This window comes from Cydia amplana, chromosome 4 (genome assembly GCF_948474715.1).
Source record: "Cydia amplana chromosome 4, ilCydAmpl1.1, whole genome shotgun sequence".
Classification (NCBI taxonomy): Eukaryota; Metazoa; Arthropoda; class Insecta; order Lepidoptera; family Tortricidae; genus Cydia; species Cydia amplana.
In genome coordinates this window covers 19,476,125-20,375,407 of record NC_086072.1, presented here as the reverse complement: position 1 = coordinate 20,375,407, position 899,283 = coordinate 19,476,125, and the positions used below count along the sequence as shown (strand labels likewise).

Here is an 899,283-nt window from a genome sequence, read left to right as displayed (position 1 = left end):
GGTTGTGTCTGATTAATTCGGTGATTTGCCACTAGTTACCACCAAATTGTCACCAGTGGTAACAACTGGGATTTTTTCCCCACCCCACTGAATATAATTGAAAAAAAAAATCCTAGTACTAAAATACTAGTGGCAATTTTCTCAGGGGTCATTCATTAATAAAATTACGTCACACGTTTAGGGGGAGGGAGAGGTCAAGAAATGTGACATGTTGTGACTTTGTGACGTCACATAAACTTCACCTGTAACCGAACATTGTTTTCATTTTTGAGTATTCGCTGTATAGTTAGATAATATAGGTTTTTGCAATGAAACATAGTTTTTCTGCATTATATTTTTGTTCCTAATCCGTTTCGTGTCATAAAATATCTAATACTAAAATAATAATACCTACTACTACTATACTATACCTATACTACTAAAATAAAAATAACGAAATCGAAATATGAGGTAATAAAGGCAATTTAAGGGTTAATTAAATGTAGTAGTTAGTTTGGTTCACTATACTTCCTCTAACCGAGTCGTGGCATTTAAAGAAGTGTAAATCTCGCCTTAAGTCAAATCTTCTAAGACCCATAATTTATGAAATAGGCTTCCAATTGTAAAAATATTTTGTGGTTGTGTCGAGAACTCATACATGTGTAACATACTCGAATATAACCGAAATCGGAAACCTCAACCATTTTACCCTGTCCGCTTCACGTGAAATGCCCCTAGTATAAAATTTAGCTTCTTATTTTTGCGCTATTCTGTACAAAAATCATGCGTCACGGTAAACGGAGTACAGATGTAGTGCATAATTATTTTTCATCGTATTTTCACGGAAACGTACGAACGTATCTTGCTATTTCAGTCAGTTGACTGAAGTAGCATGTCAAATACGAACGTTTCCGAAAAAATACGATGGAAAACAATTATGCACTACATCTGTATGTATTTGGAAAGTAATAAAAAGAAAATTTACAGATAGGTACATATCTTTGCCATTTTACAGTTCTTTCTAATTTCTGATTATCTTTTTGGTTTGAAATTAATAATGAGATAACGGGCTCAATGAATTTACGATTATTATAAGGTTCGCCTTTATAAATAAAAAATATGTCTCTTTTGAATGATAAGGACGATATGATTTTTTTACTCGTGTCACAATCTTATGCTTATTTATGTTTGACGCCGCTAAAATATGAAATGAGAGACTGTTTCTGTTTCACTTTCTCACGAGTTTGCGTGAGGAGCACCGCAATAGTATAGTGTGATTTCATATTTGACAATATTTGTAGATAGCTTTTTTTTCGGTCTAACTTCTAGTATTTTTTTTTATTATTTATAATATAAACATTACGAAGTACTCGCATTTTTGCATTTGTCATTTTGTTATAATTAAAAGTACTAATTTAATTATTTTAAGCACTCTAGTATAAATATTTGTGTATATTATTTAAAATATAGAATAATTTTAGTTTTCTTTTTATTTAAGTTCCTTTATAAATTTAGATCTCAAACGATTATTGTCTCGCAATTATATATTAAATATTAGATTATATTCACGTGTACAGTTTTCAGTAGTTGGTTGTGAGTTTCATGAATTTACAAAAAGATTCGAGAATTTTGTGAATATTGTTAGTTAAAAAAACTGCATTTTCACATAGACAACATTACTTTATGAGGCATTGCTTTATTTGTGACGTTCTCAATCAAAAGTTACCACATTGTCGCTTGCCATAAGGACGCTCTGGCAGGTTATTTGAATAAAGATACAAGCAAATTTCGTCTTTATGGTAAGCCAAAAAGTGGTACCTTTTTATTGAGAACTTCACATTTGTGGGTTTTTTAAGTGACAATATTCTTTTAAGTAAAAATCGGAAGATGATATTCGTTTCCTTGCAAAAACCGGTATTTTCAACTGGCTTAGCTAAAATATTATACGAGTTTATTCAACGACTATGTTATAGTTAAGAATGGCAACGCTTATGTACTCGACAGTTACGCTGTATGGCGCCTACTAGTCATCATGTGACAGTAGATATCGCCAGTGCCCGTACCATGAGTCACTGACAGTGTCAAAACTGACATTTACGCTATCGAGATGTATAGAAAGTAAATTATGTTCTCGACGGCGTTTATGTCAGTGCCAAACTGATGGTAGCCGTACTGAAAGTCGCAATTAAGCAAATTTACGACACAGCGAATTTGCTGTAATCCTTAAGGCCCACCATACAACAAATTGGCATTTAAATTTGAAGTCAACAGAAATTGCAACTCTACTGTAATTGTACATATATTGTTTAAATTACAGTGAAGTAATTAGTACTACGGAAAGGACCGTGGGTGCCTTGTTGAGGTGACTTCGTCTCGAAGTCCCAATAGGGTATTTGACTGTATTTAAAATAAATTATTTTACACCATGCATGAAATAAGTATAGCACCAGAAGATTAATAGAGAAACGTAAACAGATGTTATTTTTAGTCACAATTTATTTTTTAAAACCCGTATCAAACTATAAAGAGTAGCTAATTTGATTGTGACGTCACATGCTAGTGTTTCATATATATGCCATAGTAGGTAGCAAAATCGTCTTGACAGTTCGAAAAAAGAAACTGATTTGACCAGTAGTCAAATACCCTATTAATGTCATTATGTGCGCTTTCATCGACCAATGAAGTCATTCTATTTTGCAAGTGAAATAAATTTCATGTTTCAAAAATTTTCGAATCTGCTGCACTCATAATGTTCAAAACCTTCGTTTGTGAATTACAAAAGTTTAGAAGTGCCATTATAAATATTATATTCATAGTATTTTCGTACTTTGGCAATAGTTGTAAGATATTAGGTATACTATTTGGTTATTTATATAAGAGAAGGCACGGTTGGAGAAAGGAGAGAAAATGGCGGAATAATACATTTTATATTCTTCTTGTTTCTTATCCATTTCATTAATGCTTATTCTGAACTTAAATCTTTTTTAATTTCAGAATATTTTACCTTTTGCTTGGGACCATTCCTGAAATATTTCCTTTAACCATATTTCTAAGCTAAAATCTTGATATTGGTAGAGATTGACAGAAAGTTTCATTTTGTACCTTAAGTACATTGCACTAACGTCTATATTTATTTAAATATACGCCATTTGTTCTCCTTTTTCACCGTTGGATGCGAACCCAAAGATAGTTTATTTTGTGCCATTAAAAAAAAACTCCACAAAAATACAGTAATATATTTTCGTAAGGTTTAAACGAAATTATGGTCTAAAAATAAAAAGTCATGTTTTAATCTTTACTTCAGTATGTATTGAGAAATATTTGGCCTATTTCTTTTTGTAATTATACAGGGTAAGCATAGTATAATATGTATGTTTTTGTTTTGACGTTTGCTTGAGCGATGGAGCCGCTTTTGATGCGTTGGTTTGTTGGTTAATATAGAAACACGTGTGATATACCATTTATTCAGCAAAAACCACTTTGTAATAAGGCCATGCTAGAGTGACGCACATTCAACTATAGTAGACCTACTAGAGTCATGCACACAATGTACGTTACGCTAGCATAGCCTCATGATACTATTAACTTATTATAAGTGGTTCTGCTGAAGTGACGGTTGCAATGTCATGTAAGTTAGTAGTTTTCAAATATGATAAGATGTTGCTGATTTTTGTTTAAGAGACCTTTTCAGAATGTTGAGACTATTAGTTATAGTGCATTTGTAAATCTATCTTAAGACTTGAAACTGCTACTTATACTACAAATTGTAAAGGCAGGTTTACGCTAATCTGTTATCAGTTGTCTAGCGGCGGTCGCATGGTTGCGTTTATATCGTATGTCACGCTATAACAAGTAAGTGCGAAATTGACGCATGACATGACAGGCGATAAAACGCGACCATGCTATCGCCGCTGATCAGTTTTTTTTATTATTATTTTAATAAAACTGATTCGGATCATTGTAAATTTGCCAAAATGTATAAAATAGTAACATCAGTTTCAAATCTTACATTACCAACAACCGAACTAGAACTTAAGGTCCATGCCAAAATGCATCTTATCATTGTCGCGATAAGGTCTAATGTCGAACAAGTAGCGTAGGCGTTTCGTTCGTGAGATGTTTATTGTTGAGACGGAATGCTTATGAAAGCTCAGTTGTGCAAATATTTATTAAAGAAACGACCACCACAAGGATTTTCACAAAATTGTCATTAACTAAAACCTAATGCGGGCTGTAGGTGAGCGTTTTCCAAAAAAAGTGTACATTTCATTCATGTCTTCAAAATATTGACTTCTTGGGCTCGTTTTACTCAGCATCATTTGTACATTCACGCCTCATACATAAAAAAATGTGTCCAAAAAATTCCTTTCCAGATCGTCACATTCTTGTATGAATCTTTTTTTATTTGTATGAACGTGACGCAATGGAAAAAAAAGTTTTCATACAAAATTTTGGGACACATTTTTTCATGTATGAGGCGTGAATGTACAAATGATTCTGAGTAAAATGAGCCCAAGAAGTCAATATTTTGAAGACATGAATGAAATGTACACTTTTTTTGGAAAACGCTCAGGTACACACTCGTCGAGAGCTTCTCGCCAAAAGTTTCGCCACCGCTCCGATCCAATCAAAGAGGCGCGAGACGAGACGAGAAGGGAACATGTACACACTCGTTCTTGGCCTGTCTCGGGGTGTCTCGACGAGTGTGTTCAGCCGGCAGGCCATATGTAAATGAGTGTTTGTGCAACTGAAAAGAGAGGTACCTATATGTCAATGTGTTGTTTTGTACGAAAACCACACATCGATGGGTGCTGTAACTGTAACTAATATAGTAGGGATAATGGTTCGCGTTTGCAACTATCAAAATGTTAAAAATATATATTTGAAAGCCAAAAAACGGCTAAAAAGTAAATGTGGCCATGGGGCCTAGCCAAGGTGACAATCGCTAGCGCTTCGCCATCGAGTCGCTTTGTGTCTCTCTATCACTCATCCATATTAGTGTGACAGTGACAGTTGCGTTTCGTTCGCTACGGAACGTTAGCGATTCGCATGTTGTCTACGGGGCCATATCCGCTACCTACCTACGCTTACCCGAAATACTGGAATATTGAACCGATTATGACGATATTTCAATACCGCGGCGGAATTGAGGCCATTGAGGGGGATCAATATCGGTGTATCGGAATTCCGATATACCGATTACCGACAACTAGGTATGTAACCATATAGCAATGTCACTAGTTTTCCACAGTGACTGCTATAAACATAACACAGTGATTTTATATAAATTACATTTCATATTTGTATATAAATTACACTTCATAATTTTATAAATTTCACTTCATAATTTTATATTAATTTCACTTCATAAAAACTTGACATATCGGCCTCGGGCCACGCTTTAAATGACATTATAGGTTTATACAGAAACAAGTACTAGAGGGCCTAGCCAAGGGTGTCAATCGTCTGCGCCGTAGCGAATGACAGGGTAATCTCTCTCCATACTCTTCCATAATAGTGGGACGCTACGGAGGGATTGGCATCTTGGCTAGGCACTCTTCGTGTGACAGGGAGGCAAATAACGAAATTCTCACAGATGGTTGCAAACGCGAAGCCCCGGTGCTGTACAGTTGTTAGGAAGTGCACTTGTCTAGGCGTCGCTAGCTACGCGTTATATTTTTGGACAGATTCACTGATTACAAATATATGATGATACCCGTTGTTTTATTGTGACGTCATTTTACCTATCGCATTGTAAGAAGATTCCACGCACGAAACTCCGGAGAGACTCAGACATATTAAATAAAGGCTCATTTAGACGGCGCGCGAACTCGAATACGATTTTAGTTACATTGCGGACCATTGAGGTTACATGAATTCAGCCGACCGATCAAATGACGCAATGTAATGAAACCCTAAATATATTGAGTAATTACCCTGTAATAAATTATGTATAAATAAAAAACTATAAAAAAATTAAACCCGCATGCGAGCTGTCGCTCCCTCTAAATGAGCCCTAAATCCTAATGAACGGGCACTCACGTTAGAAAAGTGATATTTAAAATAAAGTGTCAGCAGTATGCTGAAAAACTGTTTTATTCGTCGTGAGTGACTCGATATGTTAAGAATGACGAGTCACTCACTGTTCAAGCTCGAGTAATACTTAATACAAATTGATATATTATGTCAATTCATTCCTTCATTATGGCTAGAGCATTTGGAATACGCTCCCCTCATCTGTATTCCCGGAGAAATATGACCTCGGTCTTTAATGCAAGAGTGAATAGGCTAAACTGAACCGGTGAGCTCCATCTTAGGCTCTGTCTTCACTTTTCATCAGGTGTGACTAGAACCAATCACCGATCAGTTTATCATAAAAAAAAATTCAGACAAAATTTTGTGGTGCATTCATAAGGAGTCGGACCATGTAAATAAAAGTAAGAAACAGATTTTTATGTATTAGATATATTTACAACAGGCTAGATGATTGTTACCAATAATTCGGTACCTATTAGTTATGATCATTCGTAATCATCACTAATAAACTCTCTATAGTTATCATAGTCAGCCCTGCTGTCCCTGAACTGCTTCTGTTGGGGCTGTTGTTGGGGTTGTTGTTGGGGCTGCGCGCCACCGAAGCAATGAGAGAATCGGCGGTTACAGTCGGCGACCGTGTGCGTCTGGTGGTCCCATAGCCGGGCGTTCTCTTTGCTGAAAAGAAACGGTAAAATTCCGTGAAACTCGTCCCTGCTAATATTATAAATGTGTAAGTAACTCTATAGGTACGTCGTATCTGTCTGTATGTCCGTTACCTCGTCACGTTTAAACCGTTCAACCGATTCCTAAATCTTAACTAAAATTATCTCCACATATTGTAGAAAAGTTGTTAAGTTTATGAAAAAATCGTGTTTCGTATTCCAAGATTTCGAAGTAGCTTATGTAGACTACTTCGGGAGTTAAATCTTTTATTTTTAGATTTTATCAAGAACTAACCTACCGAATACTTAAGTAGTTAACATGTATTTAAACTTACTTGACGAAGTAAAGCTCGAACGCCGATATGAAGTTCCTAGATGATCTCGCGTGCAGCCTGCACAGTTCCAACTTCTCGCATTCCTCCGCTACGCTGTAAATAAAGTAAATTTTAGTGTCGAAATAAATAATAAGTAGGTACTTATTATTATTAATAATTAATAATAATTAGGTGATTATACAGACAGCCACGGCCTTACCGAGGTTTTGGCGAGGATTTGTACCTGTTCAAGTGTTCATACTTATGTACCATTTCTTTTTGTGTACCTGAACTGACATATAGTTGCCCCGAGTTTTAAGGCCTCGGTCGCCACTGGTTGAAGCCAAGTATTGTCAGCATCATTCAGTCATTCTTAACAACCTCTTAACAACTGACTAACTATCGGTGAAGCTTATATCGTTTCCTTACCTATTTTGATTCATACTCGTAGGTTTAGGCACCTATTACTAACGTGGACGATGGTAGGTACTTCTAGAAAATTTATGTGAGACTCAGAAAATTAAATTTAAGGGTCACTCACGCAGTCTAGGCGGGATTTCGCTTGAAATGCTTTCTGAAGTGGTTCTTATGTCGCGTATTCTTGAAGTGACTACCTAACGAAACATGTCGAGCAAAACTCGACCTAAATTACGTGAGTGACCCGTTGTACATTATATTTTGATAGGTGCCTAAATACCATGAAGATTTTCATTTCAAGTACACTACCTGGAGAAGACACTAAATGATGCTTTACACAGTATACCTTTACGCGAATCGAAACTTAAAGCGAAACCACAGAATAAATAATAGTACTAAGTACAGAAGACCGCAGAAGACCACTGGACCGCGAAGATATGGCCGCTAGGTGGCGACAGCGCCACGCGCGGCTTATGGCTTTCCCCAAAATTGGGACCGAACGGATGTACTTTTAGCTACATGTAGCAAAGCGACGAAATCGCGGAGTGAGACACGCCTGGCGAAACCTAGCTCAAAGAATATAATAGACTAACTTTCTCCGGGTTCGAATCCTGGATAGGCCGTTGCTGTTGAAGCTCGATTGAAGCTGGTTGGTGTATCTCTTCCACAGCCGGTGTACTTTTTGTTCTGCAACAAATATTCTTACATTCGCCATCATTCCTATATATCGAGACGAACAATGTGCTCAAAAATATCTCGACAGGTTCTTGAAACTTAGTAAAAACACACAGCATTAGGAGTAAAACACTTTTGAGCGAAACATAAAACATGAAAAAACACACATCATTTGTACAAAGGCGAACTTATCCCTTTCAGGAATCTCTTCCAGTTAACCTTTGAACTTTGGCTTTATTCAGATATTAGTAAACACCTCTGCCGCTATTTTATATTTGAATGCTACTTTACTTACATTCTCGAATCTTTTGTAAATTGTACAACTATTCGTGGTTATAGGTACATTGCGCTGCCATAGGTACTATAAAAATTATAAAATGTTCCGACTAGAGTCTGTTCGAAAAGAAAAGAGTCGCGGAATGTATGGGGCCCAATACATTCCACGACTCTTCTCTTTCCGCACAGATGCTACAATGCCCAAAGATTAAAGTTCGCTACAGTATATTAAAAACGGGTCACTAACAGGGATATTTAATTTGTCTGTGTCTCAGGGAAGTTTTGTTATTAAAATCCGATACAGTATCTAAATAAACAATTAAGTTCTAGTATACTTTGTGCACTCGTATTTGCGTCATTTGACACATGACACTGACAACAGCAATAGAACGTAAAATATCTTGCACATCGAAATTACAAAGGAAGACAATTGCACTGCGAACGTTTACGTTCTACGTCTTTTTTTTTTAATTTAGGGTTGGCCGGACACCACCGTTATAAATCGGTAGGTAGTCGTCTAAGTAAATCGATATAAATTTTCCATTTTAGGTCGCAACAATTCAATTCAATTCAATGTTTTATTCATAAAATATACATTTTACACGTCAATTTTTTAAACATTATTAAATTTAGGTAAATTTTGTTATAAATCATTCATATTACAATAGTTATTAGATATTTATAACATTATATCTTCTTATTATTATTTATTAACCATATATTTCTAGCTTTATTTAAATCTCAAATAAAAATTCATTAAACGTCACAATTGGATACCTCAGTCTAGGTGCCATCCAATCGTAATCGCTTGCTGTGACAATCGATTTGGGCTAACCCAAACATTACATCTCTATATACGTCATTACATCTCTATATACGTCAGTCATAATGTGTCAAATGACGCAAATAAGAATAATTCCAGTATAGTAAACGTCCCGATGACAAGTGGCCAAGTTTCAACCGCATTGTCAAAAGCATGCTAATCATTCCATCTTGAACAAATGAATACCATACGGCTGATTCGATCCACTACGACCGTATTTGGCACTTGTACATTAGCGTATGTTCCAATCTGGAATATACCAGTTTACATACTAAAAATAGAAATTTATTTTGAGTCGGCAACAATAACAATACACACAAGAGGAATGAAAATGGTATGCGTTGTATGGATGTGACCGGATGATACGGCTAGAAGGACCATTATACAAAAATTAGAGCAAAGTAGTAGTTTCAAGATATAATTTCGAGTGAAACTTAATTTGAATTATAGCGGCTCGGGTCTTATTAGCCCGCAGTACCTACACATCGCACTCTCGATCAAAGGCGGTGGTGCATGCAGTCGGCGCTCCTAGACGAAGATTCTCAAAAATTGGTTCGAAACACGTCGAGCATTTATGAGACTTAGTAACCCGTTTAAAATAATTTTATTAGGGACAAATAAATTATTGTACCTAAGTATTGAGTTTATTACTCACCCAAATCCTTTGTCTCTTCCAAAGGTTTGCTTAAAACAACACCAAACACGGTTACCGCCAATATAACAGCTAATAATTTAACCATTTTCTATATTTTTATAAAACTTGGGCAAGTAGGTACGGTTGCCCTGACTAGGATATCCACAATGCCAGACAGAAACGTTTTCTGTATAATATATACAACCGTTATGACGTGAATATTCGTAAAGTGAAAAGATAAATATTGTATTATTATTAGCTTGGTTAACGCCCATATATTATTAGGTTAAACAATTGTGTTTGACCAGTGATTGATTTCAGGGTTCGTTTGCTGAATGTGAAGTTTGCTGAAGTGTATTTTTTAGTGATGTACCGACTATGGTTTTGGCCGACTAGCCGACTAGCCGACTAATCGGCGCTCGGATGGCCGATTAGTCGGCCGACTAGTCGGCTAGTCGGCCAAGTTCATAATCGTTACTTCCCGATAAAGATTACATTCGTATGACAACTGTAGTAGCTTTGTTCTAGTTCGGATGCATTAGAAAAACATTTTTGAAGTGAAAACTTCTTTAGCGGCGCTGGGCACTTTTTGAGGTGGGGAAAAAATGATAAACTCGAGACAGCGTAAGGCGATCACGTGACCGTAAGATTTAGATGGCCACTCATTTAGATGGCATTTAAATCAATAAAGAAAAACTCAATGACATTACATGAAAAAGGTTCTAATCTTGTACGGGCTGAAATACGAGGATCTCACAGTTACATTGTAACTTTATATCACTCAAATATAATTCAATAAAGCTACATCTTGATGAAATCGCTAATAAAAGTGAACTAGTACTGGTGAATAAAACTCAAAATATCATGACCAAATATATGTAGATGCGAGATAAAATATATTTAGATGCGAGGTCTGCAAGGTAACTTTACAATTTCTATTCGAATTTTAAACAATTAACGCTACAAATTTGGATTTCGAATTTTAAACAAGCTCACTGACCAGCAATTTCGGAACTAAAGTTTTTCAATAGAAAGGAGGATGGGTCAATTATACATAGTGCTGCAGACATTTTGGACTAGTCATTGAGTTTCACTTCTGTTGGCACTCCCGGAGTGCAACCCGTTGTTTTTTTTTTTTTTGCTCCCTGCGTCGTCGCGCTTTCAATATCAACTGAAAGATGTTCCGTGTTACTGCGACGATACACCTACATAATTACTTAGGTATACTAATTTTTATATGGACACAAGCACATTTTGTACCCTAAATACGTATTAGAGTAGAATGGGCATGTACCATTTGATTGATTATTGGCTTTTTATTTTATTTATGTCCTGCTTTCTGTAATTAATAATAGGCCGACTAATCGGCCTTTTTTGCCGACTAGTCGCCGACTAATCGCCGACTACAAATGTGGCCGAATAGTCGGCTTTCCCGACTAGTCGGCGACTAGTCGGTACATCCCTAGTATTTTTGTAAAAATGCGCAGTTGTATATTTGCAAAATGTTTTTCACCTTGAAAATGTAAACAAACAAAAACTGGTTTGATGCACGTGTTTCATGATACCACCAGGGTACGTTGTCTAAGTATTTTTATATAAAAATTAGTTTTATTTAGATATACCTATAATAGTTCCACTCCACATTTTATGATTTAGAGGTATAATTTTACTGTTAAACCGCCTGTCGGCAAGTTAATCTAATTCTAAATACTTACCTATCTTACGTAATAATGCGTTCAAAATTTGACCTAAATAGGTAACTAATAGGTACGTATTGAATATATTAAACGGGTCACTCACGGTCCACGCTGTCTAACGAACTACTTTTAAAATGTGAGTGACCCGACCCGAGTAGTGTGTTTGTGCCGGTTCCATACACACATTGTCCGTAACACGTTGTCGATCTTGTACGGTGTAAGTATCTAACATCATGCGGCCAGCAAATTGATGACAGAACCTATTATTTTCCGACCCTTTCCAAGAAGCACGAGATTCTGTATCCGGTTCTAATGAAAGGTTCTAACTTACCTCGATCCGTTTCTTACAAACACGCGCCGGCGCATACCGGCTTCGTGAGCTGCTTATGATCGAGCAAACAATACTAGTACTAGTACGTAGTAAAACGCACTAATATTTTCAGTACGTCAATGGGTATTAATAGAAAATGCTGGACACCTTGGCATGAATCAGCCTAAGTACTTATGCACTTAGATTTGACCAGTAGGTACCTACTCCAAAACCTTATAAAGAGTGCTCAGAGGAAACCTGCACTTTTATGTATCAAACTCAAATTCCTTAGATTGTGGTGGCCCCCTACCACAGAATTAGACCAAGCTAAGATGGTAGCGAATTTGATAGCCCAAACTTACAGTAATAACATATATGTAGTACTATCACTATCACTACATAGTATAAAACAAAGTCGCTTCCCGTTGTCTGTCTGTCTGTCTGTATGCTTAGATCTTTAAAACTACGCAACCGATTTTGATACGATTTTTTTTAAGAGATAGAGTGATTCAAGAGGAAGGTTTATGTATAATTTGTTAACCCGTGCGAAGCCGGGGCGGGTCGCTAGTATACTATAATCTATGGGGGTTACCTATACGTCATAATTTCATAGAAGTCTGACGTTTAAAATAACACTTGCACAGTCTGGCCTATCAAAATCGCTGCCAACTTAGCTTGGTCTAACTCTAGTGCTCTAACTAAGCAACTGTTAACAATAAATTTTTAAGCTATCTATTTATATCAAATATATATTAAAAACGGGTCACTCACGTATTTTAAGTCTAAAACGGTCGACATGACATGACATGTTTCAACATTGTTTCCTCGGTACGGACGGAGTGAAACATGTCGAGCGTTTTCGACTTACAATACGTGAGTGACCCGTTTTTAGGGTTCCGTACCCAAAGGATAAAAAACGGGACCCTATTATTAAGACTTCGCTGTCCGTCCGTCCGTCCGTCTGTCACTAGGCTGTATCTCATGAACCGCGATAGCTAGACAGTTGAAATTTTCACAAATGATGTATCTCTGTTGCCGCTATAACAACAAATACTAAAAATAAAATAAAATAATTATTTAAGGGGGGCTCCCATACAACAAACACGATTTTTTTGCTCTATTTTTTGTTGATGGTGCGGAACTCTCCGTGCGCGAGTCCGACTCGCACTTGGCCGGTTTTTTGATATTGTAATATGTCTGTGTCTCATGGAAGTTTTGTAATTAAAATCACCTATTTATATCCAATGATCTTTTATACAAGATGAGCCATACCCTAATATAACAAGCGTAAAAAATGCTTCCAATGTGACGTTGCAGCATTACTTATAATTTGTTTACAACTTCATACGCAAAACGCGTAAAAGAGACGGCACAATTAAAAGACTACCTAAGTAAAAAGGAGACGGCTAGTGTTTGTCACTTGCGCGTTGAATTCGAAAAGAAAGAGGTTGATTACGCTTCTTCGATAATCGGCGCGAAACGTTTAAAACTTATTAAGAAAAATAAATCATAGAATAAGATTTTTGACAGAAGGTGCAAATCATTTTAGTGCAGTTCTATGTAGTTCTTAATGTACCTACTCGCTACCGAAGTTAAGTGTTATTTAGTTATGTAAATTAAAGTTTAGTTTGTTTTTCTGAATATAATACCTATAGAATAATTATTGTACACATTGAGACTATTTTCTTATTTGACGCGACCCGGGCAATAATATGGCCAATAATAATCTCTAATTTGCCAATTGTTGTACTAATTACAAAATAAAATTTGTTCAAGTAATAAACCTTAATATTTAAGTTGAAATGTATTATGTATTTATCTTACATATTTGTACGACAAGCACCAAACTCTGAATGCAACTTACCGTGACATGTCTGATATGGTAATCTATGTACGCGCAGTTGGTGCGTCCTTGTCGCTCTTGATGACAAGAACATAATCTTGTCTCTTTCTTTCAGACGGCAGAAAATGGCGTACGGTTTATTTCATAAACCGAAGAAAAACGGATTATTTTAACTTTTAATTACGAGTGATATGTGTCGTCGTCAATGTTTTTGCGCTTTTGCGGATAATTTGATAATTTTAACATAATGCAGGTCGGCATTTTGGTGCATAGTTCAAGTTATTTGTGGAAACATATTAGCCAGTGTACAGTTGTACACCTCTCGCTTGCGTCAGGCAGACTGAGACAAAGTGTCCAATTTGTCACAAGGTGAGTGCTTCAATTTTGGGACGTGTATGACGTATCTTGGTATAAAAGATCATTGTTTATATCAGTAACTTTCTGTAAAAGATAGAAAATATTGCATCAGTAAGTATTTCATACTACAGGTACCTATTTCACAATAAGTTCAAAATATTACAAACATCCATTTAATAGTGCATATTCTCCACAAATAGACAACAAACAATGCATTGTAAGGATCAGAATTAAAATTATTACAAAAATGAGGCCAAAAGCTTAAACTTTCAAGTTATTTTAAAAGGATTTTTTTAAGGCACTTCTACTATTTCTAGGGACGTCTAGTAATTTCTGTAGCATATTTGCCACCAGATGACTCTAGACGTCGCTGCTTGCTGCAATTTTAAATTGCATTAGTGTCGCCATTCATCAATAGATGGCGCATCATGCGTATAGATACAAGACGGATAGTAAAATTTATAATAATGTATAATGTACATTCATATCTGAATTTTATAATGTTTGCAAAGAGTTATAAGTACATAATAACTTTAATGTAATGTTGGAATAATGGCTAGCTCCAATTAAAAAAGACAGAAAAGTTCGATTATCTCGAAAACCACGAAACTTTTACTAGACCTATAAGTGCATTTTCTGGACCAGCCTAAGGTGCTCTGTCGGTGGTTAGAAGGTTATCCACTAATTACCGGGCACCCTGTATATTACCTGTTTGAATTTTTTTTTAATGTACACTTTCCTACAGTAGTCACCTTGATTATACCGTAGTTTGGCTACCTGTCACTAGGCGGCGTTATTATCAATTCCGCACTGCCTCGCTAGAACATTCGTGAACTTTCTCCAAGCTCCTCGCCGACAGATAGCGTTGCTCCGTCGACTATATAAACAGCCGGCGCGCGCGGGATACTCATCAGTTGAAAATCAGAATACGAACGAGTAACCAAGCGACGAGATAAACAATTCAATCTTAAAATGTCGCTTATGCCGTATTGGACGCGTCATTTGAGGAATCTGGCCCTTCGTGATCCTGTCGCGAGGGCATTTGAGGACCCTTTCGCTGTCTTCGCTCGCGATCCTTTCTTCCGCGACCCGATAAAGTTCATCAAAGAAGCAACAGCGCAGCATGGGATTGAAGGTGTGTACTCCGACGCCGAAGTCAAAGTCGACGGGAAGAAAGTCGAAGTGCAACTGGACGTGCAGAATTTCACCCCAGATCAGATCCAAGTGAAGACAGTCGGGAATGAAATCATGGTGGAAGGGAAAAAGGAGGTGAAACGCGAGGATGGTTGGACGAGGAGCCATTTTGAGAGGAGATTCCTGCTTCCTGAAGGTTTTCCTCCTGAGAGAGTCGAGTGCCATCTGGATAAGGGGAAGCTGTTGTTAGTCGCGTTCAGGTCTGAGCCACTGGAAGAGAGGACTATCAAGATCAACGCCAAAGAAGAGAAGGAACCGGAAAAGATTGAGAAGTAGACTGAATAGGCATTTAGATTTTTAAGTTAATAGTTCTAAATTAATTTTGTGATATTACTTTTAATTAAATTGACTTCCTTTGACTTGTTTTATTATTTTTGCATCCAATTTTTTACAGCATCCGTTCCTATTTAGTGCATAATGTGTACGTACCTATCTGTTTATTTACCTAATCTATCTATCTATCTAATACCTTTAAAAATATAGAGTTATGATTTTTTTTTTCAATGAAACTACCGAGTTTTTTTACAATTTAATCAATAAATTTTTTGTAGGTAACGCTTCAAAATTTACGGAAAAAAAATCATTGCTCGTTAAATTTGGTACCAAGAGCTGCAATATTGCAGCTCTTACAATTTTTGTAGAATTGGAAACATTATCGAGTCACAATACAACATCTTTTGTTTTATTGCTTTTAACCAATTAATTTTTTTATTGATTAAATTGGAAAAAAACTCGGTAGTTTCATTGAAAAAAAAAATTCATAACTTTTCGTGCAATGAAGTTATGGCCATGCTGTAGAAAGATTTTTTGTTGGAAATTACCTCCTTTCAAGGCTCGGAACCGGTTTTAAAAATAGCGGTTAATACCGGTTTATTTCGGTTTTACTCCGAACTTTCATAAGAACGCGAACGTTTAAAGAACTTTATTTTAACCTAAATAAACCGGTTTATTCGACGAGCGAGCGACGACGCGCCCAAGGTCACGGCACAAGCAACTACTTGTTTTGTTTTGAGACTGGAGTTTAGTTTAGTTCCCAATATTAAATTTAACTAATAGTGCCGTTTTCAGTGTAGGAATAAACAGGTACATAGATGTAAGAAAATATTTACACGTTAGGCCATCGTTGAATACAGGGTGGTCCAAACATAGATGTCCAAAAAATTTTTTTAGTTTCCTCACGTCGTGGGCTATCAGAATATACCCCATGTATGTATGTTAGCCGATTTTTCGTAGTTTTCGAGTTATGCATTTTTGAACTTTTAACTTTTGTTAAGAAATTCCGGGGCGAGGCGAACCAATTAATTTATTTCAAAATAACTATTGATTTTTTTGAATGGTTTTTTTGTAACATAACCCTTTACAAACGGCGCAGTTGTTAAAAAAAATCAAGAAACTCACTTGGCTGCGACTTGGAAAAAAAAAAGAATAAATCAAAGTTTTACGTTCAAGCATGACAAATTATGACTATTGTCACTTTTTTTACCTTTAAAAAAAACTTAGGGTCTAGCAGGTTCCAAAATAACCAAAAGTCCTTTAAATAGCTTGTTATTTTTAGGGTTCCGTACCTCAAAAGAAAAAAAATGGAACCCTTATAGGATCACTCGTGCGTCTGTCGGTCCGTCTGTCACAGCCTATTTTCTCCAAAACTACTGGATCAATTAAGTTGAAATTTAGCACAAATATTATGTAAGTTTGTGACCCAAAAACGGACATGTAACATAAACAAATGGATTTTAAATATGGAGGCCACTTTTGGGGGGTAACTGAGCAAATTAAAAAATAAAGTTTTTTCAAACTACTAAACTACTGTTACATATCAAATGAAAGAGCTCATTGTAAGAATCTCAAATATATATATATATATTTTTATAACTTTAAAATAAATAGTTTAGCAGTTATTTAAGAAAATAGGCAAAAAATGACCATACCCCCCCCATTATCTCCGAAACTACTGCGTCTAAAATTTTGAAAAAAATACACTAAATAGTTATTTACCTATAGATGACAGGAAAACCTATTAGAAATGTGCAGTCAAGCCTCACCTTAATTACTTAGTTTTTGATCCGACCCACCCGTAGGGTTAATAGACATTTCCCTCACGTTTCACATAAAAAATACATTATTAAAAATTGTGTAATGTACGGAACCCTTGGAACGCAAGTCCGACTCGCACTTGGCCGGTTTTTTATTTTATTTAGGTAAGCGCAAAATCTAAACTTGACATGCACATAAAATTTTGAACATAAAAATTAAACTTTTGTCTTTTTTTACCAACTCGCAGTCAAGTGAGGATGCTGATATTTTTTAAACAACTGCGCCGTTTGTAAAGGAATATATTATACATCCCGAAATTTCTTAACAAATTTCAAAAATTCTTAACTCGAAACCTACGAAAAATCGGCGAACATACATGGATTTAATTTAAGTCCAGTCAACTAGGGGTCAAAACTCATTGGTTTTCAAGTTATTTGAGTTTTTAGGTTTTTGTTTAAAAAACCCGCCTTTCGACATAAAAGTGGTAATTGTGAAAAAAACTACTTAAATTTGAAATAAAAAAAGCATTGGTCTAATAGCAAATAAGCTACTGATTACGTGAAATAAAAAAAAATGCCAAAACTTTCCAAAATTTTCAAAAAAAAAGGATTTGAAGTCATAAGTTTTTGTAATTTTCCCCACATTTTGTAACATTTTAAGGCATGACTTTAAAAAAAAGTATGACACTTCGCGTAAAAAATACAAAAATAAGTTCCTCCGTTCCTCAGCTTTCTAAAAAAGTACGAATGTCGACATTTTCTTATAGACTTTTTAAAATAAAAATAATAATAGCAGGCGGAAGACTTGACCTAGCGTACGTGACCCTTAATCGGTTTGTTTATGTCACTTTAGTATATCCGTGGGCTTTATTTGTCCCTTAATCGGTTTGTTTGTGTCAGTTTAGTATATCCGTGGGCTTTATTTGTTCCTTAACCGGTTTGTTTGTGTCAGTTTAGTATTTCCGTGGGATTTATTTGTCTTCGTAACCTTATCTTATCTTATTTTCTTGGGGTAGGGGTCACGTCAGGTTGCCTTCGGCGGGTCGGCGACACAAACAAACCAGATCCAGTCCAGTCCCGATCTAACTCCATGTGACTGATGATGATGTGTGATGTGTGATGTGTGTGATGTGTGTGATGGGGTCACATGAAAGATTTGGTCTAATGACAGACTAATACGTAACGTTGAAGGGTTACGGCAAAAAAAATAGCAGCGGCACAGAAAATGCAAGAAGGCCTTTTGAGGCGAGTGACAATAACTGAAGTACGAAGAAGACTCCGTGTTTGCATACGAAACCAGGGCAAGCAATTCGAGCAAGATTTGTGATTTTTTACCGCTTACTGTTTAAGATTAAATTGTTTATTTATTCATAAAACTGCTTATTCTTTTCTCATCTTAAGAATTTGGTATCTTCTTAGATTTCACGGGCCTATAATCCCGGTCTTTTGATAGGCTTGCGTGGGGATATAGATCCAACACGTAGAGGCCCCTTGGAGAGCTTTTATGTCATGTAGAACGCCTGCTGGAACCCGTTCACAGGCGCAACAATAGACACCCATGAACCGGTCGCAGCAGGCATTGGGACTATTGTAGAAAAAGTGAAAAGTATATCGGTCTATGGATTGAAGTGTGGGTGGACAATGAGACTGGGCTATTGTAAAAGAAGTCCGGACACCTGCCATAACAATGCTAACACACGTTATCGAGGCAGGTGGTGACTTGCCGCGCACTAGATGAGCCCCTGAAACTGCCGTCGTAAAGACGACCAGGAGCAACATCGGTGTGAGCGGCTCAGGGGTGTCGAGAGGTGTGCGCCGCTTTCTACCCAGTGGCTGTTAACAGCCACTGTGCCAACTCGCGTCTTATGCATTTGCTCTAAAGACTCCTCTCTGGACGGCCAATGAAGGCAAGCCAGAGCCGGAAGTCCTGCGGATCCCCTTGGGGTCTACTCCGACCGACGAAGACACGCCGGAGACGGAGACCCTGACCGACTCTCTGGAGCACTCGGGTCCGTGGGGTTGTTACTCCCCAACAGCTCGCCACAAGCTGCCCTGGTATCTTTATTATTAAAGAAAGAAAGGCAAGAAACCATCTGACTGACAAACTACTAATCGAAATTATCACCGAAGGCAACTTTTAGTGACCCCTGCTCTCAGAAGATAAGATAAGATAAGTTAACGAAGACAAATAAAGCTCACTGAGATACTAAAGTGACACAAACAAACCGATTAAGGGTCCGCCTGCTCTGGTATTATTATTATTATTTTAAAAAGTTTATGAGAAAATGTCGGCATTCGTACTTTTTTAGAAAGCTGAGGAACTGAGGAACTAATTTCTGTATTTTTTACGCGAAGTGTCATACTTTTTTTTAAAGTAATGCCTTAAAATGTTACAAAATTTGGGGAAAATTACAAAAAATGGTGACTTCAAATCCTTTTTTTTTTTTTTGGAAAGTTTTGGCAACTTTTTTCCATTTCACTTAATCATTAGTTTATTGGCTATTAGACAAATTCTTTTTTTTATTCCAAATTTGAGTAGTTTTTTCACAATTACCACTTTTATGTCGAAAGGCGGGTTTTTTAAACAAATAAATAAAAACTCAAATAACTTGGAAACTATTGAGTTTTGACCCCTGGTTGACTGGACTTAAATCATTGCAAATGACGCATAGATCAGTCAAATCTTACAAAAAAATCTCCTAAAAAAACATTGCGTGATGTAGTTCTATATTTTTGTGTATGTTGTTTGGAGTCCTTGGAGGAATGTGACACTATGTTTTGCAAGCAAAAAAAAGTTGTGCTACCTTCGTAATTTGCAAAAATCTGCAAAAAATTCGGACTTTTTTTCAGTTTTCGCACTTTTATTATAAAACTATGGGTTTTTGGTCAAAGCTTGCTATGTAATGTTGAAAGAACATTAAATTTGGAACAATTTAAGCCCATTTACAGCGCCGTATGTCAAATAGTTCATGGGATACGGAACTTTAAATAAAGGGTATTTTTTTCCTTAGAATGAAATTTTTAGTTTTTCCTATATTTCAGGACAAATATCGGCACAACCGGTCATGCTATGAGATATATTGCGCGAATAAAGTTGTAGCAAATTTAATTACCTTTCATTTAAGTGCAAGAAAGGGTCAGTAAGTTCTACAGTTCTCTAGTTATCGTAAAAAAATGAAATTGCTATAATGAGGAAGGAAACTAATGTATTGTTTAAGACATTGTCAAAATCCCTACAAAAGGCAGTACCATCGACGAGAGTGCCATCTACGCTTTAACCCCTTTCAAGAAGTACGGCGAATTTCCAATCACCGTGTATGTTTGGATCACCCTGTATACATATAAGTAGTCAACTTTAGTAACAACAATAGACGCAGTTAAATTGTTGACGAATTATAGCCTTTATTATGTAGATGTTAAACTTAAATATAGTCTGTGCTTGGAACTAATTTTATTAATGCACTGAATGAAATGAACGTCTTTCCCGAAGCAAAAGTTGGTTACAAATCCAGAATTAAAGAAAACAGAGTTTGTTTATCATGCGTTGGAATAAACCGGTTTTAATAGTTCTTAACCGTTTAATGTGACAAAAACTTTATGAAAGCGTTCCCCTAAAAACCGGTTTAAAAATAACGGTATTACGAACAAAACCGAAAAGAAAAGGTTTTGCGCCAAGTACATCATAACGGTTTGGAAATTAAACCGGTATCCGGGCCCTGCCTCCTTTATCTCCCTGTTTCGTTTGATCCATGACTTTTTGGCCACCCTGTATACTTATACATATATACATTTTACGGCCTTTCTGGCCTAGTGGGCAGATTACCCTGCCTATGAAGCCGATGGTTCTGGGTTCAAAACTCGGTCAGGGCATTTATTGTGTGATGAGACTGATGAGCATGGATGATTCCCGAGTCTTGCTATGTAAAGAATTTGTATACAGTGTAATTATCGTTATCTGAGTAGGTACCCACAACTACTTGTGGTTACTATGGGGCTTAGTTTGTGTAGCGTAATAGGTAATGGTTATTTATTTCATTTCGCACGTACCTACTTGTCTGTATTGTTGTCAAAGATATGTTTACATTTTTCGCATTATTACAAATGAGTAAGATGCAAAAGTATAAACATTATCTTTGACGTCGACTGTAAGTATACAGGGTGGTCCAAACCTTGACATCCAAAAATTATTTTTAGATTCCTCACGTCGTGGGCTATCAGAATATACCCCATGTATGTTAGCCGATTTTTCGTAGTTTTCGAGTTATGATTTTTTAAACTTTTAACTTTTGTTATGAAATTCCGGGGTTCCCATACAGAGTGGCTAAAAAACAACTGCATCCCCGTTGCCAGGGAGGTGTTCGGATTATACTGAGCAACTTTTACTATGGGACCAACCCCGAAATCGCGAAAAAAAAATTTGGCTGTTTCATACATTTTGGCTGGTCCATTTTCTATGGAAGGGTAAATTTTTTTTTCGCGATTTTGGGGTTGGTCCCATAGTAAAAGTTGCTCAGTATAATCCCAACACCGCCCTGGCAACGGGAATGCAGTTATTTTTTAGCCACTCTGTATGGGAACCCCGGAATTTCATAACAAAAGTTAAAAGTTTAAAAAATCATAACTCGAAAACTACGAAAAATCGGCTAACATACATAGGGTATATTCTGATAGCCCACGACATGAGGAATCTAAAAAAAATTTTTGGACGTCAAGGTTTGGACCACCCTGTATAAGTAGGTACAATTGGCGCGGACGAGACGCACGATAAAGGATGATTCATGCTAGACCGGGCCGTGGCCGGGCCGTTACCGGACCGGGGCGGGCCGGATCTATATCTAAATCCCTAAAGTCTTTTCTCCTATCGATGCATTCCCTAATATTCTTTGTCATAATGATCAGTTGTCCTAACACTAAAAACCCTAATTTTGTTTATCCTAATATTGATTACTTATCCTAATGTTATTATGCATATTTTCTTTTTTGCGAGGGTCGCAGTTGAACCCTAACCTAACCCACTTTTGTGGCAGCAAGTTCTAAAACATAACCATTTTTCAGAACCTTACATTATGGAAAATAATCGTTATGACAATTGATCGTTATGGCATGTGCCCATTAGGACAAACCAGTTAGGGCAAGTGACATTAGGACAAACGTTGTTAGGGATTCAGAATGACACCCGGGCGGGCCGGAGGCGAATTTACAAAGCCTATACTGATAAGGTTCAGATGCGAACTGAACTGGATTAGCTTTTATTTGGACAAAACTTGACAAAACCCTAATCCATTATAGTACAGAAATTTACTGAAATCGTATAGACTTTGTAGGCTAAATTAATATGGATATTGTTGTTACAAATTCTAGTTTGTTGCGATCTAAAACTTGAGTAATATTTAAGTATAATGACTGCGATTGTATTGTATTAATTGCGATTGTATTGTATAAATTGTATTAGTTATTAATAAGTTCGTGTTAATTACTTAAAAATGCCTATTTTTTTTTCCTTTAAGAACTAAATCTATCAGTTGAGACTTCTTATTAGGACATATTTAGTGTGAAATCGTATTACAATTTTAAGTCGACTGTATTTTATAATAACGAAGTAGATGATTTATTTAAGGACCAAGATTTACTACGGTGTTCTGCCTTTTCTTCGAAGTTTTATTGTCCGAATTCCACTTGCCAACCAACTTTTCGCAGATGATTTACTTTGGCAACCAACAATCGCCAAATCTTCATCATGACAACGTTTTATTTGATAGAATTATTGTTAAGTAGATTATTATTGTGTACAATGTTTGGAATTTATTTGGTCAGATCATTCAATTGGCTAAATATTTATTAAGTAATAATACGATATCGTCTAGTCATTTGACAAAGTTCACAGAGTCAAGATAGGTGCGACGACGAGCGAAGCGAGGAGGAGCGTGTTAGGTGAACTGCGACCAAACAGCGAACCGACTTTTTTTTTACATCGAACGACTGACTTTTCTGGCAACAGATCATTTTCTTGGGGGTCGCAGTTCTAACCTAACCTAACCCACATTTCTGGTAAAAGTTCATTTTTTGGGGGTCGCAGTTCTAAACTAACCTAACCCATTTTTCCAGCAACATTTCGTTTTCTTGGAGGTTGCAGATCAAACTAACCTAAACTCCTTTTTTGACAATGTAAGGTCAGGTGGGGTAACTGGGTCTACGGGATAAGTGAACCTATACGTCAGAAATCAAAAACTAAACATTGTAGCGTGATGTTACCCAGTCGGTAAGATAGTACTTATAGGCTGGATACATTTTTTCTGAAAAATATGAGGGTAGATCACATATGTGAGAAAGGAGGGTATGCCAAAAAAATCAGTCAGCTGCCCGTCTAACATCGAGTTGTCGAACAAATATTCCTGCTGCTGTAAATATAATAAATAAAAGTGCTTAGGAGCTGATTTTAAAAGTAAGTGCAAGGTTATAGTTAGTGTTCCGTTTCCTTGGCGTTATTTTATTGAAATACCGTTGATTTGTAGTTTTATTGATAGTGGAAAAAATATAACCTATGATATATCAAGTAGGGGAAGTGGGTCTAGTAATACCGGGTCAAGAGAAACATATGTCCCACTTTCCCTGTATCAGATGTAACAAACATTTTCATTGCCTGTAAAAAATTATAATAAATTTTAAATCTGTTATAATCAAATCGTAATAATTTAGAAATTATAATGGTAGCAACATTAATTTAAAGAGATTCAATATTTTTGAGCTTATGGATATTTTTAGATGTCATTCAGTGAAAAAGCTACAGCCAGTTGAATACACTCGAAAAAGAGCTTGCCGACCGGATGTTATATATCCGTATTTTGATTTGCTTGAAGAAACGGTGGATAATCTACGACTCCGTGACAAACCATCACATATTTGGAATTTAGATGAAACGAGCTTCAGTAAAGATTCTTCTAAATCAAAGGTTGTAGGACTTGTAGGTTATACAGCTACACGAACAATATCATCACCCGGGAAAGATAATACTACTGTATTATTGGGTTGCAATGCAATTGGAGAAAAAACTCCACCTATGATTGTCTATAAAGGGAAAAATGTATGGGATGAATGGACTACTGACAAAGGCTATCCCGGAACAGCATACGCAGCTACTTCTAATGGTTGGATGGAGACAGAGGTTTTCGAAGCTTTTTTTGAAAAAGTGTTTCAATAAATTATTTAAGGACAAATGGGATGCTGCATTGGTTAAATGGCAACGTGCAAATATCGGAAAAGTTCTACCAAAACAAGATTTTGCCAGGCTTCTTGGACAAATATGGGCTGATTTGAATCCTGATATTTGTGCAGCGGGTTTTCGGAAAGCAGGTATTTACCCTCTCAACGAAAAAGCTGTACCAGAAGAAAAATTTAACCAAAATTTACTCCTGGAATGGAAACGTCAAAATGTTGATGCCATTGCACGACCTAACTCAAACGCTGGACTTAGTATTAGTAGCCAGATAGGAGCAAACAGTAGGATCTGTGAATCACAATCTCAGACTGACTACCATGATGATGCCTGATGCCATGATGTTGAGCCAGACATGTTGCATCAATTCAGCGATTCGACACATAACTATTCACCACACCGTCCATTAAATTGTTCATCTGGCGAAAAGCAAATAAACCCATTCAAAACAAAAATGTTGATCCCAGAATCTCTTAAACAATTAACATTATCAGCTGTTAACGCAAGTTTATGTCAGAAGAAAATGCTTTTTGAAAACACTTTGCAGATACCGCCAGCGCCGAAAGATTGTAGTTGCAATCAAAAACAGAAAACAAAAATTATGATTCTCGAAGACCGTAAAGTGACATTTGAAGAGTTACTTCTTATGTCAGTAAAAGCAGGGATAAATACTAAAACAAAAAAAAAACGAATAGCAAGTGGGGCTGAAGTAATAACACATGATGACGTATACGAACGAACTAAATTAATCGAGCTGCAGAAAGGTGAAAAATTAAAGCAACAAGAAAAAAAGAAAGATAAAGTAAATGCAAAAAAGGATGCTCAAGAAAACAAAAAATGTGTTGCGAAAAATGAAAATAATAAACCTAAAAGTAAAACAAAATTGATTAAAAGGGACAGCAAATATAAGAACCTTGATATAATAGAAGAAAACGAAACAAATATTAATAATTCGATGAAAAATATAATTGAAGACGAAGAGGTCAGTAGTACATCGAAGCAAAAAGTGACTAAGAATCTTAAAATGAAAACAGAGAAATGTGTAACGAAAAAAAATAAAAGCAAGTCGCGTAAAAGAAAAATTTCAACTTCAACAAGTGAAAGCGAAACATTGATTGAACTACAGGATGAAAGTGACGATGATTACAATGAGTATCTGAAAAGCGTTTTAAGTGAGACAAGCCATATTGAAAATAGCGACCAAATGTCTGTTGATGAACAAGTTCACGAATTTGATGACATCATCATGAATACTAAGATTGCTCAAGGGGACTGGCTTCTAGTTCAATTCTGTTCGAAGAAAACTGTCAAACACTAAGTCGGCGTGATACTTGAAGTAAATACTAATGGCTGCCCTGTAGTGAAATATGTCAGAAAAACAATGACAAAAAATATATACGACAATGTGTTTACTTTTCCTAATGTAGATGACATATCTGAAGTTCGTCATGCAGAAGACATAATTATCAAACTGCCAAAACCAGTTATTGGTCGTCGGGGACAAATAATTTTCAAAATGTCTTTTGATACATATAACATTCAATAATGTACCGTTATTTTGATATTAGTATTTGTTATCGACATAAAACCTATAAAGTATTTAAAATAAAACTTATTTCCCATTAAGTATGCAAGTATGAATTCAGAATGTTTAAATAAAATTACATGTTGCATACCAATTACTCTCCGTAAGATGACGATTAAAGTAACTACGTAAGTACTTACTATAATAACCTAATGATAAAAACGTAATACAGGTGTATTTTCACAAAAATAATTGCGTTAATTATTTATCTTTACCCTGATTTGCAAAATCAATCGTTATTTCTCGTAATATATTTCTAAATAATGACTTCAACTATTTATTTATAAAAAACACTACCAACTGTTGTAAACGACTGATTGTGACCTATATGTTTCACTTGCCCCATTTTGGTAATGTCACCTCTGGTAGGGAAACTAGATCCTATATCAATGCAGTAAGTAATATTTTGGACTAAGATAATTATCCTTAAAATGTTGTTCCACGAGATATTCTGCTATCGCTAAAGATTGGTAAGTAATAAAAACAGTTTCTCTTACCCCAAAACAAGGGAAAGAGAAACTAATTGGGTCTATGTGGTTTACTTGGTAATTTCAGCTTTATACAGTGCATGTGGAAATTTAGATGAAAGGGTACGTTAAGCTTAATATTATACCATTATGAAACACTTAATTAAAAAACGAAAATATGCTTTAGAACTGAGTAAAATCGTTTTATAAGTAACAACAAGTAAAGTATGTTTCTCTTACCCCACCTGACCTTACATGAATACTAGGTGATAGGTAATTTAGTAAAATAATAATTGCTGAAATCAATATTCAGTGAACTGTAGTGTCGTACAAATCATACTCGATGAATAATATTGAATAATGACGGCGAGACTCCGCTCGACTAGGTATTGTGAGAGCATTAATGTTTAAATATATCGCGACAAAAGCCAATCCATTTGAGTAAATGGGTACTATTAAAATTTAGATATCACATTTAAACGTGACTGACCTTACTAAACTCGACTAGGTTTTGTCGTGAATAATATTTGAAAATATGTATGCAAAAAGCTAATCCATTTCAGTGACTACTTTTTACCGAAACGGTATAGATATTGTTAAGTAATATGCATAAACAAAAGCTCACCTATTAGAATCTGAGTCGTGACTGAAATAGTATAGCTTTTGTAAATTCGCGGGCCGGAGCGTGCCGACACCGGGGCTCTCAGGAGCGCCACCGTCACCGGGCCGTTTCGGGGCCAGGGCGTCAGGGCTTTGCACATAACGTGACCGGCCCGGGCCCGCACCGTGCCACTCCCGGGCCCCGGTGATCACGTGATGCTTTCCATAGAAAACGAAGCTCCGGCCCGGCCACGGCCCGGTCTAGCGTGAGTCATCCTTAACTGAATACATAATATGATTAATATATCATTTTGATGTCAGTGTACGTTCAAATTGGCCTGTGAGTGTTCTTTTAGGGCCACCCCACATCTAGAGCGTCTTTCGAGCGTCGGCGTCTCGTCGGCGTCTACAACTCTATGGCCCTGCTCGACGAAACGTCGACGCAACGTCGACGCAACTGCGCAGCGACGTCATTTTCCATAGCGCTGACCGACGCCGACGCCCGAAAGACGCCAGATGTGGGGTGGCCCGTATTACTTTTTACCTTTTGAAAATATATCTAGAGTTAGACCAAGATAAGTCTCCAACGATTTTGACAGCACATGCAGTGCAAGTGTTAATTTAAACGTCAAACTTCTATGAAATAATGACGTGTGTACCTATAAATGTGTGCTATCAAAATGCAGACTTCTCTTGGTCTAACTCTACCTAGGTATTCATACATAAATATTATGTACAAATTCAATAATATTCTGATACAAACACAGGTTAATACATTGGCATATTTCTGTCCCAAATACTGTTTATAAATAATTCAGAAGCTGCCAGCTCCTAAGCCATATTTTGTCCAAATTGGGACTGGATGTGCCCAAGGACCGGAAAACCCCTCTTTACGCTTAATCCTATCCATTCGGTAACCCAATCAATTCGGTAACCGTATCATTCGGTAACCCTATCATACTGTTACCTGATTGTAATGGTAAGCTTATTGAAACGGTAACCTTAACCTTTAACCGAGTTAATCTCAAAACCCCATCGCGTTAGGGTTTTTGTTAGGGGTTTTTAACCGGTTTTTATTCAGTTATGGTAACCTTTATTATCGGTTGCTTATTGGTTTGCTACATTCGTATTTAGTGATGTGCCGTCAGTCAAATACCTACTAAAAAAAACAGTTAATTTATGAATAGAACTAATAGTTTATTTTGTTATTTTTGTCAATTTTTTTTAATTTTGCTTATTTTACTGTTTTTGTTTATTTTACTTATTTCATTTATTTTATTTGTTATTAATTTTGTTAATTTTATTTATATAATTTATTTTATTTATTTTGTTTATTTTATTATATTTTATTTATTTTGATTATTTTGATTACTTTATTTACTTTATTTACTTTATTTACTTTATTTACTTTATTTACTTTATTTACTTTATTTACTTTATTTACTTTATTTACTTTATTTACTTTATTTACTTTATTTACTTTATTTACTTTATTTACTTTATTTACTTTATTTACTTTATTTACTTTATTTACTTTATTTACTTTATTTACTTTATTTACTTTATTTACTTTATTTACTTTATTTACTTTATTTACTTTATTTACTTTATTTACTTTATTTACTTTATTTACTTTATTTACTTTATTTACTTTATTTACTTTATTTACTTTATTTACTTTATTTACTTTATTTACTTTATTTACTTTATTTACTTTATTTACTTTATTTACTTTATTTACTTTATTTACTTTATTTACTTTATTTACTTTATTTACTTTATTTACTTTATTTACTTTATTTACTTTATTTACTTTATTTACTTTATTTACTTTATTTACTTTATTTACTTTATTTACTTTATTTACTTTATTTACTTTATTTACTTTATTTACTTTATTTACTTTATTTACTTTATTTACTTTATTTACTTTATTTACTTTATTTACTTTATTTACTTTATTTACTTTATTTACTTTATTTACTTTATTTACTTTATTTACTTTATTTACTTTATTTACTTTATTTACTTTATTTACTTTATTTACTTTATTTACTTTATTTACTTTATTTACTTTATTTACTTTATTTACTTTATTTACTTTATTTACTTTAATTACTTTTTTTACTTTATTTACTTTATTTACTTTATTTACTTTATTTATATTATTTATTTTGATTATTTTTTTCGTTTTATTCGTTTTATTCGTTTTATTCGTTTTATTCGTTTTATTCGTTTTATTCATTTTATTCGTTTTATTCGTTTTATTCGTTTTATTCGTTTTATTCGTTTTATTCGTTTTATTCGTTTTATTCGTTTTATTCATTTTATTCATTTTATTTATTTTATTTATTTTATTTATTTCATTTATTGTATTTATTGTATTTATTCTATTTATTATTATATATCTATCTATTTATTATTAACTTAAAAGGTAATAATAAAAAACATTAAAACTAACTATGAATTAAATATTTAAAACCTAAACTAAAATTAAAATAAACCTACTTAAAAATTAAACTAATACTTATAATATTATATAAAAACTAAAATGCAATACTAATAAAATAGATGAAAATAATAAAATTTATTTTATTTGTTTTATCTATTTTATTTGTTTTATTTATTTTAGAAACTTACAAAATTAAAAGTACGTAGGTCACTCGATAAATTTTGAGATAAAAAAAACTATTGAAGATATTAGTATTATTTACTTTACATTTTTTCAAAATACTCTCCATTACTCTCTATACAAAGTTCCATTCGTCTGAACCAACTTTGGAAGCACTTTTGCCAGTCTTTATCAGATAGGTCCGAAATTGCTTCTTCATATGCAGCCACGGCTTCTTCAGCACTCGAAAAAAACTTCCCTTTTATTTTTTCTTTCACCACCGGGAACAAAAAGAAATCGCAGGGAGCTAAGTCAGGACTGTAGGGTGGATGTGGTAAGGTTTCTATCCCAGTTTTCTCAATAAACGCCTTTGTTCTGAGGGACGTATGTGAAGAGGCGTTATCGTGATGCAGCAAGATTCCCCGAAGTCCAGTCTTTGGTCTCCTCTCTCGCACTGCTTTGAAAACTTGCGGCAATGCTACTGTAGTATACCAATCAGGAAAGAAGAATCAGGAAGGAATAAAGGAGGGAAAGTTACCAACAAACCTATAATTGACTACAAAGTTGACTAACCTATAATTTTCCAGCATTGATGTTGATAAATGTCCACCCCGTGAAAAGAAACTAGCTACCATTTTTTTGCCGACGTTACGAGGTCTTTGTAGTTTTGTTGGTAACTTTCCCTCTGACATCCTCTGAGAAGACCCATACTGAAGATTGCCGCTTGTTTTCCGGGTCATATTGGTAAATCCATGTTTCGTCACCTGTAATTATTTCCGATACACGCCGCGATGTCCCGTTGTCGAGTCGTAGACGCATCTCACGACACCAATCTACACGAGCCTGTTTCTCAGTATCGGAGAGCAAACGTGGTATCCAACGACAACAGAGCTTCCTTACTCCAAGATGTTGATGTAGAATGATGCTAACGCTCCCCGAACTGACGCCTAAGATATTCTCTATGTCCTTGTATGTTATTCGTGGATCTTCTCGCACCAACATTTCAGTAGTCCACACGTTTTCTGCAGTTACTGCTGTTTGCGGGCGACCACATCGGTGGTCATCTTCGAGGCTGGTTTTACCCCTTTTAAATTCGTTGAACCATCTAAAAACGGTTGCCCGTGAAGGAGCAGAATCTCCTAACGCTGACTGCAATCGTTGCAAACACAATTGTTCAGATAAACCAAATTTAAAATCATAAAATATCATAGCACGCAAATGTTCGCGGTTAAGCTCCATCGTTTCAAAGAAAAAACGCGGGAACCGTTTTAGAAAAATGACTGTAACATATTCATTTTTTAAATTGGAGCGAATCGGCAACTTGTGTTCTATTTATAAATAAATTTGCTTTTTAAAAACATATAATTCAGGTGCGTTCCATTTTCGAATTTCGAGCATCTCAAAACTTATCGAGTGACCTACGTAGTAGTAACTACAAAAGTTAAATTAATTCAGAATAACATTCTAATTGAATAAAACGTTATTTAGTATAATCCTACATCTGGAATAAATATTCCGTATTGTCTTTTTCATTTAAAATAAAAGTGACATGATTTATTCACTTTCATTTTATTCTAAAATAACGAGTGCAAGAATTATTCTTATTCAAATCGATTGGAATAAGAATGAAATTTCTGTTTTTATTCTTATTCTTATTCAAGTTATTTTTTGCCCAACTCTGCTCTAGATTACTCTCGTGTTGTTGAAGGTGACTATTGAACAAAATCTGCAAAATATCTTTCATGTATGAAGTCAATTATTTGCACTTCCTAGTACCTAATAACATGAAGATAATAAATATACCTAACACAGGCGAAGCAACATGCGTATTTAAATCGAAACGCTGCGCTCCGCTGTCACGCGCTACAACGCAAGTGCACCGAATGTTTAAAGGTCGTGGTATTTTCTATTGTATTAGGATATTTAGGATTAAGCAGAATGCGGTGAGAGTCATAGTGACAACAAAAAAGCCTTATTATTGTACTACACTACAGTATTGTTATCAGTGCTCTGCCGTGTCATGACTAATTGATGTAATTGTAGATACATGAGTTAGTGGTAACAAGGTTAAATGGCATTTATTTGGTAATATTATACGTCATATTATATGTAGTACAATGTATATGTATAGATAGTAAAATGAATTTCACCCCTCTTTTCAATGGTCGGATTGATTTGAATTTTTTTTAGCGTAAAAGATTCTATTGTGACAGATAGATACATTTTTTGAAGCCTTCGAAACGGTGATGATAATTTTATAATGAAGCTACATAGAAAGTAAACTGCGAAATTATAATTACGATGGTTCAATGTATATTTCTTTGCGTATTAAGTATGTATTTTGTTTATTATTCCTATCAGCCTTGAGGTCTTACGTATGCTATCTCTTTCACACCTACGGAAAGTGAATGAGATAGTAAATTACTGCAGGTAAGAAAAGAGTCCTACGCTTATCACTATAATAGATTTGCAGAAAGTTGCAGGCGTGTTTCCACTTGAGACCGTCATTTATTACTCATTGGCAATAACAATAGGATTAAGTCGTGGCGTGGTGAATTCTTTGTCAGCATTTGCTAAACACAACACATTTGTCAAACGATATTAATACCTGTTAATTTCCGTATAAATAATAAATGCAAATTTTAAATATCAGAAGAGCTTTTAAAAACACCATAAGTCTTGGTAGTAACTCGAATACTGAAACCACATACTATAGTTCGTTTTTTTAGCATTAGAAATAAGGTAAACAATCTTGATGTGTCTTTTAATTGAAAACACATTTTAAAAATAAGTTACGGTAAATATGTAACAATTATGAATCTAATACGATCTTTTATAGTCTTCTGCTTTCATAAGTAATAGTTATGGTTTTTAAAAAGTGTTTTTCAATTAAAAGACATGTCAAAATCGCTTACCTTCTTTCAAGTTCTTTCTAATGCTAAAAAAAACGAACTATAAACATAATTCGAAAACAGAAAAAAATCATGAGTATTTTCCCCATTTGTTCCTGCCCAACGTGACCGCCGCGATACATGAGGCGGGGACATATGGGAATGATTTAAATGAAGCGCCTATTCCAACCTGTGCCCGGCGGGGAGAAATAGGAATACACCATATCGAGCCATTCCTTATCCTACCTTTAAAAACATCTTTTTTAGGGTTCCGTACCCAAAGGGTATAAACGGGACCCTATTACTAAGACTCCGCTGTCCGTCTGTCTGTCACCAGGCTGTATCTCATGAACCGTGATAGCTAGGCAGTTGAAATTTTCACAAATAATGAATTTCTGTTGCTGCTTTTACAACAAATACTAAAAACAGCATATAATAAATATCTAAGTGGGGCTCCCATATAACAAACGTGATTTATTTGCTGGTTTTTGCGTAATGGTGCGGAACCCTTCCTGCGCGAGTCAGACTCGCACTTGGCCGGTTTTTTATTTTTTACATTAATTTAGGCACAGTGAGCCATTGAAGAGTTTCGCTATCCACCATCTGTTCAGAGCAGCTGAATTGTACCTGATGATTTAGTTATCACATTAAAAGAAATACGGGTATCGTCCAATACGAAGACTATGCGGCAGTAAATTAAATTTGTAAGATTTTATTGCATAAAATCAGGTATAAATTAGTCAAGAAACATAGTAGTTTCTTGTCTAATTTACTTCTATCTATACGTAACGCCTATACGGCACCCAGACTACATGTTTAATCCAGGAATATTATTTAGAATATAAAATCATGATTATATTTATTTGATTAAGAATGAGATTATTCTTATTAAATTTTTTCACATACGAATTATTTCCGATCAAAATTATTTGAATAATATTGACGGGAATAAAATCAACATGATTTTATTCTTAGGAATTCTTATTTAAATAATGATTTTATTCTTGAATGCCCAACACTGCTTACTAAGTATGTATGTATCTATTTAATTTAATCAAAACTATTTCACCTACCAATGTTATAGATACCCAATAAATATGTATAATGAATTCTGGTATTAATGAAAGATTTGTAGTATTAAAATAAGTTTATAACTGCTATAGATATATATTTTCTGATCGCTGCATTAAGCGGTACAAGGTAAATTACGACTTTTAGCTCATACAACTCACCGCATCTGAAAACATTTTAAACTAAAGTCTATTTTTTTATTCGGTAGACTAAAATGACATTTCATAGTATGAACATCATGTGTCATTTCATTTCATACTATGAAATGTCATTTTAGTGTACCGAATAAAAAAATAGACTTTAATAGCTTATTATAATATAAGCTCATAATAACTAGTACATATGTCATTTGTTAACAATGGTAAAATATCTACCACAATCCGCTAGCGCATGTATCTTTATCACAAAGTGATTTTTTTTAATCACTCTATCTCTAATCTCTGGAATCTAAAGTTAAATTATACCTAACTAGGTACCAGTAAAATTACTAGTTAGGTGAATTTTTTTCTTTAAATCAGTCTTTAATCTGTAGGTACATACCAAGTGTGAACCCGAAAATAAAAATAATAATCTAAGTAGCATAAAATATAACTAAATAATAGCAGATATTACTAGGATAGGATGTTGTTTACTTGCAACCCCTTTTCTAAAAATTTCTAAACTAGAATTGCTCCGAAATTAACAAAAACAATAGGAACACACAGGTATAAAGATAAAGAAAGGACCGGCCGCGCTGCGGCTGTCGCTCCAAAATAATACTGTAATCGCTCACTTATGTTTTCGATTTTAGCATAAGGACTCAAAGTACAATATTGTTTGAATTTACAATAAGCGAAGTTACCGGCAAAAAAACTTGTTTGTGCTGGAGGCTTCATAGACCGCCCATGCCAACCACGGTTATTCAATAATAAGTTGAATTTAAGTCTGCGTAAAGATTACAATCGTTTGAACTGGTTCAAAACCTTATTATGAGGTAACAGAATAGACTGGGTTTTTATTTCGGTTACCGGTAACAGGGGTTAACTCGATCTGATACGGTTACCGAATCAAAGTGTTACCTTATCAGACGGTTACCGTTATGGTAGGGGTTTTTATAACCACTTCTAAAATAACCCTATGAAAAACCCCGGTTAAGGTAACCGGTTCCGGTCCCTGGATGTGCCCTTTTACTTATCGCTCGTGCAATTTGGTGACAGACGTGACTACGTGCCCTGTCATACATTAATTCTGAGTTACAAATTGGTGCTACAAATATTGCCATAGGATTATACATATGTAGGCACTAACCATGTGAAGTCTTTTTAGGGTTCCGTAGCCAAATGGCAAAAAACGGAACCCTTATGGATTCGTCATGTCTGCCTGTCTGTCTGTCTGTCCGTCAGTCCGTATGTCACAGCCACTTTTTTCCGAAACTATAAGAACTATACAGTTGAAACTTGGTAAGTAGATGTATTCTGTGAACCGCATTAAGATTTTCACACAAAAAAAAAACAATAAATTTTGGGGGTAAAATACTTAAAAATGAAACTCAAAAAAAATATATGATGTACATTACCATGCAAACTTCCACCGAAAATTGGTTTGAACGAGATCTAGTAAGTAGTTTTTTTTTTATACGTCATAAATCGCCTAAATACGGAACCCTTCATGGGCGAGTCCGACTCGCACTTGGCCGCTTTTTTGTTTGTATGACTTTTCGCAATGCAGTTACCTATCTAATAATTCAAATATAGGTACAATATAAACTTTATACACTAGACTTATATCGGGATATATGAATCGTAATTAGTTGATTACCTTTTGTATTGTTTTCGAGCTCCCCATATTTCGACGCAGTTACATGATATAAGAATAAGATAAGATATAAGTCTAGTGAAACTAACCATGAATCATTCAAACTTTTACATTTATTTATTTAAACTCTATTGCACAAACATAAAAATAATGTACAAATGGTGGACTTAATGCCTTATGGCATTCTCTTCCAAGCATCCACCGGGCCAAACAGAGACATGCAAGATGCAAGAGAACAAAGGAATTTACTTATTAGAACTATGGTAAACAACTGAACAGCTAATAATTTAAGTAGGTATGTATTAAAGGTGTTTTCACCACACCAGCGCGGAAAGGCGTACTTTGCACTTCAAAAACTGATAGCAAAGTTGCATATTATTCACATGTGAGGCAAAGTAATCAAATGCAAATTTTGAGTTGTTTTCTTACGTTTGCTGGTAGAATTGACTTTTAAATAATGATTTTGGATGATAAATATTTAATAACATTCATTTGGATTTGATTTGGTTTGATTTTGTTTGATATTTTACATTTAATATTTGCTTCGGGTTGGTGTAGTGAAAAATTTTGTGTTTCACTCGGGGGCAAATTCTGTTTAACCCTCGTGCTTTGAAAGCCTCGCAACGCTCAAGATTCCATTTTTCGAACCACTCGCTACGCTCGTGGTTCAATTTTGGAATCTCTCGCTTGCTCGGGTTGATATTAGCACGAGCGGTTAAACAACAACTTTGCCCCCTTGTAAAACAAATAACTATTGTTTGATAACACAAAGATAAGTTTTACAAATACTTACATACTTGTTTAACTGTAAGTAAGTAATCAGTAATCTGTTCTTTATCACTCATCTTGAACAAGGTGAAACCTGGAAACTTCAAGTGCAATCTTTCATTCTCTGCTTTTAACAGTGAGGTAAGTATAAGAACACCATAGAGTGAGATAATAATAGAATTACCACTGGTAATATAGATGTTGACTGTACGTATTTTTTAACACATTCATTGCCACCCAGCCAAACAAGACATCCGCGCCAGGTAGTGTTGTGAATAATAGCTCCTCTACACGATGGCCCATCATACTGGCCCACTAAGATGGGCCAGCGTGTAGAGAGGGTAGTGGTGTCAGATGGGTCAGTGGCGGCGGGATGGCGATGGGATGGCCGCGGTGTCGGTTTTTTGGCCGCACATCAAAGGCAGTGCATGGGCCAGCGATTGCGCGTACGCATCTACACGTGGCCCATTCCATAATGCGTTGCCCTCAACCATCGCATGGCCATCTCGCTGGTCCACCGCTGGGCCATCGTGTAGAGGAGCCATAACCATCGCATGGCCATCTCGCTGGTCCAGCGCTGGGCCATCGTGTAGAGGAGCCATAACGCTCATTTCGAGGCTTAAAGACTCGAACCCTTAAGACTCTCGAGGCTTAACGCCTCAAAGGCGGCAAAGACGATTTCTTACATCCATACGCGTAGGTAATATAAATAAATAAAATTCTCAAATATAGTCGAGTCTTCAAGACTTACGAGCAGGGCCGGATTAAGCATGTCGGGGCCCCTAGGCAGTGCAATGCTCGGGGCCCCCTTAGGCCCTTACAGTCAATTCTGCATATATTCTGTTCATTTTTCAGTTCAGGGAAGTAAGTTTGTGGTTTTAATTTCAACCTTCAGGTGTCGGTTGAGCCGATCCGAACATGCCGAGCGATGTCTTTTTCGCTCTTATTGCGTGGACATAAAGCTTTTTTCTATCAGTTTTTGCCGATTCCTTTTTGCGTCAAGTGTGGGGAGAGCCCTTCTTTTCTCAATAGGTACGTAGTTAAATATTGTGCGAGGCTGAACAGCGATTGTCCGACCATAATACCATACGCCGAGCCACATGATTAAAATTAACGTAATAATAAAGATATTCCATAGGTTTAAATTACTATTCATTCACCAGTCAAGTTAGCATGTAGATACAGGGTCAACCAGAAAAGCAGCAAAAAAACGCGAGCATAGCGAGCGCGAAATTTTTTGTTAAAAAATAGTAAAAACGTGTTAAAAAGGCCGGGCCGGGCCTAAAAATCCGAAGTTCCCCAGTGAGCCGAGCCTTCATGGGAGGTCAAAGCCGTGCTTCAGGATAAGCTCAGCTAGAGCACAGACGCCAACCAATGTCCATTGTATTAAAAAGCGAGACCGCAGGCCGAGCTTGGCGCAGCGAGGCCAAAGGCTAAGCTGAAGAAGAGGAGATTTGGAAAACAAACCAAAAATGGAGGTAAAAAGTGAGGCTGAAGGTCGAGCTCAGCAATCTCCACATTACTTAACAAGCCCGAAGCGTACTTATAACCTGCGAGGTGAGCTTTCATGCGAGGCAAAAGGCCAAGCTTCTGAAATCAATGTTTATATTTGTTAAAAAGCGACGCCGAAGGTCGACCTGTAAGAAAGCAGCGCTCTGACTCGAACTAATCGTCAAATGTTACTCGACAATAATATGTCTTAAGCAAGAGTTACTCGGAGATGAGGTATAAGGCCCTCGGGAGCCTGAAAATCGAGCTCGATATTACAGACTTTAAATCTATAAAATAACATACTTTACATAATCATCTAATGATTGTGTATCTGAGAAACTGATATTGGACATTAAGTAGGTATAAATATTTAGGTACAATAAAAACAATATTTATGAATTTTGGCCATATGAAACAAATATTGTTTTTGCGCGCGCGGGGCCGCCGGGGCCCCCTAGCCGAGGCGGGGCCCATAGGCAGTTGCCTACTCTGACTTAGGGTTAATCCGGCCCTGCTTACGAGTCTTGAGGGCTCGAGTCTTTAAGCCTAAAAATAAGCGTTATTCACGACACTGGCGCCAGGCCACAAAAATGTCTTCATATAAAGGGTGTAGTACCACGATCCCGACTATCGGGTCGTCCAGCCCGGGAACGAAATCATAAAATACCCGATAGTCGGGTTTTCGGCACTGAATGTGTTAATTGATCATTGCACACAACGCACGAGATAGCACTAGAAAATTATTGGAAAAGGCTAGTAAGTAAGGGCGCAGCATGGTTCCATTTTTATCGCCTGTCACTATGCCCGTCACTTTCGCACTTACATACTTGTTAGAACGTGACAGGCATGGTGACAAGCGATAAAAATGCGAACGTGCTTTCGCCGCAGTGTTGCTACCACCAGTGGCACTGACATAAACGCTATCGAGAACGTAACTTAATTTCTATGCATCTCGCTCGTACTGGCATATTAGTGCGACCGAGATTATGTATAGAAAGTAAATTACGTAGACGTTAGCTAACGTCATACGTTAGCGTAAGTGTCAGTGTTGACACTGTCAGTGACTCGTGGTACGGGTACTGAAGCTTCGATCTAGAAGCAGAGGTCCTCAACCGTTTTATTTATTTAAACTATATTGCACGATAAAAAAGTACAAATGACGGACTTAATGCCTTAAGGCATTCTATACCAGTCAACCAATGGGTCAAGCAGAAAACTGACCGATGACACTGCTTGGGAAAACTCCCGCTCTAATCGTATGAAAGTCTTCTTAAGTAGTTATCACGGCGAAGACGGACAACAAGCGATCTAAATATAAGGCGTTATTGTAATGTTTATTACGTGAAACTATTTAGCCGCGAGGCCGGGTGTGGGTGGCCATCGCCCATTGTTATTAGGGATCCCTGAAAACAAACGAACCACCGCACTGCAGTTTAGGTTCATTGCACAGTTCATGTCTCTCCTGTGGACATACAAAGCTAGGGGTCAAGGATGACTCACGCTAGAACGGTCCGGGGCCGGGCCTAGGCGTCCAACAATTCGTTCTCTATAGAAATCGTCACGTGATTACCAATCATAGAAAACGAAATGTCCCGGACCCGGTTCTGTATCTTCTAATTGGTGCTTTCAATATATGAACCTATGGGAATTGGGATAACTTATTTACTTAAAACTTTATTTAGTAGGTAAATTCTCTACCAACCAAGTTGCAATTTCAGCTTTATTTTTACCTTCCCGACTGACCTTCAAACCTACAAGAAAAGAGTATACACCCATCTCAAAGGCCGGCAACGCACTAACAACCCGTCTATCCATGGGCGACTGTAATCGCTTACCATCACGCGATTCGTCTGCTCGTTTGCCTAAAAAAACTTCAGAACTGCTCTACGAAGTCTACAACCGCTTCACGCTTGACCATTATTTCAGAAGCAATCAACCGCCCAATATATTTGCTACATTAAGACCACCAACTCGGCTACACAAATACTTGCATTAAATTAGATCGGGAAACAGTAAAAACATGGCGGGGAATTATTGGCTATCTAGCGCAGAAAAAACAATGGTTGCAATGAGATATCAAAGATAAACAAGTAATAAGGGCTGTTAATCTCCTTGGCAAATCATAGTAATTAAATCATCATCAGCATATCATGGTCGCATTTTTATCACTTGTCATGTCATGCGTCTCTTTCACACTTACATACTTGTTATGGCTCCTCTACACGATGCTCTATGCGATGGTTGGAACGCAACTACACGATGGCGACATTCAGTTGTGATCTATCCGGTTTCCAAGATGGACGTGGAAGCATTAGCCGTTGCAGCAATTTATCTACACGCCACGTACCAATAATTTCTACAAGTAATTAAAAAAAATGGCGTAGAAGCTGCAGGAGTTTTTTGATGATAGAGTAAAACCAAAGAAAGTCTGCAGCGCAATAATTTGACAGCGAATTAAAAAACTATATATGGCAATGTTTTTTAGCAGTCAGTAATTGTCATTCACTATGGTATGTGTTTGTCAAAATCGTTTAAATATTCGTTGTGTTTTGTGATGGACGGAAAAAACATGATGAAACCTTACAAAACCGGCGTGCGGGAGTTAGTTTTCCGCATGACGAATAATTTTACACTAGTAAAAAATCAGCACAAGGCGATTCAAGCTCAAAAACGACAATGTTTACAAAATTTGGAGTTGATGACGGGTAAGTGGAATGAAACATATTAATACTTGCACCATATGTAGATAATATAATATTGGTTTAGACTAAGGTTTCACACAAATTGAACACACCTAATAGGTATAGGCATACTTACCTACCTTATGAACTTCCTCTAACATTTCGAGAAACTCATTGGTAGGTACTAGCCGGGTTTCGAGCTCGAACCTACAAGTCCCACAACCTCCATGCTTATGCTTACGGCATGGGTATACCTACTATTTAAAGCTTTTTTGAAGTGAAAACTTCTTTAGCGGCGCTGTGCACTTTTTGAGATGGGGAAAAAATGTTAAACTCGAGACAGCGTAAGACGATCACGTGAACGTAAGACGGACACGTGACCTGATCGAAAAACTTACATGTAATGTCATTGAGTTTTTCGTTATTGATTTAAATGCCATCTAGTGAGTTTCGCTCTAACTGGTATTAATATAACTAGAGTACTAACAGTGATGTGCTTAGGGGTTTCAAGTAATTAACGCTAACGTTAGATGGCGTTAACCTCAATTATACATAGTGCATTTTGCAATACTCATTGAGTTTTCACTTCTGCCGGCACTCCCTGAGTGCAACCCGTTGTTTTTTTTAAATATATTATGTTTATTGTCTTCTGTTACCGCGATATTTACTCATGAAATAAAACTATTAAACAATTTTGTTGAAGCCAAATGTCACATTCTCCCAATATTATTAATCAATATTAGTATACGTATACATATTAATAGTGAAATCTATTGTTGGAATTAAATTTATTAAACCATAATGCACAGCTTAATTTTTTCATAGACGGTAAATATGGTAGAAATTTCACAAGTATCAAGACTGTTTAATCCATTTTCTGTGGTGTTGTCACATACTGATTTTTAAAAACTACCTTTAATCTAGCGCTGCAGACTTTCTTTGGTCTTACTCTACCTACTTCCCGAAAAAAAATAATATTAGATTTTTTTAAGAATTAAATTAATTAAATATCTTTTCTTTATTTCATGTTACATTATAATTTGCTTAAATTATTTTAGAGCATATATTATAATTTTTATTTAATTTTGTTACTATAGCTGGTGAAGCAGATCTTGTCAGTAAGAAAAAGCGGCAAATTTGAAAAATGTAGGCGCGAAGGGATATCGTCCCATAGAAAACTCGAAATTCGCGCCTTTTTTTACTGACAAGGTCTGCTTGACCAGCTATAGCTAACCAACATAGCTGTGCAAATTGTGCAATATAGGTACTTACTATGTATAGTTAGATATGTATCTAATATTCATTTATTTAACTATAAGTATGTATTGTTATATTTATTTATTTAAATTGTAAATCTACTGTCTGCGTAAATTTCCTATTTCTTAATAAAAAAAACTGTAAATTGATACTGAGCACAAACGTCCACACTCGACCGCGTTCGAGCACGCACTGTGGATTGGGCCACGTGTAGATGCGTACCGCCATCGCTGGCCCACTTGATGTGTGCCGAAAAACCGACACCGCGACCATCCCATCGCCATTCGCCGCGCCATAAGCCAACCGACACCACTACCCTCTCTACACGTTGGCCCGTCCTATTGGGCCAATATGTTGGGCCATCGTGTAGAGGAACCATTAGACGTGACAGGCATGGTGACAGATGATAAAAAACCGACCATCTTAGCCCTACATGTCTTCATAGTTCACAGTTATAAAATAATATTTAAGTATTTAAACTCTATTGCACAGTAAAAAACATACAGTGACAAAAGGCGGACTGAATGCCACATGGCATTCTCTACCAGTCAACCTAAATACAACACAACATAATACAATTGCCCCAAAAAAAATTGTATTTATAGATTTATTTATTGTACACTTTATTGCACGTCAAAAAGTTATAAAAGACGGATTTAATGCCTCTTAAGAGCGCTCCCACAAGGAAAGTCGAAATAATGCAAAATTGATGATATTCCTCAATGACATTCAGTACTTTACGCTCATTATTAGAAATAATGAGTACTTGTTCCAGTAAAAGCGTCTTCTTATCTTTAGGAATTACTTTGTAAATATTAGAAAAAGGACTTATTAAATTAGTAATGATTTTTTTTCTGATGGTCGTTTCCGAAAAACCACGTCTAGTACTGAATTGTGAGCTCGTATTTGTAAATGTTGAGAAGTTTACTCTGGTAAAGCTGGCTATTTTGTATTACTAATACCCTGTACTTTAGGAATTACTTTTGACATTTTTCCTAAATACCTTTGAGAAAGAGAAAATCGAAGAAAAACAAACTCAATTTTCTCTCCGAAACAAATGTCAATTCCTACGAAATTCTACTTAATATCGAAGTCATTTTCATACTCAAGCAATCTGCAGCGTTTGCTTATACTGTTGGTATACATTAGTGTTTATGAAATTCTACTATAATTTTTTGGCAATTTTTTGAAAACGTCTCTAATATTACCGATGACGCGCGGTCGTGAGCTCAGTGCCGCGGCAGAGCTTGTAGAGGTAGGACGTGTGTCGGTCGGCTCCGCACGTTTACAACGGCGTCGACGAGGTTTTTTATCGTTGTGTGCGGCAGGCGCCGTGTAAAATGCTATACTGTGTGCGTGACGCTGCGTGTTAACGGCGACTGAGAAACTTTGATCCTACTACTGTGTATTTGGTTTTATATAGTATAGTAATGCAACCGGACCGCATTAAAAATATTTGAAATTACCTGATATTTTATAGGTACTAAATGAAAAAAATGGCTGAATACAAATGTTTTTGATGACATCTCAGAATATACATATATAGATCCACATCCACAGTATAGGAGTATAGGTCTGATGATGGAGCTGGAAGGTGGTCACCGGTACTAATCAAACATGTAACTAAACCACTTTGTGTTTGGGCTCGTTTGATTCCTCTCAACGAGATCTTTGACACAAGATAGTACTGAGGGTCTGATGATGGAGCTGGAAGGTGGTCACCGGTACCAGTCAACCACGCAACTAAACCACTTCGTGTTTGGGCTCGTTTGATTCCTCTCAACGAGATCTTTGACACAAGATAAAACTCAGGGTCTGATGATGGAGCTGGAAGGTGGTCAACGGTACCAGTCAACCACGCAACTAAACCACTTCGTGTTTGGGCTCGTTTGATTACTCTCAACGAGATCTTTGACACAAGATAGAACTCAGGGTCTGATGATGGAGCTGGAAGGTGGTCAACGGTACCAGTCAACCACGCAACTAAACCACTTCGTGTTTGGGCTCATTTGATTACTCTCAACGAGATCTTTGACACAAGATAGAACTCCAGGTCTGATGATGGAGCTGGAAGGTGGTCAACGGTACCAGTCAACCATGCAACTAAACCACTTCGTGTTTGGGCTCGTTTGATTCGTCTCAAAGATCTTTGACACAAGATAGTACTGAGGGTCTGATGATGGAGCTGGAAGGTGGTCACCGGTACCAGTCAACCACGCAACTAAACCACTTCGTGTTTGGGCTCGTTTGATTCCTCTCAACGAGATCTTTGACACAAGATAGAACTCAGGGTCTGATGATGGAGCTGGAAGGTGGTCAACGGTACCAGTCAACCACGCAACTAAACCACTTCGTGTTTGGGCTCGTTTGATTCCTCTCAACGAGATCTTTGACACAAGATAGTACTGAGGGTCTGATGATGGAGCTGGAAGGTGGTCACCGGTACCAGTCAACCACGCAACTAAACCACTTCGTGTTTGGGCTCGTTTGATTCCTCTCAACGAGATCTTTGACACAAGATAGAACTCAGGGTCTGATGATGGAGCTGGAAGGTGGTCAACGGTACCAGTCAACCACGCAACTAAACCACTTCGTGTTTGGGCTCGTTTGATTACTCTCAACGAGATCTTTGACACAAGATAGAACTCAGGGTCTGATGATGGAGCTGGAAGGTGGTCAACGGTACCAGTCAACCACGCAACTAAACCACTTCGTGTTTGGGCTCGTTTGATTACTCTCAACGAGATCTTTGACACAAGATAGAACTCAAGGTCTGATGATGGAACTGGAAGGTGGTCAACGGTACCAGTCAACCATGCAACTAAACCACATCGTGTTTGGGCTCGTTTGATTCGTCTCAACAAGATCTTTGACACAAGATAGTACTGAGGGTCTGATGATGGAGCTGGAAGGTGGTCAACGGTACCAGTCAACCACGCAACTAAACCACTTCGTGTTTGGGCTCGTTTGATTACTCTCAACGAGATCTTTGACACAAGATAGAACTCAGGGTCTGATGATGGAGCTGGAAGGTGGTCAACGGTACCAGTCAACCATGCAACTAAACCACTTCGTGTTTGGGCTCGTTTGATTCGTCTCAACAAGATCTTTGACACAAGATAGTACTGAGGGTCTGATGATGGAGCTGGAAGGTGGTCAACGGTACCAGTCAACCATATAACTAAACCACTTCGTGTTTGAGCCCGTTTGATTCGTCTCAACAAGATCTTTGACACAAGATAGTACTCAAGGTCTGATGATGGAGCTTGAAGTTAGTGACCGGTACCAGTCAACCATGTAACTAAACCACTTCGTGTTTGGGCTCGTTCGATTCGTCTCAACAAGATCTTTGACACAAGATAGTACTGAGGGTCTGATGATGGAGCTGGAAGGTGGTCACTGGTACCAGTCAACCATGCAACTTCCAGTGACCACCTTCCAGCTTCATCATCAGACCCTGAGTCCTATCTTGTGTCAAAGATCTTGTTGAAATGAATAAATCGAGCCCAAACACGAAGTAGTTTAGTTGCATGGTGACCACCTTCCAGCTCCATCATCAGACCCTGAGTATCACCTAGTGTCCAAGATCTTGTTGAGATTAATCAAACGAGCTCAAACACGAAGTGGTTTAGGGGTCATCCATTAATTACGTCACACGTTTAGGGGGAGGGAGGGGGGTCAAGAAAATGTGACATGTTGTAACATGGGGGAGGGGGGAGTCACAAACATTGTGATGTCACTTTAACTTCATCAGTAACCGAAAATTAATTTATATTTTTTTATTCGCTGTACAGTTAAATAATGAGATTTTGGATGTAACTTTCGTTGTGTTATAAAATTACTAATATTTATATATCAAAAATATTTTTTTATTAAAAAAAATATGCCGAGTTAATATTGTCGATTTCGTTGAAAACAAATTGCCTAAAATGTGACGTCACACCAGGGGGGTGGGGTTTGCAAAATGTGACCAAGTGTAACAAGGAGGGGGGAGGGGTAAAAAAACCTAGAAATTCGTGTGACGTAATTAATGGATGATCCCTTAGTTGCATGTATTGTATTGTATTGTATTTATTTATTTGCGTTAAGTACATGTACATGCAAATACAGTTTTATAGGTACAAGGTAGGTATATACAATTATTTACAATATTTACATTAATTATTATCCATTACAATTTCAATTATGTTTATAATTTAATTGGCACAAAATTGGAAAAACATTGAAAATACATTAAAATTAAAATCGATATAAAATAAATTTAAAACTACACATACACACATGAAACTTACAAATTACAGTCCAAACTATATAATAATTACAACTACAATTACTTAATAATTTATTTAACAATAAAACCCCCACTCATAAAAAGAACCCCCATTACAGTCATAATATCTTAAATCTAGCTAAAAATATAAATGAAGGTATAAAATAATGTCGGATGTTGTATAAATGTCAAGTTATGATGTAAAAATAAATAAAAAAAGTACGAAGTTACAAATACAGTTCCTAAAATAATTTTAATCAAGTGCGTTGGCAAAATATTCGTCAATTGTGTAGAATGGTCTATTTATGAAATAATCTCTTACCTTTATGTCAAATGTTCTTAGGTCACTACATTGTTTTATGTCGGTATTTAATTTATTAAAAATTTTAATTCCGATATTGTTAAGGCTGTTATTAAAATGGATAAAGTTAGATTTAATTTGAACAATTTTTGATTTGTTTCTGAGATTAAAATGATGGGTTTCTTCAGCCTTTCTATAATTATTTTGATTGACATACATATAAACGCATATTCGATATAAATACAATGCCGTAATTGTAAATATTTTGTGGTCTATAAACATATTGCGATGAGTGACTGGTATGTGTTTAGATCCCACAATAATTCGTAGTGCCTTTTTTTGCAAGAGTAGTATAGAGTTTATGTTCGTTCCGTTACCCCATACTTCTATACAATATCTGATAATACTCTCGAAGTAGGAAAAGTATACAGTTTTAAGTATAGTTACATCGGCTACTTTCGAAAGTGATTTTAAGGAGTAACATGCACTAGCCAGCCTTTTGCATATGGAATCTATCTGGTTGTTCCATCTCAGATAAGGATCGAGTTCTACCCCTAAAAATTTAATACATTCGGCCTTCTGTATTGGTACATCACAGTCGAAGTCGGTACTTTTAGGGCTACGTCGAAATATAGTGTAATAACTTTTCTCATGATTAATTCTAAGGCCATTGACAGTAAACCAATTTTCGATTTCTTCCCAGCATTTTTTGATCATTACTTTGAACTCATGGGTAGTGGTCGCATTCAAAATGACACTGGTATCATCAGCGTATAGATAAGGTGTTCCATAGGTAAGAGATTGGGGTAAATCGTTTATGAAAATTAGAAATAATAATGGACCTAGTACAGAGCCCTGAGGGACCCCGTATTTTACTACAGCTTCTTCAGAACGAGCTACGCTATCAGAATCTACATACGATATTTCTACATATTGAGTGCGGTTAGTTAAATATGACTCAAAGAGATTCAGAGCAGAGTCACGAACTCCGTAATATTCTAGTTTGTCGAGAAGTATCCTGTGATCGACACAGTCGAATGCTTTTGTCAGATCACAGAATACTCCGCCACACTTATAACCTTTATTTAGATTAAACATTACTTCCGTTACTAAATTGATTACAGCATTTGAAGTATTTTTTCCTTTCCTAAAGCCATATTGCTGTGTAGTTAACATGTTGTGTTTTGTCAAGTGTTTTTCTAATCTCTCAGCTAAGCATTTCTCTAGTATTTTTGAGACGACACATAACAGGGATATTGGTCTATAATTATTTAGTTCAGAGCGACTTCCTTTTTTGTGTATGGTTATTACTTTAGCTTTTTTTAACAGGTCAGGAAAAATACCTTTTTCTATACAACTATTAAATATTATGGACAATGGGGAACACAATAAGTGAATATTATCTTTTAATAATCTAGTATTTAAATTATCTGGTCCAGTAGAGTTACTATTTTTAAGATTTTTTACTGTTCGGATGATTTCCGACTCTGTTATCGGGCTCAAAAATATTGAACTACTGTTAGTTACTTTTAGCTTATGCATAGCTTTTATATGTTCCTTATTTTTTGTTTTGCACGATGACATCCCTACATTTAAAAAGTAATTGTTAAACGCATTTGCTATTGCTTTTTTATCGCTAGTAAAGCCGTTATCTAGTCTTAGAGTTATTTTAGGTTGAGTCTTTACACATTTGCCTGTAGTTTCCTTAACTAGATTCCATACAGTTTTGGCCTTATTTTTTGCGTTACTGATTGTACGATACATGTTCATTTTCTTGGCATGGGTAAGGACGGTTTTGAATGTATTTTTATATTGTTTATAGTACTTCAGGGAGGATTCATCAGCAGTGTGGCGCGCTATACTATGCAGCTTACGTTTTGTTTGACTAGATTTTCTTATGCCTTTGGTTATCCACTTATTAGGTTTTTTTCGCGATTGTACCTTTTTTAAAGGAAAATATTTTTCGATCAGTGGCAATAGTATGTCATAAAATTGGTTTATTTTATTATTACAATCTTTATTAGCAAAAGCTGTGTGCCAGTCGATAAGTTCGAGATCATGCTGAAATTTACTTGTGGCATTTTTAGAAAATATGCGTTTTTGTGTAAATTTACATGGTTCAGCTTTTCGATTGAGTGACGCAGGCAACTCTAGCATTTGGGCATCATGATCAGAGAAGCTACATGGTATAACATAAGCTGTTGCGTACTCACTAAAGTCTGTCATTATATTGTCTATTACAGTTGATGTACTTGCAGTTACTCGGGTATAATCAGATATTGTAGGTTTAATATTATGTTCTAAGAGGGTCTGTAGAAACATTTTAGTATTATTATCGGTTTTAGATGCAAGATTGATATTAAAGTCTCCGCCTATTATGATGTTAGGAAACTTAAGTTTGCTTAACATGTTATTTAACTGGTTGAGAAAAAGATTGAAATTAGAATTTGGGGATCGATAGATTACAACACAATAAAAACCTGTGCCGTTCAGCTCTAAACAAATTGCACATACTTCAAATACTTTTTCTATGTAGTATTCAGAAACATCAATCTCTTTATAATTATTTGAACAGTCATTTCTTATAAATACTATTGTTCCTCCACCTTTAGTTATAGTTCTAGAAGTATGACTTGAAACTGAATAACCTGGCATGTTGATGTTTGCGTGTTCAGATGGTTCAAGCCATGTTTCCGTAAGCATAATCACTTTTGGTTTCAATTTTATTTCGCATTCTATAAAAGCTTCCATGCTAAGCAATTTATTTCTGAGTCTATTTATGTTTAAATGCATAATGCCAAGATTTTCAGCCTCAGATTTACTATCCATAATATCTTTGTTTATAAAAAATTGTCACTATTGTAAAATTTTGCGTTAATTTCTTTTAAACATACATTTATGGCAGATGCAATTTTAAATTTACCCTTAATTCGTAAGTTATAGCCGTTCTTTGCATAATCCTCCACATTAAGGTTCTCATCTATATTTTTAATTGTAACGTTGTTGTACTTCGTCAAAATTTGGGTAAACCCAGCATTAACCTTATTTGCAAATAAATTAAACCCTTTGCTGTTATAATTGATGCTCACTGGTTTATGTTATGGAAAAGACGGAACACTTCAGTAACAAAGATTGCGTAGTACTGAAGTGTTCCGTCTTTTCCATAACATTCAGGAGGACGCGGTCAGTTGTACCGTTGTTGATAATTTCCGCAGTGAAATCGTAGTCCCCCCGGCGTATACGAGACAGCATTGAGGTCACTTCAGTTCCATGGAGGTCTGATAGAAGGAGAAGATTTGGTTTTGGCCTTGGCTGTTCTTTAGTCTTATGTTCCACGTTACTTGCAGACTTGTCGCGTAGATCTTCATGGGTTGACGTGTTCGGATGCTGTGTAGCAACTCTAGGGGTCGTATAGATTGTACTGGGGGCCTGTTCTATAAGCTCTTTTAACGCGTCTGTATTCTTTTTAAGGCATTCTACGGATTGCCTGATAGTGCTTAACGATATATCCTTACTTTTTAGTTCCTTATATTGTTTATTTAAGGCCGTATATTTTTTTATAACGTTCCGTAGTTTTTTAGTCAGTACTTTGATTTTTTGTCTAAATTCGTTAGTTTTTCCTTCAAGATCTTTAATTTTATCTAAATTGTATGGTGTCATCGAGGAAGGCTCGTTAATTTTAATCATATTACATAAGATCGTATTTTCATTTTCTAGTTCTTCTATTCTCATGGCCAGAGAGAGATTCTCTTTTTCTTTCTTTGCAAGTTTTTGCTTTAGTGGGGTTAATATTTGCATTTCATCAGTCTCGAGTGACCCCACACCTGGGCAAGAGCTATTTATTGGGTCGTTTGGTATTAATTTTGATTCAAGGCTGTTGTATTGTCGGTCTTTATCTGCTAGTAGCTGTTTTAATAACTTATTTTCATTATGCACATCAGAGTACTGTTGTAATTCTTGTTTTAACGTACGTATTACTTTATCACTTTCGCTTATTTTATTTAAGCATAATTGGTGGTCATGTGAACCCTCTTCGTCACTGCTCATAACCTGTGCTAATTCAGCGTTTTTCCTGGGCCTCAGCAGCGTTTTTCTGAGAGATTCCTTCTTTTTGTCCATATTCTTTGTTGCCATTTTTATCGATGGTTGACTTTTTAGCATGGTTGACTGGTACCGGTGACCACCTTCCAGCTCCATCATCAGACCCTGAGTCATATCTTGTGCCAAAGATCTTGTTGAGACGAATAAAACGAGCTCAAACACGAAGTGGTTTAGTTGCATGGTTGACTGGTACCGGTGCCCACCTTCCAGCTCCATCATCAGACCCTGAGTCATATCTTGTGTCAAAGATCTTGTTAAAATGAATCAAACGAGCCCAAACACGAAGTGGTTTAGTTGCATGGTTGACTGGTACCGGTGACCACCTTCCAGCTCTATCATCAGACCCTGAGTATCACGTAGTATCAAAGATCTTATTGAGACGAATCAAACGAGCTCAAACACGATGTGGTTTAGTTGCATGGTTGACTGGTACCGGTGACTACCTTCCAGCTCCATCATCAGACCCTGAGTATCACCTAGTGCCAAAGATCTTGTTGTGACGAATCAAACGAGCCTAATCATGTTACTACATGGTTGATTGGTATCCGTGACCACCTTCATCATCATCATCAGGCTTCATCATCAGATGCTTAGTACCAGCTCGTTTCTAAACCCTCGTTGATACAAATTAAAGGTTTTATTATATAGTTAAAATAGTTTCACTATACAACCTATACCATATGCAATGACGAAAAATGAAAATAAGCGAGTACCTAAGTAAGTACTTACGTATAATTTCTTTTTAGTAATAATGACCTACATAAGTATGTATATTTGCACTGGATTTAGTATTTTCGTACCAAATAACATTTTTAGGACTTTGATATTAAAGTACAGTTAGTGTTGTTATGGTTGATTTCAATATGCTTCACGATCGGATCAAGAATGTTTAATCCATCATTGTAGTGCGACCTAGGGAAAATGCGGTGGAACGGATCGGCGTACTGAGCTCGCGGGGCCTGCCGCAGCGCGTAAAATACCTAAACTCGCTCATCCCCGAAATGTAATAGCACTCTTAAGCTCATGACGTTTTTTACATGTACGAGTACATTTTAGGGCCAAACAGAAAAAAACTAAACTTACATGCCCGGTTAAATAGGTGCCTTAAATTTCTATGAACATATGACGTTTATTATGGCACCTCCACACTTTACCACGTCAGTAGGTACAGACTTAGACGGACTCGACCTTTCCCTTGAACACGAAGGGTGTGGTATAATGGAAAAAAGGTCAAGCATTATTTTTATTGTTATCAAGATGAATGTCTTTGCCATTGCCAAGTTGACTTACCTGAAAATTATAGTCATATTTGTAGAAAACTAAGAACTTATCCATTTAATTTTTCTAGTTTTTACGTGAATGTGCTGTTTTAAAATATTAAATACCGTAATACGGGGTGAGTAGGTTTCGCGGGGAGAGGTGGGTTATGAATGGGGAGAGAAGGTTTGAGAGGGGGGTGAGAAGGGATTTTAAGGCTACTGCTACAAAAATAATGTATTCCAATTTAAAATGGAGCTATAGTAAAACGCATAATAAAAAAAAATCGATCCAACCATCTTCCAAAATCACCTTTGTATGAAAACCCCTCTCACCCCAAATACGAGGCACTACTAGGTGAGATGGGTTTTCCTCTTTATCGTCAAAGTTATGAAATGGAACTACCCAAAATAAAATAAAAACTAAAATACAAACGTTCGGAACACTTATTATATACACCATTCAGTTTTCATATGTAAAAATAAAATGTTATCGAGGTTTGAATTTCAGTTTTGACCCTACTCACCCCATTTTACGGTATTTTGCGTGATTATTTAAATGTGTTAAACCAGTGTTTTTCAAACTGTGGGTCGCGACCCCCTGGGGGTACGCGAAGCCTCTACCAGCTGTGAGGCAATACATAAGCGAAACATTTTGTACGTACTAAGGGGGTCGCGTCATGAAAAAGATTGAAAAACACTGTGTTAAACATTAACCCGTTACCGTTACATTTGTTATTATTACACCGCAAGTCGCTCACCAAAGCGGCAAACCTGTTATAACAATCTGTTGTTAAACAATCACTTGGCTAGGTAGTGACATCATGCTAGACAATAATACAGACATGACCGTAGTTGACCCAATGATATTATATAACTATAGATAGGCTATTATGTACTCATACATAAGGAGCACAAACATACTTCCTTATTCCAAGAAATCTGTTATTTTTTATTAATTTTCGTATTCCATTCATCTTCAACATACTCGTTGAAACATGAGCTTGTCTCATTTCTTTCGGTGAGTGGGAGCTCGTTAGCACGTGTACATTTCTCGCTTGCCCAGGTGCGACTAAAGGTAACTTCATAACTTGTACAATTTCCGGCAGTAAAACAACAGAAACAAGTAAACATTCAATTCAAAGTGACCACGCAAACCCTCGGAGGAATAATCATATGGAGTGGTGACACGCACTAATTTCTATGTAAAAAATTCTGCCGTTTTCGGCGCGGGGGGCGAGGAACGCACACAAATAATGTAAACACTAATGCATTTTTTGCATGCGTCGCTACACACGCACACAACAAAATTATCAAACACTAGCATAAACTATATTCACACAAATACAAGAACAAACACAGACAACCCTGTCCGTGAACGAGATGATGTCAGTTCTAAGTAAACGTAGAAGTGCGAGGGACTTGTCGATAATATTGTCGATATTTTATTGACTGAATTTTAACTGTCTGTTTTAGTCAATTATAACCATCAAAAACATTACATGTAAAAAGGTGCAAGTCTCGCAACGCTTCTACTACAAAAAAGTTTTGAGATGTAATGCTAATGTGAAAACAAGTCGGTTATTTTAATCAGTGCCAGGGGGTGTTAAAACCGTATCAATAAGATATCTTTAATTTGTAATACGTATAATGACTTGGCCATCGCACGGCTGCATAATGACATAAGGATCATCGTCACATATTAAAAATAATTCTAATTGAACATAACGCTAGCACTAATTGCAGTTTGAGCATTACACATATTTACGAGTACGGTACGAGTAAAGCATTATGTGCGATTGCCAAGTCATTATATGTATTACAAATTAAAGATATCTTATTGATACGGTTTTAACACCCCCTGGCACTGATTAAAATAACCGACTTGGTTTCACGTTACATCTCAGAACTTTTTGTAATAAAAGCGTTGCGAGACTTGCACCTTTTTACACATGTAATGTTTTTGATGGGATCTCATCTCTTTTTGTAGACAGTCCTTCTTTTCGGGTACTCATACCCATACTATGTATACACATATCATAACTAAACACATCTTTATTCATACTCACATCGTACATACATTGTAGTGTACTTACCTTTACTTTACCTACTATTTGTAGGAACTGCAACAGTAACTTTGTAATAGCATATATTTATATGGAATTACAAACTTACTTATGCAGTTCTTAGATTTTTAAAACGTGACTGATATTGCAATATTTTTAGGTTTTCGATGGCTTGATAAGCTGAAAACTACTTATGTTTAAAATGTATTGCATCTTTTGGAAATCTAAAAAAATAAATCAAAATAACAATATATTTATAATGTTCATATAGATTTTATCGATATTGGATTTTATGGTGTCCCATCGCTAACTATGGTAGAGTGATACCAGAGTAATAAATTAAAAGTGCCTATTTATGGAAAATGACGGCAGTAAATACCTTAAAATAAATAAAATACAATACAAATATTGGACATGTCAAATAAAAAATATACGATAGAAACTAAGAGTTAGTATTTCTATGCAAAATTTGAAGCGCAGAATGCTCAAACAAACTTAATGCTTATAGTATGAAGGTAGTTATAGTTTTTATTGCATGTTTTATTTACTTAATCTATTAATGTATAGTTATATCTAGTTAGAAGTAGTAAAGTAGTGTAAAAGCCTCAAACTGCTTGAATGTTGTTGCACACCTGTTATTGGTGCATAAATATTATACGTATCTACTGTATGTCTACTTATGTAACTTTACTTGCTCTGTTTATGTACTGTTGGTGTGTCTAATGAAATAAATAAATAAATAAGAGAAAAATGAATTTTCAAACAGTAGTAGGGTAGGTGCATTAGTTTTCGTCCAGCTCTAGTTTTCGTCCACTTGACGAAATTGAATATAAATCTACATTGCTGCACAAATTTGGACTTAATGCAATCCTTAATGTCGAGACAATATATCTATCTACATAAAAAATGTATTTGGCAAGTAGCAAATTAAATATCAAATATGTTATTTGCTAATCTGTCATGTGGACGAAAACTAGAGACTAGAGCATGGACGGAAACTAGCACAATGACCCTATATCGGTAATATCACGTTATTTATGATTTATACTATTTATTTCATTGAATGGATTATGCTGATATAAAAATAAGGTGTTATATAAAAATAATGTGTTATATAAATTATATAATAATAAGCAACGCAAATTAGAAGTTAGGTATACCTAATGAATATTTAGAAAGTCTTCTTTAAATATTACCCTAAATTAGATCTAGTACCATGAAGTGGTATCACTTTCAGATTGACAATGTTTTTTAGTTTTTTGCTAAATTGTGCACTATTTGATAATATTTACATGTAATAGTACTTACTTAAGAAAAGAAACGTGTTCTTTAAGTACGCTAGATGTTTCCGATCGGTTTTTACAGGAGAAAACGCTACAATTCGGCATTTTTGCTCCTAACATTCCGCTTAGACTGACGTTTGCTGAATGGCGTATGATGTATGGCAACTAGTTTTATATAACCTCCTTGACCGGCGGCCGCCGACTTTTGGCAGAGGGGAACGCCTGTTAATGGCGGTTCCTATTGGTTTATTATTCCGAGACGCAAACCACACGAAAGTGAAATCTACATTCCACACTGTGTATAGTATACAACTTCTGTGTACTTACATTGTCTGTCAGTCAAACCGCGACACCGGCGTCGGCGAGTCGTGTTCGGCCCGATACCGTTGTTCTAAATTTGAATAACGTTTCTTAATTCGAATAACGTTGAAACAAATGAACTTCGGTTTTTGTTAGTGTTGTTAATGCAGGCTTCTGGAATGTGTGTCTGTGGTGAATTTTAATAATAATAATTTATTAAGCTAGTTTTTGAGTTGTCAAGGCCATGTGTTAGCATTGTTCAATTCGTTGATAATGATTGTTTACAACTCGAGTGTCTCGAGTTTAATAAAATTGTGATTGTGACTGATGAGTTTATAGGTTGTATTTGCGTTGTAAATTATCATTAGAGAGAGTCATTAGGAATATTAGGATGTCTAATAGGTACCAAATTAAAAAAAATCTCCGACCTAATCAGTAAAAATTTACTAAAAAAGACATCATTTCGTTGATGTAAATTAATTTTTCCAATAATTTGGTTGTTTGCTAATTAATTAGTTACGTATAAATAAGTAGAAAAGGCGACCTTAATGCCTGATGCGGTTCTGTACCAGACAATCACAGTTTGTTCCATTTATCTACATACTTATTTCGCTTTCAAAAAATGCTGGTAAATGACAATCGACAAAGCAGGTTTCTGAGTTGCCGTCAGGGTCACCAGATGAGATTATGAAATGGATGAACCGATTTTGATAAAATGTCTAAGAACTAGCGCTAGAAAACCCGGTTTACCTACCCGTTAAAGAGCTACGGTGCCTTAAGGCAGACACGCCGACAGACACATACACATAGCGATCCAACTTATCATTATCATAGCTCTTTTTGTAAGGGGTTATAAGTTCGGGATCGGCAAATTTATGAGTGATGGATAACGCAAGCGGCTTTTTAACCTAATAGAAAAACGTTCAAAAAGAAAGAAAAACGATAGAAAAAAGTAAATCAACGTATGCATCTAAGTCTTCAATCAGCTCATAATTGACGAATCTTATGTCGGACAGTCCATAGATGCAGTATCATGGTCGCATTTTTATCACTTGTCATGTCATGTCATGTGTCACTTCACTGTCAAGCGATAAAAATGCGACCGTGCTACCGCCGCAGATGTTCAAGATAAAAGGCATGATGACAGATGATAAAAACCCACCATCTTAGTCCTGATCACCCTGATCATCATAACTTCATAAGCGTCTCAGTATGCGGTAGACTTTCTTTTTAAGTAGACGACGTAAGATTTACAGAAAACCTAAATCTGCCGCAAGCCAAGGTCAAGGTGACCCTTGCTCACTAAATATTTACGCGTCTCCGCTAAACTTATCGCACAACTTTCGTGTTGCTTTTTTAGGGTTCCGTACCCAAAGGTAAAAACGGGACCCTATTACGTACTAAGACTCCACTGTCCGTCTGTCTGCCTGTCACCAGGCTATATCTCATGAACCGTGATAGCTTGTCGATAGCGAGTCGGACTCGCCCACCGAGTTCCGTACAATTTTTTTAGTATTTGTTGTTATAGAGCAGCGGTCGGCAACACGCGGCCCGCGGGCCGCATGCGGCCCGTGAACCTGTCACTTGCGGCCCACGAGCCTCCCTGGCTATTTTGTATGTAATATTGACAAACGACAAGTGGAGTCTTAGTAGAAGGGTCCCGTTTTTACCCTTTCATTACGGAACCCTAAAAGTACCTAATAAAGATATTCCCGCATATTGTTTTCGTAATGTTTCACAATACAAAGAGCGTGCCAAATGAAAAATGGCTTCCATTTCCGGTCGAAGACAAAGGGAAGGACGGTAAATAAGATATACTTGGTCAACCAGATCTTGACAGTAGAAAAAGGCGGCAAATTTTAAAAATGTAGGCGCGAAGGGATATCGTCCCATAGAAAATTTGAATTTCGCTCCTTTTTTTACTGACAAGATTTGGTTGACCAGCTATAAATAAGAGCTGGGCTATAACGCCTATAACCGTGAAAATCGAAGTTCGTAAATTGCGGGCACCTTTCTCTGTCACTCTAATTACGCCTTCATTGGAGTGAAAGAGAACGATCCCCGCAATTTGCGAATTGCGGTTTTCGCGGTAGCCCCTCAGGTAACCATAACGATAGCATTTTTAGGGTTCCGTACCCAAAGGGTAAAAACGGGACCCTATTACTAAGACGCCACTGTCCGTCCGTCCGTCCGTCCGTCCGTCCGTCCGTCCGTCCGTCCGTCCGTCTGTCACCAGGCTGTATCTCACGAACCGTGTTGAAATTTTCACAGATGATGTATTTCTGTTGCCGCTATAACAACAAATACTAAAAACAGAATAAAATAAAGATTTAAGTGGGGCTCCCATACAACAAACGTGATTTTTGACCGAAGTTAAGCAACGTCGGGCGGGGTCAGTACTTGGATGGGTGACCGTTTTTTTGCTTGTTTTGCTCTATTTTTTGTTGATGGTGCGGAACCCTCCGTGCGCGAGTCCGACTCGCACTTGGCCGGTTTTTGATAAGGAATAAGCAAGGACTGACTCTCTTGCCATTTTTAGTACGTATTTTTGAAAACAGGGCACACATATTTTCGTACCTATAGGTACCTTACTTATTCTTGTATTGTATTGTATATACCTACAGTATTACTTTTTTGTCACATAGCATTAATAGTTAGGTACCTTAAAACTAAGCTAAACAAGTTTTTCTGCTTTTTCTCAGGACTATTGATATTGATAACCCAATAAAAAAAAAACAAAACAAAAAAAATACTTAGTCATTAGTAATTGAAACAAAACAGATGTTTGAGATATGATGTCATTATTCGTTTTTACTCTTTTTAATTGTCAGTTGCCTGGAATTTTATGATTCATAAGTTCTCCTATTTTGTCCTAGAATTGTTATCTAGTCCCCACACTTGAGATAATTATCGTAAATATCATAGTTTTACGAAATTTTGGTCACAGGGCTCATAATATTTTATGTAGGTATCTAAAGTCTATTTTTTATTCGGTAGACTAAAATGACATTTCATAGTATGAAATGACATTTCATAGATACTGCCCCATATAGATATGACGTAATGTTGGATAACATACCTTAAAGGGGTGAATGTTTACCAGCCATGTTTATAATTAATTAGATTACACACAATACCTACAGTATACTCAAAGTGAATAAAAAGTCATATAATAACCTTCGCTTCAAAAGTGCCTGCCGCACTTCATTTCTGGCGGTACATTCAATAGAATGTTTCAAGTTACGTTGTTTTATCTACCTTGTAAATCTATACTACCTACCTACCTAGTATGATTAATCGAGTTTAGGGCCACCCCACATCTAGCGTCTTTCGAGCGTCGGCGTCTCATCGGCGTCTACAACTCTATGGCCCTGCTCGACGCAACGTCGACGCAACGTCGACGCAACTGCGCAGCTATATAGCGACGTCATTTTCCATAGCGCTGACCGACGCCGACGCCCGAAAGACGCCAGATGTGGGGTGGCCCTTACATACGCCCACTTTATTAGCTACAATCTCAGCGGTTCAGTTGCCGATCTAATATGAAATAAGTAAGTATTAGGTCGTACTATTATAGATTTTCGACGCAGGTAAATACTATGTAACTTTGAACATTGTCAACTATTATATAATCTGTGACATTGTGCCTATTTTATGCACAGTCAGAAAATAAGTGCAGCATGCTTTTGAAGCCTAAGTATTAAGTAAGGCTGCGTTTCCACCAGACATGTGCAAGGATGCGTTGCGCGGCGGAACATATGCCTAGTCACAGAATGTCAAAGAAAGTAATAGTATGTCTACTATTATATAATCTGTGGTCTAGTGAAATAATGTACTTATTCCGCCTAATATTTAAGTACTTACCTAAGTATTTTGTATTATTTGTGTTTTTAATTTAAATTCGTTCGTTGTCCTGAAAACCAGCGCCATCGGCATATGCTGAGTGGCATCCATTTTGGTGTCTTGTATTAAGAATAAGATATTTGTATTACTTATATTAGGTTAAGCTTGTAGTCAACACCAAAAACTATTAAACCATTTCTATTTCTAATTTCTAATACGATGCAAAGTAGCTTTTGATTCTCGAGACCTACCTACCTACCTATAGGTAAATTAAAATGTATATGACCAAGGTAGGTATGATATGATGCTCGAAAAGTAATTTCTAAAACAGTTTTAACTGTTTTTAGAAGATAGACGAATAGTTGAAAGAATGATGTTTGCGTGACGATACAAACATCAACCCGATTCTGATTTAATCATTTGTTATGGTTTATAACTGGATTTGATACGATCTTGAAGATCGCTCACACTGATTGGTGCATACGAAATGAATAGAAGCAAGATGCCAATCACCAAGGCGATCGTCAAGATCATGTCTAAACCAGTTGAAACCATAACAAATTGAGAAATCTGAATCTGTCTCCAGATAGGTATTTTAATTTTAACGTCTCGATACAGTGAGCTGCCATGTTTAAGAAATTAACTTTTAAGTGTACTTAATTAAGATAAAAGTGATATAGTGGTAGTCAAAAACGATATTAAAGTGAAATAGTCAACTGTAACCTGAAAGACTGTGAAATAATCTCAAAATGGCGACCGCGTCACATTTAGGTAAGTGGATTCATCAATAATACTTATCTATAGGTAATAGTACCTTGTGTTACAAGGGATCAAAATTATATATTTCCGTCAAGGCCGTACATTGAATCCTGAATGAAGCGATGGATTCTAAAGTAGAATCCTGAGCGTAATGAGAGATTCAAGTGTTAACGCCCAAGACGAAATAATTTTGATACCGTGTGACACATACTGCTTTTCACATCAACTATGAGGAAAATAAAAAAATCTTAGTGTTGACACAATCTGATGCTTAAACAGATTATTTAAGCTAAAAAATAATGTGCAAAAAAATGTAAAAATAGTGTGCTAGAACAGAAAATGAGAAAAGTGTTACTTTGATCCCTCCTAGCAGGGGGAAAAGTGCCACTTTGATCCCTCCTAGCAGGGAAGAAAAATCTCTTTTCCGAATAGGTGGTGTGAAAATATTTAAGTTCACTTGAGAAATATACGGGGTATTTTATTTAACCTTTAGCAAAATTTTGTGAGGTGTTATAATTGTATATTACTTTGGGATTAGTCCCAAAACGCGAATAAAATGAAGCAGGAGGTCCCGGGTTCGAATCCTGGTAAGGGCATTTATTTGTGTGTCCATCTCGAACATTCCAGTGTGTATTTATCTAAACTGAAGGCAGCAGCAAGGCCGCACTGGCAGGGTCGCCATGTGGTGTGTAAAGACAAACACTATCTCTGGGGTAGGTATAGGTTTTTTCTGATAGAGGGTATGTGTATGTATAGGGTACATGTGAGAGAGTGTGCGTGTCATACCGTAAAACGGGGTGAGTAGGTTTCGCGGGGAGAGGTGGGTTATGAATGGGGAGAGAAGGTTTGAGAGGGGGGTGAGAAGGGATTTTAAGGCTACTGCTACAAAAATAATGTATTCCAATTTAAAATGGAGCTATAGTAATACGCATAATAAAAAAAAATCGATCCAACAATCTTCCAAAATCACCTTTGTATGAAAACCCCTCTCACCCCAAATACGAGGCACTACGGGGTGAGGTGGGTTTTCCTCTTTATGGTCAAAGTTATGAAATGGAACTACCCAAAATAAAATAAAAACTAAAATACAAACGTCCGGAACACTTATTATATACACCATTCAGTTTTCATATGTAAAAATAAAATGTTATCGAGGTTTGAATTTCAGTTTTGACCCTACTTACCCCATTTTACGGTATATGGTGCACACTACAAAATATGTAGTCCTTTAGTACCCATAGAACAAGCTTTTCTTAGTTTACGGTTGGGTTGGTTCGATCTCTGTAAGATTGTACTTAAAATATTGATTTATTTATATTCTTAATTTTGATTTACATGTCCATTTCAGGCATAAAAAGCCTCGAAGGACTCCACAGCGTGACGATCAGGCAGAAAGTGACTGGTTTTTCGAACAACAAGTACGTGGTGCTGGCGCCAGATGGCGCTGTCATTCTGTACGCCAAGGAGAACTCCCGCGCACTCAACCGGCTGTTCGGCGGGAAGGACCGCGCTTTTGAAATTAACATTTATGACACACAGGATAAAGAAGTTAGTATTTAGTTTAGACTATTTTTCTATGCATGTGTTGACATTGCTCATTTTGCTCAACTTACCCACGGAGCTGCAGCTGACGTTTACGAGGCTCCATGCGTTTGATTTCTGGGACTACATCGATGAAGGTAATAGGTAGGTTCCTACTGTTTTAGAAAAACGCCCTCATGTAAAGTGGAGTTCAATAAAAATGGAAAATAATGTAAACAAATATTTATGACATAGGTACATGTTTTATTAACATTTGACCTATAACCTGAAAGTGAAACGACGGTTGTTTTAATTACATTTAACGAGTAATCGATATAATTAAAAGATTTAAGTAAGTATATAAACTGATGATAAAGTCACGGTTGCCCACAAAAAGTGCGAGATTACGAAGAAATGAAGGTAAATAATTGGTTTGTTTACATTATTTGCCAATTCTGTTGAATTCTACATTAGGTAAATTAATATTTTTTGACTATTTCAATATGGCGGTTTGTTTACCTACATACATACCTAGGTAGTATGTAGGTAGCAAGTTCCATAGAATGATACTTTAGTGTTATTTATACGTCATAATTGCATGTGGGTAAGTTTGACGTTTAAAATAACACTTGCAGGCTTATCTTGGTCTAACTTTACGGAATTTTCACAGACAGATTTGGCCGCATACCTGAACCTTAGCTCCATAAGACCATTTCCATAATACTGAAACATTTCCCTTTCAAAATGGTACGATTTCACAACCTTTTTGCGTCGAATTCTATGGCTTTTCCCATTTTCTCGTAAGGTCAAGGCACTAACAATTCTTTCGAGATAGCGTTGTCTTTATTATAGCTTGACCACAGATCACTTCAGTAGAGGGAGCAATGGGAGCATTACAGACGACTCGCAGTCACCGTCCAATGGGGCGCGCTCCCATACAAACACTGTATTTGAGCATGACCGGTCATTTCAGGTCTGTCCACGTTTACAATATTCAATTAGGTATTTGTAGATTACAACTATCTAAAAAGAAAATAAATTATAGGATAAAAATGGCGTGCAACGCAACTACGTGGTCAATATACGAGTAGGTAGTATTTTACATACAAGTAAAAGAGCGCCAAGCGCCTTAGTGTTTGTAGTGTGTGTGTTTGTAAATGCTTCATAAAACACAAAATTAAAATATTCAACATAGAAAGACTTCGGAAATACTTATCTGAAATATTTCACACTTTTGTCTTTACTACTTGTAATTTTTATTTGAATATTCCATTAAATTTATTTTTATGAAACTGCCCCCAATGTGCACTGTATCTGCAAGTGGTCTGTGATGTGGCTTAGGGTGGTATTCCACATATCCAATTTCTTTGTCCAATATGTATTGCGTCGCACATTTTGCTTAGTGAGAAAGTTGGACATTGGACCAAAAAATTTGACAGGTGGAATACCACCCTTAAAACAAGGCACTAACCCCTTTAGTCAATCATGATTGACCTTGGGTTGACCCCATCGATCCACCACACCCCGTTTAATGGGTTTGTTTAGTGTCGGGTGCAAACTGCACTTCAGCTGACGAGTTAACAAGCTGACTACTTATGTTTACATTATTACGGTGATGAAGTAACATATTTCTGACATTTATTTTTAAGAGTTCTGCGAGCTCACGGGAAAGAGTGTTAAAAAGCTGAAATAGTTACTTGGAGAAGGAAAAAGGTTGTGCTAATATTGCGACAACAAGAAAAATAAGTGTAAGGCCTGAGTGGACGCTCGAGTTGGGCGTGCAGCGGGGCGGGGCGTGCGGCGTGCATGTTAAACAAATGCAAACGTATAGGAGCGGCCTTAGTGCACGCTGCTCAAATGCCTTGGGAGCTCGACGCCACGCTGCACGCCCCGCCGAACGCTCCGCTCCGAGCGTCCACTCAGGCCTTACACTAAGTGTTCCGCGAACAAAGTTTTGTGCGGAGCACTAAAAAGTGGTTGTACACCAGGCAAGAAAAAGATTCTAGAGAAGACTTAGTCAAAAAGTGGAATCTTGATCTGCCTCTACTCTATTAACTTTGATAACCGATAAATAGATACCTATGGCCATATCCGACACAAGACCAGAGGGGCTACCGCAAAAACCGACTTTCTCAAATTGCGGACATTATTTCTCTGTCACTCTAATTACGCCTTCATTGGAGTAAAAGAGAAAGATCCCCGCAATTTGCGAAATTCGGTTTTCGCGGTAGCCCCTCGGTCAATTCAACGGAGCCACGCCGTTTTGTCGCCTAAATAGTGATTAGTTTTTTTAAATTACAAAATGCATTATATATCTCAAGTCACGATCTGCTTGACCAGCTATATATATGTTATTTTGTATTGTCTGTAAGGTATTTGTAATATGGGCGTAGTTGCCGGATTTTAATTTTTTTAATTAACTAAATAAAATAAAATAAATGAATAAGAATGGCGTTCCAAGTCGGACTTGAATGATATGCTCTGTTAAGTTGGAACTTCACTAATTCCAGGTGGTCCGCCTCCGCCGTCCGTACACGTTCGGCCCCGACAAGATGGACGTGACGTTGTGTGGCAGCCTCATCAGCGTGGTACGACAGGAGGTCACCTTCTTCAAACCAGTCCTCAACATCAATGATGCCAATGACCGCCCTATGCTGAGGGTCAAGGGTCCTATGACTACTTCTGGAGATGCTGACTTCAAAGTAAGCGATCAGGGGGTTTATAGATTTTGATCCTGACTTTAAAGTGTGTCGTGCCTGAGGAGCCTTGCCAGCGTGGTCCGACAGGAGATCACATTCTTCAAACCAGTCCTCAACATCAATGATGCTAATGACCGCCCTATGCTGAGGGTCAAGGGTCCTATGGCTACTTCTGGAGATGCTGACTTCAAAGTAAGTGATCAGGGATTTTATAGATTTTGATCCTGACTTTAAAGTGTGTCGTGCCTGAGGAGCCTTGCCAGCGTGGTCTGACAGGAGGTCACATTCTTCAAGCCAGTCTTCAATCAACATCAACCATTCATCATTGTGTCTCAACATAGGACCCTCAGGTCAAGGGTCCTATGGCTACTACAGGACATGCTGACTTCAAAGTGAGTCTGTGACAAGCAACAATAATTTTACTTTGAAGATTAAAATTCCGTGGACAGGAGTCCATAAATCGTATTCCCACAGGCTTACTCTTTTGAGATATATTCTTCATATCCTACATGCTCCGTAAAACAAGCAAACCATCAAGCTTGCTCAGATAAAAAAATAAAGATTTACGGACTTAAAGTTGAACTCAAAACGATCAAAGGAAATCATAACCTAATCTAACCTTTGCCACAGAATAAATAATACATAAGTAGTACTATGTACAGAAGATTCACCTCTCTAACAAAACGCGTCTAATATGACCGCTATGTGGCGAAAGCGCGAGCAGGCGTCAATGACCTTTTATTTATGTAGACGTTCATAGTTGACAAAACTAAAATTTGATCCAACGATTTTGCCAACTGACAGGTTGGCGTTACCCATACGACTAACTAAATATAGGTTCCGTAACCTATATTTAATGGCTCACGATCGTGCGCCTGGTACCATATCTACCTCATTTTACTTACTTACATCTATGGCAGGCGTCCGTTCCTTAGCGGTACGAGGCAACTACTATGCCTAGATACCAAAATTAGTGTGAGCCGCATGTTGGTACTTATAGGTACTTGTAGCGACGCGACGAAATCGCGGAGTGAGCCACGCCTGCCTTTGCCACGATAAGAGCCTAGTTTGTGTTTGTTTTCCAGTTATACAACACAAAGAAGCAGCAAGTGGGCGTCATCGCCAAGCGCTGGGGCGGACTGGCGCGAGAACTCTTCTCTGATGCTGACCACTTCGAGATCAGCTTCCCTGCTGACGCTACCGTCGGCGTCAAGGCGGCTATCATTGGGACTTGCTTCCTTATAGTGAGTCATGTCAACCTTAACGTCTGGTAGCTGGGGTGGGGTGTGAGAACTCTTCTCTGATGCTGACCACTTCGACATCACCTTCCCTGCTGACGCTACCGTCGGTGTCAAGGAGGCCATCATTGGGACTTGCTTCCTTATAGTGAGTCATGTCAACCTTAACGTCTGGTAGCTGGGGTGGGGTGTGAGAACTCTTCTCTGATGCTGACCACTTCGAGATCAGCTTCCCTGCTGACGCTACCGTCGGCGTCAAGGCGGCTATCATTGGGACTTGCTTCCTTATAGTGAGTCATGTCAACCTTAACGTCTGGTAGCTGGGGTGGGGTGTGAGAACTCTTCTCTGATGCTGACCACTTCGACATCACCTTCCCTGCTGACGCTACCGTCGGCGTCAAGGCGGCTATCATTGGGACTTGCTTCCTTATAGTGAGTCATGTCAACCTTAACGTCTGGTAGCTGGGGTGGGGTGTGAGAACTCTTCTCTGATGCTGACCACTTCGACATCACCTTCCCTGCTGACGCTACCGTCGGTGTCAAGGCGGCCATCATTGGGACTTGCTTCCTTATAGTGAGTCATATCAACCTTAACGTCTGGTAGCTGGGGTGGGATGTGAGAACTCTTCTCTGATGCTGACCACTTCGAGATCATCTTCCCTGCTGACGCTACCAACGGTGTCAAGACGGCTACCATTGGGACTTGCTTCCTTATAGTGAGTCATATCAACCTTAACGTCTGGTAGCTGGGGTGGGGTGTGAGAACTCTTCTCTGATGCTGACCACTTCGAGATCATCTTCCCTGCTGACGCTACCATCGGTGTCAAGACGGCTATCATTGGGACTTGCTTCCTTATAGTGAGTCATATCAATCTTAACGTCTGATAGCTGGGGCGTACTGACGCGGGAACTTACTGTGTCTATTTTTCTACCTATAGGTATACATATTACATATAGGTATTATTAAGGAATATTTCTTTCTTGTTAAGTTAATTAGACAATTGTACATACTTTTGATACTTAGGGGCTATTCATAAATTACGTCATATCAAATTGGGGGGGGGGGGGGGGGGGCTGGACATCGAATGATGGTAGCATGACGTAGGAGGAAACGGGGTCATTCGAAGCATAGACAAAAATAGATGACGTAATTTATGGACAGCCCCTTAGTCGTCTTTCACGCATTAAATGATTAATGATATGGCGACAAAAGCATCATAGCCCTGCTGATCAGCTATTTTTGACGCTGACTGGACAAAGGGTGTAGCAGGATAGCCTTTGAAAAATTGCCCTCAGCGCTTTTGGTTCGAAACTATAACCAAACGATGCCTTTTAAGAAGATAATACTCTGCCCAAAGTTTCAACCCCCTCCGACCCCCTGGGGGTCCACAATACCCGATAAACCCCAAAATTATTATTTTTTTTCCTCCAAATCTATGAGACGGACGGATTCCCCAATTTTGCTCAAATATTACTGGAACTAAAGGCCATTGTTGGAAAAAATTTCAGCTCTATCTTATACCGTTATAAAAAAAAATCAAAAAAAAATTTGTAACACCCTGTATAATGACTTCCAGTCTTGGCACAATAACCATATTTTTTTTAAATATGTACTAACGTGTTATCTACGTCATATCCAAAATTCATCCGCTTAGCAAGGGTAGAACACTGTGAAATAAATGTAATTGTACCATTTAGTACCTACTTTTACTATGTAACGCAGGCGGCATTATTACAATAAGTACTTACTCGTAGGAATCTGTAGAAAACAAGATGCAGCCTGCCGGCCGACGGCCGAGATGCTACTCGTGTCACAGAATAAATAATAGTACTAAGTACAGAAGACTCACTCTCTAACAAAACGCGTCTGTTACGATCAGCACAGATATGGCCGCTAGGTGGCGACAGCGCCACGCGCGGCTTATGGCTTTCCCCAAAATTGGGGCCGAACGGATGTACTTTTAGCTACCTGTAGCAAAGCGACGAAATCGCGGAGTGAGACACGCCTGCTCGTGTGCGATTTCAATTCGCAAAGGTGGTGATAAATAATATGAATGAAATTCATTACTTATAGTTAATTTTTTTTTAGCATTCGAAATAAGGTAAACAATCTTGACGTGTCTTTTTATTGAAAAACACGTTTTAAAAATAAATAATGGCAAATATGTAACAATTATGAATCTAATACGATCATTTATATTCTTCTGCTTTCATAAGTAATAGTTACAGATTAAAAAAAATCGTTTTTCAATTAAAATACATGTCAAGATCGCCTTTACCTTACCTTCTTTCTAATGCTAAAAAAAACGAACTATAGGATTATTATTTATTTGGGGCATTATGTATGAAAAGGGACCTTATTGTCGATGGCGCTTACGCCGCACAGCATCGCGCGGCATTGTATTTATATCGGAGCATCGTTAATAATGGCGTAAGCGCCATCGACAATAAGGTCCGTTTTCATAGATAATGTCACATTTATGTATATGTGTATTTATTCGAGAAAGTGTTTCTGGTATTTTTTCCAATGAACAAATACTTCCAGCGTGTAATCATATACAAGGCGGAACCAAAATTGTGGGGATCCGTTTAACTTTTTCCTCCGAATATGCCCGGAGGAAAAAGTTGAAGAAATACTTTTTTGACAGGATTTTTTTTTCTAAGGGGCAGGTCGTCTAAGACCCAAGTCAGCCAACTCTCCATACAAAGGCCAAAAACTGTTCGCGTAAAATATTATATTTTTTCGACTTTTTACTAATCAGTACACGATACTGATTATGTCCTTAAATGGATCCCCACAATTTTTATTACACCTTGTATATGACTACGAACTGGAGGGTATGTTATGTCAAATGAAAAAATAAACTGTAACACTTACTCGTATAAATACCAAAGTTTCATTCATATTTATTTATATACTTAACACCACCATTGCGTTCTGAAATCCAACACGAGGGGCATCTCGGCTGGCCGGTAGTTGTTTTTTACACATAGGTACATTAGGTACCTAATACTTGCTAATACTTAACTCATAATGCCGCCTACGTTACATAGTAAAAGTAGGTACTAAATGGTACATTTACATTTATTTCACAGTGTTCCCCCCTTGCTAAGCAGATTCATTTTGGATATGACGTAGATAACACGTTAGTACATATTTAAAAAAAAATGGTTATTGTGCCAAGACTGGAAGCCATTATGACGTAGATAACACGTTAGTACATATTTAAAAAAATATGGTTATTGTGCCAAGACTGGAAGTCATTAAATACAGGATGTTACAATTTTTTTTTATTTTTTTTATAACGGAATGAGATAGAGAGCTGTAATTTTTTCCAACAATGGCCTTTAGTTCCAATAATATTTGAGCAAAATTGAGGATCCGTCCGTCTTATAGATTTGGAGGAAAGAAATAAAATAGTTTTGGGGTTTATCGGGTATCGTGGACCCCTAGGGGGTTGGAGGGGGTTGAAATGTTGTGCAGAGTATTATCTTCTTAAAAGGCATCTTTTAGTTATAGTTTCGAACTAACAGCTCTGGGGGCAATTTTTCGAAGGCTATCCTGCTACACACTTTATTGGAATGTGCAATCAAAACGAGTGGCGCTTATAATAAATGTACGCAGTAAAAATCTTAATCAAATTCAGTGCATTTGAGTGCTCGCTGTACAAATCTATTTTACAGTACATATGGGGCTACTTTTCCGCACTAGTGCGCAAAATAGCACATTTCGTGCGTATGTCGAAACTTTAAAGTGCCATATGTACTGTAAAACGTTGTTCGATACACGTGCGAATAGGTAATTCGCAACTCGTGTCGATTTAAAACACTCCCTTCGGTCGTGTTTTAATTTATCGCCACTCGTTTCGAATTTCCTCTTTTTCGCACTTGTATCGAAATGTACTATTTCTTTTGCTTTCCAGGACTTCCTGCACTACGAAAACTGATCGGCGAGGCTGAAGATGTTATCTTTGATGTCATATAAAACGCATTTAAAATTAAGATAAGCCGCACTTGTGCATAAAATATTACATATTATTATTATTATATACGTATTGTTTTCAAAATAAATAATTTTAACGATCATTTCGGTGCTGTTTTGTTTTCATAGTTTTTCAACATAACACACAAACAAGACTAAAAAGCGGCCAAGTGCGAGTCGGACTCGCCCATGAAGGGTTCCGTATTTAGGGGATTTTGACGTATTAAAAAAAAACTACTTACTAGATTTCGTTCAAACCAATTTTTGGTGGAAGTTTGCATGGTAATGTACATCATATATTTTTTTTAGTTTTATCATTCTCTTATTTTAGAAGTTACAGGGGGGGGGGGACACACATTTTACCACTTTGGAAGCGTCTCTCGCGCAAACTATTCAGTTTAGAAAAAAATGATATTAGAAACCTCAATATCATTTTTGAAGACCTATCCATAGATACCCCACACGTATGGGTTTGATGAAAAAAAATTTTTTGAGTTTCAGTTGTAAGTATGGGGTACCCCCAAAATTTATTGTTTTTTTTCTATTTTTGTATGAGAATCTTAATGCGGTTCACAGAATACATCTACTTACCAAGTTTCAACAGTATAGTTCTTATAGTTTCGGAAAAAAGTGGCTGTGACATACGGACGGACAGACAGACGGACAGACGGACAGACAGACAGACAGACAGACATGACGAATCCATAAGGGTTCCGTTTTTTGCCATTTGGCTACGGAACCCTAAAAATCAAGCCACGTGAAAGCGTCGGCTGTAAAACGCCATCTATGTAAAGTTTATTGAAACTTATTTGTTTAATATTTCTTCACTAGATGTCGCTTTTCAAAGTTGATTACAGTGCCATCTATCAGCTAGCACGAAAATCGCTTGCTCTTACTCTTAGACTTGACATAACGAAATAAGTACCATTATGCTCGTGGGTTCATTTCGAAGTTCTGCTATTGGATAATAGATGGCGTGGACACCAGTTATAATAGACGTAATAACACCAAAAATAATAGAGTCAACGATATTAAGTAGGGATAAGTGCGTTCATACAAATCCGATTGAACATTCTCGTTAAGCAAACACAGGCGCCATCTGTTGTATAGTATGCGTACTACCGGCCAAGTCGGAGACATATGTTAAAGTAGACTGCACTCTCGCGTGGCGCCGAACAAAATACCTAGAGGGAGAGCGCCGAGAGCGGTGTCCCTTTCTTTTCTTTAGGGCAACGACGAAGTGACAATTGAATGAATGTTGCAATTGTTGCGACAGCTAAACAAGGCATGCGCCTTTTTATTAAGAGGCCTTATTCCTTAGAGCGTTCACCGATTTCGCGAAATAACACTCGATAGATGGCGTTGGCGCTCGGTACGCGAACGCCGGCAAAGTTAAGCGCGTTCCAACGCAGGCAAGAATAATATTGATACTTTTCAATTTAATTGCAAAGTAACATTATTTTTAGCGTTATATTGGCACTCTTTATTTTATTTTATAAGCATGGTAGTAGTCAATAGAGTGTATGTGTTGGGATAATATATAACCAGAGGCGAGTAAATAATAACAATATTTACCTCTGGCATGGAATTATTGTGACAATCACTCTTCTTATGAATAAGGTGTATTCGGGTATTTCCGAATGAACGAATAGTGGCGGATAATTCCGAAAGCTGACTCTTACTACAACGGAATATGAGTGATTTTACAATGATTTTCGGAATTACCCGAATAAACCTTACTACTAATATTTGTCATTGTAGTAGTGTTGTATTTTCAAACTTCTTTAGCGGCGCTGTGCACTTTTTGAGGTGGGGAAAAAATGTTAAACTCGCGATAGATCACGTGACCGTAAGACGGACACGTGACCTGATCAAAAAACTGTTACAATGTTATCGAGTTTTTCTTTATTGATTTAAATGCCATCTAGTGAGTTTCCCTCTAACCGGTATTAATATAACTCGAGTACTAACAGTGATGTGCTTAGGGGTTTCAAGTAATGCGACGAAATAACGCTAGATGGCATTAACATCAATTATACATAGTGCTGCAGACATTTTGCACTAGTCATTGAGTTTTCACTTCTGCCGGCACTCCCGGAGTGCAACCCGTTGTTTTTTTTACAAACCATGACAAACCATGAGTTTTGTTTACATTTTTGCTGCCCACAAATTGTCGTCTTTTTGTACTATTTCTGTTTTTAGGGGAAAGTCGGGGCCCGTCCATACTGCAAATAAACATGTTTCTTTATTTGTGATATGCAACTGGCCCTGTATCTGTTAAAACCAGTCATTGTTTTTATTTAAAACCATTGACTACCTTCCACATATTTTTTTTTGTTTGATGGCCTCGTCGGGGTCAATACCGAAGTCCGATTATTTATATTATGCCATCTTCGCTCCACTCCATCAAGATACCCTGGAAAAGCCTATGGAACTCTCCGCGCGAGCACGGATTTATACCTACGAATCTCTTCCCGTTCACGGTAGAAAATCAAGCTAGTTGGTCGCCGGCGCTCGAATATGCCAAAATGTATGCGAAAGAAATGTCTTCTTCACTAACAAATAACACATGTTGTAGTGTGGATGGATGCAGAAACAAAAAAAAACTAATAAAAAAATCCGTGTTTGCTCTACCGATTGATAGGAAAAGTAACTATTAGACATTCTCAATATAAGTACTTATACCAATTTTTTTTTACGATAGTTGCAAGCTACGTAGTACGCCGTTTTATAAACCGCGTAGTGTTTACGCGGTTTATAAAACGGCGTAAACACTACGGTTACTGTAGGGAGATATGACCTTTTAAAATATTTCGCAGTCACTCATCATAATAAATAATAAAATAAGAAAAAAAAAACCCTAACTTAAGACAAAAGATAAATAAAGAGAATAATAAAATAAATTTATAAGTAATTAATAATGATAAAAGGAATATTATAATTATTAATTACTTATTGCAACTTATCTTGCTCATAGTTATTTTACAATTAATAAAACTTATATTTGTACCTACCTAAGCAGGTAGGTATCTTTCATACAATCTACATATAGTTTAGGTAAGTAGGTAGGTACTTATTTGTAAAATCATTTCTAAGCGTCGGCAACCCTAGCTTTGTGCCGGTGCGCGCGGTGCGGGGAGCGGTGCGTTGAAGGTCATTCCATTGTATTTTTGTGTAGGTATTAAAACGGTAGGCATTTGAGTTTTATTTGAGAGATAAGTATCTGTTCGTAAGAACTATAATATAATCTGTGCCTTGGACCTCATCTAGATCGATGGTGCTCGTCAGGGCAAAGCTATTGAGCCCAAACACGATATAGTTATGATGAGTAGATAAGGAGTTCTGGTGACCAACTCCTGACTCCATCATGAGAACCTGGACCTCATCTAGATAGATGGTGCTCTTCAAGGCAAATCTAATGCGCCCAAACACGATGGAGTTATGATAAGTAGATTAGGAGTTCTGGTGACCAACTCCTGACTCCATCATTAGACCCTGGACCTCATCTAGATAGATGGTGCTCGTCAGGGCAAATCTAATAATCCTAAATACGATGGAGTTATGATGAGTAGATTAGGAGTTCTGGTGACCGACTCCTGACTCCATCATGAGACCCTGGACCTCCTCAAGATATATAGTGCTCGTCAGGGCAAATCTAATGAGCCCAAACACGATGGAGTGATAATATGTCGATTAGGAGTTCTGGTGACCAACTCCTGACTCCATCATGAGAACCTGGACCTCATCTAGATCGACGGTGCTCGTCAAGGCAAATCTATTGAGCCCAAACACGATGGAGTTATGATGAGTAGATTAGGAGTTCGGTGACCAACTCCTGACTCCATCATGAGAACCTGGACATTATCCAGGTCGTCCGGGTATAATAATAATGCAAAACCTAACCAGTATTCAAGTAACACTGAAAACCTATCACCTAGCGAGAGTCTGTTGTTGAAATTAAATATGGTGTAAAAAATGTACTTATTTGTATCAAGATTTTCTAGTCGCAGTATACAGCACTTCTCGGAACTCTCTGGCTGTTTACGAACGCACCATAGTCACCGAACGCCTGACGATCGAGCACAGGTCCGTCCCCTAAGCCGCCTCGGCGGAGACTGAGCGCGCGGCGTCGGTGCAGCGTGATTTATACGTGTTTTAAAATAATATAAATTTACGGCAAGGTAGGTCCTATAGTTATGATTTTTTTTATGGGTTAACGTATAGTTATAGTTTGCTATAATATTATTTTTAGGGCAAAATAAAAGTACAATTTGCGATAAAAAAATATAATGTAACCCTGTTTTCACCCAAAAAATGAAGAAAGTTCGGAAGGTATTTTATCAATTTTTTTAAATGAATCTTTGATTTTCAATACCGTTAGCTCCACGTACATGATATGGTGAATTGAATTGTAATCATTCATGTACCAAATGATTCTTGTTTACTACAAAATCTAGAACCGAAACGACAGTCCTCACTGCAAATGTTGAAAAAGACTCCCAAGAAAACTCATTTATTTTAGGTTTCAAAAGAGAAAATGTCAACTTGAACGGTCTTACTTGCTAGTTTAAGAAATGATTATTTAAGTACGTTATCAGTTTTTGAATGAATACCAATAGTTACGTCGTAATCTTGAATGAAAAAGGTAACAGATTGCGAAAAACGCTCGCTTGTAGGAATAAGGATTCTTAATATAAATGTCATAATTACAAATTCCGCCGTGCCAGTTTATTAACTCACTTGATATAATATTAAGTAGCAATAAGTGGGAGTTAAAATATATAAAATTATGTTAAAATAAATACATTATATTTTTAATTAATCACGTACAAAATATTCAACAACCAAAGAAGCTTTATATTTTCTGAATGACAACATTTAGAAAAATATTATTATTAAAGGGAAAATTCTTAAGTTAGTTAACCAGCACGTCATAACCCACAAAATAGACACTCTTCACAATGAATGTGGTAGCAAAAGTCTCCCTTTCGGGCCGTCTCGTTCGGCACGCTCGCCGGAGACGAGAGCGCAGTCTATTTTATAATGTGTCTTTGGACGGCGCGCGTACAAGGCCATCATGGCCGCATGCGCAATCCCGAAATAATGATCACTTAAAATTGGTTTTAAGCAAGAAATCAATGTAATCTGTATGTAATTACTTACCGATAAAATAAAATCTCATCAATTTATTAGATTTTTCTGTAACAGTATTTACACCCTTTCACAACACACCTAGACAGTTTTTTGAATTGTAAAATGCATTACGCGACAACTTCACATTGCGCTGCACGGCTCGCGACAGCGCGCTGGTGTTATAAATGCGATTTTCACACCCATAAACTGGCCCCTTTCGTAGTGCCCGTATGTCGCGTCCTTACGAAGTAATATATATGTCCATGAATAGAGTTCAAATTCTCTTTGATACCACCGAAGAAGTTTAGTCGGTATGGTCAAAGATGGGTCAAAGAGTATGGCTGATTTTTTTGAGATAAATGTACACAATTATGTAGTATAAACATTATACAGGGCTGGATTTTCTTTTTGGGTCAGTGAGGGCAGCTACCAGATCCCGTGCTGCTACGAGAAAACGATCTTAGAAGACCTTCCTTCGATTTCAAATTAATGAAGATTGGCTTTTATAGATTTTGGAAAAAACATACATGTTGCGAGAATAAGGTCATTTTTGACAAACTTTTTTTTTGATGCCAATCGATCCCATTCCTATTGAGGATCAAAAGCTTGTATGGAACCAAAAAAAATTTCTGGTTAGAAAAGCCACAAATCAAGGAAAACTTTTCCCATACAATTTGTATGAAAATGAAAACTTTTATTTTTCACATGCTATTTTTGTATGCCAATCGGTTCCATTCCTATCCAGTATCAATAGTTTCCTAGGGGTCAACTTACGGTAATGTACTAAAAAGCCACAAATTAAAGAAAACTTTTTCCATACATTTACTATGAATAATGAATAATAATAATGAATAATGATTTATTGGTAAATAGTTATTTACACGTCATAGTAGGTACATTATGATATTATACAAAGTTGTAAACACTTTAAACTTAATTTAACTTAAGTAACATGTTATTAAATAACGTCTGTTTTTATTTCCTAATTTATGATTGGGCCAATGACTTGTAGTCCGAGAAAAAATCATCAATTTTATAACAAGCTAATTGTATTAATATAGCCTTTAGTTTCCTAACAAACATCTTATCAGTTGGTGTTTGCTTTATATCATCATTCAATGTGTTATATAGTTTAATCCCGAGTACGTCCAGGGTTTTTTTTGACTTGGCGAGCCGGCGCGGGGGCACCCGCAGTTGGTCACGCCTGCGCGTCACAGTGCCCGTCATCTGCCCGTTGGTAGGCAGCGAGGCAAGGTTCCGTCTTATGTATTTACATGCTTCAAGTATATATACACTAGGCAACGTTAATATTTCGAATTTAATGAACAGTTCCTTCGCCGGGTGGTCTTGAGGTTTTTGTGCCATTATGCGGAGTGCACGTTTTTGTAACTTAAATATTTTATCGCGGTCTGCAGCAGTACCCCATAGGTCCACTCCATATATTAGTATGGAGTGGAAATACCCAAAGTACGCTTTTTTTAGGTTCTCCTCAGAGAGGCTATGGGTCAATCTGGATAACGCATAACACGCCGAGGAGAGCCTATTACAAGTATTTTCTATATGGGCTGACCATGATAGTCCTGAGTCTATAATAAATCCTAAGTACTTGACCTCGTTAACCTGCGGCACAGGAATGTCATTCATGAATATATCAAGTTTATCTTTTGTGTTTTTTCTAAGTTGGAAGTGTACTACATTTGTTTTCTCAATATTGAGTAGCATGCCATTCACAGAAAACCAGTTAGAAATATCTTGTAAGGTTCGAGCTAGTTTCGTTTTTAAGGCAGGGAAATTATCAGCTGATGTTATAATGCACGTATCGTCTGCGAACATGACATATTCCGAGTGATCAGAGGCGGAGGTGATATCATTCACAAGAATCAAAAACAAGGTATTCCCCATCGATGAGCCCTGTGGGACCGCACTTGAGCCTATTTCTTCTAGGTTAGATTTACACGAATTAACAAAAGTACTTTGTTTACGATCTGCCAAAAAAGATTTAATTGATTTTAAAAAAACTACCATTTACACCGTACCGTGACAGCTTTGCGGTCAGTAGTGCGTGGTCCACGGTCTCGAAGGCGCGCGACAGGTCGCAGAACGTGGCTGCGACCTGTCGCCCGCCCTCCAGGTGGGCCAGCACTCGCCGCGTCAGGTCACGCGCCGCGTCCACCGTGCCCCGCGCCGGCTGGTATGCATACTGTTGGGGGTTAATAAGTTTGTTTTCATTAAAATATTTCATTAACTGCATGCTCATTAGCCGCTCTAATACTTTAGAAATAATAGGTATCATGGAAATAGGCCTATAGCATTTAAGTGCGTCCATGTCACCTTTTCCTTTATATATTGGTTGCACCTTTACTATTTTCAGTGGGTTTGGGTATACTCCACTGTTAACACACTGATTAAATAAATTAAGTAGGATAGACACAGCAATTGGGGGATAGTAATCTAAAACGTGTGTTGACATGTCATTAACGTCCATAGAAGGCTTCCTTTTTATGTTTTTAATAGCGCTTAAGATATCACTAATAGTAAATAGGTCGAACGTAAACACGGGCACCACTGGAGCGAGAAGGTACTTATTAAGGAAATCAAGCGCATCGTGAGTACACGGGTTGTTATTGAGCTTACTCGCATGAATATAGTATGGAGCAAACGTAAAATTTAATTCACATTTTTCTACTGGCCAATCAGTCCTGTTACATTTAAGGACCATAATACTGTATGAAGACATTGCGCACTGATGGGCGAGATAGAAAATTGTGAATAACATTTCACGTTTTCTCCATAGTAAATATATGGAAAAAGTTTTTAATAATTTGTGGCTTTTAAGTACATTACCGTAAGTTGACCCCTAGGAAACTATTGATACTGGATAGGAATGCAACCGATAGGCATACAAAAATAGCATGTGAAAAATAAAAGTTTTCATTTTCATACAAATTATATAGGAAAAGTTTTCCTCGATTTGTGGCTTTTCTAGCTGGAATTTTTTTTTTGGTTCCATACAAGCTTTTGATCCTCAATAGAAATGGGATTGATTGGCATCAAAAAAAAAGTTTGTCAAAAATGACCTTTTTCTCGCACCCTGTATGTTTTTTCCAAAATCTGTAAAAGCCAATCTTCATTAATTTGAAATCGAAGGAAGGTCTTCTAAGACCGTATTCTGGTAGCAGCACAGGATCTGGTAGCTGCCCTCACTGACCCAAAAAGAAAATCCACCCTGTATACTTATAAGAAATATTAACACATAAATTCGAATTTTGCATTTCATTTATCTCAAATAACAAGTTTTTACCTACAAACCTATCAGACCCAAATTGCCTTAAATTGTTACTCACGCCACTCGCCTTTTTTGACCTAGCTCTTAAACAACGGTTGCATAAAATACTATTGTTTGATAACACAAAGATAAGTTTTACACAAAGATAATTTAACACGATTATAACTATTTAAAGTAATAGGGGACTGTATATTGAGGATATTTATGGTATTTATACAATCATTTGTGGCTTAAATTTGAAGTTACCGCTTTCGGAAAATAAGAACGTCAGACGGTGATGACAACAATGGTATCGTAATGACTCTTTTATGTACGGTAATGATACTGCATGTACGGTAATGACTATTTGTGAACATATTTATATATACATACATTAAAAACGTATTAAACAAACAAAAACTTTTTTTTATTGTAAGGATTTAGAACTTCAATAAACATTACAAATAACATGTTTTTTAACATAAAACTAGCTAAGTAAATTATTTTAAGAAAATTATAATAATTATATTATATTCGTATAAATAAATATATAACAAGTATTTGTATTGTATAATTTTAAATAATTTATATTCCGAAATAGGCATTTTATGTATTTTTTTTTTTGGGTTTTTTCAAATTTAAATCATATCATCAATATTTTACTCTTATTATCAGTTTAAACCCGCATGTTATTTATATCTTATTTTGTATATATATCTTGGTATTTATATCATATATGAAAATGGCTGGCTTACCAATGAGCTTAATTTTTACGATATATTAAGTTTTTTTGATAATTTGATACATTACATAAGTTTGTAATTTTGTTGTTTTATAAATTAATTTTAAAAATAGCTATAATGTAAGAAAACTATATATATTTTGTTTAATAGCTAAATATTTATATATAATCACGATAATCAGTGTTTTATAAGTTGTAAGATCCCTACTTTTAATGTATGTCATAAGTCACAAAATATTAGGTATTGGGTCCGGTGACTATCCAATGGTATAATTATTAATTGCTGTAATTATATGCATCAATTAATGTAATAATATTAAAAAAATAACATAAGGCCATCACGATAGTAAGCCAACACCGTAGCCTATGGTCGCCTACAACTTAATAGATGTAGCTTGTTTAAATACAATGTTTTATATGCTCTAAACCTGGATCGAATGATATTAACACGACTAACATCCAATTGCAGACTCTAAGTTTCACGATTTACATAATTAATAAAACGTACTGTATGTTCTAAGTGGACTAAATTTTGCCTACTTAGTCATAATGTTATTTAAAACCTAACCATCCTCTAGTGTGAAAGAAATAATTATATCTTTTTCTACATCTATTCTACATTTATAAGGTAGACATTATATCGTGTTAGAAGACATAGAGAACGTTTTTCAAACATACAGCTTAATTTCATAATCAATTATAGCAAAATAACTAGAAAAGTTTCTGAGAACCGTCATCACCATACACATGAAATCATCACCGGTCGTCATTTTTTCCCGGTAATGATGGGTATGGTGTTGACGATTTGAGAGTTTCTTGTTTTTATATCTAGAATACGAATACTAGAAGTTAATGTTTATGCAACACAATAAACTTCATGTAGTTTTCCATTCATTTCAGTACCTAATTATTTCTAATATATCATTAATAAGTTATTTAAACCAAAGCATAACGGTGATGATGCTCTGTTGTGACAAACTACGTTTTACAATTTTGTTCGTAATATTTCTCGCGTTTCAATCATGTGAATTTGAAATGAAATATTTTTTTTAATTTTATACTAAAGTGAAAAATAGGGAAATGTCATTTAGCGGTATTTTGTTGTTCATACACGGAGATAAACTCACATTGACATTATCATGACGGTGTTGACGAATATTCGTGACAAAATTTTAAATATTTTTAAGTGTACTTTCTCGATGAAGGAATTAATTCATAATATATTTTTTATGTGTTAAACAACAACATGGAAAAGATATAACTAAAAGAAAAATCGCAATCGTACGATGGGTATGCGGTAATTATCACTGCAAACAAAAAGGTTCAGCTTCTTCCGGTAGACGGTAATGATTTTAGACACATGAAACATGTTATATAATAGATAATAATTGAAGGAACATTAAGATAATAGTTCTTAAAACATATAAAAAAGTTGCAACACGCACAACCTACTAGTTTTTTTTATAAAGACCGAACCATTACTTTTCACCGGAATTTGAAATCCACCCACCTACGAAGATATCTGTTATTTTTGATTAATTTTCTCATTCCATCCATCTTTGTCACACTCGTTGTTAAATATAAGGTCGTCTCTTTCTCTTTCGGTGTGCGGGAGCTCGTTAGCACGTGCACATTTCTCGCTTGTCCAGCCGCGACTAAAGGCAAATTGTCCAATTTGTCACAAGGTAAGCGCTTCAATTTTGGAACGCCTATAAATAACCTATCTTGAGTTATAAATCATTGATTTTAACACATTCATTGCCACCCAGCCAAACAAGACATCCGCGCCAGGCATACATACAAGGTAGTAAAAGTCTTCAATCACGATCCCGATTTTCGGGTCGTCCGGCCCGGGAACGAAATCATAAAATATGTACCCGATAGTCGGGTTTTCGGCACTGAATGTGTTAAATTAATCATTGCACACAACCCACGAGATAAAGCACTAGAAAATTATTGGAAAAGCCTAGTAAGTGAGGGCGCAGCATGGTTCCATTTTTATCGCCTGTCACTATGCCCGTCACTTTCGCACTTACATACTTGTTAGAACATGACAGACATGGTGACAAGCGATAAACCTATCTATAAATGCTATCGCCGTACTGGCGAGTACGACCGAGATGCATAGAAAGTAAGTTACGTTCTCGATAGGGTTTATGTTAGTGCCAAACTGGTGGTAGCCACACTGATCTAATCGTATGAAAGTCTTCTTAAGTAGTTATCATGGCGAAGACGAACAACAAGCGATCTAAATATAAGGCGTTATTGTAATGTTTATTACGCAGAACTATTTAGCCGCGAGGCCGGGTGTGGGTGGCCATCGCCCATTGTTATTAGGGATCCCTGGAAATAAATGAACCACCGCACTTGCAGTTTAGGTTCGTTGCACAGTTCATGACTCTCCTGCGGATATACAAAGCTAGGGGTCAAGGATGACTCACGCTAGAACGGTCCGGGACCGGGCCTAGGGAAGAAATCATCCGTGATCACCAATCATAGAAATCGAAGTTCTGTTTTCTAATTCGTGCTTTCAATTTGTGAATTAATTAATTAAGGCGACCATACGTATTACGTTTCTAATTTATTCATTTTAAACTTTACTACATATAAAAAAGGAGAACTTAATGTCTAGTAAATTCTCTACCAACCAAGTAGCAATTTCAGCTTTATTTTTACTGCTTTTTTCCTAGACCTTCAAACCTGAGCCTACTTCCATCCCATCTCACGGGCCGGCAACGCACTTACAACCCCTCTGGTGTTGCGGGTATCCTTGGGCTATTGTAATCGCTTACCATCACGTGATTCGTTTGCTGAAAAGAAACTACAGAACTGCTCTACAAAGTCTACAACCGCTTCACGCTTGACCATTATTTCAGAAGCAAACAACCGTCGAATATATTTGCTACATTAAGACCACCAACTCGGCTACACAATACTTGCATTAGATCAGGAAACAGTAAAAACATGGTGGGGAATTATCTATCTAGCGCTATCTAGCGCAGAAAAAACAATGGTTGCAACGACACATATTAAATATATTAAAAACGGGTCACTCACGTATTTTCAGTCGAAAAACGCTCGACATGTTTCACTCCGTACCGAGTGATACCCGGGATAGCCGGGGCTCTGCGGTGACGGAACACGTATTGGATTCGGATTCGACTCACTATAATTATACGTTTCGATAAGGTAACCGTGCTGGCGAAAGAAAAGTTTGTGATTCAGCGAAAAGTACGGGAGGCTATCGAAATTAGTCGTCATCCGAATTTTAACCGTGATTGTGGTTGGTCAGTGCCTACAAGCTGGAAAACTGTTTTGGGTACTACATCGGTGGACAGTGTGGACGATCCATTAGCGAGTGACGTAGTGAGTGTTGTGTGCAACCCATCGTTTGACAATAATGCCATAAATGAGGGTAGTTTCTCGCCCCCCCCCTGCCGCCACCGGCGCCTGCGCCGAGTCATCGGGCGCGGAGAGCTGCGGCCCGCAGTCTGCGCCGGTCCGTCACCGTAAACAAAAGCTCCTGATGACACTCCTCGGTACGGAGTGAAACATGTCGAGCGTTTTTCGACTTAAAATACGTGAGTGACCCGTTTTTAATATCTATACATATAATAAAGCTGAAGAGGGTCGAAAGTCTGTACATGGAAGATATTCGAAAAAAAGTTGGTTGGGGATACTTAGAATCGATAACAGAACACGTTCCAACAGTTTTTAGAATTTTTGTCTGTTTATCTGTTTATTTGACCGCGCATCACGTGAAAACGGCTGAACGGATTTTGATGCAAACTTTACTAATCTGTCAAGAAAATCCCTGGCCCTATTTTAGGCTAGAAAAATTCAACCCCTAAAAGGGAGTGTGGCCACTACACTCAATTAAGTTATGTTTGCACCTGAATCTTATGGCGCTAACTTAAGAAAGTGGTGCAAACTTTTTTTTTGTGTAAGTATGTACTTTGTAAAAAAACAAAATTTTTCTTAGTCAATGTCAAAGGTCTTTGCAAATACATATTAAATCACATTTATAGACAGGTCTATCGCGGGTCTATTGACAATAATTAACATTATGTGAAGTGGGTGGTTTGAAAATATGAAGTCTACCCCAAACTTTTTCATACACTTTTCGTCGGGTAGTTGCACAAATCTCTGTTTTGACATTTTGTCGGGACATCAGTTAGCCGCGACCACGACCAGTGAAACCTGTGTCGAAACGTCGGTAAATAAAGGTAATAAAATAAATTTCGAGATAGGCCCGTCTATAAATGTGAGTTAATATGTGTTCAAAACGCGAAATTTTTTAATTATTATATGTCTTTGTAAATGTCAAACAATTTGGGACTTGCATTTCATATGCATTACCATACCTTTCCGAAAAAAACGAATCTTTCGCGAAATTCTCACAACGTATTGAGGTTACAACTGTTACAAGGTAGCACAGTCTCAGGAATCTGAGGAAGAATCCCGTGCCTCGGAGACGTTCACGCAGTGCGAAGAACGGTTGACCGCTCAGCGGATTCGCACGACAGACCTGCTCGACGGTAAGTACTTACTGTTGTACCTACATATGCGCGGATATTGGCGGAAATCGAAGGTGAACAGGCAGTATATACCTAAATCCATTAACACTGTCTTGGATGAAGGCAACGTCACAACATACCCTCTGGAGTTCCTAAACTCATTGAGTGCTTTAGGACTCCCAGCACACACATTAACCTACATTAATACTATTGTTCTGTGTTTAAGCACTGACAGCCTGGACGGTTCGGTCATTCGGGCCTACGCGGAGCTCGGCCTTCGGCCTTCGCACTTAGACACTTATACTATTGTTCTGTGATTAAGCACTGACATCCTGGACGCTTCGGGCCTTCGGCCCTACGCGGAGCTCGGCCTTCGGCCTTCGCATTTAGACACTGATACCATTGTTCTGTGATTAAGCACAGACATCCTGGACGGTTCGGTCCTTCGACCCTACGCGAAGCTCGGCCTTCAGCCTTCGCATTTAGACACTTATACTATTGTTCTGTGTTTAAGCACTGACAGCCTGGACGCTTCGGGCCTTCGGCCGTACATGGAGCTCGGCCTTCGGCTTTCGCATTAGATATCCACGCCAAAATTTCACGTAAACCATTGCGGCTGTATCCCTGACATAGCCTCTCTCAATTTTTTTTCTATCAAAAAAATTTCGCGCTCGCTACGCTCGCGTTTTTAATACCATTTAAAGGTTAAGCCTACTTTAATAAAGGTGGCACTCTGGGCACCCTACCGAGCGACTACTACTACGACTTAAGCACTGACATCCTGGACGCTTCGGCCCTACGCGGAGCTCGGCCTTCGGCCTTCGCATTTAGACACTAATACCATTGTTCTGTGATTAAGCTCAGACATCCTGGACGCTTCGGTCCTTCGACTCTACGCGAAGCTCGGCCTTCGGCCTTCGCATTTAGACACTTATACTATTGTTCTGTGTTTAAGCACTGACATCCTGGACGCTTCGGCCCTACGCGGAGCTCGGCCTTCGGCCTTCGCATTTAGACACTAATACCATTGTTCTGTGATTAAGCTCAGACATCCTGGACGCTTCGGTCCTTCGACTCTACGCGAAGCTCGGCCTTCGGCCTTCGCATTTAGACACTTATACTATTGTTCTGTGTTTAAGCATTGACAGCCTGGACGCTTCGGGCCTTCGGCTGTACATGGAGCTCGGCCTTCGGCTTTCGCATTAGATATCCACGCCAAAATTTCACGTAAACCATGCGGCTGTGTCCCTGACACAGCCTCTCTCAATTTTTTTTTCTATTAAAAATTTCGCGCTCGCTGCGCTCGCGATTTTAATACGATTTTAAAGGTTACGCCTACTTTGATAAAGATGCCATTCTGGGCACCCTAACGAACGGCTACTACTACGACTTAAGCACTGACAGCCTGGACGCTTCGGGCCTTCGACCCTACGCGGAGCTCGGCCTTCGGCCTTCGCATTTAGACACTTATACTATTGTTCTGTGTTTAAGCACTGACAGCCTGGACGCTTCGGGCCTTCGGCCCTACATGGATCTCGGCCTTCGGCTTTCGCATTAGATATCTACACCAAAATTTCACGTAAAACATTGCGGCTGTGTTCCTGACATAGCCATTCTCAATTTTTTTTCTATCAAAAAAATTTCGCGCTCGCTACGCTCGCGTTTTTAATACGATTTTAAAGGTTTAGTCTACTTCGATAAAGATGGCATTCTCGGCACCCTACCGAGTGGCTACTACTACGACTTAAGCACTGACATCCTGGACGCTTCGGGCCTTCGGCCCTACGCGGAGCTCGGCCTTCGGCCTTCGCATTTAGACACTTATACTATTGTTCTGTGTTTAAGCACTGACAACCTGGACGCTTCGGGCCTTCGGCCGTACATGGAGCTCGGCCTTCGGCTTTCGCATTAGATATCCACGCCAAAATTTCACGTAAACCATGCGGCTGTGTCCCTGACATAGCCTCTCTCAAATTTTTTTCTATCAAAAATTTCGCGCTCTATCTATCAATGATTTGGATAGGTACAGTCAAGGATGTGTACTAATGTATTTACACCTATGATGACGAAATAAAATTATTGATTGATTGATTGATTGATTGATAAAAAAACAAAAGTAGTACTGTATTGTTCGTTATACACCTACTACTCTGTGTCGTTTAAATCACGTCAAAAATTGGAATAAGGGCGAAAATAATTATTGATTTTGCAGTGTAGTTTTGTAAAACCTAGGTACCTAATTGTAAAATATTTTATCTGGACTTCAGTCCTCTAATCGTATCCATCTGTCAACATTACTTCAAGTTCCGCCTCCAGGGGAGAGAAAGAGAAATTAGGGATAAATTAGCTTACTGACACACCGAATTCCACGCGGGCGGAGCCGCGGGCACAGCTAGTATTTAATATGTCTGTGTCTCACGGAAGTTTAGTTATTAAAGTTGCAACGAGAAATCACAGATAAACGAATAATGAGGACTGTTAGTCGCCTTGGCAAATCATAGTAATTAAATCATCACCAGCATATCATGGTCGCATTTTTATTACTTGTTATGTCATGGGTCACTTTCGCACTTACGTACTTGTTATAACGTGACAGGCGCATGATGACAGATGATAAAATACCGACCATCTTAGCCCTACAGAGGTCTTCATAGTTCAAAATTACAGAATATTATTTATTTATTTATTTAAACTTTATTGCACAGTAAAAACACATAGTGACACAAGGCGGACTTAATGCCACATGACATTCTCTATCAGTCAACCTAAATACAACACAACCTAATACAATGTGTCCCGAAAATATATTGTATTTATAGATTTATTTAATTTTCACTTTATTGCTCGTCGAAAAGGTATAAAAGGCTCGTGACGCATTTTTTACATGTAAGTACGAGTACATTTTAGGGCAACAGAAAAAACGAAACTTATATGCCCGGTTAATTACGTGCCTTAAATTTATATGAAAATATGACGTTTATTATGGCACCTCCACACTTTACCACGTCAGTAGGTACAGACTTAGACGGACTCGACCTTTCCCTTAAACACGAGGGTGTAATGGGTGTGTTTTTTTCCTTGTTTGTTTTATTTTGTTACTGTGTTTTGCGACAATAAATGACTTTTTATTTATTTTTATTTATTTAATGGAAAAAAGGTCAATCATTATTTTTGTTGTTATTAAGATGAATGTCTTTGCTTTGAAATGAAAGTTGATTTACTAAAAAAATATAGTCATATTTGTAGAAATTGTAGAAAACTAAGAACTTACCTACCTATTTAATTTTTGTAGTTTTTATGTGAATGTGCTGTTTTAAAATCTTAAATATGTTGCGTGATTATTTAAATGTGCTGAAACATTAACCCGTTAACGTTACATTTGTTATTATTACAACGCAAGTCGCTCACCAAAATGGCAAACCTGTTTTATAAATTTGTTGTTAAACAATCACTTGGCTGAGTAGTGACATCATGCTAGACAATAATACAGACATGACCGTAGTTGACCCAATGATATTATGTAAGTACCTAACTATAGATAGGCTATATCTACTCATACATAAGGAGCACAAAAATACTTCCATATTCCAAGAAATTTGTTATTTTTTATTAATTTTCGCATTCCATTCATCTTCAATATAGTCGTTGTTAAACATGAGCTTGTCTCTTTCTCTTTCGGTGAGTGGGAGCTCGATAGCACGTGCACATTTCTCGTTTGCCCAAGTGCGACTAAAGGTAACTTGTACAATTTCCTTGCACAACAAAAACAAGTAAACATTAAATTCAAAGCATGGACATATATATTACTTCGTAAGGACGCGACATACGGGCACTACGAAAGGGGCCAGTTTATGGGTGTGAAAATCGCGTTTATAACACCAGCGCGCTCAGTCGCGAGCCGTGCGGCGCAATGTGAAGTTGTCGCGTAATGCATTTTTAGGGTTCCGTACCCAAAGGGTAAAAACGGGACCCTATTACTAAGACTCCGCTGTCCGTCCGTCCGTCCGTCCGTCCGTCCGTCCGTCTGTCACCAGGCTGTATCTCACGAACCGTGATAGCTAGACAGTTGAAATTTTCACAAATGATGTATTTCTGTTGCCGCTATAACAACAAATACTAAAAACAGAATAAAATAAAGATTTAAGTGGGGCTCCCATACAACAAACGTGATTTTTGACCGAAGTTAAGCAACGTCGGGCGGGGTCAGTACTTGGATGGGTGACCGTTTTTTTGCTTGTTTTTTTTGCTTGTTTTGTTCTATTTTTTGTTGATGGTGCGGAACCCTCCGTGCGCGAGTCCGACTCGCACTTGGCCGGTTTTTTTACAATTCAAAAAAATGTCTAGGTGTGTTGTGAAAGGGTGTAAAATACTGTTACAGAAAAATCTAATAAATTGATGAGATTCTATTTTATCGGTAAGTAATTACAGATTACATTGATTTCTTGCTTAAACCAATTTTAAGCGATAATTATTTCGGGATTGCATGCGGCCATGATGGCCTTGTACGCGCGCCATCCAAAGACACATTATAAAATAGACTGCGCTCTCGTCTCCGGCGAGCGTGCCGAACGAGACGGCCCGAAAGGGAGACTTTTGCTACCACATTCATTATGAAGAGTGTCTATTTTGTGGGTTTAACGTGCTGGTTAACTAACTTAAGAATTTTCCCTTTAATAATAATATTTTTCTAAATGTTGTCATTCAGAAAATGTAATGCTTCTTTGGTTGTTGAATATTTTGTACGTGATTAATTAAAAATATAATGTATTTATTTTAACATATTTTATATATTTTAACTCCCATTTATTGCTACTTAATATTATATCAACTGAGTTAATAAACTGGCACGGCGGAATTTGTAATTATGACATTTATATTAATAAAAAGGCGCATGCCTTGTTTAGCTGTCGCAACAATTGCAACATTCATTCAATTGTCACTTCGTCGTTGCCCTAAAGAAAAGAAAGGGACACCGCTCTCGGCGCTCTCCCTCTAGGTATTTTGTTCGGCGCGACGCGAGAGTGCAGTCTACTTTAACATACGGTAGTACGCATGCTATACAGATGGCGCCTGTGTTTGCTTAACGAGAATGTTCGGTCGGATTTGTATGAACGCACTTATCCCACTTAATATCGTTGATTCAAAGTGACCACGCAAACCACACGAAAGTGAAATCGCGGCGTCTAAATTCCCACTGTGTATAGTACCTATACAACTTCTGTGTACATTGTCTGTCAGTCAAACCGCGACGCCGGCGTCGGCGAGTCGCGCCCGATAACTTCTTGTAAATTTGAATTCGAATTATTCTTAATTCGAATTACGTTGAAACAAATGAACATCGGTTTTGTTAGTGTTGTCTATGCATGCTTCTGGAATGTGTGTCTGTGATGAATTTTAATAATTATTACTTAATGCTAGTTTTTGAGTTGTCAAGGCCATGTGTTAGCATTGTTCAATTCGTTGATAATGATTGTTTACAACTCGAGTGTCTCGAGTTTAATAAAATTGTGATTGTTGTACTGAGGTTGAAATTGATGTTGTAGGTATTAGCGTTGTAAATTATCATTAAAGTCATTAGGATTTAGGATGTCTAATACCTACTAAATTAAAAAAATCTGTGACCTTTTCAGTAAAAAAATACTAAAAAATACCTAATTCATTTCGTTGATGTAAATTATTTTTTTCAATAATTTGGTTGTTTGCTAATTAAAGTAATTAATTAGTTACTTACGTATAAATAAGTAGAAAAGGCGACTTTAATGCCTGATTTCGGATTGGTGTGGTGAAAAATGTTGTGTTTCACTCGGGGGCAAATTTAGTTTAACCCTCGTGCTTTGAAACCCTCGCAACGCTCAAGATTCTTTTTTCGAACCACTCGCTACACTCGTGGTTCAATTTTGGAATCTTTCGCTTGCTCGGGTATCAATATTAGCACGAGCGGTTAAACAACAGCTTTGCCCCCATCATAGAGAAATATAGTAAGACAAGAGTGCTCACTCCATACATCAGTTCAGACTATTAATTTCAGTGTCTACATCTAGCATCGAGTAGCGGAACTATCAGTACTGCTACTTGACAATAGATGTAGCACCGACCGGAAAGTCATATCTCAACAGGTCTTCCGGTCGGTGCTACATCTATTGTCAAGTAGCAGTACTGATAGTTACGCTACTCGATGCTAGATGCTAATAGTCTTTTTGGTACTAAAACTGATGTATGGAGTGAGCACTCTATGTATTTTTTTCTCTATGCCCCCAAAATAATATTATTTAGACGACGTAGGATTTAGAGGAAAGCTAAATCTGTCGCAAGCCAAGGTCAAGGTGACCCTATGCTCACTATTTACGCATCTCCGCTAAATTTATCGCACAACTTTCGTGTTGCATTCTTAGGGTTCCGTACCCAAAGGGTAAAAACGGGACCCTATTACCTACTAAAGGCTTCGTCACACAGGACAGGCGCGTTTTCCGGGCGGCGCGTGAGCGGGGCGCGCCGTTTTTAACCGACTTCCAAATCTAAAAGGAGGAGGTTATCAATTCGGTTGTATGTTTTTTTTTTATTTATTTTTTTATGTTTGTAACTCCATATCTCCGTCATTACTGGACCGATTTTGAAAAAAAATTTGATTGTATGTATATGCATACAGATTGGTCCCGTTTTTGTCAAAACCCAGTTCTGATGATGGGATCCATGAGGAATCGAGGGAACTCCTCAAATCTTAAAGGCATACATATATTGAATAATTTTACGGTCTAAACCTACCTACCTAACCTACCTACCACCTAAGTCTAAACTCACTTGTTTTATTCACTCGCGCGACATGTTTCGGAGAGCCTAGGTCTCTTTTATCAAGCACTAACAGTGACATACATATACATACATATAGTGATTTTTGTGTTTTTATCAACAAATCTAGCATATACATTCAAAAAAGTGACATTTGATGAAGTGGACCCAGCAAACATTTTTGGTCAATATTCCGAGAAAGGCACCTATTTTAGGTCGCACAATTTTGGTGACCAAAATGAGGCACCTCAAATCGACGTCGAGTCGACATAAATGGGGAAAAAAAGCACGTGCCGGCGACGTATTTATTGACGGCAATTTAGTGATTACAACCATTAGGTCAACATCAACGGTCATGTTTCCGACGTGGATTCGAAGTCGCCACGACGTGCCGCGTAGTTGAAATGTACTAATTTGGTAATCTTTACCACCTTTAGACGTGGTGGTGACATATTTTTTACCATATAATTACCATAGAATTAATATAGAATAGAACAACTGTCAATCTTCAAAAGTGCGACCAAAAATGAAATGCAAGTGTGTGCGTAAATTGTCTATGTGAGATCAAAAATAGTGATGTCATGTTACAACATATTAATAATCTATCGGTGTTTGATTGCTTTATCGACTACTTTTCAAATGTGTTTTCACTATCACTAGGTACATAGTATAAAACAAAGTCGCTTTCCTGTCTGTCTGTCTGTCTGTATGCTTAGATCTTTAAAACTACGCAACGGATTTTGATGCGGCTTTTTTAAATAGATAGAGTGATTCAAGAGGAAGGTTTATGTATAATTTGTTAACCCGTGCGAAGCCGAGGCGGGTCGCTAGTTTGTGTCGCTAATTATTTTATGGACCTCATACGAGATAAAATATTTTTTTATTATGAGTGATGGTAGGTATACGAGTAAGCATTGGTACTTACAGGTACAAACAAAGTTGGGATGGAGCCGATCTTGAGATTTTTTTTTACTATTCCCCTGAAACATTTTGGATCAAAATGTTTGCCACAAACAACAGAATATTTATGTGGAGTCCAAGTTTCCCTGTTAATGGCACGCAACCATTTTCGACGTAAGTCAGGGTCATTGGGATATCTGCAAAGGAAGGAGCAGGGATATCAGTCATATTATTACTGGAATATTAACAGGATTCGTTGCCAAACTTACACAAACCTAGATACTGCGTTATGATGGTATGGTAGGTAAAGAATAGGTAGAGTAGTGTAGAAGAGGTTAACTAGCGTTTGGTTGCTTGAGGACGAGTAAAGGACTGAAATAATGGTTCGGACTATAGTAATTTAGTGGGATTATGAGTATTTTAGTTACTTGATGTGTCTAAACACCAATAATTTAGTCGATTATATTAATAAGATTGGTAGGAGGGGGGGAGGGACATATTCACCAGATTAAAATAGATCCACTCGATTGTTTGACTGACTACTTTACTAGACAAAATATTTCGTGTTGGGTTCAGACAAGTTTAGTAGGTACTTAACTAAAATACTCTCACTACTCGATTAAATTACTAACGTAGTCCGGACAAGCCTTAAGGAACGCGGCGTTATCGGTAAAGCAGGTGACTCGCGTCGATAAAGCAGGTTTCTTGTCGTAAGCGTGTGTGAGAGATGTAACGTCGTTAACACAAACACATGCTAAGCGTTAACACGAGGGCGCAAAGAGTCGACTTACCATAGAAAATTTGAATTTTGCGCATTTTTCTACTGATAAGTTGGGTGTGTATACCTTGTGCTTCCTTGTGTTGACGGCAAAGCCGTGGAAAAGTGGCTAAAATTTAAGTAGAGTTAGATCAAGAAAGGTCTGCAACGACTTTGATAGCACTCGCAGTGCAATTGTTATTTTATTTTTAACGTCAAATTTATACGAGTTTATGACGTATAAATATCACTTGCACTGCGTGTGCTATCGAAATATTCAGTCACTGCAGACTTATTTTGGTCTAGTCTAACTCTTATATCTTAATGATGTCTTGTGAACAAATAATTACATAGCTATTATTATACCGACGAGTTATCGATATTGTCATATGAACATTTTGTCAAGCCCTAGCGTAAAGTAACAGTTTATGTTTTTACACAAAATATTCTAAATTATAGACTAATATGATAAAATAATAGCACACAACGGAAGGAAAACTAATATTGAATTGTATAAACCGGCTTCTCACACTTTTTATGCTGTTAATTAGACAAAATATCCTTAAGAAAATTTCGCTCGGAATATCATAATCACCTGTGAAATGAGTATTTGTTTGGATTATTTGGGCCCGTGATAGTGCAATCCGGCACACTGCAAGACACCATCTTCCCTGTTGTATTTTATTTTATAGTAGCTTCCTAAATTGTGTCTCTTTTTCCAATTGAAAATTCCGACGATACGCCTTTGGCCGTCCGCGGCCGTCGTCAAATTCAAAAATGGTCACGTTTTCTCATTTGTAGTCTGACTCTTTCGCACTCATGGGATGTTCATATATTTGATGGCTTCCCTTTCGCACACTTCAGCTGTCTGTCAAGCGCGAGCGCGAAAATGACAAGTCTGTGATAATTACTCTGCGAGACAATGTTTAGATGAGACGCGATGATGAGAAAAAGAGACACAAACATTACGCTCAGAAACAAAATGTCTGACAAGAAAACAACTTGAAGTTTTGCAATGATAATGGCGGCCACTAAGTCATGTAAAATAATTTACTTAGGCCGATTACGCAGATGAAGAACGATGAAATCTAGTGCGCAGAAAATTTTTTCGTGCAGTATTTTAGGTTTACATACAAAACTATCGATGGGCTCTTGAAATATTTAAGTTTTCAACATTTTATAAAATCAAAATGCATATATTTGCTTGTAATTGAGTGTCGTAATTGAATATTTGTGTGTGTGAGTGTATTGACTCGATCAAAAATATTGTTTTATTTTGAATATGGCTTATTATTAACCGGGCAACTAAAATATTAAACAGGAACTTTCATTGGGCATATAATAATATAATTTGGCTGTGCATTAATATTTTAGCATCAAATATAAGCATCATATTATTAAAAAAACTGGCAGCGAAATCAAGCCACCCAAAAAAAATATAGGGAACTTAAAAGTGATAAGTTGGCGTCTAAAATAATAAATTGGCAACTAATATTGTAAAGCGATCATAAAATTTAGTTGTCATCTAGTTGTTCACACCTAAGTAATCAACTAATCAATCATAACTGAGCATATCGTTTCAGCTAGGTAGTATTTTAACACGAAAGCAGTTAAATTTAATGAATATTGGTCACTTTTTACACAAAACACCTCAAATTAATTTACCAATACGCAATGGTCAGTATACGAATTCGAAGTCGAAATTTCTAATCATGAAACGCCTAATGGCCATTATACCATTAGATCTTTAAATTTTTAATTACTAATTTCAATTATTACCACTGTGTTCTGCTAGAGTCAACAGATAGGTGCGACGACGAGCGAAGCGAGGAGGAGCGTGTTAGGTTGACCGTATAATTATTTTAAACGAACTTCATTTTTTAATTAATAGATAGCCGTTTTCTTTTTAAAATGTGCTTCATAAATGGTCTCCAACATATTAATTCAGTTGCCAAATAAATACTTGGTACCTGCCTAAAAATAATCAAAAGCTGTAACGGCATTAAAATACAACTCATCTATATATATAAATGCAAGTGTCCTGACTGACTGACTGACTGATTCATCAACGCAGAGCCGAAACTACAAAAGCTAGAAAGTTGAAATTTGCACACTAGGTTGCATTTATAAAGTGTACAAGAGATAAGAAGCCATTTTGAAAAATTCAACCCCTAAGGGGGTTAAAAAGGGGATGAAAGGTTGTATGGGGTTCAAGTTTTATTTTAAGCTAGGAATTTAAAACTTTGTAAAAATGTATTATATTAAAAAACAAGAAAACTAATTTCAGCGTTTTCGAAAATTCATCCCCAAAGGTAGTGAAAAAGGGGTTGAAAGTTTGTATGGAGATCAAATATTTTTGTGAGTGTGGGACTTGAAACTTTGTATATGGGTATATTATTATAAGACAGGAAAAGTAATTTCAGCGTTTTTGAAAATTCATCCCCTAACAGGGTTAAAAAGGGGTTGAAAGTTTGAATCCATTACAAATGCTTTGAAACTTTTTAGAAAGGCATAATAGCCGATTACAAGAAAAAGTAATTGCACCGTTTTTGGAAATTCAACCCCTAAGGGGGTAAAAACGGGGATGAAACTTTGTCTTGGGGTGCAAATTTTATTTCAAGCTAGGACCTTGAAACTTCGCAAAATGGTATTAAATTAAAAAATAACAAAATTAATTTCAGCGTTTTTAAAAATTCATCCCCCGAGGTGGTGAAAAAGGGGTTGAAAGTTTGTACGGAGATCAAATATTTATGAGAGTGCGGGACTTGAATATTTGTATAAAGCCATATTATTAGAACACAAGAAAAGTAATTTCAGCGTTTTTAAAAATTCATCCCTCAAAAGGGTTAAAAAAGGGATGAAAGGTTGTATGTAAGTTAGGAATTTAAAACTTTGTAAAAATGTATTATATAAAAAAAAAGAAAACTGATTTCAGCGTTTTCGAAAATTCATCCCCCAAGGTGGTGAAAAAGGGGTTGAAAGTTTGTATGGAGATCAAATATTTTTGTGAGTGTGGAACTTCAAACTTTGTATATGGGTATATTATTATAAGACAGGAAAAGTAATTTCAGTGTTTTTGAAAATTCATCCCCTAACAGGGTTAAAAGGGGGTTGAAAGTTTGAATCCATTACAAATGCTTTGAAACTTTTTAGAAAGGCATAATAGCTGATTACAAAAAAAGTAATTGCGGCGTTTTAGGAAATTCAACCCCTAAGGGGGTAAAAACGGGGATGAAACTTTGTCTTGGGGTGCAAATTTTATTTAAAGCTAGGACCTTGAAACTCGCTAAATGGTATTTAATTAAAAAACAAAAAAATAATTACAGCGTTTTTAAAAAAATCATACCCCGAGGTGGTGAAAAAGGGGTTGAAAGTTTGTACGGAGATCAAATATTTTTGAGAGTGCGGGACTTGAATCTTTGTGTAAAGCCATATTATTAGAACTCAAGAAAAGTTATTTCAGCGTTTTTAAAAATTCATCCCTTAAAAGGGTTAAAAAGGGGTTGAAAGATTGTATAGGGTTTAAATTTTATTTTAAGCTACGAATTTGTAACTTCGTAAAAAGTTACTTCATTAAAAGAGAAGAAAACTAATGTCAGCGTTTTGTCAAAATACAACATTTAAGGTGGTGAAAAAGGGGTTGAAAATTTGTATGGAGGTCAATTTTTTTTTAAATGCGGGACTTGAATCTTTGTATAATGACATATTATTAGAATACGAGAAAAGTGATTTCAGCGTTTTTAAAAATTCATCCCATAACAGGGTTAAAAAGGGGTTGAAGCTTCGTAAAGGTATTTTATTAAGAGAAAAGAAAACTAATTTCTGTCTTTGATAATTCATCGCCCAAGGTGGTGAAAAGGGGGTTGAAAATTTGTATGGAACCCAAATATTTATTTGAGTGTGGGACTTGAATCGTTGTATAAATGCATATTATTAGAATACAAGAAAAGTAATTTCAGCATTTTTAAAAATTCATCCCCTAAAGGTTAAGAGTTGGACTTAAACAGGGGTTGAGAGTTGGTAGAGGGTTCAAATTTTATTTAAAGCTAGGAACTTCAAACTTCGTAAATAGGTAGTTAGGTAGTAGGTTTTATTAAATAGTGGACTTGAAAATCTTCTAGGGGTTGAGAGAGATTATATCGAGAACAATTTTATTCAGTTAGGGGCTTGAAACTTCGTAGCCAGGTTGTGAAAGACAAATCTCATGCGTTGTATAATAATTAACTAATGATTATTAACTGTCCCTACTGCTATCTTTTGCTGCATAATGTTCTAAGCTAATGTAGAATTTATAACCACCAATATACAAATCCACGCGTACGAAGTCGCGGGCAACAGCTAGTTTTGATATATTTTAAGGCTCCGTTTTTGTTGCCAAAATATTAATTTTAGTAGCCATTTCTATTTTTTTTAACTACCCAAATTCGATTAATTCGTTGACCGGTTAAATAGGTACGTGCCTTTGACTATTAGCAATATGAAGTACCGTGCGATGGCACCATTCAAGATATAACAACTTAAATTATGCAATTTCATATTTCGCATCCCGTTATAATGAAAGAAAATGGCGGCACAACCTTATGGTATTGATAGTACTTTACAAGTGTTTTTAACTATATGTTCACAATTTGGTATCTATTTTAAGTAACATTTACCTAAAATTAGTAGCTAAATCGACATAAAATCGACGACCTAAAGGTCTGCGTATAAGAAATAATTACGTCGCAAATACACCTAAAATGTCTTATTAGTACATTTGACCTATTGGTCAGGATTCGAAGTGAATTTTACCTAGTAATTCGACTTATTTTCAACCATTAAGTCCGTGACTTCATGGTCCCCGTATAAGAAATAATTACGTCGCAAATACACCTAAAATGCCTTATTAGTAGATTTGACCTATTGGTCAGGTTTCAAGGTAAATTTTACCTAATATTTCGACTGATTTTCAACCATTAAGTCCCTGACTTCATGGTGTATTTATGAAGTGAAATTTACGTTTTATTGTCCCTATATTTTGACTTTGAAGTAAAAGTGTACAATACGTAAAATAATTGGTGACTTAGGACGTAATTTTTACTTAAATTGGTAAAATCTTCTTCGAGCCTAGGAAAAAATACTTAAAATGTTTGCTGGGGAACTGCTGATGATGATCAGAACGGATCTCTTCAACGACGCATAGTACACGTTTGACGATTTGTCCTCTTCGTTATGTTTTTTAAGCAAGTTAAGTTTTTAAGCCACATTTTTGTCAAGCTCGAGTTCTGATGATGGGATCCATGAGGAATCAAGGGAACTCCTCAAATCTTAAAGGCATTATGCGTATAGAGATTTTTGTATTTTCATCAAAAAATTAAGCATTTTCATTAAGAACTGTCGCATTTGATGCAGTGGAACTGCTGATGATGATCAGAACAGAACTCTTCAACGACGCATAGTTCACGTTTGGCGATTTGTCCTCTTGGTTATGTTTGTTAAGCAAGTTAAGTTTTTAAGCCAAATTTTTGGCAAGCTCGAGTTCTGATGATGGGATCCACGAGGAATCGAGGGAACTCCTCCAATCTTAAAGGCATGCATATAGAGATTTTTGTATTTTCATCAGAAAATCGAGCATTTTCATTAAAAACTGTCGCATTTGATGAAGCGGAACTGCTGATGATGATCATAACGGAACTCTTCAACGACGCATAGCTCGCATTTGCCGATTTGTCCTTTTCGTTATGTTTGTTAAGCAAGTTAGGTTTTTAGGCACATTTATGTCAATCTCAAGTCCTAACATGGGATCCATGAGGAATCGAGGGAACTCCTCAAATCTTAAAGGCATACGTATAGAATCTTATATATTTTCATCAGAAAATCATGCATTTAGGTACATTAAAAACTGTGGCATTTGATGAAGTAGAACTGCTGATGATGATCAGAACAGAACTCTTCAACGACGCATAGTATCTTCACGTTTTGTGATTTTGAATTTCGATTTTGACTTGGACTGGGCCCCGGACTCCGGACTCGGACCCGTACTCGGACTCGGACCCGGACTCGGATCCGGACCCGGACCCGGACCTTGACCCGGAAAACCACTATGATACCTAAACTAAATAAACCACTATGATTACCATAAAATGTATACATATTACCAAATAAAGTATAAGCGTATCTCATGAACCGTGATAGCTAGTCGATAGCGAGTCGGAGTCGCCCACCGAGGGTTCCGTATAAATTTAATTTTTAGTATTTGTCGACAGAAATACATCATCTGTGAAAATTTTAACTGTCTGGCTATCACGTTTTATGAGATACAGATACAGCCTGGTGACAGACAGACGGACAGTGGAGTCTTAGTAAAAGGGTCCGTTTTTACCCTTTAGTTACGGAACCCTAAAAAGTACCTAATAAGACATTATCGCATATTGTTTTTGTAATGTTTCACAATACAAAGAGCGTGACAAATGAAAAATGGCTTCCATTTCCGGTTGAAGACAAGAAAGGGAAGGACGGTAAAAAAAGATAAATAAGAGCTGGCTATAACCGTGAAAATCGAAGTTCATAAATTGCGGGCGTCTTTCTCTGTCACTCTAATTACGCCTTCATTGGGGTGAAAGAGAAAGATCCCCGCAATTTGCGAATTGCGGTTTTGGCAGTAGCCCCACAGGTAACCATAACGATAGCATTTTTGGCAAGGAATAGGCAAGGACTGACTCTCTTGACATTTTTAGTAAGTAGGTTAGTCACGGGACTTTTGATTAATTAATTAATTGAAAATAAACGGCGGCTAAGTTAATCAGCCGATGATCGTTGTTTCTCCCTGTCTATGGCATAACGACAGATAGGGACAAACAACGATCATCAACTTATTAAGTTAACAGCCGTTTATAATAACGCCAAAAGTCTCCAGTTTGAAAACGGGGCACATATATTTTCGTAATTATAGGTATTTACCTTACTTATTTTTGTATTGTATTGTACTTATACAGCAGGGATGTTGCGAACATCCGCATCCGCAACCGCGGAACTTCCGCATTATTTTCAACATCCGCATCTGCATCCGCATCCGCATAAAATCGATGCGGAGCTTATGCGGATGCGGATGCGGATGTCGAACAAGTCGGTACAGGAACGTCTTAGCGGCGGCGTAAGTGCTAGGTAATTTCGTCATTACCTATAACGAAATCGTCTAGATCCAGAAAAGTCGGCCAAGTTACTGTTTATCTGGGGGCACGGTAGTGCCCCCGCCAAGTCGAGCAAAACAAAGAGGCACGGCCGTACTATCCTTTTCTGGAAGCGATTCAGGCCATTTTCGACGTCCTGTAATTTTGTGCTGGCTGAAGCTAGAACCCTGAATTTTCAGTGACATATAGGGCTTAACATGCTTAAGATACATTCTCAAAAACATTAAATCTGAACTTGTAGTTTAAGAATTATTGTACGTCAAAGTTCCTTAGTTTCGACACTGACACACTTATACACTCACCGATCATCATTCTCGATCTCATACTTCTAGCATACCCACAAGTTTCAAATTTTAAACATAAGTAGTTTTTAGCTTATCAAGCCATAGAAAACCTAAAAATATTGCAATATCAGTCACGTTTTAAAGATCTAAGAACTGCATAAGTAAGTTTGTAATCCTATATAAATATATGATATTACAAAGTTACTGTTGCAGTTCCTACAAATAGTAGGTAAAGTAAAGGTACACAACTATGTACGATGTGAGTATGAATGAAGATGTGTTTAAATATGATATGTGTATACATAGTATGGGTATGAGTACCCGAAAAGAAGGACTGTCTACAAAAAGAGATGAGATCCCATCAAAAACATTACATGTAAAAAGGTGCCAGTCTCGCACCGCTTTTACTACAAAAAAGTTTTGAGATATAATGTGAAACCAAGTCGGTTATTTTAATCAGTGCCAGGGGGTGTTAAAACCGTATCAATAAGATATCTTTAATTTGTAATACATATAATGACTTAGCAATCGCACATAATGCTTTACTCGTACCGTACTCGTAAATATGTGTAATGCTCAAACTGCAATTAGCGCTAGCGTTATGTTCAATTAGAATTATTTTTAATAGGTGTCGATGATCCTTATGTCATTATGCAGCCGTGCGATGGCCAAGTCATTATACGTATTACAAATTAAAGATATCTTATTGATACGGTTTTAACACCCCCTGGCACTGATTAAAATAACCGACTTGGTTTCACATTATATCTCAAAACTTTTTTGTAGTAAAAGCGGTGCGAGACTGGCACCTTTTTACATGTAATGTTTTTGATGGGATTAAATATAACGCACCTATATTCTTGCTCAAATACTAAACGTTTCGTTTTTTTTTAATAAAAAATACTAAAAATGTAATATTTGACGTTTTCTAAGTACCTAATCTTGACATCCGCATCCGCATCCGCGGATGTGAGCCTTTAAATATCCGCATCCGCATCCGCGGATGTCAAAAAATCTGCATCCGCAACATCCCTGTTATACAGTATTACTTTTTTTGTCACATAGCATTAATAGTTACCTTAAAACGAAGCTAAACAAGTTTTTCTGCTTTTTCTCAGGACTATTGATATTGATAACATAATAAAAAAAAGCGGCCAAGTGCGAGTCGGACTCGCCCATGAAGGGTTCCGTATTTAGGGGATTTATGACGTATTAAAAAAAAACTACTTACTAGATCTCGTTCAAACCAATTTTCGGTGGATGTTTGCATGGTAATGTACATCATATATTTTTTTTAGTTTTATCATTCTCTTATTTTAGAAGTTACAGGGGGGGGGGGAGGGACACACATTTTACCACTTTGAAAGTGTCTCTCGCGCAAACTATTCAGTTTAGAAAAAAAATATATTAGAAACCTCAATATCATTTTATCCCAGATCCATAGATACCCCACACGTATGGATTTGAAGAAAAAAAAATTCGTGTTTCCGTTCTAAGTATGGGGAACCCCCAAAATTTATTGTTTTTTTCTATTTTTGTGTGAAAATCTTAATGCGGTTCACAGATTACATCTACTTACCAAGTTTCAAGAGTTCTTATAGTTTCGGAAAAAAGTGACTGTGACATACGGACGGACAGACGGACGGACAGACAGACAGACAGACAGACATGACGAATCCATAAGGGTTCCGTTTTTTGCCATTTAGCTAACCCTAAAAAAGTCATTATATGTATTACAAATTAAAGATATCTTATTGATACGGTTTTAACACCTCCTGGCACTGATTAAAATAACCGACTTGGTTTCACATTACATCTCAAAACTTTTTTGTAGTAGAAGCTTTGCGAGACTTGCACCTTTTTACATGTAATGTTTTTGATGGGATCTCATCTCTTTTTGTAGGCAGTCCTTCTTTTCGGGTTCGGGTATAGGTATTTAAATTTTAACGTCTCGATACAGTGAGCTGCCATTTTTAAGAAATTAACTTTTAAGTGTACTTAATTAAGATAAAAGTGATATAGTGGTAGTCAAAAACGATATTAAAGTGAAATAGTCAACTGTAACCTGAAAGACTGTGAAATAATCTAAAAATGGCGACCGCGTCACATTTAGGTAAGTGGATGAATAATATAGGTAGGTAAATATTTAATTTCACTTGAGAAATATACGGAGCAAAATTTTGTGAGGTGTATATTGCTATGGAACCAACCCAAAACGCGAATAAAATGAAGCAGTAGGAGGTCCCGCGGGTTCGAATCCTGGTAAGGGCATTTATTTGTGTTCATCTCGAACATTCAAGTGTGTATTTATCTAAACTGAAAGCAGCCGCAAGGCCGCACTGGCCGGGTCGCCATGTGGTGTGGGACGTAAAGACAAACACTATCTCTGGATTATAGGTTTGTTCTGATATATGATACTTATGCTAGGGTATATATGGGGCATTATCTATGAAAAGGGACCTTATTGTCGATGGCGCTTACGCCGCCCAGCGTCGCGCGGCATTGTATTTATATCGGAGCATCGTTAATAATGGCGTAAGCGCCATCGACAATAAGGTCCCTTTTCATAGATAATGTCACATATAGGGTACATGTAGGGTTGCCAGATCGAAAGGCGCTATATGGTGCACACTACAATAATTATGTATTATATGTAGTCATTTAGTACCCGTAGAACAAGCTTTTCTTAGTTTACGGTTGGGTTGGTTCGATCTCTGTAAGATTGTACCTAAAATATTGATTTCTTTATATTCTTAATTTTGATTTACATTTCCATTCCAGGCATCGAAAGCCTCGAAGGCCTCCACAGCGTGACGATCAGGCAGAAACTGACTGCTGTTTTCTCGAACAACGAGTACGTGGTGCTGGCGCCAGATGGCGCTGTCATTCTGTACGCCAAGGAGAACTCCCGCGCACTCAACCGGCTGTTCGTCGGGAAGGACCGCTCTTTTGAAATTAACATTTATGACACACAGGATAAAGAAGTTAGTATTTAGTTTTGACTTTTTTTCAACGTATGTATGAAGGTTGGCGCTGCTAAATTTACCTAAAGAGGCTCTATGGCTTTTCCCATTTTCTCGTAAGGTCAAGGCACTAACAATTCTTTCGAGATAGCGTTGTCTTCATACCTTGACCACAGATCACTTCAGTAGAGGGATTAGGACGACTCGCAGTCACCGTCCAATGGCGCTCCCATATAAAAACTGTATTGGAGCGTGACCGGTCATGTCAGGTCTTTCCACGTTTACTTACAATCTTCAATTACGTATAATAATATTTAGATTACAATTATCTACAAAATAATATAGGATAAACTTGGGCTACGTTGTATACAGGTTGTCCCTAAAACCAACGCCAAGAGTTAAAGGGCTTAACAGCTGATAGACTACAAGTTGTTGTTGTTGTTGTTAAAAAAATGTAGCTGTTCTAGCCCTGGCGTTGGTTTTAGGGACACCAGATATAAAGTGGCGTAAATGCAACTGCGTAGTCAATATAGGTTTTATTGTATGTACTACTAAAAGAGCGCCAAGAGGGTATGTCGCGTTTGTAAATGCTACATAAACCTCAAAAATTAAAATTTTCAACATAAAAAGGTTTCGGGAATATCTGAAATATCTCACACTTTTGTCTCTACTTGTAATTTTTTCTAAAATATTCTAATAACTTATTTTTTTTTGGAAATTGTCCCCAATGTGCACTGTATCACAATCACCATATCAATTCCTGAAAATCTACCATGTGTAATTTTAAGTGAAATTGTATATTGTGAGATAAATAAATCATATCATATCTGCAAGTGGTCTGTGGCTTAGGGTGGTATTCCACCTGTCCAATTTTTTGGTCCAATATGTATTGCGTCGCACATTTTGCTTAGTGAGAGAGTGGGACGCAATATCATTGGACCAAAAAATTGGACAGGTGGAATACCACCCTTAAAACAAGGCACTAACCCCTTTAGTCAATCATGATTGACCTTGGGTTGACCCCATCGATCCACCACACCCCGTTTAATGGGTTTGTTTAGTGTCGGGTGCAAACTGCACTTCAGCTGATTATTTATGTTTACATTATGGTGATGAAACTGATGAAGAAACATGTTTCTGACATTTATTTTTAAGTGTTTTCTGCGAGCTCACGGGAAAGAGTGTTAAAAAACTGAAATAGTAACTTTGAGAAGGGAAAAAATTGTGCTAATATTGCGACAACAAGAAAAATAAGTGTTCCGCGAACAAAGTTTTGTGCGGAGGCCTCCCTCCTCCCTTTTCATGTATCCCGGTCTTGACCCGTCTAGTGATTTAATTCTCTTTGCCGTCTCCCACCAGTTCCTGTAAAAGGCGTCGAGGTCATCCCGCCTATAATAATCGAAATTAACTAGATTAAATAAAATAAACTAGGTCCATGAAAATAAATGAATAAAAATTGACGGTTCAAGTCGGACTTGAATAATACGCTCTGTTAAATTGGACCTTCATTAATTCCAGGTGGTCCGTCTCCGCCGTCCGTACACGTTCGGCCCCGACAAAATGGACGTAACCTCGTGTGGCAGCCTCATCAGCGTTGTACGACAGGAGGTCACCGTCTTCAAACCAGTCCTCAACATCAATGATGCCAATGATCGACCTATGCTGAGGGTCAAGGGTCCTATGGCTACTTTTGGAGATGCTGACTTCAAAGTAAGCGATCAGGGTTTTTATAGATTTTGATCCTGACTTTAAAGTGTGTGCCAGAGGAGCCTTGCCAGCGTGGTACGACAGGCACCTTCAAGCCAGTCTTCAACACCAATGATGCCGATGACCTCCCTATGTCGAGGGTCAAGGGTCTTATGGCTACTACAGGACATGCTGACTTCAAAGTGAGTCTGTAACAACAATAATCAACAATATTACTTTTACTTTGAAGATTAAAATTCCGTGGACAGTCCATAAATCGAGGCTTGTTTTTAATTTCAGAAATTTCTATTCTTCATAAAACAAGCAAGTCCGTAAAACACTTCACGGTTAGTTTCACCATGTTTCACTAGACTTATATCGACCGGGATATGAACCGTGATTACCTTTTGTATTGTTTTTGAGATCCCGATATTTCGACGCAGTTAGGTACATGCATCTTGTTCACGGGTAATCGGGAGCTCGAAAACAATACAAAAGGTAATCACGGTTCATATCCCGGTCGATATAAGTCTAGTCAAACCAATCTTGCTCAAATAAAAAATATTTTTTTTACGGACTAAGTTGAACTCAAAACAATTATTGCCACAGAATAAACAATAATACTAGGTACAGAAGATTCACTCTCTAACAAAACGCGTCTAATATGACCGCTATCTGGCGAAAGCGCGAGCAGGCGTCCATTCCTTAGCGGTACGCGGCAACTACTATGGCTAGACACCAAAATTGGTGTGGGCCGCATGTTGGTACTTATAGGTACTTGTAGCGACGCGAAAAATCGCAGAGTGAGTCACGCCTGCCTTTGCCACGATTAGAAACCTAGTTTGTCTTTGTTTTCCAGTTATACGACACAAAGAAGCAGCAAGTGGGCGTCATCGCCAAGCGCTGCGACGGCCTGATGCGGAAAGACTACTCTGATACTAACTACTTCGGGATCACCTTCCCTGCTGACGCTACCATCGGTGTCAAGACGGCTATCATTGGGACTTGCTTCCTTATAGTGAGTCATATCAACCTTAACGTCTGGTAGCTGGGGTGGGGTGTGAGAACTCTTCTCTGATGCTGACCACTTCGAGATCACCTTCCCTGCTGACGCTACCATCGGTGTCAAGGCGGCTATCATTGGGACTTGCTTCCTTATAGTGAGTCATAAAAACCTTAACGTCTGGTAGCTGGGGTGGGATGTGAGAACTCTTCTCTGATGCTGACCACTTCGAGATCAGCTTCCCTGCTGACGCTACCGTCGGCGTCAAGGCGGCTATCATTGGGACTTGCTTTCTTATAGTGAGTCCTATCAACCTTAACGTCTGATAGCTGGGGTGGGATGTGAGATCTCTTCTCAGATGCTGACCACTTCGAGATCAGCTTCCCTGCTGACGCTACCGACGGTGTCAAGGCGGCTATCATTGGGACTTGCTTCCTTATAGTGAGTCATATCAACCTTAACGTCTGATAGATGGGGTGGAGTGTGAGAACTCTCCTCTGATGCTAACCACTTCGAGATCATGGGGCTGGCTGACGCGGGAACTTAATACTGTGTCTATTTTTCTACATATATTATTAAAGAATATTTATTTCTTGTTAAGTTAATTAGACAATTGTAGGTACATACTTTTGATACTTAGTCGTCTTATTCACGCATTAAATGATTAATTATATGGCGACAAAAGCATCTGGACAAATTTATTGGAATTCCGTAAGTAACTGTTTTTTTACTCACTGTGCAATCAAAACGAGTGGCACTTATACCTAATAAATTTACACATTAAAAACCAAACTCAAATTCATTGCAATTGAATGTACGTTAAATCTGTTTTTCTTATTCTTTCCAGGATTTCCTGCACTACAAAAAGTGATCGGCGAAGCTGAAAATGAAGATGTTAAAATTAAGATAAACCGCACTTGTGCATACAATATTATATACGTAGTGTTTTCAAAATAAACAATTTTAACGATAAATTCCGTGCTGTTTTCATAGTTTCTCAACATAACAAACACGACAGAATTAATCTCTAGCCGCCCAGAGACCTATAAAAAGGTCTCCTGTTCCATTCTAATTTGAACTTTGTGTTGACAAAATAAAATTTCATTTTGCTTGGCAAGGTTTGACGTATGGGCGGCTAGAGGTTAAGGGCGCCATCTATTGCAAGTTTATTGAAACTTGGTAGTTTCATATTTCGCTACTAGATGGCTCTTTTCTGGGCTTATTACAGTGCCATCTATCAGCAAGCACTATGGCATAACGAAATAAGTAGGTACATTGCACTCATGTGTTCATTTCGAAGTTTTGCTATTGGATAATAGATGGCGTGGACACCAGTTAATTTAGACTTATAATAACACTGATTGACAATGAAGAAGTCGAGTCGGTAAGGTATGTTGGGATACTTGGGATGGATGCGGGTTAAGGTGGTTCGACTAGGTTACTCAAAGCTTAACCCTCGCTAGATGGCGCCACTTTCGCAAAATTTCATGTTTTATTTTTTTGTGGAATGGTCTTGGTATTTGTATACTTAAAAGTATGTTTAGCGAACTCTTTAAGTAAATATTGAACTATTAAAATAAACATTGAATACTTCATTGTGCAAAAACCACCCTTTAAAGTCGACGGAGTGTTGCTGTCATGCTTTTTCCTACTATAACTCACACATTTCAATTTCAATTTCAATTTCACACAACGTAAGTATGCTGCAATAGCGTTACGGTATGTTCGTGGAAATACGTGCAAGAGGATTGGGGTTCAAGACTGGTGCGAGTAGGTAATTTCATTTTGTTTATTTTTGTCCTTTTTGTGTTATCTTAATGAGCAATTATTATATATAAAAAATCGCGCTATACAGCGCGGGAATGCTGCCTGCGTGATGGGCACCTTGCCGAGGGGCCTAGGCTTAGAAGGTAGGTTTTAGGGATTTTTATTTTTTTATTAGGTTTAGTTTTAGTTATTTTATTTTATAAGGAGGGCTTTAATATCCGCCAATATCCACTGTTTCCTCGAGCCTCCGGGCCTCTGCCGCACCGATGGTAGAAGGCCGGACGGCTTGATTTTGGTGCCGTGGCAGAGGGGTAAGTGCCGCTGCTATGGGACGCCACGTGCGTTAGCACTTTCGCAGCCTCACACCTCGGCCGAACTGTGCGGACGGCTGGTGCCGCTGCAGATTTTGCCGCGGTCAAGAAGCGGGATAAGTACGCGAACCTTACGTTTACGCGCTTACGCGTACGGAAGTTTTTGATACCAAAACCTGACGTAATGACCGACATTTTAGGACATATTTTTATGCTAGGATGGAGAATACCTACTGACGATTCTTAGTAGAATGAACCCAAGGAAGTCCAGGTTTGTAAGTGTCAGGTATCAGTTTTTTTTAAAGCGCTAATAGTTTGTTCTACAAGTAAAGCAATCCCTTACTGCCCAGCCTCTAATAAAGTAGTAGGTAATTGTAAAATAAAAGGAAAACATTAATTTAATTTATTTTTATTTTGAATTCAAGTACCTACAGTACATTTTTAGGGTTCCGTACCCAAAGGGTAAAAAACGGGACCCTATTACTAAGACTTCGCTGTCCGTCCGTCCGTCCGTCCGTCCGTCCGTCCGTCCGTCTGTCACCAGGCTGTATCTCACGAACCGTGATAGCTAGACAGTTGAAATTTTCGCAGATGATGTATTTCTGTTGCCGCTATAACAACAAATACTAAAAACAGAATAAAATAAAGATTTAAGTGGGGCTCCCATACAACAAACGTGATTTTTGACCGAAGTTAAGCAACGTCGGGCGGGGTCAGTACTTGGATGGGTGACCGTTTTTTTTGCTTGTTTTGCTCTATTTTTTGTTGATGGTGCGGAACCCTCCGTGCGCGAGTCCGACTCGCACTTGGCCGGTTTTTTTTCATATTTGTTATCCGTAGTAGTCCCTGTACCTGAAAGAAATATAATATCATGAAAAATCTCTAATGTAATAGGAAGAAAGATGATGCAACAATATGGATTCTAATAAAGTTATAATCAAGTTATAATTTACTTACCTGGTAGTAACTAGTAATAATTGTGTTTTTCATTCATAGACAAAATTCCATTATTTTCAACCACAGGAAATTTTATACATTTCATTTTTATTGCTGTGAGGATGTCCTGATTGTAAAGATCAAAGAGATTAGGTAGAGTATAATTTCTAATTATCTTTGTAAAAATTAAACGAATACGCTTAGCCCATACTTAATCAATCGATTTTTGAAAATAAGAAAAATTAAATTAAATTAAAAAAAAAAAACAACACGAAATTTAGGTGCAAAAAAAAATACAAAAAGTTACGTCCCAGCATACAATGACTGGGGATTGAACCGGGAACCTTCCGTTTGTAAGCAAAAAAGCGACTGTTTACAAAACGCACCATGATAGTTCTTAGCAGGGATGTTGCGGATGCAGATTTTTTGACATCCGCGGATGCGGATGCGGATGCGGATATTTAAAGGCTCACATCCCTGGATGCGGATGCGGATGCGGATGTCAAGATTAGGTACTTAGAAAACGTCAAATATTACATTTTTAGTATTTTTTTTATTAAAAAAAACGTAACGTTTAGTATTTGAGCAAGAATATAGGTGCGTCATATTTAATAAACAGTAACTTGGCCGACTTTTCTGGATCTAGACGATTTCGTTATAGGTAATGACGAAATTACCTAGCACTTACGCCGCCGCTAAGACGTTCCTGGGCCGACTTGTTCGACATCCGCATCCGCATAAGCTCCGCATCGATTTCATGCGGATGCGGATGCGGATGCGGATGTTGAAAATAATGCGGAAGTTCCGCGGTTGCGGATGCGGATGCGGATGTTCGCAACATCCCTGGTTCTTAGCTAAGCTGACGAAATTCGGGTACTTATTCAACAAAATCGGGTAGGTCAACAAAATTGCACTAAACATGACGGCACTTCAAATTCACGCCGTGGTCAGCCCGGCAACGTTGGAAATGGTATGGCAAGGTCGCAAATGTATCCGTACACGACATTTATGACGCACACATACGTAAAATTGATGAAAAGTTAACTATGATTTTTGCATGATTTCTGTATGAAGCATTGTTTTCCTATTCATTTAGCCTAAATGAATATTCGAAAGAAGATAAATGCGGAAATATTTATGTAGTAATAGTGTGTAGTTACTTAATGAAAGTCGATTGAATTTTGTATGAAAATCGAACCACCTTAAGACCGTAGGAAATTCATTTCCGCCAAAGTAGGCTTTATTTCTTAATTTCGACAACAAGGTGTAAGACGATATTTCATTGCGCCTCGGCTGCTAGTGTCCCTCCCCCGCTCAGTGATGTCACTGATGTCGGACATGTGCTACGCGCCATTAAAGAGACGGAGATAATTTTGGTCATTTTTCTGGCCATCCGGTCTTCGCCCTGTAATTTTTGTCGCGTATTGTGATAAAACTGTGGTTGTTTTTGTGATTCAGTTAGAGATGGGTAGTGAGTAAATACTCACGGGTAAATACCGAGTAAATACTCAGTATTTACTCAATATACCCGTATTTACTCGTTTATACCCAAATTGGTGGGTATTCGCTCCGTGCAAAGCGGGTGGTAGGGGAAGCCGAAACGATCGCAGCGCTTGATGTGGCCAATAATGACAAGATTGGTAACAGTATTTCTGTCAATTCCCATACTTCTCAGTTATTTTAGCTTTATAATCATACTTACGATAAAAATGGGTCACGATAGCTATTGTGTGGTAAACTGCAATAATACTGGACGAAACAGTAATAGTAAATTTTATATATGTATTTTCAACGCCGAGCGAGATATTAGCCTTTTATACCATATAGTACTATTCCAGGCTTAACAACGTAATGGCTAAACATTTTATCTAGTCTATGTCAACACAGAGTTTTTCTTGTATGTTAATAAAATAGTATGGCTAATACAGTGTACCAACATTAAGTGATTGTAATATTAGTTATTGAAAGCCCATCAAAAGCACACTTTTGGCATGTAGGGTTATCTGTCGTCTGTCACAAGTGTCACAACAGACATTGTGCCTATTAAACCGGAGAACATACATTTTTAACATAAAATGTGTTGATTAAAACCTGTGAAAAAGGTCAAAGTTTTTATAATTGCAAGCATCGTACGTATCCCCAGGAAGAGGATCACTATGTGAGTCATCAAAACATAGTGAAACATGCGTTTTTTCCTTGAAACAACAACGAAGGAAATTGACCGAATAATATAAAATACACAGATAATTCTTACTGTTTTCACTAAAGCATAAACCAAGTGTATTAAACATTAAATACGAATAGATTCCGCACATTGTTAAGTACATTATAGTAAATATTTTTAAGGAATAATCTTTATTTTGTTGCGCTCGCTATTTGACAGCGCCGACCACGTTGCGAACGCTAGGCGGCGCTGCCATCGTGCACGGTCCCAATAGAGTGCTGAAAGGGGCATATAAATTTGAAATATAGGTGTATTTTGTAAGCCGCTACTGGATTAAGAACTCAAAATTGTAAGAAATGCATTTTTAAGAGGGGCACTCCATACATGTAACTAATTGTCACAATTTTTTTTCAGAAACCACCAACGTGTTGCACATCATTTGAGCCAGAACACTTATGGGTGACGTCACACCTGGGAGTTGACGGGTTAAATGGGTCTTTAAAAATAACTGGAAAGTTACTAAGAACATTTTTGGATAAATTGAATATTTTTGGAAAAAACCGTTTCGAAAGGCCAAAATAATGTTTATCTCTCTATAACTTTAGAAGCAAAGTTCAGAAAAAATATAATATATCGGGAGATTAGCCGTGTAATAGAGTACAATAAACTATATTTTGAACATCATCGGTTGAGCCATTTTTGAGTTTTCTTTAAAAAACCCTTAATAAAAGGTCGTAAGTGCCGCGTAAACATGCACTTTCGCGCGTCATGCAGTTATCTAGAACATCGATAGAATTTAAGTACCATATTTTTAAATTAAATACCTTCTTATTTAAAACAAAATTGTTAACTATGCATTATCACAATTTGCCTCTCACTAATAATTACCTTCTTTTCCTAAATTAAGCGTCCTATATGCTTTTTATTTTATAGATATTGTTAATATACATTAGCACTCTTCAATATAAGACAATTTTGTTCTTAAATCTCACTTTTCAGGGTTCCGTACCCAAAGGGTAAAAACGGGACCCTATTACTAAGACTCCGCTGTCCGTCCGTCCGTCCGTCCGTCCGTCTGTCACCAGGCTGTATCTCACGAACCGTGATAGCTAGACAGTTGAAATTTTCACAGATGATGTATTTCTGTTGCCGCTATAACAACAAATACTAAAAACAGAATAAAACAAAGATTTAAGTGGGGCTCCCATACAACAAACGTGATTTTAGACCGAAGTTAAGCAACGTCGGGCGAGGTCAGTACTTGGATGGGTGACCGTTTTTTTGCTTGTTTTGCTCTATTTTTTGTTGATGGTGCGGAACCCTCCTTGCGCGAGTCCGACTCGCACTTGGCCGGTTTTTTATTTAATATTTTATAAGCAATCGTTTTTACCCACCTAAATGAGTAATTACGGGTATTTATCGGGTGCTTTGAGTAAATACCGAGTAAATACTCAGTATTTACTCACCCCTACCCATCTCTAGATTCAGTTGATGTAAAATTTCGTTTTAAAGGTTTATCTTTAAATCAATCCAATCAAAACAGCCCTAGGACTGCTGTAGACCGATTTCCGATCTTCGCCCTTTCAGGTAAAGATCGGAAAGCAACAATCCGAACTTTACCCATTTAAAATCCAGCAGTGATTGTCAAACTTTCAATTTTTATGACTGCAATAAATCTGTTTTTATTGTAATTATTTCGTTCCATTTTACCAAATTTACCACAGATTTACCAAATTTTCGCGTGTAGGTCAAGATCGGATGCAAAAATACAAAAAAATAAACATCTCATGAGAACTTTTAAGTTTCTAGTTATTCATGGCTGCAATTTATATACGTTGGAGGAGGTTAAACATCGGATATATCCTTTTGAATACCTTATTATCTGAGCATTAGAAGTGTTTTTTTTTCGCCATCCGATCTTAACCCGTGATGACAAATTCATCGTTACCTTCGAAAAAAAATTTGTCTCATCTTTACACTGGTACGAAGCTGAAACCGTGGAATATTGAAAGTTGCCAATATTCAGGCCTAAACTATGGTTATTATTTAACGAATTGCACCACATTTCTAGAATCTATCACTTACTGAGATCGGGAAAAAAATTTTTTCGCGAGGTCTCTCAATCAGGGATGTTGCGGATGCAGATTTTTTGACATCCGCGGATGCGGATGCGGATGCGGATATTTAAAGGCTCACATCCGCGGATGCGGATGCGGATGCGGATGTCAAGATTAGGTACTTAGAAAACGTCAAATATTACATTTTTAGTATTTTTTTATTAAAAAAAACGAAACGTTTAGTATTTGAGCAAGAATATAGGTGCGTTATATTTAATAAACAGTAACTTGGCCGACTTTTCTGGATCTAGACGATTTCGTTATAGGTAATGACGAAATTACCTAGCACTTACGCCGCCGCTAAGACGTTCCTGTACCGACTTGTTCGACATCCGCATCCGCATAAGCTCCGCATCGATTTTATGCGGATGCGGATGTTGAAAATAATGCGGAAGTTCCGCGGTTGCGGATGCGGATGCGGATGTTAGCAACATCCATGCTCTCAATTAGTCCCAAAATCGTCCGGCATTACCCCAACATACCTTATGGATGATTTTTTTTGAGATAAATGTACACAATTATGTTGTATATAGTGTATAATCATTATATATATAAGAAATGAACACATAAATTCGAATTTTGCATTTCATTTATCTCAAATAACAAGTTTTTACCCATTTTGCTAATAAAGTAGTCAGTAGGTAAGGTTCATTTTAATTTTATCAGTGGGTTATTAATAGAATCTAGGTTTTTTATTATTTTTATTTCAGCAGGTAATGTATCTAATATAAATCTAATGTTATATTGAGACGTCCGTTTTGCAGCAGCCAAATGAAGTAGCCCAACCATATCATGTCACCTTTCCATTCCATGAGCATTTCTCAAGAAAGAAACAGTCCTTTTTTGTTACCAGATTTCCTTACACATTTGGTAACAAAAAAGGAATGTTTCTTAGAAACTTTCTGGGACATTTTGGGAAATGTGGTGGAAGTTATTCAGCTTCATGTAAGTACTTTATCAGCATACCAATTTTTATAGAAATCTAAGATGTGATCGAAACGTACAAACTTTTTGAGAATTGCTCCCACAACCCCAATGTTATTGATTGACCACAGATTCCGTAACAATATATATGTCGTAGTCAGATCGTATAATCCGCCGTATTACATTACGGCTAGCCGTTTTACAAAACAGGGGCGTTTTGAAATGCGGCGGTTCGACGATTAGCCGGATTGTCATTGCGATACGTTCTTCAATAAGGCGGCCTACGTTTAGCCGCATCGTATCTACTATTTAGATTGTAGAGTGACCAGTTCTTTCGGTCGCCTACGTAACCGGAGTTTGACAATATTTGCAATTTAATTTATTTTTACCATGGTCCCACCGCACTACATATGTTTCTTTTCCAAAACATTTCCTTCACAACTTAAATAGACGGAGCCCCGCAAGCGGGGCTCCTATTTCTGGGCGGTTTGCCCTTCGGGCATCTGAAGCTACCTAACGAACCTAACCTACTTACCTACCTACGCTTTTTTCCCCAAAGTGTAATGTTTTCACGGACGTCTCACTAAATCAATAGGTAGGTAGGTTAGGTTCGTTAGGTAGCTTCAGATGCCCGAAGGGCAAACCGCTCAGAAATAGGAGCCCCGCAAAGCGGGGCTCCGTCTAGTTAAGTTGCGAAGGAAATGTTTTTTGAAAAGAAACAGTCCGACGAACTCCAGATTTGATGGACACCCCAGCGTTTTTCATAGTTTGTTGTTGTTATGTCAAACAGCGCCACGAGTGTTAAAAATGGGAACTAAAAACTGTCAAAGCGGCGGCTAATGACTCGCTGTATTACATTACGGCTAGCCGTGTTGAAGAACGTATGGCGCCGAATACATTCCGGCGGATTTTCATTCAGCCGCATTCAATCCGGCTAATCGTCGAACCGCCGCATTTCAAAACGCCCCTGTTTTTTTTTTTTTATTAAAAATGGGCTTACTCATGGCCACAGACTAGCCGAGGCGAAGACGTGGCCTACGATGGAGCGAGTCTGCCCAGAAGGTGCCTGTTCACCCTAGATTTGAAGGTTGCCGGGTTATATGAGCTCGGAAATATAGACGCCGGCAAGGAATTCCATTCCTTGGCAGTGCGCATAAGGAAAGAGGAAGCAAAGCGCTTCGTGCGGATTCGTGGAATATCTACCAAGTAAGGATGGAAACCGGCCGTGCGTCTAAAAGTCCGATGGTAGAATGGGGACGGTGGAATAAGCTCGTGTAGCTCTTGAGCACACTCCCCGAAGTGCAATCTGTAGAACACCGATAGACTGGCGACTTTCCGCCGATGGGCCAAAGACTGAAGCTTACCCGTTAGCTTCTTGTCACCAATCATCCTCCTGGCTCTGCGCTCCACTGAGTCTAAAGCGGCGAGTTGGTATTTAGCTGAGCCGTCCCACAGGTGGCTGCAATACTCCATACACGAAAACGCCCCTGTTTTGTAAAACGGCTAGCCGTAATGTAATACGGCGGATTATACAATCCGACTGCGACATATACATAAAAACTTACAATAACAAGATACTAAACAGTTAAAACAGCCCAGGGTCCCGATAAGCCACGACTTTTACGATCAAAGTTCACTCGTAAAGTTTTCTATAGCAAGTACATATAGCAGCGCCAACTTATTCATACGACGGCTAAATTTGGAACTAATACTCCTTGAAATAAAAAGGTCTTAAGTCTGTTTAAAAATTCAATACGCGTACGTCGTTTTGATACCTAACTGATGTTGCGTGTTCTTCTTTCTAATAACTCGTATCTGATATTTTGTAAATTGAAAGATTGAACTTTATCTTAATCAATTTAAAGTTAAATTTCGCGTGAAATAAAAGAGAAAAAGATGGGTGGTCTTTGAAGATCATTGTGGATGTATGAAGTCTGAATAAGCGCTGCTTTAAAAGGTTTTCAGGAAAAGATAAGAATCAACAGAACACAACACAAGGACGATTTTACAAAAAAAACCGGCCAAGTGCAAGTCAGACTCACGCACGAAGGGTTCCGTACCATTCCGTAATATCGAGCAAAAAACGGCAAAAAAATCACGTTTGTTGTATGGGAGCCCCGATTAAATATTTATTTTATTCTGTTTTTAGTATTTGTTGTTATAGCGGCAACAGAAATACATCATCTGTGAAAATTTCAACTGTCTATAGCTATCACGGTTCATGAGATACAGCCTGGTGACAGACAGACAGACGGAGAGTGGTTGAGTCTTAATAATAGGGTCCGTTTTTACCCTTTGCGTACGGAATCCTAAAAAAGGTACAATTTGCTAGCTTTTCGGTGAAGGAAAACATCGTGAGGAAGCCTGCATACATCTCCGAAGAAATTCAGAGGTGTATGTGAAGTCCCCAATCTGCATTGGGCTAGTGTCGGGACTATTAGCCCAAGCCCACGAGGAGAGGCCTGTGCCCAGCAGTGGGACGTATATACACGGTGTCTCTGACCATGGCGCTTTAAATCCAGGGCTTGATTTTACTCGCTAAACTGAGCTACTTTTACTATGGGACCAACCCTAAAATCGGGGAAAAAAATTTGGCTTTTCCATAGAAAACGTCGACATCTGAATCTGATCAGCCAAAATGTATGAAAAAGTAAATTTTTTTCTCGGGATTTCGGGGTTGGTGCCATAATAAAAGTAGCTCAGTTTAGCGAGTAGAATCGAGCCCTGGATTTAAAGCCCCATGGTCAGAGATACCCTGTATAGGCTGAAATTATAGGGTTCCGTTGTTTCCCATAAAGTTTTAAGTCATAATGTACCTATTGTTTGTCATATTATCATTAGTCATAAAACTGAAACCGTTAACTTTTCAGGATTTTCATCTGGTTATCCTATAGATGGGTTAGGTTAGGTTTGTTTTATGGCAATCCTGAAAAGAGACGCGTTTCTGAACCGAATAAATTATGACTAACGAAAATGCGGGCAAACAATACATTATGACTTAAAACTATTTGTGAAACAATAGAGACCTTGAAATTATTATTGGTGACTTTACAAATCAAGTTTTATTTTAAGAAAATCAAGAAAATGCCAAAAGCGAACCTGTTAGCGATGCGCTCACTATAGCTACATACTGTACTTATACCTATATAATTAGTTAAGTTTTATTCCTAAGGAAAAGTTGCCATGTTAATTCGATACTTAAGAACTAACGTTTAAGGTTCAAAATTGTTTGTCAATATCTTATTGTTAATATCTTATGCAAGTAATGCAATATGTTACTATGCGCCGGCGGCAGTCCGCTGCTAGACGCGATCCATTTCACTCGACTCTGTATCCGAAAATCGAATTAAAGTTCATTGTTAAGTTCAACTTTGCCTTTTCATTCCTCGTGCCAGTGCCATAATCTACAAAGTGGTCCTTCGAGCCGGATTATGCATCGAACGCCTATAAAAATGGAAACTCGCAGTGCGAGGGCACGTCGGGAGCACGAGGAGCACATGGCGCGCGAGCGAGAACAAAGAAAAAGTGAGGTTATACCGCCGTGCAATGTAACTACGCCCGAAAAAGTCGAGAAACCTTTGGATCCGATGGTCAAGAAGTTTCTACAACACAAATTAAACGCGACAGGCAGCATAAAGTCGGAGCCGATGCAGCAATTTAAGCAAATTCCCGACACGAAGCCTGCCGCGTCACATGTGGGTGCCGTCCCGAGTAGCAAGTGCTCACGAAGATCATCAGCCTCTAAAGAATCCAGGCGAAAACAATTAATTTTGGACGCCGCAAAGGAAAAGGCTGCGATTCAAATGGACCTTATTAATAAAACCTTAGACGCGCAACTTGCAGCGCTTAGTGACGAAGAGGAGCTAGAGGAATACAGTTCACAATTCGATGGTAATTTACCTCTTCGCAACGATATAAATGCGTGGGTTGAGCAGCAAAGCAACCACACGGAACTACCTGAGGAGCAGCACGCCCCCGACAATGGAGTCACAACGGACACGCTGCACATTCCAGTTCCAGCACGGATGCCTACACCTGTCATACCCTCCGCATTCACCGAGCAAGCTCAGCCGAGGCCAGCGTCTAGCTTAGCACCGCGCGCCGCCGCCGATGGCTTCATGCCGGCAGCGCCGCCTGCGCCCGAAGGTACCGTCAGCGCGCTCAACCAAACAGTGCAATTATTAGCCGGCGCACTTAAAGACCTATCGACCGCTAGCAACCAAGTGCCTAACGCCAGTCTGCTCAGCCGCATTAGCACGCCTAAGGACCTACCTGAATTTTCAGGTGACCAGTTAGAATGGCTTCAGTTCAAACAGGCCTACCAAGAGTCTACTGAGGTCTGTAAATTTACAGATAAAGAAAATTTATGGAGACTTCGTAAATGTCTTAAAGGAGCCGCACGAGATGCAGTCGCCGCATTGTTCATCAGCGCCACGTCGCCCGACCGGGTAATGTCGACATTGGAGCTACGTTTTGGAAACCCTGACAGCATCATTTCTCGTATTCTGCAAGACATGAAGAAACTTCAGCCTTTACAACTCGAATATCATAAGGATATAGTTATGTTCGCAGTAAAGGTTCAAAACTTCGTAGTAGCTGTGCGAGCAGTAGGACGCGAGGAGTACCTACACGGCATGAATATCGTCTCCATCATACTGTCCAAGCTGCCCACTGTGCTCATCTCCAAATGGTCAGATTACAGTTTTAAACTTCTTCAAGATGCGCAGAAATCGAGGTTAGTCATTCTATCGGATTTTCTTAATGACGAAGCATTGAAGATTTCTAAAACTGCAAGTTTCTTAACAACTACGCGCAGCGATACCTTTAAAAACAAGTCAAGCGATCATTCGTCATCCCGTACACAAACTGTTTTACTACAAACTGAAGAAGGCGATTTAAAATGTTTATTTTGCCGAACAGCTGTGCATAAGTTAACGGAATGCAAACCATTCAAAAAAGCGTTGCGCAAAGTACGATGGCAACACGTAAAGAAAAACGGCTTATGCTACAAATGCATTATCTCCAAGCATGAACGCGATACCTGCAAGTCCCCTGCGTGCGACAAGGACGGCTGCGGAGCTCCACATCATCGCCTACTACATTATCCGGTAAACAACAGTGCGCGTGACGTCACGGCGGCGCCCGCGCCGCTACCGAGTGCAAGTGTACCGAATAATAGTATCGCGATAAACGGACCCGTGCCGCGCGAACCCGCGTTCAAGCCAGTGACGGAAACTTTAACTCATATAAATGCGACCGACAGCAGAGTGTTGTTAAAAGTAGTACCAGTGCGTGTTCAGGGACCTAACGGTATGGTAAATAGCACCGCGCTATTGGACGATGGATCTACCATCTCGTTAATAAGTGCCAATCTCGCGCAACGCGTCGGCCTACGTGGTAACTCGCAGACATTACACGTTCACGGTGCGTTTAAAAATGATGGGATTGAGTACAAATCGACCAAAGTGAATGTCGACATTAAAGGTATGGACGATAAGGTTTATAATGTTAAATTGCGTTGTGTTGAAGAATTGAGTTTGCCAATACAAACACTGTCTGTTTTAAAATTAGTTAACTATTCTCACCTAGCAGATTTAAAACATAAATTTTGTACCACTGATTCAGAACCTGAATTATTGTTAGGTCAGGATAACTTACATGTTGTGATACCTATTCAAGTAAGGGAGGGTAAAGATAATAATGAGCCATCAGCTACACTCACCCGCCTCGGCTGGAGCGTCCATGGGAAAGTGTGCGTGCCGCGGACTGTCCGTCGGTCCAGGGGCTCACCATCTGTCGCTGTCCATAGTAACCTTTTTATTGCAGATAGCGGAGCAGATCACGATACCACATCAGACGAGTGCCTCCTAAGGGAAATCCACGAAGATGTTAGGCGCTCGTTTCTGCTAGATTCCATGGGCGTGACAGCGCACGCGCGTCAAAAGGCCGACGACGCCCGCGCCGTCGCGCTGCTGGAGCGCTCCGCCGAGCTCATCGATGGGCGCTGGTATGTCGGCCTTCCATGGAAGGACGAACACCGTCCCATGCCTGACTCCCGCCCAAACGCGCTTACCAGGATGAAGGGTATTGAGCGCAAAATGGGTAAGGATCCAGGATTCGCTGACAGGTACCGTGAAAGGGTCAATCATTTATTAGAAAATGATTACGCTATGGAACTGACTAATACTGAGGCCACGCCGAAGACTTATTACTTACCTCATTTCGGCGTGGACAACCCGAACAAGCGAAAACTCCGTCTGGTCTTCGATGCTGCCAGTCAGGTAAGTGGTAGCTCGCTAAATGATTATTTGCTCACAGGGCCTGACCTATTGTCATCGCTTTTAGGTATAATGCTGCGCTTTCGGGAGCATCCAATTGCAGTAACAGGTGACATTAGGGACATGTTCTTAAGGGTTAAGATCCAGCAAGACGACCAGGACGCACTGAGGTTTCTGTGGCGAAACGACCCCACAGAAAACATGAAGACGTACGCGATGACGTCACTTATTTTTGGTGCAAATTGTGCTCCGTTTGTCGCGCAATTTGTTAAAAATAAAAACGCCCAGCGATTTGAATCGTCATTTCCCGCCGCCGTCGATGCCATCGTCAACTCGCACTATATGGACGACTACATCGACAGCCTGCCCGACGAGGCGACAGCGATCGAAATGGTAAGAAACGTCAGTGATATCCACAGGGCGGGCGGCTTTGAAATAAGAAACTGGACGAGCAACAGCGTCGCAGTTTTAAACAGCGTGCCAAAGGAGACCTTAGGTACTGCTGCTGTAAGGTTCAAAGTCGGCCAGCAACATGAAAGCGAGCGTACCTTGGGTCTCATTTGGTACCCGGCTGATGACATATTGGGCTTCGATTTGTCATTAAAACGTATACCGAGCGACGTACTTAAAGGTGAGAATAGGCCTACAAAACGTTTAATGCTAAGAGTAATTATGTCAATTTTTGATGTACTAGGTTTCTTAGCACCCTTCACGATTCAAGGCCGAATCATGCTTCAAGAGGCTTGGCGCTTACAGGTGGATTGGGAGGATTACATTCCAGATCAGATTTATCACAAGTGGCGAAAATGGGTCGACCTCCTAAAGGTAATTAAAGATATTCGTATACCTAGGTGGTACTGCACAGCCGCGCGCAATGCGGTAAGGGACAGCCAATCGGCGACAGCGTGTGCGAGCGAAATGCAAGACTGTGTGGATATCGATGCAGTGGCACCGGCACCTACCTTTCCCCCCGCGGCCCCCGCGACCCACGCGCCTACGCAAGGTGCTACGAAAGGCTACGAGGGCGTAGCGGCATCTACGTGTGCTACGACCGCATCGAGCAGTAGGTACTCGTATTATAATAATTTACAAATGCATTTTTTTAGCGATGCATCTACTCAGGCGATGTCAGCTGTGGGCTATTGGCGCTGGGAGGATAACGGTACTACTTATGTTGCATTTATTGCAAGCAAAAGCAGAGTTATGCCAGTAAAACAGCTGACTATACCGAAGGCTGAGCTGCAAGCTGCATTGTTGTCGGCAAGACTAGCCAATGCAATTGGAAAGGAGCACAAACTGACGCCTACGAGGCGTTACTTCTGGTGTGACTCCTCAACTGTGATACACTGGATTCGCAACAAAAATCGTACGTATAAGGCCTTTGAAGCAAATCGTTTGGGGGAGATTGACGACCTTACCCGCGTGGACGAGTGGCGGTACATTTCTACGAAACTAAATGTTGCCGATTTAGCTACGCGGGACTCGTTTGATCTAGCCCTACAAAATGAGTGGTTCAAAGGTCCTTCTTTTTTATACGCTGACGAAAGTCAATGGCCAAAAGATATTATACCGACTGGTAACGAGGAGGAGACAGAGGAATGCGTAGCAGTCGTCCAAGTGCGCGACGAACCTGCATGCATACCAGTGCCGGACCCGCAGCGCTTCTCTTCGTGGCTTCGTCTCACCCGCGCCACGGCCACAGTGCTAAAGTTCATCGCTAGGTGCAAAGGTCAAGCGGCCGAGATCGACTGCGCAATGATGGAGCGTGCCGAGATATTGCTACTAAAATACGCGCAAAACGAGTCTTTCGGGGAAGACTTAGCCAGAGTTAAGGCGCACGGGGCTTTACATCGCGCAAGTAAGTTATTAAAATTATCACCCATTTTAGACGAAAATGAATTACTTCGCGTTGGCGGGCGCATTGACGCCGCATCAGATGTACCTCTGGACGTCAAGAGACCCGTAATCCTGGACGGCCGTCATCAGGTAGCACGATTAATCGTTCAACATTACCATGTGAAAGCGGCCCATGGAAGTCAGGAGATGGTGGTAAACGAAATAAAACAAAGGTATTGGGTAATTAAACTTAGACCTACTGTTAAACTCGTGACGTCAAGGTGCATGTTGTGCAGGATAATGAAGAGCAAACCTCAGGTACCTCGCATGGGAGATTTGCCAGAGGCCAGAATAGAACACCATCAGCGACCCTTTTTTCACTGTGGGTTAGACCTTTTTGGGCCAATGGAGGTCGCGGTGGGCCGCCGCAGAGAAAAGAGATATAGTGTTCTATTCACATGCCTCACAGTGCGGGCAATTCATATCGAGCTTGTTGCCTCCCTTACAACTGACTCGCTCATTATGGCGTTGCGGCGAATGGCGGCACGGCGCGGCTGGCCGCGCCATCTGTACTCGGACAACGGTACTAACCTGAGGGGCGCCGACACAGAGTTGCGCCGGTCCATGGAGGCGCTAGATATGGACGTGCTAAAAGCTGAGGGGGTTAATAACAACATGGACTGGACTTTTATTCCCCCCGCCAGCCCTCATTGGGGTGGGGCGTGGGAACGTTTAATACGTTCAGTAAAGACGGCTCTCAAGGTCGTTTTAAAAGAACGAGCACCAAGGGACGAAGTTTTGACCACATTAATGGCAGAAGTTGAGAACATGGTCAACAGTCGTCCATTGGTGCACGTGTCTGTCGATCCTGCTGACGGTGAGTCTCTTACTCCTAACCATTTCCTTTTAGGGTCATCATCGCGACTCCCTATTGTAGGAGAGTTCGATGATTCTGATCTCAACTTGAGGAAACTATGGCGGAAGGCGCAGAGGCTCGCTGACATGTTCTGGCAGAGGTGGCTAAGAGAAATCTTACCCACCCTCGTGCCTAGGACAAAATGGCTGGAGGAGCGGAAGCCGTTAAAGGTAGGAGATCTCGTTCTGGTCGTGGATCCCAACTCTCCCCGTAATATGTGGCCGAAGGGGTTGATTACCCAGGTGATGCCTGGCGGAGACGGCCGCATCCGTGTAGTGGAGGTGAGGACGGCTACCGGGACTTACCGGCGATCCGCGGCACGCATCGCCCCAATTCCCGTAAGTTTAGAGTGCTGAGTCAGCACTGGGGTGGGGAGTGTTAGCGATGCGCTCACTATAGCTACATACTGTACTTATACCTATATAATTAGTTAAGTTTTATTCCTAAGGAAAAGTTGCCATGTTAATTCGATACTTAAGAACTAACGTTTAAGGTTCAAAATTGTTTGTCAATATCTTATTGTTAATATCTTATGCAAGTAATGCAATATGTTACTATGCGCCGGCGGCAGTCCGCTGCTAGACGCGATCCATTTCACTCGACTCTGTATCCGAAAATCGAATTAAAGTTCATTGTTAAGTTCAACTTTGCCTTTTCATTCCTCGTGCCAGTGCCATAATCTACAGAACCCATTTCATAATATTAAAAAATACTTTCCTCATTCCAAACATTTCCGCAACATTACACCACGTTTTAAATATCGAAAATCCATATCGTAACCTGCGCTAAAGGCAAAATGCAAATTCTTTTATAAATAATCCGCACGTGTTCCGCGATTTTTTATTATATTCCATAAAAATACGGAATAAAAAACCGGCCAAGTGCGAGTCGGACTCGCGCACGGGGGGCTCCGCACCATCAACAAAAAATAGAGCAAAACAAGCAAAAAAACGGTCACCCATCCAAGTACTGACCCCGCCCGACGTTGCTTAACTTCGGTCAAAAATCACGTTTGTTGTATGCGAGCCCCACTCAAATCTTTATTTTATTCTGTTTTTAGGGTTCCGTAGCCAAATGGCAAAAAACGGAACCCTTATTAGTATTTGTTGTTATAGCGGCAACAGAAATACATCATCTGTGAAAATTTCAACTGTCTAGCTATCACGGTTCGTGAGATACAGCCTGGTGACAGACGGACGAACGGACGGACGGACGGACGGACGGACAGCGCAGTCTTAGTAATAGGGTCCCGTTTTTACCCTTTGGGTACGGAACCCTAAAATAATTTTACACGATGTAAAAAGCGGACGTTTTATTTATATGTTGTTATTATTTACGAGGGCGGGTTGAGGGTCAGCAAGGACGTCTAATGTATGGACTAGCGTCGAACACAGACTTCAAAATGAAAATGACTCTTTAACGGCCCCTTAGCCAGTTGGTAGTATAGGTGGGGGTTGGTGGTTGGTTGGTGGTTGGTTGGTGGTTGGTTGGTTGGTGGTTGGTTGGTTGGTGGTTGGTTGGTTGGTTGGTCGGTCGGTCGGTCGGTTGGTTGGTTGGTTGGTTGGTGGGTCGGTCGGTCGGTCGGTCGGTCGGTCGGTCGGTCGGTTGGTTGGTTGGTTGGTTGGTCGGTTGGTTGGTTGGTTGGTTGGTTGGTTGGTTGGTTGGTGGTAGTGGTTACGAAGCAGGAGGATTAATATGTGTGTTCATCACGGATATATTATGTTCGTAAAATTCGCCGGCATCGAACCAAGTGACGTGGTTTATTTGGTGATTGGCTTTTCAAGGACGTTGTGATTTGGAATTTAACTCGAAGTGTTTTTGAAGTGAAAACTTCTTTAGCGGCGCTGTGCACTTTTTGAGGTGGGGAAAAAATGTTAAACTCGCGACAGGTCACGTGACCGACAGATTCGACAGATTGAAAATTCGTAAGACGGACACGTGACCTGATCGAAAAACTGTTACAATGTCATTGAGTTTTCACTTCTGCCGGCAATACCAGAGTGCAACCCGTTGTTTTTTCCTTTTTTATTTTCAGTCATCTTTTTCTAGACCAGTTTGTTCGACGTTCTGCAGTTGTATTAAGTATTTATTCTGTGGTTATGCTCTATATATATAATATATATACCTATAGATACAGCACAACCGAGCCGACGAGGTTAGAATATACCTACGATTTTTGACTACCACACTCATATTAAAGAGTAATTTAAATTTGCAATTAAGTAATTTAATTTTTAATTGTTTATAAGCTTTGCAAAACACTAATTAAAACTGATTAAATAGAATACCAGTATAATTCAAGATGAATACGAGTAAGTATATATAATTAAAGTGTTATTCTATGGAACTTGCTAACTATAAGTCTGTAAACAAAAGTCACTAGTAAATTCATATTTTTTGACAATTTCAATATGGCGGTTTGTTTACATATCTACCATAGTTAGCATGTTCCATAGAATGACACTTTATATATATATATTGTATATTATTATAGTATTTCTTGTATTATTTTTATTTGAATCGCGTATTCCATAAGTTTCAAAGGTCTCTATGTGTATGCTGTTTTAATATCGAATGGCAAAGGGCCTGTACGAGAGGGAAAGCTGTGTCCTTGGCGGGTAATCAAGGTCAACGATTTGGCACAAATACAGTACGCGCTTTGTATCGTGTTTCAATCTATTGAAATGGGATGAAGCATTCCCTAAAATATATACCTTACACAAAACAGGTAAATATTTACAATGAAATCAAAGAATCAGTAGGTATAGTCTTTCGATTTGTAGCTGGCCCCGACCGACTAACTAATCCTTTAGGTATAGTCTTTGGATTGGTAGCTGGCCCCGACCGACTAATCCTTTGTCTATTGTTAAGAAAAATCGCGCACGTGCTATAGCACGTAATTATAATTACCTACCTAGCTACCTAGTGTATGCGTGTACAACTATTTATATAATAAAAGCACTTTTCATGCTTAAACCGCAGAACCGATTTGAAACCCGGAGATGGACTTTGGGTAGTTTTTAGGGTTCCGTACCCAAAAGGTAAAAACGGGACCCTATTACTAAGACTCCGCTGTCCGTCCGTCCGTCCGTCCGTCCGTCCGTCCGTCCGTCCGTCCGTCCGTCCGTCCGTCCGTCTGTCACCAGTCTGTATCTCACGAACCGTGATAGCTAGACAGTTGAAATATTCACAGATGATGTATTTCTGTTGCCGCTATAACAACAAATACTAAAAACAGAATAAAATAAAGATTTAAGTGGGGCTCCCATACAACAAACGTGATTTTTGACCGAAGTTAAGCAACGTCGGGCGGGGTCAGTACTTGGATGGGTGACCGTTTTATTGCTTGTTTTGCTCTATTTTTTGTTGATGGTGCGGAACCCTCCGTGCGCGAGTCCGACTCGCACTTGGCCGGTTTTTTAATGTTTTTATCAATCATCATCCTCATCTCATGCAAACGAATTCGCGGGCAGAAGCTAGTAATATTATAAACAACATTCTATTCAGAAGTAACAAATTAAATTATATTTCTTAGACATTTAAGATTGGATGTCAGCGAGACAAATAACAAATAAATCATTAACGAAACTTCGTAAACAATCCTATAAATTAGTCTACATCAGCCAAGCGTCCTTATTCTACACGATTTTAACAATTTGATGGCGATAGAGTATAAATTATAGCTCCTCTACACGATGGGCTATACTGGCCCACTAAGATGGGCCAGCGTGTAGAGAGGGTAGTGGTGTCGGATGGCTTATGGCGCGGCGGGATGACGATGGGATGACCGCGGTGTCGGTTTTTCGTCCGCACATCAAAGCTAGTGGGCCAGCGATGGTGCGTACGCATCTACACGTGGCCCATTCCATAGTGCGTGCTCTCAACCATCGCATGGCCATCTCGCTGGTCCAGCGCTGGCATTCGTTCCGTAGCGGTGCGCGGCAACTACTATGGCTAGACACCAAAATTGGTGTGGACTTCTAGGCACTTTTAGCGACGCGACGAAATCGCGGAGTGAGCCACGTCTGACATTCGTTTATTAGGGAGACCGTGGTTGTTTATGTTAGACAGTGAGTATTATTTAGGTACTTAGTACTTATGTACTCTGTATTAGGTACAGTCAGCATGAGTTACGGCAGTAAATGATCGTCCGGGAATGCGAACGATCCGACAGAACAATTATTCCGTGGAATGTGCCGTGGAACGGGAATGCTGGCTATTCTGATAAAATACTTATTTTCATTCTCTTGTAATGGCATCTTGGATAAGAAAATATCTAAATATATGATATAATTAGTCGAAGATCGAGTTTTTTTTAACTGATTTAACAAGCAGAAACGTCTGTGAACGATGCTATCAGGCCTGGAATAAATTTAAGAAGCGTATTTTTTTTGTATAACGCTCTTACGGTAGATGTTGCTAGGGTCCCTTTGACACATATGGTGGAAAGATTAGCTGGCTATGGACGAGGTCTTGGTGGCTCAGATGGCAGAGCGCTGGAGTATCAATCCAAAGGCCGTGAGATAATCAAGTATCACACAAAAGAGTAATTTTTCTACTTTTAAATTTATTCTATCAGGCCTTTTTAACTTTTCAGATAAATCTCACATAACTACACAACTTGGGGAACAAATCAAATTATTTTATTAAATATTTCGATAAATTGCGAGAAATTGTCAAGAAATTGGGACGGGTTCCATTCCACCGTGGCGGGGTGGCCGAGGGGTTCAAGGCGTTAGCCCGGATTGCTAAAGACGCCGGTTCGAATCCGGCCTTCACCACTGGAGGGCGTCGTCGACTTTTTCTTTAATATGTGACATACATTTCAGTATATAATCTCACACAACTAATTTATTTACAAAACATTCAAAACACAATTGTCTTCATGTAAAAATTATTACGCCTAGAGTATTTTCTTTCCTCTTGTTGGCGACTGGCTGGTGTGCGCCCTCTTTTATACCCTTTTAATTTGTATTTCTAATTCGAATCCTTGTCGATGTCAGTCTGCCTGTCACCGTGATACTGATATCATCTTTGTGTTTGATTTTATTTATTATGAACGTAACAAATATAAGAGCCTCGGTAGAGAGTACCATTTTGTACCATTTGGAGTTGAAACTCTAGGTCCATGGGGTCCCAGCGCGCATAAGTTGTTCGCAGAAATCGCGAAGCGTCTGGTTGACGTAACTGGTGACCGAAGAGCTGGCGGCTACCTCGCACAACGTATCAGCATTGCGATACAGCGAGGAAATGTCGCCAGCATCCTTGGTACAATGCCTCAAGGGCCTATTTTAGATTTAAGCTAGTTTTTAATTTCTTTTAGTAATACACTGTATATATCTTGTTTGTAAATAAATGATTTAAAAAAAAAATTATTTATTAAAATACTTAATCATATAACATCTACGAGTTTCCATCATCTCCATCAATACTTACAGCCCCATTAGCTATCACCTCTTATTTAGATAAAAGCTATAAAATGGCCGATGGAGTTTTTATTCGGAGTCTTTAGACTTTTTGAGTTGCGCTTCAAAAAGAAACAATAAATTTGCATTGCAATCGGCAGTAACGTCGCGCTGCAATACTGCTGCAGTCTGCATCCGAACTGTACTTAAATTATCTTTTCATAACGACCAATGATGATGTAGTGACATTTTAATATAGTTATATGTTCATTTTTAGGGTTCCGTACCCAAAGGGTAAAAACGGGACCCCTATTACTAAGACTCCGCTGTCCGTCCGTCCGTCTGTCACCAGGCTGTATCTCACGAACCGTGATAGCTAGACAGTTGAAATTTTCACAGATGATGTATTTCTGTTGCCGCTATAACAACAAATACTAAAAACAGAATAAAATAAAGATTTAAGTGGGGCTCCCATACAACAAACGTGATTTTTGACCGAAGTTAAGCAACGTCGGGCGGGGTCAGTACTTGGATGGGTGACCGTTTTTTTGCTTGTTTTTTTAGGGTTCCGTACCCAAAGGGTAAAAACGGGACCCTATTACTAAGACTCCGCTGTCCGTCCGTCCGTCTGTCACCAGGCTGTATCTCACGAACCGTGATAGCTAGACAGTTGAAATTTTCACAGATGATATATTTCTGTTGCCGCTATAACAACAAATACTAAAAACAGAATAAAATAAAGATTTGAGTGGGGCTCCCATACAACAAACGTGATTTTTGACCGAAGTTAAGCAACGTCGTCGGGCGGGGTCAGTACTTGGATGAGTGACCGTTTTTTTGCTTGTTTTGCTCTATTTTTTGTTGATGGTGCGGAACCCTCCGTGCGCGAGTCCGACTCGCACTTGGCCGGTTTTTTTTGCTTGTTTTGCTCTATTTTTTGTTGATGATGCGGAACCCTCCGTGCGCGAGTCCGACTCGCACTTGGCCGGTTTTTTAGTTGTCTTTCACCTTTTAATGTTTGTTCCACTCTCATTTTCTCAAAGGTTAGCTGTAAGAGATCTCTATTAGGGATAAGTTCGCCTTTATACATACACTTACATCTTTTACTCTGTTGTTTCTGTTTTTGTAAGCTTGTTTATGAGCAATAAAGTGACATACATACATACATGTGACTATATTTATGAGAGGTCACGGTTAAACCTTTGATCTACTTTGATATACGTGAGCTTATCCTGTTTTATTGATGACATGTCCTTTACGAGTTGCCTATATAACATTATTCGCCACGTCCATACTAAAGTGCCAAGTTGCCTTGTCTATTCATAAAGCCTATTTTATCCGCTCATACGTAGCCCGATTCAATTAAGTAAAACCAAAATATTACTTTTTCTTATACCACATCGGTGGCAAACAAGCATACGGGCCGCCTGATGGTAAGCAGTCACCGTAGCCTATGGACGCCTGCAACTCCAGAGGCGTTACATGTGCGTTGCCGACCTTACTTGCTAAGATAACGTGTTAGTCAATCAGTGCCATCCCGTTAATACTTCTTCTTCCTCGCGTTGTCCCGGCATTTTGCCACGGCTCATGGGAGCCTGGGGTCCGCTTGGCAACTAATCCCAGTAATTGGCGTGGGCACTAGTTTTTACGAAAGCGACTGCCATCTGACCTTCCAACCCAGAGGGTAAACTAGGCCCGTATTGGGATTAGTCCGGTTTCCTCACGATGTTTTCCTTCACCGAAAAGCGACTGGTAAATATCAAATGATATTTCGTACATAAGTTCCGAAAAACTCATTGGTACGAGCCGGGGTTCGAACCCGCGACCTCCGGATTGCAAGTCGCACGCTCTTACCGCTAGGCCACCAGCGCTTTTTTACCCAACCCGTTATACTTACTTGCGTATTTTTTACATGCAATTAATGCTCCTACACTCCCACCGCAAAAATAAATACGCAAATAAATATTTCCGCAAAGTAACACCTGATTCTATTCATTAGACCTTAGACCGATTCAAATTTAAAAACTTGTTATGGTTATGAACTGTTTTTGAATTAAACACAACCTCTATTGTGTTGAGTGGCGGTAATTGCTTACCATCAGGCTCGTTTGCCTCTTATATCATAATTCATAAGAATAAATAAATAAATAAATATCATAAATAGATCTAGCCCCACAGTAAACTCAATACTAGGCTTGTGTTGTGGGTACTAGATGACAATATATATTATATAATAGATAGATACTCGTATAGATATATTCTTAAATATATAGAAAACATCCATAATTCAGGAAAAATATGTGATGAACTGATGAATACACAAATATATGCACTTGCCAGGATTCGAACCCGGGACCTCCGCGTCGTAGGCAGGGTCACTACCGACTAGGCTAGAAGGGTTAAAAAAACTTTGAAAAATAATAAACTTTGGAGCGATTTCGTAGCCGGTGTCTTAGTTTTAGGGTTCCGTACCCAAAGGGTTAAAACGGGACCCTATTACTAAGACTCCGCTGTCCGTCCGTCCGTCCGTCCGTCCGTCCATCCGTCCGTCCGTCCGTCCGTCTGTCACCAGGCTGTATCTCACGAACCGTGATAGCTAGACAGTTGAAATTTTCACAGATGATGTATTTCTGTTGCCGCTATAACAACAAATACTAAAAACAGAATAAAATAAAGATTTAAGTGGGGCTCCCATACAACAAACGTGATTTTTGACCGAAGTTAAGCAACGTCGGGCGGGGTCAGTACTTGGATGGGTGACCGTTTTTTTGCTTGTTTTTTGTTGCGAGTCCGACTCGCACTTGGCCGGTTTTTTATACTGGTTTGCCTTTAGTATAGAAAATGTTGTTATTTATAAATAGCCAGTACACCGTCGTCACCGTGTAATAGGTAGACTAATTTATTACTGTTTACGAAGAAAAATCGCCGTAATGAATATTTCTTACCTGCCTAACTTTTTCTGGCCGTTTCGGTTTTTTGTTCTATGACTGAAAGCACTTATAAACATGTTTATAGTAAATGTACTTTACCGCACTAGTGCGATAATTAGCACATTACGCAACTATGTCGAAAATTTAAAAGGCCATAACGTACTGTAAAACGTTGTAACATTTAATTTGTTAATTTAAAAGCCTCCCTTCGGTCGTGTTTTAATTTATCGCCACTCGTTTTGAATTTCCTTTTTTTCGCACTTGTATCGTAATGTACTATTGTCTGGTAGTTTATATCTTTAAACTTATGATAGATAGATAGATAAAACGTTTTTTTAGAAGCTAATTACTTAGCGTGCGAAGCAGTGGTGGTCGAGTGGATCTGACGTCTGATTTTCAATCCGAAGGTTGCGGGTTCAATTCCTGGCTCGTCTTTCGAAACGTGGTGATTTCCATAGAAAACGAGGCGCCGGAAGCTCCGGCCCGGCCCCGGCCCGGTCTAGCTTGAGACATCCTTAATTCACAAAGACGTCATATTACGATATTTAATGTACCTATTAAATAATAACAGAATTCAGAACATCATTTTTAATACTCGTAAAAATTTATCACCACAATTCTGTAAACTTTCAATATAATATTCATAACTTGATCGCCGCTTAAAATAAACGCAATTTTAAACTATTTCTCAATTTAAAACGAAAATATTTTCATATTTTCGTTCGAAAATATAGTTTGCAGTAACTTGGATGTAATAACGCGATGCGTTTAAGTTCATAAAACCCACGGCACAGACTACCCTCAATAGACTCATTTTCTCTCTCAGAAAAGTCCAAAAAAAGGCGCCGTCACGTTGTAAGAATGGGTAAGGAGGACACTAAAATAGTTACGTGACTTTTTGTAGCAATTTTCATCCCAATACATTTTCCCGTTTCGTTTAGCGTTTATCGATGTACGATTTGTCATCTTGACTAGGGCCCTAAGGCGCGCAGACGGGCTACCGCAAAAACCGTTTATCGCAAATTGCGGGGATCTTTCTCTCTTACTCCAATGAAGGCGTAATTAGAGTGACAGAGAAAAATGCCCGCAGTTTGTGAATATTGGTTTTCGTATCAGTATGGCGATCACCAATTGGACGTTTGAGAATGCTGTTGCATCGGATTGGACTTTTATGATTTCCAAGCCGATTAACTGACGGGAGATAATACTGAATGTATGTATGATTGGTTGTATAGTATGTTTGTTTGTTTAAAGTGAAGATTAATTTTCTGTTACTTCGCCATTAAATATATTTCTCTCTCACTTTTCTTCTGACAATGAATATATTTGATGTTATCATAGACAAACAAAAAAGGACAGTCGTACATTACACAGGACGATTGTAGAATGAAATCTACCTAGTTCGATTTTACGCATTCCTATAATTATAACTATTATAAGCCTCTGCCTTTATGTCATTTGGTCATTGAACTCAAAGAGTAAAGTAAGTATAATAACTGAACTCGTCAAGGCACTTAGAATAGTCCAATGGGGTTGGCAACTCTCAAAGGTTTGCATAGATGGCGCCATCATAGCTTACCCCTTTTTCTATGAGATTTGGTTTAAAGGCATTAAAAAAACAACTATTTGACACACTTCTAGGGATTGACAGGGCAAGCTATGATGGCGCCATCTGCTAAATACTTCGACCGCTAACCCCATTGTTAGGTAACTGTTCTAAATATGATCTATCTAGTGAATAAGAGATCTGTGTTGCCAGCGAATCGCGGTCATAATTAAAAAGTTGCCAGCCCCAACTTCCAGGGGCGTTTTTCTATTTTTATTACCGAGTTGTTTACGCGTTTTTTCGTCCGAAAAGCTATCATTGCCGCAAAAGTTGCGCTTTGGGCGTAATTCGAGTTTTAAATCGAATGTTAATTACTTGTCGAGTTTCGTATGATCAAGTTTAAAGTTGGTACTAATAGTTCTGACGTATGGAAACTGTATTTTCATCTTTTTTGCCCGGCTACGTGATAGGTTGTTATTTTAGTAGTGTAGATATGTTGTAGAAAGGTGAAAATAGGACAAAAGAGAGGCGGGTGTTATGCATGGGGACCGAAGTCTAATGTGACTGTGAGTGATAATTAGGAGTTGTATAGTTTGTCAAAGGACTCGTTTCAAACATAGACGGAGAGAATGATACTATTTTTTCTTACACTAGTACTAGCACCCAAAAGAAAAGGATAGTTAGAGTATAGTTTTTTGTATCGCGATGTAAGAAATTCTAACGCCATCTGTTAGAATCTTGTGGCACGACGTCCACAGTGACAGAGGAGACGCCATCTTTAATCTCCATGCTAATAATTACATTCAAGTATTAAATATTATTGGATTCCACATTTTAAAATGATGCGTTTGGGTTTTTACACTCCAGAAAATACAGAATAAAACTCCTATATCGGCAAATGAAGCAAATCTTCAAGAAATTCGCGTTTGTGCGGGACAACGGTAGACAATTTCGTGGAATGGTTTATTAAATTATTCTAAATGTTCTCTGTAACGGTATTTTCTCTACTATATGACTCATTTATTAAATGCATACCTAGGTATATTGTTACCTATGTAATGATTTTATTTCATACGCCCTACAATTTTGCCTGTTTACACAAAATTACATCAATACAATTTTATGCATTCGAAATGACGTGAACAAACGCTGATGTTTAAAATAAATACATTTCACTTGCAAGCTTAATGTCTCGTTTTGTCTACAAATATATGTGTGACCGAGTTTTGCTCGGAAAACATATAATAACTCGGAAATGCGCGTTTTCCTAGAGATAAGACCTAGCTAGATCGATTTTTCGCCCCCGAAAACCCCCATATAGCAAATTTCATCGAAATCGTTAGAGCCGTTTCCGAGATCCCCGAAATATATATATAAATAAATAAATAAACAAGAATTGCTCGTTTAAAGGTATTAGATTCGATCAGTAATCACCGGCGATTGACGCGTGTAATAAAATCCTTGGATTTGCGTAATAAGATTAAATTGATCGAATTTACAAATTTTATGGTGGCTACAGACGCTGTATTAAGGAATTCGAAAAAATCTATATATGTACATAAATCATATAAAGAAAAAGCGCACTTATACTATCAATCGCTCAGTTCACATGACATCTAAATATCTAATAATTTCTGCTTAGCAAAAAAATAAGTACGATCTAATAATTTAATTTCAGTACCAATTCTTATCTTGTCACAGTGACAATCAATATGGAAGTTGCTAGGGACCTCATACCGTTGTCACTGCGACAAATTACGAAATATTCGAACCTATGCTGGTAGAGAATGCCTTCTGGCATTAAGTTCGCCTTTTGTACAATTTTTACTGGTAGAGACTGGAACGAACTGGTAGAGAATGCCTTCTGGCATTAAGTTCGGCTTTTGTACAATTTTTACTGGTAGAGACTGGAACGAACTAGTAGAGAATGCCTTCTGTCATTAAGTTCGCCTTTTGTACAATTTATACTGTGCAATAAAGTGTAGATAAATAAAAATTAAAAATATGCTGAAAGAGTCAGGAATTCCTGATAGTTTCTCGGGTTATTACGGCACACGGTGGATATGGGCGTACGCACGGTGGGGCAAGGTGGGGCAGTTGCCCCACCCTGCTGTCTGACCTGAAGTTAAGAATTTTTAAAAATTGGAGCGAGATTTATAAGTTTATTTACTTCTGCACCGCCCCTTAACAAATTCTGGGTAATTCTGGGTACGCCCATGTGTATGACCCAAGCTTGGCGTACTAATATAGTTTCACAACTCCATAAACTCCGTTACAATAATACATTATTATACTACAAGACAATCGCTAATATTTGTTGTTAAAGCAATGTTGCTCTAAAGTCTAAACTATCGGCGCTCAGGGCGTTTTCCATCAAACAAATTAACCACCGTATGTGCAATTGAAAACACAATCAATTTTACACCTTGTATTCAAGCCTTAAAGTATATATTTGAAGAACTTTTAGAGTGCATATATGGGTTAGATTATGATAGTAATGTTGTGCGGTGAAGCATCTATTAGCTACTAAATACAATAAACAGATGGCGGGGCATTGTGAAAGGAAAGGAGGTATAATTAGAGTGTTTGTGTACGGAAATATACTTTATCTACACACATGTCATTAGTGCTCTATAATGCGTTCAGAAACTGTAGGAAATGACAAGCTTTATTACAACCAATTTTACTATGACAACTTTCTTATCTGTGGTAGTAGGTAAAATCTGTACTTTAATGTTATAAGTAGTTATAACGTTATAGATTTTTTGTAACGTTATGAGTTTATATTTGGAACAGCAGTCAAAACTCAAGTGGGTCTCTATTCTAGTATCCATAGATATTTAAACAGTTATCGATACGAAACGTCAATTTAGTATATTTTTTTAATATAAACCGCACGGTATTTGATCGCGAGTGACATGAGAATAGGGACTTCATTGTCTTCATTCTTTTGTCTAGGAATTTAAAAAAAACTACGGATGCGTGACATGTGTGAAAAAAGTTTTCATTCACCGCCATTTGACGTACAGTTTATCTTTTAATTAGTTTTAAGTATGTGTTTAGATAAAGTAGTGTATGTAACTGTGCATAATTAGGCATTAAAACACTCGTGTGATCCTATTAAGAAACTCACTGACGTTCGTTTCTTAAACCCACACTCGTATTTTAATGCCTCTCATTATGTAGCAGTCACATAAACTACTATTTCACCACACCAGCTCGGTAAGGCTTACTTTGCACTTCAAAAACTGATAGCAAAGTTGCATTTTATTCACATGTGAGGCAAAGTAATCAAATGCTTGAGTTGTTTTCCTATGTTTGCTGGTAGAATTTACTTTTAAGTGATGATTTTGGATGATAAATATTTAATAACATTCATTTGGATTTGATTTGGTTTGATTTTGTTTGATATTTTACATTTAATATTTGTTAGGGGTTGGTGTGGTGAAAAATTTTGTGTTTCACTCGGGGGCAAATTTTGTTTAACCCTCGTGCTTTGAAACCCTCGCAACGCTCAAGATTCCATATTGTAACTAGTGTGTTCAAAAAGCATAAAAATATATATACTATATACCACTTTTATTAAAAAATAATATTTTTATGCAGCAAACTTACTATAGTGTACCTATGAAATGTTATTAACTGGGATTTATTCAGGCAACAAGGCCCATATTACAACCTTACCCTTACAGACTGACATATATATGCATTTTATAAACTTACGGCGTTAATTCATAAACGTCTGCTAAGTTAATCAGCTGATGATCATCATCGTTTGTCCCTCTCTATGGCATAACGACAGATAGGGACATCCGACGATCATCAACTGATTAAGTTAGCAGTCGTTTATGAATATCGACATTAAAAACTATATACAATACAATACAATACAAATATTCTTTATTGCTCATCAATATGACAAAGAGCATGATATACAAATTAAGCATAACTTAAACTATGGTAGACAACAGGCGGTCTTATCGCTAAAGAGCGATCTTTTCCAGACAACCTTAGGGTAGTGTGTGTGTGGGGTACACAGACAATCCAACCTCTAGACATAGCATAGTCGCGCTACCCCCTCTGCCACACATACGGTAGCGTTACTCCATCTTCGAGTCAATCCCGTGCCGTGATTGGTCCGTGTCTTTGAACGGACCAATCACGGCACGGGATTCGCTCACCTCGTCCCCCCGCACCCCCGTATTTTTGGCAGCATCGGTTTCATGAAAGAATTGGCCTAAGCTCAGTCTAGAGGTTGGATTGTCAGTGGTGGGGTATATAAACACTATTTAGGCGACAAAACGGCGTGGCTCCGTCGTCTGGTCTTGTGTCGGATTCGGCAATTAGCACCCTCAAATTGAAGGGATGTTTACAAAAACAACATAACTGACTACACTGGTTGACACCTGAAACGATTAACAATGTTCTTAAAAAAGTGTCAACCGCTCTAAGCAGTTATGTTGTTTTTGTAAACATCCCTTCAATTGTAAGTATCCCTTTTCATACTTACATAACATTACCTAATTAACCTCATACATTACATAAGTTATGTACTTATGTAATCACGTAGATAAATTACCTTATATTACGTTTAGTCCGCTACTTTTTTTCGCACCAAGTTATTTTTTCTAAAGTTAAAAACCCATTATTAACCTATTTCCAACATCCAAAGCAAACTTTAAACTGCAATTAATCTACTGTTGTTTGTTCCCCCCATCTACAGTGCTTTTAACCCCCGATAGCGATACCGAGGTGTTTATTGTGCCGACTCGCCCCGCGGATTTATGGTGGACTTCCAAAGGCGGTTATTTACGATTTTCCACTCAAGGAAAACGTTATCATGTTTTAGATTGAAAATGTTAATTTAATTTACCGGTCATGGGATTCCGGTGTTGTAATGCTAATTGAACAACTTTTCGGTGAGAGCTTTGGAAGATAATGACGGTTTAGATTAAGGATGACTCACGCTCTAGAGCGGGCCGGGACCGGGCCGGAGCTTGTTTTATATTGAAAGCACCACGTGATCACCGATCAGCCGTCATAGAAAATGACATGTCGGACGCCTCGGCCCGGGCCCGGCCCGGTCTAGTATGAGTGATCCTTTACTCTTTGGTTTACAAAGCTGCCGTTAATTTCAAAATTGGTTTATATTTTTGCCATTTCATTGAATATGATTGTATTCTGTATTTATTCGTGATTATCTCTTTATTTACTATATAAGAATTTTATTTCGTTATAGAGCAAAGTAAATTAACATGTTTTTACCAATCACGAAACAATGGCGGTCCGAACATTTGGGAGGCGCGCATAGAGCCGCAGCCATCACGTAAATGCCCTTTTTAGGGTTCCGTAGCCAAATGGCAAAAAACGGAACCCTTATGGATTCATCATGTCTGTCTGTCTGTCTGTCTGTCTGTCTGTCTGTCCGTCTGTCCGTCTGTCTGTCCGTCCGTATGTCACAGCCACTTTTTTCCGAAACTATAAGAACTATACTGTTGAAACTTGGTAAGTAGATGTATTTTGTGAACCGGATTAAGATTTTCACACAAAAATAGAAAAAAAACAATAAATTTTGAGGGTTCCCCATACTTAGAACTGAAACTCAAAATTTTTATTTTCATCAAACCCATACGTGTGGGCTATCTATGGATAGGTCTTCAAAAATGATATTGAGGTTTCTAATATCATTTTTTTCTAAACTGAATAGTTTGCGCGAGAGACACTTCCAAAGTGGTAAAATGTGTCCCCCCCCCCTGTAACTTCTAAAATAAGAGAATGATAAAACTAAAAAAAATATATGATGTACATTACCATGCAAACTTCCACTGAAAATTGGTTTGAACGAGATCTAGTAAGTAGTTTTTTTTTAATACGTCATAAATCCCCTAAATACGGAACCCTTCATGGGCGAGTCCGACTCGCACTTGGCCGCTTTTTTATAGGTACGCTAGTTGTAAATAACATATAATATTCCGTAGGTACTTACATAATTTTCGAAAAACTCATCGGTACGAGCCAGCCGGCCTAGCCAAGGTGATAATCGCTATCGCTCGCCTCGAATCGCTCAATGTCTCTCTATCACTCTTCCATATTAGTGTGACAATAATGGCAGTTGCGTTTCGTTCGCTACGTAGCGTTAGCGACTGGCATGTTGTCTACCGGGCCAGGATTTGAACCCGCGACCCATGGATTGAAAGTCGGACGGTGCTCCACTCGGCCACCACCACTTCAGCTTATACTATGTCCCAAAAACACTTAAATTACTTAACATTGCACAAAACAAACTGGCACATCGACTCCGCTCCGCTACACTCACGATATGGACTAAGAGCTAGTCCCGAAAAATGGTACGACAAGTTGTTTCTGAACGCAACCATATCACAGATTATATAATAGTTCTACCATATATATGACCGAATGGTTTTATGCCTGTATCCATTCATCGACTCACTCACTCTCTTCTTTCTCAACTACTCCCAACGGTTAACATCGCTCTGTAATTTTTTTTTAATTTTTGTGAAAATACACAGTTTTCAATTAGTAAAATTGACTTTTCATCATCCACCAACACAAGTTCACAAATATCTTTTCACACTACCTATTCGGAAAAGAGCTTTTTCTTCCCTGCTAGGAGGGATCAAAATGGCACTTTTCCTCCCTGTTAGAGGAGGGATCAAAGTAACACTTTTCTGTTCTAGCACACTATTATTAAATTTTGTTGCACATTATTTTTTTAGCTTAAATAATCTGTTTAAGCATCAGATTGTGTCAACACTAAGATTTTTTTTATTTTCCTCATAGTTGATGTGAAAAGCAGTATGTGTCACACGGTATCAAAATTATTTCGTCTTGGGCGTTAACACTTGAATCCCTCATTACGCTCAGGATTCTACTTTAGAATTCCTCAATACGTTCGGGATTCTATTGTAGAATCCATCGCTTCATTCAGGATTCAATGTACGCCCTTGACGGAAATATATCATTTTGATCCCAATTGTAACACAAACTACTATTACACGGCCACTTTGTGCTATTCACTCGTATTTATTTGTCTATTGGCGCGAGTGAGACGCACGTACCATGCGTTTCGCTCGTACTTGTCCGTACATGTATTGGCGCGGGTGAGACGCACAATTGCAATAATTTCAAAATTCGTAAGGGACAGCACATCTTCCCCCCCCCCCCTTCAACAACTAACGTACCCCTTAACAGTACACCAGTCCCAGAACTCTAAAACTAGAATTTATCATTCTTGTATTCCCTGACCTCCACCAATGAACATCTGCCAGACGCCCGAATCTAGTAATAAGGATAATATAGCAAATTAACAGTCAATATCCGTTGCTCTCATTAGGTACCATGTAGGTACCAATTTTCGAGGCTAGCTCTCCGTCTAAGTAATACGTGATCGCGATCGTGGGCGTGTAAATCGAACGTAGCGTTTACGCCACACGCCGCACGCCACACGCCGCGCGCCACACGCCACGCGGCGCCATCTTGATAGCATTGACACTTGTAGGTGGCTGTGGAATTTAATTAGATCTGACGTTAATAAATGGTCAGATTTGATCTGTTGGACAGATAATTAATTTTGGTGCGTAATGTGTACGTACAGTTAGGAATAATCTAAGTAAGTACAGTCAGCATCAATACTGGCGTATGAAACAATGTGCCAAAAGTATGTGGCTCCCTCGAATACTTTTCCAAATAGAGAAGAAAAATAGGTACATAGGTATGACATCTTCATATAATATTTCTAGCGTATTTCTGTTTTTTTTATTCTGACTTCTAGGCAAAGATCTACAACGAATTTTATTTATAACTAGCGACCCGCCCCGGCTTCGCACGGGCTAAGAAATTATACATAAATCTTCCTCTTGAATCACTCTACGACTTCGCGCACGGAGGGTTCCGCACCATCAACAAAAAATAGAGCAAAACAAGCAAAAAAACGGTCACCCATCCAAGTACTGACCCCGCCCGACGTTGCTTAACTTCGGTCAAAAATCACGTTTGTTGTATGGGAGCCCCACTTAAATCTTTATTTTATTCTATTTTTAGTATTTGTTGTTATAGCGGCAACAGAAATACATCATCTGTGAAAATTTCAACTGTCTAGCTATCACGGTTCGTGAGATACAGCCTGGTGACAGACGGACGGACGGACGGACGGACGGACGGACGGACGGACAGCGGAGTCTTAGTAATAGGGTCCCGTTTTTACCCTTTGGGTACGGAACCCTAAAAAACCGCATCAAAATCTGTTGCGTAGTTTTAAAGATCTAAGCATACATAGGGACAGACAGACAGCGGGAAGCGGCTTTGTTTTATACTATATAGTGATTTTAGGTGTTGCTGCCGTCTTAAAAAAAATATTGTGTGCGTGTGTAAAATACATAATTATTATTCGTACTCATTAAGCAAAGCCTTAATATGTGCTTAATATAATCCGATGCTGATTACGTAGTTTACATCAATTTAAACCCTATACTTACTTACTTGGCTGGCGCGATGACCCAAAATGAGTCTTGGCCTCCAACATAAGAGCACGCCACTTTGCTCGGTCCAGAACGGTATCATGCCAGCTTTCGCCGACGCTGAGCTCACGGAGATCTGCCTCCACTCTGTCCGCCCAACGATATTTAGGATGACCAACAGGACGGCGTCCCGTTGGTCGACCCAAGTAGGCCTATTTGGCTGCCCGATCTTCACCCATCCTTTCGAGATGGCCAAGCCACCGGAGACGATGCGCTTTGGTTTTACCTATTATGTTCGGCTCGGCTATTAGCTGTTCTATTTCGACATTCCATTCGACATTTCATTTAAACCCTATAATTAATATTAAAATCTAGGCACTTATACTTTGAAGCCATAACATATAATCGATTTCACAAATATGTACCTATAAATTTTCCACCTTGTTTTTAAAACAGGACGAGAAATGTATAGGTACTCGGACATATATATTTGTCCTACGTGATTATGTAAGGGATAATTTAATAAATCATCTTTATTATTATTTTAATTAATGGTTGTATGTATTATTAGCGGGCTTCCTCAGTGAGAGAGAGTGAGAAAGAAGAGCCTCACACCTCAAAACAGAAGCCTCAATGTGTTATCAAAATACAATCTGCCCAAGGAAAATAATATACTTACAAGAGTATGTATGTCAGTATGTCATTCCATACAATTCTATAATCCTCAAACGTAATAGGATTAATTGGAGAAAAAAAAAATGTTTTTTTCTATATTAAATATAAAGAAAGCTTTTGATCCTGGCTTAAAAGTCTTGGAACAATGTTTGAAATTGAAAAGTTTGGCGCAAACTGACTGTTCTGTCTCTATTTGTCAATTTTATCCAAAATTTGTGACTGCCGATAGTCATCAATTAAAAAGTTAAATAAGTACGTTATCTAGGATTCTTTTAGGATCTAAACACATTGAGTGCCGGAAACCCGCTCGGCGTAGTAGCTTTCCTCTACAAAGCGGGAAAATTTTGGGAAAAAGTTAGCCGTGTTAAGCATGGCCAGTCGGCCATAGACCATGTAGGGTGAGAGGGAGAGAAGAATAGAAAAGAGAGAGAGAGAGAGAGGTAATTCAGGTTCTATTAGGCGCGTCAGCAGGAGTTGTTTGCGTTTGTGCTAATTCACCGATCGCTGACGGTGGTTCCCGCAGCTTATTCAGATGAAGATCGTTGAAAAAGAAAAGGTAAGTAATTAATTAATACCTAACTTAACCCTTTATTCGGCAACGTCCAATGTTATCATACATTTGCTATCCCTACTGTATGTTTCGGGGAGTTCGGTGTATTTATATCTGAAAATATATCGACGGTGGAAATTACAAATGTCGTAAGGGACATGTTGTCGTATGTCCCTTACGAAATTTGAAATTTCCATTTGAAAATAAATTACCTAAATTAGACATTAACAGTTTAGACGAAAACGGTTTCACTCACTTGAATTTTTAGTCGCTATTGGCGACCTGTTTTGGGCCCGTCGGGGGTCCTTCCTCAGGCTCGAGTGCTCGCGGCGGCTGCACTTCGTGCAAATCGTTTTGTGCGGACAAATGGGACACTTGCAACGAACTGCGACTTTCTGTTCATTTTTTTCATGGCATACACCCTCGATAACAACGTATAAAATTTTAATATATCTACAATTTCGCGGTACGACGCCCAAATTACCAAGTGTCGCAAATATGCATTCTTGAAAACGAATTATGTATTTGCGGCACTTGCAATTGAAACTCTCGGTCCTTGGTCGTCAGACACCAAAAAACTAGTAAAGGAAATTTCTACCAAACTAGTTTGGGTGTCTGGCGACCTACGAGCTGGCGCATTTTTGGACAAAAACTTATTTATTTTGATATTTATCTCTGTTTTATTAATAAATATATTTCGCGTTATCCCCCTTAAAATGCTGTCGAAAAGTAAACTAGCTTCACCAATACTCTATAGCCCACCCAGCGCGCTGAGGCGCGAGACGATAGCGAAAAACCCGCGAACTGCTGCATCAGGCCCTGATAAACGAAAACAATTCAACAGGATTTATTCCCTGCCCTAATTACGCTGTAAAATTGGGGCAGGTTTGCGAAACTTTGTGTTTTTTACGGACACATTAATTAATATCAGAGCTTGTTGAGGGTATTGGTAGATTATGCTAAAAAGCGGACAAACTCTTTTACGTCAATTATCAATTTTACGTCTAGATGCGATATGGATAAGATATGTCAGTATCAAAAATGACGTTTATCTACACACATGTCATTAGTACTCTATAATGCGTTCAGAAACTGTAGGAAATGACAAGCTTTATTACAACCAATTTTAATATGACAACTTTCTTATCTGTGGTAGTAGGTAAAATCTGTACTTTAATGTTATAAGTAGTTATAACGTTACAGATTTTTTGTAACGTTATGAGTTTATATTTGGAACAGCAGTAAAAACTCAAGTGGGTCTCTATTCTAGTATCCATAGATATTAAAACAGTTATCGATACGAAACGTCAATTTAGTATATTTTTTTAATATAAACCGCACGATATTTGATCGCGAGTGACATGAGAAAAGAGGGACTTCATTGTCTTCATTCTTTTGTCTAGGAATTAAAAAAAACTACGGATGCGTGACATGTGTGAAAAAAGTTTTCATTCACCGCCATTTGAAGTACAGTTTATCTTTTAATTAGTTTTAAGTATGTGTTTAGATAAAGTAGTGTATGTAACTGTACATAATTAGGCATTAAGGGCCTACTGCAGCCGCGTCTGGCGCTTCGTAAACCACGCCCGCTAGTTCTTCCCTCCCCGCTAACACGCACACATGGAAACGCTTCGCGCCGCACGTGAAGTTTGTGTGACCTTTTAGCACCATCTAACGTTACAGAAGTTAACTACCATTATACGCGGTCGCTGCGGTCGGCCAGAAACTTAAATTCGGAAAAAATTTAAACAGATGGCGTTGTTACTTGTTCATAATAGCAAACAATAAAATAATTAATTAATAAACCTGAATATTTATTGTTGTTTTGGAAGATGTTAACAGCATAGAAGCAGCAGCGTATATAGCATATAAGTTAAGAGTATTGATAATAAGAAAATAGCACAAGAACAGAAAAGAGATTATTTTTGATAAAATATGATGAAAACAGATTTACTTGATTACGCTCACCTGACTTTGCGGTCACTAAATGCAAATTTCAACCTTATTGTTATGGGGTTACAATACCCCTGGGGTTGCAGGCGTCCATAGTCGTTATTATTATAAATGCTTTGGTTGAAATGCTTTTTAACCCTCGAATTTTTCATAGGTACAGTCACGTGCAATAATATGTTACTCTTCGACGGCCGCAAAAATATGTGACACGCTCTTATGGCTCTACAAATAAGATCTAACATGATCTACCGCAAAACGGCCTTCGGTGTGTAACATATTATTGCAGCTGACTGTACTCGTATTCATTGTTGTATAGGTAGGTATTAATATTTTTTATCCGATCGATTTGCATTTATTTGAAATAAATCACAGTGTTTAGTAATTATATGTTTTATTGAATAAGAGATTATTTAGGTATGTAATGAATACAGGGTGCCTTTTTGAAACACTCATTTTTAGGGTTCCGTAGCCAAATTGCAAAAAACGGAACCCTTATAGATTCGTCATGTCTGTCTGTCTGTCTGTCCGTCTGTCCGTCCGTATGTCACAGCCACTTTTTTCCGAAACTATAAGAACTATACTGTTGAAACTTGGTAAGTAGATGTATTCTGTGAACCGCATTAAGATTTTCACACAAAAATAGAAAAAAAAATTTTTTTTGGGGGTTCCCCATACTTAGAACTGAAACTCATTTTTTTCATCAAACCCATACGTGTGGGGTATCTATAGATAGGTCTTCAAAAATGATATTGAGGTTTCTAACATAATTTTTTTCTAAACTGAATAGTTTGCGCGAGAGACACTTCCAAAGTGGTAAAATGTGTGTCCCCCCCCCCCCTGTAACTTCTAAAATAAGAGAATGATAAAACTAAAAAAAAATATATGATGTACATGCAAACTTCCACCGAAAATTGGTTTGAACAAGATCTAGTAAGTAGTTTTTTTTTAATATGTCATAAATCCCCTAAATACGGAACCCTTCATGGGCGAGTCCGACTCGCACTTGGCCGCTTTTTCTGGATAATTTTGAATTTCAATTGTCAGGGGTGCCTACATTATTTTTTAATACATTTTACAACGACAACAAACAAAAGTTCAAATTCGCCGTATTTTTATTACCCGGGTCGATCGCAACAAAATAGAAAATCATGTTTTTCAAATCTAAGCGTTATTGTAATTTATCTCAAATAACCAAAAAGTCAATCTGACTAGAACTTAAAAACGAACTGAATTATTTTAATATGTCGATTTTTCTTGGTGACCCAGGAGATTTATTTTTGTATCCCATACAAAAAGAGCGTATCCCAATCGCGTATCGGTTTTGGTTTTTACTTATAAGTGTGAAAAATATATTCTACCATATACGAAGGATGTGTGTTTTTTCATGTTTTATGTGTCTTTTTGTACAATAAAGTGTTTTACTGCTACTAATATATCATATTAACGATTAACTAAAAAGGTATTTACATCTAATTTAACTGGTAAATTATTAAAGTCCGCTAAAATTAATATATACCTATTCAAAAAAATATTTGTTAATATGTCACAAAATCATGGCTCATTTTTTAAGTCTCCTGACTTACCAAACATATCGCAATGAAGGCAAGGGTACAACGCGGCATCGTGAACCTAATAACGTAACATTTCAGTTACTTTTTTAGTCGCCGACCATTTTATCCGGGGTACGAAAAGAGGTACTAGATCTATCCTGGGTCTAATATGTTATAAAAACATAGTTTTTTGAAAAATGTTCGTAGGTAGTACACAATATTTACATTTTCTTTTAAATGTGATTTGGGTCATCGTTCTCCCTGGTGACTTTTCTGGTGACCCAAGAGACATCAATTCTATTATGACTCAGGAGACTTTTTTTCTATGCACTTTGATTTTTTTGATGCGCTAATTTTGTAATCTAAAATAACTTTAAACTGCTGATATACTTATATCACTTTGCTGATGAGTGGAAGTGGAATTGAAACTTAATTTATTGTTCTCTCCCTTGACATTTTGGCATACATTTGACATGCTGCAGTGCACTCCTAACGTTAAGACTAGAATAAAGACATAATTTTTAGAAAAAGCTTTAGGAAAACTCACTCTTGAGCTTAAAACGATTAAGGCCTTATCATATTATGTTAGATTTTTAGTACAGACCCCGAATCAGTGAAAATGTCTCTTAGCCAACTAAATTTGTCTCTGGGAAAAGTACGATATCCCTAAAAATTGTACGTACATTTCGCATTTTTCTGAATGAACGGAATTCATAAATTGGGTTATTATTATTTTTTCAGATTATTTGATTGCATTGACATATCACCAAGATAGATACGAGGGGTGTTCAAAATATTCTCGGTATGAGAATGAAAACAAACAAGTACGAAAAGTTTGATATTTTTATTTTTCAATATACTCCCCCCCTATGTTCACACACTTAAAAGATCGATCAATTATTTTTTTTAATCCCTCGTAAAAATATTTTTTATCTTTCGTGTAAAAATGCTCCTCCACTGCCGCCTTCAATGCTTCATCGTCAGAAAATTTATTTCCACGCAGATCCTTTTTAAGATTGGGGAGCAAAAAGAAGTCGCTGGGGGCTAAGTCCGGACTATACGGTGGGTGAGTAACAGTTTTAAACCCACATTCAACAATAGCTGCCTTGGCAATATGAGCAGTATGGACGGGGGCGTTGTCATGCAGAAGCAGAATACCTTTGGTTAACTTTCCTCGCCTCTTTTCTTTAATTACATCCTTTAATTGACGTAGAATGTTAGCGTACTACTGTCCTGTGATATTTACACCTTTTTCTTTATAATCGATTAGTAATACTCCTTCACAATCCCAAAATATCGTGGCCATGACCTTGCCAGCTGAAGGGATGACCTTGAACTTCTTGGGATGAGCTGAACCCTTAATGTGCCACTGCATGGACTCTTGTTTACTCTCTGGGTCATAATGATGAACCCAGGTTTCATCTCCAGTAACTATTCTTTGCAGCACCTCATCAGGATTTTCACCGCACAGGTCAATAAAATCGGAACAACAAGCTACACGCATGTCTTTTTGAAGCCGAGTCAGCATTCGCGGAACCCATCTTGCACTTACTTTTGACATATTAAGATGGTCATGTATAATATCATGTACGGTACCAATAGAGAGATTGGTTACTTGTGCTATAGATTTTACCTTCACTCGACCATCTTCCAATATAAGTTTTTCCACTTTATCAATATTTTCTTGTGAAGTAGCTACTACAGGCCGGCCAGGTCTAGGGTCATCTTCAATACTCTCCCTTCCGCGTTTAAACTCGCTTGACCACTTTTGAATGGTAGATAAAGAAGGAGCAGACTCACGGTAAACACAATCCATTTCCTCTTTTATGGTTTTTTGATTTTTACCCTGTTTTGTCAAGAATTTTATCACGCATCGATGTTCTAATTTAGTTAACATTGTCAATTCGCACATGATGTTCATGTTTGTTCAGCAATTGCAGAAAAACAAAAGACTATCTCGGTTCGAATTATACTTTTTTTTAATGTCAATGAATAAACCTCAGCGGCCAGTAACGAAAGAAATTTTAGAAGAGGTCGTAAGATATCAATACCGAGAATATTTTGAACGCCCCTCGTAGAACATTTAAGTTACCAGAAGAAAAGCATTTGTGTTCTTTTATACAGTGTGGAAAAAGTAGGTTCGATTCCCGGGCGCGACTAAGCGAATTTAAAAAAAAGCGGCCAAGTGCGAGTCGGACTCGCCCATGAAGGGTTCCGTATTTAGGCGATTTATGACGTATAAAAAAAAAACTACTTACTAGATCTCGTTCAAACCAATTTTCGGTGGAAGTTTACATGGTAATGTACATCATATATTTTTTTAGTTTTATCATTCTCTTATTTTAGAAGTTACAGGGGGGGGGACACACATTTTACCACTTTGGAAGTGTCTCTCGCGCAAACTATTCAGTTTAGAAAAAAATGATATTAGAAACATCAATATCATTTTTGAAGACCTATCCATAGATACCCCACACGTATGGGTTTGATGAAAAAAAAAATTTTGAGTTTCAGTTCGAAGTATGGGGAACCCCAATAATTTATTGTTTTTTTTCTATTTTTGTGTGAAAATCTTAATGCGGTTCACAGAATACATCTACTTACCAAGTTTCAACAGTATAGTTCTTATAGTTTCGGAGAAAAGTGGCTGTGACATACGGACGGACAGACAGACGGACAGACAGACAGACAGACATGACGAATCTATAAGGGTTCCGTTTTTTGCCATTTGGCTACGGAACCCTAAAAAACAACGTGTTGCATTCCGGGAGTGCCGACAGAAGTGAAAACTCAATGACTAGTCCAAAATGTCTGCAGCACTATGTATAATTGACCCATCCTCCTTTCTATTGAAAACTTTTGGTTCCGAAATTGCTGGTCAGTGAGCTTGTTTAAAATTCGAAATTCAAATTTATAGCGTTAATTGTTTAAAATTCGAATAGAAATTGTAAAGTTACCTTGCAGACCTCGCATCTAAATATATTTGGTCATGATATTTTGAGTTTTATTCACCAGTACTAGAGTTCACTTTTATTAGCGATTTCATCAAGATGTAGCTTTATTGAATTATATTTGAGTGATATAAAGTTATAAGTTATAATACTGTGAGATCCTCGTATTTCAGCCCGTACAAGATTATAACCTTTTTCATGTAATGTCATTGAGTTTTTCTTTATTGATTTAATAGCCATCTAAATGATTGGCCATCTAAACCTTACGGTCACATGATCGCCTTACGGTGTCTCGAGTTTATCATTTTTTCCCCACCTCAAAAAGTGCCTAGCGCCGCTAAAGAAGTTTTCACTTCAAAAATATTTGAATGCAGTTGTTTCTTTAAAAAACAATAATGTTTCATTTAAGTTATCAAACTTAAGGTTTTAAGGCATTTTCCCTCCAGGGCCCATAATTTTTTTCCACCCGGTAGTAAACAACTATTTTTTTCGACTAAATGAAGTTTTATTAGATAAATCGTTTCACACATCACATCAAATCGTTTGTCATCACAATCAAAATTTGTCAAAAGTAATGAAATTTATGCCAAAAAAACTTAAATAAAACATATAAATTCAACACATTTTTTTAATAAAAATCTTTCTCGATGATATAAAAAAGAACATCGACAAATTATGTTCAAAGAATTAATATCAAAACAGATGTCATAATTAGGATTGGCTACTTTAAGAAAGGGACAGAGAGATTTAATCCTCTCGCTCTGCACGTTTTTCTCATTCCTCCTTGTCAAGCCAAAATAAACTATAAAATGATAGTAACACAGTACATTGTAATATTCACTTTTTCCACGGTATCATGTCATTGTAAATTACTTATGTGAAATTGTAGTGGCATGCGACTTTCAAACCGGAGGTCACGGGTTCGAACCCCGGCCCGTGCAAGTGAGTTTTTGTAAGTAGGGACCTTTTTTAGTGGTACTTAAATATAATAACTTTTCGTATTATTGAAATAAAATATTTTATTCAAACTTAATAATATAATAATTAAAACGAATAATATCTATTAGTTTTTAATATTTATTCAATTATTTTAAATTATTTGAGCATGAAAAATACTAGATTTATTTTTATCATTACAATAGAAAAAAGCAAAAAATATATTCTTATAGATATTTTATTTTCAAACAAAAATAAAGCAAAAAGTTACGGTTAGATTCTGATGGCTAAATACCAAACAGCTACCGATACATTTCCATATCTGTCGAAATTTCCTAACCCGTTGTAACTGACAAAGAGTATAGATTTCGACGTAGCATGACGTAGCTAAGCAAACACGCACACATGCGTAACGTATAGGCCTGTAAGAAGGCACCATCATAGGTTTACCTCCGATTCCGTTACTACTCAATGGAGTTACGACTCAACGTTTATTGGATATTAAAATTTTACGTAATTCGGAGCGCTGCGCGAAGTGACATAGGTCTTACCTCTTTGAGGCACGACGGCCATCTAACATTACTGGCATAAAGGATGCATTCATGACTTTGACGCATGACAGAAAGAGAAACCGAACTGCGTAAAATGGGCGTTTGCTGTTGAATTCATAAAATCAAAAATCGATAATAAATCCATCGGTAAAGGATAATAAGTTAATATTTAGTTCTTTGAAAGTTAAGACGAGATGAAAACCTTTGCTGTAAGGTGGATTGTGCTGGATATGGATGTGTTTTCTAGTTGCACGAAGCTAAAACCGAAAAATGAACACGTAAGTTTGGATTTATTTTCTATCGAGAAAATTTTAAGCATTCGTGTTTCGACTACTACGAAATCACTTATCATATAGTCAAGAAACATATATCCGAAAATCACTACTGTTTGTTTCCGGGGCTAGCCACTGCCACGTTTCTAAGATCCTGTTATTTTTCGATGCACGGCCTTAAAACACTCGTGTGATCCTATTAAGAAACTCACTGACGTTCGTTTCTTAAACCCACACTCGTATTTTAATGCCTCTCATTATGTAGCAGTCACATAAACTACTATTTTGTTAGCAGAAACGTACATATCTTTAACACATTCAGTGCCGAAAACCCAACTATCGGGTATTTAATGATTTCGTTCCCAGGCCGGACGACCCGATAGTCGGGATCGTGGTGCTACAGCTTTATATGACGAAATTTTTGTGGCCTGGCGCGGATGTCTTGTTTGGCTGTTAGGCAATGAATGTGTTAAAGTTCGAATCATATGACTGGTTATGGCCTAGTCGTACGACACGTCTGTATGTGCACAAAAGTGTTAGTTCTTTATCAAAATCGATATGGCATAAAGTTACTATTTAGACTTTGCGATTCTACTTACCTGCTTATCTATGTGTTAATGCAATTATGTCTGTATTATTACTACGTACTAGTTAATTATATTACTTACTATTAATGTGCTAAATATTTGCGTCTTAATTTAAATCAACAGTCATCTCTTCGTCAACTACAAAAACGATATAATTTTGGATTTATCGTGAAGCTACTTATCTCTCCGATACTTTTCAGGCTGCGTTATTGCCATCGTTCACACGATTATTGACCGATCGTAGACCTTATTGCAAAGGTATAAGGTTCACTTATACATATTTACTTTAGAGTGTGGCTGTTACAGTACAGGGTGAGCCAAAAATACGTTGACAAAACTTTTTAGGAATCATACGTTTTTAACAAAATTTTATTAAAAATTGTAACTGTATTCTTCTTCTGTTTTATTCTTCTAGGAGGATATTTATACAGTTATTTCAATAAATTTGAACACTTTGATGCTACAACTCAGTTTTAATTACATACTTCTATAAAAATTCCATTACGTAACTAAATATATCAAATAATTTAACTTATCGCCACTCGTTGCGAATATCCTATTTTTCGCCCTTGCATCGTAATGTACCTACTAATGTCTATTTATTTTTGGGCCACCCTGTATAATGTTTTAAGGACAATTTTATTTTTATTTTACGCGCGTCTTTATAGAGGGCGCGCGATATAAAACGTGACCTCGCAATAAATATCGATAAAATACTGAAAAATATGAATAGTATTCTAGATTTTATCGCCCTTACTATGTCCGCTTTATTCGCTGTTTGTCACTTGGCGAGGAGAGTTGCTTGTAAAAATGGTGATACAATAAAAGTTGGGTTTGGGAGTGTAGGTAATAATGTTGTTTTACCGGTGTAAGGTGTAAAATGTAACTACAATTATTTTGGTACGGGCGGAGTAAACTTTTGTCTTTCTAATAATTTTACTGAAGGCCATTAGAACTTACTTAGATGTCAAAAGGGGCTATTAAGTCACTATAGGGGCTGGGGGCATAGCCAAGATGACAATACTACGCAATGCTACGCACTACAGGATGACAATGCTACACACTACAGGATGACAATGCTACGCACTACAGGATGACAATGCTTCACACTATGGGATGACAATGCTACGCACTACAGGATGACAATGCTACGCAAAGCTACGCACTACAGGATGACAATGCTACACACTACAGGATGACAATGCTACACACTACAGGATGACAATGCTACGCACTACAGGATGACAATGCTTCACACTATGGGATGACAATGCTACGCACTACAGGATGACAATGCTACGCAAAGCTACGCACTACAGGATGACAGATGCTACGCACTACAGGATGACAATGCTACGCACTACAAGATGACAATGCTACGCACTACAGCATGACAATGCTACGCAATGCTACGCACTACAGGATGATAGATGCTACGCAAAGCTAAATACTCGTAGTACAGAAAAATTATTTCCACGAATCCGAAACTTAAGTAGGTTTGAGCGCGAAAAATGAAGCTGATGCTACAAATTCCAAATTTAATTTACTTTCCCCAAATCAGTGACGTAATCCAGGCGAAGTCGCGGGCAGTTTTTGTTGTCCCATATTTTCCGTTGGACAGATTTCCCCCGGGCGCAGGTTTACGAGACTGGGTAGGACGTGCTGGCTTATTTGTGGAAATGGAAATTTAAAAGACATAATATGGGAAGAATAATAGAGCGTAGCTACAGTCGAGAATTGTTACGCCAACGAAAAAGTTTCACGAAAACGTAGTGTTTAAAACATTCAGTGCCAGCGCTTGCTAAGCGCTACGAGCTTAGCCGATATATAACATGAAAAACCGTATGTAGCGAAAAGCGACTACGGATAGTGCACCCGCCTGGCGGGTTGCTGGCAGTGAATGTGTTAATGGGGATGACAATCGTCAATAGAAACATAAATAAGGTATGGAAATGATGACGTGAATTTTCGTCGCATCTGTCTTCATGATAGTTTTACTTTGCACCTTAAGCACCTTGGCATGATACTATACGGTGTTTATATAAATAAATAAATAATAAATAAATATTGGGGGACATCTTACACAGATCAACCTAGCCCCAAACTAAGCAAAGCTTGTACTATGGTTGCTAGGCGACGATATACATACTTATATAGATAATTACATACTTATATACATAGAAAACACCCATGACTCCGGAACAAATATTAGTGTTCACCACACAAATAAATGCCCTTACTGGGATTCGAACCCAGGACCATCGGCTTAGCAGGCAGGGTCACTACCCACTAGGCCAGACTGGTCGTCAAAGTATGAAAGTAAATTCTGTTTAAGTCTTCCATACTATCTTATACCTACCTTTAAACGAGCAATTCTTGTTTCTTATATTTATTTATTTATATATAAATATTGAGAATCTCGGACACGGGCTCTAACGATTTTGATGAAATTTGCTATATGGGGGTTTTCGGGGGCGAAAAATCGATCTAGCTAGGTCTTATCTCTTGGGAAACGCGCATTTCTGAGTTTTTATATGCTTTCCGAGCAAAGCTCGGTCTCCCAGATAATAAAAATGTTAAAAGACTTAATTCCACCGTGTATATATATGTACATGTAATGACAAACGTTCAGTTTGTTTGTTCGCGGCACTTAAATTTATCGCGCGAATTAATTCTTAATGAGTTCCTCTCGCGTTGCGACGACTAAGCCTACGACGAGTCTCCATTGACATACGTCCGTTCCCGTCCCCGTGGGGCATATGAATCTAGTATTTTAACTGGATCAGGTATGAGGGGTGGGGGTAAATGACCGAACGGGATAGTCTTATGTATCTTTCAGTAGGAGCAGCGAAAGCGCTATTATTGTTTGTCCTTGTCACAGTCTCATTTTTTAGGGTTCCGTACCCAAAGGGTAAAAACGGGGCCCTATTACTAAGACTCCGCTGTCCGTCCGTCCGTCTGTCACCAGGCTGTATCTCACGAACCGTGATAGCTAGACAGTTGAAATTTTCACAGATGATGTATTTCTGTTGCCGCTATAACAACAAATACTAAAAACAGAATAAAATAAAGATTTAAGTGGGGCTCCCATACAACAAACGTGATTTTTGACCGAAGTTAAGCAACGTCGGGCGGGGTCAGTACTTGGATGGGTGACCGTTTTTTTGCTTGTTTTGCTCTATTTTTTGTTGATGGTGCGGAACCCTCCGTGCGCGAGTCCGACTCGCACTTGGCCGGTTTTTTTTAATTCCCCACCATAAGTTAGTATGGATTATGGTGGGCAACAAATAAATTCGACCATAGTGTCGCATGGCGTATGTTTTTGTTCCTCACGGACGCACGCGTATAGAACATCTATTAGGATCCTATCATCGATGCCGTGGGGCCTTGCCAAGATGATAATCTTTGATAGAAAACGCCAATAGAAACTATAGTCACGTGACTTCTCTGTTAGCTCCGGGTATGAAATGAACCTGCCGAGGTTTTCTCAAAGGAAAGAATGATCATTTATGGCAACTAGTACCATAGAGAAATATAGTAAGAATAGAGTGCTCACTTCATACATCAGTTTTGGTACCAAAAAAACTATTTATATTTTCGTAGTCGACATTTCTCAGACAGAACTCCCTACTGCCTGTTTAAAAATCGCATGGCATACCGTTCTTAATTCCTTATCCTATTAAATAAATAATAAATAAATATTATAGGACATTTTTACACAGATTGGGTAAGTCCCAGAGTCCTACAGTAAGCTCAAGAAGGCTTGTGTTGTGGGTACTCGATCAAATATCTGTGCTCATCACACAAATAAATGCCCTTACCGGGATTCGAACCCAGGACCGCGGCTTCACAGGCAGAGTCATTACCCACTAGGCCAGACCAGTCGTCTATTACCTCACAATCTGTAGATTCTAATCGCCGAGGCGAAACAAAATGGCAGCCGGATTAAGAACATAATAGTCATAGGTGGAGAATTGGCATTATTTTCTGGTGGCGCCTGGCTACATCTAGTTCAAAAGGTGTAAAACAGGAGGAACTTCTCTCTGATCTTGACTCACAATGTGTCAATGTGTCGTGTGACAATGGACAACTGTCACTCGTCTTATCGCTCCAGTTTCTCGAGATACTAACGGCACGATCACAACAACGCAACTTACAACATTACGTCTCAACATTACCATAATGTTGTAATTATTACAATTGCTGTGTAGTTTGAAGTTTGACGTCAATGGTGGCGGTTTGCATCGCTTTTTAATTGACAAACATTTTGATATTAACCAATTGTAGATCTGTTACTGTTGTTTTTGTGATTGTTGTTATTGTGTGACGCTTTCAAGATCCATACCGGCCAAGTTGGAATGTGGATAGGCTCCGCATCATTGCAGTGGGTGCGAGAGCACCCAGCGGTTGCGAATTAGTGTAAGGCCTGAGTGGACGCTCGAAGCGGAGCGTTCGGCGGGGCGTGCAGCGTGGCGTCGGGCTCACAAGTGATTTGAGCAGCGTGCACTAAGGCCGCTCCTATACGCTGCATTTGTTTAACATGCACGCCGCACGCCCCGCCCCGCTGCACGCCCAACTCGAGCGTCCACTCAGGCCTTACACTTAGGTGACAACAATTGTGTTTTTGCAGACTTGAACGGTCTGTCATCGTCGTTCCTTGATTGTCTGTCGTGAATTGGTCTCATTCTTGGTCTTGTATTGTCATGTCGAATTTGAGATTAAAATGTCAGTTGTTCCAAATATGTATGTCAGTCAGCCAGTCAGTCGGTCTATGTCAGGTCACCACGGAGGTTAGAAGCCCCGACAAGGCAGTTATATCTGAACAACAACTGAAATCTGAAAAATATCAGCCTCATAGAAATCATTTAAGAAACATCTCGTCACAAAAATCTATGAAATAGCTATTTTTTATGCTTCTTTTTTAACTCGCTCCTTTTTAGAACTCGCTTAATGTTAACACAAGCAGAAAACGTTCCCAAAAACAAATCCTTGATATCGTAGCTCAGAAAAAAATGATGTCTTCATATCATAAGTGGTAAAAATGTTTAAATAACTCGCATTTGCTCATGCTTTACAAAATCGACACTCGTAATTGCAACTCGTAATAATATAGGTAAATATCACAACTATGTATTTTCACATGTCAAACCAGTAAATACTCAACACAATCTCCCCAAACTTGTGAAAGCGCATTAGAACTACGTTAACTCGAGTTTATAATTCCCTCCGCGAATCTAACGGCACACGAATGTCTGAATGATGCATGCTGTCGTGGCGGGGACGATAATTAGCCGCACTGTGAATAGCAAACAAGTTGGAGGTGCGCTGCAAGTTACAAGCGAAATAGTCTTTTTCTACTCCCGTACTTTTATTTGTCATTTAAAGGGTGGTGCACACACCTTTAAAGCCCTATCTTATAGTTGTCAAGACTAGTCTTTAGTCTATTCCCCAAAAAAGAATTCGTGTATACACGTAGTATCTTTTTGGCACTTTTACAATACTTTGTGTAATGGCCACTTAAAAAATACATTGTTGCCAACCTTATAGTCGTAACACACTGTCGCACCGCAACGCGACCTTGGTTCGTCGCACCCATAAGTGAGAGCGAGAAAGAAATATATCTTTCTCGCTCTCGCTTATGGGTGTGAATGTCATATCTGACAAATAAGTGAACCATAGACATGTTTTTTTTTAAATTTCATTCATTCTTTTCCCGCTCGTACCCTCCATTTTTTGCTACTTCTTGAATATTGTGAATCTTGAATATGAATACTATTGTGCCTGTCGAATGAAAACTTAACTTTTGTGTTAATAAACAGTGTGTCTTTCAAGTTAAAATGGATGAAGATAAAAACTTAGTGTCTACGCCTGAAGAAATATCAGTAATAGCACAAGAATCACTAAAAACAGGTAGATACCGTAGGTAGAAGTCCACTAGATGACATAAAAAATATTTGTTAAATTTACAATTTTATTTCAAAGTAAGTGTTTGGTCGTAGAAAAAGTATTGTATGCAACGTTGTTTAACTGAGTCAAAAAATACTCGTGGCGTCTTTATTAACAATTTTCGGCTTCGCCTCAAATTGTTACTCACGCCACTCGCCTTTTTTGACCCCTCTTAAACAACGGTTGCATAAAATACTATTTCACCACACTAACGTACGTAAAGGCTCTCTTGATTGTTCAAAAACTGATAGCAAAGATTGCATTTTATTCACATGTGAGGCAAACTAATCAAATGCAAATTTTGAGTTATTTTCTTATGTTTGCTGATAGATTTGACTTATAAATGATGATTTTGGATGATAAGTATTTAAATAACATTAATTTGGATTTGATTTGGTTTGATTTTGTTTGATATCTTACGGTTAATCTTTTTTTCGGGTTGGTGTGGTGAAAAATTTTGTGTTTCACTCGGGGGCAACGCTCAAGATTACATTTGTCAAACCACTCGCTACGCTCGTGGGTCAATTTTGGAATCTTTCGCTTGCTCGGTTATCAATATTTAGCACGAGCGGTTAAACAACAACTATTGTGTCATTTTGTGTAGCAAATTATGGTTACATTTCACTGCCATTTAATAATCTTCTTTATCACCCACATTAAAGTGACGAATCCATTGACACCTCACATCCAATAGGTTATTGTTACACTCCTCCATTCTGGGGGCCTACCGCGATTGCAGGGATATTTCTCTTTTACTCCAATGAAGGCGTAATTAGAGTGACAGAGAAAGTTGCCCGCAATTTGCGAACTTCGATTTTCACGGTGATAATGTCCTGACTCTCTCTTGTTCCTTGAACCGCGCTTCATTAAAAATGATGATGTTTACCGCGGCCCCTCGCGAGATGTCGCCACCGTTAATATGGAAATTGAACCATCTCTTTTAGATTGAATCAAAATTTCTGCTTCACAATATGTGTAGGGTAAGTAGCTGATTGGTTTATACATATACATATTAATCGATTTCTTTTCAGTAAAAACTTGTATTAGATTCATGTACTTATAGATAATCTGAACTTTAAAATAGTTCCATCGGCAATTAATTAATACTGTCGGCGCCGAGGGGGGGGGGGGGTGTATCTGGTTGGTGCTGTTAGGGCTGGAGCCTGGCTCCCGCGGGCCGGGGTTTGGAGAGCCCTGAACTAGAATAATAGTTTAAAATTGGTTTTCAATGTCTAGCGGCCCAGCAGAGCCTTGTATAAAAGCCTATAAAATGCCAACATTACTAAATTTAATTAAAATTGCATTCGTCTTGTCTGGTTTCGAGTTATGGGTTTATGGGAAGCTAGAACATAGAAATATTCAAAACAAAAATAATTCTTTCGAGTGCTAATAATTTATTATGAATGATTTCACAGGCTCCAAAAATTGCCTACTGAAACCAAAATTTAACGCAATTTTGCTCTTTGCAAAATTACTAAAATTACTTACACACAGTATTAAGTTGCTCAGGGGTTAACCGTGAATGACACAAGCATTAAAAATTAACAGCACGTTATAAACTTACGTGGTCTCAAGTGTCTCAATTAACAAAATTGCAATATGTTAGTATATAGGATGACACACGCTAGACCGGGCCGTGCCCGGGCCGAGGCGTCCGACATGTAACTTTCTGTGACGGCTGATCGGTGATCACGTGGTGCTTTCCACAGAAAACGAAGCGCCGGAAGCTCAGGCCCGGGCCCGGCCCGGTCTAGCGTGAGTCATCCTTAAATCCTAAGGGTGGCGAGGGTAAAATTGCAATAACTTGAGAGATTCAACCCCGGTGCTGTGTCTATATATTAAACTAAGTCCTATACAAGGTGTCCCAAGAAGTAGTGATATACTGAAGCTGGGAGGTAGAGGACCTAGAGGGCTATCTGAATCACTCCCATGTATGTTCCGCGATTTTTCGTATTTTCGGAGTTATGATTTTTTTTTTAATTTTTCACTTATCGCCGAGTACGATGAGATTTTTATTTATGGTGACGTGAATTATTGCGGTAGATGCTTGTTTTTTTTTGTGTGCTAAGCTGATAGATAGGCCAATTCAGTATGGTAACATTTACTATCGTTAGATCTTTGAATGGAATTAAAAAAAAAATTAATGCCAAGAAAGATGAAATTACCCAGTATGTTCACAACTTCAAAGGAGCTTAAAAAAATAAAATCACATAAAAAAAAATATCGTTTGGCTTTTAAAAACTTGCTCTATCTATCAGGTAGCTACCCTGAAAATTTCATTTTATTATTCATAAGGCTTCAATCAAAAAATTGAAATCTAAATGTGGTAAGTGCAAAATTTTAATTTACATGATGATTAATGCAAGCAAAGCAAAACCTTTCTAAATAAATTTCGTTCTAAATCACGCACTGGCCATCAATAGAAAAAGAACAAAAAACAAAAGACGGTTGACGCATGAGAAAATTTTCACGTTGTTTGGTCATCGTTGTTATTTTTCAATAATTTAAAAATTGTGTTTTAATACTGCTAATTGTTCGTTTCCCTAATCATTTTGGCTATTCATATGGACTTTGACTTGCATTACGATTTGGATTAGTGTTATTACCTGGAATCGACGACTTGGCATTATTTAACTGGACTTGAGTTTGCGTGTAAGTGATCATGTTTACTTCACGTGACTACGCAGAAATGCATTACTATTACGGTTATGCTAGGGGGAATGCGGCGGAAGCTTCAAGGCTGTACCGGGAACATGTGGATCGAAAAGGCGGGCCTCAACCTGAAACGTTTCCTGACTATCGCATGATCTTAAGAGTACATAATGCGTATTTGGAAGGTCACATATACTGGGTACCAGATCAGGCCGTATGGCCACTATGCCGGATCCTGATGTAGTAGATGTAGTTGTTGAAGAAGTAGAAAGAGACCCGTCGACCATTGTGAGAGTTATGGAACGTCTTACCGGACTTTCTAAATCTCAGGTACACCGTACACTACAGAGCGTAGGATATCATCCGTTTCACATTAGAAAAGTGCAACAGTTGAAACCGGAAGATTACAATCGGCGAATTGAATTCTGTCAGGAAATGCTGAGGAGACAAGCTGAAAACGAAATTTTTTTTAACCAAATCTTGTGGACGGATGAATCCCACTTTAGTCGAAATGGGACGAATGGGATTTTAATATGCACAATTCTCACTCATGGGCAATTGAAAATCCGAATTTAAAAAGGGAATCGACATTCCAAGAACACTTTAGTGTTAACCTTTGGTCTGGCATACTTAACGGTCAGTTAATCGGGCCCTTTCAGCTGCCAGACCGCTTGGGCGGCAATCACTTTTTAAATTTTCTACGCGTCGATCTGCCTCCGCTGTTAGAAGATGTGGACTTGGAGACACGCAGAAGCATAGTACTGCAGTGTGATGGTGCACCATGCCATTTTGCCTTGGACGTGAGAAACTATTTAAATCAAAGATACCCTGAAAGATGGATTGGTCGTTGCGGCCGGGGTGACGCCTGCCTTATAGCCTGGCCTCCACGCTCCCCCGACCTAAACCCCATTGATTTTTTTGTATGGGGATACTACAAAGACCTCGTCTACTCGAGAGAATGCCGCAATTTGGACAGTTAACCCGGAAATTGAGAGTAGCAGAAGAAACCATTAAAAATAATAGAATTGCATTCCGACGTTTAAAAGACAATTTTTTCCGGCGATGTCGCAGTTGCATTGAGCAACAGGGGGGCCATTTTGAAAATTTCTTGTAATTAAACACCTTGTAATTGGTTTTAATTTGTTTGCATTAATCATCATGTAAATTAAAATTTTGCACTTACCACATTTAGATTTAAATTTTTTGATTGAAGCCTTATGAATAATAAAATGAAATTTTCAGGGTAGCTACCTGATAGATAGAGCAAGTTTTTAAAAGCCAAACGGTAATTTTTTTTTATGTGATTTTATTTTTTTAAGCGCCCTTGAAGTTGTGAACATACTGGGTAATTTTATCTTTCTTGGCATTTTTTTTTTTTTAAATTCCATTCAAAGATCTAACGATAGTAAATGTTACCATACTGAATTGGCCTATCTATCAGCTTAGCACACAAAAAAAAAATCAAGCATCTACCGCAATAATTCACGTCACCATAAATAAAAATCTCATCGTACTCGGCGATAGGTGAAAAAAAAAAAAAATCATAACTCCGAAAATACGAAAAATCGCGGAACATACATGGGGGTGATTCAGATAGCCCTCTAGGTCCTCTACCTCCGAGCTTCAGTATATCACTACTTCTTGGGACACCTTGTATATTAAATCTTAAGCTAGAAAACCTATTAAAAATATAACAAACAAGCATAAGCAAGGGCGAAAAAAGAACATAAAGCTTGCTTGATGGAATGCGGACACCGTAGCCTATAGAATAGACGATATAGACTTTTACAAGTCCATCGGTGTTACAAGCGCGTTGCCTTTTTTTTAACCGACTTCCAAATCTAAAAGGAGGAGGTTATCAATTCGGTTGTATGTTTGTTACTCCATATCTCCGTCATTACTGGACCGATTTTGAAAATTATTTTTCTGATTGTACGTATATGCATACAGATTGGTCCCGTTTTTGTCAAAACTCAGTTCTGATGATGGAATATGGAATACATGAGGAATCGAGGGAACTCCTCAAATCTTAAAGGCATACATGTAGTGATTTTTGTGTTTTTATCAACAAATCAAGCATTTTCATTAAAAACTGTCGCATTTGATGCAGTGGAACTGCTGATGATGATCAGAACAGAACTCTTCAACGACGCATAGTACACGTTTGGCGATTTGTCCTCTTCGTTATGTTTGTTAAGTAAGTTAAGTTTTTAAGCCACATTTTTGTCAAGCTCGAATTCTGATGATGGGATCTATGATGAATCGAGGGAACTCCTCAAATCTTAAAGGCATGCGTATAGAGATTTTTTTATTTTCATCAAAAAATCAAGCATTTTCATTAAAAACTGTCGCATTTGATGCAGTGGAACTGCTGATGATGATCAGAACAGAACTCTTCAACTACGCATAGTACACGTTTGGCGATTTTGATTTCGACTTGGACTGGGAGACCCGGACCCGGACCCGGACCCGGATCCGGACTCGGATCCGGCCCGGTTCGGACCCGGACCTAGACTCAAACCCGGAGCCGGACTTGGACCAAGACCTGGACCTGGATCCGGGCTTTTATCTGGACCTGAACCTAATATTGATACCCGAGCAAGCGAAAGATTCCAAAATTGAACCACAAGCGTAGCGAGTGGTTCGAAAAATGGAATCTTGAGCATTAAGAGGGTTTCAAAGCACGAGGGTTAAACAACAAATTTTCCCCCAAAATTTAAAACAAATAACTATTCTTTCACCGGGGTGTCCCTCATGGAAGTCGGTTTTTTTTTCTTAAAAATTATTCTTAAAATTCACTTTGTTGACAGGTGGTTTTTACTTTTTAGGGTTCCGTAGCCAAATGGCAAAAAACGGAACCCTTATGGATTCGTCATGTCTGTCTGTCTGTCTGTATGTCTGTCCGTCCGTATGTCACAGCCACTTTTTTCCGAAACTATAAGAACTATACTGTTGAAACTTGGTAAGTAGATGTATTCTGTGAACCGCATTAAGATTTTCACACAAAAATACTTAGAACTGAAACTCAAATTTTTTTTTTCATCAAACCCATACGTGTGGGATGTCTATGGATAGGTCTTCAAAAATGATATTGAGGTTTGTAATATCATTTTTTTCTAAACTGAATAGTTTGCGCGAGAGACACCTCCAAAGTGGTAAAATGTGAGTCCCCCCCCCCTGGAACTTCTAAAATAAGAGAATGATAAAACAAAAAAAATATATGATGTACATTACCATGCAAACTTCTACCAAAAATTTGTTTGAACGAGATCTAGTAAGTAGTTTTTTTTTAATACGGTATAAACCCCCTAAATACGGAACCCTTCATGGGCGAGTCCGACTCGCACTTGGCCGCTTTTAGTCTTGTTCTTGTAGGTATCTAAGGGCCACCCTACACTAGCGTCTTTTGAGCGTCAATGTCTAGTCAGCGCTAGGGAAAATGACGTCGCTGCGCAATTGCGCCAACGTTGCGTCGAGCAGCCGCCATAGAGTTGACTAGACGCCGACGCTCGGGAGACGCTAGTGTGGGGTGGCTCTTATACCGACTAAGTTCTCGGGAGCTTTGGTAGCCGTCGGGAACATAAAATAACGCATGTCTATCAGACAACGTATGTGGCGATGTTATTATGTTCTTCTGCTGTAAGAGGCTGCTCCAGATTCCGTCGAGAAGACATTTCGTCGTTAATTAAATATGTCACTCACATGTCCACGAGTGCATGCTTGACAAACCTAATGCCTTGCACATAACATTATATAAACTTGTCTGGGTTAGTCATATAGAAGCAAAGTGAGCAGTATCCACTTTCTTACCACAGGATATATAAAACACTCTTTATTTTTATTCATAAATTTAGGAGCTTAGTCGACAATGAGCACAATTAGGGTTATCAGCTTTGTGTCCGGATGAAAGTGTCCAGAGCGGAGCCTCGGGTCTTATTCGACAAGCGACGTTTGACGTATCGTGTTGAACTCTCGTTGAATCTGAACAATCCTTTGTCAAAATTTGACATTAGCAATCCAGTTAGGTGACAACCAAACCAAACCATTATAAACCTTAAAGTAGTAATAAAACAAAGTTGATATTTGTTGAATTATTGGTTGTACCAAATCATATTATCCGCATTTGATGAACATGCGATTCATTCAACTGTTGAATTGAAGTGGACGCGAAATCTGACAGTTGTACATGTCGAATAGGGGCGCTCATCGCTATCACATAAGGTCTTGTCGTGTAAGCGAGCACTGGGTTAGCCACGGAGACTGTAACGGTTCAGGGTATATAGTTCGGTACCATATATGGTAGTATGGTATACCCTCTATTGCACACCTTAGTAGAAAATACAGCTTTAGGGAAACAATTGGATATATGATGCTGACTTTTCTTCTACAGTCGCTTTAAATCCCATTACTTGTCTTAATAAATAACACACATACCTCGTAACTCATTTTACCCAAAATGTTTATTTTATACTTACAATGTTATGCCTTTTGGCGGCAGCTCATCTAGCTACTTTATGACTGAGTAAAATATGTTTTGCTATGATGAATTTGTTTGAAGTCTCCATCTAAAATCTAACCCCAACCAGACCAGCTATCATGGTCGCATTTTGATCACTTGTCATGCCATGCGTCACTTTCGCACTTACATATTTGTTAGAACGTGACAGCCATGGTGACAAATGATAAAGAGCCGGCCATCTTAGCCCTACAGGTTGGGTTTAGATTTTAGATAGACTTCTGATGAAAGTAACTCAATTTCAATATTTATAGTGCTTCAATTTAATCTTATTAATCTGTGAGATTTATTTCAGAGCCTTTGACAGCAGTATTTTTGTACCAATATTTTAAATTTTAGTGATTTAAAATATAGGTATAAAAGAGCCTATTTTAGATTTAAGCTATGTATTAGTTTTTAATTTATTTTAGTAATACCACTGTATATATCTTGTTTGTGAATAAATGATTATTTCAAATAAAATTAATGATGTATTTGATGAAATCGACGGAATGATGGACAGGGCTTTTATAATATTGAAGACTGGATATTAAATTATTGGATATTGGACATCGGAAATTAAAAATTAAATAGAAAAGCGTACTCTCATCTTAAATGCCACTATATGACGTCGCTGTATATGTTGTATTGACTTGTAAAATAGCCCTTAAAGATTTTTTTTGTGTAATTTTAAGTAAACTGGCCAATCTAACGGTCATTTTACAAGTGGATACACAACATTAATTACACAAGTGTAAACAACATGTGGCACATGAAACATCTCGTCTTTACCTAAGCCAGATTTCGTGTAAGAAATTCTGACAATCATTAATAATGCGGTTCGTTTTACGCAACTTTGTTTGCGTATGAATATTAAATGGCGGAGGGACAGGTCTCATCTTCCGCGTTACTAAATAACCAACTAGTTTGACGACAAGCAACATCTCTAGTTGAATCCTCTTTATATTATGTGTAAAATAAGCAATAATATATGAAATAATTTCGAATAGATCTAGCATTATAAGATGACAAGATGTTTGAGAAAAATTAACTTTTCTCACTGAGCGCAGTGAGCAAAATAAAAGTTTTTATGTGGTTCGTTTTACGCAATTTTTTTTGCGTATGAATATTAAATGGTGAAGGAAGGGACAGGTCTCATCTCATGGCGTCACTAAAATAACCAACTAATTTGGTAACATGTGTATCATTTTCGTTTACATTTTCTATTTATAAAATGACAAGATGCTCTTTCTCAATGAGCGTAGTGAGCAAAATGAGCTTTTGCTTTCTCACAGCTAACAACACTGGTTAGCTAACCCCAAGTATTATGATGATTACCTACTATTTATTAAAAATAAATCTGATTTATTTAGGGTTTTCTTCATGCTTAAGTTACTTCGGCCTTCGGAGGAGTTTTACTAATCCCGAAAAAAAAAGTATCTATAGATACTATAACGTAGGTACGTAACGTAAAATAAAATGAACAAAATCATATTAAAATAAGTATGAAAACCTCGTTCGCATCAAAACGGATGACGACAACTTTCAGAAGCAAAATACTTTAACTCAATATCGTAACCCAAAGTAGTATAGAAATAGAACTTTGAAGCGTTCATTCAAAAATTGAGACACAACAAAACCGTACCTACCAAAACTATTCTCCAGTATACTTTGATCCCTCTATCTATAATAAATATGCGTCTTCTGAGTCCAAACTTATACTAGCTATGCTCGTAGTATAGCCTCGTCCTGCCCAATGTGATTTTTAAAGGACATATTCCATTTTTGGCAAGTTATGGAAAAAAAGCCTGGATACGTTGAGGTTACACTGAAAACTCCTTTTTTTACTTAAAACGTGAACCAATGGAAAATCAGCTTTATTTTCCAAATAATTTGGTTTAAATTTCAATGGTTAAAACTGAGTATTGTGGACAGGATGAGGATAGAACACCAATCTCTTGAGAAACCGCCTCATTTCTGTTTAATTACTTTTCTATTGGTTCGATGATTGATCGCTAAGAGTTTGATACCTCCAATACCTCCATTGTTTATTTTAGACAAGTGCTTGACGGTTTAAATACGCGTTAGGTAAAATTTCATCAGGAAGCGCTGGTGGCCTAGCGGTAAGAGCGTGCGACTTGCAATCCGAAGGTTGCGGGTTCGAACCCCGGCTCGTACCAATGAGTTTTTCGGAACTTATGTACGAAATATCATTTTTGATAATTTACCAGTCGCTTTTCGGTGAAGGAAAACATCGTGAGGAAACCGGACTAATCCCAATACGGCCTAGTTTACCCTCTGGGTTAGAAGGTCAGATGGCAGTCGCTTTGTAAAAACTAGTGCCCACGCCAATTACCGGGATTAGTTGTCAAGCGGACCCCAAGGCTCCCATGAGCCGTGGCAAAATGCCGGGACAACGCGAGGAAGATGATGATGAGGTAAAATTTCATCAGGGTATTTTACTTATAGTCAAATCAATCTACCGCGGATATCGAAAATCGAAACTTCGTAGGTATAAAATTCTATGTAATAAGTACCTTAAGGTACAATGTGATATGCAATAAAGATTACCTATAGGTAACCTGTAGGGCTAAGATGGTTGGTTTTTAGGGTTCCGTACCCAAAGGGTAAAAACGGGACCCTATTACTATGACTTCGCTGTCCGTCTGTCTGTCTGTCTGTCCGTCTGTCTGTCACCAGGCTGTATCTCATGAACCGTGATAGCTAGGCATTTTACATTTCCACAGATGATGTATTTCTGTTGCCGCTATAACAACAAATACTAAAAACAGAATAAAATACATCCTTACTTGGTAGATATTCCACCAATTCGCACGAAGCGCTTTGCTTCCTCTTTTAGCCGGAGAGCTAGCTACGTAAATAGGTGTACAATTTATAGAGCAACGAAATCCCTCTAGTTAGTGTGCCATACTATCATTATTAATTAATCCGGGCGCCTGGCAGCTGTTCAGCGGTGGGTGCGGGAGTGGATGGGTAACAAAGGGGTTGTAAAATCAATTGAAGGTGTGTAATTTATAGAGCTCTGAGTTTGATGTGGTATAATAGCTAATTATGTATTTAATTCGAATATAACACTGCCAGGCGTTTTAATTGGGGGAAAAGTAGTGCCAGGTGACGTACAAAGTGCCAAAGTTGTCTCATTTATAGAGGTCTGGGGGTTTACTTTCTCATTAGAGTGGACCTTCAAAATCGTGTGTGCAAAAATACAGGCGCAAATATTCACTCGATCACCCCGTCAGGCGACGACAAAGAGCAACTGTCTAACTCGCGCCGCCCGGGCCGCCCGCGTCGACCACGCTGCCGTGTCACGCCCAACTCCACAACTTGAGTTAGATGTGTTACGGATAACCAGTCTAAATCATCTTTAAAATTGTTGACAAATTTGAATTTGACGAAGGTACAATTCAGGTACAATTGTTTTTCAAATGCAGAGAAAATATCTCAGGAAACTTATTTGTAAAATAATACGTGCCACGTCTGATCACACGTATGTCATGTAACTTGACTTATATGACTTCGTGTGACCAATATAGTATAGAAGAGTTGGTAATGCGGAACTCTTCAACTCGAATTAAATGAAAACTTTTGAATGAAGGTTAATCTGAAGAAGCTTTGGCTTTCCAATCAGCGTGATCTGGTTAAGTACTCAAAACGTCACTTCAATCAAACTGACAGAAATGCGTTCCGTTCCAATATCTTTTAGTAAAGCTTCTTTTTAAAAATAACATTTTTAAGTTTATTTTGATGTTATTGATTAAAAAACCTGTAATAATTTACTTTATATATCAACTTTAAAGTTACCTAAAAAGACGGAAATGTTTTTTTTTTACTTTATAAATGATTTACAACACAAGATTGACAAATTGATATCAAGAAACGAAACGCGTTATTTTTTAAGTCGCATACTTAGAAAGACTATGAAACTGTTCAAATTTCAAATTCATATCCATAAGTAAGTACTGGCTGTTATAAATTATAATGTTTTAGTATGGCATTTGCCCTTAGCATTCACTATGATAGTGGACAGATTTAGTCTGAGTAAAGTATAGGATAACTAACTAGCACATAAATTAACTGCCACCAAAAACTTCAAGTTAAAATGGTTTGCAACCGTTAATAGTGTCGATTTTCAACCCCAAATAGACGTCAGTGAAACGTCCATTTTGTGATTAAAATGGTACGTCCTAATAGACACCACGAGGCGCCACGAGCAGGCCTCCAACCCCCGCCCATATGGGGGAGCATACACCTGCCGCGTGTGTGGACGTGGGATCCTCTCTCGCATAGGACTATACAACCACGAACGCAAGTGCCGTCACCAGGATGCTGCTTAAAACATCTGACACAGATGAAAAGGCCTATTATTAATAGACACCACCAATAGACGTCAATAAAACCGTAATTTGTGACTAAACAGGTAAATCCTGATAGTGACCCCAAAAAGACGTTAGTGAAACGTCTACTCTCGACGAATAAATGTTACGTCCTAATAGTGACCCCCAAATAGACGTCAGTAAAACGTCAATTTTGTGGCAAAAATACTTATAATGACCCCAAATAAAAGGCAGTGAAACGTCAATATTTTGACTAAAAAGGTACGTCCTGATAGTGACCCCAAATAGACATCCGTGAAACGTCAATTTCTTTACTATAAAGCAGGGCTCTCCAAACTCCGGCCCATGAAGCGTTCCAATTCGGCCCGCCGACAGCGTTCCAATCCGGCCCGCGGGAGCCAGGCTCCAGATTTTCAGCCCTGGTAGGTAGTGACTCCAAACAGACGTAAGTAATACGTCAATTTTGTGACTAAAAAGCTACGTCCTGATACTTCCCCAAATAGACGTCAGTGAAACGTAAATTTTGTGACTAAAAAGCTACGTCCTGATAGTGTCCCCGAATCTCGGAGGAATAATCATATGGAGTGGTGACACGCACTAATTTCTATGTGAAAAATTCTGCCGTTTTCGGCGCGGGGGGCGAGGAACGCACACAAATAATGTAAACACTAATGCATTTTTCGCATGCGTCGCTACACACGCACACGACAAAATTATCAAACACTAGCATAAACTATATTCACACAAATACAAGAACAAACACAGACAACCCCGTCCGTGAACGAGATGATGTCAGTTCTAAGTAAACGTAGAAGTGCGAGGGACTTGTCGATAATATTGTCGATATTTTATTGACTGAATTTTAACTGTCTGCTTTAGTCAATTATAACCACCAAAAACACAATTATATATAACCATCAAAAACATTACATGTAAAAAGGTGCAAGTCTTGCAACGCTTCTACTACAAAAAAGTTTTGAGATGTAATGCTAATGTGAAACCAAGTCGGTTATTTTAATCAGTGCTAGGGGGTGTTAAAACCGTATCAATAAGATATCTTTAATTTGTAATAAGTATAATGACTTGGCCATCGCACGGCTGCATAATGACATAAGGATCATCGTCACCTACTAAAAATAATTCTAATTGAACATAACGCTAGCGCAGCTAGCGCTAATTGCAGTTTGAGCATTACACATATTTACGAGTACGGTACGAGTAAATCATTATGTGCGATTGCCAAGTCATTATATCTTATTGATACGGTTTTAATACCCCCTGGCACTGATCAAAATAACCGACTTGGTTTCACGTTACATCTCAGAACTTTTTGTAATAAAAGCGTTGCGAGACTTGCACCTTTTTACATGTAATGTTTTTGATGGGATCTCATCTCTTTTTGTAGACAGTCCCTCTTTTCGGGTACTCATACCCATACTATGTATACATATATCATAACTAAACACATACATACACACACATACATCGTACATACATCGTAGTGTACCTTTACTTTACCTACTATTTGTAGGAACTGCAACAGTAACTTTGTAATAGCATATATTTATATGGAATTACAAACTTACTTATGCAGTTCTTAGATCTTTAAAACGTGACTGATATTGCAATATTTTTAGGTTTTCGATGGCTTGATAAGCTGAAAACTACTTATGTTTAAAATTTATTGCATCTTTTGGAAATCTAAAAAAATAAATCATAATAACAATATATTTATAATGTTCATATAGATTTTATCGATATTGGTTATACCAGAGTAATAAATTAAAAGTGCCTATTTATGGAAAATGACGGCAGTAAATACCTTAAAATAAATAAAATACAATACACGTATTGGACATGTCAAATAAAAAAATATACGATAGAAACTAAGAGAAAAATGAATTTTCAAACAGTAGTAGGGTAGGTGCGTTAGTTTTCGTCCAGCTCTAGTTTTCATCCACTTGACGAAATTGAATATAAATCTACATTGCTGCACAAATTTGGACTTAATGTAATCCTTAAGCCCTTGCTACACGGTCGCCGACAAGCCCCTCAGACCGCGTGGCCTTGGTCTGGACGGACCGTGTAGACAGTTGTTTCCAACAAAATTTGACCAAAACTGACCAAGGTCAGACCAAGGACAGACGGTTAGAAGGCTTGTCGGCGACCGTGTAGCAAGGGCTTTAATGTCGAGACAATATACGAGTATCTATCTACATAAAAAATGTATTTGGCAAGTAGCAAATTAAATATCAAATATGTTATTTCCTAATCTGTCATGTGGACGAAAACTAGAGACTCCATGGAGTCTCACCATCGAAGACTCGTCCGTCCATGGACGGAAACTAGCACAATGACCCTATATCGGTAATATCACGTTATTTATGATTTATACTATTTATTTCATTGAATGGATTATGTTGATATAAAAATAAGATGTTATAGAAAAATAATGTGTTAAGTATATACATTATATAATAATAAGCAACGCAAATTAGAAGTTAGGTATACCTATTACCTAATGAATATTTAGAAAGTCTTCTTTAAATATTACCCTAAATTAGATCTAGTGCCATGAAGTGGTATCACTTTCAGATTGACAATGTTTTTTAGTTTTTTGCTAAATTAGTTCACTATTTGATAATATTTACATGTAATAGTACTTACATATGAAAAGAAACGTGTTCTTTAAGTACGCTAGATGTGTCCGATCGGTTTTTACAGGAGAAAACGCTACAATTCGGCATTTTCTGCTCCTAACATTCCACTTAGACTGACGTTTGCTGAATGGCGTATGACGTATGGCAACTAGTTTTATATAACCTCCTTGACCGGCGGCCGCCGACTTTTGGCAGAGGGGAACGCCTGTTAATGGCGGTTCCTGTTGGCTTATTATTCCGAGCCCCGAATAGACGTCAGCAAAACGTCAATTTTGTGACTAAAAAGATACGTCCTGACAGTGACGCCAAAAAGACGTCAGTAAAACGTAAATTATGTGACTAAAAAGGTACATATTGATGGTGACCCCAAAATGACGTCAGTTAAACGTCAAGTCTCGACGAATAAATGACTGACCCTAATATGACCTATAAATGACGTCGCTTGTGCGTCGGTGACGTCAGTTTGCTACCTGGGAACCACTGTCACACCCACCGCTGAACAGCTGCCAGGCGCCCGGATTAATTAATAATGATAGTATGGCACACTAACTAGAAAGATTTCGTTGCTCTATAAATTGCAAACCTATTTTGGTACTTTTTCGCAAATCTTGTACGTCACCTGGCACTACTTTTCCCCCAATTAAAACGCCTGGCATTGTTATATTTGAATAAAATATATAATTAGCTATTTTATCACACCAAACTCAGAGCTCTATAAATTGCATACCTTCAATTGATTTTACAACCCCTTTGTTGCCCATCCACTCCCACACCCACCGCTAAACAGCTGCCAGGCGCCCCGATTAATTAATAATGATAGTATGGCACACTAACTAGAAAGATTTCGTTGCTCTATATATGCAAACCTATTTTGGTACTTTTTCGCGAAATCTTGTAAGTCACCTGGCACTACTTTTCCCCCAATTAAAACGCCTGGCATTTTTATATTTGAATTAAATATATAATTAGCTATTATTGCACACCAAAATCAGAGCTCTATAAATTGCACACCTTCAATTGATTTTACAACCCCTTTGTTGCCCATTCACTCCCGCACCCACCGCTAAAAAGCTGCCAGGCGCCCGGATTAATTAATAATGATAGTATGGCACACTAACTAGAAAGATTTAGTTGCTCTACATATTTCAAACCTATTTTGGTACTTTTTCGCGAAATCTTGTAAGTCACCTGGCACTACTTTTCCCCCAATTAAAACGCCTGGCATTTTTATATTTGAATTAAATACATAATAAGCTATTATATCACACCAAATTCAGAGCTCTATAAATTGCACACCTTCAATTGATTTTACCACCCCTTTGTTGCCCATCCACTCCCGCACCCACGCTAAACAGCTGCCAGGCGCCCGGATTAATTAATAATGATAGTATGGCATAATAACTAGAGGGATTTCGTTGCTCTATAAATTGCATACCTATTTACGTGGCTAGCTCTTAGACCATTTTCTTATGCGCACTGCCAAAGAATGGAATTCCTTGCCGGCGTCTATATTTCCGAGCTCATATAACCCGGCAACCTTCAAATCAAGGGTGAACAGGCACCTCCTGGGCAGGCTCGCTCCATCGTAGGCCACGTCTGTGGCCATGAGTAAGCCCATTTATAATAAAAAAATATATATATATACAGGGTGGATTTTCTTTTTGGGTCAGTGAGGGCAGCTACCAGATCCCGTGCTGCTACGAGAAAATGGTCTTCGAAGACCTTCCCTCGATTCCAAATCAATGAAGATTGGCTTTTACAGATTTTGGAAAAAACATACAGGGTGCGAGAAAAAGGTCCTTTTTGACAAACTTTTTTTTTGATGCCAATCGATCCCATTCCTAAAATAATGGAGCTTTTATTGAGGAATAGGTAATATTCCTCAATAAAAGCTTGTACGGAAGCAAAAAAAAAATTCCGGCTAGAAAAGCCACAAATCGAGGAAAACTTTTCCCATACAATTTGTATGAAAATGAAAACTTTTATTTTTCACATGCTATTTTTGTATGCCAATCGATCCTATTCCTATCCAGTATCAATAGTTTCCTAGGGGTCAACTTAAGGTAATTTACTAAAAAGCCACAAATTAATAAAAACTTTCTCCATACATTTACTATGGAGAAAATCTGAAATTTTATTCACAATTTTCTACCTCGCCCATCAGTCCTACAGCAATGTCTTCATACAGTATTATGGTTCTTAAATGTAACAGGACTGATTGGCCAGATAGAAAACTGTGAATTAAATTTCACGTTTTCTCCATAGTAAATGTGTGGAAAAAGTTTTCTTTAATTTGTGGCTTTTTAGTACATTACCGTAAGTTGACCCCAAAGAAACTATTGATACTGGATAGGAATGGAAGCGATTGGCATACAAAGATAGCATGTGAAAAATAAAAATTGTATGGGAAAAGTTTTCCTCAATTTGTGGCTTTTATAGCCGGAATTTTTTTTTTGCTTCCATACAAGCTTTTGATCCTCAATAGGAATGGGATCGATGGGCATCAAAAAAAAAGTTTGTCAAAAATGACCTTTTTCTCGCATCCTGTATGTTTTTTCCAAAATCTGTAAAAGGCAATCTTCATTAATTTGAAATCTAGGGAAGGTCTTCTAAGACCGTTTTCTCGTAGCAGCACGGGATCTGGTAGCTGCCCTCACTGACCCAAAAAGAAAATCCACCCTGTATAGTGGGGCTCCTATACAACAAACTTGATTTTTATAACGTTTTTTGCGTAATGGAACGGAACCCTTCGTGCGCGAGTCCGACTCGCACTTGGCCGGTTTTTTTTATTTATTTTTTCTTTATTCAAACATATTACACAGTATTACAGTGAGACACTAAGGCACTGTGGAATGCATACAATATGATTATTACTTATCCTAAAACGTTAACATAAAGTTGTGTTATACAATAACAATAAGCTTTTTTAAATACTAACTGAAGACGGACGGTCATCCATCGCCTCACATAACCTCTTACATTCGTTACATAACATCTTTCAACAGTTCCAATTACTGGCAAAAACATCGCAGTCAGGTGTTGATTTGAGAAGTGTGTTATATCATTTGTTATCATGCCTATCAAGTTCTAACAAGTAAGTATACAAGTGCGAAAGTGACGCATGACATGACAAGTGATAAAATTAGTCTCATTATTAACAAAATTTTTGAGACTAGCTCTTCGTCTATCTCTATAGTAACATATCTAATCTCTCAAAGACAATACACTTCGACTTTCACTTTGACTTTGATATTCATGCCACGAAAATTGAGGCAATTTGAGATAGGTTTCAGATAAACACGAGTGTTAAGCGCTCAAGTTTGTCTGGAATAATATTTTTGATGATAGACAGGGTGCCTTTAGTTATGTAATCTAAAATAAGATAATCAGTGCATATATGTTCCCTGACCCTCTGAAACCTTGTTTTTATACTTTAAATATAAGTACTTATAAGCCTTTTCCTTAATAAGCCATCTACTAAGCATGTTGCAAACAAACTGTGCCACTATTGTTCCCTTGCTGCCGTGTCACGCGCATCTCATGTAACTTTAAAAGTTGAGTTTCGAGATAATTACGTTTAAAGTTTTAAGTATTCAAATGCTGTTATCGTTGACGGTTCATCGTATTTTTTTTTATTTTTTCTAATCTACATGTAGGAAATATGGTCACAGAATAGGCCCTTTAATTTTTTTACGCATAAGTAATTGAATAGTTTTCATTTTATTCGAATTAAATGGTTCCGCATGATCAACTCTTCCATACTATAGTGGTCACACGAAGTCATGTAAGTCAAGTTACATGACATACGCGTGATCAAACGTGACACGACGTATTACTTGACCAATATTGTTGTCGTATAAACCAAGCGCTCGGCCAGTCATGCCTAAGTGTAAGGCCTGAGTGGACGCTCGAGTTGGGCGTGCAGCGGGGCGGGGCGTGCGGCGTGCATGTTAAACAAATGCAAACGTATAGGAGCGGCCTTAGTGCACGCTGCTTAAATCACTTGTGAGCCCGACGCCCCGCCGGACGCTCCGCTTCGAGCGTCCACTCAGGCCTTACACTAACTCCGGCAACTTAAGAAACGATGGTGATATTTTGGTTGTGTCAGTCATGCAACTCAAGTTAACTGAGTTGTGCCTGACGCCATCGGCAAAAGTTACATGAGTTAGTCATATGCTTTTCTCAGTGGATAATGAAGATTTTCAAAATTTTCTTTTAGAATATAATATATCATTAATAGTTTTTAAGACGATTTAGACTGGTTATCCGTAACTCATGTAACTCGAGTTAACGGAGTTAGGCGTGACACGGCAGCTTGATAACGGGACAGGATAACAACAAAAGATAGATGATTCACCCAATTACTCAACTTTATTGAGAACTGACTAAAAGCGACAGTCATGTATCTACACGCGTAGGTAATATTCTTATATTAATTCTCACAATGACATACAAGCAAGCGTCTTCAAGGCCACGGCTATAAAGGTCAAATGTGCAACTACCCACACTATCCATTCGGGTGACATATTAGTTTAGAGGGTCGCTTGAGTGATGTACGGCCTTGCAGTGACGTTTAAATAGAATATACCATTTTTAGAAGGAACTCTATTTCTACAATAGGGAGCGTCAAAACACTCAGGGCATCTAGGGAGTATAGGGAGTGTAATGAGAGGCACGCATGGGCTCATTTAGGGCTCATTTAAACGGCGCGCGAACTCGCGTGCGATTTTAGTTACATTGCGGACCATTGGGGTTACAACAATTCAGCCGACCTATCAAATGACGCAATGAACCCTAATAGAGAGGCATATGCAAAGGGCTAATTTAGACGGGGCGAAAACTCGCATGCGAGTTTGATTATTACATTGCGTCGTTTGATCGGTCGGCTGAATTGTTGTAACCTCAATGGTCCGCAATGTAACTAAAATCGTATACGAGTTCGCGCGCCGTCTAAATGAGTCATACACGATAAATAGAATACACTTTCGTGTGTGTAGGTACTCCGCTAGGTAGTCTAAAAGCGGTGTTTTAGGCTTTCTGTCGTAAAGGGAAGATATACACTTTTTAGGGTTCCGTAGCCAAATGGCAAAAAACGGAACCCTTATGGATTCGTCATGTCTGTTTGTCTGTCTGTCTGTCTGTCTGTCCGTCTGTCCGTCTGTCCGTCTGTCTCTCCGTCCGTATGTCACAGCCACTTTTTTCCGAAACTATAAGAACTATACTGTTGAAACTTGGTAAGTAGATGTATTTTGTGAACCGCATTAAGATTTTCACACAAAAATAGAAAAAAACAATAAATTTTGAGGGTTCCCCATACTTAGAACTGAAATTCAAAATTTTTTTTTTCATCTAACCCATGCGTGTGGGGTATCTATGGATAGGTCTTCAAAAATGATATTGAGGTTTCTAATATCATTTTCTTCTAAACTGAATAGTTTGCGCGAGAGACACTTCCAAAGTGGTAAAATGTGTCCCCCCCCCCTGTAACTTCTAAAATAAGAGGATGATAAAACTAAAAAAAATATATAATGTACATTACCATGCAAACTTCCACCGAAAATTGGTTTGAACGAGTTCTAGTAAGTAGTTTTTTTTTAATACGTCATAAATCCCCTAAATACGGAACCCTTCATGGGCGAGTCCGACTCGCACTTGGCCGCTTTTTTTTAAAGCGTAGAAATTAAATAAAGAGGCGCTGAAACAGTTTATACCCGGCAATCACCGGATTTTTTGTCAAAACAAAACAATCTCATTACAAAGGTAAATGTAAGAAAGCTACGAGTCGTGCAGCCAAAAAGAATGTGGCATCTAATTTAGGTACTCGTATAACCTGCTGCCTGGTATACTTAAATGCAGGTAGAATGACTCCTGTAGATGATTGTTTGTGTAAGTATGTATAATAATCAGGGCCGTCTTAAACTATGCTGGGGCCCTTGGGCACATGGGAATTTGAGGCCTTTTGGAAAGTAAAAAAGCGAATTCAACTAACATTTTTATACTATGATCTTCTATTTATTATGGGTAATCAAATATACAGTTACTGTCTGTCCTTCGGGGCCCCCCTGAGGATGGGGGCCCTGGGCACGGGCCCCGTGTGCCCTTATGGTAAAGACGGTACTGATAATAATATCTATTATGTCACTTGTAAAATTTTCGGCACTGCTTGTCTTCCCTGTAGTTCATCCACTGTACCTTTTTTTGTAATGACTGTCTGTTTCCATAATAAAATAAAACAAAAACAACATTTTTTTATTTATTTACTAAAGTAGTTAATTTCTCAACATATACAAGTACTCATTGCCCCAGAGATCCCAAACTTTAAACAATACAACATTAAACCAGCGATAGGACATACCGTTCCCAACTCCAAAACTGTAATAAAGCTATCTCAATTACATAATCCCATACAAAATACTTCAAATTCGCTATTCAAACAATCCGCGCTTCAGTGGACCGTTGGAAAATGAGACAATCTCCGTAAGGCGACAATGTGGCATAGGTACTTAGGTGTCAATGTGACATTGGGCGCGCGACTTTTAGGGATGTGCTTATTTATAACCGGGAATTTACAATACAATACAATACAAATACTCTTTATTGCACACCTCATTACAGAAAACAATACAAAGAATACAGAAAAGAAGAGGGTAAACAACAGGCAGGAATTTACTTATCTAACTAGATATTCCTTGATAATAAAACCTAGTTTTACCGTAGGAAAATTGGACCAAGCGGTACGTAGCGGTACCTACGGTAGCGTAGGATAATCCAACGAATCAAATTATATTATGAAATAAGTATATTTTTTTGATTTGTGTTTTTAAGTAGTATACTTCGTTTTTTTTAGCATTAGAAATAAGGTAAACAATCTTGATGTGTCTTTTAATTGAAAAACACATTTTAAAAATAATTTATGGTAAATATGTAACAATTATGAATCTAATACGATCTTTTATAGTCTTCTGCTTTCATAAGTAATAGTTATTGATTTTTAAAAAGTGTTTTTCAATTAAAAGACATGTAAAAATCGCTTACCTTCTTTCAAGTTCTTTCTAATGCTAAAAAAAACGAACTATAGTGTAGTCACACTACCTAAATATACCTAAATTATAAACTGAAATAGATATCGTACACTAAAGAAAAAGTGAACAAGTCCAAAAAGTGAATTTCTTCATCTATTCCTTGATAATAAAACCTACTTTGTACCATGTACCTTCGGAAATTTGTTGATTGTTTATTTATAGACTAATTAATACTATCAGATACTACAAACACGTACCTAAGTTATAGGTTGATTAGACATTAAACTTAGTTTAACAAGACTAGAATAAACGACTAAACAGTATGAATAATAAGTAATTATTGTATTAAGTACTAATCATGTTTAATAAATAAATTAATACCGATGATTTTATTTATACCTATTGAATTAATTTATATAAAAACGATTCATAAATAAAAGCACAGGTTGCATTCTGAAATTATTAAACAACTATTAGTTAAACTATAGTTCGTTACGATATAAATGCGGAAAAGAGGAAATTCGAAACGAGTGGCGATAAATTATTTTAATCGACACGAGTTGCGAATTACCTATTCGCACGTGTATTGTACAACGTTTTACAGTACATATGGCCCTTTAAACTTTTGACATACACACGAAAAGTGCTATTTTACGCACTAGTGCGGGAAAATAGGGCCATATGTACTGTAAAGTATCTTTACAGTACATATGGGGCTACTTTTCCGCACTAGTGCGCAAAATAGCACATTTCGTGCGTATGTCGAAACTTTAAAGTGCCATATGTACTGTAAAACGTTGTTCGATACACGTGCGAATAGGTAATTCGCAACTCGTGTCGATTTAAAACACTCCCTTCGGTCGTGTTTTAATTTATCGCCACTCGTTTCGAATTTCCTCTTTTTCGCACTTGTATCGAAATGTACTATAACATATTGATTGTAAAAACAATCATTTAAACGATTTAAAGCATTCAAACACAACATGTAAGTACGTTCGTTGTAAGTAATCAACTTTCTTTTACCCCTTAACTACTTTTGTTATATTACTCAAATATACTTAATTAATATTCAGCGCGACGGAGAAATAATTGTAAACAGATATAACACCCCGGAAATACCGGGGAAATTCCCAAGGCACATCACTGGCCGAGAGTTGACCCGCGGTGACGTAATTCAACCCCGCAACCCTAATTACGAACATGATTTCCAAAAGGTTGATTCTCCATTCAAACTCACTATTCTTTCTGCGTTTGACATATTTTTTAAGTCTCAGAAATTACATCCGGTTAATATAAAATTTATAATTTACCTAGTACTCGAAAGGGATTTTCAGGCGCGGGGCGGGCGGGGGACCTGCGCGGTGGCTCCGGCAGTAAGCGCCTGCCGCCCGTACTGAGCGCACGCCGCGAGTGTGTCCCGCAGCCTACTCTGCCGTACAATACAACCGTGCAAAGTGCAGTGAGAGTGCTATTTGGATGCCATGTGATAAAAACAAACAGTTTATCTTAACTGTGTAACGAGATTGCGTGATTGGGAACCAATTAGGTTGGTACATGTTTGGGCCCTGTTTGTAGGGTGACTGGTACCGGTCCCGGGGCGCCGGAAGTGGCTCGAGATGTCACGTGAGATTAACACTTAAGTGTGCCTGTTTTATAGGTTTCTGCGAGTTGCATATCTTTATGCGTTAAGGGTCTTTGGAAACTTATGTGTGACGTTTAAAAGGAAAAGGGTCGCGAAATGTGCCTATTTTGCTCCTGAATATAATTTAAATTTTAAAATTATTATATTGTGATAGACATGTTGATATATACCTATGCCGATTTAAAGTAGACTATGACTAGGTAACATTTAAATGAAGTTGTGCTACATTTTTCATTAAAAAAAAAACTGCTGGAGCAAAACAGGCACATTTTAAGGTACTTAGTTAAAAAAATGACTACCTAAGTCAATAAAATGCTTATGTCAAAGAATCATTAAGAACTCAATCTTATAATGCGGTAATTTTCGAAAACGAGATGAAAAAGCTTTGCCTGAAAACGTTACGTTTGTGATTTTCAGGATTTTTGTTGATTTTTAGGGTTCCGTACCCAAAGAGTAAAAACGGGACCCTATTACTAAGACTCCGCTGTCCGTCCGTCCGTCCGTCCGTCCGTCCGTCCGTCCGTCCGTCCGTCCGTCCGTCTGTCACCAGGCTGTATCTCACGAACCGTGATAGCTAGACAGTTGAAATTTTCACAGATGATGTATTTCTGTTGCCGCTATAACAACAAATACTAAGAACAGAATAAAATAAAGATTTAAGTGGGGCTCCCATACAACAAACGTGATTTTTGACCGAAGTTAAGCAACGTCGGGCGGGGTCAGTACTTGGATGGGTGACCGTTTTTTTGCTTGTTTTGCTCTATTTTTTGTTGATGGTGCGGAACACTCCGTGCGCGAGTCCGACTCGCACTTGGCCGGTTTTTTTCAGAACGTATGTGGTTTTTACGTGATGTAATGAGTACGAAGTCCGAGAAAAACAATTATTGAATTGAAAAATTCGCAAATAATATATTTGATTTTTAATTTTTACTTCCGAAATATCATTTTTATGTAGACATATTGTTTTGACATTAATGATTGCAATACGTACAAATTTGTGCAGCAATGTAGGTTTATATTCAAATTTCCTCAAGTGGACGAAAACTAGAGCTGGACGCAAACTAACGCACCTTTCCTATAGGTACCTAGGATTTACAGAATCAGTCGCAGTGGGTCCGAAAAAACCCAACACAACAACAAATGTATGTGTAAAAGTAAACCTTAGTAAATAATTTATTAAACAAGTAAGTAATATATGCAAAAAATTATAAACTAAAATTAAAAACTACAACTACAATAACAATAACTAAAATTATAAATCACTACATAGGGTAGGTGCGTCAGTTTTGCGTCCAGCTCTAGTTTTCGTCCACTTGACGAAATTGAATATAAATCTACATTGCTGCACAAATTTGGACTTAATGCAATCCTTAATGTCGAGACAATATATCTATCTACATAAAAAATGTATTTGGCAAGTAGCAAATTAAATATCAAATATGTTATTTGCTAATCTGTCATGTGGACGAAAACTAGAGCATGGACGGAAACTAGCACCATGACCCTAGTATAAAACAAACTCGCTTCCCTGTCTGTCTGTCTGTATGCTTAGATCTTAAAAACTACGCAACGGATTTTGATTCGGTTTTTTTAATAGATAGAGTGATTCAAGAGGAAGGTTTATGTATAATTTGTTAACCCGTGCGAAGCCGGGGTGGGTCGCTAGTAAATTATAAATGTTTTAGTATATTTGCTTTTTAACTGGGTTATCTATGTATAATTTATTATTCATATTATTACCCATATCATCGTTTTATGAAAGAAAAATCAATATTCCGAAGGCTGTCTTTACGGTGCACGTTTTGCAATAAGACATATTCTTTCCTTTGTATAGTTTTTGATTATCGATTTTCAATAGCGCCCGCCCTCAGCTTTTATTTAACTTGTAATATGCGTATGTAAATATTTAACGTGAGTAGGGTGACTGCTATTGTTATAAAATTGTATAATAACAATCATAATACATAGGCAAAGGCACAGAACATTATTAAAGAGGTTAGAACGGCTATCGCGCGCAGTTAGGGTAACATTCCATTTCTGACCGCAGCTGCACTACTGGTACTGAACGGTACTGAACTGGTAAAAAAATAATAAATGAGATCCACTCAACTTATGAATAACTTCATAATTATTAATTAACAAATCTTTAATCAAGCATACATATACATGACGCGCGCGGCTCGGCTGAATCGGATGGCCATCGCTAACGGCTAGAGACCCCCCCCCGTCGTCGTGAAAAATATGAATGTCAGGAAAAATATTCGGAAATCAGGAATTTTATCAGGAAATTCTAAATTTGTATCTGGTAACCCTATATAGGCAACTACATAGTATTTGGCCTTATCTAACAAATCAAAAAGAAACAATCCAATTAAAACCTTATTGTTAAGAGCCCATACCATGAGTCACTGACAGTGTCAAAACTGACATTTACGCTATCGAGAACGTAATTTACTTTCTGTACATCCCATTTGCACAAATATGCGAGTACGAGCGAGATGTATAGACAGTAAATTACGTTCTAGACGGCGTTTATGTCAGTGCCAAACTGATGGTAGCCGTATAGAGTGGCCATTACTATGTTGCACAGACAAGACATCCTCTAGACTGAGCATAGTAACGCTACCCCCTCTGCCACTTATACGGTAGTTTTACTCCATCTTCGAGTCAATCCCGTGCCGTGATTGGTCCGTGTCTTTGAACGGACAAATCACGGCACGGGATTCGCTCACCTCGTCCCCCCGCACCCCCGTATTTTTGGCAGCATCGGTTTCATGAAATAATTGCTCTAAACTCCGTCTAGAGGATTCCTAGTCTATTCTATGTTGTGGCTAATATCTATAGCAATCACCCTAAATAAGTTCTTAAAAAAAACTGAAACTGAATTTTCGTATGTATATGACAGGCCGATGAAAATGCAATATTTTGATAGCATCCAACTGGAGGCCAATTCTACGGTACAGTTTGACGTCAAAATGATCCCATTTTGTTATCATTCGCATGTAGGTATAAACATGTACAGTCGCCATCAGATATATCGGAGCGGCAAAGGTGTTCACAATATCTGAACACGCACTCCAACGCCTTGACAATAGAGGCGTGTTCAGATATTTGTGAGCGCCTTGACCGCTCCGATATATCTGATGGCGACTGTACGAGCAAAATGCACGCGCGAATGATAACAAAAAATCATAATTAGATATCAAATTTTTCGTTCGCATTGACCTCCTGTACCCGTACTATGAGTTACACACAGTGTCAAAACTGACATTTACGCTAACGTCTACGTGCTCTATTATGCTTATGCTCACTATTATGCCAGTACGAGCGAGATGCATATACAGTAAGTTACGGTTATGCCAGTGCCAAACTGGTGGTAGCCACACTGATCTGATGATCTAGATCGGAGGTGGCCATACGAGTACGAACTCTTTTGTCAAAAGAACGCAAACGCAAAATTAAAAAAAATTATCGAATACGGTTTTTAGGGTTCCGTACCCAAAGGGTAAAAACGGGACCCTATTACTAAGACTTCACTGTCCGTCCGTCCGTCCGCCCGTCCGTCTGTCACCAGGCTGTATCTCACGAACCGTGATAGCTAGACAGTTGTAATTTTCACAGATGATGTATTTCTGTTGCCGCTATAACAAAAAATACTAAAAACAGAATAAAATAAAGATTTAAGTGGGGCTCCCATACAACAAACGTGATTTTTGACCGAAGTTAAGCAACGTTGGGCGGGGTCAGTACTTGGATGGGTGACCGTTTTTAGGGTTCCGTACCCAAAGGGTAAAAACGGGACCCTATTACTAAGACTCCGCTGTCCGTCCGTCCGTCCGTCCGTCCGTCTGTCACCAGGCTGTATCTCACGAACCGTGATAGCTAGACAGTTGAAATTGTCACAGATGATGTATTTCTGTTGCCGCTATAACAACAAATACTAAAAACAGAATAAAATAAAGATTTATCACGGTTCGTGAGATACAGCCTGGTGACAGACGGACGGACGGACGGACGGACGGACGGACGGACGGACGGACGGACAGCGGAGTCTTAGTAATAGGGTCCCGTTTTTACCCTTTGGGTACGGAACCCTAAAAACAGAATAAAATAAAGATTTCAGTGGGGCTCCCATACAACAAACGTGATTTTTGACCGAAGTTAAGCAACGTCGGGCGGGGTCAGTACTAGGGTTTGCTCCCGGTACTGAGTTTGTATGGCGAGAACCGGGAATTCCCGGGAATTCCCGATTCTCGCCATACAAACTCAGTACCGGGAGCAAACCCTAGTCAGTACTTGGATGGGTGACCGTTTTTTTGCTTGTTTTGCTCTATTTTTTGTTGATGGTGCGGAACCCTCCGTGCGCGAGTCCGACTCGCACTTGGCCGGTTTTTGTTATTAAATGTCTCATAGTATACCCTCAATTTTTTTCGTAAAAGTCCGTAACCATGCGGCAACACAAAATAATTCATTTCGGACGTTTTCATATGGAATGACTCTCATGGTCAAATACAACTACACACCAAAATTAAACAAGATTTCTTGATTGACCATGAGACCATGACCGATGAAAGATAATTACGGTGAGCCATAAAAACTTATATTAGTGAAAATGTTGACAAAAAACTTTTTGATTTATATTCTAGTGCTTGATTTTATAATGATTATTTAATATTCATTGCTTTTCAAGAATATTTTTCTAATGACACAACCATATTAAATTTCAAAGCTGTAGGTATCTTTTATCAGAAACACTACTATACATATAGGTTCAATACATATCTAAATATGATATAATGTAATATTATTTTACTAACATTCTATCACGACTGCCTTAGGTATATGTAATAGAAGCTGAACTAAATTAATTACGCAACGAAGATGAGTATTAGATATTCTGATTATAAACATAATTTACACAAACGATCACTACAATATAAATTCTATTGTCAAGAGAGTAAGGTCGAGATTCAAAGTGGTCGTACTATTCAAGCTAAATAATTTTAAACAGGCATAATACTATTCGTTTAGCTTTCGTTAGGTACTAAGTTTAAAATTATTTCTAGAGGCAATCAAGATTCAATAATATGGTGAAGAGATTACTTATACAGGGTGGAACATTCCTAGAGACTGACAGCCATATTCGAACTTCAAGATACGTCAAATACTAGAGATTGAAACGATATGGAATGGATATGTCAGTGTCAAACAAGTGTCAATAAGCGACGTTTCTTCAAACAAACGCGTCACTTTTGACACTTGTTTGACACTGACATATCCAATCCATATCGTTTCAATCTCTAGTATTTGACGTATCTTAAAGTTCGAATATGGCCGTGAGCTGAAAGGATAGTGATATATATCTAAGTGATCCACTATCGAGTTATTATAATATTAAAGCTGGATTAAAAAGCAAAAGTGAAATCATTAAAATGATTTCTTTTATATCAGCGACAACCCTACCACTACAAAGTTATTTACATTTTAAATTGGCACATGTCATTAACTTAAGGGTAACATTCCATTTCTGACCGCAGCTGCACTACTGGTACTGAACGCGCCGCTGTTACTGTCAATTTCCATAGTAAAATGGACAGTAGTGCAGCTGTCGTTGGAAATGGACTGTCACCTTAACTTTACATTCGATGCTCGGATCGACTTGCTTGGGTTGAAACATGCAGACTTTTGCTCTAATGTTTAACAAACGGTATCTCACAAACGGTTAGAAATATTAACGTGATTAATAATTGAACAATACAGTACGTAGGCTAAACAATTCCCTGTTTGCATAAAAGTCCTTCGTTCAGTTCCACCCGATTTTATAAATCTGAAAGTAAGTTATCCCTTCCCGATCGATCCATCGTTGGAGTTAGGCCCGGGGAAGGGCATGGGATAGTTTGTATGGGACGTTTTGGAAACTCAAAATCCCATACAAAATTAGATTTAACGTAAACACGTACGTCACGTCACGCTATCGAGTGAAATGTACACTAAAGAGTCCGTACCATGAGTCACTGACAGTGTCAAAACGGATATATACGCTATCGAGAACGTATTTTACTTTCTATACATCTCGTTTGCACTAATATGCGAGTACTAGCGAGATGTATAGAAAGTAAATTAGGTTCTCGATGGCGTTTATGTCAGTGCCAAACTGATGGTAGCCGTACAGGTTCAGTTTATAGCTATATTTAAAACGTTTCATTGATTTGCCTGAATTTACAAATTCCTACACAGTTTTCGGATTCCTCTGAAAATGTCAAGAGACTCTTTAGAATAAAGTTCTACATCCGGAAATATTGACAGCGGCAACTTAACGAACCGAATCGAGAATTTCCAAAGATTTTCATAAAGTTAAGAAAGACAAGTTCCTGCCGCCTACAGAATAATTCAATTAAGGAGTCGGAGTGACAATGAGTCGAAGTTTCGAGTTCACCTTGACGATCGACAGATAAAACGTTTTCGAGCAAATTAATAACAAGCTATTGCTTTTAAGAATGCGCTGAGGGGTATTTTTTTGATCCTTAAAGTATCGTAAAAAAGTTTGGAACATTTTCTGATATCCAATATTAAATTCTTCTCAAAATGTTAGCTTACGTAAGCAAACAACTCGCGAACGCGAAGCGAAGCGGCGCGGCGCGGCGGGGCGGGGCGGGGCCCACGGCGTTGGCGTTCGCAACGAGATCGCCCACGTAGGACACTTCTATATGTATCAAAGGATGATTCACCCCGCGCCGCATCGCTTCGCTTCGCGTTCGCGTGTTGTTCGCCTACGTAGTACGCTGCGTTAAAGCCAAATCAAGCAAGTATTATATTTTTATTAGCTCGGTTTACTCACTTACTCTTACTAGTACCACAGAATAAATAATAGTACTAAGTACAGAAGACTCACTCTCTAACAAAGCGCGTCTGTTACGATCAGCATAGATATGGCCGCTAGGTGGCGACAGCGCCACGCGCGGCTTATGGCTTTCCCCAAAATTGGGGCGGAACGGATGTACTTTTCGAACGAAATCGCGGAGTGAGCCACGCCTGCTAGTACTATATTACGCTCTCACGCTAGACCGGGCCGGGGCCGGGCAGGAGCTTTCGGCGCTTCGTTTTCTATGGAAAGTACGACGTGATCCACGACCACCGATCAGCCGTCATAGAAAATGACATGTCGGACGCCTCGGCCCGGGTACGGCCCGGTCTATCGTGAGTCATCCTTTAGTATTGAAACATTTCACTTGACAACTTATAATATTATTACTAATTTATTAGAAAACTGCCGTTTTTTGCACTTGTATCGTAAATTACTATTCCACAATTCTTCAACGTTCCATTTCCAACCTATTAGAAAAACTACTAGAGCGGAAAATCGCATCGAAAGAACAAAGTTAACTAAAAACTCGCGTAGTTAATTAATTCGTTCTGAAATCTCTACAACTGTTCTGACAGGTGTCTAAATATATACCGGCGCGGCGCGGTGGCTGACAGCTGTCAGTGTCAAGTCAGTGACAAGTTGGAGTTAGTCGGTCAACGTGTTTGTGATGAGTTATGAGGGGATTTCTGGTTCAACTTCAAAATGGCGTTTGGTTTTTTGCTCATGTTGTTTAAAGTGCAATTGATAGAGTTAGACCAAGAAAAGTCTGCAACGATTTTGATATCATACGCAGTGAAATTGTTATTTATACGTCATATTTTCATAGAAGTTAGACGTTTAAAATAACACTTGCACTGCGTCTGCTATGAAAAACGTTGCAGACTTATCTTGGTCTAACTCTAGCTTATTATGCAGTGAATTAACGAGGAAGTATAATACATGCTATTTACATCTTTATAAACAAAGATATGGCCTAAATGGTAATTAAAGTGAAGTAAGGTGCTATTAAAAAATTTAGAAAAGTACGATTAGCTCGAAAACCACGAAACTTTTACTAGACCTACATACAAGTTCATTTTCTGGACCAGCCTTAGGTGTCGGTAGTTAGAAAGTTATCCATTAATTATTGGGCACCCTGTATACAATATATTCCGTCGCTGGTTTCCATCAATACAGTTCAACCGTTTTCAAGAGCTATATTAAAATATAATATACAAAATTATGCTCGTTTAATAGTAGGATTAAGTCGAGTGGCCGGTAGTTAAGTAACTAAACGAGTCCAGACATGTTTAGTAGCGTAATTAATCTCTCCACTTAAATCCTAATTAGTTTTGAACAGACACTCGCGAGTGAAAATTGGTTTTGCTGAAACGTACCTATTTATGATGTCACAGAAACTAGCAACATTTTGTATTTCAATTTGGCGCACAGATCACCATTACTAGATAAAGCATTAAGAAAACATCACACATTTGAGCTCTCGTATGGGAACGCAATCGCTTTTGTCATAAAACTTTGTGTTTATATTTTGGTTGGCCCAAAAATACGTAAAAAAACCGGTCAAGTGCGAGTCGGACTCGCGCACGAAGGGTTCCGCACCATCAGCAAAAAATAGAGCAAAACAAGCAAAAAAACGGTCACCCATCCAAGTACTGGTACTGACCCCGCCCGACGTTGCTTAACTTCGGTCAAAAATCACGTTTGTTGTATGGGAGCCCCACTTAAATCTTTATTTTATTCTGTTTTTAGTATTTGTTGTTATAGCGGCAACAGAAATACATCATCTGTGAAAATTTCAACTGTCTAGCTATCACGGTTCGTGAGATACAGCCTGGTGACAGACGGACGGACGGACGGACGGACGGACGGACGGACGGACGGACGGACGGACGGACGGACGGACGGACGGACAGCGGAGTCTTAGTAATAGGGTCCCGTTTTTACCCTTTGGGTACGGAACCCTGAAAAGAGAACATTATCTTAATACTTACACATCTTTTACAATGCTATGAAAACTACAGTCTATTATAAATCTTCGGTTACCGCGATAGTTACTCATGAAAGAAAACTACAGTCATTTAACTGAAAAATGCGTATTATCTTATAAAATAGTCTGCTTTAATTTTTATACACATATACAAACGTTTTATAAAATTAGTAGCAATAAAATTAGTAAGAGCAGGTTATCACTTCAAATGTTTTATTTATACTCGTAAGTATATAAACACGATGTATTTATTTAATACAAAAACCTGAAATACACGAGTTTAACACAGTTTTAAAAATGTTAAATTATAAAATTTTAAAACCCCCAACCTGCGCAGTATGTCAAAAAAGTTACATCATTTTGGAAAAGAGCTGATACTCTTCAACTGCTGCTGGGTCGATTTTTCTCAAACATAGATAAGAGACACCGCAAGGAAACTAGTTTTCACGTAAAAAAAACCGCATTGAAATCGGTCAATCCGTTGGAGAACTACGATGCCACCGACAGACATTGACGTCAAACATAAGGGGTGTTATATTATAACACCCCTCTTTTTACGTCGGGGGTTAAATTAAGAAATACTTCAATAACTTAATGGGGTTATATCATTACTTGGGAGCATCAGGAAACTTTCGATTTAGTGTTTAATCGAAAGTTAATCACATTTTAATGTCTGCCTACGCAATATTTCCGTGGCCATTATTTTTCGATAAGTGCTGGTTTGTGTTACGTTACAAAACATAATTCAGAGTGATATATTATTTATTCGATGTATTAAGAAGGGCGCGTGTTTATATTTTCATTTCTCATGCTCTGAAAGTGGGTAATTGTTGTTCTAAAAAGAGTGCAGAAAATGAGACGGTTCTGCTCTAGAGCATTGTACTTTCTAAGTACGTTTTTTTCTTTTTATTTACGATTAGTAATTACAATTTTAGTTATAAAGGAATTTTTTGAAAAAAAAAATGTAATGCACACGTATTTTACTTTTACTGACTCACTGTATTAATTTTAGATGAACGGGTGATCTATCTCGCGGGCTCGCATTGATGAATTTGTCGAGGCGTGTAGTGACTCTGTTTTACTTGGAAAATAATGCCATGCATGCAGAATTAAATTAGCACTTAAAATACCTCTTAAATACTTACCTACCTTAATATTTAGTTAACAAATTGTTTATGTACCTTATTTGACATGTAAAATATTAATATGTTTTATAAATAAATGTATGAGTATGAGTACTGTCGCGCCACCTGTGCTAGACGTACTTGGATGACTATTATTTGGATGACACAGCTGAACAGAGTTATTGGGGTTAGTTTTGGACCATAAATGAGAGCTTTTTGGACTATTTTGTTCCCATTATTAAATTGTACAACGGGACTTAATCGCGTATCTAAGTTTAAAGATTTACCTCCGACGTTTCGAGGACGGCGTTGTTGTTGTCGGCGGTGTCTTCTCCGAGACCACGGGGACAACGCCGTCCTCGAAACGTCGGAGGTAAATCTTAAAACTTAGATACGCGATTAAGTCCCGTTGTACAATTTAATAATGTGTATGAATCGTGAAAGTTTAAATCAGTATTTTGTTCCCCGTGTGTTCCCCCTCCCATCTCAAACCTTGTTGCAAAGATGTAAGCTCCACGGTAATTTTAAACTGTATTCCTGTTATTATAGTTATATAATAAAGTCAATCGATGAAAGCCTTGTAAACTTGTAAACATCCATTTAAATTACACCCTCACAAACTAAACTTATTACAAACTCCAGCCCTTGCACAGTTTATCTTCAAGCCGGGATCAATCAAACTATCCAAATATACCAAGTAGTTTCTCGCGTGATTACACCCTTACAGGCTAATCCGAGTTTTCGTTATTCGATCTGTTTCCGATATTTATTTATTTAAACTTTATTGCACAAAATATATACAACAATGTACAAATGGCGGACTCAATGCCAAATGGCATTCTCTACCAGTCAACCGTAGGGCCAAACAGAGATACCTTCAATTGGTGCAGATAGAGAAAATATATTGATTGAGTTAAAAAAAAGCAAACTATACTTATAAATTACATAAATAAATAATATATATATATAAACTACCACATATTTATAAAATACATACTATAAATATAATAATGATGGATATTATTCGAACTATTGCTTTAGCAAATGTTACGTAACATTCGCTTGAAAGAAAACTTACTACTAGCTTGATACTGATCTGATACTGATCGATATGATACTGATCTGTCAGTGTCAAAAGTCACTCTTGACACTGACAGTTCAGCCCTGCTAGCATGAGTTGAGTTCTCGCGCGCGACTCCATACATCTAGCGCGACTTCAAATATGGATTCGCGAGAACGCAACTCAGGCTAGCTAGACGGTCAGTATCATATTGGAAACAGACCGAGTAACTAAAACTCGAATTGGGCTATTAATAGGACCATGTAAACGTGAACCTTAAGTTATGAGACTTGAGAGGGTAGAAGCCGTTTTCCAATGGGGGTTTTGTCTAAGAGTTAGTTTGAATAGGTGAGTGTAAGTCAGATGGTTTGACAGTACGAGATTTACACGATACATATTTATGTATCTGGGTGTATAATAGCCACATAAGACCCAGGGCGATTTTGGCACTATTGAATTTGGAACTTTCTTTTATTTGAAAGGTCAATGTGGCTATTTCCGTCATAAGGACTATTCCGTCCACGAGATTGCTTTTGATTGCTGAAACTAAAAGCAGCTTTGTCGATGAATTTATCAATTTTTTTCGTTGTTCGAGGAAAACGCTAATGGACGGAATAGTCCCTATGACGGAATTAGCCACCTTGACCTTATATGAGTTCAAAACTCATTATTCTTAGCGTAAACGTCAGTTTTGACACTGTCAGTGACTCGTGGTACATTCACCTGCACTGCAATAATATTATTATGTTACTCTTCGAAGGCAGGCAAAAATATACGTGACACGCTCTTACGGCTCAACAAATAACATCGTGTCAGATATTTTTGCGGCTTCGTTATGTAACATATTATTGCAGGTGACTGTACGAGTACTAATCGGTGACAATGAAGGTTATTTTTATTTCCATACTCTGGTTATATTTACGTCATTACGGTATTAGTTTGTATTGTTGTGGTTATTGGCTTGTTCTGTAGAGGCCATTATGTATTCGTCGATAAGGGAATGATTAATGTTTCTGGTGATCGTTATGCTTTTGTGATTCGGTTAAATTGTGTTTTTTGAAAAACAAATTATAGCCAGCCTTTTATGAATGCAGTATGATACCTTTGGGTATGGTGCTTTACGCACACTAGCGTCCCAAACCCTACCCCTGCCGCAACACCCCCTTTTAGTATGAAATATGTCCCGGTTGACGGTTTTTTTTATTTTTGAGAAAAGTATTAGAGTTAAGAAAAAAGTGTGAAGGCAAGAAATAATCCTTAATAAATTTTAAACAAAAAAGGTTATATGCCACTTTTTGGTAAGACTCACCATATTCATGTATTAACTTGTTGAAGTTCAATGTAACATAGTACGTGATAGTACTGACAGAAATCGCATGGGGAGAACCAGCTTCTTCAACAGTTAAATTTTGTTGAAGTTCATCTAGCTATAACATGAATATGGTACATCATATCAAAAAAATGAATATAACCTTTTTTGTCAAGAATTTAATAAGAATTATTTCTTTCATTGACACTTTTTGCCTATATTATACACTTTCCTCAAAAATTAAAATAAACTGTCAACAGGGGAAGGGGTTGGGACACTTGGGACGCTAGTGTGTGTAAAGCACCATACCTAAAGGTATCATACTACATTCATAAAAGGCTGGCTATAATTTGTTTGTCTTCCCCATACATTAGAACACAACTTAACCGAATTATTGTCCTTGTATTCAAACATATCAAATTAATATCTAAATTAAGGTGACGCATCATTAAACAATAAAATCTTATAAGTTTTTGACAAAAATAACATTTACAGTACATATGGTATTTTCCCGCACTAGTACGTAAAATAGCACTTTTCGTGCGATTTCAAAAGTTTAAAGGGCCATATGTACTGTAAAACGTTGTACGATACACGTGCGAATAGGATAATTCGCAACTCGTGTCGATTCCCTTCGGTCGTGTTTTAATTTAACTTATCGCCACTCGTTTCGAATTTCCTCGACAAAAATAACATTTACAGTACATATGGGGCTACTTTTCCGCACTAGTGCGCAAAATAGCACATTTCGTGCGTATGTCGAAACTTTAAAGTGCCATATGTACTGTAAAACGTTGTTCGATACACGTGCGAATAGGAAATTCTCAACTCGTGTCGATTTAAAACACTCCCTTCGGTCGTGTTTTAATTTATCGCCACTCGTTTCGAATTTCCTCTTTTTCGCACTTGTATCGAAATGTACTATTACAGTACATATGGTATTTTCCCGCACTAGTACGTAAAATAGCACTTTTCGTGCGATTTCAAAAGTTTAAAGGGCCATATGTACTGTAAAACGTTGTACGATACACATGCGAATAGGATAATTCGCAACTCGTGTCCATTCCCTTCGGTAGTGTTTTAACTTATCGCCACTCGTTTCGAATTTCCTCTTTTCCGCACTTGTATCGTAAATAACTATTTTGGTACAAGCTTTTATTGCTGTACTTTTGACCGCTCCGGTATAACTGATGGCGACTGTACATTGGCAATAGGCGTGCATAAATTAGTTAGCCGAGTAGAATTGCGAGCTTTACGACCTACTGCGCTTTCTCCACTGCGCCACTGAATTGAAATTGTTAAATTTTCATTTTTACGACTACACAAAGCATTGATGATACGAGTTTTTGGTTTTAAAAATTACTTTTGTTTTAGGGTTCCGTACCCATAGGGTAAAAACGGGACCCTATTACTAAGACTCCACTGTCCGTCTGTTTGTCCGTCTGTATGTCTGTCCGTCTGTCTGTCACCAGGCTGTATCTCATGAACCGTGGTAGCTAGACAGTTGAAATTTGAAGATGTATTTCTGTTGCCGCTATAACAACAAATACTAAAAAGTACGGAACCCTCGGTGGGCGAGTCCGGTTTTATATTTTGTTTAAATGTGGGCGTCTTTAATTTGGACTTTGTTTGTTGCTTCAATATAAACATATTATAGGAAAAATTGTCTTTACAGACAGATGAAGAAATGTTTCTGTTAGGTGTTTTTCGATGTACTTCCTGAATTTTAAAAATAAAATTATTTAATATTAGGAAAAACCATCATATAAGAAACCCTTCTTTGACACGACAATTTGTCAAATTAATAAGAATAAGAAATACGTCAAGTCAAAGTTCGTTGACCTTCATATAATTACAAATGAACGTTTCACACCTGAACACAACACTTTCGCTAGTTCAAAATAAATAAATCCAACTATTCTTATAACAATGTAAATTAAACCCTATTTCTTATGCATTACGATTCATTTCACTTCGCATTAAATCAGCAAAGGAATTCACATAGCGTGCGTTAGAACTCCGTCGTATGATGGAGTCATGCTATATTAAGCTCTATGTGTATAGTTATAAGGTGCTATTTATTTGATGTTAAGGCTTCGTAGCGTGCGCGTATTAGAGGCTCGTAGCACGGTCGTTGCTACGGCGTAGCAAAGCTACGGAGGTTATTGACGTGTCACAAGTCACATTCAACCCGATTCGAACTATAGATACGTCAAATATTACGTCTAGATACGATATGCATTATATACTTATGTCAAAAGTGACGTTTCTTCAAAAAAATATTACGTATTTAGACGTAATATTTGACGTATCTTAAGGGGCCCACTGATTAACAGTCCGCCGGACGGTATCGGCCTGTCAGTTAGAACAAAATTTTGACAGTTCTGAACAACCTGACAGGCCGTTACCGTCCGGCGGACTGTTAATCAGTGGGCCCCTTTAAAGTTCGAATCGCGCAGATGGTCACGTTCACGCTTGATTGGCATCTGATGACATTTTGATGCCGCAATGTAACTTTGAATTGGCCTTAGGCCGCCTTTACACCTGTAAGTTTTACTTACGTAAGTAGGGACAAAGCTATTTGTTAGAATGAGATAACGATATTCATCTCTCATTCTGTGGTATAGCTGTGTCCCTACTTACGTAAGTAAAACTTACAGGTGTAAAGGCGGCCTTACACTAAGGCCTTCAGCACACGAGGCGTAGGCGTGAGCGTTGCGTAAGTGTGGCGTGAGCGTCGCGTAAGTGTGGCGTGAGCGTCGCATAACGTGGCGAGTTACGATAGGCGTAGAGTTCTGGACACCAAGCGTCGCTTAAGCGTGATCGTTTTGTTTGCATACAAGTTCTTCACGCATACGCCTGTCGTAATGACGACAGATTCTCACGCTACGGTACGACTACGCTTCGTGAGCGGACTTGTTTGAACTTGTACATGCTCGTAGGGCTTTCGTTCTACGCCACGCTTACGCGACGCTCACGCCTACGCCTCGTGTTGTGAGGCCTAACGGTTCCAAAAGTCGTGATTATAAAGCAGACAGCGCCTCGCATGAGCTCAAATAAAATACGGCACCGTATCCGAATCCGGCCATTGAATATTCAGACTTTGCGGACTTGGCCCATTTTTCACGGGCAGGAAATTAAATCTCTTCATTGTTTTAAGCGGAGGTTTATGCGAAGGTTTCTGGTCATTCTAATGATATTAAAATGCTGGGATTCATGCTAGATTTCATTTTCAGATGTTAAAATAACAGAACCCCTAGTGAACATTTCATCATTCTATAAAATTCATCTTTAAAATTTGCAGACTTATGAAGGTTTCCTGAAAGTATTTTATCTTCAACCAGCCAGTAGGTAGTAAATATTGAACCATTGAGTCAGAACCCTTATTCAAACACTCGCGTACTCTAGATTGAAAATAGGCACACTGTATTTTTTCTGAGAAACACTGATGTGCTATTCAGAATCAAAACGAGTTCATTTATAAATTCTGGAAACAGTCGGAATAAGTATCTATGTAAACTTCGCAACTTGTAAATGTGAACATTCCCTGAAATTACACTTTTTCAGATGCACCTGCTCCCGAAACCTACATGTTCATTAAACGCGCGATATTGCCCGGAAAAGTGTACATTTCTGGCTTGTTTGGTAAAGGTTTCATTTCCCGTTTAGTCTTGAAATGAAACTTTTGAAAGTAATTTTCTACTTAACACAATAAAAGATCATATTTAAATAATTGCTATTCCAACGCAAAAGATATAAACACATTTTTTAAATCACTGAATCATTTTTTGTCTAAAAAATATTTAGTATTTTTCTGTAAAAAGATATTTTTGACACAAAATCTATTGTAAACTTATTTATATACCTAAGAGATTTAATTATTATTTAAAATTATCGAAATATAATTTTTACCAAGGTATTCTCTCATGGTGTCAGTATTTATTAATTTTTTGTATATTTTCATTTATGTCCCTAAATGGCCTAAATGATGCCACTGTAAATGTTTTAAAATGAAAGAACCCTTAGTAGTCACAGAAAAAATGTATGTTTATTGCCTGTTTTTTTTTTTAAATATAAGCAATAAGAACATTATGTAAAAATTACAATCCATTTATGTTATTATGACAAACCACTCATAATTCAAGCGCTCCCAAATCCTGCCCCATAAAAGCGGTTAAAACCATAACAATTATCTGTTCAACCGCCAGTAAATTACACAATACAATAAATCATACAATACGTCCACGGGAACGTTAATTGCCGCGGCCGTAAAATTTCCTTGCCGGCCGCTGTTCAGTAATACGCAAGAGATCTTAATAAATTGCACGAAATGAGGGCAATAGATTGAAACAGAAAATATTATGTCCTAAATTTAGAGGCTTTCGGAAGAAACAGAGTGGGAGGTTCCTAAAAATGCCGGTTTTCCGCGGTTTCAAGCGGGAAACTGCTAGATGAGTCCAATGATATAAAATATTTTTATAATATTACAATAACTATAGGATTAACTTTGGTACTAGCACTAGGTACACCTGTATTACAGGGAAATGGTCATCAGATCATAATACTCGTACTGAAGAACTTTGTTTAGAAAATAAAGAGTTTATTTTATTATTTCATAAAGCGGGGCTCCTATAATCCGATCAGCAAACTTTTCTGAGATCACACCAGTACAGCTACCACCAGTTTGGCAAGGACATAAACGCTTAGGTGAACGTATTTAACAGCCGGGTTCACATTTGTCTGTCGTGTTGTGTTGTGATGCATCAGAACGGTATCGGTTTCATACACAGTCACAACACACGGCATCAGAGAAATGTGAACGCAACTATATTAAATGTATGAAACCGATACCGTTCTGATGCATCACAACACAACACGACAGACAAATGTGAACCCGGCTATACTTCCTAAGCATCTCGCGTAGGTACTGGTATATTAGTGCGAGCGAGATGTATAGAAAGTAAAGTACGTAGACATTAGCGTATATGACAATGTTGACATTGTCTATGACTCTTTTAATTTAACCTTACAAATAATTTAACCTGGCTATAAAATATGGTTGTCTGTAATTTAACCTGGCTATAAAATATGGTTGTCTGTAATTTAACCTGGCTATAAAATATGGTTGTCTGTAATTTAACCTGGCTATAAAATATGGTTGTCTGTAAAGTCGGTTTAAGGACGATAATTTTGCGTGATAACGTCATAAGAAAACATCGATGAAAAATTGCATACTTTTATACATTACCATGGAGATCACAACGTTACCGTGGAGATCCGTCCACAACGTGACACTTTTTCGTGCATGCTACCGGTGTTCATCGATTTATAAGACGTTATCAAGTCAAAACTCTCTTGTATAATAATCGATAGCCTTAAAAACACAAACCCAACATTTAATAAGGGCAAGCACATTCAGCAAGCCGTAAAATATTTCGTGACTTTTATTTCAATTGTGACTGTAAATTCGGGCCAGGATTTTACGGCAATAGTAAATCATATTAGGGCGGTAAAGGTTGGTTGACTGGTAGAGAATGCCTCAAGGCGTTAAGTCCGCCATTTGTACTCTTTTTGTGTAAATTTGTGCAATAAAGTTTAAATAGGTAAATAAATAAAGGACTTTAACTGGCGGTTTTGGGTTCAAAATTCAAAAACAACGGAACCTAGCAACGGAATAACAAGCAAAATTGATTTCTCTTCCACAAAATTTCATAAAACTAATCATAATATATCGTTTGCCGATATCCCTGAGATCCGCTCGCGAGCTATAGACAAGCCGCACAGCAGCACTGTCTCTGCGGAGACCGCAGTGCGGGCTGGCGCCGCCTGCGTGTGGTGCACCTCGATGCCCCTTCGTTTGACACCATAAATGTCAACATTGAAAATGTTTACTAACTAATATTTTTGTGAAAATATTCCACCAATTATCAAAACTTCACTTTGAAAAGTGCTTCTTGCTGTATCAGTGCAAATATCAGTGTTCAAGTTTTGTTAGCTCGACTCTTCTCCGCCTCTGAAAAAACTTATCCTGTGCAGAAGATTCATTTAGTGCAGTGGTGTTTTTATATAATTTTATTTCTTATTACTTATATTTAAGACATAGTATTTAGCCTATTATATAGTTAATGCTCCCCAGCCTTATGTCACAAATCCCATCAACATCCGTTCACCAAAATGGACCTAGCACTGCCAGCAACAACGTCACTGAAGATCTTTTACCCTGCCCTCACTGCCCACAGTCCCGCCGTCTTTACAAAGGTAGCAGAGGTCTCAACGTCCATATTACTCGCATTCACATTACTCAGTCGCAAACTTCCCAACAGCCGCAACATATAAATACGGCGCCCACTCATATCAGGAGTAACAATACTACTTAGATGTCCGAGTGGTCACTGTCTCGGTACATGTCGTACCGTTAGTTTTATAGGTGGCAGCAGGATTTGTATTACATATTAGCGTCGAGCACTGAGACGTGAGACTAAGACGTTTAACTTACCAGTAAATAAGTAGGTATATTCAAAAAAAAAAAAAAAAGTCCAAAGAAAAAAGTCTAAGGAACGCACACAGAGGCAGGTATCAAGCACGCGCGATGCGGCAGATGTTGCCATCTTTGATTGGTTCTGCTCTTTGCCTTTGAAACTTCCGTACAATCAGCACTTTTATGTTAACGGCGAAAACCTTTCTTATGCCCCAGAAAATACAGTTATTTATTTTATACAATACTTGTCGTTGACTGTACATTTTATAAGGAATATGAGTTACTGGTTGGACACTCGATACAAATGATTTATTCTTCAGTAGCCATTTGTTCACTCGAGAAACGCCAATGTATTCAATCGACTTCGCCTAGAAAGCACCAGGTGTAACATCTTTAATGATATCTACTTTCTCATTATTAATCATCAGAATTGTGGTTTTGTTTTGGTGTGCGTTATCATCTTAATGCTTTAATCGTGTTTAACTTGATGTTTAAAAAATAGTGAAAAAGTGTGTATTAAACTTGCGCACGCTTTTCGAGTTGTTGCTTATTGCGAAGGTATAAATCGTCGGGTGACAAGTAAAAGTCACTAAGTACTATCAAAAAATTAAAGTAACAATGCACTTTATTACACTTGTAACACGGTTTATTGTCCAATAATTTCAATGATGTTAGTTAGTGACTTATACTTGTCACCCGACGAAATATCAAATTAACAATCCCGATTTGTATATTTTTAATAGTATTAAGAGACAAAGCCATTACAAAAAAAATCTGCGTGTCAGCGGTTTATTGGTTTTAATGTTAACTATATGAGGCATTCTGCTCTTATCCTCCCTACTATACCTAAGTACCCTAGATTTATAAAAAAAAAAATCATGCAAGTTAGTGTTAGCAATGAGAGTTATAAAAGTCAAAATAAAATAACTCAGAGGTACGTATGTACAGCTGTAGTTAGCACATTAAACATTGCACATCTAAAAACAATAACATTAAGTTGGGTCTTTAACGTTAAGTGATACAAGTACGAGAACACAATTAGGTAAAATAGGTAAAAGAAAAAAAAGGTAAGTATTAACAATTTACCGGATTGGCTTGGTTCGCAACGGAATGCAACTCCTATCGTTAAAAGAATTCCTAAGGGAGCTCGCATTTCCGTTGCGAATGCCTTATGCCCAATTATATTAAAAACTGTTAGCGAAAATTCATTTCAAAGTTGGACCCAGCTATTATCCTTTACCTACAGAACATTACACGTTAGCGACACAAACAACAACATATCCCTTACTCAGAAAATTAAATCGAACTGTATCCTTCCAACTGACCCAGTTCCCCGCCCTCAGTCGAATCGTACCCCAAATAATAATAAAATATTTAAAATAGTGGAACAAAAAGTCACAGACGGTGATATAAAGGGAGCCGCCCAAATGCTTTTCTCCAGTGACGTTGTTGCACCAGATACCCCTGACACCGTTTCAGCATTAATTTCTAAACATCCACTTCCAGCAGCATCTCTTCGCTTGCCTGATCCCCCGGACTCTGGAGCACCACACCTCATTGCCACTAAAAAGGATGTGCTAGCCGCTGTGATGTCTTTCAAGAATGGCTCCGCCGGCGGCCTCGATGGCCTCTCTCCGCAACATCTGAAAGATTTGCTGTGCGGTGCCACCGGTGACGCCGGAGAGCATTTGCTGGACGCCATCACACAGCTAGTAAACATCATGCTTTCTGGCAAAGTATGCGACGAGGTATTAGACATCCTATATGGTGCTAATCTCTGTGCCCTTAAAAAAAAAGATGGGGGCATTAGACCCATCGCCATAGGCCTAACTTATAGACGTATCTGTTCTAAAATCTGCTGTAAATCCATTTTTCCCACTCTCACAAATAAATTTCAGCCTCTTCAACTCGGTTTTGGCAGCAAAGGTGGGTGTGAAGCTGCTGTACATGCAACACGCGCCTTCGTTGGAGACGACACTTGCGAGGTGCTGCTGAAAGTGGACGTGAAAAACGCCTTCAATTCTGTTGACAGAGGCGCTCTTCTTACACAAATTCAGGACGCCACCCCCCTGATCTACAAATACCTATGGCAGTGCTATCACCAGCCCTCGCACCTACTCTTTAAAACAAATCGCCTGTCGTCTGCGGTGGGCTGCCAGCAGGGTGACCCTTTGGGACCCGCCATTTTCAGCCTCGCCATCCATCCAGTCATTTCCAACCTAAAGTCAAAATTCAATTCCTGGTATCTCGACGATGGGACTCTAGGTGGAAACTGGAAAACCGTTTTGGATGACTTGAAAAACCTAACTGATTCCTTTAGCGCAATAGGTCTGGAGCTAAACTTTTCCAAATGCGAGCTCTTCATCAACAAGCCCCTTCCTGCTGTCGACATGAAAAACATAATCTCATGCTTCAATATTCTAGCTCCCAATATCAAAATAATCGACAAACAATCCCTCCGACTCTTAGGCGCTCCCATCTTCCCGGAATCATTTCAACCGCTCATCAACGAACATCTCAGTATTCATCAAGCCTATTCGGACCGCCTTTTAAAAATCAGCGCACACATGGCATTAGTCATCATAAAGTTTTGCTTGTTCGTTCCCAAATTCACTTACATACTCAGATGCAGTCCCATCTGGAAATATCCCCATCTTATCGAGCCTTTAGATTCCGTACTCAAAACTACTATCTCATCAATCCTTAACATCCACCTCGATAATCGCGCCTGGACTCAGGCCTCCCTGCCAATCCGCCATGGCGGCCTGGGTATACGCCAAGTTGTCAGTGTGGCCCTCCCTGCGTTTTTGGCCTCTTTCCATAGTACACAGAACCTTGCGGTTAAGATTTTTTGCCCAGCTGCTGGAAACGAGTGCACCACCACTCTGAATGAGGCCCAAGACGTCTGGTTGCAGTCCTGCCCAGGCAGCCCGCTTCCAGTTTCCCTTAAATCACAAAAACAATGGGACGAGCCGCTCTGCAGATCAACCTTAAAAGAACTCACTGACTCTGCTCAGAGTTCAGCAGAGCGCGCTCGTCTGCTGGCAGTGGCGGAACCGGAAGCGGGTTACTGGCTTCACGCATTACCGTCAACCAATATTGGCACCCTGCTCGACAAGACGACCCTCACTCTTGCCACCTGCCTACGACTGGGCACCAAAACTAACGAGCCCCACCGCTGCCGCTGTGGCACCATGGTAGACGAACTGGGTCACCACGGCTTGTCTTGCCAAAGGAGCGCCGGCCGTATCTCCCGCCACGCATCCTTGAATGATGTCATCCGTAGGGCGCTTGCTTCCGTCAACGTGCCGGCCATACTTGAGCCGAACGGTATCGCACGCGACGACGGCAAGCGGCCCGACGGGATGTCACTCATCCCATGGAGGCTGGGGAGGACGCTTGTGTGGGACGCCACCTGCGTTGACACGCTCGCGCCGTCCCACCTACAGGCGACCTCCATCAAGGCGGGGGCTGCGGCCACAACAGCGGAACTAAACAAGCGGCGCAAATATGCTGTCCTCGGCGAGGGTTACATATTTGCGCCGTTCGGAGTCGAAACTCTGGGACCGTGGGGGCCCAGTGCGAAATCTTTATACAAAGAGATTTCCGAGCGTCTCGTAAATGCGTCTGGTGACCAGAGGGCTGGCAGCTACTTCGACCAGAGACTAAGTCTGGCCATTCAAAGAGGTAACGCTGCCAGTCTTCTGGGCACCATAACTCAAGATAGCGACCTTGGGAGCATTTTTTATTTATAAGTTTATTTCTAAGATTATTTTTAGTTTTATAATGCATGTACTTAGTTTAGTTTGTATTTTTATGTCACAATAAAAATAAAAATTGTGCTAAAGATACAAAAAAAAAAAAATTAGTGTTCAAATGTTGTTGTAGTTGAGTAATTCAAGTACAAACATCCTTTTATTTTTTATCTCTGTAAATAACCGGTTGTTTTTTCAAAAATCAACTTTCGGTTAAATTTCTGAGATTTAAGTATCCTCGTCCACACTGTTAACTGACAATTTGTAAACCTTATTGCAACAACATAATGTCACAAAACAGATACAGTACAGATACAGTTGGGACCAGTGCGAGCGCGAGTGTCAACCGCTTGAGACACGCGCCTGTGAACTTTTTTGTGCAATAATAGAGAAACAAAAATGAAGTTATTATAACTGTTCAGTGGACGGTTGTTTAAATTCAACATTAAACGGTGAATTGTCGTGTACACAATAGTTTTTTGTGCATAAATCATAGTTGACAACCCTAGAGCGACCGCCGGGCGTAGGTATGAAAAGTGAAGTACATACATGTGATTGACTTCTGTACTGTATCTATTTTGTGATAATGTTCTCGAATAATGGCTAGGGTGTTGCTGTCTGACCTGTCTATAAATGTGAGTTATTATACATATGTACCTGATTGCAAATCCGGTTTCTATACTATCTAACCATAGACTACTTGGCACTTAACCGCCGGGCTCCTTTTGGGTGCAACCAAAAGTATTAAGAATATAAATCAAATTTAACAAATATCAAAGCGGCTTAAGATCTGAACCGGGAAAGGGTTTACACGGTTCAATGGACCTGGGAAGTGGATTTGGGTTTCTTTCACTATTGTACGTGTTACATTTATGTATTATCTGTACTTGTATCTGATGTGAATATTATATTATGTACTAGTTTAATGTCTGTGGGTGATAATTTTCTTACGACTTCAATAAAGAAAGTTTTACACAAACAAATAACTTAAACGTATTTCACTGAGTTCAGAATAATATTTGTATGATGTTATCTATAGTTTGTCAAAGGACTGTCTCATTTCAAACATAGACAGAGAGAATCATACTATCTTTGTCTTACACTAGTGCTAGTACCCAAAAGAAAAGGATGAGTATAGTTTTTTGTTCTTATTTACTGACTTATCTTGCATTTCACTCATACTAGTCTGGACGTGTATTGTAGCGGGCGAGTGGCACGATCTAAATTACATGATTCAAATATAATTCTGATGTCAATGTATGTTCAAATTGGCCTGAAAGTCCGTAAATATTCAACTTATTTGTATGTAATTCATTCACGTTTCGTCAGTTAATACATCAGACAGAAAATATTATCTTTCATATATTTCAATAATAATTTGAAATTTTATTTTTACATTTTCATACCTAAAAAAGGAACCCACATAGGATCACTAAGTATTTAGTCTGTCAAGGTCCTTTTTCAAATGCAGACTTTTCTTTACAGGTTCGCTCTGATTTTATTTTAACACACCGTCTGGCCTCAATCTCACTTGACTGAAACCTTAAAAAGAGGCCTCATAATAGTCTAGCTAGGATACCTATTATTCTGTTTTCACAGGCCTCCCTATTCAGGCACTGTTTTATAAATTCAGGCGCTGTCCAACCTAGCAAACCTCACAAAGTATACATTTAGGGCACTACTTACCATCGCGACAGAATAAGTAATAGTATTATTGTCGCAGTCGGATTGTATAATCCGCCGTATTACATTACGGCTAGCCGTTTTACAAAACAGGGGCGTTTTGAAATGCGGCGGTTCGACGATTAGCCGGATTGAATGCGGCTGAATGAAAATCCGCCGGAATGTATTCGGCGCCATACGTTCTTCAACACGGCTAGCCGTAATGTAATACAGCGAGTCATTAGCCGCCGCTTTGACAGTTTTTAGTTCCCATTTTTAACACTCGTGGCGCTGCCTGACATAACAACAACAAACTATAAAAAACGCTGGGGTGTTCATCAAATCTGGAGTTCGTCGGACTGTTTCTTTTCAAAAAACATTTCCTTCGCAACTTAACTAGACGGAGCCCCGCTTCGCGGGGCTCCTATTTCTGAGCGGTTTGCCCTTCGGGCATCTGAAGCTACCTAACGAACCTAACCTACCTACCTATTGATTTAGTGAGACGTCCGTGAAAACATTACACTTTGGGGAAAAAAGCGTAGGTAGAGGTAAGTAGGTTAGGTTCGTTAGGTAGCTTCAGATGCCCGAAGGGCAAACCGCCCAGAAATAGGAGCCCCGCTTGCGGGGCTCCGTCTATTTAAGTTGGAAGGAAATGTTTTGGAAAAGAAACACATATAGTGCGGTGGGACCATGGTAAAAATAAATTAAATTGCAAACATTGTCAAACTCCGGTTACGTAGGCCACCGAAAGAACTGGTCACTCTACAATCTAAATAGTAGATACGATGCGGCTAAATGTAGGCCGCCTTATTGAAGAACGTATCGCAATGACAATCCGGCTAATCGTCGAACCGCCGCAATTCAAAACGCACCTGTTTTGTAAAACGGCTAGTCGTAATGTAATACGGCGGATTATACGATCTGACTACGACATTATCATACAGAACGGCCACGCACCGCCCCGCCCCGACTCGGATTACCTCGCCCCGCGACTGGCCGCGACATGAATCTGACGGATATCTGGCATGCTCTCAGTAGAGCGACTTACGCACACGTATACACAGTGATGCGTGTACAGACGTACCGCGCACACATATAAACGCAAATCATTTTTGATGTATGGCGTGTCCGCCCTGTGCCATCGCCCACACTGTGAACTGTCCATCTGTGGACCTTATTACAAAAGGCATAAGGTCCACAGATGGACAGTTAAGAGTGTTGCTGTTTGTACATATCTACTCGTACAGACAACCAATTTGATTCCTAGGCTACTGTAGAACCATGTCTTATTGAATCAATTTGTGCTATTCAACGACAGTGCTTATTGAGTGATGTATGCCATGTATCTAGTAGTTAAAGCGATAAGGTTCTAGTGTGGCCTAGGAATCAAATTTGTTGACTGTACTTGTACATCACGAGCCATTTTATTGAAATTAATTTTGTATCAAGTAGAAACGTCTGCAAACGATGCTATTAACCATAGAAACCAATAAAAAGTAGGAAAAATTCACTATTTCGGGTGGGACTGGAACCAACGACCGCTGGATTGCTAGCCCAGTGCTCTGCCATCTGAGCTACCAAGACCTTACCCAATATAGTGAATTTTTTCACTTTTATCTAATTAATTTTATTGAAAGTTGTACACTTTTCTACTTAGAGACATGCAGGTACTTAGAAACACAAGCTCTTTCGGTCTTAATACGATTCCTATACCATTTTTCATATACTTTGAATGTCGGTAACGTAACGAACATATATCATGTTAAAAAGTAGGTTTTTAAGTTTTTTTTCTTAAAATTTCATCGATTTTGAAAATTGATTTCAATGCTCGATTTTTTTTTTTATACCACATCGGTGGCAAACAAGCATACGGGCCACCTGATGGTAAGCAGTCACCGTAGCCTATGGACGCCTGCAACTCCAGAGGTGTTACATGCGCGTTGCCGACCTTTTTAAAAACCTGTACACTCCTTTTTTGAAGAACCCCATACTGTAGACCCTCGGGAAAACCTCGGAAGGGAGCTCATTCCACAGCCGGAGCGTCCGCGGGAGGAAATTCCTCTTAAACCGCACAGTATGCGACCATTTAGGTTTTTCCACAAATAGCCTAAAAACACAGACAATCTTGATAGATCTCTCTATTTTCCCATGAAATTGAAACCTCTATTTTATAAACTGCAAATTCACTATGTTTGAAAAAGCAATAATCCTTTTAACACTTCACAGCCCAAATTTAATTTAGCCTTTTTATACTTTTTAGTTCAGTTTTCAGGCAGTGTTTCAGCGCTCGTCTGCTTTATTTTGCTTTCAGAATATAGAATAACAAGTTCTCTCTTGCCAACTTAAAAGTAGGCTGGGAGACGTATTCAAAAATATGATATTATACATTTGATTAAATTAAATTACTTATTACAAATTTTTAAGGTGCGTTTTAGAGCTCTGTTCGTAATTTTTAGGTTCCGTACCTCAAAAGGAAAAACGGAACCTTTATAGGATCACTCGTGCGTCTGTCTGTCCGTCTGCCACAGCCTATTTTCTCCGAAACTACTGGACCAATTAAGTTGAAATTTGGCACACATATGTAAGTTTGTGACCCAAAGACGGACGTGTAACGTAAATAAATGAATTTTAAATATGGAGGCCATTTTTGGGGGGTAAATGAGAAAATTAAAAAATAAAGTTTTTCAAACTATATCCTGTTACATATCATATGAAAGAGCTCAGTGTAAGAAACTCAAATATATATTTTTAATAATTTTAGGATAAATAGTTTAGCAGTTATTCAAGAAAATAGGTAAAAATGACCACCCCCCCCCCTTATCTCCGAAACAACATCTACAATTTTGGGTCTACAATTTTGAAAAAAATACACAAAATAGTTCTTTACCTAATATCTATAGATGACAGGAAAACATATTAGAAATGTGCAGTCAAGCGCGCTTAATGTACGAACCCCTGGAACGCGAGTCCGGCTCGCACTTGGCCGGTTTTTTTTCTATCAAGCAAAAGTCAAGAAATCTAGTTTCGAAATGAGTGAAGTTACCAGAGGAAGGCCTCAAGATTACCTACTAAATACATTTTTGGCAACCGTATTGTGACCTAAAAAAGCACTACGATTTTTCAAAATCTCTGCTGGCTGACCTACTGCACCTTAAGGGCCACCCCACATCTAGCGTCTTTCGAGCGTCGGCGTCTCGTCGGCGTCTACAACTCTATGGCCCTGCTCGACGCAACGTCGACGCAACGTCGACGCAACTGCGCAGCGACGTCATTTTCCATAGCGCTGACCGACGCCGACGCCCGAAAGACGCCAGATGTGGGGTGGCCCTAACAAGGAACCTGTATAGTTTCGCCATGTCTGTCGGTCTTTCTATCCCTGTCTTTTTAGTATATGGTTGATGAACACAGAAAACACTATGGCAAATTGTTAATGGACACACTGGTAGGAAGTCATCTAAACACGAACAAAACTTAAGTACGTTGCGAGATGACGCCGGTGCATTATATAACTCGAGCGACCAACTGGCTAATGATATTAACAAGTTTTTTCTAAGTGCAGCCGATACGGTGCGCGCCCCCACCGCTGATCCGAATGCTGCATACCTACTTTTATGTCAGTCAACCAGCCCTAGCTATGTGTCTTTGAGGTTTAATTGTTCTCAGAGGCTGAATTGTATAACATAGTCACCAAAGGAGTAGCGTGTAAGAATACGTGTGACATATATGACATTTCTATAAAATTACTAAAGATAAGCATACCGATAATATTATCACAATTAGTTTCTATATTTAATTATTTAATAAAAACTGGAACATATCCAAGTATTTTGAAAAATGTAAAAGTAGTGCCTATCTATAAAGGTAAAGGGAATAAAGACGACCTCCAAAGTTATAGGCCAATAAGCATTATCCCGGCAATCGCTAAACTTTTTGAATACGGCTTAGCAAACCGATTAAGAACGTTTCTAGAAAATTTCAGCTTGTTAAGTGACAGACAATATGCGTATAGGAAAAATAAGTCATGTTTAGACGTTATTCGTCAAGCCCTAAAAAATATACTGATGGCTAAGGAAAACCAATGTCATGTCGCAATAATATTATGTGATATGACACGGGCATTCGACCTCTGTAATCACAACGTACTCGAAAAAAAACTTGAGCATATTGGTATCCGCGGCCCTAGCCTTAAGTTAATGCTGGACTTCCTGCGCCAGCGACACCAATGCGTCGCTATAAATAATGGACGCACTAAATCTGATAGCGGGAATATCGATATCGGCGTTCCCCAGGGTTCGTCTTTAGCGAATTTGTGCTTTCTTATCCAGGTAAACGATTTACCTAAAATCGTAAATGGTGAAATGTATATCTTTGCTGACGACGCCTGTGACATTATAAACGCTAACACAATTCCGTCTCTTGAGAATATTATAGCCTCAGAGATATGTAGATTACAGGGTTGGTTCACCGCTAATGGTTTAGTCTTAAACCTACACAAAACACAAGTGATGCACATATGCCTAGGAGGTAGGCCCCCGCGCCCACTAAGTGTCAACGTGGACGGCGCCGTCCTTCCTCAGGTAAATAGTACCAAGTTCCTAGGCGTGACCTTGGACGCGGCCTTGAAGTGGAACGTGCATATAGATGTCGTGTGTGGCAAGTTGTCTGGTGCATGTTTCGCATTAAGCAGGTTGGCGCGAATCTTGCCTCACCAGCAGCTAAGGACTAGCTACTTCTCGCTGTTCCATTCGGTGATGTGCTACGGCCTAGAATTCTGGGGCACAGCCGCGGAATGGCAGCGTGTATTCATTTTACAAAAACGTGCAGTACGGATCATATCATATGCCCCACACGGAACCCCCGCTAGGCAACTATTCATAAATACCAACATAATGACACTCACATCACAATATCTATTTTACATAATTAAATATATTAGAAAAAACATACACCTATTTCCAATAAAGACATTTAAAAGTTCACGTATTACACAAAAACACAAAAATATGTTGGACTCGACATGTTGTCGACTTGCAAAATCCAATAAAACGGTATCTATTGCGGGGCCAGGTATCTATAATAAACTACCCGACAACATTAAAAATATTGAAAATGACCTGACATTCCACTCTCAGTTAAAAAAATGGCTCACTAGAAATGCCTTTTATGACATGTCAGAATATAATAATATTAATAATAATGATTTAATTGTAATTTAATTTTTTAATTTATTTTATTTATTTGAATTATGTTGATTATTATAATAGTGTGTTATTTTACTGTAACTCATGAATATTATATTAATGAATTGAAATTGACTAATTATAAGTATAAATTTTTGACATATAAAGTTTGTAATTTTATGAATAAAGAAATATGAATATGAATATGAATATAATAACAATTTAGCCTACATATTCGTAAAATAATACCTCGTTGTACCAGAGCAGTAACAGAATCAAAGATAATTTTAATATAAAATCTATATCGTGCTGCACGAACGTCGCTCCATCTGTTACTTCAGCATCCAAAAGGCCAATTCGAATTGAAATTCCGATATCAAAATAATGTTATTTTGTTATCATTAGCCCGTGCGCCTCGCTCACGCCTATACATACCTATACGAACAAGTATGAGTGAAATGCACGCACGAATGATATCAAAATGACATCATTTTGCTATCGGAATGTGAGTTCGAATTGCCCTGCCGGAAATCCCAATAAAGTATTAGTTCAGTAAGATCTGAAATTCAGATCCGTTCGGGGTGCGTAAAATTGACGGGGAGTCAGAAAGGGTAAAGTTAACAATTTTATTGCCACGTATAAGTACAGTAAGTATACAGTATTCAAAACGACTATATTTTAATAAAAAAGTTACCAGTAAAGTTAGTTAGTTAGTTAAAGATATCGATGTTTGTACTTTAAAAATTATGTATATTACGTGACGTACGCGTTTACTTGTATTAAGTCTCATTTTGTATGAGATTTTGAACAGCGCGCCAAGCTCACGTTTTGGAAACTGAAAACGTCACGTCACCATATCGATGAAATTTACACTAGAGGCTTCGTCACACAGGCGCGTTTTCCGGGCGCGGCGTGAGCGGGGCGGGGGGCGGGGCGGGGCGGGGCGCCCCTTTACCTACAAAACGCTCACGCCGCGCTCACGCTCCGCCCGGAAGACGCGCCTGTGTGCCGAAGCCTTAAGGGGTACAGGTTTCAGTATGAACCGTAACCGTATTGTTTTCTTTTTGTATTGTTGTCTTTTGCACGTGTATCGTACAACGTTTTACAGTACATATGACACTTTAAACTTTCGACATACGCACGGAATATGCTATTTCCCGCACTAGTGCGGAAATAAGAAATTTTAAGGGGCATAGTACTGTAAAACTTTGTATGATACACGTGCGAATAGGTAATATGAATCTCGTGTCGATTTAAAACACTCCCTTCGGTCTTGTTTTAATTTATCGCCTCTCGTTTCAAATTTCCTCTTTTCCGCACTTGTATCGTGAATAACTATTGTATTGTATTGTATCAAAGCTAGTAAAGTTACGTTTACCCCGCAGCCACACTTAACCGTATTGACCTTACTTGTTGTTCGCAATAAAGTAACAACAGGTGAATAAAAGTAATGTTTATTCCTTATAGCCAATTTAGACTCTCGCGCGAGCCACGAGACGAGCCGCGAGCCGCGCCACGAGACGCGAGTCCACCGCTTACACTCGCGTTCGGCTTGTCATTCGGTTATAAACCTTATGCCGTGCCGTTAGTGTTTAAATTATATTAGCTCGACGAGCTTGCGAGCCACGAGACGAGCCGCGAGCCCACCGCTTACACTCTCGTCTCGTGGCTCGGCTCGCGGCTCGTCTCGTGGCTCGCGCGAGAGTCTAAACCGCTTTTTACCTACGCACACCCTACGCATTTGTAAAAGCGAACACTCGCAGAAACAGGATACGTAAGTAGGTATATTTATAGTGAAGGAAAGTGTCTTGTCATTCTATATTTCGTAATGTGATATGTATTGACGGATTGGTATCGAATAGCAATATCGGTTCAGTGTGAAGGCATACGTTTGTTTATTGAACCTTTGTTCAAAAAGTATATTATATAATATTGTACCTAAAATAGCCAAATACCATCAAGTATTATTTACCAATCAATCTGAGAAAAGTTAAAGCATAAATTTAATTTTCAGTCGCCATGAGATATATCGGAGCGGCCGAGGAGCTCAAAAAATCGAAACATGCACTCTAACGCCTTGACCATAGGAGCGTGTTCAGATATTTGTGAGCACCTTGACCGCTCCGATATATCTGATGGCGACTGTACGAGTAAATGGACTAAATATGGCGTTGGATATGTACGTAACTCAAAAAAACCGGCCAAGTGCGAGTCGGACTCGCGCACGGAGGGTTCCGCACCATCAACAAAAAATAGAGCAAAACAAGCAAAAAAACGGTCACCCATCCAAGTACTGACCCCGCCCGACGTTGCTTAACTTCGGTCAAAATCACGTTTGTTGTATGGGAGCCCCACTTAAATCTTTATTTTATTCTGTTTTTAGTATTTGTTGTTATAGCGGCAACAGAAATACATCATCTGTGAAAATTTCAACTGTCTAGCTATCACGGTTCGTGAGATACAGCCTGGTGACAGACGGACGGACGGACGGACGGATGGACGGACGGACAGCGGAGTCTTAGTAATAGGGTCCCGTTTTTACCCTTTGGGTACGGAACCCTAAAAACACATCAGATCAGATTACATCTAAACCTATTTGCTTTTATAATGGACCCGCCCCGGCTTTGCACTGGTTAACAAATTATACATATACCTTTCTCTTGAATCACTCTATCTATTAAAAAAAAACCGCATCAAAATCCGTTGAGAAGTTTTAAAGATCTAAGCATACTATGTAGTGATTTAATATGTATCCATAAAAAACATTTTTTTACAATTCGTTAGGAGTGTAAACTTTATCAACTGAATAGATTAAATCGTCGGGCCTTTATTTGCACAAAGTAATATTATAAAACCTTGTAAAAATGGGCCCAAAAACTGGTCCCTGTGGGACTCCATTGCAAAAGCAGCTCCCGTCACTGGTATTCCAATATTCTACTGATAGTGCCTCCCCATTTAATAAATATCATACACAATGCCAATGTGACTGTATACCTACCGGAAAAGCAGGCCTTTTCCCCGCCAGCTATTTCATGCGGAAATATATTATACATAAAAGTCACTAAGGTTCATTCTTAAATGTACGTGGCGTTTGTAAAAGCCTGTTATTATCCGTGGGGAGCCAAGCTATTTTCGTACCTAGGGCATTCGGATTATTTCCCGTTTCGTAGTGCCTATTCATCATTATGGCAAAAACACAATCTTAAGGGATATATTCCATTTTTAGAGTTCCGTACCTCAAAAGGAAAAAACGTAACCCTTATAGGATCACTTGTGCGTCTGTCTGTCCGTCTGTCACAGCCTATTTTCTCGGAAACTACTGGACCAATTAAGTTGAAATTTGGTACATATATGTAATTTTGTGACCCAAAGACGGATATGTTACGTAAACAATGAAACTTTTGGGGGGTAAATGAGAAAATAAATAAATAATCTTTAATAGAAAAAAACCGACTTCTCTAACTACTAGCCTAACCCACTTAACTTCGCTTATACTTTATTTGGTAATATGTATACATTTCATGGTAATCATAGTGGTTTATTTAGTTTAGGTATCATAGTGGTTTTCCGGGTCAAGCTCCGGGTCCGCGTCCGGATCTGAATCCGGGTCCGAGTCCAAGTACGGGTCCGAGTCCGGAGTCCGGGGCCTAGTCCAAGTCAAAATCGAAATTCAAAATCACAAAACGTGTACTATGCGTCGTTTAAGTAGTTCTGTTCTGATTATCATCAGCAGTTCCACTTCATCAAATGCGACAGTTTTTAATGTAAATGCTTGATTTTCTGATGAAAATATATAAAATTCTATACGTATGCCTTAAAGATTTGAGGAGTTCCCTCGATTCCTCATGGATCCCATGTTCAGGACTTGAGATTGACATTGATGTCCTAACTTGCTTAACAAACATAACGAAAAGGACAAATCGCCAAATGCGAGCTATGCGTCGTTGAAGAGTCCCGTTATGATCATCATCAGCAGTTCCACTTCATCAAATGCGACAGTTTTTAATGAAAATGCTCGATTTTCTGATGAAAATACAAAAATCTCTATACGCATGCCTTTAAGATTGGAGGAGTTCCCTCGATTCCTCGTGGATCCCATCATCAGAACTCGAGCTTGACAAAAATGTGGCTTAAAAACTTAACTTGCTTAATAAACATAACGAAGAGGACAAATCGCCAAACGTGAACTATGCGTCGTTGAAGAGTTCTGTTCTGATCATCATCAGCAGTTCCACTGCATCAAATGCGACAGTTTTAATGAAAATGCTTAATTTTTTGATGAAAATACAAAAATCTCTATACGCATGCCTTTAAGATTTGAGGAGTTCCCTCGATTCCTCGTGGATCCCATCATCAGAACTCGAGCTTGACAAAAATGTGGCTTATAAACTTAACTTGCTTAACAAACATAACGAAGAGGCCAAATCGTCAAACGTGTACTATGCGTCGTAAAAAAAACATACAACCGAATTGATAACCTCCTCCTTTTAGATTTGGAAGTCGGTTAAAAAGTATTTCAAACTATATCGTGTTACATATCAAATGAAAGAGCTTATTGTTAGAATCTCAAATATATATTTTTTATAATTTTAGAATAAGCAATTTAGAAGTATGTAATTCACGAAAATAGGCTAATAATAACCATTCCCCCCCTTTATCTCCGAAACTACTGGGTCTAAAATTATGAAAAAAATACTCAAAATAGTTCATTACCTATAGATGACAGGAAAATCTATTAGAACTGTGCAGTCAAGCGTGAGTCGGGCTTAATAAGTTGATATTGTTAAAAATTGTGTAATGTACGAAACCCTTGGAACGCCAGTCCGACTTGCAATTGGCCGGTTTTCGTCTATAGATTGATATTCCAATTATGTACGTTATTTATTGTTGTAAGAATATTGAATATCTATCGGGCACGTTGCTCCAGAGGCCTTTAACCTTTCTTAATAAATCATCCATTGAGTTTGTTGAATAAATTGGGCCTACATTTTTAATTGTATACAAAGCTTGGAGGGTCTTTATCTACACACAATTTAAGTATATGATTTTCCATTCTATTATACAGGGTGCTTCCTGTAACAGGAGCAATAAATTAAACTAAAGGCTGTACTCCTCAAACTGACCAACATTTGTTCAGCAACTTTTAAAAATTATGAATCCTTTAGACTTCCTCTTTTTCATACAAAATAAATATTGCCTTCAATGTACGCTGACATCAGTGTGTTTGACGTTGCTTGTCACGCTTTAAACATAACAAAATTTGCAATACATTGCGTCTTAGAATAAACTTTAAAGTGTAATAAAAATCAAAACATGAGTTATTTTCAAAAGTTGCTGAACAAATGTTGGTCAGTTTGAGGAGTACAGCCTGCAGTTTAATTTATTGCTCCTGTTACAGGAAGCACCCTGTATTGGTATTGCCTTAACAGTATATCTACGTACCATTTTATATGAAATGTTTATAATGAATTGCGTATTCCATCTTTTTTCAATTTCGTATCTCAATAATACTCTTAGATTAATATTTTACTCTCTCTCTCTCTCTCTCGTTCTCTCTTTTTCGCTCTTTAGTAATTTTCTGATGTCGGTACCGAGCGTTTTATATTTTATAAAATAAAACAAAGTTGGTACCACTTATATTTAATAGGGTCATTTGCAAATTTATTGTAGCTTTGTCTAATTGTTTCTTAACATTCTCAGTTTCGTAACGACAATTAACCATACAAAAATGCAAATTTGTATAGCTAAGTGCTAACATTCGTAACGAAACTGAGAAAATTAATCTCATCTTTTCTTAATTTCCTCAGTTTCGTTACACTAATAACAAATTTCATAATAAACGTAGCGATGGAAGAGTATAACACACTTCTCCTTCCAGGGCGCGTAGCCAACGTGCCAATCGCTAACTCCGTAGCGTATTGTAGTCATCTCTCTCTATCACTCTTTCATTCACTACGGAGCGTTAACGATGGCACGTTGGCTACGCACCCTGGTGACCTTGATAGGAGATATCCATCCATTGTTCAGATGAATTCCGTGAAAAGGCTTAATCAAAGTCTACTCGACTCGATGACATAACGACAAGGGTATCTTAGTTACAAATTACTGCTTACGCCCTATTTACTTTGCTAATACCTTTGAATATATTGGCAAATAGAGTACCATTTGTTTGACATTATTATTGAAAGTCGTAATGTAATGATCTAGACACGCGGTAGCGTGTCCAGCCAAGTTTAAAGAAAAAGGAACTGGCGACGCCGCAACCGTGTGTTACAATATTACACGAACCATTTCGAGCTCATTTTGACCCCTTCACAACTTGAAACCTACTTAACCTACACACATGAAATTTGGCACATGTATTCAAGTCCCTTAGCTTGTACAAAATACAAAATTTCATAAACAAAGCTCAACCAGTTATTGATTAATTAACGTTTAAAAACCGGCATTTTTGTGACTGACTGACATATAGATCAAAAACCTAACCCACTTCCAGATGACCTAGAAACGTGAAATTTGGCATCAAGGTAGACTATTAGGTGTATATAGAGGGAAAAATCTGAAAACTGGAAATTATTGATATTTCGATGGAAAAAAATTAATTAATACTTATAGACCAAAAACCTAACCCACTTCTAGATGACTTAGAAACTTGATATTTGGCATCAAGGTAGACTATTAGGTGCATATAGAGGGAAAAATCTGAAAACTGGAAATTATTGATATTTCGATGGAAAAAAAATAATGAATACTTATAGACTAAAAACCTAACCCACTTCTAGATGACTTAGAAACTTGATATTTGGCATCAAGGTAGACTATTAGGTGCATATAGAGGGGAAAATCTGAAAACTGGAAATTATATATTTTTGTCATAAACTGTAACAATTTTTTAAGCATGAACATTTAATGACATATAATTTGATAAATTGTTTTGACGATAGTAATAATGATATAATATTTGTTATAATTTAAAATGAAACCTGCATGTACTGTACTCAAACTCAATAGATTTAAGAATACTGCCGTGCCCTACCAGGGCCCATGTAAAACAACTATTACCTATGTAACACCTGTGTACCTACTTACCATGGATGCAATAAATATATGAATTGCTTGCCCAGGCAAACAATTTCCAGACAACCCAAATTCACAAAGGAGTTGGGATAATGTTTACTGTGATTTAGCTTACAATACTCTGCTAAACAACTGTACAGGTCCAGATCGCGCGAGGCTTTTGGTGGTCGGAACCCGGGAAGCCGGTTACCGGCTACATGCCCATCCTTCGCCCAATACTGGTACTTTCTTGGATCCGGCCTCCCTTAGACTGGCGACTGGTTTGCGACTTGGGGTTTCGGTGTGTACGCCATACATATGCTCTTGTGGCACGGACGTGGACCGACTGGGACACCATGGATTATCTTGTCAAAAAAGTGCAGGCTGTTTTTCGAGACATGCGTCGCTTAATGACATAATCCGTCGGTCTCTTGCCACCATCAATGTGCCTGCTCTTCTTGAGCCGACTGGCATTTTCAGAGACGATGGCAAGAGGCCCGATGGGGTGTCCTTAGTTCCTTGGAGCTTGGGACGGATGTTAGTGTGGGATGCTACCTGCGTAGACACACTGGCACCGTCCCACCTCCAACGGACTAATGTAAAAGCGGGCGGGGCGGCGGAAAGCGCCGAAATTTTAAAACGTAACAAATATAAGAGCCTCGGTAGAGAGTACCATTTTGTACCATTTGGAGTTGAAACTCTAGGTCCATGGGGTCCCAGCGCGCATAAGTTGTTCGCAGAAATCGCGAAGCGTCTGGTTGACGTAACTGGTGACCGAAGAGCTGGCGGCTACCTCGCACAACGTATCAGCATTGCGATACAGCGAGGAAATGTCGCCAGCATCCTTGGTACAATGCCTCAAGGGCCTATTTTAGATTTAAGCTAGTTTTTAATTTTTTTTAGTAATACACTGTATATATCTTGTTTGTAAATAAATGATTTTTAAACTTAAAAAAAAAAAAAAAATTATAAATATATGAATATGAATATGTATATGAATATTGATATTTCGATGGAAAAAAAATAATGAATACTTATAGACCAAAAACCTAACCCACTTCTAGATGACTTAGAAACTTGATATTTGGCATGAAGGTAGACTATTAGGTGCATATAGAGGGATAAATCTGAAAACTGGAAATTATTGATATTTCGATGGAAAAAAAATAATTAATACTTATAGACCAAAAACCTAACCCACTTCTAAATCACTTACAAACCTGATATTTGGCATGAAGCTAGACTATTAGTCGTATACAAAAGAAAAAACCTGAAAACTGAAACTTTTTGACAATTAACCGCGCGTTAGCGAAGGTCTCCTTTTCAGCTTAGGCAAACTGCTTTCATGATGAATACTACAGTAATTTCTGTACAAAAAGTAATGATATCCCAACAAAAACATAAATGTGAAATGAGAGCCAAGTTCAATATTAAGAATATGTGTAGTTACTGACTCGCCGATAAAAGAATTGAGATCTATATGGGTGCCAAGTTCTGTGCTGTGTAGAAAATCCTGAAATTATAAAGGATATGTCTTGGCTAGTTTTTAGAAACAAACCAAATTTTTGAACAAGGAACATAGATAAATATATATTACCTATATGCGTATACGTAAAAACTAACCAAGACAAATCCTTTATAATTTCAGGATTTTGTACACAGCACAGAACTTGGCACCCATATAGATCTCAATTCTTTTATCGGCGAGTCAACAACGACACATATTCTTATATTGTATGGAAACGACAAAAAAGTTTTAACTCAATCTTTTGTATGGGTTTTCGCGCGCGATATATTTATGTTCTCAGAATCTTACAATGGAGTAAATAACATCATTTTGTTCTAACATTTTCCTTCCTTTGATAACAATAACCATTCCTTCTAACAAGGAAACAGATATTTCCGAAACAAGAACACTACAAAAAACAATCAACCAACCCAACTCCCATACTGTTAGCAACGTAAAGTTCCCAATTCCCTTACAAAACTGTTTACCCTCATTAGGGGTAAAAGGAACACCCGCTGTAAGCGGGAGGGGGGGGGGCACCTTGGTAATAAAAAGCGGGGAAAAAACTCGCTTTGTGTGGCCTCTATGAATACTATATGAGCCCCCATGTGCGAGATGGATGTACACTTTACTTTGTACGGTGAACAGATAGGGCTGGTAAAAGTTGGGATTTTTCTGGATATCAGAAAGTTAAATTGTTTGTAAGGTGGCTGGGAAAAAATTCAAAATGTCGAGCTTTTTGATGAAAAGATGGAAAATATCCAATTTTTGTTTACAAGTTTATTGTATTTTAAGTGATTCTTGTAATTATTTTCCTTAACCACTGTGATGAATTGGATGCTGATAAGCAATAATGTGTTTGTTACCCACATAAGCACCATTTTGAGAAAATGGCGTCTAATTATTTTTTTCGCAGTTTTTGAGTGTTTGTTCTAAAATTAAAGATTTTGATTAAACTGTTGTATTTCTCAGTTTAAATACAATTAATACTAGTGATTCATACTAATAATTTTCGTAATAAATTTAAATTTGTCGCAATAATCCCCTTTTTAGGGTTCCGTAGCCAAATGGCAAAAACGGAACCCTTATGGATTCGTCATGTCTGTCTGTCTGTCTGTCTGTCCGTCTGTCCGTCTGTCTGTCCGTCCGTATGTCACAGCCACTTTTTTCCGAAACTATAAGAACTATACTGTTGAAACTTGGTAAGTAGATGTATTCTGTGAATCGCATTAAGATTTTCACACAAAAATAGAAAAAAAACAATAAATTTTGGGGGTTCCCCATACTTAGAACTGAAACTCAAAAAAATTTTTTTTTTCATACCCATACGTGTGGGGTATCTATGGATAGGTCTTCAAAAATGATATTGAGGTTTCTAATATCATTTTTTTCTAAACTGAATAGTTTGCGCGAGAGACACTTCCAAAGTGGTAAAATGTGTGTCCCCCCCCCCTGTAACTTCTAAAATAAGAGAATGATAAAACTAAAAAAAATATATGATGTACATTACCATGCAAACTTCCACCGAAAATTGGTTTGAACGAAATCTAGTAAGTAGTTTTTTTTTAATACGTCATAAATCCCCTAAATACGGAACCCTTCATGGGCGAGTCCGACTCGCACTTGGCCGCTTTTGTTTATTGCGAATTGCATCATGACGACAAACTTTATCAAGAACGTGTCATTATACTTAACACAGTTTTGCTAATTGTGTAACTGTAATTGTGTCTGCCTTTGAACTTATAATCAACATGTTATAGCACATAACTTGTTGTGGTTAAATAGTAACATACTATAAATTTTGTTTTACAATAGATAGATAGATAGATAGATCATTTATTGATAAAAATATAAAAAGATTTACATGTCGTTTTCTTATCCTATAAGTACTATACATTATTATTAATTAGGTACACTGGTAATATCACATATTACAATAACATGCAATGCGGGTGTTTCCTCTACTTAAAATAGGTAATTTTATTTAATAATTGTGTAGATGGGTCAGTGACTTGTAGCAGTTAACGAATTCGTCAATACTGTAGCACGCCATGTCCAACAATATCTGCTTTAGTTTTTTCTCGAATATCGAGTCAGAAGTAGCTTTTAACTGTTCGTCTAGGGTATTGTAAAGTTTTATGCCTACTATGTGTAAGGATTTTTTAGACTTTGCTAGACGTCTCGGGGGCACGTATAGGAGGTTGCGTCTACGCGTTACAGTCTGGAGTTTTTGGTGATTAGAGGGGATCCACCCGAGATTGCGTCGTATGTACTTGCATGCTTCGAGTACGTATACAGAAGGTAACGTGAGAATTTTCAGCTGCTTAAACAACTCCTTAGCATGGTAGTCTGAGGGTTTTTTAGCCATTATACGGATTGCACGTTTTTGTAGTTTAAAAACTTTTTCACGTTCCGCACATGTTGCCCATAGGTCCACACCGTAGACTAATATCGAATGAAAGTACCCAAAGTATGCTGTTTTTAGATTGTCTTCAGATACGCTGTGGGTAAGTCTAGACAAGGCAAAACATGCTGAAGAGAGTTTTTTGCAGATTGCTTCTATGTGGGGAGACCATGTTAGACCAGCATCAATTTTGAACCCCAGGTATTTAACCTCACTTACTTGAGGTACAGGCGTGTCATTTATTGTAATATTGAATCGCTCTTTCAAGTTATTTTTGAGTTGGAAGTACATTATGTTTGTTTTTTCGATATTAAGGAGCATGCCATTTGCTGTAAACCAGTCTGTGATATTCTGCATGGTTCGCGAGAGTTTAGATTCTAAATTACTAGGATTTTCTGCAGTGACTATGATGCACGTGTCGTCAGCAAACATAACGTACTCCGCATCGTCGGAGGCGGAGGTGATGTCATTGACAAGAATTAGAAACAGGTTGTTTCCTGTCACCGATCCCTGGGGCACAGCACTGTCACCTATTTCTTCAAAATCGGATTTATGCGCTTGAACATACGTGCTTTGTTTCCGCCCGTTTAGAAAGGACTTGATTGTACGAGCGAACGAACCGTTTATACCGTACTGTGACAGCTTCAAGAGAAGGAGTGTGTGGTCTACCATTTCGAAGGCACGCGACAAGTCACAGAAAATTGCTGCGACATGTCGCCTGTCCTCGAGGTGTGACATGACGCGCGACACTAGATCCCGAGTCGCGTCAACGGTCGATCGCCCCGGTTGATACGCGTATTGTTGCGCGTTTAGTAAATTATTATTAGTTAAGTATTTCATTAAATTGACACTCATTAAATGTTCAAACACTTTAGATATGACGGGTATCAAAGATATAGGTCTATAACATTTAAGTTCGTCCATATCCCCCTTTCCCTTGTAGACGGGTTGGACTTTAATAACCTTTAGAGAATCGGGATATACACCGTTTATTACACATTTATTAAATAATGCAAGTAGCAATGACACTACTACAGGTGGCAGATAATCCAAAATATAGGTCGACATATCATTGACATCTTTCGAATATTTCCTTTTTATGTGTTTTAAGGCTGTTAAAATATCAACAAGGGTAAATGGAATAAATTCAAACGCAGGGATTCGCGATGGCAAATACTTGTTTAGATAACTGAGTGCGTCGGATGTTCGCGGCCTGTTGTTGTGTGAGTTGGCATGCGTGTAGTAGTGGTTAAGCCGGGCGGCGGTGGTGGCGGCTCGCTCAGCTGTGCTCGCGCCAGCTGATCGACTCACCAAAACATCTAGTGCCCTTGTTTTGTTTTTATTTTTGCATGTTTCGGACGCAATTATTCGCCATATACTACGAGAGATATTATCTTTGCTATTTGAGATTTCGTTGTTTAAATAATCACTACGAGCTAATCTTAAGACTTTGACGTACCGTTGTTCGACCGATAATAAATTGTTGGACAATGAGTCGTCGTGTGGATTTAATACACATTTTGTTTTCAAGTGACGGACTTCGTTTCGCACTTTACGTACGTTGTCACTGGCCCATCTACTTATATGCGATTTGACAGGGTACTTTTTTAATGGGAAATTTATTTCAAAACAGTGTTTGATAACATTTAAAACTCGGTCAAGTTGTTTACTTGGGCACCAATTGCTGTTTATAATTCTATCCCAGTTATATAAATCTAGGTATTTACAGAAGTTATTTTTATTTGTTTCTGAGAACAGACGTTTCAAAACAGTGTGATTTATGTGTACAATTTTATTTATTAATATCGTAATATTTACATAGTGATGGTCCGAAATAGGTAATTTAATACATTCAATTTTTTTAATGTCAGATTTTAATATGTTAGTATAGGCATGGTCAAGACAGGTTTTTGAGTGTTCAGTTATTCTAGTAGGAGTTTTTACAATCTGCTGAAATCCACATTGGTATAATATATTATTGAGCTCTTTTATATTATTACATTTACTAAGATAGTCTAAGTTCATATCACCCATAACCAAAACTTTGTGATTTTGCAACACGGGTAAGTTTAGTAGGTCACTCAATTTAGTAAAAAATAGAGGTACATCACCCTTTGGTGGTCTGTAGATACAAACGATCACGACGTCCAGCTCGACACATTCAATAGCGCACACCTCGAACTGCATTTCAGTGGATAATGCAGTAACCTCTTTACGTTCGATGGTTATCAGATCAGGTCGCACGTAGATACAGGCTCCGCCGCCCATCCTCAGGGTTCTGCAGTAGTGGGCACGTAAACTGTAATTCATTAGGTTGACGGAGCTCAGCTCATCAGATCTCAGCCATATTTCTGTCATACAGATAATGTCGACTTGTTCTCGTAGCTGAAGTTCGGCTTCGAGTTCATGTGTTTTGTTGTTCAGTCTATTGATATTTTGGTGCAGTACTGAGAGAGTGGTTGCCTTTTCAGATCTGTTTGTAGGTTTAACGCCTGTCAGGGGGTCCGTTGGGCTTGGGGCGGAGAAAGGGCATCCACTCTGACACAGCAATGTTTAGTGGCCAGGCTGACGCATCTAGAAAGTGGGTATATACTGACGATGGTACACCAATTTTGTATGACTTGTAAGTGTCATGTTTGGACTTTATTTCTTCAACATTATATTGAGAGTCGTTGTGTACACTCTTTAAGTGTTTTATTATGCCAGCCGTTGATGAATCGTTGCTGAAGAAACATGCATGCAGATACTTTAGCACGTCAACTCCTTCCAGTGAAGTATTTGTTGCGGTACCTTTGATTACTTTTGGTTTAAATGGTCGTCGGCGTTTGTTTTGAACAAGTTTCCATTCATTTTTTTCATTGTCATCTGCGATGGGTGTGTTGGGTGTTGTTAACGATCCATCCGTGTCAGTGTTTAAAATTTGGCTAGGCGAGGGTTCGCTGGTGTTTGCGTCGGTTGCAATTTTTTGTTGGTTGTTAGCGGTATTGGAGGTTATTTGCACTGGGTCATCTCTATTTGGTTGCGCTGCATTTGTCTCAACGCGCTTTGATAACCCGGCCGGTTTGAGAGGTTTCTGGGGTCGCCCGATCCTCTCTTTCGCGCGCATAGCTGACTCGCGCTGCATCCTCGGCCGGTCGTTAGTCGGAGCGGGACAGCTCGTTGGCGTCGATGTGTTTAGAGGCGCCTTTGTCAGGGTGGTATTCTTGGATATCCTGCTAGATTGAGTTGACCCGTGGCCATCTTGAGCGGTCAAGTCGCGTTTTAGTTCACGAATTTCACTGTTTAGTGATTCAACTTTAAGTAATATGTCACTAATTTTTTGTTCCATGGGGAGTAAAACACTTTGTAAAGCACTTTTTATGCACTCCACATCGATCCGCGACATTTTTACGGATATTATTAATTAATTAGTTGAGGCCGCTTAGCTCAAGATCTTACCCCGCTACCGCTGCGGGGGGGACTGATATATAATCAATCAAGCCTCATAATGTATTGATATGATATTTTTTTCTATTTGCAAGAATGATTCAAGTGTAACAAGTTAATTAAAATCATTATAATTATAAAAATAACATTAATTTACGAATGCACATACATTCAAATTGGCATTTAAAATTAATTGCTTAGAAAAACTACAGCACTTTGCCGTTTTGTTTAGTTTAATTCGGCGAACTTTCCTCAAAAACCTCCTTACTTATTATAAACACCATTTTTAGCAACATTTACCTTCATAGCGCTTCTGGTAAAACAGAACTAATGGAATGTGATTTCCGCAAATACGAGTTAACCTCTCTTAAGACATTATTGACATTTTAGTACGCGTTCTGGCCATTACTGCAATAAGTTAAGGCACTAAACGCATTAATGCAAAACAGACAACACATGTTAACGGATTTGTGTTAACCTTTTTTCCTTCTTTTGGAATATTTATAAATTTCAAATCACTAAGGTCATTTTTGCAAAATGAAGTCGAGCGGACCAGCTACAATATGGCATTAAAATCTCATTTTTTAGGTTTTTGTGGGATGACACATTATTGCTTATCAGCATCCAATTGATGATGAAACAGGGACCTGGAGGTATAGCATGAGTTGCGTTCTCGGGTTCTCGCGCGCGACTCCATACATCTAGTGCGACTTCAAGTATGAACTCGCGCTATTAAACACACCAGACGGTCTAGCATGCTAGACCTTCTGGTGTGTTTAAATAAGATTTGGATACGTCTGGCTCTTGCGTAGATTTTCCACCGCGTCACAGCTGGATGACGTTAAGTTAGTCACAATAGCATCTAAACTATCGGCTGACAAAGTTTCAATCGGGATGCGATGACAAAAAAATTTATTCTGACTTTCCGTGGCTGTCGTTCTCAACCCACCAACGTACTGGACTACTGGTAACTGACGTCCGCGAGGGTTCATTACACGTCTCCCTTAACCTTTTGGACGCCAATGACCGATATATCCGCACCGTAGGTTTAACGCCAAAGACCGATTAATCGGTCACAGACCACAGAGCGACATCGACCTACGTGCATCCTATACATAAAGTTCAACTTCAGTTTTGACACTTCAATGATGTGGCGTCTGACAGCTTTTGTGTTTGACACGGCGTGGAAAAGGTTAACCACTTTATGAGTTATCGCCCGGGATTGGTCACGGAGTTTCTGAATTCGGTCTTATGTCCACATTACGCTTTCACGAATACAACTACTATCATCATATGCGTACTTACTTGTAATTCTGTGTAAAATTATGTGCAGTAATTTGTCCACCTGAATCATTTGATAAAACGGTCACTGGAGTTTTTGGAAAATAAACTCAATATTCGATCTTCAAAAATGGATCGCATATGAATCACTGTTCCTTATTGCATATTTTTTATTTCAACTTTATTTCCATATCATGTCATCTCATCTCCGCCCCTGCTATTTTTGCCGCACTCTTCCTTACAATCACAATTAACTAGCACCATTAATAACGTGCTTTTGTTTTGCACAATCACGCAATTACAAACTTTATTAACAGCCCAATAAGGTCGCCATCACATTGTAGACATTAATTTTCATTGCGTTAAAATAGTGTTTCATTTTGAGCTTTATAGCTTTGGTATAAGGTCGGAAATAGTTGAGTGCTTTCGAGTGTATTCCGGAGCTCTGTTTGCGGTTGCTTTAATGAGAACAATCAAAACTTGTGCTGCATCTCTCTGCAGCAACGCGCCGATTGGCTACATTGTGTGCATAAAACTGCTTTATCATTTGCCGTTTAACATTCGCATTATTTTGCTAAAGAGACATTAAAACTTATGGTGGATGCAATGATCGTAATGCTCGGCGGGGTGCTCAGGCAGAGTGCTTTATTGTGCGAAATGTTGGATCATTACTTTTATATGCATGCAATTTAGAAAACATTGCTGTGACGTGGTTAAAAATCTTAAAGGAAAGAATTTTCGTTGGTATAGCGGGAGTCTTGAGACTGGAAAATGTTTTTGAACTTTTTTGTCTCGGCGGCCATCTGTTTTATGTGCTTTTGGGGACAATGACTGCTGAGCTATGTCTGTGACCTTGAAATTCGCTACTTTGTTTATCTTTATTATCTTAGATGAGAGCCCGACACACACCTAATACAAGTTTTGCAAATACAGGCCCGAGAATTTTAAGACCTATATCTATCGTAGTACCGTTGTACATAAAAAAATCTAAGACGGCAGCAAACACATAAAATTATAGTTCTTTGCAAAAATTAAAATATTTCAATATAGCTGAAAGCTCCACTTAAATATTAAACTTTTTACATAAGGATCAATTAACATGCTCCTAAAACCAATTTTTTGATCAACCACTGGTTCTAAATACAAAGTAAGTACCTTACTTTTTACACAAAAATACAACAGTTGTACTAAGTATATAGTATGAATATTCATAACTTTCATAAGATGACTGCTAAGCAGTTGTATTATGATCCTATAGACTTAGTGCCTCCGCGCCCCCGATTCGCGCTTCAAATGAAATATCATTTAGATATCACTGTCAGTCATATAATTGACAGATGGAAGTACATATTGGAGTACAAAAAATACCTATAATAGGAACACCTCCTTATTATAATAAATAAAGAAATCTTCTTAAAATATGTCATGTAAACCTAAAATCGGCTTTGTCTTTCTAGTGCCTGAAAGCCTGAAGGCCTTTCAGCATAGTACTTAATTAGCCGACGACGTGACAACAGTACTTTATTTTTTACAGTACGACCGAGTAGATTAATTAAGAGTAATCTATCTTCAAACGAATATGTTTATGAGAAACACGCTATAAGGGCACCGCTATTAGCCTGGATCAATCAGGATTAGTAAGGAAAGCTGTAGCATCAGAAATTTGACCGTTCAACGTGAATTCTTAAAATGTTCGAATGCCAAAAGGCATTCTCTATCAGTAGCTAAAACTAATACATATTACTACGTACAAGATGGAGAATATTATGTAAATTCTTCTGACAGAAGATGCTTGCGGAGTATTCGCTTAAAAGCAGGTTTGGTTGGGGATGGTCGAATCGATAGAGGGAGGGAATTCCAGGCGGTTTGTCTCTACGGCGAAGGAGTTGGACATGAAACAAGTTTTTTTTTTAATTAAAAATGTTTATTTACTTTCACAATAATCATCTTAAACTTAGTGACTGGAACCTCCTTTTAAGCTTTAAAGCCTGTGCCAGGAGGTACCGCTCTTCCTTATCTGGAGAATGTTAATAAAAATTGTGCTACATTTATGAGTAGGTATGTTATAAGGTAAGTATTTCATTTGCTTAATTTAAGTTACAATTAAAATGCTGAAACAGTAACGTGAGAAGGAATGGAGAGTATGAGTGAGCGGGAGGAACGCAGTTCACATGCAGCCTGTCTCACAGATTACTGTCTTCAGTGCTTATAACTTTGTTTCAAGTGTCTCAGGCATTATAAAAAGCCTCTCATCACGATAGTCCTTATGTAAGCTATTTAGTTTGGCATGTTTCATGTTTATTTTTAGCAAATTCGAGCAAATTTTCAAGGTTTTGAGTGGGATGGTCGGAATTTATTCTCATTGATCTTTTGCGGTATTTGCGGTCGGTAAATTCGTTTTATGCCAGTTCCTGCTGGTTTACGAAGTTAAATTCCCGTTTTCCTGTTTATAACCTATTTAAATAAACGGCTCAATTTTGAAAATTATGAAGAAGATAGTGTCGGACCAAGCTCTGCATGGAATTAGCATCAATGACACAGTATGTCAATGTCATAAAATATATTTTCACAATGTGTTCTTTTCAAATCGGACCATGTTATTTTAGACCAATTCTAATTTTCTATGTATTTCTTTCCAAACTGCAAATGCAAATTTTTGGATTAGGTTGTGTAAGTACTTACAATGAAATTGAATTTTCACTTGTAGTCGGCAGAATTATTCTTTTGTCTGTTGTTTTTACAGTAAAACACTGGTATTTTAACTATGCAAAACCTTTTATCATGATTGCGGAAAAACATCTAATCCTAAAATATTCAAACAAAACTCGGAGAAACTGACTAAATGGGGTGTATAGTCTTGTATTTCTTACACTCATTAACGAGTCAGGCCCCATAACCACCAACCACCCTATAGCAAGGAGCGACTTCAAAGGTATGCCGCCTATTACGAGTGCGTACCAGAGCGCGGGCGCAGTTGGATCGACGCCATACTGGAAGTTGGACTTGGGAATTTTCTATTTTCTTTTAGTACCTCTGTGAAAAATAAGCATAGAGCTAGTCTTTGGTAAGTGGTTACGTTGGGGACTAGCCAAGATGACAATCGATCATCGACAAACTGATTGAAAATATCCATTAAATTAAAAATTAAAATAAACCCCTAGGCAACATCCCAAAAGTAGTCACAGTAACTTTACTGACATTTATCGACACATGATTAAAACTAAAAATGAAAATGTACCTATAGGTACAAATATTTAAAAAAAAATATTTTTTTTTTGAATAAACGAGTATAGGCCAATGGTGTGGTGCCATCTATTCGAGTTTCGAGTATAACTTTTTCTTTATTTCCGAGGCACGTTTTTTCCTAAGACTTTACTTATCTTATACGGAGTTACATAAATCTTTGGGTTTACTAATGGAAGACCTTCAGATCTTAACAACTATTCTAGAGTACCTTATAGTAACTTGAGCTTATTAGATATCTAAATTACTTGAATTAATTTCGCGTAATTCAGGGTAAAGCCTTTCATATCCTAGGTTCTGTTCGTATTTATTCAATGGCTTATATCTAAATAAGAACAATAAACTTATTGCTTTTGGAATATTTTAATTAAAACCTGAATTATGAAATGTATTTGAAGACAACGTCTTACCTTGGATCGCAAACTCATTGAATCTTTCACTTTTGAGTCTTCATAGATTCTTAGAAATAGAGAAATTACTCTAATTGTTAAAATTTTGACAAAATGTCGTCTAAAATGAGATGAGCCTTAAAGATGAAGACTCCAAAGACTTCATGAGGCCTAATACAATACAATACTCTTTATCCTAATCAACACAATAAGGGTTTTGGGTGCAGAAATAAATTCGTGTATTTATAACTTTGTAAAGTATTTTTTTTTAAATGTAAATGTAATTACCAAACAATTTATGAATTAAAATAGCTCCAAATGTGCTAGATTTTTTTACCTATTTATCGACTAGTTTCAAACCCAAAACCACTAGGTATTTTAATCAAATAGTAACTTATTTTTATCAAACGGCCATGGGCAATGGGCATTGGTAGAAAAATTGTTACTGTGGACAGCTGACATAAGGGGCTACCGCGAAAGCAGAAATTCGCAAATTCCGGGAATCTTTCTCTTTTACTCAAATGAAGGCGTAATTAGAGTGACAGAGAAAAATGCCCGCAATTTGCGAAGTCGATTTTCCCGGTTATAGCCATATCCAGAACCAATTTTGGATCAAGCAGACTAAACGTCTGGGAACGATGTTATTAGTCCCACCCAAGACAGTGATTTTTTTCACTTTTAATTTATACTTGGTCAACCAGATCTTGACAGTAGAAAAAGGCGGCAAATTTGAAAAATGTAGGCGCGAAGGGATATCGTCCCATAGAAAATTTGAATTTCGCGCCTTTTTTTACTGACAAGATTTGGTTGACCAGCTATACATCCAGAATTATTTGATAACAAAAAAACAACGGGTTACACTCAGGGAGTGCCGGCAGAAGTGAAAACTCAATCACTATTGCAAAATGTCTGCAGCACTATGTATAATTGAGGTTAACGCCATCTAGCGTTATTTCGTCGCATTACTTGAAACCCCTAAGTTCATCACTGTTAGTACTCGAGTTATATTAATACCAGTTAGATCGAAACTCACTAGACGGCATTTAAATCAATAAAGAAAAACTCAATGACATTGAAGTAACAGTTTCTCGATCAGGTCACGTGACCGTCTTACGTCTTACGGTCACGTGACACCTGTTACGAGTTTAACATTTTTTCCCCGTCACAAAAAGTGGACAGTGTAGCGTATGCTCTCCAATTGGGACACAGGGTGGCTTAATAAAACAAGTTACTTAGTACTTATGTGCCGTGCGACCCACCGTCCACCGCGGCATCTGTCAATGAAGTGCCGGAGAGGGTAGATCGCATAAACACCTTTATTGCGCATATACTACAGACAGCACCGCTAAAGAAGTTTTCACTTCAAAAATCTGTCTGAATAGGCCTCAAGAAACAACCACTGCTTGTTGATCCCTCGTTCTCGGTAAGGGATCAGAATCATCTAGCCAGTGTTCGGAGTATAAATAGAAACGAGGCGAGAAGCAAATGGCGAGAGATGCCGCGGCAACAGACAAGTTTATGCCGGCTATTTGGGGAATAATAACTATATTCGTTTGTCGTAAATAGACATGTTTTGTGAGATGTTTTCATGGAAGTCGCAAGGAAGACACGACAGCAGATTCTGACTTTAATTTGCGAATAAGATCAACCTTGGCATGCAAACCAACTTGGTAATTCTTCATATGCTTGGTATTTACTAGTATCTACATACAAGTATTACAATTTTTTTACAGATGTAGTGCATAATTGTTTTCCATCGTAGTCTCTCGGAAACGTTCGTATTTGTCATGCTGATTCAGTCAACCTCAGTACTTTTAGTACCGAGACTGACTGAAATAGCAAGACACGTTCGTACGTTTCCGTGAAAATACGATGGAAAATAATTATGTACTACATCTGTAGTAAGATATTGACGCACCATTACATCCAAAAACCGGCGAAGTGCGAGTCGGACCCGCGCACGGAGGGTTCCGCACCATCAACAAAAAATAGCAAAACAAGCAAAAAAACGGTCACCCATCCAAGTACTGACCCCGCCCGACGTTGCTTAACTTCGGTCAAAAATCACGTTTGTTGTATGGGAGCCCCACTTAAATCTTTTTTTTATTCTGTTTTTAGTATTTGTTGTTATAGCGGCAACAGAAATACATCATCTGTGAAAATTTCAACTGTCTAGCTATCACGGTTCGTGAGATACAGCCTGGTGACAGACGGACGGACGGACGGACGGACGGACGGACGGACGGACGGACGGACGGACGGACAGCGGAGTCTTAGTAATAGGGTCCCGTTTTTACCCTTTGGGTACGGAACCCTAAAAATGAACGATACACATTTACCCGAGGGCAGCGAAAGATAAAAAGATAAAAGATAAGATAAGATAAGATGAAAATGCTCAGGTTTTTTCACACACGGTACGCACGTGTCAATTTCCGGTGCTGTGTTTTTGTTTTACGATGATAGCTAACAAGCAAATGGCCAGCTAGTAAGGGATCTCCAGCGATGTATTAAACGCGTTGCCGACCCTTAGAAATACAATAGTACATTATTGTCGAGGTTGGGAAGTAGCTACTTGCAGGCTGAGGATTCGTTTTAAACGGACGACCTTGGGAGTCCGTTTAATTGAATCCGAAGCCAGCAAGTAGCCTTCCAGCCGAGTCATATTTAGTGCTTTTCTCAAAAATGGTGCAAGAAATAGAAATATTTTACAGAAGCAATGTTCTAATTTTCACGGAAAAAAGTAAAACCATTAAAAAGATTTGCTTCCCGCCTTTAAAAAAAAAAGAAGTGTATTTTTCTGCTGAAAATACGCCAACGTATTTGAGACACCTAAATAGTCGCGGTACCAACATTATAACAATTAAGTGCTGATATCTGTTTGGCTGTTTAATGGACCTATGCCTTCATTTGATATGGCCATTTAAAGTTTTAAAAAGTTTGGAACTCGTTAAATAATGGAATTTGTATGCAACATTGCAGTCCCGAAATCGAGACTGCAATGTTTTTAACTTTTTAATTTTTTGAATGACCATAAACTACGCACTTCGCGACCTATTTTTTAAACGGCAACGTCGACTTTGCCGTCCATTTTTGAGAAAATATTTATTAACTGTGTTGACAGGTTAAGAGATAAAATAAGCGTCTGGCAACATGAGTGTATAATGGAGGTTAAAGAACCTTGCCATTAGATACAACACCCTATGGATTTTTTTTCGTGATAATTATTTAGTAAAAATTTGAAAAACTTCTCATATTGGGCGGGATAAATGCTAAATTTAATTTTCCGTTGAAATACGAAAATACAGCAAAATTGCGCAAATATTGTACAGAATAGGGAACTTATATATCTCGTACACTTATAGACAGAATTCTACTTAATGTAGCATTTATCTACAGAGTAAGTAGCATTGTTAATATGTCTGTGGCCTTTTGTAATATCGAATGCTGCTCCGGTTCAGGCGTGGCTCACTCCGCGATTTCGTCGCGTCGTCGCTACAAGTACATGCGGCCCACACCAATTTCGGTGTCTAGACTGTCTAGCCGTAGTAGTTGCCGCGCACCGCTACGGAACGGCTGCTCGCGCTTGCGCCACCTAGCGGTCATATCTGTCGTAATAGACGCGTTTTGTTGGAGAGTGAACCTTCTGTACCTAATACTATTATTTATTCTGTATCCAGTTAGGCTGTTCCATATTCGAGTATGATCCTTAAATCGCGAATGCTGCTCCGGTTCAGGCGTGGCTCACTCCGCGATTTCGTCGCGTCGTCGCTACAAGTACATGCGGCCCACACCAATTTCGGTGTCTAGACTGTCTAGCCGTAGTAGTTGCCGCGCACCGCTACGGAACGGCTGCTCGCGCTTGCGCCACCTAGCGGTCATATCTGTCGTAATAGACGCGTTTTGTTGGAGAGTGAACCTTCTGTACCTAATACTATTATTTATTCTGTTTCCAGTTAGGCTGTTCCATATTCGAGTATGATCCTTAAATCGCGAGCGTGTACTGACAGTTGTACGCTGCGCGCGGCGCCGGCGCAAGTGCTTATATTTATAGATCATTAGGCCGGTTCACACGATCCGTTAGATTTACATTGATCGTTGGCACCCGCCTCAGCGCCATGTTTTATCCTTTGTTTACATACCGACGGTTTTACTGGCGTATCAATGAACTGGTTAAATGTTTTGTTCTTGTGCACTGTAAATCTAAATAAGTGGGTTTATTTTTGGTTAAACGGCTCAATCCCATTAATGTCGGCGTTGACGACGTGCGCATTATGTGTGTACATAAATACGTTTTGATGACAATAGGATGAGAAGAAAGCACACGATTTTGATACATCTACTTCACTACATTGTATAGAACAAAGTCGCTTCCCGCTGTATGTCTATCCCTATGTATGCTTAGATCGAATAATTAAAAAAATATTCCATTTTTTTTATTTTTTATTTTTTATGATATAGGTGGCAAACGAGCAGACGGATCACCTGATGGTAAGCGATTACCGCCGCCCATGGACACCCGCAACACCAGAAGGGTTGCAAGAGCGTTGCCGGCCTTTAAGATGGGAGTACGCTCTTTTCTTGAAGGTTTGAAGGTCGTATCGGTCCGGGAATACCGCAGGCGACAGTTCATTCCACAGTTTGGCTGTGCGAGGCAGGAAGTTTCTGGAGAAACGCACAGTTGAGGACTGCCAACCATCTAAGTGGTGAAGATGGTAATGTTGTCGCGTAGGGCGATGGCGAAAAGAAGCGGCAGGGATTAATCCGAACAATTCCTCGGAGCACTCCCCGTTATACGTGCGATAGAAAATGCAGAGCGAGGCCACATCTCTACGCAGCGCCAAGGAGTCAGCGAGTCAGAGGAGCGTCAATGTTAGTATGTCTCACAACAGTTTAAATTCAATTATGCTTAGATCTTTAAAACTACGCAACAAATTTTGATGCGGTCTTGTATAATAGGTAGAGTGATTCAAGAGGAAGGCTTATGTATAATTTGTTAACCCGTGCGAAGCCGGGGCGGGTCGCTAGTGGTATTATAAATAGGAAAGTAACTCTGTTTGTCACCTCTTCACGCTTAAACCGTTGAACCGATTTAGATGACATTTATTGTGGAGATAGATTGAGGCCCGACGAAGGACTTAGGATACTTAGTTTTCATCATCGCACCGAAGTAGACGTAGACGAAGTCGCGAACAGAAACTAGTAAGGTATAATTTTATTAAGGAGTCAAACTTCTACAAAATAATCTAAAATGGTATTTTCATTATCTGATTAGCAAACTTGTGAGGATGGCTCTCAAGGTTTTCCAATAAACAGTAGATTTTTACACAATTTGAAGGGTACACAAAAAAATTAAGGTTACAAAGCATATCAAATTAAGCCACATAATCTTGTCTTCAATTACCGCTAAAGTATAATTATTTATGAAAAATTATTTAGACCAATTAGAGTAGTTATTTTTACGGAATATGTCGCGTATAATGATCAAGCTGTGTTCAAATCTTCCACCTGGCAAGTCTCCCGGATGCCCCCTATGACTAAGCGACGTAAAAAACCGCCCTAAATACAAATGTGTGAGACGTCTCCGTGTAATTATGTCTGCTGAATCACTTGGCATTCGAGAAATTTCTTAATTGGTTTGGAAGGGAGACTTTTTACTAACTTGAGGAACTTTCACACATGAACTGTTATATATCATTAGCAACGTAATGAAAAATAAAATCAGTGTACATTTTAAAATGTTAAACGTTAAGTCGGAATAACATAGGATACGGTCATGGTCGTATCCGTACTGGACCCCGATTCAGATTTAGCAACTCGTTATGGTTTTGTACTGGTTTTGATAAAGTTGTACCTGAGATGCGCACCGTCACCAACCAGATTGTTATCGACTTTACTTACCTCGGCTCGCTAAATCTAAAGAGTTAACTCTTTAGATTGCTCGTTGTTAAAAATTGATGTTTGCTTTATTAGGTCGAAAATGCCATCTATTGTACGCCTGCGTAATATTTTAATGTTTTAATACTACGCAAATTATACATTGTAGGTTTTCCTTTGTACTTTAACCATGCTACGTTCCGTTTGCTCGTAACAAAAACGCAAGAAAAGAAGGAAAAAATGCAAATTATGTTACAAAACCACGCTATTTGATTACATATTTTATCGCGATTCTTAAGAAAAAGCCGCCTTTTATGTATGTAGGGTAAAGAAATGAAGAAACCCTTACAAAATAAACGATGACATGTGTAACTGATGTGCTAAAGGTATAACAATGGAAACGTCCTCCATGTTTGAAATGTCTTGCATAATTTTGTTTTCACCTCAGCAGCTCGAACAAGGGTACTTTGCTACTTAAAAACAGTGAGCAAAATGCGATTTTGCTCACTGAGCGATACAAAATGAGCAAAATTCGATTTTGCTCACTCAGTGAGCAAAATGCGATTTTGCTCACTGTTTTTAAGTAGCAAAGTACCCTTGTTCGAGCTGCTGAGGTGAAAATTTAATTGTTGGTATATCTTAAGAAAACATGAGTGAATAGAGGTAAGTGATGAAGAAGGAATACATTTTTCGGGTTCTCTAATATGTTCTCACTGCTGAGGTGAAAAGTTTTGTGAACTACACGAGATCAAAGTTATTTACATCTCGTGCGCTTTTGAGTCCCTTACTACGCTCAAGATTCTAAATTAGATTCACTCGCTACGCTCGTGAATCTAGTATAGAATCTTTCGCTTGCACGGGACTCAAAATAAGCACTCGAAGAAATATCAAACTTTGATCTCTTGTTGTACAAATAACTATTATTGGCTGAAATGCGTAGGTGTTTCTGACAATAAAAGCAATGTGTTGTTTACTATGTTCTCGACAATTTTACTCAGTGACATTTACTCAAAATACTGGTAGGCTTTGTAAAGGAATTTGAATGAATTTTAATATGGTACCAACTGCACAATTGTAAAACAAAGACATCTGATTAACCTGAGTTCGCAGTTTTAATAACAAAACTTCCGTGAGACACAGACATATTAAATATATTAAAAACGGGTCACTCACGTATTTTAAGTCGAAAACGCTCGACATGTTTCACTCTGCCATCTGACATGTTGGGTCTGCGCCGGTCCGCCACCGCTAACGCAAGCTCCTAATGACGCTACTCGGTACGGGGTGAAACATGTCGAGCGTTTTCGACTTAAAAGACGTGAGTGACCCGTTTTTAATATATTTCGCATAAAAAAGCAATAGGACATTTTTTTGACATCAAAATGTAAATGTGAATTCACCTCCTGTACTGAATGCCCCTTTCTGAAAACATCTCTTAGTTACCTACTTACTTAGATCTAGTTAGACTCGTTACTTAGGGCCCGATTCGGATTTTGAAATAGACATCTATTAGATATCTTTTAGACATCGCCAAGATACGATAACGATATGTTTAAGATCTAACCTGTCAAATTTGACATATCCGCGATTCTGGAGATACTCTTGAACGATTTCCACAAGATATCACTTAGAGATCTAATTCACATCTAATAGATATCTAACACGATCTATCGTAAAAGTGACATTGGTTGCCCGAATTGCGCTGCAAAAGAGAACTAGTTGAAATCTAAACTATAAGGTATCTAGAATGGATCTAGTACGTGTCGTCTCTTGTGAATATCTTGAAATTCAAATACGGCAGAATATTTTCTTATTTAGGTACACATCTTTTAGTTACACTTCTTTCATAAAATGTAATAATAAATTAAAACTACAGTCATTTAACTGAAACAAAACGCCGCATCTTTCAAAATATTCTCCTTTGGTTTTAATACACGAACGCAAAGTTTTTTTAAAACCATGAACAATACCTATACTTACTTACTTGGCTGGCGCGATGACCCAAAATGAGTCTTGGCCTCCAACACAAGAGCACGCCACTTTGCTCGGTCCAGAACGGTATCACGCCAGCTTTCGCCGACGCCGAGCTCACGGAGATCTGCCTCCACTCTGTCCGTCTTAAATAAAAAAATCTAATGATTTTTGGACTACCCCAATTTATTTGCCGTTTCTGAATCGTTTAATAGTAGTTGTTCAGTACGACCTACATTACTTACTGAACTAGAAAAGTGTGACTGAATGAAAAACCACAATCATTTTTGCCTTTTCTGTAATAACACATACTAATCTATGTTTTCTGCATCGTTTTATATTAAAAGTTGTTTAGTACGACGCGACGTACATTAAATACTTAGTTAACTAGAGAAGTGTGACTATATGAAAAACCACCCTAAATATAAATATATTTAACTCAAGAAGTTTCTCGAATGATTCAGCAGCTACAATTAGTCGGGGGTGTCTCACATTTGTTAAGATCATGTGGCATTACCATTATACGTTATGTTTAGACTCGAGCTGCTGGTACAGTTCTACTCTTGTTTGTCATTGTCTGTCACATGTGATAAAATAAATCAGGCGTTCTAAACTTCTGTAAGTACCTATAATGCCTTTGAACGTAAGTGCTTGTTCATAAGTGCTTGTTGCTAGGCCTACATGAATAATGTATATTTTGAACTTTGAACTAAAATAATAAATTAAAGGCAGAATAATACTTGTTTATTTTACAAGGGTTGGGTTATATTGATAAGTACCAGTGGCGGCGCGTCAAACATATCCATAGGCATATATTACAACTCTGCTCAAACGTCCAAAAACAGGCATGCCGATGGGAATCGGCTTTTATGAACGCGCCGCCACTGAATTAGGTACCGAAAGTACCCAAAATTGACCACTCGCAACGCTCGTGATTCGAAAAGTGGAATCTTGAGCGTTGCGTTGAAATACGACCTGTAGAAGAGCTGAAACGGGGAATTAAAGTATGGGAGTGCCACGTTTGCACTACATGCTTTAATGTTACAAATGTAAGTAGTGCATTGTTATTTTCCATCGTATTTTCTCGGAAACGTTCGTGTTTGTCATGCTACTCAGTCAACCTCTACCGAGACTGACTGAAATAGCAAGATACGTTCGTGCGTTTTAGTGAAAATACGATGGAAAGTAATGGTGCACTACATCTGTAAATAAAATGGTAACTAAAAGATGCTATTTTGTTATCATTCCCATGTGATCACATGTGCAAATAGGGATGATGACACATGTTGAAATTTATAACTAAATCTAGTAAAATAGATAGCAAATGAGCAATGTATCACAATATTGAGGATATTAAAAAAAGATATTGATATAATACAAAAATACAGCACCTGAAAGTTTCCAAATTTAAGTTTTTTTTTAACTTTCAAAAACTAAATAAGTAAAGATACCATTCGATTCCTCACATTTTATCCAAAAAAATATTGTATAGCAACTATATACATAAACGCAATATTTCACCGACAAAAATGCAATTTTCTTGTTTCGTTCATACTTCAAGATGCGATCTCAGTGACCTTGACGTCACGTTCATATAGCGTTTTGTTTGGGGCGTGAAGTACGACTGTTGGACTTTGACTATCATTTCTGACTTTTGTATTGCTTTAATGCAATGGGTCCCATATAGACATTTGATCCTAAAAACAAACCTGATTGGTTGATACCATAAATGAAAATTTGTCATCTAGCCTATTACACTACAGAATAAATGCGAGCGATATGCACCCGCAAATGATAGAAATTCCATCATTTAGATATCATTTTGACATCAAAATGTAAATTTGAATTCACCTCCTGTACTGAATGCCCCTTTCTGAAAACATTTCTTAGTTACCTACTTACTTAGATCTAGTTAGACTCGTTATACTTAGGGCCCGATTCGGATTTTGAAATATACATCTATTAGATATCTTTTGGACATCACCAAGATACGATAACGATATGTTTAAGATCTAACCTGTCAAATTTGACATTTGCGCGATTCTGGAGATACTCAACGATTTCCACAGGATATGACTTAGAGATCCAATTCACATCTAATATATATCTAACTCTATCTAACGTAAAAGTGACATCATTGGTTGCCCGAATTGCGCTGCAAAAGAGAACTAGTTGATATCTAAACTATAACGTATCTAGAATGGATCTAGTACGTGTCGTTTCTTGTGAATATCTTGAAGTTCGAATACGGCAGTGCGATCATGAATCATGATTATAACTTTTCAACTATCCCTAATTTACACGCAGACCACTAATTATGCCTGGAACTAGTTTATCTCATCTAATTTAATATGGACCTTTCTCGCCAGGCTGGCATTTAAAATTTAAATTTAAATTCAGCTAGATAAGGAGATAATTAAGCTTAACTGGCTTAATCTACATGAAGTGAGAGAATTCAGAGCATTTTGCTTTCGTCAAAAATAGAGTTTGTAGTATCGTTTTCAACCGTATCTGCTTGGTAAAGAATAATTTAGTATGGGTTAGCTAGTGAATTCAAAATAATTATAGCCTCGTAAGTCCCCGTGTACTTGTACTAGTACAAATTATATTCGAGGTTTGAACTCATATAGAAATCGTAGAGAAATATAGTAAGAATAAAGTGCTCACTCCATACATCAGTTTTGGTACCAAAAAGACTTATTTTCGTATAGTCGACATCTAGCATCGAATAGCGGAATTATCGTACCGCTACTTGATGCCTGAACGCGAGTTCGACTCGCACTTGGCCGGTTTTTTATTATTTTCAAATGGAAAACAATTATGCACTACATCTGTACTCGTATCTGCCTGTAAATATAACAATACTTTGGTACCATTCCGTAGCGAAGTTTACTTAGTATTTAAACTGTGAAATGTAACTACAATGTCAGTTTGTTTTTTGCATGCAGAATATGTTAGTTTAAGCGAAGGCTGTAATTGGAGCTGGCTCCAGTATTTGGGTATCTTTTCCAGCTCTTTTATGAGAGCTACATATTTGAATAAATAAAAAAATATTGTTTATAGGGAATATTACGCGAAACTCTGCGTAACAGCCACTCCCACAATCAATCACTATCTTAAGGGTCTACCGCAAACCGGGAGTCGAAATTTTTTTATCTGCCTCTTTATCACTCTTGCATATTCGAGCGATAAAGAGGCAGTTAGCAGAGTTTCGATTTCGCGTTTCCCGGCAGGCCCTTTGTAAACAAACCACCTTGATGTATCAATGTTATATTTTATTGTCTGTGAAAACTTGTCAAAAAAACAGTTTAAGGCACAGTATGTATAAGTTACTCTATGGTTTACGAAAGGCGCTAGTGCTGCACTCTGGCGGCAAAACATTGCAGTAATACTATATTGTTAAAATGTAGCTAGGGAAGTTAGTGTAGTAAGTATGCACTTTTGTCTCAGGCGATGCCGCTTGGCACGGTTATTCCTTGGATCGTACAAACAACAATACTCCTAACTGTACATCGGTAGACCTTATTATAATAGGCATAAGGTCCACCGATGTCACAGTAAACAGTGTGGGTGATGGTACTAAGCTAATCTATTGCCCTAGCCACGGGATTTCGAGAGGTCCAGATAGTAAAATGTCACAGTTGACTGATAAAATTAATAACAGTTTTAAAATAAGATATTAATAGTACATTATTGTCGAGGTTCGGAAGTAGCTACTTGCAGGCTGAGGACTCCCAAGGTCGTCCGTTTAATTGAATCTGAAGCCAGCCGAGTCATATATAGTGCTTTTCTCAAAAATGGTGCAAGAAATATAAATATTTTACAGAAGCAACGTTCTAATTTTCACAGAAAAAAGTAAAACCATTAAAAAGATTTGCTTGCCGCCTTTAAAAAAAAAAAGTGTATTTTTCTGCTGAAAATACGCCAACGTATTTGAGACACTTACTGCCGTATTCGAACTTCAAGATATTCACAAGAGACGACATGTACTAGATCTATTCTAGATACGTTATAGTTTAGATTTCAACTAGTTCTCTTTTGCAGCGCAATTCGGGCAACCAATGTCACTTTTATAGATCGTGTTAAATATTTATTAGATGTGAATTAGATCTCTAAGTAATATCTTTTGGAAATCGTTCAAGAGTATCTCCAGAATCGCGGAGAGTCAAATTTGACAGGTTAGATCTTAAACATATCGTTATCGTATCTTGGCGATGTCTAAAAGATATCTAATAGATGTCTATTACAAAATACGAATCGGGCCCCTAAATAGTCGCGGTACCAACATTATAATAATAATAAGTGCTGATCATCTGTTTGGCTGTTTAATTTAAAATTTTAAAAAGTTTGGAACTCGTTAAATAATGGAATCTGTATGCAACATTGCAGTTCCGAAATCGAGACTGCAATGTTTTTAACTTTTTAATTTTTTGAATGACCATAAACTACGCACTTCGCGACCTATTTTTTAACCAGCAACGTCGACTTTGCCGTCCATTTTTGAGAAAAATTAATTCCAGGCTCATGACCCCTTAATAATTCCGCATAACCCAAAAACGAAGCGGTTTTCCGAAATCATTAATGACCAGCCTTGCGGTAAGAAGAATACATTCCAACTCCCTTATTCATGAACATGCTACAAATCTCAATAAGCTAATAATCGTTTGTCCTTATCTGTCATCTTGACTTATGTATTTGTAAGAAAGGGATATAACATAATTTAACTAAATCAGGTCCGTAAAGTTTTATGAATAAGAGGGTAACAATATTAAAACCTTATTCTCATTATCAGCGATCCAATCCCAGTTTAACCTAAGCTCCTCCAGGGTTCGAAATTATCCAGATAATTATAGTCTTTGATAATTATCGCGATAATTATCTCAGACCAGCTATCATGGTCGCATTTTTATCACCTGTCATGCTATGCGTCACTTTCGCACTTACGTATTTGTTAGAACGTGACAGCAATGGCGACAAATGATAAAGAGCCGGCCATATTAGCCCTACAGGTATGGATAGTGCTATATTTCTTTTTTCTACTCCAGCACTTAAATGTGTCAATTAAATGACTGACAGTGATATCTAAAGCAATGTCATTTGAATGATTTGTCTATAGGCTCATAAGATGACTGCTAGCAGTCATCTTATGAGTATAATACAACTGCTTTATTTTTTTTAAAGATACAAGTTCCGATCATCTTGATTGAAAGAGGTATGTTTTCATTTACAATAATAACTCTTTTTTTTTTTAAATAATAACTCAATTTTTTTTAAATAATAACTCTTTTTTTTAAATAATAACTCTTTTTTTTTAATAATAACTTTTTTTTTTAATAATAATTTTTTTTTTTTTTTGCTGCAGCTGTCATAGAAAAAGTAATGTATGCAACAGCTCATAATTGGTTCTTAAAATTCTCGGGTCTTTTTTTACAAAACTCGACTACGTCTCGTTTTGTAACTTCGACCCTTGGATTTTAAGAACCCTTATTATATCACTGTTGCATAAACTACTATTCTTTGAATCTTTAATAGTAAAATATAATGATTGGGGCGTCATTTTATATTTTATGTTTTAAATTTTAGGATATTATCAAATCGATAATTATCAATGATAATTATCCTTTCAAACCCTGCCTCCTTCTATACAAAAAGTATTATCTTCCTTGCAAATTAAAGTCACATACGACCTTTTTTATAAGCCGATTCTAACTGGGCGCAGTTAAAAATAACCGTCTTTATTACTCCCTCGCGTTTAGCGTTTAATCACGCTATTTCTGTCTCTGTCACGCGGTGATTTATCGGCCTCGTTACACGCGCACGCGTCACTTTGAGACGCATGTCAAAAACAAAAGAGTAGCGGAATGTTTGTGCGGTTTTGGAGGGTATGGCGTGGTGTTAAGGTTGAAAATTGAGTGGTTTAGTGTTTGGTGTGAATATTAGGAACGGGACTAGATTAGTTCTGCAATTATGAAGCTGTTTTATCTACAAGAATCGGCAACTGTACCGTAAAACGGGGTGAGTAGGGTTCGCGGGGAGAGTTGGGTTATAAATGGGGAGAGAAGGGATGAAAGGGGGGTGAGATGGAATTTTAAGGCTACTGCTACAAAAATAATGTATTCCAATTTAAAATAGAGCTATAGTAATAATCATAATAAAAAAAAAATCGATCCAATAATCTTCCAAAATCACCTCTGTATGAAATCCCATCTCACCCCAATTACGAGGGACTACAGGGTGAGCTGGGATTTCCTGTTTATCGTCAAAGTTATGAAATGGATGAAACTACCCAAAATAAAATAAAAACTAAAATACAAACGTCCGGAACACTTATTATATATTTCAGTTCAGTTTGCATATGTAAAAAAATAAAATGTTATCGAGGTTTGAATGTCAGTTTTGCCCCTACTCACCCCATTTTACGGTATGGTTCCGATTTCATGTTAGTTTAGTGGAAGAGAATCTAACGACAGTCCATGGTCATATTGTTTTAATCGTGTGATGTTTCCGTGAACCTTGCTTTCAGCTCGTTTCATAAGCCAACGCCCACACTCGAATTTTGATGCCTCTTATTATACAACGTGTTACATCACCCACTGAAAGTGGGGTGGGTACTCGTTGTGGTCATACTGAGCAACTTTTACTATGGGACCAACCCCGAAATCGCGAAAAAAAATTGACACTCCCATACAAGATATCAACATCAGCCAGCCAAAATGAATGGGAGAGTCGTTATTTTTTTCGCGATTTCGGGGTTGGTCCCATAGTAAAAGTTGCTCAATATGACCTATACAACGTGTGCCCAACCCACTTTCAGTGGCTGGTGTAACACCTTGTATATCCGTAACAAAAAAGGGTTAAAATAAATTGATGAATACATGTACCATATAATATATACGAGGCATAAGCAGGCGTGTCTCACTTCGCGATTTCGTCGCTTTGCTACATGTAGCTAAAAGTACATCCGTTCGACCCCAATTTAGGGGAAAGCCATAAGCCGCGCGTGGCGCTGTCGCCACCTAGCGGCCATATCTATGCAGATCGTAACAGACGCGTTTTGTTAGAGAGTGAGTCTTCTGTACTTAGTACTATTATTTATTCTGTGGCTGCCTTATGCCACAGGCTTTTTATTTTTTGTTACCGACGTTGCATAATATACTCATTAAAACAAATGACATCCATGTCACCGCGCCCTGAAAAAAGAGGAAAGAATATTCAGAGCGACCTTGATTGTGTTCGGCAAACTTAATATTGGAGACCGATTCAGATGTAAAAATTTGTTACGGTTTTGATGCGACCGTGGTTCGCTCACGGTGATTGGTGCGATATGCACTGAAAGTCGTGCGTGAGTTGCGCACCAATCACCAAGACGATCAGTTATCAGATCTTTATTTCAAAATAGCATAGACATAAAAGCTATGCAAATACAATAATAACATGTCACATTAACACTAATCATTCCACATAATCAATAATAAAAATAAAAATTTATTAACAATCAAAAAGGAGTCCTAGAAATAACACATTATAAATAAAATAAAAAGCCTTTTATTTCCCGCAAAATTTTTGACAGGTAACGATTTCTTATTTTATGATATTTAAGTAAATCAATTCAAACACCCATGCAACAATTAACAAATAAATGAATAAATCATTGTCAAAATACTTGTGATTTAGTCCAGAATGTTACAATGTTCAATGTCAATTAAAGGATTTAAATTTAGAAATACTTGATAAACTTGTTCGCCACGGTCGTATCAAAACTACTTCAGACCCGTATCAAAATGTTAAATCTGAATCTGACTCCAGATCTCGATTGTGTTTGGTAGACTTAAAATCCCGGCCATTTCGGCGGACGGCCGCGTTTGATTGACTTTTAATTAATCGCGGGACTATGTCCGCGGTGATAACCTTGAGTGTAGGGTTTGCAAGATCCGTCAATTTTTCGGATCCGGATATTTCGGATATTAAAATTTGACGGATCCGGATATCCGGATAATTCGGATAATACGGATCTGTATAAAGAAAGGTGACGAAATTTACAACTTAGGTACATACAACGAACAGCTAGTAAAATGTTCATATTTTAGTTAATTATAATTATTAATAATAATTATTATTCTCTCAAAACGATATAAATAAGTATAATAAGATATTCAGTGTAGTCTTAATTAGGTAGGAATACCGGAATAGGAATACCGGAATTAATAATATTATGCATTTTTCTTTTAGAAGGCTGTAGTCGATTTGTAACCGAAAACGCCAAAAATGAAGTAATTAAAGCAAATTTATATCTATATATCTGCTCAGAAGAATTAATTCTAAAGGTGCCTAAAAACACCGCTTTAACTTCGGCGTTTTTTCTTAAATTTGCCATTATAAAGCTCACAAAATAGAAAATGGAGAAAAGTTACATTTATGTACTTTTATTATTTTATACCGTTGTGGTGTGATATAATTATACTATTAAAAAACGTACTTACTTTACCTTGGTAAAATAGCTATACCTTCAGTCGTTAGATTGAGAAAAATGGCTCAGAAAAAGTATCTAACTCATTTATTCAGTCCCCATTACAACAATTTTCCATTATAGGTATATATATATATATATATATATATAAAACTTATATAAATCCAGTTAATTACTGCAAAATAATGTAAAATTACTACAAAAGTTTCGCGAAATTAAGAAATTTGGGCTACAGCTTCTTAATCGTTATTAAGAAGAAAAAAATATCAATATTACTTACTCAGTTAGCAGTACATCAAGAACATGTTATTTATGTTAACAGAAGACTGGGAACCGACACGATAACACAAAAAAGTCACTGATAACAACACGCACAAGCACTAATGATGTTTCAGGTAGACGACCCAAAGGCGACTAAGCGAAAACCTGATAACAATTACTTTAAAACATACAAATAATTACCCTTATTCCAGTCAGGAGGCATGCAGGTAGCTCGTTTTAAGACTGTTACTGTTACTACTGTTTAGTTTAAGCAATATTTGTATTTATTTTATGACGTTATCGCGTACCAATAACGCGACCAATGCAATATTTAACGGATCCGTGAGATCCGAAATATCCGGATCCTATGAGACGTTGGATCCGGATCTTAGATTTGACGGATATCCGGATATTTCGGATATCCGGATCTCAAACCCTACTTGAGTGTTAATGTCATTGGTTTTTTTTATTTATTTATTTGAGAACTCGCAATGTTGACGTTGGCAAAAAAACCGCCAGGCTCAAATGGGACTGGGCCGGCCACGTCTATCGCATGCATCCGGATAGGTGGGCTAGCATAGCCACCAAGTGGATGCCGACGAAGAAGCGTGGGCGGGGCAGGCCAAGGCAGAGATGGCGGGACGACTTTGACGCCTTCCTTAACAACTGGCCGGAAGAAGCGCTGAATCGGGAGTCGTAGAGAACCAGGGGAGGGGCCTCTTTGCCCAGCAGTGGGACACACAAATAGGCTAAGAAAAAAAAACGGGTTGCACTCCGGGAGTGCCGGCAGAAGTGAAAACTCAATGACTATTACTTGAAACCCCTAAGCACATCACTGTTAGTACTCGAGTTATATAAATACCAGTTAGATCGAAACTCACTAGATGGTATTTAAATCGATAAAGAAAAACTCAATGACATTGAAGTAACAGTTTTTCGATCAGGTCACACTAAAGAAGTTTTCACTTCAAAAACTAAGGGCCTGTACACTAACAGACAGACACGGTTACTTTCGCATTTATATAATATTAAGTAAGGCTAAGAAAATTGTTATTTTTTTTTATAGAACGTTATCTTATCATGATGGTTTTCACCACCAATATATCAGTATAACGGAAATGCAGAGCGACTAATATCAAAACGAGATCAATTCGTAAAGTCCCAAGCCGCTTTAGAGCTCCGCTGCATAAAACAGTAAACAGATTTATGAAATGAACGCAGTTTCAGTGTAGCAATATGGCGAGTTATGGCATGCAAAACGTTTCAAACTAGCTGCTGGCTTGTTATTGCCTTTTTATTAGCGAATTGTTGTTTTAGCACACACTAGGAGTACTGTTTTTAACAGGAGGTTAGATTGAAGTTTGAAGACTGCCACTACGTAGCCGATATCACGTATTTTCCGTCTTGTAGCAAAAAGCGCCTCGAAACAGACCGCGGTAATCGGAAAACAAGATCCGTTCTAGACTAGAGAACGATACGATATGTACTAGATACGTTGTAGTTTAGATTTCAACTAGTTCTCTTTTGCAGCTCAATTCGGGCAACAAATGTCACTTTTACGAGTTTTACGCTAAAATATCGTAATAATATCTTGTGGAAATCGTTCAAGAGTATCTCCAGAATCGCACAAATGTCAAATTTGAAAGACAAGATCTTAAACATATCGTTGTCGTATCTTGGTGATGTCTAATAGACATCTAATAGATGTCTAGTTCAAAATCCGAGTCGGGCCCAGAGAACCCTTTCTAAGATTTACTTCAAAATCTAATCTATGGGTTTGCCGAAGATAACATGCAGACAAAGATATTCTCGTTTATAATATTGCAAGTATTATTAGTGTACCTACACTAGTATAATATGAACGTATGTAACCGAAAGTAATATGATGCATTTAATAAATTGCAGTAACTCTGCGCTTGCAGTGCATGCCGCTATAACTCTGCTTAAAGCCGCAGCACCGTTTCAATGAAATACTCACTTTATTATACGAGATTATAACTCAGTGGGTGAAAATGTAGATTACACCGCTTATAACTGTAACTTACTATACAAGAATGGCATAAAATGTTAAGATAATAGCTGATTACATCTGTAATATTCGAAGTTCTATGAGACAGCATAGTCCTAGTACCGTAAAATGGGGTGAGTAGGGACAAAACTGACATTCAAACCTCGATAACATTTTATTTTTACATATGCAAACTGAATGGTGTATATAATAAGTGTACCGGACGTTTGTATTTTTGTTTTTATTTTATTTTGGGTAGTTCCATTTCATAACTTTGACGATAAACAGGAAATCCCACTTCACCCCGTAGTACCTCGTAATTGGGGTGAGATAGGATTTCATACAAAGGTGATTTTGGAAGATTGTTGGACCCTTTTTTTTATTATGAGTATTACTATAGTTCCATTTTAAATTGGAATACATTATTTTTGTAGCAGTAATCCCATCTCACCCCCGTTTATTCTTTCTCTCCCCATTCATAACCCAACTCACCCCCCGAACCCTACTCACCCCATTTTACGGTAAGTACTTACTCAAAATAGGTCGTGTAACATTCATAAAAGGAAGAAGGATTGCGTAGGATTTCAATAAACAATGTTTTGTAATTATTCGTTGTTGACATGACTGGAACTGACATTTTATTTGCATAAATAATAAACACATTATCTATCTAATACCTTTAAACGAGCAATTCTTGTTTATTTATTTATTTATTTATATACCTATATAATATCTGGGTGACTCGAAAATGCGCGTTTTCCCAGAGATAAGACCTAGCTAGAACGATTTTTCGCCCCCGAAAACCCCCATATACCAAATTTCATCGAAATCGTTAGAGCCGTTTCCGAGATCCCCGAAATATATATATATATAAATAAATAAATAAACAAGAATTGCTCGTTTAAAGTATTAGATAGATAGATATATTTCGGGGATCTCGGAAACGGCTCTAACGATTTCGATGAAATTTGGTATATAGGGGTTTTCGGGGGCGAAAAATCGATCTAGCTAGATCTTATCTCTGGGAAAACGCGCATTTCCGAGTTATTATTTGTCACCCAGATATTTGCTATTAAGAGAGCTGGTTTTAGTGACACTATCACAAGGCCAAATATAATCTTGTCAAGCTTTACATTTTATTTCATTTTCTTTTCTTTATTGGAAAATAAAAAACAGACACAGGCAGATAATACAAAAACAAGCAACAACGGTTGCACTCCGGGAGTGCCGATAGAAGTGAAAACTCACCTCACTATGTTACCGACGCCCGGTAACACGATACATACGTTTAGCGGAGGTATTCTGTTTATTTATTATATATTATTATCATTCTCAGATAAGATCACACTTTTTCATTGACATGTTTATTTACATACTGCCATGACAACGTCAAATTATTTGAACATAGGTTAAGAGTCTTGAAAAGGAGTCCGCAACATAAATGTCAAATAACATTGAGTTTTTCTTTATTGAATTAAATGCCATTTAAATTATGAGTGGCCACTTTACGGGGCTTACGGTCACGTGATTGCCTTACGCCCCTTACGGTCACGTGATCGCCTAACACTGTCTCGAGTTTATAATTTTTTCCCCACCTCAAAGAGTGCCCAGCGCCGCTAAAGAAGTTTTCACTTCAAAAATATGTACCTAAGTATTTCCAAATGTTATCGTCTCACAATCAGCTAAATCTTGTCACATATCGCTACTATGATTGCAGATTGGACTTGGAGCAGTTTTTTTGAGGTTTATTGCCAGGTTTTTGGACCTTTTTTTGACCTATGCCTACATTGATATAGAATAAAGAACTGGATACCCAATCAGCCGCAAAAAATGGCCCCACAAAAGTGATGTTAAAACAGATCACGCATTACTTTTTCGTTTAGTCTTGTTTGAAACGCTCAAATGTGAAGTTGTCAACAATTACGAAATGTGCCGTCGAAATATGTAAAAATAACAATGATAAAACAAGGAAAAAGGATGGAATGTATTTCTTTCGGTTAGTTCTTGGGATAGCATTACATAATTTATGTAATCTGGTGGTAATTTTATGGTTTTGAATAAATTAATTTGTTAGTACCAAAGAAGGGATGTCAAGGAACAAAAATCTAATGAGTCGATGTGAGGTCAATATTTTTTTATATTTTTATATGGCATTCGTAACGAATAACATTATGTTCAAATTCAAGATTTCCGAGAAAACCTATGACACGTGCAAAGTGGACTTCTATTTAATTATAGCAAGAGATAGGGGTGATGCAGTTTTAAACAAGGCAAAACGGCACTTGTGTGTTCGGCCCATTTCCCTGTTTCATACACTACCAATAAGGGCTTATATCAACTAACTGTAAATGCTAAACCTGTCTGAACACAGTGACAACCACAGGATATTTTTATAAAGTATGGACTTTATAAAAACAAGCAACAACGGTTGCACTCCAGAAGTGCCGATAGAAGTGAAAACTCACCTCACTATGTTACCCGGTAACACGATACATACGTTTAGCGGAGGTATTCTATTTATTTATTATATATTATTATCATTCTCAAATAAGATCACACTTTTTCATAGACATGTTTATTTACATACTGCCATGACAACGTCAAATTATTTGAACATAGGTAAAGAGTCTTGAAAAGGAGTCCGCAACATAAATGTCAAATAACATTGCGTTTTTATTTATTGATTTAAATGCCATCTAAATTATGAGTGGCCACCTTACGGGGCTTACGGTCACGTGATCGCCTTACGCCCCTTACGGTCATGTGATCGCCTTATGCTGTCTCGAGTTTATCATTTTTTCCCCACCTCAAAAAGTGCCCAGCGCCGCTAAAGAAGTTTTCACTTCAAAAATTACCCACCTCTCAAAAATCCAATCAGTAGGTACTAGGTACCAATAAATGTCCCCGTGCACCCGTTCGATGAGTAAATGTAGATCTAAAATACACAGTTATTTTATTTAATAAGTTGTTTTTATATTTAATAAGTTATCTGATTAGGTTTTTACAGCACATTTATAACTCCCGGAACTATGCCAACCTTACTCTGCGTGGTACAATTACTGTCGGTGGCGACACGAGCACGCTCGATCAAAAATTGCTAGCGGTTAAAAGGTTAAAGACGTATACTTACTTATTAAAAATTAAATTTGTTTGAATTTGAACCACGATTTAATTTTATTTGAGCTCCCGATTAAATTAAATTTGTTTTATTTATTACTTCAATTGGTTTTTCTGTACAGTAATACCTAATAAAGTGTACCAAAGTGACTCCATTCGTTCATTATTCTCGTTTGACGTAAATACGTTACGTTTAGTGCCATCGGACTAAATTTTTTAACAGTGTTGGTACCTCTGTTTGCAAATTTGACACTTAATGCTTACGACATTAAGCTCTTTTATGTACGAAACATTTATCTTGACTCAAAATTTACGTAAGCGTTTTTATCATCAATGCAAATGGTGTGAAACGTCATTGGGATCCACATTTGTTGACGTTTTTGTTCTGCTTTGTGTGTCTATTTCTTTTATATTAAGTCAGTGTATGCCTATGTCTGACATGTTTTATTTTGCCAGATGCTCTCTACTCTTGTCTTCTCATACAATGCCTACAGCCATATTCGAACTTTAAGATACGTCACGTGACGTTTCTTCACTTTTGGCACTCGTTTGACACTGACATATCCAATCCATATCGCTTCGATATCTAATGTCTGACGTATATTAAAGTTCGAATATGGTTGTACGTCGTTGTGTGCCGCGTACTTATAGCGTTAACTGGAGACGAAATTCTAACTTCACTCCGCATAAGACCCGCAGTCATAACTCCGCCGCATGTCGCAACGGTGTATATTACTGTAATAGATTAGCTTTTTTGCGCAGAATTTACTGAACTGAAATAATGTTTACATAAAACCGATTGGATTGTATGCTATTTTTAGCATAACAACACAAGACTGAACGCTAACTCTTTTGATTTACATTTAGTATGTTTGGATTTACAAATTTACATGGATTTTTTGCAACTTAATGTTGAGGTTGACCATCGTATCACCAAGTTATAGGTCTTAAATGATGTACATTACTTTAAATATAGGTACCTAAAAGAAAAAAATACTTTAAGGTACTGTTTCCAATTACTTAGGTTTTCTACAATTTTTTTTTGTACGAATATTGTAGCTTTTCCACGCGTATTGCAAATGAAATATGTACGTAAATAATGTTACTTTATGTTGACAAGATAATAGCAGTATGTGGAAATTGTTACGCCGCAATATACGACGACAGAATATTTAGTAAAAATACAATTTGCCATTATTCTGCAAGAAATATGGACGAGGAATAGGTTATGTAGCAATAAAATTTAGATAATAGGTACTTATGTAACCTTAAGGTCACAGTCCATTTCCAACCGCAGCTGCACTACTGTTAATTTTACTATGGAAATTGACAGTAAGAGCGACGCGTTCAGTACCAGTAGTGCAGCTGCGGCCAGAAATGGAATGTTACCCTTAGTCGAATTTAAGCTGTCGCAAGTGACACTAAGGGTCAGTTGCACCAACCACAATTGACGGACTGATTAACGGCAAGCAACAGTAAAGTATGAAAATTATTAACATACAATTATCAAATTATTTTTAGTGAAAATTTTAACGCTTACTGACGGTTTGGTGCAACCCACCCTAAATCAAACAAATTTAACGGGTGTTTTAGCGTAGGAATCAATTTTTTTAATGGAAATTTAAGCCTATCGGAAATTTGTCGTGCAATCTGAAAATACGCGAGCTTTTAAAATAATTATTTATTAATCATACATACAAAACTCTGTTAACTAGTTTTCAAGGTCATAACAACTAACAATAGGGTATTTGACTACTATTAAAATCAGTTTCTTATTTCTAAGTGTCAAAACGATTTTGCTACTACGGAATTTATATGAAACACTAGCATGTGACGTAACAATCAAATTACCTACTCTTTATAGTTTTATACGAGTTTTAAAATAGAAATTGTGTCTAAAAATAACTGCTGTCTATGTTTCTCTCTTAATCTTCTGGTGCTTTATTTCATGCATGGTGTACAATAATTGATTTTAAATACAGTCAAATACCCTATTTTTTACGGTTTCGCTACCTTGACGATCGTATTGGCAATTAGCGCGTGTCTCACGCACGATTTTTACTTCATTTAGCATGCACCAATCAGCGTGAGCGTTCTTCAAGGTCGTATCAAAACAAGATCAAAATCTTATCAAATCGGTAAATCGGTCTCAATGTCCGCGAACGGCCACTTCAAAACTTAGGAAACCTTTTTAGGTTTACACAAACACCGAAAATAAAATGAAAATAAAAAGACATACATATTCGTAAAACTTTAGATGACACTTACCTATTTCGTATTCCTTGATGATCCGAACAACAATGAAAAATTCCATCTTATTTGTAGATAACCCACGTATCTCGTAATCAGGGTGCCCATAAACCTATATTTTTATGGATACGCTTTATGATGGCTCTAGTGCCCGACTCAACAGTTGGCCTGGCTCGGGCTGGCTCGAGCTCGAGCTTTATTGGCGGTTAACGCTGGATTGAACCGGTTTACTCGGTTTATGGCCCGATACGGATGTTTATTAAAATCGGAGGCGTTGTGATCGGATTTGTGATGAAATGTATTGTTTTGACTTTGTGGGATAAATGCTTCTCTGAAGTTGAATTCTGGACCTATCCGCAGCCGCTTTAATTGAAGGGTACCCGTCCGTATTTTAAACGACTTTTATAAAAATTGTATAGAAAATCTCATTTTTGGGGACATGTTTTTAAGCGATTGGACCGATTTGGTAAATTATATTTTAGTGTCAAAGAGATTTTATCGCAATTGGTGCCATTGTCATCATTACTTATTAGGGTAAGGATCTGATAATGGGATCCTGAAGATATCGAGAAATATCTTCAAGACGTCACACACCAAGTCTAGTTACTTTTGGTATGGTAGCACTACTTAATACTTATAAAGACCATAAAAGAATGGCACTTAGATTAGATTTCACGATAAAAATTACACTATAAATTTGCATCAATGTCAAAATTATGTTTATCTTCTTATCATGATCGTCAGACATTACACACTAAAAAAATATAAAATAAATTAAATTAATTCTCTCTCCCAATAAGGTCATCACTTGTGAAACATTATTAATTTTATGCCACTTGTGATATACAATACAACACAACAATAATAAGTGCAAAAACGGCTTCCGTAAATAAGGCATATTACCTAGGCAAGAATTATTTTTTTTAATGTGTGAATTTATTGTATTGTTGTAAGTAAATCTTTCACAACGAATGCCGTGACTCACAAAACAAATTCAAGTCAAATTTACTTTTTATTCTTCATCCTCGCCCAAAACGAAATTCTGAACGTAACCTTATTGCCAGAAAATGCCGTTAGATCCAAAACAAAGCAACGAAATAAACATTTCATACCCTTATAACCTTTTAGCTTCAAAAGACAATGGATTCCTTCTCCCCAAGTGTTATGTGTACACACTTCACGAGTGATACATATCACTTCCTTGCTATGCCAAAAAGCCTTACCTCTATATAAGTTTCACAGTAACATACGACCTTTTGGTATGTGATATGATATTGGGTTACGTAATACCCTAAACGCGAATGTTTGCCTGAAGGCATTGATACATGAGGCAAAGGGGTGAGCACATTCACGTAGTATGTACCTATCTATATAGTTGACAGACTCAAGTGGCAGTGAGTGACTTCTTAAGGCCGATTATGATTTAACAACTTATTACGAATTTGATCTTGTTTTGACACGACCTTGAAGAACAGTAACGGTGATTGGTGCATAGGAAATGAAGTAAAAGTCATGCGTCAGACGTGCGCCAATCACCACATCAGCGACAGCAACGGAGTTAACAGCAATCGCCGTGGCCGAAGTCGGCCGTGAAGTTATTATTAGTCATATCAAAACCAGTTCAAAACCGTAACTATAGTTATGTTGCAGTGGGGTCAGTCAGCAGAATATTTGTAAAATCATAGCGCTTTTCTCTAATAACTTCATCGATTCAAAACCTGATTAAACAACTTTCGCTAGATAAAAAAAAAACACGAGCATAGTTGTAAAACGCACCATTAATTTGTAACCATAAACAAATTTGTTACTGTTTTTGCACAAAAACCATGACAATTGCTTCAAAAAATGCGTACCATTCTACCACCTTATGCCTTTTGTAATAAGGTCCACCGATGTACAATTAGGAATGTTGCTGCCTGTACCTAATGTTTTTTTTGATCCGACCCATGGATTACCTTTTCTGTTAAAAATAGTAATTCAATAACAATGACAACAGCCGGGCTAGCACATGATTGGCGCGACAGTATCTCGCGACGAGATAGACTACCCGTCCCTCTTTTACTAAAATAGAAAAAGACGGGTAGTCTATCTCGCCGCGAGATACTGTCGCGCCAATCATGTGCTAGGGGTGCAGGGATGCCGGGCACAGCCGTTTCGGTCGCGAGTGAGAGAAAAACCCGCTGGCCTACCGAAAACCGAAGTTCGCAAATTGCGGGGATCTTCCTCTTTTACTCCAATTGATGAAGGTGTAATAAGAGTGACAGAAAAAAATGCCCGCAATTTGCGAACTTCCATTTTCGCGGTTATAACCCTGAATTCACGGCGATTTGAATATGAAAGGCAAGGGCATCCTGGTAAGGGCATTTATTTGTGTGTCTAACACAGATATTTGTTCCTGAGTCTTGGGTGTTTTCTATGTATTTAAGGAAAATAATCATTTATTTACAAACATATAAATACAAAAAATCATTTATTTTATGTATTTATGTATTATATATATCGTTGTCTGAGTACCCACAACACAAGCCTTCTTGAGCTTACTGTGGGACTTAGTCAATCTGTGTAAGAATGTCCTATAATATTTATTTATTTATTTATGAATCGGGCACCTTGTTTGTTTGTATAACCGATAACCGCTGGGTTTAAGTGGTATTTGAGTGGTGACCACGCGCGTGAAAAATACCAAGGAATATGAAAAATATAAGAATAAAGGTCCATCGTTCAAGTCAAGAGAGACATCCTTAAGGATTTTCCCCAAAAGTTTAGGTAAATACATTTTGTTGTCCTAACAAATAATTAAAGATCCAATGATTTGGTTTGAAAAGATATTGCCTGCTGAAGTTCTTGTAAAGTAGGTATTCATGTTTAGTAAGGCGATTGCTCGCGAAATTATATTTTATTGAATAAGGGAAAGAGCTTAAATTTCATCGTCTCGAATGAGATTCTAAGTCGCGACCTTCTGCAGACTCAATAAGCTTTTCCAATGTTGCCCAAAGCTGTTCAGCATTTATGGATAATGAAAAAAAAAAACTTTTTTTTTAATTATATAGGAGAAAAAAAGCAAAAACAAGAAAGCAATTAACACCCAAGGATACCTGCAATACTCAGGTTGCCCTGAAAACTAGCGCCATGGCTGAGGACGATAGTCATCGGCATATGCTGATGAGTGGCATCCATTTTGGTGTCTTGTATTAAGTAGAATAAGATATTTGTATTACTTACTTATAGGTTAAGCTTGTACACCAAAGAAACCATTTCTATTGTATTTCTATTTCAAAAGCGTTGCTGGCCATATGATGGGAGTACCCTCTTTTCTTGAAGGTTGGAAGCTCATATCGGTCCAGAAATAGGTACTATTTTATATAATAGATTTCAGGTATATTGTGTTACCTATTTACCAACAGGTAATTATATATATCACAAAAAATGCGTCAACTTTTCAATAACAAATTGCTTTTCAAATCCTAACAAACTCCACAAACAAACCCCAAACAAAATACAAAATTGACAACATTGTGTGACCATTTTGCTAAACCGAACCCATTAATAAGGGACGCCGCTATACACACCACATAGGCACGTCCCTGTCACCCTTGTAGGGCTTGGTAACGTAAAAAACACGATTTATTTTCGTTAAAAAAAGTTTATTGGGAAAGTTTGGGATTCATTGCGCGTTCGAGAGATCTTGACGAGTTTCGATCGGACCGTCAATATGGCGGAGGATATTGGTTTTTCAAAAATGGAGGCTTTGTTTTTTTATTCATAAAGTTATAAGAAAAAGTTTTATTGTTTAGAAACGAATCGATAATTGAGTTCATAAATATAGGAACTCTACCTGTCAATAAATTTTGTCCCCTAAAGTCCGATGTCTGGTTGTTATTGTTTGCTTATATATTTATTAAAACTTTATTGCGTAATACATGAAAAGAAAAAATTCTGTACCTGAGAGGCATAACACTGTAAGTGCCATTTTAGTAATTTTACAGGAGAAGCGATTTTGTGTCAAAATTTGTGTTACAAGGATTTTCGAAAAACATAAAATGACACACAAGAGGTTTGTGTCACAGTTTTTAAAATTAATCAACAGTAAATAAATATACGACATTATTATGTGTTACTTTCGAGTTATCATTTTGTACTTATAAGTTATATTTTTTAATAAAACTAAAAAAAAGCGGCCAAGTGCGAGTCGGACTCGCCCATGAAGGGTTCCGTATTTAGGCGATTTATGACGTATTAAAAAAAAAAACTACTTGCTAGATCTCGTTCAAACCAATTTTCGGTGGAAGTTTACATGGTAATGTACATCATATATTTTTTTTAGTTTTATCATTCTCTTATTTTAGAAGTTACAGGGGGGGGGGACACACATTTTACCACTTTGGAAGTGTCTCTCGCGCAAACTATTCAGTTTAGAAAAAAATGATATTAGAAACCTCAATATCATTTTTGAAGACCTATCCATAGATACCCCACACGTATGGGTTTGATGAAAAAAAAAATTTTGAGTTTCAGTTCGAAGTATGGGGAACCCCAAAAATTTATTGTTTTTTTTCTATTTTTGTGTGAAAATCTTAATGCGGTTCACAGAATACATCTACTTACCAAGTTTCAACAGTATAGTTCTTATAGTTTCGGAGAAAAGTGGCTGTGACATACGGACGGACAGACAGACGGACAGACAGACAGACATGACGAATCTATAAGGGTTCCGTTTTTTGCCATTTGGCTACGGAACCCTAAAAACTACCCCACATACAGTATTCTGCTTCAAAGCTTATTTCAAATTCGAGGAGTTACAGTAATATTAAAGATGCTTAACGTGATTGAAAATACTGTAATATAATTTTTATAACAATAACAAGTCCGTTTAAATGCATATGACCATTGTAATCAACTTAAACTGATTATAATATGGAATTTTTAATTTTAGTCAGGACATACAGTAAAATGCCTTACAATATGCCTAGCATTATAGTGTATGTGCACTCAGAACCGTAAACTCTCTGGACATACCTTAAAATGAACCTAGTAGCATTTTACTTTATTTCACTTGCCTACATCAAAATGTTTCCCAGAGGGTTATACACTTACAGTAAAATGCATTTGAAAAACTTCGAATTGGTAGTATTATCGATAAATATAGTTTTATGGATCGATGGAGCATCAGAAATTATGTACAATACTGTAAAAACCGAAAATCACAAAAAATGTACTTACAGTGTTATGCCTCTCAGGTACGGAATTGCGGACTTAAATGTTATTCTTATATCAAAATGAAATCAAAATATCAATCAAAATTATTAAAGTTTAAATCGGCCTCCAAGTAAACACATGAATATTTTCATTATTCAAGCTGAAATCACAAGGCACAAAGATAAAATATTGTCATTTCATCATTTGTATTGTTCTGAAATGAAATCGTAATATTAGCTATATTTCCTGTAGCATATTACCGATGATATAAATATTTTGATAGCTACGAAATTCCAGCGTGGAATTCTTTACCTTATTTAAACACAAATACCGTTATTACCCGTACATAATTAAATATTTAAAAACATTGCGTAATTTCACCATCACTACAGCAACTATTTGCTAGAGCGTTTCAACTAGAAATAATTTAGTAATAGAAAAACTAATTTACAGTACACATGGCGCTAATTTACCGCCCTAGTGCGGTAACTAGCACAACACGTGCGTATGTCGAAAATTTTAACAGCTATATGTACTGTAAAACGTTGTACTTACTACACACGTGCGAAAAGGTAATTCGCAACTCGTGGCGAACTCGTGTGAATTTAATTCAAAATTAATTGCCACGTATAAGTTTAAATTGGCAGGGCTATTTCCGTCACTAAGAAACCCAAACAAGACCATTTAGGACCACGCATAATGAAGGGTTTACCTTTACATCACTTTTAGTTATACTAGCGACCCGCCCCGGCTTCGCACGGGTTAACTAAACATACATAAACCTTCCTCTTGAATCAATCTATCTATTATAAAAAACCGTATCAAAATACGTTGCGTAGTTTTAAAGATCTAAGCATACCTAGGGACAGACGGACAGCGGGAAGCGATTTGGAAAGGGATTTTAACTTCTAAACTGTTTAACCTATTCGATGATATACTTGAAATCCAATTAGAACCTATAAAGAACCATGGTATAATAATATACTCCGCCTGGTACTCTCTTTCGACCGCGTGACTGACACAAGCCTACGTCATCATGCGACAGCGCATTATGATAATATGCAATAGCGCTATATAAAGTGGCAATGTTATTGTGACGTAGGCTTGTGTCACTCTGGGAAGAGAAGACCATGTTTTATTAGAGGAGTGTGGGTAACAACAAGGTTGTCGTTGTGGAAATTTCACCGGCCAAGATATTTACAACTTGAGATATGTATAACTTCCGTCCAAGTTTGTTTCCTCAAAGTCGCTATGGCAAATTGAACAAAATTGAATTGTCCTACACCGCAAACTGGCAAATTGAATGCACGTGCCAAATTTCAAGGAAACTGAAACTGAAAGCGGTTATTAAATTTATTAACTTCAGCTTTTATTTAACTTAATCAAACTGGAGTAATGTAGCATTTTCAAGCTAAATTTTTAATTTGCAAATAGATTTTGTAATTATGACTTAAATTGTCTAAATTGTGTACAGCCTTTATTTCTGAACGGCCTCGCAGTTTGTATGTCACACTAGCTGGCAATTCCCTGATTCCTGGACTTAATACTATTATTTTACACTATTACTTTTTAAATACTTATTTTATTACTTATAAATACGATAAGAGTAGTATAATATTGGGCATTTTAAACCAGTTTTACTCGCTTCGCTCGTTCACTGGTTTAAAACGCCCAATAGGGGTTTGGTAAACCAATCCTATGACCTAAAATGTCTAATTCTCACTTTGGTCTAGACTTCCCAATCGGGTTTGTTTAACCATCACTCGCTCACTGGTTTAAACTTCCCAATAGGGGTTTGGTAAACCAATCCTATGACCTAGAATGTCTCATAACATGTATGGATTGGAGCGGTTAATTCACATTTTGGTCTAGACTTCCCAATCGGGTTTGTTGAACCATCATGATTAACAGACCATCGAGCGGGGAGCGTTTTATTACTTAATTCGAGACTCCATTCCAAGTTCCTTTGGTGGATTGGGACTGCGTTTAGGCTGTTCCAGTCTTCCATTTAGATGTTATTGTAGTTCAAAATGTAATACCTCATTATAAAAAAAACATTCATAAACAAAGGACGCGTTTGTCTTTAATCCAAATATGAAATTCATTAAGCAACCCCAAACCTTACAGCTCGATATAGTAGCTTCGAACAGTCAGAAACAAAATTCCTACCATGGAAAACTTTTACCAAACACAATCAGAGCCATAATTTGTGGACCTTCTAATTGTGGTAAAACTAATTTAATGATTGGTCTTCTTTTACATGAAGAAGGTTTGCGTTTTCAAAACGTTTATGTATATTCGAAAACTCTGTTTCAGTCCATGTACGTTTATTTAGACCAAGTGTTGTCATTAGTTCCTACAGTAAACTATTTCAAGTATCGTGAAAGTGATGAAGTGCTTAACCCTCAGGAGGCTGCTAATAACTCTATTATCATATTTGACGATGTTGCTTGTGAAAAACAAAACAATATTAGGGATTACTTTTCAATGGGGCGACACAAAAATATTAATAGTTTTTATCTGAATCAAACTTATAGCAAAATACCTAAGCAGTTAATAAGAGATAATGCAAATCTTATTATTTTGTTTAAACAAGACGAAATTAATTTAAAACATGTTTATGATGAACACGTTGGAACCGATATGCAATGGAATCAGTTTCGAGAGATGTGCGCCACTGTATGGGACAAACCTTACAATTACTTAGTAATAAATAAGGACTGTACGAAAGATTCAGGTTGTTATAGGATGGGATTTGATACGTTTATTACTCTAGATTAGTGTATTTAGTGTGTATGATTTTTCATTAACAGTCATTGTTTAATACAATTCCAACGAGGTTGCATTGAAATGAATCAAGAGAAAAAATTAAAGGAAAAGTTACTTCAGTCAGCTGAAGTTGTGAAGAAAAAGGTAAAGTTAATTCGTGATATGAAGACTACTAACGATATGGCATTGGAATCAGTTCTAAAGCCAATAACAGAACCTCTCAATGAAATGGCTAAAAATAATAAAAAATCTACCAAGAATCATTTTGATAAAGATTATAATGGTTATTTTAAGAATGATTACAAAATGGATGACCGTGGATGGAAAAACTCTGCAAAGCGGTTAAAATTTAGTCCTGATAGCAAAATAAGTGACAGTGATAGTAACAACCAAACTGTTATGGATAATTCTGTGGACTTAAAACGTGAAGATATATATGACGAAAGTGATAGCACTTCGAATTGTAGTATTAATAGTGATGAGTCAGATAAATCAAATGAGACCTCTTTTAAGACTTCTGATTCTTTTTCTTCTCCTGCAGACAATGTCGAGGGACAGAACATTTCCGATAATTTTGAAAACATTCCTTTTGGCGTGCGAAAAGAACGTGGTAAAATTATGCTTGGATCTCATGTGGTAACTATTAATAACAAAAGACTTGAAATTAACGGACGTAGTTATAATTTAACCCCTGGCTTGAGTGAATTGTTATTTAAAAAATTACCTGATTTAGAAAATATAACTGATGAAGATAAACGTAATTACAAGTTTCTTCTCTTAGAAACAAACGCTCATAGACGTGATTTTAAGCCTAATAAACCCATAAAGAGTAACAAAGGTAGAAAATATCTGCAAATCATAAGGCCCATGTTTAAATTTTCAAAAGAGCGCTTAACTAGTAATGAGAGCTATACTCAGGGGCAAGGACTCCCGATTATGAAAAAAGTATGCAATGATGTTTCGTATGTTTATTGGGATGATCCAAATGAACTAGTTGATAGGTTAAAATTACTGATCGCATCCCGTGATGCTGGTAATACCGGCTTGGATAACGAAATAATTTCGATAATTGAAGAATTACATGAATCAGGTATACTGAATAATATATAACACGAATTTTATTACATTGTTCAACAGTAGATTTGTAGCTCTCCATAAGAAATTAACAAAATGAATATTGATAAATTCGGCCACCATGTTCACAAACGCTTACGTGTGTCTGAATTTAATGATAAGGCTTTACTTCGCACTGAGAATGGTGATTTTGATTTACAATCCTCACGACTTAAAGGTGTGGCGTCTCCTATATCATCGAGTGATGCAGTAAATAAACAATATGTTGATTTGCTCCTTGATAACCTTTATGACAAGAAAAAACTAGATTCTTTATTAGAAATTATAAATTCACAAATCATACAACTTTCGCGTCAGTTGAAACTAAACTTTTATACAAAAAAGAGATAGATGATATTGTAACCAGGGTCAGTAATGTCGAAAAAACAAATAGTAAATGAAATTCATAGGTCAGCACGCAAAAATTTCCCCCGTCGTTCTGTCGTTTTGAAGGGTATTGATGATTTATGGCAAGCCGATTTACTTGATTTACAGAACTTTCAAAATGTCAACAAGGGGTATAAATACATTTTGGTTGTTATCGATGCATTTTCAAAGTATGCTTGGTGTGTTCCAGTAAAGTCAAAGACGAAATTAGAAATAATAAGAAGTGCCTTCGAGCAAATAATTAAAACCACCAAACGAAAGCCTCATCATTTACAGACAGATATGGGGAAAGAGTTTTATAACAACGAATTTAAGCATTATGTAAATTCATTACATATAAACCACTATTCTTCCTTTTCGATTAAAAAAGCGTCCATTGTTGAAAGGCTTATAAAAACGCTGAAGAATAAACTTTATAAATATTTCAGCTTTGTAGGAAGTTATAAATGGGTTGGAAAACCTCTAAATGATATAGTAAATACTTATAACCATACATTGCATAGTACAACTAGGTTTAGACCCTTTGATGTTAATTTTGACAATGAATTAGAAGTAAAAGAAATATTTAAAAAATCGCGACCTAGGCTTCAATTTAAACCGAAAAAATTCAATGTAGGAGATACTGTTCGTATAAGTAAGTACAAAGGAAATTTTCATAAGGGTTATACACCTAATTGGTCAACGGAATTATTCACTATAAAACAAGTTAATAATACTCTACCAGTTACGTATCACCTCGAAGACCAACGGAAAAATGCTATTTTAGGTACATTTTATGAACAGGAACTTCAAAAAACTAAATATCCTGATGTTTATCTTATAGAGAAAATCATTAAAAAAAAGGGCAACAAATTATATGTCAAGTGGTTAGGTCTCAGTCATAATGAAAATAGTTGGATTGGGAGGAATGATATTGTCTAGTTGTATTTAAATTATTTTTGGGTTATCGTCTTATCACTATTATATTGGCTATGAAAGGAAGAGGTCTTCTAAATAGCCTCATCAACAACCTACCGTTTGAACTACACTTGCCTGGATACAATTATTGTGGTCCTGGCACTAAATTGCAAGAACGCTTGAGAAGAGGTGACAAAGGAATCAACGGTTTGGATTCTGCATGTATGCAGCACGATATCGCATACGACCAATATTCTAATTTAGCAGATCGATAGCTGACTTGGAACTTTATAAAATGGCCAAACAAAGAATGAAGGACAAAAGTGCAGGGAAAGGAGAAAAACTAGCATCGTGGTTAGTTAGCAAGGTTATGAAATCAAAAATTAAGTCTGGAGCAGGAATAAAATCATTTAAACAATTAGTGTCAAAAATAAGGACCGAAATGAAAAAGTCTAAAAAAGGGAATATTATCAACCGCGCGTATGTCGCTGCCAAAAAAATATTTCCTAATACCGGCCGCATGCGAGTCCCTCGTTTGATACCAATTCCGAAAACTGGTGGCATATTACCGCTGATACCCATATTTGCAGGGTTATCAGCATTGGGTTCATTAGCAGGAGGGGCAGCCGGAATAGCTAAAGCGGTTGGAGACTACAAGGCAGCAAGAAAAGGATTGGCAGAATCAGAACGTCATAACAAAATGATGGAATCCATAGCGCTCGGCAAAGGATTACATATAAAGCCATATAAAAACGGCAAAGGATTATGTTTGAAATCTTCAAAAAACTAAATAATAGGTTACCCAGACGAGCTCTTACTAATATAGATATTATGAACCATTCGTCGCACATACCATTCTTTAGAGGTGTTTTTATGAGAGATTCTTTACCAAAATATCCTAAAGTTAAAGAATGTGCTATAGTTAATTTAGACGAGTCTAAAAATCAAGGAACTCACTGGGTAGCCTACGCAAAAGATGGAAATTATTGTGAATATTTTAATAGCTTTGGCGATATCAAACCACCGTTAGAATTGATAACATATTTGAAAAGGTTTGATATTTCATATAATTATAGGCAGTTCCAACAATTTAATACTGAAAACTGTGGTCATTTATGCATAAAATATTTAAGAAATTTTTGGCAGAGACGTTTAAATTGATGATCTTAATAAAAAAAATATCATTTACACGATGTCTTTCACTTTATCCATAACGGGAACCTCTTCTAGCCTAACAACAAATCACTCACCTGCTCTTCAATTGGAAGGTGAATACGAGTGTGGCCTATTATATTTATCTACATTTAATTCGATACCTAACATAGACAGTAGAAATTGCAAATTTTACTATGGTGACGATGACGTAATTGAGATACCCGAAGGCTCCTATGAACTGCAGGATTTAAATGACTATATAAAAAATCATGTTCAAGGATGTACTTTTAAACTGATGTGTAACAATAACACACTGAAAACATCTATATTATGTTCTAAGGAGATACAATTTGGTGGCGTTAACTCTGTAGGTAAAGTATTAGGTTTCGGCAATGAAACTGTTCCAGCGAATATATTAAAAGAGTCTCCATTTCCTGTATCCATTCTATCTACGACTATAGTTCGAGTCGAATGTGACATCATAAGTGGGTCATTTATCAATGGAAAACCTAGCCATATAATTCATGAGTTTGTACCTAATGTGCCTCCTGGGTATAGAATAATAGAAACACCTAAAAACGTTATTTATTTTCCTGTCACACAAAATAGTTTAAGCTCCCTTAAAATCAGATTACTCGATACAAACAATCATTTGGTTAATTTACGCGGAGAGGAGATCCAAATATATTTACATCTTAAGAAAAAATGATTGTCTTCAATAAAACAGCAGTGAACTGTGATAAGCCTATCAGTACTCTTGGTGCTATCAAGAAAAGAAGACCTAAAAGCAGACTCACTAGTGAAAATATATTGTTTCTCAAATCAATCGGCTTACTAAAATGAACATTTTGGATTTAGAAAACTCATTTAGTTATGATAACTCAATCGAAAGTTATGAATACCACTCATACAAACCTTATGTCACGAGTTTTAATTTGAACGATGAAATTCGCATACCAATCAACCAGCAAGACATGTACGTGTTGCCCTCAGCTAGCACACTATACATAGAGGGTACCATTAGCGTGATGAACCGAGAAACTAAAACTGCTGTGTCGAGCGTTTTGTTTACAAATAACCCTATTCTTCATTTCTTTCAAGACATTCGATACGAACTGAATGGAATTGAAATAGATAAAATAAAAAATGCAGGAATCACTACAACAATTAAATCTCTTTTATCTATGAATGAACATGAAGCGAGAATGGCTAAGTCATGGGGGTGGGACATAAAAGGTACTAAAGTTACGCAAGGATCATTTTCTGCCTCTATACCATTAAACAAAATTATGGGCTTTGCTGAGGACTACAACAAAATTATTATTAATTGCAAACACGAACTTATACTTTTACGCTCTAATACTAACCTAAATAGTGTTCAATTGAACCCAAATGAATATATAGATAATGTTACTTTAACGAAAATAGTATGGCGTATGCCTCATATTAAGGTTTCCGATCGGGAAAGATTAAATCTGCTGAAATATGTGGAAAAGGATCGCGCAATACAGATTGCGTTCAGAAACTGGGACCTCTATGAGTACCCGCTACTGCCCAAAACTTCCAAACATTCTTGGGCTATCAAAACATCCTCTCAAATCGAAAAACCGCGCTACGTAATTGTCGGTTTGAAAACTAACAGAAAAAATTCATCAGAGAATGATATAACACGTTTCGATCATTGTAACTTGAGAGAGGTTAAAGTTTTCTTGAACTCAACATACTTTCCTTATGAAAATTTAAATGTTAGTTTTTCTGATGAGAAGTATGCCATATTATACGAGCAATATTCTAAATTCCAACAGTCATATTATAACCGTAGTCAAGCGCCTTTGTTAAGTCCACACGATTTTAAAGAAATAGCCCCTTTGTTTTTCTTGGATTGTTCAAGGCAAAGTGACACTTTAAAATCGGGTGTTGTTGACGTTAGAGTTGAATTAGAGTCTAGTGTGGATATACCTGATCTCACCTCCGCATATTGCCTTATTTTGAATGATTCGGTCATAGAGTATAAACCGCTCAGTAATATAACGAAAAAAATATCATGAGCACCGAATGTCTTATCGTAGATATACAAGGCTTCAAAACACTAAATAATGAATTTATAATTAAGGAATTTGCTCTCAGCACAAATGAATATACGCAGGTATTTTTAATAAAACCTCCTTATTCGTTTTCTTACTTAACAAGTAGTGAAAAAAGAGAAGTAATTTGGCTAGAGAAAAACTATGGTATTTTATGGAGCCAAGGCTATATCGACTACAGAGAGTTCCGAAGAATTATTGTAAATTATCTAAATGACAAGAAAATTTTCGTTAAAGGCTTAGAAAAAATTAAGTGGGTAAATGAGTTGTGTTCCAATTGTACGGTTGTTGATCTAAACGAGCAAGGAAGTCCAAATTTAAATGTTTTATCAGCAAAATATTGTAATGATATTCAAACTTATAATTGTGTTTACCATAATAAACATTGTGCATTAAGAAATGTTATATGTTTAAAAAAGTTTTGTTTAGAAAATGATATATTAAAATGATAACTACCTATGTTGTAATTAACTCAAATAAATGTATAAATAATAATACAGGCATTTTTATCAATAAACCTTTATTTATAAATCCCTAGTAGAAAATACAATTAAAAATTATCCTTTAACAACGACTTTGATATTTGATTTATTAAACTTAATGCAGAATCCATAATGTTGTCCACTTGGTCACGCACTATGTACTGAGCACTATATATCATATTCTGATCTTCTCCGTCGCTGTCGGGTGAGATTTCATATTCGCTGTTTAAATCCACAACTCTAATTTGAATTAGACGATTAGAATTTGAATTAGATGGTCTACTCTTAACAAACGAAGACGAAGGTTTTAATTTCCGTTTAGATATTGTACGCTGTTTCCGTTTGATTTTCTTTGGATCAGCAGATGATGTTGATGCTAATGGTGGAGGACTATGCTGTGGTTTGTTAGCCAATTCAGGATACGCTTGCTCGAACGTTTGAGTTGTCTCCCAGGGGTTCTGAGCATGGTCGAATGGGTCCTCGGGATCACAATGCTCACACATGATGTTATCTAATTTAAATACAAAAATTATCAATTAGAAATTTTATGCCCTTTTTACTAACAAAACTTCTAATAAATGAAAAATAAAATATTTACTTAAATATTGTAGCTATACTTACCAGTAAATATGTGTTTTCGGTCGAGTTAAAATTTTTTGAATGAATAAACGTAAAGCAAACTACAATAACATTTTGCCAGCTTCGCATTTTGCAATTAGGTTAGCATTGCTCACGTTTTATAAAACATGTCTTATGTTGTTTACCTAACATCAAGCTAAGTATTACGTTGCAAATTGCGCTTAGAACGTTGACCTATTTGTCTTACTGAACACAAGAATGTAAAATCAACCTTAATATACTTACATATAAGCTGTATCTAGTCTGGTAAAATGATTACTTGATGTATATCTTTACATGTTTATTTTAATCGTTTATGCTCTATTGTAATTAATTACTAAAATAAAATAAAGGATTAGTCGCTCTAGGAAGTAAGGTAAAAGTAGACAAACTCAGATTTTTTGTTGTTTAAAGTTTATTGGATTAAAATCGCAAAGAATATTTCATATTGGAAACGTCTTAACTAAAATATACAAAGTCGTCATAATCGTAACATTACAATATATAAAGTTCAAATAAGGTAATGATTTCATTAGCTCTAGATAAATCTGTAATACTCGTCACAAAAAACAACTGTTTCCCCAAGCCATGGTTGAAACTTTGTCCGGTAATATGATCCTTTTGTCATCTGAATTGGATAAAGCAACTTTGTTAACCACCTGAGTAAAAACCTCATGTTTAATAGACTTAAACAGGACATTTTTTTTTCCTAATTATCTTATTGTGTAAGAGCAGTACATTTTGGTAGTCGTCAAGGGTCAACTCTTTAATAGCAGCCGATTTTGTACCTTTTGCTTTTTTAATGAAATATTTTTTTTCGTGTGTACTGGTAAGGCAGTACAGCTTAGAACGTAATCCTACATACTCAGTTATAAGTTCTCCTTCTAATTCATCTTTAAATAGACCAGGAATCTTTTTGTTAAGCAACGGAATCTGGAAACCATTCGAAGGGCTATAATTACTAGTGTCAAAAAAATCTAAGAAATGATTTTTTAAATCGCTGTAAAAGTCTTGAACTTTAATTTCATAAAGAAAACTGTCAGTGTCAGTGTAGCAAAGACGAACACGTTCGCCATAGTAAGGTTTTATTACAGAGTAGTGGAAATCATACATATGTTTTTTGGAAAGTTCTAATACTGTAAATCCTACGTAAATAGGTTTATCTAAAACGACTCTTTCTGGTTTCATTTGCACGGCAACTAAGTTCTCGCTAAATACTGTGGCGCTGTGAAAATTCGGTCTAGCTATCAATTTATCTGCTGTAACAAACTTTTTCGTGGTGTTTCGCTCATCACACCACTGATTTACTAATTTAACGTCTATCCGTCGTTCACTGTCCTCGAGAGTTTTCCCGAACACCGAGTTGTTCATTAATTTAAAAAGGTCCTGTTGAAATTGTGTATGTGCATTTTTTCTTAACTCAGTATTTAAGTCGATATATTCTTTTAAAAAGGGGCTTTGCCTGAAGGTGAGCATACGGTGTATTTTTGAAATAACTAAACCATGCTGCACGCACGTTTTTAAGTGTACGTAATGAATAACGTACTCATATTTATCATACAAATTAGGAATTAATTTAGTAGTTTTTCCTCCTGGGGGAACAAACTTTTCTGCGCAAAAAGGATAATCGTTGTGGGCATGATGCAAATATTGAGGATATAATAAATCAACCTCAAGTATATAGCCAAATTCTGAATTGTCTGAAACTGACATAATATCTAATTGTGAAATTTCAGAGTTATCTAGAAAGCGAAAATTTGACACGGGCAGTGGTTGAGACATTGCATATCCATACAAATTATTACAATCAATGTATATGATAAACGAATCCGGCGTTTTTGGATCATAATTTTTTAGGTATCTATTATTTGCAACAGCATGCCTATGTGAGCACATACAAATTCCTCCACGAATGCCTTTTTGAATGAAACGAATAATTTCTAATTCCGATATTAACTCTAATTTGATACCTGTCTTTAACAACATTGCGTCAAACGAAAGACTGGGAGAGGTTAAATAGAATGCAGGATCTAAGCGATAATTAATCTTGCAAGTTTTGCGAAAATTTTCAAAGATGTCTGATAGGAGCAATACGTCCGTTTTAAGATAGAGGTCGGTGTATTCACCAAGATTTTGAATATCAAATGTATTCCACACTGTTTGTGCATGATTATAATCTTCATCGCTAATTTTCTCCGCGGTTACCGAGTTAAAAAATAAATCTTGTGAAGGTAGCTTAGTCTCCGTAAACGTATCCCAGCATGTCATATAATCATAAGGATAGACCCCTTTCCGAGTTAGTAAGTTAAATTTGACTATATCATCCGGAAAAAAAGTGTTTAAGTGAAGGAAATCTGGTTTAGTTAGTCCCTTGGCTAATTTTTCTAAACCAGTGTCCAGAAATTTAAATGAATCTACAAAACGTATTCGCACATACTGGTCATCAGACATCTTTAAAAACTTAGTAAAGGATATATAGTTTTCTTTATTTTTTGGTATTATTTTCACAGGGCCTGAACATTTGCCTAACTCTTTTATAAATAAATGAGAATCATAACCTGATAAGTTATGAAAGAATACAGGAATAAATTTTGGGACGCTGTAACGTAAGTTACAATATTGATGGGCGGCCCCGCGATATAAACCCGTCAAATGACAGTGATCTCTTACTTTGTCAGCAAATAAAAGTTTGTGGCAAATGTGACAAAACTTAGCGTTCCTGTGTGCCAAAGCATTGGCTTCGGTAAAAATCAATGGTATTTCGTTATTTAAGATTTCATATATTTCCTGAACATGTCTGAACAAATACTTTAAGAATTTAGAAGTACAGTCAGATCCTCTATACTGGACAAAACGGTTTAGGCTTTTGTCATAAGAACAAACTATATGGTAAGCAAACGCTGCTGGTATATGCTTTTGCTTATTTAAAGTAAAACTCTCCGCTGATTTCTGTTCAAGCTCACATGGTGGGAAAGGTTTTAAAATTGATTCAAAATCGCTGTAAATTACGAAAGGCACGTCTTGATGGCGTTCAAAATTTTTAAATTGAAGATATGTACCATTTTCGGGTAGCACTGTTGCAATTCCACTACAGGTATGACTCTCAATCGTGCCTTTAGATGGAAAAAACAAGAGACACTCTTCACAAAAATAAAGCTTACCATGATGCTTAGTTACTTGTGCACGAACAAGTCGTGACAAATTGCTTATTAAAACGTAGTGTGATTTATCACCCTTTTCAATTAAGAGTAAGTTAATTCTCTTATTTCTATTATACTCAGATCTATAAAGAGGTCCAACAACTGTGCGATTATTTTTTAAGGAATATACATTGATGCTTAGATCAACATTATTACGCTCAAAAGTACGAATACCTGAGAAAGTAATTGGAAAATTTATTTTATCAATATTCAACACATCCTTGAAGTGAGGGTATGAGGTTGTACGCTCTTTATGATTTTTAGAAGGATAGAGAGCAGCCACAACACACCACAGAAAGCAAAAATCATCCTTATTCTGTATGTTAATGCAAGATCTTTTGTTCTTAATACACTTGGGTAAATCTATGTACGAAGATCCTTTTAATGGCTGATATTTATTAATATTTATTTCCAAATATTCATTGGTTAGGAAAGTCCATCCGCTGTCACGTTGTTGGAACTCTTCAATTTTTTTATTTAAGTCACATATTACTATTTGGTACATATCATCAAAATCATAATTTTGATGTATTGCGAAATTTTTCGTAGTAAAAGATTTAACTTCCTCTTTATTATCTTTGAATAATAAAAAGTTGCAGAAGTACTCAAAGTTAATTTTCAGGCAAATGTGTCTTAGCAGACGTGATTTTATAATACTCTCTAATTTTGATTTTAGTGATTCTAAAAATACTTCAGGTTTAGCAAATCTCAATTCCTCGGACCCATGTACTCTATAAGACGATATACGCCCTCTAAAAGCCGACGTAATTTCAACCACGCCATCAGTTAGTGATGTTTGAGAATTATTCTTATGATTAGTACTTCTCAAGTGCCCTACCCATTTATTTTTTGCGACTTTAAGCGAACAATTGTAGCAGAAAGGCATACCTAATTTAATTTATCTAGAGCTGATTAGTTAATTAATAGATCAAAACCATATGAATTAAATGTAAGATAAATATCCCGTCAAGTGACATACTTCATATTATTGAGTTTGTAAATTTTCAAATTTAATTGACGTAATTGCCCGGAGCCGGTTCCTGCCACTTGAAGGGATATTTAAATACAAAACAAAATACTACATTTAAAGTAAACCCAACCCAACTCAGAAAGAAACCACGATTTAATCTTTATTGAGATAAAATTTTGCTTCGGTGTCTTTAAAAAGTGATTTTATATGTTTAGTGAACTTAATCAAACTTTCCCATGGAGGAGTATCTGAGTCAAGTTGAGTTTTAATTGACAAAAGAGCTTTTTTCCATCTATTCTCGGGTAACTCACGGCGCACGTCGTCAGTTTTGTATACGCGTAACTCCACGAAAAACGCACCGTCAAGCTCGAGGGTCCGTTTCGTCAGTCCGTTGGCCACCCGCTGAACGATAGAGGAGTCTAGCAGCGATGCCGAGGACGCTTCTAAACCTTCATCTTCCGGAAATAGCTCGAACGGGTTATCGATCTTCGAAGCCTTTTTCTTTGGTACGGCGGTGGAGGGCGTTCTGCAACCAATAGTTAGTTGTTAGGAATATGATCATACTAAATAACGAATAATTATTATCACATATTGGACATCACAATAGTTTAAGTTTCATTATTATATTCTTATTATTATTATTGAGTTGAAAAAAGTCAAGAATAAAGTTGTGACATCAGTACCTGGTTGATTTTGGTTTTGAGGTCTTTTACCTAATTAGCAAATGAACAATTTCAATATTTACCATGAAGCATCAGGTTTCCTTTTTTGGCTTTTTTCTTTATTCGATTTTGAGCCCGTTGCTGTGTTGCTAATGGAGGCAATGCTTTCGAATTCTGAATCGGAGGACCTAGAACAAATTAAAATGTTAATATTTTAATAGAAACAATAACAAAACTCAGTTACGCCGTATGAGTTGCAATTTAGAAATCACTTACTAACAAACCTATGTATATTTTAGTAACACAATTTAAATACACCGAAAAAATTATATGAAATATTAGATAATACTTACGTACATTGTATAAAAATGTTACAACACTGTAAAAACAACTTCGGATTGGCCCAGTGCACTGCTGTGTTCGAATCGCAAAGAAAGAAACAATTAAGCAAGCGAGTAAATTAATAGACATTTTTTGATGATTTAGCTAAAACAACTAGGGCTGTCAAGTTCCATATTTCTGCCTACTTGCAGTAAATGCTTGTAAAGTATTATTTTGTCCACAATTATAATTTGCAAGGTATAAAGCAGGGATCGGAACCGGTTTTTTTTTTTTTTTTGCAAATACCATATTTTTCGAATTATTTTATACTCGAAATGTTGGACTCGGTTGTGTTTTTAGGTTACGACTTCGTATTATTAGATTGCCCAATTAGAAATGAAGTAATTAGCAAAGAACGAAACAATACCGTTTCCGTTCCCATACAAAAAATACCGGTATCCGATACCTGGTATAAAGTTCTTCCTGTCTTAAGTTATAAATTGCCAACCCTACATTTATGTTGATGTTAGGTTAGTGCACGTATCATATAACTAATTATATCCGTTTTAACATTGCGAAATCAGTAAACATATTTTTAACGATTTGCGCAACCGGTAGCAAATAAGTATTACAAAGCATATTTAAATTATAGCACTAACCCTTGCCCGTGACTTCGGTTGAGTATTCTGAGGATAAAACTTTATTGGTAAAATCTTACATTACATTAGTGACTGTCTACTTGCTTACCAGTAATTTTACAGCTGATAGTACTCAATTGCGGAAGTATATTTAAGTATGATAGATTATAGGTTTAACATTATAATGTTCACTTCTAACTGAAAGATGCGATTTTCTTAAAACTAAAAACACAAATTACTTATATTTGTTTATTCATTTGCGAGTCACAGATCTGAACAAATATACAGGCTTAGTTCGTGATAGACTTAAAATAAAATAATGACTACCCTATGTATGTATATATATATATATATATTTATCATACAAATACTAGACACTATGTATGAAATGCAATCTAATTTGAAACCTAAAATCTGCGGGCTAGGTCTGATATGGCACTATTACATAAGTAATTCATTAAGACATTTAGAACTAATCATTCACTAAAGGTGCCTTGTTGAATAAATTTTAATTACCGTCTCAGATTACAAACAAAGTGCGCCTCGACATGTGTCGCTTTATTTCATTACGTATTAATATGCAACATGATCCGTTATAGCGTGAGTAACGATACAGAGGCGTCATGTGTACCAATTGTTATTGTTACGTTGAAAATATTTTTAATTCTTATTCCGATATGGAAACACAATGAACTAATATTTAGTACGATTTTTATTCACATAACTTGTTTTCGGAGATAGTTTTCCCAGTTAGGTAAATTAGTGTTAGGTATATTTTCCTCAAGGTTTCCATACATTCGGATTATCACATATTTTATTAATAATAAATAACAACCAAATGGTAGAGATCATACTTTGAAATTGCAGTAAAAATTGTGAGGTTTACCTTACAAAGGTAGAAACAGTTACTGTTATGTATGCTACGTATGCATGTACTTATAATAAGGTGTCATGGCGAATAAACGTCAGTGCGTATATGAGCAGCATTTGTTTCACTCGTCCCGTTCCGATATACAACAGTGGCGACGATCTACCCGCGTGTTCAAAAAAAGTGACTAGTGGCGGACATGAATTCGTCTCAAATCGGGATTTTGACGAATTTTGACCACAACACACAAACGTGGAAAGTGTACAAAGCGCGTATACAACAGTGGTTCATCGCGAATGGCATCGATGCTCAAAGTGACGCGACAGGAACGAAGCGACGGGCGGTGTTGCTGAGCGCACTCAGCGATGCCACTTACAAGTTGGCATCAGATTTGGCATTGCCGAAAGATCTCCAAGTTGTTCCATTTGCCGACATATGTTCGCTTTTGGACAGTCATTTTACGCCAACAACTTGTGGGTTTCACGAGAGATTTAAATTTTATTCGGCGGTGCAAAATGAAGGGGAGACCTACCCCCAATATGCGGCAAGACTTCGCGGCCTAACGGCAGAATGCGGGTTTCTAAACGTGGAGGAGGCATTGAAAGACCGATTTGTAATGGGAATGCTTCCAGGATCGGAGCGAGAAAAATTATTCGCTCAGAACCCAGCTGATTTGACTCTTTCTAAGGCGGTGGAACTGGCAGAAAGCAGACGATGTGCGCGCGTAGGGGCAACCACGGTCACCGGCCAGGAGCCGTCGAGCGCTAATCAAATGTTAAAGATTGCATCGAAAGATCAGAAAAGTGCTAAAGTGTTGTGTTCCGTTTGTGGTTTTAACAATCACACGGCCGAAAAGTGTCGTTTTGCTAACCATAAGTGTCGAAAATGTAATGTTAAAGGTCATTTACGCCGTATGTGCAAAAAAATTAATTACGTAAGTGAGGACTGCGGGGACGATGACGGCGATGACGGTGAGTGCCATTGCTATAATATTCGTTCGTCATCAGGCGAGCCTATGACGACGCAGGTTCTTGTCCATGGAGTGCCAATGAAGTTTGAGGTCGACACTGGCTCAGCGGTGACCGCAGTATCAGAGCAAACGTATTTAAATAGTTTTAAAGATGTGGCATTGTCTAAAACCCATAAGCGCTTAGTATCTTATTCGGGTGATAAAATGCATTGTTTAGGTATCGTGCGGTTACCATTTACGTATGCAGGCAAAACCAACGTATTAAATGTGCATGTGATTCGTGGCGGTGCAGGGCCCTTATTAGGTAGGGATTTTATATCGCTAAATAATTTGGAATTAGTACGGGTTAATTTCTGTGAACAATCAACTAACTTTATGGATCAGTTGCATTCAAAATTTCCCTCTGTTTTCTCAGACAAGCTGGGAACGTTTAATAAATATAAAGTAAAACTCAATTTAATGAAGGAGGCTCAACCGATTTTTTTTAAAGCACGACCAGTGGCTTTTGCTTTACGCGATAAGATTGATAAGGAGTTGGACCGGCTGGTTAGCGTAGGCATATTAAAACCGGTTGAACATTCGTTATACGCATCCCCCATCGTGCCCGTGTTGAAGCGGGACGGGTCGCTGCGCCTGTGTGCGGACTACTCGGTGTCTATCAACAAACAGCTGATAGTGGAACAATACCCGTTGCCCACCGCCCATGAATTGTTCGCTAGGTTGCACGGAGGCCAACAGTTCTCTAAGTTAGACCTTTCTCAGGCGTACGCGCAATGTGTTTTAGATGACGAATCACAAAAAGTTACGTGTATTAATACACACAGAGGTTTGTTTTTATATACACGTCTCGTGTTTGGTCTGGCTAGCGCTCCAGCGATATTTCAAAGGGTTATGGAAGGGGTTTTAGCCGGTATGGAGGGCGTCTTATGTATGTTGGACGATGTTTTAATAACCGGTAGTGATAAGTCTGAACATTTAGCTAGATTGAATGCGGTTTTAAAACGGTTGCAGGACGCCGGGTTAACACTACAAAAAACTAAATGCGAGTTTTTTAAGGATGAAGTGGAATATTTAGGCTATGTAATTAGCAAAGAGGGGTTAAAAAAGTCGCCCGCTAAAGTAAGTGCCATTCTAAATGCACCAGTACCAAATAATGTGAATAAGCTACAATCTTTCCTGGGCCTCGTTAATTACTATAGGAATTTCGTTCCGGGGGCATCTACGGTACTTAGTCCGCTGTACAACTTATTGCAAAAAGGTAGTAAGTGGCATTGGAATGCGGAACACGATAACGCGTTTAAGTTAATCAAGCAACACTTGGCTTCAGATCAAGTGTTGGCGCATTTTAACCCAAATGCAAAAATCGTGGTCACTTCAGATGCGTCCCCTACTGGCCTTGGGGCTATTTTGAGTTTAATTGGGGATGACGGTTTGGAACGGCCGGTTTCTTACGCTTCGCGCACGTTAAATTCGGCTGAAAAAAATTACTCGCAATTACAAAAAGAAGCAACAGCGATTATATTTGCCGTACGTCGTTTTCATCAATACCTCTATGGTAGGACTGTGCCGTTCGTTCTTCGCACGGACCATAAGCCGCTAACCAGCATTTTCGGCCCTCACCGTGGTATTCCGGAGGTATCAGCTAATAGGCTCCAGCGATATGCGATGTTTTTAAGTGCTTATAACTACACTATTGAGTACATTCGCAGCGCTGATAACAGTGCTGATTACCTGTCGCGGGCGAGCGTAAACAATGATGACTCATCTACCGGCGCGGGCCACACTAAGGGCGGGGCACCAGTGTCTATCGATGATAGGGCATCTTATATAAATTTTGTTGCTGACAACAGCTTACCTGTTACTTTTAAGGTGTTGCGTGAGGAAACCGAGAAAGACCGTTTATTAAACCAAGTCATTAAATTCATTTTAAACGGATGGCCAAAAAAAGTAACAGTTCAGGGTATTCAACCATATCTACTCTGTAAAAACGAATTAGCATTGGAGGATGGAGTAGTTATGCGAGGACATAAAATAGTAATACCAGAAACGTTAAAATCTAAAATTTTGTCGGAGTTACATAAGTCGCACTTGGGTATTGTTAAGTGCAAAGCAGAAGCTAGGAGTAGGATATGGTTTCCCGGTATTGATAATGCTATTGAAGCTATGATAGCTGGTTGTGATATTTGTAACCAGTTGAGACCATCTCCGCCGCGCGTCCCACTTGCAGTGTGGCCATACCCTAAGCAGGCATTTTATAGGGTGCACATAGATTTCCTGGGCCCAATAAATAATAGGTCATATTTAGTTTTAGTGGACGCGTACTCGAAATGGGTTGAGGTGTATGGTGTTACTTCGACTTCAACGTCTGTCGTTATATCAAAACTATATGAATTTATGTCACGATTCGGATTAATTCACACGTTAGTTAGTGACAATGCCACATGTTTTTTGTCGGACGAATTCCGTGCTTTTTGCACTGCGAATGGAATATCGCACGTAACTTCTCCCGCCTACCATCCGGCCAGTAATGGGCAGGCGGAGTCTTACGTTAAGGTAGCAAAAAAAGGCATACGTTCTTGTCTAATGGTTAGTACTAACCAGAGGAAAATAGATGAAAACCTGTCCAAATACCTATTCGATTATAGGAATTCTGTACATGTCACCACGGGGACTTCACCTGCTCAGATCGTATTCGGCCGCAAACTTCGTTCGCGCTGGGACTTATTATATTCCCCGACACTATCGCCGTCCTCGTCCCACGCACATGTTAAAACAGTGGAGCGTAAACAGTGTTCACAGAGTAAATCCTTTGGTGGAAAAAAACGGCCATTGTTTAAACCTGGTGATTATGTAATGTATAAAAAGAATTATGGTAACAAAAAATTTATTTGGAACAAAGGCATAATAGTAAAACAGATAGGTACAACAATATATTTAATTAAGGACCATGTTACGTTAGTGGATGTAAAAAAACATGTAAATCAAATTGTGCCGATTAAAGGAGTGGACGCCAACAAATTACGTTACCCGAGTAATCAAAGTTTAGATGAAATAGAAGAACCCTCTGTCAACGACAGTTGTGCTACCAACGAGATCGAGTCTTCCTCATCGGTAGCCAGCGGCAATCAGGAGCCTGTCTCGTCTTCGCCAGCTGAAAGGGGAGAGGAAGATGGTACCTCGGACGGGTCCACCCAGGTTGCTACTTCAGGCGGAGAAGCTGAGGAATTCTTTGAGGCCTCTGATGACAATGTTCAGTCGCAGCAGGTAGCTACCCCCGCCGACCAGAGTTCAAGGGGCGGGTTGACAGGCATGTTGTTGCGTCCACTTCCCCGAACAGATTATAAACCTTTTTATTGCATGAATTATACGAAAATGTAACTTAGATTAAGAAGCTTACTCTCCATTAAAACGGGGAGAAATGTTATGTATGCTACGTATGCATGTACTTGTAATAAGGTGTCATGGCGAATAAACGTCAGTGCGTATATGAGCAGCATTTGTTTCACTCGTCCCGTTCCGATATACAACAGTTACCAGTCCGTTTATTTTATTCTATGATGTGTAATTAGATTAGACACTTGTTTATTTATGTAATATGCTTGAAGTATGACTGGGACGAAAGCATAGACTCGATTATTGAATGCAGTTCCGTGTTTTGTCTTGTGTTTACATCTACCTATGAAACTTTATACTAAAATAAATTTGATCTTTATTTTTCAATGAGTAAGACTGATTTTGCAATAACATGACTTACAGATGCAACTGTTTTACACCATACTACTGATTTTGCATTAGTCTCATCGTAATATATTTTAAACTTTAATACGATTAAACTAAGATTCAAACAGATTCGCACATAAACAAAATTCAATTCAATCGTCATACCCACGTCACAAGTATCAACCAATGACAAGCTCAGGTCTACATCGCGCTTATGAAGTTTTTTGTTATGTTTCATATAAATAAAAATGGTGATGGCTAGGTTGCTGGATGTTGACGACCGGACATCTCAACACGTAAATCATGCTTTGGCCTGGCCAACCGAAGAATGTAGTGTTGACCACGTATCTAGAGGGGACTCTGTACCTACGCGGTCGATAGGTATGGATAACCACACCCGGAGGGGTTTCACTCATGCACGTAAAATGCGACCTTACGCCGGGGTTCAGCACCTTGGAGGTTCGTTCATGTTCTGTGACGCTGACGAGCTGATCAGTCATGTTGTGTCAAACGCCATAGTCAACCGAGCAGCAGCTTGGGGCGCTATGAGGGCTTACGCCTGGGTTGAGCACCTGGGAGTCCTTGCATACATCTAAGACTGGCCACCTTGGGATGTGTGTTGCGTTAAGCTTTTGCTATTTTTGAACAACTAAATAAAATTAGTTTGTTTCTAATCCTAAGGAAACAATCCTGTCGTAAAATGCATTTCAAACTACCTGAATATTTATAACAGAATCAAAACAGGATGAGTGTTTAAAATCACACCAAGCACGATACAAAAACATATCGCTGAGAAAACGCTAATTCTGAACAATCGGAACGCAATCCCAATTGAGCATTCGTTAAACGCGATTGAGAACGGAACGGAGTCTCGTTCGAAAATTAAGTAATAAAACGCTCCCCGTTCGATGGTCTGTTAATCATGATGGTTCAACAAACCCGATTGGGAAGTCTAGACCAAAATGTGAATTAACCGCTCCAATCCATACATGTTATGAGACATTCTAGGTCATAGGATTGGTTTACCAAACCCCTATTGGGAAGTTTAAACCAGTGAGCGAGTGATGGTTAAACAAACCCGATTGGGAAGTCTAGACCAAAGTGAGAATTAGACATTTTAGGTCATAGGATTGGTTTACCAAACCCCTATTGGGCGTTTTAAACCAGTGAACGAGCGAAGCGAGTAAAACTGGTTTAAAATGCCCAATATTATACTACTGATAAGCACGATAATTTTATACTTAAATTAGGCCATAGTCTGATTTCCTCACAATGTTTTCCTTTATCGAAAAACGAACGGTAAATATTATAGTTAGTTTTTTTTAGCATTAGAAAGAACTTGAAAGAAGGTACCGTAAAATGGGGTGAGTATAGGTGCAAAACTGACATTCAAACCTCGATAACATTTTATTTTTACATATGCAAACTGAATGGTGTATATATTAAGTGTTCCGGAAGTTTGTATTTTCGTTTTTATTTTATTTTGGGTAGTTCCATTTCATAACTTTGACGATAAACAGGAAAACTTTTCGTTTTTATTTTATTTTGGGTAGTTCCATTTCATAACTTTGACGATAAACAGGAAAACCCACCTCACCCCGTAGTCCCTCGTATTTGGGGTGAGTTGGGTTTTCATACAAAGGTGATTTTGGAAGATTGTTGTATCGATTTTTTTTATTATGAGTATTACTATAGCTCCAATTTAAATTGGAATGCATTGTTTTTGTGGCATTAGCCTTAAAAAACCATCTCACCCCCCTTTCAAACCTTCTCTCCCCATTCATAACCCAACTGTCCCCGCGAAGCCTACTCACCCCATTTTACGGTAAGCGATCTTGAGATGTCGTTTAATTGAAAAACGCTTTTTAAAAATCAGTAACTATTACTCATAAGTAGAAGAATATAAATGATCGTATTAGATTCATAATTGTTACATATTTGCCGTAACTTATTTTTAAAATGTGTTTTTCAATTAAAAGACACATCAAGATTGTTTACCTTATTTCTAATGCTAAAAAAAACGAACTATAAATGATAATATTGTATATTTTTAAGTTCCATAAAAATTCATTGGTACGAGCCGTACGAGCCAGGATTTGAACCTGAGGCCTTCGGATTGAAAGTCCCACGCTTACCCCTAAGCTACCGAAGCTTATATTACCCGTACCCAATGATTGCCTACTCAATACATTGCAATCCGCACTCAAACTCCAACGCGCTCGAGCGATCCATTAGCACAGGAACCAACATGTGTGTCCAAACAGTGTTGCCATGGTGGATAAACAACCTGTGTTGCCAGATGCAAGGGCATATTGAGTAGCGATTCCGGTTTCTGACAATGTGGACTACTGGAGTAGAATTCACTTCCTATAAATCTATTCCCAAGCCACATTAACTTGAAAGAAAATATGACTTGGATAAGTTCGCCTATCCTGTGCCATATTTGTGTTTTTATGTACAATAAAGAGTTTATAATCACAGGTCTTTGCGTGTATTGAAGACGATTTATGCATTGCTGTTTAGATAAAGGGTTTGGTGACTGAAGGCCGATGCGTGAGAGTTTAATATATACATACTTGTTTATAACCTGGGTCTTTTCAAATCGAAAGTAAATAGACTTAGGTAAGCATGATTCATCCTAAATCGCATCGGCACTTAGAGTCTGTGCGGAAAATGAAGAGTCGTGGAATGTATGGGGTCCAATACATTCCACGACTCTTCTCTTTCCGAACAGACTACCATCAGGTGAGATTGTGGTCAAACGCTTGACTTTTTTCCAATAAAAAAGACTGTACTGGTGTAGTGTAGTTTGAATCTCAAAAAAACATGTACCTATTACAATTCACATTTTTCTTTAAAATAAAAAATTATAATAAATTGCTTGGTTAAAATATTGGTTAATCATAACCTAGTAATTATAAAGAATATTCCCTTGATTATAGTTTAAGTCTCTGTCCACTCCCTACAGCTGGTTAAAGCGCCGAAACGTTCGCAAGACTGCTCCAAAACCCTTTGTACTCTGTGATTCCGGCTCTCGGTATCGCACCGAAATAAACTTTTAATTTTCTCTCTCAAAGCGAATCTGGCTGCGCATTGCCATTGCTTAGCTAGACAAATGCTCAGGGCAACCAGTGTTACTGGGTGTGACCTTGACTTTTTTGAAGAAATTTTAATTTTCTCTCTGAAAGCAAATCTGGCTGCGCATTGCCATTGCTTAATAGACAAATGCTCAGGGCAACCAGTGTTACTGGGTGTGACCTAGAGTTTTTTGAAGAACTTTTAATTTTCTCTCGCAAAGCGAATCTGGCTGCGCATTCCCATTACCTAACGGAAAATGCTCAGGGCAACCAGTGTTACTGGGTGTGACCTTGAGTTTTATGAAGAAATTCTCTCTAAATTCCCTTTATTATGCCTCGTGACAAACCTGAATGTTCAGGGGAGAGGACTTTGACATTCATATAAGGAGCTCTACGCACTAATATCGTTATAGACTTGTTATTCGTCCTTTATTAGAGTTCCGTATTTATCTTCATTTGAAGAAGTTTGATATTGAAAAATTAGGTATTAATTAGGTATTAGGTATTAATAACTTACTTACTATGTAGATATGATTTTATAAAATGTAAGTAGGTACACTATAAAAAAGCTGTTTATAAAGACTGTATCATCCAAGCTTTCGATGGTTCAAGGACAATTTGGTGGCAAACCAACTACTGCACGGTCGAAAACTAGCTAGGTCACATTGGTCGGAAGCCTCGTATCCGACCGTGTGATAGGGCGGTATTTCACCTGTCCAATTTCTCCAAGTGTATTTGCGTTTCACATTATACTCAGTGAGAGAATGAGACGCAATGCACATTGGATCAAGAAATTTGACAGGTGAAATATCAACCATACGCGCAGGGCGCAGTTGAACGTCGACTCGCCAGCACTCGTTCGCCAATGGAATGTAGGCGGTCGGATCGCGGTCACAAAGGCGGCTAAAAGGCGGTTGTTTAACGGACTTTGTTTGAATTCGGCTATTTCAAGAGTTCTGTTTTCAAAATTGTAAATACTTACATCCTGTGAAAAACGGTTATGCCATCTGAAACGAGTTCACTGGGTGTTCATTTTAAGGTTGGTGTCTGATATTTCCGTTTGTTAGAAGAACTAATGTATATGTATAACACGTTATAATATAGCACTTGGTAAATGGCTTATTGTTGAAAAAGGCACCAGAAACCTTAAAAAAGGTGTCACCCTATTTCACAGACAGAAATTTCATAGAATATCGTTTCTCAGAAATTATTTCATATATTATTTGGTTCATATACTTTCAGTTTCAATATTATTGTTTCATAGACTATTTACTTGGTTGAAACATATTTCACAGAAATTCAGTTGAATGAATATTACTATCAAACTTTTTAAATTTAGAAACTTATCAAACAGTAGAATTATGTTTCGTGTATTCTTGTTTCGTAGACACAGATTTCATAGATTGTTATTTCATAGGAACTGTTTAATATAACATTTAGTTCGAGTATTTTCTTTTCAAATATTATTATTTCAGAACTTATTCACTTCATTCAAATTTATTGAAAAGAAACTCAATGCAAAGAATTGTAATATTAGAACTGCGACCCCTGCGGAAACAAACTGTTGCCAGAAAAGTAGGTTAGGTTAGGTTAGAACTGCGACCCCCGCAAAAACAAACTGTTGCTAGAAAAGTAGGTTAGGTTAGAACTGCGCGCCCTGCGGAAACAAATTGCTGCCAGAAAAGTAGGTTAGGTTAGGTTAGAACTGCGACCCCTGCGGAAACAAACTGTTGCCAGAAAAGTAGGTTAGGTTAGGTTAGAACTGCGACCCCCACAGAAACAAACTTTTGCTAGAAAAGTAGGTTAGGTTAGGTTAGAACTGCGACCCCTGAGGAAACAAACTGTTGCCAGAAAAGTAGGTAAGGTTAGGTTAGAACTGCGACCCCCGCAGAAACAAACTGTTGCTAGAAAAGTAGGTTAGGTTAGGTTAGAATTGCGACCCCTGCGGAAACAAACTGTTGCCAGAAAAGTAGGTTAGGTTAGGTTAGAACTGCGAGCCCCGCAGAAACAAACTGTTGCTAGAAAAGTAGGTTAGGTTAGGTTAGAACTGCGACCCCTGCGGAAACAAACTGTTGCCAGGAAAGTAGGTTAGGTTAGGTTAGAACTGCGACCCCCGCAGAAACAAACTGTTGCTAGAAAAGTAGGTTAGGTTAGGTTAGAACTGCGACCCCTGCGGAAACAAACTGTTGCCAGAAAAGTAGGTTAGGTTAGGTTAGAACTGCGATCACCGCAGAAACAAACTGTTGCCAGAAAAGTAGGTTAGGTTAGGTTAGGTTAGAAAATTAAAATATTAAGTTTAATAAAATGAGAAACACAATTCTATGAATATGCAGGCTTGGAAACAAGTTTTATATAAACTTAATATTATAAGGAATAATAATATATGACCTGAAATTTCATAAAATGAATTTCGAAACATTAATTTTCTAAACTATAAAAAATATACAAATAGATCTTCTACAATGTATGTGCACTGGAAGTTGATCATTCTATGAAATGATAATATGAGAAACATTTTCTATGAAGCGCAATTCTACGAAAATGTAGTATATGAAACAACGTACAACCCTTAAAAAAATTAGGTACCTACTTCATTAAGTACAAGCGGTTTCAATACTCGATGATCAGTGTAACCCTGCAAATCAAAATAATCCAAATCTACAGTTTCTACATTTAAATTGCTTGTTTCTGAATGAATGCCCATTCAGTTTTCATTCTTTCGAATTAGTTTTTCTTTCGCTCGATTTATTTTATATCCTAAACATTTATCAGAGTTAACGGATCAAATCAAACTAAAATTTATTGCAAAATTCTATATTGGATCAATAGTCAAGAAATGTTAGTCTTACGCACGAGTTAACTAAAATATCAGACTCAATATTATTTAATTATAAATCACATCTATAACTGGGTAGGTAACGTCTATCGCGAATTTATTTTATTACCTTTATTTATTGACGTTTAGACACAGGTTTCACTGGTTGCGGTCGCGGCTAACTGATGTCCCAACAAAATGTCAAAACAGAGATTTGTGTAAGTAACTACTTACCCGACGAAAAGTCTATGAAAAAGTTTGGGATTTGGTAAATAAAGGTAACGAAATTAATACGCGATAGATCCGGTTATAAATGTGATTTAATATTTTTTGGCTGCGAAAAAGCTGATATCGGTTTTTTCGTCAAATTATCCGTTAGCGGTCGAAAAGCCGAAGTGTCGAAAATTACTGAGAATGATGGAAATTGATGATTCGAATCGGTGACATGGGTATTTCTTGACAATTAAGCAAAAGAAATTGTAATACGGTTGAAAATTAGGATGATAGCACAAGATCGTTAATTTCATTATGATGCCGTCTACTATTATAGGACCGATGCGCCTCATAGTGCCAACAGGCGAAAATTTGCGTCTTCATTTTAAGACTCAAAGGTATGATGCTTATTTTTTAAACGTTACATTATTGTTCGTTGTTTCCATTAAATACCCTTGATACAGTCAGCAGCAGAAGTTGCTAAGCGGGCTAGGTGTTCAAAATGATCTTGACGTGATTTTATTGTTAAGATAATCCCATCAAAAACATTACATGTAAAAAGGTGCAAGTCTCGCCACGCTTTTACTACAAAAAAGTTTTGAGATGTAATGTGAAACCAAGTCGGTTATTTTAATCAGTGCCAGGGGGTGTTAAAACCGTATCAATAAGATATCTTTAATTTGTAATACGTATAATGACTTGGCCATCGCACGGCTGCATAATGACATAAGGATCATCGTCACCTATTAAAAATAATTCTAATTGAACATAACGATAGCGCTGATTGCAGGTTGAGCATTACACATATTTACGAGTAAGGTACGAGTAAATCATTATTGATATTGATATTGATATTGATATTTATTGAAAACAAATTTTACAGCATTACAGCTAACACCAATGCACTGTAAAATTAAGTATTAAAATTAAGTAAGTAATAATAAAGCGATTAATAAGCTACCTATTGCATGTTTAATTCGCAAAAACGTAAAATATCTTTAAAAAGTTTACGACTTTGGTCGGCAAACAAGTCGCAGTCAGGTGCAAAAGATAAAAGATTATTAAGGAGTGTCCGGGAACGGACAATTGGAGAGTACTGGTGTGCAGTCGTGTGAAAGGTTCCATTATCTAGGAGGCGATGGCCACGACAACGTAGGTAGTTGTCGGGAACAAACAAGGTAGTCGTTTTCGCCACCAAGTCTAAGCAGTCTGACTCTCCCCTTAATATTTTAGATATAGCAGACATTAGATTAACATTACGCCTTATCTCGAGGGAGTTAAAGCGTAGCATACCGAGTAAAAATTTGGTTGGGTATAAAAAGGGGTAATACCCGTAAGTTTTTTTATACAAGAAGCGGAGAAAAGCTTTCTGTACCTTTTCTAAAAGCAAGGTGTAGGATTTTTCATGCGGGTTCCAGATTAAAGAGCCCGATTCAATTTTAGTTCTAACTAATGTAATGTATAATAGCTGAACTACTTTGGGATCATTAAAGTTTTTTGAATTACGGATGATGAAGCCCAGTTTTTTATAACAATCTTTAGCGAGAGATGTTATATGCTCGTTAAAAGTAAGTTTAGAGTCAAACATTATGCCAAGATCTTTAACTGTGTTAACCCGAGTGAGTGGAATATGGTCTAGCAAATAATCATTATGAAATGGAGAGTGAGCACGGCTAAAAGTCATTACGCTGCACTTAGATAGATTAAAGAGTAATTTGTTTTTCTTACTCCAGTGGAGCAGTGCATCAATATCTTGCTGTAGTAGGTCACAGTCGGTGGAGTTATTTATGCAACGAATTAGCTTCAGATCGTCAGCGTAGAGTAATGTGCGAGAGTGTTGAACTACATTTTCGAGGTCGTTTATCATTAAAATAAAAAACAAAGGACCAAGAATCGAGCCTTGGCTTACTCCAGAACGGGTATGATATGGAGGTGAATCATAACATCCGTGACGAATAAACTGTTTTCGATCTTTAAAATAGTCAGCAATAAGCTTAAGTAGTTGCGGAGTGAAGCCAAACGCGGTGAGTTTCTCCAAAAGGATGTCATTGTCGACACGATCAAATGCTTTTTGAAAATCAAAATATATTATATCTACTTGTAAACCTAGATCAAGGTGATGGGAAATAAAATCTGTTAGTGATAATAAATTTGTGTTAATCGAACGTTTAGGGCGAAATCCATGTTGACTGTCGCTGAGGTATGGGCTGATTTGGAGATCATTTGAGCAGAGATTTTTTGATGTAGAATAGATTCGAAAACTTTGGCTAAAGAAGAGAGAATAGCAATAGGACGGTAGTTTTCAACTTTGGAAGAGTCTTTAGTTTTCGGAATGGGTTTTACACGTGAGATTTTCCATGCAGTAGGATATGTACCGGTAGTTATGCTAAGTTTAAAAATGTAGTAGATAGGATGAAGCAAGAATTTCTTGCCAGCTTTAATGATATACGGAGGCACATTATCTGGACCAATCGCGGATTTGGGTTTTAATTTATTAATTGCTTTATTTATATCATCCAAAGATATTTCCTTAATGTCAATTCGAGTAGCTGAACAGGACGAATCATTTTTTATGGTAAGAGCGGAGTCTAAAAGTGGGATATCTGGTAAAAAGACACTAGAGAAAAAGTGGGAGAAAGCTAACGCAGTGTCAACACCCTTACACTCTTCGCCTTTGTATGAAACGGAGGTTTCAAATCCGCCCGTTGTTTTCAAACTGCGGATATGATTCCAGAATTGTTGAGGATTAACTCTGATGTTTTTTTGAAGAAGTTGAATGTGATCTTTGTAAGCTTTATCTGAGAGCACCTTTACGCGAGTTCTTAGCTGGCTAAATGAATTATAAAACTTCAAATCATTTGTAGACTTCCACATTTTGTGTTGGTAACTTTTTTTGGAAATGAGTTTAATAATTTCAGATGTATACCAAACAGGATAACATCTAGTATTTTTTTGCGATCGTACCTTCTTAGGGATACATTCATCAAATATACTGTAAATTAAACGATAAAAAGCAGTAACAGCACTATCGACATCTGAGGATTGATAGACAAGAGACCAATTGTTATTTTGGAGCCTTTGGTAGAGTAAATCGTAATCCGCTTTAGCAAAATTCCAGTCTCTCGAAGTGTCGAAATTACTGGGGTAAAGACAGGACTCTTGCCTAGAGCGAGATAGAGCATGTTGAATTAAGATTTCGAGAGGTGGATGGTAAGCATCAGAGTGGGGGACCAGACCGTCACCAGTTGCTTTATGAACATTTGCTGTGAAAGAATTTTGCACCAAAACTACGTCAAGTTTGCTCCCGAAGAGATTTAGAACATTATTTCGATCAGATATGTCACAATAATTTAAAAAGTAATGATAATAGGTACAGATGTTTACAGATGCGCTATTTAAATTTAAATCTCCCAGTATCACAAAAGGTTTGGCGAGGCTTTCAACCTTAGTTTCAATTGTATGAAATAAATCCATATAAGCACAGTCCGTAGAGTGTGGAGGCATGTAAACAACAGCTATATAAAATTTTAAGTTGTTTAGAGAGAAAGAGCACCACAGATCTTCGCCGCCTTTTGTCTCAAGATCAATATGTCTCTGTAGTGTGACGCCGGGTCGGGCAGAGAGCAATACTCCTCCTCCACGTCGATTGGGGCGGTCACGACGAAATACAGTCCATCCATTAGGAGCTAATTCAGCATCTCCTATGGAATTGTCAAGAAAGGTCTCGGTAACTGCGACGATGTCTGCATCCTGACAAATGAGGGCGTGTTTGAAGTGCTGAAGTTTGGTCTTGAGTCCTCTTACATTTTGGTAAATAATGTTAAGGTGTTGAGTGCAGTGATCTGGGTAACTTGCGCTAGGAAAGCTGGGTGTTTTAGTTTTCGGGTACGTGAGAGCCTCGAAAAAAAGTCCACGGTTTAATTCTTGCGTTGAGAGGCCACACATCAGCAGAGAGACAAGTATCGGTATATTCTTCCGGAATGGTGAGTTTATAGGATTTGTAGTTACCTTTGGATTTTAATTCGTCAACTGAACAGTTTCCAGACGGACAAAGTTGTCGAAGGTATGTTAGTACTTCATTACGGTCTGATGCCATGTTCCAGAGATGAATAAGCTTGAAAGAGTCGGCAGCTTTTAAGGCAGTGACATCTGGACCGGCTGTGCAGTGTATGGATTTCATGTGGTGTACTTTTAAAACAGGGTCTTTGCTTGTAGAGGTTTTCTTATCGCTCTCCCTTATTAATGCCGATCGCATTGCGATGGATTGAAGGGCGATTCCAGAGCTTGCAGGTGGCGAACCATTCTCAACATTTTCGCAAATAACAGGATGTTTAGAAGGATGATTAATCTGGTTTGGAATGGTAAGAGGAGTAGAATTGACCTGCACTAATGCGTTGTTATTTGGTTTAATGAGGTTACGCTTAGCAGTACTGTGTGCTTGCTTTGTTTCGGCAGATTGAGACGGAGCTTGGTTGGTGCTTGTGGTCTTAACAGATTTCATATTTTTCTCAGAGGGATCCAGTTTAGCATTGCAGTTTTCACAGAGGTGGAGGGTGTCTGCTATTTTAGTGAATCGGCTGTTCAGAAGTCTTATCTCATCTCTTAAGGCCTTCATCTCACGAGCGAGCTCATTGAAAGCGTAATTTTCTACGCTAGAATCGTCTAGACTAAGGTCGGGTTGCCGTCGGGTTGAACTAGAATTAGAGCAGTCGAGAGGGGTCACGATTGCGTTTGATGTACTCGGTTTGCTCAAAGGCGTAATCGATTTCTTCAATTTCTTTGAAATAGAAGGTTTATCATGGCAATAGCGGCACTTCCAGTTGATTCTCTGTTCGATGGTCATTAACGAATAGCGATTATAACTTACGCCAATGAATTCTAAGCAATCAAGGCAGAATCGCCCGTGGCAGACAGAGCAATCCAAAAATCTTCTGGCAGTAACTTTGCTATCACATTTACCACATTTCAGAGGAACTACCATTTTTGTGTACGTGTTTTGGTAATTAAATCGTCAAAAATCTTGTTTTATAAGCAGAAATAAAATAAGTAATTATAGAGAGAAAAATAATTTAGTTCACGTTGACAATGTACGTCAATTATGTGCGATTGCTAAGTCATTACATGTATTACAAATTAAATATATCTTATTGATACGGTTTTAACACTTTTGACAGGTCAGCCGTATGGGGACTATCTGTCTATGCGTTCTTCGTTTAAGCTTGTTTCCATTACCGCAAACTGGAACAACGATCCCATTTTTTAAACATTTTTAACGTCACTTTAGACACTGATAGATCAGTATCATACCTATCGGAAGCCGATCGAAAAACTAAAATTCGGACTCGCCGTTATTTAAATCCCATATTTCCTACTTTTTATGTTAAAGAAGTCCCTGAGGCGTTTTATTAGCCCCTTGGAATTCCAATATGGCCGACACAACTCGCCCGGCACTAATTATTTCTGCTCCGCTTCCTATTTATTTTGGAACTCTAATTATGTGATGTTCGAAATTTGGCGGAATAAACTTGGAATTAAATGCTAAAATAAATAAAATAATATTGATGTACCTAATTGGGAATATTACGCGAAACTCGAAAGTCAAAGGGTCTACCGCAAACGAGAGAGTCGAAATTTTGTTATCTAACCTCTCTATCACTCTTGCGTATTCGAGCGATAAAGAGGCAGATAGCTGAGTTTCGATTTCGCGTTTCCCGGTAGGCCCTTTGTAAACAAACCGCCATGATGTATGAATGTCATATTTGATTGTCTGTGAAAACTTGTCAAAAAACAGTTTAAGTCATAGAAGGTAGGATCCTATAGAAGTGGTATACGCGTGCCTCCGTGAGGGACAAAACATAAGCAATGCGACACTATGATTGGTCGAATTTATTTGCTGCCCACCATAATCCATACTAATTTATGGTGGGGAATAAAAAAAAGTGAGACTGTGACAAGGACAAACAATAGTAGCGCTTTCGCTGATACTCCTACTGAAAGATACATAAGACTATGCCGTTCGGTCATTTCGTCCCGCCCCACATGCCAGATCCAGTTTTAAGTACTTACAGTAGTTACAGTATGTATAAGTTACTCTATGGTATACTAAAGTCGCTAGTGCTGCACTCTGGCAGCAAAACATTGCAGTAATACTCCCTATTGTTAATTAAATAAATATAAATATGATAAGGGCAATCTTACACATATTAACCTAGTTCCACAGTAAGCTCAATAAGGCTTATAATCTTGGAGGATATAATCAAACGGAGACGCCATGTCTGTAATTTTCTGTACAAAACAGTCTGCCGATTTTTGCGGGGGAGGGGAACGTCAAATGTATGCGTAACGTAAAAATAGCCATGACAGATAAACGTCAGTCCATACATTGTGTATGACCGTTGGCCGCCTATTTTCGACAGAGGGGAAAGCCTGTTAATGGCTACTCCGTTTAGTTGTATCCTCCAAGCTTATAATAAAATAAGAAATGCACATTGTTTTTTGTACGGCATTGAAAAGTACGATGAGTAAAAAAAAATCATTTACTGATATAAAGTGTATTCATCCTTACGTGGCTTATCATGTAAACAAACCAACGTCAAATCCATAGAAAATGTAGACATCGTAATGTCAGATGTTTTTGAGGTGATCCGTTCGTTACTGCGATAAAATCTTATTAAGAATTATATTTTTCAGTGGTTAATTGGTTTATTTCAATACTTTGTTAGTTTCTTTAAGTATACAACAACATTTTAAGTGATGAATATTGAGAAAAATGTGATAATGTCTTCGAGCAGTGTTTGTTTACATGATAGGACAAGTAAGGATGAATACACTTTATTTTAAGTTTGATTTGTTTACTGTATGTATGCGAAGTAAATTAAAAAGCTCGCTTTAATCTCGTTTGGAACGATCATTAAAAATAATTGGGTATGTTGCAACTTGCATCATAATTCATGATATTCAATTATTAATTGTTTTACTCAAAAGGCAACCCATTTTATATAATTTGGAGCTAACATGTTTATTTACATTAATCATGCTAATTAACTGAATATGGGTTATTCTTTACATAATATTTTCTATAGTACTTAACGTCAATAAGGGCACCTCGGACGCTGGCAAATGTATGAAATAAACGCGTTCCTACGCACACAGCTCAAGCTCGTGTAGGTGAACGCGTAGCATGCTTGTGTGAGTGAGATAAGACATGCTAGAGTAACTGTGAAGTAACCGAGAGCGGGTGGGCGGCACTTTCAACGGGAGGCAGGGAGTGTTCATACTGTACGCTAGTACTCTTTATTATACTGTGATAAGGGTACGAGTAAGTGCTACAACATGGCATGGGTACTTGCATGGTAGGTCGCAAATGTATTAACTCGCAATAAACACCAATCAATGTGTAAACAGCCTCAATGTCAAGGCCAGCTACTAGGATACATTGTCTGTGCCAGCCATACACATCCCGCAGCCGTGTTATGTTACTTATCCGTATTTACCATATTAATAATTATATTATGCTTGTATTAATGATAATATAATGTTAACCACGTTGTTGCAGGTGCCGTGTAGAGCTGCGAGCCAAGTGCGCGAGTGAGTTAGTGTAGTGACCGGGCATGTGGCGGTGAAGCGATGCGCGACCGGGGCCGCGCCGCGGCGCTCGCGCTGCTGCTGCTGACGCACTTCTCTCCAGGTTAGTGTGGTTTAGTTATCCACCACCACCACCAACTACATTTGTGCTTATATATTATATACTTAAGTAAATCCTTAAAATATAATTAAACTTATAAAAAATAGTTTTTAATAACATACCTACTCTTAAGTGAATCTTTTAAAGGTATTACTAAAATAAACTTTAACAACTTGTTTTCCACATATCCCTTTGAAAGGCCGAAAGCGGTAATCCTCTTACACAAATCACATAGTATCACTAATGTCGCTATAAACGTAATGAAATAGAACCCGCCTGAAGGGGCTCGCGTGCATGTAATTTACTAAGTGCCATTTCAATCAGACGAAATTACACCATCACAGCCGACGGACACGTAATATGATAATTCTTAAATTGTTTTATCCGAAAACTTTCTTGGCACTCCGTCGAACGATCTTTATTGAAATTGAAAAACGCGGGTTCGGGCCGGGTTGCATGAATAAATTCGATAAAATTTACTTAATCGTAAAAACTTGGGAACATTGCTGTTCTGGCGACCAGCCGTGTGTTGTTATCAGCGCAGGGGCGAGGAGACATTTTTTTTCATAATCTAGCATAAGGTGGCCTCAAGGTCTGTGAACACATGGACACGTTGCCAGGCACGTTGATGGTACGTAGACTAAAAAAATTAAGGATTAGTCACGGCTTTCGGATGAAATGAAAGAAGCGCTTGGTGTCCATAAGCGCGTTGTGTGGTCGATGTTCGGAAGATCGCGGTGCACTTTTGTACGAGACTAGCCCGGACTAGGATAAGTAGCGTACACGGAGAGAGATCAATATTCAGCAGTGGGCGACAGGAGGTTAAAATGATGATGATGAATTGATGATACTTGTAATCCAATACACGTTCCACTGCTTGGCATAGGCCAACGTCATTATATACATGTCCCCGAAACCTATAACGGCACGTCGCTCACGCTTTGCCTAAGAACACCACTCTTATTAGTTATTGTATGTGCCAAAGTAAACCTTATCGGAATGCAGGAAGGTTAATATTACACTGTACACTGTAACCATACGCGTCTGTGGACGTTTTTGGCGGGTCCTCTTCCTCCTTCGTTCTCCTCAGTACTGAGGGTCGTGACTTTCTATGTAGATAACATGATTCGGAATGGCAGATTTCCAGGCCTTTCAATCTTTTTGGTGAAAAAAGGATTAATTAAGGAAAACACGTCACGAATAGGCAGCCAACTCGAAGTGAAAGGCTACTAATTTTTAGCAAGTTGAAGTTAATTTTAACTGGTTCCCCTGAGGCAAATGTTCGCTGTTTTTGCCAGCAATGGGAACTTAGTTTCAGGACTTCACTGACCCAATATCCTTTGAAATTTGATGATATCGCGCTCAGATATTGAATATTAGCCTCCCCCATACAGTATTGCGAGGTGATTTGATTTAGTGACCTTTCGGACCTTTGCGGGTCGCATTTCTCACGTGTTATAAGCTTGTTACGAATGTCCTTGAGCTCTGTTCCTTCAGGGGGGAGTTTATATATTATGAAGGTAAAAATTGTACTAGGTCAACCTGAAGAGAATCGTTGGTTACTTGGTTTTAATGAGGTAAAAATCTGGCTATCCATTACACAAGAGTCTTTATCTGAAGTTCCAACAGAAATGTTGAAGTTTATGATGAAATCATGGAACTTTTTAATGGTTTGATTATTAAAATAGTTCATTATACCTACTATGTTCATAAACCTGCATTCCGCATGTTTTAAATACTTAAATACGCGAGCGGAACCGAAAATAATTAGTAAAATATAAAGAAATTATTCGCCATAATGCCAGCCGAGTTCGAATAAATTTACGAAATATTTTTCAGAAAAAAAAATACTTTCGCACCACAAAAACACGATCGATATCTCTCATCCTAAAAATAGCAAAGCTTATTAGCATCTCACACAAAGGAGCTATGTAATTATGACTTGCGATTTCCATCACAAAGGCATCGTAATAAGGTCCATTGTGCGGCAGCCGACCATGTCAGCCGTCTTTTGTGGTATAATGGTATTATAAAAATATTATTCAACTACCCGTGTAACGTTCTGAAGGCCGTGTATTCTCATTACTAAGACACGTCTAACTTTTAGGTGAACCGGTGAAATTTGACCTTGAGATCTATGACAACTATGCGTAACCCGAGCCTACTTTTATACTGGACCGAAGTACCTAATCTTGCTTCCTTAAGCTATTATTACATCCAAGGTCTCCGTAATAAAAAGGCGGTACGTCACTCTTATGAGAGTAAATAAAGATCCTTTCCTCCTAAAATCTGAATTTTATCATCCTTAAATGGCTACGGTTGATTTTTTCGCTTAAGACTTTTCCTTGATTAGCAAATAGCTTAGGATCAATGTTTTTAAACATCTAAAAATACAGGTTAAGTCCAGTTTAGATAATTTTACACGAGCCGAATATCTAAGTCTTTACATAAGATGCGAATCTTTTTCTAGATCATGTTTTACATCATTATTTCACAACAGACAATATTATATACCAAAGAAAAACTTGAATACTAATTGTTTCCTCAAAACCCAATAAAAAAAGCTTGAAAACCGAACGTTAAAAATATACCGCTCAATTACTTGAAACCGTCTACGAAAGTTATTAATTTGAGAACGTTTATTTTTGCTCATTACTCTCGTTGTTTGAGTTTAGACAAAAAGATAATTTCAACTGCTTGCCGAGCGCTAACTAGTGGCAGCGAACTAGTATACCAGGAGTAATATTCATGTTTTAAATACTGTTTTAGGAAACCAACTTTTTTTTTAATTTATCTAAAAAAACAAGAGTGAGACATAATACCTATCACTTTATTTCCGGTTCTCCAACAATTACCTATAGGCACGCTCAATCTTATGATTGGCGACCGTTCACAAAAATAGTGCTAATAGCTGGTACCTTTAAGTACCTACCTAGCAATTTTTCGTTACCTAATTTACCCGATGCTCTTTTAATCACAAATAACCAAAGTTTTTATCAGAACATAGTTACATTAGGTTTTAAATTATAATAAACAATCCTTGTAGTCAGCTTGCAAGAAAACGTACAAAATGCTTAATAATAAACTAAAATATCTCACTTATTGTGTACAAATATACATGTCAAAATAAAATAACCGAATAACATCACAATGTCATCAGGCCTTTTTTAAATAATCATTTTTAATCGTCTTGAGGCCTCAGTACCCTGGTTTGCTTCAGCCCGAGCACCAGTCGTGAACGGAAATAACCCGCAAGTTCACCTACAAGGGCTGCAAGTAATTATCGCAAGCGAAGTTCGAATTGGCGGGACTTGGCTGGGAGCACTCCGTGCACACTTTTCGGGAAACTAAACAAAATTTTTAATTGAAGCTCTGGAAGTTGCACGGTTGCGGTGATAAAATATTAGATAACGCAAATACCAATAAGAAAAATAAAAACTTAGTTCAAAAAGATAAAATAAAAAATATTGTATGCTCTAGCAAATTAGTCTATATGTAGTTGCACATCGCTTATGACTTGTCAATTTAATATTTTGTGTCGAAAGCGTCACTTTTAGACAAATCACGTTGTGAAATGACAGGTCTTAAAAACTATTTCCGGTGGTCAATAATAAGTAAATATCGTAATTATATACATAGATATAAAGCGAAGCATTTCACAGAATTCATTGACTTGACACCCACAAGTTTTTGCCAAAGCACGATTTCATTGAATAGTCCGTCCGCTAAAGCTTGTCACTGCAATTTGAACTTTAAATTTAAGACGCTAAGGTTGCAATTAGAACGGCTCGTTGTTTACAAATCTGCCTCCCTAATCATTCTTAGTCCGCGAACGACAGTCAACTGTCAGAGAGACACGTGTAGTTATTAATTACTACCACCGTTTAAAACCGAAATCTCCCGCTAAACATCGTGAACACTGATAACTAGCCAATCGTAGAACTTAACACATAGACATAAGATCTACGATTGGTCAGTTGAGTGCTGTGGTTTGTACAGTCGAGTTCACAAGCCAACGTTCCAAAGATAATATTACACGCCTCTAAGACTATGACAACAAGGTCGTGTTTCCAAAAACACGTTAGCCTGTGAAGATGTTTTTAACCGCCTTCAAAAAAAAGGAGGTTCTCAGTTTGACCCGTATGTATGTATGTATGTATATTTGTTCGCGATTATCTCGCGTTTGGCTGAACCGATTTTGATGCGGTTTTCAGAAAAGTGTTTCTTACATTCTGGAGAAGGTTTTAGTATACATAGATCTGAGCTGATGCTGAACCCTGGCTGTACCTAGTGGAACTCAGGTTTGGTGCAACATAGGATCACGCTGTTTTGGTCATCCGACACGCCTTGATGAGCACTTGAGAGAGCAGTACCCAAGATAGAGCTGATGCTGAACCCTGGATGTACCTAGTGGAACTCTGGATGTACCTAGTGGAACTCAGGTTTGGTGCAACATAGGCCCACGCTGTTTTGGTCATCCGTCTCATCTTGATGAGCACTTGGGAGAGCAGTACCCAAGATAGAGCTGATGCTGAACCCTGGCTGTACCTAGTGGAACTCAGGTTTGGTGCAACATAGGCCAACGCTATTTTGGCCATCCGTCACATCTTGATGAGCACTTGGGAGAGCAGTACCCAAGATAGAGCTGATGCACCAAACCACCCTGGCTGGCAGGGTTCACCCTGGCTGTACCTAGTGGAACTCAAGTTTGGTGCAACATAGGCCCACGCTATTTTGGTCATCCGTCACATCTTGATGAGCACTTGGGAGAGCAGTACCCAAGATAGAGCTGATGCTGAACCCCGGCTGTACTTAGTGGAACTCAGGTTTGGTGCAACATAGGTCCACGCTATTTTGGTCATCCATCACATCATGATCAGCACTTGGGAGAGCAGTACCCAAGATTGAGCTGATGCTGAACCCTGGCTGTACCTAGTGGAACTCAGGTTTGGTGCAACATAGGCCAACGCTATTTTGGCCATCCGTCACATCTTGATGAGCACTTGGGAGAGCAGTACCCAAGATAGAGCTGATGCTGAACCCTGGCTGTACCTAGTGGAACTCAGGTTTGGTGCAACATAGGCCCACGCTATTTTGGTCATCCGTCACATCTTGATGAGCACTTGGGAGAGCAGTACCCAAGATAGAGCTGATGCTGAACCCTTGCTGTACCTAGTGGAACTCAGGTTTGGTGCAACATAGGCCCACGCTATTTTGGTCATCCATCACATCATGATCAGCACTTGGGAGAGCAGTACCCAAGATTGAGCTGATGCTGAACCCTGGCTGTACCTAGTGAAACTTAGGTTTGGTGCAACATAGGCACACTTTGTTTTGGTTAACCGACTTGTCGTCGTGTGCCTATGTTGCGGAGTTCCACTAGGTGGGTCGATGAACTTTTTTCTAACTGCCTTTAAAAAAAGGACGTTCTCAGTTTGACCCGTATGTATGTACGTAATTATGTGTGTATGTTTGTTCGTGATTATCTCGCGTTTGGCTGAACAGATTTTGATGCGGTTTTCAGAAAAGTGTTTGTTACATTCTGGAGAAGGTTTTAGTGTACAGTACATGGATGGTTTGAAAAACCAATTGGACCCGGTAGGTGGCCATGCTATCGGTATACCTACCAACAAATTTATGTTGCTAAAACCGATTTAGATAAAATAGTGGGAGTGGGAGTCGGACTCGGACTGGAAATGGGAATGGGAGTGGAAGTTGGAGCACTATACATACAAATCGTTTAGCACCAAAACGTCATATTATGTTGTGTCGCGACGCGATTATCATCGAGTTAGGCCATCACCAACATTAGTAGACTAAATGGAGAGCCTAACAAACTAGTATTTTAGCCCAAAACCTAACATAAATGAAGTATCTACCTATCACTAAAAAGTAAAAAATAAAATAAAATAAATAAAAAATAATTAAAAAATTAAAAATAAACAAAAATAAAACCAAAATAAAATAACTTAATATAATATCTTTTTTAAAAAAAAAGGGAACCGCCTTCAAAAAACCAACCCACTGAAAAGTACAAAATAATTTTTATATGGCACCCCTTTACGTGTCCAGTCCCTATCCCACGGCGTAAAGCAATTTTTTGCCAAAAAGTAATTAATACCTAATAATAAGAAAATTAATAATCATCCGGGTAATTACTTAGTTTTTGAAGGCGGTGCCAAACCAACAAAAACAGTCTTTACTACCAATCAGAAAAACAATACGAGTACGTAGTACCTACAAGAACTAAATTAATGAGTAAACTAAGTATGTCTTTATAATGCAAGTAAGTATGTACAGCGTTCTTCGTTGTCTAAAATATCGGTTCTCAAAAATTTTGGTTTGGCACCGACTTCAAAAACTAAGTAATTACCCGGATGATTATTAATTTTCTTATTATTAGGTATTAATTACATTTTGGCAAAAAATTGCTTTACGCCGTGGGATAGGGACTGGACACGTAAAGGGGTGCCATATAAAAATTATTTTGTACTTTTCAGTGGGTTGGTTTTTTGAAGGCGGTTCCCTTTTTTTTTAAAAAAGATATTATTTACATCTGTTGTTTGTTCTGTTGGGTAACTCAGCATTGAAAGACGTTACAATCTTCAAATACCTGGGTAGCCAAATCCGAAGCGATAATCGCCTTGCCTCGGAGATTCCATCTTGCATAGCCAAAGCTGCAGCCACATTTGGAAAACTAAACCGACGTGTTTGGAAGTCGCACGATCTTAAACTCCAGACCAAGCTTTCTGTGTACAAGGCCATGGTGCTTCCAATACTTACGTACGCTTCAGAGTCTTGGTGCCTGTACAAGGGTGACATCAGAAAGCTTGACACTTTCCACATGCGTTGTTTACGCAGCATTCTCAGAATTAAGTGGCAAGATCGTGTAACTAACACGGCGGTATTACGTAGAGCCAATATGTCCGGTATGGAGGCCTTTCTAATGAAAAGCCAACTAAGATGGAGTGGCCGCGTCTGTCGCATGGATGACTGTCGACTCCCTAAATCCGTTTTCTATTCGGAACTCAAGGATGGGAAACGTCGCCATGGGGGACAGTTTCTGCGATATAAGGACGTTCTGAAGCGCCATCTCAAAGCTTGCGACATCCCATCTGAGCGTTGGGAGGAGCTTGCGGTTAATAGGTCAGAATGGCGCAAAAAGGTAAAAGAAGGTGTAGCTACTTTCGAAGAGGCTCGACTTGAACACCTGGACCAAAAACGCATTCAACGGAAGTCTCGACCTAAGCCCTCTTACGCATACACATATAATGACCAAGGGCAGCTTTATTGTGCACAGTGCGATCGGATATTTAAAACGAAGTTCGGTTTTGCGAGCCATATACGTGCTCATCAGAGAAAAGTGTAAGGGTCGCCGTTGTCGGATACGACATGGAGGACTATATATATATATATACATCTGTTTTGACAGGTTTTTAGGTGTTTTGTAGATATTTTTGGATACATGAAACAGATCTCGAAAATTAGACGTGTCAGAGGCGTAGGCCAGATTTAAAACAGGTGAGGTGTTAAAAGTAGATATTTTATTTAAGTAGATAAACACGTGTTCTAGGTTGTTAGATAAAAGTTTGGTTATTCTTAGGGTTCCGTACCAAAACGGTAAAAAGAAACCCTTGTACGACTCAGTCCGTCTGTCTGTCACATCGCTAAATATCTTGGAAACTTCCTATTCTTACTACACTCTCAAATAATTATGTAACTTCTCTTTTAATAATAAATAAATACATTAAAATAGTGGATGTGACTGGCATATTTTGGTATTCATTTTTAAGACTCTATTTATGTTTGAATTGACCTTTGTGTATCGATACCGCTTAATAATAACGCATGTAATCATTGACATTGACAAGTATAGTTTGTCAAAGGACTATCTCATTTCAAACATAGAGAGATCTCTGATAATCATACTTTCTTTTTCTTACACTAGTACTAGCACCCAAAAAAATGAAATAAATGATTATCATTATAATTAAGGATGAATCTGATTTTCCTGGTTGGTCAGTTAGTAAACTGACAAATTGGTTTGACCAACTATAACAATTAAACTACCTATAAGTGGAAAGGATTAATTAGCCTTCTTTGCTAAGTAAATTCAGAGACTTCTAGATTGCAAATGTTTTTGTTCACATTTTTTTGTGTATTTCTTAAACATAAGATAATTATTGGGTATTAAATACTTACTGAAAAATAAAGTATCATAGTTTTAATACAGTAATATCACAACAGGAAAAACAATAAAAAACCACTGTCTATCGCCCTGTCAATAACCGAGAGCTTTCTCACTTATCTACCACCAATAAAAGATACCCAAACTTAGTTTGACAGTTTGAGAAGTTTGAATATATAGCTCCACTGTCCCCTGTCAGCAGCACCTGGACGCTTGACAGCTAACACACCCTTAGGGCTTATATTGGTGTTGGAGATAGGCGTGAATGATTATATATATGTATGTATGTATGTATTGGTGTCGATCAGTCTTTTCGACAGGTCTTTAAAAAGTTGTAGGGCATTAGGACCTCAGAGGCCAAGGGTCTCAACCCCAAATGGCATTGGCACTTGGTGACCGAAGAGCTGGCAGCTTTCTCGCGCAGCGTAGTAGCCTCGCAATGCAGCGAGGAAATGATGCCAGCGTCCTCGGCACCCCGCCAAAGGGGCCCAATTTCTTAGATTTATTTTAATTTTATTTAGTATTAGTTTTCAGTTTTAATTTAGTTTTATTTTATACATAGATACGTTTTTAGGGTTCCGTAGCCAAATGGCAAAAAACGGAACCCTTATAGATTCGTCATGTCTGTCTGTCTGTCCGTCTGTCCGTCTGTCCGTCTGTCCGTCTGTCTGTCCGTCCGTATGTCACAGCCACTTTTCTCCGAAACTATAAGAACTATACTGTTGAAACTTGGTAAGTAGATGTATTCTGTGAACCGCATTAAGATTTTCACACAAAAATAGAAAAAAAACAATAAATTTTTGGGGTTCCCCATACTTCGAACTGAAACTCAAAAATTTTTTTTTCATCAAACCCATACGTGTGGGGTATCTATGGATAGCTCTTCAAAAATGATATTGAGGTTTCTAATATCATTTTTTTCTAAACTGAATAGTTTGCGCGAGAGACACTTCCAAAGTGGTAAAATGTGTGTCCCCCCCCCTGTAACTTCTAAAATAAGAGACTGATAAAACTAAAAAAAATATATGATGTACATTACCATGTAAACTTCCACCGAAAATTGGTTTGAACGAGATCTAGTAAGTAGTTTTTTTTTTATGCGTCATAAATCGCCTACATACGGAACCCTTCATGGGCGAGTCCGACTCGCACTTGGCCGCTTTTTTTTATGTATGTATTTTTTTAATATATAATTACCTACATATATAATGGAATCAAATTGTACCTATTGGTGTTGGAGGGGAAATCACGGTCCATATCTCGGTCGATATAAGTCTAGTGAAACTAATTGTGAATCATTCAAAACTGTTATCTATACCCGTACCATGAGTTATTGACAGTGTCAAAACTGACGTATACGCTAACGTCTACGTAATTTACGTAACGTAGTTGACCGTTCTAGTGGTGACCCTGCCTGTGAAGGCAAGGTGTATTTGAAACCTTGTCTCCTGCTCACATATTTCTGTTTGCTTTCCAAATAAAATAATGTAATGGGCGGTCCCTCTTAACAATGTTGTCTTTCAAGACGTTTAACGCCACAAATCGTAGCCCCACCGCGTAAAAATCACACCCATGCATTGTACGGTCTCTAACGCTCAACAACGCAAAATCGAGTAAAGCGTCCCCAGAGCGCAGGTGGGCGATCCAGGCAACTCCCGGGCAGCTAACTTTGCCCACTTCGGTAAAGTTCGGGATAGTTCGCCAACTGGGACCGCCGCTGTATGGAGCTGAAGTTTAATTTCGCAGATCACTGCTTGCCACTAGATGGAGCATTTGCACAGGGCACTCATTTAATTAAAAATAATTTTACAGGTTTAAAGGGGCATATGCAGAAATACAAACTTTATTGGTAAAATAAACATAGTAAATTTTACACGTCATAAACTTAAAACTATTTAGTTCTTAATTATATATGTTCTTATCATTAGATACAAGTTTACATTTATAGGTAGGTAGGTACTAGGACCTGTTTCTCAAACGAAACGGTGCTGAGTCATTTATGGACTGTAAAACGTTGTACGATACACGATGTTTTAATTTCCTGCGGATTTCCTAATTTCCGCACTTGTATCGTAAATATCCTATTTAAAAACAAGCGTTTATTTATAAGAAAATTATGTACATACAAGTACGAGCGAAATGAGCAATATTTGAATGACATCAGTTAGACATCATTCTGATATCAGTTTACCTGTATTGGCCTGCAAGTCTTTATCAAGGTCGAAGAATAATTATATCTCCGTTAAAAAAGTAGAAACTTCGTTCATAATTCACGAAGCTGCATCTAGTGGGAGGCTATCTACGTCCTGCAGCCATAGCGGTGCGAAGTGGTTTTTGGTTGAAATGAGTTGAGGATGTCGGATGTTTAATTTGTCAGAATGTTTGCGGATGCACTGCCTCGCCCACACTGTTGACTGACAGTTTTTGAACCTTATTACAAAAGGCATAAGGTCCACTGATGGGCAGTTAAAAGTGTTGCTGTTTGTAAAGTGACAGAACTTAAGTGTAAGTGTAAGGCCTGAGTGGACGCTCGAAGCGGAGCGTTCGGCGGGGCGTGCAGCGTGGCGTCGAGCTCCCAAGGGATTTGAGCAGCGTGCACTAAGGCCGCTCCTATACGCTTGCATTAGTTTAACATGCACGCCGCACGCCCCGCCCCGCTGCACGCCCAACTCGAGCGTCCACTCAGGCCTTATACTAATACGAATTCATAGCAAAGACAATAAGTTAAAATCAAGCTTTCGCACGTTCTTTTACCAAATTTTAATGAAACAAATAAAAATTGATAGATCATATTTCATGCAGGTGTACTGAAGGACAAAGGCCTATATTGATCCCGCGGGAGTTATGGATTGTGAAAAAAAAGCTATAACTCCCTAGGGAGTTCTCATTAGGCAGTCACATAAACTACAATTGACATTTAATAAGGGCGAGGATAAACAACACATAATTGTAAGTAAATGTTGATAAAATTATCATGCTAGTCACTATCGTTATGTACCTAATTTTTGATATTAGGTATAATAGTTTTTACTATAATATGAACTTATTTACTTAGGTATTATTCGATAAAATTTATTATTTTCAGAATGTCAAGAGCCAATATGGCAGATGTTATTAACAGTTGCTAGAATAAATTATGGACATGATCAAATAGATAATAAATTAACTAACTGTTAATTAATAATGCTACTTCAAGGATGAATCACATTTAGAATTATTATTTAGAAACCACGACTATCGCATGCATCCGGATAGGTGGGCTAACATAGCCACCAAGTGGATGCCGACGAAGAAGCGTGGGCGGGGCAGGCCAAGGCAGAGATGGCGGGACGACTTTGACGCCTTCCTTAACAACTGGCCGGAAGAAGCGCTGAATCGGGAGTCGTGGAGAACCAGGGGAGAGGCCGTTGCCCAGCAGTGGGACACACAAATAGGCTGAGAAAAAAAAATTAGAAATAACAATTGGTAACTCGTGAGTGGATATTTATCTTAATATTCTTAATTAATCATTAGCACTGTAGACCTAGCACATGATTGGCGCGACAGTATCTCGCGGTGAGATAGATGTGAGATAGACTACCCGTGTGTTTCTATGTTAATTAAAGAGGGACAGGTAGTATATCGCGCCGCGACATACTCGTACTGTCGCCAATCATATGCTAGGCCGGGTAGGGTACGTTTTTGTCGCCGAAAAACCGATCTTTATTCATAATAGCGACCCGCCCCGGCTTCGCACTGGTTAACAAATTATACATAAACCTTTCTCTTGAATCACTCTATCTATTAAAAAAACCGCATCAAAATCCGTTGCGTAGTTTTAAAGATCTAAGCACACAGACAGACAGACAGCGGGAAGCGACTTTGTTTTATACTATGTAGTGATGATACCGGGTGTAAAGTGTCATTCTATGGAACTTGCTAACTATGTAAACAAAAGTTACTGTTAAATTGACATTCAGAGACAATTTTAGTATGGCGGTTTGTTTGCATAGTCAGCAAGTTCCATAGAATGACACTTTAGCCTGTAATAGGAGCAACAAATTTAACCGTAGGCTATACTCCTCATACTGATCAACATTTGTTCAGCGAGACACTTTAAAGTTTTTGATAAGACACAATGTATTGCGAATTTGTTTTGTTTAAGGCGTGACAAGCAACGGCAATCACAATGATAATGGCGTACATTGAAGATGATAATTATTTATTTTTATTAAAAATAGAAAGTCTAAACTAAAGTAGTAAAAATAGAAAGACATCATCATTTTTAAAAGTTGATGACAAGTGTCACCATTTGAGGAGAACAATCCATGTTTTAATTATTTGCTCGTGTTTCGGCCACACACCCGGTATACCTTTTAATCGTATTTAATACAAATGTACAGTTACACGTGTCATATAATTAATACGGGATCCTGTAATTATTACTGCTAATAGACGAGAAATGTTCCTTTCCTGCCCGGGGCATATATGTGCCTTTTTCGCTCGAATAATAAATCTCTTGTTCTGTAACTCGCGATGTGATGCCAATTTGATAGTCAAATAATGTTATGGAGCTAGTTTGACTTGTTGGGAAGAATATATAATAGTTTTTATCCCCGATATCACCCCTTAGGATGTAGAAAGGGAATAGAAACTTCTAATACAAACCAAAGTGATATAATCATTTATTTACAAACAAGATATATACAGTGTATTACTAAAAAAAAAAATAAAAAAAAAAATATCATTTATTTCAGGCTTTTCACCCATACAACACAGAGACAAATCACACAATACATAACACAAGTAATTAAACGACACAATAACAAACCATACATATACTAACAGAACAATACAAAATAATGAAAATAAAAATGAAAATGAAAATGTCAACAAATAAATTATATAATCTAACTTAACTAGGTAGGTACATCATTTGGTCCAGTTATGGGACACTGGTGCATGCAATGACAACCAGTGTCCCATAAATGGTCCGTCAAGCCTGTCGGCGACGACTGCCAGCAGGGCGCTGCCGCTGGCGCGCACACGCCGCGCTGCTGAGGTTGCTCTCTTGCGCATGGTGGCGTAAAAGCAATCCACACGCGCCTCCGCGAACATTCCCGAGGCACTGCAAAACCTCGGTAAATGCAGCAGCGCCCTTAACGCGTTATTATATTGAACACGGAGAGCGTTGTATGCCTTCTGTGTGTATTTAACCCACAGGCTGCTCGTGTAAAAAGTGGTACAGTATGCACGAAACAGTGTAGTTTTGACGTTAAAAGAACAACGAGCAAACCTGCGGGCTATCATATTGGCTCGGACTGACAACGCTCTCCGCTCCCGTTCAATATCTTCGTCATCCTTAAGGTCGTCCGTTAACACATGGCCTAGATATTTGAACCGGTGAACACGCTTCAAGGGGACCCCGCTGAGACGTACAGGAGGTACCTCGGACGGACATTTAGTCCCCGCTCTGAAAATCATTAGCTCGCTCTTCTTAGCGTTATATTTAAGGCCGTGACTACTGGCAAACTGCTCGCAGAGACTAATGAGTTCGCGGAGACCTCCAACAGATGCACTCAGCAACGCCATGTCGTCTGCGTAGCTAATATTGTTGAAGCATACCCCGTCAATGTGACAACCGACATGGCGGCTGCTGAGCACCTCAATCAGATCGTTAACGTACAGGTTGAAGAGTGTGGGCGAGCTCAGCCCCCCTTGTCTCACGCCACACTCCAACCTGTACCCCTCCGAAATACTGTCCCCCCATCTGACATGATTGATCTGGTTCCCATACCAAAACTGAAATATCCGGATAAGCTCTGGAGGTAACTTAATCCTGTCGAGCTTTTCCCATAGCTTATGATAGGAAACCAGATCAAATGCCTTCGACAAGTCGAGAAAGCAGGCGTAAACGGGCGTATTCCTGTCGGTATAGTATTTGACGGCATGCTTCAAACATACAATGGCGCTTTCTGTTGAGAGTTTGGGTCTAAACCCGAACTGGTTGCCATGTAGCGTAGCATGAATATCTAGGTGTTTATTAAGCATGCCGTCAAACACTTTGGCGATAACGGTAGCCAATGAGATAGGCCGGTAGTTGGATTTATCTCCAATATCACCCGTCTTGTCCTTAATAATCGGCACTACTACCGTTCTCATTAGCTCCGTTGGTAGGTATGAGTGTTTAATGCACAGATTAAACAGCATGGCCAAAAGTCTAGGCAGATGTGAGCCCGCATACTGCAAATGCTCAATGCTGAGCCCGTCGTGACCTGGAGACTTACCTCTAGACATTGTCTTAATAGCTTTAGCAAGGTCTTCAGGAGTGAACTGTACTATCTGGTCTTCATTGACGAGCTCAGCACTGGGCACCCGACTATCCCTAACAAGTCCCGTGAGGGGTGATTTCATGGCAAAGTTAGACTTAAACATGTTGGCTATAGACTTGTGATCACTTATACCGTCAATGCTCACAGGGAGGCCGGGTTTACCATTCAACCTGGCGGTATTCTTCCAGAAACCTCGAAAGTCACGTTTGGAGTGCAGTTCAGCAAGACGGTCCATTTTAATTTGGTCACTATTATTTTGACACCATTTTAATTTTGACTTGAATACGCGCCTTGAGCCGCACATCTCATCGTATATACGACCAGAAGTGGGCTTTCCATACCACAGCCAAATCTTGAACTTGTCCCGAGCCTCCCTATGTGCTAAGCCAACATGCTTGTTCCATCCCATCACGTGAACAGGTTTTTTTACACGACCCTTTCGCCCACCCTCACGACCTGCCACTGCTGCTGCCCTCAAAGCCGATACCACCTGCTCAAATAAATTATCAATTATATTCCTATGATATACATTATTACACAATTTATTATCACAGCATACATTCGGTATGTGAATGTGTTTTAACCTGTTTTCACACTCTACAGAATAACAATCTATTTCATAAGGATTACGCTCACCCCACACAACATTATTATTTGTAACGCGTAATCTATGGACCTTAGGTCTAATCACACTTAGGTTACATTTTACCAGGAGTGGGAAATGGTCTGATCCTAATATGTCATGGTTCACATACACACTGCTAACAGAGTCTAGTGCCGAGTTAGTTACTACACAATGGTCTAACCATCTGGTGGTCCCATGCGCTTCGCTCAAGAATGTAAATGTATCGGACCCCACACCCAGCCGCATTATGTCAACACAGTTACTAAAATAAATTAAAAACTGGCTTAAATCTAAAAGGCCCTTGAGGCATTTGTACCAAGGATGCTGGCGACATTTCCGCGCTGTATCGCAATGCTGATACGTTGTGCGAGGTAGCCGCCAGCTCTTCGGTCACCGGTTACCTCAACCAGACGCTTCGCGATTTCTGCGAACAAATAAATCAATAATTTCTCAATCAATAATAAAAAGATACTGTAAGTATACCTACTGATTTTATCAATAAACTTTTCATTGGAAATAATATAGAATGTTTAAGTATGCGTTTTTGATAAAATGATTTTGTGCCAAATTAATTAGTAATTATTACTACTAATAGGCGAGGAATGCTCCTCTACTGCCCGGGGTAATGTAATCTTGATTCTTCGTTAATTTTTTTATGGTACCTATTTGTCCTTGATTGAAACATGCAACCCTCACTTCACTGTTAATGCCCAAATTCGCCAAAATAAAATATTAAAATAAGTTTAGGTACCATAAAATAGATATCCATTGCATTCACATTAAATAGAACTGGATTAAAATAGTTTTAAAATTTAAAATTTTAATCCTAAAATAGCCTAACTTCGCCACCCGTCCCATACTTCGCCTAGTATTTTTTTATAATAAAAATTATTATAAAACTTATTCCTAAATGTGGAATAACGACAACGATACAATTTATGATATCATATTTCACATGATTTCACGAGTGTGAATACAGCCTCTAAATATATTATATTTGCTATTTACTAACTATATTGGAATAATAACAGAGCCTTTTGTTTAATTAGTTATTCTTAGAATAGTAATATATTATTGTAACATATTTTCGCTATAAAAGAGAAGGTTACCTTCCAAAAATTTGTCGTAAATACCTATATTTTATTATGAGGCCTAAAGATCTTTATAGGCTAGACGAGACATAAATTTACATATTAATTTGCAATTTATTCATGAGCAATGAAAATTTGTATACTTACTCGTATACTAATTTATTTAGGTATATTATAAATGCTAAATACCACCACATCCTTCTTATTTTTATACTCGAGTTTTTTATTCAAACTAGTAAAAAATATGATAATCATCTAAATGGCAAAAATAATGACAATTAACATATTTGTATGTAGGTACAATGTTAGTATGTCTCACAACAGTTTAAATTCGATTAATTAACATATTATTTTAAATCATACCTATTTGTAACTAACTTCTACCCGCGACTTCTACTGCGTGGGATAATGATGACGATAATTGATAAAAACTATCTTAAGCCCTTCCTCCGGCCTCAAACTATCTATAGGTAGGTAAATATATAGAATTTCATCTAAATCGGTTCAGCAGTTTAAGCGTGAGAGGTAACAGACAAAAAAACAAACTTTAACTTGCGCATTTATAATATTAGTATGGATTGTGATAATGAGATCGATATCATATTATTATTACAGTAAAGATCTTATCGAGTAGCTCTAAAACAAATTCAAATCGACATGATTTCATAGTTAATCCTCATTGTAATCATAAAATCTGTTATAACAATGGTTTAAACGGAAAGATAGTAATCAAAATACCGAACAGGTACAAACGACAAATAGTCATGCCACTGTTATAATAATACGGTAATTATTTCCTTACAGGCTTTTACCACGCGACCGTGGCCCATCAATTATACCTTATTTTGTCCTTACGGGTGATATTTTATGTTGGTGTGTCTACTTGTACGTCGATTGTAGGTTTATTAATTACGTAATCAAAGTGAACACACTGAGGTATCTCACGTAAGTAGTAATTAATTAAAATAAAACTATGTAAACGGATTAAAATCATCAACCTATGGCCTATTTTAAATTTAAACTAGTTATTAATTTAGTTTAGTATTTGTATAGTTACTGTAATACATCTTATAGTATGATCGAGTATGATTAATTAAAATTATATGGGTTAAAAATATATAGAGGCTAACATACATGTCGAGTGTCTAAAACCAACAAGAATAGGCAATTTGAGTGAGATATTAAGTACCTGTAAAATGGGGTTACTTTAAATGGCGGGAAAATTGATCGTTGAATTTTAAAGTACCTTTACGGAATTGGTTTTTCATCGCTTTTATCGTGTATTTGTGTAAGGTTGCCAACCACGTCATACAATTCTTAAAGTTCAAAAATCATTTCCCCATTTCTCAAATATCTCGAAGTTTCCCCGCGATTCAAAGTAGCCCCAATTTATCGATTATGTCGTACATAATAGAAGCAAAGCACCGTATATCAAAATATATGTGTACATTTCATGCGGAATAATACAAATAATCAGTACAAAAGCGATCCTTTTACGTTCCCATAAACCTCCATGTTCAGTGATTTCAGTATAATACCTACCATGTTCATATAAAACAAGATTAAGCAAAGATAAGCTTATTAACTTTTGAGGGATATTTGATTTATTTTGAGGGATTTTGGGGGGAACTTTGTCTCAAAAGATGTGGTTATTTCGTAACCCGACATAATGTTACATCATAATTACGGTGCTTATTATGGTTTCTAATTAAGGTGCCATTTAAAATTAAGGAAACCGGTTTTTGCTAATTACCTCTTTTCAGTGCGAATTGAAAAGGTTCACGACGGCTGAAAGTAAAAGGGGAACAGGTTACGACTAAATACGGGTCGGTCTTCGTTCATATGTTCCTTGAGTTTACAGTTTAAATATTACGTTGCTAATTTGAAAACATTTTAAAATAGCTATTTACGAAAGTGCGAAAAATAGGATATTCGCAATGTGTGGCGATATGTAAATTAAAACACGACCGAAGGGAGTAGGTATATTTAAATAGACACGATACGTACAGATATACTTATAAAAGGTAATTGAAATGTTACTCTTATTTATAATCTATCTACGTCAGGCGTGTCTCACTCCGCGATTTCGTCGCTTTGATACAGGTAGCTAAACTATAAGTACATCCATGCGGCCCCAATTTTGGGGAAAGCCATAAGCCGCGCGTGGCGCTGTCGCCACCTAGCGGCCATATCTATGCTGATCGTAACAGACGCGTTTTGTTAGAGAGTGAGTCTTCTGTACTTAGTACTATTATTTATTCTGTGCCTACGTGCGCATTTTTAATTTTTTTTAAGCCGTATTAGCGAGGAATACCTCCACATTGGTGCAATAAAGAATATTTACTAACTTAATTATATACTTACTTACACATAGCATATTAATTATTATATTTTAAGCATAGGGGCACATTTCTGAAAAGTTTGTAACTTGTAATACAAGCGGATGTCACGTTTTGACGGCTTTTGTTACAAAGGGACTTCCATTTGTATTGCAAGTTACAAGCTTTTGAGAAACGGGCCCCTGCTCGCAACATATTTTCCCTTCACATCGACCACTCATCCCCGTGTCCTATTTTCGGACCTTTTATGAATGCTCAGTGAGCTCAGTCAAAGAGAATTAAGAATAGAGTGCTCACTTCATACATCAGTTAGACTATTAATTTCAGTGTCTACATCTAGCATCGAGTAGCGGAACTATCAGTACTGCTACTTGACAATAGATGTAGCACCGACCGGAAAGTCTTATCTCAACAGCATAAGACTTTCCGGTCGGTGCTACATCTATTGTCAAGTAGCAGTACTGATAGTTCCGCTACTCGATGCTAATAGTCTTTTTGGTACTAAAACTGATGTATGGAGTGAGCAATCTATGTATTTTTTTCTCTATGGCTCGGTAGAGGGCACAGACAAGACATCCTCTAGACTGAGCATAGTAACGCTACCCCCTCTGCCACTATATACGGTAGTTTTACTCCATCTTCGAGTCAAAGTGTCAGAATCCCGTGCCGTGATTGGTCCGTGTCTTTGAACTTGAACGGACCAATCACGGCACGGGATTCGCTCACCTCGTCCCCCCGCACACCCGTATTTTTGGCAGCATCGGTTTCATGAATATAGGAATCCTCTAGACGGAATTCCTAGTCTATGGTAGAGGGAGACAATATAATAGATATCGATGCAGACAAATTCAAATATAACCCTTCGTGTTACGGAAGTTTTTGAGTTTAATTACGGGGTTGTAAGTAAACTTTTCGGTTTTAATTAGGTTAGTAAGTAATTTATTTGTTTGTGTTATGTTTCATAACTTCAACAATTAAAATCAGTTAAGGTATTAAGGTAAGTTTGTAGGTTATTGCGTACAGATATTATTTTCCATCGTATTTTCACGGAAACGTACGAACATGTCTTGCTATTTCAGTCAGTCTGGCTACAAAAGGTACAGAGGTTGGCTGAAGTAGCTGACAAATACTAACGTTTCCGAGAAAATACGATGGAAAACAGTTACAACAAGAGGCTCATGTATTGTAGTTTTTATATTTAATTTATATAGAAAAAAAAAACACGAAAAAGAGTCTTATGTTCATTTATTCTCAGTTTTTTATCGTTACCCTGCATACCATAGTAGTATAATTTTAGTACCTATAGCGATATAGCCGTCATATCTGACAAGCAAAATTTTAAACAGAAGTGCATATTTTCAGTGTTATTGAGTGCTCGTGCGCTGCGTCTGTCGTGTGAGAGAGACCACACTAGTGCATTTCCCTAGTAAGCATTCGTAGGTTGCGGGGCGTTTTTTTTTTATGTCCCCTACACTTTTTTTTTTCAAATTTGGGATTTTTTATGTTATTTCTACTCAGAATCACGAGCTCTTTCTATCCTAATAGGAGAAAAAAGTGTCCTAATGTTTTTATTTCCATTACGTCACCATTTTTCATAGACTTTGTATGGCGGTCGCGGAATGGAAAGATCGAAGAATGTATGGAAATTTTGGGATACTTTTTTTCTCCTATTAGGATAGAAAGAGCTCGTGATTCTGAGTAGAAATAACATAAAAAATCCCAAATTTGAAAAAAAAGTGTACGGGACAACAAAAAAAAAACGCCCGCGTACGGCGTCACGCCGGCCTACGGCGTTTGTTGCAGACCGGCTGAAACATCCGCGGAATGGTCAATGGCCGTCTCAAATTGCGCGCGGCAAAATTTTTTTTTCCCTTCTAATTTGCTGGATTTACTCAACTTAACTATTGTCACCTTGACTACGCCCCCCGAATGAAATTTTAATCAAAACGTGTATTTTCCTATACAATACCTAGTGTGGGGCGAGCTGGGTAATAACCGAGACGTAATACTGAAGCCATAATGTCCCTTGGAAGGTTTCAGTTAGACGACACATGAAAACTTGTGTTTCTATGCCAGATTTCCTACATCATCACTAGGTACATAGTATAAAACAAAGTCGCTTCCCTGTCTGTCTGTCTGTCTGTATGCTTAGATCTTTAAAAGTGCGCAACGGATTTTGGTGCGGTTTTTTTTAAATAGATTGAGTGATTCAAGAGGAATGTTTATGTATAATTTGTTAACCCGTGCGAAGCCGGGGCGGATCGCTAGTTAATTATAAAACGATGAGAGTGCTGACTCCATACGGAGGTGAAATGCGACTTTCATACACACAATTACATTAAATAAACTAGTGCCCACGCCAATTACTGGGGTTAGTTGCCAAAATGAGCCGTGGCAAAATGCCGGGACAACGCGAGGAAGATGATGATGAATTACCTACATTAAATAAACATAAACAAGAAAAAATACGTACATATATACATGAACATGTAGGTAGATATATACATAGGTACATATATGTATTTTATCAAATCGCAAGAAGAAAAACAATACTTACTACCAAACTACTAAATTGCACGTTTTTTTGTAGTATACATAGACATCAATTTATTATTATAAACAGAATGATCATTGAAATTGAAAAACTTTGTTTTCAGACACATTATCCACATCCACAATGAATTAACATGCATTTTTACCGATATATTTTTTGAATTACATTTTTGAGTTATAAATAAAAACCGGCCAAGTGCCAGTCCGACTCGCGCACGGAGGGTTCCGCACCATCAACAAAAAATAGAGCAAAACAAGCAAAAAAACGGTCACCCATCCAAGTACTGATCCCACCCGACGTTGCTTAACTTCGGTCAAAAATCACGTTTGTTGTATGGGAGCCCCACTTAAATCTTTATTTTATTCTGTTTTTAGTATTTGTTGTTATAGCGGCAACAGAAATACATCATCTGTGAAAATTTCAACTATCTAGCTATCACGGTTCGTGAGATACTACAGCCCGGTGACAGACGGACGGACGGACGGACAGCGGAGTCTTAGTAATAGGGTTCCGTTTTTACCCTTTGGGTACGGAACCCTTAAAAACTGATAATGGACACATCTCCTTTTTCACCCTGTTCTTGTTTGACTTTATGTATGCCACAAATACACGTATAACATGAACCCAATTTCCCCGGCCTCATTTACACGACCGTCGTTGGTTAAAAATTCCTAATTAACGAAGAAACTTGAGCAAACCCCCGTAAAAAGGGATGGATTAGGCTTTTTGGTGAAAGGGACGCAACGCAAGCCGATTCTGTTTCAACAATTTGATATGGGTTCCGTTTTGTTTTGATATGACCTCGAGTCAACGTACGCCGTACTCGCTCAATGCAAACAAGAGTACCTATTGATGTACCGTCGGAATTGATATTTATTCAAGTGGCTTAATTTTACAGCATTACAGCTAGGGACGCCACTGTGTTGATTCAAAAAAGCTTAAAAATCTTGTTTCCAATCCATGAATCCAAGAAGTTTCAGGAATATCGCATATTCCTGAAATTTCTCCTATTTTTGAATCGGCATCGATTTTTTTATTTCCGAAATGAAGGTCTCCTTTATTTTCTGTGAAATCTTGCTTAAAATTTCGGAGTAGTTTTCCAAGTTTTTGGCTTTTCGCAAATTCCACATCTGTAAATTAATCAGGAGTGGTCGTATAAAACATTTCGCTCGCATTTAAAATGCGCGTGAGATGATGAAAACTACGACTCAAAGTCGTATTGAAACCGTATCAAATTTTTGAAGCATAATCGACCTCCGGGACGTAATAACTGCCTTTAGAATTCATTTTTGAAGCGGTAGCCACGAGGACTCATTTCAGAGCGGCTTACACGCCGCAGGAAAAATTGGAAAAGTAATCACAGGTTTGAAAACCGACGCTAGACTCTCTAGCCAATGTATTTTTTTTATTACCTTGTTTTTAGGGATCCGTAAGCTAAAAACGGGACTCCGCGGTTCGTCTGTCAGACGGACATCTGGCTGTATCTTATGAATCGTGATAGCGTTGAAATTTTCACAGACGATGTATTTTTGTTGCCACTATAACAACAAATAGAAAATAGTACGAAACCCTCGATGGGCGAGTCCGACTCAGACTTTTCCGATTTACTTTAAAAATTTGTGTTTCATCTGTAAGTATGTTTATGATGCAGGGCAGCAACATTTTTCTGATTCTGATGCACATCACTTTCCTCTTTCTTTAATCAGATTCGGTCTTACATTATTGTTTGCGTGTAAATAGTTATTTACGATACAAGTGCGGAAAAGAGGAAATCCGAAACGAGTGGTTTTAAATCGACATGAGTTGCGAAATACCTATTGGCACGTCTATCGTACAACGTTTTACAGTACATATGGCACTTTAAACTTTCGACATACGCACGGAAAGTGCTATTTCCCGCACTAGTTCGGGAAAGTAGCACCATATGTACTGTAAAGTCACTTTCTACACTAACACCTTCTTGAATAGTAACTTTTCATCGCAATTTATCCTCTGCGGGTAGTTAAATAATAAAATAGGCTATAAAACCCGTTTATTTCCCACCGCTAAAAACTAATTAAAATGCTTCAAATCCAAAATATTCCCTCAGTAACCCTTTTAACTATGCCTAAGGGCATTGGGGCATAAGTCGAGGCCTTTATATAATAACCTTAGGGTCCAGACGTATATAAATGATTTATAGATATATAAAATATTAGTGATTTTAAAATATTGGCCGATAATTTAAATAAAGTGACTTGAATTTTACTTAGGTACATATTCCGTAAATCCGTAAATACTTTCATTATTTTGTAGGTAATAAAACATGCATTAAATTTGATTCACAGTTCTTTTTTATAAAAATACATCTTTAAAAAATATAGATCCGGCTCGAACCACCAAAAACTGTCTTAAATTTTGGGCACATTCACTCCATAATGCGATAGTTTTAGGAGAGTGGAGTTCAGTGCTTTACAGATAGACAGGCATTTATATTTAAAACAATATTATCAACAAAAAACGTCATTTTTGACACTGACAGATCATCACAGAAACAAATCGATCAACTAAAATTCGGATTAGTCCCTGGCGCCACATACTTACCTCAATGTCAAATCATGAGACTCAAGAACACCAGACGAACGTCGTTGAAGTCCTATAGTGCTACATCCAACTCTAATCTAAGCTAGACTTCTAAACTTTAATCTAAATAAAGCTTCGGTCTCACCAATCCGCGTATTCCAGGGTTTCTCAAACTTGCTAACCTCGTTATTAATATTACAGTTCATTCAAAAATATCTAGGTGTCCTAAATTCCATTTTAGTACATAATTTTGCCTTAACTAGCATTAAATCATAACACTTGGGTAATGGGCGGTGAGTAGTTTTAGTATATTTCATATAAAAAAAGAAACGATGTTTGGGACGATTTGTATTTTAAAACTATGTTTACGCAGTTCTAATTACTTATTGTGAGTATCTATTTCTTGGTAAAATTATAGTTTTACTAGGGTGAATTTGGGCACCATCGGTAAAGTTATGGTTCCCTATGGTAAGACAAATAGTTTAGTCAACCCTTTTTTTTTTCTCAACGAATTGCAACATTGATAAAGGGGTTTACTTGTAACCTAACGTATCAGCAACACCTTCTTCATCTTAATGTAAGTATTATCTTACCATCGTTGTACTTTATGTCTTTGCAGTAAGGTTTACTTATTGTCAGCTAATTGTGTGAACAATGTGTGATATTTTTTTGTCAAACCAATTTAGAAGAACTCATTTTATTCAGGTGCAAGTTGGCATGAGCCAGTAATTCTTTATAAAAAAAAACTTCAATCGAATGATGAATGACTTTTTTCACATACATACCTATTTCTACTTTTTGGTCATACTGTGTTTTGTTGCGTTCCAATCTCTGGTAAATCCAAGTTGGAATAGTTTGAGAAACTGTGGCGTCTTTCAATCCCTGATAAGGACAGCAACAAAACTCATCTTATTTTCCACTGGCAAAGGGTTTGCCTGATTGTATCTAATCTTTTGAAGCCGGGTGCTACTCGTATATCACTCAGTAACAAAATTGGACTGATGCTTACGTATCTATGACTTTTCTTTCTGATTAGAGATATAAACAGTTGAATAATTTTACGGTATGGACTCACTTGTTTTTAGTCACTCGCGCGACATGTTTCGGAGAGCCTAGGGGCCCTATTCTGATTTTTAAATAGACATCTATTAGATATTTTTTAGACATCACCAAGATACGATGACGGTATGTTTAAGATTTAACCTGTCAAATTTGACATTTGCGCGATTCTGGAGATACTCTTGAACGATTTCCACAAGATATGACTTAGATATCTAACTCTATCTAACGTAAAAGTGACATTGGTTGCCCGAATTGCGCTGCAAAAGTGAACTAGTTGAAATCTAAACTATAACGTATCTAGAATGGATCTAGTACGTGTCGTCTCTTGTGAATATCTTGAAGTTCGAATACGGCAGTAGGTCTCCTTTCACAAGCACTAACGCGAGGCGAATAAGTGCGAGCAGCGTTCACGACGGTCGTGTAAGGTAAAGCTCGACATGCTAATGCCCAATAGATGACACTCTGCTGTCACCTCTATTGACAATGACTTAAGTTTCCAAACCGTAAAATTATTCAATGTTAGTATGTCTCACAACGGTTTAAATTCGAATATAAACAGTTTTTTCAAGACGAGCTAATTTGCATAACTTATTAATCATAATGGCCGTAGTGATCGTTATCAACGTGCAGTTTCCGTAGCAAAGGGTATGGTTGGCAGAAAAAACAAATACATTTGAATATTCACTTTTGTTCTTAACTATAAAATAAATACTTATGATTACACCTCTAGATATACCTAACTCTTTACGGTACAAAACCTTTTCCGCCCATATATTTTTTTAAAACAATGTACGTCAAATGACATTAAATGTCATAAAAATACAACTATAGTTGCGTGCAATATTTTAGAGACTTAAATTCACCTTCCTGTGACTTCCGTTAACGTAGAAAGGTCATTTAGCTATATAAAATGGATTTTTTCTAATCGACATGAACAACTGACAGCTAAATATGTTGAGCAAATTTTAGTCGTTTATTCAGTATAATTCGGATAAGTGATTATAAATATGTATATAAATATCATAATTTCTGAAATATATAATGTTTAAAATACTTGCGTATTTGTTTTTTTGTCAACCATACTTTGCTACTAATACAGCACGTTGATAACGATCACTAGTAATGGGCAATGAGCATATAAAAACCATCTTTTTTATAGAATTAATGATAATTAAAAAACAACAAGAAATTACTTTTCTTTTAACGCTATTTACCCAAATCAGTGATCAAAAGTAAAAAATGCGTCGGCAAGCGTATTATGAATGGCTTTATCCACGTGATAAAATAACTGTCACTTTTTAACACCGTGGGATAGAAAAATTATGCTGTCACGTAGACAAGAACGACCATCATATCCGTGCAGAAGATGGCCGGCTCTTTATCATTTGTCACCATGGCTGTCACGTTCTAACAAATATGTAAGTGCGAAAGTGACGCATAGCATGACAGGTGATAAAAATGCGACCACGATAGCTGGTCAGGCCTGTTAAGGGTTAAGAGCTACTGTGCCACAGATAGACACATAGCGGTCAAACATCCACTCTGCGTCAGACTCCAAAAACTAATGACATCTGCAGAAACAGTTAAACAAATTTGTGAAATTTGCACTAACATAACTCATTTACCACTCAAATTGCAGCCACTTACAAAGTTCAACTTTAACCTTTGACAAAAAGCCTTAACACCCCTCGCCTCGCTCGAAAGTAATTTGGCTACAATTTTAATCGCCTGACAATAAAACAGCATTAATTGCCTCTACGTTCAGGGCCTAGGGGCGGGAGAGGAGGCCTCTTGATACAGCCACAGTTTTTGAGGCTTATTTTATCTACGAATTTGAAAATTGTATTTATACAGTGTGTAAGTCCAATACGGGCAATAAATTTAACCAAATATAATATTTATCCGTTTAAACATTAATTAAGTTTTTTTTAAGTTACACTTAATTATGACCCCGTAATTTTTTTTTTATGTTTACCAAGCAACAATGTACTGCAAACATAAGATGACATATGGCAATCATGACATTACGAGATGCGAGCTTTTTATAGTAACTGCCAAAAAGCGTTGACAGTTACTTTTAAAAGCTCGTATCCGTAACATTGCGAGCCTAATTATTTTGTATGGTGAAAATTTTCATTGTATTTCTAAGCAAAATCTATCTCAATATACTTTAACCACCGTTTAAATATTCGCCCGTATTGGATACTCACGATATCAACCAACCATGAGACCTACAAAAATTTTATTCTACCCTAAGACGCTTCGCTCGGTCGAAGTAGGTTTGTTCAACATCAAATAGGCATTTCATTGACAATTAGAATAATAAAAATAGACAAGAACTTAACAGAGATTAAGAGGCCGGTATCGATTTTAGTCGCAAAAATGTAAAATTGATAGATTGAGTCGATGAAATTGTCCACCTTTTGTAACGTAATAGAAACAACAAGTACTGGTATCTATTAGCACGTCTTCTTATCTTGCATTTGTACAGATCATTTTTTTTTAAACTGACTCACTAAATTAGTAATGATTTTTTTTCTGATGGACGTTTAGGTAAACGCGCGTAAAGCACTGATTTAGTCGATCTTATTTGTAAATTTCGTAAAGTTTGGACTGCTAAAAATGGTAATTTTGTATTACACATATCCTGTACTCCAACTTTCATAGACTACATTTTTGTTATGTGATATTGAACAAGAGTAAATGAAAGTTAGACGAAATCAATTTTCACCAGAAATTACTTCAAAACAAGTGAACATTTTTCGTGAAAATCGACTTAATTTCAACGTAATTTTGATACTTAAACAATCTACAACATTTCCTGAAACTGTTCTTATACATCATTTTTTATAATTTATAACTATAATTTTTTGATGAATTTTTAAAAACTGCCCCTTCTCGTCATATATTTCCGGTGACGCACGCATGGGACCTGATTATTAAAAGGCAAGATGAGAAGACGTGTTAATAGAAACCAATACTTGTTATTTAGATATTACGTAACAAAAGGAGTACAATTTCAACGACTAAATCTATCAATTTTACATTTTGGCCCTAAAATCGTTAACGGAGCCTTAAGCAAGCTTACGAGAAAGGTAAATTCTTTACATTGGTACTTAATCTATATATATAAATGCAAGTGTCCTGACTGACTGACTGACTGACTGACTGACTGACTGACTGACTGATTCATCAACGCAGAGCCGAAACTACAAAAGCTAGAAAGTTGAAATTTGCACACTAGGTTGCATTTGTAAAGTGTACAAGAGATAAGAAGCGATTTTGAAAAATTCAACCCCTAAGGGGGTTAAAAAGGGGATGAAAGGTTGTATGGGGTTCAAGTTTTAGTTTAAGCTAGAAATTTAAAACTTTGTGAAAATGTATTACATTAAAAAACAAGAAAACTAATTTCAGCGTTTTCGAAAATTCATCCCCCAAGGTGGTGAAAAAGGGGTTGAAAGTTTGTATGGATTTCAAATATTTTTGTGAGTGTGTGACTTTAAACTTTGTATATGGGTATATTATTATAAGACAGGAAAAGTAATTTCAGCGTTTTTGAAAATTCATCCCCTAACAGGGTTAAAAAGGGGTTGAAAGTTTGAATCCATTACAAATGCTTTGAAACTTCTTAGAAAGGCATAATAGCCGATTACAAAAAAAAGTAATTGCGACGTTTTAGGAAATTCAAACCCTAAGGGGGTAAAAAAGGGGATGAAACTTTGTCTTGGGGTGCAAATTTTATTTTAAGCTAGGACCTTGAAACTTTGCAAAAAGGTATTAAATTAAAAAACAAGAAAACTAATTTCAGCGTTTTTAAACATTCATCCCCCGAGGTGGTGAAAAAGGGGTTGAAAGTTTGTACGGAGATCAAATATTATTGAGAGTGCGGGACTTGAGTCTTTGTATAAAGCCATATTATTAAAACACAAGAAAAGTAATTTCAGCGTTTTTAAAAATTCATCCCTTAAAAGGGTTAAAAAGGGGATGAAAGGTTGTATGGGGTTCAAGATTTATTTTAAGCTAGGAAATTGAAACTTTGTAAAAGTGTATTATATTAAAAAATAAGAAAACTAATTTCAGCGTTTTCGAAAATTCATCCCCCAAGGTGGTGAAAAAGGGGTTGAAAGTTTGTATGGAGATCAAATATTTTTGTGAGTGTGTGACTTTAAACTTTGTATATGGGTATATTATTATAAGACAGGAAAAGTAATTTCAGCGTTTTTGAAAATTCATCCCCTAACAGGGTTAAAAAGGGGTTGAAAGTTTGAATCCATTACAAATGCTTTGAAACTTCTTAGAAAGGCATAATAGCCGATTACAAAAAAAAGTAATTGCGACGTTTTAGGAAATTCAACCCCTAAGGGGGTAAAAAAGGGGATGAAACTTTGTCTTGGGGTGCAAATTTTATTTTAAGCTAGGACCTTGAAACTTTGCAAAAAGGTATTAAATTAAAAAACAAGAAAACTAATTTCAGCGTTTTTAAAAATTCATCCCCCGAGTTGGTGAAAAAGGGGTTAAAAGTTTGTACGGAGATCAAATATTTTTTTAGATTGCGGGACTTGAGTCTTTGTATAAAGCCATATTATTAAAACTCAAGAAAAGCTATTTCAGCGTTTTTGAAAATTCATCCCCTAACAGGGTTAAAAAGGGGTTGAAAGTTTGAATCCATTACAAATGCTTTGAAACTTCTTAGAAAGGCATAATAGCCGATTACAAAAAAAAGTAATTGCGACGTTTTAGGAAATTCAACCCCTAAGGGGGTAAAAAAGGGGATGAAACTTTGTCTTGGGGTGCAAATTTTATTTTAAGCTAGGACCTTGAAACTTTGCAAAAAGGTATTAAATTAAAAAACAAGAAAACTAATTTCAGCGTTTTTAAAAATTCATCCCCCGAGTTGGTGAAAAAGGGGTTAAAAGTTTGTACGGAGATCAAATATTTTTTAGATTGCGGGACTTGAGTCTTTGTATAAAGCCATATTATTAAAACTCAAGAAAAGCTATTTCAGCGTTTTTAAAAATTCATCCCTTAAAAGGGTTAAAAAGGGGATGAAAGGTTGTATGGGGTTCAAGATTTATTTTAAGCTAGGAATTTGAAACTCTGTAAAAATGTATTATATTAAAAAAATAAAACTAATTTCAGCGTTTTCGAAAATTCATCCCCCAAGGTGGTGAAAAAGGGGTTGAAAGTTTGTATGGAGATCAAATATTTTTGTGAGTATGTGACTTTAAACTTTGTATATGGGTAAATTATTATAAGACAGGAAAAGTAATTTCAGCGTTTTTAAAAATTCATCCCCTAACAGGGTTAAAAAGGGGTTGAAAGTTTGAATCCATTACAAATGCTTTGAAACTTTTTAGAAAGGCATAATAGCCGATTGCAGAAAAAAGGAATTGCGACGTTTTAGGAAATTCTACCCCTAAGGGGGTAAAAAAGGGGATGAAACTTTGTCTTGGGGTGCAAATTTTATTTTAAGCTAAGACCTTGAAACTTCGCAAAAAGGTATTAAATTAAAAAACAACAAAACAAATTTCAGTGTTTTTAAAAATTCATCCCCCGAGTTGGTGAAAAAGGGGTTAAAAGTTTGTACGGAGATCAAATATTTTTTAGATTGCAGGACTTGAGTCTTTGTATAAAGCCATATTATTAATTCCCAAGAAAAGTAATTTCAGCGTTTTCAAAAGTTCATCCCTTAAAAGGGTTAAAAAGGGGTTGAAAGATTGTATAGGGTTTATATTTTATTTTAACCTACGAATTTGTAACTTCGTAAAAAGTTATTTCATTAAAAGAGAAGAAAACTATTGTTAGCGTTTTTCAAAATTCAACATTTAAGGTGGTGAAAAAGGGGTTGAAAATTTGTATGGAGGTCAATATTTTTTGTAAGTACGGGACTTGAATCTTTGTATAATGACATATTATTAGAATTCGAGAAAAGTAATTTCAGCGTTTTTAAAAATTCATACCCTATAAGGGTCCAAAAGGGGTTGAAAGTTTGTATAGGGATCAAATTTTATTTAAAGCTAGGAACTTGAAACTTCGTAAAAAGTTATTTTATTAAAAAACAAAAAAACCTATTCAGCGTTTTTAAAAATTCATCCCCCGAGGAGGTGAAAAAGAGGTTGAAAGTTTGTATGGAGATCAAATATTTTTGAGAGTGCGAGACTTAAATCTTTGTATAAAGCCATAGTATTAGAACACAAGAAAACTTATTTCAGCGTTTTTAAAAATTCATCCCATAACAGGGTTAAAAAGGGGTTGAAAGATTGTATAGGTTATAATTTTATTTAAAGCTAGGAACTTGAAGCTTCGTAAAAAGGTATTTTATTAAGAGAAAAGAAAACTAATTTCAGAGTTTTTGATAATTCATCCCCCAAGGTGGTGAAGGGGGTCGAAAATTTGTATGGAACCCAAATATTTATCGGAGTGCGGGACTTGAATCGTTGTATAAAGGCATATTATTACAATACAAGAAAAGTAATTTCAGCGTTTTTAAAAATTCATCCCCTAAAAGTTTAAACAGGGGTTGAGATGAGAGTTGGTAGACGGTTCAAATTTTATTTAAAGCTAGGAACTTCAAACTTCGTAAATAGGTAGTTAGGTAGTAGGTTTTATTAAATAGGGGACTTGAAAATCTTCTGGGGGTTGAGAGAGATTATATCGAGATTATCGAGAACAATTTTATTCAGTTAGGGGCTTGAAACTTCGTAGCCAGGTAGTGAAAGACAAATCTCATGCGTTGTATAATAATTAACAAATGATTAACCGTCCCTACTGCTATCTTTTGCTGCGTAATGTTCTAAGCTAATGTAGAATTTATAACCACCAATATACAAATCCACGCGTACGAAGTCGCGGGCAACAGCTAGTCTATCTATATATATAAATGCAAGTGTCCTGACTGACTGACTGACTGACTGATTCATCAACGCAGAGCCGAAACTACAAAAGCTAGAAAGTTGAAATTTGCACACTAGGTTGAATTTATAAAGTGTACAAGAGATAAGAAGCGATTTTGAAAAATTCGACCCCTAAGGGGGTTAAAAAGGGGATGAAAGGTTGTATGGGGTGCAAGTTTTATTTTAAGCTAGGAATTTGAAACTTTGTAAAAATGTACTATATTAAAAAACAAGAAAACTAATTTCTACGTTTTCGAAAATTCATCCCCCAAGGTGGTGAAAAAGGGGTTGAAAGTTTGTATGGATATCAAATATTTTTGGGAGTGTTGGACTTGAAACTTTGTATATGGAGATATTATTATAAGACGGGAAAAGTAATTTCAGCGTTTTTGAAAATTCATCCCCTAACAGGGTTAAAAAGGGGTTGAAAGTTTGAACCCATTACAAGTGCTTTGAAACTTCTTAGAAAGACATAATAGCCGATGACAAAAAAAGGAATTGCGACGTTATAGGTAATTCAACCCCTACGGGGGTAAAAAAGGGGATGAAACTTTGTCCTGGGGTGCAAATTTTATTTTAAGCTAGGACTTTGAAACTTCGTAAAAAGGTACTAAATTAAAAAACAAGAAAACTAATTTCTGCGTTTTCGAAAATTCATCCGCCGAGGTGGTAAAAACGGGGTTGAAAGTTTGTACGGAGATCAAATATTTTTGAGAGTGCGGGACTTGAATCTTTGTATTTTGGGATATTATTAGAAGACAGGAAAAGTTATTTCAGCGTTTTGTAAAATTCATCCCCTAACAGGGTTAAAAGGGGGTTGAAAGTTTGTATGGAGTTCAAATTTTATTTTAAGTTAGGAACTGGAAACTTCGTAAAAATATATGTTATTAAAATACAAGAAAACTAATTTCAGCGTTTTTGAATTATCATCCCCTAAAGTGGTAAAAAGGGGGTTGAAAGTTTGTATGGATATCAAACATTTTTTCGAACGCGGGACTTGAATCTTTGTATTTCGGGATATTATTAAAATACAGGAAAAATAATTTCAGCGTTTTGTAAAATTCATCCCTCAACAGGGTTAAAAAGGGGTTGAAAGTTTTAATCCATTACAAATGCTTTGAAACTTCTTAGAAAGGCATAATAGCCGATTACAAAAAAAAGTAATTGCTACGTTTTTGGAAATTCAACCCCTAAGGGGGATAAAACAGGATGAAAGTTCGTCTTAGGGTGCAAATTTTATTTTAAGCTAGGAACTTGAAACTTTGCAAAAGGGTATTAAATTAAGATACAAGAAAACCAATTTCAGCGTTTTTGAAAATTCATCCCCTAAGGTGGTGAAAAAGGGGTTGGAAGTTTGTATGGATATCAAACATTTTTTCGAACGCGTGACTTGAATCTTTCTATTTGAGGATATTATTAGAAGACAGGAAAAGTTATTTTAGCGTTTTGTAAAATTCATCCTCTAACAGGGTTAAAACAGGGGGTTGAAAGTTTGTATAGGGTTCAAATTTTATTTAAAGCTACAAACTTGAAACTTCGTAAAAATGTATTTTATCAAAAGAGAAGAAAACTAATTTCAGAGATTTTGATAATTCATCCCCCGAGGTGGTGAAAAAGGGGTTGAAAATTTGTTTGGAGGCCAAACATTTTTTTGAGTGCGGGACTTGAATCGTTGTATAAAGGCATATTATTAGAATACAAGAAAAATAATTTCAGCTTTTAAAAAATCATCCCCTAAAATGATTAAAAAGGGGTTGAAAGTTTGTATAGGGTTCAAATTTTATTTAAAGCTAGGAACTTCAAACTTCGTAAATAGGTAGTTAGGTAGTAGGTTTTATTAAATAGAGGACATGAAAATCTTCTAAGGGGGTTTATATCGAGGACAATTTTATTCAGTTAGGGGCTTGAAACTTCGTAGGTTGTGAAAGATAGTAACATGTTCTCTCGGTCTGGAAATATAAACCGACAAGGATTTACTGCAATATTTAACGATTTAATAAACCTTTTAACATACATACCGAAAACAAACACGCTTGGCACCAATGAGCCCGCACTGCAATCCACATGTATTGTACCGTGCACTAATCAATCCATCACTCTGGATACCTCACAGCCACTAGACCTCACAAAAAATCACCAGCACACAGTCAGCAGTGCCGACTCAGAAGTTGACTTGATAACGGCACACAACACCACGTTTTTTCGAGAATAACTCTAACCTAGAAACCACTGAATTTGATGTTAAACCTGATTTAAATGATTTTAGAATTATGTACCAAAATATGCAAAGCCTTTTTAACAAACAGGATATATTAGATGCATTTTTTGATAATAGAACTAACAACTTTGAAGTCCTTTGTTTTACGGAAACATGGTTATCTAAGGAAAAACAGCAATTAATACAAATTAACAATTACGACATCGCGTCATCGTTCTCTCGTGTAAACTACACGGGCGGCGGGTGTTGCATATTTCTACGTAAACAACTAGAGTACACCGAGCGTAAGGACATCGTGGATATGTCCATTGAATATATTATAGAAATGGCCTCCATAGAATTACCTTCACTTAATACATTGATTGTTGTTATTTATTGGAATGGCCGTGAATATGACACTTTTTTAAAGCAAATGTCATTACTTCTAGACATGTTAAGTAAAAAAGAATCGGGGAAAAAAATTATAGTGGGCGGCGACTTTAACTTAGATTTGATTCAAAATAATAAACAATCAAGACAATTCCTAGACTTCATGATGGAATACAATTTTATCCAACATATAAAGGATCCCACCCGCGTTACTAACACTACATCAACATGTTTAGATCTTATCTTTACAAATTTCACACATGATCTTATAAAAACGGAAGTATGCGACTTCGGTTTCTCAGATCATAAAAGTACCATTATCCAGTTAGCAATACCACAAAAATGTAAAAGCGGTTACTATATATACAAAAAAAGATTCTTTAGTGTAATAAATATTCAAAACTTTAAAATGATGCTACGAAACATTGATTGGTATCAATTAATTAAACCAGAAAATGATATCAATAATAATTACGAAATATTCAATGACACTTTACAAAAAATTCTAAATAAATGTATACCCATAAAAACAATTAAAGTAAAAACAAATTTAAAAAAAAATTGGCTCACAAAGGGAATCAAAATTTCTTGCAAAACAAAAAGATTATTAAAAATTATGGTTACCCAGTCCAACGACATAACACTTACTAAACATTATAAACAATACCAAAAACTACTAAAAAAAACCATACTTAAGGCTAAGAAACTCCAATACATACGAAAAATTCAGAAATCTGATAATGTTATTAAAGCTATGTGGCAAATAATAAAAGAGCGTACTAACAAAAATGCAACGCAAACGCGGCATAATATTGGGCTATCATTCCATAATAAGTTAACGTCTGATCCTAAGCAAGTGTCGAACATATTCAATTCATTTTTTGCATCGGTGGGTGCCGTTGAACCTGGAAGTACAGCGCCGCGCGGCCGGCCTGTACTACTACCCACCACAAACTCAATTTACTTAAGCCCGGTAGATATGCTAGAGGTAAGAAGAATCATTATGAACCTAAAAAATAAACGAAGTTTCGGAGTAGACGAGTTGCCCCCCATGCTATTCCGATACTGTGCCGACGAATTAACTTTGCCTTTTTACATATTAATTAATCAGTCTTTTACAGAAGGAATTTTTCCCGATATGTTAAAAAAATCAATTATAAAACCGATATATAAAAAAGGCAAAAAAACCGACCCCGGTAACTATCGCCCCGTGGCCCTTCTACCTACATCCTCTAAAATATTCGAGACTGCTATGTACAACCGCGTATATTCTTTTTGTGAAAGGTACAATATTTTTGATGACGCTCAAAACGGTTTCAGGAAAAACCGTTCTACTACTTTGGCTGCATACAAATATATATTAGAAATTTTAAATATACTTAATGATAAAAAATACGCAATTGGCATATTACTAGATATGTCTAAGGCATATGATATGGTTCAATACGACACGCTATTAAACAAACTATATGAAATAGGAATAAGGGGAATTGCACACGATTGGTTTACGTCTTACCTCAAAAACAGAGAACAATGTGTTGCAATTGAGTTTTTGGATCACACAACGGGCGAAATAACATGTGTCAAATCTGATCAGCAGCCCATCACGCATTCCATCCCTCAGGGTAGTGTAATTGGATGTCTGCTCTTTTTAATTTACATTAATGATATCCCGAAAACATTAGCCCAATATTGCGTACTTTTCGCTGACGATATCTCAATTCTAACTTCATGTAACGACGGCACAAATACAAATCAAGATATAAATTCCATATTAAACTCTGTAATAGAATGGATGGGAGACCACAACTTAAAACTAAATATCTCAAAGACGAAAATTATTCAATTTAGACCTCATCAAAAAAAACCGCTATCATTAAATTTCGACATAAATGGCATAAAATTGGATTTCGTGGACTCAGCAACATTATTAGGTTTCGTTATAGATTCAAATATTAATTGGAAGGAACATATAGCCAAAATTAAATCAAAGTTATCATCTTTTGTGTACGCATTAAGGGAAGTTAAGAGATCTACTGATTTTAACTCCGCGATTACATCTTACTATTCTTACGCATACTCATGGCTTACATACGGCATCATACTATGGGGAAACAGTACAGATGTCGAAGATCTTTTTATCCTTCAAAAAAAGTGTGTACGCATACTAGCCAATATAAAAATCCCAGAGAGCTGTATTCCTTACTTTAGAAAATATGATATGTTAACATTAGTTTCCATATACATTTATGAGGTATGTAAATTTGTCAGAAAGAACCCGCAACTATACACTTCTATTCTAGATCAGACCCGCCGTTACGAATCTAGGTTCAAAAATAATCTAGTTACAGTCTCAGGATCTACAATGAAATTGCACAGTACAAGTCCACACGCCATGACAATTAAAATTTATAATAAATTAAGTGACACCTTAAAGGGAGAAAAGAACAATATACTATTTTTTAAACAATTAAAAAAGAATTTAGTTGACAAATGTTACTACCATATAGGAGAGTATTTTGGTGACAAAAATGTTTAGTGTGCATAAGTTTAGTATATATTGTTATATATTATTTATTGTAATTAGGATAATTTAGCATTTAAGTTCTAGAAAATAAGTTATCTGCTATGCCCCATCCGGGTTTCATAATATGACATGTACTTATATTTGTGTATATTTGTGTATGTTGTTTAGCATGAATAAATGAAATGAAATGAAATGAAGACAAGTCTCATGCGTTGTATAATATTAATAATTAACAAATGATTAACCGTCCTACCGCAATCACTTGCTGCACAATGTTCTAAGCTAATGTAGAATATATAACCACCAATATACAAATCCACGCGTACGAAGTCGCGGGAAACAGCTAGTGTACTTATAATGCTCTCATTCTACTTAAAATAAAGTTACTTTTATGTACGCACCTTGAAAATCTTGTCTTTGAAAATTAAATACTCCCACGTTGAACGCCCACGACCTTTGCCTTTAATTATAATGACTTTAATTTACACTGTGGTTACACACGTGGAATGAATATAAAAAACTTCAATTCATGTACCCTGTTAGGCGCAGCCAATAAGGAAAACGTCACTTTACATACTAAATTTATTTATTTACACATGTCAATTTAATATTACACATTCCGTTTCCGTAAAAATACACTACGTCGATATCCTATTATTTTTATCCTTAATAATAACAAAAATCATTCCAAAAACAAACTTATACAAATAACTATTTACCTACTATAAAAAAACTACTTAATTACTACAAATGGACGTCTCAGACCCTTTAAAAACCTATAATAATCTTTTAAAGTAGGTACAGGTGCTACTTTACCGCCCTAGTGCGGTAATTGGCACAATACGTGCATAAAAAGAAAATTTAAAGGGCAATATGTACTGTAAAACGTTACACACGTGTGAAAAGGTATTCGCAACTTGTGTCGATTTAAAACACTCCCTTCGGTAGTGTTTCTATTTATCGCCACTCGTTGCGAATTTCCTACTTTTCGCACTTGTATCGTAATGTACTATTTCAGCTATGTTTTTACTCTGCCTTCAAGATAATGACAGACAAAAGAGGACAGGCCAAGAACGCAGTTTTTCTGTTTCGCAATTGTCTCTCTGTGAAACAATGTTCACTTTTTAATTGCGGTCGTAAGGTAGCGGGTTAATCCGGTCCGCGGTCAACAATTTTCTTGCAGAATTCTGGATAACAACGAAATTTCTGGACATCGTCAGTTATGTTTTTTTAATTAAATTTACTTTTTAATTATCTTTAAATGCGATTTCTGTGCTCGTTTAAGGAAAATAGGAGGTTTAAACCATTTTAAATGGGTTTTGATGTTTCAGTTTAAGTAGACGTTAATTGTTTGAGGAGCTCGTAAAAAATGCACTAGATGAGTAAATAATTGACAGGCGAAAATTTAAGGTATTTTTGACCGAAGCGTAGCGAAGGCCTACGTTTCGTTTCGACTCGGGCATTTTCCTTTCGTATGCCCGGATATTCTCGCAATTCACAACCGATACCGATTCTCGTGAAATTTTGTAACCAGATACTATGATTAAATAAATAAAAAATTTGATCCAGTCTTTGGAACTTTTTCAAAGCGCTTGCTTTATATTATTTCTATTTTTGTATGGGATTTTGAATATCGCGCCAAGCGGGACCTTTTGGAAACTCAAAATCCCATATAAAATGAGTAATAAAACTTAACGCAAACGCGTACGTCACGTCACGCTATCTAATTAAATTGACACTAGGGAGTACCCCCTAGGCTTTGAATTACACGTAAACTAAGTTTTACAGTAACCTACCACGAGTTTGACACTGACATATTCGCTTTTGTCTGCGTACAACTTACTTTCTCACCTTGCTCGCACTAGTGTACGAGCGAGCGAGCGAGATACATAGAAAGCAATTCAAACTCCTGATAAGGCTATAGATATAAACTCCGAGAATTGGAGATTCTAAAGCGTCTAAAATGTAAATAATTAAAAATAATCACGGCTCTTAGCATCCATGTTTCGTTGAACGGAATTTAAAGCATTTGGACGGTGTCAGTGAAAAAGCTAATTCGTTTTTTTGTTTGTTTATTTTTACGGAAACGGAAAAGCCTTATTTTCGTTTCGAATTCATTTATTTGCTATTATCTTATTGACTTTTGCCCCAAGGCAATGCTCATTTTAGATAACTTTTAGAATAATTCCATCAGGTTTGAGGCCTGACCATTTAGTTATACAGGGTGCTTCCTGTAACAGGAGCATAATGTAAATTAAACTAAAGGCTGAACTTCTCAAACTGACCAACATTTGTTCAGCAACTTTTAAAAATTATGAATCCTTTAGACTTCCTCTTTTTCATACAAAATAAATATTGCCTTCAATGTACGCTGACATCAGTGTGTTTGACGTTGCTTGTCACGCTTTAAACATAACAAAATTTGCAATACATTGCGTCTTAGAATAAACTTTAAAGTGTAATAAAAATCAAAACATGAGTTATTTTCAAAAGTTGTTGAACAAAATGTTGGTTAGTTTGAGGAGTACAAAGACGAGTATAAAGCCTACAGTTTAATTTATTGCTCCTGTTACAGGAAACACCCTGTATGAGGTGGAAACAGTCCGCCTTAAGTAACTTTGGACCGACTTGATTAGAACAAAGTGAGGGAGCATCATTATAAACGTCATATTTTCATAGAATAAATATTTTCATAATAAATCATAAAAATAAACCCGATTACGGGGTTGGTCCCATATTAAAGTTACTCAGTAAGTATTTAACCTATTTATTCACGTAACAAAATTTGGTTAAGGGCAAAAAAAAAACCGTAGCGTAGGTAGAATTTCAGGTCAATTCCAATGTGCATATTTCAAGATTTTTTCGAATTTATTGGTTTACACTTAAAATACATGAGTGACCTGTTTTAATATTAAACATGTCAGTGCCTCACGGAAGTTTGATAACACTTTGAAGTTGAAGCGACGCCTACATATTAAATGGTAATCCTTATTGGAATTCATGAAGGTCTATATTACACTGTGACCGTACGCATTAGTACCTCTTTGGCGGTCAAAAGGTTAAAATTGTTTTGTTTTGTTTTATCACAATGAATTATTATTTCGCATTGTATTAGTGACCCAGACTGACCCACGCGGGGGCGATTAATGTAATTAACGAGGTTTTTCCGTTTGTCTGTGTCCACGGAAATGGGTGACAAGCTCGTCGTCCGGTCATCCGGAGTCGCGCGGGTTTATTAATCAAACCTTTGCTTATCCGGTTTTGTTTAGGTGTTGCTTTGTTGCGGGATTGCTCACTCGTATACAGTGTGTAAGTCTAATACGGGCAATAAATTAAAACAGATATAGAATTTACCCGTCTTATCATTAATTAAAATGTTTTTCTAAGTTACACTTAATTATGACCCCGTGATTAATTTTTTCCACATGTACCGAGCAGCAATGTACTGCAAACATTAAGAAACAGAAGATGACATGACATTACGAGATACGAGCTTTTTATAGTAACTGCCAACAAGCGTTGACAGTTACTTTAAAAAGCTCGTATCCCGTAACTTGTGTGGTGTATTACATTGCGGGCCGAATTATTTTGTATGGTTAAAATTTTCAATGCATTTCTAAGTAAAATCTATCTCGATATACTTTTTAGGTCCTATGCTAACCACCGTTTAAATATTCGCCCGTATTGGATTTACACACTGTATACTTCCTAACTTAGTACTCTTAGGCCCACTTGCCCTTACACTAACCCGGGGTTAACCGGTTAAACCTGAGTTAGCATGGTTACCAGTACAATTTGACACTTGGTTAACGGTTTAATCCGTTAACCCCGAGTTAGTGGAATGGTGCAAGTGGGCCTTAGTAGGTAGTGACCCTGTCTAATATGAAGTAGGAGGTCCCGGGTTTGAATCCTGGTAAGGGCATTGAATGATGACTCACGCTTGACCGCGCCGTGCCCGGGCCGAGGCATCCGACACGTCACTCTTAAAACCGGCCAAGTGCGAGTCGGACTCGCGCACGGAGGGTTCCGCACCATCAACAAAAAATTGAGCAAAACAAGCAAAAAAACGGTCACCCATCCAAAAGTACTGACCCCGCCCGACGTTGCTTAACTTCGGTCAAAAATCACGTTTGTCCCCGTTTTTACCCTTTGGGTACGGAACCCTAAAAAAAGGTCTCATTTTGATATCAGCACACATATGTATTAGAAGTATTAGAACAAATTAAATTCAAGCATATGTAGTATATGTGTGTGTGTAGTATTGAAGTATAAGTACTTCAGTAAGAAGTGCATATACTTTGAAAAATTCGACCTATGCCGCTGTGGCCCGGTGGCCGAATGGCAACAGGCACCCGCCGCGATAGCAAAGGACGCTGGTTCGATTTCAGCCTGGGGAACTGGAGGCCTGGGTCACTTTTTCTTAGTATATGACATTTTTATTTCAGTTTAGCACATACAGGGTGGATTTTCTTTTTGGGTCAGTGAGGGCAGCTACCAGATAGAAAAATGTGAATTAAATTTCACGTTTTCTCCATAGTAAATGTATGGAAAAGTTTTCTTTAATTTGTGGCTTTTTAGTACATTACCCTAAGTTGACCCCAAATAAACTATTGATACTGGATAGGAATGTAATCGATTGGCATACAAAAATAGCATGTGAAAAATAAAAGTTTTCATTTTCATACAAATTGTATGGGAAAAGTTTTCCTCGATTTGTGGCTTTTCTAGCTGGATTTTTTTTTTGGTTCCATACAAGCTTTTGATCCTCAATAGGAATGGGATCGATCAAAAAAAAGTTTGTCAAAAATGACCTTTTTCTCGCAACCTGTATGTTTTTTTTTTCAAAATCTGTAAAAGCCAAACTTCATTAATTTGAAATCGAGGGAAGGTCTTCTTAGACCGTAGCAGTACGGGATCTGGTAGCTGCCCTCACTGACCCAAAAAGAAAATCCACCCTGTATATATGTAGCTTGCATGTTATACCTATACCTACATACTGGAGCGAGCAAAATTCGTCAGTAATATCAAAAGGATATATATTGATATTAATTGGTGTAACTCAAGTGTTGTATACAGAAGTTAGTTACACAAAACACTATACAGATCTCATTGTAAAGTGTAACTAATAACTACCAAACAGTGATGAAACTATTCCTTTACACATTCACTCATTACAGGTGGCAAAATTGGCAAAGTTGCGCCATTGGAAAGCCTGCCCGTTTTACAACTGTGTCGCAGTTAACTCAAAGTTGCAACATGTTTGAACATAGGGGTTTTCAGAATGAAACTGGTATTGTATGTTGAACTCTATTATCTAGGTAATAATTTTAGCGCGATTGAATGCGGACCGTATCCCTCGCGTAATATTTAATTAGAAATGTGACGTTATCCATGAAAAGGAACCTTATTGTCGATGGCGCTTACGCCATTATTAACGATGCTCCGATATAAATTCAATGCCGCGCGACGCTGCGCCGCGTGAGCGCCATCGACAATAAGGTCCCTTTTCATAGATAATGCCCCAAATAATCTAACGCCGAGGGTTATTTACTTTTCAAATGGTGCCTTGTCGGCTTCTCACAAAAGTGCCGCGACAGTAGTACCTCGCCCGAAATAGATTACTTGTCTTTTTCTAATCGTATTTAATGGGAGAGGGACGGGTAGTTTATCTCGCGCTTACTGTCGCGCCGTTCCTGCACGTTCCTGTGTTACACCTGGACATTGACGTATACTTAATCTCAGGTCAGGCCTTACGGTCACTTAAAATGGTACTAGTTCAGTATCGTGCAGTCACGCGTCTACTTGCGACCAATCGCGCGCGTGATACGATTTCATCAATCAATCGCGTTGTAGCGGTGTCCGCTGTACGGCGCCATTCATGCCCCATTCTTATTTCCCGTAAGGCCAATCCTGAGATGTACGTCAATGCACCTGGAACGGCTAGCAGTAAACCCATTATTGATTGACGGTCGCAACTAGATGCGTAACTGCACGATTGGCTCGAATTCGTGAGTGACACCGCTGAACTAGTATCATTTTTAGTGCCCGTAAGGCCCATCCTGAGATATACGTCAATGGTTACCCAGATATTGGTCCAAAACAAACAAAAACCTTTCTCATTGGGCACGTGCCATCGCGATCATGAACACGAACACTTGTGTCCGAGCGTCTCTTAAAAACCGGTGAAAGCCTCAATCGAGGGTAGTTTGTTTCTTTTTTATCCGGTAGTTTTGCTTAGCTTTGTCCCCTCCAAGCCAGTCGGGAAGGGAGCCAGATTTTTAGGTTCGTGACTCTTAATTAGAGCTCAAAGCTGCAAGATAAGTAATACGATTCGCAAAATATCCTTAAAATTCCTTAGCCAAAATATTTCCATGAAGAAGGGCATATTTTGACGACCACTTTAGACCTTCGCCTATGTCGAATTACGTAACAGATTATGCGATCCTCATAACGTTCTTTATAGATCACATCTAATAGGCCTCGCACCATGAAGCTGTTACGTGATTTACGCCACGAAATAGCGTACCAATTACACATAAAACTGGTTATTCCTTAGTTGCAACTCGCATGTAAAGCCCTGTAGTCACCTGTAGTTTAAAACGTTAGGTAAGTGTACCAATACGGCTACCATCAGTTTGGCACTGACATAAACGCCATCGAGAACGTAATTTACTTTCTATACATCTCGCTCGTACTCGCATATTAGTGCGAACGAGATGTATAGAAGGTAAATTACGTTCTCGATAGGGTATATGCCAGTTTTGACACTGTCAGTGACTCATGTCATGATACCGGCTCTTAGCATTTAATATAGTAAAACTGTAATGGAAATTGGATAATAATTATAGGCATTGATTAAACTGTTTATTACGACAACGGTTTCACTCACTTGAATTTTAGTCGCTATTGGCTCGAGCACTCGAGCCTGAGGATGGACCCCCGAAGGGCCCGAAACATGTCGCCAATAGCGACTAAAAATTCAAGTGAGTGAAACCGTTGTCGTATAAACAGTCGTTTAAAATATGTCTCACGAAAGTTTAACATCGATGATAGGCATTGATTATTCATCATAAAGCTGGACACCACAAACGTACCTACCTACTTATAAAATAATTATAAAATGCTTGCGTACCTTATTCTTAAATATTAAAACGTAAGTATTTATTTAACTTTTACTTTAAAGAGCGACGGAAGGTTGTGTTTAAGTCACGTTTAACTTTAAACTGACAAAATATGTGAGACTTAATATAGGCCGTCAGTTTTCTAACGTTTGCTAACCGTTTAATGGTACAATGTTAAGTGAAAAGTCCTACATTATCTATCTATTGGGTACACTCGCCCGTTTTCCCCTTTTGGGCGTTACGCCGGATGTCTCCTATAGCGCGACGTTATCAGCGGAAAGTGATAACTCAATTACACATAGATACATTCCAAGCATCAATAGCCTATCCTCCTTGTTGTGTATTACCTGGCAGCTGTTTATTGGTGGACTGTGAGTGGAAGGTTATGAACAGCGAGCTGCAAAAGTGCATGGACACAATATCTGTTTAAATATTGGTCCTAGCAAAAAATTATACAGAATCTTTCTTGTAGGCAATTTTATGTAGATTACTTACGTATAAGATTTTTTTTTGCTACAGGCCACCGTTTATGAGTTATTTACGAAAAACTAAAAAAAGGGACCTTTAAACCACCCCTACCCGTTAGCTCACCACCTATCCATCAGTACTTTTAGTATGTTATGTAAGGCACCTTTACCTACAACTATGCCAAAATTCGCTCTTACACGAATTATTTCCCCTGTTTTTCCTTCGTTTGGTGGCCTACGTAAAGTGTCATTCAATAGAACTTGCTAACTATGTAAACAAAAGTTAGTAAATTGAAATTCAGTGTCAATTTTAGTATGGCGGTTTGTTTACATAGTTAGCAAGTTCTATTGAATGACACTTTAGATACGCCATCTAGTGTGTCTGTGAGCCCGTTCTCCCCTTTAGGGTGTTACGCTGGATGTCCCCTAATGGCACGACGTTATCAGCGGAGGAAAGTGATAACTCAATTACACGTACATCAATCATGGCGTCCCTAAATGCCGCGGTCAAAGGATATTGGGGATTTTGGGGTTGCCTTAGATGTCTAAATACTTACTCATACAAGATAATTTTAAGCTAAAAAACCCGTTAAGTGCGAGTCGGACTCGCGCACGAAGGGTTCCGTACCATTACGCAAAAAACGGCAAAAAATCACGTTTGTTGAATGGGAGTCCCACTTAAATATTTATTTTATTCTATTTTTAGTATTTGTTGTTATAGCGCCAACAAAAATATGTACATGATCTGTGAAAATTTCAAATCTATCAGGGTTCATGAGATACAGCCTGGTGACAGACAGACGGACAGTGGAGTCTTAGTAATAGGGTCCCGTTTTTACCCTTTGGGTATGGAACCCTAAAAAGAAAGAAACGAAAGTAAAATAAAGTAAAAGTTGTGCGTGAGATACGCGGGGCCCACTGATTAACAGTCCGCCGGACGGTATCGGCCTGTCAGTTAGAACAAAAATTTGACAGTTCCGAACAACTGACAGGCCGATACCGTCCAGCGGACTGTTAATCAGTGGGCCCCTTAAGATCACTCTTCTCTTCTGTTTCTTCAATGTCATTGAGTTTTTCTTTATCGATTTAAATGCCACCTAGTGAGTTTCGCTCTAACTGCTGGTATTAATATAACTCGAGTACTAACAGTGATGTGCTTAGGGGTTTCAAGTAATGCGACGAAATAACGCTAGACGGCGTTAACCTCAATTATACATAGTGCTGCAGACATTTTTGCACTAGTCATTGAGTTTTCATTTCTGGCGGCACTCCCGGAGTGCAACCCGTTGTTAGGGTTCCGTAGCCAAATGGCAAAAAACGGAACCCTTATAGATTCGTCATGTCTGTCTGTCTGTCCGTCTGTCCGTCTGTCCGTCCGTATGTCACAGCCACTTTTCTCCGAAACTATAAGAACTATACTGTTGAAACTTGGTAAGTAGATGTATTCTGTGAACCGCATTAAGATTTTCACACAAAAATAGAAAAAAAACAATAAATTTTTGGGGTTCCCCATACTTCGAACTGAAACTCGAATTTTTTTTTTTCATCAAACCCATACGTGTGGGGTATCTATGGATAGGTCTTCAAAAATGATATTGAGGTTTCTAATATCATTTTTTTCTAAACTGAATAGTTTGCGCGAGAGACACTTCCAAAGTGGTAAAATGTGTGTCCCCCCCCCTGTAACTTCTAAAATAAGAGAATGATAAAACTAAAAAATATATATGATGTACATTACCATGTAAACTTCCACCGAAAATTGGTTTGAACGAGATCTAGTAAGTAGTTTTTCTTTTATACGTCATAAATCGCCTAAATACGGAACCCTTCATGGGCGAGTCCGACTCGCACTTGGCCGCTTTTTTTTTTATTTGGCCGTGATAAGTAATTCTAGGTTTTCCTTCTTCTCTTGTCTTTTCAATCCTGCCTTCCAGAAATATACATTAACAAAATTACTTTTTTGTTTCAGGTACTTTTACATAGATATGGCGACAGATAAGATAATCAGATAAGATAATCATTTATTGCATAATTATAGGTGTTATAGAAAGGTGGATTACATAATATGTATTTTAGTGGACTCACTATAATTTGCCTGTCAGGCGTACAATATTTGTTTACTTAAAATCTATATTAGCTAATAACTAAGTATAATATATATATATTAACTATTTACAATGTTTGTAATTGCCATATTTTTCCTTTTTAGCCTAGGGGGTATTTTTAGCCAGAGTGCAGCACTATCGCCTATCTTAATTTTGACAATAAAATATTATCTCATCTTATCTTAACATCGCAAAAACTAAATGTATGTGCATACGGTCTCCTTACTCTAAAGATAGTTACAGGACGCCGTGCATTGTGGGGCACAGTTTCGACTGCCTCCACAGTGCGCGGCCGGCCGGGAGCGTGTGCGGCTGTGTCGAGCTCCAGGTGGTGGAACAATACAAGTACTTGGGCTTGCTTATAGATTATAAGTTCTCATGGCAGCCACATGTAAATGGCTTATGCAATAAATTAAGAGCAGTACTTGCAAAATTCCACCACCTGAAGTTCGTGTTAAATAGGGCTACTATGTATGCAGTGTACTATGCTCTAGTGGATTCGCTGTTGTATTATGGGCTGTCAAGTTACGGTCGTACATTTAAAACGTATCTAGATAAGATAAAGGCACTGCAGATTAGATTCATGAAATTAATGGTTGACAAGAAAACTAAAATAAAATGTAAAAGTACTACCTATGAAAAGCTCTTCTTAGAATGTAATATTTTAACAGTCCATGAAAAAGTCAAGTTAGTATTAGCTCTAGAACAAATGTGTAATGATGAGTTTAAAATACCTATTGTCAATCAAAGGTTAATAAGAAACAGAGATAGTAATAAATTGCTGGTACCTAGTTTTACGAATTATTATGGCCAGAGAAGTAGAAAATATTTAGTCCCTAAGATCTATAATGAGTTACCGTCGGATTTAAAGACCACAAGGATGACAAAACAAACATTTAAAAAGAAACTAAGCAATTTTTTATTAAACAAAATACAAAGTCAATAATACGTTACATTTTAATTTTATTTTGATTTTCTTTTACTGTACGCTAAGAATATAGAGTTAACCCCTTACTTCATGTCATAAATAAAAAGTATTTGTTTAAAAATGAACTTTAATAGTTGCTATATAGGGCTGCGCATGAGGTAAAGGGTTAAGTAGATACCTAAGTTTAAGTTACCTATCAACTACCTAGCTTGCAAATACATAAAGGAGCCTCGTCTGCCAACAAACCACTCTGTGGTTTGGCAGAAGAATATATGTAATTAGTTATAAGAAAGATCTCTGAATAAACGTTTTATTTATTATTATTATTATTTATTATAGAGTAACTTATACAGACCGTGCCTTAAACTATTTTTTTTACACAGATGATAAAAGACAACATTGATGCATCAAGGCGGTGTGTTTATTTTACAAAGGGCCTACCAGGAAACGTGAAAATCTAAATTTAGTTATCTGCCTCTTTATCGCTCGAATATCGAAGAGTGACAAAGAGGTTAAATAACGAAATTCTGATTTCCTTGTTTCGCGGTAGACCCTCAGATTGTGATGGATTGTGGTAGTAGCCCCTACAGTTTCGCGTCATATTCCGTGGCTCACTCCGTGATTTCGTTGCGTCGCTACCTACATTACATGCGGCCCACACCAATTTTGTGTCTAGCCATAGTACATAGTTGCCGCGCACCGCTTGTAGAACGGACGCCTGCTCGCGCTTGCGCCACCTAGCGGTCATATCGGTCGTAATAGACGTGTTTTGTTAGCGAGTGAATCTTCTGTACCTAGTACTATTATTTATTCTGTGGTATAAATCAATGCACACAGAAATAGATTGAACCCTACTTAAAAGAAACCTTTCTACTTATCTCACTCTACCAAAAGGTATTCGTGAGGCTTCCACGCTGTGCGGGATAAATCACAGATTCCATCATTAGATGGATTAGAGCGTTTTCCAAAAAAAGTGTACATGTCATTCATGTCTTCAAAATATTGACTTCTTGGGCTCATTTTACTCATAATCATTTGTACATTCACGGCTCATACATGAAAAAATGTGTCCCAAAATTTTGTATGAAAAAAAATTTTTCCAGTGCGTCACGTTCATAGAAATAAAAAAAAAATCATACAAGAATGTGACGATCAGGAAAGGAAATTTTTGGACACATTTTTTTATGTATGAGGCGTGAATGTACAAATGATTCTGAGTAAAATGAGCCCAAGAAGTCAGTATTTTGAAGACATGAATGAAATGTACACTTTTTTTGGAAAACGCTCATTATACAGTGATTTTGTTGTCTCAATATAACTTGCGGGGTCAATATGTGGGTAATAATGAACAGCATTGGGGGCCCAACCCCGAACACGCAACAAAATGCTGTCTGTCGTACATTTTGGCGACTCATAATATTATGTGAGTGTTTTTATGGAACAACATGATTATTTTGCGATTTCGGGGTTTGCTTCAACCTATTTATTCACCCCTCACAGTATGATCGGACATAATAAAATCACCCTGCATAATACGAATACATTACCTACTAGACGACAGCTTTGCATAGTCGGTAGTCCTGTGTTCGAATATCATTAAAGATTGGTCGATGAATTCTTAAAGTAAATAAATAAGTATTCAACATTGCACCACAAATCAATTATACAGCCTGTATTTCACCAACTTAGCACAAAATGCTTAGGCTGCGTTTTTACCGTAATGGGGGATATGTTTGGAACCAAAAGTATCGCTTCATTTACTTCGCTCAGCGCTATAGTGGGAAATTTTCTATTGGTTGTTACTCGTAATAAATACATTCCTCATTAGGTACGCATCCTCGGCACATCTCTGGTGGAAAAGCATAAAACATCTATCTTGCATATATTTCAATAAACGCTCATTTCAATTCAATAACAATTAGAGCACGTTGTATGGTGACAGTGAGTCTCCTGTCAAAACTTTAAAATGCGAGATCTACAGAAGGAAGTCTATGTAAATACGCAAATGTCAAAGCAATGCCTCGCGTCAAAGGATCCAATACCAAGGTACAATTGTACATAATGTAAAGGACAATACAATATACATTAAGAAATTGAAATCGTAGCGTTTGATATGAGATATCGGTTGCTTTGATGTGTTTGGCGTAGTTTTCATTTGATCATAGAAAATATCTGAGGATTTTGAAATTTATTTACCTAGGTACCCAATCTGTTTTATGTACAGTCAGCTGCAGAGAGAAGTCCCCCCTGCAAACAAACTTTTATGCAGGGGGGGGGGTCACCTCTTTCTGCAGCTGACTGTACATAAAACAGATTGGGATAAGTACCCAAATCAATACCCCAATATAAATCCCAGTAATAAACCTAGATAAACACAATGCCAGCAATTAGCAATTTTGCGACCTTAGCCAAAATGTCCAGGTCACTTAGGTTGAATGTCTGTTCTGTAATAATGGCTATAGTTGGCTATAGATAGTCTGTAGTTAGATTACACCAGAGATATATAAAATATAGATTGGTAGTTGCCATACAATGTTCGGTTCGTCATGGTTGTTTAGAGTAGTAAGTAGAGGACTCCAAATAAGCGAGATTGCTGTTCCACTACTAATTTTCTAATACCTTTAAACGAGCAATTCTTGTGTATTTATTTATATATATATATATATATATATATATATATATATATATATATATATATATATATATATATATATATATATATATATATATTGGGGATCTCAGGAACGGCTCTAACGATTTCGATGAAATTTGCTAATTATGGGGGTTTTTGGGGACAAAAACTAGATCTAGCTAGGTGTTATCCCTGAGAAAACGCGCATTTTTGAATTTTTATATATTTTCCGAGCAAAGCTCGGTTTCCCAGATATTATAATTAATAAACTGATATCTGAGATATCTGTCTGTTTCTTTTTCATGCTTTAACTGCTGAAGCGATTTATATGAAATGTATGCAGATAGTTTCAGGCCCGGGGAAGGACAAAGAATAGATTTTATCAATCATCATTAATTTTCCACGCAGACGAAGTCGCTAAGTAGAGCTTAGTACCTATATTAATTGAATTTGGCTTGGACGTAGTTACGAAAAAAAGTGCTAATGAGGTCAAAATTTTAATAACAGATTTTTGTAGGTTGGAAAATTGGCCATTGTAGAATTAGACGCTAGAATTAGACCATGGCTGCGTCTAATTCTCTCATATATTATTAATTATTAATAAATATCAGCTGGATAACAACCGATGCTATTGGTTGATTCTCGCACGTTTCCTCAACTCGGCTTATCTCCGCCTCAGTGGAAAGGCAGCCTTAAGAATGTATCTTTGCACGGAGACAGTCTTTATAATTAACCGGTCTCTAACATCCATTTCTAGATTACATTGAATGTATATCTGCGATACTATTGTCCAACAAAGCTAATTGTCTGGACCGTGTCGGAGCTAGACTAACCTAATTTCATTTTATCTCACGCTATTATATTCCTAATTGCTGAAAGTTTATAACCTACAATGGCGTACAGATTTCAGTTTGGTTGTAAAGAGTTTTACGGCTGGCAATTGTATTGTTAACTTAGTTAAAACCGTCGGATGGGATTAAGTGTATACTAAAGTATAAAGTGTTATTGAAAATTCGTCTGCATTTAAGAGCAATGGGTTATTTTGTATGGAAATGTTTTAGTTTTCCTTTATTGTTGGAGATTTTGAGCGTGATAGAAAAATGGTTAAAGATAAAATAATGATTTCGTAATTTTATAAATTGTACCTTATTGATTTAAACTAGCACGATTCTCACTCATACTTTTATAACTAACACGGGACTTAATCGCGTAAGACTTACGTTTATTTATGGCCTGACGTTTCGAACGTGACGTTACGTTCGTGGTCACAGGCAGACAGACAGACAGGCAGAGTCTGCCTGTGACCACGAACGTAACGTCAAGTTCGAAACGTCAGGCCATAAATAAACGTAAGTTTTACGCGATTAAGTCCCGTGTTAGTTATAAAGGTACCTTATTGTGTAGACAAAACTAAAATATGGTAACAGTATGACATTACCAATAAAATTAATCCTAGTTGAGTCAAATGGGATGTGAATTCGACTCAAATTCGAATAACAAAAGCACAGCTCGAGCCCGACTCAATTGATTGCTCTTCGCTATATCACTACGGCCATAAATAACTTGCGACAAAAAGGCGCCTAGCGTGCGATTGTAAGCATCCACTGTGAGTGTAAGTATGCACATATGGATTCGACAGTTATAAACGGCCGAGGAAGTAAACAGTTTTTTTCACAAGATTTGTTTTGTCTACCAAAATTATAATATTTTTTATTTGTTGTAAAAAAAATGTTTCGTTACAATAACATATTATGTTATTTAATCAGGTTACAACAAACGTTTCCAAAAGCGGAAAAAATATCTTATCGTGGGCTATATAGATGCTGATAAGCAATAATGTGTTTACCCACATAAGCACCATTTTGAGAAAATGGCGTCTAAAGATTTTTTCGCGGTTTTTGAGTGTTTGTTCTAAAATTTAAAGATTTTGATTAAACTGTTGTATTTGTCAGTTTAAATACAATGAATACTAGTGATTTATACTTATAATTTTCGTAATAAATTTAAATTTGTCGCAATAATCCTGTTTTTGTTTATTGCGAATTGCATCATGACGTCAAACTTTCTCAAGAACGTGTCATTATACTTAACACAGTTTTGCTAATTGTGTAAATCTGCATTTGAACTTATAATCAACATGTTATAGCACATAACTTGTTGTAACATGCTATAAATTTTGTTTTACAATAATCAATCAAGCCTCATAATGCATTGATATGATATTTTTTTCGATTTACAAGAATGATTCAAGTGTAACAAGTTATTTAAAATCATTATAATTATAAAAATAACATTATTTTACGAATGCACATACACTCAAATTGTTGAATTTGGTATTTAAAATGAATTGCTTAGGAAAACTACAGCACTTTGCCGTTTTGTTAAGTTTAATTCGGCAAACTTTCCTCAAAAATAAAACCCTTAAAAACTAATGTGATTACGCTTTCTAAATACCTTATTTCGATCGGCATTAATATTTATCTCTTTAAACCCGCAACAATTAACATATTTGTGAAATAAATTCGTAAAATTACTTATTATGAACACCATTTTTAGCAACATTTACCTTCATAGCGCTTCTGGTACAACAGAACTAATTGAATGTGATTTCCGCAATAATGAGTTAACCTATCTTAAGACATTATTGACATTTTAGTACGCGTTCTGGCCATTACTGCAATAAGTTAAGGCACTAAACTCATTAATGCAAAACAGACAACACATGTTAACGGATTTGTGTTAACCTTTTTTCCTTCTTTTGGAATATTTATAAATTTCAAATCACTAAGGTAATTTTTGCAAAATGAAGTCGAGCGGATCAGCTAAAATATGGCATTAAAATCTAATTTTTTAAGTTTTTGTGGGTTGACACATTATTGCTTATCAGCATCCATATGTATAGTATAGACTAATAGTAGTTTATGTGACTGCTACAATCATAATGAGAGGCATTAAAATACGAGTGTGGGTTTAAGAAACGAACGTTAGTGAGTTTCTTAATAGGATCACACGAGTAATAAAGCTGGTCATTTCCTACGGTTTCTGAACGCATTGTAGAGAACTAATGACATGTGTGTATATAAACAATATTTCCTTTTCATATGAATAGGCATAATAAGTAAATCGGGAGACGGGATGGTTCTTTAGTCCTCTTCTATCAATAGATTTAGTAAATAAAATATTATCGTTTCGGAAAAATAAAGCTAATAATATATCTATATGACAATGTGACGGTAATACGTAATTAGGAAGTATTATTGGGTATAAATTATTCATACGAATTCGATTTGTGGATGTTTGTACATTTTGCCTTATATTGTGTATTTACCTTTGTAGTAATTTTTGTTGGAACTGGTATAAAGGGCTCAAGGGCATTTTTGTTTACCTATTTAGGTTTGCCATAAGGTGCAATACACAAATACTTGTAATTAACTAGTTATAAAATACTTAAGATATCCAGTTTCACCCAATTACAGACAAACATGCATGTAACGTACAATGCTTACAGATTTTTTTTTATCCTAAGTATTATTTTAGGGTTGAGATGAGACTTTTTTTTCCTTGCTTAACTAAGTGTCCCACTGCTGGGCAAAGGCCTCTCCCCTTGAGTTCCATGACTGCCAATTAGGTGTTTCCTCTGGCCAGGTGTTCAGAAATCTGTAGGTCATCCCGTCATCACCGAGTTGAGACTTACCTAATATAAAAAAGTTTTAACTAGGTCACACTGACGTAACCTTGAACAAAAAAAGAACTAACTTTACAGACCATTTATAGGCTGTATCAGTAGTTTCCCTTCACAAAATAACGATTATTATTATTTTTTTCTCGGGAATTAGGTAGGTACTTGTTTTAAAAATAACATTAATTACTGTGTGCCTATAAAACTGGAAAAAAAATCATCAAATCCTTTAGGATCCCACATCAGATCATAAATTAAGTATAATCCTGGAGATAGTTTTTTAATAAGCTTAGTTGTTGACAAATCGGCGAACATTGTTTAAGAATCCCGAGAAATTGAAAATTGGTTCAAAAATAAAACAATGCTTATCTACATTTTGATCTGTGACGTCAAACTGTATCAAAATAGTCACAACTGTGACCCCTAATAAAAGCTATTTGCCTAATATCTCCATAGCAATTAATTTTATTAATCTTTGATAAATATTGGAAACAATTCTAATTAAGTAACTTGCGTTTTTCGCAATTTTCTCTTTGATCATTCTTTGTAACAATCTTGGAAAATAGTTTTGCAATCCAAGGCTTCGTCTAAGTAATTAACGTTTTTCTAACATTTTTAATAAGTTTACTGTATTAATATTTGCCTTTAGTATTTTTACTTGTGATACTCTAAATAGTTATAGGTACTAAAAAAAGTTATTTTCATTATTTAGACAACATTTATTTGGATGTTACGACTGAAATTTAATGAATTATAAAAAAAAATATTTGCATAAATATTTCATATCATTTTTATTTACAAATACTTATGTTTGAGATTTCTATTGAACCCGATTTACTCGTACATATGTAAGGTTTATTCGGGTAATTCCGGAAATCGGGTAATTCCGAAAATCATTGTACAATCACTTATATTCCGTTGGAGTAAGAGTCAGCTTTCGGAATTATCCGCCAGATTCGTTCATTCGGAAATACCCGAATACACCTTAAGGTTAAGTTATGTAAGAAGGGACGATGAGTATCAATATCTTATTTTACCAAATATCTTTGTCCGTGCTTGCGTAATTCAAACTTACAAGAAAAACTAACTATTCAGCTTATGTCTAAATGAGATTAAAGAACACAGATCACTGTTATTACCTACTTATTTTCAATTATTTACACTTTAACAGTTTTGAATGATTCACGTTAGTTTCACTAGACTTATAACAGTTTTAAATGATTCACGGTTAAGTAGTTTCACTAGACTTATATCGACACCGTGATTACCTTTTGTATTGTTTTCGAGCTCCCGATATTACAATACAAAAGGTAATCACGGTTCATATTCCGGTCGATATAAGTCTAATATTTACATTTTGTGAGTTATTTTAGCAGTTTGGCCTTTATGAATATTTCTTTCTAAATAACGGTAACTAAGCGAATTCTTCCAATCCACCGAAATTAGTTTAAAAACTAAACCAATTTCCGTGGCAAACTGCTCAAACGTACATTCCTCGAAGGTAGCCCCAACTATCCGGAGCTCGAACTAGCGGCATAACTCGGGCAATTAATGCCTCCAATGAAATTCAACGCCGAGTTAGCCGAAGGCATGTTCGAACTTGAAAAGACTAATCCTAATAATCTGTCATTGATATAAATATTGACAATATCAGGGGCCCGTTTCTCAAAAGCTTGTAATGCAAGTGGAAGTCCCTTTCTAACAAAAGCTGTCATAGGTGACATCCGCTTGTATTATAAGTTACAAGCTTTTGAGAAACGGGCCCCAAATCGATGTAGCCCTAAACTATTCAAAGCTTGTAGAGTGTTCGGAAAGAGAAGAGTCGTGGAATGTGTACATTTCACGACTCTTCTCTTTCCGCACAGACTCTACCATGGGCGACGATGTATTTACTTAGCGCTAGTTGCACCAACAATTTTATTGACGGATTAATAAATAAAACACTTACCCACATTTACGTAAAAGTTTGTCAAGTTCTTATTTAAATTTATTATTAAGTGTAAAACGGTTTAGTGTTGAAAAATACGGTATAAATAAGTAGGTACGATATCAATCTCAGATCTTCAAAGTTCAAATACGCCTCCCGGCCTCGTATTGTTGCCATTGATTTACTGACCTTAGATATCGGTAACTTGTTCAAACACTTTGGAATTCTACTGATACATTTGGAGGGATTCGAAATGTATTGGAGTATTCCTAGCTCCAAGTTTATTTACAGTTCTGTTGAACGGATGTTAAATATAGTAATGTTTAATTTTATAGTTACACAGAATTACTAGATGTCGCTGTTGTACATGTGTTTCATGTTTTTTTATACTGTGGTTAACAAGCTGCATCCTTTAATTATATTATTTAAAGTGACAGTTTTGTTAAATGGATGTTAAATATAGTAATGTTAGTAGTAGTGTTTAGTTTTATAGTTACCCAATATTATACTTGATGTCGCTGTTATACATGTGTTTATTGTTTTTTATACTGTGGTTAACAAGCTGCTTCCCATTTAAAGTCTGTCGGCTAAAAACAGGAAACTCCGCCACATTTGGTGTCTTACAAAGGGAAATAGGTCATGTCAACAAAGTATTTGTTCTTACAAATAAATAGAAATTCGGCGCAAGAATGAGGTCATATGTAATTAACGGCTTTGCAAAGAGACGCCGGAGGACAATTAATTATAATATACAGTAATATATCTTCAAGTAAAAATACTTACACACGTTAGTCACGCAATGAGCTAACAGCGATATGAGCTGAAAAGGCTAACGTACGGTGCCGCTGAGGATCTACTACGAAATAATTTTTACACGACTGCCCAAACAAAAAGAGTGTATTGTTTTCAGCGTTCATGTTTGTATGTATATATTTTGTTATATGCCTCTCTATCGCTCGAATATTCAAGAGTGAAAGAGAGGAAAAAAAATGAATGTCAACTTTCTGTAGCATGATATGGGTTCTATAGAGATTTCAGTTTACCTTTCTATTGGTATTCTTACTCGCGTAACTATCTTGCGCGAAACTCACAGGCTGCTGCATTAGACAGACGCTGTGTGTCGTTTAAGAGGAGGAGATTGTATTTTAATGGAATACAGACGACGAAAGCGCATGTTATTCCTTAGCAGTTCACATTAGAAATGATGAGACAGATCTGTTGACGCACTTGACGAGTTTTGAAAATGTTATAAAAAGATGAATTACTGCCATTATCGGGTTTGTGTACAGACACGGTTGAGGACGACGTGAAATTACAGATCCGTATATTTTAGTAATTAAACAATTTAGGGCTTTATGTTCCAGAATATATGAATCTAGATATTCTAGAACATGTTTCGTTATTCTAAACTTTTGGGTCAGCCCGGGATAGGTAGTAACTATTTACATTTGGACGTTTCTGAGAACGCCTTATAGTTGATGATTTCGGTGGCCTAGTTAAATACTGAATTAAAGAAAGGACTGCCTTTATCTCATTCAGTCCCTTGTCCACCCGGTAAAGGATGACTCACGTTAGACCGGGCCGTGTCCGGGAGTTTCCGGCGCTTGGTTTTCTATGGAAAGCATCACGTGATCGCCTGTCATCTGTAATAGAAAAGTAAGCGCCGGAAGCTTTGGCCCGGACACGGCCCGGTCGGCCCAGTCAAAGGTGAACCATCCTTAAAGCCGCGTAGAATCACTCCGACAGTCGTCGGCTAGCTGAGTTTCTTGCTGGAGTCTTCTCGGGTAGGTTAGGTTTTGCGAACCAGCGACAAAATTCCTCACCACAATCTTCACGATTGCTTACGCTAATTTGTGCATGCAAAATAAAATGAAAGCTGTGATTGTCATCCAAGATGAATAATATAGACGATCATCATGGTCATATCAAAACCAACACAATTGACATGTAGCTTAAAAAGTTGTATAAAAATATATAAACACTACAATGTTTAAAAGTGTTAGCACCTCACTCGTGACCTCCGCTGCCGGTTCCGGCTGAACAAAACTACAATCATGGCGGCATTTTATAAAGTTTTTATTGTTCGAAACTGGTGCTCAACGGATGCGAACTTTATAGCTCATTGTCCGGGGACCTTACACTGATGCCTTCATTTTATTACGACGAACAGGACATGGAAATCAAGACTAATGCTAGCAGTCGTAATTTCGGTGGTCTCTTACTAATATAATAATATTGTATTTCCTTAAAAACCCCCCTTAAATGGAGTTCAAGGTACTTTTATTTAAAGGTACTGATAGTACGGAAGCTTGTTTGGATAGCTACCTTAAATTTGATAACAGTACCGAAATGCTACTTTAACGGGTACCTTTAAAAAGACCGGTCAAAACCGTTTTTAAATGTACCTTTTCAGTCCCTGGTTCAAACATTTTATTATAGGTAGTACCAATTGTTACTTACGTTTCCAGCCAAGAAATATATTATACAGGGTGATTCCTGTAACAGGATTAATAAATTAAACTGTTGGCTGTACTCCTCAAACTGACCAACATTTGTTCAGCAACTTTTGAAAATAATTCATGTTTTGATTTTTATTACACTTGAAAGTTTATTCTAAGACGCAATGTATTGCAAATTTTGTTATGTTTAAAGCGTGACAAGCAACGTCAAACACACTGATGTCAGCGTACATTGAAGGCAATATTTATTTTGTATGAAAAAGAGGAAGTTTAAAGGATTCATAATTTTTAAAAGTTGCTGAACAAATATTGGCCAGTTTGAGGAGTACAGCCTTCAGTTTAATTTATTCAGGAGCAATTTATACAGGAAGCACCCTGTATATGTAGATAAAGACACGTCTGCATACAGATGTTCATTTCCTTCATACTACCACTATCTACCCCATATTGTTCACAATTTGCATGTCCCATCTCCGGCAGTGTAACCGTACCTGTATAGTTGTTATTGATGAGTGCGCAGGTGGCGTTATATGTTCTACAACATTGTATTGCCAACAATATCCATTGCCTGCGCCGTTTGTACTGAACGTGATATATGTTTAGTTTGAAGGTATTTTGATGCTATCAATTTAAGTTAATGCCTTTGAATACGTTTTATTAATGCTGTAAAAAGTTATGCTCAATTCGAAACAGCGAACGCAATGCACAACTTTTGTATAATTTGAAAATGTAATGTATTTCGTCCATGTACACCCTCTTGACTTGTAGGCGTCCATCATCATCATCATTGGCCACAGCATCTTTGCAGATGATAGTTGCAGCTACTAAAGAGGTATTTTGAGGAGGTAGTCTAGAGCCTACATCGACTGCGATGACTATATAGATATGATATGATATGATATTTATTGGTAAATATTTACATTTACAAGTCATTTTATTTACAATTATCCTTCTTAACATTTCAAAATATATTACAATTATTAATAACATTTAATTTATATTCCTAATATAACCACCAATGGCCAATGGCGGTAGACCATCAATGGCCGATCGGCATGTCTTGCCGCATCGATCACAGCTGTGTCTTGACTACGGAATCTGCTTACCATCAGGCTGATCGTATGATTGTTTGCCACTGACGTAATAATAAAAAAGCGGCCAAGTGCGAGTCGGACTCGCTCATGAAGGGTTCCGTATTTAGGCGATTTATGACGTATTAAAAAAAAACTACTTGCTAGATCTCGTTCAAACCAATTTTTGGTGGAAGTTTACATGGTAATGTACATCATATATTTTTTTTAGTTTTATCATTCTCTTATTTTAGAAGTTAGGGGGGGGGGGACACACATTTTACCACTTTGGAAGTGTCTCTCGCGCAAACTATTCAGTTTAGAAAAAAATGATATTAGAAACCTCAATATCATTTTTGAAGACCTATCCATAGATACCCCACACGTATGGGTTTGATGAAAAAAAAAAATTTTGAGTTTCAGTTCGAAGTATGGGGAACCCCAAAAATGTATTGTTTTTTTCTATTTTTGTGTGAAAATCTTAATGCGGTTCACAGAATACATCTACTTACCAAGTTTCAACAGTATAGTTCTTATAGTTTCGGAGAAAAGTGGCTGTGACATACGGACGGACAGACAGACGGACAGACGGACAGACGGACAGACAGACAGACAGACAGACATGACGAATCTATAAGGGTTCCGTTTTTTGCCATTTGGCTACGGAACCCTAAAAAGGATTGCGTCGACGAAGTATACTTCGTTAAATACTTTTTATTCAAAAATATCTTGGGGTTGAACTACAAGAATTCTTTACTAGTGGAGTTTTATATTACTTGACCCTACCTACTACCTAAATTTATTTTCAAAACATAATACACACATGTAACACTTAAAATAAAAACTTGTAAATAAAAAATGTGGTCTAGGTCGTGGTCGCTCGGTAGGGTACCTATACCTAGAAGGCTGGCTGAATGGTTTAGGTTAGGTTTTGTCTGTTAGTATTTACTATGTATATAATATTAAGGAACTTCTTTATACACGCTGTTCCGAAGATATTTCAAAATATTCTTCATTACCTTTAATATACAAACGCAAGCGTTTGTTAAAATTATCAACAATATACCGCAGTAAAAATCTTTGTCCACGTATTTTTGGGTCTATACCTACATTTATATGGCAATTAGCATTCATGAATACACGAAGGTCCATATTGTATCTCAAATATCTCAATGTTGTTTAACTATTCCAACTATTACCAGCAATATTGCCCAAGTCAGATTGCGGCTAAAACGTTTAGTTATGAATTGTTCAACTATTTCTGAACGGTAGTGTCGTTCACGGTACGATTAGTTGGCACAATTAGATCGGCCAATTGGCTGGCTCTGAATAAATTGAAGCAGTTGCTTGTCAAATCCAGCTTTAATTAGTTCAGTAAACATATCACAGACAGGACTTAATTATTATAAGCGCTCCTCTATACAGTGTGTAAATCCGTAAATCCAATACGGGCGAATATTTAAACGGTGGTTAGCATAGGACCTAAGAAGTGTATTGAGATAAATTTTTAACCATACAAAATAATTCGGCCCGCAATGTAATACACCACACACGTTACGGAATACGAGCTTTTTAAAGTAACTGTCAGCGCTTGTTGGCAGTTACAATAAAAAGCTCATGTCTCGTAATGTCATGTCATCTTATGTTTCTTAATAATTGCAGTACATTGCTGCTCGGTACATGTAAAAAATAATAATTACGGAGTCATAATTAAGTGTAACTTAAAAAATCTGCTTAATTAATAATTAGACGGGTCAATTCTATATCTGGTTTAATTTATTGCCCGTATTGGACTTACACCCTGTATACCTACTTAGAGTTAGGACTAACTCTACAGCGGTGATCGATAAAAAGTAGTTTTTGACCCAGCCCTGTAAAGATCGTCTGCCCGGTATGTTCAATGCATGGCATGTGTGCAGAAATCCAAGCAATTTAGACTATTTAGTTTAAATGCCCGTAAGTGCATGCTCGCAACGTAATGCTTAGGGCGTATCTACGCAGGGAACCGAAACAGCGCTGCATTCCTAGCATACTAAATAATATACCTGAAGAAATATATAAAAATAGCCTCGAAAATAAAAATAAATGTAAAAACGCGTTCAAGAAACATTACATAACGGATGGGAATGTGTGATGACAGGTGTTACCTGATAACTGTTTACTTACTACCTTATTTGTTCCTTTTGTGTCTAGTATACTTATAAGTACCATACAAACATTCAACATGCAGTTTGAGCGTAGTGATGCATTTGCACCACGCATAAACTTTCATAAGTTTCTGTGGCGCATCATAGTTCTAAGTTCTTTGTATTATGTTTTTGTGATGTGTAAATAAATAAATAAATAAAAAATCGCATCTGGTATGCATTGGCCTTTATAACATTATAACATTAATGAACCGAACACACCATAGATGGGTCTACGAGTATCGCGAAATTAATTTTATTACCTTTATTTACCGACGTTTCGACACAGCCAGCCTATTATGGATAGCTTTATCCATCTTTATCCACGTGATAAAATAACTGTCACTGTTTAACACCGTGGGAAAGAAAGTGACGGACACCGTTTTATCACGCTGTCACGTAGACAAGAACGACCATCATATCCGTACAGGTTTCACTGGTCGCTGGTGGTGGTTAGCCGCGACCACGAAACGAATGAGACCTGTGTCGAAACGTCGGTAAATAAAGGTAATAAAATAAATTTCACCATAGACCCATCTATAAATGTGAGTTATGTATTCAAAACGCGAAAGTTTTAAATATTATAAATAGGAGCGTTTATAAAAAGGCCTGGCAAATAGTTCATAATGTGGTCGCTCTACCCATTGGCTACGGCAATCAGACATTCACTTGACCACAAATGCCTAATTTTGATGTGCTTGAATCTAGAACAAGCCTAATTCTAACCCCTAAGTGCAGATTTGGCCGCTCGAGGGCTCCTAATTCGGAATCTAAGACATTCCGAGGCGTTACTTAGTCGCAAGTGCAGGCAACTATGCCGGCAGAGACGTGGTAAAATAGAACAGCTTGTTTACTTTGGTATAATCTGCACGTTTTCGTTATTAGAATTCCAATATCAATATTTACTTACCATTGATATAACTATCTTAAATGTGACATTTCATTATTTTAATTAAATTCTAATTGGTCCATTTCTTTAAGTATGTGCATTTCTTTTTGCAGGATAGACTGAAAATCATGTTAATTGCCAATTTATATCAGTGCTTTACTAAACATACATATTTCGAGATTATTGTGCCTGTTTACCGTAACGTGCATACCATCCAATAAGTTGCCGAGATGAAGATGCTGAGGTGGATGTGCGGCGTTACCAGGCTCGACAAAATCCGTAACGAGTACTTACGTGCGAGGAAGCCTGGGTATGCTCGACATCGCCGACAAAATGCAGAAGAGTAGGCTTGAATGCCATATAGGCAAAATAATGTTAGGGATGAATGTTGATGGACGGAGAGCGGATGGTAGACCCAAAAAACGATGGATGGATTGTGTTAAAGAGGATATGAGAAAGAAAGGAGTGAGTGTTGAGGTGACGCAAGATAGAGGAGAATGGAAGAGAAAAACATGTTGTGCCGACCCCACTTAACGTGGGATTAGGGCAGGAGGAAAAAGGAAGAAGCGCTGGTGGCCTAGCGGTAAGAGCGTGCGACTTGCAATCCGGAGGTCGCGGGTTCGAACCCCGGCTCGTACCAATGAGTTTTTCGGAACTTATGTAAGAAATATCATATGATATTTACTAGTCGCTTTTCGGTGAAGGAAAACATCGTGAGGAAACCGGACTAATCCCAATACGGCCCTAGTTTACCCTCTGGGTTGGAAGGTCAGATGGCAGTCGCTTTCGTAAAAACTAGTGACCACGCCAATTACTGGGATTAGTTGCCAAGCGGACCCCAGGCGGGAGCCCGCTTGGCTCATGGGAATGAGCCGTGGCAAAATGCCGGGACAACGCGAGGAAGATGATGAGGGCAGGAGGAAAAAGACTCTGCTGCCGTTGATAATTTCCTGTTTATATGGTGATTTAAGACGCTTGGGTTTAATCGCAGACGCGTAGTCTGCCATCTCCGACAATGTTTAGAGAAGTCGGAATGTGAAGCCGCAGGCAGGATATTAAACCCTCGGATTTATGATCTAGTAATTAACGCTCAACCTGGAGCGGATATTGCGCGGTTTCGCCTAATCTCGAGGCCAACTTTGATTTCACTATTGCTTGTAACTTGAATATTGAGCCGCGGAATTAGAAGACAGAATAATGAGGTGACCTCGATTGAGGTGATCTCACGTGTTCCGTCTAGCTTCGTAAGGCCCAATGTGCATTAGGCCTTATTTAGCATTTATTTTGTTTCATTGTTTTCTAAACCCTAAAAAAGTCACCCTAATCTACTATTATAGGTGTCAACAAGGTTCAAATTAAACATAGGGATACTTTGTATGGTGGGCCTTACGAGGATTGGTTGAGGTGGTCTGTGTTAGTATATACCTAATTAGGTACATATTATTATTATGGTAATAATTATCATTTGATGTTTTATCTGTCGCTTTTCGGTGAAGGAAGACATTGCGAGGAAACCGGACTAATCTTAATAAGGCCTAGTTTTTCCTCTGGGTTGTAAGGTCAGATGGTAGTCGCTTTCGTAAAAACTAGTGCCTACGCCAATTCTGGGATTAGTTGCAAATCGGACCCCAGGCTCCCATGAGCCGTGGCAAAAACCCGGGACAACGCGAGAAAGAAAAAGAAAGAAATATAATTATTGAAACTGCTCACAAAAATTTATTTTAAACTTTATTCCACAATAAAACATAAGTAAGTACAAATGGCAAACTTAATGCTTTAAGGCTTAAATGTCACGAGGATCAGTCGAGATGTGCGACTTGTAGATGAGAATATCCATTCAGTTATATCCATCAACAGTAACCTAACAATACATCAATTTATAACATTTGATGATACCCGTCAATACCAGTCTGGTTCATTATTGGCTGATGCGTAATTAAGGATCGAAGCTTGCGTGTGGCGTATGGCGTGCTGATCGATCATATACGCTTTATGATCGTTATTAACCGCTGCGTATCAGAGGGGTAAAGGGTGTATGAGAATATTCACGTCATTGCTATCATGAGTTTATTTTTCGTCGATAAAACATTTTTTGAAAGTTTACTTAAGAAATGTACGGTTATAGTCATAGTACCTATCAATAGTAGTAGATGAGGTAACGCGTTACAAGTATTTACAGTTCGTTATTAGCTTTACAAAAGGAGATATAAGTACATATCTCAAATATAATGTAAAACAATGTAATGTGATATTATTCATATTTAATTACCCAGGGGGGGGGGGGGGGGGCTACCGCGATATAATTTTATTCAATATCGCGGTAGACCTGTTTGTTCAATTAAATATGTGTACAAAACGCGAGAGTTTAAAGTGTGATATTATTCATGCCATTTCAAGTTAATCTTTTTCTTATATATTCAAAACAAAAATAAACCAAAATAATTCATCTTAAGCTTGAAAAATCAGCCCATCGCCGTTTTCATTACGAAACAAAAAACACCATGGTCAAAATGTAATAAACTGAAGCGTTTTAAGCCCCCTTTGTTTACGTTAAGTAAAAATAATCTGTCCGCCATCTTGAAACGGAAGTTCACCGAAGTAAACAGTGGCCATCGGCTGTTTGTCTTGCCAACTTCTGTCGTGTTGTTAATGCTTAGCTTACAGGCGAGTCCAATATTCAGTGCACTAACGTATAATATGTGTTTGCCACTCCCGTATTGGTTAAACCAATTTGGTTTACATAGCCACGAAAAACATTGTCGCCCTACCGGACACTATTTCAATAGTCTGTAATAGGCTTTAAGGCCAATGATGATGAAGGTATAGTCACACAAGAAATTGTAGAAAATAAATGAGGGCGCCTCTTCCTACGTAACTGTCACATTTTTGACGTAAAACGCTTAAACATGGCAACAATTTAGTATGGTTTTTTTTAGTTCCATTTTATTTAATTTCTGCTATTTTATGTCGCAGTACTAATACTAATAGACCTACACTATGTAAATAAGGCCCGGTTCTTAAGCTTGTCTACTTTCAAAATTTCGTACTTTTATAAGGCCCACTTGCACCACCCCACTAACCCGGGGTTAAGTGGTTAAACCGTTAATACAGTGTCAAATTGTATTGGTAACCATGGTAACTCTAGGTTTAAAATTTTGGGCCATGTTCCCTAGTACCATAGACAAAACCGCAAGCCGATTTTTATTTTGATGTCGCTTTTTAATTTTTGTCAGATTTTAATAAAATTGGGAGGATAGATAGAATTCCCTATTCTGTACAACATAAGTGCAAGTTCACCGTAGGTCCTACAAAATCTTCCACAGAATTTCGAAAACGTATGTTATTCAATTTAGCGATGGAATAATCATTTATTTACAAACAAGATATAATATATACAGTGGTATTACTAAAAGAAATTAAAAACTAGCTTAATATCTAAAATAGGCCCCCTATTTAGTGATAAGACCGCCTGTTGTCTGCCTCTACATTTAATCAATTGTTCTTTTCTTTTGTATCTTTTTACTGAGGTGTGCCAATAAAGAGTATTCTATCTATCTACTTATCTAATTCTCGTAGCTCAACGGAAATTTTCAATCATTTTTGTTCCAAATTTTAATTTCGTGTTTTTTCCAACCAGAAGGAGGAGCCCTTCAAATCTACCAAATTTTATCAAAACCTGACAAAAAAAAATCGCCAAAAAAAAAAACAAAAAAATAACCCATGGGCCTTCTTCGGTGCAATAGCGGCATGCCAGATGAATTGTTCCGAACTAGAGGTTTGACTCACGTACGCTCTGACGCGTGTGGAACAACAATTCTGAACTTGGCACAGTAAATACAGAACAGTGGTATAGTTTTTGTTGACTAAAGACGTTTGTTTAGAGCTGGAAGAACAGCGTGGTGCATTGTCTACTGTACGATTTATTGTAATTTTACTTTATTATTGGAATTTGATGTTTTTTTGTCGTTTTAAAATGTCATTAAAACGTAATAAAGTAAGTTACTTTATTTATTTCTGTTTTTTATCAATTGATAATGTCAATCATAAAATTTTCATGTAGGTATTTATTTAAAAAAATATATTAAAAATTCCTTTCTAATCGTGTTTAGACATTCAAAAAATTCAAAAATTCGTTATTGCGTAAGACACACATTGTTTGTAATGTAAGGTAATGAACATTTATTTAATTTAATTATAATTATAATAAGTTATGTACCTATAGGAAAAGCGGCGCCACCCAACAGAGGTATTAAATTATTACATAGTTACGTAATGTGCTAATTTTCGCACTAGTGCAGTTACCATTATATACTACTGTAAAAATAGTTCTTTACTTACTCTACTAACTTTTATTTCACGTAATAAACTAACCGCTTCGTCAAAATCTCTGGACGTTCGTAAATGTTGTTCTTAGTTAGTTTCACCACTAAAACTATCCTTAACAATAGTTAGCTTAGTTTGTTGTTTTAGGCCTTCATTTATTACGAAAATTAGTTTGCGTTGCTAATCGTGTAAAAACTTAAAGTAAATGAATTAGGAAGTTTGGTGATTAAGGGACGTTTTGGTGAAAAATTACGGAAAAACTACTATTTGTAAGTGTTTTATGTTGGTCTATCTGTATTTCTGTTATTTATTTACTTATGTCTTCACGCGCCCACGCCCTACTTACCATTCAGATTACAAAAATAAGTATATAACCACAGATTATATAATGTATAACCTTCGAGTGCTACTTCATATACATACCATTGCCAACGTTTCTTCTTACATAGGTATTGTATTAATAACCTTATACAGGGTGATTCATGAGACGTGAGCAGGAATAAGCCTACCTACACAATCAGTAAATTTAAAAGAATCGTTCACCACAATATTTAAGTAAAACAATCACGCTTTTTTCTGTTGTTATACTTTTTGAAAATGACAAATTTAGTTATCTACAATCATGGATACCCTACAACATTTAATTAACAAAAATAAAACCTTTTTAACCGTTATGACAGCCCTTTGAGTATGAAGAAAATAAAATGTCACACTTGAGTGAGATACAATTTTTCAAAAGTAACCAGACTCCGATGACATTCAATTTGGCACTTGTTATGGATAAAACAAAGAGGGTGACCATAAATGTCGTAAATAAATTAAACTTTTTTTTTAACAGTATAAAATAAATTAAAGTTAATCTCACAAATACTGGTACAAAACAGTTGTTTATAACTTACTGTATGCGTAGGCTTGATCCTGCTCACGTCTCCTGAATCACCCTGTATAATAAAAGCATCCGAAAAATATTAGAAAAACCTAGACCACAGTTGTTGTCAGACACGATTTCTATTTAGTAAATCCAAAAAAACTATAAAGAGTAGGTAGTAGTTTTTAATTTCTTTTAGTAATACACTGTATATATCTTGTTTGTAAATAAATGATTATTTACAATTAAAAAAAAAAAGAGTAGGTTAATAGTTGACCGTGACGTCATTGTTCTGTTTTCCATACAGATTCCATAGTGGGTAATCGTTTTGACGGTTCGAAAAAATAAACTGATTTGACTAGTCAGTCAACTACCCTATTGCTCATACAAATCAATGAGATTGATAGTCACAATATAGATTGCTTTAAAAGATAAATAACATATACCAGCCGGCCTAGCCAAGCGGACAATCGCTATCGCTTCGACGACGAAACGCTTTGTGTCTCTCTATCACTCTTCCATATTAGTGCGACAGTGACAGTTGCGTTTCGATCGCTACGGAGCGTAAGCGATTTGCACTTTGGCTACGCGGCCAGTTTCATAAGCCGCATTGAAATTAGATCCGTCGAAAAGCCGACTTCTATTGAAATAACTAGACGCACTTTACTGTACAAATATATCATTGGTTCTGTCACGGGGGGTATGTGGAGTGGGACAGGCTAGTGTTGTACCACGGGAATATTTCTGTTTTCGGGAATGAATCAATATAATTAATAAAGCTTTAATTTGGTATTAATCTGTCAGCTCCCACGGCTCATGTATGAGCCAGAACGCTTATGGTGACGTCATATCGTGGGATTCGACAGGTTAATACAAAATGAAGTTAATTTTGCTGACAATGATATGACACATAGTAACAAAAATAATGTACCTAATAATATGTACCTATTAACAAGAATTTATGAGTGAGTTTGAATTCATCACACTTGTGAGGAAAAAAGAAGTATAAATACAATTTCTGCCTTATTTCCTAAGTTAATCACAGCCCTAGGTAAACTATAACACCTAGGCGACACCTTTTACGAGCAAGTGTGATGAAAAATAATGTATAGGTACTTAAGTATTATTTTATTTGTAGAAATAATAAACATCATGAGTTTAGGAAAAGGAAAAAAAAATGATTAAACGAATGTTGTTCCTGACGTTGTTTTTAAGGGATTAAATACTGCAATGAGAATACAGTTACACAACTGTATAGCAATAACATTTATAGGTATATAAATTTATGCTTTAGGTACACACCTAAAGCATAAATTTATATACCTATAAATGTTATTAATCAGATTTAAGCCTATTTTAGATTTAAGCTAGTTTTTCATTTATTTTAGTAATACCACTGTATATATATATATTGTTTGTAAATATAATAAGTAACAATAAATCATTGTCATATTAATCAGTAATATACAAAACACGAGAAGTCATATTGATTATGATTAATTTTATCATTTATGTTAAACACAACAAAAAACGAAACCGAGAGACACAAGACATTATAATTAATTAAAACGAAATTAATTGCGTTTAAAATAAATAATAAATTGTCTCGCTAAGTCTCCTTTCATTAATGAATAATGGTCACATCCCTATTCTATCAAAAACGGCATGTGGAGTATGGCACCGCATTAGTATTGTTGACAGCTTTACCGTTCACTGTGAAAGCAGAAATGGCGACGGAAATAGAATAGTGGAGCACTCTAATTTAGTAGCGGTGTCGATAAAAAATGTAGGCGTATGTTCAGGTAACTTTACTATTTTTAGATTACTGAGTAGGATGGTATCGTTTTTAGGGTTCCGTACCCAAAGGGTAAAAACGGGACCCTATTACTAAGACTCCGCTGTCCGTCCGTCTGTCACCTGGCTGTCTCTCATGAACCGTGATAGCTAGACAATTGACATTTTCAGGGGTGATGTATTTCTGTTGCCGCTATAACAACAAGTAGGTACTAAAAACAGAATAAAATTAATAATTATTTAAGGGAGCTCCCATAATATAATAGGTACTACTTTCTATAAACATGTTCAGAAATGTTTACTAAACTCTAGCTAGAGTATAATTATAATGGATTTGAAACTGGTAGTTAAAAGGCTTCTAATCAAACCAGTTTCAAGTCAGAGCTCGTACCAATAAGTTTCTTTGATGTTAATATATAAGAAATATCATTTGCTATTTCCAGTTGCTTCTTTATGAAGGAAAACCAAAGTAATCTGCATCTGCATATCTAGAGATTTAGGATGCATGCTTTATATATGTAAAGAAATATAAATATATGGATAGGGGAAATCTTGAAGAAAGGTCAAGTCAAGAGCACCCTAAACCGGCGAGCGTGTGGAATGTATTGAAAGTGAAGGAAGCGAAAGAGGTACCGTAAAACGGGGTGAGTAGGTTTCGCGGGGAGAGGTGGGTTATGAATGGGGAGAGAAGGTTTGAGAAGGGGGTGAGAAGGGATTTTAAGGCTATTGCTACAAAAGTAATGTATTCCAATTTAAAATGGAGCTATAGTAATCCGCATGATAAAAAAAATCGATCCAACAATCTTCCAAAATCACCTTTGTATGAAAACCCCTCTCACCCCAAATACGAGGCACTACGGGTTGAGGTGGGTTTTCCTCTTTATCGTCAAAGTTATGAAATGGAACTACCCAAAATAAAATAAAAACTAAAATACAAACATCCGGAACCTTGGAGGATACAACTAAACGGAGTAGCCATTAACAGGCTTTCCCCTCTGTCGAAAATAGGCGGCCAACGGTCATACACAATGTATGGACTGACGTTTATCTGACATGGCTATTTTTACGTTACGCATACATTTGACGTTCCCCTCCCCCGCAAAAATCGGCAGACTGTTTTGTAAAGAAAATTACAGACATGGCGTCTCCGTTTGATTATATCCTCCAAGTCCGGAACACTTATTATATACATACACCATTCAGTTTTCATATGTAAAAATAAAATGTTATCGAGGTTTGAATTTCAGTTTTGACCGTACTCATCCTAGGGATCGTAGCAAGTGGAAATCCGTGGGGTCTGCCTACCCCTCCGTGAAAAAGGCGTGATTATATTTTATTTATTTTATTTTAAAATTTAATTCAGACAACAAGGCCATATTACATATACTTTATAGACTAACATACATATAATTTTATAAACTTAAGTTACTATATAATATAATAATATGTATGTATGTAAATAAAGATACCTATATCAAGAAGCCTATCTGTATTGTGCTTTCTTTACTCATCATAATTTTGCCTGTATTGTAATCTACACTTTGTTCCTCAGGTTTTCGGTATATTTTCCTTTACCGGACAATATGTTCAGTTAATTAGGGTCATCCATCAGCCCGAGGGTCTCTGATGGTCGATTGATTAAGTTGGTGTTGTCATTTTTTGCAGTGATTGATCCTATTCAAGATTTGGGGTTATCGAGGAAGGCTTTGTTTTTGGATAGCCAGAAAAATATACCTAATTAAGTTATTTTACACTGAGTGTGTTTTGTACATTCGCCATAAAAAAAAACCAGCCAAGCACGAGTCGGACTCGCGTTCCAAGGGTTCCGTATATTACACAATTTTTAATAGGTAATGTTTTTGTTTTACGGATAAAATACTAAGTAATTAAGTTCGACTCACGCTTGACTGCCTGTTATGTAACCATACGCATACGCATAGCCCATAGTAAAACTAACAGGTTTACAATCTTACTGTGTCATATATATATACCTTAAATCTGACAAAGTATAGCTTTATTGAACAACAACATAAGTATAAAATAACAATAAAATAACCTAAATAAAATTAAAACTACCTACAAAACTAAAAGTACTACTTAAAAATGGAAAACTAAAAATCTATATCTAAAGAGGGCCCCTGGGGCATAGTACCAAAGATACTGGCAGCAATTCCTCGCTGAATTGCAACGCTTATTCGTTGAGCGAGGAAGCTGCCAGCTCTTTTGTCCCCAGTGACCTCAACCAGCCGTTTGGCCAAATATTTACCTCAAATCTTAAGTTCACATAACACGGGTTCACAAAGTGATGCGAATATTCCCGCCCTCTGATTGGTCGGACCGCAGGCGGCCAGATCCATCATCGGATTATTGACTGGCGGTTTACCGCGACAATTGTCTAGCAGCCGTTCGCGAAAATTGTTTTTGCCAAATATAAAATTTATTTCCTAAAAACATTCTGTATGTGGCCTTTTATTTAAAAAAAAATAGTTGGTTTGTTTTGTCAGCCAAATAATAGTGTCATATGTTCAGGTAGGCGATTTGCACACACAGCTGCAAAAGTGCAAGCAAGTGCGTATCGTATAGGAATGCACTTAACTAGCTCACTCTGTATATAAAACAATAAACAAGAAAACAGGACAACAGAATAAATAAAGGAAAACAAAAGGTGATATCTTAGTAATATATCGGAGACAGTTACGACCTTTTTACGTAAAATCTTTTAAATATGTATTGATGTGTATTTCAGTTCCCGGAAATATTTTGTATTTTATTCTCTTCTTTGGTGTCACGCTTATTGTCATTACTCGTTCGTCCGATTCCGCTTTCGCCAGGATTTAGAACACGTCCGTCGGATTCCTCTTCCTTCAGATCTCTTATTTTTTCCGTATATAATAGAAATGTAGTATACGCGATATTGTCCGTTAAACGTTGTTTTAATTCATGAAAACTTAAAATTAAAAAAATATGTTAAATTTGTAGGGAACCCTAGGTTTTGTCCTCTGCGCAAACCACATATACTGAAATTAGAAAAGAAACTGCTTCTGACGAAAGAGGAAACTGACGGACATGATCTAAATCAGAATTATGTGCCTATTTGTAGCTCTACTACATCTATGTTTATAGTTTGGCAAGCCATTTTCGTCAGTATACAAAGGCGATTTGAACAATGTAAGCGCGAAAGGTTTTTCTCCCATAGAAAAAAGCCTTTTTCTAGTGACAAAGTGGGTTTGCCACAGTATAGTTTATGGGTAATAAGCTAATGCTCGGGAGAGTATTAAAAATATTCTTTTAGAATACACCTAAACATTGAAAATTCAATTCCTTCGAGGTTCTTGAAAAAAAAATCATAAATTTCTGATCTCGTTTTCTAAGATGGAAATATTCTTAACACGTCTTTCGGAATATTCTTAGCCTTAGTAACATCACTATAATATAACTATTCCCAAGATTACATTCGCGCGTATACACTAAAGTGCAGGCGCTTCGCAATTTCCGCAATCGTTCAACGCCCGGAAGCAAAAAGACATATGTACACACAGTGCACTATAAAATCTGTATGTAGATACGACCTTACCTTACTTATACACCATCCCTAACATTGTAAACGCAAAAGGGCGTATGTGACAAAGAAATTTGTATGGAGATTGGACGTAATATTTACACGATAGTTTTGCAGTTTAGCAAAGGTGTCCTTAATAGGAAGATATTGGCTGTTAAGCTCTTTTAGATTGGTGTTTGTGGGAAAACACGTGTTAGACCAGTGGTTCCTAACCTGGGGGTAATTACCCCCGAGGGGGTAAAACTGGTATTTTACGGGGGTAATAAGCTAACCTAATATAACAATACCTTAACAAACGTACACGTTCTATTTTTTATTACCATTGGGAGGAGGGGTAAAATCAGGTTGCCTAGTTAGTCATAGGGGTGACCGGACTGAAAAGGTTAGGAACCACTGTTAGACTGATGTGTTTACGGTTGCAATCACAGGCTGGGTGGAAATGACAATTTATGATGTTAGTTACACGTTTATTTGAGGCAGTAGCTAGATTTTCAGTATTCGCTAGGTGCACCTTGAGCGTGTTGAGGATTGGAGCGCATCTCATGCACTTGCACTTCATTTTACAAGCACCAATCAGCGTGAGCTTCAAGGTCGAATCAAAATAAGATCAAACTTGTTAAATCTAATTTAGGCACATTGGCCACTGCGTAGTAATTTAATTTGCCACACTCAATAATAAGACATCTTTTCGCTTGTTTCTTTCTGAATTGTTAGGAAAGGCCACTATTGTAGTGGCCAATAACTATAATAGCAGTCACCTTACTTAACAATTTTTGCAATCATTAATTGTATTTCCTTTTCTATATTGTTGTTTTTGTTAAAACAAACATTCCATTCTTAACTACGAGACACCTAATTCCAAACACGTAAATAAACGGTACTTACAAACAAAATACTAATAAGGTCACATAACAACCGCTTTTGCCGCCACGCCCCCAAATTATGCCCTCAAACGAAATAAGTTACTGTTAGCCTTTAATTTACCCCCGTCTATTTATTTGAGGGTCTCGTTTAAACAGGCTTACGTATTAAATGGGTTTTATCTACGCATGTAAAAGTTGGTTTAAGGATGATTCTTGTTACACCGACGCGTCGCCGCTCTGTGCTAGGTATATAGTTATTGGCAAGGTGCGCAGTCGGTGGAGGGGGAAGTGGCGCTGATCGTCACAAACACAGGTAATCTTATGGAATGTCTGACATTAGTACTAGCGGCAGTCGCTTGAACTAATTTTACTCCATAAGATTTAACGTAGAAAGTCTGCCAAAATGAGGGCAGCACCAGTCGTGCACCTAGCGAATATACTGGCTATTATATAATCTGTGATACTGGCCACATAGTTTCTTGGCCACCATTTATATTAGTATGGCTGCGTGATAAGTGTGAGAGGCCATCACATTAGTTTGCATTGACATTGACTAGTGTTTACTGTAAGTTCAACATTTGCCACTAAACGCTATAGTTGCAAATAGCAACTCGCAATAAACCGGCCTCAATGTACACACTTATCCGTGTGCCACTCTTACCCCGTATTGACCTTAAATACATACCAGAATTACTGTAGTCAAGGTTGAAACGGTGTAAAAGTGATCCTTTACCCTGCATACATTTACCTTGCATATTTTACTACCATATATTTTCCTTCCCATTTATTTAACAGTGTAGAAGCTCTTAGAATCCTTTGTTTTAAAAGGGATTTTAGAGTGGCACTTTAAGTTTATGTCTGATAGAAAACGGATAGGTACCTTTCAACTTTTATCACGAATAACAAAGTTTGGGTACTTACTTACGCTAAAAGGCACAAACAACAAAAGACTACCTATCTATAAGTATTGCATTCAGTTAAGTTCCAGATGTTATTTAAAATGTATACCTACCTTATTACGGTATAATACTCTACTGAAGAGATGTCTTCATACCTACCATCGCTTTAAAAAATATAATAACTTTAGGTTGGATGTATAAGTTATACTAGCGACCCGCCCCGGCTTTGCACGGGTTAACAAATTAGACATAAACCTTCCTCTTAAATCACTTTATCTATTAAAAAAACCGCATCAGTTAATGTCTTTTAAATGCCAAAGACATCAACTGCCCAATATTAACCTTCGAACATTCCGAAAAGGTTCACGAAGACGCGCCGCACACGTTAGGCGTGGCATTCAAAGGGGTAAAGCGCTTTTACATACTTAACTCTACGAGTATCGTCTCTATCCTTATACTAAAGACTCGATCGGTCCCCTGTCACCGCCCTATTACTACGCTAGTTTACTCGCTATCGGCAGATTATGCTAATCGCCGTGTATGTAAAACCGATTAAAGCCAACGTAAATACCCTGCACATAGAAGACATGCTATAGATGCGCTATGAAGCGCTTACGTAACTAAATGTCACCATATAACACCTAATATGCTGGCGCTTTTATACTTTCAGGCTAATTCGAACGTGTACTTGTATTAGAATATATATGTAACATTCATGCTTGCCAAATCCCTGTTTATTTACCACTACCCTGATAAAAACAACTGACCTCGCCATTACGCCAGTGAATTCAAGACTTTTTGTTCACAACGCCGACTTTTTGTCCACAACGCCGAGTGCACGAGTGCTCCGCGCCGTCTAACGATGATTGATTGACGCGGTGTCGCTACCGAGTGGAATTTTAAAAAATATCGTGGTACTCCATTGTGTTAGCATTGATGCCTTAGTCCTGAGTTTTATTGTATATAGTGCCACATTTTTCAAACTGCAATTGTAATTATCAAGCTTCATTTATACTCATGTTGGGTAGACATATTACGGCGTAACAAACTTGTAGAGCCATAGAGCTAAGACTACAAAACAACTATTTTTATTATGTATTTTGGGCTCATAGAAACCCTATGTTGTTGATAACTGAGAATATCCTATCAATTATGACTCATATCTTTGATATCAATATTGAACACTTAATTGTTAAAATAATAGTAGGTATTTAAAGCAGATTTTGCTAATTTAGTTTAAAGGGGTTATCATGTCATTCTGCATATATTAAAACTAAAATAAGTTATTTTCAGTGTTCCTATAATATGTATTTATTACAAACTTTCTGTTACAGTGACAAGTGATGTCGCCGGCGGCGCGCCGATAAACTCTCTCCCGGGCGGCGGCGCCGCTCGCCTCGCGCCGTCTTTTGACGCCGCCACGCCGAGAAACGTCACAGCACTAGTGGGCAAGTCAGCGTACCTGAGCTGCCGCGTGCGCAACCTTGGGAATAGAACGGTAAGTTTAAATGAAATGAAAGTTTATCCAGAGGAACCGTACAGTAGATGTTTTAAATTATAATTGTTGATCCGTAATAGTTAAGGTGACTGCTATAGTTATTGGCCACTACATTAGTAATTGGCTAATTGGCCACTCCTAAAGTATCAGATAGAAGTCTTATTATTAAGCGCTTGTCTTACGCCATCTTTCGGCAGCGTCGGCGCTGTCGTGCTTGATGTATGTTACAACACTAGTAGTAAATATATAGACACGTCTGCATATTTTTTGGGATTCTTAATGGAAGTAAACCTCCACTGTTCCTGTATAACTATATCTTTCAGCACACATGTATACATTATTCATTCAGTGACCAGAATATAATAAGGTGAGTTCGACTAAGATCGGACACCGGGTAAGATCGTATGATTCAAATTTCTGCCTGTTGCGGGGCTTTTTTTTAATGCTGCCAAGGTGATGCAATGCGCTGTTTTGTCCCGGGACAACAGGCAGAAATTTGAATCATACGATCTTACCCGGTGTCCGATCTTAGTCGAACTCAGCTTATTTACCCTGCCGCGCAAAAACAACGATTAATTCCCTTTTCCGTCCAAAAAATACCCTTTATCATAAGTCGGATAAAAATCATTTATATCCCAAGCAATAGACAAGGCGTAGTTCCCCGCTTTCTTACCTAACAAGCTGCAGAGGGAAGATCGCAATTATCTCGAACAATTAGACGGCGCCGGCCGCAACGGAAACGCAACGGAGACGCAGCGTGGGGCGGCCATTATAGGTCGGGCTTGGGAGGATTCGCTTAGATGGGTTTTCTGTCATTGTTATAGAGGTACCTTAGATGTGCGTAACAAATATTTCTGTTTGTTGATATTGCACGGAAGTCTTTAATTATTTATTCATTATTATTTTTTAATGAATATAGCCTTTTTTATTCCTTAAAAATTTACATTTAGTTACACATAATATACCTACATTATTTTACAGTTTAAAATAGCTCATTTCATCATAAGTAGAATCGTTATTTCTAAAATAGTTTAGTTACAAATATGCTTAATGTGAATACTAATTTTTATACAACAATAGTTAATCAATTTTACAAAAAAAAATACCTTTGATTAATAATTGTCAAAAATGATATTTAAATAGTTTTTACAATTACAATTAGGAAGTCATGAATGAATAAAATTATTGTTCATGACTTCATTAACAAGAGAAAATAAACAAACAATAAAACTTAGTTAACCTTAAATAGGTACTACTTAACTGACATAGGTATAATAAACGTATAGATAAAAAAAGCGTCCAAGTGCGAGTCGGACTTGCCCATGAAGGGTTCCGTATTTAGGGGATTTATGACGTATTAAAAAAACTACTTACTAGATCTCGTTCAAACCAATTTTCGGTGGAAGTTTGCATGGTAATGTACATCATATATTTATTTTAGTTTTATCATTCTCTTATTTTAGAAGTTACAGGGGGGGGGGAAGTGTCTCTCGCGCAAACTATTCAGTTTAGAAAAAAAATGATATTAGAAACCTTAATATCATTTTTGAAGACCTGTCCCCACACGTATGGGTTTGATGAAAAAAATTTTTAGAGTTTCAGTTGTAACCCCCAAAATTTATTGTTTTTTTTCTATTTTTGTGTGAAAATCTTAATGCGGTTTACAGAATACATCTACTTACCAAGTTTCAACAGTATAGTTCTTATAGTTTCGGAAAAAAGTGGCTGTGACATACGGACGGACAGACGGATAGACGGACAGACAGACAGACACACAGACATGACGAATCCATAAGGGTTCCGTTTTTTGCCATTTGGCTACGGAACCCTAAAAATTGGCCCAAAATTGCCGTCAACGGGCAAGTTGTCTAGAAGGTTGGCTGTATTTCGTCGCTGTATGGCGATGTGATGTACAAAATAGCAGGGTGCCCTCTGGTGTATTTCATGAACGATGTCGTTGAATTTTGGAATATTTGTTAAGTCGTTCTTTAACTATTACCTATAAGTACTCTTGACGTTATGGTTAAAGAATGAGATTACATATCTGCCCGAACCCTTGGTAAACATTGTCGTACCATATCTGCATCAGTCTCAAATTTAATGTGCAAATAGGCCACAAGGGCTCTTTGCTACTTTCATAAGTTTAAACTTGGTTATTTTATGAATAGGTTACTTATAATGACAATTCGGCAACGTTAGTTACGAAAAAAACCTTAAAAGTGAAGTTTTAAAATACCCCATAACTTATTTTTGAAGAATAACAATTGACACTGATTAAATTTAATTTGAAATTCAAAAATAATTTTAAATGAAGCACTAAAGTCCGTTGCGAAAGAACGAAATAATTTCGTATTGATGATTAATGACGAAATGGAATCCAATATTCAAAACGATTTAAGAAGAACATACGGAGCGAAGTCTTGTAGTTGATCGCAGCGCGTTTGGAGATATGACGATGACAAGTCTTTCAGAATTTGTTATAAAGTTCAACATTTGTTCAACCATATTGAAAACATACTTCTAATGTTCGTGCAGGCATATTTTATTAAGGTGCAGGTAAAATTACATTAGCTTCCAAGGAAAATGCGACCAGGGGTCTATTACATACTACAATTATTAGTTTAACACATTCAGTGCCGAAAACCCGACTATCGGGTATTTTATGATTTCGTTCCCAGGCCGGAAGAAAGTCGGGATCGTGGTATTACAGCTTTATATGACGAAATTTTTGTGGCCTGCGGCGGTAGCATGGTCGCATTTTTATCGCTTGTCACCATGTCTGTCACGTTTTAACAAGTATTTATGTGCAAAAGTTACGGGCATAGTGACAGGCAATAAAACGAAACCATGCTGCATCCGCTAACGCGGATGTCTTGTTTGACTGGGTGGCAATAAATGTGTTAAAGCTAATATTAGTAGTGATTTTATATGAAAAGTCACTAATAGTATTAGCTTGTAATTTATGATGCAATAGGCCCCTGGTCGTCTTTTCCTTGGAAGCTAATGTAATCTTAAGTAATCTTACTGATTACCAGTCCGCCGGACGATATCGGCCTGTCAGTTGTTCGGAACTGTCAACTTTTTGTTCTAAAAAAAAAATTTTTTTTTTTTAGAAATACGCTTGCACGAACATTAGGTATGTTTTCAATAGAGCTGATAACAAATGTCGAACTTTATAACAAAATCTAAATACATAGACAGAAAATGAGAACTTGTACACAATACACAAAAATACAAGACCGCAAAAATTCAAATATTCATGTTTTTTTGCTTCTAAAAAGGAGAAAAATAATGGTAACATCGCAATATTTTACTATCACAATCGTTGCAAATGCGGCAACTGACGGCGAATGAGAGGGCTTCCCGCGAATCAAGTTCGACGAGTTGCCTCCCTATCACACTTACGTACGAATTTACAAGTGCGACAGAGAGGCAACACGTCGAAGGGGCGAAGGCCCGCGTTGTGTTTTCATAAAACGCGCTACGTAATCGACGCAAAAAGTCGCCGTGTGCTACTTCCCTAAAGGTAAACAGATTTTAAAACTCGTTTCGACGACGTAAACAAATAGTGCAATAATATTTCATATTAATTAAATACTCAGAACACGATTGTTCGTAGATCGGAAAAGCTTTGTTTACGGCGCAATCTGAAATGATCTGTTTTTGTTTTTATATTTTTCTACTGAAAATTATCTTCACGATAATCTCCATAACATTAAAGAAACGATCTGTTCTTAGGGTTCCGTACCCAAAGGGTAAAAACGGGACCTTATTACTAAGACTCCGCTGTCCGTCCGTCCGTCCGTCCGTCCGTCCGTCTGTCAACAGGCTGTATCTCACGAACCGTGATAGCTAGACAGTTGAAATTTTCACAGATGATGTATTTCTGTTGCCGCTATAACAACAAATACTAAAAACAGAATAAAATAAAGCTTTAAGTGGGGCTCCCATACAACAAACGTGATTTTTGACTGAAGTTAAGCAACGTCGGGCGGGGTCAGTACTTGGATGGGTGACCGTTTTTTTGCTTGTTTTGCTCTATTTTTTGTTGATGCCCGGTTCTTTTATTATATTATTGGACTGAAAGTTACCTTCACGATTAATCTCCATAACATTAAAATTAAAGTGGAATATTATATTGTTTAAAGTGTATTTTACACGTCACGTTCACGTTAGACCGGGCCGTGTCCGGGCCGTAACTTCCGGCGCTTGGTTTTCTATGTAAAGCATCACGTGATCACCTGTCATCTGTCATAGAAAAGTTAGCGCCGTAAGCTCCGGCCCGGACACGGCTCGGTCTAACGTGAGTCATCCTTAACTCGGCCCGGGTTGGAACTTTTACCTAGTTTCATTTAGTGGTTAAGATTGAAAGATCCTGTTGCGGATTGTATCATTTGTTGGTAGGTGACTAATGGTGACAGTCCATTTTCAACGACAGCTGCACTACTGTCAATTTTACTATGGAAATTGACAGTAACAGTGACGCGTTCAGTACCAGTAGTGCAGCTGCGGTCAGAAATGGAATGTTACCCTAAGGCGTTATTCATAAACGTCTGCTAAGTTAATCAGCCGATGATCGTCGTTTGTCCCTCTCTATGGCATAACGACAGATAGGGACAAACGATGATCATCAACTGATTAAGTTAGCAGCCGTTTATGAATAACGCCATACGCCTGTAGCTGATGATTTGTATTTATGTCCACTTGACAAAGCCTGTATTTCTGATCACAATCTATTGATTTTGTGAATTTCCGAAAAAGAAAAAGCAGATATAGGTTTTTTTTGTGTTAATGGATGTGAAAAATACTCAGTAAAATAATTAACGACTTAAATATATTTGTTTATTTATATTTATTTAAAAAAAATGATTTATTTATTTAAAACCTTGAAAACATTTAGGTTTTTAATATGAAAATGAATGTTTTAGCGATATTTATAAGACTGCCTGTTGTTTCTGTTTTCTTTTTGTATTGTTTTCCTTTATTAAGGTGTAATAAAAATAAAGAGTATTTGTATTGTATTGTATTGTAATGCCCCTTCAACTCTCAGTCAATACTGAAGCGACGTCAAAGTTTTTTTATTCTACAGGACCCAAAGCGCAGGCCCGACGCATTCATCCAGATTTTTTACAATTTTAAACGCTAAATTACGTGACAATTAACCGCCGGCTGTGACTGACGGCCGCTCGTAAAAAACGCACTGATTCGACAAAATCCGAAACACTGGCCCCGGCAGATTACAAATGGCGTCATTTTGATAAGGCCGTGTATATATTTCCACTTTAATTATGATAAAAATATACCGGTTGATTTTGTTGTGTCTGGGAGATAAATTCGTGTGTTATATTGAATGACTGATGTAATTAAATTGCATGTCAGTCAGCCGCATAGGTTAAATTCGTGAAACTATAGCTGTGTCCAGACGGGCTGGGCAAATCGACCGATTTGATTAGGAAAATAATCGACATCATTCTCCAATTTAATCACCTATTTAAGATTCATGGTGATATTTGAGCCCTCTAAGTAAAAAAAAATCTCCAAATCAAAAATACTAGGTCACTAATTGGTATTCTTGCGCCCGCACCCCATTTTATCGGTAATATCGGTCATAATCGGCGGTCGAATTCGGCGAGCCAAATTGGCGTTTGCTTTCGCGCGTCCTGATATGATCGGACAATTTCATCAGATTGGCGAAAAATTGTCTCGTCTGGACACAGCTTATCTTCTAAGAAGCAAAATTTAGGTGTCGGCCTTAGCGCTTAGTATTAGGTATAAATGTGTCCTATCTATACATTTTCGGCGACATTTATTATAATTAAAACTGGTTGCCTACAAAGGACATTATTTGCTGAGAATTAAGTTTAAAGTACAAGTACCTACAAGTTGTACATGTACAGGAAATATATAAGAAATATAAAATCATCTGCCGGGCACAATGGAAAATTTCTTCCTCCACGATATTTTACTGATAAATAAAAGGTTGCGGCTGCGCCCTGGAACCCATTTGTCCAAAAGGATGCTCTTGATTCAGAAACGTGACATTCGTACTCGCAACCTAATATTTTAATGGTGCCTGCGACTTGCCGAAATCGCATTAAGACTGCAAATTTGCGCGCGCACTAATGCTCCCTCCCTTCGAATCGGAGCAAAGCACTTTATTTTATTCGCACTTATTTATGTTAATGTTTATGAATATTCACAGTTGGTTGTTTACTGTATAATCTCTAGGGTTTATTGGCAGTGTAAGTGTATTGTCTTTCAGGAAGATACATACTTCTTGTTTATTGTTTAAGTACCTAATACCCTCGTACCGCCTTATGTACAATAGGATGTACACTTGAAATTGGGTACTTTCCTCTATTTAAAATAAATTATTTCACACCGTGCACGAAATAAAGCACCAGGTAATTCTTAGAAAAACATAGATAGCAGTTATTTTTAAACACAATTTCAATTATTAAATCAGATAGAAATATAAAAAGTAGGTGAGTTGACCGTAACGTCGCTACACACGTTTTCATATAAATTCCATATTGGCAAATCATTTTGACAGTTCTAAAAAAGAAGCTGGTTTGACTAGTAGGAAAGTACCCAATTGAAATGTCAACCTTCATTTGAAACAAAAAAGTAGCATTTCATTTGTTTAGAAAGGTTTAAATGAAATTCACCCTAATTCAAAATTGCAATAGCCGTTCAAGAAGTATATCACTCTCACGGTAGATGTCGCGAGGGCCTCCCTAAGGCTCATATATGGTTGAAATATTCGCTGTATTGGGTGAGGTCTTGGTAGCTCAGATGGCAGAGCACTGTGCTAGAGATCCAGTGTTCGTGGGTTCAAGTCCCACGCAAGACAGTGAATTTTTCCACTTTTAATTTGTTTCTAAGCAGTAAAGAATATTTGTATTGTATTGTATAAAAATATTAAATTTATAAAACAGAATCGCCTTCCAAGGGCTTGTTATATTGATTAAATTAAATTATACCAGGAATAATTTCGGGCCATTCACCTAACAAATATCCGCAATGACAGAAATCCAATATCTCACTAACAATAGCACCTTAATCTGCTTATCTCGAGCTTAAATCAATCAAGTTCCTTTAATAATCGTTAATTACGAGCGGCGGGAATTTCACTCGCAACGAGTTTTGTTTTACGACTTTGTTTGTGAACATTTCCCATCCGGAAATATTTTGGGGGAAGAAAAAAACGCCCGTTTTTATGATAAAGTTTTCTGTTTTTTTTTTAATGTTCTACGTCGGTGGCAAACAAGCATACGGTCAGCCTCATGGTAAGCAGTCATCGTAACCTATGGACGCCTGCAACTCCACAGGAGTCACATGCGCGTTGACGATCCTTGACAAACCTGATCTGTTTGTGATAATAATGTTTTAAAACATTCACTTAACTTTTCTCTCACCATCAATTGTATGTATCTCAGAATGGTAGAGAATGCCATTTGGCAATAAATACCCACGCCATTTGTACCTCTACATTGTTGTATATATTTTGTGCAATAAAGTTCAAATAAAGTAAATTTTGCCATGTAAGTAAGAAGCTAATAGGTACCTTAAAAATGTACATGTCATGCGAATGTCTGTGAGTACTAACCTCATTTAAAAGATACGACTATTACAAACTTTTTCGTATATACTTAAATTATACGAAAAAACTGATTTTTTGGTAAATTTCAACACAGACTGCTCAAACTGTATTGCTGTATTTATACAACGAAAACGATCGTTATAAGTTGAGAGCATGGGCTGTCATTTCTGGGCTCCCACGGTATGACGTCAAAGGAAATGTGAATTGTTTGATGTTTTCGCTATAATCACTTAAGTTTTAATGCATTTTCTAAAGCAATAGGTGTTTGGATGAAATTGGGAAAGATTCGTCTTCGACAGCCTTCAATTTAGTTAAAGAAATAATTGATTAAGTGTGTACTTAATACTTACTTACTTACTACTTACTTGGCTGGCGCGATGACCCAAAATGAGTCTTGGCCTCCAACACAAGAGCACGCCAATTTGCTCGGTCCAGAGCGGGATCACGCCAGCTTTCGCCGACGCCGAGCTCACGGAGATCTGCCTCCACTCTGTCCGTCCAACGATATTTAGAATGACCAACAGGACGGCGTCCCGTTGGTCGACCCAAGTAGGCCCTTTTGGCTGCCCGATCTTCACCCATCCTTTCGAGGAGGCCAAGCCAACGGAGACGGGCGCTTTGGTTTCACCTATTATGTTCGGCTCGGCTATTAGCTGTTCTACGTACGTATACAGAAACAAAATAATTAAATTGCGAGTGACAGCTACATCAAACTACATCAAACGTTTGGTCTTCTCCTAATTTAAATCCCCCGTGGCGTTCGTTTCAAAAGTTTTCTGAATCAAGTTTGACAAGGCGAAGATATTTCTGTTTCCGTCTTGAATCATCTCGGAGGTCAGGAGGGCTTTCTCTGATTACTTGAGCCCTATTAAACAATTTTTGTGGGTTTTGTCCTGACTTTGATACCACCTTGACGATCGTCTCGATGGGTTTTTGCCTACTAGTCAAATCAGTTTCTTTTTTTGTGAACTGTGTAAATCTTTTGGTGCTTTATTACATGCACGGTGTAAAATAATTTATTTTAAATACAGTCAAATACCCTATTCATATCGTACGTTGAATTGGCCTCCAGTTTAAAACCTTACCTGGGCTCCTTGGCTTTGAGCACTCATTAATATATACGCGTTCTCTCTGATCTAAAATGTATGGTCAATCTTCAGCGGTAACCACGAATTGAGCGCACATAAATATGTAAGTGAAACTTTGGACGTTTCGCTTTGACCTTGACAATATTTGTATATTATTTATATCAATTTCCAAGTCTAATTTTCAGTTTATACTATGGATTATAAAAGAGCTTAAGCGGCTCCCGTTTCACGAATAGATATTTTATTTTAGATTTGAAATTTGAAACGGCGGTATTTTGAAATATTTACGAGATATTTATTGGTCCGATCCTTTTGAGCTGGATTAATAGGTATTTGCCTCCTGAACTGTGAAGAGAGATTATTCCTGTTTGTGTTTGAATACGTGGAATTATTATTGAAACGGGAAAAAAACTTATTGCTTTTTGCGATAAAAGTTTAATGCAAAGTTTTAAATGACTTGATTGCGCCCTGTGAGGCAGCATTGTCGCGTTTTTATCGCCTATCACCATGCCTGTCACATTTTTTTGACATCAACATTTTCCACCCGAACTTGGTCTTGTTTATCAACTTGAACGTTTTGCACACTATAATAGAGTTGGTCGGTCGACCTCTGATGATAGCGATTAAGTCCTATTTTCGTAATGAACAATACGTATTTGTTGTTATAGTGGCAACAATACATCATCTGTGAAAATTTCAACTTGCTAGCTATCACGGTTCATGAGATATAGCCTGGTGACAGACAGACAGACGGACAGACGGACAGTGGAGTCTTAGTTACCCTTTAGGTACGGAACCCTAAAAATTAACAAGGCCTTCTATGCACTTTTGTTATAGGTAAGTCCAAACCCACGTATCTGGTATTAAAAGATATACAACCCGTGCGCAATGTTAAATATTCTGTAGGCATTAGAAGTTTTAAAATAAAAAAGCCGGTCATCCCCTAATGAGTTGGATGGACGTGGGTAATTAGGTCTAACTGCCAAACTCAATCAATTAACGTGAAATGGTTCCCCTGTCAATAGGTTTTAGATTTTTACAGACCGATTTTTCGAGATTTTTTAGTTGAGTAAGTAATTCATGATTGATGAGAATATGTTAGGGTTTGAATAAAAAATGGGTATATTTTATTACTCGGATTAAAAATGAGTAAATAAAGTGACCAGGCATATTTTGATACCTGTCAGGTTACTAAATATGATCTATCAGTGTAAAATGTGATGAATCCAGTTAAAGAATCCAGATCAAATTCATAACTCGTTATAACAATCAGAATGTACCTTCTCTATAAATAATTATTAAAGAATATCGTGTATTTTTTTGTGTTAGGTAGTAGTGTATTTGCCTAGTTAGTCAAATAGTTTATTTTTATAAGAGTCAAACGGAAATGCATTGTTGTGTATAGAATGGTTTACGTCATCTACGAAAACACGGCACAAAGACAGTAAATCAAAGCAATACGTTCGTTACTCCCAGACAAACTGCACAAAGTTTTAATAGAAAAGTCAACAAACATAAATTATACTACTTATTGGAATACATTTCTTTAATGCATAATGTGGCTCTTAACTTCCATTTTGTTTGTTTGTCATCAGTCTGTTAAAGACTTTCCAAAGGCCGTTAGAAGTTTTTAAAAGGATTCCTTGAAGGAGAAACTAAGATCGTAAATCTGGAAACCCATTTTCTTTGATAGGTGAGCTACAGAGGTTGTATTTTACCGCTTTAGTTCATAATATTTGTGCTTTAAATCGAAAGCATGAAATAAATTAAGTTTGCCACGTGTTTATAGTATAATAAACAAACTACTAACACAACAGATTTGAATGATTCACGGTTATTTCACTAGACTTATATCGACCGGGATACAAAAGGTAATCACGGTTCATATCCCGGTCGATATAAGTCCTAACACAATTTTTTTTGCTAACTTAAAGTAGAGTACTTACCTACATAAGCATTTCTGCTGTAGTATTGCAGCGCGATATTACTGCCGACTTCATTGCTGCCTCAAGTGTCATAATACCGGGCAGTAACATCGATTTTATATTGCGCTGCATACTCCTGTAGTATACTGCCGAGCGTATTAGATAAAGATAGTTTATTATTTAAGCAGTAGGCATATTACAATGCGCTTATGAACGTGAAATAAAACTACACCGGCTCTAACCCTACACCACTGTATCGAAAAGTTTTAAATTCAAGGAGAATTGGAAATTGAATTCTTACTGATTTAACACATTTGTATTAGTAAGTAGATAAATTAATTCTCAAAATCCAGCATTCAATTAGTTAGTTAGCAAAACAATTTCCAGGTTATAGTTTTACAAAGCAAACTTGGGAGTCAGTATTTTGTCGAGTAAAGTCAACGAGTTCAGAAAATCGAACTACTATAAACTAAACTAGATTATTGAGTACCTACAACTTAACTCTAGCCAACAGTACATTAAAAGGAACAAGTTTTAATCACTGTGCTTTTACTAATAGTTCAAACTTGATAACTCTTGTTTGTACCGTTTTAGTAACGGCAAACTTTTTAAGTGAGTTTTCATACTGAATATGTCTCTGTTCATAATGTTATTTCTGATAAATGCATTTAATTGTCGCCTGTACTATTGTCTGCTTTCCTGCATAATTAATTATTATTTTGTCGAACTAAATACAAGTATTTATTTAATCATATTTTGGCATCCGCTTGCTCCTCTACGGGTCGCAAACTTAACCAAATCTCGTGAGCAGGTTCGATGATTAAATAAAATGTTTTTGTAGATTCGGTTTTAGAACATTTTTCAAAATGGCAGACTTAGGCAGACTTTGGCATTATTTAGTTTAAAACTATGCTCGTTAAAAACTTATGAACGGATTTTCATGCGGTTTTCATCTATCGATAGAGTGATTCTTGAGAAAGCTGTTTGTGTATAATTTGTTCGTGCAAAGTCGGGGCGGGTAGCTAGTAAGCTTATAAAATAAGTACTGTTACCAACGCACATAAAACTACAACGATTATGTAGTAGCTTCCTGGGTGCGGCTTTCAAAGGCGAGATGAGAGTTTCGCAGATCCCGACAAAGACGCGGCCGAAGTACCCAGCCACAAAGGACTGAGCCAAGGTCGACGAACTAAAGATAAAATGGTAAAGGCTTCTTGTTGCTTATTTATTTATTTATTGGTCAAGTAAGTAACACAGCAATACAGTATAAAACAAGGCACTGTGAAACTACAAAATATAAAAGAAAAGATACAAAGAAAAACATTATACATAAAAATGAAATTATTTAACTAAATATTAGATTTGGGCGACTATGTAACAGCGTGGCGCCGTAGCGTAGCTTATGACGTCTACTTGTGACGTTATCTATGAAAAGGGCCCTTATTGTCGATGGCGCTTACGCCATTATTAACGATGCTCCGATATAAATACAATGCCGTGCAACGCTGTGCGGCGTAAGCGCCATCGACAATAAGGTAAGGGAAAATCCCTTGCGCAGTTTTAAAGATCTAAGCATACATAGGGACAGACAGCGGGAAGCGACTTTGTTTTATACTTTGTAGTGAAGCGTACAGTTCCCAATTTAATGATAGAGTATTACCTATCTGACTTTGTATGAAAAAGCGCTGGTAGCCTAGCGGTAAAAGCGTGCGACTTTCAATCCGGAGGTCGCGGGTTCAAACCCCGGCTCGTACCAATGAGTTTTTCGGAACTTGGGTCCGAATTTTGGACCCTGTAAGGCTCTTAGGGCAGAAACAATTCTAAACTTAGAATTTTCTCCGTTGCCCCACAAAACGATAATCTTAGCCTTAAGGGTACAAAGGCTTTATAACTTTACTGTAGATACAATTTAAGTTATTGAATAATTTCACTATCTCAAAACATTAAATATAATTCGCCGACACATAAAGCGAATTGCGTTCAAGAGTCCGAAGGGCAGGCTTTTGAACTGGAAAGGACCGTTATGTTTTATGAATGCAGTTTAACCTCGAGAAATGGAGGATTTCACCCGAAAATAGGTGTTTCTTATGCAAATGGATTAGAGGCATGAGCTGTAAAGAGGAGGGCTGTGGCACGGCGGCTGTCTGATGATTCCCAAAATTGTTTCATCTCAACTTAGGGTTGCCCTACGTCAGGATTTTCCTCGACTTGTCAGGATTTCTGGTCCTTTGTCAGGATTTTTTGTCCTTTCTCAGGATTTCTGGTCTTTTGTTAGGATTTTTGGCCCTTCGTCAGGATTGCGTGGGGACTTGGTCATGGTCTTTTAGAAACCTCAAATAACCACTAAAAGCTAGCTAAAAGTTAACAGTTGGGTAGAGGAAAGGGAAGGTTATCGATAGCATACCTATATGTTTTGACATTGTCAGCGACTCATGGTGCGGGCTTAGATAATCTAAATATTTACCTACGTTTTATGAACCTTGAAATTATAATATATTACATGAACTAATACAAGCATTATATTATTATCTATATTAATAAGACCAGAGGTTTTTAACCCGGAGAAAATCTCATAATTATATTGGAAAATAAATTATTCAATCCCTATTTCCAATACCAAATTATCTTATCAATATGTTCTTACATCAAATAAATAAGTAATCATGTACATAATAAAATAGGTATCTATTCCACAGGATTTAACCTTTAACAAGACTTACTTCGATAATACTTTTATTTACACAGGCGGTGTATTTTGTTTGTTATATCGGCTTATGTTCAAATTACTAGTAAATAAAGCATATCCATACAACATACTCCATGAAACAATATCTAGAATAATTTAGATGACTATGACATATGACATAAACATTCATTATAACCATGACTAATGATATATTTTAATTTTATTTGAATTATATTTTATTGGATTTTAAATTTAAATGTAATGTCCTTAATACTAATTTTAACTGTGATTAATTTATTTTGTAAGTTATAACAATTGCAATATTAAATTAGATTTTCGTTCTCTTTGAAATTTGTATGCCAACCGGCAAAACATAGGCCTCAAATGTATATATAGCTAAAACCCATGTATTTGTATACCTATGTTTTACAAATAAAGCATCCTGATTCTGATTCTGATGTTATAAATCATTTAGATTTTTCAATCAAAAATTTCACTTTTTATACTGACAGATCATATCAGATCTGTTGTAATCACTCACCTCACCTAAATGATTTTCAAAAGAGTTTAAATGAAAACAATATAGTCATTGAAACATGTCGCGCGAGTGACTTAAAACAAGTGGGTCTAATCTAAACCGTAAAATTATTCAATGTTAGTATGTCTCACAACAGTTTAAATTCGATTATTATAAAAGTCATGTATTTTATGATGTATTTATTGTCTTAATCTTGTGATGACTTAACCTTCTTTAAATGAGTTTTTGTTGATTTGAAACCATTGTTAGCACAAAAAGATGTTTCTAATAATTAGTTTCCATATGTTTTCTTATGTACTAATGCAACGTAATAATAATAACCTACAAATATAAATTTGCCTTACAATACATTTTTGTACTAATAGGAAATGTAAAAAAGTACGAAAATGCTAAACCTATGTATATAAGTGGTGGTTCATATACTTATTGATGACTAAACAGTATTTGTATTGTATTATATTTTAAATACGTCTTCAGGATAATAGACTCAAATTATCAAGTTATTCGTAATAGGTTTCCAAATCCATACACCCAAGTAACACAAATGCCCACATTAATAACAAATAAAAATACCGTTTCCAATGTTCTTTTCCAAACAGCTATATATCTTTACGACCTTATGTTACGATGAATTATATGCCCGGTCGCCTTATATCTCCGTTACTATCAGAAGTATCAATAGAGAATCGAATACTACCGGTCGAGGCGGCACGGCTGGCCTGAGACAGGACGTGGTATATGGAGTTTATTAAAGAAATGGAACTCCTCAAACTGACCAACATTTGTTCAGCAACTTTTGAAAATAACTCATGTTTTGATTTTTATTACACTTTAAAGTTTATCCTAAGACGCAATGTATTGCAAATTTTGTTATGTTTAAAGCGTGACAAGCAACGTCAAACACACTGATGTCAGCGTACATTGAAGGCAATATTTATTTTGTATGAAAAAGAGGAAGTCTAAGGAATTCATAATTTTTAAAAGTCGCTGAGCAAATGTTGGTCAGTTTGAGGAATACAGCCTTTAGTTTAATTTATTGCTCCTGTTACAGGAAGCACCCTGTATATATAGGTATTTCGTGATCTCGGAAACGGCTCCGATTTCGATGAAATTTGCTATATGGGGGTTTTCGGGGGCGAAAAATAGATCTAGCTAGGTCTTATCTCTGGGAAAACGCGCATTTTTAAGATATAAATAGGTTTTAAGATATTTAGGTGTGAATCAAGTACAAAGCAAATAACTAAATAAGATAAAAGTGCTCAGGCAATGAATTTTCTTAAAAATTTGCTAGCCTAGGCCGGCAAAATGGTCTCGAGCGCACGTAACGCGGCGCACTGTACATTGAATTGTTAGTGTACCTATTATTGGTTTCTTAAATTATACTTTCACGTTTTTTTAGGGCCATAGTATTTGCGAGCCTTGGGGTCATGAAATAGCTTTTAACCTTGCAATCGGCCCTTTAAGAATGACTCACGTTAGACCGGGCCGTGTCCGGGCCGGAGCTTTCGGAGCTTCGTTTTCTATGGAAAGCATCACGTGATCACCTGTCATCTGTCATAGAAAAGTAAGCACCGGAAGCTCCGGCCCGGACACGGCCCGGTCACGGCCCGCTGGTCTAATGTGAGTCATCCTTATATCGCACTCGACCTGCAAGATCCTATGTCCTGGTTTAGTAGGTAAGTGCAATATATTTTTCTAAGTTATTCAACAAACAACGTGCAACAACAGTTTTTCCTTTAGTAGATAAGTACGGTAAATACCTCCGTTAGGTTATCAGTAAACTCTTTATACAGCATAAAACTTTAAATCCTTTGTAATAAACTAAATAGAAAATAAAGTTTGATATCTGAAGCACCACCCGAGCGTTATCTATGAAATCGGATATTGGATGTTAAAAACACTACCTACCGTAAAAGTTGAAGGAAGTGTACTAATTAAAACTCCCGACTGTAATAGGTATAATTAGCTGCTGTATAGAGAAATAAAGTAAGATAAGAGTGCTCACTCCATACATCAGTTTTGGTACCAAAAAGACTATTATTTTCTGTGTCGATAGATGCGACACTGCTACTTGACAATAGATGTAGCACGGACTGGAAAGTCTTATGTTGTTGAGCATAACAAAACTGATGTATGGAGTGAGCAATCTATGTATTTTTAGGGTTCCGTAGCCAAATGGCAAAAAACGGAACCCTTATAGATTCGTCATGTCTGTCTGTCTGTCTGTCCGTCTGTCTGTCCGTCCGTATGTCACAGCCACTTTTCTCCGAAACTATAAGAACTATACTGTTGAAACTTGGTAAGTAGATGTATTCTGTGAACCGCATTAAGATTTTCACACAAAAATAGAAAAAAAACAATAAATTTTTGGGGTTCCCCATACTTCGAACTGAAACTCAAAAATTTTTTTTTCATCAAAGCCATTCGTGTGGGGTATCTATGGATAGGTCTTCAAAAATGATATTGAGGTTTCTAATATCATTTTTTTCTAAACTGAATAGTTTGCGCGAGAGACACTTCCAAAGTGGTAAAATGTGTGTCCCCCCCCCTGTAACTTCTAAAATAAGAGAATGATAAAACTAAAAAAAATATATGATGTACATTACTATGTAAACTTCCACCGAAAATTGGTTTGAACGAGATCTAGTAAGTAGTTTTTTTTTAATACGTCATAAATCGTCTAAATACGGAACCCTTCATGGGCGAGTCCGACTCGCACTTGGCCGCTTTTTTTCTCTATGGCTGCTGTAAACAGAATTACGCTCGTTATACCGCTAAATTAGTTGTTACGTTACGTGTATGTTGAAGGCTCGATCAACAGGTGATGCATTTTTGTAGGAAATAAAATAGCGGTTTTTGACTGTGTTTTCCCGGGTTGCCCTGAAAACCAGCGCCATGGCTAAATATCTTAGCCATATGCTGAGTGGCATGCATTTTGGTGATATAAATATTAAAATAAGATGTATTTTAGGTTAGGTTTTATGTTTTACACCAAATAAAGTATTTCTATTTCTATATTTACTATTATTGTAGAGTGCAAAAGGGAAGCCATCACGAGTGCGACAGAGAAAAAAACGTGACCACTTTTGAACCTCACGGCGGCCGCTAGCGGCCGCTCGAATACTGTGCCAAAGCGTAAGCTTAACGGACTGGAAAATAAGAAAACGCGTACATTTCTACGCGTCAAAAAAGTATTAAAATTTACTGTCACTGAGGAATGAGGATAGTAATACCTAAATACGAACAGTATAATGTTGATTAATTTTTTCATATAAAAATACGAGTATCTGTGTGAAATGAATTAATAAGGCTGAATAGCGTAGGTATAAATTTCTTTTAATCCAGTTTTGTTATTTAATTTATATTCGGTAAATAATTTGAAGATTAACTTGATTGAGCTGTATAGTTCATTAGTAAATAACGAGATCATTTATTTACTCAGACCCTTTACAAAGTTAATAAACCGTAATAGTCAAAGCATGAATCTGAAACGAAATTATTTCTCAAACTCCGAACGGTATCTTAAGGGGGAGAGGGAGGGGAGGGCCTCCCTGGCGCCAATGATCTTCGATCTGAATCCATTTGTTTTCTAATATTTTCTTGTAGTTTATCATAGCAACGGCTTTGAGCAATATAGTATCCCATATTTACTTCAAAGTTCATTGTCTTCGAGATATTTGGCATCAAAGTTGAACAAGTTTAGGCCAACAAACTAGTTTTCTCACCTTTTGTGTTAATTAGTTTAAAATTAAAATCTCTGACCAGTTTTTAGATACGTCAAAGACGAACCCAAATATGAAGATTTCGTATATGTAAGAAACTTCACAGCAATCGAGTATCGAAAAGTGTTTTTTTAGATAATATTTAAAAAATCATTAAAAAAATAAGTATTCATTTCAAAATCCGGCGAACCAGAATGGAGATAAAAGATTGAATAACCGACAGCCGTGTTTTTATAATTCTATCTTTAGTATAAATATATAGAAATAACGGCTCAAAACTTGTCCTAAATCGATGAAAACCGCGGGGAGCCCCTTAATATATAATTTAAGATCCTAGAGATAGTTCGAAAATTATATACCTACATATGTTTATGATATGTATTAATGGCGTTATTCATAAACGGCTGCTAACATAATCAGTTGATGATCGTCGTTTATCCCTATCTATCGTTATGCCACAGAGAGAGACAAACGACGATCATCAACTAATTAATTTAGCACACGTTTATGAATAAGGGGGTAACAGTATAAGTGTCTTGGCTTAGGTTGTTGTAAACTTATACTTGTGTTTGTTTGAATAAAGAATAAAAGTTCATTGACGCGAACGCAGTTGTAAATGACAGAGCAAACTGCGAGATACAATTTGCTCGGTGTTGATATTGGACAGTCGAGAGATGGTCAATGTAAGGCACGTTGGACCGTGTCCAGCCTCCCGGGGGGAGGGACTGTCCCCCTGACAGGACACACGGGGCAGCGATGCTAACCGATGGTTGGGGGATTTCCTAATCGAAGATCTAAAATTGAGTTGTTCAAGTTTCTTGTTCTTGGCATTGGCATACTCATTGTACAGAAAGAAACGAAATTTTGAAACTAGAACTAGATAATGTTTCCAGTGATATATCTTGTTCAATGTTACCTTCACTTCACTTGTTGCTATCTTAGAGTAAGATAATCTCCTCAACGGACCGATCTAACGATGTTAAATTCTCAAAATTTAACATTGAAAGTCTTGTGACACGAATTTTGTCACATGGGTCAAGATTTATATATTGAATCAAATCTTGCGTTTTTTTTAAATTGATGAATTGTTATACAAGAAAGTAGTTCTTGGCGAAAAATTAAGACATTTTATTTCTTGAACGCAGACATTTCCGAATTTATTTATATCGAAATTCGAAAAGACCTTGAAACATAAAATATTCCCCGGTTCAAGACCTTTTTTATTATCTGTGATTTTTTGGTGAAGCAAAATACAATCTGCATAATCTACCAAGGAAACGATGTACGTGTGAAGTTACTAATCCAATTTGGGTCTGTGAATACCAGTGGTATGAATATTAAGCTGAAATTGACTTCTTAAAAAGATTTTATCACACTCCGCCGCGGTATTTGTCGACATATCGCCCCGTATGTCCTCAAAATCGATTGGTCTCAACACTATCTTTGAATTATCGCCCAAGACTGCTAGATACAGCCTCTTGTCGTTTATGTGCGTGATAAACCTGTAACTGGTCGTTTCTAGCGGTCCAGGTATGCTTTATGGGTGTTCGTATGAAGGTTTAGTGACCAATCACTTTCTGTTATACGACATTTACAATTGGGATGTCACCAAATTTAGTGGATAGAGAAGTTAGAGTTTTTTGCCTTAAAGTATGAAGATTGTAAGTGACAAATAGCGATTTATTGAAATTCAGAGTATTAGGCGAGCTCTTATGTTAATACTCTAAGGTTCACTTGCACCATCCAGGGTTAGCCATTAGCTCGGCGTTAACCGTTAATAAAGGGTTAAATTGTACTGGTATACAGGGTATACTGGGTTTAACCGGCCAACCCCGAATTACTGGCTAACCCTGAATGGCGCAAGTGGCTCTTATATTATTAACACAAGAGCTCTTCTAATACTTCAAAATTCAATAAATCGCTATTTGTCACTTACTACAGTAAATATTAACACGGGCAGGTCGTTTCCATCCAAATCCAGATCTTATTCAGAACCTATTATAATAATATCAATAATCTCACTAGGTACCATATTATACAGATATTAGGTACGTAGGAAAGCAACCTGAAACAAAATATCTGTAATACCATAAAACACTCTACAGACTCACGCCACATAATCCGCTTTTTTTCCACAACATGTTTCATAAAAGACTTCACAGACTCAAGATAAACACGTGCATGATTTATCTCGCGCAACCAGGAGGCCGATTCTCTCTGAATAATTTGATTAGGTCTTGACACTACCTTGCGTCGTGTAATGAGTAATAAGTTCGAGCGAGATGCATATGTAACGTCACCAATCAGGAGCTATTTAAGAAAAAAAATGGAGTATATTTACAGACGTACCCATCAAATTTCTACCGATTTGCGCATTAAAATTTGACTTCCCTTCTCGCATTTTATAATTTCGAATGTTTCACGAAATATACTGTACTTAGTTTCAACATGATTAACAAATTAAAACTGTTTTTTTTCTCCTATCATAGACAATATGGAAGCGTAGCCGTAGTAGAAGGCGCACATCATGGACTGAAAATATAAGAGACTGGTTAAAAATGAAGAGCATAGAAAGACTAATTCGCATGACTGAACATAGAGAGACATAATAGCCATGGTCACCGACCTCCTGGACGGAGAGGGCACGTGAAAAAGAAGAGAAGAAGACAATATGGTGACATTTATTACAAAACTAGAAATTAATGAAGCCTCAAACTTAAGCAGCGCTATGACTCTTATTGATGGAAAATTGTTGCCATTGCTTAAAACTTATGTTAAATACTTATTTTATAATATGTGTGGTACTTACACGTCTCATTATTGGCGCCACATCCATATAGGGATTTCTGCAATGACACAAATCATGATTGCATTTCGTTTGCACAAAAGAGCATTAGCCGCTAACGCTGATTGGTGCTCACAATCAAGGTCATATCAAAATAAGATCAAAATCATATCAAATTGTAGGAACAGAATTCGCCTCCAGTTATCTCGGTGTTGTTTCAGATTAAAAATATAGGGGCTTCGCTTCCCTTGTTTTCGCGGTTATAATTCAATTTCCGAACTTGGCAAGAGTTTTTAACGGGTGCGAACACATTGGGATTTTTGCTAAGAATGTGGTTGAGATAAGTTTTTGAGACAGTTTTTATAGGTTTGTGGTAATGGTGCACCCACATTGGCTGTTATAAAATGTTATATGTTATTTAATTAAAGTGTGCGAACACATTGGGATTTTTTGATAAGAATGTGGTTGAGATAAGTTTTTGAGACTGTATTTACAGGTTTGTGGTAATAGTGCTCCCACATTGGCTGTTATAAAATGTTATATGACGTCGTGTGACAGGAACAACACGATAGTATTGATAGTGTTTTAATATGTTATGTCACACATTGTTGTATAACATTTTATAACAGCCAATGTGAAGATAATGTTAACGGAATGGCGGCCGCTTTCAAACGAAAGGAGTGCCTGGCATCCGTTGGCACCTTGGGTGGACGACATTCGGAACATTGCAGGTCACTTCTGGATGAGATTGGCTCAGGACCGGGATAAGTGGCGAACTTGAAGAGAGGCCTATGCTCAGCAGCGGATGATAAAGGGCTGATATGTTCATTTAAGGAAGTATATATTATATACTTCCTTAAAATCTTTCTCGTGCCTACCTCTTTCCAAACTAGTATACAAAGCGAAAGTATCCAATAAGTGACTCCCTCTATTGTGGGCACGAACGAAGCTGCCGATAAATCTGTCATCTTTATCCGCGTTGATTTATCTGGGCGCTCGAGGATTAGTTATTTCTTTTCTTATACTGAATGGAGACGGACTGAACATTTTTTGGATTAGCCGTAGAATAGGTACCTACCTACATTTTGATGTAAAAATTATGTTATTCGCGCGAGCATTTCACTTGCTCTTAGATGTATTTGACGCAAATGAGGCGAATTATAACGATCTGACATTCAGAATGTAAGTTTACGAGGGGAGTATTACTGCAATATTTTTCTGCCAGAGTGCAGCATTAGCGCCTTTAGTAAACCATAGACTAACTTATACATACCGCACCTTAAACTGTTGTTTGGCAAGTTTTCACAGACAATCAAATATGACATTGATACATTATCAAGGCGGTTTGTTTACAAAGGGCCTACCGGGAAACGCGAAATCAAAACAAACTGAGTTTCGAATACTCGAATATGCAAGTCATCACTCGAATATGCAAGAGTGATAGAGAGGTTAGGTGGTAGACCCTTAGATTGTGAGTTACTTGTTGTGGGAGTGGCGCCCCCTACGCAGAGTTTCGCGTAATATTTCCTATTGGCCTCTAAGGCATGCAAAATTGGTTTCTAATTTCCCGGGGCCCGGGAATTCCCGAACAATCGGGAAATTTCGAGACTGAATTTAAAAAGTTTCGTTTTCATTGAAATATTATCGTGCAATCCTGTAGAAGCATAGCAAAACAAAACATACGCTTAAGAGGCCGGTATTGATTTTAGCCGAAAAAATGTAAAATTGATAGATTTAGGCAATGAAGTTGTACACCTTTTGTTACGTAATAGAAATAACAAGTACTCGTATCTATTAGCACGTCTTCTTATCTTCCACTTGTACAGATCAATTTTTTGAAAACAGACTCACTAAGTTAGTAATGATTGTTTTTCTGATGGACGTTTAGGTAAACGCGCGTTAAGCACTGATTTAGTCGATCTTATTTGTGAATTTCGTAAAGTTTGGATTGCTAAAAATGGTAATTTTGTATTACACATATCCTGTACTTCAACTGTCGTAGACTACATTTTTGTTTTTATGACTTTGAAATAGTGTAAATGAAGGTTAGACGAAATCAATTTTCTCCAGAAATTACCTCAAAACAAGTGGCAATTTCTCCGAAAATCTACTTATTTTCGACGTAGTTTTCATACTCAAATAATCTGCAACGTTTACTTAAACTGTTGTGATACATAATTTTATATAAATTGCAACTTTTATTTTTTGACGAATTTTTAAAAACTGCTCTCTTTATTCGTATATAACCAGTGACGCGCGCTCGCGGACTCATTCGCTCGCCAGAGCTTATAGAGGCAGGACGTGTGCTGATCGGCTCCGCACGTTGCATCGACGATCGCGAAGTTATTTATCGTTGTGTGCGTGCGCGCCGTGTAAAATATTATATCTGTTTGCGTCTTTGGCTGTTATGGTATGCGTGTATACTACGACCAGGAACTTTAATCCTTGGTTGTAAGTACTTCTTTATTTTCTTGTATAGTTTATAGTATTATCATCGAACGAGCGAGCGAAGCGAAGCGAAGTTCTTACATTCGACTTTGAACACACGGCTGGCTAGGGGCACGTCCCGGCATTTCAATGTTTTTAAGCTGAACTTTCAGAGGATAGTTTGATAGTCAATAACTTAAGTAAATTTATTCTAATTTAAATGAAATTGGGTGAACGTATAGTCGAGGGCATTATATTTTAGTCATTAAATTTTGAGCTGGCTTGAACAAGAGGTTATTGAGCTAGAAGAGCTTAAAATGCTAAAAAGCCATTTGTGAGGGGTCTTGCTATTCTGGTCATGTTAATTGCAAGAAAGTATGGTCGAGTTTGGTATCAAATGAAAGTGCTCGGTTTACACATTTATAATATTGTTTTTTTAAAGATTTTCTTTTTTAATTATGACAATTTTGGAATCCAAGATGGCGGCCATGCACTGTCATTAAATCATAATGGATATCATTTTATAGGTTTTAGGGGGCGCAGATTTCGAAAATGATAATCATTTTGGATTCCAAAATGGCGGCCATGCACTCCATGCAGTATGTCATAAAAGTCGTCATGGATATCGTTTTATAGGTTTTAGGAGGCGCAGATTTCGAAAATGATGACCATTTTGGATTCCAAGATGGCGGCCATCCAGTATGTCATAAAAGTCGTCATGGATGTCGTTTTATAGGTATTAGGGGGCGCAGATTCCGAAAATGATGACCATTTTGGATTCCAAAATGGCGATCATGCAGTATGTCATTAAAGTCGTCATGGATGTCGTTTTATAGGTTTTGAGGGGCGCAGATTTCGAAAATGATGACTATTTTGGATTCCAAAATGGCGGCCATGCACTATGTCATAAAAGTCGTCATGGATGTCGTTTTATATGTTTTAGGGGGCACAGATTTCGAAAATGATGACCATTTTAGATTCCAAGATGGCGGCCATGCACTATGTCATAAAAGTCGTCATGGATGTCGTTTTATAGGTTTTAGGGGGCGCAGATTTCGAAAATGATGACCGTTTTGGATTCCAAAATGGCGGACTTGCACTATGAAATAAAAGTCGTCATGGATGTCGTTTTATAGGTTTTAGGGGGCCCCGATTTCGAAAATGATGACCATTTTGCAATCCAAAATGACGGCCATGCAGTATGTCATAAAAGTCGTCATGGATGTCGTTTTATAGGTTTTAGGGGGCGCAGATTTCGAAAATGATGACCATTTTGGATTCCAAGATGGCGGCCATGCAGTATTTTATAAAAGTCGTCATGGATGTCGTTTTATAGATTATAGGGGGCGCAGATTTCGAAAATGATGACTATTTTGGAATCCAAGATGGCGGCCATGCACTGCGTCATAAAAGTCGTCATGGATGTCGTTTTATAGATTTTGGGGGGCGCAGATTTCGAAAATTATGACCATTTTGGATTCCAAAATATCGGCCATGCACTATGTCATAAAAGTCGTCATGGATGTCGTTTTATAGGTTTTAGGGGGCGCAGATTTCGAAAATGATGACCATTTTGGATTCCAAGATGGCGGCCAGGCAGTATTTCATAAAAGTCGTCATGGATGTCGTTTTATAGATTATAGGGGCGCAGATTTCGAAAATGATGACCATTTTGGATTCCAAAATGGCGGACTTGCACTATGACATAAAAGTCGTCATGGATGTCGTTTTATAGGTTTTAGGGGGCCCCGATTTCGAAAATGATGACCATTTTGGAATCCAAAATGACGGCCATGCACTATGTCATAAAAGTCGTCATAGATGTCGTTTTATAGGTTTTAGGGGGCGCAGATTTCGAAAATGATGACCATTTTGAATTCCAAGATGGCTGCCATGCAGTATGTCATAACAGTCGTCATGGATGTCGTTTTATATGTTATAGGGGGCTCAGATTTCGAAAATGATGACTATTTTGGAATCCAAGATGGCGGCCATGCACTATGTCATAAAAGTCGTGATGGATGTCGTTTTATAGATTATAGGGGGCGCAGTTTTCGAAAATGATGACTATTTTGGAATCCAAGATGGCGGCCATGCACTATGTCATAAAAGTCGTCATGGATGTCGTTTTATAGGTTTAGGCCCGGTGCAAATTTCGAAAATGATGACTATTTTGGAATCCAAGATGGCGGCCATGCACTATGTCATAAAAGTCGTCATGGATGTCGTTTTATAGGTCATGGTCATCATATTCGAAATCTGCGCACCTGTTTCAAATAAGATATAGATGCATCCTAGTAAGTCAACAACATCTATATCTACTATCGAAATGTACTTTTGATAGTAGTAGTACGAAATGTAATCTGAAAGGAATCAAGTAATGCATTCCTGTAATGAGGAATCGACATTGATTCCAATTACTAGTAATTGTAATATTCGAGAAATTGATTCCTGATTCCTCAAATGGAATTGTACTTAGTAATTCGGTATTGTTACATTACAAAGTACCTAATCTGGGAATCGGTAATCAGATTAAAAAGTAATTTCAAGTAATCGTGGAATCAGGATTCAATTACGAAATGCCCATCTTGGACTAAGTAGCACTTCTTTCAATTGATCTTTTTGACGAACCGCGAGTTCTCAGTTCGGGGCGAACTACTAGTCTATTATTGGTTAGATCGTGTTTAGGCTTGATTGATTCGTCTCAAAAAGATATTCGACACAATGTGGTATTCAGGGTCTGATGATGAAGCCGACAGGTACTCAAGCGTACTCATCAAGCAGGTCGTGAAACCACGTCGTGTTTGGGCTTGTTTAATTCTTCTCAACAAGATCTTTGACACGAGATGGTATTCAGGGTCTGGTGATGAAGCCGACAGGTGCTCAAGAGTCCTCATCAACCAGGACGTGAAACCACTTCGCGTTTGGGCTCGTTTAATTCGCCTCAACAAGATCTTTGACAAGAGATGGTACTCAGAGTCTGACGATGAAGCCGACAGGGGCTCAAGAGTACTCATCAACCAGGTCGTGAAACCACGTCGTGTTTGGGCTCGTTTGATTCGTCTCAACAAGATCTGAATGCCATCTAGTGAGTTTCGCTCTAAGTCATCTGGTAGGTATTAATATAACTCGAGTACTAACAGTGATGTGCTTAGGGGTTTCAAGTAATGCGACGAAATAACGCTAGATGGCGTTAACCTCAATTATACATAGTGCATTTTGCACTACTCTTTGAGTTTTCACTTCTGCCGGCACTCCCTGAGTGCAACCCGTTGTTTTTTTTTTAATAAAAGCGTGTTACACCTTTTTTATTCCTCTTGCTGCCAAAATGTAACACGATGTTATTTAAAAACGGTTAGTAGTAGCTTTATATATATATATATACAGGGTGGATTTTCTTTTTGGGTCAGTGAGGGCAGCTACCAGATCCCGTGCTGCTACGAGAAAATGGTCTTAGAAGACCTTCCCTCGATTTCAAATCAATGAATATTGGCTTTTACAGATTTTGGAAAAAACATACAGGGTGCGAGAAAAAGGTAATTTTTGACAAACTTTTTATTTGATGCCAATCGATCCCATTTCTATTGAGGATCAAAACCTTGTATGGAAGCAAAAAAAAATTTCCGGCTAGAAAAGCCACAAATCGAGGAAAACTTTTCCCATACAATTTGTATGAAAATGAAAACTTTTATTTTTCACATGATATTTTTATATGCCAATCGATCCCATTCCTATCCAGTATCAATAGTTTCCTAGGGGTCAACTTACGGTAATGTACTAAAAAACTTTCTCCATAAGTAATCATTTATTGTCAGATTGTGAATGTCAGTTTACAGATGTTACAAAATTATGTATCATACAACGTTTTACAGTAGGTACATATGGCCATTTTAATATTCGACATAGTTACGTAATGTGCTAATTATCGCAGTAGTGCCGTAAAGTAGCACCATCTGTATTGTAAAATGTATTAATAAAATGGTAGGTATATTTTTTATCAAAATTTAATTATTTTAGCATTATTTTAAGCTTTTTAGTTTTTGTTAGGTAGTAACAAATAAAAAATCTTATATTCATATATATTTTTTTGAACTTTTTAGCTTCATCAAATCATCATCAAACTCTTTAGGACCAAAGTACTCGCCAAGACAAATCAAACGAGCCCAAACTCGATGGGATTGAGTTGTTTTATTACGGAGTTCCTATGGCCACCTCCCAGCTCCATTATCAAACCCTGGAAACTATCGAGAGACCAAGTACTCGTCAAGACGAATCGTACTAGCCCAAACTCGATGGGGTTATAGCGTTTCATTACGGAGTTCCTTTGGCAACTATTCAGCGCCATCATCAGACCCCGGATACCATCTAAAGACAAAGTACTCGTCAAGACGAATCAAACGAGCCCAAACTCGATAGGGTTGCGACGTTTCATTCCAGAGTTCCTATGGCTACCTTCCAACTTCATCATCAGATTAGCTCCATATCATCATAATATTGCATTGTCACCTAAAATTTTCATTTACTAAAAGGGTAACATATAATATATGTTACCGTAAAATTGCACTAAGGTTATATATAATATTATAACCTTATGCAATCATCATCACCATGCAATATAATTTTCACCTCAGCAGCTCGAACAAGGGTACTTTGCTACTTAAAAACAGTGAGCAATATCGCATTTTGCTCACTGAGTGAGACAAAATGAGCAAAATGCGATTTTGCTCACTGTTTTTAAGTAGCAAAGTACCCTTGTTCGAGCTGCTGAGGTGAAAACTTAATTGTTGGTATTTCTTAAGAAAACATGAGTGAATAGGTAAGTGATGAAGAAGGAATACATTTTTCGGGTTCTCTAATATGTTCTCACTGCTGAGGTGAAAAGTTTTGTGAACTACACGAGATCAAAGTTCTAAACGCTCGCTACGCTCGTGAATCTATTATAGAATCTTTCGCTTGCACGGGACTCAAAATAAGCACTCGAAGAAATATCAAACTTTGATCTCTTGTTGTACAAATAACTATTATATGAATACATGGTTGGTAAGTATAATAAACGAATATATCAAATTTACCGAAAGTTTTATTTTAACCCAACTAAAGTTCTAAAGTTACGCATATTTTGTTGCGAAAGTATCAATACTGTTTAAGACGGTCGCGTTGTTTCAAGCAGGGGCCGGCGTTCGGTTACTGTGTAAATGTCGTATCTTCGCGCGTTTTCAAATCGACTACGGCCTCTTAAAGTATTTTAGGGGTACCTAAGTATCTATAACATCTTTCTCTGTCACTCTAATTACGCCTTTATTGGAGTAAAAGAGAAAGATCCCCGCAATTTGCGAATTTCGGTTATCGCGGTAGACCCCCAGCTTCGACAGGGGACATAGGAGAGACATATGACGACACCATAGAATCTATGCCGTTTCTAGACTAAGGTTGTAGATTTGAAATCTATGAAAATTACATTGACACTGGTAAGGACTAAAATCCACTACAGTAATATGTGATCATTGTCAAGAGTTGTTATTCTCATTTATTTTATAAGGTGCAAATTTCGTTGCAGTGAAATTCTGCAACATGGCGCGTGACCATATATTCCTGATGGTCAGGATTTACTTTCGGAGAACATCAGAGTGGATCACAGTTTATCTTAAAGTTATCGTTGGTTTCTAACGTAAGAGATCAAATATTCGATTCCAGAAAATTGGCGTATTCAAAGAATTGCAATATTATGCAAAATATAAATTCATTTCATAGAAACGATACGTTTGTCGAATGAAACGTGATAGGTTTCACGGTCAGAATGTAGAAATGGTTACCTAGTAAGTAATATTTGCTGATTCCAAATTCAAACATAGAAGTTTCTTATTAGTAACTTTCAAGAGCGTACTTACTCCCACCATAAAGCTTGGCAACGCACTTACAACTCTGGTGTTTCGGGCGTCCATGGGCGACGGGCATCGCTTACCGTCAGGTGATTCACTGCTTGTTTGCCTATATGATAAAAAGGTGATGGGCCGAAGGTGAAAAGTCTCATTACCAGTATTCTTCCATGTAGAACTACTATAATAGTATTTTATAATGCAACCGTTGTTTAAGAGAAGTGTAAAAAGGCGAGTGGCGTGAGTAACAATTTGAGGCGAAGCCGAAAAATGTTAATAAATACGCCACGAGTATTTTTTGACTCAGTCAATACTTTTTCTACGACCAAGCACTTACTTTGAACTAAAATTGTAAATTTATCAAATACATTTTCATTCAAGAAGTAGCAAAAATGGAGGGTACGAATGAATGAACGAAATGCGGAAAAATAATGAATGAAATTAAATAAACTGTCTATGATTCACTAATTTGTCAGAGATGACATTTAAAATAAGGTTGGAAACAATGTATGTATTTCATTCAATATTTTTTAAGTGGTCATTACACGAAGTATCGTAAAAGTGCCAAAAATATACTGCGTGTATGTATGCACAAATGCTTTGAATAGACTAAAGACTTGTCTTGACAACTATAAGATAGGGTTGTAAAGGTGTGCACGACCCTTTAAATGACAAATAAAAGTACGGGAGTAGAAAAAAATAATAAGAGTGCTCTCTATTACTTTTCTCTACTACAATCTGTAGTAACTCGAGATGTGTTCGTAAGTGAGTTAGGTAGCAGGGCCGCGATTGGTCGTCCATATCAACACGCAGACAGATTTACGACTAAGGGGAGGGCGACCTTGAACGTTTCTTGAGGTGCTCTCTAAACAACATTTTAACGTTGATTCATCTTCTTTTTGAGAACAAATTTGGAAAAAACAACCTGATTGGCACATTAAATTTTGATGTATCTCGATCATTATCTATTAAAGATACCAAGCTATTAAAGATCGAGCATAATAAGGGCTCATTTAGACGATGCGAGAACTCGCATCTGTGTTTCATTACATTGCGGGTTTTGATCGGTCGGTTGAATTGGACGTGATCAACAGTCCACAATGTAACTAAAATCGCATGCGAGTTCGCGTGGATAAGGAAAGATTATGTTAAGTATAATTTTGAGTCTTTGGAGTTTTAGAGTTCGGATCAGAATCATGTGAACTATGTAAAATGCATATAACGGTCATAGTAGCGCTTTTCTCATTAAAGGAGATCGAGATCCGCTTAGCATTTAGTCCCAAAAATTGGGACAAATTTTTACAAAATCAACTTTCACGTACCTAATTAATCCACACATAAATGAAACTAGGCCTTATTAGTTTTATAAGGGTTTGTAAAATATATTTCTACGCCAATGTGGTGGTAAAAATAAAATGATATTCCTTATACTAATCCCGAGAAACTAAAAGCCGATTTTAGAACCTACCACCTCCGGGTTTGAATCCCGACGCTTTAGGTACCTACTTCTCGTCGATCAATGTTCAAAATAGTTCATATATTGTTCAAACAAACAAAGCTACCAAACTCTACTTCACAACATTCACACACTACAAAACTTATCTCCCATTTGTCAAACTTCACTATTTACAGTTACACTAACCACAAACATGAGATTGTGCCGAATTTCCCGGCTTTAACAATCTCCGTCACGAACGCCAATTACTACTAACTAGTCGCCAACTAAGCAATCACTTCGAATGACCGAAGACTTGTCAAATCATTCATAGTTAGTTCAGTTACGAATGGAAACACAATCGATATTATGTCGTATCTTAAAGCTGTAAGGTTGAAGGTTGCTCAAAGCAATGCTGGTATTCATTCGAGTGATTTATTAGCTCGTGAAAGACGATCGGCTGTGTCTACATCTAATTGCCATTGATAGACAATAGAAGGCTTTGTACAGGAAAAAAGATGAACATCCTTTATATTTGCTTGTATTGGTAGTCAGAATAATTTTAGATCAATTAGTTTGATCTTAAATATTCTAGTAAAAGTTGGATGTTTATTGAAGTTAGAATAAAGGAAGAGCAAGTATAATACCTGCGTATTTCACTGACAAAATAGCAATTCTCTTGCTTTCCATACTTGAAGAAGTCACGAACACGTGCCGTTTAGTAAGGGGAGTTTTGTGTGTTGTGTACGACTGTCACACTTTGACTATGATGAAGATGATAATGCATTCCTGTTATCCCCCATTAGGGACATAGGGCTCGCAGAAGAAACTTCCATTTGTCGCGATCTTGAGCGGCAACTTCCAGCTCTTTCCAGTCGAGTCCAGTTGAGCCAGCCTCCTTCTCAACTGATCGCCTCCATGTAGTAGGTACAAGGCCTCCCCGACCGTCTACTGCCAGCCGACTGCCAGCCGACTGCCAGCGAAGACCCTGCTGCTGGAGACACTTTGACTATGGTGTTTTTAAATTTTGTATTTCTATAATGCAATGGGTCCAAAAAGACATTAGTTTCTCAAAACAAACCAGGCGGTCTAGCATAAGTTGCGTTCTCGCGCGCGAGTCCATACTTGAAGTCGCGCTTGATGTATGGAGTCGCGCGCGAGAATGCAACTCATGCTAGACCGTCAGGTCGACTTATATCATTAAAAAAAACTATTAATCTAGTATTGTCACAGATTGAATGTGCGAAGGCTAAAAATATAATACACAATACAAGCCATTTTTCCTATATCCTTATCCTCCATAACAAAACGGTTATGTTGAAATTGTATATCATGTCCAAGAAACAACAGATTTAATGTGCGAGTTCTTAACAGTTTTGAATGATTCACTGAAGATAGCGGGTGGGTGTCAAAGTATATCGGGAGTTTGAAATCAATACAAAAGGTAATCACGGTTCATATCCCGGTCGTTATAAGTCGAGTTCTTTCCTTCCGCTCATAATGCATGTTTTTCACAAGCATTTTTTCTTGTAACGTCCCCAACAAAACGAACGTATTGGCCAAATACTTGTGTATCATGTCTAAGAAACAGGTCTGCAAATTGTCGCAGATTGAAGGTGCGGGGGCGGAGGCTTTTACTTGTGCTCGTTATATGCGGACGCGTGTGGAATCGCATATGGTGCGGGTTACGCCCAATACTACTCACATTTTTTTTGCTTCTGCAGATGGTTAATAAATATGTTTATGAATAACCTTCTTAATTTTGTTTGACAATAAAAATTAACTGTGACAAATTTTCAGACAGGAATTTTACTGGTTTAGAATACCTTAGTGAAATTTTGGTTGACTTTAAAAGGTTCACTTATGTAAGTAATTCGGGTTTTTGGCACTCTTTTCTTAAACAACGGTCGCCAGACTCTTAGAGTATTATTAGTCATTAGAAGTATTTTTTTTGTCGAGTGACTAGAAAATGGTAACTGTTATAAGATCTAAACCTGCCCAATGTCTTTTTTCTATCTAACTTAATAACTACTTAACACATCCTACCTGTAGTACTTATGAAGTTCAATAAAATTTTAATCATTTTCAATCTGAATAGAGTTGCATTTGTTTTGCTACGTTCAATTTTCACCCAAATCAAAATTAGCTTTATTACCAAAACTTGAGACAAAGACATAGTAAATATATTAAAATACGTGAGTGACCCGTTTTTTAATATATTTACTATAGCTTTATTACCTCCACTATAGTTTTAATTTTCACTGGAAAATTGTGGATTTGTTTCTTGTATGGCTGGACCGGACCTTAGGGGCATAAAATAGTCGATAATTAACAATGCACCATGTCTTTGAAAATACAGAACGCTTAGAAACAATTCCTATAAAAGCTTTTGTCAATTTTCATATCTATATTTTGCTCCACCGAACCTTCTTTTCCCGATAAATACCCGCCAGTGAATAATATTTCTACATTTCTACTAAAAGATCACCTTTTGACCATTCTCATATAGCATCCATATTTTTTCTTCACTGAACCTTTTCCACATAAATACCCACCAGTAAATAAGACTCCAACACGGAAGTTCCCGAATCGGAACACACGCTTCCAATGACCGTTACAAATGAAGCAAAGGCCCAGTGTTACGTTACTTCCAGTTGTGACGGCCCTGGCATGCCTCCGGAAATACCGGCCATTTCTGCTGCTTGCGAAAAATTCAGTCTTTTGTTTTATTTTGCCATACCGGGTACCTATCTATTATCTACTACATGAACGAACGTTTGACTCATCCTTATATTATTTTATCCACACACATATCATAAATCGTTTATGATGGGTTAAAAAAACTACAAATTATTACTGCTCTGTTTATCAAAAGCTTGTAACTTGTAATACAAGTGGAAGTCCCTTTCTAACGAAAGCTGTAAAAAAGGGACTTCCACTTGTATTACAAGTTACAAGCTTTTGATAAACAGGGCACAGGGGCCCATTTCTCAAAAGCTTGTAACTTGTAATACAAGTGGAAGTCCCTTTCTAACAAAAGCTGTCAAAAAGTGACATCCGCTTGTATTACAAGTTACAAGCTTTCGAGAAACTGGTCCATGGCCTTTCTTTAGTATTAATAACGTCGTTAATATATGACAATATTTATATTTCGAACATCACTAAAAACAAAGGTATTTTATTTTACCCCATTTCTTTTAATACTTTCTTTTCTGACACAAAATTCTAATTTAAAAATGAATTCAAATAATAACGAAACCAGACTAAATAACAAGCTTAGAGATTTAAGATTTTCTTTTGTTACTGTGTTGTTAGCACTCTCAGGGATTCAAGGTCGTAAAGCAATAATAAAATTATATCAATTTAATATGATATGTGTGTATTAAATGTTACGGTACAGATATGATAAGTGTATTAAATGTTACGGTACATATATGAGAGATAAGTAGTAAATCAAGTTTTCGTTTTAATTAAATACGAAACCGTAAGAAATAACAAAAAGCATTTTTTGAGTAATAGAGCGTATTTTTATGTTCAACGCGTAGATTCCAGGAAAATATGTGACAAAAATGTTTTTCAATAAGTAGGAAGAAAGCTTATTGAAAAGTAAAATAATTATGTCGGAATTTCGAAACTCGCATACATTAGCAATGTTATTTGAAAAATGTTTCAAGTAACAAACGTACTTCCTAACCTAATCCAAAATTAACTTCCTGACTCGTATTCATGGAGAAAGCGTGGACACAGTAATACACGTTGAAACAGTATCTTGACTATTAGTCCACATCATAGACCTATGGTCCAAATTCAAGCTCGTGCCTAAAATATGCAAGGCAATCAACTGTCAGTACAAGTACTGTAGATAGTAGTTTTCGGTGGTCAAAGTTGTACTTTATAACTTACTTGTAATTGCCCCGCTGCACCTTATCAATATTTTTGAAATAATATTGAGTACTACACTAGCGGTAGTGGCCGAGTGGATTTGACATCCGACTTTCATCACGAAGCTCGCGGAACGGAACTTACATACGGTATATTATTTGACATTTTTTATCATTAGCTTTTCGGTGAAGGAAAACATCGATAGCCATAGCTAATATTTCGACAATAAATTATGTCATTACATGTTTGAGAGAAGTCATTTAATTTTAGGGTGTCCACAGGAAAGACGTATTTTATCCTCCTAAGGCCGAGTCATGCAAATGAAAAACTCAAAATTTTCCACTGAAATTGGAACCTATAGTACAGGGAATAGAGTTGATGTTTATTTGGTTGAATGTTTAACAAAACAAAACAAATGCAACTCTGTTTCAGTTGAATATGGTTTAAATTTCACCGAACTGAAGAAGTAGGTCCTTAGGCCTCCGGAGGTTAAACTTAGCTCTTGCCAAAAAGTTTTGGACTCAGTAACTTAACTGCGTCGAACTACTTTAACTGTGACGCAAGAACCGTCGAGTATAAATCAAATCCGCGCAGCGGCGCCGCACAAATTATGCTACATCGCGAACATATATTATTAGAAGTTGGTTCGGCTAATTTATATCACAGAGTTTTATTGGATACTAATATTTTGTACGTGGGGGGAGATAAGGATAAAGCCTTTTGGGGTGGGCGAGTGATTACCCGACTCTCCCCTAAGTATGGATGCGTGAGTAGAATTTGCTTTTTAATTTTAGCGGTTCCTGGTTGTTCTTGCAAAGAATGTGACTTGGTAACCCAGTTCCAGAAGATAAGGACATGTAAGTACCTATATAGACTTTCAATTGGAGAATCTACTTCATATCTGTATGTCGTGAAATAACGTTGGTGGATTTTGTTATTTATATTGATAGTATATTATTATTGTGTACTTAATGTGATTTGACATGACCTGGAAACATATTTTAAATTAAAATGTGGGTTACTTTAACATATTTCATAGTTGTTCATTAATTATTTTCGATTCAAATTCAAAATTCGCTTTACAAATCGTTAATTAATTTCGTGATATACATTTTAAGTCATATAAAGTTTTAATGGTTGTAAATTACACAATTTTCCTCATTTAGGGCTGAAAATACAAATAGAAATACCTATTTCACCGACGCAGCTACATGCACATACGATGTAATGAAATTAAAATTAATTAATATTGGCAACAACTAATTAACTCATTAAAACATCAAATATTCAGTGTATACTGGGTAGGTACTTATCGTTTCAAATATGAAATGTTTACATACCTATTGAATTCCACAAACGGGTCTACCGCGATTTAATTTCATTGTTTTTACCTTAAATCCGACGTTTCAGCGATGAAATGTTTAATTATTTTCAATGCGTCCTCGTCCTGGCCTGATTCTGACAATGCGTATAAGATGTTACAGCAATATGATATTAATCTGTCGGTGTCAAAAGTGTAGGTACATACGAACAAGTACAAACGAAATGCATGCACCATTGCACCAATGATAACAAAATTACATTTTGATATCAAAATCGAATTAGCCCCACGTACCATCACGCTACGCGATTGTTACGCCATTCAGGGTCCTAGCTAAATTAGTTGTTCCATACTAACGCTATGGCATGTCCAATTTATCTAGAACCCTGAATGTCGTAACAATCACGGAGCGTGACTTTAAGGGACCCACTGATTAACAGTCCGCCGGACGGTATCGGCCTGTCAGTTGTTCGGAACTGTCAACTTTTTGTTCTAACTGACAGGCCGATACCGGCCGGCGGATTGTTAATCAGTGGGCCCCTTAACTGATAGGCCGATACCATCCGGCGGACTGTTAATCAGTGGGACCCTTTACGTCTCGTTCGCACTCTAATTAAATACGTGGACGTACATGTCGAGCGAAATGAACACGCGAATCATAACTAACTGAACATCATTTAGATATCATTTTCATGTCAAGCATACGTTCGAATTGCCCTATCAGTTTGAATTGGCCTAGCCTATCAAGCACGTATACATTACGTCTGCAGCAGAGTAAAAGACGTACAGCTCGTTGCCTCTCGTATAATGGCCGCTACCGTTCGGAATTTCCCGGACACCCTTTGACCTGAATACTGCCTCTAATTGTGCCTCGTACCACGCTGTTAACTGTTCGTAAACCTTATTACAAGAGGCATAAGGTCCACCGTTGCGTTGGACAGTTAACAGTGTGGGCGATGATACTAGGGTAACATTCCTATAGCTGGAGCATGGACTTGTACAGAGTCAATTCGAAGAAAAAACCGGCCAAGTGCGAGTCGAACTCGCTTTCCAAGGGTTCCGAACATTAAGTCCGTCACGATTGACTGCACATTACATAGGTAAAGAACTATTTTGTGTATATTTTTCAAAATTTTAGACAGGTTGGACAGACAGACAGACGCACGAATGATCCTATAAGGGTTCCGTTTTTTCCTGTTGAGGTACGGAACCCTAAAAAATGTCATCTTAATCTGCTACTATACTAACGATATCGCATTTACATATGTCACTATGTACAATATCAATTACATATTAAAAAAAAAAAGATTTAGATGTTTTAATAGTGACACGAACCCAGCAGCCGCCATTCAATCGAATTACGCTGTCATTTTGAAACGATGTCATTTTAAAAGTGGGACAGTTTCATTTAGCCTTTCTGGGAACGTGCGTGATTCGTAAACTGTAGGGGGCAGCACAGGTGCACCCTGTTTATTGGTGCGAAGTGTAAATGTCAAGTTTATGCTTCCAATGTCACCCACAACATGACAGAATCTACAATGCAAAATAAAACATACATGAACGGTAGAGGGCAACACTTGCTTTGGCATGAAGTGTCAAATGTATGGTTTATGTTTCCGATTCAGGCCACAAGATGGCAGACCTTCCAAGTCGCACGGCCCTATTTAATTCTACACTGGATCACCCGATACTTTGGCTCGCTCTCTCCAACCAAAGAGAATAGAGTGTATAGAGAATCTCTCGAAAATATTGCACCCATACCTTTGGCCTACCGTCGAGTATAGATGGCGTTAATTTCAATATTTAACAAATTAACACATATCAGTGAATAAGGGTAAAAGTCAAATGGCGTTCTAACAGTTTTAATCTGTAGTCGAAAGATGGCAGTAAATTTACTTTGACAATCCGCCTCTATTTCAAATTCTCTTTGCTCTAACGAAATGAATACACAGCCTGTACTCTTATTGTCTTTTTTAACGAAACCTTTAAAGCTCTCTCAACGGCTTTTTGAGACCCCTCCCTCTCTGCCCGAGAGCCCGAACACCGAGATAATGTGTTTCCTTTTGCCTATTGTGCTCCGTGATACCTATAAATTGCTTCTTTAAAAAGAGGTCTTTGTTATTTTCTCGCGATTTTTGCACGAAATTTTGCTTTTCGATAATTTTAAAAGGTTTCGTCGTTTAGAGTAATTAACGGAGTTGATGGAGCGTGTTTTTAAGAATGTTCTATTTTTATTTGCAAGAAATTTGCTTTTTCTTCTTCTGTTTACTTTTTAAGCACAATTACTTTTAAACGCTTCTAAATGTCAATGTACTTAAGTGTTTTCCTTATCTTCATTTTTAAAATAATCTTTTTTTAAGCTTATATTTTTGAAATGTAATGAAATCTTTTAAAGAAACTCGTAAGAAATGTTATTAGATGCGATGAACTTTTTCTAATATGAAAAAGAAATCGAATTATTCCTCCAAGCTTTTCCAATCACATTAAAATTCCATTAAGTATTTAAATACATAACTTCTTTGATCTTTTAAAAAAATATACCAAATTGTAAGTTCAGTTAGATTTTAAAAGATAGGTATTTATATCGAACATTACTTAAAAAACTTTTATTAAATAGTGAATCGGTTTGAGCAATAGGTAAAATATGTGCAGCGGGGCAGGGCGTGCGGCGTGCATGTTAAACAAATGCAAACGTGTAGGTGCGGCCTTAGTGCACGCTGCTCAAATTACTTGTGAGCCCGACGCCACGCTGCACGCCCCGCCGAACGCTCCGCTTCGAGCGTCCACTCAGGCCTTACACTAAGGTCGCTCCTATACGCTGCACGCTCAACTCGAGCGTCCACTCAGGCCTTACACTTACACTTAATGATACTCCTCAAAAACAAAAGCATAACGGAGATGTTCGAAATGTGTCGCTTCAGAACTCTCTCGATAATGATATGGAACTCGATGTGTAATTGGAAAATATTGTACGAGCGATAACGGGGGTCGTTAACGACGTACATACGAGGGGTGTTCAAAATATTCTCGGTATGAGAATGAAAACAAACAAGTACGAAAAGTTTGATATTTTTATTTTTCAATATACTCCTATGTTCATACACTTAAAAGATCGATCAATTATTTTTTTTAATCCCTCGTAAAAATATTTTTTATCTTTCGTGTAAAAATGCTCCTCCACTGCCGCCTTCAATGCTTCATCGTCAGAAAATTTATTTCCACGCAGATCCTTTTTAAGATTGGGGAGCAAAAAGAAGTCGCTGAGGGCTAAGTCCGGACTATACGGTGGGTGAGTTTTAAACCCACATTCAACAATAGCTGCCTTGGCAATATGAGCAGTATGGACGGGGGCGTTGTCATGCAGAAGCAGAATACCTTTGGTTAACTTTCCTCGCCTCTTTTCTTTAATTACATCCTTTAATTGACGTAGAATGTTAGCGTAGTACTGTCCTGTGATATTTACACCTTTTTCTTTATAATCGATTAGTAATACTCCTTCACAATCCCAAAATATCGTGGCCATGACCTTGCCAGCTGAAGGGATGACCTTGAACTTCTTGGGATGAGCTGAACCCTTAATGTGCCACTGCATGGACTCTTGTTTACTCTCTGGGTCATAATGATGAACCCAGGTTTCATCTCCAGTAACTATTCTTTGCAGCACCTCATCAGGATTTTCACCGCACAGGTCAATAAAATCGGAACAACAAGCTACACGCATGTCTTTTTGAAGCCGAGTCAGCATTCGCGGAACCCATCTTGCACTTACTTTTGACATATTAAGATGGTCATGTATAATATCATGTACGGTACCAATAGAGAGATTGGTTACTTGTGCTATAGATTTTACCTTCACTCGACCATCTTCCAATATAAGTTTTTCCACTTTATCAATATTTTCTTGTGAAGTAGCTACTACAGGCCGGCCAGGTCTAGGGTCATCTTCAATACTCTCCCTTCCGCGTTTAAACTCGCTTGACCACTTTTGAATGGTAGATAAAGAAGGAGCAGACTCACGGTAAACACAATCCATTTCCTCTTTTATGGTTTTTTGATTTTTACCCTGTTTTGTCAAGAATTTTATCACGCATCGATGTTCTAATTTAGTTAACATTGTCAATTCGCACATGATGTTCATGTTTGTTCAGCAATTGCAGAAAAACAGAAGACCATCTCGGTTCGAATTATACTTTTTTTTAATGTCAATGAATAAACCTTAGCGGCCAGTAACGAAAGAAATTTTAGAAGAGGTCGTAAGATATCAATACCGAGAATATTTTGAACGCCCCTCGTATGCTACGAATGCTATGAATGTTGTCATATAAACAGATGGGTTTGAGTAACAGAAATACATTATCTGTGAAAATTTCAACTATCACGGTTTATGAGATACAGCCTGGTGACAGACAGACAGACAGATGGACTGAGGAGTCTTAGTAATAGGGTCCCGTTTTTATCCTTTGGGTACGGAAGCCTTAAAAGGACATTATGATGTCAGTGTAGGTACGTTCGAATTGGCCTGTAAATGTAGTCCGATTCAGGGATTGGAACCGGTTTTTTGCAAAAACTTCGAAGTAACCATATTCTTCGAATTATTTTAACCTCGAAATATAGGACTCAGTTGTGTGTAACGACTTCATATTATTGGATTGCCCAATTAGAAATGAAATAATTAGCACGAAAAAATACCGTTATCCGATCCCTGGTCCGATTAGTTTGGTAAGATTTCACAGAAACAGATGCCCCACTAGATCGTGTACTACAAAACCCGCTCGTTAGAGCTCGACGATTGATCCAGCTTCTAATTGCAAGCGCTCTTGACCTGGGTTCTGTCTAATAAACCCCGAGATCGCTTTTCGAGTGTATTGGTGAGGTTTGCTGTGAATTTGTATCAGTGTTCCGACACGCCTTACTACGGAAATAGTTCGTTTAACGAAGGAAACGTTTAGATAATTCAAAAAGTGTTTTATTTACCACTTGCTTAGCCTCAGTTATTCTGCAATAGTTGCACTACCTTTACATTTTGAAAATATCTTGAAAAAATCCATTGTTTTTCACCAACTTTCACTTAGGTACCTCAAATTTTTAAACACTCGTTAATTTAAGATAAATCTCACCAATAAACCTTCCAAATACCTAAACAGCCCCAAAATGCAAATGAGGGATGAAAATACCTGGGGGACTCAACAAGTCATCATATAATGGTTTCAGCGCAAGGCACGTAGGATACTGAGATACCACCTATAATTAAAGTAAGGATGGAGCAAGGGGGAAGAGGAGCGAGTAGCGAGGAGCGAGTAGTTGAAAAGAGGTGGCCCGCCGAGTTTGTTGCCGATCCCATATTGGGATACCCTCCTCCAATTGAGGGGGGATTTAAATCTTCTCGAGGCAGAGGTTTAGGGTTGGAGCCGGTATAGCTTTGACGTTCATAAGCGCATTGTAATATGCCTACTTGAACTTATCTTTATCTTATCTTATCTTTATCTTTAGCGGAGATATGGAGCAAGCGAGTCCTGCGGCGGTGGCACGGTCGCATTTTTATCGCTTGTCACCATGCCTGTCACGTTCTAACAAGTAAGTGCGAAAGTGACGGACATAGTAACAAGCGATTAAAATGGAGCCATGTCGCGCCCGCTGACCTGTGTTTGTGTGTCTGTATTATTTAGACAATTTTAAGTTTTTGGTTGACAATTACAAAAAATCATATAAATCACAACTGTAACTGTCCTTATAGTACTTATTTAACCAAAATTTCAAATTATATTTAGAATTTTTCTATCCTTCCGCTTTTACCACTGAAACAATGGCGCCTAGAGTGAAGAGTCTCCTAAAGGATACTTTTTTTCGTTGGTTTTTCATTTTGGACTCACGAAAGACTAAGGAAATAAGACCTTTGGAAGTAAAGTAATTAAATTACCTAGAGCACTGCTTACATTTTCTTCGCAAAATATGAAATTTCAGGAAAATTACATAAGAAATAATGAAAGATAATTGTGAAAAAAAAACGATACAAATAATATGAGCAGAATTTTTTCCATGTGGGAATTTCGCACTTTTGGGAACTTTCCGAAGACATATCAGTTAACTGCAGTAATAGTAGTACCTACTTGACGTTAGTTCGTACGATTTGTCTTCCAAATCCGCCCGCCCAACAAAGGCGTGTCCTTACCCAAAGCAGGCCACGTTATAAATGAGCCGCCTATCACGCCATCTAACGGGTCCATTTGAAAAACTCCTGGACGGCCCAACAAAAGAATTGTTCTTATCTCTCGGCTAATGCGGGATTGTTTGTGAAATTAAACCCATTTGAACTCCGGGGTCAAAGTGAGTAAGGGTGAAATAAAGGGTTTTTAGGAATGCGTAGGTAACTGAACAAGGAACCCGTATAAACAGACTTGGGCCCGATTCGGATTTTGTAATAGACATCTATTAGATATCTTTTAGACATCGCCAATATACGATAACGATATGTTTAAGATCTAACCTGTCAAATTTGACATTTCCGCGATTCTGGAGATACTCTTGAACGATTTCCACAAAATATTACTTAGAGATCTAATTCACATCTAATAGATATCTAACACGATCTATCGTAAAAGTGACATTGGTTGCCCGAATTGCGCTGCAAAAGAGAACTAGTTGAAATCTAAACTATAACGTATCTAGAATGGATCTCGTACGTGTCGTCTCTTGTGAATATCTTGAAGTTCGAATACGGCAGCTTATATCGACCGGAATATACAGGGTGTTTCCTGTAACAGGAGCAATAAATTAAACAGTAGACTATACTCCTCAAACTGACCAACATTTTGTTCGGCAACTTTTAAAAACAACTTTTGTTTTGATTTCTATTACACTTTTAAGTTTATTCTAAGACGCAATGTACTGCAAATTTTGCTATGTTTAAAAGCAACGTCAAACACACAGATGCCAGCGTACATTGAAGGCAATATTTATTTTGTATGAAAAAGAGGAAGTCTAAAAAATTCATATTTTTTAAAAGTTGTTTAACAAAAATTTTATAGTTTGAGGAGTATAATATATGTTTTAGTTATTTGCTCATGTTACAGGCAACACCCTGTAGACCGTGATTACCTTTTATATTGTTTTCGAGCTCCCGATATTTCCACGCAGTTACATGTGGGGTCGATATCAGTCTATTGAAACTAAAACCGTGAATCATTCAAAACTGTTACCCGCATAAACAGCTTCGTCATGTGTACTTAGACTAGACTACGCTAATATAACTATAAGTACTCGTAAAGAAGCTCGTCTTAAAGTTACAAACTGTAATGTATTAATTGGATGAATCAACTTTTTCTTGTCACTCGTTGCCATAGTTACGTTCTCCTGGGTCACTCTTTAAAACCTGATCTTAAGACATTTAAATTCACCAAGCACGCTTTTTTGTGATACTTATAAACCTTTCCATCGAGGGTCGTCTACCAAGCGTGTCAGAAGAAGGTGGTGTACAATGTCTGCTAACAAACTATGCTACTGTTGTCTCTTGGCTGACCGGACAGAATAACAACAAGAAATAGTTGATCCACCCAATTGCCTAACCGTAGCATATACGTATATTCCATTGTTGTAGTAGGTACAAGAATTTTTAGCTTGCATCCTATATAACCCACTTAAGGCTGAGTCAGGCCGGGGGCCAAGGCAACATGCACTTCATTTTATGACAGGAGGTGACCGGTAAGCACGTGATGCTTTCTATAGAAAACGAATCGGATGCCCCGGCCCAGACCCGGACCGTGCTAAAGTGAGTCATCCTTTATTAAACGCTGTAAGTTCCAATAATATATAGACCAGGTACTTATATTTTTTTTCTTTTCAGGTAAGCAAAGATATTCTCTTCGAATGCAAAACTGTGCAAACATGCAGGCGCTTTTAATGTGTGAGTATGCGTTTATTTTTGGGATTAGATAGCCAAGCGGACCCGTGGCGGAACAAGCGGAACAGCAGGGGGGATGATTATTTTAAGGTTAGTTCATCAAAACAGATGGTCCTTCGAACAGAACTTTAACGATAGGATAACGGTGTCATTATTTGTCAGTGGAACCGTCTTTTTCCAAAGGCTTTGGCCGGAAACATCACGTCCCTAGTAATTGGGGACCCTGTAAAGAGCCCTTTAAAGGGCCACCCTACAGACATAATATCTAAATAGGAAACACAAATGCTTCTATTTTGCCGTTAATTTTCTCCAATGATCTTCGTCTATAGAATATAATATTAAATGTTATACTTATATGTATAATATAATATTTGCAAATATTGAATGCGTGGTAAATATCATGGAGTGATTGTATATATTTTTTAATTGAGTTATTTTAGAACTTATGTCCAATATTTTAATAATTATACTTATTAATTTTAATAAGTATTTGTCATTTATTTGGACTTACTTGACTATGACGTGGTATAAAAAACTTGCAAATCATTAAAAAAATTGTAGGTAAATATTAACATGGGTAATAGTCGTAGAATAATATTAATACTATATTTTAGCAGTAGTTTACATCATTTACGTCAGCAAAGTTATAGTTCCCACATAAATCACGGTAAAAGATCTTTAAGGTCTCTCTGGATATAAGGTATGTTCTTCTTTACCATTCAATGTATTTTGCTAAGGAGTAAGGACATATAACATATTATAAATAGTGTTGTTGACCTAACGCTACAAATGCACATGTGACATGAACATTATGTAGGTATGTACTAACTTTCGCTCCCACATAAATCACGGTAAAAGATCTTTAAGGTCTCTCTGGATATAAGGTATGTTCTTCTTTACCATTCAATGTATTTTGCTAAGGAGTAAGGACATATAACATATTATAAATAGTGTTGTTGACCTAACGCTACAAATGCACATGAACATTATGTAGGTATGTACTAACTTTCGCTCTATCTCTTTTTGAACTACATCCGATAGTAATTCGCAGTCCATGAGGCGTCTATTTAAATATATGTCTGTTAACCACCCCTACCGCGCCGGCGCGTTAATTCATCCCCATTAGCGCTGAAAGGGTGGATCACTATACTAAACAAGTATGAGTATAGAACGGGAAAAAATAGGGACTCATATTATGCTATCGACACAACGCCGCAGCAGTAATGCCGCAACAGTAATGCAGCTGCCATCGGAAGGTCATATTTATGCGGATCCATAGTGCATGCGAGTGAGACATCGCTGTACAAACGTGCATAACGCCGTCTCACCTTCACACAATAACACAATCAAGTAAAACTCCAAGAACCAAAAAGCCATAAAAGTCAAATAAACTGTAGGTGCATATTCAATAGAGGCGTCCCAGTCACACAAACAAATAGCAAATTTATTTACAACAAAACAGAGTCGTATTTCACTTGCAGTTGAACACAATGCAGTGGATAGTGATGTGTCTGTGGGGGTCGGGAATGTACCGCTAGAGATAGAAACATTCCGAGAATGTAACCTATGCTTTCTGGAATATTCTTGTTTACATGGAGGCCAATTAGAACGTACACATTGATATCAAAATTATGTCTTTCAGTTATCATTCGCGTGTGCATTTTGCTCGTACGCGTCCGTAATGTACCTACCAATGTATTAACACGAGCGGGAGGCACGGATGAATCGGAACAAAAATGCACCATGTTCATGTCAAAATGTAGGTTTGAATTGGTTTCATGGGCTGAAATTGAATAGATTTGAAATTTTCAGTGATATATTTTTTAATTTAAAATTATTAATGTACCTGTTATCAACAAAAAAAAAAACAAAAGGAAAAATAATCTTTGTATTTCTTTAAAATTGCAATGCCATTTCGATATTTATTCTCAAAAATAACAAAAGGGGAAGTCCGCGCTGGTCAGCCAACGCGAGCTCCCGATGGTGCTACTCAAAACGGGGTGAAACATGTCGACCGATTTTCGACTTAAAATACGGGTGTGACCCGTTTAAATATATTTATTATAACAAAGGAAAAGAAAAACATTAAGGCAATAAGAAAAGCAATATGAACATTTTGACTAAATAGAAAAAAAAACTGATTGTTTTTCATGTCATTACTGCCCGAAATGATCGGTTGCTTGGGAAACATTCCCGGAAATATTCCCGGGCTGGGAATATTCGCAGCACATCACTAGGCGCAATGCAGCGTGATATTTCGCTGCACGCGGTCCGCGCCCGTTACGTTACAAATGTGTTTCGTTACGGATAAAATATTTACAACGATTCCGTTGAAAGATTTTGTGTATTTGCGAAACTCCCTGTTTATACTTACGTCTACTTGTTTTACGTTGTGTGATTTATTGTTTTTCCTGCTAAGTTCAAACGGATTTTAAATAAAAATGTACGGATGAGTGAATCTGTGTGGATATTTGGATATGATAAAATAGCTTTCAACAGGCTGAAGTCGGTTTATTTATGTAAATTTTGTTGAGTTTTATGAAGCAGCGGCGCAGAAATGATAACAGCGTGCTGTTTTTGGCCTCTGACGGTCAGTAAAAATAAGATAAAACAGAAAAGTGAATGTGTAATGTGGCAATTAGCCACTTTCAGTGTTTATCAGTTAGTCTTTGGTTTACTGCGACATAAACGCATATTGCTTGTGTCAGCGCAACCTAACATACATACTCCCACCACCTGCTCGAAACTACATAACAAGTCACCATTTTGTTATTTGAAATGCTTAAACATATATTACAAGACATTCTTACACAAACTGACCTGCAGCGGTATCATGGTCGCGTTTTTATCACCTGTCATGTCACGCGTCACTTTCCCAATTACATGGTTAGAACGTGAGAGGCATGAAGTCAAATGATAAAGAGTCGGTCATCTTAGCCCTCTGCGGTTCCATCATGGTTGCATTTTTGTCACCTGTCACGTTCTAACAAGTATGTAAGTGCGAAAGTGACAGTCATAATGACAGGTGATAAAAATCATACCATGCTATCGCCGCTGGTTCTGCAATAAGCTCAATAAAGCTAACTAAAATATCATTTTTTTTGTCAGTAAGTAAGATATTTTTTATTTATGTAACTATTTGTGTAAGTGTCAAATGTATTGTAAGTGTTTATTATGTTTTACGCAAAATTAGGTAATAAGAATACATGAGGGGTAATATAAATCGGAGGGGCGCAGTTGCTAGGTAATTTAAATTATTTTGTCGCTTCCGGGAAAAGGCTATAAACATCCTATTTTGTCATAATTTATTCCTCTTACTGAGATATTATTTGCAACGGGAGTAATACAAAGCTACAAAAATTCGGTGAATTATTGTAAGGAATCCATTTCCTCAAAGTTCCAGTGCTGGAATAAAAGCCACGGGAAAGCAGAAATTAGTTAAAAAGTCTTATGTAAGCTTATGTGGTAGGATTAAGGATGACTCACGTTAGACCGGGCCGTGTTCGGGCCGGAGCTTCGTTTTCTATGGAAAGCAACACGTAATCACCTGTCATCTGTCATAGAAAAGTAAGCGCCTGAAGCCCCGGCCCAGACACACCTCGGTCGGCCAGGTCTAAACGTGAGTCATCCTTTGCCCCATTCAGCTCAATTTTTTACAAAATACATATACCTACCTATCCTCAAAACGTCCTCGTACAGCTAAACTATGAAAATGACTACTTATTACCTGCGGTATTTCCGGACCGTTACGATCTTTCAACCTTTAAGCAGGGATCGAAACCGGTTTTTTGAAAAAACTTCAAAATAACCATATATTTCGAATTATTTTATACTCCAAATGTAGGACTCATGTGATTTTAGGTAACGACTTCGTATTATTAGATTGCCCAATTAGAAACCAAATAATTAACAAAGAACGAAAAAATACCAGTTTTTTGTTCCCATGCAAATAATAGCAGTATCCGAAAATGCATAATTTCCCTGCCTTCAAGAGAAGCGCGTAATCCCATCTTAAAGCCGGCAACGAACTCGCAAGCCCACTGGTATTGCGGGTGTCCATCGTTGGCTATTCGTCTGCTCATTTGCGTTCTATATTAAAAAATATATTTTACTATAACAATTTACAATGTAGACTAAAACTTCTCAACAAAATCCCTGGAAGCAATTTCTACGGACCCCAATTTGGACTCTTAATTTCATTAAAAATCCAAGCTCACTGACCTACTTCTGACTCCGATAAATATTACCTAAACCCAATTAACGAACTCCGTTGAGCTGTAAAATTAAAATAACCCTCTTCACCTTTTGCTTTAAAAACAATTACAATTATCATAATGAAGAGTTTTCTGTTTGTTTTCGGTTATCTGGATCAGGCGCGGAACAGAATGTGATTATGCATATTTTGGAGTCCAACCATGGATGTATTTTACAACCAACACAAAATGTTGCAGATGTATACCACTACCTACCAATAGACCAGCCTTTAGGGGCAACTAGGGTTTGCACGACGGATCCGAAATGTATGGGAATATCCGCGAATCCGGATCCAGATCCGGATAATATCATACACTTCGGATCCGGATTGAAAACTCTAGGGGCAACCCTAGGCAATGTGGGAGAAACTAGGCACGGTAGGGTTCAGCACCACGTTCGCACCACTGTCGTTCAGTTCACGATCCTTTTGCGCAGGTAGCGGCACGTGCGGTTTTACTTAACACAATAGACAAAGGATTCGGGGCCAGCTTCAAATCTACGGACTATAACTAGGGAAAGAGCCCCTCGGTCTGGTTTCCCACTAAATTAACGGTAGAGCGGGCAACGCCGCAGGGGATGGTAGTGGGTATTCTCTTCCTCTGCCTCTGCCTTGCAGAGGGAGTTACGGGAGGAGCGAGCCCCCAATATGGGTTTCCCCAGTCCGCGTATTTCCCACTAAATAACAAAAAAGGTATCGCGTATCTTTACTTGAAAATAGTTGAAATGCAGAACTAGCCTTATGCACCAATTTTGCATGTATAACTGGGCTTAAAATGTGTTTATGATGGTTCATTATTTTGAAATGTGGGTAGTTTTGCACAGTGTAGTTTTTCCTCGTCGCCCGTTTGATCACCACGGACGCTGTAAAGGGTTCGAAACGTCGGGGTGGAGTATAAATTCAATATTCGCGATATAATCCGTTTTAATAGTTTTATTTCAACAAAAAAGTAATTTTTTATCTTTATTAACTATCGTAAATCGCGCCAACGGCGCACGGTATCGTCACCTTTTTGTTATTTAGTGGGAAACTTGACCGAGACGCTCTTTCCCTAGTTAACCTCGGCTGGTGCTCAAATGTACCGTGCCTAGTTTCCCCGCATTGACTAGGGTTGGCTCTTAGGCAGGTGTTTTTATTGCTATAGACTGTACACTTGGGAATTAGTTTATTTCATTGTTGATTGAGTATGCGTTCGGCCAAGTTCGTAAAAAAGTCGTGTGGCACTGAAATGTCTATATTAATATGAGCTCCTTAGAGCCACTTTTTCGACCACTGTATTTTTTCATCTAATTACCAAATAAATTAAATACAAAATATGGAAGGAATGGTTACCTCCAAAAGACTCTTTTTTTGTTTATTATGAAGGAACTGATGATTATGAGAAAACAGCGGTAAGAAAAATGCTGTAGTTTAAAAATGAAAAAGAATATTAAGTACATCACATTTTTCAAGTAAAAAAAAAACAAAATAAAAACGTTTCAAAGACTTTTTCAATCAACAAATTTCACAAGAACTCATAAGAAGACGTTAGCAACCCTAACCTTGGTGGGTCATTCTAGACTTTATCGTAGTACCTACTGTCAGGTCTCTCCGCGCTCTAGGCGCCATCGTGTTTTTCAACTTGGATACTAATAAAACAAGTCCAATAAACAATTGCTCACTGAACGGGTTATCAACGCGTGAAACATTTATACAGAGACAGTTTTTATTGGGTTTCTATTTATTGAGCCTAGTATTGATTGCTAGTCAACCATTGGGCATAAAAAGTCATGATTTTGGTCCTTCTTCGGTACTCCATATGTATTAAAATGTCCACTAGATGGTTGGAATCTCAGCTGTGCATTTCTCTAGAAACTTTTCCTGCCTTGCACAGCTAAACTGTGAAATGAACTTTCGCTCGCGATATTTCCGGACTTTGTTCAAAAAAAGTAGTGTAGCGCTGGTGGCCTAGAGGTAAGAGCGTGCGACTTGCAGTCCGGAGGTCGCGGGTCGTACCAATGAGTTTTTCGGGACTTATGTACGAAATATCATTTGATATTTACCAGTCGCTTTTCGGTGAAGGAAAACATCGGGAGGAAACCGGACTAATTCCAATAAGGGCATAGTTTACCCTCTGGGTTGGAAGGTCAGATGGCAGTCGCTCTCGTAAAAACTAGTGCCCACGTCAATACCTGGGATTAGTTGCCAAGCGGACCCCAGGCTCCCATGAGCCGTGGCAAAATGCCAGGACAACGCGAGGAAGATGATGATGATACTCGTACTTTCTTCAAGTCTCCAAGAAAAGAGCAACTTCTGTCAGGCCGGCAATGCACTTGCAACCCATCTGTAGCATGAGTCACTGACAGTGTCAAAACTGACATATAAGTACGCTGACGTCTACGTAATTCACTTTCTATATCGCTCGCACTAATATGCGAGTACGAACGAGATGCATAGAAAGTAAAAGTTACGTTCTCGATAGCGTTTATGTCAGTGCCAAACTGGTGGTAGCCACACTGGTGTTTCAGGTGTCCATGGGCGACGGTAATTGCTTACTATCAGGTGTTTCGTCTGCTGGTTTGCCTCCTATATCATAAAAGAAAAATTCACTGCCATCTGACCTTCCATCCTGAAACAAACTAGGCTTTATAAACTGAAATAGATATCATACGGCTAACGTCCTGACCCTCGGAATAATAAACCAAAAGGAACCGCCATTAACAGGCGTTCCCCTCTGCCAAAAGTCGGCGGCCGCCGGTCAAGGAGGTTATATAAAACTAGTTGCCATACGTCATACGCCATTCAGCAAACGTCAGTCTAAGCGGAATATTAGGAGCAGAAAATGCCGAATTGTAGCGTTTTCTCCTGTAAAAACCGATCGGACACATCTAGCGTACTTAAAGAACACGTTTCTTTTCATATGTAAGTACTATTACATGTAAATATTATCAAATAGTGCACTAATTTAGCAAAAAACTAAAAAACGTTGTCAATCTGAAAGTGATACCACTTCATGGTACTAGATCTAATTTAGGGTAATATTAAAGAAGACTTTCTAAATATTCATAGGTATACCTAACTTCTAATTTGCATTGCTTATTATTATATAATTTATATAACACATTATTTTTATATAACACCTTATTTTTATATCAACATAGTCCATTCAATGAAATAAATAATATAAATCATACATAACGTGATATTACCGATATAGGGTCATTGTGCTAGTTTCCGTCCATGCTCTAGTCTCTAGTTTTCGTCCACATGACAGATTAGCAAATAACATATTTGATATTTAGTTTGCTACTTGCCAAATACATTTTTATGTAGATAGATATATTGTCTCGACATTAAGGATTGCATTAAGTAGATTGCAGTGCAGCAATGTAGATTTATATTCCATTTCGTCAAGTGGACGAACTAAAGCTGGACGAAAACTAACGCACCTACCCTACTACTGTTTGAAAATTCATTTTTCTCTTAGTTTCTATCATATATTTTTTATTTGACATGTCCAATATTTGTATTGTATTTTATTTATTTTAAGGTATTTACTGCCGTCATTTTCCATAAATAGGCACTTTTAATTTAATACTCTGGTATCACTCTACCATAGTTAGCGATGGGACACCATAAAAACCAATATCGATAAAATCTATATGAACATTATAAATATGTATATTGTTATTTTGATATCTTTTTTTAGATTTCCAAAAGATGCAATAAATTTTAAACATAAGTAGTTTTCAGCTTATCAAACCATCGAAAACCTAAAAATATTGCAATATCAGTCACGTTTTAAAGATCTAAGAACTGCATAAGTAAGTTTGTAATTCCATATAAATATATGCTATTACAAGGTTACTGTTGCAGTTCCTACAAATAGTAGGTAAAGGTACACTACGATATATGTACGATGTGAGTATGAATAAAGATGTGCTTAGTTATGATATGTGTATACATAGTATCCTGGGTATGACGTATGAGTACCCGAAAAGAAGGATTGTCTACAAAAAGAGATGAGATCCCATCAAAAGCATTGCATGTGGGGGGTGCGGGTCTCGCAGCGCTTGTATTGCAGGAAGTTCTGAGATGTAACGTGAAACCAAGTCGGTTGTTTTGGTCAGTGCCAGGGGGTGTTAAAGCCGTATCGGTGGGATATCTTTGGTTTGTGATACGTGTGATGACTTGGCAATCGCACATAATGCTTTACTCGTACCGTAGGTACTCGTAAATATGTGTAATGCTCAAACTGCAATTAGCGCTAGCGTTATGTTCAATTAGAATTATTTTTAATAGGTGACGATGATCCTTATGTCATTATGCAGCCGTGCGATGGCCAAGTCATTGTACGTATTGCAAATTAGGGATATCTTGTTGATACGGTTTTGGCACCCCTGGCACTGATTAGAGTGGCCGACTTGGTTTCACATTAGCATTACATCTCAAAACGTTTTTGTGGTGGGAGCGTTGCGAGACTTGCACCTTTTTACATGTAGTGTTTTTGATGGTTATAATTGACTAAAGCTGACAGTTAAAATTCAGTCAATAAAATATCGACAATATTATCGACAAGTCCCTCGCACTTCTACGTTTACTTAGAACTGACATCATCTCGTTCACGGACAGGGTTGTCTGTGTTTGTTCTTGTATTTGTGTGAATATAGTTTACGCTAGTGTTTGATAATTTTGTCGTGTGCGTGTGTAGCGACGCATGCAAAAAATGCATTAGTGTTTACATTATTTGTGTGCGTTCCTCGCCCCCCGCGCCGAAAACGGCAGAATTTTTCACATAGAAATTAGTGCGTGTCACCACTCCATTGATTATTCCTCCGAGTCCTGACCACAAGACCACACGGCCACTGCGGTACCCGTCCCAAATTCTCTGGTGTATGCTATCTTTGAATGGCTAAACAGTGTGACTACCACCAGTTTGGCACACATCGAGAACGTAACTTTCTATGCATCTCGCTCGTACTCGCATATTAGTGCGAGCAAGATGTGAAGAAAGTAAATTACCTACGTAGACGTTCGTGTACGCGTATACCTATGTCAGTTTTGACACTGTCAGTCACTCATGGACCATGAGTCATGGTACGTGTTCTAGGCTTTATTATGATTACCCCGACTCACGATTTTTTTCTTTTTCTTTACCAAGTATCTTTAGTAAGGTAAAAACTTATCTTATCCCTCCGTAACTTCCCGAATTAATGGCTTCACCAAGACGTGGGCTCACTTTTAATTAAAACAGATAGTTTTTTACCGATCGATCCCGAACTTCCACGCTTGCCCAGCGTCCATTTTAATTATGATATCATCCAACTTTTGAATTTTACGGAGTCTTGAAGTTTGTTAGTTAATATTTACACTACAGTGAGAATCGTGAATAATATTATAACCTCCTAAGGCCCAAGGCCCTACCTATAGTATTTATTCAGTTCGGTGAAATTGAAATCATATTCAATTGGAACAGAGTTGCTTTTGGTTTGTTTCGTTCAGTTTTCAAACAACGCAAAATCAACTCTATTTCCTACACTATGGGTTCAAATGTCAGTGGCAAATTTTGGATTTGTCGTTTCTATGGCTGGGCCTTACACCTACGAGAAACAGACGCATGTTAGACTTTTAGTATCGTGCTTTCTATAAATTCTGAAATAATTAAATATTGTCTTTTTATATTTTGGCTTCATTGCTTTACAGATGTATTGCATTATTTTCCATCGTATTTTCACGGAAACGTGTGTTGCTATTTCAGTCAGTCTCGGTACAAAAAGTACTGAGGTTGACTGAAGTAGCATGACAAATACGAACGTTCCCGAGAAAATACGATGGAAAACAATTATGCACTACATATATACATTACAGTTAACTTTCCAGAACATTTCACACTCAATCTGTCCTACCACAGATTACGTAAATTTAGAAAAACCACAGACTAAAATAGACCGAAACAGATGGGCCACATCAGACGGGCAGGAAACCGCAGGCTACGTTGCTCTTACCAGTGTAAACATTAAGCAATGGGCGGGCCATTCTAGAAGCTTTTGGACGTATACAAAAATGAAATGTTTTTTATTTCATGAAATTAGAAAATATGTTGCGTTGTATAGGGTAATACGTCAATTACTGGCCACTGTTTAGTAACTGGCCTCCTTATACTAAAAAGCGGCCAAGTGCGAGTCGGACTCGCCCATGAAGGGTTCCGTATTTAGGCGATTTAAGACGTATAAAAAAAAACTACTTACTAGATCTCGTTCAAACCAATTTTCGGTGGAAGTTTACATGGTAATGTACATCATATATTTTTTTTAGTTTTATCATTCTCTTATTTTAGAAGTTACAGGGGGGGGGACACACATTTTACCACTTTGGAAGTGTCTCTCGCGCAAACTATTCAGTTTAGAAAAAAATTATATTAGAAACCTCAATATCATTTTTGAAGACCTATCCATAGATACACGTATGGGTTTGATGAAAAAAAAAATTTTTGAGTTTCAGTTCGAAGTATGGGGAACCCCAAAAATTTATTGTTTTTTTTCTATTTTTGTGTGAAAATCTTAATGCGGTTCACAGAATACATCTACTTACAAAGTTTCAACAGTATAGTTCTTATAGTTTCGGAGAAAAGTGGCTGTGACATACGGACGGACAGACAGACGGACAGACAGACAGACAGACAGACAGACAGACATGACGAATCCATAAGGGTTCCGTTTTTTGCCATTTGGCTACGGAACCCTAAAAACAGTGCAAAACGCTTTTGCACTTTTCATATTTTCTACTACAAGATCCTTGTCAGTTAATAAAAAACAGTAAGAGATTATTTGCCTGCACACAGGATTTCCAAGACTCGTGCAAAGTGAATTTTCCATTTTATCCTTCATTGTTCACAGCTTAATAAATATCCCAAGTCGGGCGTTTCCTTTTTTATAATAAAAACTATGACGTCACAAATTTGCAGCTTGTTTCCGTTGCCAGACGAGATTTTCTCATTTCCCTCTAAGTTTTCTAGAAGGCCGATTCTGATTTGACGATTTGCTTTAGTTTTTATCTTATTTAGATACGATTGATTGAGCGCCAATCTGCGTATGCTGAGTTGGGTCCATTTTGTGAAGCGCACTCAATGTTCGTTTTCTATGCTTTTATTCTTTGTACATGTACATACGTTTTGTGATTGTCACGAATAAATGGCTAATATTATATCTTATATTTTTTTAATGAAGTTAGTGAATTAATGGTGGTTACCAAATTGTTAAAATAAAATCGGCCTCCAAGTAAATAAATCTATTTCATTTCAGGCTGGAGTAGAGATGTTCGTTTTTTAAGCCATTTTGTCTAGAGTAGTGAACTAAGCATTATGGAAATGTGGGACCGGTGGATGAAAAATGAGGGTGCTTTGGGGTGATTCTGGTGTTACAGTACTTTCAAAATACGACTCTTCAAGTAAATCTATCTAGAACGATAATATGATTTTGCCATTATTCGAATAGATGAATTAATTTTTCTAGAAATTTGTAATTTTAAATACTGCAGAGTAAATCCGAAAGATTAAAACATTAGAGAACAACTTATGAACTTTAAATAAGATATTGAGCTAAATTTGTAGCAGATTGATTTTTTCAATTATCAATACTGGCCGAGACAAATGTGATTTTGATTTCTTAAAATAAATATTTTAAAAAGGGAAGGAAGGCCTATTTATAAAAATCTTTATGTAGGTAATTGGGCTAGATCTTGTACTAGAAACACCTTTTTTAATTAAAATGGTGACTTAATTTGGATGTATTGAAAAATTTGGTGCAAATATAATTCCAATTTAAAAAAAATCTCGTATTTTGGAATCAGCCCAAATTCCCGAACTTACGTTGAGTGCGAGGTACAGTAACTTTAGCGGTGCATTTTAAGGTAGCTATCAAATCACCCGTGTCAGTTGAGTAGACATGAATTTATGTAACTGAATATAATCTTTTATGTGTGTAATAGGTAAAGAAAATAAGTTTCTTTTGGTTTTTGGCTATATGCTTTGGTTAAAAAATACAATATTCGCTCTTCTTCAATCAATCAATCAAATTTTATTTGCTGTAAGTAAGCATAGTTGCATGCATGCAAATACAGTTCAATTCACTTATCACAATAATAGATTTACAACGAATAAAACTAGATAAAATAACAAAAATAAAACAAACAGAAGAAAAAGAAAAAACAACGGGTTGCACTCAGGGAGTGCCGGCAGAAGTGAAAACTCAATGACTAGTGCAAAATGCACTATGTATAATTGAGGTTAACGCCATCTAGCGTTAGCGTTAATTACTTGAAACCCCTAAGCACGTCACTGTTAGTACTCGAGTTATATTAATACCAGTTAGACCGAAACTCACTAGATGGCATTTAAATAAATAACGAAAAACTCATTGACATTAGGTACATGTAACAGTTTTTCATGTAATGTCATTGAGTTTTTCTTTATTGATTTAAATGCAATCTAAATGAATGGCCATCTAAATCTTACGGTCACGTGATCGTCTTACGCTGTCTCGAGTTTAACATTTTTTCCCCACCTCAAAAAGTGCACAGCGCCGCTAAAGAAGTTTTCACTTCAAAAATGTCACAGTAGGTATAAAATTTAAATATGAATGGAGAAATGTCAGGTTAATTGAATAGGTACATTAGCAAAATATTCGTCGATAGAATAATATTGGCCTAATCATAAAATTTTCTTTCACTTTCATGTCAAATAGTTTCATATCGTCACAGTCCCTTAGGTCTTCTTCCTCCTGCCCTTATCCGACGTTATGTGGGGTCGGCACAACATGTTTTTCTCTTCCATTCTCCTCTATCTTGCGTCACCTCAACACTCACTCCTTTCTTTCTCATATTCTCTTTCACACAATCCATCCATCGTTTTTTGGGTACCATCTGCTCGCCGTCCATCAACATTCATCCCTAACATTATTTTGCCTATATGGCATTCATCCCTCCTCATTACATGCCCATACCACGCTAACCTACTACTCCTCATCTTCTCCGTTACCGGTGCTACTTTCAAACTTCCCCTTTTTTTTATTATAAATGGGCGTACTTATGGCCACAGACTAGCCGAGGCGAAGACGTGGCCTACGATGGAGCGAGCCTGCCCAGAACTACTCCTACATACGCCTATATACTCATTCTTAATCCGATCCTTTCTCGTCACTCCACACATCCATCTCAACATTATCATTTCTGCTGCGTCCACTCTTCTACAATATTCGCTATCGCTACTTAATAGTTCGTTATTTTTCAAATTCTGAATAAGTATCTCTAATAGGGCCGTGTCAAACCGAGGCCCAGGCTAGATAAGTAGGCAAATCTTCGACTGAAACGTTTCGAGTAGGCAGAGAAAAGCGTGGGTTTCGTGCACTTTGGCCTGATATGGCAATTTGTCATAGTAACACCTGATTCCCCAAAAAAGTTCGAACAATTTAAGAAGTGGCGAATAAAAAAATAATTGAGATAAGGATTTTAAAATGTACAGAGAAGAGTGTTCAAATATTAGAATTTTAATCTCGGAAAAGGCTAGAAAATTCCATAAACAAAGGAAATTAAGAAAATTACGAGGACTTTTTCATATTACACTTTAATGCTTTATTAGGTTTTAGGAAAGACAGCTATCATATTAGTAGTATGAAGATGTCATTCATTATATTTTCCTCCGCGTCATGTGTTGTTGTTGCTGTCACCGCTAAAACCTTGAATAATGAACGCGATTAACTTTGTTATTAACTCTTTGAACGCCAAGGACGTCAACTGACGCACGCAGTTACAGCCCAATATCAACCTTCGAGCATTGCGACAAAGTTCACGATAACGCGTCGCACATGATAGGTGTAGCGTTAAAACTGTTAAAAGCTTTCCCTCGTTTATTTTGGGCCCTGCCGCTTGTGATTTCCCACCATTCCATGCAGAGTACGTCCAAGTCAGCGTATTATATCTTCTTTTTTCGGCTTTTACCCCGTCAGCCATCGGTGGTCTCCCGTGGTACACACTCTACCTATTCTGGCTTAACTTTCCGGGTACTAGTCCCAGAACGCGTTCGTAGATGAGCGTTTCTTTTATTATTTTCCACTTTTATATATTGTGCCTTTTTTGCCACTTTTGTGTTATTGCTACTCAAAATCAGGACCTCTGTCCCAGAGTTTTTTTCCTCATATACGTTATCAAATTGGAACCAAAAACGAAAGTTTATAAAATGTATGAAAATTTTAGGACACTTTTTTTCTCCCATAAGGATGAAAAGGGCTCGCGATCCTGACTATAAATAACACAAAAGTGGCAAAACAGGGCACAATATATAAAATTTAAAAAAAAACGCTCAGATATGGTTTAAATTTATCGGGTTAAAAATATTATGGCTCAGTAACCTCTACAAAAGCTTAAGGTGTTACAAAGATAATCCCTCCGCTTAAAGTTGTAAGCGTAAAATACAAGATAAAGCTAAATTAAAAAACGCTCACAAGAAATAAAAAGGCATTTTATTCCAAGAGAATTTTGTAACACTAAATGGTAGCATATTTTATTTTGCTGCATAATCTCTTTATGTCTAAAGGATGGCAGAATCATAATAAATGCAAACTTTTGAACAAAGCTCCGCATCCGATGTGATTATGATAAATTCTGAGTTTTGGAGGAACTCCAATTTAACGATCAGAATCGGGGAGCACGATTTACTCATGCAAACTAAAAGTGCTTGGATCGCAAAACTAACAGGGATTTTAAAAAAATTTTGACGTGAAAGGTTGGGCGGATTAAAAACATACAAATTAGATATAAAAAAGGTACATCTGACATATCCAAAATAGGCTTTGTTGATCCACAAGCAGAATGCTTAAGTTTTAGAATAGGAAAATGTGGTTAAATATAAGCATGTTTGGTTATCTCACATGTAGACAATTTGATAGCTACCTCAGGGTGATGTTAGGATATCAATATCAGCTGCATTACTGTTGCGGCGTCGCTGTTACCGTCGCTGTATCTGTGAATTTCCTTGGCAAAATGAGTGACGAAATTGATGTCATAATCTATGGCCGCAAGCGTCACTCATTTTATCGACACCGCAGGATAGACGCCTGTTTTTCGGAAAAAATTTGAGACATTCTAACGTAAGTTTGTACGGCACATACATACATTAACAGGCTATAGAATTTATGGTGTAGTAAAGTTTAATAAGTTTTCCAATTAAATGGATCATCAGTATTTTTACACCTAATATACACTCACATCCCTCACATTAACTACACACATTAATTAGATGGTCCGTCAACACGAAAACAAAGGCCTCACGAGTCCGGCGATACAGCAAACGTCCCACAATTAATAATCCCGCGTTGGCATTAATCTTCCCCTTAACTATGTCTTATTCCGTCCATTTTTTCATTTAATTAATCGCACGAGGCTGGGAATGGTGACAAAAACGGGGGATTTTTTCTCCGAATGGTGTACGTTGAGTTAGGTCGACGAAATACAGTCAAATGTAAATAATATGTATGTACTTTCTTTTGAACTGAAAAATAATTGTATCAAGCAGAAACGTCTATATATGTATTTTCCTCCTCCTTAACCAATCGTAATGAAATTTAGGGAACGAAATGAGAAAGAAAGTATCTCTCTCTCTGACTGTTTTGATTTTTGCGTTTATTGTTGCAGATTTTGTACGCTAGGCGTTGTGTATATCGCAACTAATTTGCCGTTTTTACCGCTTTTAAAGTAATCTAGTTCTTATAAAAACAAGGATGTCAAAAAAATCTAAACGTACAGACACAGGTATACTGGTAATATTGAACTCATATAAAAAATCGTCTACGGCCAAAATCCAGAGAGAAAAATGTCGAGAACGTTTGTATGGATAAATTACCAGCACTAATGTTTCCCCTTCAGTGAAACTGATAAACAATAGTTATTGAATCAAATAGAAATTGGTATATCAAGCATTGCGTTGTTTCTTCTCTAACATTCAATATTTTATGAAAATAACAAAGAGAAAATTAGAAATAGATTATTCCTGTAATCGTTTTGCAGAAAAAAACTTCCAAAGTAATAAATTTTATGTTAATATTAGAGATAAGTAGCTAATGGTTCGAGTGGAGTTGACGGGGCTAGATAAACTTTTTTACGAATCCTTTTGGTATGAATAATTGCAAGTTTAGCTTAATTTACATGATTTACGACTCCTTTTTCTCTTATTAAAATACCCAGTCAAAGTTCTACCCATGAAGCAATTTTTATCACTACATAGTATAAAACAAAGGCGCTTCCCTATCTGTCTGTCTGTATGTAGGCTTAGATCTTTAAAACTACGCATCGGATTTTGATACGGTTTTTGTTTATAGATAGTGTGATTCAAGAGGAAGGTTTATGTATAATTTGTTAATCCGTGCAAAGCCGGGGCGGGCTAGTTAAAAAAAATATGATAATAATATCATTTCATAAAATTTTTTAAACATTTACATACTTTTTATTGTCCTTTGAGCATGGGAGTTTTACAATATTTCACTTTTACTTTTTAACTTTATCCGTTATAACAATTTTGCGATGTTTGATGAAAGCATGAACAATTTTGTGCGGCGGTATTGTAAAGCTGAAACATTTAATCCCAACATTTAGTTATTTTTTGTGTGGCTATTTTTGGTCGCATTTCCACTAAGAATTTTCACAGTAGTTTCTGTTCCGTTGCATTTTATATCAATCACGTAGTCAAAGACGGAAAATATAACAAAATCATAACTACATTGCCAAAGTGCTTTGGCCGCGCAAAATGTGCTAGTATTTTCTAGAAAGGGATTGAGTTTAGCGAACGCTTATCCTAACCCATAACCGTTGAGCACACACTGCTGTATACTCTTGTTATTATGCCACTTACTGTAAAACTCGGGGTTAGACCACGAATAATTGCTTCGAAGAATTGTTCACACAAAGAGCTTGAGACGTTTTATTATTAGCGGGGAAATGGGTGTTTAAGACCCCCACAAAAATAAGACGTTATAACACGCTAAGCAAGACGTATGATTGTATTGTTACAAACTGAAAATAACAGTTTAATATTAAATTTTGCTGTGTATTGCGAAGTAATGGAGTCGGACTAATTCTGCATGCCATTTGCAATGACAAAGTTGGTCGATGCCAACATTTAAGTCAAATGTGTATGTAAAAACCGGCCAGGTGCGAGTCGGACTCGCCCACCGAGGGTTCCGTACAAACTGTTTATACGACAACGGCGACTAAGGGTAACATTCCATTTCTGACCGCAGCTGTACTACTGGTACTGAACGCGTCGCTGTTACTGTCAATTTCCATAGTAAAATGAACAGTAGTGCAGCTGCGGTTGGAAATGGACTGTCACCTTAATACGGCGGCCAATAGCGACTAAAAATTCAAGTGAGTGAAACCGTTGTCTTATAAACAGTTTAAAATATGTCTCACGAAAGTTTAATATCGATGGTTCCGTACAAAATTTACTTATATTATTTTTATTTTTTACTGATTTATAGTTTTCAGAGTATTTCCTGTACATGGGGCCGATTTTTTAATTTCGATCGCTCGATTTCGTCTCTCGAAAATCGATGGAAAACGGCGAAATGCTAATTTTTTAAATACGGGTAATATTAGAGATTTGGTATCGACAATCGAGTGGTATTCTCGTTTTCAATTCTATTAGTAGATTTATTTATTTATTTGGGGCATCAACAGCAATACAAAAAGTACATGATACATAGCACAATGAACAGAAAACAAAGCCAGTAACAGATGTCCACAATAATACAGCTAACATGCAATAACAAGTGGCAACAATATAAACATCTTTAGGAAAAATGAAGGGAGGGAAAAAAAATACAAAGTAGGTGTGGGCTTGCGTAACGTGTGTGTGTGTGTGTGTGTGTGTGTGTGTTTACTTTGTGTGATTGTGTTTGTGTGTGTGTATGTGTCTGTGATAGTGTGTATGATGTGAGACGAATGAGGTGTATGATTTACTTACTTAGTTATATTTATTCAAGTTGTCGCTCTTTTTGATTTCAGTAACAGTGATTGATCGAACACGATTTTTTAAGGTTGATTTTGTGCAGTCGAACAAGTCGATGCTACTAAATTGTTTATTATATAGTTTAAGGATACGATTGATGGACGAATTTTGAGCATAATTGGTATGAGTTCTGGGTAGACTAAACAGGCACTGATAATTTGATCTCCGAATTTATATGCCTACTAGTAATACTTGCCAAATTTAATAGTTCTAGGTCAACGGGAAGTACCTACCTTCGTTTCCATTCGTTTATTATCGTTTTCTGTAAAGTAATTGCTTTCTCGATACTTGTAATACTGGGAAATTCGGGTTACCCACCGGCATTAACAGTTTAATCAGCAACCGGGTTCGATTTCATTACGCCAGATTACATTTGCCTTCGTGTAGACCAGGGTTTCTCAAACTTTATACCCCGCGAACCTCTAATGACTAATCTATTACCCAGACTACTTCAATGATGAAACTTGATGAAAAAATAAAAAAATAACAACACTTTGTATATAAGAATACATAATAATAATATGTCGCTTTTGGTTTCATTTCATCTGTAGCTCATAATATCGTTGTCTTTATTCGTCGTAATTTTCAAAACGACTTTGTCCCAAAATGTCTAAATGTCAAATTGTTTCCTGCTTAAAATGACCAATTGTCATTTTGACTATAAAAATACCACGTGGTATTAACTATAATTTTTAACGGTCTGCTAGAAATAAAGATGGTAATACAGGATAAAAAGTAAACATTTATGTACGTAAATAACTGTGTATTTTAGGTATTATTTATTTTACAGCACATGGTCAATTTTAAGTTAAGGCATATTGGGAAAGTACGCAAAATCTGGGTTTCAATTATTTAATTTTTACATCCGTCTTTAGATTTTTAGGAATGTTGATAAATTAGTAAAACTAAATTAAGGGCGGTTTCAGACTGGCGTATTTTTCTGCGCGTACACTCCGTACTGGTTATACTTGTCTCGTGGTGGGACTCATTTACAATCGCCTGCGTTCCCCTGTCCGCGTTCCACACTTTGAGAACCACTGGTGTAGACCAATAAAACACGCGCTGTCGTCGTAAAACTTTTCGGTTTTTACTGTTAATACTTTCTGATTTTAAAGGGCGTAAAAGTTAATTCCGTTGATTGCAATGGGAGCTGTGATGGCTGTGGAAAAATACGAATATTACCAATGATTTACAACTCAAGATAGGTTATAGGCGTTCCAAAATTGAAGCGCTTACCTTGTAACAAATCGGACAAGTTGCCTTTAGTCGCGGCTGGACAAGCGAGAAATGTGCACGTGCTAACGAGCTTCCGCACACCGAAAGAGAAAGAGACGACCTCATGTTTAACTACGAGTGTGACAAAGATGGATGGATTGAGAAAATTAATCAAAAATAACAGATTTCTTAGTAGGCAGAGGCACGTGTAGGTAGGTAGGTCGTGGAAGTATTTTTTGTGCTCCTCAAGTACGAGTATAACCTATCTATGGTTATATAATATCATTGAATATTACTCGCAGTTTTCATTTATTTGGATTATATATAAAGTTCGAAGATTAAGCCCCAAGGATTGAGTCGCTGAGATAAACATTAATCATAGCATACTTAGGTAAGTTCGTACCTTCTTTTTTAAATTTATGAGTTTTATCTTTGTTAAAAAATGTAATTTTAAATATTTACAAGTTATGTTGATGACGGTTAGCTTAATTCTAGATCTAAGGGCCTACCGTAAACACAGAGATTCCGAAATTGCGGGCATCTTTCACTCTAAATCACGCCTTAATTGGAATAAAAGAGAAAGATGCCCGCAATTCGCGAACTTGTAGGTTTGCGTTAGGCGTTCTCTGGTACACACCTACATACGTATACAAAAAGCTATATAAACAGCCGTTCTCAATATGAACAACTCAGCTGGATGTGATAATGACTCCTTGACCGCACTCCACCGATCCATTCCATGTTGTAGTTCCATTCGTTCAATCGAAAGAGCGAGTTGATTGTTTGGGCAAATGGGCCATTGTTGGCCTATTTATTTTTCCTTCTAAGGTCATACTAAAATTAGGGGTCCCTTTTTTCAAATATTTTTTTAAGTCATAATGTATTGTTCGTCATATTATCATTAGTCCTAAAACTGTAACCGTTAACTTTTCAGGGTTTTTTTAAGGTTTTCCTATAGATAGGTTAAGTTAGGTTTGTTTTATGGCAATCCTGAGAAGTATACGCGTTCAAATTGAGACATTTGAGACTAACGAAAATGCGGACGAACAATATATTATGACTTAAAAGACATAAAAAACTGTGTATTTCTAAATAATAAAAAAATAATAATAATAGAGACCAACTAAAATAACTAGGCTAGTCGGCGGTTTCTATGCTTTTAATTGATAAATAATTTTTAGAGATCTAAAGTCATGTTACTCTGGTTCAACTTAAAACTGAATTTACCCGCGCTCATGAAGGCACGGAGAATACGCAGACTGGAACGAATGAACTGAAAGAAATGAACGAACTGAAATAACTTGGGAATGCTGACCGACGTGCCCGATCGGACAATTAAGCTGAGTTTACAAAGTGGGTTATAGAGGCTTTTCTAAATACATATCATTGGCCTTTGCGTCTATTGTAGACGATTTAAGAGACAAATGACCTCTCCACGGACATTACACCGCCTGGGACGGAATTAAGGAAATGCAGGGATGCCCAGCACCTGATTACCCTCTCGGCTTCACGCAAAATAGGTTCATTGGTTGTCGACTTGCGGAAAATGCCCAGTAAAACTAACTAACACTCTCGGCTTCATACACAACATATAATGGATAACATATACACTAAAATACATACATATCATCATACATCGGAATTTTTAGTGTGGGAATGTTTTACACAGCCAAAAAATAGTTAAAAAACTGTAAAAACTGATACTACATATTTTAACATACTATATACCTCGAATTCATAATTTGGTCATTTTTTACAGTAATCAAAGTAATAATTACACGAAAATATACTTGAAATCACAATGATATTTATTTAAATGATATCATTTATTGATCATTATGTCAAACAATTCTTCAGAGGACAGCCCATACAAGCGCTTACAAGTTATTTCTGATTCATTTCTAATTTAAAACGTCACTTCTCGACACAAAATGTATTGAATTAACAGATTTCAAAGTTGACCTTTAAGCGATGGACAGCAATGGAAAGAAATTTTTGAGCAATTGGATTAACAAAAAATACATTGATATAAAGTGTAAGTAACGTTAACTCGTTTTTTGATCGTGCGTGGTGCGATCCGCTCTTAAACATTGACATATATATCTCAGGACTGGCCTTACGTGCACTTAAAATGGTACTAGTTCAGCGGTGCCACTCACGAATTCGAGCCAATCGTGTAGTCTAACGGACTCTAACGCAACTAGTTGCGACCAATCGCGCGGCCGCGCGGGCGTGATGCGAACTCATCAACCAATCGCGTTGCAGCTTTTTCACACCGCTGTATTATCCCCATTCATACTCCATTCTTATTGCCCGTAAGGCTAGTCCTGAGATATATATGTCAGTGCTCTTAAACCGACCCAGTGGGTTCGCGTCCTATTTTATGAACCTATTTTTCTATACTTAAGTGATTCTTGATTGAGACCTATTTCTCGCAGAACTCAATTATGTCTGATTTTATTATTATCGCCAGCCTACGCGTTAAGTATGTCACGAGAATTGTTGTATTAGCAGATTAAGTAGTAGGCACAATCGCCATCAGATATATCGGAGCGGCCAAGGTGTTTTCAATATTTAAACAAGCACTCTAACTCCCTGACAATAGAGGTGTGTTCAGATATTTGTGGGTGCCTTAGCCACTCCGATATACCTGATGGCGACTGCCCTCAGCTTAATAATATTATTTGTAATGTCTTAATATGGTAAACGTACTGGTGCTCGACGCGATCCCAGTACATGTCATCTTGAAACTTAAGGCATTGTCAATAGAGGTGACAGCAGGGTGTCATCTATTGGGCATTTGCATGTCGAGCATTAGTACGTTTACCTTAATAATCAATTCGCATTTTCTTGGCATTTTTAAATTATATCTTTTCGTTGGTTGCAAAGCTTATTAACTAGATTTTTTGCCAGCGCTTAAGTCTGGATAGCTGTTCAAAGGCCACTCGTGCTGAACTTAATTACAATGAACCGTTTTAAGAGTACTTAATTAATTATTAAACTAATAAGATTACCTTTTAACTCGTGAATATTAGAAGATTCGGCCGAAAAAGTGGCGTTTTTGGTTGATTTTGACACTGACAGATCGGTATCGTAACGCTGTGACATCTTCTAAGCATTGTTAAAATTGGGCTCTCAGTTATATTGATCCGATAAGCTATAGGAGATTTATTCTTTTGTCTCCGATACCCAAAGGTTGTCTGGAAGAGATCGCTCTTAAGCGATAAGATCGACTGTTGTTACCTCTATTGTCTTTGTTTATGTTATTGTACATTTATTGTAAACTACGTGTATGTGAGGTGTGCAATAAAGAGTTTTGTATTGTATTGTATTGTATCCCTGTGCAAGTGTGCAGCTACCGCGAACAATGAACATCGGTAAGTATCTATGTCCTCGTCGAATAATACAAGAGTGAGCGAGATGAAGATAAGCCCCGAAGACTGCAATGACCGTTAAGTGTTTCAGATCCATTATTAATTAACTGCGGGCGTTAATTGCGATTTAAACGTGGCAAAGAAATCTGTTTTACGAAGATAAATGCCTCGAGGTTAAAGTTTTAAAGGATTTTTTCTACTCGTCGACTACAATGCTTGAATTAAGACTTCGTATACCAAAGTGAAATCGCATACTTTTTTCACTATGGGAACCCAACTCAACTATAATATTTATTTCGATACAGTTTAGTCAACTATAACATTCATTTCAATACCGTTTAGTCAACTATAATATTCATTTCGATACAGTTTAGTCAACTATAACGAAATTGACGAATCGAAAGTGCGGAGCAAGTACCAGGGCCTCATGAGTTAACAGAAGGTGTCGTTGATCAACCGGCCGGGGGATCAATCTCGTACCTTTACTTAGGCAACTCAGCAAGCTTCGTTGCCTAAACACGGTACTCGACTGAAAAGCTCTCCATTATATCACGATTGTATAAAATACTATTGGTTTTTATTTGTGAACGTTTTACCATGATTTAAGGTAGATTTAAGGTAACATTTGGATTGAGACAGCATCAAGGTCACTGCTGCTCCGCAATGGCATTGCTACAGGAAATGTCAAATTGAATATATGCCTTGATAAAATTACCTTTTTAGGGTTCCGTAGGTATCTAAAAAGGACAAAACGGAACCCTTATAGGATCAGCGTTCGTCAGTCAGTCTGTCTGTCCGACCCCCCGCCCTTTATCTCCGAAACTACTGTGTAGTTTTGAAAAAATACACAAAACAGTTCTTTACCTTTAGATGACAGGAAAACCTAGTAGAAATGTGCAGTCAAGCGTGAGTCGGAGTTAATGCACGGAACCCTTGGAACGCGAGTCCGACTCGCACTTGGTCGGTTTTTTTTTGACTTATCCTGCAGCTAGTCGGCAGTCTACTTGAAACTAGGCCTAATTGATGGGATTAGGCCTGTTTCCTCGCGATGTTTTCCTTCACCGAATAAATATCAAATTACATCCGGGAGTGCCGGCAGAAGTGAAAACTCATTATAAATAAGTCTGCAAAAAGTCAGAACTAACGGATTTGACGCAAAAGAGCCCCGTTAGAAAATTCGACAATTTTATTGGATTATCAATGACATTGTAACAGTTTTTCGATCAGGTCACGTGTCCGTCTCACGTCTTACGATTCTTACGGTTACGTGACCTGTCGCGAGTTTAACATTTTTTCCCCATTACAAAAAGTGCACAGCGCCGCTAAAGAAGTTTTCACTTCAAAAATATTTTTACATGTCATTATAATATATCTTAATATCTTATATTTCGTACGCTACTTACAATCTATGACAATGTTAATATTTAGGGTTCCGTACCCAAAGGGTAAAAACGGGACCCTATTACTAAGACTCCGCTGTCCGTCCGTCCGTCCGTCTGTCACCAGGCTGTATCTCACGAACCGTGATAGCTAGCTAGCTAGATAGCTAGACAGTTGAAATTTTCACAGATGATGTATTTCTGTTGCTGCTATAACAACAAATACTAAAAACAGAATAAAATAAAGATTTAAGTGGGGCTCCCATACAACAAACGTGATTTTTGACCGAAGTTAGGTAAGCAACGTCGGGCGGGATCAGTACTTGGATGGGTGACCTTTTTTTGCTTGTTTTGCTCTATTTTTTGTTGATGGTGCGGAACTGTCCGTGCGCACCGACTCGCACTTGGCCGGTTTTTTGAAAATTATGTATTTGGTCACGAGCCGGTGTTTGTAATTCTTAGATACAAAGCTCCAGATTGAAAGTCACACGCTCTTAACACCACTAGACTCCCAGTGCTCTAAAACATATTCTTCTCAAAGTATATGACATATTATAGTAATAAAACAATTAATAATAAACGGGGCGATTCCCACGCTCAGACCAGTCGAGAGTTTACCAACTTACACGGAACAAACGTCATTGCCGCTATATACAGGATGCTTTGAACATTCAGTGTTGAGATTTTACACTTGCAGAAAATGTATTGTGAAAGAGTCAAAGAGTTAAAGACCTGTTGTCAAAGAGTTTAACGGCATTCTAGCCTAGTCGGTAGTGAGAGCCCATGCTGGTATCCCATGTAAATATTTAAGCTGATGATGATGATCCTTCCGGCCGATTTCGGCCATGGCGACCACTACGACTCCTAGTTTGCTCGGGGCTCGTGCGCCCGAAGATGGCTGACGTAGCTGATCTTCGAGGTGAACCCCCGCGCACATTGAGGGCACGTGAGGACACTATTTTATCTATTTATATATATTTACCTATTATATATAACGTCTAGTACTCAGAACTCAAGCCTTAAGGGGCCCACAGATTACCAGTTTGCCGGACTATATCAGCCTGTCAGTGGTTTTGAACTGTCACTTTTTGCGTTTAACCGACAGGCTAATATCGTCCGGCGAACTGGTAATCTGTGGGCCCCTTTAAGGAGCTTAATATGGGGCTTTGATGATATTGATTTGTCTATGATTATCCCATAATATTTTTGTGTTTGAGGACTAGCCTCCGCCTTTTTTTCGTTTTTTTTCCGTTCTTGTAGAAATCGTTATCTAAAAATGTATAACCCCATATAATCATGGCAGGCTGTTTATGATTTTAGAGAACGCAATAATACGCCAAATTATTATTTACTAGCGACCCGCCCCGGCTTCGCACGGGTTAACAAATTATACATAAACCTTCCTCTTGAATCACTCAATCTATTAAAAAAACCGCATCAAAATCCGTTACGTACTTTTAAAAATCTAAGCATACAGACAGATAGACAGACAGGGAAGCGACTTTGTTTTTTACTATGTAGTGATTTAATTTAAGCCCGTATACGCATCTTAATCTTCAATTACATAAACTACGTCTGGTCTTCTTTCTTAATTAATAATTACACTTTCCAAACACCCTATATGTATTCAGTGGAGGACATTGTTAATCTTAAATATACACGAAAAGAATCACACACTGCTCAAATCTTACTGGACTCCATGATCAGACGCAGCTCACCGTCAGAGCATATCGGATGTCAGCCATGAAAGCCCGAGCTGATTTTATAAAATTATTAGTGTTCTTTATATTATGTATAGAAAGAAAAATGGTAAAGAGTCAAAGCTTTGGAATAATTCAAGATGGGACGAAGAACCACCAACAGTTTTTTCAGATAACCGGACCGAAATCGCAATCCCTTTACACATGGCAATCGTTTAACCCTTCGAAAATACCGAGCCTCAGAAATTATACAAAGAAAACTACATTGCAATTGCCGTTGGCAAAGACGAGACTACCAGTTGGTTATGGTTTCACAAAAGGCGTTAAATATCCTGAATCTAATTCACTAAAACACAACACACCGATGTTTCAGAAATTCCCCATGCAAAATGTGAAGAGATCGCAAAAATTGGGCGAGCCTATTGCTTCACTGCCTCATAAATCAGTTAGAGTAGATTCACCTGCTATAATCATTTCGTCGAATTTCAGCAATACTAATGGAAAAAGTAAATACAGCGCGGGCAATGAAAATCAACTGAAAAAAGACATGAATAGAGCTCATCATTCACTATCTACTCGTTCTGCTTTTCCATATCACATTAGTATCGCACCACATGTGTGGTTCAGAAAGAAAGAATATGGTGCAAAGCACACTAAGAGATCACAAGGAGCTTCGCCGTATTTGAATCGAAAAGTGCTTGTGTACAGTGGCCGATACAAGTTTAAAAAAGCGAATTCATCAAAGAATCATCGAGCTTCCAGGAACAAGAGGAGTGATGATAAGAGGAAGATGGACTATTATTGCACTGAGAATGGGATGAATTGCTTAAACGCTACGGACTCGGATGGTTCTCAGAAATCTGCTGCTACTAATTGCGTTTTCCCAACGGTTTCTAATTTAAACGACAGCAAACCGACTACCCCAGAGCCTGTACAGACTACAGGGCCTATTTGAATAAGAGTAAAAGATGACTCACGTTACACCGGGCCGTGCCCGGGCCGGAGCTTCCAGCGTTTACTTTTCTATGACAGATGACAGGTGATCACGTGACGCTTTCCATAGAGAACGGCCTGGTCTAACGTGAGTCATCCTTTAAAGGCCAATTTTTTTATATAATCTGACGAGTATGAAACAGTTATATTTTGTATACTATACTTCTTTTACGGCCCAAATACCATCTGTAAGTAAATTTTAAACCATGACATTAATATTGACAGTGAAATTATGACAGTTAAAAAGGAACGAAGGAATATAAATATTATTAACTTTATTCTTACTGATAGTATTTACTCCGAATTTTGGTTGTGCAGTAAACTTTTAGATATTAATAAAAAAAAAATTCAGACAATTACTTACAGTCCATAGATATATTAAAGGTAAGGTTCGTTCGTGCTTTATTTGTTTATTCAGCCCAGCTCCACACATGAGCAGATTCGAAAAACTAACATCTGTTCACTGAGCAAATAAATGGGCTTTACTTAACGAATAACATCTATCTTTAGTATCGTTTATTTATAAATTTCTCATGTGAACTCGACTGTACAGAGTTCACAAACATCTTAACAAGCCATTTTACAGATAGCTTGCCCTGCCAATCCCTAAAATTGTGTCAAAAATCTTGTTTTTTTTTTTGTAATTTCATAGCCTGGATGCCAGCCCTTTAAGCCAAACCTCATAGAACTAAACTAGAGAAAGGGGCAAGCTATGATGGCGCCATCTATTCCCTCATTCAGTTCCAAAGGTAAACGTTTCAGCCCTCAATGGCAAACAGCCATTAAGTGATCGAATGCGTAATGCAACAGAGCAGCCAACAAGCAGTAAGTGCACCCCGATCTGTAATGACGACTTAGCCGGGCTAGTGATGTGCATCTCAAGTCAACACCTGACTGCGATGTTTTTGCCAGTAGTTGGAGGATGGTATGTGACGAATGTAAGAGGTTATGTGAGGCGATGGATGATCGTCCGTCTTCAGTTAGTATTTAAGATTATTGTTATTGTATAACACAACTTTATGTCAACGTTTTAGGATAAGTAATAATCATATTGTATGCATTCCACAGTGCCTTAGTGGCTCACTGTAATACTGTGTAATATATTTGAATAAATAAATTACATGGATTATTGTTTGTTCAGAATATTCTGCTTGTCGGGAAAAGTTGAGATTTTTGTGCTGAATGATAACTTATTTACAAAACCGATGATAATAATATGACATTGATATGTTTATGTTCATTGATCAATATTTTATACCTTCTTTGACTTTAAAAAAGTTGAAAAAAAAAAAGATTAAATTTAAATGGTAATTAATTTAAAAACATAATTGATTTAGCGAAAAACACCACATTGAATACGAAAATAATATAACAATATAGGTAGAGAAGGTACACAGATGATTTCGGATTGAAGAAATTTTATAGGAAAATTTAAATTTCAGGGCACATTTTTTGTAGGTTATATTAAAAGTTTACATTTAGAAATTACCTTCTTTAAAAACTCAATTTTATGCAACATAATTATAATTTGAAATACGAAACATTAACGTACTTACGCGTAGCGAAACAGCTAACGTTAATAAGAGTTCTTTGGCACGTATACAGAAATATTCCTGCCTTGGGTTATTCCTAGGATCGTCACATCACTAGCCGTTGCAGTGGACTAGCTGCAGTGATTCTCTGTGATTTATTATGCACTTTGCCACGGAAGCGAATGCACGGCTCTGAAATCCTTAATGACTCTGAATTAGGGATTTTCTTTAAGTGGGATGTTCATTTTGGAGTCTTGCCTTTCGTTGTTAATACTAGGCACAAACTTAGAATAGTTAGACTGTACTATACTGTACCTACATTTTATTAACGGGTATATTCGCGTGTTTCATCAATTTCATCATTACATTCAGCGTTGTCTCAGAAGCCAATTCCAACTTACATTTTGAAATATCTGATGTCGATTTGTTATTTATTCACCCGTTCGTCTCGCTCGCGCCAGTACATGTACACTTGTACAGTCACCTGCTATAGGTAATATGTTGCGCAACGAAGGCCGCAAAAATATCTGACACGATCTTATTTATAAAGCCATAAGAGCGTGTCACATATTTTTGCGGCCTTCATATTATTATTGCAGGTCTTTGGTCCCCATTTAGTGCAGAAAATAATGTTTTGCCTTTTCCGTAGTTACACTAGAAAAACGCAAATATGTATATGCTTTTAGTAAATTTAATTTACTTGCGCCTAGTAGGTAAATATCAAATGTCAATTCGCAAGTAAGATCTGAGAAACTTCCTCCCACCATTAAGATATCGTAAAAAATTTAAGAACGTTGTAAGACAAACTAATGAAAAATCATTTATTTTTATCAAGCAGAAACTTCTGCGAGAGATACTACAATTTTTTGAAAAATTGAAAAATTCACAACTTCGGCAGGTCTTGTTGCCTCTTCTAGAAGCAATTGAACCGGTGTTGCAATGGTCGCAGGTTCTAGTCCTGCCGGACGTGCACATTTTTAAATTTTTCCTTTAATTTAAAAACGAATGTTACTACTAAATAGAAACGTCTGCAAACACATGAAATTAGGAGAAATGGCTGCATCAAGTAGGTATCAAATCAAGATGATACAATTCCGAATACCGCTTGGGTCCGCGGGTCGGACAACTCGCTCGGCAGGTGCGGAAGTTTTGATGGACCCGGCCATTAATTGGGGCAAGTGTTTGTTCATAATTTAGCTTTATTGACGGTTCTATGCTAGTTACAGTACCCTTTTGTTAATAAACTGGAAGCTGAATCGACAATGCCAGATACAGCGAGATGTTTCGGAAGTCGCGCGAGTGACTAAAAACAAGTGAGTCTAAACCGTAAAATTATTCAATGCTATAGTGAACCTTTAACTTTAAGGAGAGACTTTTCCTCTTTATCTGTACCCCTAGTGTACATTTAATTCGATAGCGTGACGTGACGTACGAGTTTGCGTTAAGTGTCATTTTGTATGGGATTTTGAGTTTCCAGAACATCCACGCACGCTGTTCAAAATCCCATATAAAAATAGACATAACGCAATCGCGAACGCTCGTCACGCTATCGAATGAAATGTACACTAGAGGCTCTAGTCTGTGTTACCGTTCGTCTTTTCGTTGGAATTTCTGGTCGCCTAGACAAACACCAAAATAAAAGAAGAATATGTATAGTGCATCCAGCAAATCTTGTCAGTAGCAATGTACTGCAAATTAAAGTAGGGTAACACCATGTAACACTCAAAGAGCAGAATTGCGCTAAGAAAAGCAGCAATGTACATCGAACCAAAACGTGTTTATTTTTCCGCCCTTCATACGTCAGTTCGAGTGAATTATCATAACCTCAAATTTTAGTAATGTTTACCGTCAACGAGCATGATTGTACATTGTAGGCACCTTAGCTTTGCGAGGTCATGCATAATCTTGGTATTTAATGGTGACAGCAGAAATTTCTCTTGAAATAGAAACGATTCAGAATGTAAACAATAAGATGATGGCAGTCATTCACGATCCACATTCCACAGATAACACATAGATGACACGCGATTTTGGAATTATTCGAACACAGTGTTGCTAACCCGCGATTTATCAAATTTGCCGCCTTTTACTACTGACAAGATTTGGTTGATCCAGTATATGTAATTTATTCCAGAAAATTCATTATCATTCATTCATTTAATCAACAACAATTCATTCAATTTTTTTTTAATAAATGCAAAATTTGGTACAAAGGTGGTTTGAGGCCTGAGGAAGAACATAGGATAGTTTTTATTATCATCATCATCACACGCAGACGAAGTCACGGGCAGAAGTTACTCTGTAACAAAATTTCAAAAAGAAGGCTGTTAAACTTAATTTCCAATGAAAAATTACAAGGGTAATATTTTGTTGTTTACAAGATTCTTATTAAAATCCCCGGTCGCAATCATTTCGCTGCGCACAATGTCAATATTAATTTGCGAAACTGAATGCTAAAGATATGGCGGCCGGGAAAATGATTGTAGCACGAGAACTGGAAAATGGGTGATTCCGCACGTTTGGCGGTAACCGCTAAATTAACGGTAATTTAACTGCTGAATGGTGAAAAAACCGGCCAAGTGCGAGTCGGACTCGCGCAGGGAGGGTTCCGCACCATCAACAAAAAATAGAGCAAAACAAGCAAAAAAACGGTCACCCATCCAAGTACTGACCCCGCCCGACGTTGCTTAACTTCGGTCAAAAATCACGTTTGTTGTATGAGAGCCCCACTTAAATCTTTATTTTATTCTGTTTTTAGTATTTGTTGTTATAGCGGCAACAGAAATACATCATCTGTGAAAATTTCAACCGTCTAGCTATCACGGTTCGTGAGATACAGCCTGGTGACAGACGGACGGACGGACGGACGGACGGACAGCGGAGTCTTAGTAATAGGGTCCCGTTTTTACCCTTTGGGTACGGAACCCTAAAAAAGGGCTGAAAACTTAAGTATGAATTTTTTTTAAATTTATCAGTTTATTATAAAATTTATGAATAGGGTTGAATCTGCAAATTGATTTTGAAGAAAGGGCTCTAAATTCTGTAATCTAATTTAGGAATTAATGTGTCTGCAGTGGCCAGTACAAATTTGTTAATTTTTTCTTCCTTTTTTAGGGTTCCGTAGCCAAATGGCAAAAAACGGAACCCTTATGGATTCGTCATGTCTGTCTGTCTGTCTGTCTGTCCGTCTGTCCGTCTGTCTGTCCGTCCGTATGTCACAGCCACTTTTTTCCGAAACTATAAGAACTATACTGTTGAAACTTGGTAAGTAGATGTATTCTGTGAACCGCATTAAGATTTTCACACAAAAAAAAAAAAAAATTTGGGGGTTCCCCATACTTAGAACTGAAGCTCAAAAAAATTTTTTTCATCAAACCCATACGTGTGGGGTATCTATGGATAGGTCTTCAAAAATGATATTGAGGTTTCTAATATCATTTTTTTCTAAACTTAATAGTTTGCGTGAGATGTCTCTCACGCAAACGCACTTTGGAAGTGTCCTTCCAAAGTGGTAAAATGTGTCCCCCCCCCCCCCCTGTAACTTCTAAAATAAGAGAATGATAAAACCATGCAAACTTCCGCCGAAAATTGGTTTGAACGAGATCTAGTAAGTAGTTTTTTTTAATACGTCATAAATCCCCTAAATACGGAACCCTTCATGGGCGAGTCCGACTCGCACTTGGCCGCTTTTTTAGCATTAAAAGCACGAATATAAATAAGACCTGAAATCGCTTAAGAAATAAATAATGTTGTCGTGAACTTGTTTATTGCTTGTGCAAATCCAGATACACGTTTTATCAATATTGGAAACATATCAAATAGAGACAGATCTATCAAAGAACCCAGTTATATTTCGCATTATCTATCGGTACACGACAATGAATTGTTTCTCGCGGTCTCAATAGCGCTGGGACCGGCGGAAACACAATGGCAATATTTTACCGTATTGATGGCATTGCACTCTGGAGACACAACATTCGGAGGCCGATTCTGTTTTAAGGAATTGACAGGGTTTTGATATTATTTGGATACGACCTTGAGTGTCGGCATGAATAAAGGATGACTCACGCAGACCCGGCCGTTTCCGGGCTGAAGCTTTCGGAGCTTCGTTTTCTATGGAAAACATCACGTGATCACCTGTCATCTGTCATAGAAAAGTAAGCGCCGGAAGCTCCGGCCCAGACCCAGACACGGCCCGGTACGCCCAGTCTAACGAAGGTGAGTCATCCTTAAATGCGAGCTAGTTGCCTTATGAGACGACTCATGATTTCATTTTGTGAGGCCTCTTAGCGTTAATTCAGATTACACCAGCATAACTGCAGCAGTATTGCAGCGCGACGTTACTGCCGACTGCATCGCTGCCGCAAATATCAAGAATCCGGCCAGCAACACAGATTCTGACATTAGCGGCAATAAAGTAGTCGGCAGAAATGTCGCACTGCAATACTGCTGCTGACTGCATTGCTGCAAGAAACGTCGAAAAGGGTATCGAGAAAATTATATTATTTTTGACATTATTTGCGGTGTGCTGGTGCAGTCTGAATCCGAAGGCTACCTTTAGCGGCTCGCGCTGATTGGTGTAGCGGCGCACGCTTATTCAGAGTCGTATCAAAATATTTTTAAACCATAAAATGTAAAAACAGAATCGGCCTCTCGGTATCAATCTACGTTCTGTTACTGATGTAGTATTGTTTTGTTGAAAGGAGGTAAATATACTTTATTGAGTGTTGCATCGCTTTGATAATAGCTACAAGAGAGCCGAGTTTTAAGAGTTTAAACTGAGATTCAAACGTGTAAAAGTAAGTATATATATTTCAAGGTGTTTTTAGTTTGCACTCAATTTTGTGAAGTGAATAGGACTATAATGAAACAGTTGTAAAGTAGACAACGAAAAATATAATAATGCTAATCAGAAATTCATGAGTAGTTCTTCGAATGCTTCGAGTGAAGATTATTACTTTGGAGTTAAATGATAGATTTGACAAACTAATATGAATATAACGCCATAAATATTTTCATCACTATTAGATATACCTACACATAATGCTTACTAATATTTTCTTCCATTGTTTTACCAATAGTTTCCAATAGGGCTACTCTCTAATTCAATAAGTCAGTCACTGTCAGTTCAACATAACTTCTTAGTTCACTTTGCCCAGAGTACCTGCCCATTCATTCCCATTCCACTCGCGGGCGTTCGAATTTCAAATACTTAAGCAAGCCAATGTACTGTGACCTTCAAATTTGGAGATCGCACTGAATAATGGCCATTCATATACCGTCGGGTGAGAATACGTTTGTGCCATACGCCACTTACATTGGTTTACAGGAGAGCGAAAAGAAGCAAAAAAACATATTTCTCGAAAAGTTTTACATTTGGGAAATATTAAACTTATTTATCATTTAGGCACATATGTTTACTATTTATAGAACTTTACAAATATTGTGAATATAGTGGTAATCATGAAATAAAAGCATTTTAAGTAAATGTTAAACGTACAATGTACGATATGACACAAAAGTTGTGGATATGTCACACTTTTGTGATAATTTTCCGTTAATAAAGTGTAAATATCCTATAGTATAATGCGGATATGACACAACATTTTTCAAATTTGTAATTTTTCAAAAACCGATTAGTGTCAATTATAGCATATGTTTTGTTATTTTAGAAATCATTAAAAACGATTTTACTCAAAAATGGATATGGCACAAACGTATTCTCAGCCGGCGATACATCATGGTTTTATTTTGAATAAGGTAAACGTACTGGTACTGGCGGTCCCAGTACATGGCATCTTGAAACTTAAGTTATTGTCAATAGAGGTGACAGCATGGTGTCATCTATTGGGAATTAGCATGTCGAGCACCAGTACGTTTACCTTATATAATTATTGTAACACGAGGAAAATATAGGTACTACATAGCATATCGAAGGCGAATCGCTTTACCTTTATAATTAAAATAGGTAGTCATTTGTAATAAACCTTTTAACCTTTTTGAGACCTTTAGCTTTATAATTAGAAGATTAGATTTAAAATCTGTGTTTCACCGCCGAGCCGGCTCGGCTTATTCTGGCTTGCGGATTGCTATACCGAGTCTAGAGAGTCGAAATTTTGTTTTCTAACCTATCACTCTTGCATATTCGAGCGATAGAGAGGCAGATAGCTGTTTCGATTTTCGCGTTTCCCGGTAGGAAAACTTGTCAAAAAACTGTTTTTAAGGCACATTATATAGGTATAAGTTAAACTATGGTTTACGATGGGGGCTAGTGCTGCACTCTGGCGGCAGAACATTGCAGTATTGCCTTTTAATTGCCACATACGATAATGACATACGACTTTTAGCACAAAGTTGTACGAAAGTTTTATATGTGAACTAGTTACCTTAGGTGTTTGACTCCTCAGCTAGTTCAGCAATCGCAATCAAAACCCCTGGTCCAGCAGGACAACTTTCAGTCAAGTTTGCTTTCCAAATGTTTGCATGCATCTGACAGCGGAACTTTATACTTCTGATACCGACTCTTTCGGACAAACTTTGCGGCGGAGATGCAAATGTAGGTTTGGAGAAGTCTTGGCTCTGGAGCGGGTATTTTTCTTGGAAGCAGGTCGAGAATTTGGTCTTATACCAAAGTTATTTGTTATTCAAACAAAAGGCATGCAATTTTATGTATTTAACTATCAATTATAATCACCAAATTTCTTGCTATGCATGGAAAAGCATTTTTGATCAAGCTGTAACGAAATTCCTCGCTCGTGCTCACCTGTACTATTTAGTATTTAGGTACACACTTTTGAACCTTTTGTAGAAAATGTGCAATGTTTTCTACAATATTTTCCGTTACTAAAAAACAACTAATTTGTCATACAAATGTAACAAGAAACAAACATACTGATACGCACTTGAACCTACATTCACCGCTTTGGAAACTGCACGGATTTGATTAAGTCATTTTACGAAAACTGGTCCAATGTGATATTAATGGTACTTCAATATTTTGCTGTTGGTCCATTTGTCTCGACTGAAAGTAAAATATCATCCCACCTGGAAATAATCCGAGGTACGCATCCAAAATATATTAGAGAAAAATTTATAAAAAATGGCCTCTAATATTTATTAAAAATCTTCATCGCGTAGCTTTGCAGTCAAGATATAAACAGCATTTTAATATCAAAATATCGTACTTATACAGGAAGTCGAGCGGCATTATTTTCGATTTCAATTTCGTGCCGAAATTTCACGCCTGTGCACAACAGATGCGTGTGTGTACCTGTGTACGTGCACATTGTAATATACAGATCCTTATGAGAGATTGCATACGCTTGCGTGACGTGTGCGTGCACGGCTCCAACATTTTAACGCACGAGCACGTCTACGCACACGCAGCCGGTGTGCTCTGGCCTTGATTAGTGACAACAGATCGCTGGCTGGCAAAGCAGTGTGCATGTGCTACTGAAGCGTAAGTATCTAACCAAAGGCATGTTTTTAACTTACTCGTAAGTATGGCGTGTATGAGTGTATCTATAATTTCGGAATAAATTGACAATGTTGGAGAAGTGCGTACACAGCAAACTAAACACTTAAAACATGTGATTTTCAACAAATGAAACCCGCATCTTCTTTTGTATTTGTAGCTACAGATGTAGTGCATAATTGTTTTCCATCGTATTTTCACGGAAACGTACGAACGTGTCTTGCTATTTCAGTCAGTCTCGGTACAAAAAGTACTGAGGTTGACTGAAGTAGCATGACAAATACGAACGTTTCAGAGAAAATACGATGGAAACTGATTATGCACTATATCCGTAACATCATTATAATTATCATATTATGTTATTGCTTCCAGTTACAATACTGGTGTAAATACTTTCACCGTATTATCATCGGCAAAGGACTTTGACGGATGTCGACAACTTTGCATTCACTTCGGGCCGTTTATTCGCACCCTTTACCCTTCACAGCTGTAGCGTTTTAATTAACTTGGCACAGATAACAGCTATTTATAGCACTCTAAATGGGATCATGCTTTAAGAAGTATATAAATTATATAAAGTATTATGCTTTTACGTTGCACTACAGTAGTTTTACATGGTGACAGATACAGATCCAACCAAGTACCTAAAGGGTTCCGAAAACAGGATTTTGTCAAAATAAGTAGTTGCTTCAGTTAAATACTATAGTGAAGGATCCACGAATCATCTTGAATCATTTTGTCGTAAAAACCTGTATTAAATGGTAACTAGTTATGTTACGAGTATTAGTATCGATTTAGTGAAAACTTGTTCTAACTAGATTTATGAAACACCATGGTGAAAACTAGTTTTACATTTTTGCGACTTTGTGCGCTACAAGAATATGTAATTAGTTTTAATTCTCACGCACTCCACACATAGGCAGTAAAGCTGTTTAGGTACATATAAAACCTAATCACATTGTAACCCAAAATGTAGATTAACACAGAAACTTGCTAATAAAACTAATGGTACTGTTTTAGTAAGTACTTTCATTAGCTCAGACGAAGCCTTAATAAAAGTTGGTGTTTTGGGCCCAAATCTGTCAACGGGAAAGAGCACAGCCCATTCATTTAGATAAACAGCGCGTTTTTATGGTACAGTATAGAAGACAAATAGTAAACGAATCGCTTTAGCAATTATGCCCATGGACACCCTGCAAGTGCGTTGCCGTTAAGATGGCAGTACGTACATGTCAAGCGCGATAAAAGTGACAATAACATAACATACCTTGTGCCGGGTTAAAGTGGAACTACCTTTTATTTAGTCAGGTACTTATTCAACAATCAATAAACATTATGATCACGACTAGGCGTGTTGTAAAAAAAGTTGACATGGTTAAATAACAATAACGCAGTTAAGGCAATTTTACTGGCATGTAAAAAATCCACGTATTACAAAACAACATTGTTTTATCATAAACTGAAACTTCATCACTAAAGTAAAGTATATTTACTTGTTAACATGCGCAAATGGATTTTATTATTTATTCACATGCTAAACTATTATAGGTAATATTCTGAGTAAAGTTCAAAGTGAAAACATAACATTTAATACTTGTTTTAAAACTCAGAAGTTCTCGCAGATATCTGGTAAGTTAAGTATTATTAGGAACTTTAAAAACTTAGTTTTACTACTTAACTTTTCACATTATATTTCAATAGGGTACGTGTTAATAAAAAGTTAAGCTTATAACTTATAATTAAATGTATTTTACACGACAGCTTAGATAATCAGCGTGTTTTCTTGTGATATAAGAGGCAAACGAAGAGTCAAATCGTCTGATGGTAAGCAAATAACGTCGTCTATGGACACTTGCAACATCAGGCGGTTTAGAATGAGTTGCGTTCTCGCGCGCGATTTACATCTTGCGCGAATTCAAGTATGGAGTCACGCGCGAGAACGCAACTTATGCTAGACCGCCAGAGAGGCTGCAAGTGCGTGCGTTGCCTTTAAAATACGTGTACGCTCTTTTCTTATAGGTCATATCGGACCGGAAATACCGTGGGCGATAGGTCATTAAGTATCTGTCTAATCAGTATTATTGACCGAACAACGGAATCATGTAGGTAGTTTTCGCTTAAATTCTTGCAAACACACTATGCTAAGATAACAAACTTTGACGTTTATTTTAGAACTGAAAATGCTGTTTTCCCTTACAATATAGCGCCGACAATTGAACAAAGAAGATAAGTACGCCCGTCCTGCCTTTGTTAGCTTTGTTTGTATTTTTCTCTCTTATCTCGACTGAATTAAAGCTTAAGGCCTGTGCACGCCGGGCGTAGACGTGCACGTGCACGTAGTAATATACAGATCCTTATGAGAGCCGTCACGCCGCTTGTGTGACGTGTGCGTGCACGTCTCAAACATTTTAACGCACGTGCACGTCTACGCACACGCAGTCGGTGTGCTCTGGCCTTTAATCCGCGTTGAGTTGAGTGTGTTATTCAATAAATTTCATACAATGTAACCCATTAAAAGTTGGGTGTCGTAGTAAAACAGTTTGTAGGTGAAAATGGACCAGTTGGTAAGGTAGGCAGTAGACAGGCAGGCAGAAAAAATAATTTCTGCTGCTTAATATTGTCTATGTTACCAGATGAACCTAAATAAATGTAATATTTGTAAATGTTGCAGGCGTCCATAGGCTACAGTGACTGCTTACCATCAGGCGGGCCGTATCCTTGTTTGCCACCGATTTGGTATAAAAATACAATTGCGGGGCTAATATTTAGGAAATAATCTCAATCTAATTAAACCTTAATCCCTTTTCCGTGTGTAATTTAATACATTTGAGAGAAACCAATTAAAAGTTAGTCAAAAATACGAAGGGTTATCATTGTGTATCTTGTTTGGGCGGAATTAAATTTGTTGATTACATAAAGAATTGCCATTTTTGGGATTTAGCCATAATTTATCATTTAAGAGGTAAGCGTGAAATATGTGATGTAATATATTGTATTCATAACTTATGTAATATGAATAACTTATGTTCAAAAAATTATACATAAGGTAGCAGTAGTGTTGTAACAGTAATGCACTTGATATCCTAACGTCACATTAAGATTTTTTTATAAATTATATAACAAAAAATCTAGAAGTATAATTTCCACATTCAAGTAATACCTACTATCTCATCACATCATTAAATCCCTCATTAAGTATAATACGAGTATCTGGGAGACCGAGCTTTGCTCGGAAAACATATAGAAACTCAAAAATGCGCGTTTTCCCAGAAATCGTTAGAGCCGTTTGCGAGATCCTCGAAATATATATACAAGAATTGTTCGTTTAAAGGTATTACATTTATTATATACTCATTATTATATTATTACATAGGTAATACTGTACAAAAACGTTCGGAAAATGATTTCGGTACATTTTACTGAGTACAAATCATACCGCTCTTATTACCTTCTAGTATTTTTTTTACAACGTCCACAGGAAAGTCGCAAAACCTTCTCATACTATAAAAGCTTTTGACCGAAGTAGAACCTACCTAGCGAATAAACATCAAGGCAAGTAGAATTACATCCCTTTCCAAAAACAAAGAGAATCATTTAAACTACACAAAGTCAGCTCCTTTAGAAGTCATCGAAAAAGGGTCAAACGGACGATTACGGGAACTTGCCAAGTACAAGCCTAACGGTCATTACTTAGTGCCCGTTGCGAATTATCGGCGGACCGGAATTACCCTTACATTACCCTCATATTCAGACATTGCCCTATATTTCCGCGTCTGTTGTAATGTTCTGGACGCTAATCGCCATATGCGACATTAATCGACAGTAAGTTTAAGAGAGGGTTAATGCTAAATTTTATACAAAACTAGTGACCCGCTACGGCTTTGCACGGGTTGACAAATAATACATAAACCTTCCTCTTGAATCACTTTATCTACCTATTAAAAAAACATCAAAATCCGTTGCGTAGCTTTAAAGATCTAAGCATACATAGGGACAGACTGACAGCGGGAAGCGACTTTGTTTTAAACTATGTAGTGATTTAATCAAGAGAAAATGCCATTATAAGAAAAGAGTTGACTCATTGGAAATAAAATGACGAAAACATGTTTAATTTCCATGTACCTACTTGTTTTCAATTGTATGATATTTCGTAAAAAAATAGCTAATGATATAGCTGAGGGATATGACGAGTAAAATTTTAAACAGAAGTATTTTTCAGAGTACCGATAATTGAAATAATCTTCGCGATGCCCATGTCTTCCGACGCAATTTTCTCGCACTTGTCATTTTCTATTTTTGAGAAAAAAGATCGGAATAAAAGCAAATGTACCTAGTCTACGAGGGCTGTTTGATAAGTACCCGTTTATGAAAAAAATAATCAGTTGTTTTTGTTTATATGCATTTATTTTTCTTCATAGTCTCCTTTTAACTCTATACACTTGTTCCACCTATATTCAAGCTTCAATAAACCATCCAAAAAGTATGATTTCGGAAAGTCATTAAAATAGGCCTCTGTGGCGGCAATGACTTCGTCATTTGATCCAAATCGCTTACCACCGAGCCATTTTTTCAGGTTGGGAAACAAAAATAAATCGCATGGGGTCAAATCTGGAGAATACGGGGGGTAAGGTAGCGTAATTGTGTTAATTTAGCCATCACAACTCTAGACGAATGAGCTGGTGCGTTGTCGTGATGAGACAGTACTTTTTTATTTTTTAAATGGGGTCGTTTGTCCTTCAACCCAGCGTCAAATTCATCCAATAAATTGGCATAGTACTGCCCTGTTATCGTTTTCCCCTTTTCTAAGAACTCAATATGTATAATACCCTGCGAATCCCAAAAAACGGTCGCCATGACCTTTCCAGCCGATGGAACGATTTTTGCTATCTTTCGCGCAGGTTCACCCGGTAAAATCCACTGCTTCGACTGCCCTTTCATTTCCGGGGGGTAGTGGTGACCCACGTTTCGTCTACGGTCACGAAACGACGCAGAAACTCCTTCGGGTTACGTTTGAACACGGCCAAACACTGCTCCGAAGTAGTCAGTCGGTTCCGTTTTTGCTCCTCCGTGAGTAAACGCGGCACCCACCTCGCCGATACTGTCTTCATACCCAATTTTTCTTCTAATATGTTTTGTACCCGCTCGATTGGAACATTTACAGCATCAACGATTTCTCGAAGTTCAATTCGGCGGTCGGCTAAAACGATATTTTCAATTTTCTTAACCATATCGTCTGTAGTCACCTCAATTGGGCGGCCTGGGCGATCCTCATCAAAGACGGTTGTTCTCCCCCGCTTAAACTCGTTAAACCAGTATCTGACGGTTGTCATAGAAGGAGCACATTCATGGTAAACCGCTTGCATTCTTACTTTTATTTCATCACATGTTTTTCCTTCCAAAAACAAGAATCTAATTACAGACCGATACTGCTCTTTCTCCATTTTCACAATTTTAAGTTCACGCTTTCACTGAATCGCTGTCAAATGAGAAAAAAACAAAAGAATGCTGTTTTTTTTTTTAATTTTCCCACCTCTGAAAAATGGCTTAAAACGATTGTATACATATTTTCGGCCCGTGATATTAATACATTTGGAAAACGGGTACTTATCAAACAGCCCTCGTATGGCCAGTGTTAATTTGACAAAGTATCAGTTCAGCTGACATTACAAAAGCCGTGCATCTAGTATTTACCTATAATATTGGTACGCGACCTGGGGCCCGTCAAGCGGCACACCTTTTGACAGCTTTTGTTAGGAAGGGACTTCCAAATGTATTACAATTTACAAGCTTTTGAGAAACGGGCCCCTGTACCTATTATATACGTTAACAAAATGAGATTTTAAAAGTCCTTATACCCTAATATCCCGCCCGGTGACCCACGCACGTTATCTATGGGAAACTTGCCCTTGTGCGAATGTCATTGGGACCACATTTACATAATGTGTCGAGCCCTTAAAGCGGTCGGTCGGGTTAACAATCGGTTGTGTGTTTACATGAGTGTCGAACGGCCGTTCGGAATTTGAATCGCACTTGTCGTTTTCTACAACTATATACCTATGGAATATAGTTGGTCAAACCAATTTGTCAGTAAATAGGAACAAAAAAATTATTACTCATCCTTTTCTTTTGGGTGCTAGTACTAGCGTAAGACAAAGATAGTATGATTATCTCTGTCTATGTTTGGAATGAGACAGTCCTTTGACAAACTATACATTTATATGTTAAAAAATTTAAATTCTGTATTTTTACAGAAGGGATTTTTTTTCAAGAGAGTTAACATAATTTAGGTGAAAATCACGGTTCATGAGATACAGCCTGGTGACAGACAGACGGACGGACAGACAGGCGGTTAGACGGACAGTGGAATCTTAGTAATAGGGTCCCGTTTTTACCACCCGGGGGGAAAACACGGGACCCTATTACTATGGAACCCTAAAAAATATCACCTATCAAAACTACAACTACAATATTTTGCCCCCGATTGTGCGTCTTTTATTGCAGGAATGCTCAATAGTTTATGACGTATCATCAAATTTTATGTAAAAACTTTTAAATTTTTATTGTTTTGAAATATAAAGTTATACGACCGGAGAGCTTTAAAAATGCATACGCTAGAAATTTATTTTGCACAGCAATATTCGATATTAGTTTGCACAACGAAGGCAAATATTGGATAGCTCACACGTTGAATTAATCAATATAAAGTTTTAATTTGAATAAAACTTCAACCAGGTTCATGAATTTAAATATAAGGACGGCTACAGAGTAGCGTTTTATACGCGCGTATAAGCTCATTTTTGGGAGCGTGTCAGCGCGTATAGGCCAATAGGCGTGTAAGCGCGAAAACCAAAAAACCGCCGCAATGCATTTTTCTCCGCGTCCCTCAGAGCAACTAAGCCCCCATTTTTAGGGTTACGTAGCCAAATGGCAAAAAACGGAACCCTTATAGATTCGTCATGTCTGTCTGTCTGTCTGTCTGTCTGTCCGTCCGTATGTCACAGCCACTTTTCTCCGAAACTATAAGAACTATACTATTGAAACTTGGTAAGTAGATGTATTCTGTGAACCGCATTAAGATTTTCACACAAAAATAGAAAAAAAAAACATTAAAAATTTTGGGGGTTCCCCATACTTAGAACTGAAACTCAAAAAAAATTTTTTCATCAAACCCATACGTGTGGGGTATCTATGGATAGGTCTTCAAAAATGATATTGAGCTTGCGCGAGAGACACTTCCAAAAGTGGTAATGTGTCGTCCCCCCCTGTAACTTCTAAAATAAGAGTACGATAAAACAAAAAAAAATATAATGTACATTATACCATGCAAACTTCCACCGAAAATTGGTTTAAACGAGATCTAGTAAGTAGTTTTTTAAATACGTCATAAATCGCTTAAATACGGAACCCTTCATGGGCGAGTCCGACTCGCACTTGGCCGCTTTTTTTTTTCTTAGCCTGTTGTGTCCCACTGCTGGGCAAAGGCCACCCCCTCTTTCTTCCACGCGTCTCGTTCTATGGCAATATTAGGCCAATCTATCCGAAAGACGTCAAGATCGTGCCGCCATCTCCTTCGAAGTCCACATAAATATTATTATAACAGAGCTAGTCATATCAAAAATATACGCTATATTATGTAGGTATGGGTAAATACCCCCCCAACTTCACAGACCATTTCCATAACAAAACCAGCTGCAAGTTTAAATCGCTTGCAATTTTAATGCAGATTGCAACAGATAAACAGAGTCGATGTTACCAACGCCACATTACCTGAACCAGAACAAGTATATCCTCAACATCTATAACAGCTGATCAGGGACCAATATAAACTGGTTTTTGAAGCGATTGGAACTTTGGGCAGGTACATTTGTGTCCGTACTGACATTTTTATTGGGTAACATACAATTTTATACCAGTAGAATCTGTTGTGGATTTCAGAATGTACCGTTTGTGTATTTATTGAACTGGATTGCTGAGTTGCCGTTTAGTTTGGGGTAAAATTGTGTTTTAAAAGTAAAATTTTACAGGTTTCGAAGAAAGTTTTTCCCGACATCGCTATACTGCAGATTGCTACTAGTAAACCGTCTCGTTTCCTTCAAACCTTATTTTTTTTAAGGAAAACAAAAATGAGTATATGAAAAGTTTTCTTATCTCTATTTAAAGCTAATTGTTTTAATGTTAGGTATCTCTTAAAATATCGGTAACCAATTTGTTAGCAATTTGTTAAATATTCTAGATCAAAGCACAAAGTTTTGAGACCAAAAGGGGATAAAAGAAAAATAATAACAGCTTGACTAAATACGTCCAACCTCGTCGCTAGAGGTCGCTACTAAAGGAGAACAAACAATGAATTTAAAAAAGCATTCTACCGCTGCTATTTATTTGCTATGTCACGTAAAGCGATCTAAACCGCAATCTAGGTTACTGTTTTAAAATAACACAATGTTCAGGGCAAAAGGAAAATAACTGTATTTGTACAATAATGTTGCTTAAGCCCTATTGTAAATATAAGTGCTTGCATGTAGAAATAGCGGCCGCCTAGCCAAGTTCTTGTTTTTTTAAATGTTATGGCCTGGATGCTAGTCTTTTAAGCCAAAAATCTCATATAAGAAGACATTGGTTTTAAAATCTATGCTAGCGCCATGCATGAAAACTTTTGACAGTTGCCAGCAGCAAACAAACTGGTCAAATATATCTTAACACATCCTAACAAAGGTGCGTTACAATGTATATTTTCTGATCCCCGTGCTGAAAACGTCAACTTTCGGCCCGCTGCGCTAAAACAAGTTGCCGCTTTCAGGCATAAAAATAGTATACAAACCTAGGGCAGTAAATAAGAATTTACAGCCTCAGATCACGTGTTTGATCACGTGGCTTCGCCTTAGCCTACAACTACATTGTGAACTAAAACATTTCTTACTTTGCTGCCTTAGATGCGTTATATATTATTACCTATGTTCACAGTGCCAACTATTTATTGCTGACTTTACATATAGGCGATAGATGGCGTGACTACCGGTCGTGCAAGTCATCACATAACCGCGTTTTATACCGTATCGCGATGTTGCGATTTTTCATTCAATTACTACAGAATTTACGACCCTGCGTTCAGCTATTAAGTTTAAAACATGGTTCGAACATGCTATGTTTAGTGTGGTTGTTTTTAATGTAGCCATGTTGTGTTGTGGTGATTATTTTTAGACATCGAGGGAAATAAGTTTTTAATTTTATGGTTGCGGCTGTATGTTACTTTATCATGAACTTAAGTATGTTTATAATTTTGAAACCTTTAGCCCTATTAGTTTTTTTCGTATAGACCGTTTCCCTTTATTGGATTGATTTAATTTCATTTCTTGCGACCATGGTCATCCGGACCAGAGAAATGTTAAGGATGACTCAGATGCCTCGGCCTGGACCCAGGCTATTCTAATGTGAGTCATCATTTATTAATTTACACTTCATGTATTTAAATCGATCCAGTAGTTTTAAAGATATGGTGGAAGACTCTGTGCTGAAAGAGAAGAGACGTGGAATGTATGGGGTCCAATACATTCCACGACTCTTCTCTTTCCGAACAATACTAAATTAGAAAATTTAATTAAGGCAACAAGGCCCTTATTAAATTACCTTAAAACTAACATACATATAATTTTATAAACATAATAACTAGACACTATTTTGGTGACAGGGATTCAATACCTAGTAATGCCCGATGCTCAAAAAGGTTAATGTATTTTGAGAATAATAAATAGACTAAAAGGGATTTTAATAGCCTATTGATAATTTAATTTAAACCATTCCATATCTATTGTTCCGGAAATGTTCTAAAACAGAACCAAATAACATTGTTATATTTTATCTATTTTTTTTAAATTAAAAACAGAGCGGCTAAAGGATTACGTGTTCAAAGCCAATTTTGTTAATTGCATTATTTGCATTCTCCACATTAAAAAAAACCGGCCAAGTGCGAGTCGGACTCGCGCAAGGAGGGTTCCGCACCATCAACAAAAAATAGAGCAAAACAAGCAAAAAAAAAACAATCAAAAAAACGGTCACCCATCCAAGTACTGACCCCGCCCGACGTTGCTTAACTTCGGTCAAAAATCACGTTTGTTGTATGCGAGCCCCACTTAAATCTTTATTTTATTTTGTTTTTAGTATTTTTTGTTATAGCGGCAACAGAAATACATCATCTGTGAAAATTTCAATTGTCTAGCTATCACGGTTCGTGAGATACAGCCTGGTGACAGACGGACGGACGGACGGACGGACGGACGGACGGACGGACGGACGGACGGACGGACGGACGGACAGCGGAGTCTTAGTAATAGGGTCCCGTTTTTACCCTTTGGGTACGGAACCCTAAAAAACGCTACAATATTCTAACAAAAAAGGTATTAAATCCCAACACGTTCTTACCAACTTGAAACTAAAGTTATAAGCCGAACTTTTTTTTCGTAAAGGCCGCCTACGCTCCACAAGTTTTAATCTTGCTCAGCAGCTAAAATCTGTAATACTTTGGAGGTGTATGTTACGGACATTTCCTCGGGTCAATGAACTTGAGTGTCTTTTTACTTTTAGGGTGAAGCTGGGTAAACAAAGTGTAGGCATGTTTATGCTTAGTTTTGTCACAGAAACATACATTAATGGTTGTGTAAGTAACTATGTCGGTCTGATTTTAATAACTTAATAATTTGTCGTTATTATTTCTATCATTCGTAATTCCATCATTCCAATTATTAGGTACACAATAGCGCGAATCGTGTCATTACATTGACGCTACTTCAATACTGAAGCAAAATAAATTAACTTTCTTACTTCATTCCAATCACTACCTACACTGTCACTAGTAATGTAATTTCTTAAAAGTAATATAATTACCGACTCATAAAAATATCCTCGATTTTGACATAAGTATTTACACTCCTAAACGCAGCTAATTGGTACGCAATGCATGTTAAATGACATATATTATGTACCTGAGTTGTAGGTATATCAGTGCCCTAGTTATGCAACTGACCGAAACACAAACCTAAAGCAACCTGGCGGTATCCGACACATTTGTTCCAATTTTTATTTACTGAAAACAACAACAAAAACATACTTTACCTGGTTTAAATAAGGTTGACATTCCAATGGCATTTAATGATAGGTTTGAAGAACCGGTGATGGCTTTATTTGTAGTTTTTCGAGAAATTCTATTTATTTCTAGAATGCTATTCAAAGAAAACTCGCTGTGTCGGGCGCCTTACATCGTTAAACGGTCTCATTTTAACAACCTCGTATATGATTGATATACAGTTTAAAGATGAACTTTATGTAGTTAGACGTTAGGTTGATTTTTAAGCAAATTGTTAGAGAAAGATAGGAGTTTGTAATTAGTACAAATGTTCTGCCTTTGTGCGTGCTGGTATTGTGAATGATAATTTATTGTGTTCTTGCTTTTGGTAAAAATGTTCAAATGTTTTCGATAAACTTTTCTTACGATGAAGTATTAACGTTAGCAGAAGCTCTTAGTAGATACATAAATAACATAAATATTGTTGTTCTCTTTAATTTTTGAAGTGAAAACTTCTTTAGCGGCGCTGTGCACTGTTTGAAGTGGCGAAAAAATGTTAAACTCGAGACAGCGTAAGTCGATCACGTGACCGTAAGATTTAGATGGCCACTCATTTAGATGGCATTTCAATCAATAAAGAAAAACTCAATGACATTAGGTACACGAAAAACTGTTACATGTAATGTCATTGTAACGAGTTTTTCTTTATTGATTTAAATGCTATCTAGTGAGTTTCGCTCTAACTGGTATTAATATAACTCGAGTACTAACAGTGATGTGCTTAGGGGTTTCAAGTAATTAACGCTAACGCTAGATGGCGTTAATCTCAATTATAAATAGTGCATTTTGCACTAGTCTGAGTTTTCACTTCTGCCAGCACTCCCTGAGTGCAACCCGTTGTTTTTTTTTATATTTTTTTTTGATACCTCAAACGTCAAGGTGGAATACAGCTAGTTGTAGTGACCAGACATAATACAAATTGTTTTTGTAATAAGATAAACTTAGATAGCCTTGGACGCGTATTTTGATTGTAATAACAAGTTACATTAAAAAAATAAAATAAAAATGATATATAAAATTAATTAAAATCGAACACATTTGGTTGAAGTAAAGTCACTTTGACACTGGCAGATCATTATCCATAACGAAACCATAAACAATCAGAATAAGCCTCCTACGCAGTAATAATCATTAAAATAATCCCAGCACCGTCAGATTCAATAATCAAATTATTACTTATTCCATTAATTAGCCCAGTAATTATATTACCGGCGACCGCAGTGTGGGAGTTCCAGCAGTTTGATTAAAAACACGTTGAGTTACGGGCCGTAAATGTAAGGCGCCGTCTTACCTACAGCGAGAATCATTCATAAAATCAGGCCCCACCCCCTTAGCCAACATGCCAATCGACGAATCGCAACATTCGCAACTGTCACTGTCACACTAATATGGAAGAGTGATAAAGAGACACAAAGCGATTCGATGGCGAAGGGATGGCGATTTGTCACCTTGACTAGGCCGCCAGGTGTCTGATTGACGTAACTGGTGACCTGGACGGTTACCATCAGTTTGTCACTGACATAAACGCCGTCGAGAACGTAATTTACTTTCTATACATCCCGTTTGCTCTAATATGCGAGTGCGAGTGAGATGTATAGAAAGTAAATTACGTTCTCGACCGCGTTTATGTCAGTGACAAACTGATGGTAACCGTACTTAGAGCCGGCGGCTTCCTCGCACAACGTATCAGCATTGCGATACAGCGAGGAAATGCCGCCAGCATCCTTGGTACAATGGCTCAAGGGCATTTTAGATTAAAGGTAGTTTTTAAATTAATTTAGTATATTAGTACCACTGTATACATGTTTTATGTAAATAAATTATTCCCTACAAATCCGGTGTTCAGGTAAACGTACTAGTGCTCGACATGCTAATGCCCAATAGATGACACTCTGCTGTCACCTCTATTGACAATGGTGTTAGCACGTGGGCGGAGGTCGGAGGATCTTGAGGGGAGTCGGAGTCAAACAGCGTGTGTTTCTTATGGCGTATATTGGGAAAGTGTCATGGGTACATTACAAATTCGCTAGCCTAAAATAGTTATAACTAATTACAGCGCCACCTATGCACTGTAAAGGGAACTAAGTACCTTTATGTAGATCGATAAGCCATCTAGGGTTCGATAAAGTATCAAAAAGGTCAGATAGATGGCGCTGTTAACTGTACTAGTTAACAAATGGCGTAAGTATTAAGATGACATGTACTGGGACCGCGTCGAGCATCAGTACTACGTTTACCTTACTTTGCGTAAATCCATATTAATTACAATAAAAATATGACTAATTATAAAGAGACAAAATTTGACAAAGGTTTGCTAACAATACCTACGTTTCATGATTATGGATAAGATAAAATGGATGCACCATTACCCTAACACTGGAATAGTCTAAATGTGGCAGCAACAGATGTTGAGAAATGGTGCATCTAGATTGCCTTGATTTTATTTATTGTTGTATATTATTTTATTATTTATTGTACTATGTGTGTGTTATCTATCTTTGTGTCATGTGTATAATAAACTATTTTGTTTGTAATTGTATGTCACTATCCTTAATATAATAAGATTTTTTGTACTACTATAATATGGATTTATATGATTCGAAATAAATAAATGATTGAAATTTAATAAGGGGGTATGTATTTATTTTCGACTCGTAAGTTTTTCAGATTTAGCCGCTACTCGCTCGCAGAAAGGCGTGCGCCGAAACAGTCTCTGACCTAGGTTAACTATGGCGGTCTAGGATAAAGGACGCGCCATAAAATGTGAACTATAGCCAGTAATTACTCTTTTGGAAGACTACTGTGGAAGATAATAAAACCATTGGTGCGAAATAGACTCAAGAATAAAAAAAAAAATGTTTAGTCCCGTTGTTGCGGACTCCTTTTCAAGACCTACACTACTTACCTTTTTATGCTCACCTATGTTTGACGTCGCGTAATAAACGTCAATGGAAAAAGAGTGATCTTATTTGAGAAAAATACTTAAATATATTACAAAATACTAAGGTAATGTATCGCGTTACCGGGCGACGGTAACACTCGTTTTGAGTAACTTGAAATACATGTATAGGTATACATTTTTTGGTATAAAATTGCCGCTACACACGAATAGACTGACAGACAGATACGCAAACTATAAAGAGAGGCATTTCGCCGACAATATGCCCATATTAATGATTTATTGACGTGGCTTACAATATATTTTATTTATATTTTACTTTCTGTAGTTCGAACGGCTGCTTCTAAACACAAAATATTTTTAATTAAGGTCAACCTGGATAAATGCGTCCCTTGTGGTAAACGCGTCTTTTGAAGATATCTTCGAAATGCAACATAATAAAGTTCAGTGACCACACTTCGAACAGAGGGTCGCAATAGTTCTAAAATGTTCTGTTTAGAAGAAATCTTCAAAAGACACATTTACCTCAAGTGACGCATTTAGCCTGGTTGATCTTATAAAACTTTGGGTAGAACAAAGTATCACAAAACGGAAATAATACTAAAACGTAACAACTGTTTCGCTTAATCCCATTTCCGATAAGCTATCCTTTACAAATGAGACCTAGGTCTAACACTAATAGCCTAAGCCCTAAAGGCGCAGTTAGCACGTCAAACGCTCGTTAGCGTGATCCATCATACAGATGTTATCGTTATTATAACTAAATCCTTAAATTTCGAAACATTATTTTTGTATGTGGGTTAAGTGCTATTAAACATCAGTTTTTAATGAATGAAGGTGTATTTAGGTAATTCTAATTAACCCTTTGACCGCCAAAGATGTCAAATGACGCACGCGGCGGCAGCCGAATATCAACCTTCGTGCATTCCGACAAGGCTTACGATGCACTAGCAAAATTGACCAGCAAAAACAAAAGATGAGTGAAAAGGGCACTTTTTTATCGCCGGCCAGTGCACGAGATGAATGCACCGTGCAGCGGGCGCATGCTTCCATTTTTATCGCCTGTCACTATGCCCGTCACTTTTGCACTTACGTACTAGTTAGAACGTGACAGGCATGGTGACAATCGATAAAATTGTAATATGTATCCAATGAAAAAAACGCCTAACATAACAGATACCCATGTTAGGTGTCCCAATTTACCTACACCAAAATGAAGACAATTTTCTAATAAAGTTCATTTTCCTTTCCAGGTAAGCATTCCTGGAGTGAGTAAGGTCGGGTAAGGTTGGGTCTACACGTGTGCGGAAACGCTGGGTCAACACCTGCGTCGGTATAGCTGGGCTATACCATAGAGAAATATAGTAAGACAAGAGTGCTCACTCCATACATCATTTTTGATACCAAAAAGACTATTATTTCAATGTCTACATCTAGCATCGAGTAGAGTAGTCTTATGTTGTTGAGCATAAGAATTTCCGGTCGGTGTTACATCTATTGTCAAGTACCAGTACTGATAGTTCCGCTACTCGATGCTAGATGTAGACACTGAAATTAATAGTCTTTTTGGTACCAAAACTGATGTATGGAGTGAGCAATCTATGTATTTTTTCTCTATGGCTATACCTGCGTCGGTTATCGCTGATTTATATGTACGAATGGTGGCCATCTTCCCCTGCAGGTATACGAAACCTTTTTATAATAATATTTTTCCCCATTTACGTATAAATATGATGGTTGTATTTGTCTACGGTACATCTATATAATGACAGTGGTGTTTTTTAATGATTAAGAAGGCAGACAAGCATATGAATCGCCTGATTCTAAGCTATTATCGTCGCCCATGGAACACTAGAGGGATTGCAAGTGCGTTGCAGGCCTTGAAGATGAGAGTACGCTCTTTTCTTGAAGACTTGAAGGACGTATCGGTATGGAAAGACCACGGATGACAGTCCATTCCACAGTTTAGCTGTGCGAGGCAGGAGGTTTCTGGAGAAACGCACAGTTGAGGACTGTCAACCATCTAAGTGATGAAGATTGAAATGTCACTAAGAGCGATGGCGGAAAAAACCGGCAGGAATTAATGCGAACAATTGGAAGAGGAATTTCCTCCCGCGGACGCTCCGGCTGTGGAATGAGCTCCCTTCCGAGGTTTTCCCGAGGGTCTACGATATGGGGTTCTTCAAAAAAGGAGTGTACAGGTTTTTAAAAAAAGGTCGGCAACGCGCATGTAACACCTCTGGTGTTGCAGGCGTCCATAGGCTACGGTGACTGCTTACCATCAGGCGGCCCGTATGCTTGTTTGCCACCTATGTAGTATAAAAAAAAAATTGGGTTGGCCGGTCGTAGTTTTTAACTGATGACGCCAGCGTAGCTTGCCCTGTCAATCCCTAGAATAGTGTCAAATTCTTATTTTTTGAAGTGAAAACTTCTTTAGCGGCGCTGGGCTCTTTTTGAGGTGGGGAAAAAATGATAAACTCGAGACAGCGTAAGGCGATCACGTGACCGTAAGGGGCGTAAGGTTTAGATGGCCACTCATAATTTAGATGGCATTTAAATCAATAAAGAAAAACTCAATTTTATTTGACATTTTATGTTGCGGACTCCTTTTCAAGACTCTTTACCTATGTTCAAATAATTTGACGTTGTCATGGCAGTATGTAAATAAACATGTCAATGAAAAAGTGTGATCTTATTTGAGAATGATAATAATATATAATAAATATATGATAATAATATATATAATAAATACATAGAATACCTCCGCTAAACGTATGTATCGTGTTACCGGGCGTCGGTAACATAGTGAGGTGAGTTTTCACTTCTATCGGCACTCCCGGAGTGCAACCGCTGTTGCTTGTTTTTTAATATCATGGCCTGCCTTTAAGCCAAATCGCATAGGTCAAAACTAGAGAAATGGGCAAACTATGATGGCGCCAACTATGCTAACCTTTGACGAATTGCCAAACCCATTTTTGGAGCACTCCCCGTTAAAATGTGAGACTTGTTTTATCACGTGGATGAAGCCTCTAATGAAGCCTATTTTATCCTTACCTTTTCACGAAAGGTCACAGAGAAGTGTTAGGTTCACGTGTAGACTAATCGTCGCTCATTTTGCGTTGGAGGCCTAAAAACACACACTTATACGCTTAGGCCTCGCGGCATTTCGTTACTGTGTACGTAACGTGTTTTCTTAGAGCTTTTTATGGAAATAAGTAACTTAATTGTACTTACTTACGCGTTCATTTTAGGAGTTTGAAATTTAGTGCTCTTCTTTAGTAAAAATAAATGTTAAATTTTTATTTTACTACGTAATAATACCACCTAGTGATTTATATTGTTTTTCGGCTATGATAAACACACAAATAAATGCCTTTTCCAGGATTTGAACCCTGACTTCTTAGGCGGGGTTACTAACGACTAGGCTAGAACTACGCCTTTTTAATTGAGAAACCGAGAAACTTACATCCAACAATTTGTTTTATTTTTCTGACTAAAAATAAAAACATGAGGTCGATTCTAATTTGGCGCGCATCTTACCCACTTCATTTCACATGCAACAACCAGCGTGAGCGGTCTTCAAGGTCGAACAAAATAAGATCAAAACTGTAACAAAATACAAAATCTGAATTGGGCTCCCAGTTTTTACTTTTCTGCGATACATTCTGTTTGATTAATTGCAAAAACTTACAGACTGAAATAACGTTGATAAATTGATAAATTGAATCCAGATAAAAAGGTAACCTAGTCAGCCGCAAACAGTAGACAGAGCTATTAATAATATATTTTTGTTCTAGCGTTTTGTCACGGATTTCGGCTCTCCATTAAATGGGTAATATTTCAAAGCGGTTTTGTATTAAATTAGCACTACGAGTATAAATGGACGTTGGAAAATATAATAATAATAATATTTATGTTTTAATAATTTAAGCCAAAATAAAGGTCACTTGAATGTCATTTTGTCTCACTCAGTGAGCAAAATCACATTTTGCTCACTGTTTTTAAGAAGCAAAGTACCCTTGTTCGAGCTGCTGAGGTGAAAAGGTACTTTATTCAAATGAGGCAAAATATTATAAAAGAAAGAAAAATGATTTGAGTGCTTTTGAAAATTAATCGCCTAATAGGGTTAAAAAGGGATTTATAGTGTGTTTTGGGAAAGAAATCCACACGAACGAAGTCGTGGGCAACAGCTAGTTTATAAATGTACCTTAGGAAATTTTGTTTGGCATCTTTCTCCCTGACTACCGTAGCAAAAAGGACAATAAAACATTTCCGTGCAGACAAAAAAACTTCCGGACATGCGATATTTTCCCAACGAATCTTTTTCGAATCAACCGGAATACTCGTAATGCAGCGATTTGGAATGAAATAAATTGCACAAAACGTCGTCTATTATGCAGAAAACTTTTGGATAAACAGGTTTTATATTTAGAAACGACCGCTGTAAGAATTTAAGGTTTAAATTTGAATGTTGATCAGTAGGTCAGATAGCTAGAGCCAAATCTTGGATGTGTATTATAATGACAATATCAAGTTATTCAGCTAGTTATCCGGTTGATACTTGGTCAGCACAGTTTCACTACACCTACTTACACGCATATCTTGCCTTTTTTTGTTTTTGCTGATTGTCATGTGCCTGATACAGTATTGTATTTTCTTAATGAATAATTTTTTGGAGATAATCTTACACAGATTGACCTAGCCCCAAAGTAAGCTAAGCTTGTGCAATAGGTACTACTTAGGCGACCCGCGACAAGATATCATCAGTAGGATATACCGTCAAATATGATTTCAAAGGTATTGTTACTCTATAAGCAAATTTCCGGCAGAATTTAGTAGATTGAATACTTAAATATCGATTCAGTAGAAACCTATACTACAGTTGGGTATAAAAACATAACTTTATAAAAACTGATATAAACGTAAGATAAACTATTACCGCGGCCTCGTTGAAACTCAATAACGGATTTACGGAAACCGCCATCTTGAAGCGGTCAATTTTCTCCAAAGAATTTGTTACTTCCTAAAAAGATTTCCCATTTTACGGAAGAAAATCTTTATGAAAGCTTAGAAAAAGTAGAATTAAATGACCTGTGGTGTAGGTAATTCAAAGAAAAATTATAAATGAGGAGCTCTTAAAAACTACTTACCTAATTTTATCAAAATCGAATGAAAAAAAAAACACATAAAACAACAATCGGCCTAAATAAAACTTAGGTATTTTAACACTACTATTTTATTGCTTATAATTCCTTTTTTCTCAGAACTTACGTCATAACTAAATACCTATCAATCTCGCATGCAAACGAAATGACCCAACATACCCGCATACCCGGCTTCCACAAACTTAACAATAAACTATACCGTTTTTCCAATTTACACCTATTTAGAGCCCGATTCAGTTTTTATAACTTGTTACGATCTTGATACGACCTCTAAGATAGCTCACGCTGATTGGTGCATGCGGAATGAAGTGAAAGTCGTGCATGCCAATATATCACTCAGTTTTGATTTTATTTTTTAATATCCTTAAAAGTTATTGATAAATGTGTCGTTTTCAGGATATATTTACTCATTATCGATTGTCAATAAGGCGCTCTTTGCATAGTAATGTTTATAAGAAATCGTCCTTAATGACAAACGACAATCTGGTACCATTAGTCTGCTAAAATCACAAATTATTTACAAAGTTTCGCTTCAGTTTCATTAACTAATAGTATGTGGTTCTCTACGTGGGAAGGTACTCAGTTTTATCGTGATTAACTCGGTACCGCTACCTATCCTACCACTACCGCTGGAGAGACGAAGTGCAAAAAGGCCTTAGCGAACTTGACGCCGTTGACTGGACAGAAACGGCTTTGGACAGAAAAGCATGGCGGTTTTTAGTGTCGGAGGCCAAGATCCATTTCGGGTCTTTGCGCCACAGCAGTATAAAAGTACTATGTGGTACTTGGCTGCTAAAAGTTTGCTGACCACTGCGCTGACCAAGACGATCGTCGTCATATCAAAACCAGTTCAAAACCAAATTGTTGAATATGAATTGGGCTCCTAGCGTGTGTAAATAAAAGGTGTCGACATTGCATGCGATGCATCGCTTGTTGCGTGCCCCGGCATGCGCCGCATGCATGCATGCTAAGATAACGGTTATTCGAAACGGAACCGAGCATGAAATGTGGTTTAACTGCACGGTTCCATGCTTAATTATTTGTCTGTGCTGTTTGTTAAGCCGGATTTACATAACTAAATTAGTGGTGTGAAATTAAACTTCACGACATTATTTTTACCAACAGTTTCACTTGTTATTTAATATTTTCATAATGCATGCAATTTCGTGCCCTGTGCGATTTTTTGGTGAAATTAGTGTCATGCAACAAATTGACTAATGTAAATGCGACGTGAAACCTAGTATCGTGAAAGTACCTGCGCTGTGCGAACTTGTAGCTTTGATGCTGATGGGGCCATGGTCACTGCGACACCGTGGATTTCACGACACTAATTATTTCACGAAGTTACTTTCGCATACATCGAAACTACTTTCGTGAAACTGATTTCAAAATGCATGACACTAATGTCGTAATGTAAATCCCGCTTTAGGCCGGCGTTATATGGGTAAGAAAAATGGTTCTGTCAGGCGTTCTCTGGAGTGTAATTAATTAAAAGCTTGCGGTTACGTTTACGTCTGTATAGCTTATAATATTATCCTTATCTTATTATTTCGGGAGCGCTTACGGCTATATTTCGAGCCACCGGGACCTTTTGTGTAATCGCCCCCTCAAGATCAACCTTATGCGTACAACCGTATTCGAATTTTAATATACGTCAAATAATAGATATCTATATTAGACATCACCAAGATATCGTCGGTATACTTCCAAAACATGATAACTGACAAAATGGTCAAAAATGAGTTATATATACAGTTTTGTTAAAATTTTATTGTTTTATATATTGTGACACTGCGGTTTGTATGAATATTTCAGTTTAACGTTTTTACATAGGTCTCGAATAGAGAATAGATTTTGTTTGTGGCAAGGAAGTCATTGATGTAGCAACAATATATATGACAACCATATATGTGGCATTTTTTAATTTATTGTTATTATTTAGAAAGTTAGAGAGTGTAAAAACGTACTAACAGACAAGAAATAAAATATAATGTGCACGTAAAAAATAATAAGGGTATTTAAAACTACATATTTCATAAAACTGGTCACGTAAAATATATAAAGTAACCTTTACATTTTTTGCCTGAATGTACCTATAATTAAGAACCTAGTTACAGCAACTAGTAAAACACTATAACATTATTCATTACTATTTACCTGTAGACATTTCCTTCAAGACGTTGTGTAGTAGTTTACAAGTAGATAGTATTAAGTCCACTTAAAACTGATTAAAATATGCTCATTAATCGCAAGAAAATCAGCAGTAAACGTTTTTTGCAGTTATTTAACTAATAAGGAGCGTATTGTGCCTATTTTTCTTCACTAAAGGAGGGATGGGCTGGCAACACTGCCACTGGGAACATCGAACTTACGGTCGTTCCGATGATTTAATTTAATTACGTGGAAATAATTGCTTAATACAATGTGAAGTAATAGAATAATGTGAATAAAACCTAAACCTTCAAACGGGACATACAAAAACAGTGCAAAAACGCCAAAAAGTGAAGAAATAGACTTATCAATACGTAACGGTCATTGTCGCTCAAGAGACAAAGGACAGTTGATTGTGCAAAAATAAACTGTGTGAAGTGCAAAAAAATACATTTTAACACAAAGACAATACTACGAATAAATCGAAAAGCGATCATTGAACAAATCTGTGAAAAAGACTTAACCTCAAAATTAATCAGATCGTTGTAAAAAATCAATATCGCCATTACGACCAGTGCTGCTCTCTATCGACGAACTCGGAAACATTCGCATACTCGCCACAAAATGACAGACGTCAAATTAGAAACACTCGAAAAACTTATCAAAGACTTAAGAATCGACTTTAAAAAAGACTTACAGGAATCATTAAACGACACAGAGGCCAAACTTTCAATAAATATCAGCAAACTAAATGAGAAATTGCAGGATAAATTCGACCACATCCAAAAAGATATAGAAAATGTCAAAGAAACCAACACTACGTTCAACAAGAAAATCTCTGATATCGAGAGGCAAATAAGAATAAAAAATATAATCTTCTTTGGTGTGGAGGAAACCGAAAATTCATATGAAGAGCTGGAGAAATATATTATCATGATAACCACACAAACCATGAAAGTGGACTGTAATCACCACGATTTGGAGTTAGTGCGAAGGGTAGGAAAAAAGACTGAAAACAAAATAAGACCAGTGAAAGTAACATTTACCACATTCGGAAAGAAAATATCCATCTTGAAGAATAGTAGTCATCTGAAAAAGACAAAAATTTATATTAAAGAAGATTTTTCTCAACAAGTACTAGAAACTCGCAAATCACTTCAAGACCAACTCCAAAAGGCGAGAAAGGAAGGCAAAAAAGCATTTATACGCTATGATAAACTAGTAATCAAGGAACCATATAACATGCAACAGGCGGGTCCGAGCAATTCCCCTCGGAACTCAAAAAAAAGAGAATTAGAAGTAACTCCTCCAAACCAGGTAGGAAATTCTTATGTAACACATGGAAGCTCGAAGAGGCAGGTAGCTAAAAAGAACAAAACTCACATAGAAAACCAAAACACTATACTTAGCTATATGAAGAACACGGACGGTGGTTCACACACCCGTTCACCTTCGGTGACATCCATTGAAGGAAGTGAGACATAGCAACGACCAAAGCCTCCTTCAAAAACATCAGCCCTGAAACTAGTACAAGATTCAAAACCAAATTTAGAAAATAACATTACAAAACCTCCCCCAATACGGCCGGTCACCGCGGGGGTAGTAGACTACAACCCTCCAGAGCAAAGCAACTCAAACTGCCACATGAACACACAAAATACAAACAAACCAAGAACAATAAAAGAAAGCAGTCAGATGGCAAAACAAAAACAAGTACTTTATGTAACAACTTACAATGTCCGGACACTCTCATCCCATGAGCGACTAACAGAATTAAAAGAAGCATTTAAGTCAATAAAATATGATATTATTGGAATAGCAGAAATGAGAAGGTTGGGAACAGAAATCCAAGAATACAAGGATTTCTTACTCTGCTACACAGGCCAAACGCCTGGAAAGTATGGAGTTGGCTTCCTAATAAAGAAATCTTATAAACAGTGCATCGAAAGCTTCATGCCAATAACTGAGCGTGTTGCTCTTTTAAACCTCAATATTGAAAATTACAATATATCAATTATCCAAGTGTATGCCCCTACAGAAGCGGCAAATGAAGAAGAAATCACTCTCTTTTACAATACTGTCACCCAAGCTATAGAAAAAGCACACAAGGACTACATCATAATGGGAGATCTCAATGCAAAAATAGGTCAACCCCAGAAAAATGAATACCTGTCAATGAAACAGTATGGGTATGGGGACAGAAACGAGAGAGGCCAAAAATTGATTAACTTTGCTATTGAAAATAAATTACATATACTAAACACCTTTTTTAAGAAAAAACCAACCCGGAGATGGACTTGGCGGTCACCAAATGGCCAGCATCATAATGAGATAGACTATATTTTATCCAACCGCCCAGAGTTATTTCTAAATGTAGAAATACTAAATGTGGACTTTCCTTCAGATCACAGACCTGTTAGAGCTAGTGTATCGCTTCCAAACACTAAGAAATGCAGATCCAGTTTCTCAAGTAAACAAATTACAACACTAAAAAACGAAAAAGAAACAAACCAATATAGAAAACTACTATCAACATATCTGCCCAACATACAGGAAACGAAAAGTATTCAAACACAGTATAACACACTAATTGGTGCCATTACTCGAAGCCTAAGAGAAGCTCACACAGTGAATACAAGTCAAAATGAACATGAGGTATTATCAAATCGCACAGTTAAACTTATGGATAGAAGAAGAACACTACATAAAACCAAAAACAAGACTCGCAGTGAAAAAAATGAACTATGTGCCTTGTACAAATTAATTAGCAAGTACATAAAAAAAGATTATACAGAGTACAGAAAGAAGACCATTATGAAGCACTTAATACAGGCGGGAAGTACTAAAAAAGCCTATAAAGAACTAACACAACACAAAACATGGATTGGGGAACTGCAATCTTCGGGAAAGGCATCACACAAACGAACCGACATTATAGAAGTGGCAACAGCATTTTATAGAAACTTATACAGTGAAAAAACAGACAAGAACCAAACAGATATTGTATCAACATCACACAATATAAATAAAGTACCAGACATCACTGAGCTAGAGGTAAACAATGCAATTAAAAGCCTAAAAAGAGACAAGAGTCCAGGTGCAGATCAAGTCAACAATGAAGCTCTCCAGACAGCAAGCAATATTTTAGCTCTACCACTATCGACATTATTTAATCACATAATTGTAACCGCTGCTATACCATCTCAATGGACAGAATCAAATATAATCCTAATTTACAAGAAAGGAGACCCTAAAAACATCTCAAATTACAGGCCAATATGTTTATTACCAGCAGTTTATAAACTATTCTCATCAATCATCAATCGAAGAATAAGTGCCACTTTAGAAAACAATCAACCAGTAGAACAAGCAGGGTTCAGAAAGGGTTTTTCAACGGTCGACCATATCCACAGCTTAGAACAACTAATAGAAAAATTTCAAGAAAAAAAAGGTGTCTCTATATTGCCTACATTGACTACCAGAAGGCCTTCGATACAGTATCACACAAATGGATATGGGAGACCCTAGAAAGACAAGGAGTAGAGCAACAATACATAGAAGTTATCAAAAATCTATACCGGAACAGTACCGGTAAAGTGAAGCTTGAAACCATGGGCCCGAGCTTCCCTATTAAAAGGGGAGTAAGGCAGGGAGACCCTCTATCCCCAAAACTGTTTATAGCGATCCTGGAAACTATTTTTAGACAGCTAGATTGGAAGAACAAAGGAATATATGTAAACGGAAGCTACCTAAATCATCTTCGTTTTGCAGACGACCTGGTAATATTCGCAGAGACAAGCTCACAACTACAATATATGATTACCTCGCTACATATGGCCAGTGTGCAAGTGGGACTAGAAATGAACCTATCAAAAACTATGGTAATGACAAATGGCAAGGAGCGAACCATAACGGTAGGAAATGAGCCATTGACTTATACAAAACAATACATATACTTAGGTAAACAGATAAGTTTTAATAAAACGAACAACGACTTAGAAATTGAACGGAGAGCACAAAAGACCTGGAACAAATACTGGCAGCTAAAAGAAGTATTTAAGAGTAACATGCCGGTCAGCTTGAAGACTAAAGTCATGAATACATGCTTATTACCTTGTCTGACATACGGCTGTCAGACGTGGAGGTTTACTCAAAAAGCTATGGAAAAATTAAGGACTTGCCAGCGCGGAATGGAGCGCAGTATGCTAAACATCAAAAAAATACAAAAGATTAACCATACAAAAATAAGACAACACACAAAGAGCATAGATGCTCTCAGCTATGCCAAAAAACTTAAATGGAGGTGGGCAGGCCATGTAGCACGTACCCAAGACAGGCGCTGGACACTAAGGGTAACGTCATGGAAGGGACCTTTAGGGAAAAGAGGGAAAGGAAGACCCACTATGAGATGGCAAGATGATGTTACCAAAATTGCCGGGCCTAATTGGATACAAGTGGCCAAGGATCGAGATACATGGAGGGCTTTGGAGGAGGCCTTCACCTGTGAACACGGGGTTCTTGAATAACTATTTAAAACATAAATCAAATAGGTATGTAAACAATTTTTAAATATTCATGAAATAAAAGGCTTTTTATTTTTATTTTATTTTATTTTATTTATAAAGGAGGGAAAAGTCAAAAATTGCAAGAAGAATTCACTTATAATTGTTTACCTGTAAATAATAACACGTTGTATGTCATTTATTACTTTTTTATTGCTACGTTAGTTTTTAGAATTTGCTTATAATGCCGTGTAAAAAGATCTTTTCACCTCAGCAGCTCGAACAAGGGTACCTTGCTACTTAAAAACAGTGAGCAAAATCGCAATTTGCTCACTGAGTGAGACAAAACGAGCAAAATGCGATTTTGCTCACTCAGTGAGCAAAATTCGATTTTGCTCACTGTTTTTAAGTAGCAAAGTACCCTTGTTCGAGATGCTGAGGTGAAAATTTAATTGTTGGCATATCTTAAGAAAATTGAGTGAATAGAGGTAAGTGATGAAGAAGGAATCCATTTTTCGGGTTCTCTAATATGTTCTCACTGCTGAGGTGAAAAGTTTTGTGAACTACACGAGATCAAAGTTATTTACATCTCGTGCGCTTTTGAGTCCCTTACTACGCTCAAGATTCTAAATTAGATTCACTCGCTACGCTCGTGAATCTATTATAGAATCTTTCGCTTGCACGGGACTCAAAATAAGCACTCGAAGAAATATCAAACTTTGATCTCTTGTTGTACAAATAACTATTTTTTATTTTTCTCATTATTTTCTATCATTGATATTCATTTTTTAGGGTTCCGTAGCCAAATGGCAAAAAACGGAACCCTTATAGATTCGTCATGTCTGTCTGTCTGTCCGTCCGTATGTCACAGCCACTTTTCTCCGAAACTATAAGAACTATACTGTTGAAACTTGGTAAGTAGATGTATTCTGTGAACCGCATTAAGATTTTTACACAAAAATAGAAAAAAACAATAAATTTTGAAAACAAGAAATACTTAGAACTGAAACTCAAATTTTTTTTTTCGTCAAACCCATACGTGTGGGGTATCTATGGATAGGTCTTCAAAAATGATATTGAGGTTTCTAATATCATTTTTTTCTAAACTGAATAGTTTGCGCGAGAGACACTTCCAAAGTGGTAAAATGTGTGTCCCCCCCCCTGTAACTTCTAAAATAAGAGAATGATAAAACTAAAAAAAATATACGATGTACATTACCATGTAAACTTCCACCGAAAATTGGTTTGAACGAGATCTAGTAAGTAGTTTTTTTTTAATACGTCATAAATCGCCTAAATACGGAACCCTTCATGGGCGAGTCAGACTCGCACTTGGCCGCTTTTTTATATAATTTTTACGTAATCCACAAAAGTTAGTCCATTTTATGTACAGGCAAAACATGATAACTAACACATCTCATTTTATTGTCGGCCAATATTTTACATTTTCCGAATTTAAAATATCAATTTTACCAATTTAAGGCAATAATATTATAACATCCCAAAAATTTCATGTAAAAATTAGTAAAAAAGCGTTTCTAAATTCCCATATTTGAGGGTCAAAGTTTCAACTCGTGTTTTCTCGAAACTAATGTTTTAGTCTATCATGTTTTAGAAGTATACTGACGATATGTCAGTGTGTAACAAGTGTCAAAAGTGACATTTCTTCAAACAAAAACATCACTTTTGATACTTGCTTGACACTGACATATCTTGGTGATGTCTAATAGATATCTAGTTCAAAATCCGAATCGGGCCTCTAGTCAAGAGCTTTTTCGACCATCTCCATATGTCGGATGATGCAGCTCATTGGCAGCGCTTTGAATTCCTACGTTTTTAGATAGCCTGAGGGCCTACCGCGAACCACGTTCGACGTGTTGCCTCCCTGTCACACTTACGTGCGAATTTACAAGAGCGACAGAGAGGCAATACGTCGAACGTGGTTCGCGGTAGGCCCATAGAATTAATATGACTAGAACAACTGTCAATCTTCAAAAGTGCGACCAAAAATAAAATGCGAGTGTGTGCGTAAATTGTCTATGTGAGATCAAAAATAGGGATGTCATGTTACAACATATTAATAATCTGTCGATGTTTGATTGCTTTATCGACTACTTTTTCAAATGTGTTATTTGAAACGTTAAAATTCTACGACATTATGACGTATAAGTAACACTTGCACTGCGTGTGCTATCAAAATCGTTGCAGACTTATCTTAATGTAACTCTTACTGTGTTGGAAAGTGAAGTTTAAATTTACCGCTAAACATGAGCACCTTCAAAAAGGTATAACAATCGTTATTATTTGAAGTCGGTTATAAAAGCTAATATCTTAATGATGTCTTGTGAAGAAATAATTACATAGCTATTAATATACCGACAAGTTATCGATACTGTCATATGAACATTTTGTCAAGCCCTAGCGTAAAGTAACAGGTTATGTTTTTACACAAAATATTTTAAATTATAGACTAATATGATAAAATATTAGCATACAAAGGAAGAAAGACTTATAATGAACTTTATAAACCGTCTTCTTACACCTTTTACGCTGTTAATTTGACAAAATATCGTTATGAAAATTTCGCTCGGAATATCATAAATCCTCTGAAATGAGTATTTGCTTGGATTATTTGGCACTGTAACACTGAAATCCGGCACACTACAAGATACCATCTTCACTGAATTACTTTATTTAATACTTTTCGTCCTAATCCGTGTATATTTTTCAATTAGAAAATTACCGTGATACGCTCTTGGCCGTCCGCGGCCGTCGTCAAAGTCAAAAGTGGTTACGTTTTCTCATTGGTAGTCTGACTTTTTCGCACTCATGGGATGTTCATATACGTGATAGCATCCCTTTCGCACACTTAAGCTGTCTGTCAAGCGCGAGCGGGAATTGTATGTCTGTGGGTAGGCCCTCTGCTCCAAAGTCCTTTATAAAGTAAAGGCGTGACATTTACACATTAGGTACTTACTGTCTCTTTCTTTTTGCCACACATTGGAAGATTAGTGTTGTCCGTGTGTCTGAATATTAAGATTATGAGTCAGTCAGCTTAAGAAGAAATTGTCGAGGGGTTCAGTACACTCGCTTAGTGTATCTGTCGCAGTCGGATTGTATAATCCGCCGTATTACATTACGGCTAGCCGTTTTACAAAACAGGGGCGTTTTGAAATGCGGCGGTTCGACGATTAGCCGGATTGAATGCGGCTGAATGAAAATCCGCCGAAATGTATTCGGCGCCATACGTTCTTCAACACGGCTAGCCGTAATGTAATACAGCGAGTCATTAGCCGCCGCTTTGACAGTTTTTAGTTCCCATTTTTAACACTCGTGGCGCTGCCTGACATAACAACAACAAACTATGAAAAACGCCGGGGTGTCCATCAAATCTGGAGTTCGTCGGACTGTTTCTTTTTAAAAACATTTGGTTCGCAACTTAACTAGACGGAGCCCCGCTTCGCGGGGCTCCTATTTCTGAGCGGTTTGCCCTTCGGGCATCTGAAGCTACCTAACGAACCTAACCTACCTACCTATTGATTTAGTGAGACGTCCGTGAAAACATTACACTTTGGGTAAAAAAGCGTAGGTAGGTAAGTAGGTTAGGTTCGTTAGGTAGCTTCAGATGCCCGAAGGGCAAACCGCCCAGAAATAGGAGCCCCGCGAAGCGGGGCTCCGTCTATTTAAGTTGTAAAGGAAATGTTTTGGAAAAGAAACACATGTAGTGCGGTGGGACCATGGTAAAAATAAATTAAATTGCAAACATTGTCAAACTCCGGTTACGTAGGCGACCGAAAGAACTGGTCACTCTACAATCTAAATAGTAGATACGATGCGGCTAAACGTAGGCCGCCTTATTGAAGAACGTATCGCAATGATAATCCGGCTAATCGTCGAACCGCCGCATTTCAAAACGCCCCTGTTTTGTAAAACGGCTAGCCGTAATGTAATACGGCGGATTATACAATCCGACTGCGACATATCTATACGTTGTAGCACCGTAAAAATTTTAATGCATATATTTTTATGCAAATACCGCAAATAGGGTTTTAAATGATCAACGATATGGTAACTGCTTCCTAACAGTCGGGTCCAATGATTTTTTTTTTATTATATTAAAAAAAATAGTTCTTACTACAAAATTGTAAAATAGACTCCTGTTAAACATAGCATTTGCAACTTTGGCACTGTTTGGCTAACACTACTTAAATTATACATGAAATACAACGTATTAAGCCGTAAATGTAAGCAATTTTAGAACACATTTAATAAAATCCAAATGCAGCTAAACTTTGACACTTTTGACAGCCCTGAGCTCGTAGTATTTCCAAAACTCCCAAAAACCACCGGCTCCAATAAGAGTCAGTTTACCCTACGTAAGTATGACCATGGCATACGACAGAGTTAAAACAACGCGCCTGAAACCTGATGACCAATGTATCAAACTGCCAAATAAATTTATTCAAAAGGCAACCGTCGTGCTTTCATATTAAAGTGTAAAGTTGACTGCGTTAGCCTTGTTTCGGGAGTTCCAAGTTCTATAAGCTGATCTGGACTTTACTGTGACAGCTTTAGAGTGCATATTTGAATGTTCAGCTCGTTGAAGTGACATAGTGGAATGTGACAAGCTCTGCAGTTGAGCCCGCTGCCAAACTATTGGCCAACATTTCGGGTGACATTTTTGCAGGGAACTTTGCATTACGGAATTTTGACGAGGTGAAATTCTATGTGGTTGGCAGTACCCCTAGTTAATAATGTAGAAGCGAAATACCTCTGTAAGGTCTGGGAATATGGCGCGATGCCATAATGTAAGTCCTTAAAATTATAGTTCATTAAATCTATATGAAAAATCCGCAGGTTCTAAGAATATACAATCATCTTCATCGCGTTATCCCGGCATGTTGCCACGGCTCATGGGAGCCTGGGGTCCGCTTGACAACGAATCCCAAGAATTGACATGGGCACTAGTTTTGGCACTAATTTTTACGAAAGCAACTGCCATCTGACCTTCCAACTCAGAGGGGAAACTAGGCCAGATTAGGATTAGTCCGGTTTCCTCACGATGTTTTTCCTTCACCGAAAGGCGACTGGTAAATATCAAATGATATTTCGTACATAAGTTTCGAAAAACTCATTGGTACGAGCCGGGGTTTCAACCGCCAAACTCCGGATTGATCTTTGTAGATCTTTTTTAACCCCGGTTTCTCGCGAGAAACGCAAAGATGAGGACTGCCTACCACCTTAGTGATGAAGATGGAAATGTTGTCGCGTATAATTAAATAAGCGAGCGAACGTGCCCACAAAGGCTAGTCTAAACACAACTAGTAGGTAAGCAAAGTTCAAGAGCAGGATTACACTCTGCCCCGACCATGTTATATTAAGGCTTCAAGGGTGGTACGTAATGCGGGAGGTATTACACTTCCGTGCAATGGAGCATGTAATTCCCCGATTACAGGGCAGTGTAGACGTGCTTAAGATGGGGATAGATTTAGGCAGGTAACTCGTCTTGACCCTCAAAGACATATATGTGAGAGAGAGAAGTAGGAGGCAAAAAGGACGAACATCCAATGGTTGAATAGAACCAACTTATAATACCAATTAGTTACCCGCCCCGGCTTCGCACGGATTAACAAATCATACATAAACCTTTCTCAAGAATCAATCTATCGACAGGTGAAAACCGCATGAAAATCCGTTCAGTGGTTTTTGAGTTTATCGCGAACATACAAACACACAAACAGACAGACGCGGCGGCTTAAAGACCAAGAAAAGTCATGTATATTTAGGTACCCCTTCTTATTGAACAAACAAGTTAGTATAGTTTTTAGTGATACACTTTTGAAAGTTGCCTTCAGTGACCGTATTTCTTTTGGTTCTAACCAGATTATGTTCCCAACATTATAGTAGAAATCAACTGTAAACAGCATTGTTCATTTCTTTTGTCCCAAACATAATTGCGAACAATTTTTATTTAGTTCCGCCTCCGTAGGAACGCGGAAAATCGTAAATCACCGTTTACCGCAATGCCACGATGCCTATGTCCACGCGAAATGTGGGACACGGAGGTCATAATGGTTATTTTTTCAGAACATTTCCTGGGACCATAGCTAAGATGTTATTTTTTTACTGACAAATGCCATGATGCCAACCGGGCCCCAGGCTTCCATGAGCGATGGCAAAAGTAAAATAATTATCGGGATATCAGATGCGTCAAAAACTATTTTCCATAGGACCCGCGCAAAATCGCCTTTTCATACAAACTATAGTCCTCATTTTTCTCTTTGGATTTACATTATTGGTAATATTTTGACTTAATTTGTTGTATGTCGTCGTATTTGTTATTTGTTGTGTATTTGTTGCCCAAATCGAATATTTAGTTGTTTTCATTTTTATGTACCTACATATATTAATTGTTTTTCTTTGTATCTTTTCTTTTATATTTTGTAGTTTCACAGTGCCTTGGTGATACTGTAATGCTGTGTTATTACTTATTTGATCAATAAATAAATAAATAATAAATATTAACCACACCTGTGTTTGGTAAGGATTTGTCCTTATTTGTGGTTTACTTCTTTATAAGAAAACTTGAAAACTGTCGCGAATCGCGAAAGGTGCAGTGACTTGAGTACGCACCGTTAGAGCCATATTCGAACTTTAACCCTTTGGAAGCCAATGACCGATATATACGCACCGCAGGTCCAACGCCAAAGACGTATTAATCGGTCATAGTCATAGACCACAGAGCAACATAGACCTAGGTGCATATGCATAAAGTTCAATTTCAGTTTTGACACTTCGATGACGTGCCGTCTGAGAGACAGCTTTTGTGTTTGACACGGCGTCGAAAAGGTTAAGATACGTTAGATACTAGATATAGAAACTGAAAAGTCCGTATCTAGGATGTGAGAACCCCTGTAAGGTTCAGGATTTCAGGAGTAACAGCGAAACACGTCCCGTACCAAATTACAGAAACGATATGGATCGGATATGTCAGTGTCAAAAGTGACGTTTTTGTTTGAAGACTGACATATCCGATCCATATCGTTTCTATAATGTATGGGTAGTTTTAAGTCACTAATTGAGTGGCTCGAAGTCTTCGTTTCTGGTTGAAGTTATTTTCGTTTTCAGGTAGGTAGCTATCAGTCTACCTACGTTTTACGATGTTTGTATAACGTTGGAGGCGATAAAAAGATTTGCTGTTAAGTTTTAAGGGGTTTTTGACATGCAAAAACTTTCCTATTGTGATTGAGTTTACTGTCTTATTCAGAAGTTTCAAACTGTTATTCCAAGTATTTCTTCACTTTATTTAAAGACAGCAGGTTAAATACTGCGATTACTGATGGGTTGATCCCATTGATACCCGCATCATTTCCGCTGGTATCCTCCTGTACCTACTGTAAAATGTGTCTACTCGTACCTAATTTGCTGCAGAATTTACTTCAATTTTTTTTTGCGGCATGTTGATATATAATTATGTGGATTTTTAAATCTGAGAATCGAAATTTGAAAATGAGACTATCAGTAAACTGTTATTTTGTAACACTTAAGTGAGACTCCATTAAAAAATCATTCTTTCCTTTCATTCTTTTACTTATCCACTTTTGTAACGCCACACATCCACCTTTTACAGTATATGTAACATAATTATATTTACTAAAGTACTAGACAGATGGGAGCTTCGAAGGTCGCTAGTTTGAATGTCAAAGTAATTTAGGGGTGACGTGTGGCGTTAGGCTAAAATAAAGTAAATATTTTTGGGTGTCTGGGTTCCAGACACGTCTTTTAATCGTGTTACTGAATTTTGAGACTAATTTATTGGAGTACCTATAAGACGTTGAGAACTTACGTATTTTTATGGTCTGTATTTACTTGCGTAATAGCTGTTTGTTTACATATAATTTAAAACTATTATAAAATTAAAATATGTTCAAGTTATTTTAAAATAATTATAAGTGCCTAGTGATTACTTATACCGAAAATTTTGCAACGTTCAGACACATTTTGAGAAGTAGGTAAATATATTTTGGGAATCGTGGACGAATGATAACAAAATTACATCATTTTAACATCAAAACGTAACTCTGAATGTTCCTTTATAATATTACCAAACATAGTTTTTACCCCATTACCAAAAGACCCATATTTTCGAACGGAATCCTGACTTGATTACTTAATTACCAAGTTGAACATCGGGAAATGGATTGGACAAAGGCAAATCCACTTAGCAATAGTGAAAGGGCGAAAACGCGTAGTGGATTAAGGTGTTACAAACTGCGAAGAGGAGTTTACAATGCTAGATTGGTTATTTACGACTAGACTAATAAAGAGACACTTGTAATTTTCTATACAAGTGAATTATATTTGAAACTAGGAAGAAGGAAAGGCTGGTTCAGAGTAGTTTAGACTTTAGAGTCAGAAGAAGCAAACAATATTAAAATAATTATAAAATATTAATCTCCCAGTCATACAAACGAAACATCCAAAATTTGTCACTGAAATTTGAACCTAAATTGTAGGAAATAGAGTTGAGTTTGCGTTGTTTGAAAATTGAACGAAACAAAAACAAAAGATATTCTATTCCAATTGAACATGGTTTAAATTACATCGAACTGAATAGGTACTATAGGTAGGACCTTGGGCCTTAGGAGTTTATAAAATATGAATATTATTATAAGTCCGTCCGGGCGTTCCAGATACTGCTGGAGTGCCGAAGCCCTAAAAGACCTGTCCGCCCTTGGAATACCCAACTGGCGTGAAAAAGCGCAGAATAGGGCAGAGTGGCGCTCTCTTGTGTCAGAGGCCAAGATCCTTTTTGGGTCTTGAAGTCTCTCATACTAATACTAGGAAGTGAAGTAGTAGTAGGTAGTAGTAAAGTAGTAGTACTTCATTCACTTCACTATAGTATAAAACAAAGTCGCTTCCCGCTGTATGTCCCTATGTATGCTTAGATCTTTAAAACTACGCAACGGATTTTGATGCGGTTTTTTTTTAGATAGAGGGATTCAACAGAAAGGTTTATGTGTAAGTTGTTAACCCGTGCGAAGCCGGGGCGGGTCGCTAGTATGAAATATTAAATACCAAGCAAGTCGAGTCCACAGCTCGTTAGTCCATAGCAATCATGCCCCACGTCAAGAGGGCACAGGAAATGAGCTCGGACCAAGTGCAGAGCAAACCGAGTTACCTGCACTCGCGTCCGTACATTGTGGCGAGCGTCTTGATGCAACCCTGTTCCCCGGTTTAAAAGAGAGTAACTTACAAGATGGTCCGCCCGGCTTAAGCTGGTTTTCTGAGAGAGCTGACAGTGCATCATGTTAAAAGAGAGTAAGTCCCTGGATCGTCAAGTTGATTTAGGCCCTTTGGAAGACTGTTGGAACCTTGCGTTCAGCTTTGTAAGGGCTCAACTGCTTGTTGACTCGGACTATTGTTGATGCAAGAGCAAAAGAGAATAAGTGATTGAAACGTCTATTGAATACGTCTAGGCTGTTTAGTGGTAGGTGTCACGTAGGCTAGGTGGTCTTAGGTGTCACGTAGGATATATGTATACACCTTACTGAGGGAAGAGAATTGTGTCAAAGTAGGTGCCTATACTTGTAACTGAAGGACAAAACAAATAATGCTACATTATTTTTATAGGATTTCATTATCTACTTAGTAAAGTTATACTGGGCATTTTCCGCAAATGGACAACCATCGTGTCTATTTTGCGTGAAAACGAGGTAGCTCTACTCTAGCCACCCCAGCTCCTCCATGAAACCTAGCAGCAGTGTCTTCAGGTTGCTAACAATTCAGTTCAATTATTTATTTAATTCAAATCCAAAGATCCATAATATTGTTAGTACAACAAATCTTAAAATTACCTCCCCAACTGCCTCCTTTATTAAAAACGGAGTCCCCAGGTATTGGTTCATGTATACTTTTCTTATTTAAAAATTGTCTGTAGGTACCTAGTTATTACAAATTAAATCAACAAAATGATTCTGTTTATAAATTCGTGGACCTCTTCAGGAACCCGATTCCGATCCAGTTTTAAACTTATTTTGATACGACTTTTAAGATCGCTTATGCTGATTCGTAATTTCGTACATGCGAAATGAAGTGAAAGTCACGCTAATGCGCGCCAATCATCAAGAGGTCGTATCAAAACCAGTTCAAACCCAAAACAAACTATTATATTAAGACTGCTATTATTGGCCACTACATAATAATTGGCCACTCTTAACAATGAGGCTTCAATTGGCTTGTTCCTTTCTGTTTTCTTAGGAGTGGCCAATTACTATGTAGTACCCATTAACTATAGCAGTCAGTTAATTTAATTTATACTTGCTGTTTCTTTTATATAAATTGGTATTGGTAAATTGGTAGTGGGAAGCGCGGGTGGCCTAGCGGTAAAAGCGTGCGACTTGCAATCCGGAGGTCGCGGGTTCGAACGGCCCGGCTCGTACCAATGAGTTTTTCGGAACTTACGTACGAAATATCATTTGATATTTACCAGTCGCTTTTCGGTGAAGGAAAACATCATGAGGAAACCGGACTAATCCCAATGCGGGCCAAGTTTACCCACTGGGTTGGAAGGCCAGATGGCAGTCGCTTTCGTAAAAACTAGTGCCCACGCCAATTACTGGGATTAGTTGCCAAGCGGACCCCAGGCTCCCATGAGCCGTGGCAAAAATGCCGGGACAACGCGAGGAAGATGATGATTTGTTGTGGTAAGTGCTCCATAAAATTACCAGGTCTTAAAAAAACCGGAAATTTGCAATAGTTGGACGCTTGACGTTTCCTTAAAAACCTAGTTGCCTATAAATTAACTATAAAAAATACCTCACAATAAAAAAGTGGCTTTTTATTGGCTGTTAAAAATGGCGGCCCATACGATATTTTGCGAGGGTTTTTATACGAGCTATATTTTAGCCACCAAATGGAAAGAGGGAAGTTGTAAATTAAAACAAGGAAGTTAAGTTTATGGTCAAACAAATTGGTGACAGAAGAATTACGTCGCAGTGCTCGGTGTTCATTTTTATGTACTTGTCTATGATTTTTGACATTAAATTGTGTTAGTAGGTCACAAAAGCTTGGGAAGTGATGGTATAGCGTATTGTATTGTAAAATTTGATTTACTCTAGTAATGTTATATTATTATTATAGTTTTTAGGGTTCCGTACCCAAAGGGTAAAAACCTATTACTAAGACTCCGCTGTCCGTCCGTCCGTCCGTCCGTCCGTCTGTCACCAGGCTGTATCTCACGAACAGTGATAGTTGCCACTATAACAACAAATACTAAAAACAGAATAAAATAAAGATTTAAGTGGGGCTCCCATACAACAAACGTGATTTTTGACCGAAGTTAAGCATCGTTGGGCGGGGTCAGTACTTGGATGGGTGACCGTTTTTTTGCTTGTTTTGCTCTATTTTTTGTTGATGGTGCGGAACCCTCCGTGCGCGAGTCCGACTCGCACTTGGCCGGTTTTTTTTGTAATTCGACATTTATAGACTTTATACATCTCTCTGTAATTGTAATACTTTAGTTTGAATATTTGCGGTTGCGGCTGGATTATTTGCAGTTTAGATATATTTAATAATTGTTTATATGTGTTTTTTTTGCTTCTATTTCTTTCGGCTAGGTATTTATGAAAATTCTAAACGAGATTTTGCTGACTTAGTGCAAAAACGTGCTTAAAGTGTTTGGTTGTTTCGTAATTGGATTTGAGTAGTCGTAAAGTAGTTTATATGACTGCTAATACATAAATAAAGACGACCTCCATCTCCATTACGGCATTTGATCACACACTCAATAAAATGTCATCTCAATTAATATGAGGTTGAATCAACATTTCTTTGTTTTTCATAGATATTTGGAATATCATTATTAATTTGATATCGGCGTTAGTGTTAGACTAAGCTAAGATAAGTCTGCGATGATTTGGATAGCACACTCAGTGCAAGTGTTATTTTATACGTCATATTCTCATACAAGTTTCACGTTTAAAATAACACTTGCACTGCGTGTGCAATCAAAATCGTTGCAAACTTATCTTGGTCTAACACTTATTGTGCAGTAATAACATTTTAACATGGAATACTGCTGCCACCTTTGGGACGGTTCCGCCAAGTATCAGCTGGCGGCCCTGGACACAATAGAGCGCCGGGATCACAGACTTTTAGGCGATAACCCAGCTGTCAAATCAAAGTTACAGAGCCTCGATCATCGCCGACGAGTCGCATGTCTATCGGTGTTCTATCGGATACATTCTGGAGAGTGCGCACAAGAGCTGCATGACCTGATCCCACCTTCCCCTTTCCATCATCGGACGTCCAGGCGCGGGGAGCGAATGCACCCGTTCGTGGTTAACATCCCATTTGTCCGCACAAAACGATTTGCTTCGTCTTTTTTGGTAAGGACGGCTAAGGAATGGAATGCGCTCCCGTCATCCGTATTCCCTGAGAAATATGACCTCGGTCTCTTTAAAGCTAGAGTGAATAGGCTATTACTGAACCGGTGAGCTCCATCTTAGGCTCTGTCTTCACTCTCCATCAGGTGTGTCTAGAGCCAATCGCCGATCAGTTTATCATAAAAAAAAATAAGATATTTATAACAAATTAGTTTATTATTAAGATAAACTGGCTATCATTTACAGTTTTTGATGACTCCCGGCCTACTACGATGTATTAGGAATCGTAATAAGCTACAACAACAAATAAGGTTGCAACCATTTAACGAGATCCTTAAGATCACATATAAAAGGTATCGCAATTTTTGTAATAACCTATTAAAAAAAATTAAACGTAATTATGAAAGAGCACAGTTAACAAATGCTTGTAAAAATTCAAAAAAATTATGGAAAACTTTAAAAGAAATTACTCACTATAAATCAAATAAAACTTCAAACCTAGATTTGTTAACTATTAAATCATGTCCTGTAGACTCAGTTAACTTTGCTAACAACTTCTTTGCTAATGTGGGTAAGTCTCTGGCTGAGAACATTATTAACAATGACCCAGGGGTAACCCAAGATCTCTTGATAGAAGATACTTCCAACTGGACAACATCTTCATTTGCCCTTATAGACACAGACCCGCAGGAGGTATATGGCATTGTCATGGGCTTGAGACCGGACAGTGCCCCTGGATGGGACGGCATCACAACCAAATTTCTTAAACTAGCTGTTACAATGGTTGCCCCTTTAATTAGTCACCTGACTAACCTTTGTTTTAAGGATGGAGTTTTTCCCACGCCGCTTAAGAAATTTTTAGTTACACCAGTGTATAAGAGTGGAGAGACGGATGATGTAAACAATTACAGGCCCATATCGGTCTTACCAGCTATTTCTAAAGTTATTGAGAAATTAATCAACAATCGCCTTATGTCATACCTAAATAAATACAACGTTTTGTCGAATCAACAATTTGGTTTTCGCAAATCTAAATCTACGGAAGATGCAATATTGGAACTCACTACACTAATAGCTGATAAGACCGATAAGGGTGACAAGTGTCTAGCTGTTTTCCTAGACCTACAGAAGGCATTTGACACCGTCTCTCTCCCCACTCTTATTCACAAGATGGAGAGGGCTGGCATACGGGGAAATCCACTACATTTGCTAAGTGACTATTTACAGGGGCGAACCCAGAGAGTCAAGATAGGTGACTTTATAAGCCAAGAGGCAGACATAACATTCGGCGTCCCCCAGGGATCTGTCCTTGGGCCCACACTGTTTCTACTCTATATTAACGAACTGACAAACCTCCGAATACAGTGTGGGCACACTTTGTCTTACGCGGATGACACTGTCATAGTCTTTGAAGGCCCATCTTGGGAGACTGTGTTTGAAAGGGCTGAGACAGGTCTCAGTAAAGTGTCTTCTTGGCTAAAAACAAACCTTCAAACTCTTAATATTAATAAAACAAATTACATATGTTTTACTAAATATATCAGCTCACAACCTAATAATAATCTTAAGTTAAAAATTCATACCTGTAATAATTCTAATCTAATTTCATGTAACTGTATGAGAATTGATAAAGTAAACTCCACGAAATATCTAGGTGTAATGCTGGACCAGCGCATGTCATGGTATACTCATACTGAATACGTTAATATGAGAATACGCAAATTGATATGGCTATTCAAAAAGTTAAGACATATTACTACAAAAAATCTACTAAATCAGTTATATATAACCTTAGCTCAATCAGTAATGTCTTACTGCATATCGGTGTGGGGTGGTTCAGCAAAAACCAAGTTTCTGGAGGTTGAAAGGGGACAACGTTGTCTACTTAAGGTTATGTACTCTAAGCCATACAGATTCCCAACGAAAGACCTCTACCACCTAAGTGACTTACTGTCAATGAGGAAGCTGTATGTATTGAGTCTAACAACGAGACTACACAAAACATTACCATTTAACCCGGAGCTGCAAAATCGTAGAAGAAAACATAATGTTGCTCCCCTTTCAACTACAAAATCTGTATTTGCTAAGAGACAATTCGGGGCGCAATCTGCATATGTGTACAATAAAATAAACAAAGTATTAAATATATATAATCTGCAACTGTACAAATGTAAAAAAACACTAACTGAATGGCTTAAAATACTTAACTATGACGAGACAGAGGCTCTGATATACTAAGTTGGTATTATTTAATTAACTTAAATTCTTAAGTACTTACCAGTTCTTAAAATACGATATTATGCTTTACAGTACCTATTGTATAAGAAGTTCCGAAAAGTTCAACATATTCACTTGCACTCACACGATCTCACACACAGTCATATACCTAGACACACACACGCACACACACACACACACACACACACACACACACACACACACACACACACACACACACAAAGTTAGAATAAATTGTACTATTAGCTTAAGTTTTCTTTCTGTATGTTAGTTAAATATTTCTTAAATCTACAACTTGTTGCTACGGAGGAGCGGGGCTTCCTGATACAGGTATAATATACTTAATAGGGAGTCCCAACCTGTTACCTTGTTATGTAACATTTATTAATGTAAATAAAATATTTTCATTTTCATTTTTCATTTTCATTTTGATCGCATCGTTGAGGGTTTATGACGTGTGTGTAGATAAAAATGCTTAAGAGTCACTGGAGCAATCTATTGATTTCAAATAAAAGCAAACTAAAACATAAGTTCTCAAGAACAATTTAGTTTATTAATTCAAATATTTTTCAGATATTTACGTTATGACATTGTCTTTGCAATAAGCCTTTAACAAGATGAAATAAATAAAATTCCATTCCCTCGCGGGCGCAAATTGACCGAACGTATCGAAACAGAATCGAATAAATTGAACCCCATTTCATAAAATAAAAGAACATCAGTTCAATTATGTAACTCTATAAAAACATACCACGATTTATTTTTCAACCAATCACATCGGTTGGTTTTCAAAGAGTGTAAAATTTTACACCCCCGATCTGCCCTGCTTGTTTTATCAGTCCTCAATCATTCATTCTCGGTTAAAATCATTCGTTCATTTCGAAGTGTAGTTTTTATGGTTGCCTTAGGTACTAGGAAAGCGGATAAAATATTCAACGTTCATGGAAAAATTATAGGAAATTATGTACGAGTAATATGATAGGATTAGCTTTTCCAATAGGTAAATATAATATGATATTAAGTAGTTTCTAAGCCGTCATGAAAGCATCATGCTTAAGTAATTCACGAGAAATATTCCTTTGAATATAATTAGACAATGGATTCATATAATATATCATACCTTTTTGCGTCTTAAGACAACATAATATAAGAAGAAGTCAAGTATAATAAATAGTAAGTATAGGGTAAACTGCTCTATTATTGACTGTTTGTACTGCTATTATTGCCTGCCTTTATTATTTTTGTAGAAAAGTCACTACCATTGCTGCCTTATAAGTAATAAGACTAATAGAGGGCCGACATTAATATTCTTTACCCTATAATAATATAATTAACCTATACCTTTTCAGCTTAGCCTATATTCTTTTAGTAAAATACTTTGACTTTGGCAAAGGTTAACCTTTACTTATCAGATTTAAATGCCTCACTTTAAATCTTACGCAGTAACATTAAAATAATAGTAGATTGTACAACAAGGGCATAAAGTGACCCATTTTTACCAGAGGCAATTTTTTTGTCTGAGCGAAGCGCAGACCAAAATAATAGACGAGGGTAAAAATGGACATTTATGCCCTTGTTGTACACTCTGCTTTTCACTTCGATTGCGAGGAAAATAAATTGATCACGGCAATTTACACCACGAAATTGTCGTAAAGCGAAAGAACATCTGTTTTGACATTTAATTTATTTTATTGTTTTGCTCTATTTCTGTTTTCTTAGAGTGTAAGTAAAATTATAATTTTAATTTGTATGACATTTTTATGCGCATGATTTTATATTTTTGTATGTTTTTAATTGTCCTTAATTAATTAGCATGTATATTGACAATGTATCTGTTTTTCCTAGCGTGTAAGTGATTTGGTCTGAAACTGTAAGCTTACATTGTGTTCAATAAATAATAATAATACATAACCAATTCCCGCCAACTAACTATTTAATTTTTTTTTTAATTTTCAACATGTGATCAGTTTCAGCTTGGTTTTCTGCCAAGTCAAACATTTCGGAGCATTTTTGTACGATAATCGACTCCCATTTTATGTGATTTACTAAATTTAATGACAGAAAATACGGATTTCTAATAAATTGTAGCAAAAATAAAATAATATAACAAGTTTTGTCATCTACACAATTTTATTGCTCAGTAAAATTGTGCAATATGTTTTAACTGTTTGTCTGTTGAGACCGATTACTTACTCTTAGAAGAAAATTTTACTTTTACGCTCTAGAGCATAAAATGCGATTTATTGTCGTCTACGCACGACATAAAGGTGCACTTTTTGAGCATGAGAAGTGAAAAATTATTTGTATTACCATAATCGTAGCTCTAAAGATTCAATCTACATTGTTCTTGAATAAAAAAACTTCTTTAAGTAACATATTAATATTTCGTCGCATCGCAGCTGTATTTTCATGAAGGCTATATCAACTTTTGAAGTGAAAACTTCTTTAGCGGCGCTGGACACTTTTTGAGGTGGGGAAAAAATGATAAACTCGAGACAGCGTAAGGCGATCACGTGACCGTAAGGTTTAGATGGCCTCTCATTGAGATGGCATTTAAATCAATAAAGAAAAACTCAATGACATAATTCAATAAAGCTACATCTTGATGAAATCGCTAATAAAAGTGAACTCTAGTACTGGTGAATAAAACTCAAAATATCATGACCAAATATATATAGATGCGAGGTCTGCAAGGTAACTTTACAATTTCTATTCGAATTTTAAACAATTAACGCTACAAATTTGAATTTCGAATTTTAAACAAGCTCACCAGCAACCAGCGACCAGCAATTTCGGAACTAAAGTTTTTCAATAGAAAGGAGGATGGATCAATTATACATAGTGCTGCAGACATTTTGGACTAGTCATTGAGTTTTCACTTCTGTCGGCACTCCCGGAGTGCAACCCGTTGTTTTATTTGACTTTAAAAGTAGGTAGGTAGTAACGTAGTTGTCTCTACGCCTTCACTCGATTTAGATTCAACAACTGGTAACGATTTTAAACTGGTTTTGATCGTTATATTATATTACAAGTCACACCTTGTTTAGACGGCAACGGTTTCACTCACTTAGATTTTTAGTCGCTATTGGCGACATGTTTCGGGCCCGTCGGGGGTCCTTCACAATAGCGACTAAAAATCCAAGTGAGTAAAACCGTTGTCATCTAAACAGTTTAAAATATGTCTCACGAAAGTTTAATTTCGATTAAGGGCCCAATTCGGATTTTGTAATAGACATCTGTTAGATATCTTTTAGACATCGCCAAGATACGATAACGATATGTTTAAGATCTAACCTGTCAAATTTGACATTTCCGCGATTCTGGAGATACTCTTGAACGATTTCCACAAGATATTACTTAGAGATCTAATTCACATCTAATAGATATCTAACACGATCTATAGTAAAAGTGACATTGGTTGCCCGAGTTGCGCTGCAAAAGACAACTAGTTGAAATCTAAACTATAACGCATCTAGAATGGATCTAGTACGTGTCGTCTCTTGTGAATATCTTGAAGTTCGAATACGGCAGTTGGTCACATCTTGTTATTTGAATCATAACCTACATTCTGTGCCAAGGCAATAATGAAGAAATAACCATTCCTTACAAACTTCGCTCTTAAAAACGTCATTTAAGTTAAAACTTCGAACTAAAGAAGTATCACGCAGAAAGGGGTGGACAAAAAAATAACTCTATTGCTACAATTTGCATAAGAAAAGTTCCTTTCAGCGTTCTACTTAAGTTAAAAGTAAATAAAGTAGTTTTAGAAACCTGAGTAGAGGTCTTTAAAGTAACATCGTAACTTGGGAAATTTATGCAGAGCTTAAGTTTTCTGTTCAGTCGATGAGTTTTTGTTTTCTTTAACCCCCACGGAAAAAAAGAGTACGTTTTGGTTGCTACTCAGGGAAAATGACCTGAATTTTATTTTATTTACTGTCTTATACTTTATAAATATATGAATATTAATAATAAAAGCCGAGAAGGACAAGTCCAGTAAGTACCTAGACTTGGCTCACGAGATAACTGCCATGTGGGATGTTGATTCGACGATCATTGTCCCGATAGTTGTTTCAGCGAACGGTCTAATAGCGAAGAGTCTCGACCAACATCTTGAGAGACTCTCGCTAGGTGGTTGGATCAAGGGCCAGATGCAGAAGGCGGTGATCTTGGACACGGCGCGGATAGTCCGCCGGTTCCTCTCTCTGCAGCCCTGACCACCGGTAGCTTGGGCCCTGCCCCGCTGCCGGCGGCACCCTAGGTTAGGTTTTTTATAGTGTGTTTATATGTATTTTTTATTGTTTTGTAAGTGTTTTTATATTTTACTTTTATATTCATATTATAAAGAACCTACCGTAAGAAGAAAAATAAATAAAGGATATAATAATAATAATAGTCTAGACCAACATCTTGAGAGACTCGCTAGGTGGTTGGATCAAGAGCCAGATGCAGAATCTCTGCAGCCCTGACCACCGGCAGCTTGGGCCTTGCCCCGCTGCTGGCGGCACCCTAGGTTAGGTTTTTTTATAATGTGCTTATATATTTTTTATATTGTTTTGGAAGTGTTTTTATATTTTAATTTTATATCCATATTGTAAAAAACCCTAACCTAAGAAGAGAAATAAATAAAGAGTAATAATAATAACCCCGCGCATTAAATATTAAAACTTTTGTCAATAATTAATTTAATTTGCTTAACAATATAAAGCATGACCCGACCACAAGTTTAGCTAACGTGTTCCAGCATCACATTAAGCAATTTTGCTCCCAAGAAATTTGCATGATACCAAAACTTATGCGTCTTACGTGTTTCAAAACCTAACTGAAAATTAGTAGCGATCAAGCAAAATCTGCATTGCAAAGTACTAGCGTACATAGCGTTCATGTCGACACGTTTTCGAAGGCAATCTTGAATTTCTAATGATAGAAGCTAAGCAATTATAAATTATAAAATCACGTGAGACTGAATTTCGTTGAAAATAATTCGACAAGTCTGATATATTTATTAACTGTTATTAAACGATGTGGTAATAGGGGCCGATTCCAGTTTAACAGTTTTGAATGATTCACGGTTAGTTTCGCTAGACTTATACTTACGTATTGACCGGGATGTGAACCGTGATTACCTTTTACAATACAAAAGGTAATCACGGTTCATATCCCGGTCGATATCATCAGTCTAGCGATTCTAGTTTGTCGCTAAATAAAAAATATGGCGGTTAACTACCTACGTGACATGCGCCAAAAAAGTATTTAATTTGATAATTAGTTGGTTTGTTTAAGATTCTTGGCTCACTTCTTTTTTTTATACGAAACTCCACAAACTTTATTTAATTATGACTTTATTGTGAACCAGTACGGATAAGTTTCATGCCTTATCAAAATTTATCACATTTAATCCGTTGAAATCATCATTAATTATTGACTAAGATATTAATTACTCACTAATTCGCTCATTAATCTAAACTAAACAATTTCAATTAGTAGCTATGCGAGCGCTAAGGACCCGATGTAGTAGAGAAGCGAGTTACTGGCACAGTTATACTATACAGTCGAGTGTCGAGTAGACGGTTGATACATTATGTGTATGACTTGAGTATGTATATTCCTAAATTAATTTTGTATTAAGCAGAAACGTCTGCGAACGATGCTATTAAGCTCCGAAATAAAGCTTCCAGTGGTCGTGGGTTCAAGTCCCACCCAAGACAGTGAATTTTTCCACTTTTAATTTATTTCGAAGCTTAATGGTATATTCCTTTTTACGGTTCCGTCTTCCGTACCTCAAAAGGAAAAACGGAACCCTAATAGGATCACTCGTGCGTCTGTCTGTCTGTCTGTCCGACTCCCCTCCTTTATCTCCGGGTCTAAAATTTTGAAAAAAATACACAAATTAGTTCTTTACCTATAGATGACAGGAAAATCTGATAGAAATATGCGGTCAAGCGTGAGTCGGATTTAATTACTTTAGTGTTTGATCCGACCCGTAGAGGGTTCCACGTGTAAAAATACATTATTAAAAATTGTAGAGTAATGTATACGGAACCCGTGGAACGCGAGTGTTTTTTTACTGGCGTGATGTTGAATTTGAATTGCATTGAATTGGCAAAATTGAATTGAAAAATAAATAGAAGCGAAAGTATTTTGTGCTAGGCTAAGCATAAACTGATCTAGCTCAACCCTAGCCTACTGACCCATAATATTCTCTGGAATATGAAGACTAGGCAATTCTGCAAAAATATACAGTGTGGTAAATCTACAGGGCAATATTGAAATACCAGCCATATTTTCAGGGCTGTATAGATTTGTATTCAACACGCGTGTATCAATATGCAAAGTTTCGTATACCAAGTTAGGTCCTTTAGATGAATAATAAGACGCACATACTGGCTGAGTAGAAAGGGAGAGATGGGAAAGTTTGTACACAGTTTACGAGTATCACATAGACGTACTCTAATAGACACCGCATTTTGTAGTACTAGACTTTGCTGAGTCTTTTTTCTTGCAGATGTTGTTAGATTGTGTGATGCGATTGCCATTTTGCGTGATTGAGAGACATAATAGGTGATATAGGTACCTACTTATACAGACTTCAAAATAATCAAACTTTAAAAGCTGCGTGTCAGGAATATACATTTCGATTTTTAACATACTTCTAATAATAATGTCGGTTTTTTTGTTTTTCTAACTGTTAAAAAAGTACTTATTTCTGATAAATTGCAAACTGTAAAATTAAGATAAGACTTATCCAATAACAAGACTTAAACTATTATTACCTACTTTAACTAGAGATCTTTGTAGTGGTTTTTTGTTTAGAATTTTTTTTTTTTTATCCCGCATAAATGTCAATGTGGTTCAGTGAAGGGGACGGACTGAAAATCAGCGCTGCGCAGGCAATTTGTAATGAAATGACTGACGCAGCGTATGCTGAGCCCGTTCCTTTTGCCGCACAATTATTCTTATTTTTTCAATCCTTATGTTTTGTAACCTGTATGCTTTTTGTGTTGCAATAAATGGTTTCTTATTCTTATTCTTATTATTCTTATACAAATTATATACACATATATTGGTGCTCTGTTTTACATATTAGTAAAATAGTAAAATACTACGCCACGGGACACGGGACCTAGGTACACATCGTTCATTTGCGTTTTGCAACATTGTTTTTGGAACTATTATTTTGTTAATATTTGTCATTTAGTCGCGAACAGGCAAATGACACGAATAGTGACGATACAATATTAGCATGGGAGTGCCTAAAGTCCGTCTATCTTTTGTTTTTTTACTAACTTAGCACGGAATTGGCGGCGTCAAAACCGGTGACTGTACTAAAGTGTGTACTGTATTTTCATAGGAATATAACGTTTACGGTGACGCTTTCACATTCTGTCGCTTATCAAGATGGCGCAGAGTTAGCTAAGAGTAAGCGTTGGCTCTTTGTTGGATGCACCGTCTATGGGTAAAGTGATCTGGGACGATGTTATACTGCGCTGCGTGAGCTGTTAAAAAGTTTCCGGAGTTCACAAGGATATTGGCCATCGACAAAGTTTGCCGTTGAGAATAAACAGGGATTCATGATTTCATTAGCTCAGACGTGTGAGGGCGACTGCACCTCACTATTATTGTGCTTTTACCGAGATTTTTAGGGTTGAAAAGAAAAAAACCTTGAAAGGAAAAACTGAACCCTTATAGGATCTCTCGTGCGTCTGTCTGTCTGTCTGCATGATTTCATAACAGGCATCCATAATAATTTTGTTTTGCAGTATAACTGAGTGTTTAACATAATCTTATAACGCGCAATTCTTGTTTATTTATAATTATATTTCGGGGATCTCGGAAACGGCTCTAACGATTTCGGTGAAATACTAAGGAAAATGTTAAATGTTGTTAATATTTGGGACTTCTGTGTCTAACAGATACATATTAATATAAATAAAAATGCATGAATGTCGTGGAACACTCGGTTGGAACGAAGTTAAGAAAGGCTGGTGACGTCCGTGTCCGTGTCCGTGTCCGTGCCCGTGTCCGTGTCCGTGTCCGTGTCCATGTCCGTGTCCGTGTCCGTGTCCGTGTCCGTGTCCGTGTCCGTGTCCGTCATCCTCATCGTCATTTTAATTCTCATTAGTCTCATTACATATTTCGCAATAGTACCTAAGCCTAGCCCCCACCCGCCAGCCGTAAGGAACTTCGTTCCAAAATAGAATAAAAATAATAAATTATATTAATTTTACTCATCCAACCCTACAAATTTTGTTTCATAATTTAAAAAACCCGGCAAACTTTACAAAAACATGAATAGGTCCGTTTTCGTATAATTACATTCCGTAAGTTCGGGCCCAAAGCTCAAAGGATCGAGGTTCCGAGCTTACGAGAACTTCAGGAGCTTTCAGAAATGGGTTGTTTTTGAAACTGACGCATAACACGGATGAGATACTTGTGAAGGGAGTTTGACCGTGTTTAGGGTTAATTTATGTAAGTAAGTAAGTAAATTGCAAACCATGGCACAGAATAAATAATAGTACCTACTAGGTACAGAAGACTCACTCTCTAACAAAACGCGTCTGTTACGATCAGGCCAGATATGGCCGCTAGGTGGCGATGGAGGATCCCTATAGAGTCTGTGCGGAAAGAAAAGAGTCGTGAATGGGATCCCATACATTCTACGACTCCTCTCTTTCCGCACAGACTCTACCTATTCAATTTATTTCGAGACTAACATTTAACAAGATATGAACCAAAACGGTCTTTATCAGGTCCACTTCAGCAACTGTCGCTTTCCTAGAATTAAGGCACGAGTTGCTTTATAATACCTAAATTAATATTTCGGAGAAGGATGGTCCTAATGGCGGTGGGCGCGTGGGGGTAGTACCTAGATGTATTACTTCACAGCCAAAATAGTAGGTATGCCACCAACGCATGAAATAAACATTCGGATTCGTTAACCATACTAGTGCCTACTATATTTCAGTACTAAATAATCAAAATAACTAAACGATCTTACGATGGAATCGGATTCAATTAAAATAAAAAGATCACATGAAATCGTTTAAATCTTTATTTTACAAAAGTAAGCTTCTAATGGCACATAAGAAATCAAAATAACACTTGGAATCAAACACTTAGCTAAACGGTTAAAGAATGTGAGAATCAATATGCTTTTAGAATAATCCTTCAGTTCAGGTATAAGCCTTCAGGAACGTAGCGAATTAGGCACGAGCTTGGCTAACGTCCGATCTCTAGCGCGCTCCGATAAAGAAGAAGGAAGCCAGTTCCAGCGACGGAGCCAACCGCTCCCGCCTCCCATTCAAGTTGGCAAACCTGCCTGACCAGTCTACCAACATAACGACAAAATTGGCTGCTCGTGCCTACGTTCACTCAAGATACACATCTTGACGTTCCAAAGCCTTCTACCTGTCATCTTAGTTCAAGAATACGCCAATAGATGGTGCCGTTATTCACTACGCAACTTTATTATTTCGTTACAAGCAAATAATACGTAGCCAAACATTGCTAATCGACTTTATACAGGCGTCTAACTATGAACTGTAATGCTGCAATACGTCCTTCTGGTGTCTCGCTCCGACAAATATAATATTTGGAGAGTTCCCTTGATCTCTTTTAGAACCCACCTACCTACCTACTATCAAATTAAAAAAAATCTAATTTTTCAAGCCCGAGTCGTCTGTGATAATTCGACGAACTACGTCCAAAAGAATTTAATATCCCAACAAATTAAGAAACTCTTTGAAATTCTGCATTCGGCTAAACAAAACGCAAATTAAGAGACCTTTTAAGAGTACTCAGCCACAGGGTCCTATTAAGTCCTCTTAAAAGTAAACCCACATGTAAGAAAGGGCAGGTTTTTGCCCATTACAGGGAGCGCAATTATTTGGGTACAAAAACAGGGGGTGGGGCGGATCGGATGATTTATCTACTGAGTAAAATTAGGCTGGAAAAGGGATTCAGACGTTCAGATTCTCATATTAATGATGGCAGTTTTTCGTCATCGTCTCATTAGCTCATGTTTTTAATAAGTAATGTTTTTTTAGGTAACTAAGGCTGAACATTGTGCGAATACCTCAATATGCTTTGCAATATGGTCTGGCCTAGTGGGTAGCGACCCTGCCTGTGAAGCCGCGGTCCTGGGTTCGAATCCCGGTAAGGTCATTTATTTGTGTGATGAGCACAGATAATATTTGTTCCTGAGTCTTGGGTGTTTTCTATGTATTTATGTATTTGTATATTAAGTATAGGTATAATAAATCGTTGTCTGAGTACCCACAACACAAGCCTTCTTGAACTGACTGTGGGACTTAGCCAATCTGTGTAATAATGTCCGATAATTATTTATTTATTTACCATGTATATGAGTGAGTGAGATGTACATATATACTTATAGTCATAAACAGGTATTTAGTCCTCAAAATGTTATTTTATCGTCTCAGATAAAAAGACATATCGCCTATTTATTAAAACTCGTCAAGCAATAAACGTAAACCGTAATTACCCCTCACACGTGAACGTAAAAAACCGGCCAAGTGCGAGTCGGACTCGCGCACGGAGGGTTCCGCACCATCAACAAAAAATAGAGCAAAACAAGCAAAAAAACAAGCAAAAAAACGGTCACCCATCCAAGTACTGACCCCGCCCGACGTTGCTTAACTTCGGTCAAAAATCACGTTTGTTGTATGGGAGCCCCACTTAAATCTTTATTTTATTCTGTTTTTAGTATTTGTTGTTATAGCGGCAACAGAAATACATCATCTGTGAAAATTTCAACTGTCTAGCTACCACGGTTCGTGAGATACAGCCTGGTGACAGACGGACGGACGGACGGACGGACGGACAGCGGAGTCTCAGTAATAGGGTCCCGTTTTTACCCTTTGGGTGTACGGAACCCTAAAAAACGTTATAATACGTCATCCACATAAATTCACAAAACGGTATGAAAGGGAATAAAAACGGGAAAAATTCCCGCGGTCCTCGTAAAACCCCTATATGTATGTACTTGCTTTCATGGCCGCGTGCTTATATTATGCTATTCGCTATTATTTTTTTACACAGAACCAAATGTGAGGGACTTGGACAAATATTTCGCTTGAGTTTATGGTGGAAAAAGGCTTTAGCTTTGTGCACTTAACCGAATTGCTCCTTACTCGTAACCCCTGTTACATAAATTTTTGAACTCGCTACTTTGTCAACCTGGGGAACAAATCTATTTTTTTTTATTAAAAATATCTAATACCGGTTATCGGATTTTTCGTCATTGATCCTTTTCAATTCCGGTATTAAAATATGGTAAAACTCGGTGTCGAATTCCGGTAACATTTTTTTTTATATTTTCAATTGTAGTTTGTCGGTATATGTTGTCAACTTGTCATCTTGCCTACAGCCACAGTTTAGTTATAGGATACCTAGTCAGTAGTTTCTACGAGGGGTGTTCAAAATATTCTCGGTATGAGAATGAAAACAAACAAGTACGAAAAGTTTGATATTTTTATTTTTCAATATACTCCCCCCCTATGTTCATACACTTAAAAGATCGATCAATTATTTTTTTTAATCCCTCGTAAAAATATTTTTTATTTTTCGTGTAAAAATGCTCCTCCACTGCCGCCTTCAATGCTTCATCGTCAGAAAATTTATTTCCACGCAGATCCTTTTTAAGATTGGGGAGCAAAAAGAAGTCGCTGGGGGCTAAGTCCGGACTATACGGTGGGTGAGTAACAGTTTTAAACCCACATTCAACAATAGCTGCCTTGGCAATATAAGCAGTATGGACGGGGGCGTTGTCATGCAGAAGCAGAATACCTTTGGTTAACTTTCCTCGCCTCTTTTCTTTAATTACATCCTTTAATTGACGTAGAATGTTAGCGTAGTACTGTCCTGTGATATTTACACCTTTTTCTTTATAATCGATTAGTAATACTCCTTCACAATCCCAAAATATCGTGGCCATGACCTTGCCAGCTGAAGGGATGACCTTGAACTTCTTGGGATGAGCTGAACCCTTAATGTGCCACTGCATGGACTCTTGTTTACTCTCTGGGTCATAATGATGAACCCAGGTTTCATCTCCAGTAACTATTCTTTGCAGCACCTCATCAGGATTTTCACCGCACAGGTCAATAAAATCGGAACAACAAGCTACACGCATGTCTTTTTGAAGCCGAGTCAGCATTCGCGGAACCCATCTTGCACTTACTTTTGACATATTAAGATGGTCATGTATAATATCATGTACGGTACCAATAGAGAGATTGGTTACTTGTGCTATAGATTTTACCTTCACTCGACCATCTTCCAATATAAGTTTTTTCCACTTTATCAATATTTTCTTGTGAAGTAGCTACTACAGGCCGGCCAGGTCTAGGGTCATCTTCAATACTCTCCCTTCCGCGTTTAAACTCGCTTGACCACTTTTGAATGGTAGATAAAGAAGGAGCAGACTCACGGTAAACACAATCCATTTCCTCTTTTATGGTTTTTTGATTTTTACCCTGTTTTGTCAAGAATTTTATCACGCATCGATGTTCTAATTTAGTTAACATTGTCAATTCGCACATGATGTTCATGTTTGTTCAGCAATTGCAGAAAAACAAAAGACTATCTCGGTTCGAATTATACTTTTTAGGGTTCCGTAGCCAAATGGCAAAAAACGGAACCCTTATAGATTCGTCATGTCTGTCTGTCTGTCCGTCTGTCCGTCTGTCCGTCCGTATGTCACAGCCACTTTTCTCCGAAACTATAAGAACTATACTGTTGAAACTTGGTAAGTAGATGTATTCTGTGAACCGCATTAAGATTTTCACACAAAAATAGAAAAAAAACAATAAATTTTTGGGGTTCCCCATACTTCGAACTGAAACTCAAAAATTTTTTTTTCATCAAACCCATACGTGTGGGGTATCTATGGATAGGTCTTCAAAAATGATATTGAGGTTTCTAATATCATTTTTTTCTAAACTGAATAGTTTGCGCGAGAGACACTTCCAAAGTGGTAAAATGTGTGTCCCCCCCCCCTGTAACTTCTAAAATAAGAGAATGATAAAACTAAAAAAAATATATGATGTACATTACCATGTAAACTTCCACCGAAAATTGGTTTGAACGAGATCTAGTAAGTAGCTTTTTTTTTATACGTCATAAATCGCCTAAATACGGAACCCTTCATGGGCGAGTCCGACTCGCACTTGGCCGCTTTTTTTTTTAAATGTCAATGAATAAACCTTAGCGGCCAGTAACGAAAGAAATTTTAGAAGAGGTCGTAAGATATCAATACCGAGAATATTTTGAACGCCCCTCGTATCGTTCAGATTGCAATTGCCACATGTCACTGCTGTTTAATTGCTACCAATTATCTGGAATAGTTGACTACATAGCTAGTCGTTCTGGCAACCAAAGCGTAGTAATAGCATCCACCTAACTGAACTGTCTAAGTGGCAATCGTATGCATGTAAGATAGAATAGACATTATTTAAGGGGCATTTAGATGGTACAAGCTTCTTGTCTTGAACATACAATATAGTTAGGTATTTCTAAGCTTAATAGCATAGTTGGCAGACGTTTCTGCTTAATACTCCAAATGTAGGACTCAGTTTGTGTTTTAAGGTAACGACTTCGTATTATTAGATTGCCCAATTAGAAATGAAATAATTACAAAAAACGAAAAATAAAATACCTACTCGTCGACTTGAGAACCTCCTCCGTTTTTTTCGTCGGTTAAAAATACCGTTTTCGTTCCATACAAAAAATACCGGTACCCGATCCCTGTTCTGTATTGTGTTATTCGCGAACACCAAAAAACTTGTTTTGTTTTCCTCAAACAACCACAAGCGCATGTCAAAAACAGGGTAAAATACCGTCGATAACACCGGAGCTATTTGTCAGAAGTGGCACTACGGCGATTGGCCAAGTTTCCAGTTATTGATAGCTCTGCGCGTAACGGAGCGCTTATGGAGCTTAGGGGAAGATAGGGAAAGGTATTCGGATGAAAAATACCAACCCTTTACGAAGAAAGTGGACAACTGGAAGTCTGCATAAACAATTTTAAATAAATTTATGGAAGCTTCATCCACTAGTATCCTCTTAAGCTCCAAGAACTCTTAAAGGCAACGTGCGGGCAATTGATTTCTATCTATGCCACTTGGTATTGGTACCTTGTCGAACTGACAATTTACTGAATTTACTGCTATGTATATGCTAGTATTGTAATGATGGCACAGACAGGTCATCCTCCAAACTGAGCATAGTAGCGCTACCCCCTCTGCCACAAATATACGGTAGTTTTACTCCATTTTCGAGTCAAAGTGTCTTTGTTTGACGTCCGTGTCTTTGAAGGGACCACTCACTGCACGGGACTCGCTCATCTCGTCCCCCGCACCCCAGTATTTTAGGCAGGATCGGTTTCATGAAATAATTGCTCTAAACTCCGTCTAGAGGATTCCTAGTCTATGAATGATGGTAAAAAGATTAAGTTTCAAAGTCTTAAAAGACTGGCTCTTGTCAGTGGAGTAACCGCCATTCCATTCTTCTTTCTACCATTTTGAGCTCCTGATACGTCACTAAGTTCATTTTCTCTTTGGCCTGGTCCAAAAACGCACGTCTCGATCCATCCATAATGAAGCTCTTAGAAATATAAACCGAACCATCGATAATTTCTTATTAAATTAACTAAAGTTAATAAAATGTTTCATACATTTGGCGAATACGTAACGTAATACTCACAACCGGCGAAAAAGTTTAGTGACAAAAACGAATAACCAATAAGCGATCATACGAAATAAAACTGCCATAAGGTCCGTTCACGACGCACATATACGTGATTGGCCAAAAAGCCGTATGTCAATACAAAATCGTGTATAAATGTGACCTTTCGGCTTATTTGAGGAGTATAGAGCGAATAACGATCCTGGAGTGTTCCAATCGCTCACCAAGTACGGGTGATTCAATAAATAAATAAATATTATAGGACATACCTTTAAACGAGCAATTCTTGTTTATTTATATATATAAATAAAAAAATAAAAAATAAAACGTTTATTCAGAGATCTTGCTTACAACTAATTACATATATTCTTCTGCCAAACCACACAGTGGTTTGTTGGCAGACGAGGCTCCTTTATGTATATATGCAAGCTAGGTAGTTGATAGGTAACTTAAACTTAGGTATCTACTTAACCCTTTACCGCATGCGCAGCCCTATATAGCAACTATTAAAGTTCATTTTTAAACAAATACTTTTTATTTATGACATGAAGTAAGGGGTTAACTCTATATTCTTAGCGTACAGTAAAAGAAAATCAAAATAAAATAAAAATGTAACGTATTACTGACTTTGTATTTTGTTTAATAAAAAATTGCTTAATTTCTTTTTAAATGTTTGTTTTGTCATCCTTGTGGTCTTTAAATCCGACGGTAACTCATTATAGATCTTAGGGACTAAATATTTTCTACTTCTCTGGCCATAATAATTTGTAAAACTAGGTACCAGCAATTTATTACTATCTCTGTTTCTTATTAACCTTTGATTGACAATAGGTATTTTAAACTCATCATTACACGTTTGTTCTAGAGCTAATACTAACTTGACTTTTTCATGGACTGTTAAAATATTACATTCTAAGAAGAGCTGTTCATAGGTAGTACTTTTACATTTTATTTTAGTTTTTTTGTCAACCATTAATTTCATGAATCTAATCTGCAGTGCCTTTATCTTATCTAGATACGTTTTAAATGTACGACCGTAACTGTACGACCGTAACTGTATATATATATATTTCGGGGATCTCGGAAACGGCTCTAACGATTTCGCCGAAATTTAGTATATGGGGGTTTTCGGGGGCGAGAAATCGATCTAGCTAGGTCTTATCTCTGGGAAAACGCGCATTTTCGAGTTTTTATATGTTTTCCGAGCGAAGCTCGGTCACCCAGATATTAAATATTATAGGACATTCTTACACAGATTGACTAAGTCCCAAAGTAAGCTCAAGAAGGCTTGTATTGTGGGTACTCAGACAACGATAATTATATATAATATACAAATACATAAATACATAGAAAACACCCAACACTCAGGAACAAATATCTGTGCTCATCACACAAATAAATGTCCTTACCGGGATTCGAACCCAGGACCGCGGCTTCACAGGCAGGCCCACTAGGCCAGACCAGTCGTTAAAGACTTGTCAACCAATACAAAGTCTTTTATCAAAATCATCAATCTATCTAAAAGACGTACAACTGAACAGGCCTTTCAACGATATTTGCAATAAATATTTAAATAAGGCATTCAAATCTTACATCTGTCTCTCTCTCTCAAATTACATACAGTGTTACGGACCTCAAGGTCACATGGTACTGGTTTTTAGGGTTCCGTACACCCAAAGGGTAAAAACGGGACCCTATTACTGAGACTCCGCTGTCCGTCCGTCCGTCCGTCCGTCCGTCTGTCACCAGGCTGTATCTCATGAACCGCGATAGCTAGACAGTTGAAATTTTCACAAATGATGTATCTCTGTTGCCGCTATAACAACAAATACTAAAAATAAAATAAAATAAATATTGAAGGGGGCTCCCATACAACAAACACGATTTTTTGCTCTATTTTTTGGTAATGGTGCGGAACCCTCCGTGCGCGAGTCCGACTCGCACTTGGCCGGTTTTTCTAGTACTTTTCTCTTTTGTGACGAATAACCAATGAATAAACGGCCTGAAGTGTACTCGAGTAATAACAAACGTCAAACGCTCGGTAAAAATAATACAAAATGGGACCTCCAATGTTTCACTGTCGGGACCAAGTTATAGTCGTCGAGATATAAAAAATTAACGAAGTCTAGCGGCTAAATGTTTTATATGGAATATAAAATGATATGGTTATTTTAGTAGGTACCTATGCATTATTAAAAAGTCCTTTGAACCTTATTTGATTGAGTGTATTTGGGTGAATTTAAAAATCAATAACAAACTGGGACTTAGCATATTAAACAAGACTAATAACGGATCGGCCACGACATTGCGCTACTGGCGGCGGCGGCGACGGCAACCATAGGGTGAGAACGAAAGGTCCGATTGCAGTCTCGCTCCAACCTATGGTTGCCGCCGCCGCAGTCGCCAGTCGCGCAATATCCTGGCCGAGCCGTAATAGAGTCGCTCCTCCACTCCTTACAAAAAATCTGAAAGAAACAAGCCAATTGAAACCTTATTATTAAAAGTGGCCAATTACTATATACTTGCCAATAACTATAGCAGTTACCCTATATAATTATAGCTATTACTGCTTATAATTGAACGTTGTACTGAACTTCCCAGTAATATTTGTACCCACACCAGTATAGCATAACACGCCCTTCACTCATGCCTTAATCGCGCGTTATTTTTATTATTTCCAAGAGCGATGGTTATGAGTGCATAAACCGGGAAAGCGGTAACGAACGGGAGCGATAAGCGTATGCCGGGGCCTCGGGTCCAGAGTAAGCATTCACAAAAACCTAACCAGCGCTTCGGTTTACCAAACCAGTGTAAGATTCCCCTACTGTTACCTACGGCCTAAAGGTCAGGCTTAAGCTGGCAACGCGCTTGGCAACGAGTAGAAGAGCTTTGTGAATGGATATACGGGGGTGAAGACTTCGGGAGGGGTTCATGCATTGTGGTGCCAGCATTTTGTAACGCACACTCAAAAGAGTAACGTTATAAGTATACATGACTTTTATAAGACACTAAGTACATTTTTCTTTTGATTTCTGCAGTGAGGTTTCGTTGGAATCTTTAATGAACGTGTGCTCAGAGACGTGGTTTTTCACGTCATTATGGTATTGCTTAGGACTTATAGTTTTTTAATTGGGTGGGTTTAAGCTAGTGAAATGTACTTTTTGTAGAGCAATGATTTTCTTAGACTTGTATCGACCGCGATATGAACCGTGGTTACCTTTTGCATTGTTTTGTGTAACTGCGTCGAAGTATCGGGAGCTCGAAAAGAATACAAAAGGTAATCACGGTTCATTTCCCGGCCGATATCAGTCTAGTGAAACTAACCGTGAATCGTTCAAATCTGTTAATGATTTTCTTGTCTCTTCGCTTTTACCCTTCTCTTTAATAACGTGATAATGATAGAAATAATTAACCCATTCAATGGCATATGTGAATTTAAGACTATATGAGAGAACTGTGTTGTTTATAAGTACGTAAGTACTTAGAAGTGGTTAGTCTTTAGGGCGTCGTAGTTAATTTTTATGGCTCCTCTACACGATGGGCCAACGCCGGCCACTCCAACGGGCTCAGCACGGTTCCATTTTTATCGACTATCACTATGCCCGTCACTTTCGCACTTACATACTTGTTAGAACGTGACAGGCATGGTGACAAATGATAAAAATGCGACCGTGCTACTAGGGCAAGGGACGCAGCCATGCGGTAGAATGAGATAGCAATATCACTTGCTCCCTCTTACGCATAAATGCGTCCCTCGGAGTGGCCGGCGTTGGCCTATCGTGAAGAGGAGCCATTACATGCGAAATGCTACAATTGCAATAAGTATTGTTTCTGACGATAGGGTGACTGCCATAGTTATTGGCCCCTCCATTATCTCCATAGTAATTAATTGGCCACTCTTTTCAATAAGATTACATATATTGCCTTATTGTCTTTTTCTGCCTTATTATGGGTTGGCCAATTACCGTGGAGGGGCCAATAACTAATAGCAGTCGATCGTAATTTCACAAACCCGAATATTCCTCCGAATTCGTTCATCTGTATGAGTATCCAATTTAATTCACAAACTTCATTGAATCAAGTTGATATTTTCTATGGAATATACTTTTTTTCGGGACTTTTTAGACAGTCATACTCGTGAACGGGTGCTGTTTGTGGAGACTGGTTTATTTAAGCTAACACGAGCTATTATATTTAGTAAATTTATTTTTGAGTATAATTACATGGACACACCTCATTCGGTTCTCGTATGCTATTTTATTTTTATTATCATTTTCTTTAATTTAATGAATGTTTTAATTAGGTATACAGGATTTTGACTCTTGGAGACCCTATACATCTCTAAGGATATTTTGATGAACTACTATATATTGTAATCTTTTAGTTATGATGACACTTAGAGACATTTACATCTCTAAATAATTTTAGATTATAGTTTTTGTATCTTTGTATTTTTTTTTTCAATACTATTGTTATTGCGTTTTTTGTAATTCGACATTTAGAGGCTTTATACATCTCTATGTTAGTTTGATTTGATATTTACGGCTTAGTTGTATTTTATAATTATTGATGTGTTTTCTTTTGCTGTATGTAAATTCCATATTGACGTGTAAAGTGCCCTTGTGGCCTATTTGCTGAATAAATGTTGATATTTAATATTTGAGTCTTCTTTTATAAGTTGTTCAGTATGAATTATAAACTGAAATAGATGTCATTATATTAAATAAAAAGTGACGAAGCCCTCCAGTGCTGAAGGCCGGATTCGAACCGGCGTCTTTAGCAATCTGGGCTAACGCCTTGAACCTCTTGGCTACCCCGCCACGGTGGAACCCGTCCTAATTTCTCGACTATATGCCATCTTACTAAGACTAGGCGTCTTTGACCAACTCTAAGGGCAAGCAATATGCGCTTGCACCTCCTATACGAATTCCTTACTAAAAATATAATAAAAACATTTAAGGTGACGGTAGAGGTGGGTAAATTTTCAGATTCTGTCAATTTACCCCATTTCACACACAAGCGCACTTCACGCACACTACCTCACTTTACTGGGACAGGTCATTGACCCATCAAGTTTTTTTAACATAGCGTTTTGAGTTTAGTGTTAACCACTGACCTCTTTTGAGGAACAGAAACTGTAAAAACGTTCCATTGAAAGAAGAAAGAGAAACAATACATTAAATTTTGCTCTCCTTGTCTGTTCATGTCACACGTGACGTATTTAAATTCTAATTTAATTCATTTGATTGTTAACTATTTTCTGCATATTATGGCTTTGTCGAGATACGCGTTTTGTAAAGTTAAACCGAATAAACCCAGATGTCATTAAGTCAGATGTAAAATGTTATTTACTACTCTATACGGTTATTCATAAGGCGAAAAATCAATTCAATTAAAAATTTAAATAAATAAAGTTTCGGCAGGGTGGAAATGTAATTAAGGCCGGCAAAATAAAATTTAATAATATATGTCGGCTGATGTACCCCTAAGATCTTTACAGATTTACGTGTACGAGTATCGTATATTCGCTATTTATTTTGCTATTAAATTTATAAAATTAAAATAAATAATTAAATATTATACTGGCATTCCACCGCTATTATTTCAGTGCTGAACTGATTATCTTCGATCGTAGCCTTGATGATGTAGTTGTACTTAAACTTACGGCGGTAGGAGCGGCAATGAACCCCGCGCAGCGTAGAACGAGAGGTGCGTTGGGATAAGTGCATATACATATAATTCTTCGTGCGTCTGTCTGTCTGTCCGTCCGTCTGTCACAGTCTATTTTCTCCGAAACTACTGGACCAATTCAGTTGAAATTTGGCACACATATGTAAATTTGGCACACAAATGTAAATTTGTGACCCAAAGATGGACGTGTAACGTAAATAAAATGTATTTTAGAGAATTTGAAATACGGTAGCCATTTTTGGGGGGGGGGGTAAATGAAAAAATTAAAAAATATGTTTTTTAAACTATATAGTGTTACATATCAAATAAAAGAGCTCATTGTAAGAATCTCAAAGATATATTTTTTTTATAATTTTAGGATTAATAGTTCAGCAGTTATTCATGAAAATAGGCAAAAAATGATCATTCTCCGCCCACTTTCTCCGAAACAACTGGATCTAAAATTTTGAAAAAAATACACAAAGTAGTTCTTTACCTATATATGTCAGGAAAATCTATAAGAAATGTGCAGTCAAGCGTGAGACGGACTTAATATACGGAACCCTTAGAATGCGAGTCCGACTCGCACTTGTTTTTGTTTAGCTCTTATTAGGTTTAAGGAGTTTTATGAGTGAAAAAAGAAGTTTTTTGTTTTATGTGCCCGCGTTATTGCCGATCGATTGTGTTTTAAACGATAATTAGACAAAAAAACTTGTTTTTCACCCAACGAATATAGATCCCCATGACACATCTTCCAAGTCGCCTTTGGATAGGCTTAATTTTAAAAATAATTGAAATAATGTTCTATATCATTCATACTTGCAAAAAAAGACTAAAAATCATTTGATATTTGATATTGATATTTGATATTTACGTGACCAATGCTTATTATTAGTAAATATCTTACAATTTAATATCTGATATATCACACGATACAAAAAAATGGCCGCAAAGTTAAAAGTTTATTTATTTACGTTACTAGTTCATCTTTGGATCACCGACTCTTTGTCATATGTGAAAAATGTGTACCAAATTTCAATTGAATTAGTCTATTAGGGGCAGACACACGAGTGATCTTAAAAGGGATTTTTTTCTTGAATGATTTGTATGTACTTACCCCAACGCACCTCACGTTCCACGCGGCGCAGCGTAATCAGTAAGTACCTAATAATTAGTGTCCGACCGAAACACAAATTTCTGTATATATAAATATTGTTGTCCTACTTGCTCCCCAACTTTTGGTCTTTGTCACATAGTTTAGTTTCATAATACGAAGTACTATTTCGTATGTTTCGGCCAGGCCGAAAGATTCGGCCGTTTTTTGGCCGAAACCAAAACTACGGCCGAAACATGATTTTATGGCCGAAACTGGCCGAAACCGAAACCGAAACCGAATCTTCGGTCGGACACTACGAATAATCACAATGGTCTTAAGTACCACAGACCCTACTGTCGCTTAAGTCCTTTATGACAATCTCTGCCTATTAGAACTTATAAAAAAAAAAGAAACCGAGTAATTATATCCAACTACCGAACCTGCTTACAAATTTTCTCGAGATATTTGAGAAATGTGATATGCAAAGGAGAACATTCGAACAAACGAAAGTATTTTTGCCCAAGCTGAAACGGAGACCTTCGCCTACGCTCGGTCAGTGATGGTTTAGGTACAGTCAGCTGCAGGTCACCCCTGCATAGAAGATTGTATGCAGGGGTGGTACCTTTTCTCTGCAGCTGACTGTACACCTATAAAAAATTGTTGTACCTGCTGCAATTTTATACCGGTACCGTACTTTATATTTCAACAGGTATAGTACCTTCAAAACGAAGCGGTATTGATAAATAATAACGGTACCGTACCGCCTATAAATAATAATAATAATAATTCAGCCTATATACAGGGTGGTCCAAACCTTGACGTACAAAAATTTTTTTTTAGATTCCTCACGTCGTGGGCTATCAGAATATACCCCATGTATGTTAGCCGATTTTTCGTAGTTATCGAGTTATGATTTTTTTTTACTTTTAACTTTTCATATGAAATTCCGGGGTTCCCATACAGAGTGGCTAAAAAATAACTGCATTTCCGTTGCCAGGGAGGTTTTGGGATTATACTGAGCAACTTTTACAATGGGGCCAACCCCGAAACCGCGAAAAAAAATTACCCTTCCATAGAAAATGGACTAGCCAAAATGTATAATAAGCCAATTTTTTTTTCGCGATGAATAATCACAATGGTCTTAAGTACCACAGACCCTACTGTCGCTTAAGTCCTTTATGACAATCTCTGCCTATTAGAACTTATAAAAAAAAAAGAAACCGAGTAATTATATCCAACTACCGAACCTGCTTACAAATTTTCTCGAGATATTTGAGAAATGTGATATGCAAAGGAGAACATTCGAACAAACGAAAGTATTTTTGCCCAAGCTGAAACGGAGACCTTCGCCTACGCTCGGTCAGTGATGGTTTAGGTACAGTCAGCTGCAGGTCACCCCTGCATAGAAGATTGTATGCAGGGGTGGTACCTTTTCTCTGCAGCTGACTGTACACCTATAAAAAATTGTTGTACCTGCTGCAATTTTATACCGGTACCGTACTTTATATTTCAACAGGTATAGTACCTTCAAAACGAAGCGGTATTGATAAATAATAACGGTACCGTACCGCCTATAAATAATAATAATAATAATTCAGCCTATATACAGGGTGGTCCAAACCTTGACGTACAAAAATTTTTTTTTAGATTCCTCACGTCGTGGGCTATCAGAATATACCCCATGTATGTTAGCCGATTTTTCGTAGTTATCGAGTTATGATTTTTTTTTTACTTTTAACTTTTCATATGAAATTCCGGGGTTCCCATACAGAGTGGCTAAAAAATAACTGCATTTCCGTTGCCAGGGAGGTTTTGGGATTATACTGAGCAACTTTTACAATGGGGCCAACCCCGAAACCGCGAAAAAAAATTACCCTTCCATAGAAAATGGACTAGCCAAAATGTATAATAAGCCAATTTTTTTTTCGCGATGAATAATCACAATGGTCTTAAGTACCACAGACCCTACTGTCGCTTAAGTCCTTTATGACAATCTCTGCCTATTAGAACTTATAAAAAAAAAAGAAGCCGAGTAATTATATCCAACTACCGAACCTGCTTACAAATTTTCTCGAGATATTTGAGAAATGTGATATGCAAAGGAGAACATTCGAACAAACGAAAGTATTTTTGCCCAAGCTGAAACGGAGACCTTCGCCTACGCTCGGTCAGTGATGGTTTAGGTACAGTCAGCTGCAGGTCACCCCTGCATAGAAGATTGTATGCAGGGGTGGTACCTTTTCTCTGCAGCTGACTGTACACCTATAAAAAATTGTTGTACCTGCTGCAATTTTATACCGGTACCGTACTTTATATTTCAACAGGTATAGTACCTTCAAAACGAAGCGGTATTGATAAATAATAACGGTACCGTACCGCCTATAAATAATAATAATAATAATGAGAATCTCGTGAAAGCCGAGAAGGACAAGTCTAGTAAGTACCTAGACTTGGCTCACGAGATAACCGCCATGTGGGATGTTGATTCGACGATCATTGTCCCGATAGTTGTTTCAGCGAACGGTCTAATAGCGAAGAGTCTCGACCAACATCTTGAGAGACTCTCGCTAGGTGGTTGGATCAAGGGTCAGATGCAGAAGGCGGTGATCTTGGACACGGCGCGGATAGTCCGCCGGTTCCTCTCTCTGCAGCCCTGACCACCGGCAGCTTGGGCCTTGCCCCGCTGCTGGCGGCACCCTAGGTTAGGTTTTTTATAATATGTTTATATGTATTTTGTATTGTTTTTGTAAGTGTTTTTGTATTTTATTTTTATATCCATATTATAAAATAACCTAGCCTAAGAGTTGAAATAAATAAAGATTATAATAATTCAGCCTATATACAGGGTGGTCCAAACCTTGACGTACAAAAATTTTTTTTTAGATTCCTCACGTCGTGGGCTATCAGAATATACCCCATGTATGTTAGCCGATTTTTCGTAGTTATCGAGTTATGATTTTTTTTTACTTTTAACTTTTCATATGAAATTCCGGGGTTCCCATACAGAGTGGCTAAAAAATAACTGCATTTCCGTTGCCAGGGAGGTTTTGGGATTATACTGAGCAACTTTTACAATGGGGCCAACCCCGAAACCGCGAAAAAAAATTACCCTTCCATAGAAAATGGACTAGCCAAAATGTATAATAAGCCAATTTTTTTTTCGCGATTTCGGGGTTGGTCCCATAATAAAAGTTGCTCAGTATAATCCCAACACCTCCCTGGCAACGGAATGCAGTTATTTTTCAGCCACTCTGTATGGGAACCCCGGAATTTCATAGGAATAAAAATAGAATAAGAATAAGAATTGTTTATTGCCACATACATGAACATAAAATAGAGTTAGAATTACTTACATAATAAAATAAAACAGTTGTTATCATATACAAAACAAAAGTGAGAAGATCTTTGTATTAGGAAAAGGGTTCCAGTCTCAGCGTGTGCCGGGCCTAGGTGCCCGGCGCTGGTTTTCAGACCGGTCCCAGACTAAGAACGGTCGGAGAATATTACCTACATAGGAAAAGTTAAAAGCTTAAAAAATCATAACTTGAAAAGTACGAAAAATCGGCTAACATACATATGGGGTACATTATGATAGCCCACGATTTTTGGACGTCACGGTTTGGACCACCCTGTATAGACAATAATCTCAACGCTAGCCCAATGCGGATTGGGGACTTCACACACAGCTTTGAATTTCTTCGCAAATGTATGCACTACGAGTATGCAGGTTTCCTCACGATGTTTCCTCCTTCACCGAAAAGCTAGTGGTAAATATCAAATGATATTTCGTACATAAGTTCCGAAAAACTCATTGGTACGAGCCAGGATACCAATGAGTTTTTCCTTACCGCTTATACCGTAAAGAAATAATGCAGTCTCTGCTTTGCACGATTATTGTGTGGACATAATTCTTATAATCACCGGAACATACATACCTCTACGCACAGAATGTCATTGAAATAAAACATTGTTTTTTATAGTAAATTAATATAACATTCGATTTATACACATAACAATAAGCAGGCCAGGCCGCAGCGATATTGGCCTGTAAGCTTCATCTCGGTCTCCAAATCCGCAAAACTCGCTGGTACTAAATGCTGGTCTTGCCGTTATTAATTATCTTGATTCTTGAAGATTATCAGAACAGCACGTTACGTAATCGCATACATAGACGGAACGAACGTCAACAAAGTAGGTGTAGACACTGCAAGTCTTTAGGTATTAAACGAATTACGCTTCGTATTAATAGATGAGTAATATTTAAATGAACATATAATATTCTCTAACATAAATACAAGATTACAATTAATTGACATCAAAAGTCATTGACGTACAGAAGTCATATACATTTTTATAATGACGCAAAATTGATACCAGCATAATGAAAATCAATCCCAATCAGTAAAACGAGTCTTTAAACTTTTTTAATTTTAAGCGGGTTTTGAAGGAACAAGTTACTTAAATTCGATTGTAATCGTATTGTTTTAGGATAATTTACTGCTGTTTTCGACCGTTACGACCCGTAAATAACAACAACTCACATTTAAAATTTGACTGGAGCTCGACGTGATTATATTTATTTACCCTATTTTATGAAATACAATTTATCTACTGGTATACATTTTCGTATGCGTATATGATGAAATGTCTTTATTAATGTCAAAAACGAGCTATGACGACGTACACGTCTGCTTCGATGCAAGGCCAACGGCCATCTGACTCGAAGAAGAGTTTTGAGTGATGTCGTCAATGTATGGAAATTATACGAAAGTTTACATTTGGGATTGAATTTCTGTGTTGTATTTGTGAGTAAAAATATAAGTAGATAATAATCTGGTAGTTTAGTTATCTAGCCTTCAAAATCCCACAACAACTCAATTACTGTCAAAGACAAAACTGTAATGCGTCTTGCTCAAACGGAACTCCATATTTTGATTTTTGGACACTTTTAGTGTCGATTTGTAGAGAATTACAGGAAATAAAAAAAAATATGGCGTGAAGAGCCGGTACACGGCTTCTTCGTGAACAGATTTACGTATAATTTAATGCAGTTATTAATCATTCATTGAACAAATTGATTGCACAAAGTGAGGTCTAAATCGAAAACGTCATATACCGTCCCCTTAATAAAATAATTTGATTTGTTCCCAAAGTTGTGTTGCTTAGTATGAGCTACATATTATAATACCAATCAGAGTATAGTTAGACAACAAATTAATTACGTAATTAGATAACCACTTTCAAGGCGCTTCCAATAGTGGTGTTTACAGCCAACGAGGATTATCAATCTGATGGGGCACATTAACCGGCTAATGGCCAGTGACGTGACGGATTAGACCCTGGAGACGGACCAGTGTAAGTGGGACCTCAGAATCCTGTAATATGTAGGCGTAAACACAACATACTCGAGCGTTTCTTTTTTTTTGCCATTTTTTATATATTGTGATATTTTTTGCCACTTTTGTGCTATTTCTAGTCAGGATCGCGAGCCCTTTTCATCCTTATAGGAGAAAAAAAGTGTCCTAAAATATCCATACATTTTTCGGAATTTCCTTTTTGTTACCGCCATACAAAGTACAACGGGGATATGGTAACACAATAGGAAAAAAATCGGGGACTTTTTTTATCCCATTAGGATCGAAAGAGCTCGTGATTCTGAGTAGAAATAATACAAATGTGGCAAAAAAGGTCACATATAAAAATGGCAAAAAATAAAAGAAACGCTCACTCAGGCCTTCATAATATATATACATATATCAGAGATAATATTAGTGTTTTTTTTTACAGGTAAGAGATATATATCTTCCTTCAGAGGCCGCCGTATAAACATCAAAGGTATATAATATGTTATATAATACTCATAAGAAGGAACATTCAGTTTCAAACTACATAATACCATAATTACCTATCTATAAGGACATGTATACAATTGGCTGATGAATTAATCAACGTGTGTTCATAAGAGACAATAACGTCTTTATTGACTATCTAAGTCAACTGGCTTCTGTTCGTGACTTTGTCTGCGCAATATGATGATTTAATAATAAAAACCATCCTATCTCCTGGTTTAAAACCATAGGTAATAAATTGGATATAACAGACGGACCGAGTTGCATTCGCATTTATAATATTAGTAGGGATTAGTAAGGAAAATGCGGACTTGAATAGGTACCGTGTGGGAACGGTATTTGAGTCCACATTAGGTATGTGGCAATAGAAATAATTATACGGGTTATGTTATTAATAGTTTTATCTGTTTCAGCCCCAAGGGCGACATTTTCTCTTTTTTGTTTGCGATGACTATAATAATAAACCATTAGTTACGAGTCCCGAACAGATTAGTGAAAGAGTAACTAGGGTGTTTGCAGTTAATATTCATACAGCTTTGAATTATTTAGTATTCGGGAACTTCCTCAACTTTACGGAAGGGATCAGGGTGAACTGTTATGGAAGTGTTTTGAATAAGTAGTCTGGTAAACCGTGATGGTAGTTCCATATAATACGACTTATTTACTTAAGTATTAAAAATAAATCAACAATTTTGTTTTAATGCACAAATATCTACCTATATTTTAATGACAAAAAGTAGACTCTTATTTTTCCCGTTTTCCTCATAAAAAGTATCGCTTTTTTATTAATTTTCCCGGCGTTATAGAATCTGAAAATGTAACATGTGATTTTCTCTCTCACCACAAACTTTATATGACTTCACAAGCACAAGTTCTCAGTTACTTAAAGGTTAGCTGGAAGAGATCCCTTAACGGGATAAGTTCGCCTTTGTACACATTTACTGGATTATCTCTGTGTTATGTACTTGTTTTGTGCAATAAAGTGTTTACTACTACTACTACTACTACAAGTAAAGCCTTAGAGACAATATATTTAGATATTCTAGATCCCGGCCAGGCCAGTTCTCTCCTAAGGGACCTAGACTTGCTTCTTTGTTACCTTATAACAGAAACTTGTTAATAATAAACATTACCTGAGTTGCCGAGAGACATTCCTGACAGGTTTGAGTTGATATTATTTATAACAGAGTAAACAGAAAAGAACAGTAATTTATTTAAGAACATTTAAAAGTGTGGAAATCAAATGCATTGTAGGTACGATGTTATTGTGCCGGCCAAAGATAATACAGTGTATAGAAAGTTACTTCCATAGTAGTTCCACAGTTTCAATCTTCTGTCAAAAGATGGCAGTAAATTTACTGTGGCTACATAATTTACTTTGACAATCCACCTTTATTTCAAAATAGCGACCCGCCCTGGCTTCGCACGGGTTAACAAATTATACATAAACCTTCCCCTTGAATCACTCTATCTATTTAAAAAAAACCGCATCAAAATCCGTTGCGTAGTTTTAAAGATCTAAGCATACATACAGACAGACAGACAGCGGGAAGCGACTTTGGGCCCGATTCGGATTTTGTAATAGATATCTTGTAGACATCGCCAAGATACGATAACGATATGTTTAAGATCTAACCTGTCAAATTTGACATTTTCGCGATTCTGGAGATACTCTTGAACGATTTCCACAAGATATTACTTAGAGATCTAATTCACATCTCAATAACAGCGCAATTCGGGCAACCAATGTCACTTTTACGATAGATCGTGTTAGATATCTATTAGATGTGAATTACCCGAATTGCGCTGCAAAAGAGAACTAGTTGAAATCTAAACTATCCATTGGCCTTTGCGTCTATTGCAGACGATTTATGGTGCAAATCGGAGAGACAATGACCTCTCCAGACTTAACACCGCCTGGGACGGAATTAAGGAAACGCAGGGATGCCCAGCACCTGCATTACCCTCTCGGCTTCACTGTCTTAACCCACAGACAGACACACAGACACACAGACACACAGACAGACAGGTTAAACTATAACGTATCTAGAATGGATCTAGTACGTGTCGTCTCTTGTGAATATCTTGAAGTTCGAATACGGCAGTTTGTTTTATACTATGTAGTGATAATGATTATCTTTGATACCGGCGGTGCCATCACGCACCGCGACTGTTGAACCATCTAGGGTCCTAGCTAAATTGGTTGTTCAATTATTGAGTCTATGAAATTGTCTCTACCTACTTTAAAAAAAATGTTATTGTCTTTGACAATCTATATTTGAGTGCGTAGATCGGTACAACGTATTTTTAAAGCGATAAATTTCCAGTATTTATTTAGTCTCAAAACAATTCCAAAAATCGGGTTTTATTTAAAAAAAAATCCTACTCGTTAGTCTAAAAATAATCTAGAATATTGACAATCAATACGGGACATGTGAGCGACAGCAAACTGTACAGTGTACACGCGGGCTTTGCAAATCAAACAAACGCCAGCGAAACGCGCCGCGGGCAAACATGTGTAGCCGACCGTACTGATAGCACTCGAAACTGCCTGTCAAAGGACCTTCTGTATTTGAATTAAGGTTTAAAATTGTGTAGCAGTGTGAAGGATGCTTTGATTTGTGTCTATGACGACTTTTCTGTTATCGACGCAAAATGTTTTTTCGATGTATAAGCTCTTATGACTAACTGTATTTTTCTGTCATGTTCTTTAGAATTTCAAACATTTTTAAAGCGGTAAAACTGTCAGTGAAATTGTTTTATTTTATACCAACAGAGTGTCTGTAGCGGGTATAGATATAATATGTTTGTGCCATTTTCAATCAAAAAGGTTACTTATTGTCGGTTGTCGATAAGGCGCTATTGCCATAGATTGTTATGGATAGGAGTATAATGGTTTAATAAACAAGTCGTGGGTGACAATGATAATGTGTTTAAGTCATAAAACTAAGTTTACCTACCTACCTTTAATTATTTCAGAAGACCATATAAAAAGTACTCCGATGTAATTGTTAGACCTACAATGTCAATTTAATATAACTCATTCCATTCAAATTAATATGATTATTTTACCGAAACCTCAAATTCATGAGAATCGGGACGATTCGTGGAATCATTATAATCGGCAGATAAACAAAATTAATATATGCCCTAGGGACGTAAACAATTACTTAGTTACAATACAAACATCAAAATATTTGGTTATTTTGTTAATTAAATTCCATTTAATAAGAATGGATAGCTAACAAAACAGATAGGTATTTCGAAGTAAATTTGAATTTGAACTATATAGAAACGAAACGCTATAGATATGTAGGTCATCAATGTCATGCAAGTGTATCTAGGTAGATAGGTATATTGTTCTTATTTCAAAATCTAATTCATGAGATATATGCGATGAGAGGTATACACTCTTCTGGAAAAATGTCAAATCATTTTGCCAGTAACAAATTTTCTGGGTAAGTTAAGTTGGTAGCCAAATACATAATTGACAAAATAATATAGTAATACATTGTGTATAAGCGAGATTTTGTAGACGAGGTCTATAATTGGGAATTAAAGACTCGAGTTTACAATATTATTACTCCCAGAGTTGCACACAATGTTTTTAATCACACTTGCGAAGAAAAAACTAAATTTTAAGCGAAATAATTATTAAATACGGTGACATTTCAAACATTCGTCCGCCATATTGTCTCTTCTTGACGCATCGCTCGCGCTTCACACTCGCTCGGTCAATAAACAGTGGAACACAAATACCAAGAAACATTATTCTCACAATTAACGTAACACTCAAGTTACATTGTTATTAATTGGGGGTCGATATTGCACCACGTCCGTAGGAAGTTACCCACCGCTACCCTACACGTGACCCCTGGGTGGTGCTAAAAGTGCAATAAACTTGGCAGCTGTACTGTTCTCTCTGAATCTCACGGCTGATCGTCACTGCGAATAATATGCTCAGGAAACAATCTCAAAGAGGCGCTCCCCAGCGCCCTCAGACTAAAGACATCGGGCCCTCTGTCCGTGTCTGTTCATTTAATATAGAAGGTATAAGTCAAGCAAAATCCGAATGCTTAAGCAGAATAGTTAGCGACAACAAAGCAGACATAATCCTTTTGCAAGAGACCCACGCCGCGGACCCTACACAGCTCTCACGACGAGGGACTATTCCGGGATATCAAATAATTGGAGCTACTTACCACGGAAAATATGGAACTGCCACTTATGTCAGAACACCGTTATTGCCAACATCTGAACTGATCAGCTCTACTAACAACCCCGATAACATAGAGATCACAATCATACAACTTGGCGAAACGAAAGTGTGCAACGTGTATAAACCTCCGAACAGCCCCTGGCCGGACCCGGCCCTTCCAAACCTTGGCCATCCCACACTCTACACAGGCGACTACAACAGCCACCACACTTCCTGGGGATATACGACGTCCAACGACAATGGTGAAAAACTTTGCCACTGGGCTGAGTCCATCAACGCCTTGCTAGTACTTGACCTAAAGTGCAAAGGCACGTTCAAGTCTGCTCGTTGGGGTAAGGAATATAACCCAGACCTGGTATTTAGCTCCCTGGATGAAGAAGGCGTGCCTCTGCCCGTAAAACGTACTGTGCTCAGAGACTTCCCAAACAGCCAACACAGACCAGTGCTCATCGAGGTTGGACTGAAAATCCCAGTCATCGAATCATACCCAGCCCCACGTTGGAACTTTAAAAAGGCAGACTGGAAAGCATTTGCTGACAAGCTCGATGATAGCATCCGCTGGATCCCTCCGCTGCCAGAAAACTGTGAACGCTTTCAGAAACTCATCTTAGCAACAGCCAAGAAATGTATCCCCCGTGGCTTCAGAAAGAAATACATACCGGGCTGGAACAACGAATGTGAATCCGCTTGGAACGAGTATAATAAAACCGGAGACCGGGCCTGCGGACACAACCTCATCAAATCGCTGAATGAAGCCAGACTCCGGAAATGGGAAGATACAGTTGGAGGCTTGAATTTTACGCACTCCAGTAGGAAAGCATGGCACGTCCTGACACGACTAACTACCGGGAACAACAACCAACCCAGCCTACCAAAGGTCAGCGCCAACGCGATAGCTATGAGAATTGTCAACCTGTCTAAAGCACCGAGCCACAAATTACACACGAAGAAAATTCGCAAGGAGCTTAAAGATCTTAAGTCAACGATGACACCTAACAACGCCTATAGTGGCCCAGTCACAGTAAACGAGATCGTAGCTGGCATTAAACAGGTTAACATAAACAAGGCCTGTGGTGCTGACGGCATATTTCCGGAATTCCTCAAATACTGCGGAAGCAAAACCCAACAATGGCTTGCCAACTTCTACAGCCATATCATCAATACTGGCAAAATACCAAGCATCCTTAAACGAGCCAAAATTATAGCGATACTCAAACCGGGAAAACTGGGTGACAGTCCGGACAGCTATAGGCCTATAGCCTTGCTAAGTGTCATCTACAAGCTACTGGAAAGGGTTATCTACAACCGCATAGCTGATACTATCAACGGGGCTATACCAAAAGAGCAAGCTGGCTTCCGGCCAAATCGTAATTGTTGTGATCAGGTTTTGGCGCTCACCTCGTACATAGAAAGAGGTTACGAAGAGAACCAGAAAACATCGGTAGCTTTCATCGATTTATCAGCCGCGTATGATACTGTATGGCGACAAGGACTCCTATATAAGCTCATCAAGCTGGTTCCGTGCCTAAAAATCTTTAAGCTTGTGGAAAACTCACTCACGAACAGAGTCTTTCAAGTCCACCTCGGTAATAGTGTCAGTAACATCAAAACTTTAAATAACGGTCTCCCCCAAGGATCGGTGCTTGCCCCGCTGCTATTTAATGTGTACACCCACGACCTCCCTGCAACGGACTCAAGGAAATTCGCATACGCTGACGACATTGCCTTAGGTGCACAAAACCGGGACATTAAGACAACCGAAGTAGCACTAGAAAAAGATCTACTGACTATGAATGACTACTTCTCCCGATGGCGACTATGCCCTAACGCAAATAAAACCGAGGTATGCTGCTTCCACCTGAACAATAAGCTAGCGAACACCGAGCTGAACGTGGAGTTTATGGGAAAGGCACTGAAACACAACCCAAACCCCAAATACCTTGGTGTCACTCTAGACCGGAGTTTAACCTACAAGAGCCACCTGAACAAAACTGCCGGGAAACTGAGGACCCGTAATAATATAGTCCAGAAGCTGACCGGAACAACTTGGGGAGCCAATGCTGCGTGCCTCCGAACAACTGCTCTCGCACTGGTCTACTCTTCGGCAGAGTATTGCTCGCCTGTGTGGATTAACAGTACCCACGTTTCAGCTGTCGACACGCAGCTAAACCACACCATGCGCCTCATCACAGGCTGTATACGCCCTACACCTACCTACTGGCTACCTGCCCTCAGCAACATCGCCCCACCCCACCTACGCCGGGAACAGTGCCTCCACCGCGAGCTCGATAAAGTACGGAGAGACCCAACTCTACCCATTCACGGCGATGTGCTCGCCAAGACTGATCGTAGGCTTAAGTCCCGTAATCCACCATTAGCTAGGTTAAACGCCATGGATCCCCTGTGGAAGGTAGAGAATGCCTGGCTTAGCGAGTGGCAATCCAATAAGGCGCCAACCGACTTCTTCGAACTAAGCCCCCGTACAAGACCTCCAGGTTTCACTACCCAACGACGTGTCTGGTGCCTGCTGAACCGCTTCAGAACTGACGTGGGCAACTCCGCATACCACAGGAACAAATGGGGATGGTGTGAGTCGGCGGCATGCGGATGTGGAAAACCGGAACAAACAATCCGTCACATGGTGCTAGAATGCCCCAACACCAAATTCGGTGGCAACATTGAAGAGCTCAAGACCTTGACTGGGAAAGCCGTGGATTATTTTAAGAACTCTAGCTTTAAATTTTAAATTTATAACGCAGTGACATGTATAGATATGCCATACGATAAATAAATAAATTAATTCAAAATGGAAGACGTAGTAAGCTTGTTTGTTAATGTATTATATTACTTTAATATAATTAGGGAAGCTTAGGGCGTAATTGAGTACTGACACATTAATTGAATGGAATTTAATGTGCGGAGGTGAAAGGTAGGGCTAATTATTGTTTATATAGGGATGATGACATAAGTTGAATTTTATAACAAAATCTAGTAAAATAGATAGCAAACGAGCAATTTATCACAATAATGTGGATATTAAAATAAAATATTGAAAAATTACAAAAATACAGGACCTGAAAGTTACAAAATTTAAGTTTTTTTTTAACTTCCAAAAACGATAAAAGTAAGGGTACCATTCGATTCCTTACATTTCATCTAGAAAAATATTGTATAAACGCAATATTTCACCGACAAAAACGCAATTTTCTTGTTTTATCCATACTACACGATGGGCTCCCAGAGACCTTGACGTCACGTTCCCTTGTCATTTTGTATAGGGCATTTCGCGAGTGAAGTGCGACTGTCGGCCTTTGACTACAATTTCTGACTTTTGTGTTACTTTAATGCAATGGGTCTCATATAGACATTTGATCCTAAAAACAAATCGATCGGCGATTGATACCATAAATGAAAATTAGTCATGTAGCCTATTGATGACAATGTTAAGGCCAAAACACAACAAGGACTTAGCGCGGGTCACGTAATAAATAAGAGCGTGAAGCGGGCATTTACGGGGCATGCAAGTTAGGTCCATCTTGCCTTCGTGCCTGGTTCGTTTTACCATCACGTATGGGCAAAATGGGTCAAACCGAAATCATTAAATATCTTCTCTATCTGTGATTTGACTGAAATGTTAATTAATAATAAATTTGATTAATGAGCAATTGTCAAAAAGTTTGTACATTTCGATCACATTTTAGATTTCTATAAAAAATAGTATGCTGGTAAAGTACATGAAGCTGAACAACTTCCACCACATTTCCCAAAATGTTCCAGAAAGTTTCTATGAAACATTCCTTTTTTGTTACCAGATTTCCTTACACATTTGACGATATACCTATAATATTAAAAAACCACTTTGTCGTCACTATTTGACGCTGGCTGTACTGCAGCATTCACATCCAATTCACACGCATTAAAACGTAGAAGCCTGCAAGCGTAAGTAACAAATGTCTACAGTTCTACACCGAGTCAAAAGAAATGAGCGCGGCTGGCTACATTGTGAATTGTGTAACGTGCTAGCTGTTACACAGCGGTGGAGCACAGAGTAGAACAGACTGGTTATTGAGATAAATAAACGCTGGAAAATAAACTAGCATTATCAAAAATAAAATGGAACAATGAAAATGCGATTAACTACAGTCGGTGTTGTGTGCTCAATAATAAGTAAAAGTGCATGAAAGCTTTTAAACAAATTGGCACATTGCTCTCAAGTGTACAGTTCCATTCGCATTCAAATTCACACTCATTAAAACGTAGAAGCGTAAGTAACAAATGTCTACAGTTCTACACCGAGTCAAAAGAAATGAGCGCGGCTGGCTACATTTGAATTGTGTGCTCGATGTTACACAGCGGTGGAGCACAGAGTAGAACAGATTGTTTATTGGGAGAAATAGACGTTGGAAAACCAAACTAGCAATTTCAAAAATGAAATGGAAAAATGAAAATGCGATTAACTACATTCGGTATTGTGTGCTCAATAATAATAAGCAAAGGTGCATGGAAGCTTTTAAACAAAGAGACACATTTTCATTGCGTTCTAGTGTACAGTTCTATTGATATTCAAATTCACACGCATTAAAACGTAGAAGCCTGTAAGGGTAAGTAACAAATGTCTACACCGAGTCAAAAGAAATGAGCGCGGCTGGCTACATTGTGAATTGTGTGCTAGCTGTTACACAGCGGTGGAGTACAGAGTAGAACAGACTGGTTATTGGGAGAAATAAACGCTGGAAAATAAACTAGCAATTTCATTAAAGCTAATGAAAGACACGATTTACCACATTGATAACATTGGGTATAGTGTGCTCAATAAAAATACACAGCTATAGAGACAGAAAAACGTATATTTTGACGTCACAATGATAATAATATCTAATAAGTTAGAATGCACGGGCGAATACAATGATAACAAAATGATATTATCTAAATATCATTTTGATCTCATAATACACGTTTAAATTAAGCCTCCTGTAAGGAATTAAATTAATAATTTATTAATTCAATTAACTCACATTTATAGACGGGTCTAACGCGAAATTTATTCAATTACCTTTATATACCGACGTTTCGACACAGGTTTCACTGGTCATGGTCGCGGCCAACTGATGTCCCAGCAAAATGTCAAAACAGAGATTTGTGCAACTACCCGACTAAAAGTGTATGAAAAAGTAACAACAACAACAATTATTGTTGTTGTTGTTACTTTTTCGTGTTTAATATGTGTTCAAAACGCGAAGGTTTTAAATATTATAATTCAATTAATACAATAAAAATGACTAATCGATCGGATCTCGATAGCAGGGGCCTAGCCAAGATTACAATCGTTCGCAGAAAAACGAATCGAACCGCTTTCTTTATTGCACTAATATGGAAGAGTGATAGAGAGATAGCGTTTCGTTTCGTTTTCTGCAAACGATTGTCATCTTGGCTAGGTCCCCTGCATGAATAATCAAAAGGAATAAGAGACGCAGTTTGTTACATTGTGAATTAAATGCTTGCTTTGTTTGACGGTAGTGAAATACAGATTAGAACAGACTACACACCAAGAGAATTGAATGCTAGAAAATAAAAAGATAAATCGCTGTTTTTGGGGCCCCATACTAGCTGGTTTGATAGTGCACGACACCTTGCATTTTGTGACTATGCACTTAAACTTGGCACAGTTTATTCTTATCTGGTCTTGAGTGGATTCAGACCGGGAGCCATCGAGAGCCATCGCACATTTAGTGGGGGGAAGGGGAAAAGTTCGACGCTGCCGCATTTCTCTAAAACTATTAGGTATTAGACTCTTCTCGTTCCGCACAGACTCTAACTAGCGAATTTTGGGTTTTACAATTTTTAGAGGCAGTATGTGAAAACGTACCTATATTATACAAGCAATTATACTGATATGAGACAGCTAATAATTCACATGTTTCCAATATGATTCAAATATCGGTTTTATGTCAGGTGCCTGTTTGAATTGGTCTGTTAATCCCTTGAGAAAACCACGACATGGTTTCATACACGGAAAACAAAATTCCATCAACAAATTCTTAATGTTGGTAATTACTCGGTAGGTATGGTAATGACAGGGGCCGGAAATGACCGACCTGGGAATCGGAGTAATGACTTTGCCAACTTTTTTGACACATTTGGTAATTAGTTTGTAATCTTGCTGACGTTGGTTGGATTATGAGCGGGTTCTGGATACCTACGTGTAATAAATAATAAATAAATACTGTGATTTGATTTTGTATTGTATATTTTGACATGTGTTTTTGACATTAAAGATAATTTAATTTGAATTTTGAATTTGTAGGACAGTTTTGCACAGATCGACATAACACAGTAGGCTAAATAATAAGATATAAAGTCCGTCAACCAAATCTTGTCAGTAGTAAAAGGCGGCAAATTTGAAAAATCGCGGGTTAGCAACACTGTGTTCGAATAATTCCAAAACGCGTGTCATCTGTGTTTTATCTGTGGAATGTGGATCGTGAATGACAGCCGTCACCTTATTTGTTTTCATTTGGTTTTCATTCTGAATCGTTTCTGTTTCAAGAGATATTTCTGCTGTCACCATTAAATACCAATACATTAAATAAGAATAAGCAAAGCTAAGGGGCCTACAATGTACAATCATGCTCGTTGATGGTAAACATTACTAAAAATTGAGGTTATGACAAGTACTGGAAGAACTCTTTCGAACTTTTAAGATTATGTTCAGTTTTTTTGTTTTAGGGTTAAAAGGCATAAATAAAATTAAAACGTATCCCTAAATCTATCCAACAAGACCATAAATTGTGTCCTGGAAACCGTCCATAGGCCCACATGTCTAATATTTACAGCAATCAGTTGTGACTATTTACAAAGGTAAACCTTTTAAACAGTATTAAGAGCCTTGGTTATATCGCCGTTCTTTCGCAATATCTACCTAATCCATACATGTTTGTTGCAGGATTAAATCTTGCCCAATATAAGGCGTTCGTAGTAGGTAGTATCTCTTCAGACAATACTTACCTATGGCGGTTTATGTACGTGTACAACGCAACCAAGTCGAAAAATAAACTTATTATTTAAAAATGTAACAAAAATATTGAGAGCAATGGAACAGGTTATTCTTCAATTAATGACCTGAATTATAGTGTAAGCTAAATTGACCCTTATCTTATTTACCTTTAAATTAAATAAACACCCAAATATCAGTTGTTTTATTTTTAATATGTATATTGTACAATATATACCAATCAAAAAAATTACACAGGTATGTCATATTCATCCAGAAGAGTACACTAATATACATTAACAAGTGGCATATTATATTGTAAATAACAAATATATGCACTATCTAACTATCTGCATTTTGATATGATTTTATTTTAGTAAACTTAGAAGACAGATAGGGAACAAAGAGAATATACGATAGGGAGTTGTTTTTGATATCTTCTAATTTGTTCATAATTTTGATTAACATTGTTTTAACATCGCTTTTAAATTGTCCGTACATGTTTCAAATTTTTTCCAAATTTTTTCAATAAACCGCGAGTGACAATTTGAATTGATGTACGCAGGGCGCGCTCAGCGAAAAAAAAATCTTTTGGTTCGATGTACATTGCTGCTTTTCTTAGCGCAATACTGCTCTTTGAGTGTTGCCCTACTTTAGTTTGCTTTACATTGCTACTGACAAGATTTGGTTGACGGACTATAGGTACATAATGTATAGTAACATAATATTATATACTAATACTTAGGTATATACAATAGAAAACATCCATAACTCATGAACAAATTTTTCTGTTCATCAGAAATAAATGTCCTTACCGGGACTCGAACACAGGACCATCGGCTTCACAGGCAAGGTCACTGCCAATATGACAGACCGGTCGTCGGTTTGCCTCTCCACCGCATCCTAATCTTCATAAGACGCTTATAAAGTCTGACCCAAGGAACCCTAATTAATCAATGATTTAAATCATCTATAAGATGCGCCAGGTAAGACCCTAGACTCTAGGTAAGACATTGGACTAGACATTTCCAGCAAAATAAAGTAACTTAAAAAAATGCTTCTACAATGTTTAAAATGCGTCTGGGTCATTTTATTTAAAGTTGTATCTCACAATTTTAATTTGTGAATTTCTATATGTTATTTCTACACAGAATCACGACAGCTCTTTCTATCCTAATATGAGAAAAAAAGTGTCTCAAGGTTTTTATTCTCATTCCGTTACCATTTTTCATAGACTTTATATGGCGGTCACGGAATGGAAAGATCGAAAAATGTATGAAAATTTTGGGACACCAAAAGATTCAGAGTAGAAATAATATAAAAAATCCCAAAGTTTAAAACAAAATATAGGAGATAATTTTAAATAAATTAGCCCTTATCTAAGGCCTTAGATACACCTGTAAGTTTTGTTTACAGGGACAAAGCTATTTGTTAGAATGAGATAACGATATTCATCTCTCATTCATTTGACGACCGGTCTGGCCTTGTGGGTAGTGACCCTGCCTGCGAAGCCGATGGTCCTGGGTTCGAATCCCAGTAAGGGCATTTATTTGTGTGATGAATACAAATATTTGTTCCTGAGTCATGGGTGTTTTCTATGTATATACGTATGTATTTATCTATATAAGTATGTATATCGTCGCCTAGCACCCATAGTACAAGCGTTGCTTAGTTTGGGGCTAGGTTGATATGTGTAAGATGTCCCCCCTAATAAAAAATAATATAATATAAATATATTCTGTAGTATAACTGTGTCCCTACTTACGTAAGTAAAACTTGCAAGTGCATCTTGGGCCTAATGTTTAAATGCTTCTACCCCTATCAAGCCTGAACCTCCGACCCAAATTAATCAATGCTGTAACATTAAGGCGTCCGCGGGTAAGTGTCGCATTGAGTGTCGCCACTCGGCCCTCGTACATCTTTATTACGACGCTGAGAAACGCACGCTGCATGCTAAGCAGGCTATACCATCCACAAGGAATACTGGTCATAGAACAAATCCGATTAACCAATGTAAAATGACCTTCAGATTCGTAGTAACTCTTCTTCTAAAAATCATAAATAGTTTATTTTTTCGTCATAAAATTAGTGTACATTATAAGGTATAAAAACATATATTGTAATACTATTTACCACGAAATGGGCCACGACCCGAGAGAGCGTGGTCTTCTCAGGTGTTATAGAGTAGACTGCTAATATCAGGAAAAGATGTTTCTGTACAATTTCTTGCCAAATTTCGCAGTTGGAGAAGGCGTGGCTCACTCCGCGATTTCGTCACGTCGCTATAAGTACCTATAAGTACATGGGGCCCACACTAATTTTGGTAGCTAGCCATAGTACCTACTTAGTTGCCGTGCACCACTACGGAACGGACGCCTGCTCACGCTTGCGCCACCTAGCGGTCATATCTGTGGTAATAGCCGCGTTTTGTTAGGGAGTGAGTCTTCTGTACCTTGTACTTTTATTTAGTCTGTGGTTGGACGTCGTTCTGACGGATTCTTTCAGGGGTCCTCCCATGGATCTTAGGGCCCGATTCGGATTTTGAAATAGACATCTATAAGATATCTTTTAGACATCACCAAGATACGATAACGATATTTTTAGGATCTAACCTGTCAAATTTGACATTTCCGCGATTCTGGAGATACTCCTAAACGATTTCCACAAGATATGACTTAGAGATCCAATTCACATCTAATAGATATCTAACTCTATCTAACGTAAAAGTGACATTGGCTGCCGAATTGCGCTGTAAAAGAGAACTAGTTGAAATCTAAACTATAACGTATCTAGAATGGATCTAGTACGTATCGTCTCTTGTGAATATCTTGAAGTTCGAATACGGCAGTTAGTAAGTAACTAGTTGTGCGGAAACCCCTATTATACTGGCTTTCGAACTGACGGTGGTGGTGATTGGAATTGTACAGGTTTGACGTGCCAAAGGACAGCAGGCTCGATGCGGTCAACGGTTATTTATTTATTTAGAAATTTAAATCAGGCAACAAGGCCCATATTACAAATACCTTACAGACTAACATACATGTATTTTGTAAACTTAAAACTAAACACTAGTTATTTAGTCGACAAAACGGCGTGGCTCCGTTGCATTGGCTGCTCATATCGGCTGACATTATTGGTAAGCAATAAGAGCGGATTTTCGCGGCGAAAAATAGGAATGTTATGTGGTTACGTCTATCTGTGGTGTCAAAACTCTAAAATGCGGGAATTCGTTTATTGTGCGTAAATGATATTACGAGCTTGAACGGTGTTTAGTCTCTAGTAAATCTACTTATAACTTATTTTTTCTGTGAATAAAATGGCGGTTTTTCATCCGGCAAGTTTTGCGTCCAAAAGACTGTATAGCAGACCTGCTGTACCTTTACCACTTTGCTCTGACTATTAGGTAAGTCAAAAGCACCAATGAGGTTGCCGGGAATTGGGAGAATGAATGGATAGTGTTTTGTCACTTAATGAATGAACATCTCATTCAGTGACCGAATGAAATTGGGTCAATTTTAACTGGTTTTACACAAACAGCTAGAGGAATGGAAATTCGATTTTAGTTGGTATTTAGTTACCTGCAGAATACCGATTTTAATTCGAATTTAGTTGCTCGGGTTTTATAGATAAAAACATTTTCAGTTTACAGATAATATACTCGTATAATTATTAAGTCATAATATGGTGATTACATAGGTAAAAGATTGTACTCGTAAATCAAGGTATTTTATAAAATAAATATATATATTTTTGCCTTAAATAAAGTGCACTGTTATATTCTTAAATCTTAAAATATTTATTACATTAAATAATACAAATAATACAATTCCACAGCCGTCTTCAGATCCAAATCTTTATATCCTTCTTCTCGTTCCTCTAATTCTTAAGAGAGACCGCTCTGATGATTGATATTTGTCTTTTGACTTTGATCCAGTTGATTATTTGTGAGTATGGTTTGGACCATTTTTCACGGAGCTTAAGGGATGTTCTTTTTATGAAGGATTCATATTCCGTTCCGACAGCGCCATCACAGGAGACCACAAGAGCAGTGAATGGTTGATTATTTTTTAAGTTTTTGAAAATAATTGTATTCATAATTATTCATGTAAATGCGTTTCTAAATGAATATTTTATTCATCCAGCTAAATCTCCAATTTCCAATGCAAAATCGTCTGTCTATTAAATACATTTACATTTTTGTGCCTGTCATAGACTAGGAATCCTCTAGACGGAGTTTAGAGCAATTATTTCATGAAACCGCTGCCAAAAATACTCGGGTGCGGCGGACGAGGTGAGCGAGTCCCGTGCCGTGATTGGTCCGTTCAAAGACACGGACGTCACACAAAGACACTTTGACTCGAAGATGGAGTAAAACTACCGTATATTTGTGGCAGAGGGGGTAGCGCTATTATGCTCAGTCTGGAGGATGTCTTGTCTGTGGTGCTGGTCAATTGAATTTTCATATCTGCATATTCGTCTGTCATTTGTTTGAAGCTCTTGCATATGCAGCGGGTTATCACATGCATATGGGACTTTATGGCTGAATATTGTAGTTTTTTTTCTCTTTGCGATTAGACTAGTTCGAAAGTAAATCAAATCGGAGCCCTATACATATGTTGCTACTTTACCGCCCTAATGCGGTAATTAGCACAATACGTGTCTATGTCGAAAATTTAAAGGGCCATGTTAAATTTATCGCCACGCCTTGCGAATTTGCTACTTTTCGCACTCGTATCGTAATGTACTATTATGGTCTGGATATCGATATAATGCGGTCGCTGGTGCTTATTAGCGAGCGAAATTCATTGCGAGTTGTATCGTAAGGCATTTGGCGAGCCAAAGTGCGAGCACTTTATTGGTTTATAGGCAATGTAAATCGGCCTTACCATGGGGTCGATTAAATAAAAAATATAAATGTAGGTAAGTAGTTGATAGTGAAAATAACATGTTTTCTTTTTTTTTCAGGTAAATGTTGTTGCCGTCATTCAGAGGCCAAATTATAATCAAAATCAATACACTAGGTACCATATTCCCTGACAATTTAGCCGAGTTTATTACAGGTTAGTTTAACTAGTAATAGCATTATTACACTCAGGTATGTACATTAATAATGTAATAAATTGTGAAATTAGGTACCTCAGGAAGTTGTCAGAAAAGTCAAATACACGACATCATTCGCAAATTGATCAACAAGATTTAAAAACTGGGGGGCGATTTTTGAATTACGAGCGTTCGAGTTCGTCATACTAAAATTTGTAACTACTAGCTACGCTCGTGGTTCAATTTTGGAATCTTTGGCTTGCTCGGGTATCAATATTAGCACGAGCGGTTAACCTTTTGGACGCCGATATATACGCACCGCAGGTCCAACGCCAAAGACGTATTAATCGGCCATAGACCAGAGCAACATAGATCTAGGTGCATATGCATAAAGTTCAATTTCAGTTTTGACACTTCGGTGACGTGGCGTCTGAGAGACAGCTTTTGTGTTTGACACGGCGTCGAAAAGGTTAAACAACAACGTTGCCCCCTTGTAAAACAAATAACTATTTTCTTTTCGTATGTTGTTTGTCGATGTACGACAGTCACCTTGGCTAGACGTGAAGAGACGCAAATCCCCGTTAGTACCTAACGCTAGCCATAGATGTACGGAATGACTTCCAAACTTAGTCACCAGCAAAAACTACGATGTTTTGGCGGAACCCCGAATCTCTGTGGATGTCCGCTTGAACAAGAATAATATTCCCATATTCTACCGACCGAATCGCCTCCACTAACCAAAATTATTGTGAACTCTAAGGGCCGTAACTGGGCCGATTTTTAAATTTTTGATTTTTTTGCATGAGTTTTCTAGTAATATTTTTTTTTCTTATTTACTCGTAATGCATGTTAATTATAAGATGTAATGTTTTGAAAAGAAGTGTCCCGTCGAGTTTCTTGCCTGTCCCATATTTGGGATCTTTAGGGGGGATTTAAATCTTCCTCAGGCAAGGTGTAGGGTTGGAGCCGGTGTAGCTTTATTAATTGACGTTCATAAGCGCATTGTAATATGCCTACTTGAATAATGAACTATCTTTATCTTTCTCGTCAGATAAAATTTGATAAATACGCGCGAGTAAATAGAGTTAATTCCTGTGATGTATATTATGTATATAATAAGCACACCTGAGAACCTGTAAATTTCGTACTAAGTTTCAAGAAACTCATTACCCATTATCATTTTGCCTTTGTACAATGTGTCGCTTTAGCCGTATTTTGAAACAAATAGGATCATTTGAAGCAATGATGCGGCTATGCTATATTATTCCAGCCTTGGTTATTCTGTATTTAAACCTAAATTAAAGGTCTATCTACACTGGTTATCGGGAGAGGGATAGAAATACCCAAGGACTCTGCCTAATGAAGATGAATCTCGTTTCTCGACGTTACATTTTTTCCCCTAATACAGCCTGGAAAATTTCGGGTACGCCCTCGACTTCCAGAATTCCTCGTGAGAATAATTTGAAAAGTTCTGAATGGAACACTCGATTAATTCCGTTTTATGGAAGGAAATTAAAAAGTTGACCTTTTTTATTCCACGTGGATGGCAAATAAGCATACGGTCCACCTGGTAAATGCCCCTTTAGACGCCTGAAACTCTAGGGGTGATACATGCGCGTTGCCGACCTTTGCACGCACCCATGTGATACTATAAACGCTTCTAATGTGGACCGTATACTTGTTAGCCACTTTTCTTATAAAAGATATATGTATGTTAATTAATAAACGTAAATACAAATAAATAAATAATATTTACCATCAATATAACTATAACTTAACTTATAATTTAAACTATAATTTAAACTATAATTTTCGATAATCACCGAATAATGTAGAATAAAGCCAAAAAAAAAATGTTCTGAAAAATACTGATATTAAAAAGATCGACGTCGAAATTGGGATGAAAACTCAACAAGAATTTATATTACCCGTCGAAATTGTTTAGTACCTACATATTTCGTACGATTTTGTTACCAGAACGAACTGCCGTATTCGAACTTCAAGATATGCACAAGAGACGATACGTACTAGTTCCATTCTAGATACGTTATAGTTTAGATTTCAACTAGTTCTCTTTTGCAGCTCAATTCGGGAAACCAATGTCACTTTTACATTAGTTAGATATCTATTCGATGTGAATTGGATCTCTAAGTCATATCTTGTGGAACTCGTTCAAGAGTATCTCCAGAATCGCGGAAATGTCAAATTTGACAGGTTAGATCTTAAACATATCGTTATCGTATCTTGGTGATGTCTAAAAGATATCTAATAGATGTCTATTTCAAAATCAGAATCGGGTCCTAAGTAATTTTAATCTTAGTTTATTTTGGCATTTTCGGCTTACTCGTAAGTATGAATAATTTAGGGTTTGTAATTATTTAGTAGCAGAATGCTTTTAACTAACTCGACTGATATTGGGTTACCTATTTTAACTTTGATGTTGGCGCGTGCTTATGTTATAATGTAGGTACATTCATTAATGTAATCTGAGAAATTTACGTATGTAGAGTTATGGATGTTTTCTATGTTCAGAAGTACATGTTTATACATGAATTACTATGTACATTATCTATCACGATGGGCCCCTTAAGACTTATGTTGTGGGTCACGACCCACAACATAAGTCTTAAGGGGCCCATTGATTACCAGTCCGCCGGACGATATCGGCCTGTCAGTTGTTCGGAATTGTCAACTTTTTGTTCTAACTGACAGGCCGATACCGTCCGGTGGACTGTTAATCAGTAGGCTCCTTTACTGAGCTTACTTTGGGTCTAGGTCGATCTATGTAAAATTGTTTAAAATATTTTGTCGTTGTACCTATCTAACAAATCTTATTGCAAATAAATAATAAATACCACTATACAAATTAGTATGACCACTTAAAATAAAATAAAATCCTCTAATATTAATTAATTCATTGACTTATATTTATAACGAAGAGACGCTTACCACGAGGGATTTCGTACAGTCAGCTGCAGAGGAAAGGTACCCCTCCCCCCCTAGAAGCTTGTATGCAAAGTTGCTAAGCGAATAGTATTGCTGATTGTACATGGACCTGCCTGTGCTTATCTAGCCTTTTTCATATCCACACAAAATGATAAGATGAATAGGATAGAATTCTAGGACATCGTTAGCTGGGACATTGATAGATAGTATTATACTTAGAATATAAGTAAGAACGTTTCATTCAAGTGATTTCTCGCTCCAATTATTTTACTAAACACGTATTTCTGTACTTCGATATAAAAAGGATCAAAGGGAATGGAGAAGGACATTATACAGAGTGCTTCCTGTATCAGGAGCAATACTTAAATTAAACTGTAGGCTGTACTCCTCAAACTGACCAACATTTGTTCAGCAACTTTTGAAAATAACTCAGGTTTTGATTTTAATTACACTTTAAAGTTTATTCTAAGACGCAATGTATTGCAAATTTTGTTATGTTTAAAGCGTGACAAGCAACGTCAAACACACTGATGTCAGCGTACATTAAAGGCAATATTTATTTTTCACCTCAGCAGCTCGAACAAGGGTACTTTGCTACTTAAAAACAGTGAGCAAAATGCGATTTTGCTCACTGAGTCAGACAAAATGACATTCAAGTGACCTTAATATTCAAATGACATTTCAACATGCGGGGTCTAATACAAGTTCGAAATACTTGGATTCTATTATCTTTGTCCCTTTCACGTCTTTAGTCTTCAGTTATTCAACGGTACATTGACGGTTTATAATAGACCCCCGAAAAACGTCAGAACGCATCGTTCCAAAATACATACGAGTATGGATTCTTAATAATTAATTAATGAAAATAAAATTTAAGATTTCATAAAAACTGATAAAAACTATATTTTACGTTATTGATTGTACGATTAAAATAATGAACTCAAAAAATACACAGAATATCACGTAAAAGAAATAATTATAGTTTTAAGAATCTCTACTATAGTTTACAAATAATAAGTATCCGCAATTTGGACCGTATCTTACAATGTTTTTTTTTTTACAAAAAAAGTTGTCGATTGAAGTGTCAATCAATTGATGGTCGTTGTTTCTATATATTTATTACCTATTTAACTGAAATTTACTACGTTTTTTTTTTGTGTTTGGTTGTGGTAATTCTACTTAATTGTTAGTATATGTTAAGAAAGCATGAGTGAATAGGTAAGTGATGAAGGAGGATTACATTTTCCAGGTTGTCTAATATGTTCTCACTGCTGAGGTGAAAAGTTTTGTGAACTACACGAGATCAAAGTTATTTACATCTCGTGCGCTTTTGAGTCCCTTACTACACTCAAGATTCTAAATTAGATTCACTCGCTACGCTCGTGAATCTACTATTGAATCTTTCGCTTGCACGGGACTCAAAATAAGCACTCGAAGAAATATCAAACTTTGATCTCTTGTTGTACAAATAACTATTGTATGAAAAAGAGTCTAAAGGATTCATAATTTTTAAAAGTTGCTGAACAAATGTTGGTCAGTTTGAGGAGTACAGCCTACAGTTTAATTAATTGCTCCTGTTACAGGAAGCACCCTGTATGAATGGAAAATATCAATGGGAATGTAAACTATTAGTAAAGACAGATTTTTCACTTGACTGTCAGTCCAATTCGAACGTACTCTGACATCAGAATTATATTTGAATCATGTTATTTAGTTGTGCGTCCTTCCCGCGCCAATTCATTTACAGACGAGTACGAGCGAAATGGACAATAACTGAATGACATCAGTTAGATGTCATTCTGATGTCAGTGATCATTCGAGTTGGGCTGAGGCTGATAGTTTATAAATAGGTAACGTCAGCGATAGCTTGCTACGACACTCTCTTAATGCTACGTCGCGTCAAGTCGTAGCCCGCGTAGCTGACATGGCTATCCCGCTTACCTGGCGAATCCCACGATATGACGTCACCATAAGCGTTCTGGCTCATATATGAGCAGTGGGAGCTGACAGATTAATAGCGAAAATGTTTCGTAGACGCATTACGAAAATGTGAGCCCAATAATTCGAAGGTCCATTTTTGTACCTATCTAACTGATGTGATTGAGTTATCATTCGCGCTTCGTCTTGGCGCGAGCGAAATGAACGGGATAATTATAATAAAATGACATATTATGATAAAAGCTTCGTCTCTCGTCTGCTCGTGGCAAAACAAATGTTTGGTCACCAATGACCTTGCCCTCTGTAGGTCGAACAACAAACAGCAAAAAACCGAAATTACGAAACTTCCTGACTCCCCAATTTGTCACAGATGTCGAAACGGCACGTTTAATTTGACTGCATGATATCCAAAAAGGCTGAAGTCACGGTAGGTTGAAAAATACTTCTTTCTTTTCGAAGCGTTGAAACAATCGCATGCCGATAGGACCTTTGGGACGCATAGACTGACAAACTTAGCTGTAATGGTGTGTAATACTGAATAGAAACATTTCTAGAGGGATATTTGCGAAGCTAAGCAAGAAGTAAGGGCATGCAAAGAAAACCACATATAAGCTTAACTTTGTTCCGCCCACCATACAAAATTATAGCCAAGGAAGTTAGAATCTTATCTGGGGGCACGGCAGTGCCCCCGCCAAGTCGAGCGCGAAGCAAACACTGCTGTACCATCCTTTACTGGAACCATTTCGCCGCATTTTCAGGCCCCTATTTGAGAACCTCTGGATAAGACCAGAACGCAGAAATTTTCGTCATCCAGTAAGCTATAATCACATACTTAAAATCCAAAATTTCAAGTCTGTAGGTCATTTAGTTCCGAAGTTAAGCGAAAGCAAAGTTTCGCATTTATGACACTCACTCACTCACTCATGATCATCAGAATAGAACTAGTACTTCCCATAAACTCAGAGAGCTGAAATTTGGTACAGAGTTAGGGTTTAATGGCCACATAAAGCGAAAACCTAAAAATATTGCAATATCAGTCACGTTTTAAAGATCTAAGAACTGCATAAGTAAGTTTGTAATCCCATATAAATATATGATATTATAAAGTTACTGTTGCAGTTCCTACAAATAGTAGGTAAAGTAAAGGTACACTACGATGTACGATGTGAGTATGAATGAAGATATGTTTAGTTATGATATTTATTTATTTATTTAAACTTTATTGCACAAAAGAAAAACTTATCGTACAAAAGGCGGACTTAATGCCAAAAGCATTCTCTACCAGTCAACCTTAAGGCAAAGCAGAGAGATTGTGGGCGGTGACCAAGTCGGTTATTTTAATCAGTGCCAGGGGGTGTTAAAACCGTATCAATAAGATATCTTTAATTTGTAATACATATACTTGGCAATCGCACATAATGCTTTACTCATACCGTACTCGTAAATATGTGTAATGCTCAAACTGCAATTAGCGCTAGCATTATGTTCAATTAGAATTATTTTTAATAGGTGACGATGATCCTTTCGTCATTATGCAGCCGTGCGATGGCCAAGTCATTATACGTATTACAAATTAAAGATATCTTATTGATACGGTTTTGACACCCCCTGGCACTGATTAAAATAACCGACTTGGTTTCACATTACATCTCAAAACTTTCTTGTAGTAAAAGCGTTGCGAGACTTGCGCCTTTTTACATTAATGTTTTTGATGGGTTGTATTTTCAATTAGGTTGAATTTCATTTGTTAAAAATTTTACGAGACAAATGAAATGCACATTTTATTTTGTTTTTAATTAAGGTTGACATTCCATCAAATCAGCGCGGAATCAGCAGCGGATCTGCGTCAGTTTCAAGCCGATAATTGGCAGGAAACGGCGCAGGATAGGGGAAAATGGTGTGCTCTCGTTTCGGAGGCCAAGATCCTTTTTGGGTCGCTGAGTCGTAATAATTAGTTAGTTAGTTCCATCAAATCTGAGTGTACATCCTAATGTACATTGGGCGGCACGAGGTAATACGGAAAAACGCCCGAGTTTGCTATGTATTCGCCATGTTGTTTTAACGCGTGACAACACAGGTGATTTGCAACAACAGCGCTCAGTAGCGTGACGCTCAAATGGTTTTATGATGTAAAAAACGCTCCACACATTTAGGACTGTCGCCTCACATGATTTCGTATAACGGTGATTCCATAGTTGTAATAGAGAAGTAGGTTTTTCTCTTAATCCTTTATAGGACACAAGATATTCTGAAGAAAAAAAACCTATAGGTAATGTAATTTCTTTTTTTATCTTTCCTTAAGCAGAAAATTCTGGAATTATTGGGTGACTTTGAGGATTTGTTTGTAATCTGATCTATAACCCTTGATAAGGAACAACGCTCGCTCGATTTTATCAAAAACTCTTGAAACTACACTGCGCTGACGATCAAGCGTACTAAAATCCACAACGCAGTTATACATTATTGAAGGTTTGCCTTTTTTGCCATGATCTGTTGGTATATGTTTTTATTCTATTGAGAACAAGGTTGTGTGTGCCCGCTTACCAACTATATAATATTTCTTTAAAACTCGATTGCGCCTTGCTGGAGTTAAATTTTTAATTTTCGTGGCATCTGATATTTCGTGTCTCTGTTTATTATTTTGATGGCATGATTTATTTCCACGATTTTGTATTAATCTAATTTAAAGAAAATAAATTTAAATATATTTGCGATTATGTTAGTTTCGTTCTTTGTAATTCAAATGTGGTATTCGTACTCGCATGTCGAGAAGCGATTGTAACACAGAAACGACTGCACTTATATAATGCCATTATCTGAAAATCCAGTGACGTTGCTTTTTTACTACAACTATGGTGCTCCTTATGAAATGTGCCGAGGGCATGCGATGTTCCGTGCGCATATCCTATCTGGCCGTGTGCTATGTTGGATTGGTTTATTAAAAACTTTGCTTTATCGGACTCAGAATATTTCGATTGTTTTGATTTCAAAATACGACCTAGATACTTAAAAACTGGCCAAGTGCGAGTCGGACTCGCGCACGGAGGTTTCCGCACCATCAACAAAAAATTGAGCAAAACAAGCAAAAAAACGGTCACCCATCCAAGTACTGACCCCGCCCGACGTTGCTTAACTTCGGTCAAAAATCACGTTTGTTGTATGGAAGCCCCACTTAAATCTTTATTTTATTCTGTTTTTAGTATTTGTTGTTATAGTGGCAACAGAAATACATCATCTGTGAAAATTTCAACTGTCTAGCTATCACGGTTCGTGAGATACAGGCTGGTGACAGACGGACGGACGGACGGACGGACGGACAGCGGAGTCTTAGTAATAGGGTCCCGTTTTTACCCTTTGGGTACGGAACCCTAAAAAGGGTTATTTTTTATTAATCGACTTTGAAGTGGGGAATAAAATTGATTTATTCCCTAGTTGAACGCCTAAAATGTTCAATAAGGAATAGGATAAACATATCAAAACATAAATCTGATCCAATCCTTTCCCTGACCCCCTTTAAAAAACTGTCACTTCAACTTGACAGATACCTATCTGAAATGTGAAAATATTCGAAAATGTGAAAGATTTTACCGGAGTTTTCATATCTTTGAATGCGATGATATTTTCCGAACTGAAGTAGGAAAGTGCCTCGGCAATCCATTTGCGGAATAACGTTTGGAATTTTGAATTTGTCATCGCGATGACAAATTTTAAAATGCATCGTCTATGTAAAACCCCACTGATGAGATTCTTTGAAAAATCACCTGCCTGTGGAATTTATTTTGATAGGTCTTGTGATGTGTTTGGATAGATCATATCGATAACAAATTACACGCGATTATCGCCGCCCATGGACACCAGAGGGGTTGTAAGTGCGTTACCGGCCTTTAAGATGGGAGTACGCTCTTTTCTTGAAGGTTTGAAGGTGGTATCGGTCCGGAAATACCGCAGGCGAGACAGTTCATTCCACAGTTTCGCACTTGCAATCAATTTATATTACACCAGCTAACATGTGGATTTGTGACAACAAAAGTGGTTACATTTCTGAATTAACCCTTCCTTGCCTTTGTCAAAAATTTGCTACTGCATTAAGTAATAACCTTGCCATTGTATATTACTGTCCAAATTGTGTGGTATGTATACAGGATAAGGGCTGATTTAGACGGCGCGGCGCGCGAGCTCGCATGCGATTTTAGTTACATTGCGGCCTGTTGGTTACGTCCAATTCAACCGACCGATCAAAACCCGCAATGTAATGAAACTCGCATGCGAGTTCTCACATCGTCTATATGAGCCCTAAGGCTGAAAGGTTAATTACTTAAGTTCAGTTATTTTTCTTACTACCTACTCGACTATAATGTTCTTCAGTTATAACTTAAGCACATACATTAACAAATCGATTTTCTTAATTATGCCATTTGCATTACCGTAAATGCCGCGCCAGGTGCCTAATTATTTAACGTAATAATAAAGCGTTTAATTACACTTATTCACGTCCCCATATGAATCGTAATCGTAGCGAGAAATCGTGAATGTCGTAAAGCAGTCGCAATTAAATGAATCCATGTGTGACGTGTTTCATTAATCGCGGTAGTGTTGTTGTTTACGACTCGTGGTTTTGACTGGTTATTGCGTGCGTATTTATATTTTATACTAATTGTTGAATAATACGTAGTTATACTCGTTATAGGGTGTTTAAAAATAACCTTTCGCTATACTTTGGGAGGTAATTAGGTTAAAAGCAACTTTTAGTATGGGACCAACATCGATATCGCGAGTTTTTGCTCTCCTATAGATTATCAGTCTAAATGTATGAAATGGCTAATTTTATTACAAAAGTTTTTAAGACGTTACTAAGTTTTATGAATAAAGGGATACGTTACAATAAGTTTTATTTTCAATTTCTCACATATGCTCCGTTTTTTTTTATGCTCCGTTTATTTAGTCGAGAAAAAATGTCTGACACGCAAAATAATCTCAAATTGCTCTCAGTCTTGACTTTATCTAAACCAGGCTTTTGTTATGTTTGTCTAACCAAAATTCCGACGAAAAATATCAGACAACCCGCCCAAGGGCGTGACCTCATATATTTTTGACCGAAACCGCTCGCCAATAAATGAACTCATATATTTTTGACCGAAACCGCGCCAATAAATGTACTCCGGGTATTGCGAACTGGATTGCCAGCGCAATAAAAGCGAGACTCCTTTAAAAATTCAATACATCTGGAAACATTTCCAAAGTTAATTAGTGTATTTGTTTACTGCGGTCCCCTTAGGGCCCTAGTAATGAAAACGTCCATACCAGGGATGTTGCGAACATCCGCATCCGCATCCGCAACCGCGGAACTTCCGCATTATTTTCAACATCCGCATCTGCATCCGCATCCGCATAAAATTGATGCGGAGCTTATGCGGATGCGGATGTCGAACAAGTCGGTACAGGAACGTCTTAGGGGCAGCGTAAGTGCTAGGTAATTTCGTCATTACCTATAACGAAATCATCTAGATTCAGAAAAGTCGGCCAAGTTACTGTTTGTTAAATATAACGCACCTATATTCTTGCTGAAATACTAAACGTTTCGTTTATTTTAAATAAAAAAATACCAAAAATTTAATATTCGACGTTTTCTAAGTACCTAATCTTGATATCCGCATCCGCGGATGTGAGCCTTTAAATATCCGCATCCGCATCCGCGGATGTCAAAAAATCTGCATCCGCAACATCCCTGGTCCATACCCGCGGGTCGGGTCTTTGCGAAGCCGGCCGAATGTTAATTAGTAACAGAAAACGCCATTCACGCCAGATAATCTTTTCAAATCGGCCGACTTCAAAAATACGAGAATGTTTTCAACTTTTGGGTTCATAAATTAGGTCGAGCGAAAACTTTTGTTTATATTTTCTAACGTTTGTTTACGATTTCGTTCGTGTAGAAGTCTGAAGCTTTATAATAAATTACCGTCTGATCTGAGAGGGGCAGGCTCATTCAATGAGTTTAAAGCTAAATTATCGCAGTATATTTTTTAAAATACGTTTTTTGGTTTACCACTACCTTAAAAAAATAGTTGCGTGAGCGTGTACCTCTCGGGTGACTTTGTATGCTACCGTAGATATAATTACTTTTACTTTAAAACTCTGTTCTCGTGTAAGTGACTTGTTATTTAAATCTTTCAACCTCTATTTCTTTAAAACTCCCTGAAGTTTTACGTTAAGTTCTACAATATTAGACGGTACGTGAAAATAATTGATTCAAATTACAGGAGCCTATTTATTACCTTTAATGACATTTGTTTGTTATTAATAATAGTCTAGCGACCCGCCCCGGCTTCGCACGGGTTAACAAATTATACATAAACCTTCCTCTTGAATCAGTCTATCTATTACAAAAAACCGCATCAAAATCCGATGCGTATTTTTAAAGATCTAAGCATACATGGGGACAGACAGCGGGAAGCGACTTCGTTTTATATTATGTAGTGATACTTATATATTATGTAGTGATATTGTATACAATATAAATAATATATATCGTATCGTATCGTATTCAGTACTATTCACAACGCAAGCCTAGGACAAGGTAGATTTAAACTTTCACGATTTTTACACATTATTAAATTATACAACGGGACTTAATCGCGTAAATCTTAAAACTTAGATACCTACGCGATTAAGTCCCGTTGTATAATTTAATAAGGTAGATTTATTAAAATTGTCCTATAATATTTATTTTTATTATTCATTAGTATTCGAATAAGTCACTTTTTCGTATGTACCGATTTTATAAATAAATCATTCTAAGTAAATTTACCTGACAATATGTCTACCAGTAAGAGCTGTGTGTTATATTAATTGAAAACGTGTAAGTAATTACGAAGCTACGTGTAATTATAAGTACGAAGCTATAGGTAGTTACAAAACTAAAAGCTGTTATTAGTTAAAAAATAATATACCTAATTACAGACATTTTCATATCTTCAAACTAGAATTAAAGCTTACGAAATTTTAATGCATTATTTAGTTGACTTACTGACCTATTAGAACGTAAACTGAAGTCAGAATGATATTTGAATCATATTTTTCTAATTTACGCTGTAAAATTAAAAAGGAAGAAATTTCTTGCTACAATTTATTTTTATCTAGGGCTGAAAATAATATAAAAGTTAACTCTAAGTCGTTTTGGTCATTTATAAAATCCAGGAAGGATAGCTCTGGTATTCCCGATTCGCTCTATCTAGACAATATTACGGTAAACGATGGAATCAGCACGGCTAATTTATTTAATGACTTTTTTCATTCAGTATTTGAACCTATTCATTCTTCCTTGCCTAGTGTCAATAGCCCACAAAACTGTGTTATTAATAGCGTCCAAATTGACGTACCTCTGGTGGAAAAATACTTAAATAAATTAAATGAATCCAAAGGCAGTGGCCCAGATGGCATTCATCCTGTGTTTTTAAAACGTTGCAGTGAATCTCTTGCATTACCGGTATGTTTACTCTACAACATTTCACTTAGGTCTGGGTCCTTACCTAAAATCTGGAAAAAATCTATCATTGTGCCTATTTTTAAAAGCGGTGATAAACATAATATTAGAAACTACCGTGGCATTTCCAAATTATCAGTACTTCCTAAACTATTTGAAAAAATAATTTATGACACGCTCTACCCAACAATTAGACCCATGTTAATAACGCAGCAGCATGGTTTCATTAATAAACGGTCAACCGAGTCTAATTTGTGCGAGCTACTTGATTATGTCTTGAGCGCAATGGACAAGAATTATCAAGTTGATGCTATCTATACCGATTACTCAAAGGCATTTGATAAAATTTCGCACTCAGTCTTATTAAATAAACTTGAAATGGTCGGTATACATGGAGACTTGTTGCGTTGGCTTACATCTTACTTGCGGGATAGAACTCAAGCAGTTACTATTAAAGGATACACCTCTAGTTTTGTGCCTATTACGTCAGGGGTCCCGCAGGGGTCGCATTTAGGACCACTACTATTTAACATATATATTAATGATGTCATTAACTGTTTTTTAAATTCTAAAGTATTATTGTATGCTGACGATACTAAAATTTTTACCGTTGTGAAGTCCGAAGCTGATTGCATCAATTTGCAGGATGATCTTAATAGATTGAACAACTATTGTTTATGTAATAACCTGTATTTGAACATAAATAAATGTTCGATTATTACATTCACGCGGAAGCTCAACCCTATAACATTTAATTATACTATTGGTAACCAACCACTTACTAGAGTTACTGAGGTTAGAGATTTAGGAGTATATTTAGACAGTGAAATTCAATTGGTTTCACACACAGATAAGATTACATCTAAAGCTTATAAAATGCTTGGTTTCATTTTTAGGCAAAGTAGAGATTTTAAATACCCCACAACGTTACTTCTTTTATATAATGCATATGTGAGGTCAAATTTGGAATATGCATCTACAGTTTGGAGTCCCCACTTTTTAGTGCACATCAATTCATTAGAACGTATTCAAAAAAAATTTCTTAATCGTATGAAGTATAAATTCAAATCTTTTAATCCCGATAATTTAGAGTCCTTACAAGTGAGAAGAGAAAAGCGAGATGTAATTTTCTTGTACAAATTATTAAATAATTTAATCGATTCAGAAGATCTTCTCAGCAAGGTGGTATTTAGATGTCCTACGTATCGTACAAGGTCCACTGCTTTACTATCCGTTCCATTCACTCGCAAAAAATATGTAAACAATAAATTTTTAGCAAGAGCATGCAATATATACAATAAGAAATATTCACACATTGATTTGTTCCAGCATAAGTGTAATAGATTTGTTTCTGTCATCAGACAAAATAAAAAATAACACATAATTTGGCAAATTCCGTTCATTCGTAGCTTGTAATAAAATAATAAATTTGTAATCTGTCTTGTTCTAATTGTTATTGTATTGTATCTATTGTTTGAAATTTCAAATTCTAAATTCTAAATTAAAAATTGTGCTTGGTATTTTCCAAATTCTAGATTATGCTTGTTATATTTTTAATCATGCTCGTTACTGAATGTTACTGTTACATTCTACTTTTAAATTCAAAATAATTAATAATTGTACTTTCTTTCTCGGAGCAAAGGAATTTTGTAATAACTATAAGTGGAAACTGTTTTGGCTTATGTTCTAACTATATCTTTTACCTTATTGTGTTATTATGTGCTGTATGTTTCCCGAATAAATAAAATAAAAATAAAATAAAAAATGTACTCGATAACATTCGTAACATCATAGAGAAAAAAACACATAGATTGCTCACTCCATACATCAGTTTTAGTAGCAAAAAGACTATTGGCATCTAGCATCGAGTAGCGGAACTATCAGTACTGCTACTTGACAATAGATGTAGCACCGACCGAAAAGTCGCTGTTGAGATAAGACTTTCCGGTCAGTGAAGCGTGAAGCGCTGGTGGCCTAGTGGTAAGAGCATGCGACTTGCAATCCGGAGGTCGCGGGTTCAAACCCCGGCTCGTACCAATGAGTTTTTCGGAACTTATGTACGAAATATCATTTGATATTTACCAGTCACTTTTCGGTGAAGGAAAACATCGTGAGGAAACCGGACTAATCCCAATAAGGCCTAGTTTACCCTCTGGGTTGGAAGGTCAGATGGCAGTCGCTTTCGTAAAAGCTAGTGCCTATGCCAATTCCTGGGATTAGTTGCCAAGCGAACCCCAAGCTCCCATGAGCCGTGGCAAAATGCCGGGGTGTTTCTTGACACAGGTATTTTATGCTTACTTAAAAAAGGCACCAACCTGATTTTTGTTAAATAACTTGTGCTATATTTTTTATTATTATTATACGAGTTCAACATTTCCCGCTAGCGAAAGGTCGTCTAAAACGAATTGTTATTAAAATAAAAGAAGAATGTTTACTTAACTACTTAACTGCTTTAAACATTTTTCATAATAACTTTGAGGACCCCTTAGACATTTATAAAATTGTTTACATAAACCTTAATTACAGGGTGTCACCTCAAAAACGTTTTTAAAGCTTTTAGCTCAGTAATGAGTAGAAAATATAATTTAGCCTTAACATTGTTACTCTCGTTAAATTGCAGATTTTGCTAAAGGGGGCTAACGAATTTTTTTAGTTTTATGTTAAATTGAAACGTGTCGCGGCGTGAATCCAGAAGGACGTATTGCAGCGTTACAGTTCAATGTTTGGCTATGTGATACTCGGTTGTAACGGAATAATAGTTGCGTAGAGAGTAACGCCATCTTTTGGCGTATTGTTGAACTTAGATGACAGGTAGAAGGCTTTGGAACGTCAAGTAGTTTAACTTGGGTGAAGGTAGGTACGAGGTGTGGCATTTTTGTTTTGGTTGGACTGGTCGGGCATGTTTGCCAACTTGACTTGGAGGCGGGAGCGGTTACGCTCCGCGGGCAGAATTGATCGGACCGAGCTAGAGATCGGACGTTAGCCAACCTCGTGCCTAATTCGCCACGTTCCTGAAGGCTTATACCTGAAAAGATTATTCTGAAACATACTATTTTAGCTGTAAAGTAATACATCGAGGTACTACGCCCACCCGCCATTGCTCATGCATTCGTCAAACGTTTTAATCAAATGGACATGCAATAATTTAAAAGAAAAATAGTACCGACCCTTCAAACACAAGACATATACGAGTATTCCCTCACACCCGAGATTAAAAATTCACATCCTTCCACGGTCACATAGACACACACAAAATAGAATCCTCATGTTTCCTCGACTTTACGGTCCGTGCAACTAATTGAATATGTTATGTGCTTTGGGCCCTAGGGCTGGGTTTTATTACTGACGGCCAGACGGAATTAGGAGATACATATCGTCGGTAATTTCTTATAAAATTTGTGAGGTGGATTGTATTTTTTAATGCGAATTGATGTTTTGGATAACATTAATATTATAGAATATTCACAAGAGATTTTGTTTTAGAATGATCTTTCACAACACTTGCCTTCAGATTTGAACAGTGCGTTTTCAAAAAACGTGCTACATTTCATAAAATAGCTTGTAACACGTTTTCGTATTGCATCATTTTAATTCGCCCATTTTTAATATCAAACCTTAATTTTTATGGCCATAATCTTTTTTTAAATTATTCATTTTAATTTAAAATTATTTGGACGTAAAATGCGGTTGCGTCACCAAAACTATTTTTATTTTTGTGAAATAAATGACATTTGATTTGATAAACATTAATTTTGGTGGGATGAACACCTTTAAAACTGGTTAGTGTTTTTACTTTCTACTCGTACACATTGCAATCCTGTTACCAACCACATAAATATTTAACTTTCCTCTCACCAGAAAGCAAATCCATTCCATCAGCAGTAACAAACAAAAAGCGGCCACTAATCACCGTCAAGATTTACCAGACATTTACCAGACGAGATTTACCAGAGCCGGTAAACGGGCCAGACGCACGCGACATGACACGAACGGTGATTGATGGTCACCACGCCGGCTTATTTATAAGTGGGTGCGACAATAGTATGCTTGACAAGCACATGTACGCGACGACTTACATGATTGACAAGCTTGAAGTGTGCAAGCGTCAATCTTTTGACCTTGTTACGGCCCAATTCGAACAATGTTTCGTTTTTGGTTGAAGAAATGTCACTTTTGACACTGATGATATCTTATAAACATTGTTCGAATAGGGCCGTTATCGTTAGTCGATTTAGGTAATCAAAGATGAAGTCAGTTAATTTTTTGTCAAATGTCTTAACAGGGGGTTTAAAACCAGAAAATTAGAAACATACGACGAAAGATATGACACCGTGGGGGTTTGAGTACTTTTATCTCAATTAACTATAAATATAAACTTCTGTTTAAAATTTAGTTTGTCAGATTGCGCGGTTATTCCACTCGCTATTTAGTACTAAAATTGTAGGTATACAAGGTTATATATCATCATGGTTAACTAAAGAAAATGCAAATTATATGTTTGTACTTAGGTAGGTACACATTGTACACAAAAAATTAAATTCTAAATATGCATGCAATATAGCTAACAACGATAACAAATATTTCTGTCTAGTTTAAATAGCAACTAACAATGCGGTAACTTAAAACATAAAAATTAAGCCTATTTGAAAGTCACACCTGCTACGTCAAATAGCCAACGACATTTGCAGACATTAAAATTAAATATTTCGTACTAAATTACTCGCCAATGTCAGCGTAATACAAACCTTAATGCAGACGTGATAACGCTCATTTTTGTGTGTAAAATATGGAAAAAGCCGATATATTCAATATTACCGAAGCAAAATTGCTTCATCTCGTTTCCACACGTTTTCTCATAATAATTTGCCTCCGAGAAAGCACGTATTGAAAGTTTGCGCATTTTCGCGGGAAAATTCGGAGAAATAGGGAATCTTTTATTAGAGGGGTAAGAGGGAGGGGAAGGGGTTTCAGAATTACGTATTCAAAAGCATTGAGTAAAAATGAGTAAAATGATTCGGTCATAAATGTCATAATATAAGTTAAGAAATTGAAAAATCCTTATTCATTTGGACTATTAACCCTTAAATGCATAGTGATGCATTTATACACACAACATAAACATCAAATGTTATGCATTATTAAACAAATTCTATTTGTTCTTGTATATTATTTCAATAGTAAAACTAACAAATTTTCCGAATTATTACATAAATTTACGCAGTATTTTAATTTATAAAAGTTACATTTGTTTATAGACGAAATGTCGGAAAACTTGGAAAAACCTGGAAGTTGATGATTTTTAGTATGTGATTTTGGGCAGATTTTTCGGGGTTTGTAATTATTTTATATTTACAAATTTTATCATAGGAACATCACAAATAGTGTACCTTTCTGTTGGCAGTTAAGATTTTTCCTATACCCCTTACTAATAGCTATATATTTCCAAAAATATGATTTAGACTATGCAACTTTTAACACTGATTTCCCAGTGAAAATCGATGATATAATTTTTTTTACTATTTTTCCTAGAAACGGCAAACAATTATGTGATATATATATTAATTTCGGGCAAAACGAAAAAATCATGTATTTAAGGGTTAATGTAAGTACTTACGGAAACATCGTCTATTAATGACGAATCAGTTAAGTTTATAGAGATATATTTAGTGCCCTCTTTTCACTCTCTCCTCTCATCTACCTAAAGGTTAACTGGAAGAGATCCCTCAAATGGATAAGTTCGCCTTTGTACTTACAATTATTTTGTTATTTTTAATGTCTTTTTGTACAATAAAGAGTTTACTACTAATATAGTATTTTAGTAGGCAGATACTTTTGGTGTGTTGTTTCATACTACTGATGATAACTGTACTATCTTACATGTACGGATAGAATTAGCAAATAACTCCCAGTGCTGTCGAAACACGACAGATGAGCGCAGACCCCCATTAGAACTAAAACAAGCACCCAGTTCTGTTCTAGTTGCTAGTTCCGCACCGACATTCATGTTCTGCCACGTCCGTAGTTGTACATTTTACATTGGATACTATTGATTTTGTCTAAGACCAGGGGCCCGTTTCTCAAAAGCTTGTAACTTGTAATACAAGCGGATGTAATTTTTGACAACTGTTGTTAGAAAAGGACTTCCACTTGTATTACAAGTTAGGTAGGTACAAGCTGTTGAGAAACGGGCCCCAGTACCGTAAAATGTGCCTGTTTTGCTCCAAAAATCGAAATTTAATTGTGATAACTGTGATAAGTCTGTGTCTGTAGATATATGCCGATTTAAAGTAGACCATCACTAATAATATATACGGTTGTGATATAGTTTTCATACATAATAGTAGTTTATGCAACAGTGATATAATAAGGGTTCTTAAAATTCAAGGGTCGAAGTTACAAAACGAGACGTAGTCGAGTTTTGTAAAAAAAGACCCGAGAATTTTAAGAACCAATTATGAGCTGTTGCATACATTACTTTTTCTATGACAGCTGCAGCAAAAAAAAAAAAAAAAAAGTCGAGTTTTGTAAAAAAAGACCCGAGAATTTTAAGAACCAATTATGAGCTGTTGTATACATTACTTTTTCTATGACAGCTGCAGCAAAAAAAAAAAAAAAAAGAGAGAGAGTTATTATTAAAAAAAGAGTTATTATTAAAAAAAAAGAGTTATTATTAAAAAAAAAGAGTTATTTTTAAAAAAATAGAGTTATTATTTAAAAAAAATTGAGTTATTATTTCAAAAAAAAAAAGAGTTATTATTGTAAATGAAAACATACCTCTTTCAATCAAGATGATCGGAACTTGTATCTTTAAAAAAAATAAAGCAGTTGTATTATACTCATAAGATGACTGCTAGCAGTCATCTTATGAGCCTATAGACAAAGCATTCAAATGACATTGCTTTAGATATCACTGTCAGTCATTTAATTGACACATTTAAGTGCTGGAGTAGAAAAAAACTGTTGGAACACAATTATACCCATTGGGGAGCAGAATTTTACGTTAAAAATAAATTTAAAAACAAACACATTTTTTTTATTATTTTGTCCTATGATTTACTGGTAAAGTATGCTTTAAGGCATTTAGTTCGACATGTGTTTATTTTTTCATAGTCTTTAAAAGACTTTTTACTGATTATAGTTATTATATTTGTGCAGAACATTGATTGTATAAAATAATATTGATATAACTATAGTATTTACTAATCAGATGCCACTATATTTTTTTTTATGCGAAAAAATACCAAAAATTTAATATTCGACGTTTTCTAAGTACCTAATCTTGATATCCGCATCCGCGGATGTGAGCCTTTAAATATCCGCATCCGCATCCGCGGATGTCAAAAAATCTGCATCCGCAACATCCCTGGTCCATACCCGCGGGTCGGGTCTTTGCGAAGCCGGCCGAATGTTAATTAGTAACAGAAAACGCCATTCACGCCAGATAATCTTTTCAAATCGGCCGACTTCAAAAATACGAGAATGTTTTCAACTTTTGGGTTCATAAATTAGGTCGAGCGAAAACTTTTGTTTATATTTTCTAACGTTTGTTTACGATTTCGTTCGTGTAGAAGTCTGAAGCTTTATAATAAATTACCGTCTGATCTGAGAGGGGCAGGCTCATTCAATGAGTTTAAAGCTAAATTATCGCAGTATATTTTTTAAAATACGTTTTTTGGTTTACCACTACCTTAAAAAAATAGTTGCGTGAGCGTGTACCTCTCGGGTGACTTTGTATGCTACCGTAGATATAATTACTTTTACTTTAAAACTCTGTTCTCGTGTAAGTGACTTGTTATTTAAATCTTTCAACCTCTATTTCTTTAAAACTCCCTGAAGTTTTACGTTAAGTTCTACAATATTAGACGGTACGTGAAAATAATTGATTCAAATTACAGGAGCCTATTTATTACCTTTAATGACATTTGTTTGTTATTAATAATAGTCTAGCGACCCGCCCCGGCTTCGCACGGGTTAACAAATTATACATAAACCTTCCTCTTGAATCAGTCTATCTATTACAAAAAACCGCATCAAAATCCGATGCGTATTTTTAAAGATCTAAGCATACATGGGGACAGACAGCGGGAAGCGACTTCGTTTTATATTATGTAGTGATACTTATATATTATGTAGTGATATTGTATACAATATAAATAATATATATCGTATCGTATCGTATTCAGTACTATTCACAACGCAAGCCTAGGACAAGGTAGATTTAAACTTTCACGATTTTTACACATTATTAAATTATACAACGGGACTTAATCGCGTAAATCTTAAAACTTAGATACCTACGCGATTAAGTCCCGTTGTATAATTTAATAAGGTAGATTTATTAAAATTGTCCTATAATATTTATTTTTATTATTCATTAGTATTCGAATAAGTCACTTTTTCGTATGTACCGATTTTATAAATAAATCATTCTAAGTAAATTTACCTGACAATATGTCTACCAGTAAGAGCTGTGTGTTATATTAATTGAAAACGTGTAAGTAATTACGAAGCTACGTGTAATTATAAGTACGAAGCTATAGGTAGTTACAAAACTAAAAGCTGTTATTAGTTAAAAAATAATATACCTAATTACAGACATTTTCATATCTTCAAACTAGAATTAAAGCTTACGAAATTTTAATGCATTATTTAGTTGACTTACTGACCTATTAGAACGTAAACTGAAGTCAGAATGATATTTGAATCATATTTTTCTAATTTACGCTGTAAAATTAAAAAGGAAGAAATTTCTTGCTACAATTTATTTTTATCTAGGGCTGAAAATAATATAAAAGTTAACTCTAAGTCGTTTTGGTCATTTATAAAATCCAGGAAGGATAGCTCTGGTATTCCCGATTCGCTCTATCTAGACAATATTACGGTAAACGATGGAATCAGCACGGCTAATTTATTTAATGACTTTTTTCATTCAGTATTTGAACCTATTCATTCTTCCTTGCCTAGTGTCAATAGCCCACAAAACTGTGTTATTAATAGCGTCCAAATTGACGTACCTCTGGTGGAAAAATACTTAAATAAATTAAATGAATCCAAAGGCAGTGGCCCAGATGGCATTCATCCTGTGTTTTTAAAACGTTGCAGTGAATCTCTTGCATTACCGGTATGTTTACTCTACAACATTTCACTTAGGTCTGGGTCCTTACCTAAAATCTGGAAAAAATCTATCATTGTGCCTATTTTTAAAAGCGGTGATAAACATAATATTAGAAACTACCGTGGCATTTCCAAATTATCAGTACTTCCTAAACTATTTGAAAAAATAATTTATGACACGCTCTACCCAACAATTAGACCCATGTTAATAACGCAGCAGCATGGTTTCATTAATAAACGGTCAACCGAGTCTAATTTGTGCGAGCTACTTGATTATGTCTTGAGCGCAATGGACAAGAATTATCAAGTTGATGCTATCTATACCGATTACTCAAAGGCATTTGATAAAATTTCGCACTCAGTCTTATTAAATAAACTTGAAATGGTCGGTATACATGGAGACTTGTTGCGTTGGCTTACATCTTACTTGCGGGATAGAACTCAAGCAGTTACTATTAAAGGATACACCTCTAGTTTTGTGCCTATTACGTCAGGGGTCCCGCAGGGGTCGCATTTAGGACCACTACTATTTAACATATATATTAATGATGTCATTAACTGTTTTTTAAATTCTAAAGTATTATTGTATGCTGACGATACTAAAATTTTTACCGTTGTGAAGTCCGAAGCTGATTGCATCAATTTGCAGGATGATCTTAATAGATTGAACAACTATTGTTTATGTAATAACCTGTATTTGAACATAAATAAATGTTCGATTATTACATTCACGCGGAAGCTCAACCCTATAACATTTAATTATACTATTGGTAACCAACCACTTACTAGAGTTACTGAGGTTAGAGATTTAGGAGTATATTTAGACAGTGAAATTCAATTGGTTTCACACACAGATAAGATTACATCTAAAGCTTATAAAATGCTTGGTTTCATTTTTAGGCAAAGTAGAGATTTTAAATACCCCACAACGTTACTTCTTTTATATAATGCATATGTGAGGTCAAATTTGGAATATGCATCTACAGTTTGGAGTCCCCACTTTTTAGTGCACATCAATTCATTAGAACGTATTCAAAAAAAATTTCTTAATCGTATGAAGTATAAATTCAAATCTTTTAATCCCGATAATTTAGAGTCCTTACAAGTGAGAAGAGAAAAGCGAGATGTAATTTTCTTGTACAAATTATTAAATAATTTAATCGATTCAGAAGATCTTCTCAGCAAGGTGGTATTTAGATGTCCTACGTATCGTACAAGGTCCACTGCTTTACTATCCGTTCCATTCACTCGCAAAAAATATGTAAACAATAAATTTTTAGCAAGAGCATGCAATATATACAATAAGAAATATTCACACATTGATTTGTTCCAGCATAAGTGTAATAGATTTGTTTCTGTCATCAGACAAAATAAAAAATAACACATAATTTGGCAAATTCCGTTCATTCGTAGCTTGTAATAAAATAATAAATTTGTAATCTGTCTTGTTCTAATTGTTATTGTATTGTATCTATTGTTTGAAATTTCAAATTCTAAATTCTAAATTAAAAATTGTGCTTGGTATTTTCCAAATTCTAGATTATGCTTGTTATATTTTTAATCATGCTCGTTACTGAATGTTACTGTTACATTCTACTTTTAAATTCAAAATAATTAATAATTGTACTTTCTTTCTCGGAGCAAAGGAATTTTGTAATAACTATAAGTGGAAACTGTTTTGGCTTATGTTCTAACTATATCTTTTACCTTATTGTGTTATTATGTGCTGTATGTTTCCCGAATAAATAAAATAAAAATAAAATAAAAAATGTACTCGATAACATTCGTAACATCATAGAGAAAAAAACACATAGATTGCTCACTCCATACATCAGTTTTAGTAGCAAAAAGACTATTGGCATCTAGCATCGAGTAGCGGAACTATCAGTACTGCTACTTGACAATAGATGTAGCACCGACCGAAAAGTCGCTGTTGAGATAAGACTTTCCGGTCAGTGAAGCGTGAAGCGCTGGTGGCCTAGTGGTAAGAGCATGCGACTTGCAATCCGGAGGTCGCGGGTTCAAACCCCGGCTCGTACCAATGAGTTTTTCGGAACTTATGTACGAAATATCATTTGATATTTACCAGTCACTTTTCGGTGAAGGAAAACATCGTGAGGAAACCGGACTAATCCCAATAAGGCCTAGTTTACCCTCTGGGTTGGAAGGTCAGATGGCAGTCGCTTTCGTAAAAGCTAGTGCCTATGCCAATTCCTGGGATTAGTTGCCAAGCGAACCCCAAGCTCCCATGAGCCGTGGCAAAATGCCGGGGTGTTTCTTGACACAGGTATTTTATGCTTACTTAAAAAAGGCACCAACCTGATTTTTGTTAAATAACTTGTGCTATATTTTTTATTATTATTATACGAGTTCAACATTTCCCGCTAGCGAAAGGTCGTCTAAAACGAATTGTTATTAAAATAAAAGAAGAATGTTTACTTAACTACTTAACTGCTTTAAACATTTTTCATAATAACTTTGAGGACCCCTTAGACATTTATAAAATTGTTTACATAAACCTTAATTACAGGGTGTCACCTCAAAAACGTTTTTAAAGCTTTTAGCTCAGTAATGAGTAGAAAATATAATTTAGCCTTAACATTGTTACTCTCGTTAAATTGCAGATTTTGCTAAAGGGGGCTAACGAATTTTTTTAGTTTTATGTTAAATTGAAACGTGTCGCGGCGTGAATCCAGAAGGACGTATTGCAGCGTTACAGTTCAATGTTTGGCTATGTGATACTCGGTTGTAACGGAATAATAGTTGCGTAGAGAGTAACGCCATCTTTTGGCGTATTGTTGAACTTAGATGACAGGTAGAAGGCTTTGGAACGTCAAGTAGTTTAACTTGGGTGAAGGTAGGTACGAGGTGTGGCATTTTTGTTTTGGTTGGACTGGTCGGGCATGTTTGCCAACGGCCTTAACATAAATGACCTTAACCAACATTTCTCTTCCTCCACTGTTTTTAGTGGTCCAATTAAGTCTAAAACTCTCAACTATCTTTCTTCCTTGCCAACTCAAGATTTTTCTCCCTTTTCTTTCACCGAATTCTCTGAGAGTGACGTCGAGAAGAGCGTTTTATCCATAACATCTAATGCTATTGGCGTCGACTGTGTGGGCCGGAACATGATACTCCCTCTACTTGACCTCCTTCTTCCCATCATCACCAATATCTTTAATAATTCAATTTCTTCATGCAGTTTCCCTAATTCCTGGAAAGACGCCGACATTATTCCCCTTCCAAAAAAGTCTAACCCGTCCTCCTTCTCTGATTTTAGGCCTATATCCATTCTCCCATTCCTCTCAAAAGTTTTAGAGCGTCTTGTGCAGTTGCAATTAACTTCTTTTCTAAATAAAAACTCTCTCCTAAATCCTCTCCAGTCAGGGTTTCGTTCCGGCCACAGCACGGTCACCGCACTAGTAAAAATTTCCGACGATATCCGATCTGGCATGGATAACCGAAACCTAACGGTGTTGACGTTGCTAGATTTTAGCAACGCCTTCAACACCGTTGATTTCGACATCTTGTTGGGGATTTTGCGCTCTCTCAATGTGTCCCCTGCAGCAGTGGCGTGGTTTCATAGCTACTTGGATGGTCGTCGGCAACGGATTAAAGCTGATAATTCTTCATTTTCATCTTGGTGCAGTACGCTGGCTGGCGTTCCGCAGGGTGGCGTGCTGTCCCCTTTACTTTTTTCTATTTTCATAAATTCTATTACTTCAAACCTCCTTTCTTATTATCATCTTTATGCCGACGACCTCCAAATCTACTCTCAAGGCCCGGTAGACCGTTTACCCCAACTTATCAATTCCACTAACACCGACTTAGTACGCTTATCTGAATGGAGCTCTTGCTATGGTTTAAAGGTTAATCCGTCCAAAACTCAAGTAATTATTATTGGCAGCCCGAGAAGCATAGCAAGGGTCGACTTCGAAAATTTACCTGGTGTTTTTTTCGATGGGGTACTTATTCCTTTTTCTAACCAGGTTAAAAATCTGGGCGTGATCATAGATCGAACTCTTTCTTGGATTCCGCAGATCAGTGAGGTGAGTAGGAAGATCTTTGCTACGGTTGGTTCCCTACGTCGAATTCGTAACTTCTTGCCTCTCGCCACTAAAATTGCGCTGGCTCAATCTCTCCTCCTGCCCATTTTGGACTATGCGGATATTTGTTATTTAGACCTTACTGAAGAGCAATTGAATAAACTCGAGCGACTTCAAAATGTGTGCATTAGGTTTATTTTCGGGTTGCGCAAATTCGATCATATATCAAGCTTTCGTTCGCAGCTTAAGTGGTTGCCTATCCGTTTCCGTCGCAACATGCATATTCTCTCCCTCCTGTATGCCACACTGTTTCATCCCAATACTCCCTGTTATCTCAAAACCCGGTTTAAATATCTTTCCTCCATTAGAGGCTCTCAAAATCTGCTACTTGTTCCTCCTCCTTCTTCGTCAAAATTTTACATTAACTCTTTCAGTTTTCGCTCTGTCCGGCTGTGGAATGCTCTGCCTGTTGATATCAAACGTGCTAAATCACTATCTATTTTTAAAAGCCTATTAAAAAATCATTATTTATCTCTTTCATAATTTTTTCAAAAGTTTTCTTATAACTCCTCGCCGTTGTCCTTTAGCCTCCTTTGTCATTTACATATTTATTTGTTATTTATATAATGTTTATATAGTAATAAATGTAGTATATTTTTATATCTTATATTTGTAGTGTATGTATTTTATTTTATTTTTATTATTTGTTTTATTTTCGCGCCACCCGTTAACTTGAATCTGTTTCGCCGTCTCACTATCTGAAGGTTGTCTGGAAGAGATCGCTATTTAGCGATAAGACCGCCTGTTGTTACCTACATTTTTGTACCTGTTCATACTTTTGTACTATTTCTTTTGTAGTGTGCAATAAAGCATTTTATTATTATTATTATTATATTGTAGGTATACAAGGTTATATATCATCATGGTTAACTAAAGAAAATGCAAATTATATGTTTGTACTTAGGTAGGTACACATTGTACACAAAAAATTAAATTCTAAATATGCATGCAATATAGCTAACAACGATAACAAATATTTCTGTCTAGTTTAAATAGCAACTAACAATGCGGTAACTTAAAACATAAAAATTAAGCCTATTTGAAAGTCACACCTGCTACGTCAAATAGCCAACGACATTTGCAGACATTAAAATTAAATATTTCGTACTAAATTACTCGCCAATGTCAGCGTAATACAAACCTTAATGCAGACGTGATAACGCTCATTTTTGTGTGTAAAATATGGAAAAAGCCGATATATTCAATATTACCGAAGCAAAATTGCTTCATCTCGTTTCCACACGTTTTCTCATAATAATTTGCCTCCGAGAAAGCACGTATTGAAAGTTTGCGCATTTTCGCGGGAAAATTCGGAGAAATAGGGAATCTTTTATTAGAGGGGTAAGAGGGAGGGGAAGGGGTTTCAGAATTACGTATTCAAAAGCATTGAGTAAAAATGAGTAAAATGATTCGGTCATAAATGTCATAATATAAGTTAAGAAATTGAAAAATCCTTATTCATTTGGACTATTAACCCTTAAATGCATAGTGATGCATTTATACACACAACATAAACATCAAATGTTATGCATTATTAAACAAATTCTATTTGTTCTTGTATATTATTTCAATAGTAAAACTAACAAATTTTCCGAATTATTACATAAATTTACGCAGTATTTTAATTTATAAAAGTTACATTTGTTTATAGACGAAATGTCGGAAAACTTGGAAAAACCTGGAAGTTGATGATTTTTAGTATGTGATTTTGGGCAGATTTTTCGGGGTTTGTAATTATTTTATATTTACAAATTTTATCATAGGAACATCACAAATAGTGTACCTTTCTGTTGGCAGTTAAGATTTTTCCTATACCCCTTACTAATAGCTATATATTTCCAAAAATATGATTTAGACTATGCAACTTTTAACACTGATTTCCCAGTGAAAATCGATGATATAATTTTTTTTACTATTTTTCCTAGAAACGGCAAACAATTATGTGATATATATATTAATTTCGGGCAAAACGAAAAAATCATGTATTTAAGGGTTAATGTAAGTACTTACGGAAACATCGTCTATTAATGACGAATCAGTTAAGTTTATAGAGATATATTTAGTGCCCTCTTTTCACTCTCTCCTCTCATCTACCTAAAGGTTAACTGGAAGAGATCCCTCAAATGGATAAGTTCGCCTTTGTACTTACAATTATTTTGTTATTTTTAATGTCTTTTTGTACAATAAAGAGTTTACTACTAATATAGTATTTTAGTAGGCAGATACTTTTGGTGTGTTGTTTCATACTACTGATGATAACTGTACTATCTTACATGTACGGATAGAATTAGCAAATAACTCCCAGTGCTGTCGAAACACGACAGATGAGCGCAGACCCCCATTAGAACTAAAACAAGCACCCAGTTCTGTTCTAGTTGCTAGTTCCGCACCGACATTCATGTTCTGCCACGTCCGTAGTTGTACATTTTACATTGGATACTATTGATTTTGTCTAAGACCAGGGGCCCGTTTCTCAAAAGCTTGTAACTTGTAATACAAGCGGATGTAATTTTTGACAACTGTTGTTAGAAAAGGACTTCCACTTGTATTACAAGTTAGGTAGGTACAAGCTGTTGAGAAACGGGCCCCAGTACCGTAAAATGTGCCTGTTTTGCTCCAAAAATCGAAATTTAATTGTGATAACTGTGATAAGTCTGTGTCTGTAGATATATGCCGATTTAAAGTAGACCATCACTAATAATATATACGGTTGTGATATAGTTTTCATACATAATAGTAGTTTATGCAACAGTGATATAATAAGGGTTCTTAAAATTCAAGGGTCGAAGTTACAAAACGAGACGTAGTCGAGTTTTGTAAAAAAAGACCCGAGAATTTTAAGAACCAATTATGAGCTGTTGCATACATTACTTTTTCTATGACAGCTGCAGCAAAAAAAAAAAAAAAAAAGTCGAGTTTTGTAAAAAAAGACCCGAGAATTTTAAGAACCAATTATGAGCTGTTGTATACATTACTTTTTCTATGACAGCTGCAGCAAAAAAAAAAAAAAAAAGAGAGAGAGTTATTATTAAAAAAAGAGTTATTATTAAAAAAAAAGAGTTATTATTAAAAAAAAAGAGTTATTTTTAAAAAAATAGAGTTATTATTTAAAAAAAATTGAGTTATTATTTCAAAAAAAAAAAGAGTTATTATTGTAAATGAAAACATACCTCTTTCAATCAAGATGATCGGAACTTGTATCTTTAAAAAAAATAAAGCAGTTGTATTATACTCATAAGATGACTGCTAGCAGTCATCTTATGAGCCTATAGACAAAGCATTCAAATGACATTGCTTTAGATATCACTGTCAGTCATTTAATTGACACATTTAAGTGCTGGAGTAGAAAAAAACTGTTGGAACACAATTATACCCATTGGGGAGCAGAATTTTACGTTAAAAATAAATTTAAAAACAAACACATTTTTTTTATTATTTTGTCCTATGATTTACTGGTAAAGTATGCTTTAAGGCATTTAGTTCGACATGTGTTTATTTTTTCATAGTCTTTAAAAGACTTTTTACTGATTATAGTTATTATATTTGTGCAGAACATTGATTGTATAAAATAATATTGATATAACTATAGTATTTACTAATCAGATGCCACTATATTTTTATTATGCCACTTACGGAAACATCGTCTATTAATGACGAATCAGTTAAGTTTATAGAGATATATTTAGTGCCCTCTTTTCACTCTCTCCTCTCATCTACCTAAAGGTTAACTGGAAGAGATCCCTCAAATGGATAAGTTCGCCTTTGTACTTACAATTATTTTGTTATTTTTAATGTCTTTTTGTACAATAAAGAGTTTACTACTAATATAGTATTTTAGTAGGCAGATACTTTTGGTGTGTTGTTTCATACTACTGATGATAACTGTACTATCTTACATGTACGGATAGAATTAGCAAATAACTCCCAGTGCTGTCGAAACACGACAGATGAGCGCAGACCCCCATTAGAACTAAAACAAGCACCCAGTTCTGTTCTAGTTGCTAGTTCCGCACCGACATTCATGTTCTGCCACGTCCGTAGTTGTACATTTTACATTGGATACTATTGATTTTGTCTAAGACCAGGGGCCCGTTTCTCAAAAGCTTGTAACTTGTAATACAAGCGGATGTAATTTTTGACAACTGTTGTTAGAAAAGGACTTCCACTTGTATTACAAGTTAGGTAGGTACAAGCTGTTGAGAAACGGGCCCCAGTACCGTAAAATGTGCCTGTTTTGCTCCAAAAATCGAAATTTAATTGTGATAACTGTGATAAGTCTGTGTCTGTAGATATATGCCGATTTAAAGTAGACCATCACTAATAATATATACGGTTGTGATATAGTTTTCATACATAATAGTAGTTTATGCAACAGTGATATAATAAGGGTTCTTAAAATTCAAGGGTCGAAGTTACAAAACGAGACGTAGTCGAGTTTTGTAAAAAAAGACCCGAGAATTTTAAGAACCAATTATGAGCTGTTGCATACATTACTTTTTCTATGACAGCTGCAGCAAAAAAAAAAAAAAAAAAGTCGAGTTTTGTAAAAAAAGACCCGAGAATTTTAAGAACCAATTATGAGCTGTTGTATACATTACTTTTTCTATGACAGCTGCAGCAAAAAAAAAAAAAAAAAGAGAGAGAGTTATTATTAAAAAAAGAGTTATTATTAAAAAAAAAGAGTTATTATTAAAAAAAAAGAGTTATTTTTAAAAAAATAGAGTTATTATTTAAAAAAAATTGAGTTATTATTTCAAAAAAAAAAAGAGTTATTATTGTAAATGAAAACATACCTCTTTCAATCAAGATGATCGGAACTTGTATCTTTAAAAAAAATAAAGCAGTTGTATTATACTCATAAGATGACTGCTAGCAGTCATCTTATGAGCCTATAGACAAAGCATTCAAATGACATTGCTTTAGATATCACTGTCAGTCATTTAATTGACACATTTAAGTGCTGGAGTAGAAAAAAACTGTTGGAACACAATTATACCCATTGGGGAGCAGAATTTTACGTTAAAAATAAATTTAAAAACAAACACATTTTTTTTATTATTTTGTCCTATGATTTACTGGTAAAGTATGCTTTAAGGCATTTAGTTCGACATGTGTTTATTTTTTCATAGTCTTTAAAAGACTTTTTACTGATTATAGTTATTATATTTGTGCAGAACATTGATTGTATAAAATAATATTGATATAACTATAGTATTTACTAATCAGATGCCACTATATTTTTTTTTAAAGGAATCATTTTAAATCAAACTTCATTTTCATGTAACAAAATATTTTGTAGCTTCGAACAACAATGGCGAATTCCAACATGGCAGCGAATATCTCACAAAATCACAAAGCAAAAGTGTTTATTAAAGAAGTCGGACAATAAATTTGGAATAACTGAAATATTATTGTAGTGTAGACTAGCTACAAGCTAGCACGGCATTTAGATTTAAAATATATATATTAATTTGATATTCGAGTCGGTTATCTTTGTCGTTTTTTCTGTCAGATTTTGATACAATTTGGTGCATCCATATTCTCTATAATATAGTTTGTCAAAGGACTGTCTCATTTCAAACATAGACAAAGAGAATCATACTATTTTTGTCTTACACTAGTACTAGCACCCAAAAGAAAAGGATGAGTATAGTTTTCCTGGTTCTTACTGACTGTCAAATTGGTTTGACCAACTATATAAGCGCAATTTCACCATTAAATGTTTTTTAGAACAAATTTTGTTCTATAAATCTTTCTTTTAAGTTACGAAATGAGGGTTTGCATTTATTGAGCTCTTCAAACTAATTTTCTTCAAAATAACTTTCAACCAAAATAAAAAAAACTATAACGATTTTTTTTATCAAAAAATAATATATCGCTTGTACGTAATGTACGTCTCTTCTTGGCCCGAGTGCGACGCATAGATAGAAATATGCATATAAATATGAAATCAACAATATATATTTAAGATCCGAATGCCTCCTAGTCTAAAGCTAGACCGTGAGCTATTGATATTGTGATGCTTTGTTCGGATAAAATGTAAATAGAAAGCTTATTTAGGTGAACTGTTTTCACTGTATTTTATTGTGATAAACCACTACGTAAATACACAATACAATTACATACAATAAATACCTTTGTACTTCTTGCACCATTTTTACATATCTCTGCTTGGCGCGATGGTTGACTGGTAGAGAATGCCATTAATTGCAAAATCCGCCAAGTTTGAAAATAAACTATTTGAAGGGTCCACGGAAAGAACATGTCTAGTCACATTTTTCGGAAAATGAGATTTTTATCTCAAAATGCTCTTAATGAACTATTAGTTATATCTTTTGCTACCACTGTATAATAAATGTAACACAACTTTTTTTTTAGTTAAATAATACCTGGTCACGGAATTACCATACGTTTTGATATTGTTCCAAATTTTAAAACCGCGATTACTCAAAATGTCACTAGTGTGACTAGACATGTTCTTTCCGTGGACCCTTCACTTGTCGTCAACTACATTCGCTGATCGCTCCCGCCACTTAGGCCCACTTGCACCATTCCACTAACCCGGGGTTAACTGGATAAACCTGGAGTTACCATGGTTACCAGTAAAATTTGAGACGTGATTAATTGTTTAACCGGTTAACTCCGGGTTAGTGGAATGGTGCAAGTGGACCTTACAGAAGTATTTTTTAGAGAATTTGAGATACTCGTAAAAGGTAAAAGTCCACACGACGACCATATCTTTCGTCACAAGTTTCACGAGGCGCGCGGTATCTTTTGCTTTAATTTCCTGACTTTACGCCATTTTAAAGTGCGTTTTCCAGATGCTTTATTGTTTCTCGGATATAACAAGAGGTCTGATTGGCACTTCATTAGTGTAATCGCTGCGCATGATCAGAGGGTAGTCATTATGTTCCACGTTTGAATAGATTTGATCGGTGGAATCGACAATGGATTTAATTAATTTTACTTGTTAGATCTGATAGTGACGGTTTTATAATTGAAATGTAACAAGTTAGAATGTAACATTAAGTAATATAGTTTCTAATTATTATTTTTTTGAAGTAAAAGCCTTTTACTAAAAAAAGATCGAAAGGAAATCAATATTATTATTATCTGATAACTGAAGATCGGGAAACTCAAAGCAATGGATGAAACAAATTGGCTTATTATGAAACTACCATTTAACTTTACTTTTGATAAAATCATTTATTTACAAACAAGATATATACAGTGGTATAACTAAAAGAAATTAATAACTAGCTTAAATCTAAAAAAGGGCCCTTGAGGCATTGTACCAAGGATGCTGGCGACATTTCCTCGCTGTATCGCAATGCTGATACGTTGTGCGAGGTAGCCGCCAGCTCTTCGGTCACCAGTTACGTCAACCAGAAGCTTCGCGATTTCTGCGAACAACTTATGCGCGCTGGGACCCCATGGACCCAGAGTTTCAACTCCAAATGGTACGAAATGGTACTCTCTACCGAGGCTCTCACTTTACTTTTAAATTTGTTAAGGTAAGTTTATTACTCATGCATTATAACAGTGTATGCTTAAGTTTATTAATATTGTGTAAGCTGACCCAAACTCGCCTGCCATAATTTGGGAGGCTTTTGCACAGGATTTGCCCTAAGTAAAGGATTTAAGTAATACCCTTTGCATATTTTGTAACGTGTGCATATATTAAGATCCCGGGAGGCCTATTCTGTTATAATGATTTGATAAGGGGTTTACCTCGTTTTGATACGACCATGAATCGTCATTAGACATCATGCGCACCAATAAGAGCGAGCGAGATGCCTTATGAGACAACACTTGATTACAATATTAGTAACAGCATTAGCGGCTCACGGTTTACGCTGACTTCCAGACTTCCAACTTTAATAATATATATGAATGAAATCTGGATTACATAGATATGTCTCTGATCCGTCAGTGTCAAAAGTGACGTTATTGGTTGAAGAAATTACACTTTTGACACTGACAGATCGACTCCATATCTAATCCTGATCTAAATTTATATCCTGCTATTTAAATTAAAATACGCCTGCTACTGTCGTGTATTACGGTAGAGAAGTGTATTAGAAAGTACTCTTTTCAAGCGTCCCTGGGAACCGAAGTCCAATGAGAGTTGGTAAGAAGTTATAGATATAGTAATTGACATTCGGACCTCTGTAAACGCGATGTAGGAAATGCTAACGCCATCTATTATAATCTTATGGCATGACGTAGACAGTGACAGGAGACGCCATATTCGTATCGAGACAAGATGAAAACTATATCAATTTGAAAAAATAGAATTGGCCTCCGAGTGTCTTTGCCCCGGGGCAATATTTGAAGAGCTTTTTATCTACTCCATTTTCAGTAGTGCCTCCGGATGAATTTAATTTTAAAACCGTGCATAAAATAATATTTACAGTACATATGGGGCTACTTTTCCGCACTAGTGCGTAAAATAGCACTTTTCGTGTGTATGTCGAAACTTTAAAGTGCCATATGTACTGTAAAACGTTGTTCGATACACGTGCGAATAGGTAATTCGCAACTCGTGTCGATTTAAAACACTCCCTTTGGTCGTGTTTTAATTTATGGCCACTCGTTTCTAATTTCTTCTTTTTCGCACTTGTATCGAAAATAACTATTACCTGGCTGTTTTATGAGCTAGATTGTTATTTTAATGATCGCAGCACATTTTGAGTGTATTTCATTGGAATGAAAAGTTATTTCGATATTTTTTAGCGATAAGAGCATCTGTTGTTTGAACTCTATTTACCTTGTCCTTCTGTATCAGACTTTAAAATTCCGTAGACGAGCGGTTTTCTCAAGCAATAGTACAAAATAAGCAGCGATAACTTTTAGTTTTAGCAGTCAAAAGCAGATGAGCTCTGTTTTCAACGATTAGAAAAAAGAAAACATATGCTCGTGTATGAGATTTCCGCAAAATTTGGTCGCAATGACCTTATGTAATCTCATGTTTTCGAGTGCAATAAAATGTATTCAAATTTTATTGTATCTTTTAGATCTTATTATTATTACTACATACTAATAAATTTATTTGGAGGTAGGAGTAAATATATTCAACTTAATGAAAATTCTATTACACATTAAAAAACTCATGTTTAAATTTGTTACTTACTGTTTGTTTAACTGCCAAGTTGTCTACGAACTAGAGTTAACTGAATCGTATCTGATTTGGCACAAAATGCATCGCCTAAGTGTTTCGTTGCAAACCGTTAAGCATTTTGCTGATCACTCCATTCCTCCTTTAATCCATTTTTTTTTATTTAAAAAAGTTGTAGTAACGCTCGCAGACGTTTCTGCTTAATAAAAAAAAACACTCCAAAAAGAATTTTAACTTAAATTCTAAAATTATGAACACAATGTAATGTGTGTAATGGAATTGTGTAATTATGAACATAATTACACAATTTTTAACAATGTATTTTTTATGTCAAACGTTAGTGAAATGTTTATTAAGAACCCGTAGGGGTCGGATCAAAAACTTAGTAATTAAGTCCGACTCATGCTTGACTGCACATTTCTAATAGGTTTTCCTGGGTAAAGAACTATTTTATGTATTTTTTTCAAAATTTTAGACCCAGTAGTTTCGGAGGAGAAAATAGGCAGTACGAGTGATCCTATAAGCGTTCCGTTTTTTTCCTTTTGAAGTACGGAACCATAAAAATGAATCAAAAAGTATAACAGTACAAAACGATATAGCTTTCTGTCAGTGCAACACTTGTTATAAGGTTAGCTCAGAAAGGGAGTGTTGGTCGGGTAACTCCGCTGAGCCGGGCCCTTATGTAAATAAGGGTCCGCTGAGAGCCCGGCTTTGGACGTCAAGGTCAACGGACCCTCGACGTGTTTGTTTTAGTTATGTATGTACTCTGATAAGGTTTTCTTAGACGGAGTTTTTGCTGGAAATTTTGCTGTGGTATTTTTCGTGTTTCGTGTCGCTAGATTTTGGTTAGAGATGGCTGGAAGATGTTTGCGCGGATTTAAGGACATTTGTGAAGTTCCACGGTAAAGGTACCTTATGGCGTTAGTCACGTCGCGTAGCACCGCAGTATTGGAGCGTCGTTAATAACAGCGTAAGTGCCAACTCTCATAAGGTACCTTTAAACGAGGAACGTCACATTTGTTTTGTTGCGTGACAAAGATACGATAAAACAGTGAAAATTTTTATATAGTTGGTCAAACCAAATTGTCAGTAAATAAGAACAAAAAAACGATAGATTCTCATCTTTTTCTTTTGGGTGCTAGTACTAGTGTAAGACAAAGATAGTATGATTATCTCTGTCTATGTTTGAAATAAGACAGTCCTTTGACAAACTATAGCTTCAATTTTAATATAGACGGACTCGATAAACGTGATTACCATTTCAACTCAGTCCGAACGGCATAGTAAAAAAGTCAAAGCAATCGCAATTGTTAAAACATCGACAATTCGCTTATCATCCCCATCTGTATCAGCCTTTGATCATTCACCAGAAAAAGCAGCGACATCATTCGTTTTTTATCTACCTCTCTCATTTATTATCCCGCATCCCATTTCCATAGCAACCCTCTCAACAGCGAGCAAAGGTCGCGAACGAAACGCGAAAAATTGCAAAAATTAAACGCAGAACATTTGACACGTGACCACGCATACCTAAAATGTAGCAAACAATGAAACGGAAATATTTCATTTGTGTTTCGCAGTTGCTGTTTTTACGGAAGTTACGATTTAATATTTGGAGCGGAGTTTTTGTAACGGGTGACGGTTGATTATTATCAAATTGATTCTGATTATTGACAGCCCATTTTTTGCAGTTACATTTGAGATTTACGACTGAGGATTAACTAGACTCTTATTAATTACATTTAAGGGCATTTGACTTCGTATTCGGGATTGATGTTTGATATTTAATCGCAACCGAGGCATTAAGTGCGACTTGGAGTGAAAACATTTGTTCTCGTTCGAAAAACATTTCAGTCTGTAGGATTTTGGTTACGTACTGGAAGGTTGGTCAATACTTCACGTAGCTTACTACTAAATTATTACTTGTGCCCCAAAATTTCTCCGACAAAACATTTGACGCCCCGACTTTAAAGGAACAAAATCTACAAGATAGCGTTTAAACGTTATAAATGTTGAAAGCAAACTCAAGGGGCTATGGACAATATTTTAACAGTGAGGAAACTGCTTAAAACTTGCAAATGGACGAAGTTCAAGCCCCGGGCGAGAGGGCAGTCAGAAGCGGGGCCTTGTTGACAATAATATTATTAAGAAAGTGGCTGATGGGATACTTTGTTTTGTCGGGCTTCTAGCTATCCCACGGCGTGGATAAGTTTAATTAAACTGGCACAGTTTAACACTTTTCTAAACGCTTTATCCTTTAATCAAAGTTGTTTAATAAATATAAAGGTTTTTAATCATTCTAACTTGATTACCTATAGAGTCTGTGTCACCTCGTATAGACATAGATTTTCCAAATTTTTGGTTGCTAATGATGATTTCGTGTTATAGAACTTTTAAAATTACGTATTTATGGTGTATTTACTGTCACATATTTAAGATGATTTTCTCTTACTTTACTCCTGTTTCAATTTCATTCAATTATTTTACCTAAGTATACATTCAATAATAGGTTTCATTTATTTTAAAGGTAAGCCTCTCCAGGTAAGGCCATAACATTGATAAATGAAACAGCGTCTTGCGCTTTGTAAATTTTAGTTCTTTTTTCTTAAATGTTGATAGATCACAACGAAATTTACCAGCGAAACGACGCAACTTTTCATTTAGTCATGTTATGGACTTGCAGGGAATTCATTTTTGATGATATTCTCCACTTCATGCTTTTACTGTACAGAGCATAGACCTCATAAAATGTTTTTCTACTCCAGCACTTAAATGTGTCAATTAAATGACTGACAGTGATATCTAAAGCAATGTCATTTGAATGCTTTGTCTATAGGCTCATAAGATGACTGCTAGCAGTCATCTTATGAGTATAATACAACTGCTTTATTTTTTTTAAAGATACAAGTTCCGATCATCTTGATTGAAAGAGGTATGTTTTCATTTACAATAATAACTCTTTTTTTTTAAATAATAACTCTTTTTTTTTAATAATATTTTTTTTTTTTTTTTTGCTGCAGCTGTCATAGAAAAAGTAATGTATGCAACAGCTCATAATTGGTTCTTAAAATTCTCGGGTCTTTTTTTACAAAACTCGACTACGTCTCGTTTTGTAACTTCGACCCTTGAATTTTAAGAACCCTTATTATATCACTGTTGCATAAACTACTATTATTCACCCGAGCTTATTCAGGATATTTATTAAAATCCAATAGCAGTAACTCTCTACAGTAATCTGTTTAATATTGCAAGAGCCGAGTGTCGCCATTGGCCAAGCTTTATAGCATCGCCGTGGCACGTGACTTACGTGACTATCGACTAAAACTGGAACGTGCTTCTTTTGTCTCCTTTCTTCTTCTGAGGATGGACAAAGAGGGAAAAACAGAGGATTTCGCAGTTGAGATTGCACGTTGTCTGCGGTCCATTGGTTAGTGCGGACTAAACCGGAGATGTATTACCTACTGCCAAGAAACGAATTTGTCAACGTGATTTAGTTCTGTATTTTTTTTCTTAGGACTATTATTCCAATGTACGGGATTATGGGAGAAGAGGATTTTTCTCAAATCTTCAGCAGAAAATAGTTATAATTGATTCGTTTTAGAAAGTTTTTGCAAAACTAAATGTTACCTATATCGTACATAAATACAAAAAAAAAACACACGAACCAACAACCTTTTGCAAGCCACAAAACTTGCTTGCTGAGCTACTAGCGATAGCGGTCGTAATAGCTAAATAAAGCAAAACACAAATAAATTCTGACCAAAACAGGGGTAAGTTTAATTAAAAAGTGAATTATAGGAGAACATATTTAAACATGTTTCTTTACTATGTTGTTTATAATTAGCTCTGCTGTTTTAAATCCAAAAATCATTATTTAAAACCCATAACGTACCTAATACATTGTGAAAGCAGTTCAAATTAGAATGTTTTCAATCTCTTTTCCACCTTTTAGGGCAGAATTATGAAATTATACACACAGTCGTGACACATTGCGCCTTATTCCATTATAATAAGGTGCAAAGTCAAGCAATCATAAAGTCACGCGATAACATCAAGAAGATTTAAAGCCTTCATTTGTTCCACGCACTTGCGATTAGATCTACCTGTGGGCCCGATTCGGATTTTGAACTAGATATCTATTAGACATCACCAAGATACTACAACGATATTTTTAAGATCTAGCCTGTCATATTTGACATTCCGCGATTCTGGGGATACTCTTGAACGATTTCCACAATGTCTAAAACGTCTCGTTATGTATTTTTGGATCTCAAAACGATTTTGAAACGATCTTACTACGATAATTTAACGTAAAAACATTGGTTGCCCGAATTGAGCTGCAAAAGATATCTAGTTGAAATCTAAACTACCAGGCCCCTATTTCACCACGGTGACAGATGCGAAAATTGTCGACATCACTGTTACTGACGTCACATGCCTCCATAGACTACGGTAACCGCTTACCATCGGACGGGCGGTGTGCTTGTTTGCCACCAACATATTAATTTAAAAAAACTCCATTATATCGCTAATAAATAAGTACTTATTTTGCGAAGCTAATGACAATTGTCACAAGAAACACGACAATTGTCACGAAATTCTGACACAGAACTTATTTCGTGTCAAGAATTACCGAAAGTTCTATTAAATCGTGTGACAATTGTCATCATCATCATCATAAACTTCCAACGAGAAATACCTGTTTTTTGCCGATATAATAAAGTTTTTAAAATACATAATACAATGATGGTGGCAAACAGGAGTACGGCCCGCCCGATGGTAAGCGGTAACCGTAGCCCATGGATGCCTCTCAGCAACAGTGACATTTGTCGAATTGTCGCACCTGTCGTCGTGGTGAAATAGGGGCCAGGTATCTAGTATATATCGTATCGTTCTCTTCTCTAGAACGGATCTTGTTTTCCGAATACCACGGTGTATGTCGTGTATCGTATCGCTCTCCCTCGGGTAATAAACGGACATGACACCTGAGTTATGGAAGCATTGATTGGGGACATTGACCTTTGTAGGCATTGGCTAATTGGTTCTTTAGGGTTGATTCTGGTGTGGCAAGTGAGAATATACGGGAATCCAAGGTATGATAACGGTATGATTTCAATATCTATTGATTACGCTCTCGAAAATTTGTTGTGTTGTTTGTCTTGTAGCATGTTTCAGTATGAGATGTATATAGATGTTATAATAAAAGGCGGCATAAAAACTTCGGAAGGACTTTCACAATTATTTTATTAGAACAACTATATCCATTTTTGTACAAAATCGTTTTTAATTATTTCTAAAATAATTATATATAATTGAACTAATTGGTTTTTGTAAAATAATATTTTTCAATAATAATGTGCCATATCCGCATTTTAATACAGGATACCTAATTAGACTCTGTTAACAGAAAATTATCAACAAAGTGTGACAATAAGTATATCCAAAACTGTTGTATTATTATCATACATTGTACGTTTAACATTTACTCATCAAAAACGGATATGGCAATAATAAAAATGCTTTTATTTCATGATTACCACTATATTCATAATATTTGTATTGTTCTATAAATAGTAAACATATGTGCCTAAATGATAAGTTCAATATTTCCTAAATGTAAAAGTTTACGAAAAAACATTTCTTTTGCTTCTTTTCGCTCCCCTGTAAACCAATGTAAGTGGCGTATGGCACTAACGTAGCATTCAATAAAAAGTAATTGTAATTGAGAAAAGTAATTAATTTAAAATTTTAATTTCAAAATGTACATAACTAAAAATGTAATTAATAATTACATTTACGTATTCTCACCCGGCGATAGGGTTTGCAATCCGAATCCGAAATGTATGAAATTATCCGGATCTGGATCCGGATCCGCGGATATTCCCATACATTTCGGATCCGTCGCGCAAACCCTACCCGGCGATAAGTTATTCGTTGCAGTTTAGTCCACTGAGTCAGTCACAAATCGATACCTGTGCAAGTAAGATTATCTTCTTGATCGCTGACCCTTACAGAATCTCCAAAGACGCCATCTAGAAAGCGAGACACGAACGAATCTCGCAGCTCGTTCGGTGTAAATTTGCTGTTACTATGCAAATTAATGTTTTGACCAACGCCCCCGGTGGCTACTTGAGCTCTGTCGGTGCAACGGACAAAGGATTTTACAAGCACAGTATACTAAACAGTAGGATAAGTGTACCATCAGCCGTAAAAGTGCATGGCGATTTTATCAACCAATTCATTCATAATTTTTCTATGCTAACTGAACAGTCGTAGCAAAACTTAAAATGAGTATCTTAATTATAGTATCATTGAACTGTTTACAAAAATGCTATTTTAATTTAATTTAAGTAATTTAATCATTCATATTGGCATAATATAACCCATAATTGTGTACCTACGTTTGAAAAAATAATTGAAAAATATCGAAGTAAAATATTTGTTTAAAAGAAAGCATCTTACAGCATCTAGATTTGGAAAATTTAATTAGTTTCCAAAACTTAAGTATTGTAGTATTAAGTGGCCATCTAGTTTAAAATAATTAAATTAGTTTTCCTAAGCTCCTTGAAAGTATTAAGAATATTAAATTCATCCACGTAAAGATTATGCTAAATGTAATTATTATGTAATTGATTATGTAAATACCAGCTTGCATTTCGAACAGAAGGCTTACTTTAATCAAAACATTAATCTTAATCTTAACCATCCTAAACTTCTTTGGAAAAACCTTAAGGAAAACATATTACCTAATTTCAAAAACGAAGCGGACATACCAAAACAGTTTGATGACCCTACAGCTATGAATATTACTTTTCTAGATGTTCCAGGTAATAATATACCAAACTGGGATAGCATAATGTATTTTAGGAATAGCTTATATGGTATTTCAACTTTCCAATTAACTACTGTAACTGAAAGCGTTGTCAGTAAACTATTATCAATCAATCAATCAATCAATCAAACTTTTATTGATAAAATAGAAGTATTTTACATGTCAATACATTATTTCCATTACAACAAATTCAAATTAAGCATCAAGCAAATTATAATCTATTTTTAATTATTAATGTCTATCTAATTAAAAAAAAATATATATATTTTAATTATCAAGAAGATTAACAGTAATTAGGTATAACTTATTTCTATTACATGTAGTCAAAATTATATCTAAATTTAAATTTAAATCTAAAATAAATAAATAAAAATATTACATTAACAACTTTAAATCTAAAATAAATAAATAACAATCTTACATTAACAACTTATAATTAAATTATTTGGTGGTATATTCTCACTATACCTTATATTAATATTGGGCTTTGGCAAGTAATCAGGTGGTTCCAGATGCCTGAAAGAAATCATTTACAGCGTATAGTGCATCCGTAATTAACTTTGCCTTTAGTTTATTTTCAAACGATCTACTACTATTTGCGTTTCTAATATCATCCGGTATTGCGTTATATACTTTTGGACCAATTGAGTGTAGCAGCTTTTTAGACTTTGCCAGTCTAGTCGGGGGTGGTCGCAATTTATGTCGCTGCCTTGTGTTACGATTGTGAACGTCGCCGTATGTTGCAAATTGGTTCAAATGCGTTCTTACGTATTTTGCAATTTCCAGGATATACAAACTTGGTAGCGTTAGTATCTTGTACTCCTGGAACAGATTTCTTACGTCGCTATCCCACGGAACTCCCGCCACGACTCGCATCGCTCGTCTTTGTAACCTGAACGCTCTTTCTCGCTCTGCAGCATTACCCCAGAGGTCGACGCCATAAGCCAGAAGTGAATGAAAGTAGCCGTAGTAGGCTTTTTTCACATTGTCGGTGTTAAGGCTAGGACGCAATCTACTTAGTGCGAAACATGCAGAAGAGAGCCGGCTGCACAGTGTGTCGATGTGAGAACTCCATGTGAGACCGGAATCTATTATCAGACCGAGATATTTCACCTCATCCACATTACTTCACACTAAGTCTAACGCCATTGGTTTTGATGGTATTAACTTTGACATGATTTTGATGACGCTTCCACGCACCTTGGGTGTCATCACTGATTTAATCAATTGCTCTATTACTACATCCACTTTCCCATCGTTATGGAAAACAGCTGTTGTACGTCCTATTCCAAAAACAAATGATCCAAGTGACCTAAAAGATTTTCGACCTATAAGTATATTGCCTTACTTGTCAAAAATTTTAGAGAAAGTGGTATATGACCAAGTATCCAAGTACTTGGAAAATAATAACATTTTACCCGAAATGCAGTCGGGCTTTAGGCGAGGTCGAAGCACTAACACAGCGCTTCATGATGTAGTAGACGAGGTTCTTGCTGGCCAAGACCTAGGCAAAGGAACTATTTTGGTGCTGCTCGACTTTTCGAGAGCTTTTGACTGCATTAATATTCCACTTCTTTTGGCAAAGCTACATTATTATGGTTTTGATTACCGCACTATCAGATGGTTCGAGAGCTACTTAAAAACAGGAAACAGTTGGTCAAAATAACTCGTAGTGACGGGAGCTCTATATCATCTGAGCCAATACCTGTGACAAGAGGTGTCCCGCAGGGCTCTATTTTGGGTCCCTTGCTCTTCATTTTGTACAGTGCCGACATCATCCAATGTATTAATCATTGTAAATACCAGTTATATGCGGATGATCTCCAAATATATTTTTCTTTCTTTCCCAACGACACGGACTCTGCAGTCGCTAAAATAAACTCTGGTCTTAAACGTATTTCAGAATGGGCCTCTGAAAACTGCCTGGTTCTAAACCCTATAAAGTCCAAATATATGATCCTGGGATCACCGCACCAGACAAACTCTATAACAGCCTGTAATCCTGTAATAGAAATGAATGGTATGAATGTGGCTCCAGTTACCGAAGCGAGAAATCTTGGTCTTTTGATGGATAGTAGCCTCCGTTTCGAAGGTCACATAGCTGAAATATTCCGGTACTGTATGTACCGTCTAAAAGTTTTATACAACGTTCGTGAATTTCTGAGTGTCGATCTGCGAGTGAGACTATGCGAAGCCCTTATTATATCGAAATTAAATTACTGTATTACTGTATATGGGCCTTGCCTCTTGGCACGCTCGCAGCGCTGCATTCAGAGGGTCCAAAACGCATGTGCCAGGTTTTGTTACAATATTCCCCCGCGGACTCATGTCACTCCATTTATAAATAACGGTAACTGTCTCAAAATGCTACCACGTCAGGAACTAATGTTGGCATGCTTACTGTTTGATGTAATAAACACTCAGACTCCAAGCTATCTATTCAAAAAACTGGTTTGGTCAACAAACAGAAGCTGTCACTCAGTTAGAGCCCCGCGTATTCTGATGCTGCAGCCTCAAAAATACCGCGCTGCTGCCTTTAGGGGAAGTTTTAGGTATAGTGCTACAAAGTGTTGGAATAACATACCTCCACCAATCCGAATATTAAAAAGTAAACCTCAATTTAAAAAAAAATTACGCGAATACTTACTAGAAACACAAAAACGAAGTGCTTAAACTAACCCCACCTCTCACACCATTACCTGCCGTTACCTAATATCGCTGCCTGTCCACTTGCGTTCACATCATATAAATCTTATAATATTAAATTATTAACAAGTAAGTACTAACTTATGCGTCATACTTTGTTTGTACCCACACCGTTACGCGACACATATTATGTAAGTAAATTCTATTTTTTCAAATATTTATAGTATCTACAAATACAAATACATATAAATACATATATATAAATATATACGTATTTCATACAAACATCGACTGGCGCTGCACTGGTCGTTCATTACTGTAGGTTTATTTAAGGTTCTGACGGAAGATCAGCGCTGCGGTCTCCGCAGTATCTATGCTGAGTCAGCGCCTATTCTTTACCACAACACATGACCCTCTACTTAGGTAAAATAAATATGTAAATTGCTATTACTGCTATTAGTGTCAAATTGTATGTTGCTTTCTTCTTTTTGTCTCTTGTCAACTTTCTTTTTGCCTCTTGTTATTTATTTATTGTGTCACAAAACATGTAAGTTGTGGTTGAATAAAGATTTTATCTATCTATCTATCTATCTATCTATGCAGATATTGTTATACAGGCTTCATCAGAACAAGACCACTAAATTCAAATTCCAATCTGGCGACCTAACTACCTCCAAATTAGTTGGCCAACTTGTCGGTCCAACGGCTGATTGCGTCGGCTAACACGATATCCTATTACTACCCTTATTTATAGAAAACTATGGCTTTGTAGAAAAGTACTGTTTTACCAGTGATAAGCTAAGGGAGATTAGTAACTTATTTTACAATTTAATAAAACACTTAACTACTATGACTCCTGATTTTTAAGTCGATATTAGTGTTGGATATTTATAGTTTCACAAAGAATAAAATTTATTGTTAGGCCACAGCGGGAAAACGCATGATCTCGCTGCGGATTTTTAAAACTACCCACATCGACCTTCAAACGAGTAACAGTTTTAAATGATTCACGGTTAGTTTCACTATACTTATATCCTCCGGGATATACCGTGATCCCATCCCACCCAAACTGACATCCACCCGTTTATTTCAGTTACCCGTAAACAAGATGCATGTAACTGTGTCAAAATATCGGGAGCTCGAAAACAATACAAAAGGTAATCATGGTCCATATCCCGGTCTTCAAACGAGTGTTGATATTTAGGTTAAGTAGCAAATTTTGTAGACAAACAAAACTTCAATCAACGTTATGAGTCAGGTGTCATATCTGTTTATTACACGGCCAGGGATTGGTCGCGTGACGTTTAGATCTAATCGCGAATGCGTCTAATAAATTGGGCTTTTATTGGTCGCTGTACGCCCGTTCCGCACGAACGCAGTCAAGCAGAACTGAGGGCCTACCGCGAACCACGTTCGACGTGTTGCCTCCCTGTCACACTTACGTACGAATTTATAAGTGCGACAGAGAGACAACACGTCGAACGTGGTTCGCGGTAGGCCCTCTGGAACGGTATTTTAACTTTTACCGCTTTATTCATAAAACATTACGAGCCTTAATTAGTTTTTGATTTTCCCTTGCTGGGGCCCGTTTCTCAAATGCTTGTAACTTGTAATACAAGTGGAAGTCCCTTTCTAACAAAAACTGTCAAAAAGTGACATCCGCTTGTATTACAAGTTACAAGCGTTTGAGAAACGGGCCCCTGAAAGACATAACGGTATAAAACTGGAATGGAAAAATGAAAAGACATATTTTCGTAATTTTTGCTATCAATCCAATTTTGTTTGAAGTCTGCCCTAGCAAATATAAATATATTTTCCATGTGATTGTTTTAATGGCATTGCCTAGTTTGAAAAAACCGGACAAATGCGAGCCTGACTCGCCCACCTAGGGTTTCGTACTTTTTACATCATCTGTTAAAATTTTAACAGTCCACCTATCACGGTTCATGAGATACAGCCTGGTGACAGACAGACAGACAGAAAGACGGACAGTGGAGTCTTAGTAATAAGGTCCCGATTTTACTCTTTGGGTACGGAACCCTATAAAACGTTATAAAAACTAAAAAAATAATTTAGACCCCTTTTAATGGACTTTGGCCTACTTAGCAGATTCTAATTCAAACTTCTACCTAATATATCTAATTGTATATTATACCTATTCTATAAATTCATATATTTTATCCCAGAAAAACATTCTTCGTGTCACTGTTTATAACTTATAACAAACAAAATTCTCAGCTTCTCACCCCAAAACTCAAACCTTTTCCCCAAAACATCGCAAAACAAAACTCTTCCATCAACTTTTATTGTGGCACTCGAAAACTTTGCCTACTGCGTCTTACTCGTCTGCCCCAAGCGTGACGGAGACGGCAATAACGACTTCCGTATCGTATTGGAAGCAAAAGCCATGAAACAGTTTTATCCTCTTTCTTCTAAAGACGATATATTTTCTCTATCTGACGGAGAGGCGTAGGATATTTAAAACTTTATTGTGCGCGAGGAATAACAAACTTTATATCCAGGGATCATCATCATCATTGACCTTTACATCCTTTTCAGATGTTTATTACAGCTGCTGTGTATTCCGAGAGTAGCATCTTTTCTTGAACAAACCGATACGGGCCCTGCACTGCTTCCCACAACGGTCACAAGTAAATTTGGCGTTAGCTGGATGTGCCGGTTGTTGTCTCTTTAGAAGACGCTCCTTTAAGTTTTTCAAACCACTGATCGTCGTGATTTGTCTACCTTTGCGTAGTAAGTGACGCCATTCCAGTCTGTCCAGTGCCAGGAGTTCCCAGTTTTTTGGCTCAATTCCAAAGTCCTTCATGTCACGCTTTCATGAGTCCTTAAACCTGAGCATTAGACGCCCAGTAGCTCTTATTGCACCATCTATTAACCAGGCTTTATAACCAGGGATAAAACCATGAAAATCGAAGTTCGCAAATTGCGGGCATTTATCTCTGTCACTCTAATTACGCCTTCATTGGAGTAAAAGAGAAGGATCCCCGGAATTTGCGGAAAACGGTTTTCGCGGTAGCCCCTCATGTCCATATTAATTGATCCAATAGATCAAATAATTAATTGAAGTAGTGGCTCTGTGAGCTGTATAGACATCGCGAATCCCCATTCGCTCCGCCATTATGAAAAACTGAACCGATTAAAATATTTTACTTACTTCTTGAACCAGCTCACTCAATTTCACGATAATCGGTTGAAAAATTCGACCTGTACGGCTACCATCAATTTGGCACTGATATAAACGCCACCGAGAACGTAATTTACTTTCTATACATCTCGCTCGTACTCGCATATTAGTGCGAACGAGATGTATAGAAAGTAAATTACGTTCTCAGACGTATATGTCAGTTTTGACACTGTCAGTGGCTCATGGTACGGGCTCGGGCCCGTTTCTCAAAAGCTTGTAACTTGTAATACAAGTGGAAGTCCCTTTCTAACAAAAGCTGTCATAAAGTGACATCCGCTTGTATTACAAGTTACAAACTTTTGAGAAACGGTCTAATTGTGTAGATAATAATAGAGTGATAGCAGAAATATGTTTAATTGCAATTTAAAATTCTAAATTAATTCAGTAACACACTTAGCTAACATTAAATTTATCAATAGGTGTCTTATACCTTTAAACGAGCAATTTTTGTTTTTTTTTTTTCAAACAAGTATGGTAATTAAATTTTACACTTATATTAGGTCCGCCAAACTTACGTTTAACGGCATATGTATACTTATATATTTCGGGGATCTTGGAAACGGCTCTAACTATTGCGATGAAATTTGCTATAGGTACCGTAAAATGGGGTGAGTAGGTTTCGCGGGGAGAGGTGGGTTATGAATGGGGAGAGAAGGTTTGAGAGGGGGGTGAGAAGGGATTTTAAGGCTACTGCTACAAAAATAATGTATTCCAATTTAAAATGGAGCTATAGTAATACGCATAATAAAAAAAAATCGATCCAACATTCTTCCAAAATCACCTTTGTATGAAAAGCCCTCTCACCCCAAATACGAGGCACTACGGGGTGAGGTGGGTTTTCCTCTTTATCATCAAAGTTATGAAATGGAACTACCCAAAATAAGATAAAAACTAAAATACAAACGTCCGGAACACTTATTATATACACCATTCAGTTTGCATATGTAAAAATAAAATGTTATCGAGGTTTGAATGTCAGTTTTGCGCCTACTCACCCCATTTTACGGTATATGGGGGTTTTCGGGGGCAGAAAATCGATGGAGCGAAAACGCGCATTTTTGAGTTTTTATATGTTTTCCGAGCAAAAGCTCGGTCTCCCAGATATTTATATTGAAATCAAGACTCGTGTATAGCCGTAAATTTTATGCCTATAAATAAACAATATGTACATTCTAGAAATAAATTAGGTACAAACCGTTCTCTCACCAACATGTCTTCACAAAGTACACAATTAATTGCTTAACACGAGATGAGGCTGTCTAAAGGACCTATTGTATAGAACTGTTGCCCTTTAAACTAATTTGGGAAAACCCTTATGCTCAGGTAGATAATTAAATTTATATAAATTAAATTGGCCTTGGAATGGAGTGTCGACCAAAGAATTTAACGCAATTACTTGCATTTGGTTCCATTTGGATATGGTTACAAGTTACAATTGTCCCTCGTCATCATTGTTTATTAGACTTACTTAAACTTACTTGAAATTTTCGTGTAACAATCTGTTAATTAAGGAAGAGCGGTGTTGCCCAACACAGGCAAATTTTGCTTACCGGGCTGCACTATCCCCTACTTTATAAATACGTGTATAAGTATTTTACGAAAATAAATAATTTTAATTTTAATTAACAAGCTTTTATTAGGTCGACCTGTATGTAACTAAAATGTAATGGAATCTAAGGTAACTAATTTAACCATCTTCCAAGGATCGTAGCGTCATGAAAATTGGCAGCTGTATGTAGTTCTGATGACAATACAATAATATGGTACTGTCGAACTGATCTGATGATGGAGACAGGAGGTGGCCATAGGAACTCTGTTATAAAACAACGCAACCTAATTGTGTTAGGGGTTTTTAGAATTGTCTCGATGAGTATTAGTTGTCTGTCGTAAGAAAAGTACAGTCAGCGATAAAAGCTTGTACCAAAAATTAAATTTTTGCCAAAAACTTATTTTTTAATTTATTGTTACAACCGTCTACGGTTTGGGGACGGTTGTAACAATGACATATACGAGGGGTGTTCAAAATATTCTCGGTATGAGAATGAAAACAAACAAGTACGAAAAGTTTGATATTTTTATTTTTCAATATACTCCCCCCCTATGTTCATACACTTAAAAGATCGATCAATTATTTTTTTTAATCCCTCGTAAAAATATTTTTTATCTTTCGTGTAAAAATGCTCCTCCACTGCCGCCTTCAATGCTTCATCGTCAGAAAATTTATTTCCACGCAGATCCTTTTTAAGATTGGGGAGCAAAAAGAAGTCGCTGGGGGCTAAGTCCGGACTATACGGTGGGTTAGTAACAGTTTTAAACCCACATTCAACAATAGCTGCCTTGGCAATATGAGCAGTATGGACGGGGGCGTTGTCATGCAGAAGCAGAATACCTTTGGTTAACTTTCCTCGCCTCTTTTCTTTAATTACATCCTTTAATTGACGTAGAATGTTAGCGTAGTACTGTCCTGTGATATTTACACCTTTTTCTTTATAATCGATTAGTAATACTCCTTCACAATCCCAAAATATCGTGGCCATGACCTTGCCAGCTGAAGGGATGACCTTGAACTTCTTGGGATGAGCTGAACCCTTAATGTGCCACTGCATGGACTCTTGTTTACTCTCTGGGTCATAATGATGAACCCAGGTTTCATCTCCAGTAACTATTCTTTGCAGCACCTCATCAGGATTTTCACCGCACAGGTCAATAAAATCGGAACAACAAGCTACACGCATGTCTTTTTGAAGCCGAGTCAGCATTCGCGGAACCCATCTTGCACTTACTTTTGACATATTAAGATGGTCATGTATAATATCATGTACGGTACCAATAGAGAGATTGGTTACTTGTGCTATAGATTTTACCTTCACTCGACCATCTTCCAATATAAGTTTTTCCACTTTATCAATATTTTCTTGTGAAGTAGCTACTACAGGCCGGCCAGGTCTAGGGTCATCTTCAATACTCTCCCTTCCGCGTTTAAACTCGCTTGACCACTTTTGAATGGTAGATAAAGAAGGAGCAGACTCACGGTAAACACAATCCATTTCCTCTTTTATGGTTTTTGATTTTTACCCTGTTTTGTCAAGAATTTTATCACGCATCGATGTTCTAATTTAGTTAACATTGTCAATTCGCACATGATGTTCATGTTTGTTCAGCAATTGCAGAAAAACAAAAGACTATCTCGGTTCGAATTATACTTTTTTTTAATGTCAATGAATAAACCTTAGCGGCCAGTAACGAAAGAAATTTTAGAAGAGGTCGTAAGATATCAATACCGAGAATATTTTGAACGCCCCTCGTAAATTGTAAAATCACAAAAAATTGTCTGCACGAATTTACAAGTGCGACAGAAAGGCAACACGTCGAACGCGGTTCGCGGTAGGCTCTCTGAACTGTTGAGTCGTATTAAGAGCCCATCACCGTGCACACTAGCGCCACTGCTAAATAATCGTAATTATTTAAATTTAACTAAATATATTTAAAAAAGGGGTCCGCTATTTTGAATACATCAAACTAGTTTCTATGTTGCTGGATTCGTCAGTCTATAAACTCAAAACAAAAACGGTCGTTTTAACTTTGGACGCATAGATTGACGAATCCAACAACATAGAAACTAGTTTGATGTATTCAAAAGGTACTTTAATACAAGATACAGTACGTAGCGACCCCCTTTTTTAATATCTTTCGTTAAATTGAAATAATCACGATTATTTAGCAGTGGCGCTAGTGTGCACGTTGATGGGCTCTTAACCTTTTTATCATGTCAATTACAAGTCAAGTTTGAATTAACTTAAGCATCACTGCGGTTCCATTTTATGTTCAGTACTTATTCAATAAACCCTTTAACATCATAGAAATTTCATTTCACACTTCAAGTGACTAAAATAGTAAACTCAAAGGGTGTTGTGCAATCAACAGCAATAGTTGCTAAGCGGGCGAGGTGTTCAAGATAATCTTGACGCGACTTTATTGTTAAGAGAATAAGAGCGCGTCAAGGTAATTATGAACACCTCGCCCGCTTAGCAACTTCGGCTGTTGACTTGTGCCGTTTGACAGTTCCAATGAGCCCGCTAATGGGCTCGTGTTGTTTCACTGTCTGTCTTGTTTGAACTATGGTCATTACTGTAAAGTGTTTGTCGAGTGATTTGCGTGAAGTGTAAACATCGTAATGTCTGATGACACATTTTCAAAATAGACATGTTAGGGCAGCGGTCGGCACCCCGCGGCCCGCGGGCCGCATGCGGCCCGTGAACCTGTCACTTGCGGCCCGCGAGCCGCCCTGGCTATTTTGTATGTAATATTGACAAACGACAATGTCTGATAAAGTCATAAATATTGACAAAGTGCGGCCCGCGTCAACTTCGTTAACTACTATGTGGCCCTAGGCTGCTAAAAGGTTGCCGACCGCTGTGTTAGGGTAATGACAATAGGTATACGTACACTAAGCTATAAAAGATTATGAATAAATATTTTATTTGGGTTGGAAATATATTTGAAAATAACCACTACTAAGCCCATGAGTAATAGTCAATTGTTTAAACTTTTGTATAAAAGTATGAATGACTTCACACACTAATCCATCGATAGTTTCTACCTAGACAAATCGACGTCGACTGTCCCATATCAACGTCGATCGATGCCATCGATCGATTGGTGTTGTAACACCCTTGAAAACAACAAAAGTGAAAAGCAAATTTTTATACAGGGTGCCGTGATCAGTAATATGTTTCTCTAACTGCATAAACAACGAGCAATTTAATGCCCCTACTCTTACTAAAATCAGACAAGATTTTTTAATTTTTTTGTTTATTTTTTGTGTTTATTTTACTTTTATAAGTCGATTTAGGATATTAAAACGGCTTATTAAGATAATTAAATTAGTAAATTGAATCGCCTCTTTGAATAGGAACTGTCATTGACATCAATTTTGTCATTTGTCCCAGTTAGAAATAAAATTTACTTAATTTTTCATTTGAAATATCTTACAAAGCTGTTTAAATACCACATTGCCACTTGTAAAAGTAAAATGAATCACAAAAATAAACAAAAACCAGTTGTATGAAATAAAATTTCAGTATTTTCGCGTGAATCACTCGTGATTTAGCAGGCGTTGCGCGGTGAACAAATACGGGCAGTATCTATTCAATATTTTTACCGTTGACATTTTTAGGTGATACAAAAATATTTACGCTATTGTACTCAATTCTTATCAACTTACATATTATAAGGTAAATATATATACTGGTCTGGTGCTCGACGCGGTCCCAGTACTTGTCATCTTGGAACTTAAGTCATTGTTAATAGAGGTGTCAGAGCAGGGTGTCATCTATTGGGCATTAACATGTTGAGCACTAGTACGTTTACCTTACAAGAAAAAATATTTTTTATATAAATAAACTATAAAATGTAGTCTCGGAAGCTATTGTAGGAAAATAATTTTAATAAAATTGGTATACAATTACTATAAATCATGATAATTATTAAATTGTACAACGGGACTTAATCGCGTTTCTAAGTTTTAAGATTTACCTCCGACGTTTAATGTGTAAAAATCGTGAAAGTTTAAATCAGTGTTAATCATGATAATTGTCATGAATCATTAAACAAAACAAGCCTACAAGTAGGTACACTTATTTTGTGAATTTCATTTTGTCTCATTGTTTGAAACAGACAAATAAGTATTTCCCACAGACGGCATTAACCAGTCGAACGACAAGACAAGTGTAGCTAGTTAAAAAACTTCTAAATGTATTTTTAATTGTGATTTTCATTTGTTTCTTCGCCGACAACCCACCGACGGCACCGACCAATCAACCGACAAGTGTGGCTGCGTTTTAATTGATTCTGAAGCGTCGAATACTTGAAAATAATTAGTTTTAAGTTAAAATCAGCCAAGTTACGCGCAGAATCGAGAGCGCACGTGTTCAGGATTTAATTGGAACTGAGATGATAGCTAGGATATTTTAATTAGGGTGCATTGGGGTAAATGCGAAGGCGGGTTAATTTCGAAACTGACAAATATCTACTAAACTAGAAACACTTCATACTTTAGCAACACTTACGCCACTGCAACGCTTACATGGCATCTTGCGTACTGTTACTACAGTAGAAAGTGTTTCTAGTTTAGTAGATATTTGCCAGTTTCAAAATTAACCCGTCTTCGCATTTACCCCAATGCACTTATATAGTATCAAATCTGATGTTATGGTATCGTTAGTTTTACATTAGCCATTTTATTTAAAGTTATACAACTTTACACTTAAATTACACTTTTTATTTTATTTTACGAGCTGCTTCGATCATATTAGGTACTCCTATACTCCTAATATGTATCTGACGTATTGCAATTCTACTTGAGTGGCCACGGCGAAACGGAGGACTCAGGTAAAGACTACCAACAAGATAAACAGAAAGATCTGGTTAAAATCGCAAGAAACTATTCAATGTGAGTCAGCATGTGACCGGTAGTTACGAAATCTTTGGAGAGGCCTATGTTCGACACTGTTCATCTCTCAGCTCATTATCATACCTCGCAACCGAGCTAGCAAATCTGTAGCAGTTGTACGTCAGGGTTATCACAACTACGCATAAACTAAAGTACAAAAACAATTTTTTTTTTGTTTTTAAACACACCAATATTTTCAAGCAATGAAAATTCCATGTTAATATTTGAAGAAATGCGAAAAAAACGTGATTTTATAAACAAAATAACAGATACATTGAAACGCATCTAATATTGACATTGACCTGTTAATTTATATTATTTGACAGTAAATTAAACCGCGGGTTATATTGGAAGAGGGTCAACAAGGTTCTCGATCAATTTTATTAATCTTACATACAATAAAGTTAAAGCAAAATGGTTCATCATAATCGCCAACCCTGACACAAAACTGTCATATGCTACGGTTTTGCTAGCTTCGTTGCGGGATATGCTCATTATTATGATGAGTTCTTCTGCCGCGTATCTTAAAAAACATGCGGGCAAGGGCAGGCATTAAGAGTTCAATTACACAATATCATTCGAATGCAGTCACCTTATCTTAGTTTTGTATGTATTTATATCCTTTATCTTTCTGGTACCTTGTTGTACATTTTGCTGCATTTGTCACCCTCTTTTCACTCTCTCCTTTCATCTACTCAAAGTATAACTGGAAGAGATTCCTCAAAGGGATAAGTTCGCCTTTGTACTTCTTTTTTTTTGTTATTTTTAATATGTCTTTTTGTACAATAAAGACTTTTACTACTACTACTATTACTTACTACTTATCAAAACAACTTCGAATATTTAGCTAGTTGACCTCTAGGTCGCCTTTGTACAACCCCCAGAGATGCCATCCAAACTTATCGTAATCAAGTCTTACGGGTCGTCACAGACAATGCCACAATCCCCGACCAGAGCCACCGGGGACTTGGGGACGGACAAAGCGGCTCAATCGCCCGCTTTCTATTGTGATAACGTCTGGGACGTTACTTCGTGCTATATTCATACGTCTTAGGCTTGAATATGAAACAGTATATATGTACTCTGTTGTAGGTATATGCATTGTAGCGAATTCGGGCTGTTAACTTGTGCAGTTACAGTTAACAGCGCCATCTATCTGACCTTTTAGATACTTTATCGAACCCTAGATGGCTTATAGATCTTCATAAAGGTACTTAGTTCTCCAGTAAGGTACTTAGTTCCCTTTACAGTGCATAGGTGGCGCTGTAATTAGTTATAATTATTTTAGGCTAGCGAATTTGTAATGTACTCATGACACTTTCCCAATATACGCCATAAAAAGCACACGCTGTTTTGTCTCCGACTCCCCTCAAGATCCTCCGACATCCGCCCACGTGCAACCACGGGCTATATTCAAGGGCTAAATATTAAATTTCATTCATGATATTGAAAATCAAAGATCTTAATATTGTTGTTGTAATTTGTCTTCCGTCTTTTTTGTGTGTTTATACTCTCATTTTCTCAAGGGTTAGCTGGAAAAGTTCCCGTTTAGGGACAAGTTCGTTTTAATATGATTCAGTGAAGTGTCATTAACAATGAATGTTGAATAGTGGCTAAGCAACCTCCTTGAAACTACCAACATTAATAGCCTCTCCTATAATCGCATGCTATTTGCAATACATTGTGCCATTTGGTAGATAGCCGGAAACCATCTAAAATTGCATTCCGTTTGTTTCAAATTCAAAGTATTTAAAAGCCTTGAGCATTAAATTAATGTACCATTTAAAATACAGCTTGCTACTTGTATTGTATTCGCAACACAAGCAGCATCTAATTCCAAATGAAACAGGCTCTCGAGTCCATCCGGCGGAAGCAGATCTCGTTTAGCATTTCAATGGCCGCTGTCTCGGCGTCTGTGACGGCAACCAGGTCAGTCGAGACTCTGTACAATGATGTTTTCTATAACCGAGCATGAGAATGCTTCCGTTTGGTTACGTTTAACTGACTATTGTGACTACTCGTCGATGTCATTCATGAAAAAGGGCAATAACAGCGTCGGAATATTGTATAGACGAAGCTCTTAGTACATTTTGACTTGGAAAAACGGTCCACGTGACTTGACACTTATCTGATACGCATCATTGACAGTTATCCCTTCTTCAATAAAGTACACAACGCTCGCAGCTTTAAATACTACGGAAGACAAAACTTCTCGTGTTGAAAAAAGTTGCGTTTTGTCGCTAAAAGCTTTTATTGTCTAAATACAAGTCAAATATTTGGCACGGAATTATAAAATTAAATTTTGTTGTGCGTTAGTGAGACTTCTATAGTCATTATAGTTCATTGGGAAATAGTTTACAGTTGGTGCCTTGACCAGGATACTCGTATGACTATTTTAGGATATTCGTATTTTTATTTTAAAAGTTCCTACAGGGGTTTAATAAGCGTGGTAGCTTCTTACAAGGCAAGGATAAGTACTTAATTACCAGCTAAAGTTGTGGACCATAGTTTTAGTTCTGGACGAATGGTTGGATAGTTTGACGGCACGACAAAGTTGATTCAATATCAAGTACGCTTTATTTTGCGTCAATATGTCATATTATAAAAACATCACGTAAAGAAATATTAATTCTCTCCTAAATATACACATCGGTCTTCCTCAAAGCCAAACCCTTATAAACCGAGCAAATGTGCAGACCCGTAGTAATAAAGATAGAACTGTTAATAAAGCATGTTTCAACGTGGAACTTATCCCCTCGTAAACATATGCTTACCCTAGCATTTATGGGAAAACAGGGGCGTAAAAACTATGCAGATCATACTAAACTTGTCCATGCTAAATTTAATAATTGGTCGTGACGGTAACCAGCCCGCCGGTATCATGGTCGCATTTTTATCACTTGTCATGCCATGCGTCACTTTCGCACTTACATATTTGTTAGAACATGACAGGCATGGTGACAAAATATGATAAAGATATGAGCCGACCATCTTAGCCTACTGTAATATTAAGAGGATAGTAGACATAGACGACCGGTTTAGTAATACGAGTAATTAAAAAGTGTATTTTCTATGAAACGTTAATATCCGGAGAGGAAAATGGTGATTACGTTTGTATAAAAAGGCTTAAAAGGCGGTTTTGCGCGGCCGTCCTCTTTCATCTTATGTATCAAAAGGAACGTTATTTTTAGTATTTTCGTTTATATAAATATTTCGCATCAGAACTAATAAGTTATTCAAATAATAGTCACACTTAAACCAAGAATATCTGGGAGACCGAGCTTTGCTCGGAAAACATATAAAAACTCGATAATGCGCGTTTTCCCAGAGATAAAACCTAGCTAGATCGATTTTTCGCCCCCAAAAACCCCCATATAGCAAATTTCATCGAAATCGTTAGAGCCGTTCCCGAGATCCCCGGAATATAATATATACATATAAATAAATAAATATATAAATATATACACAAGAATTGCTCGTTTAAAGGTATTAGATATTTGAGTTAGTGTTGGACCACAAGTTGGAGGATTTTTGACTATAATTGTGTTTAGTGTTATCTTCTTTGTTGTATATGTACCTACTTATATGTGCTTACTAGCAATGTAGATATACAAACCGAGGAGAAGGAAAAGAAAAGCCATAACATGCACTCAGGTGATAAATATTTTAAGCCAGTACCTTTACCCAGCCATAAATAAACGGCACATAAAAAACCGCCTTCGAAAACGTGTAAAACACATAAAACATCCAAAATACTTTCACACTTCCATAAAAACGCCCGCATCGAGTAAAAATACCATAAAGTAAATACTCGAGTACGAACTATGCGAGTACCTGCTGTGTTTGCTTTCAATTTCACTGAATAAACAGATAATTATCTAGTTAAGTGGCAGCGCCGAAATGGCGTCGACTGACAAAGAGCAGGAGAATTTTATAAACAACCTTATGCAAATAATGTCGGGGCACCTACCCTTAAACATGCTTGAAGTCAACCGCAAAACAACCTAACTCGCGTTTCTTCGCAATCTAAATTAGAACCTACTTCTAAGTAGTGAAGATTGATTTTCGTTTGTGTCGGTTTTAAAGGACTGGAGAAGATAGAGTGTTTACATATCGGTAGCGATGTTTGTTTTTTTTTGTATAATTTCCGGATCAGTGGGCGGAGTAATAATCGTAATAAAGCAAGGCAGTTGAGCCAATCAGTAAATATTGGGTGGAATAAATCTTCAACGTAAACAAAGGTAAGCTTTGTCATTTATTTGAGATGGGGGAATTGGATAATCGTTTCATCTTGAACAACCGCATTTTATCAGCGGAATATTATTACAAGTACCTAAGCAGCTTGAAAATTTCATATTCTTATTATTCAGGTTCAATGAGAAAGCATTAGATTGCTCACTCCATACATCCGTTTTAGTACCAAAAAGACTATTAGCATCTAGCATCGAGTAGCGGAACTATCAGTACTGCTACTTGACAATAGATGTAGCACCGACCGGAAAGTCTTATGCTGTTGAGATAAGACTTTCCGGTCGGTGCTACATCTATTGTCAAGTAGCAGTACTAGCAGTACTGATAGTTCCGCTACTCGATGCTAGATGTAGACACTGAAATTAATAGTCTAACTGATGTATGGAGTGAGCACTCTAGTCTTACTATATTTAATATAAAAGTAATAAATAGACGACGTAATTTGTATTTAATTTTTTTGGACAGAATTCTTTAAGGCATTAATTTCCTGCCTCATCTTTTTGTATTTTATTGAGCAACACAGTTTAATATCCTCTACATCCGTCTTGTTAAGACACTCGTCAACATTGAAAGACCTGTATGACGAAGTAATAGACTACCTTTTTCTTAAAGTTGATAAGGTGAATTGGATAAACTTCAAAAGCGGGGTGATTATGAAAATGGCAAATATTTACATACGCCAAAGCGCCAAACGCCAAGCACTCACTGTTGCAAGAGTAAGCAAAGATGCTTTGGTAAGCGTTAATTGTAGTTGCGTACGTGTTGTTAAAGTAAGAAGTGTATCTGGTTTTATGTTTTATAGATATTTATCGATTTCGAAATCTCGCTTTTGAAGTTACATTGAGGATAAGTGGACTTAACTAATATAGGTACCTACTTACCTACAGGCAAAAGAATTTTGCGCCACCTTTACCATAATAGCTTAGTACTAACGCTAAATGAGCATTAAAAAAGAAAATGATAAGTCTTATTCAAAATAAAAGTTCGCTGAGAAAAAGGCAAAGCTTATTAGATAACTACGAACTAGAACAATCAGTAAAATCCTTATCAATAAACATTGTTAATTGCTTAATTTTTCTCAGCAATAGAAATTTCCTGTTTCAGGTGAATAAAGGGTTTTTAAAAGACTTATAGCTTCTTCATGACCACTTTTAAATTCGACCTTAGGCGGTTTACAATAGGGCTTATTTTGTTTTGATAATGAATATGGTAATAAGTACGTTTTAATCGCCATTCCTGAGGTTATCGTGCAATTATCAGTTCAGCAGCCGGATAATTGCACCGGCCGGCAATTTGAAACCATAAAACTAATTTATGGCTCTAGTACGTTAAGGACACAGAATTTAATGTTAACAAGTTTTCCCTTATTTTTGAACAACATTTTACAAGTGAAAACGCTTTGAAAATGGAAAACTCTGTTTTTTTTTTATTCGTCAGACACAGTATTCACTTTGACGGAAGAACTTCAGCCGTTTTATATCCGAAAATTGAAATAGTTTTTAAAAGCAAAGCAAAGTTGTTTTGTATTTAGATTTTAACTTTTTCAGAATTCAGGATTCGTTTTGCCTCTAGTTTGGAATGTCGAATAGCAAAATGCGTTGTAAAAAATTAGTTCCTCTCCAAAGTTATCCTCCTAAGACCCAAAGTCGTACTTATTAGTACTTCTTCAGTTCGATGAAATTTAAGTCTTATTAAATAGAACAGAGTCGCTTTTGCTTTGTTTCGTGCAATTTTGAAACAACGCAAAACCAACTCTATTTTCTACACTTTAGGTTCGAATTCAGTATCTAATTTTAGATTGTTTATTTTTATGGCTTTAGGAGGTTATGATAAAAACATTCTTAATAAAAAATATAGTCATGAGATCCACACGTACATGCGAACAGCTTTACCACTATCTTATCATTTCAGTAAAAAGAACAACTTTAGCTTGCCCTGCCCCAAGGCACTGAGCTGGAGCCAGTTTTTTATTTATAATTTTAGTTATTGTAGTTACTTGTAGTTTTTAATTTTAGTTCGTAATTGTTTGCTTATATTACTTACTTGTTTACTTATTTAATAAATTATTACTTAAGCTAAAATATCTTTAATATTTGTAAACCCTATAGTCTATTTTTTTATTCGGTAGACTAAAATGACATTTCATAGTATGAAATGACACACGATGTTCATACTATGAAATGTCATTTTAGTCTACCGAATAAAAAAATAGACTTTAATAAGGCTACTTCGCAATAATATGGACCACTAAAATTCGGGACCGAATTCCATCGCATACTTGTATATTCGTCCTTGGACCCGATACTCGTTTATGTATGGAGGATGACCAAGCTATGGCATTTGCAATTAATATGGGATACCACAGAAACGGGGAAAGGATCCTTTTTCACATTTCCGTGACGCAAAATCCGGAACAGTGCTCGGTTCATCCCCTCGGTCAGTCCATTTTGTAACACCACCCACACTGTTAACTGTCCATCTGTGGACCTTATACCGTTTGTAATAAGGTCCATCGATGGACAGTTAAGAATGTTGCTGTTTGTAGGACATAAGTTGTGATAATTTCATGCGCATAATTTGTCTTTGTTGTTAAGCAGGGTTTTTATTGCCTCTAAGCTACATTTAGGCTAGCAATTATTAAGTTCAATTAAAGTATAATTTATAGGTACTGGAGAAATAAAGGAACGTACAACTTTGCAGGATTTATTCAATCTGAGATTAGCTCAGGGCCAAGAAGCCGTACTAGAAGAGAGGCCTATGCTCAGCAGTGCGCGATAAAGAGCCGATATGATGATGATTCAATCTGAACGGTGAATTCACAATGATGGTTATCATAATCACTATATCGTTATCAGGGGCCCGTTTCTCAAAAGCTTGTAACTTGTAATACAAGCGGATAATGTCACTTTTTGACAGCTTTTGTTAGAAAGGGACTTCCACTTGAATTACAACTTACAAGCTTTGGAGAAACGGGTCATCATTAATGTCATAAGTCTACATTAAGCACAGCCTTATCGACACATCACATTACAATGACATATCGTATGCTGCCTTCATCTAACGTTCCAGTTTTTGAAGAAATCGTTAGTTCACGTCATTTGAGGCCTTTTTGCGGTGCTCAATTGCTACTCAAGAACCTTTCTATTTTCTCATTAATATCTGTAAATTGTAAGTGTATAATTTATTGTAACTAGGAAACTACCCTTTTCATCGATAGGATCAAACGTCATGACCCCTTCATTAAGAATAACAGTCACGATCCCGTCCACCGTCAAAACTTGCATTCGTAATTTTATCGTCTAAATAGCCCAGCTAATGCGAACAGATCCCACTTCTGAATCTTCTGATTAGGTAGCCTTATTTCAATGAAACAGAGTTTAATTTCGCGTGAATTTTTTTCAGCCCGATTCACTAACGATTTTATTATTGTAATTCGAATTTCGTTTAGCCAGTCACACCGCTAACGGTCGAGCTAAACGTCCAAGTCACTCGCCCGTGTAATCACCCCTTGAGTCGACACGCAGATTCGATTTTTAAACGATTCCTTTCTTTTTGTAACGATCATTCGGGAATGGTACGGTTCGAGTAATTTTATTAGGAGGATAAAACGGCAAACGATATTGACAGCAAATTGCTACGATGTTGTGTAGGAAGTCGTTTCGTAGTCGACATCTAGCGTCAAGTAGCGGACATTATCAGTGCTGCTAGTTGACAATAGATGTCGCGACGAACGAAAACTCTAATGCTCGACAATTTTTAGCTAATATTATAACCGGATTAAGTTATTTTCAACTCCTTCTGCTTATACGTATAAGTTGTAAATTATATTAGTAGTAAAATTTTCGTCATTAGCGAAACTTGTAACATCTAGTGTCAAGTAGCGGTACTGATAGTTCCACTACTTGACGTTAGAGGTCGACTACGAAATATCACGCAATATTTCGTAGTCGCCATAAGAAAACTGATGTATGGAGTTACCACCCTTTCTATGCACTTGAACGAAAAACAAGGCAAAGTCGGTAATCCAGGGCGACATAATCCTGGAGCTCTTAGTCTACCCACTTAGAATGCCTCCTGGTGCCGTGTTCGGGGCAATTTGTTTTGAAAACTTCTGCGAGGCTCGAGTTTGGCTTCTATAGGGTTTGTTAAAACAGTATGCTAATAATAGGTGGGGTAAGGAGAAACTCTTGTAGGAAAAATAAACACAGACACTTAAAGACATTAAAAACGAAATTAAATACTAAAACAGCAATTTAGAAAACTGAGTACAATTTTTAACCACGCGTGAGTCCAATCCGATCTGACCATGATAGTTAAGTATTACACTAGTATACAAAAATTGTATTATTTACTTTGCGTTGACGTCAATGAGCTTACGCTGCCGTGGCCAACGCTGCGTTGCGTGTTATTTACTATATACATGCACGTTACCAACCCATTTAAATGTAAACTAAATACAGTAGACATCGTTAAATAAATACCAAACGTTTTCTTCTGAGTCAGTGAAATATTAAATTGAATACTGCCTAATTGACCAATATGAATAGGTCACCACGAAGTAGAATTTTGTGTTTATGGCTTTGAAAGGCGGTTTTCAAGAATTATTAGTTGAATAAATACTTACTCACTGTTCCTTATCCGTTTACTATGGCAAGAAGGCGCCGTAGCTAGCGGCTTACGATATTACTTTAGCAATTAGGTACGTGGAACAGTTCGAATGGGGGTTACCGAAGCCGGAGCATGCTTATTGGTTTTCTTGCTCATACGTTATAATACGGAATTTACCTACTCCTGCCGTGGTTTTACTAAGATTTTTAACATGACTCTGAGGACTGAACACCCAGCTATAATAGTACATTACGATACAAGTGCGAAAAGTAGGGAATACGCAACGAGTGGTGATAAATTAAAACACGACCGAAGAAAGTGTTTTAAATCGACACGAGTTGCGAATTATCTTTTCGCACGTGTATTGTACGGTGTGCATATGGCCCTTTAAATTTTTCATTTAGGGCGGTAAATTAGTACCATATGTAGGTACTGTAAAAGAGTTAACGAACTTAATACTCGTTATACTCACGCATTATTAATCGTATTTACTAAACGGGACTCAGTTGCGTATAAATAATTACAAGTACAACACAACTTAAACGTGTTTCATATTTGACTACATACAAACTTTGTTACACTGTGTTTGTGACACACACACGCGTATAATCGCGCAGGTTTCGAATTAGGGATCCGTTCGATCGCTCTAATTAACATTTAACCGTTGTCGGCCCGCCCATGGCGCTAGAGATAGGCAAGGAGCTAGTCCTGGAAAAAAAATACCGAAAAAACTACCCAAGTGTGGTGCATAAGTAACTCGAATATCACCGTTCAGGTGTAAATAACCACTTAACTGCGACTGTGTGAATGTGTAGAAAAGTATGTGTCGTTATGTTCTACCGTAGCGTCGACATATTTCTGAGCTGATTTTTATGAATGAAGTAACAATCAATTTAGTCTTCATGCAAAGTTACAGTTGGTTTTGATCGATTTTAAAACCTTTTCGCTGATCTATTACTTAGAATTTTATTGATTTCCATGATGCCCGTATCAGCTAACAAAGATAACAAACTAAACTGCGTTGCTCTTAAAATTGCACACGTTTTTTCGGGGCTAGCTCTTCAGCTACGAACGAGTTAACGGATATATTTACGCGACATTCCACAAGGGATTTAAAGCGTTGCTGGAACCGTGTTTATCGTCTGTTACTGAGAAACTAGCACGCTTTCACAGCGACATTGTCAGAATACATCACTGTTTTGGGGCTTCCAGGAAATTACTAGTGAATTGTGACAAATACACAAGTATAAATAATACACTTACCGCCACATGCACCATCCCACTAACCCGGGGTTAACCGGTTAAACCATTAACCCATCGTCAAATTATATTGGTAACCATGGTAACTCCGTTTAACCGGTTAACCCCGGATTAGTGAATGGTGCAAGTGGCCCTTAAAAGCAATAATGACGAGGGACTTTATGTAGGTATAATTTCAGATAATTAAGGCATTTAAAGGCCTCCGAGAGACTCAGGAGTTACACAAAACATTCTACTGCCCGATTCGAACTTAAGAGCCAACAGGAGCTAAGATTTAAATATGTTAGGTAAATATACCCGTCTCGCTAACGGAAGCGGCTCCTAAAACTAGTGCGATAAGGACAAGGCGAAAAATCCTGCGTAAAAATCTCAAAAATCGAGGTTTCGTACTCGACTGTTTCCTCCTCCAAAACTTAACCAATCGTAACCAAATTTGGAAATCTAAATGATTATGACATTATCTGTGTCGGACCGTTTTGCTTTTTTGACTAATTGATGTCAGTTTTGAATAGCACGCCTTTCACTGCAGCATAGTCAATTAGGCCATTTTGGCCATTTTTGAAGGGCTCTAGCGCCTTAAAAAACAAAAATATCAAAAAAAGCGAAACGGTCCGACACAGATATTGACAATATTAATCTGTGTTGAAAAAAACATTGCTCTAGCTTCAAAACCCACGGTGGAAACAGTCGAGTACGCTTGTATGGAGAAATGACCACTCCTGCCAGCCTATTATGGATAGCTTTATCCATCTTTATCCACGTGATAAAATAACTGTCACTGTTTAACACCGTGGGAAAGAAAGTGACGGACACCGTTTTATCACGCTGTCACGTAGACAAGAACGACCATCATATCCGTACTGTTGGCTCTTAAGATATATCAATTAATTGATCTAGAAACGATATATGGATTCCATCATGTGTCAGTGTTTTGACACATGACGTTTTTGTTTGAAGAAACGTCACATTGACAGTGACATATCTAATCCATATCGTTTCTAGATCTATTAATTGACGCATCTTAAAGTTCGAATCGGGCACTAGTGTTTTGTGTAACTCCTGAGTCCCTCAGAGGCCCTAAAACGGCCTTATTTAGTTTTAACTTTTGTTACTTAAATAAGATCATCGGACCTTGTTCGAATCGGGCCGCTAGTCCTGAAATCTAATGTTACCAAGTAATGTTGTATTTTCCATTACGTTACCTGTCGGAACTATCGGATAACTTCGTTACGCCGGCTTCTGTAACGCTATATCAGCACTTAGCGTCAGGACCAATCCACTCACTTATCCCAAATCTGTGGCGTTAGCTAGAAACGTATCGCTAAGGGATAACTAATCGTATATACTGTGGGAAGATTATTAATGACAATTAGTTCCAAATACCTGATGACTCGAGTAAAAACATAAAATAAGACAGTGTGTATAGTAAGTAATTGAATTATTGAACAATGGCGATACCTACTTTACAAGCTAATATTAGACGATTTGGATTTTAAGCGTTTACACACAATATTTCATTTTTTATTTTTTTAATGTTACTTCCCATTATTAAACAAGCAATTGTAAAACAATGTCGGGTATTGCAATACCCAAAGCGTATAGGATTAGGATGCATTAGGGATTTAAAGCCCGTAAATTAACGATTCCATAGGTATAACGTTCTCAGTTCGGTTCGTTTCATTTAACTGTGTACTTAAACAACCAATATATGGGATGAGTGTTCTTACATAATGGATAAGGACGTTTGGATGCCTGAATGTTGGCTCAAATGTTGGATTATAAGACCAGGGGCCTTACCATGATGTCCTTATTGCGATTATGTTTAGGACCTAAACTGAATTGCTAAAGGACGGAGCTATATATAAGTCGCATAACTCCGTCCCTTAGCAATTTAGTTTAGGTCCTAAACAGAATCGCAATAAGTACGTCATGGTAAGGCCCCAGTGCTTTGAGTATTGGCGTAGCAAAGCCCACAGCCCTACCCGTAGTACTATTTACTACAATGTATTTGAGACCGTTTTCAGTTGGAACAAAACTTCATTTATTTTGTTTCAAAAGATATTCAACTATTTCTCTTTTGAATTCAAATACAACTGACATTTTTTTTGTATGGTGGGCCTTAAAAGGGCACAGTAAAAATAACACTAAAGGTCCAATAGGTCCAGTCGCCTAATTTTGATGTTTATACTGAAATTAGACTAAGCGCCACTTGCACCATCCCACTACCCGGGGTTAGCCGGTTAAACCTGGAGCTACCATGGTTACCAGTATAATTTGACACTGGGTTAACCGGTTAACCCCGGGTTATTGGGATAGTGCAAGTGGCGCTACATGAGTTCGATAGATACAATAAGAGTATTTTCTCAAAAATGGACGGCAAAGTCGACGTTGCCGGTTAAAAAATAGGTCGCGAAGTGCGTAGTTTATGGTCATTCAAAAAATTAAAAAGTTAAAAACATTGCAGTCTCGATTTCGGGACTGCAATGTTGCATACAAATTCCATTATTTAACGAGTTCCAAACTTTTTAAAACTTTAAATGGCCATATCAAATGAAGGCATAGGCCCATTAAACAGCCAAACAGATGATCAGCACTTATTATTATAATGCTGGTACCGCGACTATAGCTGGTCAACCAAATCTTGTCAGTAAAAAAAGGCGCGAAATTCAAATTTTCTATGGGATGATAACCCTTTGTGCCTTCATTTTTCAAATTTGCCGCCTTTTTCTACTGTCAAGATCTGGTTGACCAAGTATCTCAAATAGGTATCTCAAATAGGTTGGCGTATTTTCAGCAGAAAAATACACTTCTTTTTTTTTAAGGCGGCAAAGCAAATTTTTTCAATGGTTTTACTTTTTTCTGTGATAATTAGACCGTTGCTCCGGTAAATAATTTTTATTTCTTGCACCATTTTTGAGAAAAGCACTATATATGACTCGGCTGGAAGGCTACTTGCTGGCTTCGGATTCAATTAAACGGACTCGCAAGGTCGTCCGTTTAAAACGAATCTTCAGCCAGCAAGTAGCTACTTCCGAACCTCGACAATAATGTAGGTACTATTTTTAAACATTACTCCGCGGACAAGCGACTCTTGCAAACTTAAGAGTGTGTTTCAATTATAGCCCCGGTATTTGTGTCAAACGTTTGCGCATTGGCTCAACAGATAGCCATAGCTCATTTGTACCGGCTTTTATAGCCGGCGCACCTCTTACACGTAATCTTTATGTGCGTATAAAACGCAACACTAAATGCGCGTCTTAAATAAATTGAGTACATTCCATCCGACAACGGCGGCCATTAAGTTAAAAACGAGCTGTGCCTACAAGATGTACTACTTCAAAAAGGACGGTATTCTGTACATTTTCAGTGGCGCTAACCACGTTTCTGTTATAAAACTGCTATAGGCAGAACGACCAAAATGTTATGGTAGAAAATGCGAAATGTTCCAATGAATTAATGGTATCATTTAGGCTCTGTTTGTGTGCAGGTTTGACAAAAACGGAAACAATGATAATGCTTCAGGTACGTTTCCAGGTGAATTATTAGCTGTGTTTAGTTCTGAGTTGTTTAATCTTGCTGAATGTTAAAGAGGGTTTTGTGTAATAATTTAATAAATGTAATAATTGCCTATTGAGGTGGGTTCCGAAAGAAAAAATAGGAACTGGTGCCTATTGCTCTTGCCCTATACACAAAAATGTGATATAATCCGCGATTTTTTTATAAATAAATAAATAAATATTAATGGACATTTTTACACAAATTGACTAAGCCCCACGGCTGCAGTTGAAGAAGGCTTGTGTTGTGGGTACTCAGACAATGATAGATATAATATACAAATACTTCAATACATAGAAAACAACCATGACTCAGTAACAAATATCTGTGCTCATCACACAAATAAATGTCCTTACTGGGATTCGAACCCAGGTCCGCGGCTTCACAGGCAGGGTCACTACCCACTAGGCCAGACCGGTCATCATTGATTTAATGTTATAATTCCGCAACTAATTTTGACGATACCTACCTATTTGTTTAGGGTAATTAATAAGGCCTTAAGAACATATTTAAAGTAAATTAATGAATGAATTATACTGAATTACTAGCAGCTCCCAGTATGTTATGCAGTCGACAGGTTAATTTACCTAGTTAGTTTAAATACCTCAATTTTCATATTTTTTGTAACCTTCAGATGTGCAAATTGTAGAAAGTTGGAAAAGTTCTTAGCAATTTCCGGAAATTTTGCAAGAAATAAAAAAAAGTTCCTGTTTTTAGTTGGAAAATTACGTTTCCCATACAAAAGTATGAGATGTTTCCAAAATTATTCCATGTCGAAATTTCGTAATCACTGCAACTTTCCGACGGTAGGTACGTCAGTAGTATTAGTACAGAGGAAATCAGATATATCGGAGCAGTGAAGGTGCTTACAAATATTTGAACACGCCTCTATTGTCAAGATGTTAGTGTTCAGATACGTTTGAGCATCTCGGCCGCTTCGATATATCTGACGGCGACTGTGTGTGTACCTAAAGTGGAAGTTCATAATAAGTAGTGAAAAGCCGATAGAAGTCTAGACGTTCTATATTTAACCTTAAATGACACAAAGAATTTAACGTAGGACGTTACCAAATAACCTTATATTTGCTTTAGAAGACACACCAATACTGAAAGAGCGATCCTTAAATTTAGACGGTGCGAGAAGTCGCATGCGAGTTCCATTACATTGCGTCCTTTGATCGGTCGGCTGAATTGATGTAACCTCAATGGTCCGCAATGTAACTAAAATCGTATACGAGTTCGCGCGCCGTCTAAATGGGCCCTAACTGTGTAAAGCAAGTACTTAATTATGTAAAGCCTGCAAACGTGACTGAAAAGAACTTTTAAGATTATTCCATATCATATTGACGTAAACTGTTCAAACAGCCCTGGGTTTTAATTAAAAGCAGACTAGACATACAACATACAATCCGTGATTAAAACTTTAAAGTTACACAAAACAGACGCGTACACACATGTACTCGTACCAAAGAGAATAGAGTGTATATAGAGAGTCATTGTCATGGTAATTTATGTAGCCACAGTACATTTACCATTTGCCATCTGTCGACAGAAGATTAAAACTTTTAGAACGCTATTTGACTTTGATCCTCATTATTTCACTAATATGTGTTAAATTTGTGAAATATCAAAAAGTAACGCCATAGATACTCGAGACTAGGCCAAAGGTTTGGCGCCATCGCTCGAAAAGATCAATCGAAATATGGCAGTAAATTTACTGTGCCTAATGAAATAAAACTATTAAAACGGATTATATCGCGTAAGTATTTTAAATTTATACTACATCCCGACGTTTCGAACCCTTTACTGAACACGCCTCTATTGTCAGGGCGTTAGAGTGCGTGTTCAGATATTGTGAACACCTTGGCCGCTCCGATATATCTGATGGCGACTGTACATAGACCCGGCTAATGTGTCTGTAGCGTATCTCTATCTACAAATCAACCTAGCATGAATATTAAAACTTAATAACTATTTTTTTATTACAGGTAAGTGAAGGCCTGCCCTTATCAAAAAGTCGAAGAAAATACCTGAATGGAATGGGTATGTAAATTCTCGAAGAATCATATTTAAAACGATAAAACAGTTCCGTTAAGGTGACAGTCCATTTCCAACCGCAGCTGCACTACTGTTCATTTTACTATGGAAATTGACAGTAACAGCGACGCGTTCAGTACCAGTAGTGCAGCTGCGGTCAGAAATGGAATGTTACCCTTAAAGGTATATATGCAAGGAGAATTTGAAATAGAGGTGGCTGTTCATTTTACTATGGAAATTGACAGTAACAGCGACGCGTTCAGTACCAGTAGTGCAGCTGCGGTCAGAAATGGAATGTTACCCTTACTGAGCTCGGATCAAATTAAACAACTTGTTACAGTTTTGATCTTGCAGATTGCTTACGTTGATTGGTCCATGCAAAATGAAGTGAAAGTCGCGAGCGAGATGCACACCAATCACCAAGACGATTGTCAAGGATGACCTTGATATGAATCAAAACCAGTTTTAACTACTTTATCGTGACAGGCGTGTCTCACTCCGCGATTTCGTCGCTTTGCTACAGGTAGCTAAAAGTACATCCGTTCGGCCCCAATTTTGGGGAAAGCCATAAGCTGCGCGTGGCGCTGTCGCCACCTAGCGGCCATATCTGTGCTGATCGTAACAGACTCGTTTTGTTAGAGAGTGAGTCTTCTGTACTTAGTACTATTATTTATTCTGTGATCGTGAATAAATTCACAAGCAATAGGCCTAGAACAGCAGGGGCGCCACAGTATCTGTACTGTTTGGGGTTTTTAGAATTGCCTCGATGAGTATTAATTGTCTATGGAAAAAAAAGTACAGTCAGCTTCATCGCTGACTGCATCTTGTACCAAATATGAAATTTTTGCCAAAAACTTATTTCTGGCTGTCGTCGCGAGTGGAAACTCCATTGAGAATTTAATTTTGTGCTCTCCCCTTGAATGAATTCCTAAGCGGACTCGTAATAATTCAACAACAAGTTTCCATCGTTCCGTGCGAGTTGCTTGGAAAGCGGGCAGTTACTGGCTCCAGTACTAAATACGTAGTAAACTCTAACCAGGTAGAGCCTGGCCAGGAATATAGGATCACGCGGCCGCCATGTTGCGGAATTTCACAGTAACTCATTTTTTCATACTATACTGAACTGTCACCCTATACATGAGGATAACAGCGCCCTCTTGACAATGATCATACATTTCTGGTCAGACTTTAAATATAAAAAGATATTCAATTCAATTCAATTCATTTATTTTTAATTCAGACATAGGTACATATCCATAAAATTGTAGTAAGTAATTACATATTTACAAGACTTATCAAAAGATAAGTGATATAATGTGACACTTTTTTATAAAACAGTTCAATTCTTGACTCTGGGTATGTCTCCCACTCCCAGACACATCCTAAGTCATAATATAGAAATTAAACTTTACATAAACGTTGTGATAATGTAAAATAGACGTTAAATTTAACCCATTTCCCATACGTTAATAGGTAGATTACTAAACAAATATATAATTGAAAACTACTCTTCCAGGAATGAATTAACTGATTTGAAGGCTTTTCGAACACAAAAGGCTTGATTAGCTATTATTAATTAAATTGTTTTGCAACAGTCATGAAATTAGTTTCATGACAAAAAAAACATTGTTTTGCGTTTTCAATGTTTTTTTATTTCAGAGAATACCCATACAAATATGTTAATTCATCACAATATAATTTTATTTATTTACTTGGCAAACCCATTTAACTCGACGAATACAAAAAACTGTACGTTACGCGTATAATATTATTACTTCTCTAAAACGAAGTACTCATTCGGTTTACTTCTGTATCTTTAAACGTCTTTAATACTAACAGAAAACTATAAGAACCTCTCTAAGTCTAAAACCTTCTTAAGACAAAACTCGTCAATCAATATATTATGAACTTTGTTGGTGATAACCTTGAATAGGTACTATCGAGGTTCCACTGTAGTTCTAAACAGCTCAATCAATCCATCTCTTTTCTCATAATAGTGTGTATAAGAGAAATCACTACCATTAGAGGTAGGTACAGGTCAATTTCAAACGCAGCACAGACCATAAGCACCAATAAGTTGTTTTCCAGTTCCAAAGAGTTGTTCGTCTGCCGTCCAAATTGCGATTTGTATCGGCGCAATAAATTACCGTTCCTTCGTCTAACGAACAATTAATTTTGAATTCTATACCCGTTTGTATACGACGCATTTTGGCTTAAACTAACCGGGTTACGAGTTGGTTCATTTGCAAAATCCAACTTAGTAATTGAGCCGGTTGTACAAGGAAATCGTGTTGAAATTGCACTTGAGTTTCAGCTGTAAATTGCGAAGGTATTTTTAACTTTTGAGTTTTAAAATTGCTGGAGTAGCTTGATGAGTCTGGTGGAACAATGTTGAGGAACTTCTTGGAACACAAGCAAAACTATTTTAAATATACTCAGTACCCTAAAGCAAAAATATAGGTACCTACATCAGAACCCCTAGTGTAAATTTCATTCGATAGCGCGACGTGACAAGTGTAATTTTGTATGGGATTTTGAGTTTCCAAATCGTTCCGCTTGGCGCACTGTTCAAAATCCCATACAAAAATAGACAACGCAAACGCAATCGCACGTCGCGCTTTCGAATAAAATTTACACTAGGGGATCTTATGTATATTTTTGTTTTTATACAATGATCTTCTAAAAACGTTCATCACCTAAGATAATTATTAGCCGAAAACAACATGAAAGATGGGTTTCAGGTTCAAGGTCATAGGCGAGTGTTTACGCCTAGAACAACATGTTTACAAACATGAGTCGTTCGTGTTTTTATAGGACAAATTATATTTTTAGGTCAACAAAGCAATCTAATAAAAATAGTTTATTTTGAATCAAAAATGGCAGGTGCAGCAACCGTGGCTGACAACCAATCCAGCTACAGATGTATTGCATAATTATTTTTCATCGTATCTTCACAGGAAACGTACGTACGTGTCTTGCTATTTCAGTCAGTCTCGGTACAAAAAGTACTGAGCTTGACTGAAGTACGAGTAGCTAGCATGAAAAATACGAACGTTTCCGAGAAAATACGGTGGAAAACAATTATGCACTACATCTGTACGAAAGTACATAGCCAGAATGAATTCCATTGTCAACTGTCAGTGTCACATCATATCAGATCATAGATGGTAGGATCCTAATAGATGTGGTATACGCGTGCGTCCGTGAGGGACAAAACATACGCATGCGACACTATGATTGGTCGAATGTATTTGTTGCCCACCATAATCCATACTAATTTCTGGTCGAGTTATTTGCCACACATCCTAAATAGTCTTGCTAGACATATAATAGATAAATTAGAAGATAAGCCTCATAAGCTGAAACTAATGTTAAAAAAGTACTGCTTGAACTGACTAAGTAGTAAGTCAAAATAGAATTATATAAATATAAATTAGATTAAAAAATAGTAACAATAACGTCATTGATGTAACTAAGGGAAACCTCTCACTTAGCTAATAATCTATTATAGTGTAGATTAGGTTAAGTTTCCAAAATATTGTAAATTTTATTTATAATAAACAGTTTAAATTTTATTTTTTTACGGTGGAGAATAAAAAAAGCGGCCAAGTGCGAGTCGGACTCGCCCATGAAGGGTTCCGTATTTAGGCGATTTATGACGTATAAAAAAAAAACTACTTACTAGATCTCGTTCAAACCAATTTTCGGTGGAAGTTTACATGGTAATGTACATCATATATTTTTTTTAGTATTATCATTCTCTTATTTTAGAAGTTACAGGGGGGGGGACACACATTTTACCACTTTGGAAGTGTCTCTCGCGCAAACTATTCAGTTTAGAAAAAAATGATATTAGAAACCTCAATATCATTTTTGAAGACCTATCCATAGATACCCCACACGTATGGGTTTGATGAAAAAAAAATTTTTGAGTTTCAGTTCGAAGTATGGGGAACCCCAAAAATTTATTGTTTTTTTTCTATTTTTGTGTGAAAATCTTAATGCGGTTCACAGAATACATCTACTTACCAAGTTTCAATAGTATAGTTCTTATAGTTTCGGAGAAAAGTGGCTGTGACATACGGACGGACAGACAGACGGACAGACGGACAGACGGACAGACAGACAGACATGACGAATCCATAAGGGTTCCGTTTTTTGCCATTTGGCTACGGAACCCTAAAAATGTGTGACTAGGACAAACAATAATAGCGCTTTCGCTGCTAATCCTACTGAAAGATACATAAGACTGTCCCGTTCTGTCATTTCCCCCACCCCTCATGCCTGATCCAGTTAAAATACTATTCATGCATCAGATGTAAATATGGTCAATTTCACTGTCAAATTCATCGATACCGAGTTGATTATTTTTACATATCTTACGAGCCAAATGAGTTTGAAATTCGAGTAAGGGTGGTCAAGGTCATCACCGCAATAGATTCAACTATAACCGTAGATTTGACTGTTCATTCGCAATCTGCGATACGCCACAATCGTCAGCCGTAAAATCCCGGCGTAGATGTTAAAGTCCTATAAAAAGCCAAATATTCCATAATGGCGGGCGTAGATTAAGGCTCATAGACACCGCATTGCGAGTATATAGCATGGCATAAGGATCGCGATTCGCGATTCATGATTCGCGATGGTTACACTGTACTCTGAGTATTTTATTTGTGAATGTAATGATGTATTATATTTGTAATAATTTTACAGTGCTCTTGTAATTTAATAAAGTTCTATAACCCAAGCCGCAACAATAATAAATTACATTTTTTTTATCCTCTAGCCGCCCATGTTAATTCATTGTTTCTAGGCCTCTATAAAATGAATTAAGATTCCATTCTATTCATTATATTTTGTACATTTATTTTGACAAATCATAATTGCATTTAGTACATTTTGACGTGTATGTGGTTAGGGGTTCAATTACAATAACCCATATTTAATCGTTGAACTCAACTTTGTTTTTATTTTAACACTCATGGGTCGGTATCGATCTTGTAATTTGAGTAGCTATTTGAACTGTATATGGTCGTCGTCTTTCTTTGGTTGTTTGTCGTGAACTTAAGTCACTTTTGTCCTGTATTGTCATGTCGAATTTGAATTTATAATGACGGTTGTTCCAAATATTACTAAGCAGCAATAGTTACTAAGCGGGCGAGGTGTTTAAAATGATCTTGACGCGACTTTATTGTTAAGAGATTAAGAGCGCGTCACGGTAATTTTGAACACCTCGCCTGCTTGGCAACTATTGCTGGTGACTGTTTGTAAGTCAGTCAGTCATCAGTCGGTCTATGTCAGGTCTCCACGGAGGTTAGAAACCTCGTAAGATTTAAGATATAAAAAATGTATGTACATTTATAACCATTTGCGTTAATAGGGTTCTATCTAGTGGTTCAGTAATCAGTAATCTGTGCCGGCGGATGATGGCGTACGCGCACGCACTCGAAACGTCATAATTACATGGGCAGGTAATTTAATTTGCGGACGGTTTATGGCGCGGAAAGATATTCCGGGAAACGAGACACTAATGCGAGTGGGGAGCGAGTTTGAACACTTTGAAATAAATATGGGATACTAGAGTAGTAGTAGTAGTAGTAAAACACTTTAATTATTGTACAAAAAGAAACATAAAACAATAAAAAAAACACATCATTTGCATCTTGCTTAAAGCCGTTGCTGTTAATATGATAAGCTAAAAAAACATTGGAAACCTAAGGAATTCAGATCGAAGGTCATTGGCGTGGTCCAGCCCCTTAAAACGAAAGTCGTATATTTGCTTATCCGGTTCGTAGGACCAAGTTGATAAATGGGTAGCTCGAAATTCATATTTTATGTGTTCGAAAACAAAGTATATATGTTGCCAGCTAATAATTAGAATTTTACATATACATGGTGTCTCTGACTATGGGGCTTTAAATCCAGGGCTTGATTTTACTCGCTAAACTAAGCTACTTTTACTATGGGACTAACCCTAAAATCGGGGATTTTTTTTGGCTTTTCCATAGAAAACGTCGACATCTGATATGTATGAAAAAGTAAAAAAAAAAAATTGGATTTCGGGGTTGGTGTCATAATAAAAGTAGATCAGTTTAGCGAGTAGAATCGAGCCCAGGATTTAAAACCCCATAGTCAGAGACACCCTGTAGATATAGATGATATATTGATATAGTCTGTGCACAAGGGTGCACATCATATATAAATATCACAGAAAAAAACAATGACGCTACGATTTTCAAAAGCAATTTTAAGTTAAAAAGCAAAGTATATTGTATAGTCGACAGACATAAGTCTCCTTTTGATGGCTTCCGCTGTGAGCATCATTGATGGGCCATTCTTAGGGTAATGATGGGGCTCAAACCATAGATTGATTCATCGTCGATGACTTTTATATTCTTAGGGTGCAACTCATTATGGCGGCAGTCAATTTTTGCGGTGGAATCTTAGGAAAAACTTGTCTACCATATTATTATCACTAGTCACTTACATGATTTCTATATTTATTTTTCTATTTTTAATATAGGTAGATAATAAACATATTATAAAAGACCTAACCTAGGGTACCGCCTGCAGCGGGGCAAGGCCCAAGCTGAAATTGATTTTACTAACTTTGTAAAACATTAATTTAACAAGGAGTAAAGTATTTTTCACCAGGCTAAGCGGGGGTAAATTATACTATTTAACATATATAATATTGTTCTTATACCATGTTTATTCAGAATATTAACATGCGTTAAGAAACGAGATCGAACGAACAATTCCAAATGTAAGCAAAATTAGTAAAAAAAAAATCGGTTGTCACGTTCTTATAATTTTAACATCAATGTTGTTACTGAAACAGTTTTTACAGTACATATGGGGCTACTTTTCCGCACTAGTGCGTAAAATAGCACTTTTCGTGCGTATGTCGGAACTTTAAAGTGCCATATGTACTGTAAAACGTTGTTCGATACACGTGCGAATAGGTAATTCGCAACTCGTGTCGATTTAAAACACTCCCTTCGGTCGTGTTTTAATTTATCGCCACTCGTTTCGAATTTCCTCTTTTTCGCACTTGTATCGAAAATAACTATTCTAGAGATTTCTTTTTAGTGTTTTAAGTAGACATATACTAAGAGCTAGTCGCAGGAATTCGTATACAGTTTTGGAAATAACTAAACTAGAGGTTAGTTAGTTTCGGATCCTGGTGTCTGGCAGCTGTTAATCGGTGGATGCTATAGTACCAAGTCAACAAAGAGTTGTAAAATCAATTAAACATGTGCAATTTATGGTGTTCTAGACTCTAATCTCTTTTTTACTCAACTACGGCTATGTTATATTTAAAACTTTCGCGTTTTGAACACATATTAGCCGCGACCATGACCAGTGAAACCTTTGTTGAAACGTCGGTAAATGGTCGGAAAAAGGTATGTGAATAAATTTCGCGTTAGACCCGTCTAAGGGTTAAGTTTTAAAAGCCTACGTTTGTAAAGTTGTGTGTGGTTGGCTTCGCGTTGTGTGTTCCACAATGGCATCCAATCTTTGTCTTTAAAGCGCGAATAAATAAATAGTCTACACTTTCCTTTTTCTCATTCTCAACCCCCTTTACTAACCTGCTTTATTGATTTTCACCAAAAAAACAGCTGCCAGGTGCCTGGAGTAAACTAACATGGGAGAGTTTTTGTTGCTCTAAAAAAATTATATCTTTTCCGGAGCTAGCTCTTAGCCTATTACATGTTACATTAATATCCTAGCAAACGTCTGGACCCGTTGTTCCTTTTCTTCAGTCTAGCCCAATTTTCGAACTTGACACCATCTGAATTTGAACTCTAATCCCCAGAAATAAGACTGTTTTTAACTTAAACACCATTCAAGCTCAAAATGAACCAGGCAAAATTACAGACTAAAATAAACCGAGTTTAAGTAAACTTATATTGCCATGTTCTCTGTTTGAAAAGAAAATAGCCTAATAAAAATGCCCATTAACTTTAATTGAAACTGGTTATTTTTACTTGTATTATTACTTACGCGAAATTCCTGTGAAACTGTTTCCGTGAAAAAGGGAAATAATTTAATGTTTTTGGCAAAAGTGGTTTCCTCCGCTGATTTATTTTAGGCACCTTCAGGTTGGTTGAAAATTATATTCAAAATAAGTTATCTTTTACGACGCAATACATAACGTAAACGTACTCGACATGCTAATGCCCAATAGATGGCACCCTGATGTCACTCTATTGACAATGACTTAAGTTTCAAGATGACATGTACTAGGACCGCGTCGAGCACCAGTACGTTTACCCTATCTACATGTAATTTATTATGACAAGGATTTCTTTTACTTTTTACTATAACATTGAAATCGAGGATCGTTTATTATTATTACATATATTGTAGACACTTAGAGGATATAACCAAACGGAAACCACTAACAGGCGTTCCACTCTGTCGAAAATAGGCGGCCAATTAGGGATGATGACACATGTTGAATTTTATAACAAAATCTAGTAAAATAGATAGCAAACGAGCAATTTATCACAATAGTGTGAAAATTGACAAATTACAAAAATACAGGACCTGAAAGTTTCAAAATTTAAGTTTTTTTTTAACTTCCAAAAACGATAAAAGTAAGGGTACCATTCGATTCCTTACATTTCATCCAAAAAAATATTGTATCGCAACTATATACATAAACGCAATATTTCACCGACAAAAACGCAATTTTCTTGTTTTGTCCATACGACAAGATGGGCTCTCAGAGACCTTGACGTCACGTTCATTTATCGTTTTGTTAAGAGCGTTTCGCGAGTGAAGTGCGACTGTCGGCATTTGACTACACTTTCTGACTTTTGTGTTACTTTTATGCAATGGGTCCCATATAGACATTTGATCCTAAAAACAAACCCAATCGATTGATACCTACCATAAATGAAAATTAGTCATGTAGCCTATGTATGGACTGACGTTTATCTGACATGGCTATTTTTACGTTACGTATACATTTGACGTGCCCCTCCCCCGTAAAAATCGGCAGACTGTTTTGTACAGAAAATTACAGACAAGGTGTCTCCGTTTGATTATATTCTCCAAATTGTCACATTATGATAATAGGTATTGAATGCATGTCAATAGGTCACTTTACGTATTGCATAGACTAGGAATCCTCTAGACGGAGTTTAGAACAATTATTTCATGAAACCGATGCTGCCAAAAATACGGGGGTGCGGGGGGACGAGGTGAGCGAATCCCGTGCCGTGATTGGTCCGTTCAAAGGCACGGACTAATCACGGCACGGGATTGACTCGAAGATGGAGTAAAACTACCGTATAACCGGCAGAGGGTAGCGTTAGTATGCTCAATCTAGAGAATGTCTTATCTGTGACGTATTGATACAGTCTGTAATAGAGCACTAATAATTCATTACTCTCATTTCTATGCATTGTACCGATATCAATACCTTACGTTTTGGTTATACAGGATGGCCCAAGAATACGTTAAAAATAGTAGTTTATGCAACAGTGATATAATAAGGGTTCTTAAAATTCAAGGGTCGAAGTTACAAAACGAGACGTAGTCGAGTTTTGTAAAAAAAGACCCGAGAATTTTAAGAACCAATTATGAGCTGTTGCATACATTACTTTTTCTATGACAGCTGCAGCAAAAAAAAAAAAAAAAAAAGAGTTATTATTTAAAAAAAATTTAGTTATTATTAAAAAAAAAAAAGAGTTATTATTGTAAATGAAAACATACCTCTTTCAATCAAGATGATCGGAACTTGTATCTTTAAAAAAAATAAAGCAGTTGTGTTATACTCATAAGATGACTGCTAGCAGTCATCTTATGAGCCTATAGACAAATCATTCAAATGACATTGCTTTAGATATCACTGTCAGTCATTTAATTGACACATTTAAGTGCTGGAGTAGAAAAAGGTTATTAATGGTTTTCTTTACAAAGTGTCATTAAAACTACAATCATATAATAGAATCTCTCTCTCTTCTTTTTAATCTATTATGTTACATTATTCTTTGATGTACTTATTATGATTGTACAAAAAGATTTCCACAAAATAGGTCCAAGATTACATAATAGAAATTTTATAGAAGGAACGTCTACATAATTTCGCGAATCTAACAAAAATGAGGCCATTTTTGCTCAGAAAATACGCAACTGAGCTAATGATGTTGATTTTCATATTTCCCCGCAGTCTGTGGTAAAATATAAAAATCAGCATATAATTTCCTCCCCATTTCCACAGGATGATCATTAGGGTGGGCTCGTTTCCATTGTTACGCTCCGTATTGCGGAGCTTGATCGAGTCCAATATTTACCTGAAACCAGTGGTAAATCACTTAACCGACGACGAATAAGTAATAGTATTATCATACAGAACGGCCACGCACCGCCCCGCCCCGACTCGCATTACCTCGCCCCGTGCGCGCCCCGCGACATGAATCTGGCGGACTTCTGGCGTGCTCTCAGTAAAGCGACTTACCCACACATACACAATGACGCGTGTACAGACGTGCCGTGCACACATATAAACGCAAATGGTTTTTGGCGTGACTAAAGTCAGGTAGGTATTTACGACTACAGTGAAACCTCGATAACTCGAACCTCGATAAGGCGAAATTCTCCTAAACAAGAAATCCTTGTTTTCTATACTATTTACCCCTGTATCTCGAAAACTCTTTAGGACGACAACCTAAAAGAACCTCTCTAAGTAGATACCCTTTATAAGACGAAAACTTGTGAACATGAACAAAAGTTGAAGACACAACAAGGCGCTAACAAGGCAAGGCTGAAAATAGCGTTTCCCTTTAGATTATTACCTACTATGAGCGCTCAATACACAAATAAATGCCTTTACCAGGATCGAACACGGGACCATCGGCTTCACAGGCAGGGTCAATACCCAATAGGCCAGACTGGCCTATACAGCTAGTGTAGCGACGTAAAGCGTTATTCTATAGAACTTGTTACCAAACTAACAAACCGCCATATTGAAACTGTCAAAAAATATGAATTTACAAGGTGACTTTTGTTTACATAGTTAGCAAGTTCTATAGAATGACACTTTAGGTACTTAAGTTGGGGCACTTACTGTACTATTTGTCTTCTACTCTGTACTTAAATTAATGCTGTCTAAGGAGGGTATGGAATAGAGTTTCATTTTAATGTACGTGATGAGCATTATTTTTGCTGCTCAGATTATTTTTGTTGAATAATTTCTGAATTTGTACACAAAGCATAGCCGTTTTGGATGATTCACGGTTAGTTTCACTAGACTTATATACTTATATAGACCGGGATATGAACCGTGATTACCTTTAGTATTGTTTTCGAGCTGCAATATCGGGAGCTTCAAAAGAATACTAAAGGTAATCAGTAATCACGGTTCATGTCCCGGTCTATATAAGTCTAGCAGAGCATAGCCGTTTAATGAATAGGTAAATTAATTAAAAATGTGTCAAATTTTGCAGCGTCCTGTTTTTACCAGTGGGTCATAAACACACTTGAATCTTTAACTGGAGCCTAATATTTTGGTTTTGATCTACATATGTCCGGCTCAGAAGCACCTATTTTTCGCCTGTAGTACAAAAATCGTGGATTTATTTTCCTAATGTTCTTAATCCTTATATGCCCAGCAGTACTTTTTGGTCTGAGCTGCTTAAGGTTACAGGTTCTCTCTCTTACTACATAATTCGAATGAGAAAGAGCGAGTTATATATATTCATTGGTTCAAAAACGACCCGATGTGCATATAATATGGGTTAAAGACAAATTATGACCTAATTCTACATACATAAATAACCCAGTTGTCATTCTTCCGATATTACTCCGACTTCTGTAATTGCAAGTATCTTCCACATTTACCGTGGATCGGAAATCGGATTACCCGAGGGAATATATCGAATCCTACCGACCGCGCCAGTATTATATCTATGGTTGACTGAGACCTGTGGTTTATTTAAAATATGAAACATTCCACGGGCTGTTTCAAATAAATGCATATTGTTACGTGCTTTCGAATTTTTGCGGCGTTAAATTTTATCAAGAGATTTGACAGATACAGCGGTGACAACAACGCCGCAACAGTAATGCAGCTGACATCCAAATATCACCTAAGGGCTCATTTAGACGATGCGAGATTCATTACATTGCGGGTTTTGATCAGTCGGTTGAATTGGACGTAACCAACAGTCCGCAATGTAACTAAAATCGTATGCAACTTCACGTGCTTTCTAAATCAGCCCTGACTTCCATTTTATCGCTACCAGAAATTCACTAGGTCTACGCACAGTTACATGCATCGCATAAGGTTAAACCTGCCTCAATAATAGAGAATATTACGCGAAACTCTGTGGAGAGGGCTCCACTCCCACAATAAGTCACAATCTAAGGGTCTACCGTAAACGAGAGAGTTGAAATTTTGTTATCTAACCTCTCTATCACTCTTGCATATTCGAGCGATAAGTTTCGATATCGGGTTCCCGGTAGGCCCTTTGTAAACAAACCGCCTTGATGTACGAGTATCAATGTCATATTTATTTTGATTGTCTGTGAAAACTTGGCATGGTTTATGGTTTACTAAAGGCGCTAGTACTGCACTCTGGCGGCAAAACATTGCAGAATTTTACTCGGTCTACGCACAGGTACATGCATCGCGTAATGGCTCCTCTACACGATGGGCCAACGCCGGCCACTCCAAGGGACGCATTTATGCGTTAGAGGGAGCAAGTGATATTGCTATCTCGTTCTACCGCATGGCTGCGTCCCTTGGAGTGGCCGGCGTTGGCCCATCGTGTAGAGGAGCCATATAGTTAAACCTGCCCCAGTAATTGGAAATGCTTCAAATAATTCCTACCATTCACGAGCTTGCAAGCCACCCCAGATTGCTCTTTTTCCTTTTCATTTGATTGGTACTCAATGCGAGTAGCTGCTCAAATATTGACTTTAGATTTGTATATCGCATTTAAAATAAATTGGGCATAAAAAGATTTCGCAATCTAAATACAGCAATTTACATATCAAACGATACCGTAAAAGTATAAAACTTTGCCTTTTAACATAATTTTGCCCACCGCGTCACAGTTCAGTAAAAGCGAAATATTTAATTTTGTTACTTATTTCGCTTTTACTGGACTGTGACGCGGTAGGCAAAGTTATGCTAAAGGGCAAAGTTTTATACTTTTACGGTACCAATTTCATAAAGTCACTATGAAACTTAAATACAGCTGCGACTATTTAACTTAGAGCGTAGTATCGCCATACTGCGCTTATACATTCCGACTTTCCGACATGTACTCAGTTTTTGAAAACCGAAATGAAAACCTAAAATCTCTACATAAGGTTTTCTTTCCTCTGACATGTCACATAGTAGAATTTACATGCGCAATGATACGTCTCTCTTCCGCTGTTCATTCAAAACATGCCTTAAGGGCAGCCATTTTTCTTCGCATAATAACAGGATTATTATGTTATTTGTTTATTTGATTGAGGGTATTATATCTTATCTCAAACGGAAATGAAACTGAGCACTCTAGTATTCGTATCCAAATTGATGTTATTTAGGAAACGCTAAGAATAAAATTGAAACAAGAAATATTTCATTCGCATACCTTTCCTTGTTTTTCGAGGCAAAAACGTACGAGTGATTAAATATCGACTCAAGTGTTATCGATATCGATAGCAGGAAATGACTAAATCATAATATCAAATATAACTCGCCTTAGACGTCAATAACAGTAATTAAGAGTGTTAGCTTCATTTATTATCTGTTTGCAAACCTGATAGATTTATTCTTATTGGAAATATCTGACAATGACTGTAGGTAGGTAATCATTCTGACAGTAATTAAAATTTCATCGAATTATAATTTTTAGCAAGCAGAAACGAACGACGAAATTTTTCTAAATTTAAAAATTACTGTTTTTGCTGATACTTGAACTCACTGCCTCTGGATCGATACTCTAGCACTCTGCCATATGAGCCACCAAGACCTCATCCATAGCCAGCAAATCTTTCCACCATATTGGCCAAGGGGACCCGAGCGACATCTACCGTAAGAGTCAGAGAACAATAATTAGTCATTTATTATGGGAAAAGTGACCATAATAATTATTTAGAAATTACCAAACGCATGTATAATAAGTTTCATTTATCCACGCACTTTTAAAACGTCAAATCAAATTCTACGCGTCAAATCGGGGTATGATCATTGGACCATTATAAATAACAATGACTTACCATTTTATCTACCGTTGTAATATTGGTATTTTATTAAATTACTCTTATTATTATTAACGTATCTATTTTATTAAGAGATTTTAATTAGGCACTTATAAAAGCACTTCATTGAAACCCAATTTCGTTAATTTTGTTTACGCTTCAGTATCAGAGTTGTTTTCGTTCGGATCTCCTTTTACGCATTCAATTAATTTGATTTAATATTGTCCTCGTCTAATATAATTTTTCAATTAATTGATTAAGAAAGTTTTCCAATTTTAAATTTATGAACTAGTAAATTGGAACGAATTTCGTTTGTTTTAAAACGCAATTAAACAAAAGAAATGCTACTTTATTTGTTTCATGTAAGGTTCAAATTAGATTGCAACCAATATGTACATTTTAATGTACATTTAGACTCGAGGTTAAACAATTAATTCCACACACATAACAAATCAGTATAATGAGTTTTTTCTCGGTCTGTATGCGTTTCGTTTCTCATAGCGCCCGCGGTTAGTTCTGTTGACGTAGCGTAGCTCTTATTAAATCGTACCACAGTTTATCTAAAGAGCTTACTAACTACATACTAGTTTCATTCTAAATTCGATCTTAAGCCTGTATAAATAAAGCACTTATTAAAAAGACTCATTTGTGCTTCCAATCTCTTTGTTTTACAAGCATCGATCTGTTGGCTCATGATTTTTCAATCGTTAGTCTTGAGAAGACTGTTTGTTTTCATAATAAATTAAATCTGAAGTTTATAATGAAGATATTGTTTACATTATGAGTAGGTACACTTAGCCCGCGACTTCTTTCATACCTAATAGTCGGCCTTTCTAAGTCTACAACGTTAGAAGAATATAGATATCATTTTAACACATTTTAATGTTTTCTCAGTCACCCGTTGACAACGAACGCTGTGAAGGCTTCGAAACGTCGGGATGCATTACATAAATTCATTATACGCGATATAATCCGTTTTCATATAATAGTTTTATTTCATGAGTAACTATCGCGGTAACCGAAGACAATATTAATATATGTAGATATATACATAATTTCCATTATATATAATATATCCATTCTCCAGGAGCTCAAGGTTACACAAAGACTTTCGGCAATCGTTCACTCTCGTATCCTTAGCTACTTCGGTCATGTTACGCGCAGGGAAAACGACGCCATGGAGAGGCTTGTTGTTCAGGGCAGAGTGGATGGCACAAGACCCAGATTGCGGCCCTCAATGCGATGGACCGACCAAGTTAAAAATCTCACCGGATCACTTTTAAATCTGTGCGTGCGGAATGCAGAAAATAGAGAAGCATGGCGGGAAATAACGAAAAAAGCCGTACAACGACCCCAATGACCACGACTGCTCTGACAAGAGTATCCGACTGAGAAGAAGAAGATACATAATTTAATTTCAAGGTTATTTAAGACAAAAGGGGGCGACGTCACGTGACCGCTTATCCATTCACTTAGTTTGGTTTTCCTCTCTGGATATTTAATTTTTCATTACAGAAAATATTTTTACGCAATATGATGGTTACGCAACTTTACGCAATATGACACAGCTAAGTTTTTCCTTCGTTTGATATTTTCGATTTTTCAATTATTCTAAGAGTTAAAAGCTTTTAAAGTTTAGTATAGAATTCGTTATTTGCTCTTAACTCTTATAGCTATCAAAAAATACAGAACGAACGGGCAAGCAAAAAATCGGTCCAGTAATGACGGAGATATGGAGTAACAAACATAAAAAAAAAAATAAAAAAAAACATACAACCGAATTGATAACCTCCTCCTTTTAGATTTGGAAGTCGGTTAAAAAAGGCATAAGTATGGATAATAATATTCTACATTAAACTGTGTAGAAATATATTAAATATATTATATTATATCCATTGCGGAATATAGAGACTACATTTGGAGAAACAGTTGTCCACTATTCGTCTAAAATAAGCTAGGTAACGTTACTTATACATAAATACTTAAATCTTTCCTAACATTTGAATAATTTGCATATCGGCTCATAAGTATAATATACTCGCAAATTTGTCGACACTCTTAGATCTTAGAACCATCGTATTTCAATACAGAATCGATACGATACGTGCTTTGTTTAAGAAAGCACTTATTTGAGACAAAGGTTTGGGTATCAACTGACGATAATATATGCATTGGAAACTCGAAAATGTCTAAGCCCTTAACAGTCAACGACACTAACCGCCGCTATACAATTGAAGTAACGCTCTCATTTACACATTAATAGGTGCGACATTCTGAAATAACATGTAATCTGACATGAACATTCAAGTAACATATACTTATTAACTCAGATTTATAGACGGGTCTATCGCGAAATTTATTTTATTACCTTTATTTACCGACGTTTCGGCACAGGTTTCACTGGTCGTGGTCGCGGCTAATTGCACAAATCTCTGTTTTGACATTTAGCTGGGACATCAGTTAGTCGCGCAAAAAACCGCTTCAAAATCCGTCCATCCGTTGGAGAGCTACGATGCCACAGACAGACAGACAATGGCGTCAAACATAATATAATACCCGTCTTTTTGCATCGGGTTTTAAAAATAAAAGTTTTCAAAGCCCTTCCAAATGTAACATATTATCCTCTGTTGCTCTAAATAACCGCATACCTAACACCATCATTTCTTTTAGTAGCTTCTAACCTTTAATCTTGGCGCGATGCATTATAGGAGTTCGCTTACTCATTATAAAATAATATACTGCTATTATTATAACTAAAACCTCAATTAACCGGCCACAGGAGATAATGAGGCCTGCTTAACAGCAATAGATCAAAAACCAACCCCATACCCAACGCAAATCCAACCGCACCAGTAATCGGATGTCGCAAAACCCTATTTCACTTACGTCTCGACTCTGAAGACTCTTAATCCGTGATAACCATCGCCGCTTTGATTCACGGGAAGATAATGCTGTTAATAGGAGAGGAGCAATGGAAAGTGTGTAAACTTTTGCTGTCGCTTGGAACAGCGACTGCGCGGAGCGTGAATCGATAGGACTTCACGACCCGGTCCAGGCGTCACATTCCAACAACTTACAGAATCAAAAGCTTAGCTAAACCAGTATAAGGTTACTGTTTAATTACACTTAGTTGTAAAAGACTCACAGGTCAGGTAAGATTGGTCGGATATTGAAGCGCAGTGGTGCAAGGTGTTTTAATGACGCCCTGCATACATGCAGCAGCCTAGCTCCCTTGTAACCTATATCGGTGATGAATTTACGTCGTCGTTGTTAATGTTAGAAGCTGTCGTGTTCCTCGGAACATGGAAGCTTCGATTTGAGTAGCTGTATGAATGGAGTATGCCGTATCAGTTGTGTTTTGCCCCCATTTCAGGCCCCGATTGTAATGGGTTTTCATTTAGATTGATGTTGGATTTACATTTAACACGGACGTGGAGGTTTTGATTGAGGTCCTGTATTTTAATGAAAACGGGTTAGAGAGTGTTGATATGTTTATTGTATGGCGATGTTACTGTCAATGGATTGGTGTAATGGAAAACTAACATACCTTTATTATGTGAATAATGTTTTAGCGAATTCTTGGCCGAAAAAGGTTGGTTTAAATTAAACCCATACTAATTGTATACTAATACCTGTTTTAAGAAGTCAAATTTTATATTTACGACCTTCAAAACTTCAGGAAAACCGTGTTTCCATCTTAAAGACTGTCACCGCACTCGCAACCCGTGTTGCAGACGTTGATTGTAAATAATGTAAAAATAAATTACCTATATTTGTAATTATAAAAAGATAGATATCACACCAAAATGTTAAAACAGAATCAGCCTCTCGGTTATATCCAAGTTTCGCCAAAATTGAATTCACAGGAATCCAAAGGTGGACTGAATAATTTATCCTCTTACTTGTTTTTGCTAGCTGTATCAGCCGTGACCCTTATTTCATAAGCAATAGAGTTCACTCAAAAATATCAAGCAAGTGAGCGGTTACTTACCCGAAACTTGTGTGTGGACGAAACAAGTTGCTGGAAATCATGTATAATAGATTTCAATTTTAACGTAACGTAACCTAACAAAATGTAAGGACGGTGAATCCTGAATTCCTGACCCACCGTGATACACTAGTACGGAGGTCAGATGACACTTTCCTACTTGCCTGTTGTTTTTAGGGTTCCGTACCCAAAGGGTAAAAACGGGACCCTATTACTAAGACTCCGCTGTCCGTCCGTCCGTCCGTCCGTCCGTCCGTCTGTCACCAGGCTGTATCTCACGAACCGTGATAGCTAGACAGTTGAAATTTTCACAGATGTTGTATTTCTGTTGCCGCTATAACAACAAATACTAAAAACAGAATAAAATAAAGATTTAAGTGGGGCTCCCATACAACAAACGTGATTTTTGACCGAAGTTAAGCAACGTCGGGCGGGGTCAGTACTTGGATGGGTGACCGTTTTTTTGCTTGTTTTGCTATATTTTTTGTTGATGGTGCGGAACCCTCCGTGCGCGAGTCCGACTCGCACTTGGCCGGTTTTTTGTACCATAAAACAATGTAAGTAAGTTTTGTAAGTAGTTTAAGCACATTTATTAATTCAATAAAATATCTTTATCTTATCTTTATCAAACTTAACGCATGTGTAACGTAGTCTCAAAGTTACATATTTCAGCCAAGCTGGTAAAAAAGAATGAGGAAATTAAAAGACTGGCCCAAGAAAGAAAAGATTGGCGACTACTCCACCGACAAGAGCAAAGATTTTAAGTTATGATGATGATGATGTAACATTGAATAATTTTACGGTTTAGACTCACTTGTTTTAAGTCACTCGCGCGACATGTTTCGGAGAGCCTAGGTCTCCTTTCTCAAGCACTAACAGTGCGAGCAGCGTTCACGACGGCGGTTTCGGAGACCTAGGCTCTCCGAAACATGTCGCGCGAGTGACTTAAAACAAGTGAGTCTAAACCGTAAAATTATTCAATGTTAGTATGTCTTACAACAGTTTAAATTCGATTATGATGATGTAAGGTATGAAAATTGTAGTATTTCTAGTGAAGAGGTTTAGTATACATTTATACTTAGATGGGCGGCCTTAAAAATGAAAAGGGGACGACGTCACGTAACTGCTTAGCCGCTTAGGAATTAAAATCAAAAGATATAAAAAAGCTTAGACGAACTCTATAAAACTGCAAAATAAAAGTGTCTGTATAAAAGTGTCTGTAGTCTTAAACCAGCTGTAGTTTTACGACAGTTTCTATTCCATCATAACCGAGAGTCACCAATATGTGACATAAAAAATACGACTTGGCAATTTGTTTGGACACTTGAAACACCCAATCGAATGACGTCACGTGGCGCTGACAGTATTTTATTACTGTATTCATTGTTCCATTGGATTGTAACTTTTTTAATACTGATATCATAGTCGCTTGGGATATAAAAGTTAGTACACTATGAAGTCGATTCAAATTTATCAATTTGTAATCGTTTTAAACTGGTTTTGACATGAGTTTGATGATCGTCTTGGTGATTGGCGTACATACAATACATATCACAGTCACTTTCATCCACATCTCATTCATAATTATATCTATTCTCATCCATACCTATTTCTTAAATCAGGTCGAGCACAAAATTGTTAGTAGACATTTGACAGACCCCTAGATATATAAGTATATGGAGAACCAGGGGAGAGGCCTTTGCCCAGCAGTGGGACACACAAATAGGCTAAGAAAAAAAAAGTTTTATAAATAAATAACTACTGCGCTATAAGATAAACTAGTTTATGTAATACACTTATCCTAATACTCTTCAAATGTTGAACCTATACATCCTTCTCAAGAAGGTTTTGTCGTCGGATCACCATTGTTATCCAAATATTATGAGATAGAAAGTACATGTAACTTATTGCATTTGAATAAGGAGCAAAAAGGTTAAGGGCTGATCCAAGAATAAAACTTGAATGTGTGTAACCCACGGAAGAGCTAAAAGTACAGGGTGTTCTTAAAAGAACAGGTTTGAAACCCTTAGCCATATAGGTCATACTGAGCAACTTTTACTATTGGATCAAAACATCTACACCTCATCGGGCAAAATGTATAGAACAGATAATAATTATATTTCGCTATTTCGGTATTAGACACAATACATAGTATTAGTGGGTATGTGAGCTGTAGACCTCGCGACCCCTATTTGTAGTACATGTACGAGTGTTAAAAAAGTGAATTGACAAAAAATTTCAACTTAATTATCGACCCTGCTCACAAAATTTCATGGGAATCGGTTGAAAAATGTGACCTGTAGATGGGATATTCTTATCTACAGGACATAAGGTAAACGTACTAGTGCTCGACATGCTAATGCCCAATAGATGACACCCTGCTGTCACCTCTATTGACTATGACTTAAGTTTCAAGATGACATGTACTGGGACTGCGTCGAGCACCAGTACGTTTACCTTACAAAACCATTTGCAGCATTTTGGGTTGAAAAATATACCCAGTATTTTCTAAAATGAAAGAAATCTTTAACCGAGTCTGCGCTTTTAATTTGAAAGCAGCAAAGCGATACATAAAGATGAAAGTATAAATCAAGCAAGTTGTAAAGTCGCTGCACTCAATGAAGTCGACGTGCGGGAGGTTAAGTTGGGGCACTTACGGTGACTATTACGTTCTTGTGAGTCTTGTGGAATTCTTCCATTGGCGAGTCTGGGTTGAGAACAAACCAGTCTAACTTTTAGTTAAGCAGCCAGATCAAACAGCATGACATGTATTCGTTTTGAGAACAGTTTCCTCACAATATAGTATTGCTGACTGTACAATTCAATTATGGGGCTAAGAAAGGTAGAGAGGAGATGCGAGAAAATCAAATGACCTATATAATATCCTCCCAGTCCCAGTATCGCTCCTTTCGTTTTTTTAAATTTGGAACCTTGACTTATTTAATCAAAATTAAAAATTACGTTTTGGAATAAGGCCTTTATAAGGGCCTCTGGGACTCAGGATGTATTATGTTATCAAATCAAAGATGTCGTTGACGTTTAGCTAAAATCTCAGCCCATTCTAACTCGAATCTTCTAAAATCAAGAGTGAATAGACAATATTTTATTTAAGCATGCTTTATCCTACTCCATCGACTCTTACCTATATCAGGTGGACGTTCGAATTGGCCTGAGAGCTGCAAAAATTGTTATTGGAGAGGAAATTCAACTAGTTTGAATCTAGAATCGCCCGCTCACGAAAGTACAGAATGCCACCCTGGAGAAACTGGTGCTGATTACTGCGGACCTCTCATTGCGAGTTCAATCTGCGCAGTGCCAGACGAGTAAATAGGTACTTGTGGTAAGATTCGAATCGATGAAGTTACTAGAAATCTGATATTCTTCAAGGTATCTATTCAATATTCATATTTTTTAGTTACCGTATTAAGATCTAAAAAAGGGCTACGAGTTTTGCCGGTGAACCCATTCACCTTATTATGAGTCCTCAACTCGCGACTGCTCAGGAAAGTACAGAATGCCACCCTGGAGAAACTTGTGCTGATTACCGCGGACGTCTCATTGCGAGAGTTCGACCTGCACGGTGCCAGACGAGTAAATACTCGTGGTACGTTCATTTGCGAAACTAGTTTTATTAGTTAGAATCACAGACGAAGAAATAGCTACTAAGAATCGGTAGTGGAAAATATTTTTGCTGTGACACTTGGATTAGAAACGTGATCAGATGAACTTTTTTGACTACTCTAGCCCAAGCAGAAAAGTTATAAGGGACATATAAGGGTCACCTGCACCATCTCACTAGCCCAGTGTTAACTGGTTATACCTTCAGATACCATGGTTACCAGTACAATTTGACACTTGGTTAACGGTTTAATTGCTTAACCCTGGTTTAGTGGGATCATGCAAGTGGCGCTAAGCTAAATAGTTCCACTGTAACAAATTTTCTCCAATTCAATTTGTGTTCAGCCTAGTCGGTAGTGACCATGCCTACAAAGCAGGAAGTCCCGGGTTCAAATCCTGGTACGGGCATTTATTTGTGTGTTTATCACAGATATTTGGTACCAAGATATGTTTTGAATGCTGTGCAAATCATGATTTCTAAAGAAAGGGACAAAATTTATTGCAACTATAAATATTTTAATCTACCAATTTGCTAATTAAATAGCTTAGGTCAGGTAATTAGGTAGCTTCTTCAATCGTGTTGTGTTCTTGATTACACTTAAATAGTCATGCTCATGAATGAAGAAAATCATATTATCTTTAAGTATATGTTTTTAGACCAAGAATTCACATATTTTTATTTATTTTATTTTAGCCTAAACAATTAGTTCTATACAATATATACACCCACTAATGTATACATTCACATACAATGCACATTTAATATAACATAATATAAGAAAATAATAAAACAGGAAAAAAAATCCATAAAACAGAATATCTATTTAAAATCATTTTAATGGCCCACTTTGTAAAAGACCAAGGTCAGGGGACCATCCTTAAGTGCAACCATTTTAACATAAAAGGAAAGTCCTTTTGAAAACACTCCTGTAACCATACTGCCGCGTTACTCCAGGAAAATTGCACCCGCGTCCCATGCCTCCGGTAATAAACTTATCCTGTCCTAACACAATATTTTATGTGCACCCTACGTTTTATTACTGCTCCAGTCACGTAAAAATCACACCCAAAGTTTATGGTGTTCCCACCCATATATTCATAACACATTTTGTGTCGAAACTGAGCCTTTTGGCTATTTTATTTATTTTTTCTACTCCAGCACTTAAATGTGTCAATTAAATGACTGACAGTGATATCTAAAGCAATGTCATTTGAATGATTTGTCTATAGGCTCATAAGATGACTGCTAGCAGTCATCTTATGAGTATAATACAACAGCTTTATTTTTTTTTAAGATACAAGTTCCGATCATCTTGATTGAAAGAGGTATGTTTTCATTTACAATAATAACTCTTTTTTTTTTTTAAAATAACTCAATTTTTTTTAAATAATAACTCTTTTTTTTTTAATAATAACTCTTTTTTTTTTGCTGCAGCTGTCATAGAAAAAGTAATGTATGCAACAGCTCATAATTGGTTCTTAAAATTCTCGGGTCTTTTTTTACAAAACTCGACTACGTCTCGTTTTGTAACTTCGACCCTTGAATTTTAAGAACCCTTATTATATCACTGTTGCATAAACTACTATAAAGATATAGTTTACAGTTCATTTTTGAAAAAAAAAGTTATTTCTTCTCAGAATCACGAGCTCTTTCGGTTCCAAGATTTTTGTTTATATATATCTCGTTACCATATGACATTATAGTGTTATTTTTATGTATGGCAGTATATAACGAAATGGAAGAAACGAAAAATACACGGAAATTTTAGGTCACTTTTGGACCTATTAGGATCGAAAGAGATAGAGTGAAAATAATATAAAAATTGCCCAATTTGAAGAAAATGTGCATACAACTTTAAATTAATACTTTTATGAGTTGAGATTTGTAATGGACACATTTTTATTAGTAGAGCTTACAAGCTAGGGGGTTAGTAGGTATACAAAAATTTAAAACAACACAACACTGATGGGGGAATGCAATCCCTCACAGTGCGACAAGTAGGGACAGTCAACCCTGTCCGCTATCATTCGAAGGATGGTGTTGGGACGGCCACGCACACGGCGCACCAGGGATGCTGCGCGCGCACGCATGGTAGTATAGAAACAATCCACGCGCGCCGTCGCGAACATCCCTGATGCGCTACAAAAACGAGGCAGCCCCATCAGCACCCGGAACGCATTATTGTACTGGACCCTAAGGGCCCTATATGCCCGTTGCGTATACTGCGCCCACAGATTGCAGGTGTAGAGGGAAGTGCAAAACGCCTTAAACAATGTGACTTTCGCCTCTTTAGAGCACCTTGCAAATCTGCGGCGATCATATTCGCTCGGACCGACAGGGCCCTTCGTTCCCTTTCCATGTCCAGGTCGTCTTTGAGGTCGGTCGCGATCACATGGCCTAAGTACTTAAAATGGTCCACTCTATCTATAGGGGTACCATTGAGGCAAATAGCAGGAAGCTCGCTTGTCTCCTTGCGACCGCACTCAAACACCATGACCTGGCTCTTGGTTGCGTTATACATATTTAAGACCATGATTTGAGACATACGTTTCGCAAATTTTCAACAGTTTGCGCAGCCCACACACCGACGCGCTCAGCAGCACCATGTAATAACTATATTGTATCAGAGATCATGTTACACCGGTTTACAGGTATGGATCGGTTAGTATACCTATATTGTGAATGGCACAGGGACATTTGAGGCGTCTAATCGATGATATCTCTTTTGAGATATAAACAGAACGTAGAAAATGGCAAGAGCAAGATAACATTGAATTTTCAAACCCAATTGATAGGGTAATTTGTAAAAAAGTGATTAGGGTTGTCATTGTTTTTGAAGTGAAAACTTCTTTAGCGGTGCTGTGCACTTTTTGAGGTGGGGAAAAAATGTTAAACTCGAGACTACGTAAGACGATCACGTGACCGTAAGATTTAGATGGCCACTGATTTAGATGGCATTTAGATCAATAAAGAAACACTCAATGACATTACATGAAAAACTGTTACATGTAATGTCATTAAGTTTTTCTTTATTGATTTTAATGCCATCTAGTGAGTTTCGCTCTAACTGGTATTAATATAACTTGAGTACTAACAGTGATGTGCTTAGGGGTTTCAAGTAATTAACGCTAACGCTAGATGGCGTTAACCTCAATTATTGCAGTATTATGCTGTGATGTTATTAATAAAATAATGTTAACTTTATCTGTAGCTATCTAAAACACATATCTTTAAAACATTGTATTTAAACCGTTTCCCTCTAAAGAACAAGAGTTGAAAAGTCATTTGTTAACTCTTGCAGAAAGTTATTTAAACGCTCTTCCAACTTAAAACTAGCAACTGAACTGTTCTGTATTATAGACTAAGAGCTAGCCTCGAAAAAGTGCCGAAAAACAGGTTTTTATAGGCCAGAATCTCCCAACTAAGGTCCTAAATTAATTCAAATATCGTTGACAGGTCACAATAGTTACAATTTTTATTTGAATTTCGTAGTTCTATGGTTAAATATTTTTATAAATTAAAGTAAAACACAGACAGAACCAAAAAAATCTTGTTGTTAATACTTAATTTCATATTGAAATCGTAACCATAGTTGTAATAAAAAAAAATATATATATAATAAAAAAAGCCTTTTATTTCTTGCTTGCATTTGAAGATTACAGTTTACATGTTAGTTATCTATGTGTGTTACTATTTCCTAATATTAGTATATTTTTTATTTATTTTTGTTCTAGTTGTAATACTGGACTATAATTGATTGGTTTTACATTATACAATTTTGTGATCAACTGGTCGTATCAAAACCAGTCCAATCCCGTAACAAATTGTTAAATCCGAATCAGCTCCAAGGCTAGCTCTACGACTATGAAAAGACGACAATAATTAAACTAACTGAAATAACCGTACGACGGGTCTCGCTAAAAGTTCATTTAACTTTGCAGTTTTTATTCAAGTTAAAGAAGCTTCTTTTCAGTTCGAAGTTTAGAGTAAGTAATGATGAAAATAATGAGGTACGTTGTTTGAAATGTTTGAATACTACTCCGAACGGATTTGAGGCGAAAGCTGTAATAAATAAAAATAAATAAATAACTATGATCGAATTTCGATTAGTGCTTGAAAATGGAGACATACAGCCATATTCGAACTTTAAGATACGTCAAATATTAGATATCAGTTAGACATCACCAAGATATGTCAGTGTCAAACAAACAAAAACGTCACCTTGTGATACTTGTTTGACACTGACATATCTTGGTGATATCTAATAGATATCTAGTTCAAAATCCGGTTCGGGCCCCTAGTACGAATAGCTTTGAATATAATGTTATCACATATTAATTCCAAATTCAATACTTCGCGATTTGATTTTTGACAGGCTATCTTCTACATTCTAGCTCTATGGAACAGACATTTTAAAAAATCTTTCTTAATAGGTGGTCCTAACCTTAATACAAATATACATTTCTTCTATTTAATCTTTTAACTTTAACCCTTTAATGGTCAAACTTCGATTTTATAGTTATGGCAAAAATTACCACCCACCATGATTTTAAAGTTCATTTCAAAGTGACAGGGTTAAATTTTTCGTAATTTCTGGTACACTAAGTTCAAATTAAAGGGTTAAATCGCATATGTATCCGAGCATTCTCTATAATACCTACCGTCCACTGAATCTCAAAAAGCTACCTCAGCAGGATTCTCATACCGTAAGCGAAGTCTCGTCTAAATATCTTGGGACCTATACAACCCGTGCTATTAGGCAAACTCCCAATAATGCCCACTATCTTAAAATCTTTCACAGCACTATTCTGCTTTTTTAGGGTTCCGTACCTCAAAAGGAAAAAACAGAACCCTTATAGGACCACTCGTGTGTCTATCTGTCTTTCTGTCCGACCATTCGTCCCCTTTTATCTCCGAAAATACTACTAGGTCTAAAATTTTGAAAAAAATACTCAAAATAGTTATTTACCTATAGATGACGAAAACCTATTACAAATGTTCAGTCAAGCGTGAGTCGGAGTTAATGTACGGAACCCTTGGAACGCGAGTCCGCACTTGGCCGGTTTTTTTTACCTACCCATATGTACCTAATATGAAATTTATTATTTAACCTATATTCAGATAATGGCTGGAAAAGTATGAAGAGAAACAAAAAGACTGACGCTCGGAATTGGTGAAGAATCGCATTGTTAAAAATACAAATTGGAACGGATCGCTGGATGTTTAGAAAAGTTTTCCATTTGGTTCAAGTTTTAATTAAAGAACGTAGTGAAATATCGAATGAATGAAGACATAAGGATTGTTGAGATTTAAAGCGTTTTGATTTGAGTTTCTAGAGTATCATTGAATGTATTATTTAGTTACTAATTAATTGAGTCATATAGAAGCAATGAACGAGTGGATTTTACTGACTTAGTTTCTATATTTATGCATCAATTGCATAAATTGATGTAAGTAGTTGTAAGTAGGTATACTTTTAAAATATGCTATCTGAAGGTGATATTCGAATGGTAAATACAGGCGCTTTAACTGTCAATATCTTTGATGACAGTAACTTTATTCTGTTTCTTTATCCTAATTAGAGAAATACATCATTTGAGCTAGGTTTTTTGTGATAAATAGACATAAAGTCAATTTAATAGTGGCAATCACAAATATCTACGAACATGTACTCGTACCTCTTATATATGTCTTTTTTTTGTCCATGTACCATGCATGTTCTGGAAAAAATAAAGTTTTTGTCTATCTACCTACTTCTACAGACAACAAAAGCCGAGAAACAATATTGATTACGATCACGAAAGGGAGCAAACTCAGCATAATGAAACCAGCGCTGGTCTTCCGTAAGGTCCATTCGAGGCATTATGACGCTAAGAGTTATATGGATAATTCGGAACATTTTCATCTCGTATTAGCAGCAAAAGAGCTCGTGATTATAAGTAGAAAGGAAACTAAAAAAAAAAAACAATTTTAAAAAACAAGTGGTCTGTTTTTCCTCATTTCTACCAAATACCTCCCCAGCTAGCTATTGTCCCTCTCCTCACTTGACCTACATTACCAAATCCTAACCGCAATGACATTAACAAACAGCCATTGCTATTCCGACCGAGTTTACTTTGTTACTGGGACGTGAATGCATAGTATCCGAGGCGATGTCAGTTGGATAAACCAAACATGGAAATGGTTTAAGTTTAAGGCACCTTGCGTTGGAGATTGAAAGGGTTTTTCATGAGAGAGAGGTAAGATGAGAAGTCGCCCGTAATGTCGGAGGATTTTTGTTCTTACCCCTCATGAAAAACCCTTTGAATCATACCCCAACGCACCTTATGAAACCTTAACTCTTAGCCAGGCCTGATGATTTTTTCACTTTTGGATTATAATTACGGTAGGTAGATATAATTTTTTTTAGCACTTACCTTTTTTGGAAAAACAGCAATTTTTACCGAGATAAGCACAAAATTGAAAATTTTCAGTCAATTTGAATTAGGCAACTAAAATATAATAAATAAAAGAAAAGTCACAAGTCAAGGTTTTTGACTCATATCCAATTTTTTTTTGCGTTTGGCCATCGTTCCTTTTATATTGTACTATACGATAATGAAATTTAGTGGTTCTATATCCTCTGCTCGTCAACAAAAAAAATCTTACAGAAATATAGAATAATTAAATATATTTTGCATAGATAACAATTCGAAAATAAGAGAAACAATTACGATACAGACCAATTTAAATCCTCATACCCTAACTATTCCAATGCAAATTCTAACATTCCATTTGAAGTTAGAATAGACAATCCTTTCTGACGGAGTAAGCCCGGATATATCGAAACTCTATGGGAACTCGCAGTTAGTATACGTACTCCCTAATCCTGCTCAATTCTGGAACGTTCTTCGACACCATATAAAGACCAGAGCATTCCAAACCAGTATACGCATTGTCTCTCGACTGAGGACCATTGCTTCAATTGGGAGTCAAGTTTATGGTGGACATATGATTTTGTAAGACTTCAGGTTTCGCTAATAGAGTTTCCCTTTTCCCAAAGCTATCTCGAGCCCGTCTTCGCCGTATATCGAGGCGGACAGGTCGACAGGCATCATTAGCATGCCCCTATCCGTCTCGGTCGGACGGTGTGCGTCAGCTTTATCGTTCCCCAAGGTCCGTGTGTAGACAGCCTTACATAGTGTGGGAAAGAAAAGTGTTTTTAACCGCCTTCAAAAAAAAAGGAGGTTCTCAGTTTGACCCGTATGTATGTATGTATGTATGTATGTATGTATGTATATTTGTTCGCGATTATCTCGCGTTTGGCTGAACCGATTTTGATGCGGTTTTCAGAAAAGTGTTTGTTACATTCTGGAGAAGGTTTTAGTATACATAGATCTGAGCTGATGCTGAACCCTGGCTGTACCTAGTGGAACTCAGGTTTGGTGTAACATAGGCCCACGCTGTTTTGGTCATCCGACGCGTCTTGATGAGCACTTGGAAGAGCAGTACCCAAGATAGAGCTGATGCTGAACCCTGGATGTACCTAGTGGAACTCAGGTTTGGTGCAACATAGGCCCACGCTGTTTTGGTCATCCGACGCGTCTTGATGAGCACTTGGAAGAGCAGTACCCAAGATAGAGCTGATGCTGAACCCTGGTTGTACCTAGTGGAACTCAGGTTTGGTGCAATATAGGCCCACGCTGTTTTGGTCATCCGACACGCATTGATGAGCACTTGGGAGAGCAGTACCCAAGATAGAGCTGATGCTGAACCCTGGATGTACCTAGTGGAACTCAGGTTTGGTGCAACATAGGCCCACGCTGTTTTGGTCATCCGACGCGTCTTGATGAGCACTTGGAAGAGCAGTACCCAAGATAGAGTTGATGCTGAACCCTGGCTGTACCTAGTGGAACTCAGGTTTGGTGCAACATAGGCCCACGCTATTTTGGTCATCTGTCACATCTTGATGAGCACTTGGGAGAGTAGTACCCAAGATGGAGCTGATGCTGAACTCTGGATATATCTAGTGGAACTCAGGATGTACCTAGTGGAACTCAGGTTTAGTGCAACATAGGCCCACGCTGTTTTGGTCATCCGACGCGTCTTGATGAGCACTTGGGAGAGCAGTACCCAAGATAGAGCTGATGCTAAACCCTGGATCTACCTAGTGGAACTCAGGTTTGGTGCAACATAGGCCCACGCTGTTTTGGTCATCCGACGCGTCTTGATAAGCACTTGGAAGAGCAGTACCCAAGATAGAGCTGATGCTGAACCCTGGCTGTACCTAGTGGAGCTCAGGTTTGGTGCAATATAGTCCCACGCTGTTTTGGTCATCCGACACGCCTTGATGAGCACTTGGGAGAGCAGTACCCAAGATAGAGCTGATGCTGAACCCTGGATGTACCTAGTGGAACTCAGGTTTGGTGCAACATAGGCCCACGCTATTTTGGTCATCCGTCACATCTTGATGAGCACTTGGGAGAGCAGTACCCTAGATAGAACTGATGGTGAACCCTGGCTGTACCTAGTGGAACTCAGATTTGGTGCAACATAGGCACACTTTGTTTTGGTTAGCCGACTTATCGTCATGTGCCTATGTTGCAGAGTTCCACTAGGTGGGTCGATCAACTATTTTCTAACCGCCTTTAAAAAAAGGAAGTTTTCCGTTTGACCCGTATGTTTGTATGTATGTTTCTTCGTGATTATCTCGTGTTTGACTGAACCGATTTTGATGCCATTTTCGGAAAAGTGTTTGTTACATTCTGGAGAAAGTTTTAGTGTACAGTACATGGATGGTTAGAAAAACCAATTGGATCCGGTAGGTGGCGATGCTATCGGTATACCATCAAATTTAAGTTGCTGAATCCGATTTAGATAAAATAGTGGCAGTGGGAGTCGGAGTTGGACTCGGACTGGGAATGGGAGTGGGACTGGGACTGGGACTGGAAGTGGGAGTGGCAGTGGGAGTGGGAGCAATATTAATACAAATCGTTTAGCACCGAAACGTCATCTTATGTTTTGTCGCGATTATCATCGAGTTAGGCCATCAGTTCAGCAACATTAGTAGGTAGGTATTTACTTACTAGCCCAAAACTAAATGGAGATCCTAACAAACAAGTATTTTAGCCCAAAACTTAAAATAAATGAAGTACCTATCACAAAAATTAAAAATAAAATTAAATAAATAAAAAAGAATAAATAAATTAAAAATAAACAAAAAGAAAACCAAAACAAAATAACTTAATACTAAATTACACTAAAACTAAGCCTAACAAACTAGTATTTTAGCCCAAAACCTAAAATAAATGATTGACCTATCACTAAAAAGTAAAATAAAATAAATAAAAAATAATAAAAAACTTAAAAATAAACAAAAAGAAAACCAAAACAAAATAACTTAATATAAATTCTTTTTTTTAAAAAGGGAACCGCCTTCAAAAAACCAACCCACTGAAAAGCATAAAATAATTGTTATATGGCACCCCTATACATGTCCAGTCCCTATATCCCGTCGTAAAGCAAATTTCTGACAAAAAGTAATTAATACCTAATAATAAGAAAATTAATAATCATCCGGGTAATTACTTCGTTTTTGAAGGCGGTGCCAAACCAACAAAAACATTCTTTGCTACCAATCAGAAAAAAAATACGAGTATGTAGTACCTACAAGAACTAAATTAATGAGTAAACTAAGTATGTATTTATAATGCAAGTACGTGCAGCGTTCTTCGTTGTCTAAAATATCGGTTCTCTAAAATTTTGGTTTGGCACCGACTTCAAAAACGAAGTAATTACCCGGATGATTATTAATTTTCTTATTATTAGGTATTAATTACTTTTTGTCAGAAATTTGCTTTACGACGGGATATAGGGACTGGACATGTATAGGGGTGCCATATAACAATTATTTTATGCTTTTCAGTGGGTTGGTTTTTTGAAGGCGGTTCCCTTTTTTATAGGAAGTTAGGCTTAGACGTTTGACGTTGAAATGTTGGTTTATAAAGTAACTTACATTATAGTGCTACATTATAGTGTGATATTTAAACTGATGACTTATCTGAATAATTGTCCGATTGCTATCTTATCAATTTTCATCAATCACGGTCCATGATCCCCCAGTGTATACTCTAATCGATGCAGCCCCCATTCATGCACTATTACCTCCTCGCGTAAAAACAATAAAAACAAGGAAAACAACGAACTAGAAAAGCGGAACAATTTGCTCTCTGACTTGCTGGTTTTCCTGGAACCTACGGATATGAAAATCTATTGATTTTCGATTTGAGGCGTGCATGTTTTTGAGCTTCTCTTTGTATTTTTTGGCGATGTTTTTGTAGCGTTACTCTGTTGACTTGCAATGTCCGGTGTCTACTTCAAAGATGTGTCGACGGCAAATATGTATTACGAGTATCAATTTTGCTCCTTACTTACATAATAAGACACTTTATTTATACACTTTCTCTTCAGACTTTAACTGTAGTAGATACCTATAACATAATTCAAAATTTGCGGAGCCCATTACTTAACATAAAGGTGAATGCCATGTATATTTTAATTCTCATCATCATTTTTATTCGGTTAATGACTTATTGCTCCATCTAGGGGAAATAAGACATTTATATTGATACATGATTAAAATGTATCCTCCTCCTGAAAGCTTTAAAAGGGTATAGCCCTTAGCGAAAAAAACAATTTCCTTTTACTGGATTATTAACCTATGTATATGTAGTGCTTTCACCAAATATTAAGCCTGAAATGCTTCAGATTTAAAAAAAAAATGCAAAAAACGAAAAATCATTTTTATTTTATTACAGCCAAAGTACTAATCCGATTTCTTTGTAATTTGGGTATGTTGTATATACAATTAAGGTCGCTTTCTGAAAAAAATAATATTGAATTATCTCTTAAAATAATAGTAAAAAATTGAGATGAAAATTTTCAGAAAAATAAAAAAAATACGTGCGAGATAGCGACAGTTACCAAATTTACATATTTTATGTAGAATTTAATAATGTTTAACATATTTTTTTTTCAAAAATTAAAATCGGGATTAACAGTGTGAAAAACTCGAATTTGTAACATCCCATAATACTCTCTCTTCATACAAGCAAAGCTAAGTAGTCATAAACGAATGAAGTATATTGTGAACGCAGCAGTCTTTACGAATTTGAATTTAGAATGTGACGTATTTTATTCATCAAAGGAACAGACATTTTTCAATCGTTAACGCTCTGTATAAAATTCGTGCCTATTTTCCTGTTCCCGCGCTTTTTTTAGGGTTCCGTAGCCAAATGGCAAAAAACGGAACCCTTATAGATTCGTCATGTCTGTATGTCTGTCTGTCTGTCTGTCTGTCCGTCTGTCTGTCCGTCCGTATGTCACAGCCACTTTTCTCCGAAACTATAAGAACAAGAACTATACTGTTGAAACTTGGTAAGTAGATGTATTCTGTGAACCGCATTAAGATTTTCACACAAAAATAGAAAAAAAAAACAATACATTTTTGGGGTTCCCCATACTTCGAACTGAAACTCAAATTTTTTTTTTCATCAAACCCATACGTGTGGGGTATCTATGGATAGGTCTTCAAAAATGATATTGAGGTTTCTAATATCATTTTTTTCTAAACTGAATAGTTTGCGCGAGAGACACTTCCAAAGTGGTAAAATGTGTGTCCCCCCCCTGTAACTTCTAAAATAAGAGAATGATAAAACTAAAAAAAATATATGATGTACATTACCATGTAAACTTCCACCGAAAATTGGTTTGAACTAGATCTAGTAAGCAGTTTTTTTTATACGTCATAAATCGCCTAAATACGGAACCCTTCATGGGCGAGTCCGACTCGCACTTGGCCGCTTTTTAAATCTCTGAATGCCGTTCGCCCTAGCCGCATACAGCCACGGAGTTTAAGGTCCACGCTCAGCGAAATAAGTCGCGTTCTAAATTCAAATTGCGTTGAGAATATAACTTTCTAGTATAACGTACAAGTTATTTTGTATGAAGAGAGTATTATGGGATGTTACAAATTCGAGTTTTTAACACTGTTAATCCCGATTTTAATTTTTGAAAAAAATATATGTTAAACATTATTAAATTCTACATGAAATATGTAAATTTGATAACTGTCGCTATCTCGCATGTATTTTTTTTATTTTTCTGAAAATTTTCATCTCAATTTTTTACTATTATTTTAAGAGATAATTCAATATTATTTTTTTCAGAAAGCGACCTTAATTGTATATACAACATACCCAAATTACAAAGAAATCAGATTAGTACTTTGGCTGTAATAAAATAAAAATGATATTTCTTTTTTTGCATTTTTTTTTTAAATTTGAAGCATTTGAGGCTTAATATTTGGTGAAAGCACTACATATACATAGGTTAATAATCCAGTAAAAGGAAATTGTTTTTTTCGCTAAGGGCAGTTTGGCCATGCTTACCCGGCTATACCCTTTAGGTATGGATCGTATGATGTTATTATCGTTTTTAGGGTTCCGTAGCCAAATGGCAAAAAACGGAACCCTTATAGATTCGTCATGTCTGTCTGTCTGTCCGTCTGTCCGTCTGTCTGTCCGTCCGTATGTCACAGCCACTTTTCTCCGAAACTATAAGAACTATACTGTTGAAACTTGGTAAGTAGATGTATTCTGTGAACCGCATTAAGATTTTCACACAAAAATAGAAAAAAAAACAAAAAATTTTTGGGGTTCCCCATACTTCGAACTGAAGCTCAAAAATTTTTTTTTCATCAAACCCATACGTGTGGGGTATCTATGGATAGGTCTTCAAAAATGATATTGAGGTTTCTAATATCATTTTTTTCTAAACTGAATAGTTTGCGCGAGAGACACTTCCAAAGTGGTAAAATGTGTGCCCCCTGTAACTTCTAAAATAAGAGAATGATAAAACTAAAAAAAATATATGATGTACATTACCATGTAAACTTCCACCGAAAATTGGTTTGAACGAGATCTAGTGAGTAGTTTTTTTTATACGTCATAAATCGCCTAAATACGGAACCCTTCATGGGCGAGTCCGACTCGCACTTGGCCGCTTTTTTCATTAATCTATCTTCTAGATAAAAAAATGTCCGAACGATTCATCCCTATAACGTCTGTATTTAAATAAAAACGTAAGTCCACTTAAGAACCTAGCTGAATATTAGCATAAGTAGTACTTTGTAGTTATTACAGATGCAAAGGGAAATTGATTCGGTTCCGTCTCTCTCAATCGGAAAGGCATTCAATATTTAAGAATTTGATCTTGTTTTTTATGGGTATCACTTGAACGGCATTGCGTAACAGTCAGTATTAACCTGTCTAGTCCAGTCCAGTCCTAACCTGACTAGGTTAGGACTGGATTGGACTGTCTAGTATTGACCCTGTACTGACTAGTATTATTGACCCTGTTTGCCAAGCAGGTCCCGGTACGAATTTTGGTAAGGGCCTTCCGTCGTCTAGTACCTACACACAAACAAGACTCATTGAGCTTTATTCGGGGCTAGACCGAGTTTAATAGTAGTAATAATAATTTAGCTTCCATATATAAAAAAAAAACAAATCGACATCAGATTTTAAAAAGTTTAAATAACGCTTCAGATGGGATGAAGCTATCGGAACTTGCATTTCTTAATAGCACTTATCGAAGAATTATCAAAGGAATTGGAGTTGCATAATTGGTTATAGTACATTATTTAAACTTTCCTTTAGATATTCAATAGCGATAGTTTTGGCAATGATAAAGTTGAAATGATACCTATGATAAAATAATATCTCACCGTTTCATTTTTACTGCAGAGGTTGAGACCTAGCTTTGAGAAAGCTATTTAATGGTCCAAAAGGCATCAGGTACACTTTATTCCGTTTAAAGCACATCTCAAAACATCCATTAAAAACCCTAACAGCTCATAAAATTAAAATTATAGATAGGCTTTACAAGAAATTTCATATTAAAATTGTACCGCCTCCACTCCAATTATGTTTCATATTCCTGAAACGTACACTGAATGGCCATTCGATGATTATAAAACAAAACCAATAGGAAGTAACTGAAATAAATATTGCAAATATCGAAAACAAAACGTTCATTGAAACCTTTAACGTCAAATTAACCATTATCAACCCGTATGGAGTGATAAATGCAACAAAAGGATTATAAATTAACAATCTGGTTGATGTTATCGCGAAACAAAGGGTTCGTATTCTGTGCATAATTGAGCCGGTGTCCGAATGTCCACATGGTTGATGTGCGGGTTAGATAATGGGCTTAAACGAGTTTAACTGACACTAACGGCTTGTATTAACACACGCGGATCGCTGTAACCGCTAAGCGCTGGTTTTTTAGAATTGTTAAACGCGTGTAAAATGTTTAATTACGAAACGAGGATTTAGTTGCGTATAATTCAGTTTTTAAATTACCTTCTACGTTTCTTGGACGGCTCTGTCCCCGTAATCTCGTAGAAAGACCTCTGAGTCTGAGGTTTTCATATTTTTTTTATCGTGAAAGCTTAAATCAGCATTGAAATCACATTTTTTGATGTAGGTACGAGTATGTTTGGCTAATTCAGCATAACATAGAATGTCTATCAACGTCATTGTAGTGCGTAAAAGCTTGTAAATTTTCTTATCCTTCATATTTAACATGATTCAGTTCGTTAATTGTGTGTGATGCAAGTAGCACTTAATATAAGCAGGGCTTTTGGTTAATATAAGCACCTAAATATCATAACACAGGAGTCATTAATATAGCTAATTTGATTTCTAGTAATTGTGATACTACGATACGTCGTCCAGGCATTTTGAGAAAAATAAATTACATTCTGGGATTTAGGCATTTTGACACTATTTGCCTTTCAAGATCTAAGAACTTTGGAAACCAATACTGTCTGTTGTTTACCTATGTCTTTATGTATTTTGTGTGTTTCTTTGTAAATTTTATTTTGAGGTTGTGCAATGAATAGGATTTGTATTGTGTACGACCCTATCCCATGGTTCCCAATTGGCGCCCCACGTTGGGTGCCATTTTTATGTGTTGTAAATTTTTCTTTAGAATTTTAGTTTAGTGTTACGATTGCACGCCTGTATGTACATTTATATAAGTACTATTTAAAACAGACTAAATTATTCTAAGTTTATTTGACTCACCCAACCTCGGCCGTTAAAGTGGTAAACCTGACATGATAATATTTCACTGACCGGAAAATAATGGATGAAATGGAATGGATAGTTAAGTATATTGCCATTTTAACGTCATTTTAATAGATTTATGTGTACAAGATAGTGTAATTACATTAAAATTTCATAACTTAGAGGTTTCAAAGAACTAAAAGTTGTTATCTTTTGATTGTCCTTCAAGTATTAAATACCGAAATGAGACTTTAGAGTTAAATAAAGAGATTAAAAATCATATAGGTATTATAGATGGTTATCGTCCATTATTAGATAAAGACATCATTATTCCTTTGCTACAAATACGAATGTCGTAGTCGTACATAACATTCGTTCACTGTCCATTAAGTAAATCCGCCGAGCTGAATGTTCACCGAGTTAGCTAAACCCACAGCGTGTCCATTTGATTTGCACGGTTAGAACATTAGATCACTGCGGCTGCTCTGCTGCCGAGGATCAACACGTGGTAAACGACAACTTACACAGGAAATTATTTGAACCCAAATCATAAATTGTTTCTTTAGATTAGAACATTAATGGCTGTAAATATTATAGCTGCCATATTTGTATCTGTAAATATATCTCGTGTTTCTTTCTTTCAATTCATAGATTTGTATTTTACATGTCTATATTTGGAATTTAAATTTGAATCATAGCACGTTAATAATGTATCTATTCCTTTTATTTGCCGACTACGATGATTGGCGGAATTTAAGTTTTGAATAATCCTATGGGCCGATTGTCATTCTAAATGAGCATTTAGAATTAGGAACTGGCAACAGATTCATAAAACACTCATGAAGTCGGCATCTTTTAGTAGCTAAAAGTAATAATTAAAATTACGAATTGTGCCTCAATTTTCTCGTACCCATAACGCGAGCGAAATTAACGTTAGGTACTGACGTTACTGTGGAAGTAGCTTGATGTGTGATTAGCTCATAATATGTATTTAAATATATTTGGGATAAAAAAGTAAGATACAATGTGTTGATCTAGATCATGTAACATGTTGGAACATGCTGGACAAGCTGTTAGTCACGTGTGGCAAGGCGGACGCCGCTGACAAATGCCGCACAAACCACAGAACAAGTTATGTTACGAAAATACTAAAGATTTTACTATTAAGGACACTGTAGATACAGCCATAAAAATTACACAAGCATAACTAAGTATAGACTTATACATACTTACACACACACACATATAGGTATATGAAATCAAATAAAAGTTACAAAACAGAAACGCTAAAAATGTCTGCCTGATAATTTTTCTAAAACACTAACTTTGACATTTAACTACTCAGATCATTTCGACATACTTGCTGCAATGAAAAAAACTATTAAAAGCTGCTACAAAAAAAAATGTTATCAGTTATCACAAAAACAAGGTCGATTATAGTAAGTAGGGGAACCTAGGAGAACTATGACAATTTTAACTATGAAACCAAATTTTTTTTTAGGTTGTGCAATAATGAGGATTTGTGTTGTATTGTATTGTAACCTTTAAACATTCAGAGATCTCTTCTTTCCTTTCTTGTTTGTATTTCGGAAGCTCGTTGACATCTGGCTCATGCTTTTGATCTGGTTTTTTAATTTTTATACGACCTTGACGACCATCTTGGTGATTGGCGCGAACTTCAAGCTCGACTTTTACTTCGTTTCACATGCACAAAACAGCCCGAGCGATCTTTATGGTCATAATATTAAAATTACTTTTTTTTATAACACCTTTTTTTAAATCTGAACCAGCCTAGTCTGAAAAAACTTCTTATACTATAAACTAGCTGACTAAACGCCACTCGCACCATCCCACTAACTTGGGGTTAACCCGTGAAACTGTTGATCCAGTGTCAAATTGTACTGGTAACTATGGCAACTCCAGGTTTAACCTGTTAACCCCGGGTTAGTGGGATGGTGCAAGTGGCGCTAAGTGACTACTCACCATCTTCATAGCAAATTCTCAATATTCCAATGCCACCTTTAGAAATCAAACGCAAACCGCAATGAACCCGCAACTTCTAACTACCATTGTCTAGCATTCTCATAGCTCAAAGCGAAGTCCAACTAATTCATAATGCCGGCAAAACAATTCCATTGACGCCGGAGCTATTAAACTTTGACTCGTGTTCGATCGGATAATATCGTTTAACAATAACGACTTTGGTTCCCAATTGTTGGGTTTCGAATGTTTCTGGGCAGAGAGTATAAATTAATAAATCTTCATACAGACGTGTATCGTCAATTTGTCACTGTCTCAGGCGCTATTTGGGTAGATTTTTGAATGTGGGTAATATACATTTTTTATCAATTTCAGCATGATGGCATAGCGCCATAACAAACGCATTCGGAATCAAATTTTAATAAAGACACCGGTTTCAAGTAGACAAAAGCAATAAGTTATTGCAATAACTCAAGCCAGGTAAATAACGGGTAGGTATCATTTTCCTGGCTCGAGTTAGCACGAAAATGACGCCATTATCAGAAAAATAACGTTACCAATGGTACCAAATAAATCCCTACCTATAAATACTTACCTACGCTTACGCTACATATGTATGCTTAAAGCCAAATGTAAAAAAATAGCGCCATCTATAAGTAAAAAACAATAATAATACACGCAGCGTTCTTGATTGTCTGTCATTTTATATATTCCTCTTCCTCCCCCCTCCTCTTTGCTCCTGATCTGTGGAATATACTCATCATCGGGGCTCCCATAACGCAGTAATTTGATTGATAAAATGGTTAAGGGCACAGTTGAAATTGGTATGCAGGAAATTTATATTGTTATATGCTCATATAACCATATTAATTTCCTGCAAGCTTACAATTTCAATAGCACTCTATTATGATGTGAAGTATAATGTGAGTATTATGATACCATTAACAATTATTATACCTGCCAGTGCAGCTTGTGTGTAGCCTGTGTAATGTTGAGTTTATTCTGTTAATTTAGTGCAAATTATTTTGTTTATGTAATGCTTATTTGATACAATCAAAACACGTTGAAGGTTATAAAGACAACAACAACTTTTTGAAATAAGCCTAAACAAAGAAGCCACCGAAGTGTAAAGTTACATAATAGATAACGAACACATAAACTATGTTATTCAAATCCCAAATTATCTACAAAGTCATAAAACTCGATCTCATGAATCACAGAACGGAAACAACATAGCGAAAAGCTAAAACGATATCTTAAGTATCCATATCGACCCGAGATTATCTCGAAAGGGTCAAAAATCCCTTGGAAAGCCATTAAAAAGTTAAAGCTAAACGACACTTTTAGATTTAGCATTCATTGGGCGCTTCGATAAAATCTAACAGTTCCACCAAGCCAATTCTGTTATTACAATTTGATATTATTTTTCTCATTGATTTGATACGATATTGAATCATGATTCGACTTTAGCGGTTCACGCCGATTACTTACTTTCTTACTAGGTCGGCGCGATGACCCAAAATGAACCTCTAACAGATGACGATGAAGATGACCCTCCAGCACAAGAGCACGCCACTTTGCTCGGTCCAGAGCGGTATCACGCCAGTTTTCGCCAACGCCAAGCTCACGGAAATCTGCCTCCACTCTGTCCGTCCAACGATATTTAGGATGACCTACAGGATGGCGTCCAGTTGGTCAACCCAAATAAGCCTTTTTGGCTGCCCGATCTTCGATTCTTCACCCATCCTTTCGATTTCATGCTGATTCGTGCTGACGAAATGCAATCAGGAGATGTTTTAAACGGCATCTCGTACGCACTTGTTGGTACGCCTGGTGATGCAAGGCTGTACCAAATAATATGAAAACCTTATCAAATTCTTAAAACACAATAGGGTTCAGTTCCAAATTACCAGAGGAAGGTTGTCAATGAGACAAAAGACGGTATGTCCGAGCACAAAAGCGGGATATTACGGTAAAAACGTCGATAGTGCCTGGATACATCAATTACTCCAACTTGCTCTTTTGTTCTCGACTGTACAGAGTGAAGTTAAAGGCTATTTTATTTAACTGCTTACTGCTATATTTCAACGTCTGGTCTTAATGAAATCGCTGTCATCCTTTTCCGATGTGGAGTACGGGTTTATTTCTGTTTTTGATCATTAATTACTCTTAAATAGTCTGGAGCAGACGTAACTATTCGGAAAGTTTCAATTGGTTTGACTCAGTTTTCTGTACACTCAAACTATTACGTCCTGCGCGGGTCACGCCAGAGGGCCTAGCCAAGATGCCAATTGTTTGCGCCGTAGCGAACGAAACGGTAATGTCTCTCGATCACTCTTCCATATTGATGCGACAGAGAGACACTACGGTGCAAACGATTGGTATCTTGGCTAGGAACGCAGCTCTCACCAACATCGAGCTTGTGGAGATCTATATTTACTTTATCCATCCCTTGATATTAAGAATGACCTAGTTGACCTACAGGGCGGCGTCCAGTCATAGACTAAAACCCCGATCATTGTTATTCATGCGCTCATGTACTGCTAAACAAATATAACGGTCAACAGTCCACAGAAAATGGCTCAATAAACAACATGGATGCAACAAATACGCCACAAACTGTATTTTTAACGGACTAACCGTGCAGCAAACATTTGTTAATTTAGTTACCTTTAATTCTGCCACATTTATTGCCACACTTTTACATTGCAATATGAACCTTGCCTAACATTAAATTGGGTTCATATTTCAATGCGCCTCAGTAGACAAATACTTGGTTGATATATATTTTGCTTACCCGTTCTCGTGAGAAGAATGTTGATTTCATTTTTGAAAAGTAAAGCCTATCTCCATAACAGCGCTTCTAGGAAGAAACAACTGAGAACGGCCATTTTGTTTTTGTGTTAATGGATTTTGGCAATGGAAAATAATGTTTACAGTACATATGGGGCTACTTTTCCGCACTAGTGCGTAAAATAGCACTTTTCGTGCGTATGTCTAAACTTTAAAGTGCCATATATACTGTAAAACGTTGTTCGATACACGTGCGAATAGGTAATTCGCAACTCGTGTCGATTTAAAACACTCCCTTCGGTCGTGTTTTAATTTATCGTCACTCGTTTCGAATTTTCTCTTTTTCGCACTTGTATCGAAAATAACTATTACAGTACATATCTACTTTTCCGCACTAGTGCGTAAAATAGCACTTTACGTGCGTATGTCGAAACTTTAAAGTGCCATATGTACTGTCGTAAAACGTTGTTCGATACACGTGCGAATAGGTAATTCGCAACTCGTGTCGATTTAAAACACTCCCTTCGGTCGTGTTTTAATTTATTGCTACTCGTTTCGAATTTCCTCTTTTTCGCACTTGTATCGAAAATAACTATTCTGACTGAGATATTAGTGTTCTTAGGTTGTGTTTTAATTTTTATATTGTATAATCAACAGTTAACAACAGTTATTGGTATAACTTTATTAAGTTATATCAATATAAACAACTAAAGTTAACTGTTAATTTACATCAGTCTGTTTTATAACTTTTATATTTAAGAATCTCTTCTGAGCTCTAAGGGAATTACAGTAATGAAACTAAATAATATACCAGTGACCAATTTTTGACACATCGATCCGCCAATATGTCCACCACAATCATGTCTCACGATATAATATTTCATCGTCAAAAAGTTGTGTAGGTATGTGGGCTAAAATAACAAGTACTAGTACCTAAACTAACCTAGAAATAACGAAGTTCCATTTAATTCTAAAGCAGCACTAGCGGCCCATGTTATTTTTATTTCAGGTCTCGCACAGAAACCTACTTTAGGTAGTAAATAATAACCTTTTTCTTCCCCGTGTCAAATTTGTCGGTCCCCGGCGTACGATTGTCCCACGTTTTAACGCGACCTTTTGAGCATAGGCGGGCGGTGCAAATGCTGGAAGCCTTATATTATGCGTTGTGTCTTAAAATATTTATTACTAAAAACTTGTGTTTTCTTACACTGTTTTTCTGTAGCAATCGATAAGGCTTTGGAATTATTGTGTATGCATTTCACTTGTGAAAATGTTGAACTGTACTTATATTGTTGATAATAATAGAATTTGACATAAAAAACCGGCCAAGTGCGAGTCGGACTCGCGCACGGAAGGTTCCGCACCATCAACAAAAAATAGAGCAAAACAAGCAAAAAATCAAGCAAAAAAAAAAGCGGCCAAGTGCGAGTCGGACTCGCCCATGAAGGGTTCCGTATTTAGGCGATTTATGACGTATAAAAAAAACTACTTACTAGATCTCGTTCAAACCAATTTTCGGTGGAAGTTTACATGGCAATGTACATCATATATTTTTTTTAGTTTTATCATTCTCTTATTTTAGAAGTTACAGGGGGGGGGACACACATTTTACCACTTTGGAAGTGTCTCTCGCGCAAACTATTCAGTTTAGAAAAAAATTATATTAGAAACCTCAATATCATTTTTGAAGACCTATCCCACACGTATGGGTTTGATGAAAAAAAAATTTTTGAGTTTCAGTTCGAAGTATGGGGAACCCCAAAAATTTATTGTTTTTTTTTTATTTTTGTGTGAAAATCTTAATGCGGTTCACAGAATACATTTACTTACCAAGTTTCAACAGTATAGTTCTTATAGTTTCGGAGAAAAGTGGCTGTGACATACGGACGGACAGACAGACGGACAGACAGACAGACAGACAGACAGACAGACAGACAGACATGACGAATCTATAAGGGTTTCGTTTTTTGCCATTTGGCTACGGAACCCTAAAAACGGTCACCCATCCAAGTACTGACCCCGCCCGACGTTGCTTAACTTCGGTCAAAAATCACGTTTGTTGTATGGGAGCCCCACTTAAATCTTTATTTTATTCTGTTTTTAGTTAGTATTTGTTGTTATAGCGGCAACAGAAATACATCATCTGTGAAAATTTCAACTGTCTAACTAGGTATCACGGTTCGTGAGATACGTGACAGACGGACGGCGGACGGACGGACGGACGGATGGACAGCGGAGTCTTAGTAATGGGGTCCCGTTTTTACCCTTTGGGTACCGAACCCTAAAAACGGACATGCAGAAAGGCATATTACAAGATTTCGGTACTTAGAAAACCTTATTACTCCTCAGCAAAAAATATTTTAAGTAAAATAATCAAGAGCAACGGCGGGTCGTTCACAAATTCGGGCATCTAGAAAATATTGAAACTATTTCTCACCAATCTGCCTGTGACCACTTATTTGACTTTCCATCGCGCCATTATACATTTCTAATGTCATTTTTATCGGAATTTATGGTTTTTCAGTTGAAAACCTTTCATGTTGACAGTGGATTTGTTTTACTTGTGCTTCTCAGTATAATGACAACACAGTGGGAGAGTTTCTTCACGATTTCTGATAATATGAAATTAATATTATGTACTTACTGACTGATATTTGACTGACTGAGTTTCACACATAAATCATTTGTGTTCAATTTTTTCACAATTGTTAAAATCATAAATATGCAATACACGAAGTAGTAGTTAGCTATGCAAAAAATCACGTCCTTGAGATTCACAAAGTAGCTTTTGCCCAAAAGGTCAATTCGAACGTAGGTACATTTTGATGTCAAAATCATGTCATTTTGTTATAATTCGTGTGTGCATCTCGCTAGCACCAATGCATCGAACAAAGCACGCGCGAACAATAACAAAATTAAATAATATCAGAATGCACGTTCGAATCGGCCTTCTACTGGGTGAAATCGTATCCACGCAAACGCGACGAAATCTGCGAAAAATATTTTATACTTCAATTAATGTTCGAATATAAATCATCTTACTTATTTTATTCATGCAATAAATAATTTCATCAGAATATTTAAAAACTTTTACCCAAAATCCAAATATTCAATCACTATACCAAGTTAACTGCAATTAAACTCATTGCATTCCGAACCGTTCCTAAATTAACGTAGTTGGGACACCTTGCGAATAGACTGGAATTTCAGTGAAGCTCCCCCCCCCCTCTTGAAAAGGTGGCATTCGGGTGGTATTTCAATTGCATTCACTTGGTCACAAGCACTACTGTAAGCGTAGGTACTTCAAGAGGTAAACAGTCGACTATTATTGGCTAGGTGCGAAGTCGGTGGAGGGGGAAGTGGCGCTGATCGTCACAAACACAGGTAATCTTATGGAATGTCCGCCATTAATACTAGCGGCAGCCGCTTGAACTAATTTTACTCCATAAGATTTAACGTAGAAAGTCCGCCAAAATGACGGCAGCACCAGTCGTGCACCTAGCGAATAACCAGCCTACGTCCCACTGTTGGGCACAGGCCTCCTAAAGGCACATAAATATACAGGCTTGAGCTGATGATTAAAATATATATTTTTTGTAATTATAGTCCCCACGCTTACTCTATGTACATACCTAGCAAATAGGGGATCTCACTTACACCTTTGAATTTCTTACAAATGTGCTCAGAGCTACCGTGAAAAACGTAAATCGAAATTTCTTTATCTGCTTATCGGGGTTGGCCCCAGGTTTCATGGCTCCTTTCTTTACATAATAGTCATCATCATATTCCCCGTGCTCCATCATTCGTCGTTTTTGCCACGGCTCATGGGAGCCTGGGATCCGCTATTATTTGAAGTAGGTACAGGTACTACTACCCAAAGGTTGTCTGGAAGAGATCGCTTTTTAGCGATAACTCCGCCTGTTGTTACCTGATTCTATTTTCCGTTAAACTTTCTTTGTAGTTTAACATTTATGTAAAATGTATAATTATTGGTGCAATACAGAATAAGGGCGTTATTCATAGACGGCTGCTAACTTAATCAGTTGATGATCGTCGTTTGTCCCTATCTGTCATTATGACATAGAGAGGGACAAACGACGATCATCAGCTGATTAACTTCAACTTCAACATTTATTCAGCAAATAGGCCACAAGGGCACTTTTACACGTCAACATTGAATTTACATACAAGCAAAATAATAATAATAATACATCAACAATTATTAAATACAACTACAACTACCAAATCAAACTAACGTAATACAATTACTTAGAGATGTATAAGGTCTCTTAATGTCGAATTACATAAAAAAACTATAATAATAATATTAAAATAAAAACAAAACAGATACATGGAACTTATTTAGAGGTGTAAATGTCTCTAAGTGTCAGAACTAAAAAATAACATAGTTTATCAAATTATCCTTAGAGATGTATAGGGTCTCCAAGAGTCACAATCCTGTATGATTAACACATTACGAGAAAAAAAAACATACGAGAACCGAATGAGGCGTCTCACTGCAATTAAATTAAAAAATAAAGTTACTAAATATATTCATGTTAGCTTAAACAGACCCGTCTCCACAAACAGACGTAACTTATCAGACGTTTATGAATGACTCCGTAAGTTTACTTTCGCTGTCGTCGTGTTACATTTACGTTGCGTCGTTTTTTAGGGTTCCGTAGCCAAATGGCAAAAAACGGAACCCTTATAGATTCGTCATGTCTGTCTGTCTGTCCGTCTGTCCGTCTGTCCGTCCGTATGTCACAGCCACTTTTCTCCGAAACTATAAGAACTATACTGTTGAAACTTGGTAAGTAGATGTATTCTGTGAACCGCATTAAGATTTTCACACAAAAATAGAAAAAAAAACAATAAATTTTTGGGGTTCCCCATACTTCGAACTGAAACTCAAAAATTTTTTTTTCATCAAACCCATACGTGTGGGGTATCTATGGATAGGTCTTCAAAAATGATATTGAGGTTTCTAATATCATTTTTTTCTAAACTGAATAGTTTGCGCGAGAGACACTTCCAAAGTGGTAAAATGTGTGTCCCCCCCCCCCTGTAACTTCTAAAATAAGAGAATGATAAAACTAAAAAAAATATATGATGTACATTACCATGTAAACTTCCACCGAAAATTGGTTTGAACGAGATCTAGTAAGTAGTTTTTTTTTTATACGTCATAAATCGCCTAAATACGGAACCCTTCATGGGCGAGTCCGACTCGCACTTGGCCGCTTTTGATATATATTATGTCGTTTTATTTAAGCCCCCCTAAAGGTACTAGGTCTGCATAAGGCCCTAAGTCCAACCAACAGAGTAGTTCGCTCAGTGAGACTAACGCCCTAAACTAATATCAATTCAGTCTGATTCGCCAGCTATTTGCTTTGCCTTTGTATGGAAGACTGGAGCCTCGACTAACGTACTATACGAGGCGATGTGGACTGTTACTGACGATGTTGATTATCTTTCCTATTTGGTTCTTGTTTACTTAAGGAAGAGACGCTTGAATGATCTTAGTGTAAGTGTAAGGCCTGAGTGGACGCTCGAGTTGGGCGTGCAGCGGGGCGGGGCGTGCGGCGTGCAACGTGCATGTTAAACAAATGCAAGCGTATAGGAGCGGCCTTAGTGCACGCTGCTCCAATTACTTGTGAGCCCGACGCCACACTGCACGCCCCGCCGAACGCTCCGCTTCGAGCGTCCACTCAGGCCTTACACTTACACAGGGTGTCGGCCAGACATGGATACAGCCGGTTGGATAGTCTAAAGATGGTTCTGTCATACATGGATGGTTTGATATGTCAACTACAACATAGATTGAATTAACCCGTTTTACTTGTAAGAGTTATGTATTGTCTTTCTACCTCTTTTATCCCACAGGGCTATTGTATTTTATTGTAGTTACATTACATTACATTCTGTTTAAAGTTTAATATAATTGGTCATCTCAATAAAAAAAAAGTATTTATTTTATCTCGAAATATCTTATTATTGATAAATTGATAACATATTTCCCTCTAGTTCAGTCACCAAAATACCATCTATTTAAACCACATTTGCCGTGGACGGATAAATGACAGCTGTCAGACAGGGGAACATAATCTGTCATGGCGGCATTTACCTAGTCTAAACCGCAGTGACAAATACTATTCGTTATGTACGTGCATAGATCATTTATCAATACAAGCATTTAGTTGGTCAGAGTTCTGCGATTTCTTTTAAAAACTATCTGATTATTCCCAGTTGTTAGCATCAAGTTGTAAGCAATCATAAAAGCTGTGATTTTTTATGTGTCCAAAAGCACTTCGACACAAAACGGGGACATCATTTGAAACTTGTTCACTAGTAGGTACATTGTATTTTTGTTGTGTTGTGATTTTATTTGTGCAAATATAATAAATAAATAAATATTATAGGACATTTTTACACAAATTGACCAAGCCCACAGTAAGCTCAAGAAGGCTTTGTGTTGTGCGTACTCAGACAACGATATATATAATATACAAATACTTAAATACATAGAAAACAACCATGACTCTGGAACAAATATTTGTACTCATCACACAAATAAATGCCTTGCCATTATCACTTCCCATCCCTCCTCGCAAATCTCGAGGATACAACAAGTCCTTCGCAGTGCGTCCAGTGAAGCTGTGGAATGAGCTGCCTGTTTTGCTCAAACAGGCACATTCGGTTGCGTCATTCAAGGAGACGTTAAAGAAGCTATGGTTATCTGATTTGGCTGATTAATTTGTCTATATTTCTATTGTATATTTGCTTTATATTTTTCTAATTCTTTCCAATTTTTAGTGTATTTTCTCCATTCCTTTTTGTGTAATATATGTATGTTTTTCCTATAAATTTTGTATGTATTTATACCCTTTATCTTTTTGGTTCCTTGTTGTACATTTTGCTGCATTCGTCACCCTCTTTTCACTTTCTCCTCTCATCTACTTAAAGGTTAACTGGACTGGACTTATCCCTATGAGGGATCCCTCATAGGGATAAGTTCGCCTTTGTACTTCTCACTACTTGTATGTTATTTTAAATATGTCTTTTTGTACAATAAAGAGTTTACTACTAAAAAAAAATGCCCTTACTAGGATTCAAAACCAGGGGTCGGACAAAAAGTGCCGATGACGTAAAAATGACGTAATCTTGCACACAGGATGATGTTTGAGTTTGTATTTAAACTTCCGTGTGACATGTAGTAACAAAGTAGTATTAATGAAGTAACAAAATAATCGTAAATAAATCCATGGAATTAATAATACAGGTGGTAGGGTGATGTAGTGAATAAAATAAATTTCTTCGTTGGTATATCTTGATTACAGCAAGAGCAGTATACGTGTTTGTCACGTACCTCCAAAAACGGAAAATTGCCACAATATTCGAGTACAGATGACATTTTAGAGCGTTTTCTTATACATTAATAGTAAATATACATTTTAGCTAAATATAATCGTGAAGATACAATAGCTAAACAATAACGAAGTCAATTTATTGTTCATCTGATTGACAATGTGTCAGTCAAAAACGTACTTACTCATTTCAAGTGGCGATATCGTTTAATCAATGACGTATAAAAGAGTGGACTCGGCATATTGTTCTATACATGCAATCAGTTATACAAATACCAAGCATTTCGATGCAGAATAAGTAAAAATTATGTTGTCACTTTCTAACCAATATATTTTCCCTTATGTGGAAAAGGATAACAATACTTCAGTGCGTTCTGCTATGGCAACATTTTTCATTTGATGGTCACGTGACATGCCTACTGTGGCCGGTCCGCCATATTCAGTTCACGTTTTCCAAGGTACATGAAGCGTCAAAGTGTTCTGTTATTAAAATAAAATATTGGATATTCGGAAATTTTGCGAATATTTCTGTTTAATAATGTGGTGTAGTGGTTAAGGACAAGAAAGGACATAATCCCTAAGTGCAGTTTTGTTGGATGTGGCTCAAGAAAAAAGGAAAACCGGAAAAGTTTGTCGTTGCACCGGTATGTTTACATTTTAACTGAAATATTTGTTATTTCATAAATGACTGCCTTCTTATGGTGTGTATTTAGTTAATAACTAGCCAATAAATACTATTTGCGATATATTGGAATAAATTAAGGATTTATTTTCGATATTTTCGTACTATAGAAATTAGTACATTTGACAGCTAGTGATGTGCTTTTATATCGAATTTAAGAAAAGTTTGGGAAAGAATCTTAACATGTATTTGAAAGATTTTGTATGTAAATTTATATTTTCAATTAATTAGCAAAAATTGGACCAATCTCATTTTACGACGGACGATATCCCTTCGCGCCTACATTTTTCAAATTTGCCGCCTTTTTCTACTGAAAAGATCTGGTTGACCAAGTATATATGAATATACTTAAAACCTGTATCCTGAAAGCGGTTGTACTGAGGGAAAGTAAGTAATCATATATTATATAATATTTTTGTTTTTTCAGGTTACCGAAATCTGAACTGAATGTACGAGAAAAAAATGGTTAGAAACCATTGGAACAGAAAATATAAGGCAAAACACAAACTTGCTGATGAAAAGTGTAATTCAAACTTACCTTGATGTACGTTTCCAATATTATAGAAAAAACAAACGGAAAAAGAATCTTTCTGGAACTACCTGAACAAAGTTGTATTATTCCGAATCAGAAATGAATAAAGAATATTTTTGTGTATGAATGTTGTTTTATTCTACATATGAAGAATAATCTTCTTATGTTATATTTAACTAATAACGGTACCCTAGTTCACAATACCGCTAATTATAAATGGTCAAGCAGATCTTGTCAGTAAAAAAGGCGGCAAATTTCAAAAACGTAGGCGCGAAAGGATATCATCCCATAGAAAATTTGAATTTTGCGCCTTTTTCTACCGACAAGACTTGCCTGACCATCTATGCATTTATATTAATAATTAAATTGCAACTTTGTGATATCTGCACTATCGTCTTAATTAATCGTAATTAGTACGATTATGAACTAGAGTAGGTATCGATAATGCAAACGGCCGTCATAAAGACTCATAAGCCAACAAATAGCGTTCTCTCAATTATATGGTATCTTAAGTTACACGCCAACATCAACATTTTTTCTGCTTTGCCTTAAGGCAGGCTTAGGGAATAAGGTGGACTGGTAGAGAATGTCATAAGACGTATAAAGTCCGCCTTTTGTACACTATGTTTTTCTTCTCTTTAAGTGGATCTAATAGGTTTATGTGTTTAAAATGATGACAACTTAGTTTATCGATATCCTTGTCAAAATATCAACTTGTCTTCGCAGCACTACAGACCGCCATGTTCAGTTCTCGGCAATATGGCGTCGGCCACACTTTTTTGTAGGTATGTCGCTTCCATATGATTCTTTTTTCATTGCGTTTAATAAAGAGGTTGATAAATGATAAGTGATAATTGTTTATGAAAATCAAAAATACTATTTGAAATCATTCTATAAGTGGTTTGACGTCATCCGCACTTTTTGTCCGACCCCTGGTCACTACCCACTAGGCTAGACCAGTCGTCATCGTCAATCAAGAAAATCTTTACGTACATACGCAATATTCTTTGTACAAAGATGTTATGTCATAAAAACTTGCTTAAAAACAACAGCGCAAATATGGTAGCCTCACAACCCCACAACAATATTATTCCGAGTTTCCTAGACTTTGTGTTGATGGTCCTTTATGAACGCTGCTTTCTAGAAACTTCCTGACTGTGTGCGTATTCTTTCAGATCATAACGCATGTGGCATCTGTGTGAGCACAGTAGAAGGCTCGTATACAGTAAACTGTCTCGGAATTCAGGAAATCACTTTTGACGTTGAAATCACAGACGCAATGATGATTTGTTCCTATCATCAATCAGCTGAAAGAGTCTACTGAAATATTAGCTACTCATACTTATATGTACTAAGTGTGATCTTATGCAGATCGCATCCATTAGCTCCCAGTGGTTTTAGGGGGTAATCTATGACCTATAGTTTATCAGCACCGTCCTTTGCAGCGACTTTATGTCCGTGGTCGCCACTCACGCCTATAAGCCCATCGATCATGCTTACATCGGAATATTTCAGTTATGAAATCTTACAACCTACCTAATGAAATCTATTCATAAATGCTTGTCCATTGTCGAGTCTAAGGGCTTGAGAAATGATCTAAATTTAACAGAGGTTTGCTAAGTTTTAAGAATATGGGTAAATCATTTAATTCAGTTATCAACAAATACCCTTATCTTAGGTTCAATCCCGCTGAGATCGAACGGGAGTCTTAATAAAATCATGTTGTCTTAATTTTTTTTTTTTTTAAATATACTACTTCATATAAATCTACTCTGTCACAATGTATAAGTGTTCCATTTCAGCGTAGTGTGCGCCAGGGAGTACTTTAGACACAGATGTGTGCGTGATTGTGCGACCCTCAGAGAATTAAAAGTTACAACTCTGTTTATTTTACTGATATGTGTACTACGAATATCGCAGACGGTGAAATATTTAAATGTAGTTTCTTGAGATATTTGCTCAACAGGGGCCTTACCATGACTTCCTTATTGCGATTAATTTAGGTCCTAAACATAATCGCAATAAGGACATCATGTTAAGGCCCCAGAACTCTTGCTATATTACCCCGATTTTTTATGGTTACAAATTTTTTGACCTCAAAAGTAGTGGTAACTATTTTTCCTCCAAAATTGAATCTGAGTAACTATGCATTGAATTATAGTGTCGTTTACATATTATTGTACCGCAATATTAGATATCATAAGAACCCCATTCGGAAGAAAAAGTTAATTACCACTAATTTTGATGTTAGAAAAATTCTAATCTTAAAATAATCGCGGTAGACTTCTGAATGAAAACTGTCGTTCAATCAAATGATATAATTATTGTAATGTCGCTTTTGTGATGTCAAATAGTGTAACTATTTACCTACCTACTTTTTTACCCCAAAGAGTGTGAGTTGAGAAAAAAACGTGTGACGTAGGTACATATAATTTTAATATCTTTTATTGGTTCTTTGTAATTAAATATCCTTTTCTTTTAACTTTTCTTCAAGGTACTATTTGTTTGGATTAGCATCAGGCTTCTAAATAAAAACTATCAAAAGTAAAATAACACGCATTTCCTACCTGTTATCTTATTCAAACCTTTTACCCATTACCTCCAATTCCCAAACCTGATTCCCTCACCTGATTGCCCAATGACGCGCATTCCTGGATCCACCGAAATAAGATTTCACTTTAAATTCCGCTAGAAAATCCTAGGTGCGAAATCAGGGATTCACTTTGCACCGTGTTTGGAAAGGGGGAGGGGGAGTGCAGCGATGCGTGCGGTGGCCGCGCCTTAACCGCTTAAGGCGGGCGTTCTATATTTCAAATACATAGTTTGGGATCGCCTGCCGCGAGAGATTTTCTGGGGGCTTGGGTTTTAGAAGTCTTTATTTGGAGAAGCATTTTTGCATTTGAATTTGTTTATGTTATGTATCAAACTTGGCGCAGCTTAAAGATCAAGTTCCTTAGGGGCATAATTTGGGACCTTTTGTAAATTGAGCCAAGAGAAAAAGTCTTCAATCAGTGCGTCCTACCCGTGATGACATACGGAGCCGAAACGTGGACACTCACGGTAGGCTGGTCCATAAATTCAAAGCATGTCTAGCAGTGGACGAGAGTAGGCTGATGATGATGATGATGATGTTGATGTACATTGAGCATCAATAGCAGCGGATAAAACCAGGTGCCCAAAGGTGCAGGTACTCTTATTGACCTATTTGGGAATGATAAATTCTATACTGACTGTAGAATATAAAGATAACTACATATATGATATTTGATAATTAAGCGATATGATGCAAAATCAAGCAATGTAGATTTTCGTAACACAATACCTACAAACACATGTGAACATGATTTATTTCGACGTAAACAATATATCAATATATGGAGGAGACAGTAGGAGTTACCACTGACTTAATATAAAAGAAATAGACACACAAAGCAGAACAAAAACGTCAAGAAATGTGGATCTCAATGACGTTTCGCACCATTTGCATTGATGATAAAAACGCTTACGTAAATTTTGAGTCAAGATAAATGTTTCGTACAGAAAAGAGCTTAATGTCGTAAGCATTAAGTGTCAAATTTGCAAACATAAGTACCAACACTGTTAAAAAATTTAGTCCGATGGCACTAAACGTAACGTATTTACGTCAAACAACGTCAAACGAGAATAATGAACGAATGGAGTCACTTTGGTACACTTTAATATGTATTACTGTACAGGAAAATATTAAAATTGAAGTAATAAATAAAACAAATTTAATTTAATCGGGAGCTCAAATAAAATTAATTCTTGGTTCAAATTCAAACAAATTAAATTTTTAATTCGTAAGTATACGTCTTTAAATACTAATTTCCTTGAAATAAATTCTACTTATTAAATAACTGTGTATTTAAGATCTACATTTACTCATAGCACGGGTGCACGGGGACATTTAGATACTGATTGGATTTTTTTTATAAAGTCTACCTATACTTTATAAAAAAAAATCCTGTGGTTGTCACTGTGTTCCGACAGGTTTAGCATTTACAGTTAGTCGATATAAGCCCTTATTGGTGGTGTATATGTCGGAAACAGGGAAATGGGCCAAACACACATGTGCCGTTTTGCCTTGTTTAAAACTGCATCACCCCTATCTCTTGCTATAATTAAATAGCAGTCCACTTTGCACGTCGCATAGGTTTTCTTGGAAATCTTCAATTTAAACATAATATTATTTCTTATGAATTCCATATAAAAATATATTGACCTCACATCGACTCAATAGAATTTTGTTCCTTGACATCCCTTCTTTGGTACTAACAAATTAATTTATTCAAAACCATAAAATTACCACCAGTTTACATAAATTATGTAATGCTATCCAAAGAACTAACCGAAAGAAATACATTCCATCCTTTTTCCTTGTTTTATCATTGTTATTTTTACATATTTTAACGGCACATTTCGTAATTGTTGACAACTTCACATTTGAGCCTTTCAAACAAGACTAAACGAAAAAGTAATGCATGATCTGTTTTGACATCACTTTTGTGGGGCCATTTTTGGCGGCTGATTGGGTATCCAGTTCTTTATACTATATCAATGGGAGTTACATAAAAGTGTGAGATGTACCACCACGACGATCTCCAAGGTCGTATCAAAACCTATTTCATTTTATTTATTTATTATAGCTGTGTTACGGGTTGTTATTTATTAGGGTTCCGTAGCCAAATGGCAAAAACGGAACCCTTATAAATTCGTCATGTCTGTCTGTCTGTCTGTCTGTCCGTCTGTCCGTCCGTATGTCACAGCCACTTTTCTCCGAAACTATAAGAACTATACTGTTGAAACTTGGTAAGTAGATGTATTCTGTGAACCGCATTAAGATTTTCACACACAATAGAAAAAAAAACAATAAATTTTGGGGGTTCCCCATACTTAGAACTGAAACTCAAAAAAAATTTTTTCATCAAACCCATACGTGTGGGGTATCTATGGAGAGGTCTTCAAAAATGATATTGAGGTTTCTAATATCATTTTTTTCTAAACTGAATAGTTTGCGCGAGAGACAGTTCCAAAGTGGTAAAATGTGTGTCCCCCCCCCCCTGTAACTTCTAAAATAAGAGAATGATAAAACAAAAAAAATATATATGATGTACATTTCCATGTAAACTTCCACCGAAAATTGGTTTGAACGAGATCTAGTAAGTAGTTTTTTTTAATACGTCATAAATCGCCTAAATACGGAACCCTTCATGGGCGAGTCCGACTCGCACTTGGCCGCTTTTTTATTTTTAGTTGTTGACTTTGTAGTACAGAAGGTCGTCTCTTTATTAAATTTGTGACGTCCCACGGGTAAAGGTACCTATGGTAGTATGGTAGTATGGTAGTACCTAGGTACCTACTATGGCGGTTGGCGCCTACGCTATTATTAACGCCGCTCCAATACAATTGCGGTGCTATGCGACGTAAGCGCCAAGTGCCATAAGGTACCTTTTCCCGTGGAACGTCACATTTAAGTAAAATCTCTTAACAAACTAATATTTTGATTTACTTTAAAGCCGAAAAGTATTTAGTATTAACCTTTAAATGTCAGTTCGTTAATTAAAATTATAACGGCTTATCTAATATTAAAACCTATTTAAAATTTATTTCAATTTTAGTCTGGAATTGAGTACCTACAAATAAATTTGATTAACTTTCCGATATTGATATAGGGCAAATACACATAAAACCCTCTTTCTATCAAATTGCCATTAATTGCTATTGACGTACTTAAGTTAAATCTAGGAGTTAATGATTTATTTGCAATGTTAACTTTTCCTTTTTATATTTAAACCATACTAAAGTGGATTTGAATAGAAATGGCAAATACTCTAAACAAACCAATTCACTTAATGACAGTTTTGAATACCTAAGTAATTCACGGTTAGTTTGACTAGACTTATATCGGCCGGGGTATGGACCGTGATTACCTTTTATATTGTTTTCGAGCACCCGATATTTCGACGCAGTTACATGCATCTTGTTCACGGGTAACACGAAAACACTACAAAACAATACAAACGGTAATCACGGTCCATATCCCGGTCGATATAAGTCAATTCACTTTATTTCTTCGTAATCTCGCACTTTTTGTGGACAACCATGAAATTTTATGCTTACGAAGGTAAATAAGTATTTGCGCGTATCTTGCGCATGAATTGATAATTATGTTTACAGACTTAAATTTTCAACTTCGAATACATTATTTCACGTCGGAACTACCGAACGCCAGCTTACTGCGCTAAATATAGCTACATTTTTAAAAGTTTCCAAGACTTTTTACAAAAAAAAAAAGTTATGTTGATATCTTCATTGTCCAGAACTAAATTATCTTACGGTTGACCACCAACATTTTCTCGCATTGTACAAACAGCAACACTCTTAACTGTCCATTAGTGGACCTTATTACAAACGGCATAAGGTATATCGATGGACAGTTAAGAGTGGAGACGATGGTACAATTTCCTCCGTCTTCAACAACTGATTTATCAGTTTATTCTCCTGTTCCATTCTATCCGAGACTAATAACGTTTACTGTGTCGACTCAAATCTGTCCGGGACATTTGCGGTGGTTTATCGATGTCTCTTGTCTTTTATTTATGGGTTTACTTTATTTTTATTTTTTTATTTATGGGTTTACTTACCTGTGGAAAATGGTGAAGTTATAGGATTTTTTGTGACACACACTTTTATTGCTGAATATATTTCTTCTTTTTTGAATGTCTATCAAGTGATGTTTTACTTGAATAACTGAATGTAGCAATAATGAATACTCTAGGGCATAGTATGATGTACCCTAACATACTCAAGCTAATGAATACGATGATTAGGATTGCCTTCCATGCAATGATTAGTTAAACAGTTGGCGGCAGCAAGTATGTAATTTTTTTTTGCCAATTGAAAGCGTTGCAAATAAAGGGTGGTACTTTGCATTAAATAAGGGTCGGCTGTTTTTTAATAATTATGTTTACTGTGACAACAGTTTTTGTGAGAAAGTGATTGAGCACAGTGACAAAGTGTAAATCTTGAATTTAATTATTAATTTCTGGCCTTGAATGTCTACCGCGTCATTATCAAATACTTGAAAAACCACTGCAGCATCTAGCACTTTGTCACTATTAACTTAAAAAAAACAGCAGCCTTGTTTAATGCAAGACGGAATGTGGCCATTAAAAGGGTTATTTTTATTGATTTTAAACCAACAATAGAGTCATGTCGTCATGTTGTATCTCTTTTTTGTATTAGTTGCGTAAACTGTGTGTAATTTTATTTTCGGCTTATTTTATGTTTCTTTTTTTTGTCTGTTACCTTCCGTGATTATTTCTCACTTGATGGTTTCATCCTTTGGTTCATACTATAGAAAAAGTTAAAAAACTGATCTATTTAAGTGGTCTGCGTCCACCCCAGAATCATTTGGCTGTGATCAACCATCGCAGCACAATCGCAAGGATCTTAATAGCGCCCGCATCCCGCCTTTGTGTGGACGACGAGATGCCAACACACGTGCCCACAACCTGTACCTATGATATGTAGGTTGGTATATTTAAGTCTGTGGTTAGACTAGTCAGTGGTTATGTCAAACAATGAGCTAAATGTATAAAAAATTATTAATAATCGATAAAGATGTTCAACAACACAAAATTAATGCAAAAACGTGAAATCCGAAAAATTTATTTGATATTCGACTTTAAAAACTGGGACTTCTATCCATATACATATATTTTGGCGGAGCCGTGCAGTCTCTTGACTACTAAAATTATACTGCTATGGCAGGGTTCACCAAATGGCGGGCCGCATAAATTTCATCAGTCGTAGTGAGTATAAGAAAAAGGGTAAAGATCAGCGCCCAGTAGTAATACTTACAGCATGCAAAGTATATATAATTTTAGGTAGATATAGTATCGGTCAATATTGCACGAAACTGCACGAATAACATTCAAATCACCTGCTCTTTGTACAGGTGAATGAAATTCCTGGTTGGCAGTGTCAGGCCTGGCTTATTCCGCAAACGTGGGTCTAGTTTTTGGATAAACCAGTGTAAGAAGACTTCAGACATGGTATGCGACCGGAATATCGCTATTCAAGTACTTACACACAGCAACAAAAGTGATGCATACCCACTTCATCAATTGATTCCGTTCATATAAAGTAGGTATGCACTTTTGCAGCTCGCTTTACTTATATGTCCCTTCAAAACTGAAGCAACGGATCCACTCTTAATGGTTTGCTTTAGTCCTCGACTCGCTTCCTTGATCAATTGCAACGCCACACCTGTATACTGTGCCGAGAATTCCACTGAAAATACCGGCGATCTATTAAGAAAATGTCCCGACGTGTGCCGACATGCCTGCTTGGAAGATTTGAAACTCGAGCTTTGGGTTAACTTAGTTGGCAGGGTTTTCGCGGATGTTTCTGCTTTCTGCTTAGTCGAGCGCCGCGAGATTTCGAATGGAAACACGAAACGAGTAAGCATTTTTAGTTTTGAGTGGCGTTAGGATTTTAAAATTCATTTGACACGCATATATGGTGTAATGTGGTGAATGTCCACTTTTAGTGTTTAGCAGTAACGCTTTGGTTTACTGCGACATAAACGCATATTGCTTGTGTCAGCGCAACCTAACGTGTATAAAACAATAGGCATTTAGAGAATAAACGTTCAGAATGTTCTTATACTATCACACATAAGGTGTTTGACTTCCACTAACTCCTCACCCGACTCTGCTCGTCAATATACTTACCATAGAAGAAACTTATAATATCTGATGGCGACCCAGACCAGTGAACCAACAAGGAACTAACACTCAAGAAAGAAGGAAAAATCAAGCAAGAAAAAAAAGAAGAACCACTTTTTCAACACCAATCCACGCAGTCAGAACCAACCAGCTTATCAAAAATCAAGAAACAACCTGAGAAGAACCAACTAACATCAAAAAGCGGAAACCGCGTTAAGAAAAGAAATTAAGAAGAGACGAAGAAGGAAGAAAGAAGAGCGTTGTCCAGGGTTATCCCGGCTCGCAAATCAAGAGGTGTCCAGGGTTATCCCGGCCCATTTCAAGAGGAGTCCAGGGTTATCCCGGCCCACTAACATCGTCGTAAGCAGAGCCAGCCATACGAAGCGTCAAGCGAGCGCCACATGGAGGTGCCAGCTCGCCAGGCCACGCCAGCAGCAGCAAGTATGCCGGACGCGAACTCGCACCGGACCGGACGAAGACGAAGCCGAGGATGGCCAGCCACACAGCAATAGGATGTAAATCCTACATGTAATTTATTATTTTAATTAATTTTCTCTAAAAGCCAGCATTTTTTATTCCAATTCAGTAGCAGTCAGATTTAAATCGTTCATAATTATTAAAGGTTGTCGCTTAACTCAATTTCGTTTCGAGCATAAAAAAATTTTCATAAGAAGTCATAATATAATATTAAATATAAAAGTGTCGAATAGTGTCCTCAATCATGTATGTTGCAATTTGCAGCGCGTGCCACACTTTGTGCGCACGTCGACAGAAAACTTAACTAGGCCGCGAGACTTTGCCGCTAGTTAGAATATTTTAATAAGCGATGAATGAAATTTGATACATCGCATAACGATTAAATAATTAACAACTCAATTCAATAACATTATTTAATTGTTTCTTAGTAACGATTGATACTTTAGCTACGTGTCGGACTGATCACCTGATATACAGCGAAAGTTTGATTTATTACATCGTTTTTTTTTAATTTTTGAAGTTAAATAATAATGTTTATTTTATAGAAATCTTACAGTACGGTACAAGTTTGAAAGTTTTAAGGAGTTTAGGCACATTTATTTATAAAATGTGACCTTATAGCTAGAGCACTAGTCCTTCGTACTTGATCATAGTGTGATATACAGTATCCTCCGTGAAAGTTGTAGGAGACTTATTGTCTTAATGTATTTGTGTCTCTAGGTACAGGCAGAGCCGTACAGCCTGGCCTGATATGCCATTTTATAGTTGATAAAGGGTGACCATGCCCTAGGTGTTTATTGAAGAATTGCTATGGATAGCATTGATAGGTGAAGGGTGCGCACAGAGGCGCAACCCAGTTATGTCCTTGATCATAGTCGACCTTATAGGTGTCCGTGAAAGGCTTAACATTTAATACGGCATTAGTTTATTTTATTATCAGAATTATGGGAGATACCGTAACTATAAACAGCGAGAGTGAATATTTTAAAGTTGAATACCAATTGTTTCTAAATGTTTTAAAGTTGAATAGTAAATGTTTTAAAGATGAAGAGTAGGTAAATGTTTTTAAAGAAGGAGATTTATATTTTATGAGAAAAGGAAGTAAATTAATATTTTAACGTTTGAGAGATGACAACATTTTAAGTGATGATATTTTCTTATTAGCACAACGATTTTTTTTCTTTTCCTTAATAGGACTACGACACTTACGACACATAAGAACCTAGCTAAATAAAGATTGCTTGCATTATACCTATATAATTTGTTAATATTTTTTTTATTAATTTCAGAAAAAATTGTAAACAAGTAACATGCGTTTAAATTTTTTCTTCTGCCACCCCGGCGGTGAGAGGAACTTTCGGGGGAGGTGTAATGTGGTGAATGTCCACTTTTAGTGTTTAGCAGTAACGCTTTGGTTTACTGCGACATAAACGCATATTGCTTGTGTCAGCGCAACCTAACGTGTATAAAACAATAGGCATTTAGAGAATAAACGTTCAGAATGTTCTTATACTATCACACATAAGGTGTTTGACTTCCACTAACTCCTCACCCGACTCTGCTCGTCAATATACTTACCATAGAAGAAACTTATAATATCTGAATGGACAGAGAGTAGAGGTAGATACCTCTATCGATATGCGCCTCCCTCAAGAGTGTGAACAATTTTTTGTTGGAATTGATGGTGACATTTGCACGCTTCCGGTAAACTTCGGTAGCTAATTACCAAATAAATGGGTATTTGCTATACTACTACATAAAATTTTATAGAAATAGGCCCCAGTTATAAATAAAATCAGAAACTTTAAGGAACATTTTGCTCTGAGTTACATTCCAAGGTCGGTGACATTTTAGGGAATCTCAAAAAGACGTATATATCCAACAATGCTCTAAGTTACTTAATTGAACAAAGCGTACCTACCTAACTCGTTTTAAATTTTCAGAACCGGCTTAATTCAATTCCAAGCCCTAATTCTTATAATTGCTTTTTGAACTGTTCTATTATTGTGTTTAAGTAGACCTGCGCAGGTGACAAAATGTATAAGTGTCAAAGTGATGATGATGGTGATGATGATGATGATGATGGTGATGATGATGATGATGTCCTCCCAGACGTATCCGTTGACGGTCACCCAGACAAATCAGGTATTCTGTAAATTCGGACTTGCATGGATGGACTCAAACGTGACTTGCCAAACCGAGTTTAATTTCAAAAAATCAAATAAAAGAATCAAAATTCATTAAATTCAGATAACCAGGATCCATATAAGATAAATTTGGAAACTTTTAAACTTCCGGCCGCAAGACATGCAGAAAATTTGAGTCGTAAATAAGTTTATGTACATGTGTGCGCTTGATATGTAAACAATCAGTACTGGTGCATTTTTGCCCCCGTCAACTGAGGTATGAATATGATATAAAATTCAGCGTTCATTATTATTTTGTTATAGACTGATTTTTTACTAATTTTAGGGCTGCACCTCTCATTTATTCCTTATTCCCTATCAATTACACCGAGAATATTTTGAATATTAATTTCGCAACATAAATCATTGTTTCGCAATCATACAATTTGGGAACTCCAAACTCTGAAGGAATGTCGCTTCCGAATGAAGTTATTAATCAAAATTAATGGAATAATACCTTGTTCGTTTTACGTGTCGTAGATACCATGCTGAATTCTTTGTTAAATAATAAATAAATATGTACTTACTACATACATATTATGGAACAATCGGGTTCGCCGGTCGAAGTATTTAGCAGATGGCGCCATCATAGCTTGCCCTGTCAATCCCTAGAATTGTGACAATTTTTTTAATGCCCTGGATGCCAGCCAATTAAGCCAAATCTCATAGAAAAAGGGGCAAGCTATGATGGCGCCATCTATGCAAACCTTTGACAGTTGCCAACCCCATTGACTTAAATACATACCTAAGAACGGGACGTAATAGCGTATCTCGCACGTTTTGAGAAGAAATATTGTTAATCGGAATACCTCGCGTACAACTATTTTGACGTGCTTTTTCCTATTTAATGAGAACACGATACCGAATTTGCCCTTACCTATATACGGATCCCCTCTATTTTTTACACCTTTTATATGTATGTGCAAATAGTCGTGTGACTTTTCGCAGCATCTGTTATCTGTTTTCTTTTCGTTCAGCGTTTGTCGATGTACAATTTTATTGTCATTGTGGCTAGGCAGCTAGTACGATTTGTTTCACAAATAGGTTGATTACCCGTTTCTGACCCAATTCCCCGCGAGCCTGCAATAATGTTAATTTATATAATTCCTTCCGTCCTTGTTAAGCCTTGTCGCCCAGAATTTTGAGAATATTCTGCAAGTTTACAAGGATACGTCAAATTTTGCGTTAGAATTACTAATTTTGAGACAAGTTCACAAACAAATAGGTCAAATCAATTTGCATGGTTAAGTAAGAATTAAACTTTTATATTACCCTGAATTAAATATACATATTTGGTGCTAGCGTAAAAAGATATATCCTGGAAACACAAGAGTATGGTTTGATTTATTAATAAATTAATTACTTTTACTATAATGAATAATTAAATTAAAAAGTATTACTTATAAACAGCGTTCTACAATTGCGCATAAAAAATATAAAAGTCCAATACAATTGGGTAAGTTAGTTCCGTGCAGTTAGGAATTTTTCGAATTGGGATACTGTAGAGATGAGAAACTGTAGAATTAAGAATATGTAAAATTGTGAACCAGTATAATTAGTTATCTGTTAAATTGGGAATTCGTAGATTAGAGAATCTGTAGAATTGGGAATCTGTATGATTGGGGACCTGTTTAATTGGGAATCCATAGATTAGAGAATCTGTAGAATTGGGAATCTGTATAGTTGACTATCTATAGAATTGGGAATCCGTAGATTAGAGAATCTGTAGAATTGGGAATCTGTAAACAAACAACAAACCAAGAAAAGAACTTATAGAGTCTGTGCGGAAAGAGAAGAGTCGTGGAATGTATGGAGCCCAATACATTCCACGACTCTTCTCTTTCCGAACAGTCTCTAAAAGCTTGAATCCATAAATAATTTGTTAAAAGTTATCCTGAGAACTGAGCGTGTTGTCTCCAAAACGGTGTCATTACTTATCATAATTGCACTGAAAGATTGTCCAATTACTTTCCTGGCCTAATTTAGCTGTTAGCGATCCTATAATTTATTTGTCTATGACTTTACCTATAACTACGTTTGCGTGGAAGCAATATCTGTCACAGAATGAATTATTTCCAAGTTGTTTGGTTTGCTAACTACCAGTACCTGTGATGATTTATATGATTTGTTATTTGATACCTATTTTGGGTACATTATATAAGTCAAAATATCAACTACTGGATAAAACCTTCGTGACGTTTGACAAGTGACGTTTTCGGTTGAAAAAACGTCACTTTTGACACTGACATATCGAATAACTACAACTCGAATTGGCCTGTTACATTTCGTGTGCAAATGTATTAGGTTACAATGTGGCACGATCTTGTTATTAGATATAAAGTGTTGAAGAAAATTGTATGTAAATTACTTATGTAATAGAACATTAACACGAAAAACTATAAAAAGGGACCTTAAAATGTCATCTTATGTTTCTTAATGTTTGCAGTACATTGCTGCTCGGTAAATTATTAAATAATTATTACAGGGTCATAATTAAGTGTAACTTCAAAAACAACTTCATAATTAATGATTAGACTAGTAAATTCTATATCCGGTTTATTAATTTATTGCCCGTATTGGACTTATACACTGTATATGTATAAGGCAAGTATTTTTTACGAGAGATATTGATATAACATACAAACAAATATTTTCCGCACTTATTTTCCTTTTTCGCCAGTAGCATTTCTCCTTGTATAATTAATATTCCTCGGTGTCCATTTCGTAGTGAATTTAAATATAAATGAGGCAGTGCATAATTCATGGGTGTGGAGATTTTGCGGCGCACTCGTACAATTTGCCGGGGAGTAATCTTGTTTCCGCGGCCAGCAAACAACTCGTTTGCGGCCGCTCGCGTTTTCTTGTGTTAGTTTTTAAAGCTAAATACTGGAAAGTGCTTTGTTCTAGTAATTATGCTCAGTTTGTCTGGTTTGTTGGATTAAACGGTATGTCAGTTGCATGTTAGTTTAATTAAGAAGATGGCCTTCAGCTTAACTAAGTATAATACGGCGCACCGCAATTGAAAACTGGGTCGCCTACATGATTTATAGCCTATAAGGAGAATAAGGCCCTTATTAAAAAAATAATGGCCGTATTTGCCTGCAAACTTTAATTTGATAATAGATACGGTTTTACACAATCTCCAAGGCGCTTATATATTTATAAAGATGTCTACGGACGAAAATCGGATTACTCGGACCCAATTAAATTAATTGAGTTGATATATGTATTATATATATAAGGTAGGCTACCAATTATATATAAATAAGTTTAAACATACGTACATTTTTGGTTTCATCATGTATTATGTTAATTTTTTCAAACAAATAAGTCACTAACAATGTCCACATTTTAATTAGTGCCAGTGTAGCACATTCCTCTGTGTCGTTCCTCTTTCAGAAAGCTCTTTAGTTTCCTATTGTCACGCGTCTTGCTCAGTGGTAACTTTGATAAGGGTAAACGATTTGAAAAATAAAATAGAACAAACATACAATGTTAATAACTAGTTTTTCATAGAAGTTTCATTACAATTGTGTTGAAATTTTCGCTGAATGCACAGAATTCCGGCCCACTAACTGGCCTTGAATTGGGCCTGTGAGTTTTGTGAGTGATGTAAGCATTTATTTCAACTGTCAGCCGTTCCCCCGGGCTATGAAACTAAACTGCTACGAAAGTAACTTGACGGATACGTATTAACGTTGAGGCACTATGTAGGTAACGTTTCTCGTGGCCTAGAATATTTTAACAGTTATTTTTGTCTTCCGATACGGTTATTTAGAATGGGAAACGAAACAAATACATTATATATAACATATTTACACAAGATGTACCATTTTGATTACTACTGACTATGTATTGGAGACCTATACGGCTACCACGAGCTTGTCAGTGATCTGACACTGACATATTCGCTAACGTCTGCGTAGCTTACTTTCTATACCGCTCGCACCGTAGGTACTTCCATCAGAAAGGCCGGCAATGAACTTACAATCCTTCTGTTGTTGCAGTTGTCAATGGGCGACGATTATTGCTTACCATCAAGCGATTCGTCTACTCGTTTGCCAATAAACCTTAGGTACTCTATCTGTAATTTTGTCAAGACAAGGTTGAACCGATTTTCAAGACATTTAAACATAATCAAGTTTCGGAATTTCTTTCTTCCCAACATTCTCCTGAGAGATTCTCCCCCAAACTAAAACTCCCTCTTTTCGTAAGTGTGTCGGGTCGTTAAATATAACCTAGATAAAAGCATGGTTCGTTTTGCGGCCGTAAATATTAGATAAGTGGCCGGCATCGACCGCCATCAGCCATCACTTATGCAGTGGCCAGGTGCAGTGCTGCCCATTATGGAGGTTCTTTTCTCGGTCAGTTTTTGTCACTGAATGGTACAAACTTGGTTAAAAGTTGAGTATTTTTGAGCCTTAGAAGCTAATTCAAATTTACATTTTGACATCAAGTATTTTCGCTCATTCGCGCGTGCGTTTCGCTCACGCCAATATGTAAACAATACAAATACTCATATACGAGCGGAAACTGCGCAGCATTTTACAAACAAATTTTAACAAACCTCATTATCTTACATTGTCATACATATATTTTCCAACGTAGAATTCTAATATTGTTGGAAAAATAAATCTAAGAAGACATATAATGCGCGCAAACAGCGCTAAAAGCTAGCTTCAGGAAATCGAGTTATCTCTGTTTGTGAGGGAACCAACCGACAAACACTGGGATTGTACAACTTTTGTTTTCTAAGAGTTCAGGAGTAATTTCATTTTCACACCACCTATTCGGAAAAGAGCTTTTTCTTCCCTGCTAGCAGGGATCAAAGTGGCACTTTTCCTCCCTACTAGGAGGGATCAAAGTAACACTTTTCTGTTCTAGCACACTATTTTAACATTTTTTTGCACATTATTTTTTTAGCTTTAATAATCTGTTTAAGCATTAGATTGTGTCAACACTAATACATATTTTTTATTTTCCTTATAGTTGATGTGAAAAGTGTCACACGGTATCAAAATTATTTCGTCTTGGGCGTTGATTCCCCCTCATTACGCTCAGGATTCAATGTACGCCCTTGACGGAAATATATCATTTTGATCCCTTGTAACACAAACTACTATTGTGGAGGACATACCAATTTTGAAATAAAACATGTACAGCAAGCTGCAAAATTGCATGGACATATTATGAATAGTTTTTTTCTTAGAATGGCCATACACCCATAGGTATACAACGAGCAACATTTGTAGCGGATGAAACAACCCGCACGAAGTATCTATCCTTTTCCAACTAGAGATTACCTACTCCACAGTTCGCGTTCAATACTTAGTATCTTTTACTTCTAAACGTATCTTCGTTGTGTAACATATTATTGCAGGTAACTGTACACTCTCTTGGCAGCCCGAACCTCTCCCATTCTTAATTGGTGATCGAACCAGCGCAATCTGTGTTTTTCTTTTTAGTATAAGTATTAAAAGTAGTGTAAATACTAAAATATTAGCAAATATTGTTGTTGTGTTGTGACAACCTGACAATTTATATCGGATACGATTTCATTTAAAGGATATTTGGACGCAAGATTATTGATAACCTTACGTTTTGGAACATTCAAGTAACGATCATGCTCGAAAGTTGTCACATTTTATAGTTTGTAGATTGCCTCTTCCGCACTCATCAAATATTTTCACTTTTGCACATTTCATACAATTTATATTTAATCTTAAACGTCATTTCAGATCTTAGGTTACGGCTATTATAAGTAATGGGGCAAAATTGTGTCGAAAATGTGTCTGTTTTATGTTACATCTAATAACATAGGAATGTAATTTGTATCTTATTTAGAAACTTTACGCCATATAATACTTGTAGACGTCTTAAGTTGCTATTTTCAATTGCTAAGCAATTAAAAACAAACCTTAACCCAAATCCATTAAGCTCATATTCTATTACGGTTAATATCGAAATGCCGCTACAGATTTTTTTTGCATTTCAGGTAAGCCAGTCAGCAGTATTTTCGACTTTTCGAGGAGCTACGGTAAGGAATAAGGATTAAAATCGGATGGCAGATATAAAGCAGTAATATGTTGACTAATGGGAAACCTTTTGTGCGATGATTGGACATTTAAGCTGCAAGATTAGGTTGATTGACGATTGATTGGTGTCTAATATATTGACTGTCGTGGGTTGGGACATGGGTTGAGTAATTTGATGATTAGTGAATACTAGTGTTTATTGGTTGATGCCTGCTAAAAGGATGACTCACGAGGCGTCCGACATGTCTATTTCTATGACGGCTGACCGGTGATCACGTAGTGCTTTCCATAGAAAACGAAGCGCCGGAAGCTCTGGCCCGGTCTAGCGTGAGTCATCCTTAATCCGTCAATGTTGATTTGTCTAGTAAACCTTGGTATCTTGTTTTGCGAATAATATGAAAGGAATAATATTATCACGGCACTATTATTTAGCTGATTCAAATCTAAATAAAAGACGATGTAAAAATATATGAAATAATATCTTTAAGGTTTGAATCGATAGACTATCAAGATAAGTGGTTTGATCTACTCGTAGCATTTTACTAGAGTTACGTGATTTTGACGCTTTATTTCGTGATATTCTGAAAGAGTGCCTTAATGTTAACGTTCTACTCCATTCCATGACACATTGTCATTACTTTTGTATTCATATTTTTTGCAAATACCTGTTCATTTTTATCTATCCTTTCACATTCCCACACACATTCAGGTAAAATTATGTCACTCACAGAAACATCACAGGGTAAAATAAAACGGCACAACCATTAGCCGGTACGTAACGTGGTGTACAATAAATTGATATTGACGTCCGTAATGGGAGCTTAGCCGATGTGACAGACAGACGCATTTGTCATGCCTGTCACATGCGGAACGAGAACTATTTTACTTATATTTGAAGATTATTGACATATGTATAAATGTAGATTATTATGCAAAGCTGAAAGCTATTGTTTTGGTTTAGTTCAATACCACAAATAGGATTGAACCCAATATAGAGCCTTGTGGTACTCAACATTTTAAAATTGTGAACAAAGTATCACACTGAGGTATATGTGATGATGGTGTAAAAATATGTAGGTATTTCATATTTTTATCACATTCACAATTTCAGATATTCAGCCAAACCAGAATTATATTCATAGTTCAATGTTTTCCTTGTAATCTAAAGCTTTATAAAGATCACAACATTGTTGAAGTTTAAAAAAATCTTCAGAAATTTACTTACTAGTAATATTTATGTATGTTTAAATACTGTTTATGTTGGTACTGTATGTATGTTGCCATGCGACAAAATAAATAAAATTAAAATGGAAGATTTTTAGTCAAATTTATAAACGGCTCAAACGAACATGTTTCAAATCAAGAGAATTACCTACTTTGTTCACGCTTGCGTAGAATAATCCTCTAAAATAAATGATTAATAGTTAATACAAAAACGTTAAAACACCTGAACCACAACGATATGAAATTCAATAGAATCTCATCGCGTATTAAAACCTCAATCCCTCTGTACGGCTCCCTCAAGACCCCGTTTATTACTCGACCGATTTCGATCGCAATTTTTATTTAGGTTTTATTGCCCAATTTATCCATTTCGTGGAACGCGAAATATTCTTTTATTAGAGATTTTGCATTATTGAATGTGGTATTCTGATTGCGTAATAGGGTCTGATAAATATTCTCAAATACTCTCAATCACAATGTCGATTTTATTGAATGAGTGTATAATGTCGGCTGTACACACTCGGCGAGAGAGGGAGCAGCATGTATGTACACACTCGTTCAAGCCTGTCTCGGGGTCTCTAGACGAGTGTGTACCGCCCGCATAATAACTGTTATCCTTTTTCTCACCTTCAAGTGTAAGTAATGTGAATTAGTTTGAATTTAGAATAAAATATCAAAGAAAATTTTATACTTTCAAGAAAAGTACTTCACACTAAGCTGCTTAGTGTAAAATAGCAGCGCATTCTTGGAATCCGATATTCTATATATATTATTTACTGTATTAGTTTCTGTTCCCCTCCAATGTATTTATTTCTACGAACCGAATTTCTATTTAATATAAACATTTATTAACAACGACTCTAACAATTTCGGTTTATTTCGACTGTAAAAAATGTACTTAAAATTATAATGCTTTAATGAAACTGATACAAATACATTATTTTGCCACTGTTATTCTTCTTCCACTGCCACTTCATTAACTTAAAAAGGTCGTATGCGGCGAATCATCTAGTATGTTGATACGTCGTTCTATGCTTAGTTTGTATTGATATAGTGCAACACTCGACCCACTTCCCCCACGTTATCTCGTCCACTAGGGTTGTCTCTATAATTATGCGTCGCTCGGCCTACTTTTGTTGGCAACCCTGTTAATTGAATGCTGATATTCATAGTTTAGGTGAATGGTTTTGTATGATAAGCTTTATAGACGTTATTATTGTAGATTTTGTTAACGAAGGAATGAAAGATACATTCAAATCAGCTTTAAAGAAAATCTTAATTTTTCTTTACTTTCTCTTTAGTTAAATATCCGTTCTGTTACATTCAGCCAAACATAAATAAAAATAAGTCTTGAACCAAATAAAATTATTTGTTTCGAAATCTTTTCGGATAACTTGAAAATTTCTTCGTTCAATAAATAATGACTTGTCGACATCATGGATCAAGAACGAGTTTATCAAATAAAAAAATATCAAATAAAAAAGGTCAGTTTTGATTTAATATCTATCTTGACCCAAGTAATACAATTCTTAGACTTTCAATCTTGAATAAGGAGAATTTAAGATTCTTGAACCGTTAGTGAGATTAGCTTAGTCCACGGTATATTCATCTTGGATCAAGAATTATATCAGTTGAGACATACTACATACGAGCTACATGTATGTTACTTTTACTGCCTATAATTACAAGCTTTTGTTTAACTTCCCTGTTAGTAAGTATGACAGTTAGTTAATTAGTGTGGGTCAAATATTAGAAGCTAAATTTGACCCACTTCCCGATTTCCGATGAAGCTGAAAATTTGCATACCTACATATGCAAGTCGGGTGACAATGCAATATTATGGTACCATTGAGCTGATCTGATGATGGATACAGCAGGTGGACATAGGAATTCTGTGATAAAACAACGCAACCTAATTGTGTTTGGGGTTTTCAGAATTGTCTCAAGCAGTAGAGTACCTATTAGTTGCCTGTGGTAAGAAAAGTACAGTCAGCGATAAAACCTTGCTGAGAAATGAAAATTTTGATAAAAACTTATTTTAATCCTTCATTCAAGTTGGATCTTTAATTGAATATCGTGTAAGCCTTTTCAAACCACAATCCTTATTTAAACTTGTTCCAGTCTATTTCTTGCATTTAAATTAAAGTATCGCATTAATATGCTTTTCAAAGTCGGCTCTGAATAAATTGGCGAGCTGTCCCAACAAATGCCGACATTAACATACAGCGCGACTGTTGTCCTTGTCACAATCAGCATAAACCCCATATTGTTGTCCTGCTCTTGGGCTTATGTCGTGGAAAAGAAGCGGTTGTGAATAAATTATGAAGTAGGAAGTCGGAGAACATTCATGATAGACATAATTCAGTGGACTCTAAAAAAAATTTTAGGTATTTATCGTACGGCATATCAAACAACTTAGCTTAGTTATACTTGGTCAAGCAAATCTTGTCAGTAGAAAAAGGCGGTAAATTTGAAAAATCCCGAGTTAGCAACACTACGTTTGCATTGTTCGAAAATCGCGTGTCATTTATATCTTATCTGTGGAACTGTTTTGTTTACATTTGATCGTTGTTCGATTTACATTGCTGCTTTTTGTTCGTTTCCTAGGGATACCATACTTAAGCTTGCTTTACATTGCTACTGACATATCCGGCTTAACAGACTATACCTATATGTCACTGGCACTAGATTACATAAAGAAAAACTTATACTTAGTTAATATTTCGCCCTTCCCAGGTTCGTGACAGCTTCTTCTGACAGGGTTTTAAAATCGTCTACATGACCTGTGTATCTGATAGGGGTATTCTATAGACTAATGTGGTTGATGCTCGGATCTAATCAAAGTTATATCAAAACTTTGCGAGGAAAATATAGTCTGTCAAGCCGGGTATATCAGTAGTCATGTAAAGCAAAATAATTATGGTACCTTGACCTTGGTCCTTGGATACCTTGGTTTCCTAGGAAACGAACAAAAAGCAGCAAGCAATGTACATCGAACAACCATGCAATGTAAACAAACGAGTTCCACAGACAAGATAAAAATTGCCGCCTTTTTCTACTGACAAGATTTGCTTGACCAAGTATAAATAGAAATATCGAGTAAACACGTCGTAAAACGACTACTAGAATTACTAACGGCATACACGAAGCAATCTTGATGACGTCCGTTTTTGACCCCCAAAAAATACCTTTTTCCAATCTCATCTAAATAATAGTCTTCAAGACCGAACGCAACGAAGCGCGACAGGGCCCCGACGACACCATTTATCTTTGCCTTATCCAAAGGGTAAAAACAAAGGCAACGTATCTGTCAGATAAGTGACCGATTTGTCCCAGACGCGGGGCCTATCCATCTTACACATGATACAATTAATGATTCTGTAGAATTGTTTGACAGTTTTCTCATGACATCTGCAAGTCTTCATTAAGTACTCCAGATATGACACTTATAGGGCCCACAGATTACCAGTTCGGAACTGTCACCTTTTGAGTTTAGCTGACAGGCTGATATCGTCCGGCAAACTGGTAATCTGCCTGGCCACGAAATTGCACGACTGGCTTCGGCTAAGGCGACAATCATAGGTTGGAGCGAGACACAGCGATTGAACTTTTCGTTCCCACCTGTCGTCTTAGCCGAAGCCAGACGCGCGCGATTTCAATACTCAATACTCAATATCTTTATTGCAAATAAGGAAGAGTCCATGCAGTAGTGGATACACAGTATCAGACCAATTTAAACAGAACATGTCAAAAATATGGATAATAAAACACATAATTAAAATTAAAATTGAATTGAATTGTTTTGAAAAGAGAGGCCATCACACATTTCATGAGTGCGAAGGAGGCAGACTATCAAACGAAAAAACGCTGTTAGCGGCTGTTTTGATGTACCAATATGCAAGGTATTGGAGTGGAAAATACGCATTAAAGAATATTTTACAGTACATATGGTGCTACTTTCCCGCACTAGTGCGGCAATAAGCACTTTCCGTGCCTATATCGAAAATTTAAAGGGCCATATGTACTGTAAAACGTTGTACGACACACGTGCGATTAGGTAATTCGCAACTCGTGTCGATTTAAAACACTCCCTTCGGTCGTGTTTTAATGTATCGCCACTCGTTTCGAATTTCCTCTTTTCCGCACTTGTATCGTAAATAACTATTACAGTACATATGGGGCTACTTTTCCGCACTAGTGCGTAAAATAGCACTTTTCGTGCGTATGTCGAAACTTTAAAGTGCCATATGTACTGTAAAACGTTGTTCGATACACGTGCGAATAGGTAATTCGCAACTCGTGTCGATTTAAAACACTCCCTTCGGTCGTGTTTTAATTTATCGCCACTCGTTTCGAATATCCTCTTTTTCGCACTTGTATCGAAAATAACTATTGTATTATATTGTAATACTAAAAAGGAACAAAACTTTAACCAGCTGAGTTTCCACGGATACATCAGACACAAGAGCGTTATGAGCGAATATATTTAACACATACGCTCTGTTAATCCCGGCGACGCGACGGTAATGAAAAATGCGACAAAGGCCTTTTGGATAAAGCCGACAGAGACAGATAATACCATAGGGCGGCATATAATAGTAGTTTATGTGACTGCTGCATTATTAAAGGTATTAAAATACGAGTCGAAACGAGCTCGAACGAGTATAAAATAAGCTGAAAGCAAGTATCATAATATGATTGTAATAAGTTTGTGGCAAACTTTTTTGGCAAAAACTTTTATCGCTGACTGTACTACTTTTTCCACAGGCAACTAATACTTCTCGAAACAATTGTAACAACCAAAAACACAATTACTTTGCGTTGTTTTATCACATTCTCATGGCTACCTCCTGTCTCCATCATCAGATCAGCTCCGTATCATCATAATAATGCATTGTCATCCAATTTAAATGTGAAATCAAAATTTCAGCTCAATAGAAAATCGGGAAGTGGGTCAAAAGCTTCAAAGATTTGACCCACACTAACTAACATACCTACATACTTACTAACAGGGCTAGTTAAATGAAAGCTTGTAATATAGAAATGGAACACCGCACCAAAGATAGAAACTCCGTATTTATTTTGTAACAGAACCAGGAAGTAGATCGTATTAAAACTGAATCCCGAAACAGTGTTAAGTAATTAATTTATATTCCATCCCTCTGCGGACTGGGAGATAACACCATCTCTAACTGAACCTCATATATTACACCACCTCACTTTCAAATATCAACCTTATCCTTAAACGTACAGAGCTGGTTTTTGAAGAATTTATTCCTTGAGATAGGTGGTTTTGTAAATATCGGTAGGGATTCGGAAGGCTGAGACGTAGGGCTGATAAAAATCGGGCCGCAACCGCTGCGCGCTGTTCGTCGATCGATATCACGCTGACAACCCTGGTTACGTCAAGATGTTGTGATTAAAGTTGTATCCTTTGGAGTCTAAACAAATTAGAATGGAAAGTTTCTTCTGACTGTCATTTTACTGGAAAATTTTATGAAAGTTCATTTGGGAAACTTATTACTTGGGAATTTAGATTTATTTCAACTGGAGAATGAACGTCAATTTAGGTAGCTAACCTAATTTAGTCAAACAGTGCCTTGTGGGTTGTGTTATTTTCTGTTATATTTTATGTATCAGGTACTGAAGTTACTCTCTTGTTTTACATGCCTTAGGTAGGCTACTAGATAGTGACATCTTCTTTTGTTGATTGGTGGTCCCACACTGGCTGTTACAAATCGTTTTAAAACATGGTGTGACTGGGACAACATAATAAAACACTATCAATACTATAATGTTGTCTCTATTACACGATGTATAATAACATTAATAACGTTAGCTCAGCTGTTAATATGCTCACCCAATGTCTAAGAAGCCTATATATTCCAACTCGCGAAAGGTGGTGATTTTCTCATTGACAACGCATAGCCACGCTGTTTTAGCCGATTTCAGAAGTGGGCTTATGTTTCTTGAACTTATGTATGCATCCTCATCACCTTTTTTTTAATCTTTATTTTTTTCACGAATAAGCTATTTATATTTCTATTTCAAAGCGTTTGTCGGATTACAATTTTATGAGTGGTCATTAGATTTGCTTCATTTTTGGACGTTTTCTTGATGAGTGGGTTTATCAAGACTGTTTGGAAGGCGTAACTGCAAAAGGTCTTTAATGTGACTTGTTAACTACGTATAATCAACTGAAACTCCTAAAGACAGCAGGCTCACGATGACGCTATAAAACCCGCCTGTATAGCGGTCAACATATTATCCAGGATATGTTGTATATAAATCAGCAGAATCCTTTTTTGCGTCGACGCTCGGTCGCGACGCGCCCGGGAATTAATCTCGTTGTCGCAAAAACGACGGATATTCCCATTTAAGCGAGATAATAGGCGAGTTGATTTCTCCTGAATACGGTTACGGACTTTAATTCTCGACCTAAGTGACGTCGCACACGGTGACGTTTCGCAGCAATTCAGTCGCGAAAAGGCCGCGATACAGTCGTGACTGTATGTACTAATTATTATTAGGAGCCTATAATGTACCACTGCTGGGCAAAGGCCTCCTCCCACTTTTTCCAGTCTTCCCAATCCTGTGCAGTCTCTGGCCATTCCTTTAAAAGGAGTCTAGCTCGTCTCGCTATCGCCGACGTGGTTTGACAACTCCTCGTTTTGAGCTGGGCTGCCACTCTGTGGCGATCTTGGCCCACAGCTCACTGATACTACTAGTAATCCGAAGTATCAAGGAAGGCTGTTTTTGCACTGAGCCGGATGCGGCACATGATTGCAGATGAGAGGAGACGTGTGGGAATCAACCTAGCCTTAGTTGTCCACATTCTCTTCTCCGCTGCTCTGCACAACAAAAAGGCTATTGGTTGATTGCCGCACGTCTCTCACCTCCGCTCATTTCCACCTAAGCGAAAAGGCAGCTTCAACCGTATTAAAGAAGACCCGTATTCTCTTATACATAAAAACCATTCAACTGAGTCCATTTACGGTTAAACTGGTTGGCTTTAAAACATTTTCTGAATGCGGTCGGCATGCGATGGGAATATACGAACTGACGCATGTAGCGTCCACGCCTTCGGTTGACTGTTGAAAAGATACATCGTAGAAGCTACATTATATCAGTCCATTTACAGTAAAACTGGTTGACTTTAAAACATTCCTAATTGCGGTCGACATGACGATGGTATACTAAATGACCCGTGTAGCGTCCACGCCTTCGGTTGACTGTTGAAAAGCTACCTCGTAGAAACTACATTTTATCAGTCCATTTACAGTAAAACTGGTTGACTTTAAAACATTTTTAAATGCGGTCGACATGACGATGGGAATATACGAACTGACCCGTGTAGCGTCCACGCCTTCGGTTGACTGTTGAAAAGTTACGTCCTAGAAGCTACATTTTGTCAACTCAGTCCATTTACAGTAAAACTGGTTGACTTTGAACCGTTAGTGAATACGGTCGGCATGACGATGGGAATAATACGATCTGACCCGTGTAGCGTCCACGCCTTCGGTTAGTGTTGAAAAGTTATATCGTAAAAGCTAGATTTTTGCCGCTTATTTATTATATGTTCCTTCTGTACTAAAGTCGAGCCGCATAATCGCCCGATGGTAAGCAATTACTGTCGCCTATGGATAACTACAACATCAGAGTGGTTGCTAATGCTTTGCCGGCCTTTGAGATGGGAGTAAGTTCTTTTCTTGAAGGGCGGGCGAGTTACTATCGCGCCCGTCCTTTGCTACGTTGTCCGATAAATTAATTGTAGAAAATCTCTTATTTTAATTCTTTAACTTCAGATTTTTCTATCTCTTATTTTAATTCTTCTTCTGAGTCTGTGCCTCGGGTGAAATTTTCTTCACTACGTCGTGCGAAATTACAAAGAATAAGACCTGAATAAAATCCCACGTTTTCACGCTTAACGCCATCGCCTGCAGCCGCGCCACTAAATTTCAAGCGTTTTTTTACAAAACCTCGATAACACCTCACCTCAAGCATTGTTCTCTAACATTCTCCACCGTTCTGTGACGTCAACAAAAAGCTTTCCGGACCATCCACTACTCAACCGTAACTAGGAAACTACCACTTATCTAACACCCACTCCCATTCAAATATCAACTTTATACTTATTGGAACACGGTCTTTTTCGAGTAGGACTTCCTAGGAGATACAACAGATTATAAAGGAGAAGATAACTTGTTCGATATTCGCGAACACTTTCGCTCCGCTGATGTGAAGAAGGGTTACCGGCCGAGTGTATTCACTGGAAAATGTATCTGTTGGATAAGTTTCTTTGTTACGGAGTTGACAGTTCAATGCTCATATTTGTAACTTAATCGGATTTATTACGATTTTGTTCGGATGAAAGAGATTTGTATTGTGCTCGAAATATTGCGGGTCGCGAATCTCTGAGATACCTACACAGACATTGACAGTGCAGGGGTCATCAAAATATCTATGCTATCAAAATAGCTATGTAGTTTATTTAAGGTAAGGTCAATACGGATAAGCGTGGCTGCGGGGTAAATGCAACTCGCTTTTGAACTCGCAATAAACACTTATTCTAAAGTACAGACTCATAAAAAATATAATTATGAAAAACGACGCATCGTTGTCGCTGCCTAACAACTCGACGCAATACAACACAACGCACCAGTGGGAAGTTGGGAACCCTCTCTTATTATCGTGTCACTACCTTTGAGTAATACTTCAAAACGGAAAACAAAAATTACTCAGATCTGTTCATTTGATAAAAGCCATAAATTTTAAATCTCGCAAATATATTCACCTTCAACCTAATTTAAACTTTTTTGCGCAGTCATACAGTTCATAATCGCTTTAAATGTAAATAAGTTTCAAGCTTCCTACGCAATCTCACGGTTTAGATTCAACTCTCATTTTATTTCAAAACAGGTTTTATTACTATAACGTTAAAGTCTAATTTCGTACTATACACAAACTTGACAAAAATGGGCAGATGTAAATGTTTTCTAAGTGCACTTTACACTACTATTAAACTAAAACATCTCGCTTGCCGATTTTTTAATGACCGTAAGATCTGTGTGTGGGCGTTAGTTTAAAGTGCATAATGTGTTTTATAGGTACAGTTAGCAGCAGAAGTTGCTAAGCAGGCGAGGTGTTCAAAATTACCTTGACACGTCCTTATTCCCTTAACAATAAAGTCGCGTCAAGATCATTTTGAACACCTGGCCCGCTTACCAACTTCTGCTGCTGACTGTACTAGGTAGTAGGTTGTATCTGTCGTGTTTTTTTGTGGTTTATTTAAGTGTTGATCGGTATAAAGAGCTTTTATTGCGTACTTTTTAATGTATATACTGCTTGTTTAATTAATGTAAAGAAAGAAGGCGATTTTATGTACAGCAGCTGATGTGCCATACTTCACAACTGGCGTGTGCACTGTTTTAAACTTTTAACGAGACTGTGCTAAAAAAACTTCCGAGTCTTTTAAGTCCTTAGTCGAGTCCTTAATTGAATATTTTTTAAGCGCAACTTAAAACGACTTGGGCCTCTGGAATTTCAAATCATTTATCTAATTACTGGTAGTAGTAAAATAAGCGTTATTGTATGGTGTAGCTTAAGCTAACACATGCATTTTACTTGAAGATAGATTGAGATTATTTTTTGTAAAAAAAATTAAAGTTCTTTCAAAAATACAAGTCTCTACAAGTGACTAGGGCCTCTACAAGAGACTAGGGTCTCTACAAGAGACTAGGGTCTCTACAAGAGACTAGGGTCTCTAACTAGTTGAAAATAACTCGAGTTTCGACTTAACTATAAGAAGTTGGAAAACCGAGTCGGGTCTTAAAGTAAAGGTATCAAAAGACTCGAATCGTAACCAGCACTAAGCCTCTGTTTCGTTGTTTAAAAATATGCTACAAAAAGTCTTCCAAACTTGATCCAATAAAGATGATTAAAAAACCAATTCCTGAAGGACGCCGCTCTTGTTTTTTTTTTTTGAAAGTGCTATCGGTGCAATTTCGCCGCGCCCCGCGGGATCGGTCGGACGTCACTGTGTACTGCTGTTTATCTGCCTATTAATTATTATCGAGCCGCCCCGGCTTCGCACGGGTTAACAAATTATACATAAACCTTCCTCTTGAATCACTCTATCTATTAAAAAAACCGTATCAAAATCCGTTGCGTAGTTTTAAAGATCTAAACATACATAGGAACAGACAGACAGCTGGAGCGACTTTGTTTTATACTATGTAGTGATGGGGTCTTTTATTGTTTTATTTTGTTTTTTCTACCCTAGTACACAATCGTACTAATAATTACGGAGAAAAGAATGTAATTAGTAACATGCATTTAAACATAATAGTATTTTATGCAACCGTTGTTTAAGAGAGGTCAAAAAGCGGCCAAGTGCGAGTCGGACTCGCCCATGAAGGGTTCCGTATTTAGGCGATTTAAGACGTATCTGTCTAACCTTATACACGTGCAACCTGTGGAGTCACTACACCAAAAAAGCCTACAGTGCTTTGCGCGTCCAATACAATAACGCCTTCAGGGGGTTGTTGGGGCTGCCCTGGCGCTGCAGCGCGTCAGGAATGTTCGCCGCGTGGAGAACCGATGGTTTCCAAGCCGTGCTGCGCAAGCGGGTGGCGTCCCTGGGCGAGCGCGTGCGGGGCAGCGCCAACACTCTCCTGAAGGTGATAGCCGAGAGGATGGACAGCCCTATCCTCGCTCACTGGATGTCCTTGCATGTTAATTGTAATTATAATTATACTTTTTACTAACACACCTACCTTATTTTACTAACATAATATGGATGTATTTGTATCCGAAATAAATGCTTTCATTTCATTTCATTTCATTTCATTATTTGTCAGAGATGACATTTAAAATAAGGTTGGCAACACTGTATTTCATTCAATATTTTTTAAGTGGTCATTACACGAAGTATCGTAAAATCGCCAAAAAGATACTGCGTGTATGCACAAATTCTTTTTTGGGGAATAGAGTAAAGACTTGTCTTGACAACTATAAGGTAGGGTTTTAAAGGTGTGTGCACGACCCTTTAAATGACCAATAAAAGTACGGGAGTAGAAAAAAGTGTTATTCCAACCATTTCCCCCGTAATTAGCAAAAACGTCTGTGAACGATGCTAATAAGCTTAGAATAAATTTTAAAGTGGAAAAGTTACTTCTTGGGTGAGATTTGAACTCACGGCCTCTGGATTGATACTCCATCGCTCTGCCATCTGTGGTCAGTAGCCATACTAAATATTACGACTGCAGTAACTGGTGATACATTTTTACTTTGCGCGTTTGGCATTTGTCGATGTACGATTGTCATCTTAGGTAGGTCCAACGTGCCCTTCATTAACGCACCGTAGCGTATCGTATCCATATCTCTCTCACTCTTCCACGCTAGTGCGACAGTGACAGTTGCGTTTCGTTCGCTACGGAGCGTTAACGATTGCACGTTGGCTACGCACCCTGATCTTCGATTACGGAAGTCAAACTAAGCCTTATTAAAATCAGTATTTCCCGTGCAACGTACACAATATAGTAATTAAACTTAAATACGAGCCGCTTCCACTTTAAAAAAATTATCCTCCCCTCGGCGGCATCAATTTGAAAATCTCACGTAGACAAAATTTCCCCCGTAATTCCACAAGTCAAATTAAACTTTCCTGCGCAGTCATACGGTTCATAATCAAACAGTTTAAAACTGAAAATGACTTTCAAGCGCTCGTTAAACGGTGGAGCCGAACTATTGTGAAGTAAATTAACTTTTTGATCCCTCCCTTTTGGGAGCATAGTTGTTTCATTTTCGTACTGATGAAAGGGGTTGTTACTTTAAACAGATATAATTTAGTTTAGCCCTAGTTTACCGTCTGGGTTGGAAGGTCAGATGGCAGTCGCTTTCATAAAAGCTAGTGCCTTCGCCAATTCTTGGGATAAGTTGTCAAGAGGACCCCTAGGCTCCCATGAGCCGTGGCAAAATGCCGGGATAACGCGAGGAAGATGATGATACATATAGTCAGACGGTTTTAAAATGTCAGAATCCACTTGAGAGATTACCTGCCGATTAATGACATTGTTATCTTTTGTCAAACCAAACCAATATTAACGTCAAAAGATTCTAAACAGATAACATCTTTACCGCTTGAAGGATGAATTTAAATTACAATAGCAAGTACTCGATAATATAAGACGATAATTCTATATAATAGTACCTAATATATAATATAGATTAGATTAGATTTATTTCTTTCACAACATATATTATGATTACAGTACAAATTACATTAATGTCAATTTATAAGAATCTATATTGTGATCGTCAAAAATACATTTGTAGTAAGGGTTACTCTCCGCAGACGAAAACAACGTAGTTATCTCAGTCGGCTTATTTATTGCAATACCAACGTTATTACAATTAAACTGATACGTATCGAAGCTAATGTAACCTCAGTAGGCGTTTCGACAGAGACACCGCACTGTTATTACAATAGTTCGCAGGATTAATGTTGGAAGGTGTTCAATATCTTGAATGCAGCCAACCAAGCACTATTCCGCTCCTAGCGTTTGACATCGATCGGTAATTTGCATCTCGGAGGTCATGATTCTACGTCGACACATCGTTAGCGCGTTCTATCTCGGAGGTGGCGCCATCTCTTGACGAGTTTGGGTACTACACATTTAAATAATAGCAAGGTAATCCAAATAAATTCATAATATGAAAAAAATTCACCTGAGCAGGATCGTCAACTAATAACAATAATAAACGAAACAATGTCAAAAATAGGAATGCGATTATAAATTATACAGTTATGTCAAAAAATTCACTTATTGAATATAACGGGTTGTCCAGTAAAAACTTTCTCAATCGATGCTTGAATGTTGTATCGGATGTTTCCGTCCTTATTTCTGCAGGTAAGGCAGGTAGGTATAGATACATAGATATAATCACGCCTGCACGGCTACCATCAGTTTGTCACTGACATAAACGCCGTCGAGAACGTAATTTACTTTCTATACATCTCGCTCGTACTCGCATATTTGTGCAAACGAGATGTATAGAAAGTAAATTACGTTCTCGATAGCGTAAATGTCAGTTTTGACACTGTCAGTGGCTCATGGTACGGGCTCTGTTTCCCGGAGGGGTAGGCAGGCAGAGACCACGGATTTCCACTTGCTACGGTCCTGACATACCTCTTTCGCTTCCTTCAGTTTCATAACATTCCTCATACACGCTCGCCGGTTTTGGATGATCTTGACCAGGCCTTTCTTCAGGATAATGAATAGGTATATGAATGTGATTATTGAATATATTATGTGACATGTAGTTGATTCAAAGTTAAATTTACTGTTTGATGTGTAAATTGTCACATCAATGTTTCCATTTATAAATACTTTAATTTTAGGTTCTCTGTTCTCGATGATTTCCTGTTCCTCGCGGCTCATACAATGAGTTTTTTTAAATTAAGGTAAGAATTACCATTTCGCTTTTCGATAAATAAAAATGTAGGGAAACCATACTAATTAGGTAAAATCTCCCTTTTGAATAGGAAAATTAGATGGCGATCGCTTTAGTCAATAATTCTTGCGCCAATTCTTGGTAAGAAGATTCCAATGCGAAGCAATCCTCTGTATAACTTCTACTCTGTGATGTTACTGTCTTTGTCTCTTATACACTGTGTCCATACCCTAAACCCCTAATAAAACGATTACTCCAAGTTTTGATTAAAGCTCCCATCCCAATTGACCGGACGATGGAACTAGGAAACTGTAGAATTACGTAGAATTATGTAGAATTGTGTAGAATTCGGTGTCAACGCGCTAATGCCTGTTGGTAACAAGTTGAGTTAAGGACGGAGATAAATCCTGCGGTGACCGCACTACGCTAGGGTTGTCAATGATGAGAGCAAATAGAATAATCTTTACATAGTATAAAACAAAGTCGCTTCCCGCTGTTTGTCTGTCCCTGTTTATGCTTAGATCTTGCGGTTTATTTAATAGATAGAGTGATTCAAGAGGAAGGTTTATGTATAATTTGTTAACCCGTGCGAAGCCGGAGCGAGTCGCTAGATTATATAAACATTTAACTATAAAACCCCAGTGAGACTCGAACGTTATTAAAATATTTTTAACGGGTCACTCACATAATATTATTATCATAAATCATAAATCATAAATAAATCATAAATCATTTATTTTTCGTGATAAACTAGTTAAACATACAAAAGTAACATGATAAAGGTTATAAATTCATAATTACGTATTGTTTACCATGAAATGGGCTCGCCTCAGCATAATGCTGACCCGAGAGTAGGCGCTGATCTTCCGGCGAGTCCATTTATTGTGGGCCACGATCGCAGCTGTACGGCACGGCCTCCTAAAACTGAACGCATCCACTTGCGGTGGCTGCCAGCGCCATCTGGCCTACGGGTGTGACAGATATGTACTGATAACCTAAAAGGCAATGCCGTACAAGGTGCTAAAAATAACAAACAAGTTGAGAAATACTAGAACATATCAAGCATACAACACATTAAATAACAGTGAAAACATTACAGATATTTCGATACAAACATACAATATAAATAAATAAGACTACATAAGTAATTAACGTTTAAAAAGTTACCAAACACATAGGTTACTTTACCAAAGTGAAAAGTGAAAAGTTAGGGAGAGATCGAGAAAATATCTTGCATTCCATAAAAGATAGATAAAGATAACACACGCGCAATTTCGATAAACAGACAGCGAAAAAGAAAGGATATGACAGCACAACTATATACATACAGACGCATTGGGTTACAGTGAGGAACGGACATAAAGGATATTAAGTATACTACACACACAATATACGCTCGACATGTTTCGATCGCCTATAGTCATTAAGTCTGTCTGTCGTACGTCTCTTTTGTGCAATAAAGTATAAAATAATTAATAAAATATAAGTAGATATAGAAAACATCCATAACTCGGGAAAAACTGTGATAAGTACACAGACGCACAAATAAGTACCCTTCCCAGGATTTGAACCCGGTAGCTCCTGCTTCGCGTAGGTGACTCCCGACTATGCTATATAGGAGGCTGTTGAAACCTTTCTAATAACTTCCACTCTCTGCCAATACGGGGTATTACTGCAATGTTCTGCCGCCAGAGTGCAGCACTAGCCCCCATCGTAAACCATAGAGTAACTTATACATACTGTGCCTTAAACTGTTTTATGGCAAGTTTTCACAGACAATAAAATATGACATTCCTACCGGGAAACGCTAAAATCGAAACTCAGTTATCTGCCTCTTTATCGAATATGCAAGAATTACTTATAGAGGGGTTAGATAACAAAATTTCGACTCTCTCGTTCGAAGTGGCGCCATCTACGCAGATTTTCGCGTAATTCCCTATTCTGCCACCCAGCACGCATAGACAACCCTATGCCCGTCCTTTTCGCGGTGTTGTGCTATCTTACCGAACTTTATTATACCCCCACCCCTTATGTAAATCCACCTCGTGTGTACACAACGTTATTTTAATGCTGAGCTTGGTGGTCGGAACTGCCTATCTGTAACATGCATACTTGACACTTTGTGGACTGTTTTGTATGTGACCTTGGCTAGGAACCTGAAGGTCCGGAGTTCGAGTACCAATAGGGCTATTAATGTGATAAGAATAAGCTTTAGTTATCGCCTAGGTGGATCTGTAAGCCTAGCACATGATTGGCGCGCTAGTATCTCGCGGCGAAATAGACTACCCGTCCATGAACCTATAATATTACGGACAGAGTTTCGCTTACAACACAACTGTGATTCCAACATCCACCAGTTTCTAAGTATTTACGCGTGACACACACACATTGACAGCCCACATCCACCAGTTTGCCGTCAGATGAATCGAAACGACATTGAAGTAAACATGTCGAAGAAAAATATAAAATATGCCGGCATGCGTAGTTAAATCCTGCTAGAATTATACCGATCGAAAGAAAAAAAGTCACGGAATAACTTTTCATACTTAAGTTTATCAATTAGTACGTAAAATCACGATAATTTGTTGTTTATAAATTATCAAACTGCAAAACAGGAGTGTGACCAGTAACATGAATAGGGTAATTTCCCGAAAGTAGGGTAATTGATACCCTTCTTATTAAATCATTATGTATTAAGAGATCATATAGGTAAATGGTTAAATTATTGATTGTGCATTTCAAACTAGGTCGGTATGGTAATTTCCCGATACTAAGGAGCGATACTTAACGTTTGTTTGTTATGTATTATATTTTTTTTTGTTGAAAACCAGATATGTTTCAAGTTAAATGTATAAATTAAAAAAACATGACGAACTCATTTCATTACGATGCTAAATATCATTAGGTATTGAAAATAATGTTTGCACAAAGTAATTGTGCAATATTGCGCATTTTCAAGACCTATAAAATCAGATACGTACACACCTTTTTTATTGTCTAACGTAAAACTGTCCTAATTTTTTTATTTGAAAACAAGGACGATATTAAAAATAATTGTTTCACCATTAGGGGAGAATTTGTGTTACATGGTAACACTCGTCTACACGCACATATTCAAACCGTCCGCCATTGCAGTGTCACAGTTTGTCTTAGGTGACAGTCCGTCCGTAATATTCTAGGTCCATGTACCCGTCGTTTTCTATGTTAATAAAAGAGGGACGGGTAGTCTATCTCGCCGCGAGATACTGAATCATGTGCTAGCCCGGCTTTATACGATTTTTTTTTGAGACCTGGAAAGCCCCAATGCAGATTTTTATATTAGTGAGTTTGGAAGGATAAAGTCGCGCTCTTGCTCCAACCAAAAATTAGCGATTTGATCAACATCATTCAGTAGTGAACTATGAAATTTTCCATACAATAAAATTTGATGCACTCTTTAGGGCGTCCGTTAGCTGGCGCACCGCACGGAGCGCGTGCACGTACTCGGGTGCATTTGTAGGTAAAATCTTTCGCACGCGTCCGCGCCAATAGGGAGTATTACTGCAATGTTTTGCCGCATCAAGGCGGTTTGTTTACAAAGGGCCTACGGAAACGTGAAATCGAAACTCAGCAATCTGCCTCTTTATCGCTCGAATATGCAAGAGTGATAGAGAGGTTAGATAACAAAATTTCGACTCTCTCGTTTGCGGTAGACCCTAAGATTGTGACTTGTTGTGGGAGTGGCGCCACCTACGCAGAGTTTTGCGTAATATTCCCTATTAGCGTTGCTCATACTAATATTTTCGTTAACCCGCTCACCCGCTCCGTGCAACCGCGCCAGCTAGCGGTCGCCCTTAAAGGTGACAGGCGGTGATACAACCGACCCTTAATCTTTTATCCTCGCAAATATTTAAGCGGGCCCTCTAAAGAGTCACGTGTCCGGTCACAAAGGGTCCATGCATTATGTAGGCCAATAACGCTGAGTGGGTTCCGAAAAGCTGCGGTTGTGAGTGCCCTAGGTAATTATACACGTGTAATCATTTAATAGCATGCCTTATTTATAGTTTAAAATGGTCACTTTAATGTGTCTTGTTAGTACTTAATAATTGTTATGATCATATACAGAGTGCTTCCTGTAACAGGAGCAATAAATTAAACTGTAGGCTGTACTCCTCAAACTGACCAACATTTGTTCAGCAACTTTTGAAAATAACTCGGGTTTTGATTTTTATTACACTTTAAAGTTTATTCTAAGACGCAATGTACTGCAAATTGTATTATGTTTATAACGTGACAAGCAACGTCAAACACACTGATGTCAGCGTACATTGAAGGCAATATTTATTTTGTATGAAAAAGAGGAAGTCTAAAGGATTCGTAATTTTTAAAAGTTGTTGAACAAATGTTGGTCAGTTTGAGGAGTACAGCCTACAGTTTAATTTATTGCTCCTGTTACAGGAAGCACCCTGTATAGGTAGGTACAGTCAAATAATTTAATTTCCGACCCATTTCGTATCTTGTCACAGTGACAATCAATGTGAAAGTCGCTAGAGACCCCATACTATTGTCACTCTGTGACAAGGTACCAAATGGGTCGGAAATTTAATTCTTCAATTGTACTCACTTTTTTTTTATAAGTGTACCGCGTGCAAGCTGCTATATGATTTTTAACGCATCAAAATGTGTTTATACACATCAATAGAAGACGCTAAACATGTTTACATGTTTACAATTTAATCACAAAATATATTTTTGACATCGGAATACAGTTTTATACTTATATGCAGGAAATCAGTCTAAATAAATACTTATTACATTTAAAAATACTTGTTATTTTCGCATCTTGCGTAAACAAATTAAATTTATTCCGAGCAAAACTCACCAGCATTCTAATACAGTCTTATACAGTCTTCATTACGACAATTTTCATAATCCTCTTCAACTCTGACAAAGCAATATAAACTCTATACGTGACAGTTAAAGTTGATATTTTTTTGACGCAGACAATCATAACTCAACACATTACTGTACTCTTGGCAAAGAAAGACTAAAGTTTATATATAAATTGTGGGAGTTAAGACCTTTTGTGAACGGCGTAGTTCATGATGCCAGTTACTCAGCAGCTAAATAAAAATGGTGGACAATATGCCGTAATTATATACACTTTGAATATTACATCTGCGTAATGGAATTATTATGTCTGTGAAGGCTGTTCGTTTTTGTGTAATTTGAGAAGCAACAGTATCTGTGAAAATAAAAATATAAAATAAGATTACAAAATTCACAAGTGAAAAGAGATCCTAGAGATCATAGATGGTCACATACTATCTCGAGTATCGGCCCGATTTGAACTTTAAGATACGTCAAATATTACGTCTAGACACGATATGGATTAGATATGTCAATGTTACAAGGGACGTTTTTGTTTGACAATCGAGGTCACCACCATAAGTTCTCCCGTTCAAATTTTGTATGGGAGCGCGACCGATTATTTTATTTTGAGGGTAAAACTGTGCTATGCTATCACTACATAGTATACAACAAAGTCGCTTCCCGCTGTCTGTCTGTCCCTATGTATTATGCTTAGATCTTTAAAACTACGCAACGGATTTTGATGCGGTTTTTTTAGTAGATAGAGGGATTCAAGAGGAAGGTTTAATTTATGTATAATTTGTTAACCCGTGCGATGCCGGAGCGGGTCACTAGAGATAGTATAAATTGGTGTAGAATACAAATTTGTGTTGCTCAAATTGCATCATATATTACAAGTGAAATTTTACATTATGTATCTACTAAATTTCTTCAAATAGTGCTCCATATCGCCTATAGATGGCTGTCGAATGAATTAATGAAACGCTTATTTCTATTCGATGGAGACGAAGTACCATATTATAAAACACACACCAAGTGTTTAATCTTAGTCGGAAATTTCTCTGCTTTTTAAAGTTATTTGCTATATTTCTATAGGTTATCTCTATATAATACCTGTATGGAATATATGGATGTTAACAGTGAGAGAAATTACATTTATTTTATTATAACATAACACTGACTTAATATAAAAGAAATAGACACACAAAGCAGAACAAAAACGTCAAGAAATGTGGATCCCAATGACGTTTCGCACTATTTGCATTGATGATAAAAACGCTTACGTAAATTTTGAGTCAAGATAAATGTTTCGTACAGAAAAGAGCTTAATGTCGTAAGCATTAAGTGTCAAATTTGCAAACATAAGTACCAACACTGTTAAAAAATTTAGTCCGATGGCACTAAACGTAACGTATTTATGTCAAACAACGTCAAACGAGAATAATGAACGAATGGAGTCACTTTGGTACACTTTAATGTGTATTACTGTACAGGAAAACCAATTGAAGTAATAAATAAAACAAATTTAATTTAATCGCGAGCTCAAATAAAATTAATTCGTGGTTCAAATTCAAACAAATTAAATTTTAATTCGTAAGTATACGTCTTTAAATACTAATTTCCTTGAAATAAATTCTACTTATTAAATAACTGTGTATTTAACCCGTGGAGCGCCCTAACAAGACACGTGTGCCAGTAACTAGTATAGAGGAGTTCCATACTATGGTAATTTTGGGGCGCTCCACGGGTTAAGATCTACATTTACTCATAGCACGGGTGCACGGGGACATTTAGGTACTGATTGGATTTTTTTTTATAAAGTCTACCTATACTTTATAAAAAAAATCCTGTGGTTGTCACTGTGTTCAGACAGGTTTAGCATTTACAGTTAGTCGATATAAGCCCTTATTGGTGGTGTATATGTCGGAAACAGGGAAATGGGCCGAACACACAAGTGCCGTTTTGCCTTGTTTAAAACTTCATCACCCCTATCTCTTGCTATAATTAAATAGTAGTCCACTTTGCACGTCGCATAGGTTTTCTTGAAAATCTTGAATTTAAACATAATATTATTCCTTATGAATTCCATATAAAAATATAAAAAAATATTGACCTCACATCGACTCATTAGATTTTTGTTCCTTGACATCCCTTCTTTGGTACTAACAAATTAATTTATTCAAAACCATAAAATTACCACCTGATTACATAAATTATGTAATGCTATCCAAAGAACTAACCGAAAGAAATACATTCCATCCTTTTTCCTTGTTTTATCATTGTTATTTTTACATATTTTAACGGCACATTTCGTAATTGTTGACAACTTCACATTTGAGCGTTTCAAACAAGACTAAACGAAAAAGTAATGCATGATCTGTTTTGACATTACTTTTGTGGGGCCATTTTTGGCGGCTGATTGGGTATCCAGTTCTTTATACTATATCAATGTAACATAAGCGTAAAATTAAATAAAAAAACCGGCCAAGTGCGAGTCGGACTCGCGCACGGAGGGTTCCGCACCATCAACAAAAAATAGAGCAAAACAAGCAAAAAACGGTCACCCATCCAAGTACTGACCCCGCCCGACGTTGCTTAACTTCGACGGACGGACGGACGGACGGACGGACAGCGGAGTCTTAGTAATAGGGTCCCGTTTTTACCCTTTGGGTACGGAACCCTAAAAACTAAACTTAAATTAAAAATATACTTAGCACTTTAACTGAATTTACCTATAAAACCCCCAATTATTAAATGAACATCTAGCAGGTCCACAATGAAGTAGAATAATATACACAACGTTGTGTTCCTTCTGTATTCCGTTTCATTCTACTTTTAATTATAAATTATTTTCATAAAGCAGGTGTTCATTAATATACAGTATTATTTAAATAATTAAACCAAGTTTATTTCAAGCATAACTGAATCAGAATTATTTTTTTTTTTATTTTTTATTTTTTTTTATTGGGAAACAAACAGCTTTCAATCTTACACAATATGAATTAATATTAATAAAACACAAGCCAAAACAGTTTCCACTAGTAAATTAAAGCAGATATGCTCAAAGGGAAGTACTTAATAGAATACAAAAAATACAAAACGTATTATCCAAAGCAATCAAGCAAACTGAAAGTTATTGAACTACATTATTGTTTCATTTTAACTACTGTATTATTTTAACTAAACTTGTTAGTTAAATCGAGAAGAAAAGAGAAAGAAAGGAAAAATAAATAAATAGATGTACATTCTATGCTAATGTTAGTTTGTTAGGTACATCGTTATAATTATTACTAAGTTAGGGTTTATTTTATTTTTTTATTGAAGTGAGAAATTTTTTTTTTTTTTTATTCACTTAAAATGTTTCATTTAAATTTTCCATTTCAAAACTTGTGGAATAATAACTATAATAACTTAGTTAATTACTTCTGGTAGTCTGGTACATTAAATTTTATATCCGAACAGAATAAAGCAATTGTCGCTAAATCTGAGCTACGGGAATTTAGATAACTTTCTAAAACTATAATGAGTCTACGAAGTCGATTCTAATTTAACAGTTTGTTATGAATTTAAACCGGTTTTGATACGACCTTGACCGTCGTCTTGATGATGTCGCATATCTCACGTACGACTTTCACTTCATTTCATGTAGTAATCAGCTAATCAAAACTTTATTTGACATCATAAAGTGGTTTGTTCTTACGGCCTTATTCAAACAAAAACGTCACTTTGAACACTGAATGATCGGTATCGTGTCGGTATGTCATCTTGATCATCATGACAATCTTATAAGCATTGTTCGAATACGGCCGTCTGTGCGTCTCACTCGCGCCAATACAATCATTTACGAGTAAGTACAGGCGAAATGCATACGCGAATGATAACTAAACGACATCATTTAGTGATAATTTTGATAGCAAGTGTACGTTCTTCAAGGTAGTATCAAAACAAGATCAAACCAATGACAATTTTTTAAGTCAGAATGTGGCTCTAGATTCTAGGTTAAGAAAAGCCACCTTTCCCAAAATGTCTTTGTAACAACCCAGAGATGTAATTAAATATTTTTTACTCAGTATAATCACATTTCTTTTTAGTACCAAAGAAATTAAGCTGCTTTTAAAGACAAAGTTATTTTTCATTTGAATATACTCGTATTTTTGTGCCTGTATAGGATTCGTTTCATATGTAGGTACCTATATATCAACCAAATGTCATCATCTTCCTCGCGTTGTCCCGGCATTTTGCCACGGCTCATGGGAGCCTGGGGTCCGCTTGGCAACTAATCCCAGTAATTGGCGTGGGCACTAGTTTTACGAAAGCGACTGCCATCTGACCTTCCAACCTAGAGGGTAAACTAGGCCCGTATTGGGATTAGTCCGGTTTCCTCACGATGATTTCCTTCACCGAAAAGCGACTGGTAAATATCAAATGATATTTCGTACATAAGTTCCGAAAAACTCATTGGTACGAGCCGGGGTTCGAACCCGCGACCTCCGGATTGCAAGTCGCACGCTCTTACCGCTAGGCCACCAGCGCTTCTATATATCAACCAAATGTACCCCTGTATAATATTTTGTTATAATATAAAGATTGAAATATCTGGAGTAAAACATATTTAAATCTCAGAAATGCGCGTTTTCACAGAGATAAGATCTAGCTAGATCGTTTTTTCACCTCCGAACCCCCCCCCCCCCCATATAGCGTTAGAGCCGTTTCCGAGATCCCCGAAATATATTTATAAATAAATAAATAAATATACAAGAATTGCTCGTTTAAAGGAATAAAATATAGATAAGCCAACCATGACATAACCTGTCATATGCTACGGTTTTGCTAGTTCGAGTTGCTTTGCTAGGGTTTGATTATAACATATTCATGAGCTGTAGTGGGTCAGGTATTTCCGACGCGACGTCCTTGCGGCTATATCCAGCCATCTTGCTCGTAAACTATTTTTAAATTCAGCCATTTATTAACGCCTAAGGTCAGCTTTAAAAAGCTTTTACATGCATCGTTAAACTTAATAAAAGTTTAATGGCTGTGTCGTGGATTATTTTAAATACAACATACCGACCATTTTTAGGGTTCCGTAGCCAAATGGCAAAAAATGGAACCCTTATGGATTCGTCATGTCTGTCTGTCTGTCTGTCTGTCCGTCCGTATGTCACAGCCACTTTTTTCCGAAACTATAAGAACTATACTGTTGACCCTTGGTAAGTAGATGTATTCTGTGAACCGCATTAAGATTTTCACACAAAAATAGAAAAAAAAAACAATAAATTTTGGGGGTTCCCTATACTTAGAACTGAAACTCAAAATTTTTTTGTCTATAAACCCATACGTGTGGGGTATCTATGGATAGGTCTTCAAAAATGATATTGAGGTTTCTAATATCAATTTCTTCTAAACTGAATAGTTTGCGCGAGAGACACTTCCAAAGTGGTAAAATGTGTGTGTGTCCCCCCTCCCCCTTGTAACTTCTAAAATAAGAGAATGATAAAACTAAAAAAAAATATATGATGTACATTACCATGCAAACTTCCACCAAAAATTGGTTTGAACGAGATCTAGTAAGTAGTTTTTTTTTAATACGTCATAAATCCCCTAAATACGGAACCCTTCATTGGCGAGTCCGACTCGCACTTGGCCGCTTTTTTAATATAGGTATGAAGATTTATATTTTATTTCATTAATATTTATTTGAACTTTATTGCATATAAAATTATACTTAAGTACAAATGGCGGCCTTAAGGCATTCTCTACCAGTCAACGACTGGGCCAAAAAGAGACATTTTGATAAAGATTTATGTTTTATAAATTTAAATACAGGCAAAACTAAAGATATTTAGTACTTAGGTACTAATTAAATCATGTCAATTATGTCTAACAAAAATATTTAAATATGGGTACATTGCGACCATATTACAACCATCTATTTTTCACCTCGTTTAAAGCATTCCATGGACTGACTTTGTATTTAAAAGCGATGATTATTTTTGTCACAAAAATTTATGAGCCACGCCACACTAGGGTCTCTCGAGCGTCGGCGTCTAGTCAACTCTTTGGCTGCTGCTCGACGCAACGTTGGTGCAACTGCGCAGCGACGCCATTTCCCATAGCGCTGAGTAGACTCCGACGCTCAAAAGACGCTAGTGTAGACACCATTGTTCACAAATCCAAACGTAATACATCTAGCCATAGCTAGAATAGGATCGTCTCTCAGTTAGATATGTAGGTACTTTACTAATAGCCACTTAAAACTTCTCAATATGGTCACCTCAAGCACATACCAAGAACACTGTAATCCCCTCACACTAGATCTCACACAGGTCCTACACGGTAGCACACTCAAGTCCCACTGTAGATCAAGTGCCTTTGATTACGTTGTCTTAGATACGGTATGCCCAATCTACTGTGAAGTGTGGATCTAGGCATGTGGTTTTGAGATTGGTATTGGCTAATCCAGTCTAAGCGTATTTCGGCTATAATAACCGAAATCCCTACTAATATTATTAATATGAAAGTAACTCTGTCTGTCTCTGTCTGTTACCTCTTCACGCTTCATCATCATCATCATAACTTAAGAGCTTTGCTCTTGTCGGTGGAGTAATCGCCAATCCTTTCTTGAGCCAGTCTTTTAATTTCCTCATACGTCGTATCATTTTTTATTTGTTAAGTTATTCTAGGTTTCCCTTCTTCTCTTGTCTTTTCAATCCTGCCTTCCAAGATGTTCAGGAAAAACTTGTCATGCCGTATCAGGTACCCTACCATCATGCCTCTCCTATTTCTTATTTTTTTATTCACGCTTAAACCGCGCAATCGTTTTAGATGAGGTTTAGTATGAAGATAGTTTAAAGCCCCGGGAAGAAGTTAGTTCGTAAATAAATATCATAATCATAACAGAATTTAAAATCTGCCCAGTGGCCGGAATTTCTGGAGCACTTTCATTTCAGGTCATAGTTTGTTCTTTTTAACGACTTCCAATATATTGTAGTCAGCAAAGCTGTTAGCTTACTGCAAAGTATGCAGAGGTGCTTAGCTGATAGTTTTGCTGAATGAGTATCTATGGGTTAAAAATGTTCGAGAATACCGGCTTCATTTCTGCAAACGTACCTAACAAATGTTAAGGATTTAAATGCATATTTCGAAGACATTCATCATACAAATTTCAAGAAGTAGAACATTTTAACATGCCAATAATAATAAAGTACGAAAATAAGGCTTTAAATCTCGTATGATGTCCACTGAAAAGACGTAAAAACTTAACTCATATACCTACTAAAGTTTTTATCCGATGTAGGTACTGTTTATCAGCCCATTACCAATATCAACCAATATTAGCAGTTACCTATACATACATACATAAGCATATATCCGTTATTGCTGCCGTTTCATTTGTGTAAATACATATATTTAACTGAACGGAAATCGTCATCGATATTAAAAGAACAATACACAAGCTATATTGAGTTCACAATGTCAACTTTTGCGAACCTTATTTACCAACTTGACACAAAAACAACTCTGTATTAAGCAAACAAAAATCGAGCAAACCCAGTAATGAAACTTTCAGCTGCACGAAACTTATAATACCGTGAAATAAAGTATTTTTGCATAAAAGGCTTTTGCTTCGCTCTTTCCATTTACTTTCACATATCGCTTCCGAATATGTAGGATATTGAAAGCATCTCGAACTCGGCCGGGTTCGTAAGTTAGGTGTAGAATGTAGAATATACGGCCCGTTGCGTCGACACGTAGACTATATGTCTGTAGTCAGCAGCAGACGTTGCTAGGCGGGTGAGGTGTTCAAAATTATCTTGACGCGACTTTATTATTAAGTTCCTAATCCATTTAAGAAGTCTACACACACGGGTTCTTTTTAAATGGAATAAGAATGAAATAGAATAAGTATTTGAGTGTCAAAAACATAGTCTAATTTTTACCCGTGTTTTATATTTACCCCGCCTGACCCTATTATGTACGAGATATATCACTATCACTACATAGTATAAAACAAAGTCGCTTCCCGCTGTCTGTCTGTCACTATGTATGCTTAGATCTTTAAAACTACGCAACAGAATTTGATGCGGTTTTTTTAAATAGATAGAGTGATTCAAGAGGAGGGTTTATGTATGAAGATAAGACAAGATAAAAGATAGTTTATTCAAGTAGGCATATATAATTACAATGCGCTTATGAACGTCAAATAAAGCTAGGTAGACCGGCTCCAACCCTACACCTCTGCCCCGAGATGATTTCAATCCCCCCTCAATTGGAGGAGGGTATCCCAATATGGAACCGGCAACAAACTCGGCGGGACACATCTTTAAAAAAAAATTACATCTTATAATTAACATGCATTACGAGAAAATAAGTAAAAAAAATACAATTTAAATTACTATAGAATTCATGCAATTATACACATAAGGTGTAATAGACATTTGATTTAAAAAATATATACATATGTACATGGAATCATACAAATACGTAGCTCTTTCAGAAAACATATCAAATTCTTACAAAAGGAAAAGAAAATAAAGTTATTAAAATAAATGGGAAAACATAATATAAATCTGATTGATTATTATGATTTATGAATTACCAACATAACATATTTGATGTGCTTTCTTAACTAAGCTGTGTCACCTATAACTCTATACATAATACAATGTTTTAAATTGCTTTTAGTTTTTATTAGATTCTGGTTTGGGCCATGCATGTTTGTCTGTCAAGTAGACCTCGACTCTGTAATAAGCTTTCAACATCAATGACTTTTTTAAGTAATTCTTAAGAGCTGGAAAGGGTAATCTTAAAGCATAATTTGTTATATGTAATTTGTATATATAATTTGTAATGTTAAGTATAATTTGTTAACCCGTGCGAAGCCGAGGCGGGTCGCTACGTCGCTAGTATAAATAATTGCAAGCCCTACGCGATATCGTTGAACTTCGTATCGTATGTTCTTCGCCTTACAGCTTTGCGGAGCTTTTAAATACTGAAACTTTCGATAGCTTCGCTCGAACTTTTGTAGTGAACGGAATTGATCCATTTATCTACGAGTTGGTTCAGTAGATAAAGAAGTGTTCGAATTGTTTCAATTTTGACCTAAAGTGCACTCCAAGGCTGTATCTTCCTTTTTTTTTACACACTTTTATTTAGCTTCTCTGCCTATACAGGATGTAATCTAAAACGTGATACAAGATAATCAAACCTGAATCTTTTCATGATTTTGAACAACTTTTACTATGGGGTCAATTTTGTAATATTAAAAAAAATTGAGCTGTTCCATAGAAATGGTCAAGGAGAGGTAGACAAAAATGTATGGCAAAGATTTTTTTTATTGTTAATTTACAAAGTTGACCCCATAGTAAAAGTTGTTCAAAATCATGAAAAGATTCAGGTTTGATTATCTTGTATCACGTTTTAGATTACACCCTGTATACCTAAATTTCTTTGTATCTATGGTGGTTCAATCTTGTAACTTAAATTTGACCCACTTCCGGGTGTCTGACTAAGCTGAAATTTCGCATAAGTACTTCCATATTTCCGATGACAATGCAATATTATGCTAACATGGAGCTGATCTGATGATGCAGTCGGAAGGTAGCCAAAGGAACTCTTCGATGGAAAAACATAAACACATTGAGTTTAGGCTCATTTGAAAGGTCTCTAGAAGTACTTGATAGACATGCAAAGTTGAGAATGTATAGTCGGCAATAAAAGTGTGTATCAAAAAATATTTTTGAGGGTTACTTGTTACAAGCTTTTATTTAACTTGCAATGTACCTTTGTAAGTATGTAGTTATATCTTATGTATGTAACTATGTTTGTACGGGTCAAATATTGCAAGTTTTTGTCCCACTCCCCGACTTCTAATGTAGCTGAAAATTTGCATACTTATGTAAGTCGGGTGTCAATGCAATATTATGGTACCATCGAGCTGATCTGATGATGGAGACAGGAGGTGGCCATAGGAACTCTGCGATAAAACAAGGCAACCTAATTGTGTTTCGGGTTTTTAGAATTATCAAAATCGTTTCCTTTTAAGGTGAATCCAAAATACAAAATAAACATTATTTCTATGACACCTACTGAATGATTTATTGCATTTTTCACGTCATCCATACCCTCGTCAACTCTAATATCTCCTAATGCCGCGCCGTCGCAGCGTAATAACTGCCTGGGGCCTACCGCGAAACACCCAAATCGAAATTCCGTTATCTTTCTCTCTATCACTCTTGCATATTCGAGCGACAGAGAGAGAGTAGATACAGAAATTTGTATTTTCGTGTTTTGCGGTAGGACTCTGATGCCTCCGTAATATTGTTGTTAAAGTGTTCTTTATAAATAATTGTTTTGGTCCAACCGTGTAACGGTGACGTGTGAGATGGAAGTATTTTCTTGTTTTCCTCGGTAATAAATAAAGTAGGTACTGAAAACTAAATTAGGAAGTTTCCTGTTTGTAATGTTGACAGTTTTTACTCTTGTTGTACCTAGTTAGTGTACCGCACAAACTTTGTTCGCGGTACACTTATGGGATCACATCGGTCTTGCAAATCAGTTAAATGTGTTTTTCTCAGAAACCGTTTGAAGTAGATAGCTAAAATTTGGAACAGTTATAGCAATTACCACCACTAACATTATTAATAAGTCAAAACCGCTTACTCATTATTTTAGGGGAAAATTTAGGGGTTGAAAGGGGTCAGCTCAAAATATTTTTTATTTGTAAGAATCGTGTCGGGTACCATTGGAAAGCTTGCAAAAAATTGAGCTGATGGACTGATTTTGACTTCATTTTAGAGTGCAGTGGTTTCGCTAAAAAATGCATTTAAAGTTGCAAGTTTTCATACAAATAATTTCACCGCTGTCCTGGCGATTTTCGCGAAAACTATAGCTAACAGGCAGCTGACCAGTCAATACCTAACTAAAACCGTCATGGAGACGGCGGGAAAATTATCAACTTCACTTTATCTTTATTAGTGTTTCAACTGCAGCCTGATCTTTGGTTGCTTAGGGTTAAGGTAACTAGCTAACACTGGTCATTTTATATAAGGAAGTAGTTTTAGCGAGAAATATCCTTACTTCCAACTTTGACATATACAATTTATGACTTATGTGCTTGACACAAAGTTTGATTCTCCTTACTTATTTTTGTGGGATATTAATTTTTTTCTGAATAGCCTACTATAAGTATGAGGAGAAAAAGATCTACAAAATACAACCTTGTTAAAATGCTATTAAGTTAAAATTTTGAACGGGCTTTCCAACCAAAAGACTATCTCAATGTGCTCAGTAAGAATCGTATTTATTATTGGAGTTTATCTGTAAAAATTTAAATTAAGAATTCCGTTCTTCACTGTCGTTGTGTTTTGTTTTTTCACAATAAAGCACATAGAGTTAGTAAGGCGTATAGAATAGAGATAACAAAGTCATCTTAATACCTTTTTCTACTCCAGCACTTAAATGTGTCAATTAAATGACTGACAGTGATATCTAAAGCAATGTCATTTGAATGATTTGTCTATAGGCTCATAAGATGACTGCTAGCAGTCATCTTATGAGTATAATACAACTGCTTTATTTTTTTTAAAGATACAAGTTCCGATCATCTTGATTGAAAGAGGTATGTTTTCATTTACAATAATAACTCTTTTTTTTTTAAATAATAACTCAATTTTTTTTAAATAATAACTCTTTTTTTTTAATAATAACTCTTTTTTTAATAATAACCCTTTTTTTTTTTTTTTTTTTTTTTTTTTTTTTTCTTTTGCTGCAGCTGTCATAGAAAAAGTAATGTATGCAACAGCTCATAATTGGTTCTTAAAATTCTCGGGTCTATTTTCTTCGACCCTTGAATTTTAAGAACCCTTATTATATCACTGTTGCATAAACTACTATTGAACGAGCAATTCTTGTATATTTATATATTTCGGAGATCTCGGAAACGGCTCTAACGATTTCGATGAAATTTGCTATATGGGGGTTTTCGGGGGCGAAAAATCGATGTAGCTAGGTTTTATCTCTGAGAAAACGCGCATGTTTGAGTTTTTATATGTTTTCCGAGCAAAGCTCAAATGCGGTTTATATTGCATTAGAAGTACATTATAAAAACTGAATTACAAAAACTCGTACTGAATTCAGTATCAATTGAACGTAGTTTAGCGACAAGGATTCATCCATAAAATTTAATGTCATTGAAATTAATTTTGCTTGCACTGTCTCACTTTGTTAGCATAGACGAACTCTGCATTTTTAACAGTTCTATATAATACAGGGTGGCCAACTTAGAGGTATACAACTTTTTTTTGTCGCCATTTTATTTTGGCGGTAAATATGACAGTTATTGCATGAAAATTAGTTTGTGTAGATACGGCAAATTTATTATGGAGCGTTTTACGACGGAACAACGTGTTTTAATCATTAAAAACAATAGAAACATCAAAAATAACGTTTCCCGGTCGATTAATTTCGAGAAACGGTGACATTGAGTGGCCCCCAAGATCGCCTGATTTAACAGCTCCTGACTTTTTTCTGTGGGGCTATCTAAAGGGACGTGTCTATGCTAAATAGGCCAACGAACCTTCAGCAATTAAAACAAAATATTCGAAACACTGTCGCTGAGATAACGCCAGAAATGTGTGAAAAAGTGATGAAAAACGCGATGAAAAGGGTTCGCATCTGCCATGCTGCTAGAGGTGGACATTTGTCTGACATTATTTTCCATGTGTAATTGCTGACCTGACATATTATATTTAACAAGGAATACTTAATATTTTTTTGTTCTAAAGAATAAAATTTCAAAAATAAAGTGTATACCTCTTATTTGGCCACCCTGTATTTAAGTCTATGCGACCGAGCTTTGCTCGGAAAACATACAAAAAATCAAAAAGGCGCGTTTTCCCAGAGATAAGACCTAGCTAGATCGATTTTTCGCCCCCCAAAACCCCCATATATACTTGGTCAACCAGATCTTGACAGTAGAAAAAGGCGCGAAATTCAAATTTTCTATGGGACGATATCCCTTCGCGCCTACATTTTTCAAATTTGCCGCCTTTTTTTACTGTCAAGATCTGGTTGACCAAGTATAGCAAATTTCATCAAAATCATTAGAGCCGTTTCCGAGATCCCCGAAATATATATACATATAAATAAATTAATAAACAAGAATTGCTCGTTTAAAGGTATAAGATAAGATAAGTATCATACGATTGAGCGAAATGTGTTTCAATATTTACCTTTCTTTTGTTTGTTATCAAACAAAAGAAATATAGTTAGTATATAGTTTATCTATAAAAATAATCACTAACTTGCTTGTAGGTTCTTGTCATTAGCTACATCTCATGTCCTCCACTAACACAGAGAGTAAATACTCCTAAGTTAACATGTTTCTCTAGTCCAGTCAACACAGCACATCATTACCGTCTGTTTGCGTCCCGTGTTGACTCGCCCTGCTATTGTTCGTAATTTGAGGACTGAATCTGAAGGTGTTGATACTTTCATAATTAAGAAGATGTGGAGGTAAGGAGCAATACATTATGGAAAGGAATGATAATCCAGTTATGTTGTCAGAGGCTTCATTCAGTTGTATTAAAATAGGGTCCCTATTATTTCCCAAAAAGCTTTTAGTCATAATGTACCTATTGTTTGCCCGCATTTTCGTTAGTCATAATTTTTTCGGTTCAGACACACGTCACTTTTCAGGATTGCCATAAAACAAACGTAACCTAACCTATCTATAGGATAACCTTACGAATAGTTACGAACATCCTGAAAAGTTAACGGTTTCAGTTTTATGATCATGATAATATAACAAACAATACATTATGACTTAAAACTTTATGGGGAACAAAGAGACCCTGTTAAAATATAATAATAATTTGAAAAGTAAAGTAAGGTTTTTATTGAGAAACACAAATTGTGAAAATATATCAGAGACTTACAAAAACAACTTAATAAGCATTTTTATTAGTCTAGTGTTCAAAAAAAGTATTTTTGACCTACAAAAACGACGTAAAACGAACAATAGGAGATAGTGCTTCAGCATGACAGAGGGCTTATGCCCTATCGCGGCCTTTTACGTCCCTTCGCCGTCGCGATATAATAAGTTGTGCTGCCTTTACTAAAACATAGTATTTGCTAGCCAAGTTGCAAGGGGGTCATACACATTTTATGGTATGGTTGACTTGTTCGCGAAAAACGTATTTAAAAAAATACTATTCGATAGACAATGATACGGAAAACAATAAGTGTAATTTTTTTTTTTCAAAAAAGGAATATCTAAAGCAGAAATTTATAAAATGTGATTTTTTTTTGTATGGGACCCAAATTTACGTACCCTATTTCAAGGAAACTATGAGAAAGTAAAGTTAAGAGATATAAAGCTAACTTTTGATTACAGATGGGATACTTATTACCTAAGACCTAAACTCTCATATTTTGTGATTCCCTAATAAATATTGTTTATTTAATAGTGCTCTGGTGTTTTTACTCTTACACGAGTCAACTTGCAAGTAAGTATCACCAATTCAAAGGCGGCCGCGCTATCTTCGCAGGCTCTATCGGACCCAATTGCGGCTATTTTCGCTTTCATTTACAAAAATATCCATCAGGCGATTACGGCGCCCCCTACCCTAATCTTTATTGCTGCTTTCAAGCCGAGATGATAAGTGTGAGCGAGCTGTGTGACCTCAAACATTGCCTTTTAGGATTATTTTAGGTTAGGGTTATGGTTACGGATAACGGTCTATTATCTCCGGCTGTTAAGGAATTCTTTTGACGTCACGTTCAATATTTAGTTCACAACACCACGACAGTAAGAAAATAAATCATAAGTTTTTGACAAAAAACATTTTTGTTTTGCCTTGTTTTCCCATGGCCACCTCCTGTCTCCATCATCAGATCAGTTCCATGTCATCATAATATTGCATTGTCATCCGATTTACACAATTGCAAATTTCAGCTCAATCGGAAATCGGGAAGTGGGTCAAATTTAGCTTCCAAGATTTGACCTACACTAACATACATACATATAGTTTGTTAAAGGACTGTCTCATTTCAAACATAGACAGAAATAATCATACTATCTTTGTTTTACACTAGTACTAGCACCCAAAAGAAAAGGATGACATTGAATATCGTGCTGGACAATATCGAAGTACCTTTAGTAAACAAAGCAAAATATCTAGGCTTCACCTTAGACTCTGGATTAAAGTGGGATTCCCATATAGACGAGCTTTGTAAGAGGTTAGGCAAGGCATGTTTTGCAATTTCAAGACTGACAAAAATGCTTGATGAGCAATGTGTCAGAAATGCATACTTTGCTTACTTTCAGTCAATTGTAACGTACGGAATTGATATGTAGGGACAAGCAGCGGACAGACAAAGGGTGTTTATAATGCAAAAGAGGGTAATTAGGAGTATGGCTGGGGTACCCTGGGACACCCCTGCCCGTAGCCTATTTCGGAAGTTAAGGATCATGACTGTTCCAGGTCTGTACATATTTGAAGTGGCAAAGGTAGTTCGAAAAACTCTTAATGAATTTAGAACGCGTGGTCCTAACTTCCGAAATGGAAATAATCTCCTCCCTAACCGGCACAGACTAAAAAAGTCTGAACAATGTGTGTGGTACATAGGTCCTAGAATTTATAATCGTTTGCCAAATAATTTGAAGTCAGCAGAATTATCAGACAATATGTTTATTAGAAAGCTAAAGGAATATTTAATAGATAAGGCGTTCTACTCATTCGATGAATTTATGAATCCAAACAATGTTATATGTGATTATTGAAATGAGATACTTATTATTGTTAATATAAAATTAGGATGTAAATATCTATAATAAAATTGACATGTAACTTACGTTATGAATAAAGAAATTGAAATTGAAATTGAAATTGATGAGTATAGTTTTTTTGGCTCTTATTTACTGACAAATTGGTTTGACCAACTATACATAGAAAATGAGAGAGAGAGAAAGAGAGAAGCTTGTAAAAACTGCATTGACAGAGCCTGTTAAGTATTAATTACGTGACGAACCTATATGCAATTGACGAAGCCTGTAGCTGATTTGTTTTTATTCTGATTGACGAAGCCTCTAATACGTTGCTGATCACGAACTATGGAATGACAACTGGTTTATACTTTTTTTCCATACCTGGGGTTGTAGCATTGTCGCATTTCTATCGCCTGTCACCATCACGTTCTAACAAGTATGTAAGTGGAAAAGTGACGTACATAGTGACAAGCGAAAAAGTCCTACCATGCTACTGCCGCAGAATAAAATATCAAATCAATTTGTCAGTTAGTAAGAACCAGGAAAACTATACTCATCCTTTTCTTTTGGGTGCTAGTACTAGTGTAAGAAAAAGATAGTAGGTATGATGATTATGTTTGAAATGAGACAGTCCTTTGACAAACTATAGTTAGTCAAACCAATTTGTCAGTAAATAGGAACAAAAAACTATACTCATCCTTTACTTTTGGGTGCTAGTACAAATACAAGACAAAGATAGTAGTAGATAAATTTAATATAGTAGTATATTCTCTCTGTCTATGTTTGAAACGAGACAGTCCTTTGACAAACTATATTAATTTTCACCGTTATAAGTTTAGCCTATTTAAACAGCACAATCCGATTACTTCCAGTCAGTTATGTATATCGCAAAGCGAATCATGCGATGCCATCCAAACAATGCGATTTTACTCTGGTGCACAAAGGCAATATTTGGTGCTCGGAATACATGAATGAAATGCGGGACAATATACGGTTGGGGGTATTTTGTGGCAATATTTTCAAAGTGTAAATCGATAATGGTTGGACATGTTAAGTCAAAAAGCTTCTGTTCTAAAATTAATTAGTAGAATCAGGCGTTACTTTGCGGAAATACATATTAATAAGTTAACAGTTTTAAATGATTCACGGTTATATTAAATATATTAAAAACGGGTCACTCACGTATTTTAAGTCGAAAACGCTCGACATGTTTCATTTCGCCGCCGTCTGCGCCGGTCCGTCACTCATTTTCATTTGTCACCACCTCATGCACAGGGCGGCCACGTGGCCTAGGGAAAAGTGGGAATACATAGTATAAATGATCTGGGGAAGATCGCGTAGTCTGGAAGGCGTACTCTGTAGTAGGTACCCAATGGCCGAAGACCGTCTGGACGCCCTAGGTACCGCTGGAGAGACGAAGTGTAAAAAGACAGCGAACTCGGCGCCGTCGACTGGACAGAAACGGCTTTGGACAGAGAAGCATGGCGGTCTTTGGTGTCGGAGGCCAAGATCCACTTCGGGTCGTTGCGCCACAGCAGTAAGTAAGTAAATAAATGTTCTGTTCTACTCTTCATTGGCACAACTCAGTAAAAATTACAACTATAAATAAATTTATCTCTGCTTTCGCCAAAAAACTTACTGAAGCTCCGTACGTAGTATAATTTAAGACAAATGAAAGCCCCCGGCGAGTCCGACGCTGCATGAAAAGCACCCAATGCATTCATCTTTGATACCCGCACCATCTCCTCGCCAAATGAGCCTCATTGCTTTACAAAATCGTCGTGAAAAACTTTACACATCAACCCGATATGGACTCTGATGCTTCTTTATAAAGTCCATTTTGTAATGGAGCGTTTGTATCGCATGTAAAGGGAATCTCGTTCTCGTATTTACATTGTGAATGGACAGCGCAGCTTGTATTAATACATGCTAAATGCTGAGTTGAGTATTGAAATGTTATCTGGTGTTATGGAATCTTTCGTATGATCAGTATTTTTGTTTAATACGAGACGAGATAACAAGAATCTCTTAGTAAATATCAGGTAAGTACATAGTTTAGTCACGGGTATGACACTTGACTCATTTTGCGTTAGAAAATTGTTATTTAGACATTTTTCAACAACAATATTTGTCTATTTAATGGTCATCAAAAGCATTTATGATGTCATACCTTAGTAAAATAGCATCCTCAACAACACCATCAAACAAGAATTAACTTCATATTTACAAAAATTTAAAGATTGTGTACAAGCTTGACTAAAGAAATAGTTGCATCTTTAAACACGATTATCTGGCGAATATGTGGGTTGACACAGTTTTGCTTAAGAACGTCCACATATTCGTAATTTGGTAGACAACAAACAACCTCTACATAAATATATACCCACGTATTAACGTTACATGGTAAATAATTGTTTGTGTACTTTGATCTCGGCGTCATGGGAACGGGCAAATTAGTTCGATTAGAAACATAATACTGCCTTTATTATAATTGGACTAATGTCGTATTTACGGAGAAAATTACTTCAATGACATCGTAATTGTAACGAAAGATGATTATATTATGTAAAGACGTAATTGCGTCTGATTTGGGACAATGTCTAAAATAGTAGGTAAATGAAACTTGTGCTATTATCAATAGATAATGTTCACAATGATCAAAGTTAAAGTCGCGTGTAATAAAATATTCAAAAGGGTTCCAAGAAGGCAAGACGTAACTGGTGACCGAAGAGCTGGCGGCTACCTCGCACATCGTATCAGCATTGCGATACAGCGAGGAAATGTCGCCAGCATCCTTGGTACAATGCCTTAAGGGCCTATTTTAGATTTAAGGTAGTTTTTAATTTCTTTTAGTAATATTCTGTATATATCTTGTTTGTAAATAAATGATTATATTAAAGAAGGCAAGGATGTTAAATATATAGAATATAAAACACGTGTAAAAAGAAGACTAAGTTTTTAACGCTCAAAAACTTATTCTATTTAATTCCTATTCCTTTTATAAAGAAGTCTACACACAAGGCTTCTTCTTAAATAAATGGAATAGGAATGAAATAGAATAAGTTTTTGAGTGTCAAAACCTTAGTCTCCTTTTTACCAGTGTTTTATATTTACCCCACCTGTGTGTCTTGACTTTAAATCTGCTTTTGACATGATTGATCATAAACATTATTGTATGATAGAGAATTTAATGGCATCAGGAGAAAAGTATTTTATTATGCACTATTAAATTAAGCATGTCGTATTTACGGAACCGAAAACAGTTTCAATTAGGGGCATTCATGAAATTCCTATTGAGGTTACACTTAGATCGAAATGCGTCAGTATAGCAAGAGGTGTTCCTCAAGGATCTGTTTTGGGAGCTATATTTTTTGTTACCTATGTTTAAATGATTTTATTTATTTATCATTGTAAAGATTTTACAGTACCTACCTAATAAAGTTGGTAAATTTTGCTGATGACATGAGTGCAGTCTTCTTGTCGAGTAATAAAATTGGTAAATTTGGCTGACGACACGAGTGCAGTCTTGTCAAGCCCAATAACTAGGAATATACAGAGTGGTTTTGCATAGTACCTACACGAGACAATTTACCAGCGACTGCGTGGCATCAATCCGCCGCTCCGATCGGCGAGCCACTGAACCGAAATAAAGTGATTGGCGAATCGCGCCGCGTCGCTGTGCCCGACGGACATTACTATACCGATACATGACAAATATTTATATATATGCATTGCATATTGAAGCACATTTAAGTTCCTATTTAGAAATGAAAAAAAAACTATTAAAACGGATTATATGGCGTATACAAGGTGTCCCTAGCCATTGGACAAAGCCGAAATGTACATATGCATTAGGGTATTTAGAACCAGTATATTATACAAAGTATCAAAACAATCTGTGTAGCGGTTACGAAGAAATTAACAAATTTTACTTTTACTTTGGAGCACCTGTATATGTGTTAGTAGCTCCTGAGGTAATAAATAGTATGAAACCTTCTTCGACCGTTTTGTTATCTTTTTTATTTATGACATGACAAATGTCACCGTTGCCGCACATTTTCAAACAAATTGTCAAAAGCACTGCCAATGATAATTACAGTATGTTTCTTTTTGTTGTCGATTATGAAAATAACTTTTGTTTGAAAAGTTATTTTTTTATCTTTTGTTCTAATTAAAAAAATATTAACGTTAGAGGATTTCTGAGAAGTAACCCTACGTGGGATTTCAGGGTTTGTCCAATGGCTAAGGTCACCTGTATAATTAATTTAAAGTAAGTCATACATTCCGATGTCAAATGCAACTACATAACTGTTGCAGCGATGTTGTTGCCGCCACTGTATCTATTAATTTCTTAGATAAAATGATTAACGTTCACCTCAACATTACTGTCGTGATTACAATATTCATTCTGTCACTCATTTTATCAAATTATTTTATTTTACGCTCTTCCTATTTTTTAGACCATTTCAGCTTGTCAAGGTCGGGAAAGCATTATACACGCGAGAAAATAAACATGGCGGCCACAATTAAAAATAAAGCAGACCTAAGTAAATCCCAGGCAATGTACACTCACTTAAGTTGGGCGAGTAAATGATAAAAATAAACATTTTCCTACCATAAAGTATTCTTCACGAGTTCATATTAACTTTAATTTATTCAGAGACTCGCCGCAAAGCGTTGTAAATAAAAACACAGACGTTCTTTAATTAAAAATTCTAAGGAATGGTGTAAACATTTTGATGAATGCAACAAAATGTCCCGCTGATAATCTTAACGTTATTTTTCTTCAACATGCTAAAAAATCGTTCTTATAATTTCCTCTGTGTATAGGTACCTATATAGGTACCTAATAGGGCAGGGATCGGAACCGGTTTTTTTGCAAAAACCTCGAAATAACCATATTTTTCGCATGATTGCAATGCTGATTAGTAAATATGTCTGCAAACAATGCTGGATGCATTTAAATCTTATATTGTGAGATCTTATCGTTACCTCTTGTACCTATCTTACTAAACAATATTTGATAACTCATTTGTTTCTTATAGATTGACGTGATCGCTCCAAACGAATACTTATCCGGCTTCTTCTTAAGAACGAAAAAATACCGTTTTCGTTCCCATACAAAAAATACCGGTATCCGATCCCTGTCTATGGGTACTAGAGTAACAATAAAATCATGAAATGACAGCGATATTTGGAAATAAGTATTCTTTTTTCATACCGACAGCAAGTCGACGGTTCAATGCAAGTTTTTTTTTTAATTTTTTTTTATTTTAATATTGTGCGCTTAAGTCACATTCGAGCATTGTGCATTCAGTTAAGTACTGTTTTCGCGATTAGTAATCTGTGTAGCTGTGTGTAACCGATGCCGCAATATTCGATTATACATTTTAATCCAGTAAGAGGAATAGTATTAAACATAACATAACTTTTATTACACACGTTATTGTAGACTAGGGCCCGATTCGGATTTTGAAATAGACATCTATAAGTTATCTTTTAGACATCACCAACATACGATAACGCTATGTTTAAGATCTAACCTGTCAAATTTGACATTTGCGCGATTCTGGAGATACTCTTGAACAATTTCCACAAGATATGGCTTAGAGATCCAATTCACATCTATTAGATATCTAATTCTATCTAACGTAAAAGTGACATTGGTTGCCCGAATTGCGCTGCAAAAGAGAACTAGTTGAAATCTAAACTATAACGTATCTAGAATAGATCTAGTACGTGTCGTCTCTTGTGAATATCTTGAAGTTCGAATACGGCAGTATCTCGAGTTGTCCTCGGAATCATACGAGAATGAATACTGCACAATCGTACGATGAAATCGTTGTTTTTTAGGGTTCCGTACCTCAAAAGGAAACAACGGAACTCTTATAGGATCACTCGTGCGTCTGTCTGTCTGTCTGTCCGTCCGTCCGTCTGTCACAGCCTATTTTCTCCGTAACTACTGGACCAATTAAGTTGAAATTTGGCACACATATGTAAGTTTGTGACTCAAAGACGGACATGTAACGTAAACAAATGAATTTTAAATATGGAGGCCACTTTTGGGGGGTAAAAAAGCAAATTAAAAAATAAAGTTTTTCAAACTATATCGTGTTACATATCAAATGAAAGAGCTCATTTTGAGAATCTCAAATATATTTTATTTATAATTTTAAGATAGTTTAGCAGTTATTCAAGAAAATAGGCTACTGGGTCTAAAATTAAAAAAAAATACACTAAATAGTTTTTTCCTATAGATGACAGGAAAACCTATTAGAAATGTGCAGTCAAGCGTGAGTCGGACTTAAGTACTTAGTTTTTGATCCGACCCGTAGCTACGGGTTTTTTAAAGACATTTTACGGACTTTTCATAAAAAAAAAACATATTATTAAAAATACTTGTAACGTAAAAAATGAATTTTAAATATGCAGGTCACTTTTGGGGGGTAAAAGAGCAAATTAAAAAAAAAGTTTTTCGAACTATATCGTGTTACATATAAAATGAAAGAACTCATTTTGAGAATCTCAAATATATTTTATTTATAATTTTAAGATAAATAGTTTCTCTGAAACTACTAGGTCTAAAATTTTGAAAAAAAATACACTAAATAGTTCTTTAGCTATAGATAACAGGAAAACCTATTAGAAATGTGCAGTCAAGCGTGAGTCGGACTTAATTAAGTACTTAGTTTTTGATCCGACCCCTACGGGTTTTTTAAAGACATTTTACTCACTTTTCATTCAAAAAAACATATTGTTAAAAATACATGTAACGAAAAAATGGATTTTAAATATGGAGGCCACTTTTGGGGGGTAAACACTCTTTACCTAAAGATGACAGGAAAACCTATTATAAATGTGCAGTTTTTGATGGGTTTTTACTCACTTTTCATTAAAAAAACATATTGTTAAAAATTGTGTAATGTACGGAACCCTTGGAACGCGAGTCTGACTCGCACTTGGCCGGTTTTTTTTTCTTATATGTATTGTAATAATCTATTCTTTCTTCTACACTTCTTTTCGACACTGTGAAGCATAGTTGAAACTTACATGTTGTGTTTGTATCTTCGAATAAAGCGTACTTATATAATATCGATCGAACTTTACTTTACTTTGTTTGATGATATATCATTCACCTCAACTTTCCTGCCGATACCTCACTGCAAGCTTAACTATCACACATACTACTATCTGACGAACATAATATACCCCTAAACTTTACATGTCTTCGAACAGATGTTTGTAAATGTAAGACAAACCATCTCGTCTTTGTTTATTTGAAAGCTAGAACTAGGTTTCACATTAGAATACCAACTGTATTTTTATAAGACCCTACCGGTACCTACCGGTAGCTATTTGAAAGCTAAAACTAGGTTTCACATTAGAATACCAACTGTATTTTTATAAGACTGTAACCTACCGATAGCTATTAGACAGCTAGAACTAAATAGGTGCATCGTCGGACAAGTGACTGATATTCATCTAGTTTTGTTCTGTCTTTGACCCCATTATCTTCTCTAATTTCGATATTACTGAAACATGTTTTATCCTAATGAAAAGTAATGATCGTAAACACAAAACCTCTGTAGAAGCCGATAAACGACTATAATTTTCAGAAGGCAATAATTTAAAATAAGATGCAGGCAACAACATCGTAAAAGCACTTATATTATGCTTTATTTTTGCTTCGGCACGTTTTATACTGAAAGTTATAATACTGCCAAAGACTCCCGACTTTATCGCAAGGGAATAAGGTGCAAAATGTATGTATATCTTTGATCTCTGTACAAACGCTTTAATACCCCTTTTGAGGTTCTATTGCGATGCAAATCACTCAATTGAAACCAGCGGCGGCGTTTAAGACACCCCATTATTGACTTTTTTTAGCTCAAAACTAGTATAACATAACGTCCCGCCTTCATAACCAGCCAATTCAATAGGCGTTAATAGGTTCTGGGCACAAGATTCCTTCAAAAGAGAATTTGGATTGGGGACTATTACAAACACCTTTGAATTTAATTTTGTATCCAGCAGAAGCAGAAAGCTTAGAAACAAATTAAAAGTGGAAAAGTAGTCGCTGTATTGGGGACAGTCTTGGTAGTTCAGATGGCCGAGCACTGGCTAGCGATCCAGTGGTCGTGAGTTTGAACTTTTGAAGTCCCACCCAAGGCAGTGTATTTTTCCACTTTTAATTTGCTTCTAATTTGAATTTTTTAGCAGAATTCTTTATCGCGGTTTCGTTGACCGAAAAACAACTGGTTAAGGTGCAGTAGCTTCAGCCATCGTTTTTGAAAAATTGTAGCACTTTTTAGATCATATAACGGTTGCAAAAAATTATATTTGAATTTCTTCGCAAAATTCCTTGCTACGGTTTCGTTGACCGAAAGAAAACTGGTTAAGGTGCAGTAGGTACCTAGCTCCAACCAGCACTTTTTGAAAAAACTTAGCGCTTTTATAAATCATAATAACGATTCTAAAAAAATATGATGAGTAATTTGAGGCCTTTCTTATCTAATCGATTCGTAACCTGATTAAATAACTTTCACCCACCATATTTTTATGGCTATTTTTTATTTCTCCAATAGCCGTACGTAGTTGTGTGATTTATAGAAAACTATTCCAATAGTCGCTTTGAAAAATGCGGGCCTCATCACCATTGACCTAATTCCCGTTCGCAATAATTCTCAATTTCACTAGTATATTTCGTGTAAAATAAAAAGGCTTTTCATCGTCCCTTTACTTGGGGGCTTACACTAAGCCCTGCTGTCCCTTCGCCCTTTGACGACTTTACGCCGGGAATGTTTTGTGTTGTGAATATTTAAATACACTTGTGATGATTTTAATAATTTTGGAACAAAGACTTTGGGACGGAGTTGTAACGGTAATCAGCGTAATTAAAACCCTCGTACCTATTTGTAAATATACAGCGTGGCTTTGGGTTGTTTTGTTGCGATTTATTGAAGGTATAGCTTTAATTTATGTTTGGTTTTAATAGCTAAATATATGCCCAATTACATGACTTATTTATATCTGTCGGCGGCCGATCGTAAGATCAGGTAGATCGTAATGTTCCTGTGTAATGTTTTGACGATAGTGACATTAAACCAATATATAGGTACGATAGGTTCGTTAGGTTGCTTCAGAAGCCCGAAGGGCAAACTGCCCAGAAATAGGAGCCCCGTGTATCGGGGCTCCGTCGACTCAGGGAACGGGTCAAAGATTTTCACGTTTCACGATATGCCTAGGAATTTCACGATATGCCTGATCTTACGATCGGCCGCCGACATATCCATGTTATGAGTGCAATCAGAATTACGTTTTACCGACTTATAAAAAAACTAGTATTTTAAATCCTATAGTGACTATTAATATAGCACCGATCCTGACTTAATTTTAGACTGAACCAAAATACAGACAGACAGGGAAGCGACTTTGTTTTATACTATGTAGTGATTTTGAAACACAAAAGATAAACTACAACCTAAATCTCTGAATAGCCTATGTAAAACACATCAATCATTTCTTAGGGAACAGCTATCAACGCATTATGAGAGATTTTCCTTCATTATATTAGAAAAGAATACTTCGTTTCTCATACATAATACTCCTTATCTTAATGCTTCATAGTATTCATCGTAAAAGAGATTAGGATCCGCTTGGTTTATGCTAAATTTTTTTATAAATATTATTAGACAATCTCATGTAATACTTAAGTTTAAGCGTTTTTGAATAAAATGTCTTCTATTCTATTCAATCTTACACAAATCGACCTAGCTCCACAGCAATAATGCTTGGATTGTGGAAGTCATGATTTAAAATAAAAAATATTTATTATACAAAAGGTTAATGGTATATAAAAATCATACAAAAATAACTTAAATATAAAAATAAAATATAATATTAAAATATTTTAATCTAAAAGACCTCCGCGAGTTGTACCGGGTGCAAAGATGATTTAAAATGATTTTTTAATAACGTTAATTTGAATTAGATTGTTGCTGCTTTAGTTAGTATTTTGTATTTAGCTAGGTAGCAAACCTTGCTTAAGTAGTAAGCTCCTTGTGCCTTGGAATGGAACCCTTTTTGAACCACTCGCTAAAGCTCGGTTCAATTTTGGAATCTTTTCTCTTTCTATTTCGGATAAACTATATTGGTCTGAAATATATTGATTGATAACTATTAAGTACCCGCGACCTGGGTTTCAGTAAATGGATTTTCTTTCTGTATTATTGTTAAGTATTTCGATTAACTAAATTCCAAACCAATGACAGTATCCCAATATCTGAAGAAAGCTGTCCTTTATCAGCGTTGATTCAACAGAAACAAACACGCAAAACCTACAAAACTAGGTTTCCCGCTGCCAAATAAAACACAATAACGCAATACAGCCAGGAATTGTAAATGCTGTACCCGCGGGATGAAATTATCCTCCCATGCGAAACCAAAAAGCGGTATCTCCGTCCGAATTTCACGTCGATACGCCATTTTGAAAAAGAGCAACGGCTGTTCTATTTATAGAAAGTCGATTGGCGGTGACTGATTGCTTGATTCAAGCGCACGAATAAAAAGCCTTCAGAACTCAATTTGAAGGGGATTAATACTTTTTTTGGTATTTTTTTTATAAAAACGTCAATTATGATGTCTCATTCTAGGTTTGCTTTTTGAAATCAAAGAATTTAAGCGTTAGGTATTCTTAACGTTCCTTGGGTGTCAAGACAGTTTCACAACTCAATTTGCAAGTCTGTTATGTGATCATCAGTTGTCCACATGATATTGATTAAATCAGTACAGACTTTGAGTTTTCCGGTGGGGCTAGCCAAGTTGACAATCGTTGATATAAAACGCCTATCCAAACTTAAATAACGTACGGGAATAGGTACGTGACTTTTTGTAGCATCTGTCTGTTTGTGAACGATTCTCATCTTGGCTAAGGCCGCAGTAGACTTTGAGCTTTCCTGATACATATTTGGTATTATGTAAAGACTGGCAAGTTTCTATTTAACCCTTAGATAACGTCGCTTAGAAGCAGCTTACTTTCTCTATTATCATAACTGCGCTGTTCCAAAGGGTTGGCATGGTGGGCCGATGGCGTGCGCTGCACCGGCAACCGTCACGGTACCAGCGCGGTCCCACGATTGATCGGTTCATTAAGATATCGCCCCATTACCTTTCCGATTGCTGTGGCTATTCACAACAACAACCGCCGAGCACAAAGCCAATCGTCGAGAAAATCGCCCCGCCACTGGAGGACTTAGTCACTTTTTCTTTTATATGACATCTATTTCAGTTTATGGTACGGACATGTTAAAAGACGCAGAAAAGAGCACGTCGTATAAATTGTGCTAAATCTGACGGACAAAAAAGAGGCAAAGGCCGCAAACCATCGACCTGGTAGTCCAAAATAAAAGGAGGCCTCAACACCTCAAGCAAGCCTGTTTGCCAGAACAACCCAAAACAGAACATTTTGGCGCAAATATGCTAGAACGCCCGATCGAAAATTTGCATACATACATTGTACCTACTTAAGTCGAATGACAATGCAATAATATTATGGTACCATCGAACTGATCTGATGATAGAGATAGGAGGTGGCCATAGGAACTCTGTGATGAAACAACACAAACTAACTGTGATTGGGGTTTTAAGTACAGTCAGCGAGAAAAGCTTGCACTAAAATTTTTGCCAAAAACTTATCTGTATGCTAAATTTTAAAACGGTCAATCCAAACAGAGATCACAGATCTAGGCGCTCCCCGAAAGTTCTCTTATTTAAAAATGTGCACTTATCTCATACGGAAAAATGTAAGGGCAAGGTTACACTGTTCTTTTCGCAACGTTTCACTGAACTTTATGAACAGCTACCTGCAAGTTATGTATCAGAGTTTGCTCACGCGTATGTAAAAGACTAGGTGACCTAGATCCAGGTCCAACGCAAGCCTATTCCTTATCATAGTAAACATGCCATGGTTTATGCATGGAGCTTATCGGTAATATATGAAGCAAAGCTGGTATATTTTCCGTCATAGTTTATTCACAAGTTAATTAAGTACCACTTTTATGAATTTCTCTTGGTATGTTTAATAATATTAATCTTTCAACACACTAGCACCTACGGCAGCTCTATAAATTCCTTCAAGCGGAGTAATATTGAAAACTGCAATTATTAAATAAACTAGAGGCACTTCAATGTAGCAACAGTAAGCAAGATCGCTTGTTAAGCGTTGCAGTAACGTCAGTGTTGCCAACTATGAAGTGCTTCTTGTTTACGCAGCGTATACTACGAAGGCGAACAACACGCGAACGCGAAGCGAAGCGAAGCGATGCGGCGCGGGGTTAATGAAACCTTTGATACCTAAGAAGTGTCCTACGTGGACGATCTCGTTGCGAACGCGAACGCCGTGGGCCCGCCACGCCGGCCGAGCGTTCGCGAGTTAATTGTTCGCTTGCCTAAGACGAAGCGTTAGAAGTTACTACCGATTATCAAAAAAGAGCGGGGTGCTCTCGAAGTTCATACCTACTCTTACTAGACAAAATTGATTTATGGACAGTCATTCATTCCTAACTGTAATAAAATTATCCTCTTGTCCCCAGGTATCGTGGATCCGTCACCGGGACCTCCACATCCTGACCGTCGGCGGCTACACGTATACCTCCGACCAACGGTTCCAAGCTACACACTCGCCGCAGACCGACGACTGGACGCTGCACATCAAATGGGCTCAGCAACGCGACGCTGGCGTCTACGAATGTCAGGTCTCGACGCAGCCCGTGCGATCGTTCTTCGTGACGCTGCACGTCGTTGGTGAGTTCTGCACCTTATTTTGTAGAGTGTAAGGATTGTTTTAGAAAGTTCATAACCACTGGAAGTTGCATATCAAGTGGGTACAGCAGTGTTAGGGTAACATTCCATTTCTGACCGCAGCTGCACTACTGGTACTGAACGCGGTCGCTGTTACTGTCAATTTCCATAGTGAAATGAACAGCTGCGGTTGGAAATGAACTGTCACCTTTACGCTGACGTCTACGAACGTCAAGTCAGTGTGAACGCAGTCTGTGATCCGTCTTCTATCATTATTTTGAAAAAATTATGATCATTGTGTGTTCTGTGTCTGAAAGTTCGTTGACAAATGGACGACTAGACATTTTATAAACTATGTACATTTTGGAACGACTTATTGTCAAAATCACAAGCAATCATCAGCGTAGGTATCCTGAATCATTATATTCTGAGAGTTTTGTCCTTGTGTTTTGTTTTATATCAGTCTGATCTACGATATTTAAAAGGAAGGTTCGCTATTTGTGACTGCGGGTAATTAAAACTAAAAACTATTTCAATTCAATGTTTTATTCATAAAATATACATTTTACACGTCAAATTTGTAACAAACAACATATTTAGTTAAATTATTAAGAGGTACATATTTATATTATTAAATCTAGGTACATTTTGTTATCATATTATAATACTTAATACCTGGGTGACAAAATGTGCGTTTTCCCAGAGATAAGACCTAGCTAGATCGATTTTTCGCCCCCGAAAACCTCCATATAGCAAATTTCATCGAAATCGTTAGAGCCGTTTCCGAGATCCCCGAAATATATATATACCTATATAAATAAATAAATATATAAATAAACAAGAATTGCTCGTTTAAAGGTATTAGATTAGATATTACCAAAACATCAACGAGGACATTACCAAACTAATGTGGACTATTTAAATAATTACTAACTTCAAGGTAAAGAAGCTCCGGTTAATCTCAAACCTATTGTTGATTCCATGATTTTTCCTCATTTCGTACTCTTTGTGGCTATGTCCAACCTTTGGCATGAAACCAACCATTATACGTTAACATTAGTCCACCCACGCTTGGCAGCACGTAGCGCCTAACAAAGATATAATTAGCCTATATTTGCAAATCGGTTCTGCACGTCCCATTGTGCCCGGAGTAAAAACAAACAAACGTTTGCTTGCAAATGCCCCCGTAAAGTTAAACTAGCCCGCTAATGACCCAAAAACTGCAGAGGTATTCGGATTTTAGAATTTGTTTAGGTTTTGATACAGTTTTGATCGCACTGTAAAGAAATCTGGATGTTTCAGCAGAGTCAGCGGAGTCTGATATACACGTTGGTTATCGTGGTGATATATTAAGTGCCACTTTTTTTTCATATACCATTTATTTCAGTTTTTAGGGTTCCGTACCTCAAAAGGAAAAAAACGGAACCCTAATAGTATCACTCGTGCGTCTGTCTGTCCGTCCGTCTGTCACAGCCTATTTTCTCCGAAACTACTGGACCAATTAAGTTGTATGTAAATATGTAAATTTGTGACCCAAAGACGGATATGTAACGCAAACAAATTAATTTTAAACATAGGGGCCACTTTTGGGGGTAAATTAGAAAATTAAAAAATAAAGTTTTTCAAACTATATCGTCTTTTATATCAAATGAAAAATCTTATTGTAAGAATCTCAAACATATATTTTTTATAATTTTAGGATAAATAGTTTAGCAGTTATTCAAGAAAATAGGCAAAAAATAACCATCCCCCCCTTATCTCCGAAACTACTGGGTTTAAAATTATGAAAAAAAACACACAAAATAGTTCTTTACCTAAAGATTACAGGAAAACCTATTAGTAATGTGCAGTCAAGCGTGAGTCAGACTTAATGTACGGAACCCTTGGAACGCGACTCCGACTCGCACTTGTTAATTTATGTGGCTTATGATAATATTGTGTGAAAATAGAGATTTAAATTGGTGTTAAACATTATAAGGATAACTAATATGCTTAACATATTACTCGTATATTATGTATACTTATGCAACCTCCAACACGATCGCTGATTGCGCGCGTCTTTTGGCATCCATCTTAAACCTTGTGTTAACGGTTACCTCCGCAAGTTGCTAACCCTGGATTAGTAAAAGTGGCCCTAAGCGATGCATTGCGTGTTGCACCATAACAGTATCAAAAGTTTAACAAATTGTATCATCTGAATAACGCTTCCGTTGTCGCGCGCCAAATAATTTAAATGCATGAAATGTTCGCCACGCCGACAAAACGAATTCTATTGGCGATAATATTCGCGGTGACATGTCGCGACAATGCTTTTGTAAACTAATGGAAATAATGACGCAATATGTCGGTTACGGATATACGGATAATGGGAATATTGGTTATTTTCATGCAATTGGTTAAGTGATAAATGAGCAATGCAAATGAGGGTTTTAGAGCCAAATTTTCCTTATAAATTTATGAATATAATTATATCTTAACTAGCGATCCGCCCCGGCTTAGCACAGGTAAACCTAAACAAATTACACACTTAAACCGTACCCGAGAATCACTCTATTGATAAGTGAAAATCGCATTCAAATCGTTTTTGAGTTCATAGCGAACACACAAACAGACAGACGTGGCGGGAACTTTGTTTTATAAGATTTAGTGATTAATATTGAATCTTGGTGAGATTATCATAACTTTTAAGGTCACACATCACCCAAATACGTCTTAGTATGGAATAATAGTAAATATTTATGTTTCAAAAGTAAATACAAATTATCTAGTTTAAAATAAATATTAACTTGTACTAATAGGTACCTATACCCCCTGAAGTTAGGTATACGGGTTTATTTTAGGTAGCGAGTAGCGACAGTACAGGATAATACATTCGTTCGAATCGGAACATCGCTACTAATGCCCAACGCAGCTGTTCCATTTAACACTGAGGGTTGCTAGCAAGCTGTACAATTACAAGCTTGTGTAGCAAACAATTTTATACGCAAACTAAAACGTGACCAATGCCGGGCTACCATCAGTTTGGCACTGACATAAACGCCGTCGAGAACGTAATTTACTTTCTATACATCTCGCTCGTATGAGTCGTACTCGCATATATTATTAGTACAAACGAGATGTATAGAAAGTAAATTACATTCTCGATAGCGTAAATGTCAGTTTTGACACTGGGCCCCGATTCAGATTTTGAACTAGACATCTATTAGATGTCTATTAGACATGACCAAGATACGACAACGATAAGATCTTGCCTGTCAAATTTGACATTTGTGCGATTCTGGAGATACTCTTGAATGATTTCCACAAGATATTATTACGATATTTTAACGTAAAAGTGACATTTATTGCCCGAATTGAGCTGCAAAAGAGAACTAGTTGAAATCTAAACTACAACGTATCTAGTACAATATCTGGGTGACCGAGCTTCGCTAGGAAAACATATAAAATCTCAAAAATTAGCGTTTTGTCAGAGATAAGACCTAGCTAAATCGATTTTTCGCCCCCGAAAACCCCCATATACCAAATTTCATCGAAATCGTTAGAGCCGTTTCCGAGATCGCCGAAATATATATATATATAAATAAATAAATAAATAAATATGCAAGAATTGCTCGTTTAAAGGTATTTATTAGATTTCGTATCGTTCTCTAGTCTAGAACGGATCTTGTTTTCCGAATACCGCGGACTGTCAGTGACTCATGATACGGGCTCTTCTGTCCAAACGGGGGCGGGGGCCTAGCCAAGATGACATTCATTTATACAAAAAGCCAATTGAAACTTAAATAGGTCACGTGACTTTTCGTAGCATCTGTAAAAAAACATATCAAAGAAAATGGATTAGTCAAACAAACTTAGTTTAAAATATCCATGTTAACGATAGATCGATTTCGGGACCTCAACTTCTTAAGCAAAATTAACAGAATATTATAATTTTTGTTTAGGTACTAAAACTGAAAAGTCACCTAGCCTCTGTTAACTTAAAATGTTTACAATAATTCCACGAAATATTTTAATCACCTTGTTGAAAGTAAACCTCAAATTTTATAGAATGCTAAAATAAAACATTAAAAGCTGAATTTAAAATTTAAATTTTGTTTATTATCAAAGTTCATAGCACACCTAACCGCGGAGGTCATTTTCAGTAGGTATTCTGTATATTTATTGCATTTTGATATTGATATATTATAGGCTTAGCTTAAAGGGTATTGACCTGCCTCAATGATTGTCTAGTACAATACGTAACAAAGGGTTTCTTTGATTTAAAAATGAAATTATATTGGATTGTGTTTATTGAATAGTATTAGAGTGGTATCCAAATTAAGATAGTCGATAGAGTAAAGAGGGTGTGTGCGAGCGTGATGTGAACCTATTCAATGAGTAATTTTATAAATATTTGTATGAAATAAAGTCATTTAATGTTTCGAAATTCTGTATGTTTGATTAGCGTAAGAATAATATGTAGGTATTGTAATTCATCATTATGAAATAATTAAACTAAACTAGTATTACTAATAAGTATGTACATTATAATTCGTCATATAATATGATTTGTGTGATATTATTTCGGCAAAAAGTTGTCATGATAATATAATATGTGTAATAAGTATTATTCAGATAATTTAAAATGCACAAACGAGTATCAATGGCGGTTACTGTAGGTAAACCAGTATACGCAAGTAACCATATACCTATATTCTACAGGATGGCCCATTTAGATCGGTCAGTATGGGAAAGTCTGAAACTATAAGACATTTGTTCTTAGGAACCATGTCATCGATTTTAATAACAAGAAAAACTGCATTCATACATTCAAAAAAACAACAGGTTGCACTCAGGGAGTGCCGGCAGAAGTGAAAACTCAATCACTATTGCAAAATGTCTGCAGCACTATGTATAATTGAGGTTAACGCCATCTAGCGTTATTTCGTCGCATTACTTGAAACCCCTAAGCACATCACTGTTAGTAATCGAGTTATATTAATACCAGTTAGAGGGAAACTCAAATGGCATGTAAATCAATAAAGAAAACCTCAATGACATTGAAGTAACAGTTTTTCGATCAGGTCACGTGTCCGTCTTACGTCTTACGGTCACGTGACACCTGTTACGAGTTTAATATTTTTTCCCCATCACAAAAAGTGCACAGCGTCGCTAAAGAAGTTTTCACTTCAAAAACCTGTATTACTGATCATTTAGCTCTGTAAGTGATCGGAATACCCAGCTTGGGCGTATCGTACCACATTAGCAACCGGCGAAACAATATTTGCGTTTCATTCAAGGGGGTAGGGGGAGGGCACAGCCGATGCGGCACAGATACATCGGTATTTACAATATTTATGTGTATAATATTCATATTTATAAACAGAAATAACGAACGTGACTCACGGTAAATAGAAAGGAGATGAAGTGCGTGGGATTTTAAAATATATTGTTTTTGCATAATGACTGTAGATGGCGTTTTAAAATGTATGTTGAAAAAAGCGGCCAAGTGCGAGTCGGACTCGCCCATGAAGGGTTCCGTATTTAGGCGATTTATGACGTATTTAAAAAAAAACTACTTACTAGATCTTGTTCAAACCAATTTTCGGTGGAACTTTACATGGTAATGTACATCATATATTTTTTTTTAGTTTTATCATTCTCTTATGACAATGGGGACACACATTTTACCACTTTGGAAGTGTCTCTCGCGCAAACTATTCAGTTTAGAAAAAAATTATATTAGAAACCTCAATATCATTTTTGAAGACCTATCCATAGATACCCCACACGTATGGGTTTGATGACAAAAAAATTTTTGAGTTTCAGTTCGAAGTATGGGGAACCCCAAAAATTTATTGTTTTTTTTTTCTATTTTTGTGTGAAAATCTTAATGCGGTTCACAGAATACATCTACTTACCAAGTTTCAACAGTATAGTTCTTATAGTTTCGGAGAAAAGTGGCTGTGACATACGGACGGACAGACAGACGGACAGACGGACAGACAGACAGACAGACAGAGAGACATGACGAATCTATAAGGGTTCCGTTTTTTGCCATTTGGCTACGGAACCCTAAAAAGGTCAAATATTTACAAAATACAAATGAAATATTCACGAATTCACACAAACCTTAGTTTAGGAGTAATTACTTACCACAGATATAAAATTTTGACTTTATGTACCTACTTTAAGTTTATTACGTATTTTGTTTCTTTATGGCCTCGCCACATAAACTTTATATTGAGGTTTTGTTATTATCTAGTATACCTACAATGCAAAACGTGTATATAGTAAAAGTTTATACATTATGTATGACATTACCATACTAAACTGTAAAACTAATGGCCTAGCCTCGTCTGATGACAAAAATAATTCAAAACAATAAAAACCCTAATTGCGCATATTCACGTTACATTGAATGCTAGGCCTATTTGCATAAAACATAACTCTTGAGACCTAAACATAAGTCACGTGTCACAAAATTAATTGTCCTAAATTGTTCCAAGCTCTTTAAGGCCGATTCCGATTGAGGGATTTGTTACGAGTTTGATCTTGTTTTGATACGACTTTGACATGACTTGGGAGTGCATCTCACGTGCCAATAAGTGCGAGCGAAATGCCTGTACTACACAACTAATCAGCGTGAGCGATCGTCAAGGTCTTATCATAACAAGCGACAATACCCTGAGGCTAATTCGAACGAACATTGATATCTACGAGTATATGTGACGTTATCTATGAAAAGGAACCTTATTGTCGAAGGCGCTTACGCCATTATTAACGATGCGCCGTGCGACGCTGTGCGGCGTAAGCGCCGCGGCATCGACAATAAGGTCCCTTTTCATAGATAATGCCCCAATATAATATAGATATAGATAATGTCATTCAGTTGTCATTTGCAAGTGCATTTTGCTCGTACTTGTTCGTACATTTACTGGTGTCGGTGTGACGCACAGTTGAATGATAACAATATAACATAATTTTGATGTCAAAATGTAAATTTGAATTGGCCTGTAACAAAGTATTAATTCAGAATCGTCCTAAACATGTTAATAAGTCACGTGTCGCCAAAATAATTGTCTCAAATTGTTTCAAACTCTTTGACTCTTGTTTCAGTCTAGCAGATAAGATTAATCACGGCTCAAAGTTAGCTGTTTGCAAGCCCAAAGTCACTTTGATATTGTAGTGGCAGCTGTAATTGAAACCGCGTGCCAAGTTTCAATCTGACGCAAAGACAAAGGTATTGTAAGACTGCATATCAACAATGTTGGATCAGAAATTTGAAGCATAATATTCAGTTTGATAAGATAAGATAAAAGATTTTTATTCGTGACGATTACAGACATCTACAACAGCAAGAAAAGAAGAAATCAATACGTGTGCATCACGAAATGGACCCAACTCAGCATAATGCTAGCTATAAAGCCATGGTCTTCCGTAGGGACCATTCGGTGATGCCACGACAGATAACACATAAAGCTACATATTAAAACACTACATAGATACACAAAAGGAATAATTAAGGAAATAGAGAATACAAAAAAAATCCATATATACAAGAAAAATAATTAAGAAAAACAAAACAAAAAAAGGAAAACCATAAACAGTTTGGTTGTACATATAATTTCAATAGCATTTTGCGTGCGTTATGTATAGCGCTTTTTACATCTATACGCACTTAGAACCCATCTAGTGTTGCGAGTACATAGGTACACCAACTTGAATTAGAACACTTTTTGTGGACTAAAACTAAGTTTACGGTTCCTTTTTGTGCGCCATACATAAACAAGAGGCGATAACATAACATACAATATTAATCTAAAACAAACTATGTACGTATATTCACATTCATAATTACCTTAATCGAAGCCCGGAAACAATCCGCAGTATCCAGTTCCAGCGCATACATCAAACTGTCACTGCCGGGCGTGATTGGTTTCTCATGGCCATTTGGAGACGTCTGGCTCCTCGCCAGATCACCTCGGCGACCTCTAATCACCCCCTCCCCCTAATTACCCCCGAAACAATACCATATTCCCCCTCCAGAGGAAAGTTACGCGTAAACATCTCCACCGACGCTGAGGTGAAAAGGTTAGGCGGAGTGCTTATACAAGGAAAGTTATATGTTTACATTATGAACCTAATTCCTTTGTAATAAGACGAGTAACGAAAATATATCTTTGACTTTCAAAGAATAAAGTGACATAGTACGTTTTACTGTCGTGTGGAATCTCGCGAGTTTTGATAAATGTGAGCTGAAAATAGAGGTTGAAGTAATTTGCAACTTCGATACAAACTTATAAGAAGTGCTTGGATTACTTACGGCACATGTGGAAGTTTTAGACGCGTAAAAGACGTATGCCATTTTGATTTTTTTTTCATATAACGCTTAATTTAATAAAAAGGAATAAATAAATATTATAGGACATTTTTACACATATTGACTAAGCCCCACGGTAAGCTCAAGAAGGCTTGTGTTGTGGGTACTCAGACAACGATACATAATATATAAAATACATAAACCATGACTCAGGAACAAATATGTGCTGATCACACAAATAAATGCCCGACCTGGATTCGAACCCGGGACCATCGGCTTCATAGGTAGGGTCACCACTGACTAGGCCCGAGGTCGTCAAAAACTTAGTCTGTTTTAACTTATATAGGTAACCTTCTTAACAAAATTCAATAAACAAGTACTAATCTGATTACAGTTGTCTTTTTATACTGCTAGTATCTGTACGAGAATGGCTATTTATTTTCCAGAAACTTGATCTAAGTGCAATATCATAGTCTAGTCTAAGATACTCTCACGGGCGCTGCCAGGTACTTCGACAAATATTAGCTCTGTCTCGAAGTGAACATTTTACTACGAAAATATTTTGGCTCCTGCTGATACTGATGGAATGGTAAACTGCCTTCAAGTTTTGGTTTCCAATATCATTATTATACATACAATATAAAAGTATCTGGCGAGTTTTGAAATCATCTTATACTATCAATAAAAATCAATACGAATCAATTTCGATGTTTTCTATTTACTTGTGATTTAATTTACTGGCATAAAATATTCAGGATACATTCTGTTTTTTTTTTGTACTATCGTGTCTATTTCTTTTCCACTCCTTGCTGCCAAACTGACATTTGAGATTTACATTCGTCTCAGACTCGATTTTGATTTGACTGTTTTCTTTTGCAACAAAACATTATAAAATTATATTATTATTTTATTTTTTGTTGGGTTCGCCGTTCATCTCATCTTCGTTCGCCGTTATTGAACATAGTACCGTAAAACGGGGTGAGTAGGTTTCGTGGGAAGAGGTGGGTTATGAATGGGGAGAGAAGGTTTGAGAGGGGGGTGAGAAGGGATTTTAAGGCTACTGCTACAAAAATAATGTATTCCAATTTAAAATGGAGCTATAGTAATACGCATAATAAAAAAAAATCGATCCAACAATCTTCCAAAATCACCTTTGTATGAAAACCCCTCTCACCCCAAATACGAGGCACTACGGGGTGAGGTGGGTTTTCCTCTTTATCGTCAAAATTATGAGATGGAACTACCTAAAATAAAATAAAAACTAAAATACAAACGTCCGGAACACTTATTATATACACCATTCAGTTTTCATATGTAAAAATAAAATGTTATCGAGGTTTGAATTTCAGTTTTGACCCTACTCACCCCATTTTACGGTAGGGAATTTGAGACGGGTACCGCCGTAGCTGGGTGGTCAAGTGGTCAGGGTATTTACCGTGTAAGCTAAAGCCGGTTGACACTCCCGCCTCGACCACCAAAGAACTTGGCCACTTTTTCAATATGATTTAATATGATACCTATCTTTTTCATTTTAGTTTCTTTTCATTTCATTTTTGTTCACACCCTTTTTGTTTCTACAGATTGCGACGAAATCTACCAGCGGATGTTTTCTGACGCAGGTCTGTCCGTGTGTCGCTCCCCTTATACACCCCTACTACCCTATTCGTCACGCAACTAAGTCATTTAGCGATTTTTTTGCTAACGATTTTCTTATTACACTTTCTAAAGTAATTGTGTATAGAATAGTTGCAGTAATATCGCTAAATGATTTGAAAACTGTTGAATAAAGGGCTTTGCGTGAACTCTTAATGCCCTAACTTAACTGAATAAACCCGTTTTAATCAATATTTCGCTTGGTATCCCGTACTAATATTTAAATCCCATGTTGCAGTATTTTAACTCTGTTTTAACTATAATATATGTTGTTATGGTAATTGTTTTGGTGTTGTTTGACGACCTCCTATCCCAGGCTCAAATCCTGAGAAGGGCATTTATTTTTGTGTTTATCACAAATAATAATATTTGTTCCTAAATTATGGATGTTTTCTATATATATCTATATATATATATTTAACTGTATATTGTATATATCGTCGTCTAGTACACACAACATTAGCCGTATAGAGCTTACTGTGGGACTAGCTAAGTCAGCCTGTGTAAAAAAATCTATAATACCTATTTATGTTTAAAAAAAAGCCTTAATTAATAATAATAGTGGTACCTACCTACTCTAAAACTACAAAGAACGTGTTAGGGCTGTCAAAAACACTGAGGCTGAGAATAAGAGAATAACAATGTACGATTAATTAACCGTACACTAAAATAGGAAATAGGAGTAACTATAGGTGGGTATATCATTTTGCAAATTATAATATACTTCATTGAAATTGTAAAATGAATCCATACAACGGACAAAACCATTAAAAGATTTGTCGGAATGATCGCCGCAATAAATCTATCTTGTGGATATATATCAGTATATCAGTTGAAAACAGGCGGCGCCCTGCGGTGCAAGCAGGAACTGACAGCGATTCAAAACTGAAGGGAGACAAAAATGATGAATCATATTAAATATATTAGAAACGGGTCACTCACGTATTTTAAGTCGAAAAACGCTCGACATGTTTCACTTCGTACCGAGAAGTGTCATCAGGAGCTCACACTAGGATCCGGTGTGGATCCGGGCAGTAGCGTCCGGCACTTCATTTTCTCAAGAAAGAATTACGTGATCACCGATCACCTGTCATAAAAAATGAAGTGTCGGATGACAGGGTCCGGACCGGGCGCGCCTTGTAAAAAAACTACACCCTCACTACGTTTAGGGGAGGTACCCAAAAAAAAATTTTTTTTTCCACTTTTATTGTACTACTTTGTCGGATTTATTTATTTACACATCCATGCCAAATTGCAGCTTTCTATCACTAACGATCACGGAGCAAAGCCTCGGACAGACAGACGGACATGGCGAAACTATAAGTATTCCGAGTTGACTACGGAACCCTGAAAACACAAGGTTAAAATGACAAAATACATTGATAAATAAGGGTTTATCTCTGTATGTATAAGGTATGGTAATTTGAAAGTTAGTGATTTGTTAATCCAATTGTTTCTTAAAAATCGATGAATACCTGTAGGTTTTAAGAATTACAGAAGAAAATATGACTGTAAAATGAAACTAAGTGGGTACTGTTGAAAAAAATAGATAGGTAACTCTAAGACTTTGATGCCTATTTTAAAGCGCTGGTCTTCCGGCGAGACCAAAAAAAAGACTGACAAAGCCCCCCTGTGGCCGAGGCCAGAATCGAACCGGCATCTACATCTTACGCGGCTAACTCCACCAGTCTCTTTTCACTTGTACCACAAATTGCCGCGGCACGCACGTTGTTTTCGCGTATAATGGAGACAAACAGCGCACGGTTAGTCACGGTAAACAACAATTAACGACAACGGATAACGGAGCGGAACGAGTTACGTAAAGCCGTGTCCAGACGGCTGTAACGTGTAATGTGGGGTTTACACGACGGATCCGAAATGTATGGGAAGATCCGCGAATCCGGATCCAGATCCAACCCTAGTGTAACGTTATCCAGTGTAGTGTGTAATGTAACAGGAATTATGCGTGTGGGTGGACGGCACTACGAGCATTAAAAGTACAATATCTGGCCCCGTAGCCAACATGCCAATCGCTAACGGTCCGTAGCGAACGAAACGCAACTGTCACTGTCACACTAATATGAAAGAGTGGTAGAGAAACACAAAGCGATTCGATAGCGAAGCGCAAGCGATAGTCAACTTGGCTAGGCCGCCTGAACTATATTATCATTTTCCCATACTGCCCAACCCAAAATAAATCGTGACATTGAAATTCCTTATGTTTTCTTAACGTTACAAGCCCTATCCATCTTCCCCGAGTCCAACCACCCCTTAAACCCCTGACTTATATTGATAACCCGTTCTAGACTCGCGACGCCCAATCTCCGCTGAGTGATACGCCAAACAACCCTTCCACTGCTGTTAGGGAAATGCGTGTACTTGTAAATATTTAAATGGTTCGCTCAAGGTTGGATCAATCACAAAGCTTTCAACGTAACAAATTGTTAGCTGGCTTTTTTGGGGAATGTAAACAGTATGATTAACTAACCTAATCTCTAAAAAACCTTTTTAAAAGAGTTGTCAGTACACCAGTGTTACATTTCATTCGATTGCGTGACATGACGTACGCGTTTGCTTTAAGTCTCATTTTGTATGGGATTTGAAGCCGAGACCTCCGGATTGAAAGTCGCATGCTCTTACCGCTAGGCCACCAGCGCTTCACGCATACCTAATATTTACAATTTTTATATCCATACGTTCAAATAAGGACACAAGTGCTATGAATAAACTGTTTCTCTATTGCAGACATGTCACGTAAATTCTGGGACGACGAAAAATATCAGACGACCCATATAACTGCATTCTTGGGTGACATTAATTTCAATTTCAATTTCAATGTTTATTAATAATATACATGCATTGATTTTGAAGTCGTTGCCCCTTCCCAGACATTTATTTTTGTAAGGCTCATAGAAACAGTTAAAATCTTGTATTTAGTTGTTAGTAATATTCTTGGTGTGTGAGTGTGACTATAGGTAGAGATAAACTACTTTTAAAGTGCGTGCTCCGCCAAGCCCACAGAACAAGTAGAATGGCGATGCGAGCAGGGTACGTGTCGCCGCCGGTTATGAGCAAACGCTCGCATGCTAGTACTCGCCCGCGCTGACCGAAAAACGTAAACATGCCTTTTGCGCCACAATAACGTTCAGATTAAGAAGCCAGACATCAAATCTGTCTAAAGGAGGCATATCCATTCACCAGGCACACAAGTTTTTACTACCGTTACGCGAGAAATGTGGAAATGTGGAGAGGAACGAGCGGCGACACCGGTTCCGATACTAACTGCGCGCGATAGCCGTTCTAACCTCTTTAATATGTTCTGTGGCCAAGCCCAATCCCCTAAATGTTTTGAGCTGGTTTTGATATGTCTTGAACCCCTAGTGTAAATTTCATTCGATAGCGTGACGAACGTTCGCGTTTGCGTTATGTCTATTTTTGTATGAGATTTTGAACAGCACGCCAAGCGGGACGTTTTGGAAACTCAATATCCCATACAAAATGACACTTAACGCAAACGTCACGTCGTGCCATCGAATGAAATCTACACTAGGGGTCAGGGATCGGGAACGGTTCCCAAAAACCATTTGATATCGCTCTTAAACCGTTATTAATTTCGTTCGTACGAATACCGGTTTATTACGGTAACGTTTTTGTAAAAGAACAAAATAATTTCGGTTACCGATATTCAAGAAGAACGAAATCATTTCGTTCATTGAAATAATTGAAATACCGGTTTATTACAAGAACGTTATACGAAAGAACAAAATGATTTCGGTAACCGATATTCCCGAAGAACGGAATTATAACGTTCTTCCCTAAGAACGGAATTATTTCGTTCTCAAAACCATTATTAAACTGTTCCGAGCCGCGCGCCTAGTTTTTCCTTTGTAGACGCCGACACAGAGCTGCCGCCTTGTGCTCTCTCTTTCCCACACGAAGATAGTCCGTATTTTTGTTTCGCTCGGTTAGCCATCCACGTGCTGTGCTGTGCACCTGCGCCGGCCGGCAAGGCGCACGGCACTGAGGATCTTTTTGTTTTGATTACTTGAGTTGCAACTTTCGAGGTGATAGGTCTTAGGTGTAATTAAGAGTTAACTGTGAGTGTGCTGACCTGCACCTGTCATAACAATGCTAACACACGTTATCGAGGCAGGCGGTGACTTGTCGCTGACTAGATGGGCCCCTAAAGGCTCCGTCACACAGGCGCGTATTGCGGGCGGGGCGTATTATTGCCTAAAATAGTTTTTGAAGTGAAAACTTCTTTAGCGGCGCTGGGCACTTTTTGAGGTGGGGAAAAAATGATAAACTTGAGACAGCGTAAGGCGATCACGTGACCGTAAGGGGCGTAAGGTTTAGATGGCCACTCATAATCGGGGAGCGCTGCTCGGGCCCGGGCCCGGCGCCGCGGTAGGGTGCCGCGCTTCAATAGAATAGGTTTGGTTAGGTTAGGTTAATTTAGATGGCATTTAAATCAATAAAGAAAAACTCAATGTTATTTGACATTTATGTTGCGGACTCCTTTTCAAGACTCTTTACCTATGTTCAAATAATTTGACGTTGTCATGGCAGTATGTAAATAAACATGTCAATGAAAAAGTGTGATCTTATTTGAGAATGATAATAATATATACTTATATATAATCAATAAATAGAATACCTCCGCTAAACGTATGTATCGTGTTACCGGGCGTCAGTAACATAGTGAGGTGAGTTTTCATTTCTATCGGCACTCCCGGAGTGCAACCGTTGTTGCTTTTTAATCTAATCTAAAATACCTTCTGTAGGTAGTTGACTGCATTACTGCAGGAAATATGCCTAATACCTTTTTTTTTGAAGGCGGTTAAATATGTTTTTTTTTCTTCTATAAAATGACCTTTTTGATATTTCCTGCAGTAATGCAGTCAACTACCTACAGAAGGTATTTTAGATTAGATTAAAAAGCAACAACGGTTGCACTCCGGGAGTGCCGATAGAAGTGAAAACTCACCTCACTATGTTACCGACGCCCGGTATCCGAAATGTACGTGAAATTTCATTAGCTTTCCAAAAATATAAGTTTTATTGGTGTATGATATTATATAACCAAGTAATTACGAATTTTGTTCAGCATGGGTCACTAGGCGCCGTCACGTAAGTAAATGGCGGGTGACCGGCGTCAACTTTTCATTATTTCTCGGGTACTATTTTATTGATCAGTTGGTGATAGATACCATTTGACAGAATATTAAACGTACTATAATTGGTTTTCAATAACTGTAGTAATAACTTTAGTCATTTTCAAAATAATTGAAAACATATGATTTTTACCGTGCATGCACATAAGTACTGCTAAAACATGCTTCTAACTTAATAAATTATTATAACTTTACCGCAATTAATGTAATTACAAAATATACGAGACATTTCATTAGCTTTCCAAAAACATGTTTTATTGGTGTATGATATTATATGTGCTATTATCTATGAAAAGGGACCTTATTGCCGATGGCGCTTACGACATTGACATCGATAAGCAAAAAACGTAGTAGTTTAAAATTGGGGATTCTGGCACATGTTTAGTTGTTTTGATTCCCAATTTAGCAATTAAGTTTCTTTGAATACTTGAACAGTCAATGTTGCTGTCTATCCAATGCGGAGGTCAATTTATGTTATGTGACGCTGATGAACTGATCAGTCATGTTGTGTTAGAAAACTTAAATCGGATTTAAAGGTCCCTTTGTAGTTTTTTATAAATAACTCTTAAACGGTGACCTGTAGCTAAAATGTTCTGATACATAAGTAATCTTCATAAAATTGTCTACATTAAATATTCTATACGCTTTTTCGCTAGGATCAATATTTAAAAAAATATTTAAGGGAGAAAGTTAATTATAATCAATTGTTAATATTTTTTGTAAATAACTCGTATATGGTGGCCTGTAGCAAAAAATGTTCTGATACATAAGTAATCTACATAAAAATTTCTACATTAAATATTCTGTACACTTTTTCGCTGGGATCAATATTTAAAAAAATATTTAAGGGAGAAAGTTAATTATAATCAATTGTTAATATTTTTTGTTAATAACTCGTAAACGGTGGCCTGTAGCAAAAAATGTTCTGAAGCATAAGTAATCTACATCCAATTTTCTACATTAAATGTTCTATAAAAAAAATCGGTAGGTTCAATATTTAAAAAAATATTTAAGGGAGAAAGTTAATTTTGTCCCAGGCGATGCCGCTTGACACAATTGTTCCTTGGATCATACTTAATTGATCTGAAGTCTTAACCTGGATATTAACTTTTGATTTCCCCCCAAAAAGGGAGAGGAGAAAAGTGGTTCCGGCGGTACACTGCGCTCTGTTTGATATAAAGCCGTAATCCGATGATTGATTGACATAATTGTTCTCCCAGAAGGAGGTTCGTGGGGTATTTGTCTTTGGTACGGTCGTATAGAGGGCGGCTGGGTGACCTCCATAAAATTCCGACTTTTGGTCTACCGCTTCCGGTCAGAAAAATGTTTGACGGTCCGGCCAAATGGTCAGACCTAGGTGGGGGATGCTCGACCAAATGTTATAGAGGGACAGGGCAGTTTGTGACGCCGCCATTTGTTTTTTCAAAATGGCCGACTTTTTTATTTTAATTTTTTCAAGTTTGTCCTAGCGCGCTGAAATTTTGGTCACGGAAACTCGGGGTCCCCTAGATTCCTATAAAAAATTCTTTTTTTGAAAAATGTTTTAATTGCGGAAAAACTGGGCACTTTTATTTTGTATGGCAACTTTTAAACGGTGCGTGATAGGTGGGGGGTGCTCGACCAAATGTCATAGAGGGCCTCTAGGGAAATAAAACTGCATTGAAAAAAATTCAAAATGGCCGACTTTTTTTTTTTTTGAAGTTGGTCCGAGCGCGCCGTGATTTGGCATGGCAGAAGATAGAGGCCTCTAAATTCCTATGAAAAAAATCATTTTTGGAAAAAACCCAAGATGGCGGAAAAAATGGCAATTTTTATTTTGTATGGCAGCTTTTAAACGGTGCGAGATAGGTGGGGTAGACGTGTGCGTCGATTAAAAAATGATCGGCGGCGGCGTTTGCCAAAAAATCGGCGGCGGCGGCGTGTTTTCGGCGTGAAATCGGCGTGACCTTGACTTTCAGGTTTCTAAAGTAAAATCATTAATTTGTTGTTTTTCTTGACAATTTGATCAATCTAGGTTGCTGGTCAGTGAACTACGTATAGTTTTGAACAGCCTTAGAGTGAAATAGGATTTATAAATGAATATATGTACTTCAATATAGGATAGGCATGATAACTTGATTTCCCTAGTAACTGGCTTGCATTAAGGGGTTACCTGGTCCCAATGACCTTCGATCATGCTTTCCATGGCTTGTCGTATTAAAAATGACGAACTTTAACAAAACAGAACTCCAAATATCCTAGAAATTTGCTAGATATAGTGGACTGCTATGGTTTCCTTTTAACGGTTCTCTTGTCGTACAAGCACCAGGTTTACTGAGACGGATCTTCTTTCTCCATTTCGCCCGGTCATAAACTGCTGCAAGCCGACCTTTTCATAGCGTTCGACCATCTCACACATGCTCCAAGTCGAGTACGTTTGCCATTCATTCGGCCTAATTTCATGTTTCTCTACATCATGCATTGGAAACCGCATAATATGTCCGAAGAATCTAAGGGCTCACCATGGCATATTGTGAAGAGCTGAGTGGCGATATTGAGATTTGAGCTCTTTTTAATCAGAGCCTCCAGGAAAATGATATCATCACTAACTACTGTTGAATATTTTATGTTAATTCTTTCCATTTGCCCACTCCACTCGTTGAGAAGAATGGTGAAGCTATCGATCCCACATTACGCACAAACAAACGTACGTTTCGGCTCCATACTGGAATATTGAAAACACGACAGCTCGTACCAAGCGCACTTTAGTTGCATTCGAATACCTCTGTTCGTCCAGATTTTGTCGAGGTTAGCCATAGCACTCTTAGCCATGCCAGCTCTGCGGCGTTTCTCTGCGGTGCAACCACCGGCACTGGTTATCAACCCAAGATATACAAACTAGCTCGCTTATTCGTAATCGCCGTGCGTCGTGCGTCGGTAAATGGGAGTGCGTTTGCCCTGTCTACTACCATTAATTTTACTTTGGTCTTGAAATGGTTATCTTAAGACCTCCTAGAACTTTCATCTTCAATTTTCCTCAGAAGAGCCGCCATTTCGATGTATTTCTTGTTGTTACACCACCTTGCAGAGGTCCTATGGTAAATGAGCCTTGAGATTTCGTTGCCTATTCAATTGTAAAGCCTACTTCATATATCGCTCTCTCATCTTTCTTGACGCTGAATATTGAGGATTCTCAATTACATTAATGGGTGTGTCAAAATTGATGTATATTTGACCACTGTAACATATATAATTCCAAATAATCCATATTGTAATCAAAATACCAACATGCAATAGCTAATTAACAACACTCAAGGTCACGCCGATTTCACGCCGATCATTTATCGGCGGCGGCGGCGTGGCAAAAACGCCCGGCGGCGGCGGCGCGCCGGCGCGGCGCACACGTCTAAGGTGGGGTTGCTCGACCAAATGTCATAGAGGGCCTCGAGAGTAATGGAATTGCATGTAAAAAATTTCAAAATGGCCGACTCTTTTTTTTTTTCAAGTTGGTCCGAGCGCGCTGACTGACGAACCAAGCAAAATCCTATACAAAAACTGTGTTAAGCGAGCCCGAAGGGCGAGCTTCAGGCTGGGGAGGCCGAAGGCCGACCCCGACGGAGGACCAAAGGCCCGGAGCCTTCACACCGACTCCCAAGCGTGCAATCCCCAGTAATTTAAAGCGAGGCCGAAGGCCGAGCTGCGTGAATGCAGCGCTTCCAAGCGTTCTACCAAGTCAACTGTCTTGATAAGCGAGCGTCGGCGAAGCGCCGAAAAAAAGTCGGCCATTTTTAAAATTTTTTAAATGCAATAGGCAGTGCGAAGTTTGGTTTTCATATGAAATTCTTTGTGACAAAGTCGGATAAGATGATTTCGCTTATAGTGATAAACCGCTTACTATGACATATAAATACTATTTTTATGGAATTATGTCCGGTTATACTGACAAATTCGCTGGTTTTCGAGGCCGGCCCCACATTTTTCCCTGCGAGGACGTCTGTGGCGTTTAAATTGTTTTAGTTTTTACTCTCGGTGAAAGTTGATAATTGGTATAAGGTTAATAAAACTCATCTCTCACAAAATAGTTTGAGATTAATTTGGAAAAAATAAAATAATAAGTTTATTAACTATGCTTTGTATGACATCCGCTTAGTATGTTTGTTACTTCCCTTCAATGTCATTATAAGCGGATTCTACTGTATATAGAAAATGCCTAAAGCAAACATAAGTTAATAAAATAGTCTACTTCATTTGGCATAAAACCATCCCTATTATCCTCGCAATTTAAAAAGTCGTATGTTGTTATGAAAGTCGTATGCAGTTGTTACGTTTTAGCTTAGCACGGTAGTATTGAAAAAATGTCGTCATGTTTATTCCAAATTTTACTAAAGTTATCTGTTTACTACAAGTGAAAAGTGATTCCACTGTCCTTGATATGAACTAAAACAACTTCTGCACCACTTTACGACACATGAAGACATTTATAATTACAAAAAAACGTAGTTTTTATAAACCAACTTAGCCATCCGTCACTGAATGTCATCTAGGCCGAACTGAAGTTGCCAATCGAACAGTCTGTAAGCACCGCCTACAATCGAATACTTTACGTTGGGTCATAATTGAGCGGACAGAATACTTCCATGGTTTATATGCGTTCACTGGTTGTAAATCGCTTTCTGTTTTTGTTCCACTAACACTTAGTTTTTAATCTTAATTGTTACTAACCATTATGGGCCATTGTTGTCTTTTAAATAAATAAATTGAATTGAATTGAATTGAAACTTTGAGGTCCTGTACTTTGGTAATTTTTCAATATTTTATTTTAATATCCACATTATTGTCATAAATTGCTCGTTTGCTATCTATTTTACTAGATTTTGTTATAAAATTCAACATGTGTCATCATCCCTATTCCATTACTCTCGAGGCCCTCTATGACATTTGGTCGAGCAACCGGGTGGGGTTGTCTCGCACCGTTTAAAAGCTGCCATACAAAATAAAAATTGCCATTTTTTCCGCCATCTTGAGTTTTTTCCAAAAATAATTTTTTTCATAGGAATCTAGAAGCCTCTATCTCTTGCCATGCAAAATCTCGGCGCGCTCAGACCGACTTCAAAAAATTAAAAAAAAAAGTCGGCCATTTTGATTTTTTTTCAATGCAGTTTTATTTCCCTAGAGGCCCTCTATGACATTTGGTCGAGCACCCCCCACCTATCACGCACCGTTTAAAAGTTGCCATACAAAATAAAAGTGCCCAGTTTTTCCGCAATTAAAACATCTTTCAAAAAAATAATTTTTATAGGAATCTAGGGGACCCCGAGTTTCCGTGACCAAAATTTCAGCGCGCTAGGCAAAACTTGAAAAAATTAAAATAGAAAAGTCGGCCATTTTGAAAAGAAAATGGCGGCGTAAAAAACTGCCAGGGTCCCTCTATGACATTTGGTCGAGCACCCCCCACCTAGGTCCGACCGTTTGGCCGGGCCGTCAAACATTTTTCTGACCGGAAGCGGTAGACCAAAAGTCGGAATTTTCTGGAGGTCACCCAGCCGCCCTCTATACGACCGTACCAAAGACAAATACGCCACGAACCTCCTTCTTGGAGAACAATTATGTCAATCAATCATCGGATTGCGGCTTTATATCAAACAGAGCGCAGTGTACCGCCGGAACCACTTTTCTCCTCTCCATTTTTGGGGGGAAATCAAAAGTTAATATCCAGGTTAAGACTTCAGATCAATTAAGTATGATCCAAGGAACAATTGTGTCAAGCGGCATCGCCTGGGACAAAAGGGACAACTCAGTGCACTAACTTCCCCATTAATTAACTTTCTCCCTTAAATATTTTTTTAAATATTGAACCTACCGAAATTTTTTATAGAACATTTAATGTTGAAAATTGGATGTAGATTACTTATGTTTCAGAACATTTTTTGCTACAGGCCACCGTTTACGAGTTATTAACAAAAAATATTAACAATTGATTATAATTAACTTTCTCCCTTAAATATTTTTTTAAATATTGATCCCAGCGAAAAAGTGTACAGAATATTTAATGTAGAAAATTTTATGTAGATTACTTATGTATCAGAACATTTTTTGTTACAGGTCACCATTTACGAGTTATTTACAAAAAATATTAACAATTGATTATAATTAACATTCTCCCTTAAATATTTTTTTAAATATTGATCCTAGCGAAAAAGCGTATAGAATATTTAATGTAGACAATTTTATGAAGATTACTTATGTATCAGAACATTTTAGCTACAGGTCACCGTTTAAGAGTTATTTATAAAAAACTACAAAGGGACCTTTAAATCCGATTTAAGTTTTCTAACACAACATGATTGATCAGTTCATCAGCGTCACATAACATAAATTGACCTCCGCATTGGATAGACAGCAACATTTACTGTTCCAGTATTCAAAGAAACTTAATTGCTAAATTGGGAATCAAAACAACTAAACATGTGCCAGAATCCCCAATTTTAAACTACTACGTTTTTTGCTTATCGATGTTGCTTAATAACTACGTCTTTGATTGAATTGCCATAAAACTACCTCATTAAGCTATTTATCCGAAAATCCTACATAAATAATATTTGTATTACTTGTATATATATTTACGCCTTAAACATGCTAGAAAAAATGGTTATAGATATAATTTCTTGCAGACTTTGTTCTGATAACGTTCAAAGTGATATTAATTACATAATCACACAGAAATATGGTCTAAGTAATAAATAAGTGCATTTTAACAAATTCGCTAAATGACACCACCAAATTTGAACTCTTTGCGCAAATGCTAAAGATTAAATTTCCTTGCGCGCGGGGACAGTTTTGATGCGGGCGGTGGCGGGAGTTCGTGCCAAGGACGCGTGGACAGTGTGTGCGTGGTATATAGGTGTGTACCTACAAGTGACGTGCGCGGGCGTCTCGCTCGCACCAAATACTTGTGCGGCCAAGTCTGAGCGAAATAAACGCGCGCGTGAATGATGATAGCTAATTAAAAATAACTGATATAATTTCCAATATTATTCTAATATTGGTTGATGTTCAAATTATATTCGTAATTATATACCTACGTCGATTATGAACCACTGCAAAAATAAAAATTGCGCCTGACTACCACCGTTCTTATTTAATTTCAGAATGGTATAGTGTGGAGTGGCATTATAAAAGGAATACTTATTATCGTAGTCATTTGACAGTTTTGGTGACACTTTCACATTCTGTCACAGCGAAGTGTGTGTAGGCCCACGCTAGGAATTTATATTATAGTCTATCCAACAACTTTGTCAGTAGAAAAAGGCGCGAAATACAAATTTTCTATGAGACAATAACTCTTGGCGCCTACATTTTTAAATTTGCCGCTTTTTTCTACTGACGGAAATGGCTTGACAGACTTTATATTTCAACAAACGCATCATATTGATTTATTTCTATTCAAAGTCTACGTCCCTAAGTTCCGTGATTGATAAGTATAAAATAAGAACGTTAACCAACACAACAAATTTTCTATTATAGTACGAGACCCTTCTGCAAATTGCAGACTTCATTATTTTTGTAGGAATAAAAAACGTGCATGGCAGATAAGAATTTTATTTTAACCATGTATGTTGAAATAAATGTTATTTGTTATTATATTACTGTAGTCGCAAACAAGCACACAACTAAAGTTTTGACAAACGGACGTCCATTAGGCATCTAGATAATTATGTACGTGCACTTGGCCTGTTTTGTAAACATATGGCCTATCGCAAAATGTCGTTATCTGTGTCACTTGTATATTTGACAGACAGATAACGAAACTTGGATTTTTGATGCTCGTGGTAGATCTTCAATTTTTGATTATTTATGGGTAATTCAAGTAGTTGGAAATTGTTTTGGTTTAAAAGAGGCTAAAACAATTACGTGATTAACAAGGGAGGTGTTGTCTTTAAACCACGAGCATAGCGGGTGCTTTAAATAATGGAACATTGAGAGTTGCGAGACTTGCGAGGGTTTCAAAGTACGAAAGGAGAGCAGCTGCCGAGTGAAACTCAAAATTTCTAGCGCACTATGTGTGGATATAGGTATGATACATTATCTAGACACGCACACCAAGTGTTAAGCCAAGTTCAAAAGAAGAGAATTGGCGACGCAGCTGCCCTATGTTGTATTACATGGAGCCACTTTTGACCCCTACGTACCTCAAAGTCTATTAAAAATAAACATATGTATATGAAATTTTGTTGATTTCTTAAGACCTTTTAATGCTAACTAGAATCTCACATTTTTATGAATATAACTCAATCGGTTATTAACATACAAATATCTAAAATCTGGATTTTTCTCACGGACTGACTAACCTAACATAAAAAAAATAACCCATATCCAGATGGCCTAGCAAGTTGAAATTTGTACAAGATGACGTTGAACTAATAATTTCTGTACAAAAAGTAATGACATCCCAACAAAAACAAAAAACAACGGGTTGCACCCAGGGAGTGCCGGCAGAAGTGAAAACTCAATGACTAGTGCAAAATGCACTATGTATAATTGAGGTTAACGCCATCTAGCGTTATTTCGTCGCATTACTTGAAACCCCTAAGCACGTCACTGTTAGTACTCGAGTTATATTAATACCAGATAAAGCGAAACTCACTAGATGGCATTTAAATCAATAGAGGAAAACTCTGTAACATTATTAAATTGTACAACGGGACTTAATCGCCTATCTAAGTTTTGAGATTTACCTCTGACGTTCTCCGAGACCACGGGGACAACGCCGTCCTCGAAACGTCGGAGGTAAATCTTAAAACTTAGATACGCGATTAAGTCCCGTTGTACAATTTAATAATGTGTAAAAATCGTGAAAGTTTAATCAGTATTATTCTGTTGTATTCTGCTTCGGTTTTGTTTTTATGTTCTGTGTTGTTTTGTGTTTGTTTTAAGTGTCAATGGGTACACTGAAAATCAGCGTCGTAACACAACTCATGTGCTGCGACACATGCTGAGTGTTATCCTTTTCTGGAACCCCTCGCAACACTGTTACTTACCTACTAATTTACCTATGTAGATTTAAGCCTATTTTAGTGTTGTTGTGTATGCACAGACCAACCCCTATAGACAGAGCTTATACGACTCGCGGTCACCACTCGTGCGAGCAATAGCGCTTATACAATATTGCTCGCGCGCCGCTCCGATCAGTTGCGTCCACGATCTATAACAGTGCGCGTGTCTACGAAAATAAATCGCAATTTATTTAACACAGTGGGAAATAATGGGATTTTGCAGTGTAAAATGGTGTGGTTAGTCATCTAAGACTTCCACTTACAAAACAGATGGAATAACATTCCACAGGATGGTCAAATTAATTATGTTCTTGAAAATTGTTTCTGGTCCGCGAGGTTCATCTATATATATAAATGCAAGTGTCCTGACTGACTGACTGACTGACTGACTGACTGACTGACTGACTGACTGACTGATTCATCAACGCAGAGCCGAAACTACAAAAGCTAGAAAGTTAAAATTTGCACACTAAGTTGCATTTGTAAAGTGTACAAGAGATAAGAAGCGATTTTGAAAAATTCAACCCCTAAGGGGGTTAAAAAGGGGATTAAAGGTTGTATGGGGTTCAAGTTTTAGTTTAAGCTAGGAATTTGAAACTTTGTGAAAATGTATTACATTAAAAAACAAGAAAACTAATTTCAGCGTTTTCGAAAATTCATCCCCCAAGGTGGTGAAAAAGGGGTTGAAAGTTTGTATGGAGATCAAATATTTTTGTGAGTGTGGGACTTGAAACTTTGTACATGGGTATATTATTATAAGACAGGAAAAGTAATTTCAGCGTTTTTGAAAATTCATCCCCTAACAGGGTTAAAAAGGGGTTGAAAGTTTGAATCCATTACAAATGCTTTGAAACTTCTTAGAAAGGCATAATAGCCGATTACAAAAAAAAGTAATTGCGACGTTTTAGGAAATTCAACCCCTAAGGGGGTAAAAAAGGGGATGAAACTTTGTCTTGGGGTGCAAATTTTATTTTAAGCTAGGACCTTGAAACTTTGCAAAAAGGTATTAAATTAAAAAACAAGAAAACTAATTTCAGCGTTATTAAAAATTCATCCCTTAAAAGGGTTAAAAAGGGGATGAAAGGTTGTATTGGGTTCAAGATTTATTTTAAGGTAGGAATTTGAAACTTTGTAAAAATGTATTATATAAAAAAATAAGAATACTAATTTCAGCGTTTTCGAAAATTCATCCCCCAAGGTGGTGAAAAAGAGGTTGAAAGTTTGTATGGAGATCAAATATTTTTGTGAGTGTGTGACTTTAAACTTTGTATATGGGTATATTATTATAAGACAGGAATAGTAATTTCAGCGTTTTTTAAAATTCATCCCTTAACAGGGTTAAAAAGGGGTTGAAAGTTTGAATCCATTACAAATCCTTTGAAACTTTTTAGAAATGCATAATAGCCGATTGCAAAAAAAAGGAATTGCGACGTTTTAGGAAATTCAACCCCTAAGGGGGTAAAAAAGGGGATGAAACTTTGTCTTTGGGTGCAAATTTTATTTTAAGCTAGGACCTTGAAACTTCGCAAAAAGGTATTAAATTAAAAAACAACAAAACGAATTTCAGTGTTTTTAAAAATTCATCCCCCGAGATGGTGAAAAAGGGGTTGAAAGTTTGTACGGAGATCAAATATTTTTTAGAGTGTGGGTCTTGAATCTTTGTATAAAGCCATATTATTAATTCTCAAGAAAAGTAATTTCAGCGTGTTCAAAAATTCATCGCTTAAAAGGGTTAAAAAGGGGTTGAAAGATTGTATAGGGTTTAAATTTTATTTTAAGCTACGAATTTGTAACTTCGTAAAAAGTTATTTCATTAAAAGAGAAGAAAACTAATGTTAGCGTTTTTTCAAAATTCAACATTTAAGGTGGTGAAAAAGGGGTTGAATATTTGTATGGAGGTCAATATTTTTTGTAAGTACGGGACTTGAATCTTTGTATAATGACATATTATTAGAATACGAGAAAAGTAATTTCAGCGTTTTTAAAAATTCATACCCTATAAGGGTCCAAAAGGGGTTGAAAGTTTGTATAGGGTTCAAATTTTATTTAAAGCTAGGAACTTGAAACTTCGTAAAAAGGTATTTTATTAAAAAACAAAAAAACCTATTCAGCGTTTTTAAAAATTCATCCCCCGAGGAGGTGAAAAAGGGGTTGAAAGTTTGTATGGAGATCAAATATTTTTGAGAGTGCGAGACTTAAATCTTTGTATAAAGCCATAGTATTAGAACATAAGAAAACTTATTTCAGCGTTTTTCAAAATTCATCCCATAACAGGGTTAAAAAGGGGTTGAAAGATTATATAGGATATAATTTTATTTAAAGCTAGGAACTTGAAGCTTCGTAAAAAGGTATTTTATTAAGAGAAAAGAAAACTAATTTCAGAGTCTTTGATAATTCATCCCCCAAGGTGGTGAAGGGGGTCGAAAATTTGTATGGAACCCAAATATTTATTGGAGTGCGGGACTTGAATCGTTGTATAAAGGCATATTATTACAATACAAGAAAAGTATAGAATAGAATAGAATACTTTATTGCATATCACATTACAAACATGGATGGAATCGAACATAAAGGTATACATGTGACACCCTGCAAGGGCACGGCAATATAAGTAAATTCAGCGTTTTTAAAAATTCATCCCCTAAAAGTTTAAACAGGGGTTGAGAGTTGGTAGGTTTTATTAAATAGTGGACTTGAAAATCTTCTGGGGGTTGAGAGAGATTATATCGAGATTATCGAGAACAATTTTATTCAGTTAGGGGCTTGAAACTTCGTAGCCAGGTTGTGAAAGACAAATCTCTCTGCGTTGTATAATAATTAACAAATGATTAACCGTCCCTACTGCTATCTTTTGCTGCGTAATGTTCTAAGCTAATGTAGAATTTATAACCACCAATATACAAATCCACGCGTACGAAGTCGCGGGCAACAGCTAGTACTATATATACTGGTCAATATGGTTGCACTGAGCAGCAGTGAAGTATGCCCGTCCCTTTTCGTCAACTTGAAAATGCAATGTGCTATCTCTTTCACGTTAACGGCTAGTGGTGTGACGATGATGTTTTCGTCAGTTCGTGCTTTCGCTCGTACCGTATTGTACCATTTGTTTGTATTACCAAATTTGTACCAAGAAATGTAAAATATAACTGTGATTCTCTTTTATTTTTAATTGAGAATAATGGATGTGTAGAATCTGTAGTTATTATTAGGTACATGGTAGTTTATCTTAGTAGGTATTATGTAGTTTAATTTTTAGTTAGTACATATTTAGTATGACCATTATTGAGGTAGCATCAAAATAAGAAAATAATCATATTTTTAGCAGGTTTTCAGAGCCGAACATGTGACAGTCTCCTATATGCAAGCGTCCATAGGCTGCGTTTGCCACCAAAGTGACGAAGTATAACAACTATCTGCATTTTTTAAATTCATAATTGATTTATGAATGATAAATGAATGACATGTTTTTCTTAAGAAGCTAAACCACCTTCAAATATCCATGAACGTTAAACATTAATGAAATATTTCAAGGCTGACACTACCGTACCGCAACCCTGCCGTTAAGTTTCACCACAAAATGTATGCAACATCGAATACATATTTAATTTCATACATAAATTCTTATGATAAGAATCTTAGCTCATTAATATGCATAGTAAAAATATTAGATACATTTTTTAAGTACTTAATTAACGATGATATTGTTTTAATATTATTACTTAAGTAATTTTTCTATGGACTTTAATGATATTAATTTTACCACAATAAATTACGGTACAACTCGTACCAGTACCACTGCCTGTAATGAACATGTCCCATCCCTACGCCTACACGTGTCAGCGCACCATGTTTGAAACGACCAATCGCAACGCCGTGAGCACCCCTCCCGCACCTCACAGTTTGGTGATTTGCGTCGCGAACAAAATGGCCAATATTAGGTTTCTATAGGCGGTTTTCTGTGTGTGTATGTGTGTTTCGAATAAAGCATCATTCATTCATTCATTCATTCATATTGCTTGATAGCTGTCCGGTCCCTTATTGAAATCTATACGTAAACTACCTACTTGAATACTTTGTAGTTGGATCTCACACTATATATTTCAAGTGCTAGGTATGCAAATTAGTAAATTCTGCCAATTCTTTTTTGAAAATTTTTATTTAAAATTATATCAGCAGTCATCATTCATTTTTTTTTAATAATCATTGAAAAATCACTTAAATCTGAACTGATTTATTACGCGTTACGTTTTATCACCGCTATCACACTATGTGAAAGATTTTTTTGTTAATTCTTATAAATCATTAATTAATGTAATCTCTACTACTACCACTACTAAACTCAGTCTAGGTACGCACTAATTCACAATTAAATTAAAGGATAAACAAGTATTAAGCAGTGTTAACTCTTACTTAGTTTCCCGGCTGCCGCGAACCGCGAAAGTTAATCAAACAATCAAACATTTCACAACAATAATAAAAAGCGGCCAAGTGCGAGTCGGACTCGCCCATGAAGGGTTCCGTATTTAGGCGATTTATGACGTATAAAAAAAAAACTACTTACTAGATCTCGCTCAAACCAATTTTTGGTGGAAGTTTACATGGTAATCTACATCATATATTTTTTTTAGTTTTATCATTCTCTTATTTTAGAAGTTACAGGGGGGGGGACACACATTTTACCACTTTGGAAGTGTCTCTCGCGCAAACTATTCAGTTTAGAAAAAAATGATATTAGAAACCTCAATATCATTTTTGAAGACCTATCCATAGATACCCCACACGTATGGGTTTGATGAAAAAAAAATTTTTGAGTTTCAGTTCGAAGTATGGGGAACCCCAAAAATTTATTGTTTTTTTTCTATTTTTGTGTGAAAATCTTAATGCGGTTCACAGAATACATCTACTTACCAAGTTTCAACAGTATAGTTCTTATAGTTTCGGAGAAAAGTGGCTGTGACATACGGACGGACAGACAGACGGACAGACGGACAGACAGACAGACAGACATGACGAATCTATAAGGGTTCCGTTTTTTGCCATTTGGCTACGGAACCCTAAAAATGGTTTTGATTTCGTCAAATTCAAAATCTCAAACAAAATACTTGTTTTGGCCGAGTCCTTCTCGTATTATAAAAAAAAACATTATAAGCTTTACAGGGACGCATTAGAGTTTTAAATCTATTGCAGATGCAGAAAATCATATTCGTAAGAATAGGTATTAGTGAAATTTGCGACAACTTAAATGATTAAATGCAACCGCGGCGATCGGCCACGCGGACCGATCCGAATTGTTCCGAAGATAGCCGAAAGCATCGCAGAGCGAGAGCGAGCGAGCACTGAGTGCGAGTGCGAGCGAGATAACAACACAATGATGGCGTGACTACCTGGCGGGCGAATAAACATGACAGTATCACAAGCTGTATTACACATTACGCGCTCTGTGAGTAGACTTGAACTGACCATTCATATCGGCGCGTCAATCTATGTGGAATTGAATCCATTACGCGCACTTCGGCCAGTGGTTGGTGCTCGCGCGGATGCACCCTCGCGTAATGAATGATTTTTGAAGAGATTATTACGAGCATTACTTACTACTTACACATGTCTACAGTTGACAGTAGAAAAAGGGCGGCAAAATTAAAACATGTAGGCGCGAAGAGTTGACATCCCATAGAATTTTTTTTTCGCGTCTTTTTCTACTGACAAATTGGGTGTGTTTCAGTATAGCCCTATTTAATTGGCCTATTATTGTATTCAATTTAACGCGCACGCAAAGACGGAAAGTCTGCAATTACTTAAAATTTACTTTCTTATTAACAGCACTCTTGCTCAGTTTAAAGCTGATAATTAGTTCCAATCTAGTCTTCCATGATATTTGCGTTCACTGGTACATGTCTTGTGCGAGTAGATATATGTGATGTTATCTATGAAAAGGGACCTTATTGTCGATGGCGCTTACGCCATTATTAACGATGCTCCGATGTAAATACAATGCCGCGCGACGCTGTGCGGCGTAAGCGCCATCGACAATAAGGTTTTCATATATAGATAATGTCCCATATTAAGATTAAGGTTTTAAGTAGTTTATTATAACTGCACTACCACGATACTTTTTTTAAATATTCGCGCTCGGGGCGATGGAAGTGTCAATGGTACCTAGCCGACCGTACCTTGCTCTGGCTAATAGTGCATGGCCGCCATCTTGGATTCTAAAATGGTCATCATTTTCGAAATCTGCACCCCCTAAAACCTTTTAAACTACACCCATGACGACTTTTATGACATAGTGCATGGCCGCCATCTTGGATTCTACAATGGCTATCATTTTCGAAATCTGCACCCCCTAAAACCTTATAAACGGCACCCATGACGACTTTTATGACATAGTGCATGGCCGCCATCTTGGATTCTAAAATGGTCATCATTTTCGAAATCTGCACCCCCTAAAACCTTTTAAACGACACCCATGACGACTTTTATGACATAGTGCATGGCCGCCATCTTGGATTCTAAAATGGCCATCATTTTCGAAATCTGCACCCCCTAAAACCTTATAAACGACACCCATGACGACTTTTATGACATAGTGCATGGCCGCCATCTTGGATTCTAAAATGGTCATCATTTTCGAAATCTGCACCCCCTAAAACCTTTTAAACGACACCCATGACGACTTTTATGACATAGTGCATGGCCGCCATCTTGGATTCTAAAATGGTCATCTTTTTCGAAATCTGCACCCCCTAAAAACTTTTAAACTACACCCATGACGACTTTTATGACATAGTGCATGGCCGCCATCTTGGATTCTAAAATAGCCATCATTTTCGAAATCTGCACCCCCTAAAACCTTATAAACGACACCCATGACGACTTTTATGACATATTGCATGGCCGCCATCTTGGATTCTAAAATGGCCATCATTTTCGAAATCTGCACCCCCTAAAACCTTATAAACGACACCCATGACGACTTTTATGACATAGTGCATGGCCGCCATCTTGGATTCTAAAATGGTCATCATTTTAGAAATCTGCACCCCCTAAAACCTTTTAAACTACACCCATGACGACTTTTATGACATAGTGTATGGCCGCCATCTTGGATTCTAAAATGGCTATAATTTTCGAAATCTGCACCCCCTAAAACCTTATAAACGGCACCCATGACGACTTTTATGACATAGTGCATGGCCGCCATCGTGGATTCTAAAATGGTCATCATTTTCGAAATCTGCACCCCCTAAAACCTTTTAAACGACACCCATGACGACTTTTATGACATAGTGCATGGCCGCCATCTTGGATTCTAAAATGGTCATCATTTTCAAAATCTGCACCCCCTAAAACCTTTTAAACGACACCCATGACGACTTTTATGACATAGTGCATGGCCGCCATCTTGGATTCTAAAATGGTCATCATTTTCGAAATCTGCACCCCCTAAAACCTTTTAAACGACACCCATGACGACTTTTATGACATAGTGCATGGCCGCCATCTTGGATTCTAAAATGGTCATCATTTTCGAAATCTGCACCCCCTAAAACCTTATAAACGACACCCATGACGACTTTTATGACATAGTGCATGGCCGCCATCTTGGATTCTAAAATGGCCATCATTTTCGAAATCTGCACCCCCTAAAACCTTATAAACGACACCCATGACGACTTTTATGACATAGTGCATGGCCGCCATCTTGGATTCTAAAATGGCCATCATTTTCGAAATCTGCACCCCCTAAAACCTTATAAACGACACCCATGACGACTTTTATGACATATTGCATGGCCGCCATCTTGGATTCTAAAATGGCCATCATTTTCGAAATCTGCACCCCCTAAAACCTTATAAACGACACCCATGACGACTTTTATGACATAGTGCATGGCCGCCATCTTGGAATCTAAGTACTAATAATAAAAGTTAAAGTATACTACTATACTACAATATAAATATAATGCAACCAATCCAACTCTAACGTCCACGCTGGCAAAGGACGATCCTTTGAAATGGCCACCGCGCCGCCGCTTGCCCTTGTCTAATTCTCGGAAAATGTATTTGGGGCTGCGGCTGGCGAAAACCGTTTTGATTTCGTTCCCGAGAACGGAATTAGCTTTTCGTTCCCGCGAACGGAATTAGCTAAGAACCGTTCGCTCCCAAAACCATTTCATAACCGGTAACAGAGAACGAAAACGTTATACATGGTTATACGAAAGAACGTTTCAATTCCGTTCTTTGAGAACGGAATCGGCGTCAAACGTTTGTTCCCTGAACCATTTAAAATACCGGTTAGCGAAACCAAGAACATTATAATAACGGTTTGGGGTCATTGTACGAAACCGGTTTGAAAAAAATACTGGTATCCGATCCCTGCTAGGGGTACTTGAAGTTTGTTTACGCTGATTCTCTGAAATGAAAGTCGTGCGAGAGACGCGCCATTACCAAGACTATTGTCAAAATATAAATATACCTAGTTTGTCAAAGACAAAGGACTGTCTCATTTCAAACATAGACAGAGAGAATCATACTAGCCTTGTCTTACACTTGTACTGGCACCCGAAAGAAAAGGATGGCTATAGTTTTTTTTGTTCTTATTTACTGCCAATTTGGTTTGACCAACATTATATTTTCAGATTAATTGAGAATTTCGACCAGCGCGCGAACCTTTTGTTTCCTCCTAATTTCTAGGCTCCCCCTTTTATCCCCCGACATTGTATAAGTCCTGATGTCCTAGGTCTGACGACCTATTTCATCATGCCACTCATGCCAAATACGACTTTTTAGATCTAACAGAAGAGTGTCACGCTCCACAGACCTTTCGGGATTCGTAATACATAAAAACAACGGTGCCTTTCAATTGGACGGCCATTTATTTAGCCGTCCGGTTACAAAGGGGTTATTTCTGAAACGAAGTATTGTAAACAAGGATTTGTTGTGAATTGGTATTGAGTTTTAGGCACGTGTTTCGTTACATAGGTAGGTACCTCGTTATATTTATATGTACATCAAACAACGCATGGTATGCCTTAGTTCCACCACATTGAGCATATTGACAAGCTTGGCAAGCTACAGTTAAACTGTGGAATGAACTACCGCTTGCGGTATTTCCGGACCAATACTTACTGAATCAATGACAATGTCAAGTGATAGTGACGTAAGTAATGGGTATTAAAAATATGTCTCATCACTATTAGTGCTACTAATTGCCAAAAGTTACCGATGTATGCATATAAGCGGAAAAAAAAACACACTAAACGTGACGTAATGGAACGGACATTTTGGGACATTTGTTTTAAATGAGTAGAATGAGCCAAGAAAGTCCAGATTTGTAAGAATAAGGTTTTATAATATTTATTTTAGAAAATGATTGATGTTCGTCTGATAAATCTTAAACTCTGTTCATTTTGCCAAAATCCATCATTTAGACATCAGTGTTTGTAAGACTGAGAAAAAAATAGTTATGGAGTTTTATACTTAAATAAAAAGTGATTATGCACTTCCAGCAGTGATTGCCAGCCCTGTAGGCCTTAGCACACGATTGGCGTGACAGTATCTCGCGGCGAGATAGAATACCCGTGTTTTTCTATGTCTATATCTCGCCGCGAGATACTGTCGTGTCGCTCCAATCATGTGCTAGCCCGGCTGCCTAAAGTGGCTGGAAGAACGTAAACGTGATTGTTCCTTGGACACAGCTTAGCACTTAGCCACTTTATGAGCAACGTGACCCGTTTCTTGTGTGACTCGTGTCCATATCCTGGTTTTACCTTATAGGTACCTTAATTTCTGAGTGGGCACCATAGTAAAAGTTGCCTTGTATAAGCCACTTATTCTATTAGACAAAGAGAAAAGAGTGTTTAGAGAGTTATTGTCTTAGTAAATTTCGTAGTCACAGTAAGTTTACTGCCATCTATCGACACAGGATTAAAATAAAAATGAAAAATATAAATATCAAAAAATGTGTATATATTATATTATTTAAAGTGATATGGGTATTTTTTTACCAGCTCGTGCATTTTCTTCCGAAGCATATTCATCATTTAATGAAAATAGTGCAAAAGACCATAAAATTATTGCAATATAAAAAGTGAAGGTTTATTTGTTGTTAAGGATAAGATCTTTAATATTAATATTTTCTATCTATCTATAATTATGTTGATTCCACACTGATTCCCGTATTCTAATCTTCGGTATTACGTCGATAAGGAGCGATTAACCCGGGGGAGTAATAACCGCTATTGATTGTGGGAGTGACGTCATAGATAGTATACGTTAATTACCATTAGGCTACGGCCAGCGTAGCAAGTGCATTATACTGTGTGTTAATTCTAAACTATAATAGCTAAGGTTGAACCACGAGCACAAGTCACTTCTAACTGGTGTCTTTAAATGTATCAATACCTACGGCCGTATTCGAACCGTATCGTAAATATTCATAGAAAATAAAAATGTACCTATGTGGGGTGGCCCCCGTGCTCTTCGTAAACGCTTCATAATTAGTGATGTACCGACTATGGCTTTGGCCGACTAGCCGACTAGCCGACTAATCGGCACTCGGATGGCCGATTAGTCGGCCGACTAGTCGGCTAGTCGGCCAAGTTCATAATCATTACTTCACGATAAAGATTACATTCGTATAGCAACTGTAGTAGCTTTATTAAAGTTCGGATGCATTAGAAAAACATTTTTTTTGCTCCTTGCGTCGTCGCACGTTCAATATCAACTGAAAGATGTTCCGTGCTACTGCGACAATACACCTACATAAATACCTAACCTATATGTAAGTACATGAATTTAATATGAACACAAGCACATTTTGTACCCTAAATACGAAGTAGCCTCAAGTAGAATGGGCATGTAACATTTGATTGATATTGGCGTTTTATTTTATTTATGTCCTGCTTTCTGTAATTAATAATAGGCCGACTAATCGGCCTTTTTTGCCGACTAGTCGCTGACTAATCGCCGACTACAAATGTGGCCGGATAGTCGGCTTTCCCGACTAGTCGGCGACTAGTCGGTACATCCCTATTCATAATGCGTCTGTGTAGTCTGAAGTACATATACATATGTATGTAAATATATATATATATATATATGTCGGAGCGAGACACCAGAAAGACGTATTGCAGCATTGCAGTTCATAGTTAGACGCCTGTATAAAATCGATTAGCAATGTTTGGCGTATTGTTGAACTAAATGACAGGTAGAAGGCTTTGGAACGTCAAGATGACGTAGTATCTTGAGTGAACGTAGGCACGAGCAGGCATTTTTGTCGTTATGTTGGTAGACTGGTCAGGCAGGTTTACCAACTTGAATTGGAGGCGGGAGCGGTTGGCTCCGCCGCTGGAACTGGCTTCCTTCTTCTTGATCGGACCGCGCTAGAGATCGGACGTTAGCCAAGCTCGTGCCTAATTCGCTACGTTCCTGAAGGCTTACACCTGAAGGATTATTCTGAAAGCTTATAGATTCTCACGTTGTTTAACCGTTTAGCTAAGTGTTTTATTCCAAGTGTTATTTTGATTTCTTATGTGCCATTAGAAGCTTACTTTTGTAAAATAAAGAAACTATGTGTTGTTTTGAAAAGATGCCCCCCGCCGAGTTTGTTGCCGGGTTAAATCTTCTCGGGTCAGAGGTGTAGGGTTGGAGCCGGTGTAGTTTGACTTAAATAAAGATTTGAACGATTTCACGTGATCTTTTTATTTTTATTGGATCCGATTCCATCGTAAGATCATTTGATTATTTAGTACTGAAATAATAGTAGGCACTAGTATGGTTAATGAGTCCGAGTGTTTATTTCATGCGTTGGTAGCATACCTACTATTTTGGCTGTGAAGTAATACATCTAGGTACTACCCCCACGCGCCCACCGCCATTAGGACCATCCTTCGCCGACATATATATATATATATGTATGTACCAAGGCTCAGGTAACTCCCGTGTTCAATTTAAACCAATTTGAACGCGTGGCGTCTACAGCTCCCGGATATTGCGCCGCCTGAGGGTTCACTTGTTCATATTGTTTCTCTGTCTTTTTTACTTACTCGTACTCTACTAATTTTTAATCAGTGTTTCGTACTCTTTTACCCTTTGGGTACGGAACCCTAAAAGTTAGGAAAACTTATCTTACTTAACTTATAGCAGTCATTGCAAATTAACCCTTATTCAAACGGAACACTTTTTATGAGATTTTTGAAAACTAAGAATGGTTTTTAGGTAATTTGGGTGCGTAGATTACGAAAAAATATATTTAAAAAATTTAAGTGGGGGGGAAAGGGGGGTTTTGCGGTGGGAAATAATTTCCCGTTATCCGTTATGGAATAGCAAAATTTTGAATAAGTGGGAAATAGTTTCCCATTGTCCGATACGGTTACGAACTTTTTACTAGTTAGTAGCTCCCCCCGGCTTTGCTTGGAATTCAAGTATGATTTTTTAACGTTATCTTCAAAAATCAAAGAAATAAATAAAAGAAAACAGAAGACCCAGATTTTTTTGTGTAACAGACAAACGGGCATATATTTTTATATATGGAAACAAATTAAAATTTAGGTGTAGAACAAACACTAAGAAATAATTTCCCACTCGATAAAACCTACCAATTTTTTTGTAAATCATAAGTTCAGGAACAAACAATGGAAAATAATTTCCCATTTACTAAAACCTTAAAATCTTGGCTAATTTATATCGTTATCACAATTATTTTCAAGCAAAACACAGGGAAAATAAGTCTAGTTTATGATAGTATTCAGTGTATGCACTTACCAGATTTTTTTACGCACTTAAGCTCAAAACACCAAAAAAATTGTTGTTATTGCAAAAAAAATCACGACAACTGACATTGACTTTGACATATGGTCACAAATGGCGGCCATTAGAAAAGTGTTGCCATTTTACAAATACAAAATGTTACTAAGATTTTAAATCTGTATGGTTGGTATCGCCGAGTGCTGCCATTAAAAAGATAAAAAATATTTCGTAAATTAGAACGAAGTGGGAAATAATTTCCCGATATTTGATTAAGGGTTAACCAAAATTTTTTGTATAGTTTTTTTGTTCTTATTTACTGACAAATTGCTTTGACCAATTGTATCCTGCCCGAATCGAACTTTAAGATACGTCAATTAATAGATCTAGAAACGATATGGATTAGATGTGTCAGTGTCAAAAGTGACGGTTTTGTTTGAAGAATATCTTAAAGTTCGAATCGGGCCGATCGGCAACGCACTTGCAACAGTTGCAAGCCTCACAATCAGGCAATTCGTCTCCTTGTTTGCGTCCTGCATCATAAAAAATATCATTCTTTATTTATTTATTTATATTTATATGAGCCTAGAGTGTCCGACTGCTGGGCAAAGGCCTCCCTCCTCCCTTTCCACGTATCCCGGTCTTGACCCGTCTCCCACCAGTTCCTGTCAAAGACGTCGAGGTCATCCCGCCAACGCCGTCGAGGTTTGCCGCGACCTCAAGTTCGATTTTGTGGGGCCCAATTGGTGGTTGATTTAAAAATAAAAATATCATAAGAAGCTTTTTTTTTTAAATATTTTCAATAGAAGCTTTTTTCTTCCAAAATTTTCATGTAACTAAATGTCCTAAACCATAAACAACTACAGCGTCACCTAATTGTCTTGGAGAAGCTCCAAGCGGTATGAAAGACTGTCCATTATTGTAATGTTATGGCCGGCCTGTAAATTAGGGACGGCAATCGGCTGTTTATTCTCCGCTCGGCACCTTCGGAGATAATGGACGGGCCGAAAAAATGGTAGGTGAAATTTTTCTTGTTTAGGACTTAGGTGGTTGAACTTAATTTTTGTAAATTAATTTTGTTTAAGATGGAACGTAATATTGAGAAATTATATTGATATCTTTTCAATTTTAATTTCAAATTTCAAATTCATTATTAAAACTTTTAAACTAACTTGTAACTTTTTTTTAAACCAACTTAAAAAGGAGGTTTTCATAATTTGTTTTCGTCGGTTTTTTTTTGTTTATTATTTTTGCTTTTTTGAGAATATTCCGTATTTCTTAAAGGTATCTGTAACGAATTGGTTTATTTTTTGTTCAAGGATTTACTTCAGTTGGTTTCATTGACTTTCGAATCATCAATCAGACCAGATAATGGAATTCAAAAGAATTTGAGGAAACTCTTTAAAAAAATTGAGAACTTACGGGGTTGAACTGCTAATTATGGTGACGAGACAAACTGTAAAATCGCTTATTTATTTGGAAACCTCCCTGAATATTATTATCCTGGTCTGAATAACACCGTTAAGCTCTGATTGTAAGAGATTCTGACAGGGTTTTTGGAAACATTGTTGCAGATATTCGACAAAACTTGGTCAACTATCCGCAACACAGTTACAATAACGACACCAAATTTTGAAAACAAAAATATTGCTTTTAATACAGTTGCTCAAAAAGTACTATTTTACGTAGCTGTTTAACGTTCGCAAAGTTTTTTTTTTATTTAATTCTGACCGCAATCGATCGTCCACACCAAAAAGTTTGGATGATCAAAAACTTTAGGTATATAATTTTTATTTTGACATTAGACATATAATACGTACAAAAAGTATTGTTGCACGATATAAAGTAAATTTTTATTTGTTATTATATATAGGTATAAAATGTTATATAATACGATATTTCACTAAAAAACTTTTTTATAATTTGGCTGAATGGAAAACTATCATTGCCACGTTGGCTGTCGTTAACAGAAAAAATGAAAAATTAAAAAGTAAAACCGGCGCCATACCAAAATAATGAACTTAAATTGCAACTTTAAGAGTGTTTTTGTATGAAATGAGTTAATGTGATTAATTTTTGCAATGTAAATCAATGCTGAACGTAGTTTATAGAACGTAGTTTTAACATGAGCAGGATATCTCATGGGGTTATTTATGGAGCTAATAGACCAAAAAGCGATATGAGGAGGGGTCTTGCTATACTGGTCAATTCATTTGCAAAGAAGTATGCGTGGCCATAGCGTAACATAGGTAGGGTAGGTGAACCGTTGACTGGTCAATGGTGGCGTGAACGCTCAAAATTAAGTCGAGGGATTAAAATTCATTCTATAAATAATAATGGTACTATGTACATGTATACTCACTTTTCTGGCAGCGTAGGCGATGAAAGGCGAAACAGTAATAGATTAAGAAGTTTGGTGATAAGTAAGTTTAGACTGTTTTCAGGCTAAACAAGTTTAATTGTTTACTTTTAAGAGTTCCGTCAAAGTTTATAGTTGTTTAGTAATTACCATTTATTTATAGACTACTAGCGTAATTCATAAACGCCTTACAAGCCTCAATTAACTATTAATATGTCATTCTGAATTCTGACTATGTACCTATTACAAAATTAAGAAATTGTAAAGTTTTAAATACGATAGACGTCCTTAAAAGGAATTATTCTTTTTCTCGCAATTAAAATATATATACATACGTATAAGACATAAAAATGTTGAGCATCACATCAGCCGTCAGCGTGACAGTTGTGCCGAAACGGTCGTCAGTTACTTACACTTAGACGTATCGTAAAAAGTAAGTAAGTAAGTAAATATTCTTTATTGCACCAATCACTAATATATCAAGTTATCAAGCGTTTCTTTTGGAGATTAGTAGGTAGAATATTTTGTGTGACGAATTTTGCGGTCTAGCATGAGTTGCGTTCTCGCCCGCGAGTCCATACTTGAAGTCGTCTCAGATGTATGAAGTGGCACGCGAGAACGCAACTCATGCTAGACCGCCTGGGTGTTACTAGTGTCCAGTGGTGGACAAAATAGTGTTTGAAAAGTAAAAACAACAACATTGAGGTTAACAATATCCGTGGAAAATTATGGAGTTTTTAGACACCTATTATTTAATGGGTACCTATGCGTACAACTATTATATAATATGTACCTATGTTATTTGACGTAAATACCTAGAAAGCTATTCGCTTATTTAAATCAATCTAGTTTTGAATTTATAGAGCACAACTCACTCAGATAGGTACTAATAGGTAGAGTCTGTGCGGAGAGAAGAGTCAGAATATATTGGTACCCTTATATTCCACGACTCTTCTCTTTACGCGCATCTAAGTGACTTATTTTTGATTACCTACCTACTTCAACTAAAAATTACGTGTCGAATGTTATATATCCTTCTGATAAATTTCGAGATCTAATTAGTTTGTCACAAATCGATTCGCCGCAACGATAAATTCACGGCCAGCACTACTTTCCGACACGGGTTATGAAAGTCAATACTGTGCCCGGTGGAACTTACCTAGAGCACAGAATAAGTAATAGTATTATCATACAGAACGGACACGCACCGCCCCGCCCCGATTCGGATTACCTCGCCCGCGACAGGCCGCGACATGAATGTGTGCGTAAGTCGCTCTACTGAGATTCCGTTAGGATTCCGTCAGAAACTCAATGACGCGTGTACAGACGTGCCGCGCACACATATAAACGCAAATCATTTTTGATGTATGGCGTGTCCGCCCTGTGCCTAGAGTACAGCGTATTAAGGTTTAAAGATCTTTATTTCTCATAAGAATACATAATATTCACTTACACGAAAATTTCTTATTTTTTCATGCAAAATACATATTTTTTCGGTGAGCGCACACTTAACTTATAACCACTTAAAACTGTAGGTACTTACATATTGTGACTTAAACAAAAATTTACAAATTAAACTAAATACACCTTTTTTTTTGTCGGGTAAATCAATACTTAACTTAATAAGTAAACAAAACATGCAATGGAATGCGAGCGTAGTTGCTACGGCCGGGACCGGCTGGCTCATAGTAACAGAACCTATGTCGATTGTCGACATTTATTCCACAATAAATGTCGACAATCGACATAGGTACTCGTGGAAGGGAATCAAACGCGGCAGATGTACTTGGAGACATCAATAAACCATAAAGCATTGTATCCTGAGGGTCTACCGCGAACCACGTTCGACGTGTTGCCTCTCTGTCGCACTTGTAAATTCGTACGTGAGTGTGACAGGGAGGCATAGACCAATTTATATCACGCATAGCAGACACAGCAAACAAACAGTGGAAAACTTGTTTAAATAAGTATACTCTATTTTGAATTTATAGATCTTAAACAGTTAAATTTGTTAATTAAATACCTAAATGAAACTAAGTGGTCTGACATTAAGTATCAAGAAATCTTGTTGCTTTATACCGAGGGCTGTCTGCATAGCCTTCGACCACGTCATTTATGTAGAAACATCGAACGTCATACTCAAAAATACGATGAAAAATACGATAACGTATACTCTGCCAAAATAGGTAACACATCCCTCTATATCAAAACAAAATGACGCCAGAGTAAAAACAAAATATCGTCAAACCATAAATATTCCATAACATTCCCGCCGGGAAAATTCCAGAAATATCAATTACCGTCCGTTTTACCGCACCGCACGCATTTCCGGAATTCCGGTCAGGGATAAATATGTATCCCTTCGCTAAACTATTTGCTTTTAACATTGTTTCAAGGGTCGCCATTGAATTATACGAATGTCCACTATAACGTTATTCGATTGGGCTAGTATCGAATAGTTTCGATGGCCATTTATATACTTATAGGCGCTTAAAACTTGGGTCGATGAAGTTAAGTTATAGCAGAGAAAGAAGACTCGTTATTGGTTTTTTCAACTTCAGACAAAACTCAAGTTCAGTTTATTTAGACAATAGAGCGGCTTTTAGACAAAAAGGACTGAACAGGAACAGTAGTTTAAAGCCAGAATCTCGTGAAACTTTGTCGAATTCTTCTAATTAAGACTCGAGTTTTAAACAACACTACTTCAAGGAAACATTTCAGAAATGTTGCCAAGTTCTGAGATTGAGAAGCTGTAAGAACATCAAAGGGTCGTATCGAGATGAAACTCGTCAAAACGCTTTGTGCCAAAAACAAACGCGAGTCTCTCATAATCACACGTATGAATGTATATATGATATAAATACGAGTGAAGAAGAAGCTTTGAAGAATTATCACTCGACAGCCGGAGGCTAATACAAGGCAAAGAAATAATATTAAATTTGAGTTACGCAACACAATTACGAACAGAAAAGGGAGGAGTGCGCGCTTCCACTTTGATCAGCGGCGCGCGGCCGGGCACTAATACTACCTTGCTAAGTATAAAAGCCGTATCTCCATACAGGTTTTATAGTGACTTGTGACTTTTTAAAGTAGCAGCGCATTACGCCGTTGATGGTGTCGCCTCTAAGAGCTGCGACCGCGAGCCTAATTTTGATGAATCTGCCCGCTTGCCGGCGCCAACTAACTTTTTACATGAAAAATGCGAAGTTTCGCGCGCGAACGACGTATTGTGATGTAAATAAGGCTGCATTCGGATAATCGTGTGATATATCGTGCGGAATGGCCCAACTTTGATGTGAACTTTAGTCCGGAATAAAAGTATCTGCCTTTATTGATATATGGCCGGCAAAAACGTTTGTTACAAGCTATTAATCGAGTGAAATATTGCTTTATATTATGCCATGTGTTCAAGCATCGTTGACCTGTGCCTTAGTTTGTTAAGTTTGATTTTGTTTTGCCTTGATCTTAAGGAAAATTCGCTGTTTTGTAACATTTCTTTGGCCGGCTTTCATTCTCACATTTTTTAACAGAGACATTTATTCTGACGAACGCTCTGACTGTTGAACGAAATCCCCACGGAGGATTTTGAGGGACTACAATGAGTTTCATCAAGAAAGTTTAAAGTTTTTTGACTTAAGGGGCCCACTGATTAGATACCAGTTCGCCGGACGATATCAGCCTGTCAGTTGTTCGCAGCTGTTAAATAAATAAAATAAATAACCTTTTGCGTTTAACTGACAGGATGATATCGTCCGTCGAACTGGTAATCAGTGGTCCCCTTTAGTCCACAACTATCGAATATAACGGACAATTATAAATCTTGGTCTACGACTGTTCGCTATGAGTATGCGACACCTCCGCAGTTGCAAACAGATGATTCTTTACACAATTATTGTTGAGGTTTTAAAGTGTCCATATATGCCCCTCTTCCTCCTCCTAGCATTGTGTTCCTGCCGGTGAGTAAGGTTGCCGAGCTCAACAAAGGTGCGGAGTGTTAGGGTCGGCAACGCGCATATAACATCTCTGGAGTTGCAGGCGTCTATAGGTTACAGAGACTGCTTACCATCAGGCGGGCCGTATGCCGTCACCGAGATAGTGTATTAGAATGAATGAATGAATGAATGTTTATTTGCATCAAACAAGAAGAAGCAAGCAAAGAAGAAGAAGTTAAGCAAGTGTTAAGAAACCCATTCCTCGAGCGGCTGCGGCACAAAGATCACGTGTCTTAAGTATTTCAAGAAAGTTTCAACCGGTTAGTTCCGGTTTATTCCCAACCCGCTCTAGGGTGGCATTCAAAGTATAAAAATCCGTTCACGATTTGACATTACTCTCAGTCCATATCACTGGCGATTAGAAATGGAGAGAGATGCACTGTAAGTTTTATCAAATCGATCCGTATCAGGATTCAAAGGAATTTCCTCCGCTTTAGTTGTGGAATGGAGCTCCTTGCCGAAATTTTACTTGTTATTACTTGTTTGCCACCAATGTGGTCCAAGAAAAATGACAAATCTAATCCAGACTTTTAAAATTCGAATGCTCTGAATCTGCAACTGGCAGATCGCCCGGAAGTCTGAACACGTTTAAATCGCTATTCCTCACGTCGAGATAAGAAAAACGTCTTTCGATGGAAAAAAGTGTGAATCACTGTAATGCAGGGTTGTCAGGTAAAGGTTTAAAACCAAATTTCATTTTTTTGTAAAATTGCATTTATTTTCTGTTGTACAGTCAGCAGCAGAAGTTGCTAAGCGGGCGAGATGTTCAAAATTACCCTGACACGCTCTTATTCTCTTTATAATAAAGTCGCGTCAAGATAATTTTAGCCTGGCCCGCTTAGCAACTTCTGCTGCCGACTGTAGATCGTTAACTGCATACTATATTATAATTTTAGTAAAAAATAGCCAGTGATATAGCCGAGGGACCTGAAGACCAAAATTTTAAACAGAAGTATATTTTCAGATTTGAAAAAAAAAGTTAGTTAAGAAAGTTTAAGAGATTTTTATTTCAAGAATATGCCAGTTACTGGCAAATGTGTTATATTTAGCAACTTTCGAAGTCAAATAGCAAGTTTTTCCTACAATTTTATTAACTTTTTTCCACTGCACTCTTGCATTATTTCTCCGCTATTTCGCGCTGCAGAGACGCTGCAAATATTATCATCTTAATAACATTCTGCCACGCTGCCGCCTTGGCTGCCGGTATGCGACCTCGCTTCTTTAAAATACTCTGCATCAGCATTTCAAATATAGCTTAATACAAGTTAAGGTTGTTTTTTGACTTATATTAAAACTAGCGACCCGCCCCAGCTACGCACGGGTTAAATTATACATAAACCTTCCTCTTGAATCACTCTATCTATTAAAAAAAACCGCATCAATATCCGTTGCGTAGTTTTAAAGATCTAAACATACATAGGGACAGACAGACAGCGGGAAGCGACTTTGTTTTATGGGTGATTCTTAAATTGTGTCCAAAAAGTTTTTTTTTTTCATAAACGTTTTTATTTTTCACATATTATTACATATATCAAAAGTACATACAAAAACCAATTTTTTGATTCATATGGTCAAGCTTAATACCCTCAGGAAAGGTAAATAAAATGAGTACATAAACACGCTTGTGACAAAGTGTCCCTCAGTCGTGACATTTCGGCATTTTGGTGGCCAACTCGGCTATTTTGATTTATATAGTTATTTTAACATAGCCTAAGTCACTCCTATGACTACGACAAACCTAATGATAGCTCAGACGTTGAAATCCGTCAAACTATAAAGGCTGTAGAGCGTGACAAAGAATTCGATACAAATCATACATACATACAAGCGAAAAACATTTTTTTTTGCTTTGGGAGTCGGGCAATAAAGCAAATGATCTGTAGCTAATAAAAATGCATTTCTGAAAAGTGCATATGCCTCTAAATTAATCAAACGAATTAAGAATGACACGATCACGTGTCTATATGTCACGAACGTGGACTGAAAAGTCCGTGGCGGTGACAGATTTTTGAGGTCGTGATAATTTGGAACATGTTCGATATTACATAAACATTTCCTTTGATTTTGCAAATGTTAAATAATTAGCTTAATCTGCAATGTATGAGGTATATCTTATGTTACAAAAAATAACGTGAAACTGCAACTTACTTTTAAAATTCTAACACAGCGGTGACGCGTTAAGGTTGACCGTTTTTTCAAATGAACACAAATAAATAATTTTCGACAAAACTTCTCTGTTCAGCCATTTGTAAACCTGACAACAACACAGTGTTGCTGTTCTAAAAAAACTTTAATAAGGCTGCCAGTAGTAAAGATAATTTTCTACCGAGTACTGCATGTCTATATTACCACGCGCGGTGGTGACGCGAAAACTAATCACAAAATGTATGTTGTTTAAAATTATATAAAATCGTTATAAATCCATACAATTTTTAAACAGTGTTGTAGAACAAGGATTAGTTTTTTATATTTGATAAAAATTATTGCAAAATCACTTCATATTTTTTCAAAAAAAAATCATATATCACAAAATCTGGGGAAGTCACACTACACGGTCCATGACATTTCGCACTTGTAATTTTTTTTATATGTTTCTAAACCTCTTAGGACAATACATTTAGGTTGACCTAAAACTAGAGGTAAATTGCTAAGTATATTGATATAAAGTTTACTTATTTTCACAAAAATACATGCTATTCTTACTTGTTACACAAAAAATGCATAAGAATAATAATCACTCTTATACTATGCAGTGATGAAATATTTCATAACCGTGAGATGTTCCTTAATACTGGACGGCCGGTTCTCCATACAAACGTAGTCCCTATTTTCTATCCTGGTTATTGACATCATATGATATGATTGTATTGTGTTCGTACAGGTACGTAATTGTATCATCTATACCACATAGTTTTAGCACCGCCTACAACTTATCTGCTTTGCCTAAAGGTTGACTGGTAGAGAATGCCTTATGGCATTAAGCTCGCCTTTTGTACAGTGTGTTTTCTTATGTGCAATAATAAATTAATTAATAAATAAATAAATTATAGAAATAATTAACAAAATACAAAAAAAAAAATTTTTTTTCTACTCCCGTACTTTTATTTGTCATTTAAAGGGTCGTGCACACACCTTTAAAACCCTACCTTATAGTTGTCAAGATAAGTCTTTAATCTATTCCCCAAAAAAGAATTTGTGCATACACGCAGTATCTTTTTGGCGATTTTACGATAATACTTCGTGTATTAATGACCACTTTAAAAATATTGAATGAAATACAGTGTTGGCAACCTTATTTTAAATGTCATCTCTGACAAATAAGTGAACCATAGACATTTTTTTTTATTTCATTCATTCATTCATTCTTTTCCCGCCCATAGCCTCCATTTTTGCTACTTTTTGAATTAAAAATATTTGTTAAATTTACAATTTTATTTCAAAGCAAATGCTTGGTCGTAGAAAAAGTATTGTATGCAACGTTATTTAACTGAGTCAAAAAATACTCGTGGCGTCTTCATTAACAATTTTCGGCTTCGCCTCAAATTGTTACTCACGCCACTCGCCTTTTTTGACCTCTCTTAAACAACGGTTGCATAAAATACTATTATTACACAATTGGGGCCTACTTACAGAATATTGTTTTGAATTTTCTACGGCCCAATTCGAACCTTTTTCAACCAAAACCGTGACTATTGACACTTACAGATCAGTATCGTATCGCTGTGACATCTTATAAGCATTGTTCAAATTAGGCCGTTACTTTTCTCTCGGGCTCAAGTTACATTTGACATTGCCATATTTCAATACAGAATGCCTCGTAACAAAAAAATATATGACGCAGGACCCAGCAGGATACGACGCAATCCCTCAAACAAATCGACCACATAATTCTCAGCTACGGCCCCGCAATTTTGGCGATACTGAAAAATGGATACTCATATGTATCAACATATTTACTTTGTGAGTGGGAATGCTTGATTATGCTGTCATGTTTCACGGTATGAGTAACAAGCGGCTTACAGTACAATTCTAGTGTTAGATGTTAGATCTCATTCCAATATAATACTGATCCGTCAGTATGAAAAGTGACATCTCTTTAACCAAAAACGTCAATGACACTGACGGAATCATATCGGAATGAGACCAAATAACTAGAACTCGATTTGGCCTGTCTTCTTTCTTCTTCCTGCCCTTTATCCCACGTTATGTGGGGTCGGTACATGTTTTTCTCTTCCATTCTCCTCTATCTTGCGTCACCTCAGCACTCACTCCCTTCTTTCTCATATCATCTTTCACACAATCCATCCTTCGTTTGGGTCTACCATCCGCTCTCCGTCCATCAACATTTCTCACTAACCCGCTCCCTGCAACCGCGTAGCTAGCGGACACCCTTAAAAGTTTACTTTTACCCCAATGTAGCTTCCGTAAAACGCATTAACCTGCTTTTAGCCGTCCTGTAAAGTGTGCCAAAGGATGTAATGAACTGACGTGTTTGCGCGTTAGCGGCACGCGGTGACCCGTGTTTGCATGTGCAACGCTATGCGGGGCAATTCGAACGTCCCCTGACATCAAACCGATGTTAGAATTATGTTGTATGCGTAGACAAGTTGTTCAATCAATCAATCTTTGTCAATCAATCTTTGGGTAATATGGCTGCATCGATACTGTCGATGATTTCGCCAACGTCAAAGTGGATCCCACGTGGGATCGAATTAATATTATTTGTAATAAAATTCAGCCAGTGTACGGTATAAAAGTATAAAATTATGGCCTCTAGGGCTCTAGCCAGCCACGGTTAGAGGTAGAAATACCAAAATAAATGCTCTAGAGCACGACGTTGTTCGGTAAGTAGTTGGGTTCTCAGTTCTTGTAAGGCGATAGCTGGACTTTACAAGAACCCGCGTGGGCTACCCGGCGTTGACGCCAGAATGGTGGCTAAACGCGTTTCATGATTCTTTTTTCATTATCTGCACACTTCCACATTAGTTTACTGCATAATACGCTATCAATATTACACTTTAAACAATATTAATAAGCAAAAACAAAGAAATGAATCACGAGGCGATGTTACCAAAATGGCGATCGACGAATAACCCCCCACTAACCTTGTTACACTTCACGGTGACAAATGAAGTTGCGTAACTAATAAGGCTAAGCAGCAACATCGATTTTGACATTTGCAGTAGTAATACAGTCGGCAGTATTGTCGTGCTGCAATACTGCTGCAGTAATGCTGGTGTAGTTTGAATCCGAATGAATGTGGTCTAATAACTCATAATTATATATATCTCGTACATATAGGATATTTTAAGCCGAACAAATAAATTTTATTTTATCTTACAAGGAACATCACAAAAACCTATCTCACTCAAAAATATGGCTATGAAATATAACTCCATCAAATATTAGGCAGCCACTCAAGCGATATGCAATATTGGTACAAACACTAGTGTTTGCTTTTAGTTCACCAGCAACGATAGATAACTATATCTAATATAACTAGACCTCTAAATCCGTGCCAAACGGTAGTAAAAAGGAGTTGAAGTTATACTGGCCTGTGTTAGTTATAGTTTTGTGAACAAAATTGCAAACTATATCTATGCAGAGTGGGATCAATCCTGGTATGAAGGGCTCCAATTTATTTGAATGTATCAGGGTTCTATTGACACCTTCAGTTAAATTGATACTGGGTTTAGAGGTTTTTATATAGTGACATTGCGACATAGACTACCTACACAGACACTGCATTATGAACACAGACTACAAAGATTATGAAGCGTCAAGAGTACGAATGTTGCACATAGTTAAGTGAAATTTTACTTGTAAAATGCTGCGATTCGAGCAACTCAACTGAGTTGTATAGAATAAGAATAAGAATAAAGATCAATTTATTTCAGCAAATAGGTTACAGATATACCAGGGGTCTCCGCACTAGGCAATGCCTGTATCGCGGGGAACCAAATTACAATTAAATATCGGAGCTGTTACATTTAGTCTAACATTTAGTAAGAAACTACTTACGACTAGTAATCTTAACTACAAAACTAAAGCTAACCCTAGACACAATATTGAAACTAGATCCTGTCAAATATGTCTTCTGTCTCGGCATAATTTTGCGAGTGCAGCAGTATATTACAAAGTGTTTTACTATAATAGCCAAGGTATACCCGTGAAGCTTAATTTTTGTTGATATTTTTAATTTAAGTACAGGAGAGTTGAAGGGCGAATTTTGAATTTCGATGGCTCAAATAGATATCATACACTGAAGAAAAAGTGACCAAGCCCTCCAGTGGCCAAAGCCGCAATCATAAATACATAAATCTAATATGAAAATTCACATTATAACTAAGTAAGTATACCTTTATACTTACTTTACCTACTGTTGAGCTATATCGGAAAAAATGATTTAGTTCTGCATTTTTAAAACAATAATCTAAAAACATTTCTATAGTTCGTTTTTTTGCATTAAGTAGATAAAAGGTAAACAATCTTGACGTGTCTTTTTATTGAAAAACACTTTGAAAAATAAGTCACGGCAAATATGTAACAATTATGAATCATATACGATTATTTACATACTTTTGCTTTCACAAGTAATAGTTACAGATTTTTAAAAGCGGCCAAGTGCGAGTCGGACTCGCCCATGAAGGGTTCCGTATTTAGGCGATTTATGACGTATAAAAAAAAAACTACTTACTAGATCTCGTTCAAACCAATTTTCGGTGGAAGTTTACATGGTAATGTACATCATATATTTTTTTTAGTTTTATCATTCTCTTATTTTAGAAGTTACAAAACTATTCAGTTTAGAAAAAAATGATATTAGAAACCTCAATATCATTTTTGAAGACCTATCCATAGATACCCCACAAGTATGGGTTTAATGAAAAAAAAATTTTGAGTTTCAGTTCCAAGTATGGGGAACCCCAAAAATCTATTGTTTTTTTTCCATTTTTGTGTGAAAATCTTAATGCGGTTCACAGAATACATCTACTTACCAAGTTTCAACAGTATAGTTCTTATAGTTTCGGAGAAAAGCGGCTGTGACATACGGACGGACAGACAGACGGACAGACAGACAGACATGACGAATCTATAAGGGTTCCGTTTTTTGCCATTTGGCTACGGAACCCTAAAAAGCGTTTTTCAATTAAAAGACACGTCAAGATCGCGTAGTCTTTTTCTAATGCTAAAAAAACGAACTATATCATATAGATATAGGTACTACAGTATAAAATGTTCGGAAGGCCGGAACCGTGGCATAGTTTCCTACTGATACGTTTCACACGAGGCGGAGATAGCCCATCGGTTATGGCAATCGTTAAACTACGGTGAGATAAGGTAAACCTGTGTAGGGGCTTGTAAGTTGACATTTTATTTCCCACCGCATAAATATTTATGCATATTGACTCTAAAAATAATTATGTAATTTTTTAGAGCGACCGATTATCGTCAAATAATAAGAGCACACCAGGCAGAAGCACATAATTAAATAAAAAAAGTAAAAAAATACTAAACTAAACAGTCAAGACTTTCAACAGAATTTCTACTTTTCAAACCGAGAACTGCAAAGCAAAATAAATGTATGAGATACTACATTATAAAAATGTCTACTGTATTTAAAGAGTTCCCTCGTATTCTCCAGAATCCCATCATCAGACTCGATAATAGGACCAATTGTGTATTATATACCTACTCTTTCAAACAAAAAAAAGTAATTCCAATCAGTCCGGCTCTTTTCGACAAATGGGGGAACATAATATAAAAAACCGGCCAAGTGCGAGTCGGACTCGCGCACGGAAGGTTCCGCACCATCAACAAAAAATAGAGCAAAACAAGCAAAAAAAGCGGCCAAGTGCGAGTCGGACTCGCCCATGAAGGGTTCCGTATTTAGGCGATTTATGACGTATTAAAAAAAAACTACTTACTAGATCTCGTTCAAACCAATTTTCGGTGGAAGTTTACATGGTAATGTACATCATATATTTTTTTTAGTTTTATCATTCTCTTATTTTAGAAGTTACAGGGGGGGGGACACACATTTTACCACTTTGGAAGTGTCTCTCGCGCAAACTATTCAGTTTAGAAAAAAATGATATTAGAAACCTCAATATCATTTTTGAAGACCTATCCATAGATACCCCACACGTATGGGTTTAATGAAAAAAAAATTTTGAGTTTCAGTTCCAAGTATGGGGAACCCCAAAAATCTATTGTTTTTTTTCTATTTTTGTCTGAAAATCTTAATGCGGTTCACAGAATACATCTACTTACAAAGTTTCAACAGTATAGTTCTTATAGTTTCGGAGAAAAGTGGCTGTGACATACGGACGGACAGACAGACGGACAGACGGACAGACAGACAGACAGACGGACATGACGAATCCATAAGGGTTCCGTTTTTTGCCATGTGGCTACGGAACCCTAAAAACGGTCACCCATCCAAGTACTGACCCCGCCCGACGTTGCTTAACTTCGGTCAAAAATCACGTTTGTTCTATGGGAGCCCCACTTAAATCTTTATTTTATTCTGTTTTTAGTATTTGTTGTTATAGCGGCAACAGAAATACATCATCTGTGAAAATTTCAACTGTCTAGCTGTCACGGTTCGTGAGATACAGCCTGGTGACAGACGGACGGACGGACGGACAGCGGAGTCTTAGTAATAGGGACGGATGGACGGACGGACGGACGGACAGCGGACACTTAGTAATAGGGTCCCGTTTTTATTACCCTTTGGGTACGGAACCCTAAAAAGACCCCGACGAATTAAGAACCTCCTCCAAAATTTTGACCTTTATAACAAAGTGAAGATTTTGAAGTACACTTACTAGGTAGGACTTGTATAAATTTTGTAGTCGGTTACAAACTTGTATAACATTACACTGTTTACTTCAATTTCAGCCGCTTACTCGCTTTTGTTTGTCTAAAATTACGCCCTTATGATTGGTTTCCTTCGTGTGAGGGGCTACGAAGAGCTGCCGTCGGGATGAGGATTTATAATCTTGTGGATAAAGGAGCTTTTCAATTATCTTGGACGGGTATAATTCTCTCCATGGTGGCGTGGGGGCTTAGGTGTTAAAGTTACTCTCCAAGATTGCTCAGTATATTGAATAAAGTGCCTTGAGAGTGGGAAATTAGAATCATAACTTGTATTATACGTTAGGACAATAGAATAGTAGTATTATTAAGTTCACGTAGTTATACGGTCTCGAGGCAAAAGTTTGGTTCGAAATACAGAAATCAATAAATACGTAAACTTTTCCGTCAATCTTCATAAACTGCAAAAGGTAAACACAACACGTTATTGCAGATGTAGTGCATAATTATTTTCCATCGTATATTCACGGAAACGTACTCAAACGTCTTGCTTTTTCAGTCAATCTCGGTACAAATAGTACTGAGGTTGACTGAAGGAGCATAACAAACGAACTTTCGAGAAAATACGATGGAAAACAACACTACATCTGTATTTAGTTTAACGGGACTTAATCGCGTATACTTAAAGCTTTAAAATTACCTTCTACGTGGTCTCAGAGAGAGACTGGCTAAAGTTGAAATCCACATCTTCTAGCCGCGCGAGTTTTTCGAACTACCCGCACTTGGTCTTGTTTATCAACTTGAACCTTTTGCGCACTAGATATAACACGAACTGACAGGCAGGGCAGATATTATGTAAATATTATCTGTACGACGAGCTTAATGAATAAATCTAGGCCACTGTGTCCGTGCGTATGCAGCCTACGTCAAGGGCCCTACAAACTTACCACGCTAAAAGGTCTTAAATCAGTTCCACAACCTACGTACATACGACCTTTTTAAGTGGCGTACACTAGAGCCAAGCTCGGTAACCTTGCGCTACATCCCGCATGCAAATCCAGAGTTCCATGCGAAGCTAAAAGGGCGTAAGTAACAGGAACGTTTGTGGCGATACGTCGTTTTTGTTTAGGTTGCGGTGCGGGTCGGGGGGCAGTGTAGCTAACGCGCCGTATACTTACTTCATCTCTGTCAGTGGGAATTTTCAAATATTTCAATAAACAGGAAAATGATAATGCAAAAAATATTTAAAATTAATGAGGCACGTACGGCTTGGAAAAAATTAACTTGGTATAAAAAATACGAGTACCTACGTACGTCTTTATTTATAGTATAGGTATCCAATGGTCTCTGTCATGACATAATTATACTGCTTACAACTGAAGTCCATTCTACGTTTAAAATCTCAACTTGATTTGTTTTAGTGATGATACTACCTTCACACGACTCGCAGCGCATCTCGGGGGTACCAAGAGCGAGGAATTGTATCACATGAATATCAAAACCATAACAGGTTTTTTTATCTGAATACCACTCCTGCCTAATTAGGTACATTCCGTACATGCGCGTCGATCAAACCCAATTTACCGCTAATGATACCAAACTTGCAAATTTATGCTCATTTATAACGTTATTATCTGATAATGATTCATCTAATAAAAGTTCTATATCATAACGATATACCTATAATGAAACAAAAACAAATGAAATCGAGAACAATTGAAGTGATGCTGTCAATCAATCTTCAGATGAGAACATGATGAGAAAGAACGGGAGATGACGTCTGTGGCGGTTCCTGGGTCTAATCCACTGGTTTGCTTTGGATAAGAAGTGTAACGAGTGATATGATTTGTAATCAGTCTTGTTCAGTAAAGACTGTGAGTTGAATACCGTATTTCATTTAATGAAAGCCCTCGTCATCCATGATCCTGATGTGCTCCTGATAGTATGATACGCCCACGATTCCCAACATATATGATCATTTATTTAGTTATTTAGTATGATCATTTAGTTATAGCCGGTCAAACAAGATTCAGTCAGCAGAAAAAGGCGCGAAATTCAAATTTTCTATGGGACGCGATAACCCTTGGCGCTTAGGTACATTTTTTAAATTTGCCGCTTTTTTTACTGATGGAAATTGCTTGACAGACTATATTACTCAACAGCCGCTTCCTCTAAACTGCATTTTCTGGAATCTTCTAACCTACTTTCGAGCTGAACAAAATTTATCAAAAAAGGGTAAATTAGGTATGTAGGTATTAAGAAATCCACTCACGATCACTGTTATATGTAAAATAGATGAAACTTATATAAAAGCACCGAAAATTCAACGCCATAATATGGTACGAGATAAAACAAATCCTAGGTATTCGCAGCAGGTACGTTATTAAGCGTACGTGTCGCGTGAATGCAATTCCTGCCACCAGGCGGCGCCAATGTAGCCCAAAGACATCTCGAGGCTTTCGGGTTTGGATACTTACAGCGGAATTTAAGATTAATAGCGGATTTAATAAAAGGTACCTATGCGATATATACCTAGCTAAAGGCAAACTATCATTGGACTTGTATTGTACCTACGTAACTATACTTAAACAAATAAAAATCAACCGGCCCCAGCCCGGTCTAGCGTGAATCATCCTTAATCCAGAAACTATCCAGCTTTGCAAGCGGGCTCACAAACGATCACACTAAATGGTAATTAATTTATTAACTGCCAGTATTTTATGACTTGGAAAAATAGATAGACAGATAGATAATTTCTTTATTCATTCCCACAACATACACGGCATTGAAAAAGTACAGGATAAGCCATGTGTCGTGGCACAGAAAAGGCGCTGGCTCAGCATTGTGATGCGGCAAGCCACATCGCTGGTATTCTGCCAGTACCTTACATACAAATACCTATGCAATGCTTATTTTAAAAAACATTCCAGCCTGCCTAAATTAACTGGCTCGCTATCGCTTACAGTTATTTATGAAACGGCACACATAAGCCATATGTTGTAGCCTTTTATGTTTAGAAAATCTATTAAAATCAATGACAGATGGTCCATCGTCTGTGCTTGTAAGCATAGACATTACCTTGATTTCTGGCAAGACCTCCGGCTCGACAGAATTTAGCTCTGGCCATTCATTATCAGGCTTTAATAGAAACGCGTGGTGTTGATCCACAGCACAAAAAGTAATCAAAGTTAGGTTTTTTTTGCACCGAGTATTTTAGTCATTTGCTAAACGAGAGGAAAATGTTAATTTATATTGCATTAATCAAACAGAAATGAATACCTATGCCGAACGTAGAAATTTAAAACGCTTTATAATTATTCCAATTGAAATAGACCGGCCGAACGGCGAATAACTAAAACTTTTATTAACGGTGAAATTAAATATGTTTCGCAAAGCATTCAGTTTTCCCGATAGCTTTTTCATATAAGCTTTCGTCTTCTATTTCATTCGTGTTGAAGTTAAAACAAGCAACAACGGTTCCACTCCGGAAGTGCCGATAGAAGTGAAAACTCACCTCACTATGTTACCGACGCGACGCCCGGTAACACGATACATACGTTTAGCGGAGGTATTCTATTTATTTATTATATATTATTATCATTCTCAAATAAGATCACACTTTTTCATTGACTTGTTTATTTACATACTGCCATGACAACGTCAAATTATTTGAACATAGGTAAAGAGTCTTGAAAAGGAGTCCGCAACATAAATGTCAAATAACATTGAGTTTTCTTTATTGATTTAAATGCCATTTAAATTATGAGTGGCCACCTTACGGGGCTTACGGTCACGTGATCGCCTTACGCCCCTTACGGTCACGTGATCGCCTTACGCTGTCTCGAGTTTATCATTTTTTCCCCACCTCAAAAAGTGCCCAGCGCCGCTAAAGAAGTTTTCACTTCAAAAAAGTCAGTCCTAAAGTAAAGCGCGCCAAGCATCAAGAATTTAGTACACTGACCCGCTATTTCCTATCTCTATTGCACGCGAGTAATAATATTGCTGTCCCACTCATGACGTCGGCGGTCTATGACACTGTTGCGGGACAGCAATACAATTATGCGGGTGCGATAAGATAGGAAATGGTGGGTCAATAGGGAGTATTAATGCAATATTTTGCCGCCAGAGTGCAGCACTAGCGCCTTTAGTAAACCATAGGGTAACTTATACATACCTTATACATACCTTAAACTGTTTTTTGACAAATTTTCACAGACAATCAAATATGACATTGATACATCAAGGCGGTTTGTTTACAAAGGGTCTACCGGGAAAAGCGAAATCGAAACTCAGCTATCTGCCTCTTTATTGCTCGAATATGCAAGAGTGATAGAGAGGTTAGATAACAAAATTTCGACTCTCTCGTTTGCGGGAGACCCTTAAATTGTGACTTATTGTGGGAGTGGCGCCCGCTACGCGTTTTGCGTAACATTCCCTATATACGAAATTCTTCGTACTTAGCGTCCTTATTTTGTCTACTTACTCTGTCTATCCAGCGACAGAATATGCATATCACGTCTTTTCATTTCTCTACAAATAAATGGTACATTTTAATAATAACTCGTCAGAGCTTATTGGAACAACAGAAGTGTTACGAGCTATTTCATAAGAGTTTCATGTCACGTAACGTGTGATGCACAGTGTTTGATGCTCACTATGCGACGTTATATTTTATGTTAAGGTGCAATAAGTTCATCCAGCAGAGTTTATGAAAAATTACAGCGCTTTTAAACATAATACGGGTGCTAAATGCTATTTTTAGCTGCTTGCTGTTTGTATTTAGGCCTTTCTCTATTAATAACATCATCGATTGGAAACCTGATAAAACAACTTTCGCACGCTAGAAAAAAACCGGCCAAGTGCGAGTCGGACTCGTGTTCCAAGGGTTCATTTAGTCCGACTGACGCTTAACTGCATATTTCTAATAGATTTTCCTGTCATCTATAGGTAAAGAACTATTTTGTGTATTTTTTCAAATTTTAGACCAAGTAGTTTCGGAGATAAAGGGGAGGAGCTCTGACAACCTTACTCACCTTCCTTCCTCGTTTCCTTGTTTTTAATTTCATGACGATTAATTTTATTTTACCGATAAAGTTCTTCGCACAATGTCAATAATAATTATGTAATGACACTTCATAAAAGTCACCCATTTCTCCTGATTTGAATCGAAAGAATACAGTGTTTTTAAGAAAGTCCAAGTACTTTTTTGTGTTGTTCAGAATCTTAAACGAATGCAAATCTGCAACATCTGCGTGCACTGAAAGTGACGTCCAAACACAAGTTTCTCTTAATTAAAGTGCGCGGTCACTCGTCGGCAACCCTTCCTTTCCGCGCTATTTTTAGCGCAGTGACAACCCTAGCGAGCTAGCTTCATGATACAGTACAAATAACTGCAGCACTAACACTTTAACTGTTTGATATTTTTGTCCAAATATTGGATTTCGATGTGTTTGTTTCTCTATAGTCGTATTTATAGCACGCGTGCGGCACGCGCGTGTTTTAAATTTATACCTCCATGACTGCTTCTAAAAAATATGGGTATATAACGGTATCAATAGAGGTAAAGTAAATTATTTTGCTATGAATGAGAGATGTGACGATGAACACTTCGAATTTCTAGATGTTTTTGGTAAAAATATTTTCTACCATTGTCTCATCCTCCAAAAACATTTATTTTCTATCCTCATATAATTTACAAGGTTCGGTTACATTCATCATTTGAACTCAAAAAATCTCTACTTAATTTTAAAATAAATTACTATTCCTAGCAAATTTAGCTAATAGCCCTTGCTCATATTCATATATCGGTGCGAGCGTTCTAAATGTAAGTACTGGGAGTATAGTCAATCAATGAATATCAAATACAAATGACTGAAGTGTTTAAATTTTGAATGCAGTGCTCCATTTGCCACATTCATGGTATTAACCAAAATTATTCGATTCGATGCAAAAACGAGAAAAACTTAGTTGTACTGCTAAAGTATGTATTTCCTCGTACTATGTCACCAACCCCGAGACCCCGTGGCGCCGCAAATAAAGTAAAAATCCCTGCTCTTTGGAAATTCAATAACTTCCAACGGATCGAGCGACGCGCGGACTTTAAAATATGATAGATGATGTCGCGAGCTAGGTGGATGCCGTAGGGTTGGCATTCGCTTCCATCGTTATTTTAAGTTCAAAGTGTACTATTTTAGTAATAATGATATTGATTTCTAATGAAATCCAAAAAAATAATAAAATAAATAAAATAATTTTTTGACTTATCTGACGTTTCAGCAAGATTGCACAATCTTTGGTCACCGCATGACTGACATGACATTACTGCGTCATTCACAACAGTGTTGGCCGAAACGTTAATGCAATTAAAAATGTTGGCCATTAACCATTATAAATTGAACCGTAAACTGTAATCGTCCGTTACGGTTTAAGGTTCAATTTATAATGGTTAATGGCCAACATTTTCAATGGCATTAACGTTTCGGCCAACACTGATTCACAACCACAGCTGGTGCACCCTAGACCCTAGCAGAACGTTGGATAATAAAATTAACAATAAAATTATATCGAGTTAGACCCATTCTAACGTGTGTACAAAACGCGTGAAGTTAAAGTATTATAGTTTAAAGTGCGTTAAACAATTTATAGCCAGGTTTTACAAAGATCTTCAGATAATAAACTTAAGGAGGCTTTTAATTGAAGCAATCAAATATATGAAATATTTAAGGATGTATTTTGCATTGAACCAACATCACTTAATTCCTTCTTATATAGTATGTATCGATGTAACAGCGAAACACGTCATAATTTCCTAGAAAGTTAGACATTTATGGATGCGTGGTAACATTTTCTTGGTGCAGACATAAATTAGATACATTATAAATTGAAAATAAATACAGGAATAACTAGACCTACAAATAATAAGTCCTTTTTCTTGCGCTTGGCATTGACTCAATTGTATAGGTTGTACTTACAGAACTTTTTTTATTTTTACTTCTTGAAAGTCGCGTCGAAAACTACCCGTACTTTTGCACCATTTTCTTTTCTTGGTTATCCAGCGTAAATAATTTTACTGGAAGAAAGAATTATGAAAATGTAAGATGACAACCCTGAAGGAGGCGATTGATTTATTGGCAAGCGATGTAAAATATGGTGTAACTGAGTTATTTCCTCGTTGCAACGGCTGCATAGAAAACATACTGTACCTTTATTTTAGTTAGAGGTTTAATATAGATATTAGTTTTAAACTTTATTGGTATGCAAAACTGTGCATGTTTAGAAACATGTGTCAATGAGATATTGGTAAATAGTTAATTTAAATAAAATAAAAGTATTTAACTGGCATATGAGGAATTGGGCAGTTTGAGCACGTTAGTATTTATAGTACTGGTGACCTTAACTTTATCAATATCTGTTTCTATCACGTTTCTATGTATCATTCTAAGCGTATTTAGAATTTAGTAAACCTTAGCAGATCCTGAGCTTCGAAGTGGTATTTGTGAACGCAGCTGGAATTAACATTAAGACTAGAGAAAAACTAAATTAAGTATACCTTGCTTACGACAGATTCCATTACTTGATTGATCAAGAGACAAATTACTTGTATTTATTTATGTATTTATGTTTATATACCCTTAGGTATATATTTGCCAAGACGTATTAAGCTCATTGTGGGGTTAGTCGATTTGTGTAAGAATTCCCCATAATAATTGAAAAAATAATTTGATTTGTTCCCAAAGTTGTGTATTGTCCCATAATATGTTGATTATTTTATTTATTTATTTATTTAATCTTCATTGCACAAAAGAAAATACATACGTATAAAAGGCGGACTTAATGCTACAAGGCATTCTCTACCCGTCGTCGACCTTTGGGCAAAGCAGATACGTTTTTATATTTTTAAAGAGATAATTAATAATATAATTTTTATTTTTTAGGTGGGGGTCGGAATGGGGGCGATAAGTAGGTTATTTTATAGTTTAGTGTGCTTTTTTATTTTTTATTTTTTTATTTTAAGGTAGTTTTAGTGTTTTTGTTTGTGTTTTTTTTTAATTTAAAAATATAAGTACTTAAATTCACATATAAATTATATTGTTGCAATATCTTTGTGAAACTAATAACCAGTGATCGGGGATTTCTATGCCACACCGCGGGATATCAAGTCGAAATGGTAATATGGATACACCACTTGGCCCGCAATAGGAACAAAACTGTTCGAAAAGTAAACGCTATTTCGGTGTTGGTAATTCGTTTATAAAATAAAGGACTGTAAAAAACATGGGTCTCGACTCGGTCGTTGAAAGGCAATGCAAAACTGATAAGGTAATGCGAGCTTAGTGGTTTTATTGATATATTCAATTGATCTGTAATCAAATTTTCAATTATTAATATTAATAATATATGCAATGCATGATTAATTGATTAACAGTAACATGCCAAAACACTCTCCTATATCGCACACGAATCCCGGATTCCCGCGGCATATCCATACTAGCATAATGATTGAGGTCATTCACCCCAAGTGGCATAGAAATCCCCGATCACTGCTAATAACACGTCAAAACATTTAAAATATCACATTTTTCGAGTTTGCAAATCCAAGAACACCAATGGAACACGTAAAACTGCATTACCTGGCAACCCTGTAGTTGATTTATTGGCAGCCGACGTGGAGAGCTAAAACCGCCGAGCGCACTTGACTCACTTCCCTCGGAAACGGGGGGTGGAAGCGCTTTGTTCCATTTCTGTGCGTGCGCTCCAATGGAGATCTTGCTTGTTTGCTTCACTTGTCTTGTTGGCCCCACGTTGGGCGCCAGTTTTATTTTAGTTCACCTCTGGTACTTTTAACATTTATGTGTTTGATGTTTGTAGGTGGGTTCTAATGAGCCCACCTGATCTGATCAGCCGGTCTAACATGAGTTGCGTTCTCGCGCGCTAGTCCATACTTGAAGTCACGCTAGATGTATGGAGTAGCGCGCGAGGACGTACTCGTAACTCATGTTAACAGGTCTGATTATCTTACCTTATTTGCTCCAACGGTGCTTGCTTGTTTGCTTCACTTTTGTAGGCCTCACGTTGGGCGCCAGTTTTATTTTAGTTAAACTTTCGTACTTTTATCATTTGTGTGTTTGATTAATGTTGAATGTGTGTACGTGGGCTCTAATGAGTGTCTTACCTTATTCGCTTCAATATGGATCTTGCTTGTTTGTTTCACTTGAGTCGTTTAACTTCAAACTCGGGTAAATCCATCTGTCAGATTATGCGATTATGGTATTAAGAAAAGGTAATAGGGTAGATATTTTCTGAGAGGGTCGAATGGATTCACCCGAGGTTGAAGTTAAGCGACACACTTGTCTTGTTGGTCCCACGTTGGGCGCCAATTTCAGTTTCGTTTCTCTTTCCTACTTTTACAAATTTGTCTGTTCGGTAAATGGTTTTAATGTTCGTATGAGTGCTTAATTGTTGCTCACAAGACACAATTTATTCCACAAGTCATATTACACAAGACAATTTATATCCCAAATTTATAAAGATACTAAAGCGGAAGAGAGACAGCTCAACACTCTTTTCACAGACTTACTCAAAGGCAGAAACTTGTTAAACAAATGAGATCAACGAATTCAGTTTTGAAATTGAATTACGAGTACCAGCTAAATATAGAAATACCTTAGGGCCCCAAGTTGGATGTCACTGTAATCTTCTTATTAAAGATGAAAATACATTCGTTTTGGTAATTATGTTTATCTCAAAAGTCAATTTAAGCTTATTGTAAACACAGATTTCTAAAACAAATTTATAATAAAAAAAATATATTCAGGACTAGCAGTATGTAAATCTTAACGCGATCTTTCAAAATTTTAGTTTAATATGTCATGTTTGCCGATACTTAAGTACTGAGAAGCCGTTAACAACATAGATCATGTATTTCATTGCCTTTCATTGAGTTTTATGTATATATTTCGCAAATTCTGTGTAATCTTTTACTAATCAAGTGAACCTAAGCCAAGATAGGTACTTTTTCGTGCTTTAATTATAAATATATGTGTAACAAAAATGGGAACTATAGGTCTAGATTAAGAGAAGAAACTGTAACAATATTTTCTGTACGACCGTTTGTTTCATACTTAAATAAATTAAAAAATAAAAATAAAAATAATCCAAGAGGCCTCTGAATTTGATAGGTCCCTGCCTCTGCTCTGGTGCACTGCTATGACACCACTGACAATTAATTTGACACGAGTAGTTGAAAATTATAGTTATTTGGCATTAGGCTAATGAAGAGCGTCCGCAAGCACATTAGCATCCCGCCGACTATTTAGCATGCATTATTCGAGGGTGTATGGAAATGGTTTAATGCTAATTGGATTAATGTCATCAGAAAATATAATATTACTGTTGATTAGTACATTTCTGTTCGAAAATATTTAAAACTTTTAAGTGGAATGTGTTTTTATTTTGTGGATCGCGCACGATTGAATATTCTTTATTAATACCAATTTTTCTTGTCTAATTCAATGTGTTAAAGCCCAAATACGACTTTGAATGACGTCACCGGCGCGGCGTTATACCTAAAAGTGTATCCCTAGCTAAAATAATAATAGCTAACATAGTGACTACATCTGTACTCTCGTAAACAATGTAATAATAAAAGTAGCACAAGTAAGTAGAACACCTGATCTACCTCTACAATGTACATATTCAAAATATGAAGTCAGAAAACCGACAAAGTGTGATGCGGCGAAATATCTAGAAACGACGCAGTGTCATTGCACCAACATACATCCCCAGTTAGACGACCTAAAACATGGGCAGCACACCCAACCATAAGAGGAAAATAACATTTTGCTGGGAGACGTGAGCCTGTAAATAACTACGTGAAAATTTCCCGTACAAAGTGCTGCTTTTACCGGCATATAGTTTTTAGGGTTGCGTAGGGTTTCAGAAAGTCATCACGTGCCTATGTTCATCCATTACTAGACACAAGAAGTTTTAGGCTACAGTTTATATGTAAATCAGAGATCTCATACACTTATCTTTGATTTCAATTTCGTGGCAGATTTATGCAAATTTCATTACGACATTTTAATTCGTACCAAAGAGCAAAGCAAATAACTTAGCCTCCGCTGTCTTCTGTCCACAGTATAATTTATATCCTAAATTGCTGCAAAATCAATGAAATTATAGTGATAACGTTAAAATGTAAAAGGGAACAGATACATGCCATACATGCTTTAAACGTAATTTATCTATATTTGGGTTGAGGTTATAAGGAACCCTTCTTGTGCAAGTCCGACTCGCACTTCACCGGTTTTTATTTGTCGCAAGTACGTCACGGCTTTAACGGCGAAGCCGGCCGCGTGGCGGTGACGCGTCGTAAAGGCAGCCATCTTGGCCACCATTTTGCTAAATAAATATGGCGCCCAGTGGGAGCTATCTTTTGGACATATTTTGCGTATCTTTATAAAGTTTGGTGCAACAAAATAGCATTTTTGCAAGTTTTACACTGAAAATTTCACGGGTTACAATGGAACGATCTTTATATAACCCTGCCATAAGTACTTGTTGACCGATAAGGCCCTTGCTCCAACTAACTTTATTTTTGGGATTTCTTTGATTTATTAGATCATTACAGTTTTAGAAACGAAATGACCTCCTTTGTCTGTTTATAGTTTTATTTTTCGTTTTATTTTCTTATAAAGTAGCAATCAAGATAACTTTATTACCAACCGCAAATTCAGTTTAATGATGCAAAGAAAAAACATACGACTGCAAAATACGTAAATGTTTATTTAGTTTTTTTTTAGGTTATGAGTAGATTACGAGTGCGTTAAACTTATTTAAAGCCATTTAAGATACAGAAAGTTCCTCAATAAATATATTCTAAACGTACAAGAACAAGTGTACAAACGCCGAGATATAAATTCGAGCGGGCGACCCACATTCATAGAAATGTAGCAGTTTTGTAAAACTTTTCTGAATTTATGTTTCCAATGGCTTGTTTTGATATATAGGGTGGAACCGCGTTTCTGCGCAACCGACACACCACTCATGCTATCGTGAAAACTCCTTCCTTTCCCTTTCATTACCTTAATCAAAAAATTGTAGTATCTATCGCTCATTTTTTTAATCATGTAATTGAAAATTATAATATTACAATATTAAAACTAAAAATAAACCTATAAATAAAATAAAAACACAAACTATAAATAAATAAATAAATAAATAAATATTATAGGACATTATTACACAAATTGACTAAGCCCCACGGTAAGCTCAAGAAAGCTTGTGTTGTGGGTACTCAGACAACGATATATATAATATACAAATACTTAAATACATAGAAAACAACCATGACTCAGGAACAAATATCTGTGCTCATCGCACAAATAAATGCCCTTACTGGGATTCGAACCCAGGACCGCGGCTTCACAGGCAGGGTCACTACCCACTAGGCCAGACCGGTCGTCAAACTACCACCGTCGGACTATAAAATATACTTACCTACAAAAACCAAACCAATTACAAAGAGAATACCCTTTCTAACAAGTCTGACTGCGGCATAGACCCCATGAAATTTACCGCCTTTTTCTACTGACAAGATTTGCTTGACCAAGTTTAAATATTATAGGTAATACTAGTGATGTGTCTACAAAATACATTGAAACTATTGAGCCCGTACCATGAGTCACTCACAGTGTCAAAACTGACATATACGCTATCGATAACGTAATTTACTTTCTATACATCTCGTTCGCACTAGTATGCGAGTACGAGCGAGATGTATAGAAAGTTAATTACGTTCTCGATGGCGTTTATGTGTCAGTGCCAAACTGATGGTGGCCGTACTGATATGTATTATCGTTACCAAAAATGGAAGTTAAGAGTAACAGGCCAATTCGAATGTAGACTGTTATCAGAATGACATCTAATTGTATTTGTACGTACATGTATTGGCGCCGCCGAGTATAACTAAATAACATGACTCAAATATCATTCTAATATCAGTGTAAGTACGTTCGAATGGTCCTGTAGGTATGTAAATAGTAAAATCCAATCTGAAATCAGACAACCATATGTAAAAAAGCTTTTACCAATAATTTCATTTTAGCGTTAAACTGTATAATCTCGTAACATTCGCTTCTGCTTCGTTCTGTAATTCGATTTAGTTGGAAATTTTTCACAAGCACAAATTCCAATGAATATTATTAGAGTCAGTTTAAAAAAGCGGCCAAGTGCGAGTCGGACTCGCCCATGAAGGGTTCCGTATTTAGGCGATTTATGACGTATTAAAAAAAAACTACTAGCTAGATCTCGTTCAAACCAATTTTCGGTGGAAGTTTACATGGTAATGTACATCATATATTTTTTTTTTGTTTTATCATTCTCTTATTTTAGAAGTTAGGGGGGGGGGGACACACATTTTACCACTTTGGAAGTGTCTCTCGCGCAAACGCATTCAGTTTAGAAAAAAATGATATTAGAAACCTCAATATCATTTTTGAAGACCTATCCATAGATACCCCACACGTACGGGTTTGATGAAAAAAAAATTTTTGAGTTTCAGTTCGAAGTATGGGGAACCCCAAAAATTTATTGTTTTTTTTTCTATTTTTGTGTGAAAATCTTAATGCGGTTCACAGAATACATCTACTTACCAAGTTTCAACAGTATAGTTCTTATAGTTTCGGAGAAAAGTGGCTGTGACATACAGACGGACAGACAGACGGACAGACAGACGGACAGACAGACGGACAGACAGACAGACATGACGAATCTATAAGGGTTCCGTTTTTTGCCATTTGGCTACGGAACCCTAAAAACATGCATTTTCGGTCCATTCTTTTTGCATTCGGACGGATTTTTATTGGTAAACGAGAGCGGAGAATTTATATTTTTTACATAATTTATCGGAGAAAGTTGTGTTTTTTTTTTAATAATTGTATCTGTCCATTAGGATAGTTTTGCCTAAAGAATAAGTAAAACATTTCAAGGTTAATTATTTATTAGCTGCACTTTCACATTAGTTTACTTTGATAACATACATTGTTTAGAGCACAAATAAATAAAAAAAATGCCGGAAAATCCGGTAGGGCGACATTATGTGGTAACTCTGATTGCCAAAAGTTGACGTTTGAATCCTATTTTTCAGGTGTACAATCGGGGACATTTTGCACGTTTTTTTCTTAGATTTTGCGTACCTAGTACAATCAATGAATCTTCAAAATATGTGAAAACGCAATATTGGCATTACTAGAATAGGTACATATTATAAAACAAAGTCGCTTCCCGCTGTCTGTCCCTATGTATGCTTAGATCCTTAAAACTACGCAACGGATTTTGATGCGGTTTTTTTTAGTAGATAGAGTGATTCAAGAGGAAGGTTTATGTATAACTTGTTAACCCGTGCGAAGCCGGGGCGGGTCGCTAATAAATAAATAAATAAAAAATGACTCGCTACCTACTAAGGCTACTAAGCTCGTGTGTCGCAAAGGCTCGTGTAACAAGTCGTGTGAGTGCGACACGTACGTAATATTCGATCGGCACAAAGGCTGCGACGTGGAGTGTCGGCTAAATGCAATAATCCCGACTAGTGCTGTACTGGTGCAGACTCGAGTCTAGAGAAATAGACTGAGACTCGTTAAGCTACAAACTTTTGAAATATAAAATTGAGTCGTTTTATTCAAGTCTGCAAGTGACGGTCAACAACATCACTTTTGACACGCTTTTGCTATATTTTAACTATACGATATAAATAAAGACATATATGAATAGGAGGGTCCACAAAGAACGAGCGGCCTCGCGAGGAATATGCCTCGCGAAGCAGCTCGGTCTGTGTAGACGTGCCTCGGGCGAAGCAACCGGACTCGTGCCTCGGGCGAGGCATGTGTCCACAGACCGAGCTGCTTCGCGCGGAAATTTCCTCGGGAGGCAACACGTTCTGTGTGGACCTGCCAAATAGCATCCATAACTCAGGAACGAATTGTGATAACACACAAATCAAACCCATAACCTCCTGCTTCGTAGTCAAGTCACTACCGACCGCCTAAGAAGCCCTTAATAATAGATGTAGAATTGACTAAGACTCTTAAGACTCATAAGACTCGATATTTTACCATCTCTAATCCGACCTGCTTGCTTCTACGGCACTGCTGAGTAATTTAATATTGAACTAGGAGCAGAATCCAGATCTCAAAAAATCTGATACGTTCATAACTTTAATATAAATACTTCAGAATATTGGACATTTTGTAAAACAAACTATTACCGACATTCTAAATTGTCCAAAAAGTCCTCACGCTAACTGGCTAATTATTCAAAAAAAAGTTAGAACCAAAAGCATTTAATTGTCCACCATAGGTAATATATATAGGTAATATACATAAAAGTACAGGTCCCTTAAACATCATCATTTTATCACTATGTTGTGCCGCATACAATTTTAAATAGAATGCCTAATAGGCTAGATGACAAATTTTCATTTATGGTATCAATCAATCAGGTTTGTTTTTAGGATCAAATGTCTACATGGGACCCATTGCATTAATGCAAAACAAAAGTCAAAAATGATAGTTAAAGTCCGACAGTCGTACTTCACTCGCGAAACGCCCCTAACAAATCGCTATGTGAACGTGACGTCAAGGTCACTGAGATCGCATCTTGAAGCATACTTCATAAACACAAGAAGAAAATTGCATTTTTGTCGGTGAAATATTGCGTTTATGTATAATATATAGTTGCTACACGATCTTTTTTTGGATAAAATCTGAGGAATCGAATAGTATCTTTACTTGTTTCGTTTTTGATAGTTAAAAAAACTTAAATTTTTAAACTTTCAGGTGCTGTATTTTTGTATTATGTGATTTTGTTATAAAATTCAACATGTGTCATCATCCTTATTTTTTTCTTCGACTTTTCATACGTACGCAACTCACCATCCTAGTAAGTAGATCAGACTTTCAGATCGCGATGTTCATTGTTGTGAATGTCAGTTGCGACCTCGCTCGGTTGACGTGTGAACTGACGTGATGCCTCGATATTGTCGCGAAGTGCCGTCACGAGTTGACGAACACAACGGCTGACGTGTTTGAGCGGGCAAAGCTTTGCCGAGGCTTTATAGGAATAGTTTATAATGTTACTATATAGCGACCCGCCCCGGTTTCGCACGGGTTAATAAATTATACATAAACCTTCCTCTTGAATCACTCTATCTATTTAAAAAACCGCATCAAAATCCGATCCGATATATAAGTGTTTATTATATATACCCGTGTATTATATTTATCGTCGTCTAGTAGTACCTATCTATAACACAAGCCTTATTGAGCTTACTGTGAGACTAGGTCGATTTGTGTAAGATTATAAGTATAAATATTTATTTTAGGCAACTCGTTTGAACCGGGTCCAATTAAGTATAAGAAAATCCAGCAAAGTCAACAGAAATTCAATTAACCCAAAGTATGCGTAATTCAACATTTCTTCATCTTACAGAAAATGTGAGCCGGGATTGCAACCCCACAAGGCAGTTGAACAATAAACGTACTCGTACAATGTTGTATGATAAATGTGAGAACTCCACGGCAAACAACGCCATGTCTTGCGACACGAAGTAAACATGGGTATTCACAAATAAAACTTGTGATTATTACATTACAACAATTTTGCGGTGGTACTACAGTCTTACAGAGAATAGATAATAAATAGTACAGAATTCTAACTAGAGATGCCCCGAATAGTGGATTTGGCCGAATACCGAATGCCGAATATTCTGCCCCTCTCTCGGCCGAATACCGAATATTCGGCGACCGAATATTCGGCATGATGTGCAAACATTTTGAGTCACAATTATTATGAAAACTGATCGCTAACAAAGCTCAACGTTAGATGACGTTAGCTAAGATATATTTTTGTTGAACAGCATTAATGAATAGAGTCAAACAAAACAGACTCATGAAAAAATAAAATGTTTTTTAATCAACAAATGCTCAAAAAAGGGTCTTCGTATTTAACAACCTTCCAAGAGTTCCAAGAACACATTCTAAATACATATACCTACATAGTTTTTGGTTATTTTTATTGTGCAATTTTTCTTTATAAGTAGGTGTAACAGATATTCGGTATTCGGCCGAATAGTAGGCAACATTCGGCCGAATACCGAATATTCGGCAAAGTGGCCGAATAGGCCGAATACCGAATAGTTGCCGAATATTCGTGGCATCTCTAATTCTAACTGGGACGTTTCAAATCATGACATGTTCTCATTCTTATAAATTTACAAAATAACAGCAGCAGCGAGCTCAGCATGGTTCCATGTTTATGGACTATCACTATGCCCGTCACTTTCGCACTTACATACTTGTTAGAATGTGACAGGCATGGTGACCAACGATAAAAAGGCGACCGTGCTACTAGGGCAGGGAAGTAAAGGGGAAGGTAGCAGTCCCGAACAGATTAAATGGCAAAACACTGTATTTTTAGTCTCTCTCTAGGTATATAGGTAACAGAGTTGTGCCTTTCTCGAGAACGTTCTCCTTGCTGCGAAAATGTTCTCGCTCGATAATATTTCCCATGCATGGTAAATTAAGAACGTTTTCGAGAACGGCACGACTATAATAGTTATAAACCGTATTATTTAAACATACCTACCTTATATAATGAATAACAGGACCTCAACTGAGCTGATACATTGATACGTCAAGCAAATTTTATTTATGTTATTATTTACACTTTTAAAAACAGACAGTTCACACTACCGGTGTCCTGAAAGCTCGTGAATTTAAAGCTAGCCTGAAGCGGTCGATTCTCCTACTAGTCAAATCAGTTTCTTTTTTAGAACTGTCAAAACCATTTGCTAATATGGAATTTATATGAAATACTAGCTGTTGCCCGCGACTTCGTACGCGTGGATTTGTATATTGGTGGTTATAAATTCTACATTAGCTTAGAACATTACGCAGCAAAAGATAGCAGTAGGGACGGTTAATCATTTGTTAATTATTATACAACGCATGAGATTTGTCTTTCACTACCTGGCTACGAAGTTTCAAGCCCCTAACTGAATAAAATTGTTCTCGATAATCTCGATATAATCTCTCTCAACCCCCAGAAGATTTTCAAGTCCCCTATTTAATAAAACCTACTACCTAACTACCTATTTACGAAGTTTGAAGTTCCTAGCTTTAAATAAAATTTGAACCGTCTACCAACTCTCATCTCAACCCCTGTTTAAACTTTTAGGGGATGAATTTTTAAAAACGCTGAAATTACTTTTCTTGTATTGTAATAATATGCCTTTATACAACGATTCAAGTCCCGCACTCCGATAAATATTTGGGTTCCATACAAATTTTCGACCCCCTTCACCACCTTGGGGGATGAATTATCAAAAACTCTGAAATTAGTTTTCTTTTCTCTTAATAAAATACCTTTTTACGAAGCTTCAAGTTCCTAGCTTTAAATAAAATTATAACCTATACAATCTTTCAACCCCTTTTTAACCCTGTTATGGGATGAATTTTTAAAAACGCTGAAATAAGTTTTCTTGTGTTCTAATACTATGGCTTTATACAAAGATTTAAGTCTCGCACTCTCAAAAATATTTGATCTCCATACAAACTTTCAACCTCTTTTTCACCTCCTCGGGGGATGAATTTTTAAAAACGCTGAATAGGTTTTTTTGTTTTTTAATAAAATAACTTTTTACGAAGTTTCAAGTTCCTAGCTTTAAATAAAATTTGATCCCTATACAAACTTTCAACCCCTTTTGGACCCTTATAGGGTATGAATTTTTAAAAACGCTGAAATTACTTTTCTCGAATTCTAATAATATGTCATTATACAAAGATTCAAGTCCCGTACTTACAAAAAATATTGACCTCCATACAAATTTTCAACCCCTTTTTCACCACCTTAAATGTTGAATTTTGAAAAACGCTAACAATAGTTTTCTTCTCTTTTAATGAAATAACTTTTTACGAAGTTACAAATTCGTAGGTTAAAATAAAATATAAACCCTATACAATCTTTCAACCCCTTTTTAACCCTTTTAAGGGATGAACTTTTGAAAACGCTGAAATTACTTTTCTTGGGAATTAATAATATGGCTTTATACAAAGACTCAAGTCCTGCAATCTAAAAAATATTTGATCTCCGTACAAACTTTTAACCCCTTTTTCACCAACTCGGGGGATGAATTTTTAAAAACACTGAAATTTGTTTTGTTGTTTTTTAATTTAATACCTTTTTGCGAAGTTTCAAGGTCTTAGCTTAAAATAAAATTTGCACCCCAAGACAAAGTTTCATCCCCTTTTTTACCCCCTTAGGCGTAGAATTTCCTAAAACGTCGCAATTCCTTTTTTCTGCAATCGGCTATTATGCCTTTCTAAAAAGTTTCAAAGCATTTGTAATGGATTCAAACTTTCAACCCCTTTTTAACCCTGTTAGGGGATGAATTTTTAAAAACGCTGAAATTACTTTTCCTGTCTTATAATAATTTACCCATATACAAAGTTTAAAGTCACATACTCACAAAAATATTTGATCTCCATACAAACTTTCAACCCCTTTTTCACCACCTTGGGGGATGAATTTTCGAAAACGCTGAAATTAGTTTTATTTTTTTAATATAATACATTTTTACAGAGTTTCAAATTCCTAGCTTAAAATAAATCTTGAACCCCATACAACCTTTCATCCCCTTTTTAACCCTTTTAAGGGATGAATTTTTAAAAACGCTGAAATAGCTTTTCTTGAGTTTTAATAATATGGCTTTATACAAAGACTCAAGTCCCGCAATCTAAAAAATATTTGATCTCCGTACAAACTTTTAACCCCTTTTTCACCAACTCGGGGGATGAATTTTTAAAAACGCTGAAATTAGTTTTCTTGTTTTTTAATTTAATACCTTTTTGCAAAGTTTCAAGGTCCTAGCTTAAAATAAAATTTGCACCCCAAGACAAAGTTTCATCCCCTTTTTTACCCCCTTAGGGGTTGAATTTCCTAAAACGTCGCAATTACTTTTTTTTGTAATCGGCTATTATGCCTTTCTAAGAAGTTTCAAAGCATTTGTAATGGATTCAAACTTTCAACCCCTTTTTAACCCTGTTAGGGGATGAATTTTCAAAAACTCTGAAATTACTTTTCCTGTCTTATAATAATATACCCATATACAAAGTTTAAAGTCACACACTCACAAAAATATTTGATCTCCATACAAACTTTCAACCCCTTTTTCACCACCTTGGGGGATGAATTTTCGAAAACGCTGAAATTAGTTTTATTTTTTAATATAATACATTTTTACAGAGTTTCAAATTCCTAGCTTAAAATAAATCTTGAACCCCATACAACCTTTCATCCCCTTATTAACCCTTTTAAGGGATGAATTTTTAAAAACGCTGAAATAGCTTTTCTTGAGTTTTAATAATATGGCTTTATACAAAGACTCAAGTCCCGCAATCTAAAAAAATATTTGATCTCCGTACAAACTTTTAACCCCTTTTTCACCAACTCGGGGGATGAATTTTTAAAAACGCTGAAATTAGTTTTCTTGTTTTTTAATTTAATACCTTTTTGCAAAGTTTCAAGGTCCTAGCTTAAAATAAAATTTGCACCCCAAGACAAAGTTTCATCCCCTTTTTTACCCCCTTAGGGGTTGAATTTCCTAAAACGTCGCAATTACTTTTTTTTGTAATCGGCTATTATGCCTTTCTAAGAAGTTTCAAAGCATTTGTAATGGATTCAAACTTTCAACCCCTTTTTAACCCTGTTAGGGGATGAATTTTCAAAAACGCTGAAATTACTTTTCCTGTCTTATAATAATATACCCATATACAAAGTTTAAAGTCACACACTCACAAAAATATTTGATCTCCATACAAACTTTCAACCCCTTTTTCACCACCTTGGGGGATGAATTTTCGAAAACGCTGAAATTAGTTTTCTTATTTTTTAATATAATACACTTTTACAAAGTTTCAATTTCCTAGCTTAAAATAAATCTTGAACCCCATACAACCTTTCATCCCCTTTTTAACCCTTTTAAGGGATGAATTTTTAAAAACGCTGAAATTACTTTTCTTGTGTTTTAATAATATGGCTTTATACAAAGACTCAAGTCCCGCACTCTCAATAATATTTGATCTCCGTACAAACTTTCAACCCCTTTTTCACCACCTCGGGGGATGAATGTTTAAAAACGCTGAAATTAGTTTTCTTGTTTTTTAATTTAATACCTTTTTGCAAAGTTTCAAGGTCCTAGCTTAAAATAAAATTTGCACCCCAAGACAAAGTTTCATCCCCTTTTTTACCCCCTTAGGGTTTGAATTTCCTAAAACGTCGCAATTACTTTTTTTTGTAATCGGCTATTATGCCTTTCTAAGAAGTTTCAAAGCATTTGTAATGGATTCAAACTTTCAACCCCTTTTTAACCCTGTTAGGGGATGAATTTTCAAAAACGCTGAAATTACTTTTCCTGTCTTATAATAATATACCCATATACAAAGTTTAAAGTCACACACTCACAAAAATATTTGATCTCCATACAAACTTTCAACCCCTTTTTCACCACCTTGGGGGATGAATTTTCGAAAACGCTGAAATTAGTTTTCTTGTTTTTTAATGTAATACATTTTCACAAAGTTTCAAATTTCTAGCTTAAACTAAAACTTGAACCCCATACAACCTTTCATCCCCTTTTTAACCCCCTTAGGGGTTGAATTTTTCAAAATCGCTTCTTATCTCTTGTACACTTTACAAATGCAACCTAGTGTGCAAATTTCAACTTTCTAGCTTTTGTAGTTTCGGCTCTGCGTTGATGAATCAGTCAGTCAGTCAGTCAGTCAGTCAGTCAGTCAGGACACTTGCATTTATATATATAGATTACATCGAGACGTCACAGTCAACTGAGTCAACTCACCTACTTTTATTATATTTCTAACCGATTTATTCAATATAACTTGTGTTTAAAAATAACTGCTATCTATGTTACTCTAATAATTATTTGGTGCTTTATTTCATGCATGGTGTAAAATAATTCATTTTAAATGCAGTATAATACCCTATTGTTCCATTTTCCATTAAATTTCAAATAATACTACTCGGAATTTCTGGCAATTATCGGGAATCAAATCGGATAATCCCTTAATATAAGGCACATTACTATTATGTGACGTCACGATAACGCAATAGCTCATTATATGCCAATGATTGGATTAGTGTATTGAATGGCTGCCTCACGTCTCGGAATTGACCATATACGTATTATGGCTGATGAGACCACTTATGGCCTTTAACGCCAAAAGGCGACGTGCGTTATGCTTATGTAAGTGTGATGGCGTAGGCAGATACACTGTCAAAGCATTCATGCTGTCCATCGCAATCCAACGCGGCAACGCAGAGAGCGTGATGGGCACCTTTGCGTCGGGGGCAGCCCGGGACGGGTTTTAGTAGGTAGTTATTTTTTAAATATATATAGTTTGTATTTATATTTAAGTTCCTATAATGAATAAACTAGATTCATGCTTTTAAATAAGGCATAAGCATGTACATTAAATAATCATCCAAGGTTACTTGGACAGCGTTTGTTATTAAAGTTAAAAGTATTTTTGGCAACTCACATAAGAATTTAAGAGTTCTTAGCGTTCAAATGGTTAAATAACTGTGTGGCTACCACCAGTTTGGCACTGATATAAACGCATCTCGCTCGTACTCGCATATTAGTGTATAGAAAGCAAGTCACTTTCGTCGCTTAAATATATACTAGCGACCCGCCCCGGCTTCAATCACTCTCTTCTTCTTCTTCTTCTACCTAGCGTTATCCCGGCCTTTGCCAGGGTCCGCTTTCCTACTTGCTTTCCTCCACTTTGCGCGATCCTGAGCGTCGTCTCGTGTGAGCCCGTTCACGCTCATATCTGCTTTCACGACATCGAGCCATCGCTTTTTTGGTCTGCCCTTGGGTCGGGGGACGTCAAGGGCTAGTTTAAGGCATATGTTTCCTACGTAGTCAGCTGGCCTGCGACAAACGTGGCCGAACCACCGGAGGCGACATTCTTGGAGCTTCTCTGCTACGTCACGGACTGCGAGGCTGCCACGGATGTACTCGTTACGGATGCGGTCAGCGCACGTAACGCCGCACATCCACCGCAGCATCTTCATCTCTGTAACGTGAAGCTCCTGAACGTGCCTTCCAAGAACCGGCCACGTCTCGGCGCCATAAAGTAGGACTGGACGGATAATACACTTATACACTAGCCCTTTGAGTCTAAGCGGTATTCTGCGATCGCAGATGACTCCTGTGACCTCCCGCCATTTAGACCAAGCCGCGCTTATTCGGGCCCGGATGTCGTGATCAATGATCCCGGACTCATGCAGTACTGATCCCAGGTACTTAAACTTGTCCGTTTTCACGGCAGGTTCGTTCCCTATATTGATGGGAGTGGAATCCGTACTTCCGCAGGCCATGTATTCGGTCTTCGCGACATTTAGCTTCAGACCTCCATTTTCTAGCAACCCCTTCCACTGGTTCACCTTTCGCTCTAATACCTGCTTGTCCTCGTCTGTCAGTGCGATGTGAATCACTCAGTATCTTTTGAATCACTCTATCTATTAAAAAATAAAACAACGGGTTGCACTCAGGAAGTGCCGGCAGAAGTGAAAACTCAATGACTAGTGCAAAATGCACTATGTATAATTGAGGTTAACGCCATCTAGCGTTAGCGTTAATTACTTGAAACCCCTAAGCACATCACTGTTAGTAATCGAGTTATATTAATACCAGTTAGAGCGAAACTCACTAGACGGCATTCAAATCAATAAAGAAAAACTCAATTACATTACATGTAACAGTTTTTCATGTAATGTCATTGAGTTTTTATTTATTGATTTAAATGCCATCTAAATGAGTGGCCATCTAAATCTTACGGTCACGTGATCGTCTTACGCGTATGTAGTGATAGTGATAGGTATATACGGTACCATTGATCTTCTTAGCTTAAGCCAGCATCACGCGCCGCTGGCGTAACAACTAATTATCGAATAATTTGCCTCAAAGCCAATTAAGGTACAATATGGCTCGATGATCAGCACACAATAACAGCTGTGATATTCATTAAACAATACAACTTGAAGCTTTGCTTCTAATTGGAACTCTCATTGTTTGTCTCAAATACACAAATTGTACAAATACCTTTTGATAGATAATACAATTTCTATGAGTTTCTATAAATAATGTAGGTGCTTGTAAATATTAAATATTAAGAGACAATCTTACATAATTTGACCTAGTCTCACAATTAGCTCAAATATTATATATATTGTTAAATACCTAAATATTTAAAAAACATCGACAAGTAAGCAACAAGATTTAGGGACATACATCTGTGATAAACACATGCCCTTACCAGGATACGAACCCGGGACTGTTAAATCCTCCCGATGTCAATGAAAGCCCCTATTTCAGGCCAGTTGTTGAGAAATGTGTCCAGCACAGCTACCACCAGGTTGGCACTGACACAAACGCTAGCGTGAACGTAACTTACTTTCTTGGACGTATCTTGCTCTTACTGGCATATTAGTGCGAGCGAGATGTGTACAAAGTAAATTACGTATTTTTCTTAGACGTTAGCGAATATGTCAGTTTTGACACTGTCAGTGAATCATGGCACGGGTCGTCCCGCCATATTCTCTCACGTTGACCTCGCCGTTGCGACAAAATTTGATTTATTCCCTAGTTGTACCTACCTATAATAATTTGCTTAAAAGCTATGCTTTTTTCGACGGCGGAGTAATCGCTAGCCCTGTTGAAGTGAAAACTTCTTTAGCGGCGCTGTGCACTTTTTAAGGTGGGGAAAAATTTTTAAATTCGAGACAGCGTAAGACGATCACGTGGCCGTAAGATTTAGATGGCCACTCATAGATGGCATTTAAATCAATAAAGAAAAACTCGATGACATTACATGAAAAACTGTTTCATGTAATGTCATTGAGTTTTTCTTTATAGATTTAAATGCCATCTAGTGAGTTTCGCCCTAACTGGTATTAATATAACTCGAGTACCTACTAACAGTGATGTGCTTAGGGGTTTCAAGTAATTAACGCTAACGCTAGATGGCGTTAACCTCAATTATACATAATGCATTTTGCACTACTCATTGAGTTTTCACTTCTGCCGGCACTCCCTGAGTGCAACCCGTTGTGTTTTTCTGAACCATCCTTTTGATTTTCTCATACAACGCGTTCCTTTTTACTTGGCCGAGATATTTTTGGGCTTACCGCCTCTTATCTATCCTTCTAAAAATGAGTTAGGTTTTTTTATTAATATAATATTTTCCTCGTAATTTTTGTTAAAACAGTTATAAGAATGTTATGATGGGCCAAAAGTTTCCATCCGGGTGTTCCAGCACGCTCGGCTAAAACATTTGATTGACTAACTTTCATTCTAGCAAGAGATCTAAGGTCCACCACCTTGCATTTTGGAGACAAAGCAAACCGCTTGGAACAGGTGTTCCTAGGGGTGATCTGAGCTGATTTACCCCAGTTGCCGAGAGGTCCCCCCCAGCAGGTGGGCAGGGGAGGGGGGGCAAAAGTGCCTCCGGCGCGCATCACTCTAAATTTTATATCTGCATACATCTAGCAACTATATCAAGTTTGGTGTCTTTTTCGTATAATTCGAGGATGGAGAATTCATTTCTGTGACTAAACTTTCACTCACCCATACAAAAAAATCGAGAAATTCAAAATTCAAAAAAAATCTTTACACTTTTTTTTGAAAATCCTCTACAAAATTAAAACTACGAGGATTTGCTCTACAAAAAAAATACCTGTCAATAGCCTAGTTATCCTTATATATAGAATAGTAAACTTCTCAATCATTTTTCTTTTATAACTCTGTAAAAAAAAATATTTATGTCGCGCGGCGTACCTGCATTGTAAGAGCAGTATGCAGCTTTTAGGATTTTTAAGTATGTTTTGATGGTTTCTTATAAGTTATTATGCTTCTTTTTGTAGATTACAATAATATATTACTTCTGGACGTGATATATATGCAAATATAAATGAAATATATAAATAATAATAATAAGTGGCAGCACAATTCCAACAAGCCCTCGAGCTTGGTTCTCTCCCACCTTCCTTAACAACTGGTGTCACCTTCCTGCTCTTCAAGTCCGGTAGTACCACGGAAGCAAAAAACTACAGACCCATCACATGCTTGCCTACACTCTACAAGCTCCTTACATCCATTTTGAGAGCAAAAATCAATGCCCACATTGTCGCAAACAATATTTTGGCTTCCGCTCAAAATGGATGTAGGGTTGGGTCCCGTGGTACTAAAGAGCTCCTCCTCATAGACATGACCATATGCCAACAAATCCGGCGGAACAAGGGGGCCCTCTCAGCCGCTTGGATTGACTATAAGAAGGCCTATGATTCGGTGCCTCATTCATGGCTGGGGAGGGACTTAGAGCTGTATAAAGTTGATGCAGCTTTGAGAGCCTTCCTAAGCGCGTGTATGAGGCAGTGGACCACAGTCCTTCGTCAACCAGGAGGCGGGGATGACCGCTCTGGCCCGCAGGATTTTATAAGGATTGAGCGAGGAATCTTTCAGGGTGATAGTCTGAGTCCCCTGTGGTTCTGCCTAGCTCTGAATCTCCTCATGAACCTCACCCTGCTGAAAGATTTAGGACTAGGTTGCCGGCTTCGGAGAGAGGGTGAAGTCATTTCTCACCTTTTGTACATGGATGACCTCAAATTATTTACACAAAATAGCCAAGACTTGTTGAACCTACTGAAAACTACCGAAGTCTTCAGTAGTGCCATCAACATGGAGTTTGGTGTCGATAAATGTACGGTTATACATGTAGAGCGGGGGAGGGTTGTAAATTCAACAAATTTACAACTCTCTGAGACAATGGCTTTCAGATCTATCTCTAAATCAGAAACCTATAAATACCTTGGTATGTCGCAGTCGTTGGGTATTGAGGACGAGGGTATTAGACGGTCGGTGAAGGAGCGCTTTTTCAGTCGGCTCACAAAAGTCCTTAACAGTTTTTTGTCAGGAGGCAACAAAGTGCGCGCCTTCAACGCCTGGGTAATGCCCCTACTCACATACTCCTTTGGCATACTAAGGTGGACTCAGACCGAACTGGACGCCCTAGATCGGAGGGTCCGATCACTGCTCACCATGCATCGCATGCTACACCCACGCTCGTCAGTTATGAGATTGTACATCCCACGGAAGTGTGGAGGCCGAGGCTTCCTAAACGCCAAGGATCTCCACAACCGCCAGGTGTACAATCTCAGGAATTATTTCCTTAACAACGAGTGTGGGATGCATTGTGTTGTGGTGGCAGTAGACAGGAACCTCACCCCGCTCTCCTTGGCAAACGAGAACTGGCGCAAACCTGTGGTACTAAGTACTGCGGATCGCAAGGCGGCATGGGAGAGTAAGGTGCTACACGGTCGGTTCTACAAGGCCCTCACGGGACCCGATGTGGACCTGCTCGGGTCGGTGAACTGGTTACGATTCGGGGACCTCTTCGGAGAAACCGAGGGTTTTGCCTGTGCAATTGCGGACGAAGTAATGATGACGAACAACTATCGGAAATATATCCTGAAGGACGGTACGGTCGACATTTGTGGGGCATGCCGCCGTCCCGGAGAGTCACTCAGGCATATCATTTCCGGTTGTTCTCATCTTGCTAACGGCGAGTACTTGCACAGACATAATCTGTGCAAGCTCGTAGCCAGGATTATTCACCAGCAACTTGCTTTTCTATATGGTCTTGTGGACCGCGAAGTACCGTACTACAAGTATTTACCTGCGCCTGTTGTCGAGAATGGTCGTGCCACGCTCTATTGGGATCGATCTATCCTCACTGACAGGACTATTGTAGCCAATAAGCCTGACATTGTGATAATAGATCGATCGCAATGTCGGGCCGTGCTCGTTGACATCACCATCCCCCATGATGAGAATCTCGTGAAGGCCGAGAAGGACAAGTCCAGTAAGTACTTGGCTCACGAGATAACCGCCATGTGGGATGTTGATTCGACGATCATTGTCCCGATAGTCGTTTCAGTGAACGGTCTAATAGCGAAGAGTCTCGACCAACATCTTGAGAGACTCTCGCTAGGTGGTTGGATCAAGGGCCAGAAGGCGCCAGATGCAGAAGGCGGTGATCTTGGAAACGGCGCGGATAGTCCGCCAGTTCCTCTCTCTGCGGCCCTGACCACCGGCAGCTTGGGCCTTGCCCCGCTGCTGGCGGCACCCTAGGTTAGGTTTTTTATAATGTGTTTATATGTATTTTTTATTGTTTTGTAAGTGTTTTTATATTTTACTTTTATATTCATATTATAAAAAACCTAACTTAAGATGAAAGATAAATAAAGTGAATAATAATAAAATGCTTTATTGCAGACTACAGAAGAAATGTTACAAAAGTATGAACAGGTACAAAAATGTAGGTAACAACCTTCAGATAGTGAGACGGCGGAAAAGATTCAAGTTAACGGAAGTTAAATAAAGATGTTGGGAACTAATACCAACGGTCCCTGAGCGCGAGCGCCGCTGCACTGCACCGCATTCACCTCCGTTTAGATACCTACACTACACGCAAATTTAGTATAATTTTTATGTATACATAGATAAGTATCTCAAAAGACGTAGAAGATAAAAGGTCACAATAACTAAATAAAAAATTGATCTGTCGTGAAACTATCCAGTAGGTAGACAACTCATTCTGCATAGGATAATCCAATATTCAGTTATATCGTACTTATTGTAAATTCCTTTATTGTTTTAAATATTTACTTTCTGTACCTACTTGCGTTATGCTGAATAATGTTTTGGAGTAAATGCGTGTCTAAACTAAATGCGTGTAGGTATACCTACTTCAGCACGGTCCGCCGTGCGACACAAAACATTTTTTTAAATACAATTATTAGTTAAAAATGGTTGATAAGTTTATTATTCTATATAGTAGAATAACTGGGCTATTCACATGTATTTTTTTTTTAGAGCAGATCCTCATAGTTTTAATTATGTAGAGGATTTTCAAAAAAAAAAGTGTAAAGATTTTTTTTGAATTTTGAATTTCTCGATTTTTTTGTATGGGTGAGTGAAAGTTTAGTCACAGAAATGAATTCTCCATCCTCAAATTATACGAAAAAGACACCAAACTTGATATAGTTGCTAGATGTATGCAGATATAAAATTTAGAGTGAGGCGCGCCGGAGGCACTTTTCCCCCCCTCCCCTGCCCACCTGCTGGGGGGGACCTCTCGGCAACCGGGCGAAATTAGCTCAGATCACCCCCAGGAACACCTGTTCCAAGCGGTTTGCTTTGTCTCCAAAATGCAAGGTCCCCTTAGAAAACGGGATCTTAGATCTAGTACTATTCTGAGATGTTCTATGAAATTACTTCAAAAGTCGAAGTTTTCGCGCTGTGATTTTAGCTCCAACTCATCCCTCCATGGATCGAAACTCCATTATATACCTTCAGGCTGTTACGTTAGGTAGTTCATACTGTACAACTTTTAATATGGGACCGAATAGACGAGAAAAAACGTCATAAATGTACGCCCTAGCTATGTTTCTGTAGAATAGAATATAATAGAAAAGAATAGAATATAATTTAATCGTAAGCACAAACAAACAAGACAATACATAATATAAAAGAAAAACACAAAATAAGATTAAAATGCCACGAAATGGCCTCATCTCAGCATGTTGCTGGTGGCTTCCAGCGCTGGTCTTCCGATGAGACCATCAAGTGAGAAGAATCACGGAGGGTAACAGACAAGACTTTAGATTTACTGAATGCTAAGGCATATTTTATGTCAACCGACATTTTACAGTTATACATATTTTACATTTTATTGTTTTTATTATTTATTGTTTTTGGATGGTTCGACGTTTATGCCATTATTATTTCTTCCTATTCGCGATTCTGCACAATATGAATTCTACACAGCTGAATTTTATCACATGCGTCGAACAATCCTTGTTTTTGTACCTTATATATTATGAATAAATTATCATTCTTAGCGATAAAAGACAGCAGGTAATACAATTTTACAATTATTTTCATTGACTGCAATCATAAATGAGGCCTCGCAGTGCAGTTGTAACTCATTTCTGGCGCACAGACGCACGTGCCAAGAGAAATAAAAGTAAAACGCACGACCGACGCGAACGCTTTTCATTTTTATTAGATCAGCGGGATGTGCCGACACGAGCGTGAAAAATGGGAATATCAAAACATTTCTAGTGCGGTTTGTTATGCTTGATGATGCTTTGTTTTTAGGGTTCCGTACCCAAAGGGTAAAAAACGGGACCTTGACTAACTAAAGACTTCGCTGTCCGTCCGTCCATCCGTCCGTCTGTCACCAGGCTGTATCAGTTGAAATCTTCAAAAATGATGTAGGTATCTCTGTTGCCGCTATAACAACAAATAAGTACTAAAAATAAAATAAAATAAAATAAATATTTAAGGGGGGCTCCCATACAACAAACACGATTTTTTCCGGTGCGGAACCCTCCGTCCGCGAGTCCGACTCGCACTTGGCCGGTATTTTTTTTATAAAGATACCTCTACGTTAAATTAAGTTTATCAAAATTCCTTGTAAATAAGTTCTAACAATTTCCAATACGTACCTATGTAATGTACAACTTACAATCCAGTCCAGAAAATCCACAATACACCGGGACGGGAATGCTTGACTTTCGCAAGGGTGCTAGTAAGTGCCGCTGTGGTGCCGCTGGAGGAATGCAATTAGTAGTGCAGTTCGAGCGCGGTTGCGGAGAAATATCACTAGAATGCGAGTGCACAAAGTAACAATATTAAGGCCAGGAATGAAGGTTAAGTCGGTCAGTTTGGAAGTTAATTGTATTTTTATCAAGGATTGGAAAGCAGTGACAAAATGACAAAATTATATTTCATAATTTTTTTGGGTTTTTTATTGCAAGAAGTCTTGGCTTTTGATATTCATTAATCGTTAATTAACATGATTTAGGTTGATTTGAACAATTGACATTTATGTTATAAAATATATAGCTATTTACTACGTATAACAACACAATTTACAGCGTACCAATCTGAACAATGATACATATATTTATGAAACAAAAGGATTATTTTGAAACTAATTACATTATCTAAACAAGTAAAAATCTGGTTAAGTACAATAAAGTTTATTAAAATTCATAGTATAATCAAACGGGTGAAAGTTAGAATATTTCCGATTTACAAGCCCCCGTGATCAAAAGTTAGGACTAACAAGAATAGACGCCAGCAATTAATTAATTCGCGGCCGGTCCCGCAATCTACCGTTTCTCCCTAGAGCATGGTGACAAAACAACGTGTTTCATCTAAATTTAAACCCTAGTATAAAGGATAACTCACGCTAGAACGAACCAAGCCCGGGCTCAGGCCGGCCAGGTATGTACTTTCCCAAAGCGCAATGCACACATACCCCCCTTCAGTTTTGCACATAATACATGTCCGGGCCAGAGCATCCGGCACTTACTTTTCTATGACAGATGACCGGTGATCACGTGATGCTTTCCACAGAAAACGAAGCTCCGGAAGCTCCGGCCCGAACACGGCCCGGTCTAACGTGAGTCATCCTTTATCCCCCTTCAGCCGGGCTAGCACACGATTGGCGCGACAGTATCTCGCGGCGAGATAGACTACCCGTCCCTCTAGAATCTCTAGATAGACTATCACGAGATACTTTCGCGCCTATCATGTGCTAGGCCTACAGGTTTGCACATAATACCTACCCGCAAACCACGTAATACTTAGCTTATACACAGAATCCGGCCTTCACCACTGGAGGGCTTCGTCACTTTTTCTTTAATACATATATGACAGAGAGAGAGAGAGAGGCGGGAGGCCGTAGGAGAGAGGGCGGTGCTTGGTGTGGGACGCTACGTGTGTCAGCACCTTCGCCGCCTCGCATATCAGTCGCACGGTGCGCGCGGCTGGAGCGGCGGCCGAGTCTCAGGCTGCAGTGAAGCGGCAAAAGTATGCCACCCTGGGAGCAGGGTACATTTTTGTCCCTTTCGCGGTAGAAACGGCTGGCTGCTGGGGGGCGGACGCGAAAAACACGGTGCGCGACATAGGCCGTCGACTTAGGTAGGCAGAAGGGGGAGGACCCCCGCTCCGAGTCGTTTCTGGTGCAAAGGCTATCCATAGCCATCCAACGCGGCAATGCTGCGAGTATTGTGGGCACTTTTGCACCGGAAGCGTCTAGGAGCGACAGCAATGTTTAGTTAGTAACTTGTGTGTGTTTAGTTTGTAAGTATGACTAACTGTATGTAGGTTTTACTTTTAAATATTGAAAATAAAGTATTACTATTAACGCTTAAAAAAAATATATATATATGACATCTATTTCAGTTTATAACTTAGCTTATATTACACCGTTACTTAGCAGATAAATAAACTTCTTTCGCTCACATATTTTACAGAAACTGGGTCAGCCAGGTTGACCGCGGCTGTAAAAACTTTGCTTTCGCCCGTTAACGAGTCGCATTAGGTCTGATTGAGTTCGCGAACTTACCGAGATCTCCGTTAAATCTCCGATCATCGGCTTTTGATAAACTTGGGGCTTCAAATTTGACAGCAAAGATTAACTTCTGCGGGTGAACTTAACTCACAGATCACCTCGATTACTAGATAGAAAAAATTAAGCTTTGAAACAAATTAAAAGTGGAAAATTTACTGTCTTGGCTTGGCTGGGACTTGAACCCACGACCACCGGATCGCTAGCCCAGTGCTTCTCCATCTGAGCTACCAAGACCTTACCCAATACAGCGAATAATTCCACCATGTATGAGACTTATGGCTTATTTAGACGGCGCGCGAATTTGGTTACATTGCGGACCATTGAGGTTACATCAATTCAGCCGACCGATCAAACGACGCAATGTAATGAAACTCGCATGCGTGTTCTCGCACCGTCTAAATGAGCCCTAAAGGGACGCCCTAGCTTCTTAGGTTTGCCTTATGTTTAGAGGTTATACCTTTTTTATTATTTTCGTCCATTTAAGCTTTGCTTATAAGTAGGTATTACAAATACTAAATGAAAGTTTATTTGCCCGATCTCTCAGTAAGTAGTAAAATTGTCCAACGAAATGCTATGTTAGTATTTGGATTATAAAAACTGCTTTAAATCTAAAAGCTATTTAAATGTTAAATTTATCGGCCTTTAGAAACATTCTAGTATTTTATTTTACACCCTTTACAGGACTGATATTCCAATAAGCATTTTATATCGGCGTTCAATCGCATTATGTTACATCACGCCATTTTGCGGATAATCCAACATTTTGGCGTGACTACTCGCAACTCTCGCAAGCCGAGCTACAAAGTGCAGAGTACCGCCCGACGCGCGCCCGCATTTTAACTGGAAATTACTCTGTTTGCTCACATACTCTGTGGGCACTTAGAATGTATGAGATTAAATGTTTGGCGATTTTCGTAACGCGGCGGGAGGTGAATTCGGATTTTAAAAATATTACGTTGATTTTTTATCTGACTGATGTTCACCTTGCTTGTACTCTATTAGTGCGAGAGAAACGGATTGGAGATCCTATAAAATCAAGATCGCCTATTTATTATTGGGGTGTGCCTTCCAGCTTCCCTGCTTTAGCCATAGTTCGATGCGGCTTCAGTTTAGGTGCAGTTGGAAATTGGGAAACTTAGGTTTAACACAGACACGGCAATTCGAACGTCCACCTGACATCAAATCAGTTTGATGTCAGGTGGACTAATATGATTCCAATATCAGTATTGGAATCATATTAGTTAACTGTCATTCGCGCGTTTCTTTTCGCTCTGACATTAGTGTGAGCGAGACACCCGCGCGAATGACAGCGAACTTGATTCCAATATCATTCTAACATCGGTTTAATGTCAGATGCACGTTCGAATTTGCTTGTATTTTATGCTTTAGAGCAACGAAATTTACTAGAAAACTCCTATAATGCCCGAATCTATTTATATACCTACCAATTACTGTGTAATTTGGCAGTTCGGCGGAGTAATTTTCAAGCTGAGTGGAAGTGTGGAAAAAAATAATTTAAATTAAATAAAATTTTAATTTTTTAAATAAAGAAATAAACCAAACTGCATTCACAGATTTTTTCCACACTGTATAATTCACCTCGCAGAGTAGGTATACATAATATGTCATTAAAGTTGAAAAAAAAACACAGTATCTAAGGATTTAATACCGAATGTCTATCAATAAACGTGTCCTGAACGCTATATTTTGAAAGCCAATACCTACATTGACTATCTCGACCAATAGTCGTGTTAGCTTAACACAAGCACACGCATCGCTTGGCCATGCTACAATTGCTACTTTTAACCAAAAAGGCCGTATCACGATAGAGCTCGTGTGGAGATACGGCGTTATGGAATAAGGCGGTACAGCTCATTATACAGAAGCTGTAGACCACCTGTCGTAGACTCTGCATAATGCATTTACGAAGCGGTGATCACACAGCGCTCTTGCAGTTGTGACATGACTATTGTTATTGTATAGTAAGTATATTAAGGTAGCAACATTTTTTGTTGCTTCTTTGCGGTTAAACTGTTTATTTATTTTGGAGCATGTAGTAATCATTCCCACTGCAAATCAGAACCTTACAGAGATTATCAGTTTGAATTTGAAATTAATTGCGCTAAAATACGGATTGCCGTATTTATTATAATATCTAAGAGACCGACCTTTGCTCGGAAGACATGTATAAAAACTCAAAAGTGCGCGTTTTCCCAGAGATAAGACCTAGCTCGATTGATTTTTCGCCCCCGAAAACCCCCATATAGCAAATTTCATCGAAATCATTAGAGCCGTTTCCGAGATCTTCGAAACATATAAATATATGTACAACAATTGCTCGTTTAAAGGTATGTATAAGATTATTTTACCGTATGCATTAACATTGAGTATCAGTATTCCTTGTATGTTGATCGGGAGGTCAATCCAAACTTAATTGTGACTTCAAAATGATATCTAAATTATTAACAAGCTGGTCTAAAGAATGGCTAATCAATCTGAACTCTGCCAAATGTACTATACTTCACATAGGAAATCGGAACCCCCGCCTGACTTACAACTTGGATGGCACCCCACTAACGGCTGTAAAAACACAAACTGACCTAGGCGTTAGGATCTCAGAGGATTTAAAGTGGGAAGAGCACATCTCTACAATGGTAAAAAAAGCCAGAAGCCTCATTTACCTCATTAGAAAAGCTTTCAAAACCTTGACACCAGAAATGATGTTAAAAATTTACAAAATGTACGTCAGACCCATACTGGAGTATGCTTTTCAAGCCTGGAGCCCTTACTTTGCCAAGGACATAGATATGCTGGAGAAGGTGCAACGGAGTTTCACGAAATTACCAAGGCAACTTAAGAACAAACCATATGAGGAGAGACTGAAGGAACTGAAGCTCACTACTCTTAAGCACCGCAGAGAACGTGGAGACCTAATAGAGACGTATAAAATACTCTCTGGGCACTATGACCTCAAGGATTTTCATGAAATGTTCAAGCGCAACAACAACACCCGTCTGAGAGGTCATCACTTAAAGTTAGAAAGGCATAAGTCCCACAGTAACCCATACAAACACTTTTTGAGCAACCGAGTAGTGAGGGCTTGGAACAAACTTCCTGAAGATGTGGTCTCAGCACAAAATGTGAACCAATTTAAAAATCAACTAGACAAGCACACCTATACATCAACTTGTCAATGACAACTGTCAATGATTACTGGATACAGGCAATATCAGTTGTCACAACTGCCTGCCTGCTTATAGAATAATAATAATAATAATAAATGATGTCAGTCATGCGTGCAGCCGATCGTACCTACTTAAATGTTTTACTAATGTGTAGTAACAGCGAATCTTATATACTCCATCTAGTAGGCACTCATCTGTAGCAGCTAACACTGAAGCTTCGCGCTTGCTTTGTGCCGAAACAGTTTGTCAGCCTCAGACCAAATTGCTGCGAGAAATTATTTAGTAACTCGACATGTGACCTACATTAGTTTTAGGACGCGGATCGCTGTTGCTTGTTTAGGCAGATTTTAGGCTCTGACTTTTCTTGATGATGATGATGATGGTATCCTGTTATCCCTCATCAGGGGCATAGGGTTCTCAGAAGGCATTTCCATTTTTCGCGGTCCAGCGCGGCCTCCTCCAGCTCCGCCCAGCCGAGGCCAACTGGTGCAGCCTCCTTTTCGACTGTGCGCCTCCAGGTGGTACGTGGGCGACCTGGTCCCCTTTTTCCGGGAATTTTCCAAGTCGGGCGTTGCTTGGATATGTGGCTGTTTGGCCTTCGTAAAACATGACCTATCCAGCGCCATTTCCGCAGAATTATCTCCTTAGCTAAAGGGTTTTGTCCGGTCAACTCCCATAATTTAATATTGGAGATGGTCCGTGGCCAGTAGACTCCTACGATTCGCCGCAGACACTTGTTTACAAACATCTGGACCTGGACACTGGTTGTCTTGCTTGACGGGCCATGTCTCGCATCCATACAGAGGACCGACTGACTTTTCTTAAGTTGTGTTATCTGTGAATAATAAGCAAACCCCGTTATCAAAGTTGCAATACACTGAAAATCAGGGTTGGCAAAAGTATGGGTACTAACCCTGAAGTTTTGATGCTCTACCTCGCCCAAGTAAAATACTGAAATTATAAATTTACCAAGAAATTGATAAATTCTAAAACAATCTGTCTTCGCCACCTGTCCCTAACATCGCCTTATCATTTTGAGGAGCCCCATACTGAGCTGCTAGGCAGCGAATTCGTCCATGAAAATGCCAGGTGCGCGTTCGAATTAGCCTGTTATTTTGGGGCTACGTTTTGCATTTGTAAATATACCTGTGCGAGTGATTTTCATTACATGTCCCATAACAAAAGGTAGGATGAGACGTGGTACGAAACATACGACTTTTTGGACACGGCATTGTTTGCACGTGCGCCGCGACCGCAATTAAAAGTTTGCACGTAATCTGATCCCTCGCGAAGGATTTTTGTCTCTTAGTTTAAATATACGAACCGACTAATATTACCTACATCAAATATGTACATATTTAATTTATGTTTTTTTGTACCACTCGACTACGTTCGCCATTTTCTCTTTCTGTAATCTGTCTGGATGAGATTGCTGTTTAATGAGAAGTCCGCCTGTTTGTTACCTACCCATTTAATTATACCTTTTTTTAATCCTGCACCATTTTATTTGTGTGCAATTAAATAATGCATTTTACGATTATTATACCTACCCCTTCATTCATGAAACTTAGCAGCCTCACACACATTTGTTAAATTTAGTCTCTTTCTCACATAAACATCAAAATATCGGAGAGGACGCCAAACACGAACGAAATTTAAAAAATAATAAATATAATTATGAATGATAATCTATATTTTCAGGCCACTATTGGCCCATAGATATGATACCATAGAATAGAACCTTAAACCTTATGTTTGGACCTCATGTATTTTAGTTACTCGACTCCACCGGCACCTGCACTATTGAACCGTAACTTTTCCATTTCTGTTACCTAGTTGCGTTACTTTTCACTAGAAGCAGAAGTTTCAATTCAACTAATGTCTTTGTCGAGCGTAGTGTGATTTTATCTTGAGACTTTTGCGACTTGACATATTTGTAACATCGTATTTTCAATTAACTATGCTTTTCTAATTAGATAAATGAAAAAAGTAAAGCTGAAGACGAGTACCTAGTGCCTAGAGGAGTATTCGTTGTTGTCAGAATTTTTAAGATATCCAAATGGCAGAAATAACTCTTGACTAACATTCGGACGTTTAACGCATTTTCTAACTTTACTTTGCGGTGGAACAAGATCGTAAAAACACTTGTTTCATCTAACACAACTCTGTGCTGCAGATTTGCCAAGATTGGCCCAACACGGATGACTAACTTTCCCCAAATTTGAGCAAGATGCAAATTCCACACTAATCCTCTACACGTTAAACTACAGCAAACGGGTCTAAAGTTAAAGAATGCGCGTCACTGGGGGTATTTGCAACAGCTCGGGTCAAAGGCGAAGTAACCCTGTAATTTGACGCATACTTTACAACATGATTAGACCTGCAACCGTAACAGTGAACAAAAAAGTAGGAGGAAATCTTCTTGCACGCGAGTCGTGTGACGAGGAAGTTAATAGAAATTCATGTGGTGGGGAGGAAGAGAAAAATGTGGATAAAGATAGATAAGATAAAGATAAAACTTATTTCATTGAAAAATATCCTAAACTTAAAACTGTCATAATACGCTTAAATAGTTACTTAAATATTATATATGTACAATCATGGTTTAGAAAAGTAAACATAAAATAAAAGATCTTGTAAGCAAAAATTCTAACTGGCTCTAACATATTTTACATCAATACCTAAACTAAGTAACTTAATGGATGGAGTGTGTGAGACGATATGAAAAGAAGTGAATGATTACAAGCTATATACCTACGAAGAGATATCTAGTGACTAAAATGCTTCGGATCTCTCTAATAATTGATATAAAGAGAAAGGCTGATGATGAACGAAATAAAAGGCATATCTGCCTTGCTCACTGTATTTTCCAAACTAAACTTTTTTTTTTTTTTCAAAAGAACGATTTAAATTCTTACGATGATTATAGTTTTCAAATGGGAACTTTTTAAATTATTGTTACGTTTCCGGTCGCAATAAAACTGTCTTAAAACGTCGATCTAAATATTCATAAATCATGATGAAGGTACCTGCCATACATCTGCAATTCACAAGCAATACAAAATGTATATAGTAATGGACCCTATAATGGACGTGGAACCGGTAATGGGACATAAAACCACAAATCCTCTAAAATAAGTATGTAAAAGTAGTTTATAAACACTGGCAATATTTTACCATAAATAAGAGTCATAGAGCTGTTTAAGTTTGACTTTTATTAATTTCGGTTACTTTTTAAGAAATTGGCGCCAACCCAAAAGTTGTCGTGTCACTGGAAAAAATAACCAGTAAGAATTCTTAACAACTTCGCTAAGAGAGGTGAGTTCATATATTAAATTGTAATTAATTATTACTTGGTGTAAACTAGAGTGTGTTTCGTTAATTGCATTTACCATGAGATAAGGTATACAACACATTATGTTGTGACTCTAGAGATGTATAAAAAATAGTGGTATTTTGCCCAATCCCATTATAGGAGCTGTAAAACTGCATACCTCCTATGATGGGATAATTTACATAATGATGCTTGCCATGGCGTAATTTCATGTTTAAACAATACAGAAGTATAATGTAGTTACTCGTACGAACTATGTCAGGAGGTCTTCTCGGACTTCGGATAAATTAATATCGTTTTTACAAAATTTTATTTAACTTGCCCTGTTAGTTTGTATACAGGGTGGATTTTCTTTTTGGGTCAGTGAGGGCAGCTACCAGATCCCGTGCTGCGACGAGAAAACGGTCTTAGAAAACCTTCCCTCGATTTCAAATTAATGAAGATTGGCTTTTACAGATTTTGGAAAAAACATACAGGGTGCGAGAAAAAGGTAATTTTTGACATTCTTTTTTTTGATGCCAATCGATCCCATTCCTATTGAGGATCAAAAGCTTGTATGGAACTAAAAAAAAAACCGGCTAGAAAAGCCACAAATCGAGGAAAACTTTTCCCATACAATTTGTATGAAAATCAAAACATTTATTTTTCACATGCTATTTTTCTATGACAATTGATTCCATTCTTATCTAGTATCAATAGTTTCTTTGGGGTCAACTTACGATAATGTACTAAAAAGCCACCAATTAATAAAAACTTTTTCCATAAGTACATTTACTATGGAGAAAATGTGAAATTTAATTTTGACCCAAAAAAAACTATTGATACTGGATAGGAATGGAATCGATTGGCATACAAAAATAGCGTGTGAAAGATATAAGTTTTCATTCTCATACAAATTGTATGGGAAATGTTTTCCTCGATTTGTGGCTTTTCTAGCCGGAATTTTTTTTGTTCCATACAAGCTTTTGATCCTCAATAGGAATGGGATCGATTGGCATCAAAAAAAAAGTTTGTCAAAAATTACCTTTTCCTCGCACCCTGTATGTTTTTTCCAAAATCTGTAAAAGCCAATCTTCATTAATTTGAAATCGAGGGAAGGTCTTCTAAGACCGTTTTCTCGTAGCAGCACGGGATCTGGTAGCTGCCCTCACTGACCCAAAAAGAAAATCCACCTGTATTAGTTAGTGTGGTTCAAATCTTGGAAATGGCATTTGAGCCACTTTCGGATTTCCGATTGAGTTGAAATTTTGGATACGTATGCAAATCGGATGACAATGCAATCGGGTGACAAAAATGACTAATAACTAGTTTTTTGCCAAAAACTTATTCTCTATTCCAATATCTTATACTGATAGGGTATGCCCATTATAGGGGGCCCATTACTGGATCCACGTCCATTACCGGGGATCCATTACTGGAGCTTTGGTGTCCATGACTGGAGAAAGAAAACATACTTTTAATTTATTAATTATGTGGAAACTAACTGCAGTATCTTTGATACAACACGCCTGAAACATAAAAGAAGGATAGGATATTCATCTTTTAACAAGCTAAGCGGTAGAGCTTTTACATGTATCAGGGAAATATCACAAATACTCCAAATTTCCTCTTAAATGTCCCATGACTGGTGCCGTTACTATAGGCTGGCGATAAATTTTTCATCTTTCCAAACCGGCATATAGCGGAATACTAAATAGTTTTTTGTTAATAGTTCATTCCGACAAGATCCAAGCTCTTAAATAATGACGGGGAACCACAATGGCCGAATCGCACCCAGCGAAATTGTTGCTTAATTTATTTGTGCCGTCCTTTATAATGGAGATTTATCGAACGAATTTAATTAAGTTGCGGCTGCACTTATCTGGCAGGACGGGATAAGCCTTTCAATTGAAAAAGGGCGGTACTGTTACATGAGTTTTGTGCTGTTAATGCCTCTCTTAGTTTGGCAGGGTTATAATGTGGCGTCGACTTTATTAGGGCGAGGCCATGATGCATCGGCGAATTATGCCAAGCTCTGATGAAATCTCGCTGGTAGATTTATTGATGTTCATTGGAAAATCCTGTTCAATTCTGTTCAATCGCATCAGGTTCATCAGGCCTCTTTTTACCACCACGATTGTGCCACAAAGATGTCTTATGTACAGTCAGCATCAATAGTAGAGGATGAAACAATAAGCCAAAAATGTCTGCCATAGAAAACTTTTCCAAAAGTATCTGCCGCAATCTAATGGGGTTGGCAACTCTCAAAGATTTGCATAGATGGCGCCATCATAGCTTGCCCCTTTTTCTATGAGATTTAGCTTAAAGAGCTGGCATCCAGGGCATTAAAAAAAAATTTACACAATTCTAGGAATTGACAGGGCAAGCTATGATGGCGCCATCTGCTAAATACTTCGACCGGCCAACCCCATTGTTCCACATATAGTTACATATTTTTGTTAAGTAATTTGAAAAAACATAGTTATTTTGTAACGCGTAGTCTTATCTTACACACTACATTGTTTTATGTCAATTCGTATTCCTTATAACAAATAAAAAGATCCACCACCGATGCTCAGTTAAGAGTGTTGTTAGAAAAAATGAAGGAAGATAATAAATGTAAGTACCTAAAGAGAAACAAATCTACTTAAATAGAAACTACGCCGAGAGAACTGGGCTAAATGAGCGCCTACGGACCCGGGTCTTAACCGCACATTTAGTATTTCACCAGCTCATTTTTAGGCTAGGTTAAGTATGCCACTCAATTAAGTACATGCCACATTTATATCCTAGGTTAAATGGGTTAGCTGTAATCGCCTTAGTAAATCAGCCTAGTCCTAATACAACAGCAAACCGCGTACCTAAAGCCTGGTGTCTGACCGACGGCAATAAACGAGAAGCAATGACCGAAAGTCTTTTACAGTACATATGGTGCTACTTTCCCACACTAGTTCATAAATAAGCACTTTTCGTTGCTATGTCAAATATTTAAAGGGGCATATGTACTGTAAAACGTTGTACGATACGCGTGCGAATAGGTAATTCGCAACTCGTGTCGATTTAAATACTCCCTTCGGTCGTGTTTTAATTTATCGCCACTCGTTTCGAATTTCCTCTTTTTCGCACTTGTATCGTAAATAATATATATTTTGATAGTCCTGCGGAACTGGTGGCCAGTTTTCATTTTAAGTATATGGACGGTTTTGGACAGTGTGTTTGCTCAAGCCTGTGCGATGACTGCTGTTTGCGCTCCGTCCCTGATGAATCTCATCAGGATACGCATTCATATCCAACGACCGGTCAGGCCTAGTGACCCTGCCTGTGAAGCCGATGGTCCTGGGTTCGAATCCCGGTAAGGGCATTTATTTGTGTGGTGAACACAAATATTTGTTCCTGAGTCATGGGTGTTCTATATATATAAGTACCTATGTATTTATATAATTATGTATATCGTCACCTAGCACCCATAGTACAAGCTTTGCTTAGTTTGGGGCTAGGTTGATCTGTGTAAGATGTCCCCTGATATTACTACATATTATTATATATTTTTTGCGCGAGAGAAAAGTCGATAGCTGGTGACATTCTTGTCACCGGTCAGACAGCTGCAAAAATAAATAGCCTTAGTAAATCAACACCCTACTCGTAATAAAACAAACTACGAGCTACGTAACCTATTCCCATTGCTTGCACGTGTCACAGTGGGACGTAGCCATGTCTATTTACTTGAGGTCGGACATGAGAGTTGTCAGTTTTACGACGATAACTTTTTATCGTCCTAACGAAAATTGATGAAATTTAGTAAGGATCTTAGGAATCTGTTCAGGACTATCCCTCCCAAAGTGATAACTTTACGAATGATAATTCGTAAACAGAAAATTCTCATGTCCAACCACCAGTCTGGCGTTGTTCCACTGTGCGTGTGCGGCTGACCTGAGTACTTTGACAAACCCGTAACTTCTAGAATCAAGACAACTATCAACATCATATTTTCTCCATTAAAATACCACTATTGGACACAGAGATAGGATCTCACAACAAGAAATTGTAAGTACGCTGCTTCCCGCTGTCTGTCTATCCCTACGTATGCTTAGATCTGTAAAACTACGCAACGGATTTTGAAGCGGTTTTTTTAATAGATAGAGTGATTCAAGAGGAAAGTTTATATACGAGGGGTATTCAAAATATTCTCGGTATGAGAATGAAAACAAACAAGTACGAAAAGTTTGATATTTTTATTTTTCAATATACTCCCCCCCTATGTTCATACACTTAAAAGATCGATCAATTATTTTTTTTAATCCCTCGTAAAAATATTTTTTATCTTTCGTGTAAAAATGCTCCTCCACTGCCGCCTTCAATGCTTCATCGTCAGAAAATTTATTTCCACGCAGATCCTTTTTAAGATTGGGGAGCAAAAAGAAGTCGCTGGGGGCTAAGTCCGGACTATACGGTGGGTGAGTAACAGTTTTAAACCCACGTTCAACAATAGCTGCCTTGGCAATATGAGCAGTATGGACGGGGGCGTTGTCATGCAGAAGCAGAATACCTTTGGTTAACTTTCCTCGCCTCTTTTCTTTAATTACATCCTTTAATTGACGTAGAATGTTAGCGTAGTACTGTCCTGTGATATTTACACCTTTTTCTTTATAATCGATTAGTAATACTCCTTCACAATCCCAAAATATCGTGGCCATGACCTTGCCAGCTGAAGGGATGACCTTCAACTTCTTGGGATGAGCTGAACCCTTAATGTGCCACTGCATGGACTCTTGTTTACTCTCTGGGTCATAATGATGAACCCAGGTTTCATCTCCAGTAACTATTCTTTGCAGCACCTCATCAGGATTTTCACCGCACAGGTCAATAAAATCGGAACAACAAGCTACACGCATGTCTTTTTGAAGCCGAGTCAGCATTCGCGGAACCCATCTTGCACTTACTTTTGACATATTAAGATGGTCATGTATAATATCATGTACGGTACCAATAGAGAGATTGGTTACTTGTGCTATAGATTTTACCTTCACTCGACCATCTTCCAATATAAGTTTTTCCACTTTATCAATATTTTCTTGTGAAGTAGCTACTACAGGCCGGCCAGGTCTAGGGTCATCTTCAATACTCTCCCTTCCGCGTTTAAACTCGCTTGATCACTTTTGAATGGTAGATAAAGAAGGAGCAGACTCACGGTAAACACAATCCATTTCCTCTTTTATGGTTTTTTGATTTTTACCCTGTTTTGTCAAGAATTTTATCACGCATCGATGTTCTAATTTAGTTAACATTGTCAATTCGCACAGGATGTTCATGTTTGTTCAGCAATTGCAGAAAAACAAAAGACTATCTCGGTTCGAATTATACTTTTTTTTAATGTCAATGAATAAACCTTAGCGGCCAGTAACGAAAGAAATTTTAGAAGAGGTCGTAAGATATCAATACCGAGAATATTTTGAACGCCCCTCGTATAATTTGTTAACCCGTGCGAAGTCGGGGCGGGTCGCTAATTTGACAATAAAACTCTGCTAACTGAACCAGCTACACCTTAAGCGGGCTACCCGGCAACCAGCCGATTAAGCCGACCGCTAATGCTGCTATTAAGTCGCCGCAGCTAAGTGAGCCAGCTGAACTGAGCCGGAACTGAGGCTTACAAACCTAAGTCTAGGCTTAGAATAAATTTAAAAGTGGAAAAATTACTGTCTTGGGTGAGAATTGAACTCACAGCCTCTGGATCGATATTCCAGCGCTCTGCCATCTGAGCCACCAAGACCTCATCCATAGCCAGCAAATCTTTCCACCATATTACGGGTCTAGGGGACCCTAGCGACATCTACCGTAAGAGCGTTACACTTCTTAAACGGCTACCGGAGTTCCAAGTCATATTGGAAATTCACCAGTTACGATGTACTACCCATTCTAATTTAATTTTTTATAAGCAGTAACGTCTGCGACCGATGCTATTAACTAAGTCTACGCTTCAAGTCTTCATATAAACTGTATGTCTTCCGGGTAACTTACTGAGGGACTTAAGTAGACACATACAATTACTTACAAGGAAATTATCACTACATAATAAGAAACAAAGTTGTTTCCCGCTGTCTGTCTGTCCCTATGTATGCTTAGATCTTTAAAACTACCCAACGGATTTTGATGCGGTTTTTTTTAATAGATAGAGTGATTCAAGAGGAAGGTTTATATCTAATTTGTTAACCCGTGCGAATCGGGTCAATAGTTAAAGATAAAAATAAAGATAGCGTATTATTCAAGCAGGCATATTGCAATACGCTTATGAACGTCAAATAAAGCTACACCGGCTCTAACCCTACACCTCTGCCTCGAGAAAAAGATCCCCCCTCAATTGGAGAAGGGTATCCCAATAATGGGACCGGCAAGAAACTCGGCGGGACACATCTTTTATATTTCATATAGTATTGTTTATATTTCATTATCAAATCATTATCTTCAAATACTTCAATTCGAACCACCAAGGCCCAATGTGCCTAGGGCCTTGGTGATTTTTAGGGTTCCGTAACCAAAGGGTAAAAACGGGACCCTATTACTAAGACTCCGCTGTCCGTCCGTCCGTCCGTCCGTCTGTCACCAGGCTGTATCTCACGAACCGTGATAGCTAGACAGTTGAAATTTTCACAGATTATGTATTTCTGTTGCCGCTATAACAACAAATACTAAAAACAGAATAAAATAAAGATTTAAGGGCCAACAGGAGCTGAGATTTAAATATTTTAGGTAAATATACCCGTCTCGCTAACTGAAGCGGCTCCTAAAACTGGTGCGATAAGGACAAGGCGAAAAATCCTGCGTAAAAATCTCAAAAATCGAGGTTTCGTACTCGATTGTTTCCTCCTCCAAAACTAAACCAATCGTAACCAAATTTGGAAATCTAAATGATTATGACATTATCTGTGTCGGACCGTTTTGCTTTTTTGGCTAATTGATATCAGTTTTGAATAGCGCGCCTCTCATTGCGGCATAGTCAATTAGGCCATTTTGGCCATTTATGAAGGGCTCTAAGCGCCTTAATAAACAAAAATATCAAAAAAAACAAAACGGTCCGACACAGATATTGACAATATTAATCTGTGTTGAAAAAATCATTGCTCTAGCTTCAAAACCCACGGAGGAAACAGTCGAGTACGTTTGTATGGAGAAATGACCACTCCTGTTGGCTCTTAAGTGGGGCTCCCATACAACAAACGTGATTTTTGACCGAAGTTAAGCAACGTCGGGCGGGGTCAGTACTTGGATGGGTGACCGTTTTTTTGCTTGTTTTTCTCTATTTTTTGTTGATGGTGGTCCGACTCGCACTTGGCCGGTTTTTTCTTTCAACATGACATATCTTGAAGTCGCAAGAATGACTATAATGGTCACTTGCATTTAAAAGTTTTCTGTAACCTACATATATTCACCCCGGTAAGGGTTGAAAAATCCCCATAGTTGTGCACAAGAGGTGATAATAGTTAACTTCCCTGTGTTGTAGTCGGGAGACGTGTCAAAGAAAGTGCAATCCTCGCTTCGTTAGGGTCAGCGCGCAACGGCGCTATTCAACACGGTTTAATGCCAGCTCGTCACATTGCTTGCAACAATACGCTTTATTAGGTGCCCGAAGGAAAAGACACACAAAACGATTTGCCATACAAGAGTATTATTATTAAAAATAATAAATATTAAAAAACAAGTGCGAGTCGGACTCACCCACCGAGGGTTTCGTACTTTTTAGTATTTGTTGTTATAGCGGCAACAGAAATACATCATCTGTGAAAATTTCAACTGTCCCGCTATCACGGTTCATGAGATACAGCCTGATAACAGACAGACAGACGGACAGTGAAGCCTTTAGTAATAGGGTCCCGTTTTTACCCTTTGGCTACGGAACCCAAAAAAAGTACCTAAGGCAAATATCCGCCACTGAACATATTATGGACATGATTTTGTGACTGTCATTTTTCTGTTCTATTTATCATAAAAAAGACAGCATTGCTAAGTCACCCTAGCATTCGCTCTAGTTGCTTTCTCAGCTGCTCTAGCTAGAGTCCGTAGTCCGCGCAGCTCCCTAACCCCAATAATTGCCGCTGGCACTAGTTTTTGCGAATACGACGGTCATCTGACCTTCCAGTTCAGGGGAGAACCTTTTAATAAAAAAATAAAATAAAAAACAAAAAACAAACTGTACATTTAAATTATACTGGGTCAACCAAATCTTGTCAGTAAATAGGAACAAAAAAAACCGTACTCATCCTTTTCTTTTGGGTGCTAGTACTAGTGTAAGACAAAGATAGTATGATTCTCTCTGTCTATGTTTGAAATCAAACAGACCTTTAACACACTATAAGTATGAGTATGACTCATTAAAGCCCTTTCAGTTAACTTAGTAAAGTACTTAATCTGTGCTTAAAACTAAAAGTAAACAAGTTATGTCATCAAAACATCTCGAATAGAGCCTCAGCCGCTAACGATCCCTAGGCAATACTCACGCAACAGTGGACGTCCAACACTTCGCAAGTTCGTTGGAATTCAAACTTTAATCAAAGGAAATAAGACCGTGTTTAGAATGACTGGATAAATAAGCCAGATATAAACTTGGAGTAAAGACACAACGCTTGCAACGTTTGATGCTGTGAAGTCTTGTTGCGTCAATAATTTCTTAATTATTCTCTTGGATTTAAATCCAACCCGTGAGTGAGTTTAAACTTGTATGAAAGTTGCATATTTACAGTCGTTAACTATCAAACCTAGGTACCTATCTGATACTTTTTTCATTTTGTGTAGTGTTTTTCTGTTTACTACTGAGTGTAATATACTTATAGGTAAAGGTGTCACTAAACCGACAAATGGAGTGAATTTAACAGCCCGTCACCGCAGACACGAACTACCAGCTAGTTAGCTGCCTAATTTACTGGTTGCGGTTCGATTTGTTTGGACACCGCTGGTTGCGGGATTACAATTAACTAATAGTTACAGACAACAATGTACTTTAATCAATATACATGTCTGCGGCCGATCGTAAAGTTCCTGAGTAATCGTCTTCAAACTGTCCAGAAATAGGAGCCCCGCAGAGCGGGGCTTCATCGACTTAGGGAACGCATTAGTGATTTTCACATTTCACGATATGCCTAGGACTTTCATGATCTGGCGGATATTACGATCGGCCGCCAACATACACATATTTCGTGCACGATTGGCGTGGCATTCTAAGGGCTAAAATTTCTTAACTTTTTTTTTACTTCAAGATCATTATCAATTACCTATTTGAAATCAAAGATACGCGAATTACTAACGTTTCCTTGTTTGTCCTATCGCCCACACTGTTAACTAATAGTTCGTATACCTTATTACAAAAGGCATATGGTCCACCTCGACAGTCTGCAAACTTGAATAAAGCCATCATTGTGTGTTCAACACTAATTAGTTTGATAGCTTTCGTTAAATGCGAACCGTGCTTAATCTGAAGGATTTAAAACGCAATAATACACTTGTTTAATCCACCCATTAAGCTGCTACCACTTTATAATGGAATGGAGATGTATGGAGAATGTTTACGGGTCGTTAGTAGTAATGGCAGCTACAAAACGCAGGCGCAAGAAATGTATTTGCTGCTAAATTAAGATGCAGTGAATACGAGTATGAGTATTTATTTTCATGACTTTCAAAGCTTTCGCGAGATCTTCTGCATATCAGTTGTTAAATTCTGCGAAGCGCTGGTGGCCTAGCGGTAAGAGCGTGCGACTTGCAATCCGGAGGTCGCGGGTTCAAACCCCGGCTCGTACCAATGAGTTTTTCGAAACTTATGTAAGAAATATCATTTGATATTTACCAGCAATAAGGCTTAGTTTCCCCTCTGGGTTGGAAGGTCAGATGGTAGTCGCTTTCGTAAAAACTAGAGCCCACGCCAATTCCTGGGATTAGTTGCCAAGCGGACCCCAGGCTCCCATGAGCCGTGGCATAACGCGGGAAGATGATGATTGATTTTTTGAAACTTCATTTTCTTTTACTACAATCTGATGATGCCTATTTACCGTCGTCTGAATACTCGTGATATAAAAACTATCTCTGCGTGACTCATTCCCTCAGAAAACATCAGTCCTTGGACTCCTTGGTTCACCAAGTTATGTCGTATAAAACAAGCAGAACGCCGAGATTTAATTAGACAACGTCATTCAAGTCGCTTTTAACGCCGTCACCTCATCCATTCGAGAACCTTCAGCTAGTGTTGGTCGGCACTCGAGACTTGTGAGTTTATTTTGAAGAACTCGAGTGAGTTTTCAAAATGTTGAATGTACATATCTGTTTTATTAGCGTGAGCTATTTAAGATGCGTCAAAAATTTGCTAAAGATACGAAATGGATCTGATATTAATTTGTCTGAATAAACGTCACTTTTAATTTAACACTGACCTATCCGATCCATATCTTTAGCAAATTTTTGATGTATCTTAAAGTTCGAATCAGGGCGAAAATTACTCAACGTGAGAAGCCTTTAAAAATACGTAGTTGTCAGTTTCAAATTTAATAAAAAAAATCGTCGAGTTTCGAGAACGTTGTATATGTGTATAATTATATAATTTGCATTTTTAATAAATTATCAAGTAAATGTTATTCTCATTTTTTATCCTTATTCACCCCGCCACCCCTATTAACCCCGGCTGATTAGTCGACTTCAAGAGATTGGCTCTACCTAGCCCCGAACACACCAGACAACATAAGTATGATAGTTTGTAAATTAATTTATTCTAAATGATTGATTCTCACACTTCAGTGAGAACTCAAAAGGTTCGAGTTATCTCCATCACTATCTGAAGCCCGCCTCGGAACTTAAAACTTTATTAGCATTTCCTCCACTAACTAAGCTTTATTGTTCACTGCACTAATGGCTTACTTCGTCAATCCCCCCCACACATGCGAATCCCCACCTTAACACTTTAGCGGAGAGTACATTTTGCATTAGTGACAATATTTCGCGCTTAACCCAAAGTAAACCCTGCTCTATATAGTGACGCTTAAAGCTGGTGTTGTATTGTAAGATGTAGCTGCAATAATCTGCATTCTTAATACAAGTGTTGAAAGTCTGCATTAGTGATGGGCAGGAATATTCGGGAGCGGCGATAAAGCAATAGACAAAATTGTAGGTATTTTATTTACCTACCTAGAGTTACCTGCAATTTTCATTCCTTACATAGGGTACTTCCTATTGACCTATAACTATGAAATTTGGCAAGTAATATTGTGTAACACTACGAGTACTTACAGGAAAAAATCACAATACTATAATTTTACAGACATAAAATAAAAAAGTTGAATTTGTACGGAACCCTCGGTTGGCGAGTTTGACTCGCACTTGTCCGGTTTTTTAGGGTTCCGTACCCAAAAGGTAAACACGGGATCCTATTACTAAGACTGCACTGTCCGTCTGTCCGCCTGTCTGTCCGTCTGTCTGTCTGTCTGTTTGTCACCAGGCTGTATCTCATGAACCGTGACAGCTAGACAGTTGACATTTTCACAGATGATGTATTTTTGTTGCCGCTATAATAACAAATTCTAAAAACAGAACAAAATGGATATTTAATGGTGCCCGTACAACAAACGTGATATTTTTGCCATTTATTGCGTAATGGTACGAACCCTCGTGCGCGAGTCCGACTCGCACTGGTCCCGTTTTTTATTTTGTAACGGCTTATTTCCCGCGGGAACTTTCCCGGGAACGAGAACACGACACCACTAGTCTGCATCAGCAAAACTCAGCGCGGCAAGAGTGTCGTTTTGTCCCCCTTAAATATTAAACAGCTGCGATAAATTCTAGCTTTGTAGTTTGAATTAAAATTTGATCTGCAGTGGAAGCTTGAGCATTTTGTATATTTTAGAGAGTTGTCTACATGAAATAGGTGAACTCGAAGGTCGATGCAATTCATGTAAATGATACACCTAACTTACTTTACCTATTAGATTCGTTTTTACTTAACCTTTAGCTTACGAATTACGAATCCGGCTACCACATGACAAGCATAGCCTTGTGTGAGGCCACAGGACATTGATAATTGTTAATCAGGTTTTTTTCTTTAAAATAAATATTATTCTTAAGTATTATTCTATTCTTATTCTTAAATTTATGTACGAGTACCTACCTATACTGTTAAGTGTTACCTCGACCAATTTCTTATGCCATTCCTTCTTGGGATGTCGATTCTAATTTAATAATTTTTATAGTTTTTAACCGGTTTTGATACGACCTAACCATAGTCTTGGTCCTTCTCACGCACTTCCACTTCAATCGCCAATCAGCATGAGCTATTTCAAGGCCGCGATCAAAAATCGGGAACCATACTTATTCAGTTCAAAATGTCGTTCTGTGACCTTGGTCATCCTTTACTTGGGGTGAGTCTGGTACTCCGACCTCCAGTGTTTCGGTTACCCAACTTAACTTTACATAAAGTTTCAAACCCTCAAGCCTATCAAAGTCTGTCAAAGTGAAAGTTTGATTACCTGAATAGGTAGTAGATACTTTAGTTAGGTACCTTTACCTTAACTGAATCGGAATGTTAATAGTTGCTTCAAACAGCAATGGTGAATAGGTATACTAAATATAGATTTCTTAACGTAAAGAAAGGTATGAAAATATATAGACGGCTTAGGAGATTATTTTCTGCTATCAGGATGAGAATACGAACTTACATTTTGATAGCTACATTCGGAACACACGGCCAAATTATATTTAATTGTATAAAATGATATAATTTAGATCACAGTTTGGATCGGCCTCAAGGATCGAAAGCGCTCACAAAATAACACTAATCACATTACTTATTAATACCTAATACCCTAAAAACTTTTTTATAATTGTTGAAAGGTGTTCTATAAGTACATAAGGGGAAGTTTGAAAGTAGCAACGGAGAAGATGAGGAGTAGTAGGTTAGCGTGGTATGGGCATGTAATGAGGAGGGATGAATGCCATATAGGCAAAATAATGTTATGGATGAATGTTGATGGACGGAGAGTGGATGGTAGACCCAAATAACGATGGATGGATTGTGTGAAAGATGATATGAGAAAGAAGGGAGTGAGTGCTGAGGTGACGCAAGATAGAGGAGAATGGAAGAAAAAAACCGGCCAAGTGCGAGTCGGACTCGCGCACGGAGGGTTCCGCACCATCAACAAAAAATAGAGCAAAACAAGCAAAAAAACGGTCACCCATCCAAGTACTGACCCCGCCCGACGTTGCTTAACTTCGGTCAAAAATCACGTTTGTTGTATGGGAGCCCCACTTAAATCTTTATTTTATTCTGTTTTTAGTATTTGTTGTTATAGCGGCAACAGAAATACATCATCTGTGAAAATTTCAACTGTCTAGCTATCACGGTTCATGAGATACAGCCTGGTGACAGACGGACGGACGGACGGACGGACGGACAGCGGAGTCTTAGTAATAGGGTCCCGTTTTTACCCTTTGGGTACGGAACCCTAAAAACACACATAACGTGGGATACGGGCAGGAAGAAGCAGTTGAGAGGTGTTCTAATGAGATTTTTTTTGTTACAGTGCCATCAGCACGCATCCTGGGCGGGCCCGATCTGCACGTGGACATGGGATCCACCATTAACCTGACCTGCCTCATTCAGTTCAGTCCTGAGCCACCCGCCTACATCTTCTGGTACCACGAGGACGAGGTGAGTGCTCAACACCGACCTGGGGGCCTAGCCCCCATATATGCATAACAAATATAACAAAATTGATATGTTTTGCACTCCTTTAAACAAGCTTAAACGTCAGCTTCACAAAAATAGTGGTTAAGTAAGTAGTACGTAATTAAACTTAGTTGGTAATACATTTAAATTTGCATGCAGTGTTTACCTAAATTTTATTGTACACTAAGCTCTTAGTTATTAAGGATTTAATAAATTTATGTATGCGTCAGTGTAACAGTTACTGGTAAACCAATAAAAATAAAATAAAATAAAATAAAATATGAGTGGTCTCCGAGTACTTATAGTTGTTAAAGATCTCAAGGTCGTATTATACTGGTTAGTATAAAGTATGAAATACATGCACAGCACTGGAGGTCGTAAAATTACTGGCGACGCCATTAAGAGGCTTATAGAGGTGATATTTTACCTGACCTGCCTCATTCAGTTCAGTCCTGAGCCACCCGCCTACATCTTCTGGTACCACGAGGACGAGGTGAGTGCTCAATACCGACCTGGGGGCCTAGCCAAGAAGACAATTATATATTAACCAACGCCAATCGAAAAGAAAAAAGTATCGGGATGCTACGAAAAGTTACGTTGTCAACTTGGCTAGGTCCCAGTGGCGGAGCGTCCAAAGAACTCGATTCCCACCGGCTTGCCAATTTAAAAACATCTGAGAACATTATTCTCTGATGATCAGAAATTCCAAGGAAATATTAGCAAGCTAATTAAACTTCGGCTTACCTAGTGAATATTTTTGACACGCTGCTACTGCAGGTGCACTGGAAATTTTAAGTCTTGAAAAAAACAGTAAGCAAGCAAGCAGCACCCTTTTTATCAAGGAAAAAGAGTGCCCGCGTCAAGGCCGCAGCAGTAATGCAGCTACAATTGCCATCCGATCGTCACCTAGCTCTACAAATTTAGAGTTCACAAGTAAGTCACAAACTCAAACATCAAATAGGCTTATGTTGCCAGTCCGGACGATAGAAAAGCACAGCAATGTAAAAATCAAGAGGTCTCGAATGGGTCTACTTCACAGAGGTGCTCTCACTCGTACGGCTGTTGGTGCTGGCAGACTTCCAACTGGCCTGAGTCAGCATCAAAGATATGTTTATAGGTAAGTACATTATAGGATCACCAATTCTAAGTAAGAAAGTTGTATTATGACGTTAAAGAGATCTTAGAAAGTTCATGTCGAGCAACATTTCGAAAATGTATATTTAAAACAATCGTTACGTTTTACCAGAATAAAAAATACCCCACTAAGGAATGCCGGTATACTGGCATATTTTAATCGAGATGACAATTTCTAAAAATGTTAGCACCAAATAAAATAAGACACTTATTACGGTATACCTACTTAAAATTTCTAAAAGTCGTTCAACATGGGACCATCGTTTGTACCCATCCTCCATCTTTCATGTTATTAAAATTACTCATCTTCCCTTAAAAACCTTGAAAATACCTTAAATATTTTTCCTGACTGTCAGATTTTGGAACATTCTTTTGTCTACAATTCCAATCACTTCTTCCGACAAAGGCCTCGTTTCTATAAAATTAAGCCTAATTGTTTTCCACGGAGCCTTTCATTGTCCAGACCAAGGGTTCTCAGACTTCAAACCGAACTTGAGACTGAGACTATTTATTACACTCGGATTTCGGAAGACTGGTTTTATAATCAAATAAAAAAAAATTGTTAGGCTCATACAGATATAATATACAGACAATAATAATAATCTTAAAAACTAAAAGGCATTTTGGCAATACAACATTTTTGGCTGCGTCACCTGTTCTGGGGCCTTACCATGAAGTCCTTATTGCGATTCATTTTAAGATCTAAACTGAATTGCTAAAGAACGGAGCTACATAAGTCGCTCCGTCGCTTAGCAATTCAGTTTAGGTCCTAAACAGAATCACAAAAAGGACATCATGGTAAGGCACCTGGTCTTCGTAAACCGCCCATTGACTTCTAATACAAGGCACCAAAATGGATGCCACTCAGCATATGCCGCTAACACCCTGGACCTCTAGACTATTATCACGGTCACCACTGGCATCCGTCCCGATTTCTCGAGTAGGTGCCTATATCACTACATAGTATAAAACAAAGTCGCTTCCCGCTGTCTGCCCCTGTGTATGCTTAGATCTTTAAAACTACGCAACGGATTTTGATATGGTTTTTTTTAAATGGATAGAGTGATTCTAGAGGAAGGTTTGTGTATGATTTGTTAATCCATGCGAAGCTGGGGCGGGTCGCTAGTTCAAAATAAAATAGCACAAAGACAGACCAAACGACGATTTTGCATAATTTATAGTCAACTGGCTTCAACTCCGCTATATCGTTACGAGTATATAAGCTTCGAAAAGGAATCATCTATCTGCATTTATCCTGGCATATATTACCGAAGTTGTTCATTCCGTGCCAGCCATTCCACATCTTCCAAGAGTCGAAAGAACATCGAATATAAGAGTGGTCTCCAATTCCATGCAGTTTTTAAAGATCTCAAGGTCACACTATACTGGTTAGACTTATCGTGGCAATTATTCCAATCCTTATCGAGAATGAGTCGAAATAACATCGAATATATGAGTGGTCTCCGATTACGTGTAGTTGTTAAAGATCTCAAGGTCATATTATGCTAGTTAGAGGAAAGCTGAAACCAATGAAATACATGGACAGGAGTGGAGGTCGTAAAATTACTGGCGACGCCATTAAGAGGCTTATAGGGGTGATATTTTACGCGCAATCGAACTGTACCACCGAGATATGAATTAGGTTCATATGAACATAAATACTTGTGTTAATTGAAATGTCACTGAATTGTCCTTTTTAACGTCTATCTCATCTATGTATTTTATATGTAATTAACTGGTTTGGTTTGACGTAAATAAATGTATTTTCTTTCTTTCTATTTTCTTGAATTGGATCTTAGAAAAGCCAATCATAATATAACTCCATAATGCCGTATCACGCGCATATCGGTTAACTTAAGTTACATGAGTTGAGGTAGCTACTCGCAACATCTAGCGGCGCTGCGATGACAACTCTTATACCCTCCGCGTATCCCGTTCATTCGGCTCGATATACGACACGATAAATTTTATATTAATAAAAACAAATAATATAATTATTATAATGCCATTTTTCGAAAAGATTTTCTACAATTCTAAATAAACGTCTTCATTGAATGGACCCTGGAAAACAATCGAATCCTGCACAGTAGTTTAAGAAAGATGCAATATTTACATGTTGAATACAACACTTCGCCATTTTTTATACCACATCAGTAGCAAACAACCATACAGCCAACCTAATTCTTAGCAGACAATTAGACGCTTGCCACTCCAGAGAGTACACATGCGCGTAGCCGTTTCAAATACCTCTACACTCCTATTTTGAAGAACCCTAGTTAGATTGTTATCGTAAACTTTAAAGATTTAAATTGTTAATAAGAAACAATCTCGTTTAATTAGACTTTGTTAAGAGGCGCGAATTTAGGGCCGGCATCACGGATTTATCGCTGTCCCCCTCTGATAATGGGACGATTAGTATTGCTGTCCCCCTCTAACGTGTAATGAGTCGATTAGTATTCAAGCGTGAGTCAGTTGTGGAACTAATAAAGCGTGCGTCGCAAACGTTCGCGGGAATTCAGAATTTATTCGCTGTCAAAGACTCGGAAATTATATAGACTGGGAAACATCAAACATGAGTTGCTAAGCTGTTATTCATTGTAAACAAATCAACTTCGTCTTTTTTTTATATCACTTAGTACTGTACGCACGCCGTATTACACTAGTCCTTTTTTACTTAACAGAGACCCGAGATTAGTTTTTTATAGAGAGTTTGAGTAATTTTCAGATAACTGTCACTTTATTTACAAAAAAAAATGTGTAATATTGTACACAAATCGCACGATAACACCTTTCTCTTTATTGCTATTTAGATATATAATCTATAAAAATGCTGAAGGAGTCTTTATTCGGAGTCTCAAGTATTTTTGAGTTACGCTTAAAAGACTCAATAAAGGACTTAACTCGGAACTTAAAATACTCGGAAGTTATTATCGCAGAAGTGAATAAAAACGAGTCAAGTTGTTCAAATTTAGATTCAAAAAACTCGAGGTCCTACCAACACGAAGATGAACCCGTTTCTTTATTTGATCCGGTAACTATTATTCCTCGTTTTTCCCTTTCCCCCTAACCTCTATTATTTTTGCAAGATCATCGTATCGTAATAAATAAGTGTCCGAACTCCGATTATATTTCCCCTTCCGAGTACTAATATAGGGAGCGTGCATGAACTATAGGGGGCAGCACAGGAGCCGTCTAATTTTTGGCACGAGGCGTAATTGTAAAGTTTATGCTTCTAATGTAGCCCACAAGATGGCAGGCAGAACCTACTTATTACTATGCACAAGAAAACGGACGAGAACGGTAGATGGCAGCACTTGCCTTGTTTGTGTTTCCGATTCAGGCCATAAGATGGCAGACCCTCCAACGCGTTAATTTATTCAACTCCTAACAGGGTGGGACGTAGCTCCACTTTTCTTATAAATGTATTCTTACGTAGCTGACACAGCAGTCAATTTGCCAGTCTTCACACCACTCGTCTTTAAATCCCGAAGTTCCGCGCTGCGGGCGCGACCCAATTTAGATTAATTAGCGGTGTGCCGTGTAAACAACGGGGGGTCGGGGGTCGTAGGGGGTTCGTCTACAGGTGATTAATATATTAGTATCGCCGGCAAATACATGAGACGATCATGCTGACATGACAACGGTCTTTCATCCCGTCCATGATACATGAATCAATTGCGTACGTCGTGATTTGTACTAATAGTACATTACTATATAGACTGGGAAACGAAGGGTTACAGGCCAAGTAGATATTGTTTCTCGCCAAGATTTGTATAGTGCTTTTCTCAAACTTGCAATGAAATATCCATAGGCTACGGTGGCCAAAATCGGGAAAATACTGTCTGAAAATTGAATTTAGCAAGGAGTGAGTACCAGGGCCTCATGAGTTACGAGAAGGTGTCGTTGACCAGCCCGCCGGGCCCCGGCGGACGGGCCGCGTACGAGTATGAGAGTATAGCGGCAATATACACCTATCTATTGAATTCACGAAATCTATTCGCCAAATCGCCACTCGTCTTCATTTTCGCCTTATCATTTCTTTAAAATTTATGAAAATTATACTAAAGCTTATTTCAAATCCAATTTAAGTCCAATCCAAGTATAAGTATGGTTATAGTATAAGGTTAAGGTATGATGGTTAAGGCTGTACTAAATGCGAATTTAGGGTAAGTACCTATTTTTGCCAGCATAATATATTTTCAATGAGCACGGGGTTTGGTTAAGAGTACAATTTTGACAGCCTATTTAATGGTGATCATTTGGTTTAAGCACGACTCAAACTCAACCCAAATTACTCACGACTGAATGCAGACCTCGCTCAGTGATTCACGAACCTCGATGAGATGTACAGTACACAAGGGATCCTGCAACAGGAATGGTAATGAACACGTCACCGTTACTGGGCCCTAGTGGGATCCATTCAGATCATTGTGTTAGATTGGAAGGTGGCATATACGAGCAAAACATGGTGTGGCTATTATTTTCTGTTAGTATTTATCCTATTATTGCCTAAATATTCGTTCTGGATGGTGTGTGTTCATCAAGCTGATAATAATGCAGGAACTAAGATCTAAGTTATTTATTGATTATTTAAGTTTTGACCATTGAGGAAATTTGGAATATTTAAAAACTCTTAACAGATTGTGAGCCATGTGTTTTTGTTTACTTTTGCTCTCGTTTTGTTTTAACCTTCCTAACTTTTTACCTTAGTCAACTACAGCAGACCTGTAACAAAGATTTTTTTCTGTAAACAATAGATGTTTTGTTCAACATGTAAGTATTTAAAACTTCACCTAATACAAAGGTGTAAAAGATAAAAGCTGCACCATCTCCATCAAAATACTATCAGCCACGAACACGTTTTTATGCTTTTTAAATGGCTCTGAAAAACGCCATTAGAATCGTGTAATTAAGACCTAGAGCTGCGAATAAATAGTTTAGCAGAATCCTGTAACGGTACGTAGCACTGAAAGCCTCAACATGTGCTAGGTTTACATGAACCTAGTGATTAATGCCTTGTACTAATCACTCTCCTAACTATGTGTGTGCACAATGCAGAATTGCACACATACATAGACTGTTTAGTAACACCGGCTACTGCTACATATAAAACAGCCGATTGTTTAAATCTATTCTCTGCACGAAAATAGAATCTTAGTGCCTCGCACAGCTAAACCGTGGAATAAAATTCATCCTTCATCGCAACAACAACTTAATATTAATACCATTTTCGGATACTAAAAACGCATACAACAGCAGTCACGGAGGTTTTCCAAGCTAAAACGTCTTCTACGAGCTATTTATCACATAAATACGAACTGCAGCTGTGTGTATAGTATGTATACTAATAGAGTCTGTGCGGAAAGAAAAGAGTCGAGATATATATGGGATCCAATACATTCTACTACTCTTCTCTTTCCACACAGACTCTATGTAATAAATACTGAACTCATGTAATCCTATCTTTACCTCGCGCTTGTCGCGGCACTACATAATATTACATGCACTAGCACATACCAATGTAGCTGCTTGCATTGCAAATGACATATTAGTTGTGTCCCTAGTATACAGGGTGGCCCATTTAGATCAGTCAGTATGGGAAAATCTGAAACTATAAAACATACGACGATCTCTTCTTAGGAACCATGTCATCGATTTTAGTAACAAGAAAAACTGCATTCATACATTTAAATTTTTTTTATGTAAAATGTATTGAAAAAAATGGTGGCCATTTCGAAAACATACTAAAATAAATTAAAGGATATGAAAACAATGCATTTTATTCATTTCAGACATCATCTTTCATAGTAACATTTACTGCTTAAGACCTACACAGTTAGGGTTTGAGATCCGGATATCCGGATATCCGAAATATCCGGATATCCGTCAAATCTAAGATCCGGATCCAACGTCTCATAGGATCCGGATATATCGGATCTCACGGATCCGTTAAATATTGCATTGGTCGCGTTATTGGTACGCGATAACGTCATAAAATAAATACAAATATTGCTTAAACTAAACAGTAGTAACAGTAACAGTATTAAAACGAGCTACCTGCATGCCTCCTGACTGGAATAAGGGTAAATATTTGTATGTTTTAAAGTAATTGTTATCAGGTTTTCGCTCAGTCGCCTTTGGGTCGTCTACCTGGAACATCATAAGTGCTTGTGCGTGTTGTTATCAGTGACTTTTTTGTGTTATCGTGTCGGTTCCCAGTCTTCTGTTAACATAAATAACATGTGCTTGATGTGCTGCTGAGTAACTAATATTGATATTTTTTTCTCGTTATTAAGAAGCTGTAGCCCAAATTTCTTAATTTCCCGAAACTTTTGTAGTAATTTTACATTATTTTGCAGTAATTAACTGGATTTATATATACCTATAATGGAAGATTGTTGTAATGGGGACTGAATAAATGAGTTAGATACTTTTTCTAAGCCATTATTCTCAGTCGAACGACTGAAGGTATAGCTATTTTACCAAGGTAAAGGAAGTACGTTTTTAAATAGTATAAATTATATCACACCACACCGGTATAAAATAATAAAAGTACATAAATGTAACTTTTTCTCCATTTTCTATTTTGTGAGCTTATAATGGCAAATTTAAGAAAAAACGCCGAAGTTAAAGCGGTGTTTTTAGGCACCTTTAGAATTAATTCTTCTGAGCTGATATATAGAAATAAATTTGCTTTAATTACTTCATTTTTGGCGTTTTCGGTTACAAATCGACTACGGCCTCCTAAAAAAAATGCATAATATTATTAATAGGAATACCTAATTAAGACTACACTGAATATCTTATTATAAATATTTATATCGTTTTGAGATAATAATAATTATTAATAATTGTAATTAACTAAAATATGAACATTTTACATTTTACTAGCTGTTCCTTGTATGTAAGTTGTAAATTTCGTCACCTTTCTTGATACAGATCCGTATTATCCGAATTATCCGGATATCCGGATCCGTCAAATTTTAATATCCGAAATATCCGGATCCGAAAAATTGACGGATCTTGCAAACCCTATACACAGTCGATATCTAAATAGAAATAATTTTAGATTTTTTTTTTCAAAACGTCCGGGTTTAAATTCCCGAACTGAGTACACATTTTTTTTTAAATGTATGAATGCAGTTTTTCTTGTTACTAAAATCGATGACATGGTTCCTAAGAAGAGATCGTCGTATGTCTTATAGTTTCAGATTTTCCCACACTGACCGATCTAAATGGACCACCCTGTATAGCGCTGGTTGGGTTTTGTGTTAACTAGCGACGCGCTTGGGGATATGTTTGGCGCTCTCTTTGTCAGCGTGAAGCGTTTTAAAGGAAGTTGTTTCACATTTTATCTTGATTCGCAAGTCGTTAACATTCATTAACATTAGTACCTATTAAGTCATTCCCTTTCGACAAACTAAGTCAGACCGTACTATTATTATTAAATTTCCGATGTGTGAATGTAATTATTATCGTTGTTAAGCAGGTTATATCGTATGACTCGTCCCGCGGCGGCGTCTCCGTGGTGACGGAGAAGGGGGCGGCCACCACTAGCTATCTCCTGGTGCAGGACGCAGCCCCGGCTGACTCCGGTCGGTATTCCTGCTCCCCATCCAACGCTGAGGTCGCTTCAGTGCGTGTTCATGTGCTCAATGGTAAGTTTCTTGCTTTAATACTGCACCTACACTAATACCATAGGCATCCGTTCTAACTAAGAAAGGTGCCACCAACTATCTGGTGCAGAATGCAGCTCTAGCTGACCTGGGCAGTACTGCTGTTCACCTTCCAACGCTGGGTCGCTTCAGTGTGTGTTCATGTGCTCAATGGTAAGTTTCTTGCTTTAATACTGCACCTACACTAATACCAAAGGCATCCGTTCTAACTAAAAAAGGTGCCACCAACTATCTGGTACAGAATGCAGCTCTAGCTGACCTGGGCAGTACTGCTGTTCACCTTCCAACGCTGAGGTCGCTCCAGTGTGTGTTCATGTGCTCAATGGTAAGTTACTTGGCTTAATACTGCACCCACGCTAATAGCAGAGGCATCCCTTATGACTGAGAAGATTGCCTTCAGCTGTCTAATGCAGGACACAGTCCCAGCTGGTTCTGGGTCGTATTCTTGCTCGCTCGCATAGCATTTTGATATAATCACTATAGCTGCCAAACATTTTTAGACTGTGTTCCTACTCCTTGTCCCTATTCTCTGTGCATACCTAGTTATATATTTACCAATGATTTTCTTACTCGCTGGCTCGATAAATGTTAGAGTGTAACTAACTAACTCATCATATGCTCGCTCTTACTCGAACTACCCCAACGACACCAAGTACATCATTAATGTCCATGGAACGAAATTGTCCATTACTAACTTGAGTCATGTTATTTTATTCCACATCGGAAGCACAACATTAATTACTTTCCAAAATTATATGTTTCGTAGATTTTCAATTAATATTCCTGTTTTCTCCAGGCGAACGGCCAGCAGCAATGCAGACAGGCTCCGCCGGTCTCTCCAACAGCTCGCACTGCATCGCGGCGCTGCTGGCGCTGGCGGCGCTGCACGCACGCTGGCTCCGCGCGCGGCTCGACAGCTGATCACCGCGCGGCTGAGCTCGGCCGTTGTAACATAAAACGTCATTGTAAAAAACATAGGTTAGCGTCTGCTGAATTTTAGGTTAAGACTGGGATATGTGGTTTAAAACCTGTGTTTTTGGTAAGGAAAGGTGGTATCTGAAAGAGTGAACCACATTTGGAAGTTTGTCATGGTATTTAGAGGAATTCTACGTCTGCAGATGGAAGGTTATGATGGCTGCTGGCGCTGGCGGCGCTACATGAAGCGCCGCTTTGCCCAGTCGTTATATTTTAAATTATTATCATTGTAAAAAGCATAAGAGAGGTTAATGTCCCTGAAAATTTAGATTCAGATCTCGTTTCATCTGAAATTCTGTGTAAGTTCAACAACTTGAAATTATAAAGGCAAATAAGTTTGTCAAGAAATTATTGTGAAGGGAAAATTTACTTCTGAGCTTGATTTTAAGCGATTTGATAATGGGCGTTTTTTTTTTTGTTGTCCCCTACACTTTTTTTTCAAATTTGGGATTTTTTATGTTATTTCTACTCAGAATCACGAGCTCTTTCTATCCTAATAGGATAAAAAAAGTGTCCTAAGGTTTTTATTTCCATTACGACACCATTTTTAGGGTTCCGTAGCCAAATGGCAAAAAACGGAACCCTTATAGATTCGTCATGTTTGTCTGTCTGTCCGTCTGTCCGTCCGTATGTCACAGTCACTTTTCTCCGAAACTATAAGAACTATACTGTTGAAACTTGGTAAGTAGATGTATTCTATGAACCGCATTAAGATTTTCATACAAAAATAGAAAAAAAAACAATAATTTTTTGGGGTTCCCCATACTTAGAACTGAAACTCAAAAAAATTTTTTTCATCAAACCCATACGTGTGGGGTATCTATGGATAGGTCTTCAAAAATGATATTGAGGTTTCTAATATCATTTTTTTCTTAACTGAATAGTTTGCGCGAGAGACACTTCCAAAGTGGTAAAATGTGTGCCCCCCCCCCCCCCCCTGTAACTTCTAAAATAACAGAATGATTAAAACTAAAAAAAATATATGATGTACATTACCATGTAAACTTCCACCGAAAATTGGTTTGAACGAGATCTAGTAAGTAGTTTTTTTTTAATACGTCATAAATCGCCTAAATACGGAACCCTTCATGGGCGAGTCCGACTCGCACTTGGCCGCTTTTTCATAGACTTTGTATGGCGGTCGCGGAATGGAAAGATCGAAAAATGTATGGAAATTCTGGGACACTAAACGCCCTAATGATGTTGATTTGTTTAGTTTTCAAAAGCGGCCAAGTGCGAGTTGGACTCGCCCATGAAGGGTTCCGTATTTAGGCGATTTAAGACGTATAAAAAAAAACTACTTACTAGATCTCGTTCAAACCAATTTTCGGTGGAAGTTTACATGGTAATGTACATCATATATTTTTTTTAGTTTTATCATTCTCTTATTTTAGAAGTTACAGGGGGGGGGACACACATTTTACCACTTTGGAAGTGTCTCTCGCGCAAACTATTCAGTTTAGAAAAAAATGATATTAGAAACCTCAATATCATTTTTGAATACCTATCCATAGATATGGGTTTGATGAAAAAAAAATTGTTGAGTTTCAGTTCGAAGTATGGGGAACCCCAAAAATTTATTGTTTTTTTTCTATTTTTGTGCGAAAATCTTAATGCGGTTCACAGAATACATCTATTTACCAAGTTTCAACAGTATAGTTCTTATAGTTTCGGAGAAAAGTGGCTGTGACATACGGACGGACAGACAGACGGACAGACGGACAGACGGACAGACGGACAGACAGACAGACATGACGAATCTATAAGGGTTCCGTTTTTTGCCATTTGGCTACGGAACCCTAAAAAAAGGTCAAGCCAACAAATGATGAGTCCGTTTTATGTTGATACAAAAGTTCTGTACAGCTTTGAATATGGTCTAAATTGTTAAGAGACCTGCACCATATTTTAGAATATTCTATTATCTGTTTAATATTACGCATTACCAATCTTTCAAAATATGTCTACATTCTAATTCTTAAAAATAAAATCCAAGCAAGTATATTATTATATAAGATTCACCGACGCAGCGCACGACTGTATAGCGGAAAGCAAAATGGAAAGATAATACATAAAAAGAAAAAGCACATGTGTATTTTGATCTCATAAAGCTTTTTATAAAAACTCAAGGTGAACACGAAAGTGGACTTACTTTATGTAATGGATTTTCATCCACGGTAATTTGAAAATGACTCGTATATCGCAGTCCCAGCAATTTTCCAATTAACTTTAGTTGCTGCAACTCTTAATAAGACCTCATAAATCGAAGGATAATTCGAATCGATTCACAGGCTGTAATTAAGTTTTTATGAGTGGTGTCTGAACTGTTTGCTAAAGGGGTTTTACGTTACGCAATGAAATAAATACAGACTGTTTATCAACCCTTAGCTGTAATCTTGGATTTAAAAACTGACTAACATCGCTCTACGCGTCATCATTTGCATCTTCACCACTGAGAATCTAAGTCTTAGATGGTTAGCATTAGCAGTTCGCAAGTACCTATGTGTTTCTCCAGGATCTTCCTGCCTCGCACAGCTAAACTGTGGAATACACAGAACAGTTGTTTAGTAGGATCTAGAAAACAACAAGAGGGCGATGATATGGCCGATATTGTAATAACCGTAACCTATATTTTATGTTACCACTACTTACTTAGCCAACACTAACACTAACACTAAAGACCGCCATGCTTCTCTGTTCAAAGCCGTTTCTGTCCAGTCGACGGTGCCTAGTTCGCTAAGGTTTTTCTGCACTTTGTCTCTCCAGCGGTACCTAGGACGTCCAGACGGTCTTCGGCCATTAAAAAAAATTGAATATAAGACTACAAATCGAAGTCACTTTAAGTAATTATAAAATCATCTTCAAAATTTTAACTTGCAAATTTAATTAATAAAGTTATTGCATACGTTACGGTTATGAACTTATGAATACGTTAATAACTTAGATGGAACATATTGGGATTTGTTAGTCAATGTGTGTGTTCCCATTTCCAGCCGAGCGTATAAGCGAGTCGCACGACTCGCACGCTCACCTGAACCTGCGTTTTCATGTCCCAACTTGAATCTCTTGGTCTTTCACAGAAACGTCAATAGAAAGTCGTTTTACTACTGAAGTTTTTAAAAAATTAAGTTCCACGAGGCTGCCGTTTTGCGAACTAGTTGTTTCTGATACTGAGCCGTTCATGAACTACCATGTCATTTTGAGATATTAGGTAAGCTTTCTGTATTTATGGTCGTTTTGCGGTCTAGTACTTATGCAGTAGTCCGGATGGGGGAAGATCGCGCAGTCTGGAGGGCGTACTCTGGAGTACCAACTGGCCGAAGACCCTCTGGACGCCCTAGGTACCACTGGAGAGACGAAGTGCAGAAGGACCTTAGCAAACTCGGCACCGTCGACTGGATAGAAACGGCTTTAGACAGAGAAGCAATGCTGTCTTTGGTGTCGGAGGCCAAGATCCACTTCGGGACTTGCACTTGGTCACTTTTTTTAAGCGGAAAATCGTGTGTTAGGTAAGGGTAAATTCATGAAGATGAGATTTCAGTGATATGTGTCAGAAAAATGTCAGTCATATGGCCAGTTATTCGAAGATTTATTGATAGCTTCGTGTATATTCCGTCGCTGGTTCAAAGTTACCTTAAACGGTCTCTAAATTGGCTCGCCTAAGCTTGTGACTCGTCAACCGCCAGGAATGCGAATACCCAAGTTCATCTGCGAGTAATCAAATTCCCTCCGCGCTCCGCGTGTTTAAAGTTTGTCTGCATTAACCGGGGTGTGATTTGATTACATTTTCTACGTCTCACACACCCTGTATCACCTGTCGCTCTAATTTACCGTAGATATTAATAGTTAATTCGTACACCATTTACAGCTTAGTTATCTGGGTCAGGCGTAGGTTGAATCTTATTGGTCGCTCGTATTCCCGAAAGTTAAGAAGACTGCCTTAGTTTTGGTTTTGCTACATAAGTGCTGAAATAAGAATCCTCCTCTGCACTCCTCCTTTCTTCCTCCTTATAAGCTCCATCACTTATTTCATTACCTGACATTGTTTCTCTTAAATCAATTTATCTTGCAGCATTTTCAAGAACTGGATACATTCTAAGTATAAAATAGTCATAATTTCCACTATTATAATAATATTATGTTATGACAGATTAAAAACAATGTTATACGAATATAAAAAAAAACTATGTTTACTTTTCACATCGCCTGTGACGACTTAACATAAAACAGCTCAATCATGTTTTTCGCAAAGTAAATAACTTTAAGCCTGATAAAATTAAACGGGCAATACCAAAATGGAATCTACCGATTCCAGTCTGTTAACTTAATTAGCAGAGTATTTTATTAATTGATTATGAAAGCTCTGTTGGGGCGTTGCCAAGAATTAAAAGCGAGTCTGCTCTTTTACTCCACTTGGCAATGGAATGGGTCAGCTTGGTAAGTTATACGGTTACGCCATCTTTAATGTTTTGCTAAAAAGCTGGGTTTAATGGACAATGAGGAGTTTTGTCTTGGTAAAAAATTGGGACACATTGTGCGTTTATTTAGTTGCAGATCTGGGGCCCGTGTCTCAAAAGCGTGTAACCTGTAATACAAGCGGATGTCACTTTTTGACAGGGACTTCCACTTGTATTACAAGTTACACGTTTTTGAGAAACGGGCCCCTGCTATTCAATGCGTTTACTGTATAAAGCTTGACAAGATTATATATTTGGCCTTGAGGTGTCGCTACAAGCAGCTTATGGCAATAATGTGCATAACAGCACGCACCGCGATTGTTGATCGATTTAGGGTCCTAGCTAAATTGGTTGTTCAATACTTATTCTATGAAATGTCCAATTTCGCTAGACTCCTAAATGGATCTATAATCACGGTGCGTGACTACGTCATGTAATCAAATAAAATGTCAGTACCGATCATGTCAACGACTAATTTCAAAACATTGTTGGAATGGTATGATTAAATCTTTTGTCTTTTTATTAACGTGAATATTCATGACAATCTTTATTGGTATTTTTGTGGTAAAGTCGTTTATAATTGGGAAATCTTTTATTCTTGTTTACGTGGGTGACATTCGATGACTTTCAACGTCTGTTGTCAAAGATTCTCAGAAATGCTTTAACAAAGAATTAGTTCAGAAAACAGCGAAGCTCAACCTTTTGCTACATTAAAACGATCTTTATCATTAAAGTTGGACGCTTTATTGGCACGAATCCTGGCGATAAAAGATATCCCCTGTCTCACTTACGCCTGATCTTTTCATTGTCCACTCTCTAGACAGCAATGTATCATCGGACTTTCTAAATTGGATTTAGCACTTGTTGGATAAAATTGTTCGTTATGGATTGATATTTCTTAGAACTCTCTGGAGAAAAGATTATGAGTTTTTAAAATTGTTGAGATAGATTTATTTGTTCAAATAAAGTTGTACCTATCTAGGACTCAGAAGGCCTTATTTTGTTTTTATACTAAGACATAGTGACATTAATTGGACCCGATTTCTATTTTGGGTTTAATTTTATTTTTACATCAGATTTGGATCAATATTAACTTGTTTGAAGGGTTCCTCATTCTCGGGGATACGTAATCACAATTTTTCTCGAAGAATATATGTAAAAATATTTATTAACTCAGTCGATGTTTTTTTTATGGATATACGATGAAATGATACAAAATACAACTCTATCTATCCACTAAATTTTATCGAAATCTGACGAAAAAAAAGTCTAATAAAATTGTTACATAATTGGAACAAAGACTTTTCACAGTATAAAATCAAATCGATTTTGCACATACCGACCTGAGCATACATCATAAGGTGATATACTCGTATTATTGGCCAGTACAATAAAACGCGGTGCGCCGGCTATAACTTTAAAGACAATTTATTGTGTTTGCGTACCTGGCGTGCGAAGATATAAACTACATGCATAAAAATTTATAAATGGACATTTCGGGGATCCCGGTTAAACTTAAATAAGTATGGAATATTTTAGTGGTTCGACTTTAATGAATTAAGTTTTAAAAAACATCTGTACTTTACGCAATGTTATAAATAAATTGCACTTCTTAATTTTACTTTTTTACAGTGTTATTTCCATGACGTAACAGCCATTGAGAAACCAGCTTATATTTTGTTATTGATTGCTTGATTGGTTGGTTGATTGTTGATTCGGTAAACAATTGAAGAGATTTCCAATAGGGCGGTGTAACATTATTTACCGCAATACAGGGATTTGTCACTCCCCTCCTCCCCTCCCCTCCCCTCCTCAGTTGCGTTGGTGAAATAGGGACTGACTGTTTTGCCAATATGAAGCCTGATGATTTTTAATTTATTTCCAATAAGTCTGGTAAGGGATACATTTTATGACCTAGATGTAAGTTATGTACTATATTATACTTGAGCACTAGCATAAGTTCGCGAAAGTTCGAAGCTCGATTTTAGATACGACATTTTATTTATTTATTATTAATTTAAATATGTATCTCACCCTCGGTGGTTGTAAATATGATATTATACTACAACTGTTTTTAAAATTGAAAATTCTAACACTAGTTCTAATGTCGTTAGAGGTATGTATTTTTATTCTAGTACCAAAAGGTTGCCGACACATGGAAAATATTCAAAAACACTGGGTTGATGTCAAAAAAGCTTAAAAGCAATGAAAATGGGTACATTATAAAATCCGATTGTACATAATGTTCACGTTTTCATGACTTAACAAATCCACGTTTTAATGTTTTAGAAAATACCGTTCTGACCTGACCGGTCTGTAATTATGGAACACATTGATACTAAAGTGTCGTTTTAATTTCTTGAATATAGAAACAGGACCGGATTGATTTAATCGTTATATAGCCGCAATTTATTGTCAACTCAACCGACTGATTTGGTAATCGTAATGACGAAGTTCTTTACGGATCCATGACGCTTCTGACGCGCCAAGCCAAAAAATGTTAATGTTAATGATTCCATTATGTATGATTACAGTATTTACAGTAAAACCAAACTCTAGTCCAAAATCTACCACTATGGTTTAAGACGAAACAGGAGCTGAGATTTAATAAATATTTTAAGTAAATATACCCGTCTCGCTAACGGAAGCGGCTCCTAAAACTAGTGCGATAAGGACACCCTGGTGTAATCCTGTGTAAAAATCTCAAAAATCGAGGTTCCGTACTCGACTGTTTCCTCCTCGAAAACTTAACCAATCGTAACTAAATTTGGAAATCTAAATGATTATGAAATTATCTGTGTCGGACCGTTTTGCTTTTTTGGCTAATTGATATCAGTTTTGAATACCACGCCTCTCATTGCGGCATAGTCAATTAGGCCATTTTGGCCATTTTTGAAGGGCTCTAGCGCTAAAACAAAAATATCAAAAAAATCAAAACGGTCCTATACAGATATTGACAATATTAATCTGTGTTGAAAAAATCATTGCTCTAGCTTCAAAATCCGCGGAGGAAACAATCGAATACGTTTGTATGGAGAAATGACCACTCCTGTTGCCTCTTAAAACTCTAATAACTCTATTGTCGAGTAACGTAGGTGAAACTATTACGTACTCAAATCACGCAAATCAGAAAATGGAAGAATAAATTGAGACCTAACTGCAATATGTTATATACGTTAACTACGTATTCAACCTTTGAGCCGTAGTTTAGTTTTATGGTACCTATAGATTCACATTTTTTTGCAGAATCGAATGGCAATAAATTCAATCGTGTAACGTGCTATAGAGTGAATGTCTCAAATCATTCGGTATTTTCCAAGGGGGTAATAATAGGGTAAATCCACATTGCAGTTTATTTTTGTATAGTACAACATTTTAGCTAACTTACCTACTTAGTTACTTTGCTCCACAAAATCTAACTGCGGTGTGGATGCATTTATAATTGTAAAGACACTGAACATTTTGTAAAAAGATTAAGTGTAAACTAACCATTAATCTAGTTATAAGGACTCAGGTACTAACGACTAAAAGCTAGTGCCAGTACCTATTAAATATCTAATGTTATGTCCAGACCTAGCGGGACTTGATTTATCTTGCATTTTCAACTTTTAAATTAGGTCAAGGCCAAGGGAATATTGTTTGCCGTGGCAACAAGCAATTTTAAGGCCAGGGCTATAACCGCTGTCTCTGTCACTCTAATTACGCCTTTATTGGAGTAAAAGAGAAAGATCCCCGCTATTTGCGAATTTCGGTTTTCGCGGTAGCCCCTCAGAGCACATCGACTGCGTGTGTGTAGACGTGCATATGTGCTTGCGCTAAAATGTTTGAGCCGTGCACGCACAAATCATACACGGATCTGTATATTACAACGAGCACTTCTACGCGCACGCTGCTGGTGTGCACAAGTATTTAAGGTATGCGCTATGAGATGATATTTAAAAAATACCCAAATAGAAGATTAAGCTACATACGTTGGTTTGGCCATACCACAAGAGAAAAGCACTAATGAATCTCACCAATCGAGTCTTAAGGGCTACCCACACTAGCGTCTTTTGAGCGCCGTCGTCTAGTCAGCGCGTGAAATGGCGTCGCTGCTCAGTTGCGTCAACGTTGCGTCGAGCAGCAGCCATAGAGTTGACTAGACGCCGACGCTCGGGAGACACTAGTGTGTGGTGACCCTAAATCTTAGACGCCATGACACTCGACAAACAACTGTTTACCCCAGTTACGTCAGACGTCGCCGAATGTAACAATATAAACAATAATTAGCTAATTTTGTACACAATGTTATTTCCGTGTGTTTTGTTAATAGTCGCCGGTTTGCGACTCGTCACGTAGTATCACTGCTCTAGCGTAATTCGTTGTGGGCGGTGGAGGATACTGGCTGAAAATATTACAATTTATAAAAGAAAAGACGACGAGATTACAATACATACAAAAATATGTCTTCACTATACCGTTCCTTAAAATCTTGACACCATACTGGACACAAATCGTACAAAATACCTACTCACCGAAAGTCGTACAAAATATTGGCTGGCTAAAATATTGACAGAAGTCATACAAACTCATACAAATAAATTAACATCCTCTTTTAACCATTGTTTGCATCGGGCCGATATTCTCTATCTATGTTTTTCAAGTACATATGATATGAGTATCTATAAGTATGTAATTCCTCACTGTCTCCCTATATTACCTATGGTAATTTTGAGCCGTTTCTGGCGTATAAACCTACGGTAAAGCTAAGGTCGCTAGTTAAATGGCAAATATACGGGCACCAGGTGCATTCTTAGCTAAACTGGGTTATAATTTTAACAAGCTTTGATATTACAAAGCGTAGTGCATGTAACCGCATAGAGGAATGACTTAGAGATAGGGCAGTGGAATTTCATTTCGCTATAATTTGAAGCCCTATCGTACCTACACCTGAAAGATCATAGCCAAATAATACTGCTTTGTATAAAGGTGTTTTGTAAGGTTACTGACTAATTTAACCTAGCTACAGTGTGGACGTGATAGGTATACCTATAACGAGCCGAATGTTGGTAATGAAAGCACACTTAGTGTGGACGCACCTTAAAAGAAAACAATTGCAGAATTCTGCGAGTGAATTTTGTAAACACGTATTTATGAACTGCGTTACAAAAGCAAGGCCGCGTATTCTGATTATGTTTCATTATTGTGAGTCGAGTTGGAAAACCAGCGTAACAAGACCTCCAAATCCGTAACCAAGTATTAGGTTACAGTAAAGGCCTCTTATACTGGTTCACATGAGATCACCTCGTCAGAATCAGAATACACCCAGGATTGTTAAACATCGCGATGTGGGTCGAGTGGTGCATTCACCAGAAATGCGCGGAATTAATTGCACTTCTTTTTCGGCAGTCAATGTGTTTGCGCTTCGTGGCAGCGATTCATTTCATTCTGGTTTATTTTCTTATTGCTCGGTTAAATTATTTTATTTAAAACGAATGTTGTTTATATTTATTTCTGAATGCGGCCTATCGAGTCTTTTTATTTTTTCAAGCACGGCAGGAAAGTATTTTACGTTTGTCATGACAGATTGCAAATATCACATTATGAAGCAGCGAATAAGCGAGGGGAATAATATGCGGGTAAGGATTATTTTTAATTTCCTTACAATTATAGAGAAAACGCAAAAAATCTTGTCAGGCAAAGGGGTTGCTGCCTCAACTTACTAATCACTAACGTTCACGCTCGGCCATCTATGTCACAGCATCAACAAACTAGAATAACTATTAGTCTGATTAGAGCTCAAAAATTACTCCTAAATAAAATAGTAGAAATTAAATAAAATGGGCCTAAAAAAATCCATACTAAATTCTTGCTATGCTTAAGCATTTTACGTTAAAAATGTTACAATTACGTAGAAAGTGGCGCCCTCGATAATTTTCTACAATTTCTTGTCGGACTATAACTGTACAGCGGCAAATTGTTTATTGAGTAATATTCAAAGAGTCAATCATAAGGACCGTTTGTGAAAGTCAAAAGCGTATTCAGAGTTTCGTCTATAATTATTAATTATTCATAGGTAAGCCTGACCAGTAATATATTATGATCATTGTCAAGAGGGCGCTGTTATTCTCATGTATAGGGTGACAGTTGAGTATAGTATGAAAAAATTAGTTCCAGTAAAATTCCGCAACATGGCGCGTGATCATAATATATTCCTGGTCAGGGACATTAGTATAAGTGAGCCAGTATCCTTCAGTCACCATATAGAAATAAATGAAATATATATAATTATAATTGTTGTGACGTTTTTTAAAACGTCAGCAAATAAATTATTATACATAGCCAAGTAAGTAATTGTAAATTACTACTTTAAATGAAATTGAAACACGTTTTGTATAGAATTACTTGTAAATATATAGAGTTTTACAATAAGACCGAGTTCCGTAGCTCCGTGATCGCTGTATCATACGAGACTATCTATGTATAACATTCTAATATATGTATACATAACAGAATAACTTTGTTTTCAAAATAAAATATTTAATATTAAAATAACTATGTGTTTTTGTTTAAGTCGGCGTATCCCTAAGGGCCACCCCACACGAGTGTCTCCCGAGCGTTGGCGTGTAGTCAACTCTATGGCTGCTGCTCGACGCAACGTTGGCGCAACTGCGCAGTTACGCCATTTTCCATAGTTCTGACTAGACGCAGACGCTCAAAAGACGCTAGTGTGGTGCTCTTACCTCGCTTCAATTTTCCTTCCTCCAAGTTTCCTTCCCTGTTTCAATTTTCTTCAAAAGATATTATAAAAGTGACGTCCGAATGTCAACTGCAGCTTATTGCCGCCGCTACATCTGTCAATTTCCTTGATGAAATGAGTGACGTTCGCCACCGCATAACTGCGTCGATTGTGACGTTCATGCCATCAAGTTTTTGACAGTAACTTGTTAAATGCTGTCGAGTCATAGGGCCACTAGGTCTACCAGAGGCCTCTCAAAAGATCTCAAAAGATTTTAACTTGTAATACAAGCGGATGTCACTTTTTAACAGCTTTTGTTAGCTTTTGAGAAACGGGCCCCAGGTCACAGAACCACTAGTTTTAGTGCTGAATGAGGTAAATGCATTTGTAAGTAGGTCATGTCTCCCCACTATCTCGGTTGACTAATCTCGGCCATCAATCTCGTAAGTTCGGCTGCGATGCGATTTGACTGTGATTGCGCCGGGTAGATTGGATGGCCATCATTTGCACTAATGTGTCAATAAACTTTATGAGATGTTTCCCTGACAAAGCTAATCGTAACGTTTTGTATAGGATACCTACCCACAACATAAGTTGTTATGGAGCTTGTGGGACTAGGTCGATCTGCGGAAAATAGTCCATTAATTTAAATTAGTATATTAAAAAAACAATGTGTTAGGAACTGGAAGCGTAGATATGAAAAAAAAATGCATTCCACATGAATTGAATATGAAGGGTGCAATTATTCGGAAAATTAGATTATTATCTCAAAATATCGAGCTCTTAATAAACTATTAGTTATATTTTTTGCTACCATTTTATAATATCTGTAAGACAACTTTTTTTTAATTAGAAAAAACCTGGTTACGGAATTAACATACATTTTGACATTGTTCCAAATGTTACTAAAGTGAATCATGTCTATTCACTCCGCGTACCCTTCATATCATTCCAACCAAATTGAAATCATCTCTGAACCTGATCTAACAGATTAAAATCTCATGCTTAATTGAAGCGAACGAGTGCCCTTTGATGAACCGAACAATCTCAAGACGTTTGCTTTCCGCGATCATAATCCCTGCATTACCAACAACCAGATTACCTCCGCTAGATTTCATGTTACCAAACATAAATTAAATTATAGTTGGTCAAATCAAATTGCCAGTAAATAAGAACAAAAAAACTATACTCATCCTTTTCTTTTGGGTACAAAGACAGTATGATTATCTCTGTCTATGTTTGAAATGAGACAGTCCTTTATTGACAAACTATATCACAAAACCTCGTTATATATAATACATAACTTCGCCTTAACTAGCTAATAATCATTCATGGATTCATGAACGTATTCAACATTTAGGATTTTAAATAAGTTTTAGTATAACTTTCATAATAAAAAAATATCAGTCGAAGTTTCAGTTTCAGATTTTTTTTTTTTACTTATAAACTATTTTTACTCGAGCAGTGAATGGTTTCTCGGTAAAAAAAAATATTTTACCTGGGCGAAGCTGGGCAACAACGGCGAAGTTGAAATTCCCTACGGAAGTTTTTTTTTCCCAACCCCGATTTTCAATGAATTGCAATATTGGTAGATAAACCCTATTATCTATTACACTACAGGTTTTTAGTTGTGTAGCCACAAATTACCAACACCTTAAACACTTGCGAGATCTACTGGAAAAGTCTGTGTTAAATTAATTCCATCGGAGGGGTTTTAATTCGCACCTGCTTGGGGGGTGGGAGGGGGTTGGGGACACGCATGAACGGGTTGAGAGCTTTATGCTAAACTCTTTCTAATCGCTCGTGCATAATGAGCCAGCAGCGAATGCGTAATCTGGCGTGTTGATGTCACATACGAGAAGCTTATAAAACATTAGAGATAGTACGCTAAACAGTATGAGAGAAATCAGATCGTAGTTATAGCATGCATATAGATATAGTAAAGTTGTCACTGGGAATGGGAATACCATTGGAATGAATGAATTAAATGAAAAACTTTATTTTCAGGCAACTATTGGCCCATAGATAAATACCTTAAAACTAGCATACATATTATTATAAAATATATCTTAAGAGCCAACAGGAGTGGCCATTTCTCCATACAAACGTACTCGACTGTTTCCTCCGTGGGTTTTGAAGCTAGAGCAATGATTTTTTTCAACACAGATTAATATTGTCAATACCTGTGTCGGACCATTTTGCTTTTTTTGATATTTTTGTTTTTTAAGGCGCTAGAGCCCTTCAAAAATGGCCATAATGGCCTAATTGACTATGCCGCAATGAGAGGTGTGGTATTCTAAACTGATATCAATTAGCCAAAAAAGCAAAACGGTCCGACACAGATAATTTCATAATCATTTAGATTTCCAAATTTGGTTACGATTGGTTAAGTTTTGGAGGAGGAAACAGTCGAGTACGAAACCTCTATTTTTGAGATTTTTACGCAGGATTTTTCGTCTTGTCCTTATCGCACTAGTTTTAGGAGCCGCTTCCGTTAGCGAGACGGGTATATTTATCTAAAATATTTAAATCTCAGCTCCTGTTTCGTCTTAAGACTAAACACACAATTATGGCTGCAATGCAGTTCACAACCCCGCAGCGTCAGGGAGTCGGCAGTGGAACCGCCGGAACTTGACACTGAAGCCAAAACTCCTCCTGATGAGGTGGGGGCAAATGGAAATGGGAATAATTTATATGAAAACACATATTTCTATCTGTGCCCGGCGGGGACAAATGGGAATACACCAAGTCGACGTTACCGCAGAAAGGCGCTTTTTGTACTTCGCCCCTGGACGCACCACGCAGTTGCAACCCACACCAACAGTGAACTTATGAACTTTTTTTACAGTGTAGAAGCTACGTGGATAGGACAGTGTATTTATAAGCAGAGATAACGTATCAATGCTCTATCACCCATTTTATTTCTTAGTGACCAATCACAATTTATTATAGCGGAAAATTGTGTACTTATGGATAATATTCAACTAGCGTCTTTTGAGCGTCGGCGTCTAGTCAGCGCTATGCAAAATGGCGTCGCTGCGCAGTTGCGCCAACGTTGCGTCGAGCAGCAGCCATAGACTCGACTAGGCGCTGACGCTCGGGAGACGCTAGTGTGCGGTGGCCCTAAGTGTCAGTAATATGGACCGTTTTTCGAATAATCCAGTGAAATTGTAGAATTTTGTAACGTGGCTCTTCTGCGTCAAATCCGGTAGTTCTGATTTCAAGTCAAATATGTAAGTATTTATTGCCTCCGTCACTAAAAAGATAATGTGATAGACTACATAAAATATCTAGTAAGTAAATTAAAAAACATGCATCCAACACTTTTATACGACAAAAGTTATGTTTTATATTTACACCGACAGAATTCACAAAGCCAGCAAGAAACCATAACAAAGCTACGGGGCTTATCTCCCAATATTTTTGTTATAAAAATGAGGTTCCCGGCGCCGATATGTGGACTTGTTCGAAAATTGTGGTTGCCGAAGCGAAATTATATCAAAAACGAATTGGATTCCTCCGTGCTGGCTAGTTGGGTCAAAAACGTTCGTATAAGAGTTAGACCAAGAAAAGTCTGCAGCGATTTTGATAGCACACGCAGTGCGAGTGTTATTTTAAACGGCAAACTTCTTTAAAATGATGACGTATAAATAACACTTGCACTGCGTGTGCTATCAAAATCGTTGCAGACTTGTCTTGGTCTATCTCTACCTGTGGACTATACGAAATATTTTACATAGAGTACATTTTATTACGAATTAAAAGTCATTCCGTCTGATACTAGGAATGAATAGGTATCAGGGAGACCGAGCATAGTGCGGCAGCATTACTGATCTACTGTGGATGTGGATGTCATATTGGAATTGCTATAACATTTCTGAACAAGCCTGTCGTTCGGTAACCACGTTATTGTTGAGATTAAGGGAACGGAGGGGGGGAAAGGAAATAGGATATGAGTGTGACGTATGCTAGTCATTTGCAACGGGAGGTTGCCGGTTGCTTCGATATTGAAACACAGCACAGCCTAAATTCATCCTGAATTTGTGACAGGTGGCAGAGATGGGGATTTCCTAACTGATTCCTGATTCCATGATTACCTACTCGAAATTACTTTGTAATCTGATTACCGAATCCCAGATTACATTAGTAATCTAACAACCGAATTACTAACTACAATTCCTTTTGAGGAATCAGTAATCATCTTTTCTAATACATACAGGAATGCATTACTTGATTCCTTTCAGATACAAAATATCTGGACACGTTTCAATTCTCAAGACGTCGAAGGGCATGTTCCGATATTTTTGTGCACCTTAGCCGCTCCGATATATATGCCTATGTACTATAAAGGTACATATATTTAATTTTATTTTCATCCTTATAAAATAGAGCTTTGCTGACCCACGGTGTTGGTCAGGTCAGGAGTCGTGCAGTGCGACATGCGCGCCCGGCGCCCACTCTGCGCTAATCGCAAAACGTTGCTGGCTTCCTGCGGCGTTACCACGCATTTGTGTTTAGAAACATGGTTTGCACTATACGCTATATGCCTAGTATTCTTACAGTCAAATAATAGCGGATGAAACAACGCTTTAACAGTGTCTAGCACCCTGGAATATTTTTCCAAGTCTCTACAGTTCGCATTTAAAAGTATCTGTCACTTATGCTCTACATATATTATAAAGACATGTGTCTTTTTGTAAAGTTAATAGAGAATGGTAGATGCTTATGACGCGTAGTCTGATCCGCTACTTTTGATGCTGACTGTACCTACTGAAACTTATACTATAATAAGTTGAACTGTAGTCCATGCTTTTAAAGAAAAAATATTTTCCTTAAATAGAACCGGTGTTTGCAACTCCTAACAAAATGAATAGTCCAGGAAATCAACTACATATTACATCGTTTGCCACGCTGCGCAGGGCAAAACCGATAAATTTAGATTTTAAGATTCATACGTTATAATTGTTATAAATATGTGTTTAAACTTGATAAAATAGTGGCTTAAGGGGAGAGACAAAAATGTTCAATGTGAAATTGAATTTTTGTATGATGTATTTTAGATGTAGGTATGTACATTGTAAATGTAAGGTAATTAAATTTTTATTAAAAAACATAAGTAGGTAGATGAACCAGTGTGAATTGAATCGAGAAACTCAAAGTCTGAACGCTTTGAGTATATAGCCTAAGGAGATGTGATAACGTAAACTCTTCGAACAAATTTTTTCACCACTTTAAGCGGGGGGCGAGGTAAACACCTACACAGCACACCACCAAAAGATAAGTAACTCAACAGACACAGATTTTGCTGTTGCGACAAACGCACACTACAATAAAATTCAACACATCAAAAATTACACGCACACAGACAGAGTTTTCACATAACTATGCAGCATACATACGAACATAATAGTGATGGGTCACATCTGAAGAATGAGTCAAATCAGTTTGATGAATGAACTGAATTGTCTTATACTATTTATTATAAAATTGTAAAAGTGAAAATTCTGTACATTGAAGATATTAGGTAGACAATGAAATGATTGTTTGTATGTATGGTTGTCTGTATTTATGTGTCTTTGTGTCTTAGCCCGCACGCACAGCTAAACTATGGAATGAACTGTCGCCCGCGGGTTTTCCGGGTTTATAGAAAACTAGATTTTGCCCGTGGCTTCGCACGCGCAGGAGAGTTTTTTTTTAATTTTGGACCCCCATTTCACCCCTTTAGGGGATGAATTTTGAAAAATCCTTTCTTAGTGGACCCCTAGACCTTATAAGGAACCTACTTGCCAAATTTGGACTTTCTAGTCCCAGCGGTTTGGGCTGGGCGTTGATTTAAGTCAGTCAGTCAGGTCTTTCACGTTTATATATATAGATTTGAATTTCGCGCCTTTTTTTTACGGACATTATTTGCTTGATCAGCTATATTAAACAAACTGCAGTGATTGAATGAATGAATGATTCATTCAATCATTCAAATGTTGAGTCGCTTTTTTGACTTTGTCACATCCCTTAAGACCGATTCGTCCCCGTACCACTGTATTCATGTTTACATTTTTCTGTCGTTTATGTATCGCAACGGTTTTTTCTTTAAATGGAGATTGTACTTCAATATACATTTAATAGTTAGTATAAATACTTATTTACGATAGGAAACGCAATATTGTTGCGAATTTGAGCTATCAGATCACCTTTTACACGATAATACTGAACAAGTCACCATTTTTTAAGAGAAACGTCTCGCGACACGGAACGATGCAAAATGGCGGTGAAGCGACTTCAAGTAGTTTTATATAACGTGTTTGAACAGTTGACCAATGTACTTTGCCGGAGGGGGTCGCCCGTGTATCACATCTCCTTAGGCTATATACTCAAAGTCTGAACGTCAATAATGCACAAAGGACTAAAGATTGGAAACCTACAAAGACCCAATAAATGCAGCGTCAAGCTATTAGGTAATTGCTAGCATTAGTCGTGCCGTATATTGTGTCGCAAGTAGTGATGGGGCGATACAGGAAATATTCTCCAGGCATTCTAGGTCATAACCGATTTTATTCTAATTGCTCCATACCACTAACCCGGGGTTAACACTACGTTAACGGTTTAATCGGTTAATTCCGGGTTAGTGGGATGGGGCAAGTGGAACTAAGTGTTCCTAAAGTTACCGACAACAATAATATGGTCAGAATAATCTTCCAAATTCATCTCATGTGACAACCGTATTAAAAATACGTAGTTCTTCGCAATCCCGTATGTACCACACAGTATAACTATTGCACGACGAGTTTTAAATACGAATAAAATATTTATTTGAAAAATATTTCCAGCGGAATTTCCGCGACATCACTAATCTCAAGCTCCTAGAACTCTCTCTCGAGCGCACGGCAGCCGCGCGGCGCAATTGCCACGCGAATTCCGTCAGGCGCTCCAATATTTTCTGGACCCAATAACTTCCTGGCAAATATATCCCCAGTTTAATCCTCAGAAGTTATTTGTAGCCGTATTGTCGATTGGCAATTGAGTTGTTATCGGCTCTGGCGTTTCTTTACGCCGGATTAAGGGAGTAACAATACTAACAATAAGCAGCTTGCGAGCGATTACAAATGGAATTTGATCATGACTTACGTCACAAATTTAGACGGTGCGAGAACTCGCATGCGAATTTCATTACATTGCGTTATTTGATCGGTCGGCTGAATTGATGTCACCTCAATGGTCCGCAATGTAACTAAAATCTAGTGTCCGACCGAAGGTTCGGTTTCGGTTTCGGTTTCGGCCAGTTTCGGCCAAAAAATCATGTTTCGGCCGTAGTTTCGGTTTCGGCCAAAAAACGGCCGAACCTTTCGGCCGGGCCGAAACATACGCATTGGTACTTCGTTCTATGAAACTAAACTATGTGACAAAGACCAAAAGTTGTGGAACAAGTAGGACAACAATATTAATACATATACTGATTTATGTATACAGAAATTAATCGGTTTATTATTAAACACAATTCCACTAATGATGGGGCCACTGAACGGTCGACGCAGTCTTAAGAGGCTGTCAATACCTAAAACGCGCACACTGTTTAATTGTATCGTAGTAAATGAGATAGCACTGTAGCATGTTACTGGGCCTGGGCAAGGGAATAATAAGAAAACTCATCATCTTCCTCGCGTTATCCCAGCATTTTGGCCACGGCTCATGGGAGCATGGGGTTCACTTGACAACTAAGCCCAAGAATTGGCGTCGGCACTATTTTTTACAAAAGCGACTGCCATCAGACTGACCTTCCAATCCAGAGGGTAAACTAGACTTTATCGGGCTAGTACGGCTTCCTCAATGGTAAATATCAAATGATATTTCGTACATAAGTTCCGAAAAACTCATTGGTACGAGCCGGGGTTTGTAGTGTTTGTACCTGCAACCTTTGGATTGAAAGTCGCACGCTCTTACTCACCGCTAGGCCACCAGCGCTCAATGTGGATTATTTGTGTAATATTACTCGTTAGCGCTTTAGGTATAAGTAAATGTTTTGACAAATTGATTTTAATTTCAGACACATAAGTCAAGAAATAAAGACATTAGAACCGTTTAATGGTGATTTTAAGACCAATCTTTGCAATTATTTTCTATCGAGTCGATGTCGTTCAATCGTGTATCGAGTGCGGCCACGGTCTTAAAATATAATAAATATTAACATAGGTATAAATATATTTTTTGCTTTACTAAATCAAATAGTTTTTCTTAAAAGGGGCTACCTGCGGTTTTCATAGATTTTTGACAGGTTTTGAATCGTACTTATCTCCTACTTTTGCACTACAGATAGATTTTTGTAAGACAATCGGTTCTTCAATCTTTATCTCCATTATTGTTTACCGGATTTTGAAAGAAATGGATACTATTTTATGATTTTTTTAAACATTGTCTAAAAGAACACTTTTTTCGTATCTAGATTGCTGTGAAGGATATTACTTATACGAAATCTACATATTTGGGTTCGTCTTTGACGTGACGGTTTTAATTTTGAACGAATTAACACAAAAGTTATGGCCAGAAAACCAGTTTATATTGCTTAAAGCCGTTGCTGTTAATATGATAAGCTACAAAAAACATAAGAAAACTAAGGGATTCAGATCGAAGGTCATTGGCGTGGCGGAACCCCTTAAGTAACATCGATTTCAAGGACATTGGGTGTTGACAGCCCCTTAATATGAGTTTAAAAGCGGTTTTATGACATTTTTTCAACTATTTTAACAAATCTTCAAAAGTTTCGGTTTCGGTTTCGGTTTCGGCCGAAACTAGAGCCAAAGCCGAACATTCGGTTTCGGTTTCGGTTTCGGCAAAAAAACATGTTTCGGTCGGACACTACTAAAATCGTATACGAGTTCGCGCGCCGTCTAAATGAGGCTTTATTATTTTACTTGCGTCATGTAAATAGAGACAGCATAAATATGAATAACAGTATGTTAGTCTTAATTCATTTCAGTGCTGTTTCGTCTGTGCTAAGTGAAAATGTTAATTAATGTAATATATGCCAGTTGAGGTCGAAAAAGTCCGTAATTAGGTATAAAAACCATCTACACGGTTTAGCTTTATAGAGTTACACATTACTTTTTCTATGAAAATTGTAGAGTTAACATGCCTATACCTACACGGAATTTATCGCGCTATATGAACATTTTAGCGAAAATTCCAGAACAAGGAATTAACAGTACTTACACCTTCGCGGCTACCACGAGTTGGCATTTGACATTAACGTTAGCGACGGCGTGAACTCGATCGCATTCCCTCTCTATCGATTGCGATATGCGAGCGAAATGGACTGCAGTCGAAATTACGCCGTCGCTAACGTAAACGTCATGTGTCAACTCGTGATACGGCTACTTATGTAGATATGTAGGTATATGAAAGACAGTTTCTTACGTTCTAACATGTTCTTCATGCTTTACCGCGGAAGTCTATTTAAGTGACAGACGGTTCCTTACAGCAATATCCCAACGAGGCAAGTTTGCGTGCTCGGCAACAAAGACAACTGAATAATAAAGATTGCTAATCTACTCACAACTAGCTTTTTTGGTTAATGCAATCGTTTCGCAAAACAAGTAAGTGTAAACTGAAATAGATGTCACCCACCGGTGGCCGAGATACAAACTACACATAACAGGATACATAACTTTTTACGATGTTGATAAAGAATCGTAAATTTTAAGAGGGATAGTCCTGAACTGTATGAGAGATAAATCGGATAAAAATGTAATTCGTATGTATATGTCTTATGAATTATCCCTTGATCGTTATATCGACCAACACACTGAAGCGCACCCAGTCCTGAACAGATTCCCAAGATCCTTACTAAATTTCATAGATTTTGTTGCGACAATAAAAAGTTTTCATCAAAAACAGAAACTCCTCATGTCCAACAACAAGTATGGCGACGTTCCACGTTAGCTGTCTTAATTGTATCCAGGTCTCTGGCAAACACTCGTTCCAACTCAACCGAGCGCGACCGCTCTTTGTTCTACGTCAAAGACCCGCCTCGGGCGCAGACTTGCAACTTGCAGCTTCAACTAATATAAATTACGTTCAGCAGTTACATGTGACGACAGTTAATATAAATTCAAAGTGGATGGAGACAATTAAAATGTTTGAAACCATGTAATAATACTTTCTTAATCGTAATAAGCTTTCGCCCGCGACTTCGTCTGTGTTACGAATCGTTCAAAAATGGAATTGAATTTTTTATAATTTAGAAGTAAGCCAGCGTTTAAACTACAGTCCACATGTTATTTCACCACCTTTACAACACCTGAGACCAGCGAAGATTTTACAGTCTGCGTGGAATTAGTGACAGCAGCTAAAGTAAGTATATCGCCTGGATAATGCTAATAGCAATCATTCAATTTGCGCATTGCTTACTTCAATTATTAGGCAATTCATTAACTCTTTCAATTCCATCCCCCTTTGCACTCCCTTCTGGGATGATTTTTGACATAAAAACTATCCTGTCCTTCCCCGGGACTCAAATTATCTCTATGCCAAATTTCAACTAAATCGGTTCAGCGGTTTAAGCGCAAAGAGGTAACAGAGAGACAGACAGAAACACTTTCGCATTTATAATATTAGTATGGATAATTAAGACTTTGTCTATTTTATCAACGACACCCCAACTTACTTACTGGACACCCTAATACCGTTCTTACTGGACACTGTACTTTAAATCAAGAGTAGAGCATGGCAGGCTCGAACTAAAATATTAAAATAAGTTCGTATGAAGCTAGTGATATACAGCCTGATTCGAACTTTAATATACTTAGAGGTATGTACGTCAAATATTAGATCTAGATACGATATGGATCAGATAGGTACCTATGTCAAGTCAAAAGTTACGTTTTTGTTTGAAGAATGTCCTGTCTTTACGCTCTTAACTCATAATTACCATTACCACTTTTTCAGTCCCCGGCGCTAGCACGCTCGTCACGTCTGAAATGCGATTTTTCACGCCCCGACACGGAAACGCTCTAAACAGTGGGGCGCCATTACCCCCCACCTCCCACCCCACTGCTCATATTTCAGCTTAATTTCTTGACTACCCACAAGAGCTTATCCAGTAATCATTAGAATCGAACCCGCCACCAAAAAGCCCGTAAAAGTACCTAGTGCCGTTATCTGGTACTAATACTAAAGTGTCAATCTATGGAACTTGCTAACTATGTAAACAAAAGTCACTAGTAAATTGACATTCAGAGACAATTTCAATATGGCGGTTTGTTTACATAGATAGCAAGTTCCATAGAATGACACTTAACTTAAATATCCTTTTAAACGTTCACGCCCAAATGTGGCTTTTCACAGAGAATGGTCCTTATGCACATAAAGTATAGGGACCCTTCTGAAAAGCCACAAATGGCGATAGCGAACATCAGCCTCCAAGCTATTTTAGAGCAGACTGCAGCTTATATATTAAGCCGCCTCCAATAGAAAACGAACACAGACTCCTATTTATTTGAGCCGCGCTAACATAAGCCCGAATTACGAAACGACTAAGAGCTAGACCCGAAAATTGTATGTTACTTATAGGGAATATTACGCAAAACTCTGCGTAGAGGGCGTCACTAGCACAATCACAGGGCCTGCCGTGAAACATGTAAAATTGTAAATCGAAAGTTCGGTTTCTGCCTCTTTACCACTCTTGCATATTCCATTTATGGAGAGGCAGATAACGAAATTTCGCGTTTCGCGGTAGGCCACCTGTAAACAAACTACCTTGATGCATCAATATCATCGTGAAAACTTGTCAAAAAACTGTTTAAAGCATAGTATGTACTCTAGAGAACATTGCAGTTATATTAAGCTATTAAGCTCTAGTCAGACTTCCAAGTAGTTATTCTAGTTTGATGGATGAATGTACATTCCATACAAGTTTAATCCAACCCTGTGCACTATCTGACAAAAAAGTGAAGCGCATAGACCCTACCTTACAAGATACGAAGTTCGCGAACATAACATATTCAGCCTCCAAGCTATTTTTAAGGCAGACGGCAGCTTATCTATATTAAACCGCCTGCAATATTAAATGAACACAGACTCCAACTTGAGCCTCGCTTACTTAAGCACGAATTCGTAGTTGATCAAGAGCTAGGCCCGAAAATCAATCAATCAATCAATAGCAACCTTCGTACCATCATACTTCGTACAGCCCAATGGCTGTTGCCGTGCGCGTCAGTTGAAGGCACAGAACATATTAAAGAGGTTAGAATGGCTATCTAATCGCGCGCAGTTAGTATCGGAACCGGTGTCGCCGCTCGTTCCTCTCCACATTTACTAACACTCGCGCAACGGTAGTAAATACTTGTGTGCGTGGTGAATGGATACGCCTCCTTTAGACAGATTTGATGCCTGGCTTCTTAATCTGAAGGTTATTGTGGCGCAAAAGGCATGTTTACTTCGTTTTTCGGTCAGCGCGGGCGAATAGAATGCGAGCGTTTGCTCAAAACCGGTGGCGACACGTACCCTGCTCGCATCGCCATTCTAACTTGTTCTGTGGTTGAAGGCTTTGGCGGTCGATTAAGTAACGTCAAAGAGAATAGCTTTTATAGAGAGTTACTGTCATAGTAAATTATGTAGCCACAGTAAATTTACCGCCATCTTTCGACAGAAGATTAAAACTGTTAGAACGCCATTTGACTTTGATCCTTATTCTTTCACTGATATGTATTAATTTGTTAATATTGAAATTAACGCCATCTAGCCCCATCTAGGCCATAGGTTATGGCGCCATCGTTCAAAAAGATTGCTCTATACCGCGGTAAATTTACTGTGTTTTTTAATTAAACTGTTATACCGTAAAATGGGGTGAGTAGGCGCAAAACTGACATTCAAACCTCGATAACATTTTATTTTTACATATGCAAATTGCAAACTGAAAGGTGTATATAATAAGTGTTCCGGACGTTTATATTTTAGTTTATTTTGGGTAGTTCCATTTCATAACTTTGACGATAATCAGCAAAATCCATCTCACCCCGTAGTCCCTCGTATGGGGTGAGTTGGGTTTTCATACAAAGGTGATTTTGGAAGATTGTTAGATCGATTTATTTTTAATAAGAGTATTACTATAGCTCCATTTTAAATTGGAATACCTACATTATTTTTGTAGCAGTAGCCTTAAAAACCCATCTCACCCCCCTTTCATCCCTTCTCTCCCCGTTCATAACCCAACTCTCCCCGCGAATCCTACTCACCCCATTTTACGGTACTCTTTTTGGTGAGTCCCAAGATACAGGCTCAGCCTAGTTTGGGGCTTACCGGACACCTCTTGTGCATGTAGCATGGCATGGATAAATTCTTACATAAAAAAAATGTTTTTGACTTGAATCTTTTGCTTGTAGAAAAGCTGCTCCTGAGTATAGCGTAAAGTGATTTTGCCGGAACAGCACGAAATCGCGTCGCGTCGCGTCGTGCAGGGCAGAATCTTATTGGATTGCAGCCGTGCGGTGTTTGCGAGTGCATATCAAACTAAAGGATGACTCACTCTAGACCAGGCCGGGGCCGGGCCGGAGATTGCCGCACTTCGTTTTCTATGGAAAACATCACGTGATCACCGAACAGCCGTCATAGAAAATGACATGTCGGACGCCCCGGACGGGCCCGGCCCGGTTTAGCGTGAGTCATCCTTAAAGCTAGAAGCAAGTTTTCAATCTTTATCCTGTGGATATTATTAGATTTAGCAAAAATAGTTTACCTATGCTCAGGCAGTTTGCGCTTTTTCAAAATTTCGGCAGGGCAAATTTGAAAATTTTCTACATAATCAATCTTAATACCTACTTTCCACGAACATTATTTTGAATTATAATCGGTTGAGTCATTAAAAAGCTTTTTCAAGAAACGGATCTCATAAAACAACGTAATATACGCTCTTTGTATTGTGGCTATGTACCGAACCCAGACCGAACCTTCCATATTATATGTGGTCCGACACGCACTTGGCCGGTTTTCCAGATTGTTCCCATATGTTTCTTAAAATCCATTATTTGTATACCAGAAAAATCATGGAGGTGCTTGAGGTGAAGTAGAACTGATCATGAAGAATATAAAATGACAGGCCGCCTGTTGTTTACCTCTGTCTATTGATATATTTGATATAAACGAAAAATTGTGATGAAATTATGCATGTACCTACTCGTATTTAGTTTCGTATTCCATACTTCGTTTTATTGCAAGGTTCCATATTTTGGAATTAACAAATTTATTGCACGGTAATGTCTATAAAATTATTACCGTTCATTTCTCATGAATTATTAAATTAATTAGCTAGGTACTCGTACCTACTTGGTCGAAGATAAGAATCATCGTGACAATTGATACCGTAAAATGGGGTGAGTAGGGTCAAAACTGAAATTTAAACCTCGATAACATTTTATTTTTACATATGAAAACTGAATGGTGTATATAATAAGTGTTCCGGACGTTTATATTTTAGTTTTTATTTTATTTTGGATAGTCTCACCTCACCCCGTAGTGCCTCGTATTTGGGGTGAGAGGGGTTTTCATACAAAGGTGATTTTGGAAGATTGTTGGATCGATTTTTATTTATTATGCGTATTACTATAGCTCCATTTTAAATTGGAATACATTATTTTTGTAGCAGTAGCCTTAAAATCCCTTCTCACCCCCCTCTCAAACCTTCTCTCCCCATTCATAACCCACCTCTCCCCGCGAAACCTACTCACCTCGTTTTACGGTAACACTTCTCTTGATAGCCGCCCGTGCTGACTTGCAATTTATTCTTACAGGTTTAAAACCGATCACGATGACATAAATCTTTACAGAATAAAACAATAAGTTCAGGAGGACTGTATAAAATAAAAGGTTGCTTATAATCAGTGCTGTAATGGAGAGAAGCAAATTACCTAAAGCTTTAAATACAAATGTTTGATGTCCGCTGTGGAGTCGCGATAATTCATTAAAATATTAGCTATTAACTTAAATTATTTAAAACTCTGAAAGCACTGTAAAATTAAATATTATTTACCTATTAAACTTTTACTTAATTGCTAAATGACCGCACCGCACTGCATACGCCGACAATAATGCAGCCCCTAGCCATTCAAGCTGCAACTCGCACGCCCATCCAAAACATCATATCTCCACGTTATTATGCAGTGACATACGACTGTTTGGTTTAGGAGTGGTGTAGCTCGTGAACAAAACACGTCCGTTGTGGTATCGGGTAAGATGGTATCCGCAGATCCGCTCAACGTAGGCGTATGCGTAAATCGGAGCTAGGGCTGTGCAACGTTAGTCCCACAATAAATAGGTAAAGGAAACCGGACATACCTTACTAATAGACATAGGTAACAACAAAACATACCTCACTGAAAAAAATTAGCGGAACTAATTAAAATTAAGTAACTGAAGTTAAGAAATAAACAAATAAATTTTTGATTAATATCCTAAAACCGATTTTGTTACTACAAAACGACGTTGGCTGGTGTAACACATAGTTCGCAAGTCCCAATTTTTGTGTACTTACAATTTTTTTTTTGTAATTGTAATCCGTCTAAAACTGCAAATTTCGTGTACAGTTTTTTTGATATCTGGTAACACTCTTTGAAACTCTGTAAATGTAGAGGCCCAACGGAGCCGACATGTCTCATTGATAAAGGCTTCTTCTAAATATGTAGATAAAAAAAACTATTCGCACATAGCCCATTGTAGGTACCTGCCTACTAGTAAAAAATCCCCTAGAACAGAAATAAACACAAAATGCTTTGTTCTCGCCCGTCCCTAGTAAGTAGACACAGAGCTGCCTGTAACGGCTGTCTGGCCACTGAGCGCGTCAGCGCAGATCAGCCGGCTTGCGGCCAAAGTTGGCTCCGCGCGGCAAACTATCCATCGTGCATCGGTTCGCATGATTCGGTAAGCTTAAATCTATTCGCACATAGTAGATAGGTACCTGCCTACTAGTGACAATCCCCTAGAACAGAAATAAACACAAAATGCTTTGTTCTCGCCCGTCCCTAGTAAGTAGACACAGAGCTGCCTGTAACGGCTGTCTGGCCACTGAGCGCGTCAGCGCAGATCAGCCGGATTGCGGCCAAAGTCGGCTCCGCGCGGCAAGCTATCCATCGTGCATCGGTTCGCATGATTCGGTATAATTAGCAGCTAAAATCTATTCGCACATAGTAGATAGGTACCTGCCTACTAGTGACAATCCCCTAGAACAGAAATAAACACAAAATGCTTTGTTCTCGCCCGTCCCTAGTAAGTAGACACAGAGCTGCCTGTAACGGCTGTCTGGCCACTGAGCGCGTCAGCGCAGATCAGCCGGCTTGCGGCCAAAGTCGGCTCGGCGCGGCAAGCTGTCCATCGGCTCGCATGATTTGGTATGATCTTAGCAGCTAAAATCTATTCGCAAATAGTAGATAGGAACCTGCCTAATAGTGGCAATGCCCCTAGAACAGAAATAAACACAAAATGCTTTGTTCATCCCCGTCCCTAGTGAGTAGACACAGAGCTGCCTGTAACGGCTGTCTGGCCACTGAGCGCGTCAACGCAGATCAGCCGGCTTGCGGCCAAAGTCGGCTCGGCGCGGCAAGCTGCTCGGAATCCGTCGGTTCGCACGATTCTGTAGCAGCTAAAGTTGTTAATCGAATGTAATTCTTCTTTCAGCCGATTTATACCGTAAACTTGTAAAAACATTGGCGTGGCTTGAAAAAACAATGATTATCTAAATCGAATAAATATAAGGGAAAGCTTATTACTAGTTCTGTGAGGGAAACGCCATTTAGGAATTCTTCTTCTTCAGGCCGTATGCGTCCACTGTTGGTCATACGCCTCTTCAATTTTCCTCCAAGGTCCGATTGGTGCTTCTTTCCTGCCTTTATAAAAGGCATTATATAAAAGTTTTTACAGTACATATGGGGCTACTTTTCCGCACTAGTGCGGAAAATAGCACTTTTCGTGCGTATGTCGAAACTTTAAAGTGCCATATGTACTGTAAAACGTTGTTCGATACACGTGCGAATAGGTAATTCGCAACTCGTGTCGATTTAAAACACTCCCTTCGGTCGTGTTTTAATTTATCGCCACTCGTTTCGAATTTCCTCTTTTTCGCACTTGTATCGAAAATAACTATTACAGTACATATGGGGCTACTTTTCCGCACTAGTGCGTAAAATAGCACTTTTCGTGCGTATGTCGAAACTTTAAAGTGCCATAGTAATAGTAATAGTAATTTATTTGCTTTAAATGTAGTACAATTGTGGTGTTACAATGGTTGAGTGAGCGTACATTCAGACTTTAATAAGTCATGCAAATTATTTCCTTAATAGCTAAATTATTTCTAAACTTATAATTACTATTTACATATGTAGCTTAAACATTAACGAAGATACATATGTACTGTAAAACGTTGTTCGATACACGTGCGAATAGGTAATTCGCAACTCCCTTCGGTCGTGTTTCAATTTATCGCCACTCGTTTCGAATTTCCTCTTTTTCGCACTTGTATCGAAAATAACTATTTTTTTTCTCTCTCATTTTATCTGCAATCGGCTGTTTTAGCTATAAACAGATGGTATGTCTTTTTTCAGGGTTTTGAGAGGTCTTCCATTAAATACTCTCTTTTGACTTAGATAAAAGTAGCACATTTTTTTCAGCATGGTATGAAATGCTGTGGCAGCTGCCACAGCAGGGATATTTCTCGTAATTTAATCCATAAAAATACAAACCTGACAATAAAACATAATTGTAAGAAGAACTTGTATATCAACAGTACGTAACAGCTGAAGTACGTAAACTAGTTTATGGATTAAATTACGAGAAATATCCCTGTATCTAAATACTATTTTCACCTGTCAATAAAAAAGCATAATATCCTTAATATTGAATTCAGATCCCATCCCATTTTTAGCTCGATATTATAGTTCGATAGATAGAACACATTTCAACTGATGTGCCTTACGTTCACATTACGAAATTGCGAATCGCTTTCGGTTAGGTCAGTAAATATCCAATAGCTTATGTTGCGTTTACTAATTCCGCTAAATAGCATTATGAAATGACAACAATCGGGCGTTTTATTCACTAAACATTCTATTTATTTCATACTTGTCAAATATAACTTGATCCCGATTATAGTAAGAACTAATACCTAATCCCAAGCCAGAGTTGTCCTGGTCTAGTAGCGTGTTCAGGGTGGTGAATAAGATCATAACAAGCATCGTTAACATGCTAATAGTTAGGGGCAGTTTGCGATAATTGTTCGGATTATATTTCATACAATCCTATTGTTTCGAGGGTTTCGAGACTTTCGAGTCGCCCATGGGGTTTCTCTGATTCAAATAGGTATTTATGGTATTATTTGACCCCAAAGCTATGGAATTACGCATCTACGCTCCGAAAGCTCAGCTTTAGGCCTGAAAACAAGCCGAAACAGTACAAAAGTGTCGTCATATCATGAATGTAAGTAGGTTTAAGCGTCCATGTGACGATAAAAGTACTTATGACGAATACACGTAGCTAACAACCGCTTAGTTATATGGATAGGTATCTATAATGGATGCGTTTATCGGCGTGATATGGACATGATAAAGTAAAGTCAGTGTCAAACTCGTGGTAAGGCTACAGGTGTTTTGCGTTTAATACTTAGACCAAGGTACGTCATAATATTATGTCACTTATTGGCACAACTGTTAAATTTTAAACAAAGCGACGGAATTCCATGTAGGAATCCTACAATATATTATCTACCTAATTTCCTTGGCTTCAACGACGAGGCAGCTCTATCTATCCAAATTAGAACTCCCTAACCAATGTGTACCAGTCAACTTGTCTGATTTACGGGCTACGGCCCGATTCGAAATTTAAGATGCGTCAATTAATAGATCTAGAAACGAAATGGATTATGTACTTATGTCAGTGTCAAATGTGACGTTTCTTCAAACAAAAACGTCACTTTTGACACTGACACATCTAATCCATATCGTTTCTAGATCTATTAATTGACGTAGCTTAAAGTTCGAATCGGGCGTTATACTCTAACTTTTTTATGTTCAAATTGTTTTTGAATAGTTATTTGTACAACAAGAGATCAAAGTTTGATATTTCTTCGAGTGCTTATTTTGAGTCCAGTGCAAGCGAAAGATTCTATACTAGATAGAGAATCTAATTTAGAATTTTGAGCGTAGTAAGGGACTCAAAAGCGCACGAGATGTAAATAATTTTGATCTCGTGTAGTTCACAAAACTTTTCACCTCCTCATTAGAGAACCCGAAAAATGTATTCCTTCTTCATCACTTACCTCTATTCACTGATGTTTTCTTCAGATATACCAACAATTAAGTTTTCACCTCAGCAGCTCGAACAAGGGTACTTTGCTACTTAAAAACAGTGAGCAAAATCGCATTTTGCTCATTTTGTCTCACTTAGTGAGCAAAATGCGATTTTGCTCACTGTTTTTAAGTAGCAAAGTACCCTTGTTCGAGCTGCTGAGGTGAAAAATAAATTATATTCTCTTCTACATCACTACATATGTAGTATAAAACAAAGTCGCTTCCCTGTCTGTCTGTCTGTCTGTATGCTTAGATTTTTAAAACTACGCAACGGATTTTGATGCGGTTTTTTTTAATAGATAGAGTGATTCTAGAGGAAGGTTTATATATAATTTGTTAACCCGTGCGAAGGCGGGGCGGGTCGCTAGTAAAAACTAAAGTACTTAACGATTACAATGTATTTTCTCCAAGACCTTGGACCAATGAAAGCTCATATATATTTCAGAAGCAAAAACTATCAGTGATCGGCATGAAATTCGTATCCTGCGTACAATCGTACACATTTGTCACAAGCGATGTGAACGCAATGCACCCTATCCATTGCTTCTCATCGCGGTCATTTTTGTATATTTTACTATGTCGCGCGCAATATACGTCGAAATATTAATAAAATCGATAGCAACCTCAAATGATAGCTCGAGCGAAAAACAATCCTAATAAACCAGTTTTAAGGTTGCCTTTTCTTTAAAAACAAGAACGTCTCAAAGTGTAGATCGCAAGGCCCCTGCATTAGACGTACGTGATCAATCTCTCGCGAGTGGGAGCGTTTTTTTGCAATCGCTCGAGCGGACTGACATTTATTTCCTTTTCAAAGATTTCCGAGGGCCAATAATGATATTTCAACCGCTTACCGAGTTGGGGCCATCCCACAATAGCGTCACCCGATATGGCTGCTGCTCGACGCATCGTTGGCGCAACTGCGCAGCGACGCCTTTTTCCATAGCACTGACTAGACACCGACGCTCAAAAGACGCATTCTGGGGTGGCTCTAAATGCAAGCTATACACCCGAGACAGGCCGAGAACGAGTGTGTACATGCTGCTCTCTTCTCGTCTCGCTCTTTCTTGTCTCGTCTCACGCTTCTCCGATTAGATCGGAGCGGTGCCGAGACTCTCGAGAGGCTCTCGACGAGTGTATACATCCGACACGGTTCGTAAATCTTCTCGTTCATGCTTACGTGGTCATGGCAAGAGTGAGAGAGACAGTGATTTGACCTCGGTCGTCAGTTTGGTTGAGGGATAGTATAGAGCAGCTCTGGGCATTTTATTAAACAATTCTAGAGCACAATCCCATCATTGTGAAGGATGACTCATGCTAGATAGAACGATCCGGGTCCGGCATCCGACACTTCAGTTTTCTATGGCCCCGACCCGGACCGTTCTAGCGTGAGTCATCCTTAAGACACATACATAATAAGGCGAAGGCGGAGAAATTCTCTGATTACTTACGTCACGATTCAGTCATGCAAACTGAAACCGACCAATGTTGCTAAAAATACTGACAGGTAAGTTTCATTTAATACTAGCGACCCGCCGCGGCTTCGCACGGGATAACAAATTATACATAAACCTTCCTTTTGAATCACTCTAACTAATAAAAACCGCAACAAAATCCGTTGCGTATAGTTTTAAAGATCTAAGCATACATAGGGACAGACAGACAGCGGGAAGCGACGTCTTTGTTTTATACTATGTAGAAGACCTAATCTCTTAAAACTCTCTACGGATCTGAGACCGCGGACTTTCGCGGTGTAAAGGTGAAATAACACTGGTTCGTTTTGCCCTCGCTTTCACAGCCAATAGAACCGCATGGCTGGGATTTGCGCTGGACCTTAGAGCGCCGCGATGATTTTATTATCCTGTTATGCCTTTATTTCTATGTCCAATGTAATAAAGAACTCAAAATCATAAAATCAAATCCTGAATATAGACAAGAGCAAAAATTACTGATCGGCATTAATACCTACGGTTTTTATGTTTTCTGTTGTTTTTCTTTGTACAGATACGTCCAATGTAAATTGGTTTGTTTACATTATTTGTCTATTGAACACCACTTTACAAAATGTCTTATTATTAAAAATATAGTGTGTCAAAGGACTTCTCATTTCAAACAGAGAGAATCATACTAACTTTGTTTTACACTAGTAGGTACTAGCACCCAAAAGAAAAGGATGAGTATTTTTTTTTGTTCCTATTTACTGACAAATTGCTTTGACCAACTATACTTAGAAATTCAACGCACTATAGGTATAACCTATACCTACGTTGCTGACATGCGCAACGCGCAACCCATTAAAAAAGAAAAAGGTAACACGTCGCGTCGGTTCGATAAAAAGTTAATGATAATAATGTCTAATAAGTAACAGATAATGAGTGTGTCGAGATTGTTCGCAACAACAGGAAAACATTGCGAAACTGTATACATTTGATAAAGATAAAATACCGGCCTTTATCTATACTAACAGTTACAGCCTACTTTATTGCACACCTCAATACAAGATCCAACGATCGCTAATAAGTAATTGCTTTATGTATTGTTTACATTAGCTATGAACATTGTATTGAGAGATAAATAAACTAAACTAAACTAAACAAGAAAATAACTAAACTATTTTGGCTCAGTGATCCAAGAAAAATCTTTTCACACCTATTCAGAAAAGAGCTTTTTCTTCCCTGCTAGGAGGGATCAAAGTGGCACTTTTCCTTCCTGCTAGGCTAGGAGGGAGCAAAGTAACACTTTTCTGTTCTAGCACACTATTTTTACATTTATTTGCACATTATTTGGTTGATTTGAAAAGCAGTATGTGTCACACGTATCAAAATTATTTCGTCTTGGGCGTTAACACTTGAATCCCTCATTACGCTCAGGATTCAATGTACGCCCTTGACGGAAATATATCATTTTGATCCCTTGTAACACAAACAATCCTCCTCCTCCTTCCACAGGTGGCACGCTCTCGTTTCCTCTGAAACGAGAGCGTGCCCCCTATCCCGGTCCTGCGCAACTTCCTGCCAGTTAAGGACGCAGTTAAGTCACACTGTCTTCCCAGCGATACCTGGGCCGATCCACCGACGACCAGTCGTTCCATGAACGCCCTCTTGACAGCCCGATCCTCTCCCATTCTGAGTAGGTGACTGAAGCAGCGAAGTCTGTGGGCTTTCGTTTCGCCGATAATATTGTGCTCGGCCACTAACTCCTCGTTCTCGGTATTTTTCCGGATTCTCCAGATTTATTATTTTTAATCCATTAGCATGGAAGTATGGATATTAGATCCATACTTCCATACTAATATTACAAATGTGAAAGTGTGTCTGTCTGTCTGTCTGTCTGTCTGTTACCTCTTCACGCTTAAACCGCTGAATCGATCTAGTTGTAATTTGGTATGGAGATAGTTTGCGTCCCGGGGATGGACCTAGGGTAGTTTTTATCCCAGAAATCACCCTTTAAGGGGATGAAAAGCGGGGTGGAAGTTTGTATGGGAAATCGATAAAAAGCAGATTGAGTAAAAATAAGCTACCCAAAATAGTAACTCGGCACGCAGACGAAGTCGCGGGCATAAGCTAGTAATTTATAAAATTAACGGTTGACCTCAACAATAATTGATATAGTGACAATAATTAGTAGGTATAGTTTATACAATAATTGAGTTCGTGTTAAAACATTAATTACGCCACCAGTTTTTCTTGAAGATGCTAAGGTCGCACGAACGTTTGAACAGCCTGGTTAACTTTGAATTCATTCATTATTGAATTGATTACCAAATTAATTGACTGATTTTGGATAGACCAAGGTTGGTGTTGCTCAAACTGTTTTAAGTGTGCCTTTAAAATATCTGCTGAAACAAAGTAAAGCATTTTTAGTTTTTTATATTTTCAAAACCGCATCAAATATAAATATCTCTTTTGAAACTATGTACCTAACTCTAGGGCTAGTACTCGGACACATTGGTAAATAGGTATGTGGTGCTGTAAAACCCGTTTTTAGTGAAAACGTGTTTTCCTTAGTTAAAACTAGTTTTCCGTATAAGGCCTCGGCGAAATACAGTGTGTAAGTCAAATACGGGCAATAAATTAAACCAGATATAGAATTTACCCGTCTTATCATTAATTAAGGTGTTTTTTTTTTAATTACACTTAATTATGACCCCGTGATTAATTTTTTCCACATGTACCGAGCAGCAATGTACTGTAAACATTAAGAAACAAGATGATAATGACATTACGAGATACGAGCTTTTCATAGTAACTGCCAACAAGCGTTGACAGTGACTTTAAAAAGCTCGTATCCCGTAACGTGTGTGGTGTATTACATTGCGGGCCGAATTATTTTGTATGATTATAATTTTCAATGCATTTCTATGCTAACCACCGTTTAAATATTCGCCCGTATTGGATTTACACACTGTATAATAGAACAAATAAATTTGCTGCAGTCACAATCCGATTAGAAGGTTTTAATTTTAAAATCCTGGAAGTGCAGAAGCCAAGGCATGAAGGCAGTGACACGATGAATGGCTGCTTGCCACCGTGTTTTCGAGACGCGATTACACCTTGCGTCTTCTTTAATCCCCTACATTAGTCATGCAAAATGCAGCAGACCCGACCACAGAATACAGTTTTTTATTCAACTGGCCTGCGCTAAGCAATAATATTATGTAGGTCACTGTAAACTCGAAGTACTCATCAAATCACAAAAGAAACTTGTTTCATGCACTCGGTTGATATGTCTTTTGGGATCTCGCACTCAGAATTCACCAGAATCAGAAAAGCATTTTCAATCCTGATGCTAATGAAATAAATAATATAAATTTAAAAAGTGTATATTAAAACGTGACGTAAAAGAACAAATAAATTAGATATAAACTCAAACACGAGAAATAGGTTTTTGAGATATTTTTTGAAAATAATGTTGAGTTTCTTCTTCGTCGTTTTGCTGATCACCCTTTGAAGCCCTGGCTAACATTGTATGACCTGTATTAAACTCGGTGCAATTTTTATTATAGCATGGACGTTATACACAAAGTCATCGAAAACGATGAGGAGGACTTATACTTTGTTTTCATATGGATTACTTCTAAAAGTTTTACTTGACTTCCTGTTTAAGCTATATACTGTGTCCAGACTAACTGCAGCGACTAATTAACGCCTAACGACGCTCCGATGAAAATGCAACAATGCTTCATAATGCTGCCCTTCTAAGGTAAAAGGCCGTATTTTCAAAGAACACTATATGAAAATACGTCCTTTTACCTTAGGAGGGCAGAATGGCCGCCGCCTAGTTGTAGACTTAATAGTACACTTGCCAAAAACTGTGGCGAGTTGGGACACGGCGAGGCCGAGATAACCAGATAACTTGAACGTTATTTTTATGAAAATTACCGCTGAAGAAACGGAGCTTGATACTACTCAAAAAAAACCGGCCAAGTGCGAGATGGACTCGCGCACGGAGGGTTCCGCACCATCAACAAAAAATAGAGCAAAACAAACAAAAAAACGGTCACCCATCCAAGTACTGACCCCGCCCGACGTTGCTTAACTTCGGTCAAAAATCACGTTTGTTATATGGGAGCCCCACTTAAATCTTTATTTTATTCTGTTTTTAGTATTTGTTGTTATAGCGGCAATAGAAATACATCATCTGTGAAAATGTCAACTGTCTAGCTATCACGGTTCGTGAGATACAGCCTGGTGACAGACGGACGGACGGACGGACGGACGGACGGACGGACGGACGGACGGACGGACGGACGGACGGACGGACAGACGGACGGACAGACGGACAGAGAAGTCTTAGTAATAGGGTCCCGTTTTTACCCTTTGGGTACGGAACCCTAATAAAGCGACAGGTATTCGCTAGGTGCACGACTGGTGCTGCCCTCATTTTGGCGGACTTTCTACGTTTGATTGATTGATTGATTGATTTATTTATTGGTAAAATTGGTTGTTTTACAAGTCAAGATTTCTACATATTTACATAATGAGATTAAAATACTAATATTTACACATTTTTACATTTGCAACTAAATCTTAAACTACGCAATTAATTCAACATAAATAATGATATTACAATTTCTTCTTAGAACTACTTAAACATTCATTTAATGATCGTTAAATCTTATGTAGACATTCCATAAGAGTACCTGTGTTTGTGACGATCAGCGCCACTTCCTCCTCCTCCTCCGCACCTTGCCAATATGGCTATTAGCACATGATAAACATTATGTTATGACCTGTGTAGCGTTTTATATGTAAGGATGTAAGTAATATAATAGAGAGTTAGCGGATTTTGTTAGCAAAAAAAATAACCTAAACTAGGGGAGTGGCTAAACAAGGTGTAAGAAAAATGTTGGTGCATCCGTTTAAGGACGTTAAGGGCATATTCGGTATCATGTTCTGATTAGGAAAAACTAGAAGAAAAAAAATTATGACGCGAAAAATGTCTCGTGTATATAATATGCTATTTAGTACCTAGGTAATTCTCCGGATCAGATAAGTCAGTTCAGTTCAGTTCAAATATATTTATTTCTCTAAGATTATAAATCACTTATACGAGAAACAAAGTTTTAGTAATATTAACATAAATTACAGGTAATCCATAAACGAGCATAACATTTTTTTTTTAATAAAAATGGATGTCGGTATTTTTAAATTCACTTAATTATAACAACTTAGTAACATGTTGGTTAGCGACAGCATAGCCGATAGCGCGCGGCGAGCATGCATTGAACCGGTTGTAGCAACTATAAGGCGGGATGCATACTAGGGATAAGTGCATTGTTATGATACTTGTAAATTATATAGTTTAAGATGGCTTATACGTTATTAATAATATTTTAATAGTCATTGTTAATATTTTAATTAGTAGGTTATATTATTAATGGTAATTAGGTATATACGTTAAATATTATTATTGTAATTTTACTTGATTAGGTATTTAAATATATATTTTTGCTTGATTTTTTATTGCACTTATGATTATTATGTTAAGTATGTCTGAAGTATTATTAGATAGGAGTTTTTTTTATATACATATATTTATGAATAGCTAGGAAGTCTTCTTTAGCCATTTATTTTTGGGATATAAATATAATATGTAGGTATATGCATTTACATATTGTACATATACATATTATATTTGTATTATTTGCATTTGCCGAGTGGAACTATTCGTAACATGGTTCGACATCTGTGCAATATCAGCTGTCGTATCCCAACTAACATTAGGCGCTAAATATAAGGGTTAAAAGAGATCTACATAAGCGTTTGTTTACTCCAGAGGTTCTATTGATGTTCTAAAAATAGGAGTTATAGCCGGCTATAACTCCGTAATACCCCCGGATTGGGCACAAATTTTAACACCTTGAGTTGTAAAACGGCGCTACAATAGAGTTATAGGATGAAATAAGAGATAGAAGAGCGCTAAAGTAGTGCTATAATAGCGTTGATTAACTACTTAGGATTTAAAAGGGTGCCAAATAAGGGACTACTAACTATTTGAGTAGTAGTGTAGGGCTATATAGATGATACTTTCAGCTTTAGATGGTATATTAGCATTTAAAGTCAATATTTGTAACACTCAAGAAGGTAATTGCACATTTTTTCCTTAGCCCTATCTGCTTTGGTTGCAGATGTTTCCATTTTGTTTTATTATTCGTAAGCTTGCCTGGGACAGCTTGAAGTGAAATGTAATGGCGGATAATTAAAAGCAAATAATTATTTTAGTTCACTGATGCCGGTGTTATCTGGGGATTTATGATAGCGAAATTAATTACACTGTCAATAACTATATGTATTACTAACAACATTTTAAAGGGCCTCTGATCCTTTGAATATTTATCTGAACCACCCAACAAAAACGCTTAAAGTATGATAATTAATATTCATATTTTCTTAGTTCTTTTAGAGACTTACGGTGTAAGTTTATTTCAAAGAATGAAATTAAAAATTAGGTATGTTCATTGTAGTATAAAACGAAAACTTTTTTGAGACGACCGTTAATTAAATAATGAAATATACTTACCGAATAACCGTCAACACAACAAAATGTAAAAGGGTCAATTTTCAAATAGGCATTTTTCGCTGTCCCACGGCTAAAACTCGAAGTCCATAGGACTTAAAGACTAGATAAGTATGTATATATTTTCATTCAGTGTATTATAAACTTTAAAAATAATGTACAACTGTACCTTAAATATTATTTGTTTCTGACAAAATCGCATTTGAAGGTCCAAAAACGGCGAAATTTGTCGTTTTTCGCGTGTCCCAGTGGCGGCATAGTCCAATAAAAAAAATCATAACTTTAGATGTAGGCAACGTATTATTAATAGCTTTATATTTTTATCAAGAGCAGTTTCTAGATAATATTGAATCATTTCGATAATTTAATGCGTTATTTATAGTCTATTAAATAACGATTAGGTTAACTTTACGACGCAATAGTGCGGTTAGTTGGGCGATGCAAGCGGAAACAGTTTTATTTATGTAAAAACAGGTAATAATCTCTTTCGATATATTTTGGTACGACTACAATGACATTTGTATGGACGCTTCATATGTTAGTACACAGTCGAAATAAAAATGTGTATTTCATAATAATAGTTGCAAATACAGTGTTAAAATATATAGTAAATAAGTGAATTGGTTATATGATGTAAGAAATTTCGCCAAAAAATATTATTGACGACATTTGTACGGCTATTTTGACCGTACAGATGTCGATTGTGGCATACAAATAGAGACATAGTGCCATACAAATGTCGAAAAGGCGTCATACATTACCCCTACCACAACCCTAACCACATTTGTGGTTAGGGTCTTACAAATGCCACAAAATTAATAAATAGTGACATTAACATTTTGATACTGCCATACAATGACGAAAAAATGCCATATACATGTCAAAGGCGCCTTAAAAATTGCTAAATTGTGCCATACAAATGTCGATCTTTAGACGTCCATATCTAGCTTTAAAAAGTAGAGTGGTGCCTCGTACGGTATATTTTTTGTTGTAAAGAATCCTTCCTAAATCGATGATTATAAATCTAAATTTCCAAGAATAAAAAATTGACATACAAATGTCGAAAACACACCCTCTTCAAAAATTGGCCCAAAAGTAAGTTTCTGAAAAAATTAGAGAGTAACTACGTTTGTATGGAGAAATTGGAGAACCGAGCTTGCTACGGACTCTTAAGGCGTAATTAGAGTGACAGAGAAAGATGCCCGTAGTTTACGAACTTCGGTGTTGGCAATAGGCGCTCTGAATCTGTTAAAATGATTTACTTCAACTTCATCGCCTACTTCGCAAACCTTGAGTTTCGACTTAAGTACTTATTGCAATTATCTTGAATGACGACAAAATTACATAGGTACAATCCTAATCCTACCTATATGAGCTGTTTCCTAGGCGACGTTCATATCATTTCTAATGTCGACCAAACTGATTCATATAATTATCTCGCCTTGTGCTCTCGTAGCTTGCAGAGAAAAAATTTGAACAGTGTAACTGTGTACCTGAGATAATAAATAATAAATAAATATTTAAAAAATATGGGGCAATTTTACACAAATCAGTAAGCTCTATCAGGCTCTTGTAACGACGATATAATTATACAAACATCCATAACTCAGGAAAATATACAGTTTGTAAACTAACAAAAAACATTTACTCAAACCCGTTAATGTGTAGATCACACTGAGTCACTTTTACTATGGCACCGACCCCGAAATCGCGAAATAAAATTTGGTTGTTTCATACATTTTGCTGGTCAGTCAATTTTTTTTTTCGCGATTTCGGGATTGGTGCCATAGTAAATGTTGCTCAGTGTGACCTACACATTAACGGGTTTGAGTAAATGTTTTTCGTTAGTTTACATACTGTATAGGTAAGGCTAGAAGGCCATGAGATCCGTATATTTATTACCAGATAAGACGTCAAAGGCCTTATTGTCGCTGTTCCAGTAGATGTCATCTTTAAACATAATGGTGCTGTCAATAGGTGACAGCGAGGTGTCATCCAGGGCTGCCAGTATATAATTTTTGATTATACGAGCCAGGGCCTGCAATTATACGAAATTAGATTGCATTATACGAGAACACAAAAAACAATCGATAATATTAAATCGATATTTTAAAAACTAGGGTCTTACCGCGAAGACCGAAATTCGCAAATTGCGGGAATCTTTCTCTTTTACTCCAGTGAAGGCGTAATAAGAGTAACATGTCGGCAATATGCGATCTTCGATTTTTGCAATTAAGTATAGCCCTGAGGTTGACGTACGGTTCCATTAAATTTTATAACAGTATTGACACACTGTTTTTTGAAGTATTGTCAGTAGTTGGACATCGGTGTTTTATTTCGTATCCAATTATACCGATTGACCACTTATACTTAATAGATACGAAAATAATTCCATTATACGAATTTCGTATCCAATTCTACGATCTGGCAGCCCTGGTGTCATCTATTGGAAATTTGCATGTCGAGCACTAGGATGTTTACATTACAGATTTTAAAAGGCTCGGGCTCGACCAAAATTCCACATGAGTGTTTCCCAAAAAAACTAAGAAATATCTTACTCAAAATTCTTGATGCTTTTGGATTCCTTGTTGGAATATTAAGTACAATTTTATATGAATATTACCGTTTCCACCTAAACGTGACGTAATGGAACAGACAATTTTGGGACACTTAAATATATTTTTTTGGTATTTTTCTGAAGTACTCACGTCAGGCGGCCCTAACCGCCACCTATAACAATCGTTGACAGAAAAGGTCAAGCGAAACATGAATAATGTATGGAAATCATCACATGACTTTTCGTGTCATCCAGATATTTTTTTGTAAGTATATCCGTTTGGATGAAGATAATATTATCAGCTTCCCTAGGCGGGGGCCTTTTTGAAGTGAAAACTTCTTTAGCGGCGCTGGGCACTTTTTGAGGTGGGGAAAAAAGGATACTCGAGACAGCGTAAGGCGATCGTAAGGGGCGTAAGGTGGCCACTCATAATTTAGATGGCATTTAAATCAATAAAGAAAAACTCAATGTTATTTGACATTTATGTTGCGGACTCCTTTTCAAGACTCTTTACCTATGTTCAAATAATTTGACATTGTCATGGCAGTATGTAAATAAACATATCAATTAAAAAGTGTGATCTTATTTGAGAATGATAATAATATATAATAAATAAATAGAATACCTCCGCTAAACGTATGTATCGTGTTACCGGGCGTCGGTAACATAGTGAGGTGAGTTTTCACTTCTGTCGGCACTCCCGGAGTGCAACCGTTGTTGCTTGTTTTTTAAGAGGGGGTAATAGGGTAACCAGGGGTGGTTACTGGTTACTCTACTAAAGCACATGGCACTTAATCTGGATCGACAAGGTAATGGCGCTGTAAGCGATTGTAGATGTACCTATGCACAATTAGGTGATATTACGCCACACGTCGACCGCAGAAGCGTCTAGAACGGCTTGATTACGGTCAATGTCATATTTAGCTCCCATCGCTCATTGTGCACGATTCAAGTGTCACGTACGCGTTGCCGGCCCTATGCTATGACATGATGCCTATGATATTATAACATATAGATATGTATTATCTTTATTTTTTTATATATATACCACACATTTTTGGCAATTGGTTACACTATTTCTTTTTCCGCCATTGCTAACCCTTCACCAATTTCACCATAGTCTGCCAGGTGAATAATTATATAGTAGCCACAAAATCGCTGAACAATATTAATGTCCCATGGAAAAATGGATGTCAGGTCAGTCCATAGAAGATAACATTCTATAGAAGTGGTCTACGCGTGCCTCCGTGAGGGACAAAACATACGCAATGCGACGCTATGATTGGTCGAATTTATTTGTTGATATACACACTATCTTACAATCCATAATAATTTATGGTGGGGAATTTAAAAAAATGTGAGACCGTGACAAGGACAAACAATAATAGCGCTTTCTCTGCTACTCCTAGTGAAAGATACATAATACTATCCCGTTCTGTCAGTTATCCCCACCACTCATGCCCAATCCAGTTAAAATACTAGATTAATGATCAGTCAGAACTTCTGACACCACAATTTTTTTTCAGGATTTCTTTGAGCACTAAATAATAAGGCCAATCTTACATAAATCAACAGACGATATTTCGTTATTTAAAAAAAAGCAACAACGGTTGCACTCCGGGAGTGCCGATAGAAGTGAAAACTCACCTCACTATGTTACCGACGCCCGGTAACGCGGTAAGTACATACGTTTAGCGGAGGTATTCTATTTATTTATTATATATTATTATCATTCTCAAATAAGATCACACTTTTTCATTGACATGTTTATTTACATACTGCCATGACAACGTCAAATTATTTGAACATAGGTAAAGAGTCTTGAAAAGGAGTCCGCAACATAAATGCCAAATAACATTGAGTTTTTCTTTATTGATTTAAATGCCATTTAAATTATGAGTGGCCACCTTACTGGGCTTACGGTCACGTGATCGCCTTACGCCCCTTACGGTCACGTGATCGCCTTACGCTGTCTCGAGTTTATCATTTTTTCCCCACCTCAAAAAGTGCCCAGCGCCGCTAAAGCAGTTTTCACTTCAAAAATCATTGTTACAGGCCGCGGTTCCGACCACGATTTCCAGCCTCCGGTTTATTTGTGTCAAATGTAGGGTTATGGATTGCAAACCAGATTCCCCATAGGATTGATAGTCGGCGTCACAGGTTTTCGCTCAGGATGCCCATCACGTAGCGACGACGGCGCGGGCTCTTATTGCATCTATTGATTTATGATTATATACTTAGACCGGTCGAAAATTATATGAGCTCACAGGCTTCGGTCCGGTCACATTCCATTGAATATGTTTGCTCATCTGATGAGGAAAGCAGAGTCGCCCAACTGCGATATCTGCGACTCTGTCGAGGATGTGCATCACTTCCTAATGGAATATGTGTCCGGACTCGAGACAAGGGGCGCAATAAATTTCAAGGTATATTTCAAGGTAGGTAAGGTAAGGTAGGGATTATACAGTAATGGATATTGGGGTTTTCCAATCTATATTGGCGGAACCCCTTTCAAAAAGTGCGAAATTTGTGTACAGTTTTTTTGATGTATTTGTTTAGTAACGCTCGTTGAAATTCTTTGATATAGAGGCCCAACGGAGCCGACGTGTCTTTTTGATAAAGGCTTCTTTTAAATAAATAGATTTAAAAAAAATATTATATGTTGGTACACTCAGACCGAGAAAAGTCTGCAGCGATTTTGATAGCCCACGCAGTGCAAGTGTCATTTTAAACGTCAAACTTCTATGAATTTATGACGTGTAAATAACACTAGCACTGCGTGGGCTATCAAAATCGCTGCAGACTTTTCTTGGTCTAACTCTAGGTATGTAGGTACTTTGTGAATAACTGGTTCTGACAGTATCTGGTCGCGATACGTCACATTTTGATAGACAGTTACATTAGTGCAAGCTATGCAACCAATCTGTACATACCTAGTTAGTAAAACAATTGGTACATACCTACACAGAATGATTAAGAGCCCATCAACGTGCACACTAGCACCACTGCTAAATAATCGTGATTATTTAAATTTAACGAAAGATATTTAAAAAAAAGGGGGCCGCTACGTACTGTATCCTGTATTAAAGTACCTTTTGAATACATCAAACTAGTTTCTATGTTGCTGGATTCGTCAATCTATGCGTCCAAAGTTAAAACGGCCGTTTTTGTTTTGAGTTCATAACACTCGGTACAATAAACAAACTTATATAGTTAGACACATTGTGCAAGTGTTATTTTAAATGTCAAACTTCTATAAAATTATCATAATATCTACAATTAACTCTGTTCGTTTATTTTAGCATTAGAAAAAAGGTAAACAATCTTGATGTGTCTTTTAATTGAAAAACACGTCTTAAAAATAAGTCACGGCAAATATGTAACAATTATGAATCTAATACGATCATTTATATTCTTCTGCTTTCATAAGTAATACCTAGTTACTGATTTTTTTTTAATTACGCTTACCTTCTTTCTAATGCTAAAAAAACGAACTATAGGCAGGTTGTTGAAAGATTGGGTAGGTTGGGTGATTTATGGCGGGAGCCAAACCATTCAGATAATTTATTATAGACTCATTTTTATCAGGTCAAAATACCTAATTTATTTTATTTATTTTCTAGAAAAGACGATAAAAGTTCAGAAAACCACATTTTAAGTAGGTACCTACGAATTGTTGAAAGACAAGTGATAACTAGAAGCAGATTAGATAACTAATGAGCTCGCTATCTACTGCAGTAACGTCCAAAACGACTGATTTAAAAATATTTAATAAGATACAAAAGTCAACATTAGATTTCACTCTTAACGCTAAGCAGTCAGTCACACTTCACTAATTGAAAAAGTATTGCCAAACCACTGTTGTTATGATCCCCAGAAAGATAGGCAGCATCCAAGCGGTCAGAAAACCTTCTTTCTTAACTACAGTAACATTACAGTATTGCGGTCCTATTATCTCTGGTGCTTTTTCCTCATCGACCAGCTCACCGATCCTGTATTTATTCATTAACTCCTTAGCGTCCAAACTGTGTCCAATGTCGTCGAAATCCTCCGTCGCGTCTTTACCAACAACGTTGACCAGGACCTCATGACCGCCGGGATGTTCGTCGAGGAACGCTTTGACATCGTAAACGTGGTTGTGGATTATGATGACGTTGTTGTCTTTTTGGTTGTATGAGGAAACCTCGGCGCGCGTGAAGCGTTTCGTGTCGGACATGGTGCGAGTTTCTGACTCGGCGCGCAGGGCAAGACTAGCGAGGCGTGCGCGGGCGCCGGCAGAGACAAATACGAATGGTATTATACACGCAACTAATATATATTAGTTGCGTGAGCGCTCACAAACCTAATTTATAGCAGAACCGGTGTATCGTGACCTCGAGATACGTATTAACTATATGTTATCGAAGACCATACTTATATTTGTTAACTTAAGACATAAGACTGAGTTCTTGGTAAGCATTAGGAATGATTATCGGTCCTCCTCGCCCCGCACTATGATAACTAATTTATGCTACGTCATTATGGCTCATGAGAACCGTGTTTATGCTTACAACACTAAACACCAGCTATTTTGTGCTGAGCGCAAGATGACAACGTTGATTTTTTAAAGTCATTCAAAGATAGAGGTTACGTAAATGTCAGAAAATATAAATTTACGCTTTTGTTAACAGTTACTTAATGTACTAACATGTCACTAACATAAGTTAAGAGTTACTAATAAGTTACTAATATATTATGGAAAAAAATACTGAAATAAATAATAGTTTTATTTTATTTAATATTTAAGTTTCGCATTTAAGTATTAACCTACTAGCGACCCGCCCCAGCTTCGCATGGGTTACACAAAACCGTAACAAATTATAAACCTTCCTCTAGTATCACTCTATTGAGAGGTGAAAACCGCATGAAAATCCGTTCAGTAGTTTTTGGGTTTATTGCAAATATACAGACAGACGAGGCGTGGGACTTTGTTTTATAAGATGCTGTAGTGATAGTGATTAAATAAAGTGCAAAATTTCGTGATGATGTAAATTCTCCACAGTGAGTGAAAAGTGACGAGGAGCAATCCCTATTTCCTAGCAACAAAGTACGCTTGCGCTTGTTTGAATTCTGAATGATTCTGTATTTTATTTTAACTTCTTTTTACGTACTTATGCATAATCTAAATCGATACAGAGCAACGATAAGTAGTTAAAAAAAAGCGGCCAAGTGCGAGTCGGACTCGCCCATGAAGGGTTCCGTATTTAGGGGATTTATGGCGTATTAAAAAAAAACTACTTACTAGATCTCGTTCAAACCAATTTTCGGTGGAAGTTTGCATGGTAATAATGTACATCACATTTTACCACTTTGGAAGTGTCTCTCGCGCAAGCTATTCAGTTTAGAAAAAAATGATATTAGGAACCTCAATATCATTTTTGAAGACCTCTCCATAGATACCCCACACGTATGGGTTTGATGAAAAAATTTTTTTTGAGTTTCAGTTCTAAGTATGGGGAACCCCCAAAATTTATTGTTTATTTTATATTTTTGTGTGAAAATCTTAATGCGGTTCACATAATACATCTACTTACCAAGTTTCAACAGTAATAGTTATTATAGTTTCGGAAAAAAGTGGCTGTGACATACGGACGGACAGACGGACAGACGGACAGACGGACAGACAGACAGACAGACAGACAGACAGACAGACAGACATGACGAATCCATAAGGGTTCCGTTTTTTGCGATTTGGCTACGGAACCCTAAAAATGTAATTAAAAGATAACTAAATATTTATTGTCATTTCAGCGCGAATCGTTTTGCGTCAGAATCTTTCTCCGATAATTACTTTAAAAAACCGGCCAAGTGCAAGTCGGACTCGCGTTCCAAGGGTTCCGTACATTAAATCCGACTCACGCTTGACTGCACATTTCTAATAGGTTTTCCTGTCATCTATAGGTAAAGAACTATTTTGTGCAAGTATTTTTTTCAAAATTTTAGACTCAGTAGTTTCGGAGATAAGGGGAGGGGGAATGGTCATTTTTTGCCTATTTTTTTTGAATAACTGCTAAACTATTAATCCTAAAATTATAAAAAATATATATAATTTGAGATTGTTACAATGAGCTCTTTCATTTGATATGTAACACGATATAGTTTGAAAAACTTTATTTTTGAATTTTCTCATTTACCCCCCAAAAATAGCCTCCATATTTAAAATTCATTTATTTACGTTACACGTCCATCTTTGGGTCACAAACTTACATAATGTGTGCCAAATTTCAACTAAACTACTGGACCAATTAGGTCCAGTAGTTTCGGAGAAAAGAGGCTGTGACAGACGGACGGACAGACAGACGAGTGATCCTATGATGATTCCGTTTTTTCCTTTTTAGGTAAGTACATACGGAACCCTAAAAAGTAAGTATCCGATACTTAGGTACTTTTATCTCATTAGCAAATGATTCATTACAATAATTTAATGAATGATTTCTACCAAAAATCTACGTAACTTATTTACTAAATCATACCTAATGATCATAAGCTAAAAATACCACGGTGCTTATAAAGGAATGTAATTGGTAAATTTTATAAGTCAAAATAAGAATAAGAGTATGATTACTTTAGTTGTATTTATTAAATAATACAAGGTAATACCTATCGCCATGAACATCGAATGTTATTACCTCATGAACATCTGGGGGCACCGTGCCCCCACCAAGTCGAGCAAAACAAAGAGGCACGGCCGTACCATCCTTTTCTCGAAGCGATTCAGGCCATTTTCGACGTCCTGTAATTTTGTGCTGGCTGAAGCTAGAACCCTGAATTTTCAGTAATATATAGGGCTTAACATTATTAAGATATATTCTCAAAAACATTTAATTTGAACTAATGAACTTGTAGTTTAAGAAAAATTGGGTGATAAAATTTAAATATTTTGGAATGTACAATATGTATCCGTAAAAAAAAATCACGCACGTAATCTTAATATCTAATAAACTATATTGCATAAAACAACCAAATCTTATTATGTATGTCTAATAAACTTATAATTGCAAAATATTCATAGTTAATACTAATACAAACTATACTACTAAACAATATACCAAAATAAACATAAAGAACAATAAACTAAACTTTTAAATGCGATAATCTTATTTACTTTTTTTTTTTTGCATAACAACATATCAAAATAAATATAAATAACAATAAACTAAAATTATAAATGCAATAATTTTAATCACTTATTTGTTAATTGCATAAAATTATATAAAAATATACATACTTATATCAATAAAAGAATAATGTATAAAAAAAATTATATAAATGTATATATGTACATATAAATAAAATAAAATAATAATTAAAAACGATAATAAATAAATATTGCAAATAATTGTAATCTGTTAAGCTATTTCTAACAAATACTAATACTCTGTGACTTGCGCTATTATACCCAATTGACTTCTCCACGCCAACTGCTTCGTAGCTCGCCGACATTCGTCAGGCGACGAGTTCCCTTTGACCCGTTGACGGACGCATGATTGGTAAACCAGTATAAAGCCACTCACTATTCCGAATAATTGCGCTAAATCGGAAGTCACACTTATATTTGATGGCGTAAACTCGCATGCGCTTGGTAAGCGTCGGGAATGCGCCATATTTAACTGCACGAGTTAAGCTATCCGAGCCGGTTAGTAACGTATTTCTTTCTACCCACTTTCTAACCAAACTAATGTTTTGTACTGAATGATTACTTATTTATTTGTCTGCACGTTAGTCCTAAGATATATTATAAAAATTGTATTCTCAAGTAAGCCAATTTTGTAAATTCTTTTTGTGAATAAAGTTCTTAAACCATAAACCATAATTATTGCACGTCAAAGTTCCTTATTTTCGACACTGACACATTCACCCACTCACCAATCATCATACTCGATCTCATACTTCTAGCATACCCACAAGCTTCAAATTTTAAACATAAGTAGTTTTCAGCTTATCAAGCCATAGAAAACCTAAAAATATTGCAATATCAGTCACGTTTTAAAGATGAACTGCATAAGTAAGTTTGTAATCCCATATAAATATATGCTATAAGTTACTGTTGCAGTTCCTACAAATAGTAGGTAAAGTAAAGGTACACTACGATGTACGATGTGAGTATGAATGAAGATGTGTTTAGTTATGATATGTGTATACATAGTATGGGTATGAGTACCCGAAAGGAAGGACTGCCTACAAAAAGAGATGAGATCCCATCAAAAACATTACATGTAAATGTTTTTGATGGGATTGAATTGATACGATAGCAAGAGATTCACATACAAAAATATGTACAGGTAGCAGCAGAAGTTGCTGCTGAAGTTCAAAGTGATCTTGACGCTACTTTTATTGTTAAGGTTAAATAAGAGCGTGTCAAGGTAATTGTGAACACCTCGCCCGCTTAGCAACTTCTGCTGCTAACTGTACTCGCTACGTAATAACCAATTCTCAGATCATTGGCCTTGAGAGATAATTTAAGGCCAGTCCAAATAGGAAAACTTTACCGTCAATGTGATTAATGTTTGATCGAATCAGGTGGTGCGGACGCAAACGCCAATTTGGCTCGCCGATTTCGACCGCCGATTATGACCGCCGATTATGACCGATATTACCGATACAATGGAGGTGCGGACGCAAGAATACCTACCAATTTGTGACTTGGGACACTTAGTAGGTATTCGCGATATGGGGCATTTTTTAGGGTTCCGTAGCCAAGTGGCAAAAACGGAACCCTTATGGATTCGTCTTGTCTGTCTGTCTGTCTGTCCGTCTGTCCGTCCGTATGTCACAGCCACTTTTTTCCGAAACTATATAAGAACTATACTGTTGAAACTTGGTAAGTAGATGAATTCTGTGAACCGCATTAAGATTTTCACACAAAAATAGAAAAAAAAACATTAAAAATTTTGGGGGTTCCCCATTAGGGATTGCTCCCGGGAAATACCGGTACCGAAAGTACCGGGAATTCCCGGGATTTAGTGCCAAGCGAAGAACCGGGATTTCAAAATTAAAATCCCGGTACTCCCGGGATTTTCGGGACTAAAATTTCCGGTACAATATTTGACTGCTTTCTGTTACTTAGCATGAAATATCATGTTTTATAAAGAAAATAAATATATTTTATCAATCTAAGGCTGATGGTAATACTTTTACGGCTGACCACTACATTAAAATAAATTATAAAAAAAGTCAATGGGTTTGACAATGCCGACAATATAAAATTGCGTAATTTGATACTTTAAGGGCATAAATGTTTGTACGATAAATAATTTTATACGAACAATTAGTTATTTCATATTTGTATACTAACTAGAAGCAAAAATAGAGACAATTTTGTAATTAATAAAATACTACTTTTAATTCAAATTCAAACACTGTATAAGAAACTCACATATGATAATGATATTTTAAATGAATTAATAACTCTGGCTGAATAATTTCTTGATTTGTCGTATTGATAGTTCTGTTATTATATGTTCGAAGGTCCACAGCCCATTTTGAACGTATGCGAAAATTATCATTTTTTTTTATTCTTTTTCACAAAACGTCTTACATATTTAAAAAAAAAATGATGACATTACTGAGCCACAATTCAGTTTTTGCCAATCAACAAAGATATTAAAAATATCATGTAGTTTAGGGAAAAAAAACAAATTATATTAATGATTTTGTGACTTAAAGACACATATTATGGTATAAAAGAAGTGTGTACCTTCACTGTGCTACTTTTTTATTGTTTTAAGAAAGATTCGTGGTCGTTTTACGCTTTTTTTTACTGAAAATTGATGTGAAAACTGATTTTTGAAGGCAGTCCCGAAAGTACCGAAAATACCGGGAAATCCCGGTTCCATTTTTGCCCGGTACCGAAAATCCCGGTTCTTTTAAACAGTACCGGTTCTGCAATCCCTATTCCCCATACTTAGAACTGAAACTCAAAAAAAATTTTTTCATCAAACCCATACGTGTGGGGTATCTATGGAGAGGTCTTCAAAAATGATATTGAGGTTCCTAATATCATTTTTTTCTAAACTAAATAGCTTGCGCGAGAGACACTTCCAAAGTGGTAAAATGTGATGTACATTATTACCATGCAAACTTCCACCGAAAATTGGTTTGAACGAGATCTAGTAAGTAGTTTGTTTTTAATACGTCATAAATTCCCTAAATACGGAACCCTTCATGGGCGAGTCCGACTCGCACTTGGCCGCTTTTTTTTAGAGCTCCACACAAAACTGTTCCCAGAGCTCTTATGGGATCGCTTCGGTCTTACAAATCGGAACCTGTCAGCTCCCAAGGGCTCAAATTTGCGTCAGAACGTTTATGGGTGACGTCATATCGTGGGAAATGACGGGTTAAACGCGTTTTTCTCAAAGACCGTTTGATGTGGGTGGGTAAGTACCTAAAACTTGGAACAGTTATAGCAAGTACTGTCACCAACACTGTGAATAAGTCAAAACCGCTTATTTCTGTTTTTTTTTTTAAATGCTCAAATATCACCATAATTGTTTGCTATTGTCAATATTCTATTCAAGGTTAACACAATCATAGCGCATGGCATGATTCGCGTGAATTTACATTGTTTTCTGATAAACATACCTACTTTGTAAAGTAGTTACCTACTTACTTATATATATACCTATAAGTAATTACGTGTGTATATAAATACTTAGTATTTCTATAGTGTGTACATAAAAGACAAGTCGTGACGACGTGCAAGTCACTAAACAGCTTTAATGTGGCGGATATCACCGATTTCGACGTAATTCGTGTTTTCTATGGAACTATATATTTAGGTACATATAGTTACATAATTATTATCTACAGACCGACTCACATGTTATTACGCAACTTGCCACGAAGTGTGTAAAGGAGGGGACGTATTCGACAAGCGACGTTTGACGTATCGTGTTGAACTCCCGTTGAATCGGAACAACTGTGTAAAATTTGACATTAGCAATCCACAGTTAGGTGACAACCAAACCAAACCATTATTAACCTTAAAGTAGTAATAAAATAAAGTTGATTTTTGTTGAATTATTGGTTGTATGTGTTGGTGTGAATTAATGATATTATCCGCAGTTGATGAACATGCGATTGAAACAGTTGTACATCTCGAATAGGGATGCTGTTAAGCAATAATGCGTCAAACCACATTAATTTTTCAATAAGATGTCAACTCAAAAAATTGACGCTTAAAGTTGACATTTTATTGGAAAATGGATGTGGGATGACTCATTTTTGCTAAACAGCATCCAATTTATTTTAGATGTAGTGCATTATTGTTTTCCTTCGAAAGATGCAACACGAGCATGATACTTAAGCAGAGGCCTGATGCAACCAGTAAAACATATACCTACTTATATACGCTGGCCAAAGTTATCAATGTGATAACACTGATAACAACATGAGAGCCTTGACTGGTCGACGCTTGATCGAAAGAGACAGAAGCATTATTTTATTTATAATAACTATAATAATTAGGTATTTCGATAATTGCGTCAGACTCAGATATAGGTACGCCCGCTGGTGGTGCTGATAATGAAATTAGCAAAATTTCAGATCCTAAATTATAATCTAAGATTAAATTCCAAGTAGGTATAACTTATAACAGTAAAATCAATTAAATTTCGATACTGTAATCAATGGTAAACAAGTGATCAGCTGTCGGAAACGTGACGGGGAAAGTTCAAAACGAAAGCATTACAATAATTACCTTTAATAATAAAATAGTGTACAAAACCTTAACAATCCTTATACTAAGCAGTCCAGCTACGTGAAGTACAGATACACTAGCGATGCAGCCAGCGCAGCCAGCAACGGTACACGCCAAGTACTGAACAATCCTGATCCTCCATCGTGCTTAACATCGTCCCATTTGACGTTTTTCTTCGTCTTCTCGACTCTCTCTGACTCCACGATTTCACCAACTAGATATTTCTTCATGATGTCTCTAGCGTCTATGCTATGGCCGATATCATCGAAGTCTTCTGAGGCGTCCGTGCCTCCGACACCAACTAGGACCTCATGGCCGCCTGGATGTTCGTCCAAGAACGGAGTAACGTTGTACACATTGTTGTGGATGACGAAAAGGGTGGCTTCAGGCTTGTTTTGGGCCTCTACTTCGGCGCGAGTGTATTGTTTGTCGGACATGGCGCGAGCTCGACGGCCGGGGGGCTACTGGCGATGCACGCGCGTATATTATATCTGCAATGACCCGGTTGCCGTGACTTTGGATACACTTGAGGTTATATGATCGTCAGTTAAGAGGGAACGTGTTTTGTTTTATGTAATAATTGAGTATTTCTACCAATTCTTACGGTACCAACGTTTTGCTCCAAAGTACAAATGCATTTATTTCATTATTTGTTACAGCTGTTCTTGTTATTGTGTGTTGTTGTTGTGTTGTGTTGTTTCTTAGCTACTGAGCGAATTTTTGTTCTTAGGGAACTCATTACGGCCTAAAGCTAATCTTGGAGGCACTATATGGAATGTACATATAAGTACAAGGTGACATAATTACTTAGTTTGCCGTCTATCGTCTAGTTTAGTAGAACTCATTTACACAAATATTTGGACTTGTCTTACTACGCTCTTACTTTAAAATTACATCCTGCAATATATGATGAAATAAATACTATGTCTGGTACGAGTTTTCGTTGCTATAAATTGTAATACAAAGAAATTAGAGCGAGTAGAAGTATTGTATGGATTTTTTAGTATTGTATAACAACAACTCCTCAACAAATCAACTCTTGTGGTTCGAATCCAAATACTTGTTCGAATCCTAGTATGGCTAGTATAACATATGATATGACTTTTAGGTACCGGATTTGTAAGATGAACCCGGATGATTATTCCTGAGTTAAGGTTCCTTCGTATCGTATGTACAGTAAGCTGCAGAGTTAGGTGACCCCCCCTGCAAGAAAATTTCTAAGCAGGGGGGCCACTTATATTATAACTTTGCAGCTTACTGTACCTACTTAGTAGGAGCAGTGGAACACTTTATTGTACTGAAATCAAAACAAAACAAGAAACCAGGAAAACAAACCAGGAAAAATAACATAACAAGCCCAATAACGAGTTTACTGTAGGTTGGGGAATAAATAAATTTGTGTACTTATATCCCACAAATGTTATTATTTTGAATATGTTTTAAGCAGGTACTTACTTGTTTAAAAATGGTAAGCTCACATGCCCTCTTAACATCATAACGTTGTTTTATAATATACTAATAGCGACCCGCCCCGGCTTCGCACGGGTTAACAAATTATACATAAACCTTCCTCTTGAATCACTATATTTACTAGTAGTTCGCCCCGAACTGAGAACTCGCGGTTCGTCAAAAAGATCAATTGAATGCAGTGCTACTTAGTCCGAGATGGGCATTTCGTAATTGAATCCTGATTCCACGATTACTTGAAATTACTTTTTAATCTGATTACCGATTCCCAGATTAGGTACCTACTTTGTAATGTAACAATACCGAATTACTAAGTACAATTCCATTTGAGGAATCAGGAATCAATTTCTCGAATATTACAATTACTAGTAATTGGAATCAATGTCGATTCCTCATTACAGGAATGCATTACTTGATTCCTTTCAGATTACATTTCGTATTACTACTATCAAAAGTACATTTCGATAGTAGATATAGATATTGTTGACATACTAGGATGCATCTATATCTTATTTGAAACAGGTGCGCAGATTTCGAAAATGATGACCATGACCTATAAAACGACACCCATGACGACTTTTATGACATACTGCATGGCCGCCATCTTGGAATCCAAAATAGTCATCATTTTCGAAATTTTCGCCCCCTAAAACCTATAAAACGACATCCATGACGACTTTTATGACATACTGCATGGCCGTCATTTTGGATTCCAAAATGGTCATCGTTTTCGAAATCGGGGCCCCCTGATACCTATAAAACGACATCCATGACGACTTTTATCTCATAATGCAAGTCCGTCATTTTGGAATCCAAAATGGTCATCATTTTCGAAATCTGCGCCCCCTATAATCTATAAAACGACATCCATGACGGCTTTTATGAAATACTGCATGGCCGCCATCTTGAAATCCAAAATGGTCATCATTTTCGAAATCTGCGCCCCCTAAAACCTATAAAACGACATCCATGACGACTTTTATGACATACTGCATGGCCGTCATTTTGGATTCCAAAATGGTCATCATTTTCGAAATCGGGGCCCCCTAAAATCTATAAAACGACATCCATGACGACTTTTATGACATACTGCATGGCCGCCATTTTGGATTCCAAAATGGTCATCATTTTCGAAACCTGCGCCCCCTAAAACCTATAAAACGACCTCCATGACGACTTTTATGACAAACTGCATGGCCGCCATTTTGGATTCCAAAATGGTCAGCATTTTCGAAATCTGCGCCCCCTAAAATCTATAAAACGACATCCATGACGACTTTTATGACATACTGCATGGCCGCCATTTTGGATTCCAAAATGGTCATCATTTTCGAAACCTGCGCCCCCTAAAACCTATAAAACGACATCCATGACGACTTTTATGACAAACTGCATGGCCGCCATTTTGGATTCCAAAATGGTCAGCATTTTCGAAATCTGCGCCCCCTAAAACCTATAAAACGACATCCATGACGACTTTTATGACATAGTGCATGGCCGCCATCTTGGAATCTAAAATGGTCATCATTTTCGAAATCTGTGCCTCCTAAAACATATAAAACGACATCCATGACGACTTTTATGACATAGTGCATGGCCGCCATCTTGGAATCTAAAATGGTCATCATTTTCGGAATCTGCGCCCCCTAATACCTATAAAACGACATCCATGACGACTTTTATGACATACTGGATGGCCGCCATGTTGGAATCCAAAATGGTCATCATTTTCGAAATCTGCGCCTCCTAAAACCTATAAAACGATATCCATGACGACTTTTATGACATACTGCACGGAGTGCATGGCCTCCATTTTGGAATCCAAAATGATCATCATTTTCGAAATCTGCGCCCCCTAAAACCTATAAAATGATATCCATTACGATTTAATGACAGTGCATGCATGGCCGCCATCTTGGATTCCAAAATTGTCATAATTTTCAAAAAAATCTTTAAAAAAAAACAATATTATAAATGTGTAAACCGAGCACTTTCATTTGATACCAAACTCGACCATACTTTCTTGCAATTAAAATGACCAGAAAAGCAAGACCCCTCACAAATGGCTTTTTAGCATTTTAAGCTCTTCTAGCTCAATAACCTCCTGTTCAAGCCAGCTCAAAATTTAATGACTAAAATATAATGCCCTCGACTATACGTCCACCCAATTTCATTTAAATTAGAACAAATTTACTTAAGTTATTGAGTATCAAACTATCCTCTGAAAGTTCAGCTTAAAAACATTGAAATGCCGGGACGTGCCCCTAGCCAGCCGTGTGTTCAAAGTCGAATGTAAGAACTTCGCTTCGCTTCGCTCGCTCGTTCGATTAAAAAAACCGCATCAAAATCCGTTGCGTAGTTTTAAAGATATAAGCATACTCGTACATACAGACAAACAGACAGCGGGAAGCGACTTTGTTTTATACTATGTAGTGATTTAGCTTCCAATAATTTTATTCAGTCTCATGTAGACACTTCTATCCCATTCTTATTGGAAAATTTAGTGAAGTTAGCTTTCTAATTCAAGCATAAATTATGCATGATGCTATAGTAAACACAATGGTATGTTAATATTGGTAATGATAATATAATATGGTATCGTACTAATGAAGACAAAGGACGCGTGAATGACAGCTGGTTGATGGAGAATGTCAGGCCATGTCGGTCCTGTAGCGGTAGGGTCGCGTTTTTATCACCTGCCATGTCATGCGTCACTTTTGCACTTACATACCTGTTAGAATAGAACGTGACAGACATGGTGACAAATGATAAAAAGCCGACCATCTTAGAACTACTGCGGGCGCAGCATGGTTCCATTTTTATCGCCTGTCACTATATCCGTCACTCGCACTTACATACTTGTTAGAACGCGACAGGCATGGTGACAAGCGATAGAAATCCGACAGTGCTACCGCCGCTGCTATCAAAAAGATATCTGAATGATGTCAGTTAATTATCAATTATAGTCGCTTTCTTCTTATGAAGAGCCTGAAATAAAACGGCATTGGAGTTGCCGTAGTTATTGCTGTGAGACAAGTGGCAGGCGCAGAGTTAGAAATTTTCCTTTTCTATATTGATGGACTATCAAGTGAACTTATACTTATACCCACGCCATTATTCCTTTTATGTTTACCTTTATAACTACTGCCTATTCTGTACAATGTACATTCGTCAACAGATATATCGGAGCGACCAAGATAACAAATATCTGAACAAAACCTCTATTGTCAACACACATACTTTTGAGCACCTTGGTCCCGCGATACATCTGATGGCGACTATACCGTATTTGTAATGTATTCTGTAGTAAGTACGAATCTGTACATACATAAAGCTACTTAAGCTTATTGCTGACTATTTTAAAGATCGAAAACAGTTTATTCGTCACGGATGTTATGATTCACCTCCATATCATACCCGTTCTGGAGTAAGCCAAGGCTCGATTCTTGGTCCTTTGTTTTTTATTTTAATGATAAACGACCTCGAAAATGTAGTTCAACACTCTCGCACATTACTCTACGCTGACGATCTGAAGCTCATTCGTTGCATAAATAACTCCACCGACTGTGACCTACTACAGCAAGATATTGATGCACTGCTCCACTGGAGTAAGAAAAACAAATTACTCTTTAATCTATCTAAGTGCAGCGTAATGACTTTTAGCCGTGCTCACTCTCCATTTCATAATGATTATTTGCTAGACCATATTCCACTCACTCGGGTTAACACAGTTAAAGATCTTGGCATAATGTTTGACTCTAAACTTACTTTTAACGAGCATATAACATCTCTCGCTAAAGATTGTTATAAAAAACTGGGCTTCATCATTCGTAATTCAAAAAACTTTAATGATTCCAAAGTAGTTCAGCTATTATACATTACATTAGTTAGAACTAAAATTGAATCGGGCTCTTTAATCTGGAACCCGCATGAAAAATCCTACACCTTGCTTTTAGAAAAGGTACAGAAAGCTTTTCTCCGCTTCTTGTATAAAAAAACTTACGGGTATTACCCCTTTTTATACCCAACCAAATTTTTACTCGGTATGCTACGCTTTAACTCCCTCGAGATAAGGCGTAATGTTAATCTAATGTCTGCTATATCTAAAATATTAAGGGGAGAGTCAGACTGCTTAGACTTGGTGGCGAAAACGACTACCTTGTTTGTTCCCGACAACTACCTACGTTGTCGTGGCCATCGCCTCCTAGATAATGGAACCTTTCACACGACTGCACACCAGTACTCTCCAATTGTCCGTTCCCGGACACTCCTTAATAATCTTTTATCTTTTGCACCTGACTGCGACTTGTTTGCCGACCAAAGTCGTAAACTTTTTAAAGATATTTTACGTTTTTGTGAATTAAACATGCAATAGGTAGCTTATTAATCGCTTTATTATTACTTACTTAATTTTACTACTTAATTTTACAGTGCATTGGTGTTAGCTGTAATGCTGTAAAATTTGTTTTCAATAAATATCAAATATCAAATAAATTAGTTCAGCGGCATGACACCTCGCCTTAAACTGTCTTACTGACCTCAGGGCGCGTAGCCAACGTGCCAACCGTTAACGCTTCGTAGCGTATCGTAGTCGTCTCTCTCTATCACTCTTCTTCACTAGTGCGACAGTGACAGTTGCGTTTCGTTCGCTACGTAGTGTTAACGATTGCACGTTGGCTACGCACCCAGGTCAGAGGCCTGTGGGCCACGGTATGAGTGACGCAACCCATTTAATTGTCGTAGCCAATCCAGACGCGTTGCGTGTGCGTTACATAGCACTTATGAATAGAACTTATTAACATACGAAATCGTATGTTAATAAGTTGCTGTACCTAGGTCCACTTTAAATTTGGATGTCTGTGTACTACATAATTTCTCTCCTTTTTCGGTACTGGAGCCAAATTTCAGGTGATGTATAATCATTCTACACCCTTCCTTTGGTCGGGTGTGAGGACTGTGAGGGGTCTCTACCGCATTTTTGCTTCGGAGACTGCCTCCATCTCCATTCGCGCCCCATCCTCTTGGGGCGGTCTTCCGTCGTCATTGTGGTGACGACAGTGTGATCCGGTGTGGGCCAGCTTTGTGCTACCGGCCGTTATCCAACCCCACGACCCCTAGCCTGGTGATACCGTTTTAGCGGAGCCAGGCGCCGTAGACAACATGCCAATCGCTAACGCTAAGTAGCGAACGAAACGCAACTGTCACTAATATGGAAGAGTGATAGAGAGACACAAAGCGATTCCATGGCGAAGCGCAAGCGATTGTCACCTTGGCTAGGCCGCCAGGTTTCGGGGCTGCAGAGAAGGCAACCGGCAGCTTAGGCTAGCGTGTGCTTCGTGCATATATGTAGGCGTCATCCGATGTTGGGCTTAATTTCAGGTTGTGAGTTGCAGCACTCATAACCGGTCCCGTGTAGTTTGCGGGAGTGTCGTCCAAATGATGGGTATTTATTTATACCACCAATAGGGGCATTCCACAAAGATCTACTTTGTCGAAGCCGTGACACGTATGGCAGCTACCTTAATGACCTGCAGGTGGTTATAGGTGCAAATATCAAATCAAAGCTAAGTTATCAAACATTACGATGCCAAATATCGGCTTCGAATTGTTAAAATATAGCGTCACCTACCCAACACTTGTCTGGAATGAAGTAAACACACATGATGTAACAAACATACATTTTTATTTTATGATAATAAAATTAAGATACAAATCCAATACACAGAAGAAAACCATCAACAAAATTAAATCCTATGAACATAGGAACCGTTAAACGTAAAAATTACATAAAATTAATTGAGCACTATTATATGTATGTTATAATAATTAATATAACTTCCTACTTCAAAAAATAAGTAAAGTAAGTACCTAAATAAATATCATGTCAAATGAAAATAATGTGTTTTTAACGGTATGTCAATATACTCGTACGCCATTAAGAAACTGATTTACCGTGCCGTCACCGCAAAGTCAAATGTCAAACGTATTGCAGTATTTTCCTAGTTAGGTAGGTACATTACAATAATATATCATCAAAAACTTCTCGCTTCGTGGTTAAAAAAACGTTTACTTCTCAACGGTGACAGTTGTCTGTTCACAGTGAAAATTCGCCGTACGAGTAATTATTGACGCTCGGTCCCGTCGTTACTTTTCTTGCCCCAGAAATGGACAGGAATTCAGTGCTGTCAGGTGTCAATGTCAATGTAACCTCGTTTCAAGTTAGAGTTGAACCAAGAGAAGTCTGCAACGATTTTGATGGCACACGCAGTTATTTTAAACGTCAAACTTCTATGAAATTATCACTTATAAATTACACTTGTACTGCGTGTGCTATCAAAATCGTTGCAAACTTCTCTTGGTCTAACTTCTAACAGAAACAACGGGGGAAAGATATAATATACTCTATCAATGGTTTCTATTAAGTAAGCAGTCCCTCAAAACTACAAAATATACATTTGTAACTACAAACTGATGTTGTTTTTGACTTGTTTTTCATTCCGTCAGTACAAAAATTTGTTTCTGCAATTAAGAGCGAATGAACAAATAATATATTACTCTACAGCTAATAGAGCAAAACTGTATGTATGGACTGATTTTGATAGTTTACTATTGTACAATTAAATTAATGCATGTCACATTTATATTTTAATTTATTGAATGATATTGAATTGAATTGTATGAACAAGTCTTGTCTGAGCAACCATAATGAGCTCATTATATAGTTAGTGGAAACTGTTTTGGATTATGTAATATTTAATTGTAATGATCTATATGTGTTATTTTTCGCTGTTTGTTTCCCATTATCAATAAATAAAAAATAAAAACTTTAAGCACTTTATGTTCTCATACCTTAACCAATTATCTAACAGTATTACGCTTAAAATTAAGTGCACCAGCATTTGTCATATTTGTTCCAATTCAGATGGTTAAAATAGATACATAAAGAATATTCGCTAAACAGAAGTTTTGCTGAAGCGCTTTATTTTAATCGTATTTACCTACTTTTACCCCTAGAGCCGCCCAAAGGCCTATAAAAAGGTCCCCCGTTCCATTCTAATTTAAATATTTATTTTGACAAATCAAAATTGCATTTGTTCGGCTAAGTTTTGACACCAGACCAGCTATCATGGTCGCATTTTTATCACTTGTCATGCCATGCGTCACTTTCGCACTTACATATTTGTTAGAACGTGACAGCCATGGTGACAAATGATAAAAGCCGGTCATCTTAGCCCTACTGGGCGGATACAGGGTTTTGTTACTATCTTAAATTATATCACAACATTACACCACTTGCACAGCACTTCCTCAAGAAGAAGCTCCTCAGAACAGTCTACCCAAAGAGGTACAAGTACAAAAGCGCAGACGCGATCGCAAGACCAATAGGAGGCAGTGCAACTCCAACAAGCGCACCGAACGAAAGAGGCTCCCTTGTGGTATCCAGCTGCTTTTCCCGAGGCTCTACAGGCAACTTTTCTTCCTCAACAACCTCTCCCATCACGTACTGCTCACGCCACGTGTACGCATCATCACTGTGTCCCACATCGCGGAAGCATTTAGAGGCATCAGTCCCAGCGTTGTCTAGCAACACCTCTACACCGCCTGGGTGGTCTTCAAGAAAACCAGTCACATCGTAAACGATATTGTCAATTATGATAGCTGCATCACCGCGATGGTTGCGAGCTTCGATCTCCTTCCTTGTAAAACGGCGTGCAGACATGGTTTAAAGTTTTAAACACAGGCACAAGTTGTGTTGGCTGTGCGCGATTAGTAACTGGCTATACCGGTGTCCGGACGCGAACGATGCGCGTCATAAGACTCATAAGCACGCAAACCGGACAATTTGGTTAACTAATGTGATACGAATTAAATCGGTCAGAATCCAAGGGTTACGCAAGCAGAAAATGTAGGCATGGTCGGATAAAAAGGTAAAATGTTTTCGCTTCCGTGGTAAGAAAAACTGACATAGCCAAGGAAAATTTTGTCTATACTGTTTTCTATATAGCAAAGTACGCTTCTTTTAGCAGCTGAGGTAAGTTTCTTATACATATGTTATACTCGCATCTTCGTAGGATATGTTTAGTCTTTTATGCTGTTTTGAAGTAGCAGGGCGCCTAGTCAAGATGACAATCGTTGATGGCTAGGTAACGCCAATCGCAACTTACATAAGTAATGTGTGGAAATAGTAAAATGACTTTTGATAGCATATAGTTTGTCAAAGGATTGTCTCATTTCAAACATAGACGGAGAGAATCATACTATCTTTGTCTTACACTAGTACTAGCACCCAAAAGAAAAGGATGAGTATAGTTTTTTTTTGTTCCTATTTTCTGACAAATTGGTTTGACCAACTATATATTTGACATCCCGGTACATTTTGTCTATTCGTTTGGCGTTCTTCGCTGTGCGATTGTCATCTTGACTAGTCCCCCTGGGTAGATGTTTTTGCAAACGTATAGTAAGTAAACCATTTGTAAGCAAAGCAAACTAGTTGTGGAACTTGATCACCTTTAAAGCGAGTAGATGGGGTATTTACCTATAAAGCAGTCATTAGCCAACAGACAAGCAAACCTGTGTGGTAAGAAAACACTAAGTATTAATCACTCCAGTGCATAACTGCATAAACATATGCAGACACACAACATAACATCTTTTTATAGGATAAATAAGTATGTATCCTATAAAATTAAGGGTACACGGAAAGAACATGTCTAGTCACTTTTTTTTGGAAAATAAGATTTCCATTCCAAAATGTACACCTCTTATTAAAGAACTATTAGTTAGGTATATCTTTTTCTACCACTGTATAATATATGTAAAACAATCTATTTTAGTTAAAAAAAGTCCTGAACACGGATTTACCATACATTTTGACACTGTTCCAAATTTTAAAACCGCGATTACTCAAAATGTTACTAAGGTGACTATTAGACATGTTCTTTCCGTGCACCCTTCAAATGTGTTGAAACTAGTGACTGCAACTCTGCAGCTATAATTGGCTACTTTCCTACTAGTCAAATCAGCTTCTTTTTTAGAACCGTCAAAACGATTGGCTAATATGGAATTTATATGAAAAAGTGTGTAGTGACGTCACGGTCAACTCGCCTACTTTTTATATTTCAATCCAATTTATTAAATAGAAATGGTATTTAAAAATAACTGCTATCTATGTTTTTCTAATAATTATCTGGTGCTTTATTTCGAGCACGGTGTGAAATAATTTATTTTAAGTAGAAGAAAGTACCTACCCAATTATATTATGAGTATTATAACCTACTATAGATCAATGCCTGGTCGATACGACACTCAAAGGCCCATAATATAACACCCCAATAATAATAACCTACTATTAAGAGCCACAAGAACTTAGCCGCCGCCAAAATTGTTATTTACAGTACATATACTTTTCCGCACTAGCGCGTAAAATAGCACTTTTCGTGCGTATGTCTAAACTTTAAAGTGCCATATGTACTGTAAAACGTTGTTCGATACACGTGCGAATAGGTAATTCGCACTTGTATCGAAAATAACTATTACGATACAAGTGCGAAAAAGAGGAAATTCTCAACGAGTGGCGAATTTTAAAACGCGACCGAAGGTTGCCTTGCCTGTTGCCATTCAGCCAACCGGGCCACAGGCCACAGCGGTATAGGTCGAATTTTTCCAAGTACTTATATATGCACTTCTATGTTCTATATTCTATTGTATGTTATGTTTCCAGCCTAGGGCACTGGAAGCCTGGGTCCCTTTTTCTTAGTATATGACATTTATATCCGTTTATAATTTATTTAGTAGTGTTTCTACTTGACATAAAAACAAATTAAAATATTTTCTGAAAATAATTTAATTTGTTCTAATATGTACGACCGAAGGGTTTCAATCGAAACAAATCCAACCGTTCATCGAATAATTAACCACTTAGTATCAGATTTACCCGCAATGTAGACTATTTAGTATATTATTAGGTACCTAAAGCTAAGCTGTAGACGTAGTGAAGTTGGCCGCATGCATTACACAATAGACGCGTATCGAGCTAAGACTCTGTTTACCCACACAATACATAACTTAAGCAGTTTTCCAACTGCGAATTTGCATTCGTACACTTATGTGTACTTGCGTACATAACATACGGTGCCCTATTATAAGTATCCACTTGTCTATATAATTAGTAGGTATAGCGACGTGTATGCCAAAGTTCGGACAATGACACCAACCGTACATGAAAAAACCGCATATGAAAAAAAATCTTTCATTTCATTCAGTGATCCATATCGTTATTCACATAATAGTTATGCACATTATTTCACTTAATGTTGTTATAGTTACCTATTTAATATAGAAACGAAATGGAAACCCCACAACTTAAAGACAATGTTGTACTGATGATATTCTGTGCAAGTAATGTTTTTATTTATAATATAATAATATAATATAATATACCTAATAAAAGTTTGATTGATCGATTGATTGAATACTAGGACCTAGGTATTTGGAAAAACAGCAGGAAATTGCTTACCTCATATAGAGCCAAAATTTTGCATACAAGTGCAATTCGGTAGACCTCACCGATTTTGAACAAAAGTTTTATAAAAACATTATACCTCAGTTACCGCGACCTTTAATAGAAACCTAAAACGACCTATTAAAAAAAGCGGGCGGACCTATGAAATCTTCGATTATACTGCACTAAAATGTACCTTCGTCAAGTTATTAAGTGACGTCAAATAGACCAACGCCTGCTTTCCATGTGCATGTGTGAGCGCTGTGAGCGAGGCGCTCGCAGCCCCCGGCGTGATGATACAGTATATATTTTGCTGACAGAAGTTAAGGACAAAATTCCGGAACTATACAATTACCTTTTCTTTTGCTATTCAGACTCATCTAAATTAATGTACAAGTCACATGAATTATCTTCTGAGGTTGGCTGTCAGCAGGGTGACCCTCTCGGGCCAGCAATTTTTAGCTTGGCAATAAATCCAATCATTAAAAATTTAAAATCAAAATTCAATGTCTGGTACTTAGATGACGGAACCCTAGGAGGCGACGTGAATACTGTGCTCTCTGATTTGTCTTTTATTAAGAGTAGTTTCGAAAATATTGGTTTAGAACTGAATTTCAGCAAATGCGAACTCTTTATTCAAAAATCTTCTTGTACTTTGACTGACTTACAAACCAAATTTGACGATCTGACTCCCAATATCAAATCAGTAGACAAGTATTCTCTTTGCCTCCTGGGTTCTCCTATATTCGAGGAATCATTTCCCAGTTTTATTTCTAACGCTATAACTAAATTCAAAAGTCACACGAATCGCTTACTCGAAATTAGCCCTCATTATGCTCTTGTGATTCTCAAATTCTGCCTTTTTGTCCCTAAATTTACATATGTGCTCCGCAGTTGTCCTTTTTGGAAACATCAAAATTTATTGTCGCCTATAGATGATTTGATCAAAATTAGTTTAGAGACGATTCTAAACATTCAGCTAAGTGAGCCTTCCTGGTCTCAAGCGTCCCTCCCTATTCGGTTTGGAGGTTTAGGAATTCGCAAAATTTCCAGTGTGGCTTCCCCAGCCTTTTTGGCGTCCACTCATAGCACGTCTGGTCTCACAGGAAATATCTTAAGGGCTTTGCCCACAAACTGTGAGATTGCGGGCTTTGGGGACGCCAAAAATGCTTTTAAAATTGCTTGCCCAGGCAAACAATTTCCAGACAACCCAAATTCACAAAGGAGCTGGGATAATGTTTACTGTGATTTAGCTTACAATACTCTGCTAAACAACTGTACAGGTCCAGATCGCGCGAGGCTTTTGGCGGTCGGAGCCCGGGAAGCCGGTTACTGGCTACATGCCCATCCTTCGCCCAATACTGGTACTTTCTTGGATCCGGCCTCCCTTAGACTGGCGACTGGTTTGCGACTTGGGGTTTCGGTGTGTACGCCACACATATGCTCTTGTGGCACGGACGTGGACCGACTGGGACACCATGGATTATCCTGTCAAAAAAGTGCAGGACGCTTTTCGAGACATGCGTCGCTTAATGACATAATCCGTCGGTCTCTTGCCACCATCAATGTGCCTGCTCTTCTTGAGCCGACTGGCATTTTCAGAGACGATGGCAAGAGGCCCGATGGGGTGTCCTTAGTTCCTTGGAGCTTGGGACGGATGTTAGTGTGGGATGCTACCTGCGTAGACACACTGGCACCGTCCCACCTCCAACGGACTAATGTAAAAGCGGGCGGGGCGGCGGAAAGCGCCGAAATTTTAAAACGTAACAAATATAAGAGCCTCGGTAGAGAGTACCATTTTGTACCATTTGGAGTTGAAACTCTAGGTCCATGGGGTCCCAGCGCGCATAAGTTGTTCGCAGAAATCGCGAAGCGTCTGGTTGACGTAACTGGTGACCGAAGAGCTGGCGGCTACCTCGCACAACGTATCAGCATTGCGATACAGCGAGGAAATGTTGCCAGCATCCTTGGTACAATGCCTCAAGGGCCTATTTTAGATTTAAGCTAGTTTTTAATTTCTTTTAGTAATACACTGTATATATCTTGTTTGTAAATAAATGATTTTTCCAGTTTTAATGATATTACGTTTCGTATGTTAATTCGAGTGAGTCGCTTCATTAATATTACAGGCTACGTACTGGTATTTTATATGCGTAATACGACGGGGAATTAAGGGAGTATTCTGACAAAATATTGATTTAACTTCGCTGTTTTTAAAACGCATGTAAAGCAATCGCATACAAACATAATGTTTTATCTTTATGGAACATTTTCTGGTGAAATGTTGCCTACTCGTTTTCCGATTCGCAGCGTTTAACTTTTTTGTTTATTTTTCCTTTCGCAATAAAAAAAAAATGATATTGAAATTTTTCGCTCCAAAATGGCCCTAGCACCAAAACGTGAAAGAGTGAAGGTAAGATTGGGTCAGTTTTCCGTTAGTGCCACTTGCACCATTCCACTAACCCTGGGTTAGCAGAGTTTACGCTGGAGTTACCATGGTTACCAGGACAATTTGACACTGAGTTAACGGTTTAACCGCTTAACCTTGGGTTAGTGGGATGGTGCAAGTGGCCCTTAAGGGGCGCACTTATTACCAGTCGGCCGGACTATAATATATATCAGTTGTTCGGAACTTTTTGTTCTAACTGACAGGCCGATATTGTCCGGCGGACTGGTAATCTGTGGGCCCCTTTAGTTATGCTTTGACAGGTTATTCGTATAAAGATATAAGCAAATGTCGTCCTTATGGCAAGCGATAAAGTGAGACGTTTTGTCGGCCGTGGACACATTTAGTTATTTAGTTACTGGACCCATTGGACATTGGACACAGGCAACTGAATTTCTATATTGGCTCCTCTACACGATGGGCCAACGCCGGCCACTCCAAGGGACGCATTTATGCGTTAGAGCAAGCAAGTGATATTGCTATCTCATTCTACCGCATGGCTGCGTCCCATGGAGTGGCCGGCGTTGGCCCATCGTGTAGAGGAGCCATATCATTGATCGCACAATGTCCAGCGACGCCGACACCACGGCGCTTCCAAGCAATTACGGCTAGATTTACACGCCGCCCGAATTTAATAACGACCATTAGCCAATCCGAGGATGAAATTATGCAAACAAGTTGTTGTTTATTTGTTTACGGGGGAGTTAAAATACGTAAGATAGGGAAGTTCGCCGGATAAGTTTAAATAGAGTCCGGGGCGACAAAAAACAGAATACGTTAAGAGGGGGCTAACGGAAAATAGTAGTTTTTATATTAAACTATCTTCTGCCTGTGACTTCGTCTGATAAAAACAATTACAGAATTGTAGTTTAAGGAACGCATGTCCTTGCCCGAACCTCAAACTATATCCATAACAAATTCCATCTTAATCGGTTAAGCTATTTGATCGTGAAAAGGCAGGCAGGCAAGGAGAAGGTAGTTGTGTCTGAATTACATTTTGAAATGAAATGAAAATGGTTTATTGCCACAAAAAGTGCAAAAATACGCATTTGCATTTACAATATTAGATTAGTAGGGATTTTTACACGATTAAATCAAGGGCAAATGCCATGAAAAAATTCACACGGGAATTAAAACGTGAAAACTCGCGCGATCGCCAAATCTTCCGTCACAAAAGTTTCGCGCGGCTAGACATATCTTTTGTCCCCTTCTAATTTCCTGGCTTCACGCGCCCTCTTAAGGGTAAGTGCAAGTGGAAAGCGCATTGTCACCTGCAGGAGTTGCCGGAACAAGTTAAGGAAATCTGTCTAGTAGGTACTTGCTGACAGCAATCAGTTTTATTTTAACAGACAGACTAAAGACTAGGGATAAATTAACTTATTTTATTAAATATTTTTGGATTTGTATTTTAAGTAGGTAGTCACACTACCCGATCATCGGTTGTGATCATTTGATCAGAGCGTTAGCCGCGTAACTGGAGACGCCGGTTCGATTCCC

The 899,283-nt window shown here is 37.2% G+C and overlaps 10 protein-coding genes, 1 long non-coding RNA gene and 2 other non-coding genes across 15 annotated transcripts; 8 read left to right on the top strand and 5 right to left on the bottom strand.

The window, feature by feature from the left end:
- Positions 1-6,500: 6,500 nt before the first annotated feature.
- On the bottom strand, positions 6,501-63,378 carry LOC134647551 (uncharacterized). Its single transcript, XM_063501904.1, has 5 exons — positions 63,363-63,378; positions 9,838-9,941; positions 8,002-8,095; positions 7,013-7,105; positions 6,501-6,690 (listed from the first exon to the last, which is right to left on the bottom strand). The coding sequence occupies exons 2-5, from the start codon at positions 9,920-9,922 to the stop codon at positions 6,501-6,503; spliced, it is 462 nt and encodes a 153-aa protein (XP_063357974.1). The 5' UTR covers positions 9,923-9,941; positions 63,363-63,378.
- On the top strand, positions 14,927-15,512 carry LOC134647680 (heat shock protein Hsp-12.2-like). Its single transcript, XM_063502035.1, has one exon. It carries the CDS (start codon positions 14,996-14,998, stop codon positions 15,491-15,493), a length of 498 nt encoding a protein of 165 aa, XP_063358105.1. The 5' UTR covers positions 14,927-14,995; the 3' UTR covers positions 15,494-15,512.
- On the top strand, positions 59,769-65,367 carry LOC134647426 (phospholipid scramblase 3-like). The gene is made up of 4 exons (XM_063501780.1): positions 59,769-59,870; positions 61,207-61,406; positions 63,890-64,081; positions 65,164-65,367. Exons 1-4 carry the CDS (start codon positions 59,849-59,851, stop codon positions 65,350-65,352), a joined length of 603 nt encoding a protein of 200 aa, XP_063357850.1. The 5' UTR covers positions 59,769-59,848; the 3' UTR covers positions 65,353-65,367.
- A 35,495-nt stretch (positions 65,368-100,862) lies between these two features.
- Positions 100,863-104,431, top strand: LOC134647550 (uncharacterized; the record flags this gene model as incomplete). The annotated part of the gene is made up of 4 exons (XM_063501903.1): positions 100,863-100,964; positions 101,633-101,835; positions 103,333-103,524; positions 104,360-104,431. Coding segments are annotated over exons 1-4 (489 nt in total), but the record flags the coding sequence as incomplete, so codon positions are not given.
- A 22,029-nt stretch (positions 104,432-126,460) lies between these two features.
- On the top strand, positions 126,461-126,533 carry Trnas-gga (transfer RNA serine (anticodon GGA)). The gene has a single exon. It is a non-coding gene; the product is annotated as a tRNA-Ser (tRNA).
- Positions 126,534-137,078: 10,545 nt separating this feature from the next.
- On the top strand, positions 137,079-218,470 carry LOC134647433 (uncharacterized). Its single transcript, XR_010096830.1, has 2 exons — positions 137,079-137,506; positions 218,181-218,470. It is a non-coding gene; the product is annotated as an uncharacterized LOC134647433 (long non-coding RNA).
- Positions 206,551-208,784, top strand: LOC134647466 (uncharacterized). The gene is made up of 3 exons (XM_063501817.1): positions 206,551-206,626; positions 207,167-208,317; positions 208,733-208,784. Exons 2-3 carry the CDS (start codon positions 207,209-207,211, stop codon positions 208,782-208,784), a joined length of 1,161 nt encoding a protein of 386 aa, XP_063357887.1. The 5' UTR covers positions 206,551-206,626; positions 207,167-207,208.
- A 72,802-nt stretch (positions 218,471-291,272) lies between the features above and the next one.
- On the top strand, positions 291,273-830,630 carry LOC134647398 (zwei Ig domain protein zig-8-like). Of its 3 annotated transcripts, none has more exons than XM_063501748.1 (7): positions 291,273-291,423; positions 367,263-367,426; positions 715,754-715,964; positions 725,844-725,882; positions 820,644-820,771; positions 829,413-829,581; positions 830,396-830,630. In XM_063501748.1, the coding sequence occupies exons 1-7, from the start codon at positions 291,363-291,365 to the stop codon at positions 830,518-830,520; spliced, it is 897 nt and encodes a 298-aa protein (XP_063357818.1). In that variant the 5' UTR covers positions 291,273-291,362; the 3' UTR covers positions 830,521-830,630. The 3 variants fall into 3 exon arrangements, with proteins under 3 accessions (XP_063357818.1, XP_063357817.1, XP_063357819.1); XM_063501747.1 differs by having other exon boundaries at positions 829,410-829,581; XM_063501749.1 differs by lacking the exon at positions 725,844-725,882 and having other exon boundaries at positions 829,410-829,581.
- Positions 374,207-374,279, top strand: Trnas-aga (transfer RNA serine (anticodon AGA)). The gene has a single exon. It is a non-coding gene; the product is annotated as a tRNA-Ser (tRNA).
- On the bottom strand, positions 790,833-791,582 carry LOC134647679 (uncharacterized). The gene has a single exon (XM_063502034.1). The coding sequence runs from the start codon at positions 791,492-791,494 to the stop codon at positions 790,838-790,840; it is 657 nt and encodes a 218-aa protein (XP_063358104.1). The 5' UTR covers positions 791,495-791,582; the 3' UTR covers positions 790,833-790,837.
- Positions 830,631-875,389: 44,759 nt separating the features above from the next.
- LOC134647678 (cytochrome b5-like) lies at positions 875,390-875,903 on the bottom strand. Its single transcript, XM_063502033.1, has one exon. It carries the CDS (start codon positions 875,849-875,851, stop codon positions 875,468-875,470), a length of 384 nt encoding a protein of 127 aa, XP_063358103.1. The 5' UTR covers positions 875,852-875,903; the 3' UTR covers positions 875,390-875,467.
- A 7,469-nt stretch (positions 875,904-883,372) lies between these two features.
- LOC134647412 (cytochrome b5-like) lies at positions 883,373-883,841 on the bottom strand. Its single transcript, XM_063501766.1, has one exon. The coding sequence runs from the start codon at positions 883,807-883,809 to the stop codon at positions 883,429-883,431; it is 381 nt and encodes a 126-aa protein (XP_063357836.1). The 5' UTR covers positions 883,810-883,841; the 3' UTR covers positions 883,373-883,428.
- An 8,328-nt stretch (positions 883,842-892,169) lies between these two features.
- Positions 892,170-892,587, bottom strand: LOC134647677 (cytochrome b5-like). The gene has a single exon (XM_063502032.1). The coding sequence runs from the start codon at positions 892,557-892,559 to the stop codon at positions 892,173-892,175; it is 387 nt and encodes a 128-aa protein (XP_063358102.1). The 5' UTR covers positions 892,560-892,587; the 3' UTR covers positions 892,170-892,172.
- Between the last annotated feature and the right edge of the window lie 6,696 nt (positions 892,588-899,283).

What these genes read in the sequence shown, in the direction of transcription:
- LOC134647551 (XM_063501904.1), bottom strand. Translation starts at nt 9,922, where the DNA reads ATGGTTAAATTATTAGCTGTTATATTGGCGGTAACCGTGTTTGGTGTT. An exon ending in AGGATTCGAACCCGGAGAAA is followed by an intron (nt 7,106 to 8,001) that starts GTTAGTCTATTA and finishes CTTTATTTACAG; the next exon opens with CGTAGCGGAGGAATGCGAGA. An exon ending in TTCGAGCTTTACTTCGTCAA is followed by an intron (nt 6,691 to 7,012) that starts GTAAGTTTAAAT and finishes GTTTCTTTTCAG; the next exon opens with CAAAGAGAACGCCCGGCTAT.
- LOC134647680 (XM_063502035.1), top strand. Translation starts at nt 14,996, where the DNA reads ATGTCGCTTATGCCGTATTGGACGCGTCATTTGAGGAATCTGGCCCTT.
- LOC134647426 (XM_063501780.1), top strand. Translation starts at nt 59,849, where the DNA reads ATGGCGACCGCGTCACATTTAG. An exon ending in GGCGACCGCGTCACATTTAG is followed by an intron (nt 59,871 to 61,206) that starts GTAAGTGGATTC and finishes TGTCCATTTCAG; the next exon opens with GCATAAAAAGCCTCGAAGGA. An exon ending in CTGGAGATGCTGACTTCAAA is followed by an intron (nt 64,082 to 65,163) that starts GTAAGCGATCAG and finishes TTTGTTTTCCAG; the next exon opens with TTATACAACACAAAGAAGCA.
- LOC134647466 (XM_063501817.1), top strand. Translation starts at nt 207,209, where the DNA reads ATGGCTAAGGAAAACCAATGTCATGTCGCAATAATATTATGTGATATG. An exon ending in AGAAATGCCTTTTATGACAT is followed by an intron (nt 208,318 to 208,732) that starts GTCAGAATATAA and finishes TGTTATCATTAG; the next exon opens with CCCGTGCGCCTCGCTCACGC.
- LOC134647398 (XM_063501747.1), top strand. Translation starts at nt 291,363, where the DNA reads ATGCGCGACCGGGGCCGCGCCGCGGCGCTCGCGCTGCTGCTGCTGACG. An exon ending in GCTGACGCACTTCTCTCCAG is followed by an intron (nt 291,424 to 367,262) that starts GTTAGTGTGGTT and finishes TTTCTGTTACAG; the next exon opens with TGACAAGTGATGTCGCCGGC. An exon ending in CGTGACGCTGCACGTCGTTG is followed by an intron (nt 715,965 to 725,843) that starts GTGAGTTCTGCA and finishes TTGTTTCTACAG; the next exon opens with ATTGCGACGAAATCTACCAG.
- LOC134647679 (XM_063502034.1), bottom strand. Translation starts at nt 791,494, where the DNA reads ATGGCCTGCGGAAGTACGGATTCCACTCCCATCAATATAGGGAACGAA.
- LOC134647678 (XM_063502033.1), bottom strand. Translation starts at nt 875,851, where the DNA reads ATGTCCGACACGAAACGCTTCACGCGCGCCGAGGTTTCCTCATACAAC.
- LOC134647412 (XM_063501766.1), bottom strand. Translation starts at nt 883,809, where the DNA reads ATGTCCGACAAACAATACACTCGCGCCGAAGTAGAGGCCCAAAACAAG.
- LOC134647677 (XM_063502032.1), bottom strand. Translation starts at nt 892,559, where the DNA reads ATGTCTGCACGCCGTTTTACAAGGAAGGAGATCGAAGCTCGCAACCAT.